Source organism: Triturus cristatus, chromosome 2_1 (assembly GCF_964204655.1).
Source record: "Triturus cristatus chromosome 2_1, aTriCri1.1, whole genome shotgun sequence".
NCBI classification, from domain to species: Eukaryota; Metazoa; Chordata; class Amphibia; order Caudata; family Salamandridae; genus Triturus; species Triturus cristatus.
The window spans coordinates 999,031,713-1,000,185,145 of record NC_140581.1 but is presented as its reverse complement, the minus strand read 5'-3'; the positions used below and the strand labels follow the sequence as shown (position 1 = coordinate 1,000,185,145).

The window sequence follows — 1,153,433 nt, the reverse complement described above, 5'->3', positions numbered from 1 at the left end:
CCGGGTCCCGCGTCTCTGCTTCTGCCACGTTCCCCTGACCAATCACAATGCTGCAATGCAGCGTTGTGATTGGTAAGCACCCAGGTTCCCCTTACCAATCACAATGCTGCAATGCAGCGTTGTGATTGGTCTGAGCATCCTGGTTCATGCTCAGCCAGGGAATGGGGGTCTGTGCATGTTCTCCACGCAGGCTGTAATGCAGCCTGCATGGAGAACAGGGAAAGTGTGCATGACTGTTTTGGGCGGCCCGAGAGGCCCGGCCAAACAGTCATGTGCACTTAGGAGTGGACAATCCACTCCTCCGCTGCTCCTAGAGCAGAGCAACCACGTCCACCCACCTGCCTGACCGCAAAGCAGAACAGAAACATAATATGATAATATCTCAAAGTTATTATCATTTTATGTTTCCTTTACGTTGCACTGCTTAAAAGCAGTGGTCGACACTTCTCCGCCATAGCGGAGGACCCGCCACTGCTAATTTTAGTGAAATGTACACTCCCCACGCAATGGCAATCTTGATCAGGCTCACCTCTAAAACAATGGAAGAAGCTGTCGAGCAGTTTACACCTGGCAAATTATGGTCTTGCACATGGAGGAAGCACAAGGCGGCCATTAACTCCCGATAGCCAAAGAGTGGGGTGAATTATGCATTGCTCTGGCAGAGAATGGAAACAGTGACAAATGCCCCCCTGAATATTGTCCCTCCCTGCAACATGGCTTTCATTCATATAAGCTCACTTGGTTCCTCTCACTGCTGAGGGTCCCTAGCTCCTTTATGGGTAGACACTAATATGCATGCCTTACTATTGCTTCCAAACACAAGATCACACATTGTTAACATCCACCACCATTGTGTATATAATGCTTGATGTTCTAGAGACGGTATGGGTTTGCATTAGACCACCATGGTAGCTTTAGGCCGCCTCTCCCCTTGGCCAATGTGTAGTTGTTTATGTTATTTAAAATGTTCTTCCCTTCATTGTAAATTGATAGCTTAAACATATGTGGTTAGTACATCCTTTATATTAATAAAAGGGCATTCCCTCTGGCCACTGGCATGGTTACGCGGGGGATGTCTGGACATCACCATGCGAGCCTTAACTAGCCTTCTCCCACATTCTGCTTGAATGCTTTTATCCTTCTCTTCTGGTGGCTGCCTGAGGTTGTCTTTGAACCATTGTAATAGCTAAAGGTCTGTACCCTGTCATTTGTTTAAAAATCAATAAAAACATATTTTAAAAATACTGTGTTTCACATGTGCCAGGAGCCACCAACTGTACGGCTGCTTGGACGCATCTAGATTCGCTATAGAATCGCAGCATGATAGATGTCTGTCACAAATCGTTGCGTGATGACAATAAATATTATTAAGTTCTGCATTAGAGTATGAGCATTTTAATATTTCCTATGTGCAGCTTTTGCTTACTTTTCCAAGTTAGTTAACGAGGCAAGCCGATGGTTCTGAAAGCACACTTTATCAAATAGTGGCTGTGCGGGTAGGTACCTTTGAAGAGGAGGTGCTCATAAAAGCTTGGCATTGAATGAAACTTTCATTGGTGTGCCCTTTTTGAGGTGGAAAAGCTGACTCTGGTGTCTTGCTATCCGAGGAGACTGAAAATGTGGTCTCTGTCACAAGGGATTCCAATTCTTGCCAGTGTATTCCTCAGTAGCGTCCGGTGTCAGAGGAGAGGGGTGGGTGGGAGACGACAAACAACAAAAAAAGGAGAGGAAAAAAGAACTTACCTGCAGCCCACCACATCACCGTCTTCTGTTCCTCTCGTGGCTCCACTGCAGGCAGAGGCTCCCAGACTCCCCTGCGGCCAGTCCTGAAGCTGTTCTAATACTTGAGAGCAGCTTCAGGATTGGCCTGAGCGCTGATGATTAGCGCACCCAGGGAGACTGGGAGCCTGGGCTTTGGTGTCTCCAACCCAACAAAGCAGCTGGGTTGGACAAAGTTTCAGTGCGCATGACGCCTTGGCCAGCCTGAGGAGGCCAGCCAAACCGTCATGCACACCAATAACAGTGAATACCACTCCCGGTGGGTGCCTATTATCCTCTGGCCCAGCCACCCAAGACTCTGGGAAACAAAATAAAATTATGATAAATCAGAGTTTATTATTGTTTTATTTTACCCTGCTGGCAGGGGGAGCGATGCTCTTCCGCCATAGCAGAGGAGGCGCCCCTGGTATTCCTGTAAATTGAGGATCACCCCTGGGTACCAGGACCATTATCTGCCTTCCCTGTGCCCTGAAACAAAGAAGATCTGACCAGGAGGAGGTAGCTAGACTGGGAAACAGCCATTACATCACATGTGTAACAACGCATGCAATTACAATGTGGTTGTTACAACGACCGCGTTGTTACATCGCAGTACCATTACTATGCAACGACTTGCTGTAGGGGGCACTCTAAGATAAGGAATAGTATAATTTACTATTCCCACACTTGAATGAATGAATGAATGAATGAATGAATGAATGAATGAATGAATGAATGAATGAAAAGGCATTTGTAGAGCACATGGCTACCCGGGAGTGTCCCAGCGCTATAGACTGATCAGAAAAGGAAAACGGACTAAGGAAATAGCAGAGTCTTTAGTTGTTTGCGAAAAGTTAGGTGCTTGGAATTTGTGCGTTGTTGAAGTGGGAGGGAGTTCCAGAGCTTGGGGGCATTGTAGGAAAAGAGCCGACCGCCGCTTCTGGACCTTTTTATTCTGGGTACCTTGGCGAAATGCAGTTCGTCAGATCTAAGTTCCCTATTGGCTTTGTAGGGGCTGATCAGGGATGAGTTAATGGGAGGGCCTGTCCCCAGCAGAGTTTTATGCGCAATACAAAGAGTCTTGACCTTGATGGTTTCTAGCACGGGGAGCCAGTGGAGGGAGCGAATTGAAGGTTTAGCTGATTGTCTGTTAGAGGTCCCTGTTAATAATCTGGCTGCGCTGTTCTGGACTAGCTGAAGTTTGGAGATAACAGATGAGGGGGAGCCTAGGTAAAGTGCGTTGCCGTAGTCCAGCCTTGAAAGTATGGGGGATTGTATCATAACCTTTTTTGCTGGGGGGGGAAGGGGGAGGATTTTTCGAGCCATTCTAAGCAGCCAAAACAAGTGGCTGCTGTCTTCCTGGCCTGAGTCTTAAAGTTAAGGTCCTAGTCCAGCCAGATACCCAGACTCTTGATCTCGGTTTTGGGGGAGGGAGGCGGGCCCATGTTGGGTGGCCACATAAGGTGGGGCTGGAAGCAACGGGGGTTACCTAGTACCATAATCTCAGTTTTTCCACCGTTTAGTTTGAGCTGGGATATGTCCATCCATTTAGAGATTTCTTCTAGGCAGGAGAGGAACCTGTTAGAGTTGGGGTCCGAGTGGTTGAGTGCGACCACTAGTTGTGTGTCGTCCGCATAGGTCACTATGCGGATTTCCGATGGGGCTACGATGGCTGCCAGGGGGGGCATGTACACATTGAAAAGTGTCGAGCTAAGCGAGGAGCCCTGTGGGACCCCGCTAGCTAAGGTGGCCGGTTTGGATAGAACATTCTCCTCGAAAACCTGGAAGGTTCTTCCTTCTAAGAAGGAGTGTAGCCATTGAAGAACAGTGCCAGTGACACCGACATTTCTCAAGCGCTGAATTAGGGTTGAGTGGTTCACAGTGTTGAATGCTGCCCTTAGGTCGAGGAGAATAATGGCTGTGAAGCCTCCAGAGTCAAGGATTTTTTTGCATTCCTCTGTGACTGCTAACAGGGCAGTTTCAGTACTCTTATGGGGACGGAATCCTGTTTGAGGGGAGTGAAGCAGATTATGTGTTTCGAGAAAGTCTGATAGGATATGATTAACTAACTTTTCCGGCACTTTACTAATTCCAGGGAGGAGGGATATTGGACGGTAGTTACCCAGTTCGGTTGGATCTAGGCTTGGTTTTTTAAGTAGGACCTTGACCATGGCTTTTTTCCAGTTCGGGGGGACCGTTCCGGTGTTGAGCGATGTATTGATCAGGTGCAATAGGTTAGGAGCTAGGGTGGGGAGTGCCTGTTTCAAAATATTCAGAGGCACAGGGTCCCTAGGAGATCCACTCTTTACGGAAGCCAGCAAGGGTAGCAGAGTTTCCAGAGACAAGGGGGGCAAGGATTCGAGAGTGGGCTTAGTGGTAAGTGGGTCTGAATTAATTAGGATCTCTGGATCGTCATTGCTCTGAGGAAGGGAATTGATGATAGTTTTAACTTTGTCAGTGAAAAATTGCGCTAGTTTATTACAACGTTGACCAGTGGGGTTGGGAGTTGTACGGGGGGTGGGTAATTTGAGTAACTTGTTGATTATGGTGAAGGTTTCTCTAGGGGAGTTCTGAGCATCTAGGATCCTGTCTTCGTAGTAGGATGCCTGGGCTATTTTTGTCTCAGCTTTGCACTTGCGAATATCAAAGTGGAGATTAAAGTCTCCGAGTAGGGTGAGATTGGGTGCAGAGCTTGCTAGATTAGATGCAGCCTCCAGAATAGATTGGTGAAAGGAGCCCAGTGAGCCCGGGGGGCGATAGATGAGGATGCCAGTAAATGATATGAGGGGAGAGAATTCTATGTTAAAGTGGGCATTTTCGCAGTCGGAGACTGGGTCACCAAGCAGGCGGCAGGTGTAATTGTCTTTATAAATAACTGCTATCCCGCCACTTCTGCCTATTAAGTGGTCTACTCTTTGGATTGCGAAGCCTTGGGGAAGGGTTTGAATAATGTCTGGTTCTGAGCTAGCATTCAGCCAGGTTTCAGTCAGCAATAGTACGTCTGGATCTAAGTCTTTGAGGGGCATCCCAATCTCTATAGTGTGTTTAGGGAGGGATCTACAGTTTAGTAAGAGGATTCTGAAATGGTCAGAGAGTGTTGAGGGTTTCGTACAAGCGGTGGTGAATTTGAACTAGCAGTGAGGGCAGTGTCCCTGGAACTTTTCTGGTGCGATGGAATGGGCACAGGAGTTGTCAAGGGTTCTCTTGAACTGTCTGAGCTGGGAGAGAGAGTAGTGGTAACGATGAGGAGAGGGAGATGCAGGGTTTCTGGCCCCTGGGCCCTGTGGGGCGCGGACGGGCGCAGATGGGCTTGCCTTGGGCGCGCCTTCGGCGTGTCAGTGGCGCGCCCGCTGTGCATGTCCGCTGCGCGGTTGCGTCATCACGCGCCTTTGAAGCGGAGGAGGGGGACGCCTCGGTCCAGCAACTAAAATGCTGACCTGGCGCTCACAATAAGCAGAAGAGAGAATAATCTCCAGCGCGCTTCAGAGTATTGAACACAGCTCTGGCCACCCAATACACAGAGGTATATACAACAATAAGTTTAAAAATCACAGTTTTTAAAAAGGCTTGGTTAAAATAACAAGACGTTTGTAAAGAACCAGGAGACTCACACGGGTGGTCTGCCTCCGATCGCAGTCAGTCAGTCACACTTTCCCTATTGTTGCACACACTGGAGTTGGATTAGTAAATTATACTATTCCAACATCCAGCGCCCCTTACAACAAGTCATTGTAACGACTTGCGTAGTAATGGTACTGCCATGTAACAATGCGGTTGTTGTAACGTCCGCGTTGTAATCGCATGCGTTGTAAACAAATGTGATGTAGCAGTATATATTCAGCTAGACCACGTAGCAAAAATATCTGCCACAGGAGGGGGAAGTGCCCTGTGTTATGTCAAAGTTATTTGTAGAGCACGCTTACACCAGGCGGTTTCATGGCGCTGAGGATGGAATGCGGCAGTAGTGTAGTGACAGACGCTTACTCGTATGCCTGAGAAAACAGAAGGGTTTTAAGGAGTGTTCTAAATTGGGTATAAGAAATTACTGATCTGAACTCTGTGGGAAGGGAGTTCCAGAATTGAGGGGCCAGGAGTGAGAATCTAAGACCACCATGTTTTTTCCGTTTGAAGGTGGTGATGGTGAGCAAGTTCAGGTGGGACGAGCGAAGTTCACGTGAGGGGGTATAACGATGTATCATAGAGGAGCTAAATGCCAGGCCATGACCGGCCACGGCTTTGAAGATGGTGGAGCCCATTTGAATGCACAGTGTTTGGCCACCGGAAGCCAGTGGAGGCTCTTCATCAAGGGGCGGACATGTTGATGTCTGGGTTGATGGAAAATGAGCCTAGCTGCTTGGTTCTGAACCAATTGTAGGCGATGGAGCTGGTAAACTGAGATGCCAACATAGAGTGAGTTGGCGTAGTCACTAGAGTTAGAGCCTCGGTGGTTAGGAATCTGCAAATTTTCCGGATTCTTCGTAGGTGGAAGAAGCAGGACGATACCACCGCGCCGATCTGAGATTTCATGGACAGATCTTTGCTTATTATGACCCCCTAGGCTGTGAGACCCAGGAGCACCCGAAAGAAGAGCTACTTGCCCTGTCGAAATACTAACTGCACCAAACTCAGGAAAAGGAAATTCTGTTTCTACAGGTAGAGAGAGGGAGAGAGGGGAGGGGTGTGAAAGAAGTAAATGCAGAAAGAAAGTGAAAGGAGAGTGGGGAAGGAGGTGATTTGGAGCTATGCAGATAGAGGATTTCAAAAAGATGAGAACAGTTCCAGAGTGAGAGACTGCAGATGAAAGTGGTGTGAAGGGTAGAACAGGAGTGATTGGCGCATTCCGAAATCCACAAGCCATTCCACAGTGACAGAAAACGCACTGAGAGACATTGAAATACTGGGTATGGGTTTGATTTATTTACAGGAAAGTGCCACTCATAGTATCTTACATTTTACAGTAGAAGGTCACTCATATGCCAACTGATTCAAAAGAAACGTCACTCATAAAAAATCTAAAAACTTGGTAGCTAGGCAACAGTTTTTTACACATGAAATGTTTTTTCTTGACAAATAAATTGTTTGTAATTATGGACCAATCAGATTTCCATGTGAACATATATACGCACAGTTGTTGCTCGTGCGGTAACCCGCCCGCATTACGTTCGAACAGACTTCTTTCCGAGCTGTTTCGAGTACAAGTTCAAACATGTTTCCTCATACATCTGGATAATGGTTAATAATGCTCTGCCTGCCATAGCCCCGTGGGAAAAGCGTTGACGGTGGCCGCGTGGGCTCACGTGCCGCAGCAGCCTTCCAGCCTAATGGAGTCAACCGCCCTCGCTCTGCTTCTGTGGGCGCCACTAATGAACGCAAGAGCGCCACAGAACGCGCGTAAACCTTAAGAGAGCATGGCGGGGCCCCGGCAACAGCAACACGGCTATGAAAAGGAAATCTAATTAGAGCCTGAAACTGATGCAGCATTTTAGCGGGATTGGGAAGGGGCAGAGAATAAATGTAATAAAGGCTGATCAGTTTACAAAATCAATATTGGTCTGTGAGACCAAGGGACCGAAATGTAGAACGTAAAGTGGCTGAAATGTGTTAACACTGCTATAATGTTTATGCACATACACAGCTCTCTGCAGGAAGGGAATGGCGACATCGTAGGCTCGGCGATTAAATATCAGATTATCTTTCGCTCGAGGGGTTTCTACTGCACAAACCGCAAAGCCCAAAGGCCGGGGAGGGTTTTGAGCATGTGGGATGGAGAGATTGAGACGGATATTGATATTTCATCAGGCAGCTTTTGCATAATGGCCGTCATTTAGCTGCGCTGATATATTGCTGTAATAGCTTGTTTCGGGTATGCAAGGGGGAGGGGTGGTTAGTACAGCTGTGGCGTCTTCAGTTTTGTTCATATTGGTGTGAAGGTTCAGTTTTATTGGACAAATGAAGAGAGGAATGCATTTCTTTAGACTATATTAACTGAGATAATGTTCTCAGTGGATAACTACCCAAACAGTGAGAGCTGTCTGGGGTTGGAGCCTGCCGCGTGGACTTATATTGGGGCTGTAAGTTATCCTTGTCTAGAGCCTTATTTCATTTGGGTCCAGCAGATGAAAGCCTGAAGTTCTGGATTTAGGGTTGCCCTTTTCCAGCTTCGTATTGCAGGTTGCCAGCGGCAGTATCCTTCCACTTTTCTTTTAAAATTTTGTAACCCTAAGAATGAGCCTAAGAATTTGAGCCTGGGGCAACCGCCCCTGTGGCCCCGCCCAAGCTACGCCACTGCCGTTACCCAGGCTCCAAACACTGGGTGCACTAAATGAATGCCTGGCTTCCTTTCAGTGCGGCTCCTACAACTACAACTACAACACAACTCCTCTTGAAGAGTATTCTGTGGTGGCATGCCAGTCTAGGAACACGTATCACTCAGATGCTCTGAAAAGGGGTGAAAAGAATTGTTTGAGGGAGGCATTGCCAGTCTTCCTTACAGAATTTCTGACTCATAACAAAGTTGGGTCCACAAAGGAAGTGGGGGTATTTGAGTGGGACTGTGATGGTAATCTTGTTCTTCCTAAATTCACATCCTCCACACTGGGAGAAGATATGGAAAGGAAAAGAGTGCTCTATAAAACCATCAGTGCTTTGAGTGCTCTATAAAACCATCAGTTCTTTGAGCGCTCTATAAAACCATCAGTGCTTTGAGCGCTCTATAAAACCATCAGTGCTTTGAGGGCTCTATAAAACCATCAGTTCTTTGAGCGCTCTATAAACCATAAGTGCTTTGAGTGCTCTATAAAACCATCAGTTCTTTGAGGGCTCTATAAAACCATCAGTGCTTTGAGCGCTCTATAAAACCATCAGTGCTTTGTGCACCCTATAAAACCATCAGTTCTTTGAGGGCTCTATAAAACCATCAGTGCTCTGAGTGCTCTATAAAACCATCAGTGCTCTGAGTGCTCTATAAAACCATCAGTGCTTTGAGTGCTCTATAAAACCATCAGTTCTTTGAGCGCTCTATAAAACCATCAGTGCTTTGAGCGCTCTATAAAACCATCAGTTCTTTGAGCGCTCTATAAAACCATCAGTTCTTTGAGCGCTCTATAAAACCATCAGTGCTTTGAGCGCTCTATAAAACCATCAGTGCTTTGTGCACCCTATAAAACCATCAGTTCTTTGAGGGCTCTATAAAACCATCAGTGCTCTGAGTGCTCTATAAAACCATCAGTGCTCTGAGTGCTCTATAAAACCATCAGTGCTTTGAGTGCTCTATAAAACCATCAGTTCTTTAAGGGCTCTATAAAACCATCAGTTCTTTAAGGGCTCTATAAAACCATCAGTTCTTTGAGCGCTCTATAAAACCATCAGTTCTTTGAGCGCTCTATAAAACCATCAGTGCTTTGAGCGCTCTATAAAACCATCAGTTCTTTGAGCGCTCTATAAAACCATCGGTTCTTTGAGCGCTCTATAAAACCATCAGTGCTTTGAGCGCTCTATAAAACCATCAGTGCTTTGAGGGCTCTATAAAACCATCAGTTCTTTGAGCGCTCTATAAAACCATCAGTGCTCTGAGTGCTCTATAAAACCATCAGTGCTCTGAGTGCTCTATAAAACCATCAGTGCTTTGAGTGCTCTATAAAACCATCAGTTCTTTAAGGGCTCTATAAAACCATCAGTTCTTTAAGGGCTCTATAAAACCATCAGTTCTTTGAGCGCTCTATAAAACCATCAGTTCTTTGAGCGCTCTATAAAACCATCAGTGCTTTGAGCGCTCTATAAAACCATCAGTTCTTTGAGCGCTCTATAAAACCATCAGTTCTTTGAGCGCTCTATAAAACCATCAGTGCTTTGAGCGCTCTATAAAACCATCAGTTCTTTGAGCGCTCTATAAAACCATCAGTTCTTTGAGCGCTCTATAAAACCATCAGTTCTTAGAGCGCTCTATAAAACCATCAGTGCTTTGAGTGCTCTATAAAACCATCAGTTCTTTAAGGGCTCTATAAAACCATCAGTGCATTGAGCGCTCTATAAAACCATCAGTTCTTTGAGGGCTCTATAAAACCATCAGTTCTTTAAGGGCTCTATAAAACCATCAGTTCTTTGAGCGCTCTATAAAACCATCAGTGCTTTGAGCGCTCTATAAAACCATCAGTTCTTTGAGCGCTCTATAAAACCATCAGTTCTTTGAGCGCTCTATAAAACCATCAGTGCTTTGAGCGCTCTATAAAACCATCAGTTCTTTGAGCGCTCTATAAAACCATCAGTGCTTTGAGGGCTCTATAAAACCATCAGTTCTTTGAGCGCTCTATAAAACCATCAGTGCTCTGAGTGCTCTATAAAACCATCAGTGCTTTGAGTGCTCTATAAAACCATCAGTTCTTTAAGGGCTCTATAAAACCATCAGTTCTTTGAGCGCTCTATAAAACCATCAGTTCTTTGAGCGCTCTATAAAACCATCAGTGCTTTGAGCGCTCTATAAAACCATCAGTTCTTTGAGCGCTCTATAAAACCATCAGTTCTTTGAGCGCTCTATTAAACCATCAGTGCTTTGAGCGCTCTATAAAACCATCAGTGCTTTGAGTGCTCTATAAAACCATCAGTTCTTTGAGCGCTCTATAAAACCATCAGTGCTTTGAGCGCTCTATAAAACCATCAGTGCTTTGAGGGCTCTATAAAACCATCAGTTCTTTGAGCGCTCTATAAACCATAAGTGCTTTGAGTGCTCTATAAAACCATCAGTTCTTTGAGGGCTCTATAAAACCATCAGTGCTTTGAGCGCTCTATAAAACCATCAGTGCTTTGTGCACCCTATAAAACCATCAGTTCTTTGAGGGCTCTATAAAACCATCAGTGCTCTGAGTGCTCTATAAAACCATCAGTGCTCTGAGTGCTCTATAAAACCATCAGTGCTTTGAGTGCTCTATAAAACCATCAGTTCTTTGAGCGCTCTATAAAACCATCAGTGCTTTGAGCGCTCTATAAAACCATCAGTTCTTTGAGCGCTCTATAAAACCATCAGTTCTTTGAGCGCTCTATAAAACCATCAGTGCTTTGAGCGCTCTATAAAACCATCAGTGCTTTGTGCACCCTATAAAACCATCAGTTCTTTGAGGGCTCTATAAAACCATCAGTGCTCTGAGTGCTCTATAAAACCATCAGTGCTCTGAGTGCTCTATAAAACCATCAGTGCTTTGAGTGCTCTATAAAACCATCAGTTCTTTAAGGGCTCTATAAAACCATCAGTTCTTTAAGGGCTCTATAAAACCATCAGTTCTTTGAGCGCTCTATAAAACCATCAGTTCTTTGAGCGCTCTATAAAACCATCAGTGCTTTGAGCGCTCTATAAAACCATCAGTTCTTTGAGCGCTCTATAAAACCATCAGTTCTTTGAGCGCTCTATAAAACCATCAGTGCTTTGAGCGCTCTATAAAACCATCAGTGCTTTGAGGGCTCTATAAAACCATCAGTTCTTTGAGCGCTCTATAAAACCATCAGTGCTCTGAGTGCTCTATAAAACCATCAGTGCTCTGAGTGCTCTATAAAACCATCAGTGCTTTGAGTGCTCTATAAAACCATCAGTTCTTTAAGGGCTCTATAAAACCATCAGTTCTTTAAGGGCTCTATAAAACCATCAGTTCTTTGAGCGCTCTATAAAACCATCAGTTCTTTGAGCGCTCTATAAAACCATCAGTGCTTTGAGCGCTCTATAAAACCATCAGTTCTTTGAGCGCTCTATAAAACCATCAGTTCTTTGAGCGCTCTATAAAACCATCAGTGCTTTGAGCGCTCTATAAAACCATCAGTTCTTTGAGCGCTCTATAAAACCATCAGTTCTTTGAGCGCTCTATAAAACCATCAGTTCTTAGAGCGCTCTATAAAACCATCAGTGCTTTGAGTGCTCTATAAAACCATCAGTTCTTTAAGGGCTCTATAAAACCATCAGTGCATTGAGCGCTCTATAAAACCATCAGTTCTTTGAGGGCTCTATAAAACCATCAGTTCTTTAAGGGCTCTATAAAACCATCAGTTCTTTGAGCGCTCTATAAAACCATCAGTGCTTTGAGCGCTCTATAAAACCATCAGTTCTTTGAGCGCTCTATAAAACCATCAGTTCTTTGAGCGCTCTATAAAACCATCAGTGCTTTGAGCGCTCTATAAAACCATCAGTTCTTTGAGCGCTCTATAAAACCATCAGTGCTTTGAGGGCTCTATAAAACCATCAGTTCTTTGAGCGCTCTATAAAACCATCAGTGCTCTGAGTGCTCTATAAAACCATCAGTGCTTTGAGTGCTCTATAAAACCATCAGTTCTTTAAGGGCTCTATAAAACCATCAGTTCTTTGAGCGCTCTATAAAACCATCAGTTCTTTGAGCGCTCTATAAAACCATCAGTGCTTTGAGCGCTCTATAAAACCATCAGTTCTTTGAGCGCTCTATAAAACCATCAGTTCTTTGAGCGCTCTATAAAACCATCAGTGCTTTGAGCGCTCTATAAAACCATCAGTTCTTTGAGCGCTCTATAAAACCATCAGTTCTTTGAGCGCTCTATAAAACCATCAGTTCTTTGAGCGCTCTATAAAACCATCAGTGCTTTGAGTGCTCTATAAAACCATCAGTTCTTTAAGGGCTCTATAAAACCATCAGTGCATTGAGCGCTCTATAAAACCATCAGTTCTTTGAGGGCTCTATAAAACCATCAGTTCTTTAAGGGCTCTATAAAACCATCAGTTCTTTGAGCGCTCTATAAAACCATCAGTTCTTTGAGCGCTCTATAAAACCATCAGTGCTTTGAGTGCTCTATAAAACCATCAGTTCTTTAAGGGCTCTATAAAACCATCAGTGCATTGAGCGCTCTATAAAACCATCAGTTCTTTGAGGGCTCTATAAAACCATCAGTGCTTTGAGCGCTCTATAAAACCATCAGTGCTTTGAGCGCTCTATAAAACCATCAGTGCTTTGAGCGCTCTATAAAACCATCAGTGCTTTGAGTGCTCTATAAAACCATCAGTTCTTTGAGGGCTCTATAAAACCATCAGTGCTTTGAGCGCTCTATAAAACCATCAGTGCTTTGTGCACCCTATAAAACCATCAGAGTTTTGAGCGCTCTGTAAACCAGCAGTTATTTGAGTGCTCTATAAAACTATCAGTGCTTTAAGCGCTCTATAAACCATCAGTGCTTTGAGGGCTCTATAAAACTATCAGTGCTTTGAGCGCTCTATAAAACCATCAGTGCTTTGAGCGCTCTATAAAACCATCAGTGCTTTGAGCGCTCTATAAAACCATCAGTGCTTTGAGTGCTCTATAAAACCATCAGTGCTTTGAGTGCTCTATAAAACCATCAGTTCTTTGAGGGCTCTATAAAACCATCAGTGCTTTGAGTGCTCTATAAAACCATCAGTGCTTTGAGTGCTCTTTAAAACCATCAGTGCTTTGAGCGCTCTATAAAACCATCAGTTCTTTGAGCGCTCTATAAAACCATCAGTGCCCTGAGCGCTCTATAAAACCATCAGTGCTTTGTGCGCTCTATAAAACCATCAGAGTTTTGAGCGCTCTGTAAACCAGCAGTTATTTGAGTGCTCTATAAAACTATCAGTGCTTTGAGCGCTCTATGAACCATCAGTGCTTTGAGCACTCTATAAAACCATCAGTGCTTTGAGCGCTCTATAAAACCATCAGTGCTTTGAGTGCTCTATAAAACCATCGGTGGTTTGAGTGCTCTATAAAACCATCAATGCTCTGAGTGCTCTATAAAACCATCAGTGCTTTGAGTGCTCTATAAAACAATCGGTGGTTTGAGTGCTCTATAAAACCATCAATGCTCTGAGCGCTCTATAAAACCATCAGTGCTTTGTGCGCTCTATAAAACCATCAGAGTTTTGAGCGCTCTGTAAACCAGCAGTTATTTGAGTGCTCTATAAAACTATCAGTGCTTTGAGCGCTCTATAAACCATCAGTGCTTTGAGCACTCTATAAAACCATCAGTGCTTTGAGCGCTCTATAAAACCATCAGAGTTTTGAGCGCTCTGTAAACCAGCAGTTATTTGAGTGCTCTATAAAACTATCAGTGTTTTGAGCGCTCTATAAACCATCAGTGCTTTGAGGGCTCTATAAAACCATCAGTGCTTTGAGCGCTCTATAAAACCATCAGTGCTTTGAGTGCTCTATAAAACCATCGGTGGTTTGAGTGCTCTATAAAACCATCAATGCTCTGAGTGCTCTATAAAACCATCAGTGCTTTGAGCGCTGTATAAAACCAGTGCTTTGAGGGCTCTATAAAACCACCAGTGCTTTGAATGCTCTATAAACCATCAGTGCTTTGAGCGTTCTATGAACCATCAGTGCTTTGTGCGCTCTATAAAACCATCAGAGTTTTGAGCGCTCTGTAAACCAGCAGTTATTTGAGTGCTCTATAAAACTATCAGTGCTTTGAGCGCTCTATAAACCATCAGTGCTTTGAGCGCTCTATAAAACCATCAGTGCTTTGAGCGCTCTATAAAACCATCAGTGCTTTGAGTGCTCTATAAAACCATCGGTGGTTTGAGTGCTCTATAAAACCATCAATGCTCTGAGTGCTCTATAAAACCATCAGTGCTTTGAGCGCTCTATAAAACCACCAGTGCTTTGAATGCTCTATAAACCATCAGTGCTTTGAGCGTTCTATGAACCATCAGAGCTTTGAATGCTCTATAAAACCATCCGTGCTTTGAGTGCTCTATAAAACCATCAGTACTTTGAGCACTTTATGAACCATCAGTGCTTTGAGTGCTCTATAAAACCATCAGTGCTTTGAGAGCTCTATAAAACCATCAGTACTTTGAGCACTCTATAAAACCATCAGTGCTTTGAGTGCTCTATAAAACCATCAGTGCTTTGAGAGCTCTATAAAACCATCAGTGATTTGAGTGCTCTATAAAACCATCAGTGCTTTGAGTAAACACACAATACCATCTTCTTATTCCAAGAATAGAAGACTACTCCAGTACCGGTGCCTCATTGGAGTCACATTTACGTCATCTTCTGTGTCCGCCCTCCATTTCTGCTCATCCAGTAGGGCAGCACTATGCCGGTCACCTACCAGTACCTAAATCCACATGAAACATCTGGGATCTAAGGAAACGAGGAATATTTCAAAGGAGAGTAGCAACAGGAAATAAGAATGGGATTCTAAATCACTAAGCCCTATCCTATTTATTACATTAATGTGGGTGTGCTAGTATTTTGTAGTGCAATAGTAAACTTATCTGTAAATGAGTACTACAATAATGCCAGGCCACATGTCAAACGCATACTTATCCACCAAACATCTAGATTACCTACTCTGGGCTCCTATAAAGCGACAGCTCCCAAAGCAGCAATGGAATTGGTTAATCTCTTGAACTGATGGTGTTGGCTACAGAAACAGCTCACGAGTGCTCACTGTTGTAGCCGTATACGTACTGCTAAGGTTCCTAGAGCAGAAGGTTTCTGTGGTACAAGGCCTGAGTCTGATCACACTGCAGGCCGTTGTGTCAATGTTGGCTAGAAGCTTTCTCTTGCCAATAAAAAAAATCAAGCCTTCAAGTATGACGAGGCAGCCGCCAAGGTACTTGCAGCAGCAGTACAGTGCGACGTCCTTAGTTGTGCAACTTCCATCTTTCAGACACGGCTCGACTGAGAACGCAAACCAGCCCTGGCAATGAAGTTGGACCAGCCATGTGGGAGGGGGGGAAGGATGCTGGTGGGAAACACTGCTGCTGTTTGTGTTATTTTATTACAGGGGGCTGATATTGCAGCACTGCTGCAAAACCGGGCCCCAGTAACACAAAAACGGCCCCCACCACTCACTAACCAGACCCCACCCTTCAGGCCCACCAGAAAAAACACCCGGTGCCTGCTACGGCCAGTCCGGCCCTGCTTTCAGAGATCATACTCTCTTGGAATACCTCAAAAATGTGTTAGTGCAGTTTTCATTGTCTACCTGCCTCTGACTTCCTACCCAGGACAGCGTAACTTTTTACAGTGACTGGGGACAACCAGGTTAGTGCTGAGTGCATCTTCATGTTGGGGGTATAGATATTGCCACGCCTACTTCTTTTTCTTTTTAAGTACAGTATTTCCTTGGCTAAGTTTGAAGGGTCATTTTCATTGCTCTTTACTGCCTGCTTTTGGTGTCCCTTGGTACTTGCGGCCTCATGGTTGTGCGTTAGTATTTTGTTTTGACTGTGACATCTTTGGAGAGGAACTCAGTTATCAAGCACTTCCTTTCTAGATGCACATGGTTATAAAATCACCAGGCCTAGATTGGGTGAACCCAGTGCTTAAAGGTGATAGGGGAAGCATGGCACATCATAACACTATTCAGAGTAGCTACAGAGATAACACGTTTATTGGAAATCCAAGCACTAATTAACGTTTATTCCAAGACATTGTAATTTCCAAAATTAATCAACAATGTCCCAAGCAGGATCCAGTGCACATCTTTGACCAAGGAAATTTTAGGGTTCAAGCCCTAGCAGAAAAATATATTCAAGACAGCCATTAAAGTCAAGTGCAGTGGAAAATACCTAATAAATGGCTTAGGTCCTCATTCTGAGTGTCTTGGCGTTTTCTGATCCCTGTGCAAATTCATGTTTGTGCAGGTATCAGAATTACAAGGGATACAGAGTTTTTCACACCCTGTAATTACCTGATGAAATCAAATCCATGTCACCCGAATACATGTCAGCAGGTCAAACCCGCTAAAATATGCCAGGGGTAAAAGGCCCACTAATTATCATGACAAGCAGATTTATGTTTGTCAGCACCAAAATCTGCATGTTCGTTCCCATTTTTAGGGGAAACATATGATTATGTACTGTTTAATGTCCCCAGTAAACTCTGTACCCCAGAGTATTGAATGTTATTGAATGTGATAAATATCGCAACACCCTCTGGGCCACTCGTAATGAGTGGGACAGAACTGGGCTAAACAGAGATCTACTCAACTGAAGGCAGAGGTTGGGCTTACAGGAAATATACATTTCTGTCTAAGGTAAGATCCTCGGAGAAGAAGCAGAGAGCACATAAAGGCTGATCAACTGCAGATCTGAGTAGCATTGAGTCAGGACATAAAAGTTACTCTAAATGGAGTTGGTGCAGTGTGAGATTGATGACACAGCAAAGTCTTTGCTTTAGTTTATTTGTTGCTTCCTGGCTGTTCAAGCTGTGAAGCAGGGACATATTATTTGCTGTCAATCTAAATTGAAAGTTTCTGATGTGTTCATTTTGCACTATAAATATGCAGTTGTGTGTTCCCTCTTTTCTAGGAAGAATGTATAGGTTATGTGTTCTCATACCTCATCCTTTGCTAGACACTGGGGCGAGATTACTACTTCCACCTTCATCAGGACTCTTGATGCGGGGGATCGGAGTCCGTTCTCATCAGTAGACTGTGGTATCTGGAAATCCAGACCGGAGAGGGTCTTCAAGCGAATAGTGTCAATCACCTACATTGACTCCTGTTTACCCTAGTAGGAGCTGCAGAAAGGGTCTGCGTTAGATAACCCAGTACTCACAGAGGTGCAAACCTGTCAAACCCATGACAAGAGAAAGGGCTGGTACGTTGCTGGTCACGCTTTAGCAAAACAAGAGGACAGGTTGAACACACAACTTTGTCAACACTTCTTTTGTGTTGAAATATCCCACTTAACCTGGTCTTGGGATGAGATGAACTCATCCTGTAAACAGAAAGAAAATGAAGACTGGAAGAGGATTCAGTGTCTGGCCACCCACACTGTGATGTTTACAGGTGTGGATATAGCCACACATAAGGTGCTAAGAATACTTTCACTGGATGGGAACAACATATCTAGGGACACAAAAGAGGGAAGTCAACCATAGTAAGGTGCCACTCACCATCCAGGGGCTTCTCTGTTGCTATGGGAACTGGTGCAAAGCAATTAGGATCTGTCAACAGCCTTAGAGAAAGGTGAGTGGCTCCCATACAGTGACTGACGGCACTGTGCAATCAAGCAAGACCAATCAGCGTTTCACCCGCCCTTTGTCTTCAGGTCACTTGGGCCTAAATGTGCTTAGATTCATGCAATGCAATGCTGTAAGAAAATCTGCAGCATTGTCTTTTAGTGAATGGTAGAAAATTGAGTGCAAGGCGTATTTACTTTGCCTTCCTCATTGATGATGTCATGTGCAATGCACGCGCTAAAATGCCTCGCTTTTCCAACACTCAACACATTTAGCATTGAGCCGTGGTGCAAAGCAAGCAGGAGTTGTCTTACTTGAGTTTTTTACTCGAGGCACATCCTCTATGACAAATCTCTACATACAGACAGCAGCCCATGAGTAACCCCCAAAAAATCTGTGTAATGTTTGGAAATTACACAGATTGCACGTGGAAATATGAGAGAATTTTCATTTCCCCCCTAAATTTGTGCCTGTGTTCATCTGGTGGGAGGATCCCTCGCAAAACCAGGCCACACTACTTTTCTTGAGTTTCGTTAACCTGGCTTTGTGTGAAGTCCCAGAGGTGTGCACGCTTTTCCCAAATTTTCATGCTCACTTTAGATAGATTAGCAGATTCCCACTAGAAGGAAATAGAGTGGTTTTGAGGGTGCAGGTGGAGTTTTCTCCCCAGATGATGTTGTTTGGGACAGAGGACAGAACCCTAAAGTTTTCATGAATGGAGGGCGAGGCTCTCATCAATGCGTAATTTGGAGAAAAGCTTATATGAATGTAAGGGTCGGAAAGCAAGGAAGCGCGGAGCCTTGATATAGGCCCCACTGGACGAATGGATGTGGAGTAAAGGGGATTGAGATAATCCCGGGGCACAGTTGGACTGAGCGCGCATTCTCTCTTCTTCCTTTTAGGTGGTCTGGGGACAGCCCCAGCTTCGGTATCAGCTATCTTATCTAAATTCAAGCTGTTATTTTTTTATTTTTTTATCTGTTTTCGCAGCAAATATGGAAAGAACTGTGGTTATTAATGAGAGTATTGTAATGGATGAAATAAAGGTTTTTTGCATTCTTATTTAAAGTAGGTCTTGCCTTTCTGTGTCTGTAAATTTATATTGTATGAAATGTAAGGAAAAACAGCTCCACAGAAAAATACAAAAAAGGAAATAAAGAATAAAGAAGGAGGCGTTCAGTGTTTTAGTGCTGCATTTATGGTTAATATAAAATGTTATCTGCAGGTAAAAATGGGAACGATGATTGACACTGTTGTTGCTTGAGTGGCCGCCATAGCAAACATGGTGGAGCATTACCTCCTTCAGGTAGACTGCCTTCCCCCAAAACAATGATTTCCACATGCCAGAAGTCCTTTTCTAGATCCCGAAATACTAGTTTCCTTTATGTGGTACAATGTGTATTTGTAAAGAGCACTATATCACCCACGAGGTTATCCTGTCGCTGAAGAGAATAGGGATACAGATCCATGTGCACAACACACCACAAATAGGCATAGTGGCAGGGTCAGCCCTATACCATGCCACACCTGAATACATCCCTGAGAGGTAGGGCATAAGGGGATGCAAAATCCTTTAATTGAGGAAAACTGTTTCATCCCGCGTGCATAAAATATGTTTCAAGGCCTCTCATTTTGAAAGTATGTTAAAATGATTAATACCGTCCCCTATTGAAATCTGTGTATGTCTGTGCTATAGCTATCCTTCAATCTTAACACACAAAACCATTCCATTAAAAACAAGAGATTTGTTTACTTTACTTTTTGTAATTTTATCGTGATTTTATGTAAATATTGATGGGGAATTGTAAAGATTTTAATTAATCAAACAATAAAAATGAATTGAACATTGAACAAGAGATTTGTGCCGCCCTTTTGGCTTTACCAATGCTTGTATTGTTTTATCATGATTCTCTTAAAACTTTACTGTTTGATGGGATGCTGTTGCTTAGCTTATCCCTAGAACACAAATGTGAAACAACACAAATAATGCATCCAAATCAAAATAAGCTCTTTCTACATTTCCTATGTTATTTGAAATCTTGTTGTAAGTTTTAATTTCCCACAACAATTAATTTAAAAAAAACATTCACCCGTTCCTCGTTTATTTTCGGGAAGCTTTCAAGACTTGATTTTTCCCCAAAATAACAGGCAAGACACATTATTTTCTCATTTTTTTCACTATTTTGAAGCTGTGACCCCTGGCTAGCTTATGTTAGGTGTTGGATGAGATTGTTTAGGGACTACACTCTACTTCAACTGTTCCATGGTTTTCCAGTGTTATAGTATAGGAACAGCAGCAACTTGGGTACACTGTTGTAATGCTTCATTCAGACTTAGGGCCTTATTACAAGTTTGGGGTCCATAGGACCACCAAACTAGCGGTGGAGGTGCAGTGGCAGTCAGGAACTGCGCACCAGTGGTCCAACCGGGTGTTACAACAACAGCAGTCGGACCGCCATAGGATGGCCGCAACCGCCAGGGATCCGCGACCCCTGGCGGTGGCACGGCGGTCTAAAGGCCGCAATATGCTGGAGGTACCGCTGCGGCACCGCCAAGCATATTACAAGTTTCCTCACAGCCACAGCTTTCATGGCGGTGAGGCCGCCATGAAACCTGTTGTGGTGTCCTCATGTCCTGAGGATGCATGCAGGGGGGCACATGGTGTGCCCCTCCTGTGTGCATGCCCCCTCTTTCCTGTGCAGCATGGACTGCACAGTCCATGCCGTGCAGGAACGGACTTTGGCGTTCCCATTGCGGTGCCTTTTTAATAGGCAATACTGTGGGAACGCCAAAGGACTGCACGCCAGACCACAATAAAACTCGTAATCTGGTGGGCGTGCAGCGGTGAGGTTTGGCGATGTGCAATCAGGGTGGTGGTGTGCTGCCCCGCTCCCACACCATAAAACTCATAATCTGGTGGGCGTACAGCGGTGAGGTTTGGCAGTGTGCAATCAGGGTGGTGGTGTGCTGCCCCACTCCCACACCATAAAACTCATAATCAGGACACAAGTCAATGGGTCTCATTCACATAGAGGCTGCTTCACATGTAATGCTTTGTATCGCGCTGCACGGAGCCTCATTTTTTCTGCCTTGAAGCATTCTCTAGTCCATTATTTCCCAAACTGTTTAGAACCACTACCCAATTTTTGGAACAAACAACTTTCGCGACCCATCTAGCTTTAATAGACATGAGGCGGGCAATTTTTTAATGTAACTAAAGCACCTTGTGGTAACACACTGTCATCACATTTTCTAGTGAAACGGCCACTCAATTTACCCCAAAAAAAGTTTTACTGATGAAACTATATTGCACACAAATGAAAATGTGTGATAATCAAGTTTCAGTACATATTTATCATTTGTGCATCACCAAGTGAAGTGTCTTGATTTGCTTTGATCCTGTTAAAATCTTTGTTCCCATCATATTTCAGAATTACAAAAAAACGTGCTTCATTTTTGCTTTTTTAACTGTGGAACGTGTACAGTTCATTTAGAGGTATTTCCATTTTCTTGTGTGTTACAAAAATGACATCCTACAGCCTTTCCTTTCACACTACCTGTACTCCAGCAAGATTGTTACATAATTCACACTAACTTCCTTTCGCTGGCTGCAAAGTGAGTGGAGTTTGTAAACATCAATCCCCAGGTTAACCCCTTCAGCGCGGCGCGGATTACCGCGCCGTGCTGAAGGTTCTATTGAGCGGGCGGGGCCGTGACGGAGCGGTTCCGTCATACGGACAGCGCAACCGACACGCATGACGGAACCGCTCCGTCATGCGCATTGAAGGGGTTAAGTAACATAAGCATCAATTTGTCAGAAGACATAGCCTGACATTTGACTTCTATCTTTGACCCCAGCCAATGAGGCAAGATAAACACAGGATTTAAAGGCATCTTTAACTTTCATGACCCACCAAAAATCGTCTCCTGACCGACCCTCTGCTTGGGATGGGAAATGCTGCTCTAGTTCACTGCTGTGTAAACGGTCTGCCTACCTCATTAATTTATTATTAATAGGACAGGAATTAGCTGCATGACTTATTTCTGACAGTACTGAATTCAGGGACAGGGGCCTGCAATGGACAGCAGACCTCCTCTGCTGCCATCACTTTCACAACGTCCTGGTATTGTGACACCTGAACCTTGAATGAGCAGGGGGCCACAATGCAACAAAAAGTTGCACCTTGTGAAAAGCACAATGAGGGAGCATGTACGGTCTGCTGTCCTGGCACCCGAGTGCCAGACGCTAGAACATGCACAATGCAAGTTGGCAGATATGGGCAACTCTCACTGTGAAAACGATTTTGCAGTAGCTCAGAACTTTGCAACATCGGGTGCAGATGCAAAGCGCTTGTCCTTTGCTTTTATGTGGAGTGGAAAACACCACCAAAAGCTGTACGTCTCCCCATTCCACTTGCAAGGACATGCAAAGCTTGCATTTACAGCTCACAATGATTATTGCGTATCGCAATGTTTGTTTGAAAAGTCAGCTGTACGCAAAATGTAAACTCATTTTATGACTCTGGCTCTGGTTTAGTTTTGCGGCTGGCGAGATGTTCTACTTTAGTACCAACTCGTGACCTAATCCAAAACATAGTGGGGCATATTTACAAGCCCCATTCGCCACTGGAGCATCACTTTCTTGACGCTCCCATAAGGTAGTGCCATTTCCCATTTTTACAAGGTGGCGCTAAGCCACTTAACACGGCTTAACGCACTTTGAAAATATGCCCCTATCCGCAGCAGTCCACTGCGGCAATGGGGAGTGCAATGTGTGTTGCTGTGGGCATTTCACCGCAACACCCACTGATTTTTGACGCTGCCACAGATTTACAAGGCTGAGGCAGCGCCAAAAACGACGCCATTCTAACGCCATGGATTCCCAGGTGTTAGAATGGCAATACGAGGAGAAATAATTTTCTCCTTGTTTTTTGCTCTTTCCATGAGTGCGGCATGCAGCACACTGGAAAGAGCAAATCGCTATGAATGATTGTTTATGTGCAGGAAGGTGTCCCTTCCTGCACATAAACAATTGTCCCTGCAGTGCAGGCACCCTTGCAACATGGCGGAAGGGTGCCTGCACTGCCACTAGGCAGCTTTTTTTGCGCCAGCGCTAGGGGAAGCACTGGGGCGTACGGTATTCTTATAAATACGGCACATCCCTGCTTTTAAATATTTCAGAGCGCGGCGCTGCTGAATTTGGCGCAGCTCCACACTCCAACATTGTTTTGCAAATATGCCCCCTTGTCTTTCCATTTCAAATCTTAGCAACAGTGGTGTTAAGTGCCACATTGCTTTCCATGTCTGTCTCCCTCTCACTTACAGTATCTCGCTCAATGTCTCTTCCAAGCCCTGTAATAGCACTCAATAGCTTTCATGCCTTGGAAGGTGTCCAAACATAAATGGCACTTGTCATACTGTAGCCATATAGTACAAGGGAAATGCTTTTCAAAATGAGATATCTCTATCTCTGGAAATGTTTTGGCACCACACAAGTTGAAAGCAATAACATTTCGGATATGCCATTTTTGATAACAGATAGGGGCATAGAGGGTCACATGGTGGACGATAGCAGAACTTCACACTGACATTTTTAGGTCTTGCCTACCATCAATTTAGCAGTGCTCTTATTGAATTCCTATTGTCTACAATCCAATATGTAAAGCAGGCTTTGAGAAAGCCATTTTTCCATGATTAAATGACTTTTTTTCTCAGTTTGATCATACTTATTTAGTGGCTTTACTCCATGTCCTGGTGTTTGCCTCACCCTGGAATGCAGCTTTTGGACCATCATTTAGATTGGATGAGTTGAATCCTTCCACCACCAACAACAGGGAACAATTTTTCATTTTTGTTTTAGCATGCAATGGGAACGCATGGCTTTTCTCGCTCATTCACCGTCTGCTTTCTTTCTCCTCCTGCCACCACCTCCCCATTCATCAATTGTTTCCCCAGCCAGTTCCTTCCCTGTTTCATTGTTTTTTTATTTTTTATGAATTGCTTATGCACCAGCTCATTTCTAATGTGGGGGCACTCTTTTTGCTCATCGATTCTCCCTTCCTGCCACCCTCTTGTAAGTTTTTCTAAAAACAAATTTTATTATATTTTCAAGGGAAAAGCAACTGCACACTGCGACCAGGGCACTTGCTACTCTGCATTTGTAATGACTTCCTCATAGATACTTTATTTCTTAACTTACCATTTCAAAATTACCAGCCGCCATCTTGGAATGGTAAAATAATAATAAAGTGTAAAAAAAAAAGTTATTAGAAGATGGCAAAAGGGAGTGAGCATGCATGCACCCATATGTATGTGAAACTACAGCCCTTTTGGAATGATTTCTGTTATACTTTGAAATACAAATTCCAAGATACCTGACCATGTGTGCACATACTTGCGGCCATCTTGAAATGCTATTGGCATGGCATTCATCTTGAAATGCTGTTTCTTATGGTTTATGAAAAAAATATTCCAAGACGTCAGACTTCTTGAAAGTTTTCTTCATAAGCCTGAAAGGAGCGATGGAAGAGTGAAAGTATTGGTAGGTGAAAGGGTAAATGGATGGAAGGATGGAAGAATGGGGAAACGTGAAAGACTGATGGGTGAAAAAATGGATAGATAAACACACATATATAGTGTGGTGTGAAACAATGTATGTATGTAGGAAATGGTGGATGAATGACTAGATGGTGGGATAGATGGGAAGAAGTATGTTTGAATGGGTAGGTGGGTGAACAGACGGAAGAGTGGAGGGACTGACAGATGGATAGATAAATAGATGGAATTGTGAAGGGGTGAATGGATAAAAGAAGGATGAGAGCGACAAGGCAAATCTTCTAAGGAGGGTAGGGTTTCATTTCTTTCTTGTTCTCAATGTGACTAGATGTATGGTTCATGTGGAGAGTATTGTCTGTCTACTCCCTTGAAGAGGAGTATACTATCCGGGGATATCGCTCAGTTCGACTCATAATTGGTCCATTAATGTTTACATTGCATTTAAACCAGTGCTTTAAATGGGCCGGTACTGTCTGGCACAGCACTTTTTTATTTTGAGAGGGAGAGTACCAGCACTTCTCAAGACAGACGTAATCATTTTACTTGGAGAGTACCGGCACTTCTCAGAAACGAGCAGGTACGGAGGACCTGCACTTCTTTTTCTGCATTTCAAGCACTGATTTAAACCGGTGTCAACCATTTCATATGTAGATCGCATTTTCAGTGCTTCCGATGCCTCAGTCCTGATTTTTGCGCTGCCTGCGAAAAGGGGGTTGAATGTGCTCATGTTGAGAAGGGTGGATTCCAGCCGAACAATGACAAATTTCTTCAAACAAATTAGCAAAGTGTCTCCACCCAACTGTGAGGTTAGAGTGAGCCAGCAGTGATGCTTATTTTAAATATGCAAAGGATGACATTCACACACATTAATACCTTCATTCAGCTTCAAAGAAATAAACCCACCTACATGGGGACAATGTATAACAAGCATTGACAAAGTAAATATATCTGGTTTGTTTTTCGAGTCCTGAAATTCTTTTTTTTAAAAGCCTCTAGCAGTAATTAAAAAAACAAAAAATTATTACTTTCTGGGTATAATGCGTCTTTGAGAGGAAGAACGTAATGTCTGATGATTGAGAGTACTTTTGAGCTATAAACAGCCCTTCATGCATTGCAACACAATCTCAAATTTTTTGTGTCTGCACCAGCCATTAGACAGATGTCAATGCCTGTCTAAGTCTAAGGCTGCTTAAACTTCGATAGGGCTTTTTTTTTACTGTTATGTTTATTAACATAAATAGTACATTCATTTCAATGATAGATTATGCTTGCATGATGGGTCCACTTGGCCCCCTTAGGAGGCAGGAGTTAGCTGTCCCAGGTTCTGAAAACAGAGTAGACCGCAGGCTAAAACAAGATTGGGAACATGTTTTCATGCCAGATCAATATTGCGCAAAATGAGCCTATCAAGTGAATCCAAACCTCTTTAAGAAGGCTTGCCTCCGATGAAGACATATATATATATATATATATTACCTACTGGCGGTCGCCAGTAGGTAGTTATAGTTAGGACCCCTTTTCCATAGGAAATCCGCAACATTCTATTTTGAATAACTTTGGCGCCGGTCGACGAATCCTCGCGAATTTCTCAAAATAGGTGGGGCGCTACGCTCCGCTCCTACCCTGAAAGTCTCGGGAGGATTCGTCAAGCGGGGGCTGAGATAAAAGGGGGGTCCCAAAACGCGTTTTTCCCATGCATTTTTCCATAGGACCTTTAGACAGGGCTACAGCCCGAACGGCTGAACAGAATTACTTGAAATTTGGCAGAGAGGTAGTCCTCAGGTCAAGGAAGTGCCTTTTGTAGGTTTGGTGTAAATCTGTTCAGTAGATTCTGAGAAAATAGCCTTTAAATCAATATATATATCTGAGCCAGCTTACGGTACGCTTACCGTAAGCTTACCGTACGCGTACGGTGGCGTGCGCGAGCGCGATTCTGATTGGCTCTTAGATCTTAGTAAACATTCGAATCGGCCGAAACCAGGAAGCGGCGGCCGCCATTTTCTCTCTCGCACTGAGAGTTAGGTTGTTAAATAAAACCAATACACATGTAAAGGAGCTGTTTTGACAGCTCACACACACATAGCCATGATGACGGAGTCCCCCAAGACCCCCCAAGGCCAAAAATTCCATTTTTATTTTTTCGCTAATTTCGCCGATTACGCTTACCGTACGCGTACGGTAAAAAATGTAAAAAAAAAAACACTATCCACACTCTCCCCACCCCCTGTGCTTTTTGTGGCCGCAGGCCACCCAATGTGCAGGGTTTATCAGTAATGTGAAAAACCACAATATTTTTAACAAAAATAATAAAAGAAAAAATTATCCACACTCTCTCCACCCCGTGTGCAAATGGTGCCCGAAGGGCACCATTTGTGCATGGCTTATAAGCACCGTAAGCACAGTAAGCACCGCGTGCTTACTGTGCGCGCACGGTGCGCGAAGCGCACCGTGCGCGCACGGAACGAACTGCGTTAAGTGGGCGCGCACGCCACGAATGGCGTAAAGTAACTTAGCATTTAAAAAACCGTACAAATTCACTGAAAAAACCATAGGTTTCACACACGTTATAGTTAGGAATTAGCATTTAAAAAACCTTGCAAATTCACTGAAAAAACCATAGGTTTCACACATGTTATAGTTAGCGGAAATTTTACTGATAAAAAACCAGTGAAATTCCCCCGTTATAGTTAGTGCAGGCAACTATAACTCACGCGACCGCAATCTTCTGCTGATGACATATGTGTCTTTATGAAAAAAAAATATTTGTAATATATGTATAGCTAAAAATGTATGGAAGAAGACATGGGCAAATAAGTGTCTAAATACAGTATTAGCATCAGCAGAGGATTGCGGTCGCGTGAGTTATAGTTGCCTGCACTAACTATAACGGGGGAATTTCACTGGTTTTTTATCAGTAAAATTTCCGCTAACTATAACATGTGTGAAACCTATGGTTTTTTCAGTGAATATATATATATATATATATATATATATATATATATATATATATATATATATATATATATAATTTCATTTTTTTCTACAATGTGACCCTGGGTCGTTGGGTGCGCTCAACAGTGGGTGCCATACGAAGGGGCCGGAGCCTGGCCCTGAATTCAATCTTGTACAAAGGACGCAGCACTCCGGAGTTTACATTTTCAAAGATTTAATCCAGCAACACTCCGCCAACGCGTCTCAGCCTTACCACGGCCTTGATCACGGTTAGTGAGTCCTTTCTCTATTGCGCCATATATACCCACTCTGCCCTAATGTTCGATTGTGGGAATTGTAGTGCACATTGATGTGCTACTTTGGGATTGATACAATACCACCTGATGAACGCGGAGGAGATAGGATTAAAAAACTGCGTCAATTGGAATCCAAAAACATTATCAGGCTCAGAACAAAGACACCAAAAGGGATCAATAATGATGAGAAACTTTTTGTACATCTGGAATAGTTCAAGAACAATGAACACAACAAGCAAAATTGCTTACAAACATATAAGTTGAGTACTATACCATGACACTGTGACTAGTCATTAGGCGCTTAACAGCGATTTCATGTCAATGGGTACTATACCAGAACAAAATAATAATATCGCTAGGGTGACAAGACCTATTGATTAATGGTGGGATTATCCCAATATGCATTAATAACAACTGCTGCACAAATGTAATATATAATGTACAAAACAATTATACGTTGATTGTACTAAATGCCAGAGGAATGACAATAGAGAAAATTCCCTTTTGTAAATAGTGTTAATAAAGTTGTATTGAAAGCACTACAATTCCCACAATGCCACATTAAGGCAGAGTGGGTATATATAGTGCAATAGAGAACGTACTCACTAACTGTGAACAAGGCTGTGGTAAGGCTGAGACGCGTTGGTGGAGTGTTGCTGGATTAAATCTTTGAAAATGTAAACTCCGGAGTGCTTCGTCCTTTGTACAATATATATATATATATATATATATATATATATATATATATATATATATATATATATATATATATTACCTACTGGCGGTCGCCAGTAGGTAGTTATAGTTAGGACCACGTTTCCATAGGAAAACCTCAACATTCTATTTTGAATAACTTTGGCGCCGGTCGACGAATCCTCGCGAATTTCTCAAAATAGGTGGGGCGCTACGCTTCGCTCCTACCCTGAAAGTCTCGGGGGGATCCGTCAAGCGGGGGCTGAGATAAAAGGGGGGTCCCAAAACGCGTTTTTCCCATGCATTTTTCCATAGGACCTTTAGAACGAGCTACAGCCCGAACGGCTGAACAGAATTACTCAAAATTTGGCAGAGAGGTAGTCCCTAGGTCAAGGAAGTGCCTTTTGTAGGTTTGGTGTAAATCTGTTCAGTAGATTCTGAGAAAATAGCCTTTAAATCAATATATATATCTGAGCCCGCTTACGGTACGCTTACCGTACGCTTACGGTAAGCGTACGGTGGCGTGCGCGAGCGCGATTCTGATTGGCTCTTAGATCTTAGTAAACATTCGAATCGGCCGAAACCAGGAAGCGGCGGCCGCCATTTTGTGTATTTCACTCTGAAAAAAAAGAGTGAAAACAAGGAAAGGGGGCAATGAGGAGAGTTACAGACCCCCTAACATTTGTAAGGGGGTCAAAGAAGGACAGAAAAGTACAAAAAAAACATTTATTGATTTTAAAAAAAATCACGGGGTACGCGTACGGTAAGCTTACGGTAAGCGTACGGTAGAAAAAAAAAAAAAAAAAATGAAAATCAGATTTAAGTGTTTAGATATTAGGGGGCTCTAAAAAGAGCCGTTGTGTTTATGAAATTATTTTTTAGTGGTACCTACAAGTAAGTACCGATGCAGAGTCTAAGGTTCAAGAGGAAGACTCTGTTCCCTTCATCATTGAAGTGCACACCATCTCCTCTATAAATGTCTTGCATGTCATAACGCAAGTTGTTGTGGTAAATGGCACCCATACCATAGTCACGGAGGAAAGCAGAAACAGATTTGTTGACGTGCTTTCTTGCTTTGTCATCGCACCGCGTGCCCACCGTGCGTGCACGGCACTAACTGCGTAAAGTGGGCGCGTGCTCACTGTGCGCGCACAGTGCGCGAAGCGCACCGTGCGCGCACGGAACGAACTGCGTTAAGTGGGCGCGCACGCCACGAATGGCGTAAAGTAACTTAGCATTTAAAAAACCGTACAAATTCACTGAAAAAACCATAGGTTTCACACACGTTATAGTTAGAAATTAGCATTTAAAAAACCTTGCAAATTCACTGAAAAAACCATAGGTTTCACACATGTTATAGTTAGCGGAAATTTTACTGATAAAAAACCAATGAAATTCCCCCGTTATAGTTAGTGCAGGCAACTATAACTCACGCGACCGCAATCTTCTGCTGATGACATATGTGTCTTTATGAAAAAAAAATATTTGTAATATATGTATAGCTAAAAATGTATGGAAGAAGACATGGGCAAATAAGTGTCTAAATACAGTATTAGCATCAGCAGAGGATTGCGGTCGCGTGAGTTATAGTTGCCTGCACTAACTATAACGGGGGAATTTCATTGGTTTTTTATCAGTAAAATTTCCGCTAACTATAACATGTGTGAAACCTATGGTTTTTTCAGTGAATTTGCAAGGTTTTTTAAATGCTAATTCCTAACTATAACGTGTGTGAAACCTATGGTTTTTTCAGTGAATATATATATATATATATCCCAAAGTCTTGCTCCTATACAGACCAAACCTTCTCCAAATCAACCTCCGTAAACGGAAAAACGTGCTCTCAGGACACATAGAATTTGAAAGATTGGGATTGCTTCAGCTTCTCAGTTAAGTGTTTCGGCTGTCTGGCAGCCTTGGTCACAAGTAAAAAGCTGTACACCCAACGTGAAATAAATAAAATGTTCGGACAGTAAAAAAGGACAACATAGAGTACTTGGTAGCATAGTAAACGTGTCGGCCATATTTGATTGTCCACAATACATAAGAGTAATCATTGGAAGTCAAACCTCATAGTCAATTATATACAGAATGAACACATTTTAGATGTACAAGCTGAGATACAGTTTTAGAAATTAATAAATGAAAGTATTTCCTACGGTGTAAATAATGTAAACATAAATGTTAGACTCATAATGTACACATGGGTGGACAGGTAGAGAGACTGTCCTCAATTTAAATATATTTAATACTTCATGCTGTGTGTATCATCGTAGGGCTCATATTCCTGGCCTGCATTATGACCGGGAAATCTCATAACACCAAGTTACTGTGCATTCCGTCTGAGACTAATAAAGTTTTGTCATATTGACAGATACGTCATACCCTTTTTCTGTCATTCACTATTGCAGTTGCTCTTGTTATCAAAATAATATGGTACTGTGAAATACACATAAACAAGTTACAGAGGAATACGGTACGTAAAAGGGCAGAATATAAAGCCGACCCATGCACAGATATTTGCAAAAAAGAGGGAAAGAAATGTGTTGGTGAAGAATATACTGCTCAATATTAAGGACTATGTCCCCAGATTGGACATGCTATTCTTATAGTCACAATCTTCAAAAATGCAAAACCTGAATTCAAACATATATATCCAAAAAATATATATAAAATATAGTAAACGTCTACGTGTGTTGCAAAATATCAGGCCAGTGCCCTATTGATTAACGTATCAGGCAAAATATTAACCAACTAATCAAAGTCAAGTCCCGTCGAACAAAACTAAAGGTAGGTGTGTATTCTTATCTTAAGTGCCGTGCCATCGCCATGTGCCTCCAAAGAAAAGGGTAGGGTACCAGTGTGGGTGAACTACCGTGGTGGGATGGGTCCCTTCCTTTCCTCCTGCTGGAAATTAAACAAAAAGGGAAAGAGAAAAAGAAAGAAGATTACAGTGTAAATGTCACAATTGTGTATCATACATTAAAACCAATAAGTACAAAATGCAAATACTGCAATCCTAGAAGCAAAATTATTACAGAGAGAAATCAATGCTGTCATGCTTCATACAGGTGGACTGGCAGTTCTTCATCCAGGTTCAAACCCCCCGGACTTTTAGTTTGAAATTCAATGATATATTTGGACTCTCATTGCCTCAGTTTGAGGGTCCTATCCCCCCTCGCATAATAGCTCAGTAATGCACTGTTAGAGTAATGATGTTCCCGGAAATGGCGCGCTACTGGGTAGTGTGGGTCTGTGTTGGTTATGGCTCTCATGTGTTCCAATACCCGTTTTCCTACAGGTTGAGTGGTGCTCCCAATATACTTAAGTTTGCACGGGCATTCCCACACATAGATGACAAAAGGTGTGCTGAATGTAGGTAATTGTGTAATCACCTTGCTGCTGCCATGCTCTGTAGGTAGTTCTTTTCTCATGTAGCTCCTTCAACACGCTTTGCAGTGACCGTAGGGAAAAAATCCGATCAAACCTTGATCTTTATTGGTACTGTATTGGGTGATGTCACTGTGGACTAGTGTGCCTCTAAGACTACGTCCCTTCCTGTAGGTGATCCTGGGTCTATCTTTGACTATTTGTCTGATAACCGGGTCACTGATCAATATGTCGCAGTTCCTTGTAAGGATATGCTTAATCTCTTTGGCATTTTTGTTGTAAGTGAGGATAATCCTGGTGTCACTACTCTGGGCCTCATTTGCAATGGCTGTCTGTGTACACAGAGTATCCTTCCTCTCTACCTGTTCCACTTTTCTGATGGCTTTGTTGAGCACCCACTGGGGATGACCTCTCTCTCTAAATCTTGAGGTAATGGTTTCAATTTCTTCCTTAAACGCTATGTCTGTACTACAGTCGCGTTTTGCCCTCAGTAGTTCCCCTTAAGGAATGCTCCATTTGAGGGGATCTGGGTGGCTGCTGAGGGCATGAAGCAAGCTATTACCAGCTGAGTCTTTACGGTACAGTTTGGTATGGATGGTGTCACCACTGACCTCAATCCTTACGGCCTAGAAGACAACAGTAGTTTTACTCACAATACGTGTGAGAACAATATTCAATTCAGTTTGTCAATAAAGAGGTTGACTTCTTCCTCTAGGCCTTTCCATACCATACAAACATGTAGTGGAGCCATAATACAACTTGCTCTATTTCTGGAAAACCTAGGTTGTTCTTACTAAACTGTACCGTAAAGAGACAGCTGATGATATATTTGGAGCAATTTGGCATAGAATTGCAGGCATAGAAGCTCCTCGAAAAAGAAGGGATGAGTACAAAGACTTGGTCCAAGAAACCCTGCTTGGGGTGCTACAGTTCTTCCAGAGGGTGGGTGCTGCCACAATTCAGCACTGGTCTACAACAAGACTGCCCTATTGATTGGAAGATTAGAAGGACTAAGTTAGCATCACAACCTGGGCTGTGAACATTACATGCTGTGTAATGCACCAACTGTTAATAGGGGAAGAAGCGTACCTGTCTATCTCCACAGCCCAACACCAGTGTAATTGAACCCTTTCTTGGTGTTTTTGAGCATGCCTTCCTTTTGGTTTCTGTTGGCCCAGCATGGGACCCAGAACTGACTGAAACCATAAACTTCCCAAAACACTTCTTCTAAGATGTTAAGGCCTGGTAACAGGAGGAGTGAGGATTGTCAGCCAGCACCTTCCGATGCATGTAAGAGCCGGTTAGAGGATGACCCTGGAATAGGTTAATATGAAGGTCTGGAATACGTGAAGACAGAGCAGCATGGGACTGTCCCACATTGCTCGTGCCTAAATGCTTTATCTGCATTTGTTCAAATCTAAGCATTTCCAATACCAATGCGGTTCAGGGGCCAGAAAATACAGACTGCAAGAAATTACTAATAGGCAAGTCAATGCTTGGGTGTTGAGTGGGGCATAACAAGGAGACTACTACAGAAGTGACATCAAATAATATACAGGAGTATTCATCGTAAACTTTAAGTGAAAATGGTCAAGGGGTTGTGAACATAGAGGAAATTTTCAAGTTTGGGTTTGCATTTGATTACCCTTTTGAGGTTGGTTAGAAGGAGGCCCCACGTATATTGATGAACAGGTAAATGTGCCTTCAAGGGATTTATTAAGGTACTTACTTATGTTATTCTCAGTCACAGTTAGGTGCAAGATTCGTTGTTTACTTGCTAGTTCATTTCTTTTGTCAATCTGTTTTATAACACAATTTTTACTTCTGAGCTAATCATATTAAAATATATCCCAACGGAATATATATTACAAAGCAGGAAACCGCTCTCAAGTGTTCCGAAGCTTCCGAGTGTCCCGAGGTTTTCCACTCACAAAGGATATTTCAGATTGTAAAATTGTTACAGCCGTAAATTCTCCTGGCAATAAATCAAGAGGCTTTACCATACGGAAAGTTTAAAATACGAACAGAGCGAACCACGCCAGTCTTCGTTTAATTGCGCTTTTTAAAGAATAAGACTGGCCCATTCAGGGTCCCACATAACCGCTAGAGTGAATACAGCTGTGTTGTATGAATCAGTCAAACTTTCCTGACAACAGTATTCAGGGGTCAACCACTTTAAACAGTTTTAGTCCTGAAGATGGTCTCATCGACGAAAGCCTAGAGACCGAAATGTCGACCTGTACACTTTTTTCCTAAAATTCATCGATTGTGATTGTGAAAAAGTGTATACAATTATATCAGTGAAGTCCAAAATTATTGAATGCTGTCTTCTTGTTTAATTGTTACTGTATCATATTTGTACCCTTTATGAAATCTGAAGATAACATTAATTTGTTTTAGACACACCTGTGTTTTTTGCTAATTTTTTGCTGTTTCCTGCTTTGTAATATATATTCCGTTGGGATATATTTTAATATGATTAGCTCAGAAGTAAAAATTGTGTTATAAAACAGATTGACAAAAGAAATTTACTAGCAAGTAAACAACAAATCTTGCACCTAACTGTGACTGAGAATAACATAACTAAGTACCTTAATAAATTCCTTGAAGGCACATTTACCTGTTCATCGATTTTGCCCGAGCCCACAAGGGTAGATTGGGTTGTCCATTATACCTACCACTTACATTGAGGCGGTTTTTCAATTGGAGATCACCGGATGGAAAAAGACCTGAACCTTAAGTAGGCGAGGAAAGGTGCAGTGAGGTGATCTATTGTTTGCGTTATGCAATGATATCCCTCACACAACCTCTCAACAATTTACACACAGCACAATAGCTCTAAATTCCCTTGTGCTACTGGATCTCCTTTATGGTACAATATGTGCTTCTCACAAACAGGCAGCACCAACCAACAACTTTTCTCCTTTCATACGAAAGCTCTAACTTGCCTCCGAAGGCGAGGGAAGAGTCCTTGCAAGCCACACTACTGACAGCAACACAATGTATAACCCCAAAGAGAATGATACATAAATGCTTATTTTCTTGTAATGTTTAGGCAGACTCTAGGAATTGATATTGTATTATGTATATTCCCTTAATAGAGAGAGAAAAACACTGGCTTTCCAGAAACCAGTAGTTTATTTGGATCAGAGTCGGTAACAACGAGGCCTGACATGATCTCACATGATGCAAACAAAGAAAACAGTCTCTGAGTCGTTCACCTTCATTTTCCAGGATAAGTTCTCTGTCCAGCATCAGCAAGCTGAGGCAGCAGGATGAGGGATTAACTTAGCATAGAAGACCCACTTGCCCTCTTAAGGCAATAGGAAATGGATGGCCTACATTTGAATACTGTCTGGAAACTAAATAAAGTTCTGGGAAAATCTTTGATGGGCAGGCAGTACTATTCCGACATAGGAACTACATAGGAACAGAGAAATTAACTTGGAGGGAGACTGTACTGGACAGCCCCTACGATTCCAACATGTGAACTACATTTGAGCTCCATACCCCCTTAGGCTTTCAGGAACAGAGTGCAGGCGGGCAAGCTTAGCACTCTGAAATGCACGCACACTCTTTTGGTTATAAGGATTGACTGAATTAGACCCAAAGGACATTTTTAGTCTCAACAATAACAGAGGCGTTCCAACAAGTGAATTATTCTTAGTTAGGCAATTGTCCCTGGTTCCCTCAGTTAATGCTTCCTTGAGTTGCTTCTACAATATGTCCAAAAGGGGGGACTGTGGGCTTTTATACAGGTCCGGCATACGTGCCCAAATGTAATTCAACAAAATGAGTAAGCAGTTCCTACCGGGGGGGGTGGGGGTAAAAGGTTGGTCAGGTATTAGACATTGTGTACTGAATGTAGGGAGGAAAAGGGGAATTCCTCCTTTCAGAATAAGTACCCTCACACACCCAGCCAGCTAGGTGTTATGCTTCATCATAGGGCGTGCTCCTCGTCAGGTCGGCGCTCCAATACCTGACGCGCACCCTATGAGGGGCTCTTTGGCGGAGATCTCTTATTCCATGCCGTATTGGTGCAGTGGGTGTAAGGGGCCTCAAAAAAGTGTAGATGTTTGTGACGTTGGTCACTTGACTATGTGTGGATTAAAACAGGAAATAGAAGTCCACTCAAAACAATTTTAATGAACCTGGCTCCCATCCTGATTAAAAAGGATGTAGTGCACACCTGTCTCTATGTTCTAGGATATTGCGCATTATCTGGTGGTCAACATGTTTCTTGCCGGTAGGTCGGTGGACCTACCCCAAACACCTCCCGGTCCCGGCAGTGTGTGGAGTAGGTCCACCCACGGATTGCAGTGCACGCACCACACTACATTTCTGAATGTCTTTTCATGCCGGGAGTCGATGATACGAGACAGCTACCCGAGTAGGGTTGGCTGATCCGATTTACAGGTACCACACTAAGGGTGCCACTCGTGGTTTATATGTTTTACCCACATTTTTACAACCACAGTTAGTGTAGATCACACTGTCAGATTTGGCCCTTAAGAATTGCTATCTGCCTTGACACCTCCCCCACCCCACCCCCCTCCCACCGGTAGGAACTGCATACAATTTTTTTTGAATGGCTTCTACAATAGTCAGGAGATTTTTGTCAATAGGTTTTTGAATTTCAAACTCGAATCCAGATGATAACTTGACCTTACTTCTGCATGTAAGCATTCATCACACTGAATGTATCCCAAGACCACACAATGTTTTTGCTTTGAAACTCACATAATCCTTATATAAAAATAAATGCTCTTGTGATATACAGGACCCATTAAGGTTATGTCTACAACGTTCTGAGCTAACCATTCTAAAGCCAGAGCGTGACACAAACCCGTGAAGCTACTAGGATGCAGGCCGCGCAGGTGACCTCATTCACACTCAATGAATATCTATGAGATATGGGACTCAGGAGACTCTCATCTCATTATGAAGGCGGGGGGACTACATTTTCATTACCCTTCTGCCTTAAAGCTAACCCGAAGTGTTGGGAAAGAGTTTAGAGTTATTTTCGCACTTATTTTTTAAAACCTGTTTTTTTTTGTTTCCTCCACAAGTAAAATGTTTTTTTTATTTCCCCTCCTGGAAACACATTTATTCTTGCTTTTTTCAGGGTAGATTTTCATGTGTTTCTGGGGTAGCACATGCTTTGAACGCTATTGTGAATACCTCTAACATTACAATAATGTGGGTGTTCACTGTAGTTTGTATTCGCTACATACCCATTTTAGCTCCTTAAATGCAAACTTACTCATGAAAAGTTCTCTAAATAGGTGCAACTGTTTGCAACCTTAAGTGCAATTTAATGCACAAAATATTTTATAAGTCCTGCGGTGCCTATGTAAAATGTGTGTAGCAGAATTTTTAACTCCCCAATAAAATTGATTCTAATAATATCAACATCAAAACGAGGAATCCCTGCCGTCATTTGCACCTGTGAACAGAACAAAAATGAAAGCGCAGGTCCTTTTCAAATGATGTGATCTCTTTCAAGAACTGAAATAAAAAAAGTATACTTCGTAAAAAAGAGATCTGTCACTCTGGCATGGTTGGTTGCTCTGGGGCTGGTTCAGAAGGTAAATGAAAAATATGCAATGAGTAAGCTATGTTTCCTCAAGTATGTAGTTTACAACTTTTGGGCAATTCATTTAAATCCCTTGCAACTCGGTTGCAAAGTATGTAAATTGTAATTTACGCAGTCGCATACAATGGTGACATATACTATTTTCTCTAACTCAACATGGGCATCTTGGACACAATTTCCAGTTACAGATCATTAGATTTAGGACATTTGTGGAACTTAATTTTTTTCCAGCTCTCATTTTTCACTCAGCAATCATATTTTTTTTACAAAACTGGCACAGATGCCTAATCACACCCTAAAGAGGTTGGATCTCTTGGTACACTGCTGCATTTTCCAACTGTTTCAGTAGTGTTAGAGAGATCAATTTGGTTGCAAGTGAAGGCTTTAATTAGGTCTATGAAGGATATTCCCTAAACCTCGCTAATACTGCACCCACCTTCCTGCTCTCTGAAGCCAAGGGTAAGAGCACCACACGTACTGCCACTTACCATCAGGCATCACTCAGCCTTTGAACTCTATGATCAAGTCAATGCTAGTGGACCTATAGGCTCACCACCGCTCTGGCGCCACACATCTCCAACGTCAGCCTTCACTTACCTCAGTCGAAACCTCAATTATGCCCGTCATCACCAACACGCTGGCATCAAGCACATTCTTCTCAGACCTGACGATATCGTAATTTCAACCAATCATAAGGGAGAACCAGTCCCAGCAAACCAGCCAGCCTCAGACCAATCTTGAATGTCTCCTTCCCTGGCAAACTGGTTTAAAGAGCTGGTCATTTGATCTTCCAGTAGTCTATGCCATTTGCCTACCAGGCACCGCCTTCCCAGTTCTTAATCCTTAACAGAGACCATGGGAATAAAATTTGCACAAAGAGGATGTTTTGTTAATTTTAACAGTTCTATGCTATTCTACATATAGTGTACATTTCTTTTAGATTCTCTGTTCAGCTATGGTAGTACTCCTGGTCTAGAGGCAATACAAAAAAGATCACCAGTAAAGTGCCCTCTCGAGGGGCCCACTGGGCATTGCAGCGCCGGCCCAACGAGGAGCACAACCGGATAAGGAAGCATGCCACTATTGATGGGTGAGGGCTGGTGCTCTTAACCAGCCGCGGTCGGTAGTAGGAGTAACTGCAGTGCACGCAACGAAATTCGTTTTATTAATTTATATGTTAACTTACCTGTAAACCTCCGTAATCCATAGTTTACTACCCCCCCACCCTGCCCCTCCCCCTCCCCACGTAACTGCCCTGCAGTTACTCCTACTACCGACCGCGGCTGCTCTTAACAGGAGCTGCCTCTGAGGAACTAACGGGTCCAGAATCATAGTAAATGCTGGAATCCCGTTTTTTTATTACAGAACGGCACAACGTTTCTGTTTGCAATAGTTCCTGAAGCAAGGACACGTGCTGGTCTGAAATTCCTCTCTGCCACCCCCCACCCCTGTTCATAGATGTAATTTCACCCTATTCTTGGAGAAAGCTGTGTGAGTCGACCGTGTCTAGTGCTGGTATTCACTATCCATGGTACCTGTTTGCTTCTGGGAAGTGACGTACTTTCCTATTAAATGAACTGCAGCAGAGCTCAAAAGTGTTTGCACTCTTCCTTTCAAATTAAAGCAGCGCAGGTACTCAGGGGTATACTTACAAGCCCCTATCGCCACACATCAGTCCCTTCTAGTGACGTTGTGATGGTGATAGGGGCTTCGCCTTATTTACAAGGCAGTGTTAAGCCACCTAACGTAACTTAACGCTGCCTTGTAAATAAGGCACCGTTTCACGCTGTACTTAGCGTGAAAGGGGAGGGCAATGGGTGTTGCGGGGGGCGTTCCACCACAACACCCATTGATTTTGACACTGCCCCTATTTACAAGGGAGTCATAAATAGGAGGCAGCGCCAAAATTAAGGCCAGGGAAAACCTGGTCTTAAACAGGTGAAAAGAGGAGAAATGCTTTATTTCTCCTAGTTTTGCTGTTTTTGTGTGTGTTGTGTTGTGTAGAACACATAGAAACAGCAAAACACCATTGATTGTTTATGTGCAGGAAGGTGTCCCTTCCTGCACATAAACAATCCAAAAAAAATGACGTTTTGCAAGTTCTAGGTGTGCTGCCTTAAGCAGCACACATAAAAGACACACAACACTAATTAAAGATTGTTTATGTACAGGAAGGGAGACCTTCCTGCACATAAACAATCTTCCCCTCAACGCAGACACCCTTGAACTATGGTGCAAGGGTGCCTGCGTTGGCACTAGGTGCTAAATTTAGTGCCAGCGCGGGGGGGAAACACAGGGCTGCACCATATTGTTGTAAATATTGTGCATCCCTGCGTTTCTGAAGTGGCGGAGTACAGCTTTAAGCCAAGGAGGCTAACGCCGCGCTCTGCCACATCGTTGTAAATATGCCCCAGGGTGTCTGACGGCATCTGCCTATTTAAAGCACTGGATAGGATCCCAAAATCTTATCACAACCCGTTTCCCAAAATGGCGGATAACGCTTGACTGAGAGAAGGGCAGTCTGGTTTTCATTGTTTAGGACTCTGTGCTTGTTGTACTGCACCATTTCCATAATTCCACGGGGAGACATTCTGAAAGAAGAAAAAAAATAGGCTCAGTAAAAAACAGAAACTGAATATCCCCTTGCACTTAAGGCGGTCTACTGTAAGTTAACTTTCTGAGTGAGGTTGCGGGCTACATGTTGTTGCATAACGTTTCCTTATGGTCCTAAGACCTAAACTGGAAAAATATTGCACTGTTTTATTACACTATAATGTTACGATAGTCTGTTGCTTTAACGATATACAAAAATGCGGTAGGTTTCAGCATTAAGTGCACGGAATCCGCTTTTTTGGACTAAAAGATGCAGTTTTTGTTTCAAGATATAAACTAGCTTTTCACCTCTAGGAATGAGAGCCTGATGGATTCCATTTCAATCCAGCACATGCTCCACTGAAGTATTCGAGTAGGAAATTCCCGGAGAAAGCTCTTTCGGTGCATTATTTTTCTAAAATATTGGTTATGGCTGCACAGGGAGGCTTTTGGCCTTTTCAAGCGAGGGGAATGTTTTCCCCCCTTGGTGCAATCTGAAGTCTGCGGGCAAGACTTTCTGTGACCGAGCCTTCACAATTAGATACAGTTTATTTATGCGTTCATCACAGCGAGGGAAAGTGTGTTATCAATCGGCCTTACTGGGAACTTCTGTGGGGACAATTTCAGTAGAGAAACCGCAGCTATGCAAACTATTTAGCAAGGATGTTGAACCGCGCTCTGATGTGCAGTCTGGAGGAGACAGCACGTGAAGCCACGTGTGACAGGCTTCCATCCTGCACGCCTGATGGCAGATGTTTATAATAGCCCCATTTTTTAATTAGGACCTGATTAGTAAGCCATTGCCTGTTTTCTGGTTTCTGACATTAACATCTGTCTTTTGATTTCGTTAAAAAAAAATCCCTCTTAGGTCCAATGGTGATCAAAGAAGCGCCCTTGTGCTTTTGAGGTGGGCTCGCTTTCAGGCTACTGGAACTAGGCCAGTTCTGAACGCAGTGCCATTTTGTCCATCTCCTTGAACGAGAAGGCCCTTTGTCCAGTCAGGATGGGTCAAGACTGACGAGCATAGGGTTTATCGCCGCCTGTAATAGCTAAAAAGTGCTAAAGTGTAATGGAGCGGAATGCGACCTAGAACATTTCCAAAGGTTATAGAAGAAACATGAAGGAAATGTCCAGACATATGTCCCAAGCTTCTTGTGCTAATGAATTCAAGCCATACCTCCCCGATTAGGCCTAGTAGGCTGGAATACACATGGCTTTGCTTGTGGTCTTCTGCAGATGGTACATGGTCTTGACTTGCAAGTTCAAGTGGTTTATGTCTCCGGAGGGGTGTCAAAACTGTTTTGCGTGTGGTTGGTTCTCTTCTGTAATGGTTCAGAGATCTCAAAATAATGGAATGTAATGTTATCCCGTAGAAATGTCAACAGTTACAAAGTGTTGTCATAGCATTTCAGTCAATCACTTTTTGGTTAGTTCAAAAAGCTCTTGCCACATTAAATTGACAATGAGGTAACATCTTGCCAGAAAGCACTAACCTTATGCTCTGCATTCAGGAATGATGCACTCTTCTGCCCCTCACAACATCCACCACTAACCACACGCAATAAGAATATGTTGGCCAAAAGAAGAAAGGGTGAAATGGGAATGGGATAACAGAGAAATGAGACACTGGATATTTCTTCTGTCGGCTGGACACTGATTTCTGCAGGTTGAACTCGATAACTTAGAAGCATCTCTATGTAATCAACTATTTTTGTTCTGATGTGAAAGTGATATTCCTGAAGCTTATGTCTCATGAATATGCACCCTCTGGAAGGCTTAGGTTCTAGCTTGTCTTTTGTGCAACTTCTCATAATCAAGTAAACATATCATGAATATTCCATAGTCTTGGCTTGAGAATCAGGGTCGTACTGGCCTATACGGCAATCAGGCAGTGCCCGATGCACTGGTCTGACAGATAAGTCTGTGGGCCGGTTTGTTAGCAGTTGTTGGCTGGTTTTAGGGCCAGGTGGGCTGGTTTTTACAGTTAATTTCCCTCATATTGCCACTTTTTTAGATATCTGCTTCGCTAATGGAGGCTGCCTTTATTTTAATGCCTGGGCCTATTATCAGTCTCAGTACGACCTTGTTGAGAATCATTACTATTCCTTCACTAGACCCACATTTATATGAAATAGTCTATACTAGAGTCCATGTTCAAATAGATCAAAGTGTAATTTCTCAAATACGCAGTGTTCCCAAACTGTTTTCCAATGAATTCATAAAACCAAATAGTTGGCTGGTCCCTGAATCTGAAGCCTCAGAGACACAACAGGCTTCCAACAACCTTGCACCTGCACCAAGGTTCTGCTATCTGTGAGTCTACCCTGCCAAATGGCACCACCTCAGTCCTGAACCCTTGGAAGGGGCTTAAGGTGCTTACCAGCCTCTGTGGATCCAGAAGAACTAATGCATCTCTCTACTGCGTGGCGCAAACCCAAGCAGAACCAATGCATCGCTGCTGCTGTGTGGATTGAACCCGTCGCAAAGACCCACATTTCATCGCATCTCTTCAAAGCCTCTGCATCACCCTCCTTTACGCATCCTTGGTGCAGGCTCTCGCATCCCTCGTTAACGTCAGCCTCGAGGACGACACCAGACTCCGCATCGCAACCTCACAGCTCTTCGGACACCGCCCCAACTGCACGCTGCATTCGCAGCAGATTTCACATTGCAAGCCCTGTCTATGGGATCCAGGGTTATGACGCAGGCCCTCGCATTGCAGCTTCGCCGCATCTCGGAACCGACACATTGCTTCAGCTGTGCAGCACATCTTCTACACGGATCCTCACAACGCTCTGAAACCAGGATTTAATGTACTCTGGTCACCGGGCCTAAATGGGTTCCTGTAGCCGACCTGCACTCTATCACAGTCGGGCTGAACTTGTGATTTTGTCACGGTCTAGCTCGACCACATATCCTCAGTTAGTGATTTAGGTGTGTTGGTGCTATTTTGTTTTTTTTAAAAATCAATATCGCTGGTTCCACTAATTGAATTTTTGACATTTTGGTCTTTTTTTATTTATTTAATTCAGCTCTATTTTTCTAATGTAGTGTGGGATTCTTTTTGTGTGGTGTTTTCACTGTATCACCGTTACATATGTGTTGCACAAATACTTTACACATTGCCTCCGAGTTAAGCATGAATGCTCTGTGCCAAGCTGCTAAGTGGGGTGAGCACAGGTTAATTTGGAATTTGCTTGGACCTTAACCCGACAAAGATTGTGGTTGCTGCTTGACCAAGGCTTATACCCCAGTTACAATAGCATCCTTTGACTACCGAATACGTCCACTCTAGATGAGGCATTTAAGTCAAAATTTCAGCAGCAAAGAGCAGGTTTGTCTTAGAATTTAGAATTGAGATGGGGAGCCCATACATTACTATTCCACTGACTTTCTCTCCCACAATTATTTCTTCTTTCATTGTATGTAATGGTTGATCTAGTAAGCTAGAATTACAGGGCTGTGATGTACTCTTTGATGCCAACATTTATCTTATTAGCACAGACTTTCTCTTCAATAGAAACTAGTCTTAAGTGAATGTTTTATTGGAGGTTTTTTCAAATATCTGTAAGTCCTTCCCATTCGAACAGCGATGTGTCTCCTGGCTATCATCATCTAATGAGAGCTCAAAAATGTTTTCCATAAAACCTAAATTTGTAAAAACTGATAAGAATTGGGGAGAGGAATTGGCCTAACGGCTCGACGCCGAATATCCTGTGATTCTGGGCAAATCACTTAATCTCCCCGTGCCTAACAAAAAACAAGCATTAAAAATGCAATAGGTCTCGCCTTTTATCAAGTTAAAGCCATTTGATTTGCTATATAATACCATTAGCAAAGCGAATGGCGTGTTTAGGACTTGTGTTCTTCTCATTAGAATACTTGAGGGGGAGTCAGTGAAAATCTTCCTCCTAGGCCTGCACCTAGAAATAAATTTCTTTAACGTGTGTGTCAGGCAGGCGGGCAACTAGAGCCAAATTTCGGGGGGGGGGGCTGAAAAAGATTTTGGGGGGGGCTAAGTCTTCCAGCCATAGGCTGTAAGAAGGGGTGAAAACACAACAGAAGCCTCATTAACGAGTAAGTGGTCTTTTCAAGACCTGTGAAGTACTCGGGTGCGGCTGCAATTAGACGGACACCAGCCCGCGAGGCTGTCTCAGCCCGGGCTGACAAACATGACGAGGGGGGCTGAAGCCCGGTGAGCCCAGTGGGTGTTTCGCGCCTGGACTGTCAGGCGAAAGGAACCATGACACCAGAGTAATGTGTGAAGGTGGTGCCTGACGCGATGAACTGCTGAGTGCCCGTGACCGTCCTGCCAGCAGCATTGCACTGTAGTGGTGAGGCAGCTAGGGGCAGTGCAAAGGCACAGACCATCTGCTCTTCAAACAGCTCAGCTTTCAAGGCAAGAATGTGAGCGCAAGAATGCCGCCTGTAGTGCTGCTGACCCCGCAGGACTTCCGGAACTGACAACGAGGCCGGGTGATGAAACTGCATAAACCGCTCAAGCGAACTCGTGGAAGAGAGGGCAGTTTACACAGTTGCATAACAGAAAATGAATGAGCGCTGCTGCAGAACGTGGCGATGAACCCCTACGACTCCCATATTGTAATTGTATCTATATAGCGCTTACTACCCCAGTGGAGGCGTCGAAGCGCTTTTATGTCACTGAAATTCATCGCTCTGGGGCTGAATGAAAGGGGGCGGGGGTGTCCACTGAGTTGTAGGGTCCCACTGCCCCAGAAGGGTGAGGGGCCTGGGTTATGTCCCTGTATGTGCACAAAACAAAATTAACATGACGTCAGTGGCCTTGATACAAAGCACAGCTGGAAGGACACGGCGACCCAAATGCTGAATGGCTTATCTACACATCACTAACTCCAGGGCATAAGTATAAAAATATTGCCGATTTTGAAAAACTGTCTGCTTCTATTAACTAAGTGCTGGTCCCTCTGAAACACAAAACAAAAACCCCATTGACGCCAAATGTTTTGGGCCCTGGTCGTCCTTGAGCACGTAGAGTAATGGCGAGAGCAAGAAGAGCTCGGGAGCTCTCAAGGACCCGCTGCACCCCCAACCTCGATCAGAGACATCTGCAGCTCTCACCATAATTCAACGGCATTAATAACAACGGCATCATTCAACGGCACAGACATTAACGTCAACGGCATTAATACCGGCAAAATTCAACGGCATAGAGACTGCCTCTTACAACGGAACTACTGGCGCACATATTCGCCCATCTCCACAGCAATGTTCAGAAAGGAAGCACAGCGCTGATTGGTTCAGAAACCTGTGAATGAAACCATAAAGCAACAGTCACAGTAAAACCCTACACTGGTTTCTTCCAACAATCTAGTATTTTTCGAGAGCATGTAAAACAAGACACAGCTTTGAAAGCACGCATTGTAAATCAAGAAACACCATTGAAAACATGCACCGGCAATGAAATAGGTCTTGATGGTAAACATAAAAACGGTGCCGCACTGAAACATAAAGCGCGGCGCCAGTGTATATCAAAAGTTATACTTACAACGACACCGCACCATTTAGGATATTTCTTCAACGCTCGTGCACCTCAGCCAGCTACTGCCGAGCAGGCCACGCCGCGGCCGAACATTTTCAACCAGGCACTCCAAAAAGGGTGTATAGCAACCGATGCAATCCGGAGCACTACGCAACCTCATCAGGAGATGTTAAAATATAATATAATGTTAGAGGAAGGAGGAAAGGTATAGAAGAATTAAGAGGCTTTAAGTACAGTGTGTAATAAAAACGGCAGAACGCCAGGAGTGAGGAATGTTTTAAATCAAGGACAATGCAAAAAAACAGAAAAGAGAAAGTGAGATACGCAAGATAGGGAGAGAGGAGATGGAGAACAGAGAGGAGACGGGGAGAGAAAGGAGGGCGGGGGTAGAATTTGTTTTTAGCAGTTTTATATATCTCGAATTTGGCCCAAGGGCCGTGCAGAGGGAAGAGCATATGACAAAGAGAACAAGTACATGCTATGCCAAGCGGAAGTGATCGCGTTTGCGATCAAACATCAAAGTGGCAAAAGTGAAAGTAATCGAGCAGAGCATCAAAGGGATGGGTGAGAAGGGAGGGGGGAATGCAATGAGCAGAGGAGCAGCTGTGCACGTGCATGTGATCGTGCACTCAAGGTTTTGGCCAGCCAAAAGACTGTGGGTAGCACTTTGAAAATCCCACATATAAAATGTCTCTTCGAGCCTTTGGCTCGCGAGACCTAAAAATGAATGTGTGTCCTCATGTAACGTAACTGGTGCTATGTAAAGCGCTCTGATACCCGATTGGATTCGGGTCAAGTTCGCGCTATATTAAAAAAAATTAATGATGTGCAGGATCTAATATAAACCTCTACCTACCCAATGGGGGGGAGGAGGGATGGCCAGCAAGAAGGGCGACCAGCAGCACTAAAGGGAGGCTCCCGGCCTGCACAAGTAATCCTACGACTCTGAGGCAGCGGTAAAGCCAGAAGGGAACGTCTGGGTAGCCGGACGCGACCCCAGTGTGGAGTGCCTGAAACTGGGGTAATCCAGTCCGATAGGGAGCATGTGCTGAGCCGGTGTCCTGCCGCATGGCCTGTTGGGTCCTAGTTGCCTGTCCTTGCAGCGCTCAGAGGTCCTCGCCAACAGCCGCGGCCGGTACCAAGAGTAACTGCAGGGCGGTGATGTGGGGTGGGGGAGGGGCAGGATGGGGGGTAGTAAACTATGGATTACGGAGGTTTACAGGTAAGTTAACATATAAATTAATAAAACGAATTTCGTTGCGTGCACTGCATCCCCAAATGCGATGCTGTGCACGCAACAAAATTCGTTTTATTAATTTATATGTTAACTTACCTGTAAACCTCCGTAATCCATAGTTTACTACCCCTCACCCTGCCCCTCCCCCTCCCCACGTCACCGCCCTGCAGTTACTCCTACTACCGACCGCGGCTGCTCGCCAAGACACACCTACAGCAGGCGCTGCGACCCGATCGGTGGTGGAAGACTGTGGGGGTATTAGAGCCCCCCGCCCGCCTGGGGACCGTTAGCAAAGCGGGACCAGAGTGGTGGAAGCCAGGCCTCCGGGACAGGCTTCGGCCGGGCCTCGCTCCCCCATGCTGAGTACCACATGTGTAATCCGATGCCCTGCGGAGCCGGGGACAAGCATGTCCTGGAAGAGTCAGATCTGGAGGGCACCGACAGGAGAGTTCCCGGGGTCTCCCCTAGCCCCACACATGAGCACTGGACTGCTGGGAGACCTTGGGTTGCAGGATGCAGGAAGGCCAGCGGTGGGCCCTGGTGCGAATGCCACTCACATAGATCACTTCAACCTACTAAATAAACACCAATCAGGCTTCAGAGCGGGTCACAGCACTGAATCGGTCATGACACACATTCTTGATGATGCGCTACAAATCCTTGACCAGAACGGTGCGTGCTTACTCATCCTACTAGACCTCTCATCAGCCTTTGATACGGTCAAACACCAGAAACTATTAGACCTACTGGAGCATAGGATGGGTTTGTCTGGCACAGTGCTAGAATGGTTTGCATCCTTCCTGCATAACCGTACACAAAAATTCAAGGTTAACAACGCGCTCTCCAATTCCTCTCCTGTATCTCTGGGGGTGCCGCAAGGGTCCGCACTTTCACCATCCCTATTCAACTTGTTCATGGAACCTCTCACTGAAATCCTGCAATCATCCAATTTGCAATTTCATATGTATGCGGACGACACACAACTATACCTCAAGATCAATTCCATCGAAGACATTAATATGCTCAACTCCACACTCACGATCACCCAGTCTTGGTTATCAGAAAACCATCTCAAACTGAACGCATCAAAAACAGAATTCCTCCTCATAGCACCACCGGCCAAGATCCCTTTAATGCATGACTTGATCAAACAGCTCACCGCGTTCAACATACAACCAACTATCGTGGACTCAGCAAAATCCTTGGGGATCACTCTCGACAACAACCTCATGATGCAAAAACACATCAGTAACGCCACTAAGAGAGCTAACTTCCAGATAAGTATCCTAAGGAAACTGAAACCCTTCCTGCCAGTAGAGGACCTCAAGTTAGCAGTACAAGCACTAGTTATCCCTTGTGTTGATTACGGAAGTGTCTCCCTGTGTGGCCTCCCAAAAGCTGCAACAGCACCCTTAAGAGCGTCGATCAACGCTGCAGCTAGACTCATCACTGGCTCGAAAAGAACTGCACACATTACCCCGGACTTAAAATCCCTGAACTGGCTTCCTTTTGAAGCTAGAATCCACCTAAAAGTGGCGTGCATGACCCATAAAGCTTTACACCACAGCTCTCCCAGCTACCTCGCTCAGAAACTGACAATCTCTGGGGTTTTAAGGTCCTCCAGGAGTGCTGAAAATCTTTTACTGAAACCCCAAAGGTTCAACAAAAAGAAAACTTATAATCGATCCTTCTCGGGGATGGCGCCCAGAATTTGGAACGCTCTGCCCCCCGCAACCAGACGGAACGCCTCCTACGCCGCTTTCAAAAAAGAAGTCAAAGCGTTTCTCATGGCTAAATTTACATGAGCTCTCTCTCCTCAGACCTGAGTTCTCCTGTTTCCCGTTATAATTAGACAGCACCAATCTGTAATCCTCCTACTTTATGTGCACCATCTATGCTTCTTTGTTATTATTGTTTACCTGCATATTTTGTATTGTTCTACTTACTTCCAGCTGTTATGTAAAGCGCTCTGATATCCGCAAGGATCTTGTTCGCGCTCTATAAAACTTTCTAAATAAATAAATAAATAAACAAGTGGTGATTTCCCGGAGGCTGCACATACGGAATGGCCCTTCTGACCTCTTCAGAGGCTGCCCCATGCTGAATTGGATTCCAGAGGTGAGATGCAGTCAGCTGTTCTTTGATGGCTCAATGGCACCTGGGACGCCCTTGGACTTGCACCCCCCTGGTTTGTGGGGGCTGCGGGCTTCCTGGTGACCAGCGTGAGGATGTTAATGAGCACCCAGGCAGACAACCCCTTGTGGTGTGGCGTCAGGGAATAGGGATGGGCACTAAAAAGTGAGTCATCGGATAGTGGCTAGGACCCCACCAGCGAGTCTAGAGACCTGAAGGAACTGTGCAGCAGAGGCCTTTCCTGTGTATGGTGTGGCATCAGCACTGGACTGGTAGAGGTGAGGGGACACAGACACTGCAGAGGCCCCCTGCATGCACAACACATTTCTGCCAACTGTTGTAGAAATATAAGAGGAGTTACAGCAAGTACACCACCCTTTTGCCATTTCCCCGGGGTGGGGTGATCTCAAGCCTCTAACCAAGCCGTGGTGTGTGAAAATTGGCAAGGTCAGAGTGCTCAGGGGGGTTCAGCAAACAAAAATTGATTAATTTACTACCACTGGACAGGGGGGAGCCCCACCAGCAGACACCAGGTCGGGACTGAATTAACCTCTTCGACGCCGATGACGGAACGGTTCCGTCATGCACGTCGGTTGGGCTGTGCTTATGACGGAACCGTTCCGTCATGGCCCCGCCCGCGCTCAGAACCTTCAGCACCGCGCGGGAATCCGCGCAGCGCTGAAGAGGTTAACTGCAGGGCCCCACAGATGCCCAGATTCTGGTGGAAATTGAGGCCTCCAGCGCCAATGGGCAGGCAAAGATGTAAGCCTCCTGAGGTTGGACCGGCGCAAAGTAGCTGACCACGGAACAACAGGTTAATAAGTTACAAGAGAAAATGACTGCACTTAAGATTACTGTTGCCACTCCCACGGCACAGATGCAGAAATTGGAAAAGCACGTCGAAGATGCAGAAGGCCGTTCTCGAAGATGCAACTTCCGATATGTAGGATTCTCTGAGGGAGCTTAGGGTTCTGAACCGGAACTTTACCTGGAGTGATGGATCCGGTCCAAGCTGCCTGACGCCAACTTCTCACCTGTCTTTCTAGTGGAACGTATACACAGTTCTCTTGCATCACCTCCACTACCAGGGGAACCACCACTGACCATAATTCCAAAGGATCTTATTTATAGGGGCAGACTGGGGTATCCTGCCTATGATGACCACATTATCCGGATTTTCCCAGATTACACACAGCGCGTCCAAAAACAGTGACAAACATTTGGGATGTTAAACAAAAACTGAAAGCCTTGGGCATCAAATACATTTTGCAATACCTCACAAAGCTGAAGGTGCGAGATGCAAGTCTATTCCTTTACTAAGCCAGAGGAGATGTGGGATTTGCTGGAGGTCCGAGGGGATGGCCGCCAACCAGCACTAGGCTCAGATGGGCGCGAAACACCCATAGTGGGTAGATTGCCATATGCAGATTTTACCCAGTTTGGTGGTTACGGCCTTTTTTGTATGTACAGTCACTGATGGACATATTGCGATGGATCTATATCTAAATTACATTTTTGTGACTTTTGACAAAGTCAGGCCTCTGTTTGGGGTGGGTAAGGGTCAATTTCCACAATAACCAAAAATAATGACTACTGCACGAGAGATATGGATGACTTTTCCAGTAGAGCCAGACAAATAACGCATCCAGAGTGTAATACTGGACTTGTATAGGGGTCTTATATCCCATCTATATGTCGCCCTGAAAATTGATAGGCGCATTGATATGACAGCTCTTCATGATAGCTAGACGTCAGACCTGAGGGCCCCACTCACGGATGGGGAGCGGAAACAGGTCACGCCAAAGTGAAAGACACAGCTTGTAATGTGCGTTTTAAATTCACACAATTTTATTATTTACATCAGGCATCTCTAATGCCACAGAGGTTGAACAGAATATACCCAAACTGTTTGGGAGCGTGCCCAGGTGCACAGGAACCCCTGCAGACTTTTTCCACACGATATGGGGATGCAGCAGCCTTCAGACTTATTGGAAAGAAGTGGTGCAGACACTGCGAGAGTTTACTGGTGTCCATCTGGAGAAGATTGCTTGCCATTGCCTGCTGGGCCTACTGCCACTTCCCAAAATGAGGAGAAAGATAAGATACAGGTTTCCATTTTTGGGGCTGGTGTTGGCCAGGTGACGTACTGTGATACATTGGATCAGTGCATTGACCCCCCGCATCATAGAAGGTTAATGGATGTCCGAGATTGGGCAGTGGCAGAGGAGTGTAGGTTGAAATGGGTGTGTACACGTGAAAATGCAGAATGTGATCTAGAGAAGTGAGGAGAAATTATAGAATATCTGGAGACTGTGGTGGAGGATGAAGGCAGCCTTCGCTCAGTATCCCACGAGGTGACAAATGAATCAAGTTTGGGGTGTGGGTATGCCTGGTGATTACGAATGGCTGGTGAGTGGTGGGGTGATCCCACCTCCTCTCCTCCAGTCCCCTATGGTAGGGGTTAGAGTGTCCCTAATCCGTAGCTATAAGATTGGGAGCTGGTCCCCCTGTGTTATGTTTTTGGTTGAAAATTACTGGAAGATCGGTGTCCCCTGACGCCGCCCTGGCAGACTCTCTATCGGGCACAGTGTGTATTGCCTATGTATACTTGGAGGACTGTGGTTGCAAAGTTACTATGTTGCTATATTATTAGGCTTTTACTTTGTCTTTTTATGTGAAAAGGATAATAAAGACAATTTAATTAAAAAAAAGAAAAGTCTCCCTACCCGTTCTCTACTTTGCCTCTTTTGGACCTTCTTCAGGTCATCTACTTCCTATACAGTCTCTGACCTAAAACTTCATGGCTTAACCCAGATAATTAAATGGCCTATCCTCTCTTTCTCCTCTTCACACCTCTTCTTAATCTTGAATAATCCCCACACCTGATCACTCCTCAGCGTCTCTCACCAGCGCTGATGATTAACTTACAGTTAATGCACTTCACCAAGACTGCTGACGGTCTTTCTGGTGTATCTCTTGATTTGTTGATTGGAAATGCTTCAAGCTGTGCCTGTGCTGTACAAAACTGTATAAATAAGAAAATAATAAATATCCCTTCAAAGTTATGGAGATAGTTACAAACTCCTTTGACCCGGACAGAAGAAGGAAATGATCAATCTCTTGAGTACCACCGACACTGCAGGTACTTTGGTAATGACTCTGCAGCACACATCATGTCACAGTTGTGGAAATGTGGACATACAACACTGCCTCAGAAATGTCATAAGGAAGGCACGTAGATGAAAGTTGGGAATATCACTGCTGTGAAGCGCCGGTGAGAGTGTATTCGATTCCAGCATGCCCTAGCTGTTGGGCTGTCCGGTGAATTGGGACACTGGTGGGACTAGAGAGCATACTGTCTTTCTGTGCACTTCAAGTTTCCAAGGATCCATAAAGTTTCTTCTTTCAGTATTCTCAGCTTGTTTCATGTAGGTTCAGTTCTGATTATTTCCTCTATCAGTCCATTTGCACACGTAGGTTTCCCTGAAAATCGTCGCCAAAATATGTTGTAAATGAATGACGCCTGGTCCATGTAGATTATGTAGGTTGGTTTATTAAGATAGATAGTATTTTCAAGAGCCTCACCAGGAGCAGCCTTCCTGCTGCTCAGCCCATCCTCCAACCTCCAACTGAATCTCTCACTCCCCAACAATCCACAGCATCCCCACACACCAGCATTCCACCACCACAGCCACACTGGCTGAGCAGCAGTATAACACATCTCCTTTCTTTACACAAAATAACATTAGAACCCTTGCATGAATGCTTACCATGTAGCAATGAGAACTAATGCGAATGTGATGTAGCGCCTAAAGGTTTTGAAATTTGTAGGGGTGCATCATATTCACCGTTAGTTGGCACCCGCATATAATCAATGTATATTTAGATGTGTCGTGCGAAATGTATTAAGAAATGTATTAGTTATATCGCAACAAGTGTTAGAGATGTGAAAACATATTGTGAATGTATTCAGTAAAATGCATGACGATTAGTTTCCATTCAATGCAATGTATTAGTTTAAACGTGTGACATGATTAAAAATACTCATGTAGGTCGCTTATTCATGTATATGAAAGTAAAAGCACTAATGCTTAGAATGTGATTTAATAGCGTGTTTAACCGAGTAGAGGCCCGAATGCACATATATCGTTGAGAAGAAAGGCCTGTTATTTCTTATGTTAGCTGAATGCGGTAGGCCGCAAATGATTTATTCTGGTAGAGGTTTTGGGCTGCAGTAAATTGTAAAGTTTAAAGATGCGAAGTATTTCTCCATCCCATGATCTCACCGCAGGTGCAAGGACAGTTGGTTCGTTAGTAGAAAAGGTCTTTGTCTAAGAGTTGAATTATGGGGGAAGCCAGACATGGGAGTACTTTGGAATGTGCCAATCGCAACTCCTAGTGCGGACGGTGTCTGGGACCCAAGGCCAAGCTGATGGACGATGGAGGATGGACAGCTCTGGATGGATAATTACTGGAAGAAGACCTTGTCGAGGAGGCGTCCCGGAGGGCGTGTTCTATGATTTGGGGGTTTGTATTAGGGACAGCGCCCCGTGGGTTGAGCAGAGATGAGGTAGGCGAGGAGCTAGAAGGAGCATTTTAGATCAAGCTCTCTCTAAGTGAAGACTTCTTAGGAAGTTTCACTTCTGACACCTTTTCACGATTTCGTGGGTCTTAAGGAAAAGTTAAGCAGGGATGTCATCTAGCATAGAGTAGGGACAGAGATGCTTTGATTATTGATTCCTAATATCGACATTGGCTTGGTAGTTATCTACCTCATGCTTTTAGAAGTTGTACTTTTGTTTATATTTAGTTGAATGCGGATTCTTCGTAGAGTAGCATTTGTGTTAGTGCCTATTTACCTGTTGTGCTTTGTGCTAAGGTGCCTGTATCTGCATATGTTTATGTTGATAATAAAATCCCGAGAGCAATAGAGATTGAGTTTCGAGTCCTTAATTATGTCAAATTGCGTAAAATATTCTCTGATAATTGTGTTTGCTCCCTCCACGCTATTGGGCAAGTAAAAAGGTTCAATCGACCAGAGTGGGTTCTTGGAGATAAATGGAAAACAAGAAAATTGGGCCCCAGCAGTTGGTAGCAGAGTCGGATGGTTACTTCTGATAGCGAGGGACGATTAGAATAGGATAAGTGATCCTTGAGACCCATAGATGAGAAGTGATGGTGAATCATCAGACGGTGAGCAGCAGACGACGGCGGATGATGAACATTGACGGCGAGTAGCAGTGCGGCAGGAAGCAGCAGTTTGTGGAGTGAGTATGAATAGGATGAGATGTTGTAGATTGCGGTGTTGATTCGTTGTGTGATGTCTTGCGGAGTTGGAGTGAATGTTGAGTGATTGTGAGATCAGGCTGTGAGCGCGCGCAGCCCGGGAATTGTGGTGTGAAAGACACCCGTGGTAGATTTTGTTGACCACCCAAAGGAGATCGTGAGGTACCATCGATCATCTGGACCGAGATAGGGGGAGCGAATGTGTGAGTGCATGACAACTCGACGCTGGTCGTGGGTTGCTGTATGTGGATTTGAGTATTTGTAACCTATCAGAGGCGAACGGTCTGGCCGGACGGGGACAGACAGTTGCCAACCGAGGTCAACAATTTTGAGAGACTGTGGATGAACAGTCAGAGGCTGTGGACAGACAGCCAGAGAAGTAACTTGTTTGGGACAAACGGTTATTTCAGTGTATGAATGGGACGAGTGCAGACGTGAGACGTAAAGCGTAAGGAAAGGGAACTGCTGCGAACGAAGGAAGGTGACGTCAGAGAGTGTCGCGCTGTGATAGGCTGGTTGGTGTTAGTCGCGCTGTTATTGGAGGGTTCGACATCAAGAGGTAAACAGAGTGTGGGATCGAATTTTGTCAATCATGAAGTGTTTTAAGGTTTTTCGAGAACTGTGTAGAGGTGACAAACATGTAGTTTCTCGAGGAGGAGAAGAAGCTCCTCCTGAGGATACTCCAGCACATTACATGGCAAGGAATGTGGGATTGCATACGATAATTTGGCTTGAGAATTGGCAAAAAAATAACTCAAAATGAAGGAGAATTAGCTTTCCCGAGATATGGTTCATTTAGATTAGAAGTGTTGTACCAGTTGAAGTCTGTGATGGCGTCCTTACGACCTTTGCCCAGACCAACACAATTTGAAGCGCTACATGCGTGGATTGGAGCAGCGCATGATAGGAAAAGAGACAAAAACCAGGAAAGAGTGAAAAAGTTGATTAAGGCGTTCCAGAATGCCAGATGGGATGCAGAAGAGAAAAGATGGAGAGCACAGGCAATAGAGGGAGATAGACTGTATACGTTATTGATCACTTCAGAGGGGATAAAGAACATAAAGTCAGATGATGAGGATGATAGTGATAATGATGATAGCCTATTGGAGAGGTTGTTATCAGAGAGACCACCTCCGTATAACCCAGAGGTCCCAGAAGAGACGTTGGTTCAGATAGAAGAGACTAGAGGAGTAACAATCCAACCAGAGACGAGAGTAGAAGGAAGAATCTCGATAGGGACAGAGAGCATAAGGAGCCAGTCTGTGGCTAGCGTAAAGGTCGAGAGAGATGTTAGGTTACCGGATGCTCTAAAGGTACCGGTCACTATTGGACCTATTGTTTCGATTTACCACCCAGATTCAGAGGAGGTTGCGAACCCAGAGCAGACAGCCGAGGGGGTAAGGAGAGAGGTCGCAGAAAGTGGCCTAGTGGGTGGAATGGCCCGGACTCCGAACCCTATAGAATGGAGTACACCATTGCCAGCCATGTCAGACTCATCTAGGGGACAAGGAGAACAGAGACCAGAGAGGCCGAGGTCTCTGATGGAGTCGAGATCAGATTTACGATCATGGATACCACCAGTGAGAAACCAAAGCCCAAGAGTGATGACAGCAGAGAGAGAGCGGGTCATTTGCATGAATCGGTCCGCTCCAATGGGTATACCAGAAGAGAGTAGGTCGCAGGAGCAAGAATGTGAGGACAGTGATAGAGAAGGGGTAGTCTGCCGAGAAATGCTGAGAGGAGCCCTGAAAGGGGGGATGATAGATGTAGTAAGGTTAAAGGCGGAAGTGGATGAGATAATAGGTGGAAACTTACCCCTTGAGAGAGTATTAATATATGGACCAGATGAATTACTCTTCGTAGCGAAGGATGTGACTCGGAAGGCACGAGTTGCACATGAGAAATTGTCAGAATTGGCTAAGCGATATGAGGTGGATCTGTCCAAGACTAAAACATTGCAAGGAAGTCATAGGTTGCAGTATAGTGACCAGGAACTGGAGGAGAAAAGGGTTACCGGACTAAGGACCCACATCAGAGATCTGATCACAGCCATGCGTGCATGGATGATGCTTGATAAATGGGAAGAAAGATGGTCCAAGAAGAAAAGCTCTAGGAGAACGATAGGAGAGACCCCACCTCCGGGTGGAGGGGTGTTGGAGATAAGGAATTTCCCTTTAAGGGAAGTGCAGAATGGAGGATACGTGCATGTACCCTGGAGCAGGGGTGATTTGGCGGCGTTTACCAATGATTTTCCCCGGCTTAGGGAGAAGCCCGCAGAGTGGTATAAGCAGGTTGACCGCTTTGTAAAGATCTCGAAGGTATTGTGGATCGATCTGAATACCTTATTTGATATCGTGGTTCCGGGAGATTTGTGGGCAGCATGCAAGATTGTCGTTGAGTGGCCGGCTTACGAGCCTGAAAGGAACGCGATCACAAATGGTCCGTCACCGCTAGTGATGAGGAAGTACGAGCAAGTGATTACTTGGTTGAAGTCGAAGGTCTCACCACAAGACATCGATTGGGTGAAGATAGACAAGACAGTGCAGGAACCTAAGTGTAGGAAGGTGGATATCTGACTATGGTTACCCCCAACTTTTTGCCTAGTGTCTAGCTGGTTTTTCGACTTAGTTGGCCTGAGATCCTGCCATTCAGGGTCTCAGGCTGTCTGCTCTCTCTTTAAAATGGACTCCATGTACCCTAGGTGCATTCCCAATTGGTAAGGATCTCCTTATTGGACCCTGTACAGTGTACCCTAGGTACCCAGGGCATAGGTGTACCCTAGGCCTCCCAGGGGCTGCAGCATGTATTATGCCACCCCTGGTCTGGCCTTCCAATCAGACACAACTGGCTGATCAATCAGCTGGGGCAAGGTCGTGTAATCACCCCTTGCTTAGATATAGTATGCCTATATCTACCCTTATATATAGACACATGTGTACCTATCAGTCACTCCTATGGCAGGCCTTTACAATCCTGGAGGCAGAGTGCTTGGTAACATGTGAGATGGTGCTCTAGCATGAGCTGAGCCTGTCTGCAGCTTTCGGAACCATGTCCTTATAGCTGTTCTATGATATAGCCTACCATATACTCTTAAAGTGCCTTATAATCTTAAACGGTTATGGTAACTATGGTTTGGCTTTATCAAAACATGTCGTGTAAGGTGTCTAACACTTTGGAATAATACCCCCATACCATTTCTGGTGATGAGGATATTATTCCCCCCTTCTAGAGGGAGAGACATGTTAAAATCCTACTTTGCTGTGTAACTCTAACCAAAGCCTCAGCATCACAAAATGGATGCTGCTGCCACAGACACGAGTCTGACCTCCTGCTGCTGGGAGAGATCCCGGCAAGGGAGGCTTGGACAATAGGTTTCCTGCTTGGGGAGGTGCTAGCACCTCCCCATACAGACTTTAGTGTATTGGGGCAGGGAGGGCTGAAAGGAATGAGACATGCCTGGGGCACACAAGGTGTCCCATGCATAGTCCAGTTCAAACCGGTGCTGGGGCACTCCAGCCCCAGTCCTGGCGCGAAACTGGACAAAGGGAAGGGGGTGTAACAACCCCCCTCCCAGGTCCCACCCATAAGGCGTGACCTAGCAGGTATCCCAGCCCCCCAGATTAGTATAAGAGTGGGAGTTGGGCCTCAAGACTTTAGATTATCCTGAACCTTCCATCTTGAACAGAAACTCTGGACCTTCGACATTCGATGAAAGAAGAAGACTGAAGAATCTCCCTTGTGGCCAAGGAGTGGCTACCCTGTGCAAACAGGCACCATCAAGAGACTACCCTTTGCTTTGCTCCAGTTCTACGAGGGACCGACTGCAGAGCCCGACCAGAGCCTTGACTTCCAGACTTCTCCGACCCTGATCCACATCCACAGCCGTGCTGAGATCCGTGGAGGCGACAAGAGACGTGGGACTGGCTACCTGGGAAAAGTGGCTAGTATCTTCAAGCGCAGCTTCTGAGGCACCCTCGAAGTTGTGCACCGGGGATTGAGAAGCCCCAACCGCAAGCACCATCTGCACCGAAGATCAGCCCCCCACACTCCACGAGTCCTGCATGGGGCCCTTCTGCATTTTCCTGCTTGCCGCGTCTGTCCGGTTGCTTGCCCGCTGGCTAGTGGCCTTTGAGACGACGCACCCTGAAATCTTCAGCGCTGGTTTGGCTCCTCCAGACTGGCTCCCGCTTCTCTGCAAAGAAGAAGCACCCCAGACCTTCCTGGTCTGCACCAGAAGCAAGTCCTCGGTTCTTCGTGGGTTCCGCTTGCCAAGGCTTGGTGAGTCCTAGTCCAACTTCGACGCCGCCGACAGCAAGAGCCTTCGTGGGACAGCTCACCTCCTGTTCCTGGTCATCCTCGACATTCCCTGGTCCTCGTGGCTGCAGCGACAAGCTTTACCTTCACCTGCAATCTTCACGACATCGCCTGGTTCCTTCCTGGTTCCACGTGGTCACTGGCTAGTGACCTTGACTCTGTCCCCTCTGCTTGCAGGTATCCTTTCTTCCTGATCCCAGCCTTGGTATCCACCGGACACTCTTCACTGACTGCCTGTCAGCATCTTTCTTCAGGCATCCATAGGAGTCGATGACGAAACCCAACGCAACTTCACCCCTATGCACCCGCAGCCTGTGGGCTAGGTAACTTGGGTACTCCGGTGCTCATCAGGGTAGTGACTATCCTAGTGTCTAGTTTTCCAGTCTCGACTTCCTAGCTACTCCGGAAGTGTCCTAAATCTATCTAATTCAAAACTGCACTATTTCTATCGATTATACGCATTACGAGTGAGTGTTTCCACTCTGCACCTGAATCCCGTGGGCCTCCCACTTCCTAACCTTTGGTAGTATAGTGTAGCCCCAGCGATTCCCTAGGCCTAGGCCTATCCTATTTCTGTGACAGTGGTCCTTATACCACTTACTTAGTATATGGTTTGCGTGGCCCCTAGGGCCTAACTGTATTACTTACCTGTGTGACTTAATGTATGCATAAATAAGACTGTGTTGTACTTACCTCTAATCTCATAAAGAGTGCTGAGGGTTTGTCTAGAATAAATACACTTTATTTTATATATATATCTGTTGTGGTGTCCTTTCATTTGGTATTCAAGGGATTATATATGGTATCACAGCTGGCTTCACATGCCATTCAGAGTTTAGCCTAAGACTGCTCTTGTCCATGCTACCACTAGGATAGCAGGTCTATAAGGTTGACTTTACAACCAATCACCATAAGGGTATTTGGACTGATATAAGGTGTACACTAGAACTAGTGACATCATACAACAGGCCAACTTCTCACATTGGTGAGCAGCGGTTGGGATCTGAGCTTGCTGTTGTAATACCATTGTAATCTTGAGATACTAAATTGAAAGATCACACAGATATTGTTTAGGTACATATAACATAGATTATAATACTTAAGTCCTACTGGACTTAGTGGTTGTAGGTTGAAGGGAGTAACACACCCTGACTACAACTACTAGAGAGGTTTAGTAGATACAACTAGTGTAGGTAGGTGCACACACCACACCCTCACTAGAATCATGTCCCTGAATGGAGATCACACTGATGCTCCCTCAGGAGAGGAGAATCCTAGACAGGTTCCCTCTAGGTATGATGCATTCACTTTCCAGGAGATGAGACAACTGTGTACCTCCAGGAGATTAAAACAGGGTTCCAACCCTACCCTTAGACAGCTAGTGGAGCTTCTGGAGGCCTATGATGCTGAAAGAGCTGCCAAGGATGGTGCCATAGCTGTAGATAAGGGTCTACCCACCACAGAGGAGTCAGATGGGGCTTCAGATGGAGAGGTAGACAGCCAGGGCCAAGTAGGAAGACTTAGCCAGGCTAACCTAAGTTTACATGGGAGTTTGCATGGGGTTCCCCCATACAGACCCCCAAGTGGGCTTAACCAGAGAAACAGGAGGGACAGATCCCCTTCAAGGGAATCCATCCACTCCCATGTCTCTAGCATCTCTAGTGTTTCCTCTCACAGGGGAATGACTTCCCCTGAGAGAAAGGAGCATGAAGCCAGAATGAGGGAAGCTAATCTGAGGATTCAGAGGGAAGAACTTGCCCTTGCCAAAGGGAAGCTTGCTCTGGCCAGAGAGCAAAAATTGTGTGGGTCAGAACCCACTGGTGGCAGCAACATTCCTAGAGATAGGGATAGGTCTTATGACCATAGAAACCTAAGCAAGATAGTCCCCCCATATCAGAATGGGGATGACATCCACAAGTGGATGACTGCTTTGGAGAGGGCCTGCAAAGTACAGCAGGTACCCCAGAGTCAGTGGGCAGCTATCTTGTGGCTCTCCTTTTCTGACAAAGGTAGAGACAAGCTCCTCACAGTCAGTGATGAGGATGCTAACAATTACAAAGTCCTGAAGAGTGCTCTGATAGATGGGTTTGGCTTAACCACTGAGCAATATAGGTTGTTGTTCAGGGACACCCAGAAGACACAGACACAGGACTGGTCTGATTTTGTGGATTGTGCCACTAAGGCTTTGGAAGTTTGGTTAACTGGCAGCAAGGTGCAGGACTTTACAGGATTGTACAACTTGATTATGAGGGAGCAGATCCTTAGTAATTGTCAGAACCAGCTTCTCCATCAACACCTGGTAGACTCAGATTTGACCTCTCCCCAAGAATTGGGAAAGAGGGCAGATAAATGGGTCAGGACCAGGATTAGGCCTAAAAATCAGGGTGGTGACCAAAAGAAAGATACCACCAAGCCTCAAGAGAAGGGTGGGGATAAAGCAAAAGAGAAATCTTCCTCAGGGCCCCAAAACTCCACACAGGGTGGTGGGTCCCAAGCTCTCTCCTCTACCACAGTTAAAAAGCCTTATTGCCATGAGTGTAAAACTCCTGGGCATTGGAAAACTGACAGCAGTTGCCCAAAGGCTAAAAACAAAACTGTTCCTCCAACTACTCCTGTCACACCACCTATTACTGTCAGCAGTAATCCCCCAGGTGGTGGGAGTGGCCCCAAAAATTTGGTTGGGTTTTCTTGGGGAACACAGGGGGACCCTGGTTTAGCCAATTCCCCTACAGCAGCTACTCTTGTCTGTGATGGTGGCATGGGGTTTGCCAACTTCACTGCCTGTCCCAACACTTTGGGTAGGTACAGACAGGAGCCCTACATCAATGGTAGAAAAGCTGAGGGCTACAGAGACACTGGAGCTAGCATCACTTTGGTGGCCCATAGGCTAGTTCCCTCTGAGCAGCTTTTGCCTGGTTTCTCATACCAGGTAACTAACATTGATGGCAAACAGAACACTCATCCCATGGCAGAGGTATGTCTCAGCTGGGGAGGTGTCACTGGCCCTAAAAGGGTGGCAGTGTCTCCAACCTTGCCTGTAGACTGCTTACTGGGGAATGACTTAGAACTCTCAGCTTGGGCTGGAGTTGAACAAGACACCCATTCCAAAATGGTAGGCCTTTCACAAAAGGGTAGTGGGGTTGTGCCAGTCACAACCCCTGTCCAAGTAGATTTCCTCCCTGAAAAGGTTGGAAGGGCAGTGGTAGCCACAGCCCAGGCAAAGACAGACTTCCCTGTAGAGATTGGCAGAGCTGTGACAGTTACAGCTCAAACCCAAACTGAGTGCCTCCCTGAAAAGGTTGGCAAGGCTGTAATGGTCTCAGCCCACACTCAGACTGACATAGGTGTAGTGAAGCCTGAAACTATGGATCACTCCACACAAACAGAGAGTAGTGGGGAGGAAGAAAAGTCTCCCTCTCCCCAGACATTAGGAGAAGGTCAGCCTCCTCAGGGATCTGACCTCACCCCTTGTGAAGGAACTGCCCCAGAGGTAGCCAGGCCTGGCCTGGCAGAGCCTCTGATGTCAGTGGCCCCTTCCAAGGTGGGACCCAGTCTGGTGCAGGTAGCCTGCCTCTCTCTACCCTGCCTCAGTCAGCCCAAGGCTGCAGAGGTCAGGGAGGCCAGTGGACCCCAAGAGGGCCCCTGTCCACAAGAACCCCCCCATCAAAAGAATGAGGATTGCCTGACTAGTAGCCCTAGCCAGGTGATGGTTAAAAACATTCCTGAGGGATCCCCTTTACAGGTAGTTAGGGACCTCCCCCAGAGGGATTCTGTTGGGCACAGGCAAACATGGGAACTTAGGGCCCCAAACCTGACCTGTCCCTCCAGTAAGCCCACAAAAGGGACCCAGCCTCCAGCTTTAGGTAGCCAGAGGCTGACCCTGAGAGCACAGTGCAACTCAGTTAAAGAAAGAAAGGCATCCATGGTGGAGGATGATTGGAGGAAGCTGAGGCCTCACTTTGAGGACACTCACTTCAGTACTCCATCTCAACACCAGCCTTTTACTTTGCAAAGACACACCCAAGGTAGAGATTCCCTATGGTGGAGACCCTATGATACCTTTAGGATGAGGGCTTGCTTAGTGGACCATGAAACAGGGGGTAACCATGCCAGTGCTGGTTCTTCCTTATATGGCCACTTAGGCAATAGAGGCTTACCTTGTCAAGGCCAGCCTTATCTCCTTTGGTTTGGGGGGGGGGGTTGTGTAGGAAGGTGGATATCTGACTATGGTTACCCCCAACTTTTTGCCTAGTGTCTAGCTGGTTTTTCGACTTAGTTGGCCTGAGATCCTGCCATTCAGGGTCTCAGGCTGTCTGCTCTCTCTTTAAAATGGACTCCATGTACCCTAGGTGCATTCCCAATTGGTAAGGATCACCTTATTGGACCCTGTACAGTGTACCCTAGGTACCCAGGGCATAGGTGTACCCTAGGCCTCCCAGGGGCTGCAGCATGTATTAGGCCACCCCTGGTCTGGCCTTCCAATCAGACATAACTGGCTGATCAATCAGCTGGGGCAAGGTCGTGTAATCACCCCTTGCTTAGATATATTATGCCTATATCTACCCTTATATATAGACACATGTGTACCTATCAGTCACTCCTATGGCAGGCCTTAACAATCCTGGAGGCAGAGTGCTTGGTAACATGTGAGATGGTGCTCTAGCATGAGCTGAGCCTGTCTGCAGCTTTCGGAACCATGTCCTTATAGCTGTTCTATGATATAGCCTACCATATACTCTTAAAGTGCCTTATAATCTTAAACGGTTATGGTAACTATGGTTTGGCTTTATCAAAACATGTCGTGTAAGGTGTCTAACACTTTGGAATAATACCCCCATACCATTTCTGGTGATGAGGATATTATTCCCCCCTTCTAGAGGGAGAGACATGTTAAAATCCTACTTTGCTGTGTAACTCTAACCAAAGCCTCAGCATCACTAAATGGATGCTGCTGCCACAGACACGAGTCTGACCTCCTGCTGCTGGGAGTGATCCCGGCAAGGGAGGCTTGGACAATAGGTTTCCTGCTTGGGGAGGTGCTAGCACCTCCCCATACAGACTTTAGTGTATTGGGGCAGGGAGGGCTGAAAGGAATGAGACATGCCTGGGGCACACAAGGTGTCCCATGCATAGTCCAGTTCAAACCGGTGCTGGGGCACTCCAGCCCCAGTCCTGGTGTGAAACTGGACAAAGGGAAGGGGGTGTAACCACCCCCCTCCCAGGTCCCACCCATAAGGCGTGACCCAGCCCCCCAGATCAGTATAAGAGTGGGAGTTGGGCCTCAAGACTTTAGATTATCCTGAACGTGCAACTTGAACAGAAACTCTGGACCTTCGACATTCGACGAAAGAAGAAGACTGAAGAATCTCCCTTGTGGCCAAGGAGTGGCTACCCTGTGCAAACAGGCACCATCAAGAGACTACCCTTTGCTTTGCTCCAGTTCTACGAGGGACCGACTGCAGAGCCCGACCAGAGCCTTGACTTCCAGACTTCTCCGACCCTGATCCACATCCACAGCCGTGCTGAGATCCGTGGAGGCGACGAGAGACGTGGGACCGGCTACCTGGGAAAAGTGGCTAGTATCTTCAAGCGCAGCTTCTGAGGCACCCTCGAAGTTGTGCACCGGGGATTGAGAAGCCCCAACCCCAAGCACCATCTGCACCGAAGATCAGCCCCCCACACTCCACGAGTCCTGCGTGGGGCCCTTCTGCATTTTCCTGCTTGCCGCGTCTGTCCGGTTGCTTGCCCGCTGGCTAGTGGCCTATGAGACGACGCACCCTGAAATCTTCAGCGCTGGTTTGGCTCCTCCAGGCTGGCTCCCGCTTCTCTGCAAAGAAGAAGCACCCCAGACCTTCCTGGTCTGCACCAGAAGCAAGTCCTCTGTTCTTCGTGGGTTTCGCTTGCCAAGGCTTGGTGAGTCCTAGTCCAACTTCAACGCCGCCGACAGCAAGAGCCTTCGTGGGACATCTCGCCTCCTGGTCCTGGTCGTCCTCGACGTTCCCTGGTCCTCGTGGCTGCAGCGACAAGCTTCACCTTCACCTGCAATCTTCACGACATCGCCTGGTTCCTTCCTGGTTCCACGTGGTCACTGGCTAGTGACCTTGACTCTGTCCCCTCTGCTTGCAGGTATCCTTTCTTCCTGATCCCAGCCTTGGGATTCACCGGACACTCTTCACTGACTGCTTGTCAGCATCTTTCTTCAGGCATCCATAGGAGTCGACGACGAAACCCGACGCAACTTCACCCCTATGCACCCGCAGCCTGTGGGCTAGGTAACTTGGGTACTCCGGTGCTCATCAGGGTAGTGACTATCCTAGTGTCTAGTTTTCCAGTCTCGACTTCCTAGCTACTCCGGAAGTGTCCTAAATCTATCTAATTCAAAACTGTACTATTTCTATCGATTATACGCATTACGCGTGAGTGTTTCCACTCTGCACCTGAATCCCGTGGGCCTCCCACTTCCTAACCTTTGGTAGTATAGTGTAGCCCCAGCGATTCCCTAGGCCTAGGCCTATCCTATTTCCGTGACAGTGGTCCTTATACCACTTACTTAGTATATGGTTTGCGTGGCCCCTAGGGCCTAACTGTATTACTTACCTGTGTGACTTAATGTATGCATAAATAAGACTGTGTTGTACTTACCTCTAATCTCATAAAGAGTGCTGAGGGTTTGTCTAGAATAAATACACTTTATTTTTTATATATATCTGTTGTGGTGTCCTTTCATTTGGTATTCAAGGGATTATATATGGTATCACAGCTGGGTTCACATGCCATTCAGAGTTTAGCCTAAGACTGCTCTTGTCCATGCTACCACTAGGATAGCTGGTCTATAAGGTTGACTTTACAACCAATCACCATAAGGGTATTTGGACTGATATAAGGTGTACACTAGAACTAGTGACATCATACATCAGGCCAACTTCTCACACTAAGGAGACGGTACATGAATTCTATGAGAGACTCTTGCAGGCTTTTAAGCAGTACAGTGGCCTAGATGTGTTGGACACGAAAGATATGGGACAGTTTGTTTCAAAGTTTGTGTTGGGATTGAGGCCAGAGGTTAGTCTCATGATACAGCAGCATTTGATTTGTTGGCAAAACAAGCCTGTTGATGAGATTTTACGGTACGCCCGATATTGCACAGATGAGATTGAATCCAAACACAGGAAGTTGAAAGATAACTTGATGCTTGTTAAGATGCAAACCGCTCAGGGACAGCCGAATGGGGGAGCGTTGGTAAGGAGACAGGGAAATTATCAGGCGGGAAATCAGAATGTTCAGGGGCAGGGAAGGCCAAGACCAATAGACCCTAGAACAGGTATGGATGTGGCGACATTGAAAAAAACTACAGCATGTCATCAGTGTCACCAGGTTGGACACTGGAGACGCGAGTGTCCCCTGAACCCATGGAATCAGATACAGCCGGAAGGAGAAGTAGTTCAGGTCCCTGGGGCGGAGTCGGTACCGACAGTGACTAGACCTAAAACGATAAAAGGGGGAACTGGTGTTCCGCAGGTGCAGGTTCCCCAGCCGCCCAGAATACAGAATGTACAGCAGGGAGCTCGAACTTATTTGCAAATGCCAATGTTTGAAGTGAGTGAGGAAAACGATACAAGCCTGTTGGCACGATCATGTTCAAAGAGATATAAGGATTGCATGCTTAGAGCCATCCTAGAAGTAGATCAGAAAGGACCCTTTGTGGAAGCAGACCTTGATGGTCACCCTACAACCTTTTTGGTTGATACGGGGGCTACCAGATCGACTATAAGATAGGCAGTGGTTCCAGGTCTAGCTCTTTCTGGACAAAGTATCCAGGTTGTTGGTGTGGCAAATAAGAAACTGATTAGTCCACTGACGGAGCCAATTCCAATCAGGATAGGAAATTTCAGAGATCGACACCAGTTCGTGGTGTGCGATTCTAGTCCGGTTTGCCTGTTAGGGAGAGATCTATTGTGCAAGCTCAACTGCACGATCTACTGTACCCCGAAAGGAGTGGAGGTACAGACGAGAGACAATGACGCGACCTTTAAGGTTGCAAATCAGCGTGTGTGTGTGTGGAAATGTACCCAGCATTGACGGTGGAGGAGCTTCCACTTGATCTGAGGGACTCAGTGTCTATTGACGTATGGGACCTTAGTGGTGAGGAGATTGGTTTAGTCAAGGGAGTAGACCCAGTGAAAATCCAGATTAAACCAAACGTAGAGTTTCCGAGGACACCCCAGTATAAGTTATCTCCTGAAACTATTGTAAGGATTAAACCTGTGATTGAGTCTATGATCAAGCAGGGAATACTAATGGAGATTATGGGTAGCCCATGTAATTCGCCTATCATGGGACTACAGAAACCAAGTGGGAAATTTAGGATTGTGCAGGATTTGCGAAACATAAACGAAATAGTTGTTCCATGTTGTCCAGTGGTACCGAATCCATCTGTAATCCTATTTCAGATCCCATGTGAAGCTGAATGGTTCACAGTGATTGACTTGTGTCAAGCTTTTTTCTCGATTCCTCTACATAAGGAAAGACGATTTCTTTTTGCATTTCGACTGGAAAATCGTGTGTTAACGTGGTGTCGTATCCCACAGGGGTATACAGAGAGCCCATCTATTTTTAATCAGATCTTGAAGAAAAATCTTGAAGGTCTTGTGTTGCCACAAAACTCTGTTTTAGTGCAATACATTGATGATCTGCTTGTTGCGTCGGAGACGGAAGACACCTGCAGAATTGATACCGTTGCTCTGTTGAATTACCTGGGAGAGAATGGTCACAAGGTGTCTCCAAACAAGCTGCAATACTGTTTGAGCGAGGTACAGTATTTGGGGCACCGAATTGAGAAAGGCAAGAGAAAGGTGTCTCCAGATCGCATTGATGCGATTCTGAGAATGCCGGTTCCCTCGACTCAGAGGGAAGTCAGAATGTTTTTGGGAATTGTGGGCTATTGCCGCCAGTGGATCCCAAACTTTTCCTTTGAAGCGAAGCCTTTACAGCGGCTGACGCGTAAGGATGTGAGTGATCCGGTACCATGGGATGATGACTGCTTAAGGTCATTTTTGAGGCTGAGAGAAGCTTTATACAGCGCGCCAGCTTTGGGAATGCCAGATTAAAACAAGGCATTCGCCTTATTCTGTTGCGAAAAGGAAGGTTGCGCATTAGCAGTGTTGACTCAGAGTCACGGCTGTGTCCGTAGACCAGTTGCCTATTTTTCAGCTACTTTAGATCCAGTAGCTTCTGCGTTGCACGGATGTCTCAGATCCGTTGCTGCAACAGGTGTCAGTATCGAAAGATGTGAGAGCATTGTGATGGGTCATCCGCTTACTGTTCATGTGCCACATTCTGTTGAGTTGTTGATGACTAGGACTAAAACACAGCACCTCACAAATAATAGGTTGACTCGTTATGAGCAAGTCATCCTTGCTGCAGACAATGTGACACTGTTGCCTATTCCAAATGTAGATGATGATGAAGATTGTGAGGACCATGATTGTCTCGATGTGACGGAACTATGCACCAAACCGAGACCTGACATTGTCGATGAACCGCTCCTAGTTTCAGATGAGATTTTCTTTGTGGACGGTTCATGTTTAAGAGACAGTGTTGGTCGACTGAGAGCAGCGTTTGCTGTGTGTACCATCACAGGGGTGGTTGAAGCCGCTTGTCTAGAAGGAGTACACTCCGCACAGGTGGCTGAGCTTATTACCTTGACCCGTGCCTGTTTGGCCGCTGACAAGATCCGTGTAACGATTTACACGGATAGTCAATATGGGTTTGGTGTAGTTCATGATTTCGGACAGCTATGGTCCCAGATAGGGTTTATGACATCTTCTGGTTCACCCATCAGAAATGGGGATTATGTACGACAATTGTTGGAAGCACTGCAAAGCCCAGATGAAATTGTTGTTGTTAAATGTTCTGCACACACTAAAGGAAACGATTTTGTGTCATTGGGTAATAATTACGCAGATGAGGTTGCTCGATTTTGTGCAGAACAGGGATGTAATTTTATTGAGAAACATGTTGTGGAAAGCGAAGAAAAAACAGATTACAATGTGATGTTAGCTATGGCAGACTCATGGGAGGAACTGAAGCAGCTGCAAGATGGGGTCTCTGATCAGGAGCGGGACAGCTGGATACGAGCTGGATGCGAGAAGGGAGATGTGGATATATGGGTTTCGAATGATGGACGAGCTGTGTTACCGGAATGTGTGCTGAATCCCATGGCGAGGTTGATACATGGTGCTGTACATCTTGGCAGAGATGCAATGATGTGAGTGTTTTGCCAGACAGGGTACAATCCGAAGTTTCGGACGGTAGCTGAAGCTGTGTGCCAGAGGTGTGTCACATGTCAACAGATGAATGTAGGAAAGAGGACCGCTATGACGTTGAGTCACATAGGTAGGTCAGGTGGACCTTTTAATAGAATGCAGCTGGATTTTATTGAAATGCCGAAGTGTAAGGGGTTGAGGTACATATTAGTCATAGTATGTGTCTTTTCCAGGTGGGTGGAGGCTTACCCGACACGTAGGTGTGACACACTCACCGTAGCTAAGTTACTATTGAGAGAACTAACCCCAAGGTACGGTTTTCCGACCTCTTTTGAATCAGATAGAGGAACGCATTTCCACAGTGAAATCATGAAGCTGCTTTGTGCTGCCTTGAATGTAGACCAAAGATTGCACTGCAGTTACCGACCAGAGGCTTCTGGGATTGTGGAGCAAGTTAATGGGACTTTGAAAGCCCGAATGGCGAAAGTGTGTTCTTCGACATCTTTGAAGTGGCCTGATGCATTACCTTTGGTTCTCATGAGTCTCCGTAGTGTCCCTGATAGGAGGACTGGATTGTCACCCCATGAAATTCTTATGGGAAGGGCGATGCGCTTGCCAGCAATACCTGCCACTGCTTTGATTAACATCACTGATGATATGATTTTGGACTATTGTAAAGGCCTGGCTGACGTGGTCCGTTCTGTGTCTCAGCAGGTGCAGACAGCAACGGTTCCAGCCGCAAGCGACCTGTGCCACGACTTGTGCCCAGGGGACTGGGTATTGGTGCGCAAACACGTGAGGAAGAGTTGCCTGGATGCTCGGTGGCGTGGGCCATATCAAATCATTCTGGTTATGAACACAGCAGTGAAGTGTGGAGGATTGCCGAACTGGGTACACGCCTCCCATACCCGTAGAGTTCCAGCACCCTTGGAAGAAACAGCCCCTCTCGAGAACGAGAACCCAGCTGAGGTGGCAGAGCCATCTGAGAGGGCAATTCAAGCTGTAGGGGTTGCTGACACAGCTGGTTGTGCACTAAACCAAGCCGAAAGGGAACGTGAAAGTAACACTGAAACGGACTCGGAAGAAGAAGAAAGAGCTGCAGTGAGCAGTACCGAGTCAAATTCTGCTGAAGAAGAAAGCAGTGCACAGGGTACCAGTAGGGAGAGTGGAGGTGCCACAGAAGCAGAAAGAGTTTGGCCCGTGAGTCAGAGACGGGTAAACTTGAGATCGGCACCAAGAACAGATCTCGCCCCAGTTTCCGAAGAGTCAGAAGCAGAGCAAAGTGACGAAGATCGACCCCAAGGTTCTCTGAGAAGATCGAAGAGAACAAGAGTGCCGTGCCAAAAGTACGCCTCACCAGAGTGGGCATACACAGTGACTGATGCCAAGTTTACTGAACACGGGAAAGTTGAGATCGATCACACTGGTCAGCAGTTTCCCGTTTCCGAGAGTGGAAGTGTTGTTGAGGATTCCAGGTTTGGAGATCGAAGGAATATTGACCATCAATATTCCGAATCCGCCACTTTTGAGCATCATCCATGGTCTGATTTTGGAAACGCTGGACTTCCCAACCTTTGCAGATATACCAGCTCCCCAAAAACTGACAACCCTTAAACTTGAAATTTTGCAGGGGGTCCTAGAGCTGTTGGGATCGGCAGTTATTCTGGACTGATTGTAAATTTGCTGTATATAAAGTTTAAAAAGAAAATAACCTAGGCCCGAGAGGAAGAAGAATAAATGTAGGGATTTTTCCGTTGGAAGGCGAAGAAGAACTAGGGAAGTCTTTCTGATCCAAAGAGATGAGAAATTGAACTTTGTTAGAGGTTTCCCCGGTTTAAGAGAGCAGCTGAACTGAATTGCTGGATGAGAAAGAGACTTGTGTCAGCAGAGACTGTACTGAACATTGAAAACATTCCAAAGATGGCGGTACCTGGAAATACACACCGTAGAGCCAAAATAGTGATAGGCACACTGTTAGGGGTAGTGATAGCTGTTATATTTGCAGTAATAGTAACTTCGTACATGGTGGCCCATAGAGAGGAGGGGGAGGTTCAGGGAACACCCACCCCTACCACTCTAGGACAGGGAGGAGTCACTATTAGAGATCAGAGAACTTGGACGCTTGAGGAGAGTCGTATGTTTCACATAGATTTGTCTAGAGCTGATTTTAAACTTAATGCTTATGCGAAGCTGTTGTATGAGTATGTTGATGCGATGGATCAAAGGATTGTTATGTGTGCATGCAGTTGCCTGCTTCAGTAGACGAAGGTATTAGATACCATCATCTCCCATTGACATATGGGATTTCTTGTAGCCTATTGCTTAGTTTGTTTTATGAAAGGAACCAGTTTGAGTATTTCTTTTCAAATTATGATACAGTACTTCCTGAAGTTCCGGCATATAAGCATTTAAATAAGTATGATTATTACAAGTCAGAGGAGAGAATTCGGAAGTATTTCATACCGACTGTGAAGCTAGATACAGCTTATGCTCATAGACATAATTTGACATGTTGGTTGTCCGAAACAGAAAAGAAGTTCATAGGTCAGATAGAGGATAGGTATAGAAACCTGACCCAGACACGAGATACAGGAGATAGTCCAGTGGATTGGACTGATGAGGAGAGATTGCACAAATCTAAGGGAAGTTATGGACCGATTGCATTAGATGAAGTACAGAGGGGGAAATTGTGTGTTGCCCGTCCTCAAACTCCTAAGGAGAAGGTGCCAGTGGGGCATAGTACGTGTGATCATACCTTTACCATGGAGGACTCTGCTAAGAACTTCTTGCAAGGTCCGGTACAGGTGATTCCGACTGTGTATTATGTATGTGGGAGGAATGCATATGTGAAATTGCCTGCGAATTGGTATGGTACGTGTTATTTGGCTATCATTTTCCCAAAGATTTATCATGCAGAAGATTTGAATCTACTAGAGACGGGACGTCATTCTAAAGTGCGTAGAGCTGTAAGTGCAGGAGCAGTGATTGGTGATATATTCGGAGTGACTATACCTAGTTTGGGTGTGGTCTTGAATGATGTGAAAATAAGAAGATTGGCGACTGTGGTGGATGAATTGTCAATTAATACGGTGAGGTCATTGCTGTTGGTGAATGGAGAAATGTTATCGATACGGAATATGGTTTTGCAGAATCGACTTGCGTTAGATGTATTATTGGCAAAAGAGGGCGGAGTCTGTAAATTGCTGAAGGTCCAGGAATGTTGCACGTATATTCCAGACAATAGTAAGGACCTGGAGAAATACATCGACAACATTACCACAATCCATAAGAAAATAGTAGATTTGACAGAAGAGAATGTGTGGGAAAAGATTGGTCAAGGATTTGGTCGAGTGGGGACTTGGTTTGCGAACTTGGGAATGGGATTTCTTGGATCTGTGTTGAAGCCAATAATAATTTCTGTGGTTTGTGTGATCTGTCTGTGGGGACTCGTAAGAGCCTGGAAATGGTACAGAGGGAATAGGGTCGAAAGAGCCCTCAGAGCGAATGAGCAGAGAATGGCGAGATTGCAGGACCGTCAATATCAGAATCTTAAAAGGATGGAAGGGATCCGACAGAGTAGAATGGTAACAAGTACCGTTTAGATCAGCTTCTTATATCAGGAGAAATGAGGATATGATGGTGTGATGACAGTTGTCATCAAAGGGGGGAACTGATGTAGCGCCTAAAGGTTTTGAAATTTGTTGGGGTGCATCATATTCACCGTTAGTTGGCACCCGATATAATCAATGTATATTTAGATGTGTCGTGCGAAATGTATTAAGAAATGTATTAGTTATATCGCAACATGGAAGTGTTAGAGATGTGAACACATATTGTGAATGTATTCAGTAAAATGCATGACGATTAGTTTCCATTCAATGCAATGTATTAGGTTAAACGTGTGACATGATTAAAATTACTCATGTAGGTCGCTTATTCATGTATATGAAAGTAAAAGCACTAATGCTTAGAATGTGATTTAATAGCGTGTTTAACCGAGTAGAGGCCCGAATGCACATATATCGTTGAGAAGAAAGGCCTGTTATTTCTTATGTTAGCTGAATGCGGTAGGCCGCAAATGATTTATTCTGGTAGAGGTTTTGGGCTGCAGTAAATTGTAAAGTTTAAAGATGCGAAGTATTTCTCCATCCCATGATCTCACCGCAGGTGCAAGGACAATTGGTTCGTTAGTAGAAAAGGTCTTTGTCTAAGAGTTGAATTATGGGGAAGCCAGACATGGGAGTACTTTGGAATGTGCCAATCGCAACTCCTAGTGCGGACTGTGTCTGGGACCCAAGGCCAAGCTGATGGACGATGGAGGATGGACAGCTCTGGATGGAAAATTACTGGAAGAAGACCTGGTCGAGGAGGCGTCCCGGAGGGCATGTTCTATGATTTGGGGGTTTGTATTAGGGACAGCGCCCCGTGGGTTGAGCAGAGATGAGGTAGGCGAGGAGCTAGAAGGAGCATTTTAGATCAAGCTCTCTCTAAGTGAAGACTTCTTAGGAAGTTTCACTTCTGACACCTTTTCACGATTTCGTGGGTCTTAAGGGAAAGTTAAGCAGGGATGTCATCTAGCTTAGAGTAGGGACAGAGATGCTTTGATTAATGATTCCTAATATCGACATTGGCTTGGTAGTTATCTACCTCATGCTTTTAGAAGTTGTACTTTTGTTTATATTTAGTCGAATGCGGATTCTTCGTAGAGTAGCATTTGTGTTAGTGCCTATTTACCTGTTGTGCCTTATGCTAAGGTGCCTGTATCTGCAGATGTTTATGTTGATAATAAAATCCTGAGAGCAATAGAGATTGAGTTTCGAGTCCTTAATTATGTGAAATTGCGGAAAATATTCTCTGATAATTGTGTTTGCTCCCTCCACGCTGTTGGGCAAGTAAAAAGGTTCAATCGACCAGAGTGGGTTCTTGGAGATAAATGGAAAACAAGAAAATTGGCCCCAGCAAATGCATGAACAATATTTCACGCACACGTCATAACACACTAAATGCAAACGTGCATACAAAAAACACATAAAAAACATTGAATGCAATTTGCACAACATGTCATAACATAATACTTGGTTAGGACATTCAAGCAGAAGTTGAGGTCTTTAATATGTCGATGTATTTCTTGAGAAGTTTAGCAATTGGTGTGGTTCTTGCTAGATTGATTTGAAAATGGGCTTGCTTGGTAATGGAATAGTTGTTTATTAAGAATGACAATTCTTCTAACATAACTCCAAGATTCTTGATTTTGTATGTGTCTGTTAGATAAGATGGTGGGTCAAAGATGGGTGGCCGGCAGTCAAGTAACAAAAAATGGAAGGAGTGTCCAGCGCTTTAATTGAGAAGTCAATACATTTTGTGTGAGAAAGCAAACAAATGGAGGTCATTAGTTGAATGAGGTGAATATTATGTGGTGTAGGTGTTCCAATTTTGCTCAAGGTCCTCTTGAGCTCACGGGTCGAAACCGAGCCAAGCTTTGTTGTACCTTCTGCCTCTCCCATAACATTCTCCAAGCTTTGGGAGAAGCATGAAGAGGCCAACCACCACCACAGGCTTCTTTCATTTTGATCCATTTGTAATAAAAATGCGAGACACCTGAAGCTAAGACCTTCCTTCCATTGCTGCACGCAGTTGGTGGGTTTTGGGAGGGGTGGGGGCACAAGACGCATAGCCTTAGGTGTTTTGCAACAATGAGAAAGCTGTGCCCAGCACAGGAAGAAGCAGCGAAGGGCCTACATTGCGTCTCCTGTGTTAGACACAGTCTTCACAGTGATGCTGTACTAAAGGATGTAGCTTCTAAACAAATATATATATTGTTTTGTATATCACAAGGCTATGCTGTCTATTTCAAAAGGAGGGAGGGAGTGAGAAAGATGGAGGACCAGACAGTGAGGGTCACAGACTTGCCAACCTCCCAAAAAAAAAACTCACTGTGTGAGAGGAGGGCACCAGGGGCGTGTGGGGACTGAGGAGTGGGGGGGACCTTGAGGGGGACCTTGAGCCCATTACTCCACAGCCATTAATGTGCTTTGGAGGCGGCATGCCCATCGAAAGGAGGAAGGGCTTTTGTACAGGTCCTTGTCCAATACACTCTAACCCAACTAAAAATACCAAACCGAGGCTTCAAATGCTGGCAATGAGGTCGTGGGGACACCAGCTGTACTAAGTCCCCAAACACTGGATTGGAAATGCTCTCTGCAAGGGTTTCCAACTCACATTGTCTGACACCCTGCAATATCTGCTCCTTACTGGGAGACTGTGTTAGCTGGCAAACAGCGAAAAAAATGACAGAAAGGAGAAGATATAAAAGAGAGAGAGTGCGAGAAAGAGGACTGCAGACCTTGCTGGTGCAGCCAGCCCTCAGAGGCCAAGCCTAAGACGCCAGGGTGCTCCAATGCCAACTTGGCTGTGGTAGGGCCCGAGAGAGCCATGGGGCAGGGACCCTTCGATCCACCTTATAGCAGGACCATAGGGCAGTAGTGACTGCCAGCAATAAGTAGCAGTGGGGCATGGGCGGGAGGGGTAGAAAAATCAATAAAATGACTTACCTGGTTGCCGATGGCCATCTTTTGTTCCTGCCGGAAACAGGAAGCCCTCACTGGCTCCCCTAAGCCAATCACGAAGCTGCTGTCACCATGACAGCAGCGTCATGATTGGTCTGAGCACCGTAGTTCGGCGCTCAGATGGGGACTGTGCATGTTCTCCTCCCAGGCTGTACAATACAGCTGGTGGGGAACATGCAAAGTGCACATGACTGTTTGGCCGGCCCAAGACGGTCGACCAAATCGCCATGTACACTTAAGTGCCCCAACCACTCCTCCCCTGCTGGCTGTGACGACAGCCCAGCCCAGCCCTGCCCCATAAACCTCCCTCAGTACGGAAAAATTAAATAATAATAACGTTGCGTTATCATGTTATTTTTCCTTTTTCCACTGCTCAAAGAGCAGTAGGGCAGCGCTCCTCCATCTTAGCGGAGGAGCCGCCACTGCCATAGGGGTGGTGATGCAGAAATGAGAGGAGTGGTAGAGGGTGGCGGCAGCGCACCAAGGAGCCAGCTACACCCCTTCCACCAAAAGCATTGCGAATCTCCCGGCCAGAGGATTGGGCTGTGCCATTCAAACTAGGCAGGGAGAGTGTAGGGCAACCAAATGAGTGCCAAAAAAGGGCATGGGCCAGGGCAATGGCCTCACAGTTCCAGAAGTGGTGTTCTCGGCGGGGGGTGTGTATGATGTCGTTGGTCAGTGTAGTCCAGGTGTTCTCAGTAGCAGTGCATGTGCAAGGTGAGGGAATGGGCATTCATAGTCTTGTGGGTAAACAGGTCCAACCCCAGGCAAAGGAGAGCTATGATTCCCGCCTTTTTTTCTTTAGATTCTGACCAGGTGAATGTGCGGCATCCCGAAACATAATGCCTCTCCGATCCCACCATCGCCATATCCCAGAGCACGTGGTGCTCCTTGCTGACTGCGGGAATGCAGGGGACTGGGGTTAGCAGTGAGAGAAAGGGTAATATAGAGCGATGCTCCGTCTCCGCCTGCGTCCATGACTCCCCTTCCCCGGTTGACCTCTACGGGCCTCTCCCATTTTGAGACATGATCTACACAGCCACTACTCATGCATGGGTTAAAGGTTAGTTTGAAGAGGTACGGTGGCCTCATAAAACATGGGGGGGGTGCTGCACAAGTTGGTAGCCGCCTAGTTTGCTGAGGTTCCACTCGAGTTAGCTGTCTTGTGTTGGGAACTGCCATCTTATTTTAGCTAGGGGCTAAAGGGCGGCTGTAAATGTGGTGGTGGGCCACATGTTAATTAACACCATACCACTATAGCTCTAAGGAATCTGTGGGATTTCTATTGCATCTATCGAACATGAATGAAAACGTTTCCTTTGCATGCCTTCTCGTAGATATAGGCGTTGCTAAGCAGGGAACATATGTTATGATTTTTTTTCCCCCAAGATAGGCCTCTGATAGTATCAATTTTAGGTTGAATGGGCATGTTCCTCCTAGCCGTGCATGCATTTGTCCACAGACTGCATCGGGCTACGATACGTTGTGCAGCGCACATCAACTGAAGGTGATGTGCTCTCGGCTGACCCCTGGAGGCATTCCATAGCTAGCACCGCTGGTTAGAGGCAAGCTGAGGGACGAGATCAGTTATGGTTTTCTTTGGGATCGTGTCACACACAAGGTACAAAGGGGCAGATTTATGAGCCCCTTGCACCTCATTTACGCCGCCGTTGCGTCACTTTTGTGATGCAGCGGCGGCGCAAATCCTGCGCCATGCTGCGGGGTATTTACAACGTGACGCATCTGGGAGATGCGTCATGTTGTAAAGCCCTGCGCCTGAAGGAGGCGTACCTGTGCAGGGGGGGCGTTCCGTCGCAGGAACGCCTCCTAAAAATGGCTGAGTGAAATCTACAAGATTTCACTCAGTCACTTTTGTACCAATGCTGCGTCAAAACCCTGCGCATGCTTGAAGCAGGCGTAAGGATTGACGCAGCATTGCAATGATAGGGCACCCCCGAGCCTTGCTGGAGCTGCGTCGCGCTTGCGACGCAACTCCAGCAATGCGCCACCCTTCCGCCATCAGATGCGTCACGCATCTGTTTATCCTTGCGCCACGATGCGCTGCATTGTAAATGCGGCGCATCTATTGTGGCGCAAGGGTAAACTTTTGTGACGCATCTTTCCTGGCGCATCCCTGCTGATTTGCAGGGATGCGCCAGGAAACATAAATCTGCCCCAAAAGGTCTGTGACTTGCACGATTTCGTAACAATAGCACCCGCGGCGGTGAGTATGGAGGCACCGGTCTCCAGGGGTCCCCCTCCGGTACCGTGCACGGCTGGCGGGGTTTTATGTTTCCGGAATGTCTGTGTGTGTGGGGGGGGGGTAGATTCCAGGTAATGTTCAAGTTTCTTTACGCCACTGTTATACATAACTTCACAACTTGCGCCGGGTGCAAGTTAGCAATGTTAGACATTTGTGAAGATGGGAGTTTTAATGGATCCGAAGGGGATCCCAGTGTTTGACACCTGGGTCCTCGTTTGCATTCCCCATGAACTTTGTGCCTGTTTCAAGTATTCATGAGGCTTGAGTCATCCTCCACTGCCACACGGCCTGTGCTCTTTGAATTTTGGCGGTCACTCGTTTGTGCCTATTGAAGGCAGGATCCGGGTTCTGTCATTGAACTACCGGGTTGTGTCAGGGTTTTAGACATCAGGGCACTTCGCTGTCTCTGTTTTGGTTGCAGACAACAACCTTAATGTACTAGGACCAGGTGAAACCCCCTCGTAGCATTGCGAACGCAGCGCCATTGAAATGTATCAAGAGACCCCACGAGCTTCAGGAAGGCCTAAGGATGGGTATGGTGCCTTGGGATGCCCAAAGGCAGGGCCCCGGCAGGAGCAACAGAGGAGGTGATGGGGTCGTCACAAAGCACACACAGCACAGGGACTTGCAGCCTTGCCACGGCCTGAGGAGCCTATAAGGTCAGGCTTCAGTAGCAAGGGAAGCCCAGAAGCTGCTGTGCTCAAGCCCCAGTACAGTCAAGCACTGGATGATGACTGAATTTCTGTCAATAAGCGGGGACAATGATTTATGGTTCTTATCAATGATTTATGGCCTTATGATGAGTTGTTTATGGCTCCTACCAATGATTTATGAGTTGATGTATTAATAATCAATTAATAAACTGTGGCCTGTTAGCTCTAACCAGAGTCAGTGTGTTCATGGGTAGAGAGTGGTTTGGCTGATGGACCGTTGGGGCCGGTTTGCACGATTGGGCCGGTTAGAAAGGGGGCAAAGAAATAAAACAGAGCGTGTATGGGGGTGTAAAAGCAAATGTGTGAGGGTTTGAGTAAAAGACAAAAGAAGAGCAATCTTACCGCATAACTAGCCGTTGTAGTTAGACATCGTTGAAACCCACCTTTGTTGGCTCTGCTTGTGCTCTTGGGTCCAAGCAAAGACCCTGATCGGCTCTTCATCTGAATTCTCTGGCTTGCCCACGTCTACGTGCTATTCAAATTATTCAGGCTGGCGACGAGGGAGAAGCGTGCACGAGCCATTGGTCAATGTGGGAATGATATTGCTAACCTGTGATTTTGCAGAAATGGAACGCTCTGGTTTCAAAAAATGTTTGAAGCCATGTGTATATCCCCAAGAAGGGGACCTTTTATTGTTGACAGTTAAAGTAGTTTTGCTCTAAGTAAATTCTGAACAGATGTGTTCAGCTCTTGCCGCGTAGTACTCATTTGTGTGGGAAAGGAAGTCACATGCAATGCAAGCGAGTCAGGCGGCCGGCTGGTTAAAAAAAAAACTTAATTGAGTTTACCTGCATTTCTGGGCACCAGAACTTTCACTGCTTCAGGGATCACATATGGTTTCCTTGAGTCATGTTGATTATGCTTGATTTAGCTCCATCAACAAGACACGTGCAACGTGTGCACAGAGCTCCGGCCACCAGGCGAGCGGTGGGTGGAGGCGAGATCAGTGTGTGTACAGTTTGCATTCAAGACTTTTCCTTTATGACGCAGCACTTTTCATCTGACCCCGACAAGAGCGAGTGTAAGAAAATGAGAAGTGCTGGGATGTTGGCTACCCTATGAAAAGTAGGGACATTAGGGAAAGTTGATAATACAATGTTGAGGTAGTTACGGTACACATAAACACATAGCGCTTTATAGAGCACAGCGGCAATTATACGAGATTACCGGAGAAGTAAATAACAAAACAAGTACATATTAACAGTAATATCGTAGAAACAAGATTGATACTAGTAAAGATGAACGTGTAGTTCTGAGGTAGCTGGGATAAGGCCTCGTGAGGACAGGGGGAATTAGAGGCACAGTTTTCTCCGGGGTAGTGGTGCACAGATTTATTTATATTGTACAGGGAGGGAGCCCACAGGCTATTCAGGTGCTTTAAGAGGGCGGGTTTAGGTATTTGTTGAAGAGTGGAAGCTTCTGTTTTTTCTTGAAGTGAGGGAAGAATTGATTTTTCTGCAGGAACTTGGGCAGGGAGTTCCACATTCAAGTAGCATTACCAGAGGAGGAGCGCGTGCGAGATTTCTCTCTCTTAAATTTTGGAGGAATCAAGAGTAGATTGTTTGAGATTCATAGAGGTCTCTTTTGGCTTGCTTTTGATAACTTATTTGTGAGGTAGATTTGTTTTTCAGTGTAGAGGGCTTTGTGAGTTATGGAGGCAATTTTTAGTATTGCTCTTGCCTCGATTGGAAGCCAATTAAGTTGTTTGAGGGTGGGAGTGATGTGGTCAAAGAGCCCTTCCCCCAATACAAGTCTAGCCATGGCGTGGAGTGTAGCTTTCAATGGGGCTAGGTAAGAATTTGGGGCGCCTACAACAATTGGGTTGCCATAGTCCAGCTTGGGTAGGACTAAGGATTGCACCACCATCTTTAGGTCTTCAATAGGGATGAAGGGTTTGACTTTTTATAAGGTTTTTCACCATGTAGAATACGCTTTTTGCAAAGGCATTGATATTGTCTTTCATGCTTAGGTGGCAGTCAAGCGTAATCCTCTGGGATTAACAGAGTTGGAGATGGACAATTTGTTGTTTAATGCTGTGAAGTTGTCGAGCCAGCTATCTACGGGAAACAATTCATCTTTAGAATGAAGGAGAAGAAATTCAGGTTTTTTGGGGTTGAGTTTGAGGTGGTTGTTGGTCAGTCAGGCTTGAACTGTGAGGAGAGTGTTATTTAGGTTCTGGATGTCTTTGACTGATGAGATTTTCATGTAGAGTTAGGTGTCATCTGCATATAGATAGTAGGCTATTCTAGCTTGCTTCACGATCATTGCAGGGGGTTCCATATAGAGGTTGAATAGTGTAGGAGACAGGATTTACCCTTGAAGGACTCTTTGTGAGACTGGTGTTGGTTTTGAGGTTGAGTTGTTGAGCTTGATTAGCTGAGAGCTTTGGCTTAAAAAGGAGGTGAACCACTGAAGAACAGTCCTGTTGGTGCCTGCACGCTTTGAAAGGGTGTTTAAGAGGATGTCATGGTTGACAGTGCTGAAGGCGGCCGAGAGGTCTAGGAGAACTGGGAGGCAGGCTTGGCCATCGTCCAAAGATCTGTGTAGGTTGTCTATGATGTTTAGTATAGCAGACTCTGTACTGCAGCCTAACCTCAAGCCAGATTGGAAGGTGTCAAGCAGGTTGTATTTTTCAATGTGGGTGTTGAGTTGAGCAAGCACACATTTTTCAATGGTTTTGGTGAGGAGGGAGAGATTGGCTATAGGTCTTTAGTTATTGAGGCCGTTCTGCTTTGTGTCTGTTTGTTTGATGAGGGGGGGTGACTTGGCCAAGTTTGAGGGGAGCTGGCATAGAGCCGCACAGTAGGAAGGAGTTGATGATTTTGGTCGAAATAGGAGGGATGGCGTGCCTGAGATTTTTCACAATCGCAGCAGGGAGGTGGTTGGTGATGTGAGATGCCGGCTTCATGCTGGAGAGTAACTTGAGGACTTCTTCTTCAGGGGTTTAGTTACATTTAGACCAGGTTGCATTGTTATTCAGTTGCAAAGGGTGGAAGTTGGTGAACTGTGTTGTAGAGAGTTTGGTGCAGGGTGGGGAGGTGGGAGACTCAAGAGATGGTTCAATGTTAGATATTTTTTCAGAGAAAAATGTAGCGAATTCTTCAGAGCACTTTGGGAAGTTGTTAGTTGAATGTTGGGGAAAGGAGGAGGCTTGCTGTTTGATGGTGTTAAATAGGACTTTGGGTCTGTTTCTAGACTGGACAAGTTGATTTCAGAAGAAGGTGGGTTTTTCTTTGAAAATGTGTTTTTTGTTTTTTTGGGCGTTCAGCCAAGAGGATCGAGAGATTGGATTTCAATGTTTGTTGTCTCCAGTTACTTTCAGCTAAACGGAGTTGTTGCCTTTTGTTTTACAGGTCCTTGTTAAACCAGTACCTGGAGGGGAAATTTCTTGAGTTTCGGGGGGGGGGGGGGGGGGGGCAATTGTTTCCACGAGTTTTGTAATTCTCATATTGTAGTGGGCGGTGAGGTCCTCGGCAGATAATAGGTCGGGTGGAGGTCGGATTTGGATACTGACTTATCCCTTACCCAGCGCTTGGGACGGCTGCATTGGTTTGAAAATGATGAATGGCACTGAGATCGAAGAGAATTTAATAGTGATCTGACCAATCAGATGGTGGGCTAGATCAAAGAGATAGTTTTTTGTGCCTGGAGATAATTGCTTCAAGAGTAGATCCCTTGTTGTGCATCTGCATGTTGCAGTGTTGCGCGAGATCATTCACTTCCAGGAGGGTGGAGAGGGCTTGTACTGTGGCGTCTTTAGTTTATCTCATCCATGTTTTATTCCTTTGCATTCTGGTAGTTGTAGTGCTGTTTATGACATTCTATCTGCAAATCAGTTGTAGAAGATAGTAGTCTTCTCTTGCTCTGCTTCTCCAGATTCAATGCCTTCGACTACAATATAGCACTGCGCCAGTGCTTGATCTGTAAAAACGAGAAGTGCCAGGGTCCTCATCAGGAGGCCACTGCAGCTTGCACCACCCATTGTCCCAGCCAGTGTCGCCAATGACAGAATAACAGATCTGCTAGCCATTACACCCTACAAATGTGACAATTCAGATCATTCCAGGCCCCCGAAGCTAAAAGAATGGCTTAGGCTGCAGGTATTAATAATTTTGAATGTATATTGAATTAATAAATGTTGCTGTGTTCATCTCAAATTCAGGGAAATAGCGCCTTCATGTGGCAGACTATCATGCGTGCCGGAGTTGACAATTAAGGGCCGTGCCGAGCACCACAACCGCCGGCTCAAATTAAACACTGAACTGAGCAAAGAACAGCAGTTCTTGCTTATCTGGGCTTGCTACAGAAACTGATTCTCGTCTCTCGAGAACAAGTACCATTCTATTACAACCCCAGTGCTTACCGTAATCCCTTCACAGGCACACTCTCACGTTAGAGTGCAAAAGATCCGATATACCTACCATGCTCTGAGAAGCATGTATTCGGCATGGGAAGCCTGCCCCTAATCTCCCTGCCCCAGCTCAGAATATGTAAGGGAAGGGAAGAGAACACCCCTGTGCCGCACTATCACTCACTAAAGTGAAGCGTTCCTTTTTAAGTAAGTTTCACGAAAACCCCCAATAAGTTACTGGCTCACATAAATGTGAGAGCAGCGTGCCTCAGAGACAGAACCAAGCAGAACATCATTGAGGCGAAGTAGGAAGATATAGGTAAGGGGTTGGGTGTTTCCAAAAAAGAGAAGTAATACTTCTGGAATATGTTGTTTTCACCTTGCTTGTTGACAGCATCTGTCCTGAGGGACAGGAACACCTCATAATTTTGGAGCTGGGACTGAGAAAATAGGCAATAGGTTATTCCAATATGTCAGCAAGTAACGACTCCAGTTCTCAATCAGTGGTAAGACACTCTGGCAATATATTGTCAGTTCTGCTGCCATCCAGTAGGATCAATTCAGCCATTCATCCACATCATTAGCCAAAGGTTCCCTCAAAATGTCTTCGACCTATGATGTTTCCACCTCACCAATCATGCCTCCAGACCAAGCCAGGCAGAGTCCGCCTTGAAGCAGGGTCCTTGGATTCAAGATGAGGTCCAGCTGATATCTCGCCAGGAGCTGAGGGAGCAGCATGAATGATACATCTTGTGCATTGACAGTAGTGCCAACTGACTGCCCTATATACTGATACACAAGATGCACCTCACTTCAACCCATCACATTTTGTAGACATTGCTGGCTGCAGTCTGCTTCAGTTTTTTCACTAACTCATGAATGGAAACTGGCCGGCATGACAACCTCCATCCCCACCATACAGGTAACATTGTGCATACTGATTCATTTTATTGGCGCCCCCTAACTCTAGGTCCAGTCAATATTATCATATTGGTCTACAATTCTTGATCCAGACCCTGCTCGATAAGGGAGTAGGTTAATAGACCACTGTGATATAACACCTGCAGCAATCTTCACCGACTCCCATGTGCAAGCTGCCGTTGACGCTGAGGTCTCTCTGTGGTGGAGCAGAGACCAGGCAGCGATACAGGTGCAAGGAGAGAGAAGGCTGTCCTTCATCCATCGGAAATGTGGTGGGGCAGAACGTGACTCGATTTAGGAGCATAGGAACAGACAATAAAGTCTTCACTTACCAGGCAAGTCTGCACAGGGCTGGAGCTGAGGGAAGGAACATTCGACTGTGCCTCTATAGCACCGCCTGGTGGAGAGAAGAGCTGGAATTCATGGGGTGGAATGACATGGGTAGACAGGCCTCCTTATTAGACTATTTTCCAACTGTGTTGTAGCAAAGACAAACTTTAGGCATCAGTACACCAGTTGTCAAACAAAAGAAGCTGAAAAGCAGAGAGGCCCCTTTTACTGTGCACTCAGATGACTGTTTGATGGCTTTCTGTGTCATCCTGAGCTTATCGCAGCTTATATCAGCCTAATTTGCTAGCAGACAAGTAAAACAAGCAGTGGCAAAAGCCAATAGGTTTCGCCTATGCAAGATCTATTGGCTTTGTCATTTTTTTTACATGTTGCACAGCAATGCAAGATGCTGTGGAATAGGGTTTACATGCATTAAAAAAGTGCTATGACGCGGCCAACGTTTTTTATTTACTTCAGCCATGTTGCACAGCAGGTCGTACTGCTGTGCAACATGTAAAAAAACAAGAATGACAAAGTCAGTAGATTCCGCATAGGCGAAACCTATTGGCTCTGCCAATGCTTGTCTGCTAGGCTGTCCTGAGATTCACAGCAGCTCATTTTCATTTCCCAGGCAGATTAAAGTGAGAGCAAGCAACAGCAGTGGACCATGTCAAAAGTTCATTCACTAGCCTGCCCCACCCATAGAACAGCCAGTCTTTGATGGGGCACTACAGCCCACTTCCCGCAAAGCCTATGGGCATAACAACCTCATGCAGCATTTTGTAGTCAGACTAGGTCTGGTTGGGATGTTGTTTTATGTTACACATTTTTGTTTAGGGAAGTGTTCACCATTTCATAGATTTATGGGTGCTCGTTTGTCTAAGGTCGCTGGTGGGTTTTTCCATGGGAAAGGGGGCTCGTTTTCGGAATGTAATCATTAAGTGTTATCTTTTAGTTGCAAGATAATTTTCACCCTGTTCCTGAATTTAACATATATTTATTATGAAAATAGATGCTTTTGATACTTTTCCTCTTGATTGATTGATGTTTGAAACTGCTTTAAATCTTAAATCAGGGGAGGGGGTGGGCTATGTTTCAAGCTAGGACAGGGACAGGCAAGCAACAATTGGGCAAACAGAGACAGCGTTGTTTGTTGACCCGGTACAATTAAACTGCTGGTATAAGATTTATTTCATAAAAAGCCTCTAACAGCACTTGCCTGTGTGAAACACAAGGTGCTGTGAAACCTCAAAAAAGGGGCAATCATGCAGGCAGTGCAGTGGACTGGAGGCCATTTTTAAAGGCACACAAGATGGCATTACGATAATCTTTCATGCTATAACCATACTCCACGTTGTTGTATTAGCGGAAAAGGTCATTTATTAGGACAGGGTTGCTAACATACTATTGAACTTTCTTAACATTAACAATGTCTCAAACTTATGAATCTGATCATACAACCTGAAAGTTCCATTCTCCCTACACCATTCACCCACTTTCAACTTCCAAGTAAGTCCAAATCCTTTGCTTTATTCATGCCCCTTCCACTCACTGACCTCGTACCATATACCCAGTCACTCCCTCACTTGCCCTGCAAACATCCTCCATTGAAGATCTTTCCCTTGCTTGTCGCAACCCACACACCGCCGTCAGACACCTGTGCTCCCTGCCTCCCCAGAGCGGTGGATATGCCCGCATGTGACTCACCACCCCCAAAATACCGCTTACACCCTGCAACCTGCCCTAAATTGGCAACCCACTGTAATGGACCATCATAAAAACCTCAACATTGTAGGGTGGGGGTGGGGGGTAGACGCTTATATATCCCTACACCAAACCCTTCTCCCCAAAATGATGTACTCTTATGGAGTGCTACACTAGAAAGTAAAACAAAAACTACCTCTGTGAATGTGTGGCTGGTGGAAGAATGCTGTCTGCAGACAGGAAACTGTACTTGGTGCACGCTGCACAGAATGGCCAAAAATAGAGAAAAAAAGCAATGAAGAAGGTGCTGACCAATGAGATCCAAGGAAATGAGAGTGATGTGGAAGTCAATCAATGGTAAGTAATAGGCAGAATAAGCCTATTTTGCAAGCACAAGCGCCATGCAGCCGAAACTTAAAAACAAATCTATTCTTGTCTGCTTCCACCACACCTTCCACCTGGTGGAAACAGTCCGGTTTGTGTTACAGGCTAAAGCTTCCCTACTCATTAAGCAAACACCTACCCACTAAAAAAAAACACATGTTCAGCTAATCGTTTACCCTGGAAAAAGAAGAGGCAGGCAGCTCCCTGAAGGCCAAAACATGTTCTGGAGGGAGTACTAAATGGTCAGAGCTCCTCACAAACTCCTACAGACTCTGAACAATTTCAAGCTTAATTTAGAAGTTAAATTGACAGTTTGTATCAGAGGATGTCGTATGGTCGTAAGTTACCATTTCATATAATGAGCTAAAAAGTGGGAGTAGTCACGGTGCAGGCCAAGATGACTTGAAAACCTACAATTAGTCTTTTTGAGAGTTTTGTATCTTTACATTTATTTTACATTAATATTTAAACCAAACATTGAAACCAAATCGTAAATGTCGATTGTGGTTTTCTGTTATAAAAGCAAATGTTATTCGAGCTAGTGAAGATACAAAGGACTATTTAAATGATGAGAGTTATGCTGCTGAAAAACACTTGGTGAGCGCAGAATATTCCTTTTATTCTCATATACTGTAAGCACAATCACACAGATTTATTAGATAACCTTTAAAATAATTTAAAGAGCTCTGAAAGTAAATCCGTGAGGAAGTTTAAATATATATGCAAATATTACTACATAATAATATAGAAACAGGCTAAATTTTAAACTTGAAAATGCATAGTAATTTAGACGTTAGAAAAATGTGCCTTTATTTAATGAGCAAGTGTAAAAAATGCTGTTTATTTTGTAAAGAAAGCTTTGATTTCTATCTTTCTCCACTTGCTAGGCCTCACTATTCATTTTTTCTGCTCTGAAAATAAATGTTTTGAGTAAAATTGTGATTTAACATTATTATCTACCTCTAGGGCTTGACTTTTTGTGAAATGTGCTGTGCCCTGGAAATATATTCCTTCTTTCCTCACACCATATGACTTCACTGTACTTAGATTGTTTTCTTTACCACATATGCATAGTGAACTAGTGTATTAATGAAAAGAAAATGCTTGCTGTAACTTACATTTCATCATCTAACCAGGACATACCAGAATTTAAATGCTTCATTTCTTAGAGCAGCTCATTATTATACGACAGGACACCAGGCAGCTAACAGAGTAGGCTTGCAAAACTTTCTCATGAGAACCTTCGTAGATGTAACTTTTTGTAATACATTGTAACCATTTCTAACTGACTTCATGCTGGCGTGGACTTTTACCATGGGAACCGAGGATGAAAACTATGGACCATTGGAAGACCTCTCACCATTGGACGATGATGATGACATTCACCTGTTTTTGCAACATGTTTAACTGGTTTCTATATAGTATGTGTTCGTAGCTAGAGAGATAACTCAGCTTCTTGACTCATTCCATGCATCCCTTCCCTGTCATGTCCTTGGCACTTTGCTAGCCGACTTCTCATAAGCTACTGACCACAATAATTTCTTTGTTTTTCCTTATGTCTTGTGATTATATTTTTCTGTTTTCTGCCGATCATAGCTACTGCTGTGATTCCTTCTTTCTCACCCTTTTTGACGGTTGCTACTACAATTGTCCGGAGAACTCGTCTAAGTCTCCAGAACTACCCTTTATGGGGAGTTAGTTCTTCCTCTTAGTTATCTGATTTTGCTCCGAAATCTACTTGTTCTTTTCCAGAAAGAACTCTTTATAGGTTCTTGTTAGAATAGAATACGTCCTTTAGTTTAGAATAAGGTCAATACTCTGAATTGAACACACTGTTTTTACTTCTCTTTGCTTGTTATAGCCAAATTTATTTCTTATTATTTCTGTAATCAATTTGCCACTAATTTGAATAAAGAGCAAAAAAATCCGGCTAATCTACTAACATGAGAGAATAAACTTTTAAAACGTCACCAACTCTCTCTTTATTGACAGAACATCAACTTTAATTATTGATATCTTTTGATGTGAAATGTTCCATTCGAAAACAGTGGCAAAGATTCATCGGCTGAGAAAGGTGCAGAACTTCTAGATTCTCTAAGTACCTTTTAAGGTGGCATTGGTTGTGGAAAAATTAGAGATATCCGTACTAGCATCCGTAAGAGTGATTTTGCATTTCAGAATCTAGATTTGGAAGAAAATGTCTGTGCAAGGGACTCAATGTTGGCGAAAGTTTCCTTTTTTAAATAATAACAAGAGTTTGCAGATCATTGGAGAAAGCATTTGATACAAGCGGGGTCATTTTTGGCATCCAGAGATGCTTTCGAAGCCTCCTTCAGGAGTGTGATTAAATCTTTTGTTTTTAAATAGAACACAATTCTCAGCTCAAGAGATGCCAAACCTTTTTACAAGAAATAAAATAATTGGAAAGGAAACATCATGGGCTCAGGTCTTCCATAACTACAGCATTATAAGCTGAATATAATGGAATAATTATTAGAGGAAGAGATGTGGTTTGGGGATGTACGTGAAAGGGAGTAATGTGAACAGAATAAACAAGATTTAAAGCTTGTCATGCAGGCACAGGGAATAATAGAAAAGTGAAGGATATTTGATCTTAGAAACCCTGTTCCAATTCACTAAGGGAAGGTAAGTCACAGCATGAGTAGACATACGCCTACATAGATCAGATATGTAAAACGTTGGCCTGATTCACAAAACTCTCAGATGCACGACAAGCAAAGCTATAATTTTCATAACTTTTTTCTAGACTGTCCGTGTTTTCTAACCCAATGTCTACGGTTTAGGGTAAAAGTGAAATATTACATTTTTTTTTTTCTTTTGTGTCTTCATATGAAAAAATAGTTTTGTGTGTAGGCCAAACTTGTCCCACATCATCTAACAATGAGACTCCTTGTTCTTGGCTAACATGCAGCTCTTGCAGTTCAGTTAAGTGGGACAAAACCATTGCAACTGCCTATGAATGCTTACAGCATTTATCCTTTTTTACGTATTCACCAAAATTGGGCAGACATCTCATTTGACACTCTTCATGGAACACCCACTTCTCCTCACCTAGGTGTCACACTTGTGGAAAATCCACCAGATAAGTGACATATGTAAACTTAAATATCTGCAGATCATGGACGATGGAACAGGAGTTGAACTTAACTTTTTCAGCGCAAATGTAATTTTATGCAGGCGAACGGCCCTATTCACAAAAGGCCTCCACTAATGTGGTGGGGGGCCCGCAGTTGTGGTGGGACCTCCACAATGGTTAACTGCAGCGTGGAAGTCCCACCACAAGACCGGAACCCCCGCCACAAGTGTGGGCCCCCCACTTCGACTCCGGGGCATCTGTCACGAATACCACGAATGCGGATGCCCTTTGTGAATCGGGCCCTCAGTGTTTTGTGAATTAGACCTGCAGACTGTATGGCACCAGAATATCATGGCCTAAATATTGTTGATTAAAATATTTCCCCATTGGAGTTAATCAATGTAAATCTACACCCAATGGAGCAATATGTTTGCAAATGATATGTAGGACACAAAATGTTTGTCAGACAATATTAAGGCCATTAATTTCTGGATACGCATGTGTGCATCCGTGGTTCATCTCAGGGCCTGGCTACATAAAGCCACTTAACATTTTTGGATTTTGCTTTCTTCTCCCCTGTGGAGTGTGTGCAAAATTTCCACAGTTGCAATTCTGATCCCAAATGATCAGCACCACTAAGCCTTTACGTTGTTAACATTTCTATAACAAGTTAAGCCTTCTGCTTCCTGGCTTTGTCCAAATTGTTCTGAAAACATCAGGAGATGCTTTTCACTCACGCTGTCGGGGAACAAAGTGCAAATTGTGCTCTTAAAAGGGGGAGCTCCTTTTTTTTTACAGGGTGTGGACTTGGTAAATAGAGTGGATTGGAAATCAATCAGATTCCCCTTGTATGTTTTTGTTATGTTTGGGTTCATGAATTCCCTGTGACTCCTCCAATCAAGGGAGTATCCAGAATATTAAAATACCTCCAACTTGAACTAGAGCTCTTAAAACACCAATCAAACGAAACAAGTCATTGTGGCCCTCCCTAGAAAAGGTTGCTTGTCTCTTCATCCAAGAATTTATCCATTCATCCTTTCATCCTTCAATCCACCCGCTGATATCCACCATTTCACCTGTATATTCTGTCATCTCTTCAGGCTTTCATCCAACATTCAGTCTGTCATCATTCTGTCCATCTGTCTATCCACCCACCCATTCCAAATCCAAACCTATCCATCTATCTGGAAACCTATCCATCAAACTTATCTATCCATCCATCCTTTGTCTCGACATCCATCCTTTTACTTACCCACCCCCTTTTATCCATCCATTCACCTATCCATCCATCCATTCAATCATCCATCTCCTGTTCATCCATCCAGCCTTTCACTCGTCCATCTATCCTCCCCTTCACTCATCCATCCTCTCTTTTGCTCATCCATCCATCCGCGCTTTCACCCACTCATCCACCCTGGAACCCACCCGTCCACTCATCCATCCATCCATTTACCCTTTCACTCATTCCTGCTTTCACTCACTCATTCATTCATTCGTTCAGTCGTCTGTCAATCCATTCACCCTTTCACTCATCCATCTGTCCACCTATTCATATAGCCACACATCTACCCTCCCTTTCACTCATCATCCATACATTTACTTATCCATCCTTATAAACATCCTTTCACTCATCCATCCTTCTATTCTTGCAGTCAACCATCTATCCATCCTTTCGCTCTGCCCAGCCATCCAACATTTTACTCCTTCCATCCACTCATTGATCTATTTATCCTTTTGCTCATTCATACACCCATCCATTCACCTTTTCAGTCATCTATTCCTTCATCCATCCATTCTTCCTCTTTCACTCATCCATCCTTTCATCCACCCTTTCACACACTCATCCATTCACCCTTTCACACATCCATCAACCATTAACTCTTTCACCCATTCATCCATCCACCTTTCATCCACGCACCCAACTATCCTCCCTTTCGCTCATCTATCCATTCTTTCACTCATCCATCCACCCTTTCACTCAGCTATCCATCCAGCCATCCTTTCACTTATCTATCTATCCTTTCACTCCGTCCATACATGTGTGCTTTATATATGTTAATATGCTGACCCCTGCAGAAAGCCAATGGGCCCACTTTCCTTGCTCCAGCCCCAACTCCCACCAGAGGCTAGGCCCTGTGGCCAACCCCACGCTGTGTATGGCCAAAGGATGCGTGTGACGTGGGAATGGCTGCCCGCAATGTGAGGTTGGTTGCCATGGTGGGTATGACGGAGGTCCTGTCCCCACGCTGTACACAGTTGAAGGCTGTTCACTGAGGTTTAAGTGACATTATTGTGAGGTATGGTAATAATATCCAAGTTTGCATTAAATCTCAAGTAACTATAACTTACCCAAAAGTACCTAAAACTCCCACTCTTGCCATGCACTGCTTTTGACCTCACATATTACATCACTCAGGGCATTTTCTGTCACATCACTGAGAACACCACTGTAACACCTGAAATTATATCTTTGATGACAACACTGTGGATGGTGGGGGCGTGAGTTATAGTTACTTTAGTGCACGAGTTATAGCTACTTGATATAGCTGATATTTTTACCTAACTATTATGTCCCATAAATTCTTATTTTTTTCCAATGAATAGTTGAGGTGGAGTGACTCGTGTAGTGGATATTGCTCTATCTCGCTTGACATAAAAATTCCAGAAATCCCTTTTTCCCGAGGGAAAGTCGCACATGCGAATCTGCCAAAATCTACATATTTATTGGTACTACAACTTTTTTTTTTTTTTTTTTTTGCAGAGCAGAGCAAGGGACATTACAATATAAATAAAGATGATCCTCAGGACAGAGAAAAAACAAATACTACAACAAATACGCATTTTACACAGATACACATTTTATACATTTATCGACTGAAACCCTTAAAATGAGGATAAACATACCCAGTTAAAAGAGTCCGGCATATCCATATATTTGTAAACATCAAGAAATAATTGCACGAGGGGAGGAGCCTAGCGCGCGACCAAGATGGCCGCGTAGGTGCGAGGCTCCCGGGGTCCTCCGCGACCTCCTACGACTATCCTGAATTAATCCTGTCTTGGATGAGGGGAATGTGTTGGTGAGCCTGAGCTGAGGTGGCACCCGTTTCCCGTTGTCAAATCGGACCTCGGACACCGGAGTAAGCACCGTTTGAAGTCTGCGGCCTTCTCCTCGCCAGACCCCGGATTTGCGCTGAGGGGGGACCCAGTGACAAAGTGATCAACAGCGGCGGGCCGGGCCTGGCGAGTCGCGTACCCCGCACTTTCGCTTTCGTACCCCCTTGCCGTCTCTGCAGGGTTGGGTCGCGGGGCTCTTTGTGCTGGTGTGGTCTCGCTGGGGGACTCGGCCTGCCCGCTGGCTGTGACCCATCCCGCTGATCTGGGGTGCCCCCCCCCCGGAGCTTGTGGCCCTGATTGCTTGCCCTTCACGACGTGGCTGGTGCGACCGGGGGACTGGTGGCCATGGCCACGAAACAAGATGGAGATCGGGCAAAGACCAAATCGACCCGGCGTGGCACCACCCTTCAGGCCAATAGTATGGACCGCTACACCCTCCAGAAGGGATCTCCCGGCGGACCGCACAAATCCCCTGAGGGCCCTCCTGATGCCCCGGACCTCCCCACGGATCTGACTCTGCGGGATGTCATGGGCGCCATCGCCGAGATGAAGGCCTCGGTGGGCCAGCGGTTCGACACACTGGCACAGAAGATTGACTCGGTCCTCGTGGATGTTGGCCTGGTGAGGGCCGATCTTTCAAAGACCAATGACCGAGTTGATTCTTTGGCCCACACCGCATCGGGCCTTACCACTGAGGTGGCGGTACTACAGGCAGAAGTGCGCCGGCTTGGTCATGCGACCGCGCTTATGGATCGGCGCCTGGAGGACTCCGAGAGTCGGGCCCGGAGGAACAACATCCGCATCATTGGGGTGCCTGAGGGACGGGAGGAAGCGGCGGCGGACCTGTTTGTGGAGGACCTGATCGCTACCCATCTCCAGCCACGGGGGCTGAGCAAATTCTTCGCTGTGGAGCGGGCCCACAGGGTTCCCGGGGGAAGGCCGAAGGTCGGAGCCCCTCCGCGGCCTCTCATTGCCCGGATCTTCAATTTTCGGGACAGAGACGCTATCCTGCAAGCATCCAGACTGCATGGGCCGGTTAAGCTTGACAATATGGAGGTAAATTTTTACCCCGATTTCACCCCAGCGGTCCAGAAGCAGAGACTGAGCTTCCAAGGCGTCAAGCGCCGTCTTCGAGACCTGAACCTTAAATACTCTATGCTCTTCCCGGCCAAGCTGCGAGTGGAGGTAGAGGGTCGCACGCACTTTTTTGACCGTCCCGAAGCGGCCGGAGACTGGCTGGACACTCTGTCTGGGGATCGTGATCCGGGGGGTGGGGGGGGGGTGGCGGGGGGAGACGGCACTCTGGATCGGGATTGAGGGGGTAATATTGGACTTCGCTCTGGACAAAACTGATGCCACTCTCGATTAAGCGTCTGTTTGTATAATTTCCCCTCCTATGGCGGTTGTGTGGGGTCTACTGGGGGTTCTCCTTCCTCCTCTAAGGGGTTTAGCTAGTCTTTACTATATATATGGGGCGACAGGCACACTGCACGTTGGGGGGGCTGTTCGGGCTCATGCAGGGGTGCAGGGAGGGGGGAGTTTTGTTGGGATGGGTGGGCAGGGCTGGGGTGGTGTTGTTCGTTTTTACCACAAGGCAAAATTATCATTGTACTAGCTCAATAGTGCTCTCGGGGGGACAAACTGTGGTTTCTGTTTATGATGGGGGGTAGGGAATTAACTCTGTTGTCCTGGAACGTGAATGGACTGGGGGACAGGATAAAACGAGGGGTTGTCCTGCAGTTTTTGAAGCGAATTTCGCCCGATGTAGTTTTCCTGCAGGAGACACACCTCATTGGCAATTCCTTCTGCGCCATGAATCGGCGTGGCTATCGCTTGGTAGCCCATTCGGGCTTCACGTCTGGCTCAAGGGGTGTGGGCATCATGGTTAAGAACTCGCTCCCTTTGGAGATTGATGAGGTGCTCCATGACGACAGGGGACGTTACGCGGTCTTGGTGGGAAGGATGGAGGGCAAAGTGGTTGTATTTGTGTCAGTGTACGTCCCGCCGGGGCTGCAGTCGACTACCTTTGCGGACCTGGGGCGCCTCCTCCTTGGCCTTCCGGGGGGATTCTGGTGGTGGGGGGGGATTTTAATGCGGTGGTTTCCGGTACTGTGGATCGTCACCTCCCTAGGGACCTCCCCCGGGCCCAAGCGTGGCTTCCTGGTCTATTGGACACTTTGGGGTTGGTGGACTGCTGGCGTTTAAAACATCCCACGCAGCTACAGTATACCTTCCATTCGGGGGCCCATGGTAGTCTCTCACAACTAGATTATGTCCTGGTCCCGGCGGCCTATGTTGGGAGGGTGGGAGAGGTGCGCCATTTGGCACGGGGTATCTCGGACCATTCCCCGCTCCTGTTACACCTGGATCTTTTTCCGAGGGGTGAGGGTAGGGTGGTCCTGATCAACCCCTGGTACCTGCGCGACCCCACCATTCGCGCTGAATTGATTAAATCCCTCCAGCGCTATTTTGACGAGAATGTGGGGTCCGTGCCCTCGGCTGTCTCACTGTGGGAGGCATTCAAGACAGTACTACGAGGAGAGGCCCTGTCCCTTATCTCCCACACCCGGGGGCGCGAGCGGGAGGAGGTGACCCGGGTGGAAGCTGAGATAGCCGAGTTGGAGGGTAGTCTAGAATGTGGGGTGACGGATGCCGTATTACATGTTCTCCAACTCAAGCAAGCGGCCTATAGGGCCCTCGTCACGGAGGCGGCCAGGGGCCTCAGTAGAGAGCAACAGGGGAGACTGTATGATGTGGGTGATAAGGCTGGTAAATTGATTGCGTGGCTGGACAAAAAGGAGAGAGCGAGTCGTGTAGTCCCGCTAATTGAGACGACGGACGGTGTGTGTGTGACTGAGCCGGAAGGAATTGTCTCCTGCTTTGCGGATTATTTCCGTGGGGTCTATTCCCCGGTGTCTTCCCGCTCTGAAGAGGACTCCCGTGCCTTGCTCAGGGATATCGCACTGCCTTCCCTTTCGGAGGAGGACAGAGTGTCGTTGGACGTCCCTCCAACCTCCGACGAAATCGCCCTTGCCATACGCTCGGTCGCTTCTGGCAATGCCATGGGTCCTAATGGTCTCCCCATCGAGTTGTACAAGTTGCGACCGGATACGCTAGCACCACATCTCCGATCGATGTTCCTGGAAGCCCACTCGGTGGGCTCCCTCCCGCTGGACCAGCGTCTGGCTACAATTGTGGTTATCCACAAGGAGGGGAGACCTCGGGACCGGGTTACATCCTATCGGCCCATTTCGCTACTGAACGCGGAGCCCAAAATTCTCGCCAAGGTCCTGGCCAATCAGCTGGTCGGCGTGGTGGGCGAACTGGTTCACCAGGATCAGTCCGGCTTTATTCCCCAGCATAACACGGCCCTTAACTTGCGGCGTTTGCATGGGGTACTCGCACGTGTTCAGCACATACGTGAGCCGGCCATTTTGGCGTCCTTGGACGCCACTATGGCGTTTGACACGCTTGAGTGGCCATACATCTGGGCGATGCTTGCGAAGTTTGGCTTCGGCGCAGGCTTCATCAGTTCGGTCAAATTGCTGTATTCGGGCCCAATGGCGCAGGTGGTGGTGAACGGTAGAGTATCGGCTCCGTTTGAGTTGGGCCGGGGCACGCGACAGGGCTGCCCCTTATCGCCGCTCCTTTTTGCGCTTGCCTTGGAGCCCCTGGCGGAGTGGCTGCGGTGGGAGCCTTCCATCCGTGGTCTCCGTTGGACCCCCGAGTATGAGGACCGCGTATCCCTATACGCTGATGACATCCTTCTGTACCTAGCTTCCCCACGTAAATCACTGATAGTACTGGTTGATGTTTTACATTCATTTGGTCGTAACTCCGGTCTTGTCATCAACTGGGCTAAATCGTGCGTGTATGTTCTCTCTGGGGAGGCTCCTATTCTCCCGCGGGGCTGTCCGATCCAGATCGCCCCGCAGGGATTTCGGTACCTGGGTGTCTTCATTACTCTGGACCCGGAGGCCCGGTATGAACGGAACTTGCTTCCCCCCCTCCAGCGCCTGAAGGTAGACGTCGCACGCTGGCGGCGCCTGCCGCTTTCGCCGCTCGGCCGGGCGGCGTTGTTTAAGATGATGTCTCTGCCACGTTTCCTGTACGCTTTGCAGAACACCATGGACCTCGTCCCATCGCGCTACTTCCGTGAGGTGGAGAGTTTACAGCGCCGCCTGTTCTGGGACGGGAGGCCGCGTATCGCCCTGGCAAAGCTGACGCTCCCATGGTATGACGGAGGGATCGCCCTCCCGGATATCAAACGGTACTATTGGGCCTCCCAGCTGGCTGCGATTAATCACGGCCTGTACGGACCCGCCTTAAACCCGGCATATGAAATGGACAAGATGCTACTCCCGGGTGGGGACTATAATCGAGCGCTCTACTCCGAAGCGCCCGACGCGCGGCTGACCGGCCCCACGCGTGTCATGGTGCGTGTGTGGCACGCGGCCAATGCGGCGATGGGGTGGAAGGACCGTCTGACCCGGGCAACACCACTATACGCGTCCGAGCGGTTGGGCTCCCTGTGGACCTCGAAGGGCTTCGAGAAGTGGGACATGATAGGCATCAGTAAAGTGGGGGATCTCTGGACGAGGGGAGGATTCAAAACGTTCGAGACGCTGCAGACGGAATTCCAGTTGCATGATAGGGAGTATTTTCGGTATTTGCAGATCCGTCATGCACTGGGCTCCGTCTTCCCGGACGTTGCATCCATCCCGGAGTATTCCCCCCTGGAGGATAGAGTGCTGGATGGACATGTTCCGGACAGCACGATCTCACTGATCTACAAAAAGCTAATCAATGACCGCTCAGGATTGCTGACTGCCCTTCGCGAGGCTTGAGTTGCCGATGGACTGGAGCTGGACGACGAGGACTGGACCTCTGCGGTGGCCTCCCCGAAAGAGGTGGCCATACCGGCCCGCCTTCGCTTCGTCCAGCTCAAGATACTCTACAGAGTCTACATGACGGGGCCAAGGCTCCTGCGTATGGGCTATGCTGTAGACGGGTTGTGTAAGCGTGGGTGTGGTGCTTTGGGGACCTTTCTGCATATACTGTGGGAATGCCCGGAGGTGGAGCGATTCTGGCGTAGTGTGCATGAGGTCCTGCGTGTGGTTACGCATGTGGTGCTGCTACCCGAAGCGAGGAGATGCCTGTTGAATGTGTGGGAACCTGCTGACTACTCGGCGCCACAGACGTGGTGGGTGACTCTGGGATATATGGTGGCCAAGCGTGATATTGCTCAACTGTGGGGATCCCAGAGGTCCCCGACTGTCTCGGCCTGGAAGGAACATATGGACTGGTGCATGTTTCGGGAAAAGGTGGTGTATGTGGCGAGAGGTAAGCCTGGGACATGGGTGAAAGTATGGGGCCCCTGGAACGCCTACCGCGGGGGGATTTGTGCTCCGCCGTTATTGCCCGATCGGTCGCCAGCCCCATCCCCCTAGCTGATCCCTCTTCCGTTGCTCCGGGCATTGAGTTTACCCAGCCCTAGTCCTGATTTCCTCCCCTTCTTGATACTCCCATGGACTGGTAGGGTCCCCCTTCTAGGGGAGCACATGCTGCTATTTCTGACTGTGGATTGCCTTGTGGGTTTGTTCTTTTGGTTGTTCTTTCAGTTTAAAACGAAACCGTATAGTGTGGTCCGGATGGGGTAGCTATCAACGCTACTAACTCCTGTGCTTCTTCCTCAGCCGCAATGCACGCTCTACAATGTGTATCATATGCTCCTTCTGTTTACTAGCGGCTGGCCGGAAGGTTGTAGGCCCATCTTTGTATATTTTTATGTGTTTTGTAATAAACGGTTTCAAAAAAAAAAAAAAAGAAATAATTGCACCTTCCCATTACTATATGACCCCAAAATGACTTGTATCTAATTATCATAAATTGTAATAGCAAAGACAGCTGGAATCTTTGCATTATTACAGTACAATCAAACTTCCCCTAATATATAGGGGTTTAAAGTGCCATGTGCTAAAGTGCTAAAGTGCTATTTTATCAATATATCCCTTTAATGAAAGACACAAAATCAAAAAACCTCTCAATTTTGGGGCCTAAAGTGCAATGTGCTAAAGTGCAAAACTTCCATTGATACATCCCGATTATCAAATAGTTTCCAAATTGCAGTAAACTGTTTTGTTGCCCCAACCCGTTTAGCATATGCTTCTTCGAATCTCCTTGTCCTTCACATTTTATTCAGCCATTTAGAACAAGATGGAATCTCTTCCAATCCCCAATTTTGTAGAATTAGAGAATGTGCTACTATCGAGCAGATTGTAATATACACCTCTTCAGCTTTGGTCAAATCTGATCTTACTTTGAAGAGCCCAAAGAGAGCCAATTCTGCCTCGGGATCGATCTTTTTATTAATAGCCTGGCTTATTGCATAGAAGATATTATTCCGGAAAGCTTCAAGCTTTGGACATGTGAAAAATATATGAAGCCAGTCACCCTCTCCATGAGACTGGCATCGGAAGCATCTATTTTCCACTTCCGTATACCGCTTGTTCAGCTTTTTCGGTGTATAGTAGCCCAGCCACCGTGACAGAAAGGCCATTCTTTTGAAATTAACTGCTCTCAGCACCTTACTTCCCGCCAGGGCTATAGCCTGCCATTCCTGATGCGAAAAGTAGCAGTTGGTCGCCTGGAATATTTTCTCCAAAAATTCATTCACCAGGGGGAATGCCTTTTACCAATTTCCTACCCACTTTAATTTAGCTTTATATAGGGCATTGACCTGGTCAATTCGGAGATCATTAGGCAGGAGATTGCATTTTTTAATAAAGTTTATGATCTGCAAATATTCCAGAAACCCAGGCTTGCTTCGATTGCCAGTTCTACTTAGAACTTCATCCCATGTGATCACTGTATTTGCCATTAAAAAATGGCCCAGATCCTCAAAGCCACTGTTCTTCCATCTCTTCAGGCGGCTGGAATGAATTTGCCGACCAAAAACCCTGCATTCCTCTAATTTCAGATTGACAAACCCAGAGCAGTTCGCCTGCTTAAAAAAGGACAGGAGTCGATCAGAATAGTCACGGATAGTTTTGTAACAGGACTTTTTGGGCAGTTTAGCTGTTTTAAAAAAAATTGAAATTTGTGTGCCAGACTCACAAATCATTCTTTCAAAAAAATATGTGTCTATCCTCCCATTAGGTTCCAGTAGACGAGCTGTAAGATCTAATATAACTGTCTCATAATAGATTCGAATGTTTGGTAGGGTCAAGCCCCCTTGATTTATCTCCAGTTGTAATATGGGTAGTTTGACCCGTGAGGCCTTTTTATTCCAAACAAATTCCCTAAACATAGAGTCAATTTCTTTAAAATACTTAGAGTTGATTTTTATGGGTACATTGATAAACAAAAATATTAATAGAGGAAGAATTGACATTTTTAAAAGTGCTACCCGGCCGATCAAGTTCAGTGGTAGCTGAGTCCATGTCTCTAGGAGGGTTCTAATCTTATTTCGCATAGCCAGATAATTCAGACTAAATAGTTGTTCTAGATGGTTAGAGACAAAAATACCCAAATATCTAATCGGTTCTTCTTTCAGAGCTTGAGTTCTCAAGTTAATAGGTAAAAAGTTACAATCTGTATTAAGAATTAAAATCTCCGTTTTGTATTGATTTATTTTGTAGCCTCCTATTAGTTTGAATTTACTAAATTCTAAAAGAACTTCTTCCACAATCTGCTTATCTGGGCATAAGTACATAATTATGTCATCTGCAAAGAGTTTCAACTTAGGCTCTAATCAGGGGATTTCCGCGGAATCTTATAGCTAGGGGTTCGATAAAAAAAGTAAAAAGTAGAGGTGACATTGGGCACCCTTGTCTAGTTCCACGGTTTATTTCTACAACCCCGATTGAATCTCCATTAAGTATAACCCGGGTTTGGGCACCTTGATAAATATTTTTTTAGCATATATAATACTTGGGCCGGATTGCCAAATTTCCCTAAACCCAAAAAAAATGCGTCCCAATTAACTAGGTTGAAAGCTTTTTCAGCACAATCATAGTAATAAGGGCGGGTATTATATTGTTGTTCACATAGTCAATAGCTTGAATTAAAAACCCAGTATTGGTGGACATGGACCTTCCTGCTACAAATCCAGTTTGATCACTATGGATTAAATCCTGAGCAATGGGGGTAAAGCGTTGTGCCCAGATTTTCATCAATATTTTAAAATCAACATTAATAAGACTAATAGGCCTCTACGAATTAACATCCTTATCATTTTTCCCCTTTTTAACAAAACTAACCAATAGAGATTCCTTAAAACTTGGGGGGGCACAGCCACCCTGTTTAATATTGTTAGAAAGTTTTGCCAGAAAGGTGGTCAATTCTTTAGAAAAGGTTTTATAAAATTCGATTGGGAATCCATCGGCTCCACAGGCTTTAGCCCCAGCAATCGACTTTATCACCATTATAATTTCTTCTACAGAAATATCTATCAGGAGCTGTTCCGCCAATGTCCCTGAAAGAGTAGGGAGAACAACCTCCTCAAAATAATTGCTAATTTGATTCACTCCAGCTTCATATCTAGTAGTATATAACTGCGAGTAATGTTCTAAGAAAACCTGAGCTATTTCTTCTTTATCCGTTAAAGGAGTTCTTGTCTTAAGGTCGATAATTTTAGTGATCATAACTGCTTCCTCTTTGGTTTTTGTAGTTCCAGCAAGCATCTTACCGACTATTTGACTCTCTTTGTATACTCGCTGTAGATATGTTCTGGAGCTGGCAATCTCTTTCAGTATAAAAAATTCCTTCAAATCATATTTGGCCCTATCTATCTGGGCTCTGGCATCCCCCATCCCCACGGGCTCTATATTCCTTAGTTTTGTTGCTTCTTCTACCGCCTGCTGAAGTTTGAAATTTTTTTCTCTCCTATGTTTAATTTGTTCGGCAGAAAGAGCAATCATTTGCCCATGGAGGGCAGCCTTAAACACCCCCCAACTGAGAACATTTCTTGCGTATTTTTGTTTATCTTAAAAAAATTCAGCAATCCACTCTCTTGTATCAGCCACCCATTGGGGATCCTGCAGGAGGAGACGATCCATCTGCCACCTGGATCTTGGCCTCCTGCACTCCCCAATTTCCATTTCAAATTTAATAAGCGAGTGGTCAGAGAATGGGTTATTCTCTATGTCAGAGGATGTATAGCCCAGGGATTGTGACATTTAAAAGAATCAATTCGGGATGCCGTATGAAATTGATTTGAATAGCAAGAAAATTCCAATTTGGATGGAGTTGCATCACACCATGGATCTATCAGGATATGATCTTGTCTTAATACTTCTATCACCTTTTTAGTTTTAGGTTTAAGCTCTTTTTTATTTTTATTCGAAGTATCTTTCTTTAAATCCTGAATAAAATTAAAATCCTCCCAAAATTATTTTCCCTGGTACCCCCCTAAGTGTCTCACTCATTTTCAGTAAAGCTGTGACGTCATCTACAATGGGGCAATAATATTTAATAAAATGCAATATCGTATCGTTTAATTTGGCCTCAACCCAAATCCATTTCCACTGGGGGTCTCTCCGAATTTGACCAAATTCCCAGGGAATACTCATACAAAACTATAGAGCTACTCCCCTTTTAGCCAATCCTGCAGATGCGAAAAAGGCATGCGAATACCACCTAGGAAGGAATAATCTTGGGGAGTTAGTTTTTAGGTGAGTTTCTTGCAGAAATAGAACCTGCGGTGAAAAAGAAGCTAACCATCTAATTAAAGCTCCATATTTTTGTTTATTTAATATCCCATTTACATCAAGTGAAAGAATACAGCATTTACTCGTCATTTTTAGGTCTCGCCTGACCCAGCGCATGCGCTGGTCTGGCGAGACTTATTGAGAGGGCTCCAAAAAGTGCTACCAGGCCAGCCTAGAGCCACAGTGCATGTGCGCGGGCGCGCACGCCGCGCTTTACCGCCATTATTTTCGGTTTCGCGGCCGCACGGCCGCTTTGATGTTTGATCGTGATCGCGATCACTTTCACTTTTGCCGCCGCACCTTATAAGTATTTAGTTATGCAACTGTTGCATGGCTAAACACTTATAAGGTCCCAAAGGCGAGACCTATTGTTAACTATGTATCTGAATACCATGCCGACTGCCTCAATTCTCTTCCCTTTCTTGATCCTTTTTCCAATAAAGTCCCTGCTACTGCTCATTTTACTGCTGCTTTTACCCCCCCCCACCCTCCCCATCCCCAAAATGTGGTCTCTTCTGGTCAACCAAGCCACATTTTCCCCTTCCTCTTTATGGGGTGCCCTGACCCTGCACCCTTGGTGACCGACCCCACCCAAACAGGTGAAGAATAAATTCCCCACAGTGAACAATAAAAATTGATAGCGAATTTATCTTGTAACCGTGATCTCTTTCAGAAATTTCTGGGCTTCTTCTACCCGTGTAAATAAATGAAATTTCCCTTTAACCAGGACCTTCAATTTAGACTGCTGTGCAATAGAAGCCTGCGCCCCCTGCGCTTTAAAAAGCAATAGCAGTTTCACTTTCGTCAATAACTACTTGTCTCAACTGATTTGCTTTTGTTAAAACATTTTCTTTGATCCTGTAATCTGAAAAGTTAACTAAGATTGTGCGAGGGTACTTAGAATTAGGAAAGGGGTGGGCTGGAACCAGATGGGCCCTAGTTAACGTTAGGTCCCCCGCATAATCAGGGAGCACTTTTTCTTTGATAAAGTTTTCCACCCAACGAAGAGTATTTGTCCCTTCACTCCCCTCCGGGACTCCTACTATACGAAGGTTTGAGCGACGCAGATTGTTCTCCAAGTCTTCTAGTTTTGACTCAAGAGCGATCTTGTCTGCTGTCACCTCGTTAACTTTCCGAATAGTGGAGATCATCTGCTCCTCAAGTTCAGCAATCTTTATTCTGCCTCATCGAGCCTTGCTGGAATTCCCGCAATAGATGCCTCAACTTGCTCCAGCCTAAAATGAATAGTTGCAGACTCTTGTGCCTGGGATCTTTTCATCTTCCTAATTTCCTCCAATATTAAATTCAGTAAGTCTTTTACTTCCATTTGTTGCGAGCTAGCACCAACAGAAGGAACCTCAGATTTTTCAAGGGGATTTTCAATCCAGTGTCTTACTGATTCCCAGCCCTTCTTTACTACATCACCTGCCATATTTTCAGGAGCCTGTTCATTCTCTAACAGGAGCTGTCCTGTGATATTCTCCATAGATAAAACTGGTTCAGAGAATGGCTGCTGAATGGGTATGACGTCTGTAGCATCTTGATTTGAGGGGCAAAGTACAAGATCTCCTTCTACTAGGACTCATGGTGCTGACGTTGATACTAAGGAAGTCACTGGAGATGTCCCGGGGGGTGTCCTAGCCAGGTGCATAACCTCGTGAGGTGGAGTAATATGCAATCCTTCAAAAAGATTGAAAGTTATATTGTTCTGGGAGACTGCCGGAGAGGCTGTATTAATTAGCGATGAACCCTGGTTCAGAGGAGGCTGAATGTTCTTTTTCACAAACAAAGGATACGTTGCATTCCCAGTTACGCCCTTGTTCAGTCCTTTCGAGACTTCCACAGGATATGGGAGTAGGAGTCTCCTCTTGTGATGTCGATAACTCATGCAAGGGTTGAGCCGCAGATTGCAGCCCCACATGGTCTTCTGTCGAGCTCTCTGAGCTGGAGCTTACTTCCGATTGGTTCGTAGAAACAGGGGTTTTTATTGCTGTAGACGCCCCCTTCGCTTGTATTAGGCGTTTTTTAGCTTTCATTCCGGTCGCCAATTCTACCCTGGCTACCGCTTCAGCCTGTTTTTGATGTCTTCCCATTTTGATAATAGGTTTCACCACCTTTATTGCTCTTGAATATTTCAAAGTGTCAGCAATTGCGGCATACCAGCAAAATTCAGCAGTCACCAACACCAATTATCTCCTCTGCAACTTTCCTCTGCCATACCAGCACTACTGTCCTATTCGCTCCTTTCACACCCTTATAGCTTTTGTCCTCTTCCTTATGTCCTTATGTCCTCTGTCCCTCCTCGGTCGCAGCCAGTTCAACAAACTCTCTTGCCAAATAGCAGACTCTTAATCTCTTCATGGTCAGCTGCTGTTATTTGGATGAGTAAAACTTTATTTGCCGAAATTTCATAGGGCACAGCACAACAGGATTAAAGGCAGATGCTTGTTGCCCGCAGGCTCTTACCAGACCGGGCAGTTTTGATGAGGAAGCTCGCTGATCGATGTGTCACTTTGTCCGATCCGTCGCTTCAATCCCTGATTAAAAGCCCTTAACGGCTTTCCTGCGGCGTCCCGCTGTCTCCCGGGGCGCCGCTTTCAACCACAGCCTTTCTTCCACGTAGGGAATCAGAGCGGGAATCTGAGCGCTGAAAAACGATCTAATCGCGTCTTTCCCTCATTGAGTCCGTATCAGACGAGGTTCTTTGCCAGCGCCGTTTCGGGAATTCTTCCGCTCGGTGTTCCACGAACATCCGCGGATGCCATTACACTCACTACTGCAGAGTTCGCTCTGTAGGTGGAGCCTGAATCACCTCGGCTACGGAGAGGCGGGAATCTCCATAGCCAACCCTGCGTTTTTTGTTGGTACTACAACTTCAATGCATTTTGACCACAGTGTTGTCCTGGATCACGGACCTTATTTCTCACTGAGAATTTTTTTTCTTTCTAAATGTTTATGTGTTATAACCAAAGCTAAACATAACTACACATTAACATTTGTGTTTTGTTTGTGAACGTTTCATTTTTTTGAATCATATCCCTCATGCAAGAGTTCCCTGCATCCAACCAACCATGAGACGCCAGTTCCTGCTTTCCGTAACCTTCAGCTGTGCACAGTGGTGTTGGCCACAGGGACTGCCATTCAGCCAGACTTGGCGCACAACCCTACATAGGATGCCAACCTCTGTTCACGGACTTCACGATTAACTTGTCATTTTTTCACTCGTAATAATACACTTTTTAAAGTCAGCAGTTTCCTACCTGGTTGATAATAAATAAACCTTTCTCCTGTTTGCAAACTTCAACTAAATTTAACTCTTGCTGTTGGCAGTTCTGCTGTCTCTGCATTTCTCAGACACCACGGCATGCCTTCTATCTACTACAAAAATATATGTTTTGACTTGTCAGCACTCTATAGGAAAGATGGTGTTAACCTCACTGAGGCTGGAAATTCAGTGTTTCTCTCTAGCATCCAAAACTGTTTGAGACTCGTCATTTTATAATATCTCAATGACCCGCTTTCACTTACAGACTCATTTAAGAGCCGACACCAGCTACGAAGCACCCCTGCAAAGGTATCTCTTTACATTTAAAAAAAAAACATTTTCTGATTTACGAGACATAGGGGCATATCAACAACAACCGGCGATAATTATCGCTGAGCGCACTTAGCGCTCGGATAATTATCGCCGGCTAGCACCGATTTTTATCGCTGAGATTGCGTGCTATTAGCAAGGCTTATCTCATCAGCGATAAAAATCCTAGCGCTAACTGGCTAACGTGAGATTATCGCTGGAAACCCAGCGATAATCTCACGTTAGCTAGTTGATAGGGACTCACAAACTTAGCCATGATATCCACCTTCCATAGGATATCATGGCTAAGTCAGTCCTGAAGCAGGTGTTAGGAAAGTAGCGATAACAGAGATAACAGGCTACTTTTCCTGACGCTATGCTTCATAGCGTGGGGCTTGATGATAGGAGAAATGTCGCTTAGCGACATTTCTCCTATCATGTCAGGTCAGGAACGCCCACTTTGCATCTCATTAGAGATGCAAAGCTAGGCGTTAGACATCCCCACGCTAAAGCAAGATTTCACGCGTTAGCATGGCCTTGCTAATATAGCGATAAAATTATCGCCGCTTTTCGTCCGAAAACGGCCGCTAAAGCGGCGATAATTTTTTATCGCCTCGTTGTAAATATGCCCCTTATTTCCCATTTTCTGACTTACTATGCTCCATGGAATTCCAATTGAAGCTCAGGTTAGATGTCCTTCACATCTAACATGGGCTTCAATTGGAATTCCATAGAGCATATTATCAAGCCCATTATCGCCGTTTTAGCGGCAGTTTTCTGCCGCTGAAGCGGCGATAATTTTATCGCCGCTTTACCTGTCTTGATAATATGCCCCCTATTTCCCATTTTCGTCCCTCTACCGCTCCTGGCTTAGCAGTTATGCCTGGAGAGTCAGAAATAAATTGAGAATTTTAAAGTTAAAAAGTGCTGTTTCTTTAGTTTTTTTCCCTAACTTAACATTTTGTTGTGGTCGCACTTTCTCCAAACTATGTTTTGTCGATTTACAACCTCGCATCGTGTCTTTTCACAAATCTGTTTTTTTCGTGCACAACTTTCGAATGAATGTGACCCGTGGGTTTGAGGAATCGCAATGGAAAACCTTAGCATGAGAGCTGAACATGTTTACAGAGTTGGCCATCTTCTGCAAAACCCATGCAGTATTTTGCAGTTTGGTTGTTGAAACTGACTGAACCAGCTGCCATGTGGTGGAAATAGATCTTCATCTTATGGTAAATGGCGGCCTCAACCTCGCTGGGAGCCATGTGTTGTCTCATCGGCACCAATGTCTTTAAGGCCTCCCTGGAGGGGCTGTGTGTATTTGCATAGGACTCGCTGTGAGGCCAACTTTATTACGAACTTATTAAACTAGAGAGGACGTGGGGACACATTATCAAGAACGGCGTTAAAATTATCGCCGCTTTAGCGGCAGGAAACGGCCTCAAAAGAGGCGATAATGGGCTTGACAATATGCCCTTGTGAATTCCCATAGAAGCCCAGGTTCTGGTGTGAACCTGGGCTTCTATGCGAATTCACAAGGGCATATTATCAAGCCCATTATCGCCGCTTTAGCGGCGATAATTTTAACGCCGTTCTTGATAATATGCCCCGTGGTGTTATGAATAAAGCTGCCGACTTTGGAACTGGGAAACCAGATTCCAGTCCTGGCATTTGTACAAAATCCTGTGATTCTGGGCAAATCACTTGGGGGCCTATTTATTAAAAAGTAACGCAGCACAGCAAGTCACCCTGCTGCATTGTGCTGCGGGTAAGGGCAGGAATGCACCTTATTTAGCACAATACGGCGCATTCCTGCTTTTTCCACATCACTGGCGCACAATGGACTGCCTAAGCGCCACCGCAGGCATCCTTGCACCATTGTTTAAGGGTGCCTGCATTGCATGCAGGATTGTTTTTGGACACCTTCCTGCACAAAAACAATCCCCAGAGCAATATTCCTCTTTCAATGTGTGCTGCAGAATGAAGAATTAATGAGGAGTAATAACAATATTTCTTCGCGTTACACCTCCCCAGGGAAGGCATAGCATTTTGGGACATTCCCAGCCCTACCAGTAATGGTAAATCTGGGAATGTGTCAAAATCCATGGGAGTTGCGTGGGAGCACCCTAGCAATGCCCATGGATCACCAACGATTTGTGCTACGTTGCGTTACACCTGGTTTATCAAACCACTCAGGGCCACGCACAGTGGCCTTGCGTGGCTTGATAAATTGCATTTTAGGGTTTGCATCACGCATTCACCACATTGCGTGGTGCAAACACGATGGAAACCCTTGATAAATATGCCCCATAGTCTCCCTAAGCCTAAAGTAAAAATGAATGAATTTGATCTTGTGTAACAGATGCTCATGTAAATCGCTCCAATGCCCTTGCGCCAATTCACTGTATATAAAACTACAAAAAAGCTATTAAAAAAAAATAATTATTCATTCTTTAATATTATGCAAAGGCCAGAGCAGTTTGATTACAAGGCACTTCCTTATTTTTTTAACATGGCTTTTCTGTCTTTGATAAGTTTAAATATTAGTCGCAGATGAATAAAGCAGCTTTAGAACACATTTTAAAGTGCTTTCACATTTCATCGACAGTTTAAAATACATACTGATCAGAGGAAAAAATACCGACTTTGGGTGATTTTCTTCATTTTCGTACCTTCCAAGGTACAGTCCTGCCTGTAAAAAAAACAAGCATTGGCATAGCCAATAGGTCTCGCCTTTGGGTTCTTATAAGTGTTTAGCCAGTGATATTTGGAAAGAAATTGTGTGTGTGTGCGTGAGCGAAAGATAGAGGAAGCGAGAGAGAGACGGAATGAAACAGAGAGAGGGGAACAGATAGTGCGTGTTACAAAGACAGTGACCACAGGAGGGTTGAAAAGAAGTAGAGGATGAGTACCTGGGTGATGGCTAGACAGAGAAAGAGAGACAGCAGAGGACTAGATACAAAGATAAAAAAGAGCAGCAAAGAGACAAGGGGAAATGGTGAGAGGAAGAGTGGAAAGAGATAAACAGAGTAGCAGAGAAAGAAGAAGAGAAAGGGTGACAGAGGAAGTGCGAAAGGGAGATAACTTAATATATACGAAAGGGGAAATGAGCAGAAAATACATGAAAACTAGCCCCCTGCTAGTAACAGCACATGTGTCAAAGGCCACGGACTGCAAAGAAAGCTGGAAAAAGGCGACTGCCCACTTGAAGAGACAAAACCCATGAGCAATAAAAAACCCTAGCGTCGCCTTCTTGCGTTTGCCCCTTGCCCCCCCAGTCTCCCCACCACCCCCATCGATGCCCCATCACACTTGCATAATTACTGCCTGCTATTATTTGTAGTGCGCCAACAGCTCAGAGCCAGAATGCTTGATAAAAATATTGCTAAAGAACAGTTTATAGAGCAGTACGATTCCAGGGAATAGGAAACTGCGTGGGGGGAGGAGCAAGCAGATGAGGTGAACGGAGGGGTGTCTGGGGGTGCAATGGGGAGATTGAGGAATCCAGAGTGAGGGAAAGAAATAGTTGAGGAGAAGAGGTGCATGGGTACAGGGGTAGGTGTGAGTGAATACAGGAGCGTGAGAGCTCTGGGGAGGGCCGTGAAGAAGGGAGAGGGAGAGAACGAAGAGCAGCTGGCTGACCGGACAGTGTGGGGTGTGAGGGGGCGAGGGGGAGACGAAAGGCGAATAAGGATTATAGATATAAAGGTGAAGATGGGGAGCCAGGAGTCCGGGGGGGCACGGGGGTGATGTGGAGGAGAGAAAGAAGCAGCAGTGCACTAAGCGAGGTTCAGAGAGTCGCGTGAGGAGTTTCCGTCAGGGATTGAGGGGGGGAGACGAAGAAGAGATGCGCCTAGAAAGGACCAGATGGGCGGGAGAAGAGTTTATAGGAGGGTCTGAGGGGAGAAATCAAAGAAGAGGACGTTAGTGAGGAAGGCTGAAGAGCAGCTTTAAAAACACCTTCCAGAAGAGACATTTAAAAGACGGGAGCAGTTTGTAAACAGCTAGGCAGAGGGGTGATAGTTAGATTGCAACAGAGCATCTTGTGAGCAGTGTTTAAAAACTAGACAGCGAGACTGCAGCAGGACTCACATGAGACATTCATTGTGAGGACAATAATACTGCCTGCATCACCCTGCAATGGAGGGGGTGAGGCTCCAACAGGTCTGCGGTTGCTGGAGAGAGAGAGATAGGGCCAGGGATATCAGCAGCTCATCGCTGTCCGCGCGACAAGGCAGGAGTGGCACAGGAAGTTAAGCAAGAGACGGGGAGATGTGCAGAGATGCGAAAGGAGGGGTGTGCGCAAGGGGGGAGCGGGGAGAGTGGGGAGCTTGGAGGAGAGGGGCGACAGAACGCAAAGAGCAGGAGCGTGGGGGCAGTGCGCGATGGGTGTGATAGAGGGTGGAACATGAAGATGGGAGACCGCGAGGAGAGGAGATGGAATGATATGTGTGAGAGAATATGAGGAAGAGGGAAGCAAGAGAATAAAAATAGAATGACAGCGCATGGAAAAGGGCGAAATACACCAGAGCGAGAAAGAGAAAAAAGGGGGCGTGCTGGAAAAGGAAATGGGGTCGAAAAGACAGTAAGAGAGATGAGAAGGTGGCGACAAGCTGGGATAGTGTTATAGAGAGAGTGAGAGATTGGAGGGAGAAAGAGTGGAAATGAAATAGAGGCAGGAAGAAAGGAAACGACGGGCAAAGAGGATTTGAAACAGTTTGAAGAGAGAAAGAGAAAAGGAAAGACGTGCAAAAGAGGGTGACAAGAAGGGAGAAATGCCAGGAAGGAGTAAAGATAGAGGGCAGTGGATTGAGAATGATGAACGGAAAGAGGGGGGGCAAACAGGAAGAAGAAGCAAGAGACGACAAGAGTAGACAAAGAGATAACAAGAGCGGCCGCGTGTGCCAGGTTGGCGGCGAAAGTGAAAGCACTGCGTTTGGAGCAAAAGTGCACCAGGGCCAGCGTGACCGCCATCTGTTTCCAAATAACGTGACCGTGAGCGCGATAATTGGGGACAGATGGCGCTGCTGCTTGCTCCAAAGCTCCCTAGGCCAGGGGAGAGAGAAGGCGGGACATGCACCTGCCTTTGGCCAATTGCGTGCTGTCTTTCTTAGAAAGACGCATGCAAAGGCCAATAGCGGGTGATAAAAAAGCGTGTGTTCCGAGTTTAAAGTCCTTAGTAAAAGCCTCGCAGAGCAGCGCATGCATGCTGGCTCAGGCCAGACCTAAAAATGTATTGTGGCCCTTGGGCCGTTTTATCACACCTTGCCCGCCCGGCCAAAATGCAGGGTTCACCAATCTTACTGGTTCCATAGGTTTTAAAATACTTGTTAGCAAACATTCCTTTTGGCTATTGTGTATTTTAAGTTAAGGGAAAGATGAGTATATGCTAACAACGTTCAGTGAAAGTGGGGAGAGAGCTGGAAGGGGCACTGTGATGCGTGACGTATGAGGAATGCCGAGTCTGGGTTGTCTTCGTCACATATATGAGACAGATGCCTCGTGCTCCCAAAGGCGGCGTTCGTTGTAAACAGCACCCCAAGGCAGCCTGTTATTTTGCTCTCCGCCATATGCAGCCAATTTGTTCTGTGGCCAGGGTTGTTTGGTGGGCCTCGTGCCTGCTGATCAAGAACTGATTAACTGCATGTCTTGTGGGGTCCCCGAGGTGGGAAAGTTAGCTCTTTTAAACAAGAGTCTCTAATCTGCGCACTTCCTCCTCGGATCTCCTTTGCCGCTCTCTCCATGGGAAAAGCAAGGCTGCTTTCTGGGTGCCTGACTCTCTCTGGCATCGTCAGGGGATCAGTGAAGCCGCACAGTACCTCACTAGCCGAAGTACTTAAAGAGGAGAGAGCCCTCCAGGGAGCCAGAGATTCAGGCGATGAGTAGACAAGCATGGGAAGATGTGCGCAGAGCTGCTCATTTTAGGACTGGGGAATCAGTCGAGGTTCTAGTCCCGGCATCAGGTCAGCATCCTGTAATTCTTGACAAATCACTGAGGGCCAGAGGTGCAACTAGAGCCAAATTTCGGGGGGTCTCTTGAAAATTTCGGGGGGGGGGGGGGGGCTGAATCTTCTAGCAATATGCAGAGTGGAGATGCCGGGACTCTGAGAAGGTGTGAAAAACACAACAAAGCTTCGTTAGCAAGTAAACGGTCTTTTAAAGACCTTTGAGGTACTCGGGTGTGGCTGTGTGTGTGCCCGGGAAACTGTCTCAGATCGGGCTGACACACACACACAGTTTGTATGTTTTATGATATAAAACGCAGTACAAATCTACAGAAAAAACATAAAGTTACGTTCCTGCTGCTGAAATGGGATTGTTACCAACTGAGGGGGCAAAAGTGAGATGGGGGCAAAGTGCTGTTGCACAAGAGACCCAAAGACACTGAAAGGGTGGAGGAACTGCATACAAGGGAATGGGGAATTTACCGGGACTGAAGGGGTACAACCCTGCCTCTGAAAAAATTATGGGAGGAGAAGATAACCAAGAAACTTCTACTGGGAAGATCAACTTGAAAATTTGAAAATTCTGTTTTTACATTCAAGGACGCATATTCACAAAGAAATAACAGTGCGGCGCTGCAAGCAATCCAGCTGTGCTGTGCTGCGTGATTTTAAAAACACAGGGATGCTCCGTATTTACAAAAATACAGCGCACCCCTGCGTCTTCCTTTGTGCTGGCGCTGAAAACTGCCTAGTACCAGCGCAGACACCCTTGCACCATGGTGCAAGGGTGTCTGCATTGCAGAGATGATTGTTTATGTGCAGGAAGGGACACTTTCCTGCATCTAAACAATCTGTAATGGTGATTTGCTCCTTCTATGTGTGCTGCAGAATGCAGAATGGAGCACACATAGAAAGAGCAACAAGCATTTGCAATGCAATAGGTCTCACATTTGCAATAGTTTAAGCTATTGGCATTGTAAATGACAGTGCCTTTTATTTATCTGTTTTAATAATTAACACATAAATAAAAGGCATTGTCATTTACAATGCAAATAGCTCAAACTCTTGTAAATGCGAGACCTATTGCGTTTGAAAGAAGCACCCGCCATTGTCCCGGGCTGCTTGGAAAGTGAAAGCACGCATGGTGCGCTAAATGTTGCAGGAAAGCATGTTGTGCCTGCTGAAGGTGAAACTGATCAAAAATAATTGTGCTTACAGACTAAAATAAGATATATCATGCAACAAACTAAGTACAAGGGCCAGTCCTCATAGGAAGTTACAAATGAAGACAAGGCGTTACTAAGGAGGGACTAACAAGCTTATTAACGAATCATCAGCCAGCATTTAGGACGGACAATGACACAAGCCAATGACAATTATGGGCGGAGAGTGGGCAGAGCTTCAAGTCCATACTCAAATACCATTCGCCTCGCAGAGCAGCGAATGCGTTGCCCGGGCTCGACCTTAAAAATGAGGAGATATTAAAGTATTTCTCCTCATTGCGCCATTCTAATGCCACCCTTTCAGTGGAGTTAGTTTTTGGCCCTGCCTCAGATTTACCATTTTCCTTTTCCTGGCTCTCGATAACTGCTGCTTCTGTTATAAGTATTAGGGTAAGGGGGGGCTGCCTCCATATTTTTACTTCTGTACCGGATTAAGCATCTTCTGGTCCAAGCTAGTGTCAATTTATATGCGGCTATTGGCCTATCTGTTAATCTAGATCCAGCTTTGGTACTCTTCGATTTTTTACATGATGGGCAACCCCCGAATGTATCTAAATCGGGGCAGAGGTTTTTGGCAATAGTTTTCACAGTGGCCCGCTCTATAATTCTGCAAAGGTGGCGAACCTCTAGGGTTCTGTAGTATCAACAATGGTTTATAAAAATGACTAGAATGGAGCAATTTGAGGAAGCCTATGCCAAAAGGGTAGGGATGCTGAAGCGATTTAACGTCTCTTCGCAATACCCGGATCTAATCATTAATCAAGACAGGGAGGTCTCGCATGGTTTAGTATAATCTTAGATCTCATCAAGCCGCAGAGTCCTTGCATCGAGAGGGCGCAGTTGCATTAGGAATCTCGACGGCATAATCATAAATATTAGTGTGGGCCCACTGTCCTGAAATACTTTGTTTTATAGAAATTAGTAAGAAGATTATTTGAAACAGCACGATCACTCATCAACTGCATCTATTGTATCACTTTGATAACTGTAAGACACTTTTGTCTAATCTCTAGTACTTGATAATAAGGCTCGGTTAGCGTAACAACATAACCTTATGTTCTATATCCATTGTTTTTGTATTTTAAGTAATATTAGAAACCCATCTTATTAAACTCTTTTGCACTTTATAAGGATACTGGTCAGGGTACTGTCCTAACTTTATGCTCTACTATCTATTGCTTTTCCCTTGTAAGACGTATTCGAAATTAAATGAAATATTTCTCCGAAAACTCAAAATGTTTGGTATTAATGTATATTTGTATTCTTTTTTTATTGTAAATTCATATGCATTCCGATTCTCGATTGTAAGGTTATGATCTGTTCAATAAAAATAGAAAAATAAAAATGTGTTTGTATGTGTAAGCATGTGTGTGATTTAAAATCAAGGTCAAGTGACCTGTGATATCACTTCCTCTACTCCTGGCATTTTAGTGAACTGACGCCCATGTATGGACGTAGTGCCCTCTGCCAGCCCGACACACAGAGTACTGTCCAGTAAACCATAAATCAAACCCTGCGTATGGGTCTGTGGGTGCTCAGTGGCACTTACCTGGCAATTTGGTGAATTGCAACACATGCCTGAATATCTTCTTTTCTATCCATTTTCCAAATGAAGAAGTAAGGTACATTAACAGGTCATTAATCATGTTCTATTTCCTTAAGCAGAGAGGGATGGATCCCTTCCTTCTTCTCAAATGTACTATAGTAATGGTCTGGATGCTCTGGTTTATATCGCTTTCTCTGTGTTCCACACAGATGTTGTGAATGCAGAGACTGCTATAATTCAAATTTCTTCATCATATCTCATGAAATTAGAAGTGGTAACCAGGTTATTCCAGTGGACACTTAACTAACCCTTTGGCAAAAATCCAAGTGTTAGAGGTGAGTAGTGTTTGCTTTCAGAGGTAGGGCTTTGTAATCAGCTGTTTGATAGTTTCCTGTCAAGCGCCGATCACGTGCTGCATCGGTATTGGCTGGTATAGTGGAGGAGTGCAGGATGCACTGTGCTGCAGAGCGTTAGGCTTGGTGGCCTTGCGGCTTAATATCGGCCGGCAAGGGTGTGGTGTCTCCTGTGCAATGAAGCTGTTGTCCTAGGTGCCTGTGCGGCTTGTGCTCCCGGTGTTCCTCCTACCATATTATTATTATTGGTAGGCTGCCACTCTGCTTGTCAGGCTAAAAATGATCCCTGCTTCCTATATACTGCTTAGTATGCGTGGAGAGGTTCCTGTCTGCTTCTTCAACTAAAGGTTACCCATAAAGTTCTTAAGATATCCAGCGACAGCGTCATTGCTTTCTAAAGATTCTGCTTCATCCAGTTCCTCAAAGAAGGCTGCATTCATATGGTTCATAGGAGGTGTGCCAATTTCAATTGTACTAATTCCTGGAGTTTTTTATATAGACTTCGGGAACTTCTAGACCTGTCTGAAGGTAGTGAAGCCATAAATAAAATTCAGGTTAAAAATCCCTTGCAAATTAGATTTTGAGAGAAAAAAAAATGAACCTACATTTGGCAGGAGACTTCTCAGAGGAAAAGTCTCCTACAAAACTGTTTTTGACAGGAAATTTCACATGCAAGAAAAAACTCATAACGTATCCCCAATCCTGAACCTGAATCTATCCATGAACCACACGTTAGAGCTTACCCTAACCCTAGCACTGAGCGTAGCCTAGCATTGAACCTAACTTCAGCATTTAACTTAATCCTAGCTCTTGTCACAGCACGCTCCCTGCATTCTCTTGCCCACCACCGGGGGCTGGATTGTGGGGCTCTCCAGTGTTCTAATAAGCTCCCAGACCCTCCCTTTCATGCATATACTGACTTCAAGTCATTTGGATTCTACTTGCAAATTGCCATCCATTCCGATCCTGTTCACTTGTGCAAGCTTCCCCTTTGGATCCCTTTTCTAGAGTACATTTTCTACCCAGTCAGCAGTCCTTGCCCAAGTCGCTGACTGTGTTCCACACATAGTCCCGGACAGTCCCTGACAGCTCTTACCTACCCCAGGGCCTGAACCAGACACTAGTACTAAACCTATCCATAGCCACGAACCAAACCATAGCCCTCGGCCTAACTCCAGCCCTCAGCCTAATCCTACTCTTTAATTGAACCCTATCCACGAACTTAGCTCTAGGCCTTAAGCTGTCCCTAGCCCTAAACCGAAACACAGCTCGTAACCGATTCCTAGCCATGATCCCAAAACTAACCCTGAACCTAACCAGAGCTATGACTTATGCTTACCCTACTAGTTACCTGACGGTATTATTGCAGATGATATTTTGTCTTGTGATGTCTTCGCAATACTGTGCCTAGAATATTTTTGTAGCACTATATCAGACTGTCAATATTTTGGTGGGACACCATCCTGGTGCTGCAATGGCTTCATGTAGAAGGTTGACGTTTTGGGACCTCAGTCTTCAGGATGGTGCAGAGGGAGTGTTCGGAACAATGGAAAGAGCAAAGCATTCACATCTAATGAGAGGACCCTCTTGAGGGTAGTCTGTGTCAACAGAAGCACTTTAGGAGCTACAAAGACTCAAGTGGAGGATGCTAGGTTATGGAACATACTCCCTAAAGAGATGAGGAAGATTTGCAGTTTTTAAAATTAACGTTAAGACTTACTTCTCATTTTCCAGCGAAGAACTGTGAGGTCTCATCGTCAATAAAGTAGAATTACAAAAATAAGGGATGGAAAATAATGGGAAAGGTGCAACTTATAATTGTGTTAAGGGTACTATTTAGAGAAGGTACAATGTAAGGGAAGGGATAGAGTACAAAAAGAAAAAGATTTAAATAATATTCACACTGAGATTAATTACTTCTAATTAATGTGAAAGTCATTAATGAACTCAACAAAAACACGTGAGACCGGACCCGGGAATTATTGCGCCTTGATGCCTACTCCAGAGTGAGGAAAGGAGTGAGAATATAGATTATGGGGCACATTTATCATACTTTCACACAGCGCAACCCAGCAAGCCACCTTGCTGCACTGAACTGTGTGAAAGGGAAAGGGCGGGAATGTGCCGTATTTACCATCGTACGGCGCGTTCCTGTCCTTTCCTTGCGCTGGTGCACTTCTGGCTGTCTAGAGTCAACGCAGGCAGCCTTCCACCATGGTGTGTTGTAAGCAGGATTGTTTTTGTGCAGGAAGGACACCTTCCTGCACTGCAGCACACATAGAAAGAGGAAAAAACGAGGAGAAATAAAGATATTTCTCCTAGCTACACTTCCCCTGGGGTGGCATAGCATTTTGACACATTTCCAGGTCTACCACTAATGGTTAAACTGGGAATGCGCCACAATTCATGAGTGTATGCGTAGGGACACCCACGCTCCACCCATGGAATACCTCCCTGGGCAAAGTAAAGCAAGGCAGCGATCTGCGCTGCCTTGCGTTACTCCAAATTTATCGAGCCATGCAGGGCCACGCAAGGTGGTCTTGCATGGCTGGACAAATCTGACTTTAGTGTTGCGTCACCACTGTGCCTCTTTGCATGGTGCAAGGAGGCACAATGATGACGCAACACTATGATAAATTTGGGCCCCCAAGAGAGCAGGTAGTAATAGAGAAGTATTTATTTTTTAAACTTTATTTACCATTTTCATATTTCTTTAACAAACATATGCAGCAGTTACTCCATGTAGCAGCACAACCATTGCGGGAGGGGATGGCAACAAGACATCCATACAACAGCCTTTGAGAGCATTTATATTAGGACTGAATGTCAAAAAAGAACACAAATTAAGTAAATCACCCTAGTACAAAATTTCAAGGAACAATTTTACCTTCTCGTGGACCTGTATTCATCACATAACACCGCAAAAAATCAGCCCACTCCGGCAGAGTAATAGAGAAGTTAACATTTCCTTAGTAACTTTTTGTCACAACACCCCAACAAGGGCTATCCTTGCCCCTTGCAATTTGCAGGACATATTATTTTGAAGCGTGGTGGCCTCTCTTAAAAGTAATTTGAAAAATTCCTACAGCTGTTGTACTATGTGTGTATGTTTGCATGCATTCAAAGGGACTTGAATGGCGCCAATTTAGCTTGGAAGCAATGTCAGGAACAAATGTGGCGCTTCTGCAGCATTGAGTGCTGGGCTGTCAAATGAACTGAGCTGGATGGAGGTCACTAGCAGCATAATTGAAGCCAGCCCATGAAATGTGACCTTTCACTCAAGACTTTCGGATGTTTTTTCTTCTAGTGACCTCTGAAAGAGAAAAAAGACTGCCTGAGGAAGGAAGCAGGCATTTAAGTACTCTGAGACATCCAATACGTAATTACGTTATGGTTGATATCTCCTCATACAATCATCAACCACAGTTCTGAACCATTTTTTAATGCTTGAAAAAAAGTGTATAGTTCTATTTACAGTCATACACTGAAATACTTTGGAGTACACACCTTCTTAAAGAAGCCTGAACCCAATTAACAGAAGTGTCACTTCTGTGTCCTGGTCGAAAATAACATTGCTGACAAATTAGGTAGGGCATCTGGTGGTCCTTACCAAATTGCAAAAATGAGCAAGGATCACGTTTAGTAAGGACTTTGTACTTAACCTCAGCTGCACAAACTTAGCCAAATTAAAAACTTACTATGTTGCATCAGGTGTGAGCATAAGCGTTGAGGGGCAGAGCAGGGTCATGCACTATGTTGCATCAGGTGTGAGCATAAGCGTTGAGGGGCCCAGCAGGGGATGGAAGAGTGCAGGAAGTAAGCAAGTGGTGTAAGTGGCCCAGGAACACCCCACCATCCTCTGCTTAAATATAGCTTTCTCAAAGGCCAGCACGGGATTTGCATTTATGTAATTTACTAATTTTAAACATTTTATCACGCTGACGTGGAACGCCATGAGCGTCTAGGCTCCGCGAGGTGCTCAGTATCGCGAGACGCATCATCGGTATTGTACGCAAAAGAACGTTCCTACTCCAGTGCTCGTTTCTAAGGCTAGAAAAGTGCATTACTTGAATTTGAAGTGTAATTGAAGGTAGCAAGTGACCTTTCTATGACATTACAATGCTAACAATGTTACTTTCACAGCTCATTTGGTTTTACAGTGTAAACTGCTATTTCACGTTTTGCTTCTGTGATCAAAAGCTGGGTAGATCCACTCAGGCAAGTGACCATCGAGAAAGAGGGGCAGCATCTGCCTGCAAGTCAAAACACTAGGCAGTGCTATTTTCATTTCCAGCTTCGGTTCAGCAGTAGTAATTAGATACGCTGGTGAACTGTCTGCTATGATTTCCACTCTGAGGCTTCAGGCTCACATTGCCCGTCTACTCTTTCAAGGTTTGGTAAACGAATGTGACTTGAGTTACCAGTCAAGGATCCATCTGTGGTGTGGGGCAGATTTACCGCACGCCCAGGCACAAGAGCGGGGTGGGAAATGTGGGAAGAGAAGAGCAGCCCTGGTTGAGAGCTCTGTCTTTGCTCTTCTGGGGGTTGCCTCAAGGCGAGACATGATGACAAGGCCATCCCGTGAGGTGCATCAAATTCCTCCTTACTCGTGTTAACTTCTTCACTTTTGAGCCTCATGTCAATTGGACCGGCCTTAACTCCAAACAAACCTAGTCCTACTGATCCGCCACACTGCACGCAGGCTGCCCTTTGCGGGCCCTCCCTTGTTCACTTCCTAGCCAATCCCCAGTTAGGGGCTTATCCAGACTTCAGGCTACCATCTTTAATTTTTCTGAAGTGAAGGGCACACATGCATTCCTTTCTTCTGCTCCTTTAAGCTTTAGGTGATTACCCATATGTAGGATAGACACATTCGCACCATACATTGAGGCCTAGGCAAGACTGGAAATCTTTCACTTTTGCCAAAAGAGGGCAATTCTGGACTACGTTTTGCCCTGGTTCAGTTGCAAACCCTTCACCTCGGAATTCCATGAACTTGCAAAGGGACTCCTCGGTGACTTTAAATATCGTTATTATCTATTATTTTATTATTATTATTGAATTTATAAGGCGCAACAGCTACCCAAAAAGGGTTTCCCGGCGCCGACAATGACCAAAAAAAAGGAGAGGGAGCTTATTTATTTACTGATTGAAAAGCCGTGTCTTGAGGAATTTACGATATAGCGTGTAGACCGTTTCGTGCCGGATAGCTATAGGAAGTGCCTTCCACAAGGAGGGACCGAGATATGCAAATGATCTAACTCCCATTCGAGACAGTCTGATTCTCGGCACAGAAAATTTCACTTGGGTGGAAGAGCGAAGACACCGAGAGGGCGCATAAGGGTTGACCAGAGACTGCAGGTATTGAGAAGAGACTCCTGCTTTGCAGGTAATACTTTATGCCATATGTATCTCTTACGGGAAACAGCATTTACAATGCGACTCGAGCCATGCTGTGCCTAACAATGCAGTCCGAACCACAAAGGCATCTTTACAACGCATTCCTTTATCACGCAAGTCGGTACAACGACTTGCCTTGAGAAAAGCATTGTTTGACTGATGCTGGACTTTAAGTCCAACACTTTCCCTACTGTTGCACAGAATAGAAAATTATACTATTCCAACTCCAGCTCTTTCCCCAAGGCAAGTCGTTTTACCGACTTGCGAAGTAAAGGAATGTGTTGTAAAGACGATTTTGTGGTTCAGACCCTTTTATTAAGTCAGGCGTGATAAATGCCTGCATGGTTCCATTCAACCATCTCTTACTCTATTGATTGGGAAGATGAAATGCTCAAAGGTAGATTGATTATTTCTAATTACATTAAGTCTTGTAGCTAATTTTCCTTTTTTTTTGTTTTGAATAATAAGTAACTTGTACTCTATGTACAAAATGATACACAAGGATCTATCTACAATGATTAGTGGAATTGAAACAGAATTATAAATGTTTTAAGAGACTGGCAGGACGCAATGTAACTATGCACTATACACAGCTGACTAAGACCCTCATTACCACTGCAGGGAAAATAACTGGCCTGCAATCATGCCCTCTGATACATCTAATACTGCAGCTTTAAAATGTATCCTGTGTCAAATGAGAGACAGGTTGCTAAATCTCAGTTTGCGCACCCGAGACCACAACTGGTCGCCCCACTGCTCATGCAGCAGTGTAAAAAAATTAAATCATAATAACAGAAGTTATTTCTGTTATTATCATTTTTTTACTGCCAGGTTTGGCTGGGCTCTGCTCCTGTGACGTCCGGGAGGAGGAGCGGTTGCTGCACACCCCAAAGTGCCCATGACTGCTTGGACAGCCCTCTCAGGCCGCCCCAAGCAGTCGTGCGCACTTTTCATGTTCCTCACCATGTTGCATTACACAGCCTGGTGAGAAACATGCAAGCCCTCCCAGGTCCCGTCTGAGCACGAGCTACGGCACTCAGACCACTCATAACGCTGCATCACAGCATTGTGATTGGTCAGGGGAGGGAGCCTGGGAGCTTCCTGGTTCCGAAGAGATAAGGAATAACACGACGGAGGAGAAGCGGCTGCGGATTAGGCGAGAATGTAAGTAAGGTTTTATTTTTACTTTGTAATGCCCTGCGCGACCCTCTTTCACCCAGCCCTCCACTTTCGTTCCCTGCCAGCCTCTACTGATCTTTCCTACGCTAACTTCACCAGAGCTGGAGGAGCCTTTTATTATGCTGGGCATTCCCCCAGTGGGTTGGAGCCCTTGGAGGCTGGTTTTGAAAGCCGCGGGCCACACCTGATGCCTCTCACTTTCCACAGCACCCCTCTGTCACTTCCCACAGTGCCCAAGGTTAATGGTTGCAGGCACTGGGAGTCTTCAAGAGAATGGGAAAGGGATGGTGGGGTAAGGTGGAGAGAGAATGATCAGGGATGGAGACTAGAGAGAGGAAAGAAGAGAGGGCGGATGTATGGAGAGAGATTGCATGAGGAGACAAAGGGAAAGAGGGAGGGTTGCACATTGTTGACCAGGCTTCTTTTGGTTCCCCTGTCCGGCACAGAACTTTACCAGGTATTTGGTCCTGCCAACCCAGAAAACTGTGTGAAAGGTCCATGGCATGGTGAGGGTGCATGGATTTCAGCTTTTCACTGCCTAAAGAGTCCTGCAGGGGGAATAGAAGTGGCCGCAATGGATAGAGGGCAGCGGATAGAAGGCGTGACTTAAAACTCATTCCTGCCTATGAAGCCTCTTTTACCCTTTCTGACTTATGAGCACTATTTTTGGGGGCAGCGGGATTGTGTCTGATGACTACCACCATCCCCAGGCCCCGAGAACAGGTCGTTCGTTGGCCACCACCCCTACCCCCCGCCCGGAACAATTCATACATGGCCGCCACTCCTCCCCCTCCCCCGCTCTTACCTGGCAAACCCAGGGGCTGCCCCAGGTGGCAGGATGACTAGCTGCATCACTGCAAGTTCTAGAGCCCTTTCACAATGCTTAATATGTAAAATAATGAGGGCCGGCGCCCAAAGTGCTGCCCAGAAGCTTGGCCGGTGCTAATAAATGTTACTGAGTTCAATACAAAGAATGCGTAGTCTGAAACTACCTCGGGCCTCCTTAATCCGCTATCAGACTCTCCTTGCCCGTTTACCTCACTCTTACAGGTTCCTGCTTTCTCCCTTCGTGCAAGTTTCTGTCTTTCTCTTTCTCCTTCTTTCCCGTTTGTATGTTTTTTCTCTCTCTAGGGAAATGTCTAATGAGGGAAAATAAGTATTGGTCCCCAAAAATGAGTGCCGGGGGCCTCCATCGGCAGCCAGTGGCTCAAATTAAGCACCGTCATCTCATTATTCGCAGGGTGGCTGCACCTGCAGAATTGTATACTTTTATATTAACATAAATTGCATATTATTAAAAAGTGCTGGTGTTATTTTCGTTTTTAGGCATAATATATAGTTAAAATAGTAAATTCACTAATACTATAACATTCAGCATTGTTCAAACAGGCTGCGATAATAATTCCCTTATTGTGCATGGCCCTCTCGCGCTCACATAAAACAGACCCTCTACTGGCCAACACTGTCACCCAGTTCTGCACCAGTCCACAGCAGCAAATTCCCCAACATCCCTTGAACAGGCATGGAATAACTCAAGAGATCTACCACAAACCACTAGTTGCTGGATGACTAATTTAGCCCACCGCTGCAGGTCCCAATTAACTACATACTATGTCCGCTACTTGGCATCACACAGTGACATTCATATAACGAACGCTTTCAGCGAAGTCCATCCCAGCAGATCTCTCATCTATCTCTTCCTCCAACCTATTTCTGCTCATTAGCATAAACATAAACAACAATTCCCACAATAGATAACCCTGTGTGGTAGCCAGATTAGTGGATTGTGACCATAAGAAATACTATAAAGGGACAAGCGGAGGGATCAAAGCTGCCAGCTTACTGAAAACCAAAAAAGTATACCTGTCTGCATACTTCTTCATCCATCATAATGATAAAAGATCATTTCATAATAAGATAACCACACCTTGGTGGTCATCAAACACGGCATAGAAACACTTCCCACATAAGACCAAAACAAAGACGACAGAAATCCAAGCATGCAACTAAACGATGAAGCATGCTACCTGTGTGGGAAAGCATCCCACATAGGGGTAGTAAGCACAATATATATTTTATAATACAATAGGCAGTGTTACATGCACATACAAAATGTTATCTAACGTTAAACGTTTTTAAGAGTTGATTATTATTCCTTTGTTTCAATTGAACTAGGTGTTTTTAGCACCCTTGCATGAGTTTGCTGTGCAGTTTGTTAATTTGCACCATAGGTTAGCAGAATGATTAATTAGCCGTCTTTTTGAAAACAAATCTACAGACATATAGGATTTTCCTCTATGAGCAATTACCCCGAAGGATGTCTGACCGGTTACACACAGTGTGTGTATCACATTTCCTGTTTAAGCAGTTCAGTCTCACAGCACTTAAGCTGTGTCATGAAATCCTTGAAGCTTCGAATAGTTGGCCTACTGGCAACGTATGTGAACAATTAGCGATGGGGCACTAATGTAGTGAATAAGTGCAAATAAATACTGATATTTATAAGGATAATGAATTCAATATCATTATATATCTTGATAGAAACCAATTTGTAGCATGTGGCTTGGAATAAAAATATTTGACTTTGTGAATTTCAAGATACATTGTGCTAAATTAATGTGAGATTAAAACCAATAGCCATCTAAATACCCTTGGCCTTGTAGTATTGTTAAATCCCAAAAAGTAATTTTGTATTTATGGTGTAAACCTAGTCTGTGATTTATCCAATAGCGAAATTCCTTTAGATTATCAAATATTTCATGCCATAGCAACAACACGCTGCCAATATATAATAAGCATGACATACCAACAGATTTATTACATATATTCCATATCTCTTGTAATTTCAAGGTGACCAGTTCTCAATTGAGTATTAAGTTTCTAGACCTACTTTCACAGTAGGTCTAGTAGGCCCCACCCCGTCTGCCTGGGACGACTCATGGTGGCCGACCACACTGGGAACAGCACCGACACCCACGGACCACGCACGCAACCTAGGATTCATACTCGACTCCTCCCTCTCCATGTCGAAGTAGGTCAACGCCATCTCCTCCTCCTGCTACAACACCCTCTGCATGCTCCGCAGGATCTACAAATGGACCCCGACCGAAACCAGAAGAATGGTGACCCAAGCCCTCGTCAGCAGCAGGCTGGACTACGACAACGCACTCTATGCAGGAATCCCGGCCAAACACCTACAACGACTGCAACGCATCCAAAACGCCTCCGCCCGACTGATCCTCAACATCCCACGCCGCAGCCACATCACCCCCCACCTGAGAGACCTACACTGGCTCCCCATCAAGAAGAGGATCACTTTCAAGCTCTTCACCCACGCACACAAAGCACTCCACAACACCGGACCAGCCTACCTGAACAGCAGACTCAGCTTCTACACCCCAACCCGCCAGCTCTGTTCCGCCAGCCTCGCCCTCGCTGCCGTCCCTCGCATCCAACGAACAACCTCCAGTGTCAGGTCCTTCTCCTTCCTTGCCGCCAAGACTTGGAATACCCTCCCTGCCCACCTGCGGCAGACCCAGGACCTGCTCACCTTCAGAAGACTCCTCAAGACCTGGCTCTTCGAGCAGTAGCAGCACCCCCTCCCCTCAGCGCCTTGAGAACATCACGGGTAAGTAGTGCGCTTTACAAATGACTGATTGATTGAATGTGTGACATATTGTTGCCAAGTCTTTACAATGTACATAGAGTGGGCTTTGGCTCACCCTGATGATCATTTCTGTCTCACTTCATGCTATTAGCTGTGCGGTGTATCATTCTTCCTCTTAAAGTGCGCTTGCATTGCAATGCATTAGGGACTAATTGATATCTGAAAAGTAGGCACTCATCATGCATTAATTTCTTTATATCATACAAGTATTGTGTACGGCAAGCAATCCAATTGTTACTTATTTCACTGCAGCAGGCTTTTTTTATGTTTTAGTCAGATCTAGCATTTTACTTACCTGAATGCTCAATAACCTGATAAACAAGCATTAGTAAAGTCAATAGGCTTTAATATGCTAACACAGGCATGCACAAAGGATGTCTACATAGTTTCATATATTAAAGTCAGACGTTTTTGCTTTGCCAATACTTGTATTTGTTTGTATTGTATTTGCATTTATATAGAACTTACTACCCATGATGAGGAGTTGAAGCACTTTACGATGAGTTGCACGCTACTCTGTAACCAAAAGTTGTGTGATTGTAACAGTGGTTATTAGTTATTGTTCTATATTGTTGGTTACAGGGTTAGTCTTGTGCTCTGTGGAAACTGTTTGTTTCGACCAGTTGCTAGTGGTGAATTAAGTTAACAGAAGTTAAGTGTGGTTACTAGAGTGAGATCGTGCATGCGATGAAACGGCATAAGTAAATAGGCTAGAGAAGGTTAGATATTTTGAGATTACAAATCAAGTTACATAGGAGGAGAATTTGTGATGTATGTAGTTAGCATCAAAAAATATAAACAAGGAAACCCTATTGATCAGACGGGACCAAGGGTACACGGTTATTTAGAAGAAACAAGGTCCCATTCAAAAATAGATACAATTTTAAATATCACAATTTTCCAATCAAAAATTGGATTTAATGTTTTATTCAGAAGATAAATTTAAGATTTAATACAGTTGCTAAGAACAAGTATGCACGTGGTGAAATAAGTGAGCAGCCCGTGAGTAGTAAAGGAAATCAGCCGATTTCCTAACCGCAGGCAAGTGACTTAAAAAGTGACTTTTGGTGTATCTGAAATAAAGATTATTTAAAGTCACAATTGAGAAACATCTCATACTCTGAATAGAAAATTCCAGTGTAACATCAAGAGATTAGAGATGTAGGTCGACGACGTTTCGATCCCCAATTTGATGGTGAGATCCCACCATCAAATTGGGGATCGAAACGTCGTCGACCTACATCTCTAATCTCTTGATGTTACACTGGAATTTTCTATTCAGAGTATGAGATGTTTCTCAATTGTGACTTTAAATAATCTTTATTTCAGATACACCAAAAGTCACTTTTTAAGTCACTTGCCTGCGGTTAGGAAATCGGCTGATTTCCTTTACTACTCACGGGCTGCTCACTTATTTCACCACGTGCATACTTGTTCTTAGCAACTGTATTAAATCTTAAATTTATCTTCTGAATAAAACATTAAATCCAATTTTTGATTGGAAAATTGTGATATTTAAAATTGTATCTATTTTGGTATGTAGTTAGCATAGCATACCAATAACCAGTGAAATATAGTGTTCCAGAGAAGAAAAGGGAAGAAGGTCCTGTTTGAAGCACTCTTTTCTTTATGATTTTAGCAATGTGTGTGTTTATGATATTACATGCACAGAAGTCTATCAAAAATGCACGCTTAAAACATAGATCCTGTACTTGATCATCTTGCCAAAAATTAATCCAGAGATAACTTCAATATTTTAAGCCTGATTTTACATAAACTGACCTTCTAATTGATGGGTAAAGTATTTTTCAACAGGTTCAGATGTCTTACTCTGCCAATGGAATCAGACACAGGTACATTAAGACCAGGAAATCATATGGATGTGTTTCTTGAAAACTAGTTGTCTCTAAAGCCATAAATAAGTTCCACGGATTCCTCATCGTTTACATCCTATTATTTCTGAAGTAGTCTTGTTCATACATTGGTATCCTAACGTGGTTCTAGTGGTTCACATTGTGTCTTTATTAAACGTTGGTCTCTGTAACTCCTCCTGAACTCTCTCCAAAGAGATTCCTAATAAGGCTACATTGTGATGGTGCCTGATGTAAACAAGAATTCACAGCGGTAGCAATTTCAGATTACTTTTCTGTCTATCATTGTTAGTAAAATTATTTTCAAAACATAAGCCCATAATGTATTTTTCTAATGGTCCCTTTTTACAAATGAAACAATTTGCTTGTACTCCACATAGAACAAAAGAGTCTCCAAATAATTGTATACTGGTGACTTTAAATAATAAATTACAACTAGTCCCTTAAATTAGGAATCCGACGCAAAAATAGTTTTGTACAGGGACCTCAGTTATAAGCGGTGCAATCGTTATCTCTCCTGGCATACGCTGGATGAAATAACATTCACATCCTCTATTAAGTTTCATCTGGTCAAACCTGTTGAAGTTTTACAGGGGAATAAGACTCAGGGCCCAGTTCACAGAGGGAAACTTAGACCTGAAGTCTAAGTTTAAACCTGAAGTCCAAGTTTAGACTTAAAGTCTACGTTTAGACTTTAAATCTTAGACCTGAAGTCTAAACTTAGACTTCAGGTCTAAACTTAGACTTTAGGTCTAAATTTAGACTTTAGGTCTGAATTTAGACTTCAGGTCTAAACTTAGATTTCAGGATTAAACTTAGACTTTAGGTCTAAAGTTAGACTTTAGGTTTAAACTTGGACATCAGGTCTAAAGTTAGACTTCAGAGCTAGAGTTAGACTTCAGGTTTAAAATTAGACTTCAGGTCTAAAGTTGGACTTTAAGTTTAAACTTAGACTTCAGGTCTAAAGTTAGACTTCAGGTCTAAATTTACCTTTGTGAATCGGGCCCTGTTTATTTACAGAATATTTGGATTGTGGTGTCATAAGAACCAAACTCTGCATGCTATTATACAAAAAGTCAGATTCTGTGACAATTATCACACTTAATAAATTACAAACACCTCAATGTCAGAATTGATTAGATACAATAATTATAGCATCAGACATGGACCACTTGTATTCATTCCCTAAAGGTTTTGATACTTTTTATTGGAGAATCTAAAAATGATATGCTAAGATGGTACAAAGCATTAGCTTTCAAGTCATGCACACTGCTTCAGCTGGTAATTATGCAACAAACCCCAGAGAAATACCATGTTGTGTACAATGAGATGAGGGAATTCTCTTGGTTGATACTACATGTTGCATATTAGATCCTAAAAAAGAAGACACTTGATTAGAGATATTGTTAACTGAATGATCCTTGACCTAAATTGAGGTTTACTTTAGCTAAAGTTGGAGGTATGATTTCTAAGAGGAGGGTCTGACTCATATAACAGACTGAAATAGCATGCAGATATTCAGAAGTCAATGAAATCATGTTCTCTCCGAACTCACTACAGCTCATCCTATGACTACTTGGCTCACTCAAATAATTTTGTGGATCTGGCCCACACAATAGGGTTCTTTGGGCCTATTAAGTATAATGTGGCTTGGAGTTTTGGGGATTTTCAACTTATGGAGCCACATTAAGTGAGAAGCCATACAGAGCCCAGACATCTCTGCCACTCATCAGTCACAGTATTCAGGTGGAATCTCTTGGGCTTTGTGAGAGCTGGTGACATATTTGGCAGCACTCATACTCGCGGGGAGCACTCATGCCCCTCTCACTTTGGATTTGTGGAGGATCAATTATTGCACCTCATCTGCGGCTAGAATTCTAAAATGTCCTTTAAATCCTTTTATCCTGTTTCATGAGCTGCCTATGGCCTGGTCCTTTAAACAGTGGCAGATCAGGTCTACAAATTGTGCCATCCAGGAGAGAGCACTTTCCCCAGATCATATTCACTTGTGTGGTACATGATAGGAAAACCGTGAATATCTCATGTGTATAGGTATAGTTCCCATGTAACCCAGGACGCTCCCATCTGTGAATGTGCTTTTGGAGACTCTCAACTGCTATATTTGATATTTCTGGAGAAAAAAACACACTTGTTCAGTTATAACAAGGGTCTATTTGTGCTTATATGGTTTGTACTGTTTTGTGTGTCAGTGCACAATATGGAGATATCATCCTTAAGACACTGTAAGGCATATAATGTGTTTTTCTTCTGATTTTTTCTCTCAATTGGACACTATAAGGATATTGCAAGTCACCAATGGGCATATCAACAACAACCGGCGATAATTATCGCTGAGCGCACTTAGCGCCAGGATAATTATCGCCGGCTAGCGCCGATTTTTATCGCTGAGATAGCGTGCTATTAGCAACGCTTATCTCATCAGCGATAAAAATCCTGGCGCTAACTGGCTAACGTGAGATTATCGCTGGAAACCCAGCGATAATCTCACGTTAGCTAGTTGATAGGGACTCACAAACTTAGCCATGATATCCACCTTCCATAGGATATCATGGCTAAGTCAGTCCTGAAGCAAGCGTAAGGAAAGTAGCGATAACAGGGGTTATCGCTACTTTTCCTGACACTATGCTTCATAGTGTTAGGCTTGCTGATAGGAGAAATGTCGCTTAGCGACATTTCTCCTGTCATGCCAGGTCAGGAACGCCCACTTTGCATCTCATTAGAGATGCAAAGCTGGGCGTTAGGAATCCTGATGCTAAAGCAAGGTTTCACGGGTTAGCGTGACCTTGCTGAGAATGCGATAAAATTATCGCCGCTTTTCGGCCGCAAAAGCGGCGATAATTTTTTATCGCCTGCTTGTTGATATGCCCCTATGTATTTTCGTGACCATACAGTGGCATAAGGTTGCATGCCACGGCATTTGAGAGATCACAGAACTTCAAAGCAATTTGTAATATCCTTTGTAATCTTAGTTGGGGGCATTATTCGATTTAAGTTGATCTTTTGATTTCTCCAGCTTTCTCAAGAAAGGTTATCATCAAGTTTGTTTTTCTTTGGATTTGTGGCCTTGTAGCTTAGATGCTTCTACTCTAAAAACAGGGATATATGCAACGTTGGATTGAGAAAGTGGGCAGTTGACCGCCGGACGATGGGCTCATGCCTCAGTGCGAGCTGTGGGCCGATTTCTTGGAGAGCAACCGCCCATAATCTTCTATTGGCCATCCAGACCCCACCATGTCTCCCTGCCCAAGCCACTGTCATATGAGGCCGATATGGGCAGGTGGACTACAAGCACACAGTGCTGTGCTTAGATGTGGAGGGCGGGGGCGCATGAGCTTGGAGGAACATTATTGGGAGACCTGTTTTGTTGCAGTAGATGGGGCATTTTCACCTTGGCCCAGACCCCAGAGATAGTGGGTTTCCCCACTCCTCCTTCAACATTCCGCCACACTGAGGTCATGATGGATGGGGAGAGAGGTTAGTGCTGCTGCCTCGCTGGGGGTCCAGGTGTTGCTCTGGCTGTTAGGCCATTCACACCTCAACCCCTGAGAGGGAGGGGGGTCAATGTTGGTAGCCAATCACAGTAGCACTGTCCGCACCACAGCTGCCTCTTCCAGGCCGTCACACTGAGGTCATTGTAGGTGAGGGTGAACTAGGGAGTGTAAAGAAGCTGAGAGGCCTCACCGAGAGGCCAGGTGTTGCTCTGGCTTTTTGGCTGTTCTCACCTCAACCCCTAAGGGGCTAGCCCAGTCCAGAGCAATGTGTTTCCTCTGACTTCTCATCTACCAGGCCGTTGCATTCAGGCCATGGTGGTCGTGGGAGGGGGGAGTGTACAAAGACTCAGGCTTCTCAGGTTAGGTGTTATCACCCCTGGACCATTTTCACCTCAACCCAGCCAGACCAAATGTCAATATTTAATTTATCTACTTACCTGCACATGTCCTGTTTTTCAGGCGGAGACAAAAGCACTGGCTGGATAGATCTGTGCTTTATCTAATAACAGTTTTGGCTCATCATAAGTTAGCACTGATGGTTAATCAACCTGTTTCAAAACAAAGCGTCTAACATACAGATTTCAGATTCGTATTTTAAGTAGATAGGTCAATGGGTTACTAGTTTTGCTACAGAGGTCTTTTTCTTACTTGCAGTTCATAAGTTACAATCAGTCCATGGTAAAACAGTGAGCTATGAATTAGCATTAAGGTGCTGCATGCAAACTGCAAGGCATAGGAATAGAACCATATAATTTTTTTCCTCACTCTTACTTCATTCTACTGTTGCTAAAAGGGGATCTTAGGGTACAGATAAAGTTGTAGTAGTAGTGGAGAATAAAACAAGCATTGACAAAGCCTAAAGGACTCAGGTGTGCCAGCTATTAGCTTTATCAACGTAGTCATTTTGCAAGGCAGCGCGGCTGCTGTGCTTGGTGGTTGAAATTAGAAAAAAAGCACTGACACAGCAAGTGGTGTCCTTGTCATAGTGCTTTTTTGTGTTATGGCGGGTTGGGACAAGCAATGACACCTGGAGGTGGGTGGAAAGCACCAACAATAAGCGGGATGGAGAAAGGGATTGATGTACTTTTTTATAAAAAAATCTCTATGATGCGGCCAGTGCTGACTGCTTATTAGCGTTTTTTTATATCTTGGTCGGTGGGTGGGGGTAACATGGGTAAGGGGAGGAGGACGGGAGGGGCAAGCCACAAGACGGAGGGTTGGAGGGGGCAAGCAAAAATCTGGAGGGTGAGAGGAAGCAACAGCGCGGGCAGGGGATGAGAGGAAGCAACAACCCAGACATCGAGTGGGGGCAAGCACAACATGAACAACTGGAGGGACAAGAAACAACAAGCGAAAGGGACAAAAAACAACAAGCGAAAGGGACAAAAGATCATGGGTAAGAGAGAGCGACAAGAGGGCGGAGAGAAGCACAGGAGAGACAGCCTTCAAAGACATCCACTTTTATGGAGTGCTTCAACAAAAAGAAAAAAAAATAGCTCCGAAAATGCGAGCACTGCAAGGAAACAAGCACTTGGTCATGCTTCAGGAGAGGGACAAGCACACAAAGAGTAAAGGAAGCAGGCAAATGAGAATGTCGATGAAACCAAAGGTAAGCAATGATCAGGCTCTAGGCCCACTGTAAGTTAACAAAATGTCTCGCAATGTGCTGTCTCAAGTGAGACCTAAAAAGGGGCAGAAACAAGGCCGAGCTGCCACTGAAAGTGAGAGCTTTTATTCTCTGAAATCCCTGAGGTTTGAAAGAAACATCAAGAGGAGGAATTTCAGAGCATCCTTTTTTGTTATTGAATGACCTTTCCACAGAGATTCTGTCCTACCCCCTTCCCCCCTTTTTTTTCTTCGGAGTTTTATATAGCGCAAACTTGACCCGATATCGGGTATCAGAGCGCTTTACATAGCACCAGTTGCATTACACGAGGGCACATTCATTTTTGTTAGGCGCGGGGAGATTAAGTGATTTGCTCAGAATCACAGGATGTTCAGCATCAGTGCCGAGACTCGAACCCGGTTCCCAGATTCGAGGTCGACTGCCATAGCCGTTAGGCCAACTCCTCTCCCCTTGGTTTTGTGTTCAATTTGTGATTTACATGATAATCTGGGTCAAAGACACAGTTGATTGGGAGTGGGTATCTCTCTACGTGGTACAAGGTGTTGAGACTGCTATGGGGATTCAGTTTTCACATCTCCAGTATTTCCAGGCTTGACCAATGATTCAGTGCTACTGACCCTACAAGCTTTAAAATGCTTAATTTAGCCCACATTTTTCTAAAAACATAGATGACTGATACCAACCAACCAATGTTTTTACTGAAAGATCGTGCTTCTCTAATGTGGGGCACTTTTTTGGGTTGCCCAGGCCTATTTTTGGTCCCAATCCGACCTTGGCTACATCTCACAATACAAACAAAAATAAAGGGGGGGGGGGTGTCTTATAGTCACCTATGGATTACTTGTGAACTGTGCCCCTAATTCCAATGCTTTTGCTTCTGAAAGGCCTAACTTCTGCCTTTGTTGGTGCTGCGCCATTGTGGGGTTCAGCCAGCAGTGTCTTTGGGATGTCTGAAGGATTCAGGATGCTAGAAAAATTACTCTGCACATAAAATACAACCTGTTAGTTCAATTGTGGGGTGATGGCAGTAGCGGCCCGTGGAGGGAGTGCTGCGGGGCGGGGGAGGAGCAGGGTGGGGGGTAGTAAACTACGGAAAACGGCCGAACAGAGGTAAGTAAACAAATAAATAAATAAAACGAATTTCGTTGCGGGCATCGGGCGTTTCCCCAGGAGGCTAGAAGGGCGGGCGGTTTTGTTACTGGGTGCTGGTTTTGCAGCGGTGCTGAAATATTGGCCCCATTAACAAAAGCAGCAGTGCTTCGCACTTGTACCCCCACCCCTCTGGGGGCGGTGCTGGTCTGACAAAATTGCCAGGGCTGCTTTGGGTTCCCAGTCCGGCCCTGGCGGTGGGAGGGGGTGTGCAGGCGAAGAGGCAGGCGTGGAGCTGTAAATGCGGCTTGTCTGTGAAAGAACTCTTTCCGTGCATGGGTGGGCTCGGGGTGGAGAGGTGATGGAGGAGGAAGAGAGCCCTTAAACCTAGCAGCGAGGCACAGTGATGTCACTAGTCATGAGAACAGCCAAACACCCTTAGGTTTTCACAAAAAGCTTCAACGCCTCGTAAGGGGTAGTAAGCGGTATTCAAATGCGATAACAGTTACTGTACAATACAGATCTAAAAACGTGAAACTTGGATTTGCGTGATTTTCTTATTACCTCCAAATTTAGCCAGATACAAACAAATGCCAAGTGCAAAACATCTCCATATTTTCATGTGAACATACCTAAATGCAGATAAACTGAACATATGGGGCCTCATTTATGAGAAGTGACGCATCACAGCATGAAAGCAGTGATGCGTCACTTCTCAGTGCATCCTCCTTGCGACATGATGGATGCGTCATATTTACTGTATGACGCATCATGTCGCAAGGAGTTACAGATACGTCTGTATTTCTGACATATCTGTAGGCGCAAGAGTGACGCATTGCTGGAGTGTGTCACGAAAGTGACGCAACTCCAGCAATGTGTCCTTTTACATGGGGCAAGCCCCATGTGAAAGGGCCTGTGTCAGTCTTACGCCTGCTGTGGGGCAGGTGTAAGATATTGACGCATTTGAGTCCTAGCAGTGGCGCAGTGAAATCTCATAGATTTCACTGCGTCACTTCTATGAGGCTTACTTACGTGGGAACGCCCACCCTGCATACATTATACCTGGTGCAGGTATAATGTGGTGCAGGGGTTTACAAAGTGACGCATCTGCTTAGATGCGTCACTTTGTAAATAGCGCGCAACAGGAGGCATGTTTTACGCTGCCCATGCGTCACGAAAAGTGACGCAACAGAAGCGCAAAACTGTCGCAAGGCCTCATAAATAAGGCCCATGGTGCGGCTCACCCTTGGGCCTTTGTCTCCTGTTGAACTTGAGCACAAATTGGACGCAAGGCTGCGTCGGCTTACCGCTCTCCCATAGAACAGCGCTTGGCATCTTGCTAAAATTGATTTTTAGCACGAGTGTGGCCGATGACATCATCAGCATATTAGCTTTACCAAACACACCCCTGTACAGTTTCCCCCTATTTGCGCAATCAAGTGCTGGTGATTTTCAGACAGCACTGTGTGTGCTGTGTGAACGGTAGTTAATCTCGGCTCAGGTGACGTGCAATATTCGTAATATCCCAGCGCTTCTGAGTGACAGAAGTAGCTGTATGTTTTGCAGTCTGCTGTCTGCACGCAGAGACAGTGCATGGGTCAGTGCATACCCACTTCCTACGCACACAGTGCCAGGGGCAGTGGCAGGAGCAGTGGTACCGCAGCACCGAGGGCTAAAGGGCCCATTAAATTCTAATTACTGCTGCACTTTGCTACCCAACCAGAATTTATGGGCGGGGGAGGGGGGGAAGTGTGGGCTTTTTCTTGCTTGAACTGTGTCCCAAGGCACCCTTGTCATGCCATTGCATGATATATGGATTTTGAGTCACCAAATGACCAGGGGGCACAGCAATAACACGACGCACCATCTGACACCCCACCCTCCCTCCCCCGTTCCCCCGGGGACATCACAGGAGTCAGTCACCCTTTCTCCCACTTGTATGCCCTCGACAGCCTCCTTGGGGACACTTAGAAAGTCAAAACAAAATGACTTGTAGAGCTGCCTATTCCCTGTACCTGTTGCTGCCCTCAGGCTGCGTGTATGACCTTAGAGCAAAGGAAGTGCAAAGGGTTCCAAAGGTCATCAGCTGCAGCTGTACACCGGAACCAATAATGGACGTCCTTGGCACGCGCTGGTTGTCGCTAGTTACCTGTAATGCCTTGTTACAATCGACTGCGCGTAGTTCGAAACTCGGACAAGACAGTGCAATATAGACAGATTACAGTCTCCAATATATTATAGTCCAATATTATTAGACATCATGATAGGGCTCTCGTTTTTAGAAACAAGAAAAGGTCGGGCAGATAAAGGACCCTCCTGCAGCCCTCTGGCCCTTGCTGAGTGGGCCGCACTCGGACTTGTCTGACAGAAGCCCCTTCCGTGAGACACCCCGGGACCCTCATTGAATCAAGGCCCTCAAGGGAGCTGCGCCTTCACTCCACATGGTGATTCAGGAATCTAGTCCCAGTGCCAAGGGGCTCCTGGGAGCTGGCCTCTGGCTAGGCCTCTCAGCGCAGAGGCGATAAGAGCCAGATAATGGGTTTAATGGCGGAGCTCAGTGCTTAATTAGTCTGTATATCAGCTGGCTGCCGTTTCCAAGGCACTGCGGGGAGGCAGACATATCACTCGGCCTCCAAGGACTCGCCTTGATATATAAACAATGTTCCACATCTGATGCCAGGGTCTGCCAGGCAAATACCTTGTACCAAGAGATGAGGTTTACGTGGCATCTTTGAGTACATAGAACACAGCGGTACACATCTGTCATAAATCACATATAGTTTACAATTTATTAATGACAGTAATCGAGGATTATTCCATTTTTGGAAATTAGAAATTATTTGCAAGTCTAGAGGAAAATGGTCTGGCCCAGAAAAGCAAAGGTATCAATGTGAAATTGCCAATGTGCTGCTGAATTTATTCCCACCCTCTCCACAGCACTTCATGTTTCATGCACACTATGGGGCCTATTATGATGTCAGTCAGAGTTTTCTTTGACTGACACCGTGGCGGAAACGGGACCGACCAATTTACCGTCGGCGGTTTCGACCGCCGGATTACGATGCGACTGAACACTGTTCGGTTGCATACTCCCATTTCTCTATGGGAGCTTGTGCTTCAGCCGTAAGCCAGCTGTAAAACAGGCTCCAATGAAGAAATGGTGGGGGGGGGGGGTGTAAAACCCTGCACCCTGTGGCAGGCACCCTACGATGCCTGCCACACAGTGCAGGGATTTCTAGGGAGGCACCCTAGGTACCCCCTCGGCCACCAACCGTAGGCCTCGTACGCGAAGAGCCCTTGCTAGGGCCCCCCAAAGTTGCTTTACGACAGCCTTTTCGTGTCAGAAAGGCCAGCACCGAAAGGCTGTCGCAAACCGACATTGTAATCAAGATGGAGGAAACGCTGTCCATAGGGGATTACGGTGCGGGTCCGACCGTCCGGAAGACTCAGAGAGCCGGTCGGAACCACGTCAGAATTACCGGCCTGTTTACTCTCCGACCGCCGACATCGTAATTCGGCAGTTGTACCGCAAACTGACCATGTCGGTCGGAAAACCTCCGACCGCGGTCGGAAAGCTTCGGACTAGCAGTCGGAGGCTTTCCAACCAACATCGCAATTGGCCCCTATGTTTGAAGCATGTCTGTGAACCTCAGGCGACTCCCCTAAAGCATTCCTTGTAGTCCAAACTGCATTCAACTATCCTCCCTCCAAAAAGCACCAAGAAGTCAATCCAAATAGATTGTTTTATTACCTCAATAAGGGTCTGAAGGGAAGTATAAACGCTATAATAAAATTCAAAACAAGAACTATTAAAATCACTCGAAAATGCGAATTAATATGAATTTTCTAAAAGCAAGAGTCGTGCTCGTTCATTGCTCACACCACAGCACTAAAGCATCATGTAACAAAGAACAATAAAATAAATGCACATGATCAAGAGAAACAAAATACCAAGACATCTACGTGCCAAGCAAAATAAATGGAGTTTTTATAGTGCAGACTTATCACAGGGAAAAAGGAGTGATTTACAAATAACAGAGATAAGCAATTAGCAACAGCTAATAAATAAGTAATGGTACGCTTTACCCAAATTAGTAAATTCAGCAATTAAACAAAAAGCTACATTTGAAGACGCATAAGTACAAGCATTGGCTAAGCCAATAGGTCTGGCTTTAATGTACCAACAAATGTAAACACAAGTATTCATAAATGCTGTTTGCAGGCATTGTATGCACACATGTTGTTTATTAAATTAAAGCCTGCCCTACTGACTAGGTCAATGCTGGGAAAAAGTAGCAACATGTTACTTTATTTGTAGAATGCATATAGGAGAAAAAGAACAGAATTTGATACATAACATAGTCGAGTTTATTTTTCAGATTTACAATAAGCCTCTCATGCATTCTAACGGAAGCACATCCTGTAAGGCTGAATGATACATTGGCAACTGAACGAATGAGGTGAGAGGGTAATACACCTGTGGGTGGATCCAAACTAAAGCCCAATCTATGCATATTTTAAAGAATTGGTAAAAATATGCCATCCAGACAGATGTGCTGTTAAGCTGGTCATAAAAGGGGAGCTTTTCTTACACAGATATGCCATTATTACAAAAAAGGAAGAATAGTCAGACACTAATATTTGAGGTATTTTGTCATTCACGGACATACTAATTATGAGAAGGTGTAAAAAAATCCAGTGAAATGTGGGGAAAGTGGTTTTAGTGCATTTAATGTTTTTTTTGCTTTTGGACAAAAGTACTGTTTTCCTTGCCCATTAGTACCACAGCACAAGCAAAAATCTGGTTATATAATTTTACACAAATAGTTGCAGAAGAAACAGACATACAATACTTATATATTCATCTCTAAATTTGCGGTAATGTCATGATTACAGCTTATGGTAACGTTATGGCCAAACTGTGGTATAACAGCCCAAAAAGCTGATATCCCGTAAATCAGTACCAAATGGCAATGCAGCCCATCTCCACTGTACTTAAACAGCAGAAAAATATTCCACCCAAGTCCCGAAAGTCCTTCCACCGATGGCCTAAAAAACTTTCTTTTGACTCCTAATAAGGTAAGTTTTTTCATGTTGCTCGAAACCACTAAGGGAAGGATAACATGATGGAGTAGTAAGGGTTTTTAGGGTCAGGGACAGGTAGTTTCAAGAGGCAGTAACATTTTCAGGTTCAGAGAAGGCTAGTGCTAAGGATTTCTAAGGGTTTTTAGGTCTTGTGGAAGGGTAGCGCCAAAGAATAGTGATGAGTTTTTGGAGCTCAGAGAAGGGTAGTATTAAATGGTAAGAATGGGGTTTGGGGGGTAGGGAAATTGTAGCATTACGTGTAGGAAGGGCTATTTCGGGTACAGGAAAATACATTAATTTGTTAGGTTTAGAGAAGGGTAGTGTTTAGGGATTTAGTGTTCTGGAAGACTATTTTAAAATTATCGTATATTAAATAAATTAGTTTATTTAATATATAAAAATAATTTTTTCAAGCAAATTAAATATTATTGTATTGTAATTCGAAAAAATACTACAAAAAATGTATGTTTAAATTCAATTTTTGAAATTGAAATATATAAAGCTAGAAATAACACTTTCAAACTTACCTGCGATATAAAGGCGCCAGAGATATAAAAACTGCAATGTGAAAGTATTCGCAATGAACTTATCTTAATGTAATGACTCCCGATGCTAAGCTTGATGTAGTAACGACTGACAGGACTGTGTTTCAGGAATGTATAGAGAGAAATAATCAAAGGGAGGCAAGCAGCTTAAAAGTATCTACACGCACATCTCTAAAGCACATAAAACTTTACACCAGAAATTAGAAGAAAAAACACCATTCTCTCAAAAAGTGCATGTTAAGGTATTGCTGTAGTTGATGGTGGAACGAGAAGTGGGTGGGACTGCAATACAACAATGTGTTCCTGCCTGCCCTTCTCCAATCTGTGCTGCTGCCAGAGAAGTACTACAATGGCATGTCTGTTACCTAAAGGGCTTTAGGTCAAGCTCCTGTTGTAACACAATAGCTTAACTTGAAAAAAGAGCCTTCACTTACACAGTTTGATAAACATATGATCACAGCTGCTTGGAAGTTAAGCACTCTATCTGTGGAAGCACACAGTTTTGGTAAAATCAAAAGTTGTACTCAGATAAACCAAAATCGGGGCGTAGCCACAGTCCCTCTGCGTAGTACTCCTAAAAACTCTTTTCATCAAATCAATCCAACAATAGTTGTGTGTCAAGCCAGACCTAAAAGAGTATTGATTCATCTGGGAGATATAATCTTGAATAGTCTGGGAGGTGCAGGGTGTAGAGGTTGGTCTTAAGGTCTTTTCTGTAAGCTAAAATATGTGAATTTAGTCTGATGTGCTGTGGGATCAGACTCTACTACGCAAGGCCCTGGAAGAAAAAGGCTTGAAGTAGGAGCAAGTTTTTTTTTTTTTTAAATTTACAAAAGTATGTTAGATTTGTTTCAGGAGGTCCTTTTTAGGTCTCGCCTGAGCCAGCGCTTTAGCGCTGCTCTCGCGAGAGCTTTTGTAAACGGGGGATTGGAAAGTGCAAACTAGTGCTTTCAGGCCACCAAATACAGTGCATGTGCGCCGGGCGCGCGCACCATTTGGCAGCCTGCGTGATCATTTCGCGGCCGCTTTGATGTTCTCAGTGAGCCGCGCGGCCACTGAGAACATCAAAGCGGCCGCGAAAGTGCACACCATTTGCCAGCCTGCTTGCCTCTCTCCCCTACCCCCTCCCTTATACCACTTCCTGCTTGTTTTTAATGTTATCATTTTCAAGGTTACTCAGTTTTAATTATATTTAATGGATGCATTTAATTCCCTGAGCTTTTTCCTAACTCTTCAGCTTACCTGCTCGAAAAGACGGCATGCCAAGTTCAGAGAATTCCTGTCGGTAAATTACTTATTAAAGGATGCGCCCCCCCCCCCTTCCCGAGAGCCTCGCGCAGACCCCTTCTCAAACAGGGCTTCCCCTCCCATGGCCGCTGCCCTCTCCTCGGCTCGAGGACAATGACTCAGAGTGAAAACAGAAGAAAGCGTGTGAAAATTGGAGCCGTGCTGGGGACTGAACCGTCACTGGAGACGTGATGTGTTGTTGGAGACTTCTTATTAACTGGCCATCTCCGGTTGATATTTTTGCAACTTTTCCCCTACCTCTAAACGGAAAATTATAAAATCCACGATTGTGTTGCAAACTCATCATCTTCTGTGATGCCCCCAGACACCCTCCCCCGCTCTCTAAAACTTCACAGGACTCACACAAGCAAAGCGATCAGTTGGCCAAACATTGTACATTTGTCATGATTTAAAGCAAGCCGCAAAAGTACGAACACATTTGTGGTCCACTCCAAATGATGGAGACACAAAGTGAAGATTCAAGCCTTAAAGCGAATATTTGCTGAAAGCGGCCCAGAGGTTCTGCACAAGACATCACGCATACATGGGACTGAATGTCAGTAAGGCTGTGGCATACAATTCAGTCAAAACAACTGCGTTTTGGGAGTTGTAGTCTTGTTTTCTGCAGGTGAACGCCACTAACGGCCCGGACAGCAATTCGTTTTAAAAGAGTGCATACACAGGAATACCCGATTATAAATATTTCTGCCCACCTTGTGCACTGCCCATCACATCCTGAACTCTTGTAAATCTTTTTTTTTCCTTCAGTTTTTTTATAGCACAAACTCAACTCGAAGGAACCAGAGCGCTTTCCATAAGCACCGGTTGCATTACAAACGAACACGTTTTTTGTAGTCACAAGTGATTTGCCCCGAATCACGGAATGCTTGAGTTAGTTCTCTAGCTCAAGGCCAGCCGCTCTAGCCGTTAGGCCACCAGACCCTTTGAGTTTTGTCCCGTTATGATTTTTGCCTTCGCTCTATTACGCGCACTATGCTCTCTACAGCGCTCTGACACCTATGCTGAGCGTGGTCTTTGCAGTGTGTCAACCTCAGCAAACAAACCATTCACAAACAAAAGCCATTTCCCTTTCGAAATTTCACCTCAGTCAGGATTAGTGTAGATTTAAAACAACAGCGCGATGTCTGTAGGAGGGGTAGGGGCCGTGGGGCTCGCACCACCATAAATTAAGGGTTAGGTGAGTGAAAGAGGTGCGGTCGTATAACACAAAGGTGCGTTGCGAAATGCAGTAAACACCCAAAATGTGCAGTTTTCTGTGTGAAAGAAGGGATATCGTATCACGAAAGTTTTGAAGCTAAGTTGCAAGCATAAATACAAGGAAAGAGCAAAAGCAGTAAGGGGGGCCGGACGGGACAGAGACAGAATCCCGCACCCCCCGGAATTCCCTGGAGTGGAAAAGATTTTTCTCAACGGGGATAAATATTTTCCCAGTGAATAAACACCAAGTTATGGAGGCAAATGCACATTATGCAAAATGCCAGTGTAAGTTATTTTTTCCGAGCAAAATGCATTCGTGCCAATTTTGACTGAAGGAGAGCGCTTCGAAAACAAAATTAGCACACTATCACATGCGATGCGAACAGCATCTTTTCTCAATTGCATGACGTTGAGTAGGTACGAGCCTCGGGGTTGACTTCACATCCTGTGATTCTCTGCAAATCACTTAATCTCCCTGTGCCTACCAAATCAAGCATTTGCAATGCAATAGGTATCGCATTTACGCGAGTTTAAGCTAATGGCATTGTAAATGGCACTGCCTTTTATTTATGTTTTAAAAACCAAGTCATAAAAAAGGCATTGTCATTTACACTGCCAATAGCTCAAACTTGTGTAAATGCAAGACCTATTGCATTGTAAATGCTTGTTCCCCTTGCAGTGAGGAATGTGCATTTTAGACTGGACAGAAGCCATTTATAATAGCCCACTCACTTGTGGGCCCTCTTGATTTTGCCACCTTCAGATCCCAAATGCTTTCAAAACATAAACAAGCATTTACAATGCAATGGTCTCGGCATTGTTAAAGTTAGAGCTATTGGCATTGCTCATGACATTATTTTTGTTTAAGTTTTTGTTTTTAGAACATTTAAAGAAACGGCATTGTTATTTACAATGTCAATAGTTTAATCACTCTCAAATGCGAGACCTATTGCATTTGCACCCACACACAGAGCCACACACACAAAGCCACCCACACACACAGAGCCAGCCCCCCCCCCATTACCTCGGCATTTATTTACATTGCATAAGGCCCCTGTGCTCCAAAACAAACGGATGCCTCTGAATGCACAGAGGTTCTTGAGCTAAGGGCTGGGAGCGGAAACCCTCGGACATGTGTTGAACATACCAGTGGTTAACCCGTTCCAGACTGGGGCGTCTCAAGTTCTGCCATCGGATATTAAAATGCCTTTGAGGGATGGGTAAGCACTCACCACGAATGACCTTTCATTTAGGAATGACCCCGTGTACGCGCCCCACAACGTTGGCCTACAGTAGTTCCGGATTTTCCAGTATCCTTAATACTTTTTTTTTCCCAGTTCTTTAGTGATATTTTTTCCATTTTTATTTTTCGTTTTGTATTGTGCTGTTAATGTCCCAAATACACAACCGATGGTCCGTCAGACTGCTTTTTTTTGTTTTCTTCTTTTACTTTTTAAGATTTTACATTTCTGACAGTTAACTCAAACCACAAGTTGCAAGTAACATGCGTTTTAAGGCATTTTGTCTTTTTCTTTCCATTTTGGTCCACTATTAAACGTGTTAACTCCTAAAGTTTCTATTTACAAAACCGGTACCTGATATTTTATGTAGTTTTATGATCCTGAATACCAAGCTGAGAGTCGGGCAGATTCTAAAATGTTGCTTACCAGAGACGACGTAAATCAGAACAAATAAGCATCGGCAAAGCCAATTTCTAACGTAGAAGTTTATTGGCTTTGCCAATGGTTTTTATCAAAGTTGTGCAGGATGGCTAAAGGAAAGGAGCAAAAAAGGTGCTATAACATAGCGGGCACGTCCGTTTCTAGGTGTGTGCACCATATACACGTGTGTCTGTAAAATAATGTGAGCATTTTTTCCCATGTGTCCAGTTGGGTCGGTAAATAAAAAAGTACAGGGGGAGGGAGCAACACAAGTAGGGGTGGGCGTAACTTGGGTAATTCCTTGTAGCGGAATCAAGTGGAATTACCCAGTATTACGTGAGAAGAGTAACTCTGTGTTTAGCGCTAGTTTAATCGCGCAAAATGGACTCAAAGATTCATTCTGCTCTAAATAGCACTAAATTCAACACAATAAGAATAGTGAGCAGCAGCGGGCACCCACGCTCGCTAAATGCACTCTTGCAGTAGGATCCTCCCAAAATTATTCTTAATTACGTGAGCAGACGTAATCTCAGAATTAGTGCAATTACTCCGAGGTTATTGAAATTCCGCTCTGGCCTAAACACAAGGCCGCAAGCAGGGGGTCCGGTGGCACTGAGGGTGGGGGAACAAAAGCAACATGAGGTGCAGAGGAGAGAAGGAACATCAACATGGAATATGTAGGAGAGGAGCTTATTGGCGAGGGTGACAAGCAGTTGAAGGAAAGCACAACATGGACAGGGAGGGGAGAAGCAAACGAGCGACAGAGAGCAGCACTGAGTGCGGCCGGGGACAGAGTCCGGTTACTTATCTGCCGCACGTCCTTGATCGCCAGGAAACGCCGAGATCAGCCTTGCAGCAAGGAAGAGGCGACCCCACGTCCCGCTCCGTTCCGACCGCGCACAAAATGGCCGAACCTTCCAATGGTAAAAAAAAACAAAAAACACGCCCACCATGCGTAAAAGGGGCAGGGAGTAAAAAAAGAGAAAGACGCGAAAAAACACGCCCCCGAATCCAAAAAAGACGGGGCTTGTTTGGAGAGACAAAGCTCTTCTCCAATGGCTGACCAGCATTTAAGAGGCCAGCCAATTGAGAACAGGGGAGAAGAGGGGCGGGTTCAAGTCCAACTTCTGAAAAACGTTAAATCTCGCGAGCGAGACTGCGCAAGCGCAGCCTTCGCTAGCCGAGACCTAAAAAGTGACAGATCACAAATTGTTGGCATTCATAGTTGTCATAGCTTTCTGTACTTCACATCCGAACATCAAAAATGTTAAAGATTACACATCAATTCTTTGCACAGTTCTTTATGCCTGAACACTGTTATACATCAGATTTATATTTGCATCGCTCAAGGCTTGCTCAGTCAGTCAACAAAAATCTTCAGGGTTGCATATGCATTTCTTGCACATCCAACACTATGCAGCATATCAGAATTACTTATTTACAAGTGACTGCAATTAAGGAACTTCAATGTACCATCGCTCACTGGGGCACCCGTCACTGAGCCTAGCCACGTCCCAACAAGCTGTTCATCCAATGGTAGCCCGGGTGAAGGCTTGAAGGTCTGGACCACCAGCAGGACAGATGCCCCTCCAGCCAGCCCCACACTCATCAAAACCTCTCGTAATGAGAGGAGACATCAATAAACCTAACATGCCTTCAAGGGATAATGTTCAATTTGGTCCATTTACTTCCATTGTCCCTCCCATATACTGACTTCACCTAGGCAGACTACCCCTCCGGGAGCTGTGCCTTCTGGCAAGGGTGTGAAATGTGGCAAAGTAACAGAGAAGAGAGACAGCCCACCAAACCCAGGGTTGATAAAGTTGGTCCCCTTGGATTGACTAATGGCGCCCTCCACTTATCGCAGGGTGCTGATTTCAAGATCATTGCGTTTTCTGCATGCTTCTGGAACCAGTGAAGTTTTCTTAAAAATTGAGTAAAATGATCTGATTTCTTGGTACCGCTGACCAATCGAGAAGCTTGAATCACAAATAGTCTGCAAATAACTTTTGATTCTACTTTCATTTACTATTTGGATGTTTTATTTTTTTTGCATCTCCGTGGTTGTGTAGTATGCTGCCATAAATACCCACATTTGTGAGCTCAAATTTCACATTTGAAAACAATGTTCAAATGTGATAGTTGTCCTGAATATTTGCGGATGGAGCCCAGATTTCCAATGTGTGCTTCGAAGATGTTTGTGAGAAGAAGGTTGGAATTGTTTCTTTTTATAGGTCACTCATGGGACACAACTGAGTAGAGGGAGAGTTGATTAATGAAGCGATTTATAATGGCCTGTTCGTTTAGAAGGAGCCAGTGACCCATTTACTAAAGAATTACTTGGGACACTGAGGGGCATATGTACAAGCCCCTATCGCCACCACAACGTCACTTTTACTGACGTTGTGGTGGCGAAAGGGGCTGCGCTTATGTACAAGGCAGCGTTAAGCCACTTAACATGGCTTAACTCTGCCTTGCACATAAGGCCCCCTTTCATGCTATGGTTAGTGTGAAAGGGGCGTGCAGTGGGCGTTTTGGTGGGCGTTTCACCGCAACACCCAGTGTATTTGATGCTGCTCCCTATGTACATAGGAGGCAGTGCCAACATTAAGACCAGGAAAACCCTGGTCTTAAGTTGGCGAAACGAGGAGAAATGCATTATTTCTCCTCGTTTTTGCTTTTTCCATGTGTCCTCACTTGTGCAGCACACATGGAAAAAGCAAAATTCAATGGTTTGTTTATGTGTAGGAAGGTGTCCCTTCCTGTACATAAACAAACCTTTAATAAAATGCACTTTTATCACTTTCATGTGTGCTGCATGAAGCAGCACACATGAAAGTGACAGAATGGCATTCTAGTATTGTTTATGTGCAGGAAGGGACACCTTCCTACACCTAAGCAATCCTCCCCTGCACGCAGATACCTTTACACTCCGGTGCAAGAGTGCCTGCATTGGCGCTAAGTTGCTAGACTTAGCGCCATCGCAGGGGGAAATGCAAGGCTGCAACGCATTCTTGTAAATATGGTTCAGCCTTGCGTTTCAGAAGTGGCGGAGCATGTCGTTAAGCCAAGGAGGCTAAGGACATGCCCCACCACTTCCTTGTACATATCCCCCTGAGATTGAATTCCTGTTTTGGGCCTATCCCTGGTTCTTAACAAAAGCTGGACACCAGGATCTCAGTCAGCGCCCCATACTGTAAAGCCAGATTGGATTCTCCTTTTGGGACCAGGATTGAAATTTTAATTCAAACTTAAACACAATATATATTATGTGTGTGTGTGTATATATATATATATATTACGATACTCCTTCTGTTTTTCAAACAAGAACGGAACGGACTCCACTTGTTTCGTGCATTTAATTATTTATTTTTGCTTCTGCCACCATTACGCGTTTCGGGCCACCCAGAGCCCTTGATCACATGACATGCTTCGTTTTTTTTCCCGTTTTTAAAGTGACATATTTATTTATTTATTTATTTATTTATTTTAGTATTTTATAGAGCGCACAGCTACCTCCTACGGAGGTGTCCCGGCGCTAAAACATTGTTGCAGAAGGATCAGGGGAGTTAAAGAGGAAGGTTAAATTAAATCAAGAGACGGGAAAAAAGCCAGGTTTTTAGTTTTTTCCGAAATAGGGGTTCTGACGTCAAAAATCTTAGTTCTATGGGAAGCTGATTCCATAGTTTGGAGGTGGCTACTGCCAGGGACCTACCTCCTGTGCGTGTAAGACGAAAACGAGGGCAAATCATAAAACGGAGATGATTGGACCTGAGGTTTCGTGATGATTGTGAAAATCTCAATCTGCGACGAAGATAAAAGGGGCCACGATCCGAGAGGGCTCTAAAGGCTAGAGTTAGAACTTTGAATTGGATGCGTAATTTTACTGGGAGCCAATGAAGTGCAACCAGATGGGGAGAAATGGAGTGGCGATAAGGGATATTGCAAATTAGCCTGGCTGAAGCATTCTGAACTTTTTGTAATTGATTAATGAGGTAAGTAGGAGCACCTACGTACAGACTGTTGGCGTAGTCTAGATGTGCGGTGATAAGGGCATGGACTACAGTTTAACGGGAATCCAACGGTAAGTAGGGAATGATTTTCTTTATCATACGTAGCTTCCCGAAACAGGCTGAGGTAACTTTATTGATTTGAGTCTTACAGGAGAGGGAGGTATCAAATTGAAATCCTAAGTTACGGGCGGCAAGAACCGGTTCTGGGGGGGGATTGAGTTCAGTCGGCCACCAGACATTGGAGGGTAAGGGAGATTTTTGGTTAAAAAATAAGACTTCAGTCTTGTCTGTATTAAGCTTAAGATTATTGGCAGACATCCAGGAGGCGATGTTAAGCATACAGAGGCGGAAGCTGGTAAATGCTTTTTCAGTGTGGTCTTTATAGGAGAACACCAATTGGGTGTCATCCGCGTAAAAAGTAGCTTTGACGCCCCAGGATTCAACTAGGTTTGCCAGAGGTTTGAGATAAACATTAAAAAGGAGTGGGCTGAGGGCAGAGCCCTGCGGCACACCCCAAATCAGAGGTTTTTTAGAGGAGAAAAAAGAACCCAGCATCACTTGTTGTACTCTGTTAGTAAGAAAAGATTTTACCCATGATAGCGGTGAGCCCCCAATGCCTACTTCTTGCAGGCAAATTAAAAGTTTGTCATGGGAAATAGTGTCAAATGCCGCGGATAGGTCGAGGAGTACCATCATGGCCTCCTCTCCCCTATCCGTGCATTCTCGAATCGACTCAGATACCTCAAGTAGAGCTGACTCAGTACTGTAGTCTGGTCTGAAGCCAGATTGGGTATCGTGAAGTAGAGAGTTAGCTTCCAGATAGTGGGACAGTTGTTTTTGGACGATTTTTTCAAGAACTTTTGCCGGCTTGGGTAAAAGTGATATCAGTCGATAATTATTTAAACAAGAGTGATCCATGCCGGGTTTTTTCTGAATAGGAATAAGGACTGCGTGCTTCCAGACGGGAGGAACAACTCCGGTTAACAGAGAAGAGTTCCAGATGTCAAGTAAGGGGTCAATAATTAGGGGAGCCGCTTCATTCATAATAAAGGCCGGGGCAGGGTCCAAAGGGGAGCCCGATTTACATTCCAAAAATACCTTCAAGGCGAGCTCTTTGGTAAGAGGTTGGAATGCAGTGAAAGTCTGCTTGCAGTTGGGGGCGGGATCTTCAGTGAAGTCAGAACTATTCTGAAGAATAGATGCAGCGATGTTTGCAATTTTTTCTGCAAAAAAGTTAGATAGGTTTTCACTCAGTGCTTGGGACATGGGAACTGGAGTGGATAAGGCACTAGGATGAGTGAAATCTTTCACTATATTAAATAGGGCTTTGGTCGAGTTTTGTGCTTTGGCAATAGAATTTGAGAAATAGGTACTCATGGAGTCGCGTTTAAGTTTGCGGAAATCTTTGAGGCCTTGACGATAAAGGGCCTTGGCACCTTGATCATAGTCCTGTCTCCACCGTCGTTCCAACTTTTTGCACATGCTTCTGTGTGCCCGTAATTCTGGTGTGAACCATGGGGCCGATGGTTTTTGTCTGCGAGAAGTAAGAGTTTGTAAAGGCGAAACTTTATCAATTGCAGACGTTAAATCACTATTTAGAATATGCACCGCTTCATTGAGATCGTTCGGAAGGAAAGTCAAATTGTTATGGTAGTTCTGCGCTAGGGCCGTAAGAGTAAGTTTGTGCCATTTTCTGCCCAGAGTTCTGATCATAGAATTTTGTTTGAAAGGTTGGGTCACAGGTAAGATCAAAAGGACATAGTGCTAGTTAGTGTTCATAACCATAAACAACAGACTGCTCGTCTTTTTTCATTGTTTGTAGTACTATCGCATTTATCACATATCTGAACCAGATGTTTGTATCATACTTTAAGGCACTTTGACAATTAGTTTGTATGAATAAATAGATAAATAGATAAATAATTAAATAAATATCTTTTACAAACCCTATGAAGCTATGTTAATAAATATTGGTAATTGTTCTAAAAAAACCACATTCATTAAAAAGATCTGATATTTGTACGTGACCCCTATTTACAATATGTCTGCATAAATGCGCCAATATTTCAAATTTGTTCCTTTCCTTGATTTATCTTAAAATCACTATATTTGTGAAATACATATTTTATCCACGCACAAGTGTATATGTGATATGCATAAAACATTTTGAACAAGTTCACACTGGGTTATCTTTTCAATGTTTGATATTGCTACCATATTGTAACAAAATGTTAACCCATTTTGTTCATTATAATACATGTATGTTAGAATTGGGGTACACATTCAAGGTTTTGATACAGTACGTGATATGTGCAAAGTACGCTAAAGACAGTGCTAAGGTGCTAATTTTCCGTGACACCCACTATTTGTGCAAATCTTTGTTGTGTGCCATGCGCCCATGGTACTATTAGTAAAAACAACGGGTATTCTGACCGGGAGGTGGGACAGAGTAAAATATTATTTTATGTTAGCAGCTTTATCTTTTAGTGTTATATTCTTATTCATCGGAATCTTAGTTCTACAGCCAGGTGTACAAGTCTTCAGTAGTGTTCAGACCGTGCGGATTTTTACTGTCAAGTTCAAATATGTATTTGGTTTCTAGTCGTCTCAGAGTTGCGTCTCTGTTGCCTCCCCTTCTTAATGGGGGGACATTATCGATTACATAATATTTCAACTGGTTCAAATCTTTATTGTGTGCCTCGTTGAAATGCCGGGCTACCGGGTAAGAACTATCGTTGTTGATGATAGCCCGTAAGTGTTGAAGTATTCTCTTGTGTACCTGGAGGCGTGTGCTTCCAATATATCTTAGACCACAAGAGCACTCCAATATGTAGATTGCAAACTCTGACTTGCACGTTAGAAATTTACTGAGGAGGATAGGCTTGTCATTAAAAGCTGAATGGTACATGGTTTTATTTTCCCCATATTTGCATGCTTTGCATGTTGTACACCTCACAAAGCCTTTACGTTTGGTCAACCAGTTGGAATTGGTCGGAACTTCAGGGCTACTGCTCACTAAATGGTCACTGGTACTGCATGCCTTCCTAAAGGTGATTGTAGGAGAGGCAGGCATTTTATCCCCAATTACAGGATCACTTAAAACCAAGTGCCAGTTGCTTTTAATTATTTTCCTGATGTTGCTTTTTTGATTGTTGTATGTTAAAATGAGTCTGGGGCTACTTGTGACGTTCTCACTGCCACATTGTTGTTGTTGCTGTTTTATTTTGTTACGTGAGGTTTTAAAAAGTAAATCTTCTCTGGAGGTTTCCTTAGTGCGAGTAATTGCACGATCTAATACCTTTTGTCCATAGCCTCTAGCTAGGAATCTTGATTTACATTCCTGCTGTGCTGTGTCAAGATCATTAGCCGTGCTATATATTCTGCGTATGCGCAGCATCTCCCCATATGGAATACTTTCAATTGTATGTCTAGGGTGAAAGCTGCTACTATGAAGAATAGTGTTTCCTGATGTGGGTTTCCGATGTAATCGTGTTTGTATGTTATTGTTATGTATGTATACCTCAACGTCATTAAAACATATACTGCTTGCACTAATTTCTGATGTGAAATGTAAGTTCATATCATTTACATTCAAATCCATGATAAACTGTTCTGCACTCGTTCTATTGCCCCGCCAGATAATAAACAGGTCATCTATAAAAACGAATCCACTTTATCACATTTTTAGTCCAACAGTCACTATGTTTGTTTTTTAAAATTTTCTCCTCCCACCATCCCATGTGGAGACAGGCGTATCTGGGTGAAAAACTTGCGCCCATTGCTACGCCTCTCTCGTAGTGGTATATCTGTTGTTGAAATATAAAATGGTTATTGTTTAGACAGAACGTGATAAGATCCATTAACAGTTTGTTGTGTGCATGAAATTCTATGGGTCTTGTGCTCAGAAAGTACTCGATTGCTCTTAATCCATCCCTGTGATGGATTGATGTATATAAGTTGGATACATCCATTCATATGAGCACATAATCTTCTTCCCACTTGAATTCATGCAACTGTCTTAGAAAATCTGTAGTGTCTTGAATATATGACGGTAGTGCCCTCACGAGTTCTTGTAAGAATGCATCTATGTAGATGGACACGTTTTCCAGTAAATACTCTTTTGCGGATATGATAGGTCTTCCAGGAGGTCTTAATGTATCCTTATGAATTTTTGGAATGAAATAAATAGCTGGAGTTCTTGCGTGTTCATTTTTTAAAAATTAAAATTCATCTTGATTGATTAAACCTTTATTTTTCCATGCTAATAATTTACCAAATAAAGCCAGATTGGATTCTCCTTTTGGGACCAGGATTGAAATTTTAATTCAAACTTAAACACAATATATATTATGTGTGTGTGTGTGTGTGTATATATATATATATATATATTACCTACTGGCGGTCGCCAGTAGGTAGTTATAGTTAGGACCACGTTTCCATAGGAAATCCGCAACATTCTATTTTGAATAACTTTGGCGCCGGTCGACGAATCCTCGCGAATTTTTCAAAATAGGTGGGGCGCTACGCTCCGCTCCTACCCTGAAAGTCTCGGGGGGATTCGTCAAGCGGGGGCTGAGATAAAAGGGGGGTCCCAAAACGCGTTTTTCCCATGCATTTTTCCATAGGACCTTTAGACACAGCTACAGCCCGAACGGCTGAACAGAATTACTTGAAATTTGGCAGAGAGGTAGCCATAAGGTCAAGGAAGTGCCTTTTGCAGGTCTGGTGTAAATCTGTTCAGTATTTCCGGAAAAAATAGCATTTAAAAGCATATATATATCTATATGCGCGCAGGGTGCGCGCACCGTGCGAGCACCGTGCGAGCACCCTAACGTGCGCGAGCGTAATTCTGATTGGTGGTTACATGTTAGTCAACGTTCGAATCGGTCGAAATCAGGAAGTGTCGGCCGCCATTTTGTTTGTTTTCAGTGCGAGAGTGAAAAATGAAGGTGGCGAACGTGAAAAGGGGGCAGGGTAGAGAGTTCCTGACCCCCTAGCCTTTGTCAGGGGGTCCCTGAAGGACCCCGAAGGCCAAAAAAAAATTATTTTTTTTTTTAAAAATCGCGGGGTGCGCGTACAGTGCGCGCACCCTGAAAAACACACAAAAAAAAATTTTTTTTTTACAAAAAAAAAATAATAATTCGCAGGCTGAAAACCAAAAAAAAAAAAAATAATAATTTTTAATACGTAGTTTATTGTAAAATAAATATATAAAAAAATAATACATAAATAAATTAGCATTTAAAAAACCGTACAAATTCACTGAAAAAACCATAGGTTTCACACACGTTATAGTTAGGAATTAGCATTTAAAAAACCTTGCAAATTCACTTAAAAAACCATAGGTTTCACACATGTTATAGTTAGCTGGACATTTCACTCATAAAAAACCAATGAAATTCCCCCGTTATAGTTACTGCAGGCAACTATAACTCACGCGACCGCAATCCTCTGCTGATGACGTCAGATATTACATCACTGATGACATATGTGTCTTTCTGAAAAATAAATATTTGTAATATATGTATAGCTAAAGATTAATGGAAGAAGACATGGGTAAATAAGTGTCTAAATACAGTATTAGCATCAGCAGAGGATTACGGTCGCGTGAGTTATAGTTGCCTGCAGTAACTATAACGGGGGAATTTCATTGGTTTTTTATGAGTGAAATGTCCAGCTAACTATAACATGTGTGAAACCTATGGTTTTTTAAGTGAATATATATATATACATATATATATATATATTCACTTAAAAAACCATAGGTTCCACACAGGTTATAGTTAGTTGGACATTTCACTCGTAAAAAACCAATGAAATTCCCCCGTTATAGTTAGTTCAGATAACTATAACTCGCACGCCCGCAATCCACTGCTCATGACATCACACATTACATCACTCATGACAAGGTCAATGGCATCACTCATGACATCACTGATGACATCAACCTTGTGATAGAGTGGCGGTTGCGCGAGTTATAGTTATCTGAACTAACTATAACGGGGGAATTTCATTGGTTTTTTACAAGTGAAATGTCCACCTAACTATAACCTGTGTGAAACCTATGGTTTTTTCAGTGAATTTGCAAGGTTTTTTAAATGCTAATTCCTAACTATAACGTGTGTGAAACCTATGGTTTTTTAAGTGAATTTGTACGGTTTTTTAAATGCTAAGTTATGTATTTATTATATATATTTTTTTTTTCAAGGTTTTTCACCGTGCGCGCACAGTGCGCGCACCCCACGATTTAAAAAAAAAATAATAAAATGTTTTTTTCACCCTTGGGGGTCCTTCTGTGACCCCCTGACAAACTCTAGGGGGTCAGGAACTCTCTTCCCTGCCCCCTTTTCACGTTTTCCACCTTTTTTCCACCTTTCCTTTTCAGTGCGACAGACAAAATGGCGGCCGACACTTCCTGATTTCGACCGATTCGAATGTTTACTGACATCTATTAACCAATCAGAATTTCGCTCGCGCACGGCACCATGCGTGCACAGTGCGCGCACGGTGCGCGCGTATAGATATTTATATGCTTTTAAATGCTATTTTCTCAGGAAATACTGAACAGATTGACACCAGACCTGCAAACGGCACATCCCTGACCTGAGGACTGCCTCTCTGCCAAATTTCAAGTAATTCTGTTCAGCCGTTCGGGCTGTACCTTCGACTAAAGGTCCTATGGAAAAATGCATGGAGAAAACGTGTTTTGGGACCCCCCTTTTTTCTCGGCCCCCCATTGATGAATCACCCCGAGACTTTCAGGGTAGGAGCTGAGCGGAGCACCGCATTCGTTTTGAAAATTTCGCGAGGATTCGTCAACCGGCGCCAAAGTTATTCAAAATAGAATTTTCAGATTTCCTATGGAAACACGGTCCTAACTATATCTATCTACTGGCGACCGCCAGTAGATAATATATATATATATATGTATATATATATATATATATATATATATATATATATATTATCTACTGGCGGTCGCCAGTAGATAGATATAGTTAGGACCGTGTTTCCAGAGGAAATCCGCAACATTCTATTTGGAATAACTTTGGCGCCGGTTGACGAATCCTCGCGAAATTTTCAAAACTAATGGGTCGCTACGCTCCGCTCCTACCCTGAAAGTCTCGGGGGGATTAGTCAAGCGGGGGCTGAGAAAAAAGGGGGGTCCCAAAACGCGTTTTCCCCATGCATTTTCCCATAGGACCTTTAGTCCGAGGTACAGCCCGAACGGCTGAACAGAATTACTTGAAATTGGGCAGAGTGGTAGTCCTCAGGTCAGGGATGTGCCGTTTGCAGGTCTGGTGTAAATCTGTTCAGTAGGTCCTGAGAAAATAGCATTTAAATCAATATATATATCTGTAAGCGCGCTCTGTGCGCTTACGGTAAGCTTACCGTACGCGTACGGTGCCGTGCGCGAGCTCAATTCTGATTGGTGGTTACATGACTGTAAACATTCGTATCGGTCTAAATCAGAAAGTATCGGCCGCCATTTTCTGTCTCTCGCACTGAAAAACAAAGGTTGATAACATGAAAAGGGGGCAACGAAGAGAGTTGCAGACCCCCAGCGTTCGTCAGGGGGTTCACGAAGGACCAAAAAGTATGAAAAATAAATGTCATCATTTGAAAAAAAAATCGCGGAGTGCGCGTACGGTAAGCTTACCGTACGCTTACGGTAAAAAAAAATAAAAAAATAAAAAGAATTAACAATCACATTTAATATATAAATCTAAGGACCCCCAAGGGAGAAAAAAACAATTGATATTTTGTAAAAAATGGCGAGGCGTGCACGGTACGAAATGCGCAACGTGGGCACTCGGTGCGCAAAGCGCCCCGAGTGCCCACAGCGCGCGCACGGTGCGCGAAGCGCACGGTGCGCAAAAATTAAAAATAAATACATAACTTAGCATTTAAAAAACCGTACAAATTCACTGAAAAAACCATAGGTTTCACACACGTTATAGTTAGGAATTAGCATTTAAAAAACCTTGCAAATTCACTTAAAAAACCATAGGTTTCACACAAGTTATAGTTAGCTGTACATTTCACTCGTAAAAAACCAATGAAATTCCACGTTATAGTTAGATCAGGTAACTATAACTTGCGCGACCGCAATGCACAATGTGTCATTTCAGATGTCATCATTGATGTCATGAGTGATGTCACTGACCATGTCATAAGTGATGTAATATGTGACGTCATCAGCAGTTTATTGTGGGCGCGCAAGTTATAGTTACCTGATCTAACTATAACGTGGAATTTCATTTGTTTTTTACGAGTGAAATGTACAGCTAACTATAACTTGTGTGAAACCTATGGTTTTTTTAAGTGAATATATATATATATATATTAGAAGCAAACAGAAGTAAAATCATTGTTTGTGACCATTGTGTTTTTGCATCACCTACTTACATGATGGACATTTAATAAGAATTCTTTGAAAGAGCTACATGTTTCATACTTTGTAAAAGTGGGCCCTTGCACTTTACCACTGAGATAGGGGGCACTATGGTAAAATATTGCATAATTAGTGAGCACCATTACATTGGATAACAAAAAAACCTGTACGTGCGCGTAAAGACGAGCCCTTTTGTCCCAACCCCAAATGAAAAGACAAACACCATTCAAAGAAGGTGCATTTTATAGTGTACGTTACACTGAGGACAAAAATGCATAATTATCCCAATGATAGGTAATGTAGCAAAAATGTATATTTCTATACTGCTGTGTCTCCAGGGAGATAATGTGCCTGATTTATAGTTTGTAAGATGGGCTACTCTGTCACAAAAATGTCTGGTATACCGTTTGCCTTATAGTCCATTATATTTATGACATTATCTTATTATGGCATATTATGGTATTATATGGCATTATATTTATTAGTGCATTATGTTTTATGGAAGTTGTAGTATGGTGCATGGATTATCTGTCATATTTGTGATGGAGTAGCCCGTCCGTCAAACTCTAAATCAAGCCCATTGTCACTTAAAAACGAAACAATGTCATCATGTGGGCCCGGTGCACAGATTTCCACCAAACAACTGCACCAACATTTAGACCAACCCACCGGTTCAAAATGTAGTTTTTGCGCTGGTACTTTGTGCAATTGTCATTCTTGCACTTGTCAGGAGATGGAAAGATTAGTGAAAATTGCACAAGGGGAATTTATCTAATATGGAAATGTTTGTGCAAATCTATGGAATCCGGCATCTGGTGTCATTGTACTAAACTGAAGAAAAGCGGTGGGCCTGATTCACAAAAGAAAACTTAGACCAAAAGTCTAAGTTTAGACCTGAAGTCTAAGTTTAGACCTAAAGTCTAACTTAGACCTGAAGTCTAAGGGCCTGATTCACAAAAGAAAACTTAGACCAAAAGTCTAAGTTTAGACCTGAAGTCTAAGTTTAGACCTAAAGTCTAACTTAGACCTGAAGTCTAAGGGCCTGATTCACAAAAGAAAACTTAGACCAAAAGTCTAAGTTTAGACCTGAAGTCTAAGTTTAGACCTAAAGTCTAACTTAGACCTGAAGTCTAAGGGCCTGATTCACAAAAGAAAACTTAGACCAAAAGTCTAAGTTTAGACCTGAAGTCTAAGTTTAGACCTGAAGTCTAACTTTACTACTACTAAAGTTGGACTTTTGGTGTAAGTTAGACTTTTGGTCTAAACTTAGACTTCAGGTCTAGGTTTACTTTTGTGAATGAGGCCCTCATAGCGCTCAGTCTCTCCCAGTATTCCATTTCAGTCAATGAGAATTCGGGCTATGTTTGCTTACACAGAACAGTGCATGGGGGCTTGCACTCTATATTGCTGATGGGCCTCACCTCCGGGAATGCACTATTTTTTATAACATAGAATTTACTTCTACAGCCTGCACAAGCAAAACGGTTAAGTTTTGTTTCTAAAAAAACCTGTATAAAATGGAAGGAGCAGAGAAATGTAGCGATAATTGCAAATATTTCCCACCACAAACGTTTGAGAGGTCTTGAAGCAAAATTCTCCCACAAAATATATTTGTTAAATACCTCTTTCCGACAGTAGACATTTCACCATTTTTTTTATTTCCCAACCTATAGAAAATTCAAAGTTTGTAAATTTTGCAGAAATTCACAAGGAAAGTATTAATTTCACAAACTCGCGCGGCAGAGCTTTTCCAACTTTGTTGAATTACGGTTGTTATCTGTTTCTGTGAGCACCTCTGACTGCCGTTCCTTTTTTTTGCATTTCATTATTGGCAAAACTGTTGCAGACTCCTAACTCCAAACATGTGGGGGAGCCCTGTTTATCTCCATCATCCCACCAACAGCATCTTGTCCGAATCGAGACCTTTTTAGGGACCAGGCTCAGCACCTGGAAATCAGCCCCATGTCTCACCAGATCCATGAAAAGAAAAACAAATATGTAAAAGCCGTAGCCCCAGGCCTGACCCTAAACATTAAAAGGTCCACAGCTGTATCATTACCAATTTAGTGGGTGCATAGTGCAGCGCTATTTGTGTTTCTAATGAAACCTGCGTGCCTAATTTACCATGAATTGCAGGGAAAATGTAATTTAAATAAACGTGTTGCCTAATGAAACCCATATTTTCTGTCAATTTCGGGTTTCAGAATTCCAGAGCTGGTGAGCTGGCTCTTACAGTGCACTGCAAAGACAGGCACCAGGGCTGCAAGAGGTCAGTACCTCAGAAAGGAAAACTGGGGAGGAGCAGTGGTGTACAAAATGATGCCCCCTCCCGCAGAATGTGAAGAGGTGTCCCTGAGTCTCACATACCTCACAGGAGGTGCTTTAAGTGGGCCGGTACTGCCCAGTACGGAGTACCGGCAATTTTTATTTTGAGAAAGAGAGTACCAGCACTTCTCAAGAGAGACTTAATACTTTTAATTGGAGTACCGGCACTTCTCATTTTTCCATTTTAAGCACTGCTCACAGGTATGCATTGGCGTTGGGCTGAATGCCCGCCCTCCTGAAGAGTTTGAGGGCCCATGAAGGGTTGGGAGACACCCTGCCCAAAGTGCTTGCAGGGGCCTGCATTACAACCCTGGGGAGGAGCAAGAGTTGCCGACAAATGTAAACATTTTCAAATACTTTGCACCGACGCTGGGTTGTGTCACAAACTTTTGCACCGGTGAAGAGTATATAGCTTTGCGCCTGCTTTTAAGACTCTGCACTGTCTAAAGCAAAGACACCTAGGGGCATACAAGGGGATTGCGCCACCGGAACGTCACTCTTTCTGACGTTCTGGTGGCGCAATGCCCTGCACCATATTTACAAAGTGGTGTTGAGCCATTTTTTGTAACTTAATGTCGCTTTGTAAATATGGTACCCTTTCACACAGTTTTCTGCGTGAAAGAGACGTGCAATGGGTGTTGCTGTTAGCGTTCCACTGCCACACCCATTGCTTTTTAATGCTGTCCCAGATTTACAAGGATTTGTAAATCTGAGGCAGCGCCAAAAAGTAATGCCATGCAAAAGCAGGCGTTAGATTGTCACGACGGGAAAAAATACTTTGATTTCTCCTCGTTTTTGCTTTTTCTATGTGTGTTGCATGGAGAGAGCAAAACGCCATTGATGATTGTTTACCCTTGCACTATGGTGCAAGGGTGTCTGTGTTGGCGCTAGGCAGATATTTTTTGCGCAAAGGAAAACACAGGGGTGCGCTGTATTCTTGTAAACACAGGGCATCCTTCAGTTTTTTAAATGACCCAGTGCGGCGCTGCAAAATTGCTCACAGCGCCGTGCTGCGCCATTTCCTAGTAAATATGTGCCTTAATACTGAAATTCTTTGAGTTAGTGCATTAACCACAGACATAGACCAGCAACCCTTGCTCCTCATTTTTGAGCTGTTCAGTCTGCAGCTTGAATAAGAGTCACCAGCTCCTGATGCTTGAAGATCCTGATTGGTAACCTATGAGCACCACCAAGTTGCCAGTCAGCCCGTCCACCACCAAAAGCATCTGTCTATCCCCAGAAATCATATGATCATATTTTCAGAACCTCCCACCAAAAATCGAATGCTACACCATGAAATCTACACGTTTCCTAAAGGAAAAGCATATCCCGCAACACCTCTCCCCCAGTAACACATAAAACAAGAAAATGAATTTAAAAAAACATTTGAAACACCTAACAACATAAGTGGTACACTTCTCCGTGTAATAAAAGGTCGGTTGGATAAGGAAAAGGTACTGGACTATATAAATCTTTTGAGAAAAAGCTAAATATTGTGTGAAAGTTTCAGACCAGAATGGTTACAAAATTGTTTAAGAGAATACAGAGGAAAGTGAGCTTCACCCATCTCTTCATCTTACAATCCTTCCACCAACAGGGTTCTTTCATGACTCTTTTCTGAGACATTCTTCTTTCGCTGCCCATAGTTTCTCCAACACACCTTCCATCCTCCATACACACCACAGAAGCAATCAATATCATGGGTCCAAATGGTTCTTATTCCAAGTTAGCTTTATTCAGGGATCTGTGACCTTCAGCTTGCAGACTGTCCCCTCTCGGAATGCCCACATTCACACGTCACAACTTTATACGTTGCAAGACTGCATCATCACATTTTGTAAACACTAGACTACAGCTCCCCAGACATTCTTCCATCATCACCATGTCTTCTCCAGCAAACCTTCCATCCTCCATATACACCACTCTTTCGCCAACCTCCCTCCTGAGTATTCTTGACATGCACCAAACCTCAACCGAATCCAATACAACCACATTTCTCTTTACCTCAGCCATTTTGTTTGGGCTTAAAAACGTGCAAACACCCTACCTTCCTTGCCATGGCACTTTAATCTAGACCCATTCTCCAATACTCCAGCTTTTCTGCACCACCCCTTTCTTCCAAGCATATCACTTTTTCTAGCTTCCTTGATGCACTTTGCTCTGCTTAGTTGCACCCCCCCACTATGAATCTTGGCCTCTGGACTCCCCTTTGAGCCACGTGGGATTCAACAGGAAACCTGATAATTGCCCCTCAAACATATAAGAGATGAGACTTGAATAACACTATTGGCCTGATTACAAGTAAAGGTGTTATTTATCGCACCTGGTAAATTACAATACCCTGGAGTTCGTTGTTTATCGGGTGCAATAAATAGCACATATTCCGACTTATTGGGGTGTAACATGTCGACACATTACCCCTGTTAAATTTTGGCAGGTGTGACCTGCCGAAATTTAAGGAAGGTTGAGGTATTTAATGCATTTGATAATTATCGAATGTGTTAAATACCTTTTAACTCATAATTCCGACCCGTGCGTAGGCAGGGGATTACGCATGAGTCAAAATATAAAAAGCAATTCATAATATGGCCCTTTGAGGCGTATTCTTGTGTGCCCAAAAAGATTCTCCAAGCACATCTTTGGGGGCATTTCTAGTTTCCCTGGTAGTCTGCACACATGAATTTCAGGTGTATTCATGCTCTTCGCAAAACTATTCATGTGCGGAGCATAAAGAGCTGTCCTGTGATGCACAATTGACAATTTGAATTTGAATTTGAATTTAAAAACATTTATTGAGCGCACGTATACCATGCGGTTTCATGGCGCTTTAAGTGATGCAGTAGCGGTCGGCAGTAGGGCTAGACAGTGTAAGCTTGCTCAAATAACAGGGTTTTAAGATCTTTCCGAAACTGTGTATATGAAGGAGAAGTTCGGAGAGCAAGAGGGAGAGAATTCCAGAAAAGCGGGGCGAGAACAGCAAATTTCGCTCCCCAGATTTCTTTTTCTTGAAACGAGGAATGGTCAGAAAAGCCCTATGGGCAGAGCGGAGTTCACGACCTGGGAGGTACGGTTTTATGGCGGCGCAAATGAACTCGGGGGCTGTACCTGATCTAGCCTGAAAAGTGAGGCAACCCAGTTTGAAAAGGGCATGCTCCCTCACCGGGAGCCAATGCAAAGCTTTAAGCAGGGGAGTGGCACGATGGTATTTGGGTAAGCCATAGATCAAACGAGCCGCTTGATTCTGAATGAGCTGCAAGCGATGGAACGCATATGCTGGAGCTCCATTGTAAATGATGTTGCCATAATCAACTCTCGACAGTACCATGGCCAGCACAATAATTTTTAAAGCAGGAAGGGAAAAAAAGCGGGATACTTTCCTAATTAGTCTTAGAGAAAAGAAACAAGCAGAAACCACTGAACCCACATGTGAGTGGATAGAGAGTTGTGTGTTAAGAAAAATCCCAAGAGTTTTGACCTTGGAGACAGGAAGAGGGGGAGCACCAAGTGACAAGGGCCAGTGGGCGGAGGTCCATGGACTGCAACCACCTCCGGTCAGGACTAGCTCAGTCTTGTCCGGATTGAGTTTGAGGTGGTTGCAGTTCATCCAGTCCTGAATGAATGTCATTACAGTCTGAACATTGGAAGCAGATGAGGGGGAGTTAGAGAGATTGAAGATTAGCTGGAGATCATCGGCGTAGTTAAACACCGTGACCTCCATCTGCTGTAACGAAAAAATGAGGGGATAAATGTATAAATTAAATAGAAGTGGGGAAAGTGATGAGCCTTGAGGGACTCCGCACTCCACCTTACGAAAGTCTGCGGTGAAATTGGCCAAATGGACGGCTTGGGCCCTCCCTGTGAGGAAGGACTCAATCCACGAGAAGGCAGGACCTTCTATGCCCGCCGCCCTGACACGGCTGAGAAGAATGGAATGATCCACCGTGTCAAAGGCGGCGGACAGATCTAATAAAATCAAGGCTTGCGGAAGGTTGGTGTCAATGCCTTCACGTAGCACGTCCATTACCGAGATCACCACTTTCTCGGTGGAGTGCAATGGGCGAAAGCCGGCTTGACGGGGGGAAAGACAGTGATTGATTTCAACATGAGTGCTTAAGGTGGTTGTGACGTGAGTTTCCAAGATTTTTGCTAGGTAAGGCAGTAGGGATATGGGACGGTAGTTGGAGGGGGAGGAAGGATCAGCGTCAGATTTTTTAATAATAGGTATTACAACTGCTGATTTGTGTATACCAGGAACGTTTCCTTTCTTTAACGAGTCATTGAGGAGGGTCAAAGGGGGAGTGGGGGAGGATAAATAGATTTCCCTGAGGATATGGGCGGGGGCAAAATCTAAGGGAGAACCGGATTTAACTCGGTGAAGTAATGAGAAGAAGGTGTCCTCAGTTAATGGTGGAATGAGATTAAGTTTGGGGACAGCGGGGGGAGGGGAAGGATTGACGAATGCAAGGGAGGGTGGTGGAATGTTAAGTTTAATCTTGACTACTTTATCAATAAAAAACTCATTGAGCGAGTTACAGAGGGACTGAGAGGGGGGAATGGTAGCCGTGGTTCTACTGGATAATGCTAGTTCATGGACCGCGGTAAAAATTTCCTTTGAGCGAGACTCAGCTGCCATAATCCTGCTAGTATAGAATTCAGTTTAAGCCGCCAGAATACCCGCTTTATAAGTTTTTAAAACAGACAAATATATAGTCTTTAGCTCTGGGCTATAGTTTTTCCTCCAGGCTCGCTCGGCTCTTCTAGCTGCTAGTTTCTGTTCTTTTAGCTCTGAAGTGAACCATCGATTGGCTGCATGGGCCCGCTTAACAGTGAGTCGCCTCATGGGGGCGAATTCGTCGCCCGCCAAAGTCAGCCAATTATCAATGGCGGCCAGTTGCGACGTAGCAGTGAGATCTGTAAGGTCGGGAGCGGTTTTGGCCAAGGTTGAACAAAAGGAGGGCATGTCCGTTTTACCCCATTTCCTGACCCAAATGTTTTTAGGAAGTGGAGGTTTGACCAGCGCGGTCAGTGCAAGGGAGAAGGAAATAATAGAATGGTCGGACCAGGAACACGGGGAAATTATGGGGGATGTGGATGGAATATTTAACGCCCAGATTTGATCCAACATGTGACCGTGGGTATGTGTGGAGCCATGAGTGAGCAGTGAGAAGTTCAAGGAAATCATAAAATCTGTAAATTCTTTGGATTGAGGGCTCTCAGCAGGTTCATTGGGCCAAAAGTTTAGGTCCCCTAGCACTAGTACGGATGAATTGTTAACCACCAAGGTGGCTAAGAGAGCCTGAATGCTAGGGAGAAAGGATGGGGTTGGCTGGGGAGGACGGTAAATTAAGACAAAAGTGAATGGTACCTGGTGGAGAGTTGAACGAGCTACGAGGTAATCTACCTCAGGAATGGGTAAGGAGGGGAGAATCTGGAAGCAGAAGTCTGTCCGGGCTATTAAGGCTACTCCGCCACCCCGCTTGCCCTCAGGCCGATCTGCTCGAATGGCAGAGTATGATGGAGGCAATGCGGCTAATACATTGGGTAGGGAGTCTGCCTTAAACCAGGTCTCCGTTAAGAATATGAGGTTTGGGTTATGGGTGTCAATATAGTCAAATAGCTCGTATTGGTGACTAACCGCAGACCTGGTGTTTAAGAGTATTGCTGAAGTATTGCAAATTGGTGCTGGGGGGGCTGAAGGGGGCAAGATGGTACAAGATGGTGTATTGGATGAAGGAACTAATGGTGGACTGATACTAGGAGGACAGTAAGGTGGGGAAGAGCATAAATCAAGCTGTCTCAGGTGGGTACTGATCAACGGGTCAACCGCTCCAGGGACCCAGTATGAGAGTAATAGCGCTGGCGAGTATGTAAGTAGACAGGTAGCCTTTCGTGCCCCTGGCCCCGGTCGGCCGCGGACGGGCGCAGACGGGCTTAACTCTGGCGCAACTCCGGCGCGCCTACGTCGCGCCCGCTGCGCTCGTCCGCTGCGCTGACACATGCTGCACGATTAAGTAGGGGCGGGGCGGTGGAGGAGGGGCAGGGCTAGGAAGGAAGGCAGCCCGATCTAAGATGGCGCCCGTTGCTGCTAGAAGCCCGCAAATACACCAACCCGCCCTGGCAGCCCACCTCTGAAACCGCAATAAGGTAAGAGACCTGCACAAACTTTGAAGATAAGTTAAAAGCAGTAAAATACGATACAAATGTACATCGCCTGCGCTAGTAATCAGCGGGGGCGGAGAACAGGGTGATCGCGACCAGCAATCCAAGCGTTAACCAGCAAGCCCACTGCCACCGGGCTACTGGCAAACACGGTAGGAGGACAGGTCAAGGCTCTTAAGTAGGGGCGGGGCGGTGGGGGAGGGGCAGGGCTGGGAAGGAAGGCAGCCCGATCTAAGATGGCGCCCGTTGCTGCTAGGAGCCCGCAAATACACCAACCCGCCCTGGCAGCCCACCTCTGAAACCGCAATAAGGTAAGAGACCTGCACAAACTTTGAAAATAAGTTAAAAGCAGTAAAATACGATACAAATGTACATCGCCTGCGCTAGTAATCAGCGGGGGCGGAGAACAGGGTGATCGCGACCAGCAATCCAAGCGTTAACCAGCAAGCCCACTGCCACCGGGCTACTGGCAAACAAGGTAGGAGGACAGGTCAAGGCTCTTAAGTAGGGGCGGGGCGGTGGAGGAGGGGCAGGGCTAGGAAGGAAGGCAGCCCGATCTAAGATGGCGCCCGTTGCTGCTAGGAGCCCGCAAATACACCAACCCGCCCTGGCAGCCCACCTCTGAAACCGCAATAAGGTAAGAGACCTGCACAAACTTTGAAGATAAGTTAAAAGCAGTAAAATACGATACAAATGTACATCGCCTACGCTAGTAATCAGCGGGGGCGGAGAACAGGGTGATCGCGACCAGCAATCCAAGCGTTAACCAGCAAGCCCACTGCCACCGGGCTACTGGCAAACACCAGAAACTTCTGACCCTGATCAGAAATTTCTCCTGGTCCAAATTGCACCTCTCCATACGTTATTAGGACTTCATGCATCCATCACATGCAAAAATATGTTTTCCCAAAATTCCAACATCACTTTAGTATTGACCTCTCGCCCAGTTTGGAACCCACTTCGTAGTGTAATCTACCAAAAGAGCAACACACTTCTTGGCAACCGCCAACAAATTGAATGGACAATAATAACTAACCCCAATTTTGTTGAAGGCTCTACAGGCTCTTCAACCAAAGCCAATGGGGAGCTCTAACTACACAAGATGTATTAATGCTGGCACACAAAAGTAGTCCTTCAAAGTATCCTCCACTTGTTGATCCATCTTTGGTCACCAAAACGGCTTTCTGGCCGTGGTCTTGGTCATATTCCCACCTATCAGGCGAGCAACGCCCATTGGGCTCAATGGGCTTCAGCCCCCCCGTCTTGTGTGTCAGCCCGGGCTGAGACAGCTTCCTGGGCTGGCATCCGTCTTATTGCAGTCGCACCGGAGTACTTCACAGGTCTTTAAAAGACCATTCACTTGTTAACGAGGCTTTGTTGTGCTTTCACCCCTTCTTAGAGCCCCTGCATCTTCACTCAGCCGATTGCTGGAAGAATTAGCCCCACCCCAAAATAAAATGTATTAGCCCCCCCCAAAATTTGGCTCTAGTTACACCTTTGCCACCTATATGCCCCTCTCTTGCCAGAATCACTACCTTGTCTCTCACTCCTGCTAGAGATATCCATTTCTCTCCCCTGAGAAATTTACCATCAAAGCAGCACGAATCCTCCCTAATATTCTAGAAACCAATTCATCCTCAGAACACTTATGCCTAAGAGACCAACCTTTAACTGCACAACCCCTTATTCTCTTCAAATCTTATATTTCTCCTCAGCCTTATATCATTCCTCTAATTTCAAACTGACTTTCTTTTTTCAAATTCTTTTTATTATACAAACCAACATGTAAACATCCCATCATTACCAAACTGGCTTCCTTAACCTAAAAAAACGAACAAAATGTCTTGTTCAAGTTCTTAAAAATATTGCTCCCGTCATCCAACATATAAGGTTGTTGTTAAAGAAAGGTACCAAATTTAATTGGAAAGAGAACTGTGATGAAGCTTTTGTAATGTAGGACTTTGCGACAGGCCCAATCCACACAGTAGAGGCAATGAGTCTGTTTTGCACAGGTTTGCACAGTGCAGCAGAGGAGAATGCATCAGTTTCACAGGAAACACAGAGGCTTGCAAAGCACCTTAAGTCCACTTCCAAGGGTTGGAGGGGCACCACTTCTCATGGTAGACTCGCAGATAGCCGAGTCCAGGTGCAGGTGCAAGGTGGTTGGAAGCCTGTTGTTTCCTTGAGGCTTCAGATCAGGGTACCAGCCAACTAGCCCTTGTAGTCATTCTGGGCTCTCAGTTCAAGAGATGCTGGTCTAGTCCTTCTCATCCAGGCAAAGGGGCAGCAGGCCACCACAGCAGGGCCTTTCAGCAGCACAGCAGTCCAGAGGTTCAGAAGTGTACTGAAGAGTTGGTGTCTGAGGTATAGTATTTATACCCAGTTGTGCTTTTGAAGTGGGGAGGAGCTTCTAGAGGCATTCCTTTGAAGTGCATAGGTGCCCTGCCAGGCTCTCGCTCCAGAATAATTTCAGGGTGTATGCAGACCTTTGTGTAGAGACAGAACACAGCCTATTCAAGTGTAAGTGGGGCTGGGTCCAGTTCCTTCCTCCCATCCTGCCAGTGATATCCCATCCAGTTACACCAAAGCTCCCTATTATGTGTGGCTGTCTAGGAGGAATACACAAAGTCAATCATGTGACCCAGAGACAGGTAGCAGGCACCCAATGGAAAGGACAAGAAAATGCCAACATTTTTTAAATTGAAATTTAAAATTCAACTTCACCAAAAGTTAGTATTTAAAATTCCATTTCCAGAGACACCAAACATGAACTGGTTACCTGTTTGCATTTGAAAATTACACTTGTAATAAGGTAACTCCAATTTTATCCTATGGAAGAGGTAGGCCTTTAAGTTGGGAAGTTTTTCACTACCAGCACATGTAAAAAGTACATGTCCTACTTTTTAAATACATTGCACCCTTCCCTCTGGACTCTTCAAGGCCTTCCCTACATGTATTAAAAAGGCAGGTTTGGGCCTCGCAAACAGTTTACTTTGCCAGGTCAAAATGGCGGTTTGAAACTGCACACACACAGGCTGCAATAGCAGGCATGCAATAGCAGGCCTGACACATGTGAAAGTTCTACTTAGATGGGTGGTACAATCAGTGCTATAGGCCCACCTGTAGCATTTAATTTACAGGCCCTGGGCACAGGCAGTGCCATTTTACTAGGGACTTATAAGTAGACTAAACATGCCAATTGGGTATAAGCCAATCTAACATGTCTTAAGGAGAGCACAAGCACTTTAGCACTGGTTATCAGTGGTAAAGTGCTCTAAGTCCTAAGGACAGCAAAGACAGCTGGGCTGAAGGAAATATGGTAGTGGGAAGGCCATGCCAAAGATGTCACGTCTCACAAAACACTTTGAACAAACCCCAAGTTGTCATTCCGTAATTTATTTGTATGAAAACGTGTTCAGGGGCATTAGGGTTCAGTTTGATGCCAAAGTTCCTCTGATGTCTACATTATAAGAGGTTATCTCCTATCTTTGCTACATAGACCTTCTCTACAGTCTCCCAATAAGGTAAATTTTAGCTCCTCCTCAACCTCCAGGATTAATATTGAGAGCTAAAAATGTAATATCCTTGCCATAAATCCTTTCCCAATTCTCGTCTCCAACCAAATGTATGTGGAGATCCTACATACACAAGGACAATCATCCCCTTTTCTATAATTTCAATCACACACTCAGCTATTTTCAATTGTTTTTTGTCCACTTTTCCAAGACATGCATTACTATTAAAATAGCTTTCCATCCCATGCTTTTCTCTGCATCAATCATGCTCATTTTCTCTTGGCAACATATCCTAGCATAGTGACTTCGCTTTTTAAAATTATAACAACTCAAATTGTTTTGTAAAACAGTTGCTACTATTCAATGAAGGTTCGAGATTTCCACAACTAAAACATGCAATTTTCAAATTTCTTTTCTGTGTTTTGTTTTAGTCACTTTTACTCAGTGTTCAATTGGCAGGCCTTTGAATAACATCTGCAATCTCCACTTACTTACCAGTCTTGGTTAAGCTTCCTCCACCATACCCACTTCATTAATGTATTATTTATTCAGTATGTTAATGTCTCTACTTCACATTTACTTAACCAACATGATGTATGCTTAATGCACTCCACAATCAATATGACTTCCTTCAATTTCATGTTTTTCGCTATGAGTTTCTCTTGCACTCTTTGACTGTTTATGCACCTGGCCAGTTTTTCTCTAATATTCTAAGAGTCTGTAAGTTCCCCAAACTCACATGTGTGTGCTAAATTCCCCAAACTAGCTAAATAAGTTAATACTTTCTCCATTTTTGTTTCTGATCTTGCAAAAAATGGTGTCTAATACCACATTTATCTCAGAGCCAAAATGATATTGAATTTTAGTGGGGGAGAACTTCTCCTCTACAATTGCAATTGGAAATTAATCAAATAGTTCCTGCCACCTTTTCCCAGGTAATGCTGGTTACGCAGCTTCTGATAGGAAAAGAGGTGTCTGTAACATATTGGTTGCTGCCATGTTTCCAATGTGTTTTACTTATCGTTTCACTGTAACAAACTACAACAACTAATAAACAAAATAAACTAATATAACTTGTTAATATCATAAGATAATATAACCAATTAATATTATAATCAAAGTATTTTGCTTCTCTGCACTGGTCGCTTTGGGCTATTTTATTAATGCTTGGGTTTCTCCTATTTTGTTTCCACCCGTTCTTCATGTTCATAATGTTTATGTTTAGTAACAATAGTCATAAAATTTACACTAATGGGCATTCTGCCATTTTCAAAAACCTCATGGGGGACAAAGATTGTGACAAAAAATATTGTGATTTCAAAATTATTATGGGAAAGGATTTAGAGGTTTTAGCGCTATATGTTATTATTTTAATGTTAAGTATTTTTAATGACATTTTAGTGTTTTTTCATATGGCGATATATTTTTGGTGGGTTGTTGGATTTGAAGGAGACTTGAGTGGGAATGTTTTCAATATTTATTTTTTATGTGTTTAAGTTGTGTATATGTTTTAATTTATTAACTAGATAATTTTGCACTTTTTCGAATTTTGTAATAATTAATTTAAAAAATTCAGTAATACATTTTTATTTTTTAATTTGTTAATTAGATAACTGATCTTATTTATTATTTAATTGTTTTTACTGATTTGGATATTAATGAATTGTATTATTTTTAAGGTTAATCTCTTTTACCTGCTATTGAGAATGGAGTGTTAGTCAATGTTGACAAAATTGTACCTCCATTTAGGTTTAGAAGGAGGTTATATAATCATTGTCATGAAGGCCATCTTGGCATGTCTGGTACTGCAATGTGTGCCCGAGAATACTTTTGGTTGCATATATATTTATTGTGCTAGGTAACTGGGTGTGTGAATGTAGCCCTGAAGTGACAAATCACTAAGGTGTACAAAAAGACTGTAGATGTTGTTAGCGGTAAGGTTTGGAATTTGTTGAGGGTTTCAGTGTTCTGAGATGGTGACAGAGTTGATGGTCCTTTAGCTAGAATGATTGAGCTGTAATGGTTTTGGACACTAGCAAAGTGTTTCTTTTTTCTTTACTATCTCTTTTTATCAGATTTCACCTGAAAAAATGCATGGAAAACAACATGCAAAAGATGCAACAATAATGCAGCTTATGCCTCAGGGCTTCCTCTCTGACCCAAACCTCCCTTAAGTACAAAGGTAACTGCCATCCATCCCTCCCCCAGCCACCACAGTCCAGTCCTCCAGCTACCATATCATAGTCCATCGTGGGGACCAGATGTTTAATGTTTCTTCGGGCATCCCCACCCCAGGTACACTTTCTCTTCTGCGGCAGCTCAGAAGCCCATAGCCCAAATCCACCCTACCACAGTTGGTGTAACAACTGCTCTGTATGTCTGTGCTATATCCGATTTAGCAATCGTCAAGCCCACTGTCACCAATTTCTTGCTGCCCAGTTTACTTCTCCACCCAAGCTTATCCCCAGTAATGCCATTCGGGGATTGACCTCAATATGTATGCCCATTATGTCTGCCAAACTTTCATGCATCCTTGACCAATATATAGTATCACTGAGCACTCCCATACCATATGTAACAAGCTTTTGCAATGCAATAGGCCTTGCATTTACGAGACCTTCGTAAATGTGACACCTATTGCATTATAAATGCTAGTTTGTAAAAACGCCCATGTGGTACTTTAACTTTAATGTTGGCTGTGCCCCTTTCTTTAGACAAGACCAAATAGTGAGCTGCAACTAAATAGTGAGCTGCTGCCAACTAGTGAGCTGCCAAATAGTGAGGCACCAAATAGTGTGCTACCAAACAGTGAGCTGCTGCCAAATAGTGAGCTGCTTCCAAATAGTGAGCTCCTGCAAAATGGTGAGCCGCCAAATGGTGAGCTGCCAAATAGTGAGCTGGCAAACAGTGAGCCGCCAAATAGTGAACTGCCAAATAGTAAGCTGCTGCCAAATAGTGACCTACTAAATAGGAAGCCGCCAAATAGAGTTCTGCCAAATAGTGAGCTTCTGCCAAATAGTGAGCTGTTAAATATTGAGCTGCTGTCAAATATTGAACATCTGTCAAATAGTAAGCCATTGCCAAATTGTGAGCCACTGCCAAAAAGTTAGCCATTTCCAAATAGTGAGCCACCACCAAATAGTAAGCTGCCAAATAGGGAGCCACCTAATAGTGAGCTAGCAAATAGTGAGCCACTGCCAAATAGTGATCTGCCTCGAAATAGTGAGCCACCGCCAAATAGTGAGCCGCCGCCAAATAGTGAGCTGCCACGTAGTGAGCCGCTGCCAAATAGTGAGCCATTGCCAAATAGTGAGCCACTACCAAATAGTGAGTCCCTGCCAAATAATGAGCAACTTCCAAATAGTGAGCCACCGCCAAATAGTGAGTGGTCAAATAGTGAGCTGGCAAACAGTAAGCCGCCAAATAGTGAACTGCCAAATAGGAAGCCGCCAAATAGAGTTCTGCCAAATAGTGAGCTTCTGCCAAATAGTGAGCTGTTAAATAGTGAGCTGCTGTCAAATATTGAACAGCTGCCAAATAGTGAGCCATTGACAAATTGTGAGCCACTGCCAAATAGTAAACCACTGCCACATAGTGAGGTGCTGCAAAATACTGAGCCATTGTTAAATAGTGAGCCACCTAATAGTGAGCCACCAAATAGTGAGCTGCCAAATAGTGAACTGCTGCCAAATAGTGTGCTGCTGCCAAATATTGAGCCACTGCCAAATAGTGAGCCACTGCCATATAGTGAGCCATTACCAAATAGTAAGCCACTGCCAAATAGTGAGCCCCTGCCAAATAGTGATCCAACTAATAGTGAGCTGCCAAACAGTGAGCCACTGCCAAATAGTGAGCCATTGCCAAATAGTGATATACTGCCAAATAGTGAGCCACTGCCACATAGTAAGCCGCTGCAAAATAGTGAGCCATTGCCTAATAGTGAGCCATCGCCAAATAGTGAGTTGATGCCAAAAAGTTCGCCATTTCCAGATAGTGAGCCACTACTAAATAGTAAGCTGCAAAATAGTGAGCCACCACCAAATAGTGACCCACCACCAAATAATGAGCCACCGCCAAATAGTGAGCTGCCAAATATTGAGCTGCCAAATAGTGAGCTGATGGCAAATAGTGAGCCACCGTTAAATAGTGAGCCACCTAATAGTGACCTGCTGCCAAATAGTGAGCCATAAGCCTAAGAGTGAGCTGCCGCCAATTAGTGAGCCACTGCCAAATAGTAAGCCATCGCTCCCCGCCACTGCTCCCCTGCGGCCCGCCCACTTTTTTTTTGTACCCCCATTCGCCGCCCCGCTCCCGCCTCCCAGCTGCTCCTCCCTCCCACTTCGCCATTTATGGCGGAGTCCACGCGTACGCGCAGCGAGCACGCGCAGCGAGCACGCGCAGCGGGCGCGCCGATTGGGCGCAAAAGGCGCGCCAAAGGCAAGCCCATCTACGCCCGTCCGCGCCTGGCCCGCGCCTGGCCCGCGCCCAGCGCCAGGACCCCTGGTCCCCGTAGCTCCCAGCCCACACGACGGACTTATGACACCGCTATCCTCAACGCACTCAACGAGGGACGGGACCCAGCCTGCTACCGAGCCACCCCGAAACGCGCCCACGGACCCTTCACCTGCCATACCTGCAAGTTCTCCTGCCTCCGGACCGGCACCACACCCGCCAAGCCGACCTCCAGCAACAACCACCTCAAGTGCATCCTGCTCAACACCCGCTCCATCCATAGACACACCATCGAACTCTGGAACCTCCTCGACACAACATCGCCAGACATCGCCTTCCTCACAGAAACCTGGATGAACGCCTCCTCAGCGCCCGACATCGCCACAGCCATCCCGGACGGTTACAAGATCACCTGGAGGGACCGCGTCAACCAGACCGGAGGAGGCTTAGCCATCGTACACAAGAACACCATACGCATCACGACCAAATCAGACGACACCTTCACCGCCGCCGAGCACCTCCACTTCCAGATACACACCGACCCAAAGACCATCTCAGAGGCACCCTCATCTACAGACCCCCGGGACCACGCACACAATTCAGCAAAGACATCGCAGACTTCATCAGCCCGCACGCCCTCCCCTCCACTGACTACATCCTCCTAGGGGACCTCAACTTCCACCTGGAGAACAACAAGGACTGCAACACCACCACCCTGCTGGGTAACCTCGCCAACCTCGGACTCAAGCAACTGGTGAACACCCCCACCCACTACGCTGTCCACACGCTTGACCCCGTCTTCTCTTCCAGCAAGCACGTCTCCTTCAGCCACTCCACCGAACTCCAATGGACTGACCACAGCTGCGTCCACTTCAGCTTCAGAAGAACCACGACCCACCACCAACCGCAACAGGTTCCTCGCCGGAGCTGGAACAAGATCACCACCGAGCAGCTCACCACCTCCCTCAGCTAGAACCCACCCGCCAGCACAACGGACCCCAACGAAGCAGCCAGCAACCTCACACAGTGGCTGACCGCCTGCGCCGACGACCTCGCACCACTGAAGAACCCTCCCAGCAGACCCGGCAGCAAGAAAGCCCCCTGGTTCACTGACGAACTCAAGGACTCCAAGAAGAACTGCCGCACCCTCGAGAAAGCCTGGCGCCACGACCGAACCACAGACAACATGACCGCCCTCAAGCACGCCACCCGCAAGCATCACCAGCTGATCCGCACCACCAAGAAGACAGCATTCAAAGAAAGACTGGACAACAACGCCCACAACAGCAAGGAACTCTTCGGCATCGTCAAAGAGCTCTCCAACCCCAGCGCCGGAAACAACGACATCACTCCCTCACAAGACCTCTGCGACTCTCTCGCCTCGTTCTTCCACCGCAAGATCGCCGACATACACAACAGCTTCGGCGCACCAACCACGCACCCAACCGCCGAACCAACGCACCCCACCATCACCCTCTGCGCCTGAACCCCGGTCAGCACCGAAGACACCACCCGCACGATGAACACCATCCACTCCGGATCTCCAACCGACCCCTGCCCCCACCACATCTTCAATAAGGCCGACTCCATCATCGCACCCCAACTCCGCGACATCATCAACACCTCCTTCCACACCACCACCTTCCCGGAGAGCTGGAAGCACGCCGAGCTCAGCGCCCTCCTGATGAAACCAACTGCGGACCCCACCGAACTCAAAAACTTCCGCCCCATCTCGCTCCTCCCTTTTCCTGCCAAAGTCATCGAGAAGACCGTCAACAGACAACTCGCCGCCTTCCTCGAGACGAACGGATCCCTCGACCCCTCGCAGTCTGGTTTTCGAGCAAACCACAACACCGAGACCGTTCTGATCGCAGCCACCGATGACATCAGATCCCTGCTCGACAATGGCGAAACAGCGGCCCTCATCCTCCTGGACCTCTCTGCAGCGTTCAACACTGTCTGCCACCGCACCCTAGTGCAGCGTCTCAGCAACGTCGGGATCCAAGAGAAAGCACTGAAGTGGATCGTCTCGTTCCTCGCCGAAAGAACTCAGAGAGTCCGCCTCCCCCATTCAGATCTGATGCCACTGAAGTCATCTGCGGCGTACCACAGGGATCATCACTCAGCCCAACCCAACATCTACATGAGCCCCCTCGCAGCCATCGCACGCCAACACAACCTCAACATCATCTCCTACGCTGACGACACCCAGCTGATCCTCTCGCTCACCAACGACCCCGCAACCGCCAGAACCAGCCTCCAGGAGGGGATGAAAGAAGTCGCCGAATGGATGAAGAATAGCCGCCTGAAACTGAACTCAGACAAGACGGAAGTCCTCATCCTGGGATCATCACCCTCCACCTGGGACGACTCCTGGTGGCCCCCTGCCCTGGGCACCACTCCCGAGCCAACGGACCATGCACACAACCTGGGCTTCATCCTGGACTCCTCCCTCTCGATGACCAGACAAGTCAACGCCGTCTCATCATCATGCTTCAACACCCTGCGCATGCTGCGTAAGATCTTCCGATGGATCCCCACCGAAACCAGAAGGACAGTCACCCAGGCGATCGTCACCAGCCGACTGGACTACGGGAACACCCTTTACGCCGGAACCACAGCCAAACTTCAGAAAAACTCCAACGCATCCAGAACGCCTCCGCACGACCCGTCCTGGACATCCCCCGACACAGCCACATCTCCAGCCACCTGAGAGACCTGCACTGGCTCCCCGTCAGCAAGAGGATCACGTTCAGGCTCCTCACCCACGCACACAAAGCTCTCCACGACCTGGGCCCCATGTACCTCAACAACAGCCTGACCTTCTACAACCCACACGCCAGCTTCGATTGACCAGCCTCGCCCTCGCCGCCGTACCACGCATCCGCAGAGCCACCGCCGGAGGAAAATCCTTCTCCTACCTGGCAGCCAAGACGTGGAACTCCCTCCCCACCCACCTTCGGATGACCCAGGACCATCTCTCCTTCAGGAAGCCGCCAAATAGTGAGCTGCTGCCAAATAGTGAGCCACTGCCAAATAGTGACCAATTGTCAAATAGTGAGCCACTGCCAAATAGTGAGCCACCGCCAAATAGTGAGCCATTGCCAAAGAGTGAGCCACTGCCAAATAGTGAGCCTCAAAATAGTAAGCCTCAAAATAGTGAGCCGCCGCCAAATAGTGAGCTACTGCCAAATAGTGAGCTGCTGCCAAATAGTGAGCGAATGCCAAAGAGTGAAACACTGCCTAATAGGGAGCCGGAATAATAGTGAGCTGCCAAATAGTGAGCCACCGCCAAATAGTGAGCTACTGCCAAAGAGTGAAACACTGCCAAATAGGGAGCCGGAATAATAGTGAGCTCCCCATCAACAAGAGGATCACGTTCAGGCTCCTCACCCACGCACACAAAGCTCTCCACGACCTGGGCCCCATGTACCTCAACAACAGCCTGACCTTCTACACACCCACACGCCAGCTTCGATTGACCAGCCTCGCCCTCGCCGCCGTACCACGCATCCGCAGAGCCACCGCCGGAGGAAGATCCTTCTCCTACCTGGCAGCCAAGACGTGGAACTCCCTCCCCACCCACCTTCGGATGACCCAGGACCATCTCTCCTTCAGGAAGCTGCCAAATAGTGAGCTGCTGCCAAATAGTGAGCCACTGCCAAATAGTGACCAATTGTCAAATAGTGAGCCACTGCCAAATAGTGAGCCACCGCCAAATAGTGAGCCATTGCCAAAGAGTGAGCCACTGCCAAATAGTGAGCCTCAAAATAGTAAGCCTCAAAATAGTGAGCCGCCGCCAAATAGTGAGCTACTGCCAAATAGTGAGCTGCTGCCAAATAGTGAGCTACTGCCAAAGAGTGAAACACTGCCAAATAGGGAGCCGGAATAATAGTGAGCTGCCAAATAGTGAGCCACCGCCAAATAGTGAGCTACTGCCAAATAGTGAAACACTGCCAAATAGTGAGCCATCGCCAAATAGTGAGCCATTGCCAATTAGTGAGCCACTGCCAAATAGTGAGCCTGAAAATAGTAAACCTCAAAATAGTGAGCCACCAATAGTGAGCTACTGCCAAATAGTGAGCTGTTGACACATAGTGAGCCACTGCCAAATAGTGAGCCATCACCAAATAGTGAGTCACTGCCAAATATTGAGTCATTACCAAATAGTGTGCCGCCGCCGCCAAATAGTGAACCGCTGCAAATATTGAGCCACTGCCACATAGTGAGCCACTGCCGAATAATGAGCCATTGCCAAATAGTGAGCCACTGCCATATAGTAAGCCGCTGTCAAATAGTGAGCCTCAAAATAATGAGTCTCCAAATAGTGAGCCACCACCAAATAGTGACCCATTGCCAAATAGTGAGCCACCGCCAAATAGTGAACCCCTACCAAATAGTGAGATGCCAAATAGGGAGCCACCTGATAGTGAGCTGCCAAATAGTGAGCCACAGCCAAATAGTGAGCCACTGCCATATAGTGAGCCGCTGCCAAATAGTGTGTCGCTGCCAAATACTGAGTCACTGCCAAATAGTGAGCCACTGCCAAATAGTGACCCATTGTCAAATAGTGAGCCACTGACAAATAGTGAGCCACCGCCAAATAGTGAGCCATTGCCAAAGAGTGAGCCACTGCCAAATAGTGAGCCTCAAAATAGTAAGCCTCAAAATAGTGAGCCGCCGCCAAATAGTGAGCTACTGCCAAATAGTGAGCTGCTGCCAAATAGTGAGCCACTTTCAACTAGTGACCCATTGCCAAATAGTGAGCCACTGCCAAATAGTGAGCCACCACCAAATAGTGAGCCATTGCCAAAGAGTGAGCCACTGCCAAATAGTGAGCCTCAAAATAGTAAGCCTCAAAATAGTGACCCGACGCCAAATAGGGAGCTACTGCCAAATAGTGAGCTACTGCCAAATAGTGAGCCATTGCCAAATAGTGAGCCACTTCCAAATAGTGAGCCACCGCCAAATAGTGAGCCATTGCCAAAGAGTGAGCCACTGCCAAATAGTGAGCCTCAAAATAGTAAGCCTCAAAATAGTGAGCCGATGCCAAATAGTGAAACACTGCCAAATAGTGAGCTACCAAATCGGGAGCCGGAATAATAGTGAACTGCCAAATAGTGAGCCACCGCCAGATAGTGAGCCGCTGCCAAATAGTGAGCCACTGCCAAAGAGTAAGCCACTGCCAAATAGTGAGCCTCAAAATAGTAAGCCTCAAAATAGTGAGCCGCCACCAAATAGTGAGCTACTGCCAAATAATTACCCATTGCCAAAAAGTGAGCCACTGCCAAATAGTGAGCCACCGCCAAATAGTGAGCCGTTGACAAAGAGTGAGCCACTACCAAATAGTGAGCCTCAAAATAGTAAGCCTCAAAATAGTGAGCCGACGCCAAATAGTGAGCTACTGCCAAATAGTGAGCCGCTGCCAAATAGTGAGCCACTGCCAAATAGTGACTCATTGCCAAATAGTGAAACACTGCCAAATAGTGAGTCATCGCCAAATAGTGAGCCATTGCCAAATAGGGAGCCATCGTCAAATATTAACCACTGCCAAATAGTGAGCCCCTGCCAAATAGTGGGGCACTGCCAAATAGTGAGCTGCCAAATAGGGAGCTGAAATAATAGTGAGCTGCCAAATAGTGAGCCACCGCCAAATAGTGAGCTACTGCCAAAGAGTGAAACACTGCCAAATAGGGAGCCGGAATAATAGTGAGCTGCCAAATAGTGAGCCACTGCCAAATAGTGAGCCACTGCCAAATAGTGACCCATTGCCAAATAGTGAAACACTGCCAAATAGTGAGCCATCGCCAAATAGTGAGCCATTGCCAATTAGTGAGCCACCGCCAAATAGTGAGCTACTGCAACATAGTGAGCAGTAGCCTAATAGTGAGCCACAGCCATATAGTGAGCCGCTGCCAAATAGTGAGCCACTGCCAAAGAGTGAGCCACTGCCAAATAGTGAGCCTGAAAATAGTAAACCTCAAAATAGTGAGCCGCCACCAATAGTGAGCTACTGCCAAATAGTGAGCTGTTGACAAATAGTGAGCCACTGCCAAATAGTGAGCCATCACCAAATAGTGAGTCACTGCCAAATATTGAGTCATTACCAAATAGTGTGCCGCCGCCAAATAGTGAACCGCTGCCAAATATTGAGCCACTGCCACATAGTGAGCCACTGCCGAATAATGAGCCATTGCCAAATAGTGAGCCACTGCCATATAGTAAGCCGCTGTCAAATAGTGAGCCTCAAAATAATGAGTCTCCAAATAGTGAGCCACCACCAAATAGTGACCCATTGCCAAATAGTGAGCCACCGCCAAATAGTGAGCCCCTACCAAATAGTGAGATGCCAAATAGGGAGCCACCTGATAGTGAGCTGCCAAATAGAGAGCCACAGCCAAATAGTGAGCCACTGCCATATAGTGAGCCGCTGCCAAATAGTGTGTCGCTGCCAAATAGTGAGTTACTGCCAAACAGTGAGCCATCGCCAAATAGTCAGCCACTGCCACATAGTGAACTGCTGCCAAATAGTGAGCCACTTCCAAATAGTGAGCCGCCGCCAAATAGTGTGTCGCTGCCAAATAGTGAGTTACTGCCCAATTGCGAGCCATCCCCAAATAGTGAGCCACTGACACATAGTGAGTCATTGCCAAATAGCGAGTCACTGCCAAATAGCGAGCCACTGCCACATAGTGAGCCGCTGCCAAATATTGAGCCACTGCCACATAGTTAGCTGCTGCCAAATAGTGAGCACCCACCAAATAGTGAGCCGCTGCCAAATAGTGAGCCGTCCCCAAAAAGTGAGCCAATGCCAAATGGTGAGCAACCGCTAAATAGTGACCCACTCCCAAATAGTGAGCCGCAGCCAAATAGTTAACCGCCGCCAACTAGAGAGCTGCCGCTCAAATAGTGAACATCCCTGTAGCGCCCTCGCTCCACCACTGCCTCCACCACCATATACCTAAGGCAAGAGAGGCAAATCATCTATAAATTTGCTTTACTGAGGTTTGTGGTGTGAAGTGGAGTATTGCTATGCACTGAATAATGGTGCAGCCCCCCCTCAAAAGTCTGAAAGAGGAATCTGCATAAGTAGACAGTGACAGAGGAGATCAGGATGAAAAGGGTGAGAACAGATCCAAACTGCAGGAGAGTCTAGAATCGTGGTCTGATATGCTTACTTTGATATTGTCAGATGGGGTGGGATAACCAGGTGAGGGGGTTGGATATGGGACCGGGTTAATGGGTACAGGATTGCTCAGAGAATCGCTCTACTGTTGCCACGCTACTATATTTTTATTATGCTGCTTGTACTGTGGTCTATGCTTTATAATATAAATAAAATGTATTTATTAAGAAGTGTGGTTTTAGAGTCTGGTGAAAAATCTGTCCTAAATCAGCAGGAAGGACATTGCAGAGCTTTAGATCTAGGACTCTAAAGGCTCTCCTCCCACATTAAACTCTATTATAGTGAGGAGCCCTTAACAGGAGAAGTAAGCTGCATCTGAAATGTTTAACTGGAACGGTATTCCAAGGAGGATGGACAGAAACTTAGGGTCCCTATGATAAAAGGCCTGCTGCTCAAGACAGATCAGTGCATAGAGCAGCAGAATGTAGAAATTTAATGGTACTTATGAAGCCCAAAAACAAGCTGAAGAGCCATAGTGTGAATTTTGCTGCAGTTTCCTGGTCTATGTCTCTGGAGTCCTGTGTGTATTAAATTGCCATAGTCTAGTTGAGTAAGCATCAACTCTGGCATGCTTCTCCTAGGGATGCATAGGCAATATCTTCTTCAAACTACATAGATGTGTATGTCAGGTGTTTCATGCTTTTTGGATCTGATAATCAAAGGTCAGATCTTGGTCAAACCAGACCCCAAAGTTCTTGACACTGGTTGCCAGGATCGAGAAAGTCCCCTAAGGTTTTTCGCCATAGGTTATTAGACCAGACCAAACAGTCACCACGCATTAACAGGATCATTCTGATTATTGTAGACATTCAATTATAGGAAATTGGAAGAAATTGAGGGCTTCATTTTAATCTTGATGGAGAGGGAACTCTGCAACAGTGACGTTGTTCCCTCCCTGCCTATATTAAATTCGGGTGGACCATAGTTTGATGACAGCAAAACTGCTCTGTCTCAGCCATTGTCAAACTGCTCCAACAGCCGGACACAGTAAGGGTCGTCAGAGGTTTGGCTATATATCTGCCCACCTAATTTAGATGAGCGGATATACAGTTGTTTTTCAATGCCCGCCACCACCAGGAAAAATCTGGTGATAAGGGCATTGAAAGTGCACAATACCACTCCCCTGGCCATAGTAAATTCCCACGGTGAGGGGACATTTTTTTCTTTTAATAAAGAAGATCCTGTTTTAGGATTTTCTTTTGAAAAAAAAAGTTGTAAGGCTGATGAAAATCAAAGGATCTAATCGTTGCTCAAGGCGGCTGAACAGAGATGTTGAACAAGATGGGGTAACCAAAGTGTGCATTATAGGCTATTTTACTGTGATTTGTGCATTCTATATTTTTTGTGCATAGTTAACAAAGTGCTGAATATGGACTTACACTCAAATTTACATGTGTACACTGACCTTATGCTATTGCCTTTGATACTATTTTAATATGACTTGTTTAAGTGCATTTTCTTCAGTTAGGCCTGGACACAATTTTGTTCAAAATGGATATCTCACCATGCGCACATTCACTGTTTATTATTTCTGCAGCACACAGTAAAGCAGAGTCATGTTTGTTTATTTCCTATTGATGCTGTACGTGAGGGAAGCTCTCTAACATGGACTCAGTAATTAATCTTTCTCACTGCTTCTTCTGCTTGCATTCATTCACAAAAACTCACTGTTGTTTTTGTAGCTAGTTTGTTCTGGCATCTCCATATGACATTAGGTCAAAAAGGGTCTGAACTAATATTCAATAGTGGTACAGTGCTTAGATTGTAAGGCTGTGTGACACTATATGATGCTCAATATTTCTGTGGTTTGATTTACTGAAATTGTATTGTTTGCTCAAACCATGATGAATTTAAACTCAAAATGATTTCCAATGAAAAGATTTCCTATATAAACCCTCAGATTTGGGGAATGAACCAGATCTCCTATGAGACTTTCTGATTCTACTAGGGATGCTGTCTGATTTCTTCCTGATTTTGCTGCTCATTTGGATTTTGAATATTTCTTTCTTTTTCTTATTATTCTATAATGATCTTACACACCTGCATTCTAATTATTGTGTATTGTACCCTTCGCATTTTCATAATATCTTGTTGAACTTTTACAATGCCACCCTAGAACTCACTGATTGTGTCTGTTCTTTCTAAATTTACTGTATTTGTGTGATGTTGGTTTATACCTTATCTTAGGACACATTGCCTCATGAAATTGAGGTTTAACACCGCCCCAATACCCCAACTCGTGAGTGTGCTGTTGAGGTTTCTTTTTGTGATATAACATTTTGGGGTAACTCCTTGCCCACACCTTCATTTTGAACTCTTTGCCTTTCAAACATAAGACAAGTACCTTTTGAAGCACATTTGCTTCAGGGCAAAAAAGAGGTGAGAAGTATTATAGGTATTTACAAAAGCGTGAGACACAGTGTAATGAAGCCACAAAGAATATAGTATCACAAATCAATTGGCATTGGCTATATTTGGAGCATGTCATAAGCAGCTTTACTTTAAATGTCACGGTTGTCACAGACGTACATTGGCTTAAAGAGAAGAATGCTGGAGCAATTCGAGTAATTTCAGGCAGAAACCTGAGCAGCCAATTAGGGCTGGGCGTGGAAGCACTAAAGCACTGTAAGGTGATAGAGAGGTGGAATGTTGACAGTGATGTTAAGTAAGAAATTACAACATAGGAGAACCTCACCATGAATGGTATTGGGTTTTGTTATGTCGCCCTTTACCAATGTATATAACTTTGTCCTGTTTCTCTTTAGCTTTCATGTCTGTAACTACAGCATCTGTGTCTCCCTGTCACCGTCCATGTGCCATTGTTACCATGTCTCTTTCTCACCCTGTTTCTGTATTTTGGTGGTGAAATGTATTGTAGGTGGTGTAGTATACCTGGTGTAACATGGCATTGCATAATGTTATGTGTGGTATAGTTTAGTATAATGTGGAATGATGTAGTGTGGGATGGACATTGTGATGCGATGTGCTAGGATGTAGAGGAGTAAGGAAAATGACAAGCTGTGTTGTAATATGATACAATGTTGTAAAGGGTGTTGGAATGTAGTATTATATGGTATGGTGTGGTGTCAGGTGTGTGGTATGGCAGTATGTAATGTGATATGGTATGATGAGGCGTGTTATATGTTTTATTTTGTTAAAGCAGGATGTGGTACGATGTGAAGTGCTAGGGGTGTTGTTTTATAGTGTCAACAACTGTAGGGTTGGATGGTGTGATGTGGTGTGGCATGGAGTAGCAAGATGTGGATAAGTGTGGTATTGGATGGTGTGATGTGGTGTTGTCTGGTGGGGGAGTGGTGTTGTGTTATGTGTCATTATGCAATGAGATATAGCCTAAAGTGGTGTGCTCTAATGTGATGTGTGGTTTGGTATGATGTAATATTGTATGGTTTGGTGTGAAGCAGTATAGCATGGTGAGGCGCATGTTATGACATGCTGTGGTATGGTTTGTTGTTGTATGGTATCCTATGGCGAGTTCCTGTGTTGGATTGCCTTATGGAGTGAAATGTTGTGTTATGTTGAGAAACAGTGCTCTATTATGTGGGATGATGAGATACTGTGTGTGAGTAAGATACAGGTGTCTTCTTTTGACAGTATTTTATGTGTGACAGCATCATCCTGTTTGGTATGGTGCTTTTCTCTGTGTATCTCATTTTCTGTGTCTCCTATATCAGAGTCTTCCTAGTGTTTCTTAGTGTCCATTTTAATCAGTCTCCTTCCAAGTGCATGTTTCTCCAGAGCCTTCCTGTGTCTTCCCGGTTCCCTCTGATATGAATTCCAAACTGTAAACCAAGGTACTCAGGTGTACACTATTAACGGCCCTATTACGACTTTGGCGGTACGGCGCAGCGTCCGACCGCCACTTCACCGCCAAAGCCATGGTCAGACCGCCTCTAGATTAGGTGTTTCCTCCTGTCTTTGTTTTTGGCGTTCCCATGGCAGTGCCATGCCCCCAGCACTATGGTGACTGGTGAAATCAGCCCCTCTTCCTCCAGGCACCCCCTCCACATAACTAGGGGTGAGCACGGCTAGCACTCCTTGTAAACTCTACTCCGGCGGAGGTAGGCATAGTTTTTTTTAGCTGAACTTCGCACTCCAAGCGGAGCGCGGAGTGCCAAAAACTCTGTGAACTCTGCCGGCAGAGCGGAGTTCACCACCCACCCCTTCCTTTAATGTGCTGCTCCCTGCAATCACAGGTACACCACTCACCCTGCACTCAGATCAATAATATAATATTGATGCACACAATAACGATTCACAAAAAATATGGGAATATAAATATTGTTCACAAAAATATCAGCTTCTATACTTAACTAAGAAAAAAGCAAATATAAGCAACAAAAATATCGCTGTCATAAATATAGGTTTTTACTGATACCAATAACAAAATAACAAAAATCCTGGAAACAAAAATAACCTTTAAATAAACATATAAATATTGACTCACACAGAATCAACTTCATTGATACCACCAAAATAATTAAATTATAATTACAAAACATATAAATAACTTTTTACATTAAATGAAATATGAAAATAAAAGTTAAACAGCATAGAAACATATTTTAGCAACTTAATAAACGTATAACATTACTGAATTAAATATAAATCACAATAAATAAATGCATTGCAAGATCAATAAAAAAATTATTTATAAAACCATATAAATATATACATAATGATGCATTGCTAGACCGTGAAGCCGCAGCTGAGGCACTCTTTTTGAACCGCCCTGAGGTCAGTAATGATGAAAGTGCACAGATAGGATCAAAGGAAGGGAACAGCGATGTGGGAGCCTTATTGAAAGCCCTTGAAAAGCATATGAAAACAGAACTCACCAAGTGGTGGGAGAAAAAATCCTTAGAGAAATATTGAGATGTTGGAAGAGTACCAAGGGGATTGCGTATCATGATCGCACCGACATTTGAGAACCCCAACCCTCTAATGTTAAGGGACTGGGCAGAGAACAACTTACAAGCCTCCATGAACATGGTATTGATTTTAATCAAATAGGTCGGGATCGACAGAGAAACTGCATTGAAAGAAATCGAGCGCATCAATGGTATTCTGCACGGACAAGAGCAAAAAGATTTGATAATGAAGGGTCATAAAGAAATCGATGACCATTTGAGGAAATATGAGGAAACGATAAAATCCAGAAAAGTATTCAAATTTGCAAGAGATAAGAAAGACTATGAGTCAGAAAAGTGTATTCACAATCTCGCACAAATTTGATACAGTAAAAAGACAACACATGTCTAAAACTCTATCCACTAATCCTCAGTCAGCAGGGGCGAGCAACACCAATGACAACACTTCAATATCGGATTTGAGCTCTTTACAAAGCAGCACTTATTCGGATGATAACAACAAGGCATCACATAACAGCAGAGGCCCAGTAACATCAAATCTTACACATGCAGAGGAGTTAAAGATTTTGAAGCAGGACAGAAGGCAAACCCTGAGGCCTCAGAACCCCAAACCAAAACAAGGAGGTGTAGAAACCAGAGAAGAAGGGAAAGGAGGAGGAATCCAGGAAACAACGCAAACAGGGGGAACCAAGCGAGACAATGGAGGTAGTAGCCACCTCCACAGATAACACAGTCATTAATTTGACAAATGTGGAACTGACCAAAGCAGAAACTCAGCTACTTGCCCTCGGTCTAACTTACTGCCCTGAGAGTAATTTTAAATACAAGAAATCCAGGCTAGATGTATACAAATTCATCTGCAAGTTGAAATTGATCCAATTCTACAAGCTGAAGAACACTGCACCCTGTCCAACCTATGTATCTACACCACGTATTTGTGCTAATGATAACACTCTGCAGGCAGCTGATGTACGCACCCTCAGTACACTCCAATCATTGGAGAATGAGGAAGGGGAGTCAGAAGTGTCCACACAGAAAGTTATGATGAATGCAGGGACCAACATAACCCAACCTGCTAAGAGCTCCATTAAACCTCCCTCAACATTTGTGCCTTTGATGCCTAGAGACTCCATCGATGTGTTCAGTGATAGGGTGATCGACGAATAAAAGAAACTCAATCGATCGGTCAATTGCCAAAAAGAAAAAAGAAAGAATCGGGAGGCCCAATGCTTCAATTTGATGAAGAAGTTAGATGATAACTTAGAGATCATCATCAACAAAGCAGATAAGGGGGGAAACATTGTCTTATGGCCAAGGGACCAATACATGGAAGAAGCACATAAGCACTTGGAGGATGCTGAATGCTACAGAAAGGCTAGTGTTCTTGACCTACGGAAAGTCAAACAGAGAGTGAGCAGCGAGCTGACTACTATAGAAACAAAATGGGTTGCTGACAAAAGACGAGTTCAGTTTCCTCAACACTGAGTTTCCAATAGCCCCGGTGCTATATTTCATCCCCAAGGTCCATAAAGGCACCGTGCCGGTGCCTGGTTGCCCCGTCATTTATGCTAGAAAGAGCACATTTGAACCAATCTCGAAGTATGTGGACTTCTTTTTACAAGATTGTGTGGATGAGTTACCTTAATTTATTAAGATCACAGGGGACTTTCTCCAGAAAATCAGCAAAATTGAGTGGGATAAAGATTTTCTCTTTTTTAGTGATGGACATCACCACGCTATACACAAGTATCAACCACAGTGATGGCACAAGGACTGCTCAATACTTTCTGGGTAAAAGACCATTAGGGCTCCATGAACATAACAAAATGTTAATTTCCATGATCAATTTGTGTTTAATGAACAATTACTTTATGTTCAACAAAGAAGTGTACCAGCAGATGTGGGGTGTGGCTATGGGGGCCTGCTTCTCCCCCAGTTACGCATGTTTGCATGTGGGCTGGTGGGAGGAGCGGGTCCTCAGGGGATACCTCAACAGGCTTTGGGAACTACTTATCATAAAATGGTGGCGTTTTATCGGGGACGTCTTCGTAATCTGGAGGGGCACTGTGGAAAGCACAAAAGAATTTGTTGACAAAATCAATGTGAATGATTTAAATTTAAACTTTACAGCACAGATAAGTGATAAAACTGTTGATTTCTTGGACGTGGAAGTATACATAGATCAGGGCAAAATACAAACGAAGCTACACAGAAAAATTACAGCGGGAGATTCCATCTTGCATGCCACTGGTGCACACCCCAGGCACCTGTTCCAAAGTATCCCCTATGGTGAATATTTAAGAATCAGGCGAATTTGTAGCTCAGAAAAGGACTTGCACCAATGCCAGAAAGAAGCAACTGACAGATTTATCACACGTGGCTACAAGGCCACTGATTTACATAAGGCCTTAGTTAAAGCCAATGCCCAGTCCAGAGAGAGCACACCCAGAAAAGGGAGTGGAGACAATTGTCCCACCACAACCCCGGGGCCAGCAGTAAAAGTTGAACCACAGGAGGTTAGAATGATAACGGCATATAGCAAACAAGAGCAACAGATTCGACAAACTATTAACACCCAGTGGCTTATTGTGTTGACAGACATCACTCTGAATCAGATTTTACCTAGTAAACCCTCCCTTACATTTAGAAGAGCAACATCTATGCGTGACATACTTGTCAGAAGTAGCCCAGAAGTTAGCCCGGTGCTCAATTGGTTGTCACCTTAAAAAGTTGTTTTTTAAATGCAGTTCTTGCAGAGCTTGCAAGATTGGGGTCAATATGACCAACTACACAACTGCATTCAGTGACAAGATCATCAAGATCAAGGGGCACTACACATGCAGGACAGATCATGCAGTGTGCATTTTGAAGTGTCCCTGCGATTTAAGATACGTCGGGAGCACAAAACGTCAAGTATATAACAGAATTTTGCAACATCTAAGAGACATCATCAACTCTGACCCTAGTTACCCGGTGGCTACATCACGGAGCTAAAATATTTTGTTATTGGAGCGATCCCTACATTGAGTCGGGGAGGCAACAGAGAAAAACTACTAAGGCAACTGGAATCTGATTTTATAGTTGAGCTTCACACTAAGATGCCAAATGGATTAAACACAAGTGAAGATCTTCACAATGTTTTGTAATGATCAAACCTCACGTTGTTACAGCTGGCATGATGCAACTAGATAAAGTAATAGTATAATTCCCAAACATCCCTGAGTGTCATGTTAATATGTTAGAAGGATGATCTCCTCACTGCAATCAGGGCCTTTTTCCAACAGGGATCAGTGTTAATACTTCTTTTATGATGGTCCTCCCCATGAAATTGAGTTCCTTCCGATTCAACATTCAGTACTAGCACTTTAATGTATGACAGAGTATTTGCCAATATTTTTAGAAGTATCGCTGCTATATGTATTTGTGTACTATGAAATGTATGTCTTTTATAGCTGCTTGTGGCTACACTCGATATTGCACTGTTTTGCACTAATTTGCACCTTGCACTTTTACTGCATTGTCTTTTGACAGCATTGTATGCATTCAGCACTTTTTGGCATTGCACTAAGCACTTCTTGTTCAGGTTGACCAGTGATCTTAGAAACCTACAGCCACGTAGTTCATATGCTTTTAGAATCTGATTTTAACATGACTATTTAAACTTCTCGTATTCTCATTCAATGCAATTATGCTGTATTTATTACCTGTGCCAGCCAACATTGACCATTAGGTAATGTTGTTCAATTCGGCTCTGATGTAGCTAACGTGGCATTGTCCATTATATACATTTTTGTTGACTGACCCAATGAAAAGCAGGTTTTAAAACGTTCTTATGCTGTAATGAGTTATAGCGATTTTTATGTCATGGGGAATGCATGAGCATTATTTTCTAAAGGTTATGTTACAGTTTGAACTACTTCTTTGTGGTAATGAGTCTGTTTTCCATTTTGATCATTGTTCGTACGTGCATGTTAGTGTTCATGGTGGTATATAAAGGGAGATTATCGCAGGTTCATCATGTGATCAAGACCGCATGTCAGATGCCTTTTGTACTGACTCATTGGAGTATGATACCTGAATAAAAGCTAAAGTTTGGATAACAACTTACCTGCGTTGAGAGGTCTGTTCCTGCTATGTGGAAGCGACAATCTGCTTTTTGCCAGGACGGTGTTTGATATATATATATATATAAACCAGGATCCCAACGAATGACCACGGTGGGCCAAACAAGGGCACAGACTCCAGTCAAAGATGCAATAAAGAAGATTTATTGTCTTAGCATGACAGGATGACGCGTTTTGACCATAAGCCTGTGGTCTTGATCACATAGTGCGCTAAGGTGAAAGGCATTCAATTTATAGTGACATCAGTGACTTTACTATGTTCATAGTGACAAGGCAAAAAACGTAACACTTTTGCAGCAAGTAGTAAAACATCTTGTCATCCATTGATGACTAGGTGCAGCTAAGGAAAGCACTTTTAGTAGCAGGCATAGAAAAAAGACTACCACTCTACATGTAGGGGCACATGGACATGTGTTCTGTAACATCAGTTGTGCACGGCAGATCAGAAGGTAAGCTGGTGTTGGCGGTGCCAGAGGCAAGGAAACTGATAAAAGAATGCATGGATTGGGTTTTAAGTCTCTCAAGAATAGTCTGATGGAAAACAGAGTTAAACGGTATCCCACAAGAATCGTGGATGTGTTTGTCAAACCTATAAATCATGAATGCCATGTGGCCCAATTTAATATGGGAGGAATCCGGTGTACTATTGTAACTAAAAGGGGGAACATTAAATGTATCGCATTCATATCATTGGAAGCGTGTGAAAGCGAATGCCAAAGTCTATGTACCAGTCGGCACGTAACAAATGCGGTCAAGTTATATAAGCTTAGTGCTGGTGCGGAAGAAGGGCCTAGATGTCACTGGAGTCTAATCTTTTCATGTTAAGGTCTAAGCCTGATGTATGGAAATCAAATCAACTGCTTAAAAAGATGTAGAATAGGTGAGAAAATGCTGTACAATGCAGTCATTAATGGATAAATTTAAAAATGAGTGCATAATTGCAGGAAAAATCGGTGTTGGTGCCGTGAGTTGTAAAAGGGACAAGGCGAGATTGGTGCAGTGCGATAAAAATGCGTTGCAGTGAATTAAAAGCTGGACAACCAACTAGAAGTCAGCCGACTTCTAAAAAAGTCAAAGAGGTGATAGTGAGAGAGCGCATGACTGTAGTGAATACTAATGATAAACATTATAAAAAGTTGTAAAGGTCTTCACTAATATTAAACTTTTACATCTAGAAAATCTACAGTGTCAGTGCTGATGGTGACATTGTATATATTAAGCATTATAAAACAAACATTAATAAGCGTTCACCATAAAAGGGCATAACTGAAAGAAAATTCAAACCTAAAGAAAGCAAACCAGTAGAAATTAACCCCGAAACTTGACCAATCAAATCACACAAACAATTAAACCAGCAAGATAAATAGCACACAAATTTTAGGAATCTACTACTCGAAAAACTACAAAAGCTACAAGAAGAGGAGACTTCCGCATTTTGGAACAAGAACCTAAAAACAGAAGTGTATATGTATGTATGTCACCATGACATTTATTTATGATTCCGTATTTCTGTCGACAGACACTGTCAACGGTCATTTATATATGTTGACAACAACACACAGCCAGTACACATGTTTACTTATTGAATTTCCAGTCAATGTGAGTTCAATTTGCAGCCACACACAGGGTAGCGATTTTCCACCTTCGCGCCGTAGCGGAACTATGACTCTTGTTCCGTTACCACAGCAACAGTTGACACAATACAATTTTATTGACAAACACGCACTCAGCAACATTCGTCTGCGTTTACCTCAGCTGTTCTCAGCACACACTGTGGCAGACTTATTATTTTCCTTTTGTTCCCACAAGGATCGAGACTGTTGTAATTATACCTGATTCGTCTTGTGATAATTTGATATACTGAAGCAACAACAAGTTTGATATTTCATCGTATTAATTATTTGAGTTATAATTATACTTACGTTACAACATTGTGGACGTTTTTCTTGTTGCTGCAATCTACAACAGGTCTGCCCATTAATGTATACAAGTCCTATTTTTATGCTTATGACGATTTGCTTACATATGTTTCCCGCATTGGTTGTCATATTCACGTGACCAAGCTTCTACGGAATTGAAACGCGTTGTGAATAAACAAGGGTGAACATTTATGAGTACGGAGACTTACATTTCCGGAGAGCGTGCGTTATTTTGCCTTTTGAATTTGGATTTCTATAGCCGGTTTGCTTCGCCGGAGTGCACGCCGCTCTCTTTGGGTTCGCGGAAGTCCGGAAGGAGCGCTGTTTAATGGTGGATATATATATATATATATATATATATATATATATATATTACCTACTGGCGACCGCCAGTAGGTAGTTATAGTTAGGACCACGTTTCCATAGGAAATCCGCAACATTCTATTTTGAATAACTTTGGCGCCGGTCGACGAATCCTCGCGAATTTTTCAAAATAGGTGGGGCGCTACGCTCCGCTCCTACCCTGAAAGTCTCGGGGGGATTCGTCAAGCGGGGGCTGAGATAAAAGGGGGGTCCCAAAACACGTTTTTCCCATGCATTTTTCCATAGGACCTTTAGACACAGCTACAGCCCGAATGGCTGAACAGAATTACTTGAAATTTGGCAGAGAGGTAGCCATAAGGTCAAGGAAGTGCCTTTTGCAGGTCTGGTGTAAATCTGTTCAGTATTTCCGGAGAAAATAGCATTTAAAAGCATATATATATCTATATGCGCGCAGGGTGCGCGCACCGTGCGAGCACCGTGCGAGCACCCTAACGTGCGCGAGCGTAATTCTGATTGGTGGTTACATGTTAGTCAACGTTCGAATCGGTCGAAATCAGGAAGTGTCGGCCGCCATTTTGTTTGTTTTCAGTGCGAGAGTGAAAAAGGAAGGTGGCGAACGTGAAAAGGGGGCAGGGTAGAGAGTTCCTGACCCCCTAGCCTTTGTCAGGGGGTCCCTGAAGGACCCCGAAGGCAAAAAAAAAAAAATTTTTTTTTTTTAAATCGCGGGGGTGCGCGCACAGTGCGCGCACCCGGAAAAACACAAAAAAAAATTTTTTTTTTACAAAAAAAAAAAATAATTCGCAGGGTGAAAACCAAAAAAAAACAAAACAAAAATTTTTAATACGTAGTTTATTGTAAAATAAATATATAAAAAAAATAATACATAAATAAATTAGCATTTAAAAAAACGTACAAATTCACTGAAAAAACCATAGGTTTCACACACGTTATAGTTAGGAATTAGCATTTAAAAAACCTTGCAAATTCACTTAAAAAACCATAGGTTTCACACATGTTATAGTTAGCTGGACATTTCACTCATAAAAAACCAATGAAATTCCCCCGTTATAGTTACTGCAGGCAACTATAACTCACGCGACCGCAATCCTCTGCTGATGACGTCAGATATTACATCACTGATGACATATGTGTCTTTCTGAAAAATAAATATTTGTAATATATGTATAGCTAAAGATTAATGGAAGAAGACATGGGTAAATAAGTGTCTAAATACAGTATTAGCATCAGCAGAGGATTACGGTCGCGTGAGTTATAGTTGCCTGCAGTAACTATAACGGGGGAATTTCATTGGTTTTTTATGAGTGAAATGTCCAGCTAACTATAACATGTGTGAAACCTATGGTTTTTTAAGTGAATATATATATAGATAGATAGATAGATAGATAGATAGATAGATAGATAGATAGATAGATAGATAGATAGATAGATAGATAGATAGATTGATAGATAGATAGATAGATAGATAGATAGATAGATAGATAGATAGATAGATAGATAGATAGATAGATAGATAGATAGATAGATAGATAGATAGATAGATATTACCTCCTGAAAGTCTCGGGGTGATTCGTCAAGCGAGGGCCGAGAAAAAAGGGTGTCCCAAAACGTGTTTTCCCCATGCAATTTTCCATAGGGACCTTTAGTCGCAGCTACAGCCCGAACTGCTGAACGGAATTACACCAAATTTGGCAGAAAGGTAGACCTCAGTTCAGAGTCGTGCCTTTTGCTTAAATTGTGTAAATCCATTAAGTAGTTCCTGAGAAAATCAAAAGTAAAATCACTTATATATCTACACATCTCATCGTGAGATCTGATTGGCTGTCAGCACTTCATCCAAGAAGTGTTGGCAGCCATCTTGGGACCAAAATACATGATAGCACCTCATTAAAAAGCATTGCAGTTAATAGAAGGTTTTAAGACTTTAGTTACATTATAAATCATTTGTTGATGGTACCATACCCATTTTAGGTATTGTGGTATGTTCTAAGGTGATTTTACCATGTGAAAAAGCCTTCTGCTGGGATATCATGTTTGAGAGAAAACTATTTTCTGATGCTTTCCCCACAGAGGTTTGGAAGGTGATCTATAAGCTAAACTGAGAGCATATTTTCTGCAAATTCACATTATCTTTCTCAGTCATGTGAGAATGAAGTCTGACATCCTCAGTAAAACATGTACATCCAACAAGAGCAGAGCCTGTCAGTTGATTCCTTTGTGTTCTACTGCAGCTTCCCAGAGTTTTCCCAAGAACAACTAGAGCGCTAACAGTCCTACTTATGAGAAACGTATGGCACACCTGAAGCCATCTTGATTGGAATAAAGGGGTAACTCTTAAAACATTTAATTTAAAAAGGAACAACATGAGGGGGTTCATTTTGCCATAGAAAGTATGATTAGTGCTGCAGAAAGAAAACTTAGGGCACATTTTGAGTGACTTCTCAAATCCTCTTCTATTTCATTAAAACATTCTGACATGCAGACTGAAACATGCACTTTCAATACCAGCAGCAGACTTCCCTGGTGAGCAGTAGCTTTACTACAGTGATCTAATGAGCAACTAGAGTGCTACCATTCAGAATTTCAAATATGGTACTCTGTATTTTACAGTGAGTGATGAAAGGTTATACTAGTGTATGATGAGGTGTATCAGATTGTCACATGGATGATGTCATCAATGATGTCACTGACCATGTCATTAATGATGCAATATGTGACATCATCAGCAGTGCATTGCGGGCGCGCGAGTTATAGTTAGCAGAACTAACTATAACGGAGGGATTTCTATGAGTGAAATGGCCAGCTAACTATAATCTGAAACCTATGGCTAATTTCTAACTATAACGTCTCTGAAACCTATGGTTTTTTCAGTGAATATATATATATATATATTCACTGAAAAAACCATAGGTTTCACACATGTTATAGTTAGCGGAAATTTTAGTGATAAAAAACCAATGAAATTCCCCCGTTATAGTTAGTGCAGGCAACTATAACTCACGCGACCGCAATCCTCTGCTGATGCTAATACTGTATTTAGACACTTATTTACCCATGTCTTCTTCCATACATTTTTAGCTATACATATATTACAAATATTTTTTTTTCATAAAGACACATATGTCATCAGCAGAAGATTGCGGTCGCGTGAGTTATAGTTGCCTGCACTAACTATAACGGGGGAATTTCATTGGTTTTTTATCACTAAAATTTCCGCTAACTATAACATGGGTGAAACCTATGGTTTTTTCAGTGAATTTGCAAGGTTTTTTAAATGCTAATTCCTAACTATAACGTGTGTGAAACCTATGGTTTTTTCAGTGAATTTGTACGGTGTTTTAAATGCTAATTTACTTTACGCCATTCGTGGCGTGCGCGCCCACTTAACGCAGATCGTTCCGTGCGCGCACGGTGCGCTTCGCGCACCGTGCGCGCACAGTCAGCACGCGGTGCGCTTCGCGCACCGCGCGCCCACTTTACGCAGTTAGTGTCGTGCACGCACGGTGGGCACGCGGTGCGCTACGCGCACCGCGTGCCCACGTTACGCTATATGGGCCGTGTACGCACGATGCGCTTCGCGCACCGTGCGCACATGGAGGACATATGATGCACTTCGTTTTGAAAGGTAATATTTTAATTTTTCACAGTAGTTATAAGCCATGCACAAATGGTGCCCTTCGGGCACCATTTGCACACGGGGTGGAGAGAGTGTGGATAATTTTTTTTTTTAATATTTTTTTTTTATTATTTTCGTTTTTCACAGCTGTTATAAGCCATGCACAATTGGTGACCTTCGGTCACCAATTGCGCACGGGGTGGGGTTATTGTGGATAATTTTGTTTTTTTTTATATTTTTTTACCGTACGCGTACGGTAAGCGTAATCGGCGAAATTAGCGAAAAAATAAAAATCCCGTTTTTGGCCTTGGGGGATCTTTGGGGACTCCCTCTACATGGCTATGTGTGTGGGAGCTGTCAAAACAGCCCCTTTACATGTTTTATCACTAAAATTTCCGCTAACTATAACATGTGTGAAACCTATGGTTTTTTCAGTGAATTTGCAAGGTTTTTTAAATGCTAATTCCTAACTATAACGTGTGTGAAACCTATGGTTTTTTCAGTGAATTTGTACGGTTTTTTAAACGCTAATTTACTTTACGCCATTCGTGGCGTGCGCGCCCACTTAACGCAGATCGTTCCGTGCGCGCACGGTGCGCTTCGCGCGCACAGTGAGCACAGTGAGCACAGTGAGCACGCGAAGCGCACCGCGCGCCCACTTTACGCAGTTAGTGCCGTGCATGCACGGTGGGCACGCGGTGCGCTACGCGCACCGCGTGCCCACGTTACGCTATATGGGCCATGTATGCACGATGCGCTTCGCGCACCGTGCGCACATGGAGGACATATGATGCACTTCGTTTTGAAAGGTAATATTTTAATTTTTCACAGTAGTTATAAGCCATGCACAAATGGTGCCCTTCGGGCACCATTTGCACACGGGGTGGAGAGAGTGTGGATAATTTTTTTTTTAAATATTTTTTTTTTTATTATTTTCGTTTTTTTACCGTACGCGTACGGTAAGCGTAATCGGCGAAATTAGCGAAAAAATAAAAATCCCGTTTTTGGCCTTGGGGGATCTTTGGGGACTCCCTCTACATGGCTATGTGTGTGGGAGCTGTCAAAACAGCCCCTTTACATGTTTTTGTGCTTTGTTTGTTAATCATCACTCTCAGTGCGAGAGAGAAAATGGCGGCCGCCGCTTCCTGGTTTCGGCCGATTCGAATGTTTACTAAGATCTAAGAGCCAATCATAATTGCGCTCGCGCACGCCACCGTACGCGTACGGTAAGCGTACCGTAAGCGCACCGTCAGCTGGCTCAGATATATATATTGATTTAAAGGCTATTTTCTCAGAATCTACTGAACAGATTTACACCAAACCTACAAAAGGCACTTCCTTGACCTGAGGACTACCTCTCTGCCAAATTTCTAGTAATTCTGTTCAGCCGTTCGGGCTGTAGCCCTGTCTAAAGGTCCTATGGAAAAATGCATGGGAAAAACGCGTTTTGGGACCCCCCTTTTATCTCAGCCCCCGCTTGACGAATCCCCCCGAGACTTTCAGGGTAGGAGCGGAGCGTAGCGCCCCACCTATTTTGAAAACTTCGCGAGGATTCGTCGACCGGCGCCAAAGTTATTCAAAATAGAATGTTGCGGATTTCCTATGGAAACGTGGTCCTAACTATAACTACCTACTGGCGACCGCCAGTAGGTAATATATATATATATATATATATATATATATATATATATATATATATATATATATATATATATATATATATATATATATATATATATATATATATATATATATATATATATATGTATATATATATAATATAGATAGATAGATAGATAGATAGATAGATAGATAGATAGATAGATAGATTGCAAAGTAAGTAAAACATATATATAAGCTAAAACATAAAATTAATAATGTAAAATAACAAATAATTAACCAAATACTGTTAGTTTCATTTTTTTTAACATTTAGATACAATAAAGAAATTACTACAGCATCAAGAAACTGCTAATCTACCGCAATACAAAACCAGCAACAGACCTGCAAAAATACATACCAAAAGTAAGCAACTTAAAATTATTACTAAACAAGAACTCACCCTAAAACAGTTGAAAAAAGAAACCTAAGTCAGCACCCACCACCTCTCAACAAATAAACATTTCAAATAAAAGTAATGTACTTTTTTTAAACTAACAGAAAATAAACCACCTGTTCTCCATTACAGCACCCTCAATAGAAATACTGCAAACAAACTGCAACCTCTACCAAGAATGTCAAAAGAAAAATGATGCATACTTTGGTATGTGAATAACAAACATATTATACATTTTAATACCTCGCACGTGCTACACTTACAGCCAAGAAAGTACAATGGAAGCTGTCAATTGGAAATGTACTAAATGTTACTTTGATGCTTGCTATGGAAGGGCAACTACAAACAATGATGTTGTAATTACTGTTAGGGAACACAATCACCCGCTAAATGTGACAGAAATAGAATTAAGACATGAATTGCAAGATATAAGAAAAGAAAGCACCAGATCCCAAGAGCCCACAACTAAAATACTAACAAATATCCTCCCTAAAATCCCCAAACGCGTCACAAGCCAACTACCAGCTATACCCACCTTAAAACACATAAGTGCACAAACTAAAAAGGCCACCAGTGATACCCCTCCTGCCCCTAGAAGATGCCAGGATATCCAAATGACTAAATTCTTACCAACCATACATAATGAGGAAGCATTCCTCTTACATGATAACCCAAACAAATCCTAATATTTTCTACTAAAGATAACTTACTAAAACTAAGCCATTGTCAAACATGGATGACGGATGGAACCTTCAAGGAGAAGTGTGGTGCAACGGCCAGAGTGGCTGCCTCCGGAGCGTGGGGCTCATGGTTCGATCCCCGGTGCCGGTGACAGCTCACCTCAGCACCATGTGACTATGGGCAATAGTTCATGTAATCTCCTTCACGGCCCCCAGCGCCTTGAGACCCTTAGGGGTGATTAGTTTGCGCTTGACAAATACCAGATTGATTGGTGTGCCCCAAACCATTCACTCAGATATACACCATGCATGGTGAATATAAAAACACAAATATTCCAATGCCTATATGTCCTACTACCTAATAAACAAAGTAGCACTTACTAAAAACTATTATAATTAAAGCAAACAACACTGTCCCCATAAAATGATAATTGATTTTGAGCAAGCCGTGATTCAAACCATTTTAAAACTTTACTTCCAAAACAGCCATACAAGGTTGTTACTACCACTTCAATCAAAGCATATGGAGACATCTCCAATAATCTGCACTAACTGACAAATATGCTACAATAGTCAATTTGCCTTTGAAATTAAATAAATGATTGGACCTGCCTACGTCCCTGTCACCGAGGTAACTAACCACTACAGTTTACTTATAGAAAGTCGTTTCTATCAACAAAACTAACATAAACTAAGCCCCCTAATGGATTATTTTGAAGACACTTAGGTTGGCAGACAGCACCACTTTGGACACAGACACGAACCCAAATTCCATATAGCATGGTGGAATGTCTATGACAGAACAATGGCACAAGTAGGCAAAACAACCAACAAACTAAAAGGGTGGCACAATGCCTTCCAATCCACACTAGGAAGAACCCAACCTACACTCTATAAAGTTATAGAAGCCCTATAAAAAAGAAGATAGCTATCAATAACTACAAATGGCGCAATCAGTAATACAGACTAAACCAGAAATTTGCAAACAAACCACTAGAATGTACAACATGCTGTAATGTAAAGTAACTTTATTTATAAACAACAAAGGGGTACCCACCTTAGAATAAAAAGTCAAAACCCTATTGTAAATAAATAATAACCTACAAAAAAAAAAAATTAAAAACAAAATCCAAACCAACAGAACTAAATTATTTGTAAAGAAATAATATACATATTATTTGTAACATAACCAGAAAAAATTTAAAAAACTATAATTTTAAATAAAAACTGACAAAAATATTATGTATATTGTTTCTATAAAAAATATGAATCTCACCAACCACAAACCTCAAGTAAGACGTAAAATGTATCATAAAAACAAATAACAATGCATAAAATATATTTTACCAAATATCATTCACATAAAACTGTCATAATTCACAAAATATAACATTTACCTCCCAGAAAAAACTACTTAAATATTACTTACTGTTCTGTAGCTGCGAATCCTCCTCCGTATCCATGCTGTACAAAAGTATAATACACCAAAAATGAAAAAAGAAACTCCAAGAAGCCCACATGAAATACAAAAATAAACTAGTCCAATAGAAATCCCTCAAAGCAGTCCAAAATCTTGATGAACTATAAAAAAAGTATTTAAAAAAAGAAACACTCATGGAAAACCGAAAAAAGAAAGGAAATCAAAGTAAAACATATTTGTTTACTACAATCCAAAATTGATTACCTTTAAAAAAATGAAAACAAAGCTTAAAGAAACGTTATATTTAGGTGAAATGTTCAGTAATAACGTAACATTTTAAACTCTAAAAAGCATAGAAATGCATCAGTTATAGTTATCTCAAGTAACTGTAACTCATGCCTTAAGTTATCTACAACTTGCGCCCCTGCCATGCACAATTCTTTTAGCAATAATTTCATTGAAAATATTGCAGTGACATTAGCAATGATGTCGCATAAGATGTCATGAGTGATGTAATATGTGGGGTAATTAACAATGCATAGCGAGGGTGCGAGCTGTAGTTACCTTAGGGTAAGAGTTTTAGTTGCTTGAGATAACTATAATACAACTGGTACATTTCTATGGTTGTTAGAGTTTAATACGTTGTTGCTGAACATTTCACCTAACTTTAACGTTACTCTAAGCTTTATTTTTTTCAGTGAATTTACTAGGGTTTATTTGACGGAAAGTAATATTTAATTACCATAAGTAAACCCAACCCACTGCCCTGCAGCTACCCCCGCTGTAGACAGCCAACCCCACACTGCACACGACCTCTGGCTTGCACAGTGGGGAACAGCCACAGGGCCTGGCCTGTGGCCAGGCCCTGCACCCAACCCACCCCACAGTCAGCCAGACCCTCCCCCTCCTTCCAACACCCAGTGTATAAAGTAGATCTTTCATCTTTCTCCAAATTTACCATTAATTGTAATCAAATGTATTTTTCAATAATGTACACAATGAAATGCTTATTGTTACTGAGTACTTAAAACATATTGAATAAAGTTCTATTAAACTATGTGTCTGTGAATTTCTTTTTACATAGTTTTTATTCCGGTTTGGAGTCAAAAATGTGAAAATAAATAGAAATATATTATTTATTTATTTCACAAATAAATAAAACTAACATGTCTGTTAGTCTACATTTTAACATTTTACACCTCAAAAAATGCAGTCATAAAAGCAACCACATAAAAGCCTAGTATTTTATGTGATATATCGTTAACACATAAAATGCATCCATGCAACCATTCCCTAGGTGGCACTGCAGTCCCAGATGTAGAGCAAGAGTTCCAGCCTGGGAAATGCTTTTAAAAATATGGTAAATTCTCTCGGGTTATGGTTTCAATGACCAAGGAGACTTACATTTTTTAGGTCAAACCTGGGCAGTTCATGTGCTGCTCTGCGAGGCATGCTGTATTGAGGTAGAGACATAAAGCTCCACTCACTCTCCACCCACATTTTTCATTGACTTGTGTCATTGCCCACTGTAAACTGTGGCTGGTCATTGGTCAAACGGCTTAGTAGTCCCTCCTTAGTACCACCTTGTCTCATTTTGTAACCTCCCATGGCGACACCCCCTGTTACGTGTGTTGTTGCTTGGTAAGCTTTAATACAGCCTCCGAGCACTATTTTCTCAGATAGTGTTGTCCTGCCTGCTGTTACAGGCAGGACACGCTCTCTCCAAACGCTTTAGAAAAATTTTATAGTAAGCATTTGCAATGCATTAGGTCTCGCAATTGCAAGAGTTTAAGCTATTAACATTGTAAATGACAATGTTTTAAAAACAACACATAAATAAAAGGCATTGTCATTTACAATGCAAATAGCACAAACTCTCATATATGTGGGAGCTATTACATTGCAAATGCTTGTTTAGTATTGGTGGGGGGGCTGCAGAACACAGTGCATCTCCCTACAACATAAAAAAATGTGGGTGATGTCCCTGCCCCTTCTAGGAACATCACCAAAAACAAAATATAAGCTAATAGCCCTTGCAGGGCCTTATAGGGGCTCCTTGAAGTAGCAATAAATAATGAATGAACGGCCACAGCCGCTCATTTAATATATATATATTTGTTTTTTTCTGGGTGTCCTGGTCCCACCCGGACACCTACAGTTTTTTTTTTATAGGGGCCACAATGGGAGCCACAGGGCTCCTGAGACCCTGCCAGCCCCCTGCAAGTGGCTCTATATCAAGGGGAAAAAATGTTTTGTTCTCCCAGTGGAGAACAGTAGCACTTTCCCTGTTTGCGGGCAGAAAAACAGAAAGTGTCCGTGGGGTTGGAGACCCTGGGACACCATTATTGAGCTGGCCCCGTGGATGGGGTACCAGGGGCCATTGTATAGCTCAGGAAGGGGGGCCACAGAGCGCCCCTCCCTTTTTAAAAAAGTCACAGTCCTGAGGATGGGGTCCCAGGGCCTTTTAAAGGCTTGCAGAGGGGGGCTGCATGGCTCCTCTCCCATTAATCAATACTTCAGGCCCTGGGGGCGGCGGTCTCTGGGGCAGAATACAGCTCAGAAGGGGGACTGCACCTTCCTCTCCATATTAATTATATATATAGGGTCCCCTTGGCCGAATACAACTCAGGGAGGGGGCCGTGCACCCTCCTGTCCATATTAATTAAATTTGGGATGGGGCACCTAGGGGCAAAAACGGTTCAAGGAGGGGAGCATTGCCCACCCTCCTTAATTAAATAATGCGGCCCAGGCCACCATTTTTGTTTCAGTGATGTCATCAATTATTTAATTTGAGATTTAATTTGAGAATTCTCCTTCAGGTCTGCGCTGATCCAGTACCACTGCTTCCTAAAAGAAACGTAGAAGAAAGCCCTATCAGACCCTATCAAATCACAGCTACCCTCTCTGCAGACAGCCATCACCACATTGCACACCACCTCTGGCATGCACTGTGGGGAACAGCCACCGTCCGTCCTACTGTTTATTTTTATACGGGGCAACGGTGGGAGCCCCAGGACACCCGCGACTCTGCCTTCTCCCTGCAAGCTGCTCCATTACATGGGGCCGCGCAGGACCCAGCATTTTGTTATCTACGGGATGCCCTGGTGCCAATCTGGGGCACCCCAGGCCATTGTTATTTTGGGGGGGCCATGGAGGGAGGAGACCCAAGTCCTTCAGAGCCCCTTGAAAAGTTCTTCTTTTTTTTTTTTAAATAATAAAGTGGCTTTTACACTCAGGGCACACCACAATTTCTCTCAGCATTTTGTTTAATGTGTGTTGCCTTGTGAGACGCTTTGGTCGTCACGACGAAGTGATTCCCCCCGGACTGATCCCGTTTTTGAAAATCAGGCTTGACACCTTGAATTGCTGATTAATACAGTGCCTTAAACTCTCACTGCTGATTGCTCCAACCGCCCTTGATTCCCAGACCCCAATTATATCACTGATATTATCAGACACGTGCCTCCTTTCACTGGCGGACCTCCTTTGATGGTTTAATACATTTCTCTCTCAACCCCTCGTTTGGATTTATATTCCCTTGTATTCAGCCATGATGCTGTGAATTAAACAACTTCATACACAGGTATTATTAATACTCTGGTAACCATAGTCCTGATGATGACCTCAACGTAAGGAGGTTGAAACGTCGTCGACTTGACAGCAGTAATCGCGGCTTGTTAAAGGGCCATCTGTGATTTAAAAAATACTGTTTTGTAAATTGTCTACTGTATATATCTTTGTCTTGACCCTGAATTTATTTTTTGAATAGTTCTTTGCCGCACTATGTTGTCCTTTTATCACTTATGTCACTGCGCCGTTCACTTGTTCACTTCACTATCAGTGCACATATGATTGTTATGGTTACTTCAAACTGTATATACCAATTGTGTATTTAATTACAAATTATTACTTTTTCATTCCCTTTGGTCTCCCTTGTCCCTCCTTGGCTGTTTGATTAAATCTTGTGCTTATTGGTCCCTGTACATAATTTCCCTGTTGAGATATTGTTTTTGTTATTACATATACCCGGTCTCAACTGGGCTAACGGGCTTGCTCCTGTTTTTCTTGTTTATTTGGTGTCCAGCCAGGGTACGCTTCAGCTAACTACTCATAGGGGGCTGCTGAGGAAGGCCCAGGGCTCCCAGAGCCCTGCAGTTTCCTAGCTTGCACCCATCATGGATGAAGTGGGAAATGGGTGCAAGCGGGAGCCAGCATTGCTCCAACCTCTCAGGAGTAGTTTTCTTTTTCTCCTGTGGAGTGGGAGCAATCAAAGCATTTCCCTTACAAGGACACGGGAAGGGAACTGTTTTATTCTCTCATCGGATGGCACCAGGTTTGAGCTCCCTCCCGGTGGGAGAACAGTAGCACTTTTCCTGCTCGGGGAGGGGAGGAGAGCAGTGCCCACCTCCTTAATGAAATAATGTGGCCCAGGCCACCATTTTGTTTCAGTGATGTCATCAATTATTTAATTTGAGAATTCTCCTTCAAGTCTGCTCTGAACCAGCGCCACCGCTTCCTGAAAGAAACGAAGAACACCCTAGCAGACCACATCAAACCACAGCAAGGAACTCTTCGCCATTGTGAAGTAGTTCACCAATCCCTCTGCCACTAAGAATGACATCACTCCCTCCCAGGAACTGTGCGACAACCTTGCAGACTTCTTCCACAACAAGATCTTGGCAATCTATGAAAACTTTCTACGCCAACCCTCCGCCATTGACAGCGACACCCAGCTCACACCTGAACAACCTCTTACCCACTGGAAACACCTCACCACGCAATACACTGTCTCCATCTTGATCTCTGTGCACTCTGGAGTACCCAAGTACCCATGCCCCCACCACATCTTCAACCTCGAAACCAAGACAATCAGCGACAATTTCAGGAAGGTCCTCAACACCTCCATTACCTCAGCCTCTTTCCCTGAGGACTCGAAATGCGCTAAAGTGAGGCCCTTCCTGAAAAAAACATCGGCCGACCCAGCCATAATGAAGAACTACCAACCCAACTCTCCGTTCCCCTATTCAGCAAATGTCCTTGAGAAAGCGATCACCCAGCAATTCACCCAACACCCAGAAGACCACAACCTCCTGGACCTCTACAAATCCAGATCGAGAGCTAACCACAGCACCGAGACAGCCCTGATCGCAGTCTCAGATGACATCAGAGTCCTCCTGGACAGCAAGGAAACAGCAACCCTCATCCTCCTGACCTGTCCTCCGCGTTTAACACTGTCTCCCACCACATCCTGATCAACAGACTCCACCACAATAGGATTCAAGGAAACGCACTCCAATGGATCCACCTCTCACCGTTCACCTCGAAGGCCCAAGAAGATCATCTGCGGAGTCCCCCATAAAATCGTCCCTCAGCCCGACCCTTTCAACAACTACATGATGATGGGTATGCATACTAGAGTGTGGGGGGGGGGGGACAAGGGCTCTCCTTTCCGACCTCTCTCTCAGATGACGGGTGTGCATAGTGCAGTGTTGGGAGGAACTGGCCTCTCTGCTGAGACCTCTCTCTGTAATGATGGGTGTGTGCAGTAGGGTGTAGAGCAGGACTGGGTTCTACTTTCAGAACTTTCTCACAGATGACTGGTGTGAGAAGTAAGATGAGACCTCTCTCTCAGATAACAGGTGTGCGTAGGAGGTTGTATGGATGGATTAGCCTCTCTTTTGGGAGCTCTCTCTCAGATGACTGGTGTGCATTGTAGGGTGTGTGGAGAAATGGCCTCTCCTTACAGAACCTCTGTCAGATGAAAGGTGTGTGTATTAGGGTGTCAGAAGGGACTGACCTCTCCTTTCAGACCTCTCTCTCAGATGACTGATATCCGTAGTAGGATGTGTTGAGGGAATGCCCTCTTTGATGCGACCTCTCTCTGTAATAATGTGCATGCTTAGTAGGGTGCGCGGATGGACTGGCCTATCTTTTCAGACTTCTCTCTCTGATGGTGGGTGTGCATTGTAGGGTGTGGGTAGGAAATACCCTCTCATTTTAGACCCCTCTCTCAGATTATGGGTGTGCATGGTAGGGTGTTTGGAGGGAATGACCTCTCTGCTGAGACCTCTCTCTGTAATGATAGGTGTGCATAGTAGGGTGTGGGGAGGAGCTGGGCTCTACTTTGAGACCTCTCTCTCAGATGAAGGGTCTGCATCCTACAGTGTGGGGAGGGACTGGTCTCTTTGGTGAGACCTCTCTCTGTGTAATGATGAGTGTGCGTTGTGGGGTGTGGGGAGGGGCTGGCCTCCTATTTCAGACCTCTCTCTCCGATGATGGGTATGTGTAGTTGTGTGTGGGCAGGGGCTGCCCTCTCCTTTTAGACCTCTCTCAGATGACGAGAGTGCATAGTAAGGTGTGTGGAGGGACTGGCCTCTCTGCTGATACCTTTCTTTGTAATAATAAGTGTGTATAGTAGGGTGTGAGGAGAGACTGCCCTCTCCTTTTAGACCTCTCTCTCAGATGACAGATGTGCATAGTAGGTTGTAATAATAGATGTGTATTGTGGGGTGTGCGGAGGGACTGGACTCTCTTTTCAAACCTCTCTCTCTGAGGACGGGTGTGCATAGTAGTGTGTGTAGAGGGACTGGCCTCTCTGAGGAAACCTCTCTCTGTAATGATGGGTGTATGTAGTAGGGTGTGGTGAGGGACACACTTCTCCTTTCAGACCTCTCTTAGATAACAGGTGTGCATAGTAGGGTGTGAGGAGGGACTGCCCTCTCCTTTTAAACCTCTCTCTCTCAGATGATGGGTGTGCATAGTAGGGTGTGTGAGAGGCTGGCCTCTGCATAGACCTCTCTCTGGAATGATAGATGTGCACAGTAGGGTGTGGGGAGGGACTAGTCCCTTCTTGTAGACATCTCTCTCAGATGACGGGTATGCTTAGTAGGGTATGTGGAGGGACTGGCCCTTGGACTAGCTGCTGAGAGTTCTCTCTGTAATGATATGTATGTGTAGAAGGGTGGGGGGTTGGCACTCCTTTCAGATCTCTATCTCAGATGATGGGTGCGCATAGTGGGTGTTTGGATGAGCCCTAACTCTACCCACAACTCTTCTCAAACCAATAAGCATAAATAGTAGAGTCTGATAAGCACCTTCTCCAGTAAGACTCCTTCAAGCATTAACAAGTGTGCATAGCAGAGTGTATTCAATCATCACCTACTCCTTTTCACGATCCCACGAGTCTTGTGAGATTGTAAGTTTAAAAAAAATTATTTAGCCTTCTAAACATCACAGTACTTATCTCTTGCACACTTCCTCTCAAAAACAAGGACCACAGTATGCATTCCTACTAATAGAGTGTATTGAGAATACATCTACTCCTTTTTACTATTCACGATCCCACAAGAGTCCCACAGGGTCATAAAAATTTGATAAAAATTATATACATTTATTATCTTTACAGTAGTTATCCCATAGACGCCTCCTCTCTAAATCTAGGGGGACAGCATACCTTTCTGCTACCCCCTTATATAGCTTTTTTACTTAATTTCTACAACACCTCTAATTTTCCACAGTAAACAGTAATGGTGGCCATTTCATTTCTAACATTCCAACAGCGAGCCAATTCAGAGCACTCACTCTTGCGAGACTCACAGGGGCCTCTCGCTCCTGCGAGCGCATGAAGTCTAATGGGAAGAATTGGCCTCTCGACCAATCACAAGCCTCCATTTTCGATTTTAAACCCAACTGCCAAAATATGCAATTATATTTTACCCTTAATATCTCAATAACTACTCAATAGATTTACACTAAATTACAAAAAGCACAATCTGTGGACCCATGATCTAGTCTCCTGCCAAATATGGTGTAGTTCCATTCAGCAGTTTTTGCTACAACCTTGTTTTTTTTGTTTTAATGAATTTTTTAGTCACAGATAACAACAGAAACCAAAAAGCATACAAAGGACAGAAAAGAAATAAAGAGAGAAAAAAAGAGAAGAGCAAAGATAAAGAAAGAGAGGAGAATATCAAGCATCAAAACTGTAAAAAATGGTATATACAGATTGATCATGAACATAGTATTTGTCCAATCCCGATTGGGAATACTTATAGGTGGATTTACCAATAATTCATGACAGAAATAAAAACAAAAACAATGAAGCAGTTAGTCCCACTGAAGGCTTGACCAGACTCTCCCGAATTTTACCCTTGAGCGTAGACCCCGAGCTTTAGCTACTGCCAACTCCATTTCATAAACCCCCCTCAATAATAACCAAAAATCAGTAATCTTGGGACACAATGCGTCAATCCAAACCCTAGCAATGCACAACCGGGCAGTAATGATGATGATGATTGAGACTAAGGAAGTGGATAAATAGCCTGGGTCTGCTACCAGGCCCAAGACTATTTCTTTCTTAGTTAATTGAATTTCCTTGCCAGCCAACCTACTCAACACACATGTAACATCATACCAAAACATAGTTAATCGAGGACAAGTGACAAACATGTGTTTTTTTTATTTTTTATTTTGAGAGTTTTATATAGCGCTGGCTAGATCCGGAGGTATCAGAGCGCTTTACATAAGGTTCCACAGAAATTACAAAATTACATCAGTTATGTGATATATCAGTTACTAGAAAAACATTTCAAGAGAGTAGAAGACGAAATAAATGGAGCTTAGAAGGGCATGGGGGTATAGATAAATATATGCAACACATTAAAGAGCGAGAAGAGGAGACAAATAGAGCGGATAGGGGGAGAGGGGGAGTGAGAAGGGCGAGGAAGAGGGGGTAGACGGTATGAGAGACGAAGGGAAATTCTGCCCAATGACCGACTGGGTAGGTGACGGCCGAGGAGGGAATCCACAGCCAGTCTCCCCTATAGCTCTCAAGGTAGCTCCATCGGGCATCGGTCAGATAGCTAGGTCTCTAGGTTACATCAGTTACAGGTTACATTGGTTGCTTTACACATTTAAATAGCTTATAAGACGAGAATTAATGGCGCGAGGAAGGGTAAGGGTAAAAGGGAAACTAGGAGGGAGATGCGACGGGGGGGACGAAGGAAAATGTTTGCCCAGTGTTCGGCTGGGTAAGTGACGACTGAGGGGGAAGTCCACAACTCATCTCCTCTGTAGCTATCAAGGTAGCGCCACCGGGCATCGGTCAAAGTGGTGGAGGGTGGGGGAAATGCGCAAGGTCTGGTTGATGACCACTCCATGTGTTGTCATATTTATACCCTCTGTGTGGCATGGCCATCGTTCATCACTACTCCTCTCTCCTGCAAACCTGAAGCTTGAACCTTGGAGAACGGGCTCGTTGATTTGCTGGGCTTGAATTAATTCAATCCTTTAAACCCCCATTGGGATCGCTGGTGGATGATTTCCGCTCCCCCTCCCACCGCCTCTGAAGAGCGACTGCTGTTTAACTCGGGGGACATTGCAGGTCGTGCTCGAGTGTCTCACCCTCTCCAGCCTCAGCCACAACATAAATGAGCAGTGCGGCGAATTCACCCCTGAGGGGTCAGCCGGCATGAAGAAGTGAGGGCCGAGGGGTTGGGGGCGTTGGATTGCAGATTGGAACAGGACAGTGGCATCACGGAGCATTACGTTGTTGGAGTTGTCAGAGTTATCGGTTATTATTGTTCAAAGCGGGTGCCATGTTGGAGTCAGGATACCTGCTCCAGTGAGGTTTCTTTCTGTGGGACACGCAGGGGTAGAGGTGCAATGTTTTGTTGGCTGATGTCACCACCTCCTTACCACTTTTCGTCTGGGACAGTGATGCTGCTCCCCGTGGTGTGCCCAAGCCCCCGTCACTCACCTAGGCGAAGGTTGAGGCGTTCACCGTATCCCGCCGAACGGCCGCCATCTTAAGGTCAGGCTGCATCGATAATTTCCCTCGTAACTTCAGGCATCATTCAAACTGCCGCAAAGGAGATTTTACCTTATCAGAGGTAAATTTTAGATAGATTTTACCTTACCACGGAGAACCCAATTTAAATGGGATCGCCCGCCCTGAGTGCCCGAGCACGGACTCTGCATCACGGATTTGGGTGTTCAGAGTGCGGTAGGAGCGGGAGCAGCGCTGTAAGGGTCCAGGAGTCCAGGATGTTGGCTTTTCGTCGCGCCAGCATAAGGTCGATTGCCACACGGTCCGGAGTAGTTTCCCGGGGGCCCGCTCCCGATGTCACAGCCCCCGCTCAGCTACCACCAAGCGCGAGTCCGCTCAATACCAAGCGCCATCTTGAGGCGCAATCGCTTGGAGAGAATAAACCGAAATCACGGCAATGTAGCAGCCAGGTGGAACGGCGACTACAGCGGCAGATGCTTTTTTCGTCAAAATGGCACATCACGCTTTTCACTCTTTCTTTCCTTACGCGTTTCGGCGGACTTCCAGCTTGATCACAGGCGAGTGAATTAGTGTCCCAATGGTTACATGGCCTCTGCTTGTCTGAGATCAGCAGCATACTCATTACATTTACGGCAGTATGACTTCGATGAGACCTGCAAGGTAGTCCATTTCGAAATGACCTGCGGGGTATAATATAGCATGAACATGGTACGATGTTGTTGCAGCTTTAAATTAATTGAGGTAACAGCAGAGTTAATTATAGCCATTGAGTCAGCAACTTCTTCTGTATTAATCTCCATTGTAAACAAGCGAGTGAGTTTAGCCGCAATCTGCGATCCGTCACTTCCACTTACAGACCGAAAACTCTGGTATATTTTCCCAATCTGACCCTGGCCAGAAGTCTTGAAGACAGCCCGCAGTAGCTCTGAAGTACAAGGGAGGGCAGATAAGCCCTTCCCTTGTATAAAATAATCCCTGACTTGCAGGTACTTAAAAAAAGAGTTGTGGGATAGCCCAAATTCCTCTTTAAAGAGGAAAATGACCTAAAACCACATTCATCATACAGCTGCCCTACCCATATTATTCCACACTGTTGCCACATCCTGCATACCGAGTCCGAGAATATGCCTGGAAACCTAGGATTGTCCCACAAAACAATAAATTCATGTATATCCGGTACGGCGACATTTTTACCGATATCTTGCCAGATACGATAAAGGTGTCTAACTATCCTGAAATGGACTCTCTTGAAGTAATTAGGGTCCGACATGTAGTGTAAGAGAAACCCAGTGTTTAGATCATATGCAAGCTGGTACGCAAGCCATGTTTTGACCACATTAGGTCTCAAAAGTAAACTCTGAATACGATTCAGAATGGCTGACCAAAAATAAGTCTTAAAATCAGGGAGAAGGAAGCCGCCTTGCTCGTATGTCAGCTTAATATATTTAAGAGCTCTTCTGGCTCTTCGATAGCCCCAAATAAAGCTTCCGATAACAGAATCAAGCCGTTTAAAAAACAGACATTGGAACTCGTAGAGGAATAGAACGGAACAAATAAAGAAATTTAGGCAAAATGTTCATTTTCACTATATTACATCTCCCAATGATAGTTAGAGGCAGCCTATGCCACCTACGCAGGTCAGCTGTGATTTTTTTAAGCAATGGTTCATAATTCAAGGCCATAAAGTCCTCAGTGCGACCACAAATACAGACACCAAGATAGATAGCAGAGGTAGTTAAACCTAGGTGGGGTACTGCGAGTGCAGGCACATAATTAAGGATAGACTGCGTTTTATTTATATTAAGCTTATAACCCGAAAAGGAACAAAAAGGTTGTGCCTCATGTGTTAGCACGGCTATGGCCACCTCGGGCCTGATAGTAAATACAGCAATATCGTCTGCATAGGCTGTGACTTTTAACGTCATATCATCGAGTGATACTGGCGAGATAGAAACATTCTGAAGGAGATGTCTGATGAAAGGCTCAATATAGAGAGCAAATAGTAAGGGGGAAAGTGGGCACCCCTGACGCGTACCCCGCTGGATACTAACAGGACTAGATGTACAACTGTTAAGTTTGATAACAGCAGACGGATTATGATAAAGTCGCTGAACCGCCGAGATAAACCTCCGACCGAGGCCTAGAGAAAGCATATACACCATAGAAACCCCCAAGCTACTTGGTCGAAGGCCTTCTCGGCGTCCAGCATTAGCATGCCAATCCGCTGACCCAAGTGACCAGCAACATCAAAAACTGCAAAGGCGGTATTTATATGTGTTACCGTGTCTCTTCCGGGGACAAAGCCGTGCTGTTCTTCTGAGACCAATAGGTGTATAAGTGGGGCAAGACGAGAGGCAAGAAGCTTGGAGAATACTTTTGCATCTGTGTTTATAAGAGATGTCCGTCGATATGACCCTAAGTCTTCTACAGATTTGCCCTTTTTGGGGAAAACCACAATGTTAGTTCTATTCCATGAAGGAAGCGCATCCCCTCCCTTTAGTATGTCATTAATCAGCTCGAGGAGAACTGGCATCAACAAATCCCTGAAAGTTTTATAGAACTCAAGCGGGATAGTGTCCTCGCCCGCCGCCTTGCCGCTGGGCAAAGTCCTAATTGCTACATTTAATTCCTCCAGGTCAGCAATGTTCTCTAAGCTCGAAGTATGAGACACATCCAGAGAAGGTAGAATGCTCTCTCGTAAATAATTCTTGGCCACCTGTTGATTATAGCTGCCAAATTACTTATATTAGCTAGCATAGAAAATCTTAAATTGCTTGGCTATGTCCTCAGACTTCGTATAGGTGACACCATCTACCCCGTTAATTATCTTAATATGTGATTTAGCCTTCTGATCAGCAAGTTGGTAAGCCAGTACCCTTCCCACCCTCTCCCCATACTCATACTGCAGAGATCTAAACTTAAGAAAATTGTTGGCGACCTTATCCTTCAACCCTCTGCTAAGTTTTGCTCTAACTTCAATAATTTGGGCGTATATTAGTAACTCACTAATATCTTTTGAGACAATTGCCCGGGCATGTTGCTGCTCTAATTCGATATACTGCCGATGTTCCTTACCCAGCTGAATACTATTAAGTCTATTCTGCTTAACTATAAACTGAACAGTAGCCCCTCTCACACATGCTTTTAAACAATCCCATACCAACGCGAGGGAAGAAGTGTAACGGTTGTTAGCAATATAATCCTTCAGGACCAGATGCATGTAATCGATAAAAGCAGAATTATTTAGAAGATGCCGAGGGAACGAGAATTCCCTAACTTGACCTTGTCTGAACGAACCAAGAATTGCAGAGAGCATGATAGGATTATGGTCCGAGGTTACTTTTGGACATACAACCATTGATGCGTTGGCCAAAAGCCTGTTATTAGTGAATATCATGTCAATCCTAGAATATTGTTTATGGGGATGAGAAAAAAAAGTAAACCCAGATATTGTAGGAAACAATGTCCTCCAAGCATCATCCAGTTGGTGGAAATGTAATAGATCTCGTATTGCAGCCCTAACCCGGACCATTCTAGCTCTTGCAAGCGTGTTTGTAGTATCAATTTTTTAATCTAAAATGCAGTTGAAGTCTCCCATTACAATGAGATCACCAGCCCAATCTAAGAGTTCAGAATTCAGATGAGAGATAGCCTCAGGACAGTCCGAATTAGGGCCATAGAACATACATACTGTGACCTTCTTACCAAAGATAGAGAGTTGTGCAATTGCCCACCTACCCCGACTATCAGCAAGAGTTCGTAATACAAGAATTTTAGAAAATGTATCCTTCAATAGGGCGACCTCCCCTTATAGAAGCCGTCTGTGAAGTACAGACGATCAAGTCATATCCAAGCTGTTTGAAAAAGTTTCTATCTTTATAGGCCAAATGAGTTTCCGCCAATCCGACTATTTGAGGCTTGAATCCTTTGAGCTCTTCAGCCACCAATCGCCTTTTACTGGCCAGGTTCAGCCCACAAACATTCCAGCTCATAAATTTTACTCTTGACATTACCAAAATTTTAGAATACTAAATAATTTCTCCTCCTCACATTGCTCATTATTAATTTCGAATATTTTCTGCGCTACTTTGACAATGCCGTGACTATTTGACCCTGCCAAATCCCCGTCCCCTCAAACCATCCCCCACCCCCCCACCCTGTTTCTTGAGAAAGGAATCACCCCCCTTAAAGCTGTCCTGACCCGACAGCAAATGAAGGACGCCATGACCACCCCCCCAGAGACCTCCGCCATGCCCGCACACCATACCCCCACCATCCACACCCACACAATAAATTTTCATCTGTACATTAGTGCCACCTGGGTGGCATTTCCAACCCCCCTGTGCTAACAAAAAAAAGAAGAAACATCAAGCTGAGACATTATATTAATCAAGGATTAGGGGTGATTTGCCAATTAGCCAATGCCTTTTTAGCCTCCTGTTCACTTAAAAAAAAGTATGAGCGACCATCCTTAATCACTTTAAGCCGAGCAGGCTCCTGCAGAAAGACCTGAGAGCAAACAGACTTAAATGAGTCCATAAGCTGACGAAACTGCCATCTTTTATCCTTAGATGATTTGCACAAATCAGATCTCACGAAGATTGACATAGAGTCGGCTAGGACAGGAGCCGTTGGTCGGGCTTTAAAGAAAATGACCTGGCGGAGTAGAAAGTTACCCGAAAATGCCAGAATGGGCCTAGAGAATTTTGTTTTGACTTGAGAGTTTAATGACAGGAATAATGGGAGGCGATGTGCTCTTTGAACCTGCGTGTCCATATCCCAGTCCCCCAAATCCGGAAAAGCTTTCTGTAATAAGTCCACGACAAATGCACAAGGGTCAGAGCCTTCCCTCCCTTCCGGTACCCCAAAAATCCTCAGGTTATGTCGCCGCTGTCTATTTTCAAGACCATCGATCTTTAGCTGCATAGAGACCAACTGTGACTCCTGTGAGGTAACTAACTTAACAGTTTGGGTATTGACTTCCTCCACGCTTGCCACCTGCTGTTGCAGTTCAGTAACGTCAGCTGTTAAGTGATAAACCTTGGTAGTGACCTCAGATAGTGCCTTTTTAATTTCGATACAGTCCGCCCTTGCCTGTTGGTAATAGGCTTGTGCTTCTGCTGTATTTAAAGCCTGCATAATATTGGAAAGTGAGGGCTCGTCACCCCCACCATTTCTTCCATCCGGATGATTCTGCTCAGAAGTATGACTTGTCACAGCTTCTGCAGTGACCAGAGGACCATAGTGGGAGGGAGAGGTGAGAGAATCAGATACAGTGGGTAGAATGTTAAGCTCAGCTGGTGTTGACCCCTTAGAGTAGTGGAGCGCCCCATCAGCAGTGTTTTGACCATAATCAGTGCGAGCGCCCGCAACCGAAGCTTGTGCATAGTCCATAATGTATGTATTAGTAATGGCCATGGAAGAGTTATTAGATATTAATTGGGCGGGAGGGGTGAGACCGGCCGTAGAGGCCAGCGAGGTAGCCAGTGAATCTGAACTATTCAGCGAAGTGGGGGCCAACATATCCCCCTGTGAGCCTGAGTTGGATAATCTGGAGACAATATTTCTCACTTCGCCCTTTGATGACACCCATTTACGTAACAGGCTTACCCCCGGACCAGCCTTAGTAGAGCTTGCTGCACCCTTCAATTGACCAAGTGCGTCTGTGATCTGAACCCTATTTTCAGTACCACCTCGACCTCTACCACCTTTACCAGACTGGCCTGATTTAAGGCCCTTATCTTTTGGGGTTCTTCCCCCCTCGGGGGTATTACCCCATGGGCTATGCACAGCATTGTTATTGATCCTAATATTGGCACCTCCATGTCCAGATGAAGCAGGATTTGCAAGGGAGACCAAATCCTTCCCAGATTCCACAAGTAAGTTTGCCTGCTCCTTGTTACCTCCAGCTACATTGCCAGTATTATCTGTCAAGCAGTTACAATCGATACGTGGACTCATTTCCTGCACAGTTCCATTGGAATAATCACAGGTTTCACTATTTAGACCCTCAGATTGGGGGACACATCCTGGAACTGAAGAGATAATCCCGGCCTCATCATCAAGTGGCAGAGAGGGAGAGCTAGAATCAACAGGGACTGAATCCACTGAGCTCACCCCCACGGGAGAAGCCTCCATTCTTAAAATACTAATAGATTCCTCCATACCCCCCAGCCCTCATTGACTGCGGCATTGAGAACTTCGGCCATCTGGGCGGGGGGGGGGGGGGCAACAGATTCGGAGCCACAGGACCGGAGAAGCGCTGTAGCTTTCCCTGAACGTAAAAGCTTAAGAATAGTCTTCCCCACCTGAGGGTCTATTGAACTGGCTGGAGCATTATTACCTAGCAGAACTCTCCGGGGCATTATTACATTGTCAGCAGCAAAATCAGTTTCAAAAGCAGTCTGACCATCCAGACGGTCCACTGCTACAGGTTGGCCACCGCTTTCTGCTTGGACCTCTATTCGTCCTCAACGAGTTGTCCGTGGGGGGGGGGGCATCACTCCCAGCTTCTCCCTCAGCAGGATTTCAAATCCCGGCGTCCGTCTATCACAACCACCACTTCTGCTCCTGCACCTGCTACTGATCACCCAAACGCCAGCAGGATCACCGCAAACAAACCTAGAAGCACAGGAGTCCAGCAGCAGGAGCCGCACCAATGCTTGGAACGGCCTCCTAGCTGTAAACCACCTCACTGCGCGAGCGCCGTGAATCACACAGCTGATGCGAGTGAGCCGGCACATCCGTCAGTTCGCAGGACCGGAGACGGGATAGGTGAGCATTGTTGAAACCGCCAACCGCCACACCTCGCGCTGCCAGAGAGAGAAAACCATAAGTAGCTATCGTCCTCGTCTTTGGCTTCAGCAGAGTTTTATTCAATATTCATTCCGCTCACCCCGTTAAAACATAAGAAAGTAGTTGGCTGCACATGTTGCCGTCCGGGTATTGAATCACCACCGTGGAGGAGAGGCATCGCGGCAGGCATCCGGGACCTCGGGAGAGAGCAGACGTGCGTCTTTCAGCGGCGGATACGATCTGCCATCTTCCTTCCCCTGCTACAACCTTTCTAAGAGAAGTCTATAGAAAATGCATTGAGATTTTACGTTTTGGGACCCCCCTTTCTTCTCAGCCCCTGCTTGACAAATCACCCGAGACTTTCCAGGACAGAGCTGAGGTTGATGAACTTTCTTTTGGAAACGTTTCGTGACGATTCATCAAACGGGGCTAAAGTTATTAGCAAATCAATAAAAGCTCAGTCTATGGAAAAGCAGACCTAACAACCTATAGATTACCTACTGATGTTGGGGGCCATTTGCGACTGCTAAAAAGTGTTGTAGCATGTATCAACCCTATTTTGCGAGTTGATAAATAATTACAGACTCACAAAATAGGGTAAAATAGAGAGCTCAGCTAACTATAACTGCTGAATTTCACTGGTTTTCTACAAGTGAAACCTAAGCCTAACTATAACATCCCTTTGGTTTTTTCAGTGAATTTCTAAGTTTTTTAAAATTCCATTTCCTAACTATAATGTCCCTGTAAATTTTGTTTTTTTTCAGTCAATTTCTAAAAGTAGTAATGGCGTTTGCAGGGTGGTGGAGAAAAGGAACAGGGCCTCTGGCCACTTCTCAGGAATCCCCTTGTGTAGCACTTATAGAAAGTACTAGGGGGGCTTCTTGTCCCCCAGGTTCCTCAGCATTCAAGAGTATTTAATTCCCCAACCAGTAGCGTGCCAGGAGACATGTTTGCAGAGTGGTGGGGAAAGGGGGCATGGCCTCTGAAGACCTCTTAGCAATCTTGCTGTGTGGGACTTACTGGAGGTAACAGGAGGGGTTGTTCGCCCCCAAGGACCCTCAGCAGCCAAGGCGATTTCATCCCCCAACTAATAGTGCACCAGGAGGCGTGTTTGCAGAGTGGTAGAGAAAGTGGGCGCATGAAGACCTCTCAGCAATCCCACAGTGTAGTACTTACTGACGGTAACAGGAGGGGTAGTTGGCCAACAAGGATGTCCTTGGGAGCCAACAACTCCTGTTACCACGTGTAAGTCCCTCACAGCGCAATTGTTTAGAGATCTTCGGAGGTCAAGCCCCCTTTCTCCACCACTCTGCAAACACGCCTCTTGATGCACTGATGGTTGGGGGATCAAGTCCTCTTGGCTCCAGAGGCTCCTTGGGGGCCAACAAGCCCTCCTATTACCCGCTGAACTTTTAAACAAACAATTATTTTTAGGACGCTGGGAAGGGGGTCCCAGTGGGACTCACCCCAAGAGGCTTATGGGGTCAGGGTGTTTCTACCCTGCCCCCTTTTCTGTTACAAGAAAAAAATGTGGGACTCGGTTTAATCGAGTCCCAAGATGGCTTCCAACACTTCCTGGTTGAAGTGTTGACAGACAATCAAATTTCAGTAGCATTTCAGTACGATTTTGGGCTACCAGACATCTGTATTTTTTAATCTTAAATATCTCTGAAACTACTGAACAGATTTACGCCAAATTACAAAAAGCACGTTTTCTGGACCGACATCTAGCTTTCTGACAAATTTGATGTTATTCTGTTCAGCGGTTCGGGTCGTAGTCATGTTCAAGCAATGAAAAATCCCCATAGACATAACATGGCGAAAACACGTCAGCAAAACATCCCGCTCCTTCAGAGATAAAAGCAGGCACCGACAACCAGGAAACAGTGAGGTATTTATTGTGAGGCAAAGATGAACGCTGGACGACGCGTTTCGGTGGACACAGCCACCTTGTTCATATAGCGCGCCCGCCATTAACAGGCCTTTAAGTACCGCTTGAGTTGCCAACTTAAAAGGTGGCCACAGGAAACATACTGCGCTCACTACAACAATTAGAAGTAAAGAAGGCTTGCAAAAATTATAAAGACAAAATGCATAATACAACATGGTAAAACGCGAAAATATCCACATGATTCCTGGAATTAATAGCATTCACAGAACCAAATGCCAATAAACAATAACAATTAAAAATGAAAAAGTAAATGAATTTCTGAGCAAGGCGTTGAAAATGGTGTGTATCAACATATAAATACAAACAATCTAAACCACAACTTACCTCTGAATGCCAAAATAGAGCGCATACTTTGCGGCACATCCTTGACCTAGGTCCCTTGTACAATACATGATATGAGAGAGGCAATGAAAACACATAATGGCATAACAGCTACATATACCCGCATTAGACAATGTATGTCAAATTGGTAAAAGAAGCTTAAAGGGGAAAGGTACACCCTATATATCCTGTGTGGATAAACATTTAGACTGCATCCCCATTGGGCATAAACTACCTGTATCAAAAGTAAGCTAGCTTGCTGTAATTCGACATGTTATGGACAAGTGTCCCATTGATGCTAACAATTGCCAGGCCATAAAGAAAAGACCAAAGGACATGCCAACCAAGGTTCCAAGAGATTTCTTCCAAGAGTTAAAAAACATGAATATAAGTGCATAACATTTGTGTGGAATTGCAAAACCCACTCAAGTGAAAAAACAATATATAGTGAAAGTGACCTGCAGAAAAATTCTGCGTTCGGCTTAGAACACTGGAACTGGGCTGAAGGCATGCAGGAAGGGATCCTCCACATAAATGTGGGATAATAGTGTCACATATGAATGTAAATTTCTTCATCTGAGTTGAGACCTTCAGGGATCTTACTATTCAGCAGAATGATGTAGCGTGACTCGAGTCTGCAGAGTTTAAGCTCTCTGTTTCTACCCCTGATGTGACTGGGGACAGAATCTATGACAAAATATCTCAGGTTAGCAATGTTGCCCCCATGGTACTTATTAATGTGTTGTGTAACTGGGTACGTTTTGTCATCCTTGTTGAGTGCTCGAAGGTGTTGAAGGATCCTAACATGAACCATGTGCTTGGTGCTGCCTTCGTATACCTTTGGACACAAGCATTGTAGCACGTACACTACAAAGTCACTCCTACAGTTATAGGACTGGCGTATCTTGTTCTACATGTTACACAGTGGGCTGGAGATTTCACTAGTTTTAAGGCTGATGGTATACACTTTGCATTTGCGACACCTGTGTAACCCAGGGGATGTGGATAACCATGAATCCGATCTGACCATCCCCGGGCTGCTTCTGCACAGTTCACCCCTTATAGATTTAGCCCGCCTGAAACAGAGGAGAGGGTGTTTGGGCATAGATGACCCAATGATTGGATCACTGCGTATCAGAGCCCAGTGCAAGTAAAGGATATTTCTTACTCTTTGCTGGTATGTGTTGTATCCCATGATCATTCTCACAGTGCCTTTAGTGTCTTTCTTGCATCGATCCCCTTGTTTGAACAGCAGTGCTTCCCTTGATATAGCCTGTACCTTGGTCTGTGTGTTTTTCAGTAGGGCTGGGCTGTAGCCTCTGGCTTGGAATCTGAGATCCAAGTCCACCTAAACTTCCCTCATGGAGTGAGATTTGCTGCAATTGTTTTTCATGTGCAGGTTTTCAGCATAAGGAATACTTTGCCTCAATTTCTGTGGATGAAAACTGTGTGCGTGAAGTATGGAATTTCCAGCAGCCTCCTTACAGAAAGTCTTGGTATGTATGCGATTGTTATGTACATAGACTTTCAGGTCAAGGAATTCAACCTGGCCGGTACTGATATTGCTGAATAAGGTTAGGCTGAGTTTGTTGATATTAAGGCGATCAACAAAGTCCTTCGCCGATTCGACGGTACCCTTCCATGGTACAAAGAGGTCATCGATGTAATGTGACCAAAGAACAATGTTGTCCGTCCATTCATCTGCAAATTCTGTGGTGAGCACCTGCTCCCTTCACCAGCCCATATGCAAATTTGCATAGCTGGGGGCGAAGCAGGTGCCCATCTCAGTCCCCTCTATATGTTTGTGCAGTTGCTTGTCAAACAAAAATAAGTTGTTCTGTAAGCACCACTCCATCACTTGGAGTAGCATCACGGTATGTTGGTATGCACTAATTGGTCTGTCCTCTAAGAAATACTTAGCAGCCCTTAGTCCCTGTTCGTGTCTGATACCAGAAATACAGGGATGAAACGTCTAAGGTCATAAAGATGTATGCTTCATCCCAAGCAATGTCATTAATTTTCTTAAGGATATCTCCAGTATCCAGAATACACAGTGAAAGATTCTGACATGCTCCTGAAGAAAGTGAACAATGTACTTAGAGGTGGTTTCAAACAGCCCCCCTATGGCAGATATAATAGGTCTCCCTGGGGGGTTGGTGCCGTGCTTATGGATCTTCAGAATAAGATAAAGGACTGGGATAACCAGGTGTTCTACCTTTAGGAATTTGAATTCCTCAATGGTAAGCAATCCCATCCCCCACGACCTGAACAATTCAGTGTGGATCCCCTCCTTGATCAAATTAAAGTGGTTGAGGGACATTCTGCTGTAACAGCTCCCATTGTTAAGTTGTGAGCATGCTTCGGCTTTATTCAGAGACAAGGGCCATAACACAATATTACCCCCCTTATCGGACTGTTTGACCACAATATCTTTTCTGGCTGAAATCTCATGCATGACTGCTTCATAATCTTGCATCTGACCAGCAAAATCAGCACGATATCTTTCACTAGATTCACATGCCAATCTTTTCAAGTCTGAAGTTACGAGTTCAGAAAACATGTCCAAGCCATCTCTGGGCATAATGGGTGTGAACACAGAGTTAGGCTTAAATGGTGACTGCACCCACATACAATATCAACCCCCAGTTGCCCCTCAAAGGGTGAGCTATTGAAATGAAATGAAATGAAATGAAATGAAAATTGGTTTTTGTAGAGCGCATATTTGCCATGGCGTCTTAGCGCTTACTGCCATTAAATTAAAACAAGAGAAACTTAAGATATTGCTGGGATACATGTGAATAACCAAGTTTTTAGTCCCTTTCTAAACTGTAGCAAATCACTTTGCATTCTAAGATGCAGAGGCATAGTATTCCAAAACTTAGGGGCCAGATGTCAGAAACATCTGCCACCCCACTTCAGCGTCCTTACTTTTGGAACCACAAGCAGGTGGGCTGACGCAGAAAGCAGACTTCTCAGTGGGGTGTACCGTTTGCAGTATTGACCTATCTGCGAATCAGTTTTTGACAAGATCAGTGCCGTTACAACCATTTTCCTCAAAGGCATAGGAATAAAAGGAAGAATTTTCCTAAGGATTTTAAGAGTATAGAAACAGGAGGAGGTAATACTATTTACCTGATCAGTTAAGGAAAGATGGTCGTCAATGAGGACTCCAAGGTTTTTTACCTTCTTTACCGGCTGGGGACATGGACCTGCTGTTTCGGGCCACCAATTTAAGTTCCAAAGAGACGTGTCCCCTCCAAACATAACTACTTCCGTCTTCCCGGTGTTCAATTTTAAACAATTATTCTGCATCCAGCAAATAATCTGACTCATACAGAGTTTAAAACGCTCCGCCACAGTCTCTGGATTTGTGGCTAAAGAGATGATAATTTGTGTATCATCTGCGTAACAAATGGCCTTGAAACCAAAGGAGCGAATAAGTTTAGCCAGAGGGGAGACGTATATATTAAATAGGGTGGGTGAGAGTGACGATCCCTGAGGCACCCCACATGGCATTACAAAGTGAGAGGATGTATGCTCATCTAGAATCACAGCTTGCTTCCTGTTATTCAAATAGGAACGAAGAATATCTGTGGCTTTATCCTTTATCCCTATATCCGCCAAACGCTAAAGGAGTATGTGATGATCCACCATATCAAACGCGACGGATAGATCAAGCATTACCAGTATAGCCTTTCCACCCTGGTCTAGTTGTAATCGTAGACTTTCAGTGGCTGCAATTAATGCAGATTCAGTACTATGCTGTGGCCTAAAGCCAAGTTGTGCTATATCTAATTTATTGTTAATTGTTTATTGTTATTCACACTGCCCTCCCTTTCCAACTGATTCAGGTCCTGAAGAAGTTCCAAATCCACCACTGCGAGCTTGCTTGACATAGAAATAGGCTCAATCTGTTCATCAGATCTTTCGGTGAGGAAATTATAGTATTTTTGCAGCTTGAGTTCCCTCACGTACTTAAACAAGTCAATTTTTGTCTGAACAAAATTGAAATTGGTAGGTTTGCAAAATGACAGGCCCAACAAAAGGATTTCCTTCTTTTTGCTTGTTAACTCCATGGCAGAAAGATTTATCCCTGTCTTGGCATCCACCATATTAATTTTCTGTTGCGGGTCTGTCTTTGTGCAGGCTATATATATATCTCCAAACCTCGGTCAGCCTACCGTGAAAACAATGGGCACTCTCGGTAGCAGGTTCAAGTAAGTCTTTATTTTTCCAACATTAATGCACTTGACCAAAGGTTGCAGGGACGTTATAGTTAGGCTCAGATTATACATGCACAAAACCAAAGAAATTCAGCAGTTATATTTACCTGAGCTAACTATAACTTATGCCCCAAAAGTGCACTGCTTATGACTTCATATATTATATCACTCATGACATCACTCATGACATCCCTCATGACATCTCAAATGACATCACTGATGACATCATCCACAGAACCACTCACACTCTCACTCCCACTCCCACCTAACCTCTTATATACACACTAACCTACCCATTAAAGCACTCACACACACAGCTACTCATCCACAGAGCCACTCACACATCCACTCACACATCCACTCACTCACACATACAGCCAATCACACAACCACTCACTTACACGTACTCACACAGCCACCTGCAATCCCATACACTCGCCCACACAGCGACTCACCTATACAGCCACTCCCACTTATTCACCCATGCAGCAACTCACACACCCAGTTACTCACCCATACAGCCTCTAAACCGAGCCACTCACCCACCCAAACAACCACTTACAAACCTTCTCACAGATCCATAGAAGTACTCACACACCTGCTCACTCATCTATACAGTCACCAATACAGACACTGACTTTGCAATACAGCTACTCACATACCTACACACCCACTCATTCACCTATACACCTATTGACACACCCAGTCACTCATCCGTAGAGCCACTCAAACACCAACAGAGTCACTGATACAGCTGCTCACACATCCACTTACAAACCCATACAACCACTCACCCACCTATACAGCTACTCACACACCCACTCACTTGCCAATACAACCACTCACACAAGCCTCACTCACCTCATAAGCCCACTTATTCAGCAATACAGTCACTCACACAGCCACTCGGTCACCCATACAGCTAATCACACACCCATTTATTGACTAATATAGGCTCTCACACACCCACTCACATACCCATACAGCCGCTCACACACCCAGTCACACGCAGATATAAAGTGACACAGACACTCACATGATATATATAACAAAATAGAATCACTCATTAGTAGAACACACACTATACTAATTTAACTTTTGTGGTGCCTTGGTATATATTCATAAACTTTTAAAAAACACTCTCTAACGTTAGGACCATTTTTCCATAGGAAAAGCATTTTTTGACTTGCCCATATCTTTGGCAAGGTTTGACAAATCTTCATGAAATTTTCCGAAAAAAAGTGCCCCAGTGATTCTAGTTGTGCATGTAAAATTTCGGGTCACTCCGTCAAGTGGCAGCCAAGAAAAAGTGGGGGGTCAAAAAAGTGTGTTTCCCATGTTAATTCCCCTAGGAATTTTGAACCCGACCACAGCCCGAACCACTGGACGGAATTACACCGAATTTGGCAGAAAGGTAGTATTTAATTCACAGAACACGCTTCCAGTTATCTGGTGTAAATCTGTTCAGTAGTTTGTGAAAAATTAAGGGGAATCCAAATTTGCGAATCTATGATTGCAAAGCCTTCCTGAATAAAGATGAGCTCGGGCAGAGCTCTGATTAGCTGCCAGCAATTCAACCACAAAGTGTTGGCAACCATCTTCAGACTGAGCAATTTCTGTGGTTTTGTACGAATGATATCTGAGCCTAACTATAAAGTCTGTGTAACCTTTGTTTTTTTTCAGGGAATTTCTAAGGTTTTTAAAAAATATTTCCAAATTATAATGTCACTGTAACCTTTGAATTTTTTTTAGTGAATTTCAACGTTTTCAAAAATCTATTTCCCTCACTATAACACCCTTATTTTTTTCAGTGAATTTCTAAGGTTTTTAGAAATTGTTTTTCATAACTGTAACCTGTAACCTTTGACATTGGATTTGTAAGCAACTGTGTGGGTCTGTTAGTGGATGCATGAGTCTGTGGATCCCTGAGTGGAATTTTTGTGTCTCAGTGGCTGTGTGAGGTGGCCTATGAGTGCTTGAGTGAGTCTATGAGTGCTTGTGTGGGTCTGTGACTGGTTGTGTTAGAGCCTATGTGTGTCTGTGAGTGACAGTGTGAGTACTGCTATAGGTCTGTGGGTTGGTGTGTTAGTGGGTGTATGGGTCTGTGACTGGTGCTATGGATTTTGTGGGATTTGCATTCCTATTGTATTTAAAGGGGAGAGTCATGCACTCAGCTCTTACAAGGAGACGTCATTAATGAATTAATTTGGAACAGTCACCGAAGTTCAGATTGCGCTCCAGTTTATTTATGATGCATGCACTTCTGTTAAGGATTTCAGATCATTTTTCAGTATAGAATATTAGAGGAAGCATTTTTACTTTGCATTCGCCAAGCCCAAGAAGTTAGGATCATTTCTACTTTACTCAAGTGGAGCTTTACCTGGGGCACCTGCCATGTTTATATTTGTAAGTGCTTCCAGTTGAGGTTTAATTTACCTGAAATGAGCATCAGGGCCAAAATGGAATCTCATTTTTTCCAAGAAGCGTCCACAGCTTAGCAAAAGATGCCTACCCAACTATATTACTTTGTACTGGGAAATTAGTAAATACTTTTTCATTGTGTAAATGTCTACTACATATTGTATACTACAGTTGCATAATGGACCACCTATTTATGTATTTCTCTGTGTTTCTCCTTGCCGTTTGTTTCAGTGGTTAATAACTGAGTATTTTTTTCCCTAAAAATTTTATTTGTCACAAATTAATTGCAAATTTGTTGTGAAATATCACGGCACGAATGTTCCGGTTTTACAGAGATGTCACAAAGATAAAGTGTTTTTGAAAAAGTGTAAAACACATATACACAGATATTGCAAATAATTTTTGTGAACAATGGTTTTCTAATGTAGTGTATAAATTTGTATTACTGTAATAATTTTTAATGTAAAGCACTTTTAAATTGTATTTCTCATCTTCGCAACAATGTCGGTATTCGCGATGACATCGGCATTCGTGAAGATCATGTGACTATTTAACAAAGAGATTTCATTGGAGAAGACAGTTTACATTAATCTTCAAAGGAAGTTCGCACCCATTTCTCTCTTCTCTAATCTTCCAGTTGATATTTGGATCATTTTTTACAGCTGTCCTGTACTACTTGTCAGAACACTGTTTAAGGCATTTTTTTGTCATTGTTTTATCTAACATGGCAACCAGCAATAATTGAGGAGCAGAAGGTGCCACAACAATCAGAAGAGCAGGAGGCACAGGAACATCTTCAAGATCTGCACCTAAAAGGCAAAGAATTGCCTGGGATTTCTTCACTATCCAGTGTGGCAAATCAAAATCAGTCGCCAAATTTGTAAAATGCAACTTGTGCGATAAAAACCTTCCAAGGGGTAGTTCCCAAAAATATTCCTGTGGTACAAGTATGTTGTTCCATTTGAAAATGTATCACAGAAGAGGGCACAGAAGGAGAGAGCTGAAGAGGGGTATTAAGCCTCAATAACTACACCACCTGCTCTTGGAGAGAGAGTACCTGTGGAGGTGGAGAGGCAGCTGCCAGAAATGTCTCCAGAGTTAAGGAAGGTTGGAACCTTTTGTCTAGACTGCAACACCACCCTCACAGTCGGCGAGCAGTCAGTTGATGTTATTTTGGAGACAGCATGACATAGCTGTTCTTTTAATTTTAATTTACACCAGTTTCTCCACTGTTTTTGTGTTTTTGGATAGAATGTTTTTTTTCCCTTGTTACCATTTTAGTTATGAAAAACTACATAAAAATGCAAAATGTTGGGAAAGAAAAAGAAACTAAAAAACACATTTCTAGAACAAATGAAGAAAATAAAGTTTCCTGTCAGAACTACCTTTCATGGCTAAAAAAATAGATAAACTGTATGTCTGTGCATATATAAAGATGAGTGGTTTTATAAATGACTGACTTAATGTATTAGTGGCTACATAGGTGAGTTACTGGGTGTGTTAGTGGATGCATGAGTGAGTGACTACCTTTGGAAGTGCTTGTATGGCTGAAAAAAGTGTGTACGTGCTTGTATAATTGAGTGATTGTTTGTGTTAGTGGCTGTATAGCTAAGAGAATGTGTGTGTTAGTGCCTGTATGAATGACTGACTGGGTGGGTGAGTGTCTGTATAAGTGAGTGACTGAGTGTGTGAATGGCTGTGTGAGTGAGTGAAAGGGTGGGTGAGTACCTGTATTAGTGTGAGACTGGCTGTATGAATGAATGAGTGAGTAGGTGAGTAGGAGGAGGAGTGAATGGGTAGGTATATGAGCTGCTGTATGAGTGAGATAGTGGGTATATAAGTGGCAGTATGAATGAGCGAGTGACTGCGTGAGTGTTTGTATGAGTGAGTGAGAGGCTGCATGAGAGAAGATATGAGTGAGTAAATTAATGCATAAGTGCCTCTTTCGCTGAGTAAGTGACTATCTGACTGACTGCATCGGTAAGAGAGTAGGTGTGTAAGTGGCTGTATAAGGAAGTGAGTGGGTGTCTAACTACTTGCATGAGTGAGTGATTAAGTGGGTTAGTATCTGTATAAGCTGTATAAGAGAGTGACCTGGTATGTTTGTGACTCTTAGAGTGGGTGTCGGCATGTGTGAGTAGCAGCATGAGTGAAAGACTATCTGTTTCAGTTACTTTTTGAGTCAACAAGTGTGAGCCACTGTAAGAGTGAAATAGAGGATATATTAGGGCTGTATGAGTGAGTGGGCTGATGTTGTAGAGGCTGTATGGTTAAGTGATTGGGTGTATAAGTGCCTGCATGATTGAGTGACTGCATGTGTGACTGTTTATATGGGTAAGAGAATGGGTGTTTCCCTGGTAGTGTAATTGAATGAGTGGGTGTGTAGGTGAGTGACTGGCTGTGTGACTGGCTGTTTGAGTAAATGATTGGGTGTGTGAGTGCCTGCATGACTGAGTGACTATGTGTGTAAGTGTCTATATGGGTGACTGAGTGGCTGTAAGAGAAAATTACATGCTGTGTGAGTGCTTGTATGGGCGAGTGAATGCGAGTGTGAGTGACTGTATGATTTAGTGAGTTGTGTGACTGGCTGCATAGGTGAGATACTGTGTGTGTTAGGGGCTGTATGAGTTAGTGATTGGGTTGGGTTCAGTGTGTGTATAAGTGAGTGTCTGGGTGTGTTAGTCTTAGGGATGAGTGAGTGGGTAGGTAAGTGTATTTATAAGTCAGTTGCTGGCTGTGTAAATAGCGGTATATCAGACTGAATGGGGGTATAAGAGTATATAAATCGGTCACTGGCTGTGTGAGAACTTGTGTGGGTAAATGACTGTATGAGTATGGGTATAAGAGTTCATAGGACAGTGTATGTTTGGGTGTATCAGTGTATACACAAGAGTTTCTTTGGATGTGTCAGTGCAGGCCTGGTTATGTGACTGTATTGATCAATGTGTGGGTAGATGTATTAGTATATCAATTAGTGTGTGCATGAATGTGTCCATCTAAAATATTTAGACACAATTGTTTAGAGTAGGCACTGATATTAACATCACAAGTTTATCCAACTGAAGACACAAATTAACCACAGGTCAGAAATATATCTATTACAAAATGAATTTTTATTACTAGCCAAGACAAGCTAAATAACTGATACTCTCTGTATTACTACTTAAAAACACTTAAACATATACATCTATACATGAAGACACATAAAAGACAATACATTTTTTGTATAAACACAACCAATTATCTTCTTTGTGTGTTTATGAACAGGCAGTATCACATTTAGCCACTGGACTTCGATTTTCCATTTATTTGGAAATTATGTGGCTGTATTCACAACAATACATCTACAGTCCACAGTTCAGAGGTAGTCTTTCTTGGGTAAACATTCAGTAAGTTCCAGTATTTTCAATGTTGATGCGATCTTCAACACAGGTACTTTTCAATTTTCATCAAACTCCTCCAACAGAGGTGTTGAAATGTTTCGGCCCTGTCACCTTTGGGTCTTGTCAGGACAATGGAAAAACTAGAATGTCAAAGACTGTGATACAATCAAAGTATCTCTCAAAGCGGGGCTACAACAATAGGAGCCTACGACTCAATTGGGGTCCAACACAGGGCCACTGCTGGGGTGGTCAGGACAACATGCATATTGATGTCCTTATGGTACAGCCCTTGCATGAGGGCAAACTCTACGCCTGGGCGGTGCGAGTCCATGATGCATTGTCAGTATTTCTGAGGAATCAGCACCAGGACATGTGGATGTCCTCACTCTGTCGTGATTTAACCGGCACTTCATTGCCCCATCAAGAGCCTGTGTGAGTGTGTCAGTCTAAGCATGAGTGTGTGTTTGGGTGTGTTGGTGTCTGTATCAGTGTGGGCCTGGGTGTAGTAGTGTATACACCACTGTGTGACTGGGTGTATCAAAGTATGTATCTGTGTGTAAATGGGTGTGTGGGTATCCAAATAAATGAGGATGTGGGTGCATGAGTGTGTGTATCAGTGACTAATTGGCTGTGTGAGTGCCTGTGTAGGTGACATCCTGACTTAGTCAGAGGCTGTATGTAATATTTAATATGTATGGCACTAGCTGTATAAATAACTGACTGGCTGTGTTAGTAGTTGTAAGTATATGCATCACTCTTTACAGGAGTGAGTGGATGTCTTTCTAGCTTTATGGGTGAATGACTGGCTGTATCAATAGTTACACTGGAAAGTAACTAAGTATGTTTGTGATTGTATGCATGGCTGACTGGTTGTAGAAGGTACTGTGTAGGTGACTGAGTGGACATTTTAGCACCTGTATTAGGCGTGACTACGTTTGTTAATATCTGTATGGGTAAGTAACATCATGTATTAGTAGAAGTACTCATAAGTGAGATGGTGTGTTTTTACCTGTAACCCTGAGTTAGTGGGTGAGTATGTGGTTGAATGGATGAGTGCCTGGGTATATGAGTTGTGTAATCCGTTTATATGAGAACGTCTGAGTGGCTGTACAAGACTCTACCTTGGTGTATAGTTTTACAGAGTAAGTTTGCTGAACTAAATTGAAAGTGTCAATTGCAAAATAGGCGAAGCAAAGTGGTGGCAAGCTATGGCAAGAAAACTTCATGTTTAATAACACTCTCCATGGGTATTTCTAAGCAGTATTCCTTTAGTAGAAGAGTTTTGAGGCATCTAAAGACGTTCAACTCCAGCAGCTATTGAAAAAGAACATACATATTTGTTAGTATTTCATTTTCAGAATTACAGAATCAAAAAAATACATATTGATTTGATTTGATTTATATTTTTATAAAGCGCTTGAATACCATTTTGTCTTGGCGATGCTTCAAAACTAGCATAAGAGAGTGCTAGAGAGTAATGATTATACATATGAAAGAACCAGGTTTTTAGAGCTTTTCTGTAAATCCATAAGTTAGGACTAGACTTTAAAGTAATAGAAAGCAAATTCCATAGATTAGCTGTCCCTGCGATAAATCTTTTTCCACCCCTGGAGGCCCTCTTTGATCTGGGTATCACTAAAAGCTTAGCGGTGGATGATCCCAGATTCCTAGATTGAGTGTACCATGTAAAGAAATGTTTTGAACAATCTGGACCAACATTGTGTAATGCTTTAAAAGCAATATATAGTGATTTAAACTTGATCCGTTTTTCAACATTGGTTACACACTATATCACAATATAGTAAACATTTCATTTTCCCTTTTCATACTTCTTAACCATAAGTAATGGTCTGTTTTAAGCATCATCCTTCAACAGTGGAGAAAAAGCAAACATATAGATTTAAAAAAAAAAAAATCTTCACAGTACATCACTATAAATAAGTGACACCATGCATTACACTCACTACAATTAATTAATCTGATTTTTTTAATCTGGAGTTATTACACTAATCTAAACAAACATATGTTAAAATATTTCTTAAATTATTCTATCTGGCTCAGTACTACAAATAAATATAGAGTACTCTTTCATTTTGGAGATCCTTTTGAAAACACCATCCCTAGTAGGCCAAATGGTGTCTAAAATGCTGATGGTCCATATTGATCAAAATCCTATATAGTAGGTTTTTTTAACAAATAGTACGTAGAAGTTTGGTTGATGAAACAAAGCAGGGAAAGTCAAATATTCTTTATTTGGTTTATGCAACCATAAAAGTAATAAACAAATCACATAAAAAAAAATTTTTTTTAAAATGAGTGCCAATGTGCAACCTAAAAGTGTAATCCTAGTAGCATCCTCACATTTTCATAGGTCTCAATCAGTATATACAAGATCTAAATTCATGTAAATTACATTTAAAACTATGTAAATAGTCAATGTGGGTTGAATAGAATAGCCTATATATGTGGAGACGATCCCATTAAAATCATTAAACATTAAAGTTGAAGTGCCAATGTGCAATCTAAAAGTGCAATCTTAGTAACCTCCTCACGGAATTTCATCTTGCCAAATACACCTTACATCCAATGTAAAAAGGCTTTAAAAAGTTATTATCCTAGAGTACCATAGAGTGTAATATAAATAATCATGTCTCTACTATTCCTTAATAGCACTGCAGTAGAAATACATTTCTGTATCATTTGACATATATATTCTGTTTGAAGCAGAATGAGGTAGTACAGAGCTGGCCTGCATTTTATAATATCCAAAACCCTCAATAATGGAATAATAAATTATTTCCGTGGTTTAGAACATAACTGACAGAAAAAAAGAAAGTGTAGCATATTCTGGTATGAATTAGAGTCACATGGACAAAGATCAAGAAGGGAGTCACAATATACTTTACTAGGGTAGGAGACAAAGAAGTGAGCAATAATGTAACCAAATCTAATAAGATAAAACGTTTGGAATGACAAAAAGGAAGCAAGAGGTATGGTTTTAAAAATTCAGTGCTGACCAGGGGCAAGTGTTCAACTACTCTCTTCTTGCCAAGCTCCATGCGTTCCCTGTGCTCCCTTAATACAATTAGGAGCAGGGGCGGCTCCTCCATTATGGCGTAGGAGCGCCGCCCCACTGCTTTCTCACAGTGTGAGAAGCAGAACATAAAATGGTATTTTAAATACCATTTTATTTTCTGCTTCTCGCACTGCGAGAAAGCAGAAAGCAGGGGTATGCCTGATTAAGGGTGGGTGGGAGGACATACCTGGTTGGTTCGGGTCGAGGAGGAGTGGCTTGCACCACTCTGAGTACCCTGACTGTTTGGTCGGCCCTGGGGCCGACCAAAGCAGTCATGCGCACTCTACATTTTCTCTATGTAGGCTGTGTGCAGTCGACATAGAGAAAATGGCCTCCCTACAGGTGCCTGGCTGGGTGCTGTCCGGGACTCCACACCAATCACAACGCTGCCATTGCAGCATTGTGATTGGCTTACAGGAGGGGAGGGAGTATGCCTGTTCCTGTTCAGGAGCAGGAAAACGGGGACCCGGCCCAGGAGCAGAGGCTGCGCGGAACCGGTCAGGTAAGTTTGAATTTTTATTTTACCCCCCTCGCGGTAACCCCCGCGCGATCCCCACACGCGAGATTTGCGAGCCGTGACTGATTAGGAGATATTGCTTTAGCCGAGATTTCGAAACAGTTGAAATAAGTTGCGGATTACAAAAACAGTCCTCTCTCCCCAGAAGTTCAAGCTGCTTTTTGACTTAACCAAGCCATGGTATTTTATGCATGTGGTCAAGAATCAAGCAATTCTGTAGTATTGCTTGGTTTAGTGCAGGTTTATCTTTTGACCAAATAGAACACCATAACATATTGGAAATTTGGATACAATGTATTATAAGGACCAAACCTTGTTCCATATGGCATAGTATAATCAGGAAGTTAGTGGGGACTGCCAAAAGTATTCTGAGAAAGACATTTTCTGTTGTCTGCAAAAGTGAAGCATTACAAAAGCCCCAGACTCCTCCCCCATACATAATAACAGAACAACAGCGTGCAACATTGATGTTAATTATTGCGTTGATTAGTTTTGTTCCCAGTTTCCTTCCAAACCTAAATAATGCCTCAAGAGTTCAGCCAAAACACTTTTCCTAACCTCTATAAGTTAGTGACAAGGGCCTCTTTGATCAAATTGGACACCTAAATAGGAAAAGGTTGGTACATGAAGTAACTCATCGTTGTCAATGAAACAAGACTATAAAGGGGAGCGAGTTTTCCCAACTTCCATGACATGTGACTTAGCTGTATTTGCCTTTAGTTCCAGATCACGCATAAAATCATTAAATTAGTTAAAATGTATTTGCAGGCCAACACCCATTCTAGAGATCAATACAAAGTCATCCACATAAAGCGGATCTGGGAGATTTCCACAACTTACCCTCGGTAAGCCAGCGGCCCCCTGATTAAGAACACTCTCAAGATCATTGATATAAAATCAGAACAAAAAGGGAGCTTTCACGCACCCTTGTCTTATTCCACACCTCATCTTAATAGAAAGGGTGGGTGGAGCTCGCGTAGTGGTACTCCACGGAATTTCACGGAGTTACTGGAAAACTCTGTGAACTTCCACAGAGATCTGTGGCCTGGCAGAGTGCCCCCCTGGCCCCTCCCCCCACTCCTCCTCCGTAAAAAGCCCAGTCTCCCCACACCCCCTCCCGCATAGTAGTAAGCGACTTACCTTCCTGCATCGGTGTCCTGCTCCTGCTCCTGCTGCTGGGCTTGGCTCCACTCGGCTTCCGCTGCTCCGGTTGAATTACAGGAAGAACTGCAGTGTGCATGGCGTACTGCGTGCAGGCATGACTGACCCTACCATGGGATGTGATTGTGTCAGGCATGCCTTCAAGAAGCACGCCATGCACACTGCAGTTCTTCCTGCAGTTCAACTTGAGCAGCGGAAGTGGAGCCAGGCCCAGCAGCAGGACAGCAGGACACCGTTTTGGGTGGCAGATAAGTTTCCCTGCACTGGTGAACTCCACTCTGCTGTGTAGGCAGAGTTTATGCTGAACTTCACCCTCCAAGCGGAGTGCGGAGTAGCACAAACTCTGTAAACTCTGCCCACTGAGCGGAGTTTACTGCCCAGAGTTACTTAATAGGTGCAGTAAGTTCACAGTCTGTCCCATATCTGACTCTCCCAGTCACATCTTGATGCATCTGATCTAGGAAGGGGACCATGGATGTATCTATGCCCATTCCCCAAAATATTTGACACAGTTTCCCTCGCTCAAAAGCAGAAGTTAAATTCATAAATCCTAAATGGAGAGTACCATTCTTTACCAGCCTGTACTTGCTTATGACGAAGTGGAGATTGAGACACTGCTCAATGGTGCCCAGGCCTCACCTGAAGCCATATAAGATGTCTGAAAATTTCCCTCTGTCTGCCACCCAGGCTTCAAGACGATCAAGTAAAGCCCTACCCATTAATTTACATGTATAATCAATCAAAGAAATCGGGCTGTAATTTAGGATTTGTCCTATCTCCTTTTTTAAAAGCTTAATATGTTAATTAGCACTGGGAGCCACAGATTTTTCAATTTTCCAAGCAGAGATCAGTGGGAACACAGTCCGGACCAGATGCTTTATTCTTAGTGGTCTGATTTAGGGCCTTTGCAACATCCTGATAGGTGGGGGGAGCCAGCTTTGGGCCACTCTCGCTTATGCAATTGTGATTAAACTCTAAGGGACAGATAGACTCCCTATCACTTCTATATACCCCATTGAAATGGTCAACCCATATGTTGAGAGGGATTTTTTCATCAGTACAGGTACTGTGACTATCGTGGAAGAGGCATTAAGAGTCTTCCAAAAAAGGCTAGGGTCCCTACTAACGATTGCATTGTATAATTTATCCCACACCTCTTGTCCAATAGTTGCCCTACAGGCCATAAGTGTCTGTTTATGTTGATACCTGCATAATCTCACCAACCCTTTCTCCCCAGGCTTTTGTTTCAAAGCCGTAATGAGATTGCTATGAGTCCACAAACAATCACTATTAAACCATTTGTGGGGTCTTTGGACTTTTGGCTTTGTATCAACCTGTAATATTTCATTTATTGTATGAGTTATATCATCAAACGATTCCAACATACTTTTGGGGTTTTCTTTCACTCTTTAAACAAACTAAAATGAGTACCTTATTTTCTTTCATTAACTTCTCGAGTACAATATCAGAATTTACAGAAGCCCATTTATGCATGAGACCCTTGTTTTTATTATACGTTATTGGTTGTATATATGATTTGGTAGGATGTTTTTTATTCTGTGTATCAAAGGAAATAGACAAAGGAAAGTGCTCACTAAAATATTTTTTTTAAATAGAAAAACCCACTGCCTTTGGTTTATAGTACTCCGAGACAGCAATAAAATCAATGATTCTACCTTGACCTCTACCTATATATGTAACCTGGTCCGGCGCCAACTGTATGATAAGATCCATTGTCGAAAAGAGAGAGAATTTAGACAACATAGAATTAAAAATGTCCCTACAAGGGTTATGTTCAAAGTGACATTGATCCTCAGTATACTCTCCATTCAGTCTATAAGCCGACATTTTGGAAAGGGGTCATAATCTACAATTAAAGTCCCCATCCCATAAAACAATAAAATCAGTGTTAAGATCCATTAAGTGTTTACTAAGGGAGTGTTCAAGCCTTGCGGCTATATCAGTGTTGACCGGACCAAGTTATTATGATAAAAATTAACAATGACTAGTGTGATATTAGGCTCAAACATAATAAATTGAAAATGTGGCATGTCAAGATAAGTACTGCAGATCTTATTACCCACCATTGTGGTTGCTATAAGAGTAAGCAAACCACCTCTGTGATGACTCTTCAATGAGTGACCAGCTGAGGTGTGGATTGATACAAACCCATCAATATAGACAATTTCCCAGTCCCAGATTTCTTGTATACAAACAATATTATAGCCCTTTATAAAGTCAAGCCAGTCATCATTCCTCACCTTACTTAAGAGACCTGCCACATTCCAAAAGAAACACCTAAATATATTATGATCATTGTTAGTAGCCAGCCCAGCACCTCTATTATTTCCACAATCAACATCAAGATCAAAGGCTATGTTTACAGAAATAAAATCTGCCTCCATTTCTTCCCCAAGTTCCACTGTAATATCAGTTTCCACATCAGCACTTGCAAGAGATATAATCGTATTTTCTGGAGAGTCTGTCACCACACCCTCACACAATATCTCTGGGGCAACAAGTGACCTCTGAGACTACAGTCAATCAATTTGTTCAAGGGGGGAGAAATTATTATAATTTGGAACAGCAAATCACTGAAGTACTCAGCAATCAATGGAGAGAAACATTGAGGATGGTTGTGCACCTGGCTTATAAAAATAACCCAAAGGTACTGCCATAATACTGTCTCATGGAGGACTAAGCCTAGAGAGTCCTTCCAAAAGAGAGCCCACTATGTACATTATTTTAAAATTAGCAACAACACAGTTTCCAGAGTCATCCTTTGGTTGCGAACAGACCCATGATACTTTCTGTACATTTTTTATACTCCTAAATAGGCCCTCGCAATTGTGCCAGTTTGTAGCTCTTACTAGCCAGTGTACCACTTTGTTTTTTAATTGCTGTATGTTCCTTCTCATAGAGTACAGGTGGAACATTCTTCAAGACTATTACCAGCAGGGTTGCTTTTTGCGGCAGCTGAAGGACTCTTTTGGAGCTGGATCCCTCTGCATGGCGCTCAATACTAGCAATCCTGTCATTCTCTGATGTATTAGGACCATGTTCAGTCCAAGATTGACCTTTCTTTTAAGCAGCACTCAAATCCCTGTTTCTCTATTTTGAGAAATCAGAAAAGAAAATTTAGTGACCAAATTGTTATCCCGATGGCTGCTCTCTTGCAATGGGTGTAGCTTATCATGATTTTGAACAACAGGTTGGTTTTGCATACCTAAATTAGACTTTGTTACATTTCTAGAGCTGCTAGGTAGACTAGACCCAATTAAAGACTTCAGTGAAGTATCAATACTATTAACAGTGGCCTGGAGTGGATCAAAATATGTTTTCAGAGTTTTTTCATAAAAATCTGCAAACAAGGCATGTGTTAATACCTCTCCTGAAGCCTATTTTGCTAGTTCAATCATGGGAGGCTTCAAGGTGTTCCCCTAAGCACAGATGACTTTTTTAATAGCTGGAGGCAACTTTCGTCGAGCAGTAAGTCTATTACAGCCTTCAGTCTTATTAAACGGTGGAGAACAAGAAGTGTCAATCTGAGCACCTTGACCTTCATTAGAAACAAACTCTAAATCGCCCTTAAAGACACAAGGTTTGAACCTTCCAGTGGGTTCTTATCATTTCCTGCCGAACAAGGTGATTGTAGAACTCTAAGTACCCCACCAATAGGAATGGGCTTGCAAAGCTTTTTTCATAGCCCCTACCCTTTTATCCACACACTCAATGTCACTGTTAATTGCCCTCATTGTTGTAGTAAGGAAGCTAGCAATTGAAGCATTTAGTGGATGCGTTTTGGTGGCAGGCATAGCAGACTTCCTGTTCCGCATATTCTTACCTTAAAAAAAGGCTGGGGTTTAGATAACAATATCCCTAGATAAAATTGGCCAGCCAAGAGGGGTGGCCCAGCCCAGCCTCGTTCGGTCGCGGGCAGGCACTGACGGACCCTCCCTCGGACCAGGTTTGTGGCCCTCGCTGCAGGAGCTGCCCTGGTGCTTTAGTGGCGTCAGGAGGGTTGGCTCTTCCTCCCAGATGAGGTGGATTCTGGGGGACCGAGTCCTACTCCAGCAGCAGATTAACAGATGTTGCTGGCTTGTTCAGCACGTTCAGGTCAAGGGAAGAGGACAATCTTTTAGTTTCAAAGGCAGTTTTTGGTTTCAACTTAAAGTTACTGTAATTGGATTGTGTTTATCCAGTTTCAGACTTAAATTAGACTGTGTAGTATTTAGATGTGGTATTAACTCCTTTCATTAAGATAAAAAAACTCTTGAATTTAGAAGAACTTTTTAAAGACAGTACCCCCAAAAGGCCGAATAAAGTCTAAAACACTGAAGAACCAAGTAGAAGAAACATCGTACACCACTTTTTTATCCAGAATTCCTCCTTAGAACTTTGTTTGAAGAAAGAAAAGATAAGAGTTTGGTATTTTGAAAGAACATTTTGGTCTGTATTTAAAGTGATTTCATCGCATTCCGTTCATCCAGTTTCGCTCTTTAAATCAACAGTGTAGTTTCCAGAGGTTCCTTCATAAAAGATGACGACCAAAGTAGTAAATGTTTTTACCAAAATGTATATTTGTCCAGCTTTAAAATTTGTAATTTGAGTTTCCAATTTAGAACCAACTTGTCTTCATCATTGTAGCATTAATATAAGTTATTTTCCAGTTGTTATTAGAATCAATGTAGACATAACATCTGATCTGTAGTTTGGGCAAGTCATATTTTGGTTAGTCTTCTTCAACAATTTGTCAAAAGACACAGTTTTGGAAATTGGTAATGTTAAATAGAGAAAACGCTCTGAATTTATTTAAGTGATAGATGAATAATCACAATCTTCAGAGTCATGGTTCCATGTGTAACTCAGTCTGAATAAATCATCAATATTTACATCTTCTTGTTCTAAAATTCCAAGCATGACCATTACAAATTCTTGTGCGTCTTGTTGAGTTTTGAGAGTAAATATTACTGACCCGCTACATATATCTAAAAGATCTCGAATTCCTAAATCAGAATGTATCACAGTTCTGTCAGTCAGTAAACAATGGAGCAAATGATACTTTTAAAGACAATCTTTTATCTAGTTTTTGTTGAATTTGGTTTACTAGATGTGGTAAATGAAAACAGTATATTGGGAACGACATTTGCATAGCAGTTGACACCTGAACTGTTTTCCAACTGGTAACCTACAATATCTCTGCCATTTTCCAGTTTTCTCTTCTTAAGAGCTTCTAGTTTGTCCTTTCTTTTCTTCAGCATCTGTACACTCTTTTGTAATCTTCCATTTTAGACAGATTATCCATTTCTCATAGACAGGGTATTGGCCTAAATGAGGAGCGTATACACATCTTAACAGTTTGTACTCTCTTACACAGCTTGTATCAGCACTAACTTTCCTATCATCAAAATCAATTAAAAAAACGGTCATTGTTCTAACTCACAGCAATGCTGCATATGGCAATCCTTCTTTAAAGACGCTGCTACCAATATTAACCAAAGCTGCATCTACACTTAAAACTTGTGATTTATGGACTGTTACAGCATACGCTAGAGAAAGTGGGAACTTCTGGTGCTGTACATATAAGTCTTTCACTAGCAAAAAACGTACCACTCATCGGCCAATCTGCTTCTCGCCATAAATCTGATCAGATTTTATGGGCAAGTTTTCAACCTCATCTCTATTTGGAAAATGTATTAAATCAATAACTTTACTCATTGCACCATTTACTAATTCTTCTTCAACATTTAAATAACACTACAAAGTAACCCACCTGTTCTTACATATGCGTAAATGTTTTTCTAATCCTGCAATCCTGGATACAGCCTTCTCTAAAGTATCCAGTTTTGTTTGTAGTTTTTCTGTGAGTACTATTGTCACTCATTGTTGGCGCCCGTGGCTCATGACGGAGTGGTTCCGTCATGAGCAGGGAACGGGTTAAGCAAGTGTGTCAGTATATGACTGTCTGTTTTATGAAGTCTATGGCTCTCTATCTCTAAGTGGCTGAATGAATACCTCAGTGTCTCTGTTAGGGAATAAAGGGGTATGTCTGTAATTGCTTTTGATACTGCTGCATACACAAATAGTTTATGAATATGTGAGTGAATTTATAAGTCCCTCTGTTGCTGTCTGACGGAGTTACTGAGAGTCTCTATCCTCTTCACAACATGTCTCTCAGTTGCATTATGGGGGGTATACTCTATGTAGTACTAGGGGGCCTGCAAGTGTATGAGTAAGTTACTGAAACTCAAAAGGACATCTTTCATCTTTTAAGCGCAAAGTTCAGTGATTTATGGCATATCTACAGCTTGTCCAGAGGTCAGTTATGTGTACTGAAACATGGGTTTGAGACGTCACAAAGGGATTTTACATGCCAAGTCAAGATGGCATTGAGAGTGCACAGACAGGCTCTGCACTAGTAGTTGTTTAAAGGACTATTTGCCTGAATGGATGAGTAGGTTGTGTCAGTACTTGGCTAAATATCTGAGTGAATTTAGGTATCCACCTGCAGCAGTGCCATGAGATATTTAAGTTAACGTGCCGATATGTGACTCTCTGTTTTGCTAAGTCTAAGGCTCTGTAAATGTGTATGAAAGTGCCTGAACTAATACATCAGGAGATGTGTTAGGGATTAGATGGGTATGCAAGTGTGTCTGTATCTGTTTTTGATACTGAATGTGTAAGACTCTATGGCTCTCCCTGACTGGGTGTGTGAATATCTCTATCTTTATCTTAATGCGTAATTGAGTTGAAGCATGGGTCGGATACTGCACGTATAACTGCACATATAGGTCTATAACTACACGTATGACTTAGTAAACGTACAACTACATGCAAGTAGAAAGCACTCTGTGCTTTAGCCTACCTACAGCCTACCATACGAATCACTTATATATAATAACTGTTGCATACATAAGTTTTGTAAAGGTATGTCACTGAATATCTAAATACCTCTGACTCGCTCTCACAGACTAAATGAGTAATAATTGTTCCCTACATATGTACAATATGTGTACTATATGTGTAACACTGCATATTTAACTTTACCTAGAAGGTTCGAACTACACGTGACTCAGTATTACACAAAAGGGGATGTCTTACTATCTAAGTACATACAAACCTGTCCTATAACTTACCAACACCCATTCTAAATGGTCTCTAATACCTAAGTGCCATGTTTCAAAGGTTCATGCATTAAGTACTGCTCCATTGCATGTTTTTCCCTTTCATTTCTATGACTTGTACTGCTCTTTTAAAATGGAATAAATAAACACTACAAGTCCCGGAGATCAAAGGCAAATATTCTATTTGAGCAGAATATTATGTATGGAAATTATGCAGACCTTGTAGTACATTCTTAAGTATAGGTTTAAAGCTTAGCAAGCAGTTTTTTATACCAACGAGAGCTTGCAGTATAGCAACACATGTGCAATATACAATAACAGGGCAACACATTCTAAAACAATTTGCCACACAGCTAGTCTGAACCTCAGACAGTCACATACTCACACACCTACAAACAGATTTACTCACCCATTAATACAAATGAAAAAACACTAACACAACCACACATACATCCTCTCAAAAACTTACAATTATTTTCTATAAATCATACTGACTTCTATCTTATTTTTCTCAGAGCCAATGTCAGAGCCAATCACAGATCTAGTTACTTATCCATTCAAGACATAACCAAATTTTGTTCACCTGCATATTCACAGCATCCAATCAAGTATGTTTTTTTAAACCAGAAGCACATCTCCATTTTAACTGCCTTTCATTTTGAAAACTGTCTCATTCAGTCCAGCCTTCTCCTGTCTGCTACTGCTGCTTCACTTGGCAAATGTGGACATTACTTAGATTGACCAGAGAGGGTTAAAGTGGCATTCATTGCTGCCTTTGGTTGAAAGCATTGTAGACTGCCAACCCCCTGACCTCATGTTTGTGCACAGCGATGGCATTGACCTAGGCACACTAACTGGGGTGTGACTGGAATACCCTTTGCACAATTAACAATCAATTCTGTCCACCGATAGACAAAGCCAGGAAACATGTTAGTAAAACTCCTTAGAGGCCATAACATGGGCTCTATCTACAGCAATAAATTGTGTTTTGACATTCATGGAATATATGGAAGTTCATTTCGGCAACTTGAATCTCTTCATCGTGTCTTATGTGTAGCTGTCATACACACACAATCAACACAAAGGCTCTTCTCAGAACTACCCTAATTCCCCAAAATGTTGTCCATTTTCTTTTAAAATATATTTTAATTTTTTTCTCCAAAGTTTGTGAATTTGTTGCGAATATGCAAAACAAAAGCAGACATTCAATAGACACCAGTACATTCAAAATTCATAGATATATGCGTGATTCTGGGCATCACACTAGGCACGTCAGTATCTAAATTACTCTATAAGTGTACGTATGATTCTCTGAGTGTGTCTATGAGTGTTTGAGTGGGTCTGTCAGTGGGTGCTTAAGTATCTTGCTGGGTCTGTCAGAGAGTCTGTGAGTGTGTGAGTCTGTAAGTAAGTCTGTGAATAGGTACACAAGTGTCTGAATGAGTCTGTGAGTGGGTACATGAGTCTGTGAGTGGGTGCATGTGTCTCTGGGTGGGTCTGTCAATCCATGCATGAGGCTCTGAGTAAGTCTGTGGTTGATGCATGAGTCTCTAAGTGGGTGCCTAAGTGGCTGTATGGGTATCTGACAATGGTCTGTAAGTGGGTGCATTAGTCTCAGTGGATCTATGAGTAGATGCATGAGTGTCTGACTGAGCTTGTGAATACGTGCATGAGTGTCAGAGTGGCTCTGTAAGCTGGTGCATGAGTGTCCAAGTGAGTCTGTGAGTGTGTGCATGAGTCTCTGAGTGAGTCTGTGAGTGCATGAATGAGTCTTTGAGTGTGTCTATGAGTGAGTGCATGAGTCTCTCAGTGGGTATGTTAGAGGGTAGTTAAGTCTTTGAGTGGGTCTGTGAGTGTGTGTGTGTGAGCCTCCCAGTGGGTCTGTGAGTAGGTGCATGAGTCTGTGAGTGAATCTGTGAGTGAGTCTGAGTGAGTTTGTGAGTGAACACATAATTTGTCTAAGTGGGTCTGTAAGTGAGTACATGAGTTTCTGACTGGGTCTATGAGTGAGTATCAGAGTGTTTGATTGTATCTCTCAGTGAATGTATGAGTGTCTGAGTAGGTTTGTGAGTGGGTGTATGAGTGTCTAGCTGGGTCAATGAGTGAGTGTGAGTGTCTGAGTGAGTTTGTGATTAGGTGCATGAGTGTCTGAGTGGGTCTGGAAGTGGGTGCATCAGTGTCTATTTGGGTCTGTGAGTAGGTGCATGAGTCTCTCAGTGCATCTGTGAGTGTGTGTAAGAGCATCTGAGGCGGTCTCTGAGTGGGTGTATGGAGTGTCTTAGTACATCTGTGAGTGGGTGCATGCGTGTTAAAGTAGGTCTATCAAAGGGTGCATGACTGTCTGACTGGATCTATGAGTGAGTGTGAGTGTCTTAGTGAGTTTGTGAGTGGATGCATGAGTACCTTAGTGGGTCTGTCAGTGGGTGCATGAGTGTCTACCTGGGTCTGTGAGTGGGTATGTGAGTCTCTAAGTGGGTCTGTGAGTGGGAGCATGAATGTCTGAGTGGGTGTGTGCATGAGTGCCTGACTGGGTCTATGAGTGAGTGTGAGTGTCTGAGTGAGTTTGTGAGTTGGTACATGAGTGTCTGAGTAGGTCTGTGAGTGGGTGCATGAGTGTCTGAGTGGGTCTGTGAGTGGGTGCATCAATGTTTACTTGGGTCTGTGAGTGGGTACATGTGTCTCTAAGTACACCTGTGAGTGCATGTAAGAGCATCTGAGTGGGCCTCTGAATGGGTGTAAGTGTGTCTGAGTGCATCTGAGAGTGTGTGCATAAATGTTTGAGTAGGTCTGTCAGTCGGTGTGTGATTATCTGACTGGATTTACGAGTGAGTGTGAGTGTCTGAGTGAGTTTGTCAGTGGATACATGAGTGCCTTAGTAGGTCTGTGAGTGGGTGCATGAGTGCCTGCCTGGGTCTCTGGATGGGTATGTGAGTCTCTGAGTGGGTCTGTGAGTAGGTGTATGAGTGTCTGAGTAGGTATGTGGGTGGGTGCATGAGTGTCTGAGTGAGTGTCTAAGTGGGTCTTTGAGTGGGTGCATGAGCATCTGAGTAGGTCTGTCAGTAGGTGTGTGACTGTCTGACTAGATCTATGTGTGAGTGTCTGGGTGAGTTTGTCGGTGGATGCATGAGTGCCTTAGTGGGTCTAGGAGTAGGTGCATGAGTGTCTGCCTGGGTCTGTGAGTGGGTATACAAGTCTCTAAGTGGGTCTGTGAGTAGGTGCATGAGTGTCTGAGTGGCTCTTTGAGTGGGTGCGTGGGTGTCTGAATGGGTCTGTGAGTAGGTTCATGAGTCTCTGAGTAGGTCTGTGAGTGGGTCTGTGAGTGGGTACATGAGGCTCTGAGTAGATGTGTGAGTGGATACAAGAGTGTCTCAGTGAGTGTGTGAGTGGGTGCATGAGTCTCTGAGTGGGTCTCTGAGTGGCTGTGTGAGTGTCAGAGTGGATCTATGAGTGGATGCATTGGTCTCTGAGTGGGTCTGTGAGTGGGTGCATGAGTCTATGAGTGGGTCTGTGAGTGGGTATGTGGGTCCATGAGTGGGATTTTGAGTGGGTCTGTGAATGGGTACATGAGTGTCTGAGAGGGTCAGTGAGTGGGTGCTTGAGTCTTTGAGTGGGGCTATGCATGTTTACGAGTATCTGAGTGGGTTTATGAATGTGCAAGAGTGACTGAGTGGGTCTCTGAGTGAGTGTGAGAGTGACTGAGTATGTCTGTGAGTGGGTTCATGAGTGTCTGAGTAGGTCTGTGAATGGATGTGTGAATGTCTGAGTAGAACTGTGAGCAGGTACATGAGTGTTTGAATGGGTCTATGAATGTGTAAAAGTATCTAAGTGGGTTTATGAATGTGCAAGATTATCTGAGTGGGTCTCTGAGTGAGTGTGAGAGTGACCGAGTATGTCTGTGAGTAGGTTCATGAGTGTCTGAGTGGGTCTGTGAGTGGCTGTATGAATGTCTGAGTGGATCTGTGAGTGGGTGCACGAGTCTCTGAGTAAGTATGTGAGTGGGTGCATGAATTTCTGAGTTGGTGTGTGAGTGGGTGAATGAGTGTCCGAATAGGTATCTGAGTGGGTGCATGAGTGTCTGAGTGGACCTGTGAGTGGCTGCGATAATGTCCGAGTGGGTTTGTGAGTAGGTGCATGAGTACTGGAGTAGGTCTCTGCGTGGATGTGTGAGTCTCTTAGTGGGTCTCTGAGGGGGTTCATGAGTCGGTCTGTGAGTGGGTGCATGAGTGTCTGAGTGGTATTGTGAGGGGGTGTGTGAATGCCTGAGTATGTCTGTGAGTGAGTTCATAGGTTTCTGAGTGGGTATTTGAGTAGGTCTGTGAGTGTCTAAGTGAGACTCAGTGTGGGTGTGTTAATATATATCTTTTTGATATTTCCACCGATATTCACAAATTTGTCACAAAGTTACACGGGGCTGCGCTAGCGCAAGAAAACATTTTCTTCAACATATACAGCCCATACTATATTACAGAAACACCCCTATATCACATCCATAGGGTCAGGGTACATCCAATCTGACCCCTTATGTCACTTTCTGCCATTTCCCTGTTGCCCCAGGGACTTGTGGACAAACTAAAATGGCAGCCCCAACTCTCTGCTCAAGTTGCGCCAGCAAATCACTGCATTTCTGTTGGCAGGTGTATTTGCGAAATAGTCGATAATTATTTGTGATCATATATATAAAAATTTGTATTTCCTTTAATTTATCACAAATTACTGAATTGATGTACAACGGATAACTGAAAGCGTGCTCTGCGAACCAAAAGGTACCTTTCGGTGTAATTCTGTCCAGCAGTTCGGACTGTAGTCTTGTTCAAAACCCCTATGAGAATTAACACTTTTTTTAAACCCCTCCCCCACTTTTGTTTCTCAGTCCCCGCTTCACAGATCACCCTAAACCTTTCCATGCACAACAAAAATCACTGGGGCACTTTTGTTGGAATTTTTCTTGAAGATTCGTCAAACGGCGCCTAAGATATAGGCAAGTCAAAAAACTATTTTCCTATGGAAACATAGTCCTAACTATAACTATCTACTGGTGACCGACACTAGGTAATGTATACTATTATTGATGTATATGTGTCTGTGTATATGTTTTACTTACATTATATATACTCACAATGCATGGTAGTAAAGGCATGTGTGGTAAAGGCATGCATTGTAATGTTATACATTCAATTTTCATAAGCACCACTTTGTGTCTCTCTGACACTAAAGATGCATTGTAACTGCCCCGGAAATGAATTGCACATTGACTCTGGCCCCTCTACTATTTCAAATCTACTGCCAAAGTTTTCATTTGCAGCTTCACCACCATATCAAAGATGCATGCTAAAGGTACCAGAACATCTAGCAGGTGGTCTTCACACAGCCTGAGTGACCTCTCTAGACCTTTTCGAGGATCAATATCTACCTAAACAAATAATGTATGAGTTCACAGTACAGCAAACTCTCATTATTAATTGGTCTCGGACATTCAGCCTTCATGATATTTTAAGTTTCTATCCATGGATTTACTAAGCCGTTCTTTTATATATTTGCTTACTTGATTCAAAGACTACCAATCTGTGTTCCTAGGTATCTTTGTGCTTGGACAATTCATGTCCTTGCCTTTATGATTCTTAGGAGTTACCTTTTTCCTATTTAACTCAACTGTCAATTCATCCTGGAATTCATCATCTAACTCAAAAATAAACTCTTCCTCATCTGTATTCCCATATTCTCCTCTTGTTCTTAATTGAGGAAGTCATCATCAACATCAACATGCTGTAAATCGTTTGTGTCCTTGAGGACAACTTTTTTCTGGGTCTGCAAAGGATACCTCCACCCTTTTTTAGTGTAAGAACCACCCTTGCTTTGCACATTATCATGCATCAGACCTTCCTTTCTTCTATATTTCAAATATTTTCAAACACTTCTTAGTGTGGACTTTCCCATCATTCACCTCATACTCAGATTGTCCAAATCTGCCCTCTGACACTGCCTTCCCTTTTTATACAAAGCCTTCTCTACGGCTTCTCTAATGGAGCATTCCAGCTTCTTTTTCATTAACTTTTAATAATGTCCTCCTGAACCATCTCATCTGACACACCAAAGGATCACCCTGTTCAATCATGTCACAAAACTGTCTGAAATAAATAAATACTAGTAAAGTATCATCCACCCCTAACCATGATAAAAGCCTGCTGTGACAGAATTCAACAGTTGTTCATACTTTCAAATTGCACTACTCGCCATGCACCATCCGCTAACACATTTTCTTTATCAGTAATGGAATTCCTTCCAATCTAAAATGGCACCCAGTTACTGTAAAAACATACTCACATTCTATCAGGGCCAACTTTAGGGAAGTGCATCCGAGCCTGGCGCTGACCTCTGGAGGGGCGCTGTGTTTAGAATACCTTATGGTTTTAAAAGCACTGGTTGCGGAGTTCCTTGTGTGTCTAGCAGTTTTCAGGCAGGACTAAAAATGTCAAGATAACTCTAGTGATTAATGTTCCCGCTGGCGAGAGATTGGTGTTTTGTCTAGTGGCAATTTTTGCTCGTCATGCAGCACCGTAAAAGCATAATATGCTTTCTTCGAGGGAACGTATACGATGCAGATCATGGGACTGTATTTTATGTGGATAGATCAGTGGGTTACTGCTTTTGTTCCAGAGATTCTTGCGTTACAGCAGTTCATAAGTTACTGTCCTATTATAGAACAGTGACTTATGAATAGAGCTCCCGGTTTTATGGTATTTCGTTTTTTAAACATTTTGGTCTGCATTTATCCATATTTATTTTTTGGCCATCTTATTGGTATTTGTCCATATTTATTTTGTGTTTTGGGAACAGATGAGGTGATAACTGATATATTTCTGCACAAATAATCCCAAAGCAAGAGAAGTTCTGGCTAAAGACAGCTGCACAGGTGCTAGTTCCACAAGGCAACCATGGTCTGCACTCACCCTCTAATGGTCAAACTACTCGAAATCCATAAATACATTAAACCAGAAAAACACACAAAAGGGAGTGCCTCAAGAATCCAACAATTGTGTTGTAGAGTTTGCTCACTTTGTTTCTTCTCTCCTCCTTTCATGAAGTACCCATAGTTCAATGGTGTCAATATCAAGGTACCCTTCCCCAATATCAGAATAACATAGGAGCCGTGGTATGAAGTCTCAAAACAGTTTGCTTTATTATTCTTCAATGCATCAAAGAAAGAGCCCGGCCAATGCGTTTTGGCCCCCAAGAGAACTTCATCAGGGTTAATGTATTTCTTTACAGCAACGTCACATCAAAGCCTAAGTGTAAAATGGATCAGTTCTCCATGAAATTCTCAGAACACTACTACTGCTCTTTTATTGTTGTAGGGAATACCAGGTGACCGGATATAAATATCACAGCTTTATATCCACACCCCATTAGGTTCGTAAGCTCAGGCCGGATAATACGACACGCCACCACCGTCACTGACCTTCTTCTGACAATGTATTCTGTCTGTATTTATCTGTAAAGATCTGTAAAAAACTGAAAACAGGGAGCCCTACTTATGAACTGGCATCAAAGAACTGTCTACAAACTGCATAATATAGGCAGGGCCACTGGCCTTACCTCTGTTTTTGCATAATTATGGATGTAACGCATTTGCCACATAATCCATCTTCTTCCACATAACCTGCAGATTTTAACCCAAAAAAATTGTTTCTAGCTCAAATGAATAAAAAGTTCAAACAAAATATGGCGACGTTGGTTCCTGCACACCGGAAGTATGTTAGCTGGTCATCTTCCAGTTGCTAATCGCTGTACTTGGGTGTTAGATTGGTGCTAATTAAGGTGAACTATTTTCTCAGACACTGTCACCAAGTGTAGAAATGACAAAATAATGAAGTAATACCATCACAAAAGTGCCGTATTATGTCGCATAATTTGCCTTTTCTTGACGAATAATTTAGTCAACACTGCTACATAATTTGGTCCTCCTCTGCTGCATAATTTCAGTGGCCCTGAATGTAGGGTAGGACGTTATTTATTTTTTCCACACGTTTTTTCATTATCTATTCCTAATGTTGCTAAAAAAGGGTATATTCTTATAAGCAAACCCAACCCCAACCAGCTCTCTAAAACAAATTAAATATACATGATAGAGTGGCAATGGAAAGATGAGCGGCACTGTTTGAGGGTGGGAATCTGCGGAGGAGGTAATTGGACGGGGGGGGCGACACAAACCATTTTGGCTCCAGGTGCCACCACTGCTAAAGCCGGCCCTGCATTCCCTCATGACAGAGACCGCCTCTGCATCCGCTGTGGCTTCTACTTGGACCACAAGCCACATTTACTTCCTTTTGCTACATTAGTCACTTCAACAGCTGCCTAAAGCATATACCAACCAGAGACCTCCATGAGACACGTACATGTTCCCAATCACTTAGCCCAATGTTTGCTACACACGTATACTTTAATAGAACTGCCCTGAAAACCTAAAAAGGTATGCTGGAATCATACATGAAATTAACAACTAAATCACAAAATATCTGGGTTAAGTATTCATCCTATTAAAGAACACACTTAAACTTCATGCAAACCTATAAAACTTCAAACTATTTTCACCTCAGGAACCCAAATATGTAGCAATTCTTCTGAAAATTCGAATCCAAATACTACCTGAATCCAACTCTTAATAAAGCTTGAGGAGGGTTAAAATCAAGGTACTTATAGGAGGAGGAGCAAAGGAAAAGGGATGTTGAGGTGTTCAGAGTTATACCAGCCGATGTGATGTTCTAAAGTATTTTACCAAGATATTGTTGATGCTCTTAAAGATCTGATATTGTGGGTTAATTAAACAGATAGGAATAATTCTAGCTCTGGTCGGATGATACAATTCTGTATCAGATGGAATAAAATCAGCCGAGAGCAGAGCTGGGTGTGGGAAAGATCTTAGAGAGATTTGACTCTTTACTGAGCAAATCCTGTGAGTAGGTGCACAGTCCATTCCTCAGTTTGCAACTGCCTTCCAAGAACCCTCACATCCTAAAGCCCCAAATCAAATGTAGAACATCACAACACAAGACTGGCACCAGAGACAAAGCCTACACAATGAAGTTTTCGAGAAAGTAATGCTTTGTAAGAAGAATGTGTCAAGTTTATACATGTGGTAACAGTCCATTTTATGCCAGTGCTTAATCTGTGCAGGCATTTATGGGTGGAAGAGAAACATATGTCCAGCCAGCAAAGTAATTATTTGCTTGTGGCATGACTGCAATGAGAAATTAGATGAGTAATTTTAACAACATAGTATTTAATTTGCATATAAACTCCAGCTAATAAACACCAATATTTTCCTTAGGATTTGTTGCAGCCATTTAGCATAAGTGCCCACAAAGGGGGTCCAGGCACACCTGGCACTGAGCTAGGCACAACCAGCCAATAACATTCTGCCTTTCATTAAGAACTTTCCACTAAACTAGCCCTGCTACGGGACACACACCCCCAGTCCGGATCCCACACTTCATTTTCAAATGTTCTTTATTTTGTTGGAAGTTTGGTGGCTTGCTCACCCTGTTGGCTGATGCGTAGATTGAATACTTACCATCATCAGTATAATTCATTTTTTAAAGTAATTTGACATTCTTATTGATCTATCATGCCTTCTACATGGACGTTTGATGGCAAAAAAGTGCAATGCTACAATATGCTCTGATTGGCTAGTATTTTAATATTGCTATTTTGTCTTAAATTACAAATAAAGAAATTAAATGGAGAAAACCATTCAATGTGATGCACTTTTAGTGTCTGTGACCCTATAAGGATGTATGTGCTGCTTCAGACATCACCGCTTGTGATGAAAAAGTTGGAGCTTCAGAAAAGCTTTCAGAAACGCGGAAGACATTTTCAGAGTCACCTGTAGCAATAGTGAGAATGCCATGGTGACCACTTCCCACTTTAACTTAAGATCTTCCGGGGTCATCGTGGCAGGGGTGGGTCTAAGGTCCGGAAATGGTACAAAATGAAGGAATAAGAAGGTGAGTGTTGATAAACCCTCTGGTACTTTCAAAGTAGGGTGAGGAAAGAGACGAATACATTCATACAATTATTCGTCTATGAACTTACAAATGACAGCATAACTAGATGACACAGCAAAGTTACAAAAATACTTTTTCCTCTCTGTGACCCTAGTGTCCGACAGTGCCCCTAGTGACCGAGAAAATGAAATGCATTATATTAAGAAAGAAGTATGAGAGATTTACTGTGCCTCAACAAACGATCGCAATTACTATGTGAATAAAATACATTTGAGAATCGCAGTATAATTTACAAGTTTATAATAAGGCCTTTTGATATGTTCATTCTTGATTAGATGAACAAATTACTATTATTTTTATTTCAGCCAGTTGATATTTTTGTTGCTGAACAAAAGTGGACATTTCACGAATGTAACCGCAAATCAGCAATATTGTTTGGTCCTATAACAAGAAACGTTCTCACCGCAGAGTGTTGTAGGGTCAGTACTTAGAAACAGCAGGGTAGAATTCCCAGAGGGAGATGCTGAGAGGGTAAAAATAGAAAGGGCATTAGTGCCCCTACAGTGCACTCCACACAAAGGCCATCCAGGGCTGGTGTCTGCGGTGCCCTTGCACTCACCATGAGTTATATTTAGGGATAATGGTCAGAGCTAAATGGATCTAACAAGCTAACTCTTCTGGGTCAGTGAGCCTAAGGGTCTGCTCATCTGATCCATGCTGTACGTTCACCTTTTGTGGGGCTTCTTAGAGGTGAGTTTTTTTCTTGAGGGATTCACAACCATATCTAAAAATGAATGAAGGGGAAATGACGCATGTGTTGACTGACGTAGAACATGCTGTCTCTTCTTGCATCCACAGTAGTGATATTAACTACATATTTTAGATGTGCATCTGGGTAGAAGTCTTCTTGTCTGCCTGCACACCACTCTATATCTAGTCAACATCCTGTGTGGAGGCCCTCCAGCCATGATACTCACATGCATCATACGCATATGAATGAATGAATTCGATTTGTAAAGCGCGCAATACCCAAGGGTGTCTTAGCGCTGAGCGAAACAAGACGACAGGACAGAACAGCAACCAGGAAGGTGAGTCATTAGGCGTTAGGGCTAGGTTGGCGGGAACAGCCAGGTCTTCGGCTGCTTTCTGAACAGCTGCAGACTTTGTTGGGAACGAAGGGCCAGAGGGAGGGAATTCCATAACTTTCCCCCCTGAAATGTCAAAGTTCTCCCGCCCCATTTTAATTGCTTAATTCTCAAGATCTGAACCTTGTGTTCTGTGCTGGATCTTAGCGTTCTACTGGGAGTTCCTGAAAGTAAAGGGGGCCAGTACCATGAAATGCCTTATGCATTAGGCACAAGGCTTTAAACAAAATTCTTCTCTCCACAGGGAGCCAGTGCAGGCCATGTAGTAGATGTGCCACAGGTTTGAACTTAGGAATGTTCAAGAGCGTTCTTGCCACCCCATTTTGGAGAGACTGCAGTTTTTTATCGAATATTTTGGCTAGAGTGTATTACAATAATCTAGCTTCGAACCAACTGGGGCCAACATTACGGTCTTCTGAAGATCATTCGGAATAAACTGAAGTAGTTTTTTCAGAACCCGCAGCAAATAGTAGCCCCCGGAGGTCACTGCATTCATCTGCGCACTGAAGCATAGCTTGGTATCAAAAATGACTCCAAGATTTGTAGCCTTCAGAACTGGCTTCGGTAGATCCCCCAACTCCTGGGGCCACCACGACGCATTCCAGAAGGAGGTTTCATTCCCAAATAGCAGCACCTCCTCCTTCCCAGAATTAAGCTTTAAACAGTTTTCCTCCATCCAGCCTGCCACAGCTGTCATGCAGCTGCGGAAGTTGTAAGCTTCATTCTTAACCTACGATGTTACCAACACCACAATCTGTGTGTCGTCAGCGTAAGAGAGTACGGACAGGCCAAAACTCACAATAAGCTGAACCAAAGGGGTAACATAAACATTAAAAAGCATTGGACTGAGTGCTGATCCCTGTGCGACCCCACAAGGGAGAGAGAAGGGGCTAGATTTAACCCCACCCAACTCAACCCACTGTTGCCTGTTTTCTAGAAAGGAGGTCAGCAGCGCCAGTGCCGTATTCCTTAAGCCCAGCGCATGCAAGCGTCTACTCAGGAGCACATGGTGGACCATGTCAAAGGCGGCAGAGAGATCTAGTAGATTTAATGCCGCTCTGCTGCCCTTATCCACTCTCCCTCTAATTTCTTCCGACGCCACCACCAGTGCCAACTTGGTGCAATGTTGGGCTCGGAACCCATGCAGGGCAGGGTCCAACAATCAAGGGCTTTTTCACAAGAGGGAGAATAGAAGCTTTCTTCCAGATGTCAGGATATATCCCAGTGCTTAGGACTTGGTTCAGAAGGTCATTGAGTGGTCCCGCCACCTGATTAGACAACTTATTAATGACCCCAGGGAGACACAGATCAGAGGGAGCCCCCGACTTAATAGAGCTCATCAGGCTGATGTTTTTTTCCAGCGTAAGTGGAGAGAACTCCTTGAAAGTGGGGGAGACTTCCTGACCGTTGTCTGAGTCAGAGACCCAGGACCCTTCCAAGTTCCAACTTAGGCGTGCACGGGGAGGCTGCTGCGAAAACGCCTGAAAGATGGAGTTGACGTTAGATTGAAAGTGAACCGCCAGCTTACCGCAGAAGGCTTCGTCCATCTCAAAAACCTTATTGTTACTCCAGCGTGACAGATCATTAACTGTTTTAAACAGTTCCCTGGAGGAATTCCCAGCTGTTTTCATTGTCCCTGAAAAAAATGTGGTCTTTCCGCTTTAATAATACTCATGTATGTGCAATATATGTGTACTTAAAGGTAATTAAATTGGGTTCTGTAAATTTCATGTTTTGCGCCCAGTTCTTGTGTTAGTCTTTACTAAGTGCAGTGCTTAATTTGTGCTGGTGGTTTCCAGTGCTCAGCACAGGAACTTAATTATCAACACTGGCATTTATGGCTGTCTGCCACATGGTGGCGCTGTTTGTGTGATTTAGAGATGAGCACAACAACAGTTGTTTATTAATTCAAAAGACATGTCTAATGACTAATACCTTGTGTCCCAGGTATTCTTGTACCTTTAGGGCCTGGAAGAGTCTGAATTGCCACACTTCTAGGACTGTGATTGTTAGGAGTTGTGTTGGTACTATTGTTGGCAGCACTGCCAGGGGCAATGGCTAGTGCGAGCAGTAGTAGCCTCCTAATGAGGGCCCTGGCACCAATTGTTTTACAAATTAAGCACTAAGTGCTATTTTTTACATGGCTGTGTGTTGACAAGTTCATGACGCAACCACGTGCAACAAGCCTCAAGCTATTTGTATGGCCTTGTGGATGAAGACCTACCAGTAAAGGGTGTACAATTTGTGTTAGTATGTTTTACTTTGTAGTAATTAAGGTAAGTATCTGCACTCCAGTCTCAGAGGCTCCTACCACCTTGCCCATAATTGCAGGCCTTAGACGTTGTGGCTTAAGTCATTTCTGGTCTCCCTTGTCCAACAACTGATTCATTCATAATGGTACATGATGTTCCACCAGAGGCAACCATGCAAAAGATCAATGGTGGTTACATGTATGCAGCTGAACTATCAGTTTTTCTTGATAATCTATCCAGGAATACGTGAACATTTCTGTAGAAATCTGTAAACTAACGTCTCCGTAAGTAGATTGTCTGTCAGGAGCTTAAGTGGGTGCATATTTAGGAATTGGTCCTATCTAAAAAACATCTGCTTTCGAGGGAGGTGGCTAAGACGCTGACTTATACAGTAAGGAATGAAGGGGCTCCCCCCTTGCCTAGCCAAAATAGCCCATTCACAAACTCATAACCAACTAAACCGTACGTACATATTCCTAATATGTCCCCACACTTAAGCCTGGCCTAACGCGCGTGCCAACGTCTTGCACGTGTTCCCTAGGGAGGCAGATTGCTGGGTGTGGGCTTCCTTCTTTTTTGCCTTAGGCACTGCCACAATGGTGCCGATAAATGATGCTGAGGACCTGGAGCAAGCTGGAGATGTGAAAGAGTGGAGCCCAATAGGAGCAGTGAGGCTTCTGCCCACATTTGTTCAGCGACTGGATTCCTTTGGGGCTTGCCAGGTTGGGCCCACAAACCTACTCTGAGGACCAACAAAAAATAGAGCGGACAGACAGGTGATCCCAGTGGCCGGATCTATATGAAGGCGGAATTCGAGTAAGTGTAGCCAACCCCGATGTGCACCCCGATTGGTCAGTCAGAATGGAACCCCTTCAATGTAGGGCTGTAGAAAGGCCCCCCCTTTTGACTGCATGATCAGAGGCACTGTTTGCCCACCGTCGTTTTCACCTATGGACCTTGATCGCCTTGTGATCTGATGGAGTGGAGGATGCACACTCCTCTCAATGTAAAAGCATACCAGTAGGTGGTACCTCTCTTGAGCGCTGAGGTAGGGCAAGCCCTGGGACATACTGCAGGTGCTGCAAATCAATGCAAGTCTGTGCCACCTTACAAAGGGTTGCAGGGTAGGCTGACTCTCTATTCCTCAAAGGCAGGGACTTGATTGGATTTGTCCCTTATTGGGGGACCAACCAGGAACATGGCTAATTATGCGGTGACCCCGGACAGCATAGCACTTACGCAAGATGACTTGATGGCTTCTGTACAGTCTTTCAAGTTGGAACTAACTGTAGCTATTCAAATGGAAATAAGAAAGAGCATTGAAGCCATGAGCACAGAACTGGGCTCCAAGCTGCACAATGTTAGATCTGATTTTTATTCAATAGGCACTAGACTCCTTGATGTGGAAAGAAAAGTTGAAGGTAGTGAAAACACTAGAGCCTCAAACAAATTCACTCTTAAGAGCTTTCAACCCCAGGTTGGACAGCCCTACTGAAATATAAAGATTTTGAAAACCAATGCCAGTGGGACAACGTTTGAATCAAAGGCTTCCATGAAGAGGGACACGACTGGACTCCTTCCTGATAGGACTCTTTTCATCTCTTTTGAGAGACAAATGCTCTGAGGTCCAGTGGGACATAGGGCAGGCGTGATTGCCTAAGAATAAAAATTGAAACCGAGGGACATTCCAGTGAAATTGCAAAGCTTCAAAATGAAAGAAGAGGTGTTCAATGCAGCCAGATCAAGAGATGCCATCGCATTTTAGGGCTTTGAGGAGACACTCTTTCAAGGCATTTCTCCCACCCTTCTACACGATGCCAGAGCTTTAGGCATATTACTAACCAATTGACGTTTCCACTTGGCATGACATTTGATTTTAAGAATACAATACATCACTTTAGAACTATAAGGAGGCAGCAACCTTGCTGGGCAACCAGATAGATGATTCTGCAACTATTGAGTGTGCTGCACTTCACTGGAGGCTGGAGAGGTGTTGGGGTGAGGAGCAGAGACTGACTTTGTGGGAAAAGCAAGTGTGCAATGTAGGAGAGAACCCCAAAGGACATGAGATGGTTCTGAGTGTTGATATTTTTTTCTAAGGATGTGTTTAGCAGCAGCCTGTCTTTAAGGGTGGAGGGTCCACGCCCCCCACCTTTTTCCTGACATAAAGAGTGTTAGTCAGACAGAGAAAAGGTTAGCCTGACAGACACTCTTTATGATCAGATGCTCTACATGTGCTAAATGTGCAGGTACTTGGCTGCCTGAGCTGTGCTTTGACGGGCTGAAGATATCACAGCTCCTGTGACTTCTTTAGGCCTGGCAAAGCACTTGGAGGACCTCATCCTCATGGCAAGGGGGAGTGTCTTTGATAGCCTCGGACCTGAGTGCTTCAGTTTTTAGCCCTGAAGTGATCAGGTCTGAGTGTCTATCATTTTGACAACTCATCACAGAGTGGAGTGGGGTCAGCAAATCTCACGGTCTCCAACCCACTCTGACCTAAGGTAAGGTCAGCCAATGAGAGTAAGCGGTAGTACCAACCCTCCTGGAACATACGAGGCTTCACTCCAGAGACGCTACAGAAGGTAGGTGTTAAGTGTTTATTTAATGTTTGGTGTGTGTGTGAGTGTATGTATGTGTATATGTGAGTGTGTGAAGTGAATTGGTGTGTGTGTGTATGTGTGTGTGTGTGTGTGTGTGTGTGTGTGTGTGTGTGTGTGCATGAATGGATGGGTGTGAGTTAATGTCTATGTGTGCATGTGTGTTTCCCCCACCCTTCCCCTATGCTATAACCCGTTAACTGTGGCACAAATTCGGCCACGGTGCGGGACTTTTAATGAGTGAGCGGGGCCTCGTCGGCCAACTGACGTGCGCAGCACTAGCCAGGTAGTGCTTGCGACGGCCATTGGCCGACGCACGGAGGGAACGGGTTAATTACTAGCCGCCACTGGATTTTCTATTGTAGAGATACGCTAGGTTCACAGATAAATATCTTGAATCTAAGGAACTGTTGTTGGAGTGGGATTCCGTTCTAACTTAGGCTCTCCAGCTAGACAGAAGTCTCCAATCGAGGGGGGGCTTAGCACTCTACATTCATAATCCCTTAGAGTCCCTTTGCCTACTATACAGAGGTGTGGAAGTATTGGCTTCTATTAAAATATTGGTTGGACTCTGGTCTATGGGACCTGGGAGAATGTAACTCTCAAGGACCCCTACTTTCCTGGGTTGGAGATGACCATGTCATAGCTATATTGGGAGTCCTCGCCTGGAAGTGGTCGCCCATATGAGAGAAACAATCATGCTGAGTAGTTACTCGCTTGGACTACTGTTACCTTGTTTGCTGTAATACGTCTTGTGGTTCCTGAGTTTACCATTAGGGGTATGTGCGAACAGTTTCAAGGGTTTTTCTATACACTGTGGTTAATATCAATCACTTTTGTGCGATAACTTGGGATCGAAGACAGTTAGGATTGTTATTCATCAAGCTCACTTCTGTGTGGGAACGCTGAATATAATTTCACCAAATAGGAAAGGTGTGAATGCGCCAGGCAAAAGGGTAAAGATCTAGGGTGTCGTGCCGAATGGTTGGTCCAACATCACTCTATTTCAGGAGACTCACTTCATGGCTAACAGCCAAAATTGCCCATAGAACTGAGCTATATCTAGTGGTTCTATACTCACCCATTACAAATAAACAGAATAGAGTGGCACTGTTTTTTACCCTAAATCTCCCTCCCATGTTTTGCACCCTGAAGAGTAAGAGGGATAAAGAGGGAAGATGTCTAATGGCTACAGATTGGATGCTGAATAGATAGCTAACACTAGTCACGTAATATGTCCTGAATACTGGTCCGGCCATTTTTATACAAGGTGTTTTACGTGATGTAGTAGTAGCGGGTGTTTCCAATTCGGTTTGGAATGCTGACCTGGACGGGTCACGTGCCCCTTTGCAAAAGCACCGAGAGACACATTAAAAAGAATCGGCTTACATGATACATGGATTGTCCAAAATCGCAATGATAGGGATTTCACCATTGTCTTTCTTGCACATAAAAGCTACTGCACAATTGATTACATACTGATTAGCGGTGAAGTGTAAATACCCCTGATCACCATATCTGATCACACATTGGTTAAAGTTTCTCTCTCTCTCCACGGATCGGTTCACCCCCCCCCCCCGTGGGGGGAGGGCGAGAACAGGAGGATGCACTCAATCATATTGATAGAGCCTGCCTTCTGGGATGAATGGAAAAAACTAATTAAAGTGTATTTCAGACATATTGATAAAGGGCAGGTTGATCTGCTCACACCCTGGATGCCTTTAAGCCAGTCTTGAGGTGCAAATGCCTGGTATTGGGTTTAAAAACAAGTGAGAGTCAAGAGTTGGAAACCCTGAAATTGGTCTTAAGACAAGCTGACTGGAAATATAAATGCAACCCATCACTGGCCTTTCCGCACAAAGTGGCAAATGCTATCACCACTTACAAGACTGAGAAGATCTTACTTGTGCTGAAGTAGGAGAACTGTAATCAGGACAAGGTAGACCATCTTTTGACCCAAGTTCTGAGACAACAGTTAGAAAATAGCTAAGTCTTGGAGCTACTCTCCCCCCAGGGAGCACTGCTGCCACTGAGGAAGACAAAATAAAATAATTCTGTTTCTACTATTTAACCCTTTCAGGTTCCTTGGATAGTACCCCTATGCCCTGGGTAACTACAGAACAGAGGAAAGCACTAGCGACCCCTATATTGATCGAAGAGGTGGTTAGCACTGTTAAAGATCTCAAATTGGGAACAACCCCTGGACTTTTATGAAAAATGTGCAATTAATTTTCCTCCTAAATCACATAATCTCTTGAACCACTTCGGAAACCTGGATAAGTGAACCCTCAAAATGAGAGCAGCAGATATAGCCCTAATACCTACATCAGGGCGAGACCTTAGACAATGCTCATGATGAACATTGATACAAAACTATTTCTGAAGATATTAATGACAAGATTATAACCTCAGCTGCCCGACATAATACATGGTGACCAATCAAGATTTATCATAGGACGTCAGACCCATGGCAATATAAGGAGGATTATCCATTTAGAAAAGGTCACAAGGGAATTGATTGTTGTGATAATGGTCTCTATAAGTGCGGAGAAGGCCTGCTACCGAGTGGTCTAGCAATTCTTCCTTAAAATCCTGGTATGGACCTGCAATTTATTTCTGGGTTATCACAGATTTTACCATAGTCACACTTCTAGAATCACTTTGCAATGATTCTGCTCATGGTGTTTCCCCTCATTAGAGGCAACAGGCCGGTCATCACCCCCACCCTCTTATATCAGAAGCCTATGCTTTGGACGCAATGGCCAAAAGATAACATTATTTTGGCATTCCTGAGGACTCTCTTCCTAACTTTGACTGTGCCTAAGGACTCACTCCCTCACTTAATGACATATCTCCAGTAATATAAGTCTCTAGTGGGCTTTAAGGTATATCTAGTCAAGTTGGAAGTTCTTCATTTTTTTTTAGTCAGTAGTCAAAAATGGGCATTCCTCTTTATAACAAACATTCAACTAGGTCCTTTATGCAACAAAGAAATTAAATTTCTTAGAATCCTACAGAAGCAACAAGCTTGACCAACCTTCTCATTTCACCGCCCTTCTCAAATAGTTTTGACCAAATCCTTTTGAAATCAGTTAATTCAGACCTTTTTTCCTTTTCCATAGGCCTTCCTGATGTAAAACCTCACATTAATTAGCAAAGTTCAATGTCCCTTCCAACTTCCTCCTTCGATTCCTCTTCAGTGGTGGCTCCTCCATAACATTCTTTCACATTTGCGGCAATTCAGTAATTTGTCATTATAACTTCATCATCCTTTTTGGGCAGTCTAAACAAAAACTCTGCTTTAGCATTTAGGCTACTGGGCATATACACCAGAACAAAGGTAAATTAAAGGAAATAGTGTAACCACTTTGCTAGCCTCAATGGCGCTTTTCCGCCCCCTTGGTTGTAAATATTTCCACTAATGCTTTGCGGTTCGAACCTCATATGACCTGAAGTGTTGATCTCTCCTCAAACAACATAAAGCCTCTCTTTCAATCACAGAATATGTGCTTTCGGCACCCTTAAGTGAAAGAAATTACTCTCCCTGTTCCATCCTTGACCAGCATCATCACCACACCAGTCCATATGCACTGGCATCAGTTACTATGATGGTATTGTACTTGGGGTCAAAGGGTTTGAGAATTGCCCCTCTTGCAATGTATCTTTTGAGTTCTTGAACTGCTGTCTCATACTCTTCTGACCACACATAAGGCATATTTTTTAACAAAGCTTTCATGTCCCTCGTGCGATCAGAGTAATGATCAGCAAACTCTGCGGAGTATTTAGACAATTCTAAAAAATAACACAGTTTGTGGTGGGGCTCAGGACTACCTCAGCAACTTTAACCAGTTTCAGCTTGGATTTGATGTCCAGTCAGAAATAGTGTGCCCTAAGTACTCCAGTTCCCGCACAATGAAATTGCATTTTTTACTTTCCACCGTCATCCTTACCATGCTCAAAATCAAAAGCACTTCTTGCAAAGTCCTGTCAGGTTGTTCCTTGTCACCATCCAAAATAAGAAGGATATTTTGAAAGTGTGTTACTTGGAGTGCATACAAACAGCCTCTGCAGCACTTTTTGGGAAATTGGCAAAGCCGATGCCTACCCAAATGGCATTTTCAGAAACCTATAAGTAACTTCTTAATATTCTTCTGCAGTGATATTTGATGTTAGTTGTCTGAGTTCCGGATGCAAGATCACTTGATGATATGCTGGAGGCCAGTCAGTTGTAGAGAATAGCTGTGCCCTGTCAATTAGAGACATCTTTTTGATACTTAACAAAAGATGTCTATTGATTCAGAAGCAGGCATTCAAATCTTTTTCGTCTATGCACAGTCTCAAATTCTCACCGTGTTTTTTCACCAGGACTACAAGGCTCAGCCATTCCAACGACTTCTACGATTCTATGATGTTGCAGTCACACATTCTCTGCATTTCCTTATATAATGGTTCCCTCAAGGATGAGGGTTTTTTGTCCATCAGCGTGAGCACAGATCTGTCCACATCTTAAACTTTACTCTCTTAATGGCAACATATCACCAAGGTGGATGATATTCCTTCAATCCACCTGAAGCCATTTGTATACTGTTGCTCATGCATACTAGCAAGACATCATCCTCGTCTTCATCATTGTGTCTGTTCTTACTACTCTGCATTCTATTCATGTTATTCTTAACATTTTTGTGCACACTTGAAGAGTGACCATTTTTCAGGTCAAGCCTTCAAGCGCATTCGGTAGCACATGCGTCTCGCTTGCGAGACACTGTTTTTTACAAAAAGGGCTTAGCCCCTGCCCTTCGCTTACCATTTGTTGGCTTGCATGGTACTCTTCTTTACAACCTCGTAATTCATCAAGGCAGGCCTAACATCATTTCCGTGCCTTTCTGTGGTGCAGTGGCCAAGCACTGATTGATTCAACTTAATCAGTGCCCGTTCGCTGCTTCCTATGTAATTGAGATACTACTGGTTCTTTTTAACTTCTAGGGCCCTGCAAACAGAAGGTGTGTGATTGGCAAAAATGTGCCCAGCAGGACAAACAAAATTGCAAAGTTTTACTTTCTATAGTTAACTTTCTTTTATTTTGCTAAGTATGCTTTTCTCATTTTGCACTCATGTTTTCTTTTGATTTTGCTTATGGGCACTGTTCTCAAAAGATGAGAATTATCTTATTGCAAAGCAACATTGTTTCCTTCTTGTGTGTAATTTCAGAAATTATGTTGCAACACATAATCTTGCAGAGCACCCCAATCCAATCCAACCCACTCCAATCCACGCCGATCCACCCAACCTCACCCCACACCAATCCACCCCATTCAATACAAACCATACCCAGACCCATCCAATCCACCCCACTCCAATCCGAACCACTCTCCCCAGTCCAATCCACTCCAATCTTCCCAACCCACACCACTTGAATCTGCCCCAATCCGATCTGCCCCACTCCAATCCAAAACAATCTGACCCACTCCAATCTGCCCCATTGCAATCGAAAATAGTCTGCCCCACTTCAATCCAAAACAATCCGCTCCACTACAATCCAAAACAATCTGCCCCACTCTAATCCTCCCAACTCCAGTCCAAAACAATCTGCCCCACTCAATCCAAAACTGTCTTCCCCCACTCCGGTCTGCCCCACTCTAGTCTGCCCCACTCCAATCCAAAACAGTCTGCCCACTCTAACCAACCCCATCCAACCTGCTACACTCTAATCCAAAATAGTCTGGCCACTCCAATCCACCCACTCCAATCTGTCCCACTCCAATCCAAAACAATCACCCCACCCCAATCCATCCCACTCCAATCTGCCTCACTCCAATCCAAAGCAATCTGCCCCACTCCAATCCGTCCCACTCGAATTTGCCCATTTCAGTCTGCCCCACTCAAATCTGCCCCACCCCAATCTGCCTCACTCCAATCCGCCCCAGTCCAAACCAATCAACCTCACCCCAATCCACCCACTCCATACCAATTCACTCCACTCCAATCCATCCCACTCCAATCCACCCCACACCAATCCAATCCACCCCACTTCCTTCCCAATCCACCCGTCTCCAATCCAATCAGCCACAATCCACCCCACACCCATCCACAACAATCTACCCCATTCAATCCAAAACAATCTGCCCCACTCCAATCCAAATCAATCTGCCCCATTCCAGTTTCCCCACTACAATCCAAAATAACCTTCCCACTTCAATCTGCCTAACTCAAATCCAAAACAATCTGCCCCACTCCAATCTACCCCTCTCCAATACAATCCATCTCACCTCAATCCAATCTACCTCACACCAATCCAATCTACCCGACTCCAATCAAATCCACCCCACTCCAGTCTACCCCACACCAATCCCAACCACCCTAATCCAGCCAAATCCAATCGACCCCACAACAATCCACCTCAATCCAATCCACCCCACCCCCATCCATTTCACCCCACCCCAATCAAATCTACAACAATCCAATAAACTCCACTTCAATCCACCCCACACCAATCCACTCAATCCATCCAAATCCAATCACCCCACTCCAATCCACTCCACCCCACCATAATCCAGTTCATCCCACCCCAATCAAATTTACCTCAATCTAATCCACCCCACTAAATACAACCCATCTCATGCAAATCCAATCTACCCCACTGCAATCCAATCTACTCCACTTCAATCCACCCTACCCCATGCTAATCCAATCTACCCCACTCCAATTCACCCCACTCCATTGCCTCCACTCCATTCCATCCATTCCATCCCACCTCACTCCATCCCACCTCACTCCATTCCACCCCACTCTAGTCCACCCACTCAAGTCCACCCCACTCCAAACCAATACACCCCACTCCAATCCATCCCACTCCACCCCACTTCACTCCAATCAACCATCCAGTCCACCCCACCCCAATCCAATCTAGCCCACCCCGCCCCACTCCAATCTAATCCACCCCATCCAGTCAACCCCACTCCACTGCAGTTCAATCCAACCCACTCTTCCCTAATCCACCCAACTCTACCCCAATCCTATCCACCCCACCCCAGTTCAGTCCAAGCCACTTAATCTAATCCATCCAGCCCAGAGCACTCCAATCCACCCCACTCCCATCCACCCACTCCAATACACCCCAGTACAATTAAATCCACCCCACTCCAATCCACCCCCTCCAGTCCAGTCCAATCCACCCCTCCACTCCACTCTAATTCACCCCACTCCAAAACACCCTACTATAATGCAATCCCCCACCCCAATCCACTTCACCCCAAACCAATCTAATCCACCCCCTCCAATCCACCTCAATCCAATCCACCTCAACCCACTTCAATCCACCCTACTCCAATCCAATCCACCCCATCCAGTTCACCCACTCCAAACGACCCCACTCCACTCCACTAAATCCAATCCACTCTACCCAAATCCAATCCACCCCAATCTCTTCCAATCCAATCTACCCCACTAACTCAATGCACTCCAACTCAATCCACCCTATTCCACTCCACTCTATGCCATTAGACTCTACACCACTCGATTTTATGATACAGCACTCTACGACACTGCACTCTACGACACTCTCTGCCACTGAACCACTGACCTCTACTCACCTCTACTGATCTCTATGACAATCTACTCCCCCTACTCCACTCTATGAGGCTCTACTCCAACAAATCCAGTCCACGGCACTCTACTCACCACAGAGACCTATTGCCTTTGCCAATGCTTATTTTTGCAATGGTAGCACTCCACATCAACTGGACAACTGCTTGAGGATGCCAGGTGTTTACGCATCCTCAAAGGTAACGTTTTTGTTTATTTTTTTCACTCCACTTCTTTCTTCCCCAACCTTGATTCTCAACTGTTTTACCAAGTTAGATGTGCGTGCAGCCTTACATAATTCACTACCTTATCAGTAGTTTTTCCTTTTCTCTGATTTAGCTCCTTGACATGCATTGATCTGCTTTCCCTTCTCAAAACTATATGAATAGCTTTTTCTAATGAAGGTTTATGCACATTCATATTTTCTTTAACTGTTTCAGCTACTTGTGCGATTTATATCCAGGTCCCTTATAATTATTTTATGTAGATCTCGAAATTTGCGCAAAGACACCAATGTTCTTAACTCAGACATGAGCTTTCTATAGCCTCACCTGGTAATTGTGTCCAGGAGTAAAACGAATGCCTTTCTACAACTATATTCTCCTTAGCTTTGTAGTTATTTTCTAAAGCTTGCATGCCAACCATCATGCGTATTCGTGTCATTTCATCCCCTGTACCCTCCCCTTCATTGGTAATTCCTTTAACACCTTTCTCCTTTCAACATCTAAATTATGTCTCAGGAGGGCTCATCTTCAATAGGAAACAAGCATTTCTTTAACTTCTAAGTCAGTCTCGAAAGCATATCTCAGTTCCTCCACTTCATTGCAGGTTCACCTTTATATTTAAAACATGTAGGAGGTGGAACAACGGTCTCCTTTGTGGGAAATGTTGTATACCAGGGAGCAGCTATGTATTGTATTGTATTGTATTGTAAATGCATTTATATAGCGCTTACTACCCCTGCCGAGGCGTCAATGTGCTTTTTTGGCGAGTAGCACGCTACTCCGGGACCCATAAAGGATTAGTGTTGACTTAGTAGTGAAATATGAAAATAATTTAAGTGGTGGATAGGTTAGTCAGTTATTAGAATTCAGAAGGATAGCAGAGGGATAGAAGAGAAAAAAAGGTTTGTATTTATATAGCGCTTGTTACCCCTGATGGGGTGTTGAAGCGCTTTTTTTGGCAAGTGGCATGCCACTCCGGAAACCCATAAAGTATTAGTGGTGAATTAGTATGGTGAAATATAAAAGTAATTTGAGTGGTGGATATTAGTCAGTTATTTGGAGTGAGAAGGATAGGGGAGAGATAGGAGAGAAAGAATGGTTTGCATTTATATAGCACCTGTTACCCCTGATGGATGTTTAGGCGCTTTTCTGGCGAATAGCACGCTACTCCGGAACCCATAAAGGATTAGTGTTGAAAATTAGTATAGTAAAATATCAAGTCATTTGAGTGGTGGATATGTTATTCAGTTATTTGGATAGAGGAGGGTTGGGGAGGGGTATAAAAGGGAAAAAGGTTTGCATTTATATAGCGCTTGTAACCCTGATGGCGTTTCGAAGCGATTTATTGGTGAGAAGCACGCTACTCTGGAACCAATAAAGGATTAGTGGTGAATTAGTATAGTGGAATATGAAATTTGAGAAGTGAACATGTTAGTCTGTTATTTTGATTGAAAACGATAGTGGAGGGATAAAAGAGTGAAGGCTTTAGATATTTTATAATTTTTGGGGGGGGAGGTCATAGCAGTAGGAGGAGGCTTTTGGATGAGTAAAAAGGGGTTGTGGAGGGGAAGAGTCAGAGGGAAGAGTTTAGAAAGGTTTGTTTTGGGGGATCGGTATAGTAAAAGAGGTGTCAGATGATGCAAGGAGGGGTAGAGTAGGGGACAGTCTATAAAGGGTTATTTTGGAGGTCATAGTAGTGGTATGGGGTTTGGGATACATGAGAGAGTGGATGTAGAGGATATATTGATAGATGTATAGGGTGAGAAATAGGGTAGTGCATTGGAAAGAGTAGTAGAAAGAATTCTGGGATGAGTCAGAAAGTTGGGCTAGAAGATATATTGAGAGAAGTATAGGCTGAGAAATAGGGTAGTGCATTGGAAATGCTAAATTAGAAAAAAGTGATAAATATATGACTCCATAAGTACATTGAAAGTATATAGATGCATAAAGGAAGTAAGTATATGTAGATTAAAGATATTGATAGAGGTACAGGATGAGAAATAGGGTAGTGCATTGGATATGCTTTTTCAGGAGAAATATAACAAACACACAGATCCAAGTACATGGAATGCACATAGATGCACAATGGAAGCAAGTACATGTAGACCAAAGATGCACCAGATAAACCATAGTATTCAAGTGTTATTGTACTTTATTTTTTTATTTTTTTTACAACATAATTATTCTACATGATTATACAAAGCAATACACAAAGATAGGTACATATCTATAGTGAAAATAAATGCTTATATACAGAGGGATATGCTGTAAATTTCTGTTTGCGTATGATGCTTATGTGGGGAAGAGACAATTCTTGAGTAGTTTTCTGAAGATAAGGTGGCTGTCCGTGGATCTTATGTTGGGGGGTAAAGAGTTCCATAGTTTGGCTGCTTGAACAGAGAAGGATGTGCCCCCATGGTGTTTTTCTTGTATCTTGGCATTATTAGGTGAGGTGCCCCTTTAGAGTGGAGGTTCCTTTGTTGAATGTGTTTGGCGATTTTATTACTGATGAAGAGTGGTCCCATTCCATGTATTGCTTTGTGGGTGATACATAGCAGCTTGAACCCCGATCTGCTGGCAACCGGTAACCAATGCAGGGCTTTCAAGGCAGGTGAGATGTGGTCTCGCGGTGTGATATGCAAGAGTAGTCTGGCAGCCGAGTTCTGAAGCCATTGTAGTCTTTTTATGGTTGTTAAAGGTGATCCGGGGTTTGAGGGTAGTGGCGTAATCAAGTTTGGACAGAACAAGGTAGATGGTAGCTTGGACCTTGTGTGGAAATCCCAAATGAGGGAACATTTGTTGCAGCCTTTTTATAGTGACAAAGCTTGATCTTGCTAGTTTGTCCACTTCGGCATTCATCGCTTGGAGTCCATGGTCATTCCGAGGTTTCTTACATCCTGCGATACTTTAGGCGGTGATCCCAGTTCATCAGGCCAGGCGGCAAGCGGGTCATATTGTTTCCAATCGCCACACGTGAGTATTTCCGTTTTGGAAGCATTCAATTTGAGATGGCTCCAAGTCATCACGTATAAGTTGCAATGGTAAAATATAGTTAGTCACATTACATAAAATAATGAAAGTAGTCACTCTCCAGGTTAGCATTAAGTGCCCAGTTACGAGTCTGGCGGTCCGAGGACCGCCAGACTCGTGGTGGCATGGCAGCCGCACTCTTGTGACCGCCACATTATGACCCTAGTGGTCATGCCGGCATGAGACCTCCGAATCCGCCAGGGAACCGCAGTTCCCTGGCGGTGGCGCGGTGGTCTATATCCTTGGCAGACTGCCGCTGTCCCGCCAAGCATATAACGACTTTTATCACCGCCACTAATTTCATGGAGGTCTTTCCTCCATGAAAACAGCGGCGGTGAGGAAAGAAAGGGAAAAGGGGGCCCTGGAGGGGTCCTTTATGCCACACGCCTCGTGGATGCACACAGGGGGGCACAACATGTGCCCTCCTGTGTGCATGCACAGAAGTTCCAGCACGGCATGGACTTTTCAGTCCATGCCGAGCTGGAACTTCCTGTGATGTTCCCATTACTGTGCCTATTTTATAGGCACCACCCTGGGAACAGCAAAGGAAATGCCCGCCAATGACTTAAAAGGTCCTTATTGGGCGGACGGTCCTCACGTGGCTTTGGCGCAGCCGTGCCGGTGAAGAGCTGGCGCAACTGCACCAAAGCTGTATTGTACAAGTGGCGTGTACGCTGAAGTTGATTTTTACTTTCCCCTTTGTTACTGTCATTCAAATAATCATCAGTATGGCTGGTAAGAAATTATGCACCAATCTTCTACTTTTCTTAACTAACCTTTATTGCTGATGCTCCTGTGCTTCTCATACAATTCCACCACAAGCAATTTGATGTTTGTTTCCTCTTTTTTTCCAAGCTACATATTTACATAACATGCGATTGTTTACAGATTATATAACAAAAAGTTCTTCCCATGACAGTGTCACATACCACATGGTGTGTACATCGCAGTACAATCTATAACATGTCTCACTTTATTGCTGAATGCATCTCTACAACAGCACGTCATGCTGCCTCTTCACAGGATACTTTAGCAACTGCACATAATGTTCACACCTCACAACCGCAGTGTGTCAACACTAGCAAAGGCTCCTCTGCGTCACGTGGTCATCTGTAGGACATATGAAGGGAAACACTCCATGCTGTAAATAATAACCACTTGGCTGACTTTCTCCGCCACCTGCCTGTGACTTGGACATTCACAGTGCTTTGGACCAGCATTCAATTTTGGAAAGTGCTGACTTCTCCATACTAAAAAGTGCAGTTTACAGCTTTGCATCAGCACACACCCTCTTCTGACACCCGATAGTGACTGCAGTCAATGTAGGTAAGACATGGGTCATCAAGTGCTTAATTTGTGAAGAATAAAAGTGCCAGGGCCCTCGTCAGGAGGCAACTGCAGCGTGCAACATCTATTGCCCCTACCATCCCTATCAATTACAATACCAACACAACTATTAACCATCACACTCCTACAAGTGTGACAATCAAAGCATTCCATGACCCCAACGGTATAAGAATATCTTGGGTAGCAGGTATTAGTCATTTTCACTGTATATTGAAGGAATAAACAATTGTTGTCCTCATCTCTAAATTAGATATACAGTACCACCATGCTCCTAAAACCTCCATCTCCCAACCGCCTCTATTACACAGTTTTCAGTCCACCATAAAGTTACTGTATTCAATGCAACAAGAACAGCACAGCTTCTGGTGGGGTGCTGCGCCACATTCTAAACTTGAAGATGTGCTTCTTCAGCTCGCGATCGTGTGGACATCGGTCCTCTTAATACTTTGGGGCTCATTACGATGTTGGGCAGAAAGCCGCCGCCCGACAGTCAGAATCTTCGCGACCACGTCAGAGACCTTCCATCCGACTCGGTTGGTTTACAGTCCGACCACCCAATTACGATGTTCGCGGTCGGAACGTAAACCCGTCGGTTATTCCGACTCGGTTCCAAGTGACTCGCAGAGTATTGCTGTCTGTAGTAACTGCACATTAAGCCCCTATGGATGGCGTTTCCGCCGTTGGGATTACGATGTCGCTTTCCAATAGCCTTTCCATGTCGGCGTGTCTGATATGGAAAGGCTGTCAGAAAGTGAATTTGGGGGCCCCTGGCAGGGTCCCGGGTTTTCTACACACACCCCATTTCCCAAAGGAGCCTGTGTTACGGCCGGTTCTAGGGCGTAACACGAGCTCCCATAGGAAACAATGGGAATCTGACCGAACAGTGTTTGGTCCCATCATAATCCGATGGTCGGCACCGCCAAAACCGACTGCAAGTCGGTCGGTCCCCAAACCAAGACGGGGTCGGGCAGAGGCTTTCGGCCCGACATCGTAATGAGCCCCTAAGTGCTCATTCAAACACCAACACGGGGAGGTAATAAGCATAACAGAAAGGAAAATGATTGCTCAAACTTGAGCCTGGACCGGAAGAACACAATCAAAATGAAGACTGTGGGTAAAGACTGCCGCCTGCTCTACCACTAGGAGTGTCTCTGCACCAGGGCGAAGCTGGTGCCATCTCTATGCCAGTTTCAGTTTGGTGCCTGAAAGCCTGCCACCCTACTTGGCAAAGTGCACATAAGGATGATACCCTCTTTGCACTGGGAAACAACAGTGATATCAAAATCTGTTCATGATTATACAGCAATTCAGTTCTTCTCAGTTCTTTATTGCCCTATTTGGACTCCAAACTTGCTTGTTTGTTATGATTTCCCACATAATTACTGAGGAGCCGTCCTGCGGGTGCTGGGGTGGATAATGTTTTATACCACAGATGGGCTTGCGATATGCGATACTTTCAAGGGAAATAGTTCAGTGACTTTATAACATACAAGTAGCCAATAAAAATAAAGTGAATATATTATGTACTTCTGTCCTGGTGTGAGATGTATTGTGAAGCAGCTTTTTTTTACACAAGATATATCACAGTAGTATTCCCAATATGACATGTTTTACTAGGCTTTAACTTGCCACTTGCTAGTTGTTCACTACTAGTCGTTCAAGGCATTGGGTAATACAGGCTGTCGCATCAGTTGCCAAGTTGGCCTTCGTTCTCTTCGGCTCTTTGTTTTTGCATTCTGTTTTCTAGGCTCCAACAGGAAGCAAATTCAGGGAAGCTGACGTTGTGAACCTTTGACCTCTAGGCTTGTGATTCAAGTGCGGTTGAGGTTAGCCCAGGCCGCAAAGCCTGTACAATGTCTGATCTGTTTTGGGTGTCCTTTGTGAAATGAATTGGGGTTGGTGGTAGACTGGGGGGCGTCTAGGAGTTGGGATCTGCTCATGCAGGTATGATGATGTGCTAGAAAAGTTTTGTGATAGGACTTGGAATGTACTGGCCCTTGTTCTTCCAGCTGCTGTCCATCCAGAACAAATCATTCTTAAAAGGACACATGGGTATCTTTCTGCACCTACTGCTCTCTTGAAGGTCCAAGAATACTTCCCACTGGGGGACCCTCCCCATCACTAAAACAATCCTGGCAATGTGCTTTAGATGTTGTATTGGCTGTCATGGTCATCAGACATTCCAAGGATTCATTGGATATGTAGGAAACTCCACCTCCTGCCCTCTTTCCCTTTTACCAACTAGCAGCAGGTTTACCAATTTTGGTAAATCTGGGGATGCATCAAAAACCATGGGAGTTGCATGAGAACACCCACACAACACCCATGAAACGCCTCCCTGATGCAGACTAATGCACCACAGCGATTAGCGCTGCGTTGCATTACTCCATAATTTTTAAGTCAATCAAAGCCATAAAAAGTGGCTTTTGCGTGGGTTCAAAAAAATGACTTACGGTTTGCGTCACTCTTGCACCATGTTGCGTGGTGCAAGAGCAACGCAAACCAGGTCATAAATATGGCCCTAAATTTTAAAAACTGTCCAGTAGTTCCATAGCAAAACCTTGCCATAATGAGTTTTTTTTGTCCAAAATGGTGAATGACTGCTTGGACCTGCCTTTACTAGGTGCTCTACCGGCAGTATTTCACCATTCTGACAAAAAAGGGCCTAATTATGACTTTGGTGGTCTTGGAGTGGGGCCGCCACCCCACTCCATGACCGCTAAAGCCATACTGATACCGCCCACCAGATTACAACTTTTTTAGTCTCTGGTGGGCGGTTCTTTTGCGGTCCCATGGCAGTGCCTATGAAAAAGTCACCACAATGGGAGCGTCAAAGGCAGTTCCTACACAGCGTGGGCTGGTGCAGTCCAAGCCACGAGGGAACTGGGGTGCATACACACGGGGGTATAACGTGCCCTCCCTGCATGCACCTCATGGCCCTGAGACAACAGGAGGCCCTGAAGAGCCCCCTTTGTTTCCTCTCCGCCACAGTTTTCATGGGGGGCTCACCGCCATGAAAACCATGGCAGAGAGGAAACTCGTCAAGCATATTGCGGCCTCAAGAACCCCTAAACACCGCCAGGGATCTCTGATCCTTTGCTGTTGCAGCGGTCCCATGGCAGCCTGACCGCACAACTTGTATTAGAGCGGTTGGAATTAATTAGGCCCAATGTCAGCAGAAAGTGTCTGTAGAGCTGCAGGTGGGAGTACCTATCTGTGAGGGGATGGGGGAGGATTTTATCTTCTCCACCTAGACAGCAGTAGGGAGCCTACGGGGGCAGGACATTGCTGCAGCCCGCAGCCCCCACCCTGCTGCAAGTCTTACAAGTCTGGAGTCGCCTGGCCTGGAAATACGGAATTTTTTGACCAGATAATTTTGGGTCTGGACACACTTGCAAGGGGATCAAGGAGCACCCTTTCCCCCCCTTCACCCCGCTGTAGACTTGAGCCTGAAGTGACGAAACAGGGGTACAGATGCTTCTGAAATTGCTTTTCAAATCTCACCAGTCGGGGCTTTAAATGGGATAAAAAAAACTGGGGGAGGGAGGGGGCTAAACGGGCGTGGCCTAATTAATTAAGGTTGTGGCTTAAAAACACATAAGCTAAAAACCTGTGCTTAGCATAGTGCGCCGCCTGACGGGTATTTTGCTGCTTCTGTCATTGAATCCAGATATATAATACAACAAGTAGCATTGCACCTACAACAAGCCAGGACTACTGGCTTTATCAATGGTTGTTAGTTGCTTAAGACAAATAAGCAACAACTACGGCTTCTTTGTTATAACATTGAAAATGCTTCAGTTCTGAAATGAGACTGTGAAAGAACTATAACGAGTCTCTTTGAAGTCACATCAGAAGCAGTGAAGGGTGGCGCTGCTGCAGAGGTAAGATTTGTTTTCACCCTGAGGGCAAAAATGGAGACCCCGATAGGGATCCGTCTCAGCACCTGGGGGCAGATTTACAAGCCCCGTGCGACACTTTTGCGTCACTTTTAACATGGGAAAAGTGACGCAAAAGTGGCGCAAGAGGCTTGTCAATCTGCCCCCTGCTTTTTAGGTCTCGCCTGACCCAGCGCATGCGCTGGTCTGGCGAGACTTATTGAGAGGGCTCCAAAAAGTGCTACCAGGCCAGCCTAGAGCTACAGTGCATGTGCGCGGGCGCGCGCGCCGCACTTTTACCGAGATTACTTTCACTTTCGCGGCCGCACGGCCGCTTTGATGATTGATTGCGATCGCGATCTCTTTCACTTTCGCGGCCGCATGGCCGCTTGGCATGGCCAATAGGTCTCGCTTTTGGGACCTCCTAAGTATTTAGTTATGCAACTGTTGCATAGCTAAACACTTATAAGGTCCCAAAGGCGAGACCTATTGGCTATGCCAATGCTTGTTAGAACTGCCGGTGCTGAGCACCGTCAGGACCCAGCTCACTTAAAGCCCTGTCATTAGTGCTAAAACAGGGAGCAGAACTATCCTCGGAGTTTAGAGTCATCAGAAGAGAGTTAATTTAGTTGCCTGATTTGAAAGCAATTAATTTAACAATAGCAATTAAGACAAACCTTCTCGTACATATGTGTCTCCTCTGCTTCTTAAATAAATTAATATTGTGCATTACAAAGTTGGGTTTGTTTTAGCTGTCTCGTGGTATTTCCAACACGTGGTCGCATAGCGGCACCAGTTCCCACCTCGACTATATGGGGCAGATTTACAAGCCCCTTGCGCCACTTTTGCGTCACTTTAACATTGGAAAAGGGATGCAAAAGTGGTGCAAAAGTGGCGCAAGGGGCTTGTAAATCTGCCCCTATGTTGGTATTTAGGTCTTGAGAGGCCTACAGTTCATGCAAGTTACCTATCAGAAACATTAAGGTATTCTGTGAGCCCTGGAAGCATGATCCTTTATGCGTTTACTGCCACTATTGACGATTTTTCGAGAAATATTTTTCCACTCTTTGCTCTTTGTCTAGGTTCATGGCACTTTCTTGTTTTCAGCTGACCTGCCACGCTATCCTAATTTCTTATCCTTACAATAATGCAGCCTTATCACCAAACATGTCTAAATAATAAGAACCATTGTTGGAACCTAACCCAAGAGCAGCTCAAATGTCCATTGTAGGCCGAACGGCCTATATTTTGTTAAATGTCAACAAACATGTTTTTGGAGTAGCGGTGGAGTGACCTTTCTTTCCATTTGTTATGCTATAAAATGACAGGCTGGCGCCTTTCTTGGAAATGCGTCCCTCGTCTGTGTTCCAAGTTAGGAAGTTCACACAGAGAGATTACAGAAACCTTTAAGGTGTGGTGTACCAAGCTCTAGCAGCTTTTGTTCCAAAAAGCCTTGGTGTTGTAACACTCCTTAAGCGTGGTCTTAGAATCTGCTGCAGCGTGGTATCAGAGATGCTTGCAATCCAGTTGGTAAATTAATGCATTGTGTTGTCAAAAGACAGATGGACTGTAGTCTTATACACTTGAGCATTCTGGTACTGGAACCTTATGCATTGTTTTAGCATAAAGTAGTGATACTCAAAGTACGGCCCGGGGGCCGCTTGCGGCCATCTTGACTTTTACATGCGGCACCCCCTGGTGAACAGTAGCAGCAGCTGCTGTTTACATGCTGAGCACTAATGATCAGAAACAATGTTACCCTTGCATGTTTATGACGAGCCCAGCTCATCATGAGGCACATTGGAGATGTGCTCATGACGAGCTGGGCTCGTCATAACGGCCGCGTTCCGCCCACGTGCAATTGATTCCCCACCTGTGCGTGAGAATCAATCAGTGGGCGGAGTCGTGACGAGCCCAGCTCGTCATGAGCACAGCTCCACTGTGCCTCATGACGAGCTGGGCTCGTCACGAGCACCGTGGCGCCGCGTGCCGCCCCCCCCCGCGCTGTGGGGGAATTACCCCCGCGACAAAGGGGTTAAACGAGCGGGCAAGCATTTATTTGTAGATTAAATGAAGTAACTACTGTGGTGTCCTGCACCACTTAACAGGAGCGGGTAAGAGCAGTGGGGCAGGTTGGATGGGGGCTCAACAGAAGATAATGAGGGAAAATGTATTTATTTAATTTTCCTTCCTCATTGTCTGTCAAGTCCCCCCCACCCCTCTCACCGCCCCACCTGCCTACAAAGGCCGCTCCTGCCACTTAATTTTAGTTAACCTGCAAATAAATGCTTACCAGCTTATTTAAAAAAAATGTACACCTCCTTACACAATGCCTAACCCACCCAGGAACCCTTTCTGCCACAGTGCGGCACTCGGTCACACCAGAGACCACACTTTGTGGCCCCTGGGCAGATGTTTATGAGTATCCATGCCATAAAGTGTGATTTGTAAAGTCAAACAACGGGGTGTTACAAGATCAATGCAGTTTTTACATTTTACACGTTTGTAGTTTTGCATCTAAAACTGATGCACTATGGTTTGTACCCTCTTGTGGCGTGGCATCAGAGACCCATGTAGTATAATATCAACAACTTTTATAGGGTGGAATCAGGACTCAATGCATTGTGGCATTCAAGTAATTCCTTCATTGTGAATTGTGTAAACTCAAGTAGAGTAGCATTACAAATTTATTGTGGTTTGTAAATGTATGCAATATGCTACCAGAAATTCATACAGTATGGTTCGCATACCCTTGCAGCGTGTTCTCGGGTGTAAGAAACTCATGTAGTGTAATATTAGAAACTTGTATATGGTGGCATGATCAACCAGTGCATTGTGGTGTTGGAAATTTAGGCGGTGTGCTTTGAATGGTCAAGCTAAGTGGCATTGCAAAGACAATTTCATATGTACATTTCTGCAGTATGGTACCAGAAAGTCAAGCAGTATGTCTCGTATACTCATGCGGCGTGGTATCGGGTATCAGAAACTCATGCAGTGTAATATGTCAGGAACCTGGTAGAGTGGTATCAAGAACCAATGCATTCTGGGATCAGAAATGTACTCACTGTGGTGTGTAAACTCAACCAGTGAGATTTTATCAACCAACACAGTGTGATATTAGAATGTATAGTGCATGTTATTTGAAATGTAATGGGAATTGTAAGTTTGTGTCGTACGGTATGAGAGATGCATCTGGTATGATTTGTATACCCATGTGGCATGGGATCTGAAACTCATGCGGGGTAATATTCGCAAGCTGTGCAGAGTGGCATCAGGAACCTACACATTGTGGTAGCAGACATCACGCGGTATTAAGTTAGAAGATATACGGTTGTTACTAGAAACTCAATGCCATTTGTATGGCATGCACTATGGTTACAGGAAGCCCATGCACAATATCAGAAAATCATGCCATATTGGCTATAGGTTTAAGCAAAGCATTCAAAGAAAGCCATTCAATGTATGTGGGAAATACGTCCAATATGGTCCCTTAGAGCTGGAAAAACACATACAGTGTATCAGAAACTCAGGCAAGGCCAGATCAGAACCTTGTCCACTGTGTCACCAGGAACCTATGCATTGTCACAGTAGACACTCATGCACTATGGCTGGATACACCCACATGCACAGTTGCACCAGAAAGGAATGCATTGTTGTAGAAATAACTCATGTTTTTGAACGCTCAAATGATTTCCACAACTGCCAATCACTGTTTGCAGATTTTTTTATTTATGCCTCCTCTCTGTTCACATGATGTCATGTGTCACTTTGATTCATTTGCAGGTCATTTTAGTGCAGTTTTTTCAGATGCATTTTTATCACTGGTCTCTATTTTCTTCCTATGCCACTGTAGCCAAAGGGCATACATGCACTGGATGCCCATCAGTATAGTTTCCATGTCAGGATACTAAAGGCCTGATTACGATGTCGGTGAGTCGCACCGACATACAGGTCATCGGTCTGACCGCTGCATTACAATGCAGACGGTCGGTCTGCAGAAGGGGGGGGGAGACCGCCACTTCCAACAGGATCCGAGATCCTGCCGGGGTGGTGGTCAGAATCCTAACTCTTCTATGCATGCAGGCTGCACTGCAGTAGGGATTAGGATGTCCCTTTATGACTGCCTTTTCATGGTGGTCAAACCACCATGAAAAGGCAGATGGAAACTGACTTTGGGGTCCCATACACGGCCCGGTCCCCCATGGGCCACTGCTAAGTGGACCTGGCAGCACATGTAGTGCCCCCCACACATCTGTGCACCATGTGCCAGGTACCACATGGTGCCTGGCATACGGTGCATGGATGTACACAAAGAGGCTGATTACAATCATTAGGAAATGGCTCCGACCGTCGGTCAGAGCCGTTTCCTAATGCATCATAATCAGGCAGTCGTATTCCTTTCCGACCAACCCATTTCGATCGTGATAGTCAGAAAGGAATTTGACGGGTCATTCTGACTGGTCTACAACGGGCTTGGAGAGCCCGTGTGCCAGTCGTAATGGCCTCAGTAATCCTAAGGGCAGCTCTTTCTGCCTGAGTGATTACAATGTCGGATTCCGACAGCCTTTCTGTGCCGGCCTTTCCAACTAAGAAAAGCTGTCGGAAGTCGACTTTGGGGGCCTCCAGCAGGGCCACCATGGGTGCATGGCCTCCTGTTGATCCCTGAATCCCGTGGCAGGCACCTTGAGGTGCCTGCCACGGGGTGCAGGGATGAACTGCACCTCTTTGTTTTACAATGAGAGCATGCATTCCAGTCGGAACGCATGCTCCCGTTGTAAAGAATAGGAGTGTGACCGAACACTGTTCGGTCGCATTCTAATTGGTCGGTCGGGCGGTCCTACGACCGAAATGATGTCGCCCGACTTCATAATTAGGCCCAAAGTGCTTTATTCCACTGCGGCCCTTTTCCTGGGCCGCAGCACAAGCTGCATTGGAAAAAAAGCACTTTCTGACTGCCACCGCAGTGGTCACATTGTAATTGGGCGTAAGGACCACTACCTGCCTGTCTCCTGACCAACGTGATGGCGGGCATTGATCCAACCGCCCGACATCATAATGATGCCCAAAATGTTACAAGTGTGACTGTGGGAGTGGGATGGGGAACAGGTTTAACCATTCTATAACCTGACTGTGTTATGGCACAAGGTGTTGATGTTGTAATACTGTGGGCGTTTGTCTGCTTTATGTCTAACTGGATGAAATGTTCCCTACAGATTCACAAAGAGAGAAATAAGGCTTGTATCTGACTATTGAATTACCTAAAGTTATCTAGATTCCAGACAGTTCTTTGTAAAACTATTTAAACTGTATGGCTGCCATTGGCAGCATTAGTAAATTACAAGTTCACAATATACAAATACGTTTGAGTAATGCATGTACATGTTGTCTTCTCTTGATCATGATTACAGCACCCAAACATAAACTAATCGGGCATTTAAAATTCAAACGTGTCAATACCTAAACGAGTAAATCTATGGTACCATTCTGAAATTACAGTGGCCCATGATGGGAGAGAATGCCTGCAACAGAAATCCAAAATAAAATCTCTCAAAATAAACAATGTGTGTCTAGATAGATATCCAATAATGTTTACATATATTTATTTTTTATTGCTAACACAGTAACACCAATCCTGTCTGCAACGTTATCTTTGAAGTCTGACCCAAGTTGCAGCCCAACACTCACATAAATTCACATTTCTTAAAATTCAATTCTAGGTACAGTGTAGTTGATCCTGTGCAAGGGAAGACCTCAATATGGCCAAGACCCCCCTGCCTTAAGGTACACGCCTCTCACGGTGCCTATTCAATATTGAAGATTTAACACTATGCAGAGCTGTGTAACTAGTACATTTGTGTAGAGCTTTGCATCAAATAGTGTTGCAAGATGTGTGAGAGCACTGAGGAATGTAACAAAGCAGTTTTTTCAAGGAAAGAGGAGATGTACATGCATTAAACGATGAAGGGTACAAAGGGTTTTGTCAAAAACCTGAGTGTGGATGGAGGGGAAAAACTAGGTCAGTTCTCTGCACTCCTGCCAGCAGTCAAGCCAGAGGTGTAGCTAGAGCTTGTGGCGCCCGGGGCTATCCCTCAGATTGCCGCCCCTGGAGAGGGGGATGAGGGGTGCTGGGGAAAAAGGACCGAGAGACACATAGTATCGCCGCTAATAGTTACCTCGATCATGCAAGTTACATGCACATACATGACACCGTCCAAGGCTACACAGTTAAATACACCGGTGACCGGCAGTACAAAGGAGAACACACAGACTGCCACCCTGCAGGATTTCAGGAAGGGCCTAAAAACATGGTTATTCGATTAACGTCCCTAATCAGCAGCACCGCCCCCACCCTCCAGCGCCTAGATACCCTCACAAGTGATAAGTAGCGCTATGCAAATCCTGTTTGTTTGATTGATTGACACCCGATTTCCACACATCGTTTGTGCGCTACATTAGTTTTATCTGTAAAATTGTATGTCTTTGCAAGTTAAGTGACCACTTCAATGGAGATTGTGCTGTCTATAAATGACACTGCGCGAACACACCATGCTTTAATGATATATGTTCAACATTGTGAATTCAGTGATGAAGCACTGATGGCAGCGACGCCACTCTGAAAATTGTTCGAGCACCACTGGGTGTTCCCAATCCTGTTTCTCTTGGTTATTACCTTCTCTGACTCAACGAAATTCTAGTCCCCCTCCCATATGAATGTATCACAAGCCCTCTGGACATTATTAAGGCAGGTATTGGCCTGATAATGTGGTAACCAGATATTTTACTCATTTGCATTTTTAAAGAGGGGCGCATGTTGTGTGTGTTTTTAGTGTCTCACCAGAGTGACCAAAAAAAGAAGCCTGCTGTGGTAGGCCCTTTATAGTTTTCAGAGCTTGATACGGTCTCTGACAATTCTATGTTTACTTGTAAATTGCTGGCCTTTGTGCTAAGGCTGGGTGTTAAGCAGTCTGGATTCCTCCTTGCACAATTGTTGGCTCAATTACTTTAACTGTAACTCTAAACCTAGAACACAAACCCTAACCACAAACCTGCGGTAAGACCCAATCGAAACACTTGTGTTCATCCAAACCTTAAAACTAACCCGCAATCTAAGCATAATCATACATGTATCTCTAAACCTATTGTTAATCCAAGCGATGCTAATAACTCCAGTTCTCGTTCCACCCCTATCCCATTCATCTAACCATCACCCTCATCCTAGTTGTAACCTAATTCTTTCTAATACTAATATTGGCTGTCACTCCAACTCAAACACTAATACCAGCTTTAAGGCAACCCCTATCTCGTGCCCTAACTCGAGAATAGCAGATCTTGTTTCAGTGCAAGATTTGTGCATGCGTTGGTGCCTTATGTTAAAAACAAGATCTGCAAACTTTAGTCCATTCTCTAGATGTCATCAGGTAGGTATGTGAAACTGCCCTACTCACTGGCCTATCGAGCCTGGCTTCCCCAACATTATTATTAATCTTAGCAGCAAGGCTTACTGCAAACATGGAAAAGGGCAGACCACAGCTCATCAGTTAGAGAATGTCTGAGCTCGCTCCCAGTAGAGAAACACTGCATACTCAGGACAGTGTGCATAACCTTCAAAGCCCTTCACCAACCTACCTAGCATCAGCAATTACACGTCACTGTGCAAAACAGAAACCCCAGAATCAAAGAAGCACTGATGCTTGTAGCTCTGAAATTCAACATAAAAAAATCGTATGGCCTTATTTAGAGATTGGTGAGTGGAATACTCTGCCACACAGTGGCACATATCCTGTGCTCTGTATACAAAGGCTATAGGCTACAATGCACCTGTAATACATTTGTGTCTGAGCATCCCATCGGCCAAACTCCAAAGTAGGCCCTTACTCCATCTCAATAACAGCACCCAGAATATGGATTTTCTATTTATCCAATACAACTCCATATTCATGCCTCATAATACCTAACACTTACGTTTGTGACATTTAATTGCAGCTCTCTCCAGCACCTGCACCGCCACATATGCAGTGTCATTCTTAAATCAAATATTGTAGCGTGAAGAACAAACTGACTACTTAACGTTCACTATAAGACAACACGTCTTTGCTAACATGGATTTATATGACTTGGATGCATTTCTCAAAATATGTATCTACAAATTACAAAATGCTCTGACATCATCCTGAACATTTCTTTGTAAATATGTATGTTTATTATTTGGAATCATTTCTCACATTTTTTTGTAAAAATAAAAAACTGTAGAGTACTTTAACATCGTCTGCGTGTGGTATAAAATTTCAAATACAGAAATAAAAACGTAGAAATTACCAGCATTCGCAGGGTTCTATACTTTATGGAATGCTCTCCGACACCCCACTGTACAACCGACGGCCATGTCTACGTTTCTACAGGGCAATGCCTGCAATGTTCAGCTCATGGTTTGTGCACGTGGAGGGGCGCAGCTGGCCCCGGAAGTACAGCTAACAGTAGCAGGCCGGACATAAAGGAAGCATAGCTGCCAAGGTTTCAGATTGCTAAGTGTGACATTTTTATAATGTCAGCGTAATTATGAGTGACATTTCAACAACTATGAGTGACACTTTTTTCGCAAGGAAAATCAAGCAATAGAAACAAAGGCAACATAAATATCAGAAATTACACCCATTTGAGTAACGAGAAACTCCTTTTGCATGCGTAAAACTAAGCAATGTAGTCCACAGAAAGACATTAATATCAGAAATTACACCCTATTGAGCAATGAAAAGCTCTAAAAAAAAGACCTTTTAAACTATTGCAAAATCCTTGAAATAGAAGATCACTAAAGTACAGCTGTTTTTTAAGACGACTATTGCATTTTCACACAGTCCTTTATTTGCTGGTTAGGACCTCATGGCACTATGAATAAAGAAATCAGTAATTCCGAAAGCACAAAACAGGGCACAAATCTGTCTCTCTCTAGTTACACACACAACCTACATTTGATTGTATTAATCAGTTGAAGTTTCATAAGGTAAACGTAAAAGAAAAAATAATTCATTTTCCCATCAATTTAAATTTGCATGATCTATGAGCATCTTTAAATTAAAGCATATCATGTTTGTATATATGGTTACCTGAAGAACAAAGACCAGAATAGGTTTAGAACATTCAATAGCCATATGATGTCTTTTACACCCACAAACACACTCTGAAAGACATGATTATTACCCCATGATTATCCAGCACTTCACCTTCTGTGCTCTGCTGGACTCTCACCTCTTGTGCCACCAGAAGCCCAGCGAGCGTCTTTTCTTCGGCCAGGTTGTTGGTCAGGGTGGGCAAGTAAGCTTCACACAGTGCTGAGAGATAAGTAGCAGGTTGTAGGTGGCTGCATGCCTCTCTCCTCTAGGACCGTCGGCCAGGGTCCCTCGATGTAAATAACTAGTCAAGCACCTGAGTTGGTGAGGGCTGGCAGGCCTCGATACGCAGGCAGACTGCAGGGAAAACAACATCCTGCCAACACAACTCTCCTTCACAAGCTTGCTGAGCTCTTGAACTGGCCTCTAATTTAGCAACCAGGGAAATGTAACAGCTGCCAGCAGTGGTCTTAAACTGCAACACACATCTGCTCTGCCAACTGCATTTCACTGTAGTACAGTTTATTAGAAATGTTTGCACTGCGCACAATCCATAACTCACAAGTTTGAATGTGCTCTCATATGTAACAATAAATAGAAGTAGGCCCAGTGAAATTAAGTATTTGCCCAGGATCACAGCACTTGGTCAAACCGGAAAGAGCGGGTGGGAGGCAAAACCACGTTGAAAAGTGGCCTTTTTTTACTGCAAAGCAGATCGGAAAGGTAGATATGATTCTCTGTCTTCCTGCTACCCGGTGTCCCTCTTCAGACTCTCCAAAAGTGCATGTGTGCATGCAGGTGATAATTACTGCTGCAGTGCTGAACGCACACATTTAAGGCGCACAGGACTCAAATCACTAACCTAAGAGCAGAATGCATTCTTCCAAATAGGTTTGTCTTTTTAACCATAAAATTCAGGCATGCCCAATACGGAACTCCCTCAATTTAGGGCTTTGAGACAAACATTGGGAAAAGTGAACTAAGTGTAACCAGGGCTTTAAGTGGGATGAAGAAACTGGGGGGTCTCTCAAAGGGGCTAGATCAATGTAATTAAGGGCATGGCTTAAAAACATATCAGCTAAGCGTGCCGCACGACTTGTATTTTGCTGTTCCTGTCATTGCATCCAGATATATGATACAACAAGTCACATCATACCTACAAGTCAGGACTATTGGCTTTGTCAATGGTAGTTGCATAAGATAAATAAGCAGCAATTATGGCTTGTATTTAATATTGAAAAAACTTCCACTTAAAGCCCTGGTGACACCACGGCAATGTTGCTTCTCCTGAGATTAAAAAAAAGGGAAATCCAGAGAGAAAATGACTCTTTGTAAAGGATTTCCCTTCACCTACAACCCTCACCACACGCACATCGATGTGCCTGCGGTCACTGGAGTCCAGAAAAAAAATGGACCGCCTGTGCCAGGGCACAAAACAGAGCCCGATAGAGACCCGTTTTGATGCCTCCTTAAAAAAAACTGCCGGTGCTCAGACCCGGTGAGACCTGGCCCACTTAAAGCCCTGCCTAACTGGATAGAGCTGCAGAATTCGGAAATGGGGAACCAAATTAGAGTCCCGGCATCGGCTCAACAATATTGTAACCCTGGGCATATCACTTCATCCTCATCTCCCCGTACCTTTAAAAAATACATTTTAACTTAAGGCATTCATGTGGAATGCCTGGTTCTCGTGTATAGCGCTATTGCCTTGGGTAAAGTTTGCGCTGTATAAACTGCAATTATAAATACAAATAATGAAATACCCCTACCAATAGTCTTGGCACCTGGAAGTTTCCATTTGTGTGGAGTTTCAATCTGCCAAGCCGGGGACAGAACCTGCAACACCGAGATCTAAGAACAACTATAGAGGGCAAAGGGCTGGCTGTTGGAGAAAAGGAGGCCACAGGACTGCGTCACAATTCAACTTTCATTTTGGTAAATGTGCTGGGGTGGCCCAGTTGGAGACTGGATCCCTCCCTTTGGAAGAAGTTAATCTGTCCTTGAAATGTGGCGTTTGGAGAGGGCTGGCGGCTGAATTACAAGGTATTGTTTGGGAAAAGGGGGTGACAGGCGATGTTCAGAAGGGGTGGCAGCAGGCACAGGTAAAAGCTTCTTGGGTCTAATTGAGTCACCCCCTCCCTCTGTCCATGGCATGTCTGTCCCATCGGAATGGACCCCTCTACAGCAGCAGCGTTACCGGGATGGTGTTTCTCTGAAATGGCCCTTTAACCTTAGCTTTGATCTACATTCACGACCCCTCTGACCACCAGCCGATGCATCTGAAAGGCCATCACCAACCAATTACCGCTGTGACTTTCGGGCATAGACCTAATTCTCTTTTCGCCTGCTCAGCGTCACGGGATTTCAGCTTACTTTGGCACCTGGGTGAGTGTATGCAGAGCCATCAGCAGGAGTTGCAGCCTCGAGGGATTATGCTTGAGACCCTACACAGACAACACTGACCCAGCCTTGCCCCACCCTATGCCTCCCCCTGAAGCTGAAAACCACGCCGCTGCGTGCTGCGCATAATGTATGTCATCACGTACGCGCCGGTTTATTTATGAGGCGCGGCGGCGGGAATAACTTTAAAAGTACCCTACTGTCGGCAAATGTACTGTGTGCCGAGGAAGCCCCTGTAGCTCGAGGGCCCCCCCGCAACGCGGGGGATGCGGGGGCCTGTGTTACGCCCCTGGTCCCCACATAAATTATAAAGGCCGCCGCAATGGGCCGCCGCCTCCAAAACAGTGCCGCCTGGGGCGGTCCGCCCCCCTCGCCCCCCCCCTAGCTACGCCACTGAGTCAAGCTGTAGTCGCAAGTCATTTTCGGACTCAAAACTATTAAAAATCATAGCCAAAGAAAACATACCTGACCTTTCATTGCTTCCCCAATCTTCCCATGGCTGCCTATTCCAGATTCATCCTGATCATCCTTTGAACAAGTGGCGTTTAAAGTTTAAATTCCACTAAGAGAATTGGAGGATTTTTTTTAAAAATCACAAACTTTATTAGCACCGTTTCTAAACTTCAACCAGTTCCACTTTCAGTTGAATTTCTTCATTTTTCCAGAAATAATCTTACCACTTGCAAAAAGCTTATTCCCTTAAATCATCTCCTTTATGCCCCATTATTATAGATTTAATCTCTTTAAAAAAAGCCAAGAAATGCCACAGCTTTGTGAGTTTCCTTTGAAAGTACATGAAGTTAAGTACCACAACTTCGCACACCTCTTCTGAATTCAAAGGTTGTGAATAAATTGAGAAAACTAGGAAAAAAACACATTTTTCGATTTGAAGGTGGAGCTGAACTCAACCAAACTTCTCATAGAATCCTCTAGTTCATAAGGTCAAAGGGTTCTGACATTCATCACTATGTAAGTGCATGGTCCTCAACACTCAAGGCATGCCTTAATCATCCCAGACAGAAGAACCCCTGAAAAAGATCGTAAAAAAACACAAAGACCCCAGCCCAGAAAAGTCTGAGTAAGTGAAGTAACCACACAACTGCAACAGGACATAAAATGAATATAGCACTTTATATTGCATGCGTTTACAACGCATGCGATTACAACGCGGTCGTTACAACGACCGCGTTGTTACATCGCAGTACCATTACAACGCAATTCGATACAACAACTCGCTCTAGGGGGCGCACTGGACTTAGAAAAAGTATAATTTACTATTCCAACTCCACTGTGTGCAACAGTAGGGAAGGTGTTGGAATAGTAAATTATACTATTCCTTAGTTTAGAGCGCCCCCCTAGAGCAAGTCGTTGTAACAACTTGCGTCGTAATGGTACTGCAATGTAACAACGCAGTGGTTGTAACAACCACGTTATAATCGCATGCGTTGTAACGCATGCAATGTGATGGCTGTTTCCCCGTAAGACTCCACAGTTTATTCCATAAAATGGAGTCACGTTTCACACCTTAAAAGGGAACTTAAGTGGCTCATGTTATCAAAAGAGATGCACTCCATATACCAGGGTTCTCCAAAGTCAATCACGGAGGGCCGTGTCAATGCCAGATTTTTTGCATATCCCCATTTAGATAAATGTAGTTACCTTAAAAATCGGCCATGGATCCGGCCCTCCTTGACTGACATGGGAGAACCCTGCCCTAGACTAAAGCCTCTAAGCAGCACTGATTCTTTTTGTCTTCTCTTCTGCTCAAAACACTTGACTGTGAGTCTACTCGATCGGCCATGATCGTATTTGGCTGCTGTCATACAATGGATCCAGTAATGCTCTAACAGTACACAAACTAGAACTGGTTTTGCTGGCTCCAATAAGATAAAATTAGAATACATCCTTCTCACCACTGTTCATCACCTGTCTGACATAGTCATCACAAAAGCATCAACTCTATTCTTGATGTATGTGCCTGGCATGGCGATGTACCTCTGCTTGGAAAGGGAAAATTGGAGTCAGGCCAAAAGGGCGGATTGGTAGGATTATGTAGACAATAATATTAATTGCAAGTACCACTGCCTTAACAATGCCAGAACAGATATTCTGGCTGTGGATTATAGCGCAGTCCAATTTCTGTGGCGCACAAGCTGTGGAACAGCCCGGTTATAGATACAAAAGTAAATACCCATGGCATAATCTTCAAATCATCTCAAATAAAAGGATTAGTAACAGAGATTGAGTCCCATGAAAAAGAGACTGAGCTCATTGCTCTTGCTTCCCTTAGGATTATGTCTTTCAAATGAAAGAAGTGCACACTAGTCAATGCGTCACACTTGCGACACTGATTTGTCACCAGTAGATAAGTCCACCATCCAGAGACCTGGAAATGTCCCATAATTGCAATCTGAAAATTTAGGAGCTATGAATGTAATAATTTACTGTGGCAACACTGTGACTGGCAGACAGTTCAAAGTCAGTTCCCTCCTTCTTGTTTCCTCCTCATGCACCTCTGATCCCCTCTGATAGGCACTGCCCCGCTCTGCCCTTATCCTTGCAGCATTAATGTAGAGCACCACTGCAGACAGGGCAATCCACTGGAGAAATCAATCAGCCAGGGTCGCTCGCCACTGGCCAGGATGGCTGAGGACGGCCACACAGTACTGTTACCCAACGTCCGCGGTGCGACTGCTCACCTGCACGCAAAACATATGCCTGTATCTAGCCAGTGCCACTCATCAGCGATACGCTACCCTATTGGCGTGCTGGGAGCCCTGTTGCTGGGCAGGCAGGTACAAGGGCTCGTATGGATCAAGGCACCACCGCCATTGAGAATTCTGGGATACCCTTTCTAATATTTCTAGGCTGGCCTCTATACAATGCATGACTAACATCATTTAACTTCTGTGAAAGAGGTAGGCTGGCCCGGCATGTTTCACTCCTTAGTTTCACAGTGCAGGTTACAACAGTCATTAACACTGTGAAACATGCATCACTCCTGCTGTTTCCTACCCGGTACCCGCCTCCTAGCCCAGGTCACATGGCAGCTTCTCTTTGCATATGCCAGCTGCCACTAATGGGGCACAGAGGGGCACAGATGAGGTGGATGCACAACAATTAGGGGTGTGTAGAACACGCGGAGTTACATGAAAACTCTGTGAGATTCCGCGAGTTCAGCGAACAGGCGGAAATCTGTACGTTGCGCTGCTCGCGCTGATTTTCAGCCCAGGGAGTTTGTGGCGCTTATGGCACCACGTGGCACGCCAGAGAGCACTGCTTCTTTGCTGCTACTTGAGTTGATTTTCAAACCAAGCAGCAGCTTTCTCACTACGAACAGTTACAACCGCCCGCTACTGCCCGTATTGGGAAAACCTCACTGGGTGCCCTCCTAGCACCCGAAAATCACGCTAGGGGACGCCAAGTCTCACTCGTGACCGCCCACTTACCGTGGCGGTTGGCATAATTTGACAAGAGCTCCGCATTGGCCAAAATTCCGTCAACTCCGCCAGCGGAGTTGAATATCTTGCCCACCCCTAATACAATTGAGGTACTTGCCCCTCCTGCCCCCTCCCCCAGAACATCACTGAAAGCACTGGTAAAGCTAATGGTTCTGGCTTTGAACTCAAAATGCAGGAAAGACCTACTGGCTTTGCCAGCTCCTGCTGAACTTGACTTTAGATTGCCTTTACAAACATAATTACATGCCTATGGTTCTCAGTCCGAGAAATCAGAGTTGAAATTTCGAATTTTCGAAAATGCAAGTATGACAAACAATCATCATGTTTCTCAGGTTCTGCGTTCAGTACTGCAGAAGATAAACTTTTCATAAACATTATAAAAGCTAAATTAGTAAGAGTAGACGACGTTTGTTGGGAAACAACATGCCCGGTCTGTTTAAAATTCATACATGCTGGGTCATTCTCAACAGTATGTTTCTGTTCCAATCCAATTCCTTTATCCTCAAAAATAAAATCAATTAGAATTTCAGTCTTTTTTCGCCCTATTTCGATGAAGGACAGAAATCTGTGAGGCTTATAAGGGGGCTGTAGGAATTGCAAGTTTTCAAAAGTAACTTTGTTGCATGTGTCAATGCTTTTTACAGTGAAGTTATCCAAACATCCATTTACCAATTTGGGGTTCGATCTTTCCCTGTGACAGTTATGTTTGGCATCATCCCTGCCGAGTCTCATTTAACTAGCAGATTTGTTAAAATCCTGGGTGTACTTTTAAAATCTCTCAATCTGTGTGTTTTAATAGCACTGTATCTGGTTTATTTATATGCATTATTTTAACAAATCCTTACATTTATGTTGAATGTTTTCATGAGCACTTTCCTGTGATTAAGGGCTTTTTAGATTCGATTGTTAGGTGGCCAAATTGTGTTTTCGTTTGACTCGTTGGAGACATTTATTCGAATGTTTTGTGAAAATCATGCAAATACAGAATAAAGCATGTAATTGAAGCTTTTATGGCCTTGTAATGATTTTTCTTAAGCCTTATGGGAAATCATTACAAGATACACACTGTACATTGTAGTGGTCCAATGCTAAAGTTTACATGTTGCCTGTACATTTAGCTATCAGAACTAGTTCCCAGAAAATGAAGCCTTGCTAGGCGTGGTCCAATAGGAACTGTGGGTAAAATCCCAGGGGTTTTATTGAAATCTTGATGGTCTGACCTAGGAATGAAACTAGGCGATGGGGCGCGAATTACATTTTCTTCTTTAATGCGAGTTGTCTGATTTTGGCATAAACTCGTTGCCTCACTGCCAATGCTTCATGAAAAACAAATTCTGCATCTTCAGACAGGCCCAGCTCCAGTGATCATATCTTAAATTGAGAAGCCAAATTAGCCTCTAATTTAACTTGAGTGGAAATATTGTTTTACATTTACCATAACACAACAATTGTGTTTGTGTGTTTGAGGTGAATAATGCAGATTTGCACAAACCCATCAAGATGCTTAATTTGCATGACACATCCAGTGCCATGTAATCAGTGCTTAATTTGAGCCAGTGGTTTCCGGTGCTCGGCACCAGCACCTAAGTGTCAACACCGGCACTTTTGATCGTCTGCCACAAGGTGGTGCTGTCTGGCTAATTTAGAGATGACCACAACAACAGATAATTATTAATTCAATTTACATTAGAAATTACTATTACCTTCTGCCAAAGCCATTCTTTTAGCTTTGGAGGCTTGAATTAGTCTGAATTGACATGCTTGTAGGAGTGTAGTGGGTAGTAGTTGTGTTGTTACTATCATTAGCAGAACTGGCAGGGCCAATGGGTGATGTAAACTGCAGTGGCCTCCTGGCACTTATTTTTCTAAAAATTAAGCACTGTGGTCACTGTAGTTGCTGTCCAGACTCCTAAGACAGGAAGCAACATGGTATGCACCGTCTTAGTCATGCCACTGCTGTGGCAGCCACTTCAGGTTGGGAGTGGTCCACCACATCTCCTTTTCATGTTGCAAATGGTTACCACCTTGCCTGCAAATAACCTTTGAAAGTTTTGCGAACACATTAGTAGCAGTAAAACATTACCACACGTACATTACAAAATACAAGCAATGGGTGGTGTTGTAAGTCTTCAAATGTCTGTGATTGTCAGTTGACAACAATGTGTGTATTGCACTTTGCAATGGAATTTGCATAGTCAGCGAGAGTGAAACCATTTGTCGCAAATGACTTGGATGGTGTTTCTGTCTAGTAATGGTGTCACACCTGCAAAAACTCATGATACGCATAAGTCTACATATTGGCAACTATTGTCAGTGTAAAGCTATCTGAAAGTAGTACCACATTTGCCAGAAAGTGATTAAACAGCAGGCCAGGTGCTGATCACAGCAGTGGGGCTGGCATCTATTGAGAGGGGGAGTGGGCGGACGCACATGTGCGCTTACAATTATATATATATATATATATATATATATATATATATATATATATATATATATATATATATATATATATATTACCTACTGGCGGTCGCCAGTAGGTAGTTATAGTTAGGACCCCTTTTCCATAGGAAATCCGCAACATTCTATTTTGAATAACTTTGGCGCCGGTCGATGAATCCTCGCGAATTTCTCAAAATAGGTGGGGCGATATGCTCCGCTCCTACCCTGAAAGTCTCGGGGGGATTCGTCAAGCGGGGGCTGAGATAAAAGGGGGGTCCCAAAACGCGTTTTTCCCATGCATTTTTCCATAGGACCTTTAGACAGAGCTACAGCCCGAACGGCTGAACAGAATTACTAGAAATTTGGCAGAGAGGTAGTCCCTATGTCAAGGAAGTGCCTTTTGTAGGTTTGGTGTAAATCTGTTCAGTAGATTCTGAGAAAATAGCCTTTAAATCAATATATATATCTGAGCCCGCTTACGGTACGCTTACCGTACGCTTACCGTACGCGTACGGTGGCGTGCGCGAGCGCGATTCTGATTGGCTCTTAGATCTTAGTAAACATTCGAATCGGCCGAAACCAGGAAGCGGCGTCCGCCATTTTGTCTCTCGCACTGAGTGTTATTTATCAAACATGATGCCCAAAAACATGTTACGGGGCTGTTTTGACAACTCCCTCCCACATAGTCATGTTGAGGGAGTCCCCAAACATCCCCCAAGAGCAAAAACGTTTTTATTTTTTTTTCGGCAATTTCGCCGAGTACGCTTACTGTACGCTTACCGTAAGCGTACGGTAAAAAATAGAAATAAAAAAAACACTATCCACACTTACCCCACCCCCTGTCCTTTTGGTGGCCGTAGGCCACCAAATGTACAGGGCTTATTACATCAGTAAAAAAACTATATTTTGGCAACATGAAATTATAAAATCGAAATAAAAAAAACACTATCCACATTGACCCCACCCCCTGTGCTTTTGGTGGCCGAAGGCCACCAAATGTACAGGGCTTATTAAAGTTGATAAAAACCATGCACGGAACGCACTGCGTTAAGTGGGCGCGCACGCCTCGAATGGCGTAAAGTAACTTAGCATTTAAAAAAACGTACAAATTCACTGAAAAAACCATAGGTTTCACACACGTTATAGTTAGGAATTAGCATTTAAAAAACCTTGCAAATTCACTGAAAAAACCATAGGTTTCACACATGTTATAGTTAGCAGAAATTTTACTGATAAAAAACCAATGAAATTGCCCCGTTATAGTTAGTGCTGGCAACTATAACTCACGCGACCGCAATCTTCTGCTGATGACATATGTGTCTTTATAAAAAAAAATATTTGTAATATATGTATAGCTAAAAATGTATGGAAGAAGACATGGGCAAATAAGTGTCTAAATACAGTATTAGCATCAGCAGAGGATTGCGGTCGCGTGAGTTATAGTTGCCAGCACTAACTATAACGGGGCAATTTCATTGGTTTTTTATCAGTAAAATTTCCGCTAACTATAACATGTGTGAAACCTATGGTTTTTTCAGTGAATATATATATATATGTGTGTATATATCATCTACTGGCGGTCGCCTGTAGATAGTTATAGTTCGGACCGTGTTTCCATAGGAAATCCGCAACATTCTATTTGGAATAACTTTGGCGCCGGTTGACGAATCCTCGCGAAATTTTCAAAATAGGTGGGGCGCTCCGCTCCTACCCTGAAAGTCTCGGGGTGATTCGTCAAGCGGGGGCCGAGAAAAAAGGGGGGTCTTAAAACGCGTTTTCCCCATGCATTTTTCCATAGGACCTTTAGTTGAAGGTACAGCCCGAACGGCTGAACAGAATTACTTGAAATTTGGCAGAGAGGTAGTCCTCGGGCCAGGGAAGTGCCTTTTGCAGGTCTGGTGTCAATCTGTTCAGTAGTTCCTGAGAAAATAGCATTTAAAAGCATATAAATATCTATAAGCGCGCATCGTGCGCGCACCATGCGCACACCGTGCGAGCACCCTAACGTGCACGAGCGTAATTCTGATTGGTGGTTACATGTTAGTCAACGTTCGAATCGGTCGAAATCAGGAAGTGTTGGCCGCCATTTTGTTTGTTTTCAGTGCGAGAGTGAAAAAGGAAGGTGGCGAACGTGAAAAGGGGGCAGGGTAGAGAGTTCCTGGCCCCCTAGCCTTTGTCAGGAGGTCACTGAAGGACCCTGAAGGCAGAATTTTTTGTAAAAATTTTTTTTTAAAAAAAATCGCGGGGGTGCGCGCTCGGTAAAAAACCCCCCCCAAAAAAAACACATTTTTAATACGTAGTTTATTGTAAAATAAATATATAAAAAAAATAATAATACATAAATAAATTAGCATTTAAAAAACCGTACAAATTCACTGAAAAAAACATAGGTTTCACACACGTTATAGTTAGGAATTAGCATTTAAAAAACCTTGCAAATTCACTTAAAAAACCATAGGTTTCACACATGTTATAGTCAGGTGGATATTTCACTCATAAAAAACCAATGAAATTCCCCCGTTATAGTTAGTTCAGATAACTATAACTCGCGCGACCGCCACTCTATCACAAGGATGATGTCATCAGTGATGTCATGAGTGATGACACTGACCATGTCATGAGTGATGTAATATGTGACGTCATGAGCAGTGGATTGCGGGCGCGCGAGTTATAGTTATCTGAACTAACTATAACGGGGGAATTTCATTGGTTTTTTATGAGTGAAATATCCACCTGACTATAACATGTGTGAAACCTATGGTTTTTTAAGTGAATTTGCAAGGTTTTTTAAATGCTAATTCCTAACTATAACGTGTGTAAAACCTATGTATTTTTCAGTGAATATATATATATATATATATATATATATATATATATATATATATATATATATATATATTCAAAAGCAAAGCGCACTCCACCCTCTGGTGCGCGCAATCAGGCCCAACCGCTGTGCTTCATTTTAAGAAAAGTTTTTATTCCGGCAGAATTAAGTAGCATTACGCGTTTCAGCTCTACTGAGCCTTAATCATATGCAAATCATCCTACAGTCACCACCTGGTTGATTATATACCTGGCATTCATGGACTGTGACAGGGGACTAGAATAAACATTTCCCAACAGTAAATCCGTGGCTGCGGGGTGTAATTGCAGTTCATTTGTAAGTTCGAAATTCACATTTATTTCTTCAATAAAACAGTGGCTTAGTTCATTAGACTTGATGTAAATAAAGTCTAAGTATTTTCTTGTCTTTACAGCTCACTGTTTTTTCTCGAATATTTATCGAACCACAGTTCCCACAATGCTTCAATTTTAACAAAATGTATACCATGTCCCAACTGCCGCAGAATTCCAATACCTTCGGTTCTCTGGCTTCCAGTATATCACTTCTGGTCTCCTTCATGCCTTTAAAGGAAAAAGTTCCATGTACGGCAGAGATTCCAACAATATACTTTTCATCCAAAGTCGTGGCTGATACTGGCAAACTTCGATGGAAGAAGCTGGTCTGCCTCCGTTTTCTCCACACAAGCGCAGCGTGCAGGGAACCAATTCCCCCCCAAATCCTGGCTGACTCATCAAAGTTTTCAGAATTTTCTGTGCGGGCCTCGCAATTGTGGCCCTGCTCAATTCATTCCGTTTCCCTTCTTTGTCAGCCGGCGGGCTTCCTATTGACGATAAATCCAAACAGCAAAGACGACACTAGGAACGCCCAGCCTCTCGAATTGGGGCCTGTTGAGTTGTGTCAGGACTCTAAATGTTCAAAAGCAAAGCGCACTCCACCCTCTGGTGCGCGCAATCAGGCCCAACCGCTGTGCTTCATTTTAAGAAAAGTTTTTATTCCGGCAGAATTAAGTAGCATTACGCGTTTCAGCTCTACTGAGCCTTAATCATATGCAAATCATCCTACAGTCACCACCTGGTTGATTATATACCTGGCATTCATGGACAGTGACAGGGGACTAGAATAAACATTTCCCAACAGTAAATCCGTGGCTGCGGGGTGTAATTGCAGTTCATTTGTCAGTTCGAAATTCACATTTATTTCTTCAATAAAACAGTGGCTTAGTTCATTAGACTCGATGTAAATAAAGTCTAAGTATTTTCTTGTCTTTACAGCTCACTGTTTTTTCTCGAATATTTATCGAACCACAGTTCCCACAATGCTTCAATTTTAACAAAATGTATACCATGTCCCAACTGCCGTAGAATTCCAATACCTTCGGTTCTCTGGCTTCCAGTATATCACTTCTGGTCTCCTTCATGCCTTTAAAGGAAAAAGTTCCATGTACGGCAGAGATTCCAACAATATACTTTTCATCCAAAGTCGTGGCTGATACTGGCAAACTTCGATGGAAGAAGCTGGTCTGCCTCCGTTTTCTCCACACAAGCGCAGCGTGCAGGGAACCAATTCCCCCCCAAATCCTGGCTGACTCATCAAAGTTTTCAGAATTTTCTGTGCGGGCCTCGCAATTGTGGCCCTGCTCAATTCATTCCGTTTCCCTTCTTTGTCAGCCGGCGGGCTTCCTATTGACGATAAATCCAAACAGCAAAGACGACACTAGGAACGCCCAGCCTCTCGAATCGGGGCCATGAATGCCAGGTATATAATCAACCAGGTGGTGACTGTAGGATGATTTGCATATGATTAAGGCTCAGTAGAGCTGAAACGCGTAATGCTACTTAATTCTGCCGGAATAAAAACTTTTCTTAAAATGAAGCACAGCGGTTGGGCCTGATTGCGCACACCAGAGGGTGGAGTGCGCTTTGCTTTTGAACATTTAGAGTCCTGACACAACTCAACAGGCCCCGATTCGAGAGGCTGGGCGTTCCTAGTGTCGTCTTTGCTGTTTGGATATATATATATATATATATATATTCACTGAAAAAAGCATAGGTTTCACACACGTTATAGTTAGGAATTATCATTTACAAAACCTTGCAAATTCACTTAAAAAACCATAGGTTTCACACATGTTATAGTTAGCTGTACATTTCACTCGTAAAAAACCAATGAAATTCCACGTTATAGTTAGATCAGGTAACTATAACTTGCGCGCCCACAATAAACTGCTGATGACGTCACATATTACATCACTCATGACATGGTCAGTGACATCACTCATGACATCAATGATGACATCTGAAATTATACATTGTGGATTGCGGTCGCGCAAGTTATAGTTACCTGATCTAACTATAACATGGAATTTCATTGGTTTTTTACGAGTGAAATGTACAGCTAACTATAACATGTGTGAAACCTATGGTTTTTTAAGTGAATTTGCAAGGTTTTGTAAATGATAATTCCTAACTATAACGTGTGTGAAACCTATGGTTTTTTCAGTGAATTTGTACGGTTTTTTAAATGCTAAGTTATGTTTTTTTTTTTGTTTTTTTTTTGTTCTGGTTTTTCACTGTGCGCCAGTCGCCAGTAGATAGTTATAGTTAGGACTGTGGTTCCATAGGAAATTTGAAAATTCTATTTTGAATAACTTTGGCGCCGGTTGACGAATCCTCGCGAAATTGTCAAAACTAATGGGGCGCTCCGCTCAGCTACTACACTGAAAGTCTCTGGGTGATTCGTCAAGCGGGGGCTGAGAAAAAAGGGGGATCCCAAAACGCGTTTTCCCCATGCATTTTCCCATAGGACCTATAGTCGAAGGTACAGCCCGAACGGCTGAACAGAATTACTTGAAATTTGGCAAAGAGGTAGTCCTCAGGTCAGGGATGTGCCTTTTGCATATATGAGTCATTCTGTTGAGTAGTTCCTGAGAAAATTGCAGTTAAAAGTACATAAATATCTATAGGCGCGCACCGTGCACGCACGGTGCCGTGCGCGAGCGTAATTCTGATTGGTGGTTTCATGTCAGTCAACGTTTGAATCGGTCAAAATCAGGAAGTGTCGGCCGCCATTTTGAGTGTTTTGTGTGTGACAGTGAAAAAGAAAGGTGGAGAACGTGAAAAGGGGGCAGGGTAGAGAGTTCCTGACCCCCTAGCCTTTGTCAGGGGGTCCCTGAAGGACCCCGAAAGGTGAAAAAAACATTTTGGTTTTTTTCCAAAAAATCGCGGGGTGCGCGCACCGTGCGCGTATGGTGAAAAACCTTAAAACAAATAAATAAATATATCAAAAATATAATAAAACATACATAACTTAGCATTTAAAAAACCTTACAAATTCACTTAAAAAACCATAGGTTTCACGCACGTTATAGTTAGGAATTAGCATTTAAAAAACCTTGCAAATTCACTTAAAAAACCACAGGTTTCACACATGTTATAGTTAGCTGGACATTTCACTCGTAAAAAACCATTGAAATTCCCCCGTTATAATTAGTTCAGATAACTATATCTCGCGCGACCGCCGCTCTATCACAAGGATGATGTCATCAGTGATGTCATCAGTGATGCCACTGACCATGTCATGAGTGATGTAATATGTGACGTCATGAGCAGTGGATTGCGGGCGCGCGAGTTATAGTTATCTGAACTAACTATAACGGGGTAATTTCAATGTTTTTTACGAGTGAAATGTCCAGCTAACTATAACATGTGTGAAACCTATGGTTTTTTAAGTGAATTTGCAAGGTTTTTTAAATGCTAATTCCTAACTATAACGTGTGTGAAACCTATGGTTTTCTAAGTGAATATATATATATATATATATATATCTATACATTAATTTATTTATATATGCATATAAAATCAAACTTACCTGAACTCGGTGACGTCCTCGCTCCAGACCTTTTTGTTCCACACAGGAACCGGAAGCAGCAACTCCCTCTGCGAATCTTAGGGCTGCTCTCATCAACATGAGACCAGCCCTAGGTTTGATGGGAATAGCCTCACTAGGCACTCCACAGCGCTCTGGAGGCTTTGCCTTTCTCTAACCCAGCTGGGTTAGAGATGTTTAAAGTGTGCGTGTGTTGCTGGCCTTTGCAAGACGGCCGGCCTAAAAGATATGTGCCCTTCAAACAGTGCCATGGCAGCCCACCCTCCTACCTGCTGAGTGACATCCTTCTGTCACTCAGCAGTGGCCCCGCCCCCATCCAGACACTCCGCTCGGGAGGGGGATGAAAAATAAAATGGTAATTAATTGCCATTTTATTTTTTATCTTTGGGTGGATTTTTAAGTGGGGCGACTCTCCTTGCCCCTGGATCACAGGCCAGTGCACCAGAGTGAAATGTCTTGCGAAAAAGGAGATCGTCATTACCAACAGGTGGCCTGTGTTTGTGCACCTGTAAATTAAATGTTATGGCCTCATTCACTTGTTCAATTCTGTTTAATTCTGTAGCCATTCATAGGCACTCAACAAAGTCTGCAAGCAAACCAAGAGACATTTTGATAAACAGAATAGCTCTCCACATACTATTGTAGTTTATTTGGTGAAAGGAGCTGACTAGAGTGTATTACTTTGTTGTGTGAGGTCACCCATCATCATTTTTTTTTAGCTTTGCCAGACCTACCAGATGTAAGTAGATTAGAGAGAGAAGGCGATGAACTTGAATCTTTTTTTTTTGATAAACAAATTTTTATTGTGTTTTGCGGCATAAAGAACAGTATCAAGAATGAGATACAGCAGTGCATTGAACAAGGCATCAGTAACTGCATTCGGACAAGCATCAATAAACCATTGCAAAGACCCTCCCACCCTCCCCCATCCTCCGTCCCCACCCCCTGCACCCCCACCTTTCAAATCATGCCCCCCAGCCATTTCCCCCATATCTTGCGGAATTTTTTGGGGCAGCCCCGCGCAGCACACAACGACCGCTCCTGGGCCGCACACCAATCCACCCCTCTACTCCAGGTAGCCACTCTGGGCGGGTCCGGTTGTGACCATACTGCCGCTATGTCTCTCTTAGCCACCATAAGGGCAGTGGTGAGGAAGTACTTTTCGTTACGGGACCCGTCGATCCCGTCCATGATGCCCAGCAGGGCCATTCTAGGCTCATGGGGAACCTCCCAACCCAAGACCTCCGCTAGCTCAGTTTCAATCGCTGCCCAGTAATCGTCTAGACGGGAACAAGACCACACCATGTGGAAAAAATCTGCCGGAGCCACCCCACAACGGGTGCAGGAGGCGTCCACACGGAGGCCCGCCCGGTACAGGCGGTCCGGAGTCAGATAGGCGGTGTGGAGGTAGTAGATTTAAATGAGCCGCAGCCTAGCGGAGGTGGTAAGCGACCGAGGGCCCATAAGGGCGTCCCTCCAGTCCGCCTCATCCAGGGGTCCCACCCAGGCCTCCCATCGCTGTTTGAGCCCGCTCCAGTCCATCGGGGAATTGTTAATCAGGGATTTGTAAATGCGGGATATACCCCCCTTTCCCAGATATCCCAGCATCACCTGAGCTTCAGGTGGGCTATGGGGAGGCAGTCTGGAGTCTAGAGGGACGTGAGCCCGGACCGCGTGGCGCAGTTGAAGGTAGCGGTAGAATTGGGAGGGCCGCAGCGAGAAGCGGGTCTGAAGCTCTTGGAAGGAACACATGCGGCTCCCACGCCATAAATCGCCCAGACAGGAGATACCAAGAAGATCCCACTGCCGAAAGCCCGCCAATCCCACCACCTCCCGCAGCCAGGTCCCGTGCCAAAGCGGAGTGAGTTGTGTGGACGTCCCCGACCATCTAGTGTGCCGCAGTGCCGCGCGCCACGCGAGGAAGGGAGCCCGCACGACGTCGGGGAGTGATAGGGGGACCGTTGAGCCATAGAGCATGTTTTGGATGGAGGAGAACCCAAGGCTTTGCACCTCGAGACGATAAGCCGGGTCGCCCCAGCCTCCCGAGAACCAGTCATGGATCACCAGTAACTGGGTGGCCAGATAGTAAAGATATAGATTGGTCATGCTCAGGCCGCCATCATAGGAGGGGACCCTGCATCGATCCAAGGCCAGCCGAGGCCTACCGCCGCCCCAAAGGAATTTGGTCACCATTTTATCCAGGTCTCGGAACCACGGGCGCGGAAAAGGGCATGGAGTATTTTGTAGTATGTAAAGAAATTTGGGGAGGATCATCATCTTGTAGAGAGCGACTCTTCCTAGCGGATTCAATGGGAGGGACTGCCACCGGAGCATGTCTGACCTGGTTTTGTTGACTACCGGAGCCACATTAAGGGCCCAGCAGAGTTCCGGAAGGAGGGTGACCCAAATCCCCAGGTATTTAAAGGAGAGTCTCCGGAGGGGAATGTCCGACTGCCAGTCGAAACATTCCCGCGACGGGTGTAGCGGGACTAGGACGGATTTTTTGGGGTTCAGGTGAAGACCCGACGCTTGGCCAAATCGATGGAGGATCCGACGGACCCGGGGTCCCGAGGTCGCTGGGTCCGAGAGATAGAGGAGGACGTCGTCCGCGTATAGGGCGATCTTGTCGGGGGCTACATCTGGCCATTCCCATCCTCGAAGAACGGGATCCGCGCGAATCAGCACCGCCAGGGGTTCCATCGCCAGAGCGAAAAGGAGGGGCGAGAGTGGACAACCCTGGCGCGTCCCCCGGCCTATGGGAAACGGGCGAGAAAGTGCCCCATTGACCAACACACGGGCCCGCGGGTGCGCATAGAGGACCATTACCATGGCTCGGAACCGGGGACCGAAGCCCATACGCTCCAGGACCTCACCCAAGTACGCCCATCCCACGGAATCAAAGGCTTTTTCAAAGTCGACCAAGAGGAGGGCCAGATAGGGGGAAAGGCGGCCGCGGTGCGCCATCGCGAGGTGGAGGCGCCGTAGACAGTGTCTGGTCCCCCGCTCCGGCATAAAGCCACATTGGTCCGGATGGACCAGGGAGGCGAGCGATGGGCGTAACCGCTGTGCCAGGACCGTGGCATAGATTTTGAGTTCTGTGTTAATAAGGGATATCGGCCGGTAGTCGGAACAGGACCGCGAGGGAGGCTGTGTCTTGGGGAGTGCAACTATGGTTGCTGTATCCGTTTCGGGCCGGAACGAGCCCGTCTCCACCACGGCCGCAAAGAGGTCCCGAAGCCTCGGGGCCAGTGTCTCACGGTAGTGAGCGTAATATTCCTGGGGGAACCCGTCGGGTCCCGGGGTCTTCCCGGGTGCCAGGCGGCCGATCGCCTCTTCAATCTCCTGCAGCTCGATCGGCGAATCCAGGGTCTCAGAAATCTCAGGCTGCAGCCGCGCTAGTGTCGCCCCGTTTGTTCCCAGTAACTCATTCAGGGAGAGCGTGGACGGTCGGAGACGGTACAGCCGGGAGTAGTAGTCAGCGAATGCCTGGGCTATCGCCACTGAGACCGTGTGGACGCCACCTGCAGGGTCCGCGATGGCTGGGATGATCCTGCCCGCCCGGGGATAGGTCGCCAGGCGGTGGAGAAGAGTGCCGTTTTTGTCTCCCCAACCGTACACCCGGGCCACCGAGGAGCGCCATAGGATCTTCGCCGCTTCCAGGGAGTGCAGGCGAATCTCTTCCCGCAGGAAGGCCAAGCGACGAGACCGTGTGGCATCGTCTAAGTTTCCCAGACTACGCTCCAGTTCTAAGGCTTGGGCCTCACAGTCCGCGAGCTTCTGGGATTGAGCCCGTCGTTGACGTTGCAGGTGCCCTTTAGCGGCGCCCCGAACAGTCGCCTTGCCGGCCTCCCAGAGGACGGCGGGGGAGACGACAGATCCCTCATTATGAGAGTAGTAGTCGGCTATCTCGCCCCCGACCGCCCTCCGAAAAGCCTTGTCATGAAGGAACCAAGCGTTCAGGCGCCATATCGGACGGGCAGAGGGGGGGGGGGGACCGAGAGCGAGGAGCACCGGCGAGTGGTCCGAAAGGCCCCTCGGAAGAATGCGTGCGTCCCGCACCCCCGCGCAGTCGGTAGAGGGCACAAAGATGAGGTCGATCCGGGCGTGGGAGTGATGGGCCGCCGACGTGTGGGTGTATTGGCGCATCTGCGGGTGCCAGATCCTCCAGACGTCGCAGAGGCCCTGGGATTCCGCCCAAGAGGAGAGTTGTTTTGCGCGGGCGACGCGGGTCAAAGAGACCGGACCCGTCGAGTCCATGTGGGGCGAGTAGACAGCGTTAAAGTCCCCGCCGAGTATCAGGGCACCTGCAGGAAGTGTCGGGAGGATAGCCGCTGCGTGGGAAAGGGCCGACGGCAGGAGGGACGGCGCCGCGTAGAGGGACATCAGGGTAAGGGGTCGGCCCTCCAGAGTGCCACACACTACCAGTAGCATACCCTGGGGGTCCAAAAGCACCCGAGTCAGGACAAAGGGAAAGGACTTGCGAAGCAATATGGCCACCCCCCGGGATCCCCGAGCAAAACCTGAGTGCCATACCCTGTCATAACCGTAACGGCCAAGGAAGGGGCAGTTGTTACCCAACAAGTGAGTCTCCTGGAGGAGGAGTACATCGATCTCTGCCCGTTGTGCATATTTGAGGACCGCCATGCGTTTGAAACGATCCAGGAGGCCATTGACGTTCCAGGAAAGTATGCGCATGGCGGCCCTAGGGACAGGTGGGTCAGCCATAGTCAAGGGCAGAAGAATGGGCCAGTGGAGGCGCGTCTGAGCAGGTTCCCAGAGAGGAAGGACAGCGGAGCGTCGGGTGAGAGAGCAGGATAGACAGTACATGATACCTTAGCACAACAGATAAGAGGGAGTCACCCCCCACCAACAAAATCTCCCCAACGAGGAAGAAGCAACCCCAAACCAACCCCAACCCCCCACCCCCCGCCCTATACTTCAAAAACGGAAGCATCTGTCGCCCGAACCAAATGGAAGAACCACCAAACTAAAACGCTTGGGCTTGAGCACTAGTGGACCCCTGATACATCAAAAGTCAATCCTGATTTACCTGCCCTGGCCTAGAGCAACACTGACAACGGGACGTTCCACCCCCGCCCAGGCATCTCCCACCCCCCCCACCCCAAAGGTAAGCAAAGAAAGTCAAATGGTAGGGCTGCGAGAGAGGTCCGAAGTGTCCACCAACTCGACCGGGTGGGTTGCAGGGCCTGTAAGCCGAGGTGACGCGGCCCGCTGCCCATCCGCCACGGGACTGGTGTGTGCGGCTGAGGAGGCCGATGAGGTTCTCGATCTCTGGCTTGGCCGGCCCCCAGAGCGCGTGGTGATCGCCTCCCCCGTTGTGCGCTCCCGGGGCAATGTCCGATGCCGCCGACGGGTCTTCGATGTCCGGGGTCTCCCCCGTCTCCCCCGTGGACCCAGAGGCGATCCGCGCCCAGAGCGCTGCAAGGTGTGCTCCTCCGCCAACCAGGTCCAGGCCGCCCGCGGTGTATCGAAGAAGAGAGTCTTTTGCTGGAAGACGACCCGAAGGCGGGCCGGGAATTGGAGCTGGTATTGGAGTCCCAGGGAGCGCAGCTTTTGTTTCACTTCAGTGTAGGAGCGGCGCAGCTCCTGGACTTCGCGGGTGTAGTCCGGGAAGACCATGATTTTGTGGTTCTGATAATGGAGGGCATCCATGCGCCGGGCTTCACGGAGAATGGCATCTCGGTCACGGAAGTTCAAGAGCTTGAGGATGAACGGCCGGGGTGGAGCCCCTGGGGGCCTGGGGGCCAGGGAGCGGTGGGCTCTCTCCACCACGAACGAAGCCGACAGGCTGTCCGCCGGCATCCAGGATCGGAACCAGCGCTCCATGAAGTCGTCCGCCCGGCCCGATTCAACTCCCTCCGGGAAACCCACTAAGCGCAGGTTGCTGCGTCGAGCGCGGTTTTCTGCATCTTCGACCCGGCGGTGCAACTCCTTAGAGTGGGTGGTCAGCTCCCGAACCTGGTCTTGCAGATGGCGGATGTCGTCCTCGGCCGTGGATATCCGGGACTCGGCTTCCGAAATGCGGGCGGTAGCGTTCCTCAGATCTTGCCGGAGAAGAGCGACGTCCACTTTGACCTCACCCACCATGCCCTCGAGCGAGGCGCGGGACGAGTTGATGGCCTGCAGGATGGCAGCCAGGTCTGCAGCAGGGGCCGGGGCCTGGTCGCCCGTGGGGCCGGGCCCCTTGTCGGAGGTTGTGAATTTGTCCATCCTGGTTTGGGTGGCCCCGGACGCCGGCTTGGCGGCTCTGTCCTTACCCATTTCTGGGCCGTCCGTCAGCGAAGGAGGGCAGCTAGCCGGTGATACACCTGCGGGACGGCAACGGGCCGCCGGGCCGCCGCGGGACCAACAGGAGGCCCGTCCGGGAGGACCACCGGCCGGGAACGGCTGGGTAGCACCAGCCTCAGCGGTCAAGCCCCGCCGGGCATCTCAGCAAAGCGGGGTCCAGCAATGTAGGTCTCAGTTCCAGGCCCCCGGCCGCCACTCGGGGGCCCCCCAGCCGGCCGTCGCAGGGCCGCAACCTCCGGCGCAACCCAGGTCTCCAAGGGAACAGTTAGCCGGGTCTCCCCTCAGTCCCCAGGAGGGGCAAGGTGTCACTCGTCAGGGTCCGCAGCCGGGAGTCCAAGCGATGGAGGAGGGGGGGAAGAGGGGGGGGGGACAGCACGTACACCCCCCCCGGCCGCCGGTATGCGGCCCGAATCAGCGAGGGCCCCCCCGCACCCGGAGTCCGCAGCCGGTCTGGGGTCGATGGAGCCGGTTCCGCGCCGCAACCAGGAGGAGAGGGGAGGGAGAAGGGGGGGGAGCCAGGGGCCCGGGCCCCCCGGCCGCCGACACACGGCCCGATGGGGGGGGGCTCCCCCGGACAGCCAACCCCACAGTTGCCCCGATGAAGCGTCGCGGCCAGCCCCACTCACCGCCTGATTCGCCGCTCTGCGCCACGCGGGGGGATCCGATCCAGCACCCCCGGGGCTCCGGACGGCGTCAGCGAAGCAGGGCAGCACCGGGCCAGTGCCAGCAGCACCCGCGGCAGCCCCGCGGCCACCGCGTCCCTCAGTCCAGCAGTTTCAGGCCTGCACCCCTCGTGGGCGCCGCGGGCTAAATTTTTCAGCGTGGCCGCGCCGCGGTTCCACAGCCGCCACTTCACGCCGTCGGTCTGGTTCCGCGACGGCTAGGGAGGCTCCCAGAGCCCGCAGCGCCCCAAGATTCGGTGCGGGGCGGCAGGGCAGCTTCGCGGACCCCCGCACTCCGAGGGAGCCGGCCAGGGCAGTCCAGTAGAGGAGTCAGCCGGATTTGCGGGGACCGATGCCGGGAGCCTTAGTGAAAGGCGGCCATGCCGGTCAAGCGCCACCTAGCGCTAGATTCGAACTTGAATCTTTTACAGGATTAAAAGTGCTTAACTTCTGCCATTCTTTGTATGGCGGCAACATCTAAAAGATGGAGGCCAAGATTTATAAACACTGTCTGGTTGCCATTGCTTTTTTAATGGAACCCTGACGTAAAGTGTCGTGGTGGTATTTACAAACCAACACAAATCACGATTTGCGTTGGGTTGTAACTAAAGTAATGCAAAGCTATTCAATGCACTGTCTTGCGTTAATTTGCGTTAAGAGGGGCATTCCTTGGGTAGGGCATAGGCATGCCCATGCAACCATCTATGGATTTTGAAGCAAATCCCTCTCTACAAAGAATTGTGGACAGGGATTTGCGGCAAAATCCTGCACCTGCTTGAGACAGGCATAACACATTTAAAGTGGAAAACACATTAAAGCATAGTTTTTGCATTGGAAAGGACCCCTTCTTGTACACAATCTATGCTTACCACAATGCAGACATCCTTGCACCATGATGCAAGGGTGTCTGTGTTGGCACATGGAAGCCAAAAGGGTGCAAGTTCAGGGAGAGAGCAGGACAGCGCCACATCTTATAAGATCATTCGAATGTCAAACGCTCCATTGAAGACAATGAGTGCTCTGGGATTCTAATGGCTGGCAGAGGCCCGGAGCATCAACATTCCAATGTTTGTTCACAGCTGTCACTGTGAAAAAAGGCCTAAGCCGAGCCCAAGGGAATTTCAACCCCCTTGGGCTCCACGAGGCCTTTGTTTTACAAATTAGAACAATCTGCCCTCTAGGGACGGAATGTTCTCATAGCTTTAAAGTCCGTTGCTGCGCAATCTACCAGCCGATAAAGGCCCGTTCCCTTGTTAAAGGCCGTCGCCTTCGGCTTGGGCTGTTAACCAGTGCTTAATTTGTAAAATATTAAGTGCCAGGGCTCTGATCAGGAGGCCACTGCAGCTTGCACCACCCATTGCTCCTGTCATCGCTGCCAGAACAACTACTAAGATCCTCTCTTGCATGTAAGTGCGACAGTTCAGATTATTCCAGGTCCCCAAAGCTAAAGGAATGGTTGGGAAGGCAGGTAGTAGCACTATTTTAATGTATATTATGTTACTAAACAACCGTTGTTCTGCTAATCTCTAAATTAGATGAGCAGCGCCACCATGTGGTGGACTGTCCTAAGTAGGGTGTTGACAATTAGGTGCCGGTGCCCAGCACCGGAAACCAATTTAAGTGCCGGTGCTCAGCACCGGAAAGCCCCGGCTCAAATTAAGCACTGCTGTTGACCCTGGAGCTGGCCTTTAATGGCCAGTAGAGCCCACTAAGTTGGGCTGTAAGGCTATAGTAGATGTGGCACTATTCTGGTCGCTCTTGTTCACACAACACCACGCAGCAATGTTTCTTGCGGCGCTGCATGATTTTGACTAAATATGAGCCAGATTTCTTGGAGGGGTAAATGGGGAGTGTTCAGCAAGTGTGGTTGGGTTGTGTTTGCATTTATTCCTAACAGTTTCTTGCTCCAGGTTTATGGTTGTTGTCATCACCGCTCCCTTTCAACACTTCCTCCATAAGCTGCAGTCAGTTTTCCCATGGTTCCTTATCCATGCTAGTTGTCGCTATCCAGCGCCTGCCACTCTGCATCGAGACACTCACTGTGGCTCCGTTTGGGGGCATTGCTTAACCTAAGAGTTTACATTCAGGGCCACAAAGCCATCTATAAAAAAAAAAAAACACTGTTCCTTCACCTCAAAATGATACCACTTAATAAAAATTTCCTTACTCGGCCAGCTAACAAAAATGTGCTTGTAAATCCCTAAATCTGTACTGTCAGTTTTGGATCGAAGACTTTTCAGCTAAAGTTACACTTTAGAGGATTCCTTGGTCTCACTGGTCCCATCCACAGCAAACCTTCCCCAGTTCAGTAAGGAATTCAGAAATTATTTGTTTTCTTATTTTCATATTCATTTGGCTCATAGGAAGAAGTAGTGTTGTTGTTGGACCGGCTTTTTGGCTCTTCTTCATTGCCCATATTTTCTTTTAGATACATTGTGATGATTTAATGCTTACTAGTGATTACCCTATATGGTACGACGCTTGCTTTACATTTCTGCGGTGCTCAGATGGCGCTGCTGTGGTAAAGATCACATTAACAATGTACTTACACAGTGTTAAAGCAAATAAATGAAAATAGCTACTTTTTACTCATGGAAAACGACACTGGAGTTATTTGACAATCAGTGACTAAGTTACGTGGCAGGTTTGACAAGATTGTAAAGCATCAAATTATGTGGCATAGTATGCGATCAAATGCAAATTATGCGGCACATTCTGTGCTTTTATTATCTATCCTTGCTATCATAGGGCCATGTCAAAATAGCAAGGGTCTAATTTAGAGTTCAGCGGACAGGTTACTCTGTCATAAAAGTGAAGGATAGCCCGTTCGCCATAATATAAGTGCTATAGGATATAATAAGAGCTGCTGCAATTATGCGATTATGCGACCACAGCGTTTTTTGCATACGTATAGATTTGCAGCATTTTGCCACATAATCCATTCTTTGTTGCATAATCTGCATATTTTAACAACAAAAAATGTTCAGCTCAAACAGTTAAAAAGTTACTAAAGATGCAGCGACATGTGTTGCTGCGGAGTGGTACTAATGGGGTGCAACCAATAGCAAGACAGTGTAAAAATGACAAAATAACAAAATAATACTATCACAAAATGTGCCATATCACGCCGCATAATTTGCCTTGACATCAATGTACCCTTAATATGGCAGATGGTACACCCGCCGTTCTATAACTAAGGTCCTTTGTTTTGTATGGAAGCACAGAGCATCATTTTGCTAACAATGCTTTTCTGCCTTTATGGATGACCTTGATCTGTCGACCAACTATACTAAGTCCCATGTTTTAGTGATTGGCCCTAGAAAAACCAGTACAAGAAAATTTGTCATTAAGGGCAATGTCATCAGCACAGTTGAGCACTTTACTTACCTGGGGATTTTACTGGACTCATATCTTACATGGCAACCTCTGCTGCAAAAAAACATCATGTTGTTTAAAAAGGCAATTAAGGGATTAGCTAGTTTTCCTGACATTTAGGCCAAACTCATGTAGAGACATTACTTAAAGTCTACAAGGTCAAATGTATTTCAGTGTCTAGTTTGGGCTGCAACATCTGGGGGTGTGCACCTATAGCGCCTTTACAGGTAGCTGAGAATATATTTTTAAGAGGTCTCTTAAAAATTCCTCATGGAACCCCTAGTGAGATTGTTCATGAGGAATTGGGCCTGGGGTATGTCTCTGATGCTATTGCTTTACACCCCTTGCTTCTATGGTTGTCCATCTGGCTTAAAGAGAACTTAATACTCAATAGAGATATAGTTCGTGATTGCCTTAATCAGGACAATCGGACTCAAATCCCCTGGCTAACATTTATTAGAAGTAATTTTCCTTCTTTGGGTCATCCTGAGCTCTTTGTAGACCTGGAGAGGATTGAGAGAGGGGATATAGTATAGTTGAAGCGGGCCTTTCTCTTTAGGGTGGAATCTGAGAGGCATCTGCTTTGTGTAAACGTACGATGCACCAATTTGTCATGGGGAAAGCGGTTATTGGGATGGAACCCTATTTGAATTTGGCGATGTCCAGCTACCACCGTAAGCTGTTAACTTATTTTAGATTGAACTTGTTCCTTCAGCTGTTACTTCCTAAGGGGTGCTAAACTAAAGTATCAGAGTTACAAGCTTGTCCTTGTGATAATACTTCCGTCCCCGATACTTTACACATTGTCTTGATTTGCCCCAGATTCAATACCTTACGCTAAAGGAATGTGCGCCCACTACTTTTACCCCTGAACTTTAGACAGGTGAGACCTGCACTTCTGTTCCTACAATTGTTAGAAGCACCCAGGATATGTTATATGGTGTCTCGCTTTCTTTCTGGTATATTTCATGGGCGTAGAGTGTTCTTCTGAGATGTTTAGATTGTACTAGTGTGAATTCCAGTCAGTAATTTAATATTAGCTTTGTTGCACAGTTGTGGCACTATTGTTTATCATATTTGTGCATATGCACTTTACCTTGATTTTATGTAAAGGTAATCAGATCTTGGGTGCATTTGTTTCTATTTTGCCCTTTTTATATGGTTTTTATTGTACCGTAGTGTATGCACGTTTATGATTTTATGAGAAAATCAAATTGAGTTAATACTGACTGACTGGCCTGCCAGAGTACAATAGCTTGGATAAAACAAACTCAATATTAGCTTTCTTGTTTTCAGCTTTCATGCCAAACGTTTGTTGGCTTTAAGCACTGTAAGTAGGTGTTACTGTTTTCCAATGTAATACTATTCAATATTGTTTTTGATAGAACAAAAATTCTACATGTAATAAAAGGTGAGGTCCCTTAATTCTGAACATCCCAGCATGTTTTAAAACCTTTCTTCTTGAGCCCAATTACGGATTTACCATATGCTCACTCTATAAGACTCTGGAATCACCACTTTCCTACAAGAAACAGCTCTGCAAATAGTATTGCACATTAAACAGTTATGATGCAACTGTCTCACTAGGAAGAGCTTCAAGATTGAAAAATATGAAACCTTAAAAAGAGAGGCAAAAGTGTATCCTTCTTCTAAAATCAGTAAACTCAGAGTAACTTTTTAAAGTAACTGTTTTCAGCTTTCTCAAACATCTTTCATCTCCTCCAATGAACTTTTAGATCCATCTCAGTACAGATTCTGGGAGGGGCATAGCACAAAGACTGCATTGGTCATGGCTGTCAAAGAGCTAAGAATAATCCTGGACGCTGGAGTTAAGGCCGCCCTGATACTGTTGGATCTATCGGCAGCCTTCGACACAGTGAATCACGAAATAATGGGCAATAAGTTATTTGAGCTAGGGATAAGAGGCACTGACCTTAAACTGGTTTTATCCTTCCTCGCTAACGGGGTTCAATCAGTAGAGATGGGAGCTTTCTCATCCGACCAATTTAGACTCAGTTAGTAGTATCAGTCTCTAGTAATAAGGAAGAAACTGCAGACCCATTTAATAGCTGCATGACCCAGGTAAATCAGGTATGAGCTCTAACTGTTTGAAACTTAACGGTGGAAAAACAGAGGTTCTCCTGCTGGGTTCGGATACCTCCTTTTGATCTCCCAGATGGTGGCCATCGAGTCTGGGGGACCTTCCAGTCCCAGTGAAGAAGGTAAAAAACCTACGGTTCTTCATCGCTGATAATCTGACTTTTAAAAACCAGATCAGCACTTTTACCTCTTCAATTGTTTTCATCTTGAAGATTATCAGATTTCATACGGATACACTAAAAACAGTTGTGACAGCATTAGCTCTGTCCAGACTTGATTATGGAAATGCTCTGTTCATGAGCATTCAAACACGGCACTTACAAAAGTTACAGCAACTTAAAAAAGCGGCAGCCAGACTGCTCCTGGATATCCCTAGATCTCAGCCAGCCTCCCACGGTCTGAAGACATTGCAATGGCTCCCTGTCAGTAAAAGGATCACATTTAAATCCCAATGCTTAGCATACAGAGCACTGAATGGTGCCGGCCCTCAATATCTGAAAAGGCATCTGTTGTGGTACGTGCCCTCTAGAAGCCTAAGGTCTTCACACAGTAGACTTCTACAGACCCCCATATTTAGGAGGAATGTTGGGGTAGAAGAAGCTTCATTTTGGGTACAGTTAAGATATGGAACTCGCTTCCAGCAGATATAAAGAACTGTCCAACACTCTATCCTTCAGAAAATAGCTAAAAGTCTGGCTCTTGGACAAATACATTCTCTCATCATAGCTCTTCGCGAACCTGCTGATTCCCACTGGCATTAGCACCTAGACGCTCTCGGGCATTCATGCACTTTACAAATTTTCAAATCAAATGTGCATCTCCATTCCTAGGAGCTTGCTCGTTTTCTCCAAGGTGAAGGCAACTCACTGAGAACAAACTAGGGGGCATATTTACTAGAAACTGGCAGAGCGTGGTGTTACCCCAAACTTGGTAGCGCCACGCTCCGTCAGTTTCAAAATGCAGGGATGTGCTGTATTTACTAGAATGCGGCGCACCCCTGCTTTTCCCCTAGCGCTGGCGCTAAAGAAGCTGCCTAGCACCAACGCAGGCACCCTTACACCATGTTGCAAGGGTGCCTGCACTGCAGGGGTGATTGTTTATGTGCATGTGTAGCAAAATAAACCATTTTCATGACAACGTACACATTCATCCACAGCTTTGCTCCACAGCAAATTGAGAGGCATGGCTAACACAACCATCCACAGAACCCCTCTTGCCATAAATCTGACTTGTGTCTCTGCTCATGCCTACCTACTCTCACAAACTCAGAATAGATGCAGCACTCATCACTATGTTTCACTGCACCAAGGGCTATGGACACCTTTGTCCCTGATCATGTCAGTGATACATGTTTCTCCCAGGCAGCAGATAACAATATGGTTGATTCCCCACCTACCGGCCAAAATTCAACTTCACTTGGGGGCATATTTACAAGGAGTTAACCACCAGAACGTCACTTTTTGCGACTTTCTGGTGGCATTAAGTCCTTCGCCTAATTTACAAGGCACAGTCAAGCCCCTTAACATGGCTTAACGCCGCCTTGTGAATAATGCCCCATTTCACACAGCACTTAGCGTGAAGGGGTGGGCAATGGGTGTTGCAGTGGGCATTCCCCTGTAACACCCATTGCTTTTTGACGCTACACCATGTTTACAAGGTATGGGGCAGCGCCAAAAATAGGATCAGGAGATTCCTGGTCTTAAACAGGCGATACGAGGAGAAATGTTTTATTTGTCCTCGTATATTGCTCTTTCCATGTGGGCTGCAGATAGAGCAAATCACCTGTTAAGATTGTTTATGTGCAGGACGGTGTCCCTGTACATAAACAATCACACAAAAAACACCTGCAGCACGGGAACCCTAGCAAAATGGTGCTAAGGTGCCTACACTGGCCCTAGGCAGCTTCTTTAGCCCCAGCGCTAGGAGAAACACAGGGGTGCACCATATTTTTGTAAATATGGCGCATCCCTGCGTTTTGAAACTGACGGTGCGTGGCATTACCAATTTTGGCATAACACCGCGCTCCGGCAGTTTCTTGTACATATGCCCCAGAGTTTCTTTTTGACAAGGAATTTTACACAAATAACTTCCCTCTGCCTTTCTCTTTCATAAAAGATGTTGTTCTTTAACTTTAGAACTTTCCTGTAACCCTGCTTCCATTTATGAGCTGTAGTGCTATTATAGCATGTCTGACACAATATATGAACATTTCTGAGTTGGGGTACTGTGACTGTGGTCTCAGTGTGAGAGACATAAAAATGATTTTTCCTCTATAATGAGAGTGATGTTTTGAATTTGACACCGCTTGACCATTTTTTTACAATTTTTCTGGTGAACGATGATTTAAAAAATATATTTTACTTGAGGACTGTTACTTGACACGTAAACACTTAAATTAATTAAGTATGATCAGCATTTAAAATAGCTAAAATATTTTGTTGAGTGATGCTGGGCGGTACACTTTCAGAAACATCAAATGTCACTATTTGGGTGTGTTTCTCACACACTGAACCGCAGCCTCACTTTTATTCCTTGCACCACCTTGCCTTTCATACAGTCACCTGCAATTTGCCATTTTTCTGTTAAAGCACTAACTTTTGGCCCACCGCTACTATTTTGACGATCTTGCCTGGCCTGATGATCTAGGACCACCTCCAAAAAGATCTAAGGGGATAAAAAACCTTGGAATTACCATGGATGCCAAATTGTCAATGAATCCGCAAGTGGATACGGGAGCCCAATCAAGTTTCTCACAATGAAAATACTGCAACTGAATCTACGATTCCCACACAAGGTTCCAGCTACAATCTCTCTTGCCCTATCATACTAACTACTAATCTTTGGTTCTGGAGTAGTGTGCTACTCTATGAAAATACGCTTCAATGCCGTGTCAAAAGTTGCAATTACTATATAAATACATTTACAATTTACAATCTTTTGCAACACACTCCTTAAAAAATCTTCGTCTGACCCCAGCGAGCTGAGCCACTTCGAGCTCATCTCCCTGCTCCTGTACCAAGCCAAAGTACTAGAAAAGGAAATCAACAAACAACTCACCAACCACCTCGAAGTCCACAACCTACTCAATGGCACACAATTAGGTTTTTGGAGCAACCACAGCACTCATTGCAACCAAGGGCGAAATCCGCACAGTACTGGACCTTGAAGAAACTGCTGCCCTCATCCTACTCAACCTCTCCGCTGCTTTCAATATAGTATCACACTATACCCTCATCCAAAGACTGTACGACAAAGGCATTCAAAGACCGGTCTGCAACTGGATAGGCTCCTTCCTCACAGGAAGAACACAGTGAGTCAGACTACCACCCTACACATCAGAACCCAAGAATCTGACCTGCGGAGTCCCACGGGACTCATCACTCAGCTTAAACCTGTCAAACATGTACATGACTCCCTCGCCAACATCATCAGAATACATGGCATCTCCATCATTTCCTATGTCGATGACACACAACACATCCTATTTCTGTCGAACTCGTCCTCCAGTACCAGAACCAGCTTATCCGACTGCATGATCAATGTAGCAGATTGGATGGAAGCCAAGTGCCTGAAACTCAACTCCGAAAAAACAGAAGTGTTGATTTTCAGGAACAAAAACTCCACCTGGGACTCCACCTATTGGCCAGCAGAACTCGGACCCACACCTACACCAACCAACCACACAAGAAACCTGGGTATCATCATCGATGGCAAACTCAATATGACAGCACAAGTCAATACAGTCAGCACCTCCTGCTTCCATAAACTCTGCATGCTTCACAAGATTTTCAAATTGATACCCCGGAATACCAGACGTACCGTCACACAAGCCGTCATCGCAAGCAGACTAGACTACTGCAACACACTCTAAGCCAGAATCTCCAACCACCTCCTTCACCAATTCCAGACCATCCCGAAGGCCACAGCAAGATGCATCCTAGACTTTCCACGATGCACCCACATCACACCACATCTCCACTGGTTCTACATACAAAAACAAAAACAGTTCCAATTCAAACTCCTTCTGCATGCATACAAGGAGCTGCACAACAAAGGACCAACATACCTAAAAAGCTGACTTCACTTCCACCAACCTACCACACATCTGTGCTCAGCCTCATCTCACTTGTACGCACATCCGTAAAGCAGAATGGGAGGTTTAGCATTCTCCCACATCGCACCAAAAACCTGGAATGGCCTCCCTCTACACATCAGGGCTTCCTCCTTCGATTCCACAAAAAGCTGAATAACTGTCTCTTCAACTAATTCTCGAGGCTGACTCACTTCACCCTTAACCTCAGTCTTGTATGCCTGCTCCAGCACTCCTACCAGGTGGTAAGCAGAGCTATACAAATCTTCATAACATAACATTTTCACAATATGATTTCTTCGCACGGTAAGTCCATTAATACGTGTGTGTGTGTGTGTGTGTATTAGAGAGAGTTTGTGTGTCAGCATGAGTGTGGTGTGTGCGCCTGTCAGGTTGAGAAAGATAAAGCCATTGAGGAAGGCTGAGTGAAGTATTGGGATAACTTGTTATGCCACATTACTCAATATTAAAAGGTGATGGGAAACGTAAGCAGCAGAACCACGAATAGGATTATTTTACCCTCTTATGCTTTTTTAGTTGAAAAAACAGAACTTGAAGCAATTTTTGTGGGAACTGGATTGGGGTCCGGGACACAGGAAAAGCAGAGATTACTGGGCACCAATTAGATCAACTGGCTCCATTTTACCTCTGCTGTCAAGGAGCCTTCCTTCATGTGCTCCCAGAATGGAACTCCAAGTGGACCCATTTGGCTCTTGACCCTCCAGATAGCAAGAAAGAGCAGTTCAAAGCTTTGTCAGGGAAATGAAGAAGCCTAGAGACACAGAACTCAATGAATCACGGAATACAACTTAATAAATCAAAGTCCTAACTGTGCCCTTTTCTTCACAAGCAAATTAGAAATATAATGGTGCTAACCACTATCTTTATTGGACCAGGGAAATAGCAGACAATATTTCACTGTGAAACACACAAAAGTTAATGAGAGGAATGCTTGCAATTTGTCTAACTACTGGCAATCACTCGGGATAGAATCCAAGCCCATTGTTCTTTTGCTCACCATACCACCTCAGTTTGGACCCAGCCATATGCAAATCAGCCTAGACCCTGCTCCTCATGGGATCAGTCCAGCCTGGACTGTCAGGCCAGGTTCTCTCCGAACCAGAACACAAGAACCCTAGGTCCGGGTTTGCCCTGATATTTTAAATTGTTCATTTTTTAGATCAGGATCTTAAATATAAATAGTGAACAGTTTACCAAAAAAGTAGTAATCTACAACCATAGAAGTACTCCTTGAAAGGGTGCAAATATACTACTTGGTAGAATTCACCAACGTTGGCAGTATTGGGCCTGGAAAGCTGTACCAGTCTTAAGTTTTCAGGCATACTACTCCCTATCAAACACCCAATAGGTGACGGGAAGAATGCATGCAAATAGTCTGACCTGTGGCAACTGCTCGGGTAGCATTCCAACCTATCATTTTATGCCCACTGTGCCAGTCTGGACTGAGGCCCACCTAATGCAAATCAGTACTAACCCTGTTTCTCATGGAACAGTCTATCACCAGACTTGGCCATTTCACTCCTCCTCCTTGCAGCACGCTACTTTTTCAATTGGGATATTTGCGATTCCAACCCCAAATCTCGCTGACTACGCTATGCCCCTGGCAATCTTCCATCCTCATGTCTTTTGGAATTATTTATTGAACAAATACATTGTTTTACTCTTTGCTTAGTTTTACAAAAATAAAAATAAGGGTATTGATTCCTGACAAATGCCATTTATTTCTCACATTAGCGTCTCGTAAATATATAATGTCGATCAGTAAAGTGTATGTATACATTTTTCAGAATTGTAATAGTATATTAGCCATCATCATTTAAGATTCTCACTTTATTAACCCATGCGTGCTTTCTATAAACATTCAATAGGCTGGTGCTTGGAATGCCCATGGCAGACACCCCTCTTGCAGACCACGTATCCCTTGTTGGTCATAATTCCATGTTTGCTAATAGCAACAGGTACCTCTTCCAGTTTATTTAGCTCTGGAAATGTAAATGTATATAGGAAATTAAACAATACATCCAAAACAGGTCCAAGATAACCTCATGTCACTTTTACAACCATTACGGTATCTTCTACTTAAGCCCATATTGTTATCCCTGCCTGGCTCTGTTTTATGTAATGTTAGGTCTGCCTAAAGTGTGCTTTGCCTCTCAAATGAGAGTCCTATTGCTAACGTCTGTGTTATTACCAAAGTCATCAGGTAGGTTTTATACATTGTGAAATACTTTGTTAGATAATGCAGGCCTTCAATTGGAATATATGTGAAAGCCTGTGCTAATGTCATTGCCTTATTCAAGAAGTACTGCTTGTTTTGCATGGTTGATCCAACAGGCATGTAGTCTGTCACTGGGCACCTCGCAAATACCAGAAACAGACTAGGATTAGGTGGGTAGTTGCCATCTGCGATTAATCTTTAGGGCAAGTGATTTGCACCCTGATTATCTGCATGGACCCCTTTACGAGGGGTATTAAATAGTTATTCCATTGCAAAAGTGTTCACTAGTAATCCTGTTTTGCCAAGTGAATACAAAGTACAACAAAGGAGTAGGAGTATAAATGATTACGCTATAGGTTTGAGTGGCAAACATTCTTGGTTTGGAAAACTGCCCTCACCCACATTTCGGTGGCATGCTTCATCATAGGGCTTGCGAAACAACATACACGTGCAGACCAACGACTGGGGTGGAGCAAAAGGGAGGAGGTAGACAATACAAACATATCATTATAGGGATCGAAGAAGAGGAAATATGATTAGTGCAGAATGTAGAGTTTAAAAGTTTAAAACTAGCTCAGGAATGTCCACATCAATACTTTATTCCCGCACTAGTCAGGATTAAAAAAGAATATGGAGCGGTGGTGATAGGACTGATTAGTGGCCCCTCACCCCTCCTTTCTGTATGTCTGTCAACATGTTTCGGCCGTCTCCTGTGTCTTTACGGCTTCTGTCAGGACCAGAAGATCCCCTATACTAACCCTCCTTTCCTACCTCGCTTTTGTAGTTCGAGGCCAGACCCACTCTGGTCTAAAAAGGTGCTTAGTCACACTCCAGTAATACCTGTGGGTGAAAACATAATCTTGTAAATGTTATTCCATCCACACACTCAATAAGTTGTCTACAAAATACAAGCACATGGCACGTGTCAAATGTTATGTTCATATGCATTAAATGCCACAATCGTTCCTTCAAAGCGGAGATAAACCTCGGGGTCTAATACACATGCTCTCCCGGGTAGCCTATATATAGGATTATCTGTTCATCTGTATATTTTAGTTTTTCTATAGAAATTACATGCATTATGTATAGCTGGTATCGTATTGGAGAGTGACACATCAAGCATCACCCAGAGGTGGAACACTCCAAAGAATCAAAAGTAATTGTCTGACCAAGTTTCACAACTGTTGCAGCTCCAAATAACGTGAGAGCGGTGGCGGCTTCCTGTAGTCAAACACTATTTATCGTGGGAGATAGTGCAAATAGTTATAACCCATTGTCGTACTAGCCCTGATTTCATATTATCCCTGTCTCAATTTCACGTATCCGTTCGGCCCCTCTCCCCTCCTCCTTACTTTATCAAGGGGAGCTTGCCGCAAAAAGAAATCCTCTCCTTGGACACTTATTTATTGAGTGCTATTATGTGTGTTGCTGAGTTCTGAGGTTACCATGCATATCATTTCCATGTGGGAGCATTGGACAGCGCTGCCTTTGCTACCCTGAGAGTCAGGTGCTTGATTGTCTACTTGGGGTACCAGTCATATGTGGACCCTGGGACACCAGTGTTAAAAAGCCTAATTTGACACAATTGAGGCCCAGTAGCCCTGACTGCCCCACACCCACACCAGTCATTAGCGGAGTCCACCGCCAGTGCTTCTGAATGATGGCACTGATGAATGCCCAGTTTGCCGAATACCAAGGCTGACTATTCTTGATTTCACCTTATGCCTCTTTCCTCCACCACCCTACACTTCCAGTCTCCCTATCACACTCTTGCAGCTTCATTTTCATCATCACTCATGCTTTTTCTTTGTACTTTTTTTGCTATATTTCTCCTCCACCTTCCTTCACTTTTGTTTCCTTTTCTCTCTCCTGCACTGAATGAAAGTCTGATGATGAAAAATAAGTCCCCGTCCTGAAAATGAGTTCAGGTGCCACCACCTGAACCCACCAGCACAAATTGAACATTGCTTGCTATGCACCCAGCTTTGTTCTCTAACTTCCTGTAAAGTATTGGAGGATGTGACCTAAGGGCTAGAGCGGTGGACCTCGAAGCTGGGGAAGCGGGTTCGAGTCTCGGCAGGGACGCTCAAAATCCTGTGATTCTGGGCAAATCACCTAATCTCCACGTGCCTAACAAAAAAATGAACGTGTCCGTCTATAACACAACTGGTGCTCATGTAAAGTGCTCTGATACCTTCGGGTCGAGTTCACGCTATATATTTTAAAAAAAATTCAAAAAGAGGCATCAGCAACCCTGTTGTGGACATACTGATCATCAGCATGAAGAAGGGAACATCTTATAGCTTTCCTGCAGCATTATTTGTGTTGTTTACATCAACGTGTTCAGCTTCAGGTGTGGTTCATGGGGAATCACAACCTCCAGTCACCACATACAGAATATACATCTGAATATATCAGTTCATTGACTGGAAAGGTCTAACTCCCTACATCTAACCTATTTGCAGATGACACGCCTTCCACCCACACATAACAAAAAAAAGCACTCGCCTGTTCTTAGCACTGTAAAGAAAAGATGCAACTATTTGTCAACAGGGAATTCATATTATCCACCTTTGAAGGATGAATGATTCAGTAAGCCCTGCAAGGATTCAAACATGTGACCTTCAGATTAAACACAGATGTCTTTGGTGTTGTACATTACCTCTTTGGGGTATTATCACCAAACTGTTGAAAAGAGAGCATCTAATATGGTAGAGCCTGCACATGTAACATATCCTTCTTTATTTAATACAGGGGGAGTCAGTCAACTACTTTACAACACAGAAAACAGCTGTCTCTTTCTCCTTGCTTATTGTCTTTCATCTCGTCCTGGTACCTAAAATCCAAACAAACATTGACAAAGCCAGTAGGTCTGCCCTTGGCAAAGCTGCCTTTTTTTTTATATCTGTTTTTGTAAGCATATAAAATAGGACGCTAATTTTTCTTTTTTTTTTTTTAAACAAAACATCTGCTTTCTAGAGGTGACATGCATATGCTTGCAAAAATGTTTTTTAAATGACCCATTTCAAAAAGTTTAAAAAAAAACTGAAATGGAAGCATAGATTAGCTTAGCGCTGGCACTGACGTGGACTACGTTTCTGGCCGACGTCTTCATGTGAAAGAGTGAATTGCAATCACTCACAGTGAAGAGAGCCAATGGCTGAAGTGGGCTGACCCATTGCCTCTAGCTGTAGGCCAGAGGTCTTCAACCCTTTTTGCTCTGAGCCCCTCTACCCAAAATGCTTTGAAGTATGGCCTCCTCTAAAACTTAAAGAAAAGGGATGGAAGGACAATGATGAGAGCAGAGTAAGAGGTTTATGAGATCATTTCATGTGCACTTTTTAAGGTGCTCATAATCCACACTAAATGTGAGACTTTTAAAAGAGCAAATTCATAAAAAGCTGAAACAGACAAAAACACTACACCCATTAATTGGGGTCTTGCGAGGCCCTCACACTCCTGGTCTGCAGTACACCTGCAGTTTCTGAGGTATTTAACAAATCCGAGAACTATTTAATGCATTAAATACCTTATAACTCGTAATTCCTACCCATGCATAAACAGGGGTTTACACACAGGTCGGAATATAATCAGTTACTCATAATCAAGGACTTTGTTCCTTTCAGAAAAAAATAGCTTCTTCATGTTGTACGCATCATTGCACTAAATGCCCATAGAACTTGCTCAACACCATGCCTCTATTGTAAAGTAAGACATAATTGTGATGCACTGGGCATTTAATACTCCTGGGTACCAGTGTCACTACACCTGCCTTACTAATGAGAGCTACTGCCTTGCGAAGTGGGCAGTCTCCTCTGCTTCTTGTTATCCGCCCACCCTCATCTTCCTTTCAGACACCTCTAAGAGGACTAACCTAAGGTGTCTCCTCTGCTTCAATTGTCCCCTCTCTTGAGCCATTGGTCTGATGCCCAAAGCAACACTGGCACAGCAAGCATGCACTGAGCCCTAATGCAAGAACGGAATGATAGTCAAACATCTATAATATGTATTTAGTTGGGGTATCACAGCCCTGGGCCCCAATATCACTGCGCCTGCAGCACCAATGATACCTACTACTCTGCACACTCCACTGAGGCATCACTCCTGTGCCTGAGGGTCAAAGAAGACTGCCTGCCCCTTTGTGTCAAAAAAGGAAAAATACCCCCTTCTCTCCACTTTGTTACTCGGGATCTGTTCCCTGATTAGCAATGGTGATCTGGGACCCACTGCTAACAAGGAAAATGGATCCCGACCCACTTTGTGCTAATATCATATCAGTAATAGAATTAAAGTGGCCCTTGTATCATTGCCCCAAAGCCAATGAACCTGTTGCTCTAATGGTAGAGATGACCCTTTAACAAAAAAAGAATTATCCCGCATTTTTCAACACCTTCTTCATGGCATCTCTCTGAGAAAATTCGGGACCGTCGCTGTCCAGTTGTGAACTAAAGAATTAGACCCTCACAAAGCGCCCCTTCTCTAGGCCATCTCTGTGACGCTATCCATGGATTTTGCTCCTTTCCGCTTACTCCTGGGTCATTACTCTGACACCCCAGGACGGACAATTCGGCTCTGAATTGAATCTGGCCCTTATAGCCTCCTCCCTGCCACCGCTCGACTCACCTGAAAGGACATGTGCATGTAAACAGAGGTCGGAGTTGGCCGGGTGGATGTTGACCATGGTGCCAATGTGTTTTTCATTTTACAAAAACAGTTCCAATAATTTTTGTTTAAAACAACCGTCCCTGAATTGTTAATGGGGTTCTGAAGGTACCTCTCTGTGAGAGTGAATGGGGGTGGGTGTAAAGTGTTTTAATTTGTAGACTCACTTGAAGAATCAAGATGAAAAAGATGATTTTTGAGAGGTAATACAAGGATGCTGAGTTTTGGAAAGTGTCCTTTTAATGGACTTTTAAAAATGCCTGCACTAGGTACAGTCTGGTTACCTATTACTGATAAGCATTCTTGGAAAGCACTTGTTTTATCATACACACTAATGGCCATATTTATCAGTCTGTCATGCACCGCAGCAAGACACCTTGCTGTGCTGCTCTGCGTGAAAGAGAGAGGGCAGGAATGTGCAATATCTACGAAGACACGGCGCATTCCTGCTCTCTGCCTGCGCTGGTGCACAATGTGTTGCCTAGTGCCAATGCACGCACACGTGCTCCATGGTGCAAGGGTGCCTGCGTTGCAGGCAGGATTGTTTTTGTGCAGAAAGGGACACATTCCTATACGAAAGCAAGCCTCTGAGGTTTTTTCCTCTTTCTATGTGTGCTGCAGAATGCAGTATCTGTAGAAAGGGAAAAAATAAAGATATTTCTCCTTGTTGCACCTCCCCCATGAGGTGTAGCATTTTGACGCATTTCGAGGTCTACCACTCATGGCAAATCTGGCAAAGCACCAAAATCCATCAGTGGATGCCTGGGATCACTCACGCTCCACCCATGGAACGCCTCCCTGGGCCAGAGTCAAGCAAGGTAGAGACTTGCGCTGTCTTGCTTTACTCCAGATTTACCAAGCACCGCACGGCCGCGCTAGGTGGCTCTGCGTGGCTTGGTAAATCTCATCTACGTTTTGCACCGCCCTCGCGTTACCTAGTGTGTTATCTTCATTTAATGAGGCATTTGCGCCCCCTGAGAACTCTACCACAGACACACAGGACCCCACCATTTTGCACAGCTCTGCTGTAGGCTGTTGTGGGTGGACGCAAAGTGTGAATGACAGTTCCACCGACAAATGGATGAAGAGGGATGAGTGAAAACCTGTGTTTGTATAAATATACTTATGTATTTTTAAAAACATGAGGCTGAAGAGAGTCACGATGGCAAACCTAAAAAGATAAAGACCTGTATAATCATTTGATAGCGATGAACATAGCTAAGGGGTCATTGGCGGACGCACGTTTTAAGCACGTGTGTCCATAATTTACAGCAGTTCTCTCAGCTGGTCCTAATGCAAGCAAAAAAGGCGGGGTGAAAAAACACGGGTCAATAATAATCCTCCAAACAGGCATGAGAAATGTTCCAGTGCTGCTAATAGTGAAAAAAACCAAGGTTTGCGTCTAACAAGAGACAGGTGGTCTCAAATTGGGAACTGTAAGTCGAATTCTTAAGGGAGATTGGCTCAAAAGTTCACCTCATTCTTTCCGGCCACAACACAGAATCATGTCAACAGCCACCTCCCAAGTGGGCTAGCGCTTTAAGAACAAAGCGCTGTCAGTGCTGAACGAATACCGGTGGTACCTCAGAGCAGCCAGGGGCGTTTCTCACATTGAAACAGTCGCACAGGTGTGTAGTATTTTGCTAACAGCGATGCCAGGGGTTTGGAACAGCTTTAAACAGGCAGACTTCAAAGCACTTGCAAGCGCCATTACCGTCTGTTTTAGCGGCGTCCAAAGTAGTTCCAGAAAGGCTGGAGCCATGCACGTTTTTCAGGGTAGGCATTGTATTCTGCACTGGTTTTGCCTCACTTAATTGATGCAAACATGCTTTTTTCGGGATTTGCTTTCCAGTGCAAAACTTGTAACTTGTTTGCTTTGGGTACTGACCTGAAAATAACACATTGCTGCTTTGCACCACTCTGCGTTAAGGGGGCATTCCAAGTGTATATGGGTGTTCCCATGCAACCATCCACGGTTTTTGACGCTAAGGCCTTTGTACTAACAACAGAAGTCAGGATTTTGCACCAAAAAAGAACCCCACTTGAAAGCAGGTGCTAAAAAGAAGAAATGCTTTTATTTATTTTTGGAGCTTTATATAGCGCAAACTCGACCCGAAGGTATCAGAGTGCTTTACATGAGCACCAGCTGCATTACAGACGGACACATTCGCTTTGTTAGGCATAGTTAGGTATAAGTGATTTCCCCAGAATCACAGGATGTTGAGCATTTCTGCCGAGACTCGAAACCGGTTCCCCAGCTTCGAGGTCGACCACTCTAGCTGTTAGCCCCCACCCTCTAACATCCTAACTTCATCCTAATGTTTTCCACTTTGAATGTCTGCTGCACTGTACAGCAGACACCCAACGTAGGAAAAGTTGTAAAACTTGTCTGGGCACTGTATTTTGTACCGGAAGAGTATCCTTTCAGTACAAAACCTATGCTAGAGTCGTGCAGACACTTTTGCACTGTTGCGCAAAGGTGTGTGTGGGCCACTCAGCAGGCTAATTGTTTGCCAGCACTGGCGAGCGAGCAGGATGGTGTAATTTCTTAGTAAATAGGGTGCTTTCCTGCTCTCTCCCTGTTACGCAACGCAGCCAGCAGCTTTGGGTGGTGCGCTTCGTTGTGTGGCATTTTTTGTAAATCTGGGCCTTTTTATATAATTAGGTGTGACTGACATTATCTGAAAGTGAAGTATCCTCTTTAATGTATATCCTGATAATCTGGCATGGATCTGTCCCGCCTGATTCCACGTTCGACATCCTTGCTCCATGTCATAACAAATAGCAGCATGGGTCACATAACTGTGGCTGCTTTTTTTTATGGTAAAGTGAACACTTGAGGGCAAGTGAAGCAAGGTGCATGCATGCTCAGTGTCGCAGATGTTGGCACAAGCATTTTGGGGAGTACTTTAAAATGTAATAAAGGCTGCTACTTCCCAATGTCTGATTGTACATATTATACAATTGTGCACTGAGGAAATGCAGCCCGTTGTGCAAATACACATTGTTTTTCGTTTTTCCCTATAGAGAATCCCTTCTCCTGCACTCCAACTAAAGTTTGAAGTGATCCATTCCCTTCCCCACTCTGGAAAGGAGTTTTGCTGGAGTTTACTTAACCAATTCCTGGATAGGACAGAGTCCTATCAGACTTTGTGAATGGCAACAAACTTGAAAGTCTCTAGAGGGCAGAATGTTCCAAATTGTAAAAGAAAGGCATCACGGAGCCTGAGGGAGCTGTAATCCCCTCAAGCTCCGTGAGGCGTTTGTTCACGGCTGTTGCTGTGAACCAACATTTGAATGTTGGTGCTCTGGGCTTCTACCAGCCATTCGAAACCGGGAGCACTCCATTGCCTTTAATGGAGCGTTCAACATTCCAATGTTCTAATATAGCCATAGAGCCCGACCTGGCGGGTACTACCAGACATTAAAGGCCCACTCCAGCATTAAAGGCCCGAGTCGAAGGTGAGGGCCTTTAACAAGGGAGCGGGCCTTGGCCTGTAGAGCCCGCTAGGAAGGCTCTAAGGCTATTAGAACATTCCGCTCCTAGAGGGAAGAATGTTCTGATTACTAAGGGCAAAGGCCTCTCAGGGCCCGAGGGGTTTAAATCCCCTCGGGCTCCGAGAGGCCTTTGTTCACAGCAGCAGCTGTGAACAAAAACAACATTGGAATGTTGCTCTGCGGGCTTTTACCGGCCATTAGAAACCTGGAGCACTCCATTGTCTTCAATGGAGCTTTCTACATTCCAATGTTCTAATACTGTTTAATTCCTCACCCTTGTCCTTGCAAATCAATATAACCCCACACTAAACAGAAATGAGTAGTACAGTGTAAACTGCTAACCCTGTTATATGTTAACAAACAGGCACAACCACCTATGCAATGTGCCTCATTGGGAATCATCAGTAAGCTTAAGGTGGCATCCAGCCAAGATATCCATCATTTTTACAAAGCGTCTTTACCATTTTTTGTCTCTTTAGTTTAAAGAAAAATAACAGTAGAGTTGTAATTCAGCGAACTCTTTGACAGTTTGCTAAGTTGTGGCCTAGTTCTAAAATATGCCAGCAGCTAGACCCCTTTTATTTCGTGGTCTCAACACTCCAAAGCAACACCCTCCTCCACACACACTATGATCCTGAAATAATTTCTAGTATTGGGTGTCTCAACAATTGTATTAGGAAAGGTCTTATTTTTTATCAGTTTGTGCATTTTCGATTAGGAATGTGTCTGCTCGATTTCCACAAAATTTGGAAAGAGGGTAAGCAGAAGAGGTTATTCCTTTCTGTTTTTTTAAACGCAAGAGGTGCCCATACAATGTGTTTTCTGCATATCCACAGCTATATCGTTTCTTAGCACTTTCTGATAAGCAATATCAAATATCGTTTGCGCTGCATTACTGAAGGTAACGTTTATGATCACAGAGGCTCATTTTATTTTCTATAGCATGTACCCTACAGAAGGGGTTTCCATTCTCTCTTTTCAGGTCTACTCTGCAGTAAATTCAATGCGTTATTCATAAGGAGCATTATCTCACATTCCTGAAAACACAAATAACATATTTACAGCAACTAAAGTGACCTCATCTTTGGTATTTTCTGATCCTTCTATAGTTTCCATGGCTTCTCTTGAGCAAGTTTAGTTTTGTTGAGTTTTTATGAAGTATGGCCTCATTCGAAGTTGGTGCAAAAGCACCTATTCAAAAAGACATTTTGGAGTATGTAAATAAGTACTCCTGTACATAAGTACATTTCTTTTGGAATTGTCCTCAAATCACCTAAACTCGCAATAAATTTGGAATATTCAGACAATATTCATTTACAATTACTACAAATAGAAAGGGCTGTGCCCTCTTTCCAGTTTTACTAATAAGGAGCTGAATGTTTCGGGACTATACCCAAAGCATGTAAGAGTTATTAAAACCTCTACTCCTTTTGTTTCCTTTTTGGCTTCCTTTGCCTGTCCCTTTTTCCTCTGCCATTGGTCGCATGGGTTAGGCTCATGGTATCCATGAAGGCGCATTACTCTCACGCTATATATGCACATGTAAACTTTGCCTTGGACACCCTTGCTTACCCTGCTATATGCTTTCTGTATACCTTGTGAAAATCAATAAAGTATTTTGAAGAAAAAAAAACCGGGGAAAAAAAACAGTACTTCTGCAGTACTTCTTCTCATACTTTTAAATGATTTTCTGAGTCTGCCCCTAGGTGTAAAATAGGCACAAATCATTGCTGTACTTAGTTTTCATTTTGCATCTGTTACAGAATTAATACAAATAGCACTCACTGTGGATTTTTCCGCAGACTAATTCCTTTAAATCCTCCCCGGAAAAACATGTGGGGGCAAAACAGTGTAAGAGGATAATACAGTGCACAAAACAACACCTGTATTTACTACTATTACACAAAAACAAACATGGAACTGTGAGCAAATGATGTTTGAGAAGAGGGGATTAGCACTCGTTATTACCGGCTAATTAGAATACGGACTTATGGCCCTAAATACGAGAGGCCTTTGACTCTTCTGCAGCTGGTAACAGGCGTTACAGCAGGATTACATCTGATCAGGTGAAACTGCAGGAATACATGATTTATTTATTTTTGATTTTTTTTTTTTATACAAGAACACATTAGCAATTCTGTTACAGGGTTTGCATAGGTAGTACCAATTGCAGTTTATACATCATGAGACATTATGACACATCTGTTTAGCTAACCTCACATGACATTATTTCACCTGCTCAAAGCAGGCAAATGGGGAGTAACATACAGAATGTGACGCAAAAACACAAACTCATGTTATTCCCATTCCATAGTGGTCCATAGGGGATGCACTCACGATCCCACTGTAGTTCCAGGACCCTGTGTTACTGGTACCCCAGTAGAGGCAACACTGGGTGCAAAATTAGATCATCATAACATAAGGTATTTCGCAATGAGGTATGAAGTTTGGAAATGATGTCCACCTCCTATATTTACCCTTAATGAATAGAAGCCGTGCCTTGCCTGGCAGCTACAGTCAGTCTGTGGAGTCACACATTGAGCAGCTGATCACAATGCCGCATGACAAATCTGATCAAGTTACCATCTTCTCATCAGTGAAAGTTGTCTTCCACTTCATGTCTTTGGAAGGTAGCCTTGGACATAGTGATGGTCTTTCGCAGTGTAGAATAAGAAGGCCCTGTCATTGGCCAATTGCTATTTCTGTTCCTTGACGGATTGCACATTATTGCGTTATTTCCACTTTACTGAAGTTAGGCGATATGTTCAACAATATTTATGTGTATTTTTTCCACTTATTCAGACTCTATCATGCATTATATTGCATTTGGGCATGCCCGACAAAGCTCTGTATATACAGTGCCACTGCACATACCAAATAGTAGATGAAGGGGAAGGATTGCTGCAGCCTGTCAAGATGTTCTTCTACAAACAAAGCCAACAGGGAATGCATGTTGTGATGAGAAGGATTAGATCCTATCTGCAGTGAGTTCTTCTGCCTATTTGTGCACGACTGATGGACACTGACCAGTATATATTCCTCGCATCCACCCTGATGGACACTGACTAGTATATAAGCCTCTTTTGCAAGCCTGATGGGGTATATGGCTCTGGGCATACCAGATGAAAACTGACCAGAGTATATGTTTGTGGGCACGCCTGATGGATACTAACCCGTGTATATGCCTCTTAGACACAGATATAGTGATAAATATAGAATATAGAATGTGGTATGTGGTCATAACCACATATAGAATGTTACTGCTTGAATTCATGTTCAGTTGGAGAAACAGAGCTGAGTACAATGAGTGAGGAAGTAGTTTTACCATACAAATAAATATATTTGGTAAACCAAGATCTGCCTGCGCATCATTACAGATTGTCGACAAGCGCCGGTTGAACACGCATTGTGCACATTTTAACAAAACTAGTGAGCGCTAAGACTGTCAGTACAAGAGACCGTCAACACCAAATCTAGCTGCTGTCAGCTAAATGCGCTGTTGTGTCACGCATCAGACAAGCAGTGAAGCAGTTATGTGGTGAGTGCTTTTGTTTTTAATTACTGCCTCCGCATCAAGTGTCAGGCAAGCAGTGAAGCAGTCAAAAGCCTAACAGCTGTGCATGCATTTATTGGCATAAGGAATAAAAAGCTGCGCATACAGAGACTGGTGTGAACTTAGCATAAAAAGCAAATATTTTTGTGCACAGTAAGCAGCAGCAACTTAATTAAACAAAATCGCAATTTACTGCTCATCCTACCCACGCTGAGCTTCTGGTATTACCAATGATCCTTGGAGCATGCGCGTTGATCATCAAATCACGCGTGACTTGTCCTACTCGGTGGTCATTTTAAAATCAGGCAAACACCAAATCTCTGTGGCCGTTTTTAAGTCTGGTTAATATAGCAGACATTAATGGGAAATAGCTTGACAGCCATTTATAAGTCAGGCAAATTTTAAAATACATTAGAAAATCAAACCCATTTTTTTTTACTTATTGAAAAGGATGAAGACAGTTGTAATTATATGGAAATACAAAATATAGGAGAAGGAAAATGTTAGAATAAGGTGAAAGTTTAACAACTAAAACAGCAAAAACTCAAATGGAAGACGTGTATATTCATGATAAAAAGAATATTTCTAGTATGATTTTCAGGAGACCTTTACCTTATGACACAAATGATCAAGAAACTACTGCTCAGAAATGGGAAAAGTGGAGAAGGAAATTTGGGAATTTTTTTCTGAAAGCAACATGTAAAAAGCACAGTGATGACCAAGCCAAATAAATGTTGCTTAACTTGGTAGTTGATGAAGTTGAGGTTCTTATCGTTACATTTCCAGACACAGATAGGAACACGTAAGAAGGACTTATGAAATGTATTAATGAACAGTTTGATCTGCAGGCGAATTTATATTTTGAGAGATACAATTTCAACATAACCTGTCAACAAGATAATCAAACCATTCATGAATATGTTACTAAACTATGTTTTGAAAATTTTACAAATTTAGTAATTTAGTAATGAAGCAGCAGTCAGACTGAGAATTATTCAGGGATGTAATTCAGTAGAATTCAGAATACAATTATTAGAAAAGACATGTGCCCTACAAACAATTCATTGTATGGTACAAACGGAAGTACAGGCTAAGAAACATGTCACTAATATGGAACAAGGAAGGATTAAAGCTAGGGAACAAGTCAGCCACATGATCATGAAGGTTAATAAAACTAATGTGATCAAAAAAGATAATCAAACTGATAGAACACATACTTTGCAAAAAGACAGAAGAGTATGCTACAAATGTGGGCAGCCGTTCCCACATACAAATACGTGTCAAGCATTTGGGCAACAATGCAAAGAATGTGGAAAAAATTAAATCATTTTGCAAGTGTCTGCAGACTAAAATGGAGAGACAATGAGAAAACATGAAAGAGACAGGCTAAGGGAAATGTTACACAAAATAGACAAATGGAAAGTTTGGAATATGATTCTTCTATATGATGACTGAAGAAAGTAAAAATTAATACATTAATTTGCTAAAGAAGGAAAACATTTTTAAAAAGGACATCTGTTGAGATACTAGTAGGATCTCAAAAAGTCCCTTTTGTTCTTGCCAATGGAGCAACATGTAACATCCTGTGTGTAACTGAATACTATAAGATGCATGAGAATCCTTCGCTTGTCTCTTCCAATGTCGATTGCTTTCAATGGTGAGCCAAACATCCTGTTACTTGCTTTGGAAAATTTGAAGAAAATGTAACATATGGAAATACGTCTCTGAAAGAGGAAGTGCATGTTCTAAAAGTAGAAGTTTTTGATCCTTGCTTACTGTGCAATGTTACTGCTCAATTGATGGGACTACTAGCTATAACATTTAATGTTACAATGGTACATCCTAAATTGAGAGAATTTCCTGCTTTGATTGAAGGTCTTAGCAAATTTAAGGATAAAACCATTACTCTGCACATAAATGAAACAGTGAAACCTGTGGCACAAATTCATAGGATAGTGCCAATTCACCTGCAAGACAAAGTAGAAGCAAAAATAAATCTACTACTTAGGCAAGACATCATTGAGGCAGCAACTGGTCCAATGCCTTGGGGTTCCAGATCGTAGTGGGGCCTAACAAGAATACAGACCAAATTCGAATTTGTGTAGATATGAGGGTGCTGAATACAGCAATTGAGAGGGAAAGGCACCCAGGACCTCACTTGAATGATATGATTAGCATCTTAAATGGAGCTACAGTTTTTTCAAAATTAGATCCCTGTAAAGGGTAGCATCAACTAGGGATTTACAAGCGTTCAAGGTATACCACAGTTTTTATACACATTTAGGGTTATTCCTTTCTAAAAGGCTCAATTTGGGGATTTTTATTCAGCGGCAAAAATATTTCAAAAAATCATGAAGTATGTCATTAGACCTGTGAAAAACTCAATGAACTACAGGGAGGACATATTGATGTTTCGAAAAACACAAAGTGAACATGGTCAAGCTCTAAGGGAAGTATGTCAAGAACTTTTGAAAGCTGGACTTACACTAAATCCAGATAAATGTGAAATCGGCAAGCCAGAATTAACTTTCTATGGTCGTATATTTTCAAGTAAAGGAATGAGACCAGACCCTATGAAAGTATCTTCTTTAGAGATGACAACTAATCCAAAAGACTTAACAGAATTATGCTCTTTTTTGGGAATGGCTCGTTATTGCTCTCACTATATCAAGAATTATGCCACTATTAGCTCACCTTTTCGAGAATTAACAAAAAAAGAAAGAGCATTCAATTGGGATGAACAATGGGATTTTGCATTTAAAATTATATAGCGTCAGCAGCAAACTTAATTTACTATGACCCAAATTTACATACTGAGCTGATAGTAGATGCTAGTCCTGTGGGATTAGGTGCATTTTGGTGCAACACAAACTGGGGAAGGGGACTCACAGGTATGTAGTGTTGCGTGCTGATATAGAAAAGAAATATCCACAGCCAGAGAAAGAAAGTGTGGCTATAGTATGGGATTGTGCAACCTTCTGTGATAGTCACAGACCATCAGGCACTGACGGCTATTTTTGGGAAATCCAAAAGCAAAAATACCCCTTTGCATTGAAAGATGTGGTATAAGATTAGTGGATTGTGATTTCAAAATTGCTCACAAACCTGGAAAAGAGTATAATACAGCAGAATACTTGTCCAGACATCCAGTTGGCATGAATGAGAAATGAAATAACGAAGTTGAAGAATATGTGAATTTCATAATCAAGGCAATAATTCCTGAGACAATTTCAGAGCAGTAGTTGATTCATGAATCTACCAGGGATAACACTGATTCAGAAGTAAGACGAATATTAACTTTGAACAAATACCAGCATATACATGCTAAAACAACTTTTCAATCTGGTATACATAAAAGAGATATACTTGCGTTTAAAAATGAACAGACTTATTTGACAATAACTCCTTCTGGCATTCTCCTAAGAGGTAACAGAATACTTATCCCACATGCTTTGCAGAAACGCGTAATTAATCTGGCACATGAAAGTCATAGAGGAGTATCAGCAACAAAAAGTATTTTGGGTGAAAAAGTGTGGTTTCCAAGACTTGAAAGTCAAGTCGAAGAGATAGTACAAGTCTGCCACCTTTTTCAATGCACTACGAAAGAAAGGAATGTTGAGAATAACACACGTCTTAACTCCCAGATGCTGTGTGGTATGAATTAGTGTGTGACTTTTAAGGGCCATTAGATTCTGTACAATATTTGTTTATCGTAATTGGCAAGTACTCTAGATTACCAATTGTAAAGATGGTGTCACCCACTTCTGCATCTGTGATACTTCCTGTACTGGATGATATTTACTCCACGTGGGGTATACCCAAAATATTGAAGACAGACAAGGGTCCACCTTTGAATGGAAGGGAATTTTGTACATTTCTTGACTATATGGGAGTGGAACATAAAAGAATTACTCCGCTTTGGCCACAGACTAACAGATTAGGGGAAAGGTTGATGGCAACTATAAAAAAATCTATTCAAAGACACAACTTTTATTTATTTATTCATTTTTATTGAGCGTAAAATAGCAGACATGATAACCACGGTACACTAAACAGACAAACTTACAAAATATCCAATCTAATATTAAAATAGACAATAAATAGGACAAGATCATAATCAATTTTACATGATAAATTTGATAAGCAAGATGTACAAAAAAGATTAAACCTGTATAATGTCCAGTCTCATATTTAAAAAGAACAATAGAAAGCGCAAATTCATATTCTAATTTACATGATATACAAAACCAGCATCCTAAATAGTAGCTCCACGATAACATGTAACCCCTAACTGCGAGGACCTGTAGGATTCCAGGCAACATCTTTGAAGAAGGAGGCTTCATAATGACTCTGATTCTGCGCTCTAAGCTCTCTCCTGTGAACTACCCATATTTTAACTGGGTCAGAAACATGTGGAGGATAATAACCATTGACTTTGAATTTATACTAGAGAGCACTTGAGTTACATAGTATCATTTGTACGCGTGGTCCCAGCATGGCCCTCCCAGGTCAGCCCAAATCTCTGCAACACCCCTATCCTCTTCGCGTAGGCCTCTTCACTGACCCAATGACGGGATTTTCTGAGATCTCCAATTCTGCAATACTAAAGATCTGGCTACCGCTATGGCCAGAAAAACAAAACATTGCCTATGTATTGAAAATTGACTAACTCCATAAGAAAAACCAAATAAGGCCACATAAGGCCAGCGATGTGCATGGTGGGATGTCTGTTGACATGCATTTACTAATAAACCTAAATACCTCTCCCAGAAGTATTGTAAACTCGGACATGCGAAAACTATATGTGTCCAGTCACCCGTCTCCGGCAAATTGCATCTAAAACAGTCATTCGGGGTTGAAGGAAACCATTTATGTAGTCTGGAGGGAGTATAGTAAACCGCCCATCTTGAGAGAAAAGACATCTTTTTGAAACTAGCTGCCCTCAGAACCCTATGGTCAAGCTCACAGACTCGTTGCCATTCCTGGCTATTAAACCAGCAGTTAGTTTCTTGTGCGATTTTTGGGAGCATTGTTTCAACGAGGCTCTTATTCGTATCCTGTCGCAATAGCCTATACCAACTGCCAATACCAGTTAAATTTAAAACAAAGCCTGCTTTTAAAATTATTCTGGATCTCTCGTTGATTCCTCTATAATTAGTCAAGAGAAAGCATTTAATCTGCCTGAAGCTTAACCAGAGAATCTGAGGTTCAAATTGCGTTACAAAAGCATCCCACTTTTTCAAATTCATGCCGTTATAAAAGTCACCTAACTTACTAAATCCTTTGTATTATATGACTGAATCCCGTTTTGCGAGAGCTTAAGACCCCATAACTCACAGTCATCAAGAGAGGGATATGCATGGCATGTTGGGACATTGTAGCTTTTACTGCACCACGGTATATGGCTTAGGAGTATATCCACGGCCTTATATCTTGTCTTTTTTGGTAACTTTGCAGTACGTAGGAATGCTGGTAGCTTAATTGCACTCTCTGTTAGCATGAGACTAAGTAAAAAAATTATCAAAATTCGAGAGAGGGGCCCCAATCTGGGTTGTTAACCTAAGTAGCGCAGCTTGGTAATAAGTAGTTAAATGAGGTAATGCAAGTCCCCCCTGCTCTACATCCAATTGTAAAATGGATAACTTAATCCAGGGTTTTTCCTTTTCCCACACAAACTCCTGGATCACCTTATCTACTTCATTAAAATATGAGATTGGTATTTTTAGAGGAAGATTTAAAAACAAAAAGATCAGCAAGGGAAGAATCGACATCTTTATCAAAGAGACTTGGCCTCTTATAGACAAAGGTAAAAGCGACAATCTTTCTAGCAGGTTTTTTATTTTATCAAGTGTTCTAACATAGTTCAGATGAAAAAGTTGAAGGAAGTCCGCTGTAACATAAAGGCCCATATATCTAATAGGTTTGAGAGGCAGAAATGTTATCCCTTCCGAAAGGTCGATCCCGATGCTTTGAGTAGGAGAAGCTACGTTTTGGACTGATTTACCCTATAACCCCCCAACTCTGTAAACACCTGGATTTCTCCCAGCGCCATCTGGATATTCGACTTATCTGGGTTCAGGTATAGGATCAAATCATCGGCAAACAACTTGATTTTTGCCATTCCTACTAAGGGAGCTTGAATTAATACATTAGAGCAGATTTTTATCGCTAATGGCTCGATAAAGAGTGAGAATAAAAGGAGGGAAGAGGGCATCCCTGCCTAGTACCCCACCTTATCGCCACTTCTCCCGCCTCCTTAGAGTTTATAATTATTTTTGCGATAGCTCCCTTGTAAATTCTTTCTAGCATCTCGATCAGGTGGCATGAAAAGCCAAACTTCCCTAAGATAAAAAACAGGGCCTGCCAGTCCACCAGATTGAATGCCTTTTTTGCGTCCATCATTAAAATGGCCGTGCTACCCTTCCTAGCAGAAAAGAAGTCGATGACTTGGATCAGAAAAAAATTATTTGCAGCCATAGATCTTCCAGGCAGGAACCCTGTTTGGTCCGCGTGTATCACATGTTGCGCACAGCCTGAGATCCTATTTGCCCAGATTTTCATAAAAAGCTTATAGTCTACATTTAGTAGACTTATTGGGCGGTAGGAGCTCGGGTCTTTCGGGTCCTTATCCTTCTTTAAAATAGAGATCATAACTGATTCCTTAAATCTATTTGAGACCGGCAATCTATCCATAATTTGATTATACAAAGATACCAAAAACAGGGAAAGTTTCTCCCAAAACAATTTATAAACTTCGGTAGGGATCCCATCATTACCACTGCCTTCGCATTTGCCATATTTTTTATAATTTCACCTAATTCTGCGGTTGTAATCGGTTCATTCAGCAACATACAATCCTTCTCACGGATCGTAGGTAGCTGGACTGCCATAAAATAAACCCGCAAGAGCCTGAGGGCTAACTATCTGGACTTCCGCATAAATCTTACTAAAATGAGACACAAAAATTTCAGCAATTTCATCTTTATCATTAACCAGACTCGTAGTACTGGGATCAATTGTGGGATTGATTGCCTGCTCTGATGCATTTTGTAGACCAGGCTAAAATGTTACCAATGTGCTGGCTCTCTCCGTAAACCTTTTGTTGAGAAGCTTTACTCCCAGCAGTCTCCTCAAGAATAAAAAAAAATTCAAATCCTCTTTTGCCCTTAGTAATTCCTGCTGGAGAACCTCCTCCTCCGAATCCCCGAAAGGCCTAGACAAAAGTTCTCTCCTAGCCCGATCCACCGCCTCCTGAAGTCCTGCGAACTTATGTTTCCTTAACTTGTGAAGATTTGCTCTGTATGCAACCACCCGTCCCCTAAAAGTAGCCTTAAAAGCCTCTCAAACCATGAAGCCTATTCACACTTTCCTTGAAAAAATCCATAGTATAAATTCACGGGTTTCGGCAATCCATTTTTGGTCCAAGAGCAATGTTTTATCAAAGTACCACCTGTTATTATTTTTGCTCTTGGGGACGGGTAAGTGTATTATCAAGGAGACCAGAGGGTGATCTGAAAATGGGTTAGAGAGAATCAGGGATTCCCCTCTTGCAAGATGATTACTTATCAGAAAAAAACCCAGAGGAGATGCTGTTTTAAATCTCGCTGAATAGCACGTGAACTCAGTACCGCCTGGATGATCTATCCTCCACGGGTCTAATAGGGCGAAGTCCTCTTTCATAATTTTTAATACTCTATCTGTCTTAGGCTTTAATTACGTTTACCCTTGTTGAAAGTATCCAGGTCTAAATCTTGGATTAGGTTGAAGTCAACCCCCATAATTATAAACCCATGCACATTTGCCAACAAATCATAGATCTGTTTCAGGGCCTTAGTTTCATCAAAAATTGGTCCGTAATAATTAGGCAGGACAAAGGCTATCCCATTAGCTGAGACTTCAATCCAAATCCACCTTGCTCGCTCATCCCGAATCATCTTACCCACCTCCCAATCTAGCTCTGAAGAATAAAGAATACCCACTCCACGCACTGCTGCATAAGCCAAAGCAAGTATGCTTGAGCATACTTCTTGGGGAGTGTGAAGTTGGGGGAGTCTGATTTAAAATGTGTCTCCTGTGAAAAAATCACCTGTGGGGTAAAGGATCTTAGCCATTTTAACATTGCTCCTCTTTTCTGTACGCTCGAGAAACCATTCATATTACATGAAATTACCTTCAGCAGTTGCAGCATTCTTTAGAACAAATCATGCCACTTTAAGAAAAACCTACTATATATTCGCCCCTATGCCGATCTTCAAATTGTACCATCTCTATTATTAAAGTTTCATATAACCCCTTGATGACAAAAAAACTGCTGTATAACCCTTGGCCTCTGGATTTAAACATATTTCTATTTTGCCTATTATCCCAGGCGTGACCGCTAGTTATCCGCCCATTTTTTTTAATGATCTCCATCCCCCTTCTCCACCACCCCTTCCCTCCCTGGACTGTCTGTGGAGGGAGGTAGTAGCCCTTACTTCGCCTCCTCAGCCTGCCTTAATCAACAAAGGTGCCTTGACTTGGCACCTGGGAGCTCGTCCTCCCTCTCCCTTCACCACTGTGCTCGATACCATTTAGGAAGTTAAGCCCCGGGATATCTCTGATATAAAGTGCTTTTATTTAAAAAGTGCCTGTGCAATAAAAAGTGTGATCTTGAAAATGAACCTATCTCATAAAAAAAACAATTTTGTATGCAATCTATTCCTCAAATACTGCATACTGGTGCCAAAGAAAATAATATTCCTAGTAGAAGCCAATGGTAGTGGCTGTATCTAATGCATCATCCGCCCTGAAGAAAAACAAAGTACAAGTGGCAGAAATAAACAGAATTAGAATAAGCTTAGTGCCTAGATGACTAAAATATCTCAAAATACAACAAACATCACGCTTTAAATTCCATTGCTGTGTATAAACTGCTGCAAAGCTTTGTACCCATCGCCAGAAAAAGTATCCTTCCCCCTGACACAAAGGGAAAAGAGATAAAGTGCGATGGTGCAATAGTGCAAATTTTAGCCGTAGTCATGTTGCAAAAAGTGCAAAATACATTCCAGTATTCAAAAACTAGAAAATTCCAATAAGAAAGAAATACCTATAGCACCAAACAGAGAGACAGTAGCTCAGTCCAATACATCTCCCCCCCCCCCCAAGGAGAGCAAAGTGCAAAGTAGCAAAGAGTTCATACAGTTAAAGTGGACTTAGTGACTGAATAGTTAAAGTACCTAAGTGTAGAGAACAAACCAAAGGAAAAAAAAACTTAAGTATGCACTATGAACCTATTATTATGGACAAGAGTCACTGCTCAAATACCCATATTTCCATTATTTTGCATTTGCTTGGACAATCTTTTGTAGTAAATCTTGGGCCTCTTCAAGCGTGGGGCACAGATGAAACCTTCCTTTCCATAAAACTTTCAGTATGGACTGTTGGGCAATGGAAACCTGTGCTCCTGCACTCCTAAATTGACTCAGCATCCCCATAAAGTCCTTCCTTCTTCGTGCTGCTACTGCTGACATATCGGAGAACACTCGTACCTTGGCCTCATTGGGTAGAGCAATCTCCCTCTTTTGGATCGCCTTAGTTAACACAGCTCCTCTAATATGGTAATCAGAGAAATTCACAATCATTGTCCTAGGATACTTAGCCCCAGGAATTTTCTCGAAGGGGACTCTATGGGCCCGCATTACGGTATGATCTTGAGGTGCCTTCTCAAGTATATGGTCTTTGATCGTTGACTCTATATAAGCCACCGGATTAGGCTGACCATCAATACGCTCACTGTCTTCCGGAATCCCTGTAAAGCTTAGATTTGAACGTCTAGCATAGTTCTCCATCTCATCTATCTTTAACAAGGAGGCCTGGAGCTTCTTTGAAGAGAGGCATTATCAGAATCACAGAATACGGAGCGGTCCTCAATATCAGATACCCGTTGCTCCAATTCCTTAAATTGCTCAGGGATTTGCTGAACCATGGTTTCAATTTTATCTAATCTTTGATGTAATAAAGAAAGCTCCTGAGCTTGCGAGGTCTTACAGTTCCATATTTCCCCCAGAATAGTCTCAAAGAGCTGTTGCATTTGTTGCATCGGGACAGATGGAGACTGAGCCATAGTGGCGACCCCCTTCCCCCCCCAGCTCTAGCATCACTATTTCCAGGTCCCTGCTGAAAGGGCAACTTCATCTCTTCAGGCCTAATTTTGAACGAGAGACTGTGCTGTGGAAAGGGAGATAAAGACCCTAAACCCTCTGGTCTCTTAGATTTATGCCTCGATATGTCCAGACCTGACCCTTGAGTAGACTGCACCGACTGCATAGATTGTGCTTGCCCCTCCAGACCTTTTTTTTGGGCAGTCTCACCTTTATCCCTCAGGGGTGCGACAGTAATTGTTTCCAGATTGACATGGGCAGCTTCTTCAAGCAGTATCTGATCTGCAGGGGGCGCCTTGGTGACCGTTTGATTGGGCTTACGGTTTTTAGAAAATACAGGGTATTCTTTGAGAGGATTATCCGTCTCTAGGCTCCTATTGCCTGTCTCAGCCAAACCGGTCCTAGGAAGCTTGTTTCCGGTCCAGGGAAGGCATGGCTTGGCAGTTCGGGCTGGACTGTTCCCTTGAGGCACAGGGTCAGACTGATTTGCATATGGCCATGTCTGAACTGGGGTGGCAGAGTGGGCTAAAGAACGGTGATGGATCAAACCCAGATCTGTTGACTGGGTGTGAGTGTTTGATTGGTTCTGATGCTCCGTCCATCACCACCCCCTTTTGTACCGCTTTGTTCGCCATAAGTTGGCAGGGTATGCTCAGACGTGAGTCCCTTGCTCACTTTGCCACTGGATTCAAGCAAGCCTGGCTGAAGACGGCTGAAATGCCAGAAACCGGTCCTAGGAAGCTTGTTTCCGGTCCAGGGAAGGCATGGCTTGGCAGTTCGGGCTGGACTGTTCCCATGAGGCACAGGGTCAGACTGATTTGCATATGGTCTGAACTGGGGTGGCAGAGTGGGCTAAAGAACGGTGATGGATCAAACCCAGATCTGTTGACTGGGTGTGAGTGTTTGATTGGTTCTGATGCTCCGTCCATCACCACCCCCTTTTGTACCGTCAATTGTGGAGCACCAATCTCACTAATGTCCACAATCACAGTTGGCCGAATACTGGAGTGCCGTGATGTTGCCTCATCCAGCGCTTCATCCAGGCCCCCCTCCGCTACCATCTGCGACCTAGCAGCGCCATCCGCCTCCACTCTGCTATGGCCTTTACCACTAATCCCTATTTCTGGAAAGGACTCTAAGGACCCTGATGAAGTTCCTAGGGAAGTAGGTGACGTTGGAGAAGACATCTGGAGCACCTGATCCACTTGTGAGCTCATGGTACTCATTGCCCCTCCTCTCTTGGCTGCCAAAATTCGAGACTGTGCCGCTTGTAGTCTGGCCTTCTGAGCCAGTGATGGGGGAGTGGGGACCGCGACTGGAGCTCCTGCTCGTGTTGCTGATCCTCTCAGGACCATCTGCCGCATAGTTTGCAGTCCTGGCCTTTAATTATATTACCTACTCCTGGGCTACAGGTCTCTTTTCCGCCTGGGGCACCACGTCGCGGATACAGGCAGCTGCAGTTATTTCTCAACCTATAAGCGTACAGCGAGAGGGCGTCCACCCACAAAGTCACTTGTAGCCAGTGCACATGGGGGGCATCCGGAGGGCAACTGTCCAGGCAATAGCAGCAATCCCCTAGTAATTCAGTTAGTAATTCCATATAGCCTATTCAATCAAGCTGCTCTTGAGGGGTTTTAATGAGCACCGCGTCAGAACTTGTCCTGGTCGGTAAGCCCAGTTTTCAACTTTACAGCTCGTTTTTCTCACCGTGACTCTTCCCGCCTGACGGGAGTCCGAGCAAGCGGCTTCAGCTAGCCCAGAGCTGCTACGGCTGCTTCGCCCTACACACTAAGCCCAGCACCCCAGTTCTACAACCTGCAGAGGAGAAAGGAAGGGGGAGGAGCAGCGTGCCTAAGCAGCAGGGCATTGGGCTCGCTTGCCACTGTCAAGATTTTTTTTTTTCCAAAGACCCAACTTGTCTCAAATTTCTATAAATCAAGCTCTCTGTCAGGTTTTACGTGTTTATTGAAACACACCTCATTGATCAACAGGAAAATGTCCAGCTGCGGCTCCTCCACTAAGGCAGAGGAGTGTCGCCTCACTGCTCTACAAGCAGTTTAAAAAGGAAAAAGAAAATGATAGTAACCTAATGTTATTATCACTTTATTTTTCCACTCCTGCTTAAGTGTAGGGCAGGGCGGGTGGGGCGGGTTGGGCTGGCCTGAGCAGGGGCCAGGGTGGAGGAGTGGCAAGCACACACTAAGTGCGCATGACAGTTTGGCTGGCCGTCTTGGGCCGACCAAACAGTCATGCGCACTTTGCATGTTCTCCACCAGCTGTAATGCACAGCCTGGGTGGAGAACATGCACAGCCTCCCAGTCCTTCTCTGAGTGCCGAAATACGGCTCAGACCAATCACAACGTTGCTGTAAGGCAGTGTCTTGATTGACTAGGGGAGTTTAGGAGCCTGTGTTCTTCTTGATTCCTGCGTCCACTCCTGGATTCGACAAGGAGCAGAAGAGGCCCGAGAAACAGCAGCCGGCCTGCAGGTAACTGTTTTTAATGATTTTTTATTCATTTAACCCTCGCCCCCCCCACTTCGCCACCCCTGTAAATTAGCGGACGCCACTGAAAATGTCCTTCAGAGTTGTTTTCTGGGCAAGCCAGGCAAACACGTTTGCTGCAAATGCTGTTAAAACCCCCTAGAGAACATGATCAAATTCTAGAGAAAGATGAAATGATTAAATGAAAAATTAAGCAGCATGCAGATCAAAGGAAAAATATTTAAAAAAACAAGTTATCAGATCGAAGATCTTGTATTAGTAAAGCAAAACCAAGTAAGGAAATCTGTGAGTAGATTTCATCCAACGACTTACATTGCGCACGCTGCATTGCAATGCAGCGCGCTCAATGTAATTCGTTTTATTCATTCATTTACTTACTTACCTCCGTTCTGCCGTATGCCGGAGTTTTCTACCCCACCCTGCCCCTCAGCCACCCCGCCTCACCGTCCCGCAGCATTCCCTCCAGGAGCAGCCACAGCTGAGTAGTATATATGACTCTTGTGCACGCCTGATGGACACTGACCAGTATATATGCCTCCTGTGCACTCCTGAAGGTCACTGTTGAATATATATGTCTCTTGTGCACTCCTGATGGACACTGACCAGTATATATGCTACTTGGGCACGCCTGATATGTATATATACCTCTTGGGGACATCTAACCAGTATAGCATTTGTGTGATGCAAATGATCAAAGTCTTCAGAAGCTGTTCATAAAAAATCTCAGCATGGGCGCTCCCGAACTCTAGAAGGAGTCTGCTTGCGTAAGTAACCAGATTTTTGACCGAATGCTAGAGAAGCTGTACATATCTTATGAGGTGGTTTGTTACAGGAAACTGAACCTCATGTCAGAAACGAACAACCGTACAGGTTCAAGGGTAGAGAACCAAGTTGCAAAGGGGCATATTTACAACGAGGCGATAATAAATTATCGCCGCTTTAGCGGCCGTTTTCGGCCGAAAAGCGGCGATAATTTTATCGCTAAATTAGCAAGGTCACGCTAATGCGTGAAACCTTGCTTTAGCGTGGGGATTTCTAACGCCCAGCTTTGCATCTCTAATGAGATGCAAAGTGGGCGTTCCTGACCTGACATGATAGGAGAAATGTCGCTAAGCGACATTTCTCCTATCATCAAGCACCACGCTATGAAGCATAGCGTCAGGAAAAGTAGCGATAACACCTGTTATTGCTACTTTCCTAACACCTGCTTCAGGATTGACTTAGCCATGATATCCTATGGAAGGTGGATATCATGGCTAAGTTTGTGAGTCCATATCAACAAGGTAACGTGAGATTATCGCTGGGTTTCCAGCGCTAATCTCACGTTAGCCAGTTAGCGTGAGGATTTTTATCGCTATTGAGATAAGCGTTGCTAATAGCACGCTATCTCAGCGATAAAAATCCGCGCTAGCCGGCGATAATTATCCTAACGCTAAATGCGCTTTGCGATAATTATCGCCGGTTGTTGTAAATATGCCCCAAATTGTTTTGCAGCAATATAGGAAAAAGAGTGAACCTTCGCAAAAAGTGGCAATGTTTTTCACTTTCCTTGTGCATGGGAAAATTCAGCAAATGGTAAACTTGCTCAGAAACAATATGCAAACTTGTTCTGTTTGACATAGAAAATCTCTTCAAAGAGTAATTTTGCAGAGAAATATTCTGCTGCATACATTTTCCGCCTTGGCTGTGATCCAGACGTGCGGAAATGATTGCGCTAAATTGTGAAAGTTAAGTCACAATGGAGAAAAACATCGGCCAGCAAAGATAACGCAGGAATGTTTTCAAACTTGGAAAAATGTGGAAACCAGGAACTTCGTTATACTTCGTGGAACAAAAAACTCAAAACTTCCCACACCTTAACTTTCAAGCCAGCTCATCATCGAATCCGAATTTAAGAAATCGACACTGCACCTTGTGCCAATTTTAGAATTTGCTGTTGCCCCCCACTACTTGGTTCGTTCCATTCTGCAAACAAGTCCTTGGAAAGAGTTTTAACTAAAGACAAAATAAATGTTATGATAAAGCATCCTATTAGTCCTGATATATACAGTAGGGATTGTATCACTGATTATCAAACATGGAAATATCGTGATAAGAATATCGTGAACAAAATATCAACGAAGAAAGTATTGAAAGGTAAGTACTTATACAGGAAGTATAGATTTACTGATTGAAGATAGATACCATCAAGGCACATATATGTGGAGTTAGGAATAGAAAATCTATACTTACTTATCTTTCAATATTTCTTTTGCGATTGTTTGTCCCCTAAATATTTCCATATCACGATATTTTATCTTCCATATTCGAAGGACCCCCACCCCCCCCCCCCCCGGAGGTTCGGTCTGGGTGAAAGGCACTGACATTTCCTAACACTAACTGCTTCTGTGGACCATGTTGCCCTTCTCACAGCAGGTCTGGACAGACAAGTGTCCGCCCCCCCACTGATTCAAGCGCCATTAACATTTCACGGTTCTCGTGTCTAGTCTGCTACTGAGGAAGTCGCCTGTAATAAGTCGCTTCAATGCTTTCATGTGCTCCTGCGCTCTTCAGTTGAAGTTCAATCCCTAACCCTTTCGCTGATAAGGTAATATGTTATAAGTGCCGTGCGTGGCATATTTTTTTTTCTACTACTTGTTAAAAGCTAGATTACATTCGCTTGTTAAATTAGGGTTCATTTTTATTAATCTTATATTATATTGAGTTCTAGAGTCACAAATGTTGCTTTCATTTGCGCTAGCCCTGGTTTCGCTCAGCTTCGCCCTCAAGCTGTTTTATGAGGTCAAGATTTTTTTCCATCCGTCATCGCTTTCACTCATGCAGGTAATAAATGTACAACTAAGTGTAGGCCGGATATACAGATGTCTGTTTTTCTTGTCGTATCTTGAAGGTGTGACCAAAACCTTGGTGTTAAAGCTGAACACTTTCAGGGGCTTAACCCCTGCGCTCGCGCAGAGACACCAGTGGAGGTTGATGGGCGTTTCACGTAAACGCGAGGCTTTAACCGGAAGCTATCGTGGCCTCTGATGCTTCTAGCATCTGTCAGTCTCTGAGAAATGGCGCGGGCCGCCTCGAGGTTTACTAGACGCAGCTCATAAAATGGTTGCCTTTATCGTTATTTGAAGCAGGCGCTTACCCACTTCTTCAAAGCTGAAGAAGCCATTTGCAATAACAACCAGTATGTCTTCTTGTGTGACTGAATAGCAGTGCGAGCTGTTTCCTCACTTTGGCTGCTTGAGGGGTGATCAATGAGCCCTTCTGTGGGTTTTCGAGGTGCTCAGAGCAGTTTAATCACCAAGCAGCATAAAACGCATGTGTTCTTCAGGTTGAGAAATGGGTCATGCTGGGATGGGGTAAAGAAAAGGACAGTTGGATGAAGTTAGGCTTTCCATGTGATGTAAAGACATTTGAACTCATATAGGAATGACAGGAAAATGTGTGCTACTGTTACCGACAATCTAGTTTTTAAGCGGGAATAGTACTTGGGGCACAGTTGGCCTGTGATGTTTCACACTTGGAAAGGGGAGGACAACACCAGCAATGCACTGCTTACAAGGAGCATGACTTACCTCTGCATTATAGTGGGTGTTACCACAGTTATAATGTTATAGCCCAATCTTTAAAATTACACATTTACCATGACTTTTTACCCTTTTCGAACATCTGCAAATTGGATCCATCAAGACTCAGCACAAATATAACTAACATTTCAAAATGCCTATGAACTGCAGACCTGGGGGCCTGGCTGGTGAGGACTGGCCATAGGCCTCAGCCTCTGCCAGAGAGGTGGTGATTAGAGCACAGTTAAGGCTGGTGCAACTTAAAATACTCCACAGTCTCACTTGTGTTGCAATACCATTATTAAAATTGGGACAGATCCAACCTGTCATAGACAGTGTGGGCAGGAGGTGTCTTTCTTCCATATCATTTGGGATTGTCCAGCAATCTAGGCCTTTTAGGGGTCTGTTGTAGCATGCATAAGCAGTGTATGTGGTGGTGATTTGACACCTCAGCTAAGTGGTGCCTTCGTAATACGTGGGATGCTACGGAACTGAGTCTCATAGAGCAAATCTGGATTACCCTGGGTATGGTAATGGGTAAACACAACATAGCCAGTCAATGGGGGTCATGGTCTGCACCACTTCTTAGAGCCCAAAAAAGAGACATGGACTGGTGTATGGTGGCTGAGAGGGTGGTTTACGGAAAAGTGGGAAAGGATCTGGGGCAAATGAAATGTTCACAGGGGGAGTCGATGTGCCGCCCCGAAGGTAATGTCCTTGGAGGCCAGAATTACCACCTATACTTATTTATTTATTTTTATTTTATGCGTTTTTATATAGCGCAGATTTTACCTGATGGTGTCAGAGCGCTTCACAATAGGAACAGTACTGATACATGAGGAGAAAATTACAAGTGAGCATGATACAAAAGCAAATGTTACATTACATGAGGCAATAGTAACAAATGTGCAAGTATCAAGAGCAAACAAAATACAAGAGGTAGCAAACAATACTTTACAAAAGGAAAAAGTGACATGTGTGCATGTTACAAAAGCGTACAAAGTACAAGTAGAGGTATAATACTGCAATAAATGGCAGACACTCAAAACACAAAAACAAACGTTACGTTACATGAGGCAATACTGTATTTGATATACGTCGGTGGGAGCGTATTGTAACATCAGGAGTGAAGCTGTCCGGGGCTGGACTGCATTGTGTACACTTGCTATTTCTAAGTCCAACTGCTGTGGTATGCTTACTTACCTCTGCCTTGATGTGTACCTAATGGAAAGATGCTATAAAAAAATGCTTATGAACATCCTGATTTCCACATGGTAGGAACCCTTGCGTAGGACTATGGGTGCATCACTTTTGTTTTGCAGTTTTTCTGAGAACTACCAATACTGGCCATGGAAAAAGCTATGTAACTATGCGCACCCCTTGTGATGATGAGTGAATTAACTACTGATAATAGGAAGGTGTGATTAAATATGAGCTACTGAAAGCCCAGTATGCCTCAGACTATATTTGCACACACATCTCCATAAACACAAACATAAAGTTAAGGCTTTTCACAATGCACACTCTTAGTGGTTATGGCATAAGTGTATGCAAAACTGTCAAGAAAGGAAATAGGGAATCTAGAGGGTGGAAAGCCTTCTTTTGAAAATGAGGGGAAAAAACAGAATCAATAATACTGGTGTAGCAGCCAAAGACTGCAAATCTACATTGAAGGTAGGAGGCTGGCAACTTCAATGCAGGATGGGTTTATTTCAATTACTCTCAGATTCAGTGCCTGTAGTGGTGATGATAACCTGTTCAGCCCTCAGGGATGAGACTACAACAATAACACATATAACACTTATGACAAAAGATCTATATCATGACACAGATGACAAAAACAAACACATTACAAGACAACTTGAAGGTGTGGATATGGGGGACTTGCTAAGGAGGCCTGACTGCTTCCAGCTGACTGAATTGATATAAATCATTAGAAGAAGATCACACGAATTCCTTTGAAGCTAGAGGAGGGGCTGTGCATGCACACACAGACAAAAGAGACCTGTGGTTTATTGTGCTCTAAATTCATGCACACAAAATATTACAAGCTGGCAAAAGGTCATGGCATTGTGGTCAGCACTTATTTATGCCTTTTACCCCTCATGGGGTATAGCCCATCAACCAGGACTCTCCAGCCATCTTTTCCCTGGCATTTCTCTCAATCTGACTCCAGGTGGGACCCACCTCTTTGCAGTCAGAATCAAAGCCTCAACGCAGATGTCTCTTGGCCTTCCTCTTTCCTCTTTTCCTTTTCCCTTGAAGGATCCAGGTGAGGGCTTGCCTAGCGGTATTTGATGTGGGCTTGCGGAGGCTGTGACCTATGCAGCCCTAACATCTTTTCTACTTAGCCAGTGGATTTAGAGGACTTCTCTCAGACATGTGTTGATGAAGGTCTGGACTTTGTTGGCGGTGGTCACTGTTGTCCTCCAAGATTCTGCTCCATACAGAAGAGCCGATTTTACATTGGTGTTAAAAAGCCTGATCCTGGTTTGCAGCATTAGGTCCTTGGTGCTCCAGATCGTCTTTAGCTGAATGAAGGCAGACCTTGCTTTGCCAATTCTTGCCTTGACTTCGGCATCTGTGCCACTCTGCTTGTGTATGCCACCGCTCAGGTGGGCGAAGGCCTCAACCTCTTCCAGTGCGTTGCCTGCAAGAGTGACTGCAGTAGTGCTGGCAGTGTTAGCCTTCAGAATCTTGGTTTTTCCCCTATGGATGTTGAAGCCAAGTTGTGCAGATGTGGCTACTACTTTGTAAGTCTTCTCTTGCATCTGGGTCAGGTCGTCTGCAAAGTCCAGTTCATTAAGCTGCATCCAAGATGCCCGTTATATCCCATTTCTTCTCCTTGCTGTGGATGTCGTCATGATCCAGTCTATTGCCAGCTGGAAGTGAAAAGGGCAAAAAACCCTGGTGGACTTGGAATGCTTGTGTGAGTTGTCCTCCATGGACTGTCTTGCAGGTCATTCCCTCATAAGTTTTCCTGATGATTCCTATGAATTTATCTGGAACACCGTAGTAGCGGAAGAGTTTCCCAAGAGTCTGTCTGTCCACGCTGTCAAATGCTTTCTCATAGTCGATGAAGTTAACATTGAGGGGGAGGTTTCATCTAAATGACAACTCAATGATGATGTGCAGTGTTGCAGTCTGGTGTGTGCATGATTTTTCTTTGTGTAATCCAACTAGATGGTCTCGTAACTGAGCGTCAACTTGTTCCTTCATTCTGTTAAGAAGGACTCTGTTGAACACGTTGCCTGGGGTTGAAAGAAGAGTTATCCCTCTGCAGTTTGCGCAGTTACTTGTCACCTTTCTTGGGGCTCTTGATGAGATATCCCTCCTTGCACTCTGGTGACACCTTTTCCTCCTTGCAGATCCACCCTTACATTGGGTAGAGTATGTTTACTGATGTTTCAATGTCTGCCTTCAGTGCCTCTGCAAGGATGTTGTCAAGTTCTGCTGCCTTCCCTCTTCTCAGATGTTTGATGGCTGGCCGTATTTCTTCCTTAGTTGGTCTACTGCAGTCGTTTGACTAGTCCTTGTCAGCTGGCTGTATGTCTGCTGGAGACTGCGGTAGGGGCTGGTTTAGCAGTATTTCAAAGTGCTCCAACCAACTTAGCTGTTGGCCTTCTTTACCCTTGAGTTTCTTCCCAGCATTGTCTTTAGCAGGTCTTTCTGGCTTGATGTGTCTGCAAGAGAGTTTTTTTGTTATGTAATAGAGTTCTTTCAAGTTTCCATCGCTTGCTCCTGGGCTTCTGTGGCAAGACCATTGATGAAACTTTGCTGGCCTGCTCTTAGACTTCTATTTGCTTCTTTGTTGGTTTTAGTGTATTCACCTTGAGCTTTCACTTTTTCTGCTCTTGTTTGACTGGTATTAACTGCAGCTTTCTTTTCCTTTCTAGGTTTGATTTTGCAGAGTTTAGGTGGATATCCATTCTTTATGGTGCTGTTTCTTGGGTCTCAGTACCTCCTGGCAGGTTGATGTCACTGTTACTTTGATCTTCTCCCACTGGTCTTCTACAGGGTATCTGTCGTCCTCTAGTTCTTGCGGGACTTGAAGCTTGTTACTGAGGGTGACTGAGTATTCACTCTGTTTATGTGCACCTTTGAGAACGCCATCATAGCCGGTCCCAAGCAGAGCTGCAAAAGCAAGAGGGTTATGCCCAAAGGAGGAGGGTTATGCATGGGGCTAGCTAGGGGTGGGCGGAATTTGCGTAGTCGCGCTACGCAAAGCTCCGCAAAACGGTAAAAATCTCCGCGAGCACGCGGAATTGCTTGTTCGTGATGCTTTTTCCTGTTCGCGAACGCTATTTGCGTGCTCGGGGGGAAATATCTCGCAAACACGCATTTTGAGAACGCGAACAAGCAAAGAATTCCGCGAAGCTGCGGAGCGCAGAATTTTGGGCAATGCCGCATTCTCCGCAGAATGCGAAAATACCCAAATTTCGCAAATTCCACAAGCGGAATGGAATTTACCGCACAGGCCTTATAGCTACCCCACCATGTAAACAAATCCTAGCAGAAATGTCAACCAAAAGACAAAAAAAATCTCAAACTTGGGGGCAAACGAATCTCCTTCGCTGAGAGCTATGACGCCTTGTGATGAAAGAAAAAGACACACAAATGATGGATGGAATGCAGAGCAAATCAAACATTCGACCCCAGTCAACAGATCTAGGTTAAATCCATTGTTCTTTTGCTCACTATGCCACCCCAGTTAAGACCCAGCCATATGCAAATCAGTCTTTACCCAGTTCTCATAGGAACAGTCCAGTCCAAACTGCAAAGCCAGGTCCTCCCTGGGCCAGAAACAAGCATCTTGGGACCGTTTTTGTGGTATTACCTCCTCATCAGCCAGGCAAGCATGAATCTAGTGGCACAGTAAGCATGGGACCCACGTCTGGGAATCCCAGCGTACTTAGGGCGAGAAAGCAAAAGACGCATAATTGATGGGGGGAATGCAGAGCAAATCAGACATTCACCCCTAGTCAACAGATCTGGGTTAAATCCATCTTACATTTCCTGAACATGCCACCCCAGTTTAGACCCAGCCATATGCAAATCAGTCTTGACCCTGTTCCTCATGGGAACAGTCCAGCCCAAGCTGCCAAGCCAGGTCCTTCCTGGACCGGAAACAAGCATTGCAGGTTAGAATAAAAAAAAAAAGGATTTAGGCCCAGATCTCTGTACTGGGGTGAATGCTTGACATTGTGCAACATTCTGTCAATCAATTGTTCTTTTTGCATTTGTGGTGAAAACCAGAGATCCCTGGAAGCCACAAAGCCTATCAACCTGCTTTCGACCAAGACCATCACCATCGGGACATTGAACTTGATGACCATGTACGAGACAGGCAAGACAGCCCAAGTGGCAGTGAAGATTAAAAAATACAACCTTGCCACGCTTAGAATCAGCAAACCAGGTGGACACAGTCTAGACAGAAAATACTGGCTCCAGGAGGAATGCTGCTGTATTCTGTACACGAGGAAGAGAACACCCAACTTACTCAGGGAGTAGTACTGATGCTAACACCAGCAGTCAACAGAGCCCTGGTTGGATGGGAAGCCCACAGTCCCAGAGTCATCACACCGACCTTCTGCAAAAAGAAAAAGAGAATCAACATGAATGTTATCCAGTTTTATGCACATACAAGCAACAGCAAAGAAGAGGAAAAATAACAGTTTTACAACAGACTCCAGTCCATCATACTGATGGGGGACCTCGACGCCAAGAGTGGAAGCGACAACACTGGTTACGAAGAAGTCATGGGCAACCATGCGTTTGTACACATGAACGAGAATGGTGAAAGGATCGTAGATCTCTGTGCCCTAAACAATATGGTGATAGGTGGTAATGTTTTCCCACACAAAAGAATACACAAGACAACGTGTGTGCCACAAACCATTCAACAGAGAATCAGATCCACCATGTCTGCATTGCCAAGAAGTTCGAGAGGTCCCTGCAGGATGTGAGAGTGATGAGAGTAGCGGACGTGGCATCAGACCATTACCTTGGCAGGCTAAAGCCAAAGCTGTAGAAAACATGGATAGAACAGACAAACCAATGCCAGCGATATTGTGGGTGGTGACGCCACAAAAAGGCTCGTTACATAATTGCTGGATCATTCCTTTGCGAATATTTCAAAGATTTGACAATGCTTTAATGGTTGGACGTTCATTCTCCTTTCTAGGTCTCGCCTAAGACAGCATGCATGCACTGTTCTGGACAAGAGATATTGTATATAACAAAGGCTTGGAGCCTTCCCATTGCTTACCATTCATTGGCTTCATTGTCACTCCTATTTACTGCCTTCTAATTGGCTAGTGCATGCCTGCTTCACTTCCTCTTTTTTTGCATGAAGCATGGACCCTGTTCTCATTCCTTCATCTTGATTAGTATCCTTCCACTGCTCGCACTGTGATTGACATACTATTTGTATTACTTCTTTTCTTGTCTATGTTGCTTTCTCTGTCCCACACCCTATTTTCCATGTTGCTTCTCTTCCTCCCACCCTCACCCCCTTGTCCATGTTGCATCTTTCCTTCCCACCTACCACCCTCACATTGTCCGTATGGCTTCTTCCGTCACACCCCCACCCTCCTATTGTCTGCACGCGCATGCACAGTTCTCTCAAGATGCACCCCACGTAGGAGAGAGAGAGATGGCGAGGAGCAGGAGGGCAGCCCGGGGAGGCCGCAGGACTGGTAAGTGTGTTTTTATTTAATTTTAAAATAATCTTTAACTGTTTTTCAGGGGAGTGGGCTGGCTAACTCCGCTCTGCTGTGAAGTCGGAGCCCTATACTCCGCGTTCCCAGCGGAACGCGGAGTGGGCACATCTCTGCACACTCCGCTGGCGGACGGGATTATATAGCCCAGGGTTAATTACCAGCTCCATTGCAGTCTTTTTCAGAGATCTTGATCAGATAGTTTCTCGGCTCTTGGAACTCACTTTGTTTTAATTACATCATGGTGGTGTAAAGATGGCTGTTTCATTTAATTCTCTGGTTTGCCTGCTCCTTTAACATCTATGCTTCCAATCCTTCTTATATAATCACAATGATATTGCTGTCGCTCCCTTCTATTCTCCATTTTCTTACTTTGCTCTCAGCCTTCTTCTTACAGAGAGATGCTCATAAGTACTTTTCACTTTGGCCCATTTGCACCTACTGAATGTATCCCTTAGCCTCTTTCTAGTCGTGCACCCCCTTTACATTATCACGTTACATGCTCATTCATTTTCATCGTCACATTTAGTTTGTTACATACCTTTATGTCAACATTATGAGCATTGTTAATTTTATTGCACATCAACACTTTAGTGTTAGTGTTATGGTGAGGGTAGGGTTAAGATTATGGTACAGTTTAGGGTTACATGTTGGGTTGGGGTGGGATTAGGATTAAGGTTATAGTTGGAGTTAGGCTCAAGGTTAGGGTCAGGAGGATGTGAAGACATTGTTGATATAAAGTACTAAATGTCAATGTGGAGCAGTGCAGGGGTTAATTTGAACTGTTGGTACCTTCCTTTGGACAAAACACTCTTCGTTCACGTCCCCGAATGGCACTGTTAAAAAAAGATGGATACTTCAACCCTTGGAATGGTCAACATTTTTCATCCCCTAATCTGCCCCACTCTGAGGTGCTATGGGCTTTCGCCAGGACCAAATAAGTGAATCTCTGGATCTCAAGCCTTATTAAGCGATGCTGTATTTAATAAAATGGGCTAATGTCCACCAGAAGGTAGTTATAACCCTTTACTTTCTCTATATTGGAAGTGGTAGAGAGATCGTCTCATCCACCAAGAGTTTAGGTTACTCCACCACACCTACACATTATAGGCCGTCATAGCACGCCTGTTATGCAGGGTTGAAGTCACGTCAGTGACCGCTGTTGTCGGCGTGAGAAGGAGCCTTATGATGAAGCACGTCCCCTTTGAGGGCGAGCGCTTTTGTCCATCAAAGAAGGGTTCCCACATCACATGTTCCTAAAGAGAACACCTTTGCTCTCTGGTTCATCCACTGTAGGGTACCCATGTTTGTTATACTATTCATAAATGACAAGAAAGCTCAGGAGAAGCTTTACACTATGCAAATAAGTTAGAAACTTATACCTGCAAAGTTACAGATAATTCACAAACAAAAGCAGAAATCCATGCATACGTATTCATAGGTGTAGTCGTACAAGTATAAACGATCTGCCGTGGAAGCAAAAGTTAACCAGTATAATTGACAAATCACTTTGTGAAAAAGTGGTGTTACCGAAGGTGAAACATAAAAATGCTGTAAATTCCTTATGCATAATGACAGCATCAATGGAATGACTCAACTTGGGTGAGTAATCAGTTTTCTTACTCCCTGGGAAAAAGATTAAGAGGCCATATTTTGAACATATTGGACTTGATGCGCATAATAGCTGAAGTGAGCTGCTGTTCTTTGTCTCTCTGATTTCTGTTCCCTGATTTGGGTCTTATGCCAACCAAAAGGGGTTCTTTATGTATTCTTGCAATTAGTCTGTCATTGTATTAAGCACAACATTTCCAAAATCTTGCTTCTTTCCCCAGGAAATAAGAGCACCAGATTACATAATCTAGTTGAAGCACCTTTGCATGAGGCCTTTCAGCCATAAAGTTAAGATCCGCGAGCAGCACAGTAGTGGGCTTCAGTAGTGCTCTTTCTCCTGTTGTGAATTCGCCATCTTCTAACTCCATCTGTCAGGTGCATCCCTCTGGCCTTGCCTTGCTCTGCCCTGCCTTGTCTTCCCTTGCCTTGCTTTACCTTGCTTCCCATCCTCTCCTCCCTCCTCCTCTCTCCCCACTCCCCTAAGGTGCTCCAATAGCTCACCAGAGGGATTATTAGCTGCCGACCTGTGATGCAGCAGCAACCTTAGCCTCCCTAGGATGCTTTCGGGCGAGGTCTGCTAGTAGGACCTCAGCAATCTCATTGGGTGTGCTGATGTTGGTTTTAGGCCTAGTCCCACCACCACCCTCCTGAATATGCAACAAGTGTGATGTCATCCGAGGATCAAGGGTGACCAGCATAATCACGTCAAGAGTGGTGTGGGATGACCAACCACAGAGGTGCATCACAGAATAGCCTGGTATCAGTCTTTGGAACATCTTCCATGGTGCAAGTGAAGAGGTCTGTTCTGCCAATTTGGTGTTAAAAGTCATATTACCCTCCTCTTCCAAACCTTCAACCAGGCTGAATGAATCAATGTCCCGGGGTCCACAGAAAGTGCATAGTCATGCTTTTGTTAGCCAACACAGCGCACACTAGGCTTGACCATGTAATACTTGCCAGCCACTGTCTGAGAAACTTTCAAATGGAAGAGGATAGGTCACTGATTCTTTTGTGGATATGGGGTAGAGTTACACAGACAGTGCCACAGGACATAGGGGAAGAGACACTGTGACACAGAGCCAGACATGTAGACAAGTACGCAAAGGCTGGGAGATAGGATTCTAGAGCAGAAAGAAAGAGTCAAGGGAAGAGGAACACAGGACAGGAAGCAGTAGCCACATAACTGAGGACATGAACTGGCACAGTCAAACTGATATGGAAGCGATAGACAGCTGTCGCATTCCACAACAAGGTCGGTTGGTACAATTCTGAGGTTGCAAGAAGAAGAGGCACTCCCTTGGAAATATGACTGCACACAGGGCTTTAAGTGGGCCGGGTCCTGCCTTTGTCCAGCACCAGCAGTTCTAAAAAGCAGGTGCTGAGACGGGTCCCTATCGGGCTCTCCATTTTTGCCCTCACCATCACGGTGAAAAAAAATCTCTGCAGCATTACCTCGCTTTAATGCCTTTGAGGTAACTCGAAGTAGACTCGGTATAGTTCACAGTCTCATCATTTCAGAACTGAAGCAAGTTTAATATTATATATAACAAAGCAATAGTTGTTTGTTATTTTTCTAATTTAACTGACAACCATTGAAAAAGGCAGTAGTCCTGGCTTGTTGTAGGTATAATGTAACTTCTTGTATTATATATCTGGATGCAATGACAGAAGGAGCAAAATACCAGTCAGGTGGCACACTAGGCTAAGCACAGATTTTTATCTTACGTGTTTTAATCCACCCCTTTAATTATATTGACCACACCCCTTTGAGAGACCCTCCAGTTTTTTCATCCCATTTAAAGTCCTGGTTGCACAGGTAACTCAAATTTAAATTTACAATCTTTACACTTTCCAATGGTTGCAAAGATTTGTCTAGTAGTATTTACCAGCAAAATCTCATTTTTTGCCAAAATAATTTGTCAGGATTTTCTTTACCATGTTTTATTTAAAAAAGTGCAGCCTTAGCAATGTTTGTAAAGCGGCCCCTCCCAATCCAACGTCTACTGCGAGTTTTGCATCTAAAATCCCGGAATCTAATGGAATGAATGGATAATCAGTGATTACCCGCTCTCTGGTTGCCGAAGGAAGCGCTGGTTCATTCCAGTCAGAACCCGGAAATGCCCTTTGCTTCATGGCTGAACCATTACTAACTAATGAAAGCTTTCCGGTGAATTATTTGCAGTTTTTAACATCAGTGGGAGTCGGGTTATGCAGTTGCTTCAATGGGTATGAGCGTTTCTTCATGTCCTCGAATGAGCCGGAACTAATGTGATTTCTGGGGTCTTGGCTTTCATTAGTAATGCATAGGCACCGCGCGGACTGTGACTCAGACAGGCACGCGCTCTGCCAGCCAGAGGCCGCTCGCGACGCTTGGGGGTCTTTGAAGTGTGGCACTGAGGGCCAGCTTAGGATCTGTGAGTCATGAGAGCTGTTGGTGGGTCAGTGCTGCCACCCCTGGTTCATCTGCAGAGAATGCCGTCAATCACTAGTTTCGTGTGGGCGAATGATACCGACGGCAATCACCGACCTGATTAAAAGGATGCTGACTAGAAAATTGTATAAAATGCGCGCAATCTCCCTTTGAACGGATGGAACTGCGACAAGTCAACTGCAATTCCTTCAGGGACATCCACGGAATCAGCGCATTGAAATAAGTTGGCTGTAGACACAGAAACTCATAACACACTGACCCAAAAAATCTTACATCTGAAATTAAAAAACAAAAGGCCTGTCTGAGGCACCACATTGTAAGTGCACACTTTTGCGTAGAACTAGCAATCCTACACCGGAAACTGACATGCAAGTCTCATTGCTGACACCAAGACATTCAACCACACAGTGGCGTAGCTAGGCCTTTTGCCGCCCGTGGCAGTCCCAGCCTTTGCCGCACCGCGGCGGCTGTAAGAGTGTGGGGGGTAGGGGTGCTGGTGAACTAATCCTGTGTTTGGGGAGGCCGCAGCCCCAAAATACGTGCCACCCGTGGCTGACCGCCCCCCCACTATACCACTGAAACCACACTTCTCCTGAACTCAGAACACTCAGAGACCTTCCAATACAGGCTGTATGCCGCTAATGTCTACAAGTCCTCGAAAATGAACTGAACAAGCTACTCATCCAGCAAACGTATGACTTCAGGAAGACAACAGTATACAACTTCAAACACTTCCATTAAAAAAGATCATCGCTTCCTCTCCCTCCCTCTCAAGCCACGGCCAAAGGATTAGTCACAATCTTTTTAGGAAATTGGTGTGCAGGATGTGAGGCCTGCGCAAGTAATAATTCCACAATTTCTCCTTACTGGGAACCAAGCCCCATATTGTAGCGCCTGACTCTCTCAGGGTAGCAAAACAGAGCAGTCCAAGGCCTAGTCAGGGGAGGTGGGCTAGTAATCACCATTCACTGGCACACAATAATAACACTCAGGGGTTTATTTATGAGCCACGTGCGTCGTCGGTGTGTGACTGTGCATGATGCACCAGCGGCGCAACCTGCTGCGTCAAATTTACAAGCACACATAAAGCCACACTGCGTGGCTTTACGTGTGCTCGTAAATATCGCCCCATTTCAAGTAACACGTTGCGTGTTAGGGGCGTGACATGGGTGTTGCTGTGGGTGTTCCCACAAAACACCCATGTCCACTGATGCAGTTCCATATTTACGAGCAATCTTAAACCTGGAAATGCGTCAGAATGCTACGCCACTCCCAGGGCGCAACAAGGAGAAATGTTTTCATTTCTCCTCATTGTTTCCTCTTTCAATGCATGCTGCATTCTTAAGTATACATTGGAAGAGGAAATAACCTCAAGTAATTGTTTTTGTACAGGAAGGTACAAAAACAATCTCCCCATGACGCAGGCATCCTTGCACCATGGTGCAAGGGTACCTGCGCTGGCGCATGGCAGCAGTTTGTGCGTCAGCACAGGGAAAGGCACAGAGATGCGACATTTTGCTGTAAATATGTTGCATCCCTGTGCCTCAGAACTAACGCACCGTGGTGCAGCAAATTAACTTGCGGCACCGCGTTGCGTTAGTTTCTCAAAAATAAGCCCCTCAATAAATAATTGTCCTGTCTGTGCTTTTCCTTTAGAAAAGGAAAAATACATTAATTAATCACATGCTACTAAATACTATGCATCAATTTACAAATATATAAATAAGGCAGGTCAAAAATACCTTGGATTATGTAATGACATCACATTTGACCTAAAAAGGGGATGGCCCTCAAAATCACAGAGCCCCCCTTATCTATACCAGACAACACATCACAATATAGGGGGTATCACTTTACATCAATCAGGCCTATTGGCTTTATCAAGGGTTCACCATATTATAAGCGTAATAAACCACATGTTAAAAACACCATCATTTTGTGTGTAAATTGAAATATTAATGTCAATAAAGCATATCAGTCAGTCTGAATAAGCATATCAACTTTGAGCAATAATCAACATTAATATATCAATAATACATTTTAAAATTAACATGCTATCTGTCTGTGTGCTTTTTGAATATTATATTGTCACATAAAATGCAAGAATAAAAACAGTCCCTAGAGAGCGCCACTTGCAGGCCACTCACAATGCATCTATAAAACCAGCCCCTAGAGAGTGCTTTACTCCATGTCTCTTCTTCATAGACTTCAGGCCACATAAAATGCCCACAGTGGCGGCCACTCTGCTAAGGGGGAGGAGCGTCGCCACATTGCTTGAACTGCAAGCTGAAAACAAAAACCTAAATGATAATAACATTTGCTATTATCATTTTGTTTTTTGTGTTCAGCTTGCAGCTGTAGCCATAGGGGCGTAGCTGGGCTCCCCGCGTCACAGGGGGAGGAGTGGTGGCAGCCCATAAAGTGCTCATGATGGTTTGACCGTCTGTCTCGGGCCAGCCAAACAGTCATGCACACGCTGCATGTTCTTCACACAGGCTGTATTACAGCCTGTGTGGAGAACATGCACAGCCTGCCAGCCCCTGTCTCTGCACCGCTTAAGGCAGCTTTGTGATTGGTCAGGGGATTCTGGAAGGCTGTGTGCTTCCTGCTGAAGGTGCCGTAGCTAGTCTTTTGGCTGCCCATGGAGGTCACTGTGTTATCCACCCCGTTGCAGTCGATTGAAGAGTGGGGGGGGGGATTGCTAACCCTAGATGGCAGGTAAGAGCGGGAGAGGCCGCCGCTGCCAAAACTCATGCCACCTGGAGCGGACCATCCCTCTCCCCCTTGCTATGCCACTGAATCAATCAGTATGAGAAACATTACATAAGAGAGAGGACTACAATAGGAGTCATGTCATCCATACTTGTAGGCAGTATAGTTTAAGACTTCTTGGTCTAGAGAAGGACAAAATTAGAATATAAAACTGAACACCGTGGTTGGGGGGTTCTCTTTAATAATAAGAATTGATTTCTGCCCCAATCAACCCATTTTGCAACATAAGGATAATAAAAGACTGGGGATAAAATCGTAATGCTCTAACCTATACCATGCAGTTTTCATGCAGCTCTTTGATGACAGTTAATTTCTCACTGTTCTACATTAGGATTTTAACTTGAAAGCTGCAAGTAAGAATAGGATCTCTCTGACAAAAGCAGTGGACGTATTTACTTGATAAGTTCTTTGAGATCTGCATGGTACACGTTCTTTGCAGCAGGCACGTTAACCCTCTGTGCTACCTTACGATAAATCACAACTTTCACAAGTGAAAGTTCTGATCACTCTCTGCAGAAAAAAATATTAATCACCGGAGTTATAGTGACATGTTTATTGTTGCCAGAAAATTGCTGGAAGCAAAGAATGCGGCAGCAGGTGCATTAAAAACTATAATATATGTTGCACTAGCACAGAGCCAGCCCTTCTTACTACTTACTTTGTTTAAATTCACAAACTGAAAGTGAATTACACAAAATTGAGCTGACGTAGACTATCTCTAGCAATCAAGGCAGCAAGAAGACATACTGAAATGTTAACGCAAAACCTTTTCTTTTATTTTATGACTCACAAGCAAAACAAATGTTTACTTTTACTGCAGATCATGGGTGGGCATAAAAGTGTGCCTCCTAATCTAATTAACACTGTCATATGTTTCTAGGAAGATTAACGTCCTTGAAAAGAAAGCTTGATGTTCAACAGTGCAGGCTTTTGGGCAATGGGACTAGCGCCAATTTCAGAGCCCAAATGGCGCCCCCTGACCTTGGCACCCGGTGCTGTGGCACCACTTGCACCGCCTAAAAGCCGGCACTGTATAGGGGCACCACGCACCCTGCTCCCTGAAGAAGTAATTTTATATGGCTCTTGTGTTGACCCCCGGGTCCTGGCCCACCCGGGGGTAATTTTGGGAAAATCGGTGGAGCGCCACATGCTCTGATTTCCAAGGAGGGTCAAAGGTCACCAACCTTAAAAAAAAGCCATAACTCAGGACCGTTATTTTGGATGATCCATGGCTTATTTTATTCCTCATGGTGAATTCTGGCCAACAGGAGGAGTTCCACTAGGTCGCTTGGCCTAAAAGATGTTGCATCTTTCAGTGAGCTCATTCAACTGTCTCCCTGCACCAGTTTCCCTCCTGGTCTTTGACTCTGGATGCAGAAGTCCAGATCTGTTCCCCAGCTGGTCCTCTGGGGGTACAAGGGGGCCTGCCGCACTGCCCTTTGAGAGACCCACTGGTTCTGGGTCAACTGGGGCAAAGTCCTTGGTCATTTTTGGCATCAGAGGGTTTGTCCTTCCAGTTGTTCACGGCTGTCGCAGTCCAAGGGTTCAGCTGTATAAAGCCCAAACAGCACCAACAGCTCCTACGCTCTTTTTTGCAAGAACTTTTATAAAGGTTCGAGAAGCCAGATACCCCTGGCCAATCCTAGGGTGACACATCACCTTTACACCACTAACCCAATCATCCAGCACAGCATGCTGGACAGTTCAATATGGTGTCATCTAGGAGTCACTGGTCCCGTCTGCTATTGGGGTCTCAGCTCTGCTCTTCGCTGACATTACTGCCAGTACCTTTCCCACAAAACCTCAAAGAGGAGCCCCCTCTTGTGTTGGATCCAGTTATCTGGGCTTTCTCATTTGTTCAGTGGGCCCGGGCTGTCCACAGCCCTGGCACAGTGTGACAGGTAATTAATAGATGCAGATTTTCATCCCCAGGCATTCCCCCTCAGGAGCTGATGGAAGAAATGTTAATTGCTTCTTTTGTATGGGGCATCCTTTGTTCCCTCTGCTGGAGAGAAATGTAATTAGCTTGGCCCAGCAGGGTGACTAAAGGCCTGGACTTTTCTGAAGATGTACGTGTAGCTTCTTGTATCTTGCATTATCTATCTTGACATACATGTTTCACCCCATTTTGCTATTTTGAAGGACTTTGTAGGCCAAGGGGACTTGAAACTGTACCCTAAGGTAAATTTCCCCCTAGTTGTACAAAAAAGTGTCTTTACAGACGAAATATTAAATCATAATGACTTTATCTATGAGTAAAAAGAACTATTGATGGACAGAATGCAGAACAATGTCATACATTTACCCCAGTACAGAGGTCTGGGCCTAAATCCATCATTTTTTTGCTCACCATGCCATTCCAGTTTGGACCCAGCCATATGCAAATCAGTCTTGACCCTGTTGCCAATGGGAACAGTCCAGCCCGAACTGCCAGGCCAGGTCCTCCCTGGACTGGAAACAAGCATCCTAGGACAGGTTTCGGGGTTTCACCCCTCTTCAGCTAGGATAGCTTGATTCCAGTGGCATGGAGAGCACGGGACTCATGTCTGATCATACCCGTCCCACTCAGGGTGACAAATGCAAAAAGCTCTATTGAGGGAAAGATTGAAGAACAATGTCATACATTCACCCCAGTACAGAGATCTGAGCCTAAATCCATCGTTTTTTTGCTCACCATGCCATTCCAGTTTGGACCCAGCCATATGCAAATCAGTCTTGACCCTGTGCCCAATGGAAACAGTCCAGTCCGAACTGCCAGGCCAGGTCCTCCCTGGAATGGAAACAAGCATCCTAGGACCGGTTTCGGGTTTTCACCCCTCTTCAGCCAGGATAGCTTGATTCCAGTGGCATGGAGAGCACGGGACTCACGTCTGAGCATACCCGTCCCACTCGGGGTGACAAATGCAAAAAGAACTATTGATGGACAGAATGCAGAACAATGTCATACATGGAGGACCTGGCTTGGCAGTTCGGGCTGGACTGTTCCCATGAGGCACAGGGTCAAGACTGATTTGCATATGGCCAGGTCTAAACTGGGGTGGCACAGTGAGCAAAAGAATGATGGATTTAACCCAGATCCCTTGACTGGGGGTGAATGTTTTGATTTATTCTGCATTCCGTCCATCAATTGTGTGTCTTTTGCTTTCTCACTCTACGTGCGCCAGGTATGCCTAGATGTAGGTCCCGGGCTCACTGTGCCACTGGAATCAAGCTATCCTGGCTGAAGAGGGGTGAAACCCTGAAACCGGTCCTAGGATGCTTGGTTCCAGTCCAGGGAGGACCTGGCTTGGCAGTTCGGGCTGGATTGTTCCCATGAGGCACAGGGTCAAGACTGATTTGCATATGGCGAGGTCTAAACTGGGGTGGAATGGTGAGCAAAAGAATGATGGATTTAACCCAGATCTCTTGACTGGGGGAGAATGTTTTGATTTGTTCTGCATTCCGTCTATCAATTGTGTGTCTTTTGCTTTATCTGTGAGTACCCACTAATATTATAAGGCCTAACCCAGGTGTAGAATCTCCCTGTGCCAGGCTACCTGTACGCAGTTAGCGGGCTGTACACAACAGTAGGCTCAATTCAATTCAATACTTTATTCAACAATTAAGTTGTAAAAGTGACAAAACAATATACATAAAATTTCAACACGTTTTTACATTTATAAGTCAAAATATAAAAAAGCATATGATAAAATAACAGTATGCATGGGTACATTGACGAACCAACCTATAAATATAGAAATCTGGTCAATTTCCACTAAAAATTACTTTGACATTTGATCAATTTAGACCGAATGGCCCACGCCCACTTAATGTATTTTGCCATTGCAATAGAAATTGTCGGGCTTGGATCAGTTGACAAAATTCTCATGGCTACCTCGTATTTTCGGGTTCCCAACAATCGGCAAACAGGTAATACCCATTTGTCACGTGGAACGGTATAGAGCGGACAAAAGAGGACAAAATGGCTCATAGATTCATGCTTGTCTAAACATTTTGGGCATCTGCTTTCTGACCCCACTACCCAATGAGATGTAAATGATCGCACCGGAAGTGAGCCTATCCTGAACTGGAAAAAAAATTTGCGATCAGAAGGAACTTCTATTAGGCCCCAATACAATTCCAGTCTGGTGTCGGGTTTGAACTCCAGAAATCTGCCAGTTAAAGTAGAAGAGCACCCCTTAATATATGATTCTAAGCCAATCATCTCCCAATAGCTATTTTTCAAAAAGTCTTTTGAAGGGAAGTCTGCATTAGAGGGGTCATCCCAAAGATCTCTCAGTCCCATACGATATAATAATGATTTTAGAGATTTCAACCATTCGATCCTATGAGATAGATCTTTTTCTATGATTTCCTTTAGTCCCATTGCATAATGGCTAAGCTCATCGGTTGTCCATACCCTGCGCCAATATAACAAAGGACGCAGATAAGCTACGTCCTGCAAAGATTTTAAACCAAGATCGCGAAAAAGGGGTAACAAAGGGGTGCTCTGGGGGACACCAACAGCTTTCCGAATATACTCCTTTTCCATAGTATTCAAACGCTGTGGGTTTTTGCCATACCCCCACAGCTCAGACCCGTATAGAGCCGAACTGCGGATCTTCATCGTATATATCTCTAAAAATGGCTCCATTGGCTGTGACTGCGAGGCTTTAAACCGTTTCATTAGAATACCAGACTGTTGTTGGTATTTTAATATCGAGAGTTCTATATGGTTATTCCAGTGCATATTTTTCTGCAATGTTACTCCCAAATATGTAAATGCATCGACCTGTTCTAATGGGGATCCATTCATAAGGATTGCACCTTTGAATGGTCTATACATTTTATTGGGTCTAGGACCGTTGAGCACCATGAACTTAGTCTTTGCAACATTGATTTCCAGTCCACGCGATAGACAAAACTCTTCGAAGCGCCGCAAGGTTAACTGGAGGCCAATCGGAGTTTTCGAAACCAACAAAGTGTCATCCGCAAACATGAGGACCGGGACACGAACCCCAGCCAGAGCTGGGGCATCCGTGGGGACCCTGGAGAGGAACTCTGCCACCCCGTTGACGAAGAGTGAGAACAGGGTAGGTGCCAAGACACAACCCTGCCGCACACCCCTCTCAACGGGGAAAGGTTCGGTAACCTCTCCGGGTTTACCCCAGCGTACCCGAGCAAAATTGTCCTCATGTAAGCGGACGACAAGTGCCAGCAACTCCGGCGCCATACCCAGCTCCTTGAGTACTTGCCACAGTTTGCCACGCGGGACCAAATCAAATGCCGCCCGCAGGTCGACACATACTGCATACAAGACACCTTTATCTAAAACCACTGTCCTCCAATACAGCATTAAAAATCTAAAAACCTGATCAATGGTACTGGTCTTGGGGCGAAAACCAGCCTGTAGAGGACTCAGGATATTTGCATCCTCCATCCAGGACTGGATTTTCCCCAACACCAGCCGTCCAATAATTTTTTGTATGGCGTCTATTAAGCTAATAGGCCTGTAGTTGCTAGCCAAAGACTTGTCACCTTTTTTATATATAGGGACTATTTCAGCGCCTTTCCAAGATTGTGGTATTGCCATACCCTGAGCGATGGCATTGGCCAGGTAGGCAATGTAAAGGCGCCATCTCTGTCTATCATGTACAAACACGTCTACAGGGATTAGGTCCATACCTGGAGCCCGGCCTAAATTTTCAGTATCGAGAGCTCTGTCAACCTCTTTAACACTAAAAGGTGATTCGCTATAAAAAATGGGTTCATATACAAACTGACTATCGTCAGTAACCTTAGCATACTGGCTTTTAAAAAACTTTATCCAAGCGTCCTGGGGAACAGAATTATGTGGGCTTTCTATAACTTCCCCCCTTTTCCACTTAAATACGTCCCAGAACTTCTTTTGATTCTTTCCGCTACACGCGATCTTAAGGTCTTGCCATTCACTCTCCTCCCACTCCTTTCTGGCATTCCATAATACCCTCTTATAGTTACTCCGTGCCTGCTTTATTTTGCTCAGATCCTTGGATTTGAGCGCAGTTCCTAGTTCTTTCCGTGCTTGCTGACAATTATTCTCTTTTTTTTTTAACCAATTCTCTTGTTTTTTTTTGTAGGATCGTTTTGCTAAAGTTTTTTCGCAAAAATAATTTTTAAGTTTGGCAAAAAACGTAGTGTGTATATTCTCTACAGTTATATCAGATTGGCTAATATTACAATCCGTCCCTATTAGTGACAGCACCTCATCCAAACTACTTTTTATTTTGTCGACAAGATCGGGTTGCTGTACAACTTTTTCCCACTTCAGGTGACGTTCATCATTTGTAAGCCGAACAGGCATACCTTCCATGACATTTACATTTGCCATACATTCTCCCATGCCTGATCTAAAGTAGGCTACTAGTGGGTTATGGTCACTTTCAATTCGAGGTTTTACCATCATATCCTCGAGACCATACCACATCCCAAGATGGACCAAGATATAGTCTATAGTGCTAGACCTAACACCAGTATCAAAGGTTTTACACCTTGTTCTGTCAGAGGGTGTCCTACCATTTGCCGCCCTCAGTTGGTTGGTCAGGCAGAACCCCTTTAGGTGTAGGGCAGCCTCAGTCCACTTGCTTACTATTTTAGTCTCGAGCTGCAGGATACCCCATCTTATATCCTCCTCTTCCGATAAATGCAAGTCATGGTGACCCAACGGTTCGAAGGTCGTGTTGAAGTCACCTGCTACTAGTGGGAATATATTAGTAGATCTTGATTCAACAAGAGAGTTGAGTGCAGTTACCACCTCCGACTTTTTACCCCCCGGCAATCCTCTAGCATACACATTATAAATGTCTATGCACGAGTTTGATGGGAAATTTACTCTTATGCCTAGGATATCATTATGCTGGTTTTGGAAAGGATGTATTTTGCACTTTAGAGATTGTTTAATCCATATGACCAAACCACCTACTGGACGGCCCTTTGGCCTTTTGACTGCAGGGACATAAAAGTTCAGATAACCCGTCCTGAACACTGGCTCTACCGACCATGTCTCCTGGAAGAGGCAGATATCATGATCATCGATGAAATCAGTCCATAAAGGTGACGCTAATTTGGATCCTATACCAGCCACATTCCAGGATAAAAATGTTGTACATCCTGCAGCGCCCAGGGTTCCTTTAGATTGACCTATATTCGTAACAGATGGCATTACAGCTGGTATGTCCTGTCCAGACATGAGGCATGGGACTTGCTCTACATCTCTAATAATGTCACTTGTTATAACAATCATATTTAAATCGCTGTCAGCTCTAGGGTTCACCATTCTCAACATCTCAACCATTTTATTTCCATGGGCTATCTCAGGGGCTACATACTCCTTTACAAGACTGGAGCAACCACTGTTACACTTCTGTCAATCACAATCAGACAGACCAAACAACACATCATATCCATTAAAGGACCTGATGTCCCCCATTGATTGACCCATGCGCATATCTTTCCTTCCAAATGACTTTAACAAAGGTTGGGATGATGGAGCGTAGAAGTAAGATAGTGGCGCTGTTCTAACTGGGGATGAAATGTCAGCGATCTGGGACCATCCACAAATATAATCAACACAGTGTTTATCCCTAAAATTGATAATGACGCAGTCGCCCTTAATTGTCTTAGGTTTGCTGCCCACCCAATTTACCCTCCTGGCAAATAGGATTTCGGCTCGCATATTGCCCGGCAATGGCCGTTTAGTGTTGAGCCAAAATATACATTTGTTTTTTAAGGCCCAATATGTTTCCCTGGTGCCATTTGCCAAAGGTGGGACACCGGTCAGAACGACTACATATGGGGCAGCCTCGGGGGGGAGATGTATATCAATCAAATCTGAGGGGGACTGGGCCAGGGATTGTGCCTGCACGGACTGTTCGACATTGTTTGTTGAGGTGGATAAAGTTCTATTTGTTCCACCATCAGCTGGATTAGATTTTGGATTAATTTTTCCGTTTTGGTGGTTGACTTCTTCCACTGTGTCGCATTGTTCTGTTGGCCTTTGTGTTTCGGTATTTGCAGCAACATTGACCTTAACTTGGGTATTCTTAGTGCAATTGGATTTGCTGCATCCAGTTTGGTCATTGACACATCCCAGTTGGCTATTCAGGCCACTTCCGTCAACCCGTTGCCGCGCCGAAGACCATGCCAGTTCCATGCACACAAGTCTGCTTTCGATTGACCCTAGTCTTTCATAAATAGGAGCACATGCGTTTTTTAAAATTGTGTCCAATTTTTTCCAAAAAGCTTTGTCTCCCTGGTTCACGGGGTTACCCCTCTCGAGTGACGGAGAATTTTGTCTTCCTTCTCTTATAATAGTTTGAGGACATAAAACAGAATCTGATCCTGAGCTGGCCATAGGACCAGGATTCGCCTTTTTAGCTGCCGTAGACTGTTGGCCGCCTCTGCGCTTGTTTTTCCCGGTTAGGCCTGTATACTGTTTAGCACAACCCCCGTTGGCGCTACTTGCGGAGCGGGTCTTAATAGTTGTTAAAGGCTTAGATTGTGATACTAGTAAGGTAAGGTTGCCAACAAGGGATTCTGTTTATGATAACTCAGTTGAATTTCTTTCTAACCAATTTTAGAGATGTACTTTAGGCCAATTGTACACGTAACATAAATGTTGTCAATAAACTATTTGCATATATAAAAGGTACACACACGGGATTTGTTTTTGTGAATGAATCACAAGTCTTTTTATATAAATCAAAGTCAAAAAAAGGGGGGGGGAGAAGAAATACACAAGGTACAATAAATTTCAAGCAATACAGCATGAAAGATGGGTTAACTTAAAACCACATTTCATCAGATAACATCTATTTCCAGGTGATTTTGACAGAGACTAATTTCATACATGAAAAGAAATCAACTGTAGTTGTCTGATACTAGGGAATTAGATGGTGGTGTCGACGTTTCGGTCTTGGTGGCAGAAGTCCGTTAGACCATCTTCAGGACAGTTAATAATTGCACAAAACACCCCTATATAAACATAATACAAACAATTGCATTAATTAACACATAGTGATTAAAAAATTAATTTTAGACTACCCGTGTGTGGAGAGTGGTCTCTTCATGATAATTAATCAAAACAGCTGAATTAATACTGCATAGCAGGGAGGTTACATTAAATATAGTCATTGACATATTTAAGAACAATGAAAATCATATATAAATCAATAAACTTAGGATTTTGCCATAAAGAAGGTGATAATCATGATTGTAGATCTTTAAAGAAATCATTTTCACTTTATCTATTGTGTTTTAGAAGTTTTTAGATAGATATTGATCTAATCAAAATAAAAAGTAAAAACATTTGCTTACTTTATCGGTTTAGAGAAACACACGTAGCTTATTATTCGCGTTTGTATGTTCTTGTCAAGGCGTGTTGGTTGAATATATCACCTAAATTTAAGGTATATTATATTAGATGTAAGTCCTACAAGGTTAGTAGAAGTCAAAAAAAGAAAAGGAGGGGGGTCATCGAAATGACTCCTACCTAGTCGCTGACAAACTTTCTCCTACATGGAGATTCACACGATCAAAGTCCTCGTTATTTCAACTTTCGTACTGTAGATGAAAAAATTTAGATACCATTCAGATAGTACATTGCTTCTAGTGACTTAGTTGGATACAGCAGATTGTATCAAAAACACTCATTCTAGAAAAACTACCATAAGTGGTAGCGTCTTGGTTTTACAATATATTTCATTGTAATAAGGCAAACGAGCGAAAGTTGATTAAATTACTTTGGTGTAAAAAATGCTCGTTATTTGACATCGCTTATTCATCTATCGTGGTCGACTTAGAGTAAGTGTGAGCAGCTCGACACGGCTGTTGACTTGGAATACCTCACTTTAAAAGATAAAGCAGTACTAGATGGCTGCGGGTAGTTAAGTATGGACGTGAACGAAATTGTTCGGTCTTTTTCAAACATCAACATATGTCTGTCTAATGGGTCTGAAGCAGCGTAGCGGTTGGTGGTCCAAGATCTAGCAGTATATTGAAAACATTTCTAGGAGGGGCTGCCTCATGCGTACAGAATCTAAATTAAAGAGCAACAGCGAGCAACTTACATTTTGAATTGTAGATTAGGCTCGAGAAAATCCGCCAAAGTCAGGAACGCCTAATCTAACGGGGCATGGTCAGCTCATTTTAAAGCTAACTAATTAGGGGGCGGTCCTCGTAAATATTAGCGCAGATGGTTGAATCTACTTTGAGAATTAGGCAGCCATCTTGTAGATAGATGAAACTCTATAGAAATGTATTGACTCAGTTTCTATGTGCTTTTAACATTCTCTTGGACTAACGTATTGTCGATATTACGAACTTATGTCGCAGTTTGGACTTAAATAGCCCTAGATTGTATGTTTTAGTCTTGATGCTGCCATTTATCGGAAATCAAAGTCACTTTTACCCTTCACCCATAAGAAAGCAGCGGCCATCTTTGACTGTCTACCTGTCATTGCGTCAATACAGATTAACAGCAGTATTATCCGAACTCTCTAAGAACTGTGAGATAACTATTTAGTTACAGCATGATAACATACTTGAGCATAAAGCTGAATAGGATATCACTGTATGGTTAAAACATCTTTGGGTCGCTTGTGATAACAGGCATTGGTGTCGTCAGAATTATAATGTTACTATAGTAGATGTATTTCGTTAAAACCTATTCCGGTCAAAACACTGAGTGGAACAATTATCGCTGTCAGGAGTAACTGGCATAAAATATTCGGAGAACATCGCCATTGGACAATTAGACACATTCCAAACATTTTCTTAATCAATGTTGTACAGACTAGTACTTAAAAATCTGTAACATGTATTACACAAGATAAATTATTCACATCAATTGAACAGAGGTGATCAGTTGTATTCATCAATAAATCAACAACATATGTATTGTAATCTATCAACAAGCTAATATGATATTTACCCAATGGATCATAGATACAGATAACCATGCTGGAAAGTAGATCGAATTGATTCTAACATGGAGATGGTAAAAAGTTAACATAGTTTGTAATTCTTATGATTTATCAATGATGATAAGTAGAATGTATTAAAACCATCATTATGGGTATAGAGACCTAGAGGTGCACATTACAGGAACATCAGCGTAATTATAGATCACGATTATTTATGTCGTTCCCTTCATGAGAGTGATGTATCTGTATTATACCAGGCAGGATAGGGTATGCCATTCAGTGGCTGAATTGAGACCTTGTTTAATGTTGTCTGTACGACAAATCCAGCGATTCTCTCTCATTGTAAGGGTATGGTCAACATTTGCTTGTCTTATAGTGGGTTTTACTACCTCAATAACCCACCAGAGCATTTCTTTTTCTGTGTGTTTCATTCGTGTATAATGGTCTACTAAGGGTGCATTCTCGACCTTGCATCTGATTCTTGATTGATGCTGCAATATTCGTTTTTTGACCATTTGTGTTGTTTTGCCTATGTATTTCAGGCCGCACGGGCATTGGATACAATAGACTACATTGCTCGTGTTGCAGTTCGAAAAGCATTTCACTTTGAAGTTACTACCATTCAATTCGAAGGATTTAAGATTGATTGTACTTGCACAGGCTGCACAGTTGCTGCATTTAAAGTGACCGATAATCGGTAGTAGCTGTCGCATGTTGTCCACTATATTTTGATCCTGGGTCTTATAGGCGTGGACTAGTCGGTCTTTGAGGTTGGAACCTCTTTTGAAGGAAAATAAAGGTTCTTTAGATAGTTCAGGGAGTGCGGCTAAGAGTGTCCAATGTTTCTTTACAATTTTTTTAATCTTATTAGTGGCTGTGCCGAACGTGGTTACACAGACCAATTGAGGTTGGTCATTTTTCTCTTTTACTTCCAGTAAAGCATTACGGTCGTTATACCACGCTCTTTTGAGGGACTTTTTGAGTAGCTTATTTGGATACCCACGTGAGTGTAGTTTATCTTTCAGTTTTTTTGCTTCCAGAAAGTAATCGGCTCTTTTGGTGCAGTTCCTCCGAAGGCGGAGAAACTGCCCAAAGGGGAGTCCATCTTTCAGAGACTGGGGATGATGACTTGCATACTTTAATAGAGTATTCCGCGCAGTCGGTTTGGTGAAAAGGGTGGTGTATAATTTATTCTCCGAGTCTGTTCTGATGGAGATGTCTAGGAAATTCATATATTGGTTATTGCATTCCAATGTGAACTTCAAATTGGGATTCCTTGAATTCAACCAGTCATGAAATTCAGTCAATAGTTCTTTTGATCCTTTCCAAATTAGAAAGACATCGTCAATGTATCTAAGCCAACACGAGATGTTGGCCGTGAAGGGATTAGATACATTGTGGATGTGTTGTATTTCGAAATCAGACACATAGATGTTTGCTATATCTGGGGCATAAACTGCCCCCATCGCAACACCTTTAAGTTGTTGGTAAAATGTTTTTTCGAAAAGAAAAAATTTTTCACAGAGAGAAATTCTGATACATTCCAGAATGAACTCTGTTGGTACTGCATGGGGTCTTGGTCTGCTGTTTAGAAGATTCTCTATGATCACAAGTACATCTGTCTGTGGGATGTTCGTGTACAGACTTTCTATGTCCATTGAGACTAATAATTCGCACAGTGGGTCAAAGGGATGGTTTTCTACAATGTTAATGACTGCTGTAGTGTCCCTTATGTAGGTGGGAGTTTCTGTGGCATAGGGCCGGATGAAGAAGTCAGCATATTGTGCTAGTGGTTTGAGGATTGAGTTACACCCGGAGACGATTGGTCTACCGGGAGGTGTAAGGGCATCTTTATGTACCTTCGGTAGGATATATATTACCGGCACTGTTGGAGCTTTATTGATCAAAAACGCTGCTTCTTTGTCACTAAGCCAACCACCATCGTGACCCTTTTTGCTGAGTTCTCTGATCAGTTTTTCTAACCGTAGGGTTGGATTATTGGGTAATTTCTTATAGTGTGTTGTAACAGATAACTGTTTTATCATTTCGATATTATATGCCTCTAGATCCCACAGCACAATCCCTCCGCCTTTATCTGCTGGCTTTATCATTACCTCTGATAGGGATTGGAGATTTTTAAGGGCTTGATGTTCGTTGTGGGTCAGATTGTATTTCACACGGTTCGAGGTCATAAAGAAATTATCCACCTCTGTAAGAATGGCATTTTCAAAAGTGATAACCTCTTTTGCTACCATTGCATTAGTTGGAAAGAAGGTTGATCGTTGATGTAAACCTGTGGTGTCAGTTTCATGAGATGAAACCTTGTAGGCAAAGTAGTTTTTGAGTCTTACTGTTCGAAAGAACTTGTATAGCTCAAGTTTGGTTTGAAAATGATCATTTCTGTTAGTGGGGACAAATGACAAACCAGCTGAAAGAACTGATATTTCTGATTGTGACAGTTGGTGTTTTGATAAATTAAAGATTGGAATGGTTTCAGTTGTATTTACCATTCGTAATATTGGTTCCTGGTTTGTCGAAAGCCCGGGGTGTATTGGTTCCGTGACCAACCCCTCCTGGGTGCTCGTTGTCGTCGCGGTTGACCCGCACCTCTCCGATCCTGTCCTAAAAAAGACTGCCTAGATGTTGAAGGCTGATCATAGGTCTGTCGATAGCTATTTTCTGATGTTCGATCACTATCTGTATCGGAGTTGGTATCAGAAAAGGTGACTTTTTTGTACTGTTCTTGTCTTGGACCTTGTGTCGGTCCTTGTGATTGGTAAAAATCTTTCCGTAAGTAAGGATAGGTCTTTTCTTTACTGTATCTCCTTATGTCTTTGTGTAATTTATCTGCTTTTTTATGAGAGTTAAACTCCTCGAATTCTTTTATGGTCAATGCAATTTTTTCTAGTAATGCTTTCGCATTCGTGATACTGGAATCTGCGTTGATCTTGTTTTCTAGGTTTTCAATTTCTTTAGACAGCACTTTGATGTGTTTTATTGCTGTTTCTATGCTTAGCACCATCCAAGTGCGTGAGCACTTGTTCGATGCAAAGCTAAACCCTGTTTTAAAGTCTTCGTCATCAATGAAAATAATGGGTATGTTTTTTATTTGCGGTCCTGTGGGTATGATATTGGCATTTAGACAGTCAGTTAGAAATTTGGCATGGAGCTCTGTTCTAACCAGTTTATTTTTCAATCTTTCTAACTGGTTGAGTTCCGACTCGTATGGTAGATGTATTGTCGGCCCTTTTGTGCCAAGTAATGAGGGACCTGAAGCTATCTTAGAGACATATTCGTCTGTGTAGGACAAAGTCTCTGTCTCAGACATGAACAAACTCAATTTTAAATATTAAACAGAATCTATGTAGATGAATCGATAGATTCTGTTAGAAAACAAGAAAAACCACTTGGAAAAGTGACCCTGAGCAGATATCTATCTGCACATGAACAATAATACGTAGAGGGTAGGCCCAATAAACCCTTGAGGGCTTAGGCAGATAAACTAGTAAGGTAAGGTTGCCAACAAGGGATTCTGTTTATGATAACTCAGTTGAATTTCTTTCTAACCAATTTTAGAGATGTACTTTAGGCCAATTGTACACGTAACATAAATGTTGTCAATAAACTATTTGCATATATAAAAGGTACACACACGGGATTTGTTTTTGTGAATGAATCACAAGTCTTTTTATATAAATCAAAGTCAAAAAAAGGGGGGGAGAAGAAATACACAAGGTACAATAAATTTCAAGCAATACAGCATGAAAGATGGGTTAACTTAAAACCACATTTCATCAGATAACATCTATTTCCAGGTGATTTTGACAGAGACTAATTTCATACATGAAAAGAAATCAACTGTAGTTGTCTGATACTAGGGAATTAGATGGTGGTGTCGACGTTTCGGTCTTGGTGGCAGAAGTCCGTTAGACCATCTTCAGGACAGTTAATAATTGCACAAAACACCCCTATATAAACATAATACAAACAATTGCATTAATTAACACATAGTGATTAAAAAATTAATTTTAGACTACCCGTGTGTGGAGAGTGGTCTCTTCATGATAATTAATCAAAACAGCTGAATTAATACTGCATAGCAGGGAGGTTACATTAAATATAGTCATTGACATATTTAAGAACAATGAAAATCATATATAAATCAATAAACTTAGGATTTTGCCATAAAGAAGGTGATAATCATGATTGTAGATCTTTAAAGAAATCATTTTCACTTTATCTATTGTGTTTTAGAAGTTTTTAGATAGATATTGATCTAATCAAAATAAAAAGTAAAAACATTTGCTTACTTTATCGGTTTAGAGAAACACACGTAGCTTATTATTCGCGTTTGTATGTTCTTGTCAAGGCGTGTTGGTTGAATATATCACCTAAATTTAAGGTATATTATAATAGATGTAAGTCCTACAAGGTTAGTAGAAGTCAAAAAAAGAAAAGGAGGGGGGTCATCGAAATGACTCCTACCTAGTCGCTGACAAACTTTCTCCTACATGGAGATTCACACGATCAAAGTCCTCGTTATTTCAACTTTCGTACTGTAGTTGAAAAAATTTAGATACCATTCAGATAGTACATTGCTTCTAGTGACTTAGTTGGATACAGCAGATTGTATCAAAAACACTCATTCTAGAAAAACTACCATAAGTGGTAGCGTCTTGGTTTTACAATATATTTCATTGTAATAAGGCAAACGAGCGAAAGTTGATTAAATTACTTTGGTGTAAAAAATGCTCGTTATTTGACATCGCTTATTCATCTATCGTGGTCGACTTAGAGTAAGTGTGAGCAGCTCGACACGGCTGTTGACTTGGAATACCTCACTTTAAAAGATAAAGCAGTACTAGATGGCTGCGGGTAGTTAAGTATGGACGTGAACGAAATTGTTCGGTCTTTTTCAAACATCAACATATGTCTGTCTAATGGGTCTGAAGCAGCGTAACGGTTGGTGGTCCAAGATCTAGCAGTATATTGAAAACATTTCTAGGAGGGGCTGCCTCATGCGTACAGAATCTAAATTAAAGAGCAACAGCGAGCAACTTACATTTTGAATTGTAGATTAGGCTCGAGAAAATCCGCCAAAGCCAGGAACGCCTAATCTAACGGGGCATGGTCAGCTCATTTTAAAGCTAACTAATTAGGGGGCGGTCCTCGTAAATATTAGCGCAGATGGTTGAATCTACTTTGAGAATTAGGCAGCCATCTTGTAGATAGATGAAACTCTATAGAAATGTATTGACTCAGTTTCTGCTTGAAATTTATTGTACCTTGTGTATTTCTTCTCCCCCCCCTTTTTTTGACTTTGATTTATATAAAAAGACTTGTGATTCATTCACAAAAACAAATCCCGTGTGTGTACCTTTTATATATGCAAATAGTTTATTGACAACATTTATGTTACGTGTACAATTGGCCTAAAGTACATCTCTAAAATTGGTTAGAAAGAAATTCAACTGAGTTATCATAAACAGAATCCCTTGTTGGCAACCTTACCTTACTAGTTTATCTGCCTAAGCCCTCAAGGGTTTATTGGGCCTACCCTCTACGTATTATTGTTCATGTGCAGATAGATATCTGCTCAGGGTCACTTTTCCAAGTGGTTTTTCTTGTTTTCTAACAGAATCTATCGATTCATCTACATAGATTCTGTTTAATATTTAAAATTGAGTTTGTTCATGTCTGAGACAGAGACTTTGTCCTACACAGACGAATATGTCTCTAAGATAGCTTCAGGTCCCTCATTACTTGGCACAAAAGGGCCGACAATACATCTACCATACGAGTCGGAACTCAACCAGTTAGAAAGATTGAAAAAGAAACTGGTTAGAACAGAGCTCCATGCCAAATTTCTAACTGACTGTCTAAATGCCAATATCATACCCACAGGACTGCAAATAAAAAACATACCCATTATTTTCATTGATGACGAAGACTTTAAAACAGGGTTTAGCTTTGCATCGAACAAGTGCTCACGCACTTGGATGGTGCTAAGCATAGAAACAGCAATAAAACACATCAAAGTGCTGTCTAAAGAAATTGAAAACCTAGAAAACAAGATCAACGCAGATTCCAGTATCATGAATGCGAAAGCATTACTAGAAAAAATTGCATTGACCATAAAAGAATTCGAGGAGTTTAACTCTCATAAAAAAACAGATAAATTACACAAAGACATAAGGAGATACAGTAAAGAAAAGACCTATCCTTACTTACGGAAAGATTTTTACCAATCACAAGGACCGACACAAGGTCCAAGACAAGAACAGTACAAAAAAGTCACCTTTTCTGATACCAACTCCGATACAGATAGTGATCGAACATCAGAAAATAGCTATCGACAGACCTATGATCAGCCTTCAACATCTAGGCAGTCTTTTTTAGGACAGGATCGGAGAGGTGCGGGTCAACCGCGACGACAACGAGCACCCAGGAGGGGTTGGTCACGGAACCAATACACCCCGGGCTTTCGACAAACCAGGAACCAATATTACGAATGGTAAATACAACTGAAACCATTCCAATCTTTAATTTATCAAAACACCAACTGTCACAATCAGAAATATCAGTTCTTTCAGCTGGTTTGTCATTTGTCCCCACTAACAGAAATGATCATTTTCAAACCAAACTTGAGCTATACAAGTTCTTTCGAACGGTAAGACTCAAAAACTACTTTGCCAACAAGGTTTCATCTCATGAAACTGACACCACAGGTTTACATCAACGATCAACCTTCTTTCCAACTAATGCAATGGTAGCAAAAGAGGTTATCACTTTTGAAAATGCCATTCTTACAGAGGTGGATAATTTCTTTATGACCTCGAACCGTGTGAAATACAATCTGACCCACAACGAACATCAAGCCCTTAAAAATCTCCAATCCCTATCAGAGGTAATGATAAAGCCAGCAGATAAAGGCGGAGGGATTGTGCTGTGGGATCTAGAGGCATATAATATCGAAATGATAAAACAGTTATCTGTTACAACACACTATAAGAAATTACCCAATAATCCAACCCTACGGTTAGAAAAACTGATCAGAGAACTCAGCAAAAAGGGTCACGATGGTGGTTGGCTTAGTGACAAAGAAGCAGCGTTTTTGATCAATAAAGCTCCAACAGTGCCGGTAATATATATCCTACCGAAGGTACATAAAGATGCCCTTACACCTCCCGGTAGACCAATCGTCTCCGGGTGTAACTCAATCCTCAAACCACTAGCACAATATGCTGACTTCTTCATCCGGCCCTATGCCACAGAAACTCCCACCTACATAAGGGACACTACAGCAGTCATTAACATTGTAGAAAACCATCCCTTTGACCCACTGTGCGAATTATTAGTCTCAATGGACATAGAAAGTCTGTACACGAACATCCCACAGACAGATGTACTTGTGATCATAGAGAATCTTCTAAACAGCAGACCAAGACCCCATGCAGTACCAACAGAGTTCATTCTGGAATGTATCAGAATTTCTCTCTGTGAAAATTTTTTTCTTTTCGAAAAAACATTTTACCAACAACTTAAAGGTGTTGCGATGGGGGCAGTTTATGCCCCAGATATAGCAAACATCTATGTGTCTGATTTCGAAATACAACACATCCACAATGTATCTAATCCCTTCACGGCCAACATCTCGTGTTGGCTTAGATACATTGACGATGTCTTTCTAATTTGGAAAGGATCAAAAGAACTATTGACTGAATTTCATGACTGGTTGAATTCAAGGAATCCCAATTTGAAGTTCACATTGGAATGCAATAACCAATATATGAATTTCCTAGACATCTCCATCAGAACAGACTCGGAGAATAAATTATACACCACCCTTTTCACCAAACCGACTGCGCGGAATACTCTATTAAAGTATGCAAGTCATCATCCCCAGTCTCTGAAAGATGGACTCCCCTTTGGGCAGTTTCTCCGCCTTCGGAGGAACTGCACCAAAAGAGCCGATTACTTTCTGGAAGCAAAAAAACTGAAAGATAAACTACACTCACGTGGGTATCCAAATAAGCTACTCAAAAAGTCCCTCAAAAGAGCGTGGTATAACGACCGTAATGCTTTACTGGAAGTAAAAGAGAAAAATGACCAACCTCAATTGGTCTGTGTAACCACGTTCGGCACAGCCACTAATAAGATTAAAAAAATTGTAAAGAAACATTGGACACTCTTAGCCGCACTCCCTGAACTATCTAAAGAACCTTTATTTTCCTTCAAAAGAGGTTCCAACCTCAAAGACCGACTAGTCCACGCCTATAAGACCCAGGATCAAAATATAGTGGACAACATGCGACAGCTACTACCGATTATCGGTCACTTTAAATGCAGCAACTGTGCAGCCTGTGCAAGTACAATCAATCTTAAATCCTTCGAATTGAATGGTAGTAACTTCAAAGTGAAATGCTTTTCGAACTGCAACACGAGCAATGTAGTCTATTGTATCCAATGCCCGTGCGGCCTGAAATACATAGGCAAAACAACACAGATGGTCAAAAAACGAATATTGCAGCATCAATCAAGAATCAGATGCAAGGTCGAGAATGCACCCTTAGTAGACCATTATACACGAATGAAACACACAGAAAAAGAAATGCTCTGGTGGGTTATTGAGGTAGTAAAACCCACTATAAGACAAGCAAATGTTGACCATACCCTTACAATGAGAGAGAATCGCTGGATTTGTCATACAGACAACATTAAACAAGGTCTCAATTCAGCCACTGAATGGCATACCCTATCCTGCCTGGTATAATACAGATACATCACTCTCATGAAGGGAACGACATAAATAATCGTGATCTATAATTACGCTGATGTTCCTGTAATGTGCACCTCTAGGTCTCTATACCCATAATGATGGTTTTAATACATTCTACTTATCATCATTGATAAATCATAAGAATTACAAACTATGTTAACTTTTTACCATCTCCATGTTAGAATCAATTCGATCTACTTTCCAGCATGGTTATCTGTATCTATGATCCATTGGGTAAATATCATATTAGCTTGTTGATAGATTACAATACATATGTTGTTGATTTATTGATGAATACAACTGATCACCTCTGTTCAATTGATGTGAATAATTTATCTTGTGTAATACATGTTACAGATTTTTAAGTACTAGTCTGTACAACATTGATTAAGAAAATGTTTGGAATGTGTCTAATTGTCCAATGGCGATGTTCTACGAATATTTTATGCCAGTTACTCCTGACAGCGATAATTGTTCCACTCAGTGTTTTGACCGGAATAGGTTTTAACGAAATACATCTACTATAGTAACATTATAATTCTGACGACACCAATGCCTGTTATCACAAGCGACCCAAAGATGTTTTAACCATACAGTGATATCCTATTCAGCTTTATGCTCAAGTATGTTATCATGCTGTAACTAAATAGTTATCTCACAGTTCTTAGAGAGTTCGGATAATACTGCTGTTAATCTGTATTGACGCAATGACAGGTAGACAGTCAAAGATGGCCGCTGCTTTCTTATGGGTGAAGGGTAAAAGTGACTTTGATTTCCGATAAATGGCAGCATCAAGACTAAAACATACAATCTAGGGCTATTTAAGTCCAAACTGCGACATAAGTTCGTAATATCGACAATACGTTAGTCCAAGAGAATGTTAAAAGCACATAGAAACTGAGTCAATACATTTCTATAGAGTTTCATCTATCTACAAGATGGCTGCCTAATTCTCAAAGTAGATTCAACCATCTGCGCTAATATTTACGAGGACCGCCCCCTAATTAGTTAGCTTTAAAATGAGCTGACCATGCCCCGTTAGATTAGGCGTTCCTGACTTTGGCGGATTTTCTCGAGCCTAATCTACAATTCAAAATGTAAGTTGCTCGCTGTTGCTCTTTAATTTAGATTCTGTACGCATGAGGCAGCCCCTCCTAGAAATGTTTTCAATATACTGCTAGATCTTGGACCACCAACCGTTACGCTGCTTCAGACCCATTAGACAGACATATGTTGATGTTTGAAAAAGACCGAACAATTTCGTTCACGTCCATACTTAACTACCCGCAGCCATCTAGTACTGCTTTATCTTTTAAAGTGAGGTATTCCAAGTCAACAGCCGTGTCGAGCTGCTCACACTTATTCTAAGTCGACCACGATAGATGAATAAGCGATGTCAAATAACGAGCATTTTTTACACCAAAGTAATTTAATCAACTTTCGCTCGTTTGCCTTATTACAATGAAATATATTGTAAAACCAAGACGCTACCACTTATGGTAGTTTTTCTAGAATGAGTGTTTTTGATACAATCTGCTGTATCCAACTAAGTCACTAGAAGCAATGTACTATCTGAATGGTATCTAAATTTTTTCATCTACAGTACGAAAGTTGAAATAACGAGGACTTTGATCGTGTGAATCTCCATGTAGGAGAAAGTTTGTCAGCGACTAGGTAGGAGTCATTTCGATGACCCCCCTCCTTTTCTTTTTTTGACTTCTACTAACCTTGTAGGACTTACATCTAATATAATATACCTTAAATTTAGGTGATATATTCAACCAACACGCCTTGACAAGAACATACAAACGCGAATAATAAGCTACGTGTGTTTCTCTAAACCGATAAAGTAAGCAAATGTTTTTACTTTTTATTTTGATTAGATCAATATCTATCTAAAAACTTCTAAAACACAATAGATAAAGTGAAAATGATTTCTTTAAAGATCTACAATTATGATTATCACCTTCTTTATGGCAAAATCCTAAGTTTATTGATTTATATATGATTTTCATTGTTCTTAAATATGTCAATGACTATATTTAATGTAACCTCCCTGCTATGCAGTATTAATTCAGCTGTTTTGATTAATTATCATGAAGAGACCACTCTCCACACACGGGTAGTCTAAAATTAATTTTTTAATCACTATGTGTTAATTAATGCAATTGTTTGTATTATGTTTATATAGGGGTGTTTTGTGCAATTATTAACTGTCCTGAAGATGGTCTAACGGACTTCTGCCACCAAGACCGAAACGTCGACACCACCATCTAATTCCCTAGTATCAGACAACTACAGTTGATTTCTTTTCATGTATGAAATTAGTCTCTGTCAAAATCACCTGGAAATAGATGTTATCTGATGAAATGTGGTTTTAAGTTAACCCATCTTTCATGCTGTATTGCTTGAAATTTATTGTACCTTGTGTATTTCTTCTCCCCCCCCTTTTTTTGACTTTGATTTATATAAAAAGACTTGTGATTCATTCACAAAAACAAATCCCGTGTGTGTACCTTTTATATATGCAAATAGTTTATTGACAACATTTATGTTACGTGTACAATTGGCCTAAAGTACATCTCTAAAATTGGTTAGAAAGAAATTCAACCGAGTTATCATAAACAGAATCCCTTGTTGGCAACCTTACCTTACTAGTTTATCTGCCTAAGCCCTCAAGGGTTTATTGGGCCTACCCTCTACGTATTATTAGATTGTGATACGGCAATATCTGCAGCTGACCCTTCCGCCGTGACACCCAACGTTTCAGGTAGGGGGGGAGTGGATACAATAGTTGCGCTGTTACACACTTCCATCGCAGGGGATATTAGCCCCACAGATGTCGGGGTAACGTGCGTGTGACACGGTGGGGATCTGGAGCTCGCGATGGTTCCCAATGACGATCTCTTGTCACATAAAATATCAAGAGACAGTCTTTTTTCTGTTAACTCTATGTCCTTAGCCAGAACTGACTGGACACGTACGAGAAAGTTATCAAGGGTTCCCATTAAGGCTCCTCCTGTTGAACCCAAAGGCATGCCTTCTCTATTACCAGGCTTATTCATTGTATGCTACGCAAATATCGGCAACAAGGCCCACTGGTTAGACAAATCAAGAGACCCCAGCAAGCACGGTCTCACCTTTCAGATCTTCTTCCTCAGATGTTAGGGGGTGGGCCCGGCCCGGCCTCGAACGGTCACGGACGGGCTCAGACGGGCCCGCCCTTGGCCCGGGCTTCGCGCCGGGCTTCGTTCCGCGCGCGTTCCGCTAGCGCGGCGTAAGTGGTTGGTATATGTCCAATCAGGTACAACAAGGGGGAGGGGCCAGGGAAGAGGACCCAGCTGCGCCGATGCAACTCCAGGCGCTGAGGGAGCTGGTCCTCGCAGTCCCACCCTCCTCCGATTCCGATGATTAGGTGCAGCGTTATGGCAGCAGCAGCGGACAGGTCAGTGTTCAAAGGACACAGAGTTGTTCTGAAGCCACGTGTTTAAATCCCCGAACGGCGCCCGCGAAGCGGGGGCCGTGAGTTGTTGCACAGGTCAAGGGGGAGGGCCAGGGAAGAGGACCCAGCTGCGCCGATGCAACTCCAGGCGCTGAGGGAGATGGTCCTCGCAGTCCCACCCTCCTCCGATTCCGATGATTAGGTGCAGCGTTATGGCAGCAGCAGCGGACAGGTCAGTGTTCAAAGGACCGTAGGCTCACAATAGCAGTCCGCAGATGTGTGTATACATGCTCATGTGTAACCAGCCAAGCTCCCCTTACCCTAGCTGCATTGCAGCAGCCTTATCTTAATAGGTGGTAACTGGCAGTAAACACAAAGAATCCATTAGCAAAGTGATTACCGTGGGTGAGACACATGTAATGAGTCCCCTACAGTAAAAATTCCAAAACCAGGTGATCCAAAAAGCAAGAAAGCCGAGCAGACTAAATGGATGTAACCCATTTTGCAACAATCTTCTTTTAGGTATTTGGATTTGTGCCAACCTTAACCTCATCCAAATGTAACTTATAAGCTTGCTTGCTTCTCAGATTCTCAAACCTAACTGGACTTCTTCTCTCAAACATGATTAATGCTTCTAATCAATCTCACTGCTCTTGTACTGCCAGTATCTGTCCTAATTCTACCTGCGTATTTAATGATTCTTCCTGCATTATAGTCTACACATTCAGGTATTTTTCACCTACATAAGAAGACAAAACCACCATTTCGTATTGAGTGGCAGTAACTTTTATCCAGCACACAATAACTGGGGTATACACTGTGACATAACAATAGTAAGACAATGCACAATAAGTCCAGTTACAAATGATAACGCATCTTGCACAGTTTCACACCATGACAACAAAGCATGTGTTAACATGTTGAGAAGCTTGATATAACTTATTTTTCAAACATAATTTAGCAAATGATAAACATCACACGCATTACCATATTATTTATTTTACATTGTGGCATATCAGTAATTTAAGAGATTGACTCCAAATATCCACGGAGAGCCACCTCTGATAAAGCCAGATCACAGCTCTCCCAAGAAATGAAGATATTAAAATGTGTGCAACCCCACGTAGAGCTATAAGGCAAATCAGCAGGCAGCGCTTCACCTCAAGCCAGCCAGAACCCCACATCAGACTCAGATCACTTTTATCTCACCAGCAGATGACATGCATTGTCCTTCATGTTTGTTTTTATGGTGTTTTTTGGCCAAATTAGAATTTTTAATTATGTATGAATAAAGGAGTTAGGTCGGTGGAAAATTGCCACTTTGCGTAGTAAGGGGTGAGGGCATTGGAATGTTGTAAGCTACACTGAAGACAATGGAGTGGCTCATGACCTATAATGAATGATGCAGACCTTCTGCTTTGCCGTTCCAATCGTTATCTTTCTGTTTCCCTATCCTAAACCTAGAACATCCTAACCTCAGTGAATGGAATGCTCTAACTAGCATTGCACCTTGTTGATTTGGGCTCTACATTATTAGTATAGGGCCTTAAGGACCATTGAAGCCCTCAGAAACTGACTTTAGCTCAACAGGAGTGACAACAGACTACGAAGGCCAAATTTCTTGAAGGTCCCATTCATTTCTTTAGCCACTGTGGCAAGGGATGTCACCTGCAGGCCTGCCTTTAGCAAGTTCTCAGTTTCCCAACGGTCATCTGGCAAACATTCCATCTGTTTTAATCTGCGACAGTATTCCTCGATTGGACTAAGTCTGATGGTGGTATTGCTTGCAGCAGCCGGGTATGAACATACTACAACCTGCAGTTCTAACATCATGCTCACAAACAGATCACATGCAATTCCAAACGAAAGCAACCGGTTTACATCTAAACAACAACAGTGCAGCACCACTAGATTAATGTAAATGGGTGTTGCAAGCCGTGGCCCGTGCAGATAAAAGCTGTGGGGCGAGTGGGTGGGTATTTTGACAGACGATGACGAGGGAAAATTAATTATTTAATTTTCCCTTGTCATCGTCCATCGAAATCACGTCCCACAGATCTTACCTGCATGGGTCGCGGCTGGGTGTAGCCATATCCTGGTAGAGGTGTTTTACGAGGTGTTCACCTTTCTTGCCCAGTCAATCCCACATCACCACCTCCGTAGCCTACACTGGCTCCCTATCAAGAAGAGATGCCACTTCAAACTTCTCATGCACTCCTACAAAGCCCTCCACAACACAGGACCAGAATACCTGAACAACCGCCTGACCTTCAACCAACCGACCAGGCACATGCAATCTGCCTCCCTGGCCACCATCCCCCGCATCCATCGTACTCAAGCGGGAAGACGTTCTGCTAAGGCCTGGAAAGACCTCCCCATCCACCTCTGAACCTAAAATAAATGGAACTTTATTAAGCTACTGTGGAAGTATAATATGGGGCATTTTATGGTATCTTGTGGCCTGGTCCACAAAGACAGTTGTGTAATCTGGTTCCTGTAACCTTACACCTACTTTTAGAGCTAGGTTTTGGCTTTCTTGGAATTCACAAAGAATTTCATGGGTATTAGTGGGAAGCGTCAACTGTCAGAGATTCCCAGGTATACTAACAAGCGCACCCCGTTCTGTATTTTGAAATATAGCAGATGTAAATTTCTGAATAGAAAAATATAATGCTTTGGCATATTTACCCTTGCTAACTTTTTTCTTTCTTAATTGAGGGGATAAATATGTTCTTATGGAGGAACTCTTCCCTCTGCACCCTAGACCGATTGTGCGGAGAGTTTCCCCTAAAAATTGATTTACAGTTCCACAGCCATTTTCAGAGTTTGAAGTGACCTGCAAACATTTGATAAATTCCCATAATAATGCGAGTTTGTGGGTGTTGAGCAACGTTTTCAGGGAGCCACCATATGATGCAATCAGCCTGCACCTATAAGGAGATTGCTAAAATGTAAAAATACACAAGGGGTTTACAATTGTACTTGAGTAAATACAGTTATGTGTCTAAATTCCTGTTTCTTGAATTACAAAATTGGATCAGCACTCAATATGGCTGTTAATGCCCCTTAGTGTCATCTCTGTAAAACCAGCCCTTAATTATCAAAGCATGCTTCATGCTCACTGTTAATAAACACCTATTAGTCATTCTAGTCAGCACTACGACTACGAGATGGCAGCTACCCCTGGTGAATCAACAGCAAACTTCAATTAAAACCTATTATGCTTTTTGATGAGATGCGCTTTAACCTTAAAATTGATGGACTTGTAATTGAACATGTGTATAAATCACCAGTGCTCAAAGGAAACATCAGCAGACTGGTATGCATTCAGTCTCCCGGATCCTGATACAGTATAGACCTTAGAGACACATGCTTAAAGCATAGGCAGAAAGAAACTGCATTTTTGATTTTTGCAATTTGAAATAAACTGCTTGTTTGCAGATTTATATAGTGCGGCTTATCGCATGTGAGGGTATCCAGGCGCTGTCTTTGGGCACAGGCAGTTTAAATGGTTTAAACAAACAAATGGAGGAGTATAGTCAGAAGACCAATCAAGAGGTCTCCAAAAAGCTGGGAAAACAGGGCGCGAAGAGTTCTCTCTTTAGTAGAAGACCCCTCACTCACCAACCTAGTTGGTGACATGCTTCATCATCGGGGTCCCACCCTGATAACCGAGTGCCATCCGGGTGTGCTTCGACACCTGAATTACAGTGGAGCGGGTAGTTTTTTTTGTGTGCAAGTGAGTGGACTGTGTGTTAAAAATAGGCCAGATATACTCACTAGGAAATTTTATTCTGGAGCAACTGGTCAATCTTAAAAACGTTGGTGGGATACCTTGCTTGGTTAAATTGACCAATGGTATCAAAAAGTGAAATGTGATAGTAAAAAGAGGTCTACATGTTTCAACCTATATGGTAGTGTTATCAGGTTTTCGTCAGGACCAAAAGACGTGACCCGAGTGGTATACACATGCTAAGGTGTACCCTTCTCTTGATCACTAACACCTAACCGTCTACTCACAGTCAGGAGTCCTGTCATCCAAATTGAAGACAGGTGAAATTAAGCGGCGCGTAATAGCGTGCCTCATGGGAGTCCAGATCGTGGTGCTGGCTCTGAAACACAAAATCGTGGAACCAGGCACCGGCAGTACGCCTACCCTGATCGACCCGTAAATGTGCTCCCCGAGGGTTTGCCAAGAACCACATGATGTTGCGCTGAGGCCAAGACTCGAACCCGGATCCCCAGCTCCCGGGTCGTACCACATCCTCTCACGTCATTTATAAAAGCAGGGCTTAAAGTGGGCCGGGTCTCACCGGGTCTGAGCACCGGCAGTGTTTTTTAAAGGGGCCTCGAAACGGGTCTCTGTCGGGCTCTGTTTTGTGCACTGGCACAGACGGTCCGTTTTTTCCAGACTGCAGTGACAGCAGGCACATGCGCTGCTCACACTGCTCTTCTCACTAGTGGAGAAGTTAAGGCATGACGTCATGCCAGGTGAGCCTTGTAAGAGAAGGGAAATCCTTTAAAGAGAGTCATTTTCTCTCTGGATTTCCCTTCTGTTTTTGAAACGCAGGAGCAGCAACATCGTGGTGGTGTCAGCAGGGCTTTAAGTGGAGGCTTTTTCAAGATTCTATACAAGCCATAGTTGCTGCTTATTTATCTTATGCAACTAACAACCATTGACAAAGTCAATAGGCCTGCCTTGTTGTAGGTATAATGTTACTTGTTGTATGATATATCTGGATGCAATGACAGAAACAGCAAAATACACGATTTTTAGCTTATGTGTTTTAAGCCACGCCCTTAATCACATTGGCCACGCCCCCTTGAGAGACCCCCCCCCCAGTTTTTTCATCCCACTTGAAGCCCTGTATAAGAGGAAAGAGAGTTGCACTGACAATAAATGGTCTGTAATAAAACAAATTGGGCAAATTAGAACTTATGTGTTTATTTCATGCAAACCGTAGAATTAAGAAACACATGCATTCAGAAATGAGAAGAAATGTTTGAAACCCATTGAAATAAAGTGAGGAAAGAACTCTGAGTGCATCTGTGTGAGGGGGCTGTGTAGTTCTCCAGTGCTATAGATAAATGTCCCTTTTATAACCTACAAAAGTCAGTAAAGAAAAGAGAAGATTTTAATCTTAACAAGTAAAATGTGTTGAATCCCTGAGGTATGTCTTAAACCTAAGTGCATCTCCAATTTGTCGTTCATGACTTACAGAGAGTGGACAGGGTACTCCAGTCTATTCACTGCCACATGAAAGATCTATGGTCGTATTTATCATCATATCAATAACGCAGTGCAGCAAGTCACGGCGCATTCCTGCCTTTTCCCAGTGCTGGCATACAATGTGTTGCCTTGTAGGCAGGAATGTTTTGAACTGGAAGGCCCTCCTTCCTGCACAAAACAATCTCCTGAGGCATTTTCCTCCTTCTATGTGTGCTGCAGGATTCATTCAGCACACATAGAAAGAGGAAAAAACAAGGAGAAATAAACATATTTCTCCTCATTATGCCTCACCTGGGGAGGCGTAGCAGTTTTGGCACATTCCCAGGTCTACCACTTATGGTAAACGTGAGAATGCATCAAAATTCATGGGTTTTGCGTGGAAACACCCACCACCACCCTTCGAATGCCTCTCACAGTGATTTGCGCTGCGTTGCATTACTCTGGATTTATCAAGCCACTAAGGACAAAGCAAGGTTACCCTGCGTGGCTTGATGAATCGTACCTCAAGGGCAGTGACGAAACAAAACTTGTGAGGGTCACCCTGCAAAGTGCATAGAGTGGGGGGCCCCACACTCTGGACCAAGTCAGGAGCACTGAGGCCTGGCCATGCACATTCCCAGATGGGCCCCCTGGAGCTCGGGGCACCCTGCACCGCGGGGGCTGTGGGGGCTATTGTTACACCACTGCTCAAGGATTGGGTCCCTCTTGCACCCCATTGCGTGGTGCAAAAGCAAAGCAACCCTTGATAAATATGAACCCTAATGTGTTTTACCTGTGGCTAAAGTGAGATGATACCTAATTAAAATGCCTTATTGCGCAATACTTCTTGAAATCAATATCCTACAGCTCAGGTATCTCTCCATGTCGTCAGTGACCCGCGAGCCACAGCACAGTAAGTGCCCGAGATAGTATTCCACTTCAGACCAGGTAGTATCAGGAAATAATCCAGGAGAGCGAATAGACTCGTTGTGATCAGAGCAAGTCATTTCCGTTCCATTGGAGAACCTAGTTAATATCCGCCCGATCCTTCCTAGTCAGAAAAGAATGGTTCAGTCACAGTGCCACCGTATGACACACCATATCGGCTCCCATCACACGGTCTCCAGGTGAGAAGCCGAAAGCACACGGTGGCAGGGAAAACTAGCTGAAAACCACTGTAACTAGTGGTTTTCCATCTCGTTTTCCGGATCTTTGAACTGCCGACGTCCATTGAGGGTTGTGAAAACACCCCAGGACTTCAGCACCAGTCTCAGCAAGCTTTTTTTCTTTGTTTGGGAGGAGGGGGCTTGGGGGCTGAGTGGGGTGGGATTCAAAAGTGCCTGGTAGGCCCCGCCCCTTCAAGGCCTCGCCTCCTCCACACATGGCGAGATTGTTCTTCAGGTTGGCAGGTATGATGATCTCAGTTTCGTTTTGGGTGACCATCCCTCTGGCTTTCCAGCTCCCCTTGCTCTGAGCGGAATGGCATGTGTTTGTGAATGTTCTAGGTCAGATTATTATCTATAGATTAACGATTCACTGCCCAGGCCCGTCCCAGGTCGGGACTCAAACTCTGCTGACCGTCGTAAAAAGAAGAGACATTTTGCAGAAGCTGTAGGTCACGTGATTTAAAATGGATTCCATGGACTGGGCTTTTAGCCACGAAAAAAAGCCTTGGTATGAAATGCAGTCCAGGTTTTGCATCACGTGTAATTGACAACAAAGACTGCTCCATCTGAGTCTGTTAAATGAACTCATTTCCACGTTGAATATGCAAATATGGCTAAATATATATCCAGGTGCAGCCCGTGCAGGTAAGAGCGGTGGGGCCGGGTTGGTGTGGGGGGGGGGGCTTGACAGACGACCACAAGGGAAAATGTAATAAATAATACATTTTCCCTCGTCGTCGTCTGTCGAAATCCCCACCACCACCACCACCACCCGGCCCCATCACCCCCACCACTCTTACCTGCACGGGCCGCTATTACCCTTCATCATTGTCATGTTGGGGTAATGTGCAAGCCGCACGCTTAAGGTTCCAGGGTCCATGACTCCTTCAGTGCCTCCAACGTGCACCTGAAACTCCCTTCAAGTGCTACTGTTCCATAAAAAAGAACATTTTTTTCAACAAAAAAATGAACAATTTGGGTTTTTATTTCTAGAATATATTGTCAATACAATGCGCATTGCCTGAGTGACACCATCCCTTCCCTTGCCTCTAGATGTGCAGGATTCATTAGGCTGGTGCAATGACTCAGTCCTTACGTATTGTTTCTGTCTGCTCTGATGCGTATGTATGTGCCTTTTGACTTATGTATAATCCATACATGTTGTTATGTATGTATGTATGAATGTATGTAAATCTATATTTTTCACATACAACTGTGTAAACTGAATCCATGGAGAAAGAGGACAATCGGGAACACCGCCTCAAACCAACCACATGGATTATTTTTGTCCAGGGCATTCATGAAGAGCACTGGAGAAAATTATGCACCCAGGGCTAAAGACAGGCATGTGGCCAATTTTAACAAAATCACAGTGGCCGAGGAATTCCTTACTATAATAGTTCTCTACCTGCTAATATCTATTCATCTAACCACCACTCCTCACAATCGTTTATCATCATTGTATCTCTGTGTCCTCTGTCCTGTCTAGGCACCCAATTTACAAAGATGTGTGTCACTGATCTGATGCCAGCTGAGGTTTGAGTATTTCTGTATCCGGACTCCCAGGTCTTTACACTCCTTGTCTACCAGAGGTAAGGATGACCCCCTCCAGTAGCCACATTGCCTCTGAGACCAGGTAGCACGTAAGCGGAAGGTGCTCTCCAGAAAAGGCCCCAAGAAATAGGAGGAAAAAGTTCCAGGGCAAGAAACCTTCTTGAAAATAAGTACTCTGTGCAAGATGGAGAGACAGATGCCAAAACTTCTGGAGAAGGAGGCTGCAGGAAGGGTTGATGAGGAAACAGGAGTCCCAGGATACAGAAGAAAACAGGGAGAAAATCAAGACAAAAAAAACTCCCAAAAACTGGAGAACGGGCAGGAGTGAAAAACACTACGACTGGAGTGCTGGAAGCATTGAAACCAGCAACCTACTCCTTAAATAGGGGAAAGACAGGAAGTGCCTGTGGCGCCATCTTGGATTGGGCAGCTCCCAAAGATCCTTCTGGAGGGTGGGCATTTTGGATTGGGAAGATTTAAACCTATCCAGAGGCTTGAGTAAAGCACTCTGGGAAGAAGAAGGACTGGGTTGGGAACACTGTAGCTTTTCCCAAGTATGGCCCCAGATGGAGGAATGCAGGACTGGCAGGCCTGCACCCGAGCTGTCTTCCTGCCTGCATAGAATTGTGTGGTCTGGACACCCTGCCCACGGTAGGCTACTCCCGGTTATGGCTGCGAGTGGAGTGTGGCGCTGCTGCAAGGATCCCACCCGTGGTCAATGATTCATGCTGGTGTCGTGAGCAGGCAACTACACGCCGCAGCAGCACAACAATTTGTAAGGCTTTGTGTCCTACTCTTGTGATAAGTGTGAACTACTACTGATTTTGCATGTCTTATTCACAATCCTTTTTCTCATAGTAGTTGTGTTTTACTCCTGATATTGGTGTTAATTACTCCTTAAATTGTATGGGAGTGAAAAATTCATACTCTTGATTCAAAAACCTTTATTTCTATGAGCAACCACGTATTATTCCTAGAAATTCAGAACAGGCGACCTGTTGTAAGCAGTGTACTTGTTTTGCACCTTATGTTAAACAACATTGCTTACCGAATTTTGAACCGAAACAAGTGATCAAGTTAATGATAAAGCTGTTGAGACTTGTCTCTAGCTCAGAAGCCAGCAACGATTCCTTCAAGCTCCTCCTTCTGAGACTTGAAAGTATAATTTGGACTCTACAAACCTAAGACTAAAAGTGCCACTGTGAGAAAAAAAAGATAAACATTTGATGGGCAGTGCAACGAAGGTCCCACATTATTAGTCCAGACGTTCTGGATCCCTGCCAGGATTTCATAAAACACTCTTGCGCTAAATACGCTTGAATTAATAATTAATATGCCTGGGCATAATTTCCATGGTTATCCTGAAAATTTAAAGGGAATCACCCTTGGTGATCGCACATTGGACAACTCTGAGCTACACCCACCTAAACAACTTGCGATCTCTGATCCTAATATGAGGAAATGATTTCCTTGTTAATGGTGAAAATCCGTGTTTACAATAATCCTGATCTTGGATAAAGGGATTATAGGTGCACACCCTTAAAATTGAACTCACAGTATCGGTGAGACGGAATATCGAGGGCAAAAAATTGAAAAAAAATATTGACAGGTAAGTATGTCTCGTTTTTCTATACGTAACTCTGCACATATGTACCTACGTGGTACATATATTTTGAGGGTATGTCATGTGGGATTAGGAATAGTGAATCTATACTTCCTTATATGCACTAACATTTCAATATTTTGTTCATCGATAGCATGCCTTCGATATTCTTATACCTCGATATTGTTGGTGTCGATATTCAGTACTACAACCAGGATTCTGTCCCACCGCTTTACAGCTATGAACAACTATGCCATGTTGTGGTGTGCTGTACAATACAGTGTTGAAAAGTTATATTTTGATTATGTTATGTTATATCATTTTCTGTCTTATGTTAAGTCTTGTCATGATATAAATTTGTAAAGCAGTTTATGCCACCAGAAGGTCGTCTCTAGCACTGAGGGTGGACATGAGAGTCTGAAGAGGAAACAGAAGATAGAAAGGGAAAGAACAAGATGGAGGGAATGAGGCTGGGGCATTTGTCTCACCGTGCACAGTGCATGAAATGGAAAAATAGAAGTGCAGGCACCCTGTACCAGAGTACCCTGCTTCTTTCTGAGAAGTGCCGGTACTCTGCAATTAAAAGTATTATGTCACTCTTGAGAAGTGCAGGCACTCTCCCTCTCAAAGTAAACAAGCATTGGCATAGCCAATAGGTCTCGCCTTTGGGACCTTATAAGTGTTTAGCCATGCAACAGTTGCATAACTAAATACTTATAAGGTCCCAAAAGCGAGACCTATTGGCTATGCAAAGTGGCCGTGCGGCCGCGAAAGTAAAAGTGATCGCGATCACGATCAAACATCAAAGCGGCCGTGTGGCCGCTAAAGTGAAAGTAATCACGGTAAAGCGCGGCGCGCGCGCCAGCGCACATGCACTGTAGCTCCAGGCTGGCCTGGTAGCACTTTTTGGAGCCCTCTCAATAGGTCTCGCCAGACCAGCGCATGCGCTGGGTCAGGCGAGACCTAAAAAGTGCTGGTACTCAGTACCGGACCATTTAGAGCACTGACCGGGCAGAAATATGGTGCATTGTGTGAAAGACATTTGACCAGCAAGTAGGGAGGCAGGGAGGAGGGGAGGTCAGGTAAGTGGAGCAGGAGATAAGGGGATGCAGGAGAGCAGGGCTCGAGTCGGGGTACCACGCGGGTGGACGGCGTCCCCCCACTTATTTTACCAGGTTTTAACGGGTGGATGCCGTCCCCCCTGCCCAAAAGCTGGACTTCACTCTTTGGCCTCTCAGGAGCGAGATCAGAGCTTATTCAGAACGTCTGTCTACCTGCATTCACTGCGGGGGGATTAAACGCACCCTCCGCGAGGTAGGGTGCAGACCACCTTTCATCTAAAGGCATATGAATACCCATGAGATTCCTGTTGTGACGTCACTTCCGGTGACAGCGTCCCCCCACGTCTCGTCACTTCCGGTGACAGCGTCCCCCCACTTCTTTTTTAGGACTTGTGCCCTGCAGGAGAGGGACAGAGGATGAAGGAGAAAGGAGAAAGAGGGAACAGTGAAAAGAAAGAAACCCCTGATAGGTATGAATCATGGTATGCTGTTTAAAAGATTCTTGACCAGTCCAGAGGAGCACCTAAGAGGCATGAGACGTGGTCCTTCCCATCGCCGCTCACTCAAAATGTTTACAACCAGACCTCTCATGCGCCCTCTCTTCAGCAGAAACATGTACTTGCGGTCGCACCGCTAAAGACAGGGTTGGAAGGAAGGGCCTGGGTTCTTCTGTGTGCTCTGACTCCCGAGGCATCTGGGCGCGCAGAGGAGGGGCTCGGCACTCTGCTGGAGGTGTGGTCCTGTGCTCACGGTCTGTCACCCAGCAGTGTCTGCCGCCTTGTCTCTGGCTCGAGGCATGAACCTTGACCGCCCGGCGGGTTGGTCCTGGGACGCCACTGTGCTCTCATTCCAGCGCAGGCTTTAAGTTTAAGACTGGGCGTGTTATGGACGTGGCGCGTGGATGCGTTTCACCTCAGGGTGTCTGTCATTGGGCAAGAGCCAACATAGTGGAGATAGATCCTAGTGAGAGCGGTTCTTCGCGCTGACCTGAGCTGGTCTGCACGATCTAGCGTTGCTGTAGGCGAGAGAATGGGTAAATGAGGGAGTTATTGTGAGCTGAGTGCGAGTGCGTGTGTGTGCCAAGGAGAGTAAGTGGGTATGTTCGTCGGCAGATGTGTTAATGAGCGAATGAATGATTGAATGAATATGTCCAATGCATCTTTTGATAGATGCATGGCAGAGGATCAGAATGGCAATGTCAGTGAGCTGGGAGTGTATGCAATGGCCAGTCCCGTGCAACATCCCCACTGTGAACAGTGATAACGCCCTTTGTCATTTGTGAAAGTCGTCAACGGCTAGTGCTCTTCAGAGTGACTCTCTCCCAGCTTGCTTTATTTTGAATATTGTAACTAATATTACTGGTCTACTCCTGGCTTTGGGACAGGTAAGCCCATAAATGAACTCTACTGACACCTAGCGGTTACTATGTAGAAATAATTGCAGAGTGCAAAGCAGCTGCAATCACTGATCGCATAAGTAGGCATGGTTCCACGTGCATGCCCTGGAGCGTGCCTGTCGTCACCGCTTCCGGTGCTAGGGACAGAGCAAGAAAGGGAGGGGAAGATGGAAACTTGTGAAAATGAAAGGGTGTCGCTTCAGCCCTCTAGCGGAGCGCGGCTCTCCTAGCTGCCGCAAGCAAAGCCGCCCCAGCCGCATGCACGCAAACCTGTGGCTTGCAGAGGTTTATTTTCTAATGCTAAAATCACTGGATTAATGCTCTACTATAGGCAGGGCCACTGGAATTATGCGCGTGTGCGCCTACAGTGATTTTAGCATCATTATAGATTGGCCACATAAACCATCATATGCCACATAATCTGCAGATTTAACAAAAACATCTTTTGTTTCTAGTTTAAACGGTCCAAAAGTTACTAAAAATGCAGCGGCACGCGTTGTAGCGCAGCAGAAGGTCATGCACTTAAATTTTGAGGCTCCGGGACAATGCCCTGATGCATAAAATGGCTGCTTCAACTTTCCGGTCAGGTTGCTGCCAGCCAATCATGGCATTGCTGTTGGCGCGTGAATTCGTAGAGTGCCATGGCGGATCCGTGTCCCCAGATATCTAGTCTTATTTTTTTCTTAATAACTTTAAAACTACCGAACCGATTTACACCAAATCACAAAAAGGGCCCTTTCTGGACCAAGAGCAGACTTTCTGCCAAATTTGGTGTAATTCTGTCCAGCGTTTTGGGCTGTAGTCATATCTAAAATCCATATGGGAAATTGCACCGGGAAAATGCGTTTTGTGCAGGTGCGTAATAGTTTTGAAAATGTTGTGAAGTATTGTCAAATGGCACCAAAGTAATTGGCAAAACAAATAATGCTTTTCTAATGTAAACTAGGTCTTAACTATAACTACCTACTGGCGAACACCAGTATGTAATGTGTATGTGTGTGCGTGTGTGTGTGTAAGGCTGTGGGGAACAGGCCCAAAGAGACATATTGTTTGTAGATTTAATGATGGCCTCCTCATATAAGGGGTCAAATGGAGTGCTGTACTTTTGATGACAAGTAAACATGAGTTAGCGTTTCTGCCCCTCTCTATCGCCTCTCACTTATATTCTCCCAAAGATATACTGTGGAGTTAGGAAAAGCATGTATTCTCTTCGGTCCGCTGCCGTAATGAGGTTTTCCGTTACACAGCCTACTATTCTCCCTTTAACTTTATGAGGCACTGTATTCTTGCCTCCAACAAAAGTATTGCAAATATCACATTATTTTTGATTTTTTGGTATACTATATAGTTAGATTTCTATCTTTAAAAAGCAAATACACTGAAAAAATATGTTATGCACAATGATAGAGAAAGGTAGCATAAACTGTGCACTTTTGGATATATTTGCTGCAGAAGTAGAGATATATTTTTGGGAGTAAAATCTGGTCGAAGATGTCCTACTCTGAGGAACTTATTGAACAATGCAAGTGTGTTTTTTGTCTTTCTGTCATTCAGAAATGCACATGTACATGTATGTGTGAATTTCTAGCTTTTCACTGATGCTTCATCCTGGAGATCAGCATGTTTTTGAGGCCTCCTGATGTTGGAATCTCATGTAAGTGAGTTACATGAACTTTTGGAATCAGTTTAGGAAACCTTTTACACGCCTAATTGTCCTCGAAGTGTGTAAAAAACTTGATTGCCGTTTGTAAATTCCAAATCCTGATTCATGAAATTCTAATTCTTAGTAGAAAGTCAAACTGCTTGGAAGACTTTTCTGCAGGAGTAAGCTGTACTTTACGTGGGCAGGGGCTGCCAGACACTGAGTACCTGCACTTCTTTAATTTGAAATCGAGAGTACCAACACTTCTCAGCAGTGCTGCTATTTATATAATGGTAGAGTATGGACACTTCTCATAAAAAAACAGGTGCTGTGGGTAGTGAGTATCTGCACTTTTACATCTCTATTTCAAACATTGTAATTATTACTGTGGGAGGGAAAAGGGGTGTTAAGTGATGCCAGGCCATTGCAGGCTATCGAACTCCTAGGAGCACCTCCAAAGGCAGAGATTTCCGGGTGTTTACAATAGTGTTCCTTTGTGTTATTCACTGTGAAAGTGCATGGTAATTATTCCTGCAAAGGTCAGAAACAAATACGTTTCTAAGATGGGAAAGAGAAGGGACAACTCCGATAATTAACAGGAGTTTAGTGAAGATTTTCTTTTTCCACATGGAAACTTATCGCCTTATCTTTCCATTTTGCAAGTAGTAGGGTTTTACAGCAAGATGCAAAAAGCACTGGAAACAACTTCTCAAACCACAGTTATAGTAAGCATGATTACATTGTTTTAAGGTTAAAGTGTTAGAAGAGTAGAAGCAGACACCTAAAAACTATGAGATTTCCTCTGGAATTCAGCACATTCCAAAGTAATTAGTACATTTAGGACAAACATAAACTGCTCTCCTAGATTTACTTTTTTTGCAAGCGAGACGGGGAGAGGAGTTGGCCTAACGGCTAGGGCGGTCAACCTTGAATCTGGGGAACCGGATTCGAGTCTCAGCAGTGATGCTGAACATCCTGTGATTCTGGGCAAATTGGGAAACAGCGTTTACAACGCTGGTAATACCACGCGGGTAGGTTTCAACGCGGACGTTACATCGTCCGCGTTGTTACCACGCATGGCATTACATCGCAAGTCGTTTCTACGACTTGCACTAGATGGCGTGCAACACCAGGGAATGTGTTGGATTTTAAACCCAACACATTCCCTTCTGTTGCGCTAACTGGAGTAGGAGTAGTAATTTATACTATTCCTAAGTCCAGCGCGCCATCTAGCGCAAGTCATAGAAACGACTTGCGATATAATGCCATGCGTGGTAACAACGCGGACGATGTAGCGTCCACTTTGTAACCTACCGCGTGGTATTTGCTAGCGTAGTAACATCATACATTCAGGCAAATCACTAAATCTCCCCGTGCCTATCAAAAATAAATGTGTCCTCATGTAACACAACTGGTGCTCGTGTAAGCGCTCCGATACCTTCGGGTCAAGTTCGCGCCATATAAAACTCCGTTAAAAATAAAATAAAAATAATAATGTGTTATTTGCCCAAATGGAGAAGAAAGAAGGCTCTGGATACATGTATGATAGCAATGGAAACTTTCACTGGGTCCATTTTAGGGCTGGGCCCTGCTTCGAAAATACAGTGGGGTATGTTGGTGAACCTCAACAAGCATATACCAAAAGCTTATTGTTAGCTCGAACTGCTTGACCTCAGTCACTCAAAGACCAAAACGACTTGGAGCTACCAAAACATTTTTTTATTTTATTTCGGCTACAGTGTCTTACCCAACCAAGACAGAAATATTTTCATATGTTAAAGTTAAGTGAATTTGTGTGAAAGGGTTGGCAGTATGTATTTACTGAGGGATCGTAAGCAAGATGCCCAATAGTTTCCAGCACTGACAACATTTCCACCTCCTTTCCTACCCAGGAAACCCTTGGCTTCCAGTACTGTGAATGAACAATGTGTTTACAGATAGATTTCAGCGCTGAGGAATCAGTATTTAATTTGTTAAAGAATAAGTGCCTGTGCCCAAAGTTTTTATTAGAAGCCCGTGGTCGGTGCAATCTAATATAAGAGGTGCCGCATGCCAAGGGTGAGCAGTCTTTATTCCACCTCATTCTTTCGTCCACCACCAGACACTCCCTGTCCACTTATGTCACTCTTTCAGGCTTTTTTTCATCCTTGCTTTCTCACTTTGTCACTGTTTTTCCATTTTCCCTTCCTCCTTCTTCCCCCTTTAAGTTTTTTTTCTCTCTTTCGATTGCTCTGAGTCAAAGTCTGATGAGTTCAAATAAGTGCCGGCCCCCAAAACGAGTGGCGGTGGGCCCCACTTGTAAATGTGGGTTCAAATTAAGCACTGGGAGGAATCCAACAGACTATTCTGATCTCAACATTCCAATGCAGATGGTATCAATGTGGCCCAACTCAATGGTTCTCATTTGATTGACATCAGAAGGATGGAAGGTTGAGCTTTCCTTGTCATGTGTAGACCTTTGGGTGGTTGCACTCCCAGGACCCGTTCTAGGACAAGACAATACTAGGCACTTGCCTTTGGACTCACCAGGTGGTGCCACATTGCTGCTACAAGTAAGTATTGTGGGCTATTATCATGGCCAGCAGGCAATCCCCCAGGAGGCCGGAGCTCCTGGTTGCTGGTTTTGACCCATGGAGGACGGTTTCGGCCCCCAGGAGTCTGTTCTTGGTCCTCAGAAGAAGTGGTGCGACTTATGCGGTCCCTTAGTATTTTGCAAGTGCTGCCCGTTTTAATTATTTGGAGCAGTTTTAGACGCACACACATGCATGTACATGCACACCAAAAACAACTACCTTGGCGCTTGTCCTCTTAAAATGAGAGCACAGGAAAAAGAACAACAAAAAGCGGATGGCAGGTAAAACATCCCGACTCCTGCACTCCCGCATCATTGTGCCTAAGGGAGGCATGTGACTCATGCATGTAGGCAGGCATTGGTGCTAGGCACATTCCTAGCTTGGGGTGACTCAGGGCGTGGGGCAGTGCTCGGGGCAGGTTGGCACACCATTTTCACAATTTTTTCCCAACATTTCTTGGGGGAAATACTGCCAAAACCCCACCTTGTAGTTGTTGAGCTCGCTCATTGTGCTTACTTGCTGCACGCAGTATGGGGGCTGGTCTGACAAGAGTTTCCAGGGCTGCTTTTGGGTCTCAGTCCGGCCCTGGCTATTATCATAAGAAGAAGAGAGAAAAATATCACACTATGTAGGTCAATGAAATGCCTGGATCCACTCTGGCTTCAGACACACAAAGTGACTTTGAGCAGAGTTTTACTTCCTCTGTCACCTGACATTGTAGCGAAAGCACCCAAAGTGACGTCTAGCACGTATAATAAACCTTCATTATGCCAAAACTCAAGAGGGAGTCCAAGCACTTGATAGAGTGGGCAGATAGGGGGCAGGAGACCAAATTATTGGGGGTATATGCAGAATATGATTAAGGGGTGCCCTTGTCCACTGTGGGTTCCTATGAGGACAAGTTCAGGGATGTTTTGACATTGTTATTACACAATAATAAGTTGTCGTTGTTCTTGTTTGGTGACCTGTGCTTACTTCATGAAGGTTCTGGTTTCCTGGTTTCCCTTCCCCTGTACACAAGCAAGTCCGTCTGGACTGGCCATTCTGTCACTCTGGCATTTTCCCAGTAGGCAGCAAGCTTGGGACCAGAAGGGTGGGCTGCCACGATACCCCCCCCCCCCCCCCACCCGCCCTGGTCCCCAGTTTCATGGCTTTCTGAAGGGTGGGGCTGCTTTGAACAATTTTGCTAGAGCTGATTTTGGCGTCCAGTATAGCTTAGCATACAAGCATAGTATACTATTTATCCATAGTTGAACTGGTACATGCAGTAAACATGCCATAAATAACAAAAAAAAGGTTCTTTTTTCCCTCTTATCTGCTAACCTGAAAATATGTAGATGGTAGTCTTAAGATCAGCCTTTGCTATGCGAGGATACTCCGTGACTCAGGTGAGTTGGCACCAGGGAAAATAACTCAAAATCACAGTTGCATAAAAAAATGGTTGAAATACGACAGTGAACTCTTTAAGAACGTTCTGCTGTTTTCACAAAAGAAGCACAATTATGTATAACCTTATGTATTTTTTGTAGTTTTTGTTAGAAAAACAGGAGGGTCACGAGACAAAAACCCACACTCTCCTAGACAAAGTGCAGTTCTTCCCTGAGCTGTAAGAGACAAGTGAGGGAGCTTATTGTAAGTTGATCTTCTCTCTTAGAATGTCCCTTTGCTTCTCACTCTACAACACAAAGTGATGCACGTGGACTAAAAATGGAGTACGTAGCTAGAGAACTGTTTGTGCTATTTGCATAACATAAAATGCCCCAAATATATGTTGTTCCACTTTTTGAAATGATTATGGTTGGACTGCATTTGAGGCAGTTCCTCTTGTGTGTCAAGCAAGTTTTGCTCTGTTTTTGGACCAATACAAAAAAGCATACATCATAACTTACCGGCATTCCTTTACTCTGAGTTTAGACTTCCTCGGGTCAGTCCTTAAGGTTCATTAGCTGGGTCTGGAGGCTCAGTGGACTAACGCGCCCACTGCAGGGACCTGTGTTCGACCTCATGGTCTCAGGGTCAAATCCCGGTGGATCCCCTCAACCTTCATCCATCTGATGTTGATAAAATGAGTACCGTTGGGTAACAATAAACTTCTGTTATTCAGCGCCAAGATGCCTATGGGTGAAGGAGTGATTTACAAATACACATTATGTTAGTGAGCAGTGAAGCGAGGAAGGGGATGAAAAAATAATGCTTAAAGAAAAGTCACCTTCCAAAAATAGGTGCTGAAAGCGGGGCTTCTGGGTAGGAACTAAATGTGAGAATACAGCCAAAGCTCTTGATCTACAAAGATAAACATTATGGTTGTGAGAAAATAAAATACCAAATGCCTTTAGACGTGACACTCTTATGTTAATTTGTGAAAATGAAGAAACTGTTGAACGCAATAAACTAAGGGCCTCATTTACGTGTTTTTGACTCAGGGGACCGCAGCAAGTCAATTTGCTGCGCTCCCCTGCATCAAAAGAAAAGGGCAGGAATGTGCTGTATCTATGAGATACGGCCCATTTCTGTCCTCTTCCACTGCGCTAGCTCACAATTGGCTGCCTTGCACCAAAGCAGGCACCCTTGTGAAATGGTGCAAAGGTGTCTGCTTTGTAAAAATTATTGTTTTTGTTCCTGAAGGAACACCTTCTTGCACAAAAACAATCAATGGAGATGTTTTTCTCCTTCTATATATGTGTCCAGCACACATAGAAAGAGGAAAAAACTAAGATAAATAAAGTTATTTCTCCTTGCCATGCCTTCCCTGGGAAGGTGTAGGCTTTTGGCGCATTCCCAGGTTTACAAGTCTTGTAAATCTGGGAATGCATCAGAATCCATGGGTGTTGTCTTTGACGCAGAGTAAGGCAACGCAGCGACTTGCACTGCTTTGCTTTACTTCATATCTACAAGGCCATGATACGCCACGTAAAGTGGCTTTGCATGCCTCGTAGATGTATGTCTGCACTCTGCGCCGCCGATGCATCAAAAAACTGAAGCACCAGCGGCACAATGGGCTTGTAAATCAGCCCCTATGTGTTTTTTGTAATCCAAAGATGTGCAAGCTACTGAAAGCTTGAGCCACGCTCCAGCCATAAGCCTGGCTCTGGCTCAGTTTGAGGTCCTCTTGGAACCTGATGCCCAAATCGAGTCGAGCTTTCAAGGAAGGCAATGTGGCCTAGTGGCTACAGATGTCAACCATGCAACATAGGGAACCAGGTCGAAATCCTGGCCTCTGACTCAACACTTTTTGAAATCTCTCTGTAACAAAAAAAGGTGTGACAAAGTCTGAGCTTGTTGCAAGGCGCTCTTATGTCCTTGAGCAAAGTTCACGCTATAAAACATTGCCAAAAATAAAATGAGAATTCTGTCTGTCCTCCAAGCTCTACATCACCCTCATAGAATTAAGGATTTCACCAGATTTGCTGTAAAAAAAGACTCTTGTGCTTGATTTAATAGACTATAATATTGCTCTATCTGTAATAAGTGTCCTGGAACCAATACGAAGGGCACCTGACAACTGACTAGCCTCTTAGTTCACTAATAGCATTGTCATCAGGGCTGTGGCAGGAATATTTATAAGTGCGTGTTTAAAAGCTCTCACTTTGAATAAATAGTTCTTCATACAGAGATAAAATCCAATGCACTAACTTGAAATGCTTCTGTGTGTTAAAGGAATACAAATTTTGAATGTTGTATACAACTTATTATCAGGGCGGCTACTCCATTTGGGCGGAGGAGCGTCGCCCTACAAGCCCCAGAGCTGAAAAATAAAACAGTACTAAAGTTTATTTATTATCGTTTTATTTTCCAGCAACCCGCCCTGAGCTAAGTGCTAGGACGGAGCAGGGCCAGCGCTGCTGAGTGGCAGCAGTAGGGAGCTGTGCGCTTTAAAGTGTGCATCTCACTTTGGCCGACCGTCTTGCAACAGGCAGCCAAAAATGCACATTTTTAAGGTCTCTAACCTAGCTATCTCAGACAGATGGGTTAATGAAAGTGCAGTCCTCCAGTGCTCTTAGGAGCGCTGAGTGAAGCTGCTCCAACCAATCCTGGCGCTGCTCTCATGCTGTGACAGCAGGGCCAGGATTGGTTAGTGCAGTTTCCTGGGTCCCAGAACCTGCCAGGAAGAGAGACGACGATGGAGGAGGATGTTGCGTCGTGCCTCAAGGTATTTTATATTTTTTTGTGTTCCCCAATCCCCACCCCCACCCCCCACGGTAAAAGGCAGCCGCCACTGCTTATTATATTCTAACATGATGCTTGTTGCATGATTTACATGCCAAATATTTTTAAGGCTCGGCTCGTGCACGGGCTCTAAGAGCCAGAGACAACTCTTGGTTAAGCTCTGACTCGGCTCTCTTTGTTAATTTGTTGGCTCGTCCACCTCTATGACGTAATCTGTTATATTTAAAGACTGCAACCCCAAATTCACTACAAAACTTTTAGGCCGCCCAGTCCACCAGTGAGCGAGCGGCATTGCTGTGCCTGCTGCCCGGATACCATCCGATTGAAACGTTTATAGGCCGCAAATTCTCCCCTCAGGACCGGAGCATTCCGAAGTGCGCTGAGGGACTGGCGCCCCTTTCACGCGCGGAGTCTGAACTCTGCGTGCCCATGAAGTGAACTCTGCTGCTGACTCGTGTGCTGTCCGGCAACAGCCCGCAGCCACTATGTGCCCCAATGCCCCCCAACCCCGTGCTGTCATGTTTATATAGTGCTTGAAACAGGAATAATGGAAGTGCACATGCTCACGGTCACAGTACATGCTCCTACTGACAACTGCAGGGACTCGAACTTTCAAATGCCCTACGTTGTCCCCAGGTATTGTCCCATGTATATACCATCAAAAACCACGTGCAAATCCCCTTGCACCATGTAGGAACTCCCTAATGCAGCCATGTGTATATCTCCATGTGCTGTCTCATTCACATCCATCCATGTGCGTGACGTGCACCTTCTGTTTCTTCCCTCGTGCCGCCCTTTATAATTCATCTCACTCGTCCCATATGTGCGTTTCTTCAAGCATCCCTCCAATGTGCGGCACCCCTTGTGCACAGTTTGCATATGGTGCACTCCTCCGCATCTAGCAGCGCGCGCGTGTTCCTCGCGCACCGATCTGTAACGAATCTCTCATTCTCCCGTGGCCGGTCTCGTGCGCACTGTGTACACTGTATCGCGAGCTCCTACTGTGCGCAGTTCATGACGCTCCCGGCGTTCCTTACGTGACGTCACGCAGACGTGTGCATTCCTCGGGTTCCTTCCCTCACACAGTCAGGTGTTCGCCTCACTCTGCCGCCTTGTGTACATTCCCTTTTACACCCGCTCCCTCTCTATATTTTCACACACTCCATGCAGAGCTGCCTCTCCCCATGTCTATCCCCAAAAGAGCTGCCCCCACACTTTATATCTAACAGAGCTGCCCCCCACCCCACTCACTCTAACCTAAAAGTGTCGCCCATCCTGTTTGGGGGTGTTACACTGCTCACTCCTCTATATTTTCACACACACTCCCTCTCACTCCATGCAGACCTGCCTCTCCCCCTCTCTATCCCCACAATAGTAGCCCCCACACTTTATCTCTAACAGAGCTGCTCCCCCCACACACACTCTAACCCCACAAAGTGTCACCCATCCTGCTTGGAGGTGTTCCACTGCTCACTCCTTTTTAACCACCCCAACGCCCCCGCCCCTCCCAGCTCGGAGTCTCTGCCCTCGAGCGCGCAGTGTCTCCAGTATGCCCCCTCTCTGCACAGCATCAGCACCTCCACGCGCTCCGCTATGCAGCGCCCCCCTGTGGTGTTGAGCCACCTCTCGTGCGCGCAGCCTGTCCCGGCTCGAGCTCTGCCTGTGCCCCGGGCCTCTGCAGACTCTGCACGGCGCACCGGCGGGGAGCCCGGCCGCTACCTCCGCACCTAGGCTCAGGAAGCGCGAGCCGCCGCCGGGAGGAAGGGAGGGCTGGGAGAGGAGGAGGAGGGGCAGCGACCGGCAGCAGGGCAGCGCACAGAACTCCCCGTCCAGCAGCAGCGCCTCCAGCAGCACCCAGCCTCCTGCCCGGCATGGACAGCCGCCGCCCCCGGGCACCGCTACCGACCCTGCTGCTGCCCCTGGCGGCCGCCCTGCTCCTGGTGAGTACTTCTCTTACTGTGCTGCCCGCCGCTTCTAGGAGCTGTGCCCCCTGCCCCGCACTGAGAGGAGTGAGTGCTGCGGGCACATGGCAGGGGGAGCCATCCTGTCAGGATGAGTGCACACTGTCACGACTGGCGGACAGCAGCTGTCATGAGTCTCAGAGTAACTTGTCAGGACTGGTGGACGCGATCTGTCCGGAAGAGCTGAAAGTGAATGATGGAGGGTCGCCTGGCAGCATGGGTGGAGAGTGACTTGCACGACGGGTGGCGTGTCACATCCCGATGGACTGAAAGTGACCTACCGAGCTGGGTGGAGAGTGCCCAGTCAAGGAAGGGTGGAGAGTGACCAGTCAAGTTAGGTGGGCGGTGACTGGTTAGGCTGGGTGTAAAGTCACAAGTTAGGATGGTTGGAGATTGACCTGTCAGACCCAGTGGAGGATGACTTTACAGAATAGGTGGCTGGGGTTGGGGTTGGGGGGGGGGGGGTATGGGGGCGATCTGGTTGGCATCTCAGGATGGGTCGCGAATGACCTGGGGGATGGGTGAAGGGTGACCTGTTTACATGGGTGGAGAATTACCACTCGGGATGGATGGGTGGAGGGTGAGTGACCTGTCACACTGGATTCAAAGCACTCTGTGTTTCAAAACAGTGTCTCTTGTACCTGGACAGCGTCTGTGGTGCTAGTGTGGACGGCAGTGTCTTTAGTGCTGCACATCTTTCCAAGGCTATATGTTCGCGAACACTTATGCCTGGGCTGCAGCGTCTGTGGCGATGCCGTCCGCTTCAAGGCACTTGCGCCTGGTTGGCAGTGTCAGCGGTGGTGCAGCCCGGGCGGCAGTGTCTTTGGTTGTGCACTGCATTTCAAGTCTCGCACACGTGCCGGTCTCCGCTGGCTGCAGTGCTCTCAGCAGCGGGGCAGGCTCTTTTCTCATTCCATACACTGAACGCTGTGGAAGAGTCTCTCTCGGCGCTGCAGTAAGGGGGCCACCGGGCCAGTGACGCCTGCTGCTGCCGGAGGCCGCTGGTCTCGACATGTGCATGTGTGCGGCTGGTGCTACAAATTCAGCGCCATGCACTGCAGTGCACGTCGTGTTCAATCACTGCCTCTATAGAAAGGCATGTTTGAGGTATAGCCAGCTGGGTGCAGTGTTGTGGCTTAGAAAGAAGCGCCCCTCAGCAGGGGCCCAGCGCAAAAGGACCCCCGCACAATGTGAAGAGGGGACCTCGGGTCTCCCATAACTCCCATATATTCATTTACTTTGGGCTTAAGGGGGCCCGCAAGAAGGGTTGGGGTCCTGAAGACTTGGGGGCCCCCTGTGCCGCAGGGGCTGCCGGGGGTTGCCTTACGCCCCTGCACCTCAGGGGACAACACCCAACTTTAACAAAGCACTGACTGCTGCTGGGCACCACTCCTCACACACGAGCTGCCGTTTCACCCAGACCACCTCGCGGAATGTTACCGGAGTGGCTTCGCAGTCTCTCTACCCTCTTCCCTCCGGTCACCCGTTGGGGTCCCGTGTGGCTGATGAGGTGATGGGTGGGCAGTGGGCGAGGGGCAAGTGCGCTTCTGGGCTGGGGAAGCACTAACGGAGGGATCTTGTGAGGTGTCTGAGGGACGGTCCGTGGTGTTCCCGTGTGCACCCATGACCCATCCACCCCTCTGCAGACGGGGCGCTTCGGCCTTCTTTAACTGTCTTTTCAGGGAATGCCCTGTGGACAGTAGCCAGTCATGGCAAGTCCTTTACGCTGGCTCTGTGTGAGAAGTGAGATCTGTGATAGAGCGGAGAGAGCGCCACACACTAGTGCTAAGAAGCTAACAGCGCACTCTGGCATGATCTCTGAGGGCCTCCTCTCGCCTCCCTGATTCCAAACCAGTGAAGTCTGGGCTCTGTCAGACTGGGGCGTCCTTCCCAGCAGTGCCCTGTGGGGTGCCGTGTGGTATTGTATGGGTATTTATATAGTCCGTACTACCTCTGTCAAGACCCTGAAGCACTAGCTCGCTTCACACAGCCGGTCCCACACAATCTTCAAGTCGCCTCTTGTGAGCCTCAGGTGTGAGCAGCCCGACTGGACCTGTATTTTGTCTGCGTCATGGGACGTGCAGTCCTGTATTTCGGAAAAGAAAGCGAAAAGTACCAACATGCACAGGGAAAGCAAGGCTGGGTCTCTGGGTGAGCAACCCATCCCGGTCTCTGACCCACAGACATCGCGTGCACCGAGTGGGATGGCACCGGTGATTGCTCTCTGAACTCCTGCCGAGAGGTGGCGCTCGCAGCCAGCCATGCTAATCCACAGCTTGTAGGCCAGTGGCTTTAGGTGCAGCCCAACAGAGCTAAATGATGATGTTAATCGGTGGGCTGGGGAAGGGGTTTACACTTACATTACCTGGTATCATGTGTCTAGATAGCATCCGAATGATGATATGGGCATCTATGTATCCGCGTCCTAGTTACGCGTGCGCATTGCGCGCCTCATGTGTATAATATACCTCAGTGTTTAGGAAACCAAGTTGAGTGTGAAAGCAGTTTTTGAGCTCACGGAGTGAAATCAGGGCACGTCTATTCAAAAGACTTGAAACGGTTTGAATGTGGGTGTTTCTTCAAGCTCCACGATCCTAATGACAGTTGTGTGCTATACAAACGCATAACAACACAACATAAGACCATGGCCACTGGAATTATGCAGCACAGCAAGGGAGGACCAAATTATGTGCCAGGGTGTACTAAATTATGTGGCAAGAAAATGCTAATTATGCAAAACAATTCGGCACATCAGTTCATTATTATGTCATTTTTACACTTTACCACTGTCTGAAGAAAGGTTTCACCTTCTTAGTACTATTTCAACACGTAAATACAACAACATGCAACTGAAATGTGAACCGTCAATCTTTGCAAAGTGCATTCTTCTGAACAGCAACAGGTGTTGCCGTATTTGAGTAACTTTTGATCAGTTTGAACTAGAAAGAACATTTTTTGGGTGAAAATCTGGAAATTATGCAGCAGTGGGTGGATTATGTGACATATGCGACAAATCTATAATCAAGCGAAATATGCCTTAGAGTTTCTTTATTGATTTTTGGCAAGTATAAATGCACATTTAACATGTTGATACGTTTCACATTCCCTATCGCCTCATTTTTTACAGCTGTACTTTTAAAATGAACAAACTATCCATATAACATTTTGGATTTTATGCATACAATATCTTATGTTGAGTGTCCATGCCGGAGCCTATGTTTCTTAGTGTTTCACGTTGGTCTGTTGTTGAGTTCCAAGCATGACAGGATCCTCCATTCAATTTTGTGAATTACAAAATACTACAGCTTTCCATATGTGCTCTCATGTGACACATACACAAACCTAGTAACACCATTCAAGGTCATCCTCTGTAACCATTCAGGTTTCATTTGCTGAAATACTCATTTTGCATCTCATTTAATAATTCTGTAAAATAAGAGGTATTTGGAGATTTTTGCTTGTGTTTGGTGGTGCACTCACAGCCATCCCAAGGGCTTTCATTGTGCATATTCTCCTAGTTTGTTCTCATTGCCATAGTCGCTTTGCCAATACTGCTCTTTGCAGGGTTAGAGAAGGGGCATCCTATATGCATAGCGAACTGATGCAGACTCTCACGGTGTCTATTAGATGCAAGTACTTTATTAAGTCCTTGCCTCGCTTTGGCTTCTGGGACTAGTAGTATTGTTCTTTCCGTTGTAATGTAGAACTACAAGCCTGAGAATGCAAAGACAAAGCAACAGAACAGAACGGGAAACTCACGCTTAGCACAGGGCAATTGGGGATGTCAATTTAATGGCTGATTTTGGAGGGTATCAAAGTAGCGCGGATCATACCAAAAACCAGGTAACAGAGTGAGGCACAACAATACTAGGAGGTGTCAAACTGCTTGGCAGGCACTATTGCCCACTGCCCCGGTGAACTCTCGTTAAGTCAATTTGGAACACTGGCAACACACCATGCAGCAATGCCTCTGTGCAGGGTCGGATCAGGTCAGGACACCAAAATAAAAGGGCTCCATTAGCGAATCAGATAGCTAAAATAATTGTGCCACATTTGCAAACAGGGTAGTGTTGAATTTGTAAAGACAAGTCGTATATGAGTTTTGCAAAATATGAGAGACTGCACGCATTTATGCTTGCTGCTGGCAATATTTGTGGTTATATCGGGGAAATCAACACTGAAAACAGGCCCACCAACCACCAAAAACCTGACCCTTTCACTGCTCTATTAGACCAGCCCCTCGGAAACTGCCTCATTGCCCTATAGGCTAGTCCAACCATGCCTCTGTGAGATCCATGCCTCTAACCGCCATGGTGGCTGGCCTCGACTTTTACACATATCCATGGACACTGAGCATTACTAGAGCACTTTATGTACTGCTGGTTGAGGATCAAAGCTACACATCTCACAGTGAAAGTGAGAGGAACATCTGGTGCATTGTGTGAAAGGCACTTGGCTGGCTTCTGTTTTCTTAAGATGAGAACTTACAATAGAGAACTCTCTTTAACTTAATCTACCGCTGAGTGTTTCTTACCAAAAATTGATTTGATGAAGTTATGTCAAATCTGAAACAAATTCCGGAGCCAGCATTTTCACCTACGATTACGGAACAAACCAAAAATCACTCTCTTTGTACATGGCATTTACTGAATGAAAAGTCAGATTTCTCGTCGCCAAGTGCCGCTCTAATCATAAACTTACAGTCTCCTACTGACTAAAAGCTAACCCAGCTTCAGAAAGTGACATGAAAGGTGCCTTTAACATTACTTGCAAGACAATACAATCACTTGAACAGCACTGCATTGACTGACACCCAGGTAGAAGACCCATACTGCTGATGAAAAAACATTAGGAACATCGATTGACACCCAGTCGTTCCTTTGCCCTGAAGAAGATCTCTTCAAGAAGTCATGGACTGAAATATGTACATCATTAGATGTTTGAAATTGAAATTGAAAGTTTTGTATTGCTTGATTACTTAAAATGACTGCAATATTCCAAATAGTGTAATCATATGTTTCCCCGTTAAAACAAAAAAAAAACACTAATTGTCACACCTAAAATTGACAGCTATACACAATTCATAATATTAAGACAAACAGTTAAAAAAATGAATGGGAGATTTTAATCTGCCTATCCCGTTCCTCTTTTTACATATTCTAACACATATCAATCATAAAAATCAATAAAAGGTGACAATTCATAGCTAAAAACCTAGCCCAAAAGTGCCAATGTGCTTAGTGTACTTCGGCCCGTACAGTGCGTATATTTGCCACCTAAGGACTTCTGCACCTCCAAATCTGTAAGTTGTATCCTGGCTAAAAGACCTGGCCACAAAAGTGCTAATGTGCTTGTTGTACTTCAACGCGTTAAAGTGCATATAAAAGTCACCTAAGGACATCTTCACCACCCAGGCCACTCCAGCCTTGTGTTTGGTTTCTTGACATTTGGTCTTAAGGTCAAAGTCAGGACCTAAAGCCCTTGTTGTTCTATCAGTCGGGCACGCATCTCTGCAATCTATTTCCCAAATGTGGCCAGCTCAGAGGGTGAGGTGCTAGAGAACAGCACTGATACTGCTTCTGCACATGTCTGTACCCCTTTGACAAGACCATAGGCTTTAGCAACTTGCAACATGGTTGTAGGAGGGTTGGGCAACAGAAAACCACATCCTTAGATGTTTTGAATAACATTTTCATAATACTCCTAGAGTTCAGGAAATTTGTGGTATTTAAGTATTTTTCCCGGTGCTCCACTTTTCTGCAACCCCATGGATGTTGTTAATGTTTTGAGTAGCAGTGGTAACTCTTCGCCATAAGTAAGTCCAGTTAGATCTCGAAGCCCATTGCGTTTTCGTTTAATTAAGTCCAGACTGAAGGACACCAGGCAAAACTGTGACATTCCACCAGCACAGGTTCCCATGGGGTTTTGAGTTTAGCTGATTCCTTGCCCCCGCTTGACAATCCCGCAAGGTGTGCCAGAAGAGCCGGCTTACGCCGTGTCATTCGCTGATATGTATGAAGTGACTTCCACTGTTTTACTGGATGAACACTGCAGCAGGTTTTCTTCTTGCTGCACATTTTAATAAAAATCCAATAACAAAAAGAATATGAACTTGATTTACTGAAATGGATTCCAGCTGATTCTGTGACCTGCCGCTGACATGCACATGATCATCTAAACCCAAAGTCAACTCACCCCCTGCCAAAGTACATCGCAGTAGACCTAACTTAACCTGGAGAGAGAGAGAGAGCGAGAGAGAGAGAGAGAGTGTGTGAGAGAGAGTGAGTGTGTGTGTATGCATGTGTCTGTATGTGTGTTGTGTGAGTGTGTGTGTGGTGTGGGAGTGTGTGTGGTGTGAGTGCGTGTGAGTGTGTATGAGTGTGTGTGGTTTGAGTGCATGTGAGTTTGAGCATGTGTGTGGTGTGTAAGTGCGTATAAGTGTGTGTGGTGTGAGTGTGTGTATGTGTGTGTGTGTTGTGATTGTTTTCGTTCAATAGTGGTAGGGGATAGGACTTTGGGGGTGATGGGGCTGTGGTGCAGGTGGATCACCTTGATGCGGCAGTGGGGGGGCTGAGGGATGTTGGTGTTAGGTTTGTTTTGTGCTTATTGTGGAATCCTGAGGTATAATGGTCCTAAATGATAAATTCTTATGTGTGCTCCTTTTACTTGCTTTATTTTTTCAGAACACAGAACTTATATTTCTGGACAGGAAGCATGACACTTTAGGTAAATACATTCACTGGGTAAAGAAATAAGACGCACCAGTAAAACCACAGTAAAACTAAATTGGGATTTCAAGAAAAGCGTCACCATGTTAGGAAGGTAGCAGAGAAGGAAGCAGAGCTATATGACAGGAAAAGGGCCGTCTTGCTCCCCCACATGGTATTCGATAGAAATATGTTTGCCTTTTTGCAGTTTCATTTAAGCAAACTCTTTTATATATGAATAAAATCAAAATACTGTAGCGGCCTCACGAGCATCTTACCATTGTATTATCCGAGAGGCCACAGCATGGGGTCACTAAACTCAAAGAAATCCACAAGGAACCAGATTTTTCTCATGTGATGCCTATTGTCTGATGTTTGTCTTGTGGCATTTCTATAGCTCCTTATTTCCTCTTGTCGAGTCCCCAAGGCGCACTCCAGCTGGTCGAGTAGTTAGTTACTTAATCTTCCAGTGCACGGATGAGGAAAATATGTTGGTTGCCACGTCACCAATTAGAGTTTGCTCTTGGATTCATGAGCGTGCTCCAGACTTGGTTGAGCGGCACGTAGTGACATCTTACTCATGTAGTGGAATGTGGAGGGAGTGTGAGGGTAGTTTGCCAATCAGAATATGCCAAACCAGCAGCACCTGCTGATCTAAGCTGCAAGGCCGGCTTTAGGGCTGGTGGCACCCAGTGCGCCATTCTTTTTTGACACCCCACCCCCATGACCTACTTCACGACAAATTCCCTCACCACCACCAGTGGTTAATTTGTAAAAAAATAATTGCCTGGGCTCTCATCAGGAGGTAGCTTGCACCAGCCCATTACTCCTGTTAGCGCGGCTTAAAACAACTACTAACCATGAAAGTGGGGGAGAGGATGCGGCGTAATGGTCAGAACTGCTGACTTCGGAGCTGGGGAACCAGGATCGAGTCTCGCATTTGCTCAACATCCTGTGATTCTGGGCAAATCACTTAATCTCCCCGTAAATGAATGTGTCTTTAACTGGTGATCATGAAAAGCTCTGGTGTTGGTGATTAAGTGCTGGAAACCACTGGCTCAAATTAAGCACTGACTACCACCATCCATCATCTCTCCATAGCTTTTCTCTAACATGCATTCACTTTTTTTAGCACTACTTGCTGTGATCCCTATGGTGTACGTTGTTTGTAGCAGGCCCATTCCCCCTCTGCACTACTTTATGATGAGTCAAAACTGCCACGAGACAAACCACCAATCTCTCTCTAGCAGGAATCTTAATAAGCACCAGTTATCTTGACGCTTTTATTGTTGCTTGAAAATTGCAGGCACACAAGGAACTCTGCTGAACATGCTTTCAATCCATAAATTATTTTTAAACACAGCGCCCCAGTTAAGCAACCCTCCCCCATTTCCTAGTTAGTGCCAGGTGTGGCTGTACCACTCGCACTGCCCTAAAGTCGTCCCTGGTCGGCTGTGTCCGATTCTGGGGGCATCCAAGTCTTTAGTTCTATTCTGAATTCGATTAGGGTTTAACTCTTCATTAATCATTGTGAAGCATGTTCCTAGGTTTGCATGTCTGGAGAAGGAAGGCAGGAGTCCAGCCAGCTGCTGCAGAAGCCTAACCACTGGAGGCGCTAGTGAGCCACCAGTAAACACTTTATGGAGTCCACCTGTATGCAATAAAAGCCGAAGCGCCTGGAGGCACAGTTCAGGGGTGCAGAGTACAGTGTAATCTTAGAATAGCCAAGGAAGGATCCTCTTATTCTCATGAATGCTGCCTTTTGTGCTACAGCTGAAGACACCTGTTGCAGGAAGATGTTAGTTAAGCAGCCCATGGAGAGGATGGCAGGAGGGATGAAGACAGTGGCAGGGTTTCTAGCCACAGGCCCTTCCCAGGTCCAGAGAGGAAAGACGCCATGCAGTGCAGGAGCTTCCATTGCTGCAGTGGCACAGGGGACCAGAGCCCTGAGGGGCTCATTAACCCAGATTATTGCTGTATTTTTCAATTCAAACAGCAGCCGGGTTAGGGAATTTTCTTCCTTGCAATAGGGCCTACCACAGACCAGATACACCACTGATACCACGAGAAGCTGCCCTTAACCATCTGCATTGTACCTGGACACCCAAAGGTTAAATAGCTGTGGCAGACCCAGAGGAGAGATGGGAGTGACCTATAGGAAAAGCCTCTGAGAAAGGTGGGCTTTCAGCCAGCACCCAGCATCAGTGGGGAATATAGGGCTGTGGTGTAAACACAGCTTGGCACTGGTAAATACTGGAATAGAGAGAAGGAGGGGGCAAGGTATGCACTCAAAACAACAAAGCAACAGCGCCTCACATGCACTAGTACCAAGAGCTTCCAATGTGAGTAGTTTCAACTACACACGAGAAGACAATACAAGTATAACCCAAGACGAAAAAGTCACCATCAAATGCACGGATTATTGTTTGGTGAGAAAGCCTGTAAGATGTGAAGTGAGTACGGAGTGCTAGGCGGGCTGGATGGACACGGCATGTTGAGCCACGATTTAAAAATAAAATAAAGCAACAGCATGTGGGTGATCTAAATATTGAGAGAGCAGGGAGGTCGCCCTTATTAGCAATTTTAACCTGTGATGCATTTTAAAACACATACTGCCTCTGATATGACGAAAAGTAGGATTTATTTCCCCCAAAAAACTTCTGAAAAGAATTTTGAGTTTAGCTTCCTAAAAAAAGCTTTTTAAATCAACCTGACTGAGCTATAAATTAAGTTTTGTGCGATGTTTTGCCCAAGCTGCATTTTAAAGTGGGTACAACGCTGACTGGTGGATGGCATGCGCTCTGAGCTCGTGCACTAAAACCGTTGCAATGCTTGGCTTCAAACTAATCTGCCTTCTGATTGGATGCTTCATTCCATAGTTTTGAGACACCTTGCCAACTGATGATGTCATCGTGAATGTCAGTTTTATTAATTCAGTAACAGGAAGCCTCGTCTCCCTTTTCATGCCCAGCAACGCGCCGCAGGACAGCCAAGGCCTTAGAAACCTCAGCTCGGCCACTTTGTTTGGGTTTCAGCATTAAATCACCAGCAGCTGATGTTTTTAATTATTGCCGTTCTTTTTGTATTTATTTAATTATGAAAGTATTTTAATAGGTCATTGCTTGATAGAGATTACTGAACTGGTGCTCTGGAAGAGTTACACATGATTTACACCCGAGGGAAGAGGGGTGGCGGGGCAATAGCAGATGTTATGAAGCAATTGATTAAAATTAAATCTGTGTCTTGTCATGTACAAGAAGGAAAGTGAACAATATTATTAATTTCTTTACCACTATATTTTGCCCAAGCAGGTGAGGGTAGCTGGAGATCAGCTTGCTCATTACATCACATCCGCTGCTTAAGAAAAACCGTGCACGAGGCTGGGGAGCACACAGAGCAAATGCTCCCGCAGATAGCTATGTGTGGCTAAGACAAATCTAAGGCTGGTGTAACTAAGGCAACACATAACACACTCAGTGCAAGGAACATTTAAATGTAGATGATGCACAAGGATGCTAAATAGGCAATTGAGTTCATTTTTTAAACTGCCTCAGTGTAAGTCATTAATCCATATCTTATCAGCTCTCATACACTTCCCAGAGTACGCGCCAACGAGGCGTCCAACTGATACACAGCTTGGCTTGAAAGGACCAGGCCCCAATCTGCACATCATTTCAAATCGAATTAAAACCATGACATGAGGGTTGGAATATTAAGTAAGCGGGGGAGGAGGTGGTCCCTGATTAGTGAGGTTAGAAAGTAGCTGGTGCGCCAAAACGTTTTTATTTAAAGTTTAAAATCAGATAGAAAGCGAAGTCTGCACAGCGACAGATGGGTTGGTGTTGAATAGGAGAGTGATTATGGGATTGGTCGTCCTATCTGGCGGACGCTGAGTGGCAGGCCTTTGTGCTATTTCAGATTGGCGGGTGGTATTCTGATGCCGAAATAATCTTTAATTGAGATGGAAAGTGGTGCTAACCTAAGGCTTGACCTGTGCCTTATAGGAAAAAACCCTGATTTGGCCTCGCTTTGGGCATTATTAAACAAATTTTGCTAGTGAGAGGGCCCTTATGCTAATTCCCTGCTCACAGATCCCCTCCCCATGAGACCCACCAACCTTTCACCTTTCGCATCTGAGAGGCAATGAGCGACACCCTCCATCTTCTGTCTGCTTATGTAGTTGTGTTATGGGCCTAATATGGGGGCTTGTGCATGGCACATGGGCACAATATGAATATGCAAGGTGGGTAGCCATGTGGGATCATTGGGCCTCTGCATAGGAAGCCAAGAGTCCTTGACTAGGGTCAGACCTCTCTTTGCAACCCCTCTTTTCATAAGATCCGTCCAATCCAGCAGCCTCTGTCCATTGATATCCCCCCCCCCCCCCAGTTCTCACAGATCGCTTCAGGCCCAGGTTCTAGTTGCTGTAGTGTGCCGATCATAGCTAAGGGTGATGTAGGTAGGATTGCAGTGTTGATTTAACACAGTTCAGACTAGATGTGCTATGCATGTCTATGTCTGCAAGCCAAGTCTCCCATAGCTGTGCAGGCCAGTGCCTGCAAGTCCGGTGTTCTTAGAGCTATGCATGTCCTTGTCCGCAGGTCAGGTGTCCTTAGAGCTATGTGTGGCTGTGTCTGCAGGATAGGGGTCCTTAGTGCTAGTCATTGCTTTGTCTGCAAGTCATGTGTCCGTAAAGCAATTCAATCTTGTGCATGCTTGTGTCTGCAAGTGCTTATTTGCCTTCCAGCCCATGTTTGGCATGACCGGAATTTTCCCCATTTATTTTGTTCAGAAAGAGTAGATCCTGTCTTCTTTCCTATGGTTCCAGGCATCTTTTCTCTGACTGTGTAAGACTCGGTGTACCTTAAGCCCTCCCTGACATTCACATGCTACATAGCAGCCTCTTTCGTATAAGAAGTAGAGTGCTTATGTGATAGGGGGGTTCTAAGCATTCTTTGCTCTACTGTTTGTAAGATAAGCAGCAGCTTGAGGTGTGGGGATCAGTGCGACAAAGATTATGTGTAATTTGGCCTGCTGTGTGGCCTTGCTAGAAAAGACTGCCTTGAACATATATTGTCTGCTTTCCTGCACTATACAAGGCGAGCTACTCAATCATCCAGGAAGGAGACCTCAGGACAACCTCACATTGGGTGGATCAGAAGCAGGGCCGGCTTTAGGGCTGTGCAACTGATGCGGTCGCACTAGGCGCTGACCTGTGGAGGGGGCGCAGGTCTCATGGGGGTTGCCGCTGTGTTTAGCAATAACTTGTGATTGGAGAGATGATGGGCATTTTTGCCTGGTGGTAGTAAGGGAATCTGAGGAGGCGGTCATAGGGTATGGAGTCGCCAAAAATAAATATCGCACAAGGTGCCTCCAGCCCTAAAGCTGGTAATGGCTGGAAAATCTACAGCAGGTAGAACACTCATGCCAATGGGTTAGCCAGTGACCAGGCTGTACCTTAACTGGGCTAAATAGTCAAAGGTCATTAATGGAACATAGATGTCCCACATGGTGTCTGTGCAACTCCTGAATCTATGAAAGCCACGAGTAGGGACACGTTTGTTTTCCAGGAGGAGACGACTTTGTGGCCTCATCGCAAGGAGGTAGTAAATCACTGCGGGTGTGGGCGTATACCTACAACCTGGAGTTGTTTCAAAGTTTGGCACTTATTAAAAGAAGCCCTAAGGAAAACCAAAAGAAACCCTATTTCTGGCTATTCCTTCTTGTACACCAGTGTTTCCAAATCCACATGTCTACACTGTACTCATTATATCAAAAACAGAAGAAAGGGGACCAGGGAGCCAATTAATGGTCCAGTGTCCATGCTCCCAAAATTACATACCAACAAAAAGAGGACACTGTTCCAAGGCAGGGTCAAAAAAGTTACCCATGTACCTAATAATAAAAAGAAAAAAGAAAAAAGCATCATAAAAAGAAGTCCTAAGTTAGGTGGGCCCATAAAGTGAGGGAAAGAGCATGTCTTGCCTCTTGTTGCCCTCACACACCCCGAAAGGTGTCATGCTTCATCATCGGGCATGTGCTCCTCGTTGGGCCGGCGCTGCAATTCCCAACGGGTCCCCCGAAGGGTTACTTTGTCGGAGATCTTTTGAGGCATGCCGGATGGTGCATGAGGGTGTGCGGGGTGGGTCCTATATGGGGTAATAAAAATTGCGTGCATAGTGAGCTAAAACTGACAAGGGGTAACCTCCTAGTGGTTGTAGTGATCTGATGACCCTCTTGACAGTATAAAAACTCTCAATAAGAGTATCATCCCAAATGGCACAATATGCCTAAGTATCATAAAAACGGCCAACATGTTTCGCGCCTCTGTCGCCGCTAAGGTCATTGGCGCTTCTTCAGGACCAGGATATAGGAACAAATAGTGAAGTGCACGTGAATTAAGAAGGTCAAAGATAAATACCCAGAATGCATTTCAGGGCGGGCCATTATCCTGCTCCTGATCAGTACCTAGGACAAGAAAAGAAAATAAATGATAAAGAGAGTACATAGGACGAGCATTAATCTAGCTTGATGCAACGTAGTGTGCCACAATTGTGTGCATCACATACCAATGTTAAAGAAAAAGAAAAAGAATGAGACACAGTAAGGAATAGGGAACTCCCTCATTAAACTAAGCACAGGAAGGTGTATAGTGGCGGTTCTACTTATCATAAAGATTATATTGTAGGCAAGGTGTAATACACCCTATTAGTAAAAATGCTACACAACCACGTGTGAGGAACCCCTGTACTCACTATAAATCAGAAGGATCAGGGTCCAACGTATTAAACGTAAAAGTAAATTTCCAGCGTGGTGTTCTTGCCTCCCGTGAAAGCGAGAGTAGCTCCAATGGTAATTAGTGTCAAACGCCCACACCTTATCGGGCTAATGGAGAAAACAAACATTACCAAAGTGAACACAGTTAAAAGCTGGAAGTACTCATTACGTAAAATGCAAAAAAGTCCCATTACTTGCTCCCCATTATCCGTAAAGTTCTCACTCTTAAAAGAGATGACAGTGCCCTACCGCCCGCCGCGTCCAACTGCCAAGCCAGAGTTGAAATAGAGGCAGCGGGACGGCAGCTTAAAATAGACATGCTCGTAGGTGCCTGAGACAGTCCTCCTTCCAGGGCGTGCCAAATGATGCAGTGCAAACGCGCATGCGTGCAGAAACTGACCGCAAATGCGCATGCGTCAAAAGGGGACAACTAATCCCCAGCGCATGGGCGTCCCGTATAGAGGGTAATAGAGCTGGAACTTAATAGAGTGAAACAGAACCTCCGCCCAGTTTGGTGTCCATCTGATTTATAGTGAGTATAGGGGTTCCTCACACGTGGTTGTGTAGCATTTTTACTAATAGGGGTGTATTACACCCTGCCTACAATATAATCTTTATGATAAGTAGAACCGCCACTATACACCTTCCTGTGCTTAGTTTAATGAGGGAGTTCCCTATTCCTTACTGTGTCTCATTCTTTTTCTTTTTCTTTTTCTTTAACATTGGTATATGGTGCACATGATTGTGGCACACTACGTTGCATCAAGCTAGATTAATGCTCGTCCTATGTACTCTCTTTATCATTTATTTTATTTTCTTGTCCTAGGTACTGATCAGGAGCAGCATAATGGCCCGCCCTGAAATGCATTCTTGGTATTTATCTTTGACTCTTTTTAATTCACATGCACTTCACTATTTGTTCCTATATCCTGGTCCTGAAGAAGCGCGAATGACCTTAGCGGCAACAGAGGCGCGAAACATGTTGGCCGTTTTTATGATACTTAGGCAGATTGTGCCATTTGGGATGATACTCTTATTGAGAGTTTTTATACTGCCAAGAGGGTCATCAGATCACTACAACCTCTAGGAGGTTACCCCTTGTCAGTTTTAACTCACTATGCACACAATTTTTATTACCCCTATATAGGACCCACCCCGCACACCCTCATGCACCATCCAGCATGCCTCAAAAGATCTCCGACAAAGTGACCCTTCGGGGGACCCATTGGGAATTGCAGCGCCGGCCCAACGAGGAGCACATGCCCGATGATGAAGCATGACACCTTTCGGGGTGTGTGAGGGCAACAAGAGGCAAGACGTGCTCTTTCCATCACTTTATGGGCCCACCTAACTTAGGACTTCTTTTTATGATGCTTTTTTCTTTTTTCTTTTTATTATTAGGTACATGGGTAACTTTTTTGACCCTGCCTTGGAACAGTGTCCTCTTTTTGTTGGTACTGTACTCATCTCAGTTTGGGCTGTATGAAACAAGCAAACACACCACAAACAAGTACATAACAAGAAATAAATCAACAAATAAATACATGTATTTGTTTTATATGATAATGAATTGGCCAATTCAATGTTGAGTGTGCTACCAATAAAGCAAAAGCAGTTCTATATCACAATAATGATCCCCGAAATATCAAGCTACAGACAGATCGTCTTAATAAGAGCAACCCCCAACATATTAACAATGTAAGTGTGGATTTACTATTACTAACTTTGCTTTGGCAATATTTTGAGAACTGATATGATTACAATATATCTGTAGATCGATAGTTTGATAGGTCAGATACATACAAAACACATATAAAGTATGTCATATCAGTGCTCGTGAATGCACCAGACTGAATCTGTAAGATGAGGCTGGTGTGGTACCTCTGACCACGGAGGGCCCATCCTGCCCTGTGTCTTGGGTGAAGGTGAGATGGGGAGCGCGTAGTGTAAACACAAAGAAGACCATGGGGTGTAAATAATGCTCCTGTTTGTCAACGGAGAAAGAACATGTTTTCTTAGTGAGAATGAGTGGCCGAGGGCCCTCGTGTGGAGCAACACTGTGGAATGCAAGGCCCGTAAAAGCTTCTGGGCTAACAGCGATAGTCATTTAAAGAGCATGTATGCCACTAGGGCTTCTGTTTCGGTTGGTTTGGTTGTCTTAACTCACCAGCAGTGATTTAAAGCAGAGTTCACCAAAGTTAGTCCTGGAGGGCTGGATCCATGCCAGATTTTTAGCCATTCCCATTTAGATAACTGTAGTTATCCTAATAATCTGGCATGGATCCGGCCCTCCAGGGCTGACGTTCAAGGAATGTTACAACAGAAAAGTGTTTTGCCACGTGGATTTGGCCTAGCCTAGAAATGATTTGGTGCCAGACAAGGACAGCTCCTTTTTCTCATGGGAAGATATTGTTCTTCCAGTTGTTTCTACCTCTTAGACAGTTGAACAGGTCAGCCATACTGGGGACTCAATCATGGGGCAGCTGACCAGAGACCGGACATTGTCAGCATTCGCATAATGGTTCGAACTCTGGGATCCAATCGGTTCAGCCAACAGTACACTCGACAAAAGAGCCATCGGAGAGTAGGTAAAGTAGATGAGGGGGTCTGGCACTGCTCCCTCCTACTTTAATGCTCATCAGTGGTGGTACTTGTAAAGATGGATGCATAGAAAGAATTGTTTTCTGCACTGTTGCTAAGTGAGGCCGTAAACTGTTAAGAGTCATTCATTTGCACCGTCCAGTGTGGAGAGACCCCACTGTCTGACCAGAATATTTTTGTCCGATTGTTATATTGCATACTAAATATCATTTATACTGTCCCATTGGAGTTAATAATGGAAAATCTGCAACCAACGTGATGATCTTTTTGTAAATAAATTTAGGACACCATATTTAGGTCAGACGAGATTTCAGTGTATGATATTCTGACACACAACCAGTCAAGCGCTTGCTCTTACTTAAGTGACCTCATGAAGGAGGGCACTGGTGCAAGAGGAGCTTGTTATATATTCCGGACTGTGCCCCCTGAGCCGGGCTCACGGATGAGATATTCATGGTGTGCTTGGTAGAGCATATATCCGCACTCTCATATACCCAGCAGCCCAGGACAGGCCATCACCCTTTAATGTACATTGTCCATTAATAACTTCTTTTTAAATTAGGTCTTAATGCCATATCCCTGCCGTTTCTGAGATCTTCAAATAACAGTTGTTACTATTTCCCAATTTATGGATCTCAGTTTACCCACTTTCAGGTGGATGAAAGGCTGAGCTGGTCTTCCAGAGATTTGAGAGCATTATATGGCGATCACCACTTTGTCTCAGAAACAAACGTTCAACTCATTGAGCCATCCCTCCAGCTATAACGTGACGTTAAAATGCACACACCACATTTACTTTTGATGTTATACAAAAAAAATCACCCCAAAAAAGAGAAGCACAAAGCCCACACTTTCACGCTGGGAGGTGCGCTATTGTGTGAATCTGCCAGACAACAAAACTTCTACGGTCAGACTACCAATAATAGTTCCATTAAAACATATTGTCTCTTCTTTGCCTTATGAATCCCAAGAGAATCTTATACAGCACATACAAAAAAGCCATGCACAGACAAGGAGACAAGAAATCTAGCATAATGCATTCCGTAACCTCACATGGTCTTCCTTTGTACACATAAAATATATGCAATTGTGTAAATTGGCATGGTGTGTCACTAACACTGTGTCGCCATGACCCTGTTTCTGGCTAACATTACTCATTAGAGTACTTGACTCTAAAAGAGGTGTTGTTCCACTGAACAAGGAGCAGCTTTCATATGGCACGGGAGTCACCGATGGCCCATGCAAGTCTATACTTACCATACCCACAAACCCCAGACACAAATGCAATCCAAACAACTTCGGTATTTCTTTGGGATAGGGGGTCGTAAGACCCCCAGGCCGTATTTATTAACAAAATTAAAACCACACTTTTATCATTATTCACACAGTAAACACATTATTTACATTTGTGTTACATCTTTACTCTCCTAGCCTTAACACCAATTCTAGTACATGTGAATCACCTAAGCATAACTAGTTTGTTCCTGTGCAACCAAGCAAATTATTCTGTGATGATTCCGAGTGAGATAAAGACTGGCTCTGCCCCTTCTTTGATCCTGGCGGGCCCTCCTTATGAGAGGAGTCCCCTTTCCCTCTCCCATACGTCCCCACGGAGAGGGCTCCAATGTCACAAAGAAACTTGTGCAGAAGGCCTGGCTAACCTTAGTATACCTACCACGGGGCATCCCCTACACCGAGGTTTGTCACCCCCCAAGGGCCAGTGCTCGGTTATGCCCAACTGCGCATGCGCGGGTGGCTGCTAGGTAAAGGACTACCTCCTTCCAACCTGTTGGCAGCCCCCCTTGTAGGGTCCATGAATGCCGATGTCAACTTTGGTAAAACAGGATGGCGAAAAAGGAGCCTAAGTGTCCCCCTAATCTTGACCTCACCCGCCACAGGCCAGCATAGTTCAACTACTATCTCCCCCCACCCCCCACCTGCCAAACTGTGCTGACACAGCCAGGTCAGCAGGTTTTCAAGATACATAGCGTTACCTTCATCAGATAAATGCACTCCATCCGGCAAGAGAAAACGCTCTCCTTTGATGCATCCAAGAGATATGGCTGACAGCCGATCCGTCCTGAACAACTTATCAAGTTTTCGGTTCAATCTCTTTACCGATTCATTGATGGCTTTCACCGACTTACCACCTCTCCATCTCGCCCTCTGAATCATATTGGACCACACGATTGTGGAGCCCGGGAATTTCTTTGCCTACCCACACATTTCAGAAATAATTAGCTCACACAGGTCTCTCCGATCCAACTCAGCAATGTCATTGCCTCCTATATGCACAATTATCACCCCTGGAAGCGTAAGCCTCCGGGGCAGCATTCTGTCCAATGCAGTTCTCATTCCAGCCACAAACAGGCCGCCTTGGTCACAGAAAGTCAGTAGATAACCGCCCTTTAATGCTTGTAACGCGTAGTTGCCAGCGAAATAAACGCTTTGTGCACGCCTCACATAGGAATGCCCTAACACTAGCATCTCTGTAATGACCCCAGCTTCAGCATAAGCCAGCGGCAATGAGGCGTCCAGCGGCTGGATCCCCCTAACCCAGTGGTTCCCAAACTTTTTTGACCAATGGCTCCCTTGACCTAATTGGCAGTTGGCCGTGGCTCCGCACCATTTTTTTACCGGCGCACCGGGGTGCCGTGGCGCACAGTTTGGGAACCACTGGTCTATATGAAGAATCAAGCCTAGACGTGATGAAGGATTCAAAGAGTAGCCATCACCATCATAAAACTTTATTTGCAATCATAAAGACCAATCAATCAATCAATCAGCCGATTTGTAAAGCGCACTACTCACCCGTTAGGGTCTCAAGGCTCTGGGAGGAGGGGGGCAACCGCTATTGCTCGAACAGCCAGGTCTTGAGTTGCTTCCTGAAGGAGAGGTGGTCCTGGTTCGTCTGTAGGTGGGTGGGGAGGGAGTTCCATGTCTTGGCTGCCAGGTAGGAGAAGGATCTTCCTCCGGCTGTGGCCTTGCGGACACGTGGGACGGTGGCGAAGGCGAGGCTGGCGGAGCGGAGCGGAGTTGTCTGGTGGGTGTGTAGAATGTGAGGCGGCTGTTGAGGTATTTGGGTCCCATGTTGTCGAGAGCTTTGTGAGCATGGGTGATGAGTCTGAACGTGATCCTCTTGCTGACGGGGAGCCAGTGCAGGTCTTTCAGATGGGCGGAGATGTGGCTGTGGCAGGGGATGTCCAGGATGAGTCGTGCAGAAGCGTTCTGTATGCGCTGGAGTCTCTTCTGGAGTTTGGCTGTGGTTCCCGCGTAGAGGGTGTTCCCGTAGTCCAGTCAGCTGGTGACGAGGGCCTGGGTGACCGTCTTCCTGGTTTCGATGGGGATCCACCAGAAGATCTTTCGGAGCATGCGCAGGGTGTTAAAACAGGATGATGAGACGGCGTTGACTTGCTTGGTCATCGTGAGGGAAGAGTCCAGGATGAAACCCAGGTTGCGTGCGTGGTCTGTTGGCTTGGGGGCGGTGCCCAGGGCAGGGGGCCACCAGGAGTCGTCCCAGGCAGAGTGGGATGGTCCCAGAATGAGGACTTCCGTCTTGTCAGAGTTCAGTTTCAGACGGCTGAGCTTCATCCATTCCGCTACGTCTTTCATTCGTTCCTGGAGGTTGGCTCTGGCAGTGGTGGGGTCGTTGGTGAGGGAGAGGATCAGCTGGGTGTCGTCGGCATAGGAGATGATGTTGAGGTTGTGTTGGTGTGCGATGGCTGTGAGGGGGCTCATGTAGATGTTGAAGAGGGTGGGGCTAGGTGAGGATCCTTGCGGGACGCCGCAGATGACTTCGGTGGCCGCGGAGCGGAATGGGGGGAGGCGGACTCTCTGGGTTCTTCCGGTGAGGAACGAGATGATCCACTCCAGGGCCGTTCCTTGGATTCCGGTGTTGCTGAGGCGATGTATCAGGGTGCAGTGGCATACGGTGTCGAAGGCTGCTGAAAGGTCCAGTATGATGAGGGCGGCTGTTTCCCCGTTGTCAAGCAGGGCCCTGATGTCGTCGGTGGCTGCGATGAGGGCAGTCTCGGTGCTGTGGTTTGCTCGGAAGCCGGACTGCGAGGGGTCGAGGGATCCGTTAGACTCGAGGAAGGTGGAGAGCTGTCTGTTGACGGTCTTCTCTATGACTTTGGCAGGAAAAGGGAGGAGCGAGATGGGGAGGGTTTCTTCAGGAGGGCGCTGAGTTTGGCGTGTTTCCAGCTCTCCGGGAAGGTGGCGGATGCGAAGGAGCTGTTGATTATGTCCCGGAGTTGGGGTGCGATGATGGAGTCGGCTTTGTTGAAGATGCGGTGTGGGCAGGGGTCGGTGGGGGAGCCGGAGTGGATGGTGTTCATCGTGCGGGTGGTGTCTTCGGTGTTGACCGGGGTCCAGGTGCAGAGGGTGGTGGTGGGGGGAGCTGGTGCAGTGGTTGGGTGCGTGGTTTGTTTGTTGAAGCTGTTGTGTATGTCGGTGATCTTACGGTGAAAGAACGAGGCGAGTGAGTCGTAGAGGTCTTGCGAGGGTGTGATGTCGTTGCTGCAGGCGCTGGGGTCGGCGAGCACTTTGACGATTCTGAAGAGTTCCTTGCTGTGGTGGGTGTTGTTGTCCAGACGTTCTTTGAATGCGATCCTTTTGGTGGTGCGGATCAGTTGGTGGTGGTTGCGGGTGGCGTTTTTGAGGGCTGTCATGTTTTCTGTTGTCTGGTCGCGGCGCCAGGCTGTCTCGAGGGAGCGGCAGGTTTTCTTGGAGCTTTTGAGGTAGTCGGTGAACCACGAGGTTCTCTTGCTGCTTGGTCTGCTGGAAGGGTTCTTCAGTGGTGCGAGGTCATCGGCGCAGTTGGTGAGCCACTGTGTGAGGTTACGTGCTGCTTCGTTGGGGTCCGTCGTGTTGGTGGGAGGGTTCTGGCTGAGGGAGGTGGTGAGCTGGTTGGTGGTGATCTTGTTCCAGCCTCTGCGGGGTGCCTGTTGCGGTTGCTGGTGGGTCGTGGTTCTCCTGTAGCTGAAGTGGACGCAGCTGTGGTCTGTCCATTGTAGTTTTGTTGAGTGGTTGAAGGAGATGTGCTTGCTGGAGGAGAAGAGGGGGTCAAGCGTATGGCCGGCATAGTGGGTGGGGGTGTTCACCAGTTGCTTGAGTCCGAGGTCGGCGAGGTTGTCCAGTAGGGCGGCGGTGTTGCTGTCATTGTTGTTCTCCAGGTGGAGGTTGAGGTCTCCTAGGAGGATGTAGTCTGGGGAGGATAGGGCTTGCGGACTGACGAAGTCTGCGATGGCTTCGCTGAATTGTGTACGCGGCCCCGGGGGTCTGTAGATGAGGGTGCCTCTGAGGGTGGTTTTGGGGTCCATGTGTATCTGGAAGTGGAGGTGCTCGGCTGTGATGAGGGTGTCGTCGGAGTTGGTCGTGACCCGGATGGTGTCTCTGTGAACGATGGCGATGCCTCCTCCGGTTCGGTTGACGCGGTCCCTCGGGGTGATCTTGTATCCCTCCGGGATGGCTATGGCGATGTCGGGGGCTGAGGCGTACAAAGTACATCTCAATGGCTAGAGAAAGGCTCAAGGAGCTCTGTGGCGTTACAAGAAGTTTACATGGGGGTGGGCTCTGATGAACCCAAGATGGCTCACCAGATCCCATCTACCCAGTGTTTTAAGTGTGCTGGGTCCTGCCGGTGCAGTTCTAAAACGCAGGTGTCAAGATGGGTCCCTATCGGGCTCTGCATTTTTGCCTTCACCCTCAGGATGAAAAAAAAATCTTAACTCTGTAGAAGTCACTTCACTGCCTTTGAGGTAACTTCAAAAAGACTTGTTATAGTTCTTTCACCGTCTCATCATTTCAGAACTGAATCATTTTCAATATTATATACAACAAAGCCATAGTTGTTGCTTATTTGTGTTTATGCCACTAAAAATCATTGGCACAGCCAATAGTCCTGGCTTGTTGTAGGTGTAATGTTGTATTATATATCTGGATGCAATGACAGAAGCAGCAAATTACCAGTCAGGCAGCACACTATGCTGAGGACAGATTAAGCAGCGCCCTTTATTACATCAGCCACGCCCCTTTGAGACCCCCCAGTTTTTTCATCCCACTTAAAGCCCTGCATTTACATAAATGTAGGAGTACTTTTCCCGTCATACTTGCTGCATGAGTGTTGGCTCATCTGCTTCAAAGTCGTATTTTTCCTCCCACCCCACACACCCCTCTTCGCCCTCAAATTCTTGGTGTAATGATTATTCACTAACAATTTGGCAAAATAACTTCCAAGTGTAATTGTGCTGAACTGTAATGCGAATTCAGCTGTTCTCCAAACCTGCAGCCTTTTAATGCATTTCCATCACGCTCGCTGTCCAAGTTAATGCTTCAGGACGCACCGCTCTTTCTTTCAGCCAAATTCACTGTGATGCGTAGGGTGACCAACTGGCATTGGTGCAAATTCAGTATGGTGAGTGTAAAAATTCATATTAATTTTGAGCTGAGCCTTTTTGAGAAGAGGCCCATCAAGAACTTCACCCTCGCTGCAGGAGCCATTCCAGGACTTGGACAGAAGCCACCCAGGGCGGAGACAGGAATCACCACAGGCAGGGCCGGACTGGCCGTAGCGGGCACCCGGCAATCCCCCGGTGTGCCGCACGGGTGAGGGCCAGTTTGGGCCCCTGGGGGCTGTTTTTGTTACAGGGCTGTTTTTTAAGCATAGCTGCAAAATCGGCCTTGTAACAAAATCGGCCGAAAACCGGCCCTGGAAAAGAGCTCAGCGGCACTCCCAACCTCCCACGGGGGTGAGGGAAGGGGGGCAGCCGAGCACTGTGCCAGGGCCGGTTTTGGTTCCCAGTCCGGCCCTTTAATCCCGGGGGGGGACAGGAGCCATCACAGGCGGATGGGGGGACAGGAGCCACCACTGGGGGTGGGGGAGGGCAGGAGCCATCACAGGAGGGGGAACAGGATTCACCAGGGTGGACACAGGGGTGGCCATGCAGTATTCTAGTATCATCTTGGTCTCTTCCAGGGTGGGGTAGGGCTCCTCACACCCTCCTGGACAAGACACGGAGACAACAGGCTCTCTTTCAAAAATGTCAGTTTTGCCATCCCCCACTGTGATGTACAGTACTTAAAGGAGATAGCCCAAGAGAACTGATTTAACCGATTGTCCTCCATACTTTGTTAATCAGTGTGGGTGCGATTGTGCCATGTATTTATTTTATTACATTATAGACTGCATGTTTGAAGAACCGAGGTTTGCTTACAATTTAGAAACAGGAATTAAGCTCTGTGGAGAGAACCACGTGCTGCCTTGATGTAATCAGGGCCGGTTCTACGATCTTTGGGGCCCTGGGCAGAAAGGGAAGGTGTGAGGCCCCTCTAAGTTGCAGACACATGACACATGATGCATTCAGGGCTGTTTGCATCTGAATAGATGCCCCTGCTCCTGAAGCTGCAGCCCCTCCCTCTCAGTCACCTTCAAACACCTCTTAACAGCTCATCAAGGGCTGAAGGTGTGAGGGTAGCCATCCCGCTGTGCCTCTCCAATGCTGCAGAGTATATGAGCTTTGGGGCTGCATCGGAGTCTGTTACACCGACCTCAACAGCATCGGAGTCAAGCAGGGAGGTGGGTGGAAGCTTTCGGGTGGTGCGATCGGTGCCCGGTTAAAATTACGGACAAATGGCATTGGTTAAAGAATCCTTCACGGACAACGGACAGACGAGTGTTGCGCTGCGGCTGCAATTACCATGACCCACATCCTGTGCGGCGGCGCGGCGCCCCTGGCCTCTCATCACGGCGCACTGGGGTGCCGCGGCGCACACTTTGGGAACCACAGCCCTAACCTCTCCACCACCTGCACTGATGAAAGAACAAGCATTGGCATAGCCAATAGGTCTCGCCTTTGGGACCTTCTAAGTGTTTAGTTATCCAGCACAATATCCTTGGTGCAACAACATCAAGTGTTGCATGGCTAAATACTTATAAAGTCCCAAAGGAGAGACCTATGCCAATGCTTGTTTTGAATGAGTGGCTCGTGCAGGTATACCACTGTGAGGTAGAGAAGCTGCGAGTGCTTTTACAGGAGCCCCTGTGACATTGTGCCTCTTCAAATTGTATCTTGGGTCTGGTGTAATACTTCTAGTCCCTATTCCCAACTTCTTGCACCCAATGCATACTTAAATGTCCCATGCACAGGCGGGGTTGACACTCCTATTACCTCTGCCTTCCAGTGACACTTTACCCGTCACAAGTGGTGGTGTTGGTGGACGTGGTGGTGGTGGTGGACGTGGTGGTGGTGGGCGTGGTGGTGTTGGACGTGGTGGTGGTGGATGTGGTGGTGGACATGGTGGTGGTGGACGTGGTAGTGGTGGACGTGGTAGTGGTGGTGGACGTGGTGGTGGTGGTGCATGGGTGGTGGTGGTGAATGTGGTGGTGGACATGGTGGTGGAGGTGGACGTGGTGGTGGACATGGTGGATGTGGTGTTGGTGGACGTGGTGGTGGTGGTGGATTTGGTGGCGGATGTGGTGATGGATGTGATGGTGGTGGTGGATGTGGTGGTGGATGTGTTGGTGGTGGTGGACATGGTATTGGTGGTGGTGGTGGTGGTGGAGGTGGTGGTGGTGGACATGGTGGTGGTGGGCATGGTGGTGGTGGTGGATGTGGTGGTGTTGGTGGACGTGGTGGTGGATGTGGTGGTGGTGGACATGGTGGTGGTGGATGTGGTGGTGGTGGATGTGGTGGTGGTGGACGTGGTGGTGGACGTGATGGATGTGGTGTTGGTGGTGGATGTGGTGGTGGTGGTGGTGGTGGACATGGTGGACATGGTTGTGCCGATGTAATGCCAGTTACAATGCAGATATTTCGATAACCAGTGCAAGTTTAATGTGAGGTAACATTAAAAAAACGATTTTCATGTAAATGTGTGTTTTCAAAGTAATGTCCATCAAATGTGTTTGCTTTCCTAAGAAATATTGTTATTTATATAGTAAACTTGTGAGTCCTAGTATTACTTTCTCCGATGAAATACATCACAAATTGTCTTGTGAGGCTTTATTTCGGTAATTGAGAATAACTGTAAATGATAACGAACACAATACACTTCTCACAATGGATGTCAGTGGTACATGAAGCAAGAAGAGTGCACCAGCAAGCTACGGTACTGATATCTTAAGGATGACATTGTGGCATTGGAAACATTATGCAATATGCCGGCCCCGCAGAAAAGCTGCATTTAATTAAATAACAAGCACGAGAAAAGAAAAAAAAACAAGAAACTTTCTTTCTGTCCTAGATGATGTAAATAAATTCGAGTATTCTGCCCTCGTCAGATTGATTTAAAAAACAGGACTCGACGATCAAAAGCAGGCTAAGAAAGAAAACAAGACATGCCGCCGAGTGGTGCACTTAATCACCCATGAAAGACAGCTGGCGGCTGCGCGCGTGCACGCTTGCGTGAACGCAAGCGCTAGGCCAGCCAAAGTGTGGGGTAGCACTTTGAAAACTCACCTACTAAATGTCTCAGGGCAGCGCATGCGCTTGCTCAGCGAGACCTAAAAAAGGGTTAAGGCACCAAAAACTGCAATAGTGACATTTACAACATGTTCAGTCTCACATATTGTTTGTAACAATCCGACTTCCAACGGCCTATTCTTTGCACCACCTGTCCTGCCAACCCCATACTTGCGGCAGTTGTCGCTGCTCCAATATGGAATTAATAGGAACCATATTCAGCAGGGTCCAAACCTGCATCCTCCAAGGCCGCCTTGGAACTCAGGAGCCTGCGCGTCTCCCAGGGAGGTTTTCCGAAACAAATCCAGGGGAGGCGGGGGGCCCAACAGCTCCAAAGTGCTGCCGCGCCTGATAGCCGTGCAGCATTGGGAGAGTCTGTAGTGACCGTGTCTTGGGACAGGCAGAAAGCTGAGACCCGTCTGCCCCGGCGCGGCCGCATAAATAGAGGTGGGTTCAAGAACGCCTGCCGGGCCATCGAGTGTGGCAACCAATCTGCGCTGCCCTCACCCGGAAGGACGGGGCGACCCCAACCCATCCTCCTCGCTCGACCGCGGCTTCCCGCCATATTGCCGGCTCCCCCATGAAGGGGAGAGCCTCTGGTATTATCGGTGACCAATGACCCTAAAGCCTGGCCATGACATAAGTGATGGTTGGTGGCAGTTGGCTAATCATTATGAAGTACAGGCCAACTTACCGGCTCCCTGGAGTGGTGAGGGTGGCCACTGGCCCTCTCTGGTAGACCTGCCTGATATATCATGACAGGAGCTCCTTACCCCCTCCGAGTGTTAGAGCATGGTGTGTTTGTAAGCGCATGAGGAGTTGTTGCACCGCTGGCCCGGAGGCAACAAGTATGAAACTAGCCCCAAAAAGGTGCGTTACCATTGAAAAAGCAAAACACCTTGCTGGGAGCTGTGGCACTTCAGTCCCTTCTGTGCAGGGCTAGACTGGCCTTTATTCCCAGCAGGCATTTCTCTGGTGGGCTGAAGACATTGGAGGCCCATTTTATGAGTCCCAGGCAGGGTCGGGTTGGGATTAAAAATCGGCCCAGGCATGCATAAAAGAAAGTGGCCCACATTTGCATTTTGCCTTTCTGCAAACCACTGCTTCTGCGAAATTTTATTTAAAGAAAGGGGGGGGCATTAAAAAAAATGCACAGATTAGTTTACACTGGTGAAACACACCTGAAAACAAGTGAGGCCACTTCTGCTCAGGCCACCTGGCCCCGCTCAGTATGCATATATTAATGGGCCGGCCCAGCGAGAGAAAGGGAGGACACCTCTGCTGTTGATAAAAGGGAGGTAGTGGACGCCCATCTACCTCCAGAAAGGTCACTCAGGCACCCACTGGGCCGCTGGCAGCATCGAACAACGCAGAAACCGCCCAAATCGGCCCCCCAGGTTGCTCAAAAAAGAAGCCCACAGCAGGAATTTGGATACCGGCCCCCTCGGCCATTGCCCACGTTACAAATTCGACGCTGTTCCCAGGGCCCCTGCTGGTGCGTCTGTCACTTGATTTCTGGAGGCACAGTGGAATGGGAAACAGCCATTACAATGCAGCTGTTACCAGCATATTCTGTGCCACGCGGTTGTTACAATGCGACTACCATTACCACGCAGAGCTTTTAACACGCATACCTTCACAACAAATTATGTTGTATAGGTAGGAATGGTATGGGCATATGCTTGGTACAGGTTGTAAGGGCATATGCGTGGTAAAAGCAATCAGCGTTGTTCCCTCAGAAGACGAAGAGACCCTCTGAAACTAGCGAAGTCTTCTGCTTTAAAAAAAATCTGCGCATCAGCCTTGAACAACTAGAACTGGCGCGGCCACGTCCCCACAGAGATAAGGGGGATTGCACACGAGGGTGTGAGACGGGGGCAGAAGGTTTCAGGGCTGGTGCCAAGGTGGGGTTTTTGAAGGGCAGGTGGCCGGGGGTTATAGCCAGGGGCCGGTCTAAGGGCTAGGCCTGGGTTTTTTTTAGGGTTGGGGGCCAGGGAGTTGTGCTGGGGTCCGGTATCAGGGCTGGGGCCTGTTTTTTTTTTAGGTCTGAGGGCCGGAAGGGGGATTGAGCCAGGGTCCTGTAAAACTTTTACCATGCAATATGTCTCTAACAAACATGCTATTAAACGAACTTCGTTGTATAGGCATGCATGGTAAAAGCTATGCATGGTAGCAGCATTTGCATTGTAACAGCCGCGGTGTAACGCCATGCATTACAATGGAACGTGTGGTTCTCTCATACATCCCAGTGGGCGGCATAAGCCAAGAGAGAGAGAATGGAACGAGAGAGGAAGAGGAGAGATCAGAGAGCGAGACAGGAGAGAGAATGGATCGATAGAAAGAGAGGGGGGCTAGGGAAAAGGGTTGTTTGAACATTTTTTGGTTCCCTGTCCAGCTACGTCTCTGCATGACCTCTCCCTGCTCCCTCCTCTGCCCCTCCCTGCAAAGGTCACTGTAGACAGGTTGTCAGATCACCCAAATCTCAGTGGACTGAACCTGCTCGTTCAGGGCGACCCCTGACCTGTACGATGGGAGGCCTTGACACAGACTGCGGTTAAGGTCATGTCCACCCCTATAACCTGAACAGAGACAAGATACCTGCCTGTCTACTTGGAGAGTGAAATTACCAAAATATGCATTTTTCCTAGTTATGTTTGCTTCATCGGTTTTGCACTCCTACAGCATTTCTATTCTATGCATGGTCTGAAGCACGCACAGCAGCGTGCATCATGTTTTTCAATGCCCGCACACAGAAATCCGAACAGTCACTAAGATGTTTTCTTGATCAAAACATGAGTACGCCATTATATATTGATAATGTACACGTGCATGAATTGGCCATTATTTGAAAAAGTAAATAGTCATGGAATCTGCGTGTTACTTGTGTGAGATATGTGCGGAACATGCGCAAGACATTTATTCAACAGTAGATAATATTGCAGCCAAAAGGTGCATTCATTCAATAGGTCTGACTCTACAGAAACATGATTGTGAATATTGCGTACATGTATGATCAAGAATCGGCGTATACATCACTATTGTATAGGAGCGTCATACATATACGTTGGTTTGTTATCGTATCCGTAGATTATGCGACGCCCTCGTGACATGCACACATACTGTAAACCGCACCCACCCGTAGGCTTAACTTACGCTTCGCAAACGGATTTCTTTTATTTCCATATCTTTCGAACCTGTCCCTGACGTTGCATTAATTGAGCGTGCCGTGGAGTTAGGTGGTCACACGGGGACGTCAATTCACCAAATTCCCCGGGGCAGAGGAAGTAACATCACGCACCCTTTGACCCCTGGTGACATCACACGTTTGTCAGCTTGTCCCAACAGTAGCCACTCGTCTGCCCCCTGTGAGGTTAGGCAAAGGGCAAGGTATGAAAACAACAGAAAGTAAACACCTCTGAAAGCGCCCTGCTTGCTTTCTGCTGGCCTTAGCTACTGACCTCTTGACACCCGAGACCAGGAGTAGCAAAGGGCAAGCCGGGGGTAGCGGCTGCTACCCCTGGCGCCCCCCCTCTTGACGTCCATTGAAGTGCCAACTATATCGGGTTTTAAGTACGTGTCCTCGCGTGGGTTTGTGAAACGTGTGATCGAAGCAACACAAATAAAACCATACAAAGAATGCACTGTACTGTACGTAAAGGGCATTTCTCCCGCCAGTTTCCTTTCAGCGGAAGTTTCCCTTTCTTCACACCTTGGGTTTTTAATATTTTTCAGTCAAGCTTGACACTTTGATTTATTGTAAGAGGTAGTTAATATTTACAGTCCATTTATGCTTCGCAGTAATTTCAGGACTATAAAAGAGAGAAAGGAAAACAGTCTGAAGCCTGCGGTCTTGTCATAAAACCTGCCTCCCTTCCACATGCGACGGTGACTCACAAAGCGCCCTTTTAATGCGTCTAACCACTTTCTCTCACAACTTTGCGTGTGATGAGTAAATATCTGTAGGTAACCTCTGGCTATCCCGCCCAGCTGCTTTCTCCTTGAACTTACAGTATGTGCGTTATGTGGTGCCCTATACAATATATCTTATGTCAGTCATTGTGCCTCCTATGGCACGCTCGGCTCAGCTGCTTTTATCTTCCCTTGCTTCCTTTGTAAAACATGGAGTAAGTAATACTAAAATACTACTGGACAGCATGACATTTCAGAATGTATGTTACTGGTATTTGTATGGGGCTTCCATGCCACGGATGAGGCCACTTAGCACTTATGACCTGTACGAGAGTGCAGTGCTAAAGGTCTGCAAAATTTCAAAATTTGTCTCCGGAAATTTCGCAAAAATTTGATTTTGAGAGTGAAATGTTGCTTTGCAGGTATCCAATTTGGCTTTTTTCACTTGTAGATCACGTTAAGAAGTTGAACGATGACCTGGCAGGAGACAGGGCTGAGTATAAAATGTCTTCAAGCGAGACATCATATGTGCTTTTTAGTCTGTTACAGAGACAAATTATGCGAAATAACATTTTTAGAGTTTTTTTTTAACATTTTGCCAAACACAAAATTCAGGATTTTTGGGGATTTTGCTGCATGGTTTTAATTCCGCTCAGGCATAGTCACTATGCTCTTCACGGCTGACTATAATGCGCACAATCAATTCAAACAGGCTGCCTGTCAGTACAAAGCCACAGAGTTTTAGGAGAATTTGAAGACCATGCTGGCAAGTCAAAGCTGACAATCACAGGCCGCAAGACACAATGTTGTGAGTGTGTATGCAGGTGGGCATGTGGATCATGTTAACGTTAGTAGTTGAGTCCTGAGACCTAACCAGTGTGAGTGCGATGAGTGGGTCTTGTGTTTGAGTTACTGTGTGCATGCTGATTTTCCCCAGTTGTGTGGGCTCTATCGGAATGTTGGTTCTTTCACCCTTTCACCATGTCTGAGTGTGATCAGTGGGCCTTCCTTGTGATCGAATTACGGTGCGCATGTCAGTGTTTCCCCGTTCCAGGATATAAGTCAATGTCTCTCTGCACTTTTACACATACCAGTACAAGAGCATGTCCTATGTCCCACTGCATGTGGCCATGACTCCTGGCATCAAAGTTCATGTTCGTGTTCCCCTCTCCTAACGTCCATGTCCACTTCTCCAAGACTCCGTAACTATGTTTTCCTTGTCCTGGTTTAAGTGTATTCCCTTCACCACTGTTCACCCCCTTGTGTGTGTGTCCCTGTCTCAATATCGGTGTAACCACCCACCATATAAATATATTCATGACTTCAGAATACATATATCCCATGTTCCTGTGTAGATGCATTCATTGTTCAGTATATATACACATATTCACTGTTCTATTATTCATGTATTTTCTTTTGCGGTACACGTCTATTCCCTGTTCATATATACGAGTGTCTCCTTTTCCAGAATAAACATATTCCCTGTTCTAATATTCGTGTATCCCAATTCAGGATACATATATTTCCTCTTCTACTGTACATGTATTCCATGTTCAAGTATGCATGTATTGCTTATCTCTTCTCTCTGGTCCCAGTAATAGTGCATCCCTGCCCAGACGTGTGTGTGTGTGTGTCTTCAGGACCTCATCTCCCTGCCTTTATGTCCATCTCAAAACTTCAAGCTACAGTTCATGTAAAAAAGCATGGAGGCCAATGCAGGAGCTAGTGATCGCCTCCTCTTCATTGCTAACATTGCATTGAGAGTGGGAGTGTAGTGCAGGTAATGTTAACCACAGACCATGGCTCACCTGCTATGAATGGGACCACACACCCAGTGCCCTCTGATTTTCTGTCGCTGTGGTGCAAGTCCAGGATGCACAGATGATGCTCTTCTTACCTTGTTCTCCTTTGCCATTGGCATCAGAGCTGGTGGAGTTGTGGGGGACATTGGAGGTGGGGACTCCTTGCTCTACAACCAGTAGACATAGATTCTCCACAGGATTACCAGATCCTGGGCACATTCGTCAAGGAGTTTTGAGTTCACTTCCAAGGAAGACTTTAAGGTGGGCATCCAGCCAATTTGAAGGTGTGGTATATATTTGCTAGTTGAGCAATGGGCGATGGCATCTCTAGGCAAGTGAAGCAAAGGTCCCAGATGGGGCTGCTGGCTCCAGAATCACCGACTGTGATAAGAAAGAGATTTTTCTAAACATTGTTGACATGGGAGTTTTTTCCCAGATGTCAGTGAATTTGACCCCACGCACCCTGCCATACTCACTAAGAAAACAACCCTGCATGGCACTCATAAGCTGGCACACAGTCATGCCAGGCTTAGACTAGAAACAGCGTCTCAGCAGGTAAAACAAGCAGGGGGACTGATTAAACAGTGTATCAATCACAGAGCACAGGGAAGAAAACAAGGGAGACCAAAGGAGGGTGAAAAGATTGTTATTTGCATATAGAGGCACAGAATTACAATTAAATTGCAGTAACCATAACAATCAAATGTGCAAAAGTGTTGTGGTGAATAAACGGCGCAGTGACACAAGTGATTAAAGGACAACGTGAGGCGGCGCAAAACAATAATAAGGTAATCAGTGAAGGTCATCAAGGTATTTACAATCACAAAAACTTAATTCCATTGTTTGTGGTGACCTATAGAAATGCCGCAATTGGCGTTGTAGAGTCGACGGCGTTTTGACCTTTCTAACTTGAGGTCATCATCAGGACGATGGTTACATAATTCAATTTAGGGTGCTCTATAGAATTAGAAGAAAAAGGAGGGAAAATTAATAGGGTAGAACCCAGTCAGAACTGAAAGAATCCGGAGAAGAAGATAGAAGGACAATAATACCTGTGGGCATTCAAAGTGAGGGAAGAGAGAAGGTGGATCCTATGCGTCTGGCAGCCAGGGGCGAAATAACTTGAGGAAACAATCCAATGCGAGGGGAAGTCTGAGTGAAGGGAAAAAGACCTGTTAGGTAAGGCAATTAGGTAGAGTGCAAGGGTCAGGGAAGTGGTAAAAAGGACTTACCAGGGATGGCAAGTCCAACGACGAGGGACAACGGGCGAGTGCAATGAAGGGCAACGCTCTGGAAGGGAAGACAATCAAATCAAGTGAAGGTAACGATCAAGGTTCAAAGATCGTTAGTGAGTGGAGGAAGGGCTGTTATCTTACCGGTAAGTTAGGCGTGGGTGGTGGCGGGTTAAGTCCAATGGGTGTATGCTCTCAGTAAGAGGCAACGGGGGCCGGAATGAATCCAACAACGTCGGGGACGAGTAAAATAAAGGGCAACGCTCTGGAAGGGAAGACAATCAAATCAAGTGAAGGTAACGATCAAGGTTCAAAGATCGTTAGTGAGTGGGGGAAGGGCTGTTATCTTACCGGTAAGTTAGGCGTGGGTGGTGGCGGGTTAAGTCCAATGGGTGTATGCTCTCAGTAAGAGGCAACGCGAGCCGGAATAAATCCAACAAGGTCGGGGACGAGTAAAGCGTCTCTCGAGTGAAAGACAGGGTCGTACCCGGAAATAAATGTCAGCAAGTTCACGTGACGATGCTTGCCGTATGTAAACTACAAAAACAACTGGAAAGCGGGAGCAATTGTAACATGCCCCGGGGGAAGTTAGAAAATTGTAAGAAGGGAACAGTAGGGGCTAGAGAGAAATGCCCAGAAAGGGGAAAAACTGCGAAAAGTACAACGCCGTTTTAAAGGCACCGAGTCTGAGTGGCAAATACACGTGTATAACAAAACATTCAAGATATTCAAGATTCATGTAATTGCATTGAAAGATGAACGATTAAGGACAACACAAAGTGTGACAACTTGGCATGGACTAATAAATATACAAAATGGTGAGAAAATGCAAATATATCAAAAGATTGCAAATTACCAGGGCAAACAAAAGTTAAGGGATGGGTAATCAATAACATCTTGAGTAGGAAACCATTTGACTATAACGAATTGTATGAATTGGGGCATATCAATTGCTCAGATGAAATAATAATAATTACATTCCATAGGTTAAAGGTCAGACATTCGGGGAGGAATATATAAAATAAAATACAGTAATTTAAAGCACAAAAAACATATAATAACGCTCAGAAATAAAGTCCATACAGAATAGGAACCAGGACATAGCTTAGAGAAGTAAGTTCTATGTTATAGTGATGACAGTATTCCACTCACCAAGGGAATTTAGGCCTTGGGCTACAGAGTTACAGCATGTGATCCACCTGCACTCACATTTACTCATCAGGAGTTGAAGGTTACCACCACGAGTAGGTAGTTGTGGCCGGTCGATGACCTGCCAAATCATGTCTGTTTCTGAGTGATTGTTGTCTTTGTAATGTGTTACCAGTGGTGCAGTAGTGACATTGCATCTAATATGACTCTTATGTTGGGAGATGCAATCTTTCACCATTTGTGTCGTCTGGCCTATGTAAAGTAAATTACACGGGCACCGAATCGCATAGATAACATTTTTGGTGCGATAGTTAGAAAAATGCTTAAGTTGGTAAGTACGTTCTGTCGTGACAAAAACCTTCATGTTATTGGTAAGGTCACAGACATTGCAATTCTGGCATTTAAAGTGGCCTATGATTGGTGGAAGGCCCCATAATGATGTAACTGACTGATCATTCTTCTCTCTAGACGGCCGTGTAATGGCATGGACCAATTTTTCCTGAGAGGTTATTTCCTCTTTTGTAGGATAGTAAAGGAGGTTCCGAAAAATGTGTGAAAGTGCGGAGCAATGTCCAGTTTTTCTTCATTATTCTGCCAACCTTGTTGCTGCAGGGACTGTAGGTTGAAACAAAAGGAATACGTGTGTTTTGACGTTTGGTGGATGGTGCCAAAATGATTTCCCTATGGCTGTACCAAGCCCATTTAAGAGCCCTTTTGACTAGGTATTTAGGGTAGCCTCTGCTAGTCAATTTTTCTGATAAGATGGCTGCCTCGCGTAAATAATCTTTGCGCCATTTGCAATTATGCCGTATGCGCAGGAATTGACCGTATGACAACCCATCACGGAGACCACTGGGATGATAGCTAGAATAGAGGAGCAAGGTATTCCGTTCTGTGGGTTTTCGGTAAAGAGTCGTACCTATGGTACCATCTGCAATGTAAGATCAAGGAACGGAAGATCGTTTTTTCTGATGTCAGAGGTGAATTTAAGATGTGGTTGATTGTTATTGAGCCAGATGACAAAAGACAAAAGGTCTTCTAGTTGCCCTTGCCATAGGAGAAGGATGTCGTCTATATATCCGATGCCATAGTCTAATCTTACTCAAAAAAGAAATGTCAAGCCAGCCCCACACTTCAGGAGGTCACGATCAGAACAGATCAATCAGAGTCGAGCTCCTACAACAGCCCCTTAACCTGTAACCTGCTTCCAATAGGGGACACACAGGGTGGCTGTTCATTTTGTATTATATATGTATAACATTGTGTCATAAGTATTTGTTTAAGAATACTTCAGGTACCTGTCCCCGGAGTGAAGATCACTATGCGTGCTAAATAATCAAAATAAATAATGCTTTGTATAATGAAATGCATCACCAGTGACTAATTTAAATTTTCACTGTGAAATTATTCTGATAACAATTTATTCCCATATAAAACCAGCTCTTCTGCTTATTCTATTCCTGGGGGACATTGTGATTTGTTTCTGGACTTAGGCACTCTCAGCCACGCTTAAAATGGGGTTTTGCTCGTAGGGATGTTTCACCTGGAGAGCACGGCGTAGAATGGTGCTACTAGGGCCGCCTTTAGTGCAGTGCGACCTGTACGGTCACACTGGGCGCTGACCTTAGGGGGGGGGGGGGGTGCTGTGTTTAGTACTAACTTATGATTGGAGAGATGAGGGGCACTTTTGCCCAGTGGTAGTGAGAGAATCCGAGGAGGCGGTCATGTGTGTGGGGGAGCCAAAAATGATTGTTGCACCGGGTGCCACCAGCACTAAAGCCGGCCCTGGGTGCTACTCCATGCTTCCTGCTGCACAAGTGCTGTTGCCGCCCTAAACCGGAATCCTACACTCTTGGAATGCAGAATGTATTGCCACCAGATGTACACAGCGCAATCACTCTTTCCAAAAATAACACCAGGCATCTTCGAGACTATGGACGCTGGAGGGTGGCAGGTGTTTTGTTTTTAGAAACAATGAACGCTTCTAGATGCATTGATGTCTTATGTCTTCAGACGCACGTTCCCCTCCGAAAGACAATAGCGAGCGTTTTATTACACGTACACAACGAACCCTCTATGTCTCTGCCACAACTGTTCACGTCACAATGAATGTAACACATATTTAAATAGGTACTGGAGTATGGTACAGATTTGCACCGCGCAGAAGAAAGAACACCTGTCTTTAAGCAAGTGCAGGGAAAGTGTCTGGAAATGTAATCTAGTCTATGATTGGCTGTCAGTCACTCTTAAACAATCCCTCCCTCATAAGAACGGGCAGATGCAGGCGTTTTAGTGCCGGCCCCCATCCTGCTCTCTTCCCCTGTCTGCTCGTTCCCTCATGACCTGACTTGTGCAATCTACTACGGCTATAGCTAGCACAATATTACACGCAGTATTTTCATTTCCTAAAATGTAAGCCGTTTTTTAACATATTTTTTTACTTCATGATATTGGGATTCAGAGAACAGGATGAACAGAAAAGGACTCAACAAAACACTTTAACTTAATGATTATCTAATGAATAAAGTGCCTTTATTGCATAAATTGCACTACTTAAAATATCGCATTTAGTGAAAAGATTTAGTGAATTTGGAGATTGTATCAGATGGGATGGGACAAAAGGAGGGGGATGAATAAAGAACTATAAAATTGCCTGAATTTTTCGTCCTTAAAATTCCCAAGACCAGTCCACAAAAGAGCACCCGCAGCCTTCCTTGTGTGCCTGAAAAAATGGTTAACCAGTTTTGCTGTTCCCACTGGAATAGAATGCAGCCTTCGCCTTTTTTTTATAATGTCATAGTTGATCTCACTAGTTGAAGTAAGACTGCTGTGGTTATTTATTTATTTTATTAATTCCGATGTTTAATAAGCTACTTGTGCATCGTCTCGCCGTTTCTTTAGGGAGCTATATGGTACATTCATGCTATTGTATCTCAACATTTGTAAAGCATATTTCTGTCTCTTGTACACCATCATAGCGCTCAACATTGTCCATGTGTTTTGTAGACCACATCATGCAGTTGTTTTTGGAAGTGTATGTCCAATGTGCAACATCTGGCCTTTGACTGACGAGTGTGATGTCATGTATGAGGTTCTGAGCAGAGGTCCAGATTGTGTTCGTTGACGCTGCACTTAGACATGCATATGTTCAGAGGATTGTGAAGGAAGAGTATTGCCCTCGTCTGGTGCGTCATCACAGGCCTCCACTTTGTCCTAACGTGCGAGTTCCAGTTCCTTAGGCTGGTGTTTGAATCAGATATCCCAAAAGTGTGATGCAGGCCACGGCATGCCAATATTGTTTTATGGGGTTTCCTTGCTTCATATCCAGTGTCTGGCTCAGGCAATGCTTAGTGTGTGAAAGACTAAGTGGCAGGGCCCACGTTTTTGTTCAAAAGCCCACGGCTGGCACTAGTGAATGTCAGTGTGCAAATACTAAGGCTGCGTAGACTTGATCCCACCTCTCTTTTTAATCCACCACCAAACACTCCCTGTCCCTTTATTTCACTCTTGCAGGTTCTATTTAATTCTTGCATTCGGCCATTTGTCACGTTTTGCCATCTTTCTCTTCCTCTTTCTTTCCCCCTTGTATGTCTTTCTCTTTCTTGTTTTCGATCAAAGTCTGATGTGGAAAAAGAGTGTCAGGCCGCAAAAATGAGTACTGGTAGGAGCAACCTGTCTCAGATCAAGCGCTGATTCCCATGCACTAAAGATTAACATTGGGCACACAAGCATGCAGTTGATAGTCATCTTGGAGAAGGCGTAACAATCATTCTACATTCTTACAGCCAATCCAATAATAAAAACAGCTTCCTTTCATTTAGAATAATTCCATTCTGTAATCAGTCCCTGTACAATTTGAGGGATAGGGTTTCTAGCAGACTGATGCACAATTCTAAACATATATCACAACATTTAAGAACTAAGGGGCCGATTATGATGACGGTGGGACCGCCACCGACAGCCCGTCGATGGCGTTCCCACAGCCATCACAGTCATTTTCTCCGCCCGCCACATTTGGATGGCAGGCGGCTGTGTGGCAGTCGGAAAGACTGACCGCCACGGATCAGATGGGCTTGTCAGAGTAATGCCTACAATGGTGGCGTGCCTACCAGGCACCGCCGTAGGCATTATGATGTTCCTTTCCGCTGGCCCTTTCGTGGCAGTGAACCCGCCTGCCCCTCCGATATGGGCACTGGGGTGGCACTTATGGTGCCCCCTACGTGTCCCTGCACCATGTGGCAGGCACAGTATGGTGCCTGCCACGTAGTGCAGGGATATGTGAAGTGTCCCTATTTTGCATTGGGGCGGATGCTGCAGCCAGCAGCACTCGCCGCAATGCAAACTTTTGGCATTGCAACCGCTGTGGTGCCAGTTGCATCGTAATGCATATGTCCCGATTCCGATTCGCCCGCCATCCTAATCAACCCCTAAGTCCCTCGATTTTGTGGTCACAATATTGTGACCCGTTGACATTAGATATTCCAGCCAGTGCTTTAAATGGGCCGGTACTCACCGGTACTGAGTACCAGCACTTTTATATTTTCGCCCCTTGAGTACCGGGACCTTTCCTCGGAAAAGGAGAGTACCGGTACTCATGACCGCCCGGTTTTGATGCGGTTGGTGCTGCGCTCCTGAGCTCCATCCTTGGCAGCTCTTTCTGCATGGCCTGGAATGGGTTAAAACGCCTTTGAAACTGAGCTGAAGCCTGGGCTGCGCTGGTTCAAAAGCACCAGTACAGCAGCTCGTCTTCAGTAGAACACAGAGCTGCGTGTGCCTCTCTGGAGACAAAAGGTGGAGTATTGCTGCAGGGTGTCTTTCAGAGGGGGTCGGAAGATAATCATAAAACCTAATGGGCACGAGTGTGGGCCACTTTGTTCAGGGCATGCAGCTTGTTAGCATGCCCACGGTTTTAAATGCCGCAAATCTTCGCCCATCAACAACTTAAATGAAAGGGATTTGAATGAAACAAAATCCCTGCCCTCTAGATTAAATCAATACATTCATGCTTTTTTTTAAACTACAGCAATTGTACTGTTTCATCAGTGTGCCATTTTTTGATAAACATTTGTGTTATAACAACAAACTTTGGTAAGTACTATGTAAATTGTTAGACATTTTTACAATGCATGCATATTTTTTGCATACAAAGCTTAGAAAGGTAAAAAACCTAGCCCCGCCCCAAACTCCACTCCCAATCCATTGCCTATTTTTTTGTGAGTACCTGCACTTATTTTTTTCCATTTAAAGCACTGATTCCAGCCCACATGGGACACATGAAAACGTGCCTCCCTCTGTGGTCTATCAAACTTGTATGACAACCAGGACAGGTGCCAAATGTGATGAAATCTTCGTGAACAGATAGAGAAAAATGTTGACCATATACTGTATAATCTCTCAACGCCTTCCACTGATCTCGTCCACTGATCTAAGTAAATGCCAATAAATACATCCACTCCCCAGTCCATCTGCCTTCCCACAATGCCTTGCAGGGCGACAACAGCTACGCCAGCAGTGTGACGGGATTCCTCTTTTTATGGGAGTTCCTTCTGAGGATTAAACAGAAAGGAAAGAGGCCAGAGAGAGGTGTTGAGAACCTGCAACATCCTGCAGTTAACGACAGTAGCAGGAGGAGAAGCGTGTGAACGGAAGTGGCGCGCGACGCATAACGTAATGCGTGCCGGCCCATAAAATATTTGTCAAAGGTGTACGGTTCCAACAGCCAGCTTTTCTGAGAGATAACAGTGCCATCGACTTTGAAGTCGGCGCGAGTATCCTGCAAATGCTCAGTGGGCAGCGTGGCCGCTCGCGGTGCAGGTGCTGAAATGGAATGGAAATATTGCGAGTTTCTCCGTGTCTTGTGGTCGGATTGTTAATAACATCTGTCATTTAGGCTAATAACAGCCAGACGGGCCAGGCAGAGCCGTCCTTCCTGGTATGTAGATGTGTTTTGATTGCAGGCCCTGATGGGCCGATGACAGCTTCCTGGTTTCCCCTTCGCATATTTCTGTAACTGCGCGCGCTGTCATCGTTTTTTGATAAATAGCCAGACCGTGCTTCATTATTGTTTTCTGTAATAACTGCCGTCACCGTTCTTGGTAGAAGAATTGCTGAAAGATGCATTAAAAGAAAAAAAACTCGGTGGTTAATTCCGGACGAATTCCATAAAATGTGGATTTTGTTTGACCAAACGTTTTGAAGTATGTGTTAATTCTCTTCGGAGGAATGTATTGTCAAAGCTACCCAATGTTGGCATCTCTGACAGACACCCTAAATGTCACCTATAGGCAGGGTCTCTGGAATTATGCGATTTCGTAATCGCATTTTTTTGTTGTTGCAGAATTATGGATTTGCCACATCGTCCACATCTGCTGCATAATCCGCAGATTTTAACAAAAACATTTGTTTTTTGCTCAAATGTTACAAATAACCATGTGGCACGTGCTGCAGCACAGTGGAAGACCCTTTGGAAAGGTTGAGCGGTCACCTTTCTGTTGTTTATTTCTGTATTTTGGTGTCAAAGTCGTAAGCATGAGGTGAAACCTTTGCCCAGATACCGTTAAAGTGTAAAATGCCTAAATAATGAGGTAATACTAACACAAAACGTGCTACATTACCACACAAAAGTACCCCTTTCGTGCTGCATAGTTTAGTTAACCCTGCTGAATAGTTTGGTTCTCCCCTGACGCATTATTTCAGCGGCCCGGTCTATAGGGAATGATGTATTGTGTTGACTTCCCCCTTAATCCCTAGAGCTGGTGGTATGTTGGGCGAGGCTGATTTGGAGTGACCAGTCTGCACAAGGACCAAACAATTTTTGCGTCGACTTGCAGCTAGATCTCTTACACTGATGCTAACTTATAAATGATGCTGCTAATTAATAACAGCCATCTGACAGACATAATAAGAGACTCCTAGGTACACCAACTCATGCTCACGTTTTGTGCCCGATCATAAGTTCACTTGACTAAATATAGTTTCAGGAAAAACACAGAGGATTGTTGGTTTCACACTCTGCCTGATCAAATCATACAATCTTGAACTTCAGGCATGAGAGGCCTGTTAAGGCAAAGAGCACTGTTTAAGGACTCCACGCCTATGGTTTCTAAACATGCCTCCACCCTGACAGATTGCAAAGGGAGTGCAATAGACTGCAGTGACTTGTTGTAAGGTAATAAAATTATAAGCCAATCACAAGCGGAGCTGCAATTATGGAGCAACAAGAAATAATAACATACATTCATGGGCCAGGAACACACTTTCAAAACTGCCAAGAAATGGAAGGTAAACTGTTATTACGATAAAAACAATTCACTACAAATAATTATGATTTTTAGTACGCATTTGAGTGCTCTGGATATGGACGGATGGCCATGCTCTAGGGTGTCCGAGGTAGATCCAGGAAGAGCGGATCGCGACCATACTTTCAAGAAAACCACTGATAATGTAAAGTAGTTTCAGTAAATTAGTCATATACACTTGTACTTAGCATACTGAAAATCTGGCATGGATTTTGACACCCCGCCTTACAACTACTCCTGAAATTCCTCGTCTGCAGCTTTTTAAGGGGGAACACAGAAGGATTTCATGATGTGAACGCCTACTGGCACAGTTTGTGGGTTAGGAGTAGGTTTCTCAGCACTCCAGGCGGGCATACTCAGAGCCTGGCTGGTAGCTTGAGGTGGGACTGGAAACAGTGTTGGACTGGGACAGACAATAGACTTCGGCAGTGCTTAATTTGTAAAAGAATGAGTGCCAGTGCTGAAAGCTCTGCTAGGAAGCCCACGGCCAGTGCAAGTAAATGTTGGCTTGCCCAAAACCAAGGCAGCATAGTCTTTATTCCACTTCATGCCTCTTCAATGGACCAACAGACACTCCATGTCCCTTTAGCTCACTCTGGCAGGTTCCTACTTTCTCTCTTTATAACGTTCTTTCAGTCTTTTCTCTTTGTTTATTTTTCTCCCTTTAGCGCTTGTTAAATGTCAGATGGAGGAAAAAAGTGCTGGTCCTCAAAAGTGAGTGCTTGTGGCTCCCACCGGCAGCCTCTGGCTCAAATTAAGCACTGCTTGGGCACCAAAATAAACGTGGCCCCCATTAGTGAATGTGATAGCTAAAAAAGTGGCCCATGTTTGCAAATTGGGACAGTTTTGTACTCGTAAAGACACGCTATATAAGTGATTTGCAAGTTATGAAAGGGTGCATGAATTTGAGCATGCTGCACGCAATGTTTGCTGTAATGTCATGGACGTCAACAGTAAACCGGTCCACTAGGTCATAAAGCGGGCCCATAAACAGTTAAAAAATCAGCCCACATACTGATCTCTCAGACAGCCCATCTGGCGCAGCCAGGTTGTGTATAGTCCCGTCCGACTAGAAAATATTGAGTTAAAAGCAGTGAGGATTTGGGTGTATTATATGATATGGCTGTGGGGCCTTATCATGGAATACACTCACAAAAACTGTCTTGGGTCCAGTCAGGCTCATTTGCAAACCTTAAGCTCAACAGTGGGTAGCTATGGCTTCAAGCAGCAAGGCTTAACAAAGGAACCTAGTGTAAAGCATTTAACAGCACCAACCAACTGAATAAGAAAGAGACACAACATAAATTGATAAAAAATAGAGATTATTCTTATGAATCTTTAGAGTCCGCGACATATCTCGCCTTTGATAGCACTCCTGGGTTCATCGGACTTGGGTGCAATTTTTGGCCATCTCGAATCTTGGAGCGCTTCGCGGCAGTCAGTGGCGATTCCTCAGAAGTGGCTACTGCTGTGCTGGTTTAGGCTTCCTCTGCTTTGATGTCCCTGCTGCTGATACAGAGGCCCAGCTGACTAACCATTAGAGTCACTGCTTTGATCTGTGGCTGGGGATCAACTTTTCTCTAAGCCAGGATCAAGAGGCACAGTCCAAACTTCACTAGACGAAAGTGCAGCAGGTGCAGTCCTCCCAATGGTGCAGCTTCCCCTTGTGCAGTTTCAAGGGCAGCATGGCAGTCCTTTTTAGGTCCTTTCTCCAAATTCAGTGTGTACTGAGGTTCAGGGTGCCAGGGATACCGATTTTATCCCAGGAAAGTGCCCCAAGGAGACAACGTGGTCACTAGCCGATGGGCTAGCAGGTCCCCTCCTCTTTGATGACAAAGTTCCCATGATTTGTGGCATTTGGCGATCCCAGAGTGCAATATTCTTGCCATTCTCAAGACATCTGAACCTTCCCTCGACTGTGAAGAGCTTGGTAGTTCACCCCAGAGGTGTGGCTACCTAAGGGCTACACGCCTACTACAAATTGGTTTGGGGATGGGTTTTACCCTCTCTGGCCCTGTCTCCAACTTGTCTGTGTGAACCACAGGCAGCCTACTCGGGAGTGTTGTCACAGGCGGTCCTTCAAAGGTTGCTTCCCCTTTGAAGAGCACCTTTTGGGCTAACACCCCAAGTAACTTCCTTGGAGTGGTCACACCTCTCTACGGCAACTGCATTTGTTCCTAAGCCTGGGAGTCATTCACACGTCTCCCCATGCGGGCAGTGTGCCAAGTGTGCCAGGGCCTGCACCTTTCTAAAAGTTGGTTAACTTTAGTAGGGACTTTAATCTCGACTTGGACATCAAGTCAGGTTTAATGTCCTGATTAATTTGATACATTACAGTACCAAGTTAGGTAGTCCCATTCAGAAGTTAGCCAGGCTGAGTTGCCAGCTGGTAAATCTGTGTTAGCCAATGGGGCTTCTAACTTTTCCTCAACAAAAGGACTACTTTAAGGGCTTTGCTGCTAAGGCATATAAACCTATATGTCATGATCAACAATATATGGCTCCCTGCCATAGGGCTCCTTATGCCTTCCTTAGGGGTGACTTACATATATTATTAAGGATGGCTTTTGCCATTAATGGCAATGGCAACATCGATGTTGCAGTGCAGCAACTGCCTTTCCAGTCGGCAGTGGCAGGCTTTGAGCCACTTTGTACTTTGCCACACACAGGGTGGGACTAACAATGCTGCAGCTCTGGGTGGACACTCTGCCCTTACACGCACTGAGTACCCTGGGTACCATATACTAGGGACTTATAAGTAAGTCAGTGCTTGCCAATTGAGGGCATCCAATTCGACATACCTTTAGTAATGGGTCAGAACACTGGCACTGACGCCTGGACAGCAGGCCTCAGTGCACTCTCAGAGACTAACAACCAGCAGCTAGTAGTCCAAATGGGGTCCAAAAGTGGGGGAGGGGGAGGAGGGGACCTGCAAGAAGCCTGTATACTTGAAAAAGCCCCCCTATTTCACCATGCAAGTACAAACTCATTAATGAGAACTGCACTCATGGTTATGGCTTCGCTATTTCCCTGTGATTTCTTTTTTTAAATGAGGGCAAACTATTTCCCAAGACAGTTTTTCCAAAATGTTGGTGAAAGAGTCATGTGATATACATGCAGTTATGAAAAGAGATTTATTCTTTTTTCAGACTGGAAGTACCACTTTGGTACCCTAGACTACAAGGGGTTTGTTTTCCCTGTGTCCACTCCCCCTGTGGATTCTTGGGAACAAAGAGTTCCATGTGTGGGTCGATCTCTGATTATAGGAGCCTCCATACATGTTTTAAGGCATGAGCAAAGCACGCAACTGCCTACGACCCCCACCTTACAAGCGGTCACTTGGGAAAGTGAACTTGCTATCCTACATCTGTTTATTTCTCCATCTCAACCTTTAAAGTATTATTCAATATTGTTTAGCATCATGGAGGCAGAATTAGCAGAAACTTTGTAATAAAATGCAAAGCTGCTCCAGCCAGGGTTCCTAAAGTATGCCTTGCTCCAAAATTCTCAAGATGACACTGACCAAACATTCACTTAATGATGCTTCGGAGGGTATTAACAGTGATCATTGGTTCACTGTACAAGGCAGAAATTTGATTTCCGTATTAACCAGGCAGCCATCAACCTAGGCATCAGAAGGCATAAGGGGATATAAGGACAATTAGGTACTAGCCGCTCGTTAACAATGAGTTCCTGGCTCAAAAGTGACATGACGTAGGCTTCATTCGTATAGAATCGGAAAACTAGAACATTTATAGCTCCTAAATGATAGCCACAAGCATGGAAACCTAGGGTTCAATGAGAACTTGTGTCCAAAACAATGACCTAACTCCTTGCCTAGGTAATGGCCTAATTATACTACAAGGCAGAAACCAGCGAATACACTTTTTGTGTTCACTGCTAAGCATAAAAGGATGACAGGCCCAGCGCAGGTTTTCAGTGGGGCCCGGAAGTACTAACCTCAGGTCTCAAGTCCTTCTGTTCCTCACTGGCAGTAAGTACGGTCAGAAGATTCCTAAGACATTCAAAGAAACCATCCATATGTGTGGACATTTATGAGCCAAGCACATGTTTTCAGACACAGTCATACAAAACACATACACATATATAGATACACACATTTTGTCAGCCCTCTTCATCCATTGGTCTGTTTAAGGGTCATTAACTTTTTGGCTTCCACTCACAACAGCTAAAAGGATTGGATAAGTACATCCTTTGACTGTCTTGCATTGTGAGTGATGGCATTTTGCCTGATCACGTGCACAGGCACCAGAAAATAAGTGCACTGCAATGCTGCCTGTGCAAATTGTCCACTTCTGTATGTTTACATTTTGTATATTTTTCCCTTTTCTTGCATATTTACAAAATAAATATGAAATATATAAATACAAATAGCATGCTTGCTAACGCCACTACAGCATACATAAAAGTGATGGATGGAATGCCTAAATTAATCTCAGCCACTGGTAATTACTTGGGGCTTCATCCCAGTCATCATTATTTTGCACACCACCTCAGTTTGGACCCAGTTATATGCACATAAATCTTAACACTTTAACAGTCCAGCCCAAACTGTCAGGCAAGGTCCCCCTGAACCGGAATGAAAGCAACCCAGAATCGGTTTCACCCTAATTAGGGATCATCATCCTTGTATTGCTTGGTTCCAGTGACAGTGTGTACGGGACCCACGCCCCACTTAATGCGACACACTAAAGCATACAAAAAAGTGATGGATCGAATACTTGAATGTTTGAATTAATCATTGGAGCAGGGTCAAGACTGATTTACATATGGCTGGGTCCAAACTGAGGTGGCATGGAGTGCACAATAAAGATGGACTGGAATACAGCCCGAGTAGTTACCAGTGTGTGAGATTAATTCAATCATTCCATCCATCATTTTTTTGTATACTGTAGTGTGGCAAACCCAGCCATGTTGGATTTACCAATGCTTGTCTTTATTTCGCACTTTCTTTCCATTTTTAACTACCTTAAAGTTGTAATACAGAAGCCAGATGATTGGTAGCAAGAACAATCAATTAATGGGACAGATTTGGTGAAACCAATTGAACTATTGACCCCTGCCCGGTGGCAGGGGTGAAAATGGCGCAAGATATAGTTGCTGATAACCTGACAAAAATGTCCAATCATAGTTAAGGATGGTAGTTTTCCCTAAGCTGTGGAACACGGCATCAATCTTGCCTATCCCAAAAAAAATAAAACTTGGATTCACAGAAAGTCAATAACTATCGCCCAATATCCCGCCTACCTTTTCCAGCCAAACTTCTAGAGAGAGTCATGAATAAACAGCTGGTGGAGTACATCAATTTACTTAGCTGTTTGGATGGTACTCAACATGGGTTTAGAGTCGGCCCTGATCAAATCAGCTGTGGAAATAAGGATAGCTCTAGACAACGGAGGGAGGGCCGCACTTATTCTGTTGGATTTGTCAGCGGCCTTCGACACTGTCCACCATACTATTTTGGTGGACAGATTAGCAGCGATAGGGGTGCAGGGATCATTTCTCCATCTGCTTAAATCTTGTTTTGGAAGATAGGATGCAATTTGTTGCTATGGACCCGTTTAAGTCTTTATCCTTTTCAGCTCCCTTGTGGAGTGCCACAGGGCTCCTCAATTAGTCCTACTCTTTTTAATGTCTACATTGCTGCGTTGGCCCCAGTTATAAAATCTTTTGGTTTTGACCTAACCTCATATGCTGATGATACGCAAATTGTTGTAGCAGTCATAAACCAGCCACATTGCATTAGAAAGCGATTCAATGATTGCATGTTAGCCGTAAGCTCATGGATGAGCTCTAACAGTCTGAAACTAAATGTTTATAAAACAGAGGTGGTCCTCTTTGGCAACGATCTCTCTTTCCGGTCCCTGGGGTGGTGGCCAACAAATTTAGGTGACTTGCCAGTGCCAGTAGAAAAGGCAAAAAATCTTGGGATAATCATAGACTTCCATTTGCTCAGCAGATTAATGCCCTGACATCTTCCATGTTTTTCTTTTTAAGGAAAATCAGAAAGATCATGCCTTTCATCCCAGTAAATTTTCAACAACTGGTCATATCAGCTCTGATATTAGCGAGATTAGATTATTGTAATGGCCTGTACCTTAACTTGTGGGCCCAGCACCTTAGGAAAGTTCAGCTATTGCAAAACGCAGCCACTAGAGTTCTTACCCATATTCCTAAATATGTATCAGTTAGGAAAACAATCAAACAGCTACATTGGCTGCCGGTGAAGGAGCGGATCCAATTCAAAGCTTTGTGCTTCAAGTACAAAGCCTTAAACAAGCAAGCACCACAAGAATTATCCCAGAAATTCAGATAGTATACGCCTAGTAGATCACTGAAGGCCAGATGTACAACCCTTTTTTGCAGCCAGAAACGGGAGAACCTCCCGTTTGCGGCCGCAGAAAAGGGTAATAGCATGTACAAATGCTATTTTGCGAGTCACTGACTCGCAAAATAGCATTTGCGACTCTAGCCCTTAGGAAGGGGCGTCACTTCCTAATAGCGAGTCAACATGCTATGTCACCGCATTTGCAGCCGCAAAACATTTACAGTTTACCACCTACTTCAAGTAAGTGGTAAACCACTCGCAAAGTCGGAAGGGGTCCCCAGAGAACCCCTTCCCCTTTGTGAGTATGTTGGAAAATATTTTTTAAGAGCAGGCAGTGGTCCCAGAGACCACTGCCTTCCCTTAAAAAAATGAAACTGAAAAGTTTCATTTTTCTTTTTTAAATGCATCCCATTTTCCTTTAAGGAAAACGGGCTGCATTTTTTAAAAAACTGTTTTTTTAAGAAGCAGTCCCAGACATGGTGGTCTGCTGAGCCCAGCAGGCCACCATCCCTGGGAGGGCCTGTCATTCCCAATGGGCTTGCAAATGGCGAAAGGCTCCTTAATATTCATGAGCCTCGCAATTTGCAACCCCATTGGAAATCGCAAACAGTGTTAAACACACTGTTGTACATGCAAAATAGCGCATCGCAAATTTCGAGTCACAAATGACTCGCAATTTGCGATGCGCTATTTTGCAGGTCGTACATCTGGCCCTGAGATCCTCTAACTCTAGAACCTTGGTGGTACCAAAATTCAAAAGAATGAATTGGGGTGGCAGAAGTTATTATCTGGGCACCATAAAAATCTGGAATAAACTCCCGCTATCCATCCGATCGGCCACTTTCCTCCTTAATTTTAGACGGGAGTTGAAAACCTTGCTTTTCAGCACATCAGACTTCTGGTAAAGATTCCTCGGTCCAATCAGAAGGTTAGTGTCAGGAGACCGTTTGGTAACAGAGCACTTTATAAGTCCCCCACATTAACATTAACTATAGCCCTCAGAATTAATAGTAGGGCTAGCTTCCGATTGTGGAGCCCTCTTCTAGGTGTCAAGTGGGATACATTCATGAATCCTGGAAGAAGAAGGAATGATTGCAACTGGTCATGCATTATGCCAGGATTATAGTTGCATATAAATCCACTATCATCGGACCATCATGGTGCAGAATAGAGTCTTCCAAGTATTCAGTCTGGTTAAATACATATCTATCCTTGCTCAGTGCTATCTAAGTGACTGTCAGGTAGCCTAGTGCCCCAGGCATGTAAACCACAAACTGCACAATTGAATGCAAAACAATGCAGAAAATGCAAATATCACCAGTAGAGTGCACTCAAGCCGGTAGAGATCTGCTAAATGGTCCATATAATAGAGAAGCAGAGATAGCTGCTCGTGATGCATCTACACTCCCCCAAAGGATTAACTTCTTACTCCTTTCTGTTGTTCTCACATTGACACTAGTATGTCGCAGAGGCGAAATTTAAATCTGTGGTCTCCAGGCAGGATTAGGGATTGATATAGCTCAACAAAGAGCTGTGCTAGGTTCTACACCTGGTATCCAATATTTGGTGGTGCACTTTTATCAAATGTCATTCTGGCCTATGTGGTGGTGGAAAAAGCACCATCAGGGTGGGAGGAGCTAAATCAGCTGTAGGTCACTGGAGGAGAATGGATACATTGGCAAATGTTACCAGCTAATTCCTTTCCTCTCACCCATGTCTCTATTTTGTGATTGTGGCCAAGACCAGTTACCGCATATGTGTAACCCTCCCGCCACAGTATGCTATACTGTTAAGTGCTTTACCGTCACACTCACATAGTTTTTTAAGATGCGTCTAGGATCCAATGAACGCTATAAATGAAGATCGAAGTACTGTTTGCAGCATTTAGAACAGGGACCTATGCCCAACAGCGATTCCCTATTGCTTGGATGCTGCGGACACCACAGTTTTGTTGACTGAACAGGTAAAGTCCTGGTAGAAGGGAAGAGGAAGAACACAAACATATTTTATTGACAATAAGCCTTCTGTGAATTGATAATATAAGATGAACACCTTCCCCCCCCCCCCCTCCAGTGTCCTTCTGGGAAATTCTGTAATGGAGATATAGTTTGGATCGTGGTTGGCTCGGGACTAAATTGTCACTTTGTTGCAGCTGCAAAGTTGGGATACAAAGACAAGAATGTTTTGAGTGGTTCAATAAGAGGTTAAACAACTTTTGACAAAGCCTATAGGTCTGACTTTAATACGGCAACCAAACCAATTACTCATTTCCAAATGCTGTTTATATGCGTTGCATGCACACATGTTCATCATATTACTGACAGGCCTGGTGGGTTTAATAATTCTTGGTGTGTTGTGGAAAAAAATGAGTTGTTTTCTGTGTAGAATGTCTGCGGGAGATAAATAATTTAATGTAACAAAGAGAGTGATGGTTGTGGGTACTTCACCCTTGTAATATAGTCCCTCATACATTCCATTGGAAGCATTTTCTGGAAGGTGAAGTGATACACTAAACAGCCAATAGCATGAGGTGAGAGAGTGATATTCATCTGGAACCAAAGACCACTCTATGCACGTTTTAAAGTACCTGTAACAATACATCATGAATACATCTGCACTGACAAGGCAGACCTAAAAACAAAAGTAAACCGTGCACCGTGATTTATCACGTGGTAATTTGCAATAAATTTAAATTGACACGAAACCGAGTTTACACCCATTTTTTTAAATCAAGAAACGCCTAAATTGTCTGAGTTCGTGTTGCAAAATAGTGCTCTGCTCCTCCACAGACATCATGAGGAGTGGCAAGGGAAGTGTTTTAAGAAGCCATGTAGTCTTGCTTTGTTATCACTTACATTACAAACTCATGGAGCTGTAGCTGATGTCATAAATAAATATTAAAAAATGTGTGGCGTGGTAAATCAAGCTTGTGTTAATGTTATATTTGTACTAGCTTTCCGAAGCGCCCTCTTGACTACTTGAACACTTCGACGCCTCGTCAGGGGTAGTAAGCGCTATATAAATGCAATTACATTACATTTAATATTTTCGCACATGGAAATGCGGAACGAATTTTCACCTACCGTGACCATACCTATCTTTTCCCCACTTAAAGCAGTAATGACATTTAAAAGTAACTCAGAATGAATAATTTTAAGGTTACCCTGGTTAGCATGTTTCAAATGTGCATTTTCCACTGAGTAAATGAGGCTGGCTGCATATATTATTTAAAAGATATTTTGAGAGAGATACTGATTTGGTGTTAATGTTCAGCAAGAGCAAGGAATGGCTGTCCATCTCATCCATATATGTGCTTTAGCAGAGGCCCCAAGCTTTGCCAATCACTCCCTTTAATTCCGTTTCCGGTTCTTTCAAAGAGAAGGCCCATGACAACAGTTAATCGACGGTGGAATGAAAGGCCTTCCTTTGTGTTTCATAATAAATTTGATACCGTTCCTGGCTAAAGCGGGGAATATCCCTCTTGAAAATGTTGGGGTTCACAGTCCAGTCACATTCACCCCGCCACTCATGCCTTGGACTGATGTCTCACCAGTTGTCTTCACATTTTGTCATCAGAGTTCTCTGCCTCTGTTGCTTTAGATTTGCAAGACGTCACCCAGTCCCTGACAGTACATTGACAAGGCTTCCAACTAAATTTCCTTTCAGTCAGACTCTAAACTATTGGTCCTTTGCGCTTTCCCAACATGGGTTGAATTAAGTGCAGAGAACATGGGGTGTTGATTTCTGGGTCTATGCCTAGGCGGGTGAACGGATTAACGATGCATAGTAGAGTTCCATTATATTTGCAAGGTGAAGCACATCTGCAGTGTAATCTACAGTTTTCACAGGATTCTAGGACATAATAATGCCAGTCCTAGCTCTTTTCGTGCAGACCCTTGACTCTCCGTGAGTGGTCTACACGAGTGCCCTTTTGAAGAGCTCCTCCCGGGGTACTGAATCAGTAGAGAATGTCCAACTGAAGCAAAACTCTTTATATGCCTGGTTTTGTTACGCTAGCCTGTACACAACTGTTATGGCCATGTTTTGTAACCATGGCTGGTAATCAGTCTGGTTGTTCAACAGTTTTAGATGGCAAACAAACACATAGACCTTCAGAGCTTGGTGAGATTTTCAGATTAAGGTTTGATACCCATTGCTGTGAATAATCCTTTATATGTGACTTCTGCTACCTAGAGAGAACCCTTCACAACAAATACAATGATCAGCATTTCTGGAGGAGCACCCTTCCCCTCTCTAGATGTGTGACTTCTGGTAGAGACCTCTTCTAGATAGAGCACTACCGTTCCCAACTCCAGATGTGACGTCTGGTATCTGGAGTAGAAAACCACCATTTCTCACTCTGGGTGTGTGAATTGTGGAGTTTGAAGTTCCAACCACACCCACCTGCAGATAAAAGATCTCTGGTGTCTCGAGCGGACGCCTCCCTCTCCACTCCAGATGTGTGGCATGTGGTTTCTGTATTGATGTCCTTCTCACTCTAATAAACTGGCCTTTTAAAGCTGAAGGGATGCTCTTTAAAGCTGTGGATACCTTTCTAATAGTATCTAAGTGACGACCACTCTCTAATCCAAATGTGTGATTTATGATATTCGGAGAACCATCCTTTCCCAATCCAGATGTGGACATCTGGTATCTAAAAGGCTTCTCTTCCCAACTCGACTTTAAATTCTGATACTTGGTGAACCAACTTTCCTCACTCTAAATGTGTGACTTATTCTACCCAGAGGACCATTTCACCCTACATGATATTTGGTACTCATAGTATGGCCCGCGGGCCGCCAGCGGTCCGGCAGGCCTTCCTTGGCGGCCCGCGGACCTTTAGGGTAATGTACCCATGGCCCCTCAGAGAGAGAGAGAGTGGAGAGGGAGAGAGCGAGAGAGAGAGGAGAGAGAAAGTGGGGAGAGAGTAGAGAGAGAGACTGACTGAGATACTGACTGACTGAGAGACTGGCTGAGAGACTGACAGAGAGATACTGACTGATAGAGAGACTGACGTACAGAGAGAGACTGACAGAGAGAGAGAGACTGACTGACTGAGAGAGAGACTGATTGACATAGAGAGAGAGACTGACAGCGAGAGAGAGCCAGACTGACTGACAGAGACAGACTGACTGACAGAAAGACTGACTGAGAAAGAAACTGGCTGACAGAGAGAGACTGAATGACTGACAGAGAGACGGACTGACTGAGAGAGAGACTGGGAGAGAGAGACTGACTGAGAGAGACAGAGAGAGAGAGAGAGGAACTGACAGAGAGAGAGACTGATTGAGAGAGAGATTTCTGACAGAGAAAGCGAGAGACTGACTGACTGAGAGAGACTGACTGAGAGAGATTGACAGAGAGAGAGAGAGAGACTGACTGACAGAGGGAGACTGGCAGAGAGAGAGAGAGAGACTGACTGGGAGAGAGACTGACTGACAGAAAGAGAGAGACTGACTGAGAGAGACTGACTGACAGAGAGAGACTGACTGACTGACTGACAGAGAGACTGACTGAGAGAGAGAGACTGAGAGAGAGAGAGAGAGAGAGAGAGAGACTGACTGACTTACCAACTGCGAGAGAGAGAGACTGACAGAGAGAGAGAGACTGACTTACCGACTGAGAGAGAGACTGACTGGGAGAGATTGACTGACTTAGAGAGACTGACTGACAGAGAGAGAGACTGGCTGAGAGAGAGACTGACTGACTGAGAGAGACTGTGATGGAATTGAGGTCAAAGTGTATATGAAGCTATGCAATGCCTCTTAACATTGCTATTGTCTGCTGATAAAAAATGTATTATCAAAATGTGCTCTGTGTAGTCGCATCTGCTTTTGAAATACAGCATTGTTGCATTGTCTGTTTTGAAACAGGTTTGATTTTTTTTTACCTTAGCTCCACCCCTTCACTGACCCTGCCCCCACTGACCCAACCCCTACCGGTGCAGCCCTCGGCCACAAACCACACTGTAATTTTGGCCCCCGACAGAAAGTTTGTGAGTACCCATGCTCTAGAATCTGCATTGCTACCAATTCCACACGCCAGATTCTCCGCTGCTTTTGTACGCAAACTGCGCTCTGGAAATTTTCTGCAAGACCCACTTCTGCAGCTTAACCTTTTGTTAAACAGCCCTCTCTTAACAGTTTCATTTGTTTTCAGTGCACTTCTGCTATGAACCCTGAAGCAATTCCAATTGGAAACTGTATCGCTGTAAGCAAATAAAATTAAATTAAAAGCTTTTTATCATCTCTCTCCACGCCTTCTTAGTTGTTAGGCCAATGAGTCATCAGCAATATTATTCCTGGTTCAAGATTCTGAAACACCCCATCAGTCATCTACCATAAATAACCAATGAAATATCGTTAACACATACAGTCACGGGATGCAGAGTGAGGGGTGACACAGGGGTGACCGATGGAAAAATGCAAACAGGAGCACTGAAAAATACCCGTTGTTTGTCACAGTAATGGAATCATGCATAGGTCCTGGCTTAGGGCCACGCATTCGCGCCTTGAGTCCCTCCCACCACGCTCTCTCGATCACATGCAAGGCCTTGGTGCACATCATATGAAGATGGAGAGGAATATGACCGGACTCGTTTTATAACACACCATCATAGTGTTTCACCATTGTGAGGCACAATAAATGTTGCAGGGAGCTCTCCAACTTGCAGAGGTATCTGCCATTGTGCTTGGCTGCCAGGAGGAAATTTGGCAGCTGCACTTTTTTGGATTAGTGTTTTAGCCTCTGGCACCAAGGCTTACTCAGGTTTTCCTTCTTTCAGTCGCCCTGGCCTGAGATGAGGACTTAAGCTGCATAGATCAAAAAGCAAGATTTCTTTTAAAGTAAGAAGTATAAATATCCATCTATGTGGTATTTATGTAGTGTGAACCTAGCCGAAAGACAGGAGAACTTAGATGGGAACATTCAGTGACGCAGTTGTTCAGGCATTCACAAATGGATTTTCTCCTCCACTGTAAAGTAAGTTTTGGTGATGTTGACAAGTTTTCTTTTCAACAGTTGCACCTACGGTGGCGTCATTAAACAAATGGCACAGGTGCCCCTGGCCCAGGAGATTAGATGTGGACAACTGATTATGCTTTCAAGGCTGGTGACAATAACACATAGTGCAATAAACCATTACTCATTGACAAAACACCTGGGGCCAGATTTACTAACATTTCGGGTCATGGTTGCACCTTTTTGTGCCACATCAATGACGCAAAATGCTAGTAGAAATTTACAAAGCCGCGCAAGGGGCAATTGGCGCTGTCTTGTGTGGCTTTGTAAAAAAAATGTCACGCAATGCAGTGTCTTGCGTCACATTTCATTCTGGGAGGCGTTCCGTGGGTGGAACACAGGCGTTCCCATGCATCCACTCATGGATTTCACACAATCCTAGATTTAAAAGGTTTGTAAATCTGGGATTGCGTGAAATCGCTGTGCCTTCCAGAAGATGGCGTAAATAGGGGGAAACACTTTTTTTCTCCTCGCTATTTCCTCTTTCTATGTGCACCTCAAGAGATTGTTTTTCTCCTTATAACGCAGGCCCCCTTGCACCATAGTGCAAGGGTGTCTACATTGGCACTAGGCTGCTTGAAGTGCACAACCACAAGCAAAGGACAGGAATGCACGGTATGATGTTAAATATGGTGCATTCCTGTCCTTTCCATTTCATGCAGTGCAGCGCAGCAACGTGGCTGGCTGCGTTGCGTTGCGCTGCGTGAAAGGATGTTAAATATGCCCCTTGTTCTTGAAGAACAAGCAGGAAAGGCTTGACTCACAGATGAAAATACAGCAAAAGAAGAGTTTCTGTAGCATGGTTCACCATACATTAATGCAACTTTATCTGACATGGCAAGATGTCCCCTACATGGCTCAAAGTCCCTGGCACACAATATATGTAACAACCTGCTGCATATGACCCGATATGCTTTCATGTGAAGACAGTCCATGTCTCGAGCCCATGGCAAGGGGCTAATTGACTCTGTAAGTTGTTCACCAATAGAATGCTAGAGTCTGTTGTGTGACAGGATCTATGCAATGTGGAACTCTTGCAAACAGGAATGATTGCTGGCACAATTGGCCACTGGTGGCAGGTAGGGGGCTACCTTCCGGCTCGGTCTGTATAATTCCATTTAGTAGGCCAATATTGTGTTCCTTTGTTACATAATTGTGCACGGTGTCGATGAGAGGCATTGGGTGGGCACTGAGTTGTGGTGTAGCCGTGTTTGGAGACCTCCCTGGATGCAGGCAACTCTTTAGGTTGTGGTGTGTTTCTCTGTGTTTAGTAGTAGTCAGTGTTGCTGCCTCCCCTTTCCCTCCCTGCCCCCTACACTGCTCTCTCCTCTCCTCTGTAAAAACAACTTTAAGGTCAACTGTGTGGGTTTGATTCCACACTCACTGAATGAAGCTGAAAGGTTACTTGGTACTCATTAGACCGAGATCAATGTAGTTCTAACATATCTGTAGCCTGAAAGGAAGAGCACGTGCACAGTCCTGTGGCCAGCACTTATTTTACAGCTTCCTTCATGCGGGCAGCGGCAGTGCAGATCATTCTTCAAAGACGAATGCACGCACACTGGCGTAACATTAGCCCCTGCATTGGAGGGGGGCCCCATCTCCAGTGGCCCCTAGCTCAGTACACTCACTGACTCACTAACTTGTTCTGGGACCAGTTCGTTTTATAGTTACGCTCGCACACACATTTACGATATTACATATGGTGCATGCATGCTGCACCTGCCACTGCATGGTCTTCAGGGTGGGTGCGACTGTATTGTGTCATGCACTCTTACACAGTGTAAACTGCACGTGCGTTGGACGGTTGGACCATAATTTCTAGTGGTCTGCCATCTGCACAATGCCCCTGCCACTGAAGCTGCAGGTCACAAGTGAGAGTGAAACGAGATGAGACGTACTCGCTAAATCGCTATATCACAATCAAATGTCTGGTTCTCTCATTTCTGCGGTGGGGGAAGAGGGCTGCTGTATTTAGTGTCCCAGGGCTGCCAGTGGCTTGGTTATGCACACTACATTTACCATTCACACCAAGCAAGGGACAGGCATAGAACGAAAAGGCACGCTTTAATCCCAAACTTTGCACCGCGACAGGCAGAGATTGTTGTGTCCATTAAGGACCGATGCGGTTTTCTGATAAAGACAGATGCGCCATCTGCGAATATGACCATCCCAATTACCCCATGTGCTGGCCCGTCTAGGCTCGTGCAAAAGTCATTTCGTTTACAAAGTTCAGCAAAACAGAATTGTAGCAAAGGCACAGAATGTTTAAATTGTGCAAAAGTGTTTCTAAAGTTATATTTGCATTACAAGTGTGCTCACGTTACACTGCCTCAATGTGAAAAATTACCTTACTGAACTAGCGTTGTGCTGCAGAAACAAACACTACATCTACTTCAAGGCCGGACAGGCCGTACCGGGAGGCTGAAAGGGTGGGGGGAGGCACTTATGCAGCAGTGCAGCAGTTATAAAAGCACTGCAGAGTTCCTTGTATATCCAGCAGTTTTCAGGAAACAATAAATGTGCCAAGATAACTCTGGCCATTACTATACCTGCAGGAGAGAGAAGAGCTTTGCCTAGAGGCAGTTTTGACTCAACTAAGGTAGCGCAGAGGGTTAATATGCCTGCTGCAAAGAACGTGTACCATGCAGATTACAGAACAGTATGTCATGTGCAGAGCTCAGTATGATGCTGGTTTTTCTACAGAGATCCTTTTGTTACTGTGCAGTTCATAAATTGTAGTCATAATCTGGCACAGTGAGCTATGAACTGCCATAAAAGCGCTGCATGCAAACAGCATGGTACAGGTCAGAAAGTACATGTTTTTTTTCCCAGTCTTTGACTATCCTAGTTTTACTAAATAGGGTTTGTTTAGGTAGAAATAAATTATTATTTAAGTCAACCCTAACCACTGTGTTCCATTTTGAATCCAGAGTGTGTGCATCACCAGACAAAGTACTCATAAATAAAAAATCCTACCAGTATGAATAATGTGAATGCCACACCTTGTAGTCCCCTTTGTTTTAGGTCACATTTTCTATGCACTGATTTACACACGTATGAATCATTGTCTCTGTATGTGTGTGTGATGTAAAGTGCTCCAACCCCCTATGCTGGTAAGGGAGGCAATAGGGCAGCTGTATTTTTTCCAAATTGTCTTCTGAGCTGCTTTCACTTTCACCCATTTAATCATAACACCTGCACCCTGCCTGAACTTCCCATTTCATAATTATAGCTAGGGTCTGGCTCATGGCAAGCTTGGAAACAGTAGGCCCGGAAGGTTCTTAGCAGTGAAGGAACTTCATGAGCAAATCAAACTAATGTCAGCTTAGCTCCGGTAACAAATATATGTGTGATTTAATTTCAGAATGGCAGACTGCAGCAACATCAGGGGCTACTTACTTTTCAAAATGTAGCAAGTTATGGAGAGACAAATTCTAGGCTGACACGATAGTCAGGACTCCCATTTCTAGTACTTAATTTGAGCTGGTGCTTGCAGGTGAATGCCAGCAGCACTCATTTTTAGCGACTGGGCCACAACAAGATAGAAAAGAAACCAGCATTTTCAATGCAATAGGTTTTGCATTTATCAATATTTGAGCTCTTGGCGTTGTAAATGCCAATGCCTTTTATGTATGTGTTGTTTTTAAAATAGATAAATAAAAGGCATTGTCATTTACAATGCCAATAGTTTAAACTCTCGCAAATGCGAGACCTATTGCATTGCAAATGCGTGCTATAAAAATAAAAAAAGTGTTAGGAAAGAGCGTGTCCTGCCTGCAAGAGCAGGTTGGATAAAGCTATTTGAGAAAATAGTGCTCAGAGCCTGAAATTAAAGCGTACTGAGCAACAACACACGTAACAGGGGGTGTCGCCATGAGAGGTTACAAAATGAGACAAGGTGGTACTAAGGAGGGGCTACTAAACCTTTTGACCAATGAACAGCCACAGTTTACAGTGGACAATGACACAAGCCAATGAAAAATATGGGCAGAGAGTGGGTGGAGCTTCAAGTCCCTACCTCAATACAACATGCCTCACAGAGCAGCGCATGCACTGCCCAGGCTTGGCCTAAAAATCGGTAAAGATGCAAGAAGGGAAAAACTAGTAAATTAAATACCAGCATTTGTAAAGCGCACAGCTACCTCCGGAGAGGTGTCCCGGCGTGGGGGCCGTCGGGAAGATTAAGCGAGCTATTGCCCAGAATCACAAGGTGCTTGGCTAACCTGGTGTCGGGGATCGAACCATGAGCCTCCGGGTTACGAAATCAGCCGCCTTGGTTGCTGCACCACACCTCTAGAGACAAAGGGAAAAAGTAGGAGTGAAAAGAACTTGCAAAAGTGAAATAAAGGGGCAGGGAGTGTCTGGTGGTAAATGAATCAAATGTCAACCCCGCATTCGTGAGCGCTAGTAACGAGACTCTGAGATAAAACTTTGATCCCCAGCACTTATGTTTTTTTACAAATTAAGTACTTGTAAGACTGATCAGTACTTCAGATGGAGTGTGACTTTGGAGTGGCTGAGGAGCTGTTGTATCTCCAAGGGTCCTGCAGCAGCCATATGACACAAGTGTAGTCTTCCATAACGTTGGTGCTGTGAGTCTTTTGTCTTTCCTTAGCATTTGATTGGTCCTTCCTGCAGGGCTTCCTCTATTTTGTAGACTGGGCCATGCCTAATCTAGTGTCATATATAACTCATCACATTAAAAACAGAGATTGGGTCATCTGGCTAGACGTGTACAATGAATCGCGACACATTCTGTAGCGTTGCAATACAAAGTGCTTACTGCCAAGAGTGAACAGCACTGAAGAGCCAACAAAAGAAGCTACAATAGCTATTGATCTGGGCTTTTTTTGTAAATTAAGTCCCATATTTAATATTGTTTTCAACTAGTGCATGTGCAATGCAAAGCAGCATTAAGAGACATAGAGCGGTGCAAATGGCAGCTTCGATCAACTAGTGCAGGCAAAACATTCTTTTACGAAAGGTTTACATAAGTGCACTTCAAAACGGCTTTACATTGCTTACTGTTAAAACCCTATTTATGGGCATAACAAGATAAGAACAGGGTTGGATCCCAGGCAAAGCCAGTTATGCTAACAGCATGACCATAATTTGCTTGAAATCCTAGCTCCAAAAGAAAGCATGTACAAACAATGTGCAATCATGTCATCTTTCTACACAATACTTATTATTTCTTTGGAATTAAACATATTATATTAATGCTATAAAAATTTTGTATTGGATGGTGTCAAATCTCATGCAAGACATTGCTCACTCACCTTTGCTGTGTAGCACAACGATTAGTGTTACACAGAACTGGCGTTTTGTGTGAGTGCCAACTATGGCAAATTCTTTCAAAGTTTGATGCTGCATTATTTTTTCACCCTCCCCACAACACAGATTTGTGAAATTTTAACCAGCACTGTACTACGCAAATTTCAGTAAACCTGGACTTATTTTTATTCTACTTGTCCTTCCTGAAAGTGGACAAGGAAACTCTGGAGCCTGCTGTTCACATAATTAAACTCAGTGCCGTGTTCTCATAGGAATAATATCCCCCACTGATTTGCAGGCACTCCCCTCATTCAGTATTTTGGTAGAGAACTTTGTCTCATAAATTGTCCTGAAAGCCACAGTGACTGCTTTATGTTAAACACCCTGCAATCAGTGCAGGATGTAAAAGGTTATCAAAATGTAGCCATATGCTTTTTAGGTCCCAAGATGGTTCTTTCAGCAAGTTGGCGTTTGACCCTGGGTCTGACATGAATAGAGATTTCTAATTACTTATCTTATACCTTTTGACCCAAACATCTGACAAAACACATTTTACGAAATGTATACTTTGTTATTATTCTGCAGACAGGGGGCTCCTGTTTTATGCTATGTTTTCGTGGGACTCCATTACCATTTCGTTTCCTGCTTATAGTCCCTGTATTGTATTTTTGGCTTCAATATTGGACCAGTTTGGTAGAATCCTCCATTTGGTATTTAAGTCGTGCTGTGGATATGTGCTAAAAGTCACTTAGATCCTATGTTCTAAAATCTGATTTCCTAGGAGTGTTCTTTCAGCAAAGATTCTCTAACTAATCTGAGGAAAAGTCTTTATATTGTACTGTATTGTAATTACATTTATATAGCGCTTACTACCCCTGATGAGGCGCTGAAGCTCTTTTTTGGCGAGTAGCACGCTACTCGCGAGACCATTAAAGGATTAGTGGTGAATTAGTATAGTGAAATATGAAAGTAATTTGAGTGGTGGTAATGCTAGTCAGTTATTTGGCTTGAGAAGGATAGTGGGGGGATAGTAGAGAGAAAAAAGTTTGCATTTATATAGCGCTTGCTACCCCATATGAGGTGTTGAAGCGCTTTTTCGGCGAGTAGCACGCTACTCCGAAACCAATAAAGGATTAGTGGTGAATTAGTATTGTGAAATATGAAAGTAATTTGAGTGGTGGTAATGTTAGTCAGTTGTGTGGCTTGAGATGGCTAGTGGGGGGATAGAAGAGGGAAAAAGGTTTACATTTATATAGCGCTTGCTAATATGCTTACATGCCTTAGTCTCTCTGTGCTGCTTCTCAGTCGCAAACAAGCAAATTAGCAGTTATCCCAAAAATTATAATTCTCAGAAAATATTGAGGAATTGAGGGCCTGATGTAGCTTTTAGCGGACGGGTACTGCGTCACAAACATGATGGATATGCTGTCCTCCTTATTATAAGTCCATTATATCCTAACACGTGTGTAATAAAACTGACTATCATGTGTGTTACAGAGTATCCCATCCACCTATCTCTAAGACAGGCCCTTTATTTGCTGAAACACCTTCCACCAATGAGAGTGGCACAGTGATTATAAAATAGTTCCTAAACACCAATTAAATACTTTGCTTTGAATAGCATTTCATGTGTATTTCAATTTAGCGCCCCAGGATAGAGCCGGAGGCCTGTTTATGGTCTGTTTCACCCACTAGCTGAAAGGAATGACATTTCCAGCCAGAGGGAAGCACAAATATGACATTCAACATAGAAATGCAATTGTAAGATGGCCAGATGGTAGTGGTTACAGTTCACCAGCAATTGCCAGAGGCCCGTCTGGAAACATGTAAAATCATGAGTTCTTCAGATCTCTAAAAGCTTATCAATAAGTTCTCTTACAATAAGTTTTGTAAGGTTGCTGTTCTCGCAGAACTACAAGACACATGTAGTATGTTTTGGAATATTGTGATAAGCTGTCTAGAAGGGTCTGCCAAACAGCAGTGTAAACTATATAAGCGTCAATCTTTCAGAAAATGGATCTATTTGCATCTTTTTAAAATGTGCAAGCTTTTATTCTCAAATCTTTGAAACAATCATGTCTTCCTATAGTCATTGATGCAGAATTTGTCCACCTCAAACGTTTAGCCATCTGCAGCATTTGAAACAATTTGCTTCAGAAGATGAGAACATTTTATGGGCATAGATGTTTGTGAATTGCAAAGTGGTTCCTTGTGGTCGTTTTGGCGAGAGACATTTCTGACCAGTCATGTGGCTTTGATGAAAGGAATACTTTTATCACAAATTTATATTCTGTTGTTGGCATGTTATCCTGAATTCTTGGCCTTGTTCTAGTCGTTTTGTAGCCCTGATTCGGAATGTCGAAAGTACTAAACAATTTCTATTTAATTCCCACAAGCATGATGTTCTTGTCTGAAGTCATATTACAGCTACATCCTGCCTTTCAAACTGGGTAAATGCTTCAATGTGCAAACCTGATACCACTTGTATGTTTGCCTACTCTCTTCAATGATGTCCTACCGCTACAACTAAGGGTTTCACCAAAGAGTTTACTTTCCTCCACAGGGAGTGCAAAGTGCATGAGCCTCAGCTGCCAATCCCTCTTGTGGTGAATCCATTCCATTTGCACTCATTCCTCTGTATCTTAGTTTCCCCCAGACCCCACAGAGCTCTCCTGTTATCTTTAATGACTGCTTTCACAGAGTTCACACAGGACGATCATGTACTCCTTTTTTGCAGTGGGAGCATAAACCCTCCACACTTTATTACCCTGTCTATTTCATGTTCTTATCCACTTACCCTTCATCTACAGACGAAGGGCCTTATTTAAAGTTTGGCAGATACTCCATCATCACTTGATAGATATCCCGCCCGCCATATTACAAGCACCATAAGCTATAATGCATTTATAATACAGAGGATGGGACAACCACCACATTTATGACAGAGTATTCCTTCTGCCAAACTCTAATTAAGGCCCTTATCTGCAACAAGATGCCAAATACACCCACATCTCACCCCCTACGTTCACTTGAATTGAAACAAAACACCCTGTTAGAAGACATTGTGCTTTAATTCAGAAATTGTCTTGCACTAAAAGTCAATGTTTTATCTTCCTTCACCTAGTCTAATGGAGAAATGGAGGAACCAGTCACTGCTCAAATGTAATCAGAGTATTCAAGTATGGTCTATGGTCTATGCTAGGAGCTTGTAAAACTCACATTCACCGAAGTACCGTGATGCTGCATCTGCAGCTACCTGCATCTTCAAGCCGTAAAAGCCCCTGTGAAACAAAATAGGAAGGTTTTTAAAAATGTTGTTTATTGGAGCAAATTAGACTCTGCTCAAAGATTTATTGGCAGGGAATTCCAGATTCTAGCATGCATCTGCAATTAAAAATGCCCTGTGTACAAAAGTACATGCATGAGTTCTAGGGACAATGAGCAGAAAAAGATCATTTGAGAGCTAGGCGCGAGTAGAAGTATAAAACGTGAATATTTTAGCTAAAAAATCAGGTAAACAAACCTTGGTATGCTGCCCTACGACTGAGTACCATAGATTTGAAACTGACCCTGCTTTTAATAGGTAACCAATAAAGGTGTTGCAGAAAGGAGGACATGTATGAATATAATCAGGGGTATGAGTAAGTAATCAGATAGCAGCATTTTGTACAAGCTGAAGCTGCTGAAGTGGAGGTTATAGACTGAAGTGGCAGGTGACGGGTGGCTGCCCATTGTCAGAGGCCATGCTAAAGCAGTTGAAAGTGCAGTCTGAGAAGGCATAAACAACAATTCAGTTTTTATCAGGGACATGGACACCTACCACCTAATAATGAAAATGGAGTTAGTCGTGGCTGGCTGCCCATCCTTCAGAGCCAAGGTTGAATTGGATAATCTGAAACCAGCTGGATGCACTCAGTGAAATAAGGCTCCATGATCATGTCATAATTTGGTCAAAGGAAATCCATAGATGTTAAGTAAGACAGGTGACAAAATGGAACTTTGAGGAACCCCACAACCGAGAACATTCGGGCCTGCCCGATATGGTGTGATGGCATTTGTCGGGAGACTGTTACTTTCAAGATCATTTGAAACTTGATCAAAGACATATTTCCTGAAATTTGACCTAGAAAAGGCAGTAGTGTAATTTGACTTTAAATATTAAATTAATAAGCATGTTGGTGAAATTGTTAGGAGGTAAAAATTCTCAATCTTTTCATCCAGCTAGCTGGTCAAATATATAATCAGGCCACCCAGTCGGGCACATAGAGTTTGAAACAGCGCCCTCTGTTCCCACTGTGACTGATTGGAATTGGCCCTACAGGTAATGGGTTTAACACCTGGATATCCTGTCTAACGAAATCAGGCACAAAGATATTATCATTCAATACTTCTGAATAAATATTTACAATTTTACTATATAATTAGAAAGCTACATTCTCTCATAGATTATAAAAAGGAGTAATTGAGTGATTTGCTACAGGCTTTGATTGGAGCTCCTTTATAATACATAAAAGATTTTTGGATAAGTTAGGCTCTTTAGCAATGCGCTCTGAAAAATACGTTTACTTAGATGTTTTAATTTGGTCTTAATCATTTTTATGAAAACCATCAACTTTCAGTTTTAAGCTCAGAATTGTAACTTGTCTGTAAGTTGCACTCCAATGGTCTACCTTCATTTCAGTACATTGTAGCCTCAAAGTTTGCCATAGGGTGTGCCACCAATATACTGCAAACACTACACAGTTTGTATCACTGATATTTTTAACTTTCTTTAAGACATTCTGATAAATATCGCACATATTGATCACACGTATACCTTCTCAATTGAGACTGTAATGGTATTGCCCATTGTTGCCTTCCACTGGGCACAACATCTGATTGTTAACACTTCTGAGAAATAGACATTGTCTTGCTCCATTTTGTGATTGTACGTGTTTAGCATGCTGCATGTTTTGCTGCTCTCTGTACATCTAGCTCTAATACATAAAGTTGAAGTCCAGTTGACTAAACATACAAAAAAAGTGCACATATGCGCTTTGTTAGCTTTGTCTTTGAGAGAAATGGGTTCCATTCCAATACCTTGCCTTTTCCCAAAGTATTTGCCCATGTTTAGTACACATGACGTCTGAAGATATGCACTTGCATTGATCCATGTGGGTCATCTTCAACCAGGCCAGTGGGTCTACAAAGCGAAGTAAGGGAGCTGCATTTGAAAGGCACCAGCAGGAGGCAGCAAAGAGCACCCTTTTTCACCAGAGAGCTGCAAATACAGCTCCCCTGTCACAGGAAAAGGGGGAGCGCCTAAGGCAATAATGCATGATGGTGATAATCCTTGCACCGCTCCAGGATCCCTCGGTACTTAACCTGTCATTTGTGCTGGGATTCTTTAACATAAAGTGAGAATATCCATTCATTATGTGTGCCTGGTGATGTCACGGGCTGAGTCAGCGGCCTTGCATGGACAGAGGGAGGAAGTGGGGGAGGGGAAGGTTCTGCGCGAGTTTGGACTATACTAAATAAACTGTGAACAATCTGGCTCGTCACTGGCCCAAAAATAACAACTTTATGCAGGAATATGGATTAAGTTATTTCTTTGGAATCCAAGATAAATAGCAAATTACCCAAATATGATTCCTGTTGAAGGTTTCTCTGAGCATTGTACCCAAAAAGTAAGGCAGCTGTTGAAGGTAACCAAGCAAATATGTGTCTTTGAAAAGTAAACAGCAAGTCAAAATTGCACAAAATCTTGGAACCTTTATCGTCTGGAGCCTGAGATTCGATGGAGTTTGTCAGTGAATATCCCATGGGATCATGAACTCTGAAAATGAATAATTCAAGAGTCACAGGAGGATGGAAAAGGTCAAATTGACTTATTAGCGGATAGAGACAGTAAGTGGGAACTAAAGTCTTGAAGTATACTGTAACTTCATGGAATAGAGTCTTAGAAGATTCACCGTTGAAAGTTTGAAACGCTGATTGAAAACAGGAAAATAGTCCCCTGCCTCCATTTTTTGGTCCATCTAAGGACAGGTTTAGGTCTGGTTCTTAAAGACATCTCGTTCATGTAGTCATTTACGCCTACGCTAGCTGCAGTCCAAGGACAGTGTACTGTCTGTCATTTTTGCCTATCTTTGATAATGTGGCATGTAACTCTACAAGAATATGATGTAGTTTTTTGCAGGTATGTTTTACTGGAGAAAGCAATAGAACATGAAGAGGGCAGTTGTAGGAGCTGCTCGTAGGTTGATATATTTCTTTATTTTAGCTCTTGAAACCAATTCAAAGAGCACATTTGCATAAACGTTTGCAAGAGAGCAGCTGGTTAGATAGTAACATGGAAGTTAACAGACATGGATGGTAGATGGACACCACTGGTGCTCATCTAGACTGCGTATTTCCCACGCTGCTCGGATTCTGCCTAGTTTCCAGGTCTGCCTTTGCCTTTACCCTGGTAATGCGATGACTGTCTTTATAACCACTGCCTGGGTTAGGAAAACAGGCAAGACATACGTTCCTATACTGTGTTACATACAGCATTTTAGCAAAGCTGGTATTTTAAAAAGAAGTACCATAGACATTGGTATTCTGGCAATAACCCCACAAATGTGGGAGGGGTACCCTTCTAACCAAAAGGGACAGGGTCAAACACCAATAGAAACAAGAAAGGATCCCATTTGTATCATGTATTCTCTCTGTCAACACCATCCACCAATGTATATTTTTTGTGTACGTAAAAGAACCCCCTTCACTTACATGCACTACACTGTCTAGGCACTGAACACTGTTTCATGTAAAAAAATTCTACCTGGCAACAACACAGTGACAGCTGGTGCAGGTAAGAGCGGTGAGGCAAGGTGGGGGGCTGTGAGGGAGTCGACAGATGACGACAAGAGAGAATTAAAAAAAGGAATCCACTTACTTTGCGCTCGGCGCATAGATATAGGTAAGTGGTTTTCTTTTTTTTTTTTTTTTTATTTTCCCTCATCGTCGTCTGTCGACTCCCCACAACCACCCCGCCTCACCGCTCTTACCTGCACCGATGGTCACTTCAACATCTTTTTCAACAGAAGGTTTTTCACATGAAGTCAGACCAATTGCCTTTGTTAATGCATGTTTTAGATCTCAGCAGCAATCATAAAGCCAGTTAAAAAAAAATGAATGAAAAAGCCTCTGAAAAGTAACTCCCTAGCAGAATTCATGGGGATTCTACCTTTATGGGTGGATAACTATTTGCATTGACTGTTGAACGTTACTACATGCATAGCGGCTTTTTGCCACCGAAGCAGTTGCGGGAGAATTAATATGGGTTATTCTATATGGTGTTTTTGTTTGGTATACCTGTGGGTTTATAGAATGGCCCATTTAGAAGAGTTTTGGTGTAGAGCAGGAGATTCGGAGAGATGGTCCAAGAGTGCTACAGTGAACATATAGCCGCGCTCACACACTGCATAGTATGAAGATGTGTAAAAACAAAGGCTAATTTTGTGTATTTTATCATTGATTATGATGTTAGGGCGTGCACTTTGGGAAGTTGTTAGGCTTGGTGCCTACATAGTGGCCTAAATGTCAAGTTTTCTGGTGTCATGTGTGAAATCTGGGAAGGGGTTTTAAAATGTGTCCCTCATACCTAAGCATAAAAGAATGCAAAGAAAGGTACAAGAGATCACGTAATCACGTAGCTTGTGCCGTCTAGACACAAGGAGCTGGACAAATGGACAAAAGGACCAAACTGTCAAACCCATGCCCTATGTATTTTTTAGACGTAATACACTGCCAAATAGTTGCACACTAGCTGCACAACGTTCTGTGCTGGTTCCTGAGCTATTATTGGGTGGGTTCTGTCAACAGGGTTAAAGACTAGATTTAGCAGGACAGTGCTGTCTAGTTGTTTCTACAAGTTGACTTTGTTATTCCTTACTTAAGGATAATTTAACAAATAGCATCATCTACAAAGACAAAAAGAAAAAGAAATGTTGCTTGGGTCACGAATGAGGAGGCTTCTGATTTGTAAACCTCGCCCGGAAAGCATGGATTTATTGATATGCCTCTTAACACCATGTCATCCTCATTAACTCCTATGTAAGACTGAATGGATTTATCCCTACTTTCGTTCTTTCCACCTATATCTTCAAACTGAATTACACACCGATTCACTCTGAATTCAGTTGCGTTGCTGACATGTCACCTACATGGGTGTTGCGCAAAACCCTTTAACAACTGTAGTAGATCACTGCTCAGTTTAGGTCTGATATTATTTGCATACTTTTTGCAATTTAACCTTTTCACCCAAAGCTGTGCTCATGCTTTACTTTTGTATGTCCTGAAGAAGACCCTCAACTTAAAGAGATGAAAGTTGTGATTTTCCAGTTAACTTGGCAGCAAATTCTGTTGAGAAATGTGACTGTAAATAGCATTTCAGAAAGTATTTCCCTCTTTTAGTCTAGAGCCAGTTGGTTATCTTCATACATATATAGATCTAAGCCCCTCCTATTTTATGCACTGTGGGATACCCTTTAACACTGAACACTTCCGTCCTTCCCATGTTTTGATCAATTAAGACGTATGGTATTTTTGTATGATTTTATAATATATATCTTGTCATTAAGTTTACATAGGGCCTGTCATTAATTTGTCATTTCTAAACAGTAACTAACTATTAACCAAAAGTTACAAGAGTATAGCTCGTGAAGTGTAATTGACCTATTATAAAAATATTTTCTAAGCAAACACCTGAAATTTTGCTATTGATATATTTAGTTGCTCAGGTTTCATAGAGGTATACAGGGCAGCCCCTGTTAACATTAGAGAAAGGAATTTTCACTTTTCATAACTTTTTGTTCTTAATGCCAATTTCACGTTTGGAAAAAAGTAAACAAAAAACATTACAAGCTTGTTAATGCCAGACCTATTGGTTTTGCCAATGTTTTTTAATCACGCCTTCTCCATGATCATTTCTTGATGGACATAAAATAAAGTAAACAGAGGTGTTTAGTAGAGTCCCTGAAGAACGAGCTCACTGCTGATCACGCTGAGATCTCCAAGAGCTGTTGTTTCTATAGTTGTCAATTTTCTTGGGAATTTTTGCCTTTTGCTCTTGATCAGAATGCAATCTTTCTGTCCCTAGAAGGTGCACTTTTGGAAGTAAAAGTCTTGCTGCTCCATCTTGTGTGCTGAGAAATATTAAAAATTGTTGAAAACACTTCAATGAAACTGAGTATTTTACGAATAGTGATGACTGACCTGATCCTGAGCTAGTATCGCATTGAAGATTCAAGTTAACCTTTAATAAAATAGGGAATAATTGTCTAGTTTTCTTAAAGATAAATGTTTACACAAAAATGTAATCCGCATTACTATCTAGGAAATAAAATTACTTCTTTTGTATAGAAAATACACCTTTGACACCTCTTTCCCTTAGAGGGTGCGACGGTATTAGTCTAATTTAAATCAGGATTGTTTTTAGAGGCTACCAAGTGCTGCATATACTGGTGTTGGTAACTATCAATGTTCTACTTTGTCCCATCACTGCCCTATTTGAGTGCGTAGTTTGCTTCCTCATCGAGTGTGTCCATGTAGACGGGTAATCAATGAGCGGGAGTTGGTGAAAAGTGCCGGGTGACGGATTACAGCAGCTCTTTGTCAAATAAGATGTTTGGTTCCTTCAGAAGGAGCCCGTCTCGTTACACACAGGGCTGGACTGGAAAATGAATGAAAAATCTTCCTTGTCAAAAATGTTCACATCAGTCAAACACTGCAGGGGGCAGGACCTATAAGGGGGTCCTCTGGACATGGATAAGTCACCGCTGCCTGACTTGCTCTGAAAGCAGTCCCCTAGAGTGTAGCCCGCTGGGAAAATGCCAGGGTGGTGGAATGGCCTGTCTGTACCTGGATTTCCACGCAAGCAGCAGAGAAGGAGTGCACAGGGTAGTCACAGAGAACACTTTGCATCTATGATGATAAAGGATTAAACCTCCATCCAGAGTTAGCTAAGCATGTAGAAAAACTCCAAACTACCAGATGTTGTAAAACGTAGAGTGGACAGGATGAGTCCACCAGGATCAATGAACTCTGCAGACAACATGGAGTGAGGATGAGAGACCCAGGTGTCTCTGGCCCTGAGACATGTCTACGTCTCTTTGTGTATACACCCGTACTCCTGGGTCACTCAGAGGGATTAATAGCACTAAGGCCACTCTTGTGTTGAAGCGTTGAATTGGCCATCCGTGTTGAAGGCCTTTCTGTAAGAGAATGATCACATGGCCAAAGAATGACCAGACCCAAAGCCTGAAAGTTTCCTCTGGCTCCCACATATGTTCCCAAAATGCATCTCGCTTTGTAGATTTCTGTGTGGCATGTGCAAACAAAAATGGTCATCTCCTATCTGGTTGAAGCAACTGCTGCTAGTGTGCAGTTTGCACACAGATGGCAGCACGGTAAAAAGATAGCGAGATAGTTGAAGAGGGAATTTCTGTTCCACTACTAGGATACTTAAGAGAGAGTCTGGACAGTGGGTAATGGAAAGGCCGAACAATTTTAAGTAGAAGAACACCTAAGTTGTTGCTCTATTCAAGAAAGAAGAACAGTGGAAATGAGCCAGCAATAAACATTGCTTTTGTTAATTTTAATTCAAATTGGAAATCACATGTGCGAACTCAAAATCAGGGCTATTTAGTAGATTGCAGACTAAAAGAGGCATTTTATAACAATGGTCAATCTGATTTGAAGGAATTCAATTTATGAAAGCCCTAAAAGTGCATTGATGAACATGTTTTCAATTAACAGTATATTGCTCTAATTGATGTACTATAGAAGGTTTAGAGCTGGATAAATGCAATCTGGCTTAGTTACAAACCTACAAATCTGTGGTTGCCTTGATCGGCTCTTGGAAGAAGCTCCTGGATCTGGAAAGAATTAGTGCTGTTCCTCACTTATGAGACAACACTCTCGAATCTCTTAAGTCTGATGGTTTTGGCTGGACAAAGAGATCCACCCAGTTAGAGCCATCATTTTCCAGCTGCTCCGATCAAAATGATTTATTCCCTAGATTAACGTGGAGAATAGAGTATTTGTTTTTGTGGTAGATATAAAATTAAAATTCAGCTACAGGAATATTATACAGGCTGGACATACCCCTTTGGGTGCTGAATCACTATCATATGAGAATGGTAGATCAACTACCGGGAATAGTCTGTGTTTCCTCCTTAGGAGAATAATCCATTGGTTACCAATAAGAATTACTCTTAAAAATGTTTCTGTCTGACACACAAAGAGTTATTCGGGACTGCTGCAGGGTATTATCTCTAGAAAAGATCACATCTTATACCCAGGCAAACCTTCGAGAATCAGCCAACGAAACCTTGCTTAATCCTCTTCAGTAAAACCTGTGTATTAGCTTGTAGCCCCTTGTTCTGAGGTCAGTTGTCACCTGCATTCTTACTACAAAAAACAGCAACTCAGATGATTTCTCAAAATAACTTACAGTTCTGTACCTCGTTGCTTGTCCTGCTCTCCTTCACAGAAGGACAAGTGCTTCATACCTGTGCACTTTATAAAATCATTTACCAGTTCAATGTTTTTTTAGGAACTGTAAATGTTCTGTCCTTTTTCTGAGTTTGATGTGAAGACTTGTCTTTTTGTGCTCTCCTTTGTTTCCCAGTGGATTTATCTTAAAAGGAATCTGGCTCGACCAACATGCACCCTCCTCCTTGGTCTTCAGTTGCTCTTTTTAACATTGCTTTAAAGAGACTAATGCTGGACTACACTTTTTGAAGTTGCTATGGAACTGGGTGTGTATCTTGCTCATGGTTATAACCTGCACGCACCTGATGGCAGGTTGCTATACCACTGGGGGCATTTCGCACAGCTTAGTTCGCATCTGGGACTGTATGAAAATGCTTAAAAGGTCAGATGCTTCAGAACACCACACTCTAGAGTGGTCTGGGTAAACAGCTATAATAAAAGGCAACCACTTTCCCTGGTCTAAACGGAGCAAAGCAGTTTTACCAGCTTCCAGTCTTCTTATCCCACCCCCACTTTGGAACCTCTGGAAGCGGTTGTATGTCAGCATATCATTACCAACAATATTGTATGACTGAAAAATTGTATCCTGAATATCTTCAACATAAATATTGTCCCTTAGGGTGTAGAACTTGTAATTTTAAACACCAATGGGGTGATATTTTTGTACACAATATTTAGCAAGCACACAGTGGGCCATATTTACAAGCCCCTATCACCACAGGAACGTCACTTTTCATGACGTTCCTGTGGCGATAAACCCTTCGCCTTATTTACAAGGTGAGGTTAAACCACTCAACGTGGCTTAACGCTGCCTTGTAAATAAAGCCCCCTTTCACACTACACTTAGCGTGAAAGGGGCGTGCAATGGGTGTTGTGGTGGATGTTCCACCACAACACCCATTGATTTGGATGCTGCCCCCTATTTATAAGAGGCAGTGCCAAAATTAAGACCAGGGAAAACCTGGTCTTAACATGGTGAACTGAGGAGAAATGGTTAATTTTGCCTTGTTTTTGCTGTTTCTATGTGTGCTGCATTTTGCAGCACACATAGAAACAGCAAATCGCCATGAATGATTGCGTATGTGCAGGAAGGTGTCCCTTCCTGCACATAAACAGTCATTAAAAATAATGTTGAATTGCAATTTCAATGTGTGCTGCACAATGCAGCACACATAGGAGTTTCAAATCGGCATTCTGGGTTGTTTATGTGCAGGAAGGGACACCTTCCTGCACATACACAATCATTCCCAACAATGCAGACACCCTTGCACTATGGTGCAAGGGTGCCAGCGTTGGCGCTAGGCAGCTAGATTTACTGCCAGTGCTAGGGGAAACGCAGGGGTGCGCCTCATTCTTGTGAATATGGCACATCCCTGCGTTTTCAGAATGGCAAAGCGTGGCGTTAGCAATTTTGGCTTAAAGCCACACTTCGCCAGTCTGTTGTAAATATGCCCCAGTATTTCTGGCAGACGTTATTTTGGTTACTTTATTCTAATACTTTGAGAAGCCCATAGTTGTCTGTAACTTCAAATGCCTTGAACTTCTGCAACGTTGTTAAATATAGGTCTATAGCAAGTTATGCAGGACTTTGTAAAAACTGCCCATTTCCCCCAAAATGAAACAGTTGCTACTCAAACCTCAAATGAAAATCAATGGCTGACCACTTTGATGCATGTAGCATCCTGTATTGGGTCTACTCTAAGGGGCTAATTACGAGTCTGACGGTCCAAGGACCACCCCCCTAAAGAGTGTTCGCCGATGGCGGGCCAGCCACCGCTGCACCGGCGGTCCGACCTCTATATCACAACTTTGGCAGTTGGATCGCCATTGCATTGCCACAGTTCCCGGGGAACCACCATTCCCTGTTGGTGGCGTGGCGGTCAGAGCCTCAGTAATATGTTGGTAGTGTTGCTGCGTTTATTATGAGTTTCAGGACCACAAGCGATGTCATGGAGGTCTTTACTCCATGAAAAGGATGGCAGTCCTGAAACAAAGGGGGCCCCTAGAGGGCTTCCTGTTGCCCATGTACATGGGGCTGCATGCAGGGTCCCTGTCTGCACGCATCCTAGTTCCTGCATGGTATGGACTTTACAGTCCATGCCGTGCAGGAACTTTTTTGGGCATTCCCATTGTGGTGCCCATTTTCAGAGACACCACTGTGAGAACGCCAATAAAAGCCCACCAGACACGAGAAACACTCGTAATCGGGCGGGCGGCAGCGAGTCCTGCCGGTGCTGGAGCATGGCGGTGGCGTACCGCCCGCTCCTGCAACGCCAAAAATCAGGCCCTAAGTGTTCTTTCCTCTAACTTCAAAATGGCAGTCTCCACTACTCAAGGGGTGACTGGATATCTCTGATGCATTCTACCTATCAACGTGATGCTCTTTGCGTGCAATGGTTATCCTTATACTCAGGGCTTTAAGTGGGATGAAAAAACTGGGGGGTCTCATAAAGGGGCGTGGCCAATGTACTTAAGGGAGTGGCTTAAAACACGTTAGCTAAAAATTCTGTGTTTAGCATAGTGTGCCGCCCCACTTGTATTTTACTGTTTCTGTCATTGCATCAAGATATGATAAAGCAAGTAACATCATACCTACAACAAATCAGGACTATTGGCTTAGTTGCATGAGATAAACAAGCAGCGACCATTGCCTGTATATAATATTGAAAAAGCTTCCACTTACAGCCCTGGTGACACCATGACAATGTTGCTGCTCCTGAGTTTCAAAAAGAGAAGGAAATCCAGAGAGAAAATGACTCTCTTACAAGGATTTCCCTTCCCCTACAACGCTCACCTGGCATGACATAATGCCGTAACTTCTCAACTAGTGACAAGTGAGCAGTGTGAGCACACGCATATCGATGTGCCCGCTGTCACTACAGTCGAGAAAAAAATGGACTGCCTGTGCCAGGGCACAAAACAGAGCCCGATAGAGACCCGTTTCGAGGCCCCCTTTAAAAAACTGCCGGTGCTCAGCACCGGTGAGACCCGGCCCACTTAAAGCCCTGCTTATTCTGAAATGCTGCAGTGCCGTACCCCAGGACCTCCTACTTATGAGAAGCTGTACCCTACAGTTCAGAGGCGGGCTCCTCGTATCTTTGCATCTCCCCCGTTTCCTCGGTGGTTCGAGCTGCAGTTAGTGCTCACGGGCCAAGCTTGACAGACTGGAGGAATGTTGTCCCTTGGCAGGGTTTTCCAGCACCATATATGTTTGCTTTACCATTATCATAACATTTCAATTGGCTGTTAACTTATATTTTAGTTTAGATTTTCCAGAGACTTCCTCACACTATTCCAGCATAATTAAATACTAATGTTTTTTTCAAGGCAGGCACCTTCCACCCGCAGGCCTGAGCCGAGCACAGAGACACTGCAGCGCTGTGATCGAAAACTTAATAAAATGCCTGGGTTTAGGATCATATTTTACTTTATTTTTCTTTAAATTGACGCGGTTCACTTTATATCCATCTCCTGGTATTACGTGTCGTTTTTGGAAAAGGCTGCGGAGAACAGTCGAGGGCTTGTACTGCAGAGTAAGGCAGTTGTTAATTCAGGTTTTGTTCGGCAACAAAAAAAATGGAGCATAGAAACTATTCGTCCGACAATGTGAGCAGCGTTCAACATTCCACAGCTGGAGAAGAAAAGAAAACAGCAGAGCTAAAAGTGAGAGGCTTGGGGTGTAGAGCCCAGAAGGCGCGATTAATCCAGGCACATATTAATCCTTGGGACTGCTGTTCAATATGCCAGTTGTATCCCCGCAGAAACCTGGGCGCGAGGGAAGCGGTGCTCTCTGGGAAGCCATGTGCATTGTCACTAGCAGTTCATCATGGCGCACAGAGCGTAATGGGAACCAGATGAGCGAAATTACTGCTGCGAAATGAGCGCCGGCGGATATCGGCTGGGAAGGCGCTGAGCCTCGGGGTCTCCGGCATCAGTGCCTCGGCGTGGGCCTGCGGCTTGCGTGGCGCATGCCATTTCCGGTGGGCTGCAACGGGGTCAGTGCGCTGTTTGTGAATGCGCCTCCCAGATGAGAATGCGAGGGTTAGCACAAGCATCCAGATACAGAGGAGGAAACCGTGGTTTGGTGTTGACACAGAGGCAACGAGCTCCAGGCTAGGAGTTCTCAGAGTACATTTTATATGGAGCCAACTTACTCGTGGTACAGGGCTTTAAGTGGGATGAAAAAAATGGGGGGTCTCTCAAAGAGGTGTGTCCAATGGAGCTAAGGACGAGGCTTAAAAACACGTAAGGTAAAAATCTGTGCTTAGCACAGTTGCTGCCCGACTGGTATGTTGCTGTTTCTGTCATTGTATCCAGATGTATAATGCAACAAGTAACATTATACCTACAACAAGCAAGGTCTATTGTCTTTGTCAATGCTTGTTAGTTGCATTAAAAAAAGCTGCAGTTTTATGTTCGTTGTATATAATATTGAAAATGCATCAGTTCTGAAATGATGAGACTGTGAAAGGGGGAAGGGTGGTACTGCTGCAGAGTTGATTTTTTTCACCCTGAGGGTGAGGACAAAAATGGAGAGCGCGATAGGGGTCCATCTCAGCAGCTGCCTCAGCACCGACAGGGCCCGGCCCACTTAAAGCCTTGCCATGACAAAGTTTTGGTGACTCAGTTCAGCTTGCTTCTACAAAGTGTTCATGGACCTGATGTTGGTCTGTGCAGAAATGCTGAAACTGTGCCCTGTGCAGGGTGTCAGTATGTGCAGAGTGATCATTGAGCTTCAGGGAGTACACGCTAGAAGGTGATTCGTTGACCTTGATGAAGACCCCAACCCCCCCCCCCCCCCCCCACCCACTAAAGCAACATAAGGTGCATGAGCCGCCCTGTGATATAAGTAGATTAACAGCAGGGGAATACGGATACATTCAGATGAGGCTAAACTTTAGCATTAGCGTCAATTGAGTGCTAATATCATGGCCTCGGAACCAATCAGTGCTGAAAACAACATTTCGCACCATGTGGGGGCAGAGCTCATCTTAATCTTGAGATTGGGAGTTATATACTTAGACCGAAGGGCTTAGCTTCGGGGGGGGGGGGTGTTTGGGGTGTTACACCGCCCCAGTAAATGTATGGTTTGATAAATAGTTTGGTTCAGGTGCCTTCAGTTGGGTCTGGGGAGCTGTCTGTTGGATTTCATCTGGAAATTTTTCATTAACACCGATAAAAACACACAATACACTCTCTCTATGTTTTGAAAGTCCTCGAAAATGTTTATTTTACAAAACATTGTTTTCTCTCCCTTAATACTCCTACCAATCAGCATCCCTCTCCCTTTACACTGCCCATGAGGCCCCTCTCATGCACCCTGCTTGTCTTATACTTTACTATAACATTATATGCAAGCGTGGTTGTTGGGAAAATTTGAAGCTAACAACCCTCCAGACTTACTGACCAAGCTACGCCCCTACTTAGACCAATCCATTCCCTCTCTTCTACCTCCCTGGAGGGCCTTCCTTTTGTTAATAGAGGCCCTCCGTGTGACCCCCGGGGGTCTGCAAGCTATAGATGAGCGTACTGGACAATCTGTTCTTTACAGTGGTCTCTACTTGGCTGAAAGAAAATGAGTCTAATGGGTCGAGAGACACCGACAAGATGGCTGAGTGGATGGGTGAGGGAGCCCATGAAGCAGTGAAGGCTGTGAGTGTGTGGGTGAAATATATAATGTATTGAACGCCAGTGCCTGTGTTACCTACTGGGTGAACTGCCCTGGTCTGCACAGTAGTACACATTTAAATGGGTGCACTCAGCGCAGATCATGACAGTGCACGCTATTGCACTAAATGAACTGTTCCCATCACAGCCACAAACTTACGCCTGCACTGGGGACAGGGCATTAGTGAAAGGTTGATCAGCTGTTTGAAGCCCCTAGTCTTCCTTTCACTGTGCATGCAGAAACCCTGCCTCAATCTGAAAGAGTGACAGAGACCTCCATGCAGGTGGGTGCAGTGAGTGACTGCACCTGCCTGCACATTCATTCATGGGGCCTTTCTTCGGGCTCTGTACCTCCTTTCAATAGGTGCTCTTGTTGAGGTGCATTGCCTGTGCAGAGCCCTGTCTTTAATATGGCACAGACACTGAGACAACATGTCTTGTCATGTGCACGGGGTTCCACCCTTATGCAAATGAGGGAAGGCCCTGTTTGAGTGCACCAATGCAAAATTTGCACTAGCGCAATCCATATTACAGAAGGAGCTGTACAAGCGTCTGCAGCCCGTTCTATAATACAAATGTGCCCAAGAAATGGATACAAACGCCCATCGTGCCACCAAGGAACTTTGGCAATAAGGTCTCAGAGAAAAAAAAACATCATGTTATATGAAGCTTAGTGCAGACTGATCACTTTAAAGAACTCCGGTGAATTCAAATGTGTTTGAGAAACTTCACCCCTGACCCCCTGACTTTGCTCCTCCCCTTCCACACCTTACGAATTCCAGGCCCGATGTCTGCTTTTCACTGGTTTGAATGAAGAACCTGATAAACGGGTACACAATGGTCTTATATGAAGTTGAGTGCCAACACCTCTCCTCATTGGCCAAGCTGCGACAAAACTTATGTATGTTATCTAGCTCATTTCACCCCAGGCCCAAATCCTGCAGGTAAGAGGAACTGTACAGGATGCCATCTCATCCCCAAACAAAAACACTTCGGTCCTTTCTCCCAAAAGGCTTTTATTGAAATAGTTTTTCTCAAAATGTGTTGGTCACCATCTGTCATGTTGGATTGGCAGTAATATGGGAACTGCCTAGGTATCTAGACGCAATGTGCCAAACAAAGTTCGTGTTAGAAACAGTGTTCAAATGTGCACAGATGTTTCCTAATAGTTATAAAGTTGTAAAGAAAACTGGGGGGGGGGGGGGGGGGGTGATTACGATAAATGAAATGATTGCATTTGTGATAGAGGAGAGAACCAGGCAGCAGGTGTTCAGGCAGAGCAGAGCAGAACCCATACCACCTCCACGCACCCCTGTGCACTGAGATGTTATCTTGCTGCACAAATAGAATTAGTGACCAGTCAGTCTGTTACTTGCTTGCAGCATCAACGCTTAGATGCTTTTTTACTAAATGTGGTTCTTGGGTTGAGGAAAGGCTTCTTTGTTGAGCAAACAGTTACCTTGTGTAACATTCTCATTGCAGGGCCCACAATCTAGACTTTAACCCCTTGTGTGCCCCGCCCTTTCCTCGCCCTGTGCCGGGCGTTGAATTAGCGGGCGGGGTTCATGACGAGATAGTCTCGTCATGGGCACAGCGCAACCGCGGCCCATGACGAGACCATCTCGTCATGGGCACTCAAGGGGTTAAAGGGCCCATTCAGTTTAGGGGAAAACATTCTCTTTCCCTAGTCTTTAATCTCGAACAGTCACCACCAATAGGCATTCTAGAGTGTTCCTTTACGAGATGATGTCATCCTTAGTTGTGATTTCTGCTGTGACATCATTCACCAGATGGCCTCTTTAAACTCAAGGATGGGCAGGCTTTTAGGGAGACTGATCACATTTGAAGGCTAACTGCAGCATCCTAACACATATTGACAGGGGTTGATCAAGGAATTGTTCTGACTTCGAGTCCAGAAAGATGCCTTGTCTTCTTTATCATAAGAGTGATGCACCTCTGCATAGAACTTTTACAGGTCTCTCAATTAGCACCAGGTGATAACCGATTCCTCTAGAGATAATTTATAAGAGAGTGTGTTTGACAACTGTGGAGGTCGAATCACTGGTTAAGGAGGAGAATTTCTGCCTTTGGATATTAACTTTTCCGTCATTTGTTTCAAATAATTGTAGGGTGTATGCGCTCATGTACATTCCTCAAGTGCTTAATTTGTAAAAGAATGAGTGGCAATTCCCAAAGCCCTGCTCGCATACACGCAGCTGGTGCTATTAAGTATCGGCACGGCGAATGCATATTCTAGAATCCACCTCACGTCTCTTTAATGCACTGCCAGACTGCCTGCCCCTTTCTCTCTATCTTGCAGGTTCCTGCTTTCTCCCTTTGTTATGGGTTTTCCGTCTTTCTCTAACTCCTCCTTTCCCCTGTGTTTGTTTATTTCTCTCTTGCTTTTAGTCACTCTCTGATGAGAAAAAAAGATGTGCTGGTCCCCATAAATGAGTGCCGTGGGCCCCAGTTGCAACCACAAGGGGCGAAGATGTGTTGGGGAGAAGATGTGGTCCATCGGCTAGACTGCCGACTCTGGTGCTGGAAACCAGGGTTCGAGCCTCGGGGTTGCGTCTACATCCTGTGATTCTGGGCAAATCACTTAATCTCCCCGTGCCTGAATATGTAATATAAATACGGTGCTCATGTACAGCGCTCCAATACCTTCGGGTCGAGTTTGCACTATATAAAAGATGCAAAAAAACCCAACAAAAAACACTGGTTCAAATCAAACACTAAATTCCACATTTTCTTGTCCTGTCCTAACATGTAGACCTCACCTTGTCACTCGCCTCATCCTTGGTGACTGTCCTACTGGTTAACTGTAAACACCTCTATCTCTCATTACATACCCCAGCATCTCTACTAATGCCCTCCCATTTCTGTTCCAAGACTTGAAGAACATTTGTTAAGTTCTGGAAACATTTATCTTCCTGTTCAGTTCCATAATCACCCATTCCATGCTCTGAGGCCTTCCCCAAACTATCGATGTTCAGTTCTAGGCTTCTAGGCCTGTGCGAATGACACATACACTATACAGATGTATGAATCATGCATGTGAATTAGGAACAGACAAGAATCGCAGTTGTTACAACTAGTTTGACCTATCGCATCTCTGGCACTCCCTGGTATTATGGATCACGAAAGCCATCAATGAAAGCAAAAGTAAAGAGGGATGTTAGGGCTTGATTATGAATGGGCAGATAAAGTTGTGGGTTTTGCAGCAATCACCATTATAAACAGTGTAATGTTTGTCAGACCCAACAATTACCACGCGCCACAATGTTTTTCACCACATTAAACTCCGGCAGGTCAAATCTGATGGATTTTAAAGAGTGAGAAAAAACCTGGAAAGCACTGGGAACAAGCTGATTTTGGTGCAGTAAGATGCAAAATGCACATTATGCCTCTTTTCAGGGTAAATTTTGGGATGATTAGTGATTATTGCAGCGTGTAAATTCTGAACGCATCGTTGTCTGATTTATTTAATGCAATAATTATGGCATTCAACCCTGGGGCACCCTTACTCAAGTCCATTGACTGAAATCTCCTGTTTGGAGCAAGACATTTATCAACATTGGAGATGGAAAGAGGAAAAGGGGAGAAAGGGAAAAAGAAAAGGAAAAATACATGCTCTGTATTATTTGTGGTATATTACGGAGAACATCTGATTAAGTACTATTCTGCGGACTATGTAATTGTTAAATTGTGTGTAAAATAAAGATCCGTTTCCTGGCAGAAACATAAACTTCTCACCTCTGTGTGTGAGGTACCATCTGCTTGAGTTCCGGTTCTTAATTGAAGGGGAAATCCCACCTCACATTTTGAGCAGAGGAATAAATTTAGTTTTAAATGGTTTCAATTGGAAAGGCCAATTCTAACATGCCACCTTGAAACCCCGTAAATATTGTTGCTGCACGGGAAAATGATTGACGCCCCTCTGCCGCCGACCCCACAAATGGGTATCTTGGGTTGTACGGAGAGCATTCCGGCTTCCCATAAAAAATTCGGCTCATTTTGTTTTCTCCTTGCCAGGCGCAGTGTGGCCTGCAGGTGGGGGAGAGGGCGGGCCCCTAAGTTTAAGAGCTTGGTTGAGCAGCTGATACGTTGGCAGGAAGAATTAACATTGTATGCGGACCTTCTGCCTACCACCTCCAAGCCCCGGGACATTTGGGACCCTTTAAGGGGTTACCTGCTTCAGACCCCTCTGACACAATTAGACATCGGGGCCTCTGCGTCCTGAACTGGCCGTGAGCCGGGAGTGACTGGGGCGCGAGTTGGGAATGGGTGGTCCCTTCGGCTGGGTCTCTTCTGCTTGTGCGGACTGCTGAGGCCCTTATGGCCCAGTGTGGATATTGCAGTGTGTGACTGGCGGAGGTGCGGGGGTAGCGTTTGGTGCCTCGACTGAGGCGCGTTATGCGTGGCTGCTGTGCCTCGCCTACCTGGCAGGGTCCCTTGTGTGTGGCGGGCTGCTGGGGGTCACGCCTCCGAGTCTATGTACTAGCCGAACCCTTCCCTATGGAATTTTCTGATATTCTTCTGAATTTTATACTGTGATGCCATTGATCGTGTCTGAGTTAAAGAAACAAGGAGACCCTAGGAGTCAGACGGGACCGAGGGTAGGTACATTTTTGTAAGGAACAGTGGCCCCATTCAAACAGAATAAAGTGACATACCGCAATTAGTACAATGAAAAATTGGGTTTTATGTTTAAAGACAATGCAAAAAAAAATAGTAAATTACAATAAAATAGTAAAGGAAAAAATTGAAAAGTGAGTGAGTTGGTGGCAGGGTAAAGGGAAATCAGCCGATTTCCGGTACCCAGGCAAGTGATTAAAAAGTGACTTTTTGGTGCACGAAGGTAAGTATTAACAAAAAGTCAGTAAAGCATTTCATACTCCAACATTTCAGATAATAATACAACGGAGTTTAGAAATTGTTGTCGACGACGTTTCGATCCCTCTGCGAATAATGGGATCTCTTCAGGACAGGAGGATTTCAAGATTACCTGGGGGTTGCCTAGTAGGGAGGGGAGAGAAGTAATTATGGTTGCAGAATTTAAGAGAAAGAAAAGGTTAAAATTAACAATAAAAAGGCGCGGGGGAGGGTGAGTTGGGTAGAAGGAGAAGAGTGAGAAAATTGCGAATAGTGAATCCTAAGGTAAGAAGTAAAATGAGGAGGGAAGGAAGAAGGGTGTATCCCTATAGTGGTCAAAGGACCAGTGAATGGGAGAGGGAAAGTGAGAAGCAGAGAAGATTGTGAAAACTTACGGAGTCAAAATTGAAGGGGATCCAGTAGCTGCCACACAAGGTGGAGAGGTAAGGGGTGCAATTGTGCCCGGTCAGAGCAGAGTAAACGGCGTCAGGACCTGACCTGGTTAAGGGTAATGAGTCCCGAGAAGGTGGGAAATGGTCATGACGGATCTGCGGGGAAGCGGAGGATGAATGAATAGTTGAACGGATATGGAGAGCTACAGAAATGAGGCGGGGGTGCTGCGAAGGCTTACCAGGTAGGACGCAGAGATCCCGGAGTGAAGCGTGGGTAAGGCTCGTCAGAATCGGGCGAATGCGGGTTCCGAGTCCCGGAGAACGTTAAAGTGAAGTCCCGAATGAGTCGGGTGTTCCGAGGTCGAGGCGTATAAACCGCGGATAACCTGCGGGAAGGATTAAGGGTAATGAGCAGAGTAGGTGAGGTAGGGAGCCACAGGACACGGTCTATAGAGGGCGGCGAGGACTCACCAATTGATGCCGCACGGTTCCGGGATAAGGGATCCAGCAGTTTGGACGATGTAACGGAAGTGAGGGCTCGTGGAGTGCGAGCGCTGGGAGGGCCTAATTTGGACAGTGGTAGAAATAGTGCCACCCAGTAGTAGAGAGAGAAGAGGGACAGAAAGAGGAGGCGAAAACTGTGGCCATGATGGGAGGATAGGTATTACCCATGTGAGGTGTGTTAAGGGGAGTGGTGAAACAAAAGTGAGGTGATGCAAAGGGAATGAAGAGAAGGAATAGGTGCGGACGTGGGCCTGGAGAAGGAGATAGGTGTAGGAGAGAGGGGGAAGCGAGGGGGATCAGAATAGGGAATTTAGTATAGAATAAGGAATTTGGAAAGGAAGGGGAGTTGGGTACAACAGGCATGGAAAAGTAAAGGAGGGCTCAGTATATACAAGTGGGTAAAATGGACATTTCATTATTTGCAAAAGGCTCAGTATACAGCACAATAGAGAAATAACAGGGATTTAAAGTAAGTTGGACCAGTCCTCAAGTCGGTTCAGTCCTGTGTGATGACTATCAGAGCGGATTATCCATTTTAGTTCCTCCTTGTTGAGGACAGCCGCTATGTTCATGTTCCTTGTAGACTGTACGATCACGCTGATGATCTGCCATGTCATGTCGTCCTCAGTGTGATTGAGTTGCGTAAAATGTTCAACAAGAGGTGCATTAGCGGTCTTACAGCGGATTCTGCTTCTATGTTGGCAAATACGGACTCTGATTTTTTTGGCGTTGTTTGCCCCACATAGATCAGGTTACAAGGGCAGGTTATGGCATATATAACATTATTAGTGTTACAATTGGAAAAGTTACTCAGGGTGATGTTAATATTCCCATGCACAAATGTTTTAGTGTCCAATGTGAGACAACAAACGCTACAACTGGTACATTTGAAATGGCCTACTAGGGGTGGTAGATTACAGAAGGTTCTAAGGGTAGGGTCCCTTTTAGGTTCTGGAAGTGTCTGGACTGCCTTTTGTACTGCCTGGTGTTAATGTGATTCTCTTATTTTTTTTCACGCGGCCGGCCCATGGTGGGTTGTAGGCGGCATGCTGTGTTAAAATTACGAAATGTGCTGCTTTCTGATTACCATACACTGCTGCCGGCCCCGACGGGGTTGTAGGAGGAGGACAGCTGTGTCACCAGGGCTGAGTTTTTCTTTCAATAAAGGTTTTATAAACTTAAAAAAAACCCAAAAAAAATATTGTTGCTGCACGGCTTACAATAATTTAATGAATTTTCATTTTTCGTTACTCAAAGCTATAATATATGTATTCGTAATTGCCCTTCGCACCGAAATTAGATGTTACAGTCACCCATTTTCTCATATTAATTTTGTGGGTTAAATTAGGAGGTCCAGCCTTTCTTGTCTTTTTATTTTATTACTTTCTCTCAGAATTCATATTACCACAGATTTCCATTTGCTGCAAACCATTGCTTTGGTTTCCGCACAACCTACTATTTTGCTTGGAATTCTCTTGTAGGTAACTTTTTAGCATGAATTGTTTATAGAACTGAGCTCCACAAACTTACTATTTAATTGATTAGGTCATGGCTCCACCAGAAATTATTCCTGTTTTCAGTTAACTGGTTTGATTACTTCTTGTTAGCAACTGTCTTTGAACAATGTTATACCTAAATACATTTAGATGAATCCACGAGTTTCGTATCACTAGTCGTGAGTTGCCATCTAGCAAGTTGTTTTAGTCTTGATTTCATTATTTTAGATTTTGACCACTTACTGGTCGTATCTAATTACTTCCCAGTCATACCTAAGCCATTTTATGACCAATATTTTGTCATTTTGTTAGAATTGTTTTAGAAATGTATTACTTTATTGCTCTCCAGAAGTGAAAATGTTGTGAAGCGCCTGTTGGCTTGTGAAGTTCCATTATCTGAACAAATTCTGAGAAGGATTTACTCTGAGGGTCTTGATATTTTTGGATAATATCCACCCAAAATATACCTTAAATAAAAAACATAAATACAGCATTTAGGTGGCTTCTTGTCTGCTGTTCAAAAATATAAAAAATGTGCCACTGTGGCAAAATTGTAGTGTGGGCAGGTATAGGGTTAGAAGCAGAACTGTGAGCATTTCAGGGTGAGGTACCTTGTAGTTGTAGATGGGTAGCCACAAGCTACTAGATTTGTCACTATTCACATATTTCACCCAGGAACATTGCACCAATGCCTTACATTTGCACCGCTGCAATTAAGATATAGGTGCCTTTATAAGGTGTGAAGGAGCGCGAGCACCCCATATTTAATGTTATGTTATGAGGTTTTATATAGCGCATAGCTGCCCCAGCAAAGGGGCGTCCCAGCGCTTACTGGCAGTAGAGGTGGGAGGCTGCAGAAAGAGGGCAGATACTAAATCAGAGGGAAAAGGTGAGTTTTAATGGCCTTGCGAAAAGCTAGGTAGTTGTCCATACTACGGATGTGCACCGGGAGAGAGTTCCAAAGTTTAGCCGCCAGAATGAGGAAAGACCGTCCTCCTGCACGCACCTTCCTCATCCGAGGGGCAACCGCCAGATGCTGGCCCATAGATCGAAGGTGGCGAGTGGGTGTATAGGGTAAGAGCAGGTTTGCCAGAATGCTACGTGAAGAAAACGTCATAATTTTAAAGGCAATGCAGAGGGACTTGAACTCGCCGCGCCTAGCCACTGGCAGCCAATGGAGTCTGCGGATGGCGTTGGTCGTGGAGCAGGTTCTAGGAAGGCCCAAGAGAGTTCTAGCTGCCACATTTTGGACCCTCTGCAGTCGTAGAATTTCAGCCTTGTTGACCCCCAGGTACAGAGAGCTGGCATAGTCTAACCTAGACATGATGGTAGCCTGGATGATGACCTGACGAGTGGAAGAATCGAAGAAACCTACCAATGGTTTTAACCCACGCGGGAGACCAAAACAGGTGTCTGCAACTTTTTGGGTTTGGGCCTGGAAACTGAGGGCCGAGTCTACCCATATACCCAGGTTTTTAACCACCTGTTTGGGGGTGGGTGCACATCTCAAGGATGCCGGCCACCAACGCTCGCTCCACAGCTCAGGCTGTTTCCCTTCCAGCAAAACCTCAGATTTGCTGGCGTTAAGCTGGAGACAGTTAGTAGACATCCACTCCGCGACAGCTGCAAGATCGCTCCGAAACTTGAGGGTGTCATGCATGGAGTCGTTAGACAATGCTACTACTAAATGAGTATCATCAGCGTATGATACTACAGTTAGTCCTCTACTCCTGGCCACGTGTGAGTAGACAGCAAGATACAGCAGCAGGAAACCTATATTTTTCCTATGGAAAAGAAATATTACATGTGCCAAAGTGCATGTGCTCTTCTTATACACATGGTCACATTCTAACCTGGTGCAAATGTTCCATGTGTAAAACTTGCACATTGAAGTACTCCAGGGGCCGTACTACATAAAATGCCCAGAAGGCGCAACATGAGTGTGTGCCTGTTTTCTGTACTCTTGGGCCACTTAGGTGTTACAGAAGGGGCCGGAGACGCTTGCTCAGCCCCCTCGAGTAATACATGTGTAATGCAGATAGCGCTGTCAACATTGCTGCGCTGCTGCTATCCTACAGGGGCTTTCCGCCATTTGTTTGGGGGTGTGGCTCCATCCTAATGAAGGAAACACTTTACCTCTGGGAGGGGGGCACCTGGAAGGGGAAAGGAGTGTCTCATGGACCCCACCCAGCCATCCTTGTGACTTGGGTGCAGTCACTCACTGCACCCACTTGCAGGGGGAGCTCTGTCCCCTTTGTAATGCAGGCCGTGTTGCAACCTGCAAAGGAAGATGGAGAGGCGGTTACAGAGAACCGCTCAGCCTTTCACTAAAGAAACAGATTTAATATTTATCTACCTAGAGTTTTATGTATCACCTTCAGCTAGATGGGGGGTTTTAAGCTTCTCTACAAATCAAGGCCTTTCATGAGTGGAAAACATTGTGGGCCGCAGACACACCCGTTCAAACTGATAGAGCCAGACACAAATATCCCAAGTGGATTGCATAGAATGTTCAAAGACATCAGAAGCTCTTATTTTGAAAAGAGTCTGAACAAATAATACTAATATCACCAGAAGAGATGAGGACATAAATGAAAGTGTGCCTTCTTGCATGCCTGCTCATTAACATATGCGTTGAAGCTAGGAAATCATTTCGGCCTCTCGAGTTGCCATCTTTGAAACCTCTTAATAGGACCTTGTGGAGGATTACAGTGTGCCCCGGCACAGGTATCCTTCTGCTGGGCACCCACAGCGCCACACCTCATGACATTGCTACCACCTGTCACCGTAATGATAAACAGCCCACCCTTGGTAGCGTGCAGGGTAAGTGAGTAGCCAACTTGCAAACAGAACCTACTGTGAACTTGATCCTCTTCAGCCAGTAAATACTTAATGCCTCCTTCTGGAAGACAAATGTTGCTGTTTTTTAGCTCAAGGTTGAAAAGAGTTTTAAGGATACTGATGAAACCAATTCTGTTTGTGAGCCTATAGAAACATCTACACTCAATAAGAGCCATCTTAGAAAAGGTGAAATGCCTGGATTCTAGTGGTCTGGTTTAGATTTTAGGTCATCAACCTGCTAAGGAAGACACAAGCTTCTGCTGCAGAGGCGGGTGTAGAAGACCCAGGTGTATCATTGATCAGTTCAGCGGAAACTTTAAGGATCTGGTGTCCGATCTGTTGTAATGCGTGTGTTTGGAGATTTACCAAGCCATGACAGCATAGCTTGGGTATTCCAATGAGAAGCTGGTATTCCCTGTGCAAGAAGCTTCTTCCACACTTTCTGAAAAGTGTAAATAAATATTAGAATGTGACTAGAGGAGGTAAGATGATTATCAAGCAAATAAATAAGGACACACCCTATCAAATGTCCAGGCCAGGGGAAGTTTCCAAATTTGAGCTCGCCCCATAAGAAACAAGCTCCACCACATTCAAGTTATCACAGGGAGAAAGAAGAAAACAACTTAAATTCACTTGGAAATCAACTCTGGGCTAAATCGGGCATCCAGCAAGATAACTCAGTGAGTGCCTGCTGATGAGATCTGTGAGTAATCTGCTTTAAGAGGATCGAACCCCTGCAGGGTCCACTTTTTAACTCTCTGGAGTATGAGAATGTGAGTGCCATAGAGTTTGGGTAATAGTATCATGTGTTATTACAGTGCTTCAAAGCTGCTAGTCTGTGGCAGTAAGCACTATACAAATGTATTCATTTTCAAGAGAATTTGCTGCTGTGAAGCGCCTTATGAAATGTTTCAAACGTTATTTTTGCAATATAAAGAGATGCTAAATATAGCACTAAGCTTTTTTAAGGCCAGCATTTATGGGAGACTCAATACTGGTGAACAAAATAGACATAAAGGGTCAGGGCTGTACATTACTTTACCATCATGCAAAACTTTTTTTGGGTGAGGCGTTCATTGTTCATTCACATAGTAAATGTCATCAGGTGAGGCATGATCCACAGAAAGGGATTTAGGAATTCACCCTAAGAATCCCAGCTCTTCCAAGCACCGCCTCCCGAAGCCTACTGTCAATTCACCAAAAGGGGGAGAGGTATTGTCAAGGTGAAATGTTGCTAATAATGCTGACAGTCAACGTTATATTTCCCTCCTGATGAATAAGACGGATCTTTTTCATCTTTTTATTGTTTGGCGTTACCACATCTGCCTGTGCTATAATAGCCTACACTCTCCTTTGATTGCAGCAAATGCCACTCACTAATACAAAGAAGACAAACATTGGTAAAGCAAATACGTCTGGCCTTGGAAAGCTGGTGCTTTGGTTATTTTGTGTTATTTATATGGCAAGCCCATACTATACAAATCAAAAAGAATAAGAAAATAAAACATGCCACCACCTAACTGTGGAAGCCATATGTTTTCAATAAAAAACAGAAATTAAAAAAATAAAACCACTGCATATATTTTTAGCAGAACTGTAACAGTAAGTCTTGGCATGTGTACTTAGAACTGATATAGAAATCCTTTTTAGTTTTAATTTACATCACAGGAATATATGATTATTTTTGGCACAAAGAAAAGGTACTTCTGACTTTCAATTAATGTATCCTAAAGATATATTTTAAAAACATAAGGATTACTAAGAAAAAGCTGACCCATTGTCCTGTGTTGTAAAATATAGGAAGAAACAACATTTAATTGACTGTTGAACAAGCTAATGGATGAAGAGGGCTGACCCAAAACCCCTGTATGTATGCATGTGTGCATTTTATAATTTTTATATTACATGGAGAGGAGATGTGGCCTAATGGCCTGAGCTGCTGACTTTGAAACTAGGTAAGGATGCACAAGTTGCAGCATCGGCTGAACAATGTGTGAATCACTTAATCTCCCCGTGCCTAAAAAATGTATCTGGCCATGTGTAATGTAATCTTGTGCTCATGTAAAGGTCTCTATTGCCGTTGGGTCCAGTTTGCACTATATGAAACTGCAAAAAAAATAAAAAATGAGGCACATAAAACTGTCTTTATTTCAGATGTAAAAAAAATAGGCTCACCTCAATCTCATCTTTCAGGAAAGTACCTTGGCCCAGCCTAGATAATGTATAGTCTCTGAGCTACCCAACCATCTCTAAAAGAGGTCACTAATACAGTACCTCTAATATACTCTAGGCCCACCCATCAACACAGTTTAGCTCTTACAATAATTTCCCACACTTGCCTCCCCTAACTAGAGTAGCACAAACCAAAAATAATCGATGGTACAATCCAAAATGGGACTCCTTAAAATTCAGTTTTTGATTTATAAGTTTCTGGTTCGTTCTTCCCCTTAACTAATCGGATCACTGCTGTCTTACCTTTCCTGCACCACCTGCCAATGGCAATGAACATTTGACAGTTTATTTTGGTGGATCGACTCCCACAGTGAAGTAACACATACTAGGACAGTCTCAAGAGCTGGGGAGGGTGGAGAGGTAGAAGAAGAGGTAGGGGCAAGAAGACAGTTGTAGAACGAAAAGGATACCGTTTCCGCATCAAAAGGAATGTATTTCAAAATGTTGCCCAGTGATCCCTTTAAGATGTCTACCTCATTACCCGTCCTCGTACCAGCAAATGTGGCAGAATCTTTTGTGTACTTTTACATTTTATTTGAATACTGCATTTATTATCTGCCACCTCAAAAGGTTGGAAGGCTGTGACTGCTCAGCAAGAATTTTAATCTGTTCTATGGATTTGTTAGCAAAAGCATTAGGGCCACTGAGCCATCCTAGTGCCCGACGCAGCTCGCGGGCGGGCTGGTGCTGGATCATGGAGTATATGCATTGAAGTGCAATACAGTGTCCACATCTCTCTTCTCAGCCCATCCTTCGCCTTTATAGGGCTATTTACCATCAGGGCAACAGTGTCAGTCAGCTGTCTGCTCCCAAACCCCTAGTCACCTATGCACTACACAGCAGGCGCGCAACACCCATTGGACTCACAGGGCTTCGCCCCCCCCCCCCCCCCCCCCCCCGTCGTGTGTGGCAGCCCGGGATGAGACACCTTCCCGGGCAGACACACAGCCGCACCGGAGCACTTCACAGGTCTTTAAAAGACCATTTGCATGTTAATGAGGCCTCGCTGTTGTTTCACCCCTTCTAAGAGCCCCTGAAGCTCCACTCTGCCTATTGCTTAAAGTCCCCCCCCCCCCCCGAAATTTGGCTCTAGTTGCGCCTCTGCTACACAGTTTACCTGTCTAAAAAGGCCCAGCATTCTCTCCAACCTGGCTTCTATGATTTGGGTAAGTTCTTTCATAACAAGGAGAACGGTGCTTAATTTGTAAAATATTAAGTGCCAGGGCTCTGACCAGGAGGCCACTGCAGCTTGCACCACCCACCGCCCCTGTCATTGCTGCCAAAACAACTACTAACCATCTCTCTCGCCTGCAAGTGCGACAGTTCAGATTATTCCAGGTCCCCAAAGCTGAAGGAATGGCTCGGGAGGCAGGTATTAGCACTATTTTAATGTATATTGTATTCCTAAACAACCTCTGTTCTGCTCATCTCTAAATTACACGAGCAGCGCCACCTTGTGGCAGACTGCCCTAAGTATGGTGTTGACAATTAGGTGCAGTGCCGAGCACCGGAATCCAATTAAGGGCCGGTGCTCAGCACCGGCTCAAATTAAGCTCTGAAGGAGAAACATCTTATATATATGCCCCGTGGAGTCTGCCCCTCGTTGGTCTCTGGGGCAGAGTGGGAGTGAGGACACTGCAGCAAGATCACGAGCTGGGCAGCGCCCCTCCTGGAGAATGACCACTTCTGGTTGGACAAGAGAGCAGGAAGGGTCGGGGAAAAGGAAGCACACTTCGAGGCAGCATAGTGAAAGTTCACAGAGTCTAGCTCCTGCGTTCATAGAGAAACTAGTAACAGAGACGGGTTTTATAAAAAAAGAATTAGCACCTGGGTCATGTGTGCATTTCAGCATTGGCCTCAGCAGGGTGGTCTCTGACAGTGCTTTAAATGGGCCGGTACTCACCGGTACTGAGTACCGGTACTTTTACATTTTCTCGCATTGAGTACCGGCACTTTTCCTTGAATAAGGAGAGTACCGGTACTCACGAGGGCCTGACTTTGATGCAGGTGGCGCTCCGGTCATCAATCACCTCGTACCTTGGCAGCACCTTCGAGTCTTAATCACAGTGGAAGCCTGGGCTGGACTTGTACAAGAGAACAGCACCATTACACAGTGATCTGCATCAGAGCAGAGGTGTGGCTTCAGGGAGGTTCGTTTATCATTTGTTTATACACAGCGGGGGCAGAGCAGCCGCGGAACGTGGAGGGAGTTCCGTGGGGCGGTAAGGCGGGGCGGGGGAGGGGCAGGGTGAGGGGTTCTAAAAATCGGAATATGGATAATTGCAGGTAAGTAAACAATTAAATAAATAAAACGAATTTCGTAGCGCGCGCTGCATCACATTGCGATGCAGCGCGCGCTACGAAATTCGTTTTATTTATTTAATTGTTTACTTACCTGCAATTATCCATATTCCGGTTTTTAGAACCCCCTGCCCCGCCTTACCGCCCCACGGAACTCCCTCCACGGGCCGCGGCTGGGGCAGAGAGGTGGCTATTAAACCTAACGGGCGAGGGTGTGATAGGCATTATTCAGGGAAACGCAGTGCTGCAATGACGCTTCTATAGCAGAAATCGCTCTATGTAAACTGCTGCCATTAGACTTTTTAACACAAATTCGCCATTATATCTATGACAAGACAAGATGTTGAGCACTATGTAAAAGTCAAATACTTGATATTGTGCATCTACAAAACACATACAAGCATTTTTTTCAGTTACTGTTGCCTGTGGTGGGTATTTTCAATATGCCTGGACAGAACAAAAAGTGTTTGCTTACTTTCCCTATCTCTAACCATCGTTTCACAACTAAATTGCCTATTTGCATGTCTAAATATAATGGGATATCGGTACCAAACTCACTGATCCCTGTGAAAAATGTGATATGCTCTTTGAACAGAGATGTTTACCACCAGCGCTAAACCATCTAGGCTTTCATGCCACAAGGAAGTATACAGCTGTATTTTAATCAAAAGCCAAATGTATGTAATGCATGACTAGGTAAGTGCATATAACTCACACTCATAGTTGCAATTTATTGCAAATTGTGTGATCGGACATCAAAAGCAGGTAAATTGAAACGCTTCATCTATTTTGCACCCCCGGGTGGTCATTGGCACAAGTTATTTGAGTACAAGCACAGGAAACATATTTTATTTGTAATAAGTCTCCTCTCCTGACTGGGTGTTCATGTCAGTAGCCATATTTCGATTCAGACAGACCCTCTTGCCATTTGTAATGTGATGTGAATGTCTGTTGCTTTTTTATATATTTATTTCTTCGACAGTTAAAAATTCAAGAATACATTTGACATTTACTATATTAAGTATATGAGGCATATAATATGTTATTATCTAAATTAACATACGTGGGATTGCAATAAATACTGCAAAGTAATGTCAACAAAAGATTTTAAAGCAATTCAAATTATCCAACAGAGACTTTTTTTAACATGTGTGCTGTGTTACGTATACAGGTGTATATTTTAATTACATAGAGTGTATTTAGAGAACTTAGTTAGATACCTTTATTCATCTAAAATCACACGTGCAACCTGTTTATTCTGTCCACCACTCCTTTTCAATCACATAAAATGGAATGTTGAAAGATTGAGCCACCAGCAGCAACTTCACCAGTGTCTGTGTCAACATTTCCTATCCAGTGGCAGCAAGAAGAGAGAATATGCTGCTTACTGAAGTTACACAAAGTATGTCCCTTGGAAAGCAACTCCGGTTTCCATTTTAGACCGAAACACCCACTAGTGCAGAGAATGAAAAAAGTGTCTGATGAAGTGCTCGCTTTTTTGCAGCTAAGCATTTACTAATCGTATGAAACAGGAAGCCAGTGCCTTTCTCTTAAGTAAGAAAGATTGGGGTCCATAAGTAGCAATAAAGTGGATAACTCTGGTGGTTAATGCGCTTGCTAGAAAGATCTGTGTACATTGTAATCTAAGGTTCAACTCACCATAAAATTGCATAGAGGGTCATTGTGCCTACTGGAAAGCTTAGCATGCAACATGTAGATCAGAGATTTGTGTTTTTTTATGTAGATAGCTCAGTTGGTTAGTGTTTTTGTTGCAAAGATCCTTATCTTCCCTGTAGGTCACAAGTTACCATCCTTGGCATATATCTTAGTGAAATGTTCCCCTGCAGCAAGGACCGGCATGCAAAAACAAGGCATAGATATAGAACCTCTTTCTGTTTTTTTCTCAATCTTTTCATTTTTTAAGGTTGCTCAAAAAGGGTTACTTTGGGTAGTAATAAACACTTTTTAGTAATTGCTATATAAATGGTTATTAGTGTAAAACGCTAATGGACAGATACATCCGATATTCTAACAATGCATGCAGATTTCTTGCATAAAAACCTTGTAAAGGTCAAAAACTTAGCCCCTCCCCTTGTTCCCCCTTTAGCACCGCCCTTATGCCCGCCCCAAGCTTCACCCCCAGTCTATCCCTCCATTTGACGAGTACATGCACTTATTTTTGTCCATTTAAAGCACTGGTCTCTGTAGAGAACAAACCAACAACAGGGATAGGCTGCGGGCACGTGACAGGCTGAGACTTCTGAGGCAGGCAGTCCACTTACTAAGAGCTCACATTATCTCTACACGGCTCGGCCTAGATTCATAGGTTAAGAGCCCGTGACTAACTGGGTTTGGTGGTCGACTAAAAAACAGGAGACAGATCCATCTGACATCGAGGAAGAAGTATTTTCTTTTTTTAATGGAAGGACCAAGTCTGAAACACGGTGACCTTGATGAGTCATCGGGTAACCTAACCACTGGTCCACCCATCAGTGGTGTAGCTAGGCACGTTTCATAGTAAGGCAGTTATGGCTTTTGTTTGTCCAAATTCTGTACATTTTATAATCATGGTGACTCTAAGTGGCACAGGAAACCTCCACCCCTTGTCTAATGCCAATCCGGCCTGCTGACTCCCTCACTTGGTCAGATCAGCCAGTATATACAGAGCCTGAGTTAATAATCGTATGTGAATTTAATGAGGGTCAAACTGCAATTGACCTATGGAAATGTGCTGATTTCAGCATCAGGTTAGATTACATCCACAGGCATCAGACTGTGTGAGCATCCAATCCATTCCTCAGTACCCCGCATCAAAAAATGGCGACTATTAAAATGAAACTCAGCAAAAGTTAGCCAACCGACCCATAGACATTAACTTCAATCACCATTAACTCCCGTGACTCCCCTGGCCCCTTAAGCTCGACTGGTCTGTATAAACATCCTGGTCCCGACAGAGATCGCTGTAATTTTAATTGTAAATGTATTTAGCCAGCACTTACGATCCCTGATGAGGCATTGAAGCGTCTTTCAGCGAGTAGCCCGCTATTCAAAACCCAAGCTTAGTAGTTAGTAAGTTAGTGCAATTTATTTGTTTTGTTTTCCCTTGTGCATTACTTGTGTTAGGATTGTGCTCATCATTTATTGTTTGTTTAGTAGAGTTTGAATGATATGAGTAAATTTGGAAAGGGGAAGCAGGGAGTTGTTTTTGTAAATAATTGCCGTGTGTGCTTGTTAGTTGGGTGACATGGCTATAAAGAAGGGGTGAAAGATTGAAAAGGATCTTCGGGAATTCATAGTAGTCAGAAGGTTTGGGATGAGTCAGAGGCAAAAGGGATGGGAAGGTGGGAAGGTTTTTACATTTTTTAATAGCACAATGTGGATAATTTATATACATATATCTACACACATGATGCTGTGCAAACGTTTATTGCTTGATTAAACATCTCTATATAAATATCCATATGTACATTCAATGGCAATATCTACATGGTCTGCTGTCCACATTTATCATGTGGTACATTTGTTATGCTTTCAAATAACTGTAATGAACTTATATATACATAAATATACACATAGCACTTATTATAGTTATTAATAGCAGGTGTAACCCTCAATATATGCACCTATATGTACATAGATGCAGCAATTTTGGCATGGTCTGATATATAGATGTATCCGGTCGTGTAATATACAAATTTGCCTTATATAAATGTTTCTGCTTATAAGCCTGAGGCATAGTTCGAAGTACGATAACGTATACTTATACTATAACAACATCTCTTCTCCATATCATGAGAAGTATATTTTGTCATATCTGAGAAAACTGTTGTGGTACATTCTTGAGTTGCGAGTATAGTCGTTGTAAGAAATTGGGTTACTGGTTGAGGGGAGTGAAACCCTACTCAAGCAGCAACAACGATCCTATTTATGGTGAGGCACAAGCAAACCCCAAATTAACACGGTGCCAAACCCTGTGGTAGCTCGACACAGTGCAGTCAGGACAGTGGCGTAATAAAACTTGAGGGGGCCCCCCCTGCAAGGTATGTGGACGGGCCCCCTTGAGGCTTAATCAGGAGTTCCCGGGCCAGAGCATTGTGCTGAGGGGGTCCCCTGGAGCTTGGGGGGCCCCCCCACACCACGGGGGATGCGGGGGCCTGTGTTACGCCCCTGAGTCAGGATTAACTTAGAGGCAATATGTAAAGTATGTATGCAGCACATCAAACAGCAATAAAGTGAATACACAACACAAGAACAAAACCCAACCTAATTTAGGAAAATAGAGTGAATTTTAATAAATAAAGGAAGACCAAAACAACGAAAATAAATTCAGAATGGGAGATATGCAAATTTAAAGATTTCACTGAATATATTGCCAAAAAGCACAAATCGCCAACTGTGCATATCTGATTACGCTAGTCTGGGACAAAGTCGCAAGTTCAGGCCATTTAGATCCTGCTTGCGGAGTGTTGCGGACTCCACGCCAAGGATTCATCCCGCAGCAGTGATTATTAGGAGCTGCCGTGCGAGGTACTGCGTTTTCTACAAGGATGCCGTAGAAGTTCCTGTGTCGAGAAACGAGGAAGCTGCGGGGCTTGCAATGTGGAGTCCTGTGTTGCCATCGAGGACACTGTCAACAAGGGACTTGCAATGCGGAGTCCTTCATCGAGGTTATGTCCCGCAGCAGTGGTTCCTGGAAGGCTGCAGACGATGAAGCAAAGTTCTTGCGCCAGGGAAATCCACGCAGCAGAGGTGATGCTTTGGTTCTGCTCGGGGTTGCGCCAGGTGCAGCAGAGGAGAAGCGTCAGTTCCGCTGCATCCGCAGAGAGGCTGGCGGAGCACCTTCAGGCCCACGTCCATGGGTCCAGCACTGGGTTGCACCACTTGGCAGGGTAGGACTAACAGATCACAGAGTCCAGGTGCTGGGTTCAAGGTTCTAGTCTGTCTGGAGACCAGTGCCTTTGTAATGTGCAAGTATAGTTGGTGACACACCTACAGAGTGGCCCATCCTGTCATTACCTATCTTACCTTTGTCTCGCTGTCTGGGAGCAATACACAAAGACCAGCTGCTAGCTACACCTAGTCACGTGACCGAGAAACAGGCTGCAGGCACCAAATGGTTAGGACAAGAAAATGCCAACTTTCTAAATGTGGAACTTTCAGAATTGAGATTGAAAATCCAACTTTACCATTAAATAGGGTTTTTAATTACAATTCTTAATACACCAAACTCAGCTTGTCTACCTGTTCCCAATTGGAAGTTACAGCCTATTAAATGTAATAGGGTAACTCTAATGTTATTCTATGGGAGAGGTAGGCCTTGCAGTTGTAAACGTTAGGAGTTCTTCACTACCAGGACATGAAAAGCTTAAAAGTACATGTCCTACACCTCTTCCTGTCATCTGGGCTGTTCAGGGCTTATCCTATGGTTGACTTATATGAATTAAAAAGGAAGATTTGGGCCTGGCAAAAGGTGTATTTTGCCAGGGCGAAAGGGAAGTTTTGAACTGCACCCACAGGCTGCAATGACAAGTCTGAGACATGTTTAAATGGCTGGGTGGTACAATCAGTACTTCAGGCCCACTAGTAGCATCTAATCTACATGCCCTGGATACAGGCAGTACCACTTTCCTAGGAATTTCAAGTCAATTAAATATTTCAGTAGGGTATGAGCCAATTCTACCACGTTTTAACCCCTTTGCTTCAAGGTGCTTCCCCTCCCTGTGCCAAGCCTTTTTTGACTATTTGGGGTAGTTCGCGTTTAGGCCCCCATATCATTTTGTCCACATAAGGTATCCATGCCAAATTTGTAAAATTTTTTCCAGCATGCTGGGGACTCTAAAGGTAACCAGGGTTTGTAGATTCCCCCGGAGGGCACCGAGAAATTAGCCAAAATACAGCAACATTTTGTATTTTGTGAAAAATGGGGGAAAGTGCTGCAGGAGAAAAAGTCCGTTTTTTTCTCCAGCAAATAGCGTCAACATTGGGTTTGTGGTGTTAAAATCACCATCTTCGCAGCTTTCACGAACAGGCAGACTTGAACCAGAAACCCATTTTACAGGGACATAGCCCATTTTTTCTATTTTTTGTGCTTTCAAACTTCTTCCCGTTAGTGGTAGGAATGGGTGTGAAACCAATGGTGGATCCTGGAAAGCTGTACATTTCTGAAAAGTAGACAAAATTATACATTCAGCAAGGGGCCATGTGTGTAGATCCTTCAAGGTTTTCCTCTAGAAAGTAACAGTTGAAATAAAAACAAATATTGAAATTGAGTTAAAATAAAACAGCCATTTGTGTCTATGTTTTATTCTGTAACTTCTTCTGACTATGGTAGATTATCAAAAGCAATATACTGTTACACCCACTGGACTCTTCTGGTTGCGGGGATATATAGGGCTTGTAGGTTCTCCAAGAAGCCAATAACTGAGCTTCACCTTGCAATGGCTTTTCTTTGTGTACCAGGTATACAGCAATTCATTGGGTAAAACATAACGAGTGAAAAACAGGTATCAAGAAAACCTATGAATTTCAAAAATGGGCACAAGATATAGAGTTTAGAAGATGTGGTTATTTCCACAACTCTGAATTTGTGGGGTACCCGTAATAGCATGTGAATTACAGGGCATTTCTCCAAATTACTTCTTTCTTACACACATTTGGAAGGCGCAAATGCAGAGAAAGACAATTGGTAATAACATGTGTTCTACTATTCTGTGCTCCCCTAAGTCTCCTAATAAAAATGGTACCTCACTTGTGTGGGTAGGCCGGAAGCAGCCCAAAACGCAACATGGACGCACATCATTTTTACACTATAAACTGATCTTTTTTTTAAAAGTGCCCAGCTGTGGATTTTGGGCCCTAGCTCAGCCGGTACCTAAGGAAACCTAGAAAACCTGTACATTTTTTAAAACTAGACACCTAGGGAAATCCAAGATGGGGTGAGTTGTGTGGCTCTCACCAGGATCTGTTACCCAGAATCCCTTGCAAACCTCAGACTGACTAAAAAAAAAATGTTACTCAAATTTCGGTGATGGAAAGTTCTGGAATCTGAGGGGAGCCACAAACTTCTGTCCACCCGTCACTCCCCGAAGTCTTCCGATAAAAAATGGGCCCAAAACGCAAAATGGACGCATCACATTTTTCCACGGTAAACAGAGCCTTTTTTTCCGATGTGGTCAGCTCTAGGTTTTGGACCCTAGCGTTGCCGGCACCTATGGAAACCTAGCCAACCCATACATTTTTTTAAACTAGACACCTTGGAGTATCCCGGGTGGGCTGACTTGCATGGCTCCCACTACGTTTTTTTACCCAGAATCCCTTGCAAAACTCAAACATTTACTAAAAATACACATTTTCCTCACATTTCTGTGATGGATAGTACTGGAATCTGTGGGGAGCCACAAACTTCCATCCACCTGGCAGTCCCACAAGTATCCCGATAAAAATGGTACCTCACTTAAGTGGGTTGGCCAAGTGCCCGTGACAGGAAAAGGCCCATAATGTATTGTGGATACATTAAAATTATCTATCACAAAACGACCTGGTTTTGAAGTAGGGGCACCTGCGTTTTTGGGCCCAGGCTTGCCAGCCATCTAGGGAAACCTATCAAACTCAGACATTTCTGGAGACTAGGCACCCGGGGAGACCCGGGAGGTGTGACTTGGATGGATCCCCCAAGTTTTTTTACCCAGCATCCCCTGAAAACCTCACATTTAGCTAACAAAACACATTTTCCTCACATTTCTGTGTGGGAAAGTTGTGTGATCACTGGGCAGGCACAAATGTCCTACCACCCAGCGTTCCCCCATGTCTCCCAATAAAAATGCTACCTCACTTGTGTGAGTGGGCCTAGTGACAACGTCAGGGTTGGGCCCAAAACATATTGTGAAGACATCAAAATTATCTATCACAAAACGACCTGGTTTTGCAAGGGGGGGTACCTCTGTTTTTGGTCCTGGGCTCCATTCACACCCCTTTCATAAGTTAGACACAGAAAACCATTCACACTGACAGCTGCAGGCCCAACACAATACAACACTTACATTTACAAACAGTGTCATTCAAGGGACCATCGCTCTCATACATCAACAGGACTGATACCAATTAGACCACCATGCATCCAAACCTCAGGCAGCTTACAAATGCACCTCAAGCAAGTCCATACACATACTGGCTACCAGCCACCAACACACCGCTAACCCACACACACACCACCAGCCAGATGCCAGTTCAGGACAAAAAAATCACACCGCCTGGAAGCTAGTGGAATGTGTGGGCTGGCGTTTCAGTGACAGTGTGTGTGTAGAGTCTTGCTGCTAGTCACAACACACTTATATACACACTGGCAGCTAAACCCCAGTACACACACACTGCCAGCCACACACAACACCAGCCAAGCAGCAGTCCATGCACGCTGCAAGCCAAGTGCCAGTCTACACACAGCAAAGCACCAATACACACAGACCATCAGCCAAACTCCAGTTCAAGCAAACAAATTGCTGATCTGTCCCAAAGGGTGTGGGGGCAGAAAACAGAAAAAACACTTCTAATGGGGAGTGACCCTTGTCCAAGGGGCTACTCCCCGACGTCAAAAATAAATATCCCTAGTGTCTAGTGGTTTACTGACTCCCTTGGTGGCAGATTGGCCTAAAAATATGACAGATCTGCCTCTAGGGGGCAGAAAATAACCAAAATAATGCTGTCAAAATCGACCCTGAGCACTCAATTAGTAAATGTCATAGTCCAAAATGTATTGAGAAAGTCCAAGATATTCTTCATCCAATGTCAGGATATTTATTCAATATTTCCCATTCACAAAGTATAACCAGGAAAACTTTTCTAGACACAGCTAGATGTTCAGTTCACACAGCAAAGACAGCCAACACGTGTTTCATTGTGCAGTACAATGCACTGATGACTTCTTCAGGGCTGATAACTGGCTTCTTGCGTCAGTAATAAATGATAGAATATCCAAGTTAAATGAATTCTTTAAGATTGGAAAACTTGTGCCTCGCTATATTCTTCTTTGCGAGTATCAATTACTGTGTCCGAATTCCAATACGATGTAGTAGCGTCAATTGAAAACCTTGAGCCTCACTAAATCCTTCTTTGCGAGTAACAATTATCTGGCTCCAAAGTCCAAAACGATGTAGTGGCGTCAATCTAAGGTATCTTTAAACTATTTTATAAGTGATCAAATGCTGAGAGAAGTATGTCATCAGCACGCTTCTTGAAGATTCAAGTAACATTCGAAATTAGAAATACAGTGAATCACGAGTTCGTGACCTGTAAGGATTACCGCGTCTCGGTAGTCCTACTCCGACGGCATACATTTTGGACTATGAAATTTACTAATTGAGTGCTCAGGGTCAATTTTGACTGTATACGGTAACCCTTCAGAGGAAGGATACTACAAGATTGAATTGGTAACCAATCTTTCTTCCCTTCAGAGCACCACTAAGGTTATATATGGAATGTGTACTTAACCCTTGCAAGAGTAGAGCACCCACTCAACGGTACCTGGTTACCAATATATAGTTGTGAACCAAAATAATGCCCTCAAATGAGGAGTGACCCTTGCCCAAGGGGCCGCTCCACAACATGTATTCTCTGAAAATCCCTGGTGTCCAGTGGTTTTCTGCCCCCCCCCATGGGACAGATTGGTTTAAAAATATGGCTGATCTGCCCCCAGGGGGGACAGAAAACAGCCAAAATAATGTCCCCATCATGGCCAGCAACCCTTGCCCAAGAGGCCACTCCCCAACATGCATTCCTAAAACATCCCTGGTGTCTAGTGGTTTTCTGCCCCCCTTTGAGACAGATCGGCCTACAAATATGGCCAATCTGCCCCCAAGGGGTGGGGGGGGGTCATAAAAAGGCCAAAATATTGCCCTCAGTAATGTGGAGCGACTCTTGCCCAAGGTGCCACTCACCAACATGCATTTTGATAAAATTCCTAGTGTCTAGTGGTTTTCTGCCCTACTTGGGGGCATATTGGCCTAAAAATATGGCTGATCTGTTATTTTTGGGGGTCGGTCAGAAAACTGCCAAAATATTGGCCTCAGTAATGGGGAGTGATCCTTGCCCAAGGGGCCACTCCCCATCATCTAAGATGAAATATCCCTGATGGCTAGTGGTTTTGTGCCCCCCTTGGGGGCAGATTGGCCTAAAAATATGGTTACTCTGCCCCCGGGTGGGGCAAAAAATGGCCAAATATTTCACCAATAAAGAGGTCAGTCCCTTGCCAAAGTAGGCCGCTCCCCGCAAAGAAAAATGTCTCTCTAGTGGCTAGTGGAGTGGATCCCTGCCCTCTTGCGGTGATCCCCAAGCAGGGATCCACTGGGAAATTGTACCATTGAAAAGGGGAGATTCTCCCCTTTCCAATGATACCTCTCCTGTCTGAATTGGTGCTCGGGGGCTGAGATAGCTCCCCAAGCACAGATGCAGTGAAACTGAAATGAGGCGATTGGCTCATTTAGCTTTCAGTTTCATTACAATGATGTCAGCAAGCCATGCGCGCAGATAGTCATTTCAATGAAAAAATTAAAATAGCCTCTGGTGCTGGGAAAGCTCTTCCCCAGCTCCAGAGACTAATTTCAGCAAAAGGAAATCCCTCTGGTGGCTGCGCCAGAGGGATTTCCTGTCACGTGTTTGAGGATGGAATCGTTACATCCTCAGCACATGCTCACCGTGGTGATACAGACCATTAGCATTGACCAATTTTGATAGGACAAGAGGGATGGTAGCTTGTACTTGTTTGGGAATCCTAGGTGCAGGAAAATGTGTCACAGTTTTCATTGTGAGAAACTTGATTTGGCAACCTTTTGCACTTGTAGATTCATTGACAGCTTGGCGTTCAGGGTAATTCCAAGGTTGTTTACCTCCTTAGATATTGTTGGTGGTGGGCCTAAATTGTCAGTACCTCATAACGCCTAATGTATATAGACAGAAAATGTAAACTTAGTATATTGTGTAGTCCTTCCAAAGAGTGCATGCTTACATGTTTGCAGCACGTACTGTTTTGTCCATCAAAGAGTTCTATGAAGCTTCCATGATACTGAATTTCGAGTGCTATTCAACCCACCCCAAGTAAGTAAAATAAAGACTCAAATGATTAAATGTCCATACTGATCCCTAGCACCTCTCCACACTACTGCTGCTGTGTTCATTTCTTACTTTAAAAGTTCTTTTGACAATAGCCTGATTGGAATGGGATATGGGGAGTCTGTGCGGGGATACCATGTAGCTGGAAATAACGCTTCCGGACAGTATCCCCTCACAGATATACGACTAGTACATGTCTGAACTGGGGTGGTGGAGTGAGCTAAAGAATGATGATGGATTATACCCAGTTCAGTTGACTGGGGGTGAGTGCTTGATTTGCTCAAATGCTCCGTCCATCATCCACTTTGGTATCGCTTAGTACAAGTTAATGCCTGTGGAATGAGCAATAATTGTGCCGACCCAGATTTTCTGGGGAAAAATCTGCCAATAATTCTCATTTCCATTGCGATTAAGGCTCTGATTTTCAACTTGCTTTGAGTAGGTGGCAAATGAGAGCTCAGGGTCGGTGCTGGACAGGGATTGTGATTAGGTGTACGGAGAGGGGGCAGTGCCCAGGGAAGGATGTGGCCTAGTAGGAGGGGAGCATGTAGCTTCCCTGATGCAGTAGGAGGTGGTCAAGCGGGGGAGGGGTAACAGGGCCGGTGTGTACATCCCACACGTAGATACCACTATGTCCAACTTCTAATCGTCCCCATAGCCTTGACTATGATAATGGCACAGTTTACAAGGGAGCAACAATTCATGGCAGTGGACTGTGGGAGGGGCTACGGACCCTTTCTAAAAAGTGAGATGCTGACTTTATTGTTGCCACCTCATTTTGTTTAATTTTGAGCATTTGGGCAATTTTAGTTTTGCTCACACATGGTTTCCTATGTTGCTACTCCATTCAAAAGCTATTTTCTAAATGTATTCATTTAGAAAAGCTGGTCTTTGCACTGGTCTGCTGTGTGACCTCAAGACGAATAGTACAAGAGAGAGCACGGCATATTGGGAATGTTAGACACAAACGCTATAAAGCTTAATATCAGACTGCTATTAATGGTGGCAAAATGCACGCCCCTCCCTTCCCATGCCCCTGATTGTTCTAGCCTTGCTTTCCCCTACGCCTCCGACGGCCTCTCGCATGTCAGCAGCACCTCATACCACTTAGTTCAATAAACGCTGCTGCCTTTGAGATGAAATGTGTTTATTTTGCTGGTGTTGCGTTTTTGCCATTTAAGCATTTAGCCACACAGTAACCTTCCTTCTGGTGCGCGGTTTTCACCCGTGAGTAATAGGGTGTGTCTGGGGTCAATGAAAGGTTAGGTTTTAACTGCTGTCAGAAGAAGGATTTTTTAAAGAATTAAGATTTTTAAGGTCTGATGCATAAAAAATGTAGATGCATAAGTGCATTTTTTCTGGTGCGAGGCATTGCTGCACTCAAGGCGTAATATAAACCTGCTTGCTGGGGTGCTCCCCATACACTTAAAAATGCAATTTTGGGGACTTTTGCAATGATTTGGTGCTTCCAGTAGGTGGTGCCTGAAGGCTACTGCTTTCCTTTGCCTTATGGAAGTGCCAGTCCTGTAAGTGTTAAATATAGTGGTGGATTGTGCGCTATATGAATAATAATTAACAAAATCCCTGTAAAAAGTCATCAGGTCTGCACAGCTGATCTAGATTCAATTTACAAAGCCAAAGGTTTAAGCATGCAGGGGTGCCATCTAAAAGCACCATACTTATGTGTGACTTCTGTTGCCATGACACCTAGAGGAGTAGAAATGGTAGGTCCTAGAGGACTGTGAGTGGAGTAGTGAGGAAAATTCAAGACAAATGACTTGAGTACTAGATGTGGGTGAAATTGCGCAATTATTTGCATGTGTGAAATGCATCGTTTTCAGAACAGCTATGCAAATTACACAAATTGTACACTGGTGGTTATCTGCATAAAAATTGTATAGAAGATTTGTACTCATGTACAGAAGCCATGAGATACCTGCTCAATATACTGTGTGGTCTTCTACATGAAAATTGAGTTATGTATGCCCTTGTGAACCAAAATACTACAAGACACCTGCTCGTTGTGTTGGGTGATGAGCCGCATAAAAAAAAATGTACTCAAGGTATGCCCTCGGGTACAAAAATTCACACATGGTAGCTGCTAATTGGATTGTTCAGTCATATGCAGGACATTTTCTACTGGAACCAGGCTCCCGCGTGTACTTTGAATGCGTTTGCCATCCCACCTTCCTTACGACTAACGATAAGCTGAATCCAATTTATTTCCCAACAAAACATTCATCATTATTAAAAAAAAAAAAAGGGCGGTCATTTCCGTCAAACCTAATGCAGTCTCTATGTAGGGGATGTTAAGAGACCTACTCGCTGCTACTTTGAGGGAATCACTTAAGCTGTCCGCAGGGACTCATGATGAGCTGTGACCGAAGCCTGTATTTTGGACCGCAGCCATTAAGGATGCTTAGAAAAACATGGCGGTAGGTGGGGTGGGAAGTAGCTCGCTGCGGATCAGCAGCTATCCATGCAGGGGGAAGTGGAAGGATTTTGGACAAGAGTTGTAGAGTGTACTTTGCCCACTTGTTTGTAATAGTGCAGCTCCGGCATTAAAACAACTATAATTGTTTTTTCTGTATTATGAAGTCACTCTTCTCACTGTTTGCTTTTGCATATAATTGGGTCTGGCCAGTGAGAGCGAGCATTCGCTTTTTTTTTCTTTAATAGCCTAATGGAAATATACGAAGAATGAAACAAATATGAAGGGCTCTTTCCCAGCAGAAGGTCCACTGATGTAGCAGTGGTTTTCTCCTGCATACTTTTGCCTAAATAATGCAAAAGATGCAAATAGTGCACTTTTTGTGTACGTTCTGTGTTTCTAGTTATAGTAGCGACATAATTGATATTGTTTCAAAAAGTCATAAAAAGAGAAAACTATAGCACATTGGTTTTGTCAATTTAAATTAAATATTGTTTACCCCTGATATTAGCATTTTGCTTTCAGAAATTTAGATTCCATTTAAGTCAGGAATTGTGGCGCTCTCAATCAGATCAGTATATTTGAGGAGTAATCAATACTTTCTTCTCCAATTAATTTCTCCTATCGTTCACAAGAAAAACTTTTACTGGAGGTTGACCATGAGCATTGTGTGTGATGGCTAGGAGTCAAGGGAGCAGAAAGGAGCCCTATAAATTAGAGTTTTTAGCCACAGTAAATTGTGTATATTCTGCAAATGTGCGTAATCCCCATCACCTCTTGTTCTTTTAGCGTCAAGCTCTATGTACGACATATATGCCCAGATGTGAGTTCTGTGATTGCCGTGCCATGCTATCATCAATTAGACCAAAGACATCGGAAGGCTGACACTGAATTGGTTTGTTCCCTTTCAGATGGGATGTGGCCTTGCACTTTTTTGCATGGACTATCCCAATGAGTGGAGGATCAAAACTAATTTTCATTTGGTTATCCTCCGTGTGGAGTGACACAGTAGGTAAAAAAACAAACATACTGGAAGATGTGGCCCAAGTGTTTGCAGGTGGCTGATACTTTTGCAAGCATTCCATCCAGCGCCTTTCATTGTTTCAAAGTGCCTGCTATGACAACGTCTAGGCGGTGTCTTCATAAGATGAAGTAGCATTGTAGTCTTATGTGCCACATAGTTTTGGTGCCAAATTACTATAAAAGGATGTAAAAAAAATAGCCTTTTATCAGAGGATGTAGAGCCACTGCTAGGCAAAATACTAATTTGCCTAGCGGTGCAGCATGTCCTTGCACCGTTTCTGCATCTGTGGTGTGGGGGTCTAAAAAACCTCACACCACAGATGCATCAACATTACTGCGCAAGTCCTATTGCATGAGAAGTAATACATACTACTTACTTGACACTTTTACTCCATGTAAAATATTGACTTTGAAGCCTTGGCTTTATAGGAATGGAGAAGTAACGGATTACTCTAGCCTGTTGCTCTTCAGTGACCATCTGATGGTGGTCGGTGCGCGCGACTAGCACAGCCTCCCTCACTAAAAGCATGCAAGACTGCCCATAATGAAAATTCACAAGTGCAATGTTTTTGTGTTGAGGGTTGCTTTTAGACCAGGCAATACCTTGTTTACGTTATAGGTCGTGTGCAAGCTTTCCACAAACAAATAGCCTGAGATATCCAATGCTTTGCTAACTGTAACCACACCTAACTTTCCACTGGAGTCTGGCTGAAAGCATTGTGTGCGACTTTGTGGACTCGAGGTTAAAGATTGGGATCCGAAAACATTAAACAGAGGTTTCAGTTACAGTGAATTTGTTTATTCCGCAAATGGAAAAAAAACTAAAGCCAATTTAGGCCGTCAGTACAATATCACATGTTTTATGAATAAAAATATATCCCCCTTTCTGAGCCTTCCTCTCTTCTAGGTGGGTGTTCTAGTTATTGGTGCGCGCGGGAGGGCGGGCGTGCCCTGTGTTTGCTTGTGAGGGGGATGAGGTCAGCACGCTCCGTCGGCGTGGCTTCACCTTGCTGATCGGCCTAATTGCTTCTCCCTCTGATCTCGCTTTGATACCTCAGGCCCGATCGCGGCTGCCAGCAGAATAAACACAGCGCAATAAGCGCGCAATCTCCCAGATGCATTTTTGAATGTTTTGCTTCCATTAGAACCAAAATGGGCCTGTGCCCACTTTGAACGATAATGAAAATATAGTGCGTGCGGTCAGGAGGCCTGCGCGAGCTGCCTCAGTAAATTGGGATCCTAGGGCGCTTACCGGAGCGCTAATAAAATACCATCTCTGTGGGATGAGGCACATCTGCGTGTCTATTAAAAGCCTCAATCGTCTGCAGATGGGGAGTTTTCTAAAACCGAACAGTGTTGTGGTCAGTAACAACATTATCTCACCATAATGAGCGCATTTATCCAAGCATTTTAGAGTTAAAATGCAGTGATGGTTTATTTGAAGAACAGTGCTGTTATGAAAAGCATTTTCAGCCAATTTGCGCAATTTATATAGTTCATCGGAAAAAATGTAGTTCATTAGAGTGATTGAGAAGGCCACTACTTTTAGCTTGCCTACACTGCGCTTCCCCCCCCCCCGACCTTCTGGCCAATAGTCTGCTGCAGGGAGGTCATTGGTCGCAGTAGTGCTTCTGAGACATGACCGAGTAGGATGAGATTAGGGCCCTGATGGCCTGCACCTCAGGCCCAAGCTGTAACCTTGGTGTGATGATGCCCCCGAGAATTCTCTTTAAGTGTACATACATCTAAACCCCACCGGATCCACCATGTTCCTCCTGAGTAGGTGCTTCAGGACTATGTTTAGATGTCAAGTTCTGAGTATCTTTCTGAATGCTTGTAGGTTGCTTTGCTGGAGCAGCATTACTTGCAAGGTCATCTCACCATGGCAGGGTCGACATCCCTGTGTGCAGTATTAGGAAAAGAGGCATTCTAAGATTTGTTTCGGTAATGAAGTGTAGCTATTTACAGACAAGCGGTTGCAGGTTATGTCGTTGAAATACTGTGTACGTCTGTGGCTAGGTATGAGGAAGGTTTATAAGGGATTTACGTCAATGTGTTGCTAAATCTTCCTAAAATGCCTGTACAATACTTTCTGAGCGGGGACCGCCAACAATCACGAAACCGAGTGAAGCCTTTTAATATTTAGCATTCGCTGCTTGTGAGGATGGAGCAGCCACACTCAGCAGGTCAGCCGCCTTGAAGTCTCCAAATTTTATGGAGTAATGTACCCCCGACTAAGTACATTATACATATCTAGTGAGTCCCATCTGAGTGGTGTGGCCTTATAAAGACACTCAGCTTTCGGCGTCATGCCTCTAGGTGGTCATGGAACACTTCAGGGACTTGCAATGTCCTTATATTGTGTACTTTAAGTACATTATACTGCGTGACTCTGGGCTAGCAGCTGGTCTAGATGCCTAAGGATGGACATTTTGTCCAAAGGGGACATCTATTAAAATGTACATTTCCATCACACAAATAACCAGGATAGTTTCTCTTGCATTTTGCACAAATGTGAATCAAGATCCATAATATTAATAAAATAGACATTGCAGATCTGGACTTAGAGGCGTGATAACTTTGGGTAGAATCAGTGGCGGCTGGCAGAGAACAGGGGTCACAGGAACAAAATATAAATACAAAATAAAAAACACTTAGCTTCTCATAGCCGCCGTCTCTTCTCTGCTTCGCTTCCTGACGAGTCCCGGAGGCAGGAAGCACACAGGCTCCCCTAAGCCAATCACAACACTGCAATGCAGCGTTGTGATTGGTTTGAGCACCATGGTTCGGTGCTCAGATGGTGACTGGGAGCCTGTGCATGTTCCCCACTAGGGTGTGCCCACCACTCCTCCTCCTGTGACCCCAGCCACGCCCCTAACCCAGCCCAGTAGATCCAAAAAATCAAATCATGATAACAATGTTATTATCATTTTATTTATCCTTTTTTCACTGCTCTGAGAGCAATGGGGCGACCCTCTTCCCCCTTAGAAAAGTCAAGTTGAACCACCAATGAGCAAATTCCCAGAGACTTTCAGAGTCAGCGGCCCCATCCTACGAGGCATGGCGGATGGAGAGGAGTAACATGACTCAGACTCACCAATCCCTAGTGGTGTCTGCAAGTGGGCTAGGTCTTGTGAGTCACCATTAAAAGTGGAAATCCCAGTGGGTGAGTTTGTGATACTGTGTCAGATCCTAATTCACCATGGGATGGAGAGAGAGGGTTGGCCGGCTCAGCAGACTTTGGCTCACAGCAACTGCCTCAAGCCTCATGTCTTTGCGAAGAGAGAGCCAAGAAATTCATTAACCTGAAATATCCCTAAAGGTGAGATTAGCAACACAGCTCGTGGCTGCTTCTCAGTTTTTGATTGGTATTGACTTTAACACACAAATGGACTCCCCCGCACATCCTTAGATTAAAAATATGGAAGAAATAATTGTTTCCAACAGCCTGTCTTAGCTTAGTCCAGATTCAAAAGGACACTGCAAGGACCTTAGGATGTTCAGGAATTTGGAGGTGGAAAAAAGGGTGCAGACACACTGGCATGGGCAACCCACTTTTTGACCACTTCCACTATCAATGGGTTCAGTATAGACAGTGTTCATAGAGAATGGGTATGCAACCATTCAAATATCATTAGTAACATCAATATTAATAGAAGGCAATCTGGCAGAGGACAATGAGATCCTAGTTTCCAGCTGAAGACAATTTGATGTTCAGTGACTTTAATTCACTAATGTTGGTATTGGTAAAGACTAGCCCTTTACAAATCAAAAGAGCCATGTAAAGATCCCTTCCTTGGTTTAACTCCCTGCTAGCAGAGTAAACTTACAATTCTGTGCAACTAAAAGCAAGGTAACGTAAAACTAAACGCATAGAAGATCGTAAGAATCTTAAAAGTCTACTGTGGATTTATAAGAATTTTTGAAAAAACAATAGTTTATTAATACAATTGAAACAGTGGTGACTAACCCAAAGAGCTCTTTCAGGTGCTGCACACCTTGAACAAGCCAAGCTACCTGCTGCCTTGTCCTGCAACATCTCCATAGAGAGTGGAAGGCTTTAATGCCTTCTTTAGATTGTTGACATTCACGTCTGCCATGCTCCATTGTAATAATGCCTCGGTAACAGCCAATAGAGATTAACTGGTAGAGAGCAGGGGAAGGGGCTGGAGGGGGTATCTTGGTGATCAGTGCTACGTTAAGAAGGTACAGATTGCTGAAATCAAAAAAATATTAAAACAAATCAAACCCACTGCTAAGGGTAAGACACCCTAGCTGGGCTAGCAGCCTATAGAGTGGACCCAATTATTTCACAATGAGTTACGAAGATAGTGAATCATTCACTGCATAGTGGTGAGTTTTCTGATAACATAAAGAAGTCAATATTCACACCACTGAATAAAAAAGTATCATTGGACCCTGATGTCATGCAAAACTATTGTCCTGTTGAAGGATTGCCTTGGTAGTCAAAATGATAGAGAGGATGGGTTGCATCTTATCTTCTAGGCTTTCTTTACTCTTATCACTGTCTAGATATATATCATTTCGGATTCAGATAAGACAATGCTATCAACACAGGTCTGATGGAATTGCAGTGGCGGCTAGAAGATCTAAAATATAGTAAGGCCCGGTGGTGCCAAACTCACCATATAAGCGGCTCCTCAGCACTTTTCCCCCGGCGTTCACGAGCAGGAATGGAAAAACATATTCAAAACTAATTTGAAAAGTATAGATTTACGACAGTATACAGCTGCTTTAAAAAAACAAAATCCCACCCTAAAACAGATCTCATCGATCAGTAGTTGTAAGAAAAGCAATGCTACTGTGCACTTAGTAAATGAATTATTTTTATAAAAAAGGCACCAAAATTGTTTAGTAAAAATTTCATGAAATTTACAAAAACAAGATAAAATGCAAGAGAGACTGATCCGAGACAACATCGCATGGACAAACACAGATGCTAGAGCTACTGTATTGCCGTAAAGTACATCATAGGAGATGTTGAATTGTAGCAGTTCTAAACTTGAATAATAAGGACCTCTCTCAGTGGCCGTGTACATGGATCTTATAGGGCTCCATACTGTTAACAGAGTTTAGAGTAGCACAAGTTTAACAGTTGGTTTACTAAGCACTACGTCTTCCCTCATTAAGCACCTTCTTTCTACATATGTACTTTTGACCTGTTATTCACGAAGGACTGCTTCCAAAAAATGGAGGCCCACCCCGAATGTTCTATGCTCTAGTTAACATATGCAAGCCAAGTCGCTTTCAGCACTCTGTCTCACAATAAACCATCTCTAGTTATCGAGTGATTTAAGGATGCATGAGAATTAGGCCAAATACAGCATCACAAAGATATAGGGCCCAACTTAACGCAATCTTCTAAACAGGGGAGGCTAAGTTCCTTGTGAAAGATGTAATGTGATGTGGAAGGGGCTACAGAGGAGGCATCTGCAGAATGGATTTTCTCCTGCCTGGAAAGCAGAACAATTAGCATGGCCCCACACCCCATGCCCTTATGTCGCCTTGAGTGCGCGCTGAGATTTGTCGACCTTGAGTATTGATATCATTTCTTTGCTACCTAAAGATCGAGGTACATTGAAAAGGGCACCTATGGCTTGGCAGAACTTCAGGCATCGTGCAAGATGTTAGTCGCCAAGGTCTTTTGAAGATCACCCCCAGATAAGGAAAATTGGTCACCTTTTCCAAGTCTGTTGTGTTTTTTATTGTAAGAGTGCGTACACTCAAACGTTTACGATTGCTATCCATAGCATGAGACTCGGTAAAATCACTGGCTAGACCTAAATCAGCCATATATTGCACGAAGACACTAACTGTATATCGTAAGGCCTTCGGTGTGGACAGGTCTGGTGGAATTCTTATATGACTAGCAACTGTGAACAAGGGTGATATGCCGCTTCTCATTTTGTTTGATGTGTCAGAGACATAGGACATGTCGGACTGTGGTCTGCTCCTCCAGAATTTTACTTCTGAGGCTGCATTGTTGGATGCAACAATTAGGTGGTTTAAAGCATTCTTATTACTACTGGGCCCAAGTCATGGTGGTTAGGGTTGTTTACCACTGGCATCCTGGGCTCCATCCTATTATGTCCCTGCAATCTGGGCCAGCTACACCCTTTCCACACCTAACACGCAGGGTAGTGAGGTGCGAGTAGCCAAAGACTTTTCAGAGAGGTACTGTGGGGGACAACAGTTGAGAACACAAGAGTCAACCAATTGAAACAATGGTGCAATGTCCATTCCAGTCCTTATCTTTTGAATTAAAAGAAATTACTTTAATCACACAGCAAAATGTGAGACTACCAATCACAATTAGAGGAATCAAGCATAGGGCTGTAGTCCCATTTACAATGTTTCTCGAGGTGCTACGCCCTTCGGTATCATTACCTCGCTGTTGAAGTTCACCAGCATCTGTAATCTCTATTGTATAATTCAGGACAAGACACTAAATAGGCACAGATGAAGTGTTCTCTAATCACTTGTTGTGCAGATGCACTTAACAGCTCAGTTCTCATTTGTGTCTTTGCCATTATTCACTCAAAGTCTTAGGCTAATTTAGCAGACTATGGTCTGCAGCTCAGTCTCACATTCTCTCACAGTTCTCAAGCACCGCAGTAACCTGTGTGCTCTTGCTGCAGTCCAGGATGGTGCAGGACAGACATCTGCAGCAACCCTGCTCCTGCTGAGGTGCTCTTCAGATGTTGGCGCTGTGACCTCACTTGGAACTTAATGCCTCAAAGATCTCAGTGCGGTCACTCCCATCTCATTTTCAGCAGCTGCGATCTCTCTAGGCCTGGTGCAGATGGGATGCTTGTATGGCATGTGAGGCTTCTGCCCCCATTTTTAGGTCTCGCTGAGTCAGCGCACATGCGCTGCTCGGAGAGACATTTAGTAGGTGAGTTTTCAAAGTGCTGCTGGCTGGCGACAAGCTTGCGTTCACGCGAGCGTGCACTCGCACAGCTGCCAGCTTTGCAATATGTACAGCCGCGATCACTTTCGCGCGCGCAGCCTACTTTCACTTTTCCCATTGCGCACGCGCGCGCACCACTCGCGTCCACTTTTTGCTCGCGCTTCTTGTTTCTTTTAGTTTCTCGGTACCTCGCTGTTTCCCCGCTGCTCCACTTATCTGGCGCTCACCCTCTTGCTTCTAAGGGCTTAGCCACTGGCCACATACCGGAGGAACCCAAGGCACCCGGCAGGATGGCGCCATGCTCAGCCGCCTCAGCAGTCATGCTTTAAAAGAAAATAAAGTGTGTGCACGTTTCAAATACATACCAATAAAAAGTGTGCACGTTTAAAATACATACCGCAACTAAGTTGTGCAACTAGAATTTTCTTTTAGTTGCTCTGCTTCGTTGTGGTATGTATTTAAAACACGCACACTTTTGTAGCGTTATGCATTTCAAATGTGCATACACTTTTTAATTTCTTTTGATGCACTGCCCTGTTAATTTAGGTAATCCAATCGCAGCTCGAATGAGGGCGTAGTAGGTTGGGTTAGCGACCGCATCAGCAGTCATGCTTTAACAGAAAATAAAGTGTGTGCACATTTCAAATACATACCAATACAAAAGTGTGCACGTTTAAAATACATACCTCAACTAAGTATGGCAACTATGTTTTTTCTTTTAGTTAATTGCTCAGCTTCGTTGTGGTATGTATTTAAAAAGCGCACACTTTTGTCGCGTTATGTATTTCAAACATGCACACACTTTTTAATTTCTTTTAATGCACTTCACTGTTAATTTGGTGCTCGCAGGGCACACTCAAGGGGTTAGTGAATGGATTGTGTGACGCCACACATCAATCAATACCCCCGTTGTTCACTTCCCATTACAAATATATGCCCACCCCAAGCACGAAATCACGCAATGTATATGCCCCACCCCCTTGTTAAAATGGTGAATAGTTACTGCTGCTGCTTCCAGACAGTCACCAGCTCGTACCTGGTACTGGTGTTCAGGGAGGGTCTCTGGTGCCGTCTGCCTCTGTAGGGGCATGCAGTGTGTGTCTGGCTTTCCACTGAAGCTTAAGAGTGTATGTAGATAAATGTAGTGCACAGTGCCTGCATGCCTATGTGTGCAATAGAAAACACAGGCTGAAAACACTGGCCTCTACTTCAATGGCTGTTTGTATCTCCTGTGAATATCTCCACCCATCCCTTCCCGCTCCTTATCCTACTAGCTGCTGTTTAGCAGGGCGGTGCTGTGTGATCTATAAATAACACACAGAGCACATTCTTTTTAATGAATGTTATCCAGGGCCTCCTTTTGCGACTGCTGTTCTGAGGGGTGAGCCGGGTGTGTTTTGCAGACACCTTGTTTCATGGTGGTTTTGTGAAGTTTGTTTACAACGGAAGAAAGTGTAGTAGTGAGTGCACAGGAGACAGAAAGCAAGCTCCCGCCTTTCACCAACAGGACATTGTACTCGGCTTGAACATTTCCTTTACTTTTCAGACTTAAATATTGTGGCTGTGTTGTCATTGTACAGGGGGACTATAGATTTAACGTAATGTAGAGTCACGCTGCTGGCCTTCTGCCACCATGCGACTGATGTAGGACGGGTAGTTTAAGCTTAATACTGAAAAAAGATAAACCGTGCATAGCGATTGGAATAGTTAATTTCGATTTTAGCCAATAGGTCTCACTTTTGAGACCTTATAAGTATTTAGTTATGCAGCACAATATGCTTGGCGCAACAACATCAACTGTTGCATGGCTAAACACATATAAGGTCTTAAAGGCGAGACCTATTGGCTATTACAATGCTTGTTATCTTGTTGAGGTCTTTAACTGTTACTGCTCCGGGAGGATAATCAGTGTTCCCTCTTCGGAGCATTCTTAGTCAGAGTGGACTGCTGACCATGCACATTGCATGTTATTTGCAGACGTTTTTATGTGGTTTATGAACAGAGCTTTTCACTTCAACCAGGGATCCCCTTCCACTTATAGGTCACTGATGGCTTCACTCCTTGGAAGTTACTCACTTTCTCTGGCTAGTTCCCACACCAGAAACACACTTGGATCTTTCTTTTTGTCAGACTAGATTCCTTCAGAATCAGGCACTCCCCTCTCTTAGCAGGCAGACAGGCCTCTAGGCAGACCATAAGCTCCTTCAGCAGAAAGTACAGACTCCATGTGATGACCTGTCTTCTCTGGGAGACTGGCTGTCATGCAGACACTAGCTCTCGTCACACAGCAGTCCTTCGAGTACTCTGTGAATCTCTCTGTTGTCGCATCATGAAGAAGTTAGAACTGGAAAAAGGTGGGTAATTTGAATCCCGCTTCTGTAAACATTTTCATGCTAGGGGATGTTGATCTACTGTCTTAGGATTTAGAACCGGTTTGGGTTGGTCCTCTTTCAAATTCAATTTTCTGGCTGCTCCTCATACTTAACCTTTGTGGAAGGCGATGGCTGTCACAGCAGAAGGGCACAATAAAGTCTGGGATTTCCGCACCTGCTTGTCATCAGCCTTCCTGAGGCAGTAATCAGGGACAGAGAAAAGGACAGGGCTTGCAAAGACACGTCCTTACTTTGAACAATACAAACTGCTGTCCCACCTCTAACCCTTGCCGTCTACCAAATTTCAATGCTTCTGAACAATTAATCAGCAGCCCTTTGCTAACCAGGTCCTCATTGAATTGTAATGGGGAGCCCTATCTCCATCCTCCTTCGTTTCACTGTGGGGGTCTCCACCCTCCAGCCACAGAAATGCAGTCAATACATATCTACAGTCTGGAGAAGTTATATCCCCCTCTCCATCGTGTACCATGCTAAACTAGGGGCTATCCAAAATGGATCCCACAGGTCCCAGTAGTCATACTACACGCGTTGTCCTACTACCATATATAAGCCACACACTCACTACACACATTCATATTCAGCACATACATGGAACATCAGCACAAGGATCTGGAGTTCACAAATCAGCAGAACTTTATATGAGAGAGGTCATTAGCCTATCTCACACAGTGAAAAAGGTCTGGTCACACAAATGCGTCACACAGATATTGGCACTCTGTTACCGCCACTTTTGTGACTGCCCAAGAAATGCCAGTAGTCCTTTGCCCACTATGAGGGTATGCTTTGCAGGGACCTCCATGTCACAAAACAGGTTTCTGGACCTCACATTTCAGGGGCTAGGCTTTGTGCACCCACAAGGTTAGCGTGATTCTAGGGCCAAATAAAATGTCAGGATGCCAGTTTCTCTAACAATCGGACACTTGCGACCAAAGAGCATGCCATTTCCCTTTTGAGGGGCCATTCCCATTCAAACAGTGCATGACAGTCGACTGCGGCCCCAGAGTCACCATGCCTGTGTGCACATGCCTGTGCGCACACTGGCCATTGTGCTTCAGTTTTATTTTAACGTCCCATGGTGGAGGACACCCATCCTGGTATAGTAAATAAATAAAACCTAAAAAATGTGGCAAAACACATTTTTTCCTGAAAGGAACAGCAGTACAAAAAAAAACTAGGCAGTGAGGGATAGCAAGGTGAGAGGGGGAAGAGGAGGAGAAGGAGCAACAGAGGAACATAAATTAAAAAAAGAAATTTAAAAAAGAAAAAATACTGAGTGGGGAAGATAGGGAAATAACAGATGAACTGGGAAGCGCAAAGCAACATGGACAGCACAGATATTGTGGAACAGGGAGAGGCAGGAAATAAAATAGGTGAACAGGGACTAAATAGGGAGTAACTTGGAGATCTCTGATGTAGGAATTTTAGTGGGGAAGCAGCACACGAAGTAGCGGGCAGGAAAAGGCATGCATTCACATGGAGTGCTGATAGAAAAAAAATAGTTCCCTGAATATAAGCAGTGGGAGGATAGTAAATAAAGTATGCTCCAGTGAAGTTACAAATACAAGAAGATGAAGGAAAGCCATTGAATAAGAAGAAAGCAAATAAGATTGACGATAAAGCCAATCAATAATAAGCTAGGGGTTGACCCAAAGCCCTCTGTAAGTATTGGTATTGTCCACAATAGCTCTTGCTGTCTGTAGGTGAGAGCTAAAAATACATTTAGGAAGCCAGGGCTGAGCTGGTAGGGGTGGGCGAAGGGTACACCAGGGGAAGTTGTTTCAGGCTGACAGGCCTGGCTCTTGCACGTGAGTGTGACATCCTGTGCACCATGGGTTCTGTTTATATCATGTCAAATGTACGGTGTTCATGAAATAAATACAAGTGTCAGGCTCATGAGAAGACTTTACAAAACGTAGACAAGGTTTGTTTAAAATCCTCTGTCATTTTGATTGTTATTTCATTTTAGAAAAGGACTAATTGTTCTGCGAGCATCTCAGTTCTGTGAGCGCCAAGAAAATTCTGTCCAAAAACAAATCCCCCTTTGGCTCTGCTCCACCACCCTCTGTTTCCACCACTCCGCGGTGCCTGCAGTCCTCGTCTCACCTCAGCTGACTTACTGAATCTATTTGAGCCATTGTTGGTCATCCTCTACTGCAGTAGACTAATATTAGAGCCTTCCAATGTTAAGGATGAAATCTCAAATTGCTATTTTTCCTTTAGGGCAGCCTCATCCATGCACAGCATTGCACTGCCCTCAGGCAAGCCCAATCTGACCTGCCAGCGAATGCTATCCGCGCCAACAAAGTGGGGGAAATCTTGCTTCTTCTGCTTTTATCACTTGGTCTCTTTTCCAAGAGGAGCCAAAGTGATGGATTTGTTTGATATCCATTGAAGAGGGCAGGCAATGGAAGTGGAACAATGGTAAACACAATCTGCAAGGTTGATCATCAGCCCTATCCCAAGGGTCTGGAACCAGAATATCTTTGTCAAAATATCGCCTGACATAAATATCATGCCCCAAACATTGTTTGCAAAAATATCACCCCATCGGAGTTAGTAATAGAAAATTTACACACAAAGAGACAATATTTTTCGAAACCATATTTAGGACACAATATTTATGTCAGACAAATATTTCTGACATAACCTTTCAAGCTAGATTGAGCACTTTTTCTCGACCATCATACGTGCACAAAACATGTGATGTTTAATTGAAACATGTTATCACATGCTCCAGCTTAAATTAAATGCTTTCAGATGGTAGTTGGGCTTTCTTTTGGAGTTCACATGAATTTTCTTTCGAAATATATTGAATACCCCCACGCCAGAAAAAAAAAATCAGATAATGAGGTTTGTTGATGCAGCCTAAGTCTCAGATGATTTTACTGGGTGACTTTACTGCCTGGTAAAATCTGGTCCGGTGCTCCAAACACCCACAAAAACCAGACACGGACCCCGGATCAGGCACATAATCAAGTACTAAGTAGCAAAACCAGTGTTAAAAATTGAGGCTCTGCCAGGCCTGCATGCGCCTTAGTGCACACACCGCTGAGATGTGCATATGCGGCTAGGCCGCTGCTCAGATCATGTTATGTGTGGACATTTTTAAGGGTTTTCTAAAATGTGGGTAGCTTAAGTCATGATATAAAGTAGGTAGCAAATAAAGTACACCATAGAAATTTAAACTCAGTATATTCACTGGTACGTTTCTCGATGAACCCATAAGAGACTGCCGCCATCCCTGAAGCTGTTGTAGCCGGCAGGTATTTGTATGCCTTCCCTTCCAGAACAAGACAGTAGGACCAATGCAACAGAAGCTGCTTTAGACCTGCCTTTTGTGCACCCGCTGCATTTTTCTGACACCCGCTGTGTTGCGTAAGCTAGACAACTGCATGGTATCTCGAGAGGTCATGCCACATATGAGAGGATGAGATACACCACAGATCCTTCTGTGCAAGGCGCAGAGATTCCTTGGGTCTTAACACCTGGAAATAGAATGGAACCTGTCCACTGTGGCTCATATATTTTATTTTATAGATTGATGATTTGACCCAGCCTTCCTTCAACGAGGTACTCGCTGACGATAAACACGTATTTCCAACATTTTTCCTTTTCTCATCAAGATTGTCTTCTGAATTTGTAAGAGTTATAACAGCGACTCACAGGGACTGTTTTCCGTTACCTTCCTCAATCAATTATGATGTTGTCCAATTGCCAGCTTTATTATGCTACTGAAAAAGAGTTACGTGTGACGTCACCACGCAGGTGCCAACGGACTGCCTTTCAATCTGTCCCTGATGAATGAAAAGGCCGGCGTTCTAGACACCGGAGCTGTGCCTCGGGGCACCCAGCATTGACTGAGGGGAGCAGTGAGCCAGCGAGGCCTATTGTTGGTGTGTGATTTATGTTTTGATGTCTCAGTGATTAACTTTCCCCAGGGATGTTTCAGCAGGGATCAAGTTCATGCTCTTTATTGGTGTATATCACTGTACCAGTCTGTGCCTGGAGGCTTTCCTTTCATCCTCAGAGATCCCCACTTGTCTGCTTTCTTTGTTTGTTTTCACTTTGTTGTCTTTGAAATGTTGTAATACGTTAAAAACATACTGGATTACAGCTGGGTTGTTAATAGTGTGACCCAGTTTGACTCTGTAAGTTACATTTAGCCCGAAATTGTGGGGCATATTTATGAAGGTTTTCCGTCGCCCTAGTTGTTTGCAAGGGCCACGTAAAACCAAGTTGGATTTATCAAGCCACGCAAGGCGACGCAGCTGCGTGGCTTGATAAGCCGAGAGTAACGCAACGCAGCTCAAATCACTACATTGCATTACTCTGCCCTGGGAAGGCATTTCATGGGTGGAGCATGGGTGTTCACACATGGATTTTGGTGCATTCCCTGATTTACCAACACTGGTAGACCTGGGAATGCGAAAAATGTTACGCTTTCCTAGGTGAGGCATAACGAGGACACATTTTCTCCCTGTTACTTCCTCTTTCTGTAGAGGAAAATGCCTCTCGGGATTGTTTTTGAGCAGTTCATGCTCTTTTTTTTCGCCTAAAGGAAGTGCAAGAGGTGGCTTGGTGGATTCAATATATATATATATATATATATATATATATATATATATATATATATATATATATATATATATATATATATATATATGTTTTTAAGTGAGCAAGGACACAGTCCAGTGTCCGAAACGCGTCTTGAGGCAAGCACCTTTCCATTCACAGTAGCAATAAATTGAATCTGGCATCAGCTATTTCTGTGTCTGTGTCTGTGATCCTGTTTGTGCTAGGAGGCACTAGGGAAAAGTGAAAAGTGAAGTGGATATATATAGCTAACTATAACTTGCGCGACCGCAATCCACTGCTGATGTCGTCACATATTACATCACTCATGACATGGTCAGTGACATCACTGATGACATCACTGATGACATCACTGATGACATCATCCAGTGAATATGTGTCTTTCTGAAAAATAAATATTTTTTATATATGTATATCTAAAGGTTAATGGAAGAATAAATGGGTAAATAAGTGTCTAAATGGATGCTTTTTTTGTAAAATTAATTGTATAACTGACTTATTAACAGTATCTTAGTGAATACAGTGATGTAATATGTGACGTCATCAGCAGTGGATTGCGGTCGCGCGAGTTATAGTTAGCTGAACTAACTATAACGGGGGAATTTCAATGGTTTTGTACGAGTGAAATGTCCAGCTAACTATAACATGTGTGAAACCTATGGTTTTTTCAGTGAATTTGCAAGGTTTTTAAATGCTAATTCCTAACTATAACGTGTGTGAAACCTATGGTTTTTTCAGTGAATTTGCAAGGTTTTTTAAATGCTAATTCCTAACTATAACGTGTGTGAAACCTATGGTTTTTTCAGTGAATTTGCAAGGTTTTTAAATGCTAATTCCTAACTATAACGTGTGTGAAACCTATGGTTTTTTCAGTGAATTTGCAAGGTTTTTTAAATGCTAATTCCTAACTATAACGTGTGTGAAACCTATGGTTTTTTAAGTGAATTTGCAAGGTTTTTTAAATGCTAATTTCTAACTATAACGTGTGTGAAACCTATGTTTTTTTTGTGAATTTGTAAGGTTTTTTAAATGCTAATTTATGTATGTATTATTATATTTTTTATATATTTATTTTACAATAAACTACCTATGTATATAGTTATAGATTGACTGTATCCTGTAATATGGAATGGCTCAGCTCTTTTTTTTTGAATTTGGATAAAGTTGAACAGCATAGTTAATATCTTCTATAAACTTATAAACAGTTTAAAATGTTTTTTTTTTAAAATGGTTTTTCACGGTGCGCGCACCGTGCGCGCACACCGCGATTTTTTGAAAAAAAATAAAATGTTTTTTTCACCCTTCGGGGTCCTTCATGGACCCCCTGACAAAGGCTAGGGGGTCAGGAACTCTCTACCCTGCCCCCTTTTCACGTTCTCCACCTTTCTTTTTCACTGTCACACACAAAATGGCGTCCGACACTTCCTGACTTCGACCGATTGGAATGTTGACTGAAATCTAACCACCAATCAGAATTACGCTCGCGGACATTTGGTGCGCCCCCCGTGCGCGCACCGTGCGCGCACGGTGCGCGCATATAGATATTTATGTACTTTTAACTGCAATTTTCTCAGGAACTACTGAACAGATTGACACCATATATGCAAAAGGCACATGCCTGACCTGAGGACTACCTCTTTGCCAAATTTCAAGTAATTCTGTTGAGCCGTTCGGGCTGTACCTTCGACTAAAGGTCCTAAGGGAAAATGCATGGGGAAAACGTGTTTTGGGACCCCCCTTTTTTCTCAGTCCCCGCTTGACGACCCAGAGACTTTCAGGGAAGGAGCTGAGTGGAGCGCCCCATTAGTTTTGTAAGTCAACCGGCGCCAAAGTTATTCAAAATAGAATTTTCAGATTTCCTATGGGAACTCGGTCCTAACTATAACTATCTACTGGCGACTGCCAGTAGATAATATATATATATGTATATGTATGTATATATATATTCACTGAAAACACCATAGGTTTCATTGACGTTATAGTTAGTTGGACATTTCACTCGCACAAAACCAGAGAAATTCCACTGTTATCGTTACTTAAGTGCACTGCTGATGATGTCACACATTACATCATTCATGACATGGTCGGTGACATCACTGATGACATCTCAAATGACATCACTGATGAAATCATGCACGTGAAAATTTGATGCACCTCTTCACACTCTAATATAGCCTTTGATACACCCACTGTAAAATACAGACTACCATTGGTGTGTCGAAACCATCGACACGCCAATACCAGTTACTACATATGCACTCACTGATTCCTAGGTCTACACACACATCCACTCATTCACCGATACAATCACTCAAACATGTAGTCACTCATCAATGCAACAATAGTCATATGCACTCGTACACCTATATAGACACTCACACACCGCCACTCATCCATGGAGTTACTCACACACCGAGTCAGTCATGCAAAGAATCAATCACACTCCCATTTACTCACCTATACAGTTATACACACACCACCTCACTTATTTATACAGATACTAACACATACTTACTCTCTTATATAATCACTGATACAAGTAGACACTCATCCATACAGCCACTCTCACAATCACTGACTCTCACGTATAGTCATTTATATACTCCAACTCTCAAATACACTGCCTTTTACATATGTAGTTACTTGGACATATACTACTGAGACAGCCATTCACTCACCAACACAACCATATACACACTCACCCACCCATACAGCTGTTTCCACATGCACTCTTGAACCCATACATCCAGTGAATCAACCACTCACACATCTATGCACAGAGTCACACACCTCCCACCCACACACACACTCAGTCTCCCATACAAATACTCAGGCTACCAATCAATAACCCATGTACACACTCATGTAGCTATTGACCAACCCATGCAGCAGCTTACACAACAACAGAAAGACTGATACAGACATTCACACAGTTTAGTCACTAACCCATGCATTCACTAAGATACATTTAATCACTCACTTATACAGTCAGTCACGCACCTACTAAATCCTCTATCCAGATACTTATACACCCACTCATTCTTCAATACACCTTGGCATATATATAAAACTTATTTAAACTTTATAGAAACACACAGTCACTGCATGATGTCATCAGTGATGTCATCAGTGATGTAATTTGAGACGTCATCAGTGATGTCTCTGACCGTGTCATGAATGATGTAATATGTAGCGTCATCAGTGGGCGCGAGTTAAAGTTAGCTGAACTAACTATAACGGTGGAATTTGTCTGGTTTTGTATGACTGAAATGTCCAACTAACTATAACGTCAATGAAACCTATGGTCTTTTCAGTGAATTTCTAAAGTTTTTTAAATGCAAATTCCTAACTATAACGTGCCTGAAGCCTATGTTTTTTCAAGTGAAAATATATATATATATATTCAGTGAAAAAACCATAGGTTTCACACACGTTATAGTTAGCTGGACATTTCACTCGTAAAAAACCAATGAAATTTTCCCGTTATAGTTAGTTAAGCTAACTATAACTCGCGCGCCCGCAATTCACTGCTGATGACGTCACATATTACATCACTCATGACATGGTCAGTGACATCACTCATGACATCACTGATGACATCTCAAATGACATCACTGATGACATCACTGATGACATCATCCAGTGAATGTGTGTTTTTCTGAAAATTAAATATGTTTTATATATGTATATCTCAAGGTCGATGGAAGAATAAATGGGTATATAAGTGTCTAAATGGATGATTTGTTTTTGAAAAATTGATTGTGTAACTGACTGATTAAGTGTATCTTAGTGAATACATGGCTTAGTGAGTAATGTTTAAATATGTAAATATCTGTATCAGTCTCTCACTTTGTGTATAAGTGGCTGCATGGGTTGGTGAGTAGCTACATAAGTGTCTATATAGGTTATTAGTTGGTTTTTTGAGTATCAGTGTCTATATGGTTCGGTGGGGGGTATTACGTAGTGCATAGGTGCATGAATGAGTGACTCACTGTTTGTATGTGTTGAAGACAGCATATGTGCAGGACTGTATGGGTGGAAGAGTGTGTGTATGGGTGTGTTAGTGAGTGAATGGCTGTCTCAATAGTGTCTTTATGAGTAACTACATATGTTTTAAACTAGTATATGTGACTATTGGTGTATATAAGTGAGTATATGTGAGAGTGAGAGATTGAAAGAGTTCCTGTATGAATAAGTATGTGTTTCTATAAGTGATTGTTTAAAAGACTAAGTATGTGTAAGTTTCTGTAGAAGTAAGTGTGGTGGTGTGTGTATAACTGTATATGCAAGTAAATTTATGTTTCTTTCTTTTTTTCATGAGTGACTATGTGTGTCAGTAACTCTGTGGATGATTGGCATTGTGTAACAGGATGTATTGGTGTATGAGTACATATGATGTGTGAGTACACGAATGAGTGACTGTACAGGACTGTTGGTGAATGAGTGGATGTTTATGTGGTTCTTAGAATTATTGAAGAGGTTGTTGTAATTGGTATTGGTATGTCCATTTTTTTGAAAATTTCAGTCTCTATTTTTGAATGTGTGTATCAAAGGTTATATTAGGGTGAGAGGACATCTGCCACGCCATCACATGGATGATGTCATCAGTGATGTCATCAGTGATGTCATTTGAGATGTCATCAGTGATGTCACGAGTGATGTCACTGACCATGTCATGAGTGATGTAATATGTGACGTCATCAGCAGTGCATTGCGGGCGCGCGAGTTATAGTTAGCTTAACTAACTATAACGGGAAAATTTCATTGGTTTTTTACGAGTGAAATGTCCAGCCAACTATAACATGTGTGAAACCTATGGTTTTTTCAGTGAATTTGCAAGGTTTTTTAAATGCTAATCCCTAACTATAACATGTGTGAAACCTATGGTTTTTTCAGTGAATTTGCAAGGTTTTTTAAATGCTAATTTCTAACTATAACGTGTGTGAAACCCATGGTTTTTTCAGTGAATTTGTATGGTTTTTTAAATGCTAATTCTTACCTATAACATATGTGATTCCCATATTTTTTTTATTGATTTTGTATGATTTTTTTATTATAAATTCTTATCTTAAATGTGTTTTTTTAAAAAAAAAAACAAGTTTTTTTTTTACTTTTTATTCTCTTAAAACACTATGTTTTTTTAAAAAAAAATATGCAATATATCAAGTTTTCTCTTTTTTTTTACCAAACAGGTAAGATATTTTAGTTTAACATAGAAAATATTTTTTTTTTTTTTTTTTTATTGCGCGTACGGTAAGCGTACGGTAAGCGTACGGTTTACGCAATGTTTGTAATTTATCTACTCTGTTTGCGTATAGTTACGCAATTTGCGTAGCCGCGCGTACTGTGCGTGGGCGCGTAGGCGTGTACGCTACACGCGCACGTTACGCGGAAGTGTTGTAGAGTGACTGTTTTGCGCATGCGCGCGAGCGCGTGTCTTTTTTACGCGCATGCGCACTTTTACCGTAAGCGCACCGTAAGCATAACGTAAGCGTAACGTATGCGCACGGTGGGTCATGTGATCATGAAACACAACTTTTGATTGGTTGAAACTACTTTCAGTTCTAGAACTCTCCTACACCACACCCATTCCCCTCATTTCTGCTTGTGATCCCTTAGGAGAAGGAGCTGACTTGTCTTTGTGATACGATGGCAGAACAGCACTCTTCTGCTGAGAGTGAGGCTAGCAGCACCACCATCAGGCAGAGAAGGAGGAAACAGAAGGGCTCTTTCATATGGGAGTATTTCAGTTTTCCAGAGGGTGAGAAAAAAGTCAATGCTGCCTTGGTGACTTGCAAGCTGTGCCAGCGTGTACTTTCGCGAGGTAATCCCAACAAGAAGTATTCCTTTGGGAATCACACTATGTTGAGACACCTTGAGGATGTGCATCCTAGGACACATGCACGACATACCAGGGGCAACCCTTCAGTAAGTCGGGCAAGCACATCCACAGCAGCTCAGCCGAGTCCTTCTTCGGAAGCTCAGCAGAGCCCTTCATCTGTGGGGGCACATTCACCTTTTTCTGAACCTCTGGAAATGAACCCTCGGTTTGGTAGGGTTACTATGCGGTGTTCATTTTGCCATGATCTAATTGTTCATAGGGAGACCAGTGTTTCCCTCATTAACAACAGAATAGATCAGCACAAATGTCCAACCAGCTAATGTTCCCATACTTCCTTTCCTCTGTCCCTGCATGAACACAACGGCTCTTTTAAGAGCCAACCTTACCTCTCAACTTTTTTTTATTTTTTCTTTAAAACTTTTTTTTTTTTTTTTTACCGTAAGCGTATTTTTTTTTTTTTTTTAAAAAAACACTAAAAATCAATTACCACATCTCAAAATCCTTGAGGAATTAATAACTAAATACTAAAAATCTGTTTGAGGAAAAGTGGAAGAAAGGGACCTTCTAATTTCTCAGTTACCTGTCCCACCCAACAATTAAATTTTTAATTAAAATGTAATTGAAATTACTTGAAAAAATGGTTGGTTTTTTTTGAAAATTTTCTTTCACAATCTGAAAAAAAAGAAAAAAGTATTAATATTTAATAAATCAATATATTACATAGTACACGTATTTACATGTTTTTCCCCAAAAAATTTTGCCTTTTTTTTGCTGTTTTCAGAATATATTGCATTTCACTATAAATTGTGAAAGCAATTGCATTCATCATTTAACAGCGGGCAAAAAAAAAATAACAATCTCAAAGATTGTATAAAAAAAGCCCAGAATCTCTTTTAACTTAAACATAACATTATAGAAATGCATAATATTCTAAAAAAATATCAACTAATATCAATACTTATTTCTTTAAAATACCGTCTGACAAGGGCGACCAGCATTAGTGATGCTGAATGTATTTGCATTACTAAGTCCAACCTCAAACCCCACTCGGTTGTGAATACTGTGCATGATTCCACAGGATAAGCAGCTGGGTGTGTGCGAAGAGTCTGCTTCTGCATACAAAAAAATGGCTCCCCCTTTACATCTAATGCAAATGTAAAATCACCAGAGCAATACGCAATAAATCTCTGCCTGTAATTCCTATTTGCACACAGAGTCATGTTTTCACATTAGTCACAAAATGAAATTTCTTTGCCAATTTGAAAGCACACTTACTACTCTTTTTTTTGGCAAGTGATAAACACTTTTACAGACTGACACATTATGAATCCACTTTTCAGATTCTGATAAAAGCACATGTCCAAACTGCTTTTTCAGACCAGCACCATGTGTAACCTGGGTGACTGACTACACTCCAGCAAGGGCAACCAGCCTTAGTGATGCTGAATGTATTTGCATTACTGACTGAAACCTCAAACCCCACTCGGTTGTAAATACTGTGCATGATTCCACAGGATAACCAGCTGGCTGTGTGCTAAGAGTCTGCTTCTGCATACAAAAAAATGGCTCCCCCTTTCCATCTAATACAAATGTAAAATCACCAGAGCAATACGCAATAAATCTCTGCCTGTAATTCCTATTTACACACAGAGTCATGTTTTCACATTAGTCACAAAACGAAATTTCTTTGCCAATTTGAAAGCACACTTACTACTCTTTTTTTTGGCAAGTGATAAACACTTTTACAGACTGACATATTTTGAATCCACTTTTCAGATTCTTAAAAAAGCACATGTCCAAACTGCTTTTTCAGACCAGCACCATGTGTAACCTGGGTGACTGACTACACTCCAGCAAGGGCAACCAGCCTTAGTGATGCTGAATGTATTTGCATTACTGACTGAAACCTCAAACCCCACTCGGTTGTAAATACTATGCATGATTCCACAGGATAAGCAGCTGGCTGTGTGCTAAGAGTCTGCTTCTGCATACAAAAAAATGGCTCCCCCTTTACATCTAATGCAAATGTAAAATCACCAGAGCAATACGCAATAAATCTCTGCCTGTAATTCCTATTTGCACACAGAGTCATGTTTTCACATTAGTCACAAAACGAAATTTCTTTGCCAATTTGAAAGCACACTTACTACTCTTTTTTTTGGCAAGTGATAAACACTTTTACAGACTGACACATTATGAATCCACTTTTCAGATTCTGATAAAAGCACATGTCCAAACTGCTTTTTCAGACCAGCACCATGTGTAACCTGGGTGACTGACTACACTGCAGCAAGGGCAACCAGCCTTAGTAATGCTGAATGTATTTGCATTACTAACTGAAAACTCAAACCCCACTCGGTTGTGAATACTATCCATGATTCCACAGGATAAGCAGCTGGCTGTGTGCTAAGAGTCTGCTTCTGCATACAAAAAAATGGCTCCCCCTTTACATCTAATGCAAATGTAAAATCACCAGAGCAATACGCAATAAATCTCTGCCTGTAATTCCTATTTACACACAGTCATGTTTTCATATTAGTCACAAAACGAAATTTCTTTGCCAATTTGAAAGCACACTTACTACTCTTTTTTTTGGCAAGTGATAAACACTTTTACAGACTGACACATTATGAATCCACTTTTCAGATTCTGATAAAAGCACATGTCCAAACTGCTTTTTCAGACCAGCACCATGTGTAACCTGGGTGACTGACTACACTCCAGCAAGGGCAACCAGCCTTAGTAATGCTGAATGTATTTGCATTCCTAACTGAAACCTCAAACCCCACTCGGTTGTGAATACTATCCATGATTCCACAGGATAACCAGCTGGCTGTGTGCTAAGAGTCTGCTTCTGCATAAAAAAAAAACCTCCCCCTTTCCATCTAATGCAAATGTAAAATCACCAGAGCAATACCAAACAGCTTTCTGAGACCAGCAACACGTGTAACCTGGGTGACTCACTACACTCCAGCAAGGGCAACCAGCCTCACTGATGCTGAATGTATTTGCATTACTGAGTGCAACCTCAAACCCTTAAAGTATTCCTTATTTTTACCAGTACACCTTAAATTTTCGTGAAAACATAGTCCATATTATTTTACATGTTCCTCACATTTAAATTTCTCCCAAAACAGAAAATAATAAACACAACTTCAACAAAAGGAATTCCAATTCTATTATTCATTTCTTAATTTACCATATACATCCCCTCTCAAACTCTAAACTCACCATTAAAATTAGTTAATTGTAAAAGAAATGTGGCACTCAAACAGCAGATTATCAGAGCCAGGATCTCTGTTCTCTACACCTCTCTCCTCTCAGCAGAACCAGATAATGGCAAAGTTTCCCTCTCTTTTTCCACACATATACATGTAAGTTTCAAATCTCAGTGATTCCCCCTTTTTTTCAAATGTAATCACACATTTCTATTGGTTGAAAACCAACCCTTTTCCAAAAGTACCCTTCCCCCAACTTGACTTCTGCCTAGTACCCTTCCCCCAACTTGACTTCTGCCTGCTACCATAGCAACAGCTCTTGAAACACTGCTGTGTAGAGTCAGGTCAGAAGTTCACCAAACAATGTTTCATTTCCAAAGAGCAGGAGTGCTTGACTTTTCAAACCTAACAGCAAATCCATAGTACTGTTCTTTGGTAACACATTTTTCTGTACCAATACAAAACATGCTTCTATAAATTTACACATACAGCCTAGTTTTTATTCTAGAATGGTATGAAACAGCCAATCAGTTTAAAAAAAAAAAATATATATGTATGCCTCCATTTCCAAACTGTCTTTCATTTCTTTTTACCATTCTACTGAATTACACCTCCTGAGTGCATCCAGTTCTCCTTTGAAGATGTTCACAGTGTGGATTGTAGGGCACAGCTATGTCTTCTGGAGTGAAAAGTATGCAGAGAAAACAGATATGGTGAGAGACCTTGCTTTACCAAATGTAGACATTAAATGGATTGGTCAGAGAGGGTTAAAGTGGCACCAATTGATGCCATTGGTGAAATCCTTCATGCAAATCCAACACCCTGACCTCATAATAGTGCACTGTGGTGGCAATGACCTAGGCACTTTGACTGGGGTAGGTCTGGAAATGCTTATGAAGGAGACCTTTGCACAACTGTTTTCACTTTTCCCTAAAACTGCCTTTGTGTTTTCTAACATATGCCAAAGGCAAAAATGGAACTGGTCCAATCATTTCTGTCCACAGATTGACAAAGCAAGAAAGCACGTCAACAAATCTGTTTCTGCTTTCCTCCGAGACTATGGTATGGGTTCCATTTACCACAACAACTTGCGTTACGACATGCAAGACATTTATAGAGGAGATGGTGTACACTTCACTGATGAAGGGAACAGAGTCTTCCTCTTGAACCTTAGACTCTGCATCGGTACTTACTTGTAGGTACCACTAAAAAATCACTTCATAAACACAACGGCTCTTTTTAGAGCCCCCTAATATCTAAACACTTAAATCTGAATTTTATTTCTCTTTTTATTTTTATTTTCTACCGTACGCGTACGGTAAGCTTACCGTAAGCTTACCGTACGCGTACCCCGCGATTTTTTTTTTAAATTAATAAAAAATTTTTGTACTTTTCTGTCCTTCTTTGACCCCCTTTCAAATGTTAGGGGGTCTGTAACTCTCCTCCTTGCCCCCTTTTCAAGTTATCACCCTTTTTTTTCTGTGTGAAACACACAAAATGGCGGCCGCCGCTTCCTGGTTTCGACCGATTTGAATGTTTACTAAGGTCTAACAGCCAATCAGAATCGCGCTCGCGCACGTCACCGTACGCGTACGGTAAGCTTACCGTAAGTGCACGGTAAGCGCACCGTAAGCTGTCACAGATATATATATTGATTTAAATGCTATTTTCTCAGAATCTACTGAACAGATTTACACCAAACCTACAAAAGGCACTTCCTTGACCTGAGGACTACCTCTCTGCCAAATTTCAAGTAATTCTGTTCAGCCGTTCGGGCTGTAGCTGTGTCTAAAGGTCCTATGGAAAAATGCATGGGAAAAACGCGTTTTGGGACCCCCCTTTTATCTCAGCCCCTGCTTGACGAATCCCCCAGAGACTTTCAGGGTAGGAGCGGAGCGTAGCGCCCCACCTATTTTGAAAATTTCGCGAGGATTCGTCGACCGGCGCCAAAGTTATTCCAAATAGAATGTTGCGGATTTCCTATGGAAACAGGGTCCTAACTATAACTACCTACTGGCGACCGCCAGTAGGTAATATATATATATATATATATATATATATATATATATATATATATATATATATATATATATATATATACAAACACCATCAGGTCCTTCCGGGAAGAAAACCCTTGCCAGGTGGTGCGTTGTCCGGCGAACCTGCGGCCGGATAATCCAACAAAGTTCAAGGAACAAGAAAAACGCACACTCGGAGGTTCCACTCGTATTTTTTACTGAGTAATCGCTACGCGTTTCGACACCGCAGTGTCTTGGTCACACGATATCAACAAAGTTTCCAAACAAACATTTAAGCACACAAAAATAGAAGAAGTACTACCATTTCCTGTGAATTACAAATTGTAAATGGTCGCCATTTTGGAACGGGTTTGAAGCTCAATCTCATAACTAGATAAATGCGTGATATTGAGTTCATCAACCAAAAGATCTGTACAAAACATGATATGAAACAAAATGTATCAAAGTAAAGGTACATACATAATTGCATATATCCAAAAAATATTGTCTCAAGGTCTAAAGCTTCAATATAATTGAATTTGCCAATCTTTATCGATATCACCCATGCTGACAGACCAAAGCTATACATGCAGGTACAGATTCTACTCGGGCTAGTGCCATGAAGCGAACGTCCACAAAAGTGTCGAGTGGGCATGTCCAGCGATTGCGGAGATACCCAGGCTCTATGTAAAATTGCAGAATGCCTACACGACTAGTGCTGCGTCCTTTCTTTGCATACTGTTGATGCAAAAGAGTGTCATGTGAACTCTCCCAGTCTCGGTGCTTAATGTTATTAGAGAGGACTAGTGCCCATACACAAGAAGCTCTGTACCAAGATACAGCCTAATACCCAGGTCAAGGTTGAAGACAGTAGTACTTCTATTCAAAAGCTACAAGGTGCTGCGAGTGAGAGAAACGGCAGTGTTGGCAGTTCCATAAGTCAATATATGTAAGACTATTTGTGACAGTATTGTGCAAAAAACAGAGATACAGAACAGTGGATAAGGCAAGTGCAGTTCTTATCTTATTGGGCGTGTTGTGGCATTCTGCAATTTTACATAGAGCCTGGGTATCTCCGCAATCGCTGGACATGCCCACTCGACACTTTTGTGGACGTTCGCTTCATGGCACTAGCCCGAGTAGAATCTGTACCTGCATGTATAGCTTTGGTCTGTCAGCATGGGTGATATCGATAAAGATTGGCAAATTCAATTATATTGAAGCTTTAGACCTTGAGACAATATTTTTTGGATATATGCAATTATGTATGTACCTTTACTTTGATACATTTTGTTTCATATCATGTTTTGTACAGATCTTTTGGTTGATGAACTCAATATCACGCATTTATCTAGTTATGAGATTGAGCTTCAAACCCGTTCCAAAATGGCGACCATTTACAATTTGTAATTCACAGGAAATGGTAGTACTTCTTCTATTTTTGTGTGCTTAAATGTTTGTTTGGAAACTTTGTTGATATCGTGTGACCAAGACACTGCGGTGTCGAAACGCGTAGCGATAACTCAGTAAAAAATACGAGTGGAACCTCCGAGTGTGCGTTTTTCTTGTTCCTTGAACTTTATATATATATATATATATATATATATATTTATATGTATGTATATATATGTATGTATGTGTATATATATATATGTATATATGTATGTATATATATATATGTATATATATTGGGTGAGAAAGACAGCCTGTGAGTGAAATGACTGAAAGACTGATAGGTCAGACAGATAGGAGATGGCCAAAACAGGCAGACAGCAGTGTAAAATAGGTAAACGACGTTTACCCCGCAGCTTTTTCCCCACTTGGAATCACAACCGCGTTGTGATTCCGCATACCATTACTCCGCAAGTCGGAAGAACGACTTGCGGAGGGGATGGAGGGTGTTAAATTTAAAATCCAACACCTTCCCTAGTGTCCGCACACACTGGAGTTGGAATAGTAAACTATACTATTCCAACATCCAGCGCCCCCCCCCCTCCGCAAGTCGTTGTTCCGACTTGTGGAGTAATGGTATGCGGAATCACAATGCAGTCGTTGTAACGACCGCGTTGTGATTCCAAGCGGGGAAAAAGACAGCGGAATAACGTCGTGCATTCTGTAAAATATGATGAGCACGTGGGCATTTAGCCTCTTCTGAGAATTGCACCTGTTAGAGGTAAGGGGAAAGTCATAGCGTCAAGGGTAGCTTCAGTGCTTAATTTGAACTGGTGGTTTCCGGTGATCAGCACCGGCACTTAAATGTCAACACCTGCACTTATGATGGTCTGCAACATGGTGGTGCTGTTTATTTAATTTTGAGACATGCAAAACAACATGACTAATACCTGCCCCAAAGCCATTCTTATAACTTTAGGGGCTGGAATAGTCTGAACTGCCACACTTGAAGGAGTGTAATAATAGGTATGTTGGTACTGTCATTGGCAGCGCTGACCGGGGCAATAGGTGGTGCAAACTTAAATGGCCTCCTGACAAGGGCCCGACACTTATTTTTTCACAACTTAAGCACTGGGTAGCTTGTTCTAAAGCCTGGAAGCAGGTTTGTTGAACATTCCATGTAGCTTGGAAAAGATGTGACCTCCTGCCATGTGGCATTTTTCTCTTTAGCCATGTTTTCGTCCTCAATGGACTAGATAGACAATTATGAGCTACCAGTTAAGTTGTTCCATCCATTTTTGGTTTTTGTTTTCATCAGAGCCTCACTTTGTTGTCTGTGAGACACCCGAAGTTTACCCCATGTTTGAGTGGGAGGTTGGCCTCTGTCTCCTCAACCCAGTCTATGAGGTTACTTGTGGTGGTGGAAGCGATTATTAGGCCTTGTTAGTTGTATCCTTATGGGGAGATGGCTTACTGACTTTTCCTGTATAAGGGTCTAATCAGTTCCCTTCATTGGGGTATTTTGTTATCATGAAGTCTGGAACTTGTATGCAGTGTGTGTGTGTGTGTATGAGGGTTTGTAGTTCACATATGGCATGGTGAATGGTGGGATCCAATTGGACTTCTACGTGTTGCACAAGACTGTGGATTTCTATGTGAGGCCAGCCTGCATGTAAACATATCCCCTTCCCTAAAACGTGTATATTGTGGGTGGGGAAGCGCCAGCCCATTCCTTTGTCGAGATCAGGTTCCCCCTACCCTAAGAGAAATCCACTCAGCCTCTGTTTCAATTGTTATTGCCACCACTCATGGAATCAAGAGCAGATCCTAGGCCATGTCTGAGCCCAATCTACAGGTCTCCTGCAGCTAGTCCAAACAGGTTAGATAGTGGACTCCTGGATCTGAAGCTCACAAAATGTGGAAAGCAACTTGAAGATGTGCTACTCTGGTTGAAAGAGCACTACGTTTATTGAATGAAGACTGGCTACAGCTTCCTACCCTGCCCACTCAGAGAGATATAAATACCGGTCCCCTAAGCCACTAATTGGCTCATTGTCATTTCCATGGACACCAAGACAGCCTGCACACCGGTGCGGGAGGAAGACAAAAGAACCAGCACAGGAACCTTCATTTAGTTTCCATTCTTCCTTCAGAACAGGTTTAAGCGTAGGAAGTCTGCAAAGACGCTTATATTTTGTTAAATGTTATGTTAAAGTGACTTGTTAAGCGCACGTACACTGAACGGTTTCTTGGCACTGGGCTGGGACGGTTTCAGACACTAGACAGTGGGTTTAATTGTAAGCCTGGGAGAATAACCATGTTTTGAGTAGTTTCCTGAACTGGGTGTAGGAAGTGGCCAGGCGCAGTTCCAGTGGGAGAAGGTTCCAAAATTGAGGTGCCAGGGTCGAGAATCTTAGGCCCCCATATTTCTTTTGTTTAAAGGAGCTGGAAATCAGTAGGCTCTTATTAGAGGAACGTAAGTCGCGGGAGTGAACATATCGCTGTATCTTTGTGGCGATAAAGGCCAAGCGTGTCCAGAGAGAGCTTTGTAAATGGTACAGCCTTTGTTGCAATGACTTGTGGAGAGAAGGACAGCTTACTTAAATGAGGAGCTATTTTGTGCCTGGAAAGGGAAGCTGACCTGAACCCAGGATAGCCTGCACAAGTCCCGGCACACTCGAAACTCTGTCATTCTGTCGAGGCATCCTGCATGCAAACACTCAAAACCCTTACACCTGGAGAATCAGGTTCAGAGGAAGCATCTGGTTCAGTGATCTGCATTATTGCCTGTCGTTTTTGTGAGTGTGCATCTGTACTGTTTTTGACCCACCATGTGCCCATGGGTGCATTTATCCCTTCTCCTCGGCTACAGAAAGACCTTTCAGGTTCAGAGTTATTGTCACTGTGAAGCCATAATACCTAAAGGACCAGATCCCATTTGGAACTGCTCCCAAAAGTGACTGCAGTGGTTCCCCCTACACTGGAAAATCGTTATCATGAAAACTAAATCTCAAGATAATTCCCCTTAAAAAGACCGAGGAGCCTTAGTTTTGGGGCTCAAGTAACCTTTGGAAAATGTCATTTAGTGTACATAGGTGACCAGACCTAGAACCACTATTGATTTTATTATTAGATACTTGAGTTGGTCTCTGCATCTGTATTCCGAACCCTGAATGCCTCCCCGCCCCTTCCACCCAGCGGTGAAAAGTTAATGTATTCTGAACCCTGAAACCCCTCTATCATGGAAAAGCTTGTGTATGGTAAATCCTGAAACCCCCTTGATGGAGAAAAGTTCTTGCAAAAAACCAGAAACAGGAGCTCTTTCTAAACCCCCTGAATTGATGCGAACTGAGCCCCATAGGATAATGTTGGCCATAGGCCAATGTTAAGGGGAATACAGTGCTTAGAGCCTAGGAGCTACTTTAAGTAATTCTTGTAAAAACTCCAAAAATATGCCAAGAGCCTCACAAGTTTGGGTTTCACCTCAACTTCTGGGCGTTCACAAGAATATAATGTGCTAGTTTTATTTGTGTTGAGTCAACCACTGTACCATCCTAAAACACTCAGCTGCTGGCGTTTACCACTATGTGACGGCATGCCATTTTGGTTCTGGAATTAATTAAGATCTAATTTTTGCTATCTCACTGCTATATTTTGCATGCCTTACCACATGTTGCCACACACTGATGATCAGGTTGGTATTTATAGTCACAGTGTGTCTCACTGTAGATAGTGACTTCAAACCATGATGGTAATTGAGCGCAGTAGAGCTCCATTGGTTCAGTGTTGTGGATTAGGGATGTTGCTTTAATATTATTGCACCAGGAGATATAGTGAGACATTGGAGTAGTGGTCCACATCTGAGGCTCCTAAAAGGATGCATCTTGTCTACCAGGTGTTACTTACTATCATTCAATAGTTCTTTGAGAGAATAGTGGACCAAGGGAAAGAAAGAGAACGCTACCAGGTGCTCCCAAAAATAGATACTGAGAGGCCTATTTATGAAATTATCACGCAGCAAGTCACCGTGCTGTGGTGCATGATGGGAAAAGGCAGGAATGCGCAATACTTAACAATATTCGGCGCAGTCCTGTCATTTCCCAGCGCTGGCGCACAATGTTCTGCTTAGCTGCAACACAGGCACCCTTGCACCATGGTTGTAAGCAGTATAGTGCAGATTTTTCTTTTATTTTCTCACACGTTCCTTATCATAAATATATATATACATATATATAAATAAATAAATATAAATATATATATATATATATGTTCAAGGTGCATAGATATAAAGGTGGTACCCTCTTAGATCACTCATTACCCTTCCCCCTTTTTTGTAGGAATAATTTTACATATTCAGTGTCGCGTATTTTTAGGTGACTGGATGAGTTGCCATGTGCGGCCATGGCCACGTTGAGCTAAAGAAGATGTAAAGTAGCCAAAATGTCCACAGATTTAGCAAGAAATTTTATTCATGATATTGTTCTCTAGTTCACCAGTCCTCCAGAGTCCAGGAGGGGCTGTTGTAAATAGGTTGACAGAGAGCTCTTTAACACAGAAGCAAAGCCTACTTTTAAAAACGCAAAATAAGGTCAGAGTTGACTGGGTGAGAACCTTAAAGCTTCTCTCATAAACTTACAGAGCATGAGTCTTTTGGAAAAGAGGCTGGATGTAAAGCACTCCACCTATTAATTTGGCTCACTTTTTCAATTTTTCAGAAATGTGAAAAACGAGGCAGATCATCAATGGTTTCTGGAACTTTCTGGCTGAAGGAAGGGTTGTATTTGGCTCCAGTGACCCTGCCATCGCAAACTAAAAAAAATTCAGACAATTTCAGACCCCAAAGTTATAAGAATGGCTTGGGCAAGGGTATTAGTCATGCTGTTGTGCTTGTCTGTAAAGTAAATAAACAGCGCCACCATGTGGCAGACCATCATAAGCACGGGTGTTGATAATTAAGTGCCGATGCCGAGCATGGGAAACCACCAGTTCAAATCAAGCACTGTAGCTACCCTTGACACTATGACTCTCCCCTTACCTCTAACAGGTGCAATTCTCAGAAGAAGCTAATAGCGCCCCTCCGTTTCCTCCTAACTGTCTGAAACTCTCTCTCACTCCTCATAGAGTAGTGTGTTGTAATAAAAGTCTCCAAACGAACTGAGGAGGAGAACAAGTTTATTACGTGTGAATCCTACAGCCTTCGCTAGCCACTCTGCCAACGTTCTAATGCAAGCTTCACGCCAACATTCCATGTATGGGCGAACCCAATAGGAGAGGAGGGCGGGGGTGGGGGGGGAAAGAGGGACAGGTTATAACATAGTGTCTCTACATGGACAAGGTGGCCCTGATTATAAGTGGGGTGATACACTCCAAACCCTCCTCAAACCCCTGTTTACGCAGGGAACGAAATTTCGAAAGCAGTGGTAACTACCACATCCACATATTTTTCAGCGGTGAATTTCAGCATGTCAAGCCTTCGGAAACTTACCTGGAAAATACAGAACTCTTTTGTGTTGCTATTTAATGGTTGCAGTCAACACCCCATCCTTTCCCGGCCCACTCGTAATACAGTAATGGATCAAGTGCTTACCCACCATGGACAGCGATGCTCTTGCATCAGTGCGTCAAGGACCCTAGGACATATTTGAGGAGTTAGATGAAAAGAGATCTGAGCCAGACATTGCCTGGCAAGGCTGAAGAGTGAGAAATTGTGTTTACTTACATCTTGTATTTCTCTTACCTGTGAACCTCAATTGTATGAAGATAATTTACTCGGCACGTTATTGATTTTATTAGGTTTGGAAGCCTTAAGTCAGCCATGTGGGGCCATCGCCACGTTGGCTCAAGATGTGAATTTACCACCATTTGAGTTTCATTAATCTCAGCTCTTACATAAATCAAACTGATGAGATAGGATGAGACAGATATTGTTGAACACCATTGACACATGTTTTTTCTTTAGTTAAGCGAGCACCCGATGTTATTATAAGCTGTTACTATGAATGATTTAGGCGAAAAGTGGGCTTTCCTCTGTGAACATTTGCATATTCAGAGCAACTGCTGTCCTTTGACTTTAAGCGCAAATCCCTTATTAAAAGGCACGTAGTGGCCTCTTTTATGTGAGGACAATCATGGACAGCATCTCTTCTAACTTCTCTCTTGGAAAAATGGAAGCAGTGATGCATTTAGAACCATTTTTAATTTGTAAGTCCTATTCAAAGAGAGGAGTCAGAAATCCAGGGTCCGAGATTAGAGAGAAAACCCAGGTCTTTCTTTGTTTTCTATCAAAGTAGGCAGGATGTTGACCACTCTATGACCATCTATACTGAGTTCCAGAGACTATTGCTTGGCATTAACTGCGGATTTGAATAGCTCAGTTGCCACTGTGGCTCAATGGACATCCCCGGAAGTGCTCTGCCCCCGCTAAAAGTAATTTGTTTGCACAGCACTTTTTGCCCTAAGTGGGATGGGTATGCCAAGAAGTGGGTCCCTTGTTCACTGTGCCACTGGATTCAAGCTAGCCTTGCTGATGAGGGTTCATACCCCGAATGCGGTCCCAGGATGCTTGTTTACAGTCCAGGGAGGACCTGGCTTGGCAGTTCGGGCTGAACTTTTCCCATGAGGAGCAGAGTCAAGACTGATTTGTATATGGCTGGGTCTAAACTGGGGTGGCAGAGTGAGCAAAAGAAGGATGGATTTAACCCAGATCTCTTGACTGGGGTGAATGCATGATTGATTCAACATTCCTTCCATCATTTGTTTGCAAAGCGCAAATATTTGTAAGGACACAGCTAACAGGCTTACAAATCCTGTTTCCTAGACTTGATTGGATTATTTGCAGCTCTGTTTCACATTACCTGGGTGTCGTTAAATGTTTTACATTCCACTGAATGCATGCATTCAAAACAATTTCTGGCATCCTGCTTGGGGGATCTAAAGCTGCATTTTTCCCTTTGTGTTGACTTGCTTCACCCTCTTGTTTGTATTTTCAGGGTAAATCAGTTCAGAACTCATGCAAGGTTTACTCGCTTCAAGTGGAGCGTGCAAATGTTGCTTCAACATGGCTGTTGTTGTGTAAAGCAGATCCTGCCTCATAATTAATTTTAACCTCTTCTGCTCCACAGAGTTCGCGAACAGCTCGATCGGAGGAGGACCGGGATATGTTATGGGATGCTTGGGGTCCATGGAGTGAGTGCTCGCGGACATGTGGGGGCGGAGCTTCTTATTCACTGAGACGCTGTCTTAGCAGCAAGTAAGTAGTTGACCTTTGACATGCCTTGTTTTTCAAGCTGATCCTGGGCCTGTAGGGCCATGTTAGTTCGAACTATATGGCAATAAAGTAGCATATCTTTTAAATCTGGTAATGCTGGCAATTGTATCATTTCATTTGTTTTGGCTCCTATGTTCCTTTCCCGCGCACTCTTTGTTGGTGTCATGTCAATTGTCTAGAGGCGTTAGCTGGGGAGGAGGCCATGATGGGCCTGAGTAATGCATACAACAATTGTAAAGCCGGTGACCACGTTTCTTTCTGACAGCAAATTATGAAAACCACATCACATGTAATTTGTGCAATGATTCACCTGGTACAGTGCATTTCTAGGTATAAAATCAATGACCAAACGTAATGCTGGCCACAACAGTAATACTAAATAAAGAGTAGACTGGTGTGGGCCACTCCCAAGCGCCCAATCACCCACACACCCAGCAAACTTCATGGATCAACTTCACAGAATATGAACTTAGACCAGATGGCCAATCTTACCCTCAAGCCAGCCTGTATACTCAAACCACAAGCACATTCTTAATTCGGGTGGCCCAGACAAAGGTAAAAGAGTTGACAATAAGGGTTTCGTTTGGCAGTCAATAGTGGTCCATCAGATCTGGAAAATGTGCAGCTTTTGCCGTGGCACACTGACAATATATTCAATAGAAAAAATGGTGCACAGATAGTAATTCAGAAATCATAGTTTCTAAATGAATTAAAATAAAACTGATGATTATATCGCTGGGCGTTGGAGATAACGCCAAAGTGTAGCAGTGGAGGCAGCATGAGGCCAGGTTAAATTAATTTGATCCCTTTCCCTAAGGGTCTAGCAGACCACAACACATGTTTACATGACAACCATGCCCCTTCCCTTTCTCCAAAGTTTGATAAAATTCCCACAAAAGGGGCAAAATGTTAGCAGGCATCCAGTTTCCAATAGCGGATGTCAAGATCTCATTATACTTATGCCATCTGCCACCATATTTGTTTGAGCGAACTCATTAATAACACTGTAAGTTGTGAAACACATCCACTCACACCTGTTGTGTTTCTACTGCTCTCACCTAATATTTTGAATCTTTTTAGTGGCACAAACCATTCTGGAAATTTTTTAGATCAGTCTTCATTTGTTGCCATCTCACTACAGACAGCTCAAGCTGTCTGCCGCAGGAAACAGTGTATACAATACCCCACAGAGCTAATCATTGCTCAGTATTGGTTGACTTTTGCATCGGTCTCAGTTGCCTTGCCCTTATTTGTTGCTTTCCTCCCTTTCTGTGTTTTACCCGCCCACAAGAGCTTTTTATTTTCGCCATTTGTAGATTCCTCATTCGTTCTGCTCCGAAAGCAGCATTGTGGCTAAGAAAAGAGAACCAGGTTTAAACAACACATGTTTTCTGCATTTAGGTGCCGCCTAGTGGTCACTTCAAAGACTGCAGCAGAAATTTAAAAAATACAACATCAATCTTGACAGACATAGAAGAAGACTGTAAACAAGCATTGGCAATGCCACTCTGTGTCGCTTGTATGTAAATGTAAGCGAGACCGATAGACATTGACAGTGCTTACTTCAGTTTTGACTTGATTATTGCAGATTTAACAGTTTGAAAAACACTGACAGGATAAGCATAGATGTATAAAGTGACTACCTGTCAAGTTTTCATAGAGAGACATTGTTGTACTCAGCCAGATCTATCAAACACATTGTGCACCAAGTCAACAAAACTCTTGCCTTCACACTTCCAACTCTTTAACCAGTCCTTCATTAGTTGCTATTATTCCCCATCTTCAAAACTGCAGTTGTTATCCCTACACTCAAAGAACCCCTCATTGAACATGTATTCTTCCAAGAAGCACCCCTTTTCCATCTCCTGTTCCCCTTAATGACCTCTGAGTGAATCAACAGCAGTTGGCTCATTAGCAATGATTCTGCCTACAACCTACTAACACCTATCCGGCCTTTATTTTTCATCGAAAAATGAGTTCCTGTGAACGAGCCATCATGTACACCTTCAACTAAACTACAACTGCCCACCACAAACATCTCCCCTCCTTCCCGGGCCACAAGTTCCTCTTGTCCCCATTGTCTGACTTGTCCATCTCCTTTGCCCTCCCTCGCCCACAGATGCTATTCGAAATCATGGTGTTCCAAGTTATCCGCCACCCCCCCTCACTTAGTGTGTCTTACATGCCTCCGTTCTTGGTTCTCTTTTCTTACTATACAAAAAACTGCTTTGCAAAATTATAGCCAAATCTGGCTTCTACTATTATTTATTTGCCGATGGCACTCATATCTTCTTGTACCCCACCTACGCACCTCCCTCCTCGGCTGCTTTACTGACTGTCACCCGTGACCAATGGCTTTTTTGCTGGCTGATTCTCAATCTAGCTAAAACCAAGGTTTTCCACTGCCAATCTTTATACCTGACCAATTTACCTTAACCTGGGACATGACTTTCACAGTCAGATGCATTTCACCTCGTTGATCACCAAGACTAGTAGCCTCAACCTGCATGAAATCTAGATAATACCCCTCCTGCCATGCTCTCTCTGCCAGGGATCTGATGAATGCACTAGTCATCTACGGCTTAAACTACAGGTATGGTCTGGCTAGAGGCCTTCATCATTACTTCTTCACATCCCTTGGTAAAGTACTCAATGTTTGAGCTGTACAAGTCCCACCCTCACAAGATGCCTCTCCATATATCAAAGGACCAGAGCTTTTTTGACATTTGTTGCCTTCGTATCTAAATCTTTGAGTGCCTTGACTCGGTCTTCAGTGCCTCACACAGATGGGCTCTCTCTGCCCCTTCTGCTTCCAAGGCCTCCACTCCCTCTTTAGCCTCTACTTCCAAATGCCTCAGCCTGATATTGACCTTTCACACTCCTCGCACCACTTCACTGGACTGCTTCACCCTTCACACAAAGACCACCACCTCCACCTCCAGTAATGCCTTCAAAGCCTGAACCTAGAAGTCCTGCCTGCAGACAGAAGACGGTACCATCGTCTCCTCTATGCTTCTCACCGCTCCTCCACAAACACACACCTCCCCACAATGTAAGACGCTAACTCACCCTGCTCTTACCCCATAAAATGTGTATGCTACATCTATGCAGCCGGGTCTGGTGGCTTAGTGTACTAATGCATCATCTGTGGGGGCTTGTGTTTGACCTCATGGTCACAGGTTCAAATCCAGGTGGGTCCGCTCAACCTTTCACCCATATGAGGTTGATAAAATGAGTACCATTGAGTTGGGTAACAATAAACATCTGTTGTTCAGTGCCAAAAAACCCTTCTGGGTCAACGTGCGATTTACAAACATCCATGTTATGTTATACTATTGTAATTTCTTGTTGCCTTTCTGCCCCCTACGACTTATTCTGTTTGCGCTTCTCATTTTTTTTTTGCTGCATTACTATGTTGGAACAAGTTATAGTTCTATGCTATGCCTTGTTAAGTTATATTTGTATATTACGGGATTGCAACTTGTACAGCATTTCTGTTACAAATATTCAGGTTTGATTATGAAAAGACAATACACGCCAATAACATGGCTTCCCTCTGGAGTTCACCTGGTATTTTGCAGATCGAGGATGGCCGTGTCTCTGAACTCAGTACAAGTGAAGAGAGACATGCGTGGCTGCTCGTGCTCCACTGTGAATGATGCCTCAGCAGGCCGGCATGCAGCTACGGCGAGCCGGGATGGTCAGATTTGTTAAGTCCATGCAGAAGAGGCGGGATATGTTTGCGTTTATTGGGCTGTGCTCTAGGTCACCATATATATTACCAGGGCTTTAAGTGTGATGAAAAAACTGGGGGGGTCTCTCAAAGGAGCGTGGTCGATGTAATTAAGTGCGTGGCTTAAAAACACCTAAGCTAAAAATCTTTGCTGAGCATAGTGTGACACCACACTGATATTTTGCTGCTTCTGTCATTGCACCCAGATGTCCTATAATACAACAAGTAACATTACACCTAAAACAAGCCAGAACTATTGGCTTTGTCAACGGTTATTAGCTGCATACGAAAAATAGGCATCAACTATGGCTTCCTGGTATATAATTTGAAAATGCTTCCATTCTGAAATGATGAGACTATAAAAGAACTATAACGAGTCTCTTTGAAGGTCCCTCAAAGGCAGTGAAGGGTGGTACTGCTGCAGAGTTCAAATAGTTTTTTCACCCTCATGGTGAGGGCAAAAACGGAGAGTCTGACAGGGATCCGTCTCAGCATCTGCTCTTTATAACTGCCGGTGCTGAGCACAAACATGACCCGGCACAAAGTACATTGCGCACGCTGCAACGTAATTCGTTTTATTTATTTATTTACTTACCTCCGTTCGGCCGTATGCCGGAGTTTACTACCCCCCACCCTGCCCCTTCCCCGCCCCACCGCCCGCAGCTAAAAAGCTGCTCAAGTTGAATCTCAGCTACCCCTATTAGCTAAACTGAGTGATCCCTTGCAAATTGTTTTGTCCCAATGGTAACTTTATCTGTTGGTGTTTTGAAGTGGACTAAACGCTGGTACAAAGTGTCATTTAAACATGAAGGACATATTGTACAGTGTTTATTTACTGCGATTATAATTATATTTTCAAAATGCAGTTTTTGTCCAATTTATTAAACTGTATATTTTTTTTAACTCGGTGCTTACAAACTAAATGCAAATCAACAGTTAGGCCCTTGTTTTCTCTGTGTATAAATTTAAACAGCAGGCTGGCTAAATTTTAAATGCGAAGGCAGAGAACTAAAATACCCTACATTTTTTTGATTTCGAAGACTTTATTAGTTTTTATAACAAAAAAGAGACGAACTGGAGGTTGCATGATACAATAGTACAAAGCGCATGTGGATTCACCAGTTAGAGTGTACTATGCTTTTGAGAGGGGGGGACCGGGGGGGCTGCTGCAGCGGGTCCCGGTGGGGTCTACTGCCCATCTCTGCAACATTGTCTGGAGCCATTAACACGCCTGCGCCGTGCCGGTGAGTGAGCTGGGCCCTGGATCAGGGCTAGGCCGGAGCAGGCGGGAGAGGCTGACACAGTGACTTTGGGGCTCCTGTGGTGCTGGTGATGCTGTGCTGTCATGGCGGCACTCTATCACCTGGGAAACATGTTGGCTCTAGCGATTGCGCGTAAACTGTGGTGAAGGGCGCACTGAGGGCCCTGGTGGATGGTTGGGGCCCTGACTCCTGCAGTGACGTGGCGCGGACGTGTGTGGTCCACACACTGGCGTAACGAAACTCGAGGGGGCCTCCCTGCAAAGCACGTGGAGGGGCCCCCTCCGGGCTCAATTAGGAGCTCTGCAGCCAGAGTGCGGTGCTGAGGGGGCCCCCTGGAGCTTGGGGGCCCCCGCATCGCAGGGATGCGGGGGCCTGTGTTACGCCCCTGGGTCCATAGCATGGATCTGGACTTGCTCTGCTGGTGCCCCTGGGGGCTGCGGGATCACAGGAGGTGGGGAGGTCTGCCTGGCTCCAGCCCGTGTGCAGCCGTGGGGACATATCGCCCACCTACCGGTCCGCTCCTAGCAGCACCTGTGAGACTTGAGGAGCCTACTATTATGGTCCGGTGGATCGACTCTTCATTATGGGCAAAACGAACAGAACGCAGCCCAAGCTGCAGTTCGAGTTGCAAAAGACGTCCAAACCCCGTGAAGACGACGCAGCCATGACGGAGGCTGGGCAGGACACTACTGGGCCAGAGATGGGTTGGGGTTGCCACAAAACCTGTCCGCTATGCAGCACAGCTTCACTAAAATTGACGGTGAGAACGATACGCTATCCTTTAGAATAGATCAAATGTCGGAGTGCCAAGACAAACATACTGAGGGGCTTGACATGGTGGAGAGGCACAGATTGGAGGTTGAGGAGGAATAGGTTGCCTCAGCGTCCCAGAAACAGTGTTGGAGAAGGCGCTTACTTCCTTGCAGGCTAAACCTCTGGATAGTAGGTTTGTCTGAATCCACGAACACTAGCAACATGGAGAAGTATGTAGAACATCTTCTCATAGACCTGTTGGGGCGTTAACATTTGTGGACATATTTGTGGTGAAGCGCCCCACCGCTCCCTTGCACTGTATCTGGTGCCAGAGGCGAGACCTCGCCCAATCATAGCCAGGTCGCTGAACTATAGGGACCACGATGCAGCACTCCCCAAGTCATGGGAACTCAAGGTGCTCTGAAATGATGGCACATAATTAACCCCTTTCCTGGATTTCATGCAGTACGTCCAGGAGGCACGGAGGCAATTAATTCCAGCTAAGAGCAAATTACAAGAGCTACGCCTGGAATACAAAATGCTCTACCCTGCATGCCTGCAGGTGATGGTGGATGGGAAGGCAAAGATCTTTTGGTGACCCTAAACAGCTGCAGCAGTTCCTAAGGCAACGTGCAGCTGCGGGAGCTCGGCAGCACACTCTGCGGTTGGAGGAGGGGGAGCCTGCAACGTCACAGGATGGGGGGGAGCAGGACTAGCATTCCTTATGCCTCATGGACTGGTTACCCACATTTGAACTGTGATTTTGTGGCCTTGTCTGGGCAGCAGATGCCCAGTGCTCCTTGGCTATGTGAGGGTACCAAGTTACTCATATTCTACTTGTTTGCTGTTTGGGGTGCCCGGGATGGCGGCGCTGAGATTTGGCTGTGGATGCCCCGCTATGGGGCGAACTTGTGTTAGGACAGTAGAGGATTACAGCAGCCTGTGTGTGATGATTCGCTGCTCCAGCGGCTCTACATGGGACTTAGATGTTGGATCACCAGTAATTGACATTTATTGTACATGCTCATGTACACACTATTGTATGGTTGCGGCCCCCTGCACCTTAGAGTAGCGGTTGAAGTCGGCTGGGTACCATCTGTCCCCATGTGTGCCCCACAATGTTTTGATTGGGGTTATGTTGGTTGGAGTTCTGTTGGTTGGGCAAAGGGTGGGATCAGTGTGGGGACTGTATTGCTGTGTTGTTTGCTAGGGATCACAGCGTGGGTGGGTTATATTCAACGCTTCTATTGAATGCGCACCTGCGAGTGCCGAATGCTGTGCGAGGTCTACAATATGGTTGGTTCGTGCAGTTTGAGTGGCACAATGATGGCTGATGGCACGGTGCAACGGTGTGGCTGCTAGGACTTCATTGCTGTTGATATTACTTACCTGGTACATCAGGGGGCTGGTGGTGCTGGTGTGGAAATATGGATTTTTCTGGTCAGTTATGTCCCCTATCTTGGACCCCAACGGTTTCATGTATAAATCACAAGTACATGTATGTTCCCTCCAGTTCCAGTTATGATGACGCAAACATATGTGCGTCCACCGCCAACATGTCCTCTTTCAGATCCGCCATAAATGGGCCGGATATTCCATTCCTAAGTATGAAAGGCCACCGGCTTTATATGGTTCACTTATGCCATTTTACAGTCCAGGCAAGTAGGCCCTGATTCTGCCATCAAGCTTTTTCTGCCTCCTGCCTCTGAAAGCTCCAGTCTGAGCTCGCATCTGTATCCATGAACTTTGTCCTCATTCTCTGCGCAGCTAACGGTGCCTGACATCAGCCTGTTGCCTGCCAAAAACTGTATTTCACCTTCGAAATTATCTGCTCCGCTCCCTACCCAATGCATTCCTGTCTAGTAGTTTAAGTAAACATTCTTCCAGCTACCGAGCAAAAGGCCCGGCTTCTCTGTCTTTATGCAAGTAATTCATAGCCCTGTTACTATGGAAGATTCCTGCCCTCGCATCTAGTGTAGACACTTAGACGCTTGTACACGCACTAACAGTCAGTATAGTCAGTATAGAATAAGATTCTACTCCAAGAAGGCCTCTCTTTTGGATAACACAGTTCTTTAAACATAGGATGTTAGATATGATTTGGGATTAGGTTGACTTGACTCTCCAGACTTCTGTCGCCACATGTAGAGCTAAATGTCAAGTCCCCTTCACCCCCTAGTTGCACGTCAATCACACGTCATGCTGCTGCGCGCGCATTTCTGCCAAGTATTTCTGCTGACATTGCGAAATTCTTTCATGGAACCACCCTATTATGACATCATACCTGATGACGTTCTTTAGTTACGCCCAGTTACACCCACTTTTGCTACGCATGTATGTTTTATCTTTACTATCAATTGTTACGCCTCCTCCATTTGTTTCACTGTAAACGCCTATTGTATAAAAATGATTACCTATCAATAAAGTACGGTCTTCACTTCCTGAACCTTCGTGGTGATGGAATCTGGAGCTCATCGATTTAAATTGATTATGGAATAAAGCCCGTTCCGAACCTCTAATACCACGGATTCTGCCTCTTATTTTACTGAGCTATTGTTATAGATTTTCCGCATCAAAGATTTTCCGCATCAAATTAAGTTCCGGTAATTAAATTATTTACCACATGAATGGCGCCCGAACAGGGACACTTTCTCATCTCACGCGCCGGCGGTGCGTTGCAGGCCCGGTCTCCTGTCACAGCTGGACGGACGACAACGCGTACCCACAGGATTTCCTGTATCTCCCTCCTGCCGAGCGGGGGTAACTGAGGCTGCGATCAACACCCAGACGAGGCGGTGAGAAGTGCGAAGTATCCCGACCAGAGCCTAGCTGAGAGAGCAAGATCCGAGGTATACAGAGGCCCACCAGTTTCCGAAGTTTCCGAAGTTCCGAGTCGAGTCCAGTCCGGTTCAAGTTCAGTTCCGTTCCGAGGCCTTCCGTTCCGAGCTACCCGGTGAGTACCATTATCGGGGAGGCGTTCTGACGTGCACATAGGTTGTGCCGGTCAAGACGGGTTTGGGTACACAAATCCGGTCTGCACTGTTTCAGCAGTGTATCTGTACTGTTTAGCAGTATATCAAGTATGTCTAGTATATAATTCAGAATTACCTAGTTAGTATCGAGTATTATGCTTAGGGACTAGCTCCCTAATTGGCCATCATTGTCTATTTTGTTTAAATGTTAAATGTTAAAATGTTTTAAATACGTTCTGTATATTGTGGTGTGAATGACTGTTCATTATTGTGTTTTATGGTATTAAACGTGTTCAAAATTAGGTATCAGATCAGTTCTCAAATATGCCGCTCTTTTCGAAATTAAGACAGATCACAACTAGAAAAGGGGTACTCGAAGAAGCTGTTCCCATTCCTCCTAGGGACACTCCAGGGTACTTCATGTATCATAAACATGGCCTAGACGCCATATTATTTCTTGATCTATGGGTAGACTACACCAAGGAATTACCAGAAAGTCAGAGGTGGCCCGCAGCTGGGACCTGGGATGCAGATTGCATCGTGAAAGTAGAGGAAGAATTATGGAAAAGGAAAGCTAGACAGTCACAGAAAGACGCCATTGAATTATGGCGTAAAGAATCGTATAGACGTACAGAAAAAGCACGTAGACAGGAAGAGAAGAGTAAGGAGAATTCAAATAAAGTTCGAGAAAGTGTATTAATTGAAGAAGGTACTCGAGTAAAGTCAGAACAAACAGACAGACAAAGAAATGCCCTTGTGAATGGTATGTATCCTCTTCTGGCCGAAGGACTACCTAAGGCTACCCCGGAGATACCAAGAGACTTACCACCCCCATTGTTTCCGATAAAAGCACATCCCAAAGGGCATCCCAGAACCGCAGAAGATGTTTTTCTTTCCTCTTATTTAGACGACGCAGCTCCCGAGTATGCTAATGCTGCGCCACATAGACCGTCTGCCGAGGGGGTTCAACGCCGAGACCCTCCTTCGTCTGTACCTCTGCAACAGCAAACTCCGACACAAGTTCCGGCAAGCACATCTGTTTCTACATCCGCATCCACACCTATGGTTGCTATATCACGTTCAACGAATCCTTTCACATCCAGCACCCCAGGTGGTGCTACCGGAGGTACATCAAGCATTTTTTCTACGCCACCCAGAACAAATAAACTTTCCTTTCAAGAATTAGCCCACCAACGTACGCCCAAACTAGTAACTCCCAGCACGCTCAAGGAACTTCTAATAGATTGTAGATATGACCCTGTGCCCGGAAAAGGGGACGAAATGATGCTGGCATCATTACGTATCCGACGAGCTGCAATATATTTAGGGAAGCTACCAGGAATGACTGCACATTTAGAAAATATATATCATTTTGTTCAATCAGGGCGAGACCCTGAGAGTATTAACAGAGCCATGGAGTATCAAAAGGTGGAAATACAGGGGGAACTGTTACGTTTCCTCATAAACTGTGTGATCAGAAATCAAGATCAACCAGGGGTAAATACGGAAGAAATGCAAATTCTTACCACATGGGGTAAGAATATATCAGAGGGGAGACACGATAAACGATCATGTATAGTAGCTATGAGCCGAAAGATCCGCAAAGAAATAGAACGAATACACGAGGAAAGATTAGCAGTAGACGAACCAGAACAAATCGAGGACGAGGAAGAATTAGAACTGCCCACAGGACAGTTAGAAACAATGGCATATGTAGGTAGAGGAAGATCTTGCAATAATACTAGATGCTTTACTGATCCGATATGTCCGATACGTCCAGATAATAACAGAAAATTCCAAACTCCTATAATAAATATAAGGTCCCCCGAACATTCATTCCAAGCCGCTGACAAATTACTCCGAGAACGAAGGGGTTATCATATACTCGATTCTATGGACGAACAAGAATTAGCCAGGTCAGCCGTTCACTGGGTTGATCGTCCTGGAAAATATGGTGATGATACACTAGTACATACGTTTTTGAACCTCGCCCCAGATGAACAGCGTTTAGCTGGTATCTACATGATTCAACAACTCCTTATATTATATAAAGGCCAACACTCCGATCCTGGTCCCTTACCTGATATATTGACTGAATTACTCACGAATAAATGGAGAGGGTCCGGTACTAAGTTAATTAGAGAAATACTAGAATCTAGAAGGCAGTACATTCTTTTTGTATGTCCTGAACATGTCTCATTGCCCATCAAGGAAAGAACGACGTATTACATGGATAGACAGAATCCCTTACGCGAAGTGCACCCGATAAAGGGTGATGACAATGAGTTTAAACGTGTGTTTGTATACACACCCATATCTAAAATAGAACTATTAGAAATGAAGAAAGTGGTACCCAGTCATGATAAAGACCCAGCAGGTTTCCATCGTGAAATTAAATACATGTTGCTCATGGGAGAGTATACCTATCCCGACATTATGACAATATTGAAGGTATTAATGCCTGCGGGCATATACGAAAAACTCAAGGAAAAGGATTGGGAGGTGGGAGACCAGAAGATAGATTGGACAGCATTAGAAAACGAAGAAAAAGCTCGAGGTCCAGGTTCAGGGCTCGGGGACAAGATCAAAGCACTACCAGGTTTACTAGTACAGGTACTGCCACGTTTATTAACTACGAAAAAGGAAGACTGGGGTGCAATCTCAGCCTGTAAACAGAAATCAGATGAAGACACTAGTAATTTCTACTCCCGATTTGAGAAATGTTTTGGTATAAATAGTGGAATAAAAGCAAGTAGCGAGTCGTATCCACATCTGTTTGTGACAAAGTTAGTTGAAAATGCCTTGCCCCAAGTTAAGAATAGAGTCTTGAAGTTCGAGAGTACCTGGCAAGGTAACACTCCGTCACAAATGTTACAAATGCTACAGTACCATCACAATAGAATTAGAGAAGAACAAGAACATGAACATAGGCGCATGAAAGACACGAAAATGAAAATGCTAGTTTCCCAGACAGTGCCAGTTGACGGTCATAAGAAGGGTATAACACAGTCCAGTGTTTCAACAGGTCCTGTTAAAGGGACGTGCAACTATTGTAAACAGCCAGGTCATTATGTACACGATTGTCCAGTTTTAAAACACAATATTGCCATAGGTAACGCAAAAGAAAGACCACGACCAATTAGACAGGATCAGAACCAACCAGGAGCCCCGCAGCATGCACAGTCCATGCCAGTTCCGCAACAGTCTATGCCAGCTCCGCCACCGCAGCCTATTGCTGCCACACAAACAACGACACGACAGATGTATCAGACCGCACAGTATGACTATCCTGATTATCAACGATACTCATGAAACAGCCTAGAGAGGGAAGTTGGCTTACCCCTTATTGAGGTCCCTGTAGATCAAGAAGGACCTTATGTACACAGTGAACTATTAGGCCAAGATAGAAAATTCTTACTTGATACAGGGGCAAGCCGAACAACAATAAAACGTAGTGAAGTTCCAGGGGCACCCCTCTCAGGCACACAGAATATTTCCCTTGGTTTTTCAGGAAAACCTATCATTAATGAAGTATCACAGCCCCTTCCACTTACGATCGGTCCCTTGACACGAACTACAGATTTATTACTTACTAAATCATGTCCAGAAAACTTGTTAGGTATAAAAACTTTAAAAGCTCTAGGAGCTATTATATGTTGTTCTCCGGAAGGAGTAAGATTATTTTTACGTGATTTCAAAGGGCACTACGTGTCCCGAGACATGGATCACCGACTACAGACTTTACCGACACATTTATGGGCACAAGGCCCTACAGATGTTGGTTGCATGAACATTACACCATATCGAGTTACACTAAAGGCAGGAGTGGTACTTCCACGAATGCGACAATACAAGTTACCCCCAGATGCTGTAGTGGCTTTACTACAAATCATTGACGAGCTTGTTACCCAAGGAGTGGTTGTGGAAACTGACTCCAATGTATGTAATTCACCGATAATTCCGATTCTTAAACGAACCGATCCAACAGCCCCGCCAGTATATCGATTGGTTATTGATCTGCGCGAATTAAATAAATGCATAGTACCACAATACCCCGTAGTCCCAGACATTTCTTCATTACTGACAGCCATTGATTCCGAAGCAACATTCTTTACTGTAATTGATCTCAAAAATGCCTTTTTTAGCGTCCCAATAGATCCGGAAAGCCAATACTTGTTCGGATTTAGTTTAAATGGACGAAGCTTTAAATTCACACGCGCACCTCAAGGATTTACAGAAAGCCCCAGCATTTATAGCCAAGCACTGAAACGAGAACTCGACAGTATCCACATGCCAGTCAACACAGCCCTGCTTCAATATGTCGATGATCTGCTGATCACCGCTAGGAGCGAACCTGAATGTGAAAAAGCCTCACTGACGGTATTACAATTTTTGGCCGAAAAGGGGCACAAGGTGTCCCCTTCTAAGCTGCAATTCTGTGTCCAGCGAGTTGTTTACCTTGGTCACTCGCTGTCCAAGGAGGGAAGGCAGCTTACATCAGATCGCATCCAGCTAATTGCAAATATGCCGATACCCAAGACACAAAAGGAGGTGCGGGCTTTCATAGGCCTCACTTCATAGTGTAGGCAGTGGATCCCTCAGTATGCATTTCTAGCAAAACCACTCATTCAATTGACAACACAGGAGGCAGCCACATCGACTGTTATCCCTTGGACTCAGGAACATACACAAGCTTTTGAAAGCCTAAAGAAAGCCTTATGCCAAGCACCTGTTTTAGCAACACCATGTTACAATAAACAGTTTACACTCTTCGTTACAGAACGCGAAGGTACTGCCTTGTCAGTACTCACACAGGAACAAGCAGGATCACACAAACCATGTGCTTATTTTTCTAGTACATTAGATCCCGTAGCTCAGGCTTTGCCTGCGTGCCTGAAATCAGTGGCAGCAACAGCTTTAGCAATCAGACAAAGCGATGCCATAGTATTAGGACATCCATTGACAGTACAAGTACCACATGCAGTAGAGGTTCTCTTGAACCGCACACAAACACAACACTTGACTATAGCACGACTCACTGGTTACGAATTAACATTGTTTCAGCCACATATAGAAATCAGACGTTGTAGTACATTGAATCCTGCCACACTGTTACCTGTAAATGGAACAGACCCACTTGCACATGATTGTATTGAAGTTATCACTATCACGACGAAACCCAGACAAGATTTGACAGACGTCCCATTGTCAGACCCAGACCTGACGTTGTATGTAGATGGTTCATGTATGAGAACAAGTACAGGAGAGCTAGTGGCCGCTTACGCAGTCACAACAGACACTGAAATCATTGAAACAAATTGCATAAATACCATGTCCGCTCAAGCAGCAGAGCTCATCGCTCTGACACAAGCCTGTATTCAAGCCACAAATAAAAAAGTCAACATATACACTGATTCACGTTATGCATTCGGAGTTGTACATGACTTCGGCGTGCTGTGGCGAGAGAGAGGTTATTTAACTTCTCACGGTGCCCACATTCAGCACGGACCCCTTATTCATGCCTTATTAGATGCAATACATCTACCCACTGCAATATCAATTATGAAATGTAAAGCTCATACGAAAGTTACTGATATCATTTCTCAAGGCAATGATCTAGCTGACAGAACAGCTAAACAGACTGCTCAAACTCAAACATCCGACATGACAAAGACAATAGTCCCGACACCAACATATTGCATGACGGTTAAGGATCCCGCTCTTGACGTAATCGACATACAGACACATGCTACACCAGACGAAATAAAGAAATGGACTGAATTAGGAGGGATCCAAACGGATCAAGGATGGATGACGAAGGAAAAATCTGTGTGGTTCCTTCCTGATTCAATGGTCCAAGTCGTTATTAACACTGTACATAGTCCAGCACATCTAGGAGAAAAAGCTATGCTAGACAGCATTCAACACATTTGGTTCAACAAACATTTACGAGCAGCAGCTAAACAAAAAGTCCGTACCTGTATGATCTGTTGTCAGTTTAACCCAGGTAAAAGCATTCCCGTAGAACAGGGTGGATTTCAGCCTCCTGATCACCCTTTTGAAGTCCTCCAGATGGATTATATCCAGATGGAACGATGTCGAGGATTCAAATATGTTCTCGTAGTTGTCTGTGCTCTTTCCCGTTAGACAGAGGCATACCCCGTTTCAGATTACACTGCCCCGACTACTGCCAAACAGTTAGTTCGAGAATTCTTCCCACGGTACGGTTTACCACGTGTTGTCTACTCAGATAACGGCCAGCCGTTCTCATCCGAATTAATGAAACACGTTTCACTCTTGTTAGGTTATCAGTGGAAGTTTCACTGTGTCCGACACCCCGAGGCAGCAGGTCTCGTGGAAAGACATAACCAGACCCTGAAAATTAGATTGTCCAAAATTTGTAGAGAGAAAGGTGTCGACTGGGTAGTAGCCTTACCCGTTGCACTCTTTTACATGAGAATGGTAGCGCACTCTCGAACAGGGCTATCCCCGTATGAGGTGATCTTCGGTAGACCACCAAATATGTGGGGGACGCCTATACCACGCAAAATAACTGATATTGACTGTAATATGCTGACAGATTACTTGGCTTCCTTGATGTCTGCACTACAATCTTGTCGTTCACAGGTAGCTGCAGCCTTTCCCGACAACACCGAGGTGAAACCCCATGACTTACTTCCAGGGGATTTAGTTCTAGTGAGGAACTTTGATCGGAAGTCTCAGCTGGATCCTAGGTGGAAGTCACCTCAGCTCGTACTGCTAACGACGAGGACAGCCGTAAAGATCGAAGGACGGAAAGGCTGGATACATTCAAGTCATATCAAGAAATTCCATGGACTCCCGTCAGACGTAAACGACACACCTTGCGTGTCTTCCCCGATTGACTCAAAACTTCCTTTGGTTGAACTGAATAGCCATGAACAATACAAACTAAAACTCAGGTCTAACCAGTCAGGCAATTTGATTGTTTAAGTCCTCTCCAAGGTGAAGCGGTCGAATTTGTCTCTGACATGTATCCCTTAGATCTGTATAGAGAAAGAAACAGAAGGATAAAGCTGAAACGACATGCGTACTGTAAATCACTGCGTAGTCATTGCACAGTGACGTTATTAATTCTGTTTTCCTTAAGTCTTTTAGTAATTACTGCAAGTATATTGTTGCACATATATTACCCTATTTCTAGACATGTTTATAATGTTACTGCTGAACATTCTTTTAGTGAATTACCTCCGCATGAATTGTCCTATAGATTTGCGCTGCGCAATAACACTTTTATTAGTATGTTACATCATTCCCATCAGGTTAGCAATGCTACAAATTGTTGGATATGTGGCCGACTCCCTCCCTATCAGAACTATAAAGGAATTCTACCTCTTTTTCCATACCCGTTCACACACAACGGCTCCTGTGGAGCATGGTTTAGTTTAATTAATTCCCTAGATTCGAATTCTGCAGTTTACCAGGATAACTGGGTATGGGGAAATCTGAACTTAGTTTTACTCAAAGTCTGTCACCCTAACAAGGAGGGACTTCCCAAAAGAACAGGAACTGATCTAGAAAATGAAGTATATGGATTAGGTAATTTTACGCTCAATCTCATGATCTTGAATGTCGAATCCGAAGCTACTCCAATTTTGCCCGCCATGTCAGTATTTCCAGTAAAAGGTGAATTATGTGTAAAGAAGAATGGTTCCATACATATGGGCCATAGTAGATGCACCACTATAATAGAATTTAGTGATCAAGGCAAGTCTACATTTAGAGCTTCCCGCCATTCCTACTTCATATGTGGTCAGACAGCATACATACGTTTGCCACTAGATTGGGATGGTACCTGCTACATCGGATTCCTTTTGCCACCTGTTTTTCTAGCTCCTCCTGATTATCATAGAAATACTCATTTAGTACACAATAGAGAACGGAGAGATCTCCCAATAGTCGATTACACTGAGACAGCATGGGAAAAATACACAGATTTCAATAAAGGTCTCTTTCCCTATATAGGTACAGTTACCAATAGTAAGCTGATACGTAGATTAACCAGAACCCTTGAAGCAGTAGTGAACGAAACTATTTCCGCCTTAGGCAATTTAACAGAAGAGCAGTCTGCTATGCGGATTGTTGTGCTTCAAAATCGTCTTGTCCTTGACGTCATCCTGGCCGATAGGGGCGGAGCTTGTAGGGTCATCGGATCAAGTTGTTGCATTTTCATACCAGAAAATTCGCCATCTGTATATAAAGCCATAACTCGCCTTCATAAGATTGTAAGCCAGATACACCAGAATCCAGGCACCTGGACTTGGTCCGGTTGGTTTTGGAGTGTATTATCTACCTTTGGATGGAAGGTCCTATCCTTCCTAGGTATTGGCTTCCTCATATTATTCAGTTGCTGTCTATGCCTACAATGTGGACCAGCGATCTGTGGTCTGTGTGCCACATCGTGTATTCCACCACCAAGATTTCATTCATCACGGAAGAAGAAAGAAGAACAAATGATGCTATATGAACAGATCGATGGATTAATGAAGATTGATATCTCTTGACGGGCAAGTAGGGGACAAGGAGGGAATGTGGAAATATGGATTTTTCTGGTCAGTTATGTCCCCTATCTTGGACCCCAACGGTTTCATGTATAAATCACAAGTACATGTATGTTCCCTCCAGTTCCAGTTATGATGACGCAAACATATGTGCGTCCACCGCCAACATGTCCTCTTTCAGATCCGCCATAAATGGGCCGGATATTCCATTCCTAAGTATGAAAGGCCACCGGCTTTATATGGTTCACTTATGCCATTTTACAGTCCAGGCAAGTAGGCCCTGATTCTGCCATCAAGCTTTTTCTGCCTCCTGCCTCTGAAAGCTCCAGTCTGAGCTCGCATCTGTATCCATGAACTTTGTCCTCATTCTCTGCGCAGCTAACGGTGCCTGACATCAGCCTGTTGCCTGCCAAAAACTGTATTTCACCTTCGAAATTATCTGCTCCGCTCCCTACCCAATGCATTCCTGTCTAGTAGTTTAAGTAAACATTCTTCCAGCTACCGAGCAAAAGGCCCGGCTTCTCTGTCTTTATGCAAGTAATTCATAGCCCTGTTACTATGGAAGATTCCTGCCCTCGCATCTAGTGTAGACACTTAGACGCTTGTACACGCACTAACAGTCAGTATAGTCAGTATAGAATAAGATTCTACTCCAAGAAGGCCTCTCTTTTGGATAACACAGTTCTTTAAACATAGGATGTTAGATATGATTTGGGATTAGGTTGACTTGACTCTCCAGACTTCTGTCGCCACATGTAGAGCTAAATGTCAAGTCCCCTTCACCCCCTAGTTGCACGTCAATCACACGTCATGCTGCTGCGCGCGCATTTCTGCCAAGTATTTCTGCTGACATTGCGAAATTCTTTCATGGAACCACCCTATTATGACATCATACCTGATGACGTTCTTTAGTTACGCCCAGTTACACCCACTTTTGCTACGCATGTATGTTTTATCTTTACTATCAATTGTTACGCCTCCTCCATTTGTTTCACTGTAAACGCCTATTGTATAAAAATGATTACCTATCAATAAAGTACGGTCTTCACTTCCTGAACCTTCGTGGTGATGGAATCTGGAGCTCATCGATTTAAATTGATTATGGAATAAAGCCCGTTCCGAACCTCTAATACCACGGATTCTGCCTCTTATTTTACTGAGCTATTGTTATAGATTTTCCGCATCAAAGATTTTCCGCATCAAATTAAGTTCCGGTAATTAAATTATTTACCACACTGGAGCTGGAGAGTCCGAGGCCTCCCACGTTATCCTGGCAGTTCCTGCCATGCTCTCTTCTGGATGCTGTGTTTCGGGAGGGGCTTGCTCAGGCGAGAGATGAATATTTCTATGCCAAAAGATGGTCTGTGGAGAAATTTACTACATTCTGGGAGGCCTTCAAGGTCTATATCTGGGGGGGTTACCATATCAAAACACGCCAGCGTGCGTTGGTCGCTGCGGGCCGGGTGTCACAACTGGAGGCTGAAGTAGCATGTCTGAAGCGGGCACACAGAAAGACGGCTGTGCAGAGTTTGTTGGGCGATATCAAGGTCAGGTTGTATGAGTATCATGAGGTAGTGCAAAGCAAAGTCACTCACTTAGGAAAGTATGCGACTGCAAGGGTATATGACAAGGGCCAGCATCTTAGTTCGGCGGAGCAGGTGTCTGATCAATTCCACCGTTATTATACCGAGCAATATGTCTCGTGCCTCTCTCATGACTACTTGGTTCATATCAGAGTGAGGCGGCTGAAGGTGGCGCATAACAAGCACTTAGAAGCACTGCATGCTCATGGCAGCGCTGAAAGATATGCCGCCTGGGAAGGCGCTGGGCACAGATGGGCTAATGGTGGCATTCTATAAAGCCTATCAGGGCAAACTCATCCCACACTCGGTCACCTTATTTGAAGAAATGGTGAAGGAGGGTTGCATACCACTTACGATGCGCGGGGCACTCTTGGTCATTCTGTTAAAGCCAGGTAAGCCGGCCGACTGTTGCTGTCGCTGTTGAACACCGACACAGACATTTCCGTGAAAATATTGGCTAATCGCTTACCGCCCATGCTCCCGGGCATTGTTGGTCCGAAACAGGCTAGGTTCATAACAGGCTGGTTCATGATATACACCGTCAGAACCCTCTTTACCGCGATCTCTAGTATCAATAAAAATGTGCCATGTTTCTGGATGCTGAAAAAGCATTTGATTCGGTCTAGTGTGGGTTCATGTTATCTGTGCTGCAGCGTGTGGAAGATGCCTTCTTGCAGCTGGTCATGGTGCTTTATACCTGGCCGACCGCTTGAGTCCAGGTCAATGGGGTAGTTTTGGAACCCATAGATATTACGAGGGGCACTAGGCAGAGCTGCCCTGTCACCACTGCTGTATGCCCTGGTGGCTAAGCTGCTGGCTTGCGCACTAAGCGAATATCATGCGCACCGGGTGATTCCCTTTCTGCCCTACAAACTGATTGTGTCTGCTTATGCAGTCGATATACTTTTGTATGTGAGGAATCCTGAACATAACTTGTTTCCTGTTTTTTGGAGATCGTGCTGTTTTGTGGGCATTCCAGCTTGCACATTAACTTGGATGAGTCCCTCATATTCCCTCTTACCGTAGCCACGACACCGGTACAGATGGATTACCCAGTTCAGTGGACAACAGACTTAGTGTGGTACTTACGTATACAGGTCCATATGGACCCGTTAGTGGTGTTGCTGGACAACTATAGCAGGGGGGTGCAGCGGCTCACAGAGGCAGCCGAGCGTTGGATCAGGTTGCCCCTATTGCTGTGTGGCTGTATTGCCATAATGAAGATGGTGGTACTACCCGATTTCTTGTTCCTATTCACGAAAACCCTAATCCTTTTTCCCACTGCAGTATTTCGTAACCTTCAAACTTTGTTGGCGTATTTGCCTTGGGCTGGGGAGCAGCCGTACATGAGCTGGGACACGCTAACTCTCCCTTATGCAATCGGCGGGTTGAATGCCCCAGATCTGAACGCTTACTATAGAGCAGTGCAGTGTATGTTTTCCCATTATTGGTTGCACAGCCCTGGTGACTTACCTCACTTGTGGCTTGGGCATGACACCACCACCCTCTGACACTAACCAAGACGTTGTTTAAAAAATACGAGTTCTCACTATTATACATTTGACTTGTTGAGTACTACGACATACTCTTGGCGGAGACTTGTCGGGCTGCAGGATTGATCACTGTTTTATTCACTGTGGGTATCATTGGAGTGGTGAATGTGGTTTACCCTGGGACAAGAGAGAGGGGCGCTGGGTGCATTGCAAGGGCTGGGGTTGAGAGTCATGGGTGACTTCTTTGAGGACAGAGCGATGCGTAGCTGGGAGCAAGTGAGTACACAGGGTGATACGCTTACTGTCCTGGCTCAGTTTCACTACTACAGGGCGCCGCGCATGATGTGCAATCTGTTGGAGGAGACCTTGATGGAACCTCAAGAGTTGCCTGCTTTGACTTACCTGCTGCAGGCGGCTACACCTCAGAGCATTATAGTAAAATTGAATGCGTGCTGTCAGGAAGCACGGCGGCCGGGAGTCACTAAAGTCCGGCTGGACTGGCAGGAGGACCTGGGACTGCTCATTAGCGACACACAATAGACCTATTGCTCTTTGATCATCAAGTCTATTTCCCTAAATAGTCGGCAACGGTTAATCCATTTTAAATTTCTCAATACGGTGTATTACACGCTGGCCAGACTGTTCCGATATGGCCTGAGGGACAATTCTTGTTGCTTCTGATGTGGGGAAGAGGGAGCAGGGCTTGCCCATGTAGCATGGTTCTGTCCGGTGACGCAGCGCTATTGAGACGCAGTTCTGGTGGAGTTGATGAGATGACTGGCAAGTGTATTGAGTAGTCCCCCCTGTTGGCACTGCTGGGCTATGCCAGGGATGTCTTGAAGTCCTTCATGCAATTGATAGCCCTAGGATTATTACTTGTGACGCATAGAATAGGGATGCGCTGAGTGAAAGGACCGTTCACGACACTAAAGGAATTGCATGTGGACATGGCGTATTGCAAAACTCGGTCTGACGCTTATCGCAACCTGATGCCAGTCCACAGCCGCCCAAAGGATATCTGGGGACCCTACCAGGCTTTTCTTGCGTGAACAGGAGATGCTGAGACTGCTAATGCAAAGGAGGGTGATGTAGCGACCTCAAATGTGGGCTCGCAGCTGGCAGTGTAGGCCCATTGGGTAGATCAATGTGTGTGTTCCTCACTGTGAATTGTGGTGCCGGGGACTGTTGGAGGCAATTGGAGGGGCTCTTGTCCAGTAGTGACTGTGGAAGGAAAATGTGATTGGCCCTCTGGGTTGGGTGCTATGGGCAATGAGAGAAGGCTCAGGGTTCCCCCGAAGTCAGCACTCGAGATATAATTGCGCAATAGAAAGTGGGTCTCACTTGAAAGAGGGTGCTAGCTATTCTCTGAGTAGATGTGTGAGCAGGCCAAAGCTGAACTCAAGAGAGGTAACAAACACGGTTTTGGAGGCCACGGGTTAAGCGTGATCTACTGGCCCTGACCCCTGGGTTTGGGGTTGGTTCCCTTTGATGTCTCACTGTGGCTCTGAAAACCGGGTTAAGAACAACCCTTTCAGCACTTAACTTCTAGTGGTAGCAATAGCAAGCAGGTGCAAGCTTCTCAGGTCTGTGGGGTGCTTCAAGCTCTAGACTCTACAATCCCCCAGCAGTGCAATGACAGATTATTGAACCCCGTGCTTTACTTTGATAAAGCAAAGTATTTTATTATATACATAAAACGTAATAATACACTGAACACGTTATAGGTACAATATGCTTCACTGCTGCTAGTGTTACTATGTTTAGGGTGCTGAGTCACACCCCTCACTACACCTCTTCTCCAGAGTTTCTTTTGTGTGGAAACTAGGTGAGTGCGCACCCTCCAATCTAGGTTGGAATATATTCTGGGCAGTTCTCTAGGCACAGGTGCAGATTACTCCTTTTGTATTAGTTTGTGCACTCAATTCACTTCAGCCGTCCCCAAAGGTTTTTCTCACCAGAGTGGAATTGTCAAACTCCACAATGTCACCCAGGTAGGCTATGCAGAACTCTTCTAACCCTCAAAGAATATTGTTTTCCAGGCACTGGAAATGGCAAGAATGTTTTTCAATCCAAATGGCATTATCTTAAACTGAAATAACCACTAAGGAATAGAAACTGCAATCTTCACCTTAGGAATAGGTTCTAAAACAATCTGCTAAGTAGCCACTTTTCAGCTCAGAAGTGCTCAAGTACCTTAGCAGAACCCAATAGTTCAAAACGCTAATCAGCTCTTGGAATAAGATGTGCATCTGTCTTAGTGACTCCATTGGGGGCTCTGTCGTCCACAAAAAAGCATGAGTCTGTGGAACATTGCTTGGACACCAATACCACTGAGCTGGTCATAGGACTACAAGATCTCTCAATCACCCACAAGTCTAACATATTGGCTACCTCTGCATTACTCTATTTCTGGAATAAGTCAGACATGTAATAAGTCTAGCTTTTGACAGGCAGATTATCTCCTGTATAAATATCATGAACACAAACAGGAGTTCACACTGGAGTCAGTGAGAATAGGTAGGGAAATTGTCCCAGCCTACAATTTCTCTGCTGCTGAGGTGTGAACTCAAAGGCAAGCTGTACTCCTTCTATACACACATCCTAAGTCAGTATGAGGCTAACTGCCTTCCTCAACTTCCTCTGCTATTGCAATGATGTTCATCGTGTAAGCTCTACTGAGGTAAGGCTTCAGCCAGTTCACATGGAACACACTTGTAGGTTCCTGTGTGGGTCAAGTGTCCATAAAGTAGTTTGCATCAGACACTTTCTTTAGTAACTTATGTGGCCCACACCACTTATTTTTCAAAGCTCTGGGACAAATGGTATTCAGCACCTGCAAGGCCTGACCCTCCTGATATTCAGTCAGTGTTGCTTTCTAGTCATATCACTCCTTTATCAGCTCCTCGCTAGCACAAAGGTTTTCCTCCTTCTGGCCCATGTATTGTGCCGTCCACTTCTTTAGGCCAATCACATAATCAACCACATCCATCTGAGGTGAATCGGAAGTTCCTTTCCACCCTTCTCTGATCAAGGTGAGTGGACTATGCATTGGGTGCCGAAACAGAAGTTTAAAGGGACTGAAATCCACTCCCTCCTTTGGAATCTACCAGTAAGTGAATATGCAACCCGACAGGAGAAGATCTCACTTGCTCTTAGGTTCTCAGTTGGACTCCCATCATCTTCTCTATGGTCTTGTTAAACCACTCCACTAACCCATTTTTTGTGGGTGGTACCCTATGGAAAAGTGGTATGGCAAACCAGCTTGCTAGTCAAAAATCATAGTCTTGGGAAATCGAACACTCTAAAAGATCCCTGGGAGAGCCCTTGCTACCACCTTTGCAGCTGTGCTCATCAGATGTACTGTACCTGGGTGCTTGGCAGCATGTTCCACCACACCCAAGACATACTTATTACGTGACACTGGGGATGGTGTTGAATGAACCACAAATATCAATTCCCACCTTCTTAAATGGAAAAATTGAAAACCAACAACTGGCAGACACACAAATGGTGCCTTGGTCCTACCTCCAGACATACCACTCAATTAGCAAGTGTGACAGGTTCTGCAGAACCTCTCTGTATCTCTGTGGATACCTGGCTAGTATAGCAGAGGATCCAACCTATCCTGGTTCTTCCTAATACACAAGTTTCCTGCTAAGAGCATTTTGTGGGCTAGTGACAACAGGAAGTTCCTGAGCTCTAGTGGAACCACTAGCCTTGTGCAAGCCCCTGGTTCAGTATTCACAGGCTCTTGAACCAGTATGCCATCCTCCCTGCCAAGAGAATGCCTTCCTACAGCTCCTTTGCTAACCTGCTTCCTGGTTTTTGGCTTCTTTCTGAAGCGCCACAAATGTAGGTCACACAACTTGTGCCATGGGGAATTCACTTGGGTAGGTCATCTGCAGCCAACCATCCCTGCAGCTCTTTCAGTGAGCAGGACTTAAACACGCTGTCTGCTTCAGGTATCTAATTCTCATCTTCGCCTGGAACAGTGGCAATTTTCTTATGACCAGCACCTTGTCAAAGCCCACCCTTTTCTACTTACACCTTGCTCTGGTCTTTGCAGATTGGGAACTATCCCAGTCTTCTACTAAGACTGACGTGCAGCCTGTGCTCTGGTCAACACAGCTTAGGTGGTTCAAGCATGTAAGCTTCTGGTCCTTTCACGGTATATTCCAAAAAGTAATCCAAGCAACATAAGTATAATGTTCAGCCCGGGTTTGTGGGTTTACGACACTTTTAATAATACCTCATGAATATAGGTTATATTTACAGTATAAACTGGATTAAATTAGATAGAAAGTGCATTCGGCTCAATACTACACAATATTAAAATGCAACACAATCTGGTACAATGAAACAGTAATACCGCTATGAGAAAGGCAACCTTTAACGAGAGGACAGAACAAGAGCATAAGTCAACACAGTCCAGTGATAAAACCATGGGATCTGGCTGAACACACAATGCTGCGAGTGTCAAGTTCTGAAAATTAAAATATCATGATTTTAAGTTTTATATAGTGCCCACCAAAATGTTGACTCTGGGATATCGACAACCACAATATCGCAAAAGTATATGTAGGAAACTATAGATTTACTATTGTTAACTCCACATCTAGATCCCTTGAAGAGTTATATATTTTCAAAGTACCTAGATATGTAGATCGCCAAGGTGAGCAAGGGCAGACATCACAGAGATGTTGTAAAATGAAGTAAGATTGTCTTCTATGGCCAGTCCACTTGAGCATAGACACACTTCATAAAAGACTCTGATCATGCAGTCACATTCACCTCTTAAAAAACTAGTTGAAATAGTCCTTAAATATACTGAACAGCACAGATTAAAAAGTGTGGGAATGCATATTTTATTTGCACTTAACAGACGTTTGTACTCACTGGTTGCATCATGAGTGGAAAGATTTTATTTAAAAAATGGACAACTAATGCACGTATTATTCCGATTATGATATTTGGACTAGGATTGTTTAGTTTCTTTCTGTGTTTGAACAATATAGGTTATGTTTTTTGTTTTTTGTTTGCTTTTCTCTGTTTCACCATTAGTTTGTTGCCTTCATTCTGTCAATTACAGGATGAACTTTTCCAGCTTTTCAGCAGAAACAGAGATGTAACCATAGAACCCACGCATGATCAAATCTTTTTCTGAGTGATAGAGCTGGGTTCCACGTTCTAGACTAACTCTGGAACCGCTGGTTGATGGCCCTTTGTTTCTTGCTTAAAAGTGTAGAGGGGAGAAAAACCATTTGCCAATTATATATCACAATTCCAAGAACCATGACTCCGAAGAATCACCGACTCCTAATTTAAAGTTTAGTTAGTTCATTACAAAGCCATGAACAACTGGACATACAGGTACCTCAAGATGAGGGTGTAGAAATACATTGGAACTAATACGAAGCCAAATCTATGGGAAAAGTTGAGTCATTGCAACATACAAAGAATGATCAGTTCTAGAATCAGGACGCAGAATATAACTGCACCAACATCGAGAGTCTTCTTCATTGGAGGTTCGTACGTAAAAAGCATTAGTCTGTCCCTACACTATCGCTAATGTGACATCCCCACTTAGCACTTCCCAGGCAAGTTCAGAAAAAGGTGTCAGCGCGTGACGTTTTCCTAAGAAGTGCAATCACGTTGAATGGGTCAAGTAGCATAAAGCTACAGAGCTCGTTCTGAGATGCTCCTCCCTCTCTGCAGATCTGGCTGAAGTCTCCCTTGGACTCTGTCCCTAACCCCAACATTGGAATCATAGGACACACCCATCGTCTCATCACGCGATCGTCCCATCCGGCTGGACAGCTCCTCGTAGGTAACTTTCCATCCGGTTGCAATGCTCCCAGGCTCTGGCTCGATGACTTTGATTCCCAGGCCTTCTCCAGTGAGAAAGAACACCGTCCCACATTATCAGCACCGCTTGTTCAAATGTATCATCTCCTCCCTGAGCCTAGCTCCTAAAACAAAAGCGTTATTCTAACTAACAAAGATGAATTTCTCCACCTGCAACAGAAACGTGAGAAAGAACAGACTCTGCATACACATGAATTACACTAGAAAACTCATCTAGAGAGCCAGGGAAAATTACACCTGAGGGCTACAAAAATTGGCTAACATAAGAATCAATAAGAAACTTCATTAAGCACACACATGCATGAACACTATTACTGTGCATGTGTAAATCAATAAGTTCGTAACAATAAATTATTTCTTATTAGTCACTTGTAAAATCAAACATTAAGAACTCTTCATGTAGTACACGATTACAAAGTTAATTTCTCCACGCTGTAAAAAATCTCTCTATCATTTCACTTTACACGTTATTACATTCTAATAATCAAATGTTAACACGACAAAGGATTAAATGTGCAGGCGCAAACTACTTGTGATTATAATGCACCCCTACAAATGGGATAGCACCATCGCGCTCTATCAGAGCATTTGCCTGGAGTTTCTGATGCTTGCAGAGAGCTTGCCTATCAACAAGTTGTGTGTGCTTTACTCGATTCTAGGGGCAATCTATCCAAAAATGCCTGGAAAGGAGTTGTGTGGCTTGTACAAGTTAACAGACCATGGGTATAGCTGCGTACTGGCCCCTTGTCACGATGGTCACCTTCATCCAGCCCTGGATTTTTATCCAACAGCTATGTGTAAGATGGGGTTTGTAGTTTCTTTTTTAGGGTGAGCATGCACTGTCTGCTGGGTGGCATAGTACCCACAAAAAAAATTGACACTGCAGCTTGCGTAATTTTGTAGGCATGTGCACGCATGTGCAAGCCTACAAAATAACGCAGGATGCCACGTCAAAGGGTGTTTTAAAAAAACTTTAGCCACGCTACACAGCATTGGCGATGTTGTGAAGCGTAAATAAAAACCATTGGTAAAGCCAAGCGGTTTCAAAGGCAAGACCTATTAGCTTTGTCAATGTCTGTTCTATTATATGTAGCCTACAGGTGGTGATTAGAAAGTTGGAGAAAAAACTATGGCTGGTTAACTGTGACATTAACAGCATACTCCCAGATGCCAGCCGTGTGTGGCACATTGTCCTTTTTATTGATCATTAGAGTGGATGGGGAGTTCCCCTGTTTTTTCTTCTCCGTGTCATTGAAGTTGTGTGACGTTTGAGCAGCAGATAGAATCTAAAACCGCTGAGGACTTAATTGAAGGCATGTGGAAGATTTAGCGTATCTGGGCGCATGACTGGAGCTTCCAGTGCGCGTGCCAAAGTTAAGTGACCTGCTGAACATTCTGTTCTTCAATAATGCATACATTACGTTAGAAGTAATGTTTTCTTTTTTGGGTGGCTCATTCGTTTGTGAATGCAGGAATGCCACTGTGGGTAACACGTTGGCTCTTTTAGTTTCCAAGTTACCGAGTTTCCCAAAATGATGACCTCACTGATCAGGTACATTCACCCTCACAGTGCGTCTTCTTCGGGTATGCGGAAGCACTTAAAATAATTCCACTGTGAGAAATGTCTCTGATGCAAAAAAAAAAATCGCCAAGCCGTGACATGTGGAACAGGCCGCGTGCATTGCAAGCTGTGAGCAGGAAGCTCGCGTGCGCATCCGGTGAGCTCGGTGCCGCGCGCACGCGACAAATCCTGACAGAGGCAGCAACGGCTTTTCATTTTGAGTTCCCGACAACATCAGATGTCGGTGAACACCGTTGAAAGGTCTCAGTATTGCTGCCAGCTGACCCCATTGTCACGACCTTGCCTTTCAACCTGTATGTGTTAGTATTTAAATCAGGAATTGCTGAAAATTATCTTCTTGGCACGTGGCAAGTTGACAGATATGCTCTACCTTCAAGATGCCACTGTCCGCCGCGTTAATCAGATTATTGCGTGGAATTTCGGGAGCAAAAAAAAGAAATGGCATTTTCCTGCGAAAACGTGCATGGTTGTGCCACTTGGCTCCAACGTGTGAGTGCGCAGCGTTATTCAGATCAGAAATATTGTTTTCAGGAGTGTGGTTCATGGGAAGCGAAGCGAGACTGCAGCTCGAGAATACGTTGTCAAGTTGTCCCTTATCATGTCAGAATAGAATGATCCTGATCTGTTTAGTAATTTGCATTTTGGGATTTGTAGTTCTGTGTGTGTAGTATAGTGCAGAGATTAAACCACTGGAACACCTGGGGGGGGGGGGGGGAGGGGGTAATGTTAGGTTGTCAAATGAACTTCAGGACTGGGGCAGCAGAATCCTGAAGACAAAGAACGATGTGGTGGCCCTATATTCGAAGGTTTTACCTAAATCTTTGTCCTGGTTGGGCTGCGTGGAGAGGTTGTGTGGTGTGGAGGTTTGGATTGGAAATATAACATTTTATCGAGTTTTTTCTTCCAAAAACTACTGAGAGAGAAGAGAGGTATTTGAGGGATCATGTTTTACGTTCGGTGAGAGATGCTGCCTGAAAAGCAAGGTCTAAGGTGGCTATTATGATATGCTGGAGTGACATTCTGTGAAAGAGCACGCTGTCGTTAAAAATATGATATGTGATGTGAATTAAGCAGTATCTAAATGGGTGTCAGGAGAGGGGATTTCACAGCTTCAGTTCTTACATTTCAATTTACAAATGACCTTTTCTCGAATGCTTCTGAGGGGGTAGTGCTGACTTTGTCCGCCCTGACCTCTCTGCAGTCACCCTCGGCATCCTGATCTCTGAAAGTTTGAATTTTACAATCACCAACAAGTAGAATTTAAAATGCTTCAGGTTCTTTCTGCACAGTGCCAACGAGACCACACAGAACCCCATCTCAGTCTACCTCCACTTTTTTTTCTGAGGATCACCACAGTGATGAGCCCCAGAATATTTCTTCTCCCTAAATAAATGTCCGCTTGCACTTCACATATACTCTGACTAAACCCACGTCACTTTTACCCTAAGGAGAGGAGCCAGTTTGCCTTCTGTCTTCCATCTTTTCTTCCCCAAGTCTGGTTAATCCTCAAATAAGAACTAGTTTAGACTTGCTTTTCCTCAGCAGATCCATTCTGGGCTGGTCTGGTGGCCTGACCCCCCTTGACGCCATTATCCAAGAGTCAAGACACAGGGAGTGTCTTCTGCTAGAACCTTTCTTTCACTGTCAAACCACTGTGACAACAACTAGTCTTCATTCTTCAACACGTAAACACATTCTCCGGTTTGCCTCATGGACGCCTGATGGATGAAGGGTGTACTTGATAATGACATAAACTATGTGCCCAAAAGCCTGTGGCAATGAACTGCCCTTGTTTATTGCTGAATTGCAATGTCAACTGCCAGGTGACCCCTTGCATGGCTGCTGGCCTGCCCATGTCTCCTATGCTTAACCATCCTACCCACCACTTTTTTTTCCCTTTAAGTTCATGCATAAGCACAGCAACAAAACAGAATAAGAGCACACGCCTGGTCCCCGTGCATGAAATCTACTCTACTCATACAGACCACATCACAGATGCATTCCTCTATCCCCTGCAGTACTACGGGGTAGCTTGCTATCCATCCCCAAAAGAGTATCTGTGTCTCGTCAGGGGTAAGAAGCGCTTTATAACTGCAACTACAATCTTGTGCTCGAGCGCCCTCTAAAAGAAGCTGCAGCATGGTTGGTCTGCTACTTCCGGTGTTCCAACTACGTCCACCTTGATGCCAGGGTCATCTACTTAATCATCATAGTGGTGAGAATCCAGCTAATGCCCGGAGACAGAGGCATACTTATCATTAGTGCAACAGGGGTAGTGGTATCAGGACCCAAGGGTTTCACCGCAATTACAGATACCTTTATCCCCAACAAGGAGTGGGGGTAGTGCTTGTAATAAAGCGTGTTTCACCCTTGTAACACCATTGCCCTAGGCCCTGCAATGCACTTATGATGTTCTGTGAGAGGTGCTTCCACAGTCATATTTCAATGGCTTCCTCCTTGCTTCCAGATATGTTATACAAAAACTAGTTTATAACTCCCAAAAGAGCCAAAGGTCAAAAAATCAGACTTGCCCCCACCAAAGCAACTCATGGAATGACCTTAATGAACCTCGGGTCTATGCCACAATTCCAAGTTTAAATCAGAGTCAAAATGCTCCGCTCCTTGACGCCACTTTTTTTAAAATGGTTTACAGCGCTTTGAAGCGCTTTTACAGTGACATGAGCACTGACACTTAACCTACTGTAAGGTTTCCCGTGTGAGCATTGGTGTGCCCATCTGCACTTGGACCTCCCGAAGCGGCCAGCGGTCATTGCGCAGCACTGAGCAGACTGACACATTTCTGCTTATATTATAAATCACAAGAGATTAAGTGCAAACAACAAGCATTTCATCCGACATTTGATAGAACAAACCTTCCCAGGCCCGAGGATTCGGAATGAACCCAAACACGGCAGTGTTTGTGTCTAGCGAATAGAAAGGCGCGCTTGTGTCCGTGTGAGAACGCGCGCCCCGCAGCTCCCGGATGACATTTCACCCGAGAACTCGGCGCGCCTGCGCACTCCCCTGAGAGGAAGGTCGCGGGGTGGGGAAGCGCGCTCTTGGTATTTACTTGTAAAAAGGTTAGAGGTTGTGAAGTGAAATCCGACCTTGTGGCGGGAAGGCTAGTGCTTATTTTGAGCTGGTGGTTGCTGGTAGGGGCCACCGGCACTCATTTTGAGGATCGACGCTTATTTCTCCGCATCATACATTTACAGAGAGCAAAAGAGGGAATACAGACAAAGTGGAAAGAAAGAGAAAGAAAGATCTTGAAGCCATCACAAAGGGAGAAAGCAGGAACCTACAAGAGTGAGATAAAGGGGCAGGGATTGTCTGGTAGTGGATTAAAGCACCGTCGAATTGGGACCAAAATTAGCCCAGGCATCTAAAGAAAAAGCGGCCCACATTTGCAGATAAAGAATAATCATGAAATCTTGCATAGTTAGCATCAAGGGAGTCATTTTGGTTGAATATTATGATAAATTAAGGTTTTTAAGCTTGCAGAGCCAGCAGCATTGGCAAAAACAAGAAACACAATTTTTCCATAGCAACTCACGCAAAGGTTTTCTCACCTTATCTTCAGGCTTATACATTGCTCCACCTCTGTAACTGAATGTGTTAGTCACGCTTCGGGCCTTTAGTCTCTTCTCCCCCTCAGATCCCTGAATTCTCTCTCTGCTCTCAGGCCATGAGTCAGAGAACCGTGCACCTCCACGTGTCTGGAGGCTTCTGTTTACTCTCAAGGAACAAGGGCCCCTGCTCATCCTAAGGCCTTGAGACAGTTGCTCATCATTAGGTGTGAAGCTCCTCATACACCAGCAGGACCTTTCAGCTCATTTCCATTCTCAGTTTCCTAATGCTTCTGCTCGGACTGAGATCCCAAAAGCCTTCCGCTCAGTCTCAGATACCAAAGGAGTTCAGTTCACTTGATTTCTATGTTCATCCCTAGGCCCTGGCACTCTTTTTCACTCTTCCCCTGAAGCTACAGCTCGCTCTCTAGTGACTGGTGGTAATGCAACTAGAAAACTGGTCAATCACAGCCATCTCCTCATCATTTTGAGTATTCGTCGTTTGCACATTTGGATGGTGTTCCCTGATGAAGGGTCCTCCCGAAATGCATTGGGATATGTAAACACTACCTGGAGTCTGAGACTCGAAGAATGAACTCACATTTTGATTTATTCGATTTACTGTTCAATAAATACAATGTCATAGATCGTTATTTTTGTAATCATTGACTGCAGGAGCAAATTTGACATTGATTTTTGATATTTAGCATTTTGATTTGATTAGTATATCATTTGGAAACTTTATATGTTAATTTAGGAAAATATTCCAGGTATAAACTTATTGCAATTACAGAGCACCAATTTTAGGGCTGGTGAAAAGCGCACCTGGCATTCATGTGATAATTCCTTGTTCTCATGTTATTTTGTTTCACCCTATATCTGACCCATCTTCTTGACATATCTGAAGGCTACCTCCACTTACCAGACTGCTAGAGCTAATACAAAAAGAATTAATAATATGAAGAAATGGGACTACAAGAAAACAAGTGCAAAAGAGGAAGGGTAAAAGGAAATTTTGATGAAAAGAAAGATAGTGAGGAGGAAGAACAAGGGATAGGCAGTGTGTAAGGGAAATAAAGATTGATGTAGTAGGCAAGGGCAAGAAAGCTGGTGGGTGGTAGAAAAAGTGAAAGAATTAAGAAAAAAAAAGCTAAAAATAGACTCAAAGGGGGATGGGTAGCGAAACACTTGGAAAGTGAGCAGGGAGGTTGGAGTAAAGGTATTCCATTGTCTTCGTTTTCTCATTACTTTATATGAGTTGAGCAGCACCAAGCTAAGCTCAAAAACATTGTCACTCTTGACTGTGGATGGCTGCATGTTGGTGTCGTGGGAATTGTGGAAAATGCCTGAAGCTTTCACCCCTCTTTTTAGGTCTCGCCTGACCAAGCGCATGCGCTGGTCTGGCGAGACATATTGAGAGGGCTCCAAAAAGTGCTACCAGGCCAGCCTAGAGCTACAGTGCATGTGCGCAGGCGCGCGCGGCGCGCTTTACCGCAATTACTTTCACTTTTGTGTTTGATCGCTATCGCGATCACTTTCACTTTTGCGGCCGCACGGCCGCTTGGCATAGCCAATAGGTCTCGCTTTTGGGACCTTATAAGTGTTTAGTTATGCAACTGTTGCATGGCTAAACACTTATAAGGTCCCAAAGGCGAGACCTATTGGCTATGCCAATGCTTGTTTCTGTTTATCTTGAGAACAACCTCGGTAATACAAACAACACGGATGATGCCACTTCCGGTGTTGTCAAATGATTGAAAGGATGCGATATACTCTGAGCCCCCGCCCCCCCCTCTATAGGAAAATTCGGAAGTGTGCTCCTGTGGATGCAGCTCCACAGACCACGCACACCGTGTGACACAGCATGCCACAGCGCATGTGCACGGGGAGGTGAATGTGTGAGGAGACTCTCAGGAGAGGCTGCTTGAGAAAAGGTCAGGGTGTTACGCATTTCACATGCAGTGGTTTGGGCACATATTTTCCAGCTGTGATTCCGCCTGGCATTTTGTCTTCACACTCATTCCCTTGTCGTTATTTCATGCAGGATGTCCGTCTCCGCACCCTGCTATTTCAAGAGGGTAATGAGTTGCCAAGAGCAGAACGTGTATGCTAAGCTCACTATATGTTGTCTGCCACTTTTATGGAATTGTCCTGTGTGAATGATGTCAGTGAGAAAGGCACAGGATGCGGTGTGTAATATCTTATCTGGTTTAGGGCATTTTCACAGCTGTGTGTGACCCTGGGATATCCTCTTTGTATTGCTCCGCCTCAGGTTTCCAAGCCCTAACACAGACCTGCCAAACATAGAATCATTTTGATCATGTGACCAGAGAGGGAACAGGGGGCGGAACCTCGGAGAGGGGCGGGGCCATAAAAAGTGAGACTTGGGACCAGTTGCACTGCCCAGTAACATCTACCCTCACCCCCACGCAGCAAGAAAAACATGATCTGGAGTCACCTCCATGTCCTGGGGAGAATTATTTTGAAGCCTGCCGTACAGAGTATTCACGCCTGAGCTGGTAGCCTATTCTGTGGGAAGGTTTCCAGCTCATCATATGACAGTGGTTGTGTGATAAGTGAAGAAACCACGTGTCCTGTAAATTGGCATGCTTGGTTACAGGGCAATAAACAAAAACACAATTCCTTTCTCTATCCTGTAGATCTCATTAAGGCTTTTCTATTAGATTGGTTATGCGCATTGTGCTGTGTATTAGGCCTGGTGGTGTGTTTTGGATCCTGCGCTGTTTCCTCTGCCTTGTCCCATGTAATGGACCATGTGCTATGGAGACAGCTGCGGTCCTTTGCGCAGGGGTTCAAGGATGAAGATCAGTGTTGCAATTTGCTGAGTATAAACAGTGCACTGTCAGTGCCACAGAGGGCAGTAAGAATCAGGCCCTTTTTCTAAGATTTGACCTTTTCCTGAAAGGACTGCCCTACTGCTTGGGACCTGCCTTGTTTCTCGTCGGACTGCCCTGTTGCTACCAGAAAACTGTCCTGCTGCTTGAGGCTTGCCTTGTTCCCCAGAGGACTAACCTGATGCTTGAGGCTTGCCTTGCTCTCTGAGAAGGAAGATGGACCTGCTTCCTTCATCCCAGGTACATGAGTGACACCAGGGGTCAGCTGGCAGACCTCCTGTCTGAGCTACAGGGTGACAACAAGCTTCAGAGGCTTCCCTGCAACTCCCCAGCTGTCCTGTTGAAACTAGACCTGCCTGATCCATGCTGGTCTCTGCTGGAGTGAGTTCCTGACCCCCAAGAAGTGCCTCTCCAGGTCCTTGACCCTTTGCTGGCATCAGTTGAGCTCCTTCTGTGAAGAAATAAGAAATCCTGAAGTATTGGGCTCTTTGTATCCGTGAACGGGCTCATTCGCACAAGACTCTGCCACCCCCAATAACCACCAATGCGAAGTTCCGGTGAACCCAACTCTTTGCACTACAGCAACTGCCAGCAACAACCGGCAACACAAGATCACAAAATGACAGCCTGTCCACAGTAACAACAGCTCACTCTGCCCAGCTTGCTCTGCTACAGTGATGACGGTCTGCGACGCTCTGCCTGCTCCTCGCAGCCTCCACCACTGTGGACGAAACTCTTTGCTCCTTACTTTAAGGGACTGACCTGGTCCCTGTATCCAGCCCACGCTCCATCGCGTTCAGCGTGACCTTGTGACTTCCCACTGGTCTAGCATGATCAGATGACCATGAGTGGTGCTTTGTACTTTTATACTCTATACTTACTTAAACCTTTGAAATTCAATATCTTCGTTCTACTGGTTGGATTCTTGCTGTTTCTAGTATCATGTTATTTATTCAAACGTTGTCTATTTTTCTCCATTGGTTTGGTATTTTTCTTGTGTTCTGTTTTATCTTTATTAATGTCTGTGTGCTCCATAAATACTTTACACTTTGCCTTTAAGCTAAGCCTGGCTGCTTTTGTGCCAAGTTACTAGAGAGTTAAGCACAGCTTAATATAGTGAGTTTTGTGGTTCACTTTGACAAGGATTGTGATTGTGGCATGAGTGGTGCTTCCATCCCCCTCATCCTATAACCCAATTTCTTACAATAACTGTGGGCCACCAAGAGTTTCGTAGCCAGTCTCCCTCTAGAAAACCTATCAGTCCCATCCTAGAAATAAGGCTTAAAGAAAAACAAAAGGTGCTGGAGAGTGTGAGCCTACAGGTCTCTATTGAGAGTAATTAAAATCTTTTTCTCCCATTCTATGTGGGGTGACCAGGCGTCCCTGATTTCTCCAGAGTCCCTGTTTCTCAAGGATTGTCCAAGCAACCCTACACTTTGTGCTAAAAGGAAGGGTTGTGTGAGTGTGCACTTTAAATCAGTTATTATGCACGTCCCATACGGCCATAGGGGATCATATGGAGGCAACAATGGAAAATACCCATTTCCACAAAGCTCTCCTACCACACCTCAGACAGACCTTAAATGTCCTTCAATTCCTTAGTCACCGTTCACTCTAAAGGATACAAAGAAGTGAGGGATGGAATTCTTGAATGAATCTCAGTCACTGATCATTACTCTGGCTACATTCCAGTCCGTCGGTATTTTGCACTCCATGCCACTCCAGCTTGGACCCAGCCATATGCAAATCTGTCTTGACCCCCGCTCCTCCTATGGGAACAGTCGAGAACTGTCAGGCCAGGTCCTCCCTGAACCTGAACACACGCAACCCAGGACGGGTTTCACCCTGGATAGGGCTCATCATCCATGTATAGCTCCTTATTCATGCAACACAGCAGATTTTAATGAGGGGTGTAAACTTCGGAGGAGCCCGTCAATCAAGTACCAGGCACAGGAGACTGGCCCTGGGATTCATAAATGTACCGGTAAGGAATATTTCCACATGATGAGTTTCAGATAACAGAGGTTAGCACACTTTACTATATCATGTAAAAAAAGTATTGATGTTGTGGGGTGGAGAAAAAATAATTCAAATTTTGGGCCATTGGTCACCTCTTCACTTTGTGCTCCCTCTACTAGAAAAGCAAATTAAAGGTCACCCAATCCTATTTATTCACTTGTTTTCTGGTACTTCTAATACAGGGCTAAAAGTCGCAAAATGCAAAGAAAACTATGCGAGTGAGTAACTTGAGTTCTCCATTCTCTTTCCATAGCAGGTCAAAAAATTCTGAAATCAAAGCGCACAAACACTGAAATGCTGGTCTTTTTGGTCATTCCTGACTGTTCTTTTTGTTAAAGGTTTGAGGGATATGGAAGTGTAGTCCTTCTATGGAGGTGGGTGCAGTTTTGTAGTTCTTTAGTGCTCATGGCTAGTGCCAAAATGTACTCCTTCTTGTATGTCTCCGGCCGGCCCGGGTTTTGGTTTTGAAAATCTGTTCACCCTAACACTAGGGAAACGATTTCACTGCAGTGTTGCTAATACTTGTAAAGCAGGGTTTGTCCAGATATACAGCTGGCATACAGCTGGAACAAGGGGCAGGCAGCCACCCCAGATTATGCAAGCAACTGCCCAGTAACCACCCAAAGGGTTGGTGGCCCTAAAGAGGTGACCTTGCATGACTTCTACTGACTACCTTTCATACAGAGTCCAAGGCAGAGTGTTGCACAGGGATCCGGATCCCACCAGTGGGGTCTGGGAACTATGCCCTGCCCAGTGACACTTATTCCTCTGACAGGCGGGCATCATGTTCCAGAATGTTGGGCCAGGCTGGCCTGGCAGCAGGGTAGGACTGGCAACTGTCCTACTCCAGGACTACCCACTGTTTCTAGCCCCAGCCTTGGGGGCACCCCTTTCAGGCATGGCCCACTAAGGGGATATACCCCTTTGAATGTAAGGCACCAGCCTCCATGGAGCCTTTCTTCCCTGGAGGTACCCTGTAACTCCAAGAGCATTCTAGACCAGGGATATACAACCTTTTCTGTTATAAGAGCTAATTAGTTCTTAATGTCTATCCTCCTGAGCTACAAATATTATTAGAAATGTTACAGTTATCACATCAGACAGGATTACATTAGGTGCCACCATATGCAAAGTTGACCACAGGTGCTTTCTCAATGTGGAATGCCCTCTACATGAGTAATACATAACAGCCATAGGTGCAATGACCCTGGCATCAAGTTAAAAATATTAGTACTAAATATCCCCAATACTGTTTAATATTTTTTTCACTCAAATATCAGCTTTAAAGCGATTTTGAAAATTCAACCATTTTTTCCACACATCAGCATATGAGTCCCAGACACATGCTTTTCCATTTTGGTACACCTCTATTAATTCAACGATGCACACGCTTCTAATTTAGTTCACTAGGCTGCACACAGGAGAGCTACTTACAGTTAGTCAGCGAGCTATCAGTAGCTCATGAGCTACTCGTTGGAGAAGCCTGTTCTAGACCAGTCAGACTTCAGGCACGTCCCCCAATCCATGTGACACTCTTGATACTCATGCTGTGGGCGCGCTGACAGCCCAGCCCAGTGTTTGCATTCCATAAAGCCAACTTCCTGAGGGGAAACCTGCCGTGGTATCCCTTGCCGGGACTGCCACCTAAGGGAGCCAATGGGAGCATGCGCGCAGGCCATTTCTTTCTAAATAATGCCTCTCCCTCCAGTCACTTCATTCACCAGATCACCAGCTCTGCAGGAAGAACCAATAAACACTCAGAGGCTTAGCAACAATAGTGCAGTAGGTACAGTTGCACCGGGCCCCAGATGTGTGAGGGGCTCACTTCACACTTTTTAGGTTTTTTTTTTAATGCCAAACCAGAGGATGGGACCAAATGTGCGTGGTTGTAACAGGGCCCGCAGTATCTCTGCTACACCACTGTAACCAAGGATTCAGAAAAGGGTGCAATATGAATCGCAGCCAGGGCTGGACTGGCAGTAGCGGGCATCAGGCGTATCCCCAGAAGGCAAGAAGCGTGGGGGGTGGTTTTGCTGCAGTGGGGGCCATTTTTAGGTCGAGCCTGTAGCAGCGCGCATGCGCTGCTCTGGCAAGACTTCTTGTAAGGGGCTTCAGAAAGCTCACCACACGCTTGTGCGTGTGTTTTTGGTTTTTATAGGCTTTTGGGCTTTGCGTGCGTCTTTCTAAGAAAGACAGCACGCAATTCGACAAAGGCAGGTGCATGTCCCGCCTTTGCTCCGCCCACAGCCTATTGCTTGCGGTTACCCGCACGGGCCACATCTGTTTTCCATTATCGTGCACAGATGCGTGCGCGATAATGCAAAACAGATGTCTCGCTGTGGCGTGCGCGCACCACTCGCGTGCTTGTTTTTTATTTTTTCCATTTCAATCACTGTTTACATCCAGGCCGAATTCCATGTACCTCACACAGGCGGGTACTGCTTGCTGCCTCAGAAGGAGTCTCGTGCACATGCTGAGTGTGGGATTTTGTTGCATGAGATGGAAAGTGTAATATGATGCACATGCACTGTCTCCGCGAGCCGCTTAAATATAAAGTATCACCACATACAGGTTCAAGCTGCTACTCCTTCAGTGTTTCAGTCCTGTGATGCAAACGTTGTTTATAATTTCAGCGCGGCTGTGAGGATGTAATTGACTGGCCTTATGGCACTATGTACATATTGATAACAAGAGTGTCGGCAGGGTTTGTTGGGCGTCAGCGTTTAATCCATCAGTGTTTTAGTCCTGTGATGCAAACGTTACCAGTGAAATAAACTCCGTAAAATAATTTAATAGTATCAATTATCAGCACAATTTTGTTCACAGTTTTAGCGCGCCTGCCAGGGTTTTGGGTTGGTAATAGGATCAGGATCAGCTCCAAGTTGGAGCGTCTGGATTGTAATATTTAGTGGTAAAAGCTACAGTTCGTAATTGTTGCAGGTTTCCTTCTGAAGTCTTTGCTACCTTCCGTGATGCATTGCAAGCGCACAAGGAAAGATAGCTCACAGGGTTAATGTGCCCACCGTGGTTTGTGTTATTTGAAAGTACTATTCCCCACTGTTTGTTTAGCATATTAATACGCTTTCCGTATATTTACTGTAATAAATGTAATATTTACTGCTAGGAGCTACACTTTCTGGTTATAGCGGGTTTTGTTATAAGGTGTTTGCTATATTTTGTGATGCATTGCAAGCGCATACAAAAAAATAGCTCAAACTGTTAACATGCCCACCACAGTCTCTGTAATGTAAAGGTACCATGCCCCAGTGTACCCTAGCTAGTGACTGGCTTCACCGCACTATGTACAAATTGATAAGAACAATGTCGGCAGGTTTTGCTGGCGGTGTCAGCGTTTCATCCTTCAGTGTTTAAGTCCTATGATGAAACTCCATTTAATAGTGTTTTGTTCACAATTTCAGCGCGGCTGCCAAGGTTTAGGGTAATAGGATCAGGATCAGCTAGAAGTTGGAGCGTATGGATTGTAATATTTAGTGGTAAAAGCTATCACTCAGCACCACCACAGCATCACTTAACACCACCATAGCATTACTCAGCGCCACCACAGCATCACTCAGCACCACCACAGCATCACTCAGTGCCACAACAGCATCACACAGCAGCACCACAGCATCACTCAGCACCACCACCGCATCACTCAGGGCCACCACAGCATCACTCAGCGTCACCACAGCATCACTCAGGGCCACCACAGCATCACTCAGGGTCACCACAGCATCACTCAGTGTCACCACAGCATCACTCAGGGCCACCACAGCATCACTCAGCACCACAACAATATCACTCAGGGCCACCACAGCATCCCTCAGCACCACAACAATATCACTCAGGGCCACCACAGCATCACTCAACGCCACCACAGGATCACTCAGTGCCACCACAGCATCACTCAGTACCACCACTGCATCACTCAGCACCACCACAGCATCACTTAGCGCCACCACAGCATTACTCAGCGCCACCACAGCATCACTCAGCGCCTCCACAGCATCACTCAGCTCCACCACAGCATCACTCAGCACCACCACAGCATCACTCAGGGCCACCACAGCCTCACTCAGGGCCACCACAGCATCACTCAGGGCCACCACAACATCACTCAGCGCCACCACAGCATCACTCAGGGCCACCACAGCATCACTCAGCACCACCACCGCATCACTCAGCGCCACCACATTATCACTCAGCGCAACAACAGCATCACTCAGCACCACCACAGCATCACTCAGCACCACCACAACTTCACTCAGCGCCACCACAGCATCACTCAGCACCACCACAGCATCACTCAGCACCATCACAGCATCACTTAGGGCCACCACAGCATCACTCAGCACTACCACAGCATCACTCAGCGCCACAACAGCATCACTCAGCGCCACAACAGCATCACTCAGCACCGCCACAGCATCCCTCAGCACCACCACAGCATCACTCAGCACCACCACAGCATCACTCAGCGCCACCACAGCATCACAGCATCACTCAGGGCCACCACAGCATCACTCAGGGCCACCACAGCATCACTCAGCACGACCACAGCATCACTCAGCGCCACCACGGCATCACTCAGCACCACCACAGCATCACTCAGCGTCACCACAGCATCACTCAGCGTCACCACAGCATCACTCAGGGCCACCACAGAATCACTCAGTGGAAGAGGTGTGGCGCCGCGGCCAGGGCGACTGACTCCGGAATCTGGTGGATCACGGTTCGATCCCCAGCGCCGGTGGCAGATTAGCCCAGCACCATGTGACTCTGGGCAATAGCTTGCTTAATCTTCCCGACGGCCCCCAGTGCCTAGAGACCCTTACGGGTTATTGTTCGCGCTTTACAAATGTGGATTATTATTATTACTCAGCACCACCACAGCATCACTCAGCGTCACCACAACATCACTCAGCACCACCACAGCATCACTCAGCATCACCACAGCATCACTCAGGGCCACCACAGCATCACTCAGGGCCACCACAGCATCACTCAGCGCCACCACAGTATCACTCAGTGCCACAACATTTTCACTCAGCGCCACCACAGCATCACTCAGCACCACCACAGCATCACCCAGCACCACATTAGTATCATTCAGCATCGCCTTTGCACTGGTACACCACCACATCATCATCACTCAGCAAGACCTGAGTATCATTCAGCATCACCTCAGCATCATCTGCGCACCAGTCACCACCACCACCACCACTACCACCTCAGCATCACTCAACACCACCTCAGCCTGCTCTCGGAATCTGGCATCTGTTGATTCTCCCCTAGCGTCTGGCCGCTGCTAGTGTTATAATACAGGTACTAGTTCCCAACCTTCACCCTCTGATTGTTTATGCCCCCTCAAAAAAACGCTTTAACAAACAACCATTGGAATAGGCAGAAACAAGTTGCCAGCATTGCAAGAACAAAAGAAAACTGAGGACATTTTTTATTGTAAATACTTTTTTTAATATGGTCGTTCAGTTGTACATAATGCCTTCTTGGTCATATATAAGGTAACAAAAATGGTTCTGACACTTTTTTATTGTAACTTTTCAGCATGCTGCACAGCAGCCACACTTCTCTACAGCATAGCTTGAAGACATTGGCAAAGTCAATAGCTCTAGCTAAACACTTATAAGGTCCCAAAGGCAAGACCTATTGGCTATGCCAATGCTTGTTGTTACTGGGGACTGGTTTTGTAGTGGTGCTGCAGTATCGGCCCCCCGTAACAAAAGCTGCAGTGATTCACACTTTCACCCCTGCTCCCCAAGGGGCTGGTCTGACAAAATTGCCAGGGCTGCTTTGGATTCCCAGTCCGGCCCTGATCGCAACGCTTCGCTACCTCGTCCAGGGTACGTAATAAGTAATTTGTGCAATATGATACAATGCAGAAAGAAAGAACGAAAAGGCGCTCACTGTGTGGGGAGACGGAGCTTCGCAGACACCCGTCCAAAGTGACGGCCTCATGATGATGAATAGCCCTCGCGCAGATTTTCGTGGGCGGTGGGTGATTGGATAATTTCATCTCCACAAAGCAAGGCAAGGTGGAGTTACAATGGAAATATTTGTGCAGTGACACATATGTCACATAGTGGAGTACTGAGCGATTAGGAAACATGGAAAATAATTTGTTTAATCAGAGACAAAGGAAGTTGTGTCTTCTTCTCTCCCCCGTCGAATGTCTCCTATACTAGGCGCAATTATCCCAGACATAATATTATTCAGACTGCCTGAGGCAGATCTTGAAGGAGGCTGGGTCCCTCCGGGTCTCAGAGCCAGAAGTAATTAAAAAGGGACTTTAAACCGGGTATTTATGTCCATAATTTTACTGGCAAAAACACTGATCGATTTTCGAAAAGTCGTTGTAAAAAAAACCTTCAACGAAATCCATGGCAGCTATTTAGTACCCGCTTATATTTCACATATTTTACTTAATCTTTCATTCCCAATAATATAGCCATTTCCAAGATGTTTCTGTATTTTTGTGTGTGGCATATTAGTCTTGCGTAATGCATGCATTGAAATGTGTCGCTTCCAGGTACAAATAACGGGCCACAATAGAGAGCTCTGAAGTTGAGGTTGAAGGCAGCGTAAGTTTCTCACAGTGCCTGTCAGTGGATCAAAAAGGAGTTCAGAATACATATTCATCCAACCACTGGCATCTCTGCAGAGCACATGCAACAAAGGTCACATATTCCAGTTGCAATTGTGATTCTGTGCAAGTGTGTATGTAGGAGCTACATGTTTGTCAAAATATTGACAAGGCGGAAGTGAAAGAAAACGGAATACTTACAGGTGAGTGAATGCTTCGTGTATTTGGGGGGAAGTGTAGTGAAGAACATGTGAGGAAGTGCACTCAGGAGAGAGCAAAACATGGGTGCTGAAGGGGAAAGAGATGAGGTATAAGAGAAGCAGATGGACAAGATGTGGAGAGAAAAGGGCATTCATGTCTAACATGGAGTTAGCATAACAGGAGTGACTGAGACCCTCTGAAGACAACTTCGCCTTCCATAGGCCTCTGCAATGTTTAATTTACAGTCTCATAATTTCAGAATTGAAACATTTTCATTATTCATTATTTACAAGAAAAGCACTGCTGTTATTAGTCAGTTATCTTAAACAGCTAACAACCATTAACAAAGTCAATAGTTTTGTCTGATTTTGGGTGTCAGTTGTGTTAGATATGTAATAACATAATAATATGTAATAACATAAGATATATATGCAATAACAGAAAGCTCTCAGAGAGGAATGAGAATACTGGTCTGATGACACACTATGGAAATCACAGAAATGTAGTTTACTTGCATAAACCACATTGTTAATTACGGAGGCCACGCCCCTTTTAGAGACCCCTTCCATGCTTAGTTTGTAAAAATAGAAGTGCCAGGGCACTCGTCAGTACGCCACTGCAAGGTGTACCACACATTGCCCCTGCCAGAGCTGCCAATTACAGTACCAACACCAGCCGCGGCTGGTCCATCGGGGCTGAGGGGCCACGCCCCTCCACCTTTTGTCCTTCACGAACAGTGTCTGTCAGGCTTATCAAAGGTCAGCCTGACAGACACTGTTCATTTTCAGGTCAGGCAGCCAAGAGCCAGCCAGACATGCGCTAAATGCGCAGGCTCCTGGCTGCCTGAGCTGAACTTAGCTGGGCTGAGGAAGCCAGTATGTATGAATGGTTGGTAAAGAGTATTGTGAATTGATGTGTGTGTGTGCGCACTTGTGAATGCATGGCTGTGAGTGTTATGTGCGTGTGTGTGTGTCCCCTCCGGCGACCTACCAACAAAACTTACCCACCGCCACTGACCAACACAAGTACTAACTATCACACTCCTAGCAGTGTGACTATTCAGACAATTCCAGGCCCCCAAAGCTGTAAGAATGGCTTGGGTGGCAGGTATTTGTCATATTAAGGCATATTTAATTAGCACACAACTGTTCTTGGGCTTGTCTCTAAATTAAACAAACAACGCCACCATGTGGTGCACTGTTACAAGTACTGGTATTGAGATTTAAGTGCCGGTGCCAAGCACCGGGAACCACCGCCTCAAATTAAGCACAACCCTCCCTCACACTTTTTTCATCCCACTTAAAGTTATGGTCTGGGGAGAAGGTAAACTGTAGGGCAGTTCTCGACAGTTAAAGTGATGTATGTTTTCTTTCCGGTCGGTTGAAGCCAGACTTCCTACCGGTGTTGGACGGCCTGATTCCTGGCCCGTTTGGTGCCCTTAGGACAGGGAGAGCTGAGGGCTGGTAAAAACTGTACACACTTGGGATGAAGTGTATTTGGCAATATGGCACCAGCACAATAGCCAAGGAGTCCTGGGGCCAGGAGGGATAGACCAAGGGGGAGGAGATTGGAGGGAAGGGGAGCCATGCACAGCCAAAGCGCGTGCAGATGACCCCGTGCGAAATGCCATCAAGAGAACAGTAAATGGCGTTTTAAAGAACAATGTTGCCATCGAATTTCTGAAAATGTTACATTTTCATTTTATGAAATCAGAAACACGCCAAGAAAGTAACATGGTTGTTTTTTTTAAGATTTTCAACCATTTTTAAGGAGTTCTTAAAATGTAACTTTGGAACTGGTAAAAAAACACATTTTCTTGCCAGCCACGCATACTGCAGAGGCCACATTTTCATGTCAGCTCAGAAGGATACAGAGCCAAGTAAATGGTTTGTTGCTGCATGAGTAGAATAGACAGGGTAAACAGACCCGTGCAGATTATGTCAAAGGGCGGATGCCTCCTGAATCGCCTGCTAGGGCTTGAAGTCCCCATTATACTCAGAGACATTGCATGGAATACTGTATACACCAGGGGCTATGTTAAGCAGGTGAGTGTGGCAAAATCTGCCCTTCAATTTCCCTATAACCAGTAGTGTCAAATGTAATGAAGCCCCCTCCACTCCTGAGTCTCCAATATTTCACAGATATTCATTGACCTTGGACAGAATGGGGGCACCCTGAAAAGTTGAGGAATCCCTTAAGGGTTAGTGAAGGAGGGCTATGCCACAGGGGCTGTAGGGACCTGTATTAACCCACTGCCTGCAAAGTATAATTAGGGCCCCTGGTATTATGCGTTTCTGTGGCCGTGGTTTTTCTTCCACATAATTATGGATTTTGTAACATTTGGCACATTATCCATCATCCGCTGCACAATCGGCAGATTTTAACAAAAAAATGTGTTTCTAGCGCTACCAAATCAACAGTTACTAAAAACATGGCAATGTGCTCACGTGTAGTGGAAGGCCGTTAGTGAAAGTTAATTGGTTAGCTTACAGCTGCTTATTTCTGTATTTGGTTGTTAAAAAAGTACTAATGTAGTGAAATCCTTGGCCAGGCAGGATTACCATGTGTAAAAATGATAAAATACTGAAGTATACTATCAAAATAGTGCCATATTGAGCGGAGCCACAAAATTGGCTTTTCTTGCCGGTCGACTCTGCTGCATAATTTGGTGCTCTCCTGCCAGGTAATTCAAGTGGTCCAGCATACAATTTTCCTATTTTGAAAAAAAAAAAAATCAGAAAAGCTGTGACATTGTGCAAAGAAAACAGACCATACTGAATGCAGAATATGGGCCTTATTTAGAAGATGATGGCAACTAACGCCAAAATCAGTGGATCTACAGCCACCCGCCTGGCGGCGCTATTTACTGTTGCTACTTTCCTACGGAATAACTGTCAATTTTGTTCCGTGAACGCTGTATATTCCTCTCTCTCCCCGCCACCAGATCCACTAAGGTTTATTAAAGTGGGTCATCCACAATGACCGACGGAAACTCCACCAGCCAAACTCTAAATCAGGCCGTAAATCTGAATGAACTTTCAATAGGGCAAAGACATTTGAAAGGTAAAAAAACAGTGGTGGCTGCTATGGAACAGGGGTGGTGTGGCGGGGTAGGGAGTTGAAAAAAAAATCACTTACCTGGTTACGGCCACTGCGTCTCCTCCGTCCTCTACTCTTCGTCCTGACTTCCGGAAGCAGGAAGCTCCCAGACTCCCCTAAGCCAATCACGACGCTGCTATCACAAGCATGACAGCAGCATAGTGAGTGGCCTGTTTGGCCGGTCAGACAGTGCCTGGGAGCCTTGTGTCAGTTCTCCACCTGGCTGTGTAACACATGCGGTGGAGAAATGCTAAGTGTGTATGATGGTTTGGCCAGCCCAAGATGGCTGGCCGAGCCATCATGCGCACTTAGTAGTGCCCATGCCACTACTCCTGTGTACCAGCCCAGCCCCGCCCTGCCCCAACCTGGCTCTGTGCAGAAAAATAAAATGATAATAACAATGTGCTATTATCATGTTATTTGTCCTTGTTACACTGCTCTGAGAGCAGTGGGGCGATGCTCCTCCACCTTAGTGGAGGAGCCGCCGCTGGAAACCCTGCTAGCAAGCCTTACCTTTATGTTGCAGCTGATATAATGTATACATTGTTGATTATTACATTGTACTGCGGGCTGACATTAACCCTTAACCCAACCAGAGAATTCCGCTTCATATACAAACTTGAATTGGTTGTTCTTATCCTATGTTGATGTGCTTTAAATGTCTGCTTAACTTTCAAATTTGTGGGCAATGGAGTATCCAGAAAGTGAAATACCCTCCTCTGTGAGATATACCTCTGTCAGACCTGTCAATTTTTGAAAAAACATCTACCATGTGGCCTTGGAGGGGTAGGACTTTGTGCCAGGGACATCTTAAGGATTTTGGGGGCCCGGCCCCTGTTCAGAACATGTTTGCAATTATGATCCAGGTTCAACTTTTTCATGCCCTCTTAGGGCAGGTCACTGACCTTGCACAGGCACACTCCTCCAACTCTAAAGTTGTTACATCTAATGTTCATGGATAGTGGTGTGTGTTTTCAATATTGTAGCACAGCAGCAGCTCACTTACATTACTGCAAATAATCTTTGTGACACCCGCCCTCTTCTCATATATGAAGTCCTGTTTTGATCTAAATGAAACTTTATTTATGAATGTTGCATGAAAGAAACACAACATTTTGCTGCAAAATCTTTGTAATAGACTTTCACGCACCACTCACATCAAAACTAAATTGAAGAGAAACAATATTTAAAACAATCTGTCTAGGGTGACCAACCGTCCGTAAATTTCACGGACAGTCCGTAATTTCGGCCGTCTGTCTGTTGTCCGTGAAGGATTCTTTAACGGACGCCATTTGTCCGTAATTTTAACCGGGCAGCGGTCGCAACACCCTAAAGCCGGCACAGCTTCCACCCACCTCCCTTCTTGACTCCGATGCTGTTGAGGTCGGGTGTAACAGACTCCGATGCAGTACCAAAGCTCAGATACCCAGCAGCATTGGAGAGGCACAGTGGGATGGCAACCCTCACACCTTCCACCCTTGATGAGCTGTAAAGAGGTGCTTGAAGGTGACTGAGAGGGAGGGGCTGCAGCTTCAGGAGCAGGGGCATCTATTCAGATGCAAACAGCCCTGAATGCGGCATGTCTCTGCAATTTAGAGGCGCCTCACACATTCCCTTTTAGCCCAGGGCCCCAAACATCCTAGAACCGGCCCTGATTACCCCGAGGCAGCATGTGGTTCTCTTCACTGAGCTTAACTACTGTCACTAAATTGTAAGCAAACCTCGGTTCTTCAAACATGCAGTCTATAATGTAATAAATAAAGAAATGGCACAATCGCACCCACACTCATTAACAAAGTATGGAGGACAATCAGTTAAATCAGTTCTCTTGGAGTATCTCCTTTAAGTACTGTACCTTACAGTGGGGGATGGCAAAACTGACATTTTGGAAAGAGAGCCTGTCTTCTCTTTGTCTTGTCCAAGAGGGGGTGAAGAGCCCTACCCCTCCCTGGAAGAGACCAAGATGATACTAGAATACTGCATGCCCACCCCTGTGCCCAACCTGGTGGATCCTGTTCCCCCCCCCTGTGATGGCTCCTGCCCCCCCCCCCAGTGATGGCTCCTGTCCCCCCATGTGGTGGCTCCTGTCCCCACCCCCCACCTGTGATGGCTCCTGCCCCCCCCCCCCCCGTGGTGGACCCTGTCTCCATCCTGGGTGGCTTCTGTCCCAGCCCTGGAATAGCTCCTGCCAACGAGGGTGAAGTTCTTGATGGGTCTCTTCTCAAAAAGGCTCAGCTCAAAATTAATATGAAAAGGTGGGCGAATGAGTAAGTGAAGGGATGGGTGGATGGCTGGATGAATTAGTGAAAGTGTGAATGGATGAATGAACGATTGAATAGATGGATAACGAGAGAGGATGGATGGATTGATGAGTGAGTGGAAGGATGGATGGATGAGAGAAAAGATAAATAGCTGGATGTATGGGTGGAAGGGTAGATGGATGAGTAAAAGGGTGGATGGATGAGTGAAAGGATGGATGAGTGAAAAGGTGGATGATTGAGTGAGTGGATGGATGAGTGAAATGATGGATGGATTGATGAATTGATAAGTGCAAGGGTGAATGGATGGACGGATGAGTAAAAGGGTGGATGTAAGGATGGATGAGTGAGTGAAAGGGAGGGTAGATGGACAAAAGGATGAATAGATGAGTGAAGGAGTAAAGGATAGATGGATGAGAGAAAGGATGGATGAGTCATAGGGTCAATGGATGGATTCATGAGTGGATGAGTAGATGGATGGGTGGATGGATGGAAGGAAGGATGGCTAAGTGAAAGGGTCGATGGAGAGAGAAAGGGAGGATGGATGGATGGATGACTGAAATGGTGGATGGGTGGAAGGATGAGTGACTGGGTGGATGGATGAGTAAGTGAAAGGATGGCTGGATGGGTGAAAGGGTAAATGGCTGGATGGATGATTGAATGGATGGATGGGTGAAAGAGTGGATGGATGAGTGTACAGATGGATAGGGTGAAAGGGTGGATGGATGGATAATGGATGGATGAGTGAAAGGATGGATGAAGGGATGGATGAGTGAAATGATAGATGGAAGGATACATGATGGATAGGTTTGCAAATGGTTGAATATATTTGGATATGGCTGGGCTTACTTATATACTATTGCGCGACCTCCTCTGATGTGTCTGTAAAACTTACCTTTTGTCCTGAATTTTGACCTCCTGTCCTGAATTTGTGTCCTGAATTTTGACCCTTTGTCCTGAATTTTTACACTCACCGTCCTGAATTTGCACCAATGCCAGTTGGTCACCCTAAATCTGTCCATGAATTATTCAAGGTCATCAGGGCAAGCCTCGCGGGACAGAGCTGGCTCCATCAGGGGGACCCCCTAAAAGGCTGGGGCCCTGGGCCAGAGCCCACTTTGCCCAGGCCTTAAAACGTCTCTGCTTTGTGCTAAGCAGTGCTTAAGAAGTAGCTAGACCTCCCTCCTCCCCACAGAAAGCACAAGAGCTTCAGAGGCCGCCGCTGATGTCCTTGAAAGGTTTAAAGACCCATGGGCTGTGCAGAGCCTCCTCATCATACGAGCTGGAAACCCACTCTCAATGGGGGTTTCCAGATGTCTTTGTCTCACAACTTGTGATATCACACCTCACCGGGTGATTGTGTGTAGGGAGCCGATATCTTGTGACACACGGTGGCACTGTGTGAGTTGGCTGGTCTGCTCTATGGCATCCATCCATACTATACCTCACTCTTTCACCCTTTAATTCCTCCTTTCACACTGTCATATTTCCAACTTTACATCCCTTCACTCTTCCTTCCATTGTCCCTTCTTTTCACCTTTCCATCATTCTTTCCCCAGTCTCTTTCCTTCCTTTTACCCTATCTTGCTTTCAACATTCCTTACTTTAAAACCCCCTCCTCTCTTTCCCCCTGCTTTATATCCCCTTTCTATTAAACCTTCTTTTCTCTCCTCTTTACTTATTTCTTTCCTACCTTTCTCCATTCTGTTCACTTTTTCTTTTTGTCTCTCTTGTTCTTTCTCTGTTTTTCAGTTTTCATCCATTCCTTCACTGCGCTTGATTAATTTTGAAACCCTTTATCCACATGCCCAATTCAGGTACAGTGCTATATATAAACTATTGTCTGCAGAAAAAGAATCAACATTTTAGTGGCTCATTGAAAACTGCCCGTCACCCTGTAGCTGCTAAATTGTGTGCGTGTGTGTGTGCGTGTGTGGGGGTCTTTCATGATGCCTCTGCATGTGGGGGTATATGAGACCAAATTGCTCAAAGCGAGCATAGCAAGTAAGTCCAATCTCCACTCAAAGAGGGTTGGCAAAATTCTCCCACAGTGGAACATTTTGTTAAAAATGGGAGCAAATGCAGCCTTTTACAACACGATTTACCTAAAACATTAGCTAAAGGTCCATATTTTTTACAGGCTGTTCTGAAGTAGCACTAATGCTATAGTCCAGCATGGCTTCGTCTACTGTGTGAGTTCAACTTTTATTAGGGATGTTTGATTGGGTTCATTATTGATTCCCCAATAAAATATATATAAACAATGGGACCAACAAATGCATTATCTAGCAGGATTTAAAAGGAAATAGGCGAAAAGCCACTAGTTTATTAGGCACTTAAAATGTTTTAGGTAAGCATTGTGGCATAGCTGTGTACCTTTATGAAGAACAAATATAAAACACTCCATTTCACCTTTACCTTCAACTCATATTCATTTTCCCAAACTGCCCCTTCCATACAGGTTACCAGTCCAATGTGAGTTGAGTCATAATCCTGAGGTGGAAGGATAGGAATCCTCTTGCTGTCCTGTGACCATAGCAATCCTCCAGGTTCGACAGATCTTGCAGGCTCAGCAGAGTTGATGCTGATGTTATAGAGACCTTAACGATTGACAGTGGGTTCAGACCTCAAACTGCAGATGTACATACTGATATGGAAATCCTAAAAAGGTATCCTTTTAGATCACGAACTATCCCCACATAAACCATGAAATAAATATCACAGCACCATCTGTCTCCAAAGAGATGACGACAGAACATCAGCAATAAGTAATTAACACGAAAGGTCGCTCAAATATCATCTTGAAATAATGTCAAGACTAACCCTTTTTTTCTTAAAATTCTGGTTTGTTATTTTCTGAAAAATCTTGATATTTCAATCTCAAATGCCAGCTCTCATTTTTAGTTTTTGAATATATTTTGTTCAAAAACATAAACTTGCAATTTTTCTGAACCCCCAAATATTAGCTTGTTGTTTTCAGTAAATTTGCACATTTTGCTCTAACAAACACAAAAGTCTGGAAAAATGCTAGCCTTGTAACCATACATCAGCTTGAATTTTCAGCATTACACGCATTTTGTCCCTAAATACCATTCTTTTATTAATAATAAGTGCACATATCCCAATTTTTACCCTCATGTGTCAAAGTATCACGTCATATGAAAGCCTCTGTCAACCCATCATAACATGTTACACAAAACCAGGCATCCAGATCATGTGGCCATCCCTCACCCGCACTGGGGAGAATGTTTGACACTGTTCAGCATTCTGTCCAACAATTGTTCTTTTTGCATTTGGTACCCTAAGTGGGACGGCTTTGCCCAGACGTGGGCCCCATGCTCTTCATGCCCCTCGAGTCAAGCTAGCTTGGCTGATGAGGGACAATACCCCGAAACCGGTCCTAGGATGCTTGTTTCCAGGCCTGGGAGGACCTGGCCTGACAGTTCGGGCTGGACTGTTCCCATGAGGAGCAGTGTCAAGACTGATTTGCATATGGCTGGGTTTAAACTGGAATAGCATGGGGAGCAAAAAAATTATGGATTTATGCCCAGATCTCTGTACTGGGGTGAATGTATGACATTGTTCTGTCCATTAATTGTTCTTTTTGCATTCATCATGCAGTCGTGGCACCCATCATATTCCGTCTTTGATATCTTGTACCGGGTGCCAGTCGTTACATATGTATTTGTGTATGATATTGGTATTTGTGCAGTGCAAACCCAACTAGGAAGCACTGAGCACTGAACAAGGGGTGAGAGCCCACGAGTAGTATTCCGTCACAACAGAGAGGCAGGTAACAAGTTCCTATAAAGTCAATCTTCACTATCTTTGTCTGGGCATCTGCATCAAATGCCTACTTCTGCCATCGTGTACTGAGGCCCCTGAGCAGTCCTCGGCATCTTTTGTCGAGATGTCCCAGTAATATTGCAGTCTGTGAGATTGTGTACTAAGGATCCCGTCAAATGGCAGTGTTTGGCAAAAGAACCCACTAAAAGTGCAGTTCATGGCTTCCTGCATCATCCTACAGCACATATACTGATATGTTCATATTCACTGTTGAAATGAAATAGTCGTTCAGTCTGAATCCAGATATTGCATATGGATATCCTTTGGTTCTTTGCCACCTAATCCAACGACTCGCATTAACTGTCAGATGCTCATCAATTGGTTCCCTGTTATAATTGATTTCCCCACTCTATAAACAAGCATTGGCAAACCTAGCAGGCTTGGTTTTCATTTTCAGTTTTAAGCCAAATCTATTGGCTATGTCAAAGTTGACAGATAAATATGTATTTCATCAGCAGCCGGGCAGCAGGTACTACGAATCTTATTAGCAGCCAGGCTCTTGAATGTGAGTGCTAGAAATTCCAAAGGATCTTTCCTCTAATGGAATTTGTTAGAGGAATGACCCTTTGGCATGCCTAATGATTCATTTGTTTTGCTGTAAAGTGAACAAATGCACCTAGCAGTTAAAATCTTTTGTATAAAAAGGGCTGCTTTTTGGATAAAATAAGTGGATGCGAGAATACGGGTGATGATTGAGTGTACTTTTCAGATGTAAAGAAGTGCTTTATGTAATATTCCATGGAAGCACTTATGAGGAGGCAGAGGGATGATCAACACAGCCTATAGCATGCCAGTGAGACTAAAATGCCCCCTGGGTTGCTCCAAGATGCGACTGGCAACTTCTCAATAAATCCCTGAAGGTGGATCACCCAAGTAAGCCAATGATTGAACGCCCACTCTCTCTTTATTGAACATAAGAGATTGGCTTCCCTATACCGTAAACCAGGATATAAACGGGCAGGTACTGTCCAGTACTGAGTACCCGCACCTCTTTCATTTGAAAAGTAGAGTGCACACACTTCTCAGCACTGCTGCATTACATTTACTGAGAGAATACCAGCACTTCTAAGGCGCAAACAGGTACTCTAAATAGTGAGCACCTGTCCTTCTGGATTTTCAATTAAGGCACTGCCTAAAACTGGTGGTACCTTCTAAATTTCTACTTTCACCACTTCAGTCGTATTTCACCATAATACCTCATGCACCTTTGATCACGCCTTTGTGTGAGGAAAGGCTACACAGTCAAGTAACACATGCACATCTCATCAATTAGTTGTTGCTCAAGTGCAGAAAGTCAAAGAGCACAATGCACAATACCTGAAACGGATGCAAAACAGATAAGGCTATGCAAGTACCTGACACTGGAATATCTCTGTCCTATTGGAAGGTAAGTGAGTGGAGTCTGTGCTTAATTTGTGGGAGTGATTTCAGGTGGTGGACCCCAGCACTCTATTTGGGGACCAGGACTTATTTTCATCATCAAACTTTGACTAAGAGCAAGACAGAAAAGGATGAAAGAAGGAGGAAGAATAAGATATGGAAACAGTAGCAAAAGAACATATTTGCCTAAAAAAACCTGCAAGAGTGCGATATGGTTACAGGAAGTGTTGAAAGGTGGAAGAAAGAAGCAAGAAGTGGATTCAAAATTAGAAAGCCTTGCCATTCAACAAACCTGCAACACAAAAAGATTATGGACGGAATGTTGAACATTGTCAAACATTCACCCCAGTCACAGATCTAGGTTTAATCCATCGTTCTTTTGCTCACCACCCTACCCCAGTTCAGACATAGCCATAAGCAAATCAGTCTTGACCCTGTGCCTCATGGGAACAGTCCAGACCGAACTGCCAGGCCATGTCTTCCCTGGACAGGAATCAAGCATCCTAGGACCGGTTTCAGGCTTTCAGCCCTCATCAGCCAGGATAGCTTGACTCCAGTGGCATGTGAGCAAAAAAACGATGGATTTAGGCCCAGATATCTGTACTGGGGTGAATGTATGACATTGTTCTGCATTTTGTCCATCAACTGTTGTTTTTGCATTTGTCACCCCGAGTGGGAAGGGTATGCCCAGCCGTGGGTCCCGCGCTCTCCATGCCACTGGAATCAAGCTATCCTGGCTGAAGAGGGGTGAAACCCCGAAACCGGTCGTAGGATGCTTGTTTCCAGTCCAGGGAAGACCTGGCTTGGCAGTTCGGGCTGGACTGTTCCCATGAGGCACAGGGTCAACACTGATTTGCATATGGCTGGGTTCAAACTGGAATGGCATGGTGAGCAAAAAAACGATGGATTTAGGCCCAGATCTCTGTACTGGGGTGAATGTATGACATTGTTCTGCATTCTGTCCATCAACTGTTGTTTTTGCATTCAACAAACCTGGCATTCAACAGTACGGGAAGCAGGATCCCTAGAAAAACTTTGGTCCCCTGCACTCATCTTTTAACAAATTAAGCACTATCTGTGCACTTCACAGGTGATGCGGGCGCCCACCAGAAAGACCAGGGGAATGCTGATCTTAGCAGAGTTTGCATGCCACTGATGTGGCTGAGAAGGAACACGCTTGTCTGACTGATCCAGATGCCAATGCTTGTCTGACTGATCCAAATGCCAATGCTTGTCTGACTGATCCAAATGCCAGCTATGCTGTACCCGGGTCACACATTTCCATTTTTGTGGTTGGTAATGCAACACCTATGTGTTGTTCTTTGCTGCGCATTATGTCTGGCCCTGATAAGACTTCAGGAGGAATGTAGATGAGTTTTATATTTTTACCTGCTGCTTTGTTCAATCTTGCTTACCTTTCATAAAGTATTTAAAAGTTACACCCTCCACTGACATATTTATTTTCCAGCACATTTGGCCTTGAAATTATTTTAAGCAAGATTGTCTTTCAATGCTGTGGTTGTTTTAATCTGGTGAGAGTAATATAATATGCCTGGTAATGTACACCTATATATTATTCCACAAACCGTTGTGGTTGAACACTAGGCGGCTGCTGTGAATTACACGTATTATTTACATGCCTGGCGACTTTCAGCTTAGTGGGGAACAATATACCCGCCTTCGTTCTAAGGTCATGGAAGGCTTTTCTTATTTGTTAAATTTCTTTTTGCCCTTTCTTAGTGGCACTACTCCCCTGAGGGAAAATTAAGATCCAATAGTTATTGAACAGGACACCCCCCTTTCAGTTTGAAGCCTACCAGACAGTGCAGCTGTCTAGTTTGCTGAAGACATCTTGTGGACATTTGGAAAGCTTCCCTGGGAGTGTATTTCACCCCCATTGCTTACCAGTGGTTTTGTGGTTTGTAACTCACATTTGCTTGCTTTCTACTTGCTGGCTTTATTTGGTTGAAGCTGTCCAGCTTGAATTTGTCCCTCCCTTGGAGCTTCACCTGTTTACCATTGCTCCTTGTATTCTTCCACAAGTGCTCACTTTCTGTAAGCAGGCCTTTGAATTTTGTTCTTTTCATGTCACATTTGCTGTGCATATGTCAGGCTCTGTCTTCCAGGGAGCTTGGTGTTTACTTTTCTTTCTCTGACTACAAAGTGAGAGGCTTTGACCATCTTGGTGCATGAAAGGGGTGGCTTTTTCCCCTTTGATTCTGTGTAAGGCGTTCTTGTCATTTTCATTTCCACTCTCTGCTTCTGTTGCAGCTTCTGGATTGTGCTAGCTCTGTGACACCTTTGGGTACTGTGCCCTCTACAAATGTATTTTATTTACTTATTAAAGTCTTTTTTCTAGCACACAACAAAATTTATATGTCTGTAAACGAACTGTGCAAATATTCCAGAATATATCACATTTAAGAAAGCCCAAATGAAGCCTATTTGTCTGTAAATCTGTAGTGTTCTGGAAACAGATATTTGAATACGATCAAAACAAATCAATACACTAGGTGATGCCATCATTAGTGTATGTCTGTGCATATGTAATAGTCGTTTCAATTGAAAATGTATTGTCTGTAATGGTAGTGCACTATCACACCATGCATACTCCACTCTGTGCCACTCCACTCTACAACACTCTACTCCGCTCTATGCCCCTCCACTCTATGCTGCTCCACTTTACGCTACTCACTCTACGCCACTCCACTCTACGACAATCCACTCTATGACACTCTACTCTAGTCAGTGCCACTCTACTCTACTCTGTGACACTATGCTCCACTCTACACCACTCTGCTCCACTCCACTCTACTCTATGCCTTTCCACTACATTCCACTCTACACAACCCTACCCTACTCCACTGTATGACACTCTACTCCAATTTACAATTATTTACTCTACGACACTCTACTCCTTTCAATGCCGCTCCACTCCTAACCACTCTAGGTCACTCTAACCCACTATACAACACTCCAATTGATCCTATTCCACTCTAGTTCATTTCACTGTATGACACTCTATGACACTGTACTCCACTCTGCATCACTCCACTTTACTCCATACCACTCTATGCCACTCCCCACTACACCAGTCTACTTTATGACACTCTATGCAACTTCACTCTAGGCCACTCTACTCCTCTCAATGACACTCCACTCTATGACACTTCATTTTACACCACTCCCCTGTACAACAATCTTTGCCACACTACAATACACTATGCCACTCTACGTCACTTTACTCCACGCTTCACCACTCCTTTCTAACACACTTTATTCCTCTCTGACACTTGACTCCGCTCTAAGACACTTTACTCCACTCTATGCTATGCCACTCTATGCCCCTCGACTACATGTCACTCCACTCTGACAATCTACTTCATTCCATTCCACTCTACTCCACACCACTTGATGAAACTCTACACCACTCTATGCCACTTAATTCTAGGCAATTCTACTCCACTCTAAACAACTCTATGCCTCCCCAGTCTATGACACTCTACTCCACTCCACTCTACGCCTCGCCATGATCCATTGGAGGTGTGTGTGTGTGTGCATGTCTCTCTCTCTCTCTCTCTCTCTCACTGGAAAATTCAACAAGAGCACAAAAGGAGGGGAGCAGAGAAGTGAGCACTGCTACTTGTGCTGTATATGTGCTTGTGCTGCGTGTTTCCAAGGAATCCTGCAGTGATTCGACCCTATGGTGATCTTTTGCTGCATCGGACAGAAACTTGGATTACCCAAGATAGATATGATTAGAGAGTCCTTGGCCATTCACAAGTCAAATGACATTGCGGACCTCACCCTCTTGCAGTGTTTCAAACCCCACAAACTATTTTCACAAATGTATAGTTGAATAAGCGATGGACAAGAAAGAGAAGGCATTCCACTGCTCTAGGAAATACTGTATTGTGCTATCTTTCTACTTTTTAATTCCGCTCCCAGGGTTTCTCTAGATTTCTTTCTCCACACTTTGATCACAATGTGTCAATAAGGATTTAATTTTCATTTCATCAAGACCACTGAGATCACGTGATTCTGTAGCCATAGCATTTCCCCCATAACTATGAATCTGGAACACTTACTACATAGTACACCATCTGTTGTATTTATTAAAGATACTACAACATCACATCTGCTGGAATAAATTTAGTTGAGGTCATCCAAACAGACTGCTGTTTGTATGTCTGGTGGATATGTTGGATGCCTATAGAGCCATAAGCACCCATGCTGTCATTTGCTTATTCTCTAACACTGAACACTGGTGTAGAGGTTTCTTTGTCACACCAGAGGGGCACCTCGTAAATATTGCATGTTCCACCTTTGCCGCCAGATTTAGCGAAGGGAGAGAAAGTGATTCCTTGAAGGCTGTAGGAGGTGGCACAATTTCCAGGGAGTCCATCCCCAATATCACCAGAGCCTGAATGCATCATTGCATAAATGCCCATGTTCACGACTTGTGTTCTTCTTCTGAGAGCTACTCCATGATCAAACATGATACTACATGATAAGGAACAAGGGCCGTCGTCCTTCCTGCACTCGCCTGGCCAACTCCAGGGCAGGTATATTCTGGAGTTCTGTTACCCGCATTAAATTCCCCTTGGCCCAGGCATATCCTCACCATGGGCTACGCATGGAAGGTCTCTGAAGAGCATCTCATCCATTTGTTTGCACTTTTATAAACACATCAATATACCACCACTAGTGCTACTCGGAGCAGCTCTCTCTGCAATATTTTCCTAAAACATGCATTTTATTTACAGGAGCTGCAGCAAGGTGTGCTTATCTGACAAATGATGGTGGCCTTTTTGAATAGTGGCCCTGCAGTTTGTTTGGGATCAGCCTATGCACCGAGGTGTTATGTAGGCCACTCAGCCCTGTGGTCCATGATGCCCACCAGTGCTGAGTGCCCCCACTGTTCAACTCAAGGCCCTGTATATCTATACATTTTGCATAGACGGGCCATCATTTTCTGTAATCCCTGTGGGAAGGCTGCAGAGAGCATTATCGCAGAGTGCACCTTGACGGTAATAGATTGAAAACAAATTACACAAAATGAACATAGATAAATGTAGGAAGCTGGCTCTTTATAAAGTATACCAAAAAGAGTTAGGCTGTGCAAAGAGTCCAGGCATCCCTTATGAGTGGACAGGGGATTGCTCTTGCAATCCCAAGGTGCTTTATCTAGGGTAATGTGGTCGGGCAGCCTTAGACTTATCAGAGAGGAGTATTAGACATCTGTTACACACACACACGTCAGTAAATGATGCACACACTCAAAAAAGAGATCCACACCAATTTAGAAAATAATATATCTTTTCATATATATTTTTAACACCAGGAACTTCGTACTTTGTTTTAAGATATCCCTGTGTAGAAAGAATACGCAAATACACTTGCGTTTGGTGAGTTATCACGGTTTTTCAGTATACATAAATATACTGGCATTTGTGTTGGTAATGCGGTAATGTTATCATATGAGAAAGAAACATATACTGCATACGGGCACTTAGCAGTGACTTACTGGACTGTCCTTCTGGATTTAAGGTAAGTATGGGGCAAGGTCCAAGGAAGCACCAACAGGTCACCTCGGTCGGCTCTGGAGCGTCTGGGTGCAGAGGTGCATTACAGCGTCGGGTGCTCCATTTAAATCAACGGGGAACAATCTGGTTCAAAAGAGGCTGAAAGTAAGGACTAGATTGCCAATCCAGGCGAACCCACAGGGGGGCTCAGTCCTTGAGGGTCTCGGGCAGGCAGATACACCACTGGCCCACTGGAACTTGGTCTGAGGGGCTTGTGGGCAGTGGACCCTGCTTTCTCCAGCAGGGTCACACTGCAGGAGGCATTCATAGTTTTTGGTTGGTTGCAAAAACAGGCTGCAGGCGGGGGCCGGGGGGGGGGGTGGGGGGGTCAGTCCAGTCAAACCTAAAGATGGGTTCAGCTGTGAAGGGTCTCAGGACCCAGTGTGCACTGTTGGTCCACTTATCTTCAGACTGTGGGGCACAGATGCAGTGGTGTCTTCAGGCGTCTGGTCGCAGTGGTCCACAGGCTCTTGCAGTTCCTACTTCCCTACAGAAAGAGGCTGCAGGCGGGCCCTGGGTGGCCAGTCCGGCTAAGCCCAAGATGTGGCTCAGCTCTTGAGGGTCTCTGTCCCTCAGGGGCATTGTCGGTTCACCACAACTCAGGCCAGGGGGCTCATGTGCAATGCACCATCATCTGGTGGGGTCATGCTGCAGAGGGTCTTGTATCTGTCTTTTTTTTGGTACCTGCAAACGTGCAGGGAGGCAACTCTGTTCCAAGGGAGATGTTGCTGGCCAGTTGAAGTCATAGGTTACTCTTTCTAGATGACCACTTCTTGGGAAGTAAGCATCACCCTGCCTCAGAGTTCCTAATTTCACCACACACAAGATGGTGGAATTCTTTCTTTTGTGTTCACTCCAGGTAGCCCACTCAAGGGGTAGCCCATTCAAGGGCAACACACCTCCTTACATAGCTAATTTCCTTCTTGTCCTGGTGCCAAATGAGGCACCAGGACAAGCCTTAGCCTTAGGGCATGGGGTGACATCCTCCAGGTCTGGGGGAAGCCAGGCTCTCATATCAAAGTGGGTGTGCTCTTTGAAGCTCCCTGCCTTGACTTGCTAATTTACTAGCCTTCCTGCTGAAGGAAATGTAAACACCTCCTGCCAGAACAGGCATTGTTTCTAGCTTCTGAGAGCGGGGCTCTCACCTCTTAGGGGGTCAGAAACTCATTTTTGGTGGCAGGCTGGAAAGGACCAGTCAGCCAGCACACTAGAGGACTCTAAGGTACCTTCTGGGTGCATGTATTAATAAATCCATCACTGGAATCAGTGTGGGTTTATTAATAAGAGTTGTTTGATACCAATCACCATATGTTTCAGCGAAGCCATTATGTAGCTAGGTAACTAGTTTTGACCAGTGCCCAGTACATATCTTAAGATGGCTTCCTTGTTCACTTGCAATATCTAGTAATAGAACTAGACATCACAGGGGCTTATCTGCTCATAAAGATATGTCCTCACATAAAATATAATCCATCCTGCTTTGGCACTCAAAGGCCTGCTGTAGTAGTGATTTACTTATGTTAAATGCATTTGCTTTGGAATGCCACGCCAGAGTCTGTCATGTCATGTTTTCACTTCATGGTTTGCACCATGCCACACTGTCTGCGATGGCAGTGTGTGTTGAATTTGTGTGTGGTTCCCTTAGGGTGGCATAAGATATGCTGCAGCTCTTAGGGACCCTCGTTGTACCCATGCTCTAGGTACCACATGTACCAGGCATTTACTAGGGACTTACAGGGGCGTTAAAGTCCTTTGCCAATTGGGATACAATTAGACATCACCTTGTTTTAAGGAAAGATCACTGGCCCTGAGGTTTGGTTCGCAGGCCTCAGTGCACTGTCAGAGTTAAAACCAGCATTCAGTAGCTAAAAAGAGGGCAAAAAGTGGGAGGACAATTGCAACGAAAACCCAGTTTCCTACAAATAGTTTTTGACAACAAACCAATTAAACATACAACATTTCAGAACACACTACTAAAGGCTTGCGCTCAGTCCTGGTGCTTACAGATCTTTGTAGTACAACACAATATCTAGGAAAGGTTTCCCTTAAGCGTGCGTCAAGTCAATCTAGTTCAGATTTGTCGCACAAACATCTGGTTCAATGCATGCTGTAGAATTATTGATGTTCACTTGGATATATTGATAACATAATAGTTAATACGTAAGTGAAAGATCATCCCTATAGCTTGCTGTGCAAAACAATATGCCACATATATTTGGGAAATGTATGAGATGAAATTTGTATAGAAAGGCAGTACTTTAGCGATTTTTTTAAATAAGTTGAAGACACAAGTTTCAAAATATGTTAATATCTGACTCGTGTATTGCCTTGAATCCTGTAATATCGTGTATCGGGAACTATTTCATGTAGATGAAAGGAGAGCATGCAATATATTTGTTTTCACTGAATGAGACGAAGTGATTGATTGTAGCGCGGTGGAATACACCTGCCCTTTGGTATAGTTAAAGACAGGCTGACAGTCCCAGCCCTCAACTACTGGCACCTGTAGTTCCAGCCCGTCTTTCAGAGTTGAATCCAGGGCCGGACTGGCCATACCTGCCATCGGGCATTTCCCCTGAGGCTGGATGGGTGGAGGCCGGTTTCGCAGTGGTGGGGACCTGTTTTGTTACTGTGGGCCGGTTTTGCAGCAGTCTTGCAATAAAAGCGGCCCCCAGTAACAAAAGCAGCAAGCAGGCATCTCCAGCCTCCCGGGGCCAAGCAGTGCTTCAAGAGGGGCTGGTCTGAAAAAACTGCAAAGGCTGCTATGTGTTCCGTCCGGCCCTGGTTGAATCTGTCATGATTCGAATCTGTAAGCAGCAGGTCTCGGGTGGGTCCTTAACCCGCCATGCTATCTTCTTGCCTTTAAATGAGAGGCAGCGGAATCAGGGAAAAAAACAGTAATGATATTTATTGCTGTGGCTTCAGGTACAAAATATTTTGATGCAATAACTGCAAACAAACGTTTGTCTTAAATGCCTTCTCCACACCAGTCACCACTTCTTACACTTTCTTGAAAGTTTAGTTGCTGATAATTTGATTTAAGGAAGCAAATAATTATCAATTGTCCAGGAGCAGACCATATCTCTGCTATTTGGCATTATGGGCACCACACATCCGCTAAGTTTATTTATCGACATCCACTGGCTATGGTCTGCAACCTTTACTTTATGTTTTTTTTGGAAACATCAGCTTTTCAATATTTCCCAATCTTATATTTTCTTTTTCCTCTGTTTTTTTTTAACTTCTCTATGTCATATAATTATGACTCTGTTTTCCGTTTTGAGTTCACAAGGGGTTGTCACTCCCTCTGGGAAAGACACATTTCCTGTGGTTTCATGGTTTTCTAACGCTGCATCCTGTGGTTTTGTCCTGGAAAAATAAAAACTTGTTTTGTGTGTCAAGCTCCCTTTGGGTCTTGTGGCTCCATAGCGGTTTAAACAATATACGTCACTTTTAACGAGTAAAAGAGATTTGTGTTTTTTCTCTCCCAGAAGGCTGAAAAAACATCAGTCTGACTCGTGATTCGAACCTATAAATTCGAACATGAAAATGTATGAACCTGGTACAAGGGTCGGAATGGGACAAAAAATAGTCCCCAGCATCAAAATAAAAGAGACCCACAATAGCAAAGCATATAGTTACACAAGTGGTAATATGTTATGTTATGTTATTGAGCTTTGTATAGCGCGACAAATACCCGGAGGTGTCCTGGCGCTGTCATGAAAAACTGAGAGGACTTGGGTTGGGAGCAACAATAAGGATAACTGGGACTATTCATTCCGGAACAGCCAGGTCTTAAGTTCCCTTCTGAATAGCAGGAGATCCGTCGTAGTCCTAAGATACAGAGGAAGTTCGTTCCAGCCCCGTAGATGAAGCTCCTGCCTCCCCAACGCGCTTTCCTAATGCGGGAAATCAACAGTAAAACCCCGCCCACCCAGCCGTAAAAGTAGGCCCAAAGCTGCTAAAAAAACAGCCCACACACTGATCTGTAAGACCAGCCCATCCGGCACTGCCTGATTGCCCTATAGCCCAGTCCGACCCTGCCCGGTGCTTTACTCAAAGAGCCATCTTACCAGCCTAGGCCATTATATAGCACTGTAGACATTATTCACCAGGGGCCCTCGGAGCACTTGTGCATATGTTGCAACTGCTTCTTGCCCCCACCTCAGCTGAAGGTGTCCCGAGGTGATGCTCATGACTCACATTCCTTACCACAGAGCTACAACCAGATTTAGTTGGTTGAGATCAAAAAGAGGTACCCATCCCCAACCTATCCCTGGCATTGAGAACAGACTTAGCTTTCGATTTGTATTTTTTGCTTCCAAATGCCCATGACCTGTTCTGTTGAGCAATGTCATGATTTCAGGAAATTTACTGCATTGCTATCCTGATCTCTCGCTGGAATGCTTGTTTTAGTTATTTTAAGACATTTAGGATCCTGTTCTTAGTTTAGTCGGAGAGGGCATTATCTCATTCGGACATGTTCCCGCTACTAACCTGATTGGCCAGAAGTAGGGATCCCATCAAATTGATTTCAGAATCTCAGGCCAGAGGCACTGCCATGGGTTCCCGTACATCTGGTCCCCTGCATATGCAGAGCAGGGCACTGAGGGACTCATTACTGATGCTTATGGACCCAATGTGGGGTTCCCACTGTCTCGGGCTGTATTTAATTACAGCAGGCTGCTAGAAGATCTGGGTCATTGTGGCCACAGAAGTGGGAAAAGGAATCTATCACACTTGGGCATGCACAATAGAACCTGAGATCTCCACAGATAACGCCAGGCTAATGGCCTGGGTTACCCTTTTCCCAGTGGTTGTGAATCCCCAGGATTGCTGCTCCCTCTACATTGTTGAGGTAAGATCCCCAAAATACCTCTGAGATTAGAAAAATATCTCTGTTGTTGCGAGATCCCACTCAAGTTCCAATAGCCAGCTTTTGCACTTCCACCTGGTGGAACTGGAAATCAGTATAGTTCAGGGCCAATTTTAAGATGTCTTCGGGAAGGTTCTGCCCTGATATTTTATCTCTCTGCGAATTTAAACCCTTCTGCTCAGTGGAAACTGTTTAAAGGCCAGTCAAAACCAATACTTTGCATAATAGAGCAGTGAGAATATTTTCGGAAATTAGGCCCTGCATGGTGGTATCTCTGATTCATGCTCTGGTTCCCGATGGATGTCCACCCCCAGTATTGAGAGGTTTGTTCAGTGGTATAGAAAACACAAAAAGCAGACAGTGGACCATAAAGCACCTGTGCAGCACCAGTACCGAAAATTACGCAATCATTTTTAGATAGTACTCCTTCATTTGTGTGCAGATTCACAAATGTGACCCCTGTCCAGAAGGACTTCCCCTCCACAGTGAATATAACAAATGAAAAAACGAAATTGGAACTGCACCACCACTTGAGTTTTTTAGAAGATCATTTTCCATAACTTTTGCGGAACTCTGATTCACAGAAGAAAGTTGCTTTTCATGTAAGTTGTGTGATGTGTCTCTTCTTTATTATCAATTCATACAAAAACATCAGCCAACGCGTTTCGTTCTATTTACATAGGACTTCTTCAGGGTTGAAAGTTAAAAGAAATCTATACAAAACATTTACAAAACACAATACATGACCCACAACATTTATATGTAAACAATGCATAAAAAGCAACTTTCTTCCTTGAATCAGATTTCCGCAAAAGTTATGGACAATAATCTTCTAAGAACCTCAAGTGGTGGTGCAGTTCCAATTTAGTTTTTTCATTTGTTCAGTGGTGTACCAGAAGGTCTTATGGCTACCTTATGCACAGAGAGGTTGGATCAGCAATATATGGGGTGGCGCCATATGTTTGTTGGAAGTGGCATCTCTTTTCGGGATAAAATTGTGCCCAAAAGAGTCAATTCAGATCATGTACCTTGAAGGCCACAACATAGATTAAACAGATTATAAAGGTTGACCTTAAGGGTGTTTCTCTTATTTGCAACACCAATCTTATAATTTTGAAAGGGGTGTCCTTCTAAACACAGAGCTTGAGAGTCCTGCATCAGTGTGACAGGTAACATACATGACAGCAAGATTATCTCAAAAGTAAAGAAAAAATTCTCTTTGAAAATGTGGCTCAAGTATTGATGGAAAATACTTGTAAAATAATTTTCATATACCATTCACATCCTATTGTTGCTAAAAATGTAGGCATTGCTCCTTTGGGTCTGGTACCAGAATATCATAAACAAGATATTGTCTGATAGAAATATTATGTCCTAAATACTGTTTACAAAAACATTAACCTATTGCAGTCCATAATAGAAAATACGAATCCAATGGGATATTATTTGTATAAATGCTATTTAGGACAGAATATTTCTGTCAGGCAATATTTTTGCTAACAATATTTTGACATACAACTGTTGCGCTACCATGGTGAACCCTCCCCTCGTCTGCGCCCACAGTACCCGGTACAACCCGTGGTGGTGCGCTCTCTTTATTTAGTCTTGGAAACCAGCGCATCCTACTCATGCCATGCATGCGACCTAGCACTTCAGAGGATCACGCTCATCCTGCACTTAGATTGCTCACTGCTTCTCTATCCCACTGGCAAGGAAGATACTTTCCTTTTTTAGATCACCACAATAGACATCTTTCTTTAAAAAAAAATCTTTTTATTGAAATTTTTATGAAGCAATGAAACATAAAAAGGCATATTTAAAATATAAAGTCATAAAGGACCCTGAGTAATTCGGAACAATGCATTGATAATGTTGTTTGTTTTCAGGCACAATTTTCCCTAAGTCTCCCAAGGGACTACTCCCCCATCCTTCAAAATGATGGCTAAGGCGCTCGACCGCGGACCTGGGGAACTGGGTTCAAGTCTCGGTAATGACGCTGAACATCCTGTGATTCTGGACAAATCACTTAATCTCCCCGTGCCTAACAAAAAAATGAATGTGTGTCCTCATGTAACGTAACTGGTGCTATGTAAAGCGCTCTGATACCTGATTGGATTCGGGTCAAGTTCGCGCTATATAAAACTCTAAAAAAAATAAAAAAAATAAAAAGGGGACCAGATTTTCCTGCAGTTCCGTGGACAGCCTCTACCCACTATAGACATCATTAGTTGTCAGTAGGCAGACCTATTGTTTCCAATGTATAACCAGGAGCACAGCAATTATGCTGCAGAGGAAGACCAAATTATGCGGCAGGGTAGTCATGCAGCAAGAAGAGGCGACACATGTAGCACATTTTATGATAGTATTACTTCATTATTTTGTCATTTGTGCTCCAGGTAACCCTTTTTGTGAAAAGATTTCAACTTATTGGTGCCAATTCAACTCCAAAATAGAACAATAAGCAACTGAAATATGACCAGTCAAACTTTGCTTAGGGCCTTCCAGTACACAGGAACACACGTTGCCATGTTTTTAGAATCTTTTTATCTGTTTGAGCTAGAAAACAAAAATGTTGTTAAAATCTACAGATTATGCAACAGGTGATGGATTACGTGGCAAATGCAGCAAATTCATACTTTTGCAAAAATCACTGCGGCTGCAGAATCCCATAATTCCAGTGGCCCTGTGTATAACTAATACTGGGCTTTTGATCAGCTCCTTGCTCATGGTTGGATGACATTTTTATATCTCAGTTTTCTGTTCTTGATTTGGACCATTCCTCCCACCGTTCCTGCACAGTAGCAATTCAGTATCAGTGTTCTGATTGGATGAGTTGTCTCCTTCTACTGCATGCCTCAGGGGACTACTTTTTTATTCACTATTCAGTACACCATGAGAGTTTGTGTCTTACCCTGATCTCTCCCCCAACTTTTTCTGTGACTCCCCACTTTTTCTCTGCATACTTCCACAAAAAGCATTGGCAAAGTCAATAGCTAAGCCTTTTGATTCTGAAACCTATTGGCTTAGCCAATGTTTATTTCTCTAAGGTCAGCAAGCTCCACCTCTTATGTTGGGATTCATTCCTATTTCTGCCACTTCACTGGCCAGTCCCACTTTACACTGCTGTAGTATACCATATCTAAGTTTGCAAAGTGATAAATTACTGATTTTGTTGCTGAATATAACAGCAAAGAAGGAAGCACACAAAGAAATGCTAAGGAGTGGCACAGGGTGGGAAGCAAGCATAGGAATATCTGGGGATACGATTGAGAATCTGTGTTTACAAAAGAAAATGGCCTGCTTTTTATGAACACCAAGAATCCTACTAGATTGCTATCTGGCCTATGCTATGCTGTGACCAGGGCCCAGCATTTTTGGCCCCGAGCAAAGCAGTGTAATGGGCCCTGCGTACACAACCACTCACAGGAATAAACATGTTTAACAGAAAATTAGTGTTAAATTCTGGTCTGAATGGTGCCCCAATTGCTTGTGGGTCCCCCGGGCAATTGCCCAGCGTGCCCATGCTTTAAGACGGCACTGGCTGGGACCATATCACAACCTGACCACTTCACTCCTTCACTTTCAAGACACCAGTCAAATACTCAAACATTCCACAAAACAATTTATACAAATACAACACACCGGATAAGATGGTCTCACTCATCAAAACTGTGCAGTCAGAGTCACACCCATCATAGTACTTTTGAGTCCCAAACGGAACATAATCCATTGTACATGGAAACTAGTGAAAACACAATATTCTCACTGGTTGTCAATCCCTGCCTGCATAAGCCCAGCATTACTGTAAATAAATGCACATCAAAGGCGCAAAATGGGGCTTCTATGCTTCGTTCTATTCTTCAAACCTCTACCATCCCCGTGCAGTGCAGTGACATCATCATTGTCTTAACAGTGACATATGAATAACAGACACCAAATAAGACCAGTATATCAGGGGTACCTGCCAGCCTGTTTTGGTTCTGGTGACAATTACCTCACAATAATCATTCTAACAATATTCCCAATAGAGGTGAATTTAGTTAAAGGCACCGATTATGAGGTGGTCCGACATATTTTTGTATCTACCATGTGATTGGAAGTACCATTTCTGGACAGTACTACCGTTCATAAATCAGGCTATTACAAGTCTTTGCGGAATGTGGAATAACAGACAGACATGGAATTACTGGCTCGAAATATGCATGGGGTGACGCCATTCCAGGGACCAATTTGGATCACATTCCAGAAATAGAGGCTTTTGAGACACAGCACGCGTCCATCCCTAGAATATTAATGTAGCAGCCATTAAGTACCTGGTTCTTACAGAGAGCATTACACTGACTGCTGACATGGAGCACAGAAGAGCATCAGTGGAGGGGGATGGGAGTACATAACTGCTGGCCTATGCCTGGCAGAAACAAGAACATGAAAGTGATATGCCATAGAACATTCTATTTTACAAATACTTGGCTAGTAAATCTGCTGTCCCACTACCCAGTGTCCCTGTTCGGGCCCAATGCAGTAACGCAGGACTCCCACATGGCAATCGGTACTTCTCTGACACGGCAATGCAGGCCCACCATAGGTTTTCAACTCAAAAATGGGGAATAACAACAATAATCAGTATGGCTCCTCTTAAGTGTTTCCCCATTCACAATCTCATTTTCACCCACACTTTTTCCCTGCTTCCATCAGGTGAAATGTCAGTTTAAAAAAAGAGATTGTGGTGGCCATGCAAAACTTGTAATTCCTTTTGCAAGCTGAATTGGAAATTACTTGGCCCTTAATACGGAATGCCTTCAATCTCACTGCAAGAACATGAGATACAGCCTGACAAAAAATAACCAGAAATCAAAGCCGGAAAACTATAATATTTAATAAATGTGTCAGTACTGGTTCACACACCTGCGAATCGAATTCAGACGGAATTACACTTTGCGATAGAGCATGTGTGGCCATGTTCTCCACACGGTCTTAGCCCACTGCTAAGGCCTTCTGGCCCCTCCAGCCATTCTCGATCTGTGCCATGATTCTTAGGACTGGATAGAGCCGCCATTTTGAAACGCTGCCCCTTTATACAGGTTTGTAATATTTGGTGCAGTGTGAGCTACACGAATCTCTTGGGTCATTACAAATGCTAATACTTCAGTACCGTCTAAAACACGGAAATAAACGCTTCCAGAACTTTCATCCAAGTGATAAAATACGAAAACCTGCCTCTCAGAAGACAATCTCCCACAAGCCCGTGCTTTCCACGTGAAGAATGAGAGCCTCTGGCTGGAAGAATGTGGATGTTCCCCCAACTACAATAAATACAGTTGCTTGGCCTCAGTGATGTTTTGATAGCACGTGCTACGGCACATCTGCGCCGTGGAGCAGGCCTCGCGCTTCTTTCGAACGCTTGCAGCCTGACCACGGCCCAGTCATCTGGAGGAAGGCGAGCTCCTTTCAGAGGCATTTAGAGGCAATCGAGTCATAAATCACATTGAGAGATTAGGCTCATATCTGCGAAATATTGCAGTTGGGGTGAGTCCAAGCAGAGCCGCAAGACTCTCAGCAGCAAGGTTTGGATTAGGCAACCACTGAGTTGATCCCAGAATGCGGATGCATGCCGAATAAAAACACCATGGCACTAGCGGTGGGGTCAGCAGGGTGTTGGCTAGCACGCTTAAGTCCCTCTGAGGAGAGGAGTGGTAAAGGAAAGCATACTCCGTTAAAAGGTGCTAACCTAAGACACGCAGGACTTGATTTACAGAGGGTCTCCGTCCTTGTGGCGGAATCTTCACAATGAGAACGGGGGCTTTTTGTGAATTAAGCTCTATGTATTTGTTGTCATCTCTATTACATATATGGGCAAACCCGCAAGGATAAATTCAATCAAAAGCATACGTTTACACTGAATACGTTACTTACGCCTGCCAGGAATTCACAAAGGGATGCATCGCAGGTGTAAGTCCTTTTACTGGTGCGAAGATCTTTGCAACCAATGTGGAAATCTCATTACTTGTAAATGCTACTCAAGGGGTGGGATTTGTGGTATTCATGGGTGTTCCGAGGCGTGGTTCGCCTTCAGTGCGTGTGAATGCCCTCAAATGATACGTTGGCGAGTATTCAGGGCTTGTCCGTTCCAGTATGAAAAGGGAAATGGATCATCTCAAAATTTGGTGGGGTGTAAGAAAAGGGATTTCTCCACAGGGAAAATTATTTCCACTGAAAGCTCTGTGCAGAGCAAATGGTATCCTGATTGGAAAGTCACTATTTGCCAGGGGATTTGCATGAAAACCTGTGCCAGCCACAGCTTCCGCATAGATTCCAATCAGATTTCATGAATTCCACAAAGTAGTAAAACAACTCTCAGCTCTAGACTTAAATATCTGACTGTAGGCTTACTACCATGTTTGTTAATCGTGTACGTTGTGTTTTTTCCATCGTCTAAAATGATTCACTCAATATGCTTAAGTGTCAGTATTTTTGATGAGGAGTGCAAAACACTCATCCAAACAAGCGGGCACTGGGATGGGGGAGCAAAAATGTGTTCAGCCACCAACCATGGCCTAAAATCTGTGGGGTTGTTGTGTGACAGGGGAATGGTGTGGCAATGGAGTCCTACCCTTTGCTGTCCAGCTTAAGAGACCTAAGTAGCATCACTACTTTGACATTTTTTATTTTTTTTATTTGAAGGGTTTTATGAAGCGCAAACTTGACCCGTCCGGGTATCAGAGCGCTGTACGCAAAGCATGCAAAATGAACCGGGAAAGGTAGCAAATTGAAAATATATGTAGACAGGTAAGTAGTAACGCGAGAAGGAACAATCAAGGTAACGGGAGGTATCATTCAGAACAAATGCATCATTGAACGTTAAAAACAAAGCTGTAGACCAGAAGTAACTAAAAGTTAGTTCGGGTGACATTGACGTCACAATTGCCATGCACATCACTGGTAACGTCAGTGTGCTGGCATCTCATGATGAAGTGCTGATCCCATGCCAGTCACACCACATGCTGACTTCATCACAGAATATATCTGAAACACCATGCCAGTGGAATGGCCTTTTTAAGTAAAATGGCTTCCCACTCCAGAAGAGCATAAAGCTAGCTGGTAGTAGGGCTGCCACTGCCAGCACTGACAGGCACAGCTATACGACCTATGAGGCATTAGGAGCAAAGTCTTAAACAGCATTCATTGGAGGCTAAATTTTCCTCACCATTCTGGGGATGGCCCGACACCATCTTTGGGCTTAATAATTCAAGTAAAGCAGTTAGCCGCAATTCTACTAGTGATATATAAATATTCAATCCTTTCTTATCATCTAACCTTAGAATTTTAAATAGCTAATAAAACATTAAGAATGCTTGCAACATTGCTGAGAGCATGCATGTTGAAGAAGTGAGGCTGGGTTAAGTAGGGTATGGTGACTGTGATGTGAACGGTCTTTCAGGTCATTGGTATTTGGCGGGGAAGAGCTCCGTCTAATCACATAGGCAGGCACATGCCAGAAAAGACCACCATAAAGAGGAGCTTAGCAAATGTTGAGCACAGTGCAAAGAGAAGGGAATCATCATGCAGAATCCATTATTAAAAAAACAGAATACGTGCATTGATGTGCTGATGCACATACTGATGAATTCAGTGCTGGCACAAGTTCACTGACGTGTTTTCTACTCTGATTTCTGAAACAGATTTTGCAAACATTTCAGAGCAAGTGGACAGCTTAGTGAAATGTACTTCTAAGAATAAAAGTCCCAGCCCATTGATGTGATGATACTATCCCTTTCACTCCTTTGTCCTATGGGTTCTCCTCTTTTTTCCATTTAGGATAGAGATTGAGGGCTCTTCGATGCAAAACGAATCCCCTATCTGCAGATATAGTACCCTCAAAGGATAGCCTTGCTATATCTTGAGATTGCAGAGATTCTATCGGTCTATCCATCTGCCTGCAGGGTCAAAGGAGGCTCTGTCAGGGGTACATTTGTGATTCCCCGACTCTGAATTAGGTGGCGGAATTAAAGGGGGAGGTCCAAGGGAAAATTTTACAAAAAGATAGACCTGCAGGTTGTGTTTCCCCTAAAGAACAATAATATCAACACTGAAACAACCTGGGTCTCAAGCTGAGTAAAGAATAAACACTATAAGGCCAAAGTATACCCCATTCTTAATCTGACAGCTCTGTAAGAGAGAACCTCCTTGAACAGGACCCATCAATCACTTAAGGTGGTTAGTTTTTGTCATCATTTGGGTCTGTGCACTTCAACTTGCCGAACCAGTTCTTGAAACAACGATCTGGTCACTTGCATAGAAGAAGCAACAAAAGAGGGTTGTCATCAGATCTCTCTGGGGTTTTGTCTGGGATGGACTTTTGCCCATGGAACAAAAACAGGAGATCCTAAAGTCAGCAGTATTAAATAATAATTGAGTGAACTAAAAATGGCTAAGGGTGCTCAAAAGTTCTTTATTGATAGAGGACCCCTGTCATATTTAAAAAGCAATATGGCAATACGGCATAAATAAGTTTGACATTATGCTATTGTCCATAGCAAGATCGGTCAACATGTTTCTGCCCATTATAGATCAAAAAGTATCAGGGCTTTCATCAGGACCTATGATACTGCTGTGGTTCAATGTGAAAACGTGAAAAAAGAATCCAAAAGAAGGGGGTGTATGAATAAAATATTCCTACCGCACCGGTCAGTTCAGAAGAAATCAAAACCGGATACCTGTGGACAAAAGAGAAATGAAAACAAATAGCCCAGTGTCTAAAAAAGGACTCAGCCAGAGGTCATTAATCCTAAATGACTCCGAAAAACGCATATAATAATGCTGTGAAGCATTCAATACAATAAATTGAATTGCACTTACCCATATCAATTGGGTGTCGCCCTCACCTCAACCTGGTCTCAACTCAGGGAAAGGGGCCCCGCTCTAAATCAGAAGAAACAGTAGGAGAAAGAGAAAACAGGTCGCACATTGTTACACCTGAAAAAACTCTCCTCTTAGAAGCATGGCTTAAAAAACATGAGAACAGCACCCATGTAATGCAGTGAATGGCAATCTGGTCATTAAAAACCACCAAAAATCAGTGGTAGTACAGAAAGACGGAATGTCCGATTTAAAGAAATGTAAAAAACCGGACAAAACTGTCAATAAGTAAAGAACGGTTAAGTGTGCGCAACCGTACGCGCTATATTCTTAATGTAGATGATTAATAGGGCAGCATAGAGACCAAATCAAAGCATAAAAGGAAAGTCTCAAAACATTTAGATTTTTAAATCAAAAAGAAACACCAAAAGCGAGTAATCACAGCTAAAAATGAAAGATGGCCTCAGCACCCTCCCATTGGTTACGTGTACTTCAAATAGTATATTACAGATTAAAGAGCCTAACAAGCCCGAAGTCACAAGTAGAGAAGAGCGCTCCAGAAACTCACCTATCCGTCGGTATCCCGGGGCGGTCTTTGAACTAAGACCGGAGGTGTCGGCGGTAGGATCTGTAACCGCTATTTAACCAGATTAGGACCACAGTTAACGCAGGTGAGAAAGACAGGCAGAGGTGGCTAAGCAAGTGCCTGTCACGGATAATGCCGAAAACGCGCATGTGCAGTGGAGTCAATGCTAGCTCACACTCACTTGTTTACACTGCGCGTGTGTGGCATACAGTTACTGCGTAAGGCTAAATGCACTACCTGCCGCTTGTAATCATCTACGATGGAAGGGAAAAGCTTCCCTATGGTGGAACCAATGTAAATAGCCACACCACAAATAAAGTTTTGAAAAAAGTTTTTGAAAAAAGCTGAGGATCGCTAGGGAATATTTTAAACGAGCTACAACACAGTGTACTGTTCTATAAGTGTATCGACAGTGACAGCCAATTAGGGCAATATCATATATTCTTGAAACCTCTTGTGAGAACTATGCCTTCTTATGTTGAGGACACAAAAGATCTGTTACGCATCCTGGATGGGATGCCATTTGATGTCACCCAAGATTTTTTGGTGAGCTTTGACGTAGAGTCTTTATATACATGCATTCCACAAGATGAGACACTATCTACTGTAAGAATGCTGTTGGAAGGTACCGATTTGGAGAGCCCTACACCAGTGGACTTTATCATGACATGTGCTACCATAGCCATGAAGGAAAACTTTTTCAAATTCGAGGAGGATCTCTTTTTACAAGTCTCCGGTACATCCATGGGGAGCATTTTCGCACCTTCCCTAGCGAATTTGTATGTTCATCAGATCGAACAGACCGAGATCCTCTCAACTACAAATCCGTTTCTAGGCCATATCTTGACCTGGAAACGATATATTGATGACATTCTGGTCATCTGGAGAGGTTCCACCGATACGATTAGGAGTTTTCATTCCTGGCTGAATAGTAAGAACAAATTCCTGAAATTCACCTGTGAATTTTCGCGAGAAAGCATATCCTTTCTGGATTTACGAATTGGCTCTAACAATGGAACTCTCAACACTGAACTCTACAGGAAACCGATGGCACGGAACTCCCTCTTACATTTTCAAAGTTTTCATCCCAGAGCCCTTAGGGAGAACCTTCCATTCGGGCAATTTCTTCGCATTCGTCGAAATTGTTCTGAGTTGTCTAAATACCGGGAACATGCCTCCCTTCTTTCTATACAACTACAAGAGAGGCAGTACCCCATGAAGATTATAAAGACATCTATGAAAAGAGCTATAAACAATCACAGAGAAGCTCTGCTTGAGAAAAGGAGCCAGAGTCCCATGGAAGACAACAAGAGAATCACTTGTGTTAACACCTATTGCAACTACTCAAATGCACTGAAAAAAAGCATCCTGAGAAACTGGAGAGTGCTCAAGATAGAGGGCAGTGTTCTACCTCCTCCCCTTTTTGCCTTCAAAAGGAGCTCTAACTTGAAGGATCAATTGGTACATACACATCCCAGGGTAATGAGAAACCCCGACTCTACCACACTATGGGGTTTACCGCCCGTCATGGGTCATTTCCCGTGTGGGACTTGCTCAGTGTGCCCCCAAACATTTCACACAACCGAGGTAGATATAGGTACGAGCAGACCTTGGTCTCTGAAGACACACACGAATTGTAATAGTGAGAGGGTGATCTACCTGATTAAGTGCCCCTGTAATAAAAACTATGTGGGCATGACATCACGTAAGATTAAAGTGAGGATATCGGAACACAAAAGCACCATCCGGTGCAAGAAAAGTGCAACCAAGCTCACCAATCACTTTATAACAGTGGGTCACAAAGAGAATGAGCTACAGTGGGTCATTCTGGAGAAACCACACATTCCGTCTCATATAACTGATATCCAGAAGTTCCTGCTACGCAGAGAACAGAGATGGGTGCACAGACTACACTCTGATACTGAGGGTTTGAATTATGATATTCCTTGGCTGTTGCTGTAAGATATTGCCTTTGCAGCCCTCGTGGGTTACGCATTAAATAGACTGGTTGTTGCGAGGCAGATGACATCATAATGTACCAAGGGTATGGGCACTGGAAATGAGGCTCAGTTTTGTTCCCCCTTGATAATACAACAGCCTTGAGACAACTACTGTTTTAACGTTAGGCACTTATTTCAGTCATTATTTACATTTTTCTGGGGCACTAATGAATATGATATTGCCCTAATTGTTGCTTCTTCTATGCAAGTGACCAGATCGTTGTTTCAAGAACTGGTTCGGCATGTTGAAGTGCACAGACCCAAATGATGACAAAAACTAACCACCTTAAGTGATTGATGGGTCCTGTTCAAGGAGGTTCTCTCTTACAGAGCTGTCAGATTAAGAATGGGGTATACTTTGGCCTTATAGTGTTTATTCTTTACTCAGCTTGAGACCCAGGTTGTTTCAGAATCAAGAGCTTGCCTGGGTGGGAGAACATTCAATTTACTCATCTTGCCAAACTATAATTGACTTCAAAGACACATGTTTCTGCTGTTGTAGAATCAGCTTTTCTTCTCTTCCAAGGTGACCCAATTTTATCGTGTGTTTTCCAGTGTTTATGATCGTTCAGCCACCATAAACAGTAGAAGGATTGTAGCCCTCTTGTTTCCGTTTGTTACAAACTGTCAGTTTATGATTACAAATAATATTTATTGTGTGTTACTTGGATGTCCAGTGTTTGGCCTGTATTTCATTGAGTTACTTTTGTTACTTATATAACGGCTGTGTTTTTCTTCCTTTGTTCACCCTTTTTACTCTACATATACTTTTATATAGGATAACAACTCTCACAGAACATTCCCATCTTTACTGCAACTATGTCAATTTTTTGTGTGGTATTTTAAGCTCTGGAATGTCAACACAACTTTGCAGGATACAAGACAACAATCAAATGTATACCTTGTGGAGCACCATTTGGATACTGCTAATGTTTGTGGTGTGGTTGCCTTTAGAAGAGGCGTATCTATGTGGACCAGTTTTAGAAGAGGCAACTGTTCATTCCAGCAAATACTCATTGTTAGACCTGCCATTCTTGGCATGGTTTCCCCGTAACATTTTGCATTCAGACCTCCTGTTTTTGCTGCCTGTATTTGTTTGCTAGCCTTAGGACTCCACACACTTTACCACTGCTCACCTGTGCTAAAGAGCTTGTGCTCTTTTCACAAAACATGGTAACATTGCCTTATACTCAATTCGCATAGTTAATTTACTTGTAAGTCCCTAGTAAAGTGGCACTACATGTGCCCAGGACCTGTACATAAATGGTACCACTGGGCCTACCACCAGTGGGCCTGCAGCACTGATTGTGCCACCCACGTAGGTAGCCCTTCAAACATGTCTCATGCCTGCCATTGCAGAGCCTGTGTGTGCAGTTTTAAACTGCCATTTCGACCTGGCAAAAAAAACCTTTTGCCATGCCCAAACCTTCTTTTTTAACATATAACTTACCCCTAGTGTAGGTCTGGACAGCCCAAGGGCAGGGTGCAGTGTATTTAAAAAGCTGGTCATGTACTTAAAAATGTCACATGTCCTAATTGTGAAAAACTCTTAAATTCAATTTTCACTACTGCAAGGCCTATCCCTCCTATAGGATAACATTGGAGTTAACATATTACATTTTCAAAGTATAATTTCCAAATAGGAAGAGATAACCAGTTTATGTTTGGTTTCTCTGGAATCACAATTTAAAATGCTGACTTATGGTGAAGTTGGGTTTTAAATTGCAATTCTAAAAATGCCCCTTTTAGAAAGTTGGAGAGATTACAACAAACAGGGGATAACCCTATCTCCCGAACCTGGGGTAAGTAAACACTATTGATGCAACAATGGTTCGAGAAAAATATACATCAAACAAATATATATATAAATACACACAAGTTGATGACATAACAAGATCAGAAAAAGTAAAACAGAAAAATCTTAAAGGGGGGGACCCAACACAAAAAATTAATAGTGTTATATTTTAGAAAGTTGCCATTTTCTTGCCTTTGGTGCCTGCAGCCTGTCTCTGATCACCTGACTGGGTGTAGTTGCTAGTTCCACTTTGTGCATTCATCCTAGACAGCCACACACAATAGGAGCTTAGGTGTGACTGGATGGGCCCTCACTGGAAGGATGAGAGGGGAGAGTTGGGCCCAGCCACACTTACACCTGAATAGGCTGTGTCCTGTTTCCACACAAAGGACTGCATACCCCCCTGTGGTGAGTCTGGAGCCAGGGTCAGGAAGGCAGGGCAGCTGTGCACTTCAAAGGCATGCCTCTAGAAGCTTCTCCCCACTTCAACGGCATAACTGTGTATGAAAGAAGGACCTCAGACACCAACTCTTCAGTACACTTCTAGACCTGTGGATACTCTGCTAGGAAGAAGAACTGCTGTTCTGCTGAAGGACTGCCACTCTGCCTGACTCCTGCTTTGCATTGCTGACCTGCTGCCTAAAGCCTCCTGCCTGAGGGAAAAGTACTGGGCCTGCATCCATCCCTTGAACCCAGAGGGACTCTAAGGACTAGTTTGCTGGCCTCCTGATCTGAAGCCTCAGGTAAATACCAGGATTTCAACATCCTTGCATTTGCCCCTGGACTCAGCCATTTGTAAGTCTATCCTACCAAGTGGTGCCACCCCAGTCCTGGACCCTTGGAAGTGGGCTTAAGGTACTTACCAGTCTCTGTGGATCCAGGGAAGCTGAAGCATCTCCTCTCCTGCACTGCACAAACCCTAGCAGAACCGATGCATTGCCACCATGGATTGGACTAATCGCAAAGACCCACATCGCATCACAGCTCTTCAGAACTGCTACATTGCCCTGACTGCATGATGCTTCTGTGGGTCAGGACCTCACATCCCTCGTCAATGGCAGCCTTGACGACGATACCAGACTTCGCATTGCAGCCTCACAGCACTTCGGAACCACTGCATTACCCTGACTGCGCTCTGCATCTGCGACGCTGGGCCTCGTATTGCAAGCCCACCAACGGGACCCTTGATGATGACATAGGCCTTCACTTCTCAGCCTCGCTGCATCTCGGAAATGACCATTCTTCGACTGCATGACTCATCTTCGACACAGGTCCTCGCAACGCTCTGCAAAACAGGATTTAAGGTAATTTGTTCAGCGGGCCTAACTGGGTCCCTGTAGATGTCCAGTGCTCCATTGCAGTCAGCCTGAAGTTGTGACTTTGTCCTAATCTGGCGCTACCAGATATCGACACTTGGTGCTTTGTGCTTTTTGGCGCTATGTTCTCTAAAAGCTCTAACATACAATATCTCTGGTTCTACTACTTGGATGTTTGGGTCTTTTTTTCCTTATTAAATTAAGCTCTATTTTTCTAACCTTGTGTGGGATCATTTTATGTGGTGTTTTCACTGTTTTATTGTTTGATGTGTTGCACAAATACTTTACACATTGCCTCTAAATTAAGCCTGGCTGCTCTGTGCCAAGCTACCAGGAGGTAGAGCACAGGTTAATTTGCGGTTTGAATGTGCCTTACCCTGATGTGGATTGTGATTGCTGCTTGACCAGGGCTCACACCCTAGTCAACCAGTAACCCAACGTCTAATGCTTGTCCTTATGCAAAGTGTCTAACAAATGAAGGCAGAACTGAAGGCAGAATATTTCTAGTCGTTGGGTGCACAATATTTTATCAAATGCCCTATCAATAACGCGTGCATAATTTCCTTTTTTTGTAGAAGCTGTGAAGGACGAAACATCAGATATAGAACTTGCAGCAATGTGGTAAGTGCATTTTAATGATATATAATGATGGCTGATGAATCGAGCCTAATGTACAACTGGAGATGCGTAATGTTCTAAGCATTAACTATTGCACACAACAACCAGCCCAAAGCAAGACGTTTGGGTTGATTTATTCAAACATTACTTCATTGTGCAATGCTGTTATTAATCCTCAAACCTTATCAATTATTCTTGCAATGGCTAATTTGTGTTTAGAAAGATTCTATTGTGGTTGATTTCCAAGTCATATGTGAGCCTCTGTCCGGGGAGTTGTGCAAAGCCAGGCTTATTTTAGTTTCGATCATTTCACACATATTTGGATTATTATATTACTATAAGAAGCTCACACAAAGTAGCTGCTCTTTATGGTATTGCATTTGCCCAACCCAGACAGTGGAAGGTATGTCTGAGGCACCCACAATTGTCCTGATGAAAGCTCGAGATGAATGGCATAGGGTGCAGAAACATGTCGACCTCTTGTCTCTGTCTCGGGAGGTCTGCAAAGCCAGGCTTATTTAGCTTCTAATTGTCATTTCACAACTATTTATATTACTATATTATTACAAGAAGCTCATGCAAAGTAGCTACTTTGAACAGGACTGCATTTGCCCAACCCAGTCAGTGGTAATTATAGATGAGGCGCCCCAAAAGCCCCTGAGAACAGATCGAGATGAATGTCATAGGGAGCAAAAACATGTCGACCCCTTGTTGGAAAGGTGTGTGAAGCATGTATTTTTTAATCTTTGCGAAAGAAGTCAAAACCAAGAAAATGCATGTGTATTGACCTTTCAATGCCATTTTAATATGTATTATTCCTAGTTTCATACTGGTACATTTCGAGGTGTGTACACCACATGTACAAACACGAACATTGTGTTGATGAGTTTACCAAAGAGCGACAGTATAGTAAGATGGTCTATATATTGAAGCTCTAAAAGTGGTCCTCCACATATTAGGGAGAGGTGTTGCAGGAGCCAGGATTGATGATAGTGCAACTGTTACAAAAGATAATGTATTTTGAAATATTCTTGTCTTGAAGATGACAATAGAGGGCAATCAACCATAAGGTGGTACATCCGAAGTGGCACCCTCTTTTACAAAATCAGTGTATTTTAAGAGTAACTTACTGAGGGAACTTGCAGAGAAAAAGGGCAGGATTTTGAGAATCTGGGCAAATTGTATAAACCCCAAAGGTTTAGCAGTGATTAAAGTGTGTTTTTAACTAATATGGCACTGACTTGATGGACCCAGCAACTTCTTTTTGTGTGGGGTTCGTGTACGACCACTTTAGCCTACGGGGTGCTCACCTTTTCCATTTCCAAACTGTAATGCTTCGGGTTGCTAAGAATATATGCTCTTCTCAGTATAACTACGAAGGATCTCACAACATATTACCCTGTTGGCTAATAGCAGGTGTTTATCCATCTTTTGTGATCCCTGATTGAAAAAAAAGAATGAAAATCTGTTGAGTTGGATTCTAGTGGTTATTAGTACTGTGCTGTATTTACATAAACAATTCACGTCCAGTGGTATTTCTCTTGGCTATTTTGTTTTAAGGCGGGGGGGGGGGGGGGTCAGGCGGTCAGGCGGCAATTTATTGCCAGGCCCTGCAAAATAAATAAAAAAAAATGTTTTTTTAATAGGATCAGGGTATGGGACAATAGAGGGGCGGTAGGGGGGGGTGAGAGTGGGGAACAAGCATTGGGGCTGTGTGGGGGTAAAATAGACATAAAGCTGAGTGGGGGTGGGAGGAAGCAGCACATGAGGTAGAGCGCACCATGTTAGTAAGTGGAGAAGCACACACGGAAGAAAGCAACATGGAGTACAGGGGGTGGCGAAGCTCGGCAGGTGAGAGAGAGCAGCACATGAGGGAGAGCAACACGGAGCACGGAGGGTGAATATTTAGTGGTGAAGAAGCACAGAGGGGAGAGAGCTGGTAAACACATGTACTATCATTGAGTACTTGGCCCAAAAGAAAAAAATAATATTCTAAAAGTGAGCATTATAAGTATATTAGTCAACAAGTAAAAGGATGGTAAAGAGGCTATACTCCAGGAAAGGTACATGAGGTAGAAGGTAAGCCATCGAATAAAAAGTAAGCAAATGAGAGTGACGCTAAAGCCAACCAATGATAGGCAATAATTGGGCAGTAAACCCACTGTAAATATTTGGTAATTCCACAATAGGTCTTTTGCAACCAGATAGCTTGCGATGTCTGATAGGCTAGACTTAAAAAGGGAGGGGCCCGCGGTAACTCTTCATCTGAGCTAGGAGCAGTTGTCAGCAACAGGGAACGAGACAGTGGTCCACAAGAACTGTTGCCTCCTCCTTATTGTTGCTCCACAATGTGCTACTTTCTGTTTCATTGTGAAATCCGTCACTCTAAAAGACAGGTATTGCAATTGCAACATGTCTCAAACTTGAAAACAGATCCCGGTCCCCGCTTTCCCTGTTATACATGAAAATACACGTGGACAAAAGCACCTCATTAAAATTCATGGGGCTAATTTGCTCTTTGTTTTGTAAAGGCCCTCCCTCTGTTTTGCACAAAATTAGTACATCAGGTGCATGGCACAGAACTGGTGTTGTACTGTGCTGTACAACTGTCCTGCAGCAATGTGACAGAATCAGTTAATTTTAATCTCTTTAAAACCTTTCCTCGGGGTTCAGTAGGAGATTAGGGGAAGGAGCTTTGTAGATAATAGGAAAGTATGAAAAAGCCTTAGCTGCTCCTCTGCCCAACCCCTTCATTAATATTTTCACCTAGTGGCCCCCACAGGCCCAGACCGGTCGGACAGTCATACAGGAATGTATTCCAGCTTCCACCAGAAGTGCAATTTTGTTTTCTTTGAGCTCCAACCAAATAAACCACTGCTATTGTATTCAATCGCAGCGTGACCAACACCGGGAGCATCCAGGCTATACGCCGTAAATCACTTCTCAACAGCAGAGAAAATGTTTTTCATCACCCCAGGAATCCAGAAGGGCCAAAGCAAACTCTGGATTCCGAGCCGCGGTTGGCTGCTTCCTCAGAGGGGCGGGCTGTGGCGCAGTGTAATCCGAACCGCCCGCGAGGACTGGCCGCGCGGCCGCATAGGTCATCCTGGGCTCCACATCCTGTCTTGTGTTACTATATCAGACCATGTAAATATTACTGTTTCTGTGCACATATGGGTATCTATATAGAGAATTTAAAAAGGAAAACAATCCTCCTTTCAACCTTTGTCCCATCCTCCCTCTCTCTGACTTATCCCAAACCTTTCTGATTACTATGAACCCCCAAACATCCTTCTCAGACTCCACCCTCCTTTTTTGCCATGCCACCCACTAACAGGCACCCCTTACCTCTACTTACAAACAACAACTTACTACTTCCCCTTTCAAATCCACTGCCATCATTCTATTCCTTCTCCAAACTCAACTAAACACACAAGAAATCTAGAGCACAAACCCAACTCAACTAGTGCAAAAAGAAAAGAAAAGAATTACTAATCTACTAACTATTAACCTCTAATCTTGGGTTCCGGAATAACATGCTACTCGCCACAAAGCACTTCAACACCTTGTCAGGGTTAGTAAATGCTATATGAATACAATTTACAATTACAATATGGTTCCTGCTCAGGGTCAGAGGTATTGAGCCTGCCTCCCATTTCCTACCTGCATTTTTTTTAGATAATTGTAGCATTATATGGACTCACAGCAGTGGGTATTTCTACAATACAGAAATAATAGGGCCACCCAAAATAAAAGATTTGTAAATTCTATGTAATTAACATCGGCAAATTGTCGTTATTCACCAGGTTTGGTTGTGTTACGAATAATTGAACCTATGTGTGCATAAATTATAACTGTTGCAAATGACACCCATATGTGCATATGTTTTCACCAGCATCGCTGCATTCTGACTTTTTTTCTACGTGTATGCAGTGGATAAGAAAGTTTGTGGAATCTTATATTTGTAACTTTTTCTAGATAGCAATGTTTCTTTTAATGCCTCTTGTTTATATACATATCGTGGGAAAGTTGGCAATGTTGCATAGCTGCCATTGGATCCAAGTCAAATGGGACACCAGCAGCTTGTGACTTTTAAGGCAGCAGAAACTGTAGTCAGTGACATTTTCTTCACAGACTTTATTACTTCTAAAAACAGGCTCTTTCCTTAAACGATGTTTAGCATAATTAGGTTTTTGCTTTGATGACTTGAGTGTTTGATGCAGAGAGTAAATTGCACTTGCAGATGCTATTAATGCCCTCTTCCCATCTGTCATTATTACAGTTGTACTTTGGTTTTTTTACCCTCTCTTTTTGATGGTTTATATCACATTTTAGGTCTTTGGTGTGTGGGGTGGAGAGAAGGGTCCAATATTAAAAACCACAGTTGCTTCCAAAGTCATCTCTCCATGGACTTGCAGCCAAGGGGGTGGAGTTGTCTCAACTTCATCCCTAGACGAGTTCCACCTCCCACACTTTTATCACATGTAAACTGAGATGATAAATTTGTCCTGAGTGTATGTACTTGAAAATATTTCCCCTTGATAATATAGTGGTAGTCAATATCCTATTCTGTAGTCACTATTTTTGTAAGTCGATCATTTTTAACACGATATTCAGATAATTTATTCCACATTCTGATCTCAAAACAAATGATTTGGGTAGCAGGGAGAATATAAAGAAGCGCGGCCACCTATACATACGAATGTACTCTGTGGCCCTCAGGAGCTTTTTGACGCTGTATCAAGAAAGAAAAGACCACATGGATTATTTGTGCACTCAAAAACAGAAGCCTGACCGAATGCGCTACTTTATGTCGGTCTATAGGCGCAAAACATATGTGTGTTGTGTGTAAGTTCAGTTTGCATTTGAGCAATCAGTCTGTGTATTTCAGATGAACATCTTTGCCATTTCATTTGCCTTTCAGGGTTTGGATTGATTGGTTGTTCTGGTACTGGACTCCAATTCTGCATCTGCACCCCAAATGAAAATGGCAAAGAGTATTGCAGACAGGCAGAGGGTCCAAGGAAACTCTGGGGATCTTCAATGCTGCTGTTTTATTGTCTTGGGTGTTTGCGACAACATTCTCGTCCTCTAAATAATTGCCAGATGGCAGAGGAGCTATGTAGAACCCTTGAAAAGGAGAGGGCTGGGTGGAAATGTATGTACTCAGTGGCAACCTGAGCCACCCTGTTTCAGAGCAACCATTTACTGTGGTTGTTAAGGACAATTCTACAACACGAAAACATTTTGCAACCCTAAGATAAATTAAAATGTCAACAGCCTTTACGTAGTTTTTCTTTACATCTTTACAGGCTACGGTTTCTAATTTTGGCTGCCCGTGCTCGCAGACCTACCCCATAATAGTTCTGTCCTTGGCACCAACACACTTCCTACTTCCTTAGGCTGATGTGGGACAATTTGTTGCCCAGGCCTCTCCTGTGAGTTATTATGTACCTCAGGATTGGCATATTAACAAGATTTCATTGCCATCTTGGCCGCGGCACAATTTTTAAGGCATCCATCTTGTTAATAGACATATGATTCTTGACCCTGGAGAGTTTACATCTGGGTCAATATCGCTCACAAGCAATATTTAGTTGCAGCTTAAGATCCCCTACCAACTACTGTATTTGTCCAGGGTGTGCAGTCACGCAGATCTATTATTGCATACCTACAATGCCTACAATATCCTACCATCCAGTCCCATCTTGTAAAACAAATGTACAAAGTCTCTATTAAAAGCAGCTGTGTCTGTTAGCTTGTCAACATCAAATGTTGTTGTTTTTGCAACATTCTTCTGTTATAGAGGTTGGCCCACAGTGCGATAAGGCAGCAATGCAATGTTTACTGTATTGAGTAAGCCAAGGAATGTATAGATAGCTTTACCTTTGAGAGAACAATTGTTGGCATGCACTTTAGGGGCAATTTAGCTGTCTGACGGATAGTATTTCAACCTCTCACCACCTCTTTTAAAATATTGTCCTTCTTTGCATTGTGTTTTTTATAGTTAAGTGCTATATTTGAATTGATGAATGTGAAGTGGTTACTGGGTTAGATCCATGAAGCTTAATCCACGACACGAATATGAGAAATAATAATCAATGTGGACTTAACTCACTAACCAATTTTTTTAAAGTTATAAATCTAATCATCATAGGTTTCCTCCTGATTTTTGAGGATTCACAAACTCTTCAAGTGTTCTAAAGGAAATATATGCAAAGTATTGCGCTCCGTGTGCATTTCACTTCCCTCCATTTACTGTTTCCAATGGTCCTTTGATGACAGTCTGCAGGAGGATGTGTAGCGGAAATTCTCATTAGCACATTAAATGTTTTTATCTTTTTTACTTTTTACCTGGAAACCACTTTTCCTGGGAGAAACTGCCTTCCCCTGAAGGCCTATGAACTAGGAAGATGTTTTCATGTTTATCACTCTAGATTGTCCTTTATTGCCAGCATTTTTGCCAGGTGAAGAAATTGAGTTGGAAACACCTTTAGAAATGTTTGAGAATATCCACAAAGGTATGACTTTGTGAGTCTTCACTGCCTTCCTAATCGCCACCCAAGACCCGTCCTCTATGAACGTCCATGTTCCTGCCTCTATTGTTAAACCTAGTACGGCGGTGCAGCTGCTGCGCTGGCAGATTTTCTACGGTTCCATGTATGGGCCAAATGCCGACACATGCAACCCAAACCAGCCCTAGCAATGTTTTCGGGCCAGCCCCGGGATGTGTGGGGGTTTGAAGTGTGAAGCGCTGCTGCTTTTGCTACTGGGGGCCGGTATTGCAGCACTGCTGCAAACCCCCCCCCCCCCGTAACAAAACCGGCCCCCACTGCTGCAAAACCGGCCCCTAACCTTCCAGCCTCCCGGGGAAATGCCCGATGCCCGCCGCAACCAGCCCGGCCCTGGGCACATCGCAATTTACGAAGTAAGACCCACCCTGTGGGAATACCGGTGGGTTTGGAGCACCTAATTCAGGTTTGGGGTGCCGAAGAATTGTAAATTGGAGCAGCTGCTCTTTGGCCACTTTATTTATTGGCCCCTGGGCATGTTCTTAGCTTTTGACAAGTGCTAAACAGAGGTTTGAATAGGAATAAGAATTCCAAGTACTGCGGTCATTCGGACACTCCCACAATTTTCCAATGGTGAGTTTTAGCAGAACACAGCTGCCAAAATGTACTGGGTGAACATATGCAGTAAATTCAAGTACATGCGAATTTGGTGCCGAAACTCAAATTCTGCGTGTAATTCCTAATTTCCCACATGAAAACTCGGAATAAGAGCTATTAACCACACCCAGGGCCGGACTGGCCATAGCGGGCACCGGGCAATCCCGGGTGGGCCGCATGGGTGGGGGCCGGTTTTAGGCCCCTGGGGGCCGTTTTTGTTACAGGGCCGTTTTTGCAGCATCGGCCCTGTAACAAAATCGGCCGAAAACCGGCCCTGGCAAAGAGCTCGAATGCGGCCAAGCACTTTACCAGTGCCGGTTTTGGTTCCCAGTCCGGCCCTGACCACCACCAGTAAATACAATACCACCGGTGTGCGTAAATGTCGTGTCAGCCAAACACCTCACCCGTCTCTTGCCCTCATGGTCTTAGGAAGAAATTATATCCATAAGCCTGTCTTAAATCTGCTCCAGTCATCAGTATCATTAAGAGTCGAGTGTCTCCTCTGTGTAATACCGCAGCAGTCACTGTAAAGAAGGACAGTTGTCTGGTGGCAGGCATGTGCCAGCGAGGCATGTACATTAAACGAAAAATAACATGTGATTAAGGACAGCCTTACTCTTCTGTGAGATCAGTGGACAGGCCTCTTTGTGTTCATTTGCACTCAAGCTTTACCATTGATATCTCAGAATATGGCAAGATTCGTGCTTACCAGCACACAGAAACATTTCTCAAGGTAAATAAATTACAGTTTTCATGACTTACAACTTTAAAGTGCCTACATCAATCAATCAATCAATCAATCAGGGTTGTTATAGAGCGCGGCTAATCACCCGTTAGGGTCTCAAGGCGCTGGGGGAGGGGAGTTCTGCAGTTCAGTCGAAGAGCCAGGTCTTGAGGTCCTTCCTGAATTGAGGCAGTGAAGGTGATTGACTGAGATGTGATTACCAACCAGCAGACTAGTTGTAATAACTAGAACATGCGTTAAAATCAGAAAAGGGTGGCACCCAGACCTCAAGAGACAATATATATTTTATGTTTCAGCACTTAGGGCATGATTGACAATATTTTAGGTGAATAGGTGGGACTTCAGCTTGACAGAAATGTAACTTACTAATGATTATCGAAGAGTAAGTGCCGGCATTTGTGAATTGGGCTTAAAATGATTCGATCAATTTTTTAAAAAAATTATATAAAAGATACTTTATTTCTACATATCATGAAAATTTAGTATACGCATGTTTGAGAACATACACTTAATACACCCTTTGTATTACTAAAATTTAAATATGATAACACAGCGTAATCAGTCCCATTTATAAGGGAGCACAAAAAGTGCTGGGATATAAATTGCAAAAGAAAAAGAAAAGTATGAGCAAGGAACCAACTCTACCTCCCCTACTGCGTAAACCCTGAAGTCAGAGGGAATTTCCCGGGCTCTGCAGCCACAATATACCTGACCCTTTCAAATAGGCTTATTTTGGACAAGGGCGGTTCGGTGTGCAGGGGGGCAGGCCCTGCTGATATACCAATATTCAGCATTGCAAACCCATCAGAAACGAGGCTGGGGCACCAAAACTGTATCCCAACTACTAAAAAAAATCTTTACCATGACCTGATTCAGCGGTGAAAGGGTCACTGAGTCAAAAATATGCAAAATCTCCTTTGGTACTCAGTTGTGAGTTTTAATCACAAAACCTCAACTTTGCCATACTTCAACAAAAATGTATGTGATTCTGGACAAATCACTTTGTGCCCAATTCTCAAAAACCACAGAGTAAAACGTCTGAAATTTCCTTCCAAGGCTTTTAGCTGTATTTAGAGTAAATGTTGGCTTTTTAAGGAACTCGTAAAGAATTCCAGGTTGTTTTTTGAGAATCTCAGCAGTCAGATATTCTCATCCATAACAATGTATATACATATATATACTCAGTGCTTTAAATGGGAAAAAATAAGTGCAGGTACTCATCAAATTGAGCTGTGGACATGGGCGGGACTTTGGGTGGGGTTAGGGTCGGGGCAAGGTGCCAGCATCCAATGAGATCAAGATATTCTCGGAGTACATCTGGGAATGTTGAAGGGGAAATAGATATTGTGTATATTACCTTACCAACACTGGCACGGAAATACCGCAGGGAGGAGATTACAGGCCGTGGTTGCAGAATCAGGCATGGACTTACATCCCAGCGTTTCCAAGAACACTCTCGGTGGACAGTATGTCTTTTGAACCCTGGCCACTACACTGACCACTTGAAATACTGACCCCTTGAATTAAGGTGCTCTTTCACACAGACTCCTTTCTCAGACCTAAAATACATATTTGCCATCACTGCATCAGTGCATTTATTATGAAAGTCTTCAATAGACACTCATTAAATAACCACCTTTTCAGACACACCGGGGTGCAGTTGAAAAGCAACAGACCTATAAATGTAAATTTGCTGCAGAAGAAACAGATTTTGGAGGCTTTATGTTCAAGGATGAACTCAGTGGAATCAGACCAGCAGGAAGAGCAATAAGGTGCAGCGTATCAGTCAATGTACTCCAACACTAAGAAACAGCCTTCAGAGAGCAATAAACAGGTTACTGGCATGCGAGTGAAGCATTCTTAGGAAGTACCTCCTATCCATCAAACCCATCCCTTCTGGGCTGACATGCATAGCTCAACTAATGCAAGCACCCTCCCTTAACACCTGGTGCCTTTGGTAAAATAAGTAGTTACATTGTTTTATTAAAGGACTCTTCAGGATGTGGGTTGAAAGAATTATTATATAAGCTGTATAGTTGATATAAGGTTGTATTTTTATGGTAAGTATTGATTTATCTATGTAGGAGTTTTATGTAGCGCTGTGCATAGCCTCACTATAACTTCACGGTGCCAATATATGAGGTAGTATTCATATTTCCATTGGGCATGCCCTATTTATTACGTGTTGATGAGCAGCCTATGCAGCACAGGACTCTATTGCACTGAAAAATTATTAGCATAATCTGCTGAAATAGAATAACTTTTTTCAATATACGCTCATAGTGCACACCTGTGAGACACATACATGTAGGTACTCACACAGACACTTACGTACACAAGCACATCATTCGCTAAAACTGATTTTTACAAATGCAATATCCAAGTTGTACTTAAAATGCATGTGTTTACCCTGATGATTAGTAGCATCCCCCTCCATTCTCGGCCTGACTACAGGCACTCATCACGCCAAAGTCATCATTTCCCATGCTTCATACAGCCCCATTATGACTGCAAGAGAATGGCGCACAAACCTTTCTCAAATTCATACCAATTTGGGATTTAGTGCGTAGCACTACATTGGAATTTTGTGGGTAGTGCTACCTGCTGACTGCCCAAAAGTAAAAGGAGTCCTGACCAGAAAGTTCCTTGAGATATTATTTTGTTTCACTAGCAAATGTTCTGAAACTGTGTTTCCCATGATTGCAAAACTACTACAGGACGGCCGTTTCACCTCGAGGTTCTGTGCTGTAATCACCCCGATCTCTAGGTGGCGAAGCAGAAGAGTGAGAGAAGCTATGTAAATAGAAAATCTCAGCAGGTTTTGTTTCAATTGGGGCCTTATTGGTACTAGCCGCCATCTAGGATCGTCTGTCAATGCACACCTTCACGGCTCCTTTGGTAGCCAGTCTCATCAGAAACAGCAACGCCTGTCCAAGCAACGTTGATACACGTTCGTAATATAACCCTGGCTATTTCCCCAGAGTACCGGTACTCCCCCTGGCCAAGGAGAAGTTCCGGTACTCAAGGTGAAACAATTTGAAAGTGGCGGTACTCAGTACCGGTCAGTACCGGCCCATTTAAAGCACTGTATATACTGAAAAGTAACAAGTGTATATTTCCACATGTGGAAATGGAATCCAAAAGTTTTGTTTCTTCGCAAGAAAATTATTTTCCTCGCGGACAAAACCTTTTCCCTATATCTGTGTACATTTCAGGGATGTTATCTTCCCATTCTCACTCAGAATGTACATTTACTACTAGCATTGAAAAGAGTGCATCTAAAAGGGTATTCAGAGTGGATATCTACCTACAAAATGTTACAAAATATCCACACGCTCACACCTGTGTGGCTGATCATCAGCATTTCTAAGTGGAGCCTGCATAGAACACCCAAAACCCCTAACTAATAGCAGATTTGGTCAAACTGAAAATTCACTGCACTTGCAGAATTTTTGATTGTGTAAATCCTATATGTGTGGGCATAATCCCGTATGAACTCAATTTTCCCAAGCAAATGCCACTATTTGTGTGTTAAGGTATACTTTGGTATGCCAATAGCAAAACATGTTGATATTAAAAAAAGGCAGTATAGTATACTCTCTAGGGCTGTTCGGATTATGTGCTCTTACCACCTCATTGTCACATCCTGGTTTCTAAGATCAGGTTTCAATAAGACTATACTCGTTCATCCTTTCCAGTTCCATGTAGAACACCATTGGTTACTTTGGGAGGGTGCTGATGCTCATGCTTGGGGACCAGGACTTATTTCTCATGATTAGACTTTGACATTGTGCAGAAGAGGGAAAGGCAAAAAAGAGAGGAAGGATAAAGAGAAAGATGGGAAAACTGTGACAAAGGGAGAAGGTAGGGATGAAAAAGGACCTGCAAAAGTGAGAAAAAGAGACAGGAAGTAGAGGGTGGTGGAAGAAAGAAGCATTAGGTGGAATCAAGCCTAGGCACACTTGGTATTCGATAAGCCCAGCATTCACCACCACCAGCGATGGACTCCTAACAGAAACTTTGGACTCTTGCTTTTATTTTTAGTTTTTTAACAAATGAAGCATTGTAGAACGCAATATATTGAGATGCACTTGGTGCGGTTAAAAAAAAGGTCAATGTAAAATGCTCCACGTAAAAAGCTCCACTCCTCCTTGGACCTAGACATGGTTTATTCCAAATAACAAAATGACAAATATAATTTTGTCAGTTGAGTAGCTCTTTAGTTACTAAAAATGTATAAAGAATATTTTCCAGAATCGCCTATCCCTAACTCTCTAGATCATATACCCCAGGACACTAAACGGGTGCATGTATCAAGAAAGTCCAGAGAAACCAAATCTGATACATTTCACTGGCTTGGTGCCTTCTTCCTTTCATTGGCTGAGCACCACAAGGAGGACAGCTACGTTAGGTTGCTACTGTAGGACCCAAACTAGCACACTGAGAGTGGACATGGACGTTGCATGCATGAAGCTTCTTGTACATTGGAAGACACGCATCCTTGAAGTTCTTCCACGCTTTTACGGCAGTATCACTCTTCTAGGATGATCGTATAGGTCTACTTTTGCCATTCTTTGTTATGCTTTATGCATAATCATTCATAATAACACTATTAAAGAAACTATTTTAATCTTTCATGCACAAAAAAATAATACAGTTAGATAGAACCATTTGGTCCACGTTTTCTTATGGCCAAGTTTAAGGTTAAAGCCATGGGTTAAATGGCCTACAAGTTTTAAAGTAGAGAAGGATTATTGCCAAAGTCCCCTACTCCTGCTGAGGGGGTCTCAAGCACAGGCCTCTAGTTCCCAATGCACCACACGTGCTGTTGCCACCAGCCCAGGTGGGGATTCTACTTGCCCGCCACTACACATGCTTGCCAAATAGACCCCTCTTTTTGCACAGATTCTGTCTATCACTAACCCGGCACATCTGGGATTTATCTGAGCTCTTCCGCTGGCCCTTGATTAAGCACAAGACTATGTTTTTGAATAATGTTCAAATATAACAAAACCGCACAGAGCATATGACTCAATACAGAGGTAAGTTCGCGGCAGTCTTGCTGTGCTTTAAGCAGAGGGCTTCAGCAGGGTCAGGGCGAGGTGGTGGACAACTTCCCGGGCTACAATTGATGGGAAGAGTCGTCGGTCCGTGCGTGTCCTCTGGATGAGCCCTCTGCAGATGCTGCCCAGCCTCTGATGTTTTGCTCTACAACTCATTCCAAAAGACGCTTCGGGGAATTGGAACTCTGTGGAAGGCTGTAATACCGAGCACCAATCCTTTTTAATTTCTATCTCTGCATTCTCCATCTGTGTGAACGTGCAGATCTAGGAGGAATTCCTTATTCTGTGAAACAACTGGCCATGGTTGTAATATTTGATTTCCATAAACACCCAGGTAGCCATGTTCTCTATTTTAAAAGACACGTCGCCACTGCTGTATGCTGTCCAGAGAAGAGACCGTGTTGTGCTCTGTTCTCTTTTGTTTTTGGCTCCAATACCGAAACTGTAAAGCTGTTAAGTCTAAAAGCAATACATTTAAAACTAAATACTTACACATAAATGCAAAAACATTATTAAAAAGTTTATGGCTATTATCCCGAAAATGTAATTCCCCAATGAAAAAAAATGAAACAAAAAGCTCTAATGTAATGAACCAGCTCTAAACATAAATCTAACACTGACCCTAAACCTTGGCCTAATGCAAATTTAGCCCTAATCCTAGGCCTGTGCATAAGCTTAATGAAAACCCCTTCCCTAGCCGCAATCCTAAATTTAAACCTTATTTTAAATACAAAGGCAACTCTAGCCATGCATCCTGAACCTAGCCAGTAGCTTTAAACCAAAACAACGTGTCTAGGCCTAATGCTAAGTTTAGGCCTTAAACTAATCTGAAAGTATACATACTGTTTTGCATGCTTAAGTGTGTCACCCTATGTGGCACGGTTATGCCCAGATGTGGGTCCCGTGCACACTGTGCCACTGGAAGCAAGCCGTACCTGGCTGATGACCCTAAATAATGGCAAAACCAGCCATGGGTTGCTTGTGTTCCGGTCAAGGGAAGAGCTGGCTTGGCACTTTAGACTGAACTGTTCCCATTGGAGCAGGGTCAAGACTGTTTGCCTGTAGCTAGGTCCAAACTGAGGTGGCATGGTGTGAAAAATAACAATGGACTTTAATGATGCCTCCAGAAATTACCAGTGGTTGAGATTAATTCAAGCCCTCCAATTATCACTTTTTATGCCAGAGCCTAAAGTAACCTTCATTTATATGCGGGCAATTTTGTGGAATTTAAAGACATAACATGAATTTTTGTGCATAAAATATTTCAAAATCAAAGTATTTAACCTCTGCATTTCCGGTACAGGTTTTATCTACTATGCCTCCCAAGCCTTCTTTAATAGAAGTGCTGGTTGTTAGGTGGATTGTTTACAATCTTAAAATATATGATTCAAACTGGAAGGGAGGCGTGGCTTGCTATGCTGCTTGCAAGTGTTGAATGCACAGTACGTTAAAGAGATACAGTGTGTTTCTCCTTCATCGTGTGTATGTCACGATTTAGAACCACTGAGATAAATCATTTAAATCAGGAGGTGATGTCACAGGAAAATGACCAAACCATCGGATGAAAAGTTGAGCCAAACTTCCATAAGTCTTTCCAAATGCCACAGAAGGACAGCTTCAAACATAATTCGACTCTGGAGACTTAATTAAAATATCATGAAACATTCTTTATGCTCATAAGTTTGTATTTATGAACTTTTGAACTTGCAAATATCGCAAACATAAACATGGAGAATGTTTCCAAGCTGTTAAAACTGCTAATACTTTAATAAAAGCTTTTGAAAACAATATCAAGATATATCAGTCGCCTTCATTTTGTAAGCCTATCTCTTGTATGTACCTTTCTGTATAGTTGTCCCCACTCTACCACTTAAGGATTTCTTCTGAATATCCCAGTAATTCTGAGACGGATGCAAACCGATATCTGCTCTTGAATCAGGTTTACAAGTAGTGCACCTATTTTGCACTTTGATTCCCCTGCAGAAATGCAACATTCTGAGTATTGCAGCTGATGCCAATGGAAAGCATTTGGTATTACTGCATTATGCCCCCATGCCTACCTGCGGAATTCATAATAAAAGAGGATGTAGCCTAACGGTTAGAGTGATAGACCCCGAAACTGGGAAATCAGGTACTGGGCAATTCACTTAATTTGCACGTGCCTAAAAACAAATATTGTGTTGGATTAACAGTATAGGGGCATAAAACAGGGCCTGCATCCCAGAGATGTTTTAGGGCATGGGCAAAGTGGGCAATATACCAGGCCCCCCACTTTCCAAGGGAAAGTTTCCTTCAGCATATTATTCAACATTGTTTGACATCATGGGACTTGATTTAAAAGAAAATGATTGATAAAATACAAAGTTGTTTCGAATGGGCCCCCTAAAGTATAGCTTGACCAGAGCCTCCAAAAACTTAAGTTGACATTGCCGCATCCCTTGCGGTTCAGGAGAAAGAGAAGACGGACTTCTGGTCCTGGGGGTAGCGTGTCTCATTCAACTGTTATCCACCTGTCATCTTCATCCTAAAAGTGTATCTGGGTGTGAAAGGGTGAAACTCCACATATTTTGTAGCGGGGACCCCTCAGGTTTCGTTATGCTCTTGTGGAATTCTATGTAACCAATGAATCAGGCCAGAGCTGTTATCCTAACTGACTAATTACTTCGTTTGGTTGCAAAACAATATTTATGAAACAATGCTAACTTCAGCACATCCAAATTATTAACTCCCCACGCCCGTTATTTGTCCATTATAATCGCAAACGTTTTGTTCATTTTTTTAATAAAAGATCAGACCCTAATTCCTTTTTATGTGCAACATTTCGTGCATATTTTAAAAGCATGTTTGGGGAGCACCACCAGACTTAGACTACTAATGTGTTTTGCTAATATCTGATGCCAACCAAGAGTGCGGTAAAATGTCAATGTTCTCTTTTATTATACTGTTTGTTGTTGTAAGAAACACTATCGATGTTCTTTTTCATTCAGGACTTGAGTGTAGTAGTAATGTTTATATCTACTAATGCAAAATACAACTCAGTACAATAAAAGTGGGACATGGCAGAAATCTGGGACATATATGACATGACCAGTTTATCATTCTGTAAAAAATGGTAGCAGCTCTACCCGGAGAGAGTAGAGGGTTTGTCGTTTGATGCTGGGCTGGGCATGCAGCCTACTGTGATCTCCCCAGTGGGTGGGAACACTTCTCGTACTCCTCAGGCATGCGATGGCATGTCGATGATATCTGCATGCACGGCTTTGTGTCAGGTTATGGTCCAGCTTATAGAGGAAGGTGCATTATAATATACATTTTGACACTACTAAATACTACTGTAGGTAGCTAACAGCAGAACAGCAGAACTGATTAACACAGTCTGGCTAGAGAAATGTAAGGCCTGCCAAAGTCTGTGCTGTTTTTGCTTCTTTTTAAATAGTATTTGCATTGAGGTGTGGCGCAGCGACCAGAGCGGCTGACTCCAGAGCGCGGGCCGAGGGATTCATGGCTCGATCGCTGGTGGCAACTCAGCTCAGCATTATGTGACTCTGGGCAATAGCTCACCTAATCTCCCTGACGGCCCCCCCCAGCACATGGATACCCTTAGGGGTGATACGTTTGCGCTTTAAAAATGTGTAATTGTGCTTGGATTTTTCTGGTGGCATTGTTGCTAGATATTTGTAGGGATATTATGATTAGGATTTTCCTCTCTCTCTGTTCTTTCTGACCCTTCTTCAGGTGCTCATAGCAGAGAGAATCACCAACCATTCTCTCTACATGGCAGGATGACCAACAACACTTACAAGATGGCCTTTGTGAAAATGCACTTTTGTGCAAAAGACCCACCTGCTTCCACCTCACCCTTGCATTTACACAGTGTCCTGTAGCTCCCAAGAATTGAAAATCATCTTTGCAGCTCTTACTGCTTGCCTCAGGCCAGAGTTAGGCACTAGGGTATCACTCGGACCCTCACGGATGGTGCCCACAGCAACCAGATTAGTGGAAGTTCTTGCCTCCGCTTCCCTGGTGGAGGACGGTCTGCAATATTAAGAGAACTCCACTTGTCTGGTGGGGCTCTCTAAAGCTTTTAGAACAGCCACCACTGTATCAGTTGCTCTGAAGGCATTACATTTTGCTGAGCAAACACCACATTTGTTTCCCCCACTCAGCAAAGTACTTTGTTTTTCAATCGCAACCTGCTATAGTGGGAGTTTGCCGCTGCACGTCAGTAATTTATTTTTGTAACTTCCCATGTTCGCCGTACCATGCGTTGCGGTCCGTCCCAGGCACAGTAATCTAATGAAATCTAATGATATCATTTTGCCCTTCTAAAGGCAAGGCAACCATCACGGTGGGCTGATTGTCAAGTCATGGATGGGCTACCAAGTTGAGTCTCTCCACCGGATAAGCCAGCTGACGTTCTGCCGGTGAAGACTCCTTGTTTTCCCCACCTCAAAATGAGGCAGGGGAGCAACGCCGTTGTTGGGGCGGATGACCCTCCAATTTACGGTTGTTTACCCGTTCCTCCATATCTTAGCGCAACCTTTTAGTCTGTTTCAAAATGTTGCTTAGAACCCCCAACTTTGTGTTCTGATGTAAACGTGAGAATTACATTTCTAAAATAAAGCTTTTATAGGACTTAAGAAACGGAAGAACATAGTGTGACTATGGACCTCATTACGATGGCGGGCGGACTTCAGTCCATCCGCCATCGTATCGGATTTGGGACCGGCCGCCTACGAAGCGGCCGACCCACAATCTGAATAATGATGCGACCGCCACCAAGGTGGTCACATTCCCTATCTTTTGTATTGCGGCTGGGATGCTGTCAGCAGACCCTGCCCCAATACAAAAAATATGGAGTGTACATAACCCTGCACACGTGGCAGGCACCATGCGGTGGCTGCCACATGGTGCAGGGTTAAGTAGGGGTGCACCATAGGTGCCTCCCAGGGCGCACGTCCCTGCCCCAGGTATTAAGGGAGGCCAGCTACAGGCCCCCAAATCTGTTTCTGACAGTCATTTTGTGGCGGGTTGATCGCCGCGGAACAACCAGAGGAAAGGGATATTATAATCTCTACGGCGGTGCCTGACAGGCACCACTGCAATTCAGGGACACGCGGTGAGTCTGATGGGCGGTCGGATTGAATCTGTCCATCTGGACTGTGACGGTCGGTCTTTCTGACCGCCACGCATCCTCACGCCATCATTATATGGCAGGGGAAAAACGGTTTACGATGGCGGAGGGACTGACACCGACTGCCTGTTGGTGACAGTCCCTCGGCCTTCGTAATGCGGCCCCATGTTATTGTTTCATGTTCTGTGGTTCCCTTAAAAACTGTTCTTTTCAGGTTTGGTTGGTGACTTACCTGTTTGTGGATTGGATGCTGGATTTTCCCTTGCTTCAAAGGGAACACATGTAGGTAACTCTTCCTTGAGGTTTCAAAAATGTTTAAATGATTTTCTTATTTCTTTTAAAACATAGCTTTCCCTTGTTTTTAAGACAGTACTGGCTGGCAAGGTGTTCAACTTTGGTCCTGGATGGCCAAATCAGTGCCACATTCTCAGGCTAACTATGAATTATGTAATTGAGTATCATTTAGATTAATTGTACGTAAAATTATTTTACTTTGATAGCCTGGAAAAATGGCTCTGAAGCCAACCTCATTGCCATGTACTAGACACACACAGTCTAGGCTCTTGTAATGTTTCACTGAACCACATTTGAGGCTTGCAACCTGCAGAATTTTCAGAGATTCACAGAAATTGTAGGGTGCTAAAGGGAAAGATCCCTCCCGCTGAAAATTCAGGGGAGACTTGTCTTGTTCATGTACTGCATCAGTGCCTATGCAGTGCATATGAGGAAGACAAACCTAGTGCATACAGCGGAATGACTGTTGCAGCAGAAGCGACGCTGATACCCGCCTTGGAGGTTCATTGTTAGTTTTGTGGCTAGCAGACCCCGTGGTCTTCAAATGTTTACTGATTAAGAGTTGCATTAGCTCGGGGTTTTCTACTGTTTATCCATCTCTTTTGCATGTATACTGCTTGCAGATTGTTCTAGTGCCATCTGGAGCTGAAGTTCCTCTGCTGTCATCAAGGAAATGTTGGAACAGGTGCTGAGGTGAAGGAGAGTGTGAGTGAGTTGAGAACTGGTGGAAGAAGAGATGGGAATCAAGTGTTGGCCTGACAAGAGGTAGAGTCCAGGAGCTGCAAGTTGGCATATTTACAACAGAATGGCGTAGCGTGGTGTTAAGCCATAATTGGTAACACCACGCTCCAACATTCTGAAAATGCAGGGATGGGCCTTATTTACAATAATACGGAGCTCCCCTGTGTGTTCCCTAGCGATGGCACTAAATTTAGCTGCCTAGCGCCAATGCAAGCACCCTTGCACTATAGCGTAAGGGTTACTGTGTTGCAGGGAATGATTGTTGATGTGCTCGACGGTGCCCTTTCCTGCACCTAAACAATCGCTAATGATGAATTGTAACTTATATGTGTGCCGCACATATAGAAGTTGCAACTCGTCATTATCTAATGATTGTTCATGTGTAGGAAGGGACACCTTCCTGCACATGAACAATCACTGATGGTGATCTGCTCTTTCTATGTGTGCTGCACAACACAGCACACACAGAAACAGCAAAAACACTTGGAGAAATTAATCATTTCTCCTCGTTGCACCAGTTTAAGACCAGGTTCTCCCTGGTCCTATTTTTGGTGCTGCCCCATATTTATGTCGGCCTTGTAAATAGGGGGCAGAGTCAAAAAGCAATGGGTGTTGCAGCGGAGCATCCACGGCAACACCTATTGCCCGCCCTTTCACGCTAAGTGCTGCGTGAATAGGAGCATTGTTTACAAGGCGGTGTTAAGCCACGCTAATGCCACCTTGTAAACAAGAAGAAGGGGTTATCGCAACCAGAACGTCAAAAAAAGTGATGTTCTGGTGGCGATAACCCCTTGTAAATATGCTCCTAAGTATCCTGGAAGGAGCCGTTGTATAGGTAGCCCACGAAATGCCTCCAATTTTGAGTAACCATGGGCCTCTGTTTATCAGGCTTCTTTAGAAAGAGGCCCCAGGCTACTTAGTCCACAAGCAGATTTCAGTGAACCACACTTCCTTCCTCAGTAGAATCGCTGCCAGATGAGGGATGGACCCTTAGGAAATGGGCATATTGGGCCACCTCCCAGAAATCCACGGTTTGACAGCATTGGGATAATACAGATTTTCCTATATGGGTGAGTGTGTCAAGAAAGGAATATGTAGGATGCTGTCCCACTACAAAATGTTAGAAGCCAAAGTTAAAACTGGAGCAGAATATTCCTCGGTACAGAGCCCGTTAACGCATTCACAGAGAGTGGTCACTACAGTCTTAGGGGAGATATGTACTTATAACATATACGTTATGTTTTCACCTTGAACTGGTGACTAAACAAAGGATGATTTATTTAGTGTCCATAAACACAACGAATTTTAAATTAAAACAATCTAAATAGAGAGAATCACAGCGCTGACATTATATGATCAGTGTCAGGCAGATAATCAAGTTTGTATGAAGTTACGCCAAACCAAGCCTTTCACCTGAGAACTTCAGTTGTCTGAAAAAAAGTTTAAAAAAACAAATGAATGTTTTCAACCAAAAAATAGATGGTGTGAACCAGTATTTATTATTGTTAGTTCAGCATTCAGTATTTGTTCTGTTCAGAAATTATGTCTTTGCCTGTCTTGACTAGATTTGATACATTAAGTAAATGAGCTTTACTTCAGTAGGCAAAGCGGTGGTAGTGAATTCACTGAAGTAAATGTGTCCCCGAAAAGAGTATTGACATATCACAACAAACACAACTTTTCCTCAGATATGTTTCTAAGAGAATAAGTTCCCATCTCCAGTTAGTAAGTTCCAATACAGCACCAGCATTGTACACCAATGGTAAAGCGGTATTCGAGGGATTCCTAGCGGCTACTTGTGTTGCTTTGAGTAGAGACTTACAAGGGACAAGAAAGATCTAATAATACTTAGCTGCTCTGTATATACTTGTTATCTATGTTGTGAACATTTACTGTTGTAAAGCGATCTGAAACCGGTCCTAGGATGCTTGTTTCCAGTCCAGGGAGGACCTGGCTTGGCAGTTCGGGCTGGACTGTTCCCATTGGGCACAGGGTCAAGACTGATTTGCATATGGCTGGGTCCAAACTGGAATGGCATGGTGAGCAAACAAACGATGGATTTAGACCCAGATCTCTGTACTGGGGTGAATGTATGACATTGTTCTGCATTCTGTCCATCAATAGTTCTTTTTATAAAGTGCTCTGATACCTTCGGGTCTAGCTAGCGCTATATAAAACTAAATAAATATTGCGCACAGACTCCTTCCACGACAATAATTAAGGCCTCACTAAGCTGTTGGGACACATTTGCACAAAGATACCCTTTTCATTGTAGTGCTGTGCCCTTCATACTGTATTATTTAAATCTTGAACCTAAGGTGATCACAACTGCAAGTGTGGCGCACACAAAATGTGTCTAAAATTAAGATCCACTAAGAAAAGGCCCAAGTGTATAGAGGGACTCACACAGTACCCGTGTCAAGAGTAAATGCAACAATTTGCAACACCCTAAGATTTCAAGATGACGTAACCAGAACCGCATCATTTAATGATGTGCTCATGGGCATGCAGTTTCAATTTCCATTAGTTTGAAGATAAAAGTGAGGGACATTTCTCAACCCTCATTCAGACACCTCTCCTACGCATTCTTTTTATGCTCTAACCTCACCACCACCCACACTTCTATAGTGGCTTTCTGAAGCCTTTGACAGGCACACCTAGAATTTGCATTACTTTTGTACATTGTCTTCAAATAGACAAAGAAGGGAGTCACATCATTGAAAGTGGAACTTTAGATAGCATCAGCTGAGGCAGGTGAGAAAGTGGTTGAAAGGACCTTGAGAAAGAGATAATTGCAGAAGGTTCACTGCTGAGTTAACAGAATTCTAACTTTTTTCACCTACATATGCCAAAGCGAAAACAAGGCCTAGGCCCTCGTGAACGGAAAGGCCTGCACATTTTTATATAACATAGGAGTACATTGTAAGGAACAGAGTTAGTATGTTTGGGTTCAACGCAGCACACAAACCAAAGTTGCTGCACTGCGTCGTGCCAGAGAGTGAGAGAAAAACTGCTTTCCCATAGTGTTGGTGCATTGCGGCAGCCATGAGCCAACACACACACCATTGCACCATAGTGCATGCGTTCTTTCAAGCATAGGTTTTGTACTGGAATGGCACACAAAGCAAACACAAGGAGATGATGGACGGAGTGCTGAACATTGCAAACACTCACCCCCAGTCACAGATCTGGGTTGAATCCATCATCGTTCTTTAGCTCACTTTGCCACCCCAGTTCAGACACAGCTATATACAAATCAGTCTTGACCCTGTGCCTCATGGGAACAGTCCAGACCGAACTGTCAAGCCATGTCTTCCCTGGACCTGAAACAAGCATCCTGGGACCGGTTTTGGGCTAACAGCCCTCGTCATCCAGGCTAGCTTGAATCCAGTGGCAAAGTGAGCAGTGCAGAAACTATGTGTTGATACTTTTCCAATTTTGCATGCGTGATGTACTCAGCGCTCATGCAAAGTTGGAAAAAGGTGCAAACATTTAAACGTTGCTTCACTATTACACCTGCCTCACAAAGGTGTATTTTTGGGGGGTAAATCCCTGCAAATGTCAGTAGATAGTGTTTTGTGTCAAAACCCGTGGGTCGTTTCATGGGAACAATCATGTACCATCCATGGTTCGCCTCCTTGACACATAGTAACACAAAGTATGGCATAGTGCTACTCTTCATTACCTCAAGCACCTTTCTAATGCAAATCATCATTTGTGTTGGAAAGTAAATCTCACCACAATACTTTGTGCTGGGTTTGTGTCACTTTTGTAAAGAAATCCCTTTGCAAAATCTTAGTAAATCTGGGCTGAAATGTGGTTTAGAAAACAACATGCCTGATACAGAAGCTGTATTCTAATGGGATAATACTATTGTAAGTTTACAAACTAGATCGTTCTAAAGAAAATTGAATTTAAGAACATTCTTCAGAGAGAATCTACTGTATGATGACCACATTGGTTTCTGCCCTTGTCAGATGTACCAAATCCTCGCTGATCTCCAGGAGTACCTCGAAGACCCATAATCTCTCCACTCCTCTTCAGTGCCTGCCTCAGCCACCCTCTAGCAAACCTCATCAAGGTTTCCCTGAAACCTACTACATCTCTGCCAATGACACACAAATCATCCAAGTGGGAAGAAGTGGAATGACCTACACACTTCTGGCCTCATTCGCTCCTGGTAATCGATCATCTGATGCTTATGACATACCCGAAACTTAAAATACCAAAACCAAGATCCTCACATGCAAAGAATGGTAGAACTACCAACCTATGACCACCCGGCCCCACATTTAGGCCCTCTTGCAGTAGCATCCACTAAAGTAAGAAACCTGAACGTGATCATGGATTCACGGTGATAATTCTTGTGAATCAAGTCACCAGAAGTGCCTTGTAAGCCATTAGAAGCCTCCTACACACTGTCCCTCATCGAGATTTATCCACTGAATCACATACTACAGTAGCCTTAGTCCCATCATGACTGGACAATGCAAATGAACTTCACCTCCAAGCGACAATGTACCTTCAAAAAAAAAAAAATGCAGAACTCACACAACACTAAACCTCTGCCTTCATGGCCATCCCTCCTAGTGCTCTCCTGACACTCCTACTCCAAAGTACTCGGAATACGGTCCCTCCTAAAGCATCCTTCGTTCCAGTGACATGTTAAAGATAGTCACAAAATTGAGACTTGCACTCTAGATAACAGATCTTCAAACTGGGGGGCAGCCACCCCTGGGATATCCTTAAGTGTTCCCAGGGGGAGCGCCAGGCTTCGGTCACGAGAAGCATCATGCTTTGTTTTAAGTGATAAAAAATGAGTGACAGTAAGCCACTTTGTAATGGGTCCTCGCTAACATCTTTTGTCATTTATATTCTGACTGGGAGTATGTGTAAAAAGGGTAAAATAGCTTAACTGCAATGCTTAACTAGGCTTAGACATATTTAAACATTGTCAATTTAACAGAGTAGTTGTGAAAACTTGAGGGGGCACCCAATGGTTTTCTTTTTTACGCAGGGGTGCACGGCATTAAGAAGTTTGAATACTACTGCTATAGATTGACACCTCTACTGGTCGCCCCATCCCGTAAAAAGCCATCTATCCGCAGTACATTTTTGTCTGCCAAGCAGTAAAGCTCTGGAATTCCCACATGGCAAAACCTGGAAGCATCTAGGGCCCCCTTGAATTCATGAAAGCAGTAACGATCCGACTTTTCCACAACAAATTAGTCTAGTCCTAAGAATCAAAAACAAACTATATCTCATTTCGCTTGGTAGCGCCCAGCATGTAAAGCTAAGCTTAGCTACATGGTCACAGAGATACAATAAGAGCAACCCTCTGGCTATTACACATGACAGAAAAACACTTCCAATATAAATCACACTTGGACCCCACATCTTCCATCCTTACAGAATCATGCTGAATAAAGGTTGCATTGTTCTGTTTCTCACTCCTCTTCTCCCCACTCCATGATCAAACACAACTACCTCTGACATGATAGGAGCACCTCAGTGGTCATCAGGTCTTCTAATGCCCCTTGGTCCCTTTTATATCACACAGATGCTACTCAGACAGACAAGGAAATAGACATAAGTGTAGCTACTATTGTATGCTCCGCATGTATGTATCTATGTATATATATGGTATTTCTAGAGCACAAACCCAGCCAAAAGGCAGAGGAATGCTATGCATGGTCAAAGACAAGCATAAAGTCAACAACAGGTGAGGTAGCTGGGTTGTAGATGGTTAATGCATTGTGATAAGTCTTCAAATCTTTCCTAATTTGGAGTAGTGTTGGGGCGGCCTTGATGGATACGACAATGTTGTTCAGGATCCTAGGTGCATAGATGTGGATGCATATTGCTGTAACTGCCATCTTGGAGCATCGCTTGACTATTACTCACCACAAGGAAACCTCTTTGACTCGCGTGTTGCTTCGATAACACATCACATGCTGATGGGGGACCACGCTCTGTGGATTACCTTGTGCAAACTGCTGTTGACAGTGGTGTACACTGAAAAATACAAGATACCAATGTTTCTGTCACCCACATCCAGTGAGTAAAAGCAGCAAGCCCTCAACATACTGTAGGAAGATCGCAAAAGTATTGTGGTGGATTATTGCCCAAATTCCATACGGTGTGTTTTAGGGGTGTTTTAAGTTATGGGGCCAAACAGTTCACACATTTATATAGTTTTTAAAGGACTTTTTTTTATTCCCCATTTCTGCAAAGTGCAAAATTTACTAAGAGGCAAAGCTGTTCGAACTCCAAAAAGACAAAATCCATAAATAAAAATGCAATAGATAGGGAACGGTATGACAGTGGCACATTCCCACTGCTGGTCAGCGCCTTGAGTGCACCATTTGGAAGTTGCTTTCTGTCTTTTCATGTCATGTGGATCTCATTCCCAGCTGTTGGAAGTCTTAGGGTGTGTTGCTCCGTGTGTGGGAATGCAGATGACATGGCTGCCGAAAGGCTGCTATTGCGTTTCGCTCCTGCCACTCTGGGCTAAGTGCAATCCTGAGGGACAACAGGGACAAGTATTATTTGTAGCCTTACGTCCTGTCCACCTTGTCTGAGACATCTGCCTGCAAAGTATAGGGTTGGGTCAAGCTGCATTCGCCTCAGTCAAAGTCATGAAACTTTGCCAGTCTGTAGGAAGAGTGAACATTTCCAACGACATCCAATGTAATCGACGAAGATTTAAATTCACCCTTCTGTATTTTATTCATTATCAGAAAACTGGAAATCCAAAGTTCATCAAAAAATAAAAAAGGGCTTTTCCCTTATTTCTGAAACCCTAGTTCCTCAAATCATTGTTTTTGTGTTGATAAACTGAGAAATTTGGGGATCCATACTTATTAATGCACATGCAGGAAAACAGTAATATATTCTACCTGTTACCAGTGCTTAATTTGAGCCGTTGGTTTCTGGTACTCGGCACCAGCACTTTATTCTCAACACTGGCTCTAATCAGTCAGTCAGTCAGAAAAACTTTATTTCGGCTTTAGCCATAAAAGTACATAAAAGACATAATATTATTAAAATTAATACAACAATAATCTAGTGACACTCATTCATCATATCAATGAATAAAAACAGATGATAAAAAGACGAATAATAAAATCAAATTAACCTTGATGAGGTAGCAATTTTCTTCTAATTAGCCACATTGAAAAAAGAAATTTTGCAATCACAGTAGCATATAGGGGAGAGGTATCATACTTTAGCAACCTGTGAAGATCCATACAATGTCTAGCCCCTATATTCTTGGCCAATTGGATGATCCATTTTCTGCGCGGGAGAATATAAGCCGGACAGAAAAAAACAACGTGTACCTCAGTTTCTTCCAGGGTACCACAGCCAGGACAGGATTGCTGGACTGAGCCCAACCACTTATTTGTTCTTGAAAAAAGCGGGAGGGAACCGTGCCTGAACTGTAGGTATAACTTTTTGGCCATGATTGGTTGAATCAGGTCTATTACGGACTCAAATTTATAGCTAATTTTGGCCTCTAGATATACAGAGGTCAAATTTGTAGTAGAGGCAGTACAAATAAGATCGGTCAAATATCTTTCCTCCAGAATTTTGGCCAGGGATCTCTTTGGAAGAGAAGAACATGCATACTCTGGCGAATTCCAGAGGTCTTCTCTCCCTATCTCCCTTAGTGATTTCTTAATATAAGCTAGCCAAGGGATGGCGCCAGCCGTTGGAATCAACAAAATAGACTTCAGTTCCTCCTGAAAATTTATCAATTCAGGGGTGCTCCATAGGCGGCGCCAATACATTACTGGTCTGGAAGCAACCATGTCCGTAATCGGTTGAAGGCCTAAATCCATCCTAAGTGGCTGCATAGGGGTGCTCATTGGAAGAGCAAAAATGTTTCTAAAAAATTTGTTTTCTGACTTAAGTAAAATTGGGGAGGGGATATGGCCCCATAGTTCGGCTCCATAGGCTACAACACCCCGTCCCTGAGATTTGTAAATCTCGACAAGTGGGCTGATCAATTTAAGGTGGCTTTTTTTATGCATCTTGGTGATGCCCCCAGTTATTTGGACAAGTTTCAAGTTTACTTTAGAGATCTGGGGTCCCCAAGTCATTTTATTGTTAAGGGTCAAACCCAAATAATCGAAAGTGGTGACTTGTTCTAGAGACTGGCCATCGAGTTTGGGTGTAGGGTGATTAGTAGTGTCTGCATGGAACACCATGTATTTGGTTTTGCTTACATTGATGACTAAGTTCCTTTTTCTACAAAAGGATGCAAAGCCATCCAGGATTCTTCCCATCCCCATAGGAGTACGGGAGAGAAGCAGGGTGTCATCAGCAAACATTAATGTAGGGATTTTCCTTCCCGCCAACTTAGGGGCATCGATATCTCTTAGGCTCAGAATTTCCTCAACCAGCCCGTTTAGAAATAGGGCAAAGAGAGTTGGCGCAAGGACACACCCCTGTCTCACCCCCTTTTCTACCCCAAATGGGAGTGTGAGTTCACCGTTTAATCCAAACCTGACCCTGGCAAAGGTGTCTTTATGGAGTCGCTCTAGTAAGTCACAAAGATATAAGGGTACACCCATCTCCTTTAATAGCTCCCAGAGCTGTCTGCGGTCCACCATATCGAAGGCAGACTTTAGATCAACGAACGTGAGGTAAAGGCTGCCCCCTTCGAGAATGGTGGTTTTCCAGTGGATCAATTGCAGCCTAAACAATTGATCCACAGTTGACATCTTAGCTCTAAATCCCACCTGTAGGGGAGTTAAAATATTGGAGTCCTCCATCCAGGTCTGAAGTCTCCCTAGGAGGATGCGGGCGAAGATCTTCTGTGCTACATCGATGAGGCTAATGGGCCTATAATTAGCCGGATCTAGTGGGGAGCCCTTTTTGTGGATTGGTATTATCTCAGCTCCAACCCATGTGGATGGTAATGGCATTCCTCGTAGGATTGCATTGTAGAGGCCATGGAGGTACGGGACCCAGATATCAGGCTCACTTTTAAAAAGATCTCCTGGGATCTTGTCTAGGCCGGGGGCTTTATTAGGAAGTACTTTGCTAAGAGCCACTCTGATTTCGCTGAAGGTGCACATGTCAGCCTGCCCCGGAAAAGTGTGGGGGCTGGCGTAAGTGCTAATGGAATGGTTATTTTCGGTGGGTACGTTAGAGGCGTATAGATTTTTAAAATGTTTACGCCAGATTTCTTCACTAAGGTTAGGTTGGAGTGCTTGCGTGGGGGCAGATGAACCTGTCTTAACCAAGTTCCAAAAGGATTTAAAATCCCTGTTCTTTAGTGCAGAGTAAATCTCCTCCCATCTAGTAATTTCCCACTCTTGCTTCGCATCATGCGTCATTTTCTTAAAGAAGGCCCTCGCTTCCTTAATTTCCAGCGAATTGCCATTCTTGAGGGTTATCAAGAGCAGTGACTTTGCTTCCCTACAGGTTTTATTAAACCAGGTTGGTTTCCCCCTGGTTAGCGCCGAGTTGTTCTTAATAGGTCGGCTAAAGTGGGTCCCAAGGATGGCACAAAGTCCAGTGTGGGTGGATCCGGTTAAATCTAAATTAACGTAGCCATCAGATATAGTATGTTCTCCCATTACTTTCTCTAGGAGGGGGTAGATCTCAGAATACATTTCACCGAGATCACTTTCAGATTGGACGATCTTCTCCCATCTGATTCTGCGTGCCCCATCGAAAGTAGTTAGTGGTAAAACAATTGGTGAAACGTTAGGAATAGTAGGGAAAAAATTAAAACCCTCCATACATACAACTACAGGGTTGAGGTCACTTTCATAGCGTTTATTGACCTCAAAATTCGAGATCCTAGACCACAGACCCATACTAACCATGATATAATCAATGATGGAGGATTGCCCGTTTCTTTCGAAAGTTGGATTACCTGGGCTGTCTAGAGGAAACCTGCCATTACAAGCTCGTACTGAAAAGGCGAGTGTGATTTGTGTGAGTTGGAGGACCAGAGGCGTCCAGGCCTTTGTGGGATAAATATTGGGTGGAGGTATGTCCCATGCTAGGTCCTCCTCCTGAGCTACTGGCGTAGTTAAGCCATTCAGTGGCTCATAGTGGCAATTGAAATCTCCACCAATGATAAGATGTTCAGGATTAGTAATCGTGCTCAGGAGGGCCTCTAAACTGGCCAGAGTGGGAGACAATTGGCCATAACTCACTGGACGGGAGTATACACTTATCAAGTTCAACTTACCCCTATCCTGGAGTGTTATGTCTAACCACATAATATCCGGGGAGTCAGTACATATTTTTTTGATGACATATCCCAAATGTGTTCGGACCCAAATGAGCAACCCTCCCGACGGCCTACCCTTCTTTGGCTTTACTGCGGGTTCCCAAAAAGTTGCAAACCCTGCACGATGAAAGGGGGTCATTGCCCAAGTCTCCTGTAATAAACAGATGTCATGTCTATCAATGAAGTCCCCCCAGTCGGGGATTTCAAGCAGGCGTGGCAAACCTGCCACATTCCAGGAAAGAATATTCAACCCGGCAGTCTGACTAGTAGTCATAGTGCCGGGAATAATCGTGCAAGGGATTGGAGTGGTACTCAAGGGGGTAGCTGGACTAGCACCGTTATTAGCTCTTGATCTAGGGGGATCAGTGGGAGGTGAAGGAGAGACCATACTCTGTATGGGATCCCTGGAAGATGACACAGCAGGCCCATGAGGGAAACTAGGCTTTAGTCAGTCTACACAGTCCAAAGTACTGAACCTGTTGTAGCAGGGAATGTTGTATTGAAGCATATGAGTCTCGGTACCATGTGTTCCAATTTGACCAAAACCCGGTCTCTGTCTGCTTAATTGGGCATTGGCTATGTCCCTCCCATGAGTAGGTAGTCGAGGGGGATAGAAATGAGAGAGGGGGAGGGTGTGAATTCCATTAACGGTGTCCGCCCATCCCCCCTTGTGCACATGTTGTGGGACCCTTGGGTCTTTAAACGTTACAACTACGCAGTCTCCTGATGCTCTTCGGGCCCTGGCCCACCCAAGGGACTCTACGAACCATTAAAATTTCTCCATTCAAAGTGGATGGCAAGGATCTGTATTTGTTCATCCAATGTATTACCTTAAACTTCAATGATAGGTAGGGTTCAGTTTTATCCTTCGGAAGTTCAGGAACACCTGATAGAACTGCCACATATGGGCTGCAATCAGGAGGAAGGTCAAGTCTCAATGGGGGCTTAGTATTTGAGAGGGTGCCTAGTCTAGGATTAATCAGGGAAGGGGTGGAAGGCTGGGTTGGATGATCCACTGAACTGCCCACTATAATAGGAGCAGTAGACAGGGGAAAAGGGACGGAAGGGAGAGATCTACCATTCTCACTAGGGCCTAGTTCCCCGATAGTCTCAACTGGATTACACTGAGTAATATTCGCTATAGGCATTTTATTCGAAATATTAGAAGGCAGTGTGATTGATTTTTGACTAGTTGGTATCACAGTTGAGTGTGTAGCAGGGACGGTATCTAATTGAATCCTATCAGCTAGCGAAGCTAGCTTTAATTCGACTGCTGAAAGGCGCCTAACTAGAGGGGATAACCTTCCGTCTATTACTTCGGCAAGTTTATCCCAAAAATTACTGGGAAGAAGCCCACCCAGATTTTCCTCACTTATTATTGAGGGTGCAGAGCGTGCAACAGAGTCCTGTATCAAGGTAATATGTGGGTCTATGCTACGAGTAGGAGCATTAGGGGCTGGGTTAGGAGCTTGGGTTCTTTGTTTTTTTTTAGAGGGATAAGTCATTGAAGCACCTCCTCGTTTCTTAGCCTTTACGGCTGGGGAATTCAACCCAGTGGCATTGCTTCTAGCGGATCGATCAGCCATGGACCTTGTTTTGGGACAGTTGACCGTAGGGGAAGGAGCAACCTTGTCATCGTGGGTAGACCCAGTGCGAGACGAGTCGGCTAAAGTGGCGTCGACAGGGGTCGTGGAATCCCTTATCAAAATTTCAACCGAGTGGCCACTTACTAGGGGCTGCCCAGAGTTGTGCGGGGGGGGGAGGGGACGAGTGCAATATGTCCCAATGAAGATCTATTCCCTAATAAAGGATCAAGGGATAACCTTCTTTCGGTGGCAGCAATCTCATACGCCAAAACATTACTTGCTCGAGTTATAAAATTGTCCAGTGTCCCCATTACATTGCCTCCCTTGTTACCCACCCGTAAAAATCCAGTAGCCATAGTATGTACCTTGCTAGGGGTGCCGACCAGGGGGGGGGCCAGCCCAGCCTCAAACAGTCTCGAACGGCCTCAAACGGCCCGCTCTTAGCCCGGTCTTCGCCCCGGTGCGCGTCCCGCTAGCGCGGGTGGGAGAGTGTCTATATGGGAGTGTCAATGTCAATCAATAAGGGGGGTGTGGCCGAGAAGAGCTTCCAGGTGCGCCCAGCGATGTCCGCCGACTGCACCCTGGTCCTCGCAGTCCCGGCAAACAGGCTCCCCAAGCGTCCAGCGCCACAACAGCACAACAACAGCGATATCCCCGCAGGTCAGGGGGCTCCGATTCAGCAAACCTCCTTAGCGGGTGGGTAGAGTGTCTGCGCCCACGAGCGGCTCCCGCGAAGCGGGGGCCGCGAGCAGTTATGAAGTGGAGGGAGGCGGGGCCGAGAAGAGCTTCCAGGTGCGCCCAGCGATGTCCGCCGACTGCACCCTGGTCCTCGCAGTCCCGGCAAACAGGCTCCCCAAGCGTCCAGCGCCACAACAGCACAACAACAGCGATATCCCCGCAGGTCAGGGGGCTCCGATTCAGCAAACCTCCTTAGCGGGTGGGTAGAGTGACTGCGCCCACGAGCGGCGCCCGCGAAGCGGGGGCCGCGAGCAGTTATGAAGTGGAGGGAGGCGGGGCCGAGAAGAGCTTCCAGGTGCGCCCAGCGATGTCCGCCGACTGCACCCTGGTCCTCGCAGTCCCGGCAAACAGGCTCCCCAAGCGTCCAGCGCCACAACAGCACAACAACAGCGATATCCCCGCAGGTCAGGGGGCTCCGATTCAGCAAACCTCCTTAGCGGGTGGGTAGAGTGACTGTGCCCAAGAGCGGCTCCCGCGAAGCGGGGGGCGCGAGCAGTTATGAAGTGGAGGGAGGCGGGGCCGAGAAGAGCTTCCAGGTGCGCCCAGCGATGTCCGCCGACTGCACCCTGGTCCTCGCAGTCCCGGCAAACAGGCTCCCCAAGCGTCCAGCGCCACAACAACACAACAACAGCGATATCCCCGCAGGTCAGGGGGCTCCGATTCAGCAAACCTCCTTAGCGGGTGGGTAGAGTGACTGCGCCCACGAGCGGCTCCCGCGAAGCGGGGGCCGCGAGCAGTTATGAAGTGGAGGGAGGCGGGGCCGAGAAGAGCTTCCAGGTGCGCCCAGCGATGTCCGCCGACTGCACCCTGGTCCTCGCAGTCCCGGCAAACAGGCTCCCCAAGCGTCCAGCGCCACAACAGCACAACAACAGCGATATCCCCGCAGGTCAGGGGGCTCCGATTCAGCAAACCTTCTTAGCGGGTGGGTAGAGTGACTGCGCCCACGAGCGGCTCCCGCGAAGCGGGGGCCGCGAGCAGTTATGAAGTGGAGGGAGGCGGGCCGAGAAGAGCTTCCAGGTGCGCCCAGCGATGTCCGCCGACTGCACCCTGGTCCTCGCAGTCCCGGCAAACAGGCTCCCCAAGCGTCCAGCGCCACAACAGCACAACAACAGCGATATCCCCGCAGGTCAGGGGGCTCCGATTCAGCAAACCTCCTTAGCGGGTGGGTAGAGTGACTGCGCCCACGAGCGGCACCCGCGAAGCGGGGGCCGCGAGCAGTTATGAAGTGGAGGGAGGCGGGGCCGAGAAGAGCTTCCAGGTGCGCCCAGCGATGTCCGCCGACTGCACCCTGGTCCTCGCAGTCCCGGCAAACAGGCTCCCCAAGCGTCCAGCGCCACAACAGCACAACAACAGCGATATCCCCGCAGGTCAGGGGGCTCCGATTCAGCAAACCTCCTTAGCGGGTGGGTAGAGTGACTGCGCCCACGATTCTTTTGAATCGTTTCCAACATACATCAACATTTATAGTAACTCCCGGAATGAAGGTGGCTCTGCCACTTGTTGGATCTGCGTAACCTCCGAGTTGCTGCTTTGAGTTCCAGCAGAATCAGTTGAGCAAGTCATCCGGGGACTGTCGGCGCCTACTTGTAAACGCTCCGATGGCGCAGCTGCGTCTTCTCAGTACTTTCTCATCTTCCCAGGAAGCCTAATCACAGTCTACCACATGGAGGCGCTATATTTCAAATTTTGAGGTGAGCAGACAAACGGTGTTTAATAATTCAATATACATTCAAAATGAGTACTATCTGCCACCTATGCCATTCTTATAGCTTTGGGTGGCCTGGAGTAGTCAGAATTGTCACACTTGCAGAAGTGAAATGGCTAGTAGTTGTGTTGGTACAGTCATTGGCAGTGCTGGCAGGGGCAATAGTTGGTGCAAGATGCAGGGGCCTCCAGAGAAAGCCCCTGGCACTTACCTTTTTACAAATTGAGTACCGTCTGTTACCCTTTATTCTCTGCAGTTTGGCAGGCTTTCTAGGTCGTTTATATACTCAGAGTCAAGCAAAAAGACTTCCTGGCCTCAGGTATAAATCAGTGCGGTGTAACTGATTTAGTACTCCAAGTGTAGTGCAACCGAACATACTCTAAACATAGCAATATTTCCTTAAATATTATTGCTTTATTTTAGCAGATCATTTGAAACAAGCGTTTTTAAATAATTGATGAAATACGGGTGAATCAATCAATACAGAGTGGACATTGTTTGTGGCAGGGGCGTAACACAGGCCCCCGCATCCCCCGCGGTCTGGGGGGGGGGGGGGCCCAGCTGCAGGGGGCCCCTTCAGAATCAGAATAGAACTACGGTCTGAGGCCTCCGGATAATATGCGGAGTGGGGGCCCCTCTGTGTACATTGCAGGGGGGCCCCTTAAACTTTTGTTACGCCACTGGTTTGAGGTGCTATAGCGGCCATTATTATTACCAAAGCAATTTAATTTCATTATTAATTTGATGTGTTTCCTCTGTTACGCCATTTTGTTTTTTGACGTAACCCTCGTGCTCCAGTACTGCAGAGTGTTGCACTCTCCTCTTCATCGACGTGATATCGATATAGCTTGGGATCCTCTTTTTTGCAGTCTACGTGGAAAAAGCTTTGTTGACCTTTCTGCATTAGCACACATGTTCCACGACTGATGAACCCCGATCAGTGCCATAAGACTTTCCGCGTGTGGGAGGGGATGGAAAGTCTAGCGGGATAGGAAAGCAGTAATGGGGTCTGAAATCGAGCCTTCTCCTGCCTCTTCCATTTGTTGAAGTCTGACACAGCCTGCGAAAGCTAAGGAGAATCCCTACTGATGCAACACCGCCCTTCTTCTACGTGGCTACCATGTGGATGGAAAATGGCGGTATTTGAGCAAGAATGCAGTGCAGATTTCTTCAAATAATTCAGTAACCTCCAGGCTCCTGCAGATTTTGGGTATGCGAAATTTGCGTCATTTCCTTTAGTGTTATTATGTGAAATTTACAAAGAATTATGCAAAATCCAAAATTGGCATTTAGGGGCATATTTACAAGGAAATGGTGAAGCACAGCGTTAAGCAAAAATTGCTAACGCCATGCTCCGCCGTTCTGAAAATGCAGGGATGCACCGTATTTACAATGATACAGCGCTTCCCTGCGTTTTCCCTAGCGCTGGCGCTAAACTGAGATGCCTAGCGCCAACGTAGGCACCCTTGCACAATGCAGCACACATAGAAAGAGCAAAAACGGGGAGAAATTAATCATGTCTCCTGGTTTCGCCATGTTAAGACCACGTTTTCCCTAGTCTTAATTTTGGCACTGCCTCCTATTTATGCCACCCTTGTAAATATGGAGCAGTGTCAAAATCAATGGGTGTTGAGGCGAAACGCCCACCACAACACCCATTGCCCGCCCCTTCACACTAAGTGTAGCATAAATGGAGGCCTTATGCACATGGGGGCATTAAGCCACATCAGGGGCATTAAGCCACATCAAGTGGCTTAACGCCGCCTTGTAAACAAGGCAAAGGGTTTATTGCCACAGCAAGGTCATAAAAAGTGATGTTCCTGTGGTGATAGAGGCTTGTAAATATGCCACTCAGTGCTTTATTTTGAGTGCAAAATACACCCCCTCGTACATTTTGGATGAGAGGCACAAGTGCTGTCAACAACAGCCATTCGCATTCAGGGGCTTATTTACAAGCCCCTTACCCCGTCGGTACGTCACTTTTTCCATATTAAAAGTGAAGCCCTGCGGTGTCAGGGGCTTGTAAATAAGCCCGTCAGTTTGTTTGCATTGCTCCCATGCTTCTGCGATAGGATGCTTACTCAAACTGATTTGAAATTACACGACATAGCATAATGGCATCATTGGGGGCCTTACACATAATAAGTGTAACACACAATTCCCAAAATGATGCAATACAATTTTCACCAGAGGCTGCTTGTGAACTGAGAGATGAAATGCTAAAATGATCTGCGAGTTTATTAATACCCCCTGCAATGCGCTGGTTGTCCAGCATCGTTCAGAGGTGGGGGATTGGCAATGATTATCGGGGTCTTTATCTGAAAAGTGAGATTTGTGAATACTGAAGGGACACATTTTATAAATTCACGCTTGAGACTCCATTTGCCTATGGATATCAGGTTGGCGAAGACCAGACAAAGCCACGAACATCTACTCCTAAGCCCACATGGGTCCATTCACTGGCTCCTGCCACTCATGAAGTAGTGTACAGCCCTGGCCTCATGTAGGAGCGAGGGACGTTGGTCACTGTTGGACACATATTAGGATAATTCAGGTTCTTGATTCATAAATTGAAGTTGTTCTTGGTCTGGTTTTAAGCTAGACATCTAGAGGCCTCCTTATGAGTGTGCTGGTAAGAGCGATGGACCGGTAACTATAGTTACTGGCCCCATCAGGATTACAAGTGAGGGAACCAACTCCTGCATCTTATTTCCCATTATCCCATAGTCATGTGTATTCTCCCTTGTCTGGCTTTACTGATAACCACATTATTGATTAACTCCTGGGAAGGGATAATTACCGACCAAAATCCTTGGTCAATCATAGTGGGCTCAAGTTTCAAGCTCTTTTTGTGAAAATGAAGACCCTCATATGTCTTTGCAGAGCACGCTCTGAAGAGTTGCACAAAAACAAATCTATGGTTCTCGTTGTATCGATGGCTCTCTTAGCCGACCTCTCTGGGGCTTACTTAGCCTGATTGCAGTACGAGAAATGTCCCAGATGACCTTCCGTACCTTGAAGCCTCTGTGTCATAGTGCTCTTTAGGGACTCGAGCTTAATGTTTAGATGCTCCACAGCGAAAAAATATCTTTGACCTTAACCTTCTGAGCAGGCCTTGAGTAAAACAAGTTAATAAATTGGTGGTCTCAGGTGGCCAATGTTCTGTCACTCACATGCTTTCTGTAAAAGTGACTATACAACAAAGCCCTATAACAAAGGCAGTTCTTGGAGCCTGCATTACTGCTCTCTAGCCGTATGTGCCATATGGCACGGACAATCCACCGATGCTTTTAGGAGCAAAGTATTGACCAGTGTCCATCAGAATAATTGGTGTGCCTTTTAGTTTTAATGCATATCTCAGGAAAATATGTTTCTTATTGGTGCAAAGAAAATGTTCTATGGGCCTTATATTACTCCAACCTAAAGCTTAAAGCTTACAAACACAGGGATGACTAAAGAAAATAAACAGGAGAAAGAAAACAAAGAAACAAACATCAGCCATGTAAAGTATTGGCTCAAAAGTCCTGGCACTGAAATACACTTCTTTTTAGGCAGATGTACACGTGTGAACAAGTTAAATGCCATCACTCACAATGCAAGGGAGCCAAGGGCTGAAGTGTGCTTGCCCAGTGCCCCATGCTGTATGGAGAGTCTGAGGGCTCTTGCATGCACAGTCTGCAACTCTCACTCTCTCTCACTCTCTCTGTAACACGGGCCAGGCTGTCAGGCCTAGAAATGAATCATGTGCACATGTGGAGTCTGGATACAGAGCGCGGTGTAGATTGACACGTCCCGCTCCATGCCTCACTTTTTTTAGGTCGACCCTGGTTAGTGCAAGCGCTGCTCTGCAAGGCATGCTGTATTGAGGTATGGACTTAAAGCCCCGCCCATTCTCCGCCCTTATCTTTCATTGGTTCGTATCATTGTCCATTGTAAACTATGGCTTTTCATTGGTCAGTAGGCTTAGTAGTCCCTCCTTAGTACCGCCTTGTCTCCTTTCATAACCTCCCATGAGTATACCCCCTGTTAAGTGCGTTGTTGCTTGGTAGGCTTTGATTACAGCCTCCGAGCACTATTTCTGAAATAACTTGCAGGCAGGACACCCTCTATCATAACGCCAAACATAATGCAATAGGTCTTGAATTTGCGAGAGTTTAAGCTATTGGAATAGTAAATGATGATGCCTTTTATTTATCTGTTTTTAAAACAATACATAAATTAAAGACATTGTCATTTACAATGCCAATAGCTGAAACTCTCGTAAATGCGAGACCTATTGCATTGCAAATGCTTGTTATTCCCTGATATCACTAGGAGTGAAACTAAATACTAAACTAAAGCACAGATGGCGGGGGACTTCCACATGCACTACCTGTGCATTTGGAACCGCTGTCCTTGATGTGCTCTCACCACAACAAATATTACATTCTGTATCAACCACAACAAACGAAAAACATTGTAACAATCACCGCAACACATCCTCCCCGACTTCCATCCCTATGGGGACACGGGGATCACCTATCTCGACTGGAGGGCACCTGGTTGTCTCTCAGCTGGTACCTCGTGCGACTGCCCCTCCTTTCTGGAGGGTTCTCGTCGGGTGACTGAGGACTTGAAACAGAAGACAACGAGCCATCATGCCTTTCCTGGTGATGCGGTTCTCTGCTTCCCCCCACAGTGACCCAATTCCTCTTGAGTCAGATGCAGTGAGGAGGGGGGCGGGATCAGATTTCCCCTACCAGTGTCTGCCCCCAGGTCCCAAGAGTCCTCTCCGTCCATTTTGGCCTCTGGCCTCTCCTTGGCAAGTTTGAAAAATCAAATGTTCCTGGTAACTTCTTCACTTCCCCTTTGGGCCGTGATCATGGTACCTTGGCATAGAGTCACTGTCCATGGGTTCTTTTAGAAGGGCAACTGAAACTTGCTCCCCAGGTACTGGCCTTGACAAACACTCAGTCTGCAATGTGGAAGGTCACCACCTGGGCCCTACAGCACTGACTTGCTAGCTGGTTGGTCAATTTCCTCTTCTGCAGCGTTTCACTCAGGTCGATGGGAGTCATTTTCCATTGGGGATGATGGGAAATGCTGTCTACAACTAATCACCCCATGATGGTGTGGCCGGGGTCCCTGCCGGTGCTGGAGTGAAGGATCTGGCCGTAAGTCCTTCAGAAGACAAATATCACTCATTCCAGAGGTTGTTGGTTGGCATGAGCAATGCATATTACTTTATTGAGTGTCAGCATGAACCTCTCTGCCTCCCTGTTCGCTTGGGGCCATTATAGGGTCACATTTTGTGGCATATGTTCCACACTTGAAGGTAGGCCGCAAATGCCTGGCTATGAAATGGCGGGCAGTTGTCAGTACGAAGTTCTTTGAGCAACACATGGGTCGCATAATTTTTTCAAGCTTTTGTAAAGTCTCAATCACTGTCTGGGGTTAAACCATTTTGACCTCAGGATATTTGGCACAATTGTCTATCAAGACCATCATGTAATGCCCATTGGAGAGGCATCCAAAATCCAGACTCGCACAGGTCTATGGTTGCTTCGGGCAGAGGTCAGTAATTACAGGAGCTGGGGGATTAGGGAGCCGGAGTGTGGCTTCTACCATTTCGGCCCTGAGGGGAAAGAAGACTTTGCTCCTGAGGCAATTTTTAGTCTTAACTATCCCTGGATGCGCCTCATGTGCCAGCTGCTCCACTTGTTCAGTGAGGTTGCTAGGGATAACAGGGCATGGGCTTCTGAGGAGTCATTATTTGGCGTCAGTCACAAGCTCCTGGTTAGCACCCTCTGAGCATCCAAAGACCGTAGTGCTAACTGCTCTTTAATGGTCTCCAGTGGTGGCTGGCTTGTACCGAGGGTGGTGGGGCAGGGGTGCATTAAATAAAAAATAATAATAAAATAAACGTACCTTATCTTGCAACGCGACGTCCTCCTCCCTCTGGTATCTTCTCTCCTCACGGAAGCTCCCGATGCAGGAAACTGCACTACCCAATCTTGGCGCTGATTTCACAGCATGAAAGCAGTGCCAGGATTCGATAGAGCGGCCTCTCCCAGCGCTCCTATGAGCACTGGAGGCCTGCACTTTCTCAAACCCAGCTGTCTAAAACAGCTAGGTTAGAGAACTTTGAAATGCGCATGTCTGGCTAGCCAGCCCAATACGGCTGGCCAAAGGGACATGCGCATTTTAAAGCACCTAGCTCTCTGCTGCTGCCACTCAGCACTGCTGGCCCCACATTGTTCTGACATTTAGTTCAGAATGGGTTGCTGAAAAATAAAATGGTAATAAATTAACTTTATTACTATTTTATTTTTCAGCTCTGGGGCTTGTGAGGCGACGCTCCTCTGCTCAAATGGAGGAGCCGCCCTTGAGGGTCTCCCATTTACCAGTACGTACAGCTGACAACGCAAGCTGGAGGCACTCATCACACTGTGTCTCTGCGCAAATCTTGTCAAGGGACAGAGGTAAAGGTCGAGATCACTCTACCATGTACCTTACATACTCCTCAGTGTTTTCTGCTTCTCCGACCTCTTCCTGGGTCGTCTCTCTTGCGTGCCTGGAAAGGTAGTCTGGTGGGATGTTTGGTCCAGGCCGATACTCCACTTGGCAATCATAGTCCTGGGGCTGGATCATCCATTTTTTAATGCAGGGGTGGCTTAGAGGAGGTACCCATGAATAGAGGTATGAGTGGCTTGTGGTCCGTGGTCACGACAAAGGGGTGTCTGTACACAAATATGTGAAAGTGGCAACATGCCCAATGGATGGCAATTGCCTTCTTTTCAATTTAGGAGTACCTCTGCTCGGTTGCTGTCAGGGACCAGCTGGAGTATGCCACGGGCACCCAGTCTCCACAGGTTTGTTGTTGAGATAGGAACACCCCTTTTCCCATTGGTCTGGCATCAACTTCCTAGGCGGTGGGTCTTTACGGGTGAAAGAGCTAGCGTAGTATCTGTCGATAGTGCATTTTTGATTGCTTGGAAGGCCTTCTCTTGGTCGTCACCCCAGGTCCACAGGGTCATGGACTTGGTGAGGTGCCTCAGTGGCCGTGTCAGGTCTGGTATTAAGCAACCACAGTAACTGACCATGCCTAAGAACTTTCTCACTTCAGAAACGTTGGATGGTGCTGGAGCTTCCTTCACAGCTCTCATTTTGGCAGGGTCAGGTCCTACACCATCTGTGGAAAACGTGTATCTGAAGAAGCTAAGCTTTTGTGTCAGGAACTCACACTTGTCTCGGTGCAGGATAAGCCCCGACTTTTGATTTCTGCGAAGTACCCCTCTGAGCCGTTTGTGGTGTACTTGGATGGTTGTAGCATGCACAAGGATGTCGTCACTCACATTGACAACTTCTGTGAGGCCAGCATTTTTTATCACTTCAGCAGCACTGGAAATGCTGAAATTGAGGCGGCGGTAGCGGTGGAGCTCTACATGTTGTGATATATCATGACTCAGGGTGCAGGGTCGACTGGTGGTACCCTGATCCAAGGTCGACCTTAGAGAACCAGCGAGCGCCACTCAGCTCCCCGATTAGATCGTTGATGGTGGGTCTGAAATGGCACTCACGGCAAATTGCTACATTGGCAACCTCATGCCCATGCAAATGCAGACTTTGCCTGGCTGCTTAGGCTTCTTCATCACCACAATCAGGGATACCTATGGCGTCTGCCCGGTAACCTTCTCAAGTATACCTGCCTTTTCAAGCTTGTCCAGCTCCTCTACCACTTTTGGCTGCAAGTGGTACACTATCCAGAGATGATGTAGGGCTACCGTTTAGATGGAATTTTCAATATGGAGCCGCACCAGTTTGCCTTTTATACACCCAATCCCTGTGAAGAGGTTCAAGAATTCCGCATGGGGGGATTACCTTTTCAGTGTGTATGCCAAATGCAAACTTAACCAGTTCCAGAGACACTGTTTTGTTGCTGCTTAGAAGCATACTATACCCTTCTTTGGTGACATATATGGTGGCGTTTACCCTGGCACTGCCATGTGAGATCTGGGTCTTGGCCCTTCCCAGCATAGGCAGAGATATTTTCTGCCTGTATGCAAAAAATCCGATCTTGGCCTGGGTCAGTGGGTGTATGTAACGCTTGGTGCACATCTGCCGACATAATGTTTATGGATGCGCCCTTGTCAATGTTCGCCATGACTGGGCTGTCCCCTACTTCTATGCAGCATTGTGACAGTGATCGATGGGTATTCGTGGGATTATTGACTGTGAACACGGAGTGTAGAACGTGCTCTGTGGAGTCATTATCCATATTGCCTTGATTGCCCCTTCCTTTCTGAGGGTGTGGACACCCTCTTTGGCTTTCTTTGCAGTGGTTGATCAGCAGACTTTTGCAAAATGGTTATACTTCCTTCATTCAGCAGACTTCTTCCCTATTGCGGGGCAGTCTGTGGGCCTGTGAATGTGACCTCTGCATTAGCCACATATTCAGGTGGCTTTCTGTGTCTTTTTTGGTTTCGCCTGGGCCTTAATTTGTCAGACAGCATTCAGTGGTTCTACCTTGACTGTCCAATGTAGTGTGGCCCCAATATGCGAGGCTCTTGCTTTCGAGAGCTCTTTTGAATGGCCTATGGTGAGAATTTCCTGCAGAGACTTGCCAAACTCTTGGAGAATGTTCTCCTTCAACTTTGACGAAGCGCACCCTTGGATAATCTGTCCACTTAGTTCCTCTTGCTCTTCTGCAAACTCACATGTTCTGGCTTGCTCCCGGAGCTTGCCATGGAAACTGTTGAGGGACTCATCCACCTCCTGTCGTTCATAATCTTAGCTAGCCATCGGCTTGACGTTAGCATTGAGGACTGCGACAAGGGTGTTCTATATTTTGGGTGTCGGCTAAATAGCCGAACACCCGTCATCATGATGTGAGGTAAGGTCTGCTCACTGAGGTCACTCACTGCCCTGGCAGTGAATGGTGAATAGAGGACTCATCCACCACTGAGTCACCCGTCACTTTGCTGGGACGCCCAGTAAACCTGTGGGCTTACGCCTGCCACCAGCACTGGGGCACGTGAACAGGTGAGCCGAGATGTGAGCACCACCGCATGGGTAGTCGGAACAGTGGCCCCTGCACCTTTGCTGAGCAGTGGCTGCGAGCGATTGGCCTGCTTACTCCAAGTGGTACGGTACATGCATCCCCGGCTGCAAGATTTCCGGATGCCCGCCGCACACTACGCTGCGAAGTCGGGCCTCCGCTCTGCTTACCACCTGCCCCTCAGCAGGAGCACCACCAGGCCCGCTGTGAGCCAGGCAGCTGCTACATACTTATGTGGAGAAATAGCATGCACTAGAGAATTGGATTTGAGGGCAATCTGTATATTGAATACGTTTGCTTATAGGCAAATAGAGATGCACAGTTCCTTTTTTATCATTTTTTTCTGTAAAATGTGTGATTTTTGCTTTGACCCCATGGAATGTTGAAATGTGTATCCATTTATTTTGTTGGCTTGTAATGTATCACCAATGTCACATCACAGTGAAGGTAACAAATGAACGTTTCAGAAATCCTTTGGATGAGAGAGGATGAAAGAAAGTAGCTTAGAGTTTCAGTAAACCATTTGATACAGAGAAAGAAACAATATGTTCTAATCCAAATTAAGGGGGGGCGGGGGAGGGGAAGAAAGATAATTTTTATGAGATAAATGTTTTTTCAAAGAGGTAGGTTTTCAGAATGTTGTTTGAAAAATGTCAAGGTGACTCACCGGCTCAGAATCCTGCGAGTTCCAGTGGTGGGCTGCATTTACTCTTATGGGTTTCCATCTGTGCTTTTTAGGTCTCGTCTGGCGTTAGCAGCGCGCATGCGCTGCCCTCGCCATGCGACAGCCTTTTGGAATCAAAACGGATTCCAAAGCGTGCACGCGGACGGACAGAAGATGTGCATGCACGGCGTGGGATTACACGTGATTCGAGTGCGGGTACTTTGAACGTGGCTCTAGTGAGCCGTCCATGCAATTGAAGAGTGTTTGAAACACTTTATTTACTGATGCTGTAAAAAGCGTTTGTGCACATGCTCGCCCCTCAGCTACGCCGCCATTACCGTTTACGGCATAATAATTTCCAACTGTCACATATTACAATGGTAGGAATTTATCAATATGTCCGAGTCCGCAAAACTCAGATGTGGCTACCCATGAGGCATTTAAAGTGTAGGTACATGTCCACAAATCTTCATATTTGTATAACACACTCGCCCTCCAGACATCCCTTGAAAGCCTCGCAATAAGGGGAGAAGTGGGCTGCACGTGGGCTGCTTTGAGGATTGGGTAAATATCTCCAGGTGTGCAAGGGAGAGCAGAGCTGGCTGGCACCACCGCGTGGGCACAGGATCAGGCCTCTCTCCGCTTGGTCTAGGCAGGCATCTTAGGCATGTCAATGTGGCCGCGATAGAGTGGTCACCTGTACCACTTTGCACGAGGAAGGTGAGATATGCCACTGTGTCTGCATGAGAGTAGTCAATTGTGATACTGCGAGTGCACAGGCATAGTTGTGCCTCTAAACCTGCGTGAGGTTAATGAGATATGTCACTGTGCTGGCACGAATGGGGTAAGCCGGGATTTTGTGTCTGCACGAGGGTGGTGGCAAGACTGCTCACTGGCACTAGCCACCGCTGCTCTGCGAAGCCCACATTGTGCTCCCTGCACTGGCTCCCGGTGCAGGAGAGAATTAAATTCAAAGCTCTTTGTGTGGCCCATAAGACTCTGGAAGGGAACGGACCTTCTATTATTAAAGCTCTGATCCGTCCATATAAAGCCTCCACAAGTCTTCATTTCGACACGCTTCACCTGTCAGAAGTGCCCAGAATCAAGAGAGCCAGAAGTGGGGGTAGACTCTTTTCGTACAATGCCGCCAAACTTTGGAATGCTCTCCCACTTCACCTCCGTAGTGAACCCACCCATTCTATCTTTTGGAAGCATTTGAAGACCTGGCTTTTCCCTTAACTTCTGGCTTGTTCCTTCTGGTTTTCCGCTCAGCGCTGGGATGCTTCCGAGTAGCCATGCGCTGTACAAAAACCCATTCCATTCCATTCCATTCCTGTGTAACTGTGTCTGCGCGAGAAGGTTGAGCTGTACTACTGTGCTGTCTGTGCCACGGTGTTTGCACGAAGGTGGTGAACGGTGCCAGTGTGCCTGCTGGAGAACGATTGTGTCACTGACTCTGGGAAAAGTACGCAGGGGGCACACAGTGGCGAATGGCAAGAGATGCATACATGGTACTGAAGTTGTACAGCATGTAGGCATACGATTTATGCGTTGGGCTGACGCGAGGGTGATCGGGCACACTATCGTTTGAAAAGATTGAGGAGTCATTCGAGCAGAGAACACTTGAAGTATGTAAACGTGCTGTTATTAAATAGAGCCTAGAGTGAGCCTATGAACAAGATTAAAATGATGCAAGCTTCAGTAGATAAGAATAACGAGACACAAAAAGATAGAGCTTTGCCCAAGATCACCCATTTTTCATGTTGGGAAGTCGGGAGTAGACGCTCATTCTCCGGCCTCCACAGCCATCGTCGAAGACAGCACAACTTGTTAGAAACTATTGTAAACTGAGGGAATACGCGGATGGGAGGGGGCGTAACTTTCCTTCTGTGTGAAAAAGGGCGCAAGATCAAAGAAGAGTCAGAGATAGATATCAACACTAGTATGGGTCATTAGAATGTTTGTAGAGAGGAAGAAGTGGGGTGGAGACAATCAATCCCAGTGTGAATTTTACTGAGGTGGATGAGTGAAACCGCAGTGGTGTATTAGAGTTTATGGCTAGTGTGCACTCACAGATACCCTGTGGTTGTCTGTGTGAGGGCACGTCATGAGTCACCCAAAGGGCACGTATGTGCTCGTGGGAATCTTGTCTGCCTGAATGAAGAGTACACGGCAGCTCTCTCTTGTGCGAGCAGCGACTGTGCCTGGGGGGGGAGGGGACTGGTTCATTGATAGTGCTAGCGTGTGTGATCCCTATGAAGTCCTGTGTGATGGAAGGGCACAGAAAGGATATTGTGGACACAAGAAGGATATTGTGTGATTGGTGGACTCTGCCTGTGGGGATCATGATGGCACTTAAGGGAGACATTTGCACGTATTTCTGCTAGGGCTTGAATTGAATTTGCGCAGGGTGGGTGTGAGGGACGGATAGTGGCGGTCTGGTCTGAGGCATCAGTATTGAAATGCATTTCACATAGAGGACATTATTGCATTGCATGGACGGCTCACTAGATCCACGTTCAAAGTACCCGCCCTCGAATCACGTGTAATCCCACGCCGTGCGTGGACATCTTTTGTCCGTCTGCGGGCATGCTTACCGTGTCTGCTTAATTTTTCTGCTTAGTTCCCTTCGTTTTTAGTCATCCTTTTTTTCTTCAGAGATTGGGACAGAGAACGATGAAAACCAAATTTAGCAGGGGTGATGATACAGGATTTTAACCTCCTCGATTTCTCTCCATTTTTGGAAAAATGCTTTCGAGTAAACATGATCTTATCAAAAGAAGCAGAGGAAAGAGCTTGTGCCTTTTTCTCTGCTGTGCACGCCTGCCGGGTGGGCACTGCTGGTCACACTGCACTTAGAATCAAACGAGGCGGAGGCCTGTCTGACATTCCGATGGAGAAAACATGTTTTTCTCTCCAAGTCATGCACACGTGAAGTGTGGATTCGTGTATATCTGATGCATGTAGGGAGAAACAGTGCAGGCAGGGCAAACTGAGCCTTGCCTACAGGAAAAGGGGCACCCCTACCCAAAATTACTTTTGCCTTCTCTGGATCGACCTTTATTTGGTGTTACATCTGATCCTCTTATCTTCTCCTACCAAATTATATTTTCCTTTATTCCATTCGTTGGAGTTTAAAACAAGCATTAAAAATGCAATAGGTCTCGCCTTTCATTAAGTTAAAACCATTTGCTTAGCTATACAATACCATTAGCAAAGCAAATGGCTTTAACTGAATCAAAGGCAAGCACTATTGCATTTTAAATGCTTGTTTTCTCTTGGGGTGAGGTATCTTAATACCATTAACAGAATATCATATGACATCAATTTTATGCCCTAAATCTCATTTTGAAAAATATCGCCCAATCGAGTTTATAAAATACACACCCAATAGAACCATATTTTGTTGGAAGATATTTATATTTATACATAATATTTATCATACAATATTTATGTATATGATATTCTTGTATACAGACATTTAAGAAAGAAAAGGGCAATTACATTTGTGGGGCTTTGTCTGAGATTTCGACCAAGCTTCTAGAGGATGGTCATGGCTGGTGGGCACTTGAAGCCATCACTGATTGGAAAATGAGACTCAGAACTTTACATTGTATTCATTGCTCCGTATGTAGTCGGTGTAGGTCTTTATGGGCTGGAGTTTGTGATTAAGTTTCCTTGCATTGAGTCAGAGTCTTGCACCTTGCTTTCATATTCTTTAGAACCTTTGTAGGCTCTTTTTTGGGGCGCTTGTGTACGCGACGTTGCAATAGTATAGCCGCGGCACAATTGGGATCAATAATATGATGTTGGTGCACCGTATCCTGTTTGAGCCAGAGCGTACCTTGTATTATGTCCTACTGCAGATAATGCACTGCCCCAAGGGTGCCTCTCCTTTATAAAATAATATGCTTAGACACAGTTTTCCAAGTTTTTTTTGTTTTTGTTTTTAAACAATTTTATTAGCATTTTCAAAAATCACATGAAGATCATACCAAGAGTTATACAGTTCAAATTGTTACAGCCGGGTAGTCAGTACAGTGTGCTTCAAAGAAAGACATGCTAATGTTATCAAACTTACTGGGTTTCAGTATGTTACAGGTTCATGGTGCTAATAGCATTATGCTAACAATATAAACCTATAATATAAATATAAAATTGTTATGCTAACAATATAAACCTAAACAATAAAACGAATCCCCCCCCCCTCAGCCCCCCCCCTCCCCCAGGGTCGCGTTAGTCGTGCAGTGTCTGTTCTGGGTTCTAAAAGTCTGATCACTGCCTAGGTGGTCTATGTATCTGTACCATCCTCAGGCGTTGGGTACGTCAGGGCGTCTCTACTGTCTCTGTCCCCTCCCGGTCTGCCCGCATCTTATCTGCTCTCTCCAGGGGGAGGTCGTCTTCCTGTGTTATGTCTGTTATCATGGTGTACCACGCCCTCGCATCTTCCTCTAGTTTGTCATCCCTTCTAACTTTTTTCATCCGGATTAGCTCCGCAGTAGCCCATTCCCGCATGTCTTTAGACCTGCTCTCTACCGTGGGGGAGGTCAAGCTCATCCATCTGATTGCTGTTCGTTGTTTGGCTAGCACTAGCCCCAGCTGGAGGAATTTCCTGCGGAGTTTTTAAGCTTTGGGTTTGGGGAAAAGTCATAGTAGTACCTCTTCGACTGTGTGCGGTATCTTCCAGCCCATGGCCTTCTGTGAGCAATCTATCACCTTCCCCCAGTAAGATGCCAACTCCAGGCAGTCCCATATCATGTGCAGGAAGTGAGCATCCGTATATCTACATTTCGAACACTGATTGGATCGATCAGGTATATTTTATGGAGCACCGGCAGGGTTAGATAAGTTTGGTGCACAATGTTAGATTGTGTGAGTTTGAACCTGGTGTTGGAACTAATCTGTTTGACCCCCTCGTGCACTTTCTTCTATTCTGTCTCTGTTAAGAGTTCGTCTAGTACAGCGTCCAATTTAGCGTGTATTGGGAGGCGACTGGTGGGGAGGTCCTCCCTAAACGCTTTGGAAATATGTGAGACCAGTCTATGCCCCCACAAGGGTGGTTAGTATCTGTAGAACTGCCTTTGTGTGCAGTTCCTGCGGGAAGGACGGCCACAACTGACGGGCCACCTCCGATAGTTTTGCATATTGCAAGTATTGCCCCCTGCCCAGCGGAAACATGTTTCCTGCTCCTTCCCTTGTTAGGAATCTCTGGGCGGCATATAGGTCTCCCATCATGTGACAGCCTCCCTCTATCCATTTATTGAGTTACATATTTTGCCCTATCTTTTTGAAGGGCTGCACAGCCCACAGTGGGGCGTCAGGGGTGTAGGGTGCTCTTTTAACTACTTTTTTAAGTGCAGTTTCCCAGATTGCGGCTACATGCCCAAAAATGTACGCGATGGGCTCAGGCACTCTCAATCCCAGCATAAGAAGCTGCGGGAGCGAGATCCCGTGATGTGTGCCGGCCAATAGTCGTTTCTCCCAGTTATCTTGGTCGTCCAGCCAGTACACTGCGTGCTGGAGCTGCGCTGCCATATAATATAACTCCAGCCGAGGGACCTCTAGCCCTCCCTGCTCCCATCTCCTCTGCGAGGTGTCCAGTTTTACCCTTTTCCTTTTTGATCCCCACAGCAGGTCCACCAGTAGGTGTTCCAAATGTCAGAAGTATATGTGTGAGTTTCGTTAGAGCGAATTTTGTATAACATACAGGCAGCGTGGTAACAGCACCATTTTTGTCAGTGCCACATTACCCATCAGTGACAACGGGAGTTCCTTCCAGAAGGCAATCGATTTTTGGATGCACTCCACGCATCTCCCTATATTACTCTTGAAATGAAATGTTTCCAAGTTTGTAGTACAGTACAGCACACATGCAAAGCTGGGAACATTTGGATAATAAAAATCTTTTGTCCAGTGTTACACCTGCCTCGAAGAGGTGGTCATTTGTGGTGCAAAGCTCTGTCTACCTTTTTTGGTAGATAGGGTTTTACATAAAAAACCGTTGGCCGTTGCATGGGAATGACCATGTACCAGACATGGTACACCCCTGGATTCAAAGTAAGCAAAAAACGTTGTGTTACTTTAGGGCTACTTTTCTGTGCAAGTTTTACACTGAAAAGTAAAGCCTCATTCCACACTTGGAGCCAGTACCCGGCACAAACTGCAAGTAAATCTAGAACCAAGAGTGCCGTCTCTAGATCATAGCTTATTTATTTAATTTTGTGCAGTTTAATGTAGCACCAACAAGGTCAGGGGGAACTGGGCGCTTTACAATGGAGCAATCAAGGCACATGGTTCAATATAAACAATTAACATAGCCACAAAAGAAGTTACAGATCAAGCAAAAATGACAAATATGGACATAAGTGACACAGATATAGCAGTACACTGCAATAAGATGATGGCATAAGCTACTTCCAGATAGAATAGTCAGGAGCAGGAGAGTAAACACTAAAGATAATAGGTAGAAGGACACAAGGAGAGAAGAAAAACACTATTCAGGCAAGAAGATCCAGTAGAAGTAATGGGTGAAGTGAAAAAGAAGAGTGCATGTAAGAGAATGCTGGACATATGAAAAAAGCAGGTGGAAGGGCCCCTAGAGCTCAGATCAAGATCATACTGACAAAGTGTACGTTAGGAGTAGGGTAACAAATGAGAGTAGGAGAGGGCCGGACAGTGCAATTAAAAGAGGAACATCATTAAAGGAGCACTGTGAAGCGGAGCTGGGTTACAAAATATAAAATTATTTAAAAGTAGAGTCGAAGTTTCTTTGGAAAATGAGAAGATTTGTCTCTTGAAATGTTACAAGAGAGATAATGGTACTTAATGTCGCTGAGGCAAGTTCCAGAGTGTGGTAGAAAATGGGAGAATGCCTTGATCTTATTACATTTATCAGCACCTTCTGACACTGTCAACCCTACCCTGTTAAAATAGGAACATTCATGGCGCTGAACAGATTAGACTATGGTCTAGTGGTTAACATCCTTTCTCACTCATAGAATAGGTCTTTCCTACAAAAGCTAAACGGATGACGGGGGTGGCGAGCAGCAGTAACACGGACAAAGGAGGATGGGGTCAGCTGAAATATGGATGAGAGAGGGAGGAGGGACAAGCAGCAACGGGGACGAGGTAGGATGGGTGGGGATCAAGCAGCAACACCAAAAAGGGAGGGAGTGAGGATGATAATTAGGGCAAGCAGCCACACGGACAAGGGAGGAAGGGTGGGGGCCAAGCTGCAACAGGGATGAGGGAGGAAGGGGTGGGGAAAACAACAATTCAAGAGATTGAAGGAGGGCGGTGGGCAATCAGCAACTTGGATGAGAGAGAGAGTGCAGGTGGGTTAAGCATCAACATGGACAAGGGAGGGCAGGAGAAACACAGAAGGGAGTAAAGTACACGAGGAAGTCAGGAGAAAAAGACACTCTAGTAAACACAAAGAAAAAAGTAGCTCCTACCAAACTAATCAATGGAAGGACACAAGTAATGTGTCAATGCTCCACAGGAGGGATAAGCACATGAAGGAGGGAGATGCATTTGCACCTCGTTGACCTTCCATCTCTTGAAGCCTCTGTGTCACAGTGCTCTTTAGGTTCTCGAGCTTAATTTGTAGATGCTGCTCAGGGAAAAATAAAATCTTTGACCTTAACCTTCCGAGCAGGCCATGAGAACAACATAAGTTGATCAGTTGGTGGAAGTAAGCACATGAGATTGACAATGACGCCAACCAATGGGAAGCAATGGGTGTCTTAAGTAAATCCTAAAAAAAGGACCCATAGCACCTTTATGTCCACTGCTATTAATATAGACTGTGGTGTTTAATAGTGCTGAACGCTACCCTTTATCTATTTAATGAGTACACCAGATCACTGACATCTGTTAATCAATTTCATGGGCTCCACCTTTACATCTGTGCAGAAGACACCCAATTATTATTATTACCATACTGAGTAGTTGTAATACAAATTATTGTTCTCTCCAGCTTTTCTTGTCTGAAGTAATGGAATGGGCAGTGTTGCACTGCTGTAGTTGAACACTGATAAAACAGAAATTCTAGCCACTGGGGACAGTCTTCTTTGGCCCTCAAACTTCGGACCTTCTCCTAATGTATCTGTCTGTGTAAACATTTATTGGAGTACACATTAATGATGCCTTACAGATGGATGTTTACGTTTTCTCCTTTACCTCTAACTTTATTTTTCTCATGAAAGATATTCATCCTTTACTATTTGATTTCCGAGGGATGTAATTATACAGCATCACAGGCACTTTGTGTTCAAGGCTCATCTATTCTATTGGAGCTTATTTGGGAATCAAATCGTTGCTTTTTCAGAGATTCCAGTCAATCAAAAATTGAGCAGCCCATATATTCTGCCACACTACTGCTGACTTATAATGTCTCTACTGACTCCCCATTTGTGCCTGTATTTACTTTAAATAGAACAATTGATGGAAAGAATGCTGAACAATGTCAAACATTCACCCCTAGTACAGAGAAACGGGCCTAAATCCTTGCTCACTTTGCCACTGGATTCATACTAGCCTGCCTGATGGGGTGTGATATTCCGAAACTGGTCCCAGGATGCTTGTTTCTGGTCCAGGGAGAACCTGGCCTGGCAGTTCAGGCTGTACTGTTCCCATGAGAAGCAGGGTCAAGACTGATTTGCATAGAGCTGGGTCCAAATTGGTATGGCTTAGTGAGCAGAAGAATGATTATGGATTCAACCCAGATCTGTGTCTGGGAGTGAGTGTCTGAAATGTTTCAGCACTCCGTCCATTATATTAATGGGTTTGCTATGTTCACCCTAAGTGGCTAGGGTATGAAATAGACGTGGGTCCCTTGCTCACTTTGCCACTAGATTCAAGCTAACCTGGCTGATGGGTAGCAGGGCGAGACTGGGCACACAAACCAGCCTTGGCAATTCTACCAGACTGCCCCATTTGGGGTAGGGGGGCGGTGGTGCTAGCGAGAAGCAGCACTGCTTCCACTTTAGCACTGCTGCCGGTTTTGATACTGGGGACGAATATTGCAGGCTATGGTATGACCAGACGTGGGTCCCTTGCTCACTTTGCGACTGGATTCAAGCTAGATTAGTTGATGGGGGTGATACTCCGAAACTGGTCCCAGGATGCTTGTTTCTGGTCCAGGGAGGACCTGGCCTGGTAGTCCGGGCTGGACTGTTCTCATGAGGAGTAGGCTTCAGACTGATATGCATATGGCTGGGTCCGAATTGGGGTGGCTTAGTGAGCAGAAGAGCCACTATATAGTTCACAGGGGAAGGAGACTCGACCCCAATTTTACAGGAAAAGAAAGAGTTCTTTGATAATAAGACAAGGAAGTTTGTGCCCAAGTGCTATGACTGCTATACCTATGGGCACACAAAAGGGGATCACAACTGTCCTAAGAGGGGACCCCAGTGTCGGCCAGTGTAGTGCTTGGGGAGAAGACGGCCCCAGTTAGTGTAGGGGATAGAGCTGAGGTTACTCTACTGTCCCCGGATTATAAAGAGATGGTGCCCAAAGCCCGCATGCCTTCCAATACTTCCAAGTATAGGCACTGGATGACCAACAGTAGGCAGAGGTTGAGGTTCTGAGGGACACAAGAACCAGTAAGACCACTGTAAGGTGTCATCTGGTGTCCTCAGAGCAGGTAACACCCAATACATTAATACATTCCACCACTTTGTAGAGGCAGAAAACTTGGAGAGTCACTACCCAGTGGCTCTGGTTCCCTTTGAGTGGGGGCATCTTTAGGTTCTCTGAAAGTACCTGTGAGCCCTTACAAGCGTGTAGATTCTCTGTTACTCATTGATCTGGAGCACACTGTCTGGAAGGAACTGGACCTCAGGTCATGGCTGGAGATGTTAGTGTTGCCTGAGTGGATGTGCTTGACTACAAGGTCCATGGATGCCCAAGAGGGTAGTAAAAGCAATCTCGAGTCTGGAAAAATGGCCAGGGCAGCTGCCAATGAAGGGAAGGGCAGGGGCATAGGAAACCAGCCCCTGAAATTCCCATGGACCAGGGTGAAGGGGCACCTGAGGATGCCAACCTAGAACCTACCAGGGAGGACATTGCTGCCTTGGGAGACCTGTCTGAATTTGCTGGATGGCAAGTTGATGGTGGGTCCTCCAGGCAGGAATTCTGTAAAGCACAGAAGTAATGATCAACTCGGGAGGGCTTAAAGCAGTTAATTGGGAGAATGACCTCCTGTTTAGTGAGCCTAAGGTTCCTGACCCTGGGGCAATCTCTTTGTTGGTGGTTCTCAGCGCTACAGAACCTTCCTACTGGGTCTGGCTCATGATATACCCCTGGCAGGATATCTGGGCCAGGACAAGACCTGTGTGACTTGTCACCCACTTTTATTAGCCCTGGATGAAGACAGCCGCAGATGCATTCTGTAGGTTTGTCCCACCTGCCAGGCCTGTGGGAAGTTAGGGAAAAAACTAAAGGCTCCCCTGGTTCCCTTACCAGTCACTGGCACCCTCTTTGAAAGAGTGGGCATCGAAATTGTTGGGCCCCGGGACCCCACAACTGCCAAAGGCAACAGGCTTATCCTGGTTTTGGTGGACCATGCCACTAGATACCGAGAGGCCATGATGCAGTGGCAAGAGCCCAGATGGAGATTTGTACCAGATGGGGGTCCCCAAAGAAATAGTGTCCGACAGGGGTACAAACTTCATGTCTGCATACCATACCTGAAGTTAATGTGAGATGAGTGTGGGGTGACATACAAGTTCTCCACACCATATCACACTCAGACCAATGGTCTTGCTGAGAGATTCAACAAGATCCTTAAAGGCATGATTATGGGCTTGCCTGAGCCCGTGAGGTAGAAGTGGAACGTCCACTTACCTTGCCTGCTTTTTGCCTACTGGGGGGAGCCACAGAAGTAAATTCAGCTTTGCACATTCAAGCTCTGCTATGGCCACCCTGTTAGGGGGTTTCTCAGTTTGGTGAAGGAGGGGTGGAGGATGTAGTCAGCTACATGCTGGTTCTCCGAAACCAGGCACAGTGCTTCTGGAAGAAGGCCTCTGAGAATCTGGAAGCCAGCCAGCACGTGATGAAGGTCTGTTATGACCAGAAGGCCACGCTGGTCAAGTTTCAGTTTGGACAGAAAGAGTGGGTAATGGAACCAGTGGAGCCCAGGGCCCTCCAAGACTGTTGGTCTCAGAATTATGAGGTGAAGGATGGAAAGGAGAAGTTCAACTAGCTGGTAGACTTCAAGACCTCCAGGAACCCCGTAAGGATACTCCTTGGGAATCGCCTTAAACCTCGCTATGAGAAGTCTGAAGTCACCATGCTCCTGGTGACAAATGATGGAGTGGAAAGGTAGAGTGAACCTCTCCCTGACCAAGAAGCAAAATGGATCAGTGGAGGGTGTCAACCTCTCCCCTACCCTGACCCCAGAGCAACAGAGGCTGTTGGGGGTAGTTTGCCTCTCTGTTGCTCTCTCGTCCCTGGGCTTACACACTTGTGTACCCACGAAATTCATACTGGAGGCAGAATGCCTATCAACAATATAATGTACAGTCTGTCAGACAAGGTGAGGGCTAGCATTAAGGAGGAAATCTCCAAAATGCTTGAATTGGGAGTGATAGAGCAATCTTGTAGTCCCTGAACCAGCCCAGTAGTACTGGCACACAAAACTGCCTCAGAGGGAAAAAAACAATTGCTAAATGCAAGTTATTCATTATTTGTAGGTTATGGATTTCAGGCTACAAATCAAAAATAATACATAACACAAAGTGCATTATGGTAAACATATACACTGGACCATGTTGTTAGTTTGTATAGGGTTATTAGAACCTCTTTATTCAAAATATTGAGATACTTATTACTCAAGTTCAAAATATATTTTGTTTTGTTTTGTCAATTTTCTTGATAAATATTGAATAATCAATATTTATCATGAAAATATTTTGAGGTTCTAATAACCCTATTTTTGATGTGTAGCCTGAAATCCATAACCTACAAATTCTGAATAACTTGCATTTAGAAATAGTTTTTTCCCCTTAGTGTAATTTTCCCTACAGCTATCAAGTGTACATGTTTAATGTAGGGGTCCCCTTTCCTTTCCAAAACACAAAACTGCCTCACCAAGTGTCGTCCCAGAACTTAGGTTTTGTGTGAACTACAGGAGGCTCAACTTACTCACCAAGACTGTGATGCTCACACTATCCCCCGAGCTGATGAGCTCATCAACAGGCTGGGGGCTGTCTGAGTACTTTTGATCGTAAACCAGGTACTGGCAGATTGTGCTGACTGAGGGGGTAAAATGGAGGTAGCATCCTCTACCCCAGAGGGCCCTTTTGTGCTACAGCATCACGAGCCTGCTGTGACCGCCAATGCGAGGCTCCAGCAATATCCGGCCATGAATCTCCGCAGAATTTTCACGCTACAGCGATGACTATCCGTAACACTCTCCTCATAGGTTCCTCCACTGAAATCTGAACTCTTCGTGATGGATTTTGAAGCGGTAACATTTTCAGCAGAACTAACCTCCATCGTGGGTGGCCTGAACTTGTGACTTTCCCCGGGTGTAACACACCCAGAAACCGTGAGGACCGTTTTGTGCTTATGGGCACTGTACTTACCTAAATATTTGAAATTGCATATCTCCGGTGCTACTGATTAGAAGTTTGTCATTTTATTTATTCAATTTTACTCTATTTTGTTATGTTGGTGTGGCATTTTTCTTGTGTTGTGTTTTCACTTTATTACTGTATTAAGTGCTGCATACTTACTTAACACATTGCTTCTAGGTTAACCCTGACTACTTTTTGTGCCAAGCTACCAGAGTGAAGCACAGGTTAATTTAGTGACTTTTGTGGTTCACCCTGACAAGGATTGTGTTTGTTGCTTAAGAAGGGTTTACACCCTCATTAATCAAAAAACTAATTTCTAACAGGCCCCAGTTTGCCAACTTGACTCTAACTTCCCTCATAACCCAACCTGCATACTTTTACTCATTTTCAGCGCTTTGAAGAAACTGAAGACAAACATGCAGTGTTTTATAAAACTCCATAATAATTAAATAAATATGATATCACATGACAATCAGTGCAAGTGCTGCTCCAGTAATTTGTTAGCTGACATGGTATAGTCATTTTCATCTTAGTGTACATTTCTTTGTATTGTTTTTGGCGGGAAGACGCATTCTGAGGTCCCAGGGAGACAAGCACTTTGCACAGACCCATTAAAAGTTCTATGCTAATGTTTTTCTGCATTGTAAAATCTGTTCCTTTATTGGCCAAGTGGAACAGTATAAACATAATGGACACTGCTATCTGTCTCTTGTTACTTCTTTGGCAAAACTACGTGAAAAAGCGTCATCCCACGCTAGCATTTTCACGCCAATCAGATATAGTGAAATCAGCAGATCTCACTGTGCTTGCACGTGTATACTCCTGTTGGTTTTCTGCCCGAAAGAACAGCGCAGGCATTTTTCTCTTCTCTGAATCTTGATTGCAAACTGAAAATATGTAGCATTGGGTGTTTGGTACTTGAAATGTGTTTTGTCGGGTTCGCGAAAGAAAAAACACAGAGGCCCAGATTTACACTGAATCACGCAAGGGAACACCATGAAAAATTGGAGTGCACTGCGCAAAGGACAGAAAATAGCACAGTGCCAGATTTAATGAGAGTCGCCTGCACATGAGAAATCTGACTGTTCTGTGTCACACAGAGCCTTGCGCAGAGGAGATTCTGCCCTGTGTAGCCTAGTATTTATACCTGAGGTATACCCTCCATTACAAATTCCTAAGTGTAGACACAAGCACAGTGATTGGACATACAGGATAAAGTACCCATGTTACAGGTAGGCCCATCTAGGGTGACCAACCGTCCATAAATTTCATGGACCGTCCATTATTTGGACCTCTTGTCAGTTGTCCGTGATGATCTCTTTCACGGATGCCTTTTGTCTGTAATTCTGGACCTTGGAGCGGCTGTGCTGCCCCCCCCAGCAAGAAGCCTCAAAGTTCTGTAATGTTCACTATTTGGGACTGCAGCAGTCCCTCCCCAACTTGGCACAGATTGCTATCGGCTCATTATCATTCTGATTGCCAGCGATTATCACATACAGAATGTTAATGGGCCTCTCTGTGTAGGTATAGCATTTGCTGGGCCTCCTCCTGTCCCAGCCTAGGGCATGGCATACTGCTTTTATTCAGGGGCTGGTGAAAGTCACCAGGGACCAAACTCTGGGGAGGGTGGCACTTCTTACAGGGTTAAATGCACAGACTTCAGATCCCTGCATGCCAGCAATTTACAGGCTAAAAACTTCGATTTACCTCTGGTGATTAATGTATCTGTTTGTGAGATTTGAGTTTTGTTTTAGCTGAGTTTTGACTCATCATAATGTTGTACAGCTAGTGTGCCTCCAGTGAAGCACAATGGTTAACATGCAGATAAATATTTTTTATTTATGTACTCAGCTCAGTGGATTGCTGTTTTTGTCACAGGGGCCCTTTCGTAGATTGCCTTCATAAAATACAATCCTAAAATAATGCAGTGAGCTATGAACCAAAATCAAATAGCAGCATAGAAACTGCAAGGCACAGGTTTACAGTTTTCTTGTTCTTCTCTAATCTTTAATTATTCTGAGGTTGCTAATTAGGGTCCCCTTTGATAATAATAATAATAATTACTTATTAGTAAACAGAACCCCAAACACTATGTTATGTTTTAAATCCAGAGTTTGTACTTCTCCAGACTAAACAGTCTTTACATATAATGCCTACCAGTATGGATGGCATGTAACTCCTATGCATTGTAGTCCTCATTGTCCTAAGCAGGGCCACTAGAATTATGTGTCCAGAGAGGACTAAATTATGAGGCAGGGTGGAGTAAATTATGCAGCAAGAAAAGGCAAATTATTTGGCGTAATGCAGCACATTTTGTAATAGTATTACTTATTTTGTGATTTTTGAACTTGTTAACACTGTCTGGGCAGAGGTTTTACCTCATTAATGCCATTTTAACACCCAAACACAGCAATAAGCAACAGATAGTTGATCAGTCACCCTTTGCAAAGGGACTACCACTGCGCAGAAATATGTGTTGCTGCGTTTTTAGTAACTTTTGAATCATTTGAGCTAAAATCTGCAGAATATGCATCAGATGATGGATTTTGTGGCCAATGCAGCAAATCTATAATTATGCAAAAATCGCAGTGTCCACACAATGGAATAATTCCAGTTGCCCTGGTCTCAGGTAACATTTCCTATACATTGGCTTACACACTTATACAGGCCACTTTGTCTGTATAATATGTGAGCCATCACCTCTCTCTTTCTCTCCTGGTTCCCACTCCCAGGACCTTCCTCCCCTTCCAACTATGCCTCGATCTACTTGCAAGTCTGTTTACCCTTTACATGTGCTGCAATAGTATGTTCATGTCCCCACAGAAAACAACCGTCTTAGAATATTAAACTGAAGGCCAGTGCTTTGGCCAAGTTAAGTTAGCTCCGTCAGCCTTAAAAGATGTTTGAGTTGATCTTTATTTTGCTGTTCCAGTCTCAGTTTTCATAAATATGACTGCTAGCTTGCTGAGGAACCAGGGATTGGAGTACCTTTTTTTGCGAGGCTGCAGAAAACTGTACAAACCATTTTGCTCTAAGCAATGCCCAACCACTGCCTCAACAGTTTTATTAGAGTAGAGTTTATGAGATGTCAGTTTATTACGCAATGGATGCAAAATAAAATTGTTTTACAAGGTTAAACATGAAGCAGGCTATGAATCTACCTTTCCTGAACTGCATGATAATGAGCTCTCCCTCATTATGACCACTGTGTGTTTATGTTGCTTTTTCATGGCTCTGCATGACCAGATGTCCAGAGGTTTACTGTGTCTAGCATGCTGTCTCGTGATTCACTGTGTGTCGAGGCTGCTGTGAAATGATACACTGTGTTCAAGCACCTGAATGATGATTCATGGTTTGATCAGGCTGATATATGAGGATTCTCTGTCTGTCCAGGCTTCTTTACGATTTTTGCTGGTGTGACTTGGCTTCTGTCCAAAGGCTTACTTAGTCGTAGTGAGCTGTCTGATGATGAAATGTGACCAGGCTACTGTATGATGGTTGGTAGTGTGATGTGGCTGCTATTGCATGCCAACGCTGCTATCACTCTGACCAATTTTATGGGTAGGATGCTGCTTGATGTGCCAAGTCTTGGTCGAGTTATGCCACAATATGTTTTGAGCTAGCCCAGCACATAGTATCTTTTAAGCTGTACTTTAATATAGCTTTGAGGGTGCTTGGGGGCTATTTTATGAGACTTTGTGGGGCATATTTGCACTAACATGGATTGCACATGCAGAAGAAGCATTTAAATTGGCCCAGATTGGCTTGGGGATGGTTTTTTGAGGCTAAAATGAATTGTATTATGAGCTAGCCCAGCACATAGTATCTTTTAAGCTGTACTTTAATATAGCTTTGAGGGTGCTTGTGGGCTATTTTATGAGACTTTGTGGGGCATATATTTGCACTAACATGGATTGCACATGCAGAAGAAGCATTTAAATTGGCCCAGATTGGCTTGGGGATGGTTTTTTGAGGCTAAAATGAATTGTATTATGAGCTAGCCCAGCACATAGTATCTTTTAAGCTTTACTTTAGTATAGCTTTGAGGGTGTTTGGGGGCTATTTTATGAGACTGTGTGGTGCATATTTGCATTAACATGGATTGCACATGCAGAAGAAGTATTTAAATTGGCCCAGATTGGCTTGGGGATGGTTTTTTGAGGCTAAAATGAATTGTATTATGAGCTAGCCCAGCACATAGTATCTTTTAAGCTTTACTTTAGTATAGCTTTGAGGGTGTTTGGGGGCTATTTTATGAGACTGTGTGGTGCATATTTGCAATAACATGGATTGCACATGCAGAAGAAGTATTTGAATTGGCCTAGATTGGCTTGGGGATGGTTTTTTGAGGCTAAAATGAATTGTATTAGGACAGCCTCTGAAATACAATATTAGGGTTAATACAAAAAAATAGATACTGAAGGAAAGTCTTTAAGCACATCATGGTTTGGGTGAGTCTCATGAAGCAGCATGAGAATTAACAGTTTATAGGTAAGTAGACTTAGGCTGGTGTGACAAGAATAAAATACGATCTGGGTACTGCAATACACAGTGGATTGTTTGAGGTGGGACATCGTGGAATGGGAGAATACTCATGGATGTGTCTTTACTTTTCTAATAGTTACCATTGTTTAAGGAGTTAACTGTCTCCCCATCTGAGGACTTCCAGCCTTCAGTGGTGTATGAGCATTGATCACGGTCATTGATGAAAGGCTTCTTAAACTCATTGTGATCTGAATACATAGCCTAGTGCCCAGATGTCTTAACCATCTTTCATATCAAAATAACTTGCAGTCTTTGTGCTAATCTCCCCAGGTTTAAACCACTCTACTTTCCCATTCACACATGATTGTATAATAGGAGGGACTTTATAGAATTTAGAAATAAGGAGTCTGAATGTTTAAATTGGACATATGAGGCACATCAGAAATTCACCCCTCACTTTCTAGCCGGTGGTGGGAAATGCCCTTAACACAGGTTGCCAAAGTTCTGATTCACCTGTAGGCCCACTCGAGACAAGCCAAGATATTTTAATTTATTTACAGAGACATATAAACTTGGTCAGATACTTTCATCTAGTAAGTTCATCTCTGCCACCATGTACTTAATTCACTGAGCCGCAATGTAGAAGATGTGTAAAAATCCTGGTAATGCCGCCTCTAGCCTTCACCCTTTCTATGTCAAGAAATTGGGTACTGATAATGGCAAAATGTTCCTCTTTAACAGAATAAATGTGATAATGAACAACAGAACACCATGTATCTCCTCTAAATCTCCACCCACAAGAATACCCTAAATGTATTAACTTCACACCATTGCACAACCAGCCTAGGACCAAGTGCACAAAAAGTCTAGCAAATTATCACACATACTACCCAGTCTTATCATGAGTTTGAGTTGAGAAGGTGAATGGGCAATAAAGATTTCCCATACATTTTGTTTTCCGCTTGTCACAAGTGCTATGTGTTCAAGAATTGAGGGCAAAATGTCAGGCTGTATCATCTGACAAATATCTGCTTATTCCTTTAACATGTGGATTGGTGTTTACAAAGTCTCTAACTTTGCAGCCAAAGACAGAATAGTAAAGTGGACTGCCTTGTTTTTATAGTGGTAAAGGGCGTGTGAAAACAAAGGCTGTAAGCTGTCAGTTGTTTTGTAACACACAACTTTTAAATACCTGTAAATTAACTGTGCAACTGTTTCAAAACATATCAGCAGTTAGGAAATCACAATTGGGCTACTTGTTTGTAATTCAGAATTGTGCTGGATTCAGAGTTTTAATATGATCAAAACAATCAAGACACTTTACTTGGTGATGTTCAAATGATACATATTTGCTGAAACAACATTTCTACACAATATTGTTTGTGTGCTATATAGTTTTATCAGTAAAACTGCATGTTGGCATTTTGCTTCCATTTCAATTGAAAATGTTCTGTATGTAAAAGACACTGTCTCCTTCTGACCTACAATAATGTCTCAGCAACTTATACAGTTCCTAGTCTGTAGCACACTTCTGTGTATCAATGAGAATCTGCAGTTTTCATCTATCAGAAATGAAACAGTCCAATCAGTATACTATTTCCCATATACAGGTAAAATAGGGAGGGCTGATATATGGCCAGCCAGGGCATTATATAGTAATGTCAACTCGTATCTAGCTGTTCTGGCCCACAATAATACCTTAACACTCAGTAGCGTGCAGCCAATGTTAGCTCATGCAGTCTGGTTAATAAATGTCTTTTCCTGCTTAATGCTCTTACCTCACCCAAGACCTGACCACTATTGGTCTTATCCAACACTCAGTACTGTACCAGCCCCTAAACCATTCATCACCAGCTGAACAGACATGTAATGGGGGAGGCTCCCTGGGCACGACGGAACCCCGTCCCGGGCCTTTGGCGGAGCGGCAGGTCGGGGCCCATGACTGGAGCACCCGACCCGGGGCCCTGCGGGGTCCCTGGACCCAGTCGGGGCTCCTGTGCCTCTGAGCCCGGAAGCCCCGGCTGGGTCCAGGGGACCCGCCGGGCCCCGGGTCGGGTGCTCCAGCCTTGGGCCCGGTTCCCCGGCCTGCTGCTCCGCCAAAGGCCCGGGACGGCTTTCCGGACCCATAAAGCTGGCTACTCGGAGATTAGCACTCTAGTCCAGCACCGCAGGTCCCAATTAGCTACATTCTATGTGTGCTGCTTTACATCTCTCAGTGGCACTCAGATATGAGATGCTAGCAACAAAGTCCATCCAAGCAGGTCTTCCTGACCACTTCTGTCACCAAACATGGCTGCCCAGGACCATGAACTGTAAACAAAATATCAGACTGGACAACCCAGTGCAGTAACCATATAAATAGATTATGATCATATGAAATACCACAAATAGGCCTGCACAGTTGCTCAAAGCTGTGCATGTACCGAAAAACCGTGAAGTGCACGATTGTGGCAACCTAATATAAACTTATTTTGACTTGAACTTAAGTTGGTTGTCTATTACTTACTTATATACTATTACTCGACCTCCTCCGATGTGTCTCTAAAAATGACCTTTTTTCACACATTTTATCCTGAATTTTGACCTTTTGTCCTGAATTTTGACCCTTTGTCCTTAATTTTTACATTCACTGTCCTGAATTTGCACCCATGCAAGTTGGTCACCCTAGGTACATCAGGAAATATTTTGGTTGACTGCCTGCTTGCGCCTGCTTTCCTTTGCCATTAGAATTGGGGGAAAAGCCTGATGACACTATTTCGGTAAATCTGGTGTTGCACCAAAACCTAAGGCTTTTGAGCTGGCCTGCCCCGGACACGCCTCCTTGCATATATTAGCGGGAGAGTGGCGCAGAGGTGTTTGGGCACACCTCGAGGATCAAGTTTCAATGCAAAATAGTTTATGTGCTTGAAAGTTGAGACATTGATGCTGTTTGCGGTGTTTTGTGATGCTTTGCGTTGCTTAGCAATACGCAAGCGTTAGTGAAACTCCTTAATAAAAATCTCTACATTTACAGCTTTGAAATGAGCAGAAATAAAATGTACTATGATCGAATATGACATGCTTAGTTCTTTGTCACATTATCGACCAACGAAATGTCGATTTTCACATATATTATAACATGATATAGTCAAGAAAAGAGTGAGTAACTCTGTCATGACAATATTTCCGAGTCGATATAAAGGTTCATATATTATAATGGCAGGAATGGCCTGTACAACCTCACTGCCGTCTTCTGACTGCTCTTGGCCTCTGTCAGCTTAATGCATGACTTTGTCAAGCATCTGCCTCTACACATAGATGCCAGTACTAGTGGAATGCAGAGTTTTTTCTGCGCATGCCTAGTTGGTTAAGTTGAGGTCAATATCGGTTACGAGAAGTACCCCAAATTGTTGCCATTTGATACCGCTATGCAAATGTGGCAAAAAACCTTTCCATTTCCTGCTGCAGGATGTCTCTGGGCAAAGCATCCCGCAGCAGGAAATGGGAAGCCGAAGACTGCAGTGCGTCAACCAATGGTGGGTTACCGGTGAGGGTGGCCACAGCAGTGCCTTGTTTGATGGCTCAGAGAGGTGCTAGGGATGGGGTGGGCAGGGTGTTCTGGCGCACAGAGAACACTGTTGTTCAAGCTTTCCAGCCTGGCATCTTTTGGGATGGGTTTTGAAAGAAGTGTGTGAGTTTTGGGCATAGGGCAGCAGGAATTGCTGATTCTGGCTTGTAGGTCGCCGGCTTCTAAAAGGGATCAGGGTGGACAATTACCAACCAGCACCATTCTTTGCTCCATCCATTGCCCTGAGTGACCTAAAAATACTTTTTAAGACTACAGATAGCTGCATGTAGCTTCAAACAAAATACGTATAATTGAGGGCCTGCAGACTACACAATTTTGCACAAAACTGGCGGCCACCTTCTAGACCACTTTTCCAACTTTCTGAATCCTGCCTCATATTTTCTTTCTTAATGAAACACTGGGGCATGTTCACAAAGGTTAACATGCATTTGTAGATCTACTCTTCTGCATATTTCTATTACACCTAAGTGTAAATCTACACTTTTTTACTATTCACCAATTTCAAGAGTAGATTTACACCAAAGTTTAGACTTGCACGTCTTCACCCACTGGTGGAGAATCCTACAAAAGAATGTACACGCGTAAGCTAACTACTAGTAACTTTTCAGATGTAGGTGAAGAACTCCATCATTGTGGCACAGATCTCCCTATGAATCTTAAATTTTATAATTCTTAAAGGACACATTTTTTTTTAAATCCCACCATCTGTAAAAATGTGTTTTACTATGCAAAAGTATTAAATTAATTTAAATTATTTTCATTTTTATAGACGTATAAAAAGAGTATTTATATTTCAAATGAAGGATATTATTGAATTTTAAAATAATGAAATATTTGCACTAATTATTTAAAATATTTTCAATGTTAAAACATATATGTATATATTTTAAATGCCAAAATAAATGTATTAATAGTTCCTATAGATTGTGATTTAAAGTCCCTGTCTCCATTATTTTCTATGTGAGTGAGTCGTAGTACTTGTGTGTAGCAATGTGTGTTACTTGACTTACTCCAAGGCTGAGTTGAAGTACATTTACTACTGTTTTGATACCTTAAGGGCTGTGGAAACGTTATGTGCAGCTTACGAATGACAATGTACTTACTCTTTTGTGGGTGGATGTAGTGTACTACCCCTTACCAAAACCCTCTTTAAATTTCCCTATAGCCCTCACATTTGTAGTAAGCATTCCCCATTTTCCAGGCACTCCCCCTTTTCTCTTCCACATTTACTGTGTAGTGTCTCTCATCCATGTTTATCCCATTCTGCAAGCCGCTTTCAAAGCCAAGGCAAAACTTATTAGGAAATTGAATGGTTCGATGAAGTGTGATTTACATTTGTGAAATGATGCCACTGCCAGCCCAATGAGCCACTTCTCTCAGTAGATGCGAGTCCTCTATCCTTGATGAGCGATTTTGTTATTTTATACAGGATGGAATAAAGGCTATCTGGGCTCCCACAGCCACCTTGCATTCTCAGTCGCGGCCGGCATGACTCGCCAGTGGTGGGACGGGGGGGGGGGGGGGTGTCCCATGGGAAGGGGGTCGAGCGGGGGAGGTTTCATTTTATTTATTTATTTTTTTAAATAACTTACCTTAGCCGCCCAATCTGGTTCTGCGTCATCTCTGCTCCTCGCAGCCGCAGGAAGCAGGAAGAAGGCAGCCTCCCTACCTCCCCTAAGCCAATCACAATGCTGCAATGGCAGTGTTGTGAGTGGCTGGGGAGGCCGTTTTCTCCATGCAGGCTGCATGCAGCCTACATGGAGAAAATGGCAGGTTTGGTTCGGCCCCAGAGGGCCGATCAAACAGTCAGAGCCTGCAACATTGGGCTAGCCACTCCTCCCCTGCACTGTTGCAGGACCGCCCGCCCCCAACCAAACTCTTCTGCTTTCTCACAGTGCGAGAAGCAGTAATGTTACTGCTTCTCTCACTGCGAGAAAGCAAGTGGGGCGATGCTCCACCGCCCACATGGAGGAGCCTCCCCTGTGCATTCTCCTGGGCTTAGACGAATAGCTCGACCTTCTACAAAAGATTGTTGCAGGTTGTTTCAGATGTTTTATTCCGAGTCAGTCTTGGGTGAGAGATAGCCTCTCCTGCAGAGTTCCTTGTTGAGAAGACAGTAATGTGCCGGAGCTATTAGATGGACTTACAGTTTGTAGGATCATCACCGCACGCCAAGTCATAACAGATACTGTCTTTATTCCTGGGCTTTTCACATACAAATCATTGCTTTGCTTTCAGGTGCGTTAAACTAATTAGTTGAAGGGAAATAAAACAAGACTACAACACCCAAAATTCTTTAGGTGGGCACAGAATTGAAAATAGTGTCCAGAACTATATGGAAGGAGAGGGTCACCCTAAACGTTTGCCTTCCATGATTCTGCTTTTCAAAGGGATTTAAAAGTATTAAATGTGATGTCCATAGCTAACCTGCTCAGGGTTCAATCGGGGAAGGTCCAATCCCAAATAAGGACAGGAAAACATGGTGTAATGTAATCAACATGTGTGCAATGAAACAGCCTGAGTCTCAAAATTCCAAAGCTCTCAACAAGGACAAGTGCAAGGAAGATGAACAAGAAGAGGCTAACTGCAGTATTTTTCCACTGACAACAGACAAACATGCACACTGAGGTACCCGTGCGCACACACTCACACACACATACTCAATCTCTATGTGTTATCCTGTGGCAAATGTTCAGTCCAATTGCAATAGGCACTCTTAGGAAGATAACATCATTTATGTGTGTATGTGGTATTTCTACAGCGCAAACCTTACCAAAAGGCAGCAGAGCGCTGAACAGAGAGAGTCAAAGAGAAGCATACGGTCAATAGGGCCTAAATCTGTCTGTCTGTCTGTCTGTCTGTCTGTCTGTCTATCTATCTATCTATCTATCTATCTATCTATCTATCTATCTATCTATCTATCTATCTATCTATCTATCTATCTATCTATCTCTCTCTCTCTCTCTCTCTCTCTCTCTCTCTATATATATATATATATATATATATATATATATATATATATATATATATATATATATATATATATATATATATATATATATATGGTACATACTACACTCCTCCATTTTGTGTCGGAAGAAAAAACTTAGAGACACATAATATATGGAAGGCAAACACAGGGGACGAAAAGAGAAGATATCCTTGCTCTCTGGACAGTACTAGTTCAACAGACTAGTTAGGATATGACCCACACATTTTATCGCTTTGTTTTTGTGAGTCTTTTAAGAGACGTAATATGTTGTTGAAGTAAAAACAATAGGATGCAACAAGGTATGAGAGAAGGGGCTAATTAGCATACAACCATGATTGTTTCAATTCATTTCTATGTCTTCCCTCTTACTTAGTTGTGTCTTACTCCTCAATTTCCAGCAGTAAGACACATGTGCTCACAGAATAAGCTTTGTGGATCAGGCCCATAATTTGTAGTAGCTACCAATATTTCAGCTGGCCATGTCTCCAAAAATAATTAGAAGGGATAATTAAAATAAAAGCTGCAAATGCTTGAAATGGTCGTCTCAAGAAAGAGGTGCCCTCACAGAAATATGGTTTAGAATGCGAAAATATATTGAAAAGTGCAGGGACAGAGGGGTTTTTAATACTTTCAATAGGAAATCAATGGTCTCTGTATCTACCAGATTAGAAAGCAAGACATACACACTTTCGTGATTTTAATATCCTTGTTTCATTGACTCTTCTAGGAAGATGAATTGCACAATTTACATGATTCCCTTTTTAGTTTTGAGCTGTCCCTTTGAATGGGTTCAAGGCTGTTGCTGAAAAAATAAAATTACTTTATTGAGAAATCGCAGGTCAGGTCCCTTCCATTATCTAAAACGGTGCCCCTCACATCTGTCATCCTTCAGGATTTCCACTGATTCCTTAGATCAGCATTCCACCACTAAAATCGGGATTCAATCTTAGGTCAAAATTCTTCCCATAGTGCTAGATTCTCCCTACCTCCATTGCTCCCCTCCACTAGTTTCGGTATAGGGAATTCCCCCGTGAAACAGATCGTATTTACCTGTAGTTTCAAGTGGGTAGTCTGAACTAAGAAGCACTTTGGGTAGCTTCTAGCCACTATTATGTGGGAGTCCAGCGAACAAAACGGAAATCAGCGTGCCATGGTCCAGAGGCCTTCTAACCTCGGTGTTGTGGGATGGTAACTTCAGAGATGGGGTCCTTGGGAGGAAAAGGAACCTAATGTAAGAATGCCCTGTGACGCAAACATCTGCAGAGTAGGTTCAGCATTCCCACCTTTTCCATCTTTTCTCACACCCAGCATTAAACAAGAACCAATGAGGAAGAATATTTGTGTTTAGTTTCGGAATCTAAATAGCGCCATTTTTATCCAGACTCATGTGTGGCTGAAAAAAAATGTTTGTCTCGTCTGCATAATCCTCATAACAGCAGTGGAATAGGTCGTTGAGAAGTCCTTTGTACCTGGCCCTGCATTTACCCGCATCCTCCTTTCACAGTGCTGTGCCGCATTGTCCTGCTTAGGGATGGGCGAAGCATTCTGAGGAAACGCAGAAGTACACCATCATCCCACAGAGGAGCTTCACATGCAAAGCATTCGCTGTGAGATATTATGATGTTATGTCATGTCTGCAAAGTTTCACAAATGTTTTGAGATTTCTCGTGGTTAGCAAACCACCATCAAAAACCAACACATTTAGGAAATTCCTATTTCGCTGCATGTTTTGACTCCATTTCCCCCCATTTTTCTTTACATGGAAGCAGAATTCCACCCAAAAACACGCCCAAGCCTTGTCATGTTTTATATGTCCAGGTAGGCTTAATATTTTGATGTCATTTGGACTGACTGACTGAATTATTTATTAAGCGCGCTATTGCAGAGGCGTCTTGGCGCTGAGCGAGGATTAGGAGAGGCTGCTCCTGAACTAGGAATTTGTGAAAAGGCAAGTTTTTAATGCCTTTCTGAACAGGGTCTTGTTAGCTTGCAAGCGTAGCTCTGTAGGGAGGGATTTCCATAGCTTTGCCGCTTGAAATGAAAAACCCTTGCCTCCCCATCGGGCTCTTTTTATCTTAGGGAGGCAGACCAGCCCTAGATTGCCAGATCTTAATGCGTGGGTCGGTACATACCCTGGAAAGAGGGATTTGATGCAAAAGTCTGTTGTCCACCTCCATTAAGTTCCTTCAATCATCTGGGAATCTTTACTATTATATAGATGTGTGCATTATACATTTGTTCTTCACCTTCCCTGCTTTGCTCATGTGTCCTTTTACACATGCTTCTTAACTGAACAGTGAGAAATATACGTTATCTCAGTAACTTGGGTATGTTAACACTATTTCACAACATACTACAATCAGCAACATGCACAAGTGTTGAAAGAAACCTTTCCTATAGCCTGTTCTGTGTTCCCTATGTAAACAATAAATGCTTTTCTAACCTTTCCCTGTTGACCCTCCTCCCAGGACTGCCCACCAGAGGCGGGGGATTTTCGCGCCCAGCAATGCTCTGCTCACAACGACGTCAAGTACCAAGGCCTGCTTTATGATTGGCTGCCTGTGTACAACGATCCAGAAAACCCATGTTCACTCAAATGTCAGGCGAAAGGAACTAGCCTGGTGGTTGAGCTGGCGCCCAAGGTACTCGACGGAACCCGATGCTATACTGAATCCCTGGACATGTGCATCAGTGGCTTGTGCCAGGTGAGCTGCCTCATGGCTCCTACTTTTACAAGACTGCTTGAATTGTCCCAATGTCTTCCCTTTGTCTCCAAATTTCTAATTTTCAGTGTCCTAAAGCTATTGTTCAGTTTGGGCGTTATTGATGTGCAATATGCTATGTTACAAACAACCCTCCTAAATTCTTCCCTCATCTATCCCTCCTTTGACTCATCCCAAACCTCATTTTACTACTATGATCTCCCGAGTCCATTTCTAGATATTCTTCCTTCCTCCATCTCTCCTTATACTCATCCCAAACCTCCTCTTACTACTATGATCTACTAATGAACACTTTCTAGATGTTTCCCTCTTCTATACCCCCATTATCCTTTTCAATCCAACTAACAGACTTGCATGTCCAGCTCTCAAATTAACTCAAATTTCACTGTATTAACCCACAACTAATTCTGTTTGGGATCCGGAATAGCGTGCTACTTGCAGGAAAGCGCTTCGACATCTTGTCTGGGGTAGTAAGCGCTATAGAAATACAATTACAATTTCATGTCATGTCATGTTATGTATAACTGTAACCCAAACAATCCAACCTTGTATTGGTATGTTAATATGGTTTAAGGAAAAGTATAAAGTGTACATATTTCACTGTTAAATGCATTCGTTTTTTTTCCCACTGTACGACTTACTTCATTTGACTTTTACTCAAAAATATACGGCCTGATTCACAAAGGTAAACTTACACTTTTGTACGTTTTTGCACTCGCAGTGCAGACCTCAGAGCATAAAAAGATAGGCCTGTCCTATCCTGGGCAGCTATTCTCTATGCACCAGGTGTTCTCCCAATCTACCTTTCACAGCCACTTAGCAAGGAAATGAAAAAAACACTGCTGAAATTAAGATTTGGCCTAATCCCCCTAAAGCTTATTGGTATGGCCAGAGGGGACTCGAGGATAACCGGCAATGGAGACTCTGTGATAGGGGAGATGAATCCTTGTCTCACATTCTCTGCATTTGCAAAAAGCTAAATCCGGTCAGAAAATTCTGGTTGCATCCAAATATTTGAAGTACTAAATATCCAGACTTGCCATGACGCCATACAATCCTGCTTGAAAGGTGAATACACACAATTATCTGCTCACTTTTTGGAATTTCTTAAAGCCACATTATCATTTCTGCACACGACCCAGACCCTGCCAGATGACAGATAATAGTGCTGCAATAGGTAGGGCGAGTCAAATTTTAGAAAAGGGGTGGTTTATGCATGGCTGTCTTGGCAGCATTATATGCCCCCAGGCAAAGCAATGCACTGGGCCCTGCCTACAAAACCACTCACAGGAATAAAAATGTTTAACAGAAAATGTGTGTTAAATTCTGGTCTGAATTAGGCCCCTATGCTCGTGGGGCCCCCGGACAACTGTCCAGCGTGCCCATGTGTTAAGACAGCACTGGGTTTAGGCTGCCTCGTCGCTATGCATTCAGCACTTTTTCCGACTTACATAAATGGGCTTTTCATAACATCGAAATAGAAGCCAAACTGCACTTTAAGTACATTATATCTTGCCTCCTAAGAGTAGGCCAACTTGAAAGCATGCAGCATTTTATTGTTCCTACTATAGAAAGTGCACCATAATACATGGCAAAAGTTGTGCTCTACATTTTAACTATATTGGGTTTTTATAAGCAGTTTTTAAAAAATATGTATGCATCGATTGACAAACTAAAAATGTTTAGATATTGATCTTTCAAGAAGTTCTTTTTTTTCATTCTTTTTGCTGCACTGTTGTAATCCATCCATCCATCCATCCATCCATCCATCCCGTTTCCCCAGGTTTACACTTGGGAATCTTCTTAAATGGTAGCTTTACATGAGCAATCCTACTGCCCTTTGCTTACTCTGATGGATTTTTGCAAGAGTGGACAATCTGCAGGTGCAAATATTGTCCATACATGCATGACCATGTCTAAGCATTGTTTATTATTTCTCCACCGTCTACCCTCTTGTACCTCGGTGAAATACGAGTTGGTTGCGGGTGTTATTTATACTTTTCTAACTCAGAACTGCACCTACCAACACCTTTTTTAGGAGTAGGCTTTCACATATTTGCAAAGGGAAAATGAACATGCAATTTTTGGAACTCATCGAGTATTTTTGATTTCCGTCGCGGCGCAGCAAGATGTGGGCGGTCTGCCCCGGACGGCATGAGTTTTGGGGGCGGCGGCCTACCTCTCGCTCTTACCTGAAGGCGTCGCGGGGCGGCAAACACATAATTTGCCAGCACCCCCCCTTTCTTACATGTGGTCTCCGCGGGCGGCAAACGCAGGGACCGCCACAGGCGGCCAAAGGTCTAGCTACGCCACTGGATTTCCGTCCACCTGATGCCCCTTTCCAGGCTTCAGCATTAAACCTACATCTTTGGGCAAGCAGGTGAACCTGAGGATTATGCCCCATTGCTAGTGGAATATAAGGCTAAAAAATAACCATATTATAATTCTGTGAATCGTGTTTTGCGAATTCTGACTACAAACATACTTTCTGTGCAACTAAGCAACATCTTGATGTCCCATTGGGCTTCTTGTAGCTGTGTACAGAGTTGTGCAGCTGCTCCGACGAGAAAACTGGTTTTACATTTTCAGTATTCTTGTTTTGGAAATGTCATAAGTAATTAAAGAAAGTGACTGCTTGCTTCTGTGACGTTCGGCTACGCCCTGCAGGAGCACTTTCAGCAATCAGACTCTGCTAGCGCCACAAGCAAAAAGTTAAATTTCTATGTGGAACCAGATCCTACCGGTCTCCTATGGGTGGACGTCATGCAGGCCAATGTCGTCACTTTGCATATAGGTCACATTTTTTTCTCAGCACCACCCAAAACGAGACAAGTTTTTCTACTATGAGAAAGGGCAGCTCTAATCCAAAGGATAACTGATTGTAAACAAAAAATACACCTACCTTACGTTGCCTAAGACTCCTTTTTGTTATAATCAAGGGCCGTGACCCAGCCTCATCACTGCCGCCTCTGCTTATTAATATGATTATCTACTTACTTTTAAGGCAGCAACTACAATTCAGAATGATTCTAGGTGGCCATGTAGTTGTCCTTAGTGGCAAACAGAAGTGCAAGCTTTTAAATTCCCCCCTTTGGAGAGGCGCAGCCGGTGGCAAAATCTTAAACACAAGTGCCCACGCAGGAATAGGCGTAACAGGAAGTACGTCACAGGAAGTGACATTATGTGGCGAGGCACTGTGAGGATGTCTCTGAAAACATACAAATGTAAGGGAGCACAGTAGGTGAGGATGTCTAGAGACAATTAGTTGAGGACTAGTACTGGAAGAGGGGATTGATGGAGACAGATAGGGTGAGTGGGTACTTTGGGGGCTAGGTTAGTATGGAACTGATAGTAGGGGGACATATGCAACAGTGCTTGATTTGTAAAAATATATGTGCCAGGGCCCTTGTCAAGAGACCACTGAAGCTTGCACCACCCACTGCCCCTGGCAGCACCTCCAATGACAGAACCAACACAACTACTACCCATCACACCCTACAAGTGTGACAATTCCGACTATTCCAGGCCTCCAAAGCTAACAGAGTGGCTTAAGGGGCAGCTATTAATCATTTTTAATGTATATTGAATTAATAAACAACTGTTGTGTTCATCTTTAATGTAGGCAAACAGAGTCAGCATGTGGCAAACTGTTATAAGTGATGGTATTGGCAATTAAGTGCCAGTGCTGAGCACCGGAAACCACCAGCTCAAATTAAGCACTGATATGCAGGCTGATATTGGCGAATGATAAAGTTGGAAGGTGGCAATGCATGGAGACTGGTAACAGATGAGGTCGGATGCACTGAAGCTACAAAGGGCACTGGTGTTGGGGGAAGGGAGGGTGCAAGAAAGTTGGCGCTGGTACCGTTTGACTTGATGTTCAACTGCCCAACCTAAAATAGTGCCCATGGTCATGGCGTGCGGATGTGAAGCGTCTGTGACAGTGTTGCAAGCACCAACTCTCCATTGTCACCTCATTTTCACCCTTCCCAACTCACTTATTCCAACCCTCCTCCCTCTGAAATTACAGGTTGCTCCATTTCAGGTGTGAAGAGCGCATGCGTTTGTATTTTTTCTGTGCATGCTGCAATTTGCAGGGCTTTTTTTAATGAACCTGCAAAATTTTAAATGATAAATTTGCAAAGGAAAGCGGTACTGGACAAGCTACTCATACCTATCGAATTCTGCTCCCTTAGCCATCCGCGTGTTCCTAGTCATCTCCCCGCCTCCTGCTGCCTGACGACGACACCTTGAGGCCATCCTTGCAACCTGTCCATAAGCTTTTTGTGGGCAGACCACCATTCTTATCGCCGCTGCATCCTCCTAATGTGTGATACGTATGTTCTTTATGATCTATATTTGTTTGTGTGGGTGCATAGACTTGATTCTCGGCAATACAGGCACTGCCGCCGGGCCTACTGGGGGTGCCTTTTCGCCAGTGCTGCTCCACCCAAATATGCTCTCCTAAAAGACCCCTAGTTGGGGTTTTCCCCCACTCAAAAGTTTTTTTTGGAGGGACCAAAATATGTCAGAGCCTCATATCATACAGACATCACCCTGGTTTCAGAATACCACACGGAAGGTCCAGTGGTGTAACGAAAGTTGAGGCGCCCCCCCCCCCCCCCGCAAGGTACATGGAGGGCCCCCGCTCCGGATTTAATCCGGAGCTCTCAGGCCTGAGTACTGTGGTGAGGGGGCCCCCTGCAGCACAGGGCCCCCTGCACCGCGGGGGCTGCGGGGGCCTGTGTTACGCCCCTGGGAAGGTCTAAGATTTGTGCCTTTTCTACTGAGGCAGCTGCAGTGGCGTAGCAAGGGAGGGGGTAGATCGACCGGGCAGCATGAATTTTGGGAAGGCGGCCTCCCCCCGCTCTTACCTGCCGTATCGGGTGGTGTAATGTCCTGCGGGAAACATTCTAGTGTTCCACAGGGAGCTGTAACTCCAGCCACTCCCTCGAGGGCTGGACACACTGCACCCCTACACCCATCCATCACGGGTGCCACGAGTGACGTGGTCCCGTCAATAAAAGAGCCCAGGTGCACGTGCTCGTGGCCTATTACTGATCTACCTTCACTGGGTGTCCGTGTCTGTTCCTTCTCCAATGTGGGCCTGAGGCCCAACATTACACTGGCGAGGAGCGGGTCTGTCCCCGCTTGTACACCGTTTGGCTCCCCGGTGAGAAACGTAGACTGGGGCAACCCCGCACTGACACGCCTGTACAGTTTGTCACTGCAACCGCCGATCTGCACACACCTGGCCTGGGAGACACGCTGAGGGATCGTGGAGTGACTCCCCCACAGCCACTGCTTACACGGCCATACGCCACGGAATCACCAATGCTGGGCATGACCAAAGAGGGCAGCAGCAGACGGGGCATGCACGACGAGCCCGACCTGCAACTACCGCAGTAAGCACCAGCTCGGTCCAACACCAGGTGGCGGTCTCAACCCTGGTAGGGGGGAAGGAGGAAAGTCATAGCTGCAGCGGCAAGCCCCTCCCGCCAACAGTCTGCTCTCACCCACCAACGCGATACTGCGAGCGATGCGGCACCGGATTAGGAGCCAACACTGACCGCATAGTGGGGAAGTGGGTAGCCCAGCCAGAGCGGAAGCTAGGGCGAAGCAATAGCACTGTGCTCAGATCTACAGCCCCTCACCTGCTAAGGTGCCTAGAGCCTGTTTTGCCCACCTCCACCGCCAGCTGCCCCAGCGCGGAGGTGCCGTAACGGAAACACGGCCCTCCAGGTTGTCAAGCCCGGCTCAAGCAGTGATCACCTAGCCTGGAAATCAGCAAATGTTCCACCGGCCAGCAGGAGCCGCCCCAGTGAGTGCTCCCGATTCGTGCACCCGAATGCGGCCCGTCAGTGAAAAGGCCCGTTGACGCGAAGGAAAACTGCGACGGCCGGAGCAAAGAGCGTAGCGCCACCTAGCAGTTGCCAGAGAGTACAGCATTTGTCCTCCGTCACCACACAGGCAGGGCATTGTACAACAAAAGCCGCACCGCTGCCCATAGAAAAGCGGTCTCTTTCACAGGAGAGAACAGCCCCACACGCCTCACAGGCACACCCGCCATCCAGGAAGAAGCTGTCAGCATGCTACGCGGTAACGTGAAGCAAGGGAAAGCCAACACTTACTGGAGTCCCTCCATGCGGCCGCCCCGACCGGGGCTAAGGCAATGAGCTCCCCAGCACTGTGTCTCTCACCCGCATGATCAGCCTCACCGAAAGTGCAGCTTCAGAGAAGAGAGCGCCAGCGCCACCTGGCTACCAGTGGTGGAACTGCAACTGCTACAAGAAGCACGGAGGAGCTCCTCCAGGGACTGTTGTGGCCTTGGAAGAGCAGACTCAGGTACGGAGCCATACAGCAGTTGCATGCCTGCACCGCACCTGAAAATCACAGTGCCACCTGGTGGTGACACGCCTCACCGGCATCCCTGCCCAGCGAGAGTGCTGCGCAAATCGGCCCAGTCCAGAACCCAGGAGTTCGACTGCCCCCAACCCCTCCGGCAGCCACCCAGAACAAAACGCAGCGCCACTGTGAAGAGAATGGCCTGGTTCACCCGCTCCGCACTGCGCAGAAGAGCGAGACGGTGGAAGGTGGCCCCCACCCGCTCAGGCCCTCACCTCTTCTGGGCCACAGTTCCCCACCAGAGGGGTTGACGCCTACGCTTGCTCACCACCGCCCAGTCTGCAATCATCAGCGCTGCACACCACAGCCGGCTGAAGTCCGGCACCAAATCAACACGCCAAGCCCTGGTACAGCACCTTCCAGATCGGCAGAGACAAGAGAGGCCTAGACAAGAGGCCCCCAGCCCGGGTCGCCACCCACACTGCCAAGCACATCCTGCGGCTGTCATCGGAGAGCATCGCCCCTGCACCTACCTGCGCCACACCCACAGGGACACAGCAAGACCCTGAGGAGTCTCAAGCTGAAGGAAGATACCTGCAGTGGCTCCGCCCCAGGCAGCAAGACAAGGCATTGCAGTGTGGAAGAGAGTGCTGCCCCATCACAGAAGTATCAAGCCTCAGGACACATCAGCCATTCTCGGCATGTCGATGAGGAAGTAGCAAAACATTTGCTGAGACCGTTTGCTGAAGTCTGCCGGCACATGCAGCCAGCGGGTGCCAGAGATGCAACCAAGGGCCCAGGACGAACCCAGCACAGGAATGTGCCAAGAAGCAAAGGCAACAACACTCTGCAAGAAGACAAGCCCCAAGAGGAGCACACGAAGAGGAGGTGCCTGGCATGCCACCCCAAAGGGCTGCCTAGACTGTTCAAAAGAGAAAGACTGCTGCACGTCACCAAGGGCCCCAGGACACCCAATGCTTGTCCAGCCCAGGCAGGTGCTGACCAAGCACACGCAGTAACACCAAAGACAGCCCCCACCAGCAAGATTGGACTACCGGCCAGACAGCAACGTCTCAGGGGAAGCTGCCCCCAGCAATAGCACAAGAAAGACTGGTGCAGAGCACGCACCACACGTGGCTGCTCAACGCCACCGCCAGTGAAGAGGTCCCATCACTCACCCGCTCCTACTGGTGAACAGGCACTACCACAAGCCACACCACAGGCGCACCATGTGCCAGAAGAGAACACCTAAGAAGAAGGTGGAGCGCATGAAGTCAGAGACGCGCAGAAGGACGCGCCGGCGAATCTGACAGCACGGGCAGGCACCCGGGAGATGGAGAAATCTGCACCGAGATCGACCACATCTCCGCTGCACCCGCGAAGCCCCGCAGAGGGCCGAATGCCACATGGAGTGTCCTCCCTCACACTGCTTCAAGACGGAGTCGGCGGTGACCCACAAAAGGCAAGAGAGGAGTCGCACTACCCACGTGGCATGCCGCCACAGATGCTCCATCAACCAGCAACACGTGACAGGAAGTCACGTCGCCCAGCAAGCGAGAAGCACATCACAAAGTGACCAGTCCGGACCAGCACGCCAGAGCGAAGGAAAAAGCAGGCACCACGACAGCGCCGCCTCGAGGTCCAAGCGCAACACCATTGAGAAAAGAAGAGAGTGACAGCCCTGTCACCCCGAAGATCGGATGAACACAGATGGGCTGAACAGACCAACAAAGGGAGAAGACGGAGAACCCACAGCAAGCCAAAAGCACACCCTGACACATCAGACAGCCACCAAGACGGACCGACATCCCTGGACACAGCCTCACGGAAGATCCGAACGTAAGCCGCAGCAGTCGCGAACCGCGTGACCGGCCACACCCAAACGTCGGCAGTCTAAGTCAAGCCGCATCTCTGCCCAGATCGCATGTGCCACGGGTGAAGATCAGCCCGAGCGTCCTTCCTCACACCGCCTCAAGATGGAGTCGGCAGTGGCCCCAAGCCAGACAAGAGAGGGTACCCATGCTCTACGTGTCAAGCCAACACCAAAGGTCAATCTCCACAAGGCAGAGACACATGGCTGCTAAGTCCCTCTTGGTACACAACTCTCCCAGCAAGTTACCACCACCTGTTGTACCGACTTGTGGAAATATGGATTTTTCTGGTCAGTTATGTCCCCTATCTTGGACCCCAACGGTTCTATGTGCATGTTACAAGTACATGTATGTTCCCTCCAGTTCCAGTTATGAAGACGCAAATACATGTGCGTCCACCGTCAACATGTCCTCTGTCAGATCCGCCATGAATAGGCCGGATATTCCATTCCTAAGTACGAAAGGCCACCGCCTTTATATGGTTCACTTATGCCATTTTACAGTCCAGGCAAGTAGGCCCTGATTCTGTCGTCAAACTCTTTTTGCCTTCTGCCTCTGAAAGCTCCAGTCTGAGCCTGCATCTGTGACCATGAACTTTGTCTCATTCTCTGCGCGGCTCACGAAGCCTGACATCAGCCTATTCTCTGCCAAGAACTGTATTTCACCTTCGAGTTATCTGCTTCCCCCTCAGCCGATGCATTCCTGCCTAGTAGTTTAAATAAACATTCTCCCGGCCACCGAGCAAAAAGCCCGGCTTCTCTGCCCTTATGCAAGTAATTCATAGTCCTGTTACTATGGAAGATTCCTGCCCTCGCATTTAGTGTAGACACTTAGACGCTTGTACACGCACGCACAGTCAGTATAGAATAGATTCTGTTCGAGAGTCCTTCTTTATGGATAACATAGTTCTTTAAACATAGGATGTTAGATATGATTTGGGATTAGGTTGACTTGACCCTCCAGACTTTTCGTCTCCACATATGGAGCTAAATGTCAAGTCCCCTTCACCCCCTAGTTACACGTCAATCACACGTCATACTGCTGCGCGCGCATCTATGCCAAGTATTATCTTATAGATCCACCTATATATGACATCATAACCAATTACGTTCCTTTTTACTCCTTATTACACCCATTTTCGGTTACGCATGATATTCGTCATTTTCCTTATCAATTGTTACGCCTACTGTATTCGCCTCATTGTAATGTATGATCTATAAAAGTCATTTCATGTCAATAATGTAGGTACTTCACTTCCTGAACCTCCGTGGTGATGGAACTTGGAGCAACCGATTATAATCGTTCTCTGGAATAAAGCCCGTTCCGAACCTCTAATACCACGGATTCTGCCTCTCATTTTACTGAGCTATTTAATTATGTTTCTGTATCAAATTCAGTCCCGGTAAAGGAAAATTATTTACCACATGAATGGCGCCCGAATAGGGACACTTTCTCATCTCACGCGCCGGCGGTGCATTGCAGGCCCGGTCTCCTGCCACAGCTGGACGGACAATAACGCGTACCAGCAGGATTTCCTGTATCTCCCTCCGGTCAAGCGGGGGCGACTGAGACTGCGATCAACACCCAGACGAGGCGGTGAGAAGTGCGAAGTATCCCGACCAGAGCCTAGCTGAGAGAGCAAGATCCGAGGTATACAGAGACCCACCAGTCCGAAGTCAAGCCCAGTGTCCGACGAGTCGAGTCCAGTCCAGTCCAGTTCAAGTTCAAGTTACCGAGGCCTTCCGTTTCCGAAGCTACCCGGTGAGTACCATTGCTGGGGAGGCATTTCTGACGTGCACATAGGTTGTGCCGGTCAAGACGGGTTTGGGTACACAAATCCGGTCTGCACTGTTTCAGCAGTGTATCTGTACTGTTTAGCAGTATATCAAGTATTCCGAAGTATCTAGTTATTTTCAAAGAATTAAGCTTGGTGATTAGTTATGCAGACGATCATCATTGTTGTTTCAGTTAAAGGTTTAATGTTTAATGTTAAATGTGTTTAAGTACGTTCTGTATATTGTGGTATGAATGACTGTTCATTATTGTGTTTATTGTATTAAGTCTGTTCAAAAATCAAGTATCAGGTCAGTTGGTCAAAATCAAGTATAAGATCAGTTCTCAATATGCCGTTCTTTTCGAAACTAAGACAGATCACTACAAGAAAAGGGGTACTCGAAGAAGCCGTTCCCATTCCTCCTAGGGACACTCCAGGGTACTTCATGTATCATAAACACGGCCTAGACGCCATATTATTTCTTGATTTATGGGTAGACTACACCAAGGAATTACCAGAAAGTCAGAGGTGGCCCACAGCGGGAACCTGGGATGCAGAGTGCATCATGAAAGTAGAAGAAGAGTTATGGAAAAGGAAAGTCAGACAGTCACAGAAAGATGCCATTGAATTATGGCGTAAAGAATCACATAGACGAACAGAAAAAGCACGTAGACAGGAAGAGAAGAGTAAAGAGAATTCCAATAAAGTTCGAGAAAATCTATTAATTGAGGAAGGTATCCGAGTGAAAACAGAACAAGTAGACAGACAAAGAAATGCCCTTATGAATGGTATGTATCCCCTTCTGGCCGAAGGATTACCTAAGGCTACCCCGGAAATACCAAAAAACTTGCCACCCCCATTGTTCCCAATAAAGGTACATCCTAAGGGGCATCCTAGAACCGCAGAAGACGTTTTTCTTTCCTCATATTTAGATGACGCAGCTCCCGAATATGCTAATTCCGCCCCGCATAGACCGCATACCAGGGAGGTCCAACGCCAAGATCCGGCACCCGTATCCCTACAGCAACAAATCGAGTCACAAGTTCTGGCAAGCACATCTGTTTCTGCATCCGCTCCTACAGCTACTTCTATAGCTGTGTCCACACCTGTAGTTGCTGTGTCACGTCCGACGAATCCTTTCACACCCGACACCCCAGATGGGGCCACGGGAGGTGCTACCAATATCTTTTCTACGCCACCCAGAATAAATAAACTTACTTTTCAAGAGTCAGCACATTCACGTACACCCAAACTCATAAGTGCCCGTACGTTGAAGGAACTTCTTATAGATTGCAGATATGACCCTGTGCCCGGTAAAGAGGACGAAATGACCCTGGCGTCATTGCGTATCAGACGAGCCGCAGTGTATTTAGGGAAGTTACCAGGAATGACTGCGCATCTAGATAATATATACCATTTTGTCCAAACAGGGCGAGATCCAGAATGTGTTAACAGAGCTATGGAATACCAGAAAGTAGAGATACAGGGGGAACTGTTACGTTTCCTCATAAACTGTGTGATCAGAAATCAAGACCGACCGGGGGTAGACCCGGAAGCAATGCAAATTCTTACAAGATGGAGCCAGAATATATCAGAAGGGAGGCATGATAAACAAAATTGTATAATAGCCATGTGCCGAAAGATCCGTAAAGAAATAGAACGCCTACACGAAGAGAGATTAGAGATAGACGAGTTCGAACAAAACGAGGAAGAAGGGTCAGGACCGCCCACAGGACAGTCAGAAACTATAGCCTATGTAGGTAAAAGAAGATCTTGTAATAGTAATAGATGTCTTATTGACCCGATACGCCCGATATGTCCAGACAATAACAGGGGTTTCCCAACATCCATAGTCCATATAAGGTCTAACGAGCATTCGTTCCAAACAGCTGACAAATTACTCCGAGAACGAAGGGGTTATCATTTCCTCGATTCTATGGATGAACAAGATTTAGCCAGGGCAGCTGTCCATTGGGTGGACAGTCCCGGAAAATATAGTGATGATACAGTAGTACGCACATTCTTGAATCTTACCCCAGATGAACAGAGGTTAGCTGGGACTTATATGATTCAACAACTCATTATACTATATCGGAGTCAGCGTTCGGACCCTGGTCCCTTACCTGACATATTGACTGAATTGCTTATGAATAAATGGAGAGGTGCAGGTACTAAATTAATTAAAGAAATTCTAGAATCAAGAAAACAGTATATTCTTTTTGTATGTTCAGAACATGTTTCATTGCCCGTCAAGGAAAGAACCACGTATCACATGGATAGACAGAATCCCTTACGAGAAGTGCACCCAATAAAGGGCGAGGACAATGAGTTTAAACGCGTATTTGTATATACGCCCATATCGAAAATAGAATTGTTACAAATGAAGAAAGTGGTACCCAGTCATGACAAAGACCCAGCGGGTTTTCACCGAGAAATTAAAGACATGTTACTCATGGGAGAGTATACCTATCCCGACATTATGACAATATTAAAGGTATTGATGCCTGCTGGCATTTATGAGAAACTCAAGGAAAAAGAGTGGGAGGTAGGAGACCAAAAGATAGAATGGTCAGTGTTAGAAGCGGAAGAAAAGGCCCGAACTGCAGGAGCAGGACTTGGGGATAAAACTAAGGCATTACCAGGTTTATTAGTACAGGTACTGCCACGTTTATTAACTACGAAAAAGGAAGATTGGGGTACAATTTCAGCCTGTAAACAGAAGCAAGATGAAGACACTAGTGATTACTATGCCCGATTTGAAAAATGTTTTGGTATAAATAGTGGCATAAAAGCAAGTAGCGAATCATACCCACATCTGTTTGTAACAAAATTAGTAGAAAATGCCCTGCCACCAGTAAAGAATAGAGTATTAAAATTCGAGAGTACCTGGCAAGGTAACACTCCATCACAAATGTTACAAATGTTACAGTACCATCACAATAGAATTAGAGAGGAACAAGAACATGAACACAGACGCATGAAAGACACGAAAATGAAAATGTTAGTTTCCCAGACAGTTCCAGCTGAAGGACATAAAAAGGGTATGACACATTCCGATTCAGCAGGACCTGTAAAAGGGACATGCAATTATTGTAAAAAGCCAGGTCATTACGTACACGATTGTCCAGTTTTAAAACATAATATCGCCATAGGTAAAACACAAGAAAGATCACGGCCACTTAGACAAGATCAGAATGAACAAGGAGCTCTGCAGCATGCCCAGGCCATGCCAGCCGCACAACAGCCAATACAGTTTGTGCCAGCTGCACCACCGTTGCCTGTTGCTGCTTCACAGACAACAACACGACAAATGTATCAGACCGCACAGTATGAATATCCTGAGTATCAGCGTTACGCATGAACTAGCCTAGAGAGGGAAGTTGACTTACCCCTTATCGAGATACCTGTAGATCAAGAAGGACCTTATGTACACAGTGAATTATTAGGTCAAGATAGAAAATTTTTACTCGATACAGGGGCAAGTCGAACAACTATAAAACGTAGTGAAGTTCCAGGGGCACCCCTCTCAGGCTCACAAAATATTTCCCTTGGTTTTTCAGGAAAACCTATTGTTAATGAAGTGTCACAACCTCTGCCACTTACGATAGGACCTCTGACCCGAACTACAGATTTATTGCTTACTAAATCATGTCCAGAAAACCTGTTAGGAATAAAAACATTAAAAGCTCTAGGAGCTATAATATGTTGTTCTCCGGAAGGAGTAAGATTGTTTTTACGTGATTTTAAAGGTCACTATGTATCTAGAGACATGGATCCCCGACTGCAGACTTTACCTACACGTCTATGGGCACAAGGCCCTACTGATGTTGGTTGCATGAATATTACACCATATCGAGTTACATTAAAGGCAGGAGTGGTGCTACCACGAATGCGACAATACAAGTTACCACCAGATGCTGTAGTGGCTTTACTACAAATCATTGACGAGCTCATTACCCAGGGAGTAGTTGTAGAAACAGACTCCAATGTATGTAATTCACCAATAATTCCGATTCTCAAACGAACAGATCCGAAGGCACCGCCAGTCTATCGATTGGTTATTGATCTGCGCGAGTTAAACAAATGCATTGTGCCACAATTCCCTGTGGTCCCAGATATCTCGTCATTACTGACAGCTATTGATTCCGAAGCGACATTCTTTACTGTAATCGATCTCAAGAATGCCTTTTTCAGCGTCCCAATAGATCCGGAAAGCCAATATTTATTCGGATTTAGTTTAAATGGACGTAGCTTTAAATTCTCACGCGCACCTCAAGGATTTACAGAAAGCCCCAGCATCTATAGCCAAGCACTGAAACGAGAACTTGACAGTATCCACATGCCAGTTAACACTGCTCTGCTTCAATACGTCGATGATCTGCTGATCACCGCCCGAAGCGAACCCGAATGTGAAAAAGCATCACTGACAGTTTTACAATTTCTAGCCGAAAAGGGGCACAAGGTGTCCCCTTCTAAGCTGCAATTCTGTGTCCAGCGAGTTATTTATCTTGGACACTCGCTGTCCAAGGAGGGAAGGCAGCTTACACCAGACCGCATTCAGTTAATAGCTAACATGCCAATACCCAAGACACAAAAGGAGGTGCGGGCTTTCATAGGCCTCACTTCATATTGTAGACAGTGGATCCCGCAATATGCATTTCTAGCAAAACCACTCATTCAGTTGACAACCCAGGAGGCAGCCACATCGACTGTTCTCCCTTGGACTCAGGAACATACACAAGCTTTTGAAAGCCTAAAGAAAGCTTTATGTCAAGCACCTGTTTTAGCAACGCCATGTTACAGAAAACAGTTTACACTCTTTGTTACAGAACGCGAAGGTACTGCTTTGTCAGTACTCACACAGGAACAAGCAGGAGCACACAAACCATGTGCTTATTTTTCTAGTACATTGGATCCCGTAGCTCAGGCTTTGCCTGCGTGCCTGAAATCAGTAGCAGCGACAGCTTTAGCAATCAGACAAAGCGATGCCATAGTGTTAGGACATCCATTGACAGTTCAAGTACCACACACAGTAGAAGTCCTTGTAAATAGAACGCAAACACAACACTTGACTATAGCGCGACTTACAGGGTATGAACTTACATTGTTTCAGCCACATATAGAAATCAGACGCTGTAACACATTGAATCCTGCCACACTTTTGCCAGTAACCGGAACAGACCCACTAGCTCATGACTGTATTGAAGTTATTACTATAACGACAAAACCCAGACAAGACTTGACAGATGTCCCATTGTCAGATCCAGACCTGACGTTGTATGTAGATGGTTCATGTATGAGAACAAGTACAGGAGAGTTAGTGGCTGCTTACGCAGTCACAACAGATACAGAAGTCATTGAAACAAATCGTATTAATACTTTGTCAGCTCAAGCCGCAGAGCTCATCGCTCTGACACAAGCCTGTATTCAAGCCACAAGTAAAAAAGTCAACATATACACTGATTCACGTTATGCATTCGGAGTTGTACATGACTTCGGCGTGCTGTGGCGAGAGAGAGGTTATTTAACTTCCCACGGTGCCCACATTCAGCACGGACCCCTCATTCATGCCTTATTAGATGCAATACATCTACCTACTGCAATATCAATTATGAAATGTAAGGCTCATACGAAGGTTACTGATATCATTTCCCAAGGCAATGATTTAGCCGACAGAACAGCTAAACAGACTGCTCAAACTCAAACCCCCGACATGACAAAAACAATAGTCCCGATGCCGACACATTGTATGACAGTTAAAGATCCTACTCTTGACGTAATTGACATACAGACACATGCTACACCAGACGAAATAAAGAAATGGATTGAATTAGGAGGGATCCAAACGGACCAAGGATGGATGATGAAGGAAAGGTCTGTATGGTTCCTTCCTGATTCAATGGTCCAAGTTATAGTTAACACTATACATAGTCCAGCACATCTAGGAGAAAAAGCTATGCAAGACAGCATTCAACACATTTGGTTCAATAAACATTTACGAGCAGCAGCCAAACAAAAAGTCCGTACCTGTATGATCTGTTGCCAGTTCAACCCAGGAAAAAGTGTTCCCGTAGAACAGGGTGGATTTCATCCTCCTGATCACCCTTTTGAAGTCCTCCAGATGGATTATATCCAGATGGAACGATGTCGAGGATTCAAATATGTTCTCGTAGTTGTCTGCGCTCTGTCCCGTTGGACGGAGGCATACCCGGTTTCAGATTACACTGCCCCGACTACTGCCAAACAGTTGGTTCGAGAATTCTTCCCACGATACGGTTTACCACGTGTTGTCTACTCAGATAACGGCCAGCCGTTCTCATCCGAATTAATGAAACATGTTTCACTTCTGCTAGGATATCAGTGGAAATTCCACTGTGTTCGACACCCCGAGGCAGCAGGTCTCGTAGAAAGACATAATCAGATACTGAAAATCAGACTGTCCAAAATATGCAGAGAGAAAGGTGTCGACTGGATAGTAGCATTACCAGTTGCACTCTTTTACATGAGAATGGTAGCACACTCTCGAACAGGGCTATCCCCGTATGAGGTGATCTTCGGCAGACCACCAAATATGTGGGGGACGCCTATACCACGCAAAATAACTGATATTGACTGTAATATGCTGACAGATTACTTGGCTTCCTTGATGTCTGCACTACAATCTTGTCGTTCACAGGTTGCTGCAGCATTTCCCGACAACACTGAGGTGAAACCCCATGACATAGTCCCGGGGGATTTCGTGTTTGTGAAAAATTTCGACCGAAAGACTCAGCTGGAGCCCAGGTGGAAGACACCCAAGTTGGTTCTGCTGACCACAAGAACAGCCGTGAAGATCGAGGGCCGCAAGGGCTGGATTCATTCAAGTCATATCAAGAAATTTCATGGACAATCCTCGGATATAGACATTGTGCCCTGCACTCCCTCACAGACTGATTCAAAACTTCCTTTGGTTGAAAAGACTGAAACCGAACTCTACAAAGTTAAATTGAGGCCTAGAACGTCAGACGATTCGATTGTTTAAGTCCTCTCCTAGGTGAAGCGGTTGAATCTGTCTCTGACATGTATCCTCTAGACCTGAATCATGGACAGTCGCGAAAAATGATGAAACGACAGGCGTATTGTAAATCACTGCGTAGCCATTGCATTGTGACATTAATAATCTTGTTTTTCTTGAGTCTTTTAATAATTACTGCAAGTATATTGTTGCACATATATTACCCTATTGCCAGAAACGTTTACAATGTTACAGCAGAACATTCTTTTAGTGACTTACCCCCGCATGAATTGTCTTATAGACTTGCGCTGCGCAATAACACTTTCATTAGTATGTTACATCATTCCCATCAGACTAGTAATGCCACTAATTGTTGGGTGTGTGGCCGGCTCCCTCCCTATCAGAATTATGAAGGAGTCTTGCCATTCTTTCCGCACCCATTTACACATAATGGCTCCTGTGGAGCATGGTTTAGTTTAATCAATTCCATAGACTCAGACACAGCAGTTTACCAAGATCAGTGGGTATGGGGAAACCTGAACCTAGTTTTACTCAAGGTCTGCTACCCTGACAAGGAGGGTCGCCCCAAACGAACAGGAACTGATCTAGAAAATGAAGTATATGGATTAGGTAATTTTACACCTAATCTCATGATTCTAAATGTCGTATCCGAAGTTGAACTAGTCTTACCCACCATGTCAGTATTCCCAGCGAAGGGTGAATTGTGTGTAAGAAAGGTTGGTTCCATACATATGGGCCATAGTAAATGCACTACTACAGTAGAATTCAGTGATCAAGGCAAATCCTCGTTCAGAGCTTATCGCCACTCCTACTTTATATGTGGTCAGACTGCATATATGCGTCTACCTCCAGATTGGGATGGTACCTGCTACATTGCATTCCTTTTGCCACCTGTTTTCCTTGCTCCTCCTGATTATTACAGAAATATTCATTTAGTACACAACAGAGAGCGGAGAGATCTCCCTATTGTCGATTACACTGAAACAGCATGGGAAAAATACACAGATTTCAATAAAGGCATCTTTCCTTATATAGGTACTGTTACTAATAGTAAACTGATACGTAGATTAACTAGAACCCTTGAAGCAGTAGTGAATGAGACTATTTCCGCCTTAGGCAATTTAACGGAAGAGCAGTCTGCTATGCGGATTGTTGTGCTTCAAAATCGTCTTGTCCTTGACGTCATCCTGGCTGATAGGGGCGGAGCTTGTAGGGTCATCGGATCAAGCTGCTGCGTGTTCATACCAGAAAATTCGCCATCAGTATATAAAGCCATAACTCGCCTTCATGAGATTGTAAATCAGATACACCAGAACCCAGGCACTTGGACTTGGTCCAGTTGGTTTTGGAGTATGATATCAGCCTGGGGATGGAGAGTTCTATCTTTCCTAGGGATTGGCCTTCTCATACTATTCAGCTGCTGTCTATGTCTACAATGTGGACCAGCGATCTGTGGTCTGTGTACCACCTCGTGCATTCCACCACCAAGATTTCATTCGTCACGGAAGAAGAAAGAAGAACAAATGATGCTATATGAACAGATCAATGGATTAATGAAGATTGATATCTCTTGACGGGCAAGTAGGGGACAAGGAGGGAATGTGGAAATATGGATTTTTCTGGTCAGTTATGTCCCCTATCTTGGACCCCAACGGTTCTATGTGCATGTTACAAGTACATGTATGTTCCCTTCAGTTCCAGTTATGAAGACGCAAATACATGTGCGTCCACCGTCAACATGTCCTCTGTCAGATCCGCCATGAATAGGCCGGATATTCCATTCCTAAGTACGAAAGGCCACCGCCTTTATATGGTTCACTTATGCCATTTTACAGTCCAGGCAAGTAGGCCCTGATTCTGTCGTCAAACTCTTTTTGCCTTCTGCCTCTGAAAGCTCCAGTCTGAGCCTGCATCTGTGACCATGAACTTTGTCTCATTCTCTGCGCGGCTCACGAAGCCTGACATCAGCCTATTCTCTGCCAAGAACTGTATTTCACCTTCGAGTTATCTGCTTCCCCCTCAGCCGATGCATTCCTGCCTAGTAGTTTAAATAAACATTCTCCCGGCCACCGAGCAAAAAGCCCGGCTTCTCTGCCCTTATGCAAGTAATTCATAGTCCTGTTACTATGGAAGATTCCTGCCCTCGCATTTAGTGTAGACACTTAGACGCTTGTACACGCACGCACAGTCAGTATAGAATAGATTCTGTTCGAGAGTCCTTCTTTATGGATAACATAGTTCTTTAAACATAGGATGTTAGATATGATTTGGGATTAGGTTGACTTGACCCTCCAGACTTTTCATCTCCACATATGGAGCTAAATGTCAAGTCCCCTTCACCCCCTAGTTACACGTCAATCACACGTCATACTGCTGCGCGCGCATCTATGCCAAGTATTATCTTATAGATCCACCTATATATGACATCATAACCAATTACGTTCCTTTTTACTCCTTATTACACCCATTTTCGGTTACGCATGATATTCGTCATTTTCCTTATCAATTGTTACGCCTACTGTATTCGCCTCATTGTAATGTATGATCTATAAAAGTCATTTCATGTCAATAATGTAGGTACTTCACTTCCTGAACCTCCGTGGTGATGGAACTTGGAGCAACCGATTATAATCGTTCTCTGGAATAAAGCCCGTTCCGAACCTCTAATACCACGGATTCTGCCTCTCATTTTACTGAGCTATTTAATTATGTTTCTGTATCAAATTCAGTCCCGGTAAAGGAAAATTATTTACCACAGACTCACCACATGGCTGGCAACCGCCATCACGCCAGCCCTCAGCACCTGCGTCAAACAACATCACCCCCAGAGTACCGATGGATTGGAGTCCGACACCGTTGCCACACCAGCCGACTAAAAGAAATCATAAGCCACCCGAGAACCTGGCCTACACCGGAACCGCGGCAGCGTGTGCAAGTCTTGACCAAGACTCATCCACCCGTGAGGGTTGTGCTTGCGACTAAGTAACGGCTCCTCAGCGGTCCTGCAGCTGCCCCCAGATGGCACACAAGCGGCCCCCAGCGCAGCCCTCCTACAGCCCCACAGCAACCCCGACGACGGGCCTCCCCAGGCGGGAGAGCGAGGAGAGACATTGCCCCACCGACAGGTTACCGGTCACAGCCAAGCAGTTCAACAGGGACAGTCGGTCCAGCAACAACTCTGTGAATTCTCACTTGAGACTCCATCCATGATCATGACGCGACCCACTGTAAAGAACTGAAAGAACTTACCACAGACCATCACCGCTGTCAGCAAGGTGGGAGCCATGCAAGATCGCATGACATGTCATCATCAGTGAATTGATGGTATGCCGTGGACATCTCCAAGCCAGCGGTCGTGTCCTGAACTCCTCAGGTTAAACTACGGGTTCCCGCCGAGAAGGTCCTGCTGCAAGTCAAGTTACCAGCTCTTGTCTGACGTCGTCCTGCCACTTGACTCAGAAGACTGATGGACCCTGTGGTATTCAAATAACTGTTTGTTTTGTCCCCACAGGTTGGACTAGCGTTTTGTTTGTTCCTCACTAAAGTTGGGGAGGAATGTAATGTCCTGCGGGACACATTCTAGTGTTCCACAGGAAGCTGTAACTCCAGCCAATCCCTCGAGGGCTGGACACACTGCACCCCCACACCCATCCATCAAGGGTGCCACGAGTGACGTGGCCCCGTCAATAAAAGAGCCCGGGTGCACGTGTTCGTGGCCTGTTACTGATCTACCTTCACTGGGTGTCCGTGTCTGTTCCTTCTCCAATGTGGGCCTGAGGCCCAATGGCGGCAATCGCAAGTAACCCTCCGCTCCTAAATGCGGTCGCCACCGGGCGGCAAACGGAGAACTCTCGCCAGCACGAACACCCCCAGCTCTTCGATGCGGCCGCCATGGGGTGGAAAATGCAGGGACCTCCACAGGTGCCCAAAGGTCTAGCTACGCCACTGGGCAGCTGGTTGAGCATGTGAAGTCGAACCATCCGTCCATTTTTGTCGCTCACCTCCCCCTTAATCTTGGCCCCCAAAAGATATACCGTTAAACTTAAATAACAACTATATTTGCATAGCCTTTCAATGCTTGCATTTTGTCACAACGTTGGTCACTCTTTTAGCAGAAGGGTAAATACAGAAAGTAGTATTTTTAAAGCAATTCTAAGTAGCATTGGCAAACTCAATGCAACTTGCATCCATGCGTGGCCAGATGCTCCAGTCCAGGATTTTTTCTTTGAATTCTGAGACTTGTTGTTTTGTTTCTTCCATTATAAATCTAGAAATACAAGTCCCAGAATTCAAAGAAAATAACCTGGACTGCAGTAGATCATCAGGTGTGGACCTGGAAAATGTGGCAGCTATTGTTGGCAAGTGTGTTATTTATTTATATCTATTTTCTTTCGTAAACATATTGTATATGCAAATTTGGCAAACATATAAACAAACATGAAAATGAAGGAGTGACCCATCAACCCAAGCACACCAGTACTGACTTTGAGGTGCACGAGGCAGCTGTGCTTATTTGTAGTCAAGGAAAATGCCATCACTCACACTGCAAGGCAGACATTGGCTGAAGTGGGCAGAACCATGCTTTATGCTGTGTTGGACTGAATCAATATGTGTATGACACTTGAACAGAGCAATGGGTGAAGAGAGATGACATTTGTATGCACTAGGTTAGCCTTTTAAAATAATAAAAAAAACATATATATGTCCATTTTCTTAGTGCTATTTTGAGTTGGAATATTCATTTGCAAAAGAGGGTTTGGAGTACCACTGGGTATCTGAACTCATCTTGTGGTTATTACCAGAAACACATCCTGTGCAGCATTACTCAGTGGGTTGTGTATGGGCTGCAGTCCAATTATATTTCTAATTTGTATTGATGCATTGACTAAGTCCTTTTGCCAGGGGGTTCGAAATCCGACCCCTGCAGCTGGGTGGTGGGGAAGTACCTGCATCGGAGCTGCAACTATGTCATGGAACATTGAGGGGGTTGTTGTAGTGGTCAGGCTTGCACAGTGGTCACTCAACTGAATGGGGTACACCAGAAGAGACAGATAAGTAAACAATATGACAGGGTCGGATTGGGATCATAATTCGGCCCGGTCACTCCCCAAAAAAGTGGCCCACATTCCCGGATCATCCCTTTCAAAGATCATCATCGGGTTAGCCTCGTTAGACTACTTTTTTTAGACATATTTTCTAAATTATATATTTTAAAGCTTCTAGAGGCACACTGGTTCAGGAACCCCTTTCTATGGCTGCATAACCTCTTTTGTGTCTGACAGCATAGTAGCCTCTGATAATCAGATCTATGAAGCTTGTCTTTTTGCTCACAGTAACAGGTGACGTTCAGTTCATGATAAAATACTCTACTTAATTCAGCTTTACTCGGTTACCTCCAATCAGGGGCCCATCCGTTTTTTCCACATGAGTGCACTTACTTTAGGCCTCGCTGACATCTTCCTGCCTTGTAGTGTTCATTAAAGTCTTGCTGTAAATTCTCATTTACAGCACTGACCTTGTTCCACTCAGTGCTTTCTGTACTTTTGTAGGCACAAATTTGTGCAGCTTCATGATTGACCTTAATGCCATATCCAATTATTTAAGCCCCACACGCCCAACAAGGCCTAAAAGACGCTGGGGCTGAGGTGACAACACCTGGCCATTTCTCTTATCCCCTCCCAGCTTACCATAGCCTGAGGTTAAAATGGCACAATGGCCACAAAACCTGAAGATCATGGTCCGGCAGGAGATGACACTGCTTCTGGCCAGGCAGGCCCCACGAGGCAGGGGGCCGAGGCGAGAATGTCCTAAAGGCCAGAGCAACACCAGGCTACAGCCTCAACGTACAGCAGGTCAGGAGAGTGCCCGTGCTGCTGGCGCTGCATTACAGAGGCCTTGCGGGGACTGGGGAGACAGTAAGTCTATTGGGCCAGTTTACAGAGGCCCAAAAAACCCAGCCCACAGGTGCCCCTGAAGCACCAGCCCATCGGCCAATGCCCGACTGCCCACCTACCCAATCCGACCCTGCAATATGATAAATGTCAAGATGGCGGCAATGACCAATTACCGTCGCTTAGTGCAAAACATTAAAAACACACATTTGGAGGGTGGTGTATGTTTTCCCCCTTCCTCAGTGTTCTTTACCATCTAGCTTAGCCTTCTTTTACTGATGGGAAACAGCGCTTCCTATGGGGTATGGGTTTTAGTCAGTAAAGCACGCGAAGTGTGGAACCGCGTTCCATTCACCTGTGATAAATGACACTGTAAGTATGCCTTACCTTCAGCAGATTAATCAATGACAGAACTGTTTGCGTTAGCATCTCCTTTCATTGTGCTTAACTATGTAGAGGGAGAGATGGCACGCTCAGTCTTATTAGAAACATATTTAAGGAACGTACACAGTTCAATTTGTATTATAAACAGGAAAGGTGTGGGGGCAGTGGAGCATAACAGCATGCCACTATGGAACAACACCCCATTTGGTGTACACATGTGTTGGGGAGGGTCAGATTAAGTCCAGGAAGGGAATCACTGTGCACTACTTTTAATAATTCTATCGTAAAGTGCCCTTCCTGTGCTTGATTTAAAGTTGTGCTTTCTTTCACGGGGACCACGACAGTGGCGTAACATCAGCCTCCGCTACTCCTGCATTGTGGAGGGGGGGCGAGTTCCAGGGGCTCCCTCAGCATAGTACACTGTGACTGGACCAAAGTGGTCGGTGCCGGCCCGGGGGGGGGGGGGGGCATTTTATGTACTTTGCAGGGGTGCCCTCTCAAGTTTAGTTACACCAGTGGACCACGGTGTTTCTTTCTCTTGCTTCGCTTGCCAGAGGAAAGGGCAACTCTTTCATGTAGCCATATGCTGTTTAGCATGACAAATATCCATCTGGAAACAATAGGTGGCCTCAAGAAGGGTTACTGCAGTGAAGGAAGAAAACTAAAAGGTATAAAAAAAACTACATGTGGCAAAAAGGAATAAAAAAGATAGACATAAAAAAGGTAGAACTGAAGAACAAGTCAAGCACTAAAATTGCTCTGCCAATGAGTAGGTGGAATGGGTTCCAGACTAAGGAAGGAGAAGGACTGGATTCACAAACCTTGGCAGTGAGGCAACACCACACTGATAACTGGTGCCAGTACAGTACAATCCCAGTTTCCCTCATTCCAGCAGAGTCTTCCTCATCAGCGGGGTTTCAGAGAACATGCTAGCAATCATCTAAGGGCAACTGAAATAAGCAGTGCATGAAAGGTGATCATACTTAGTGTTCCTATCACACTAGCTTGTTCACAATCATTGCTCAAAGGCACAGCTGCTCCAACCCATAACACATCATATTCTGGTACCAGCAAGGACCTAAACTAAAGGGGTGAGAGGGAATGCTGTCTCAAGACTACATGATCAGAAGACCAATTTAGGGACCACTCAATGGTGATGCACACCACGATTGTCCCATTAGGGCACCAACATTGCCTGGGGCAGCTCTAGGAAAGAGGAATAATGGTGTGGCTGTGCTAGCTGTACAGAAGTGGGGGCAGGGTGTTCTTACATGGACTATTGCTCTCCGGGATAGACTGTTTTGTTTAATAGTGCGATCTCAGTTACAGGATTTTTGCAGCTGGTATGAAGGTTCATCCTTGTATTTTTTACCACACCCCTACTCCAGTCCCTCAAATTTCTTCTCTCTCAAGAACAGTTAGCACTTCCGATATAGCACTTATCACAGGTTGCAGGGGCGCAACTAAAGCCAAATTTCGGGAGGGGGGGCTAAGAAAATTTGAGTGGCGCTGCAGGAGCTCTGAGAAGGCATGAAAACACAACAAAGCCTCCTTAACAAGTAGATGGTCTTTTAAAGACCTGTGAAGTGCTCGGGTGCGGCTGTGTGTGTGTCCGGGAAGCTGTCTCACCCCGGGCTGACACACATGACGGGGGGGGCTGAAGCCCTTTCAGCCCAATGGGCGTTGCACGCCTGACAGGTTGTCTGTGGAGAGCGGATTTGAGGTTCCATTCTTTGCCTGAAGCACCCAAAACCACTGATTACAAGTCAAGCAGAGCAGAATTAACACTTGGAATTCCTCTCCGCCTGATCATAAGTTGGTGGGTTTTTCCACAATCGTTTTTTTGCCAGTTGTGGTGAAACCATGCCCGATTTTTCCAGCCAGTAAATCCTGCCACAAAAATAGCATGAGATTTTAGGTGCAGCAGCAGCCTAGCCTCATTCCCCATTTGTCTTTTCTGATGGGGGCGCACACAATGCATGCCCCCGCCAGAAAATACCTTCCCCTTGAGTTCAGCTACTTGTAAAACATACTATGAAACTCTAGCCAGATCCAACAGTAGCCCTCTTTGTCTTTATATTCTGCTTTTCTCATAAAGCCCTAGGTTGCAATTTGTATTGGAAGTCCCTCGTCGCCATTTGTCATTTTGTACTAAGGGACCATCATCAGTGGCATAAGAGATCTGACTCCGCGCCACACTTGGAAAACTACTTATGGGGTGTTCCACTCCAGGGATGCCTCTGCGAAGACCAGGCGAGTGTGGCATCATAATATGTGTCAAACAGTGGTTCACTTATCAAACCAGAGCTCTCTGATTGCTATTTGTATAACAAAAAATGTCAAGTTCTTGCTGTTATGAGTAAAGGCTGAAAATCCTAAAACTCAGTTGAAAGGCTGGATGGATCAGCACATTCTCTCACCTTGACCCATAGAAATATATGGAAGTTAATCAAGACATACTTTTTATTTTCATATTGAAATTTGAAGTCTGCACCATACTGCTTTATACCATAGGCTGTCTCTGTTTTCACTGAATCCCTCATAATTCACGTTTTTGGTCTCTGTGGTCTATTTGCTTTTCACTCTACCTCCTCTTTTATCCATATCGTCTCATATTCCCAAACACAACCTTATGAGAGCTTTTTCTGACTGCACAAGCATCCGCGTTATATTTCGGAAGCAAAGGGACGTTGGCCTCTTGAAGTGGTTACAAAATTAATTCAGAAATTTATATTTATGAACATTTCATTGCTTGTACAAGCTCACAAAGACAGAGGGCTCGATTCACAAAGGTAAACGTACACTTTTCTGTAAGTTTACTCTTTTTCGCTATTCCCAAACAAATTATCTAATAGTAATGGGCCAGTTCTATGTTTTTCTGTGCGGAGTTCTCGCCCACCATGTCGGAGACTCCGCAGTCAAAAACTTACTATTAAATCATTTGTTTGTGAATAGCGAAAAAGAGTAAACTTAGACAAAAGCGTAAGTTTACCTTTGTGAATCGGGCCCAGAGTGTGTGTTTTACCAGTAGCGGCGGGTGTGGTGAATGAGTGGTTAGGCGGGCGGGGGGTAGGGGTAGGCATATGGGTCGCAGTTGGGCAAAATAAAAATAAAAAACCTTACCTGCAGTCGGCTGCGTCGCCCTCTTCTGCTACTCTTCTCCTGCTCTTCTCCGGGCACAGGCTCCCAGACTGCCCTGCGGCTAATCCTGAAACTGCTCTCATGTCATGAGAGCTACTTCAGGATTGGTCCTAGTGCCGATGATTTGAGCTCCAGGACAGACTGGGAGTCTGGGCCTGCTCTCTGGGACCCCAGCAATGCAGCTGGGGTTGGAGAGAGCTTCACTGCACATGACGGTTTGGCCGGCCTGAGACCATCATGCTCAGTAAAGGCAGTGCACTACCCCTCCCCCTCAGTGCTTGTCACCCTCTAGGCCCCGCCCCCAACACTCGGCAGGAAAGGAAAAATAAAACAAGTGTATATTATTGTATTATTTTTCCTTTCCTGCAATTTTGAAGGGGCGACGCTCTTCCGCCAAAGCGGAAGTGCCGCTGCTGTATTTTACATTGCAATTGAATTCATAATACACTCAATCAGCAAGCAGCCGAGCGTGTCGTATTCTCCAACATTAAACCACACCATCTAAAGGCAATCAAGTAGTCACTTTAAAACAGCGCTCAAGCAGGCATCATTGATTTGGAATGGAACTGGATGAATGTTGGAGTTGGACTTTGGATTTCAATGAATAAAGTGAGTCTGCTTTTAGAAAGGTTTGGTCAATTTATGAAATAAATAAGTGACCAGGCAAAAAGTTTTTCTTAGTGGCCTGTAGCAAGTGCTGCTGAGTGCCAGCTTTTTGAATATCAACGCTGCCTAGTACTGATTGCACCTCGTGCCTCTTTCTTCCATCAAACTACACTTCCTGGGACTTATTTATGAGCCCCATGCGACACCTTTGCGTCGCCGTTGCGACACATTTATTGACGCAGCAGCGGCGTAAACAATGCGCCATATTGCTTCATGTTTATAAAGTGACACATCTAGGCAGATGCGTCACCTTGTAAACCCCTGCACCACATTATACCTGCGGAAGGTATAATGTATGCAGGGTGGGCGTTGCCCCGAAAGAAAGCCTCGTAGAAGTGGCGCAGTGATTAAATCTATCAGATTTCAATGCGTCACATCTAGTACACCACTGAATCAATATCTTATGGCTGCCTCATAGTAGGCTTAAGGGTGATGCAGTGCAATGTCTATAGGCCTCCCCCATGTATTGCTGGAGTTGTGTCATGCTTACGACACAACTCCATCAAGGCGCGTGTTTTGCGCCGACAGATAGGTCAGGATTCCTGACACATCTGTCACTCCTTGCGTATAGTAAATACGGCGCATTCATGGTGTGGTAAGGAGGGCGCAGTGAAAAGTGTTGCATCGCTGTTTTATCTCAGCGATGTAACACATTTCATAAATGAGGCCCCCTGTCTCTTGATCTTATTCTTGATGTTTCTATTTCATCCCTCCGGTCTCCATTTGTCTTTGTTGTCCCATCTGTCTTTTCCTGCTTCTTTCTCTCTTTTCTGCTTTTCTCTCTCTTGCAGTGGGTTAAAGTCAGATGATGAAAAATAAGTCCTGGTCCCCAGAATTAAGTATTAGGGTCCATCACATGCAACCACCAGTGGTTTTGCCAAGTGCAGCTTTAGAGTCACCCAATGAATGTAAATTGAGACCGTAGTAAATTAACACCCAATGTGTAACAAAGAGAATTCCTTTCCCACAAAGGAGTTGTTGCAGCTGAGTTAGTGAGTGCACATCAGTGAGCGCACCACTGTTTGCACAATGAGTTGTTGAGATCAGAACTAATGTTCGCTCCATCTGATGTTGAACGCAAACCCTCTTTTCTCAGTGCTAGGCAACCGGTCTTTTAGCCAGTTGACTATACATTGGAATTTGGATGGATACATAAATTGCAGTCTGTTAATTACTATATCTTCTAAATAAAAAAGCATGTGAAATATAATGATAATCCTCCCAAGTGTCGTAGAAACAACTCACAACTCAATATCTGGTGGTTTCCTCATTATGAACAGGAAGGAGAAGTATGTATATTCAGGCCCCACACCCATTTAGAGTTGGTCCAAAACCTGGTTTAATGGAAAATTGTTTGACAACCTTATTACCACACATTCTTTCTGTTCGAGTGCATTGAGAATTTAATGACGATATCACTGGGGTTTTGCAGCATCATTGACAAAGTAATACTCCGTTATACTATACATATAAAAATGTAAGCCTTTTCCACTAGCCACTATTTTAGGACATCATTTAGGGGTCGACAGGGGTCGCAGCTGTGACCCCTGGCTTGCCCTTTGCAACTCATAGCACTGCCTTTGCAACCCCTGGCCTCAGGGGTGGCAGGTTCGGTGCTAGGAACCCCAGTGCAGCTGGGTCTCCACTCTCTTTTTTTCTGTAATTTTTTTATTACACTGATAATGAATAAATAAAGTATATTATTCACTAATAGTGTAATAACAATGGAGTACAATAAGCTGGAATATGCCCTTCCATGGTAGCTTAGGTAGGTAAAAAATGCTTTTAAATGTATGTTGTGTGCGTGCTTATGCGTGAGAGTGTTTTTATGTGTGAGAATGTATATGTGTGAATTTGTGTGAATGTGTAAGTATGTGTGTGCGAGTGACAGTGGTGGTCAAAGGGTGTGGGATGTCACTTCTGCTACACTTTGAATTTCAATGAATTGATGTCCATGCACTGTGTATGCTATTACATTAAAAAAATGCAAAACGCATAGTAATAACGCCACCTTCAAATTTAGCACCGTAATCTCTATGAAGTAAAAGGGTGCAAAGTTGTGAAGTCAAAGGCATAACTTCGAATAATTTTTTCAAACTGGCAACTTAATAAAAACAAGCATTTGCAATGCAATAGGTCTCGCATTTGGGAGAGTGGGAGCTATTGCCGTTGTGAATGTCAATGTGTTTTACCTATGTTTTTTCGTTTGGAGTGGAGCAGGCCACAGATGCATAAAGGGCGAGTGCAATGATTTACCAGCTCAGCAAGGCTTTACAGTGCTGTGTGCCTTCGGATGTGTAATTTGAGTTTTAATGAAGATTACACCCTCTACAATCCTTCTCAAATTAAGATTCACGGAAAACAATGGATTCCATATCCTCCAGTAGATTGTGCCCGTCCCATGCTTTGAAGTAAGAACATAAAGAATCGCCATTTACATGGCGACAGACACTGGCTCCCCGAAGTTGTTTGCTTTTGACACACACATTTTTTCTGCGTGGAGTGCCCTCCACCAAAACAGCAGATGACTGGGGCCCGAAACAAAAATGAGGAGGAAACGGAGCAGAGCAGGTGGCACAGCACTGCGCTCAGGTTTCAGATGAGGGGGGCACTAGACTATGCTAAAATCAGCCTCTTGGTGAGGTCTGGCAGCCTGACACAAAGGTCTTACATTTGGCTACTTACACGCCTTACAGCTGCTGACCAATTTCCAAATTTAAAAAAAGTCCAAGCATCGTGATTTTTGTCGGGTGCCCTTTATTTTGTCTAGTGTTTTCTGAAATACAAAGCCTCAATTTTTGGCAATTTATGCTTTTTAAAAAAGATTTGGGGGGGGGGGGGTTATGACATTTTTGATGTCAACGGTTTTATTTGATTGGCTAATTGCGAGATTTGATTAATATTCTCGGTCTCTGGAAGTGACATGTGCTATAAACGTCTCCCTGGCAGACTCAGACTGTCTTTGCCTGAAAGGGCTAATGCGCTGCTAATGAACATTAAATTGCATTTGATCATAAAGTGTCAGGCCAATCACTTTCTCCGTGTGGCACGCAGCAGCTCTCTGTTCACCCGGTTGAGCGAGTCACTCCCTTACTCAAAAGTCCACCCCGCATTAAAAACAAGCACTCTGTGGAAACAGCTTGAGTATTACCTTTCTAACCTCCAGCCTCATCCAATCAAGAACTCACACATCTCGCTCAGATAGGGACAAAAACCAAAAGTACTCCCTTGGGCAACTCACCCACTCTTTGAGTTCACACATATCTCTCCCACACTGCACCAACCCCAGCAAACTCAATATTTCTGCACAGCTGCAGCACAGGGGAAACCCAACCTGAGATTATCGATCCGCAGTCCCCCGGAGTGTCCACTGTCCACAACTCGCTATTAGCTACAGAACCCACCGAGCTCTCTCTGATCCCACGCCTATAACATCCCACACCCCCTCACAGCAGAAACACCTGCGCTGATGGTACATTGAGACCGTCCCCGCCCAGCTATGGCACAACCAGAGCAGACTTCACCCGACACCAGGCTAAGAGCGAAGCGCTCCCATCGCCATCTCACCCACCATCGGAGCAGACAGATAATCACCTCGTGGCACGTTAATACCTCACTCGCCATCAGCGCTCACACACATTGTCCTGACACTGCAGTGAAAGTAAATTAATCTAAAGAAAAAACCATTTACCTAGCTCAGTAATACAAAAACTGTATCTAGGCGCTGGAATTAATTAATCTGATCTGGTGCCAAAGCAGACACATCACTCCTTCGAACGCAAGCCCAATGCACTACTACACGCTAGTGGAACTGGCATAGAAGTACATAAATAGAGGAATGCATCAGTGAGTAAAACACACTCTCTCATACTTAAGAGGGAAATGTAAAGAAAGTATCATTGCGAGTGCTCACACAGCACGTGCACAGCACCCCCGGGCGAGTCTGTGCGACACAGCGCTTACAAACTGCCTAATAGAGCTAGGAAGCGCTACATAAAGAATAGCTTGATATACAGAAGAGGGTTCCCAAGCAGTGGCGCTGTACTTATGTTGTACAAGGAATACCTTCCCTAATAACCACGAAGAAGCACATAAAAGGTGCCGCAGCTTTCATGCAGTAAAGATGTCGCAGTTGCTCACACACAGCATCTGCCTCAAATAAGCCTGCGCCCGGAGTGCTGTTGTGCAACACTTCCAGGGGCCGGTACACGGTACACGCAGGGACGTTTACCCTGGACTCGAGGAACACACCTCATTAGCTCACCTACCACCATCTGCAAGCCAGTCTTAAAAGGAAGGAAACGCGCCTCTGCCACCTTTCAGCAGCTGCTCTAGGGCTCCAGAGACCTGCTGGGCCGTTCACTCCTACCCCCTCCGTCCTTCAGCTACTGCCCTCTTTGAAGTAGGCTCCCTGCCTGTCCGGCAGGTGACCCCACCCTCCTGCCCTGAATGTAATAGAACTAGAAACATGATGTCCTAACAACATGGAGCAATGCGCAGCGGGGCAAAGAGACAGGGACGGCTAGGCTGGAGGAGGGAGGCTGAAGCGAGCATGGAAGCAATGGGCGAACTGTATTTCGTGATAGGAGAAAGTGCGAGGAGTTATAATGTTTTCTTTCTATTGAACCAGCTAAACGCACCCAGCCTTAGGAAAAGTGAAAGCGCGCCATGCACGTAGGGACAGGAGATGTGCACGCGTACGGAGTGCACATCTCCTGTTCCCGTTCAGAGGAGACGGCAGAGAGGAGACACCATGCGCGCACACATCACACGTACGGAGTGCACATCTCCTGTCCCCCTTCAGAGGCGACGGCAGAGAGGAGACGCCATGCGCGTGCACATCGCCTGTCCGTGCGCGTACATGGTTTGTCTCCCTTCTCTAGCAAAACCCACAACAATAGTCTCGCCAAGGCGCTGCAACGCATGCGCTGCGTTCGCTAGGCGGGACCTAAAAAACATAAAAGGACTGTAAAATGAAGTCTTGCATAAGAGCATCAACACCCTGCGCTGGGGGGTCTTCCAGCAGGGTTGAATGGAGGCAGATCATTTAGCAATGCTTCCTCTCTGCCACTCTAAGTGCAGCAACATTTCAGTCAGAATCTATTGTGGTATCTTTGCAAAAACAAGTTGCTGGGCCCTAACCCAAAGAAACTCGATTCAATCCTGGCCTCCCAGCTTCACCAAAATATGTGACCCTGGGCAATTATTTTATGTCTATGTGCTTTTCCCCTGATCTCCATATTTGAGAGCAGTCGAGGCCAGAACGACTCGCGGGTGGAGGCGGCGGGATCGCGAGGGGAGGAGGGGAACGAGCGGGGAGAGGGGTTAATTTAATTTTTTTTTTTTAATAAAGATAATTAGGGGTGTGGCTTGAACAGCCAGCATGGCAGACGCAGCCTATCCGGGCTCCGCGCGTCCACGCCGATTTTCACCAATTATCCTGCCAGAATCCTGCTTGGAGGATATCAGACAACGCTGAATGTGCCCCGGATCGCGGGGGGAGCCGAATTTGCCGAGGAGCAGTGTCGAGCAGGCCAGCTCGAGAGCGGTGCTGGCCGAGTCTCCTGCCTGGTGGGGCCCACGGTCGCGACCGGACCAGGAAGTGGGCTGTGCCGTCCGTTGCAGAGCGCTCTAACGCCTGGTGCCCCCCGGGTGCGGGAACGAATGAGCGATCTGGCCGGGCGGCGGTGGAGGTTGGTTCCTCCCTCCACTTGAGGCCCTCCGTCGACCTGCATCGTGGAGCCCGAGGCCCGGGCCCTACGCCGATGCTGGTAGCGGGCCTCGGAGATAGTGGGAGCCGAGTGTGCATCCGGAGATGCAGGGCCTTGGCGGCGTCTGCCTGTGAGGGCTGCCTCTGAACATTCGACAGCTAAAGTGAAGGTACTGAGGGTGGCCAGGGCCAAGTGGAGCTGGAACGGGGCCCTGTGAAGTGAGCACTCTGTGGCAGTGGGGACTGGAGCCTGGTGTGGCCAACTGCTGAGGCCTGATTTTGCCTGCATTTCCCCCATGAGCCACGCCGGGCTGGTACAGGCCGGGCTCAGAAGACGCACTCTCAGTCCAAAGTATCCTGCAAATTGGACATTACCCATCATATCGACACCAAGTCCTGTCTGCAGCCTACGCGGTCAGACTCCCTGCGTTGGGGGGGGTCATACTCCTTACAGGCCGGCCGGCATTGACAGGGGCGCAAGTGCAGAGTAAAAGCCGCTTGGTGTACTGTGCCCAGGTCCCCCCCATCCTCTTTGTTGGGACTCTCTTGCAGTGACCGTTGGAGCATGAGCTCTGTTATTCCCACGATCTACCCATGCATTGAGACAACACCAACCTCCATCACGATGGAAAAAGGGTACAAGCCGGGTAGTGCTGGTCCTAAACAAGGCACCCTAGACCAATTTACTGCTCCCACCGGAGGCTCCACGAGCAGTGAGGGGGCAGGTTCAGTGCCCGACAATGCGGCCATCCTCACGGCCATCAACGGCACCAGGGACATGCTGGATGCCAAAATTGGTGCGGTGGGGTCGGAGGTGTCCTTTCTACGTCAGGATCTCCGTAAAGCCGTAGATCACATCACGGAGACGGAGACGAGGGTCTCGACCATGGAAGACACAGTGTCCACCCTCCACAAAAAAGTCAATAAACTCTCTATGGTATCACAGGAGCTGGCCTCCAGGGTGGAGGATGCGGATGGCCGGGCGCGACTCAACAACCTGCGCTTCGTAGGCCTGCCGGAGGGGTGCGAGGGTGGCTCTATGACCCGCTTCATTACCCAGTGGCTCACCAACCTCATGCCTCAGGACCTACTGTCCCCCTGTTTTGTGGTGGAGCGTGCACACGGGCCTTGATTCAAAAACCTCCCCCCGGTGAAACTTCCAGGCCAGTAATAGCCAAGATACTAAACTACGCTGACCGGGACGCCATCCTGCAACACGCCAGGACACACAAAGACTGCTTCCAACATGACTCGAGGCCCATCATGGTACTCCCGGACTACACGCGCTTAGTCTAGCAACGCCAGTCCTTCTTGGCCGCAAAGTGCAAATTGCGCGACATGAACTTGCAATACATGCTTTTATATCCAGCCAGAATGAGAGTGATTTTCAATTCCAAATCCTTCTTCTTCGACACTCCAGAGGCCATCTTCACCTAGGTCGAGGAGCATGCGCGACTCCGGCCGGGCTCACCATCGCTGCAGGACTCAGACTCCACCCGTGGATCGCGGCGGAACAGGTCCTGGCGGAATAAATCCAAGAAACGACATGGCTCCGGATCTGATAGACTTTCAACCAGTCCAGAGAGGCCCTCCCTGATCTACTCGGTGCACCACTGATGTCAATAGCAAGTAGACATTGATCGTTGGTATTCGATGCTTTTTCTGAACGCATTGCATCCGAGAGGGCGTGAATGTTAGGCCATGAGCCTTCCAGGCCAAAGACTTTTGGGTCACCCTCCTTTTCTTTTTGTTTGGTGGGTGGGGTGGGTACTTTTGGGGTGAAGGCTTGTGATTCCCCTGTTGGGACTTGGGAGCCTGCTGCGCCTCATGTCGCGACAGATGCTCCTAGTTCATGGCAGTGTCGGGTGGTGGGGTGGTTGGGGGATTTCTTAGGTTGTTCATATGTTTTATGCAGACATGTTATCTAGATCAGGTTCCCTCCGTTGTTGTCCATTTAGCACCGCAGGATAGTGGCACCTGATAATATACCCCCCCCAGGAGATCTAAATATGGTCTCATGGAACATGCAAGGCCTCCAGAATAAGATCCAACGCGGTGTGGTCCTCCGTCAGGCTAAAAGGTATGGGGCGGATGTCCTCCTATTGCAAGAAACCCCCCTGTTGGGCACTAAAGCCCCTTGCCTAGATAGGTTTGGTTTCCACCACATTTATCATGCAGGGTTCAGCAGAGGTTCTCAGGGGGTGGCTATTTTAATACATCGCAGGGTCCAGTTCCACTACATATCACACAAGGCAGATCCCGGGGGTAGGTTCCTCTTCGTCACCTGCACACTTCACGGTGAACGGGTCACTCCTGCTGGGAGCGGGTTTTGTAGACAGGCTTGCGGGTGTTTGGGGGGACTTCCAGGAGGGTCTAACACTTCTAGGGGGTGACTGGAACGATACGATGGAGCCGCTGGACAGGCAGTGTAACTCGACCCCTCAACTAGCACTAAATCCCACTAGGCTGAGCTCTCTGGCCTCCACCTTGGCCTGGGCGGATGTTTGGGGGGAATATCATCCCTCCGTACAGGGTTACACTTACTTTTCTATGGTCCATGGGTCGCAATTCAGACTTGATTATTTTTTCGTTCCCCGCATATACATCCACCGCTTCTCACATGTAACATACTATCCCTGTGGACTCTCTGATCATGCTCCGGTCGCCCTACGATTTCACACAAGTTCCCGCAAACCTCCCTTTCGCTGGCGCATGTCCCCCTGGCACCTCCGATGCCCAGAGTATCAGGATATGCTCCGCACAACTATCACAGAGTGTTTGAATTCTAACAGTCCATCCACCCCATCTAGATGCATATTATGGGAGGCCCTAAAGCCTACCGTCCGAGGTGCCGATATAAGTTACCGTACCAAGGAAAAACATTTACGGAGGGAGCAACTGGCGGCCCTAGAATCGCATCAGATGGCCCTAGCAGCGCAGCTCAATAGGGATCCTAGCCCTGCTATCCAGTGAAATCTACTGCTGGCGCAGCAGGAACTGCAGCAATATCTAATGAGTGAGGCTAAAGAAATTTGGGAAGCGTCACAACACCAGATATATCAAAGGGGAGATAAACCGAGTAAAATGCTCCATCGACTGTGTCAGGCAGATAAATCCCCGATGACGGTACCTACTATCCGCGGCACCGATGGGTCCCTCTATACATCGCCGGAGGGGGTAGCTGGGGAATTCGCGCAGCACTTTACGACTCTATATGCTCGGCAGCAGCAGATTTCGCCTGCGCTAATCGCGGAATTCCTACGCGACATCCCGCCGGGAAAACTTCCAGACTCCGTGTGAGACCATCTGGAGGCCCCCATTACGTTAGATGAACTGACGGGGCCCTCAATGTGCTCCACCCAGGATGAGCCCCTGGCCCCAACGGATTCCCTATGGAATTCCTCCAGCCAAATGTACATCTGCTGGGCCCTCACCTCCTAGCTGCAATCCAAGAGGCCGTGGATGCCTCCATATTGCCTCAAGACTGGCAACATACTGAAATAGTCCACTTCCTCAAGCCCGGGCGCCCTCCTGAAGACCCCTCCTCCTACTGTCCCATTTCCCTTATTCATTTTGAGCCTAAGTTGTTGGGAAAGGTCCTTGTAGATAGCCTCCGCTCCTGCGTCTTGGATCTGATTCATCCCGACCAGTCAGGATTTATGCCCCAGAGAGCGACTCGTCATAATATCTGCAGGGTACATAACGCCATAGGGGCCGCTCCAGCGCTGGGCCGACCGGCCGCACTGCTTCTGGCCGATACAGATAAGGCCTTTGACTCCCTTAGTTGGGTATACCTCTTTCAATTGCTAGAGGCCATCAACTTCATTCCGCGATTCCTCGCCTATACATGCTTATTATACACTGACTTAAATGCATCTGTGCGGATAGCCGGGCACCACTCCTCCCCCTTTCCTATTCAAAGGAGCACTAGACAGGGCTGCCCCCTGTCTCCCTTATTATTTGCCCGGTTTGACTGGTCGCAGTCTCACTCGGATCGCATCGCAATATACGCGGACAATGTTCTTTTCTTCTTTTCAGACCGCTGGCACTCAGGGCCTCGCATCCTAGAGATCCTGAGGGTATTCGGAAGCACTAGAGGCCTACACGCGAACCCAGCCAAATTCATCCTTTATCCAGTTTGCGGCCACCAAGGCCGAGATACATGGGCTTTGCAACTCTCCCGCACCACTGAAGGTTTTAAATACCTTGGTATTTTCGTGTCCTCATGTCCCAAAATCTCCTGGGCCCATAATATCACTCCACTGCTGGCCAGCCTCAACAGCGAGACTGCGATATGGTCTTCCCTTTCCCTGTCTCTATACGGGCGCTCGGCCATCTTCAAGATGGTATCGCTACCTCGGATCCTGTACCATCTTCAAAACTTCCCTTATCATATCCCGTGCTCATGGTTTGCGCAGGTTAATGCCATACAAAATACATTTCCCTGGAATGGTGGGGCAATTAGAGTTGCTCTGCGCACTTGTGTACAATCAACATATTGCAGAGGAATCGCAGCAGCAGACATCTACTCATATTATGTAGCATCGCACTTGCTTGTGGTCAATGAATGGCGGTACAACTCCCCTACCGACCCAGAGTATGCGATTGAGCACGCGGCAATGGCACAGGCCCCCCTCCTACACCTCCTGTATAGCTCAGCATGATTAGACTTTATGCCACCTGTGGGTAAAGTTGTAATACTGCTCTGGGGGGCGCAGGTCCGATAGATGGCACGACAAACTCACCCGGGAGACCCCAGTATGGCAGGGAACATATCTTCTTCCTGTGGCCACCTTGGGTGGGTTCCGGGGTTGGGACCTGGTGGGGATATCGACCCTCGGGGATGTGATGAAGGGTACCTCCCTTAAAACCTATCAGCAACTGCAAACGAAATACAACCTCCATAAAACGCAATTCTACAATTATCTCCGTCTTCGCCATGCACTCACCCCCCTGATACGATCCCTTGAGACCCTTCCAGAGTTTCACCCACTGGAGTCCCGCTTGTTAATGGGGGATCTAGGCCTTCACAAGATTCAGCAGATCTATCAGACCTTAACGACCCACACACAGGCAACACTCGACAAGACACGACAGGCGTGGCAGGCCGATATCCCTGACTTAACCGACGACGACTGGGCTGAAGCCATTGCTAGTCCACGAGGGGCGGCAGTCACTACTAGATACCGTCTGAAACAGTTTAAATATCTACACAGGGCTCACTATACGAGGACTAGACTGTGGCGGATGGGAATGATCCCCTCCCCTGTATGTCTGCGGTGTGAGCAAGATGAAGGGACTTTTTTGCATACAGTTTGGAGCTGCACAGCGTTGCAGCCCTTCTGGCGCAGAATTAGGTCCTGCCTCCAGGAGGTGCTCGCATGGGAACTCCCACTGGACCCGAGACTCTTCCTCTTACATAGCACGGACAATATAGGGGGAAACGTTTGTAAGCAACATCTATTGTTTTTATCCCTCACAATAGCCAAATGCGACATCGCACAACTGTGGAAAGGAACTTCTCCCCCAACATTGGGTAAATGGAAGACCAAACTGGATAGATGTATAAGGGCCGAAGTGGCAGTGTTCCTTGCTCGCAGTTGCCCTGCTAAACACCGAAAAATCTGGGCCTGCTCTGCATCCTATCGGGGAATCGAGCTCCCTCCTCTACCACCCACTGACCCCTGAATGGAGCCTTGTATCTTACTACATATTGTTTGTATATGTACATTGCTTTGAAAACCCCGTATATGATGACAATGGAGTTTCACGACCTCTTAACTGATCTACATGTCTTGAGATCTAGAACTGTCTGCATTAAGTTTGACTTTTACCCCCTGTATGTTGGGCAGGTGTTTGATTGTGGTCGAAATGTTGGACTCGCTGTGAAATTATGCCATTTTCTCCTACAGGTCAATGTAGGGCCTTTGCCCACACATCCAACGAAAAAACAAATAAAATGTGTTGTGAAAAAAAAAATAGGATAATTAAACTTACCTTTTCGACGGCCGGGTCCCGGGTACCGAGTAAAGGTGGGCGTAGTGCTCCGCTCCGCCCACGGAGTGTGCGTAGTGCTGCCTGCTTCGTGGGGCATGAAGTAGGCGTAGCAGGCAGCGCTACGCGCATGCCATGGTGGAGCAGAGTTGCCCGCCACCCGCCTCCCGCCCGCCCTCATTTTAAAATAAATTAAAGTATTTAAAAGTAAGAAAATATCTTACCTGAGGCGCGGCGTCCCGGGGCTCCCAGTTCCTCCTTCAGTGGCAACTTCTTCCTCACAAATGCGCATGCGCGAACGGTTAAATTGCGGTTAAATTGCTTTTTGACCCAGGCAGGGTCCTTGGGGGACCACAGCACCAAGCCTACGGGCTCAGGGTATGCCTACTCTGTCCCCTTTTCTTTATTTTTAACTTTTGTTTTGGGACGTGGCTGAGTGCGAGTACAAAATGGTTACCAACGCTTGCTGTTGAAGCATTGGCAGTCAATCAGATCTGAGCTTGAGATCTGTTGGATTTGCGGAGGGTCCGCAAATCTAGATATACAATTTTGTTTTCCCTTTAATGTCTCAAAAACTACTGAACAGATTTACAGCAAATCACACAAGCGAGCTTTCTGGATCATTATCTAGCTTTCTGCCAAATTTGGTGAAATTCCAATCAGCAATTCGGGCAGTAGTCATGTCTAAAATCTCTATGGAAAATTGAATGGTGAAAACGTGTTTTGATAGTCCCCCTTTAACTCCGCCTCCGCTTGTCGAAGCACCCCGAAACGTTAAAGACAGCCACCACAGTGAGTGGCAAACTAGTTTTAAAAATGTTGCGAAGATTTATCAAACAGCGCTAAAGTTATTAGCAAAACAAACAAAAAATTCCTATGGAAACTAGGCCCTAATGAGCGCCTGTAGGTAATATATATATATATGTATGTATGTATATGTATATATATATATATATATATATATATATATATATATATATATATATATATATATATATATATATATATATATATATATATATATTACCTACTGGCGGTCGCCAGTAGGTAGTTATAGTTAGGACCCTGTTTCCATAGGAAATCCGCAACATTCTATTTTGAATAACTTTGGCGCCGGTCGACGAATCCTCGCGAATTTTTCAAAATAGGTGGGGCGCTACGCTCCGCTCCTACCCTGAAAGTCTCGGGGGGATTCGTAAAGCGGGGGCTGAGATAAAAGGGGGTCCCAAAACGCGTTTTTCCCATGCATTTTTCCATAGGACCTTTAGACACAGCTACAGCCCGAACGACTGAACAGAATTACTTGAAATTTGGCAGAGAGCTAGTCCTCAGGTCAAGGAAGTGCCTTTTGTAGGTTTGGTGTAAATCTGTTCAGTAGATTCTGAGAAAATAGCCTTTAAATCAATATATATATCTGAGCCAGCTTACGGTGCGCTTACGGTGCGCTTACCGTACGCGTACGGTGGCGTGCGCGAGCGCGATTCTGATTGGCTCTTAGATCTTAGTAAACATTCGAATCGGTCGAAACCAGGAAGCGGCGGCCGCCATTTTCTCTCTCGCTCTCTGAGTTGGGCAGCAAAAACAAAGCCAAAAAATGGCTAAAGAGGCAGTTTCGTCACATCCTAACCACCCAGCATTGATATAGGGGTCCCCAAACAACCCTCAAGCCCAAAAAAAAATATTTTTTTTTTTCGGAAATTCGCCAATTACGCTTACCGTACGCGTACGGTAAAAATTATTAAAAAAAAAAATTATCCACATTCTCCCCACCCCGTGTGCAAATGGTGCCCGAAGGGCACCATTTGTGCATGGCATATTAAACATATCAAATTAACAAAGAATACATTTCAAAAAGATGCGCATAATATGTCCCCCATGTGCGCACGGTGCCACCCCGTGTGCAAATGGTGCCCGAAGGGCACCATTTGTGCATGGCATATAACAATAATAAAATTAACAAAGAATACATTTCAAAAAGATGCGCATAATATGTCCCCCATGTGCGCACGGTGCGCGAAGCGCATCGTGCGTACATGGCCCATCCCGCATAATGTGGGCACGCGGTGCGCGCAGCGCACTGCGTGACCACCGTGTGTGCACGGCACTAACTGTGTAAAGTGGGCGCGCGGTGCGCGAAGCGCACCGCGTGCTCACTGTGCACGCACGGAACGAACTGCGTTAACTGGGCGCGCAACGCCACGAATGGCGTAAAGTAACTTAGCATTTAAAAAAACGTACAAATTCACTGAAAAAACCATAGGTTTCACGCACGTTATAGTTAGGAATTAGCATTTAAAAAACCTTGCAAATTCACTGAAAAAACCATAGGTTTCACACATGTTATAGTTAGCTGGACATTTTACTGATAAAAAACCAATGAAATTCCCCCGTTATAGTTAGTGCAGGCAACTATAACTCACGCGACCGCAATCTTCTGCTGATGACATATGTGTCTTGATGAAAAAAAAATATTTGTAATATATGTATAGCTAAAAATTAATGGAAGAAGACATGGGCAAATAAGTGTCTAAATACAGCATTAGCATCAGCAGAGGATTGCGGTCGCGTGAGTTATAGTTGCCTGCACTAACTATAATGGGGGAATTTCATTGGTTTTTTATCAGTAAAATGTCCAGCTAACTATAACATGTGTGAAACCTATGGTTTTTTCAGTGAATATATATATATATATATATATATATATATATATATATATATATATATATATATATATATATATATATATATATATATATATATATATATATTATATTCCAACAAATGCCACGATACCTGCCGAACTCTTGGATGACGGGTGCCCCCGTCGTGCATGTGGCCTGCATGCATTAATTACCAAACAACAGTTCCTTCCACCAGGAACAAACGAAGCACTCACAGGGTTAAAAACAGCATTTATTCCACTCTGTATGTTAAACCATGCCATTTTGGCCACTCAGCATGACGCGTTTCGGCTATTCCAGCCTTTTTCAAATGTCCATAGTGATGCCAATCACTTTCATGCCTGTATTTTATTTGGATTGTCCGGCCCCTTGCACAGTGGCCATCAAGGAAGGACCATCAGTTGGATACAGTTTCCTAAGCTCTCAATGCCGCCATCTTAACGTGTGTTTGGTGAGCTTTGATCACATAGTCTTGCGCCACCCACATGATGACAACATATTTTAGTAACCCTCCATTCACATAATGGGGAAGAATGTTACATTTTTCGTGACACGCTTATGACGTATTAATGCCACTATGTGCTGTAAGTCGGGAGCAGTTTACATGACATGATATGCCCCTCGTCGACCGCTTTCTGACCCTTCTAAGTCCTGTACCTGAAGGTTCTTGTCTGGGTGACGTGTCCCTTTACATGTAGTCATGTTCTGAATTCTCATCAGCAGGTACATTCTATTCACGGGGCTGCGGCGGTTCTGGCAGATTCCATTACTACAGTCCAACATATGCCATGATAAACCTGCCGAACTCTTGGATGATGGGTGCCTCCGTCGTGCATGTGGCCTGCACGCATTAATTACCAAACAACAGTTCCTTCCACCAGGAACAAACGAAGCACTCACAGGGTTAAAAACAGCATTTATTCCACTCTGTATGTTAAAACATGCCATTTCGGTCATTCAGCATGACGCGTTTCGGCTATTCCAGCCTTTTTCAAATGCCCATAGTGACGCCAATCACTTTCATGCCTGTATTTGATTTGGATTGTCCGGCCCCCTGCACAGTGGCCATCAAGGAAGGACCATCAGTTGGATACAGTTTCCTCAGCTCGCAATGCCGCCATCTTAATGTGTGTTTGGTGAGCCTTGATCACATAGTCTTGCGCCACCTGCATGATGACAACACATTTTAGTAACCCTCCATTCACGTAATGGGGAAGAATGTTACATTTTTCATGACATGCTTACATACATACACATACATATATAAATATACCTACATATACATATATGTATATATATATACATATATATATATATATATTCCAACAAATGGTTCGCTGATTTCCCTGCCGCTTTCACGGTGGCGGGCTCGAGCGAGGTAGCGATCCTCCTTCAATTTGCACAAATCAAGCTTTTCCGTGGTCAAGAAAGCAATCTCGAGCCCAACTCCATATGCGTGAGTTTTTTATTTACAAAATGACAAACAAACGCCCGACGCGTTTCGGTGCAGCCGCACCTTGGTCACGGGTAATCAGTAGTTTGTAGACAGTGAAACATATAGTGAGTAAACAAAACATGAAAGTAGGACTACCTGTCCCAACTCAGTCTCGAAAACGTTTTACTTTGGCATCCATCTTAGAATGGTCAAAATACGTAAATGTTCTTGTATCACTATTCAAATAGCCATTATTGTTCGATTTCTCAACAAAATATATCGTAACATTGATTGATATGTGCATGACTTAGATTTTACAAGTTACAGATATTGTTCAATTCTGCCCAAGTGGGCATTGATCATTCATAATTCTTATAAGTAAAATAAAATTCTTTTATCTAAAGTACTCAATTTCTTATCACACAATGCACATTACTATCTTGAATCAAGCCCCTGTGTATGAATGATCAATGCCCACTTGGGCAGAATTGAACAATATCTGTAACTTGTAAAATCTAAGTCATGCACATATCAATCAATGTTACGATATATTTTGTCGAGAAATCGAACAATAATGGCTATTTGAATAGTGATACAAGAACATTTACGTATTTTGACCATTCTAAGATGGATGCCAAAGTAAAACGTTTTCGAGACTGAGTTGGGACAGGTAGTCCTACTTTCATGTTTTGTTTACTCACTATATGTTTCACTGTCTACAAACTACTGATTACCCGTGACCAAGGTGCGGCTGCACCGAAACGCGTCGGGCGTTTGTTTGTCATTTTGTAAATAAAAAACTCACGCATATGGAGTTGGGCTCGAGATTGCTTTCTTGACCACGGAAAAGCTTGATTTGTGCAAATATATATATATATATATATATATAATTTTTTCAACCACAGAATCACCGCCGCTGCTTCCAATCGCCCTGGGTGCCTCCTCACATGGTGGTGAACCGCTTTCACGTGTAAGCACAACCGCAGACCAAAATTGAGTCAGCCGACACATACAGGAGCACACTCGAGAATTCGTATAAGAATCTTCTTTTATTTGTGCAGAACCCCCCTCAGCACTGGCAGACGCGTTTCGCCACACTGGCTTTGTCGATGTCAGTTTACAAATTCCAAAACCACAATCTTTAAAGTGAAAAAAGTGCATCAAACAAGTGGTAGACATAAAAGATGGCTCAATTCATGCGTAATGCTTTGTTTCTATGGCGGCCACCTCAGAGCCTGCTGTGACACCGTTAAAGATAAAAGTAAACACTTTAAGAACATCAATCAACATGATTCTTTGTATCCTCATGAATATTGCAAAGATGTCTGCAAATACATTTATGCGTAGAATGTCTTTTTTTTGTCAAAATCGATATTGCTCATTCTATGACATATGTTCAACAAAGCTTTTTGTATATGAATATATATTCATTGAACAACGATACTAAGTACCTAAATAGCGTACTTCGTACTTCTACGGTTTAGTCCTTATCATAAATAATTAATTGTTGTATTTCTTCATTCCGTCATGCACACACCTAATATAACCACTCATTTGGAGTAGATTCTTGTGCCAATAGCGGTTTTTTCAGTGAATTTGCAAGGTTTTTTAAATGCTAATTCCTAACTATAACGTGTGTGAAACCTATGGTTTTTTAAGTGAATTTGCAAGGTTTTTTAAATGCTAATTTCTAACTATAACATGTGTGAAACCTATGGTTTTTTAGTGAATTTGTAAGGTTTTTTAAATGCTAATTTATGTATGTATTATTATATTTTTTATATATTTATTTTACAATAAACTACCTATGTATATAGTTATAGATTGACTGTATCCTTTAATATGGAATGGCTCAGCTCTTTTATTTTGAATTTGGATAAAGTTGAACAGCATAGTTAATATCTTCTATAAACTTATAAACAGTTTAAAATGTTTTTTTTTTTTTAAGGGTTTTTCACGGTGCGCGCACGGTGCGCGCACCCCGCGATTTTTTGAAAAAAAATCAAATGTTTTTTTCACCCTTCGGGGTCCTTCAGGGACCCCCTGACAAAGGCTAGGGGGTCAGGACCTCTCTACCCTGCCCTCAGCTTTCACAGTGGACACTTCAAGCAGTGAGGCCTGGGTTGAAATTGCTCAGAGTTCCCCCATTTCTGAAACTGCTGTACAGCAGTATGTGGTTGTGGGACAACCTCTCCCACTGGGCAGCCAGTTCCCAGGAGCCTAATGTTTTGACCCTTCTTATGATGGACTGCTAACTGCAGGAAAATGCAGTATGAGAAGCTAAACTAAACCTCAGTAGAAGTGTGACCCAACCCCCCCAGCTTGGCCAAGGACCAGATGTACGTGCACTGGATTTACTAAAAGTAATTGAAAATTGAGCTCCACTTTTAGCGCATCCGATGGTCTTTTGCAAACTGACCTAAGTACTAATAGGTTGGTTAAAAAAATACTTAATCCCAGTGTGTCTCAATCTGATCTACCTCATGAATATTAATGAAGTAGGTCACAAATTTCGACCCACTGCAATTAACTGCCATCAAAGGAATGGTGGCCTTCACCATGCTGTGATTACTTTTAATAAAGCAATCTTTTTCTTTTTTGTAATGCAGCCAGTTTTTTCCTTAAAGGAAAACAGGAAGTGCTTAGTAAAAAAAAGTTTGCAAAACAATTTTTTAAGAGTAGATAGAGTCCCATGGACTGCTGGCTACTCCTAAAAAATGTTTTTTTGAGACTTCACAAAGGGGAAAAGATCTGCTGGGAACCCCTTCCAGTGTGCCACTGGTTTATCACCTCTCGGGTGAAATATGAATGTTTTGCAACCGCATTATCTTTGCAAAACATAACATTATAAGAGACAGCTATTCAGAGAGGGCATGTTTAGGGGTCCCTTCCATATAGCAATTCTTTATGATTCCCTAAACCCATTTAGGGTTTCAATAATGTGTTAATAAATCACGGATTCTGTAACATGTTACCATATCACTAAATGGGTTTGGTACATTTGAAAACCACACTATCCTGCCAAAAACACTGCAATTTACCGTATCGCAGGGTTTGCAACAAGGAAATGCGTCCGCAGTTGCAGCTCCTCCGCTATAGCGTAGCTCCACTGCCTGGCTCAGAGTCAGCAAATGTAAAATAAAATGATGTTCTTGCATTGTTTTATTTTACATTTGCTGGCTCTTAGCCAGCCATGTCGGGAGTAGGGTGACCAACCGGCATTGGTGCAAATTCAGGACGGTGAGTGTAAAAATTCAGGACAAAGGGTCAAAATTCAGGACACAAATTCAGGACAGGAGGTCAAAATTCAGGACAAAACTTCAGGACAATAGGTAAGTTTTACAGACACATCAGAGGAGGTCGCGCAATAGTATATAAGTAAGCCCAGACATATCCAAACATATTCAACCATTTGCAAACCTATCCATCATGTATCCTTCCATCTATCATTTCACTCATCCATCCCTTCATCCACCCTTTCACTCATCCATCCATTATCCATTCATCCACCCTTTCACCCTATCCATCCAGCCATTCACCCTTTCACCCATCCAGCCATCCACCCTTTCACCCATCCAGCCATCCTTTCACTTACTCATCCATCCACCCAGTCACTCATCCTTCCACCCATCCACCCTTTCAGTCATCCATCCATCCTCCCTTTCTCTCTCCATCGACCCTTTCACTTAGCCATCCTTCCTTCCATCCATCCACCCACCCATCTACTCATCCACTCATGACTTCATCCATTGAACCTATCACTCATCCATCCTTTCTCTCATCCATTTATCCTTTCACTCCTTCACTCATCTATTCATCCTTTTGTCCACCTACCCTCCCTTTCACTCATCCATCCTTACATCCACCCTTTCAATCATCCGTCCATCCATTCACTCTTGCACTTATCAATTAATCAATCCATCCATCCATCATTTCACTCATCCATCCATCCACCCACTCACTCATCATCCACCTTTTCACTCATCTATCCTTCCACTCATCCATCCACCCTTTTACCCATCCAGCTACCCTTCCACCCATACATCCAGCTATTTACCTTTTCTCTCATCCATCCTTCCACTCACTCATCAATCCATCCATCCATCCTCTCTCCTTCTCCATCTATTCAATCTTTCATTCACCCATTCACCCTTTCACTAATTCATCCAGCCATCCACCCATCCCTTCACTTACTCACTCGCCCACCTTTGCATATTAATTTTGAGCTGAGCCTTTTTGAGAAGAGGCCGATCAAGAACTTCACCCTCGCTGCAGGAGCCATTCCAGGACTGGAACAGAAGCCACCCAGGGCGGAGACAGGATCCACCACAGGGGGGGACAGGAGCCATCACAGGCGGAGGGGGGACAGGAGCCACCACATGGGGGGACAGGAGCCATCACTGGGGGGGGGCAGGAGCCATCACAGGAGGGGGAACAGGATCCACCAGGGTTGGCACAGGGGTGGGCATGCAGTATTCTAGTATCATCTTGGCCCCTCCAAGGTGGGGTAGGGCTCCTCACCCCCTCCTGGACAGGACATCGAGAAGACAGGCTCTCTTTCCAAAATGTTAGTTTTGTCATCCCCCACTGTGATGTACAGTACTTAAAGGAGATACTCCAAGAGAACTGATTTAACTGATTGTTCTCCATACTTTGTTAATCAGTGTGGGTGCGATTGTGCCATTTCTTTATTGTATTACCTTTAGATTGCATGTTTGAAGAACCGAGGTTTGCAGTTTGCTTACAATTTAGTAACCGTAATTAAGCTCTGTGAAGAGAACCATGTGCTGCCTCTGTGTAATCAGGGTCGGTTCTAGGATGTTTGGGGCCCTGGGCAGAAAGGGAATGTGTGAGGCCCCTCTAAATTGCAGAGACATGACGCATTCAGGGCTGTTTGCATCTGAATAGATGCCCCTGCGCCTGAAGCTGCAGCCCCTCCCTCTCAGTCACCTTCAAGCACTGCACCTCTTAACAGCTCATCAAGGGCTGGAGGTGTGAGGGTTGCCATCCCGCTGTGCCCCTCCAATGCTGCTGGTATCTGAGCTTTGGTACTGCATCGGAGTCTGTTACACCCGACCTCAGCAGCATCGGAGTCAAGCAGGGAGGTGGGTGGAAGCTGTGCCGGCTTTAGGGTGGTGCGACCGGTGCCAGTTAAAATTACGGACAAATGGCGTCCGTTAAAGAATCCTTCACGGACAACGGACAGACGGCCGAAATTACGGACTGTCCGTGAAATTTACGGACGGTTGGTCACCCTAGTCGGGAGCGACGGGGCCGAGGCATTGGAGGGGAGAGGAGGAGTGCTACGTGCACTCCACTCCTTAAGTGCGTACATCTGTTTGGCCGGCCATCTCAGGCCTTTAGCAGCCGGGCTGAAGAAACCCCACAGACTCCCTGGTCTGAGCAGGGCGTCTTTTCTGCCTGCTCAGACCAATCCCAGCGCTGCTCTGCTTCTCAGGGATCGGACAGGGAGTCCCAGGGGCCGCTGGGACTAGAAGGCAGGACCTGGAAGAGGAGAGGCGGCGCGGGAGATGCGACGCTAGAGACGGCAAAAGGTACGTTTGTTATTTTTGAAAAATATTGTATTCGTCCCTCCCCACCTCGCGACACCACCCACTCGACCCTACCCGCTTCACCATCGTTTGTTAATGGCGGCCGCTGCTGTGCATTAGTACAACTGTCCCAGCGTTTCAGGCTTCGTCGATAGAGTTTAAACATCCCAGGAGTACACACCACCAATGTAAAACAGAGTGGGGGGGGGGGGGGGTCGACTAATGTAGAAGTGAACACGAGCCTCAAACTCTATAGAAGGACACAAGGTCGGGCTTATAGTTGGATTTTGAAGTTGCCAGGAGATTGATGTAAATGGCGTTATGTGATCTGCTTTGCGAAATAATGTAAATGTCACATATTAAAATCAATCAAATGTGCTTTGTAAAAAAACGTTATAAACATTCCAACCAACCTACTACGAATCCGGGGCCGTGCTGCTCCATACTTACACTTCTAGTTTCTCTTTGAGCAGTGCTGCTTGTAGCCTCAGTGGAAATGCCATTAAAAACATAGCAGGGTCCTGTCCGGAGGAAATCTCTGCACCGCTTCGATTGTGTTTACAGAGGATTTTTTCTGCACATTTAAACAATCACGCTGCATGTAATTCATTAAGGGAAAGCGGTGCGCTTCTAAGCTTGGGTAACATGAAACCTGGGAGGTTTTTGTGGTGTTGGAAATCCCTGTCTGTTTGGACAGGGAAAATGGAGGGACCTCTTTGCAGAGTGCAGTGTGTCATTAGCACGCGCGATAGGAATGTGGGGATCAGGCCGAAGGATTTCATTAAAAAGTGCGCCACAGCGCCAGCGATCCCGCGGTCGCTCCTGCTGCCAGTCTCGCGTGTTTGGCAGATTTGTTTTAATTTCCCTGATTAACTGACTGAATAATACCATGCGAACGCCTGCGAATTCTTGAACTGGCCTTTGTTTGGAAAGTGAAGCATTTGTGCAAATATGTTGCTGATTGGCTGAGATGGAGGAAAGGTTTGTTCCATTTTATTTCTCTACTACATGGGAGGTCCAAGTAGAGCCTGTGTTATTCAGTGGTCTAAGTGTAAAAAAGAGTATAGGAACTGTGGGGCTTATTTACAAGAGGCCTGCGCTGCCAGAGTGTCATTTTTTTGGACGCTCCGATGGTGCAGGCCTCACTCAATCATATCTATGTATGAGGTGACTCAAAGCCATCCTGCGTGGCTTCGCATGGCCCCACAGATATGGAGTTGCGCTGCCCTGCCTTACTCTGCGTCAAGGAGGCATTCCTTGGGCGTTGCAGTGGGTGGCATTTTGATGCTGCCCCAGATTTGCAAAACCACGTAAACCTGGGGCAGCCAAAAAACCTTACACCTCCCCGGAGCAGGCGTAACGAGGAGAAATGTTTTTATTTCTCTTAGTTTTTTCCTCTTTCCATTTGTGCTGCATTCTGCAGCACACATCGAACGAGGAAAATGCCTCGGGATTGTTTTTGTGCAGGAAGGTGCTCTCATCCATTTTAGACACAAGGGGGGGAATTAGTGCTCAAAGCAGAATTACTCTTCTCACGTAACTGTGAAATTTTGCAGAATTTTTAGGTAATTCCACAAGACTACACTACACTGAATTACGCAAGTTAGGCCCACACCTCCTATTAATATATTGGTCGGTTTGAAAAATACGAATGCATCATAAATCGGTGTACAAATTGCAATCAGTTTTACCAAATGCAGTTTAGTACACATTCTTTGTCTGGCACTAACCCTAATCCATGTGCAAACTCCTATTTGCTCTGAATGGGGGTTATAACCGAGATGCAAATTGTGTCTCAGCTTGTTTATCCTATGGTTTCCTGAAGAGAAAACCATGTGATAATTGAGCTGGCAAAAAGCAAAATTTTACCTTTGGGCACCTGGAACGTGTGGAAAACATAACCCAGTTATCTGCAATTTGCACACTAGCTAATTTCTATCCTCGCACAATTGCACCCTGTATAGAATGAGGGCCATGGTGTTTTGATTGCAGATACAGGGAAGTGAACATAAACATATTTGGCCCAATGACACACTTCACCAGTAGGTAAGCATGCAGATATTTGATAATTAAAGTATAGAATTTTGACATTTAAATACATCCTTAAATTTTGGAATTTTGCAAAATTACACACTACCAGTGCATACAAAGAGAATTTTCGCGAGAATTATAGCGCACGACCTAGAGGTTCCACTCAGACTTCTGCTTTGAGTTTCCTGATTAACCTTGGGATCCATTTCACTGCGACTGTTACATATTACCAATATGTTACACGCAAATCTCTGTGGTAGGTACATCATTATCCCGATGAGATTTCTCACAGAGAATAGAATGTGTGGTACACATTACGCAAAGATCTCAACAGAAGGTATTTTTGCCTGCTGAGTTTTTTCGACTCGAATTAGAACCTGTAATTTGCAAACTGCACGGGAATTTCTGCAGTTTATACATTAAACACAGTGTTAGAACTGGAACCAGTGACTCCAAAAATATTTATTTTGGTTTTTTTTTCCATTTCCATTCTTTTTCCTTTTTTTCCTCCTGCCTCTTTTCCCTCGTTTTTTGCTGAGTTTCACCTTTTTTATTATTCTTTAACCTTTACTCTATTATTTTCCCTTCTTTCCTCATTGTTTTACGTTATATATCCCCTTTCATTGCTCACCTGTATGCATGTTCTGGCCCTGTGTCATTTTATCGTTTCACTCTTTTTCTGGCCTCCTTTTGTGATTTCTTTCTGTCCATGTGTACTCGGGATCCTTTTATTCTGTTTTTCGCTGGTCATGCTTTCATTGGGTCGAGCATTCGAGACCTCTTGTATATACTTTAGTATATTCTTATTATATACTTATATGTGTATGTACTTTGTGGGCTCTGGAGATTAGCCCTAGGACTTGTCTGCTTCCGCTTAGGGGCTTTTGTTCTGTTCAACTGCCTTATTTTAACTGTTTTATAGAAAATGACCAGCATAGGTCAGTAAAATACAGAATTGTTTTCTGCAGGAACCCTGGCCTTTTCAAAGTAATACAGAACAAACCTCTTACCTACACAAAGGAAGAGCTTCTAGATCTTCAGCAGTGGGGAATCCCTCGCTGTTATCCTCCTGCAATTGTCGCATGTCTCAGGCAGGCGTTGGCGACGCCTCCATATAGAGCCACTCGCCTTCCTCCCCTCCCCGCGATCATGCATTCCTGGGCTTTCTTATCAATGCGAGATCCCTTATTAAGCATAAGGTGGCTTTCAGGGGCTTTGTCTCGCTTCGCAAGTCGGATTGGGTGTTCATTACTGAGACATGGGCTAGGGATTGCTCCGGTCCTGATCTTGTGTAGGTAATTCCCTCTGGTTATGTCCTAGCTAGATTTGATAGGGTAGGTAGAATGGGTGGGGGTCTGGGCATTCTTTTTAAAGACGTCTATACCTGTCGCACCGACCCATTCACTACATCTCTTGATCCGTACCAGGCTTTATATTTCTCAATAAAAATCCATCCGACTGAAAGCTTCACTGGTGTTGTGACTTACCGCCAACCTGGACCGAAATCATCATTTAGCCAGGATTTTAACAACCTCTTAGAACCCTACCTGGCAAGACCTAATCCTACCCTTTTGGGTGACTTTAATTTCCACCTTGATAAAACTCTATGTAAGGAAACTCAAACTTTCTTGGAAACCTTGGGTTGTTGTGGTTTGCCACAATTGGTCAGGAGCCCCACCCATGTAGCGGGACGTATATTAGATGGCATATACCTCTCTCCTGGTCAGACCATTATGCCATTCCTTTCAATCTCTAGATCCCGGTACCGTGTACAGTCCCACTCAATATAAAGGTAATGGAGATGATGAGAAATCTTAGTCGTATTAGTAAAGAGGCTCTTCTTAACTTACTTAAAAACCATCATGGCCCACTTCACTCGGAGGCTAATTTGGCGGCTATTGACTTCTCCAATTGGCTTTTAGCAGCCATGAACATCCTAGCTCCCTTTAAGCAGCATTATGGGGCGAGAAAAAAGCCCTCTGCCCCTTGGTTTTCCAATAGATTGAGAAGACTGAGTCAATCCTGTCACAAGCACGAAAGGATCTGGCGTTCGGACCTCCACCCTGCGGAAAGAGAGTTACATAAACAACACCTGAGGGAATATAAAACGGCCATTATAGAGGAAAAAGTATAATTTTAACCACAGGTCACAGAATCCCTTAGATCTCCCAGAGAGCTTTTTAATGTTATTAATTCGCTCTCCTCCCCGGAGCTCTGTGACAGAATGGCTGATTTTATTTGTTAAAAAATCATGGATATATATTCCTCGTTGGAAGCTTTTAATGCTGAAATCGCCCTATCAGTCCCTCCTTACCCCTCCCACCTCCATCTTAACAAGTTCATAACCCTGGCGGAGGTACCTAAGTTACTCACCTTCCCCCCTCTGTCTCCAGAGCTTACGGACCACCTGTGAGGGGGAATTACATTTGGCTCCCCCATGGAGTCATGCCCTTTGAAGATCTTGAAAATAGGAATGAAGGCTATTGTTCCCCACCTTACTTCAGTACTCAATGTAGCTATTTCAGTGGCCCAGTACCCCATTCCATGGAAGACTGCGGTGGCCAAACCTCTTTTTAAAAAACCCTCTCTGGATCGGGCTGAACTAAAGAACTATCGCCCCATTTCCCTGTTACCAGTTCCAGCTAAAATTCTGGAGAAACATCTGAATTCCCACCTCAGCTCCTATTTAGGGAGCACCAGCTGCTTGATGGCTCGCAGCACAGTTTTAGAAGTGATCACAGCACGGAAACAGCGCTGACCTCAGTCATTAATAATATTCGTGTTCAGGTTGATGCAGCGCACACCACGCTGTCGATTCTTCTTGACCTTACCGCAGCCTTTGATACCCTATCTCCCATGAGCTTGGTGGAACGGCTCAGGGAGATAGGGTCGGGGGCACTGCCCTCAAGCTACTTTCCTCCTTCCTTAGTGATTGGGCACAAATAGTGAAAATGGGTCAATTTCACTCGGCTCCCAACCATATGTTATGTGGAGTCCCTCAGGGCTCCTCCCTGAGCCCGACCCTCTTCAATATTTATTTCACTCCACTGGCCAGTGTTGTCCGATCCTTTGGATTGGAGGTGTTGTCCTATGCCGACGACACATAAATCATGGTGTCTATTACCCAGAGCATTAGGGAATCTGCCACTAATTTCAAAAGCTGTATGCAGGCTGTCTCTTCTTGGATGGTTGAGAATTATCTTAAACTCAACGGGGACAAAACAGAGGTCCTGATCTTTGGAAACCAACAGAATGTCTGGTCCAATGATTGATGGCCAGATATGCTTGGTTCTTGTCCTTGCCCAGTATCCCAAGGAAAAAATCGAGGGGTCATAGTGGACAACTCTCTCGCTGAGCCCTCAGATTAATAGAACAGTGTCCACCTGCTTTGGGATTATTAGGACTCTCCGAAAATATCCCATTTCCTCTTTTAAGCCTCCCGAAAGCAGACAGTTATTGCCTCAGTGCTGTCCAGATTGGACTACTGTAATGCCCTCTATTTGGGCATTAACAAGGGCCTGGTTCGTCCTCTGCAGCTGGTGCAGAATGCAGCTGGTGATGGATCTTCCTAAATACCACTCTGTCTCGGATTCTGTCAGCAAGCTGCATTGACTCCCTTCAAGCCGAACAATTCAGTTCAAGGCTCTCTGTCTTACTCATAAGGCCTTCTATGACCTAGGTTCAGATGGTATAAAGGGCTTTTCCGGTGCTATGTGCCCAGTAAACAGCTTAGATCAGCCAGTAAAAATCTGCTGGCAGTCCCCAGGTTTAAGAGAGCTAGATGGGGAGGCAGAGCCTTTTCCATCGCCGCGGCTAGGCTCTGGAATTCCCTCCATGCTGATATTTCTGGACAAGTGTCTCACTCTCTCTTCCGTAAGGCTCTGAAGACCTGGCTCTTTACAGGTACATCTGTCTGAGCCTTACTTCATTGTCGGTCTGACAGCCCCTCCTGCAGCGCGTTTGGGCTAAGTTTGCGCTTTAGAAGATTAATATTCATTCATTCATGCTGGAAACTTTCTTTTTTTTCTTTTTCTGGCAACTGCCTCTATTTAACTTTCTTGATAGAAAATGACAAGCAGAGGCCAGTAAAATACCAAAATCACTTAAGCATTCTCTAGATTCCAGTCCATAGAAATTGTCTTCCACGAGCACCTGTAGACAATAATATTTTTTTCAAATCTTGTATTTTCAGTGATATGACCACAGGAGGCCCTGGTGTTATATTAAAAACTGAGCTTTGTACTATACCATTTCCCACTGGAAGGCAATATTTCTCTCCATGTGGTCCCATACCTGGCGTGTCACGCAGTTTGGTCCTTACTTTCCCTCCATTTAAAGAACAGTAGATGTTTCAGCACCCAGGCTAATGTGCTGCATAGCTAAACACATATAAGGTCCCAAAGGCGAGACGGCTTACATTGCAAATGCTTGTTTTTATTTATCAGTTCCTTTATTGCTTTGTCTCCTTTTACTATTTTCTCCTCTCCTTTCTACTTAGACCTCTCCTTTCTTGCTACCCCTGTCAGTGCAAGTGTGCTAGAAAAGTGAAGCAAAATAAGACAGTAATACAATGCTTTCACGCTAACTTCCCAAGCAACCTCACACCTTCCAATCACCCTGTTACACACCTTTTCACATTCTTCCAGAAAGCCAGTATTGGGCAAGGCAAGGATTACCCATACAGGAGGCTTCTTTTCAGGAAAATCTAAAGGAAAGGTTTTTATAAAATAAAGTATAGGAACGCTGTTCTCGATAGTTCTCACCCACTTCAACTTCCCTTTTTTTTGTACCTTTTCTTATACTGGGAAATTAAAACGAACTCTCCCCTTTCCGCTACACTAGCCTGGTTGAGGGCTCTCAGCAGTGTACATAATCGTTTCCTTCTGTTTTCAAGTTCAGCTGGACTCCCCTCTTCCTTTAACAGCCCCCAGTGACAGGAGAAGAGCGAATCACAGATATTTTAAACAAAACAACCATTTCTGGGTTTTTTTCAGTGGGGGTCCATACCAAGAGTTTAATTTCGGTTCCTGCAGCCCTTTAAGTGCAGAGGGCGTCCACCTCTATGGGAGGGCCCTACTCCCAAGCCACACACAGGAACTTTGCATAATTTGTATATCTGTGATGTGGCTGGGCAAAGAGACAAAGGGATGCTTTCATGAGGCCCCCTCGCCAATTTTGGTCCATGTTATACCATTATACTGTACTACACTGGATTGTGCATCTGAAACAGCTGTTAAATAGAGCTTTTAAAAATCTGCAATAAACAAACTTCAATTTTTTAAAAACTCGCGCCCCTCGCCATGCACAAGTGTTCAATGATGGCATTACAGATGATGCAGTGATGTTATTAATGATGTCATAGACAATGTCATGAGTGATGTAATATGTGAGGAGTTTGGCAGTGCATGGCAAGGGTACGAGTTATAGTTACTTTATGGCACGGGTTATAGTTGCTTGAGATAACTAGAACTGGTGAATTTTAGTAATTTTTTTAGTTTGAAATGGTACGCTTTAACTGACATTGTCATCTTACTTTAATGTCCCTATAACCTTTTTTTTTATTGAATTTTTCAGTTTTTAAAAATTTGATGCCAGATATGATTATGATGCCTAACTATAATGTCACTTTAACCTTTGTTTTTTTCGTTGAATTTCTATGTTTATTTAAAGTAAAGTAAGATGCACATCGCTGTGTGCAACATGCAGCTGGATGTGTGCGGCGTGGGGTTGGGCGCAGTGCCTGGCCTGCGTACAAGCCGTGCACCCACCCCCAAGGACGCCCACCCTCTGCAACACACTGCTTTCATCATGCACGGCATGGAGTTGGATGTGAATAGCTATATCATGTAACAATATAAACGGTGTCATATTAAGTAAGGCTGACCTACGGGATTTGCAAAAGCTCAGAAGATCAAAATATAAAAAGCAGGGGGTATATTGGCTTTACGTAGGGGTCAGCACATCAACATATATAAAGCAAACCTATTGGCTTTGTTCAAAAGTCACCAGTATATATAATCAAATGTTTAGTTTATAAATTCACGCATTGCAATGTTGAATAATAGTGAAACTAATCAGCAGGACTTTAACCCACCGCTGGAATTCCAAAGGGCACACAGGACCCGCTCCAGAAACCTTCAAACTACCATCGAACATCCTAGATTGTTCATAGCATGTCTTCTGGGCCACAAGCAGGCCCTTCATGTGATATCTGCAACATGAAAGTAAAATGGTCCTCTCCTTCTCAACTCTCACTGGAATTTTGGGACAGCAGACTTCTCCCTGAAAATAACAATGAAAAGGAAGAAATGTATGGCATTGAGTCCACTCCCCTGCCAGTAGGATGTTTATTATGGTTCTCTGGAACCAGCAACTATTCTATGAATGATAGATGGAAAGGAGAGAGAATTCACAGAACCTGTAGAGCTGTAACGAGTCTTAGAAATGATGAAGTCTTCTGCCTCGGACACCTCACTATCTAAGGCAGAGAAGGAAAAGGTGATGCCAGATGCCACAGAAGGGAGAAACAGCACCAGGCTGTCCCGGCCTCCTAAGGAATCAAAGGTTGATATGCTACCACCTATCAGGAGATGGGCAAACTGGAGTGGACATAAAATGTGGCCCTCATCCAAGAAAAGACACAAATTAAGAGGCCCACTCAAAGCCTTATCATGGGTTATCCGCAGTGTCAAGAGGTCTGGAGTTCAAAAGACGACACACCACTGAAGAGCAATATCGGCCCCCTGTAACAAAAGCGGGAGCGTTTCGCTAGCACCCCCCCCCCCCCCACCCACCCACCTAAATACCCCACCTCCCCCCAAGGCCGGTCGGGCAGCAATCACTAGGGCTGGTTGAAGACAGACAGCGCAGATCGTTTTCACTGTGAAATGCATCCTAATTTTCTGTAATTTTTCTGAAATTGTGCATAACTACACAAAAGCAAATAACACACACCTCTAATACATCTAAGGCATGGGCCTTTTGTAGCCCACAAACTCATTTTTTTATTTTTTAAACTGCTAAATACAAATTGCTGATAGTTCTCTCCGCCATGGGAAGCCTGTGTCATAGCTCGCTCTGTTTTTGAGTGTAATCGGAATGACGGGCCTCAATTATCACTGAGATAGGACCACATTTTGCTCGAACTGAAAGGATGGCTTACGTTCCTGACCATAATGTTTTTCAAAAACGGAGTGACCGATTTCCGAGAACATAAACTCTCAAAAGATGCCAAAAGGTGGCGAAACCTCACATCTGGTGGCTACTGTAACGCTCTGTTTCCATTTAATGCGGGGGATGTTTTCCTTCCTTCTGGATTTACTCTTCCGGGATCTGTCCACCCTCCATGCCGGTTCTTTTTGGGCCTTTCTTTTAATGAGCTCTGTTACATTTTCCTGTTACTTCACTCACAGTGAAAACAAAGAAATTCGGGGGCAGATTTATGACGACTGGCGCATCCCTGCATATCAGCAGGGATGCGCCAGTTACTATGCGCCACCGCTGCGCCACCATGGATGCGCCGCATTTATAATGCGGCGCACCATGGGGCAAAAACGGCATAGATGCGTGACGCATCTGTGCCGAAAAGTGGCGCATTGCTGGAGTTGCGTCGCAAGCGCGACGCAGCTCCAGCAATGATCTGGGGGGCCCTATCTCTACAATGCTGCGTCAATCCTTACGCCTGCTTCAAGCAGGCGCAGGGTTTTGACGCAGCATGGGCCTAAAAGTGACTGAGTGAAATCTTGTAGATTTCACTCAGCCAGTTTTAGGAGGCATTCCTGCGCCGGAACGCCCCCACCTGCCCTGGAACGCCTACATGTGGCGCAGGGCTTTACAACGTGACGCATCTGGGAGATGCGTCACGTTTGTAAATACCCCGCACCATGGCGCAGGATTTGCGCCGCTGCTGCGTCACAAAAGTGACGCAACGGCGGCGCAAAAGTGCCGCAAGTGCAACATAAATCTGCCCCTCAGTGTCCTTAAATTCAAAAGATTCTAGCATGTTTATGTCTTAGTTATCACATAAAGCAGTGCGCTGGTCGAAAGGTACTTGATAATCTGTAATAATAGGCACACTTATTTTTGTCACTGACATTTTATGATAGCTATTTTGTTCCAGTTCCTGTTTTATTTTGCTGTATGACTTCTGTTTCAATGGGTGTGTCGTGTACATTGTACCAACTGTGAGTAGAGCAATTGCTGCTCTAGCATATCTTAAATCAGTTTTAAAAATTCCACAGTGAGTAAAGAATGAACAAATCTCAGATTGAATAAAATGAAGGGTACTGTATGACCTCCACGGGCCTCAGGATGAGGTGCACTGATGAAGGAATAGTAATTCCACACCAGCAGATTTAACCATCCGTTTATCTCTGGGTGCAATATTAAAGGGGGTGAAGGCAGTGGCATTGCAAGGGGGGGCGGTCCGCCCCAGGCGGCACGAGTTTTGGGGGTGGCGGCCGGCGCCCTCTCCACTCCTATCTGCGGCCTTCGCAGGTTGGCAGGAATTGCCAGCACCCCCACCGATATTAGATTTGGCCACCGCGAATGGCAAACTCAGGGGCCACCACAGGCGACCTAGGGCCTAGCTACTCCACTGGGTGCAGGGTTGAACCTTATGGATCACCTGAGGAATTAAGCTTTTCCATTGAATTTGGTAATGCTTGGTCCAGCAAACTTGGCAATACCTCCTTCTTTACCACAGTTTCCCCCTTCAAGAAGAAACTGTTAATTATGGTAGCGCATTATAACACGTAATGTCTTAAACTAGAGACAAATTCTTCAAAACAATGAAAAAAAAGCAAATGTACTCTACAATTTGCCAACCTTGTTATTCAGTGTGCAGTGCATCAACATGGTTCTACTCCACAAATCCAGGAAGGGAGCCCCAGTACAGTACATGTGATTTAACCATAACAAGATGTGGCAAATACAACAATTTTCATTTGCATCTTGAGTCTTGCTGCTAGCCTTTTAATAGCTGGCTCTTTGCCAGCTTGTCAATTTTTTTTTCAGTTTGATTTTCCACAGTTGAAGAACCAGCTTTCAATATTTGCCGCATAACTTACCAACATACCCATTGGTCCTGTAACCTTGGTTAAGAACAAGACTGCAGTATTTTGATCACTTCCAGGTGCACAAATAACACTGATAGCAGTAACCCCGTGGAAGAGGTAGGAAATTGTAATTCACAAGGGAAGGAGAAGTGGCTAGTTGAATGTGCTGATCATATCTGAAGCATTCCAATGTTTTATTCCAGCCGGTAAGAATTATCCTTCAGAAAGAACACCCGACAAGGATCCCACTCGTCTCTTAACCACTACTGGTGTAGAGCAACTCTTCATCACCAATAGTGGAGATGTGGGAATTGGGAAAAAGGGAAACAAAGAATATAGGGGCATATTTACAAGGAGTGAACGCCACCAGAACGTCACTTTTTCCGACGTTCTGTTGGCGTTAATTCCTTCGCCTTATTTACAAGGCGACGTAACGCTGCCTGGTAACTAATGCCCCTATTCACGCAGCACTTAGTGTGAAAGGGGTGTGCAATGGGTGTTGCAGTGGGCGATCCGCCGCAACACCCATTGCTTTTAGATGCGGCCCATATTTACAAGGTATGGGGCAGCGCCAAACATACAGCCAGGTAATACCTGGTCTGAAGCATGCTATATAACTAGAATTTTTTTATTTCTCCTCATATTTGGCTTTTTCCACGTGTGCTGCATTCTGCAGCACACATAGATAGAGCACATCGCCTGTAAAGACTGTTTATGTGCAGGAAGGTGTCCCTTCCTGCATATAAACAATTGCCCCTGCGGCGCAGGCACCCTAGCAAAATGGCGCTTGGGTGCATGTGCCGGCGCTAGGCAGCTTTTTTAGCACCAGCACTAAGGGTAACGCAAGGGTGCGCCGCATTCTTGTGAATACGGTGCATCCCTCCATTTTGAAACTGTCGGAGCGCTGCATTACAAATTTTGGCGTAACACCATGCTGTGCCCGTTTATTGTAAATATGCCCCTAAGTATATTGTCTTCTGGTCTGTATACTGTCTTCTGGTCCTGGGGAAAGCAGCATGGTTAGAACATGACCACTGCATCCAGACGCATTCTCGAATTATGATGATTGTTGTACATCCAGAAACTCATGGTATTCATACTGAAAAATGGGTCACCCACCTACAGTTTAGGTTATCACCTTTCATGAAGGAGGAGGATATTAAGCCTAAGACCCGGACACCTTGGAAGACCATTGACCAGCCAGAACAGGAGTTACCACTTTTCCAGCAGACTCAGTCCTTTGGGCACGACATTGAAGGATTCCTAGTACATCGATAGATCAGGGAGGCCCGGGTTTCTGGCCTCATCAATGTCTGACAACATGTAAATGATGAAGAGGAGTGGCACAGCAACAACACATTTACCTTCATAATTAGGAGATTTATAATTCAATATAGTGAGGGCCACTGAAATTATGTGATTCTGTGGCCTCAGTGTTTTCTGCACAATTATGAATTTGCCACATTGATCACATAATCTCTAATCTGCTGCATAATATATATTTCAACGACAAAAATTGTTTCTAGTACAACCAGATCAAAAGTTGCTAAAAACGCAGCAAAACATTTTCAGTGAAAGGCACTTTGCAAAGGTCGACTTATCCCCTTTCAGTTGTGTATTTCTGTATTTGAGTGCTAAACTGGTACTAATGAGGAGAAACCTTTGCCCAGACAGTGTTAAGGTGTGTAAAAATAATGAAGTAATGCTTTCATAAAATGTGTTGCAGTATGTTACATATGTCTTTTCCTGATGTATAATATTGTCACTCCTGGCGAATAATTTGGTCCTCCCATAATAGCATGATTCCAGTGGCCCTGAATATAGTTAGCGCAACCTTTATATAGAAAATTCACTTCTTTCTGCTGTGATATGTGGTTGGTGGGCATCAAACCATGAATGAACTTCCTTACTAAGCAGGGTTCACAATCCCTTTTCATTTTTATTAATCTATTCCTTGGTAATGTCTCGGAAGATCGGGCTGTACAATCCAATCATTTCCACATAATTGATTTACTCTTGGCAATTGCTTTTCAACAGATTACTAAGACATGGAAAGATTGTACTAAAGTATCTTTCCAAGCCTGGTGGTATGGTGTCTGTTATAATCACCGACTAGACAGAGCATTTGTTACTCCAGAGTCCCTACCTATCAAGCACGATCTTTTATGGTTACCCATCACTAATTTTTTTAGACATGTCTGCAAGCAAAACAGGTTTTTATACTCCCTGGATTGAAGAAGTGCCTAAACCCCCATGAATAGCTTTTTGTATTGATGTTATGTTATTTAGCAATTGACTTTCTATTTCTTCTTACTCTCTGTTAATCACTTATAATTATACAGTGGTTAGATACGAATCGAATGTATACGATTGTCATTTTTCTTTTCCTCTTACTTATATTCTTTATCTAATGACATAATAATACTTATGTATGGATATTATCTTGTATGTGTTGTATTGTATATTTTCTATTTTAAATCAAATCCTTTATTAAAACAAAAAAAAGTAGGATTCACAATTAAAGAGAATGTATCATTGCTTCCTTTGATCCACAAATTAATGATTTTCCAACGTTTGAGTTTGTTAGTCAAAGGCAGAACAGACTCAAGTGATGTTGATTTTTCTGTACTTGTATGCTACATGCTACAAGTCAAATGATAACACGTAGCCAATGTAGATTACTTTCACTGGGCAGTCTAATGTTGTCAGATGTACGGGATTTCACATTACGCGCCGGTGTTAGCACCTAGGGGGTCGACTTGCTGACATCATGTCAGCAGAACATGATATACCGTGACTGACATGAATGGAATGGGAACTCGAGCTGCTCTCGCCTCGCGTAATTTATGAAGTAAATCAGGAACAAGAACTTCCTAGTTGATGCCTTTATAATGAGTCCCTTCCTTTGTGTTGGAGTATCACAGGATGACTGAATTCCAGAAGACCCAAAAGCAGCGGGGCTCTGTAGCCTCTAACCCTGTAAGGCTTCAGCAAGGAATGTGTCTCCCTTGATGCTGCTCAAAGCAAGGCCTTCTTCAGGGCTCCGCCGCATGGAAATGGAGTCTGATAGCTAAGGCAATCAGGGTGGACATGCAAATTCGCTGCTGAGATCTCCTTTTGGGAAATCAGTTATTTTAAAGGGATGTTGAGTGGTGCACCAATCAACTCCTCTAATACGAGTATCTGCTTGGGTAAAAGCAAAGGTAAGGTTAGTATGGCGAACAGGGAAAATCATGCCTCCGACACTGAAAAAATAGGTTATTCTCATGATGATCCCATAGGATCCATTCTCAATATCGGCTTCATGTATCAGTCTTATGCTGATTCGGATTAATCCGTGTGAGTGTTCAAATATTTCACATCAACAGTTCAATAAGTAAAACCTGCAGTCAATAAATACTGGGTAGGTCTCTCCCCATATGAAATATACGTTTCAGTTCTCAAAACAGAGTATTACAAACAGCATTATTCATAGTGCAGATGGTTCAGGGCTTGTAGTGGTGCAAGTATTTACTTAAAACATAAAATCACTGATGCATCTGCGATTGTCACATATTTTAGAAATTTGCGTAGTAATCCTCCAGTATTCTAATGGATCTCCGGACAGAGTGGATCAAATTGTGACCCAGAATGTGTCGTAAATATTTCGTCATTATTTCGACGCTATCTTTAATCCACGGGTCTCATCAGAGCTAATGCCACCTTGCACTACTATGAGCAAGCCAATATTGAGGGCATTCTGGTCTTACACAAGGAGAGCATGCACCCACAAAGTAGTTCCCTAGGGTGCGTGAGACTAATATTTCACTGTGTGCTTCTTTAGACCCAAAAATATTTTTGGTTTTAGCCAATTTATTTTTAATATTGGCAAGGGCCTGGCAGCTCCCCTAACAATAATGTTTTACCAAATCGTGACAAAGAAACAGGCATTGACAAAGTCAAAAGACTGGCATTTATCCCCAGACCAGTTGGCTTTGGCAATGCTTGCTGACAATGTATTAGTGTCTTTATACCTCACAAGAAGCATTAGGCCTTTTATACGTATCAAATGAACCGGCAGTGTATAAAGGTTATGCTGGGCTGCACTTTCCATTTATTTTTCTTTGTATTTTGATTAGGCGGTCTACCTTCACAGCCTCAAACCCTCTCAAGAAGCAGCCTGAGGTTTGCATGTCAGAGTCGTGCTAAGGGTGTCCTCCTATTCGCCTATGACTCTATCATGAGTGAGGGAGATGGAGGTGAGGTATTTACCACACCTAGTAAACACCCATGGCGCATGTTGAAGCATCTACTGGGCAGAGTAATTAGCCGCCATATTGGAATTCAGCAGCCCATTAGTAGGAACTTTCCAAGTCACCATCAACACTGAGACTGTCAAAGAGCGACATAGCGCCTCTCAGGTCAAAAAAAGATATGGCATGGTCCAAGGCATGGATGTTTCCCAGACATTGTACGCCTGTCCAAATTGGGGTACCGCCCCGCCGTCTTGAATGGCAGAGGAATAAAAGAACTTGTGGTGACTGCGTGAATAAAGCAGCTCTTGCTTCCCTCAGAGCTCTCACACAAGTGGAAAATAGATCAGGTGTGCCAATAAACCTCTCATGCAGTGTCTTGCAAAATATGATGTTTCTTTTCTTTACTGTCAGCATCCCCAAATCTCTTTTTCTCCATGTTTGCTTCATGTCAATTTGGAAACCGTTTAAGAAATGCAAAGCTCATCTGGGCACACGCAATGGGATTCCCGCCTAAAAATTTAACCTGGAACTTTCTTACTTTTTGGGAGGGCCTTGGTGCAAAGGAGAGAACAATACCATCTGAGCCAACTCGGATTAGTTGTGTGTTCTGGTTTGTGTTTTTAGATCCTCTAAAACAAAGCCTGGAGGACAAGGCGGGGAAGCCAGCTTAGCTGTACAGGGTGTGTACATCCAGGGGTGACTGGCTGCTCTTTATGGGAAGATGGCCGGCGGGAATAAATTCATTCATTTTATGATATTTTATATATGGTAGTAAATCCTGCAGTACCATCCCCGCCGTCTCGTTAAAAAGACCTAAAAACGATGCATTGAAATGTTCTTGTGTACGCCAGTAAAATGATTGATTTATAAGCCATTAGGCTGGATGACTGCTCTCATCTGGGTTAAGTGGCTGTGGTAACATCTTAAATGGGTATAAAATAGCCTCCAACGGGGTGTAGGATGGAAATTTGTTAGCTAGTCTGAGGGAAATGTGGTTACCACTCTTAATTGGTCGTCAGCAGCATACTGAGCCCTATAGCAATCAATCAGTCAGGGTTGGTAAAGTGCAACCACTCACCTGTGAGAGTCTCAAAGTGCTGGGGGGGCCAAGGGGGGCTCTGTTGAGTGCTGGGGTCATCCGAAGAGCTAGGTCTTGAGGTCTTTCCTGAACTCGGGCAATGTGGTAAGCAAGAGATGGGTATGTCGAATTGTTGCGGCGGTGGAAGTCACAAAACGATGTTGATTGCTGCCTGGCAACTTCTCGCAGTTCTCTCTCTTGTTATCACCCCCCCCCCCCTTACAATCGACTTACTACAGGACGGTTTGTTAGGAAGTGCATACGGGGAAAGTGAAGAAATATCAGTGCTTAATTTGTGCAGGTGTTTTCCGGTGCTTGGCACCAGCACTTGATTGTCAACACCAGCACTTAAGACAGCCTGCCACATGGTGGCGCTGTCTATCCACATTAGAAAAGAGCTAACCAACGGTTGTTTAATAACCAAATACACATTAAAATGACTAATACCTGCTGCCTAAGCCAATCTTATAGCTTTGGGGGCACGCCATAGTCTGAATTGTCACACTTCTAGGAGAGTGATGGTCAGTAGTTGTGCTGGTATGACACTGGCAACACTGGCAGGGCATAGGTGGTGCAATCAGCAGTGGCCTGGCGGTTATTTTTTTTAAACAAATTAAGCACTGTGGTATACTGATGAGGGAAGAGAAGAAGAGGTGAATCAAAAGAGTCACCAAGGGTTCTGAGATGTGTAAGCACCACTGGAGGGTAGAGGTGAGCAAGCCACTTAAGGCTCGAGCCAGACTCGAGCCAGAGCCCTGACTCAACTTGAGGTGCTCTTTTTCCACGAGCCCAAAAGGAGCCGAGCTTCAATGTGGCTTCTACCCTCTACCGTCACACAACAGGAATGAATAACAAGGCATACACGCTTGGGACGTTTTGTTTTTAGAGAAATTAAGGCTGGGACAGAAAATGGGAAGGGAACAAAAGAAGGCTGCGTGCTAAGAAAGGCTGAGACAGACGTAAGTCGGTGTGAGCAAGAGGGAAACTTGAGAGAGCAAGAAGAAAGGCTGGAAGGGAGAAAGTGAAGAGTTGGAGAAAGGTAAAGCTGCCTGTGTGGGTAAGAGAGAAGATTAAGAGGGAAGGAATAAAAGGAGTCTTGGTAAAAGTAAAGCTGTGTGGGAAAGAATTAGCCTGCGGAAACGGGAAGCCATGCTGTAAATAAAGTTAGCACGGCTGGGAGGGAGGAAACAAAGGAAGGACTTTATAGGAGGAGGAAGAATGGCTTTTGAGGGAAGACAATGTGCACGTGAGATAAAGAAGGAAGTCTGTGGGGGAAGGAGGGAAGGCTGAGAAGGGAGGTAGTTGCTTCTCCAGTTGTGATCACTAAAATCCCTCTACTGATCTCTAGAAGATTAGCAGAGATGCTGCTTCCACAATCTTTCCCATGTAAGTACACTGATGCTGTCTATTTTATTTCGCTTCAGTGAATGCTTGGAATGTAAGAGGGTGCAGTTCTATTTATTTTTCTGTGTAAGTGTCTATCGTGTTTTAAACAGTTAATATTGGTTAGCAGGCAGGCGTTACTAGGCCTGATCACTAGCACATTTTACAAAAATAAATAGATTTGCAGTATAAACATGAGACATAGGCAGGGAAAGCTAGGAGGGAGTATGGGCAATAAAAGAAGAAAATAATGGTGCGAAAGGGAGGGTCAGTGTGAAGGAATGAAGGCTAGTGAATGACACACGGGAAGGCTAGAAAGGAATCCCATGGAGACATAAGACAAGAGGGAGATTAACCTCTTAGAGTGTGGGCAGAAAGATGTCTGCATGAAAAGAAGGAATGAATGCAAAGAGTGACACCCTAACGAATAGGGGGAATACCATGAGGAAGGTATTGAAAGATTTGCACATAAAATGAAATGAATGTAGGGGTAGTTAATTCCTATTTCGCGAATCCGCTGCAGCTGGCACCGCCCACATATCTCCTTAAACTGTAGGGATGGCCTAGAAGTCTTAGTTCTATCCTTTTTAAGGTATATTAAATAGTTAAATGCTCTCAACATGATGTCATGAACACATATAAAAATACTCGTGACGTGGTACAATGCATTTGTCATTATGTTATGCCTTCAGAAGCTCTCAGAAGCAAGCATCCTCTTTACTGTGTGAGTCATATATGAGAGTCGCTGAGTAGGGAAATTGCGCTGCTTGTATTTTAGGTCTGGCGTGAAAGAACGGCTGTCTTCCTGGCTTATTGTTACCAGTTTTTCAGAGTATACACAGAGTGGTCTGTGCTCCAACCAGTGTAGTCTTACTCTATCATTTCATGCTATTTGTTGTTTGATGTATCATCATGCCTGCTGTGGAATGCTTCCGTTGACAGACGCTTATTCAATTGCGCACTTGCTGTTGCTGGCGCTGCTGCTGGCGCTTCGCTTTTTAAAACTCCTGATTGTGTGATTTTGTTTTACCTTGCTTTGTTGCACTTATCCCCTGTTTTTAGCTGGGTCTTGCCCCCTTCCTCATTCCGCATATAATTGGCTCCCTCACTGCCGTTTTGGCGGGCCTGGATCTCGGGGGTGGTTCACTGTGGGCGCCATTTTGGGTAGGGATGTAAAGGTAGCTTCGGGCGCCATCTTGGAGCGTCCTCGCGCTCGCGTTAGGATTGGTGAGCCTACTTAAGGCGGACTCAGTTTCGAGGCGGCCTTGACAGACGCTTATTCAATTGCGCACTTGCTGTTGCTGGCGCTGCTGCTGGCGCTTCGCTTTTTAAAACTCCTGATTGTGTGATTTTGTTTTACCTTGCTTTGTTGCACTTATCCCCTGTTTTTAGCTGGGTCTTGCCCCCTTCCTCATTCCGCATATAATTGGCTCCCTCACTGCCGTTTTGGTGGGCCTGGATCTCGGGGGTGGTTCACTGTGGGCGCCATTTTGGGTAGGGATGTAAAGGTAGCTTCGGGCGCCATCTTGGAGCGTCCTCGCGCTCGCGCTAGGATTGGTGAGCCTACTTAAAGCTCCCCTCTCCCGCGCAGCGGGACGCGCAGGTGAGGACGCCGTCGCTTAGCCGGAGTCGTGCCAGAGTCCTGCCCGTCTGCGCTCGTCCGCGTCGAGGCAGCGCGAGGCGGGGCAGGCTCTGGTTCTCGTCGCGGTGTTGCTTCGCCGCTTCTGGCAGGTATGTTGTCGTACACACGGTCCGAGCTGCTGTACATAGGGCAAAGGTCCAGAGGATGTGTCCGTAAGCCTGTGGACCCTTTAGTTGGCCCTTACAGCTGTGCCTGCAAAGGCTGGTCACTTAAGAGCCCTACTAAAATCCGTTCCTTGGAAGATGCTATTCCTGTCACGCGAACGTGTGTTGCATCTCGTGATCTTCGTATTTGGTGTCTAAATATTAGATCGCTGGTAAAACATCACCTGTCCATTTATGACTTGCTTGAGAAAGAGGACCCCGATGTCTTTCTAATGACAGAAACCTGGCTTCTGGATTCGGATTCTGTGGTATGCTCATTTACCGTCCTCCCGGCAATGATTCTGTCTTCAGGTCCGCACTGGCCGATATGGTCAGTCCTATAGCACTTGGTTGTGCCAATTTCAACATCGTGGGGGACCTTAACATCCATTTTGATAATAGGTCATCCACCACTGTGAGCACTCTGCTGGCGAACCTTGAAGCTCTTCAACTCACTCAGCTCGTCACCCTTCCAACCCACTCAGGGGGCCATATTTTGGACCCCTTTTTTTCCACACTTGATGGGGTGAGGTTGTCAGATCCGAGGCTGATGGGGTGGACTGATCATCTGCTGGTAGAAGCCTTCTGTCCGGTCCTCGATAAGCCTTTTATAGCTGTGGACAGACCTATTTTAAAAAGGCTTTGGCACAAGCTTAGGCTTGAAGAGTTTTATAGCATACTGGAACAGAAACCTTTGAGCACTTTTATTAATGTGGAACAAGGTTACCAACAGTTCTGCGCTTGGATCACCGATGCCTTGGACTCTCTTATACCTCTACGGTGGTCGAAAGGCCGGACAAAAACACCTAGTCCTTGGTATAATGAGTCACTCGCAGAACTGAAAAAAGCTTGCCGAAAATCAGAGAGGGATTGGAGAAGATCCTATGACCCTGCTCTCGGTATTTTACGGAGCTGAAGTTCTACCATAGAGCAATTTGCAGAACACGAGCCGCATTTTACGCTCAAGAATTTGCTACCAGCCCTAACCCATCAAAACTGATCTTCAAGGTACTGAAGGATCTTATGAAAAACAGATCCACCTCAGAGGTGATTTGCACAGATTCCCACTGTGATAAGCTGGCCTCCTTTTTCGTGGAGAAAGTGGAAAAAATCTACCAAGGTTTTGACACACTCCACCAGAACCGAGAGGTTACTGTCCCCGATACGATGGGATATGAGACCCTTGCTATGTTACCTGAACTGACTATTGAGACCTTTGACAGGCTCAGCCTCAGGGTCAAGTCAGGTTCTCCCTCGGACCCGTTAAAGCCAGCCTTTATCAACACACTTTCCCCACTGTGCCGTGACCCTTTATTGAATCTTATCAATATGTCATTGTCCAATGGAATGGTACCCACGGCATGGAAGCAGGCAGTGGTCACTCCTATACTAAAAAAAGCCAACTCTGACCCCCGGTTGCCAGAAAATTATCGACCCATATCCCTGTTGCCCTGGATTGCCAAAGTAACTGAAGCCCACGTTAACTCTGTTCTGTCTGAGCATCTGGCTCGCAACCAGATATTGGATTCCAGTCAGAACGACTTCCGGTCGGGACACAGTACCGAGACGGCATTACTCTACATCACGGAACATCTTCGCCAGGTACTGGACTCAGGCCGTACTGCAGCGCTTTTACTATTAGATCTAAGCGCTGCCTTCGATACTGTGTCCCACCATATACTGATCCAACGCTTACAGGAGGCGGGAGTGACGGATCTCGCCCTCCAGTGGTTTCGGTCTTTTTTATCGGATCGTTCCTTTAAAGTGGCTATACCACCTGGCCAATCCGCCACTTATCCCCTGGAGCTGGGGGTACCACAGGGATCCTCGTTGAGCCCCACAATGTTCAACCTCTATGTGAAACCGTTGGCTGGTGTCGTCAAACAGTGGGGTCTTACGATGGCCTCATATGCGGACGACACACAGCTAGCGGTGACACTCAGTGGAGACCCTGAGGTGGAGGCCCCCAGATTCCGAGCGGGTCTGATGGCAGTAGCAAGCTGGCTTCGCACCAACTGCCTTCAGTTAAATGCCACCAAAACAGAGGTGTTGGTACTAGGGAAGCACGCTGAGCTATGGGGTAACCAGTGGTGGCCATCAGAGTTGGGTGTCACTCCCATTCCAGCTTCTGGAGTGAGAAATTTAGGCATCTGGCTGGACTCTGCGCTCACCTTCAGGGACCACACTAAGAAGGTGGCTGCTACGTGCTATGGTATTCTGCGGGGAATAAGGCCGGTTTTAAAGTATTTCGATCCCCCTACCAGACAGCTTGTGGTCCAGGCCTCTATACTATCTCGGCTGTACTACGGCAGTTCACTGCTGTTAGGTGTGAATCAAGCAGAGGCCTCTAGGCTCCAAATGGTACAAAATGCCGCGGCACGGGCCATTGTGGGCCTCCCTAGACATTGCTCAGTGTCTGGTACCATCACGGCCTTACATTGGCTCCCGGTCAGACAGCGAATCCAGTTCAAAGCGCTGTGCCTGACCTTTAAAATTTTGAAATCTGCTTCTCCGCCGGCACTTGCCAACCTACTCACGCCCTATACTCCTTTGAGATCCTTGAGATCGGAGGGGCTTCACCTGGCTGTCTGTCCACGTTTTAAATTGAGCAGAATGGGTGGCCGCTCCTTTAGGGTGCTCGCGGCAGGTTTATGGAACTCGCTCTCGGTACACATTCGAGCTCTTGAAGATCTACTCGCCTTCAGGCAGGCGATCAAAACTTTCCTGTTTCCCGTGTCTGTTTAATTTTCTTTTTCTTTTATTGTGTGTTATGTTGTAGTGTCTGTCACAGCGCCAGGACGCCCCTTTGCTGGGGCAGCTGTGCGCTATAAAAATATAAATAACATAACATAACATGCATGAGGGACTGTTTCACACCAAAGAAGTAGACTGAGTCATCACAGTTTAGAACTTTTATTGCATAGATACATCATATACAGAAAAATTGGTTTTTTGGTGTTCTTTTGCTGCAGGAAGTGACATGATTTGCCTTTGACCCACCCTATCATCATTCAAAGATATGGTAGAGTGGTGTGCTTCCATTCCCTTCCAATTGTTGACAGCCGGCCACCTGTAGAAATAGCAGATCGCTCTCCTGTTGTATTTTGAGGGAATCAGAAGGTGGTAAACTGCAGAGCTGTGCAGTGCTGCATGTAAAGGCACTACTCTGGCATCCTCGCTTGACCTCTTTGAATGTACTTGCATGCAGGCGTGGGTTGCCTCTCTGATTTCTGGCGTTGTAATGGGAGAATGATGCAAGGCTATTACTGTCTGCGATTAGTCACTGTGATTGAGCCTGTCAGCAGTAAGAATTAAATCTACAATAAATCAATTTCCTCTCGACAGATTGTTGGCTGTGATCACCAGCTGGGAAGCACTGTGAAGGAAGACAACTGTGGTGTCTGCAACGGAGAAGGATCCACTTGCCGACTCGTACGAGGACAATATAAATCACAGCTCTCAACAAATAAACGTAAGGTGTCCAGACTGTTGCACAAATGTGTTCCCCCTTCATCTACCATTGCCTTCTAGCCAATGAACGCCATTGACGAGGCTTCCAAGGTCATCATCTGCATGTGATGCTCAGAGAGTACCTTCATTGGTTCCTAGCTACCGTCTGTCTTGAGCTCCACTGCAGCCAGTGTTCAGAAGGAAATGAATTGCATGAACTAATCACTTGTTTGGTTCAATAGTTAATGACAAAAAGCGTGGACTCCAGAACACGTCTTTGTGGGTAGATAACTCAGGAAACAATCAGTGCTGAAGAACTTCAGTTGTAATATGTAAGCTATCTTGTGACGTTGCACTTCCCGCCTTTAAGAAGTTGACTCAAAGAAATGGCCAGTTGTTTCTCAGCCCAAGCGAAATTCTTTTTGTGACTGAAAATGAACTGCTCCTCCATGTTTCTCTGCTGCTCCATGTTTCTTTGCTACTCCATGTTTCTCTGCTCCTCTGTGTTTCTCTGCTGATCCATGTTTCTCTGCTCCGCTATGTTTCTTTGCTGCTTCAAGTTTCTTAACTGTCCCATGTTTCTCTGCTGCTCCATCTTTCATTGCTGCTCCATGTTTCTCTACTCCTCTGTTTATTTGCTGCTTCAAGTTTCTCTGCTCCTCTATGTTTCTCTGCTGCTCCATGTTTCATTGCTGCTCCATGTTTCATTGCTGCTCCATGTTTCTCTGCTGCTCCATGTTTCTATGCTGATCCATGTTTCTCTGCTTCCACTATGCTTCTTTGCTGCATCATGTTTCTTTGCTACTCCATGTTTCCATGCTGATCCATGTTTCATTGCTGCTCCATGTTTCTCAACTCCTCTATGTTTATTTGCTGCTTCAAGTTTCTCTGCTCCTCTATGTTTCTCTGCTCCTCTTTTCTATGCTGATCCATGTTTCTCTGCTCCGCTATGTTTTTTTGCTGCTTCAAGTTTCTTTACTACTCCATGTTTCATTGCTGCTCCATGTTTCATTGCTGCTCCATGTTTCTCTGCTGCTCCGTGTTTCTATGCTGATCCATGTTTCTCTGCTCCTCAGTGTTTCTTTGCCGCTTCAAGTTTCTTTGCTACTCCATGTTTCGTTGCTGCTCCATGTTTCATTGCTGCTCCATGTTTCTCGGCTCCTCTATGTTTCTCTGCTGCTCGATGTTTCATTACTACTCCATGTTTCTCTACTCCTCTATGTTTCTTTGCTGCTTAAAGTTTCTCTGCTCCTGTATGTTTCTCTGCTGCTCCCTGTTTCATTGATGCTCCATGTTTCTCTGCTCGTCTATGTTTCTTTGCTGCTTCAAGTTTCTCTGCTCCTGTATGTTTCTCTGCTGCTACATGCTTCTTTGCTACTCCATGTTTCTCTGCTGCTCCATGTTTCATTGCTGCTCCATGTTTCTTGGCTCCCTTATGTTTCTCTGCTGCTCCATGTTTCTCTACTCCTCTATGTTTCTTTGCTGCTTCAAGTTTCTCTGCTCCTGTATGTTTATCTGCTGCTCCATGCTTCTTTGTTACTCCATGTTTCTTTACTCCTCTGTTTCTTTGCTGCTTCAAGTTTCTCTGCTCCTGTATGTTTCTCTGTTGCTCCATGCTTCTTTGCTACTCCATGTTTCTCTGCTGCTCCATGTTTCATTGCTGCTCCATGTTTCATTGCTGCTCCATGTTTCTCTGCTGCTCCATGTTTCTATGCTGATCCATGTTTCTCTGCTTCCACTATGCTTCTTTGCTGCATCATGTTTCTTTGCTACTCCATGTTTCCATGCTGATCCATGTTTCATTGCTGCTCCATGTTTCTCAACTCCTCTATGTTTATTTGCTGCTTCAAGTTTCTCTGCTCCTCTATGTTTCTCTGCTCCTCTTTTCTATGCTGATCCATGTTTCTCTGCTCCGCTATGTTTTTTTGCTGCTTCAAGTTTCTTTACTACTCCATGTTTCATTGCTGCTCCATGTTTCATTGCTGCTCCATGTTTCTCTGCTGCTCCGTGTTTCTATGCTGATCCATGTTTCTCTGCTCCTCAGTGTTTCTTTGCCGCTTCAAGTTTCTTTGCTACTCCATGTTTCGTTGCTGCTCCATGTTTCATTGCTGCTCCATGTTTCTCGGCTCCTCTATGTTTCTCTGCTGCTCGATGTTTCATTACTACTCCATGTTTCTCTACTCCTCTATGTTTCTTTGCTGCTTAAAGTTTCTCTGCTCCTGTATGTTTCTCTGCTGCTCCCTGTTTCATTGATGCTCCATGTTTCTCTGCTCGTCTATGTTTCTTTGCTGCTTCAAGTTTCTCTGCTCCTGTATGTTTCTCTGCTGCTACATGCTTCTTTGCTACTCCATGTTTCTCTGCTGCTCCATGTTTCATTGCTGCTCCATGTTTCTTGGCTCCCTTATGTTTCTCTGCTGCTCCATGTTTCTCTACTCCTCTATGTTTCTTTGCTGCTTCAAGTTTCTCTGCTCCTGTATGTTTATCTGCTGCTCCATGCTTCTTTGTTACTCCATGTTTCTTTACTCCTCTGTTTCTTTGCTGCTTCAAGTTTCTCTGCTCCTGTATGTTTCTCTGTTGCTCCATGCTTCTTTGCTACTCCATGTTTCTCTGCTGATCCATGTTTCATTGCTGCTCCATGTTTCTCTGATCCTCTATGTTTCTTTGCTGCTTCAAGTTTCTCTGCTCCTGTATGTTTCTCTGCTGCTCCATGCTTCTTTGCTACTCCATGTGTCTCTGCTGCTCCATGTTTCATTGCTGCTCCATGTTTCTCTGCTCCTCTATGTTTCTTTGCTGCTTCAAGTTTCTCTGCTCCTCTATGTTTCTCTGCTGCTCCATTGTTCTTTGCTACCCCATATTTCTCTCTTGCTCCATGTTTCATTGCTGCTCCATGTTTCTCTGCTGCTCCATGGTTCATTGCTGCTCCATGCTTCTTTGCTACTCCATGTGTCTCTGCTGCTCCATGTTTCATTGCTGCTCCATGTTTCTCTGCTCCTCTATGTTTCTTTGCTGCTTCAAGTTTCTCTGCTCCTCTATGTTTCTCTGCTGCTCCATGGTTCTTTGGTACCCCATGTTTCTCTGCTGCTCCATGTTTCTCTGTTGCTCCATGTTTCATTGCTGCTCCATGTTTCTTTGCTTCTCTGTATTTCTTTGCTGCTTCAAGTTTCTCTGCTCCTCTGTGTTTCTTTGCTGTTTCATGTTTCTCCGCTGCACTCTCTACAACCTATGACCTGGCTTCGGCATGATCTCTGGAGCCTGGGCTTTTTTTAGTTACTGGGCACAATGGGCGGGTGTCTTTATCGCATGCAATATATATTATGGAAATAATATTGCATTCACTAAAATGACCCCCTACCATATTGTAGTGAAAGTATCTATTCACTGCTCTTAACTTAACTGCTGCTTACCTCCCAAAGTAAGAAGCGGTGGCGTTCAGAGTAGTAAACATGTACTTACCTTACAATATAGTGTCAGGTTCACCTAGAGGGTGCTATACTTTTAAGATCGATATTAACGACCTCAATATTCAATCCCGGGCATTACGAGTGAGTGTGTTTACCAGTGCAAACTAGGATTATACAAAAACATGTATTAGCAATGGGATCAAGCAGGAAACATTTAGAAATGGTCAACTTGAAATTCTACCAGTAGGGTGTATGGGGTCTTTCAAGAAGAAAATGATTCCCTGTAGAATTGTGTAACATATAGTCCACCTCAAGATACACTTTAAGAACATGGTAACATTGCGCATCTGTCTTTGTCTTTTTTTGTGAATGGAAACTTTAAGTTATGTTTAAGCCTTATGCATTGATGGAGGAGGACTGGTGATAGGATCATTTATTTTACAATGTACACATATTAACCTAAGTCTTTTTAGCATTAAGGAGGTTTCAGATATACAAGCTGTCCTTTGATGTGTAAACTTTGCCTTGACAGGAAGGAAGCCGCGCGCCCTCTGCAGCTGCCCCGCCCACCTCAGCTAGGTGGGTCTGTGTCCCTTTCAACAGCCAGAAATAATTTCTTGAGCTTTTACATAAATAAAAAGACATGTGCCAACAATGGAGCCTGGCCGTGCACTGCCTCCTAAGCTTTAGTGAGAGATGTATGAGTCCCATCCCACGTGTGGGCTGCTGAAGCTGGGAGGAGGGCGGGCACTATAAATAAAGCATGGCTGAGATGCCAGACCTCCAGGGCACACCTTCCAGCTGGTTTTTGACCCCCGGTCTGGTGTCAGATCTTACTGTTTTCTTTAGATAAACAACAGGATTGTATTTTCCGTTGGGAAAATTGTTTATGTCACAGAGATTTTGAAACTAAGAGATTTTTTTATTTTTTGATCTGTGTTATAAGTTCCCCAGTAATTTGTTTGCATTTGTTCCTGGTGTTCAAAGTGGTTGTTTTTCTTTTGTTTGTACATTATGGACCGCTCTTTCTATTGCTTCCTCTTATGAATCCCCGTATAGGACAGGAAGTGCTCTTCTCAGTCAGGGAGCGGTGGCCTTGTCCCCCGCTTCCCCTTACGGGTCCCCTGCTTCCCCTCATGTGTCCCCTGCTTCCCCTCATGGGTCCCCCACTTCAGGGACAGACTGGGAACCCAAAGCAGCCCTGGCAATTTTCTAGGACCAGCCCCTGAAGAAGAACTGCCTGGCCCCTGGAGGCTGAAAATGTTTGCCTCCTGCTTTTGTTACTGGGGGCTGATATTGGAGCGCCATTGCACAACCGTCCCTCATTAACAAAACCGGCTCCCACCACTAGAATTCCACCCCACCACCATTCCAGCCTCCCGGGGAAATGCCCGATGCTGGTACGGCCAGTCCGACCCTGCCCCGCTTCCCCTCACGGCTCACAATAACTTACATCAAACGTCTAGAAAAAATCCTGTTCACAGGTTTACTAGCAATGCAAGGTGACATCCACAAAAGACCCAACTCGCAGTCAAGGACGACTGCGTTTACAGATGACAAGTATTTGGCGGTGTGGGTTTCCACTTCCAGTAACCAACGGCATTTCTTAATCCCTACCACGGTGTTACTTGCGATCTAAGTGAGTCCTGGGTGTAAAGAGTACCTTTTGAAAACTGTTACATTTCAAGTAGCAATTTACTTAGAAAGGTTTTTGACAAGATCCCTCTGCATCACTTTTGTTTTCATAACATAGAAGTCAATTACATCAAAAAACCTAGTTGAATTAAAACTGAAATCCTTTCTTAAACACCTAGTTTACAATACTTGGATGGGTCCGTTGTAGAAAAGGTGTTCTACATATGGGCATCAAATAATCTTGCCTGTTTAGCAAAGTGAAAATTATTCTTCAATAGAATCTTTATTCCGCAAATAATGCCATAAAAGTTCACATAAATATAATTCCATTAACACGTAAAATCTATAGAAACTGATTAAAAAATCTATTAAAACCTCATAAAATAGGATTTACGAACAGATCCTAAATACCAGCATAATCTGTAAACATTTATAAGCATGAAATATTCTAAACAGGCATACAGCCAATTAGCTTGTGCTTTCAGATTACAATGGAAGATAAAACACCACATTAAAAAAGAAGCCACTAAGTTACAAGGTGGAGTTGAACTGTTTTCGATGAGGGCCCAACACTGACCTGTCTGGTTCTCCACAAAATTATCACAAAATGTCAGTTTAATAAACAATTGAGTTCTATAAGGCACCATCGTTGGCTGTACACAACACTCCTAATAAGCCAAAGAAGCACAAAGCAGGTGTACGGGACGATGCTCCCTGGAAGTTCACTTTGCATCTGCCTTTTTTTTTTGCTTGTTGGAGAATTTTTCAAGGAAATCCTTGCAACAAGTGGGCAATGTAGGTTGAATAAAAAAATCTATTTTCGCTAAGCCATTGACTTTGTACCTGATATCTGGAGACATCAAAAATAAACTTTACTAATTTAGTGGAAATAAATGAATATTGGTCCTTGAAAGGCTCCGGGGGTATGTGGCCGAAGCCCTGTTTTTGCTGAATTCCTCTGAGCAGGTGAGCGGTATCCATTCCAAGGCACTTGCCGTTGGTCTTCCACCTGGCCGTTGACTGATGATCCTAGCATTCGGATCATTTCTTCCCTGATTTCAATTGGAACAGTGTTAATGTAAAGAATGGACATGGACATAAAATCGTCAGGGATGCAATTCTCACATCTTTTGATGGAATCTTCTAACTGACCGTTTTGATTTAGGTGTTTGAATACCTCTTTCTGTAGGGTGGTAATCTTTCTCTCTTCAATATCTTTTACCATAAATAGTTATTCTGGAAGGTTGCATCATTCACCAGATAGTCTGTGAAAGGTATCCAAGGGCAATCAAATGTATCCGTGTGTGCCAGGTTTGAGGTACAAAATACCCTCTTGGGCTCATATCCCATGTTGAACAGATGAAAGGTTTGAAAAAACACACAGGCATCTCTTTTAATCTTTTTTGTTTCCCTTTGCTACTAAATGCCTTATTTTACATGATTAACAATCGCCTGGAAATTTCAGAGGTTAAGGCGGGAAAACCCTTTGGTTAAACCACATGTATCATTTACTGGGTCCCTTCCCAGGTATGGGAGGTAAATAAGCAGAGGGAGTACCCCCCTTGAGTTTATGGTTGCCAAGCAAGGGATGTGGCGGTAGGGCCAGAGCTGCAGACTTTGGAACTGGGGAACAAGGTTCATGGCCCAGTTTGGGCTCAGCATCCTGTGATTCTGGATAAATCACTTGGGGCCTGATTCAGATGTTGGCAGAGGGGAACACTCTGTCACAAACGTGACGGATATCCAGTCCACTATATTACGATCCCATTATATCCAATGGACAGCATATTACGGCGGATGGTATATCCATCACGTTTGTGACGGAGTATTCCAACTGCCCGGGATGCAAATAAGACCCGTAATGTCCCCGTGCCTAACAAATAGTAATCTGTCCTTGTGTGATGGAACTGGTGCTCATGTAAAGATCGCCAGTGCCCTTGAGCTGAGTTCCTCATACATAAAACTGTTAAAAAAAACAGCACTTTGCTTAAGCTGCTGCTTGTTTGCGCCTTAGTAGATAAGACTGTCAGTAAATCATCCTCCGTGATCACCTGGAGTAGGTGGATATGGCTTTGTAGAAAATGGAAGGTGCACCGGAAATGAAGTCGGAGTCATATGCTTGAGTCCATCAATCAGCTTTATTAGTATCAAAAGTAATCAGCCACTTTTGCTTTTGATACTAATAAAGCTGATTGATGGACTCAAGCATATGACTCCGACTTCATTTCTGGTGCACCTTCCATTTTCTACAAAGACTTTGTTCTCTCTGGCACCCAGTGGCACATAATGGCGGCAAGTGCCGTAAGTGGATGCACAGAACTCATACATTCTTTCCAATAGGGATTGATGTGCTGAACCTTAGGTCAGCCAGCATAAGAAGTGGTGTTTAAGGTGGATATGACTGACGGGCTCCAACCTCACACCAAGCCATGCATGAAATGGTGCTGGACTTCTCGCTTGACTGTAACAGTCCCTTCTCACCAATCTGTCAGTGGGTTTACATAGGTCTAGGATGACTTCCAGTGCACAGAAGGCCTTCGGTTTCCTGGTCTTCCATACATCCTGGTCTGGGAACACCTAATCCAGCCTTCAAAAGGAAAAGAAGTGTTAGGGGCTGACTTACACCCGTCTATCAGGATGGCAGAGGTCACCTCCTCTATGTTATTTTGATAGGCACCACTGTGTCAGAAGCCTGTAATAGCCTTAGGTGGGATTGTCTATAAGGACAGACAATTCTGCTCGTGAATACAAAAACAGTGCCATCCTTTGCAGAGTGGAAGTTCCATGGGCATCATGGCCGTGCCTTCTCTGTGTGTCGAAATAAAAATCCCAGGCTGGAGGCTTGTTTCTGCAAAACAAGAAATAATTCTGATTGGTTGCCATGACCTGGGGACGGGCGGAGATTTCAATTTTGCCAAAGTGCGTCTGCTGCACTGATGGAAGCATTTTCTGCAAAATGATACTACTCACATTGCCGGGCTCTCTAAGTACGGTATTTGCTGGCACATGCATCAAAAATGTCATTTGCGATTCCTTGTTAGCGAAAAATAAGGATTCGCTACAAGGAATAGCAAATGCCTAGGCATGTAGGAATCCCTAAAAAAATAGCGATTCCAAAACATTCCTTAATTGCGACTCGCAGATTGCGAGTCGCAATAAAGGAATTGCTATCCATTCATTCCTATGGGCCTAGAGGCCCATAGGAATCAATAGGAATTGCATGCGCAATTTGCAAGTACCCAATAGATACTCGCAAATTGCGCATTCAATTTCAAGGGTGCAACGGTGCCAAAAGGACACCCTGTTGCACCCCTGAAATTGATATGTGAACACATGTTGCGCACACACATGCCCCTGTGTGTGTGTGTAACCTGGAACTTTGAAAAATGCACTTTAGGGCATTTTTTAATGTTTTCGTTAAATACCATCAGGTATAATTTTCCGGAAATTAGCAGACCCTAATAGCGAAATCGCTATTTTAAATGGCATCTTGCATTGCACTCAAGGCATTGCCATTTGCGATTCCCTTAATGCAATCGCAATTTGCGATTTTTGCATTTGAGATAATGCATCCCAAATGCAAAAATACCGGTCGCAAAGAGGCAGATTCTGAGAATCTGCCCATTTGCGACTGTTTTTTTCATAGATACATGTGGCCCTTGGTCTTTTCTTCCGTGAGAGTAGCAGAGGGAAAGGTTTCTACTAATCCAGCGGGCTGGCAGGCAACTAGTCATAGTCTAAATAAAATAACCCCCTTCATCTTTCTCAATTTTCAGTCATGCCACAAACCTGATGCAGAAGTGCTCTTGATGTAATAATGGAAGTTACCTGGTGAATGACAATGTATCATTTCTAGTTTTATTTCCTGTTCTTTTGAACAATAGTTTATGAAGACCACGGCTCTACTGCTTTTGTCTCTCTATAGTTTCTATTGCTTAATAGCAACCATAAGTATACATGTCACATACAATTACAATACAGTACTAACTAGTCTTGTGTCTATCCTCTTAATATAATTAATTAGTTTTGTTCTTGAGTGGCTTTGCTGTGGCCGTAGCTCAACTGACCACACTATTTTACCTTCAACGAAAAGGCTTCTTAAGGTTTTTTTTGTGGGAGCTGTTTCATGTGCTTTCACTTCACACATATTGGAAAACTGCCCTTCATCCACTGTTGCTGCACCCCACAGCAGACCTCAGAGGAATCTATTGACATCAGTTATGTTAAATGTGTGTTTCAGACCACTTAGTCACAGACAGGCAACAACTCACCCTTTACTGATGGAAGGCCTGCTTCGATTTGGATGGACTTTAAAGGACCTTCCAGTGAAAAAGAAAAATCTTACCCTTTTACTCAATCTTATGTCACCAACAATCATCAAGAGTAATGTTTGCACAATATCCCTTTATTTCAGGATGTCTCGTTGGTTTGCAACAGCTATTGTGCCATCAATCACTGGACGACCCCTTTAAAGTTTGCATCTTCCTCCATGCTTAATATTTCCAGACTCCAATGGATGTGAATGCAAAAGTGATGTATATCCCTATTTCCAGATCCAAATTACCCTCATCACAGATTTCGAATGAGGGCAGTTCAGCCTTTTTATTGCTATAATGATCACATTGGAACCTTTTTTTTTTCAGAATCAAAGTGTCATATTGTTTATTTGGGATTTAATATTCCATGACAATGTAGTCCCTTGCAAGGGTGTTGCACGGTGGTGGTTGGCTGTGTGGGGGTAGCGGGAGGTGTGCTCTGTTGCAATGGGGCATTTGGTGCCAGCCACTGCCGCTGCAGGATATGAGCAGTGGTGCTGGCTGGGGGGGGTGGGGGGGGGGGGGGTGTTCGAGAGACGACCGCAAGTGAAAAATAAATAAATAATACATTTCCCCTCGTGGTCGTCTGTCTAAATCCCCGCCCCCCTCCCAGTCGGCCCAATCGCTCTTACCTGCAGCGGCCACGGCTGTCTGGTGCAAGAGAATGCATTGGTCAATAGCAGCGAGAGGGTGTTTACAAGATTGGGGTATGACCCCAAAAGGGAAAAAAAGACTTGGGGGCTATGATTCCAATATTTCCAGCTACGGCGAATACAAAGTGGCCAGGTTGTGAGGAAGTATAAAGAACAAATCGTGACTTTAGCTCTGGCATACCCAGGAACAGTCTATTTCTTGCACTGTGAATGGTTCAATGCATATCATTTTATGTGTGGAAAAAAACAATATAAAACATCCACTCACAGCTGCACAATCAATAGGATGATTATCCCGAAGAGTGTATGTAGACTTTGCCCGACAGAGTACTCTGTCAAAATATTTTTTATATGTAGAATGCCACTGACCAGATATTGCAGACAGAACATGAGCCACACTTTTTATGGTGTCTCCTGCCCTCCAAATTGTAAATAAGACCCTAAAACTATTAAAGTTATTATGAACAAAAATGTATAATATAGTTCAAAGATGCATTTGTAATACAGGGTGCAAGACCTTGCTCGAGGAATTAAACAGTCTTCTAGACCTACATAGCTGTAACTGGGTCCATATAATGAGTGACCATTTCCAGTCCTGTATACAGAGGTAACTTATTCCAGACCTGTTTTTTCAGCTAACAGCACTAAGCATGCTGGGACTTGTATGCCCATTCTTTTGAGAAATTTTGCATACTTGTAGCAGGAAAGGTGAAACTACAAGTCCCAGTAGGTTTAACCATGTTTGCAGTAAACATAGGACAAAATGAAAGCCAGTATCATAAAATGGTACTAGCTGACAGCTATGGCGATTGGATAGCAGTTGATATTGTACTGCATGCGGACACAAACTGGACAAGGAGCTCCCGAGTTATCACTTATGTACTCACCAGTGTTTAATTTGAGGCGGTGGTTTTCGGTGCTCAGCACCGGCACTTAATCATCTACACTGGCGCTTTTCATTAGCACCATTTAAGGACATATTCATTTTATGATAGGGGAGATTAAGTGATTTGCCCAGAATCACTGGATGTTGAGCCGACGATGAGACTCAAACCTGGTTACCCAGCTCTGAAGTCGGCAGCTCTGGCCATTAGGCCACCTCCTCTCCCCACTTTCATGGTTCTGTTTTAGGCCGCTCTAACAAGAAAAATGGGCTGGTGCAAAGTGCCTCCTGACGAGAGCCCAGGCACTTATTCTTTTTCAAATTAACCATTGGTACTCACTACACAGTCAACATCAACATTCACCATTCTACCTTTTTTATATTTCTAGATATGTTTTCAGGGTTTTATTTAAAGTTTGTCACACAGGATTCACGAACGCAGTGTCCTCTCTATTACAGGTGGGTTATAGCCTGTCCCGCTCGTAAAACGTTGACTGGGATATCTGCCACAGGTCGACTGAGTATCTCATCCACCAAACTCCAAATAAGGCCCTTAGTGCGGTGTGAGGAATATATCTTTGGTTTGCATCATCAGTACACAGTTGGAGTCATAAGTAAAGAAGTGGCAACAATTTCACAAACACATGGCTCCAGATTGCCGAATATCAACCCCTGCAAAGTGCTCCACTCTCTGGAACTGACCTTTCCTTTTTTTTCCTTCTCTCTTGTCTCCTCCTACCCTTACTTGCTCCAGCGGATGACACAGTGGTGGCTATCCCGTACGGCAGCAGACATGTCCGCCTTGTGCTGAAGGGCCCAGACCACTTATGTAAGTATCCCTTTGTTTTCTCGCATGTTTATGGACTAGTTCCCCCTGGTGCTTAATTTGCAAAAATAAATGAATTAATACATACATAAATTAATAAGTGCCCAGGCTCAACATTTTTCTTTGGATCTCTTGGCCGGCACTGGTAAGTGTTAAGGTTGCTGACCACCAAGGATGCCGAGTTTTGATTCCACTTCATACTTTTTTCTCCCATGCCACTACACTTCCTGTCTCCTTATGTCACTCTTGCAGATTCTTTGTCATTACATCTTTATCACCTTGTCACTGTTTTCCTATCTTTCTCTTCCTCCTCCTTTCTCCTTTTTTTGCTTTTCTCTCTCTTGTCTGGTGACGAAAAATACGTTCCGGTACCCAAAAATGAGTGCCAGCGCCCTTCACCTGCAAATTAGCCGCACAAATTAAGCCCTGGTATCGCATCAGAACTAAGGTTGCAAACGTTCTTGAAGAAAAGCGTTTTTAACATTTAACAATTTACAAGAAAGTGATTAGGGTTATTAGTTCGAATCCAATGCGTGGTCTAGTTGAGCTCTTTCGAATTGTTCCATTCCGGAAGTGTTCCATTAGATGTTGCCATATTCATTGAAACTTATTGCATTGGTTGTCCAGAATGTACAGTATTTTTTCCATGGCTATTACATTCCGTAGTTTCAGGTACAGTATTTTTTCCATGGCTATTACATTCCGGAGTTTCAGGTACAGTATTTTTTCCATGGCTGTTACATTCCAGAGTTTCAGATACCATCTATTGAGTGTGAGGGCTTCCATCTTTTTCCACTCTGACGCTAAAAGTTGTTTTGCGCTTGTTAGTAAGTGCTTCACTAGTGTTCTCAGTCATTTGGTTATGCCTCACATTTTAAGAACTCTAGGTCCCACATGATGAGCTGTGTGTCTTCAGCAACGGGTGAACCTGTTATTCATTTGATGCAGGAAATGACCTCTTTCTAAAAGTGATGTAAAAGATTGCAGGACCACCAGATGGAGAGAGTCGTTCCTTTCTCTTTAGTACATTTCCACAAAGTTCCCTACATATTCGGGTAGCTCTGTTTTAGACATTGTGGGGTTAGATACCAGTGGAACATCAACTTTTATCTTTGTTCTCTCTGTATGACATTTTTATGTTCACTCGTTGTATCCTCCATAGTTTTCCCCACTCACTATCAGGGACATGTCTTCCATGCATTGTGTCCCATTGTGTCTGGAATCCACAACGGTTTCGTTTTTCTCCTTTCTTTAGTATCTTGTAAATGCTGGTGATCACTCCTTTAGTTTTGGGCATGCTTTTGTGTTTCTCAAATGCTGTGAGATCTCTTGTTGTCCTTTTTCTTATTTTTGAGTATGTCGCCCTTGCGGCATATTTGCATACACACGTTATTGAGCTTAATTTGTAAAATTTTAAGTGCCAGGGCTCTGACCAGGAGGCCACTGCAGCTTGCACCACCCAGCGCGATTGTCATCGATGCCAAAACAAGTACTAACCATCTCTCTTGCATGTAAATGCGACAGTTCAGATTATTTCAGGTCCCCAAAGCTAAAGGAATGGCTGGGGAGGCATTTGTAATTTTTTAATGTATATTGTTTTCCTAAACAACTGTTATACTGCTCATCGCTAGATTACATGAGCAGCGCCACCTTGTGGCAGACTGCCCTAAGTGTGATGTTGACAATTGGTGAATTAGGTGCCGGTGCCGAGCACCGGAAACCAATTAAGTGCCCGTGCTCAGCACCGGAAAGCTCCGGCTCAAATTAAGCACTGAAACTCCCTGTTTTTGTTTGTCATGGACAGGCCACTGGAAGTGTGCGGCAGGGGTGGGGGAGGGCAAATTATGCAGCAGGGTTGACTAAATTATGCAGCAAGAAAAGGTAATTTGTGGGGCGTACCGCTACACATTTTGTGATAGTATTTGTTAGGCCTATTGCTTTAGGGTGGTCTTCCTCCTAATGTATTGTCTTCCTCCCCCCATTTTCTGACCTCGTTTTTGCTGGTATTAGGACTTTGCGCACTGTACCATTGCTAACCAGTGCTAAAGTACTTGTGCTAAACATGGTAATATTGGTTCATACCCAATTGGCATATTTAATTTGCTTATAGGTCCCAAGTAAAGTGCACTACATGTGCCCAGGCCCGTTACATTAAATGCTAGTAGCGGGACTGCAGCACTGATTGTGCCACCCACTTAAGTAGCCCCTCTAACAGGAGCTTCTGGTCCATTGGGGTTAAGGGGCACGCCCCTCCAACTTTCGCCCTTCATGAACAGTGTCTGTCAGGCTGAACAAAGGTCAGCCTGACAGACACTGTTCACTTTCAGTTCAGGCAGCCAGGAGCCAGACATGCGCATTCAGCGCAGGCTCCTGGTTGCCTGAGCTGAACTTTGCTGGGCTGAGAAAGTCACAGCTCCTATGGGCGTGACCTCCTCGGCTCAGCAAAGGTGCTTGAGGCCCTACCCTCAGTGACGAGGTGTAGCGTCACTGATTGCCTTGCACCTGGGCGCTTCAGTTTTAAGCCCTGAAGCTCCCAGGGTCGAGTGTCAACCAGTGACACTTCATCACAGAGTGGGGTGGGGTCAGCAGTCTCACTGACCCCATCTCACTCTGTGATGATGTTGGGACTGCTGCCTTCCCTCATTGGCTGAGCTTAGGTCAGCCAATGAGGGAAGGCAGCTGTCCCAAGCTTCCTGGAACCTCCGAGGCTGAGCTGGCTGCAGATGTTTGTTTTTCTTTTAAACTGTTTGGTGCGTGCGTGTATGTATGAATGTTTGGTCAAGAGTGTTGTGAATGGATGTGTTTGTGTTCGTGCGTAGGTGTGTGCATGCATGTGAATACATTGCTTTGAGTGTTATCATGTGATTGTGTGCGTGTGCTTGAGAGTGTCCCGTCCACCCCCCCTCCAAAACTTAACAGCCGCCACTGCCCTCTAACCTTGTCTCAGGCCTGCCATTGCAGAGCCTTTGTGCGAAGTTTAGACTGCCATGCCCTCCTAGCAAAATAAACTTTTTTCCAGGCCCAAACGTTCCGTTTTTATACATATAAGCCACCCCTAAGGTAGGCCCTGGACAACCCAGAAGGGAGGGTGCAATGTATTATCAGGCAGGGCATGTACTTTTAAGGTTTACATGTCCTAGTAGTGATAAACTCTCAAAGTCATTTTTCGCTGCTGCAAGGTCTAGCCCTCCCTTAGGATAACATTGGGTTACATTATTACACTTTATAAGTGTAATTTCCAATTGGGAAGAGATAAACAATTCAAGTCGGGTGTCTCTGGAATCACAACTTAAAATCCAAACTTATGGTGAAGTCAGATTTTAAATTGCAATTCTGATAGTGCCACTTTTAGAAAGTTTGCGTGTTCTTGCGTTAGCCATTTGGTGCCTGTAGCCTGTCTCTGATCACATGGCTGGCTGTTGTTGGCAGTTGGGCTTTGTGTATTCCTCCTAGACCGCCACACACAATGGGAAATCAGGTGTGTCTCAATGTGCCATCTCTAGCAGGATAGGAGGGAGGATCTGGGCACAACCTCACTTACAATAGGCTTTGTCCTACCCATTCACAGAGGGCTGCATACTCCCCTGTAGTGAATCTGGAGCCAGGGCAGGAAGGAGGACCTCTGTGCACCTCAAAGGCATGTCTTTGAAGTCTCCCCCACTTCAAAGGCACTACTGGGTTTAAGTACTGGACTACAGACACCACCAAGACAATACACTTCTGGACTTTTTAGCTGTGTGCCCCCCAAGCAACACGAAGGGGAGGAGAGATAGAAGTATGGCAACAGGAGATGGGGAGCACTTGGATATTGGAGAGTGGTAGGAGGGACTCAGAGAAATCAGTCAATAAATGGAGGGTGGGTGAGGAACAAGCAGACAAACAATAGAGGGAGGATGGCAGGGGCAAGCAGACGTACAACAGAGGGTGGGCAGCAGGGGCATGCAGAGTGACAACAACAAAGTGTGTGTGGGGGTCAAGAAGGCTGACAATGGCGCACAGCAAGAGAAACAGAGAGACAATGGAGGGTGGGCAGGGAAAGTAGATGGACAACAGAGGATGGGCGAAGGGGCAAGCGGACGGATAACGGAGGGTCAGCAGGATGGGCTGGCACAGACAATAGAGAGTGGGTGGAAAGAGCAGTGTCAAGGAGAGGGACAACACAGAGTGGGTACGAGGTATGGAGGTAACCACACAGACAACAGAGGATTGGCAGGAGGGGATGGCGGCAAGCAGACTCACAGCAAAGCATGGTCGGGAGGAGCGGGTGCAAGCATACGGAAAACGGAGAGTGGCTGGGGCAACCAAAAGGACAACGGAGAGTCGATGGAAGCAGCTGGGGAAAAGCCGACAGTCAGACCATTTAAAATAACCTGACAGTCTCTTTTTAAGCAGACTGCAGTCTGGAGGAGAGGAGGTCAGTGGTAAGAAGACCAGATGAGATACTAATAAGATGCTGAACTTTCAAAGGGCAACCAGTCACCAGATTAGGGAACAACATATTAAGCTAACAGACATAGTAAGCGAGGAATACCCCATGAAATGACGTTTAATCTTTACTGGCCCCCTGATAATGGGCGTATAACTATTTGGGTGACTTAGTAAGTGTATATGTTCAGATATTATGAACTTTACTTGGAATGCCATGTGTGATTAAGATTGCGGGTGAAAGTGAAGGTAGGTAACAATAAATAGGATCCTGATAAATGCAGATAACAATGAGACTCCATTATGGGGCTCAGATAATTGCGATTATTGCATTTTCTTTATTGATCATTGCAAGGCACTTGAACGAGCAACAAAGTCTCGAGCTAATAATACTCTGATTATTCCCACAAGAGCATCCTATAACTTGAATTGACCATGGTATCAGGTTATATGTTTATACTTTTGCCTATCAAAACAAGAGTAAGGTTTTGGTGTTGGTAGGGAAATGGAGGGGGTCGTGAGGGCCTTACAAATGCCTCCATCCTGTAAGAGGCTTCCGACAAAAGTGAAACATGTTGATCGCCCAACAAAGATATAGAGAGTCTTATCGTCCAATTCATGATCTAACCTTGAAATAGGTAGGCAATATCAAAAGCTATTCCTTCCTTTACTACACATGAGTTTAACTGTTACTAGACACCTACAGTGTAAGATACACTTCTGGATACCACAACACTACATTATACAGATTAGAAGTCTTAAATATAAAAATCTCTGATAAAGAACTTGTGTAGAGCTCATCTACCAGCAGTTTTTACTGTTGAGGAGCAATCGCCAAGGATGAAGCATTCCACCTCCTGTGGCTGAGGGGTCAGCATCCTCTTTAAAAAGACATACAGATATAAGTATCACAAAATTTCTGGAGCGATAGGAAATACCAATTAACTATAATAGGTCTGCGTTTCCCAGTTTAAGTATCAGAGTTTCGAGGGACGATGTAAGCTGTGTCCTATAACACCTCTCAACCCCAATTTCGTTTCATTGCAAATTACGAATGAGAATCATAGTTTGCATGGATTGTCCATCAGCAAGGACGTGCACTGACTTGCCGTCGGTATATATGGGATAAAGTACTCCTCTGCCTTACATTCTAAGGATATTGTAAGTCACAGAGGTATTCCATGACCATCTAGAGAAATTAGGCCAAGTTCCTTCATAAGGTCATGAAACTCTGAGATGACTTGCAACATCCTTTTAACATAGGACAGAGGGTATTTTATCCTTTTAGTACATGGTCACACTATCACCCTTCCTACAAACTGGTTACATTCTGTCTTGCTCTTTCATGTAAAAGAAGTAGTGTGGTTGCAAGCATGAAGAATAAAAGCAGAATCTACAGTTTGAATTTGAACACACAACAAACATTAATAATTTGTTGCACAATATTAAATTCAGTGCAATGTAAGTCAGATTAAAAACATGATGTTTCTCAGAATGTGTAGAAGCTTGCAAAGATTTCCAGTGATGGCCTACAGCATGCAAAAAATAAACATGTTGCTAATAATATCTCCTTTCTGCTGATCAATGTTAATGTTAGAAAAACAGATCAAGTGAATGGAAATCCAGTTCTCAATTTGCTGTGTAAACTGCAGCTAGAATTATGCTTTATTTCCTACTTTTCAGCTTGAATGCTGGATTTGGTATCAGGAATTATGATGGCACAACTCAACTATAATAACTATAATAAATTATTACAGTTGAGCAGCAGGTGATTAGAGATGTCAAAACTAGATTGTGATGTATGGGATAAATGACCCCCATCCGTACATTATTAGGATTTTGCAAGTCAACAAGGAGTTCCATGACTATATAGAGGAAAGAGGCTGCTGCCCGAGATCCGTTATAAGGTTATGGAACTCCGAGGTGACTTTGCAATACCCTAATCATGTACAGCAGGGGGTACTTAAATGCTTATAATACATAGTCACACCATGGCCTTTCCCAAAAACAACTTAAATCCTTGGTGAGTAGCTCTTTCATATAAAAGAGAGAGTATGTTTGAAAGCATAAAGAATAATAGAATTTCTAGTGCAAAATTATACACATCAAAAAAGTTGTTCGATATTTGCAAAAAGATTTTAGAATTTATTTAATGCGTCATTTAAAAAAGGCCCAGTTGCTCAAAATGTATAAAAACATGTTGAAAGATTCTAACTTTTCTAAAATTACCGAAGGAGTGCAAAAAATAAACATGTTGCCTTAAATGTCTCCTATCTGCTTGTCACTGTATAGCTGTAAAAACAGAGCACGAGAAAGAAAAGCAACTCTTCGTTTTTGCTCTTTAAACAGTTGCTTTAGTTATGCTACATGGCCTGACCTGCTTTCCCCCTCGGCTGCTGGCTGTAGTAGCAGGCATTATGTAGTCAGAACTCAACTGTAATAAGTTATTACAGTTGAGCGACTACATCATTTCTTCAGTAATCGGTGACTTGGTGCATCACGAGTTGCCTATCATAAAGAAATTAGAGACACGTTTTTATACTAGGATTGCAGAATTGCATGTATTATTTATAGAATTATAAATGGGTAACTGTGAATAATTGAGGTGTTATTGTCTAAGGGGTTATGAATGACATCAAAAAGACAACAGCATTCCCACTCCTCACACGCAACCCTTCCCTTAAATAAACTGAAAACGATACCTGGCATCCTGTCACCCACTTACGCCACCCTCTTACGCCACCCTCTTTATATATCCACCCAACTCCCCTCAAAAAAAATTACCAAAAAATACCTGGTCTCCTGCAACCCACCGCCCCACCTCTGTGCAATGCCATCCCCTCCCAGCCAAATGTTGCGCTCTCACATTGAGAACAGAAAGTCAGCACCGCACTGGCAGTGCCTCTGTGAGAGTCACTTATCAGTGCAGCTTCATTTATCCTCAGCGTTGGCCACTGTAGACTCAATCTACATCCTGTGACAGGCACACATTTAAAATTACTACTTACACAAGACTCTGATATTTTAAGGTACTTTGGTCGCATCAAGTGTTTTTTTTATATGGCTACATCCAATAATGTGGTGCAGCCTCCACCGTTTCGACAGAATCCTGGTAAACCGGAAATGGCATGGCATGAATGGTATAGGATTTTTAAAAATTATTTGGTGCCAATAGATGCATATAAATATTCAACCGTTCAATGGAAAGCTTTGTTATTCAATCATCTGGGGGGAGCAGGGCAACAGGTTTTTAAACGTTTTCCTGGTTGCACCTGCAGGGAATGAAACTTGGGATGTGTATGCAGAAGCTTTAGCTCATATGGGTAAACAGTATGTGGATGAACCATCTGTCATGTTAGAGAGAAACATATTTTGTAAACGCATGCAAATGCCGGCGGAATCTATTGAAGATTATTTAGCTGTACTTAGGGCGTTAGCAGCTAATTGTGAATTTGGTACCAATTTAGATACATCTTTACGGGATCAACCAGTTTATAACTGTTTTAACAAAACAATTCAAGAACGTATATTAACTTGTAAAAATCCATCTTTAGATGAAGTCACGGATATTGCGCGGAGTATAGAACGTTTTGTGATCTCCTCTAGAATTTTGACTGAAGATTGTAAGAGCAAGTCTTTAGAAGGTATGGAGGCGATGCAAGTAGCTGCTATAAGCAGATGTGGATGGTTCTGATGTTAATGCTGTTTTACACAAGAACAAAAGTAAGAAAACTACAGATAAGAAGATGACTGGAGCATGTTACAGATGTGGATCTAAATATCATATGGGTAATAGTAGCACATGTCCGTCACAAGGAAAAAGGTGCAACAATTGCAAGAAAAGTGGGCATGTTTACACTGTATGCAAATCTACTAAAACTAAGTGCAAGGTGAACCAACTCAGTGTAGAAGATGACTCAATATGTGAAGGGTTAAGTAATGTGCTGTTGAATATTGAGCAAAATTTGTAAGGGTCCTAGTTGTGAGGTGCAAATTGGTTCAGTTGATGTGGGTGTCATGGCTGACTCTGGGTCACCCATTACTATTCTTGCAGATATCACATTTAATACATTTTGGTCCAAAATGTTATTGAAACCAATGAATGACAACCCGAAGGCATTTGGGGAGTATAATAGTGTTATAAAAGGTTATTTTACTGATGTGGTCAAGTTTAAAGGAAGAGAAATTCATACCACGGTGTATTTTGCATTGAATGGACGTGATATTCTGGGATGGCAAGATCAAGCTAACCTGGGCATTATACTTACAACTGGACATTCTGAACCGGTTATACTAGGAGATTTGTCTGTTGTGTCTGTAGAGCATGTGCAAAAACATGTTCATGATGAAGTTTTGCATAATCTGTTTTCTAAATTTGCAGATGTGTTCAGTGACAAAGTTGGAACTGTCAAAGTGTTTCAGCACATTATCAACTTGAAGAATAATGTCACTCCAGTTGCACAGAAAGTTAGACCAGTTCCTATTTCAGCCAGGAAGGATCTAAAAAAATGTATTGAAGGACATGTGTTCCCAAAGTTTTATTACACTGGTAGAGTCATCTGAGTAGGTTTCTTCTGCCGATATAGCACGCAAATGTTCAGGTGACATACGTTTGTGTGCGTACCTGAGGGTTCTCAATCACAATATTAAAGTTGATTGTCATCCTCTTCCTAGGTTCATGATATGCTAGCCAAGTTAGGAGGGAGTAAGTACTTAATTACCATTAAGTTTCTTTCAGCGTACCACCAGATCCCCCTCTTTGAGGAACCTCAACAATTGACAACATTTGTGACACCATTTGGAGCCTATATATACAAACATCTACTGTTTGGCTTGGCATCAGCAGCTAGCGTAATTTAGAGGGTGATGAATCAGATGTTTGGTGGGGAAGTTGGTATCCAAGCTTTTCAGGATGATATTCTTATTCACACTAAACGTTTTGATCAGCATTATCTTTTTTTTTAATCAAATCTGTTTTTATTATATTTAAAGAGTATACACTTTAGTAACTTACATCGCATACAGAAGTTCGTAAGCATGTATAAATTGCTAATCAATACCCGGGCCTTTGGCCACCTTAGTTTAACATGCATTCAAACTGTGCAGCAAATTACATGATGAATGCTCACTCAGGAGCTAGCTGTACTACCGTTGTCAATTCTGGTGCAGTCTCTAAGAATTGGCAGGAGAGACCCTGTGTCAACCTCTTAGCCATGCATGCAGTCTTATGCCGACTAGTCAGCTCAAATCATGTTTGATCAGCATTATCTTTTGTTGGAAAAAGTTTTGGATAAATTGGGGAGACATGGTATGACTGTCAACTTGAGTAAGTGTAAATTTGTCACTGAGGAAGTGAATTATTTTGGGCTTAACATTTCACGTGAAGGTATAAAACCTAAGTTGTCACTATTGACTGCTATTAATGATGCTCCTATTCTTGCAGACAAGGATTCTATTAGAGCATTTCTTTGTCTTAGTCAGTACTATGCTACATGTGTTCAAGGTTATGCCGTGATTGTGCAGCCACTAAGAAATTTGTTAAAGAAGAACATGAAGTATGTGTACTCCGAGGAAGCTCAGCATGCTTTTGATAGTGTTAAAAGTTTAATTGCGAATGCTTCTGCTATCAGGCCTTTTACTAATGGTGAAAGGAGTATTAAAACTGTGGTTGCTAGTTCAAAAGGTTTGGGGGCTGTGTTGAGTCAATTTGTTAAGGGGCATGAGTGGACAGTAGCGTTTGCATCTAGAATGCTCAGTGCTGCAGAGAACTATAGCACTATAGAACGAGAGGCTTCGGCTTGTTCGTGGGCAGCAGAAACCTTTTAAATGTGTATTTGGGGAGCAACATTTCAATTGTTTCAGTTGACCACAAACCTCTGATTTACATTTTGGGGATAGTTGTTCTAACAAAACTTCTTCAAGACTTATCAGATTGCTTGCAAGGTTACAAGAATTCAATTTTGATATTAAGTATTTACCTGGGGGGGAAAATGTTAGATCTGACTATCTTTCGCGTTTGCCTGTGGAGTGTGAAGACATGCATGAGATGTGCATGAACGAGGATGAGTTTGTAATAACTGTATGTGATGTAACAGAAGAGTTTAGAATTACTGAAAAGGAATGGTTTGAGTGTTGTGAGATGGATGAGTGTTTGAATAATGTTAAGAAGTTTTTGATTGAAGGATGGCCCTGTGATAGAAATTTGTCTTTAGAGATGAGGTCTTTTGCTCAGGTAGCACCCAAATAATTTCTAGTTAATGACATTTTGGTAAGACAGGACTTGTTTGTACCATCAGTAGTTTGGGAGGAAAGATTATTACACTGGTTCATGAAGGGCATCTTGTCATTACAGCTACTGTCAGAAAGATTAAACAGAGCTATTGGTGGCCTGGCATCAATGGTCAGGTTAAACAGTTTGTTGAGAGGTGTGCTGAATGCTTGTGTTCCGATAAACATTGAAAGACTGCCACTGCACCTTTGTGTGTGGTTGAATGGCCTGCGGGCGCATGGGAGAAAAAAGGTTTGGATTTTGCTGGTCCATTCAGTGTTTTGGGCGCTGATAAGAAATTTCTTATTGTGGCTATTGACTACTTTTCGAAATGGTTGTATTTTGGTTTTGTTGAGGTTGCTGACACCAATAGTATCATCTAATTTTTGGAACGTTTATTTCTTATTGAAGGCATTACTAAAGAGATTGTTACAGACAATGAGAGGCATTTTGTGTCGGATGAGATGAGCAGGTTTCTTAAGGAGAACGATGTCAAGCATGTTCTTGTGCCATTATATAGTCCTTCTTCCAATGGACTTGTTGAGAGGGCAAATCATTTGTTGAAAGAAGGGGTGCAAACGGCAATTGCAAATAAACTTAATGTTGCAGATTATTTGCACCACAAAGTGTGGAGTTACAATACTACTCCGCATAGTACTACTGGTGTTTCTCCATATGTGCTTTTAAGTGGGAGAAAACCTATTTTCACTTTGAATCCTACATGGTTGCTATATAGAGTGGAACAAGCCCATAGTTTGGATTCACAGAAAGTTCGTGAACATGTGAAAGTGAAGCAAGCTGCCTTCAAAAGAGATTATGACCGGCGTAAGCATGTAAAAGAGATGAACTTGGTGTCTGGTGATAGGGTGTTAATCAAAAAGCCAGTTAAGATAGTGAAAGGACACTCTAAGTTTTCTGAACCGGTTAAGGTACTTAAAGTGAAGAACAGGCAGCCATCATTAATCACCGGTTTAATGAACAAAGTGTACGGGAGAGGAATGATGTTTTGGGTAATGATTGGTTTGATCTAGGTGATGTGACCTATTCTGCTGGTAACAATGTATGCACTATGCCTGGCATAGTTTCTCCTACTTCTTGTAGTGACAGAGGGGATAATGATTGTATCATTTCCAGGTCTCTGATCAGGGTATGGGAGCTTGTAATGCTCTGAGTGGATATGGTGGTGGTGTGCATGGGGTGGTAATAGAATTAGAACAGCTCCTATTAGGTTAAATGATTATATATCTTATTGATTAAAAAAAATGTGGCTATAAAAAAGAAGGATGGGGTAGTATGGGTGTTGTGTAATTTATAGGGCATGTTTCTTTAATACTTAGGAAAGTATGTATTAGAATTGACCTGTGTCATGTTTGTGGGGATTTCTAGATTGCAGAACTGTGTAGGCTCATTTGCTGTGCTGCTGCTGTGGCAAGCGGTTGGGAGTCCTTTTCTGGAATAAAAACTGAATTTGAAATAGTACAACAGCTTCCAGGAATTGTTCTTTACTTGGACCCTACTACAGGATGTTCCTTTTGAGAGTGGCATCCATGCAAGCGTGTAAACATACAAGGTGTACCTTATCTTATGCAGAAATAACCCATTGCCTCAGTGATATTCGCATGTTGTCAATGTGTGTGTGCGGTGTATGTGGTTGTTCGGCAAGTGTTTTTGCACAGCTTGCAATGATGTTTCGCTGCAGGTGTGTTGCGAGCCTGCCACAAGACTGATCCTGTGGTCACAGTCTCATAGCGTAACCTTGCCCCTCCCCCTCTGCTGCCGTCCTCTATGTACGTACCGCAGTGCAGTGACACTATGAACCTCATATCATTCGTATGTATCTTTTACCATATTTGGGAGTCATGTCCTCATCAAGTTGTGTATTGCAACAAGCCTTTTAATGCGGCCATTTCACTCTGTCATTGCATGAATCAGCATCCACGGAAGAAAATAGACATTTTACACAGTTGAAGGCCCCTAGCAAAGGTACCAGCACTTTACATTATTGTTAGAGTAGTGGTATCTTCAACATTTTAGGGGCCTTTTGATTCTTTCTGAGGTGTGATGTTGTGCCCCTTTATTGGCTTGATTACAAGTTGTGAATATTTACCTTATGACAGTTGTAATTACAGCATTTGTTCCTTATACAATTATTTGTCACAGTGGTGTTATTATAAATTATGTTATATAGGTTTGACTTACTACAGCGTAAATGTACTACTTAGTTTTTCCAAAGTCATTCATGTCAATTGATACCCTAAATTCTTTCAAATTTTCTTTCAATTTTTAGCTAAGGGCCTTATTACGACTTTTGACGGAGCGGGCGTTATGCCATCGCGGCTCCCCGCACCGCCAAGAGTCGCTGCCACCTGCACGCCAGATTGTAAGTAATTTTGTGGTCTGGAGGGCGGGCGGTGTGATTGTGAGCCTTAAATAGCACTTATGCAGGGACCCCAGTGCACGTTCCTGCATGGGAAGGAATGCACCATGTCTTGCATTCCATCCCGTGCAGGAACTGGGGGTTCAAAGCTACAGGGGGCACAACATGTGCCCTCCTACATGCACCCCCATGCACAGGGGCAAGAGGGGACCCTGTAGGGCCCCCTTTGTTGCCTCACCGCCACCCTTTTCATGGTATTGTGACCACCATGAAAAGGACGGTAGAGAGGCAACTCAAAATATGCTCGGCGGTGCTGCTGTGGCGCAGCCAGCATATTTTGGCCTCGAAACACAGCCAGAGTGCCTCAGGAATATTGATCCGCAGCGGTAGCTGCGGCTCAGTGGCAGTCCGACCGCCATACTTATAATACTGCGCCCGGTCCTGCAGTGTGGTGGCAGTCGGACCGCCATAGTCGTAATAAGGCCCTATATCTGGAGACGTCTTAAGTGTATCCATCAATCTCAACGCAACACAACATATGATTAATACATATATTTTCAAAATCATTCATACTAGTCATTAGCCTTTTTAGACCACAAAGCCATTAACACGTTCTTTCTGTGTTTATACACTCATTCGCCTCATTGTGATAATTGGAGGCCATGGCTTTCTCAAGGCTTGTTAACAGGGATTTCTTATTTTGTTTTGTCATTTATGCAAGTGTATGGTTAAAATTCATATTCTAGGCACCTGGAAGCCGTTGAACATTTCACTAAGTATTAAGGAATAGAAGGGATCGCGCCAGAGCAGAGGCTGGGTTCTGGGATTGCAAACTGCGCTCTTTGCAATAATGCGGCTCCCTAGGGTAAACTTCCTTGGTTGTGAGTCTCATACTATTTCACGACAATTGACTTTGCAGAATAAGTTAGGACAAAAGGGCAAACAGTTGAAGTCAACCCAGAACCAAAAAAGGAAGGCATATAAAGTTATGAAAAATGGCTACGAATAAAGGGAAGTGTGTCCCTAGTGACTGGATAAGAATGTAGGGCTGGAGGCCTGCAAAGGACATCAAACCTCCATTCCGGCAGCTGCATTCCCAAACAAAAGAAGCCTGTGTCCATTAAAGAGACAAGTACTGCTTTTTTTCGTTTTAAAATCGTTATTTCGGAAAACATGGTGGGCACCGCCACCCCATCCCCTCCCGAGTCCACCCAGCATGATTTATACAGAGACAGATTTCCCTTTGAGAAGACTTTACATCTACTAACTTGGGGGTGAAGGTTTGCAAATGCAATTGTGGTCGCAAACTGTTGATGCATAACTTTGTGACTCATAAATAAAGGGGGTGGGTGGGGAGTACTCCTTCCCCGCTGTGTCCTATTTCCAATTCGGAAGGGCTCTCAAAATGCTTTTTCAAGAAAGGGGATTTGTGCATTGTAAAAAGCCATTTTGTAAGTACAAATCCTGTGAGTTTGGGAATCAGACGACTTGCGACCGTAAAAGGATTTTATACATCAGACCCTAACTAGGAATGAAAAATAAACCACACAAAGTTATGATAAATAATAAAGGCTTCAGAGAGGTCTCCAGGCCTACGTAGAACCAGAATAAATGTGTTAATGATTGTGTAGCCGTGAGAGGATACCAATGAATGTGTAGGATTTTGTAAATTCACATGCCACATTTACATCGTATTGATAAATGGATAAAGCAGTGTGAGAGGTCTCCAGACCTAACCATAAACTGAAAGAACATGCTGGGGTGGTGTAGTTCTGAGAGTGTATCAATTGATACACATGGTTTTGAAAATATATGCTGCTCGTTTAAATTGCATTAGGTCACATCGCAATTAAAAAAATAAAGATGACACATGGCTCTATAATAAACAAATGGTATCAGTTCATGACTGTGCATAGCTCAAATAACCCAAAAACATACGAATAATGTTGAATTGTGCTTAGCATATCACCTACACTTCAGTGTTAGACCGGATCTCCTGACTCCAAAATGGTTGAGCCATCGCTTTGGGAAATAGTGGTTAAGAAGTGTGCACTATCAGTGCCCCCGGTGACGCGGGGGAGGGGGTGGAGGGGAGACAAGCTAACTTATAATATTATTCCTTTAAGTTATTCACATTGGTTGTCACTGTGAGGCAGTAGATGCATGCATCTATTTGTTGAAGGTTAGAACTTGATGCTGGATGCATGAGAAAGCACTTTGTAGTGTGTCATTTGCCGTGTGTTGGAAAGGGGGAAAAACGTCTATTGGGACGGGTGTAATAGGAGTAAGGTTGGCTCAAAGGCCGCACTAGCTAATCATGCCTGTCTATGATTGTTTTCTTGAATTTTACAAGTTTAAACGATACATGATCGGGATCTAATGGACTGACAATCCCGCTGCTCCCCATCGTGGAGAGAGCACTTACACAACCAGTGCAAAGCAAGGTTAGCATAAGCCTAGTAAAGTTGCCTTCTGGGACTTGTATTTTTTGAGTCTTCCATCATACTTAAGCTAGACCTGGCTGAGATGACGAGCAGTGAACAAAGCCACTTGACATCTGTGGCACAGACTGACTCATTAACATATGATTCTTCACACACCCCTATCCATGAGAAGGCAAGGAAATGGGCTAGTTCTGGTGGTACACATGACTCGCGAAATGAGCCCCAGCAGACAAGAACAGTTATCTATCGCTCTATCTATTCATTTATTTATTTTATTTAGAAAGTTTTATATAGCCCGAACATGACTACCGAGGGTATTAGAGCGATTTACAGATTGTGCAGTAGGACGAGTACATGCAAACACAGATATTCAACATATCGAAAGGTACGTAGACTTAGAGTGTCCACAGATATTCAACATATCGAAAAGTACATAGACTTAGGATGTCCAACATTCTCATGGACCTAGCTTCAAGGACACAAAACAGCGTTGATAGCCCGGGCGTCAAGTGGGGAAGGCAGGCTGAGGCAGATTTTTCTTCATCAAGAGCCCTTTAACTTCTGATTTGAAGAGGACAGTGGAGGGGATCACCCTAACTTCGGGAGGAAGGGAGTTCCATATCTTTGGCGCCATACCTGAAAATGCTCGATTATAGGTCTTTTTTTTCTTGAATTTTTTGTGGTTTGAGTAAGAGGGTCCTGGCACTTCTGGAGGCTCTTGAAACACATGAGAGCTCCAGTTTCTAAGCGAGGTACATCGGGATCTTGAGGTGGATGGCTTTGTTTGTCATGCATGCAATTTTCAGCTGAATCAGAACTTCATATGGGAGCCATTTCAGAACTAGCAGGTGCGGAAAGATGTGGTTGAATTTTTTTATGCCCGTTACTAGCCTAGCCGCAGCATTGAAGGTCACCCTAAGGGGAGCCGTTTTCACTCTGGGCAGGCCACACAGCGTTGTACTGCCATAGTCCAGCTTTGCGATCACCGATGCTTGCACTGCAACCTTTAGGTCATGAGCAGGGAGATAGGTTTTGAGCTTCCTAAGGATGCTGAGTTGGAAGTTCGCTCCTTTGGTGAGGGAACTGATGTGTTTTTGCATGTTCAGACTCTTGTCTAGTATGATACCAAGCGAGGATGCCGAGTCCACGAGGTGAGGTCTGCAGTTAAGAGCCGTAAGCTGATTAAACCATTGTTTAATGACCGGTGATTGCTTGTGGAGTGAGATAAGGAGGAATTCTGTTTTTAGAGCATTTAGTCTCAGGTGGGTACGTGTCAGCCAGCTTTGTGTTTCCAGCAGGACTGAGTTGAGGGACTGAATGTCCTCAGGGGAGGCTATCTTCAGGTAAAGTTGAGTATCATCCGCATACATGTGAAAGTGAATGCTGGATGATTTCAGCATTTCTGTTAGAGGCTCCATGAACAAGTTAAAGAGCGTGGGAGAGAGTGCTGAACCTTGGGGAACCGCCGTCGTAACCGGTCCAGGATAAGACAGGGATTGGTTCACCTTGAAGCGTTGGGATCTATTCAGGAGGAACGAAGAGAACCAGTTAAGCACAGGCCCAGATTACCCCATCCTGTGTTCCAGGAGCTCAATTAGGTTATCATGTTTGACAGTGTCAAATGCTGACGAAAGGTCACGAAGGATCAGTAGGCACGACTCATTGTGGTCCCGCATTCTTAACGCATCATCGTCAATGTGCGTTATGGCCAACTCTGTGCTATGGCCCGAGCGGATTGGCATTGGTCCAGGAGTTGGAAATGGTCGATATGGTTGCAGAATTGGGCAAGCACATATTTCTCCAGGAGCTTTGCTAAGGTGGGGATGTTGGAGATTGATTGGAAGTTATGAAGGTCCCAGGGATCCAATAAGGGGTGTCTTTAAAATCGGAGTGACTTGACCCATTTTTAGGCAGTCTGGAATAGCACCTTGCCGCAGTGATGCATTGACGATCGTAGTCCACAATGTTAATAGGGAGGATCTAACTTCCGGGAAACGGTTCGAAAGCAATGGGTCATTGTGGTATTTGGAAGGTTTCAGAGTCAACAGCGTTTTGCGTATAGCGTATTCATCCATGGTTAGGAAGAGACTCCAAGAGGCATTGTTTTTGGGGAGGTGTAGTTGCGCCGGGACCATGAAATCCCTACCAGGTGGGCATAGGGGGGGTTAGTGGACTGATCGACAGGTGGTTACGGGCAGATCATAATTCAGTTTCAATCTTACTGGTCTTTTCTGTGAAGAAATTTGCAAATTCTTCGCAGTTGGGCAATGTCCCTTGACCCACAGATGCAGAGTTTGGATGACTGTTGGCTTGGGACTTGATGAGTTCAAACAGTTTTTTTGGTCGTTTTTTTTGCTTGGTCTAACTGAGTTCTGAAAAAGGTGACCTTCGAGCATCTGATGAGTTTATTATAAGTGCTTCTCAGGGATCTTAGGTGGAGGAGATGCTCAAGGGATGGACTGGACCGCCACAGCCTTTCAGCAAGTCTTAGGTTTCTTCTTTCTGAATTGAGACTATCAGTAAACCATGGTTTGGAGAGTTTAGAGGAGATTCTTTTGAGCTGTAGTGGAGCGACCACGTCTAGTACATTCCGCATTGCGTGATTATAATGGGCCGTAAGGTCGTGGACATCCGACATGTTCGGTGGGGCGGGCAGGATGTTATCACAGAGAGCAGTCAGATCATGTGGGTTGATGTTCCGTAGGCATCTTTTCAACTGTTTGGGGTTCTTGGGTTGTGCTTTGCTTGTTCTTACCAAATCAAGATACGGAAGGTGATGCAATAGTGATCTGTCCAATCACACGGGAGGATAGAATCCAGGAAGATGAAGTTGGGCTTACCAATGATGAGATCTAAGGTAGCGCCTTTGATATGTGTGGGGCTGCCACAAATTTGGATTATGTTAAGGTCAAGAAGGAAACATTTAAGGCTATTGACCACCACATCGTTTACATCATTCCAATGGAGGTTGAAATTTCCCAGGAAGATTTTGGAGCCGTGGAAGGCTGCATTGGCTGAAATAATGTCCATGATCTGTTCTGTGAAGGGAAGATTGTCGCGAGGTGGGCGGTAAAACATGTGCAGTTTGAAGGAGTGATTGTTGCCCCCAGTCACTTCAATGTATAGGTATTCACAGGACAGCAGAAGGTCAGTCTGTAATACCTTCACTGTAAGATTGCTCCGATGTAAACATGCAATGCCTCCACCTTGCCCTAAGGATCTGTCCAACTTAATGATATCATAATTGGGAGGTATTAAGAGGTCCCGGAAGGGGGCAACTGAGTCATTAAGCCAGGTTTCCGTCAACATTACAAGGTCAAGATCCTGCGCCAGGGTGAGGTCGGAAATGTCCGCAGCGTGTTTAGCTGCCGATCTACAATTTAGGAGCACGCATTTGAGACTAATGATGGTGTCTGTTGGAGCGCGTAGCGTGGTGGTGACTCGCGTGAGGTTGTTCTCATTTAGGGTTCTGGAGTTAGGCCTAGGTTCCCTGAAGGGATCTGTGGGGAGGGATTCAATTTGTTGTAAGTTTGCTATGGTGGGTGGGTGAGCTGAAACATACGAATGTAGGAGAGAATTAATATCTGTATAAGACAGGGAGGCTTTGCATTTTGAGGGGCGAGCAGGGTCATTAGTAGGGGTGGGTGGAATTTGCGTAGTCGTGCTACGCAAAACTCAGCGAAACGGTAAGAAATCTCTGCGAACACGCAGAAATTACACGAACGCGCGGAATTGCTTGTTCGCAATGCTTTTTTCCTGTTCGCGATCGCTGTTTGCGTGCTCGGGGGGAAATATCTCTCGAACACGCATTTTGAGAACGTGGACAAGCAAAAAATTCTGCGAATCCGCGAAACGCAGAATTTTGGGCAATTTTGCGTTTCCCTCAGAACGTGAAATTACCCAAATTCCACGAGCTGAACGTAATTTACCGCCCAGGCCTAGTCATTAGGGAGCGGAGGCCCACCTATGAGGTATGTGGGAGACATGAGATGGTGACCTCCGCGTGTGGGGGGGAGGGAGCCCGGTACGCTCGCAAGCAGGGAGCGAGCAGAGATGGTGATTTCTCGTGGTTGTGCAGCTTGGTCTGGAGTTTGCAGACAAGGCCTTAGTGATACGTAGTAGACTGCAGACCTTTGTCTTAAGCTGTTGTGCTATCTCGCTCAGGCGGCCTTCCAGTGAGGTGTGTGGATTGGATTGGGAGGCTAGGTCCCGGGGATCTTGGAGCAGAAGAGAGCTAGTGAAGACGGGGGAAAGTAGGGCAGGTGGAGACTGCAAGTGACCAGCGGGAAGAGATTCTGGACAATGGAGCTGCCTGCTTAGAATGGATGAGCTAGGGGAGGAGCTAGTGAGGTCAGGGGAAAGTAGGGCGGTGGCAACTGGAAGTGCCCAGCGGGAAAAGATTCTGGGCAGTGGAGTGGCACGCTCGGAAAGGGTATGATAGGGGAAGAGATAGTGAGGTCTATAATACAGCCTCAGGGGAGATGGGGTTCTTGGGGTATGCAACGCCATGAGGAGGGGGATATTTGCCCCTCCCTTTTTTCTGACAAGTTGACCCCACACCTTTTGCATTGCACAGTGGGGAGTTGGCTGCCTGTGAAGGAGTGGCCACAGGCTGCAGGTCTGGCCACAGGCCACTTGTCATACCACTCATTCATCTTCCAGTGCACTCCTATTCAATTTATTTTACTGTTCTAACTCCATATTTAGTCGCTCATTCTCTTTTTGCTTTAATCTCTAATTTAGTCTGCACATTCATTTAGCACAATTTATGTGCACAGTCAAATCTGCCCTCACGTTAGACACCTCTACCCTCAATTTGTGCGCCCAGGAATAGTTGATTGGCAAGAGAAGCAGAGCTGTGGGTTCACAAAATCCCATAAGCAATGGGACTTCCTGTGTGAGTGTCCCTCCCATATCTCTACAGATACATGAGTAAAGTTGTTCGTATCCACTACTGAAAGGGCAAGGAAGGAGCAGGGTATTGCTGGGCTGCTTTGGGAGACCCAATTTCTATACTCAATATGAGAAGGAAAAGGTTCACTCACAATGCTTGCACCTAATAATGGAAGAATAAGGTTTGAACAGGTCACCGTTGAGCTAGTGTGGCAGTGCTGTGTATGCGCAATATAGCAAGGACAATATTTCAACAGGGCACATTGCTGAGGTGTTCTGAATGCACTTTTGTTGTACCAAGGTTCAGAGGGCACTAGGATCCTGCACAAGAATGAAGGGAGGAGCCAGCCTTCGGACACCACTTCCGGTCAGGGAAGCGGGACGGGGCATTATCGGGAGGAGCGAGGACGTTCTTACGAGCATGAGCCGAAGAATAACAATAAACAAAGAGCAGATCCCTACCTGTGTCCTTGTGTAGTCTCTGGGATCCGGGGAAGACTCAGGGCATGACAACTCTGTTGGTCTTTTACTGCAATGTTTGGTAACACATGAACTACATTTATGGGTTCTATTAAAGGGATTGCTTCCTATGGCATATCCCTTATAGAAACTGCTTTTCAGATGTGTATCAGGATACCAGGGCGGGACCATCCACCTTCTGCTTTTTGAAGGAAGCTGCCTAGAATACTAAATCTATGCACCTGCCCTGCTCAGGACCTGGAATATTGAACACAGTTAGAAGATTGCCCAGAGTTTAGGACGCTGTAGATTCTATGAGGACCAACACGCAGAACCAGATCCGTAGATCGGGCCTTCTCCTTCTTTACTCGTAGAGCCTTGACTGACCTATGACTACACGCCAGAGCCTCCTCCTCACCCCTTGAGTTCTGCAAGAATTTGAAGACCCGACTTTATGAATAGCCCTACCGCCCGCCCATAGCGAGGCTGGATTCATTCATGCACAGCACCCGAATACCCTACTATGATATCGGACGCTACAATTTTGTACAACATACCAACCCAGACAGATTAGACAGAAGAACAAGGAACAGAGAATTGCGGATTTTGTTTTGGAAGAATCACGTCAAAACCATGCTGACAGAGGGCAGGGAGGGTCAGACTGGGACAGCAGTTTGGTCAGTCTGGGAAGGTCAGGCTAGAACCGGGGGACATTTCAATGCAGAGGGGTCCAAACGCAACAGGGGTAACACATCCAGGAAGAGCCAGCCTTTCACTTTGTCAAGCGGCCATTTTATGTTTTTGTCGCCTAAGCCAAACCCGGTAGAGTTCTGGCTGTAGAACTTCTGAGTGCATGGCTAAATATATCAGTTTCATAGAAAGTATACTTTTTAATATTATGCTAAATGGTCGAAATTAAATCTGGGGTTGGGTCAGTGCCTCTTAATGCTTTTTGGTTCCCTTCTGCTCTGTTCTTTTCTGCAACAGATGGAAGACAACAGGTAATTTGCGCTACTTTTTTTATTTCATTTCCTATAAAACTGGCACAAGGGAAATCCGCCATTGCTTGTTTCCAATCTATATTCTCATCCACCTCGGCAGCTGACTTCAATAAACCGATTTTTCCACAAGTGAAATGCTACTCCGAGGATATTACTTTATTGTTCGCCTAGGTGCACATTAAGCAAGTTATTGTGTTTTTAATGCACTATAAAAAAGCTTTTTGGCAGTGATCTCCCTCAGTGGATGGTAAACATGTTCTTTCAATATAAATATATAAGGAGGCTGCACGAGGGATATCATGGTGAACATGAAGATTTCAAAGTGCTAGTTAGCAGTCGTTAAGAGTACTTGACACTGAAATGAAATTAAATGAAAACAGCATTTATTAAGCGCGTTGCTACCCAGGGGCATCCCAGCGCTGAGGCAGTAACCGAGAGAACGCCATAGCAACACTGAAGGGAAGAGACGAGTTTTTAGGAGTTAGGGGCTCACCATCACAATTAACTAGTTGGACGTTGGTTATCTTGTTTCCCTGATCTCTGGAAATGTAGGTATTTTTGGTTTATTGTTTGGTTGCTAAATGGTATGACATACCTAGCATACAATTGATTTGTTGATATAAATGTTATCCATAAAGTCAGATAGTGACTAGAGTAAGCTCTGGTGTTGTCCAGCTGTATAGACCTCAGACGACCAGTCAGGAGCAGGGCCAGACCGGCCAATTTGTCACACTGACATTTTCCTGGTGTGCTGCAAGCTAAGGGGCTGCTTTCAGAGCAGGGTGGGCCACCACCGTCCATCCATGGTCCATGACCCAATTCTTGTCATGGTTTCTTGCAGTTTCATTTGAACATTTTTGCAAGGCCTGGTTTTGGTTTTCTGTCCGGACCTGGTCAGTAGGGTGGAACAACTATTCCAGAGGTTGAAAAGAAGAACCAGAGGATGCATTGAATAGAGAGGGAACAGACCAAAGACTGGATGCAGAGACGCAGAACAGATGGGATACCAAACGCCTGTGTAATAATCGCTGTATTGGATTCCTTTCCCAGTTCACTGCTTTGTCCAGGCGATTTAGCTCTCTCATGTACCTGCGGCCTCTGAGTGAGTGTTTACCAGTAGCGGGTTCCTCTTAGCGGCCTTCACCACCATCTCAGTTTCTCAGCTTACCCCAGCGATGGAAGAAACGACGAGTCACACACCACCATGTTCCACTTGTCTTTGGCATGGTGTGTTATGTGCTGCTGCATGCCTGCCTGTTTGGCTTTCTTTGACTTGAGGGGCCTGCAGATCACCGACACAAGACTCGAAGAGGCAGGGAATAGCATTGTCAATGCACCAAAGGCCCTGCACAACGTTCCACTGGCTTCAATGTGGCGGAATTGCCTTGCTGAACCTGCTCTTGTGCAGGTCTACCTACAGAGGCAAATGAATAACACAGACAGCACTCCGTGTGAGCAAAATTGTAGTTGTTTGGCTGCAGTGCAAGCCTGGGAACAGTCAGCCAATTGCTAAGCTGCTTACTTGGCCAAGCAGCAGTAGCATAAGCATGCACCCATGGCCAGTCACCACTGTGGCCACCAGCTCAGCTGGAAGCATGGCCCTTTGCTCAGTCACCCTTTACTGTGTACACACAAACACTACTGAAATTGTGTCATGGATGTGGAGTCTCCAATCCTTGGTTCTCTGGAGGCTGAGGAATGAAATCAAGGAAGCATAAGGGCAGGTCGAAGATCCTGAGCGAAGCAGCAATCTGAGCATAATGCATAGCAGCAACCGACATCATGCAGAAATGACAACTTCCTGCGTCCCATCGCACAGCTTCCTTGTGGCTATGTCGTGTTAAACGTTTACTTCACACCCTCTGCTGTCCTGTTCGGTCTCATGATATCTGGAAATGGCCAGCAGCCAGTAATTTGCACACGGTGACCTCCACTGTCATCTGTGATCGCCGCTTCCCGCATAAGTCCTTATATACTACATTGTTTTGGTAAATCTTTTTATGGCAGTAAATCAGCCGCTATACAGCCATTACCCTCAACCATTTTGATCCCTCATAAACAAACGAAGAAGGCCCGTGAGGAGGTGGAGGAGGTGGAGGAGGGGCAGAGTGAAGGGTACTCTGACCACAGCAGACACCTACCGATTCATCACCCATGGTGTGTCTTTGAAAGTTGCAACCTCTCGGGCTCACAGTGGAGATGCGACTCCTGTTCCCGGACTCTGCAGCGGTGGATCCGTCTCTTGGGTTTAGAGCAAATTAGCTGCTGACACAGCGATGCTTGTTCTTGCAAACGTTTTAGTTCAATTCATACAAACTGCTCAATGAGATCAGAGGACCCCCCCCCCCTTTACAGCACAAGCCACTCCTGGCTTCGCTCTCTGTGGTAGTCAGCTTCTCCTCCTGGGCAGACTCTCCTCCCACAGGCTCAGGCACATTCCTTGCCTCTCACTACGGGCAGGAAGGCTTCAAACCCCTCTAGGCAGACCCTCATCTTAGCCAGCAGAAACTGGAGGGAGGGAGGGGGAGAGAGGGAGGGAGAGAGAGAGAGAGAGAGAGAGATATTTTGGGGTTAACTTAACAGTTGAGCTTTGCTCAAAAGTGGTAAAGTCGTCAGTAGACACACGCTCTCTGACACAGAGAAAAAGGTCTGTTCACACTAAGGATGCACAAAACACAGTATGCTGCACCCTCAAGGTCCCAGAAATGTTTCTAGGCCTCGCATTAACAGGAACCTGCTTAGGCGTCAGCGAAAACTCTAGATTACTGTGTCCTTAGGGCCAGAAAAAAGTAAGGATATCAGTTTCTCATGCAGTCAGGCACTCTGGGCAGGGGTACACCCCTGTTTACCAAGCAGGGGACATTCCTGTCCCAACTATAGCTTCCTTGGTAGGTGCAGTCCTACCCATCAATGACAACAGGCGTGTGTTCCATTCTCATTCTCAGTGTTGCCACTATTCCTGCCCAGGTTTCCCCCCATCAAGGTGGCCCCAGTATGATAGATTCTAATTCCTAGGTGCTTCATATGTCCAGCGCCCAGCTCAGAGGTCACACTTCAAAGTCTACAGGTCCACCGTACTGTGCATATTTAATGGAACAAACACAACTTTTTCTGACTATACCCGCAGACCTGACACTAGTCCAAGCCATCTGCTATGTTCATCATTGTGGTCAGGTTATTTTGGAATGTAAAATCTTTGTTAGAACACCTTATCAATTAGATTCTACTTTCAGAAAGCTTCAGCTGTCGTGAGCCACTGGTTGATATCCGTGCCATCAGCAACATTTTGGAACCTTATTCACTATTCACTAAACCTTCTTATTTTAGCTAGGGGTGGGTGAAACACACCATTCTGCCCAGCAGGAATTTTGGCAACACCGTGTTACTCTTCTAATGTGGAGGTCCGTCTAAATTCCACCAATCAATCATAGAGGAATTTTTTCTTGCACGTGGGTCCAGAATGATAAGTTGGCGAGCGAGATTTGGTGTCCCCTACCGCAGTTCCCGATGAGATTTTTGGAATGCAGGCGATCTTGACCATTCGCAGTTACAAATCTGCTCCTCACATAGAAAATCTGCTTGTGATACAGCAAAATCAACTGAGTAGCTGCGCCCACTGGAGTGTCGCTTGGTGCTGTTCCCACTGATTTTTCAGTGCGGAACGACTTCCCGGCTCTAAATAACAGCACCAGCAACGCAACGTGCCAATTGCTGCCCGTTGGCAGAACTCCGTAAAATCTCGCAGAGTTTTAATGTTACTCTGTGGAATTCCACTGATTCAAATTCCGCAACTTCCACCCACACTTAGTTTTAGCATATACGTCTCTGTTGGTATTGTGTTTCGTCAAGTTTCTTGGCTTAGATATAGAATCCAATCTCTCTTCCAAGGCCAATGTCAAGAAACCCAAAGATCATGGAAGTCAACAACTATCGCCCAGTCCATATTCCTATCCCACTTTCCCAGAGCTATATCCTGTTCACTGTTCCCATAGCCCTGACTCCACTTAAATCTGGCTTTCATGCAGCCGCCTTCCCTTTTAGCAATCAGCGGGCCTCTTCAATCCAACATTAGCACATTCAACCAGAATTGAGCTCTTCAACATAGAGGTAATTCACACTAAAGTCAGGAGTAACACACTGATTCACCGAAAAAGCTTTAGGGGAATATAATGTGGATAAAGGGTTCAAACATTCACACACTATTGGAATATATGTTCTCTGTCTGCCCTAGGAGTTGGAGAATGTTCTGTTGTCTTGATAATGTTGTTGTTCTTGCCCAGATCTGGAAACCAAAACTCTGCAGGGTGTCAAAGGAGAGGACAGGCTCAGCATTACAGGAGCTTTCCTAGTGGACAACACCAGCGTCGATTTCCAGCGCTTTCCCGACAAGGAGATACTAAGGATGGCCGGGCCACTCTCTGCTGATTTCATTATCAAGGTGAGTGATGTCAACATGAGGAGTATTAAAAGGTATTCATGTAAATGAATATTGACATATAACCAATGCAGGGATCATCAAAGAATGAGGTTGTGAAAGAGCATACGTTTTCAAACGTGGTCCGGATGAGAGCTAGTTCAAATGTCTCAGAGCCCCATGGTAGTGTTTTAGTGTCTAGGGTAGAGTTACATGAAACCAAGATGGAAGCCATGCATAAAGGACCCCATTACCTGCAGACAATGCTGTTCCCCAGCCCTGCCGGCACATCATTTTTAGTCACCAAAGAGCTCATGCCACTAATGGTAAACCTGGGTGTGATTGTACCACTGAATATTGACCTCCAGAATATTGTTGTGCAAGAATATTGTGGACAGAAATCAAGGACCTAACATTGGAAATTAAGCGCATATAGGGAAGTATAGATTTACTATTCCTAACTCCACATCTACATCACTTGAAGATATTTTTTGGTGGTTCCGAGAAAAAGGGTCTCCCTGCTCCTTGACCAGGGCTCGCGTAGAGGGTATCCCGGCGGCCCACTATAAATGTCCCCACCAGCAGAGCAAGATTGCAGAACGAACCAAATGAGCCATACTCGACCAGTCGCCTGGTCGAGTTTGGCTTGTTTGGCCTTTTTTGGGTTCATTCTTTGAAGATATATGTACTGCGTAGGTACCTATAAGTAGAGTCAGGTATAGAATATCTTTACTTACTTACCTTTCTATATTTGTTTTGACATTTTATCCTCAGTTTTGTGTCTCATCGATATTCTGGGGTCGATATTCAGTGTGCACATCGGGGTTCCTGTATGATGCTTTTGTGGATATCAAGTTGTAAATCGGTGCAGTTATTCAAGGATAGTTTTTCAAGTTCTGACAGTTTTGTTGCGTTCTATCTATATGTCTAAGGATCCACATCCAGATGTGGTTGGCACCTGGTTAAACAACAATGAACTATCGAAAGGCGCTATATGCAGGATCCAAATGCTGCTATCCACCTTCTTTTGACCGCGGGGGGGCTTTGCACCCAGTGTTGAGTTTCAGGATACTGCATTGGTTGCCACGGGACTGCAGAGTACTTTGTTAAATGATGGGATTGTTCTAACAATGCCAACATGCCCTAACACCGCAATACAATGAGGAACCTTGCCATAAACTACCAAACAGACCCCTAGCTCTGCGATCAACTATTGCACAGCATGGCGACAGCCACATTTAAGAACTTAGGAGACAGCAGGCTCCGCACACTTGTACTTCAGCTAAGTAATCCACTGAATACCTGGTGCCCACCCACTATTTTGTCCCCCCTGACAGCAGTGTATAATTGGCGTTCCAAAAAAATAGCTTTGCGTTTGGCTTTTGAGAAGCAAAGGATTCTCCAGTGCATAAGTAAATGTGAATATCTTATCAAAACAGCCCACACTAATTGGTACAAAACACATACTGTATATATTGCTTTAATGAGATAGGTTGTTCATTTGTGTGGTGAGTTGAGAGAGACAGAAAAAAAGAGAAGGATTTAGGGGACAATATAGTGGTGCTCCTATTTTATAATTTAAAAAGTTGTAAGAACACAAAGTTATTTTCAAGAAGCTTATACAATGTTAAAAAGTAGCTAACTTGGAGGGGGCTGATGTTCAATTTTACAGGTACTTTCTCTATGTTGAGATACATATTTAATTGTGTACTTATTGCTTCATAAATGTACATTTATTGCTCTGCTTATACTGGTATTTATACACTCTTTAAGTGTGAGTAGGGATTATTGCATGGTGGAATGGGTACCCTCTTTGAATGTGAGTAGGGATTGTTGCATGGTGGAATGGGTACCCTCTTTGTTGACCCCTGAAGAATAGAGAGCTGAGTCGACCCTTCTAGAGAGTGAAGCAACCCAGAGTTCTTGCTTCTGAAGGGACATTCCTGCAGGTGGCTACTGTTCTGACTCCTGGGGTGCTCTGGTCTACAATACTTAGGCCAACTCAGGACATGATCTGCATACCTTGAGGGAAATAAAAGTATTCCAACCGACTAGGGACTCAATTAAGAAAAGATTCTTAGTGCATTTTGATGCCACACACACAGCTCCAGAAATAATCGCCATTAAAAAGGTTACCCTGAGTTTACGTGTCAGTGCACAAAGGGTGCCGGTGGGCAAGTTAAAGTAGGCCCTAAGCCCGATTAATATTATGAAAGGATCATTAGGAATATAAATCCATCCTATGTGTCACGAGAATAACATCCTATGTCTTCGCGACGCAATCACTATATTTGGTTGCAGCATTTTGTGCATTAGTTCATTTTGTTTCACCCAAAGGTCACCAGATTCGTCGATGATGATTTGAAGAGAATTTGGGACTATATTTTGGCTTGAAGACTGAATTAATTTTTTCTCATGGTAGCTTGTAGCAAAGAGCATAAATGTGAAAATGCTGCAACTGAAGGTAGGTATTGATTTTGCCAATACATCAGACATTTGTTCCAGTAATTTCGAGCAAGATAATGCTTTCAGAAGACTTCTTAGAATCCCTAAAAAGATCACCCAAGAAGTCAACCCTGGGCCTTTCTTTCCTAGTAGCTTCTGTTTTCTGGTATTTTCCAACTAAATTATAAATAATAAATTGAAGGGAGTCCGGGTATCTTCCTACTTTTGTAAAAAGTGATGAAACTTAACATTCAGGGCCCAAGTACAGTTGGGCATGGAGACCCCTGCCTTTGCCCGAGCTTTTTCTTCTTTTTTATTTTCACAAATATTCCCACAAGTTCAGGCCTACTCCGGGGCATTCACTTGACTTTCCATGCAGTCACCTACTTCCGCTTTATGGAGTTCCCCCAAAGCAGAGAACTCCGCACTTTTTTCCCTCTCTGTGGAAAATATTTTTTCCTGTGGAGAAAGTTCCCCTGCACATGTCTAGCAAATCTGCAGGTGATCCTTTACCCTTCCCACCTAGGAAGGGGAATTACGCCAACCATTGCCTGGAGTAAATTTACGACCTTTACCAGATTGGAATGGGATGGAGCGGAGTTTGGGAATGATGACAATATACATGTTTGTGGTCGTTCCCATCCTTCCAAGTCAAACTGTACCTTGGAAGGGCCACTTCCCTCCCCTTGAATGGATGGGACTTATGGCTGTTAAGATCTCTGCCCTCGTGGTCGAGATCTCTGTCCACGTAAGTGGATTTACGCCTGCATTATGAATTCCTGGCAGGCGTAAAAAAATATACATTCTGTTGCTTAGGCCCTCTGGTTTCACAGCTGCGTTCTCTGTCATGGTGTACCTGGAGAAATCCTACCTCCCATCCCCATGTGTGGTCTACTCAGTCACATAAATTCAGGATATAAAGGAATACTATTATTTCACCATTAATCTCCTTAGCTTCAAACAGAACATGTTTAGTAAAGCTGTGGTAATCCAACCCCGCCATGGAGCTTGAAGCGGCCAGATCACGTATTTCTTTCCTGACTCGCTACAGAACTCATTCATTGTCATCTCCTTCACAGCCTTCCTGTCTCACCTCCACTCTCTCTGTCTGTCTCGCTTTCTCTTTCCTTGCTTGCCCCCCCTTTCTCCCTAGCTCTCGCGCTCCATCTCGCTCAGTCTTTCTCGCGCTCTTTCCTTCTCTCACTCTCTCTTTCTCTCTTTCTTTCCTTGCTCGCTCTCCCCTGCTCTCTCTCTCTCTCCCTCTCTTTTTATTCTTTTATTCCATTGCTCTTTCCCACTTTCCAATCTCTCTCTATCCTTCTCTCACCTTTTCCCTCTCTGCTTTCCTTCTCTGGTTGCATACCAATTTTCTATTCTCCAAGACCATTAGGTTTTTGTCGTTATCAATAAATTAATTAATGCCACCCTGTCTCCACCCTATAACACCACCCCTGACAATATCAACTTCTAGAAAAAAGATTTTAAGTCGTCTATCAAACACAGTAATTTGGGAACTACTTAGCGGATGATGTCGGTTCTAGCGCCGTGTAACTGGTTAATGTATGGGTATTCATTTAAACATGTGTGGAGCATTAGTTGTCAAATTTTTCAAAACGATATATTTCTCCATACATTTTCTAGGCCAGTCTTACAACTCACAGAAATACCTCTGACCTTTGGGGTAAAAGGCAGCAAAACTATGTAACTCAAGGTATGTGTTTGACAAGCAAACATAAGCCCTCTGGCAAGGGCCTTGTACACGTGCACACTCAGAGTTGGACGTATGTTGACTCACTGGTGCATTTTCAAATTCGTGTCAGAGTTTCTCCATCTTAGCTGTACAGGATCCTAGATTGGAGGGAGGGGCTGTCTTCAGGGGGTGCCCTTTCTGTTCATGGCGAATGAACATCTGTGAGATATGGGAGACTCAGGGGCCCCTCTTCACATTCTGCAGCCCCCCCCCCCCCACACATCATTTTACATTGCGAGGCTGGGTCAGAGCTCAGTCTGAGTGAGCGCTCCAGGCATGCTGATAACAGCCCTAACCTATCCATCATAGATTGTCACTAGTTTGCCAGAGTTGTGCTCTCGAAATTATATAAAAAAGGGGAGAACTGTTCAGAACACGTTTCCTCAAAAATGATAAATATGTTTGGGGCGCACGTGGGCCCAGGGATGGCTGCCGCTAGATTCTATGTAAACTCTTCGAGTGCCAGGCATTCCAGGGACAGAGGTTTTTTTTCTTATTCTCAGAATGGCCAAGCCCAAACATGCTTCCCTTCTCTGCTTTTTAAGAGTGTCCTGACAAGCCCTAAACGGATTATTTGGCACCGTCGCCGTTTCCCAGCCTTCAGGTGGCGCGAATCCACCAAGTTGAACGCGAAGAGCTTTATTTAATGTATTATGCATTTGCACTGAGACAAACGTTTGGTGTTCCTCACACCGCCCTCACTTACATGGACCAGATGTATGTATGTATGTATGTGGTATTTCTACATCGCGAACCTAGCCAAAAAGCAGCGGAGGGATGCATACGTAAACCGGTGGCAGAAGAGGTAGCTGGTTTGTGGAATGTTGATGTATTGCAATGGAGTGTTCTGTAAAGAGCTGCGTTTGAACTCTTTCCTAAATTGGAGCTGCGTGGGGGGCAATCCTAATAATATGAAGATGTTGTGCGTGATCGTGGTTGCAGGTTGTGGCGTAATGGGCAGCAGCGGTGGCTCCTCCGCTATGGCGAAGGAGGGTAGCCCCGGCCCCTGCCAGCAGCCGCAAAACTCAAAAAATGAAACGATAATAACAAAGGTTTATTATCATTTTATTTTTAGCATGAATGAGTTTTGGGGTGGAGCCGACGATGACGTGACGGAGGGGGAGTGGTGGGCAGCACTGCTGTCAGTGTGCATGTCGGTTTGGCCAGCCTTCTCAGGACAGCAAAACGGACATGCGCATTGAAGTTGTCTCCAACCCAGCTGCGTAGCCAGGTTGGAGAAAGCAAAGCACAGGCTCCCAGTCTCTTTGGGAGTGCAAATTCACAGTGCTCAGGCCAATCCGGATTCTGCTCCCAAACCATGAGGGCAGCGTCAGAACTTGCCGCATGGAGCCTGTTCAGTGCCGCTGCAGAAGAGCATCGAGTCTGCGATGCGGCGAGCGGCAAGTAAGTGTTTTTATTTTTATTCATTGTTTTGTCCCTCCCTCCCTGCACCACTCTGCACTGATACCAGCTGCCACTGCCAGCCAGAGCTGCTGACTTTGGATTTGGAGAACTGGGTTTGAGTCTCGGCATCGGCTCAACATCCTGTGATCCTGGGAAAATCACTTAATCTCCGTGTGCCTACCAAAAATGAATGTGTCGTTGTGCAATGTAGCTTGAGCTCATGTAAGGCGCTCCAATACCTTCAGGTCAAGTTTGCGCTGTATAAATCTGCACAAAAAAAATAGAAGGAAAAGGCATGCTGCTTTTTGTTGTTGTTTTTTTACACTTATTAGCCTGCAGTCTGAGTAGGTTCTGGCTGCTGGTGTGCAGAGAACCACCAGAAATGTTGAGCTTGTCTGCGAAAGCGGGAGTGTTGGTTGTGATGGCTTTGTAAAAGATGCTGCAGCTTTTGAGGATGGTGTGGCTGGCAAGGAGAGCCAATGAAGTTCCATTAAGATGGAGGGATGTGATCAAATTGCTTCAGACTCTTGACGAGACGTGCATGTATGAGAGGTTGAAGGTCAGAAAGACCATGCCCACCCAATATGAACTCCCGGTCTGAAAGCCTATGGAACACAGAATTTACTCTGCACTTCTGAAACCCCATCAGTGCCAAGAAGCCAAGGACCTGGTGAACGCTATACTCCAAAGAAAGCGCAAGGTAACGCCATCTGATATTAAATCATGGACATGTATCCAAGGCCATGTATCCCGGAGAGCTCCCCAGCCTGTCCCAAAAAAGCAGTGCATAGGTTTTTACAGGCTGCGTTTTCCATGAAATTGCTGTGAATTAGAAAAACCCTTTTGGGGGGCACCCCTGCTCTGCTGACGGAGAATATCACTAAGACTGTTATGAAAGAAAGCAAAATCCACACATGAAAAAGGAACCATAATACAGATGCCAGAAATAAGCTCCACATTGCTGCCAAAAATAGAGTTCCTCGATTTGTTTACAGTTATGCACACACTTTTTATTTTATTAATGAGTCGAGAATGCATCCTATGTTGACTGAACATATTAAAAAAAAAATACAAATTGTCCAATGTAATTCTTTTTGTATTTTTCACACAGGCAGAAACATACGCTTGAATGAAACTCAGCATTACATTTGCCAGATATTACCAGCGCAGCCAATTATACATTTATGTACACTTTTTGTAAAGGCTGCTGTCTTCTCAGGCTGAATAATAATATGGATGCATTCCACAATATATTTACAGACTAAACTCTACCCCCACCTCCTTCCTAATCTTTGGTAATAACATCAGGGGCCATATTGTACATGCAGCGCATTTTCCTTCATTGCGCTGGGCGCACCTTTTAAAAGGTGCACCCAGCGCAATGGAGGAAAATGGGCCGCATTATGATGAGTGCGCTGCTCCAAGGCAGCCGCGAACTCGCACTGCCCTGGGGGCAGCGTATTAATCTGAAAAATGGAGCAGCTGCTTTGAAGCCGCTCTGTGTTTTCACAGTGCAGGCGGCAACCCGCCTGCACTTAGAAGGGGGAATAGAGATCCCTTTGCGGGGGTGCAGTGAGTGAGTGAGTGAGATGTCTTTCCCCCCTCCAGACGCCAATCATCAGTGGGTGCACTGACAGTGCGCATCCTTTTAGGTGGAGCACTGTCAGTGCACCTCCTGAGAGATTTTTTGCCTCTGCGTCTGTGTCTGTAATACGGCGTGTGCACAGAGGCATAGGTAAATGGATGTCCTAATTTGCATGGGGTACACCCCCATGCAAATGAGGGAACGCCTTCTGAAGATAACGCTAGCGCTTTATGTGGGCCAGCGTTATCGGTATTAAGGAAGGGGTCACACAAGTGTCTGCTGCCCGTTCTGTAATACAAAGTACCCTGGGGGCGTGCTAAGTGGGTGCAAACACCTGTTGCGCTCCCGGGGCACTTGTATAATACAGCCCCTGGACTTAGAACAAATATATCAAAATCTGCTCACAATAGAGAACACTAAGATGGGCGGGAGGCATTCCCTCCCTATCGCTGTCCAGCAAGAGAACCTTCTTACTTATCACTATTCTGTTTAGATTCCATTGAGTGGTGGTTTATCCTTCCAGCATGATTTCCTGCTGAAACAGATTAAATGGGAAGGAGGACAATGATTTTGGAAAACAAATTTACAAAAATGCCCACTTCCGTTCTACCTCCCTCATGTAAATACGCCAATGGAAAAGGATACAACTCGGGTCTGACAAGTGAAGCAAATCTACCCAACTAGGAAAGTGTAGATTCGCACAGGAGTTTCACAATCTCGAGAGTGTCATTAATCCATGTCTGCTGTTTCCCGTTTCAAATAAGGATCCCTATTTGCATCATTCACTCATGTGTTGGCTCCTAGTCCGTAAGCTCTTGAGAGGTGGAGGGAATGGAAAGTTGATGCTTTGCTCATGGTGCGAGACAAATATATCAAAACATGAAAAAGACAGAAGCTGTACTTATCCTAATTTTAAATCAGATGATTCTCCACATTCAGAAAGGGCTACATCAGTTCTAAATGGTGATAAATTATTTTGCACTAATAGTGAAGGTTTCTACCTTCACTATCAGTGCAAAAGAACTGATGAACATTTAGAATTGATGTAGCCCTTTCTGAAGATCAACTTATCTGTGGCCAGAAAGATGAACATTGGCTAAAGTAGCTGTAAGATAGCTGGAGAAAATGCAATGTCCTAAGGTGTAACCCACGTGAATAGGCAACTAGGGAAAATCACAGGCTTCCTATGTTCAATATTGGCATTTTTAAGGGGTACAGACTTAGAACACAGTGAAAATACATGTGTGAATCTTTCACAAATCTTCACTGTGAGATACCCTTCAGTGTGTTTCCGGCATTGATCTTGTGTGTTATTGAAGATACTTTTCTGTTACCAGACTGAATTCAATCCGTTTTCATATACAGAATCCCTACTATATATTTCCCTCTCCAGGTCCATTTATATTAATGAAAACAACTCCACCTAGTTAAGCCTGATTTCGCAAATTTTCTACTCATTCATTGGTGCCTCCACATCCCTTAGTTCTGCATATAATTTGCTACATATATATTTTCTTATACGGTTACTTGATCCCATCAAGCTGACATATTTATCATGACATTTGAGGCACAGCTTCTTTAGCTGGTAGCCACCTAAAACATATAGTGAGGGGAATGCCTCTCTGGATTTTACTTGTACTGTTTTGTTTGTGCAGGGGACAAAGACGGCCAAGGCTTGTCTGTGGATGACATTATGGTCAGGAGGTAATGTCAGCAGTGACAATGACCTGACTTTGCTTTATGACAAATGATGTTTTTTCTGTTTGGTGGTGTACACTTTTACCATCTAGGGGTTTTGTGTCATTGACTAAGCAGAGGGGTTAATATTAATGGGACTTAATTGGGAGTAGGTAGGAAAAGTAGTTGCTACCCTTGTTTGCCATTTGGTAGCCCTATCTAAGAATCTACTACTCATGGTCTAAGGGGCCTCAAAAGCAGCAGCAAGAACAGAACATAGGAAGGGGAATACGAGGCCTGTTTACCTTTCATAGTTTCCAGTTCTCTAGCCCCGCCCTCAGCCGTTCTGAAGCCAATAGGAGACTGTTGAAGAACTAAGCATTAGAACCTCCCTCCTAGAACTCACTTGATTTAGCTGTTTTCCTTCATGGAGCAGAGAGGTCAGAGAGTTAGCCTTTTTTGTATTTTTCTCAGTCATGTGCAGTTAACTAAGGAGTCCAACCATCCTGGTCTTTTTCTCCAAGTATTCTTAACCGCTGATTCCATCACATTGCTGGTGGTAGGCTCTTATACAGTTCTTCATTCATATTCATAAACAATAACTGTTCAAGCAAGGAGTGTGGCCCATATCTCAATTTCTTCAAGCTCATGACTTTTATTTTTTTTATTTTTTTTTATTTTTATGTCCTCATTTGCCCTGCTTCACCCTTTGTCTTTCTATCGATACCAGCCATGGGTTATCTAGCCTCATTCGCCATGCCAGGGAAGGTCTAAGCTCCCAAGGTAGCAAACTAAATACCTTTTATGGAGCGCTCCTCTTTCTGTCCAACATAGACCTTATCCCATATCCTTCTGCATACACATGAAGGACTATGCACAGCTAAGGCAGAGAAAGGCTGAATCATTGGACCCCTCCCTTTTATCAGATAACCCCCTAGACACGAAGGGAGTCCAAAATTTATATCTTCCTGTCCCCTGATTCGAAATGTCTAAATTTGCAGTGTAACTCATAGATTTTAACCAATCATCCAGAGTCGGAGATGTCGGAGATACCCACAACTTACATATCTCCCTACGCGCTAGGAGCATAGCATAAAAAACTAACTTTGCATTGTCTTTAGAAATTTGGCAATCCAATATTCCAAAAATAACCAAAACAGCGCTAACCTTAATCTGCAGGTTTAAGGCGCTGGTCAAACAATTACTTACTGCCTCCCAGAAGAGCTGTAACCTCGGACAATGGAAAAATATATGTAGATCATCAGCACTCTGACTGCTACATTTTGGACATACCACCATTCTTCCTGATCCAAATTTGGAGAGCCTTCGTGGAGTCCAGTATGCCCTATGTACAGTAAAAAAATGATTCCTCCTGAGATATGCAGGTTTAACTGTTTTATAAAGTGTAGTCATAGATACTTTCCAATGGTCTTCCAGCTCGGTCTCTGGCAAGCATCTTCCCCCCAGATCCGCCGGCAAGGTAAATGTGCCGTCCTCCATCTCCAGGATCATCCAATACCATAGAGCAATTTCTTTTTTAACAACTGTAGCAGAGAGAAGTTTTTCCTCTAACTCATATGATTTTCCTACATTTCCTCCCATAGTCTGAAACCTGCTTTGCACTTTGAGAAATTTAAACCTTGAAAGCCTTGGGCCCACGACCAGCTCGCACCAGTTCCACGAAACCAATTGGCCCTCCAGCAGCATATGCTTCCATCTTATAATGCCTGCTTCTTTCAAAGGAACAGCCAGTGAGTCTTTAGTCCACTTTGAGGAGCCTGGGGCATCCCAGATAGGGGCCCAATGGCTAAAATATGGTATATTTAACACCTTCCTAATCTTAAACCATGTTTCAGCCATCTCCCTCAGCGTCTTCAACCTTATCTTCTTAAAGTATTTTGGGTCTGCAAATTTAAACATGAAACCAACTTCTGCTCCCTTCTCCTTAATAAGCATTGCTCTGAACATTCTACCTATTTCTGAATCCAGGGGAGTATCCAATAACATTCTACCATTTTTTAGGGAAAAGGCCCAAGAATAAAGTCTAAAATCAGGAAGAGCTAAACCTCCCTTTAACAGCCTCCTCCTTAATTTACGCCAGGAGATTCGCAACCCTTTTGATGCCCAAATAAACGAACTTATATCCCCCTGTAACTTAAGAAACCATTCTTTTCTAAATGATAGGGGGATAGAATCAAACAAAAAGGTTAATTTCGGAAGCAAAATCATTTTAACTAGATTCACTCTACCAAACAGAGTTAGCGGAAGATGCATCCACCCCTGAATACTGGCACAAATCTCTTTTCTAACCCGGTCAAAATTAACTTTAGTAAGATCGGCAATATTTTGGGTAATCCTTACCCCCAAATATCTGATTTCTCTTTTAACAACAATCCCCATCTCGCCCATATTCCAGCTCATGACTTTTGTATTGATCAAAATAGTCGGAAATTCAATCCCAAAAAAGGAACTCTCTCTAACATTATACTTCACTCATGGAAAGAACCCCTCCCCCTCTCCACAGTCTGCCCTGCTTACCGTTATTAAAAGGGTACCCTTGGATTGCTGGGGAAGCAGCTGGCTCTCATCTTTGACTTCTTAGCCAATTATCTTCGTTGATCGCTTTGTTCCACTGAGCTACAGTGTTCAATGCTAGGGTATCTCCTTTTCTTGACAACATTAACCAGCTTTACTTAGTCTGCTCGCAGTGTATTTCAAATGACAGGAGGAAATAAATAATCCCTAGTGTGGAAGTGTTGTTACAGCTATTGTCGTCAACGTGGCACATTATAAATCATTCTGTCTCTTTACAATTGGCTTTCATATATGCTTAAATGCGATCATCCTCTCTTTTCCAAATCTAAGATACACCTCATCAGAGGTGCTAACAATCTAGATACACACCTTCCTTCTAAGAGACCGTCACTTGCTTTCCTTCAATCCAGAGTAAATCTCAAGATGCCTGCATCACCCACAAAGTGCTGTCTACATACATGAAGAATTCCTTACATACATTGGGAGGCTAAAGAGAAATTAGAGGTAACCCCATTGTCCAGTTAAAAATTCCCAAGTCTTAAAAATCAATATTGAGGCTTCTTGTGGCATGCTCCCAGAATCTATAACCTCATTTCCGAAAAGCTCACACTTAGGCTGAACTTGCTACCTTCTTAGAAGAGCTCAAAACCCCACCTCTGCACACTGACGGTCAAGGTCCAAGAATGATATTCCATAATCTTCCACCCATGGCATATGTTTTCTCAACCTTCTACTGTATCTTGATGTTTTTGTGAAACACCCAGCAGGCCATGTGTCCACTTACATAAATATATGTAATTTGTAAATACATTTTCAGACACAGGAAGGTAATGGAGGGATGGACTTTCATCTCTGCTCTAAATTCTGAACTGTGAAACCCCCACTTGCTCTCCAATTTGACTGATAGATGACTACTGCATGTTCTGGAGAGCCATTCAAATATGCCTGTTCCTTTCTGAAGTTATAAAGGTTTCCTTTGCTTCAGAAGCAGGGCCGCTCCTTCATTCCTAACATCAGTTGAGATCTCCAATCCCTTGAGGCCATCTCTTGTCAGGCTGGCATTCAATCAATTTGTTAAAGTAAACAATACTATCCATGAATGGAAACTATTTCAATAAAATCAATGCGGAAAAAGTGCCATAAAGATTCAATATTATTGCTATAGTCACTAGGGTGGGATTGCTTTTTTTCACCTAGTGACTTGAGCCATGTGTTTAAGAAACAACTATATCATTAGGCGGCCCTGCATTTCCTTGTACTGGCAAAGAGACTAAAGTTGTTTCCTCCAATTTGTGCTCTTTTCTATCGCAAGGGTAACATAAAAGAGCATGGCCTGAAGCCACAGTACATAAAACACAATATGGGAACCCCATCAAAATCAAAGTATTTTTTCAGGAAGTCAGAAGGACCTTAAGGAATTTGTCTGCCAAGCTCTAAAACATGTTTTGGATCCAGGGCCTAGTTTTCAGATACTTTTTTCGGATGGAAGCTAATGCCAGAGCGCACCTGCTCGAAGGTCACACTTCAGGACAACTGGGAGAAGGGACTGGGAGTGCTATTTTGAGATAGTGAAGGGTTTTAGCTTTCAGACCTGGTCAGATTGGACGGTTTTGTAGCTCATGAACTTTAGGACTGGGTAGACATTGCTGTGATTAAAATGAACCTAAAGAAGGGTCTTTCTTGTATTAGTAAGATGCCAATTATGTCAGCCGATTTCTTCATCAGGTTGGATTTCATCAAGTGCCCCATGTTAAAATATCTCATCAGCTTTATCCGATGAGCTTTTGACCTCAGCGAGAACTTCTGGGAACATGGCCCATGCCATCATCATTAAGGCAAAAGACACACAATTGATGGATGGAAAGCAGAACAAAGCAAAACATTCACCCCCAGTCAAGAGATCTGGGTTAAATCCATCATTCTTTTGCTCACCATGTCACCCCAGTTTAGACCTGGCCATATGCAAATCAGTCTTGACCCTGTGCCTCATGGGAACAGTCCAGCCCGAACTGCCAAGCCAGGTCATCCCTGGACCGGAAACAAGCATCCTAGGACCGGTTTTGGGGTTTCACCCCTCTTCAGCCAGGATAGCTTGATTCCAGTGGCACAGTGAGCCCAGGACCCACGTCTGGGCATGGTGAGCAAAAAAACGATGGATTTAGGCCCAGATCTCTGTACTGGGGTGAATATATGACATTGGTCTGCATATTGTCCATCAACTTTTGTATTTGCATTTGTCACCCCGAGTGGGACGGGTATGCCCAGACGTGGGTCCCGTGCTCTCCATGTCACTGGAATCATGCTATCCTGGCTGAAGAGGGTGAAACCCTGAAACTAATCCTAGGATGCTTATTTCCAGTCCAGGGAGGACCTGGCTTGGCAGTTTGGACTGGACTGTTCCCATGGGGCACAGGGTCAAGACTGATTTGCATATGGCTGGGTTCAAACTGGAATGGCATGGTGAGCAAAAAAATTATGGATTTAGGCCCAGATCTCTGCACTGGGGTGAATGTATGACATTGTTCTGCATTCTGTCCATCAACTGTTGTTTTTGCAATCTTCATTAAGGCAGCAGTGAACCAATGGGTCAAAATGGCACTTATCAGAAGTCTGGATCATGACCACCAGAAATGCTGGTGACTGGTATTGTCTTTTCTTCTATGCTTTTTCATCACCATGGAAACGATGGATTCCTGAAACTGTTCTACCCAGGGCATTTTGATCAAACGACCATAGATCATCATAAGCAACTGGATGTGAGCTTCAGAGCCCTGAATAAATGTTTGATGACATGTGACATGATCTGCCAAAAGTATCAGCATCGCATTGCATAGTGGGATCCAAGCCTTTGTGTGGCATTAGTCAACTTGACCAGTGAAATAAGAAAGCATTGGAGAAGCCAAAAATCAGGCTTTAATCTGCCCACAAATGTAAACACAAACCCAAAAATGCTGTTTGCAAGCATTGTATGCACAAAGTTTGTTTATCAGATTAAAGCCTACATCACTGGCTATGCAAATGCTGGGAGAAAGTAGCAAACAATATTACTTTCTGTGTAGAATGGACATAGGAGAAAAATAACTGAGTGTGACAAACAGCTGTTTAAGTTCATCGAAAATAAAATCATTTTGAGTTCTGCGAAGAGTAGTGTTAAGGGGTAGTGTGGGGCTTTTAGGGTTCATGGAAGATTACCTTTTCTTGGGGCCAGGAATGGGTAGAGTTAACGGGATAGTAATGGTTTTTAGAGTTCAGATAAAGGTATCCCTAAACTAAGCTAAGCTAAGCTTTTAGGATTCTGTGAAGGGTAGTGTTGAGGAGTAGTAAGGGGTTTTAGGGTTCAGGATTTGGCAGCTGTAAGCGTGGTAAGGGGTTTTCCGGGTTCAGGAATGAGTAGCTTTAAGAGGTAGAAGGATTTTTAGTGTTCGCAGAAGAGTAGCGTTAAGCGGTAATAAGAAGTTTTAGGCTTCATGGAAAGGTAGCATTAAAGGATAGTAAAGGGGATTTAGGGTTCAGGGATATGTAGCATTAAAGGGTAGCACACGTTTTTAGGTTTCAGGTATGAGTAGCACTAGAAGATAGTAGTCGTTTGAGGGTTCATGGATAGGACACGTTTAGGGGTAGTAAGATGTTTGTGTTTAGGGACAGCAGAATTATGGGGTAATAAGAGTTTTTTTAGTTCTGGGGGGATAGTGTTCAGGGGTAGTATGGAGTGTTCATACAATAGTAAGAAGTAGTAAAGAGTTTTAAAGATAGAGGGAAATGTAGCCTTAAAAAGTAGAAAGTCGTTTTTAGGCTTCACAGAAAGGTAGCATTAAAGGGTATGAAGGGATTTTTAGGGTTCAGAGATGGGTAGCTGTAAGGGGTAGTAAAGGTTGTTTAGGGTTCAGTGATGGGCAGCAATACGGGATAATAAGGAGTTCTTATGGTTCATGGAAAGGTGGCATTAAGCAAAACTAGGTGATTTTAGGATGCAGGTAAGGGTAGCGTTAAGGAATAGTAAGTAGCTTTTAGGTTTCAGAGAAGGTAGCGTGATTGAGTAGTATGGGATTTTTAGGGTTCAAGGATGGGTAACATTGAGAGATAGTAAGGTTTTCCAGTTTAGGAAAGGGTAGTATTAAGGTATAGTATGTATTTTTACGGATTTATGGAACGGTATCGTTAGGTGGTAGAAAGGAGTATTGATGGTTCTAGAAAGGGTGGTGTTAAGGGGTAGTAAGCATTTTTAGAGTGTAGGGAAGGGTAGCATTAAGCAATAGTTAGAAGTTTGTATGCTTCAGGTAAGGGTAGCGTTAAGGTGTAGTAAGGGTTTTGTCAGGGTTCAGAGAAAAGTAATTTAAAATTACAGTATAATAAATAAATAAATTAATGCAATATATAAAAAGCTGAAGACAAATTAAATATGATAGTATTGTAATTTAAAAATATCAATTACTAAATTAAAATTAATAAATTACTTATATGTTAAACTAGAAATAATACTTACAAAGTTGCCAGTGAAGTAAATGCATTAGACATGTAAAAAAACTGTTATGTAAACATACTCACAATATACTTACCTTCAGGTAATGACTGCCGATGTAATGGTCGATGAAGTAAGATTGACAGGACCATGAGAAGGGATTTAGAGAGAAGAATAAGCAAAGTGGATTCAGCGAGTTTAAAAAAAAGAATTTACATGCACATCTCTCAAGCCAATAATCCTTTAAAGTATGAATTAGAAAGAAAAAAACACGATTCTCTTAAAGAGTGCCATGTTAACATATCTCTGATGTTGATGATCAAAAGGGAAGGGCTGGGCAGCACCATGTTCCTCTTGACTGCCCTTTTCCCATCTGTGCTGCTGCCAGAGAAGAAACTGTTGAGGCATGTAGGGCTTTAGGTCAAGCTCATGTTATAACACAATAACTTGACTTGACAAAGATCCCTGGCTCACACAGCTTAGAAAACGAATGATGAAAGCTGCTTGGAGGATAAGCACTCTTTGTGTGGAATCTCAAGCTTTGGTCAATTCAGAAACTGTACTTAGATGAACCAACATCTGGACAGAGCCACAGTTCCTCTCTGTAAAGCTCCTAAAAGCCCTTTTTTGATTACATCCCGTCTAGTGAGAGGTGCGCTGTCAAGCCATACCTAAAAGGAGCTCCGATCAATGTTTCAATGGCCTCTGTCTTAAGTGGTGCTTCACCAAACATCACAAATGAGGACATACATACATAAATGAACAAAGTAACATGACAAAATAAATAAAGTAAAACAATATGCATGAACACTTTCTAACAATCTCTCTCTCCTGTTTTCAGTTGTGTAGATGTGTAGTTAAACCCTCTCCGTCCTCGTTCAAACTCATCTAAAAAAACTCCAACATTTTTATTATTCCCCTCTCCAAACGCGTATACTAGAAACAAGTACATACAAAGACATATACGCTTAACCAGATAACAAACAGTGTTAGAGCAAGAGAACAATGGCACATCTACCTCCACATGGACTATGCGAGTGCCAACACTTTGATGTACGAGGGAAGTTGGACTAGACAATTGCTCCACAGAAAGTGAAGGACTAAAAATTCAAAGTGGTGGAAAAGTGCAGATTGTAATAACAGCTGTACAGGTCAAGGACAGCTGCATCTATGCTGAGTTACATGGTCAAAAGGTATGCTAGCGTGGAAATTTGTAGCAACATTTTGTCGATGGTTCTTTTTAAGCAGCATGAGAGCTAAGGAACTCCTCAACTCATTATTAAACCCAAGGTCCGCAGCTGGATTCTGGTTAGTCTGTTTATTGTGAATTTTGAAACAGATTCAAATATATCAACCTTAGCATAACAGTGTAAAAATACTAAGAGAACAGGATAAAGCCAAATCTCCGGAATCGATTCACCCTATACAACAAAAAGAAAACTACCAATTTGGTTATAGCCACATAGGTTATTAAAAGACAAAAATGTAAGTTAGATTGCATCGAGCTTTCAAAGGAAGAAAAATTCCCAGTTCCCTTACTATTATTACACTACGTAAAAGGGGAAACCTAGACTGAGCATGATCCAGAAGAAAAGCATAAAATGTGTCAGCCGTCAGAGTCCTCCTGAAAGAAAACTCTAACTATGGTCATGTAGCCTAATGCCACAATCACCGAGAGAGGTCTGTACCTCGAAGCGTCTGTAGGAGAAGTGTCAGCCGTCCCTAACTTCATTAGTACAAAAGCAACCATCCAATACAGGCACCTCCCACAAGCTTTGGGCAACTTTCCATTATCCCAGCGGCCTTCATTGACTCCTTTCTCCACCTCCTGCTTCACACACGTCCTTGGTGTCATCTCCGTCTCCCACAGGAATTCATCCCTTCTTCATTTTCGCATTCCTTCCCAGGCCTAGCTATCAACTAAACAATGTCTTGTCCACCTGCAGTGAGAACACAAATATATGCAACATTTCACAGTACAAGCAAAAGCAAAACAAAACGCTAGTCGGGAAGCGAGAACCAATATTCAGGCCTACCATCAGGCTAACTTAACATCACACAGGTTGCAATACAGCCTCCCAGTGACCCGTAAAGCACCTTATAACATAATATCCAGCATCATGAATAACCTATTCATCTTAGTTATTATCACAATTACAATGTTAGATAATTTCACATACACTTTCAAAGGACACGTTATACTTTAGTTGTCATTCTGAGATTTAAAGTAGTCAGTTACATCTCTAATACACATGAAAAATACTGTAAAACAGAGAAATACCGTGACATCTTGAACGTGGGCTCTTTTAGTCCTAAATTTGCCACACAGAATACATGTGAGTGCAGGCTACTCAGGATTAGAATGCACAACTACAGAAGCTATTAAAAGAAAGATGGATGCATTGCAAACATAAAGCGTAAAACTACATTTCTCCAGGTATGACTGTGGCTGTACACCTTCCCAGTGTACAGCTGAAGCACCTATGGGAGTGCCGTAGTGGCCATATACATCTTGTATTGCACAGTCTTTTTGAGACGTTTGTAATCTGACTGCTGATGGGTCATGAAATTGTCATATCACGTTGTATATCCGAGAAATGTAAGGGGACTGAGCTAGGAGTGTGGAACAAAATATAGATTTTCTTATGCCTTGCAGAATGAGAGACTAAAGGTAATTTAAATAAGCTTCTCCATTGGTTTACTTCTACCACGTTGTGCACAATGTTTTCCAACTTTTTTTAGAAACTTAATTCTTAAAAAATCTTTTATGAAATTCTCTTTCCACAAAACTGTACCTCGTGTGATTGCCGCCCATTTCCCTGTTCTGCATCACATAGGAATCGTGAAACGATTCTGGCTTCCACGTACTTCACTTATCCAAAACATAAGGCCACATTATAGCTCATCTGAGATATTAAAATATTACTTCCATTGACAGGAAATCATAGAACACAACAGTTTTTATTTATTTCTCAAAGAAGAGGTGAAAGGTTCTCTTTGCCAGATGTTTGCTGCACGTTCATCAAATGTTTGTGAATTCACAGATGTAGCTGCTTCCCGTCTTCCAGCATTGCGTCTGATCATTAGCCAATCAGATCTGATGCATTGGGATTTAGCATATGTACATTTTGGAATCATTACACCACAACCTATAATAGCAATGGAGCATGCAAGTTATTCTTAGAAATACCAATGAAAAAGAGACATTCCTTTCTTCCAGACCTAAATGATTTATCTGCTTGATCAGGAAATAAAAACAGCATGGGAATGCCAAAAATTACATTGAGTACGTCATGTTCATATAAGATATTCATTTGGAAGTAATTTGAAAATTTATAGGACGTCATGTGTGCATATATGATTTTTGTCAATGCCCATAACTAGAATCATGCGTAATATGCTCATTGTGTGCTCTTTGTACATATATATTTTTTTGGGGCACATTTGCCTTCCCCCTCAAAAATCCCTGCACCATCTGTAGCTATTTCCCTGGCCTTCAGAGCCCTTGAGAGACAGATCGGTGCGTTATCATTGTGTTTGGGGTCTTTTGTGTACATCTGTTCGCCCCTTTTACTTGTACATAGAGATTGTATTGAATTTATATAGTCCTTATAACCCCACGATGAGCCATTGAAGCACTTGATGATGAGTAGCACAGTAGTGTTTTTTTTAGTTGGTTTTGGTTGGAGAGTTTAGTCTTGTGTTCTCAGAAGAAGAGGGAGCATATTAGTTCATGTGAATGATTGGTGGGATGAATAAAATGGGTAGAGAATGCTCCCACCATGGAATTAGATGGCAACACTAGCGAGATGTTCAGAGGGTGTGTTAGTTTGTGACAATGATTGATGGGGCGAATAGAAAGGGTAGAGGAAGCTTCGAAGATTAATTGCAGGTGAGTGAATACCAGTTTGTGACAAGGAGGTGGTTATGGGCTAAGAAATCGTCAATTTACAAAAGTGAATATAGAAAAGTAAGTCGGAGTGAATGCAGTTTTGTATAGGGGTCAAATAAAGACAATCAATCAATCAATCAATCATGAGTTTGTTAAGCGCGAGTACTCACCTGTAAGGGTCTCAAGGCACGGAGGAGGAGGAGAGATGCAGGTTCCAGTCCATCAAGGAGGGGGTCTGTCAGAGAGCCAGGTCTTGAGGTTTCTCGTGAAGATGGGGGGTGATGTCTGCCTGAGGTGGAGCGGTAGAGCGTTCCATGCTCTGGCCGCGAGGAAGGAGACGGAGCGGCCTCCTGATCTGGTCTTTCTGGCACGGGGAACCATGGCGTAGGAGAGCTGGGCTGATCGTAGGGTTCTTTGGGCTGCATGGAAGTTGATTCGGCTGTTGAGGTATGCTGGTCCTGTGTTGTTGAGGGCTTTGTGTGCGTGGGTGAGGATCTTGAAGGTGATTCTAGTCTCGATGGTGAGTCAGTGAAGTGTGTGCAGATGTTGGGAGATGTGGCAGTGTCGTGGTAGATTGAGGACCAGTGTTCTGGCGGCGTTCTGGATGTTTTGTAGCTTGCGGTGAGGTTTTTGTTTATTCCGGTGTAGAGGGCGTTGCCGTAGCCGAGTCTGCTGGTGACGAGGGTGTGGATGACGCTTTTTCTGTGCTCGAGGGGGATTAATTTGAAGGTCTCACGTAGGAGGCGAAGGATGTGGAAGCAGGAGGATGTGAGAGAGTTGATCTGGGGGTCCATTTTGAGCTCAGAGTCTAGGATGATTCCAAGGTTGCGTGTGTGGTCCGTGGGGGTGGGTGGACTACCGAGGGCAGGGGGCCACCAGGTGTTGTTCCAGGCGTAGGGGTGTGGGCCCATGATAAGTACTTCTGTTTTGTCGGTGTTGAGTTGTAGGCAGCTGTTTTTCATCCATTTGGCGACAGCTTCCATGCCTTCTTGGAAGTTGTGTTTGGATGCGTTGGCTTTGTTGGATAGGAAGAGGATGAGTTGGGTGTCGTCTGCATATGAAACAATGTTGAGTCCGTAGGTTCTGAGGATGGGGGCGAGAGGAGCCATGTAGATGTTGGTCATCTGCATATGAAACAATGTTGAGTCCGTAGGTTCTGAGGATGGGGGCGAGAGGAGCCATGTAGACGTTGAAGAGCGTTGGGCTGAGGGAGGACCCCTGAAGGACTTCGCAGGTGGTTGGTGTAGAGTCCGAGAGAAAAAGGGGGGAGTCTGACTCGCTGTGTTCTGCCGGAGAGGTAAGAGTAGATCCATTCGAGGACCTTGTCCTGGATGCCTGCGACGTGGAGTCTGCGTATTAGGGTGCGGTGGGATACCGTGTCGAAGGCTGCTGAGAGGTCGAAGAGGATGAAGGCTACTGTTTCTCCTTTGTCTAGTAGGGAGCGGATGTCGTCTGTTGCGGCAAGGAGGGCGGTTCATGTGCTGTGGTTTTTCCTGAATCCGGATTGTGACGGGTCGAGGATGTTGTGCTCTTCGATGAAGCTGGCGAGTTGGCTGTTGATGGCTTTCTCGATGACTTTCACTGGGAACGGGAGCAGGGAGATGGGTCTGTAGTTTTTGAGGTCGGTGGGGTCCGCCGAGGGCTTCTTCAGGAGGGGGTTGATCTCGGTGTGTTTCCAGTCGTCGGGGAAGGAGGCGTTCACCAGGGACCGGTTGATGGTGTGGCGAAGCATGGGTATGATGGTGTCGGCGGCTCTGTTGAAGATGTGATGGGGGCAAGGGTCCTTGAGGGCCCTGGAGTGGATTGACTTCATCGTCTTCAGTGTGTCTTCGGTGGTGAGGGCTGTCCAGTTGTCAATTGTTGGCTTCAGGGTGTCGAGTGTGGCTGGTAGGGGTTCCGTGTGTGGGTTGTCTTTGTCGACGTTGTCGTAGATGTTCTTGATTTTGCATTGGAAGAAGGTGCTGAGTTTGTTGCAAAGGTCTTGTGAGGGGGGAATGTCAGTCGACTCGCCGGTGGGTTGGGCGAACTCCTTGATGATGTGGAAGAGTTCTTTGTTGTTGTGTGCGTGTGTGGAGATTCTGTCTTCAATTGCAGTTTTCCTTGTGTTTCTCATGAGCTGGTGGTGGGCGGTGGTGGCGACTTTGAAGTTGTTCTGGGCTTCTGTGGATTTGGAGTTCCTCAAGGTCTTCTCGAGGCGGTGGCAGGTGAGCCTGGACTCTCGGAGTTCGGGAGTAAACCATCTGGCCTACTTGGCATGTGCATTGTTGTTTCTCTTGAGGGGGGCTATGGTTGATGCTGTCGGTGATCCATCTGTGTAGGGTTCGGGCGGCGGTGTTGGGGGCGTCATCTTCCGTTTGGAATTTGGAATAGGAGTCAAATAAAAGGAGCAGAACCAGTGGGGTAGTTAGAGCTTTTGACACCCAGGGCGGTCCCTGAGCTTGCCACCCAGTTATGACCGGTGCAGGTAAAAGCGGGTGGGAGTCGACAGACGACTACGGGGGAAAATAAAATTTTAAAAATAGAAAACCACTTACCTTGCGCTCACCGAAATTGCTCACCTTGCATGAAGTGATGCCGCCCCCAAAAAATGTCACCTGGGGCGGACTGCCCCTGTCCAGCTACTCCACTGAGCGGGGCATACAGATTATGGTAGGTTATTCAATGGTCATAAGTCTTAACTCTTTTTTGTTTGTGCTTGAATTATGCCATGTAGTGGGAGGACTCTTGGTGTATTTCATGCAGTCTTGTGCAGGTAACAGTAGAAAGCATTTAGATATTTTACAGTACGTTTATTTGACAAATTATAAAGGGAATGGGTGTTAGCAAGTAGGATTGAATGAGCGCTTGCATACGATCTTGACAAAGTTGGCTAGAGCCTCTGTTTTGTGGACAGAACAGGCTTTATTCCTGCGTGTCCCATTTTTGTTAAAGATGGCATGCCATGGCATCCAGGATGGTTAGGCTGGGAATAGACAGCTCGTAATATTCTATATTCTAGATGGTTGTCTGTGGCTATTATTGTTGCTGGAATGGAAATCCATAATTTAGCAGTCTGCATGGAGAGAATGACCTTTCAGGCTACAAAATAGGCAATGTGGTGAAAGAGCTGCTGTTTCATCTAAAACAGCAGCATGGCAGATATTTAATAGATTTCATTTTCAATCTTAGCCCAGCTCTACTCTGACCTCTGAGCCTTGTGAAAGACACCTTTTAAATATGTCACCACAAATTAGCTTTCTTTCTGATCTCCTCTGTCCGATGCCTTCCCACTCTATTAACTCAGCTCTTACTTTTAGCACGTGGGGCCATATTACGTATTGGCATTGTTTGCACCTGGTGCACCTTTCAAAAGGTGCAACCTGGCACAAACAATGCCATAACATTTCATTGTAATCAGACTATCATCTCTCTCACATGTGGGATATTTATCCACTTTGCTACATACAGTGTTGCGTTACCCTGGGGGGATAGTTTTATGCTTTTAAATACTGCCAATAAAATACTATTTTTAAATACATAGGGGCATATTTACAAGGAGCTGATGCAGCTACATAGATGCGTCAGTTTCCTTGCGCCAGTGCCAAATGTCCTTGCATCACCATGGATGCAAAGTATTTACAATACAATGCTCCATGGTGCAAGGATTAACAGATGCGTCAGAAATATTGACGCATCTGTTGGCACAAAAGTGACGCATTGCTGGAATTGCTCATTAAAGTGCCACAACAGATAGGTGAGTCCAATACAAAAAAGTTGTGCATCATTCCTTGCGCCTGGTCTGATCAGGCATAGGGATTTTGACGCAGTGAAGGCATAGAGTGACGCAGTGAAATGTACATTTCACTGCGTCAGTTCTACATAGCTTTTTGCATGGGAACGCCTAGCCTTCATACATTATACCTGGCGCAGGTATAATGTGACGCAGGGCTGTACAACATGACGCATCTCCCTAAATGCGTCACATTGTAAATTGGCAGCATTGTTTGCGCCGCCTTTGTGTCAAAAAAAGTAACGCAATGGCTGTGCAAGGAGGCACAAGGGGCTTGTAAATCTGTCCTCTTACATCAAAAATGTAACAAAACAGAAAACTGATAATTATAAATAAAAATAATGTATTACGGTTCATTTTTCATAGCAAAGCTCAGGGGTGAAATTTCCTTTTTGGCATTCCCAGTAAGCATGTGCAAAACGTCAGTCTACTCCACCATTTGTAAATCCGCCTGCCCTGGTTGGAAAAATGTAGTAATGCAGGCGAAATGCCCAGCAAAACAAGAATTTCTTATTCCGGGCATTGGGGAATGCAAGTTATGAGGAATTCTTGTGCCACCCATCACTGTCAAGGGCAGGCTATTGTCATTGAATTAATAGTAATTACATTCAGTTAATTACAATGGCCCGCTCCTGACAGTGGTCTTCAAAGAAACTTTTCCAGCACTGGAGCTTATATATGACGCCTGCCTGCCGCAAGGACCTTGAAGGCAGGCACTGCCCGTAGACTTCCCTAAGGGGAAAAGTGCCTTGAAGTGCAATCTTAAGGATTCGGGCAGTGTATTTATCTCCATGCTAACTCTGTTAAGATAAATACACTACTTACCGTAATGCTAACAGCATTAAGGCAAATACATGGCCCAGCCCTCACAAAGTTTCAAAAAGCAACTTCTCAGGTTTTATTCGGGTCATAAAGCTGCAGATCAGGCCCAATTCCGCCTTCTAAATGAAACAAGCATTTTCAATGCAATAGGTCTTGCATTTACGAGAGTTTGAGCTGCTATGCCTTTTATTTATCTGGTTTAAAAAAAAAAACAGATGCAAATGCGTTAGGAGAAAGCTGTCCTGCCTTTTTCTGCTGGCAAGAGCAGGCAGGTCAAAACTTTTTGAGAAAATAATGCTCGGAGGCTGTAATTAAGCCTACCAAGCAACAACACATGTAACATGGGGTGTCCTCATGGGAGGTTACAAAATGGGAAAAGGTGCTACTAAGGAGGGACTACTAAGCCTATTGACTAATAAAAAGCCACAGTTTACAATGGACAATGACGCAAGTCAATGAAAAAACTGGGTGGAGAGTGGGCGGAGCTTCACACCCATACATTAATACAGCATGCCTTGCAGAGCAGCGCATACGCTGCCCAGGTTCGACCTAAAAAAGGCAAAACTTCTAATTTTTGATTACTGTATGGACTTGTCGCCCACCACTTTACTACTCAGGTGTCTGTAAAACTGAAACACAAAGGTGGCACACATTGAAGGAGTACAACTTCAGCCAAATTAAAAACAACTATATGTAAAGTGAACTTTTGACTGGCTTTATTGGGGTGTTATATGTTCTAAGGCGTTTTACTTTATACTTTGGAAGCAATGATAACTCAGTGATAATTTGACTTTACAGGTACACTACGCTGGAGCTGCGGACAGTGTGGTTCAGTTCATGTTCTATCAGCCCATCATCCACCGGTGGAGGGAGACCGATTACTTCCCATGCTCAGCATCATGTGGAGGAGGTAACTAGGCAATGCACCCAAAAGCCACTGTCATGAGTTCAATAAGTCTATAGTTAAATAACTACCACTTACCACAAACATCCACTGTACACCATTGTATTTGCTGTACTCATAAATTATGAACTGTTCTTGTCTTACAAATGGGAAGTGGAAGGCCTAATCTGAGAGCTTCCTCTGCTTTTGAGTATGCACAGTGGGGCAGGACAGTAACAATCTCTGCATGAAATTATATGTTGGGGAGATCCTGAAATGTAAAAAATAATTATTTGTGGATGGGTGCAATTAATCTCACTGATAATGTAGAATCTGATTGAGACGTTAGAAGGTCATTTCACCTGCTTCCCAATAGAGTTCCAGGTTTTAATCCCCATATAGAATGACTGTATTTGGGAAGGCCCACTGATATGAGCTATTCTAATATAAAAAGCCATTGAAACTCACTGTATAGAATGAGAGGGAGTTCTACGATACCTTCGTAATATCGACTAAAAATATATCATCAATGTAAATATATGGAGAGTTAAGAATAATAAAGGTATGCTTCCCTATGTATAATTACACGGATGATATTTTGGGAGTAGATGCCAGGGACAGAATATTTTTGCAGGTCAATTTTAAAACTCAATATTGGGACATACAAGCACTAAGAGGAAATCTGGATCAGCATTCTCTTAGCTTTTGTGACTACATGTTAAATTCCTCATGAGGTAGCTTTTCCTGCCTGTTGCAGCAAGCATCCTGAAAGGGTAGTACGGGCTGCATATTAAAATGTTCAAGTCACAAACATATGGTAGTCAAGCAACTTGTACAATGTAAAAAAATATATTGCATGCTTGAATTGTGGATAGGGAAGACTATGATATAAGAAGTTGCTGCATCATCTAAGATGGAAATATAAGTTGACTAGTTAAAAATGGTTTCTACTAAATCCATGTGGTTTCATTTGAGTTTGTGGCCATACAGTGAACTGGTATGAAAAACATTTCAGGTGATTCTAGTGGCGTCTTGAACCATTTATATCGCTATGGATCTAGGTTGGATTTTTTCTACCCGAAGCACCTACCTTGTTGTATCTAGTGGACATTTAAAGTGGAGTATCCAAAGCCCATATGTTGCAATTCTATCCAATAAAAGTGACTTAAACTAGTCATCTGGTTATTCGATCAAGATCAGAAGTCAGCAGTAACATCTCAAGCTCCAAAATGTGTGGACTTCTGATTGATGACAAGCTTCATCTTTATCAAAAAATAAAAGTGACTTGGAAACAAATGGGATCTCTGTAACAGAATGGCATAGATATTTAAGTGATCTTTCAAAATTAAATGTAAAATCTACAAACAGATTTGGTGCTACAAGAAATACCACAAAGGATGTATTGAACACCTCATAAAATGACTAAACTTGGTCTTCTGAAAGTGGAAGGTGATGGAGATATCCGTTCGTTGCAGTTTGGTGGAAGGAGGAAAATGTTAAAGTGACATGTTTTTCAACAGAAGCATAAAGCTGACAGTCAGAAAAATTCTTTTTAATGGCACAGTCGGTTGACCACACTCAGGAAGAGGGCAGAAACAGCTTCTTAGACAGAATGGGGTATTATGATGACTAAAGAAATAGTCAAAAAAAGTTCAATTCAGTTATCAAACTTCAGTTGAAACATGGATACTTAACATAGAAAATGTGCAATCAAATTATAATTTAATGTCAAGGGTCTAGAAGAGAAATTTAAATTCAGATGGAATGACTGTCTGGTGCTATGTTATTCCTGGTCCCAATTTTGGTCAGACTTTTTTCATCTAACATTTTATGATATTGAAACACTCCCAAAGGTAGCATAGTAACATACTTTTGGGTGCAAATGAGGTGTATTTCATTTGCAATTTGTAACCTGTGTTTAACACTTTCATTGATGTCATGGAAGGACAGTGTGTTACTCTGTTCAATAGCAGCATGATATTTTTAACTGAAACATTTGAATTAAGGTCCTTATAACACAAACAGCCTCAACAGATATTTAGACTTTAGTATGAACTTGTTTTCTAGCATTATCAATATCATATTGTTTAAATGTGAATGATAAGTCACAAAGTAGGTTGGGATTGGTAGTGTCTTAAGTTGAGTTCGTATTCAGATTCTCAGAAGATCTGTATTTGTTTATTTTGCACATATAGCACTATGATGTATCTTCTTTACACATGTATAGAAAACATGTTTTCTATAAAATATGACTAGCTCCCTCATCATGTAGCCAGAACTACTACTCATTACTATTTCTATGGTAATACCAATTTGGGAAGAAATGGGAGGTTCATGCCGCAGCTAGGTGTAATGTGTACACAATTCGCCAATAAAAACATGGTAGAATTTGGCCACAGAAAAATGTTGGAAAGTGGGACAACTTTTGTAAGACCCTGCTCAAACATGGATTTCCATGGTAATTAGCCAGTCATCAGGGTAACCCGGAATTGTTACCCTTAATGTTGTGCTGACACTGCACCTGGAAATTACTATACTCCACTGGAATTCCGAATGCAGTATTACATCAGGATAATCAAATGCCCTGCAATAAGGGCCTGTGGCATGTACCTCCTTGTTTGTACCAACATCATTTTATAAGATAATAAAAATACCCAGAAAATCGATGGTTGCGCCTAGCCCATGTCTGAGCTAGAGTAATCACTAATCTTTTAATCAACGCAAGATGCAGATGAGGCAATCTCACAGAGATAGCTTGGTTGTTCATTGTTGTAAGTTGTAGTGCATTCTGAATTTTAAAGTTTAAATATCAGTTGTATCCTCAAGAAGAACATAAACAAGCACATGTCGTACAAGATAATGGTACCTTGCATACCATGTTTGCATAGGACCTTGGAATGCCATTAGGAATACATTTGGCATAGAAGTCATGTGTTAATGCCAAGTATTACTCTGGGTGGTTTCAAATATTTTCTGTTGCACTACACATTAGCTGAAATACAATGAGATCAGTATTTGGCTACAAGACTTAGATTCACAGAAATAAGCACAACGTGTTCTGAATGTTCTTCTAATGCGCTTAATGTTCACGATAGGATTAGAAAAGCTGCTATGTGAAGTATAACAAAAATACCTCTCATTATATCCCTACTAGCATTTATCTGCTGCTACAACAGCATAATTCAGTATGTTGAGCTGAAACTGGGGATGCCAGAAATATCTGGATTAACTTCATGAGGTTGAGTGAAAAAGGATTTATAGCTTCATGAAAAGTAGTTCACACCCAGCTGGTAGAAATGCAGCATAAAAGAGAAAGAAGGGTCAGCTGTGGAGTGTTGTTGCACATAATAGTGGGTTGGTGAACAGCAAGTTTGAATACAGGGGAGCCAGTGAGTATGAGGAGCTGGAGAACAGGCGGGCGTCCAGTTCCCAGTAATCAATGGAGTTACAGAGAGAAAATCTTAAAAATATTGGAGATTCAAGAATCAAAGTCTGAGTGGGGTGTGGTGTGGTTGCATGTCAACTGGAAAGTATAGTTGAACTCAAAGAGCTTCATCTGAAGATCAGCTTTGGGGTCAGAGGTGCTAGGGATGGCAGCACCTCATGGAGTGTGTTGGCAGGCAAGCCTTTGAATTTCCTGAGTAGTTAATTTATATTGGTATTGTTGGCTTTAGTTATCTGCAGCTAGTGAGGCGTGGGAAAGGGCAGATTGAAGGGAATGTCTGCTGTTGCCTGGTGAGTTTAGTTGAGGTGTCATGGGGGGTGGTTAGTAATCAGGTTAGTCATAGTGGAGCAAATCAAGTTCAGGCGTTTCCACATGGTGTGTGGTGGTAGTGTACAAAAGATTAGAGAAAGCATCCTCGTGATCTTGGTTGATGTATTGCCTGGCCAGTTTAAATTGTAAAGAAAGATGTTAACTTATTTGTACAGGCAGCTGAGGCTGCTTTGATGATGTCAGATATCTCAAAGCTCAATGTTGAGTTAGTGTCGGCAAAGGCCCTCAGAGGAACTAAAGGATGGCTGCTTCTGTAGAGTGCGTTACTGCAATGAAAAGTGGACATCCGTGATGTCTCCTCCTGTCGTGTTTGGCCAGTTGATGTGTTGGGTGCTATACTTTTCTGGGACAGCCCTGAGGATATCAGTGGGATATATTTGTCGCAATAATAGGGTGTGCAACACACAAATATCTGCAAATGTTCTCCAGTAATTGAATACATCAAAATAATATTTGCTGTTTTTTTTCTCAACAACATAAGTGAAAACCACAAAGGATGTTTGCATTGATTCTGCTGACAATGCCTAAAGCAAACTACAATTAGAATTTGTTAACTTTGCGGAAAAGATGTTCACATCTCGTTATATGGCAGTTGAAAATATTTAGTGCTTCTAAGCTTAGTCCAAGTTTGTTTGGAGGCAGGAAACCTGAAATATAGATGTGAAACATTGTGTTAATTTTTTGAAGTTGCAGCGACGTTCACCTTAATTAATTTTTCACAAATAGATACGCTTTTGGTCTTCAAATGATGGTAGTACTGAGGTAAACACCAACAAATGAGATTGGAAAAAATACATAAAAATAAATGGTGGTCTACGTCGGACCCGGTTCATAAAAATATTTTTACACAAACTTAGAAGAACATTCACTACATAATCAAATCAGGCTCTTTTGTGCTTGCCTTCCACTTCTTAGTTAAATTGCTCATGAAGCTTTAAAGTTCCCAGAGCCTGAGCGTATAAACAAAAGGGAAGATCCTTCCACCATGATAAGTCAGCATGCACACAGATCTGAATGTCTTTGTCTTGGAAATCACAGCCGGGTACAGCGTGTGCTGTCCATCGCTGCGGTCTCCGATATGATGATACATTCTGCACATTGTGTCCTGCTTTGTTGCTATTCACAAAACAAAGCAATGACATTTCTACATGGGTGTTTTGAGCACTATGAAGTCCCTTAGCATCTGGTGTGACTGCATAGTCTTGCATCATTTCCTTTTTTGGGACCGTCTGCTCCATGGGTTGGTCTATAACTGTACGAATACTTTCGTTTTTTGTGGCACTTGCAGTTAAGTGGGAAATATGGCCCTACAAGCAGGCTGCAAAAAGCCCCCACTCACTGTCATTTATGTTGCAGGATACCAGCTAACCTCTGCAGAGTGCTATGACCTGAGAAGTGGCCGGGTGGTGGCCGATCAATACTGTCATTACTACCCTGAAAACGTGAAACCTAAACCGAAGCTCCAGGAGTGTAACATGGACCCATGTCTTGCCAGGTTAGCCGTCTTTGTGATTAGCAGTTACCATAATTCGCATGCATGAAGCCGGTGTCACATGAAACAGCATTTTAAATCGATGTTAAGCCTTGGCCCTTACGCTATTAACTTTTTATTTGCTGTTTCTTAATTGATATGTTAAGTCATCTGCAGTTGTGTAGCACACCACTACCATTTCTATGGCCTCACAGTGCATTTGGAATCTGGATGCATTTTCCTATGTTCTGAGATATTCATGAACTGGCTGGGCTTGATTAGCGAATCTAGGTTTGTCCAATGTGTTGTTAAAAGTTGGTGTGCACACGTCAACATGATGAATAAATTGTGGGCTCTGTACTTGAATGTGCATGCCAAAGAGCTTTGACTTTTGCCACATTGTTGTCAATTGTCTACCTGAACATTTGAAAAAGGTGGCATGGTTAGGATGGAATGGAGCTATTAAGCAGACTTACAATCCTGTAAATTGCATGGTCTCATTGATCATACAGGGAGTATCTCAAAAGACACTATGCAAATTTCCAAAGGCATGAAAGAGTATTTCTATAAAATTACTCCTGTAGTATTACTTCCATGTGAATCAATCCCTTAGTACTATGAGGAGACACCAATTTAGATTGTTGGGTAGCACAGAAAAGCGATATGGAAGCATTTGCATAGATATCTGCTTCAGGGCCCCTCAGTTTACTCAGACTTCTTTAATGTATTAGGGATATTTCTAAAGAATCCCCTCACTGGAATAAAAATGTGAGGGCTATTCTAAAGGCATGACTAAGAAACCTTTAAAATTGATTTAGTGGGGTGTCCTAATACATGTGAACCAGAATCCGATTCTTGGCACTTTCTTAAGAAGAGACTTCTTGACAGAGACAATCACCAAAATCAGCATGCAACACTATGTATAACATTTTGAATATGGCATATGTCCATCATCCATTGACAGGGTAGACTAGACTTGTACTCCAAAACAAATCTCATTAGCCGACATTTTGTTTTTCCTAACTGAATGCATCCAATCTTTCTATACCCTTGCTTGCAGCTCAGTACATTAATGAGTAGCAATTTCAAAATCACTTCACTATGAGCTGTACATCAGTGGGTAGGAAATATTTTGGAAAGAGGGACTTCACAGGACCAGTGTATGCAATTTCACATTTCCATTGTGACCAAGGATGATGCACAGCGGCATAATGTCACCAATGAAAACTCTAGGGTGTGTTTGTATTTATTTTCTGGTGAGTTGGCAGGTGTATACTAAGGGCCATTGCTTTAGTGACTGAGGTATCATTGTGTCCTACACATACTGATGAAACCAGACAATGGGCCAATCACCTTTTCCTGTTCTGTCGTATTTATTGTTCCTTGCACTAACATTTTCCTATAGAAGCCCTGTAACCTACTAGGGTACTGAGCATTTTGTATCAGATCAGAGGGAAATCAATGCGTAATAGAAGTAAAAAATGAAAAGCAACCATTAAATAACATTTGTTACCATGCAATACATGTTTAATAAGTAAAATAAGTATGAATGTATAGTTTGTCAGTAGAAATTAACATCTTTACATGCTCCATAGAGATCAGTGTCACTCTTGGTGAATCACTGACATCATATCCAAGGTCAGAATATCGACCTACAAAAATATTGAAGCAAGAATATCGAAGTCAAGAATATCGACATCCTATCTGCATTTTGGTAGGTACAAAAATATCGGGGGGAAAATATCGATGTCAAAAATATCGTTGTTAAAAATATAGTTTTTTATTTAAGTTAAAAAAATAATGTAAAATAAAATAAATAATGCATATAATTAAAATAAACATAGTTAAAACTATTTTAAAATGTTTAAAAATTAGTAATATATAAAATGTAAAAATAAATTAAACCTATACATATAATATATAATATATATACTGACTTATCATTTTAAATAATTATTTTCATAACTTACATTTTTTTTAAATATCATATAAATTATAAATACATCTCTACATATAAAACAATAATATAAATAAAAATTAAATAAATATATAACAAATTTAAAAAAAAAATCTTTTTTATTTTAATATTAATTATATAATACATTACCTAAAATAATACACAACATATTAGATAGCGCAGGTAATAAAATTACTATTCCAACTCCAAACAGTGCAACAGTAGGGAAAATGTCATGGCTGACGAATTTGGCTATGTTAAAGATGTCACTTAAGGATCTTTTGAAGATGACATTTTCCTGACCAAATACCTCTTTTTAGAGTGAGTTTTTAAACCCCAACGAATAAGTCCCATAAAAAGCAAGAATAATGAACACATATGTTATACTTCTGTCCCAAGACACAGCTCTTTTTCTTGGAGTGACAGTCACCAGACGTTCGCTTGCTCCTTGCAGAAAATTGTTTGAGTGTAGTTTCAACAAGGGTTTCAAACAGGTGGAGTGTTTGTCCCTCTGCCAGTAACTCAGTATCTAGCACTTTGAGTCTGTGATGCTTGTGTGGAAAACAAAAAGGTGATGAGTTGAATGCTTCAATTTATTGTTAGCCAATGGGAATTACATACTCCGATGCCTTGTGTTTTATGCCCACTGTTCCACTAGAGTACCACGTGAATCAGGCTTCGTCCTGCTCCAATAGGACCAATGTAGCCTGAACTACCACTCTAGGTCTCCAATGAATGAAAAGCGAGCAAGCCTAGACCGATTTCAGGCTGTTTGGGCATCATCAGTGAGGTCCCACTTCATTCTTAATGCATAGTGAGCACAGGACCCATGTCTGGGCAAGCCTGTGGCACTGAGGGGGAAAAAGGTAACAGGTTGAATGCTTGAATTAATCTCATGCACTGGTTAATACTCAGAGCCGAATTCCAGTATATCGTTTTTTTGCCCATACACACACCCTGCTTAATTGGTACCCAGTTTTTGCCGAGGGCCTGGTTGAGATTCCCTTGCAGATCACCATGATTAATTTCTCTCCTATGTGCGCAGCCTACCTTACCCAACCTTATCATCTGCACATAATAAGGTTACCAGGTACCTCATTGTGATCAAGCACTGTGTCCCAGCCCTGAACCAGTGCATTCTTGTCATTGTGGGCTTTATTCTTCCAGCAGTGAAAGGAAGTGGACTGATCTTCCCGATCACAGTGGTTTGTAAAAGGAAAGTAATCAGTGCTGGTAACTGACCAATGAAACATCTTCTCATTAAATACACCAACAGCAGGCCCTAGGCACAGTATTACGCTCCTCGAGCAGCTTCACTTACCGTCGCAGGTCTCTAACGTCCTCTATCCTCTTCTTATAGGACTCCATCATGGCCGCCAACATAGACTATGGAGGGATGGAAAGCGATGACCCTCTAAACTAAAATGTTGTGTAGTAGAAAATGACGCTGGGAAGTCAGTTAGGGCCATATGTATCAAAAAAGAGTTTTGCGATTCTCAAATTGCGATTTTTAGCGAATCGCAATTAGAGAATCGCAAAATGCAATGTATTTAGAATTTTCTAAAAATTTTGTGAATCCTACATATTCCTTATTTGCGAATTGCAAATTGAGATTCGCAAATAAGGAATACCTTCCCATTCACTCCTATGGGCTAGGAGGCTCATAGGAATGAATGGGAAGACATTCTCAATTTGCGATTACCAATTCGAGAATCGCAAATTGAGAATGCAATTTCAAGGTTGCAAGGCTGCCAAAAGGACACCCTTTTGCACCCATGAAATATGCATGTGTGCACATTTTGCGCACATACATGCCCTAAGGGCATGTATGTGCGACATAAGGCACTTTAAAAAAATCAAAAAAGTGCATTTTTAAAGAAAATCGCAACATAACCACCAACTTGAAGTTGGTGGTAATTTGCAATTCTTTAAGGCCAAATAGCACATTTCTGGTGCTTCCAGAATTGCATTTAAGGAATCGCAATTTGCAATTCCTTAATTGCAATCGCAAAATAGAGAATCGCAAATATGGCGATTCTCTGTTTTGCAATGGCCTTTTGGGATGATACATCCCAAAAGGCTTTTTCCCATTCACAAACGGGAAAAAGGCTTGATACATATGGCCCTTAATGTTGTATGTGGGGATGAGGAAATAAAACGAATGACTTGTTCGGCAGGCCTCTCATGAACTGCCGGGGAGGGTGGTCTGCCATGAATTGCATGGCTGGAGGGCTCCTCACAGGTGTTATTGCCACTGTCCATCTCCGGATTTGTATGCATCCGCGAAAGAATTAAACTTCTGCCTGCTATGGAATATTTCCATTCCGTGCCGAGACCTACCTCAGGTCATCCCAGAAAAGGATTTTTGCGGTGTGCGTGACTTTAAGAATCAAACGCCCAGCGGGTCGGTGGCGGACATTTTAGTTGCTTGGTACATTTCCCTTTTTTATCTGACAAAGCTCAAACCGTTTGGACCCAGGCCGGGAAGGCGAAGCTGGACCAATAAGGGCCTGGGTAAAACGCCCTCCGGAGGCGGGAGCCCCGCCCTCTGCCCACAGCAACATGCCGGCCAACACGACCGGCCAACACGACGGGGGGCCAGGATCGGATTGGCCCTAATTTAAACAAGGCAAGCTCCTTCCCCCCCCAATGAGGGGGCGAGGGAGGAAAGGGGAGGAAATGCGAGGAGGAGGATAAGAAGGGGCAACGGCCCGAAGGAAACACATTTCCCTCCCTCGCAGGAAGAACGAAAGGAATGCTCGGGAGGCTCCAGCGACGTTCCATCCCACGCTTGCCAAGAGACGGCGTCTTCAGGAGCGACGGGGGAGATCGTGAGCGGCGGAAGACCGGGGGAGGGTGCACAAACGTGGTCCAGACTAAAAGGGGCCCGGGCATCGGCTTTCCCTCCCCAACGGCAGCGCCGGCAGCGGGCGTTCACAGCGCTTTTCACAAGGAAGCGAAGCAGCTGGGCGCCAAGTACCGCCGGACGACTCGGTGCCGGGAAAGGTACGGGAGGTGTGGAGCCGCCTCCGCCGTAAGCAGCACCAACCGAGAGGTGTAAGCGGGGGCCTCTGGTCAGAAAGGAAGAAATGCAGATTTTGATTGAGCAAGCTGGCGTAGGATCGCGGCAGTACGCGAACCACGCGGGGGTCGGTGCGGGCGGCGGTGCCCCCGAACGGAGGAAGACTGGTGCGGGCGTCAGTGCCCCCATAGCGAGCCCGGAAGCAAAATTAAAAGGAAAAGGTAAGGAGCGGGGCTGCGCGAAACAGGGGTACGGCCGACTCAATTGGGGAAGAAAGGGTTGCGGCCAGCCGGCTAACAATCGCGGAGCACCCCAACCCGGCATTGATCCCAGAAAGAAGGTAACCTTACGGTGGGGGGTCAACCGAGAAAGGGCGGAGCAGGGTTCGAGCCCGGTAAACAGTCCAGAGCCTTCGCAGCACCCTTGCAGAGTGCCTTAGCAAGGTTAGGCCCGTACACGCAGATATTGGGATCTAAATATATTGTAGATAGGACAGGAGGCATGCTGGAAACCTAGGCAGTTGAAAATTATGTTGACCCAGTTTATGCAGATAGAGAGCTTTGGCCCTGGTACCCATATTAATGCTAGAAGCGGATGTGCTGGCAAAAGAGTAAGTATATTGAAGCAGTATTGGAGAATGTCAGATTAAGTTCAAAGAAGCGGCTTAGCGGTTTGACAAGTTGTGAGATAGTGCTGGGTTTTTTAGAGAACTCCACTAGGTGAAAAGGAGCCAGTCTAGCCTTTGGTGCGGACGTGCCCAAGACATTTGCATGGCAGTCACAAGGCCATCAGTCCACACTTTCACAAAGCAACACTGTTCAGACATTCAGGCTAACAACTGAGAGCCTCAGGTGAGACAAAGTCTTACGATAGACTTTTGCTAGCTCACACTCACTTCAGGGGCGTAACACAGGCCCCCGCAGCCCCCACGGTGCCCCAAGCGGCCCCCTTAGCACTGCAATCTGTCCGGAGAGCTCCGGCTTGAGCGCAGAGGGGGCACCCCTACGTACCGGGCAGGGAGGCCCCATCACTTTTCGATACGCCAGTGACTCATTTCAACCCAACGTCCCAAGTCGAGGTAACATCGCTACACGCTAAACGCTGAGAAAGCTATGCATAGGATAAGATAAGGTACAAGGTACTAGGACAGTACAGATCACCAAGAAGGAAAGGGGAGTCTGGGGGTGGCGGCCACGCGCTGGGGCGTTGTGGGTGTACGTCTGATGGCATAGTAACATAGCTCCAACTCTCAGTACGCCTTACTGACTCAGTTTGAGAGGATAAGGATTCCGGGATTGTCCAACATGTTTCTAATTTTGTACGATCACTCACAATTTGGGGTGGGGGAGTCTAGGGAATGGTAACAAACGATAGTAATTTAGAGCAGTGGTTGGTGCAATCGAGGCCAAATTGGGACACAAATGAACTGCCTAATTTGTGTAGACTAAAATCTGATTTTAGGCATGTGCCTTAAGAGACACTGTAGAAATCTAAGCAAAAAGGTTCATGTGTACAGCTAATGTAATGTCGTATTGGTCTCTTAAAAGGGATAGATCTAATGTTTCACCTATTTGGAAGTGCAATAATTAATTATTTGTAAATGATTCTATAAAATAGTGCACACATTGAAACTTTACAGAGCCAGGTCAGCCTTGCATACTTTTGACTCTGATAAATCGATTACCATTAAATTATCTTATAGTAACATTCGTAAATTTTTGTTGTTAGAAACTGTGGGTTTAAGGGAAGTATAAGAAGTTATTATTATTAATTATTCTTTTCAATAAAAAGGAGAACCACAACTTCATAAAAAGCGTTGTTCTCTACAAAAAATTCAAAACACGAAGAAGAAATGGATAAGGTGACGTAGATAAGGTGTCATGGATTTAAAACAAATCTAGGTGAGATAGCGTACACAAGTAGTGAGATAAATTAGGGCAGGATAGAGGCGTTTATATAAAGTGCAGCGCATTATTCGCAGTTGTTACTTTTTGCTCGTTTTGTCTAAGCGCAGTAATTCCAAAGTATGCCATCAGTGAGCAATGTCTACATCGCAGTTGTATTTCAACATTGTATTCTGAAGCCTGCCTGGCACGTAGACGTCATTTTGCTGGCAAATGGCAGCAATTTGCACGGAAATATACCTTAATCATGCTGAATAGTCGAGATTAAAGAATATGTAAATCTCTTTACAGCCACCTAACCACTGAATAAAATGAGGCAAAGTATAAAACAGACCTATTGTGCCTTTTTAGAATTCGAGCCACCTGCAAAATCTGATTTTCGGGAAACCGGCCGCTTCGATTGCTGCTCGTTGCAATCCTTACTTTTTAAAGTACACCTTAAGGGAGAAAGCACAGGAGACAGCATGATGTGGTGATTGCCGTTTAACTCTCCTCTAGGCTTACTTTTTGGCTGATTTTTGGCTGATTTGAGAACCCAGGGTGCCAGTGGGAAACCGCAAAGGCTTGAAATGTTTCTGCATTACTGGTAATCCCAACACACCTGCTAACTTGCACTGGAGATTATGATTAAATTTATACGGAGGGTTTAAACCTGTTGATGACAGCCCTCTATTTTTACGCGGGGGTTGTCAGTTCGAAACCTGCAAACACACCATTTCACCCTTCTTTTTTATTAAAAGATAAGAAGGCACCGATTCATTTCATGACAAAGTACCAAAACAAAATAACAAGCCATGAATGACGGGGCTCTGCAAGGACCTTGCTACATCCTAAAGTCAGTGCTTAATTTGAGCCGGGTCTTTCCGGTGCTCAGCACCGGCACATAATTGGTGTCCGGTGCTTGCCACCGGCACCTAATTGTCAACACCATACTTTGAGCAGTCCACCACATGGTGGCGCCGCTTATCTAATTTAGAGTTGAGTAGAACAACGGTAATTTGGGACTACAATATACATTAAAAATTTTAATACTTGCCTCACCACCCATTCCTTTAGCTTTGGGGACCTGGAATAATCTGAACTGTCGCATTTACATGCGAGAGAGATGGTTAGTAGTTGTTTTGGCAGCGCTAACAAGGGCGATGGGTGGCGCAAGCTACAGTGGCCTCCTGGCCAGAGCCCTGGCACTTAATATTTCACAAATTAAGCACTGCCTAAATTCATTAGCCTCAAACATTTATCAGCACTGCAGCTGCAAGAAGGCTAGCAACTGGTAAGCAGATAAGTGATTTCGCTAAAAGTTAATAAATCAACAATAAGCTGGTGCTGCCAGAGCCACTCCTTCACCATTCTTGCTAGAGAAAATCACAAAGGGGAACCACAAATCAGCATTGGCAAAGCCAATGACTCTCAGCTATGTATGGGCTATTGGGTTTTCAACGTATTTTAGCCATGTTGTACAGCAGCACGGCTGTTGTACAGCATGGCTGAAAGAAAGGGAACAAGCATTTGCAAGGCAACAGGTCTCGCATTTGCGAGAGTTTAAGCTACTGGCATTGGGGGATGTCTGCCTTTTACTTATCTGTTTTGCTAATTAGCACATGAATGGAAGGCATTGCCGTTTTCAATTCGCCCAGATTCGAACTAAAAAACGGCAAGCGAAAACAAGCGCACTAAAATAACTAATACACATTGCAGTTTTAAGGACAACCTCGCTACATTTATTTATTCTAAAGAAAGGAGGTAAAAAGAACAAGTGCCCTTATCCCCGGTGAGTTATCAGGCTGACGTGCAGGATAGCAAAGGCTATTGATGCTGCTAAACTCTTTTGGTCGCCTAGGAGGTAGAATTCTTAAAATATTAACAACACGTGGGAGGCCTAGAGCAGGGGGTTTTTCTCTCGAGGAAGAGGGCGAAGGGGGAAGGGGGGAGCTCCCTCCGATCGAAGAACCGTAGGTAGCGTGGCGGGACAAGCACGAGGAAGCCAGTAGAAAGAGAAATGTACTAGAAGATAGATAGAAGACTCTCCCAGTGTCCTTGAGATGCCTTACGGCAGGGGCACCGAGGGAACCAAGGGGCGGCGTGCCGCCATAAAAAGAAGAAAGGTGATGCTCCCGCAGGACCCTTGGGATGCCTCACGGCAGGGGTACCTAGGGAGAAGATGGCAAGGACTCAGCCTCAGGAAAGGTAGAGTAGATGCCCAAGTAAGGTCCTTGGGATGCCTTAGACGGCAGGGATCCCTGGGAAAAGGGAGGGCCCCACAAAAGGTTTACAGGGCGAGCGGGACGGCACTTGCAGCCCGGGTAGGTCCAGACGGACCCCCTCCAAATTGGTAGCAAGCTGAAGCCTAGACCCGCGAATCGGAAACCCAGAGAAAAAAGGGGCCCCTCCCCTCCCAGGAAATGAAATCGGGGAAGCTGGGTCCATAATGCAAGAGAAAGAATTTCAAAGGACTATAGATGAAAGGAAACGACATGTACAACATGGACATCAAATGACGCAATGACCACGAACCTTTGAAAGGGAGAACAAAAATGTATTGTATGTAAGAAATTAAATATTGACGTGATAAATAAACTGCGACCTTTTCAGGCACCAAAGAAAGTTGTCAGTGGTGATTCTAAGGTAAAGGTGCGCAGCGATGGTAACAGTGGAGGAAGCGGGACGACTAGACGCCTGGAGGGGGTTTGCTGGCCTGTAGCCATGAATGGAACATTTCGACGCTATCTCTCGTCAGACCCACTTGTTTGCGCAATTCCTCGCTTGTTAATTTTAATGCAGGCTCTTGGCCTATCTTTAAACGGCAGAGGTGCCTCCAGTGTGGCCTCGGGCAGAGTGGACATGTTAACAGGTCGGTGTAATGGAAGCGCCCGGGAAAAAATGGAGTCCGAAGGTTAATTGGAGCAGCACCGGCTGCGAGCCAGAGGTTTCCATTTGTCTGTAAGAACAAGGGAGGGAGGTGCCCGAGGGACTGAGCGTCCAAACATACTCATTAAAATGAAGTGCTTCAGTGAAAGTCGGGCATTATAGGGACGTAACCTTAAAAACCCCACCACAGTGATTGACTTTGACAGAGGACGTGTTTTAACCTTATGCGTCAGGTCTTGTTAATCTGTGCTTGTCTGGTCTGCTAGTCTGGGAAGGAAAACCCCATTTTCAAACCGCGTAGAAACTGTCTATAATTGTGCACCTCATTACAAAACACATAGTCTGCCAAGCGTGACTCTGTAACTAGGTCTACCATCGTTTCATATATTTCTACTTGAATAGCTCAAAGAAAAGTGTGCTCCAGTCATGGGTTATATTCAGGGCCGCTGCAATTATGCAGCTGGGGAGGACCAAATTATGCGGTAGGGTTGATTAAATTATGTTGGATCAAAATGCAAATCGTGCAACATAAAGCTGTACATTTTTTATAGTGTTACTTCGTTTTTGCCATCTGTACTCATGTTGACACTGCCTGTGCATATGTTTTGCGTCAATAGTTCCAACCCAAACACAGCAATAAGCAATTTTAAAGTGACTACTCAATGTTTGCAAAGAGCTTTTCATTGCCCCTGAACATGTGTTGCTGACTTTATTAGTAACTTTTCATCTGTTTGAGCTAGAAACAATGTTTTTGTTAAAATCTGCATATTATTCAGCAGATGATGGGTTATGTGGTAAATGAGACTAATCTATAATTATACTGAAAACTACGTGGCAGTAGAATCACATAATTCCAGTTGCCCTTGTTACATGCCATAGAATGGTAGGTCTCTTATGTTGTCTTCTCTATATAAACCTGATAACCTGCTCACTAGTGTGATTAGTGGAACACTTTCACCAAGTGAAACCATAAAGGAGGCAGAGTACGCAAATGTCTTCTCAAGCAGAATGCCCAGGCCATGCGCAAGGTGCAGCTATAAAGTGCATCATCTCCTTGTGTTTGCTTTGTTCGCCCTAAATTGGCAGGGTATCCCCAGACGTGTAGTCCTTGCTCACTTTGCCACTGGATTCAAGCTAGCCTGACTGATGAGGGGTGCTACCCCGAAACTGGTCCCAGGATGCTTGTTTCCGGTCCAGGGAAGACCTGGCTTGGCAGTTCGGGCTGGACTGTTCCCATGATTCACAGGGTCAAGACTGATTTGCAGATAGCTGGGTCTGAACTGTGGTGGCAAAGTGAGCTAAAGAAAGATGATGGATTCAATCCAGATCTGTGACTGGAGGTGAGCGTCTGAAAAGTTTCAGCGCTCCGTCCGTCATCTCCTTGTGTTTGCTTTGTTTGCCCTAAGTTGTCAGGGTATGCCCAGACGTGGGTGCCTTGCTCACTTAGCCACTGGATTCAAGCTTGCCTGGCTGATGAAGGGTGTTACCCAGAAACCGGTCCCAGGATGCTTGTTTCCGGTTCAGGGAAGACCTGGCTTGGCAGTTCGGGCTGGACTGTTCCCATGAGGCGCAGGGTCAAGACTGATTTGCATATAGCTGGGTCTGAACTGGGGTGGCGAAGTGAGCTAAGGAACGATGATGGATTCAACCCAGATCTGTGACTGGGGGTGAGTATCTGAAAAGCTTCAGCGCTCCGTCCATCATCTCCGTGTGTTTGCTTTATCAAGTTTTGGGTGCACCCACTGTTACTTCAACTCCTCTGACTTTGACCACTGTTGGTTAGACTGATCTTCCCTTTGATTGACCGTCACTTTGCTATTTGACTTTCAGTTAAATTGGCTAAGATTGGGTTAGACTAGTACATTAGTCAGGTCAGAGTATAGATCAATCAAAATAGTAAATTGGTTTGCATAATATTATTTTACGTATTGGCATTTGTGTAGTGCGCATTGTGCAATTAGATGCAGCAATGGATATCAGAGTGCGGTGGGCAAAGTGATAACATAACTGGTGCCAGGAGAAGAGGAATAATGACATTTACAGTCAGTTGTGGAATGTGTCTTTTGAGAGAAAATCTTGTGGGGAGAACTGCTGTTACCAGGTGAATAAATATTTCTTATCGGCCATGGGTCTCTTCATTCACCTCACCCCCAGTAGAATTAAAAGTAGCTCCAAAGGACACCCAAAAGAGCTGCACTGTGGTATGCCCCAGGTTCCCTATTTATAGTTGAAGATTTTATTGGAAGGAATTGCAGGTAGCCCGGAGGATTGAGTTAGGGAATATCAAACCTAAAATATGGAAGGGTCATAATATCGTGACCATAATTTCGGGGTCAAAAATCCAACATAGGGAGGTAAGGATTTAGTAGTCCTAACTTACCTGTACCTTAAAGAAATATATATACAAATATATATATATATACACACACACACATCACCAAGGTACATATAAGTGGGGTTAAGTACAGGAAATGTATACAAACATACTTTTTGATATTTTTGCCCTCGATTTTGTGGTCACAATATTGTGAACAGTCGATATTTTGGATTGGACATTCCCAGCCCTCACATGTCTGAAGAAGTAGTTGATTTACTTTGCTCAATGAAAGTTGAAGGCTAGTTGTAGCAAATGGGTGGGATTTGATACATGCTGTTCGATCTGATTTTATTTATAGAGGGTGATACAGGTAAGTAGCTAAAGACTTAGTCATCCACAAGTCCAGGCCCCAAGATTGGTAAACTATTTTCATGCTGATTCAAATTCCTTGGATTTGTTGTCCTGTGAGTAAAACTCAAAGACAGCAGAGATTCTTGAGTAACTGGGTGTTGATTCGATGGTTGAATTAGTGAATGGGTCCTAACAGGAAGTTATATGGGTACCCTGTAATTTCATTCGATGTTGGGAAGACACTGTGTTTAGCTCGATGACGGGAGTGACCTTGTCAGATGAAAGCTTGGTATTCCTGATGTTAGTACCTTTACTCAGATTCTACATCTCTGAAAAGAGGCTGATTAAAACCTCTCACCATAGAGCAGACAGCATCTTCCTCATGTTTCTTTGTGCCTAACTTAAGAGCGACTAAGTATAATCTATCTGATACGGTTTGTGTACTAAACAGTGAGTGTCCCCATGCACTATGTAAAGAGCTGATTGTATTTCCAAATGTCATGTACAGGAACTTCTGAAAGCATTTCAGAATCAGCTGAGTAATATCTGTTTCACTTCCAAGGGACTGTGCTCTACCAGGCCACTCTGCCCATGTTGTCTACACTGCATGAATGGTGGCCAATGTCAGACTGTTGACTCTCCCAGAGAACTGAGTGAACTCATTGAAGAGGAGCGCATGGGAGTTCCTGTGGTCGTCTTACACTGAGAGGACCACACAAAGATTGGCATGTGTTAAGGAATGTCCTTTACCAAAGAACTGTTTTGTCACAAAAATACTTAGGCCAGATTTACTAAGGGCTTGCGTAGCTCTTGCATGTCGCAAGTCATCTCAAGGCAACACAAGCCCTTTATTGGGATTTACCAAGCCATGTAAAGCCACCTTGGGTAGTTCTGCGTTGTTTAGTAAATCCAAAGGGAAGGAAGGTAGCACACATTGCTGTACTGCATTACCCTGAAACAGGAATGCATTCTATGGGTGGAGTATGGGTGTTCTCACGCATCCATTCATTGATTTGGCGCATTCTCAGATTTACAAAGAGTTGCAATCCCTGGAATGCATTAAAACGAACCAAGGCGTAACAAGGAGAAATATCTTTATTTCTCTTCATTACTTCCTTTTTCTATGTGTGATGCATTCCGCATCATCCATAGAATAAGGAAAATGCCTTTAAGGATTGATGTTGTGCAGGAAGGTGCCCCTTCCTGCACAAAAACAATCCTGCCTGTAATCCAGGGACCCTATCATCATAATGCAAGGGTGCCTGTGTTGGCACTAGGCAGGACACAGGGCAACAGGGCAGGGGGCAGTAGAAAGGTGACGTATCTTTGTAAATATGGTGCATTCTGATCTCTCTCTTTCACGCAACGCAGCACTGCAAGTTGCCTTGCTGCTCAGCGTTTCGTGAAATGTTAGTAAATTTGGCCCCCAGTAGGGTTGGTGGTATGGTGTGATGTTTTTTCACCACCTTCTGGGAAAAATGCCAATGAGAGAGTTGATAGAAAGGAATGTAGGCTTGCAGAACAGCCTAAGTCATGCCAAGCCAGTAAAATGGCTGCTCGGAGGTTTCAGAGCATGGAGATGATGCACACCTCTGGGATCTGTGTGAATTCTCCACAAGTGTGGAGCTATCAGATGAGGACTCACAGCCTACTAACTGAGTACTGATGATATCTTCACACATAAATTTACTGTGATTCAATCAACGCTTGATTGGAGTCAGAGGGGGTGGGAAGCAAGTCCAAACCTTAGCTGAGGTGGTAGTGTCTTCCCCCTGTGGGTCTGCACTAAAAGGAGTCCTTAATGCAGAAACTTGGATCTTGAACTCATTGGGCAGGACTAAGGCGTCTTTTGCTATGACTCAAATTGTGGGATTGCCTCTAGAAGCTTATGAGCCATTACCAAAGTTTTACATATCTGCTTTACCCATTAAATACCATACCTAGACTACCAGAAATGATGCTGAATGCAAATATTTTCTTTGCATTTATTGAACTATATGTAGTCAACAGCTAGCCAGAAGTGAATACTGACAGTCCTAAGAAGCACGCTGTACAACGCAAGTTAGGTTACGTCTCTGAGCATCGTCTGCGGACAGGAGCAAATGGAATAGTACTGTGGTTTAATTTCCTACTCTGAAGATGGATGATGGCCTACCAGAGTTGATAGGACTGTCATCTGTGCTGGTACCAAATATTGTCACTATGAGCTATTTGACTAGACGCTTGGATAAGAGACATACTCTCATCTTTATTTTTGAGATTTCAAATCACAATATAAAACCAGTTTTCACATAGCAGTCAACAATAACACACATATCACTCTGGCATGAGAGGCAAACAGAAGGAGAACCTCTTTAGGTAACAAATAATACAAGAGGAACAGGGATTTTTAAGGGGGAATAACCGAAGAGGGGTGTAATTGGGATAACGAAAAAGGGGATGGGGCAGGCCTGAGACCATTTACAAGCCTGCAAATAAACCTGGACATGGTTTTAGTTCAATAAAATGAACATCCCAGAATTGACAAACACAACAAACCCCTTGGTCTGGTGGCAGTCTTCGAAAATGGCCAAATCAAGAGGGAGCTTAGCGGTATGGTATGTGCATCCTAATATCGTTAAGTCTAATGACCCTCGTAGACCAGTCAATATGGTGAGGTTAAGTCAGCATATCTCAGACTCCCAAGTATGGGTCTTGTACTTGGGCAGTTTAAGATCATCATTCACTACATGCGGGGAAGGGCCAATGGTGCTTCTAGGTTGAGAGGTGTCTGCAACTTGTCACACTTAAGGAATGGACCCCAGAATCTGGAATATATGTCCATTGATCTTGTGTTCTGCAGATGACCTTCTCATAGAAGGTCATGTGTGTGAGCTCCTCCAGTCTTTTAACTGGGATCTTTCACAGGGTTTGTTACTGTCTGAGATCTCCAACATCTCCTGATGCAGACTTCCAGCACTGGGAGGGAAGTGACACCCCACCACCACCAGTGAACTGCGGAGCTGCTCCCTTCTGGGGTGTCCTACAACAAGGCCAGTCTTGCCGAAGGCAGAAGTAAACAGTTGCTGACTCCATTCAGGGTACCCCGGATGGCTGACCAATAAGAGTTAAGACACAGGTATGAACATAATAAATATGATAGACTCCATGCAGCTGGGTGACATGTACAGAATGAAGAGTCAGGACTGAGGCCTACATTGTAGGGTTTGGAAGTGATCCAATGCTATTTTTGCAGACTTATAACTAAACTTGAGCCTTGCTTCCTGAAGGCCCTTGTCCCGGAAGGCTTGTAGGTGGACCATTCCTCATAAAAGGGCACTAATGAAAGGGAAATGTATTTGGCGTATCCTCAGCATAGTTTGGAATCTACATAAGTTTTCAATCTTTCAATCCGTGAACAATACAATAACAATCTTGAAAAAAGTCAGTAAATAGAATTTAAACAGGAACTACATGAGAAGCAACAAAGTATTACTTCCAGGGTTGTGAACAGACATCAGATTAAACAACATCTATTGCATCTCTTCCTGGACTAATTATAGGCCCTTTCCAATACTCTAGTTGTAGCTCCGAGCAAATTGTTCCCATCTGTATAGTTTCCTCAGTTGAATCACACTATTGCTATGCAAAGTATATTCAGTCATTCAGGAAATCCTGTCCTGTTGTAATATATTCTCCTATCACTTCCCGCTTAGTTCCAAATTGTTCTCATTGTTTTTCATTGTTCATTGTCAAATACTGAACTCTACTTACAGAACGCCAGTGCCTCTTGTTGCAGGAGCGCTATGTAAGACTGTTTAATAAATCCATATAAATAAGTATGAATACAAAGTTCACTAACTTTCTGTTCTTTAAGGAACTGAGGGTCTCATTTATGAAAAGTGTTTAATCGCTGCGGTAAAACAATGATGCAACACTTTTCAGTGTGCCCTCCTTGCGACTCCATGGATGCACCGTATTTACTGTACGGCGCTCTATGTCGCAAGGAATGACATATACATCAGGAATCCTGGCTTATCTGTCGGCGCAAAAATGGTGCATTGCTGGAGCGTGTCTGGAAACAGACGTAATTCCAGCAATGTGTCATTTTAAATGGGGCAAGCCCCGTGTGAAAAGGCCTGCATCACCCCTTACACCTGCTCCAAGCAGGTGTAAGGTTATGACGCAGTGAGGCCGAAGTGTCTCAGTGAAATCAGAAAGATTTCACTTCAACATTTCTACGAGCCTTTTCTGTGCCGGAACGCCCACCCTGCATACATTATACCTGTTGCAGATATAATGTAGCGCAGGGGTTTACAAATTGACGCATCTGCCTAGATGCATCATTTTGTAAATATGGCGCAGCGTGGGGCATTTTTTAAGCTGCTGCAGTGTCACAAAAAGTGACACAACAGCGGCGTAAGGGCCTCATAAATAAGGCCCTGAGAGATTTCCTTACCATCTAGATTTGCAATAGCTAGTACCTCAATGACAAGTGACAGGCAAAGGTAGATAGATACCTGTCTGGTAACAAGTGCTGCACAACCTCTTGAAAGCAGAACACGTCTTTGATGCAATTAAAAGGCCCATCTAATTCAAGACACTCCAGAAAATAAGATCTCTGACAAAATTCCTAGAATGGAGGAAACTGCTCTTAACATCCCAATGTCAAGAATTGGGATTAAAGGAATGTTGTTGGTGTTGCTTCTGCTGGACAGGAAGGCAAAAGACAGGGTTGCCTTATTGGACCAATCCTATTTGCGCTGGCTTGATCAATGCAGGTGGACCCCTCAATAAGAGGGCTAAGGTAGACAGAGGACTGGGAGGACTGCATATCATTGTATGTGGATGACCTGTATACTTATACTCGGCGGATACAGAAATGTCACCGGAAGTCTGTTGCACAGTCTCAAAATATATGGCCAATACTCGGATTTATTGTGAACTGGGGAAAATATATCATGTTTCAGTAGACTGAGGGGTCCAATAAACAGACCTGGCAATGCCCGCTGCAAGCCAGAACCACAATGTTTAAATTTCTTCGAATACATATCACTAAAGATAGACAACTATCCGTAGACTTAAACTTAAACACGGATAATACAAAATTTAGGCAGGACCTGGAACATTGAAGAATATTTCCCCTATCACTGTTAGGTGGCCATGCAATCTAAATTTCTATAGTTGCTGCAACATTTGCATTTTTGGGCCCTAAGACCTTATTTCGACAGATAGAAGTGTGTTAAGCACCATGCTGTGGGTTGGGTGGGACACCCAGAATTTCCTTAAAGACACTAAAGAGAGTTGATGCGAAATGTTGTAGACTTTCCATGCCACTGCTAGCTATAATGAATTGTGTCCTGCACCATGTAGCTCACCACTTTCTGCTCTTTAATTCATGCATTGTACCACAATCACTATGTAATGTAGACATAATGCCCACTATGTATTGTACCTGTTATGACGTTGATCAAAATACCAATAAACAGAGATTTTAAAAAAAAACACTAAAGAGAGAACTATATGAAGGTGGGATAGTGCTACTTCATGTGAGAAAATATTGTGGGGCTTCCTGACTATTAGTAATCAATGATTGGGCATTGACAGCGCAACAAGAGCTCTCAGTTAGACTTGACATGGATGCAGTGGGCCCACGAGGACTCGTATCCCACATACATGATCCAAAAATACCCCAGCCACTCCCAGGTCCTACTCAAGCAGTTATACGATTGTGGCATATGGGTACAGCAAAGATTGGATGGAAAGAAAGTTTAGCACTGGAAATGACAGTCTGGGAAAGTTGTAGGAGTGAAGGGACCTCGGTGGGGGGGGGGTAGAAAATGGCACATAAGAGTCATCACAAAGGTAAGAGGCGTGTGGGCACAAGATAGATTAGAAACATTTGAAGAACATAAATAATAATAATAATCCAGACTTGTAAAGGGCAAATGTATCACCCCTCAAGGTTTCAAGGCGCTGGGGGCCGTCGGGAAGATTAAGTGAGCTATTGCCCAGAGTCACATGATGCTGAGGAGAGCTGCCTCTGTCGTTTGAACCGCAGTCCCCGTGTTTTATATAAATACATGTGATTTAAACATGCACTAGCATGCTACTGGAAAGAAATGGGACATCTAAAAACTAGCTCCCCCACTGAATACAAAGTACTACCCTATAAGATTCATAAAAAGCCAATATCCCAAATATTCAGGACGCTCATTAACAATACCCCTACCACAATGGAAAAATTAGGATTGACGTGGGGAAAAATCAATGGGCGAATGGATGACACAAATTGGGATGAGGTAGGTGGACTCCCCAGCCCTCCCTCCCACGAACAGTAACAATAAGGTCTCCATTTTGATTGGTAGAACTGAAGATATTAGATACAGAATAATGTTTGAGAAAACAGATGAAGATGTTTGGTTAAAAAACTCAGTGATTGAGAAACTTCGGTCAACCATCATCTGGCAATGTCCCAACAGTACTGACAAATGGAAAGAGGTCACCAGATGATGGGTGAAACCAGTGGTGGCTGCTCTGCTCAGTCCAGCCTCGCCCCGCGAGCATTAGTGGATACTACTGCTTTTCGTAATTACATGTATGTAATAAAAATCAATAACATGCTAAACAAAATAAATGGCACACTACACTGTGTGCATCTGCAAGAAAAGTGATACACAACCTCAGCTGGTCTTGAAACTCTGCCACAAACTTGGAAGAATTCTGTCAATGGCACCACAAAAAACATGAAACTGGGAAGGTGGTTCTACCTAACACCCTAACCAGACTAAAAAGAAGCATCACCGATCTACCCTTATGACTGCCCTGAAGGGAACAGAAAGCTCTGTGGTGATTCTTTGGTGGAAATATAGGACAGATGTACAAAGCCATTTTGTGGTAGCAAACTCGGCTATTTACCAAATCAAAGGGTTTGCGACCACCAAATGGCTTTTAGGTGAGTATTAAACCCATTCAAGTCAGAAACGCTTTCTGACTTCCACAATGAACTTTGCAACTGATAATGAATCACAATTAAGAATGAGTGGTGAGGAGGAGGAGCCTAGCGCGCAACCAAGATGGCCGCATAGGCTTACGGCTCTCGAGGGCCTCCGCAACCTCCCACATCTATCCTGACTAAATCCTGCTAAATTTGACGGGCTTTTGCTGATGCATTCGCGCTGAGGTGCCACCCGTTTTCCGAATTCTGATCGGACGCCGGGAACCCGAATGGTTGCCTTCCGAAGTTTGCGGCCTGCTATTGCCTAGGTCCCGGTCTCGAGTTGGTGAGGTGCCCGGGTACAAAGTGAACAACAGCGGCATGCTGGGCTTGGCCTGCCCCGTGCCCCGCACTTTCACTTTCGTTTTCAAGTCTGTTTTTTGAGATCGGCTGAGGGACCCTGGTGTTTCAGAGGAGTGCGGACAGCGGAGTGTCTGGCCTGATCTTCGGACTATACACGGACTTCCTGTCTGCGATTGCAGTGTCTGCTTAAATTAGCCAACTGGTCCCTGTCCCTGGCGCTGGCGGGTGCCAACCTTGGTGGCCTCCGGACGATGGCGGCGAGACTCGAAGGGGACAAGTCGAAATCCAAGTCAACCCGGAGGGGATCCTATGCTCAGGCCAACAACATGGACCGCTATGCGCAGCTAAAGGGATCCCCGCTGGCCTACATAAATCGCCTGAGCGGTCTAAAGAGCTTGCGGGCCCAGTGTCAGAATTTACCCTGCAGGACGTCATGGGCGCCATTGAGGAGATGAAGGCTGCTGTGGGTCAGCGATTTCATACCCTGGCACATAAGTTGGACGCGGTCCTGATCGATGTGAATTTGGTCAGGGCAGACCTGTCCAAAACCAACGAGCGGGTCGACTCCTTGTCTCAAGCGGCGTCGAGCCTAACTGTGGACGTGGCCGCCCTGCAGACGGAGGTCCGTAGGTTGCGGCTTGTCAGTGACCAGACGGATCGTCGACTTGAGGATTCGGAAAGCAGGGCTAGACGGAACAATGTCCGTATCATCGGAGTGCCGGAAAGATCGGAGGAATCTGCTGCTGATCTTTTTGTGGAGGATCTGGTGATCAATCGTCTCGCGCCCAAGGGATTGAGCAAGTTCTTTGCGGTGGAGCGGGCCCACAGGATTCCGGGTGGTGCGCCCAAAGTTGGTGCTCCCCCGCGGCCTATAATCGCCCGACTTTTTAACTTTCGGGATAGAGATGCTATCCTTCAGGCGTCGCGGGTGGCTGGGCCGCTGAAGTTTGAGAACTCCAATGTCAGCTTTTATCCGGACTTCACGCAAGCGGTCCAGAAGCAGTGGCTGGGATTTTTGGGTGTCAAACGGCGCCTGAGGGACATGGAGCTGAAATACGCGATGTTATTCCCGGCGAGGCTGCGGGTTGAGTTCCAGGGTCGTTCCCACTTTTTTGACCGACCGGAGGCGGTTGGTGACTGGTTGGATGCCCTACCGCGGGGACAGGATCGAGACGGTCGGACGGAGGAGAGCGGACGGGATGTGGTGGAGCAGGACTAGAACTTGGTTCCTGGCGATGGACTAGACTGACTATTTTTTGCACCTTGGCTCAATTGCACTCTAATCCGGCACATCATGCCCTTCAAATGTCTGGGGGTTGTGGGGAGCTTATTGGGGTCTTTTCCTCCTTCTGGGGTTCTTTTGTGGTATATGTTAGGGCGACAGGCACACTGCAAGTTGGGGGGGCTGTTCGTGCTCAAGCAGGGGTGCAGGGAGGGGGGAGTTGTGGTTTTGGGATTGTGGGGGAGGGGGGTTGTTGTTTCGTTTTGCAGGGTAATGTGAAGTTTTTTGCTGATTTCTCCGGGTTGTGCTCTCCGGGATGTGGGTATCATGTGCAGGAGGGGGATGGGGGATAGGGGATTGCGAATCCTTTCGTGGAATGTGAATGGTCTGGGGGACAGGATCAAGCGCGGGGTAGTGTTGCAGTTCTTGAAGCGGATCTCGCCCGACATCGTTTTCCTGCAGGAGACACATTTGGTTGGGAACTCCTTCCTGGCCCTAAATAGGAGGGGCTATCGCCTTGCCGCTCACTCTGGTTTCACTTCTGGCTCTAGGGGAGTGGGCATCTTGGTTAGGACCTCCCTCCCATTGGCAGTGGACGAGGTGCTTCACGATGATAGGGGGCGATATGTGGCGCTGGTGGGGAGATGGGAGGGCAGAACCATTTCACTGGTGGCTGTGTATGTGCCCCCGGGGTTGCAGACGGCTACATTTGCTGATTTGGGGCGTTTGGTCCTGGGGCTCCCTGGGGGGGGTTTTGGTGTTGGGTGGAGATTTTAATGCCGTGGTCTCTGGATTGGAGGACCGTCACCCCCCCAGGGATCTCCCTAGGGCTCAGGCCTGGTTGGGGGGTTTTTTGGACACTTTGGGACTGGTAGATTGCTGGAGATTGATGCACCCGGGACAAGCGCAATATACCTTTCACTCGGGGGCCCATGGGAGTCTCTCGAGACTTGACTATATGCTCATGCCGGCGACCCAAGCTGGGATGATTGGGGAGGTGCGTCATGTAGCCCGAGGTATTTCTGACCATTCCCCTATATGGTTGCAATTGAGGGTTGACCCTGGGACAGAGGGAAGAGTGGCACCCATTAGCCCCTGGTATCTTCGTAACCCTAAGATCCGCGCGGAGTTGGTCAAGTCCACGGATCACTACTTCACTGATAATGTGGGGTCGGTGTCGTCGGCCGTCTCCCTATGGGAGGCTTATAAAGTGGTGGTCAGGGGGCAGGCCTTGTCCCTTATCTCTCATACTAAGAGGTGCGAGAGAGCTGAGGTGGTTCGCCTGGAGGCTGAAATAGCTGAAATGGAGGAGGACTTGGAGCGTGGAGTTACTGATGAGAAATTGCATGTTCTCAGCCTCAAACAGTTAGATTATAGAGCGCTAGTCACGGAAGCTGCAAAAGGGATGTATAGAGAGCAGCAAGGGCGACTGTATGACGTGGGGGATAAGGCCGGAAAGTTGATTGCTTGGTTGGATAAGAAGGAGAGAGCGAGCAGGGTGGTGCCCATTGTGGAGAGAATGGATGGAGTGCGTGTGACTGACCCTGTGGAGATTGTTGACTGCTTCGTGGATCAGTTCCGCGGGGTATACTCTCCGGTTTCCGTGCGTTCGGAGGAGGATTCTCATCTGTTGCTTAGAGACATCGCACTGCCAACCTTATCGGAGGCGGATGCAATATTGATGGAGGCGAAGTTGTCGTCAGATGAGATCGCTTTGGCCATTCGCTCGATCGCGTCTGGTAAGGCGGCGGGTCCTAATGGTCTTCCCATTGAACTATATAAGTTGCGTCCTGATAAGATAGCGCCGTATCTTCGAGACATGTTTTCGGCGGCACGTGCGGCGGGCTTCCTCCCCCCTGACCAACGCCTCGCCACCATAGTGGTGATACACAAAGAAGGGAAGCCGCGAGACCGCTGCACCTCCTATAGGCCCATTTCGCTGTTGAACGCAGAACCCAAAATTCTGGCTAAGGTGTTGGCTAACCGACTGGTTCGGGTCGCGGGCGACTTGATTCATCAGGATCAGTCCGGTTTTATACCCCATCGGAATACCGCCCTAAATTTGAGGCGGTTGCACGGTGTGCTTGCTAGAGCCGAGTTTATACGGGAGCCGGCCATCTTGGCATCTTTAGATGCTACTATGGCGTTCGATACTTTGGAGTGGCCATATATTTGGGCCGTTTTGGCGAAATTTGGGTTCGGCCCTGAGTTTATTGGTTGGGTAAAATTGCTATACGCTGACCCATTGGCTCAGGTGGTGGTGAACGGTAGGGTGTCGGCTCCCTTCGCACTGGGGAGGGGTACGCGACAGGGATGTCCGCTATCACCCCTTCTCTTTGCGCTTTCTTTGGAGCCTCTCGCCGCCTGGTTGCGTTGGGAGCCGTCGTTGCGAGGCATTAGATGGACGCCGGAGTTCAAAGACCGTGTCTCCCTTTACGTGGACGACATCCTTCTGTATCTCACTTCCCCCCGACAGTCACTAATGGTATTGGTGGACGTATTGAATTCCTTTGGCCGCAACTCCGGCCTGGTCATCAACTGGGCCAAATCGTGCGTCTACGTCCTCTCGGGGGACGCCCCCCTCCTGCCGCAAGACTGCCCTGTTTAGATTGCTACCCTGGGGTTCAAATATTTGGGAATCTTTATCTCACTGGATCCCGCGGTCCGCTATGAGCGAAACCTTCTCCCTCCCCTCCAGCGACTGAAGGCCGACGTCGCAAGATGGCGACGACTTCCGCTTTCGCCGCTTGGACGGGCGGCATTGTTTAAAATGATGTCGCTGCCTCGCTTTTTGTACGCTTTGCAAAATACTCTTGATGTCGTGCCGGCCCGCTATTTCCGGGAGGTTGAGGGTCTTCAGCGCCAACTGTTTTGGGACGGGCGGCCGCAGATTGCTCTCGCCAAGTTGACGCTCCCCTGGTACGATGGGGGGGTCGCCCTCCCCGATATTAAACGATACTATTGGGCGTCTCAGTTGGCGGCGGTGAACCACGGGATATATGGTCCTGCCTTAAACCCGGCGTTCGAGATGGATAAATTCCTGCTCCCGGGTGGGGATTATAATACGGCGCTGTACTCGGTGACCCCGGACACGCGGCTGACGGGACCCACGCGGGTGGCGGTGCGTGTGTGGCACGCGGCGAATGCTGCGATGGGGTGGAGGGATCGCTTGACTCGGGCGACGCCGCTGTATGCCTCTGGGCGGTTGGGCTGTTTGTGGAGATCGAAAGGCTTTGAGAAATGGGACATGATTGGTATATGTAAGGTGGGTGATCTTTGGGTGAAGGGAGCCTTCAAAACGTTTGAAATGCTTAAAATGGAATATAAATTGAACGATAGAGAGTACTTCCGGTATGCTCAAGTCCACCATGCGCTGTGTTCGGTTTTTCCGGACGCTGCTGCCATCCCCGAGTATTCCCCACTGGAGGATAGAGTGTTGGATGGCTACGTGCCCGACAGCACTATTTCTCTGATTTACAAGAAACTCATCAACGATCGTGCGGACTTGCTGCTCCGTCTGAGGGAGGCATGGACGGGCGATGGCTTAGAGCTGGATGATGAGGACTGGGTGTCGGCGGTGGCCTCCCCGAAGGAGGTAGCGATCCCGGCCCGCTTACGGTTTGTTCAGCTGAAGATCCTTCATAGAGTGTATGTCACGGGGCCCGGTTTGCTGCGTATGGGTTATTCGACGGATGGACTGTGTAAGCGTGGATGTGGCCTACCGGGCACCTTTCTACATATCTTGTGGGAATGTTCGGAGGTTGTGCGATTTTGGAACGATGTCCACATTGTTATGGAGGAGGTCACGCGCGTGGCCCTGTTGCCAGAGGCTAGGAGGTGTTTGTTGAATGTTTGGGAACCGAATGATTGTACTGCGGCACAGACGCAGTCGGTGACCTTGGGGTACATGGTGGCTAAGCGTAACATTGCGCAGTTATGGGGCTCCCCGAGGCCGCCCACGATTGAGGTATGGAAGGAGAATATGGACTGGTGTATGTTTAGGGAAAAGACGGGGTATGTGGCGAGAGGTAAGCCAGGGAAATGGAGTAGGGTATGGGGTCCGTGGAATTCATATCGAGGCCGTATCTGCACCCCGCCTTTGCCATTAGAGGTCGATATTGCTTTGACCCCCTAGCCGCGCATTCTGCGGGAGGGTGTGAGGTGTGTTCCATGCTTTGTTTTCCCATTGCCCCCCTTCACCGCTTCTGGACTAGAATCGCTTTGGACACTTTATGTTATTCCCCGTCCTGGGAAGAGCACGCTGCTATCTCGGACTCTCATTGCCTTGAGTGTGTTTTATGTTTAATAAAAAATGAAACCGTTGTTTTAAATTGCTCCTGGCCTATGGCCATGGCCTGTTATAGGTGCTTACGGACTGCCGGGTGCTTTGCCGCTGGTTCATTTGAATGTATGGCGTTACACTGCGGGCCCTCGGGCTCTATAGCGGCCGGCCCTGGTGGTTGTAGGCCCTTGTATGTCTTTTATTGTGTGCTAACGGTTTCTAATAAAATATATTAAAAGAAAAAAAGAATGAGTGGTGAAATGGGTGCCCCCACCTACTTGGGATTGGGTGTGGCATGTATCAATAAGATGTGCCAATAGTGTGTGGCCACAATTGCGTTAACAAGCCATTGATCAATTAAAGACACCTCAGAGGTGGTGTTAAATGATTAAGAAAGGGGAAGGTGTGTCCTTGGACACCTTCTCCTTTGTGAATGGTGTTGTGTGACCTTGGAGGTAGTGCCATGTTCTTTGCAAAGTTTCCAATTTGGGGATTCAAACAGAGGGACAGTGGTCTGCTGTTCCTTGAGGACACCATCTCTGTGTTTGTAGCCAATCACAGGGGTTCGCAAGTAATGACCTGCCCAAGTTATATTAATTAGGTAGGTCATTCTGCAACCCCTGAGACAGGAGAGTTCGCGATAGATCCTATTTGGATAGAGGTTGCATTGCAAAATCTAAGGCAGGTTGCAAAAAATCTGCCCTGTTTGTGACAACTTTTTGAAAGCTGTCCCTTGGACATCTGGCACAAATAAACTTTGTTGTGTGAACATATTATGAACAAGGCGGGTGTTTAAGCTGGGGCATGCGCTGTTCCACCTTTGCATTTTTATACCTTTAAAAGGGTTCTGGAAAGTGACCATTACATTGGTAGGAACCAATATTTAGAGAGAACAGGGTGTTGTCTGCCTACCCGGTTACCATGGGCAAACCAGTAGCAATTACTACGTGCTGTCCACCAACCCGGCAAATGTTGTGAAGTATCCACAAGCTGCCACATTAACAGCTCTGTAATACTCTGAAATCACTAAGAAACATCTCTCCCCCATACCTCCAAGGGGACCTGCTCAGTCTGACTTCTACAGTGGCTTGTTTCTATACCGTGCTGGTGAATCAGATTTTAAATTACACACAACCATTGCATGCTAGCTATGTTAGCACTACTTGGTCGCCTCTGGCCTACCGGGGCCATAGCACACAAAGTGCCCCAGGGGCGCAACCGGCGTTTGTGCCTGCTGTGTGTGCCCCGGGCACTTTGGTATTACAGAAGGGGCCGCAGACGCTTGTGCGGCCCCTGGTGTAATACCAATAAAGCACCAGCGCTATCTTCAGAGGGCGTTCCCCCATTTGCATGGGGGCGTACCCCATGCAGAGGAGGGAATCCCTTTGCCTCTGCACCTGCGCCGTATTACAGACGTGGGCCCAGAAGCAAAGAAGCTCTCAAGAGGCGCCTCTTAAAAGGTGCACCTAGCGCAATGAAGGAAAATCTTCCGCATGTATAATACGGCCCCAGATACCTAATGGAGTGCACACATTGTCCAGTAGACTTAGGCAGTCCTGGCTAAGCAGGCATTGCTATCTTCACTGTCTCATCAGTAGGTTCTCTCTTACAGACAATTCTCAAACCGTACATTGGTGTACAGTTCGGCATGCTCATGTCTGGTCCCTTGATGGACTATAATCATAGTGTTGCAGCAAAGTAGGTTGTAGTAATGACCCCCCTTCTCCCCCCGTCACGCGAGTGAAATTGCTTCTCGTAATTGCAGTTCTTTCAATGATAGAGCAATTACAGACAGGCTGGTTGGGTTTAGATAATATACAATGGCACCTGGTTTGGTTTATTTGGCTGTTATTTTCCTCCTCTAAGGCACAGCAATCATTCTACTAAGCACGGCTAATTTGAGGCGAGAAGCCTGTAAGTATCGTAGATTCTTGAAAGTGCCTCAGGATAGTAAAGTGGTATCAAGCACTTTCACTAGTACAACCTTTTTCAATAGAAGTGACTTTTTTTGATTTGTTGTTTTTTTGTACTTGTACACTGCTTCAAAGTTACCCATTGACTGCTCTGTAAGACTAATAGAATGATGCCTGTGTGCTCGCATGGCTTTCTTGTTAGTGATTGTACCTTCTACTCAAAGACTTGCCTTCTTCTCGTTAACAGTGACGGATACAAGCAGATCATGCCCTACGACCTCTACCACCCGCTTCCTCGGTAAGTAAAACAATTGGTGCCTGCGGTACTCCTGTGGATTCATATGCTTGTTGTCCGTCCTACTCTTTGTTTGATGCTTAAAAGGCTGCCCGTGTACCTTTTCTGCTTTCACTTGCTTTGACCTCTTTCTCCGCTGTTTCTCCTTCATCAGACTAATTTACCTTTGAATGAATGCAATGATTGATATTTGGCTGGGTTGTTGCTGTTTCTGATGTTTGGCAGGGTTGTTGCTGTTTCTGATGTTTGGCAGGGTTGTTGCTGTTTCTGATATTTGGCTGGCTGGGTTGTTGCTGTTTCTGATGTTTGGCAGGGTTGTTGCTGTTTCTGATATTTGGCTGGCAGGGTTGTTGCTGTTTCTGATATTTGGCAGGGTTGATGCTGTTACTGATGTTTGGCTCGGTCGTTGCTGTTTCTGATATTTGGCTGGGTTGTTGCTGTTTCTGATGTTTGGCAGGGTTGTTGCTGTTTCTGATATTTGGCTGGCAGGGTTGTTGCTGTTTCTGATATTTGGCAGGGTTGATGCTGTTACTGATGTTTGGCTCGGTCGTTGCTGTTTCTGATATTTGGCTGGGTTGTTGCTGTTTCTGATGTTTGGCAGGGTTTTTGCTGTTTCTGATATTTGTCAGGGTGGTTGATGTTTCTCCCCTAGGCTTCTTCATGCACACCTTTGCATGAAAGCCGCTGTCACTGAATTACCCGTTTCTACATAACTCACAGATATTCATTGGCTTTGGGCTGAATGGGGCCCTCCATGAGTGGTTGAGGCACATCCTCAAAGCTTTCCATGGGGCTGCTGGGGCCTGTTTTACTCTCTCTGAGTCAGCTCTGTTATTGATATCTTGCGTGTCCCCTTCAATATTCCTTGTAGAGTTATACACTACAACTTTCAAACCTCACGCCAGGCCTTTTAGCATCTCAATTAGCTGCAAGAACTGCTTAAAGATTGATTTGCTAAACTGCTAAGCAAACATTTGGTAGAAAACAAATTGATCTAGACTGGCAACAACACAGTTTGGCATTTCTGCACGGCTCTAGTGAGCTAGTCAATTTGCATTTTATGTCACATTAGGTAGAATTTAAAGACTAAGTGGTCGGAATTATGGTGACCTTTCTATCAGGGATAACCAACCTATAGAGAAACCTTTTCTGATTCCATAAATATTGGATTGCACAAAAGCAACAAAGATGAATCCTTGGGGGACCAGGGGAGTGACATAGACCACTGCAGCCCCTGCAGTGCAGAAAGGCCCCCAATCCTGGGGGGGGAGGGGAGGCGATTCAGCCCAAGTGCAATGAATATTTGTGAGATATGGGAGACTTAGTAGCCCTTCATCACATTCTGCAGGGGGCCCCGCCATTTTGCCTTACACACCGGCCATGCTCCAATCCAGCAAAGAGTCCAGGAGGCACCTCTTTAAAGAACACTACATCAGAATGCAGTAACAGAACACAAATCAAATAAATCAGTTGTTGACTGTATCCTTGCCATTAACCCTGTACAATGCTCCTCAGCCTTTGGTCATGGTCACACCATAGAGACACCACATACTAACATAACACATACATACTGCTGCATGTGGGAGTGAATGGTAGGCAGCTGTGTGCATAAAATGGATCCAAACCGTGCCACGGGTAAAAATCATTTGATTGACAGATCTAACCCCAATTATCTTCTTTGTAAGATGCAGTTAAACACCTAGCAAGGCAGCCCTGAACAATGTGGCTCCTTAGGGAGCAAAGTGTTCCTGGTAGGTTAAGCACCATTCTCAGTTTGGTTGATTAGATTTTGTATTTACCGACATTCTTCATTTGTTCTTTTTCATGTTTTGTTCAAATCAATCAAACCTGATTGCTAAAGCGCTGCTAAACATCCGCAAGGGTATCCAAGCGCTGAGTGCCAATCTGTTTGGGTGGGATCAGTTGAACAACCAGGTCTTAAGTGCCTTTCTGAATTCCTGAATTTCTGAAGAGAGGGTGAGGTTCAGACGTTTAATGATTTCACCTTCACTGTCTGAACGTTTGGAACCTGCTTACTTGGAAACGTCCTTTGAGGGCTTGAATGAGTGAGTGTGGTTTTTGAGGACTCATGGGAGACCATTTTGAAAGGCCCGCAATCTGAATTAAATCAAGTCAGTGTGCTTTGACATCCTGTTTTTTGGGAAATGTATTCTACCCTCCTCCCTCCATTATGACTGTTTACTTCACAGAGGTGTTTGCACTGATACCAAGGGGAGGTCCAGTGTGGGAATATAAGATATTAGGCAGGGCCACTGGATTTATGCGTCACTGCAGGACCAAGTTATGCAGCAGGGTTGATTAAATTATGAGGTAAGAAAAGGCAAATGATGCGGAATAATGCAGCACATTTTGTGATAATATTCGTTTATTCTTTTGTCATTTTGACACATGCTAACACTGTTTGGGTAAAGTGTTTTCACCATTAGTAACAGTTTAATACCCAAATACACCAATAAGCAACAGAAAGGTGACAAGTCAACCGTTAAGAAGGAACTTCAATTTTGCAGCAACACGGGGAGGCACGTTTTTTGTAACTTTTCATCTTTTTGATCTATCTTTTTTTGTTAAAATCTTCAGATTATTCTGAAGATGATGGATTATGTGGCAAATGCAGCAAATTCATAGTTATGCAGAAAACTCCACAGCTGCAAACTTGCATATTTCCAGTGGTACTAACAATAGGTGCTGGTAGTGGTATGCTGGAGTGCAATGGGAGGAACTTTTCTTTGTGGGACTCTGCTTGTAAGTTTCTAACCCCGCTGCGACTTTGACATAAGAAGAAGGTGGGTAAATCTGCACTCTGCTGTAATAGATTGGATTCTCTCATAGGAGTAAAAACAGAGATACAAATACCATGAGTTCCCTTGGTGATGGGGAATGAAAGTAATATGCTAGTCAGGTAAAAACAAAGCAAGCTTTATTCGTTGTGCAGGCTTTGGGGGGGCTCATCCCCTGCTCTCCTACTGACTCATAAATCCTGAACTTTCTACAAGCTGGCCTGCAGAGCACTGCTTGATATAACACATGCTGTGGACACTGAGGAGATCTGCCAGCCCATCCACGCACACTCATCTTTGAAGCAAGATGCTGATGACCACAGGATGTCTCTAGGTTGTGATGTGTATGTGAAAATATGTGAAACTCAACAACTTTGTTCTGTTTATACAGGATAAGGCCTGTGAAGGTCAATAAGGTTGATTACTTTCCTAGTCCTTTGGTAGCGGGAGGGATGTTATTGGCTACACTATTGATCATGCCTTGGATGAGCAATGGAGGACAGGGGCATGCAATGCTGAAAAGGTGTGTTTATGTCCCCTGGCAGTATTACTCTGTCCCCTGCAGCAGCCGTTTGCTAACTCAGGCCTAAGGGCAGGCAGGCCTTTTATTCCACCAGTGGACTGGAGCCCTTAGAGGCTGGTTTTGAAAGCCCACGGCCATTCCTGGTGCTTGGTCACTTTCCCCAGATGCCTGCCTTTTTTTTCTTTGGGGGAGTTGTATATAGCTCAAACTCAACCTGAAGGTATCAGAGCACTTTACATGAACACCAGTTACGTTACAGATAGACACATTCACTTTGGTAGGCACGTGGAGATTAAGTGATTTGCCCACAATCACAGGATGTTGAGCGTCCCTGCCGAGGCTCGGATCCGGTTCCCCAGCTTCGAGGTTGCCCACTCTAGCCATTAGGCCACATCCTCTCTCTCCTCTTAATCCTCTTCATTGCAGCAAGCCTGGAGAGGCTTCAAGCGAGAGGGAGGAAGACAGGAAAGCATGGGGAAGGAGGAGAGAACTCAATGAGAGGGAGAGGAGAAACGAGAGAGGGGGAATGGATGGCTGGGAAGAGAGAGAGAGCAGGGGTAGTTAGCGGGCGGTTTGAGCCAGGGCTGCTTTTGGTTCCCCACTTCGGTCCTGGTCAAGACTCCCCTAGGAGAATGGGACTGTGACAGGAGCAGACTTAGAATATACCCGTGGGAATGTGGCATGTACTAATGTCTCATCCTAACATTCCCTCCCTCTCCGGAGGCACAATTTGCAATAGTGGAAAATGTAGGTGAGATTTGAAAAATGCACGTCTACTGATTGATTTCTTAAATTGGCGCTTGGTCCCAATTCAACTTTTCCTTATGAGAGAAATGATTTTGTAAAAACCCCCAAGCAGATTTTGGCATATAGCAATCATTCAACAAATATATTACCTTTTTAACGTATACGTAATCTCAGCACTTCTGTTCATTATTAATAACTATTGCTATATATTTCATTCATTACAGTAAAGGTTACAGTGGTGCAGATTAGGGCATACAAATTCTCCCTACTTCCTCGGACAGAGTAATTTCACAGATACACGCACATGCACTCATCATACACTTGTGCCCATTTCACTAACATATACTCGATTACTCTATCAACGCTGAACCTGTGGAGAGAAAACTCCTAAACACCCTATATCTACACTGAGGCCAATCGGATCAGTTTGATGTTATCCTGAGTCATGATCTAAACAGTAATCTAAACACCAATAATCAAAATAGAGTACTCAATAATTGACAAGAAATAACCACCAACACTGTATTTAAAATTATGGTACTTTATCTAAAATTAGTCAAAGAAAATCAATCAAAGTAAATCATTATTCTCATAATTACCTATTCTAGCTAAATGTCAGAATGGGTCAGGACAGGTCTCTCAGTAGAAGTCTCCCGAGTCGCCATCCTCACAGCATCGATCCTCACCAACGCAGGTTTGGGAAGAAGTGGCCTTAGACCCTCTCTAGGCTAACAATATTTATAATGAATTTTACAAAATAAAGAAACATAAAATGTTTAAAACGTCCGCTGAACCGCTGAGCAGAGCGAGAAGGAAAGGATGTAGCATCGCTACATTTGGAAAATCTCCGCTCAGAAAAATCACAAAAATAAAAAGACGGAAGAAGGAAACTCGTGTTTTACAAATGTTTCTTTTGCATTCACATTTCCTCGGAACCAGCGCTACAATCACAAAGTTCATTGTGGCTCCCTTGTCCTCCAAGGACACTTGGATATTCGCCCAGAGCTGCTGTCCTCACGGAAAAATTTTAAACCAGGCGAAGACTGTGGTCAGATGACTCTCGACCATGTTCAGCAAGGCCTTCTCATCACAATTCGACTACTCGGATGCAGGCTTTAAAAGGCAGCCATTTTTTACTAGGCCAAAACGTACCATCTTAATTAAAAGAGTCAAAAACAACGTTACCATAGCATAGTGATTAAACAGTGTTAACCCCACTAATACCCTTATGTGTATGTAATTATCTAGCCTTTGCAACACAGAAAAGCATTAGTACACGACATTTCAAAAGCGGTTTGTGCTTTAAAATAAACAGCACTCAGCAACATTCATTTAATTAAACCCGCACATTATTATTAAGCAACATTAGCATCCCCACGTGTAGTTTTCTCTTGTTAGTTCGTATTGGTTAATCAGAACATTTACACAAAACAAATAATTAGCAGTTACAAATTAATATTTTTAATTTTGACAAATAGACAAACCAGAGCTTAAAAACCCAATAGATTTTCAACAGAAAACTCTGCTCCAGCAATCCCCCCTTTGGTGATATTATCACCAAATAAACAGCCCAAAAAAACAAACAAAAAAAAAATTAGTAAAATTTAGTCCCAATTTTAGGAGAAACTGGAAATGTCCCTTTCTCCTTACACAACACTACACACCAGACTCCCTTTCATCATCCCTCTTTGTTTCCAAGTAAACACTCTCCCTCAATTCTTCTAATTCTATTTCTTGTGGTTCTCTTTTTGATCTCTTATTTCTCTTTTCAATATTTCTTTTGATTAATTTCTTTTTCCCTCCCCTGTTTTTACAACACAAACACACCAATCTTAGTATCAATAAAGCAACAATTATACAAGTCAAAGGAAACAATATCTTACCTATAATAGTACTACCTATTTTTGCAATAAAACCCTTAACAGCAACTATTTTACTAGCTATTTTAGTCCAAATACTTTCAGCTTCCAGTGGTACTAATTCTTCATGCAAATCAGTAATATTTTTGATATAGACCTTCAGGTCTTTGCTTTCGTCTGGAATGTAAGTGCAACAATGTTGAACTTTCAGCATTCCACAGACCCCACCCTCTTTGGCCAATAAAATATCAAGGGCAAGTCGATTTTGCATAGACATGGCACGTACGGCAATCAATTCCGTATTCACCAAAAGAAACCCTCCAGCGGTATTTGTCGATAAGCGATCCACCACTGTTGACAGTTTCCGAATTCCATAAGCATTCAAAGAAATTCCCACTGCTGGAATTAAAGCTCCAAAAATATCACCCACTATTTCTGACCAAGTTTCTCTCTTAAAACGTGTTAGTAAATTAATATGTTCTACATCTTCTATTCTATCTATATGAAAGATCTTTGGAAAGACCAGGCCCACATAACACGTGCCATACCAATGGTCAGGCAACCTGTAATAAGCCTTGTTCCCACAAACATAATACACTCCTGGGAAAATTGGATCTTCTCCTCCCTTGAAACCCCATCCTGTTGCAATGAAGTATGTATCATGACACTCACTAGTCCCAACAAAATATGTATCATATTGGGATTTCCTTCTTGTAATGCACAGCTTACCCTTCTGTGGTGCATCTAGAGCTAAAGTTGGACTAGCCCCATTTCTCAATTCTTTTCCCATCTCAATGTCCCAAATTGTCTCACTCATTTTATATTTCCCTGCCTTTTCATGCATGCTCATTCTCCTTTCCTCCACCATGTTTAGGAAAGCTTTCTCCTCTTCTTTCAGACTGCAAGTTAAATTGTTCTTAAAAATGTAATCTAATGTTAATTCTTCTTTTTCAATAAAAATCTCACCAAAAATGTTAGCTTCTTTAGCTGGATTCAGCTTTTTGTTCATAGGCAATTGCCCAAAAATGTTATCTTTGTTAGACATCTCATAATCTATTTTCCCTAACAAATAAAAAACACTACTTAACACACTACAAGAAATTCCATACGTAGCTGGTAAATGGTGATAAGTAACACCCTCTGAAACGGATGCAGGTAATTGCATACATACGTAGCAATCCCTAACTTCCATTGTCTTCACATATTCGTATAACAGCTTTGAAAAAACATTACTAGAAAAATCATTAATTGACCTATCTTTATGTATGTAAGTATTACTAATTCTAGTTGGAACTACTTTTTGTGAACTCTTCCCTTCATTCTTTAACAAGTACTGTTGTACCTGGTTAGAACGCCTTTGTTTGTTTACCTGCTCATCATTGTAGAATCCTGAATCCTGATTGTACTTTTGTGACCCTCTATTCTGCGGCAAGGGCGGTTTTGGCTCTTGACTCTGCTGCCTCACAACCTTCTGTTGTTGCTGCTGTTGATTATTCCCCTCGTTCTGCACCTGTTGGTTTAATGTTTTACCCTCATTATTCGCTAATGGTGGATTGGTACATTCAGATCTCCAATGTCCCAGTTGGCCACAGTTGTGACAAGGGAATTTCTTTTTGGCTTGCTCAAGATTCCCCTTTCCTTTCCCTGCATATCTGGGCCTATTCCCTGCATTATTTCCTGCATTATTCGCCTGTTCCACCAACTGTGCTTCTTGTCTTTCCGCAACTTTCACTTGTGCCCACATTGCTTTTTCTTTCAGCTTTCTCTGTTTTGCTTCAATTTCATCACTGAAGTATTTCGCATGTCTCAAAATCTCATCTATTTTCTTACTCTGCCAGTCCACTGTATGCTCACGAATTCTCTCACTAATCTCAGGTCTCAGGCCATATACAAATCTGTATACAAAATGACTCAAATCTTTGTCACCCAGGTGCTCATCCCCACTGAATTGTTTAAAAGCCAGTATCAGCCTTTCATAAAAAGCATGAACTGATTCTTTTGCTTCCTGATGTGTTCGATCTATTTTAACCCAGTCTGTCTCTTTTGGAGGTACTTTACTTTTCAGGTATACCATCACCTGATCATACTTCCTCATTACCTCTGGATCTGGTGCTCCTGTTCTCTGATCTCTTGGATATTCCTCAGTAGGCCAACTTACAGATATTTTACACTCAGCCCACAAGTCTGCTGGAACAATTATATCAAACAGACTATTCAGGTCAATCCACAGCACTTTTGACAATTTCACAAACCTATCTACCTGCCTATACCACTCGACGGGCTTTTCTCTCAGTCGAGGGAAATCATTCGTAAATGATCAAATATCCTGTCTGGTCCATGGAACATGTACATATCCTCCTCCAGGTATTTCTCTCATAGGATAAGCATCCACTGTTTTCTCTTTTTCTCTCACAGGAAATGCTGAATAAGTCCTGTCCACTGATTCTTCCCTTTTCTTATACCACCTATCCTTCCACTTCTCTACATCACCCCACCTTCGCAACAATGCGACCATTTCCTTAATCTGTCCTGTTCTACCAGCACCATTCAGATTTTCAATGTCTTTGTCTGTGAAATCCATCCTGTAAGACTTCTGCAAAGCTTTCACCTTATCAATGTCAACTTCCTGCTCATTCGCTACTGCTCTTAACCTGTCATGTGTATTTCTTGCTCTCCAGGTGATGTTTTTGCACATAAATAACAGTTCACCATCATGATCATTTTTTAGAATTTCTGTAGGAACTGTCCCTGCAACAAGCTCTTCTAATTCTACACGTAACCGGGCCACATCAATTGCCTGTGAATCTTTATCCCTCTTTTGAAGCACTTTCATCCAATCATTCAAATCTTCAGCTGTTATTTCAGTAGTTTTTCTCACTGGAACTACTTTCTTCTGCGGTTCTAAAATCGGCATCCCTGAACCACTAGCTTCACTAGCATCCAATCTTGAATTAGACTGTACCTCTAATCCTTCACTACATGTGTCATGTCTGCATTGTCTCAGATCACTACTTTCTGTCCTTCTTCCTGAATCTCCTGAGGGACCAGCCAAACTTGTTATCTTATTCCCAACATATGGAATCACCAAACCATTTTCACCTGTCCTCTGCTTATCAAAAGCAGGCATAACTGGACCTATTGTTACAGGCACCATAACAGCTTCCAGATTCTTTGTCAGCTCTCTAATCTTTTCAGTCAGCTCTGATGTAGTTCTGGCTAATTCTCTCGTATTCTCGTCACCACATCGATTCTCTCTCTCCCTGAAAGGATTACCACTTCTTAACTCAGGTGTCACATTTTCTGTCTCAATGATACGCAATGTATCTCTTATCGGAGAAACAACTGGTGTGCTCTCTTCTGGTTCTGGTCTATATGGAGGTGGTCTTTTGTAAATCATGTCATTCAAGACCTCATCCTCATATTCATTAACTCCATATCTTCTCACTTCTGCCTCAGGAACCCTTTCCGCACCCTTCCTTTCTTCTCTCTCATCAACTGTTCTCATAGGATATAATCCCTCTGACATGCTAGCATCTCGCCATCTCTTCATTCGATCATGATGAGTTTCACGATCATGCCTCCTTCCAGACATGTATCTATAATTGCCTCCAGGCCTCTGCTTTTCTCGCTCATGTACTTCCTCTTCCCATTCCACTAAAGCCTCAAACTGTGTCGGTCTTGGTCTTGGGTCAAGACACAACATCTTTTCCCGTAAATGTTTCAAACCGGCCAGATTAAATGAACCATGTTCTGGGAATGCTAGGACACCATCTTCCCTAGTATACCTAACCCAATTCTCCAACCATATACAGGTATGATACCCATATCTCGCAGCCATGAAGGATGCAGGCGTTTTCGTTGGAGGTAACAATTCACCTTCTCTTGTTTTAACATCTTTATCCTTGTCAAACCATCGCTTTATTTTTCCGAATAAAGATTTTTTCTTTTTCTCTTCTTGGTAATACATTTTAACGTTTACCAAAACTTTCTAATCCCTTCCGTATTACAACTGTACAATACGATTTTTTATCCAATAACAGCGCGACTCACACTAACGCACCAATCCTGGAGCGTCTACGTCACAAGAGTATAGAGTAACTCTTTCCAATCCTTGCGTGGCTCACACCAACGCACCAATCCCAGCGCGAACACTGTTCTGATCCACTATCCAATCAGAGCGCGGTCTGTTTGACGTCAGCAGTCGCTGCAGTCGCTCCTACTCCTGTCTCCTGTCACTCGTCTACCCCTCCTTTACAAAACTTCTCAGTAGACTTCGTGTCAAATTCTACAAAATCTATTAGTTACAACATATAAACATCTCCATTGTCTGCTTCGCTAACCACAGAATAGTAAAGAAAATCTATTTCACAAGAATCCCGTCTTCCACTCACTTCTGTTCCAGTATGGAATTAATACTCTCGTTGACACAGTAGCACATCCCTCTACTCTGCCCTTCTATCATGCATTCATTAACTGTTTCCTCTAGGACTGCTCCAAAGAGTTTTACAATCAACTAAATGCTCCTACATTCACGCACAATCATACAAGGAAAATGTAGTACATACACACAGAATCCTTTCCGAGAACAGCGAACAATCTGTCCCGCTACAGAATTATAACACACATTAACCAAGCAGCTTACCTCTGCCCAGTCCTTCAAACAAGCTCAGAGAATACCTATTACTTCTCCCGCGATAAGCTTTAACGGTGAACCTTACGGATCCCTGGGACTTAAGACCAGAGTTTCACAGATAACCTTCGCTACCATACGCACTCCTTTTATACCAGAAATATATTTCTAATAGTAACATACAACAATGTCACTGATTCCGAACCCAGACAATGTGACGCGCAACTTCAATTGTCACACGTTTTTCCTGCATACATACAGGACCAACAATCCCGTCTTTCCCGAGAGCAGTATATACTTCCCTCTGCCCTACTACGGAACTGCTACTAGCTCCCAAATTCCAGAAGCACTACATATAACTCAATACGACGACTCCAACATATAGTATTAGTACATATACCAACATCAATCAATAATCAATAAATCAAAAGCCAATATACAAGCAATCTAATCAGATCAAGATAACCATCAAAAACCATCAAATTCTGCTACCTGGAAATTGGTGTAGATTAGGGCATACAAATTCTCCCTACTTCCTCGGACAGAGTAATTTCACAGATACACGCACATGCACTCATCATACACTTGGGCCCATTTCACTAACATATACTCGATTACTCTATCAACGCTGAACCTGTGGAGAGAAAACTCCTAAACACCCTATATCTACACTGAGGCCAATCGGATCAGTTTGATGTTATCCTGAGTCATGATCTAAACAGTAATCTAAACACCAATAATCAAAATAGAGTACTCAATAATTGACAAGAAATAACCACCAACACTGTATTTAAAATTATGGTACTTTCTCTAAAATTAGTCAAAGAAAATCAATCAAAGTAAATCATTATTCTCATAATTACCTATTCTAGCTAAATGTCAGAATGGGTCAGGACAGGTCTCTCAGTAGAAGTCTCCCGAGTCGCCGTCCTCACAGCATCGATCCTCACCAACGCAGGTTTGGGAAGAAGTGGCCTTAGACCCTCTCTAGGCTAACAATATTTATAATGAATTTTACAAAATAAAGAAACATAAAATGTTTAAAACGTCCGCTGAACCGCTGAGCAGAGCGAGAAGGAAAGGATGTAGCATCGCTACATTTGGAAAATCTCCGCTCAGAAAAATCACAAAAATAAAAAGACGGAAGAAGGAAACTCGTGTTTTACAAATGTTTCTTTTGCATTCACATTTCCTCGGAACCAGCGCTACAATCACAAAGTTCATTGTGGCTCCCTTGTCCTCCAAGGACACTTGGATATTCGCCCAGAGCTGCTGTCCTCACGGAAAATTTTTAAACCAGGCGAAGACTGTGGTCAGATGACTCTCGACCATGTTCAGCAAGGCCTTCTCATCACAATTCGACTACTCGGATGCAGGCTTTAAACGGCAGCCATTTTTTACTAGGCCAAAACGTACCATCTTAATTAAAAGAGACAAAAACAACGTTACCACAGCATAGTGATTAAACAGTGTTAACCCCACTAATACCCTTATGTGTATGTATAACCAAATGCGAAGAGGGAGAAGGCTATAACACCGCACCTGACAAGTGAATAGTGTCGTTCAGTGTCAACTAGAATAGTGCAAAGAACCAAGGAACACTTCCCTCTGAGCTCCTTAAATCAGGACGTGAGTCCTTTTCAAACATACATGCAAAATAGGTTCAGCACTATTTAAAAGAGTCCATAATATTTAAAGGATTTTCCACGAAGTCACTTTGATTTTCTTAATCAGTCTTCTCTTTATTACATCATATCACAGGTATGTAGTATCACAATCTTGTTAGCAAAAGAAAGCCATAGCCGACGCGTTTCGTCTCCTACAAGGAAACTTCTTCAGGGCTATAGAAAAATACATACAAAGTACACTTTAATTCTCAAAAGAAAATACCAACATAATTATACATTTAAGATATATAATCATTCTAAACACGTAAATTTATAAAGCAAAATTGATAACAGTTCATCTTATTTGGAACATCAAAAGTACGTTCTTTATAAAAAGGAATTCGATCATACTGAAAGGAAGAGGGCCTAAGAACAAGACAAAACAAAACATGACATTATATCACATTTATTTGAGTGTGGTTTCTAACATTCAAAATTAGAATAAGAATAATCCTATATTTGAATACTAACAGACCTTTATAAATAAGCTCATATTAGACATATCATCTCATTAGCCATTCGTGTCAGGAAGATTCCTTCACGAACATGTGCATCAAACTCCTTAAGATGGACTTATGGAATATATGAAAAAACATTTGTGATAAAAAGAGGGGAGAAGAGAAGCATGTGAACCCTAAATGACCGTCACACACCTAGGTCAACTAAAGATGAATAAAGACCTGCTTACTAATACATACGTGATCAAAGCCTCGATATAAAAAAAGGAAAATATATTGTTAGCCATATATCACTTACCAGAGAAAGATTTATTGTCTATGATTAAATCAGTCCGAAAAACGATTTATAGAGACCTTCAGTAAGTGAGGGGTAATGCCTATGAGAAAAAACACATGAAAAAAGATTTTATTAAAACCAAATCAAAGTTAGAATTGTTGGAGAAAATAATCTCACATATGGTTAGTATTTCAGGAGACTCTATTCAAGTTTAGCAGAGAAAAGAGACCAGTTAATATAAACCTGAGCAGTGCCCATGGCTCAGTGCCCATAAGGTCAAATATTCCCAAACACTGTCCTTCAAAGAAATAATATTCCGAGAAAGATAAAGCATCTGACCAAAATTAAAAACAAGCTAAAGACATTTCCGTATTTTTAAAGAAATAATAGAATGTCCTAAAGACAACTCACCCAATAGATATGTATATCACTGAGTGTGGTAACAGGAGCACTCGTAAAATAATTTAATGTAAGGGCGAAAGCTGCTTAAAGTCATCCGCTAGACTCAGTACCTAAGAAAGAGATAAGAATTAAAAATACCTGGCTGTCAAATCACGCAACCAAATTGGAACGATATTAACTCTTATTAAAAATAATTGTTCAACGATACTATAACCCGAAAGAGTGTAGCGTACTAATGTACCCACGGTGCTAAGTTCCACAACGTGAATGGCATGAGCGATGTAAATGTAAAGCATTTTATGACAGAGTAGTCACAGTAAATGCTCCAAACACCAGAGGAAATCCTACGTGTAAAGAGACCTCCTTAGAGAAGTCAAACATTCAAAATAGCGGCCATCTTATAAGGGCAAAGTAAGCTAATAATGATTAATGAGAGAAATGAACAAATAATGCTAGAACGTCGGTAAAGCGACCACTAGCAGAAAAAACGTCTAAAAACCAAGAAATAAAATCTATATGAAATAATTGCTTTAAATGGAAGGATATATGGCATGTACAAAAAAACCCTAAAAAAATAATTACTTTGTTATTTTATACTGAGATAATCACCCCTGTAGACTTACCAGAGCGGCATAGTAACCGGTGCTCTCTTCGTGGTGGTCTCGTACGAATAAACACAATCCCAAGTGGATCGTTTTTAAACCATCCCGGTCCTGTGATAGGTAACACCTGTCAAATGACCGAAATAGAAAGAGTCTATACATCGCAAAGTCGCAAGGAAGCGTGGCGGCCATCTTAGTACTGCAAACTTAATAGAAATGTTTGTTGCTATTAGAAAGATTTATATTTAAAAGAAATGACCGCTTCACTTGTATTAATGCTTAACAAATGTAAAGTCTATATAAGTTTATTAAAACCAATTGCATGGGTGAAGTAAAGAAAAAATAGCTAAATTCTTGCATATATCGTATTTTTGTAAAAAATATGCTAATGAGTATTGCTGTTAAAAAAAGATCATTTAGTGTGTCAACAAGCATTAAACTAATGGAAGCAGTCTTCAAGAGTCTAAATGAGGACAATCAATGGCAAGCAATGCACGTAATAACGGCAGCCATCTTAGAACGGTATAATCAGTATGAACTTTACTCGATACTGATGACAACAGAGTTTAAAAGTTGGAACGCGGACGGTCAAATAGCAAAAAGCACGAAGGTGCGGCGGCCATCTCGGAACGGCGTAATTAACATTAAGCCTGCTGGATATAGAAATACAGAGTTTAAAAGTCGGAACGCGGACGGTCAAATAGCGAAAAGCACGAAGGTGCGGCGGCCATCTCGGAACGGCATAATTAACATTCAGCCTACTGGATATAGAAATACAAAAACAATAAATATAAATAAAAATGAAAATAAAAATAAAAAGGACATGAGACGGTCAATGCATCAAGTAAACTGAAAAGTACTTAATAGTGACTGGACAGTCATAAAGCTCGCCTATTTGAAATCAAAGAGGTGACACATAAGGATACTTCAAAGTATCAGTGCAGCAAAAAAATAAAATCAATGGACTAAAACAGCCCAGTCAGACTTCTTTCAAAAAATGCCTGTACATATTAAAGGTATGACAAGTCATATAAGAGAACTATTGAACATGTTTCAAAAGAGTATTGCAGAGAGCTCAGACAGTGATAGCAAAGCGGACTGAAGGCAAACCAAGTCAGACAAGTCATCAGGATTGGTTAATATATATGATATGTCAGTATGATAATAGGAAAAGTAAACCAAATATTCATTGCAATATATACAATCATTCAAAGGGACCACACACGGTCTAGCAAGGTGTAATGAAATCCACATTAATTTGTCAAGATTCAAAATCAACAGCATATTGTTGGTATAACTGTATTAAAGGAAATGGTGTAATTCATCATGAACATTAAGACCAAACTTATTGGACCTGAGACGGCAAATCCAAGATGCCTCCCGCTGTCTGAGTAACAGTTCTCTATTCCCACCTCTCTCAGGCATTCTTACATGATCAATGCCACAAAATGTAAACGTCTTGTCATTCGGATGCTCATGATTTATGTGTACAGCAATGGGATATTTAGAATCACAGTTTCTTATTGCTCGTACGTGTTCCTGAATTCGCAGTTTCAGACTACGGATACTGCTACCAACATAAGCCCTATCGCAGGAGCAGGTAATCATGTATACTGTAAAAGTAGTATTGCAGTTGATAAAGCAATTGATAGAAAATTCCCTTGATTGTCTACTCTTAAAATTCTTTTGTTTATTCAGACCAAATTTGCATATAGAGCAGCTATTGCATGTGTAGAAGCCTAAAGGTTTTGCTGGTAACCACGTCAGATGAGTGTCTTGTACATCTTTCACATAGCTTGGACTGAGTATATCTTTGAAAGTTCTATTTCTACGATATACTATTTTGGGTTTTTTCGATACTATATTACCCGCTAGGTTTTCAGCTTGCAATAAGTTCCAATTTTTTCTTAAGATGTTATAGATATGATTACTAAAGTTATTGTATTTAGTAATAAATAGAACTTCTGAAGGTTGTGTTTTGGCACATTGTCTTCTAGCGTTACTAGTTGATAGCATCTCCTTTCTGTTCAACGTTAGAGCTCGTTTTTCAGCGTTATTCAAACATGAATAATTATACCCTCTCTTAGAAAAGTTATTTTTGATTTGGACAATATTGTTCGTAAAATCTTTGTCCATGCTGCAATTTCGTCTAGCACGTACCATTTCACCATAAGGGATTGCATTGATTGTGGACTGAGGATGAGCACTCGTGGCATGCAGATAGCTATTGCAAGATGTTTTTTTCTTGTACATATTGCTGTGAATCTTGGTATCACTTATAAAGAGTTTTAAATCAAGAAACTCAATGCTGACATCAGAATGTTGGATAGTTAATCTGACATTGAAATTATTCCTATTCAAATACTCATAGTACATGTTAAGACTTTCAACTGTTCCCTGCCAGATCATAACGATGTCGTCAATGTACCGTCCATAAAAAATTATGCTGTCGCTCCATCTGCAAGCCCCTGGACCCCAGACATGCTCCACCTCATACAGTCCCATAAAGAGATTAGCGTAAGAAGGAGCAAATCTAGAGCCCATGGCAGTTCCCTGTATCTGAAGAAACCACTTATCATTATGCAAAAAGGCATTATGTGTCAAGATGAGTTCTGTCATATCAAGTAACGTGGGTGTGCTCAAGGTGCTGGGCACCCCGTTTAAACAAAAAATGTTTAAGAGCTCGTATCCCATCCTGCATTTGGATACAGGTGTATAGACTTTCTACGTCCATTGTAACAAACAGTAAATTATCCGAGTCCCATGAAAAGTCCTCTAATTTGCACAAGAGGTCAGCACTATCCCTCAGGTAGGAAGGTAGATTTTTTACAAACGGTTGAAGAAAACCATCTACATATTGGGCAATGTGTTCCGTAGGTCCACCATTACCGGAGATAATGGGCCTCCCTGGTGGAAAAGGGCCCCCCTTATGAATTTTGGGTAGCATGTAAATACATGGCAATCTCGAATAGTGTGCTTGTAAAAATTTATATTCATTAGTAGATAACAAGCATGATTCATGCCAATCCCACAACTTGGAATTCACATTGTTTTCAATTTGGATGGTGGGGTTCGTCAGCAGTTTCTTATAACAGGACGTGTCATTCAACTGTCTGTCTATCTCCTTAAGGTAGTCAATGGTGTTCATTAGGACAATATTCCCGCCCTTGTCAGCTTCTCTGATGACCAGATTCTTGTTATCCTTAAGAGTCTGCAAAAGTTTATAATCCTCAGCACTAAGATTGTTTTTATGCATACAGACTCCCCTTTTATAGTGTAAATCCTCTAATGCATGTAGATCATTGGTCACTTTATTGTAGAAGATATCAATGGCAGATTCCCCAGTCTGTGGAGGTATAAATTTAGAATTGGAACGTAAACCACTGTCTATGGTATAGTCTTGTGAAACACCCAGGTCGTTGGCTACCTGCATAACACTGCCAACCTCTTCTTCATCATGTAATGATGCAAGGAGATGTGTATTATACACATTTTCGTTGGAGGTAACAATTCACCTTCTCTTGTTTTAACATCTTTATCCTTGTCAAACCATCGCTTTATTTTTCCGAATAAAGATTTTTTCTTTTTCTCTTCTTGGTAATACATTTTAACGTTTACCAAAACTTTCTAATCCCTTCCGTATTACAACTGTACAATACGATTTTTTATCCAATAACAGCGCGACTCACACTAACGCACCAATCCTGGAGCGTCTACGTCACAAGAGTATAGAGTAACTCTTTCCAATCCTTGCGTGGCTCACACCAACGCACCAATCCCAGCGCGAACACTGTTCTGATCCACTATCCAATCAGAGCGCGGTCTGTTTGACGTCAGCAGTCGCTGCAGTCGCTCCTACTCCTGTCTCCTGTCACTCGTCTACCCCTCCTTTACAAAACTTCTCAGTAGACTTCGTGTCAAATTCTACAAAATCTATTAGTTACAACATATAAACATCTCCATTGTCTGCTTCGCTAACCACAGAATAGTAAAGAAAATCTATTTCACAAGAATCCCGTCTTCCACTCACTTCTGTTCCAGTATGGAATTAATACTCTCGTTGACACAGTAGCACATCCCTCTACTCTGCCCTTCTATCATGCATTCATTAACTGTTTCCTCTAGGACTGCTCCAAAGAGTTTTACAATCAACTAAATGCTCCTACATTCACGCACAATCATACAAGGAAAATGTAGTACATACACACAGAATCCTTTCCGAGAACAGCGAACAATCTGTCCCGCTACAGAATTATAACACACATTAACCAAGCAGCTTACCTCTGCCCAGTCCTTCAAACAAGCTCAGAGAATACCTATTACTTCTCCCGCGATAAGCTTTAACGGTGAACCTTACGGATCCCTGGGACTTAAGACCAGAGTTTCACAGATAACCTTCGCTACCATACGCACTCCTTTTATACCAGAAATATATTTCTAATAGTAACATACAACAATGTCACTGATTCCGAACCCAGACAATGTGACGCGCAACTTCAATTGTCACACGTTTTTCCTGCATACATACAGGACCAACAATCCCGTCTTTCCCGAGAGCAGTATATACTTCCCTCTGCCCTACTACGGAACTGCTACTAGCTCCCAAATTCCAGAAGCACTACATATAACTCAATACGACGACTCCAACATATAGTATTAGTACATATACCAACATCAATCAATAATCAATAAATCAAAAGCCAATATACAAGCAATCTAATCAGATCAAGATAACCATCAAAAACCATCAAATTCTGCTACCTGGAAATTGGTGTAGATTAGGGCATACAAATTCTCCCTACTTCCTCGGACAGAGTAATTTCACAGATACACGCACATGCACTCATCATACACTTGGGCCCATTTCACTAACATATACTCGATTACTCTATCAACGCTGAACCTGTGGAGAGAAAACTCCTAAACACCCTATATCTACACTGAGGCCAATCGGATCAGTTTGATGTTATCCTGAGTCATGATCTAAACAGTAATCTAAACACCAATAATCAAAATAGAGTACTCAATAATTGACAAGAAATAACCACCAACACTGTATTTAAAATTATGGTACTTTCTCTAAAATTAGTCAAAGAAAATCAATCAAAGTAAATCATTATTCTCATAATTACCTATTCTAGCTAAATGTCAGAATGGGTCAGGACAGGTCTCTCAGTAGAAGTCTCCCGAGTCGCCGTCCTCACAGCATCGATCCTCACCAACGCAGGTTTGGGAAGAAGTGGCCTTAGACCCTCTCTAGGCTAACAATATTTATAATGAATTTTACAAAATAAAGAAACATAAAATGTTTAAAACGTCCGCTGAACCGCTGAGCAGAGCGAGAAGGAAAGGATGTAGCATCGCTACATTTGGAAAATCTCCGCTCAGAAAAATCACAAAAATAAAAAGACGGAAGAAGGAAACTCGTGTTTTACAAATGTTTCTTTTGCATTCACATTTCCTCGGAACCAGCGCTACAATCACAAAGTTCATTGTGGCTCCCTTGTCCTCCAAGGACACTTGGATATTCGCCCAGAGCTGCTGTCCTCACGGAAAATTTTTAAACCAGGCGAAGACTGTGGTCAGATGACTCTCGACCATGTTCAGCAAGGCCTTCTCATCACAATTCGACTACTCGGATGCAGGCTTTAAACGGCAGCCATTTTTTACTAGGCCAAAACGTACCATCTTAATTAAAAGAGACAAAAACAACGTTACCACAGCATAGTGATTAAACAGTGTTAACCCCACTAATACCCTTATGTGTATGTAATTATCTAGCCTTTGCAACACAGAAAAGCATTAGTACACGACATTTCAAAAGCGGTTTGTGCTTTAAAATAAACAGCACTCAGCAACATTCATTTAATTAAACCCGCACATTATTATTAAGCAACATTAGCATCCCCACGTGTAGTTTTCTCTTGTTAGTTCGTATTGGTTAATCAGAACATTTACACAAAACAAATAATTAGCAGTTACACATTAATATTTTTAATTTTGACAAATAGACAAACCAGAGTTTAAAAACCCAATAGATTTTCAACAGAAAACTCTGCTCCAGCAACAGAGGGCTAAAAAATTACAGATTGACTAACACTTTACTGCTGTATGACAGTGGGAGTAGGGTGGAAATGAGCAACTATAGGCCAGACAGCAACTAGATTTTTCTTACAATAATGAAGAATATTAAAATTTCATAAAACAAAACAAACGCGTCAAGTGAGGTTGAAAACTGATAGGATGGTGACCTGAGGGTAGAGGTGATGGAACTGATGTATGGGCCTGGATCAGGTGAGAAGGTGTGCTTGAAGGAATGGTCACCAGAGTGGGCCAGTTTGTTACTGATCACAATTACCGCTAGTTTCCATGACTATTAGGGTTCTTTTCCACTTTTACTATGCAGTTCCATAGCCCCTTGATAGTCTGGGCAGGTATTCTTCAGCACGAGCGTGATGATCTTGGATACTCACATTACTCCTCTGGAAAACGTGGTGAGGGCGGGGGTAAGAGATGGTGATTATTTTCATGATGACAACAAGTGCCAAGTGAAGGGCATAACAATACACCTGCAACACGGTGTTATTCTAATGTTCGATCATGTCTTACCTACTAACGAGTGAAGTGTAGTTGTACTTTCCGTCAATTCTCAAAACCAGCATTTCCACTTTGGAACGGGTTTGTGTTTTTTTTAATTATAATTTTTTTTTAGGAGTTTTATATAGCGCAAACTAGACCAGAGAAATAGGGTATCAGAGTGCTTTACATGAGCACCAGTTTCGTTACAGAAGGACACATTCAATTTTTGTGAGGCACGGGGAGATTAAGTGATTTGCCCAGAATCACAGGATGTTGGGTGTCGTCACCGAATCTCGAACCTGGTTCCCCAGGTGCGAGGTAGACCGCTCTAGCCGTAAGGCTACATCCTCTCTACATTCTCTGTTGCCTGACAGACAGAAGATCCATAGTTAAGGAGGAAGACCTAGAGTTGACAGGTAGGGAGGCTTGTTGGCAGCAGCAGCCAGAATGGCTCGCGGGTGACAGGGCGGGTTGCGCGGGGGTGGGTCACGCATATTCTTTTTTTTAAATAATGAACTTACCGTTGCACCGGGTCCTGCGTCCCCGCTCCCCCTCTTCTCTGTCTCGGATGGTAGCACAGCCAGGCCCCACTGGCTAATCACAATGCATCAATGCAACATTGTGATTGGTAGGCACCCAGGCTCCCCTGACTAATCACAATGCTGCAATACAGCGTTGTGATTGGTTTTGAACGTCCTGGTTGGGCGCTCAACCATGGAATGGGAGCCTGGGCTTGTTCTCCATGCAGTATGTAATGACGCCTGCATGGAGAACGGGAAAAGTGTGCATGACTGGTTTGGGCGGCCCGAGATGTTCGACCAAACAGTCATTGCGCACTTAGAAGTGGGCAATCCACTCCTCTCCTGCCCTGCTCCGAGACCAGAGCAGCCCCGCCCACCCGCCCGCCTGTCAAGGAGCACGAAGCATAAAATGGTAATAACTTAAAGTTATTACTGTTTTATGCTTCTGCTTCGCACTGCTTAAAAGCAGTGGGCGACACTCCTACGCCATAGCGGAGGAGCCGCCACTGCTTGTTGGGAAGTTTCCCTTTAAAATGGCACATAAATGACATCTTTTTTTATCTGAGTCTTGCCTTTATGCTAATATAATGGATAGTGAAAATGCTATGTGTCTTTTTTACATTACATGCGGCTCAAAATTTTGTGCAAATTCAACAGACAGCCCTTCACACACTTGCACGACTCCCCTTTTAGCCCCGAGTGCAAGCAGGTGGTCATATCATGTATCATGATACTTTTCCTGTGTGTCCTAGAGGTGCAGAATGTAATATCTGTTTGCTGGAAGGTCCTCTTCAAAATGAGAATCTTTTAATCATGCAAAATGCTTCTGCTGTTTGCATACTGTAATTATTAGACTGTCAATCAAGTAAGACTCACTACTGCAAATTTGTAGCCACAAGATCCCTTATGTAAAAGTAGCAACTAAGACTTATTGCAATTATGATTTTGGTATTTGTGCAGCCAGCAATACTTCACAATGTCCCCTCGTTTTCTGGTGTTGGAAGGTGTTGACAAATATTCAAGCTGTGATTGGCCATTTGCACCATACTCTATGCCATACTGTGGTAGCAGGATTCGCCAGGGTCCAAGGAGGAAGAGAAAGGTGAAAGAGTGAGAAACACAGAAGTCATTGCTTCCTCCCTGCACACGAACAATCCTGCCAACTACACAGGAACCCTTGCACCATGGTACAAGGGTGCCTGCATTGGTGCTAGGCTGCAGTCGGCTGGACTGGCCGTAGCAGGCACTGGGCGTTTCCCTGGTGGGCCGGAGGGGTGAGCTTGTTTTGTACCCGTGGGGGGCAGTTTTAGTGCTGCAATATCGGCCCCCTGTAACAAAAGAGAGAGTGGTGCTTCTCACTAGCCTCCCCCCCTCCTGGGGTCGGTCGAGCAGCATTCTGCCAGTGCTGGTTGCTGTTCCCAGTCTGGTCCTGGCAGCAGTGTATGCACTAGTGTAGGCAGAGAACAGGAATGCACTGTATAATTTTACATTTGGCACATTCCTGCCCTCTCCCTTTCACATTGCGCAGCAGGGTAGCTTGCCGCATTGTGTTGCGTGAATATTTGATAAATGTGCCCTTTAGGATGTATATGGCGTTTGTATTTAAAACTACCATGTGGGAGTGTAAGCCAGACGTTCTGTTCACTGAGCCCAGTAGAATCCGTGTTGGAATGCCACTAAAGGAGGGTTGTTCGAAATGGAAGTGGAGATGCCAGGCAATCATAGTGCATTGCTTGTACTCCTGTAGCTTTTGTGCAGGAGAGATGGGGTAGGTTGACTATTGCGAAACGCAGCAGTAGGCCGGGGCCATGTCCTGCCTTTAGCCTTTCCGTAAAGACATCCATCCCCATTAGGTAAGAGAAGTGTTTGTGGGGAGTCAGAGACGTAGGTTTTTAAGCATGGAAGGCCAACCCTCTGCCAGGTCTTCCCCTTTTGTTCCCCCTAAGGTGTAATCCCAAAACGTTAATAGGTGCAAAGGATGTCCACTACTTTGGCCCTCAAGTTGTGTGTCTGGAAGTAGATGTCTCCCAGTATCACCCCATCTGCCTGCCATGACCAAAAGTTGAAAAGCATGTCTGGTTCGATCAAGTGTGGGTACATAAAGTGGCGGATCAGACCTGAGCTAGTTGTAAGGTTCAGTTGGAGAATAGAAAATCCCTGTCTGGGAAATGAGGATAAGAGAAGTGATGTCAAATGCAATCAGTGTTCTAGGACTGAGGCAACACTCTGCGGGGTGGTTGAGAACTCCCTGAGGATAAGGGCTGTTATCCCTGACAGCCAGCCCCTGGTGTCAGGTATAGGGACACAACCTAAAAAGTCTGCAACCCGCTTCTGGAGAAACTCAGGTCCCGCGCTGGATGCAGAGTTTGTCTGTTGTAAGTGAGAGGGGCGTTGGAGGTGTCCTTGGATGGGTGTCCCAGATGAGAGCCTCGATGGAGCCCTGCTGGAGGAGCTGCCGAAAAGGCAGTGGATTAAAAGTTTACCGGTGACTACTGTGGGGTCTCGTGGAGGAGTGGGACTTCCATAACCCATGGTGAGCCCTGCACCCCTGTCCATTGGTATGTGAGCCAGTAGATCGCTCTGGGCCTTGAGGTGATCATCAAACCCCTCCCTAGCCTCAGAGTGGGTGGCGGGGTGGAACACCGGATTAATGTGTGAAGCGCCTCAAGAATGCAATTAGTCATCCTCTGTGACGCATCATGTCTGAGAGTTGAGGTGTGCTGCACCACCACATGATCGAACTATATCCCACAGTTGCATTCTGAGGCTGAGGTGTTATCCGGCACATGCAGTGGCGTAACAATAGCCTCTGCATCCCCCTCCGTTCCAGGGGACCCCCTCGGTGCACTGTCCATGGGCGGGCCTAAGAGCTCCTGACTGGGCCCGGGGTGTGGGGGAGGGGCCCCTCCGTGCACTTTGCAGGGCGGCCCCCTCAAGTTTTGTTACGCCACTGGCCACATGCAGATGCCTCTGTGACCACCGACTCTCACCATTGTTTGTGTCCTGGGGATCCTAGTGCACAGGCCGTAGGACCAAATGTAATGCCCCGTAGTGCTCCCTGTACCTGCTGTACCAGGCTCTTCAACCGGGCTCTGGATCTGCAGAGCCTGTAAGGCTGAGACCAGCGGCTGCTACCCAGCCTGACCGTGACCATATGCGCTCACTCTAGCGAGTCCAGGACGATGCAGGCTTGAGCAGCAGACCCAACAGGTACTCTTGGTCACTTGGTGGTCACGGCTTGCAACTGAAGCTAGTACTGAAGTTGGAAGCAACGTGGCTTCCATGTAAGCAGGCGTTGGGGCCTCAACGCTAGCCGTATTCCAGGCGCACCGCTACGCAGCAGCACTGGAGAGGCCAGCAGTGAGCAGGCGTGTTTACATGTTCAGAAGCCTCGGGACACAAGCTCGGCAGGGTAAAATAATACGCTCGAGTTATTAGATTCCTGTCAGAAGGGCCTGCTTGAGCCTGACAGTGACGGATAGCTGCAGAAAGTGCAAGCAGGAGTCCGGTACCGTCCCTCCAATGTTTCTAGAGCAGACCCAACTCCACTTATAAACAAAAAAGCTCTTGGAAGCGATTTTCAAGGTTGAACACAAGTTGTGCCGACCCCTGTAATACGTATATGGCGCTGGCGCCCCTGGACCAGTGATGAAGTGATTATTTATCCCACCTTCCGAATGAAAACGCTTGTATCGGTGCTCGGAAAATAAGGACTACGACAGGAATAACAAGCATTGGCATAGCCAATAGGTCTCGCCTTTGTCACCTTATTAGTGTTTAGACAGAGCTATTGGCTTTGCTAATGTCTTTAAGCTATGATGTACAGCATTGTGTCTGTGGTGTAGTATGTTGAAAAGTTACAATAGAATAGTTTCCTAAGCAGTTTTGTTACCTTATATATAACTAAGAAGACGTTATGTACAACTGAACAACCGTATAAAAAAAAATGATGTTGGGAAATAGCATCTGCATTACAACATAAGCAGAGGACAGATATTAGGGGAGAATCAGCAGATGCCAGATTCTGAGGGCATATTGAGGTGATGCTGAGGTGGTGTGGTGGTGTGATGGTGTGGAGGTAATGCTCAGATGATGCTGAATGATAGTTATGTGGTGCTGAGTGAGGCTTAGGTGGTGCTGAGGTGGTGGTGTGCTGGTGCAGAGGTGATACAGAGTGATGCTGAGGTGGTGCTGAGTTATGTTTAGTTGGTGGTGCTACATTGATGGTCAGGTGGTGCTTAGCTGGTGTTTAAGTGGTGCTGAGTGATGCTGGGTTGGTGCTGATATGAGGCAATGCTGATCTTGAAGTGGTGCAGAATTGCTGCTGAGGTGGGGCTGCACTGTTGAGGTGGTGGTGCTGCTCTGGTGTTGAATCGGTGCTGCACTGGTGCTGAGGTGGTGCTGCATTGGTGGTGGTGCACTGATGAGGAGGTGGTGCTGATGCTGAGATTGAGTTGTTCTGATGCCGAGGTGGTGTTGTGGTGATGCTGACTGATACTGAGGTGCTGGTGCTCAGGTGGTTCTGAGTGATGCTGAGTTGGTGCTGATATGAGGCAATGCTGATCTTGAAGTGGTGCAGAATTGCTGCTGAGGTGGGGCTGCACTGTTGAGGTGGTGGTGCTGCTCTGGTGCTGAATCGGTGCTGCACTGGTGCTGAGGTGGTGCTGATGCTGAGATTGAGTTGTTCTGATGCCGAGGTGGTGTTGTGGTGATGCTGACTGATACTGAGGTGCTGGTGCTCAGGTGGTTCTGAGTGATGCTGAGTTGGTGCTGAGGTGATGCTGATGTGGTGCTGCGCTGTTGCTGAAGTGGTGCTGTGTTGGTGCTGAATTGCTGCTGAGGTGGGGCTGCACTGGTGCTGAGGTGGTGCTGCACTGGTGGTGTTGCACTGATGAGGAGGTGGTGCTGATGCTGAGATGGTGTTGTGCTGATGTTGAGGTGGTGCTCTGGTGATGCTGAGTATTACTGAGGTGGTGATGAGTGATAATGAGGTTGTGGTGCTGCGCTAGTGCTTAGGTGGTGCTGAGTGATGCTGTGTTGGTGCTGTGTTGAGGTGATGCTGATGTGGTGCTCTGCTGATGCTACGTTGGTGCTGAATTGCTGCTGAATTTGGTTTGTGGTGGGGCTGTCCTGGTGCTGAGGTGAGGCTGCGCTGGTGCTGAGGTAGGTCTGCGCTAGTGCTGCACTGCTGCTGCGCTGATGCTGAGATGGTGCTGCAGTGATGCTGAGTTGGTGGTACACTGGTGGTGGTGTACTGATGAGGTGGTGATGCTGTGCTGATGCTGAGATGATGCTGTGCTGATACATAGGTGTTGCTGTGCTGATGCTGAGATGGTGTTGTGGTGATGCTGAGTGATACTAAGGTGGTGCTGAGTGATATTGCACTGATGGTGCTACATTGGTGCTTAGGTGAAGTGGAGAGAAATGTTGAGTTGTGGGACATAGAGTGCTAAATAAAACACAGGTTATTATTAGCAAAAAGAAGCTGCATAAGAAGACGTCTAGTTCCGATACCAGCTGAGGTGAGGCTGCGCTGATGCTGAGGTGGGGCTGCGCTGATTCTGTGCTGGTGCTGTGCTGATGCCGAGCTGGTGTTGCAGTGATGCTGAGTTGGTGGTACACTGGTGGTGGTGAACTGATGAGGAGGTGGCGCTGTGCTGATCCTGAGATGGTGCTGTGCTGATGCTGAGATGGTGCTGTGGTGATTCTGAGTGATACTGAGGTGGTGCTGAGTGATATTGAGATAGTGTTGCTGCATTGGTGCATAGGTGTAGTGGAGAGATGTTGAGCTGTGGGATATACAGTGCTAAATAAACAAGTTATTATTAGCAATAACAAGCTGCATAAGAAGACGTCTAGTTCCGATACCAGAGCAGGGTTCCAAAATAAAATAAAAATATTCATCCCTTCAAAAAACAATGGTGATGCAGAGACCTTGAGAAGGGACCCTGGGTGTGGTCGAGGTGATGATGGGTCTGCGAGACTAACATTTGAAATATGAACGATACTTATTACTTCTTTAACAGCTTTCCCTTTCCATGTGCTTTCATGCTGTGGTATGCTCTTGTGGTAGGCCTCCTTCTGGCCTTCAGTATGCTTAAACCATCAAGCAAAAGGCCTAACTCTACCACTGTAAATTAACACCCTCACTGTTCTAGCTTAGCCCCAGCTGCCGCAGCCCTCGGTAAACTCCAGGAAACTTTACTGGAGGCTGCACTGTTATTTAGAAAGTGATGCAGTATTCTTTACTGTCTATTTTCAGCACCCATTGGCCAGGTGGTATTTAATTACACTAACTTCATCTTAACTGAGCACAACAACACAAGTAATTAGGGGCTGTGTATACCGTTTAAATTTCGCATGGTAACTCTTTGCTCTTCTCCACATATGTCTGCACATCTATAAGCATCTTATTTTTTTGGTGGCTCGACCGTTTCGCTGCTGCATGTCTGTCCACAGCATTAAAAGAATAGAGGCAGGAAAGTAAGTAAAATGGTTGAAGGTCAGAAATAGCAGCCCTGAGAATAAGGAGATAAGGAAAAGAGAGAGAGATTTAGTGGTTGCCCTTTTGGGACTTTTGGACTCCACTCCACAAGAAAGAGCCCCTCTCTCCCACCCCCTCACCCACCCCACGGCTCTCCGGGACCACACTGTGACTTTTATTCAGGCTGGCAAGCAGAAGTTTTACACCATGCAGCTGATGGAAAGGCAGGCCAGTCAACAGCACTGTGACAACTGAGAGATGAAGAAACCAGGTCAGTTCAACTAGCAGTTCCACACTGCTGTGCATGTGCAAAGCTCTGGAAGAAGCTTGCTATGTGGGTGACATTCCTCTCAAACAAACCCAGGCACATACAGTAAGGAATGGCTGCCAACTGCTGCCTAGGGCGCCCAGGTGTCCAAGCTAGTCCTGAAACCGCACCAGCTACTTTAACCACACCCTTTCCAAGCTAGTCTCGCCCTCTGCAAATATTTATACATGCATACATACATTTGTGAGGGGGCTGATCACTTTCCATGTAGTCTATTCCCTTCCTGCTGCCTAGACTTCCTTATTGGCATGTGTGATAACGAGTTAGAGTTAACTCTCAAGAGTTAAATATGAGGCCAGTTAAAGCTGTGAGGCCAACCCCATTGCACCCAAACTCCTCCATGAGGTCATAAACAGAACGTGCAATGTGCCCACGGCCATATTCCTTTCTGACATCACACGCAGCAAACAGGATCTAAATAAACCAACGAATGGTCAATTCAAAAACAGACCCGGACAGTTTTAAGGCAAGTAATGAGTCGTCCACGCTTATGGGAAACTGTGTTTCTTTCCAAACCATCTTGGCATCCCTACCTCCAAGTGTCCCGCTCACTGAGCGCTTTTCTCACATGCAGCCACCACAGAGCAGCCACTCACGAGTGGCAGGCGGGCAAAAAACACCCATGAAGGTTGCTGCCCCGACAGCCGAGAGGTAGTGCTGTGCTGAGAACGGCTGCCAACAGCGGAGCTTGACGGGAGACAGTGGCAGGACACAACTGATTCGGATGGGCCGGTCTAAAGAAAAACAAAAGTGTGTCGAGAACGCCATATGTAAACCAAAAAGTATGGGGACAGTAACAGGGGCAGTCTCCTGGGGGGTCCGAAAGACCAAAAGTCGGGATTAATTAAGCATGTCCACCAATGAAAATCCAGCATTTATTGAAGGGCACTAACAAGAGCCAATTGAAAAGATGGGACGTCCTTGAAGTCATATAAGCACTACAGGATGACCCGCAAAGCAGCGCATGCGCGCTGACTCTAGGCTCGACCTAAAAAGCTGTTTTATCAGACGGGGCTGGACAGTTTGGAAATGCTTTACATTTTTTGAGGATGCATGGAAAATAGGACAACCGTTAGCAACATTTTTACAAAGGTTAAGCCCTGCTGATTAACCGTCAGTCCAGGGTTTGTGCTTCTGTCGCTCCTGGGTAGGCATACACCCCAAATCACTTGTATGCCCGTCTGACCCTAAGCAGTGGTGGCTTCTAAATCATGACACAGACAGCCTTTAAGATGGCGAGTGCTCCACCCATTTGGCCCTATGGCATCACAGAATGGAACTTCCCACAACCTTCGAAGCCTCTGGCTTAGGGTAGAGGAACTGTTTTGCTATCATAGGAATTTGGGATTTTCTGCTCCTGCAAAAGTGTACTTCAATTATTGTGCCACAATGGTGTAAGGTTTAGTACACTAATTCCGGTTTATTCAAAGGAATATTTCACCATATTGGCACAGGAGCCACTTGTGGAGACAGAGATGTGCTCACTATGTAGTATCCTGGATCTGTTTAGTTATGTAGTTTACTCCTTCTATCCTGGACACTTTTATATTCCAGCATATTGTTAATGTTATCCAATGTACACTTCCTGCTCAGCCAGTGTGTTTGTGCTGTGTTGCTTAGAATGTTGGTGATTGATGATGCGCCTCGGAATGTTGGGAGCTGTGGTGCTGTGGAGTGACAGTTGAGCATGGGCTGAGCAGGAGACAGGCTGCTCCTGGTGGGGCTCCTTGAAAGATCTTACCTACATGTTATCTACAATAAAGACTTCTTGAATTACATCCTTCCTGCGTGGACCGTCATCACTACACATACAAGCTACTGCTGTATCTGGTGTGTGAGTTAAGTTCGCACTGGTGCTGCTTCAGTTGTCTCTGGCGTGTGTGTCTGAAGGAAGGACGAACAGACAGATGCTGCCGTTTTTAGTCCATTTTTTTTTGTGGCGTTTTATGTAGCGCAGACTCCACCCGAAGGTATCAGATCGCTTTACATGGTCACCAGTTGCATTAAAGACGGACACAATAATCTTGTTAGGCACAGGGAGATTAAGTGATTTGTCCAGAAACACAGGATGTTGAGCGTCCATGCTGAGACTCGAACCCGGTCCTCAGCTTCGAGGTCGCCTCTCTAGCCGTTAGGCCACATCCTTGTGAGTAAAGTTACTTTCCTGCTGCCTGTGTTGTAATACACGATTAACAACAGACACAAACAACCAGCTATTGACACTAGGAATTCCTTTTAAAAAGTCAATCGTCCCTTAATTAAATGGGTGTAGAGCAGACAGGGGCAGCTAGAAACGACATAGTGTCAGCAACTGTTACGCCTAGCAACCTGCAAGTGATACCCATGGAGTGAGTACATTAATCCACGTCATTTAATTCACTCACTAAGCAACTCCTCCCTGCTCCAGTCTCACTCCTGACAGTATGGCACGCGAGCAAATTAAAGGCGTTCATAATACTAACTTTGTGAGAAAATAGAGGTTCCTAGCATGCTTTCACGTTTCATTTTATTTGAACGGCAGCCAAGGCAAAGAAATGATATTTTTCACAAAACTTGAGGGATTTTAGAACCAATAACCATTTAATAGAGACAAATGACAAATTAACAGCATAATGCGCAGACCAATTCCAGCGAGGCCAGTCTAGCCTCTTTTTTTTGCTTTAGACTCTAAGCCAATTACCCCTCCTTTGCACTCTGCAACATTTACTTTCATTCCCCTTTTCAGCTGTTTTCTTTTTCTTTTACTTTATTTCTTGGATTATTTCTTGCCACTATAATGCCATAATCCAAAGTCTTCTTGATCGGTGATTAAAAGGGGGGGTCATGTTTTTTCTTCCCCAGATGGGAAAGCACTCCGTGGACAGCTTGCTCCTCTTCCTGCGGCGGTGGCATTCAGAGTCGCACTATTTCCTGTGTGGAGGAGGACATCCAGGGTCAAGCCAGCACGGTGGAAGAGTGGAAGTGCATGTACACCGCAAAGATGCCCGTTGTGCAGCCTTGCAATATCTTTGACTGCCCCAAGTGGCTGGCCCAGGAATGGTCCCCGGTAAGTAATATTATGTTATAATATCTTAGGCATGCTGTATTCAGGTAGGGACTTGAAGCTCTGCCCACTCTCTGCCCATATTTTTCATTGGCTTGTGTCATTGTCCACTGTAAACTGTGGCTGTTCATTGGTCAATAGGCTTAGTAGTCCCTCCTTAGTACCATTTTGTCTCATTTTGTAACCTCCCATGGCGACACCCACTATTATGTGTGTTGTAACTCGGTAGGCTTTAATTACAGCCTTCGAGCACTATTTTCTCAAATAGCTTTGTCCTGCCTGTTGTTACAGGCAGGACACGCTCTCTCCTAACACTTTAAAAAAAAAAATTTGCACGGGTGCCAAACGCATTTGCAATGCAATAGATCTTGCATTTGCAGGAGTTTAAGCTATTGGTATTGTAAATGACAATGCCTCTTATTTATCTGTCTTAAAAACAACACATAAATAAAAGAGATTATCATTTACAATGCCAATAGCTCAAACTCTCGTAAATGCGAGACCTATTGCATTGCAAATGCTTGTTAAATAAAGCAATGTTTTTTTTTCAAATGCTCCTGTTTCCTTAAAGGAAAGCAGGATAGGTTTAAAAGGAAAATAAAGAAAGTTTTCTTTTCATTATTAGGTCAGAGATCAGTAAAATGCCAGAATCACTTTAGCATTCCCTAGATTCTAGTCCAAAGAAATTTTCTTCCACGAGCACCCGTAGACAATAATATTTTTTTCAAATCTTGTGTTTTCAGTGATATGACCACTGAAGACCCTGATTTTATATTAAAAACAGAGCTTTGGACTATACCATTTCTCCCTGAAAGGCAATATTTCTCTCCATGAGTTCCCATACCTTGGCGTGTCAAGCAGTTTGGTGCTTACTTACCCTCCATGTTAAAGAACAGTAGATGTTTCAGCAACCAGGCTAATGTGCTGAATAACTAAACACATATAAGGTCCCAAAGGCGAGGCCGATTGTATTGCAAATGCTTGTTTTTTAAGGGCAGGCAGTGGCCCGTGGGACCACTGCCTGCTCGTCAAAAATATTTTTCCTGCCAAACACAAAGAGGAGGGAGTCCCCCGGGGACCCCTTCCCATTTGTGACTGGCTTACAACCAATTTGAAATTAATATTAACTGCATTTGTTTTGCGACCGCATTTGCGGTCGCAAAACAATCATACATCCCCCTGCGACTCGCTATTAGGAAGGGATGCCCTTGGCACTCCCCTTCCTAATAGCGACTCGCTAACCCTATTTTGCGAATCAATAATAGGTTACCGACTCAGAAAATAGGGTTTGTAGATTGTACATCCCTTTTAAGCGGTCGCAAATGGACCGATTTTCTGTTTGCGACTGCTAAAAACGGTCAGACATCTGGCCCAATGTCCTTTTTCTGCTGAGGTATTGCTGGGTTATGTTGCTGAGTGGTGTATCTCTGCCTAAGTATTCTTAGCTCCTGTCCTACAGTTTGTGTCTCCGTGTCTGGGAGTCTTTATCCAAGTCTCCTTCTCCCGGTGTGTTTGTAAGTCACGTTGTCTCCCTTTCCCAGGAATCTGGTTCATGTCTTCCTATCCCATTATACTTGAGTCTCTATTGCAGTGACAGGCGGTGCTGAAGAATATGTTTAGCTCAACTTGCCTGGGCTTTTGCTTGTTCAAAAATCTGTTGGGATGTTTATACCAATGGGACAAAAACGAGACATTGCAAACATTACTGGCGACTGTAGTTTAGAAAAACCCTGATAACATGTACAGTATTTAGAAACATTGCAGAATCTAAAGAGAGTCAGGGAGATACAGTCAAAGAGAAAGACAGAGGAAAGGCAATAACTTTCTTGCTCGATTATATGATTTTACAGCATATTGTTCACATTGGTGACAGCATGTTATATAGTTTGTTCATAGATATACAAATTGTGTACATTTTTGAACGAATTGGAAATGATATTTTTTACAAAGACTATACTGTCCCAGCACCCATAATGGACATCCTCCAAGGGGTGCAAGAAGAAGGCACAAAGGCAGGTTGATTATCGCTGGGTCTCTTCTGCTTCAGCCCTTCTCTGCCCTCCTCTTCCTCTGTGTTGGGGAGATGGACGGAGGCTCAGAAGGCCCATTACAGCTATTGATGATCCGCGCATAAGAAACATTTGCATGTCATGAACCTAAATGGAGCACTGAAAATCGGGCATGGATCTGGCATTCCTACGCCTGCCCGCCGGCGCCCTCTACTGGTCTGATTCCACTCACTGTGGCCACTCTCAGGCCTCTGTATATGCACCTTCTGACCACTGGGGAGGGGGTGATGAAGGAGAAACCGTGCAAGTGAGCAGTGGGGGTTGGAAGGTGTAGCATTGCAGGTACTTAGTAATATCAGATGCTTTGGAAATGCAGTGTATTCACTCCTAGTACTGGGGATTTATTGTCCTTATGCACAGTGCTTTAAATGGGCCGGGACTGTCCGGTTGGGAGTACCATATTCAAAGTTACAAGAGCAACCCTTATGTCCCTGCGAACCGGGTAAGTACACTGTACTACAAAACAATGTTCACAAGGAACTGATTTGAAGATAATCATCTATCGCATACAACATCAATAGTTGTGTTTGAATTAATCTCTCACAGAACAAACATGAAGTCAATGATAAACACAGTAAGCCTACACACGACCTTTCATAATTTACCAAGCCTCAGCCGAGGTCTTTTATTTAACACAAATTTTTCATTAAATCACATATAAAAACATATTGTATATACACAACTCCTCTCTTTCTTACATTCGCAGTGCAAAGTGAACCCCAGTGAAGAAAACCATAACCTCACAAAAATAAACAAAAATAATAAAAGTGTAAAAGGTTATTGGAAAAATTAACAAGGACAGTTTGTAAACAATATATAATAATCCAGTCAAAGCTGTCTCTTATTTCGTTTGTCGACGGCGTTTCGACCCACTTCTAAATACCGGGTCTCATCAGGACTGTAAATATGGGGACTGGTGGAGGGAAGAAGAAAGAGGGCAAGTATAACTATATTAGAATCAAATTACTAATATATATGGTTAAAAACCTTAAAGGTTTGTAGATTTTTAATTTATGGCTTACCAGTTTTTAGCATACAATAGTCCTTATCGGATCCAGTATGCAAAGGATGAGGAGGATAGAGGTTTACGTCCAAACCTATAGGTAAGGAACATATATTTATTTTAATTCATGGTGTAAATTCAATTATAGAGATAATCATCGAATCACCACGGTGTAGTATATTTACATGTACTTACTTGGACTTTTTTTAAAAATTCATCCACGGGTAAGGGTCAAATGGTAGACCGAATATATGGCGATACACGTTTCCCTATAAATAAGGAATAGTTGTTTTTAATTGTTTTTAATGAATATTCAATCATGGGGGTATCCCAAAATAACACCACGGTGTCGTGTATTTCTTTAAAACCACTTACTTGGACTTTATATTATTATTCCTCCATGAATATGATTCAGAGGTGCCCCAAATATTCAGGGAGATACGACCTGTTCTTATCTCAGCTTTTCTGTAATGTATCGAAAACATTAATCAATACATAACTCACCACAGAATCTCCACGCTAAAAAAACCGACTCTAGTTACTTACATATTGAATTATCTGGAGAGAAAGAAACGTTGTCCTTTAATCCGTGCTGGATCTACTAGATACGAGAGGAAGGGCACTGACTATTTGGCCCTAAATCCAGTGCGTGGTTACTCCGTGTCGTGTCCGTAGCGGAATGAATCTCGCTGGCTCCTGGACCCGGAAATGAACAAGGACTTTATTTGTCAATCCCGGCCGGAAAAAGGGGGCGAGAACAGCAGCCATCTTGTAGTGGCTAGCGATGTTCCACTCAACTATTTAAAAAAAGGAATTTAAGATGAGGATATAGCATATGCTCTAATAATAGAGACCTTATCTTAAAAAGGCATGGATATTATACCTAAAAGCGCCATGTCAGGTAACTTTTTTTCATGAATTTATGAAATGGCCAGGTCTATTTCTGGAGGGACCGGTAACGGCGACGAAAATCGTGGCCATCTTAGATTGGGAAAAAGGGGGGAGACTTTTCCCAATTGTATAGTTAACAAGGGAGACCGGTGAGAATAATGTATTACATATGGCATTTCAATGGATACATCCTGAATTTCAATAGTTACTGATATAAGACAAATTTAACAATCGATATACTTTGTGAAGAACACTCCTACATAAGACGCCTCTTCAACACAGAGGAAGGAAAAAACTAAATCTTACAATGTATTCCCATTATCTTTTAGGTAGATAAACTAATTCTTACAATGTTAAATCCTTATTTCAAAAGTTCACACATTCATATCATTTCATTTCGAAACGACCACGAATCCCAATACCATATAATATCCTTATTTCCATAATATTTCATTTTTGACTGGCCATGGATATACATACAAGGTCAAATCAATTTGTGATATAATCCTTCGACAGTCGTCATCAATATCATAATTCAATCACAATTTATCAATTCACATCATCCTGTCTGCATATACGACAATTACAACATACATAAATCGATTTTTCTATATTTTCCGAAAACATTTTCTTGCCGATTCAAATCTCGCTAGTATGACAGTTTCTGAGATCAAGACATGTGATCCTATATAGTTTAGTCTAGATGTTATACAGAGATCTACTTGTTGACAGAGCGCTGTCAAATATTTCAAAAGAAAGAGACTGGTTAGTGTAGACTAATGAATTTTCGCCACTCCTCAAGATTATTCAAACCATTCTTGATAGACCCACACTTGTCTATCCATTTACATTCTAAAGTCTGGAGAATAAGGGACATGTCACCACCTCTACGCGGAAGTTTAGCTTTCTCCACCACTTGCCAAGTTAAATCATTGGCTGTGTGGTCCTTTTCAATAAAGTGATCGACCAAAGGGGCATTCAAAACTTTGCACCGGATACGGCTCCTATGTTGGCCGATCCGCGCCTTTACTGGTTGCATAGTTTGTCCTATATAAATTAGATCACAAGGACACCAAATGCAGTAAATGACATTAGAGGTTGAGCAATTTGTTAGGTCATGCAATTTGATCTTGATGTTGCCATGTACAAAGAATTTTGTTTCTCTTGTGAGGCTGCAGGCCATGCAGTTCCCGCATTTATAATGCCCTGTCACCGATGGTAATGACCAAAGTTCTTGTATGCTCCTTTCGTTTTTATATACACTAGTGTCTGAGTGAACCAGGTGATCTCTGATGTTTTTTCCTTTTTTAAAAGAAAATAGGGGCATTTCTTTGCAACAATCCAAAGTGTTCAAGGTGGACCAATGTTTTTTGATTATCCGCTGTATCTGCGTGCTCCATGGACAGAAGGTGGTAACACACAAAACTTTTTTTATTGGTTCTCTCACTGTTTTCTCTAATAAGACCTCCCTAGGACTAAACCAGGCCCTCTTCATTGAGGTTTTAACCAATCTCTTGGGATATCCTCTTCACGTAACCTAGAACTTAAAAGGTTTGCCTCTGTGAAGAAATCCTGTTTCTCTGTGCAATTTCGTCTCAACCTCAGAAATTGGCCATATGGTAGGCCATCTCTGAGGGACCTAGGATGGAAACTGTTATACTGCAACAGTGTATTCCTATCTGTAGGTTTTCGATACAGTGTAACATTTAGGTGGTCATCTCGACATCTGATTTTAAGGTCTAAGAAAGGTACCATTTCTTTATTTTTGTAATATGTGAAAGTGAGTGCAGACTGGCAAGTATGTAAGTATGTTATGAATTGATCCAGATCTTCAGTGCCTACCCAAACAAAGAAGATATCATCTATATATCTCTTCCAACACTTGATGTTAGTGTGGAAGGGATTGTTGGTGTTGATGATGTATTTTTCTTCTAGGTCTCCAACGTAAAGATTTGCCAAATTTGGGGCAAAAATTGCACCCATGGATGTACCTGAGCATTGCTGGTAGTAATCAAAAATATTACAAAAATAAAGAAATGGTACCTTTCTTAGACCTTAAAATCAGATGTTGAGATGACCACCTAAATGTTACACTGTATCGAAAACCTACAGATAGGAATACACTGTTGCAGTATAACAGTTTCCATCCTAGGTCCCTCAGAGATGGCCTACCATATGGCCAATTTCTGCGGTTGAGACGAAATTGCACAGAGAAACAGGATTTCTTCACAGAGGCAAACCTTTTAAGTTCTAGGTTACGTGAAAGAGGATATCCCAAGAGATTGGTTAAAACCTCAATGAAGAGGGCCTGGTTTAGTCCTAGGGAGGTCTTATTAGAGAAAACAGTGAGAGAACCAATAAAAAAAGTTGTGTGTGTTACCACCTTCTGTCCATGGAGCACGCAGATACAGCGGATAATCAAAAAACATTGGTCCACCTTGAACACTTTGGATTGTTGCAAAGAAATGCCCCTATTTTCTTTAAAAAAAGGAAAAAACATCAGAGATCACCTGGTTCACTCAGACACTAGTGTATATAAAAACGAAAGGAGCATACAAGAACTTTGGTCATTACCATCGGTGACAGGGCATTATAAATGCGGGAACTGCGTGGCCTGCAGCCTCACAAGAGAAACAAAATTCTTTGTACATGGCAACATCAAGATCAAATTGCATGACCTAACAAATTGCTCAACCTCTAATGTCATTTACTGCATTTGGTGTCCTTGTGATCTAATTTATATAGGACAAACTATGCAACCAGTAAAGGCGCGGATCGGCCAACATAGGAGCCGTATCCGGTGCAAAGTTTTGAATGCCCCTTTGGTCGATCACTTTATTGAAAAGGACCACACAGCCAATGATTTAACTTGGCAAGTGGTGGAGAAAGCTAAACTTCCGCGTAGAGGTGGTGACATGTCCCTTATTCTCCAGACTTTAGAATGTAAATGGATAGACAAGTGTGGGTCTATCAAGAATGGTTTGAATAATCTTGAGGAGTGGCGAAAATTCATTAGTCTACACTAACCAGTCTCTTTCTTTTGAAATATTTGACAGGGCTCTGTCAACAAGTAGATCTCTGTATAACATCTAGACTAAACTATATAGGATCACATGTCTTGATCTCAGAAACTGTCATACTAGCGAGATTTGAATCGGCAAGAAAATGTTTTCGGAAAATATAGAAAAATCGATTTATGTATGTTGTAATTGTCGTATATGCAGACAGGATGATGTGAATTGATAAATTGTGATTGAATTATGATATTGATGACGACTGTCGAAGGATTATATCACAAATTGATTTGACCTTGTATGTATATCCATGGCCAGTCAAAAATGAAATATTATGGAAATAAGGATATTATATGGTATTGGGATTCGTGGTCGTTTCGAAATGAAATGATATGAATGTGTGAACTTTTGAAATAAGGATTTAACATTGTAAGAATTAGTTTATCTACCTAAAAGATAATGGGAATACATTGTAAGATTTAGTTTTTTCCTTCCTCTGTGTTGAAGAGGCGTCTTATGTAGGAGTGTTCTTCACAAAGTATATTGATTGTTAAATTTGTCTTATATCAGTAACTATTGAAATTCAGGATGTATCCATTGAAATGCCATATGTAATACATTATTCTCACCGGTCTCCCTTGTTAACTATACAATTGGGAAAAGTCTCCCCCCTTTTTCCCAATCTAAGATGGCCACGATTTTCGTCGCCGTTACCGGTCCCTCCAGAAATAGACCTGGCCATTTCATAAATTCATGAAAAAAAGTTACCTGACATGGCGCTTTTAGGTATAATATCCATGCCTTTTTAAGATAAGGTCTCTATTATTAGAGCATATGCTATATCCTCATCTTAAATTCCTTTTTTTAAATAGTTGAGTGGAACATCGCTAGCCACTACAAGATGGCTGCTGTTCTCGCCCCCTTTTTCCGGCCGGGATTGACAAATAAAGTCCTTGTTCATTTCTGGGTCCAGGAGCCAGCGAGATTCATTCTGCTACGGACACGACACGGAGTAACCACGCACTGGATTTAGGGCCAAATAGTCAGTGCCCTTCCTCTCGTATCTAGTAGATCCAGCACGGATTAAAGGACAACGTTTCTTTCTCTCCAGATAATTCAATATGTAAGTAATTAGAGTCGGGTTTTTTAGCGTGGAGATTCTGTGGTGAGTTATGTATTGATTAATGTTTTCGATACATTACAGAAAAGCTGAGATAAGAACAGGTCGTATCTCCCTGAATATTTGGGGCACCTCTGAATCATATTCATGGAGGAATAATAATATAAAGCCCAAGTAAGTGGTTTTAAAGAAATACACGAAACCGTGGTGTTATTTTGGGATACCCCCATGATTGAATATTCATTACAAACAATTAAAAACAACTATTCCTTATTTATAGGGAAGCGTGTATCGCCATATATTCGGTCAACCATTTGACCCTTACCCGTGGATGAATTTTTAAAAAAAGTCCAAGTAAGTACATGTAAATATACTACACCGTGGTGATTCGATGATTATCTCTATAATTGAATTCACACCATGAATTAAAATAAATATATGTTCCTTACCTATAGGTTTGGACGTAAACCTCTATCCTCCTCATCCTTTGCATACTGGATCCGATAAGGACTATTGTATGCTAAAAACTGGTAAGCCATAAATTAAAAATCTACAAACCTTTAAGGTTTTTAACCATATATATTAGTAATTTGATTCTAATATAGTTATACTTGCCCTCTTTCTTCTTCCCTCCACCAGTCCCCATATTTACAGTCCTGATGAGACCCGGTATTTAGAAGTGGGTCGAAACGCCGTCGACAAACGAAATAAGAGACAGCTTTGACTGGATTATTATATATTGTTTACAAACTGTCCTTGTTAATTTTTCCAATAACCTTTTACACTTTTATTATTTTTGTTTATTTTTGTGAGGTTATGGTTTTCTTCACTGGGGTTTACTTTCCACTGCGAATGTAAGAAAGAGAGGAGTTGTGTATATACAATATGTTTTTATATGTGATTTAATGAAAAATTTGTGTTAAATAAAAGACCTCGGCTGAGGCTTGGTAAATTATGAAAGGTCGTGTGTAGGCTTACTGTGTTTATCATTGACTTCATGTTTGTTCTGTGAGAGATTAATTCAAACACAACTATTGATGTTGTATGCGATAGATGATTATCTTCAAATCAGTTCCTTGTGAACATTGTTTTGTAGTACGGTTGGGAGTACCGGCACTTTTTTATTTTGAGAGGGAGAGTCCCGGCACTTCTCGAGACAGACGTAATACATTTATTTAGAGGGTACTTGCACTTCTCGGAAACAAGCAGGTACTCTGGTAGGGAGTGCGTGCACTTCCATTTTCCCATTTCAAGTACTGCCTATGCATACAAAGCAGAAAGTTCTGGAAGGTTACAGAAGCGAGAGTCGTAACGGAGCGTAACTGGCACTAAAATCACTTTCGGTGTTTACCAAAAGTAGCATGTTGTTCATCATAAACTATGTGACTGAATAGAGCTCGGAGCCTTGGGGTTACTGACTGTTCTGTAATGTTGGCATTCGTTTTGGCTCTGCCTGTGAATGTAACACCTCTACAGAGTGGTTCGTGTTTCTACAGAACGTCAAACAGTGCTTTGGTGTCTCCTCCTAAACCAGGTAATTCAGTGAACAACATCATGAACAACAACACGAAGCTTGCTGTGTGAGCACCTGCACGTGGGAGCTATAGGGTGTTTCCTGGAGTTCCCTTGGGTTAGCTGAGCTGTCTGCTGCATGCTGTTCTGTACAAGGCTTTCCCAGGCACATGGTAGACTGGCCCTTTCTCTTTCTTCCAGTGTACTGTGACGTGTGGACATGGCCTGAGGTACCGCGTGGTGCTCTGCATGGATCACAGAGGCATGCACACTGGGGGATGCAGCCCGAAAACTAAGCCGCACATCAAGGAAGAATGTCTCGTGCACACGCCCTGCTACAGGGCCAAAGGTAAGGAGACAGACTACACCTGTTCTTTGTTCAGAGTCATACTTAGCATTCCTTTACGTATGCAGTGTGAGTGGAAGGGATTAAAATCATTCCTACGTGTGTGGTTTGACGTTCTTTTTCTTTCTCTCCATGCTCTATTAATACCTTTAAAAGAGGTGTAGAGAGGATCTTGCGCAGTGTGAGCACCACCCTGCAGAGAGCGGGTGGAAGTTTGACATGCTTTAGCTGAGCTCCGCAAAAGCCACATACACAGGTTTAAAACAAGGAATGGTGTTGGACCTGTCATCCTTAGGGTGGTCTTACCCCAACGTTTTGCCTTTTGCCTCCCACTCTTTGCTGTATCTTTTTGTTGGCCTTAGAACTCTGAGCACTCGAAAACTGCTAACCAGTGCTAAAGTGCATGTGCTTCTCCTCTAAACATGGTAACATTGGTGTAAACCTAAATTGCATATTTAGTTTACCTGTAAGTCCCTTGTAAAGTGGTACCCCTTCTACCTAGGACCCTTACACTAAATGCTACTAGTGGGCCTGCAGCACTAGTTGTGCCACCTACACAAGTAGCCTGTCAAACCTGTCTTTTAAACTTTGCATTTAAAACCTTGCCATGCCCTAAACCTCCCCTTTTATTACACATATGTCACCCCTAAGGCAGGCCCTAAGTGACCATAAGAACAGGGTGTTGTGGAACTAAAAGGCAGGGCATGTACTGTTAAGTTTTACATGTCCTGGCAGTGACAAACATCTACATTTGTTTTTCACTGCTTTGTGGCTTACTCCTTCCATAGGCTAGTATTGGGGATTCCTTAAAATACATTTTAAGCTGTAATTCTTGATTGCAAAGGAATAGCCACTTCACGTTAGAAATGCCACTATTAGAAAGTGGATATTTCTCTGCTCTTAACCGCTTCGCTGCAGCCGGAATTCCCCTGCAGTGCGGGCGAATTCCACGCGTGCGTGGTTCGGACAGCCCTCGACCGTCCCACGCCCACCATGATGTCAGACGGCCGGGGACCGTGCGATGCATCGAAGAGGTTAACTGAGTTCTGTGGGCCTGCAGCCAGCCTCCAAGGGTAACAGATACACTTTATCCATACTCTCTAGACAACCACAACAAAAGAAGCTGACCAATAAGAAGCAAGCAAAAGAAGGTTGAGTGTGACAGGGGATACATCTGCATTCATCTGCATGCTGATAGTCTTCCTGGGCAGGGAGAAGGAGAGGTGGTTCAAACTTACATCCGAATAGGTGGTGTCCTGCCTCCATTCAAAGGGTTGACTATACTGTTATATATACAAAAACACCGAGGAGCGGCTGACCATGAGTTCAGCACATCAATCTCAATTTGTATAGATTTAGAGTTCTGTGCAATATGCCTCCGGAGCTTGCCGCAATGAAGCTCCACTGGCATCCAGAGAGAAAGATATATCCGTTGTGGAGGGTGCACCAGAGAGAAGAAGTCAAAATCACTAGAGTAAGTCCATAAAGTTTCTTTTATTCTTCAAAGTAGTAAAAGTTTGGACATCAGCCAACGCTTTCGTTCAATGAGAACTTCGTCAGGGCTATTGATAACAATGAAAAAGTGGTATTCCAAAACGACTCCAAGTCTAAGTAAATACAAATATAAATAAAGACAGAAGGAAACCTCACAATCCTGGGTCATATCAGTCACATCCAGCCGTAATACTCTGGATGCATTCCTTCGCCTTAATACAGGTCCAATATTCCTCGAGGAACCCCTCCCCTACCCATTGCCAGGGCGATGAGGCTGCTGAAGAACTCAACAGCGCTATCACCACCCTTGCCGCACTCAACCGAGCAATTCACCGAGGCACTATCACCACTGCGGGAGCACCGTATAGGAGGTTGGCACTGTCGGATACTTCTCCTGCTGCCTCACAAAGGAATTTGTTGTGTGCAGCCGGACCAAGTGGTCCTTGTTACTGTGCTGCGCTCCTTGCAACTGAGTGCACAAACTTTTCTTCTGTCTACAACCAAACCCGAGCAGTCCCTGTGTTACTGTGCTGCGCTCCTCGCAGCTACTGTTTTGATTCCTTAACTCACTACAAGCCAGTTGCTCTACAGTTGGGATTGTGACTGAACTCCCAGAGGGACAATAAATATTCTTATAGAAGCGCATTATCTCTTCTAGGAATCCAGCACTATGCATCTGTTGAAAATGCTCATAAATGTTTACCTTGATTTATTTAAAAGAGATATACCTCTTGAGCTACTGATTAGATTTTTGTTGTTTTGCTCTTATTTAATTCAGATAAACATCACCTATTTTTCTAAACCTGTGTGTAGTCTTTTTATGGTGTAGTTATTGTGTTAGTGTGTGGATGTGTTGCACAAGTACTTTACACATTGCCTCTTCTGATAAGCCTGCCTGCTCTGCGCAAAGATACCTGGGTGGGGGAGGGGCACAGGTTATCCTAGGATCTAGTTTACCCTGACCAGAATGGTAAGTTGTGTCTGGCTTAGGTGCATACCCTAGCCAACCAAAAGCCCAATTTCTAACAATTGGCAAAGTTAATAGGTCTTGCCTACGAGAGGTGTTGGCTTTGTCAAGGTTTTTAGCCACGTTGTAAAGCAGCATGACTGAAAGTTTGAAAGAAAAAAGTGCAATTGGCCAGCACTATACAATGGAGCGAGGGTGGGTGATTCGGGTAAACACGGACAACAGAGGGATGGCGGGTTGAGGGGCAGCACGGACAATGGAAGCAGGGAGGGCAGATGGGGGGCAATACGAACATGAAGGAAGGGTAGGTGGAGCTAGGGCAGGTGGGAGGGGAAACACGGACAACAAAGAGAGGACAAGTGGGAGGGGCCACGTGGACAACAGAGGGAAGGCGTGCAGTACTTTTTAGGTCTCGCCTGACCCAGCGCATGCGCTGGTCTGGCGAGACTTATTGAGAGGGCTCCAAAAAGTGCTACCAGGCCAGCCTAGAGCTACAGTGCAAGTGCGCGGGCGCGCGTGCAGCGCTTTTCCGCGATTACTTTCACTTTCGGGGCCGCATGGCCGCTTTGATGTTTGATCGTGATCGTGATCACTTTCACTTTCGCGGCCTCACGGCTGCTTGGCATAGCCAATAGGTCTCGCTTTTGGGACCTTATAAGTATTTAGTTATGCAACTGTTGCATGGCTAAACACTTATAAGGTCCCAAAGGCGAGACCTATTGGCTATGCCAATGCTTGTTTGTTATGGCGTGTGAGGAAGCAGCTCAGACAACAGAGGAGGTCAAGTGGCTGGTGCAAAACAGACATTGGGGATGGAGTGGGAGGGGCAAAGCAGATGCGAGGGGCAACACAGATAATGGTGGGAAGGCTGGCAAGAAAGGCAACATGGACAACAGAGGGAGGGTGGACTAACATGGAAAAAGGAGAAGGGCAGCAGGTAGGCGAGGCAATATGGCCAATGGGGGAGAGGTGGTGGGAGGGGCATATGGACAATGGAGCGATGGCAGGCAGCTCTTTTTTTGTTATGGTGAGAGGCGACACGGACAACGGAGAGAGGGCAGATGTCTGGTGCACAACAGACAATAGAGGGAGTATGGCAGGGGTAACATGGACAATGGAGGGAGGTGGGTTGGGGCAACAAGGACAACAGAGGGAGGTGGGAGGGGCACAGTGCTTAATTTGTAAAGGAATGACTGATGGCTCTGCTCAGAAGTCCACAGCTGGTTCAATTAAATGTTGGCGCACCCACTACCAAGGCTGGGTAGTTTTAAATCCACCTCATGAATCTTTCATTTACTCCCTGCCCCTTTACCTCACTCTTGCAGGCTCCTGCTTTCTCCCTTTATAACAGTTTTTCTGTCCTTCTTTTCCTCCGTCTTTATGCTTTGTTTGTTTTTCCCTCTCTTGCTCTCAGTTAATGTCTAATGCAGAAAAATAAGTGCCAGTTCCCTAAAATGAGTGTCGATGGCCCACACTGGCAACCACCGACTCAAACTAAGCAGTAGAGGGGCAACACAGACAGCGGAGGGGGAGAGAGCTGGAGTGGCAACTAGGATAATAGAGGTAGAGCAGGTAGTGGGGACAATACAGACAACAGGACTAGGGCGGGTGTTGGAGAACATGGACAATATAGAGACTGAAGGTAGGGGGCAACAGGACAGACAGCAGAGGGTAAGTGGGGGGGACGTGAAGGGGAGAGAAGTACACAAGGGCGGCAGCTGAAAAAGATGCACTCTGATGGAGTGCTAAAACAAAAAGAGAACAGTAGCGTTTACAAAAATGTGCAGTGGAAGGGCACAACTAATGCGCCCATGCTCCAAGGAAGGGACAAACCCACAAAGTGGAAGAAAACCTCCAGCAGCTGACCAATAAGAAGCAAGCAAAGGAGAGTGACAATGAAGCCAACCAACAGTGATAATTGGGTAGGCTTAAAGCCCGCTGTTAAAAAATAATATGTCTCGCAAGAGACAGCGCTTGCACCTTCTTAGGCGAGCCCTAAACAGGCAGGCCAAAGTCGCCTTGGTGTGCTCTTAGCTCATCAAACAAATTGAGTTCAAGTCTTAATACCTTAGAGGCGCGGGAGTGTCATCAGACACAGCTGCAATTTTGTCAAGACATAAAGAAATGGAGGGGCAAACATGAGCATTTACAAAAATGCACCAGAACGTCTGAGGTGAAATCTGGGGGAAAAAAAGAAAAAAAACAATAAAACAAATTAACCATTTTAATAACAGTCTCTTTGAATTTAGTTCTTATAATAACTACTAGTTTAGTATTGCACGTCTGGCATTTCTAATTGTTGGAAATAACAGTTGCCAGTACCAGCCAATTTCATTGCATGTAATTTATCTAAGTCTGAAGGCTGGGAGGCTGAGTTGACCTTAACTCGATTTGAACTCAACACCTGTAGGTTATTGCACAGTGTTCAACTCACTGAGCCACCTTCTGGCCATATTAAAGTCATTAGATGCATTTTAATGCCTACAAGGAATCAGACATATGTAAAAAGCTCAAAGTGCCTCTATGGAGCTAGGGTGAGTCAGCGTTGCTGACTGTTAGTGGACAAATCAACAGGAGGCTGGTAGTTTGAACTTGCGTTGAAAGTTACTGTAGGTCTGTAAGAGATTTCTTGAGGAAAAATTATCCAAGCATGAGTTGGTTTCAGGCAATAAGGGTTCCACAGCCTTGGACTTTATATCGGTAAGGCCTTGATATTTTAGTGCAGAAGTCCTTCCGCCTTCCTCTTCAAGGACCTTCCAAAAAGTGGGTGTGCACCGTCAACCATTTGGACACCCTGACCAGAAGTAGCACTGGCCACACTGGTGCAAATTCGACTCCCATCTCTGGGAGAGAATTAGTTGCCGGTATATCAAAAGTGCCAGTTTCATGACTGGCGGAAATGAAAAATAATATAAAAAACACACAGCTTCAACAGGTAAGATCCAGTTGTATGTGATGGACCTACTGTTTTACACATCTTAATTCATTGATAAAAACACAAGGAAATAATTTTGCAAAACCAGCACAACCTTCTGCTACTTGTGCACACCCACCTGTGGTTAAGCATTGGGATGAAGAAAATTTTTATTTGCTTCCCTCTATAGCCACCAGGCGTGATGTCCATAAAGGGCACCTTCAGACTAAAGAGTTTTTAAAGATGTCCTCAGAGAGAATAGTAAGCCTAGAACATGAATAACAAATATAAAAATACCCACTTCATTTACGACAACTCTGGCAGCAGGATTGTTTATGTTTGAGATTTATAAAGCGCCTAGCTGCCCCAGACAGGGACGTTGCAGCACTAAGAATCCATCCTCAAGGGCTGTAGGGGTAAGAATTCGAACAACCAGGTTTTTAGTTGGTCTGTGAAAGCAGCCTCCGACCTGCTTAGCCGATGTGCAAAGGGAGGCTGTTCTGGAGTTTGGGGGCAATATATCCGAAGGTTACGTGATTAGTTCACATATAATTAGTGCTCCCGGTTTTATAGTATTTATATTTTTGTCATTTCTGTCTGTATTTATCCATATTTATTTTTTGATAATTTTACCTGTATTTATACATATTTATTTTAAGGTGTGTGAAAAAATGAAGCTGAAATGTGTATATTTCTGCATTTATTTAACCAGTTAATGTGCACTCGTGCCGGAACGCCTGACAGGTTTCAATGATATATACACACTCAGATGGTAAAATATCCACTTGTAAGAAAATATGTCAATTTTAGTATCAAGGTTGTGCAAATCTACTGCTGTTTAAGGCTCTTTACTAAAATCCCTATATTTTTGTAATCCCCTTGCCTGTTAATCTGCACAGCTATTGTCTAACCCTGGGTGTAGTACTATGCTACGCTCGCGGAGCGTACGTAGTTTGCGCTACTACACACTACGCGAATTGCACGTAGCACAGTGCAAAAACGCGTAGCGGGCATTTTTTGCTTGCTCGCGGTCCTCAACGTCAAGTTGGGGACCGCGAGCGAGCAAAATCAACATCCCGGCGAGACTTTTTCCTCATTCGCGATCAGCAACATCAAGTTGACGATCGCGAGCGTGGAAAATAAACCTCCCGACGAGTTTCTCAACGCGGGGAGGTCAGGTTTCTCATTACGAGTGGTCGTGTATGCTCGCGACGAAAAATTACCAGTCTGCGTTGAGAAAGCTGCCGCTAGAGTACAAATCTACTTGAGCTGCAGAAAAGGACCGCTTGCACTGTGCAAGATGCCGTTTGCAATGATTGCACAGTGCGGACAAGCATCCGGCACTGTGCAATCAGTGCGAACAACATTTCCCTACTGCACTACGCAGTTCGCATAGCTACGCGTAGCGTGCGTAGTGCGAAGTGCACTCCGCGTAGCTCCGCGTAGCGCTACTATGCAAACTACGCCCAGGGTTACTATTGTCCTGGCAGTCATGATTGACAGCATATAGAATCATTCAAAAACAACCCAATTTCTGTTTTTATCCACATTTAAAAATAAATACAGACAGGAAAATAAATGGTTTTCTGGCTGTATTTATCTGTATAAATCATTAAAAACGGAAAACAGAGAGCCTTACATATAATACACACTGCCCCCTCCCCGAGGCTTTCTTGTATCTTCGATTATGTGCTGCAGACAAAGATATATAATTTGGCCATTAATACAAAGAAATAGAATCGCATGGAGCCACGTGAACCAGTGGGGAGTTATGGGACAATTCAAACTCTGAATCATCAGACAAGACTGGAGGCCATATTTGAACAGCGCATTTTGGCTTGCCACGTCTGAGCTGAAATGCGCCAATCAGTGCAAACTAAAAGGGGCCAATAGTGCATTCTATACAACTCAGTGTATTAACATTGCTTTTACTCGCTCACTTGACCTTGAGCAGCAGCGTGGCAAGAGTCCTTCGGTCCTTCGGTCTTGATGCAAGAAAGTAACAAGGCCCCTTGCCCTCGGCTGTGTAGTAAAAAGCAGCTATAATTGGGGTGCTGCCACTGCATTATAAATAATAGTTCCTATTTTTAAAGCGCAAACATATCACTCCTTAAGGATTTCAAGGCACTGGGGGACGTCGGGGGGGATTAAGTGAGCTATTGCCCAGAGTCACATGATGCTGAGATGAGCTGCCGTCAACGCTCGAACCGTGTGCCCCACACTCTGGAGTCAGCCGCTGTGGCCGCTGCGCCACACTTCTCCCTAATTGCATTGGTACCGAGGCCCAGAGACCTAAGGGACATATTGAACTCTGATTATTCCTGTATTTTACTACCCAAACAGCAATTGGAGGCCAATTGTTTTTGCTTGCACTGTGGCTCACAGCACCCTTGCTACACATCTGGCAGAAGCAGCTGCTAACCCTACCTTGCCAATTGTTACTAATAGCACTTTCCTTGCCATCCCTTGTTTCAAGATTCATTTAGCCAGCAGCATGAACATAAAGTAGGCAGGGCCCTATTTTCTTTTCTGTAGTTTACCCTCCCTGCAGTTCCCTATGACACCCATCAGCGAATAGGAGGTTCATCTGAGGCTACGGGTGACACAAGGGGATAATCCTGTGATACATGCATTTTTGGGGGCAGTGAGTCTGTGTTGTTATGTTATGTTATAGGATTTTATTAAGCGCACATATCACCCGAGGGTCTCAAAGCGCTAGCCTAAACCCAAGAACATAGAGGAAAAAGTATGGAGGAAGCAAACAGAGAGAGGAGAGATCGGAACAGCCAGGTTTTAAGGGCCTTACAACATTTTCTATGGTTGGTTTCCATACATAGATTCACTTCAACTACCTTCACATTTTTGTCAGACGATATCCATTGCATTAATTGTAACCACTGTGCTGGTCTGATTCACAGAGAAGCTCCCAGTGGAAGCAAAGCTGCCATGGTACAAGCAAGCCCAGGAGCTGGAGGAAGGAGCATCTGTGTCTGAAGAACCCTCGTAAGTGCGGACTCTTTTTATAAACCGTGGAAGGATACTGTATAAGCTGCAGGTAATGTGGCTGAAAAGCATGTGGTACAACTATCCCGTTGTTTGAATAGGGAGGATGTTGGTAATTCTGGGTCAGTAGTATGTGAGCCCCTTGCCCTGTCAGCTATCTGCTTTAGAAGACGATGAAGTTTGGTGCACAGACGTGCTGGTCTTATGCCAAAAGTTATCACAAGAAATCTGAGAAATGATGGTCGGTGTCAAGTTATAACATCTTATTCCTGTAAATCTATCAGTAACGATAGAATAGGAAAAATACAATTAAAAGAAAGCCACTTACCTTGCACCCACCGCATCGGCGAGCGCAAGGTAAGTGATTGCATCCTTTTTTTATTTTATTTTCCCTATTCCGAAGTCGGTTGACTCCGCCCACCCCACCCCACCGTCCCACCGTTCTTACCTGCACTGGGCGGTGTTGATTATTAAGTGTCTGTGCAGAGCACCCAAAACCACAGGTTCAAATTAAGCACTGTGGTAGGGTCAATATAGTGGCTACTGAGACGAGTATTTGTGAGCTAGTCCAAAACGTCCTAGGGAATAAAGCAGTGCTTAAATTGGAAAAAAAATAGGTGTAAGAGCTCTTGCCGGGAGGCTACTGCAGCTTGCACCACACATTGCCCCTGCCATGCTGCCAATGACAGTAACAACACAACTACTAACCATCACACTCCTACAAGTGTGACAATTCCGACTATTACAGGCCTCCAAAGCTGTAAAAATGGCTTGGGCAGCAGGTAATAGTCATTTTTAATGTATATTGAATTAATAAACAACTGTTGTTGTGGTCATCTCTTAATTAGCCAGACAGCACCACCTTGTGGCAGACTGTCACAAGCGCCAGTGTTTACAATTAAGTGCAGGTGCTGAGTACCGGAAACCACCGGCTCAAATTAAGCACTGGAATAAAGTCAGTAACGCTGGCCCACTCTACATCTGGACTTCTATGAAAGAAATAGCCCTGGACACTAACTCGTCCACAGAGACAGAGTGTGGGAGTGGGGTACTCCCACCCACCAGGGCACACAGAACTGAGAAAGGGCTTAGAGTGATGGGTAGAAAAGGAGTGCTCACACCCTCCAAAAGTAGCACGTATGGGGAGGTGGGGGTGGGAGTTGAATCCTACTGACAGATGTGGTGAAAGAGAAGAAGTGAGGAATGCCAAACAAGGAAGAGCGATCTGGAAACCCATCCCTGTGTCCATTAGGGCCACGCAGACGCTGTACCAAATCAGGAAAGAGTTGAAGTTAAACCAGTTTAAAGACCACTACATCACAACGCATTAACATTCCTCATGTCAGCTACCTCTCTTGTCACTCGCTGACTTTATTCTTGTCTTTGACTCTGTACAGTACTCTGCTGCCTTTTGGCTAGGTTCACGGTATAAAAATACCACACACATACAGATGGAGAGAGAAAGAGATAGAGAGAGAAAGTGGTCAGGTAAAGGATGGGGGAATTAGATGCACATGGGATGTAGGGTACATGGCAGAAAAGGCGAGATTGAAAGTGGGGAGAGGTCTGTGCTGGGGCTCTCCCACTTCCTTTCCATCCTTTTCTCTGTGTTGTGCTGCTGCACTTTACCCCTGCCCTTCTTTCAGTGTTATTCTGCACCTTGTTATGATCATGGTACCCACCCTTGACTCTGGGATGTTTGAATGATGTTGTCGGACTATGGGAGCCTACCAGTGATGAACACCACCTTCCAAACGCGGCCAGCAGGGCGAGGTCTTCTAAGCACCGCTGGCACGAGTATGAACCAGAAGAAAGGGGAACCCCAGAGAGATTAAAAGCAAGGAGCTGAATCCATTTATGGAGCAGGCACCATGTGAAAAAGATAGAAGGTCCAAGAAAAAAGGGAATATCAGCAGCTCTGTCTTCATCTTCTCCCACTTGACAGGCAAAGACTTCTATCGCTCCTGAGCACACCTCAGAGGTCGCTTCCCTTCTCATGCTAGCCGCAGGGAAGCAAGAGAGCGTCCCTGTGGCAGGAAAACTTCCCACTGGTAACTATACTCTTCCAAGGGGAGCTCAGCCTATTGTGTCCATCACCATGTATGGGACTGGACCAGATTAAGCTACATGTGGAGCTGTCACATCTGTTTCTGGCCTTGCCACCTGTCATCAGCCAGACTCTCCCTTCCGAACAAGCGTTTCCCATAGAGTTATTCAACATTTACAAGATCACTGCTCCCACATTGCTAACTTTTCATGTTATGTTATGTTATGTTAGTTGCACTTGTAGACCGCACGGTTACCCTGGGGTGTCTTGGCGCTAAGTACTGGTTACCAGGGAAACTAGAGTATATGCTACTGGGAGAAGAGCCATGTTTTCAAACCCTTCCTGAAGGAGAGGAGAGACGAGCATTCCTAAGATGAAAAGGAAGCTTGTTCCATGCTCTAGAGGCGTGACGCGAATACCTAATTGCACACATTATCACCTGTTAATGAAAACAGTGTCAATAAAGTGATGTTTTGGGGTGCTTATTAAAGAAGACTAGCATACCTGATCTCATATAACAAGCCTCTCTTTTGTATCCTTACACAGCTGCCTGTGTAATTAGTAGCATATAATTTGCAATAGTCATGAATTGTTGTTGGTACAAGCTCAGGAGGGCTCTCACTTCACCAATGTTAAAACTATTCTATGTAGACTGCAAAACGCTTAAAGGCACTGGGTACTCCCGCCCCGCCAATTGTCACTATTGTATTGCTATTATTATTATTATCGTCATTATTGTTGTTATTGTGTTTGTTGCTTTCATTTTGCATTAATATCGCAAGTTCAGGAAGCCTTTCACTTCAGTAGCCAAGTGGAAGGTTGATGTGTATCGAGAAGCCTAAAAGTCGCCTGGAGCTCCCACCCACTCCAGCTAGTCTATATCTAGGCATGTGAAGAAGTAGTGAGCGGCATTGCAATTTCTCATATTTATTGTTTTTAGCTTTGAGACATGAGTAAATCTTGTCTCATGGGTGAATCTTTTAATGATGGTGGTGTTGGGAAGACGCAGGTATAAGTTGTCCCAGTGGTTGATATGGGATAGGATACATTCTACGAAAATCTTAGCGTGGAGTATCTTAGGAATGAAAGAGAACAGCATGCTTGAGAATTTAAGAACAAAACAGCAAACAGACGTGTCTGAATTAACCTGGTCTTTTAAGCATAGTTCTACGTCCAGCCACGCTCCTGGAGACTTAACTTTAGGCGTTGGAACTGGTGGAGTGAGTAAAAAGGAATGCTAGACAGAGTGTGCCAAAGCTTATTGCTTTAACCCCCAATAGTCTCTCTGCTCATCAGGATTTTATATCTGCTAAGCAGCTACTAAGATTAGTAAGAAAAGTGGGTGCATTGTGGTCAAAGCTGTAACGCTGTGATATTAAGTCTAGTGTATCAAAAGTCTTACATATTGCATAAGAGAATGAAGTGATCCACTGTGTCCAACATGGTGGAGACGTTTAACAAGACCAAACCAGCGAACACTCTTTCCTCGTCTGTTGATCGCAGTCCAATCAGGGTGAAGAGTAAGGCATCTTGGGAGCCTCTGCCCGTGCGGAACCCTAGGTGCCTCATGTCTAGCGCGGCAGAATTTTTCCATGAAGGTAGTTAATTGGTCTGCAACAAGCATCTCTGTGATTTTGCTTAGAGTGGGAAGCAGGGTAATAAACTGATAATTTTAGACTAGTGTGCTGCTGAGATGATCCTTTTTCAGGCAAGTAACTACAGCTTCCATTGCTCCATAACTACCCGCAGTTCCAAAGAGTTGATAATTATTTTCATGACCTGACCACCAATGCACAGTAGAAGGCATCCTAACTTAAAGACGCCTAGTAGATTTAGAGATTGAAGTAATTGCAGTGATCTATTAGCCTCAACCAGAGGTACCAGAGAAGAAGGATCTGTGGTAGTTAATGATTATGAAATCTTGATCTTGGTGATGAAAAAGAAACCAAATCTTTGCAGAATCACTGAGTTACTCAGGGTACCATACCGGTACTGAATAGTTGATGTGAAGTATTATCAGCTTCTCTGTTGTGAGTGATGAGAAAATTCACTGTGGTTTGAGCAGGAGCTCTTGTTCATGAGCTAATTAGAGAAGCATCCTCAACAGAATATGATTTCAATGCATCAGTGAACCAGATGTGCATGCCTTTCTGCGCTTTGGTCTAGCCACCTAAAATATGCACAGGTTAAGTAAAGGTGATGTGGAGGGTATTATTCAACTCTTTTAGCATGTTCACTGTATTTATACTTTACTGGCGGTCCATAGTCTGCTCTTGAAGGATTTTGAATACCTAGAGAAATTTGAAGTTTAGGCTATATACACAGTGGGGCGACAGGAATCTTACTGTTAGGTGGATTGCCATGTGGGACTTGGGTCAAAAACATAGTAAGATCAGTCCAGGCTAAATTAGTCACTTCCAAGATAGACACTGAGTTCATTGGAATACATATCAGATCTACAGTGTGGCCTTTTTTAAGAGTGGACCCCTTCACAAGTTGTCTAGGGTCAAAAAAACTGAAAAGTATTACAGAAATCATTTGCAGCAGTGCTGCCCAAGTTATCAACGTGGAGACGGACATGTCCTAAAATAACAATCCTTGATGCATGTACGAAGCAGTGGACAATTGCTTCATAGATCTGTTGAGTCGAAATAGACTATGCATGCGACGAATGGTAATAAAGTAAGATGGCTACTGATATTTCTGGTGAGATATTACAGCGCCACCCAAGTAGCCCAGGATAAAGGGAGTACCATAAGGAAAAGGTTTGGGCAGGTAAAGTTGTCTTTCAAAAGTAATGCAAACTCCCGCCACTACCTCACCAGTCATACAACTAGAACAGTCTCAGTGTCAAATCTTGTATCCCAGGAGAATACCAATGTACAGATCTGGATGATTTCAAAGTGGTGAAATCCATATTTCAGTTAAAAATAACAGATGTAATTTCTAATTCTCAATCAAGTTGTAGAGTTCTTAATCATTTGTGCCCTGAGAGCATATAGTAAAGAGTGTACATTTTAGTGGGTTAAGGATCATGACCAAGTTTTTCAAGTGCCTTGAAGGGGATCTCACAACGTAAGTTCTCAAATGGCTTTGTCCACTTATTAGACTTAAAGACCATATCGCTGTAAAACTGCAGTTCAGTTACTGACATTGGATTTCAGAGAGAAAATCATCGCACCAGTTTGCATAATGCAAAAGATTGTTCATTGACTATACATAGTTGCTAGTTGTTTGAAATTTGTCAGACTCTGCCATCAACTATTCAAACCTAATACTGACAAGCGCAGACAATAAATGTCACCAAAAGCCCAAGATGGCAATATGGAACTATGTTGCAAATGTTAACGATTATGTATTTTTATAATATACTGTGATTATTAGGGTAGTTGGTAGGGGTGGGTAGAATACTTCATTACTCACGCAAAATTGGTGGAATTTTGGTCCTTTGGTTATTTTTTAAGGCAGAGTTCTGGCCATATTCCACCAATCGCCGCGTGGTGGAATCTTTCTCCTGTGAGGTTCCAGAAAATGCGTGCTGGCGAGCGAGATTTGGCGTCCCCTAGCGTAATTTTCTAATACGGGCAGTCGTGAGTGGTCACGGTCAGATTTACTGCAGCTGAAGCAGAATTCCTACTTGAGCGGCAGCAAAATCAACTTGAATGGCACGCGCTCTTGCGCAACGCATGGTGCCCTTTGTTCAACATTTCAGTGCTGCTCTCTCTACCGGTGCTAAATTGCAGCGCGAGTAGCGTGAGCTGCATATTTTTTACCCATTGGTTAAGCTCTGCAGAATCTCACAGAGATGTTATGTAACTCTGCGGAATTCCACGGAGTCAAATTCCGTGAGTTCTGCCCACTAGTAGTTAGCTTCAAAAAACTTTCTTCAAAGTGCAACTAACAATGGGCACTGATTGGAATTCACATATTTAGGTTTGCCTTTCATGAATAAAGTGTTGATAAAACAATAGACAATGGTGAGGGCTAGTTGATGTATGTGGCTATAGCTTTGACAACATAATTGTGGCTTCATGATATTTGCCACGTTATATGCCATATAACTTGCGTAATTTGCAGATTTCACAATAAAAGTTGTTTTTAATTTTAATGGATGGAAATAATACTGTCAGATTATGTGCCATATTTGCATTTTTTTGCCGCATAATTTAGACCACATTTCAGCATTTTTTTAGATAACCTTGCCACATAGTCCTAGTGTGGCATGGCAAAGGTACCCTGCAGTGTGGCTTGTAGACTGCCATTATGATTGTGAAACCTATATTTCACAGAGAATCATGAAAGACTTTCCATAATTCACAAATCCATGTAAAATATGGGTTTTATGCCACTGCATTTTGTACAATAAAAGCACCCAAACGTAGTGTGTAAATATAAATATGTATTCAAACCATACCTCTCACACCAAATGCAATGCTCATGAACTCACGTTTGATGCAAGATACTTAATTACAAATTTCATAATTAATCTTGCAGATGAGATTATTTATCATGTTACCCTTAGCAATATGAAACAGGTGACTATGAATATAGCGTTATTTATTGGTTTGAGTATGTAATGCTAATTAATTATGTTGTGCTTTTAGATGTATTTACTTATTGCTATAAATATCGTGAGGTCATAAGCATCGCATGTGATGTGCGAGTTATGGCTTGCGTGTTTGCTGTGTGGTTTATGGATTACGGTCCTAATCATAGCTTCTGAATTTCAGTGTTTTTTTAGCTACTTGCTACTATAACTCCATTTTAACTGTATTTTTTGTCAATACATTTCTTAGGTTTTGTTTAAACTACATTTAGTGCTGATTACCAAAGGTAATAAGCACTTAAACCATTTGCTTTGTCTTTGAATTTTTGTTTTTTTGATCATATACCGCATCCAACAGTTTCCTATGACCAACGTGCCGCTGGTGGCCAACCACTTTTCCTCATTGGTGAAGACCCTGTGAAACTTGGGTGCGCCCAATCTCTGTGACGCCCTCCAATTTTTCAAATGTGAGGTCCTGTGTCGATGTAAAATAAACTTTTTTATGGATGTTGAATTGTGGTGAAAGCCACAACTTTGCCCTGCAAAATGTTTGTAATAAACTCCCACAGATTAACCGTATTAAAAATAGATTAAAGGAAATGGTATTTAAAAGCAATCTGTTAGACCTGGCATCATTGGCATGAGTCTCTCCTCCATTTTTTCTGTTTGCCTCCTCCGGTTACGATGTTTTTGCTGGTTTATTGCTTTGGGCACTGTGCCACTGCTGATCAGTGCCACAGTGCAAGTGCTCCCTATGTTAAATTGTTACATTGATTGGTGTTACCATGATTGGCTTGGTTGACTTACTGTTCAGACCCTAGTCTAGTGCACTGCGTGTGCCAAGGGCGTGTAAGTTAACTGCTGCTGGTGGGCTTGCAGCACTGGTTGTGCCACCCACAGAAGCAGCGTACAAAATGTGTCTCAGGCCTGCCACCGCGGCGCCTGCGTGCAGTCCCTGACTGCCATGTCGACTTGGTAAGGAAACCCACTTACCAGTCTCTGAACCTTCACTTTGCCACATTTCAGACACCTCTATGGTAGGCCCTAGGGCAGGGTGCATTGTTGGTAAAAGGTAGGTCATGCCCTGATGTGTGTGGCATGACCTAATAGTGAATTACAGCCATTTTCGTTTTTCACTATTGAAGGGCTACCTGCCTCCAATAGGCCAGACTGGGCAGACTGATTATTAACTCCATTATAATCTATCTGACTCAGGGAGCATGGTAGCAAGTCGAGTTTAGTATCCCTGAACTCAGAATTTAATAACACACCCTTTAGGATGGATGGTTTTTAAATTCTATGTTTGAAAATAGCACTTTTAGAAAGTGGCTATTTTCTTGTTCAACTATCTACCGGTCTCTGCTGGTTTGGTGTGTGTGTCAGGGGCTGGGTGGCTCCAGAGGTCTGAGTGAGTCAGTGTGGGGTGAATGGGGCGTTTACACGTAGAGTGAGGGAAGAGTAGCCTGCCCTGCCTGACACAATACTGGCCCCGCCTCCTGCTGGGCGACTGATAGCCCTGCTCCTACCAGTGACAATACTGGCTCCGCCTCCTGCTGGGCGGCTGAGGACTCTGCCCTGCCCAGTGAATAGGCCAGGTGCCTCTGCCTGGCAACACCCACAACAAACCTGAGATGGTGGGAATCGCCCTGCTTGGACAAAGGGAACAAAGGGAAAAAGGGGTATAAGAGAAGGACCCCTGAACCAAGAACTCAGATCACTTCTGACAAGGAAACCTGTACCAAGGACAAGAAGCCTGCTGATCTAAGGACTTGCCTCCCCTTTCTGCCAGAGTGCTGTTTTGCTGTGGAGGAACCTGAAAGCTGCTTCTTTATTTTTGCCAAGGAACAAGGAGAGAGGAACTTGGTGTGTACTCTCTGAACACTTGCTAGAAAATCTCCAAGGACTGGAAGAGTGCCAGTCTCCTGTTGAAGTCACAGGGCCAAAGGACTTCCCCATCTACTGAATTGCTGAATTGCTGGAAAGTGTTGTTTCCAGTACACAAGGGAAAATCTGCAGTCTCGACGCCAGCAGCAACGCCAGTGAGCAGTGGGTATCGGCCCCGGCTCCAAGTGACCCCGTCTCGACGCCGGTATCGACGCCAGTGAGGAGTGAGTATCGGCTCTACCTCCAAGCGACCCCGTCCCGACGCCGCTGCTGATCGCATCGACTCGACGCCCTTCTCGACGCCGTGAGCGCTGCTCCGGCCCGACATCCCTCGACGCCGCTGCGGATTGACCCGACTCCGAGGCACGATCGACGCCGACCTCGACGCCGACATCTCGACGCTGTGGATCCTCGTTTTCTTCGTTTCTCAAGGTACTGTACTTGTGGGGTCTGTTGCGACTCCAGGCTCGACGTAGCGCTCCTCGCGGTCGACGCCGAACCTTGGGAATCTTGTAGACTCGACGTCGTGTGACTCCTGTGGGGGTTACATTGTTGCCAAAGAACTGTGCTCAGAAGAATACTTTGCTAAAGAACTATTTGCCAAGAAGAAACCTTACTTGAACTATTATTTTTCCTTCCAAAGAGTATTTATTAAGACTGTGGTATATTTTTGTCGTTATTTGGTCTTGTGCTAAGCCTTATATAAAAATACTATTTTTATAATAACTTCTGTGTCGTGTCCATCTGTAGTGCATTCACCTTATTACTGTATGTGGTCATAAATGCTTAACACACTGCCTCTGAGATAAGCCTGTCTGCTCTGCCAAGCTACCAAGGGGGTAGCAGGGGTTATCTGAGTGTGTAATCCCCTTTCCCTGACTAGAGTTGGTTGGTCCCTATTTGTCAGAAGTGTATACCTCTGCCAACTAGAGACCGCCGGTTCTAACATTGGTGGTCAGCGGTGAGGATTTGAACTTTGCATTTATGACTCATGTGCAGTGATTAGTGTACGCTACATAGTGAAAGCAGACCATAACGCAGCCACAGTCTGTTTGGTAGGATTGCCTATTTTTGTTCTCCGCTTTCCTGGAGCTTATTTTCTTAAACACTGCCAGTTTTGACCATGGAGAATGCCAGAGCTGCTACACCTGTGGAGATTGTTGTGGGGGAATTTGATAAGGAGAAGATAGATTCCTACGTGCTAAAGGATCTAAAAGGATTTTGCAAGCAGTTTAAAGTTCCTACCACAGGTCTCACAAGGAAAGACGACTTCCTCAAAGCGCTGAAGGCCTGGTTAGAGGCCAGAAATCCCTCTGATCCGGTGGTGGTACCGGAAGAGGAAGAAGAAGAGGAAGAGCCCGCAGATGGGCCAGTGTCATCTCCAGGCAGTAGTGCGTCCTCTAGGAGCCTTTCCCCCGAAGAATTAGAAGACAGGGAGAAGGAGAGGGGGTACAAGTTAGAAATGGCAAAACTTAAATTAGGAGGGCAGTTGGAATTAGAGAATGCAAGAAGCAAGAGAGAAGCTGAAATGGAGAGCAAAAGATTAGATTTTGAGAGAGAGAAATTAGCGTTTGAACGTGAGAAGATGGTGAGGGAGATGGAGCTTAAAACTAAGAGTTTAGAGTTGAATCCCTCTGGTGGCAGCACTCCATCCGTGCCTGCAGAAAGTAGGTTTTATTTTCCTAAAGATGTGATCAAGGATTACAGTAAGAATGAAGATATTAGCCAATGGTTTAAAGCGTATGAGTTAGCATTGTTGGCCCACCGGGTCCCTGAGAAGGATTGGGGAACGGGGTTGTGGAGCCGCTTTACAAACGAGGGGAGAGATACCTTGTTGAGCCTTCCTGCTGAGGATAGGATGTCTTATACTCATATGAAGGATGCTTTAATGCTGAGATATGGCTTAACCCCAGAAAAGTACAGACAAACCTTTAGAGAATGTAAGAAGTTGCCTGGTACTACGTGGGTTGAATATGTGTCTTTTTTCTGCAGAACCATGGATGGTTGGATAAAGGGTAGCAAGGTTGATAGTTATGATGCTCTTTATGATTTGTTTGCTTGGGAGCACTTGTCTAATAACTGTTTTCCAGAGCTACGCCAGCACCTTGTTGACAGCAAGCTATCTAACCCTAGAAAACTTGCTGAGGAGGCGGACCGCTGGGTCAGTACCAGGGTCCACAAGGGTCCAGTGGGAGACTCAGCCAAAGGTGGGCAGGGTCCCCAGCAGAAGAGTGGGGGGGACAGGGGTAAACAGAGGGAGTTTCAGAAAGGGCCCCAAAGTAGTCCCCAAGGGAACCAAGGGAAGGGTTCCCAGCCTCCCCCTGTAAAGAAGCCAGAGGCCCCGACAGGTAAACCTGTTCACAGGGGCCCCATGACCTGCTATGCCTGTAAGCAGGTGGGACACCGTTATTATGATCCCCAGTGTCCCATGAAGGATTCGAATGCACCGCCGCGTGCACCCCCTCGGCAGGTAGCGAGTGTAGCCCTGGGAGGGGAGGAGATGGGTGCCCCCGGTGGGTGGGGTCCCGCAGAAATGTCCCTGGTCTCTTTAGGAGACGTGGAAATGGTCCCTCCAACCCCTCTGCCTAGTAACACTAAGAAATATAGGCAGTGGGTGACCATTAATGGCCATAGGGTGGAAGCTCTCAGAGACACCGGAGCGAGTGTGACAGCTGTCAAGTGTCACTTGGTGTCCAGAGAGCAGGTGGTCCCTCATGCATTCTACCCCGTTGTAGCTGCTGACAACTCACAGAGTAAGTGTGAGGTAGCTCAAGTTCCTTTTGAGTGGGGGGGGGTCTCAGGTACTCTTCAGGTTGCTGTGAGGCCCGCCATGCCTGTTGATTGTCTCTTGGGCAATGATTTGGAGGACTCCCCTTGGGCTAAGGTGGAGAGAAAAGTGCATCTGGAAATGTTGGGTCTGCCTGAGTGGGTGTGTGCGACCACCCGGTCCATGTCAGTCAGTAAGGGTGTTGATGGGGGCCCGGAGCCTGAAAGTATGGCCCAGGTCCCAACCGTGAAGAGAAGAGGCAGGGGGCGCGGGAAACCGTCCCCCATCGTTCCCGCGGTCCAGGAGGGAGCAGACCCTGAGGGGGATGCCCTGGAACCGACTGGAGAACAAGTGGCCGAACTGGGAGACCTGCCCGAGCTGACCCATTGGCAGCAGGATGGTGGTCCCTCCAGGGAGGAATTTTGTGCTGAACAGAAAGTGTGCCCTTCTCTTGTGGGTATGAGGCAGCAGGCCTCAGCCCAAACGACAGGTGATCAGTCAGGATCACATTGGGTCTACTGGGAGAACGACCTCCTGTATAGCGAGCCTAAGGCTGCTGAACCTGGGTCAGCCCGTGTGCTGGTGGTACCCCAGCGCTTCAGAGCCTTCCTACTGGGGTTGGCTCATGACGTTCCGTTAGCTGGACATCTGGGGCAGGACAAGACCTATGACAGGCTTGTCACCCATTTTTATTGGCCCCAGATGAGAAGGGATTCAGATATCCATTGTAGGACATGTCAAACTTGCCAGGCAAGTGGGAAAAGTGGGCGGAAGCAGAAGGCTCCCCTCCAACCTTTTCCCGTCGTCAGTACCCCCTTTGAGCGAGTGGGAATTGACATTGTGGGGCCACTGGACCCCAAGACAGCCATGGGCAACAGGTTTATCCTGGTCTTGGTGGACCATGCCACCCGGTACCCGGAAGCCATCCCTCTCCGAACAGTGACGGCCCCCGTGGTGGGACGGGCACTGATGGGTGTTTTCTCCCGCATGGGGTTCCCCAGAGAGGTGGTGTCAGACCGGGGCACCAACTTCATTTCGAATTATATGAAGTCTCTGTGGAAGGAGTGTGGGGTAACCTACAAGTTTACCACTCCTTACCACCCTCAAGGTAATGGGCTGGTTGAGAGATTCAACCGGACCCTAAAAGGCATGATCATGGGTCTTGAAGAACCAATGAGGCGTAAATGGGACGTCCTCTTGCCATGCCTGCTGTTTGCTTACCGTGAGGTGCCACAGAAGTCTCTAGGGTTCAGCCCCTTTGAGCTTTTGTATGGTCACCCGGTAAGAGGACCTTTGAGTCTGGTCAAAGAAGGCTGGGAGCAATCTCCCAGGAAACCTCCCCAGGATGTATATAGTTACATGCTGGCCTTTAGGAACCAGACTCGGCGCTTCAGAGATCTTGCTCAGGCAAATCTGGAGGCCAGCCAGGAAGAGATGAAGCGGTGGTACGATCAGAATGCCACTCTGGTTGAGCTTCAACCTGGTCAGAAAGTTTGGGTCATGGCCCCTGTGGAACCTTGTGCGCTCAAGGACAGGTGGACTGGACCATTTGAGGTTGTGGAGAAAAAGAGCGATGTCACCTACTTGGTGGACTTGAAGTCTCCCAGGAACCCCTTAAGGGTCCTGCATATCAACCGGTTAAAGCCCCACTTAGACAGGTCCGAAGTGGGCATGCTCCTTGCCACAGATGCTGGGATGGAGGAGGAGAGTGAGCCTCTTCCTGACCTCCTGTGCGCAAAAGAAAAAGATGGGTCAGTGGATGGTGTTGTCCTCTCTGACACACTGACCCCTGAGCAGCAGCAAGATTGTCGCCATCTGTTGGTACAATTCCCTGATCTGTTCTCCTTAATCCCTGGTGTCACTCAGTGGTGTGTCCATGATGTGGACACCGGGGACAGCACTCCTGTGAGGCACAAGGCCTACAGGGTGACTGACAAGGTCAGAGCATACATCAAGGAGGAGGTCTCCAAGATGTTTGCCTTAGGGGTGGTTGAGTCCTCTAGCAGTCCTTGGGCCAGCCCAGTGGTCTTGGTCCCAAAGGCTGCAGCGCCTGGTGCTTCACCAGAACTTCGGTTCTGTGTGGATTACCGAGGACTCAATTCGGTCACCAAGACTGACGCGCACCCCATCCCCAGAGCTGATGAGCTCATCGATCGGTTGGGGGCTGCCCGGTACCTTAGTACGTTTGATCTAACGTCTGGGTACTGGCAGATCGCCTTGACTGATGGGGCAAAAGAGAGGTCTGCATTCTCCACACCAGATGGGCACTACCAGTTCCGTGTGATGCCCTTTGGGATGAAGAATGCCCCTGCCACATTCCAGAGGTTGGTTAACCAGGTATTGGCCGAGCTGGAAGATTTCAGCGCCGCCTACCTGGACGATATAGCAGTGTTCAGCGCCAGCTGGGAGGAACACTTGCGCCACCTCCAGGAAGTGTTGTTGGCCCTGCGCAGAGCAGGCCTCACAATCAAGGCTAGTAAGTGCCAGATTGGGCAGGGTTCAGTGGTGTACTTGGGGCACCAAGTAGGGAGCGGCAAGGTGGCCCCCCTGCAACCCAAGATAGATACCATCCTGGCTTGGGAACCGCCCAAAACCCAGACTCAGGTGAGAGCCTTCTTGGGTCTCACGGGTTACTACAGGAGGTTTGTCAAGGGGTATGGCAACATTGTGCACCCCTTGACCTCGCTGACTTCCAGGAAGCAGCCGAGACTTGTGATCTGGACTGACGCCTGTCAGAAAGCCTTTGACACCCTGAAAACTGCAATGTGTACAGCACCGGTCCTCCAGGCACCCGACTTTTCAAAAGAATTCATTGTCCAGACGGACGCTTCAGAGCATGGTGTGGGGGCTGTTCTAGCACAGATGAATGAGGAGGGCCGAGACTTACCTGTAGCCTTCATCAGCCGGAGGTTACTTCCCAGGGAACAAAGGTGGAGTGCGATAGAGCGTGAGGCATTTGCTGTGGTCTGGGCGCTGAAGAAGCTAAGACCCTACTTGTTTGGGTCTCACTTCCGGGTTCAGACGGACCACAGGCCCCTCAGATGGTTAATGCAGATGAGGGGTGAGAACCCAAAGCTGTTGAGGTGGTCCATTTCCCTACAGGGGATGGACTTTACGGTGGAACACCGCCCTGGTACAGATCACGCCAATGCTGATGGTCTGTCCAGATTTTTCCGCCTTAGTGATGAGGACTCCCTGGGTGAAGGGTAGTTCTCCCCACATTTCAGCTGGAGGGGACACGTGTTAGACCTGGCATCATTGGCATGAGTCTCTCCTCCATTTTTTCTGTTTGCCTCCTCCGGTTACGATGTTTTTGCTGGTTTATTGCTTTGGGCACTGTGCCACTGCTGATCAGTGCCACAGTGCAAGTGCTCCCTATGTTAAATTGTTACATTGATTGGTGTTACCATGATTGGCTTGGTTGACTTACTGTTCAGACCCTAGTCTAGTGCACTGCGTGTGCCAAGGGCGTGTAAGTTAACTGCTGCTGGTGGGCTTGCAGCACTGGTTGTGCCACCCACAGAAGCAGCGTACAAAATGTGTCTCAGGCCTGCCACCGCGGCGCCTGCGTGCAGTCCCTGACTGCCATGTCGACTTGGTAAGGAAACCCACTTACCAGTCTCTGAACCTTCACTTTGCCACATTTCAGACACCTCTATGGTAGGCCCTAGGGCAGGGTGCATTGTTGGTAAAAGGTAGGTCATGCCCTGATGTGTGTGGCATGACCTAATAGTGAATTACAGCCATTTTCGTTTTTCACTATTGAAGGGCTACCTGCCTCCAATAGGCCAGACTGGGCAGACTGATTATTAACTCCATTATAATCTATCTGACTCAGGGAGCATGGTAGCAAGTCGAGTTTAGTATCCCTGAACTCAGAATTTAATAACACACCCTTTAGGATGGATGGTTTTTAAATTCTATGTTTGAAAATAGCACTTTTAGAAAGTGGCTATTTTCTTGTTCAACTATCTACCGGTCTCTGCTGGTTTGGTGTGTGTGTCAGGGGCTGGGTGGCTCCAGAGGTCTGAGTGAGTCAGTGTGGGGTGAATGGGGCGTTTACACGTAGAGTGAGGGAAGAGTAGCCTGCCCTGCCTGACACAATACTGGCCCCGCCTCCTGCTGGGCGACTGATAGCCCTGCTCCTACCAGTGACAATACTGGCTCCGCCTCCTGCTGGGCGGCTGAGGACTCTGCCCTGCCCAGTGAATAGGCCAGGTGCCTCTGCCTGGCAACACCCACAACAAACCTGAGATGGTGGGAATCGCCCTGCTTGGACAAAGGGAACAAAGGGAAAAAGGGGTATAAGAGAAGGACCCCTGAACCAAGAACTCAGATCACTTCTGACAAGGAAACCTGTACCAAGGACAAGAAGCCTGCTGATCTAAGGACTTGCCTCCCCTTTCTGCCAGAGTGCTGTTTTGCTGTGGAGGAACCTGAAAGCTGCTTCTTTATTTTTGCCAAGGAACAAGGAGAGAGGAACTTGGTGTGTACTCTCTGAACACTTGCTAGAAAATCTCCAAGGACTGGAAGAGTGCCAGTCTCCTGTTGAAGTCACAGGGCCAAAGGACTTCCCCATCTACTGAATTGCTGAATTGCTGGAAAGTGTTGTTTCCAGTACACAAGGGAAAATCTGCAGTCTCGACGCCAGCAGCAACGCCAGTGAGCAGTTGGTATCAGCCCCGGCTCCAAGTGACCCCGTCTCGACGCCGGTATCGACGCCAGTGAGGAGTGAGTATCGGCTCTACCTCCAAGCGACCCCGTCCCGACGCCGCTGCTGATCGCATCGACTCGACGCCCTTCTCGACGCCGTGAGCGCTGCTCCGGCCCGACATCCCTCGACGCCGCTGCGGATTGACCCGACTCCGAGGCACGATCGACGCCGACCTCGACGCCGACATCTCGACGCTGTGGATCCTCGTTTTCTTCGTTTCTCAAGGTACTGTACTTGTGGGGTCTGTTGCGACTCCAGGCTCGACGTAGCGCTCCTCGCGGTCGACGCCGAACCTTGGGAATCTTGTAGACTCGACGTCGTGTGACTCCTGTGGGGGTTACATTGTTGCCAAAGAACTGTGCTCAGAAGAATACTTTGCTAAAGAACTATTTGCCAAGAAGAAACCTTACTTGAACTATTATTTTTCCTTCCAAAGAGTATTTATTAAGACTGTGGTATATTTTTGTCGTTATTTGGTCTTGTGCTAAGCCTTATATAAAAATACTATTTTTATAATAACTTCTGTGTCGTGTCCATCTGTAGTGCATTCACCTTATTACTGTATGTGGTCATAAATGCTTAACACACTGCCTCTGAGATAAGCCTGTCTGCTCTGCCAAGCTACCAAGGGGGTAGCAGGGGTTATCTGAGTGTGTAATCCCCTTTCCCTGACTAGAGTTGGTTGGTCCCTATTTGTCAGAAGTGTATACCTCTGCCAACTAGAGACCGCCGGTTCTAACACAATCTATGCTTAAGAATCATTCAAAGTCACCAGGACAGAACTGTCTATAGAACAGAGCCTGTTCTAGCAGGGGGCCCCCTAAAAGGCTGTGGCCCTGGACCAGTGACCACGTTGCAGATGCCTTAAAAAGTCTCTATGTAGAGCTTTTCCAAGCTTCACTTTCAGGGACCACAAACCCACAGCAAGCGTCATGGGTCTCTGCTATGTCTTTTGTAGAGTCAGTGAACCTGGTTCCGGATCCATGAATCCACAAAAAGGTCCAGTATATATCATGAAGCTTGCCGCGGGTTTGTAATTACTGGCCGTGAAGCTTGCAAATGGTTGCTGTCCTAAGAGGGTTTGTGGATCTCAGGGTCCATACTAGTGTTCATGAGTTCAACCCTAAGATCCTTGAACCCCAAGTAAATTCAGGCCCTGGGAAAGCACTGTTTAAATCTGTGCAACATCTGGCTATCCATCTGGAGAGCAGCCTGTCATTAAGTTTCCAAAGTTGCTTTCTCCTGCTTCCAGCAAATGAAATCTCTAAAAAAGTTTGTTTCCTCGATATTGATTAAAAATGGCATATCCTTGCTGTAAATGCTCAAATCCAATCAAACTAAACTACGGGAATGATATTTATCTGGAATCTCCAGCCAAACCTTTAAACAGGCTTCAGATAGAGCAGACTGACCAACAAGAGAGAACAACCTTAGGTATCTACATTGGCTACCAATTAGGCAGTGAATAGTATTCAAGGCCTTGAGAATAGTACATAAAGCGTTTTACAGTCACAAACCTCAGTTCTGACCAACTATAGCTGCATATCCCAGATCAGTGGTCTCTGATCACCTAACTGATCGCTGCTATGCGTAACGAAATTACAAATTGCAGGTTATGGTGGTAGAGCATTCTCTGTGGCAGCAGTAAAACAGTAGAACTCCTTGGCCCTTCCTTTACTCAGTGAACAAAATATACTGAAATTCAGAAAACATTTTAAAGCATTGATTTTTACTAGAGAGTGTTCTCATTGATTATTGCCGTCTGTTTGGAAATTGTTTCAAGTTCTAGATTATGTCAGTCTCTACAGCGCCAAGAAGCTTCACAATCACAGTCTAAGCAAACATAATTTCTCAGCCGTCCCCTCTCTAACCTGTCTTGATTCCCTTTCCTCATCTCCCACCAGCCCTTTCTTGGAGAAATCAGAGCAAGATTATAACTACTACAAAAAGATAGCACTGGTTGTAAAATATATTTCACAGGCTAAAATTTAAAAATGCACATAGATTATTCTTGCCAAAGAAAAATGTTACCAGGTGCTCATGCACTGGCACTGGAATTCTTGGGTGACAAATTTAGAACAACCACTGGAAAAGCTGTAGGTCTAGCTTTTAGCCTGCATCCTTTTTGCTTTGACAATGCTTGTTTTGTTTTGTCTTGGCTTGGCTTATGTTAAACATTATTAATGGATGGAGGGAGCTGCCAGGCCTTCACCAATTTAAATAAAAAGAATAGCTAAAAGAAACTTTTCTTTTTTAGTCTAAAAAAACAGCACATTGCCACAGTAATAATTCCTGGCCTAAGGGAACTACTTTGTGTGTGGATGTGCTTCTTGTGCAAAAGTGAAGTGCCGTCAAGCACAGTGAAGTTAACCAATGGCTGAAATGGGCTGACCCATTGTCCCATGTTTTGTGTAGTGGGCCATAGAACAATGTGAATGACCCAACAGCAAGCTAATGCTTGAAGACGGGTGTCTGAAAGCCCTTATAATTAACTTTATATCAGCTGTGGCCCGCGCAGGCAAGAGCAGTGGGGCGGTGGGGCCGGGTGGGGGGTGGGGGATTTTGACTGACGATGACAAGGGAAAATTAAATAAATAATTATATTTCCCTCGTCGTCGTCTGTCAGATCCCACCCCCACCGCTATTACCTGCACGGGCCGCGACTGCTTTATATAATTTTGGTGAAATCGAAAGGGTCTTGGCTGAGGCCAGCCCTAAATATAAAATCCTTCCTCGCAGTAATTCTTCACTCAGAATACTTCAGCTTAAATAGTGTCCTTTAAGTGCAGAACGTGTAACATTTCCCAATCCCTGCCCTCTCGTTATTCATTGGACCACAGCAGGCAATGCTGTGAATTTCTTGACACGAATGTGTTTCTATTTCAGAGAAACAGTCATTACACTTGAACTCTGTTGGACTTGATGGGGGCAGCAGGAGCCAAACGGCTTTTTAATGACAGCGCTGCTTCGCCTCATGCGCTGCGATTGTGTAATAAGGCGCTCAGAAGGATTGGATTGGGTTCAAAAATAGGCCCGCGCACCCTAAAAAAAGAGTCCCACATTTGCGGATTCGCCAAACACTGCTTCAGTGTTTTAAGTATTCTCGAAAAGAGGTGTGTTTTCTTATCTTCACTGAGATAAAGATAAATACCGACGGACACATTCATTCATACTTTTTTTAGGCACAGGGAGATTAAGTGATTTGCCCAGATTCACAGAATGCTTGAGCCTCTCGCCGAGACTCTAACATGGTTCCCCAGCTTCAAAGTTGGCTGCTTTGGCCATTAAGCCACACCCTCTCTCCTTATGTTGTCTTAGGGTACAGCACCTAGCAGCGTGAGGAAGAAGTAGGTGTAAGAGACCGACATGCAAATTATAATTGTAGTTATGACCAGCCGTGGCCCGTGCAAGTAAGAGCGGTGGGGCCAGGTGGGTGAGGATTTCAACGGACGATGACGAGGGAAACTTAAATCATTCATTAATTTTCCCTCGTCATCGTCTGTCGAAATCCTCCCCATTCATCCCCACCTCCCCACCACTCTTACCTGCACGGGCCACGGCTGGTTATGACTAAAATGTATAGGCACCTACACATCATCAGCTTAGCCAAAAGGTCAGCAGGTGCTGTGTGTGTGGGCCCCAAATGAAAGTGGGGTAACCAGAGAAAGCCCAATAATCCATAATGCAACAAGCACAAGGCAGCAGTGCTGTCAAACAAGTAAAATTGTGCAAGATGGGCAAGAATTTAGTAATGTAAACAGTAGCCGTGCACCTTTTTAGGTAGAGCCTGTGGCATGCTATATTGGAGTATGCAATTGAATTCCCGCCCACTCTCCGCCCATATCTGTAATTGGCTTTTGTAATTGCTCTTCGTAAATGCTGGCTTCTTATTCGTACATAGGCTTGTTAGTCCCTCCTTAGAACCGTCTTGTCTTCATTTATACCCTCCCTTTTACTTTGGTTGATCCACGATCTGCTTTATAAGTTGGTGAGTACTATTTTCTTTAATGCTCTTCCCCTATTCCACCCACGAGATTGCTGCACATCCCCGCTTCTATTTTAATAGTAATGTATTTTTATTCAAATTTCAGTGCGGTCCGCTTTATAGCGGCCGCGCTTATTCAATTATTTAATATACGGCGCGGTCTGCTTTTACTTTAGCTGCCGCGCCTATTTAATCATATGATATCCAACTCGGGATGCTTTCACTTTAGCGGCCACACGTATTTAATTATTTAATTACAAAAGCGGCTGATTTCACTTTAGCGGCCGTGCTACAGAACCTTACTTATTTTTTTGTTAACTTTGGGTGAAAGCGCCATACGTGCTTTCACTGTAATGTTGGCCATCCCCTTATGTTTAGACGCTGCTCACGGTTAACTGATTAAGCGAGCAGTGTCTAAAAAAAGGGGCGTGGCCACCATTATAGTGGTACCACATTTGCGAGAGTTTAAGCTCATGACATTAAAAACAACAATGCCTTTTATATATGTGTTCCTTTTAAAAACACATAAATAAAAGGCATTGTCATTTTCAATGCCAATAGTTTAAACGCTCGCAAATGCGAGACCTATTGCACTGCAAATGCTTGTTTTAAATACAGACTTACTGCCTGCTGCACAAATACGCCGTACGAATGAGGAATGAAGCTGAAGCAAATCAAGCTTAGCAAACTGAGTAGAAACTTCCTAACCTTTAGAAGCCCAGATTTCACCTACTTCAGCAAATACAAAACAGACCAAACTTTTAAGCAGGGGTTAGCAACTCAACCCTCTCTCATGATCAGGCAGGCTACCATAGTGAATGAGCACCAGTTGAATGAGGCCTGGTCGAGCCATGGCTCGTGCCATAGATAAAGCGTTTGGTAGTTTGCAGCCCTGTAGACCCATGAACCAAACAACCTAACCTGAGTTATTCTTCTTCCTTCGCCTCCCTGAGTTTTCAGCTTTCCTGGAGATTTGGGATTTTGTAAGTGACCTAAATCTATGAGGGGTGGGGGCTGAGGGGGAGAATGATGAATTACTGCTGGTAATGGACATGAGATTGTTACTTCTCCTGATATTTGGTAATTCCTCAGGGGACTCTCAGGATTCAACCCTTAATCACTAATTCCACATTCCTGGCATTGACAAGACCACCTGTGTCATTCACCCTGAGGTTAAAAAACCAACACTCCCTGTAACAGGCTCTTGTAATGAGGCCCTAAGTTCCCCCAGTCATGACGTGCAAAGCTGATTGGCTGTGCTCCAGGAGATGGCCGGTCTCCTTTGCCCGGAGTAAGTCCCCTCAAGCCATTATATTTGGGTTATTATGAAGATAAAATGCATTATCTGATCCCTTATTTTCAAAAGCCAGGAGAGCTGAACAGCCTGAACTAAGTGAAAGCCTTGATTGCTTGAGCTGAGGATTTGTTAGTAATTTGGTTTGATCTACCGAAGCGGCTCTGACTTTCATTTGAAACATGGCGAAGCAGACAGATAAATATTTGTTTTTCAAAAGTATTGACAGAAAAATCCAAAGAGTTCCCTGTGCCCACTCTGGAGTCTCAGGCCAGCCTTAATCAATAGTTCTGAGATGAAAGAAACCATACGAAGCTCATTAAAGCGCCTAGAGGCCTGCACGTACTATCCACCCACCTACCAAGGTAGTGATGTGTCATGGCAGGTCCCCTTTTCAGAGGAGAAAGCTATGCAGTGTGGCCCTCAAAGCAGTTGTATCCCAAGAAGCATCCTTTGGGAGTTTCAGCAGGTTTCCAGAGAGCGGCCTTGTCTCAGAAGCCGCAGGCCACCTGAAGATTCTGGCACCTTGGTTTGATACCTCGGCCAGTTGTACTTTTGAGGTGGTCCAGCCCTGCTCAAACCTCTATCTGCTAGAAAAGAAAGTAGAAAATAAACAATGCTGGTGCCAAACCCATTGAATACTGCTTCAGGGAGCTATGGGCAAAGAAGTCCTAACTAGCACTTAATTTGCACTGATGACTGCAGGTGGAGGGACATATTTCCATCATCAAACTTTGACCCAGAGCGACAGACCAAAGGCAGAACAGGGAGAAATAGGAGGGATCGAAAGAGAGAAAAACGGGGATGAAAAGGGACCTGCACAAGAGAGATAAAGAGACAGGAAGTGTGTGGTGGTGAAAGAAAAGGCATGAGGTGGATTCAGGACTAAGCAGAGTAGGTATTCAGCTATTCTGGCATTCAGCAGCGCCTGCAGCGGAATCCTATGAAAAACTTTGTGCCCCTGCACTTATTTTTTTCCTATTTTTTTTTCTTAAGCTTTAGCTCTAGCTATATTCCCTGGGATCATTAAAAGTATATAAATCTTTATTTTTCATCCTTACTTGCTGATGGTGAGAACAGCTCAGAAAGAGCGCAAGCAGGAAACTTTAGACAATTCATAAAACTCATTTAAAAGGATGCATAAAAACAGAAGCTGTTTCGATCTTGTAGTAATGTGGTCACTCCAGTGGAAGTTAGCTTATTAACTCAGTGACTCAAGGCTGGCAGGCTACCAGAAACCTGACAAAGCAGGAAGAAAGATGGGGCATTACAGAGAGACTTTTTTTCAAGCCGGAAAGTTATGAAGTTTAGAAGGCTATTTCCTTTTAGAAGTGAAATCCATATGGGGCAATGAAAATTGTTTCGAGGGCAACGTATATGAACTAGCAAAGGAGATGACTTCGGAGATGTGATAACCAGTCCACTCACAACTGATTGAAACAACACAGTCTCATAAAGAAGTTTGGAACACCTTCTTGCACCAGCTGTGACCAAATGTACAACATGTAATCGCTCGGAATTCAATTAAATGTTGATCCCAGGTCAATTACAGCTTTTCTTGCAAATCGGATTGCCAACAATGAGTCAATGTTCCTGAAATTTCACAGTTCAAGAATATGTCTCATTTATTTGGCACTGGAAAAATTGGCGAATCCTGGTCAAGACAATTTTCAGTCACAGAAGTGTCGATTTTCTCTCGGTTGGTTTCGTGCATGCAACGTAGTAACTACATTTGCAGTGCCGCGTTGAGCAAGGCTGAAAGCGCCGCATAGAGCCATATCTATTAAGATTGACCGGGTGTTGCTGTCATCTTCTGCTCTCAAAGCCAGTGGCGGCTCCTCTGCTAAGGTGGAGGAGTGTCGCCCCACTGCTTGCAGCAGTGAATAAAGAAAACATAAAATGATAATAACTTGTTGTTATAATTTTATGTTTCCCCGCTGCGGCAGCTCTGTGGGCAGGCGGGGCTGCTCTGCTTACAAAGCAGGGGAGGGGAGGAGTGGTTTGGACTCCCAACCCCACTCATGAATGTTTGGCCGGCCCTCTCGGGCTGCCCAAACTAGTCATGTGCACGTTCCCTGTTCTCACAGCCTGCATGGAGAACATGCCCAGGCCCCCATTCGCTGACTGAGCGCCGATCCTCGGCGCTGAGACCAATCACAATGCTGCATGGCTCAGGGGAGCCTGGGAGCCGGGTGCTTCCTGCATCCCTGTTCCGGATGGAGAGACAATGGAGGGACGGCAGAGGAGAGACACAGTTATGTTTACCTCCCCCCCGCCCCTGATCCCTGACGGCCGCCACTGCTCAAAGTCTGTCTTGTGTGTGGAAAAGACTCGCCGAGGTCAATGTGCGCGGTCTAGCATAGGCTTTGTGCTAGAGGCACGCCCCTACAGTACAAATTCCTATGTCTAAACACATTTCAGAAGGATGCCACACATTTTTTTCCCGGGGTTTTATATAGCACAAATTCAACCCGAAGGTATCGCAGCACTTTACATGAGCACCAGTCGCATTACAGACGGGCACATTAATGTGTTTTTTAGGCACGGGGAGGATTAAGTGACTTGCCCAGAATCACAAGATGCTTGAGCCTCCCGCCAGACTCGAACCTGGTTCTCCAGCTCCAAAATCGGCCATATGCAATGCATGGGTTGTTTTTGGGAGGTGAAAACATTTCCTCTTGTTAGTGTCTGCTTCAAGGAGGCATTTTTTGCAAAGCCTGATCTGGCTATCATGGTAGATCGAGCTATGCGTCGAAACTTCTGTGTGTTTTGCGCCCAAGTAAACCCCCCTCCCTTTCCACAATGCGACACAAAGCAGTGCCGAGAGCTCTTCGTTCTAAGAAAAACACCTCCCCAGTGTTAAATACCTTTTGTGCTACAAAGTAAATGCCAATGCGTCGCTTTGCATCACTTAGCAAGTCTCAGTAAGTCCGGGCTGCTCTTATTCATTTAATCCAAAATTCCTCGATTTAGAGCTTGATTTTCAGGCAACAGCACAGAACCAGTGAGCAGGGTTTGTCTCTTTTTGAGCTATGCTGTCTAAAATGATGCACTAACTCAGAGAAGTATGGGGTTAAATGAAGGTACTGTAGAGGGTGCAAGCAGCGGCGGCTCCTCCGCTAAGGTAGAGGAGCGTCGCCCCACTGCTCCGCAGCAGGAAACATAAAATGATAATAACTCCCGTTATCATCATTTTATGTTTCCTTCTGCTGCTGCAGCTTTCTGGGCAGGGCGGGGCTGCTCCGAGGACAGAGGAGCAGGGGAGGAGTGGTTTGCCCACTCCTAAGGGCACATGACTGTTTGGCCAGCCCTCACGGGCCTCCAAAATAGTCATGCGCACTTCCCATATTGTCCATGCACGCTGCATTATGGCCTGCATGGAGAACATGCCCAAGCCCCCATTCCCTGGCTGAGTGCCAATCCACGGCGCTCAGACCAATTACAATGCTGTATTGCAGCGTTGGGATTGGCTATAGGGAGCCTGGAAACCCGGTGCTTCCTGCTGCTTCCTGTATCCTGCTGCAGTACCGGAGCCAGAAGAAGAGGACAGAGGCGAGGCGGCTGCCGGCTGGCCATCACAGGTAAGTGGTTTTTAAAAAAGTTTTTTTCGCCCCTACCACTACCCTGCCCCCACTCCTGCCTATCCACTCGAGTCCGGTAGTAGCCGCTACTGGGTGCAAGCACATAAAAACATGGGCTCTGCTCTGCACGGAGCCAGCGTTCATGTTCATGACATGGCCTCTGTACCCAATCCTCATCACATTTCAGAGGGCATTCATGTTTTGGAAAAGACATACTTAAAAAAGGTAGCCATTGCTTGGGAATCCGAGAAGTCATGTTAACAATCTGCAAATGCACATTAATTTTTCAGGATTTCACTATATGCAGGGTATAATTTGATATTAGTGTCAAAACAATAAATCACAAAAAATGCGTTCTTCCAAGGTGAAAGAGCAAGATCACCTGTAATGTGGTTTATTTGACAAGCACCTTCCACTATTCAAAATGGCTTTGAAGATGATATTGAAAATTATACCAGTACTACCTGAACTAAGACCAAACGCATCCCTCCCACAGGTCCTGGTTCCGTGCTGCGTGTCCCCTGCATGTCTCATTCCTTAGCTTTGTGCCGTTCAATTGATCTGACTTGACTCAAAATGTGCAGTAGTACTTTTGAAAGATCTGGTTAATTGAATGGAAGAATGTATGCATTTTGATCTCTGCATAGTAACTGCACTTGGACCACAGTGCATCTTTCCTTCTCTGTGCTCCAATCCAGTGCATCCTGAGAAGCAGTCCTCTAGAATCAGTCGCGTTCTTCTACCATTGCTAAGGTACTGTCAAGAGCTTACGTTCACTCCCATGAAATCCGATGACCTAACTCATTCACTTCTGAGTTCTCCAACCCAGGTTAAATACTACAAGTTCACTTGAATCATACAACCAGACATTGGGGATCACCAGCCGCACCCTGCACGTTTTTTTCCAATAATTTTCGAGTTTGATGAGCTCCCATTCTTACCCTTGAGCGGCCACCCTGCGCCATAGTGGCCCTCAAAGTATGCGAATCTCATGCTTCTGACTTCAATACAGTGGTCTTATATGAAGAGAAGATGTTCCTCCCATGCAGAGACCCGCTCGATGTAACAAGGGAAGGGATAGTTACTCGTTCGAAGTCACACATTTTGACACTATGGAGCTTAAAGTTTAAATTTTAAGATCTAGGCCCATGTGTGCTTAGGCATTGTCCTATAGACACAGAATGGGAAACATTGTTTGATACTTCCAGCCATTAATCCTTTTACCAGAAGAGCAGACCTCCTTCCACCACATGGGCAAGTTGTGGCTTCTTAGCTCCTTAGACAATTAGTCCCAGGTGAAATTCCTTACAAGAGTGTGTGTGGGGGGGGCACCCCTCCTTGTGCCACTACAAAGCTTCTGAAGCAGAGGCGTTGAGAAATGGAGCAGGGGAAGACTCGGTTCATTCATGGCTGTACGACATTGCAATACAACCATCGATATGTTACCAGCACCAAGGACTTTTAAAAAGTCATATGGCAAAAGCGCACCTCTTTTCTGGAGCATGTTGGTGGCAAGATCAGTTTGATCCCTTTAAACGCTGTCTCACTAACTTAGAGGTTTGAATTCAACACAGTATTTGAATTCAACATAAAGTCTCTCTAGATAGCGTATCAAACCTTTTGATAAATACCTCCCTTTTTTGTCTTCATATTTTTGGTGCATCTGCTGCCTTTACCTCAGATATAATGTACTGATGTATAAATAATGCCAAAGTGAGAGAAGATATATCCTTCTACCCCACTGCTGAGGACTTTATCCATTATTAAAGGCCCTGAACCTGAGTTACTGGCCCAAGCCTCAGGGTAAGAGCTATAATGAGGGAGAGGGCCGTTAACAACTGCTTTAGCCTGAGGCAGAAGGGCTATAAGTTCTATTACAACCTTCCCCCCCACTGACAGTTATATGTTCTTAATTAACAAGCATTGACAAAGCCAATAAGTCACTCCTCTGAGAGCTACTGGCTTTGGCAATGTGTTGTGGCTATGCTGTACAGCAGTGTGGATTATTTGCAGTGTGGCTAAAACTAATTTTAAAAAGCGCTAAGATGTAGCCAGGGCTAATGCACTTTTAAAAAAGTGTATTAGCACTGGATGCATCATGGTCATTTTTATTTCATTATTGTTATTGTTATCCATGCTGCACAGCAGGCACGCTGCTATACAGCACAGCTACAAATTAATAACGAAACCGACACAGCCCATGCTGTACAGCATGAACGAAGGGCAATGTTAGAGCCAATAGTCTCAAAGGTGAAACCTGTTGGCTTTGCCAATGCTTGTTAGTTCTCAGCAAAACACGCCTGTGTTTATGGGCAAATCAGTTAATCTCCCTATGTGTGAAAAAGAAAAAAACATGACTTTTGGCCAAAAAAAAACATCACATAAAGAAAGCAATTGCGCCTGTGTCCATGTCTTACTGAAAATACATCTGGAAGCAGATAACATCTGTTTTCACAATAAACATCCATTTCAAAGGTCAAAAGGGGTTCTTTGAAGTGCATGTGGGACAATAAACCATAGCTACAAATGCCAAGAGGTTCAACAAGGACGATGGGGAAGAAGTAAAAATAAAAGTAGTACCTCAATCACAGCATGATCAGCGGAAGGACAGCAATCAAGCTGAATCAATCAGTATACTTGTTCTGTGCTCCAATGGAAAGAGGAGGAAGTCAAGTTAGCACGTGCTGGCCTATTAGAAGGCAGCAAATAAAAGTGAAGCCAATGAATGTTGCGAAATGGGCGGACTGAAAGCCCTTTGGTGTATACAAAAGCTTTTGCGAGTGAGAGCGCATGCAGAACATGCGCTGTCGTAGGCGAGACCTAAAAAGGGGGAAAATAAGTCATTGAAATGTTGGAGCAGAAGGCCTGTGCCAACATTTATTAGTCTTAAGCTACTCCATTGTCTTCCCTGGAGCTCTCAATATCCCAATGTGTGTTTTCAAGAAGCAGCATCCAACCTTAAACATGCAGTGGCAAAGCCAATGAGTCTCACATTTTTGGACCTTATTAGCTTTGCAGATACTGTCTGATGCTGTGCAGCATCTGGAAAAAGCAAAATGGTTTCTGCTGATGTTGTGCAGTGTTGGGAAAAAAAGAGAAAGCTAAAAACAGCAATGACTAAGCCTCTGTCATTCCTCTGGCATGCACATGCATAATGATGTAAGCATTAAAAAACAGTGAAGGTCATCAATGAGTGTGAGAGCAGCTAGGAGCAGGTGGGAGAAGCTATGCAGAGAGAGAGATAAAATAAAAATAAAGCTGGGTAGAGGGAAAAAGGGTTCTTTGAACATATACAGCCGGCATTAAGAGTGTAAACGTAAGAAAAAATAAGAAAATGCCACAGTCTGGAGGCGGTGTGTATATGTTTGCCAACAAAGTACGAAATGACCCGTCACAAAAATACATATAAAATAAATGAAATAAAAACAAAGTTTGGACTACTACTCCTTCCACTGAAGAGGATTAATTGTTCAGATGGATGTGCATGTGTCTACAAGCAAAATGCTGTCACACACAGTGTATAGTGAATTGCTGAAGTGGGCAGACCCATCACTCCATGCTTTATATTGTGGTGGGTGGAAGCAAAATATGAACAGCAGTGCCACTTAAACAGACCACTGGATGAAGAGAGATGCATGAAAGCCCCTCTATTAAAATATATGTATTTTTAATATGATTTTGGGAACATTAGGCCGGCAAAAAAATAAAGCTGTGTCTAAGCCAGGCCTAAAATCATGGTATCATATTTGTTGTTTAACATCAGGTGTTTTAGGTTTGAGAGAGGTTCACAGTGTGGATGGAATTGTGAATATGATATAAGCACACATTGGCACATTTGTGGTAAAACCAGTTAACACAGAGACCGAGGGGGGCATTGGGGAAAAAAGTACACAAGAGAGAAATTAGGAATGTGGGGGTATTTGGAGGAGCACACAGAGGGAAGAGAAGGATAGAGCTGGAAAAACATGTACTACCGTGGAGTCCTTATGTAAAAGAACCAAAATTGTTCCCTAAAAATGAGCTGGCCAAGGATAAAGGACAACCATTCAGAGAGATAGTAAGGCTGCTATGCTCCAGGAGAGGGACAAACACAAGACGGACAGGCCAAAGCAAGGAAAGTGACCGAATAGAAAGCTAGCAAATCAGGAAGCAAATAAGCCAGCCTATGGTAAGCAATGGACGGGCTGCAAGACCCTGTATGTTCTTGGTAAGACCACAATATGTTTTTCACAACCAGACAGCTTCCAATGTCAGGTGGGCTTGATCAAAAAAGAGGAATGTGCAAAGGTAATATTACTGTAAGTGAAGGCTCCCGTAAATCCGAGATTGTGGGCCTAGGACTACTTCATGGAGGTTCTTACATTTCATAAACTTATCCCCTGGAATGGTGTCCATGCCCACTACCCATATTTCCTCGTGAGTGCTAGTTGATGATGAAAATGGATGTTAAGTTTTTCTCCCAAGTTAACTTTAAAACCACTTTCCTCACACCTTTCAAATTCCGTGGATAGTTTTATTTCAAACTAACTTCAAAAGGTGCATGTTTTAGCGCAAAAACCCACAAGCAGAAAACTTTGTAAACTACAGGTAGTTAGCTCTGTGTTCGTAAGAAATTCTGGACGTTTGAGAGATAAGATCTCTGCAACTTCTCCCCTCCCTGATATTAAGGACTATTCTGAACAACTGAAACGTACTGGAAGCACCCAACATGGTGGATTTTGTCATTTGCATTTCGAGAAATATTTGTAAAACACAGCCCCAGAAGGGCAAAAAGTGCACAGGAGAGAGAATTTAAAAAAAAACCTGGTTGTTTAGAAAGGGGCATTTTTTCACAAGTAAAATATCCTGACTTTGCTATAGTATTCCAAGCCACAGAGATTGTTTACCTTTTTTCGCCTGGGAGCGAGTACTAATACAGGTCCGTGAGCTCGATCGAAACAAATAGGGTGCTGTTCAGATAAACCTCTTGCTTTATTGATAAAATCATTCTATGGTTTATTCACCGCTTCTTTACCATTTTGGAACACTTTCAACGGGTAGGTTCTGAAACCAGGCCTACTGAAGACCTCTTTACTTGATTCACTGATACTGAGTAATCTTAGACCTATTACAGACCCACCATTTCCGGGGTGAGGTCCTGGACTATGGGCTTACGAATGCCCAAACTGACCATGGTGGCAGCCTTTTGTTCTGGTTTTGGCCGCTTTCCAGTGCTGAGGGAGCTGCCCCGCTGCTGACTGACAACATTCACCATTGTTTTTATTTATTTTATTTTATAGATTTTTACATAGCACACTCCACCCAAGGGTTTCTGGTAACAAATCTCACTTACCTCATCTTACTACTATGATCTCCCAATAAAGCGAACAATTAAGTAGACAATTAAGGGCAGAGCCTGTGGCATGGAAGAAGTTGGGTACTGGTTACCGGGTCACCGTTGCAGAGATGGGTGGGGGAACATTCAACCAGAGTCTGGCGGCTGTAAGCACATATGCTTGCCCACATAACAAAAGTTTGGACACACCGGAAGTGAAAAGTCACCCAGTCGGGTTGGAAGCAAACGCTTACCCGGAAGGAGATGTGTGGACACCGGAAGTGAATTAGTCACCCGGCCGGGTCGGATTCAGATGCTTACCCAGGGAGTGTGTGGACACGGGAAGTGAAAAGGTCATCTGGTTGGGTTGGAAGCAGACGCTTGCCCGGAGTGAAAGTGAAAGGTTGTGTCCCGAGGTGATAGGTCACCTGGGCAAATGGACCGGCACTGAAAATAAGGCACAGTGCTGAGCTTATGGGTCAAGGACACCAGCTCGCGAAATAAGTTTAATAACTAAGGATGTGGTCTGACGGCTAGAGCTGCCGACTTTGGTGATGGAAACCAAGGTTCGAGCCTCGGGGTTGCTTCCACATCCTGTGATTCTGGGCAAATCACATGATCTCCCCGTGCCTACCAAAAAAAAAACCTAATTATGTTTCATTGTGTAACGTAACCGGTGCTCATGTAAAGCGCTCCAATACCTTCGGGTCGAGTTCGAGCTATATAAATCTGCAAAAAAAAAACACTTTCTAGACTCTTCCCTCTTCTATCCCCCATTATTCTTTTCAGTCCAACTAACAGAGTCATATGTCTATCGCTCAAATTAACTCAAATTTCAGTATACTAATCCACCACTAATCCTTTTTGGGTTCCAGAGTAGCGTACTACTTGCCAAAAAGTGCTTCGATGCCTCGTCAGGGGTAGTAAGCACTATAATAAATACAATTACAATTACACAAACCAGCAGAAACATTAACTGACAACATGAGGACATTCGAAATAACCACAGTAGGCCTTAGTGTTTTGAAGCACGCATTTAAAAACACTCAGAGGGGATGAGAAATCAAAGAGAGGTGTGTAGAAATGGAGGAGTGAAATGGTGGTAGTAAGGGGGAAGAAGGCGGAAGGGCATCGACCAATAGTGAACTAGGGTGAAAAGTCAAGGAGTGGAAAACATAAGATGTGAGGGAGGTGATGGCTGTATGAGACAAGGAAATAAATTGGGCGAGCTGAAAACACAATAGATATGAAAATGGCGTTGGCTGAATGAGAAAAGGGGACTATAAAGAGAAAAGTGGGACGTTTAGAAGTTAGAAAAAAGTAGAAAAAAGGGGAGAATGAGCAAAGATAAAAGAGGTTAGGTGAACAGACGTGGTTAAGAGAACAGGAAGGTAAAATCTAGAAATAAAGGAAGATCGAGGGAAAATGCAGAAGTAGTTAACACGCAGAAATGGGATACAAGAGGAGCAGAGAGGAGGAAATAAAATATGGGTGGCATCACAGTCTCGCCTTTAAAAAAAGATCACCTTTGATGTGTGGTGACATAAGATGGTCGAGCTGTAAATGCAATACAAATGATTTCACTTATTAATGATATTTCATAATTTCATGTTTGATGCAATCAGAGAACTGAAGGGAAAATAGTTCATTTTGGGCATCACAATCTCTGACTTCCTGATAGTTGCAAGCTTTATTAGCTGTTGTTTTGGTTCCAGGGTCACAGGTGGTGGCGGGAGGGACCAGCAGGGCTCCACATAGCTTGCCTCTATCCTGCTGAAGCTCGCCTTCCTGCGGTGCTTCAAAGACAGTGCTGTGCTTGAACACTGGGTGAAGCTTTCAACAAGATGTCATACCTCATCCCAGTAGGAGAACAAGAAGCAGAGGGCTACCAATAATATCTGGGCGCCAGATGCTCGTGGCCTTCTGGTGGGCTCGCCCAGTAAGACACAAAGGGAAAGAAATTCCTGTCATGCAGCTGCAGGAAGCAAACCCACCACATATTTGATGCAATCTGCCCGGTTTAGGTTACAGAAAGAAAGCCTGGGAAAGTGGAGCCTTAAATCACTGAATAATTGTTTAATATTCTACACAAAGTAAAAAAATATTGAATCCTTCACACGCTATGTCCCACACCCTAATCCAGGCACATTCAACTACCTGTTGGTGATCAAGTGGCAAATTCCTGTCCCAACTGGACATTAAAATAATTGTTAGGAAACTGGGATTTTTAGTAATAGGAAAAAATCACTGGGCACTGTCATTGGGCCGTGCCTGCTGTAATATGGGCTTTCTTTGTAGTTGTTTCTGGAGGACGAGAGGTGAGAGGTAGTTTGTTGTGAGGCAGTGGAGGGCCGGTGGAGAGTTGTGAGTGATGTATGTTGTGGAAATATGTATTTTTGTTTTACCTGGTAAGTATGAATTAAAGAATCTGTGCCATTCATATATTTTTAAGAAAACCATAATAGAATGCATTTTAAGAATAATTTTTTAGGAGAATGTAGAGACAAGCAATTCCACCACTAATGAGGGACTATCTTGGAAAAGCAGAATATGAGCATGGGTCCTCACTTCATTGTAGTGTCCAGCAGGGGGAGTCTCCCTGGAATACAAGGGTGGAGAGACAGATCATTTCTCAGTAGCAGCCACCAGAGGGAGCACTATTAGATGGCTGAAATCGACAATGTGGTGTGTTAACATACTCTCCATAACCACTGTACAATGGCCAACTTCCTGTGACAGAACTTCAGCAGATTATCTAGTCAGAGTTCAAAGGAAAAAGAAGAAAAATTGCATTAAGAGAGTGGCGGAAGAGCACAGCAAAAAAAAACAAGCGTCTTTTTTTTAGAATTGGACCAGATGTTACGTGAAATACTTTTTTTTTATATGAATCAGCTAAAGCTATTGAATGAATGAAATAAGCTTTATTTCGATAAAAAAATATCTTAAAAGCACAGACAGATATAAGTTATACAAACAAGTGATACCAAAAAACCAATCATATGAATATAATATTGACATAATCCCAAGATATACAAAGAATTGTAAAATACATATAAACATTATAAATAGGACAATATAAAATAGATATGCAGACAAACAGTAAAAAACAGTCTGATTACTTAGTCGAGGGCTGCAAGGCCTTTAGATCTCAAAAGCCAGGACCACCTCAGATATTTCGATAAAGCGCAAACGAACAGAGATCGTGTGTCTGATTTAAGAATGCGCAGCGCTATGAGGTGGTCGCGTGTGCCCAAGGTTCTGCATAAAGGTTTAAGCCAATATGATCTTGGGATTTTATATTCTGGGCATGCAAAAAGCACGTGTGCAATAGATTCAGGTTTGGTTACACAGAAAGGACAGGAGGGCGAAGTTTGGAAGGGAGGTTTCCAGCGGGCAGTCAGCTCGCGTACCGGAAGAGTGCCAATCCTGAATTTAAAGTAGAGGGCTCGATCGTATGGCTTCTGGATAATATCAAGATAAGGCTCAAAGTGGACGTCATCTTTGAGCAGAAGAAATTCGGTAGTGCATCTACTGGAATGGGAGCTGGAATTCCTTTTTCCTATAACCCAACTCCAATAAAGTTTCTTCAGCTCAGCTTTCGGAGGCGAAGTTCTATTTACCCAAGCATCTTGTAGGCCGAGATCAAAGAGCAGGGACTTTACCTCTTTCAGCCATTTGATTTTGTTCCAAGAAGGCATAGAGAGTATTTCGGATAAGCCCTCCGCATACTTGGCTAACTCGGGGGTCCGCCAGAGCCGGGCCCAGAGAAGTAAAGGGCGTACTTTTGCCAAATCTTTCAGCGCATGGCACCCTAGATCCGATAGCAGAGGCACTATAGGTGTGCTCTGCGGAAGTGCCATCAGTTCCTTATAGAAACTGGAATCAGATTTGGCAAGTTCCTCAATATTATTTAAATCCCATAATTCAGCACCGTAAAGTGCCGAGCTCACGCCCTTAGCTTTGTATATGTCCAGTGCTGGGGCTATTGGTCTAGATGAAGAGGAACGATGTTCTCTGAGAAGGGCGCCAGTGACCCTCTTGTGAGTTAGAAGCATTTTTTGCAAATGAGATGTCCATCGCATAGTGTCTGTAATGCGAATGCCTAAATAGTCAAACTCTTTAACCCTTTCGAGAGAGACTGCATTCAGGGCTGGAGGCTGACCTAATTTTTTGGGGGGATTTAAAATTAAGTATTTTGTTTTGGCAGTGTTGATGATGAGACCTCTATCATTACAGAAGGTTTGGAAACTGTCAAGAAGGGTTTGCAGGCCCATGGGTGTTTTGGAGAGGAGGAGAGTATCATCAGCAAACAGGAGAGTTGGAACACGTTCGCCCGCCAGGGATGGTGCATCAGCAGGAACTTTCAGCAAATGGTCCACTACCCCATTCACATAAAGTGAAAAAAGGGTGGGAGCAAGAACACACCCCTGACGGACGCCCCTGTTTACTGGAATTCTCTCAGTTTTCTGGCCCTGTGGACCCCAACGTACTTGGGCATAATTGCCATCATGGAGTTTTATTAACAGGGCCAACAGGTAGGGAGGAATGTTCATGTTGGTCAGAACACGCCAAAGGGTGTCGCGGGGGACAAGATCGAACGCTGTTTTTAGGTCAATAAAGGCTAAATAGAGAGTGCCTTTTCCAAGGAGGACAACCTTCCAATAGATAAGGATCAATCTAAAGACCTGTTCTATAGTACCTGTCCCGACCCTAAAACCTGCTTGATAGTCTGAGAGGACATTGTTGTCATTTGCCCAAGTTAGTATCCTCTCCAGAATCACTTTCCCGATAACCTTCTGAGATGAGTCGATCAGGCTTATTGGGCGGTAATTAGCCGGATCTTCTCGGGCACCCTTTTTAAAAATGGGGATGACCTCGGCCCCCTTCCATGATTCAGGGACCGGGGCGCCATTAGCAATAGCATTAATAAGGGTGGAGAGGAGCTTCCCCCAGCTAGATGGGTCAAGTTTAAGCACATCACCGGGGATACCGTCCGGACCAGCTGCTTTCTGCGGGACAATAGACTGGATAGCACTGTGTACCTCCCTGTCAGAGAAGGGGTCAATTTTCGGAGTGTCCACGAGGGGGAGCGCCCCCTCGGGGAAGAACTTCTCCACCTTCTCGGATCGAGTGGAATATAGATTAAGGAAGTGCTCATACCATGCTAAGCCAGTGATATTGCATGTCAGAAGTTCATGGGCTGGTCTATTCTTTGATCTGATTGTGTCCCAGAAGGCACCGGGGTTGCGTTTGAGGGAAGCCTCCCTTAAGGTCTGCCAAAACTGTTCCTCCCAAGACTTTTTTGCATTGGAAACCGAGGTCTTATAATCTTTCCTGGCTTTCTGGATCGTGGATATATTCCCGCTTTTTAGAGCCACTATTAGAGCAGATTTCTTACTCCTACAACTTTGCGTATACCAACCATTCTTGGAGGTGAGCTTTAACCCTCCCTTCGATGAGCCACCTTTGCTTTGTGTTCGGAATAAATTTCCCAGTTTGAGAATGGTGTCTTGAAAGACTGATGGAGCCCTATCAAGGGAATCCTGATTAGTGTTGGTTGAGGTCAACTCGACTTGTGTAGCGTGTAAAATTGACCTGATTGATTCGACTTTACCATCATCCAACATGACTTTGCGCCATTTAAGGCGCCTCTCGCAGTTGGCAGGGATAACCTCAGAAGATTGGAGGGGGTTAGCCACTGATGAAAGCAAGGACCCATGTGATTCTGCCCAGAGTGGTTTAATACAAAGCTATTGACATTGCAGGTAATTCTGGAGGGTTACTCATGAACAGTTTTAATACTTCAAGATCTGCAACAGTAGCCAGGCGTATCATTCTTCAACATACACAAATACAAGTAGGTACCATAGGAGGAACAATGCATATCTGAAAAGGTGTGCATCAAAAATCCTGCGGAAGGACCAATGACAGAAATTCTGATGTTGTGCCTGGAGATGTAAAGTTCATGGTAACACCGCCGTGACGGTAATAGCGCATTCAACTGTAAGTACAGGTGAGCTCTATATATCAGGGTAAAAGCCACTGCACAATATATTGGAAGATGGTATTAACCTTTTATAGGAAGATCATGACTACAAATCTAGAAAGTTACTTGGAACTAGAATTTAGAAGAATAGCTGGTGACATTTCATCATATAAAAAAAAAAAAACAATCAGTGTACACGGAACACAATTGTTCTTAGCCGTGAGAAAGCGTGTGTTACTGTGCAAGACACGTGTGGTCTTTTTTCATGAACGAACAGCAATGACGAGGGTTTCCTACCATCATTTGTGACCTGTATTTCAAATTTTTGCTACATGATGCAGCTCCTCTGTTAATCTGGACAACTAGTCTGTTCAAATAGTCGTTTTATGGAACAAAGAAACACAAAAATATAACCTTCTTCAAATGTGATTTTTATTTGTATTTTGCATACGTTCTTCACTGGTCCATGAATTTATTTTTGTACCTGGTAAGTCAGTAGGGTTCCTGAGCATGGGGAGTTCACGCAGCGCATCGTATCGCTGCTACTAAAGATTTGGCTGATGCTCACATGTTCCAGGGTGCTGATCATGTTACCATGGTGCTCGTGAACTAACATAAAGGGGCTGCTTACCCTTTAAAAATGGCAGAGTTGCCCTTAGATCCTCTGATTCTTTACAATAATGGTATGCAGTTCCTAATGTCTAAAGCAGGCAGTTGTGTGTGATCAGGGGCTCCCCGGACCGGCTGAGTGAGGGGTAGGACATCCGCCGACCTGCTTCCCACGGAACTGACACTACACCTTAGTGTCTACACCAGCCGGTACTGGTGCCGTGCGTCCTTGACCCTAATTGGGTTGTTTTTAGATCTGAAGGTACCACTTTTTAGGGTGCTGTAAGGGTGGTCATTACCTCACTTCACCTAGTCGCTGACCACCACCAAAAAGTGTAGGTAGATCCTAATTTGGTCCTGAAGAATTGCCGTCTAATTGATAAAGGGCAAGAAACATGTCGACCCATGTCACAAGCGTATAACCTCACATCCTTAGAGTGAAGATACGCGTCTTCTTTTAATTAGGGCGGTGGCCACATTTCATTAAAATTATTTTGAGTGGACCACCATTCCCTATTTTAAATCCACATCCCTACACATCACTATCACCTACACTGATCTAGGGCCCTCACACGTACTTCAACCTACGGCATAAGGAATAAAGATCTCCGCCAAGAATGCCCCATCTCGGGTGCCGATCGGATATTGCAGCGCCGAACCGATAAGGAGCTGACCCGATGATGAAGCAAGACACCTAGCTGGCTGGGTGTGTGCGTGTCTTTTTCCGAAAGGAGGAGACTCTTCTCCTGACTTCTAACGCCACACCACTATGTGGAGCCCCTGATCACAGACAACTGCCTGCTTTAGACATTAGGAACTGCATACCACTATTGTAGAGATATATCAACGGGCATGTATGCTGGACCTGAGTAAAGAATAGCCCCAGCTTCCCTCCCTTTGGATTAATCCTCTGATTCTTATCTGGTTCTAAGCTCAACAACCATCGCTGATCCGGAACAGAGCATTCCAAAATAAGTAGGCATTTTCCTTAGATTGATTAACAGGGCTTTAATTGGGCCGGCAACAGTTCTAAAAACCAGGTGCTGAGACGGGTCCCTATTGGGCTCTCCATTTTCACCCTCTCCATCAGGGTAAAAACAGTTCTTAACTCTGAACAGTACCACCCTTTACTGCCTTTGAGGGAACTTCAAAGAGGATTGTTATAGTTCTATCACAGTCTCATCATTTCAGAACTGAAACATTTTCAATATAATAAACAGCGAAAGCATATTTATTGCTTATCTATCTAATGCAACTAACAACCATTGACAAAGCCAATAGTTTGGCTTGTTGTAGGTGTAATGTTACTTGTATTATATATCTGGATATAATGACAGATGTACACTCATACAAGCACAGATTTTTAGCTTATGTGTTTTTAAGCCACGCCCTTAATTACATCTACCATGCCCCTTTGGAGACCCCCCCCACATCCCAGTTTTTTCATCCCACTTAAAGCCCTATGGTTAATAAAAACAAAATAAGGTGTGCTTTCAAGGGGAAAAAGAGGCCTGTCAATATGCATTTCATGATGTCACTGAATGTTTCAACATGGTTTCATGTATCACGTCTTTCCACGCTCTTTCAGGTACATCCCGGAGCCCTGGTCGGGGTGCAGCGTGACCTGTGGCGTTGGTACTCAGCAGCGCGTGGTAAAGTGTCAGGTGCTCCTGTCATTCTCACAGACTGTGGCCGACCTACCTATCGATGAATGCGAAGGCCCCAAGCCTGTAGCTAGGAGAACTTGTTACAGTGGGCCTTGCAATGGCGAGGCCGGCGAGTACACTCCAGAAGAAGACGACCTGATCTACGGTGGCCTGCAGGACTTAGAGGAGCTTCATGACTGGGAGTATGAAGGATTCACTGAGTGCTCGGAAACCTGTGGTGGAGGTAAATGCTGGTCTTTAAACCTGCCTAAGCTCACCTACGGGCGTATTTACACTTTTAGTGATTTTCTGTTGGCGATATCCCCTTCTCCTTATTTACAAGGCGGCGTTAAGCCCCTTAACGTGGCTTAATGCCATCTTCAAAATAAGACCCCTTTTCACGCTTTACTTAGTGTGAAAGTGGCGTGCAATGGGTGTTGCAATGGGCGTTCCACGGCAACACCCATTGCTTTTTGACACTGCCCCATATTTACAAGGATGGGGCAGCATCAAAAACTAAGGCCAGGTAAAACCCAATCTTTGGATGGTGATACGAGGAGAAATTATTAATTTCTCCTCTTATTTTGCTCTTTCTATGTGTGCTGCATTCTGCTGCAGCACACACAGAAACAGCAAACCGCCTTTAAAGATTGTTTATGTGCGGGAAGGTTGTCTCTTTCTGCACATAAGCAATCGTCCCTGTAGCATGTTGTAATGGTGCCTGCACTGGCGCTAGCCAGCTTTTTTAGCGCCAGCGCTAGGGGAAACGCAGGGGTGCGCTGTATTTTAGAAAATCCGGCACATTCCTGCGTTTAAAAAATTTCGGAGCGCGGTGTTACCAATTTTGGAGTAACACCTCGCTCCATCTCTAGTCATGGTTAGACTTACCAAAGATATGTAACTTCCAACTGTCATACTTGTGTCTATGTGTGAATCTGAGTATTTATTTCATGTTACACGTCAGTGCCACCAAAGGGGCGATCCTGAGATTAGTAATAGGCAGAAATAGCGGCCATTTTAGGAAGTGGCCCCGATTAATGAAATAGTTTCACAGAATCACTTTATGTGCACAGCGCATTTGATGATGTGTCGCACGTAGCCTTTGTGTGCACTGTTGTTGCATGTGGCACACTGCCACAGCTACCGTTCAGCGAGGTTCGTCGTTTTCGTTCTTACGCTGGTTTTAAGTTAACAAGGTCAGCTGGAAACGGGGATTCTCTTTCAGCTGACAAGTCGGTCTCAAAAAGAGCACTAGAAAAAATAAAAGCATAAAGTAAATGTTTATTCACAAGGAAGGTGAAAAACGTAAGCATGTCCTTTGAAACGGGACCAAAATGTGTGCCATGTGAGTTGATTTGATATGTATGTTTCCGTATCTTTTGAAATGCTGCCGGATGGGTTGAAGCAAGACGTGAAACAGCCCTATACACGCCCCTGTGCAGTTTATTTAATGCTGAATTTGATTGTTATGTTCTAAACATTTATTTGGAACATTTCTACCGTTTTAATGGCTCTGTTTGCATTTTGCAGTCCTGAGATTCTCAATGAGTGGAGTAAAAATGGTTGTTAATATATTCTTTTTTGTGTACATTAAGGGGTGGGTCACATTGCACAGTGGTCAGCCAGGTTGCAATAGGCTGGTGTATTTAGCTAGTCGTAGATTTGCTTTGGATAGTGACTGGTTAGATGCTTCGGCAGCTCTGCGTGGAGCGTGTATGGAGATGGGTGTCTGTGCCTAATGATTTTGCCTTTGTTTCGATCTTGTTCTCTTGGAGTTCATGGTTATCCATTGCTGAGCATTCAGTGGCTTATGGTTGGAGGCATCTGTGCCAGGTATGTGGCTTTGATGCAGTGCTGTGTGTATGTTAGTTGGTTTCATGGGCTCTACTAACACCCAGTAGGAGTAATGACCTGCAAAGCTATCCCGGTAAAATTGACATTTTTGATCCTGGTGCTCCTTCATATAGTTTCTCAGGACGCAATTTAGGGGGGAAGGTTCGGGGCTTTACCATATGTGAGGGTCATCTTAGCACCATTCCCCTGATCAATGTTGGACTAGTCATTCTGCCACTCTGGCATTTCACTGTTGAGTGAAGGCTAGGGGATTCCAAGGCAGTTTGCAGAAAAGGTGATGTGTCTCCATGTATTATAAGGAATAAAATACACTCTGCCATATGTTAAAAGGATATTGCGAGTCACCTCAGAGTTCCATGACCTTATAAAGTAACTCTGGCTTTGGCCTCGTTATTCTATATGGTCATGGAACTCCGCGGTGACCTGCAATATGCTTATAATTTACGGCATGGGGTACTTTATCCCATATAACAAAAAGAAGCTAGCCAACTACTAGTGCCTTTGCTGACTGTGCTCTGAAGGCACTTAAATTAGAAATGAAAGCGTATTATTGAAGCTGCTCCATGCACCCCAAGCAACTTGACTCTGCAGAGTCAAGAGAGCGGGGCAGAGGGACCAGATCCTCCAGCGGAACACTACCTCTGAGATATTTTTGTATTTATTTCTAGCTGAAGCCAACCAGTATGAGGAAGAAAGCACGTGTTCTGGAGACCCGACTCTCAATCATATCCATGTACCACAAGTGGGCAGGGTTGCTTAATGGGTCAAGCTAATTTGATTGTTTTTGCTGCCTCCAGGGATGAAATCGGATCAGAAAAGAGCGGCCTTTCACCCCTCTGGAGCTCCAGCAGAAGGAACTAGTTAGTAATGTAGCCTGCACTTAGCGGCTGCATGTCCCAGAGCTGTCATTAAATATCATGTAACAATTAGACAATTCTTGTGGATAGGACCAGTGAGAAATCCTTAGTGGGCAGAAAGAAAGTTTCAAATCAGGCTCTCTGCTTGAATTACACCCCCGCCTCTACAGGCTTTGACTGGTTCGTGGTCACTGTGCATTCCTCCATTTTGCCCAACATGGTTTCTGTATTTCGTGATAAGACGATTTGACCATTTACACACATGGCAGACTGAACCATGTTGTGTTTTAGAATGTTATCATTGCTCAGAGAAATGGTAGTCAATATTTGAACTTCAGAAGGATGATACTCTAAGTCTGCCCCAATGTAATTTGAACTTGTCACCTGCGGGCTTCACACAAAATCCAATGGGCCTAGAAAAAGAAATGTACTTCTAAAATTATTCTAAAAGCACATGCAACTTTTATTTCTGCTTGCATGAAGGACCCATAGATACATTTTCTACTTAATAAAAGGGAATTTTATTCCAGATGCAAATTTCAGTCTGTAAATACAAGCATCGCCTTAGACACATACCTATACTTGATCAAACTAATATAAAACAGTTCCTAAATCCCCCACAGCCCAAAAAAAGCATCTTAGCCATACTAACTCCTCTTGCTGCTGCCAAGGCCTCCGATCAAATATTTCAGATTTCTGGCCCGTCTTCTATCTCTGGACTTCTCAGACTCATTTCTGGAACACATTGTCCCTTGGGAGGTCTCCCAACCATCCTAACTTCTCAATTACCTACAGGGCTGACTCCCCTTGACCTTCTAGCCCTGAGCAAGCCTTGCTACTCCTAGACCACAGTTGCCATCATTTATAATCCTCGTTGTCTGCTCTTCCAGCCTACAACAGCTTTAATATAAACTCTCAAAGCAGTGCTTAGTTTGTAAAAAATAAAAAATAAAATAAAAAGAGGGTCCTGTCACCACCACTGCTAGGGCCACCCTCTTCCACCACTGGGGCCGCTCACTGCAGCCTGGGCGCCACTCACAGTCTTATGGGCAAGCACCAGATCTGCTGGCAAACAGTGAATGCCAGGGATCTTCTAAAGGGATGGATACCTGCATCCAATAGGACCATGCAGGCTAGTGGGCCTGACATATTTTTCGGGAGGATCAGTTGCCTTTCTAACTGTGAACATTTTGAAGCGCTTAAAGGTGAATTCGCTCTGTTTTCACAATTTGACTAAAAATACAAGTTTTCTGAAGGAGCACTGATGAAATATTCAAATGTTTTTGAGTTGTGCCTGGTGAGATGTACCCTTTTCAGGGTTTTCTGGATCTTCCTCTTCTGAAGAAGTCTTCGAAAAATGGCAACAAAACATTGGAAATTTCAGCATGATTTTTCCACAAATGAGTTAATAAGCTAAAGGTGTTACAAGCAGTCAAACAAATCTTAGTATACAATTTGACATAGCATATAACTTATCAATATATATATATAGTACCTTTCTTCACTTTTCCATGATATTCTTTCATAGTAAATTCTAAGAATTTGCTTAAATAGGCAGTTTGGAGAAATCAATCTCAGAATCACATGTTATAGACAAAGGTGCTTGACAAATCGCTCTGGTGTAGACTACTTCTCAATTGCATAGAGACCAGAGGATCATAAAGCAGGCAGATTACACCAATCTTAGATCCTCAGTGCCCAGACAACAGTAATGATATCTAAGACAGCTTTATAACAAAATATATGGTACAACGTCTTCACGCAATCAATGAAACAACAGCCATAGTAGTAAATTGTACTAAGAAGTAAAAATCAGCAAAAATTCTCTCAAGCTCTGTATGGATTCGCTCCTCAACTTTAGCTTTAATTAATCTGAAATGCAATCATTTTATTGGACACATAAACTGGCCAGGTTCTGAAAACACAGCTATTTCAACATGCTATACAATAGTTAGATTTTGGACTTGTTTTCTAGTTGAAAAGCATAGTTATAGTCCTGAGGCAAATTTTACGTAATAAGCATCAACGTCCTCATTCTCGCCTCCTTACTGATCCTCCTTATTGATCAAACTAATATATATCAATTCTTCTATCTGTCACAGCCCAAAAACAAAGATTCCCACACGAACCAGCTCTAAAGTCCCTCCCCATGACCCTGATCAACAGCTTCATACCTCTGGCTCTTCTGCAATCTCTGGACTTCTCCGATTACCTTCCAGACCACATGGTTCTATTAGAGTCCTCACAGCCTTTGTGTGTTGTAAATAACTAACAGGTTTTTCCCACCCAGGCCTGTATGTCTTCTGGCAAGTCTTCCAGCTCATCATCTTTGTTGTCGGCTCTTCTGATCCATAATAATCTTAAACTGTACAGTAAATCCTTTCCTATAAAGGGGCAGTCTACAAGACTCCAACTCAATGGACGAGCAGCAAAGCTTTAAAACATTATTCAAATTACACATTTTATTTCCCTTGAGGAAAGGCCCCTTCAAAAAAATGATGCAGCCAATCTAGCGGTATCCTCCCACATTTAATGTAAAGAGTGGATGTATGAGCTACAGTGGACTGCCTCATGTGCTGACTATTCCGCTGGTAGAAATAGTATGACAAGTCCGGTAGACACTTCTTATCCAATAGACTAACGTTCCGGGGACTTGGGAGCCTGTTTCCTTCCCGCAAGGCCCATTTGTGGCATCGGGCAAAGGGCACACAGACACATTTTCTAGTTCATAAAACACTACTCTGAGGCAGGACCTTCAGGTGATGTGTTTAATGATTATTAGAATGTAATCTTACTGGATTCCTGAAGAGACAGTGGACTTAGAAGAAGTCAGAAACCCTCTCAAAACCTAGTACAACCTTTTTGTTGTTATTGGTTGAACCGCTGCTTTCATGGAGAGACTCCTTCCATTTCTACATGTGAGCTTGTTAATCCAAGCATTCCATCTGATTCCCAACTCTTACTCTAAGTATCACCCCAGTACTCTTTGTCGCTCCACTTTCAACCACTACCACTGATGCTGTATCTCCGCCCTGCTGCTTTGGCTACACAACCCAATCACAGCCTACATTGTATACAGAACATCTGTTACTTCCTAGCTCAGTTCACACTATTTAGGTCACACACATACACATACTAGAAAGATTCTTATAGTTTCAAAGACTGTGCCAAAATTGTATCAATTTCTTTAAATGTTTTTGGGTTTTGCAAGATGCCAAAGCTCAGACTAACATATTAATATCAATGGCTCGATTGGTAACTGTACCAATTTTTATTGAGCACACTAAGATCAAACAAACAATACCACATGTTACATCAACGGTGAGATGCAAGATAATACCTACTCTTGCAAAGGATCTACATTTTTTTTGCCGTTGGCTTCATTGAATCCGGCCAGCCCCATTGGAGAGCCGAGTAACAGGGCTGAGGTTAGAACAAACACTGACTCGTAGCAGGGTGGGAAACAGCACTCAGTATCCTTCTAAAGGAGGTTTACAGAATTATAACCCTTTTGCCCCTGGCACCATTTAAATTAAAATCAAATGAATTCTGCTCAGATTGTGTCAATCAGACCCTTTTACCACTGGGGTCCTGGGGCTTAACTTTACTGTCTTACAAAACCGAGCACCAAGTACATCCCTTTAGCATTTCATCTGTGCGCAATTTTTGTCTCTGTTGTCTCTCTTCGAGGGGTCTATTATCTGTAGGGTTTCAGGGGAGTGCTAACCAGGTTGTGGTGCAGTACTTTGAAATGTATCTCCCCCATTTGCCCAAGATTTTACTCCCTCACTCCTGGAGTTCTAGGCTCAGCACAGTACTTTTCCTTTGGTCTCAGTCCGATAGTGGTGAAGGCCATGACTGTTTTCTGCTGTCAGGGCACACTACTCCACATGATATGTACTGCTTAGCCCACAGAGCGCGAGGAGTCGTGATCCTGCCCTAGCCCTACCAAATGTTTCGCAAGTCATGTTATGTTATGTTAATTGGATCTATAGTGCACAGTGGTTACCTTGAGGTGTCCAGGCGCTATTCAAGTGGCGTCCTTAGTGCCAGCACAAGTTGTGGGAAGGCGGCCCCTGCACAAGTCGTGGTGTGGAAGGAGTAGCGGTGCTCGTGGTTCGTTGATCTTGCAGCTTGGGTACTTCTATGGCCCCAAACACAAAATCCATCATCCAAATCAAGCTAGGTGCTTACCCTTCGTAGTCCTTGTGAGTACTTAGTTCTGGATGCAAGTCTATCGATCAGTGTGGTTCTCTTTTGGTAATTGTAGTTCTTTGTTACAGGGACTGTAGCCCGGTAGCACTGAGTTGTTTCTTGGCACTTCGTTTTGCCACAGAACTCAGCTGGGCACAAGCTTGTCACTCTCCTCTGTCCACAAGGGTACACAGTTCTGCTCATACTGCGAAGTCACTTCGTATCCCTGGGCCTCACTCTTCCAGCACAATGCAGGTCATTCCCCTATGCAGCAGTGGGCGTCTTCATCTCTATGAAACGCGCTATATCTGGGTGCCCCAGCTTCAGTGACCAACAGGCTCCAAGTCACGCAAAACTGCGCCGCCCGATTATTATTCAACATCCCCCGCTGGCAGTCAGCCAAGAAAGCTCTAAAAGAATTGCACTGGCTCCCGATGGCTGCTAGAGCACAGTTTAAGGCTATGTGCATTGTGCACAAATCTTTCCATCGAACAGGCCCTGCCATCCTGTCCCCCTTAGTTGTGCCCTACGCTCCATCCAGAGCCCTTCGCTCGGGATCATTGCACCTAGTTACCACTTCTAAAATCAACAAAGCACGTTGGGGCGGCCGTTCCTTCTCCCATACTGCTGCGAGACTTTGGAACTCCCTCCCCTTAGCCCTCAGAGAAAATAATAACCGGCTGGCTTTTAGGAAAGCTTTGAAAACCCACCTGCTTGCAAAAACGTGCTAGTCTCACCCTGCGGCCCGCCACAGTGATCAATTAAAGCGCTGCGAGGCCTCCGGGTAGTCTATGCGCTATATAAATATAATTTTTCATTTCATTTCATCTCATCCTGCCTCACTCCCTTCAGGGCCTATAGTGTTCCTCCTGAACAGTCAGTCTTCTCTCTCTCCCTCAAAGGAGGGTCTATGCTGCCCCCTCCTGGCAAAAAATGTCAAAGTTTCCCAGGTTCTGGTTCCAAACCTGGCAAGGATAGTTGGTGGTGGATACACTAACTTTACAGCACAAAAAAGTTTGTCAGTCGCCACTGTTGTCGAGACCCCAGTTTCTGTTGTAGAAATCTTGGCAGACTGGATGGAAGTTTCTGCCCCATCTTTATACTGACAGTGCAGGCAGTAGTTGTGTATTACAACAATCAATTCTGTCCTTTTCCCTTCTCCACTCAGACTGGTCGAGCCAATGTCTTTGTTAAAAGGTGATAGCAGGAAGGGTGGGTGCTGGAAGTATCCAGGCAGAAGAAAGCCAAAACAAGGAAACAAAAGGAAGGTGGGATGACCCACTTAACTATCTGTTACCCTGTGGCGGCGATGTTAGCCCTTATAGATAAGAGTGGCCCGGGAAAGGGCATAGGAAAGCTCCCCGAGCCATATCTAGTACACACCCAAAAGTCTGACCTATTATGAAGGATCCCTCGAACGTCCTGGAAGCGCCCTTAAATTCACATCTGCTGTTTTGGCTCTCTTCAGCCCTCCACCATGGGTATCACATGGATGCAGGAAATACAAAATGGGTTCCAGTAACTATGGCCAAATCTATCACAAGTCAGCCATACACTCATTCTCCATACCCCCCGAAAGGCGCACACATACAACATCCATATGCCACATGGACTGATGAAGGACTCCGTTGCTGGGGTCTGGCAGACCAATTAATGAAAAGACGGCAGAAGCCAATCGGCAAATGTCCTGGGCCCAGGCAGGTAACAAGACCTGCTTTTTCAATATAAATGTTACAGTGATGCTCGATAAAAGAGTTTGCACATGATGTGGCGGCCTCCAGACCCCAGAACTCCGCTCTTGGTGTCAGTCCATAGCACAAAAATACCTCCACCACACATGCATGATTGATGCGGGCGCTGGAGCAGACGTCAAAAAGCGATAGCATGCTATCACAAACAAGGCTATGGCGCTCGATTTTGAGAACCATGCAGGGAATTTTCCCTAGCAATTTGCACACCTCCGGGTGATGAGCAAGCTAAATCTATCCAAGATATATTTGTTTCTGAGGGAAAGAGGGTTCCAACTCGCACAACTTTTTGGTTAAATACGGGCAAATCATGAACATCGCAGAACCTTTTTCACAACATAAATGATCTAAACAAATCATACAAATTAAAGACAATTGTGAAGAAGAGTTCATCAAATAGTTTGGTATTTCTAGGTTCTCCACAATAACCCTGAATGTAATTCCTAGGAATCAGTAAAAATATGTATAGTCCCATCAGAAGACATAGAGCCTGATTTCCAGTTTGGCAGACAGGTACCCTGTCACAATTGTGATGGCTATCCTGTCCGCCTTATTACAAGGGCCATAGAATATAATGCACTTATAATGGGGTGACGGAGCAACTTGTTCACCAACCACTCAAGGGCCTTAGTATGACCAGTAGCAACTCTAGATTCACACAGAAATATGTTTGTCAACTGCAAAGTAATGACTATCCTACATGTTGTGATCTTTTTAAATGAGTGCCTCCAATCAGTCCCGTACCTAGATAAATCAAACAACATTGAGTTCATGTGCACATGCATATCCATTCAGAAAAAATATGGCAAAAGAAAATATGCCATCAGAGATGTTGCAGTCAGCTGCTAGGATGCTGCCAAAATATCCGGACCCTGCTTAGTGAGTCTGGATCCTTCAAACATGTTCCACGATGCTGCAGATAAAATCATGGTGCTGCCTTTTATGTCAGGGTCCAGCCAGTAATACTGGCTAAATAACCCCAGGTACTGCCACTAACAATGGCTTTTTATAGCACTTCATACGTCACTTCTGTTATTCCTAAGCACTGTATATAATAAGTACTATTATTACCCCAGTTCAATCATACCAAATTTGCTGTACTCAGAGGGACAGAGAGGTAAGTTAGCTTTGACTGATATCAATAGAGGATGACATCTTGCAAAGGTACTGTTCGTTAAACATAGGGTGCTGCTCACTTTGTCGTTTCTTGCACAAAGCGGCAAGTGTGATGCTTAGAATGCAAGAGTGTTGTTCACTAAGGCAGCCCACACTCAGTATTCCAGGTGCTGCTCACTAAGCGGGCTGCTATGGATTGTGCCAGAAGTACTCAAGGTGCCAGAAGGGCTGCGTAAATGTGTGATTCGGCCAGTATCACTGAAGTACTGGCTTGTCTCCCCCAAAAGCATCCTTACATTACAAATAGCAATTTTGGCCCTGATACGCAGGGGCGTAACACAGGCCCCCGCAGCCCCTGTGGTGCGGGGGGGCCCCGAGCTGTAGGGGGCCTCCTCAGCACTGTACTCCAGCCTGACAGCTCCGAATTAAATCCGCAGTGGGGACCCCTCTGTGTACCTTGCAGGGGGGCCCTTTTAATTTTCGTTACGTCACTGCTGATACCTATCCTGTCTCCAAACATTGAGTTGGAGCGGTAAATGATTTGCAGAGAGGAAGGGGTCTCGTTTGGATCCCTTTCCCCTTGTGAATCTTGGGAAAGGTTTCAGGGAGAGAGTCAGGGGCCCACAGGACCTCTCTCAACTCTCAGTGAAACTTTGTGAAAAAAGAAAACTTTTTTTTCAAAAACGCAGTTCCTTTAAGGAAAATGGGCTGCATTTAACCAAAAATCTTTTCTTTTTTAAACACAATCACAGACATGGTGGTCTGATGATCCTTGAAGGCCACCATCCCTGGGATTATAGCCAGTCACAGGGGGGTCGCAAATTGCGAGATGCATAATGAATATTCATTATGTTTATTGTTCTGCAATCCCCATTGAGTCAGTATTTTGTCAACCGCCCTATCTGTACATAAATCAGATCAGATCAAACTGATTTGCAAAAAGTTGGAATGCAATTTGCGACCAATTTTTGCTAATAAATTCTTAGTACACAAAGCCCTTAATTCCCTGTAGGTCTCAACACTAATGTGAGGTCGCGGTGCTGCCACTGGCTCTGCTACAACTATGCGACTAGCGTACTGGAAGTGCCAAACGCAGTAGAGAAGCCATATTTGTAGACGCCATTACATGTATGATTGCAGTGGGCTCAGAGTCTCCTAGGACTACTTACTTTATTTGTAAAATATTAGTAGTGCTAGGTCCGTCTAATATAAACCCCAAACCCATTGAGGCAATCTTCAGTGTTCTATACAACTTCCTACTACTAATACAAATGGCGTCTCGTAAAAAACGTATGGGCCTCATTTAAAGGAAATGTGGCAATTAAATTCTCAGAAAAGCAGTGGTAGCTGGGAAACCTCCTTTACCACACAGTGAAAACCATGCACTGTATTTGCAACGCAGTCACTACCACAAATGTGACGCTACCACGTATTCCTGTAGCACGCAAGTCCTTGCAACAACTTGCTTTAGGGAACGCTATGATGGACTGGTGTTGGATTTAAAGTCCAACACCTTCCCTACTGATACACAGACTGGAGTTCGAATAGTAATTTATACTATTCCAGAGTTTAACGCTTCCCTAAAGCAAGTTGTTGTAACGACTTGCGCGCTAAAGGAACGCGTGGTAATGACGCAGTTGTGGTAGTGACTGCGTTGTTCAGCCACTCGTGGTTTAGGCATGCATGGTTCCATCATACAACTGCTGTAGCATAATATCCTTCAGTAAAAGACATTTTCACAGTAGGATTTTCCTCTGGTGAGATTCCTTCAGCTGAAATTAGACTTATAGCAGAAAAAAAATATCTGCTGCTTTTCAAAAGATTGTAAACTACCACCGTCCTCTAAATCTGGCCCTTAGTAATTTTGAAGTGATGTTGGATAGCCGTTTGAGGGGTCGATATTTCCTGCCTCTAGGAAAATCCAATACCCCATAATTTGGAGTTAACCAACTGCTGGGACTAGTACCTTTTACAGGTTTCCGTCATTTCTACACCGAAATCCACACGTACCAGTATATAACAGACACCCACCCCCGGTAAATGTTGGCAGGCTTGACTTGCCTAAATTACCTGGAAAACAATTGACGATATGGTAATTACCCCGAATCTTGTAATACCAAATATTACACAAACATGTTTTTACACCAGAATCAGTAAATAAGGTGGCACTTTGCGATTATCAGTGCATCAAGGCTTTTCGGGCGCAGAAGCCTGTTGCAACGCATTGTAAAAACCGTGTGAGTGTGAAATCAGGGATTATCAGAGTTAAAAAGCAATCTCTGTGGGAGCACCTGGTCTTTTCCACGGCCATCACTATTTTATAAAATGAAAGACAAAGTGATTCTCTACCTAAGTGCAAGAATTTCACAGCTCTGAGGCTCACCCCATGCACTCTCCACTTTGGCTAGGGTATGGCAGCTGATGTAACCCACATGTTAGCCAGTCTGACTTTGTTTGCTAATGCTGTTGATGCATCCCTCTGCTGCTCTGCACCAGCTCACGGTAAGAATCCATGTCAGTTCAAATGAACTACTAACCGGTAGAAACAAAACATAAGTTGCAGAGCCCAAAGTTTGAGTCAGGAGCCCAACACAGGAACTAACTAATGCCGCATTTGCTGAATACCCATGCTGGCTAGGCTAGTGTTGATTCTACATCATGCCTCTTTTTTTCCATCACCCATGCTTCCTGTCTTTTTATCTTACTCTTGCAGGTTACTTTTTGCTTTCTCACTTTGACACTACTTCCCATCATTATTTTCCTCCTGTTATATCTCTTTGCTGCCTTTCCCACTCTCTCTCTGGGTCAAAATCTGATGATACAAACTAGGGGCTGATTTATAACTCGACAGACAGATTATACTCCACCAGGGCAATGGGTACATTTCTCCGGCACCCTGACGGAGTACCCACCTACCAAATTTAGAAATGTCTGTCAGCCCAACGCACATTTGACCAATCACAGCAATCGCTGTCAAGGCAGTTCCTGTGAATGTACTGGAACTTTGCAGCACCGCTCCGGCAAATATGACAGAGGCTACATTAAAGTTTCTAAGTTGCAGCCAGCAGCACCCACCGCAATACAAAATATAGGCATCGCCCCGCTGTGGTGATGGTCGCATTCTAATGCCTATCTCCGGTCCGCCGACAGCCTGTCAGGCGATCCCGTTACGGTGGTGGGCAGACGACAGTCCGCTAGCCTTCCCAATCAGCCCCATTATTTTGTTTTACATACGTAGCACAGACATAAATCAGCTTTTTTAATTTTTTCTTGTATCACAATTCTTTATTAAAAAAAATTCCAACAGCTTTTTTTTAACCAAGAGTTATTTATGCGCTGGTATATTTCATTGTTAAATGCCCTCTCACAAATATAAAGTCATCAATGTACAATATAGCTTTCATATATAGATTGCCATGACTCAACTACTATATTTCCTCGATGTTTGCCCTCGGGCAACAACCTCTACGTGAAATTGACAGAAGCCAGGTCTGTGTGCCCCTTTTCTTATCAAGTAAGCCGCAAACAAGGTCTTATCGAGTCTGTTGTTTCTTGCTCCAGTGCAAAGCTAATGTTATTGTTTCCTGTGTTTGTCGGTGTATTTGGTGAGCGCGCCCTGAGCGCTGTACGGGCCTGTGTGTGCACACAGCATAGACTACCACTGCGCCTGCATTCCTCTTCACAACAGACCAGTGACAACTCATCCCGGGGGCAGCCAAGCAGGCCGGAATGTGGTCCAGGTCGCAGCTCACCCCGAGCCGCCCGGCTGGCAGCACGCGACCCCAGCAGGTGCGCGGCAGCCCGCGTGAGCGGGGCTTCAGGCAGGAGCTGCAGGTGTTTGAAGTGACGCTGCACTCCAACGGTGGTTGACGTAAGGTCAGAGGTCAAGTGCCTCGAACTGCACAAGAGGCACAGATATGCATCACTTAGAGCCCGTCTATGCAGGGAAAGGATTTTGGAAACGGGTTAATTAATGCCGGAGTTTGTTTGAGTGTACTGAGTGATCAGAGTAACAGGCTGGGCTGTCAGAAGGTCAGGTCACGGCTTTCATTGTGGCATTATTTACGATCTTGTGCAAGTTTGTTTAGATGATTGTTATTGAGTCAGCTGAGCAAGTCGGTGTCTCTGTTTTCCTGGCCCTATTGTCTGTGTCTCCTGTATTCCATTTAACAGTTTGAGTGTTTTACTGCCCTTGTGCGTGTATTCTCTATTCCTTGACTCACTGCCCCTGTATTCCCTGACCCCTTATCTAGGTAACCTGTATTACTTGTCCTAGTGTCAATGGATTCATCTTACTGTCGCTATGCATTTAATGCCTCAGGGCTCCTGTATTCTGTCTTCCCTGCACCATTTACACTGTGTTCTATGGCCAAGTTTCAGTGTATTCCCTCCATCAGTGTCATTCCCCGTCTCATTGTCGGTGTATTCTGTATCTCCTTTCCCAGTGTCAGTGTGTTCCCTGTCCCAGTGTCAGTATGTTCCCTCTCCCACTGTCAGTGGGGAGAGGGAACACACTGACACTGGGAAAGGAGATACAGAATACACCGACAATGAGACGGGGAATGACACTGATGGAGGGAATACACTGAAACTCCCCCGCTGTCTATGTGTTCCCTCCCCCACTGTCAGTGTGTTCCCTGTCCCAGAGTCAGTGTGTTCCCTGTCCCAGAGTCAGTGTGTTCCCTGTCCCAATGTCAGTGTGTTCCCTGTCCTACTGTCATTGAGTTCCCTGTCCCAGAGTCAGTGTGTTCCCTGTCTCACTGTCAGTGTGTTTCGTCTCCCAGTGTCAGTGTGTTCCCTGTCCCAGAGTCAGTGTGTTCCCTGTCTCACTGTCAGTGTGTTTCGTCTCCCAGTGTCAGTGTGTTCCCTGTCCAACTGTCAGTGAGTTCCCTGTCCCAGAGTCAGTGTGTTCCCTGTCCCAGAGTCAGTGTGTTCCCTGTCCCGGAGTCAGTGAGTTACCTGTCCCATTGTCAGTGTGTTCCCTGTCCCAGAGTCAGTGTGTTCCCTGTCCCAATGTCAGTGTGTTCCCTGTCCCACTGTCAGTGTGTTCCCTGTCCCACTGTCAGTGTGTTCCCTGTCCCACTGTCAGTGTGTTTCGTCTCCCAGTGTCAGTGTGTTCCCTGTCCTACTGTCAGTATGTTTCCTGTCCCAGTGTCAGTGTGTTTCGTCTCCCACTGTCAGTGTGTTCCCTGTCTCACTGTCAGTGTGTTTCGTCTCCTAGTGTCAGTGTGTTCCCTGTCCCACTGTCAGTGTGTTCCCTGTCCTAGTGTCAGTGTGTACCCTCTCCTACTGTCCGTATGTTCCCTGTCCCAGTGTCAGTGTGTTTCGTCTCCCAGTGTCAGTGTGTTCCCTCTCCTACTGTCAGTATGTTTCCTGTCCCAGTGTCAGTGTGTTTCGTCTCCCACTGTCAGTGTGTTCCCTGTCTCACTGTCAGTGTGTTTCGTCTCCTAGTGTCAGTGTGTTCCCTGTCCCACTGTCAGTGTGTTCCCTGTCCTAGTGTCAGTGTGTACCCTCTCCTACTGTCCGTATGTTCCCTGTCCCAGTGTCAGTGTGTTTCGTCTCCCAGTGTCAGTGTGTTCCCTCTCCTACTGTATGTCAGTGTTTTCCCTGTTCCAGTGTCAGTGTGTTTCGTCTTCCAGTGTCAGTGTGTTCCCTGTCCCAGTGTGTTCCCTGTCCCAGTGTGTTCCCTGTCCCAGTGTCAGTGTGTTTCGTCTCCTAGTGTCAGTGTGTTCCCTGTCTCACTGTCAGTGTGTTCCCTGTCCCAGTGTGTACCCTCTCCTACTGTCCGTATGTTCCCTGTCCCAGTGTCAGTGTGTTTCGTCTCTCACTGTCAGTGTGTTCCCTGTCCCAGTGTCAGTGTGTTCCCTGTCCCAGTGTCAGTGTGTTCCCTCTCCTACTGTATGTCAGTGTTTTCCCTGTTCCAGTGTCAGTGTGTTTCGTCTTCCAGTGTCAGTGTGTTCCCTGTCCCAGTGTGTTTCCTGTCCCAGTGTCAGTGTGTTTCGTCTCCCAGTGTCAGTGTGTTCCCTGTCTCACTGTCAGTGTGTTCCCTGTCCCAGTGTCAGTGTGTTTTGTCTACCAGTGTCAGTGTGTTCCCTGTCCCAGTGTGTTCCCTGTCCCAGTGTGTTCCCTGTCCCAGTGTCAGTGTGTTCCCTGTCCCAGTGTCAGTGTGTTCCCTGTCTCACTGTCAGTGTGTTCCCTGTCTCACTGTCAGTGTTTTGCCTGTCCCAGTGTCAGTGTGTTCCCTGTCCCAGTGTGTTCCCTGTCCAGCTGTCAGTGTGTTCCCTGTCCCAGTGTCCTTGTGTTCCCTGTGCCTGTGTATTGTGAACCCCCTGTCTCAGTGTGTATTTACTGCCCCAGTGTCGGGATATCTCCTCTCCCAGTGTCCTCATATTGTCCTTCCCAGTTATTGCATTCCTTGTCACAGTTTAGTTTAGATCCCACATTTTTGGCATTCATACATTTCAGGCAAACAGTCAAATCTAAAGTATATTTTAAAAGATGCATGCAGAAGAACACATGCAAGCCACTATTTGTAAAGGCAACAGCCGTATATTTGGATGAAGAATACACTTTCAGTTTGGAGGGGTGCTATTTATGAAGGTCCATGCCATTGTGTTTATTTCGCTTCATTTGCGCAAGCTGGACACTTCTAAGAAGTCCATTTGGCATTACTCTATTCAGTGTTCAACAGCGTGCCCGGCGCCTAGCGTGTCCTTTTTACAACAGCCTTTCTCTGCTGCCAGTTGGAATATGTTCACCCAGGACCACCTGGGTGTATGGATCGACTGCCTAGATGGATCCTTGAACAAAGTTCCTCTTTAGGAACAAGTGACCATTATCCTCCTAATCCAGGAAGCTTTGTTCATGAAGAGCAAGGGGGGCTTTGTAGAAGAAACCAGGGCAGAGTTTCTATTGATTAATGCTCACACTTACATTGAGTAATGTGACTTTATCCAGGAGGCATTTATCACTTTTGTTTCAATCTTATTGGCTCCAGCTTTCATGAATAGTCACATTGCGACGGAAGTTGTGTTGCAATGGTCTCCATTTTGGGTTCAATATAACTGACCTTGTGGTTGGAAAGTGTGATCCTGGGCATATCACTGGCTAAGTTAATCCTCTTTCCGTGTATTTCCAGCATTACATTTTCCACCTTTTCAGGACATGCACTCAGTAGTCCAGGCGACTCAAAATGGTGGCTGGCACCACTACCGACTTAACAGAAAGTGGTAGAAGCGGAAGGATTTTCTTCAACACATGAAACAGAAGAAAGCAGATGGAAGACCGATGGTTTACCTGTTTCTCAAGGGATAAATCAAACTCCAGATAGAAGGCCAGATCTTCACCATGTTCGTCGGGCATGAAAGACGGGACTTTGAATGGGGCCAAAAGTCTGAGGGAAAAGATCTGATAGGTTGAGTGTTATTGATCCAAACACTTCAGTTTTGTCGAAACTGAATTTTAGGGCATTCTGTTTCAGCCATATGGCAACTGCTGACATGCAGTGATGAAAACTCTAGGGAGGCAGTCCCTGACCGATCCATGGCTACAATTAATGGTGTATTATCCCCAAAATTCATACAGCTAAGGTCGAAAGATCTCACCTGTTTCACCAATGAGTGGATGTAAAGATTGAACAAAGTGGGACTCAACGTGGAACCTTGAGGTACTCCCTGGTTCAGTGCCTCAAATTCCAATGAAAAAAGAGGGCCGGACGACAGGGAAATAGGATTCGCACCAGTGCAAAGGTGAATCACGAATTCACGCCTTAAGAAGGGATCAAGGCTAGGCATGCTCCTTATTAAAGCAAGCTTGGGTCGTTGTAAGTATTTTTTACAAATTAAGAGCCAACAGGAAAGGATCTGGTTTCATTATGCACATGCATGGATGTTCCAACAATCAGCTTATTTCATATTCTACCATTTTACAAAGGGGATTTTTACAAACTATTTTTAAAAGCTATAACCATCATACATTCATTGATATGATGTTTAACTTTCCCAAAAAAATGTCATCGGGAGCGTACAGCCTGCATATCGTTTTAGACATGTGTTTATAATGTTTATCCTTACTTTTTTTGTATTAACGTTTTTGTGTGCAGGTGTCCAAGAGGCTGTGGTCATTTGCCTGAACAAACAGACAAGGGAGACAGTAGATGTCAGTCTGTGTGTGACCAGCCGGCGTCCTCCACCGTTGCTGAAAGTGTGTAACTTGGAGCCCTGCCCCCCAAGGTAGGCTTGGTTAACATTTTTCACGTTTTGTTTCTGTTTTATGTGTATTTCATTCATTCTAAATCTTTCTTTCCTTCTGTGTCTTCTTCTCTCGATCCATCACTTTTTTTTTCTGACTTTCTATCGTTCTTTTTATCGGTTTATCCTTATGTTTCTCCTGGCATTCTTTCACACATTATTTGCATCTTTTCTTTTTGTATTACTACCATTAGTTAATTCTTTCTTCCTTTTATTTCCTTCTATTGCCCATCCTTGCATCTCACATTTCTTCTTTATTTCAATATGTTCTTCTGCTTTCCTTCTTTCCTTTTATTTTATCTTTTTTATTTCTTTGATCGTCCCTTTTCTTCTGTCCACTCGTTCATTATTTTCTTTCTTCCTTTTCTTCTTTTACAATGTTTTCCTTATTCTCTGAGTTCATTTGTACCGTCTTTCCGTCATGCTTCCTTTTTCTTCCTTCATTATTTGCATTTTATCAGCTTTCCTTTGCGCTGCCTCACTACATTGTCCTCTAACCTTTTTTTCTTTGTCAGTTTAATAGTTTGTCTTTCTATCACTGTTTTAGACTGCTTTAAGGTTTTCTTTTGGTCCCACCCCATAGCTGTGTTACTATAGTTTATTCTTGCGGAGTCTGTTAGTTTTAACTTGTGGCGTTCTATGATGTGCGAGCCAAAGATAAATGTTAAGAAAGGCCAAAAAACAAATTGATCTGGCGCAGTATCACCCCCTCTTAAGCTGGTATAACAGGTGGTACAAACAGCTGACTGGCACCTAACCCATCCAAAGGCACAGATGAACATATATCTATTATTTGTGACTTGTTTGCCTTCGGACAAATCGAAGTTTGAAGACCACTGCAAAATTTAATTTAAGCCGACGTAATTTGCGTCATTTCTGGAATTTCATGTTGCGCTTTTTGCTTGAATTTATTTGTATCAAACAGAAGTGACTCCAAACCAAAATATCAATTTTTGATCTTAGTGAGAGAAAATCCGTGATTTACAATTTAACACCGAGATACACCATTCAGTATACCTACTGCTTGGTTCCTCAGGGGTCTCTTCCCTGTCCTTGTGTCATCCATCAGACAAGTGGAACTCTTTCTGGGCTGCCCCCATGCTGTCACAAGGGGCAGCAGCAGCCTGAGGAGAACACCAGAGTTGTTAGAAGGTTCCACGAAGCGGCGGCACAAGTGGGGAGCCCTGACTCTGATTTTATGGGCCAACCGAAATGGGTGAATGAAAGTGAATGCCCAATATTCCCTAATATTGCCCCACACTGGGGAGTCTATCTTTCCTTTTTGCAGTTTTATATAGCGCGAACTCGACCCGAAGGTATTTTAGCACTTTACAAGAACACCAGTTAGGTTACACAATGATGCATTTATATTTTGCTAGGCACGGGAAGATTAAGTGATTTGCCCAGAATCACAGGATGGTGAGCCGACTCCCAGAATCAAACCTGGTTCCCCAGCTCTAAAGTCACAGCTCTGGCCATTAGGCCACATCCTCTCCATCGTGGCGGACATGTGATCTGTGCATGTTGATCTGTGTTAGACAGAAGGCTACACAAAGAGGAAACATGCACTGGAAGCTGCACATCTGCGTGGGGTAGCCTTTGTAAATTGGAGGATAGATAGCACACCACATGTGCTGAATTAGGATTTATAGGGTGAGCATGTAACACACAGCACATGCCCAAACCTTCTGCTTACCCAGGACTGGCTGGGCCAATCATTGGTTGGTCTTATTCTTGTCTCTCCTTCACCGGAGAGCCTTAGAAGAGATATCCTGCAAGGGCCTCCACAAGGAGTCTGGGCTTTGAGGGCATCGAATACGATATAGGTCCCTGGATTCTCAGACCAATGAGCTCCTAATATGGCAACAAGAGCTGACACAATAAGGACAGCCTGGGGTTGATGGTAGGCTGACCCCAACTCACCTGATCGGATGCTTCCATCTAGTGCATGGCTGTAGAAGTCATCTGTTGCTTCCCTGGATACACTCTGACAAATATCAAAAGTCCCAGTATCTATTGGTTACGTGGATCATGGCCAAAAACCTTTGAGAATAAAGACCCATGCCCCCAGATACTTGGTTCTCAGTTTTCAAGCTGAAGGCTTTTTGTTCTGTCAAACACAGGTTCTAGTACCATATTTGTGAACATTTCCAGCTCTGTACAGCTGTTTTTAGTTTTCTGTAATAGGTTGTCTTTGCTGCTTCCTCAGCATAGCAGAAACAAAATCATTCACAAGTACCAGATGCATTTTGGCCTCATCAAAACCTTAATCCATCCACAAAGTCTCAGTTTAAGATGGACGTGAGTTCAACATTTACAGTGTTAATCTACATAAAGCTTGTACAATGTATGCATGCAAATATATGGCGCTATTTCACCCAATTAACTTTTAGAGACCGATTCACTAAACACATTTTCAATCTGCACTCATAGGTTTATTTCCATGTCTAGATGTACAGATGTTTAGAACTCTCGAAGGTTGCCAAGAATACTCCTGGAAATCCATGACGTTCTCTGATTTCGAATAGTACCTTAGGAATAGGTTTATGAATTCCTAGTAAGGTCCTTGCAAAAACAGTTCCATAGGCTTACTTGTGGTGCACAGTTGTGCATGTGCAAATGCCTTATTAATTATGCAATTGCCCCTTTTTTCCTCAACAGGAAAATGTTTCCTTGTGGATAAACACCTTTGATGTGGATCAGAGTAAATCTGCCTCCAATGTAGTGCTTAATTTGAGCTGGTGTTTGCCAGTATGAGCCACCGGAACTCATTTTGAGGACCAGCACTTATTTTTACTGCATCAGACATTTACCGAGAGCACAAAAGGGAAGTCAACAAAGCGGTAAGATGGAGGAAGAGAAAGACAGAAAAGGGACCGGCAAGAGTGAGATAAAGGGGCAGTGAGTATCTGCTAGTGGATTAAAGAGGCCGGAGGTGGATTTAAGACTATTTATCCTTTGTATTCAGTGCACTAGCACTTAATTTCACTGGCAGTGGATCTGAACAGATCTTTGAGCACCAGAACTCATTCTTTTACAGATTAAGTAAGCACTGTCTCCATATTCATGGATAGATTTCCCTTAGCCCTCAGACCCATGTCTTAACCTGGGCTTCTGCAGAGCCAGGAAAGCAGAAATCTCATCAGTATTTTTATGGGCATAGTTACCAAGGATACACCAGTAAAAGAAATGCCTCATATCATGCCAGAGGCCCTTGCAGGGCATTTATAGGAAGTGTATAGAGCTGTTCTACAGATTTAAAGCCCTCTTCTGAGGGCTATACTAGTTGTTAAAGGAAATCAAACCGAGAGATAGGCCAGAGACGCATGTAAGAGCTTATAACAAGAGAGAAGGCCTTCAACAACTGATGTAACCCAAGGCAGAAGGGCTATAAGGTTATTAGAACATTCCATCCCCTAAAATGAAAAAAAAGATCAATGCAAAGGCAGACATTGGAATGTTGGAGCAAAAGGCTTACACCAGCCACTACAAGCCCTGAGCCACTTCCTTATCTTCAATGGAGTTCATCCAAACTTCTAATAAGTATTCAACAAATATCATCACAGGTAATTATTATAAATATTAATAATGTAAACAAAAGAAAGGACCTTGAATGTTATCCGGAACATTCTGCAAGTCTGCAGACCAGCTCTCTTAGTTTGATCGAAGAGTTTCCATCGAGTATCTCCAAATCTCTCCATAGAAGAACCAAAGGAGCACACCATTGATTGGGCTATGCGCTCCATGCGCATTCTGGCTAGAACCTCCTCGATCTCGATAAGTCGTCTCCAAGGAACTACTTATTGCCTTTCGAATATCTCTATAATTGCATTGACCATTTGACTCTCTGATGATAAGCCTGCAAGAAGAAAAGCAGAAAAGAAAGTTAATCTTCCATGCGGTCACAGCCGGACTGGGAACAAAACCAGCCCTGGAAATTCCACTCAACCGGCCCGGGGGGTGAGGGTGGGCGGTGGGGTGAGGGGATTGAGATGGTTGAGAGGCTACGGCCCCGGGGGGTGCTAGTGTCAAGCATCGCTGCCGCTTTTGTTACAGGGGACCAATATGTCTGTATTGCAGCACTGCTGCAAAACTGGCCCCCAGTGACAAAACCGCCCCCAACAGGTCAAAAACTGTCCACCAACCTTCCTACCGACCGTGAGAACACCCGGTGCCTGCTACCGCCAGTCCGGCCCTGCATGCGGTAATGTGGGAACTATACACAATTTATGTATGTGGCAAAGCGTAATATGCACCTCACCTCATGTAACACCTTGCATTTCTGGGTGTCTTCCCTAACTGTTCACACCATGGAAATGGATTTACTCCAGCCCTTGAAAGGAGTAAAATGCTGACTGTTTTCAGAATGGAATGGGAAAAAAACCTGTTAATACCCACCAATCTGAGAGTTTGTGGATGCTCCTAAAAATTGACATCACCCGTGCCCTGAAACGCCTACTTACTGCCCATGTGAGCAGATTTACTACTAGATAATTTTAAACTACATTGTGGTACTGTTACATGAATATAGATTGTGTTATAAGTTTCAAACAATGTTTAGTCAATAGCACTTTTCACGACAAGAAAAAGATATTTGCATGTGCAAACTGAATTTTCACAAACAAATACCTCTAACAATTGGGCTCCTAATTCAGTAGTGTATTCAGTAGGAGTCGGCTTGTTGAACCGCTAGCGTATTCCCAGGAGGGGTGCCATTTTCATCAAGCAGTACACCTTGGGCGGGCGTGGGCTGACTCTATAGTTACTTATGGCCCATCATTGAAAGTTGTGTTAGCATTGCTGTTATCTCCAGAGGTGGATATTCTGCCTTTTCCCTTTTAAAGGCTGTCTAAACTGAGCATACCTTCTGCAAATACAGTTTCTGATTTCTGCCTCTTGTCTGGCACCACAAGGTCCATTTTCCACAGAAAATTTCAGTTTTCCTGATCTTCCACTTTTACAGTACCCAGAACATTGCCAGTTGGTTGCATAAGTTACGCAGAATACCCATGGGCAAGTAACCGCTTCTTTCCATTAGCCACTCTTTCCCATAGGTGCGCAAATGTCCTTCACGTCAGCGTTGGTGGAGTCATTTTCATAACTGCCTCAGCGATCACTCAGAAACAATGTGCCGCACCCCTGTCATAGGCATGACATAACCTTCTTGGCGGCTTGAGCAGAGGATAGCTGTGCAGGAGCCTTCCTCCAAAATGTATCTGTGTTGAATAAAAGTGAAACGGCTCTCTAGCCATGAGTCAGCAGAGAAGCATGAATCCCTGAGTGATGTCACTCATCCTAATCCCAAATGTAAACTTCCAGGCAAGAGCTCTGATGTAATTGCACAGCAGGAGGTATCCTTTCCAAAGATTTACGTTTTTTGAAACCTTTGAAATCGTGCATTAACTATTTCATCCCTATAAAAAAAAGCTATAAACAAGAAACTCAGAAGATGCCAATAGAGATGGGAAAAAGGGGACTATAAGGGAAATTTTATTAAAAGTCAAGACATTTTGGAGGAAATTGTAGCCTTTCATGTGAGCATGTGCAATTGGTCTGAAAATAAGCAATGACAGAGTGTAAGATTTAAAGTTGTATACAAAGTTCATTTCAATGGTTCAGATGGAGCTGCATTGAAAACCAGTTGAAGGATGTTTCTGAAATCTGGGCTACAAATACTAGGGTTTACCTCTGATTATTTCTGCTTTGCATTAGAAAGAGTGCATCTTATCTGTAAATCAACATAACAGCACAAACCATGCAATACAAAATGCGTGGGGAGAACTAAGGCAGAAATAGTTGGGAAAAGCCCAAGGACCATGTAATAGTCACAATGAAGATGTTGCCAAATTTGTTGATATTACATTAAAAAAAATGCAGATCTCTCTAATTTCCTAGAAAGGAACCAACGCAAAGCCCTTGAAGGAGCCCCTGGACCAGCTGCATTCTGGTTAATGATCTGGCTAATGAGATCCCTGGGAAGCTCTATTGCTCTTAATGCTTACAGGGACCTTGGAATGGACTTATGCAACATGGAGAGGAGCCAACAATCCACAACAAACCAGGGGGGCCCTCAGGCAGGAACTAGTGTCCTGATAGAATGGTATGGTATTTTGTGCGGCAGAAGTGGTCTGCCACAGCACAGGAGGATTTATAGAAGTGAATGCCTCTAATTTGGATGAAGGTGTCAACACGGGCAGTGGAGGTGTTCCCACATTTTTATTAGAGCACTGTGTGTTCACACCACCACCCAGCGAGAATAGTGGGGCTCCTTGTCAAAAGAGGGTGCAGCTCCAGCCCCAACCTCTGAGATATCTACAGGGGCCACAAAACACCTCAGGTGGCTAAAAAAGGCCCTGTTGCAGCTCAAGAAACACTAACATGTTACAACTAGTGAAAAGTTTGTCCTTCCCGAGTCCCTCCGTCTTTTGATGCGTAATCCAGATGTGGACTTGACAGCCTGGGCATTCCAGGAGATGAGCTCATTTTCTTGGTTAACACCAACGAGCAAAGGATCTCCACCAGTGGAGACTCTCTGCATGGTGTGCAACCCTAGCAACAAAAGGGCACCAGAATCCACAAGCCAAGATATCTTTTGTCTGATTGGAAACGGGCACTTGCACAACTCCGCCCATTGCCATGATTCTGGAAATAGATGCTAGTTTCCACCATAAAAACAGCCATGATGTTTGTTGCAGTATTTGTTTGTTTCTTCGGCACAGTGAAGGTCAACAAGGCACCAGGTGGTTGTAAAATAAAGAGTAGCAAGTTTGCATATCCAGGTTTGGCAGGTTGACTTGTTTAAGAGCGGCGATGGGATTGTGTGGTGACCCGTACTTGGTGCGTAGAGAGGTACATCTACCCTTAAACACAGCTGGTGGTTGTTCTTCTGCAGAATACAGTACTGAATGTTGTTGTTGATCCTGAAGAAGGTAGAAGACAGTCAGTCCATCATGCCATGGCTTACAGAATGTGTTGTGCTCATTTGTGCTAGCAGTGTTTGGTTACACTAAGTTGTAGCACCATCGCATATTAAAAAAGCATGTATACAGTTTAAGTACACATTGTAAAAGTTTGGTATATGAGGCAAGTTTATATAGTTCTTCAAATACCCCACTAAAACCTAATAACATTTGAAAAAGATACAATTAAACAGTTATGTTCTGAGTATACTATTTATTTAGCAATTGAGCAAGGAACCTGAGCGTCCCTTTAGCAGTAAACAGGAAATTGCTAATATAAGAAAGTATTCTTGCTAAACTAGGCAGGAACCTTGCACCCAGTTGAGAGGAAGGCTATATTTCAGCTACTGGCTACAATATGGTGTACATGAAGCACCTTGGTCTAGCAGGAAGGTGTCCGTGACTGAAATGTAAAAGTACCCTCTACATAAAACAGGTGTATGCCATATCGAGGCATTTTGTAAGTTGCAGAATCTTCTCTTTTTACTAAGAGTAATCTCGAAATCGAGACATGGGCCTGTTCAGTATGTTTAAAAATAGTGTGGCATAAGCCAGATGTGCATATCCGCAGAGAATAGTCTGCTCTTCATTTTCATAGTTGAGGGAGTGATTGGCCAGCATGACCCCCCTTGATGCACTTCTTTTGTTCATTGCTCCTCCCCGCACTTAAAATTGGTAATACATAACATAATATACTGTGTGCATCTGCTTTACAGTATACAGACACCCACACACAGCTGCAAACACAGGTAAGTATATTCCACACTGGATGGGCTTGTAGGTGTTATCCATTAAAAGATAACGGCTGAATTTTGTTATCAATTATGTAGTATCTTCCTGTTGTGTTTATAATGTTCCCTGTTACCTGGTTCTTAGCTGCTCAGCCAGTGTGAGTGTTCTGTGTGGAATATTGGTGTGATGGACATGAGTGGAATACTTGGGTGCTTGGTGTGAGTGTTGAGAGTTGAAGATGGGCTGAGCAGCAGGGAGGCTGCTCCTGGTGGGGCTGCTACCACTGATGTCATGGACTTAATAAATAACTTACAAAGACACTACTCAGCTATGTCTACTTCATCACCTCTACGCTTGGAACTTCATTATTACAAATTAGAAGTCTTCAACAACAAAGTCAGCCCATGCCAGTTCTTCTGTTTGCTAAAATTATCAGACGAGGGGGCGTGGCCAAGATGGCGGCAAGATAGGACGTGAGTCTCTATCCCTCCGGCGCTGCCGTTCCTCAGCCTTGCGGTATCTCCCCTTCTGGTGCCCATCCATTCTTACCGGCGGGTCCCTTGCTGGCCAATAGCTGTTCCGGACCTGGTGGTGGCGTTTGTCCTGAGCCGCGGTGCTGGGGACTGCTCTCGCGTGGCGTATCCCTCCCGGCCATTGCTGCGACCCGGTGGGAGGTCAGCGGTGAGACTGGCGTCTGAGGTGTGTGGTGGCGGAGCACCTCTCTGGCTGCTTGGAACTCGCTCAGTGTGGCAGCGGTACCGGAGAGAGCTTGGTGTGACGGCGCCCGGGGAGCTCTGTGGCGGGCGCCATTCTGGGAGCCATTCTGTGTGCGCCAGTGACGGCCTGACCAGGGCTGCAAAATGGCGGCTGAAGTCCCGAAGGCCTGGCGGGGCTTGGAGTCTGCCACGGAGATTCACCCTGTTAAGCCCTGAGTATCACGAGCAGCCTGCGGGTGACCGCGGCCCCTTTGGGAAGTGCAAGGTAAGGAGTATCGGGTGCTGGCGCTGGAGGGCATCGGTCCGCGCATCGGCAGACGGAGCTACGCTTTGCGGGAAGGCCCGCGGCGGTGAGGAGCAGCACGGGGCCTAACAGTGGGGCCTGACGTGTGGCTGTGGTAGAGTGGCTGATCTAGCGCTGGGCCTGTGACAGAGGAGAAGCGCGCAAAGGCCCGGACTGTGGACAGGAGGTTGGGCCTCCCTGGCAGAGACTGTAGGACCTGCTTTGCTGTGGCCTGGTCGCTCCGTCTATCGTGCTGCCGCTGGAGTGGCTGAAGGCTCCTGTATGGCTAGTGCTGCCCTGAAGGACAGAGTGTTGACGCCTGTTGGGTCTGCAAGCAGCGTCTCTACATCAACCAAGTGCCTATGAGATAGCCTGCGGAGATGGATGGTTGGGTCTGTTGTGTCCTGTGCCCCCCCGGGACTGGTCCCAATTCTGCGTAAGGGGTGTGACCGGGCTTGGCCGTCCTGGCTCTATAGGTCTTCGTGTGCCTTGGCCTTGACTGCCCTGCGAGTAGCGGTTGGATTCGGAGGTGAGCCTTGCTTGTCCCAGAGGCGCATACCCAGCTGCAGAGGTGCGACGGCAGGAGAAGTGCAGTGTTCTCGCCGCCCCAGAGGAGTCTTGGCCTGCGCACTCTGTCCTAGCTGGCCGGTTTAGGTGCAGTTGGGAGCTCAGGTGCTTGGCATCGGTTTGGTGGCAGTTGTGGGAGTTGAGAAGCACGCAGGAGCCGAGATGTCAACGTCTTGTGGGCAGAGGGAGAAGTCTCTAAAAGACCTTATGCAGAAGCCGGCAGGCTCGTCGGCCCTGCAGCCTGCAGTCGGGGCTCCAGCGGTGGATGAGGAGGACACGCCAGCGACCAAGGCCTTTATGCTCGAACTCTTCTCTGCTATCAAGGAGGACATTCAGGACCTTCGGTCGCAACTCTCTGCTGACTTGCGCGAGGTGCGGCAGGACGTCGATGACATTGGAGAGCGGGTTGCGATGCTGGAAGAACACGATCTCAGCAGGGAGGACGATCTGCATCAGCTTCAGCAGGAAATGTTGCATCTGCGGGACCAGAACGGGGAGCTCCAGGCGCACGTGGAAGATTTGGAGAACCGGTCCAGACGTAACAACATTCGGATTTGTGCGGTTCCTTGGAAGGGTGAGGGCGACGACCTGCGGGCCTACGTTAGTGCTTTGTTTCTGCAGATTCTCGGGGATGAGGAGTCAACGGAGATTCAGTTGGACCGGGTCCATCGAGTAGGCCTGCCGCGGGGTGTCAACGCTCCCCCTCCCGATATCCTTGTTTGCGTTCATAACTTTAAACTGAAGGAACGTATCCTGCGTAGGGCGCGGGATATGAATCCGGTGCAGTTCCGTGGTCACCAACACATGCTTTTCCAGGATTTGGCCGCCTCCACTCTTAATAAGCGCAGAGCATTTAGGCCCATTACCAGCCACCTTCACGAGCAACAAATCGCTTACTCCTGGGGCCACCCGTTTCGACTCATTTTCAAGTACAAAGGCACATTGCACCAGATTCGTTCTCTAGAGGAAGCGTTTGACCTGCTGCACATTGAAAAGCTTGCCGACGGGGCGGGAGCCGGGGAATCACCCCCCTGCAGATGCCGTCGCTCCTCTGGGTGGCGGCGTGTAGGAGCACCGCGGGCGAGCCCTGCTCCTGACTTGGCAGCTAGCAGGCTGGAACGTGAGGCTGTCCTCTCCTCCGTATCGCAGGCCACGGACAAGCCGGCAACACCTTGAGTTACTCATTATGGCGACCACTTGGGTGCTTTAGCTGGCGCCAGAGTGAGGAGATGTTTGCCAGTGAGTGATTTTCTCCGCGACTGAGTTGTCGAGTTAACAACTGCGGATGACCGGTGGCGGTTTGGGCTTGCGCCACGTTTCCCCACACCCTGAACTTTGAGACAAACTTTTGTCATGTTTTTTGGTTTGCTCAATGTTTTGTATTTTGTAGGGGTTTTGTTTCCTTGTTGTACAGGGGGTGCTTGGGTTTTATTTTGGGGCTCCGCATCAGTTCACGGGTTGCCACGGCACCTCACTGGTTTGAGTCAGCTGGCCCGCGTGGCCTCTGGGGGGGACGATCTAGAGCAGATAGCTAGCCCGGCGTTTCCCGATTACTGTGTGGGGTAAGGACTTGAAAGTTGTTAGTTTTAATGTAAGGGGGCTGAATAATCCTATCAAACGAGCTGCAATCCTCTCCCTCTTAGAGAGTGCTGAGGGTGATGTATGTTTACTCCAGGAAACCCACCTGCTGGCTTCGGATACTAAGCGCATGAGGGATAGACGGTTCCCGCAGCAGTTCTGGTCCTCGGGCCGTCTAAGAAAAGTGGGGTGGCGATTCTTCTTAGTGCAAAGTCGCATTGTAAAGTTGTTTCCACGGTGGCAGACATAAGGGGGCGGCTGTTGGCTGTCAGGATACAATGGGGCGACGCTTGTTTGACAGTTGGGTCGATATATGCCCCGAATGAGCGTCAGTAGCCATTTTTGTGCCTGGCCCTGTCTGAGGTGCTTGCCTCCCCTGATTCGGCACTCTTGATTGGAGGGTATCTCAATGTGGTAATGGACCCTATCTTAGATAGGTCAGAGCAGCGATCTACTCAGGCTGGTGCGCTGTCGCAGGCTGGGAAGCAGTGGTTGACTACCTGCGGCCTGTGTGATGTGTGGCGAGTTCAGCATCCGAATGCGCGTGATTACACTTACTTCTCAGCGGCACACAAAACATATGTGCGCCTTGACCACTTTTTAGCCTCTTCGTCCCTTCTCCCTTTGTTGCACGCAGCGAATATCACTCCCCACTCCCTTTCGGATCATGCTCTTATTTCGGTGCTCCTTCCTGCGCGATGCGTGCGGTCAACACCCCCGGGCTGGCGTCTTCGCGATTCCCTTCTTCATTCCAAAGACATCACTAAGCGCGTCCGAGATACTATTGTGCACTACATCTCGGAGAATGAGCAGGAGGGTACGGCCCTGGCATCGGTGTGGGAAGCGTTGAAACTAGTAGTGCGGGGTGAGTTCCTAACGATTGATGCGTCTTACGCGAAGCTATGCAGAGAGAAGCGTGCAGAGCTAGAGCGGGAAGTGGGAGAATTGGAGGCTGTCCATAAGCGGACCGGTGCGCCAAGGGTATGGAGAGAGTTAGAGAAGCGTCGGCGTATGCTAAAGCATTTAGATCTAGATAGGGCAGAGCATACGCTTCTGCGTCTGCGACACAAATTCTACCTCAGTGGAGATCGGTGTGGGAGGATGCTTGCTCCCAGGCTGCGGGCGCAAACGCAAGCATCTGCAATTCACTCTATTCGGGACCAGAATGAGCTTGAGCATACCACGGATGCCCTCATTGTTGAGACCTTTCACCGGTTTTATCAGCGCCTTTATACGAAAGATGATACTCCCACGCAGGACACAAAGGACTACTTACGGGCTTGCGATATCACTCCTTTAATTGCATCATCGGCAGCCACGCTTTACTCCGCCATCCGTGTTGAAGAAGTGGTCTCGGCGATCTTGCTCCTAAAAGTTGCTAAGTCCCCGGGCCCGGATGGCGTCACGGCCTTGTTTTATAAAACGTTCTGTAGGGAGCTGGCTCCCCTTTTAACAAGGCTTTTTAACTCCTTTCTCATTTCTGGGGCGGTGACGCCCTCCATGTTTGAGGCGGCTGTATCTGTGATTCTTAAACCTGGAAAGGATCCTGCGGAGTGTGGGTCGTACAGGCCAATCTCCCTCCTTAATATTGACGCGAAACTCTTCGCGGGTGTTTTGGCTGCTCGACTTAGCCCCCTTATGGATGATATTATTGATCCGGATCAATCCGGTTTCATTCTGACGCGTCAGGGTGGGGATAACTCGAAGCGTATTCTGCACCTTCTTGATCATGTTCACCGATCGCGCACGCAGGCCTGCCTGCTCTCAATTGACGCGGAGAAGGCAATTGACCGCGTGGATTGGGAGTACCTATTTGCGGTGCTGCGCGGCTTCGGGGATAACTTTATTCGATGGGTCAGTTGCTTGTATGCCTCCCCCACAGCGGCGGTGAGAGTAAATGGGTGTAAGTCAGCGCTTTTCCCCGTCGCCCGGGGCACGAGGCAAGGCTGTCCCTTATCCCCACTCTTGTTTGCGCTCTACATGGAGCCTTTTGCCCAGCGTATTCGGTCAAACCCTGACATTGTGGGCCTTAAATTTGGGGCTGATAAGCACAAAATCACCATGTATGCCGATGATGTCATTCTTTCGCTTACACAGCCCCGGTCCACACTTCGGTAACTGCCTTTGGGGCGGTGGCGGGGGTTCAAACTCAACTTTACAAAATCACAAATTCTGAATCTTTCCATGCCGGCGGCTGAGGTGTCGGACCTGCAGCAAGACTTTCCTTTCCAGTGGTCGCATTCGGATGTTATGTACCTGGGCATTCGGCTGGCGGCGTCCACAGCTAGAACAGCCGCTCTTAATTATGCCTCATTAATGGAGTAGATGGCCAAGGCTTTGATGGCTTGGATGCGGCTCAAGTTGTCGTGGTACGGACGGATGGCGGCAGTCAAGATGACGGTGATTTCTCGCATTTTGTATATCTTTCAAATGCTCCCCTTGAGTCCTCTGCCGGGAATGCTACGAAAACTACAAGGACTTCTGAATAGGTTTTTCTGGGATAATAAGAAGCCACGGCTTGCGTTGGCGCTTGTATCTTCACCTAAGGCGCAGGGAGGGTTGGGGTCCCTTTGGTGGGCGCTTATTACCAGGCGGCGTGCCTCCGCTACATTGTAGAATGAAACCGACCTCTTTCCAGCAAGCACTGGAATTTTATGGATCAAACAGTGGTCGGGCGTTATATATGGCGAGAGCTGTGGCTTCCACGCAGACATAGAGCATGGGGGCTGTATTCCTCGCCGCTTACCTCCCCGCATCTTACCTTAGCCTGAATTAAACGCGGGGTCGTCCTCCGGGATGTAGACCTTCACGCTGTGTCATTCTCCTTGCTTTGTGCTCTGCCGGCAGTCTGATGTAGGCAGTTAAGCTGTGTACAATTGATCTCACAACCACGCAATAAAAAACTTGAATTCTAAAATTATCAGACGAAAGAAAGGGGAAAATTAAAAACATTTTCTGGCGTCTCAGTGAGCACATAAAATATACAGCACAGACCGGGATGACAGGGTATGTGCTTGCTACAAAAGCAAGGCTCCTTTCAAGTTGTTTCCTGTAACATGTTCCTTTTTCTGTTACTCGGTAGCTAGCAGAACACAAAGTGCGAGTGTCACTGGAGAGGTGCAGGAAATCCACCGCCATTTTAAATTACCTTCTGCTAGAAATATCCTTTGCATTTGAAAAAGACACAGGTTACTGTTTTCTCCTTTTAGCTATTTCGCCCCCTTTTACTAGCCTCGCCAGTGGTTCTTGTCTAGGTCAGTCGGTATCTTTGGACCAGCGAAAATAACAAGCTTCCAACAACAATTTACCTCACGGGGTTGACACATGAAGACTAAACCTTTGAACCACTCTCGGGAGCTAAACCGCGCTGTAGTCACAATATGGAGATATTTTATTTTCTAAATCATTCAAAATGTGGTTTTAATGAAAGCTTTAAACTACCTAACAACACGGAAGGTAGCTGTATCAGATATACACAATTGCGCTCACGTGTAAATAATGTACTGTAACATTAAAGCTGCTATGAAACAACGCGGTGCTAAATACGCTTCTTATAATATTGACTTTAATACACACCTTAAAAATTGGTCGCTTGTGGCAAGAGTCACATAATCTAATCACCCTTGCTGTATAATTTGGCCCTTTCCATCACATAATTCCAGTAGCCTTCATCATTGACTTGTCACCATAACCAACTCGGGTCTACTGTCCTGAGCAAAGCCTTACCACAAGGCAAACACCAGGAGCACCATAGCAAAATTCAAACTTACAAAATGACACCTGTCAAAACAATATACAATTTCTCTTAGGAGGGCCTTTGAAGGATCTTCATAGTCCAAGTCGTTTATCTCCATATTTTGTTTGAGTGTGTCATCAACACCAAAAACCTAGCCTTCTATATGTAACAAATTCTCTGACCACATGCTCTAGCACAGTATAATAACAATTCACCCTTAAAATCCTATTGCGTTTAACACTTGCTTTTTACAATATGAAATCCAGGCCTTCTGGGGTTCTCAGAACTTTTCATAATAAACAGTTCAGACCTATGGATTTTACATAATGTTTCCCAGCTAACCAATAAGCTGCCATGCACGCAGTTTTGACATTAATAATATATACCCAATTGTAATTGGCGAAACGACCCATCTCAAAACGGATTCAGTTTGGATTATTAATGTGAAAATCTTCTATCCCTAGAGTTTGTCAGAGGGTCTACCAACACCAAAACTCTTAACCTATTGTGGTTACCTGTGAAACTTCATGTAACAATTACCAGTCTACAACTTGTAACACAGTGTGATCCCAATCCACAGCTAAACGCATATTTGCTTTAGGAAATGCTTTTCAAAATAAATAAGCCAAACCTACTGCCCTTATCATAACTTTTAATAAAAAGCAGATCAGCCCATCAGACATAACGTTTCCTAATGAACCAATTTAGCCTATCTCTTTTATGATTGACTTATCAGCAAAACTGAATCAGGCCTACTGTAGTGTAGTACAGTCGGACATATAATCATAAAATTACAATTGTGTACAAAATTATATTTGGCAAAGCAAAATACTGTCCCTCCTAAGGGGGTCTAACAAGGATTGTCACTGTGCCGATCTTCTATTCCCCCAAAAAAAGGGAGCCAACACCAAACCCTTGAATTGCACCATAGCCAACACAGTACTGATGTATTGGGGATGTATTCAGCATGAGCTTTCCCACAAGCCAAAAAGTGTAATACAGTGGAAGCACACAACTTCCGTCCAATGAAATGCTGTATGCAAAATAACCTAGATGTGGGTCGAGCCTGATGCTTCTCTCAATAGTATTTCTGAAAGTGTTTTCCTGTTGATCTTATAAGGTCCGGTGACAGCTATGTTATCAAGCCACACCTAAAAAGATGGCCAGTAAAAAGGGAGGCAAGGAGTGGCATGGAATGTAAGGTGGTTTGGGTGTTTCTCTTGTTCCTCTAAAAGAAAATAAATACATTCTTAAAGATATAGATTTGTCAAAATGCATTTTTTCCATCAGGCCTTCATTAAAGGCTTTTCTCCAGGCACATATCTGCACATTCATACCTATCTCTCTAGCTTATAGTTGTGTTCGAGGCTGCAACTGAAGGACTGTTAACCTCCTCTTTATGGTGTAACTACACCTGACTTTAAATGCAAATGGTCTGAAGATTTTGAGATGGAGAATTCACATTATAGAGGCCATTTTGGCTGTTTTGCAGCCTACATAAGTGTAGGTATGCAATTGTTCAAAGAATAACTTCTCCAAATGTTTGACAAGACAGGCTGACGCCTTAGCCACAATAACTCTGAAATATTACTACAGGATATCTGCTTGGCCAATGCACTAGACATGGAAATGTCTTTCATTCATTTGACGTAGAAGATTGAAAAGAACCCACAGAAGCACTCTGAGCAAGATATAGCTTCTCATGTATATCATATTAATTGTTAAAGAAGGGGGTTACTTCTAAACTCATGTTCAGATCAACCAATGCATCATGGCTGCCAGTGAGAGGAGCAGGGGATCAACACTTCACTCATGGAATTACCAGACAAAAGGAAACTGAGGTTGTGAGCTGTTCTGGCAATATCGTGGACCAGAGCAATGATCTGGTGCTCAACCAATCAAGTGCCGTCCACTTGTGGCTTGTGTTTGAGGGAGGAGATGTACAGGCTTGCAGAGTTCTTACTACAAACACCGGGGGGGGATTCAAGTACTTCAATGGAGAAGGCAGGTTGCAATACAACTTGTTGAGCAGTCTTGTGATGTTCTCTGTCTGTCTACCAGGGGCGTGCCATCTGCAAATACTGTGATGAAGCAGACCTGGCAGAAGCAGCAGCTCCTCAATCAGGACCCCCAAGAGTAGCCTCCTGGCCCTCCTTTCAATACCAGAGAGCATTTGTCTATTTGATGAGTCTGATGATCACTCGCTGCATTTTTTTTCTCTGAGTACTTATACAAAGATAGTGATTTGGCTTCTTCAAAAGGCGGGATTGGAAGTATGAGCACGACATCGTCAAGTATGGCACAATGGAGTTGTAGCCATGTGGCCATCAACATGCAAACAAACTTCCCATTTGCACCCACATCCGGTAATGATCACAACCTGTGCATTTTATTCATACCTAAGAAGTGAGCCAAACTCCAGCATTTTCCTACACACCTGCTGCAGCATTTATTGATTAATGCAAATTCCTTAATTGTATGAAACCTTTGAACCCATTGAATTAGGAAATTTCTGCACATGAAGACAAAAAAAATGGTTCTTGATCCTACAATATCAGAAATTTTCAGGTCCCAATAGAATTATGAAGAATCAATAAAAGGGGTAAAATAATGAAGCAGTATGTATTTCAAGATTCTTCCATTTTGTTGTCAAAGGCTCAAGTGTCTAGTGCAGTATGAAAGACACACAAGGAGGCATACCCTAGATACAATCATAAAGATACATACATTGATGCATCTGTCAGTGCCCTCCACTGCGTCTTTCAAGAGTGTTCCCTACTTCACTCTCTTCTCTCAATGTTACACTGATTTTATGTATTCGCTCCTGATGCTTTTTGGAGTGGACATGAGCAGTATACATTTTTAATATCTAATGAACTCTGATATATTTGTTTCTGAGATCTGTATGGCTCCACACTCAGCTGCTGGACCCTCTCGAACAGAAGTTTTAACTACAGTCACAACCTAAAACGAGACACAAATTTCTATAGTGCGCTGCTCATGGTCTAACTCTAGTACCGCATGATTAATCGGCATCATGAGAAGCTCTTGACATGTAAGATTTGGGGAAGCTTATTCAGGCACAAACATTCAAATTCTATAGCTGTGTGTGTGAATATGGTGCAGAGACTTGGGTGAAATTCTCTGGTCAGAGTTTCAAATTCTGCTAGGTTGGCTGTGCCTTTCAACTTTTTGAGGTTGATAGCAATTGCTGCTGTCCATGGTATTTATAAAAGCCTATTGCAGCGCTTTAAGTGAGATTAAAAAAAAGCTGTGGTGGGAGGGCTTCTCTAAAAGGGAGTGGCCTAACACTTGTAACTCTGACACCTTTCCACCAAGGGCCATGACCTTTATAATTATGGGCATGGCTTAAAACATGTCTTGGGAAATTGAAGGACCACTGCAAAAGTTGTTTGGTACCTCTCCGTGAACTTCCATCAAAGACATCACACAGTAACAGACATGAGCCTGAAACAAACCACACCTATTGGCTTCGCTAATGTCTGTTAGGAATATCAGATAAATGGGTAACAACAATGATTTTGTTATGAATATTTATAATTAAAAAATGGTTCCGTTTTGAAAATATAGGTGAATTCAACATTAGAAAGTCTGTGGAAGGGCTAGTGGTCTTCTGTGTGTCTCAAGCACTTCTGTTCTTCTAGTCACACTACTTTCCTCTGTAGTTTCTCTTTTAGACATTTTGTTTGCCACTTTTCTCATTACCTCATTCTGAAATCTTCCATTTGCACTCTCTTTCATCTTCAGCACCCTCTCCTGCATGTACTTCCCTGCATCTCTTTCACTTCGCCACCCCCCACACAACTGCAATGCACCCACCCACTCACCTGTAAGCACAGCATTTTCTTTTAGTTTTGCACTGTCATTACTTCGACAGCTGTCGAAATAATGACCTCCTTCACACACTTCACAAAGAATCACAATTACCATTTGCACACATGACCATTGCCCTGTAGGATCCTCAGTGAAGCCAAGGATTTGATGAACATGTAGTCTGAACCCCTTTATGACCCACTGACAGGCAATGTGAGAAACTCACAGACAGCCTTCATCCTCAAATTTAGAGATCTCAATTGTAGCCTGTTACAGTCACTCACAACCTGAAATCACACAGGAACCTAGAGACAACTTAAGTACTATACAAGATTAATATGCTGAATGGAAAAGCTACAAAAACATAACATGGTTGAAAACGCAAAAACTCTTAGGGGATGCAAGACTAAGTAAATCATGTTTAATGCAAACAGGAACTACAGCGCTGACATGGACTACCTTAACGGTGTTTACAGTCATTGTGGAACCGATTGGTTTTTTTTTGCCTATAAAGTTAATTACTTCACAATAGGCCTCGATATTGAGCCGTTTTAATGCCTGCATTTGCCTACCGGGGTTCCCTTGACATTTCCTGTTCCCTTACCGTCTTCTGTATAGATACCACCTTTTCTTAAGGAAATTGTTATTACAACTGCAATGTCATAAGCCTACTAGTGATGTGTACTCTTGCCATAGTTGGATGCCTCGTCTCCTATAGCATTTCCATGAAGTGCTGTTGAACTTTTATGGAATGCATTTCACCCTGTTTATCCTGTGGAATATGAGCCTATTTAACACATTAACTGTTAATGCAAACTTTTGCTACAAATTTGGTAACTTTTCATTATTCTTAGATATGGATCTGGCAAAATTCAGTAGCTCTTCATATAATATTCATTTGTGACTACTTCAACTGGAATCTTTTGTTAATTTAAGAGTTGTTGGTTTACCATCAATCCGGGCCAATTCCTGCTATGTTTACCCTTTTCAGGTCGTATTGTTCTTTGCCGTTGTTTTAGAGAATGCATTTATTTTTCATCAAAACTGCACATTTGTTTTGCACATGTTTATAAGCGCTATTCTTTAATCATTTTTTATTAAAACGCTGCCCCAAGACTTAAGCCCCTTTATCAGGATTTTTATACAAGAAAGTCCTTATGCAGGTTTGCGTATAAGCCCTCTTGAGCAATGCACCGTAAAATTCATGTTTCCCACATTAAGTTGCAGAACAGAAACTTCAAGCCCAGCGTAAACTGCACTCTGTGCTACTTGCAGTGCAGAGACTATAGTCTGGTGTTATGCAAAGGACCTCTCACAGAACCTTATTTAATGCTAAATGCATGGGGTCTGTAACAGCACTCACACGTCCAGACATTGAAATTAGGGGGAAAATCTCATTTGCTTGGGAGCAAAGCCCATGCATAGAAGGGTAGTCCCAATTGTATCTGAGCATTTTCCAGTTACCGAACATGCACAGAGATGACTCGCCCTACCATAAAGATGCAATATGTAGACTTTATTTTTCACTAGCCCTTGAACTCACTTACCAGATGGCAATTGATCACCTCTGTTTTTTCCTTTCTTTGCATACCTTTTACTAGACTTACTATAAAGACCATTTACAAATCTAGAAACTGAATTAACAAATATTTTGATCCCACAAACATATGACCTGGTTGTGCTTCTGTGTGCCTTAACAATAGCATAGCCTACATTACATTCCATATGTTCACCATTTCATCATTTCGCGAAAACTTCTTACCTACGAAAACAATGTCCAAAAACATTCTAGAAAAAAAGTCAGGCCTATAAAGTATCCATCAGTTGTTTTTTTCATTTCCAGACAGAAAACCAGAGCCCCTCCCTTTTTAACAAACAAGGCCTTAGCGATGTATGATTTCTGAAACAGTTGCAAGCATTTCGTTAAGAATGACCCACCTTTAATCAGACAGGCCACTGAGAAATGATTGACTATCTTTTGTAAGATTATATTATTTCATTGCGTTTTTCTGAAGTGTTGGTATTTGATCTCTATCATGCTTCCTTTTTCCATCCATCTCTCACTGTTGTTCATTTATTGTTTGTTTCAAGCATTATTATTTTAAGATGAGATGTGCAGCAGATGTATTTTTTCCTGTGACTCCTTTGAAGACCCTTACAGAAAAAGATTGTTATTCATTAAGAGCAAACACTTTTGCACTGTGGTCCTGAAGAATTCTTTGAGAGTATGGCAGCCATATGGGTACCAGTCCAAAACAGGATAAGTTCATTTGATTTATAGTATAAAAAGTAAAAAAAATATATCTATAGCTGTCATTCCTTGGACACGGAAACCGAAGACCCCTTATTTATGTCTTTCGAATGTACGATGCTTCTGACTGGTTTTCTCCTCATTGTTTGTAGAATCACTACGCGATTGTATGGATTTTATCAACATGACTGTCACCTCTTGTGCTTCAGTTTAAGTATTTAGTTATTGCTTCATGTGGCCATCATATGGTTACAATGTAGCTTCCCCCTATAAGGTCTGTCCCCCCTAGCACTGCAAGGGCTCCATGATCCTGGGGTTGTTCTGTGTTTAAGTTATCAACAAAAATAAGACAGACGATGTTTCTGTGTGATTAGGCGATATTCGTTATCGGCCATCTTCAAATTTAGTTCATCATATCGCTTGATTTCGGCAGTGATATGCAAATCTTATCATACTATTGGATACAATTAACAATCCCTTCCTCCATCCCGATGCATTTCTGGCTGACGAGCCCTTCGTCAGGGGATAGCTCTGCCGCAGATCAGATTTGCACATCGTGTTCTCCCTTTTACCTATTTCGCCATCGTATGGTTAACAAAACAGATAAGCAGCATACTGGTTTGCTTCACTGTCCATAAGTAGCCAGATGCTCACACCAGACAAGAAATAGGACATAAGGGCTACCCTAGTAATTGGTGCATACAGGGCCTACTTTAGCGCTGGTGGCGCCAGATGCGGCAAGCTTGTAGGCGCCCCCCTTCCAGTGGCCTTTTTCTGCACGGATCATCTCACTACCACCCTACAACAGTCCCTCTCATCTCTCCATAGCACGTCACTCAGGGGAAAACTGGTCGTAGCGGGCACCGGGCAGTTCCCTGGTGGGCCGGAGGGGTGGGGGCTGGTTTTGTGGCTGCGTGGTGGTTTTCTCACAGAGGGCCGGTTTTGCAGAAGTGCTGCAATATGAACCCGCTGTAAGAAAAGCGGGAGCAGTGCTTTTTGCCGCTACCCGCCCCCACCCACCCACCCAACCCTGCTCCCAGGTCCGGTCGAGCAGGAACCTGACAGGGCTGGTTGCTGTTCCCAGTCCAGCCCTGCCCTCCCTGACACACATTTCATTTTCTTATAGGGCTACTCATAATTTACTAACACTCAGTTCTGTGATCTGTATGGTACATGTTCTTTGAAGCAGACACATTAACCCTCTGCGCTACTTTAGGATGAGTCAAAACTGCCACTAGACAAAACTCCGATCTCTCCCAGCAGGAATATTAATCACTAACCTTATCTTGACATTTTTATTGTTGCCTGAAAACTCCTGGGCACAGAAGGAACTCTGCAGCATGTGCTTAAAAACCTATTTTATTTTGAAGTTATTTTGAAACACAGCGATCCCTTTCACTCCCTCAGGGTCAGCGGTTGCACCACCCAGCCGGTCCTGTGTGCATATCAGTGACATCAGCAGCGGCATGCCACAAAATGGTGCTTTCTTTTTGTAGTGTTTTCCTTGTAAAGGGGCTGCACAGTACAAATATTCTTTTTGCATGCAAATTCTATTTTCTACAAATGCAAGGGTTACATTAAGAAATACCTAATATTGAAAATACAATATATAATTTTTAGATATTTGCCAATGTTAAAAATACTACAATAAGAAGTCATTCTTTTGCTCCCATCTTCTAAAAGTATTAAAGATATTCCCATTTCATTTTAAGACCTTACAGCATATGTGAATTTTAAGATAAGCCAGACCTTTAAGAAATGTGTTGTTTAATTATGCCTGTTTCATGCAATTGGTCCACATGAATTGCCAACTCTGGCAAACTCTGTGGGCCAAATTACGATCTTGGTAAATGGGAAACTCTGTCACAGACATGACGTATATCCCATCCGCCATATTGCAAATTCCACAGCATATAAAGGAATTGTAATATAGTGTTCGGGATATCCGGCACGTTTGTGGCTGAGTAACCCTGTATGCCCAGATTGTAATCAGGCCCTATGTCTTTGAAGTAAAAGTAAGTGGTATGTATCACTCTGTAGCATTTTTGTGTTCTGTTGTTGTGTTGGCTTTTCTCGAATGAAAGACAGGCGTGGCTCCTATCAACCACTGCATTAAAATAAACATCAGACCCTTAATAATCTTTCTCAATTTTTACTTTTTACAAAGCCCTGCATCAGTTTTCCTTTATCAATCTTCAACACCTTTTTGGGGTTTTGTAGATAATGCATTCCGTTTTTTAAAGACTTGGCGATTCTCTACTCCTCAGTTGTACTGCTGTTTGTTATGTCAAATCCTCGTTTCTAACTCCTTCCAACTTCCAAAATTGCCAAAAAATAAATATACCTCGACCCCTGCCCATGCTGCTAAAGGAATCATAGTACTGAATATCGATGACAACAACATTGTGGTACAAGAATATTGAGGACAGTCTATTGATGGACAAAATATCAAAAGGTAGTTGCATGTAGGGAACTATAGATTTACTATTCATAACTCCACTTCTGCATACCTTTAAGATATGTGTATTGTGTAGGTGCATATGTGAAGTCAGGTGAAAAAAAATCTAGACATACCAGTCAGTATATTTTCTTTTTGTTTTGTCTGCGATATTCTGCCCCAATGATAAGGTGAGGTGGGCATTAAAATATTTTTGGCCATGCTCTGCCATCAGCCTCCCAGGTGGGTTTCCTCCAAAAGTAGAACTGCTCGTATTTTCTATAGCATTATATCACATATTCGTTTCGTCCACAGGTGGGAAATTGGTAAGTGGAGCACTTGCAGTTTAACCTGTGGAGTCGGCCTACAAACAAGGGATGTCTTCTGCTTTCACCTGCTGTCGCTTGAAACAAACGAGACTGTGGTTTTAGCGGATGAGCTGTGTCCGAAACCTAAACCCATACTAGTGCAAGCATGCAATCGATTCGACTGCCCCCCAGACTGGTACCCGGCAGAATGGGAACAGGTAAGATCTCTTCAAATGCCATTAATCAAAGGTCTCCATTAGATGATAATTAAGTATAAATATGATGTAGAGTAGCCATGTTTACCTTGATTATGTCAAGCAAAAAAATCACTATCACAAAACTCTGAAAAACTATAGCTACATTTCTACAGGTTTTACGAGTGATTTGAGAAACAATTACTAGAACAGATTTCTGCTTCTTGTGCCAACTCCTGAGATGGTGAGCTTCTTGACCTTTCATGCAGACAAAGAGTAGTGGTTCACATCTATCTTCACACTTTCAGGACAAAAAAGAGATGTAAGCAAGAAGTAAATGGAGAGGTGTTTTTTTAATAGTATTTATTTTAATTTGCAATGGTAAGTCAGCAATCATTACTGCCTTCAGTGTAACCACGTTATCAGTTACAATTTTAAGCAAGAAATATAAACATATAGTTATTATGTATTAATGAACACCATTGAACACAATTATCATACTGACTACGGCAAGCAGATCTTAATGCAAACAATAGGATATAAACTATTAGCTGTAGAAGAACTCCCATCCCACCCCACCCGCTCCCTCCCCCACCCCGGCTTCCACTCAATTACAGAAATATTAAATGGAGATGTGTTATGGTACATAATTTGGGATGTAATCCACTTTCAAACTTTATTAAAATCACAGGACCACTGGCATTGATGGTAATTCATGACCCAGATATATTTTTCGTGCACTTTGCGCATTAAGACCAATACCTCAGACATGGCCATACCTGGTTATGCCATGTTCAGAAAGGATCAATCAATCAGTCAATCACATTACATGTATACAGCGCACGGCTGCTTCCTTAAAAACTTCCTGACAATAGCAGAGGTACTACTGAACACTATTGAGTGTGAGCGGAGAACAGGATGCCGTAATCAAGCAAAAGTGAAACTTAGACCTGCACAAAATTTCAGGAACGTTGGTATGTTTTGTTCCACAGGAGTCCACAGAACATGCTTGAAAGAGACATGTTCTCCTTTAATCACTACCTTCCTGATACCTCACATGACCTTGTAATGCAAGGTATGCCCGCATGTTCAGTTTTCATATGAGATACCATGAAGTGGATATCTTTAAATTTCACATCATTTGTGTGAGATTTTCTGATGTTCTGTGAAACAAAGTTTAACAAGTTAGCACCCCCTCCTCTCTCAATCTTGATACATCTCAAAACTAGGGCAGCAACGGCTATCGTGTGATGAGAATCTATGGAATATGCCCGGCTAAGGTCAGTATACACCGAAAATGTAGACAAGGGACCGTGCTAGAAGATCCCTGACCGACTAGACTGAAAGGTCTAGGCTGGAGTGGGTTTGACTTGTAATCGAGCGAGCGTAGATACCAGGTAGTAGAACTGTTGGAAATGGGAGTCAATATACAGAGTGAATTGAAGTCCAAGACGGAAAAGAAATTCAGGAGACGACAGTTTTAAGGGTAACCAATGGGAAAAGGTGGCTGATCAAGCAAGGAATGGAGAGCTGAAGAGACAAACCACATAATAGCTAAATCCATGGAAGATCTCTTGCTGCATGGAAGGGACCAGACTGGAGGAAGCAAAGGGATCAAAAGGTCCTGTTGCATCCATTTGTACTCTGGAAAATCTCTACTGCTTCAAAGTGCCCCAGGACTCATTGACTCCCTTCAGGACTCACTCATGCCCATAGTGATCGATAAAGAATACTGAGACACATGAGAGACAGATCAGAAGGGGCACCTAGCAAAAGGGATGGGTGATAGCGCGCAAGGAAAAAGCTAGGCTGAAACTTAGGCTTAGTGGCTGGAAAAAAAAGGACTAGAGTAGGCTCTTTAAACGGATGGTAACGAAAGCCAAGAGGCACAAGACAGGCAGAACCGAATGGGAGGCAAGACTATCTCCCTCTCTGGGTCACTAGTTGTGGGAACAGATTTGTAATGTTTTAGGGAATTCCCCTAAAATCTAATTCGTAGCAAATCTGCGACTGTCTCAGGTTTCCTGAAGTACTCCAGTTCATTTGTTTCATGCAGAACTTCCACCCAAACGTGCATTTGTAGGTTTAAATTTATTTTGTTCCCCATGACAAAAATATATAGGTGTTCTTTTTCCAAAATGCGCTAGTGCCTGCAAAAACAGTAGCGTAGCATGGGATGGCGGGGCACTAGTTTTGGGGTGGTGAAACTCGCTCTTACCCCTGCGGCCGTCGCAGAGCTGCAAATGCAAACTCAGGTATCGCCAGCAAACCACCCCCCGCTCTTACCTGCAGCTGTCGTGGAGCGGCAAACGCAGGGATCGCCAGCACCCCCTGCCGCCCCCACCCAGCTGTTACCTGTGGCCATCGCGTGGCGGCAAACGCAGGGACCGCCACGGCGACAGAAGGTCTAGCTCTGCCACTGTGCAAAAACTATGTAAATGGCCACAAACCTACAGGTTTGTGAGTGTTCATTTACTTCTGAATGGTGCCCCCATGCAGAAATGCCAAGAATCCCACCCTCATCCTGAATTTATGAATCCTTGTAGCCGATTTTTCACATTCAAGTTAAATTTATGACCAAAGGTTTCTCTAATGCAGTCTTTATTTCCTGTTTAATGCTGTTATTATTTTATATTACCTTGTGTTCTACATGTTGCACTCCATTGGCTCTTGACGAGGCACACAGGATAGAAATGTGTAAATACTTTTTTAAGATTGGGTGCTACTGCAAGATCTTCCCTCCCTTGTGTAGAGTAAAGAAAAAGACACTGACAAACTTTGAACAAAAGTTGGGAATAAGCTAAAACTTTCAGCCAGTTAAAATACCAGTCTTCTGCAACTTTCAAATTATGGGACCTGGTAAGTTTGCTTGATATTTAAGATTAGCCAGTGTGTGCTGGCTATCTGTGAAGATAATGCCAATATAAAGAGCAAAGCAATGCAGTGTCAACGTCCCTCATGGTGTGAGGCATCCTATGTAACTCAACGTACACAATTTTAATCTCCATATATAAGAATTCCGATTTAAATTCGCAAGAGATGCATATTGCAAAATGCATGTGTTAGAAGGTGGTTCTGACACTATGGGCTTGGGAGCCTCATAGGTTGGGACTCACCCACAGTGAACTCAGGATGTAAGAGACTGCATGGGGATTTTACTGGTGTTCCCCTGGCTTGACCAGGCCACTGCGCAGCAGCTGGAGTAAGAGACCCCGGGCTGGTTACATGCAGACACATGTGTACATGCGTGTGCACACATGTACGGGCCGTGCAGGGGAGATTCCTAGCGTGCACAGTCCAGGAGCAGCTACAAAGTGAATGGTGTGGCAGGACTTATGCAGTATTGGGTGGTGACATGGAATAGACTTTATACACTGGAAAGAAACATGCCAGGGAAAGTCAGTGTGTCTTACTGTTTTTTCACTTCATTATTCCCCTATGGGAATGTGGAGCCAGGGGCTAGATTAACTTCCATTAGGCCTACAGATTCCAGACACGCACTTAAGTCCAATGTAGCAAATGTGAAAAGAAGTATTCTGCAGAGTCCAAAGTCATATTTGTACTGCTTTTGGGTCATCCAGAACTGTCATATTTCTCTGAGCCAGCCATGACCAGACCCAGGCTGAGGGCTGACCTCAGCTGGATGGATTGATAACCTTTCTTCCACAAGCGAGGGCCTCCTCTCCATGAAGAGATAATGGGTGGGGCTACAGGCTCATTCATCACTAGGTGCCAGGCACCAGGCTGCACCAAGGAGGGAAGGAGTTGGGTTTCAGAGGCCATGTGGCCAGAGACACTGGACGATGCCATTTTGAACAAACCCAGAGGCTGGACAAGAAGGAGGGAGCAGGGACAGGAAAGTGATGTGTCGCTGTTTGATAGGACCAACAGGGACTTCCTGCCAGCCCCCTACTCAACTTTTAAAAAGTGCTTGCACAGGAAGAGAAGCTCTCTCTGGGGTGTGGTCTGCTGAGGCTGAAGGTGCTGGAGCCTGGCGCAATGGGCAGTTGGAAGGAGAGACCCCCTGACTGCCCCCAGGACCCTATCAGCACCAGAAGAAGAGTCCAGGACTGGTGCACAGAAGCAGGGGCCTCTGCGCAGGGAGAAGAGAGGCCCAGAAGGAGAGCCTGGCGAGAGGCTGGCGCAGGGAGCCAGTGAAGACAGCACACTGCTGAATCTACCCTCTCAGAGACTCAGAGGGCAGAGGAGAGTGTTCCCAGTGGCTGGGGCTGGTAAAGAGGAGCATGAAGCGCCCCATAATGCCTCACCAGGCATTTGGAAATCTGCCGTTTTGGTGCTTTGTGGCCCCCAGAGGAGGGGGGTCACCCTCACTTGTGAAAAGGTGCTGGGGGGAGCTGTTGAAGAAATCCAGTCTTTCCCCCCCAGCACGAAGAAATCTGCCGTTTTGGTGCTTTGTGGCCCCCAGTGGAGGGGGGTCACCCTCGCTTGTGAAAAGGTGCTGGGGGAGCTGCTGGAGAAGCGCAGTCTTCCCCCCCCCCGCACGAAGAAAAGTCCCACCCTCAGTGTCATGGGGACCTAAAGGAAACTACCCCTCAAGGGCTCAGCTAGCATTTAAACACATTCTAGGCTGGAACTTTTGTTCTACAGCTGAGGGTGTGTGAAGAAGTGCATCATGAAGTGAAGGGCTGAGTTGGGGATGTGTGAAGAAGTGCATCCCCTGGAGGTGAAGTGGTGTAATTGCACTGAAATGCATTTACTATTGGTTATTTCTTTTTAGGTGGACTGAAAGTCACAGGTGTAAAGTGAAGTACCTGTGTAAGGTGATGTTAAGCTAAATGGGGCTATGTTGCTGGACCTTCCTGCTAGGGAGTCTGGCTGTATTTACGTAATCCCATGCTTTTACCTGTGATTCCTTTTAAAGTGAAGAGGCACACTGCAGGAGAAGTGTAGTTGCCAGGAGTACTTCTTTTGAAGGGACTGTAAGTCACATGTGTAAGGAGATGTCATAAGCCAAGTGGGGTTATGTTGCCAGACAGTCCTGCTAGGGTGTCTGGCTGTATATGCGCAATCCTGTGATTTCATCTGTGATGCCTTTAGGGGCTGTAATTGCAATGCATTCAAATGATCAACCAAGGTGATGGGTACTGTCGTTCTAAAGTGTGCGTAAACATGGATTCTTGCTGCTGCGTTTAGGTGAAGACCCCAGACTGCTAGCCCTTCAGATATAGAGGTGCATACTTTATGGTCAGTAGGAGATGCTCAGTCAGGGTCATGTGTCACCAAGGCAGGTTTACCCCTTTTTAATGCTTGTTGAGGTAATGGGGTGGGTCGCCGCTGGGATGGTGCCAGTGCGCAGGGCCCTCGCTCCAGGTTATGTTCAACTATCTGCATTGGGGGCTAGTTGATGTGCATACATGGGAGTGGTGGTACTAGACCCCACCCCCCTTTGCGGGAGGGGTGGAGATGTTATGCAATGTCACAAAGTAATTCCAACAGCTTATGTATATTTGTAAATTGGTGCATAGTATTGAGTAGTGTGTGTGTTTAATAAATGTACTCTTACTTTTATAAAGCAAAGTACAGACTGGACAATCAATTATTGAGTGTTATTTTTGTGCACCTGCCAATGGCGATTACTATCCCACACCACCTCCCTTGAGTAAGCCTCAGACTGCTTTGCAACGCTACCCTCTCAGAGTCATGCGCTTCAATCGGGTGTTTGGTTCCCAGTGAAGGACAAATGTAGTCATGTTATTTGTGCAGGTCTCACAGATGCTGCCTCGTTTTCCAACAGCATGACACAGCAATAAAACAACATGAGAAGCTTTAACCCAAATGCATGACAAAATCACTAAAACTGGGCTCCCACAGATCTGGCGGCTACCCATCTGCAAAGCGGTGCAGCGCCTCATCAGGGGTAGTTGGTGCTAAAGAAATACAGATCCAAGCAAAAAATGTGAATCATAATGCTATGAAATATATACTTTATTGTTTCCAAAATTATGTTTGCCTAAATGTACAACTCTGCCCCTCATTCATACCCTAACCTGTGCATAAATGTCAGTTTTTACTTGAATTAAGTAAATCAGGGGAGGATAGAGCGAACATTTCTATTTCCCTGCGGCACCACATTGCTCTTAGAACAACATACATCCGAAACACTATGTTGTTTTTTTTTCTGTTCTCTGCATGGAATATAAGGGCGCCCAGATTAGTTTCATCCGTCCTCAACAACCGTGATTTTATTATATGTGTTTATTTAAATTATTATAGAGTGCTGCGGGCAATTATCAAAAGGTTTAATGCGCTGCGGGCAGTTATCAGAAGGTTGAGTATGAACTCACCAAAGCAGCACGCCAAGCAAGAACGCTTTCTTAGAGACTAGAAGTATGCATATAAGGCCTATCTGTCAGCGAGTTCCATCATAAATATATATTCCATGTAGGAAGTTATAAAAAGAAAGTTTTTAGGGAGGGCTCTTGCACAAATCCACCTCCAAAACGTAAGTTGAGGGCTTGCTCTACATTAGGAACCTCTTGCTGACCTCATTTTAATCCTAACTCCCTTTTCCCAACTGCTCAAAATGAACCGCTTCATTTGCTAATGCTTTGCGTGGGCACTCGCGAGGTGGAAGATTACTCCAAAGGCAAGCCCGTCTGAGCCCGTCCACGCACCCGCTGTGCACATTGCTGGCCATGCTGCAGGTTTCCCTAACAATATATCTGAGACTTTCACTTCAAACTCTCCAGGATACACAAGGGACTCCAAGGAATCAGTACTCATTTGATCGAGCCTTAGCAGACCTCTGCAGACATTTGCATAGTGAGCAGTTTATCGGTAGTTACAAGGTTGAGTCTTCTTACACAAGAAGGAGGCCCACTTCCTCGTAGTTAGGCTTTCCATCTTTACCTCATTCTGGAGCCTCTCCTGTTTGTAGCCAACCCCTAGCTAGACAGTGCACGAGCATTCATTGCAGCTTAATTAACGCGCGGAGGCCCGATGGAATTTGCATTCTAATTACCTCTGAGAAATGAGACCTTCTTTTTATTACAGAATCCTGGACGTGGAATGATCTCGGTTTTGCCTTAAGGCTTTAAGTAATTCACCTTCCTAGACCTTTGCAAAGTGGAGGTGGGCTTGCCTTGTTATATAAAGACCAGTGAAACATGAAGACTCTCCAATTACTGGAATTCCACCATGCCGAATTTTTAGGCTTTTCCCTAAACATCTCTGGCTCTTATTCAATCCCAGGCATTCAGTGGCATAGCTAGGCCTTGTGCAGCCCGTGGCGGTCCCTCCGTTATCCGCCCACAGAGGTAAGAGCGGGGGTGCTAGCGGCGTTTCCAGCAACGACCACAGGTAAAAGCAGGGGGGAGGCTGCCGCTGCCCCCAAATCTCTTGCCGCCCGGGGCAGACCGCCCTCCCACCCCTTCCTTGCTACGCCACTGTGGGCATTGCTTGCTACTGGCTACCAGGCCGACCATCAACTTTGCAGATTCGTTAGTTGAATTTATCGCTCTGCTGCTATTATCACATATGCCTTCATTATATTGAGAGCCTTTAATGTCTAGGCTAATGTCCAGAGCAGTTCCCAAGCCATGGATTTGATCAAATTTATGGCGACAGTTGGGCTTGAGCAACTCGTTTTGGGACTGAAACATAAAGACGGCCATATCGGCGACCTGATCTTCGCTCCCTCAGATTTCTCAACCACAGTGCCGATCTCTCCTCAAGTGTGCTCAGATCATTTTGTGATTCAGTTTCAGATTTTATCATCGGGTACACCCTACCAAGGCAGTACCATCAATAGGAACTCTAGTCTTGATCGTCCTTCCAAATTGCCTCTAAAGACCATCTCTGTTTCTTGTGAACACAAAATACCCCCGCTAAACCTTTTAGTTGATGATGAGTATTGTGCCTATAATGATTGCACCTTGTCAACACTAAATACCGTAATCTTTAAAAGGAAAATATGCTAATGTCTACGTCCTTCAGCTCCCTGGTACCATGACAGTCTTGGAATTGGCAAGTGTTAGCAAAAGAATTGAAAAACTCTGATGCGCTCTGCTGATACAATTTCGTTTTGAAATCAAATTCATTCTGGGGCAGAACTTTTTCAGTCCAAACATCTCGCCTCTGGAACAATTTTCCCTTTCCTTATGATACTTATATCATTCAGAAAAGAGCTAAAATTGTGGTTTTACTCTCATTAATTTTGTTGTTGGGATGGTTGAGTGTGGTATTTAGCTGTTTTTAGTGCAAGGACACCTTTCTGGGTATCAGTTGAGCTCTTCAAATGCAAAATAAATAAATAAATAGGACCAATTAACTTATTGTTTTAAAGACCTACATGCGCAACATTGCATTGAGTTGTGTCGAAGTCGTAGTAAAAGTAGTCCATTTCCTGTTTTATTTATCCAGCCATACACCCATCCATAAGTCATCCATCTTTCCATCCTTTGGCATAATTATAAATCTTACGCTTCATTTTTCTTCAAAGCAAATTTTGTTTATTTTTTTTTGCAAGTTGTATTTTACTCTTAAAACCCATAGCCCGGGTCTGCTTCTTCTTGGTTGTTCTTCTGACATTTCCAGTGTTTCTCTGCTCTGGCTACAACCCTTCGAAGACGTTTCCAGAGACAACCAGCTGCACCATACGAGAGAAGTTACCAAGTAATCCATTTTGTGCACTGGTGTGAGGCACTTTTAAATGGCACTTGGGTTCCGTGAGTCCTAAAGTGTAGCCGTGGTCTCCCTTTTATTGACAGTGGACTGAGATGCATCACTGGTTACCCTCAAAGAATGGACACATGACAATTAATGATCACCTTTTTAGATCTTTCTTGGTATAGCTTTAACTGTGTTGCCAGTCTCACATGATAACAAAATCATACACAATTAATACATACATGTACACATAGCTGGGCTTTGCGTAAGCCTTCTTCATCAGCCCTTGATCTGTTTAGCTGTCATGCACATTTTGCTTCAATCCGCCACATTTTACACTTCCGGACAACGGGTCAGCCCACTTCAGCCATTGGCTCTCTTGCATGGTGAGTGACAGTATTTTTATTGATCTCATGAGCACATCCTCCTCAAAAGAAGGTTCGTGGGGTAATACTTTACGTTGCCAATGTTTTTTTCTTTACATTCTCTGTTCTTTTATTTTGTTAGACATCCTATGTTCTAGTAATGTAAGGCCAATAAATACAGTTGTTATACCTGTGTTAATGAACCTGTCTGCTAGGAAGCACCATTACTATTATATTAAAATTATGTGAGATTGTTAATTTATTTTCCACGTTCAGGCTACACCATGTTTTCTTTTAGGAACATGGAATATGTTTAAACAAAAGATTGCTTTATTTACAAGCAATCCCTGTGATTTTAGCCATTCATATTGGATTGCAATTGATGGCCTACCTCATGCATTTTGATAGGTTGCATTGCAACCCTCTACGTTTCTGTATTCTGTGAACCGATCTATTAGTACATAGGTTGCTTCGCAAAACACAAATGCATTTGGTAAACTTTGTGTGCAAATTGTGCCCACTTTTATCAAAACCATTTTAGTATACCCCAAATAAGAAATTGCGAATTGTGAATCGTTGCGGGTCGCAATTTATGATTTCTTATTTGGAATCTTTCTATAAGAGGCCCTAAATGTTTCAAATCTATGTTGTAGACTCATGGGTTCCTTCCATGAGTGGAAACCTTGTCCAAGTTCCATCAGTTTCCACCAATTTTATTTTATTCAGGGTGAGCTAGGACTAAATGACCTGCTGAAATAATCTGCCGAACCATCAACACTTTTAATCTGTGCACAGTAAGAGAAGGCATTTTTAGGAAAAACTGTCTCTGTAAAATAGGTCCAAGAAGCAGAAGAGGAGAAGCCCTCAGCTGTTTGTTTGGGTTCTCCCAGAGGACTATCATGTCCTCATGAAACTTCAATCACTGATTGAGCCACCACGATTTGCAGCCACACCATTCAAGCGACAGCAGTAAGAGAATCTAGGATCATGACAGATCCGCCCTGCATTAACCCTGGGCTCATGGGACGTTTAAAGATCAGAGTGGATATTACCTCCAGCTTCTTAGTTAAAGCTCAATGGACCAGATGAACTAAGATTCAATTTGTCAAAAATTGATTCAGATTTTGAGAATCGACCCACGTACTAATAGGTCAGTTCACAAAAAAAGCAATTTGGTGGGTCGCAGAACAGCCTGCCTAAATAATATTCATTAAGTGGATCACAATCTGCAGCCCTCTGTGATTGGCTCCAGTCACAGGGATTGTGGCTTGCAAGTGACAGCAGACCACCATCCCTGTGACTGCATTCCAAAATTGAAAACATTTGTTTATAAAACAGCCTATATTTCCGAAAAGAACCACCAGAGCCGCCTTAAAGAAAAAGAAGCTTCCCGTTTTTTGAAAACTTTTGAGTTTTTTCCGATCTACAAAGGAGACTCCTTCCCCTTTGCGAATCAGTTAACAGCCCAATTTAGCGGTAAGCAACTAGCCAATGGTTTGCGACAGGAATTGCGGTAGCAAACCATTGATGCATACCATACCAACTCGCAGTTTGGAACAAATTACCCTTTCACACCCCTTCAGAAATGAGATAAGATATGGGTCTCTACCCTATTTTGCAATTTAGAACACATTTTCTGAAACACATAAGTGGGGTTAATACAATTGAAAAGGGGATTTTGCGGTCGGAAACCCTGTGATTTTGCGAATCGCAGACTTTGCACCCACAAAATCTCTTAGCACAGCTGGCCCAATATTCCGTCTGTTCAGTGGGCTGAAAACCGGATTCAGTGTTAACTATTCAAGTATTTATAATGCTTGAGTGGAACTGTTGTTTTTCATAAATATTCAAAATCGCAGAACTATTCAAACTTGCCTTTCGCTACACTTTGTTGGCAATATATTTCTTCTTCTTTCACGCTCCCTCTTTCTCACCCTCTCAAGTATTTCTCCATTCCTCTCCTCCTCGTGTTCTCTTTATCTGTTCCACTCTTTTTCTCTTTTTCTTTTCCCTTCTCTTTCTCCCTGTCTTTCCGTTCTCTCTTTCTCTCTCTATTACATTACTCTTCCTCTGCCCCTTCCTTACTTTCTCCCTCGCTCTCTTTTTTCTCTGTCTCAATAACTCTGTCTCTTTTCTGTCTCTTCTCTCTCTCCCTCATTCACCCTTTCTCTTTATCTGTTTTCATCTTACTGTCTCGCTCCTTCTAGCCGTGTTCAGCTACTTCTCCCTCTGATCCTCTTAACTCTCTCTCGTTCTTCTCTCTCTCTGTCTTTGCCCCTCTCTCATACTACCACTCCCTCTACTCCCCGTCTAGCTCTCTTCCTTCCTGTTGCCTTTTCTCTTTGCCTTTTCCCCTTCTCCCTTCCTCTATTTTTCACCTTCACTTTTTCTTTTCTTTTTTCTCTCTTTATCTCACTCTCTTCCTCCTTATATCTCTCTCTTTCTCTTTCTCCTTATCACTCTCTCTCTCTTCTTCCCTCTCTCCGTCTGCATAGGGAAGGGGAGGCCCGGTTGGTTATCTGTCTTTCCTTCATCTACAATAGTCTATCAACCTTTCACTGAGAGTTGAAAATGCATTTCACGTTCGCCATTTTGTGGTTCCGCGTTTTAAATACTAACAACCTTTCAAATGGGAATTCCTCCCTGACCCTGGAAAGATCTGGGCCTAAGTGATTTCACTACAAAGGTTTAAGAATTAAAGTTTTCATCTCCTCGTAAAATACCATATGGCTAAAAAAAAGGGACCTGCGACTTGGATAGATTTAAAAGGCTTCCCTTTCTTGGCAGATCTGTTTATTGCTGTCAAACTTTATAGCTCGCAAAATGATAAAGAAGCGGCCCTATAAATAAATCTGTGTTTATTTAATGCGCAGAGTCTCTGGGACACCGCCAGCACAACGGTTTATCTTGGTTACAGCCATCTTTTCAGCGCAGCGTCCCTATCACGAGCCAGGTCAAGCGTGGCATGAAATAGTGCGATCAAGAATTGGCACAAAGCACACTGGCAGCTTGTGCATGGAGAAGGCTATATTTATACGTGCAGATATATTCATAGGTATTCTTTTACTTGTATCAGTGCCAACCTCCTGATGCCAACTTAAGTAAATCTAACTTTGACCGTGGCTACTTTCCTGTGAAATGTTTTGGAGTGCCCAGCATTTGTATACCACTTCGTACCCCTGACAAGGCCTCAAAGTCCTTCCAAGTGGTCGAGTGGGAGGCTATTCTGTGTGTTGTGCGTGGCCTGTGAAGTGGAGGTTTATAGTAGGCCTGGGCGAAGCACTACGCTACGCTCGCGTAGTTTGCGAAGTTCGCGCTACTTCGCACTACGCGAACTGCACGTAGCACAGTGCGAACACGCGTAGCGTAGTGTTGCGTAGTGCTGCGGTCATTTTTTGCTTGCTCGCGGTCCTCAACGTCAAGTTTGCGACCGCGAGCAAGCAAAATGACATCCTGGCGAGACTTTTTCCTTGTTCGCGATCGCGAGCATGGAAAATAAACCTCCCGGCGAGATTCCCAACGCGAAAAGGTCAGGTTTCTCATTGCGAGGGGTCGCGTATGCTCGCGACCGCTCGCGATGAGAAACTACCAGTTCGCGTTGAGAAAGCTGCAGCTCGAGTAAAAATCTACTCGAGCAGCAGAAAACTACAGCTCGCACTGTGCAAGATGCCATTTTCAATGATTGCACAGTGCCGGTTGCTTGTCCGCACTGTGCAATCATTGAAAACAACATCTTGCACAGTGCGAACATGTTACTTCGCAGTTCGCGAAGTGCTACGCGTAGCTCGCGTAGTGCGAACTTCACTTTGCGTAGCTTCGCGAAGTGCTACTTCGCGAACTACGCCCACCCTTAGTTTATAGAGCGGGCCTTATCAACGGAGTTCTAGTGTTCTTTGTGAGGTTCAAAGTGTTGTTCCAAAAGTGTGGCGGTAAACGAATGGTCGCTCTTCAGTACGGCGGGAAATGGGCAGATCAGGGGTGTAGCGCAGACCCTTGCAGTTCCTGTGGCGCAGGGGCGGGGCTAACCCTTTAGGGGACACCTCCCCATCACAGGGCCCCATTCAGTGCAAGATCAGTTAATATCTATGAGATGTGGAAGACTTAGGGCCCCACATCACATTCTGCAGGGGGATCCAAACATTTTTAGGTCTCGCCTGACCCAGCGCATGCGCTGGTCTGGCGAGACTTATTGAGAGGGCTCCAAAAAGTGCTACCAGGCCAGCATAGAGCTACTATGCATCTGCGCAGGCGCGCGCGCCACGCTTTACCGCGATTACTTTCACTTTAGCGGCCGCTTTGATGTTTGATCGCGATCACTTTTACTTTCGCGGCCGCACGGCCGCTTTCCATAGCCAATAGGTCTCGCTTTTGGGACCTTATAAGTATTTAGTTATGCAACTGTTGCATGGCTAAACACTTATAAGGTCCCAAAGGCGAGACCTATTGGCTATGCCAATGCTTGTTTGTTACGCCACTGGGACAGACCTCAGAGGGATTAAGCATCAGTCAAGGATTCTTGCCCCCTCCGAGTAGAGATTCTAATCTGTTGTTTGGGCTCTGTTGGTAGGAGCTGCAACAGTTCGGCCTTTCCATTCAGAGCCAGGAATCTTCCAATGTAAGAACTCTCTGCACAGTGAATGCTGTGATCTTTCAACGAGCATTGGGTGTAAGTGGATGACAATGGCAAAAAAGCCTACTCTAAATAGTGCATCAACGGGGGTGCACCCCAGCCCATCTTCTTCAGCATTATAGCGCACAGCCAATGTCTGCAGAGGTTTGTTATAGGTCCTCTTTCCAAGGTACCAGGCGGTGCGGCAGGCGAAAGACTATAACATGGAAGATGGTCTTTATCAACTGCAATAGCTTGTTTGAGAACTGCTATTAAGCTATTAGAACATGTCAGCTAAGAAAGCTAGGAGAGTCAAATATTGGAATGTTGGCGCAGAGGCCTGTTGCAGCAGAGATGATGGTGTGGAGAGTAGTTGGCCTAACGGCTAGGGTGGTCGACCTCTAATCTGGGGAACCGGGTTCGAGTCTCGGCAATGACGCTGAACATCCTCTGATTCTGGGCATCCCCGTGCCTAACAAAAATGAATGTGTCCTCCTGTAACGCAACTGGTGCTATGTAAGGTGCTCTAAAACCCGATACCTTCGGGTCAAGGTGCGCTATATAAAACTCCGTAAAAAAAAAAAAAGTAAATGGTAACCCATAGTGGAATATTCAGGACTGGACAGCCAATCAGAAGTCTTCCTTTTTGGACAATAACTATTGTTGTAGACCCGCTCCTGACAAATTCTGTAGCTTTCAGGTTGGCATTACCAGTCCTAGTTGCATCAGGTATGACTCCATCCCTTGGTAGGGACTTCCCAGCCCATCCACTGTCAGCCTACATTATGCCGACTGCGGTGTAGTGTAGACTATGTCTGGGCGTGTATGTAAACAGGGAAGTCAGTCTTTTATTAAATGCAAATCTCTTACAAACAAAAGACTTCTCCCTGACCTCAAGGATTTCTTCTGCAATGGTCTTTCAATGACCAAATGTGAACCCCCCCCCCCATCATCTTAAAATGCGTACCATTTAACGTTCTCTTTATGAAATGTCCCATGTCATTGGACCAGACATAATTTAATCCTATACATATATTTTTTCTCTTTCCTTTCTAATTTTTTCCATTCAATAATTCATTTCTCTCATTCAAAATTGTAATTATTAAAATCACATTAATATCTGACTATAGACTCTTTCACCATATGGCACAACGTTTTCATACATTCCTATTCAACGATTCAATTCTTTCTAAATTCTTTGCAAGGGCTGTCTACATTTGTAATTTTTCTCTTTATAACATTTCCTTAACGTATTTCGGCTATGTTGATTCCTTCCCAGCACCTTATCTCACCTTATCTCAGGACAAAGCATGTTTGATATAGCAGTTGTCACTTACTGTGAGAGGGCTCTATTCCTATAAGCACAGATATAGCAATATGTAGATTTCTCAAACACTTTAAATCTTCGAATCATATTACATTGTGCCATGTTATATAAACAAATTCGTTATGTAGTAGATCGCATACATTCTGTTCTCTATTCATTTGACAGACAGGTAGTAATTTAAGGTATCCCGTGCAAAAATAATCTCACTTTTCTTATCCACTAAAACTAGGAAGGCACATTCTCAGTGCTTAATTTGTAAAATATTAAGTGCCAGGGCTCTGACAAGGAGACCACTGCAGCTTGCACCACCCATCGCCCTTGTCATCGCTGCCAAAACAACTACTAACCATCTCTCTCGCATGTAAAAGCGACAGTTCAGGTTATTCAAGGTCCCCAAAGCTAAAGGAAACACTGGGGAGGCAGATATTAGCAATTTTAATGTATATTGTATTCCTAAACTCCCGTTGTTCTGCTCATTTCTAAATTAGATGAGCAGCGCCACCATCTGGTGGACTGTTCTAAGTATGATGTTGAAAATGAGGTGCCGGTGCCGAGCACCGGACACCAATTAAGTGCAGGTGCTTAGCACCAGGAAGCCCCGGCTCAAATTAAGCACTGCACATTCTATTAATTAGATGTAATACTTGTATTCTGAAACTCACAACTTCCGAAATTGGGAATTACTAGAAATTAGACATTCACATTCAAATGTAACAAAAATGATATATTATGTTTGTGTTGTTTGTGTATGTCTGAAAGCCCATCTCTAATTTCCTATTTACATGCACATCGTGATGCATCGTGCCTGTAATACAGAGCTGAAATAGCCTAAATTATTACAGTTGAGTTTTGGTGTCAGAATGCCTGCTGCTAGAACCAGCTTCCAGGGTGAAAGGCAGGTCACAGGCCATAATTAAAGCTGTGTTTTAAACGAGGAAAAGAACTGCCTTATCTTTCTTCTGATATGTTCTTTTTTCTAAAAAGAAAAGCGACGAAGAGAAAGCAGATGTTTATGGCAACATGTTTCTTTTTCTACTCATCATTGGTCAGTATAGGAAAGATAGAATCTATCAATTTTCAACACAATCTGAGCCACTGCATTTTTTAATCTAATTTGCATGAAACTGATCGTAGTATCTTTTAGAAAATATACTTACTGCTTTTTGGTGTGCTTAATTTCATAGTATATATTCTGCTTTTATTCTTCGTGTCTACAATAAACATGAAAGAGCCAGACACTATGAATTTAAGTGGTTTGCGAGAAGGATGATGGTCTTGTAAAGGAACTTGGCCTTTGTTCCTATATTTGGTCATAGAACTTCTTGGTGACTTGCAATATTCTTCTAATGTACAGCACAGGATACTTTTCCCCATACACATACTAGGTCACAACTTACGCTTTTTTTCTACCATTAAGTCATGCGAAAAGGATCTCCTTCCTTCTTACATTAAGGTGCAATAAAGAACAAATAAACTCAATGGATGACAGGCATTTATTTAATTGTAATCAAGCTCAATTTTAAGTGTTAACATACTTATATTTTATAACTTCAATCTATCCTGGGTCATTACAAAAATCTCTTTTGTAGTTCTAAACTTCAGAGTGACAGAAAACAGAAATTAGTAATCTCATCATTCGGTCTAGTGTTTTACCTTGAATTTTGTTTCCTCAATAACATATTGAAACTCTGTTCCCAAGTTATTTACATGCATCTTTAATGCGCCACTGACGTTAACAATGTTGCATGCATCTTCTTGTTGTCTAGCACATGCTGAACCAGTGTTATCTAGCCTTATCTCACTGATCATGCTAAAGAAATGTATTAAGTATATAAAATGATCATTTTCACGTGGTGGTAAAGTGATATACAGTATTTCTTTCACTTCAGATTTGTAACATAAACTTTATGTAACAGAATACAATGAACTGCTCATTTAGGGATGAAATAAGTGTAATCAACACAGGATATCTGTAAGTGTTTTTTTTTCTCTTGCTATTAATCAATTTTGATAGGCTATAGGCCAGTGAAGATCACATAATCAACCATAGTCAGATCAAAAATTAATGAGAAGCACTGTAGCATGAATATATGTTGTCCTAATTACAATGTCGGTCGGAGTTGACTCTAACCAACACCGTTTCGGGGAAGGAACTACCCGACCATAGGTCGGCGGTTCCGATAACCCCATTAGGATGCAACCGCACATGGTGCTTTCGCAAACTTCCATTTTTGAATGGGAGGTTGTGTGGCGGACCGAAACCGCCTGCAGCACAAGCTCCCATTGTAAAATGGAAGTTTGTAAACAGCTCTGCACTGTGTGGCAGGCACCGTCACACGGTACCGGGATGTTTAGGGGGGCATCATAAGTGCCCCCCAGGCCCACATGCAGAGGGCCAGGGGGGAACAGGGGCCCTGTTAGGGCATTCCCCCCCCCGACCCCCCCGCCAAAGTCAGTTTCCGACAGCCAATTCTTGTCAGAAAGGCCGACATGGATTGGCTGTCGGAAACCGACATCATAATCCCAACAGTGGAAACGCAGTCCTTAAGGTATTATGAACATGTGAACCTGGAACAAGCAGTACTTTCTTATTAATCTATGCGGAACATTTTTTAGTGATAGGTTTAATTTGAGCTGTGTTTGGGGAGCAGTTTTAAGGGTTTTACCCATTCTCTCCTGTGTCTCTTTACCTAAGTGTTCTCAAACATGTGGAGGTGGATTTCGAAGAAGGGATGTTCTTTGCAAACAACGCCTGGCTGACGGAAGCTTCCTTGAGCTGCCAAAGACCTTCTGTTCTTCTTTGGTGCCCATCTCTCAAGAGCATTGCAAGAAGGAAGACTGTCCAGCAGAGTGGCAGTTTTCTGATTGGTCACAGGTATATTCTGTGTATGCATTACTGTTTTCTTGCCGGCTTTTATTGTGAAGTATGTTGTTGATAACCCCTCCCACGCACACATGTGAGCAAATTCAGTAATAAATAGATATCAAAAGGTTGTTTTGCATAGATGTGCAATAATGTCTCTTATTAGATGGTTGGAGAGATCATCTGCAAGGTGTCTTACCTTGTGAGAAGAGACCCCATAATTCTCTTACACCTTCATCTCCTGAATATTTACCCACTCCAAGTTGAGTACTCACACAGATGAGGGTCTTTCCAGTTCAGGATGTTTTATAGAAGACCCATCTATCTTCTAGTGCCATCCCATTTGCCTTCCTTACAGGATGGAGCTGAGTTGACGGTCATGATAAACTTCGATATAGGTACATCTTCTAAATGAGTCCTTTGGTTTCCTCAGGCCCATAATTTGGTAGGCTCACTGCAAGAAATATAGACCAGGAAATAAGACATGGCACAAGACCCTGGTTCATGGAGCCAATTTTATTGTAGCCAGTGCTGCTATTGGCTTGTGATAGAATGCTAACCTGCATTTTTACTTTGCATTCTGCATCTGATCTTCAGTGAGAAGTCAATGACTTCCCATTTTCCTTCATTTGCGCCTGAAAAAGCTTGTAAAGAAATTACCTATCTTGGTCTATGAAGGTAGTGCCCATTCACACTTGAAGGAAACATAGATGTACAGTTGTTCCTTATTGTGGGCGTATTTGATGGGTTTACTGGACCCAGATCTATATTTCAGATTACTGGCCTTTACCCAAGTACTGGAAGCCAGTGAGCAGTCTATCAACAGAGACAGAGTGTGCACTAGTTTTACCATTTAACTTCCCTTGCCCCATGATCCACATGGCCACAACCAAGTTTGTGGTCTGCCTCTGGATTTTAAATCCACAAACAACATACAGTCTCCCTGTCTAATTGTTTGTACGTTGCAGAGGCATCAAACCGTACACCACAGTCCTTCGGCCTCATGGGAGGCCACCTCATCCTTGTGTCTGACCTTGAGGGCTATTAAGCCTAACAATTGGGATTCAGTGCACTCTGACTTTAACCAGTGTTTCCCAGACCCAGAGAGTAAACTAATATGATTATATATTTCCTTGTTTCTAAGTCAGTAATGACAAGGGTCACCTTATTTGGGGAGGGCCTCCCAATATACTAACACAGCGATCCCGAACAGAAAATATAATCAGTAGCCTCGGTGTTCTGGAGAAATGTCCTTGCACATCAGGGCCATTGATTGTTTGTTTCTCAGAAATAAAGCTCCTCCACTGGGGGTTCTTTCTGAGAAACCAAATTATGATTCTGCGTACTATCTCAATGGCAGCACTTTTGTCGGAAATGTTCCAGAAGAATGGTCGGGAGCTTAAAATATGGTGGAAGGTGTGCCTTGGGATAGGTTAAACCAACCAACTGGATGGAGGAACACTTGGAGGTTAGAACACATGGGCCCTGATTCCAGGTTTGTCACTATTTATTGCACCTCACAAATAAAGATACCCCAGGGTACGTTATTTATCGGGTGTGGTATATAGCCCCGACTCCAGGTTTTGGTGAAATAATATGTGGATTTAGGTGCTTAAACCACCCAAATCCGCATGGTGTGGTAAACACGTACACTTTTCCACTGTGGAGTTTCGAAAGGCTTGACCTGTCGAAATTTAATGAAGGTTGTGGTATTTAACGCTACCAGTAATTAGTGGGTGCCTTAAATAGCACCCAACTCGGAATTCCAACCCCTGCACAAACAGGAGCTTGTGCAAGTGTTGAAAACATCATCCCACTCATCAGGGCCATGGAGGCTACGTAAACACTGTAACTCATGATCCTTCAAAGGTTTGATTGCATTATGATGGAGTTTTAGCTACTGCAGTTTGCGAGCGAAAACAAAACCTTTCCTGAATGATAGTTTTAGACTTTGCTAAAGGGCTTGGATTGAGGGCGTAAGAAGTGCAGTAATGTTTTCTGATTTTAGAGTGGAAAAAGTTACTAGTTATTCTGGATCTGGAAAGACCCACCCAAGTCTACTGAAGGTTTGTGAGTCAAAAGCCATATGTGTATGGAATACCTTTCACTTGTGTACTGCATGAAACGCCATAAAAATTGAGTTATAAAATAGATAGACAGTTTGGCCTTGATTATTGAGCTATTTGTCATGAAATATACGCATGTTTTTATGCATTAATTTCGCTCTGCCTGATTATGACTTGTTAGATTCTGTGGGAGAGCCTGCCGTGATTTTTCTTGCTGGTAATTCCTGTTCAACATGGTAATTAACCATTGCTTGGGATTCTCCTCATTACTGCAAAGTACTGGGGCAATTGTACCAGATGGTAATGATCAAATGCATGTAATCATACTGTGGTCACAGTACCATGTAACTCCTAATTAGGGCCATAGAGGTGTAATGTTGCATTATAGGAGCCCATGCACCAAGGTGAAGGAGGAAAAGTAGGAACTCAAACTGCACAGAATTAGAACATGCACCCGAACAAAATTTAGCATAGATCACAGAGCATCCCAAAAAAACGAGAAAAGGTTCTTACACAAGATTTCTAGTTACTTACATAGCAGTTACCACGAGTGACATTCTGCATCAGAGAAATAAGGATAAAATCTATTCTGGTAAAATGAAAGTTTATATGTACCAGATGCTTCAGGGACACAATTGCATCCCGAAAACATATTGTGCCACCTTTTCAATAAGTTTTTCAAGTTAAGACTTCATTATGAGTGGCCTGGAGCTTTACCCCTATACCACATTTGGCTATTTGGAGTAGTCCACTGTTTTCAGACTTGGGACTCTGGGTCTACAAATACTGGACTCAGTACTTCCTGGCCCAGAAAACATTGCAGTTGGACCTGAATGCGTAATTGCTGGTTTTGCGTGCATCTGCAAAGCCTGGCCCCCGCCGGTCCTCCTCCGCAAATGCTCCCCATGGTCCAATGGCAACTTCCCCAGGTCCCAGACAACACCCATAGCCCTGCTTGCAGCATTATGATGCCGCAATTTACCACCTGCTGCCTGCAGGTGTTAAATTGCAACAGAAAGAGGTTCTGGTAATGGGCTGTGAATCACAAATATATGTGGAAAATTCCCAGTAGAATTGGGTCTGCAAATTATTGCCCATTATGTGCTCATTATCTTGTATTGTCTGGATTTTGGTGACTGAGATCAGAGATTACCCTTTGCCCCCCCCCCCCCCCAGCCCCAACCCCCACAAGCACACACACAAATCCCTGCACTAAACCTCATTACTTATAGTGAGGGCCTTAGAATGGCATACACCACACACAGAAGTTGGTAATCAGCTCCTGGCTGCACCAGTGGCCAAACTCCAAATTCATCTTTTGGCGCTGGAGATCTTCTCCTTATATCTGGAATATTTACAGCAGAGGTGTGCAGCATAGGTTCTGAAAGGCCGTATTCATGCCACCTTTTTAGAATCACCCCATGACTTCCTTTTAGATTAATTTAATGTAAATGTATTTTATGATGTTATCATCAAATCTGGAATGGATTCAGCTCGGTGGACCTACACTGGTTACCTTTGATTTACATGAACGTGATTCCTGACTGACTAATCGACAGTGGGGCATATTTACAAGCCCATTTTGCCACCAGTGTGTCACTTTCTGTGACGCACCAGTGGCGCATTGTGGTGCTCCATATTTACAAAGACACTTAAAGCCAACCTGCGTAGCTTTTTGTGACCTTGTAAATACGGCCCCTTTTCACGCAGCACTTTGCGTGAAATGGGCGTTCCATAGGTGTTGCTGTGTGTGTTCCCACGCAACACCCATGGATTCTGCTACATTCCCTGATTTACAATGTGTCGTAACCCTGTGAATGCGTCAGAATTCTACGCCTCCCCAGGGGCGTTGAAATCATTTTACTGAAATTGTTTAGCTGTTTGAAAGCACTGATAGTGAATTTGAAGCCTTCTGCCTCCCTGCAGTGACGTGCATTTCTAAGGTTAAGGGCAAGTATACCCAAGTGTCTCTAAATCATCTGGAAAGTGCAAACAAGCAAAGCACCTGGAGCTTGACCCAGCATGTGTGCCATCTGCACAATAGACTTTACAAGACAACCAATCTGAAGTCACCTTTTTTTCCTCCTAGTGCTCTGTGAGCTGTGGAAATGGAACACAGATACAAAATGCATATTGTAGGCAGATGTTGAAAACAGGTGAATACACTGTGCTCAATTCCTCAGCATGCCCAGACCCACCTCTCCCTTCCATGATGAGGCCCTGCGAGCTCCCGCCATGTGCAAGTAAGTGCTTTACGTTTATGTGTTCCATTGTGTTGTTCCATCCACCAATGTCTTCTGTTTCCTTTTCAAGGCTCTGCTTTATGGTGTGTTTCCACAGACACTACCAGAGGCTCTTTTTACTTCAGGGCCTTCACATCGTTATCTGTCAACGCTTTTCTTCCATTTGTTTACGTTACTTCAGACCCACTGATCTCAGCCGTGCACACTCGCAGCAGGAGAGATGGGTAACATCGTTATTTTACTCACAAAACTTTGTGAAATTGTATGAAAATTACATACACTTGAAATGTTCTTGCTGGTGTCTTGCATACAAATTGAGTGCAAGGGCGTGATACACATTCAAAAGTCGGCCAAGATTTTGGTAAAAAACTGGTTTGAGGAGAAAGTGTTTCTCATCTCTGGTTTTACTGTTCTCTGAGACATTTTCTTCTCGAGCCAGTGTTCCATGGGAACAATTATGCAAATTAAGTATCATGAAAATAAGAAGAAATGTCACCTGGACCTAGTCAACAGCCAAGACAGAATGCCTCAGTATACATGGGCTTCTTTCTATTAGAGGGTGCAATAGTGTTTCAGATGTTGGCTTATTGATTTTTTCTATTGTTCTTTATTGAGTTTAACACAAAACGCAAATACTGTGGTTGTCAGGAAATCCTCAGATTCATATCCGTTTCTTACAAAAGGGAATAAGAACTACCACGTAATAAAAACGAACTAGAAGAATTCCACCCCCGGTACCAGAACACTCATCATGCCCACCCTGCTTATACTGAGCCCAATGTCTATCGCATAATGCAGACTACAACTTAGACATCATCATAAAAACGTTTTACCATATGTAGTCCTGTTCCCAGACCATGTGAAAGAATTTGGCCTAGAAGAGCAAAAAAAGAAGGGAGGAGCACTTTCTTTTGCTCTCAGCTCCTGTTCGGACCAACTTTTACCCCTATTTTGCAGACAGCCCAGGCAAAAGTTATTCCCACCCTATCATATGGAAGCGAGGTTCTAAAGGGGCGGGACAGTGGCAACTTGAACACAATTATTGCAAAAATCTTTAGAACAGTGTTTAAGCTTCCAAAAAACACCTCATCAGCACAGATCAGGCTTGAATTGGGCATCAGCAATCAATCTCTGGCGAGACTAATGAGTTTTTTAATAATCTGTCATAAACTAAGGTCATCAAAAGCCGGGAGTCTGGCACAATATCTTTGGTCTAATATATCCACAAACCAATGGCATTCGGGGCATGCATACTGGGCCAAAGGCCTGGCAACTTTGAACTTAATTGAAGCATGGGATTTGCAAATCAGCCAAGGCGAATTTAAAAGATTGGCAAAAATAAGTATGAAAAAACTCTCTATAGTAGAGGACAAATCAAGCCTCGCAAAAAGGTCACACGGCTGGCTAACTCTGAACACGTACTCCAATCTGTCTCCCCAGGGGTACCTATCTTTACCATTCTCTACACATACCAAACTTCGTTTTCTAAGATTAAGACTGGGAGTGTCCAACCTGCTTTGTCATCTGCCGAAGTGGAAAAGAGACCAAACACAGCAGCTATGCCGCCTTTGTGGGAAACACAAAGAAGATATAATCCACATTCTCTGTTTATGTACAAGCCTGATGCAGGAAAGAAGGTCCCTCCTAAGGAAAACTTGGAACAAAATGGAAATCAGATCCTGCAGAGCTGCAGTTTTAGCGCGTCTTAATTCACAAAACCCGGAGTTAAATTATGCCTTAGTAAGGTTCATGGAGCAGGCCGGCAAAAGAATAATGAAAGGGTCAAAAAATTGAAATCATGATCATGGACCTAGTTGGTATGCTGCCCCTGAGTGGTGAGGTCAAACGTACTTTAAATCAGCCCACACCAAGACCTTGCAAAATTAATTTGATAGAAATTTGAAATTGTTTGAGCAAGAGCGAATGGAGAATGGACTCCTAACCTGATAGGCCGTACTTTTATGTTACTCAATGCACTTTATTGGTTGTACAGAATGCCATTTTAGAACCTGTACTGTCTCATGGTAATATCGCAACTTTTTAACGTATTTAATCAAATCTTTTAATCAAAATGTGTTGCTTATCTACCTGGGTTTGCAAAGGTTTTTATTTAACTAAGCAATAAAGTTTACTTACTTGGGGCCTAAGGTTCCATACATCTAGGATAAGTGTCAACAGCTCCAATATTGTAATTGTTATTCCATTTATATAGCGCTTACTACCCCTGATAACGCATCAAAGCGCTTTTCAGCAAGTAACACGCTACTCCAGAAACAAGAAGGACTAGTGGTGAATCAGTATAGGGCGATATGAAATTAATTTGAGCAGTGGCCATGTGAGTTTGTTGTTTAGATTGAATAAGGATTGTGGTGGGATATCAGAGGGGAGGGTTTGCATCTATATAGTGCTTGCTAACCCTGATGAGGTGAGAAGCGTTTTTTGACGTGTAGCACGATACTCCGGAACCCAAACAGGATTAGTGGTGAATTAATATTGGGCATTATGAAATTAATTTGAGCGGTGGGCATATGAGTCTGTTAGTCGGCTTGAAAAGGATATTCGAAGGAAGAGTCTGGAAAGTGTTTATTTGGAGATCATAGCTGTAGGTGGAGGTTTGGGATAAGTAAAAGGGAGGTGGAGGGGAAGAGTCAGAGGGAAGCGGTTAGAAAGGCTTTTTTGGGAGATCTGAATAGTAAAAGAGGTTTGAGACTATGCCAGGAGGGAAGAGTCTAGAAAGGGTTATTTTGGGATCATAGCAGTAGAATGGGGTTTGGGATGAGTCAGAGAGTGAAGGTAAAGGATATATTGAGAGAGTATAGGGTGAGTTATAGGGTAGTGCATTGGAGATGCTGAATTAGAAGTAAACTAATAAATAGAAATATATATAAGTACATGAAAGGTATATATGCATCTGGAAGGTAATACATATAGATTTAATTTGTATTTATTAAACTCAGTGTTGCTGTACTTCAAGCTATTTAAAAAAAAAATTATATACATTTTTTGGGTATACATCTAGCTGAATATAAATGGGGAGAAATAGGTCTGATGTGCATAATTTACCTGCATAAATTTAAATCTGACATTCCTGGAGACCGCATGTGCATAGTTAGAATGTTCTCCCACACGCCATCTGCAAGTTCCAGACTTAACACACCCATCCACACTTTGAGTACCTGTGCGTTACCAACATAAAAAGCAGGGGATAATGCAGAATAGGAGTGTAACCACATGTGCAGCTCTGAAGGTGAGGATGTGCAATGGCAGAATAAATGTTGAAGGCTCTCAACCCCCAGAAGGCTAAGTAGCTCTTGTTGCTGCCACTAGGGCCTCATTTGCTATAAACTGACCTACAGTAAATCCGTTTTCTCGCATATATTGTGAAATCACCTCAGAGTTCCCCCATAGAACAAATCACCCACCACCTCCACTGTAGCATCACTTCAAATCTGCCTGACATACTGTCTAGATAGACTATCTGACACATTGGATTGTTCAATAATAATTACAGCTTATATGAATCACACACCTTTTAGGAAATTCTTAAGGAATCAGTTCAATTAAAATAATGGTTGGCCCCGATCTGAAAGTCCTACTTAATCAACATGATTCACTTTGACGGCTTTGGTTTCTACAGACTGATACAATGATCATGACCTGGAGCATCTGTTGTCCCAGTGGTTAGATCATGTGTCATAACTAGGTGAGTGACTAGTAGAAGGCATAGCAAGGAGGCTGGTCACCTCTTGTGAACTGTCAGGTGTTTTAAGATTTTAATACATCTACTGAATTGCACTTTTCATTCGTATGTCCATTACCCCTCAATACTGTGGAAAAGATTAGTTAGTGTCAGCTAATTGACAGGTGAAGTTTTTTCTTTTTTTATATTTTCCTTTAATTGTGGACTAGATGAGTGTACAGATTTTAATGGTTCCCCTTCCACTTTGTTGTAGGTTTCCCCCATTTTCCAGTCACTCGCTCTTGTCCCTCCCACATTTACTACAGAAACTGAGGTTTACTAGTGTGCAGATCTCTGCACAGAAAAAAATCAGAAAGGCAGAGGTGAGGTCTCTACCCATAGGTTAGTGAATAGTATTTGGTCCTAGGTGAGTAGTATCAGCAGCAGCCCGTCCTTTACGGCTGAGGGGCCAGGCCCCCCACCTTTTTCCAGGCAAGAAGAGTGTCTGTCAGGCTGAACAAAGGACAGCCTGGCAGACATTCTTCTTGTTCAGGTCAGGGGTCAGGCAGGCAGGAGCTGGACTTGCGCTAAATGCACAGGCTCCTGCCTGCCTGAGCTGAGCTTTGCCAGGCTGAGGATTTCACAGCCTTGTGGACCTCCTCAGTATTTCAAAAGTGCCTTGTGGCCCTCCCCCTAGTAATGGAGAGGAGCAGCACCGATTGCCTTAGACCTGGGTGCTTTAGTTTTAAGCCCTGAAGTGCCCATGGCCGAGTGTCAATCAATGACACCTCCTCACAGAGTGGGGTGGTGTCAGTAGTCTCACTGACCCCATCCCACCCTATGACGAGATTAGAAGTGCTTCCTTTCCTAAAGTCAGACAATGAGGGAAGGCAGCAGTTCCAACACTCCTGGGAGCTCCGTTGCATGGGACTGCTGCCTTCCCTCATTGGCAGACCTAAGGGTAGCCAATGAGGGAAGGCAGCAGTCCGAATCATCCTGGGATCTCTGGGGCTTCCCTGTTGGAGATGTGCTGCTGAGGTAAGTTTTATGTGGTTTTTATTGTTTGGTGCGTGCATGCGTGTATGTAGGAATGTATGTGTATTTGTTAGTGAGTGCTGTGAATGGGGGTGTGTGTGTGTGTGCGTGCGTGCGTGCGTGCGTGTGTGTGTGTGTGTGTGTGTGTGAGGTGTATGTGTGCGTGTGTGCCCCCCGCCTACACTCTTCCTGGTAAAAGTAATGGCTGCCACTGAGTAGTACTACTATAGTAATACTTTATGTACTACAAAATACTGTTGGTGAATAGAACCCAATGTTTGTGAATCATCCCTTGTGGCACACAAATCTGGTTCCAAAAAAGAGAAAGAAGTATTTGGATTAAGTTCTTTTCTTAAATTTTTAAGAAAGCGAATTTAGGGTTCCATCCATTTATATTTTTCTGCTCTATCTCTAATAATTTGTTTTCACAGAGCTGAATGCACTGAGGGCCCGATTATGAGGTTAGCGGTTTGGCGGCGGGACTGCCCTGCTGCTGCACCGCCAAACCCGTGTAAGAACCGCCCGGCGTATTATGAATTTTTTTGCCACTGGCGGGTGGTTTCTTTGGCGTTCCCACAGCGGTGCCGTTAAGCATAGACTGTTCAAGTCCATGCCATGCTTGAAATGGGGATGCATACACACGGGGGCACATGTTGTGCCCCCATCGGGCATCTATATGGAGTGAGGCACAAGGTGGCCGTGTAGGGCCCCCTTTCTTTCTCCACTGCCACTGTTTTCATGGAGGAAAGACCGCCATGAAATCAGTGGCGGTGAGGAATGTCGTAATATGCTTGGAGGGACTATGACTGTCCTGCCAAGCATATTACTGCCTCAAGACCGCCGAGCCACCGCCACGGAACCGCTGGTCCCAAGGTGGCATGACTGCCAAAGTCGCAATGTGGTGGTCAGAAGACTGCCACCGCTGCCTCACCACGAGTCTCGTAGGGCGAGAATAGCCAGACTCGTAATTAGGGCCCAAGTATCTGTTTGATAAACATGTGCATTCTCATCCAGGGATGTATTCCTGTGCTCATGCATTGTGTTGAGATACTGACAGATGATGCTCTCATGGAGCACCAAAGCCGGGACACCAAAGAATTCATTGTGTGCACATTGGAATGTTGGTATTTTTATTTGGGATGAAATTGCAAGAATTGTTTGATTCAAAAACAAATTATGTGGAATAATGCAGCACTTTCCATGGCACTATTTCAATTTATTGTCATTCAAACACGAATTAATACTGTGAGGGCAAAGGTTTTGTCTCATTAGCACCAATTTAACACCTAAACACCACAGTCAGCAACTCAAAGGTCCCCAATTTAAGGGTCTTCCATGATTCTGCAACCTGTTAGTCACTTTTTTAGTAACATTTGATCTCTTTGAGCCAGAAATATTTTTTGTAGGAATCTGCAAGTTATGCAGCAGATGGTAAACGATGGGGCCTATGTGGTATATTCATACCACAGCCACAGAATTGCATAATTCCAGTAGTTCCGCCTATCATTCTCTAGATCGCAACTAATTGCAGGAGAGTACAGTCATGACAGTCAAGATACCCAGTGGTAGCTGCCTTGGAATGGGGGTGGTGGGGGGGATGTGCGGGTGGGAATGGATAAAAAAGAAAGAAAAAAAGAAACTTACCTTCGCCGCGGCATGCCTCTTCTCCGTCCTCTTCATCTGCTGGAAAGCACTGGAAGCACCCAGGTTCCCGTACTCTCCAAACCAATCAGAAAGCTGCCTGAGCAGCATCGGAATTGTTCTGGGGAGCCTGTTTGGCTGCTCAGGCAGTGCCTGGGAGCCTGGGAATGTTCTTCACAGGGCTGTGCAACACAGCCCCGTGGACAACATGCTAAGTGCGCATGACGGTTTGGCCGGCTCAAGAGGGCCGGCCAAATCGTCATGCGCACTTAGGGCCATATGTAGGTAGCATTACATTTACCGATTCATAAATACCGAATTTTACCGATTCGGTATTTATGAATCGGTAAATGGTATGTAGGTAATTAATCGGTAATCATTACCGATTCGGTAAATATCTGTATTTATGAATCGGTATTTACCGAATCGGTAATAATGCATCCCTTCCCATTGATTCCTATGGGCCTGGAGGCCCATAGGAATGAATGGGAAGCCAGTTACTATTACCGATTCGGTAAATACCGAATCGGTAATAGGGGAGGCATTATCATGGGTGGCAGGGTGTCACATTGACACCCTGTTGCACCCCTGATTCGTGCATGTGTGCACATGTGGCACACATACATGCCCTCTGGGCATGTATGTCTGCCACATGGCACTTAACAAATTGCACAAAAATGCTTTTTTAAAGGTATTCGTCATTTACCATCAACTTGTAGTTGGTGGTAAATAACGAATCCAGACACCAATTATGCACTCACTTGAGTGCCCCCTACATAGCATTTCTGGATTCGGTATTTACCGAATCGGTATTTTACCGATTTCATAAAATTCCGATTCGGTAAATACCGAATCCAGAAATCAGCCACCTACATCCCAAGTGCCTCAATACCGGTCGGTAACGGGATATTTACCGAATTTCGGCCGTTACCGACCGGTATCTGGCTTCCTACATATGGCCTTTAGAGTGCAAACCACTCCTCACTCTGCTGTGGACATAGAGCCCAGCCCCACCCCGACCTGGCTCTGATTCCCGCACAGAAAAATAAAATGATGAAAATTTCCTGTTATGATCATTTTATTTTTTACACTGCTGAAAGAAGAGCAGTCAAAGGAGTGTAGGAATTTTAAATAGAACAGAGGGGTGTATATGGTAATGTTCAGCAAACGAACTGATAGCTGCTTAGCTCACTGCATGAAACGTGAATGGGGATGCATGGTAGGATGGTGGAAGATTCCTCTGCACTCCTCAAAAAATGTTGCTTATTCACCAGTCATCAGATACAGCAAAATACTGCATCACATGTCCTGTCCTGCAACTAATCCTTACTGAAAAATACACACTATGTTTTAAAATAAACCGCTGGTACCTTATTTTTAATAGTGTAACTTTAAAAAATCTATCAATAACACTGGGTTAAGGTTCCTGCCTTCTTCTTAACAGAATCTAAACATGAGGTTTTTTTTCTCCTCATGGTTTGTATTTGCAGCCACATTAAGACCAAATCGGAAAAACAGGGATTCATTTTTCAGTGGGAATTTTAGACAGGGAAGCAGGTTGAAGTAGAACATAAATTGACCGATTAAAGAAAAATATGCCTTTTAGCACAAAAATACTACCGTTTTTAAAATAAAAAGGCGAATCCAATGACAGGAGAGGTGGATGAAATTAAAATTCGAAAGCAGTAAAATTAACTTAATTTTGTGGGGTGTCACGATGATTCTTTGTAATACTGCATATTTACATGCACACTATTTCTTTTCTAATTTGAAATGTCCATTTTATATGTACAGCACCATGACAACTCATGTGAAATGTTTGCTTCATTATTTCCTGTTCCCCAAATTACCAATACCATGGGTGTAGGAATAGTACGGGATTATAGTTTCTATTCCGCAAGTCCCCTGGAAAATGCAAAAATCCAGAATATTGCATCCGATTCCTTTTTTCATTCCTATTTTTGCTGGCCATTCTACCCCGGGGATTTCACCTGGTGGGTTGTCTAGAGAGAACACCATGGAAGCGGTATTCTCACATTCCTTGAGATTCTGGATTCACCAAGAAACAGTGTTTGTAGCCAATAATGATGATATAAGTACACATTGTTAAAGAAGTCTTTCAGTGTTACATTGATGCATGAGTAAAGGGGAGGTGGAGCGGGAGAGTCAGAGGGAAGGGCTTGTTTGGGAGATCTGAAAAGTAAGAGGTTTGAGATGATGCAAGGAGGGGTAGAGGAGGGAAGGAAAGGGTTATTTTGGGGATCATAGTGAAATACCATGAATAATTAACCATATGGCTCAGTTCTAACCCACACCATTTTAAACTATATTTCAGGGCAAAGCAGGCCTGGTCAGAAGCAAAGCCCCCATATTTTATCCTTGAAGAAGATTTACATTCAGGTGAGGAAACAGAAGAAACTTCAGTTCAATGTAGGTGGCTTTGCATACCTGCTCCCAAAAACGTCTGTTGTCCTGAGATGCCCTGTGCGGCGGTTCCGCAAGGCCTTGATAAACTGGGAACAGGAAGGCAAGCCCCTTCTCAGTACGGCACATATTACCGTCACCACACATGGCTACATCAAATTTCATCGGTTAAAACCATCTGATGCGGGAGTGTACACATGCATGGCCGGTCCTGCCCAGGAACATTTTGTAATCAGACTCCTTGGCAACCACCACAAGATTATCACTCATCCTTCTGGAACCCGGGAAGACGAAGCCATGCGAAAGACAGGTTTAAGTGAAGCTTCCAGACCAAGGCATAAACATGACAATAAGATTCTCTTTAACGAAAGCAATACAGATAAAAGGGGCCTTCTTGCGGATTTCAGCAGTCGCTATGATGACATTGTCTCAAAATTTCTGGAGCTTAATATATGGCCCAAAGAAAACTTGGAGAATTGGGGAGGGCTGGATTCCACTGAGAGAAACACTTCTGCTGAAGAAGATCAGAGTTATGAAGTCATCTTTCCTTTTGCAGTGGCCATTGATCAAAATCGGCTAGATGACATCATTAGGACCTTATCGGAGCATCCTTTAGAAATGCGCGACAATTATAGGAAGCAGATCCTTTCACATCTGGCACAAGAGGTGATCAGGAGTAATTGGGAAAACCATGAATCCTTCTTCAGTAACCAGAGAAAAAGAATTGGTTTAGGATCTGTTGAACCTAGGTACCACAAGCCTGTTTCAGGATTTACAAGCTCCTTGAGGACATCTCCTATTGATGGAGATTTTTTTAGCTCTATGGAGTCAAATAATGTTTCGCACAACCATCACTATAGGAAACCTGTAATACTGAGGAAGATTTCAGCTGCACAGCAACTCTCAGCTTCTGAGGTGGTAACTCACCTTGGACAAACAGTTGCCCTGGCAAGCGGAACACAGAGTGTACTTCTTCACTGCGAAGCTGGAGGGTACCCAAAGCCAGTCATCAGCTGGGCAAGGAATGGTGTGGAAATGAAATACGGAGACAGGTAAACGACATCATGATTGGTTACATTTACGACGATCTCAGATGCATGCTCATTGTAACAATTCAACAAATGCATTATTTTGCTACGTTTGCAATTACTGTTGTTGATAGGGTTTGGGAAACTCAGGTTCTGGGTCTTCTGTAATCAGAGAAAAGGTTGCATCTCCTTCCACCAACCACCCAGACACCTACGCTCTGCAGGACTTCTACTCACACACATCCCATGCGTATACAGAACCAGATTAGAAGGCCCAGCATATTCTTACATCGCTCCTAAAGCATGGAACAGCCTCTCACTCCACATCAGAGCTTCATCTTCTCTTCTTGAATTCCACAAGAAGTGGAAGACCTGGCTTTTTAAGTAAACAACCTACCATAGGCAGGCCTAGGCACACACACCTGCTCAGTGCCAGGACATCCTTGCGGGTGATAGTGCACTTTACAAATACACATAACATCACATTGCATCACATCTAGTCCATGTGAAGACAGGTGTTTGTAGGATTAAAATGTGGTTTGCAGTTGAACAGAATTACGCACATTACCACTACATTCCCCTTGCTTGTCCCAGTCCTTATCATTACTGTTGAAGTGGACCCCAAGTTCAAGACAGGAACTCTTCAGATAACATGCTGTGAATACAAGCCCCCATGCCCCCACCACTACATTCTTGCGCCATAAAATGAACTGGCATCCATTTTGGTGCAGATCACAGAAAGTCCAGTCCAAGGGGGTAGGTTGTAATGACTGGGACGAGAAAGAGAAAGGCTAAGATTAATGGTAAGTAATTAGAATAATCCTAGCGATTTAAGGAAGAAGACGGGTTTGGAAGGTTTTGCCTACATCTATGACAGTGTATGTTCTTGAAAAAACACCACTTTGTTTTGGAACACAATGCTTGATTATAGTACTTCCCCTACATATTTCTTCCAACTAAATCCTCCCTTCTAATAGGAAAATCTATCCAGACAAGCTGTGGGCGCTGTTTTGACAGCGCAGTTGTCACCTCCAGGCAACAGACTTTATGTAAAGGGCTGCTTCACCTGGCAAAGGGCAGCTCCCTTTGCCCATTACAACAGTCACATCACCATGACATCCATTTGTTACTGAATTCTTTAACCCCTTCAGCGCGGCGCGGATTTCCGCGCCACGCTGAAGGTTCTGAGCGCGGGCGGGGCCATGACGGAACGGTTCCGTCATAAGCACAGCCCAACCGACGTGCATGACGGAACCGTTCCGTCATGCGCGTCGAAGGGGTTAATATCAAGGCAATCATTATTAGTTATCAAATAGTGAGCACAGATGTCTGACACCTTTGCAGTGGACAAAATAGACATTGCACAAATTTGTAAGCATTGCTTCCACCCCAGGTCTGTCACTTACCTAAGGCGATTTAAGGCAGCAGCCATAGATCGCCACCTGATACCAAAATTATGGAAAGCATGCCTGAATATTCATGTTTTCAGTGCATTGCAGTGCTTTAAATGTGGAAGCACTCTCACGAAGAGTGTCAGCACTTGTTTCATTTGAAAGGGAGAGTACCCGCGCTTCACATCAGTGTTTCAATACTTTGAGTGGGAGTGTAAAGACATTTCTCAGTAGCAAGCAGGTGCGTTGTCTACCTGGACTTATGTATTTCCATTTCAAGGACTGGTGCACAGCTTATATATCTGCTTACAGAATTACATTCTGCTTGGAGGGCAGAGAATTCTTGTGCCATCCCTGGCTATCAATCGCGATTTGAGGCATGACTGCTTTTGGATTGATTTCGCCCACGAGCAAAAACAAATGGAACCTTTTGAACCTGCAATTCCAGCACGCAGCTTTCAGTCTGAGAAATAGCCCACTTTATACTGCTTCCTCATTGTAGTGCCTCCCAAGTGTTCTTCTAATACACATCACTCTGCCTTTCTTTATGTGCATTCCCTTGTGCACCTTGCTTGACATCATCCTGTGCTCCATAGATGCACATCTCACTATATGCCTCCTGATCACAGGGCTGTGTAGAATAATTTGTGTGCATTGCCATCTGTGCATTTGTTGTCCTGTGTGCATTTGTGCCTGTATATCTGCTGACCTAAGAAAAATGTATGTCTGTAGGTAATTCAATCTTAGTGCATATCTGCATTTGTGCACAAAAAAGAAAGTGAGTTCATAATTCGATTGGATGGTAGTCTACCACAAGTGACAAAATCACTAACCTGTTGGGTCCAGGCAAAGGTTTCAATAATTTAAATCTGAGTTCAACCCCTGGTAGTTATGGCACATAGCAGACGGACTTGATTTAGAGAAAGTGTGTAAAGCATTTAGAAGTACCAAAATAGTTAGAAAGTCAAAAACACACCATAATAAAAATCCCACTCCAATTTATGAAAATGGAGGGATATTTAATAAACAAAAGTACACCAAATAGACAAAAATCTAACAAAGGAAAAAAGAGTTATGAATTTTAAAACATTTAAGAGAAAAACCACTAAGAAAAAGTAGTCAGTAGAAGATGCTGTTAGCTTATGACCTGGACCCAGGCATGACTTTAAGCTGTCTGCGATGGAGCTCGGGTCAGATAAACCAAGCAGGTTTGTCCTGGTCAAAGATCTTACCTTCTGACTTAGTTTCTGAAATGAGAGTAGGAATCCTCCAGAGGGCCAGGTTGTAGATTATATCCGAAGAAGCCCTCTCAAAGCTAGATGTTGGATGATGTCCCGCTGAAGTTGCTGGTTTTAGTGGCGAAAGCTCAGAGTGGGAAACGTTCAAATTTTGCACAGAGAGAAATCTGCTCATTGGCTGGATACCTTTCACAGGTTCGCCTGTTAACATTTCTTCGTACTGACATAGGGTCTAATTAGGACTACGGTAGTCCAATAGACCGCTCTAGCCACGGGGGCGGTGCGGGCACTGCCACACCATCTGTCTGACCACCCTATTACAAATTGGGGAGTCGGACCGCCTCAACCGCCAGGGATCAGAGATCCCTGGCCGTGTTGCGATGGTCTTGAGGCTGCAATATGCTTGGCGGTGCCGTTGTGGCACCGCCAAAAATATTACAAGTTTTCTCTCTGTCAAGGTTTTCATGGTGGTGAGTTCACCATAAAAACTGTGGCGGAAAAGAAACAAAGGGGGCTTTGTTGCCTCAGAGCCATGGGGAGAATGCAGGGGGGCACATGTTGTGCCTCCTGTGGGCATGTACCCCAGTTCCTGCATGGCATGGACTGCAGAATCCATGCTGTGCAGGAACTGCCTTTGACTCACCCATGCCAGTGCCCTTTTTCAGAGACACCACCAGACACAAGAAAAGTTGTAATTTGGTGAGCGGTTCTCACACGGCTTTGGCTGTGTGGGAGCGGGGCGGTGATCCTGACCCTCATCATTCATCTGTGATACGCTTCTCCAATGCCATGTTCTAAAGCATCTATCTGGCCCACTAACTCCTTTTAGAAGTCAGGTGCCTTGAGGATGGATGCAATGCACAACACCTGTTTCAGAATGTCAAAGACCTTTTAACATGCCTCATACCATTTGCCCCTGTTGGGTTGCCTCTTACAAGTCACCTCTGTTAGGGGCGACCATAATGGTGCCATAGCCCTAGACAAACCTCTGTCAGTGTCCATTCAGACCCAGGAAAGCTCTGACTTGAGTCTGGGTTTTCAGAGGATCCCAGTGATAGTCTGGATTTTGGGCTTGAGAAGCTCTACATGTTTACCACCTTCCACCGCCTACTTGGTGGCCCAGGTACAGTACACACCCCAGCCATATCTGGCACTTACTGGCCTTCATAGTTGTCTTGCCTGGTGCAGGGCCTGAAGTACTTCTTCAAGGTGAGTAAGGCGGTCCTGCCAGATGGTGCTAAAGACAGCAATATCATGTGGACAGGGTGCACTAGAGCACCCCCATCCCAGACAGAACCTAACTGGCCAACCTCTGAAAGATGGCAGGGGTATTCTTCAACCCAAATGGCATCACCTTGAACTGGAAGTGGCCCCCAGGAGTTTAGAATGCTGATCTCTCCTTGAATCCCTCAGACAGGGCAATCTGCCAGTACCCAGTGTTATGTCTAAAGTATTTAGGTATTTGGAAGCCACTAACTGGTCAATGTATGTATCGGACTTTTAATTATCCCAGATGGCATTGCTTCATGTGTTTTATAAACACAGTGCTGTGATTTAGTTAGTTGCTTTTAGTTGATAGCTCTGTTTTTAGCACTGGTGTGGAAGAGAATATCTTATCAAAGTATTCTTTAATTAAGAGGTTTTCTACATGAAAAATAAGTTTGGCTATATGTTCGAAAAACTGGTCTGGTGTACCAGAAGGAAAACCAGGGCCAAAAATGGATGCTAGTAAAATAAATAGCATAGATTGCATATGACTGTTGGATCAGTGCCAAAATTCACAGCTAAGGGCCTTATTATGAGAGGTCCGAGTCTGGTGCAATAATTATCTCATCCAGTACAAAAATCACCCTGATGTGTTTAGCATTTATCCAATGCGATAACTATTGCATATTCCAAGATTTTGGTGAATAAAAATGTTGGTGCAGTGCTTACTGCTCCAATACATGTCATTCACTTGTCTCATTTCGAATTCCTGCAGGTTGGACCTGCTGACATTTAGTGAAGGGTTATGTCTTTATGGCACCTGGTGATTTCCAGGTGCGGTAAATAAAACAGAACTCAGGTTTCTGAACAAACAATCAGGGATTTGTGCAACTGTCAGAAAACTATGACCTGCTCATAAATAGGGTCAAAATCAGTGCTAGCATGAAGCTCTAAGGATGTACCCGTAGTAGCGTGCTACTCACCGAAAAGCGCTTTAGCACCTCATCAGTGGTAGCAAGCGCTATATAAATGCAAACCCTTCCTTCTTCTATCGACTGTCCTTTTTCAATCCTAATAACAGACTAACATATCCACCCCTCAAATTAATTTTATATTTCACTCTACTAATTCACCACTAATCATTTTTGGGTTCCAGAGTAGCATGCTACTTGCCGAAAAAGCGCTTCAACGCCTCGTCAGGGGTAGTAAGCGCAATATAAATTCATTTACAATTACCTGAACAATAAACCAAAGCCAGGATGGAAAAATAGTTAATGACTAAATCCAGCTGTTCTTTTTTGTGTATCTGAAATCTAAGCTCATCTGAGTGCATCTCTGAAATGCAGCTGACTGGTTTAAGCACAAACATTGAGTAACCTTTACTGATGTGGTCGATGAGGCACTTACCCACTTACTGCTTTCAAACTTTTTATATTCTCGAGCCAAGAACCCTTGGCTAAAATCTTTATTCACTTTGTTTTGCATTAAAATATCTTATTTTGTTTGAGCCCTTGCCTCACACTTAGTCCATCTTGGATTCAGCTCGCAGTTCTGAAATTCTTGGTTAGGGCCTGGAAAATAGGCAGCAATTTTTGTAATGCGGTTATTCCACGAGGAATGGTTTCTTATGAGTAATTTTGTGGCAGACTGCTTCATGCAGAAAATATCTCGCTGAAAGACAGTTTTTTTCTCAAACCAGCCTCCTGTTGGTATCTCTTGAGACTTTTACACAAATGTTATTCACATAGAAAAGTGAGATATTAGCAAACCACCTTATGTTCTGAAAAGCACAATTTTGCGAAATGTTTCATGTAATTTCACGAAATCTAATGAACAATATTGGCCTTCTCAGTTCATCCAGACGGAGTGACCCTGATTGGCCTGATAGACATGGCCTCAGTGCTTAATTTGAACTGGTGGTTGCCAGTGAGGGTCACCGACACTTACTGTTGGGGATTGGCACTTATTTTTCCTCAACAGCCTTTAATCCAGAGCAAAAGAGTGAAAAACACAAAAAGGGATACAAGGAGGAAGTGAAAAATGAATCACCCAAATACTGCAATAAGCAGTAAAAAAAAGTGACCAGTCACCCTTTTCAAAGGGCCTTCCACTTCATGGCATCACCTGTTGCTGTATTTTTAGTAACTTTTGAACTGTTGAGATACAAAACAAGTTCTTTGCTGTTGAAATCTGCAGATTATACTGCAGACGATGGATTATGTGGCATATGCGGCAAATCTATAATTATGTGAAAAACGCCACGGCTGTAAAGTTAAATAATTCCAGTGGCCCTGGGTATAGTACTAGTCTAAATGGTGCCCAGTGGTACATTCCTGTTACCCGAAGATGTTAGCTTTAATAGTGTGTCTGTATTTTGATGACCCGAACTTAACCCGAATCCAATCAGGTATCAGAGCGCTCTGATACCTGATTGGATTTGGGTCAAGTTCGCGCTCTATAAAACTCTGCAAAAAAAAATATTTATATATATATATTTACCTCACTACTCCCTGCTAGTGAAGATTTTAAAACTTGTCTTGGACGGTAACTTGCCATCTCCATCCTGTTATATTGTGAGTTTCCCAAACTGATTCCCCCATATATCAAAAATATGGTGCTTAAAACTGTGATTTGAGGATTTATGGAATTTCGCTGATTCCCTGTGCATCACTAGTAAAGATTCAAAGTGTGATCTTGGGGCTTATAATATTGTCTTTGGCCTTGCCTGGGTCATTTCCCCAAAAGTACAGTGTTTACTACTTAAAACTGTGAACTGAGCATTATCTAACATTTATGTAACCTTCTTTGTAACACTAGTGACCAGCACTTCCCACGCAATCACTACACACTCATCCTGCACTAGTAATCCCCTTTAGCCTGGTAGCATGTTTCAACCACCTCTTCAAACAGACGTGCAGCACTGAAGGCCAACCTACTGGCAATATGTCACTCTTCAAGCCAGAAGCATATTGTGCTCCTCTTTGCCTGTCTTAAAATACGCTGTTTAACTCGTACATGTCAGCATCATGTATGTGCTAAAACACCAACTCAGCCAGCAACATGTCCCTCCACAACAAAACAATGATGTTAAAACCCTCTATCATCTTACGTCATGCATGAACCATTTTCTTGTCCCACAGAAATGGCCCTAATTTGAAACCACCACAATGTTGAAGGACAACCCGCAGTCTAAATGTTAATCTTCACACCACGGCTAAACAGGCTCTTGGCTACTCACTACATCACACGATCACTCTAGCAAACGAGCTGACCACCAGAATATACATCCTAAACATGACCACCATGCCTACTCAGAAGCATGCACAAACCTCATACACAATACACCGCCCCAAACTGCTTTAAGAGACTCAATTCACAGTTAGGGCTTCTCAACTTGAACGCTACAGCCACACACATAACTTTGTTAAAAAGGTCCATATGTACCTCTAGCAGGGTCTGGTGGTTCAGTTAACTAATGTTTCTGCTGCAGAGATCTTTGTTTGACCGCATGGTCATAGGTTAGAATCTCTACACATCCATTCAACCTTTCATCCTTCTGAGATTGATAATGAGTACCATTTAGGGGGGACCAATGATCAGTTTGTATCTGTCAGTAGCACCAAGAAACACCCTGGAGGACACGGGGTGAAGATGCCCAACCGCACGGTGAGCTGGAACCCCTTGCCAAGAAAGTGGTTTCCAGCTCGGGTGTAAATGAACTACACAATTGATTTCCAATAAAAACCTCCCAGGACAGGGAGGCGGGACCTGACGAGTTCCTTATTGTTGTAGGGCAGAGTAGCTCAGTGGTGTAACGAAAGCCGAGGGTGCCCCCTGCAAGGTACACAGAGGGGCTCCCATTCTGGATTTAATCCGGATCTCTAAGGCCTGAGTACTGGGCTGAGGGACCCCCTGCAGCTCTGGGCCCCCCGCACCACGGGGATGCAGGGGCCTGTGTTACGCCCCTGGAGTAGCTCTAGCTGGTTAGGCAGAGTAGAAGATTCAAAGCCCCATTCGCCCTGGCCCCATTTCCTTGTAAATAACACACGACCTTCTCCCTGTACACTCACACAGAGAAAATATTCTTAGGTTGGCAGGTCTGAGAGGTGGTCTACAAATGTACACATATGAACCCTCCTCACCATTCATAAATTATCACCTGCATGTACTCAGAGTCGGAGAACACACAATCCAGAGAGTGCACAAAGACAACATGTGCATATGAAATGGACCCGGACTCTATGAATCACTGTGATTTGAGGCAACAAACACACTGTGGCGTAGTAAAGCGTCAATGTGGAATACAGACAGCTCTGAGCTGCAACCCACAGGCCACGTAACCCAGAGTGCAAAGAAGACATTGGCCATTCGAAGATAAAAAGTCGCCTATATAACATATAGTCAAAATCTGTTTAAGAGTTTGAGATGGTGGGTAAGGTGGTTTCTTTTTGGTGTCCATATATAGCCTTTCAGCAGAAAGATTAGACCTCGAGTGTTCACTGGTCTGTGAAATTTACTTGAAATTAGATCATTTGATATCATGCCAGAAAACAGAGCTTTTTAAGGCACCTCTTGATAGTCCAGAAATTACTGGTCGCCTGTGAAGGTCGTCTGGCACTTTATTGGATTGATTTTACCTTGCGATAAAAATAATAACCCGCGAAAGTAAACTGCAGAATTTAAAATGGCTGGGCCTCATTTACAAGCCCATAGCGCCGCCTGTGCATCACTTTTTTTGATGCACCGGCAGCGCAGTGGGCTTGCCCATATTTACAAGGTCACGTAAAGTCCCCCTGCGTGACTTTTCAGGGCCTTGTAAATATGGGACCCTTTCACACATTACTCTATGTGAAAGAGGCGTTCCATGGGTGTTTCGCGCAACATCAATGGAACCTGACATATTCCCAGATTTACAACGTTTTGTAAAGCTGGAAATGTGTCAGAATCCTACACCTCCCCACGGGAGGCGTAGGAGTGGCGCAGCGAGGAGAAATACTTGTTTTTCTCCTCGTTTTTTTCCTCTTTCTATGTGTGCTGCATTTTGCAACGCACATAGAAAGAGGAAAATGCCATCAATGATTGATTTTGTGCAGGAAGGTGTCCCTTACTGCACAAAAACAATCATCCCTGCAACGCAGGCACCCTTGCAACATGAGGCAAGGGTGCCTGTGCTGGCATATGGCACCCAATTGTGCGCCAGCACAGGCTAAAGTACACGGATGCGTCGTACTGTTGTTAATACGACGCATCCCTGTGCTTTTAAAAAAAAGATGCAGCTCGGCGCAGCAAAATGGCTTGCAGTGCCGCGCTGCATCATATTGTAGTAAATTAGTCCCTTAGTGCTTAGAGTGTGCAACATGTCAACAATTTACTTTGTTCTGTGCCAATAGTCCATCATTCTACAGGTGCATGTATACAATGCACAACACAGTGTGGTCTGTTTCCATCTTTTGTTTGTGTTTCTTAAGTGGCAACAGCCCCTTCATCGCCACAGGGCTGCCACTGACGATAACAGATGATGGGAAAAGAAACCAAAAACTACACATTCTTGACACCCTATTGTTTGGGCGGCGGTGCCCGTGTTTACTCTTAAGAAATCCGATCGTGCTGTCCAGCAGGATGGCATATCTGCAGCGCCGTGGCCTTGGAGACAGTAGCGGTTATTGTTCAGGAGGCGCGAAAATGGCCGCCGCCTGGTCAGTGTGCGTCCTCTGCTGACACTTGTCCTGGGAGGGGGTTCACCTCATGTCATGACCGTGGCTGCCACTCCAGCTGCGGGGCTTATACAAAACAGCTGGGGACGAGAGAGCAAGCGGGGTCCAGCTGTCGTTGAGAGAGGGGTCATCCATCATAGGGAATGCTGCATAGTTAGAAGGTTGCTCGTATCAGTCTCTGGGAATGTAAACCCATATCTGTCAGCCTCCTGCCTCAAAAATACTGGTAAAGCCAGGCGTTTAAGGGGGTGATCCGATTAAAGTCAATGTGGAATTACTTATTTTGGAGAGAGATAGAGGCTTGAAAAAATGGTGACTCCATTAAAGTCTATGAAGGCTTTTAGTTTATCGGGCATGAACAGAAAAAGCGTGTGAAACCTGCCAAATGCAGGTAAGCACACTGCTATGTAAGACATGGAAGCAGGCAAGGAAATGAATTGAAAGCTGAAAAAGTAAATGTGGTGGACATCATCAGATCCATTCATGGTAAGTGTATTGGATTACATATAGAGAATTGTTTTTGATCAGCAAGCAAGAATTCATGTGCCCTGTGTTCTGGATTTAACTATAGTGGCCTTTTTCCCTAGAGGTGGGCGAGACGGTGAAAGCTCTATGCACGTTCGGGCCTGATACCTGGCTCTGGCTCAGCTCGAGGTCCTTTTGGAATCTCGAGCCCAAAACAAGCCACGCTCTCACAGGAGGCGATATGACCTAGTGCCTACAGCTGCAGACCATGTATCATGGGGAATCTATTTTGAATCCTGGCCTCAGCTCAGCATCTGCGGAATCTCCGTTCCGAAAAAGTCTGTTGTCTGTTGTGAAGCACTCTCATGTCATTTGAGCAATGTTCACGCTTTGTAAAACTGCAAAAAAGGAAAATTGGGGATTCTGCCTGTCAAACAGGCTTTCATCTCATCCTCCAAGAATTAAGGACTAAGCATTAACCTGTGATGCCAGAGATACTCATCTAGTGGCTCGATTGCAGAGGGGGAAACTGAAAAGAATTGTGACCAGTCTTAGCTTCCCTGCTTAAACAAATTGTGTGACCCTATGCAAATACTTTATTTCACCAAGCCTTCTTTTTGTTCATTTTACATATGGGAGCTGTGAGAAGTTGGCCTGGCATATGCTGGTCACTAGTTATAGTAGCCACCTTGCACCAGTCCAATTCGACTCTTATGGTAGATAGGTTTAAGACAACCTTTTAAAGAAAGCTATCCTAGTGGTAGCTGTGGAGAGCAGCCTTCAGGCTAAGTCTCAGAGGAATGTAAAGCAGCTTGTTTTACCTTATAATCTCTTGAATTGCCAAATGAAAGGACACCACACAGGTATATATATCTCAAATATATATGTATTTATTTCTAGACACACTCTACTTATCTCTTTATGAGATTAGAAGCCAGGAACACATTCAAATATCAACGTTCCACAATAAGTTAAGCACAAATATGGCTGTAGCCCTAGGGGTGTACCAGACCATATACTAAATAAGAGGTTTAGGAAAGTCGACTTGCAGGGAGACAAGGCCTAGGGCCTGTGGAATCGCTGGGGCTTCACTAATCCACCCAAGGTAGGTAAGTCAAGGACCCACGGAACACAGACGCGGGTTCCCGATTGATTACAATGGAGCAAATCGCGGTTGGATTTTTAAAGTTTTAGGGTACTTCGAGGAAGTCTACAAGCAAGCCACATACAAGGTAAGTAATTTGAGGGCCAACACACTAGGGCACCGGAGTGCACGAGTTACCTCATGCAGGGAAGCCGGGTGCATAGGTGTCTTTTGGTGTCAGGTCGCTTCGCTGTTTTCTATGGAAGCCAAAGAAGGTTTGCTGCTTGCGAAGACTGAAGAAGTGTCCGGTGGAATCCAAGGCTGGATTCGAGATACAGATGACCTGAAATTGGAAGGGACAGTGTTCACAGTCACTTGCCAGTGACCCGGGCCAGGAAGATGGATGCCCACGGAAGTCGGGTGATTTCAGGTGATCAAGGGTATTTTGACTCTTCGCTCACGAGGTCCAGGAGGGATCGACGATGACCAGCAGCTGGATTCGGAGTGTCCCACAACGTCTGCAGCTTACTGAGGTGTCGGCAACCGGATTGGAGCCAACAAGCCTTGGCAACAGCAAGTCTTGTGAAAAGTGAACAAAGTCAATGGTGCAAACCAGCAAGGTCTGAGGGACTCACTCAGCGAGGGTAAGTGAGGGCAGGCCTGGAGCAACCAGGGGAGCCCTTTGGTTTGGTACAGAAGTCTTCAGGGGACCCACAAGTCAGCCGGCAAGGGATTGCAAAGAAGCCTCGTGAGGAAGTGCTTTACAGGAGCCCACGGTCATTCGGGACAGGGTAGGCCTTTGATTTTCACTGCAGAACCTGCTGGAAGCTTGGGCCATACGTGGTCCAAAGCACAAGTTCGTAGAATGTCGTGAAGGTGTTGCACTTGACAATAGTGCACGGTTCCCAGGTATTGCAGTTCCTCATCACTCGTGGGGTCCAGATGCCACTGCTTCACTGGAGACTCACAATGGCTGACGAGAGGTCAGGAAATCCACTTCCAGGGCTGCATGGACTTCGGACTCCGGCGGGAGCGGGAAAGTTTGCGACTGTTGTTTCAAGTCTTTGGTGCCTGCCAAGCAGGGGAGTCTCTCCTTGACTCCGAGGGAGATTCTTCCATCTTCCAAAGGTAGTGGAATGTCGAAGGACCAGGATTCTTCTTGTAAAGCGTCGTCCAGGGTTATCTAACTTGCAATGGCAAGGTTTCCCTAACTTATACCAAAAGGAAGGGAGGGACTAGCTCTATGACCACTCCTCTGGGAGGATCAGGGGGTGGGTGGTTACACCCACTTCAATTTGTCCAGTTTCGTGCCAGAGCAGGGGCAGGTAGCCCCTGAACCGGTTTGAGCTGGCATATGCACAGAGGATCCAACTGCTCCCCCAGTGCAGGACTTCAAAGCACTCTAGGAGTGCACCCACCCAGCTCCAATACACTAAATCCTGTCTGGAAGGTGGTGACACCTCCCTGTGACAGGATGCCTAATGTTGGGCCTCCTCCACTGCGAGTTTCAGTCGGCAGCAGGAGGGCAGCCCAGTGTCTGTGCTGGTGGCATCCATTTTGTGATGCCAGGGCTCTTTCAGATTTCTAACGTGTTACCACATTCGGTACATGTCATCCCCTCTAGAAGGGTGGGATCATACTCCCACACCAATTACTGGTGTGGGGGTATGATTCCAAGATGTTTGACACCAAACACAACATGTTTTGATGCAGTCATTCCAAAGTTAGCATTAACCGGGAGGTTATAATGCACTTAAGAGTATATGGTTTAACCACATCCACAAACAGCCACAGGGAATAGACCCTGCCAGCTGCAGAGGGGCGCTGCTCAGGCAGAGGCACCCCCTCATATTGTAAACCAAGCACCCTGCCCTCAGGATTGATAGGGCCTGCCATAGGGGGTGAATGATAGGTTTATATGTGTGTGTATGGTGAGATATAGGAACCTATACCTCAGTGAGGAGTGCTAACACTACCTCACTCAGGCTGCAGTAGCAGGCCTGTGATGTCAGATTTAGTCTGCTTCCCAGGGGTGGCATAATACATGCTTCAGCCCCTGGTAGGCCTGGGAAGTACCTATGCCCTTGGTACCTAAGGTACCATATACTAGGGGCTCATAAGGTACCACAGTATCCAATCACTAGTGCATCTAATATGCACTCCAAGTCGTTTAGAGAGAACAGAGAGACTGGGGCCCTGATTAGCAGGGAACCAGCCTGACTATAGCCAGAAACCAGTGTTAACATCAGAAAAAAGTGGGGGCAACATAAGTGCAGATCCTACTCTCCTACAGGAGCACGTTCAAATACGTGCGTTCAGCATATGTGCTGTATAAAAAAATTGTGTTTGAATTTATAGACTATATTGTTGCTCCATCTCTAATAATTATCAAGACCACAAACAGCATTACCATGACTTGCCTCTTAGTTTACTAATAGCATTGTCATAAGGGCGGGGGCAGAAATGTTTCTCGCTTCATGTTAAAAAAGTCACTTTTGATAAACACTTGTCAAATAATCGAATGTACAAAGGCAAAACGCTTCTGATTGTGAAAAAGAAATACACTTGTTTAAACATTTTGAAGACACCTTATCATATTCTAATAAGATCTTTGTTGCATGATTTACCTGCCAACATTTTCCAAGGCTCGGCTTTGGATTAGCTCTTCCTGGGTTGTATTACTGAATATCGACCCCCAGAATATATAGTAAAGTATATGCATATAGGAAAGTACATATTTACTAATCCTTACTCGACGTACCTTAAAAATATATATATACGCTTGCACTATTTAATTTAATAAGGCACGAGATCTTGAACAGCAGAAAAGCGCATTCCAGAGTCCGTTTTTCCCTACATGGTGCCTGCATGCATCTTGGAGTGTAAACTGATACATATATATATACATGTATATATATATATGTGTATATATATATATATAATATAGATATATAGATATATATATATATATTATTTTTGATATTCTGTCCTCTGTATTGTGTCCCATTGATATTCCGCTGTGATATGCAGGGTGCCCTCCCTCTCCCTGTTAATGTGTTGCCTCGCCCACCTCTACTTTTCCCAGCCTTCCTCTGGTCAGAACCTGCGATACATCATTAGAATATTTGTACCGCGAGAGGGCAAGGGTTCATTTAATAAGGTAAGCAAACCTTCATTGGGATAAATAATCATTCAGTAGGGCAAGCAATGATTTATTTATTTATCTAAGGCATTGGGGTGCGTTCAGGCGTGGGACCGCTGTCTAGGGTTAGAGGAAAGGGCACAATGAAGCATAACGTCTGTGTTTTTTGTTCAATTATACACGGCTTGCAGCTCCCTAAAAGGTAACTGCAACCCGAGGTGCCTAAATGATTTATTTAGGTGCTTTAAAAAAAGCAATTAAATAACACTTACACTGAATGGTAGCCTAGAGGTCATATTTTGCATAATGAGTTGGGATTTTTCCGCAGGGGTCAGGCCTGCTGAGGGCAAACCCTATGCTTACCTTTATATTTTTGGACAGCTACGTCGGTTGCTGGGTCACTTGGAGCCATATTTACAAACATTTTGCACTCAGTCAGAAAAAGGATGCAAACCTGAGCAAAATATGTGTATATTTTAATTTACTTTCTAGTGCAAAACTTGCTTTGTGTGGCTTTGCAATACTCTGCATCAAGAGGGCGTTCCATGGGTGGTATATGTGAATTCCTGTGCAATCACCCATGGTTTTTACACAAAATCCTATCTACTAACAAAAGTAGACATGGTTTTGCACCAAAAAATAAGGCCACTTGAAAGCAAACAATGAAAAGGAGAAATTATTTTATTACTCCGAATTTTTCCAACTTTGCATGTGTGCTGCACTGTACAGCACACATTCAATATGGGAAAAGTTTTGAAGCTTGCATAGGCATAGTATTTTGCACAGGAAGAGTATCCTTCCAGTACAAAGCCTATGCTAGACTCATGCACACACCTTTGAACTATGGTGCAAAGTTGTGTGAGTGGTGTTTGGCTGCCTAATTGTGCGCCAGCGCTATGGAGAGAGCAAGATTGCACCATATCACTGTAGATAAGGCGCTTTTCTGATCTCTCCCTGTCAGTGCAGCAAATGTGGGTGCTGCACTGCATTGTGTGACAGAGTTGTAAATCTGGGTCTAGGAGTTTGAGAGACAAAACAGGAGCTTTCAAACCTGATGGTGGCAGTAATGGATCACGGGTCATATTGATATAGCTTTCACACAGCGCTGAAAGCAATCCACCTTGCTGCGCTGCGTGACAGGACAAAAGCAGGGATGTCGCATATTTAACATAATCATTCCTGTCCTTTTGGCACCTTCCTGCACAAAAACAATTCTCTGAGGCATTGTCTTCTATGTGTGCTGCAGACATAGAAAGAGGAAGTAACAAGGAGAAATAAAGATCTATCTTTTCGTTACGCCTCACCTGGGGAGTTGTAGCATTTTGATGCATTACCAGTTTTATCACTGTTGGTAAATCATGGAATGCACCAAAATCCATTGGTGGATGAGTGGAAACTTCCACGTGCCACCCATGGAACTCCTCCTTGGGGCAGAGTAACGCAACAGGGCGAGTTGCGCTGTGATGCGTTACTCTTGATTTATCGAGCCATGCAAGGCCACACCTTGCATGACTTGATAAATCAAACTTAGTAATTTCGTTGCTTTTGCGCCAGTTGAGTGGCGCAAGGGCGACGCAACTCCTCCATAAATATTCCCCAAATTTTCTAGCATATCACTGCTACAAAGCCTTTCACTTTCACAAATAAATTATATCAACGCATTGAAGACTACCATTGATATACAATTTGTTAAATAATTTTGTTTGGGACCAAAGCGGGAGTCCTGCAGCTGAAGCACCTGGGGCCGCATTACACAAAGTACCCCGGGGCGCAACAGGTGTTTGCGCTCGCCTTGCGTACCCCGAGGCCCTTTGCTATTACAGAAGGGGCCGCAAACACTTGTGTGCCCCTTCTGTAATACTGAAAGTGCTGGCGCACATACAGCGCCAGAGCTTTCTTAAAAGGGCGTTCCCTCATGTGCATGGGGGTGTATTCCATGCAAATAAGGGAATCCCTTTGCCCATCGCCTGTGGCATATTACACATGTGGGTGCAGAGGCAAAGAAGCTGTCAGGGGGCGCACTGACAGTGCGCCACATAAAAGGGGGTGCACTGTCAGTGCACCCCCTGCTAGCAGCCTTCTGGAGGGGGGTACCATGAACCCCCCAGACATCCCCTTGCAGGTAGGTGCAATCACTAACTGCACCCTCCTGTAAGGGGATCTCTAATCCCCTTCAAAAGAGCAGGTGGGTTGCTGCCTGCACAGAGAAACACAGATTGGCTGCTTTAAAGCTTCTCCGTATTTCACTTGAATGTGCTGCCTCCAGGGCAACAGGAGTTCGCAGCTGCCCTATGGGTAGCGCATACTATGTAATAGGGTGCACTTTCTCTGTTTTTGCCTGGCCCTCCTGTTTTACGGTGCACTGGTGCGCAAACAGGGAACCAGCACCCTATACATAATAGGGCCCCTAATGTTTATGAGAATTGATTTAAATTTAAGTGTGGGGAAGCAAACAGAATTACACTAGTGGCCAGTCGCCCTATTGTGTAGCTCTATAAAATATTTGCGATAGCATTACAGAAACAGTCTTCTAACTTTGGTTAGACTTGTGATGGCCGCCCTGACACACGTGACTTGACTCCCTTTTCCATGTTTCCAGGATCCTGCTGAGACAAGACGACTCCCTGCAGATCCTAGCACCGGTTGAGGCTGATGTTGGCTTCTACACGTGTAATGCCACCAACCCCTCGGGTTACGCTTCGGTCTCCATTGCCATCACTCTTGCAGGTACAGAAAAACCACTGATTGCAAATAATTCCCCTGTCTATTGTTTCTCAATACATATCCCAGAACAGTGTCATACTTCTAACGTTTGATCCACATGGAATGCTGTGCACACTTCATATGAAGAGGGAAATGAATGACAGCATGCACTTTTTAGGTATTCATAATTCCCAACAAGTCTTTGAGTGCATTGGGACAGAGTCTGTTGTCCCCCGGTGATGGTACTACTTGAGTAAGACTGACACAATATTCAGTGTTTGTTTAAACAGACGTGCGCTGCCGCTACCATGTCATGATGATTAAAGGTTACTTAATAAACAGACATTTCGGTCTCTCCTTAAGCAGCCATTTCCATAAAAATTGCAAATGGAGGACAGGAATTTCAAAACTTCCAAATGTTGAAATAATTACATTGAATTTCGTTGACTTTCCTCATTGTGTTTCCAGTGTTTCTGCTTCAGTGATGGAATGGAATGTAGGTGTCAGAGAACGTACATCCCATGTTACAATAAAGTATGCCCTGTCTCTTACATAGAGGTGTGCGAGCCGCTGAAAGCTCGAGACAGGATCGAGCCTGGATCTGACTCAGCTCGAGATCCCATTGGAACGTCGAGCTCGTAACAAGTCGAGCTTTCATGTGTCTTTTGTCAGCCACCCTCCTTCTACCCTCATTTACAAAGACATAAGAATAAAGCATTAACCTTTATGGTAAAAAGGAGAGACACATAGCTACCCGTTTAGAGTCTGATTTGTACAAAGTGTAACCATAAAATCCAGTTTAATCTCAGCTGCCCCCCTTAACGAAAGTGTGTGATCTTAGGCAATATTTTACTTTACCGATCCTCCTTTTTTTTCACTATCACTTATGAAAGCGTCTTCAAATACATGAGCTCTGAATACCAGCTGTACAAAACCTTATTGTGCTGGATTTAAAAGACTATAATGTTGCTCTATCCATAAGAATCTGAGCCACATATAGGGTTCACAAGACAACTGTCTTGCCTCTTAGCTCACTAATTGTACTGTCACATGGGTGGTGACGGGGTCGGGGCTGGGATGGTTCTAAGTTCTTGTTTAGAAACTCACTTTTAATAAGTACTTCTCAGTGCAGTGCTATATAATGTGGCGTATTAACCCCTTCGCCGCGGCAGGAATTCCGCCGCGGCGCTGGGGGGGTTTGGGGGCAGGTGCGGTGGCGCTGTGCTCGTGACGGAACCACTCCGTCACGAGCCACGGTGGAGCTGTGCTCATGGCGGAGTGGTTCCGTCACGTCTCCGCCCACTGCGCTAATCGCCCGCACAGGCGGGGAATTAGCGCCGCGTGGGCGGAGCGGCCACCAACGACCGCAGCATGACGGAACCACTCCGTCATGAGCACAGCGCAACCGTGGCTCATGACGGAGTGGTCCCATCATGAGCGGGGAAGGGGTTAATGTAAAAGATCCCACATACCAAACAAATACATTTTTTTTTACTTTTTAAGAGACTTTATCATATCTTATGTGATGTTTGTTGTATGATTTGCATGGCATTTTCCGGGCTTGGCTCGTCCACAGGCTCTAAGATCCAAGCCAGACCCTTTACTTGTCCTATTCATTTGTTGGCTCGCCCACCTTTACTCTTACTTCACACCCTGTCAATACACTCTGAAACAACCGCTATGGAGATTTGGATATCGAAATGGGAAACATATGTTTTTAGTCTACACTTGGCCCATTCCATTTCTATCGCCATCTTGGAAATGAAGACATGTAGAAAGTAAAAGACCAGAAAAGCAGTCTTCTCAAGCGACACACCTGAAAAAATAAATCTGTTCAAAGATCATCTCAAGCATCATTGATTAGGAAATTCTTTCTCTCTTCCCCTATGTTCAGGGTGAATCACTCCCTCCTCCCATTACAGCAGTGCTTAATTTGCAAAAGAATACCTGCCAGGGCCCAAAGTTTTGTTTAGGAGCCTGTGGTTAATGCTATTGAATGTCAGTGTGCCGAATACTGAAACTGCGCATCCTGGATTCCACCTACCTCATGCCTCTTTAATTTCACCTTCCTCGATACATCCCTTTTCCTTTTTTACTCTCCTGCTTAAGGTCAAAGTCTGATAAGGAAAAATAAGTGCTGGTTCCACTTGCAACCACCAGCTCAAATTAAGCAGTGATCTCGAGCAATACTTTGCTTCCCGATTTGGCACTCCAATGCAGACACAGAGTTGCATACTCTCTCCTCCGGGCCACCAATTAGGGCCCACACTGGAATTTGCTCCCTAAAGTGTTTTTTGTCAATTGTTGGACCCGCTGGCCTTTATCTTGTACAATTTCTGGTAGAATTCATGTGAGGGAAAACTGCATCATTGCAAGTTTTTACACAGCTTTGCAGAGAATAAAACGGGATTAGCGCGTTATGCCCCATTCTGAGGTCATAACTGGTGAAAAATATAAAAACACGATGTAGGTAATTCCGGGTTCAATGTTACCGCGTCAGATTACCGTAGAGGAGAATGACTTCCACTGTGCTGCCTTTGCGCAGGCGGCGAAGCACACGGCTCCTTGTCTTCTCTGAGATTGACTCAGTCCCCACAGAGAGCGGATTCCTGAAGTATCACATTCTCATGAACAGAGTGTATTTGGTCAGGTGTGAAGCTGAACTAGATCATAACAAAAATAAGAACGGGGGCTTATCTTGATCAGTAATTATTTCCCTGTAACTGGAACATTGTCGGCGGAGCCCTTTTTGCAATACCACTTAGTGCATACCGGTCAGGGCTCTTTAGAGAATGTCATAACACTGTTATCGCCCCTGATCAATGGAATGCTGTCACAACATGCTAGAAATAGTTCGCCTTTTTTTAGGGGCTATTTTCTGTAGACCTTAAAGGAACACTACGTTAAAATGCCTACTTTATGTTTTGTGCAGAAAACGCTAGATTGAAACAAAAGTGTGGAAGTGGGTAAAATCAGTAAATGTGGTCAGAAAAAAGTAACTGGCCCAGAATCAATGGGGGCTTGTTTTCCAGAGTCCATGTCTTAGGGGGCTACTGCATCCACTCCAGTGTTCTCTGTTTGACTCCATGCCCACAGGTTCGAATCCCGTCAGGCCCTTTCAGCCTTCCACCTCCTGTGGGTAGTGAGTTCCATTGAATATGGCAGCACTTAAAATTTGCTGTTCAACACCAATATACTCATGGATAAATGTGCACTTAATAAATACACATTGATATATTCACGAAAGTGCCCCATAGGGTGCAACCTTCTCTCGAAAGGTGGATGCAAATTCTAATAATATCCTATATGTGGGGCTCATGTAAAAAATGAGGGATTGGGCTACAAATGTGATTCCCAGTCCTAGATAATCCTGCCCAAAAACTGGATTCACTTGTGCAGTCCTCATAGGGCACAAATCCTAGCTCTAAAAGAAAGCACCGGTCATTTGCTGCAGTTGAGTCCTTGTTGTTCGCCATTCAACTGATTTTGCTCGCCCTCTGGCACCCTGTTCTCATGGAAAACGAAAGCAGAAGCTATCACATTTTATCATAAATCGAAAGAAAATGCTGGACCTCTGTACCAGATTCAGGCAAAATCGCCTGCAATATACTGCGGAAATAACATCACAAGGCAATAAAGCATCTAACAATAGGCCAAGCTCACCTAAAACATCATTGAGGCTTCAATTCTCACAAATTACATTTTTTAAAAAACTTTTTTAAGAAAGGTCAAATCTCGAAGGGCAGGAAATGTGTTCTGCACCTCCCAAAAACATTGTGAAGATCTGATAAATTTCTATGGAGCTAAGATCTCTTCTATCCCTAAACCCATCATCAACAACACAGCACAAACACCTGTTCAGTCATTTATCCCCACGCTGCAACTTCAGTCATAATTCTCCAAATTTCAACACGTCAGAAAAGGAAGACAACTATTTGGCAAAGAAGATGAACGCCTCCAACCACCCTGTGGAACTTCACCCACCTGCATTCATGAAGAAAGTCCTCCCATTAACTGAAGTCACTCTAAGCCATGCTTAGTCCGGCTTATCATTGCCATCTACAACAAGACATGCTTCTCCCCACCCCCAATGAGAAATGGAAATGTAATACCTCATGTGTAGGTGGTTTGGACTCAGTAGAGCATATTTACAAGGAGTTAACACTTCCAAAACATCACTTTTTCTGACGTTCTGGTAGCGTTAACTCCTTCGCCTTATTTACAAGGCAGCGTTAAGCCACTTAACTTGGCTTAATGCTGCCTTGTTAATAATGCCCTTATTCATGCAGCACTTAGCGGGACAGGGGCGTGCATGGGTGTTGCAGAGAGCGTTCCGCCGCAACACCCATTGCTTTTTGATGCTGCCCCATATTTACAAGGTATGTGGTAGTGCCAAAAATACAGCCAGGGAATACCTGGTCTTAAGCAGGCGATACGGGAAGAAATGTTTTATTTCTCCTCGTATTTTGCTCTTTCCATGTGTGCTGCATTCCGCAACACACAAACATAGAGCAAATTGCATGTAAAGACTGTTTATCTGCAGGAAAGTGTCCTTTCCTGCACTTAAACAACTGCCCCTGCAGCACAGACACCCCAGAAAAATGGCACTAGGGTGCCTGCACTGGTGCAAGGCAGCTTTTTTAGCACCAGCACTAGGGGTAACTCAGGGGTGCGCCGCATTCTTGTGAGTACGGCGCATCTCTGCGGTTTTTTAAACTGTTGGAGCGCAGCGTTACCAATTTTGCCGTAACACTGCGCTCCATCAGTTTCTTGTAAATATGCCCCACTATTTCTTTATTGTATGGTGTTCTGTTTTTGTGTTGTGTTTTTTATGAACTGGGTATAAAAAGGTCTCCCACATTTGTGCTGCGGGCCGTTTTCCGTATATTATTGTTAAACATGTCTGCATTCTGGCAGAGATCTGGCCAGTGTCGCAGCAGTAGGTACAGAGAGTTGGTAATTTCTCTGTGCATCCATTCAGGGCATGTATGCTAGCAGTATTTTGTCCGAAGTACTAATCTTGTACTTGGAATTCAGTGGAAGCTCTTTATCGCATCCACCACTAACCCTACACAGCAGAAACATTACGGCCATTAGTGAACATGGGGAAAGGGGAATGGCATAAAAGATAAAACAAAGACACTGGATATCACCCTTCAAGTCGTCATTGAGCTGGGCAAGGACATCTGAAGGTCAAGATGGCTGTTCAAATGTCTTTAGTACTCTGTTGTTTAAAGTATGACTTCTAACCCTACTGTAGATATGATACACCTTAAGTATCTCTGTGTAACCCATTCTCTGCATTCTTCAAGTGAAGCTGGTATTTCTGAAACGGAAGCATAACAGATTCAATACATTTGAAGGGGAGTGATAAATAAAAAAAAATTAAAAATGTGAAAGCGCATTTTGTAAAAGGAGAGACCCGGTTGAAAGCAACCAAAACAATAGCCCTATGACATACCTTGCTCACGGTCAGCATTGGCCATGTCACAGCACTTTTTATAGAAAATTGCATGGGGGTTATCGCACGGGGGTTACCGTGGGGGGAATAAAAAGAAACCTTACCTGACTGGGTCCCACGCCGCCTCTGCTCCTGGGCCGGGTTCCTGCTCCTGAACAGGAACTGGCAGCATTGTGATTGGTGCGGCGTCCCGGACAGCGCCCAGCCAGTCACCTGTTGGGAGACAATTTTCTCTATGTAGGCTCCATGCAGCCTGCAAAGAGAAAATGTAGAGTGCGCATAACTGTTTTGGTCGGCCCCAGGGCCGACCAAACAGTCAGGGCACTCAGAGTGGTCTGAGGCACTCCTCCTCGACCCGCCCGCCCCCAACCAGGCATATCCTCCCGCCCGCCCGCCCCCAACCAGGCATACCTCTGCCTTCTGCTTTCTCACAGCGCGAGAAGCAGAAAATAAAATGGTATTTAAAATACCATTTTATTTTCTTCTTCTCGCACTGTGAGAAAGCAGTGGGGCGACGCTCCTCCACCCTAATGGAGCGAGCCGCCCCTGGTCTTGATCCAAGAATCTTGTTTTCGTCTCTTATGTTTTTTCTATTTCTTATCCACATAAATACGTGTGACACATTATGCCACATCCTTCTCTGTTGCCAACAACACATCAACATACCACGAGTATCCTAATGCTTGCCTTTCTCTGTAACTAAAAAGTTTATTTTTTATCCTTCCGCACAGGAAAGCCACTCATAAAAACATTGAGAACAGATTTAATCAACACCGACTTGTCTGCCATCACCACTGACGTCGGAGGCACCGTGAGAAGTATCCGGGGAGCTAACATAACAATACACTGTCAAGTGGCTGGTAGTAAAACTTTTTATGTTTCACCTGTGTGTATGTGTTGAAACCATGCTGTGTGAAAAATTTCACGGAGCAGAACACTAGCGTCCATTGGGACTGGTAGTCCACACCTACTGTGGCCCATTTAAAAGATCCGATGTAGCATTTATGAAAGAACGTGAGTACAAGAGCCCAGCATGTTTTTAAGAGCCTGCTGCCGATGCTGCCAAATGCTAGGGTTGCCGAATAACAATTCTGCCTAGCCTTGATTCCACCTCATGTCTCTTTCTATCACCCCATACATTTCTTGCATCTTTATCCCAATCCTGCTGATTCTTTTTTATCCCTTCTTTCTCCCTTGGTCGTTGTTTTCCTTTCTTTCTTTCCCTCCTTCTTAAATTTCTTTCAATCATTCGCCTGTGGGCCAAAGTCTGGTGAATTAAAAATAAACCCTGCTCTCCGAATGAATAAAATCAGTGTCGTCGGCAGCGGCTACCACCATCAACCACTAGCACAAATTAGACAGGGTCAGATGTACAAATTCTAGGAATACCGATTTCCTAATTGTGGTTCTCTCTGAATCGCAATAAGGACATCGGTATTCCTAATGTATGAAAATCATTTAGGGATTCCTTGTAGGTTGTAAATTAACCTACCTCGTGAATATTAATGACATAGGTCGTAGTTTGTGACCCATTAGGAATCACAGCCACAAAAGAGATGGTGGCCTTCTGAGGTCAGCAGACCACCATGTCTGTGATTGCTTTTTAATAAAGCAATCTTTTTCTGTTTTATACCAGCCCATTTTCCTTAAAGAAAAATGGTATGCATTTAAAAAGAAAAAAATAAAGCCTTGAAGTTTCATTTCTTAAGAGAAGGGCAATGGAACCACTGTTTGCTCTTAAAAAATATTATTTACTTTCTCAACAAAGGGGAAGGGGTACCATAGTGATCCATTCACCTTTGGGAATGGGTTACCACCAGTTTTAAACTAGTGGTAAAGTATTACTGTTTTGTGACCAGAATTCAGTCGCAAAACAGTAATACATATACATACCAATTTGGTATTTGGAAGGGACACCCTAAACACTCCTCTTCCAAATACCGAATCGCAAATGCAAAATGCAAATCTGTAACAAGTTACCAAATCGCATTTTGCATTTTGTGCATTTGAATAAGCATTTTTCCAGTTACAAACGGCCCAATTTTGCAACTAGAAAAATGCTTTGTACATTTGGCCCTTTCCGATGTAAAAAGATAAGTGTACATGCAAGTATTTTGTCCTGTTTTCCCTGTTGCACCTGCAAATTCTTGGTATACCATGCACTCATTGACATCTAAATATATATTGCACACTCTTTTGAATTGAATGGAGCATATTATTTTATATTGCCTTTATATTACCGGTGAATCAAGCGTTTAGGAATTGTTTTTGTGCAAATGCCTAGTCCACGTAAGCTAGAAAAGGTGCTCTCCTGAAAGCAGCATGTGTGAGTGGAAACATTTTCACATGAGATTGTAGTAAATAGCATTGCTTGATTTTTACGGCAATTCAATATTCTTACAATAAGAAAACCAAAGTATTCTGCATTTTTTGTCGAAGTTTCGCCAACCACCTATATGAAGCCGAGCTTTCAAGTAGGGAGCGTGCCTGGTGACATGTTTAGCCTATCCTGCTCTCCATCAATGCCAGTGCTTTATATGTAGAAAAAAATAATTGCCAGGGCTCTCGTCAGGAGGCCACTGCAGCTTCCACCACACATTGCCCTGCTATGCTGCCAATGACAGTAACAACACAGCTACTAACCATCACACTATTACCAGTGTGACAATTCAGACTATTTCATGCCCCAAAGCTATAAGAGTGGCTTGGGCGGTAGGTAATGGTCATATTTATTTAATATAGCATTAATAATTAGCTGTTGTTGTGGGCATCTCTAAATTAGCTAAACAGCAGTATCTTGTGGCAGGCTGTCACAAGTGCCGGTGCTGACAATTAAGCACCAGTGCTGAGCATCGGAAATCCCTTGCTCAAATTAAGCACTGATCAATGCACCTTTCATGTGCCCTACAGGTTTCTGCAAAGGATGTATTCATACGTACGGTGAGCTGAGTGCGCTCCTTACAATTCTATGCATTATATAGGTGCATCCATTGAGGCCTATTGTTATAATGTATAATGCCGTTTGGTATGGTATTATTCTAAGAGTAGTGATGTCTTTTGATTTTCAGTGCTGTTCTATGTTTCAGTCTTTTACTCAAGGCCTGCTGAAGATGCTGAGGGGTCCATTTCAAACTGGTATAGGGGGCTCACTTCCTATATAGAGGACCAAGTACTGATTCAGCATATGACCCCACGCCAACTCAGCGACATTCACTTGTGCAATTTATGCTTTTTTAGGATTCCCATGGAAGTGGACAGTAGTCAGCGGGAGCACCAGAGAGTATATTCCCACATTGTTATTGCTTATGCCACAGAATATCAACCATATCCACCACGTTGTGCCAGGTTATGCAGATACTTTGCTAGAGAAACTCTCTGCTTTCACCTCCATTTGCCTTTTATTTTCCTTTTCTTTATCTCTGTCTTATCTCAGTGTTCTGTCTTCTTCTCCCTTTGCTCTCTCTCCCCTTTACTGTCTTCTCTCCTTTGTATAGCTTCTGATCCTTTCAGTCTTTCCTCCTCTCGCTTCGCTCTCCTTTCCCTATTTCTTTCTCCCATCTTTACCTCTCCCTTGTCTTACTCATTCTCTTTCTACCACTGTGTCATTTTTCTCATCTTCTCTGTACACTCATCTTTTCACCCTCCACTGTGATCTCTCCCTTGTCATGTTCCTCCTCTGTCTTGTCACTTTACCCATGGCCTTCGTCTGTCCTATGCTTATGTAACTTGTCCTCCTATCGTATTACGTTTAACCCTGGGCCCAGATTTACAAAAAGTCATGCATGCAAGGTAACATGCAGCGTTGTGTGAAAGGGAGAGAGCAGAAATGTGTCATATTTACTAAGATATTACATATTTCTGCTTTCTACCTGTGCTCGCGCACTGTATGCCAACTAATGCCAATGCAGGCATCCTTGCTCTATAGCGTAGGGGTGCTGGTGATACGAACAGGATTGTCACAAAAACAACTTTTAAAGGCATATTGCTCTTTCTATGTGCGCTGCAGAATGCAGCACGCATACAAAGAGGAAGTAACCAGGAGAAATAAAGATATTTCTCCTCGTTTCACCTAGGTCGGGGAGGCACACCATTTTGGCGTAATCCCTGGTTTACAAACCTCCGTAAATCTAGGATTTATCAAAAACCATGAGTGGATGCATAGAAACGCCCATATTCCTTCCACCCCTGGAACGCCTTCCTGGTGCAAGGAAACGCAAGGCGGCGCTAGGCACTGCCGTGCATTACTTTAGGTTTACTAAACCATGCAGAGCGGCGAAAGTTGGTTTTACATGGCTTGGTGAGTCCCACTAAAGGACTTGCTTTGCCTTGTGACGACTTGCATCATGCAATAGCAACGCAAGACCTGTGTAAATCTGGCCCTGATTTTCATCTCTCATGTGACTGTCTCTCTACCAGCCTCATTTCTCTGACATTCCATTTGTCCTCTTTGTCATGTCATGTTACTCTCCCCTTTTTTTATCATTCACCCATCGGCCTTTGCCACTTCTCTAGGTCCTCTCTCGGTGATTTCTCTTTAACAAGGTTCTCAATTCATGTGTCTCACACCCATGCAGCCCTCATTTTCTTCCTTGTCTCCCTACCTATCTCCCTTTTTCTCTCTCTGTTCCATGTTCCTCTCACCTATCCTTTTCTTGTCTCCCCTCACACCTTTCACGTTCTCTTCCTCCTTAATGTATTCCCTTTTTGTTTTCGCTCTCTTCACACTATTATCTCTCCCCAGAGTCTCTCTAGTTTGCTTCCATCTTGTACTGTCCTCTCCCCTCTCTTGCATGAGGGCCTGGTCATTGCGAGACATGCATCAGTGTTGTTTACTCCTCGGCTCTAAGCTCCATCCCCAAATCCTCAGCAGTGACCAGTGATTGGAAACTAAATTACATGCAGCCGAGAACCACAGACCAAACCTTCTGACAGACCCCTAGGGCGTAATCCACTAAGCTGACATATGGAAGCAAGTGCCTATGAGAGATACAGGTGGACAACGCATAGAGGCTCTTTGTGGATGATAGGGATAAAGGCCTCATCTCAAACCTTGAGACTGAATAAAAAAACAAGATGAACTCTTTAAAGGGCTAAACTATATATCTTGATCTCAGTGGATAGAAGCAGAGACTTGGGTCTAGATTACAAAGACTTTGTGTCGGTGCAAAGTCATGCAAAGTGATGCAAAGTCATGCAAAGTCTTGCAAGGTTATTTACTTTCCAGTGCCAAAGGTATTTTCCCAGAATATATAGTGCTTTGAACTGATTTGTGCCACTTTGCGGCAAGGGGATATTGCTTTGGTGATATTTGGACAGATCATGCAAGCACACATCTTTTGACTCAAAGCCAAATCTACAAATTTAGCCAGGCTGGCTTCACATAAAACAAGCATTGGCATAGCCAATAGGTCTCGCCTTTGGGACCTTATAAGTGTTTAGCCATGCAACAGTTGCATAACTAAATACTTATAAGTTCCCAAAAGTGAGACGTATTGGCTATGCCAAGCGGCCGTGAAAGTGTTCGCGATCAAACATCAAAGCGGCCGCGAAAGTGAAAGTAATAACGGTCAAGCGCGGCACGCGCACATGCACTCTACCTCTAGGCTGGCCTGGTAGCACTTTTTGGAGCCCTCACAAAATGTCTCGCCAGACCAGCATATGTGCTGGGTCAGGCGAGACCTAAAAACTAGCACGCCCTTGAAGCAGGCACTGACAAGAATAAATATTTTAATTTTTCCAAACACTCAAAACAGTGCATGTGTGCTGTAGTGTACAGCACACATGCTTGTTTAAGAGAATGTACGCTTCCAGGACAAATCTTATGCTAAACACGATTCACACACCTCTACACCATGGTACAAAGGTTGTGCCTGGCACCAGGCAATCTGTTTGTGCGTCAACACATAGGTAGTGAACAAAACGAGGCCATTTTTTTGTAAATATAATTAGGTGTTGCTTTCACCCCTTTTGCACAATGCAGCACAACAACTTTGGTTGCTGCTGGGGGGTAAAAAAAATGATACTTTTACCCCTGCTGTTTCTAGTTTAGTCCCTTTATCATAGCCCATCCATGAGAAACTGCAGCTTTATACCTGTAGGCAGAAATTATGCCACCAGTTCATAATCAAAAGTGGGGTGTATGAACAGCCTTTGTGCTATTCTCAACCAGGCCCACTTCACCTAACCCTATATACTGTTATTAAAGGCGACAGTACAAATTGGAGAAATTATTTCACTTACATTTTTTTGTCACCCAAAATATTGTAGGTTAATTATAGAGCAAACATAAATAAATATAGCACATTACCCTTCCCGTCATCTTTGATTAAGTGGCGTTTGTTCAAAGCTAATAGCCATATTTTTTTTTATTATATTTTTTAAAATGCTTTTTAAAAACGAAATGTGAGGTAGCTTGGAAATGAAAAAGAATGTCTGTGTCAGTGCTAGTGTGCATTTTATTTATTATTTATATTTTTGGCTTTATGGGCCCTGGATTTTTAAAAGAAAGGTTATGGCTAATCCTCTTCATTATGACCCCTTTTATTCCAGCTTGGAAAATACCACAATTGAGGTAAATGGGGGATGGAAGCACACTGCCACACTTCCCAGCACAGTTCGCCCCTTAGCATTGTGGTAAATGCAGTTAACAGTGATTTCTTACTTGATTTTTAGCTGTAGTGGTTCACCAAAGTTGGTGCAGGTTAGTGCTGTGAATCTCTAGACACATGTGTTTCTGGATATTATCCGTCTTCAGTAGAGATAAAAAACGAAAATTCTTTCTGGGGTTGCTGGAAAGGCTGCCATAGTCTCTCAGGTCTCAGTACCTCTCTCTGGCGCACAGGTGCATCGCCATGAGCTCGTCAGCTCAGTGGCTCAAGGGAGCCTTTTCAAACAAATGGGGGATGGGAGCACACTGCCACACCTCCCAGCACAGTTCGCCCCTTAGCATTGTGGTAAATGCAGTTCACAGTGATTTCTTACTTGATTTTTAGCTGTAGTGGTTCACCAAAGTTGCTGCCGGTTAGTGCTGTGAATCTCTAGACACATGTGTTTCTGGATATTATCTGTCTTCAGTAGAGATAAAAAACGAAAATTCTTTCTGGGGTTGCTGGAAAGGTTGCCATAGTCTATCAGGTTTTATCCTCCCCCTTCTGTTTCAAAAAGGCTCCCTTGAGCCACTGGGCTGACGAGCTCATGGGAGGCACCGAGACCTGAGAGGATTGTGGCAGCTTTCTCAGCAAACCCCAGAAGAATTTCGCTTTATCTCTACTGAAGAAGGATGAAATCCAGAAACACATGTGTCTAACAGCACTAACCTGCACCAACTTTGGTGAGACACTCTGCAAAATTTCAAGTAAGCATTTAAATTGAACTGCATGTACCAGGATGCAAAGGGGCGAACTGTGCTGGGAGGTAGCAGTGTGCTCCCATCCCCCTTCTGTACCACAATTGAGGTATTGGTTTAAAATTATTAAATTTGCATGGCTCTTAATTCTTCAATAATAATAGTAATTCTTATATCATGTAAAATATTGTCCTGATATATTTTAGGTTCGGCATAGAGACAGCTTTAGCTTTTTTTAGCCTCATGGAATAAAAAAAAATCATAAATAATCAATATGGAAATTTTTACATACATTGTGGGCATTGGCTCAAACGTTGCTATCCATTGCTCTGGTCAGTTGTCATTCCCATATCGATACCGCCCATCTCAGCGTGCAGCGCGGGGCAAAGTAACTTCATTCGCTGTCCCCCTTGGACTGTGAGTGGCAGCATTTTACCTGACCTCTTCTGCAGATCCGCCTAGAAGGAAATGCTCTTCATAACTAGGGCTGTTGAGGCAATACTTTACCAGTTTTATTTCCCATTGCTTATCCCTTCCTAAGGTTTGTTAGTCATCTCTGTGTGTTTAAACTATGGGCCTCATTTGGACCCTTGTACGCTGCCAGGAGGGTGGATGGCATGACCTCCACCACCATGGAAAATGATTGTCCACCCTGTTTAGAGATGCTGGCACGTGTTGTGGGGATCTCTGGGCTGTAAAGGGAGCCGTCACTACGACAGCTTCCATTACAGCACTGAACGTTTCAGAGAAGGCGCTATCTTTACAGATCTCACTCTGTGAACTTTTTGTTCAGAGAATATAAACTCCGAAAGTAAGAGTTTGTTTTCTTTAAACAAAAAATAAATGCCCTAATGTGCAGGGAGTTTTCACTCTGCGTGAGGGGCCACGCTGCATTTTTCCTGCCAGTGTCCGCCACGCATCCTATAGCGGACACCTACAAGCTTTACAGGGGTGCGCACCCATTCTGTAAAACTCTAAATGAGGGCCTGTGCTTTTAGGTTACAGTAATTTAAAGCCAATAGTACATTTTCTTTGTGCCATTAAGAAACACATTTTCATGTGATGTTCGTTAATTAAAACACGGTTTCTGCATTTTTTTTTTAAGTGCACCTATCTGCTATTAGCACCCATACTTTTCTATAAAATGTATATAAAAGGTTTTTTTAAGTCACATTTATTTTGGCAAGCACATGGCTATCATATTTAGGTAGCAACATGTTTTGTTCCCCCCCGTTTTTTTATTTGTGTGGCATATGCTACAATAAAAAAAATAACCATTGAACCAACTTGCTCAGGCCAACCCTGCTAGCTTTACAAATGCATGTTTGATGATGATATGTGCAAGCAATTATTTAAAAAATCGTTTTTTTGATGGAGAAATTAACACATGAAACCGTTAGTGAATATAGGAAGTACTAGGATGCTTGAATGCATATAGATTGGTTTGTATTTCAGACAACATAAATCAATCTATCTATCTATCTATCTATCTATCTATCTATCTATCTATCTATCTATCTATCTATCTATCTATCTATCTACAGTGGCATAACACAGGCCCCCGCATCCCCTGCGGGGCGAGGGGGGCCCGAGCTGCAGGAGGCCCCCTCTGCACAGTAGTCAGGCCTGGGAGCTCCGGATTCAATCCGGAAGGGGGACAGGACCAGACTGACCGTGGAAGGCACCGGGCGTTTTCCCGGTAGGCTGCCATGGGTAGGGGCCAGTTTTGGGCCCCTGGGGCGCTGTTTTTGTTACCGAGGGTCGGTAATATCGGCCCCCTGTAACAAAATTGGCTGAAACCTGCCCTCGCAAACAGCTCGGCTGCACCCCTGGTCCCCAGGGGGGGGCAGCCGATCAGTTTGCCAGGGCTGGTTTCGGTTTCCAGTCTGGCCCTGAGGGGGGGGCCCTCCGTGTACTTTGCAGGGGGGCCCCCTCAACTTTGGTTACGCCAGTGTCTGTCTGTCTGTCTATGTATCAGGGCCGGCGTTAGGGCAGTGCGACTGGTGCAGCCGCACTGGGCGCTGACCTTTGAAGGGGGGCGCTGTGACCTCAGGGGGGGCGCTGGGTTTAGCATTATTTTGTGATATGAGAGATGCGGGAAACTTTTGCAGGTGGTAGTGAGAGAGTCCAAGGAGGTAGTCAGGGGACGTGGGGGCACCAAAAGTGATTGTGGCACCAGGCGCCACCAGCGCTAAAGCCGGCCCTGCTATCTATCTATCTATCTATCATTAGCGGCCCGTGGAGGGAGTGCCGCGGGGCGGTGGGGTGGGGGAGGGGCAGGGTGGGGGGTAGTAAACTCTGGCTCCCGTCCGACCGGAGTAATGTAAGTAAGTAAATAAATAAAACGAATTTCATTGCGCGTGCTAAAACGCCAAATGCGTTTCAGCGCGCGCAATGAAATTCGTTTTATTTATTTACTTACATTACTCCGGTCGGCCGTGAGCCGGAGTTTACTACCCCCACCCTGTCCCTCCACCGCTCCACCCAACTGCCCCGCGGCACTCCCTCCACGGGCCGCTACTGCTATCTATCTATGTATCTGTCTCTCTGCCCGTCCGTCTACCTATTTTTCTGTCAGCCTATTTTGCTGTCTCTCTGCCTATTTGACTATCTTTGTATCCATCTTAATATCCGCTATCAATCGCTATCCACTGTAGGTGCACAGTCAGATTTACATAGCGTTTCAGCGCATCACTTTTTGGCAGCCATATTGTGTTGTCTGGGTCTTCTGAAGTGGAGATAGATTACATTCCTCATTTATGGTTAACTCGACTGTAGCAACAGTAACAGAAAACGTCTTCCCAGGTTTCTGAATGAAAACATTTTGACTGGATTTTACCAGCTGGAGGCAATTGGGCGTGAGAACAGAGTTTAGAAGAAGCTTATGGCCAGCCAAAATGACCGATAAAAATGTCTAATTTGAATGATAGTACACAAGCACACAGCTAAGCATTGGTGCCCCCTCTACCCGAAGGCCACCTTGTCCGACCGTCAGTGCAACAGGCCGAATGGTGACAGAATGTAAGACAGAACCAAGGTTAGACAGGGGGCAGGCCTTCACATTTCAACAAAACATTTGAGGAAGACTGTGGGAATCTCCCCCGAGTGGGGTAAACCACTCATAGCGCTGATAATGCCTCATTAATGTCCTGACGCTGATGACCGTGGGGACGGCAAGAACTTGTTTGTATAAGAACTTAGCTTTTTCCCCCAAGCACAGCAGAGGTGCAAATGGCACGCATTTTATCAAAGGGGCGGGCCATTGCAGGCACATCTTGCCTCCGCACTCATAATATTTACCCAAGAAGTTTCCCGTCCCAAGGCCCTGCTTTCGGACCCCGCCGCTCGGCACCTCTGGCCTACTGCAGAAATTACGATTTTAGCTCAGATATTTAGCAAGGTGGCTCCGTATGGTAAATATACAAAAGACAGATTAGCTGCGACGTTTACTCTTGACAGCTGATTTCGCTCCAGCTGCCAGAAGGCAGGAGTATGTAGGCTGACTGTTGACAGGCGAGGATAAGCCGCAGCATACTTTTTCACTTGAGTAGGAGATGTTAAGTGAAACCCTATTACCGGACCTATGGGAATTCTTTTACACAGATGCCTCTGTGTCAGGGTAATGGACGGAGTCGGCACCATTGGAGAGAATACACGTGTAGTGCGAGTGATCATCAAACCGTCCGGGGGGGATGGGCCCGGTGCCAGGGGGCGTAAATGGCCAGGAAAAGGGGCGGGGCATCTGTCCAGAGATTCTCACCACTGAGACTTCCGTCACCCTGGGGCATTGCCCCTGAGACGCCCTCAGGCATGCCCATTGATATGCCCACCACCCATGTCCACTCAGTGGCTTTACACAAAATGTTGGTCCTCCTCTGCGGAATGTGAAGAGGGGCCCCAGAGTCCCCCATCTCTCTTAGATATTCATGGGCCTTAGTCTGAGTGGGGGCCCTCTGAAGACTTTAGGGGCCCCTTAAGGGTTGGGGGCTCTCATTCCCTGCAAGGGAGATGCGGGGGTTGGACTTACGCCTCTGTGTCTACTTCGTACTTCCGCAATGCGTGGCCTAGTATAGGCCCAAAACGACTTTGCCTCTGGGCTGCTCCACAAAAGTGACGCATAGCGAATCTGCCCCTGGATATTTATGTATAGAATTCAAGTCTGTTGTTGCACCCAGCTTTTGGGGCATAATATATCTCGTCTTTTTGCCAGTTAGTGTTTTTTGCATGCTGCTGTGGGAGATGCGGAGACTGAGGAGAGCCAATGGTGTCCTCAAGTGGTCCTCGTGTGCAACCCCCGTCCTTCCCCCGTTCCCAGTCCTACGCTCCACGCACCCGCACGTGCCGACGCACGAGACACCCTCACACCTGGGCTTGATTGTCGGACTTGCTCTACGCGGTCCGCACTTCCCTCAGTCGTCTCATTACCGCGCGCGCCTTGATGCTGCTGCTGGGCAGCGCGTTCAAAGAAACCGCACAGCTACTTACTGGCAGGCGCTCCGAGGACGGACGTTTGGGAAACATTTGGTTTTACTTAGGCTGAGGCGTGCAATTAGCCGTCGGTGAACGAGAAACGCACGCCACACACAAAAACCCGCTTTTCACACGGATAGTTCACGTGGTGGAGCTGTCAGTAGGAATGTTCAACACGTGCAATACGTATCAGCAGCATTCTCGCGCTGCACTTCCTGTCGTGCAGTTTTAACTTCAGAATCATGAAGCCATGTGGACAGGCGACAGGCGGCACCGTGTTAAGTCTTCAAACCTTCACGACACATTAGACGGCCCGTTTGACAGGGCACGCGTCCAAACATGAAGGCAGTTGTTGTGCTTCACAGCAACATGGGCAGCGTGCAAGGCCGCTCACAGAAAAGAAAGAGTCGTGCTTTATATACTAGTGCACGTCACGCTTGGTTGACACAGTACAGATGCTAGAATGCTTTTTACAGATGATATAACGTATATACGTCAAAATAATCATTTTAATAGCACCGGTGATAAGAAAAGTTCAATGTAGATTTAGAAGAAACACAGCTATACATGTCTGCCGCCATTTCATGTAAGTGCATATGGCTTCTAATATGAAACCGCACTGTGAGTAGTAAGGTTTAGGGGGGGTCATACCTCCAAGCTGCGGGTCAACCACAGATCTTCACAGTAAATGCAATCGCCAGTCCAGCCTTCATGGCAGCTCCGTGTTGTCACTGGGAAGAGTCACAAGAAAGGAAAGTTGTGCTTTGGGTTAAAGATGGCGAGAGAGTGACTGGATAGTTGGTCACTTGCAAAACGATACTTCCGCGACTGACATCCTTAGTTTTCTAGATTCTGGAATCTAGAGTGAATGTTGTCGTTATTTCCAAAACAAATGTGAGACAGCTAAAAAAATCCAGAGATGTAGTCAGTGATGGAGATAATGCAGTCATCTCTGAAACTGTTCCCAGGGTGAAAACAATAGTGTGGCCCTCATTACGAATGGCCCCTAAATTTCGAAGGGCCTGCTAGAATTATAAATTATGTTTTCATCTTTTAACAACCAAAACCACCGTGTGAAAAAAGCAAACTCATAACTCCCATCAGAATTTACTGGCCATTTGTAATAAGGGCCTGATTATCGCAACAGCCAATAGGTTTGGTGATGGCAGTCAGCACATTCTGTTGCACATAGCTTCTGGATACGAAATATGGCGGAGCTCAGCGAGTGAATCAGCGTTGTCAGGAGAATTCTTTATTCGACCTTCAATCAATCAATCAATCAATCAATACATTTGTAGAGCGCGCTACTCACCCGTGAGGGTCTCAAGGCGCTGAAGGGAGGGGGGGTGCCGCTATTGCTCGAATAACCAGGTCTTGAGGTGTTTCCTGAAGGTGAGATGGTCCTGCGTCAGTCGTAGGTGTGCGGTGAGGGAATTCCATGTCATGGCTGCCAGGTAGGAGAACGATCTTCCTCCGGTGGTGGTTCTGCGAATCCGTGGGATGGTGGCGAGGGCGAGGCTGGTGGAGCGGAGCTGGCGGGTGGGGGTGTAGAACGAGAGGCGGTTGTTGAGGTATTCGGGGCCCATGTTGTGGAGCGCTTTGTGTGTGTGGGTGAGCAGCCTGAACGTGATCCTCTTGTTGACGGGGAGCCAGTGCAGGTTTCTCAGGTGGGCGAATATGTGGCTGTGGCGAGGGATGTCGAGGATGAGTCGCGCGGAGGCGTTCTGTATGCGCTGAAGACGTTTCTGAAGTTTGGCTGTGGTTCCTGCGTATAGGGCGTTCCCGTAGTCTAGTCGGCTGGTGACGAGGGCCTGGGTGACCGTCCTTCTGGTTTCGGTGGGGATCCACCTGAAGATCTTTCGGACCATGCGCAGGGTGTTGAAACATGAGGACGAGACTGCGTCGACTTGCTTGGTCATCGTGAGTGAGGAGTCCAGGATGAATCCCAGGTTTTGTGCGTGGTCCGTGGGTGTCGATGCGGTGCCCAGCGTCGTGGGCCACCAGGAGTCGTCCCAGGCGGATGGGGATTATCCGAGGATGAGGACCTCCGTCTTGTCCGAGTTGAGCTTCAGACGGCTGTGCTTCATCCATTCTGCGACATCTTTCATTCCGTCCTGGAAGTTGGTTTTGGCGGTGAATGGGTCTTTGGTGAGGTGGAGTATCAGTTGGGTGTCGTTGGCGTAGGAGATGATGTTGATGTTGTGTTTGCGTGCAATGGTGGCGAGGGGGCTCATGTAGATATTGAAGAGGGTTGGGCTGAGTGAGGAGCCTTGGTGTACGCCGCAGATGATCTTGGTGGCCGCGGAGCGGAAGGGAGGGAGGCGGACTCTCTGGGTTCTGTCGGAGAGGAACGGTGTGATCCAGTCCAGGGCCCTTCCTTGGATCCCAGTGTTGTAGAGGCGGGTCATTAGGGTGTGGTGGCAGACGGTATCAAAGGCTGCGAGAGGTCCAGGAGGATGAGAGCGGCTGTCTCTCCGTTGTCCATCAGGGTCCTGATGTTATCGGTGGCTGCGATGAGGGCAGTCTCGGTGCTGTGGTTGGCTCGAAATCCGGACTGGGATGGGTCGAGCGAGTCGTTTGCTTCGAGGAATGCAGTCAGCTGTTTATTGACGTTCTTCTCGATGACTTTAGCCGGGAAGGGGAGAAGAGAGATGGGGCGGAAGTTCTTGAGGTCTTTGGGGTCCGCTGTGGGTTTCTTCAGAAGGGCGTTGATTTCTGCGTGTTTCCAGTTTTCAGGGAAGGTGGCTGACGTGAAGGAGCTGTTTATGACGTTCCGGAGGTGGGGTGCGATGATGGTGTCGGCTTTGTTGAAGATATGATGAGGGCATGGGTCGGAGGGGCAGCCAGAGTGCATGGTTGTCATGACGTGGGTGGTGTCTTCAGTGCTGATGGGGATCCATGCACTGAGGGTGGTGGTGGGGGTCGTTGGTTTGGTGGCTGCAGGCGGAGTCTGGGGTCTGAAACTGTTGTGTATATCTGCGATCTTGCGGTGGGAGAATGTGGCAAGGGAGTTGCAGAGGTCTTGCGACGGTGTGATGTTGTTGTTGCTGGCGCTGGGGTTGGAGAGCTCTTTGACGATGCTGAAGAGTTCCTTGCTGTTGTGGGAGTTGTTGTCTTGCTGCTCCTTGAACGATGTCCTTTTGGTGGTGCGAATCAACTGGTGGTATTCGCGGGTGGCGCTCTTGAGGGCTGTCATGTTTTCTGATGTCCGTTTGTGGTGCCAAGCTTTTTCGAGGGTTTGGCATGATTTCTTTGTGATTTTGAGGGCGTCTGTGAACCATGAGGTTTTTCTGTTGCCAGTCTTGCCTGGGGGTTTCTTCAGTGGAGCGAGGTCGTCGGCGCAGTTGGTGATCCACTGTGCGAGATTGTGTGCTGCGTCGTTGGTGTCAGGGGTGTCGACAGGTGGGTTCTGGCTCAGCGATGTGGTCAGCTGGTCTGTGGTGACTTTGCTCCAGCATCTGCGGGGTATCTGTAGCGAGTGGTGGTGGGATGTAGTCTTCTTGAAGGTGAAGTGGATGCAGCTGTGGTCGGTCCAGTGTAGTCCGGTGGAGTGGCTGAAGGAGACGTGGTTGCTGGCGGAGAAGATGGGGTCGAGCGTGTGGCCAGCGAGGTGGGTGGGCGTGTCCACCAGTTGCTTGAGTCCGAGGTTGTCAAGGTTGTCGAGCAGGGTGGTGGTGTTGTTGTCGTTGTTTTTCTCCAGGTGGAAGTTCAGGTCCCCTAGGAGGATGTACTCTGATGAGGCTAGGGTGTGCGGGCTGATGAAGTCGGCGATGGTTTCGCTGAATTGTGTCCGTGGGCCCGTGGGTGTGTAGATGAGCGTTCCTCTGAGGGTGGTCTGGGGGTTGGTGTGGATCTGGAAGTGTAGGTGTTCAGCGGCGGTGAGTGTGTCTTCGGCATTGGTCGTGACGCTGATGGTGTTCCTGTAGATGATGGCGATTCCTCCTCCAGTTTTGTTGACGCGGTCCTTCCGGTGGATTTTGTAGCCATCTGGGATGGCTATGGCGATGTCAGGGGCCGAGGAGGCGTTCATCCAGGTTTCCGTGAGGAAGTCGACGTCTGGTGCTGTTGTATCAAGGAGTTCCCAGAGTTCGAGGGCGTGTTTGTGGACCTTCAAGCTGTGTTGGGCAAGCCAAGATGAACTGAGGAGATATAGAGACTTGAACGTTTACACTAGTGTCTCTCATAAGGGACCTCACACTTTGCGAACACAGAGTTATGAGGATCTGCAGTGAGGTGCTTTTTTTACCTTCATGTCCAGATGGTGCCAGCTGGTTAAATCCCTTTGGCACGAGGAGTATCATTTGGGATTCTACTTGCCCTTTTAGATGTCCACCTAAGACTTTGGCTACTATCATGGGTGTTGAAACTACCCCAGCTGGCCATCAGTGCCGCATAATTGCCGCAAGCCAGAGATGTGCGCCCCTTTGACTTTCATCAAGGATGCTTGAGTCTAGAACGAGGCGTTGACTGTGTATCTAGAAATATGGACTGGATAAAAGACATCTGACTCTGCATAAGTGGTGCCACACCCTAGATCCCACATGCTGAAAACTAGATTGAGTTGCGGCCTTATGGCCAAACCTACTGACTTTGAAACAGAGGATCCAGCTCTGAATCCTGCCCTCGCCTCAACACCCTGTGATTCTGGACAAATCACTTAATCTCCCGATGCCTAAAAACGTAATCTGCTGCTCGTGTAAAACGCTCTAATGCAATTAAGCCAAGTATGTGCTACATAAAACTGCAAAAATAATCTCTTTTAATGTTACACCCCCTTTTTAGCTCTCGCCTGACCCAGCGCATGCGCTGGTCTGGCGAGCCTTATTGAGAGGGCTCCAAAAAGTGCTACCAGGCCAGCGTAGAGCTACAGCGATTGACCGCGATTACTTTCACGGCCTCTTTGATGTTTGATCACGATCGTGATCACTTTCACTTTCGCGGCCACACGGCCGCTTGGCATAGCCAATAGGTCTCGCTTTTGGGACCTTATAAGTATTTAGTTATGCAACTGTTGCATGGCTAAACACTTATAAGGTCCCAAAGGCAAGACCTATTGGCGGCTATGCCAATGCTTGTTAACTACTGTCATGAGCAAGGAACACAAGGTGCCATTTGTGAAATCAAACAACTGGTTAAGTGAGTCATGATCAAACTCATCTGATATCCACTTTTATCTTTTTCAAGTGATGTACCTTACTACTAACATTAGTTCCTGTGAATCAATCAATCAATCAAGAGTTTGTATAGCGCGGCTACTTACACGTGAGGGTCTCAAGACGCTCTTAGTGAGTTGTCAATGGCAGATGACATCGTTAGAGCTCAGGTACTAGCTCATAAACAATATGTGTGGAGCGCAAAAGATGCATAATCAAAGAGTACATCATGTTGAGATAGGCCATGCTAGAGTTCGTGTACAATTCGAACTTTTTTCCTTAACCATAATCGCATATGTAAGAATGTGTGACTATTCACAGTGATAATGTTATAAATCTGCTGGTATGCACAAAACACTCACAAAAAGCCTTTCATATTGGAGAGAAAATAGCCCAAGCTCACTTGCAAATCAAGAAAAATATTGACGGAATCCCAGAAGTAAAATGTTTCTAACGTGGCTTTTTTTGCCAGTGCTTAGTGAAAAAATAGGTGCAGGGACCTAAAGGTTTTGTTTGAAGGCCTCTGTGGCACTGCTGAATGCCAGGGATGCTGACTGTTTTGTCCTGATTTCATCTCATGCCTGTTTTTCTACTCCACTATTCATACGGCCTCCTCATCTCTTGTAGATTCTTTTTTATTCCTGCTTTGCCCCTTTGTCAATGTTTATCTTTGTATACCTCCTTCTTTCTCCCTTTTCTGCCTTTCTCTCCTTTGCTCTGGGTCAAACTGTGATGATGAAAAAACCCTGGTCCTCAAAAGTGAGTGCCGATGCGCTCTACCTCCATCCACTGGCACAAGTTAAGCACTGTATGTCTAGAGTGTCTGTTTAGGTGGGCACGTTAGCCGCAATGCTTCTGAAACTTGATTCAAGCGAGGTTCTGCCACAAACTCAATTTTTAAAAAGCTGACTTTGACCATGCTGTCTTCACAGGCCTACCGGAAGCTGAAGTCACTTGGTACCGAAATAAAAGCAAACTCTTTGCACCTACTCATCAGCATGATGGCTCCCTGCTCCTTGCAAATTTGTCTGCGTCGCACCAGGGGCTGTACTCCTGCATGGCAGCCAATGTGCACGGAGAAGTGACAGAAACCACCGCGCTCCAGGTCATAGGTAAGTACTCACCCAGCTGGACCTGAGCCCATGCAGATCTCCAAAGTGTGTCTTCAATCAGAGTTGGTGACTGGAAGCTTTCTGTTGAAAAAGGGGCAAAGATTAAAGAAAAAATGCACTTTCTTAATTTTGTGATGGGCACATCTGATTTTCTGGTTCTTTGCTGTCAGAAGTACAGAGGCCAATTTAAACGTCTTATTGATTAGTTCTGTGAGCCGGCAGTCAGCCTTAAGATTATTTCATGGGGTTGTCAAACAGACAAAGCAGTGACGTAATTTCACCAAAATCCAACAAAGGAAGTGACCAGCCATACCCTTTCACTGTCAATAGCATCACAGGTAGCACAAACTTTGACCTGATGACATAATGGGAAGTGAAATCACATTCATCTGGGAACCCAGATCCATCACATCACATTATATCACACCACACATACCTGCCAACCTACAAATTAATTTCATGTTTGAGGAAGTGAGGGGGCCTTTAAGGGGTGGGGCTTCGTGCCAAGAGCTACCTAGGAGGTGCTCTGCCCCTCATCAAGTCCCCCCACCACCCCCTCCTTCCTAAAAGAACAGAGGGTCATTGAGGCTGTCGCACTCCTCTTAATGGGCATCAGAGAATTAAAGATGCCAAAGAGAAGCTGGGAAACCACTTTCTGCTTTTTGCTGCCACCGTGTGATTTCGGCTCCTCACCGGTGACTGTGTGAAGGGAGACAAAATCGTGTAACACAAGGTGGCACAGTTTGAGTTGGCAGGTCACATCACATGATTGATCTCATCTGATGGATGTATTTGATATGACAGCACAGAACTTTGCAACTGATTACATCATTGCACCATTGACGAGACAAGGTCCAAAATATGGGCAGCAGACCCCTTTGCACCCATAGGGAGTCAGAAATCCAAAGTGCCTCTTTTACTCCCAGTATGCAACATGACACCATCTAAGACACTGTCCAGGGACAAAGTCTACTTAAGCAATATATTCTGAGCATCAAGGTGGAGGTGGCTCCTGGGAGAAATAAGTGGTGCTTCTCAACTTGTTTTTACACTTGCTGATTCTACAATTCTCACATAGGCTTCTAAAGCTGCTATCACTTTTGAAGGTCTTACCACGATTTTTATAAAGAACCTGAAGGAATGACCTGCACTGAGAAGATAATAGCACAGCTCAACGAGAATGCTGTGTATCTGGTATTCCTATAGCCAGGCGGGCAACTAGAGACAAATTTCGGGGGGGCTGAAAGAGATTTCGGGGGGGCTAAGTCTTCCAGCCATAGGCAGAGTGGTTGTAAGAAGGGGTGAAAACACAACAAAAGCCTCATTAACGAGTAAATGGTCTTTTAAAGACCTGTGAAGTACTCTGGTGCGGCTGCAATTAGACGGACGTCAGCCCGCGAGGCTGTCTCAGCCGGGCTGACACACATGACAGGGGGGGGCTGAAGCCCGGTGAGCCCAATGGGTGTTGCGCGCTTGCCTATAGCAGTGGAATGCTGGGAGCTGAACATCGAATCAGAATGCTTGATTTACAGATGTGCTCGCCCAGGAAGCATTTCGAGGCTTCCAGCTTACTATTGCTGTGGTGTGCTCTGCCCACCTGTAACTTGAGACCCAAGTTTATGTCTACTTCTTTGCAATTTATTGATCCTCCCAGACCGACGTCTATTGATACCTTACATATGTCTGCAATTGGCTGAGCTATGCCTCTCTCTGACAGGTTATTCAGGGCTCAAAGGGCAGACGTAGGAGATGGCGTCTACCCACTCTTTTCACAGAGTGGCCACCGTCAACCCTGCCAAGAAGTTGGTCCCCACAGAAATAAGCAAAACTCGCCCCAGTGTCATTTTCAGACACGGGACACATTCAGCAGTGCCGGCACATTGTCTGCTTTCGTTCCGAGCATCAAAGTGCAGACAGCAAGAGGGCTTTGTTATATTGAGTTCCAGCTGGGCCGAGAACAAAGGCCAAATTTAAGGGGGCATCCGGACTCTTTTTGTTCATGCCTCCTGGCTGGGAGATGTCTGTTGCCTCACACCTAGATGCAAATGCAATGGACGGGAAACGATGGCACAGCTTTTTATTACTTCATAAGTACTTAAAAGAGGCAAACTTCTGACTTTTAAGAGATGTGCATGCACTGTAAGAATGTCAGATGTGTTGGTCTGTCCCATTATTTACACAAATAATTTAAATACCACTATTTTGTTTTATTTCTTTTATAGCGCTACTCATCCCAATGTAGGCTGTCAACGCGCCTTATATCACACATATACATTACACATTGACAATAAATATTAATTATATGTGTGTAAATCAATGTACTTGATATGTTACTTAAAATAGTGAGTGTTACAAGGTGTAGGAGTCACATGTCCTTCATAGCTCACAGTGCTATATTAGAAGGATTACAATTTATGAACTGCAAGTAACAAAATGATCTTGTGTTAAAAACAGTAACCCACTTACCCATCTGCATAAAATAAAAATCTGTCACCTGCATGTTACATGATGTGCTCTGCAGGAGAAATATTAACTCTCTATGTTACTTTGATTCAAAACTGGGACTAGACAAAACACAGATCTCTCCAGCAAATACGTTAACCTCACACTAAGATCTCTGCGGAAGGTGCTTTAACCTCATATGATATTTTAAAATGCAGAATTTGCAACCAATTAAGCAGAACAGATTTACTGCCACTTTTCTCCTTGTTGGCAATTTCTTTCTGGCAGAGTTTAAAAACGTAAATGTATAAGCTGTGGCCCAGATTTTGCTTTTGGGTTACCTCACTTTTGTGGCACAAGTGCAACACAAAATCTAATTTGTTAAATATTGTAATGTGCTCAACTGTACTCATGCTAGACCTGCTAAACGTATGTGCAAGGTCTTAAGATCTGATGTCACTTCTTGAAATGTCACTTCCTGTGAGGTCATAGGTTGTGATGCCACTTCTTGTGATGCTACGTGCTAGGTCACACGACGTGATGTTACGCACTTTAGTGTCACACACCATGATGTCACATGCATACTGCCTAACTTGGTTAGTCTACTCACCACTTTTTTTTGGACTTGTGTCCTGAAGTTATATATTTAAAAGGCAGTAAGACTTTCATACATTTTAATATCTTGAATCCTTCGTCTGCAGGCCAACTCCACCTCTGCTTTATTTATTTTGCTTTACTTTTGACTCCTAGATGAAATATGCACAATACCCAGCACGCTGTAGAAGGAGGGGGAAACGGTTTCTAGGTTTTGCAGTACAGCTCTGTCCCTCCCTCTGCAGAAGCCGTTGTCACAGCCTCAGGGTCCCAGCTCCATCACTTGATTGCTGAAGGAGAATGTAAGCCGGAATGCTGAAGAGGAGTAAGAAGCAAAAGTGTAAACATAGTAGTTTGTGTTTTTTCCCTCATTGTCATTCGGTATTTTGCCTTAATGTTAGACCAAGCAACGACTGAAAATAAAGAAAAATCAAACTTATGTTTGCATACTTTTATCTCACTCCTCTCCAGCATTCCAGCATTCCCCAGAGGAGAGAACTCGAACTGTCCTGCAGATCAGCTGAGGCAGATTCCTGGTGCTGTAGGGAAGGTGTACTAATAACCTTACTGCCATTACATATGGAGCAATAGTGATTGTTAATTACAACCCCCTTTTTATGAGCCCTTACTATGTATGGTTCGGCCCATAATCTCAGGGGCCGCTGATCAACAGCATTATTGCATTATTAAGTAATACTTAATTGTTCTCTGAAAGGCAGTTCCACTTGCAAAACCCAAATCAGATATTGGCAACAATTTGTGTGAAAGCCTTACTTAGGTTTCCTCAATTCTTCTGGGTCTGCCCCCACAAGCTGGAGCTCTGAAAGTGTTAACAACAAGAGGGAAGAACCAGGTACCAAGTTGGAATCATTGTTTAGCATTTCATTTTTACCATTCTTACTTCTGCTAGTCAACATCTACTGCTTTGCTCCGGATTCCTAAATCTTTCAGAGGTGAGGATTTCATCGTGGTTGGGGAGGAGAAAGCTGTGTCCACCAAGTAGACATGGGACTCAAGAGTTGGCCATGCGCTTCTCTGCCGGTCTTCACTTGCTGGAGCTGAAGAATCTTGGTCGAGCATACAGATGGTTGATACAGTTCTCGACAACTGATGACGTGATAACCCTTTGAGACCATGAACTGGAGTGGTGATCGAGAACTGAGGCAGAGACCATGAAGGACCCTCGCCCTCTTGCTTCTTTAGTGGGGGGTTTCCCCCGGACTAAGAAAGTTTGCTTACAGGAAGCTTACAATTATGCTTGAGTCTATTGGAGGCCAAAAGATTTTTACATTGCATGTGACTCAGGTTTTCCTTTGTCTCATAAATTTAGCAATGTTTTTCCAAGATATTTGGAGGGAAGAGAGCAGTCAGAACACCGCGGTCTTTACCACTCGTGTTCCGACTACGCAAGCGCAACCACGCTTGCCTTAACCACGCATATGTCTAAAAAACACACATAAGCCTGGTTAAGGTAGTGCGCGGTCTAGCTGCTGGCTAGACAGAAGACGGTGAAGACGGAAGCAGAACGACGCTGCGGTGAGGTGAGTGGGACTGGAGTGGGAGTCGGGATAGGTTTCAGGGCAGTGGAAGGGGTTGGGGTAATTTAAGGGACAGCGCTGGGCTAGGGTAGTGTAGGTAAAGGGGCAGGGTTTTAGGTCTTAGGGCAGTGGGAGGAGAATGGATAGTCGGGTCGTTTTAGGGCTGGGGGTTGGGGAGGTTTCAAGGCAGTGGAAGGGGTTGGGGTAGTTTAAGGGACAACGTGGGAATGGGGTAGTGTAAGTAAAGGGGCAGGGTTTTAGGCCTTAGGACGGGGAGGGCAATGGGTAGAGTCAGCGCGGGGGGTAGGGGTAGTATTAGTGAAGGGGCAGGGTTTTAGGAACAGCGAGGGGTTGGAGGCAGTCGGGGTGGTGGGGTAGAGGGATTCGGGATAGTCGTGACCTTAGCCACACATACCCCTTTACCATTCTTGCCTATACCTCGAAATTGCTTGGTAAAGGCATGCGTGGTAAAGGAATGCGTGGTTAAGATGCATTTGTGGTTTGGGCTGCGTGGTAGAGGCAGGCGTGGTTTAACCATGTGTGCTTCTATAATACAACCTTGGCGGCGGGACATGCGCACAGGCAGATATATACACAACCACTCACTGACCCAAGTATGGGGCTCTCTAACACCGCAGCATTGTTTCTGTGAGCCTGTACTAGGCACCTCACTGCAAAGCATAATGTGGCAATGCTTTTAGGTCTAGCTCAGAGAAAGCTTTAGTCATCTTGCCAGACTATTGTTTTCCTAAAATCATTCATAGATAATATACATACAGTGAGATGCTTTTTGTCAGTGGGCTTTATCTACTGATCTTTTTTAACTGTTAGTCGCATTTTGTTTCCTCCCACCACAGCATACACCACTTAGCAATGGTTAAGGCCAGTTACCCATGGGCTCCTTTCACTGTGAGTGACTGCACAAGGCATGCGGACATTGTTCGCTTTTGCCTAAAAAATTGTTTGTCTTCAGTACCAAAACGGGTTCAAAATGTTTGTATGTATTAATTTATTTAGTTGTTTATTTATTATTTATACATTCATTTATTTGTGTTTTATCATTAAATGACAAATATTGATATTGCCTGCACTTTGTGTGATTTATTTTCCATCTCCAGTTTTTGGGCCCTCTTCAAAAACGCCTTACATCGTCTCTGCTCACTGTTACTTTTCTTTTCCACAGATCCGCCACAAGCCCCCAATGGTTTGGAAGAGCTGGCAGCGACCCTCTCGGTTATGGGGCCAGGGTTGCCCTCTGTACTGTCATCTCCTCTGGGGACGAGATTGGTCCTGATCCCAGGGAGTGCGGTGATCATAGGTAAGTCAAGAGGCAAAAGAAGGACCTACCTGTGGACAATGGTAGGTCTGGTTCTGTTTATGTTTTCGTAAACATCAATTGTTTTATTTCACTTCATCTGGCAAATTAGCCTCTATGGGAGCACCCTCGTAGGTATGGTACCAGAATATTGTGGTCAGAATATCCTCTGTCATAAATTATGGGGCCAATTCACAAAGGAATTTAGGAATATATAAATTAATACCACAGGAGCACTTATTCCTGTACTCACACATGAGTTTGTGAATTTAACCCATAGTTTGGAATATAGACGAGTATGAAAAATGTTTTTCATGTGTGCCAAAAGTGTGATCATTAAAAAGGAAGTCACAAAAATTTAAACATTAATTTAGGGCTTGCCTATAGAACATGCAGTCAATTCCCAAAGGCATTTATGAGGACTTGAAGAGGTACTATGGGAGTACTACTACACATTCTCAAACAGGCCTATGTGAATCGGCCCCTTTGGAGTTAATAATATCAAATTTACACCTATCATGATAACATTTTTGTAAACAATATTTGTGACATTATACGACCCTCAGACGATTTTGTTTGTAGATGCTATTCGGACATACAACCTTCATGCAGCAAGGCAAAATGTTTGAACAATTTGGTTATCTGGGTAGGTGGAGACTAGAATGTGGGTCATCTCACTCCACAGTTTGCGGCTTGGTCACGGAAGGGGCACTGAATCTATTCTCCTTACCTCACTGGATAAGCCACACCAGGGACTCGATGAAAATGGTACCTGTGCAGTTACTTTGCTAAATTGTATAGTGGCTTTTGACACTAGTGATCACACCATGTCAGTCTCCACTGGCAGCACTGGGTCCTGGTAGCACAGCTCTTATGTGGTTACATTCCTCACTCACCAGTCATTCTCAGCAAGTGGCACTGCTTGTGTGTTTCTTTAGGGTTCTTCCCTGAGTCCTACACTCATTAAAGTTGTTCCTTTGGCAAAATGTCCTGATCTTAGACTCCATTTTTCACATATACAGATGACACCCAGATTCCGTTTAAGACTAAAGGTGTACCACCCAGTATTCTATCACAACGCGGTTGTCTTTATCAACTGTGCTTGGATGTAGGCTAAATATTGAGGACAATGGGAGCAATGCACAGCTCCTGTTCCGTGGTGGGAAGTCACCTCTTTGGATGCCTGTTTATTTGCCTGTGTCCTCAAACAGTTATAACCAGGAAACTTGAAGATAGAGTTTGTCGATAATCTTTATTTTTGCTGCCATGAATTGAAACCATCTCCAAATTGTGACTTATTCAACTTCAACTTTTGCAGATGGTGCTTCTCTTAGCTTCTAAATCTCTGCTTTATACTGTAACTACTTTTCTAGTGATTTTGCATGCTCAGTGTCGCAATTCCGTATGTCTTGGCTCACTTCAAAGTATCTGATCAGTCGGTTACACAATATTGCTGCTCACCTGGCGGCTTGCTCTAGCTCATGGGCGCCCGCAAACATTTTCCCAGGGGCAAACAGTTTAGTCTGTGATGTGACCGAGGGCTGCATTGATGCCAGCATGGTGGAAGTCAGGAGTGGTGGGGGTAAATGGGTGGGGCGGAGTGGGATGGCAGTGAGGTGGGTGTAGGGGAAGCTAAGCATATACATCTAGTGGCTGAATTGCGCAATGTCAAACCAGAAAACCTGGAATTAATCCTGGCGTCTCCACTTTAGCAAATTGTGTGATCCTAGGCAATTGTTTTATTTCCCTTTCCCTCTTTTTTTTTATTACCACATATAAGAGAACCGCAAAATACATGACTTCAGGCTGTTACTGTACAAAACCTTCTCCTGTGTTTGATTTAATAAACTATAATGTTGTTCATTTACAAAAGGAACATAGGCCACCCAAAGAGTGCACGTAACAACTGACTTGCCTCTTAGTTCACTATTAGCATTTTGAGGATGAGGGGGAAGAATGAATGTTTCTAAATTCATGTTTGGAAATTCTCACTTTAAAAAAATACTTCTCAATGCACTGATATAGCCTGATGTACTACGGTGAAACGGTTCTGTATGTCAATGAAATACACTTTTTGAATTTTGAAGAGACTTTATCATATTTTTACATGGTTTCTGCGAGATGCCTTTAAAAATGAAAGTTTTCCTAAAGTCACACAGTGTAGGACAACCTAGTTACTGCGTTTCTTTAAATTTTAATTAACCTTTAAATAAAGGCTTGCCTGTTTATTTAAAATATTTTATAATGTTAGTGCTGATTCCAGTAAACAGCAGCCCAGCTATGCTGTTTGACCAAGGGGATGCCTGTAAAGGTTAGGAGGGCCACATGCACCCCTGGGCCGTACTTTGAGTATCCCTGCTCTAGCTGATGCCAACATATGTACCCAGAATTGGCAATGCTACGCTGGCTTCTAGTGCGCCAACATAATAATTTGAGGTTGCTTTATGTAAGAGGGTAAGATCATTTACTCTGTTGTATCTTGTTTTTTCCAGACAGTTTGCTCCTACACATCGAATGTGGTGACCCACAGAAGTCCTTTTGGCATTCTCTCGGCTGCAGCTCATTTATATGGTCTGAGAGACCACACCCCCTCACCTTTCTACAGAGAAGAAGAGTTTCTGTCAGGCTGAACATAAGTCAGTATGACAGACACTCTTCTTGTTCATGTCAGGCAGCCAGGAGCTAGACATTACATTAAATGCACAGGCTCCTGGCTGCCTGAGCTGAGCTTTGCCAGGCTGAAGATTTCACTCACAGCCCTGTGGGTGTGACTTCCTCTGCCTGGCAAAAGTGTCTTGAGTCCCCCCTCCTTGTGGTGATTGACTCGAACCTGGGTGCTTCAGTTTTAAGCCCAGGAGTGCCCAGGGCCGAGTGTCTTCACTGACACCTCGTCACAGAGTGGGGTGGGGTCAGCAGTTTCACTGACCCCATCCCACTCTGTGACAAGTTAGGGACTGCTGCCTTCAGCTGCTGAGGGAAGGCACCATTGAGGGAAGGCAGCAGTCCCAACCCTCTTGGGACCTCCAAGAATTCCTTCTCGGACTGCAGTGAAGGTAACTTTTATGTGTTTATTATGTCTTGTGTTTGCATGGCTGAGCGTGTGTATGTATGAATCAATGGGACATATTTACAATGGGATATCACCACCCGAACATCACTTTTAGCGACATTCTGGTGGCGATATACCCTTCTCCATGTTTACAATGCGGCGTTAAATAACTTTTTGTGGCTTAACGCCCCCTTATAAATATGGTTCCTTTACGTGCATCACTTAGTGTAAAAGGGGCATTGCTGTGTGCTTTCCACTGCAACACTTATTGCTTTTGACACTGCCCCAGATTTACAAGGAGGTGTAAATCTGAGGCAGCGCAAAAAACTAACGGCATGCGAGAGCAGATGTTAGAATGTCAATACGAGGATAAATACTCTTATTTCTCCTCATGTTTGTTTTTTCTATGTGTGCTGCATTATGCAGCACACATAGAAAGAGCAATATGCCATTAATGATCGTTTATGTGCAGAAAGGTGTCTCTTCCCGCACATAAACAATTATTAAATAATGACGATTTCCTACTTCTATGTGTGCTGAATTCTGCATTCACCACTCTGACTCTGATGGAGGTTTTCTGTGCCATCCTGAAGATGTAGGGCAGGCAGTGGCAGCTTGTAGGTAACGGTGGCGGGGGTTAGAAAGGAAAAAAAGACTTACATGCTCATTGCCGGTAACCAGCCTCAGCCTCTTCTTCCTCGACGTTCTTCTGGCTCCCGGCAGCACCCAGGCTCTCCTAAGCCAATCACGGCGATGCTGTCACCATGATAGCAGCTTTGTGATTTGGTCTGAGCACCATGGTTCGGAGCTCAGACGGAAACTGACAGCATGTGCATGTTCTCCACCCAGGATATGCATTACAGCCCATTGGAGAACATGCAGAGTGTGCATGACTGTTTGGCCGGTATGGCCTGATACCAAGCTTTTTTGGACATTGCATATTTTTCCCCATGGGCCTGTATGGGTGCACAGTATAGAAGGAAATAAAAACAGAGGGTTGTTCTGTTGAGCATAGCAAAATCACACAGGGCACATCCAGCATGCGCCTTCACCCTATTGGAAATTGTGGTGATCAGCAAAAAGAGCTTTCTCAATCCTCCTCCATAACAAAGAGTATCCTGAGCCTCCCACATGGAGAGCAGATGGATTCAATTGGAAGGGACAGTCAAAGAGTCTCCGCCGAAGATCCTGAATATTTATCCTCACAAATCAAGTAATCCCTCATGCTGGGAAGTAACTCAGAACACATTGGCCTACGCTTCATCATCGGACCTCATACCGAGCATGGATTTAAGTAGACCCATGGACACTTCTATCAGAATGATGGTTTCTGACTGCAGTCAGAGCACCCTCTGGATGTCACAAATTGGTTCCTATGGTTGAAAATTTTAACATAGCTGACCCTTGCAGCTGTTTTTCTTAGCAGTTGCAGAGTAGGTTCTGTGTTCCATCTTCATTCCACATAGATCACAGCAGTTCAAATCCCTGGCTAAAATGCATAGAATTTATGGATGTTCCACAGCTCTCGGAGTCCCAGTGGGCCCGTAATGGCCATTATCCGCCCCATCAAAATTGCTGGGGCACTAGCAATCAGCCACAAAATGTTTATTGATTCATCACTTTTCTGCTTGTTAGTTGTAGTAAAATTATGTTTAGAAGATACAAAAAGTCAAATTATGGAGTTTGTTGTCAAGCACAGAGCACATTACCTCATAGTGTAAGATGAGTATATTTAGATAGAATATTTGTAACATCTCCTGATATTGTACATCATATTTAATTTTTATCTTTTTTTAACATTTTGTTTATTGGTATTTCAAAGCCATACAATATTACCCATAATTATATAGGAATGTAAAACAGCAAAGCTTGTAGTGACAAAAAAAGACAAAAAGAACCAAAACAATAGGGAGGGGAACGGGGGAAGCAACAGAGTCACCTCTGCAAGCTTTAACCCGACATCACATCTTAGCAGAAATATGAGGACATTAAGCGATAACATGAATATAGGTACAGTTTCACATATGCATTCTAACACGCTAGTGCATCCAGTTGTGGCATACAAAACATGAGCCGCTCTCAACAGCAGGTAGTGTTTATCGGTAATGAACGCACTAGACTGGACATCACTGCAAATCCTGTGCGCGTTGCACCTGCAATTCATGGATGGAGCCCGAAGTGTGTTAGGTGGAGTGGAAGTCCCAACTCTCTCTGCCTTAGCCAGGTCAGAAATTGAAACCATATGTCTTTAGGTCTGGATGTGAGGGGCATTAGCTCACAATAAGTGGACAATTGTTCCTGACAAAACGTGATATCCTTTACCCAGGTGTCGGTTGAGGATGCGGAACATTTGCCCCAGTGTATGGCCACTCTACGCTTTACCGCCAACAAAAGTATGGCAAGAAGGCGGTGATCTGCGGGGGGAGCTTCTTTAACGTAATCTAGTAAGCACACCAGAGGCACGTGCCTCGGTTCCAGTCCTGTAATATCTCGTTAAGCGTCATATACCTTATCCCAATACCTCGCTATCGGTGGGCATTGCCATGCCAGATGAAGAAATGTGGCTTGTGGTGTATGGCATCTCCAGCAGTTATTGCCTGTTCTAAGACCCAGTACATCATATTTTCTGTAGTTACTGTGTGTTGATCAGATCCTTTTGAGATCTGCCTTTATTTTTGATGTGCTAATTCACAGTGGCCATAAATCCTCACAGACATTATATATTTGTGGCCAACACCTCTAATTCCATATTATCAGTGAAAGTCCACCAAAATCTCATTGTAAGTGTGTTTTCCATGGTGATGAGCTGTTTGACTGTCTTATGTTCTCGTGTAGATATCCGAGTATATATGGCTGTTCTTGACATTATATGAGACACAGGCAGCTACGATTACGTTTCTCATTGTGCAGCAGTATGTAAACTGTATTAGAACATTGGAATGTTGGAAGCTCCATTGAAAACAATGGAGTAGCTCAGGGCTTATAATGGCTGGTATAAACCCGGAGCTCCAACATTCCAATGTTTCTTTGTGAACAAAGGCTTCAGAGAGCCTGAGAGGATTTCAATCCCCTCGCACTAACTGAAGCCTTTGTTTTGTTTGTTAGAACATTCTGCCCTCTAGTGGCAGAATGTTCTAATAGCCTTATAGCCTTTCGTAGCTGGGCTATACCCGCTATTAATGTCCTGCTCCCTTGTTAAAGGCCAGAGCCGAACGCTGGAGCGGGCCTTTAATAGCCATTAGCGGGCTATAAGGCTATAGCAACATCTTTAGGATCAGTGCCTTCCAGTGCAAGCAGTTCTCATATACCTGAGATGACTGGTGACATCCATGAACGTTTGGCATTTTTCAGTGCATACCTGAAGGATTACTTTAGTACTACACTTCTGCTATATGGATGATGACCAGAGGACTATGACCACAGGATTGAAACATCAGCAAGTTCCCCTTAGACTTGACTGCAGATGCATTTATAGCAGTATCAATTGGAGCCATTCCTTCTGAGTTCTATAATATCAGATATCATTGATCACCCAGACGCTTTTCTCCATCTGTTTTTCTTGGATGATTTAAGGGATTTCACTGTATGTTTGTTACTGGGCTGTCAGTACACTGAAAGCAGTATCTTTTCAATTCAGTTGTAATTTTTGTGATTTCATTTGCGTTACATAAAATCCTTATCTATCTTTTCACAAATATTATCTTTTTTCTTTCCTTGAGTATTAAGAACATTCAATATCATCGATTGTTTTGGCTCCCATTGCAGTAATTTACATAGAACTGAAACACAAAAAAACATAATTTCTTTGCAAAATGTCTGAACGGAATTTGCGTTACTAATGCAGTATACACACTAGTTATTGTAATATACTGTCTATGCCTCTAATTTCTGGTTGTTAGAAAACAGTGGACATTTGAAATTTCATTTTGAGGTCAGTGGAATGAGTGTTTTGCTCTATGATGACATGAAACAAGTTTTGGATGGAACATACCATTGGATTATAGTCACATATGGAGGTGTAGGCACACCTTAAAATGCATGTACTTTAGTTTCTGTCTATGTTGCTCGTGAATGAGCATACCATTATCAGTGAAGACCACTGATCTTGGCAATTGGCACAATTGATGTGTGTGGTCCTTCAAATCCGTCCTGATGTTATATGTGATTGAAAATCACTACCATCTGGTGTTGTGGCCATGTACTCTATAAAGTGTGTTGGTCATTAGAGCATTTACATAAAGAGAGGTAGATGAGCACATTTATCACTGAAGTCTTGACAAAAAAATGCCTGGGATGTAAATAATGAATGCAAAGTAAGACTTGGCCAACAGATTCATGGGAATGGCCATTAACTTAGCGACCTCGCCAGAATACATTAGATGTATCTCCCGTTGATGCTTCCATGGTAATCAGCTCATTGTGTTCCATATTGCGTGTGTACGGACACAGCAACGAAGCGGGCTTTTAACCTATCATCGTCTTTTGTTTTAGGTTGCCCTGTGACCGGGAATCCAACGCCTAACATCACGTGGCTTTTTGAAGGTCAGCCACTCACCACGGCCTCTGATTTACACCCTCAGATTTTGGAAGATGGGCAAATTCTACAACTGCTGCACCTAACAGAAGAGCATCAAGGAGAATACAGCTGCTTGGCTGAAAACCTGGCAGGCTCCCTTCTACAAAGAACTACCCTGGTGGTGCAAGGTAAGCATGGAGCGCACCTGCTTAACAAATTATTCTCAATTTTAAGGCTTTTACAATCACCTGACAAGATATTTCTAGGATTCATTTCCAGCGTTACGGGACAGATATATTGTACTATCATCATAAAGCAATGTTGAGTCAACTTGCTTGTGAGGCTTCTCTCCAGAATGGAATCATGGTTGAAAAAAGAATACACAATCGCAACCCACTTTTAACCCTTAACTTTATTCTTTTTTAAGATTTTCAAATATGGATTTGGGATTCACTACTGGGTCTGTGTTTTGACCTTTCTTTCTCCCAAGATGTCTTTTGGTTAGTTTGCCCTTGGCCAGCATGAATTGCGGGTGGGGGACGGGGGGTGGGGGGGGGGGGGGGGGGGTTGGGCGGTTGTCGTGCGGGGAGGGGATGGAAGGTTAATTTAATAAAATTTAATAGATCAAAAAAACGTACATTTGCCTCCGGTATCGGACTCCTGCGTCACGTCTCCTGCTCTCTGCTCACAGGAAGCAGACGCAGGCAGTCTCCGTCTCTTTCCATAAGCCAATCACAATGCTGCAATGCTACGGGAGGCCCTTTTCTTCATGCAGGCTGCGCAGCAGCCTATATGAAGAAAACTGAGAGTGATATGACTGGTTTGGTAGGCCTTAGGGCCGACCAAATAGTCAGCGCCCATAACATTGGTCTAGCCACTCCTCCCCAACCTGCCCACCTACCCGCCTCCAACCAGGCATACCCTTCTTCTGCTTTCTCGCAGTGCAAGAAGCAGAAACGTAAAATGGTATTTATACCATTTTACGTTTCTGCTTCTCGCACTGTGAGTAAGCAGTGGGGCGACGCTCCCACGCCCACGTGGAGGAGCCACCCCTGCCGGTTCTGACAGTTGTGGGTGATCTCTGCACAGGGCAATTATACACAAACACACTCCCAGGGGAAATGAATGTGAATGTGTTGCCAGTGATTTGTAACCAAGCTGGATGTCAGTAAAGCCTACTAGAACTTGGCTGGTCACCGAAGGCAGTTTATTCCATGGATTTGATAACAGAATGGATAAGGAGGGTTTTGGCACCATGCAAACTTGGTGCAAACTCGAGACTCTGCTAAGTCCACTCAAATAGACAATTATCGTTAACTGGGACAGAAATCCCAGACTCAGTAACATTAAAAGGGCAGTGAAGCAGATTTAGCTCCAAAGTAAAAAAAAAGAGAGGAGTATGTTTGCAAAGCATAAAGGCTTATTAACGAATTAGTAAAGTTACAGTCTCCAATCAAATCAATTAGCTATAAATCAAAATTCGCCTGAATACAGTTTATACGAATGTGATCCAAATAATTACATTTTAGTAAATACAGGTATTGAGTTATTAAAGGCAACATATGCGAATCAGAGCAAAGTCTCATTTCGTTAAAAAAATAAGCTAAGTTTGTAGCCAGGTCGAGGAATTCAGCAGCAACAGCTGCTGAAGAAGAAACAAATAAAGGTCCCGCTTAGAAAGAGAAGGAATATGCTTGCTATTGAGTGTAACTCTAAGAGCAGGAAAATAAAGAGCAGGGAATGGACGTCTGCCTACTAAGGTGGTCAGGGGCAAAAGATCTAAATAACTAACAAACTTCACACAATTAAAACATAAGTTCCATCCAAGTGATACATTCTTTAGGTTCCCACTGAGTAGTAACCTATCAAAATCCCAGGCCTCATTCACAACATTTTGACGCACAGCAGTGCAGCAAGCCTTCCTGCACTGGCGCTCATACAGCAGCCTTGCGCCAGTGCAGACACTCTTGCACATTTTAAAAGGGTGCCTGCGCTGCATGGAGGATTGTTTTGTGCAGAAGGGGACACCTTCCTGCATATAAACAATCATTAAAGGCATTTTCCTCTTTCTATGCGTGCTTCAGAATGCAGCACACACAAAAAGAGGAAAAAACTAGAAAAAACTTGTAGATTTCACTGCGTCACTTTTACGGGGCTTCCTGCGATGGAACGCCCACCCTGCATACATTAAACATGACGCAGGTTTAATGTGGAGCAGGGCTTCACAACGTAACGCATATCTCTAGATGCGTCACGTTGTAAATCGGCCTCAACTTTTACGCTGCAGCTGTGTCACAAAGGTGACGCAACGACGGTGCAAAAGTGACGCAAAGGGCTTGTAAATCTGCCCCTACGTGTCAAAATAAATCACTTTTGATCAAAACATCTGAAACCTCTTTTATTGCAAGCATTTAACTGAACAGACAATAATTGGTGCAGACAGAAAACCTCTAAAATATTTTAATGTTCTATGGTCAATTTCAGAACCAACAATAAATTCAGATTTTTTCTGCCACTCAGTTTATCACAAAAAAACACTTTAGTGACCTGAAAACAAATGTAGGAATTCATCAATGAAGATTTCTTAGTCTAGAGTGACACATTTCTCCATCTTCTTTTTCGGCCCCCAAAACTGCCCTGAAAGTATAAGTCGCCTTTTAAGATGTGTGTGTGAAACTACTATGGCTTAGCGTTTAGATAGCTGTGGAATATAAGTTGCACTTTATTAATAGTTTTCTTTCTTTCTGACTTTTCAGCTACAGTAGACTACCAGTGGGCAGTGGGCGGGTTGATGGTCTGTTCCGCTTCCTGTGGTAACAAAGGTCTCCAGCAGCCCCAGTTAAGATGCATGCTGGGCCACAAGGAGGTCAACGTATCTCACTGCGCTGAGAAGACAAGGCCAGCCATTCAGCCCTTCGCTTGTAATAGAAGAGACTGCCCAGCAAGGTTTGTACCACCTCACTGATATGATTAGATCCTCTGGAATCCAGTCCAAGAAAAGATACCTTCAGCTATGGTGCGTTATCTCATACTAATTATCGTAAATAAAGTCCCTTGGGCATGCTCAGGGGACTTGAACCTTTGATAGGTACTGAAGTATTGCTTGAAGTGTGAACTGATCTAGAACATTAGATCCTTTCTTAATGTGAATGTAACTATGGTTGTGAGGGTTCTGCCATCCCTGTCCTAAATATATGAACTAGAACGAGCTTCTCGTTGTCCTGTGGCGCTCGTAGGAACTCGCGCCATACGATATCCTTGTCTTCTATGTTGGTGCTTGCAGATAAGATGTACTGAGGCTTGGGTGTGGTGGCTGTTTCACGCCGCCATTGGCTCTAAAACAAAATGTTCAATTAAAAAAAGGCAAAGCGAGGGAGAGCAGACTGCACGTTTTTTTCAGAATCAATAAACCAGGAGGGCCCTGTTTGACATTAATGTACTTCATTTGAAGTTGTGTAATTTAGGATAGAATAAGTGAGTTGGGTGGTGAACATGGCCACTGGCGGCCATTTTGAAGCTGACATTTGGCGGGCAATATCTACTTCTTAGGACCATAGAAGAGTAGGCACTCGCTCCCTGAGAGGTCAAGTTTGGTGGAGGGAGACTTCTCTGTGTTTGATTTTAATGGAAGTGCTTCTTTATATACAGGGCAAAAAGAAAATCAGCGAAATCTGTTCAATTAATGGTTGACTGAAACGATCCTCAGCACTTCCGGCCTGCCTCTGCATGTTGCTGCATCAACAGTTTTGCTTTTTTTAAATTAAATATACAGTGGCGGCCGCTATTTACTAGAGGTGGCTGGTGGGGGGGGGGGGGTTGCAGTGGGGAGGTGTAAATAAAAAAAAAACACTTACCTTCAGGGCGGCCACCCGGCTGGCTTCAGCCTCTCTGTCCGCTCTCGCTGCCTTTCGCTCCTCCAAAGCAGGAAGCACCCAGACACCTGACTCCCCTGGCCAATTGTGATTGGACTGAGCGCCGTGGATCGGCGCTCACACGGGGAATGGGGGCCCGGGCAAGTTCTGCACCCAGGCTGTAATGCAGCTTGGGCTTCAGAACATGCAAAGTGCGCATGACTGTTATGGTCGGCCCAAGAGGGTCGGCCAAACAGTTATGCGCACTTTAGAGGGGAGCACCACTCCTCCTCCTGGCCCCTGCTCTGCCAGTCCAGCCCCGCCCCGCACCACAAAACGCAAAACTAAAATGATAATAACGCTGGTTATTATAATTTTAGTTTTCTTTTTTTTAACTACAGCCGGCAAAGCAGTGGGGCGATGCTCCTCCGCCATAGCGGAGGAGCCGCCATAAATCTTGCTTTGGTCGTACGCCCTTGCTGCTCCTTTTCCACACACGGTTCCATTTTATCGGTGTACATGTAATGAGAAACAGCTGAGGCAACGAGAGATAGGAGACAGCTTTAGTGACACCCAGTTCATTAACAGCAGTGGCGGGTTGTTCTGATGGGCACTTTTCCACCAGAATTATTAATGCCCCTTCATCTGGTCCTGAGGCGCGAGCTAGTCACTCAGCCTGGCTTCTCCCCTCCTCTTCAGCTGCCTCTCCCATGCTCCCCTGCCACTGCTCTTGAAATGTTCCTGAAATGTACGAATTGTGTAAAGAAAATAAATAGATACAAATCCTGCCAGCCTTGATGTCAGCGAAGCTCGGGGATTTTAAAGGAGAGGCGTAAACCACAAATCCAAACCTGCCGCGCCGTTTGATGAAATCTCGTCACGAGGCGCGCCAGCGTTTCCCCCTGTTTTGAAGGGTGGTGGAAGTCAGCATATATTAAGTAAACAGTGATGAATGCTTTTCGGCTTTAGGTTTTATCTGTCCTCTGGGTTCTCAAGACTCTCTGTTTCTAATGGATAATATTTTTACAGTGAGCTCTGGTTGAGCTACACTTTGGAAACATGCTCGGGTTCCCCAAGCGCCTCTGTATTGTAAAGAATGCCAAAGCCTTGATGAGCAACCAGTGGTTAATTTGTAAAAAAAATAAGTGCCAGGGCTGTCATCAGGAGGAAGCCGTTGCCATTGATAGCGCCGCCTAAGACAGAACCAACTACTAACCTTGAAAGTGGGGAGAGGATGTGGCATAATGCCCAGGGCTGCCGACTTCAGAGCTGGGGAACCAGGTTAGAGCCTCGGCGTCACCTCGACATCCTGTGATTCTGGGGAAATCATGTAATCTCCACGTGCCAACCAAAAATGAATGTGTCCTTAACTGGTGCTCATGAAAAGCGCCAGTGTTGATGATTAAGGGCCATATGTATCATTCCAAATTGAGATTGCAAATGCCGCAATTCGCAGAATTTCGGCGTTTGCGATCGCAATTTTGCTCAGTGGTATGTATTAAAGCAAACTGCTTATCAAAATAAGGAATCGCAAAATTTGTGATTCCTTATTTTGCGATTGCATTTAAGAATCGCAATTTGCTATTCCTTAAATGCAATGTAAGAACCACAGAAAAAGTGCAATTTGGCCTTAAGAAATCACAAATTACCACCAACTTCAAGTTGGTGGTAATTTGCAATTTCTCTGAAAAATGCACGTTTTTTGCATTTTACAAAGTGCCATGTGGTGCACAATGTATGTGTGCCACATGTGCACACATGCACATTTCAGGGATGCAACAGGGTATCCTTTTGACACCCTGGCACCTTTGAAATTGCATTCTCAATTTGCGATTCTCTAATTGAGAATCGCAAATTGAGAATGTCTACCCATTCATTCCTATGGGCCTCTAGGCGCATAGGAATGAATGGGGAATTAATTGCGAATTGCAATTTGGGATTCGCAATTAAGGAATGTGAAGGATTCGCAAAATTATTTGCAAATCCTACATACATAGCGTTTTGCGATTCTCAAATAGCGATTCGCAAAAAATCGCTATTTGAGAATCGCAAAACCAAACTTTCATACATATGGCCCAATGTGTTGATGCTGAGCACCGGACACTACTGTGAGAAACACCTCTTACAGGCACACTTTAAATCCGTCCGTGGGTATTACCATTCTTCCTCCCACTTTTCTTACCTGCTGCAAAAGAAAAGATGTTACTGAGTCTGGGGGGTGCCTCAGTTTTGCACCATGCTCCCATCAACTCATCTGAAATTGACACAAAAATAAATTTTACTGCATGCCTCCCCATAGGCGAAATCTTATGTGGGCTATTCCACACAGGAGACTCCTGTCTCATCCCACCCTCCACACCAGTCTTTGTGTCAAATGATGCCGCCTTAGGCTTGGGAGGCTGCCCTTTTGTGGGTGGGGGGACAGTATGTGGGTCTAAATGTGTATATATTCATATGCGTGTGTATGTGAATATGTGTTAGTGCTGTGGGTGGATGCAGGCTTGAATTGTGTGTTATGTGTGCTTATGTGCATTGCATTTTGTGTTGCCAGAAACAGTTCACAGACCGAAGATTGTTAGCAGAGAAAAAAAGTAGGTCTGTCAAAAGGAGAAGTATATTGGTTATCATAGCGAAAGCAGTGATATCAGCAGAGGAAAAGTCAAATGACAAAAAGCATTGGCAAGGGCAATGGGTCTTGTCTATGCAAGAACTATTGGCTTTGCCAGTGTCTTTTAGCCATGTTGTACAAGTGTGGCTGCTATGCAGCATGGCTAAATTTTAGGAAAAAAGTGCTATGATGCGGCCAACACTAGCTGGGTCATAGTGTTTTTCCTTAGGGCGGATGGGGATGGCCACGCGGTCAGCGGGAGGCTGGGTGGGACAACAATGAGAACGGGCAGCGAGATGGGGAAAAAAATCACTATGATGTGGCTACATCATAGTGTTTTTATTTCTTATGGTGGGTGACAACACAGACAACAAAAGGGTGGAGTGTGGAAGGAAATAAGCAACACAGACAACGGGAGGGTGGCGGGTGGGCGGAGAGAGGGAATAGGCACAGATAACGGGAGGGTGAGGGGTAAGTAGAAATAAGCAACACGAACAATGGGAGGGCGGGGACTGGGAGGTAATAAGCAATACGAGCAACAGGAGGGTGGGGATGGAAGGGAAAAAGCAACACAAGAGTAAGAAGCAAAAAAAGCACCTGAATCACAGCGACAGCAGCAGAAGGACCCTAATCAAGATAAAGCAATCAGTACTTGGTCCATGCGGCACACTAAATAAGAGGAAGTGAAGCCAGCACGCGCAGGCCAATTGGGAGGCAACAAATAAGAATGAAAGTGAAGCCAATGAATGGTAAGCAGAGGGCGGGCTCTAGGCCCCTTGTAGAACACAATATCTCTAGCAAGCAAAAGTGCATGTGCTGTCAGAAGCGAGACCTCAAAATGGGAGTGCCTAGTGCGTGCTGCTGTCCCAATCCCTGCTTGGCCCACTGATAGGGCAGTGCTTCTACTGACTACCACAACCCTCTCTATTAGTAAGTGAGGACTCATGCAAACCAGCAAAGATCTGCCTCCATGCACTCATTTCTGGCCCATATGCAGTTCCTCTTCCTATAAGCTAGCATTACCCAACTAATTAGCTTCTTCCCTGGTCTACCTGCATGCACAGGAGCACAAACCTAGCAGGGATATGTATTCCTTAGTTAAACTGAATCTAGCTTCCAAGCACATGCCAGACATTCTACTCAGAAGATTGCAATCCTTTTTTTGTGTTTGATGGGCTACGTAACTTTCATCCACATGATTCATAATTATATGTTTACCTGTTTTCCGACTGTGTCTGACAGTATCTTCCTTTCACAGATTTACTATGTTTCAAAGGTCTTGTAATTGTGGTGATTTAAGCCTTTCCAATTCGCACAAGTGCCACTGCCCATTTTGGTTCTTTTAGTTGGCTCTTACTATAAGACAGCATTAAGGTATTACAGACTAAAAGGAAAACAACGTCTCCTGAGTCATTGCATTTAAGTGCTGGGTAGCGTCTAAGGAAATCACACCAATATGACAGAAACAGCTTGTTTTACTCCATCTCAGTTCAAAAGAAACACTTCCCTAAAATAGCCTGAAGGTATTGAAGGAAAACCAGCCATGATTTTGGAAAAGCTGGCATTTGCATTTGATTGTAGAGTGTAATCTTTTTGGCATGATTCCGTTTTTTGAGAGATGGGAAACCCTCCATCTCCTCAGTGATGTGATTCATGGACATGTCTGTGTGTCCTCTAGGAATCAAGCTGGGATGCCCCTCTTCTGGAAGTGGAGCACGGGGAGTCGTGAAGGCATTTGATTCTAACCTGATCCTGGCATCTCTATTAGGCACAGTGTCACTTTTTCTAGGTCTCGCCTAGGCAGCGCTTGTGCTTTCTCTTCGAGACATGCTGTATTGAGGTATGAACTTGAAGCTCTGCCCATCTTTTCAATTGGCTCCTGTTACTGTCCTTTGTAAATGGTGGCTTTTGATTCGTCAATCGGCTTAGTAGTCCCTCCTTAGTACCTCCCTTTCTCATGTTGTAACCTCCCATAAGGACTGCTCCTCTTACATGTGTTGTTACTCCATATGCTTTATTTACAGTCTGTGTGCACTATTTTCTTACATGATATTTTTCCCACCTGCTGTTGCAGGCTTGACATGCTCCCCGCAACGTAATGATTTTTTTTTGCAGCCCAGCATGCCGTGCTTGGATTTAACAATGGTGGCCGCGCAGCTCGCCCAACTTTAGTTTTTGAATTTCTTTTTTTACCCAGCGCTTCATTTTTTTATTAGCAATGGCAGCCGCTCATGATATTTTCAAAATGCGAGGATCGCCCAACTTGCACCTTTTTATTTATAAAGTATGTTTTTTATTGGCTGCGTGGCATGCTTTAACAACAGCGGCCATGCGCCTTTCTTTTCGTTTATGCAAGCAGCCAATGGCAGCCATACGCCTTTATTATGAAAACGGGCGCCTCGCCCTCGTTTAATATCCGAGGCATGGCGATGTGTGTTTTTACCCCCATTTTTGGAGGATAAAGCAAGTGGCAGCTCTTGGCCCATGATCTGGAGAGCCAAGAAGACTTTGAGATTGCAGCCAAGGCACCTCAAGTGACAGACGGAGAGGTACGAGCTTGCTAGGTCTTGGAGTTCCAAAGTCGAGGCTTCCGTGATGTTAGCTCTGAGCCCCTCATATTCTTTTGTCACTCCACACCACTTAGCCCATGATATTCAAATTTACAACACTCCACTCTACGACACTCCACTCTACAACACTTAACGACACCCTATATCACTCCACACTACTCCACTTTGAGCCATTCCACTCCAGGCCACTCTTCTCTATGCCACAAACTTTTAGCATGCTGAAGAACAGTCACGCTGGTATACAACATGGCTAAAACACATTGGCAAAGCCAATAGCTCTTGCATAGGCGAGGTATATTGGCTCTGCCAATACCTGTTCTTTTCTGTGTTCATTTTCTAAACCTCTGCTGAGTGTATTTAAGCAATCATTAAACTCAGTATGTGAGCTTTCATATGTCGTTGCTGTCTTCTCCTCTCCCCATGCACTCATGTCTCATGGCCTTCATGCAGAAATTCAAAAGCAACACTTTTAAAGCTTTCTAAGCCAGAGGCATGCTTTAGCTGGAGGAGCCCAGATGCAGAGAACTATTGGAGGCTGCCAGACGGGGGCGGGGGGGTCATGTTGGCTATACAACATACCAAGAAAGTTAATGCCCCACTACTTACCCAATCACTAACGACCACATCATCAGCCAATCAATGGGGAACACGGTCATCCTGGGAGATTAGGCCACAAGGCGTCATAAACCAGCTGTACCAGATGGAAAGTGCAAGGATAGCGAAACCATAGTTGTGTACACCACAAATTCATCCTCTCGTTCTTCTAAGCCTGAAAGCAGACCAGGTGCAGTGCGCTGATGTCTGTCAAACCTATATTTTCTCTGAAGTATTGCCAAGACAGCAACTGTCCTTTTTGCTGCCTTGTTTTGAGATACTTAAAGACATAGCAGTTGCGACAGCAAGTTCTTACTTGTGCACTAAAGGAGTATTTTGTGAAAAAGCCTTTGGTGTCTACTTTAAGAAGTTAGATGATTGAGCTGTATAAGATTAACTCACCTATACGTGTACACACATATATCACATTTGGTACACTGAGGGCCGGATAGTGAACTGCCTGGTGATGAAATATTTTTCTTGTTGTGGAAATTTGTTCCAAGGTGCAATCTAGGACCATATTACATATTATGAGCACGTGTTCTTTGGTGCAATTGCGTTTTGCGGTCGGTATTAGTTAGTTATTGGTCAGTAAAACTGGTAAAAATTAATCTTCGTACTTCGAACAAATAATTACCTGTGCATTTTATGTAAGTCAGGCACAGGTTTAATTGCAAAAACTCTCCAGCAACCATAACACTAGGACAGAGGCAGGCGCACAACAACCATAGGGCTCAGAGGGCTTCAGCCCCCCCACCCCTGTTGTGTGTGTTAGCCCTGGCCAGAGGCGTAGTTAGAGCTTGTGGCGCCCGGGGCTATCCCTCAGATTGCCGCCCTTGGGAGGGGGGGTTGCTGGGGGAAAAGGACGGCAAGCACTTGAAAGAGGACCGAGAGACACGTAGTATCGCCGCTAATAGTTACCTCGATCATGCAAGTTACATGCACATACATGACACGGTCCAAGGTTACACAGTTGAATACACCGGTGACTGGCAGTACAAAAGAGAACACACAGACTGCATGATCTATCTGGGGACTCAGAAAAACCGCGTGTGACATCCATCAGAGAGCTGCGTGAACAATTACCTGGTAATCCCCTCAGCACAATGCAAACATGCACATACATGACACTGTTCAGGGATCCATCATCTACAGCTGACATTAAATGACCATTCATCGTGGTCCACCCATTAAAGTAGTGCACTTTGTGATCTGCATGGTACATATTCTTTGCAGCAGGCACATTAACCCTCTGTGCTACCTTTCCAGGAGTCAACCCTTCCACTAGACAATTCTGGGATCTCTCTCTAGGAAGAACATTAATCACCGAAGTTATCATGACATTTTTATTGTTTCTGAAAATTGCTGGAGGCCAGGAAGGAGGCAGCAAGTTTCTTTTAAACCATAATAAACTTGCAAACACTACGCACCCACCCGAAATAGGTACCCAGTGCGGTCACAACGTTCGCACCACCCTAACCTGCTCAAGGTTCATGTGACCTCAGTGACAGAGTCACAGTGACTGGATCACTGTTGCTCTAGGGTGTGCTGCTTCGTAGGCCTGCCTGCAAGTCTGGAGATGAACTTCAGTATGGATTGTGGTGGACAGGCCTTCAAGGTTAACTCACAATTGACACCACTAGGGTACACCTGCTTGTGCTAAGACATCAAGCCTTCTAAGGCCTAGTGGGGCCTTCTAAGGTCTAGCATGGGAATATGCTCCCTCAGTAGAGTGGTCTGGTGGACTGGTCATGAAGGCTGAACTCAGTTCCCCAGTTCCAAATTCGACAGCTCTGGCCATAGTGCCACATCCTCTCCCCCACTGAACACCATACTGCCCCACTGAGAGAAACTCGCACTGCCTTCAGCTACAACCTAATTGTGCCCGCTATAAACACTTGGATGTGGCTCAATTCAAATTATGCACTGGATAAGAGTAATATGCTGCCTACAAAAAAAAGTAAAAGCAAACACTCATTGGGAATGCAAGATTAAGTAAAGCATGTGACATGTAAGCAGAAACAACATGGTTACCTTAACGATCTCTCACTCACTATTCAGAAATCAGCGAGTGGTTTTACCTGAAAAGTTAAGGACATGACTACAGGGCCCTGAAGGGAACCGTTTCAAAGTCCATTGCTTATATCCTTAATAAACGTAAGCAGTATGGTTTAAAAAGACCACATCCATAAACAGAGCCATGGTACACATTTTGTTTTCCAATCCACCCATCAACCAGGTATTGCAGTCCCTCCAGGAATGGTGCACTTCCCCACCTGTGGACAACAATGCTGTTCAAAGAAAGACAAGAAAACAAAAGTAGCGCTTCAATGGCAAACTCTGTAAAGTGAGGCTGATGTATTTGGATGTGAATAAAACCAATCTGGCCACTTTGCAACTGTCTTGCTTTATTTAGGTATGTATTTATTTTTCATATTTAAAACCTTCTATTTCTCTCCATCCTGCTGCACTTTGGAATAGAAAAATGTCAGAAAAAGGGCATTTCCCGCAAGAGTGGTTTTCTTTTTTGGATCTATTTCACAGGGAAGCAACTAAATGAAAGAAGGAAAGAGGTTGTGAACCATTTCTTCAAGTTACGGTTTTCAGCTAGTGACGAGCAAGACAGAAAGAGAGGGAATTATAGGAAGAGAGGGGGGGACAGCTGCCAGCACAAAAAAGAAGAGGACATTGCCAGAGACCTATTCCTTCTCTGCCCGTCCCCCAACTCCACGAAAGCAAGCCGAGCTTTATCAGAATGCCTTTGTCCGCCCCCAAAATAGTGCCGCCTGGGGCGGACCGCCCCCACCGCCCCACCCTAGCTACGCCACTGGACCTGGCTGAGGCTTTGTTGTTTTTTCACCCCTTCTTAGAGCCCCTGCATCTCCACTCTGCCTATTACTGGAAGAATTAGCCCCCCCCGAACTTTTTGTACTCCCCTGCAAGGTACATGGAGGGGTCCCCGCTCTGGATTAAATCTGGAGTTCTCAGGCCTGACTACTGTGCAGAGGGGGCCTCCTGCAGATCGGGCCCCCCTGCACTGCGAAGGCGGCACTGCATGGGATGCGGGGGCCTGTGTTACGCCAATGCCCCCCTCTTTTGGTTGATGTCATATCACTGTCTTCCTGTAAACAAATTCATTTGTCAATAATGGTCTTGTATAAATGTTGCTGAAATTCATTAGATTACTATTATTGGCTGGCCGTTAGGTAGTAGTTGCTGGCCTTTTATTGATTATCTAGGGCCTCATTTATGAAAAGTGTTGCATCTCTGCGTGAAAACAGCGATGCAACACTTTTCAGCGCGCCCTCCTTGCAACACCATGGATGCACCATATTTACGGTACGGCGCTCCATGTTCGAGGATCAGTTTTCCTGACATATCTGTAGATGCAAAATTGACGCATTGCTGGGGTGTGTCTGAAAACAGACACTACTTCAGCAATGTGTCCTTTCACATGGGCAAGCCTCATGCGAAAGGGCCTGCGTCAGTCTTATGCCTGCTGTGAGGCAGGCATAAGATTTTAACACAGTGGCGTCCTAGAAGTGGCGCAGTGAAATCTATCTGCGGCGCTTCTACAACCCTTTTTTGCAGAGGAACGCCTATCCTGCATACACTATACCTGATGCAGGTATAATGTAGCGCAGGTCTTTACAAAGTGATGCATCTGCACAGATGTGACACATTGTAAATATGGCGCAACATGGCACATTTTTCACGCCGGCGCAACATCACAAAAAGTGATGCAATGGTGGCACAAAGGGCTCATAAATACCCATGCTTGTAAGTTAGGGCAGTTCCAATTAAAATGTTTTGTGCAACTGCCTGTAAAAAACACATCATTTTCTTTGATTTAACTGCTGAATTCCCTTCAACAGAGAATGCTTTATTGTCCCTCACTGAGGTACAGCGCCTAAAAACAAGTGCTGGGGCCATATAATATCTCCGACTATCAGCAGGTTTCACAGTGTCAGCCCAGCAGCTGGTCGAATGCCTAAAATGTTGCTCAATACCACCAGGCCTCAGTGAGCATCATTTAAAAAACCTGAATTCTGTCATGGGACAGAAAGTGAAAGGGGAAACTTAAAGAGTTGTTGTTGACTCAGAGTTAATACTGTGCTTAGATTTTGCCAGCTGGTGTAGAATGTTTGCATCCTCGATGTAATATGGTTTGAGTCCCCGCATAGTGGTACCTAGGGAAAAAACACATTTTACTTGAAAGTTGGTAAAAGTTATTTAGCACATTTCAGCACCTTCTCGAAAAGAATCAAAATGTGGGACTGGCTTGTAACGCACATGGGGGAGATTTAGTGAGATTTTACGCTGTGTGTGTGCCACAAAAGTGATGCAAATCTGCGCAAAATCTTTTTTTCCAATTTTCTTTCCAGTGCTAAACTTGTTTAGCACTGGAAATAATATAAAAAAAGTTACGCGAAGCAGCGCATTGCACTGCCTTGAATTATTTAGCTCGAAGGGGGAGTTCCTTGGGTGGTGCATGGGCGTTCCCATGCAAACACCCAAGGTTTCTGACGCTAAACTCAATTTACTAAACAAAGTAGACAGGGTTTAGCATCAGAAAACTGCGTCCTTTGAAAGCAGGCGCAAGGAAGAAGAAATGCTTTCATTTCCCCTTCCTTTTCCGACTTTGTACGTGTGCTGCACTGTACAGCACACAAATAAAGTCGGAAAAGGGTTGAAGGCAGTCTATGCATAGTATTTTGTACTAGAAGGGTACCCTTCCATACAAAATCTTGCTAGACTCACTGGGACACCCTTGTACCATGGTGCAAAGGTGTCTCTGTAGAGCACAGCAGCTGGTTTCAGCGCTGGCACTAGGGAAAGGGAAGGGCAGAGCCATATTTCAATAAATATGACGCTCTCCTGCTCTCTCCTTCTCACGCAGCGCAGCATTTACGGCTGCTGCACTGCGCTGCCTGAGAATTTAGTAAATCTTACACATAGTGTTGGTTCTGTTGGTTTGAAAAGCTCCTCGCCTAGCGTTGCATCGCGAAAGCGCTGCCATCACTTTGCGAGACATGCAGTATATACTGTAGTGTGGAAGCTTTGTGGAAGCTTTGTGGAAGCTCCGCCCACTCTCTGCCCATTGGCTTTTGTCTTAAATGCTGCCTTCCGATTGGTTTGAGGCTTGTTAGTACCTCCTCATTCATCATTTGTATCCTTCTACGGCTATTGGCCCCTTTACTCCTGACACTATTTTCTTTGAGGTCTCGCCTAGCGTTGCAGCGCGAATGCGCCGCCATCGCTTTATGAGACATGCAGTATATACTGTGTTGTGGAAGCTCCTCATCGTTTGTATTCTTCCACGTCTGTTGGCCCCTTTACTCCTAACACTATTTTCTTCCCTGTCTCCCCACCCCACCGCCCCCTCCCTCAGTCTGTGACTTCTCCCCCTCCCCCACCCCCCCACTCCCGTTATGCGAGTTCAAGATGCATGATTTACCAAAACTTTTCATGTTTAATTAACTAGATTTTAATGTTACTCTAAATATAATAAGACTCTAGGCAACATTCGGGGTATGCATGGCAACTGACGCCTCTTAGTTCACAAATGGCATTGTTGTCGGACGGGAGGAGCGGCAGTGTTTTAACTCATGCTTAAAACAAACACTTTTAATAACTTCCTCTCAATTCAGTGCTATAATCTTGTGTACTGAGGTGATGCGCTAAAGAAATGCACTTTTTTGAATTCTGAAGAGACATTATCGCACATTTACATCATGTTTACTGTATGATTAACATGACGATCATTTTCAGGGCTCGCCCACTGGCTCGTGTACGCTTGGCTCGTCTCCGGCTGGCTCTACCTGTTAATTAATATATTGGCCCGCGCACCTCTAACAAAGAGAGATGAATGGATACATGACAGTGAGCACAGGTAGATGGTAGAGAAATAGACTGGCGCAGACAAACAGACAAAGTCAGTCTCCATTGCCTCACATCAGAATCATCACTTTCAATAACCTGGAAATCTTCCGGCAACTCCCGCATGCCCCAACCTCATCCCCCTCACCTATTCTTAGCACAAGCGGCTGATTCTGAGCTGTGCCCTGCTGGTGCAGAGGAGCACGGCAGAGTCTGTAGAAGCGCTGGAATCCCTAGCCTCTCGGGGCGGGCACCTAAGCCTTTCCGGGTGCCTTTACACTCAGGATAAATGAATACATTTCGTTCTGTGCTTTAGTCGCCCCTCTGTGAGCACTGTCTGGTAGATGAAGCTCTGTGTTAATAAACACATTCAGAGAGGTGGTTGTGTACAAACAAACAACAGCCACAATGCCATACGTTTTGAACGTGTAGTTAAATACCTGCTCTTCGAGTACCTCATTTGCCGATCATTCCATGGCACTACCAAAATTACATTTGGACACATTTGCTCAACGGTAAAACACTCCCTTCTATGGGTCATTCAACAACTCGGGCTTTGGGGTTAGGTAACCTACTTTGGATGTTGTGTAAAAGAGTAAATACAAAAATTAATGCAATGAAACTAAGCAACCAGTACTGTCTAAAACACTGTGAAAACTGACACGCATTCTGGCATTTTGTTTAGTTAGTGTCGATTTTCTCATAGATGCGAGTAAAGTGCTCTTAATATCTTAATGAAATCTGCACACTTTTAACCAATAGCACCGGGCGACCTTTGACAACTAGGCAATGAATAAATTGTCATGTACCCCCGAAGCCCCCCAGCCCCCGCCCCCTTGGTAAACTTTATTGCCTCCCAGTGTTTGGGGGATAACCAAGACGCAGGAGAGTGAGTCAAATAGTCTAGAAAATGAAAGAGAAGCCAGGATTCGGATTCACATGCTCCGATCGCGTTGGTTAGTCTGTAAGCACTACTTTTATTAATGAGTTTCGCATTAGTGAAGCACCACGGTGTGCATGTGTGGCGACACTTCCCCCATGAGGTACGTGCCAAGCAATTGTTGACACAATCCACACTTTGCATCTTTTTCAATATATTTATTACGAAGTGCCGGACCTTTCCAAGGGATTTTGCACACTACATACATTCACTCCAAAAATAAAACGTGTAGGTAAAAAACGTTGCCATTTACAATTTCAATAGCTCTAATTCACAAAGGCGAGACCTATTGCATTGCAAATGCTTGTTACTTTACTCAATTGTTTTGATGTAGTGGTAAAAAAGAAATTTTGGCTTTCTGGGAAAGTTTAATACACAAGACCTGCTCTTCTTTCCGCCATTGTTAGTTTGATGGATAGAAAATAGTAGGCTTTATTTAAGTGTAAACACAGCCGGTCTCGTGGGCGCATAAACAGAGATGATGTAAGCAAGGGATGTGAGCTTTCAGTGAACTTTTTAGGATGCTAACATGTTTATGTTTGATTGGTAGGTGGATGGTGACGTCCTGGTCGATTTGTTCCCAGAGCTGCGGTGGAGGTTTCCAGACTCGGCGAGTGACGTGTCAAAGGCTGACAGGAGTGGGCATCTCCATGCCAATGTCGAATGATGTGTGTGCACAGGGTTCAAAGCGCCCCATGGACACCCAGGCCTGCAATCGACAACTGTGCGTGGAATGGGCCGCCTCCTCCTGGGGCCAGGTAAGACATATGCATGAAATGAGCAGTGGCGAAGCTCATAGGCTTTGTCTTTTGTCTTTGCAAGCATGTTGGCTTTGACAATCCTATTCAGTATCAGCAAAAATAACTCGATGGTTATTGCCAATCCTGTAGAGTTTAGATGAGAAAAACCATGATGATGTATATACTGTGTCATCACGTTTGCAATTGTATGCACCATGACACTACTGCTGCCCCAGAGAGATGGCATATACGGGCCCATGCATCACTAAGCAGCCGCCATTTTGCTTTTGATTCAGGGGTGGCAGGCGAGCAATTGATAGGGTAATTAAAAGAGGCGTGCAGGACTTGGAGCGTTGGCTTGGCAAAAGCAACAGACAAGCTGGGGGAGGGGAGCGCAACATGGAAAGTGCATGAGGGAATGAAGTGTGAAGAAGTACACTGGGAAGAGGACGCGCGAACACGAAAACACACCCACTTGCATAAAGTACTAAAAGCAAAAGAAAAACAGTGTTCATAGAATGGAAGCAGTGGAAAGTCATGGAATAAGAAGCAAATTAATGAGATTTACAAGAAAACCAACCAATTATTAGCAGTGGACTGACACAAAGCCCACTAGAACTATTTGTATTGAACATAATATGTTTTATAACAACAGACAGCTGTCTGTAGGCGAGACAAAAAACACCATGGCACAGCCAGAGTTGATCGCATCATAGTGCTTTTTTTCCCTTCAAGCAATGTTGCATAGCAGCCCGTGCTGCTGTGCAGCATGTAAAATAAAGTACAGGGGATTGAAGGATTGGAGGGGGAAGCAGCACGAACGAGGAGGGTGGGGATGGGGGACAGCAGTCAGTAAGAGAAGGGCAGGGAACAACAGACGAGGGTGGTGGACAACAACAACTGACAGCGGGAGGAGGGCAGAGGGTGGTGAAACAACGGACAGCGCGAGAAAAGTGGGGATGAGGGAGAGGGCCTGCAGACACATGTATTCTTTAAAAGTGCATGTGCAAAAGTAAAAAAAATAAAAAAAATAGTACCTGCAGGGGCCTGTGGCCAGTGTCCTTACACTGGCCACTGACAGGAAGCTGTACTTGGTCCATACTCCATGACAGGCACACACAGAGAAACCCAAGGAGGAAGCCGAGGCGAGGAGGAGGCGCTAACCAATTAGAAGCAAGGAAACGAGTGAAGTCGGGGCCAACTAATAGTAAGTAGTGGGCGGGCTCTAAACCATTTTTAAGGGTTGTTTTAATTTACAAAAGAGTCACAAGCACAGCGCAAACGATGTGCAGGCAAAACCTAAAAATGGCGCTGTTATATTAGATCTAAGCATTGCAGGGCTTTGGTTAAGTATACGTGTAGATTATTTGTGCAAAAGGCAACCAAAATCTGAAAAATGGCATGACACAAATGTTAGAACATCCACAGGAAGCGAAAACCGCATTTGGTTTTGATCACGCTGGAGCTTATTTATCGCATGTTTATGGGTGCCACAGCAATGTTTATCTCTGACTGGAATTGCATAAACAGAATGGTGACAGTTCTCCCTTGCATCTCTGCCTATGTCTTGCTGATGTCTTAGATCCCGAGTATTTAAGCTTGGCACCGCTTGGACCTTGATCTTTTGCAGATGACAAGGGCTGGTGGGAAGCAGCGCCTTGGATCTTTGGTACTTCTAAAAATAGGAGTTCTGAGATCTGGCAAGAGGCCCAATGCAGTGTGTACTTTCAAGTTATCAGTTTCTGGTTGGAGGCCAGTGCACGTTTGGATTTTGGCATTCCTATCCCTCTCACTGCTCTCTTTTGAGTATAAAAAAGCAGCAACAAATCTGAACAAATATGAAACACGTGCTGCTGACACTGCTCCCCTTTCTTTAGTGCCCTATCCAGTGGTAGGTTCTGAATTGGCCTGTGTAAAAATCTAAAATTTCGTTACCCCAAAATTTCCAAGGTTAAACTCAAGGGCAAACCTCTTTTTAAAAAGTCACACAAGATTCTAGCCAGGCGAGTGGTTTGGGGACAAAATGTCTTCTGCAAGGCATTTTTTACTTGAACCAGTCTGCCATGGAAGAAAAATGGTGCACAATTTATTTTTGTGAATTTCGGATCAATTCAAATTTGAGTGGGTAATGAAAATGTCACACAGGCCTAATTTTGGGCCTGTTGCTCATGCTTAATGTATGCCTAAGATATAAGTCCATGTGGAACATTTGTATTCCTTCGTCTAGCTAGTATGGTGTTATGGTTTAACCTCTTCTCTTTCAACACAAAATATTGTCTGTGTAGCACAAATTAGTGCCCAACTTTTCAGGAAAAGCAGAATTCCAGTCATTAATTGAATACACCAGACATCTTAAGTCATAAGGGTCTGATGAAGAACATGTGAAATGTCTGAGTTGAACATCACACCCAGTAACCCTTCCTCACCCAACGAGGAGCAGGTCCATATCAGACTCTCCGGAGAACCACTGACAACATAAATGTTCTACAGCTTGATTAATCGCACGTAAATGTATCCCATGTGTCTCTCTTAAAAACCCTGTCATGGATATTGGCCTTGTTGACCGGTGCTGTCCATGCCTTGCTCAATTGTCAAGCTACCTGGGCTGAATTTTACAACTCCTAAAGAGGCCTTTTTACCACAGAGCCAATCTCATGTTGCTATGTGTATTGTGCCTTACCTTAACAAAGTTACTGTGTTTTCTTTGTCCGGTAGAGCTTATGTCCTTCAATTTGCATGGGACAATGGTATTTCTATTCTCAGTGTACAAACAAAAATCCTTAACTGTTTCCAAACCCTCTGAAACATGTTCAGTGATTAGTTGGCATCTCATGATCAGTGGGCATCTCATGACTCAGCCTCTTGAAGTTCAGGTGCCTACCATTTGGGGCTTAGTAGATTGCCACCTGCTCAGGAGTCTAGAAACATTGGGGCATATCAACAACAACCGGCGATAATTATCGCTCAGCGCTCTTAGCGTGAGGATAATTATCGCCGGCTAGCGTGAATTTTTATCGCTGAGATAGCGTGCTATTAGCAACGCTTATCTCAATAGCGATAAAAATCTACACGCTAACAGGCTAACGTGTGATTATCGCTGAAAACCCAGTGATAATCACACGTTACCTTGTTGATAGGGACAGGCAAACTTAGCCATGATCTCCTCCTTCCATAGGATATCATGGCTAAGTCTGAAAATTAGCAGACGTAAAAAAGCAGCGTTAACCGCGGTTAGCGCTGTTTTTGTTGTCTCTAACAGGGTTAGCGACATTCTTGATAATAGGAGAAATGTCGCTTAGCAACATTTCTCCTATTATTTTACTCTGGAACGCCCCCTTTGCATCTCATTAGAGATGCAAGGGGAAGCGTAGAGTAAAAGGGTGCTAACATGCAAATTTGCGTGTTAGCACCCTGTTGTTGATAGGGCGCTAGTTTTATCTCTGCTTTTTTGGCTTTTAAAGCCAAAAAAGCAGAGATAAATCCCTTGTTGATATGCCCCTAAGTCTTAACTGTGACTTTTGGAGCTTAGAACAAGTAGTGTTCAGGCCTGCAGACACACACGTGCCATAGACTTGAACAATGGCGATGCACCTGTGACCCTATTGGTAGCTTCTTTCTGAAGCTTCAACTGGGAGCACTCCAGTGTTCTATTACTACTTTGGTACCTTATGGCTTTATATTATGTGGCCCAGGTGTATAGCAGCATAGCCTACATGTTAAATTATATTCATGATCAACAACAGGTAGCATCAGGAAGCAGTCTGTAGGTCAGACAGATCCGCCCACACAGATAATGCACCGTGCTGAAATGTCTCCTTCCATTGCTAGACACAGCAAGAGCTTGAAGTACTAATTGTCTTCCTTCCAACCCTGCAGTTGATAAACTCCTAAACTCTGCAGGACAGAAGACACACAAAGGCTAAATGCCTCATTCCATCTCTAATTGGAACTAAAAGCACATTATCCTGATAACCAGCATGCAGTATTGTAGCCAGGATGCCACAGTCCATAATGCAGATAAGGAAAATGTCCTATTTTTCCCCAGTAAGGAGTTAAAAGACAGGCTTAATTTGGGGTGTAGTGGACCCTTCATACCACTGGTCCCCAGTTTCAACACAACAACAAAGCAAGTGTCTCCAGTACACTGCTAGTACCAGAGCTGTACTCTCAAAAAGCCTGAGTCACATTTTAACCAAAAAACATTTGTTACATCATCGGCAACGGTTTGTTATGTTATGTTGATTTGTTAAGTACTGCTTATCACCCGGTAGGGTATCCAGGCGCTAAAAAAATAGAAATTACAAAATGGAAAAAGTTGTCTTTCTTTCCCCTTGAACCTGCCTGGTGTGTTATCCACAGAGAAAATAACACGTTACCCCATGAGAACTACCACCCTAGGTCTCTACCTCTCAACTCCCAATTGGAAGAGAGGATTTGAGGCGATTTGTAGTGTTTGTCGCTGGCACCCAGCAGGTACCCATCCACGCTCTTCTCTACCGCAGCTCCAGGGACCATACATTGTAGCACAGACTGTGGATGGTGATAAAGACAATTTATACTGTAGGGAGGATAGGGGTGAGATCCACAACTGACCGAGCGGACTCCGATTCGTCTCGTATCACTTACCAGTAATTCCAAATTAATCAAGAATTCCATCCATCACACTTTGTTCTTCTCTGTGAATAAACGTAGGTGGAATGGTTGTGGCTAGACACAAGACTGTCATAGACTACAAGCTGCATATCACTAACAAAACCAAAGAATACCTAGGAATGCTTGTGTTCCCTTTCAGAGAAGTGGCCTCACTGTTCTGGTTGAACTGTCCCTTGTGCTGCTGGAGGAGGCTGATTTGCATATAGCTGATACCTGCCTGTAGGGTCCAGAGTGATTACCAGTAACTGAGTAGAATTCGTGTATTCCATTCCTTACATTTTATCTATTAAAACGAGAAGAACTCTTCTGCGCTACCATTAATACCTATTTCTAAATCTGACACTTAGCACTATGTCAAAATTCCAAAAGAAATACCAAACATGCACCCTACCCAAAAGCTCCTAGAGGGATACACAGCTTCCATAAGTTAAGGCTATGTTAATCATGCAGTGGCCTATTTTATTCATGAGCCCTTTGAATTTATGGAATGTTTAGTCAACACCTTTTTTAAAATAACTCTTTTTAGAGATACATCTCATACCTCAGATGTGGGCTCGCAAAGCACATGACAGAAAATGCTAAAACACAAGTAGGTAAGAGTATAACCAAATTACAAAAACAATGGTTGATTTCAGTTTTGGGGGTAAAGAAAGGTATATGACAAATAACGCCAAAAACATTGGCAGCTATCATCACAATCACATTACAAAAACGATGTTCGATAGTCGGTTTCTGGGGCCCAGTGAACAGAATGCATAACCTAGCAGAAAAAAACACAGTGAGTTGTGTAAGAGCATAAAGAGCGAAAGAGTGGGTAGGACAGTGGAGCAACACAGCATTAGAAGAAGGGAGAACTCAGAAATGATACATCACTTCCAGCTACCCTCGCTGTAAAGAGTATGAATGATATCCCATGCGCCATCCATACCAGGCTATATTTCAACACTCCATCCTTAACAGGTGTCCCTGAATGCACAACATTCACAAAGATATACACCAGCTGAGTTTAGAGCACTGTCGTCCACCTGCCCCAACTCCACCCTGATCTAGGTTCTGTCGGAAGGACTTGGCAGCATCAATCTGCCTGGAAACACGTCTTCTCCTCTTGAGTCACCTTTAGTCAAACAGTAAGGCCAACAGAGTCTCAATGACCCCCGGCCACCAAATCCTTCATGCTTTCACGAAAGGCCTTTGCCACTATCTTTTTTGAGCCTGTCTTCGGTCCTACGTCTACCTGTCCCTACATACCTGTTTTAGCTCTAACCTAATGTAGAGTAATGCTGTCTTTACCCAGCATGCCTCTCTATTCAAAGGCAAGTGCTTCCGCACCTTGTTCATTCCCGGCTTGAGTTGTAGACCATGGAACTTATACCACGCTCATAAAACAACCGCCACAAACTGATTTTATTCCAATGCATTGAACTGTGAAGCGAGCTTCTCCATATTGACTGCAAACAGGGACCGGTCTTGACCGATAACAATGGATTGTGTTAATTCTCTGCATGTGTACTTTGGAAAAGACTCACTTGGACGTTTAATGGGGTCATTTATATTGACAGAAGAGCTTAAGATCCTTCCTGGAAGAATGGGCAGTATCATCCGTCATTCCACGTGGAATGCGAGATAGGGAGGGTGGCGTAATGCTGCGAGTTGACCTGTTTCAGTGCACTGCATGGGCGTCTGCCCCTGGAAGGAGAAGCTACTCCCTGTAATGCAAAACCTCCTCCAACAAACTAATGAAAACAATATGAAGTCATCCATTTTGCACGAGGGAGATTCTTGACTGGTTTGCCTTCACTACTCGTCTTTATGGCTACACATACTGAATACATCACAAAACTGCTGTTTATGGTTCCTAGAGATATCATTTTTAGTGGGGACACCAATTTAATTATAATATAGTTTATCAACAGAAATGTGGCTGTAGATCAGTGGCACTTAGGCGCTGTGTCTCACATGCTCGGGAACATAGGCAGCCCAGTGGTCTAACTGAATCACTAACTTATCCAGATGCAAGTGAAAATGGAAATAATGCTTGTCCTACTTGGAAAGTGCACATCTGTCCTTCCGTCATCTGGTACCCTTAAAGGAGTAAATACTGCTTGTCTTTATCAATGTACATTGCCCAAAGACAACAGCTGAAGGTATAATTTCCTTAAGGTATTCATCTTCAGGTTTTGCAGCAATTAAATTATTAAGTGAGTGGTATAACAGCATCGATCTAATCTGAAACGAAAAAAATATGATCGAATTGGATTATTACTGTAGGGATCTTATTACGCGCTGGGAGAGAAAAGAGTCTAGATTTATTCCGCCCAAAATGTGTAAGCTTAAAGTCAGAACATTGCCCAAATGTGTAAGCTTAAAGTCAGAACATTGCCCTAGGAACAACTATTCACAGGAGTGGAGGGCTTGAATGAGGGGCTAGTCATACTCAATGATGATGTTTCCTACCATGTCACAGTGATTAAATATTAGTGGGTAATATGGTGAAGGAATTCAGCCTGGACTGAATTATTTTATCATGAGCACTAAATGTCAAGCCACAGTTGTAGCCATGGAATAAAATGGTAAGCAATGCACCCCGGATGTTCTGTTTGGCATTTTTTGTGCAAGCATATTTCTCAAGTGGCCTAAAACCCGACAAGGATCCGGCAGTTGAGTTGGCAACATATATCCTAAAATGCTAGCGTTTGTTATCCTACAAGTAGTCCTAACAGAAGTCTTTTTCTTCTGTTTGTCCATCCATAGTGTAACGGACCCTGCATTGGACCGAGACTTGCCATACAACACAGGCAAGTCTTCTGCCAGGGAAGAGATGGGACCCCTGCGTTGCCGGAGCAGTGTAATACTCTACCAAGGTATGTCTAGGGTATGCAGTGCCTCATGTGCACATATCAATAAAACAAGCATGTACAAATCGGTTCAGTTGCATTTGCGTTTGTTTGATTTTGCCATGTTCAAATACTGTGAAGATGCTACAATATAAATATATGCATTTATGGTATTCTTACAAAATGCCCGATCAGCAAGATGGCTCATTGACGTAAGTACTTCCGGCTTTGTCTGAGTGTGTCGCTCTCAGGTAGGCCGGTTCATCCGGTTTAAATCGGTAAACCTAGAACCATAACATTAAGTAATAGTAAAAGATATTATTTATATTGCTACAAAACAATATTAGTCTTAAAGTGCTACGAGGCCCTATCATTGTCAGGATGTGCGCTATACAAATGACTGACATAGCATTATGATTCCTCACTTACCTACGAGGATTCTGAGCCTTTGACCCAAAACCCGTAAAAATCATCCATGCTGGTTCTGTTTGTGCAGCGCCGCAACCTTCCTCTGCTGGATACCCACTAAAGTCCAACCACTTTTCCCACAACCTCCTAAGGTTGACTGAAAAGTGTGTTTACAGTAGTGATTGGTGATAACAATGCAGATAACGGAGACCTCCTGCTCCTAGTCTGAATTTTCTTATTAACTAAGCAGACATTGGCAGTTGTTGTGAACTGTGAAGCTGTTCACCTATGAAGATATGTTATTGTTTTGGGAGACACATCCTTCTTTATGTCCCTGAAGCATATTCATGTATTGTTGGCACCTCTAGGTCATGGAAAATTCTCAGACCCATCAAAAGTCAGCTTGGTCGCCTCCAATCTGGCGTTCTTTGTGCACATGCTGGAACATCACTCCTCTGCTGGATTTAGTTCAGTGGCGGCACTGAGGATATGAATTTTAGAGCCTGTTATCCTTTCGTGAAGGCAGGCAAACAACATTTCTCACCAACTAGACCTACCACACCACTTTCTTTAAATTACAAAAACAAATCACACAAAGACAAGTGTTCAGTAAAACCACTCTTATACATGTTGTGGACGGGAGTAAACCAAAGGCCCTCTCGACAAAAATGCTATAAAGAGAACAGTGACTGTGCATAAAAGACATTGTATGCTTAGATAAACACAATGCCAGCTATTGACAGCTTCTCCATTATAGGATTAATCTGTTGTCACTAACCACTTCTCTGCCAGCCACTCCAGTCACTGCTGGGAATATGGTGGAGGAATTAACTGCTATTAAATTGATGAATGACTGGCATTAAAGCTAGTTGACTGTGAAATGTGTTAAGCAGTATAAGAACATTGGAATGTTGGGAGCTCCATTGACAACAATGGAGTGCTCTGGGCTTCAAATGGCCGGTAGAGGCCCGGAGCTCCAACAGTCCAATGTTTGCTCACAGCTGTTGCTGTGAACAAAGGTCTCATAGAGCCCAAGGGCATTTAAATCACCTCAGGCACCGTGATGCTTTTGTTTTATTTGTTAGAACATTCTGCCCTCTAGCCTTATAGCCCTCCGTATTTGGGCTAAACTGGCATTAAAGTCCTGCTTGCTTGTTAGGGGCCATCACCTTCGGCTCGGGCCTTTAGCACTGGAGCGGGCCTTTAATGGCCAGTATAGCCACTGCGGAAGGCTATAAGGCTACAGTAAACTGCCAAGACAATTTTAACATTTAGGTACATCTAGGAGTACCACAAGAGAGGTCGGAGTTGATCAAGCCAAAGTAAAAAGTCAGGGAAAAAGTAATCTCTGTGGACCTTGAGTCATGTGTGAAACCCAGAATATAGAGTAGAATAAATGTTTAGACGTATCAGTATTAGACCTTTTATTAGAAAGCTATTGGTAGAAAACATGATTGAAAGAATTTGAAGGAAAAAGAATTTACAGAAGTTCTTTTTTGAGAAAACACTTTTCAGAGAAACTGTACTCAAATCTTCACTGTATTTACAAGTAAATGTAATACCTCACTATACATCACAGTACATAAAACACGACTCTACCTATGATATTTGACAAGTGCCTAACCCCAATAATTCTAGGATCACAGCTAGAATAGTACATCCTATAATCATAATATATTAAAGCCACCACAGTACTAATAACCCTAAAATAATATTTTATTTTGCATAATGATGTGGGAACTGGTGTTTTGCCTAAAATCTGGACAAGCACATTTGTTCAAAATATTCTAGAACTGGGACTAACGAATTAATTTATCAAGCTCCTAAATACCGTTGGTAAAGATTGGGTATATTTAGAAAAAATATTTTCAAACTAAAAAGTTTATCCAAAATTAAAGCAAGGTGCCTATTTCTGAAGCAAACATTACAATCATGAAGTTCTTATTACAAGGCACTTCTAACATTTCCTTCTGCAAAATCACAATTGTATTTTTATTCCTCAATATATTTCTGCTTGAATAAGCCAGAAGAGATTTAGGATTTTTTATCGAGCACCTGATGCTTGTGGAGAATGTGTGTTTCAGGAGCTTCTAATAAAACTAAAGGATCATTAACAAATTTCACTTACATACTTTTTAATTGCAAAAGTATTTATTGAAAACAGAAACAAATTATTTATAATAGTACAAAACCAAGGGGTGAACAGGAGAGATCAACCCTATATTTGTATCTGAAATACCTCAATACAGCATATGTGTTCAAGTAAATCCATGAGACGTCTTAGAATTTTTTCCATTAATCGGAAAAAAGAAAACAAATTAAAAATGCAGATAGGTATAGTAAAATAATTAACTATCAGTGAGACAGCTAAAAATGAAGCTCAGAATGAGAAAGGAGGGTATGCTATAAACTGATTTAACAGATGAGTTACCAGAATATCTTAGTCAAAGTTCTTATGAAAGAATAAGAAAGTGAGAACTTAATTGCCTAAATTGAAAAAGTTAAAACAGCAACATGGAGTTAAATTTCCCAATTTCTAGTTGTATCATTTAGCCTTTTTATATTGTCAAGCATAGTTCTGGTACAATGATATTTCTAATGATAGGGTGAATATTGAAAGTATTTTAATGACTCTATTTTCTAACAAAGTAATTCATGTGAAGTCCAACAAACCAAAGTCCTCTGTACCACAGAACAATTACATATTCTATTCTCCTTCTAATCTTGTCTTGTGGTTTCTCTATTAAGGAGAGTTTAAACAAAAATCTTCTTAGGGTCATTATAAGAATATCAGGGTTAACAAATAGGTCATGTGTTGCAGAGATTGAGAGAAACATGGCATCATTTGGATTTAGCAGTTGTTTACGATGATACTTTAATGTCCTTTTCAAAGCTAAAGGATGTTTGCAACTTATCTAATTGTTCATTTCTCAGTACACCAAATTATGATGTATTAGAAAACATTAATACAGTATGTGAAGCATCTACAGGAACGGTACATAAATTCCCAAACATATTTGCAATTTCATCACATTGTACAAAAATGTCCATGTTCTATAAGGCTTTGTTGCTGACAGTTAACTTTCACGAAAAATCGACAAAGACGAGAATTAGGAACAGGACCTTAATGGTACATGGCCAATTTCAATGTGGGAGAATTTATGGGAAACATTTCACTCATCATTGAGAGTGGCAAGTACAACACAGACTGTTTTTTTCTATTTTGACTCAAAATTTTACCTATGACTAATTCTCTTGCCACCGATAACTGCTGGTTGTGTAACTTGATTAGACGGTTCTGAAGCAGGTTGCATTGACTACATATTGGAAACTTAAGTATCCTTCTCATTAGATAACATTTTTCTGGTAAGTTTGGTCCCAGCTTGGCATGAATTGCCAGGAGGAGGCGGATTAGTGGAATAGTGGATGTGTCACTGGAAATAATGTTTCAACAGATTACTTTAAATTGGACAGATTATAGGAACATTATCTTTAAACACAGGCAGAATGGCATTTGGTACTATCTTAGACTGGATAGGGCCATATTTTTCCCCAAACATATTTAAAAAAAGAGCAGAGATACGGGGTCCGTTCATGCTATACTTGTCAGAGACTAAATATACATTTACTCTTGCTACAGTTGAATACAGGACAAGCCTTCTTTAGTTGTTGTCATTTCTATATATAGTTTATTTTTCCATAAGATTGTATTTTTCTGTAATTGCTGCTTATACTTTTGCTTATTTTAGTAACATATCTTTTGTCATTGTGATGCTTATAGAGGCACCTACAAATGAAATTTTTCTTACATTTTGGTAATATTTTTTATTGTTCCTCCCTTATTTCTCTGTTTATCTGCCCTTTTCCCATCTCATAAGATCCTCTCTATAAGAGCTAGGTAATTATTTTTGATATCTATAGCACTTCATTTTCTCTCTATGTTTGAATGTATGTTTTATTGGGTGCTGAACACCTTGCCGGGAAAGTGCAGGGGGGGAAAGATTAACCATCCATGCATATGGTCTGGTACTTACCCATGTCCCCTACTCTAACTACTGACCCTGGGGTTATGGATGGCATTTCCCTCCCCTTCAGCATAACACTTGGGAGACCACACAGATAGTTTTACTTTTTTGGATTAGGGGGGAGTAACCACCCCGGCCGTATTTATTAACATTAACAAACAAATTAAAACATTATATACAGAAACTTTATGTAGAAAGTACAGATACATTTTGATAGTCAGATATTCCACGGCTAACCTTAACACAGTCTAATAAACAAGACACTCCTACCGTAAATCTATCAATGTATGTATTTACTTTCTGCGTGTCCCATCTAGAGCCTACGGCAAAGTCAATGACTGGCAGCCCTCCCGGTCCCCGTGTACTAATAAGGTTGCGCAGGGGGTTGTATTGTATTGTATTGTATATGGGCTTATATAGCGCACTATCACCCTACGGGTATCCTGGCGCTCTGACAAAACAGTTGGTAAATTATGCCGATGAGGAGTATGCAGCGACGGAGGCGATCAGGCTACTGGGAAGAGCCAGGTCTTAAGACTCTTTCTAAATTCCATTAAGGAATCAAGCTGTCTGATCCTTGGAGGGAGCTCGTTCCACAACCGCGCACCTGCCACACTAAATGCCCTCCCACCCATCCTGACACGTTTGAATCTGGGTTGTGCCAGCAGATTGGCGTTAGAGGAACGCAGCTGTCTCGGGGGGAGATAACGTGAAAATCTCTCCTGCAGGGGAATCGGGCCCATCCCGTGTGCTGCTTTGTGGATCAGGCAGAGAGATTTAAAAAGGATCCTTTCTCTGACTGGCAGCCAGTGGAGCTCACGCAGCGCCTGAGTGGAAGAGGAATCGCGTTTGCGGTTTAGCGCCAGCTTTGCTGCAGCCGACTGAACTCTCTGTAATCCCAGCAAAATATACTGGGGGGCGCCCAGATACAGAGAGTTACAGTAGTCCAATCTGCTGAGTACTGTGCTCCTTACAATCAAGGCACGCATCTCCCCTGGCAAGAACGGAAGAATCCTGCGGAGAACTCGTATTAGTCCGAAGCACAGACTGGCTGTCTTGTTCGCCTGCGAGTTCAATTGCAGGTTATTGTCGAACAAGACGCCGAGATTACGGATGGTGTTTGCTGGAACCAGCGGAGCCTCATCAGGAGCAAGCCTAAACTCCAACAGCTTATCGGATGGATACTTCCCACGGGCCCCCCCTACGCCCTGTGCCTTACACTCCATTACGGGGGGCTGCAGACTTCTGCATACTGGCGCCTTAATGCGCGTGCGGGGGTGGCCCCAGGCCCACTGGGAAGGATGACTCCTCCGGCCTCCGCACTCCGAAAGCCTACCTACCGGCTGTCACTACCCCCTGGAGTTATATGGTGCTGACCGTTGAGGACCGAAGACTATGCTTACCAATCATGACCTTACCGCCTGACCAGAGACACTCTAAATACGACAATATCTAATTGAAAGAGAAATTCGAAGTTGTACTTTTATTTATACATTACTACAGAATCGCTGTGCATACCATTGCTTTGTTCCCTGCCAATAATTTGGAAAAAAGGGGACAAAAATAATCAGTCACAATACACAAACTGAAAAACCAAACCTTCCAACAATACCTGCCATAGGGGATGGTGGGTGGGCAAAAGAAAGAAACGTTACGGGCCCGCAGCCGGCCCGGTGACCCTATCTGTGGGGAGCAAGAACAAGAGACTGTTCTGCTCCCCACCACCTCTTTTTAAAGAGGGCGCCCATGCCGACCGGCTGAGACCGGTTAGCTTGGACGCAAGCTGGACGTTTCTGCGCCAGAAGCACTAGAGTGCTTCCGGCGCACAAACAACCACTTCACTTATTGGTTGCTGCGGGGGGGGGGGGGGGGGGGGAAGTGCAGCGTCACTCGCTGACGCGGCCTCCCTCCCCCTTCTGGGTGGCCAGTGACTGGTGCGACCGCCATAATGGCAGTGCGGCCTAGTCAGCCCTCGCCTTTTCCAGGATTTCAGCATAGCTCGGGACTAGGACGGCTTGAGATCCCCCTGTAAAACCCTGCTGTATATTCACTGCTCTAATTCACTCAGTTCAGTCCCTCGTAGCGCACCTCACGCCAATCCATGCCACCGAGAAGCTGCTGAGGTGAGTTTGGCTTGTGTCCAGGGGGGAGCGTGGACAGGGACGCCTGGCCCTTCCTGTACACCCAGACTCTGTAAGAGGAAGGGGAGGTGGACAAGAGGAGAAAGGTCTTTTTTAAATAGACAGGGGCATTTTTCTGCATGACTTGTTAAAAACGTGTTTCACCTCAGCCCCGATTTTAACTGAAACAAAATAACTTTGGCAAGAACTCCAATTGCAAACGCCCTTCAACTTTATTGCACCACAGTCTCAAGGTGACCACTTCCAGTTGCAAACACCGTGCCGCATAATGCATACTGCAGTGAATTTTAGGGGCAGTGTTGCCTGCTTATTTATTTGGCATCAAGCCAGTCACAGGTAGGACACGACATAATATATATTCCCCAAGGTGTGATTTCTGATGTTGTGTCATCACTCATCGCCTTCCTGTTTCTGGGCTTCCGTAGTTTTCCTGTAGAGTATAATGAGCTCTGCAGCTAACCAACCAAATTTAGATTTATGCAGCTCTCAGCTTATAAACCAAGCGAAATGTGCCAAAGTAGCCACATAAAAATAACCCGAATAAAAAAATGCAATTTAAATGGGGCAGGAAGAGCCAAGTTCCGCTTTACTTCCTCCATCTGTTTATCCACTCTTACGTCAGGTGCTGCTGCTGCCCACTGGTGAGACGTTTGTGCTGATATAAGCAGTATGAAGATGGAGAGAGACAGAGCCAGGCCAGAGCAGAGTGAGGACAGCAGGGGCTGTGGAGCACGGCCCTTCTCAAATTGTGTTTATTTATGTGAAATACCGGGAGAATACCGACCAGCGCCTGTCAGCACTGCAAATATAATTCTCCACTTCTCTTGAGTGGTGTGTAAAGTATTATAGGCCAGATGTACAAAGCATTTTTGCGGTCACAAACGTCTCGATTTGCAGATTCGGACCATTTCGAATGGCAAAAAAGCTGTTTCTTATGTACAAACACCAGATTGTGATTCAGTTAAAAAGTTACCGTATCACAATTTGGGCTTGCGACCCAATTCCCATTCGGTATTTGGAAGGGGTTTGTTCAGGACGTCCCTTCCAAATACCGAATCAGAATGGTTTGTATTAGTGTTTTATGTCTGGAATCAAAGTGTAAATTATTAATACTAATTAATATCGACTACAGAAGTGTAGTGGTAATGCATTCGCAGGCCCTTCCCCTTTGAGAGTCCATTGGTTCCATGAACTACTGCCTACTCTTAAACAATGTAAGTTAAACATTTCATTTTTTTTTTTAAAACATCCTTTTTTATTTTAAGAAAAACTGGTTGCATTTCCACCCCCAAAAAATGCTTTATTTAAAAGCAATCACTGACATGGTGGTCTGCTGACCCCAGCAAGCCCCCATCCCAATGCTGGCTTTGATTTCTAGTGGGACACCAATGGCGACCTACCTCATTAACATTCATGCGGTAGGTCGATTAGCAAGTCATTAGGAATCAGTAATATTTTGAACTGACCTGTTAATACATATGTCGTTCGGTAATTTAACACACTAGTCGCAAAAATACTGGTTGGAAATTGCAACCAGTATTTTATAACCAGAGTTTAGTACATCTGCCCTATATTCCTCCCCCCTCTTCTAATTTAGGAGAGTGAATGCAAACATAATCATATATAAACCACAGGGCCTTTAAGGCCCATTTATGTTCAGTCTGATCGCTGTATGACTGACTAGGAACTCAGATCCCACTCGACTTCTGCCCAAGCTGGAAACCAATAAGGTCAATTCTGCCCTTCCCGTCCATTTCGAAATCATTCTGATGGGAGCTCTTCTCCCCTTTGATCTTGAAACCATGCTGCTCCAGACCCTTTTTTCCCCCTGTTAGTTATCTACTTGTCAGATAACTCCACACGTTTCTCAGGATAGTCTTCACAGAGATCAGGGAAGGTCATGAGTGGGTTAGTGCACTCTTCCCTGAATCACTTGGCAATTGTTAACTGATTTATGGACTGATAATCTTTTGCTTCTATTCCTCGATCCCATTTATTCCAATAAAGCATTATCATGGATCTGGCTCTCAAACACCATTTTACTCTCAGGGGCAAGTCCTGGCTTCAATCCAAACCCTCTAATTGGTGCATCTTTCATGCATTCACATGCCAGTTTATTATTCTCATATTTTCATAGACAAGGGAACCCAAAGGTGTGTCAGGGACCATGGGTACAGTTATTTCTAGAGGAACAAGTGGTCCCTTCCAACAGAATACTATACAACAATGTACATAGAAGTCAAATAGTTTCTATGACAAAGAAAATGAAATGAAGTAATAAAAGAATTTAATAAATGTTGAAAATGGTCAAAGGAAACAAAAACATATAAGGTGGGAAACATACGGGACAACAAACAGATTAACACAGCTCAGACATTTATGAAGTGACTACATAAATAATAAACAATTACCAATGCTATCCTTATTACAATGAAAAGAAATTGCAATAGTCATGGTACTACATGCCGAGGACGTTTCGATCCCTTTTTAGAATCTGGGGATCATTATCAGGACTAAATTATGTATGCCTGAGACAAGACATGCCTGTGGAAGAGAGTCCACCTTGCAGAAATGACAATTGGTGTTCAAGCCATGAGCAGGGATTGGTATGGTTGCTGGCAGAGCAAGCTGTAGGGATACAGGTTCCAGTGTATAGCGACAACCAAGCGAATAAATATGGAGCCACGGGAAGCGCGGGTTCAGGGGGTAACCTAATCAGGGTCCAGAAGAATCCAGGTCGGAATGCAACGAATAAACCAGGCAACGAAGCAGTAGACGATCTCCGTCTATACTACCTAAACTTGAGGAAGGAGTGGCAGCAATATGCGACTCTCTGCTGCAAAGGGCGACCACCAATTGTCATTTCTGCAATGAGGACTCTCCTCCACAGGCATTTTTTGTCTCAGGCATACATAATTTAGTCCTGATGATGATCCCCATCATCCAAACAAAGCACAGAGCCCACCCAGAATCGCAGCGTTGATCAAGAGGTGTAGGTCAATTCCCCCACCAACTGTAGGGAGCGTCCAGGCTTCATGTATCCTACTGGTGCTTCAGTTCTTCAGATGAGACCGACGGGAATGGCGGTCGTGGTTTCTCAGTGCCAAGCAGTCACAGGCAGTATGTCTCTCTTGGTGGGAAACCCGCAAGGCACTTTTAGGATTTACTGAGTGCCCCATAATCACTGGCTCTTTGGAGCATGTTGTGGAGGTTTGCTGATCTCAGGGCATCACCAGTATGGCGGCTCAGTAATACTGGTCCTTCTCCTGAGTCACACTAGCAGCTTCAGTTGGCCCTGCCTCAGCTCCTGGTAGTCCTCTTCTAGGCAGCATGTTCCTCGTGTAAGGGCACCCCGTGCTTCTAGCTGGTCTGCTCCTTCCTTCAAAGCAAGCACAAGGCAGTTCCTCCTAGCAGGCTGTCAAACTCCCCAGATTTCTGGTCCTGGACTTGGTAAGTGGAGTTAGCAATCATACTTATACTAAGTTTGCAGGCAGAGTTTGTGTTAAGTACAAATCCATTCTGGGATCAGGTTCAGGCAGTTCTTAACTTTTGCATATTTCTTCCAGACTGGCCCAGCCACAGTCTTTGTCTTACATTTTCAGCAAGAGGGTGGGGTTCAGTTGGGAGGGAAGACCCTGAGTATTAGACAGGTGACCTCCATGCCATGCTTCAGAAAGAGTCTGAAAACCTGGCTATTCCCTAGGAATGAGAGCATTGTCTCCCACTGATAGTCAGGCCCGTTGCTTACTGATGTCATCTGCTAAGTTGCAGCGCCAGGATACCCGTGGGGTGACAGTCTGCGCTATATAAGCATCACATATAATACAATACAATACAATACAAGACCCAAAGTAAAGGAGCAAAAAGAGAGAGGCTTCCCTACTTAACTACTACAGAGACTGTTGGGAGTAACACTTCAAGGAAAAGTAGAACAGGAGAACTTCCCTGCACTTAAAAAGCATCTTCTGACTCCTCTCCTCCATAACCTAATGCCCGGTCAACTACAGGGAAGCTCAGGAATGCATTAGAGGAGCCGGCTATTGACACTGTTGTCTGGGGCTCTCTCCAACCTCCATATTATGTATTACTTTGGTTCAGAAAACTAAAATGGATGCAGAACACTTGCTTCTCCAACATTCTACTGATCAACAAACCTTCTCCAACTATGCGCCCAGATCTGTTCTGACTCACCTGGAATTCAAAAAGAAACTGAATGCATATCTCTGCAAGGAGTACTACGTCTCACCCCTACACATGGGGGCATATTATCAAGCACGGCGTTAAAATTATCGCCTCTTTAGCGGCAGAAAACTGCCGCTAAAGCGGCGACAATGGGCTTGATAATATGCCCGTGGGAATTCCAATAGAAGCCCATGTTGACACCAGAACATGGGCTTCTATTGGAATTCTCTGCGGCATATTATCAAGCCCATTATCGCCGCTTTAGCGGCAATTTTCTGCCGCTAGAGCGGTGATAATTCTAACGCCGTTTCTTGATTATATGCCCCATACTTGGGGACTTGTTCCCATACACTTGTAAGTGATCTGGAATTGTACTCTGCGGCCCTCATCCTTTGTTCAGTGTTATTTTGCTTTCCAACTAAGTTTGAGACACTATTTCTTATTGTGTATTTGACTTTACATTTTTACTTTGTTTTTACTGTACATATATTGATGTATGTTGAAATATTATTAAAGTTATATGTTTTTACAAAAACACAAAGCTCAGTCTGGTCATTCACACCTGCAGTGCAGCTCTGGTAACTGGGTTGTACTGTACACCTCCTTTGAGTTAAGAGAAACCGCTAGTCCACAGCTACCCAGAAATGAAGGAGGCTCGAAAGGCCAAGTTTTCATTGCAGACCAAGTAGCAGGTGTCCTGGTTAGTGCAGACCAAAATGAATGTCCTACAACTGCATTGATTACTGTACTTTGGCCATTTACAAATTCAGAAGAACCTCCAAAAGGTCCATATTGCTTGTCCGAGTTGCATAGATTTAATGTGTTTAAATTATTTCATATAGATTTGCAGCTCCAAAAATAAAAAAACAATCAGACATCTAGTTTTGTTCCTTCGAATGTCTCCTTGATTGCCTCCTTCCAATTCCTTTGGCCTGATGGGAACACCTACAAATCCTACTGACTGCTCTGCCCTCTGTTTTGCTCTCAGAATAGAAAATCCTAAATTGCTGGATTTTACATGGTATCCTACCAAACCATTCGCAGTCTTCCATTTTGTTAGCCATGAAAGTCATTTGCTAAAGCTCACTCGTGGTTTGGGTTGCACTTTTGAGCCCTGAAAATTAAAATTCAGTCAGATCTTCAGATTGACCAACAACTATTAAATCAATCTCCTCCAAAATCGATTACCATTAAAGATTCCTCATACAAATTCATGTTGATACCCTGAAAACTTGACTGGATTATTCATTGGGTTGAAGAGTCCTACTCTACTCATGGCCACATCACTTAGTACACCATTTATTGAGCATTCAAATACATGTTCCATTGTTTATTTGTCCACATATGCACCCCCGACACACACACTCACCCGACACACAATTAATTTGCAAGTTCAGTGGAGTGTCATAGAAATCCTTTATATTAGTAACAAATGGTTTCTTTTCTAGGCCATTCAGTACTCAGAACTGTTGGACTGATATCTGCGGAGTGCAGTGGAGAGTAGCACCTTGGACGCTATGCACAGCCACATGTGGCAACTATGGCTTCCAGTCACGGCGAGTTGAGTGCGTGCAGCTCCGAACAAACAATCCTGTACAAGAACATTACTGTTCCTGGAGACCCAGACCAGTGAACTGGCAACGTTGCAACATCGCCCCCTGTGAAAATGGTATGTTTCCTGAAACAAGAGAGTTCTTTGCACCCCACACCAGTTCTCAAGTGGTGAACTACCTCCTATCCGTGTTTCATGGTATTTTGAGAAATGTATATTGGAATTAATCATTCTGTTGTGGTTTTCACCTTGGCTTTGATTCCTTGATTTCAGTAGCAGCTGGCACGGATTGAGGCTAGCGGGGCGGGCGGAGGTAAAGATAAAAAAAAGAAAACGTACCTCATTGTGTCTCTCCACGTCTCTCGTCCTTGTCCCTCTGCTCCAGCCGGAAGAGGAAGCAGCCAGGCTCCCCTGACCAATCACAACGCTGCAATGCAGCATTGTAATTGGTAAGCACCCAGGTTCCACTGACCAATCAAAATGCTGCAATGCAGTATTGTGATTAGTCTAAGCGCTGTGGTTCGACGCTCAGACAGAGAATGTGGGCTTGGGCATGTTCTCCATGCAGGCTGTAATGCAGCCTGCATGCAGAAAATGCAAAGTGCAGAGCAGACCAGCCCTGCAAAGATGCAGTAATAAATGAAATTATAACATCGTCCAGATATTATAATTGTATTTTTCCTTCATTTCCACTGCTAAGAGCAGTGGGCCACACTCCTCCGCCTCAGCGGATGAGCCGCCACTGCTTTATTTGCCAATTTCTGATGTATTCTTTTGCTGCTTATTTGGTGAGTATGCAAGATTCTCTTAATGATAGTTATGGAATCTTACATGGGTAGATATTAATATTTGTTTATGAATTTGACAACCACAATATTGGGATCAGAAATGTTATACAGAGTACATAGTAGCACTTCAAGGAAAAATAGGGCAGGAGAACTACCTAGGATGATTATCATAAAGACGAACAGAATGAGCTGCGATGCGGATACATCGTGCCAGTTGTATGATTAACTTAGGCAATGACATGTACATTTTAAGATGAGAAGTTTTTATGACACCAGGAATATATAGGTAAAAACTATGTCCATAGTTATACATGTATAAAAGTGTGGGAAGTGAGAAACTGATCACTCACACCTCAAGAGTTGAGAGAGGAGGCCGCTCAGTTGTATGGTGGTATGGTGTTTCGGTGAAGGTGGCCTAAATGGTAAAATTATCAGATGTGATAGAAGGTTATGGGTGGTAGATCTTTAGTTACAAATTGGCATATGTGGCACAGGATGTCATAAAGGTAGGTGGGGGCATACCATTCACTCCTTTAAAAGCCAGTGTCAGTACGGCTCTGTTTTGGGCAGAGCGTAAGCCAGCTTGGTGGCTATACAAAGCCGTGCAGGTAAGCGTAAGAAGATTAAACACTGATGAACGATGAAAGGAGGTTGTGATGTGCAGTAATAATAAAGTTAAATGCATGTGAAAGTGTAGTTTCCGCCTAGTGAAGGTCACAGAAACCCAACTGGATGGAATTAAGTAGCTTGAGTCTGAGATGGTTGAAGGCCCCTTTATCCAATTTTTTGGAGCAGAAAGAGGAACTGAATAACCACAAGAGAGTTAGAAGGAGAACCATGGGTATTTGAAACATGTCGGACAGAAGCCGCTTATTAACGAACACTTGAACAGACAGGCCGAACAGAGAAGAACGCTGGTTGTGAGAGAAATCGGTTTAATGATTTGACAATAGGAGAAACACCACATGACAATATTCACAATGTTCTACTGCCACCACTCCCGGTTACTCTATCGCAAAAGTCTTTCCAATTGAGGAGTCAGATATGGACACGTGCAACATCATCCCCATCAAAACCAAAATATCATGTTCTTCTCAGAGCTTGAAGAGGTATGAATTTAACCATCATATTGATGCCAGACTGTTCATTTTCTAGGGCCTCACATGCCATAGGATCTTTACCGTAAATGGAAACACTGACGGGTACATTCATGACAGACAGGTTCCAGACTACCATCCATTTTATTTCCAATAGCTGTGTGAGTAGGTGAGCATGACAAAAGATTGATCTAATTTTCAAAACTTTTGGACAAAATCGTTCCTGAAGAAACACCATAATATTAAGTAAGCGTAAAATGTGAAGGTAGATCAGAAGTGCAACTCGCTGGAAACCCCATGTGCTTCCACGCTGGTCACTTTGCTAGCCTGTAGTGTACCTGGTACTCTCAACTTTCGAACACGACATTTTAGAATATATGCCCCTTGTACCTCCATGGAAACCAGCAAGGGGGTGATAGACTCTGTTTCACTCGTGACGTGAACATTTGTTTCCTGTGCCTTTGGGTTTCTACCTGTCACCTCCTCTTATGATGGCCACATAAATGTACTCCTACTTCAGAGAAATAATCCTTCTGTACTGTTGCAGATCTTAAAGTGCTTCATAAGCGCACCTCAAAACTCTCTCCAAAACCTGAAGCTTTTTATCGAAATACTTGAAGAAATGTGCTACATATGCATCATTTTGGCCTAATATTACTGACAATTTCTTGAAACACTCTTCAGAAAGACTTGACTTGCTTCGCGCCATCAGTCGCTCCATGGCCCATCCTTTTTGCAGGCCCAATATCTTTCCTGGAAAGATAGAAGTGCAGACACACATACAACACCAGGGTATCCGAAGAGACAATTTGGCTAGCACTACAAAGTGTGGCCAATGCATCTGTGATTTCCAGTGCCAAGGTCCCATAGTTTCTCTCATTGTATTCATTCAGTTCCTAGCATAGCCCAAATCCATTAAGAAAAACCAAAACACTTTATCTGGGGACTTGAGATGACACTTTCTAGACATTTCTGAGTAGCAAACCAGCATCCAAACAAATTAATCTTAAATAAATTCTGTTGATCTGTTAACGGGCGTCCTTCCTAAATAGTTCTACTTTACTAACAAAAACAAATAGTGGTGCAGAAAGCTCTGTAGAGGTCGTGCTAGTCCTTCCTCTCTTTTAACTAAATGTTTCCAATTGAAAGCAATTAACATTAAAATGGAGGATTGTTAGGAATGTTTGAATTTGGTCTGAAAGAAGCAAGGAGACGTGTTCTCAGACTGAATTACTGCTTTCTACTTGTCTTATTACTGTAAGTAATGAGAAAGCCTAGAACACGGTGCCTCATTATAAACAAATGAAAAACAGTATCATCGGGCTGAAAGAAAAAGAATGTTTGCAGAGTTAAATGTTCCCCGTCGGCCAATAATAATAAATCAAGTCTCAATAAAGGGAGTTTAGCCTCATGGTCCTGTATTGCATCTTGTTTTCTGGGAGCAATTATGATTTTATCGCTGAGGTAGTTCAGGAAGCCATTTCAGATGTCATCAGAAAATAACTCTTGCACTTCCTGTCATGACAACTGATTCTAAGACCTTTTACATTCCACAGGAAAGTTATTTCACTGTATTAAAATAACATTACATGCCAGTATTTCTACCTGCAAGAGCCCTTTTTGGTTCATATGTGTTTGATCCCTGCAGAGCACGGTGACGCGTGGTGACAGCTTGAGGGCCGCACTCTCTTTGAAGTCCTCCACATCTTTGAAACCAGATGGTCCCATGATTGTTAGCACACTCACACAATCAGGCGGATTGCTCATAGTACTTTCTTTTTGCTTAATTGATTGGAATAAAACCCCACAATCCTGTTATTGTCTGCCTGTCTTTTTCCAGCAGGTATGGATGCCCAACATATGCAATATTTTCCCTCAGGAACAGCAGGTGTAGAAATGACTAACATAGGTCATGAAGGCCTGGGGCAAAGTTAATCGGAGAAATGCACTGGTCGGTCTCCAGTCCACATTGTTATGGCTTTGCAGTCGCATAGCAAGGGAGGGGGCTGGGGACAGTCTGCCCCAGCAGCACGAGTTTTGGGGGCTGCAGGCAGCACTGTTACCCTTACCCTCGTCATCGTCTGTCTCCCCACCGCCACTCCGCCCCCGCTCTCACCTACTGCTGTTGCAGGGCGGCAAACGCAGGGACCGCCACAGGCAGCAAATGGTCTGGCTACGCCACTGTGGCTGTGGCACAGGCATGGGAAGGCTGGATAATTATAGAGGCCGCTGACCACCATCGCATTCATTGCTTTTGTGACTCCCCCTTCTAACAACTTAATCCATGGCTCCATTGAAAACAGAAACAGTAAAATGTGTTGATACCCACGCTCAGATACGGTGAGCCAGTGTTGAGGGTTTCCTGCCAGTGCCTCAAATGAGAGAGCTTGGAAAAGGATCCTTGTATTGTAACCATTCTAAAGTGAAGCATTGTGGATAAGATCACCAAATGAATGTCCATGGAGTGAACTGCAGTCCATAACTGCTGGTGTGTCATCAGCTATTTGAGGGCATTCTGCACATTTAGGGGCATATCATCAAGGCCAGGCGATAATTATCTCTCAGCGCTCTTAGCACGAGGATAATTGTCGCCGGCCAACGCTGAATTTTATTGCGGAGATAGCGTGCTATCAGCAACGCTTATCGCCAAAGCGATAAAATTCAACACGCAAGCGGCCAACTGTGCGATTATCGCTGAAAATCCAGCGATAATCGCACAACGTTTGGCAAAGCTTGCTGATAGGGCAACGCAGATTTAGCCATGATATCCACCTTCCATAGGATATCATGGCTAAGTCAGTTGAAAAGCAGGCGTAAGGAAAGTAGCGATAACTGAGGTTATCGCTACTTTTCTTGTCGCTCTGCAGGTTAGCGTGTGGCTAGATAATAGGAAAAATGTCACTTAGCAACATTTCTCCCGTTATCTTGGGGTGGAACGCCCACTTTGCCTCTCTTTAGAGATGCGAAGATGGGCATTGGGGGAAAGGGCCATAGGGCAAGGATTCACGCGATAGCGTGACCTTGCTGATAAGGCGATAAAATTATTGCCGCTTTCCGTCCGAAAACGGACGCTAAAGTGGTGATAATTTTATCGCCTGGCCTTGATGATATGCCCCTTAGTTTGATAAGCCACTCTTTCTATCTCTTCTCTCCACTTTTTTTTTTTTAGAGTTTTATATAGCGCGAATGTGACTCAAAGGTTTCAGAGCTCTTTACACATGAGCACAAATTGTTTTACAGACGGACACCTTCATTTTACTAGGCACACAGAGATTAAGTGATTTTCCCAGAATCACAGGATGTTGAGTGTCCCTGCCAAGACTCGAACCCGGTTCCCCAGCTTTGAGGTCAACTGCTCTAGACATCAGGTCACATCCTTGGCTATGTCCGTCCATTCCCTTCTATTCCCCTCAGCTCTTACCAGCACTTCCGTATTGCAAGCATTGTTCCACCTTGCAAGATAATTATTAATATACTTTGGGGCATATTTATTAAGATATCACGCAGCGTGCTGCGTGATAGGGAAAGGGCAGGAATGTGCCGTAGCTAACAATGTACAATGCATTCCTTTCTTTTCTCTTCCAGGGGATCCTCATCAATAGTCATAAGCACTGAATATTCCCGCCCATGTGCGGGGACCCCGGAAATAATAAAATTATATATGTAAAAAACATACATATATACAGCTCTGTATATGTATAAACATATATCATTTTTTCCAAGCAAATGCAGCTCCCATAAAAGGCTAGGCAATGTAAATATACACATCCAATAACACACATATATATATATATATAAAGGTATAACAATACACCTAAATCTCTTTTTTTTTTTTTTTTTTTTTTTAATGAGGTAAACACTCATGAGAAAGCAAAAAATAAAGAGAACAAACTGTGGAAAAACACAGATGTACAACACATTGCCAGCCTGCAGGCTGCATTGCAATATAATACCATAGAGACTAAAAAGCCCTGTACAGGTAAAAACTGGCACCGTGCCTTTAAGGCAGCCCTGACTTCCATATCCCATCATGCCTCAGGGGTGACAGTTAGGTCAGTTGTTCTTTCCGGCTCCTTCAGTCAGGACCCTGGAATTCAGCTCTCTTCTTTTTTGACTCTTTAGTCAAGAATTATTACAACTTTAAGATTTTTTTGGACTTCTTCTTACAACTTCTGTGAGGAAGTCAGTATCCTGTGTTTTTCTGACTGATTTTTCAGCCGTTTTGTCAGAAAAATGCCTTCTTTTTTTGTTCCATGCCCATCTTGTGGAAAAAAGAAGGCTGCGTCAGACACACATGAGGTGTGTATCATCTGTCTGCCGGACTCTCACTCTCCAGCAACATGTCGTCATTGTGAAGACCTTTCCAAAAGGACTTTAAAGGAGAGGGAGAGGATTAGGCTGTATGGCCTAGCAGAACGGTCGACGTCGAGGCAGTTGGTCCCTGTTTGCTCCCCATCGACGTCGGGCTCGGCGTCGAAGACTCCAGCGGCGGGATCGTCGCGGAGAGGTGAGGAGTCAAGGGGAAGTCATGCTGCAAAGAGAAAATCGTCGTCGACTTTAGATTCAGCGTCGAAGCGGATGCGTTCGACGTCGACGGCGTCTAAAAGCTCGGCGTCGAGGTCTCGGCGCCACAGTTCAACGTCGAAAAAGCATCTGTCGACGTCAAGAGAAGATCGATCGACGTCTGCACAGAGATATCGTTCGTCGTCGAAAGAAAGACATCGTTCGACGTCGAGGTCGGCGAGACATCATTCGACGTCGCGAGAAGTACGTAGGCGATCTCCACAGTCGACGTCGAGACCAAGATCGCCGTCAAGATCAAGATCGCCGTCGAGGAAACATCGTTCGACGGCGAAGAGGCTTTCGACGTCGTCGGAGCATTCGACGTCGAGACAAAAGTCTCCGTCAGGAGTGACGTCGGGGCAGACGCCTCCGTCAGGGCCGACGTCGAGGCAGGAGCCTCCGTCGGAGTCGACGTCGAGGCAGAGGCCTCCGTCGGAGTCGACGTCGAGGCAGAGGCCTCCGTCGGAGTCGACGTCGAGGCAGGTGCCTCCGTCGGAGTCGACGTCGAGGCAGGTGCCTCCGTCGGAGTCGACGTCGAGGCAGGTGCCTCCGTCCTCACAGGTCTCCAAAGCTTTGGTGAGGTACATGAAGCCTCCGTCGAAGATAATCTCGACGTCGAGACAAGAAGCTCGGAGCCTCGAAGATTCGAGTCAAAGATCTCCGGTGATAGGCCTATCACCGTCGAGGCAGCCCTATGTTGAGGGTACGCAGGAGGTTTCACATATTCGCCTCACGATTCGACCAGTCTCAAGGCGAAAATCTCCTCATAGACTGATATATACAGCTCCGGAGTCACCGCGTATCATTTCTATCTCGCCTTCAGGATCAGAGGGCTCAGGTTCAAGGTTAGGATCACCAGAGCTTGTACATCAATCTCCAGTTCCTGCAAGAGAAAGTTCGCAGGAGGAGGACAATGCTGTGCCTCAGAGTCCCGTAAGGGAGATGCCTCAGGACCCTGCTATGACAGACACAATAAAGGCATCGCTAACAAGAATAAGGGGCGTGGTATTCCCAGCGACACCGATCAGACCAAGATCTCGAGAAAGAGAATCCCGAAGTCACTCTCGAGCACCAAGAAGGCGATCCAGGTCTGCCTCCCTCAGAAGAGAGTCGACCAGATCAGAGAGAAGGCGCCGTAGGACCCCTTCTACCTCCCCTTCTTCCAGATCATCCAAAAGGGATTATTCACCGACACTCTCGGAGACGCCACCCTCTCGGGTATCTCCGGTAGATGATATTTCTACATTTCAAGAAGTGTTGTGTAGAGGAGCTACAAAATTAAATATCCCTATGCCGGTTCAGGAGACCACCGCATCCATAATTTTTGAAACTCTTCATGAACGCACAGTGACACGCCCGTTATTGCCATTAGTCCCCGGTTTGCTACAACCGGTAATGGATATCTTTCTCACGCCAGCAACCACCAAAACGGCGCCGGCGAGAATTCTAAAAAAGTACCGTCCAGCTCCGGAGGATCCGCTATTCCTTAAAACAGATCCTCCACCGGACTCTGTCATCACCGCCGCTGCCAGAAAGACGCATGCAGTAGCTGGATCTTCAACGGTGCCACCAGATAAGGACAGTAAAACGCAAGACTCCTGGGGGAGGAAAGTTTGCGGCTCAGCATCCTCAAGCTTGAAGGTGGCAAGTGCCTCGGCGCTTCTGGGGCGCTATGATAGGTCACTATGGGACTCTCTTCAGAGGTTCATTGAAAAAGTTCCATCAGAGGACAGACGGGACTTTGAAGAGATTTTGCATGAGGGGAGTCTGGTTTCTAACCAGATCATAAGTGCAGCGGCGGATGGGGCAACACTGGCAGCGCATGAATATGCACATGGAGTCACAGCCAGAAGAACATCCTGGCTTAGATTGACGGCCTTGAAACCGGAAGCGCAGGCAAGAATTTTAAATCTGCCTTTCTCCGGTAGTTCTCTTTTTGGGTCCCATGCAGACGAGGAAATGGCCCGTATGAAAGCAGAGCTGGAGACCATGAAAGCAGTCGGGCTTGAAAAGAGAAAAGAGTTTCGACGCCGCAAGGGAAATGACAGGCGCAATTACCAACAGAGGGTTCAAACCCCTCATTGGCAAAAGAACCAGGACCAGCAAGGTCAAAAGAAACAGCAATACCAGTCCCGCAAGCCATCCAGGGGACGAGGTAACAACAGGCAGTCTAATGCTGGAAACAAAGCACCGGGGAAGCAATGAGAAACCGCTTCCTCCGATGCTGTCCACCGCTCCGGTGGGAGGAAGTGTTGCGCATCATCTTCCAGAGTGGCAGACAATCACAAAGGACAAGTGGGTACTCAATATACTGCGTCATGGGTACTCGCTTCGTTTCAGAAGTCACCCCCCATCGATTCCTCCTGTCAAGTCATCCCAGCATCTAAAGCAGCTCAGAGAAGAGGTAGCGACGCTACTACTCAAATCTGCAATAGAGAAAGTGCCCATAAACCAGAGAGGAAAGGGAGTTTACTCCAGATATTTTCTCATCCAAAAGAGGAGTGTGAAGGTGGAGTTCAGACCCATTTTAGACCTACGGATACTGAACAAGCACATAAGAAAGGAAAAATTTCGCATGCTGGCGCTCCACCAAATATATCCTCTTCTCCGGATGGGCGATTGGATGTGTTCACTGGACCTTCAGGATGCATATTTCCATATTCCCATCCTAAGGAATCATCGAAAATTTCTCAGGTTTGTGGTAGGCAACGCTCACTATCAGTTCAAAGTCCTCCCATTTGGCCTGAAGTCAGCTCCTCGAGTATTCACAAAATGCGTGGCAGTAGTAGCGGCTGCTCTGAGGCGCGCAGGAGTCTTCGTCTATCCCTACCTAGACGACTGGCTAATAAAGGGCTCATCACCACAGAATGTGCGGACACAGCTGTCGCTATGCCTGAACTTATGTCGCAGGTTGGGTCTCAGAGTGAATGTCAAAAAGTCCAATTTTTCACCAACGCAGAGGATCCACTACCTGGGTGCAACTATAGACTCCGTAGTAGGAAAAGTGTTTCCTTCGGAGGAAAGACAGTCATCCATTATGCTAAAAGGCAGACAGATTATGACCAGCAATCTGTCGTCGGCAAGGCAAATCTCATCTCTGCTAGGGGCCATGGCATCCTGCATCTTCCTAGTGCCCAATGCCAGGCTAAGGATGCGTCCTCTCCAGCAAGATCTCGAGGACAAATGGGATCAAAGGAACTCCCTGTGGGAAGAAAAGGTTTGCCTCTCCTCTGCAGCCAAACAGTCAATCAAGTGGTGGCTGAAGCCAAGGAATCTGCAAGTGGGGATTCCCTTCCATCAAGAGCCCCCAACTCAGACCTTAATCACCGACGCATCCCTTCAGGGATGGGGTGCGCATTTTGGGACTCTGCAAACTCAAGGACGGTGGTCCAGCAGCGAGCAGTTGTACCACATCAACATGCTGGAGCTCAGGGCGGTCCACCTAGCCCTCAAAGCGTTCCTACCTGCGATAACGACGAGTACCATTCTAGTACAGACGGACAATACCACCACAATGTACTACCTGAACAAGCAGGGGGGTACTCGATCCAGAACGCTCTCGCTGGAAGCTCAGTCCCTGTGGCACTGGATCCTAGCAAGGAACATCTCATTGAAAGCGGTGCACCTACCAGGAGAACTCAACGTGCAAGCAGACTTGCTCAGTCGGCATTTTCAAGAGCCAGAGGACTGGGTAATCAACGACGAAGTGTTAGAAGACATCTTCGGGGAATGGGGGCGCCCGCAAGTGGACCTCTTCGCGGACGAGCAAAACACAAAATGCCGAGGCTTCGCCTCAAGATACCATCGACCAGGATCCCTAGGGAATGCCCTTTTGATCAATTGGTCAATGACATTTGTGTACGCTTTTCCGCCTCTCCCACTAATTCCCAAGGTGGTGACCAAGCTACAGAATTCATCTGCCAAGATGATACTCATAGCACCGGACTGGCCGAGGCAGTGGTGGTACACGGATCTCCTACACATGTCGATCCGCCCCCACAAGCGGCTGCCGTGCAGGCCGGACTTCTTATCCAAGATGCAGGGGAAGATTTACCATCCCAGCCTTCCCTCGCTGAGCTTAACAGCATGGCTCCTGAAGTCCTCCAGTATGGCCATCTGAACCTCCCTCAAGAGTGTATGTCCATACTGAAGGAAGCCAGGAGGCCTTCGACAAGACACTCCTACTTCTGTAAGTGGAAAAGATTTTATATATGGTGTGCTCAGCATCATTATGATCCCACTAAATGCCAGGAGGATGTAATTTTGCCCTATCTTCTACATTTAGCAAGGGCAGGGTTGAAATTTTCATCCATAAAGGTTCACCTAGCAGCCATAACAGCATACAGGCGTTCGCCTTCACAGCAGTCATTTTTTAAAGTGCAGGTAGTGAAGGATTTCTTGCAAGGACTCAAGAAAGTCTATCCCCCTGTTAGACCTCCCTCTCCTTCCTGGGAGCTAAACTTGGTTCTGTCGAAGCTCATGGGTTCGCCTTTTGAGCCTATTCATAAGGCTACCCTACAGCACCTCACATGGAAGACAGCATTTTTAATAGCCATCACTTCAGCACGGAGGGTCAGTGAGATACAGGCCCTCTGTTCTAAAGAACCCTACACTGTTTTTCATCTAAATAGGGTGGTGATGAGAACTCACCCTTCGTTCCTACCCAAGGTGGTATCGGAGTTTCATGTAAACCAAGCCATCTCCTTACCAACCTTTTTTCCCAACCCCTCCTCTCCGGCAGAGAGGGCGTTGCATTCTCTGGATGTCAGAAGGGTCCTAAAATTCTACCTAGATAGGACTAAGAATATCAGGAAATCTGACCAATTGTTTGTGAACTATGGGATTGTCCGTATGGGCTTTGCTGCATCCAAACGTTCCATTGCTAGGTGGATTGTTTCTAGTATTACTTTGGCCTACCAACTGGCTCAGAAACCATTGGGGGCGCGCCCTAAAGCGCATTCGACAAGAGGAAAAGCGGCTACCGCGGCTTTTCTCAATAATGTCCCACTCTCCGAGATCTGCAAGGCAGCCACTTGGAGATCTGTCCACACTTTTACCAGGCATTATTGTCTGGATTCGGACACCAGAGCAGACACTCAAGTAGGACAAGCCTCCTTGAGGAATCTGTTCCAAACATAATCATTTTCATGATTCTTTTTCTCCATGGGTGATACAACCTTAGTTTCATTTGCCTGCTGGTGGAAGGGGAGCTTGCTACTCTATTCAGTGCTTATGACTATTGATGAGGATCCCCTGGAAGAGAAGGGTAAGTTACTTACCTGTAATCCTAGTTCTCTTCCAGGGGTATCCTCATCAAAGTCATAAGCAACCCACCCACCTCCCCAGGCAAATGAGAAGAGGTGTATTATTCATTATGGAAAGGATATATCTTTGTGTTTAGGACTACGGTCCCGCAAAGAACAACTGACCTAACTGTCACCCCTGAGGCATGATGGGATATGGAAGTCAGGGCTGCCTTAAAGGCACGGTGCCAGTTTTTACCTGTACAGGGCTTTTTAGTCTCTATGGTATTATATTGCAATGCAGCCTGCAGGCTGGCAATGTGTTGTACATCTGTGTTTTTCCACAGTTTGTTCTCTTTATTTTTTGCTTTCTCATGAGTGTTTACCTCATTAAAAAAAAAAAAAAAAAAAAAAGAGATTTAGGTGTATTGTTATACCTTTATATATATATATATATGTGTGTTATTGGATGTGTATATTTACATTGCCTAGCCTTTTATGGGAGCTGCATTTGCTTGGAAAAAATGATATATGTTTATACATATACAGAGCTGTATATATGTATGTTTTTTACATATATAATTTTATTATTTCCGGGGTCCCCGCACATGGGCGGGAATATTCAGTGCTTATGACTTTGATGAGGATACCCCTGGAAGAGAACTAGGATTACAGGTAAGTAACTTACCCTTCCCTGCGCTGACGCACAATGTGCTGCCTAGCTCCAATGCAGGCACCCTTGCACAACAGTGCAAGGGTGCCTGTTTGTCATCAGGATAGTTTTGGGGTAGATAGGAAGACCTTCCTGCAGAAAAACAATCCCCTGAGGCATTTTCCTCTTTGTATGTCTGTTGCAGAATGCAGCACACATAGAAAGAGGAAAAGAAAAAGGAGAAATAAACATATTTCTCCTCGTTACGCCTCCCCTGGGGATGTGTTGCAGTTTTTACACATTCCCAGATCTACCACTTATGGTAAATCTTGGAATGCGCCAAAATCCATGGGCCTCCTCCCTGGTGCTGGGTAACACAACGCTGCAATTTACACTACGTTGCATTACTCTGGGTTTAGCAAGCCACTCAGGGCCACTCAAGGTGGGCTTGCATGGCTTGATAAATCACACTTAAGAGTTGTGTCGCTTTTGCACCCCATTGTGCAAAAGCGATGCAACCCCATTGATGAATATGCCCCTCTGATTGCTGTGGCTAAGTAAGACCCAGGACACTTAAACCCAATTGGACCCATGCTATTTACCAGCCCTGGATATTTCATAGATTCACCACCTGCTTGAATTATTCCTTGTCATTGAGCTGGAGACAATTCAAGTATTTCAATCTATGAAATAAACTAACACCGGGGATCTGTATTTACAGGTGAGTAATATTTTCTTGGCCAGCATTAGATCTTTCATTTACTTGCCTGAATGAATTCCAATGAACCTGAAGAAGGACTGGTCTGAACTGGAAACCACAATCAGCCCTGGCAAAAAAATCTTCTAATCAGCACCACACTGCAGGAGGTCATGACTAAAATTGGGTGTGAGGGAGCGCTCATGGTTGATTCGTGGAAACCCATCCAGCTTTGAAAACCACACAAGTGTCTGCAGCCCACCAGCAAAATGCCAGAAGAACAGAATAGCCATTTCAGCCTTGACAGGGGAAAGTAATTCAAGCCTGTGAATCTATGAATGATACCAATGCTGGAAAACTGTAGTTACAGATAAATAACTTTTTCTTACCTGTGTCCACATCTTGTCAATGCACCTAATACGAAACATGAATGACAAAGCAGATACAGGGGGAGCGCGGCATTAGCCTCCTTGGCTTAACGCTGCACTCCGCCACTTCTGAAAGCTTAATGAAGCACACATAGAAGTTGCAAAATTTCATTTTTTTAATGATTGTTTATGTGCAGGAAGGGACACCTTCCTGCACATAAACAGCCACTGGCGTTTTGCTGTTTTAATGTGTGCTGCACAATGGGGCACACGCGGAAACAGCAAAAACAAGAAGAAATTAAACATTTCTCCTCGTTGCGCTAGGGTAAGACGAGGTTTTCCCTGGTCTTAATTTTGGCGCTGCCCCATATTTACGCCACCCTTGTAAAAAGGAGGCAGCATCAAAATCAATGGGTGTTGCGGTGGAACGCCCACCACAACACCAATTGCCCGCCCCTTTCACGCTAAGTATAGCGTGAAAGGGTGCCTTGTTCACAAGGCGGCGTTAAGACACTTAACGTGGCTTAACGCTGCCTTGTAAATAAGGCAAAGACCCTATCGTCACCACAACATCAGAAAAAGTGACGTTGTGGTGGCCATAGGGGCTTGTAAATATGCCCCAAGGTTCTGTATTTGAGTCTGAGAAAGAGGGGGACAGAAGTTTGTCATTTCATCATTTGGGGGTTTGTACTACATACACGTGGTTCCCAAGATGACCTAATCATGGCTCTTCTTTTCTGTTTTCAGTGGAGTGCAGGGACACGACGAGATACTGCGAGAAAGTGCGGCAACTGAAACTCTGTCAGCTCGCCCAGTTCAAAGCTCGATGCTGCAGTTCTTGCGGGAAAGTATGAACTGGTCCTCTGTGCTTAACTTTTCCACAGGAAGGAATGTTTCAAAAAGTGACTGAAATTTATTTATTTTTCTTTTTAGTTTTTTTTAATTTTTTTATAAGATACTTGACAGGTCTCCCTGCCATGATTGCTGGAGCACAAGATGTGATGAATTAAAGCCTGTGTTGGGAAAAAAAAATGCGAAAAAGAAAGCTGAACAAAGAGACATACTATGCCACAGGCATGACAGGTACAGAAGAACACAGCTTACTAAGGACTTGAAAAATTAAAAGTGGGAAGAAGTTCACATGCTGGAAAGGGAACCTCTCTGTTCGCTGCTGTGCACAGCTGAAACATGCTGCTCAGTAAACCCTTTCAGGGAGATACTGAAAAAGGGAAAGATTTTCCAGGAAAAACAATCTTATAATGGCAAACAATGGACAACCCATGTTGTCCTACCCGACCATGGACAAATGTTTTTTTTTTTTGACTGTGCAATGCCAATGTGGATTTTGGCCTATGCAGCCCTCTGAGGACTGGCATTAACTGTGCCAATATCTGACCTAGCGACTGTGACCGGGCACGTATCCAAGTGCGCCAAAGGGAAGCATGAAAGAGAACAAGAGAGACAACAGAAACAAGACTTGCTGTCACTGCATCATAATGAAAGGGAAGAAGACACTGTAGTGTTGTACGATGTTTCACCACTATGAACTGAGGTCTCACTGGTGTGCAGGGGGGGTCATAGGGTTGTGAAACCGACATTTACCACTCTGTACCATTCAGTAGTCAAATTTGTCCAAAAATATGTCAAGACACTTGTTACCTTACAGAATTAAGGAATCATTCTCCTTAGACAATGATGCTCCAACGTCGAGAACCAGAAACTCGTTGTGAACTGGAGAGGTGTCAGAGATGTGTGTACTACCTAACAGAATTATGTTCATTTCTAACAATGTAAAGCGCATCTCTGGACCAAAGCTGTGTGTGACAGAGCTGTTAATGTAACAGTTGTAACTGTATATAATTGTATATAGGAGAACAGGGAAAACTATGAATGACGTGTTTTGAGCCATATTTGCTAGAGTTTTATGGCTGCACAAAATGGCTCACAAATCCTTAGGTATTGACAAGTGTAAGCACCCACATATGCAAAAACAGTCATATCACTACATCATCAGTGCAAATCCCCTAAACGGGCAACTAAACTGTCTGTCCTTTGTTAATTCTTCACTCTGCACATTCTTGCACAAGTGTGTTCCCACAAAATGAGTAGGGCGGATGTCATTGCAGGTGTAAGAAGACATCCCCTCAAAGGCGCCTACCATCACTTCGTGGCAGCCATCTTTGAACGAGTTGGCGGGCAGGCATGCTAGGAACCATGCTAGGTGCCATAAAATTAGTGTATGTAGGAGATTCTTCTTGACATCAGTCAATTCCTGTTGACATATTACATAATTACAATATTGTTCTGTGAACCAAGAAGGAAGGTGGAATGAGCCCTTCAGATTAGATTAAATTGCAATGAGATATGAAGAGACAAGCACTTTCCAGTTAAACCATAGAACCGCGTCTCCAAAAGCAACTTTTTTGGTGTATAGAAATCCACATGTAAGGGAACAATTCCAAAACAAGGGGCATCCTGGAGGAGGCGTCGACAGACTAGGGCACTTGCTTTAGAGCCAAAAACTGTACCTGGTAAGAAAAAATCAACATATCATAACATCCAAAGCTTCATCCAAAAATCGGTATTATTTGACAATGTGAAACATGAAATGCAAAAACTAAGGGCTGCATTTAATAACAACATTTCTGCATATAAATCAGAGAAAGGCTTGGGAAAAGTGGGCAGCTCCACATGCCAAAAAAGAATATGATTTGCAAAGGCAGGATCTGCATTGTTTTCCATGCAGCAACATCGCTGGTGGGGGTGGAATTCCCGCCCCTTGTGGTTCTCTTACTGCAGGGAGCAGGAGTGGGTGTTGTCTGGGAAGTATCAGCGATTGGGCAATAAAAATGAGGTGAACAATCAACAGGGACGGACTGGAAACCAAAATCAGCCCTGGCAAAAATGTTCAATCCAGCCCACTCCATTTCACATCCCTATCTTTCCTTTTCTCTTTCTATCCATCCACTCTTTTTCTTTATTCCTCTGTCCTGAATCTCTTTGGAGCATATTTACAATGAAGTGACGGAGTGTGGCGTTAGCCTTCCTAGCTTAACGCCTCACTCCGCTACTTCAGAAACGCAAACCTGTAAAATATTTACAACAATATGGCGCAGCCCTGCTTTTCCCCCTGCGCCCCTGTGCCCCTAAACTTAGCAGCCTAGCGTAAACGCAGGCAGCAGGCACCCTTGCACGGGTGTCTGCGTTGAGGGGAAGATTGTTTATATGCAGGAAGGTCTTCCTGTGCAGGAGACAGAAGGTTTCCCTTTACATGACGTTTTGTAACTTTTATGTGTGCTGCTTGATGCAACACTCATAGAATTAGCAAAACGTCATTTTTTTTGTGTATGTGCAGGAAGGATCACTTTCCTGCACATGAACAATCAATGACAATTTGCTGTTTCTATGAGTGCTGCACAAGGCAGCACACATGGTAACAGCAAAAACAAGGAGAAAGAAAGCATTTCTCCTTGTTTCGCCTCCCTCCCTCCGATATGAGTGGTCCCTCAGGGGACACAATCAGTTTGCATTACGCCACTGCTCACGCCAGATTTCAGAATTACCAAAGAAACTAAATCATTTTCACTAAAATTCATTTTATGTTGATGATTCTCATACATATTAATTGTGGATTTACTGAACAATCTTTCAAAACATTTAATTTTCAGCGACTCGAGGAGTCAAAAACGAATCTCATACGCATTAGCATGCTTTTTAATGAAAATAAAAATTTCATGAAAGAGCAAAAACGTTTGTTATGCTTGTACATTATGCCGAATACCCACTGTACTTACCCACCTACTGAAGAAAACATTTTGTGTGCAGGTTCTAGATCATTGTGGTTACTAAGAATCTGCCGGTTTAAAAAAGGAGGCAGTATTTCATCCACCAACCAGTCACCTGTTACAGGTTGGGCAAACAAATTATTTTGAGGAGCACTATAGTAAAGAAAAAATACACATGGGCAGATTTAGAAAAAGTCGTGAAAAAGCGCAGCAACCAAAATTGCAACCTTGTATTGTGCAAGGGGGAAAACAGTGCAGAGCCATATCTACAAACATATATATACATTTTTTCCAGTTTTATTTTGTGTCAACACCACCCGAAGGTATTGGAGCGCTTTACATGAGCACCAGTTACTTTACACAAGGACACATTCATTTTTGGAGACACACAGAGATCAAGTGATTTGCCCAGAATAACAGGATGTTGAGCCGACGCAGCAATTCGAACCCGGTCTCCCATCTCCGTAGTCAGCAGCGCTGGGTGTTATGCCACATCTTCTCCCTATCTTACATATGATACTGCTGCTGTCATTCTTGCACTGATACTCAAACTGGCCGCATAGCACCGCACACACACCTTTGAAACAGTTTAGTGTGCGTGATGTGTAGTACAGCTTTTGTAATGAAAGAGTTCACAAACATTATATGTGTACTCTAGAGTACAGCAGTCATGCAAGGTTTGAAATGTTTGTCTCAAGGAAGTAGTATTTTTTGGTTCAAAACCCTTTCTACAAATGGTATTATATAAGACTTTCCGTCAAAAAGACATTGGTGGTAGCGTGGGACGCTCATGTACCACCCACAGGACACCCCCTTAATGCAATATAGCACAACTTAGGCAACTATTCAACACAAAAAGGCTTTCAGCTGAAACGTCAATAACAAATCAACACTTTGCGCCGGTTTGTGAGAGTTTTGACATTTTGACTTTCTGACATTGCACCGACACAATGTGTTGATAAATCTGCCCCAAAGACTCAGATAAAGGGGCATATTTATCAAATTCTCATGCAGCGCAGCACAGTAAGTCACCTTGCTGCGCTGCCCTACGTGATAAGGAAAGGGCAGGAATGTACCGTATTTAATATAATACGGCACATTGCAGAATGCAGCACACACAGAAGGAGGAAAACACAAGGAGAAATAAACATTTTTATTCTCATTTTGGCTTCCCCAGGTCTACCAGTAATGGTAAATCTGGGAATGCACCAAAAATCTATGAGTAGATGCGTGGGAACACCCACTCTTCACCCATGGTACGCCTTCCTGGGGCAGAGTAACGTAAGTGATTGGTGCTACGTTGCGTTACTCTAGATTTATCAAGAAATGCAGGACCACCACGCAAGGTGGCTTTCCGTGGCTTGATAAATCTAACTTAGTAGTTGCGTCCCTTTGCGTGGCAAGCATTTTATGATCTGCATTAAGGCACATCCCTCATAGAAAGAAATATAGCATAGTTACCATGCTCGAGGTAACCTTGTCCTTGCTAAATCCCCTTTCTGGTGTAATCTAGCACCCAGTTACATACTCACTATACCTTAAAGTTACATGAGAATCAGCACATTGGACCCCTGCTTGGTTTCTGGCATCAATAGTTCATTCAAACAAACACTGGGAATAAGGTTCTGTAAATACTGGGGAAGGGCGGCTACTTCAAAGAGGCCACAATATTTTCTAATTCTATTTGATATTATACTTTCTTTCGGTTATGTAATGTTTAACTAACTGGCACATGCAAGGAGGTGCTACTCTGGTCACGCACAAGACATGACTTAAGGTGCAGATGAATTAATGTATTCTAACCCATAGCATATCATCTGCTCATTTTGTAACTCTAAAACTATTTCTGCAAAAGATAATGTTAATTAAACCTTATGATTAATTCTGACATGAGTGAAGATGTCTACTTATATTTGAACATCCATGCCAATAGTACATTGTCAGACAACAGACAAAACAGATTGAAAATATGTCCTGTAGGCCTACATTGGTCCAGTTCAACCTGTTGTCATTGACCTGGTATTTATTTATCCCATCATTTAGTGAAAAGAGACAAACAGATTAGACAGTGAAAAACTGCTGAGAGCAGTACCTTCCTATGAGCTATGTTCTCATGTTTTGCTTTCATTTTAAACATGATCTCAAACTGCAGTTTCAAGTTTCGTCTTCCATTTTAAAGCTTTCAGTTTCTGTAATGTGGTGGGAATTTGGTAAATCTGGTTTTAGTGATTTGGGGGCATATCAGCAAGCGGCAGCGATAATTATCGTTGGCCGCATATAGCATGGCAAATCCTAACGCCGCCTAATGCCGGATTCTATCGCCCGGTCAGCGCAATACTTACAATGTGCATCGCCGAGGCAATAGAAATCCCGGCAAAAGCGGTGATAGGCATAAAATATCGCAGGAATATCAGCGATATAACAAGCAGTTAGATAAAACCTTGTAAATAGGGAGAGGTGGATCTAGCATTATGATCCACCTTCCATGCAACATATTGCTAAGTCGTGAAATTATCAGGCATAAGGAACCGGCGAAATACCCGGTTAGCGCTAGTTTTAATGTCGCTAGATGTGTTAGCGATTAACTAGTTAATAGAGAGTAGCCCTGTTAGCGATTATTCCCGCTGAGTTTCAGTCGTGAACGCCTACCTCGCATCTCATTAGCGATGCGAGGCAAGGCAATAAGAAAATAGGCACAAAGGCATGGATTCACGCGTTAAAATGTAAATGTAAATTTGATACTTGTATAGCGCACTACTCACCCGCAAGGGTCTCAAGGCGCTTGTACGAATACCGCTGTGGAACCCATCCTGGCTTTCCCTGTGAGGCATCCACTTCTGGGCACCCCCAAGGTGGAGGCCAGGCATCCTTAGCGTTGTGGGGGGCCGTTGTGGAGATTAAGCAAGCTATTGCCCAGAGTTGCAGAGTGGGACTCCATGATTGGAATAGGCACGAGGCGAGAATTATGAGGTCCGTGGAATTTTTGAGCCCAAGACCCGCCGAGGCGGGGAATTGAACCCTGGTCCCGGACTAGACCTCTGCATCGGGATCTGCCGCTCTAATCATTGAGCCACACTTCTCCACGTTAGCATGTCCATGCTGATAGGCATTAGAATTATCGCCGCTTTTCGGCCCAAAACGGACGCTAAAGCGGTGATAATTCTAACGCCGTGCCTTGTAGATATGCCCCTACATGTCTATGGAATCAACTCCAAGTAGACCATCTCCTCTTTAGAGTTCAGCAATCATGGTTCATAAGCAAATCAAACATTACCAAAGTTTATGAGGCTTTGGTGGCCAAATGTTATATTTGTGCCACAATCTAATAGGTAATCAGGGTAAGGCTAGTCAACTTAAACCTCACAAACTGCACCTTTGGCCTTTATATGTTTCTGGGATTCCGAGTTGACTTGCAATATCCTGAATACTATATGGTTAATTCTTTGCATACATAATCACATACGACCCCAAAGGAATATACCAGATGACTATCATTTAAAGGTTTAAAAATCTTTATGACATGTTTGAACAAGAATGTTATAATGGGAATTTTGCATCTGCAGTCTAGGGAAATTTTGATTTGAAATATATTTTGTGCATTTATAGAAATTCCAAGAGATCCTCGATTCTGTGCAAACTTTCAAGGAATTGAAATGATTTATTCACTTTTATTCTAAGAAATCAGTACAAATTTCAGTTTTAAGTTTAGCAGAGTTTTCTGAAGAAATGTTGTTCCTGACAATATCATGAAACGTCCATGGATATCCCAGTGGATCTGTCCACAAACATTTACAATTAATTCCTGTAATTCTGTTTTCTGTCGTATTTTACATGAACTACAGGTTTTATGAAAGGTTTGCAGGGAAATACTACAGAATTTTCACATGTCAATGTCTGTGGAAATATCCACATATGTATTAGAAATTGCACATATTGCAGAAATGTCCTTTAATTTAATAACTGGAATAAGTAACTCATCATGTGGTCACAGCTCTGCTAATTGAGTAGCAATATCCTGATTACATATGATTGTGTGTATGTTATAATACTCATTAGCAATGTCTTCTACGGATGTGGTGTTGCCTTGTACACAAAATGGCAGATAAATTAAAAAAGTCAAAGTACAAATGTAATTACTTTAAAAAATGTAAAATCAATTGAAGAATTGTCAAACTGCTCATTATATAGTGCAACAACACATATAATTTCTGTATAGTTACTTTATCTGTGTTTTTAAAAAACATTTGTTTATAAAAATTAGTTGCCCAAGCTGATATTTTCTTGTTTAAAACAATGATATGATTGATGTAATATTTAAGAAGAAAGTAATTCTATCTACAACATTTTTGTGTATATTTATTAGGATTTTCTTGTATAAAAAGTGCAATATTAATAATTGTACATATAACTATTTTTTGGACATTTTATTTTCATACTGCAGTTCTTGTGGCTGTGAAAAAACGTGAATTTTTGTATGTCTCATTTTCAACGTTGTCGTTGCATTAATATGTGGATGCCTATTACCTGTGCACAAAAATGCACTTCAAGTTACATCATCAAAATTTGCATTTTAAGGGATTTGGGTTACTCACAAGTGAAACGATACAATGACCTGTCAATGTTTTTCAATAAAGAGGTGGCAATTGTAGTTTTAAATGGGAAAGGAAATAGGAACTAGGCCTCTAATCTTGCTAATAAATGTTTAAATGATGAAAATTAAAGGGGTTTTAATTCAAGACATTACACAAATATTTGAAGGTCCTCTAATGATCTAGTTCTGTGATCCTCAAGAATGGCTATGGCACCACTATTGTGTGGGAATAATTGAATAGTTTAAAAGTAGTGTGCCCCCTGAATATCGGATCAACAGTATCGATGGGACAGAATATCGACAACAGAATATCGAAACCAAAATTTAGACAAATGTGTAAGTCTAGATTTTTTATACCCAACTCCACATATACGTAATATGTAAGACACAGTACATATATCTTCAAGGTAAGTAGATGAGTATTTAGCAATCGTAAATCTGTACTTCCATATCTGCACTTACCTTTCGGTATTTTGTCCTCGATTTTAGTATGACACGATATTGTTGTTGCCAATATTCAGTAGTACAATTAAAGTAGGTACTCCTCAATTTTATGTGCATGGTGCAAACAGCACAACTAGACCTTTTGTAGTTTCTTTATGGTGCCCTTGGGTGAATCACATGCAAAATTAGCAAAAACAGCAAAAGGTGCATGGCTGTTTACAGGCGGAACTTAGCTCCTGTACTTCATCACCTGGGTGATGTAAGAGGAAAATGCAAGAGGAGAGGCTGACTGTTAAATGGTACACACTTCATTCTGAGAATTCAGTACAATCAAACTTTATGAAACAAGAAAAAGCACAGGTTCTCAAAACCTTTGGAACTATCTGAAATAAATAGATTTCTCAGAGAACCATAATACCATTACAAAATGAACTATTGCCGATTGAGCTTTGGAGTGAGCAGAAGTCTTTCCCATCTGACGTACCACTTCCTTTTGGAAGAGAGGCATATGGTGGTATTGCTCCAAATGTTTCCTACTAATGCTCCCCAGTCGCCACCTTGAATGTTATTGAATGTACATTGAAGAAAAATGTAAGTTATCCGGCGTGCACTGTATCATACTCAGCATTTTCTTGGCTGTCATTGCTGTTAATTAAAGAATTCTGAGTAAAACACAAATTGTTTTCTTTATGTTCACCCTGTGCTTTCTGCTCCTCACTACACCAGGAAGAGTACCATAAATGCAAATGAGTGTGATTGTGGACACATAAATGCCGAAGTGCATGCCGGTATGGAACACTGGAGACGGAATCTAACAGCTACACAATCTTATTTACACCCCCTATTCTTGTCTATTGATTCTTTTTCTTCAGTACACCGATGCTGTTAGGTAATAAATTAGTTCTCACACACACTATGCTGCCCTTAATGCAATCTTTTGAAAGGAGGACTTTAAAATATTGCAGACCATGTCACAACATGAAAAGAGAGAGACCTAAATGTATGAAGACAGCAGTAAGAAGATTATTATTTTGGGTGGGCAGGCACACACCTTGAAGAATTATATCACTAACTTGACAGCATGAACCTTTAAATCACTAGATTAATCAGAGTTCACCCCCTGGTAGCAATGACACAGAGCAGACAGGCCTAACTTAGGGTAAAGTGTAAGGTATCAAAACACCTAAACACCAAACAATAAAAATCCCAACCAACTTAGAAAGCTAGTGCAAAACTGAATAAATAAAATGACACTGGAATTACAAAAATCAATAAGGAGAACCGGAGATATGCATTTATAAAGTTTTAAGTAAAAATGGCACAAAAAAGCTCTGAGCATCTGACAGTCTGTGGAAGTGGTAGGCTGGGACCCAAACGTGATTTCAGTCTGACTTCGAAGGAGTGCTGATTGGATACACCAAATTGATTTATCCTGGTCAATGATTGTACTTTCTAACGCAGTCTTTTTTATAAAACTTAAAATCAAACCCTCCAGCTGGGCAAGCCGAAAGCTGTGTGCATCAGAATGGGGCACCTTTGCCGTGAAGTCCCCCTGATAGCAGCGCCGGACTGGGAACTCAAAGCAGCCCTGGCAGTTTTGTCGGACCAGCCCCCAGGGAAGGCGCGGCAAGTGTGAAGCACTGCTGCTTTTGTTTCTGGGGGCCAATATTACCGCACCACAGCAAAACCGGCCCCCTGTAACAAAACCGTCTTCCACTCTTCCAGACTCCCGGGGAAACGCCCAATGCTTGCTACCACCAGCCCAGCCTGCCTGATGGCTTCAAAGCTCCTGGAATTTTTTTTAGGGTTTCTGGAGCTGCTCCTCTGTGTCAATTCTAAAGCACACAGGGACAACACTCAGGGGACAGGACTCACTCCAGCAGATTCCACCAAAAAGGTCCACCCCAGGTCCAGTTGGTTCTCTCAGCTGGTCACTTAAGGAAAAAGGCCTCATGCAGTTTGTTGGATCCTTGTAGCCACAAAGGAGGTCAGCCGCCAACTGACTCTTGGAGTCCACTTCTTTTTCCTTGGTGCAAAAGGGAGCAGGTCCAGTCTTTCAAGGCTCTTCTCAGGTCACAAACAGCAGATCCAGTCCTCATTTGATCTTCTGTAGGTTCAAAACGTGTTCTTCAGATGGTGCCTTGGGAATGCAGATTTATGCTTGGTAGCAGCTAGTGGGTGGTGGTGACTCCTGGCCCCTCCATAACCAAAGGGTTAAAAGTTCCTAGGGACAATCCACTTTTTCAGCAGTTCCTATTTATCCTACTGTTTGCCCTACTGCAAACAATTCCACTGTGCACCTTACTCCTAAAATTCAAGAACAGGAAACTCTTGTCCCCTTGTGCGCAGTCTGTGTGCCCACCATGAGATGTGGCCATGGAAATGAGTGGTCACCTCCTCTGTGGCCACTCCAAACAATTTCTGCGGTTAGCTCCCCTCCCACTGGGTTTGATACCAGGCTGGCTGGGTGGACAAAGGGTTGCCTTCTCCAGGTCTCATCTTACATATACTTGCGAAAGAGCAGGCTCCTTTACAAGTCAATGACATTCCTGGGTCAACACTAACTGGTTTCCATGAAAAGAGAGGAAAAACACCTCCCCACATCCAGGCTATTGTTCCTGCTATGTGAGCAGTTTTCACACCTCATTAAGTCCAAGCACTGGTAGACCAGCTGTCGTAGAATAATGAAAATTAGCCAAATTGTGGTTAAGGCAGGGAAAAGATAATGTTCTAACAGTTAAGTTTCCAAAATATTTATTAAAAACCCGACTTTACCATTATATTGAGATCTTAAATATTAACAATAGTACTTGAAGGACTTTGGTTCCTGTCAAGTTAGAGATTAAAGTTTATAATCTGGACTTCGACATTTTCTGGCATTAAGCTATAGCCCTGCCAGTGAAAATAGCTTTTAGAGTCTGGTCACTAGAAGAATATGTAAATTTTAATTTCACACATATTCCACATTTAAATATCAGGCACCCTGTCTCATCGGTTACAAAGTGTACTTAGAGGTGACTGATTAATATTTAAAAGCAGGGTTTCCAGCCTGACAGAGAGGGTTCTATTGACAGGCTTTACAGTAGGTATTTAGACTGTTTTAGTCAGGGTACACATGGTAGGCCTGAAGGCATGTTTTCCAAGCCCACCTTGTGGATGGCACAATAGGTGCTGATGTCCACAGGTAGGATTTAACTTCCAGGCCCAGGGTATATGTTGTATACCATATACTAGGGACTTATAGGAAAGTTAAATAAGTCAACTAGGGGTAAGTCAATTTACCCATTTTTAAAGGGCAGCACAGGCATTATACTCCTGTTTAGTAGGGGTAAAGTGCACAGAGTTCTAATTCCAGCTAAACAGATAGGGTAAGATTTGAGGGGAATCCACACAAATGATGGTCATTGTTTACTGTACCATTAAAGGCAACAATTTAGAACATGGCCAGAAAAAACAGCAGAACTGGTTGTGGCAGTATTGCCATTGCATCCAGCCAATTTCAACATATTTAGATGGTCATTCTGAAATTTGGAAAAAAGGCAGCGGTAATCGCCACTCTGCAAGCTAATAACAGTCATATTGCAAATAGGTATGCAAAATGAAGTGTATATATTGTGAAACAGAGACCCAAAGATGCACCTAATTAAAAGTTGAAACTAAAGATCAAATATCAGATTTATAGAGAAATAAGATTTATCACCAAACACCACCTGGTTTTGAAAGCTTTGGAAAAGAACTGGCACTTGATAACCAATGTACCAGGGCTTTCATTTGTACTAAGAAAATCGACCCACTACCTTGACTGAAAAAAAACTCTGCACATCACAGTTTAAGGAAATAAGGAAATTAAACTAAAAACCCTTGGCTTTCGACCAAATGAAAACATTTCAGGCTTGTCACAATTGTTCGGTATGCAAATAGGAGCAAAGGAAACCAAATACTTCAGTCATAGGGGTTATCCAAGTTTCACATCAACGAGCAGTTACACTGTAACAGTATATATTTTGTGCAAATTATTGTTTGTCTATGGAAACAAGCCTATAAATGAAGCATCATGATGTGCTTTAAAATTCAGCACTATGGGACCCAAAGCACCCCTTGTCTCAATTCTACACCACTAAGCATGAACCCAAAGAAGCTTCTTTAATGATATTGAGAAAGTGCACAAAAAGCAGAAGAGATGACCAAGAACTGCGCCTCTGCCAAAAAGAAAGCAAATGGAGCGTTAGGCTTCAAGCCATTCAATTTGGACAGGATAAAGATGAAGAAATGCACAGCTGGCTATTGTAACGATGTGCCTTGCCTCTGCACTGCTAAGTTTAATTTAGCAAAATCAGGGGCATATTTATCATAGTGTTGTGTTGCTCTTGAGCCATGCAATGGGGTGCAAAAGCAACACAACCGTTAAGTTTGATTTCTCAAGCCATGCAAGGCCACCTTGCGTGGTCCTGAGTGGCGTGATAAATCCATGGTAATACAACACAGCACAAATCGCTGCATTGTGTTATTCTGCCACAAGGAGGGGTTCCATGGATGGAGCGTGGGTGTTTTTTCACGCATCCACCCATGGATCATGAAGCCTTCACAGATTTACCAATATTGTTAGACCTGAGAATGCGTCAGAATGCTACGCCTTTCCATGGGAAGCATAACGAGGAGAAATATCTTTATTTCTCATCGTTACTTCTTCTTTCTATGTAGCACACATCGGAAGACGAACCTGTCTTGTCTGCACAAAAACAATCCTACTTACAACGCCGGCATCCTTCCACAATGGTGCTAAGGTGCTTGAGTTGGCACTAGGCAGCCAAAACCGTGCCAGCACAGGGGAAAAGATAGGAATGCGCCATATTATGTCAAATATGGCGCATTCCTGCCCTTCTCCTGTCACGCAGCGCAGCATGGTGACTTTCTGCGCTATGTGACGTTTTGGTAAATGTGACCCTCCATATATATATATATGACTCTACTGGTAATGTGGCAAGTACTTCATTTAGTAATGCTGACCTGTTTTCTTAGCACTATGGATGTTATACCGTACTGAGGTCTCACTACTTATGTCCCACCCAGATAGCACAAACTGCACAACATCGCAGCCTTTTGTCCCATGTTTTATCGAACTTGGCTCAGAATGTTTGCTTTGCCACATGATATAAGTAGATTAGAGTACCATATGCACTTAAATACTGTTCATGGCTCGACTTTGGTTTTCCTGGCATCGTGTGAACAGCCACTGGATTTGTTTCCCCTTCCCTGTTGGAAATACTCCCAGGGCACATGCCCAATATGACGATGACATTTACTACTCTAGCAGACATCATGCTGGAGGATGATGTTGTAGTTGCAAGCGCCCCAAGGTAGGTTACCCGCTCATGTGCTGGGCTGGGGAGCTACTCATTACATTGAGGACTCGCGCTGAGGAAGTCGTTGGGTTGGCATTCCCATCCCAGCGGGGTGTGCTTTGAAGCACGCGTGCTTGCTAAGGATAGGCATGCACAAGGCTTGTTATGCTCTTTTTCTCATCTCGCGAGACAAAAATTGGTTGCGTAGTAACCTAAATGAATAGGAAAACGTTCACTCTACCACAGTTAGCTGACATAGCACAGAATGTTTGCTCTCATCAAGGGCAAAACATGCTCCAGCAAGTCCAACCACACTGAAGCTGGGCCTGAGGTGGAGAAGGTCCTCACTCTTTAAAGGGCTGGCTTGGAAAATGTAACTGAGGAGGCTGTGGACTCGGATTTAAATGAGCCTCAAGCCAAAAGGCAGCGTTTGGCTCAAGACTCAGATGATGGGCGGGGAGGGGCATCTGAGAGAAAACATCTAGAGGGAGCCCAGTTAGAAGACTTGTCAGTACACGTAAGGGAGGTTTTTAGGATTTGAACAAAATCTTTAAACCTTCAGCAACATGATGATTTCTACGCCCAGTACCGTGCACCTTCAATGGAGGAATATGGCTAAGGGTAATGAAGATTATCAGTCAATAAAGGATTCGTTTTCTTTGATATCTCACGCAGTCGAAGGCTGACATCCACTTGGGAGCCTGAATGTGCTCCTAGCAATGTTCAACACTCCGTCCATCATCCCCTTTGGTTTTGCTCCCAGCTCTTCCACCAGTACTTGATTGTCTATCCTGATGTCAGATGCACGGGAACAACACCTGGCACTAGTGCTGCCTTTGCTGCTGCAACAGTGGGACATATTAGGCTCATCGTTCAGAGGAGCAGTACCCCAATGGGGGTGATGTGGTATTGTGCCAGCTATCATCTTTCCAATGTAAAGGTGGATGGAGGAGTGTCTGGTAGAATTTCAGTACTCCCTCAAGAAAGAGTACATTGCCCACTCAGACTTGTGTCAACGTCTTGGGTGATGCAAAGGACTAGTATGCCACTAGGAAAAGTCTTCTCCCTTGGAGAGGACAGACCTAGGACAGTTTTGGGCTTGTTATATCAATCAATCAATCAATCAAGAATTTATATAGCGCACTACTCACCCAGAGGGTCTCAAGGCGCTGGGGGAAGGGGGTCCGCTACTACTCGAACAGCCAGGTCTTGAGCTGCTTCCTGAAGGCGAGGTGGTCCTGGGTCAGGCAGAGGTGGGTCGGGAGGGAGTTCCATGTCTTGGCGGCGAGGTAGGAGAAGGACCGTCCCCCTGTGGTGGCTCTTCGGATGCGGGGGACGGCGGCGAGGGCGTGGCCGGTCGATCGAAGCTGGCGTTTGGGTGCATAGAAGTTGAGGCGGCTGTTGAGGTATCCTGGGCCTTGGTTGTGTAGGGCTTTGTGTGCGTGGGTGAGGAGTCGGAAGGTGATCCTCTTGTTGACCGGGAGCCAGTGCAGGTCTCTCAGGTGTCCGGAGATGTGGCCGCGACGGGGGATGTCCAGTATGAGTCGTGCTGAGGCGTTCTGGATCCGCTGGAGTCTCTTCTGGAGTTTGGCGGTGGTTCCGGCGTAGAGGGAGTTGCCGTAGTCCAGGCGGCTGGTGACGAGGGCCTGGGTGACCGTCTTCCTGGTCTCGGTGGGGATCCACCGGAAGATCTTACGTAGCATGCGCAGGATGTTGAAGCACGACGAGGAGACGGCGTTGACTTGTCTGGTCATGGAGAGGGAGGAGTCCAGGATGAAGCCCAGGTTGCGTGCGTGGTCTGTTGGTTTGGGTGCGCTGCCTAGGGCGGGGGGCCACCACGAGTCGTCCCAGGCGGAGGGTGAGGATCCCAGGATGAGGACTTCCGTCTTGTCCGAGTTCAGCTTCAGGCGGCTGTTCCTCATCCATTCGGCTACCTCCTTCATCCCTTCGTGAAGGTTGGCTCTGGCGGTGGCGGGGTCGTTGGTGAGGGAGAGAATCAGCTGGGTGTCGTCGGCGTAGGAGATGATGTTGAGGTTGTGCTGGCGTGCGATGTCTGCGAGAGGGCTCATGTAGACGTTGAAGAGGGTTGGGCTGAGCGAGGAGCCTTGAGGAACGCCGCAGATGACTTCGGTGGCTTCAGATCTGAACGGGGGGAGGCGGACTCTCTGTGTCCTTCCTGCGAGGAAGTAGGTGATCCACTCCAATGCCTTTTCCTGGATCCCAACGTTGCTGAGACGCTGCACTAGTGTACGGTGGCAGACGGTGTCAAAGGCCGCGGAGAGGTCTAGGAGGATAAGGGCCGCTGTTTCTCCATTGTCAAGCAGGGCTCGGATGTCATCGGTGGCTGCAATCAGGGCGGTCTCGGTGCTGTGGTTGGCCCGGAAGCCAGAATGCGAGAGGTCAAGGGAATCGTTCGTCTCGAGGAAGGCGGCCAGCTGTTTGTTGACGGTCTTATCGATGACTTTAGCCGGGAACGGGAGCAGTGAGATGGGGCGGTAGTTCTTGAGGTCGGTGGGGTCGGCTGATGGCTTCTTTAGTAGAGCTGTGAGTTCGGCGTGCTTCCAGCTCTCCGGGTAGGTGGCGGTGTCGAAGGAGGAGTTGATGATGTCCCGCAGGTGGGGTGCGATGACAGCGTCGGCCTTGTTGAAGATGTGGTGCGGGCAGGGGTCGGTAGGAGATCCGGAGTGGATGGAGTTCATCGTGCGGGCGGTGTCTTCGGTGCTGATCGGGGTCCAGGCACGGAGGGTGGTGGTGGGGGGCGGTGGTTCGGTCGTGGCGTGCATCGGTTGAGTGCTGAAGCTGTTGTGTATGTCAGCGATCTTGTTGTGGAGGTAGGAGGCGAGGGAGTTGCAGAGGTCTTGCGAAGGGGTGATGTTGTAGTTTCCGGCGTTGGGGTTGGAGAGCTCTTTGACGATGGTGAAGAGTTCCTTGCTGTTGTGTGCGTTGTTGTCAAGTCGTTCCTTGAATGCGGTTTTCTTGGTGGCGTCGAAGAGTTGGTGGTGTTTTCGGGTGGCGAGCTTGAGGGTGCTCATGTTGTCTGGTGTCGGGTCTCTGCGCCATGTTCTCTCGAGGGCTCGGCAGTTCTTCTTGGAGCTCTTGAGTTCGTCGGTGAACCATGGGGCTTTCTTGCTAGCGGGCCTGCTAGGCGGGGTCTTCAGAGGGGCGAGGTCGTCTGCGCAGTTGCTGATCCACTTCGCTAGGTTAATGGCCGCCTGGCTTGGGTTCGTTGTGCTGGTGGGAGGGTTCATGCTCAGGGAGGACGCGAGTTGGTCGGCTGTGATCTTGTTCCAGCTTCTGCGTGCAACCTGTTGCTGGTGGTGGTGGACCGTGGTCCTTCTGAAGCTGAAGTGGACGCAGCTGTGGTCCGTCCAGTGGAGTCTGGTGGCGTGGCTGAAGGCGATGTCCTTGCTGGATGAGAAGACGGGGTCGAGTGTGTGTCGGGCGTAGTGGGTGGGGGTGTTGACCAGCTGCTTGAGTCCCAGGTTGGCGAGGTTGTCCAGCAGGGTGGTGGTGTTGCGGTCGTTGATGTTCTCCAGGTGGAAGTTGAGGTCCCCGAGGAGGATGTAGTCAGCGGAGGGGAGGGCGTGCGGGCTGATGAAGTCGGCGATGTCTTCGCTGAATTGTGTGCGTGGTCCCGGGGGTCTGTAGATGAGGGTGCCTCTGAGGGTGGTCTTGGGGTTGACGTGGACCTGGAAGTGCAGGTGCTCGGCGGGTGCGAGGGTGTCGTCGGTGTTGGTCGTGATGCGGATGGTGTTCCTGTGGACGATGGCGATGCCTCCTCCGGTCTGGTTGATGCGGTCCCTTCGGGTGATCTTGTAGCCGTCTGGGATGGCGATGGCGATGTCGGGCGCTGAAGAGGCGTTCATCCAGGTTTCCGTGAGGAAGGCGACGTCTGGTGAGGTTGTGTCGATCAGGTTCCAGAGCTCGATGGCGTGTCTGTGGATGGAGCGGGTGTTGAGCAGGATGCAATTCAGGTGGCTGCTGCTGTTGCTCTTCTTGGACGGTGCTGGTGTAGTGCAGGTCTGGAAGCAGGTGAATTTGCAGGAGTGGCAGCAGAAGGGTCCGTGGGTGTGTCTCGGGGTGGCTTGGTAGCATCCCGGGATTCGGCCGGCGTTGAGTGCGTTGAGGGCGGCGGTGTTGTACGTCCGGCGGATGGGCTGGGGTCTGCGGGGGCCAGGGGTCCTGGCGCTAGGCGTGGTCCGGCCGCGGACGGGCGCAGACGGGCTTACCTTTGGCGCACCTTCGGCGCTCAATCGGCGCGCCCGCTGCGCGTCAACGCTGCGCGTGTGCACGGTCGCCATTTATGGCGAAGTGCAGGGAGGGAGGAGCAGCTGGGAGGCGGGAGCGGGGAGGAAGGGGGCGTGTCCACACTCCCGGCGGCGGGAAGCGGGGAGCGGGGTGGGTGGGCGCAGAGGACAGCGCAGAGGACAGCAGCACAAGGGGGGCAACAGGAAACAAATAATACAATTATACAGTTATACAATTAAAACAGCACAAAAGCCTGAACGAGGCAGCAGAAGGCAGGGATGCGCATAATTCACTATTTGCATTCAGGTCTCATAAACCTCTGTCGGGTGTATTATGATGGAGATGCTACTGGAAGCCCGTCAACCCTATGGGCCTCTGACACCGATCACAATGTTCTTTGTAGGTGTCTCCCCGCCCTGTTAGTTGCAATTTTGCGGGCCTGGAATACAGAACCTGGAATACAGAATCTGGGTATAGGATCCCTCGGTAGAAGCCATCTGTCCATTTGATACCCAGAATCCTTATGAGGCCAGTACATACCTTGATTGATGGTAGCCAACTGGGCAGCCCAATAGTATTTCTTGATGTCTGGGAATCCAATTCCACCGTCATACTACCCTCTCACCTGTTTAGAAAAGGATATCCGGGCTGTCCCTCCCACCCAGAGCAGCGACCTCTGCTCACCTTCTATGGCCTTGAAATATGTCGCGAGAACTGGATTGGGCGAGTTATGTAAGACAGTGTTTCCCAAACTGGGGTCCGAGGATCCCCAGGGGTCCGTGGCACATTCCCAGGGGGTCCTCAGCCAGCAATTTTAAAAGCACTGCAAAGTTCTTTGTGAAATTAGCAGTTTGAGCAACTATAAAAGTGTCCAGAAAATGCGGTGATTAATGTACCTGCTGGAGAGAGAGGAGAGTTTTGTCCAGTGGCAGCTTTGACTTATCTAATGTGACACAGAGAGTTAATATGCCTACTGCAAAGAACGTGTACAATGCATTTTAAAAAACAGTATTTTATGTGCCTAGGTCAATGGGTTACTGATTTTGTCACAGAGATTCTTTCGTCACTGTGCAATTCATAAGGGACAATCATAATCTAGCAGTGTCCTATAAACTGTCATCAAAGAGCTGCTTGCAAACTGCATGGTAAAAGTTATCAACATATGTTTATTCCCAGTCTATCATTATCCTGATGCTGCTATGTTCCCACTTCCTGCACATGAACAATTTTGTAATGCTGTTTTGTCACTTCTATGTGTGCTGCCTAATGCAGCACACATGGAAGTTACAAAACGTCATTTTTATTAAAGATTGTTTATGTGCAGGAAGGGTCACCTTTCTGAACATAAACAATCAAAGGTGTTTTGCGAGGAGAAATAAGGCATTTCTCCTCATTTCGCAAAGTTAAGACCAGGTTTTTCATGGTCTTAATTTGGGTGCTGTCTCCTATTTAAGCTGACCTTGTAAATAGAGGGCAGCGTCAAAATCAATGGGTGTTGGAGTGAAACGCCCACTGTAACTCCCACTGCCCACCTTTTTCACGCTAAGCATTGCGTGATAGGGGGCCTTATTTACAAGGCAGCGATAAGCCACAATAAGTGGCTTAACGCTGCCTTGTAAATAAGGTGAAGCCCCTATTGCCACAGGAACATCGCTAAAAGTGACGTTCCCATGGCGTTAGGGACTTGTAAATATGCCCCTGAAATCCTTAGTAATTCGAGTATTTGTTTTGTGTGCACACGTGTTTATTTTTTTTTAAAATGACTGTTTTAATGTTTGAAATTTAAACCCTACAAATTGCTTGGGGGTCCCCGGCTTTCAGTGGTGACTCAATGGGGGTCCTCAGGAGTCAAAAGTTTGGGAACCACTAATGTAAGACATCCAAAAAGCAGGGCAGGGACATCATCTTAAATAGTGCTGCCCTACCCAATAGTGACAGCGGGAGAGTCTTCCAGTGGTCCACATCACTTCTTAGCCTTTGCAGCGGCTGTAGGTGGTCATGAACGTAGAACAACTTGGGATCCTTGGTGATATAGATACCAAGATATTTGAAACCTATCATGACCTCAATCACTTTGCAGTCCCTGGGCAGGGGCGGGACCCTTTCCTGCAGCACAACTATCAGTGATTTGGTCCAATTGATAGTATATCCCAAGTATTTGCCGAAATGTGTAAATGTATTAAGGACTTTGTGAATCGAGGTCCCAGGCGACGCCAAATATAGCAATATGTCATCGGCGTAAAGGGAGATGCGATCCTCCCAATCTTCCGACCACCTCAGACCTCTGACAATGGGGTCCCTACAGATCCATGCTGCAAGGGGCTCCAGCGCCAGCGCAAAGAGCAATGGGGACATGGGGCAACACTGCCTTGTCCTCCGTTTTAGGGCGAAGATTTCTGATTTCTTTTTATTTACAACTACTTGCGCCAGTGGGTCAAAATATAGGAGTTCTTTCCAACTAATAAAGTTGGGGCCAAATCCAAGCTTTTCCAACATGGAGAAAAGGTACGGCCATTCAATTGTATCAAATGCCATGGTGGCATCCAAGGACACCACCAGCGCGTCTTCTTGCAGCATATCTATTCGTCCCAGTACCCTGTGAAGTTGGCGAAGGTTCAGTGATTTGTTTCTAGCTGGCATGAAGCCCGATTGGTCCAAATGGACCAGTTTAGATATAACCCCCACCAGGCGAGAGGCCAGCAACTTTGCTAATATTTTTGCTTTTGCATTCAATAATGAGATAGGTCTGTACGAGGAGCATTCGTTTCTGGGCTTTCCTTCTTTGTGTATGACCACCAATGTGGCCAGTCTTTGATCTTGGGGAACCTGACCCACTTCTCGGCTTTCAACATAGATGGTAGTAAGATAAGGGGTAATGGCATCAGGTTTTAATTTGTTTAGCTCTATGGGAAGCCCATTAGGGCCCATCGCCTTCCCAGACTGTAGACTCCGTATGGCTTGTGCCACCTCCTGCTTAGTGAGGTCGCTTTCCAGCCGTGTCTCATCTTCTTCCGATAATGACGGAAGTATCATCTTTGATAATAGGGCTATTGATTCACCCCTAGTAAGAGTAGTATTTGTGTCATATATTTGCCTATAAAAGTCGGCAAACTCATTTGCTATTTCCTGGGTGTCAGTTCCCCGTGTCTGTTATTAGTTCCGGGAATAGACGGCTTGCGTAGTCTCATTTGTCAAGCCATGCCTACAGTTTCCCTGCTCTGTCGCCCAGTTCATATATTCTCCCAAGTGTATACCTACTTAATGCTTTTGCCATATCCGTTGCCACCTTTCTATTTTCTTCTCTCTTTAATTTGAGCAAGTGTGCTATGTCATGTTTCCAAGAACCTAGTAGTTGTCCTTCCATTTGTAGAATGTCATGTTCTAGCCTGACCAGCTCTGCGTTTTTCTCCTTCCTGGCATCAGCTATCGGTGAAATCACCTGCCCCCGTATTACCGTCTTGAATACTTCCCAAAGTGTCTGGGCGGACCCCACCGATCCATTGTTTTCCTGAAAGTAAAGCTCTACTGCTTGAGTCAATTTCTCTTTGATGGCTGTTTGATGGCTGGGCTGCGAAGGTGCCAGGGATTTATTGGTGCTATTCTTCCCACCTGACCCTCCCCGAGCCCCACCTGTGCCCAAATCAGAGAGTGATCAGATATACCCCAAGCCAGGTGTCTAATTTCCTTAATGTGTCTTTTTTGATCTGCTGGGGTGGAGATAATCAATTCGGGAGAGGCTATTATGAGCCCCAGAATGAAACGTAAACTGTGTCTCTAAGGGGTGAGGCACACGTCAGGCGTCCACCAGCCCTTTCGCCTCTAGGAAAGTGGGGAGTATCATCTGCATGGATTGCAAGTCCCGGGGAGGGTTTCAGTCGAGACGACCCAACCTTACAGAATTTAAATCTCCTCCTATTAGCAGTCCTCCCTTGGGGAATGTCAGCAGGAGATTCCCCAGATCCCTAAACGTACGTTTCTGTTGTCCAGGGGGCACATACACAGACACAAAGGTAAGTGAGACCCCCTCCCATCTTCCCGACACTGCAGTGTATCGTCCCAAATTGTCAGTCCAGGCATGGGTAATCGCCATCGGAAAGGATCATCGGGTCATAATACCCACACCCCTGGATCCCGAGGGGAACCCAGAATGCACTATCAGTTGGTAGCCCCACCTGGCCAGTGCTTTACAAGTGTTCCCGACTAAGTGAGTTTCCTGAAGTAGTACCACCTCAGAGGAATGTTGTTTGATAAATTGCAATGCTAATCCTCTCTTCAGCTTGTCCCCCAGGCCGTTTACATTCCAGGACAGAAGTCTGAATCTTTTATCCCTTGACGACCCCATATTCATGCATAATGAGTCTGATTACTTCGGTGTTCACTGCTTCGTTGGTAGGATAAATCATACCCTCTGTGGAACTAACTCGTATCTTATGGGAGCGATCTAGTGTCAGTCCTTTAACTGTGCCCGTCTTATTTCCCAGGTTAGGAAGTGTAGCACTATCATCTAACTTGTAAAATACAATAAACAAAACCCAATGCCCCCCTCCCTGCTTCCCGCACTCTGGGCTTGGAACGGCCCATGACCCCAACTGTGCAGAGTGCCTGTCGCCCTAACACTAAACTAGATAGAAATTGGGGGGGTGGAACAGCCCCCCAGTGCCTATTGCCCACACATATTGATACATAAGTAATCCATGTATTGAAGTCCATTAGGTTTCTCAGTCTTCTCAATCCAGCAGTCATATCTCAGCCATTCTATGATTGTCCACTCTATTACCCAGATTTTTCAGCACTGGCCAGTCTCTCCGATCTTCTACTTGGAGATGTGTGTCTGTTGGGAGGATGATCACTCCCTCGTCGGGCATTGGTGTCTCTTGCCGGTCTCAATCCATCTAGCCATTCCAGTGCTGATTCTGATGTGTCGAAGAACCAGGTCTTTCCCTCCACCTCAACACGGAGTTTTGCGGGAAATAACAAAGAATAGTGAAGGCCTTTATCCCTGAGTTGTTTCTTGACATTCTCCTCTGTCTTTGTACATTTATCATGAAATCCGCAAAGAAGGATAGTTCACTGATTTCATATTTGATAGGGGGGCCAAACGGGCAGTTTGTAATATATTATCACGATTTCTGAAATTTATGAGTCTTGCCAACAGTGGTCGTGGGGGTGCACCTGGTTTTGGGCTCCGACCTGGTAGTCTTTGCGCTCTTTCTACAGTGAAGAATTTGGACAGGTCTTCAACAAAGTGGTCCGCCGTCTGACCTTCTGCTTTCCCTGTAACTCCAATTATTCTGATGTTATTACGTCTCGACTGACCTTCATAGTCGTCCAGCTTATTTTCTGCCGATTTACTCGCGGCTTGGAGTTCTCTGAATTTTTGCTGCATTTGTTTGGTTTCTCCACTGAGCTCAACGGTGGTCACTTCCAAGGCTTTGACTTTCTCACTCCTCTTCTGGAGGTCTGCTCTCATCAGCGTCACTTCGATAGTAATGGAGTCCATTCTGTGCTCCAGGGATGTGCGCAGGCTCACTATTGCCTCCATGACATCTTTCAGTGTTAGCTCGCCGCTGTCCGATCCCATCTCAGGAGTTGTCTGTCTCTTATGCGATGTATCCGAGTTGACCAGCTTTGGGGCTACAAATTTGTCCAATTCTGTTTGGAGCGTGTTTTTTGTTCCTTTAGCGCCAGATATCTTAGCCAGTCACAACCTCAAGCAAGGGCCCTCGTGGGTTCAGCCCTCCACCTGCTTCTGGGGAATGCCACCCCACCCGGCCTGTAGGGGTCTCCCTGTGGGCTCCTGCATTTCACCAGTAATGGGTACCGGGGTGCATTACTTTATCGCCTGTGTCCACTTTCGGCTGAGGCACTGACTCGTTGCTGTTTTTTATTTCGTATCTCAATTCTCTTGTTTCGATGTTGGAATTTCAGGGGTAGGATCAATACCTCAGCTCTGAACCCGTACGTACTCTACATGGTGTGCACTTGTAGTAATGCCCGGCCTCAGGTGCTGGGGCTTCAGGATTAGTTCTTGGGACAGTGCGGTCCAGCGACCAGCAACTATTGCACCTTGCAGTGTTATATCTGTGCCCTCTGTTGGGGTATCTCTTCTCCCCCAACACCTGTCTAGTCAGCATTTTTAGTGTACGTAACTTTGTGGGGGGATATGAGGCCTTCCGTTGCCCAATAATCTTGGCAGACTCCACACTTCACTCCGCCGCCTCGCCTGCCGCTTTTTCCCCTTTTGGGTGATCCATCGCCCGTTGTCCCTATCTCCGCAATCTCCCACTGTCGGCCACTCTCACCTTCCTGGCAGTGTAGGGTTTGGCTGAAGATCCAAATCCTTTGCCCTCTGCCGCTCCTCCTTACATCTCTGATTATTGCAGGCCGCCGGCCGTCTCCAGTTATTCCCGGCTCTGACCCGATGGCCGGTCCGAGACGTGCATCCACGTCTTTCCGCAGCTCCTGTGGCATAGCAAGCCTCCTCAACTTGTTGGTGTTCTCCACATCTCACCGTGGCTGCCGCCATATTCCTCCGCGCTGGGTCACCCTCCAGGCTGCACACCCTCAGATGCCCAGCGTGGCGTACCGTACCAATCGAGTCCGCGGCTTCCAAGGTTCTCCAGGATGCGACTCTGTCTTTTCTTACTGACCAATTTTCGGCCTGTAAAACCGACCAGATTCCCCACCGCTATGGACCACAAGTCAGAGGATGTGTTTCTAGGTTGGTTTGGATTGTTGTGACGGATTATAGGCAGGCAAAGGCAGGGGATTCACAGAGCCTCAGTGATGTGCGGCCATCTCGCTAGGCATTCAAGCCACGCCCCCAAGATTACTCTTTTGGGATCTCCGACAGCCAACCTCACCATCCACCCACATGCTGCTGCTGGCGGCTGCTTATCCACCCTTAATCCAGTGGAATAGCACTCTGCATAGCCTGGGGTGCAGCGGGGCATGTGTTTTTGATACAGTTGTGGCCGGGAATGGGGAGTGCTCTGCCTGCTGGCCCATCAAAGAGCAGTTACAAGATGGCTGTGGCAGGCTGCGCATAGCCTACCCGGTGACGGATGATCAGGGTGCCCTCCCAGACCGGCAATGGCGCGTACAGTGAGAGAAAAGGGGTGGACTTCGAGCACTAAGCGCTGCCTGCCTTGGCAGTGTTGGAGGCCCTGGACTGCCAACCCTCTACACACATGGGACTCAGGTACTGAAAGTTGGCATAGCCCCTTTAAAGGTGTGAGTGCCATGGCCTGTGGTGAGCAGTGTGTGCTTCTCTTCCTTCTCCCCACTAGTCTGCCTGACTTGTGGAAACTGGCTGGGACCCATGAAGCCCTCCTGGGGTCATTGTTGGGATCTAGGGTGGCCTGATCTCCCCCCTACTCATCTATGTGCCTTGACATGCCCTGGGCCAAGTTGCGGCCATTGGAGGTCCTGAGGCTACCAACCCACCATACACAGTGGCATTGCTGTGGGTGGCTTGGAGCCTCTGCAAAGAGTTGAAATTGTGCCTCTGGAAGAGGTGGTTGCTGGACAGCTCAAGCCACGCTAAACAGGGGATTCTGGACCTGCAGTGGCTCACGCTCTCTCTTCGTTTGTTCCTTCCTGTGGTGGAGGATCTAAGGATCTAGCCCCTGCTCCCCCCCCCACCACAGGCACTGTAATAAGCACCTTTCAAGATTGGTGGATTGCTAACCTGCCCCACCCAAGAACATGGAGTGCGAATGAGACCTAGGCCACTTCTGCAGTGCCAGCCGGGGCATGGTGCTATGGGCTCAGGCAGTCCATACTCACAGATGACCCAGGCCTGTATTCTATGCGAGAGGCCCTCTGGCCAGGTTGGAATGTCTGGGGGCCCATCTTATATCTTTCATCTTTCATCCACCATGCTGGAGAAATGCCTGACACTCCGTCTGCCTTCTACCTGAAGACAACCCCAGCCCTTGTGCAGAGTGAGACACAGGCTTTGGAGTGGCAGCTTGGCCTTCCCCTGCATAGAGGCATGGTTAGCTGATGGACTTTGGCCCTGTAACCAGAGCATCACACTACATACAAACTGAAATCTGGAAGGGTACTTGGAATGACCCTGGCATAATGGGGCAGCCCTGAATGTACTTGGCTTTGCTTCAGTGAGATAAGCAGTGTGTCTCTCCCTGTCGGACCTGATTTGGTGCCCCTAGCCCTCCTTCTGCTCTGGGATGGATTTGGCTGCCCGACTACTTTGTGGGCCCAACTCTTTTGTGAAGTAACCTCTGTTGTCCCCATCTGGGACTCTGACCTCAGAGGACAGGCTGCTGGGACTCCCAGTAATGCCCTACACTTCACCTACATCCTGCAGGTCCAACTGACTGCTTATGCTGTGGTGACGTAGAGGCCTGCGGTGCAAGTTGGTCACTGAAACCTATCATCTGAGGCACCTAACGCCCACTGGACATGGGGAACGATACACCCTGTGGGCACCACTATGGGAAGGGACCATCTTCTCTGGCACAGGCCAAGATAGACAGATTCACCTTATCTCCAGCTGGTATGCCTAGGCGGACCAGCCAACCCAGCTTCTTCACTCAGCGACATGACAGGAACAGACTCTATTTTACAAACTATCCAGGCATCAAGAATAGCCATTGAAATCAAAATAGGGGAAATGGGTGTAGACGTAGCTCTTCTGAGGCAAGATTTGCTCAATGTTGTGGATAAAGTCTCGGAAATGAAAGGGCACATCTCAGAACTTGAGAACACTGTTGCAGAACACAAATCCACAGATTCCATATTCTCTACATCCTCCAAACTCCTGAAAGAATGCATCGAAGGTGCTGAAGATGCTGAAAATAGGGCACAGAAGAATAATTTTAGATCCGTGGGGCTCACAGAGGGGGTGAGGGATTTTTAGAATTATTTTTACAATCATGGATCGAGTCCTGGCTCCCTACGGATCAACTCTCCTCTTGCTTTGTCTTGGAAGGGGCTAATAGGGATCTGATGCAAAAGCCCTCTCTTGGAGCCCCTCCTAGAGCCCGTATTTCCAAGATCCTCAACTACATAAACAGAGATACGATCCTCATGGGAGGCATGGGAGCGGGGGCCTCTTCTTTTTCCGTCTGCTTCTTTCTTTGTATTCCAAGACTACACCCGCCAACTCCAGAAACAGAGGAAGACAAGAAGTTGAGAGCAATGAACCTTAAATACATGCTCATGTTCCCAGTGAAGTTGAAGGTTCTCCACAACTCCCATTCCTTCTTCTTTGATACACTGGAGTTGGCCAGGGACTGGGCAGTGAAGAAGAAAGAACTTTGATGCCCCTATGCCTGCCACCTATGCAGACGACACTTCCCACCTGCTTGGCGTCCAAGGAGGCACAGCTGCCAGCAATACTCATAGACGAAGGCACTCCAAGAGTCAAAGGGGTCCACACCTCAGATCGCTGGCCTCCTCAGAGGCAGAAGACACTTGTACCCATGGGGCAGTAGGGAGAGTGACAGTCCCAAATAAGATTCAACTGCCTCCCAGGACCTCCACTCAAGGATGAACATGGGTCAAGAGACAAGGGCTTAATATTTTCTGTATGTTCCTAGATACTGTGGTTGATGAAAGGTCCAATCTGTCCTATGCACCCTATGCCAGTGTTTAATTAATCTAATCATTCTTAGCCAGCAGTACAGCATCCTTTATGATAAGAGAGGTTTGGGCATGTGTAGTCCCTGTTACGTTTGTTCCTTACCTTTGTTTCATGGGGTTGGTTCAGGCGACAGATGCTTTTGGGGAGGAAGTTGGGAAGGGGGCACTTGGGGGGATTTGGAGTTTATACGTTCTTGTTGTTTAACCATTTTTTTTCATTTTACCACAAAACACTTTCTTTTGACAAGACATATGCATTAAACTCTCCTTACTTATAGATCTCCTAGACTTTGCCTTGGCAGCGGGTGATACATCCCTTGCAGTACATACACACAAAGTCACACAACCCTCCATATGACTGTCTTTACGGGGATGACGTGGAACATCAATGATCTCAATGAGTGTATTAAAAGAGTGAACATTCCCTTATTTGCAAAGTGCCAATGCCCAACAGTGTTGTTTCTCCAGAACACACAACTCCCTGGGACATGATGCCTGGTCTTGATTCGTTTTGGATATGGTGGAGATTTCCATTCCGGCCACACAAAATATTTGCTTGGTACTCCCATCCTCCTACATAGAAATGTCCCCTTGTCTGTTACCCAGTCTCCTGCAGACGCCTCTGGCCAATAGGTGATTGTGACAGGACTCTTGGAAGGCATTCAGTATAGTATCCTAAATTATTACATTCCCCCACATCGGCCAAAAACGTCTTTCTAAGATCTGCAGGACGCAGTCTTGAACCTATCCCTGGGACAGACCAACATAGGTAGAGACTTTATTGCAGTGATAGACCCCAGCTCACACTCCACAAGGGCTAGAGCTGCGGGGATCCTCCCTGTCAGCAGACTGGACAAATTCCCTATGCCTTTGCAACATTTGGAGAACATGTCACCCACTGGAGACTGCATATACTCATATTTCGGGAGCACATGTCTGCATGTCTAGACTTGACTATCTCTTTTTGCCTGCTTTGGACATACTAGGTAGTGTGGCTGCAGATAATCTCTCTCAAGGGATCTCTGATCACACTCCACTCATAATGCATATCGGGCAGTCGCAGCTCCTGCAGGTAGGCACGGTGGGGCAGGGCACGGTGGGGGGTAAGTCGACAGACGACGGAATAGGGAAACTTAAATAAATAAATAAATCCTATTCCATTGTCTGTCAACTCCCCCCCATTGTGCCACGCCCGCCCCTCCTCACCCCACCCCACCACACCACACCGCGGTTACATGCAGGAGCCGCGACTGATATCGGTTCCCCTATAGGTGACAATAGGCAGATGTTTTTACTAAATGCCTGGTCGACCCGAAATTCTCCAAATATTTGCTCCAGGATCTGAACTCATACCTTGAGCTCAATGTTAGGTCATGGACTTCGCAGTTACCTTATAGATGGCTAGAAAGACAGTTTTACAATGGATGGACTAGCCTTTCCCTAAAAGGCAGAACAAAGCTAGACTCTAGGTAATATCTAATTTGGAATAGAACCTACCAACTCTTGAGCACAAATATTGAACAGTAGACGATGAGCACTCCTCTCACCAACCAGCTGGAGGTGAACAAGGCCTCATTGTGCCAACTCTGTCTTGAGGAGTCCAAGAAATGCTGAATTGCCTCCATGAGGTGAATCTATTAATGCGCTGACAAATCCAGGAAGTTGCTCTACTGGCTGACAACCCGAGACAATATCTAGATTGATCCTGAGCTACAGGGTCCCTCGGGGAGGGGCTTAATAACTCGTATGAGATTGTCTACCTTTGTTTTTCACTATATCGATCACTATGTCCAGCACGCATGAGCTGTACGTGATGACACTCACACTCTTGTCGCTGAGCTCACATTGGCTGTCCCCAGTGTGATAGATAGGAATTCTTAGATCAACCCCTTGCCCTGGACAAAGGCGAGGAAGGCATCAAGTGTATGCAGTCAGACAAAACACCGGGCCCGGATGGCTTCCCATCTGAATATTATATCAAGTTTAAATCAACACTATCTCTTCCCCTTCTAAACTTCTACCAGAGAGCATTAGAAGCTGGTCATTTCCCCACAAAACTGCATTTAGCCACTATCACACAAACTCTTTTAAAAATGCAATTGTTTAAGTATACACTAAAATTCTAGCCAATAGGCTTTTGCAGGTGAACGCCTCACTTGTCCATCCAGACCACGGTGGCTTTATGCCCAGCAGCAGTAACTGTCATTGTATTGGTAGTGTTCATATTGCCCCAGCACACAGTCTTAAACTCAAAGACCCTTCTGCTCTCATGCTTTTGGATTTTGAAAAACATTTTATTCTCTTAACTGGTCATACATGTGCCAGGTTTTCTCCCGTATGGGGACCAGACCACGCTACCGCTCTATTATCAGAGTAATTTACGCTCTGCCTCAAGCGGAGGTGAGAGTGAATGGCATCCTATAGCCACATTCACCATCGTGCCGAGGCACCAGGCAGGGTTGCCCTCTCGCGCCGCTGCCATTTCCCTTGGTAATAGAGCCCTTGGTAGTTTGGGTGTTATCTGACATGCCGGTCTGGGAGTTCAGGGGGGGAGTGACAGCCTGGTGGACCGGATTGTTTGCTATGGCAATTACATATTACTTTGTGTGCTGGCCACATGTTAGTGGCCCTTGGCTTATCCAAAAGCTCCATCTATAGGGCGAGGCCTCAGGGCTACAGATTATTGGGTCTACATCACTCCTGGCCCCCCTAAGAGGAGATAGAGAGAAGGTTGATTAGCAGTCATATCTCCCTGTCCACAAACTCAGCTTCCAGTATTTGGGGGATCTACTTTTCCCTGGAACCAGGGCTGACCTGGAGCCTCAGTCTTTCTCCCCTACTGACCAGGAATCGTCAAATTATGAATAAATGGATGGGTTTGCCCCTCTACGTAATGGGCAGGGTGGCATTATTTGAAATGATGGTTTGAACCAAACTCCTCTATGTCTTGCAAAACTTCCCTCTATTTGTCACAGACCTGGTTCTAGGCCTTATTGGCGAGAGTGAACCTTCCTTCCAGAAAACAGAACTCCCAGGAAAGCTTTATAGAAATGTACCACAATCCACCCTTGAGAGATAGATGGTATGCCTGACCTACACCTCTATTTTGGGCTTCCCAGATCAAAGTGATAAGCGATTGGTTGTTTCAGGGTCAAGAGGACCCCGCATTTTGCTTGAGGTGTCCCTAATTGGCTAGCAGCATATTGTAGGTTTAGTATATGGAGAAACCCTCTGACAGTCAATCCCTGAGGTCAGGAGGATGCCTCTCTTGTATTGGCAGTCAACCCTTCGATGGATCTGGTGGGACTGGAAACATACACCATAGGCCCCTCTATGGAAAGGCAGATGGCTTCTCTGTGCTGCCCACCTGGAGAGGTTTGATAAGTGAAATCTCATCGGTATCTGGAAATAGCATACAGATGAAATAATTTCAGGCTCTTCAGACGGAGTTTGAACTCCATAAAACCCAATTCTATAAATATTTACAACTGTGACATGCCCTGATGATTTATCAATTAGTACTGGTTAACCGACCAGAATATAATCTGTTAGAATCTAAAGTTACCCTGAACCCACTAGGCCGGGTTAGCATCTTGCACCTCTACCAGTCCCAAGGAATTAATGTGTTGAATTGTTTTACTGCTTTGTGAGAGGTGGGAAGGTTGAGTGGGCCCTATGGATGACAATAACTGGGGAAAGCAAGGATGGCCTTGCGTGAATTGATCATCTCCTCCCATCTGCACCATATACAATTGAAGTATCTGCATATGTCCTATCTTACTTCTAGCACTTGTAGAGAATGAGCACACCACCCTCACCGGTTTGCCCCAGCAATGACTGTGGTGTCTTTCTTACGGTACGGGAATGTCCCAGTATTAGGCACAATTGGTCCAATGTTTTCTCAACCCTTTCTGGAGTACTGGAATGGCCAACTGAGTTTTCTCCGTGTATTGCTCTTTAGGGTAGTCTGGAGGATGTAGGGAGTGTTTTAGAGGTGAGCGTACCCTGAAGACATTGCCCGTTATTGGAAGTCTGCAATTGGCGG

At 44.4% G+C, this 1,153,433-nt stretch overlaps 1 protein-coding gene across 1 annotated transcript; it reads left to right on the top strand.

Annotated features, from left to right (window-relative positions):
* The first annotated feature begins 399,642 nt into the window (after nt 1-399,642).
* On the top strand, nt 399,643-1,130,851 carry ADAMTSL1 (ADAMTS like 1). Its single transcript, XM_085634733.1, has 29 exons — nt 399,643-400,195; nt 539,689-539,816; nt 619,032-619,077; nt 688,297-688,533; nt 759,924-760,050; nt 771,671-771,745; nt 797,890-798,047; nt 823,160-823,271; nt 828,376-828,514; nt 855,853-855,903; nt 886,617-886,821; nt 896,629-896,776; nt 905,067-905,151; nt 943,467-943,768; nt 961,395-961,524; nt 984,951-985,161; nt 1,002,762-1,002,941; nt 1,007,085-1,007,238; nt 1,015,929-1,017,069; nt 1,033,885-1,034,012; nt 1,040,181-1,040,309; nt 1,057,350-1,057,529; nt 1,063,287-1,063,421; nt 1,070,959-1,071,171; nt 1,073,740-1,073,929; nt 1,087,977-1,088,184; nt 1,095,571-1,095,680; nt 1,107,858-1,108,078; nt 1,122,117-1,130,851. The coding sequence occupies exons 1-29, from the start codon at nt 400,127-400,129 to the stop codon at nt 1,122,221-1,122,223; spliced, it is 5,319 nt and encodes a 1,772-aa protein (XP_085490859.1). The 5' UTR covers nt 399,643-400,126; the 3' UTR covers nt 1,122,224-1,130,851.
* The last annotated feature ends 22,582 nt before the right edge of the window (nt 1,130,852-1,153,433 follow it).

Coding starts and splice junctions, on each gene's coding strand:
- ADAMTSL1 (XM_085634733.1), top strand. CDS start 400,127: ATGGACAGCCGCCGCCCCCGGGCACCGCTACCGACCCTGCTGCTGCCC. Junction 1,034,013..1,040,180: donor CATTGCCATCACTCTTGCAG/GTACAGAAAAAC, acceptor CCTTCCGCACAG/GAAAGCCACTCATAAAAACA. Junction 1,040,310..1,057,349: donor AATACACTGTCAAGTGGCTG/GTAGTAAAACTT, acceptor CTGTCTTCACAG/GCCTACCGGAAGCTGAAGTC.